The sequence below is a fragment of the Pristis pectinata genome, chromosome 14 (genome assembly GCF_009764475.1).
Source record: "Pristis pectinata isolate sPriPec2 chromosome 14, sPriPec2.1.pri, whole genome shotgun sequence".
Classification (NCBI taxonomy): Eukaryota; Metazoa; Chordata; class Chondrichthyes; order Rhinopristiformes; family Pristidae; genus Pristis; species Pristis pectinata.
In genome coordinates, this window is record NC_067418.1 from 45,183,070 (window position 1) to 46,336,502 (window position 1,153,433).

A 1,153,433-nucleotide genomic window follows, 5' to 3' on the forward strand; every position below is an offset into this window, starting at 1 on the left:
AGCTGAGGTCCCAGGACTGATCCCTGTGGCACACTACTCATTGCATCTTGACGGCAGGCATGGTGGTGTAGCGGTTAGCGTAACGCTTTACAGTACCAGTGTCCTGAGTTCAAATCCGGCCGCTGTCTGTAAGGAGTTTGTATGTTCTCCCCGTGTCTGCATGGGTTTCCTCCGGGTGATCCCGTTCCTCCCGCAATCCAAAGACGTACAGATTAGGAAGTTGTGGGCATGCTATGTTGACGCTGGAAGCATGGAGACACTTGCGGGCTGCCCCCAGAACACTATGCAAAAAGATGTATTTCACTGTGTGTTTCGATGTACATCTTATCTTACAATCAGAGAAAGACCCTTCTCTCTGCTTCTTATTAGCCAATTAGTCCTCAGTTCATGTCAGTGTGTTACTTCCTTTACCATGTGCTTTTATTTTCCAATATAAATTTCTGGAAATTTAAGTGAAATATATCCAGTGGTTCCCCTTTATCCACAGTGCATATTAATTCATCAAAGAACTCTAATAAATTGGTCAAACATGATTTCCCTTTCACAAAATCATGATGACTGATTACCTTGAAATTCTGTCTTTAATAATAGTGTCTAACGCATCCTCATTGATGGTAAGATAATTGGCATGTAGTTTTCCGCTTTCTCTCTCCTTCCCTTTTTAAATAAAGGAGTTATATTTGCTGATTCCTAATCTAACGGAACTTCTCTTGAAACTAGGGAAGTTTGGGAAATTAAAACCAATGTATCAACTATCTCATTTCTTTCAAGACTCTAGGATGGAGTTCACCAGGTCCCAGAGACTTGTTCGCCCACAGTTTCAACAATTTGTTTAATTTCACTTCCCTGGTGACTTCCCCAGAGTTCCTCCATCCCTTCCAATCCCTGATTTACAGCTGTTTTTTGGATGTTAAAAGCATCTTCTGTATGAAGATGAATGCTAATGCTGTTTAATTCATTAAATATTATTAATTTCTCATACTCACTTTCCATAGGACAAAACACTCACTTTGTTAACTGTTTTTAAAATATCAATGGAAACTCTGTTTTAACATTTCTGGCTAGTTTTATCTTGTACTCTGAATATTGTGAACGGCGAAGAGGATAGCAACAGACAATGGATTAGAGGATAGACTACAAAATGATTTTATGGAAATGACATTTAGTACAAAGGAGAGTGACATGTTACTTTTTAGTAGGAAGGGGGTGGCTAAGTAAGTTAGACGATGCAGTGTACAGAGGCGTAAAAAAATCAAAGGACTTGGGGCGCATGTTGACAAACTTTAAAGATGGCATGTCAAGTTGTGAAGGCTGACAAAAATTCATATTGAATCCTTAGCTTTATTAATAGGAGAAAAAGTCTTAAAGCAAGGACACTGCATTAAACCTTTATGAGACATTGATAGAGGCTTCATTTGGAGTATTGTGTTCAGTTCTATGCAATACACTTCATGCAGGATGTCAAGGTCTTAGGGAGGGTGGAGACTAGAATGGTACCAGAGACGAGGCATTCCAGTTACATAGCGAGATGAGTGAAGTAGGTGCTGTTTCTTTGAGTAGAAAAGGTTAATAGGAGGTTTGATTGTTTTCAAAATAATTTTCCAAAGAAGGACAAATTATTTCCAGGAACTGAGAGACCGATAATCAGAGGAAACAGATTTAGGAGCTTGGCAAAACGCTGGGGATGACAAGGGGAAGCATTTTATTGCACCACGTGTTGTTGCGAGCTTTAGTCAACTGTCTGAAAGGGTGATAAAAGCAGATTTTATAGTGAGGTTCAAAACAGCTAGATAGATACTTGAGCAAAAAATAAATTATGGAACCCAAGAGAACGAACAGTGAAATAGAGCTAATTGAATATCTTTATCAAAGAGCTGGCAGAAGCACATTAGACCAGATTACACTTTGTTACCTTTTGGGTGTTATGTCAAAATACTGATTAAAAGGTTCCTTCAGTATCCTCTTGAACATCCTGTGAAACCATAAAGTTACAGTTATTGCTTTATTAACGTGGAACTTTGGTATAATTCTAAAGCTTTTTTTATATATAACGAGTAGATACGCCAGGGTTTTGGAGACAGTAAATCATTAAATTACACTACTGCAAAAGGCACTGGTATGATATGCACATAGAGAAAGGATTTGCAAGAGATCACTGCAGAGGTTCTTTTTGACTTCCAGGAAAGTTAATCAATTGATACAGCCCTGGAAATTCTCTAACTTCAGATGGAGATTGACAGAAGCCTGGACTTAACAGTGTAAATGGTTACTTTTAGTTCTCAGTGCTGTTTCTCCAGGATATTCTGCTGTGACTTCAGCAAGAGATTGGGAAATGCCATGCAAAATTTCAGATGGAGTACTCTTAACTGTTGCACATAATCAAAGACCCCACCCATCCCTCTGATCAGGCAGAAGATACAAAAGCCTGAAAGCACATCCTACCAGGTTCAAGGACAGTTTCTATCCCACTGTTATAGGACTATTAAATGGTCGCCTAGTACAATAAGGTAGATTATTGACCTCACAATCTATCTCATCATGGCCTTGCACATTATTGTCTGCCTGCACTGCACTTTCTCTGTAACTAACACTTTATTCTGTATTTTGTTATTGTTTTCCCTTGTACTACCTCAGTGCACTATTGCAATGAAATGATCTGTATGAATGGCAGGCAAAAGAAAGGTTTTCACTGTACCTCAGTATATGTGACAATAATAAACCAATTTACCAATTTAAATTTATGTATTAACTAAATACAATTATGCATTATCTTTACTATTATTTGTCTTTAGTGTAAACTTAATTAGGAAAAGTGAAAACCTAAGAAATATCTTCCATCCTTGCTCCCATGCCTCATTTATTTGCTCCAGTATCCAGTGTTACCTGAAGGTTCTGCCTTATTCGGAAGCTCTTTCTAAATTTGAGAAATCATTACTGTTTGTCTGAGTACAGCTATAAATAAAAATGAATTGCATCTGGTGTAGGTACTTATCATCACAAAATGCAAACTCACACAGTTCTTCTTGCCCAAGGCCACCTCCTCAGATGGTTTGTTACAAGTCATTTTGTTCCGTGGCGCACTTGGCATCACTATACATGAGGCTTCAGTTAGTGTAAGGCTGTCTAGCTTTCAGTTCCCATTCCAGCAAACCTTCCCAATTTCAAACGACTTAAGAAAAGGGAGATGACTTTACTGAATTTGTGTATTTAATGCTTAGTGGAGGAAATAACAATGAAATGTGCCTTCCCTTCCAAAAGGAAGTGTGTTGGACACCATATTTGTAAAGGGCTTGTTGCAACTAACAACAACTGACAAGTAGTCATGATGTCTGCTGGCATATGAGACTGATTTCACACTTCAGCTCCAGTCTATGCACTTCTGTCCTTCTCACGCTGCTAGTGAAGAGCCTTGCATACCAGTCCCGTCCCTCAGCCCAACAATAGAGTCATAGGGTACTACAGTGCAGAAGCAGGCCCTTCGGCACTGACCTGATCTTCTGCCCAGTCCCATCTACATGCACCCAAACCATATCCCTCCAAGCCCCTCTCATCCATGTATCTATCCAAACCTCTCTTAAATGTTACAATTGAACCCACATCTACCACTTCTGCTGGCAGTTCATTCCAAACTTGCACCACCCTCTTAGTGAAGAAGTTCCCCCTCAGATTCCCTTTACATATTTCACCTTTCATCCTAAACTTATGTCCTCTAATTCTAGTCTCACCCAACCTGAGGGGAAAAAGCCTGTAGGCATTCACCCAATCTATAGCCCTCATAATTTTGTATGCCTCTGTAAGATCTCCCCTCATTCTCCTGTGCTCCAGGGAATAAAGTCCTAACCTATTCAACCTTTCCCTATAGCTCAGGTCCTCAAGTTCTGACAACATCCTTGTAAATTTTCTCTGCATTCTTTCAAGCTTATTGTTATCTTTTCTGTAGGTAGGCGATCAGAACTGCATACAATATGCCAAATTCAGCCTCACCAACATCTTGTACAACTTCAACATAACATCCCAACTCCTGTACTCAATGCCCTGATTTATGAAGGCCAATGTGCCAACAGATCTCTTTATGACCCTATCAACCTGTGACGCCACTTTTGAGGAACTATGGATCTGTATTCCCAGGCCCCTTTGTTCTACCGCACACCTCAGAGCCCTACCATTCATTGTATAAGTCTTACCCTGGTTTGTCCTCCCAAAGTGCAACACCTCACACTTGTCTGCATTAAATTCCATCTGCCATTTTTCAGCTCATTTTCCCAGCTGGTCAAGATCACGCTGCAAGCTTTGATAGCTTTCCTCACTGTCCACTATGCCCCCAATTTTGGTGTCATCCGCAAATCTGCTGATCCAGTTTACCACATTATCAACTAAATCATTAATATAGATGAGAAACAAACGGACCTTGCACCAATCCCTGCGGAACACCGCTAGTCACAAGCCTCCAGTCAGAGAGACAACCATCTAACTACCACTCTCTGCCTTCTCCCACTAAGCCACTGTTGAATCCAATTGGCTACCTCATCCTGAATGCCAAGCGACTTAACCTTCTGAACCAGCCTCCCATATGGGAATTTGTCAAAGGCCTTGCTAAAGTCCATGTAGACAACGTCCACCACCTTTCCCTCATCAACTTTCTTGGTAACTGCCTTGAAGAACTCTATAAGATTGTTTAGACATGACCTGCCATGCACAAAGCCATGTTGTCTATCCCTAATCAGGCTGTATCAATCCAAATACTTATATCCTGTCCCTTAGAATACCTTCCAATAATTTACCCACGACTGACGTCAGGCTCACCTGCCTATAATTTCCTGGCTTATTCTTAGAGCCTTTCTTGAACAACGGAACAACATTAGCTATCCTCCAGTTCTCCGGCACCTCACCCGTGGCTAAGGACATATTAAATATCTCTGCCAGGGCCCCTGAAAATTCAGTACCATCTTCCCACAAGGTCCAAGGGGACACCTTGTCTGGCCGTGGGGATTTATCCACCTTCATTCGCCTCAAGAAAGCCAGCACCTCCTCTTCTGTAATCCAGATACGGTCCATCACCTCACTACTCTACAGATGCAAAAAATTCATTTAAGATCTCCACCATCTCTTTTGGCTCCATGCATAGATGACCATGCTGATCTTCAAGAGGACCAATTTTATCCTTTGCTACCCTTTTGCTCTCAATCTAACAATAGAAACCCTTGGGATTCTCTTTCACCTTGTCTGCCAGAGCAACCTCACGTCCTCTTTTTGCCCTCCTGATTTCTCTCTAGTGTTCTCTTGCATTTCTTATACTCCTCAAACACCTCATTTGATCCCAACTGCCTGTACCTGATATGCACCACCTTCTTTTTCTTTACTAGGGCCTCAATATCCCTGGATGACCAAGGTTCCCTAAACCTGTTAGCCTTGCCTTTTATTCCAACAGGAACATACAGATTCTGTGCTCTCAGTATTTCACTTTTGAAAGCCTCACACTTACCAAGCATCTCTTTGCCGGAAAACAGTCTATCCCAATCCACGTCTGCTAGATCCCTCAATCCAAGGACCAATCCTATCCTTCTCCATAATTGCCTTGAAACTAATGAAATTATGATCACGAGATCTAAAGTATGCCCCTGCACACACCTCTGCACCTGCCCCATCTTGTTCCCTAACAGGAGATCCAGTAATCCGCTCTCCCTAGTTGGGACCTCTACGTATTGATTGAGGAAACTTTCCTGAACACATTTGACAAACTCTATCCCATCCAATCCCTTTACAATATGGGAATCCCAGTCAATATGTGGAAAGTTAAATGTGGAAATGTTGGAATATGTGGAATATGTGGAAAGTAAAAATCACCTACTATCACAGCCTTATTTTTCTTGCAACTGTCTGCTATCTCTCTACAGATTTGTTCCTCTAAATCCCACTGACTATTGGGTCTATATTATAGTCCCATTAACGTGGTCATCCCTTTCTTATTCCTCAGTTCCACCCATATTGCCCCAGTAGACGAGCCCTCCAGTATATCCTCTCTGACCACTGCTGTGACACTTTCCCTGATGAGTAAATCCCCCCCTCCCCCTTTAATACCTCCCTCTGTATCATGTCTGAAACATCGGAACCCCAGAACATTGAGCTGCCAGTCCTGCCCCTCCTGCAATACAAGGGTGTTACTATTATTCTACACATTTTTGTATCTTTCATTTTTGTTGAAACTTTGGCTATCATGGGGGAGTGATCTGGTTGGTGTTTTTTTTATGGTGAAAAAGGCTTGTACACTCTCTTGGAAGTGGATTGACTAGAAGGACTCCTTCAAGTCCTTATGCTTGGTCAGGAGATTGCCAGAGCCATGAAGGGCAGGAGAAGCTGACAGCAAGTAGAAACATTTCTTTATTGCTGTCTGGCGAAATGATACATGAGCTATCCAGCGTATGCATGTCCATACCCACAGTGCCAGTATCTGAGTCGGAGGCTTCTACTGTGAAATAGAGTGACAATATCCTCTAAATCTTCACCCTCGTTTCAGCTCTTCCTCCACTGCCTTGGTAGGTTGTGGTTCTTGAGTATCTGTAATGTGAAAAGGGACGGGGCTTGGGCTGTGCTGAGGAAAGTGGAGGAAGTGGAAGGTGCACTTTTAGACCATTGTCTCTTTGTACATTAGAATTACACATGGGATGAGGGGAACCAGGATGAGAGATGAAAGATTAGGTGAACAAGTATCCTCATCATCACTTGCTTTTGCCTGCCAGTAGCCGCACACTCAGAAGCGGCCAGCATTGTCTCCTTCATAAGGATTAGTATACGCCAGTGTGTCTTTTCCCCTCATATTAATTCTCATGGCCCCTGTTATGTGCCACCTTGTTCTGCACAAAAGATGGAAGCAAGTCACGGCATATTGTGCAATGGGTTTTAGTGGCAGGGTTGAATACCCAACTATGTATAATGCTGTGAGATATAGGTCAGAGCCTTGTAAGCTGTTAAGTATATGAAGATGAGGTAAAACATAAGATTGCTAAGTATGAGTCCTGATAGATTTCTCATTGGATGTAGAGAGAGGCTATTCAGCCCATCGAGTTAATGCCCACTCTTAGCACAATTCCATCAATCTGATTCCGCTACTTATTTTCCCTGTAACCTATTCTTTCTCACATGCCCATCAACTCCCCCATGAGTCTCCTGCCACCCACTTACACCATGTATAACTTACAGTGGCCCTTTAACCTACCAAACAGGGATGTGAGAGGAAACTGGCGCACCCAGGGGAAACCTACATGGTCACAGGAAGAACATGCAAACTCCACACAGTTTGGAAGTTCAGAATCGAACTCAGATTGCACCACCTTCTGCATCACTGTGCTGCCCAGTTAGAGGTTGGTAGCTTGGCACTGGGGAATAGAGAATCAAGCAGTCGACAGGCATCAAGCACCCAGGTTTTCAATTTATTCACATCCCACATTAAAATACTAGGTTTTATGACAGAATGTCAAGGCTAAGATGCTTTTCCTCATGCTGAGTTTCATTGGATCAGCTGGTTTAATTTTTTTTGTGGGTCACTGGTTATGAGTTATTTTGGCTTATTTTATTTGGAGGTTACTTACTTAGGCTTCTTTATAATAGCTAACTTCAACACACAGTAAAGGTTAAAGGGGTGGGGCTGAAGAACAATGTTCCTCCAATCAATCAACTGCTTGGCTTTCAGTTGGACGTTCTGTACCACAAATGGGCAGAGCTTTTCGTGTGTTGACAGGAAAGTGCTGGTTGTGGCCCATGGTGGTGCCCTGAGACCACTTTGAGGGTGAGCCTTTTGTTTTGTGCTTATTTTGAAGTCAGTGCCATTTTTTGTTTTATAAGATCTTTTACTGTAACAGTGTAGGAGATAAAGACCATGATCAGAGTGGGAGAAAGTATTAAAGGGATGGACTGGATCATCAGGGTCACATTTGGGAGTGCTGATGTTGTGCGAGGTGGTCACCCACCATGGGAACATTTGCTCTCATTGCACTCTGTCCCAGAACTAGGAAATTGTTCCTCTTATCCTTACTTTGCACCCCACTATTCTCCACAGTCAATGGTCACCCTTTGCCTTTCCTGAAAACTCAAGCTACCACCAAACATATCCTCCCCTCTCCTCCTCCCAAAGGGACCATTCTCTGGTTCATTCCTGCATCATCCTGGCAACTCATATTGCAACCACAGGATATGTAACAACTACCCCTTTACCTCAAACCATCCCCCATCCTAGGCCCCAAATACACTGCCTTGGTGCTGGTATTCTCAGTTCACAGCCTGGACCCCTCTCTACACTGAGTTACTGTCACATGTCTCTTTAATTCTTTGTTCCTCTCCTACCAGCCACTCTGTCCTCAGCCTTTTCCATTGTTCCAATGAAGCTCAGCCCCTCAGCCTGGAAATTCTATTGTACAGCATAATGTTTATAGAACATAGAACATTACAGCACAGTACAGGCCCTTCGGCCCACAATGTTGCGCCGACATTTTATCTTGCTCTAATATCTATCTAACCCTTCCCTCCCACATAGCCCTCCATTTCTCTATCATTCACGTGGCTATCTAAGAGTCTCTTAAATGTCTCTAATATATCTGCCCCCACAACCTCTGCCAGTAGTGCATTCCACACACCCACCACTCTCTGTGTAAAAAACTTACCTCTGACATCCTCCTTATATCTTCCTCCAATCACCTTAAAATTATGCCTCCTCGTGTTAGCCATTTTCACCCTGGGAAAAAGTCTCTGACTGTCCACTCGATCTATGCCTCTTAACATCTTGTGCACCTCTATCAAGTCACCTCTCATCCTCCTTCTCTCCAAAGAATAAAGCCCCAGCTCACTCAACCTATCCTCATAAGACATACTCTCCAATCCAGGCAGCATCCTGGTAAATCTCCTCTGCACCCTCTCTAAAGCTTCCACATCCTTCCTGTAATGAATCGACCAGAACTGAACACAATACTCCAAGTGTGGTCTAACCAGAGGTTTATAGAGATGCAACATCACCTCGTGGCTCTTGAACTCAGTACCCTGACTAATGAAGGCCAACACACCATACGCCTTCTTAACAACCTTATCAACTTGCGCAATGTGCAATAAATGTGATCAAGTAGGGAAGAAGGAGAGGATATTGCTTTTGGGTCCTCTGTGTGCCTGGAGTGTTGTCCCCACACCATTCAACATGTGTACACCACTACTGCAAAAATATTTTGTGCTCCTGAGCAGTGCACTACCCTCACATAGAAGCAGATCTTCGCAACATATGTGAATCATGATTCAGCCAACCCTCAAGACAATGGAGTTCAGCATTCGGATCCAACTACTCGAAGGTCCGTTACCTGATACTCAATCGCACCCAGAGCTTCCCCCACCTTTCATTCCACTGCTGGTCTTTGTTGAGCTGCCTACCACTTGACACAGATCCGATAATGCTTGGTCCCACCTGAGCCACCGCTTGTTGCAGCCCCCGCCCCAGTGATGCATCAAATCAACCCTCAAGGCTGACACCCAGCCACTCCCACTGAAACACTGACTCACCCTCCCACCCAAGGCCAGTCTTCATTGCAGCCCCACACACCCAGTCCACTGACCGACAACCTGTGGTCTAACACCAACCTGAATTCCTCTGCCACCTAGTGGAGGAAAATCCTTTCAGTGCAATCAGTGTGCAAGGCCTATTCTAAAGCACAAAATGCCCTGAGCTTTGAGCAGGGACTCTGTACAAAATCATGCCCCTACCCGTCACCAGCTTTATCTGCCTTTCCCGATGTGAAGCAAATGTCTAAAATCTTCATCTTTTGACTAGACACAATGCAGCATTCCAGACTCAGCACTTGTGTTCAACAATTAGAGACAAATATTCTGTATTTTTTAAATTTGCATTTCTTCTAGATCCATCTTTTGGTTCTTTACTATCCCTTTACCCATCCACCTTTTGTCTTGTACTTTCTTCCCTATTGTCAATTGATACCATCCAGCAATTTTCTGCCTTCTACTCTTAAAACTTTGTTTCTCTCTCCACACCCGCCGCCTGCTCTGCTGAATATTTCCAACATTTTCCGCTTTTATTTCTTAACTCTTGCATCCCAATCCTTTTGTAGGAAAGTAACATATCATTTGGTTTCCCATCTGTTTGCGTGGTTATGGCAGTAGCACAGTGCTTACACTGTAGGATTAGTAATCCAGAGATTTGCACTAACAATCCCACACCCTGCTTGCAGCCAATCGTGAGCCCCTCCTGGAGTTCTAGCTTCCAATTCCTCACTTTCCAAATGAAACTCTGACTGGCCCTCACACCCAAGGCCTAAACTGCATCCTCATCCCCCAGTCCACTGACTCATGACCTTTGATCTGACACATACCCAGCACTACTTAGTAGAGTAAATGGAAATGGAGTGGTGTGGCACAATAATTCTACGAGATCACAATTATTTGGTTGCCCAGACACAAAGGCCTATTCAGCATTACCTTTGCACTCACTGATCTACATCAACTCCTGATCCAGCAACTCCTCAAATTTAAAATACTCACCCTTGGTTTTATGACCTTCCATAGCTCTCTTCTCTCCTCCAGCTCTACAAGCTGTTTTCCTGCATTTCTGACCCTCCAGATTCCCCTCACCTTTCCATTGACACTGCTTCTTCATCTGCCAGGACTCGCACTGGAATAGCTTCTCTCAATCTTTCTGCCTCCCAACTGCTTTCCTCCTTTAAAACCTATTTATTTGGCTTTAAAACAGAAAGTGATGGAAACATCCAGCAGTTCAGGCAGCATCTACAGAAAGTAAACTAATTTATGTTTCAGGTCCTGGACCCTCTGCCCCAATACCGATGAAAGGTCTTGGAGACCTGAAGCTTTTACTATTTCTCTCTCCACAGATGCTGCCTGACCTAATGAGTGTTTCCAGCATTTTATGTTTTTACTTCAGATTTTCAGCACCTGCAGTTTTTTGATTTTCTATTTACTTAGCCGACTGGCTGAATATCTCTTTAGGGAGCTTTGTCTCCTATTTTAGTTGAAAATGCTCCTGTGACATGCCCTGGGACGTTTTACTGAGTGAAATGCACCAATAAATCCAATGTGTTGCTGAGACTTTTGTCATGGGCACAAATCATAGATGGAGTTATTTGGTTTGATTCTCTTTTACTATTAGATTTTTCTTTCTCTTTTACTATTAGATTTTTCCGAGTTTGGATTTTTTTTTTGTAAATCTGGAGTAGAAAGTTGTGTTCCTGCATCTGTTATGTTTGAATCAAATCATGCCATCCTACTTACCCAGAATTTCTCGCTGTTGCTATCATTGTAGAATTTCAGCCATCGAGTTGCAGGTGCTTCACTGTGAGACTATAAAAGTTAAACAGTGCAACACTGAAGTGCAAAACCAGAAAATGAAAGCCAGAACACGTTAGACGCAACAGCTTCATGTGCACATGCACGCACACACATCCAAGTACATGTGCACAAAAAGGTACATGCACGCGTGCGCACACACACACACACACACACACACACAAATACACATGCACACCAGACACACACACACAGACACAGACACAGACACAGACACACACACACACACACACACACACATGGACTTACTATGGGGCTGTTTGCAATGAGTCTAAGCAAATGTTTTTATGTAGCGTAAGCATTGCTATACTATGTAACATACAGCATGATACAGTGACTTAGCAGTGTTTAGTTGTTAATGCATTGATATTCTGGAAAGTTTGCCTAATGTTTTGGGGATCAAGTATCCTGATTCATTCTCCAGATAAATCTCCGGGTCCTGACGGGATTTTCCCCAGGCTGCTTCGAGAGGCGAGGGAGGAGATTGTTGAACCGCTGGTAAGGATCTTTGAGTCCTCATTGTCCACGGGGATGGTACCGGAGGATTGGAGGGTGGCGAATGTTGTCCCCTTGTTCAAAAAAGGTAGTAGAGATAGTCCAGGGAATTACAGACCGGTGAGTCTCATGTCTGTGGTGGGTAAGCTGTTAGAAAGGATTCTAAGGGATAGGATCTATGAACACCTAGAGAATCATGGACTGATTAGGGACAGCCAGCAAGGCTTTGTGAAGGGAAGGTCTTGCCTCACAAGCCTGATAGAGTTCTTTGAGGAGGTGACGAGGAAGATTGATGAGGGTAGTGCGGTGGATGTGGTCTATATGGATTTTAGTAAGGTGTTTGATAAGGTTCCTCATGGTAGGCTTCTTCAGAAGGTCAGAGGCCAAGGGATCCAGGGAAGCTTGGCTGTGTGGATTAGGAATTGGCTTGCCTGTAGAAAGCAGAGGGTTGTGGTGGAGGGAGTGCCCTTGGATTGGAGGGCAGTGACTAGTGGTGTCCCTCTACTTTTTGTGATATTTATAGATGACTTAGATGAGGGTGTAGAAGGCTGGGTTAGTAAGTTTGCGGATGACACTAAGATCGGCGGTGTTGTGGATAGTGTGGAGGGCTGTCGGAGCTTACAGAGGGATATTGATAGGATGCAGAGCTGGGCTGACAAGTGGCAGATGGAGTTCAATCTGGAGAAGTGTGAGGTGGTACACTTTGGAAGGACAAACTCCAGGGCAGAGTACAGGGTAAATGGCAAGGTACTTGGCAGTGTAGAGGAGCAGAGGGATCTGGGGGTTCATATCCACAGTTCACTGAAAGTTGCCTCACAGGTGGATAGAGCAGTTAAGAAGGCCTATGGGATGTTAGCTTTCATAAGTCGTGGGATTGAGTTTAAGAGCCACGAAGTGATGATGCAGCTTTACAAAACTCTAGTTAGACCACACTTAGAGTACTGTGTTCAATTCTGGTCGCCGCATTATAGGAAGGATGTGGAGGCGTTGGAAAGGGTGCAGAGGAGATTTACCAGGATGCTGCCTGGATTAGAGCGTATGGAACATGAGGAGAGGCTTAAGGTGCTAGGGCTTTATTCACTGGAAAGGAGGAGGATGAGAGGAGACATGATAGAGGTATATAAAATATTGAGAGGAATAGATAGAGTAGACAGTCAGCGCCTCCTTCCCAGGGCACCAATGCTCAAGACAAGAGGGCATGGCTTTAAGGTTACGGGTGGGAGGTTCAGGGGAGATGTCAGGGGGAGGTTTTTCACCCAGAGAGTGGTTGGTGCATGGAATGCACTGCCTGGGGTGGTGGTGGAGGCAGATACATTGGACAGGTTCAAGAGTTTGTTGGATAGGCATATGGAGGAATGTGAGATAGAGGGATATGCGGGAGGAAAGGGTTAGATAGTGTGAGGTTGGTTTGATGGACGGCAGAACATGGTGGGCCGAAGGGCCTGTATTGTGCCGTATTGTTCTATGGTTCTTATTCCATTTTTTTAAGACATTCCCATTCAATTTCAGTGACATTTTGCCTTTGATGTCATAATGCTTAGAATACATAAGATGACAGTGGGGGTACCAAGGAGGCTTATTTTCAATGCAGAAAGCCCTGAGATGTGGCAGTACTTGGAAGAGTAGAATTCAGCAACATTGGATGTAATAGGTTCAGGAGAATCAAAGGTGGGTATGCCTGGGGTTCGCAGTGCTACTATGGAGCAGCTTAGAAGGAAACTGGATCAGAGCAAGGATTTGTCCCACCACTATGCTCTGGAGTTCAACAGTTCAGCAGCAGAAGTCTTAAGGTTTGCAGGATTTTGGTTGGGAATAAAGTTTAAGAGCATCAGAGGGAGGTTCTGAGGTTCAGTAACGTAGGACAGTGCTGCAGTTGTAGAGTTGTACAGAAATGGGCCTTTCAGCCCACCACATCTATGCTGACCTTTTTGCCCATCTACACTGATCCCATTTGCCTGGAATAGGTCCGTATTCTTTCATGTCTTGCCTATTTAAGTACCCGTCTAAATGCCTCTCAAGTGGAGTAATTGTATCTGATTCCATCACCTCCTCTGGCAGCTGTTCCAGATGTCAATGTCTCTGTGTAAAAGATTTACCCCTCAAGATCCCCTTTAAAACTCCTTTCTCTCACCTTAAACCCATACCCCTTTGTTTTGATACCCCTATCTACACCTCTCATTACTTTATATACTTCTGTCAGGTCACCCCTCTGCCCCTTCGCTCCAGGGAAAACAAGCCCGGCCTATCCAGTCTCTCCCCATAAGGAAAGTCCTCCAATCCAGTCAACATCCTGGTGAATCCAGTCTGCACTCTCTTAAATTTTTCCAAATACAATATGGGGGTGGGGTGGGGTGGGGGAACGTTTGCCCACTCTGAGAACAAGTAGGTCTCTAGGGAGTGACTGGAAACCCAGCAGAGGCTTGGAGGCTGTGTGTGAGCACATGGGCATGCTGTCCAACTGCAATCCATTTCCCAGCACCACTGTTCTACCTCTTTTCCTGCCCTGCTGAATTACAGCCTGGCTATGTAACCTTCAGTACTTCTGGCATCTCCTGCACTTTTGCTGCTCACTAATTGTACGTACCACCAAAAGTCAGTGCAACCACTGTGAGTAGAATTAGCAAAGTGCATTCACCTGAATGGTGAGATCCTTTCCACCCTTAAGGGTTTTCAATTCCTTTACAGGAATGTTATAAAGAAATCCATTGACAAGCTTGTGAGTTAAACTGCAACTGTGGATTATCTTGACGTAAGAATCAAGAATACCTTCTGCAACAAAATTTTTCATTAATAATTGTATTTTTTTATCATTTACCTCCTCTGGGAGAAACATTTGCACCATCAGCATTATCTGCATACTGACAGTTCCATTTAGCTCTGGTTTCTGAAGCCACAGTCAGTACCTATAGAAACTGAGTGAAAGTAACCTGGAGCCTGCTAGCTACATCTTTATTCAATGCTCTTGCTGCTTGGGAATAATTGTCTAAATTAAGTTATCCATTGAATAAGAAGCAGCCATTGGAAATGACTATAATTTCAATAAGACTGGAGGCAGCGCGCTGTTAGTAGGGTTACAGTTAAATACACTGGGTTGCAGTGAGAGCTGCTGTTTTGCAGGTTGGGGTCATGCAGCTCTTTGTTCCAATTACATGATTTTGGCCTCAGAATCCAATCACCATGACGACAGCTGCTCTCCTGCATATAAGCTCTGACCTATGCCAAACAGGTGGTGCCAAAGCCGTACGGGTCTTCTGGAAGTGAGTGAGGACTGGACCTGACAGAGCCCAACGTAAGGGCATGTCTGTGAGGGTGGTAGTGTGGAACATAGTCCCAATCTTTTAGTTGTCTCCACACAGTGAGGGAGGAGCCACGTCACACAATCAAACAACACCATCCAACAACAGCAAACTAAATTTAACACTGACAAGTGTAGCAGTTAGTGTAACGCTATTATAGCGCCAACGACCCGGGTTCAATTTCTCTGTTGTCTGTAAGGAGTTTGTTCATTCTCCCTGCGTCTGCGTGGGTTTCCTCCAGGTGCTCCGGTTTCCTCCCACATTCCAAAGACGTACAGGTTAGGAGCTGTGGGCATGCTATGTTGGTGCCAGAAAAGTGGCAACACTTGCAGGTTGCCCCCAGCACATTCTCAGTAATGCAATAAGACGCATTTCACTGTGTGTTTCAATGTACATGTGATTAATAAATAAATATCTTATTAGGGAATATTAAAGCAAGTGAGCAAAACTCTGTTCAAGTTTTGAAAATACATTAAATGAGAAGGAGAGGTGGAAGACTTGGGTTAGCAATTAAAACTGGGGATGTGTACAGGTAGCCAAGATGGTGGTAGGGATGGAAGACATTACAGAGAGAAAAGGTGAAGCCATGGAGAGACTAGAAAACAAAAGAGTTTTAAGGTTGAGCCATTGGTCAACCAAGATACAAATCAGGCCAATGAGCAGCAACCTGTGTGAGCAAGGAAGTGGTTTGAATTAGAAGATGGGAAGCAGACAATGTGAAGTTCACTTAAAGTCGAAAATGGGAACTCAGCCTAGGATGTGCTGAGAAAGACCAGAGGTAACAAAGGGATGGTTGAGAATTTCATCAGAAGGTGAGCTGGTGCAGTGGTCTTGTTGGCAATGTTGCAGAGATGGAAACAGGCAGTTTACATGGTGGCATGAAAATGTGTTTGGAAACTCATCTCAGCGGCAAGTACAATTGGTACGATTTTGGACAATTGCTGGGCAGATAGATAGAGTTAGTGGCCAGGAAAGCTAGGGGCAATTTTGTTCAATGGAATGATGGCAAAGCTAACACATACTGTCCATCACTGAACGTGCAGGTGACTCATCTGGTTGCGATGAAAGCACTCACTAGTGCCAGGAAAGGCAGGAGAAGGGGTGTTGGTTCCAGAATTTTTAGCCAGCAATAGTACAGCTATCAGTGATATACTTCCATGTCAGAGGGGCATGTTACTTGGAGGAGAACTTGCAGGCAGTAGTGTTCCCATGTACCTTCTGCCTTTGTTTATCTAGGTAGGAGTGTTTACAGATTTGGGAATTATTATCTAATTGGAATTGCTTTATTACTGACACATGTACCAAGATACAGCGAAAAACTTGTCTTGCATACCGTTCATACAGACCAATTCGTTACACAGTGTATCAAGGTAGTACAAGGTAAAACAATATAGAATGCAGAGTAAAGTGTAACAGCTACAGAGAAAGTGCAGTGCAGGTAGACAATAAGGTGCAAGATCATAACGAGGTAGATTGTGAGGTCAAGAGTACCTCTTATCATACTAGGAAAAGCTTTGGCAAGTTACTATAATTTTGCTTGTGGATGGTGCACACGATAACTATGGTGCATTAGAGCTGAATGGATAAAGTGCCAATCAAATGAGCGGCTTTGTCCTGAAGATGTTGAATTTACATTTGGAGCAGTACTTATTCAGGCAGATGAAGCATATGCTATGATATTTCCAGGATATAACATTTAAACAATGGAAAGGTGTTGGGGCTTCAGGAGGTGATTCACTCACTGCAGAATGCCCAGATTCTGAGCTGCTTTCTAATCTGGTTAAGGTTCTGGTCAACAGAAATCTCAAGATATTGATTGTGGCCACCTTTCGATGGTAATGCATACCATGGATAGGTGATTAGAATTAACTGTTGAAGGTAGTCATTACATGGTGCTTGTGTGTGTCAAATTTACATGTCACATCAGCCCAAGCCTGAATATCCTTCATGCAAACAGGCACAAACTACTACATTTTCTGCAAATTAAACTAAGAATTTTATAATTATCAGTAGAATATTCACACTTCTGATCTTATAGTACAGACTGTCTCTCTCCCTACCTCCTTCAACCTCAACTTTATTCGCATTTTCCACTTACATTGATCTCTAATAGCAAAGATTGCATGAGTGCAGACTGCTGCCTATCAGGCTGTGGTCAAGAGTAACTTGGAGATCTCTGTGTTTAACTGAGAACATGAGGTTCCAAAAGTTATTGATAAATTTATCTTGTAATAATGCTCCTTCAGGCAGCCTCACCATTACTGGCACAGCAGAATCTGGACCAGAGAGTTTTATCTGGAGCCTTAAAGGCCGCTTTTGTGGCATTTTTGATGGGCATTAATTAGGATGCTGCGGAAGTAGAATTAAGCTCTGTAATAATTCATAGGTGCAAAGTAGGAAACTATTATTATTTTCTTTTGTATCAAAATAGAAAATTAGACAAACTATGAAAATATGTTGAATTTCAAATAAATCATTGTTTATTTGCTGTTCATTAGATTAAGTTGGCCATTTAAGCCTTAAATGAGGTCTAGCATGGTGTTATTCTGCTTTTTAAGATAAGGAAGATCCTGCAGATATATGCATGAACCCAAGAAGCTTCTGTAATCTAAAGGAGTGATTTCTACTTGTCGTTCTGGACAAACCATCAAACGTAACCTATATATCAGGACAAGTACTAACATTTACTGTGAAGAAGGAAGTGTGGGCTCCCCTACAAGACTAATCAAAACCCAGCAGCCAAAAATATCCATGGTAATATAAGACTTAAAGTCATACATGTACTGTGAAGTAATTAATTAATACTTTCTTTCATACAGATTTCTGCAGCTCTGCAGACAATTTTAATATAAATAGTGCAGAAGCACTTTAAGCATTTTGGAAGACTTAGAAGTGGAGAGAGTGTGGATTGTCCTCTCGGTGAGTCTTGACACCATGAATTGATTGGTTTTTACACTGACTGCTCCAGTCTGCTGAACACTGACCAATTTGTCCAGATTGGAGCGGGGGGGGAGGGGGGAATTCATTACTCATTTAGATTAACCCCCAACAATACCACTACCCACCTTCCCAGCTAGGCAAATCTGGTGCTGCTGAGGAGGGCCACTCGTTGAATCAGATGAAGACTGAGCAACAATTTTACAGATGGTGAAAGCCTCCTAAAGACTTACAGTGATTTCTGAAGAGAAGGTTGTGAACAGTTCCACTGTTGGATAACACTGGACTCAGCAGGCCCATTCCCACATTCAAGAGCTCTCATGATTTCTTTCCCACACTACTGCAGCAGGTTCCATCATTCTCTTGTGATTTTGTCTGGAATTGCTGATAAAGGGACATCAAGATATCACCCATTTTCTCAAACAATAACTTCTTCCCCTGCTGCCATTTTTAAGTGGCAGGCAGGGAATAGAAAGCCAAAATCTGCTGACAGGTCTCCATTTCTCCCAATATGCTGCAGTTCTATCAACTTAATCAGCATTAACAGAATAAAACCAAGCCCTAGATGCTACAATTAAACACCCTTGTGTGCCTCTCAGCTAAATTCTTGATCCAAGATCAAAAATAGGTTTGTAATAGATTTTATGTGAAATGTAATTGGAAGGACCTTTCAGTTTAGATTTTCAGCCAAGGAAGCACTTTTAAAATGTTATAAAGCAGGCACAGTAACCATGACAGCCACATGATTGGTGGGAGAAATCACCTGGTTCACTGATGTTTCTGAGGGAAGGAAGCCTTTCATCCAGACTCAGTCGGGGCTATTTGTGACTCCCCTTACACCGTAAATGGATGGCTAATAATACGTTATAAAGTGGCCTCAGAAGCTACTTAATTCTGAAAGGATTGCTGTAAATTACCCACCATCTTCTTGGGGTAACTATGGACTAAAATGCAGCCTTGCCATTTCCATCCTGAAAACATTTGCTGAAGAAGTGCTGAAATTTATCTGAGTTTCATACAATTTAGCAATCTTAATACAAAGTAGTTGTACTCTGAATGATCACACAATTTTATATTTGTGGTAAAAAAATAAATTCATTTTCTGATGTGCTGACAGACTTCTGTAGGGGAAAAATCAATAGATTCTTGCTTTTCTATTGCAGCTAAATAGGGAGAAGCTTGCAAACACAGGTACTGGCACAGAGGTTGTCTCTGTGAAGTAAAAATTAAGTATTATTTGAATGTGAAGATTTGCCACAGAACCGTGGAAGTTTACAACGGGAAAGAGGCCATTTGGCCCATAGCATCTGCGCCATCTCCTTGTTAAGCTAATTCTTACCTTATAACTCTGCTTCCTACCCATTAAAAATGTATTTATTTATTATTTTATTATGCACATAATGCACTGTTGTCTTTGCCTCATCCACACTGTGGGAAAGCGCTCATTGCTTTCCGTTATTTGAGCATAGGAAATAATTCTATCCCTAAAGCTTTACTGGGCCTGTAATTAAGCAGTCATCCTGTGGCGAATTGACCAGCCCAAGCTGTCATTCACTCCTGCGAAGTCAGGTATGTACCTACGTTAAAGGCAATCTCCCCATGTTGGGTTCCCATCTCCTTTAAGTCACATTGAATTAGGCTTTGCAGGTGGCGTGTAATGTTGCCATCTTCCAGAGTGGCCTGCAGACAGTGGCCTATAGAACATCCAGGGGAAGCAGGGTATAGGTGCGTATTGCAGTTATTGGATCCCATCGCATTTTTCCAGAGTCCATGGATAGTGTGTCAGACTCATGGGGGACCCAGAACAAAATTAAACGTATGTACAACTTGCATAAAGTCTGCAAACTGAATTATATTTGATTTTCCATTGAAATTAGAACAAGTGGTGCTGTGCAACCCAATTTCGATGCATTAATCTCTTGGTGGCAACTAAGCAGCTACTCTGCAACTAAAGGAAATAGTTCCAAGTAAGATCTTGAAGATCTCCACAGGGGGTGATAGAATTGACATTTTTTTCAAAACTAAGGGGGAAAAATCTCATATTATAAGCTTTTTTAGATAAATGCTGTTTGAACAGAAGAGTCATTTATACATGGTACTGCATTTATATTGCAATTAATACCAGTAGCATAAGTTTAAGTTGGGCCATCATCATATCACAGCTATCATAGACTATATTATGAAAGGCTGTAAAAAATTGGATAATGCAGCTATTTATGGAGGAGGAATCCAACAAAGTGAATGCCACACACTGAAGAAAAGCTATACTGGGCTCTGTTAACTTTCTAGCCTTCTGCAAGGAACAATGTGTTCAGACTTTTAAATTAACTAGAGTAATTACATAGTCTTGGAGAGAGCCTTACTGACTCCAGTGTCTCTGCTTGTGTCTGCTAAAATCACTGTGATCATCATTTATTTTTGACTAGGTCTTTTCAAAATCTAGGCGATTAACGTGGTATTGGTAAAGACACCATGTCTACCTGCGCTCGACAAGTGACTGATGCAGTGTTCCAGATTGATGGCAGGCTCATCCATTTATGCAGAAAACTACAACAGAAGACTGAACAGCAGAAACAAACCATGTCACTCCTGCCTTCCCTGGATGGACACTCACGTGGTGGAAGTCTCGTAGAGAAACAGTCAACAGCAGTAAACAAAATAGGACATATTAGCTGATTTAGTCTCCATTTCCCTGGTGTGCAGATCCTCTGAAACTAATCCATTTGATGACAACCTAATATCTGGATCAGCTTGTGGCTCTTTCCTTATTGGTCAATGCAATGTGTTTTGCTTTCATGAGATAATGAAGTTCTGGGCAGATTTTGATTAACATTGGTGAACCACTGGAATTTTCTAGCCCAGAAGGTTGTGGAGGCTAGATCATTGAGGGTATTTAAAGAGGAAGTCAATACTTTTATGAAAGTTCATGGAATTGAGGGCGATGAAGACTTGGTATAGAAGAGGAGATGAGACCAGGGGCAGATCAGCCATGATCATATTGAATGGCGGGGCAGTCTTGAGTGGCCGGTGGCCAATTCCTGTTCCTATTTTCTTATGTTCTTGTTATGTTTTTCTGTTTGAAGCTATGAACCATCCACTAACCAGCAGAGGTGCAGCTAGCACACTGTCAATGCAATATATTGGGGCAGATCTTCCACTGTCTCTGAGATCAACAGGTCCTTCCCCTTGGGCTCCACTGATTCTTCCAGGATGGTCCAGCCACAGAATGATCCTGAGGGGCCGGCTCCCAGCTCATTGCTGTGGCCTGGCAGAGCACAGTGCTGCTTTCTCGGCTTAGGCGGCTGGTTACTCTCCCAGAATGCTTTTGACAGTCAGTTACCTCAAGTCTCATCAGCCTTTAAAGCTCCCATCCCACTGAAATGTAATGTTGTGAACAACTTTGGTGACACAGGACTTTTGAACAATCAACGATATATTGAGAATGTTCAGTGTTCCAGTCAATGAATTGTGACTAAATATTGTAATCCAGAAATCTGACATGATCTCTGCGGGTGCTTACTAACTCATTATGGCACTGAAAGCAGCCATTCCACCCATCAAGTCTATGCCATCTCCCAGCAGAGCAATCCCATCAGTCCCATTTTTTCCCAGTAACCCTGCAACTTATACTCATTCACCTGCCCATCACCTCCCCTTTGTTTTTTTTTAACCACTTACTTACACTAAAGGATAATTTCATGGCCAATTAACCTAGCAGCACTTCTTTGGGATATGGGAGGAAACCGGAGCATCCCAGTGGAATCCCACAAAGTTACAGGGAGAACATGCAAATTCTGCACGGACAGCACTCAAGGTCAGGATCAAACCCTGGTCACTGGAGCTGTCAGGGAGCAGAACTAACTGCTGTGCCGCTTCACTGCAATGTAGAGAGTGTGTTACACTTGGACGACATAATAACTGAGTTCCAAGGTGCTAAATGATGGTGGACATACCCAAATCTTCGGAAATAATATTACAAATTGAGAAGCCATTTAAGACAAGATTTACAAGATCATGACCCTTGAACCTTGAAAGTCAAAAAAGTTATGCCAAATGTTTATTAATCGCTGGTTAGACCTCAATTATGGCCAATTGCAGGAATCATGGTTTGGCATGACTGCAATGTCCACACCCCCACAACAACGTTGGAGGTTGTTGTGGGGGTGTGGAGGAGGGGGGCAGGGTTGATTTTGAGTATAACTATACAAAGTATGAGGGATTTCAATTACACAGAGTAACTAGGTTGTATTTCTTGGAGCAGAGAAGGCCAAGAGATAACTTAATGAAGGTGTTCAAAATCATGAAGGATTTTGATAGAATAAATAAAGATAAACTGTTCCAATTGACAGAAAAGTCAAATAACTAGAGAATATAGATCCAAGATAATTGACTGAAGAGACATGATGAGTTGAGGAGAATGATTTTTATATAGCAGGTTGCTGTGAACTGGAATGCATCGCCTGAAAAGGTGATGGAAGCAGATTCAGTGATAATGTTGGAAAGAAAAGTGAATAAATCTTTGTTGGAAAATTTACAGGGCAGTGGGGAAAGAACAGGGAATGGGACTAATGGGGTAGGATGTGGGCATGTGGTCTGAGTGGCCCTCTTGTTCTGTATCCTATGATTTTAGGATTCTTGTCATTATTTGCTGGGATATTTTACATTGATTGACTATTTTCAGTGTTATGCGCTTGGCTTGAGACCCAGAAGCTTGCCAGTTCTGTCCAAGCCTTAGACAGCAGTATTCTGCAGCAACGTAATTAAATGTCTCCGACCCACTGAAAGACATCAGTCTGAGCTCTGCAAAATTTTTAGCTTTTAAGGAAAATCTGATAGTTTAGGTTTTAGAGCATGCCTTGTCTTCAGAAGGTTACAGACACAGGGCAGCTTACAAAAACAGCCTTTTAGGATTCCTATGAATGCTGGAGAAAGACTCTTTCTTTCCAGCTTGCCTCTTCTTTCACCCAGTAGCACTAAGGTGGTTGTTAGGGACAGTGCATTTTCATCCCCTGCAATAATTCTTCATTTGTGTGCTAAGACAATGAACTCAACTGTGCCCTAGACTGATAAAGACTAATTTATGACACCATAAAATAGAGAAGGATTGGAGATTACTTGGTTATAGTAATGCAATACCAAATGATGAACTTGGTTACAAGTAAATCAACATAATACAGGGGTGAGTCATTTCTTTCAGGTTGAGAGATAGGAAAAGTATACACATGCACATTACACCAGCAGTCACTCACGGCACACACCAGCTGCCTGGACTGAGATCAACTGATTCAATACAGAGTAAAAAGTAAATGTGGGGCCATCAGATCCACTAACACATCAGGCAGTATCTTTGTCCACTGAACCATGAGAGATGCTGGAAACCTGCTGTGATGTTGCCACATCCATAAGTTATTGAGTCAGAATTCTTGTCACACTTTTCCTATCTGTCAACCTGACAGACATCACTTTCTCTGAGCTGAGTTACCAGTAACTAAGTTCACCATATAGTGTTATATTACCCTAACTAAGTAATCTTCAATTCTTCTCTAATTATTTTTTGGGGGCCGTAAATTAGCCTTTCACTTTTCCTTAGCTCTGCTGGCCTCCTCACATTATGCCAGCTTGCTGAGTGAATAGATAATAAATGAAAATCAAACAAAAAACTGTAGAGGCTAGAAATCTGAATTAAAAACAGAAAATGCTAGAAACACTCAGCAGGCCAAGCAGCATCTGTAGAAAGAGAGACAGAGTTAGTGTTTCCGGTCTGGGACTCTTCATCAGAACTCGGAAAGAAAGAAAGGAAGTTAGCTTCAGGTAGCAGAGAAGGTGGAAGAGGGGGATGGGTGGAACAAAGAGCATTTCCCCCGATCACCTAATGTGGCTGTTTAAGGGGCTGTTAAAATCAGGTTAACCTTCATTGTCTGTGTTATGTGTTGCTAATGATAAGGCTAAGGGACATGGCCAGCAGGCCAGACCATATAGGAAAGACAAAAACTGAGCCAAGATGATAGACAGAAATAGCAAATTCTGAGACAAACAGAAAAAATGAGCAAGTTATCTAAAGTTAAAGAATTCAATATTGAGTTCCTGCAGGCTGCAACATGCCCAGGTCAAAGACTGGAAAACTGGTCCAAGATACCCATGAGCATTATTGCCAACTGCGAGTTTATGTTTGGTTGCAATGCAAACTCATTCTCATCTTTTCTATTTTCCGTCACAGGATGATCTGAAATGCAACCATCAATTCCTGCCAAAATGGCACAAGCTGGGATTAGAAATGTAACTGCTAGCGTGACCATGTTTTCACAATGATGTACCATTTAAGGTTGCTGCACATTACAGCATCAAATAGAATAGACACTATTTTTTGTCTATCCCAATGTATTTTCTTACTCTTTTTCCCTTAGTAAAATAAAATTAATGTTATGATATTTATGTTCCTTACTGTGGTGAATGGAAAGAAATTAAGGCCCCTGGTTACATCTGTAGCTGGAATGAGTCAATATGTATTATCTTTAAATGAACGCTCTACATTAGATGCTCCCATTTTGGAGGAAGAAATAAAGGAAGTAATATTTTCAATGAATTCGGGTAAAGCACCCGGCCCTGACGGATATACAGCTGAATTTTTAAAATCTTTTTCTGATATTCTCGTTCCCTAGTTAGCCAAAATTTTTAAAGATGCCCTATCAGTGGGTAAACTACCACAATCTTTCTATGAAGCAACTATTTCTTTAATTCTTAAAAAGGATAAAGATCCCACTGATTGCGCATCTTATAGACCTATTTCTTTATTAAATGTAGATTCCAAAATATTTTCCAAAATATTGGCCTTTAGATTGGAAAAGATTCTTCCACAAATTATCTCTGAAGACCAGACAGAATTTATTCAGAATCGTTATCTACATTTTAATAATAGGAGATTAATGAATATTATATATACCCCTTCATCCCAAATTCCAGAATGTGTTGTTTCACTAGATGCTGAAAAGGCGTTTGACAGAGTTGAATGGGAATATCTATTCAGTACACTTCAAAAATTTAATTTTAGCCCTAAATTTATATCTGCGATTAAAATGATTTATTATGCGCCTATGGCTTCAATACTTACTAATAATCAAAGATCTCCTTTGTTTAGGCTTTTTCGAAGTACTGGACAAGGCTGCCCATTAAGCCCTTTATTATTTGATATTGCTTTAGAACCCTTGGCTATTGCACTTCGGGATTCTTCAAATATATGTGGCATTACTCGTGGACAGAAGATTCATAAGATATCTCTTTACGCAGATGACCTGTTACTTTATATTTCTAATCTGGAGGAATCTATCCCCGCAGTACTATCACTATTAGATCAGTTTAGTGTTTTTTCTGGCTATAGATTAAATCTTAATAAGAGTGAACTTTTTCCATTAAATATGCAAACCCCAATTTATAGCCAATTACCTTTTAGATTGGTAACTGACTATTTTATGTATTTAGGTGTTAAAATTACCAAGAGACATAAGGACTTATTTAAAGCTAATCTACTACCTTTAATTGACCATGTTAAACAATTATTTACTAAATAGTCCCCACTGTCTTTATCATTGGTAGGCTGAATTAATGCGGTTAAGATGAATATTTTACTAAAATTTTTATATTTATTTCAAGCAATTCCAACTTTTGTTCCGAAATCTTTTTTTGACACTATTAATTCTAAAATTCTTTCATATATTTGGCAGAATAAAAACCCAAGGTTAAGTAAGAAATATTTACAAAAACTAAAAAAGGATGGTGGTATGGCCTTGCCTAACTTTAGATTATATTATTGGGCAATCAATATTAGATATTTAATTTTTTGGATACAAGATTCAGATGTAATTCAACACCCCAAATGGGTACACCTTGAGTCCCAATCAGTACTTGAATTTTCATTAGTTTGTATTTTAGGAGCTCCACTCCCTTTTGCACCTACCAGATTAAGTAAACATATAATTAACCCAATTGTTAAACATACAATACGAATATGGTTTCAATTTCGTAAATTTTTTGGATTGAATAAATTTAATCTATCAAGTCCCATTCAATCTAATTTTTTCTTTCATCCATCCAGAGTTGACTCAGCTTTTTCCATATGGAAAAGGAAGGGAATAGTATGTTTTCGTGATTTATTCGTTGATAACTGTTTTTCATCCTTTGAACAATTGTCTAACAAATACAATTTGCCTAGGTCACACTTTTTTCGATATTTGCAGATTAGAAATTTTTTAAAAGCTACTATACCCTCTTTTCCGACACCTTACAAAACTGAAATTACGGAAAAAATTTTCGGTTTTAATTCTTGTCAGAAGGGCTTGATAGCAATAATCTATGATCTAATTATGAAAATTCGTCCAGAACCACTGGACAAAATTAAGAACAAATCGGAAAGCGAACTCCAGATATCTACACCTACAGAGATTTGGAAGAAAATTCTTCATTCAGTTAATACATCTTCAATGTGTGCCAGACATTCTTTGATACAGTTTAAGGTAGTTCACAGGACCCATATGTCAAAAGATAAGCTGGCTCGTTTTTATCAACATATAAATCCTATATGTGACAGATGTTAATCGAATGTGGTTTCTTTGACACATATGTTTTGGTCCTGTCCTCTTTTGGAAAAATATTGGAAAGATATTTTTAACATTATTTCAAATGTATTGAAGATTGATTTACAACCTCATCTTATCACTGCAATTTTTGGATTACCAAGGATAGATTCTGGCCATTTATCTGCCTCCGCTAACTGTATGATTGCCTTTGTTACATTAATGGCCAAATGATCCATTTTGCTTAAATGGAAGGATCCAATACCCCCTACTACTTTTCAATGGTTCTCTCAAACTATATCATGTTTAAACTTGGAAAAAATGGAAGCCTTGGCACTCCCCAGTGAATGCAGTGAGACAGAACTTGACACCATTGCTGTTCAAATTGAGTGACAGAGTGGTATTTCAGTTCAAATTGCACATCTTAATTGTGAGAGGTTGATGACTGCTACTGTCCACCACGAGATCCATCAGTGACAAGTGCAGTGCTGAAAATTGAGTAATATTATCTCCTTCTGCAATATATCACTGTACATTGGTTAGAATAATACACATTGGACATATTTCAAGGAAGGAAGGCCTCAATACTTAGACTCTACTGAGAATCTGGCCAACTTTGCTCTTTCATTTTATCAGCTTCCCTAGCCTCTGTGGTCAGTAACATACTGCAGCCTGAGTGGCAAATGAAACACCACGAATGATATTTTATAGGTTAATGTACAGGTGGAACTATGCCACATTTTGTACCACCTAAATATTGCTCCATACCTATCAAATCTATGAAAAATAAATAAGTAAGCTGGCTTGTCTTGATAAAATATGGGATAAAAACACTCAAGTGAAAGGATCTGAGCCTGGAAAATCCAAATGTAAAATCATTTTGAGTGTAGCTAAGAAACTACAAGGGGAAAAAAAGACTGATAAGTGTAGGTCATGGGATTCCTAACTGTAATTTTATAAATTGGTTAGGAATCCAAGGCTAATACAATAATCATCAGGGACAAATCTTAGTATGGACTGGGCAAGCCAAATTTGCAGTAATATTGCAGAAGACGGATTCATGCAACACACTGGGGCGGTAGAGTAGCCCAACTCATAGAACTGCTGCCTCACAGCTCCAGCAGCCCAGGTTCAATCCCGACCTCTGCTGCTGTTTGTATGGAGTTTGCACATTCTCTCTGTGACTGCATGGGTTTCCTCTGTTCTGGTTTCCTCCCACATCCCGAAAATATGCTGGTTGGTAAATTAGTTAGCTGCTGTAAATTGTCCTTGTGTGTAGGTGAGTGGTAGAATCTGGGGGGAGTTGAGGGGAATGTGGGGAGAATAAAATGGGTTTGGATGGGTTAGTGTGAAAATGAGGGTTTGATGGTTGACACGAACTCAGTGGGCTGAATGGCCTGTTTCTGTGCTGTATTTATCCATGACTCTAACAAAGGTAGCTTTTTAGATCACTTTGTCAATCTGGTACTTATACTTAGTATTGGATAATGATACAAGGTTAATTAAAAACCATGTTATTAAGGGACCTTTGGAGAAGAGTAATAATAACATGATGCGATTTTCATATTGAGTTTCATAGTGATTTAATTAAGTCTGAATCTAATGCCTTAAACTTAAACAAAGAAAATTATATATGTACAAAGAGCAAGTTAGCTCTGATTGATTCGGAAGTTAAATTTAAAGAAACAATGGCAGACGCACACTGGCCAACATTTAGATAAACAGATCATAATTTGCAATGAATATGCATTCTGTTGAGTAAAAACTCCACAGAGAAAGTGTTTCATCCATGGCTGACAAGAGAATTAAAAGCTCTTAAACTATGGGAATAGTGCTAGAATATTACCAAAAAGAGTATGAAACCTGCAGATTGGGAGGATTTTAGAATTCAGCAGAATTTGAAGGGTAGAAAATAGGAGAGTAAATCAACAAGACAAATAAACTTTATATATATACAGGTTAGTAAAATAGGGGACTCCCTCAAAGGCAGAAATTGGAGAAATTAAAATTAAGAATAAGAAAATGGCAGAGACGTGTTATGGACTCAGTGAAAGTCCCTTTAAGATAGAGAGTGTGTGTGTATGTGTGTGTGGGGCGTGCTTACGTCAATAGAAGATAAAGGACGTAATGACGTGGTTGAAGAAGCAGAAGAAGAAGAGGAAAGAGAGAGAGAGAGAGAGAAGGGAGAGAGACACCAGCCTGCTAGTTTTCTCTATCGATGGATGAGAAACAATAACTGTGTCTGCCACTGAAATCCATGTATGGAAGTTGGAAGTAATCCGGTGGAGTTCACTTTGTTGCTGACCTGTAGAAGGAAACAGGTATTTGTGTGTGGACGACCACGATTCGGATGCTTTTCGGGGTGAGGAAGTCACTACCGAGTAAACACTGGAGTGTCGTTTGGGTTCCATCGTGGAACATTTGGATTTCGTATTTACTCTCTCTATGTTTCTCTACGTCTACGTCTTATCTTCTGACAACGGTGCTTATGTTTCACCTTATGGCTTGTGGAACTGAACTTTAAGAACCATTCCGGAACTTGGAGTTTGGGACTTTGTCACACACACACGAAGAGTTTAGTTTTGGGGTTAACGTTCAAGGTTTAACATTTTTGAATTCTAACATACTAACATTTTTACTTTTATTTTACGTATTATCATAAGTAGTGATTAATAAAATAGTTTTTAACACTGAATCATGCTCAGTGTGTTTCTTTTGTTGCTGGTTCGTGACAAAATTGGGGGCTTGTCCGGGATCCAATCCAAAGATTAACGAGTGTCGTCTGGGATCGTTCCCCAGATTGACGAGATTTGTTCGGGATTCAATCCAAAGATTTTTGAGGGAGGTCTGGTAAATTCTTTTTAATTGGCTTGTGTGTGTGGAAACCAGCAGCAATGGATATTAAGGCATTTTTGGAGTCACCAACCCAGAAGGGATTGGAGGTGGCGAAAAAGGCTGATCTGATAAAGATTGCTACAAGGTTAAACCTTACAGAAGTAAAGCAGTCTATGAGAAAGGCAGATATTCAGAGACTGATAGCTGGCCATTATGTGGAAAAGAAGGTGTTTGAGAAGGAAGTGTTAAAACAGTTTCCTGGCAGTGAAATAGCAATTTCTGAGGCACAGGTGCAGCTGGCAAAGATAGAGGCTGAACGAGAGCAAACCCAGTTAAAGATAGAGGCCGAACAAAAGAAATTAGAGGCTGAACGAGAGCAAAAGAAATTAGAAGCTGAACGAGAGCAAAGGAGATTAGAGGCTGAACGAGAACAGACCCAGTTAAAGATAGAGGCCGAACAAAAGAAATTAGAGGCCGAACAAAAGAAATTAGAGGCTGAACGAGAGATAACTCAGATGAAGATAGAGGCTGAGCTAGCAATGAAGCAGATGGAATTGAAGAGGATGGAGCTGGATACTGAGGAGAAGGAGAAACAGAGGCAGCATGATTTACAAATGAAGCGAAAGAGTTTGGAATCTGATTCTGATGATGGTTTTTCAGCCAGCAGGGAGGTTCGATTAGTCCCTCCTTTTGAGGAAGATCAGGTTGATCAGTATTTCCAACATTTTGAAAAGGTTGCTGTGAGTTCAAACTGGCCAAAGAAAGGATGGGCTCTTATGGTACAGAGTGTGATTAAAGGTAAAGCTCAAAAAGCTTATTCTGCTTTGTCTGTTGAGGATGCAGCTGATTATACCAAGGTAAAACAAGCTAAATTGAAGGCCTATGAATTGGTACCTGAAGCTTATAGACAAAAATTTAGAGACTGGAGGAAATCTGCAGATCAGACTTATATGGAATTTGCCAATGGAAAGAGAATATGTTTTGAACGATGGTACATGGCTAAAAATGTAGATGGGGATTTTGATAAATTGAAAGAATTGATATTAGTGGAAGACTTTAAAAGATGTGTTCCAGCTGAATTAACAACATATTTAAATGAAAAAGGAGTGGAAACTTTACAAGAAACTGCTAGGTTGGCAGATGATTATGCTTTAACCCATAAATCCAAATGGAGACAACCTAAAACCTTTCAAAAGAGTTACAAGGACAATCCAGGTAAACCGGAGATTAAATTGGGAGGTAATCAAAAAGGGAAGGATGAAAAGAAGCCAGTGCTGGAGAAACCTGTTGAGCGTACTTGTTATTACTGTAGGAAACCTGGCCATGTGATATCTAATTATGCCCTTTTGAAGAAAAAGAAGGAAGCTGTGCCCAATGCTTGCTTTCAGGCAATTAAAAATCAAAAAGGTTTAGGAGATGCTGTTAAAGATCAGTCCTTGCAAGAGGTAAAAGCGGAAAAGTTGGAGGAGGTGAGAAAAGAATTCCGTTCTTATGTATCAGAGGGTTTTGTTTCACTGAATGATGGGTCACCCCAGGTGCCAGTGAAAATTCTTAGAGATACTGGGGCTTGTCAATCTCTCTTGCTGGACAGTGTTTTAAATTTTGGTGAAGAAAGTGACACTGGTGAGGTAAATCTAGTGCGAGGCGTTACAGATGACACCATATCTGTCCCTTTACACAGGGTGATTTTAAAGTCAAAGTTCGTAGAAGGACCAGTCGAGATAGGGATAAGACCTAGGTTGCCAGTGGAAGGAGTTTCTTTGTTATTGGGAAATGACCTTGCAGATGGAGAAATTGTTCCTGTGGTACGGTTAACAACCAAACCAAGGATTGATGAGTCTGAGAATGATCCAGATGTTTACCCATCATGTGCGGTGACTCGGGCTAGTGCTAAAGAATTAGCCAAGACAGACAGTCCGGTGCAGTCTGATGTGGTTCCTTGTGACAGTCCTAATCAGGAAGAAAATTATGATGCCTTATCTGAGACTTTTCTGTCTTCACTGGAGGATCAACATCCTTATAGTGAGCCTGAATTTAAAGATTTGTCTTTGTCGAGGAAGGATTTTATGGTGGAACAGACAAAGGATCCTGAGTTGACAGAATTGAAAGAAAAAGCACCTTCATGTGAGGAGATTGAAAAAGTGCCAATTGGATATTATGTCAAAAATGGAGTGTTAATGAGGAAATGGAGATCTCCCCATGTCCAAAAATTTAAAACTCAGTTGGAGAGAGTCTGCCAGCTAGCGAGAGAGAATTTGAAAACCAGCCAGATAAGAATGAAGACATATTTTGATAGACATGCTCGGCCTAGGACATTTGCAGTGGGGCAAAAGGTGTTGGTATTTTTCCCTAGCCAAAATAATCCCTTGCAATCTCGTTTTTCTGGACCCTATGTTATTGAATCTCGAGTGACTGATTTAACATATATAATCAAAACACCAGATAGACGCAAGAAAACACAACTCTGTCATGTAAACATGCTAAAGCCTTATTATGAGAGGGATTCAGTTGTGGCCTTGGTGGGTGATGTAAAGGTTGTTTCTAGAATAGCTGATGTTGATGTCGAGGAAGGCCAATTTAGACCAAATATTGTTCCATCAAAACTAAAAAACCAAAATATCATGGAGAACCTTGAAACGAAGTTGGACCATTTACAAGTTTCACAAAAACAACAGATGAGAGAATTAATTTTAAAATTTAAAAATCTGTTCCCAGATGTTCCAAACAGAACATCGATAATTACCCATGATGTTGATGTTGGGGATGCAAAACCAATCAAACAACACCCATATCGAATGAATGTGGAAAAAAGTAAACTTGTTGATCAGGAAATAAAATACATGTTGGAAAATGATATTATTAGACATTCTACTTCAAATTGGAGTTTGCCCTGTGTTATTGTACCTAAACCTGATGGAACTGTTAGATTTTGCACAGATTACAGGAAAGTGAATGCTGTAACGAAGTCAGATGCTTACCCTATTCCTAGGGTGGATGATTGCATAGATAGAGTGGGAAAGGCAAAATTTCTTACAAAGATTGACCTATTAAAAGGGTACTGGTGTGTTCCATTAACAGATAGAGGAAGGGAGATTTCAGCCTTTGTAACCCCTTCTGGATTGTATGAATACAATGTTTTACCATTTGGAATGAAAAATGTTCCGGCAACATTTCAAAGAATGATTAATTCAGTGATTCATGGGTTAAAACATACAGATGCCTACATTGACGACTTAGTGACTGGGAATGATACTTGGGAAGATCACATCTCTGCATTAGAAAGGTTGTTTGAAAGACTTTCCAAGGCCAACCTTACAGTTAACTTAGCTAAAAGTGAATTTGGGCATGCCACTGTGACGTATCTTGGTTATGTTGTAGGTCAAGGCAAGCAAGCTCCTGTTCAGGCAAAAGTTCAAGCAATATCTGCGTTCCCTATTCCCACAGGTACGAGGACTGTTAGAAGATTTTTGGGAATGGTTGGATATTATCGAAAATTTTGTAAAAATTTTGCTGATATTGCTCTTCCCCTAACTAATCTTCTGAAGAAGGGAGTAAAGTTTGTTTGGACAGATTCTTGTCAAGAAGCATTTGAGAAGCTGAAAGCCATTTTATGCTACCATCCTGTGCTCAAAACACCTGACTTTGAAAAGCCATTTTCATTAGCAGTAGATGCCAGTGATGAAGCTGCAGGAGCTGTGTTATTGCAGAAGGGTGACCTTGATGATATTGACCATCCTGTAGCTTACTTTTCAAAGAAATTTAATGAGCATCAAAAGAATTATTCCACCATAGAGAAAGAATTACTGTTGCTTGTTTTAGCCTTGCAACATTTCAGTGTATATGTTTGCACCGCTCAGAAACCATTGACTGTATATACAGATCATAACCCATTGGTGTTTCTGAGCCGAGTCAAAAACAAGAACAGAAGGCTGTTAAACTGGAGTTTAATTTTGCAAGTTTGATCTCATGATAACTCACATTAAAGGCAAAGATAATGTGATTGCTGATTGTCTTTCCCGATGTTAAATGGGAAACATGTATCTGTACTAATCTGATAGTCTGTAGTTGTGTAGCATGATAATTATTAACATTACTAACTGTATGCGCGGTTAAATTTTTCTTGGGAAAAATTTTTTTTTAGGTGGGAGGTGTTACAGACTCAGTGAAAGTCCCTTTAAGATAGAGAGTGTGTGTGTATGTGTGTGTGGGGCGTGCTTACGTCAATAGAAGATAAAGGACATAATGACGTGGTTGAAGAAGCAGAAGAAGAAGAGGAAAGAGAGAGAGAGAGAGAGAAGGGAGAGAGACACCAGCCTGCTAGTTTTCTCTATCGATGGATGAGAAACAATAACTGTGTCTGCCACTGAAATCCATGTATGGAAGTTGGAAGTAATCCGGTGGAGTTCACTTTGTTGCTGACCTGTAGAAGGAAACAGGTATTTGTGTGTGGACGACCACGATTCGGATGCTTTTCGGGGTGAGGAAGTCACTACCGAGTAAACACTGGAGTGTTGTTTGGGTTCCATCGTGGAACATTTGGATTTCGTATTTACTCTCTCTGTTTTTCTACATCTACGTCTTATCTTCTGACAACAGTGGTTGTTGACGAAGCCCTTGCTCATGTTTCACCTTATGGCTTGCGGAACTGAACTTTAAGAACCATTCCGGAACTTGGAGTTTGGGACTTTGTCACACACACACACGAAGAGTTTAGTTTTTGGGTTAACGTTCAAGGTTTAACATTTTTGAATTCTAACATACTAACATTTTTACTTTTATTTTACGTATTATCATAAGTAGTGATTAATAAAATAGTTTTTAACACTGAATCATGCTCAGTGTGTTTCTTTTGTTGCTGGTTCGTGACACATGAACCAAATATTTTATATCTTTCCTTATGCTAGATCATGAAAAATACTGTGCAAGTAGTAGGATACCAAAGATCTAGTGAGATGAGGAACTTAAGTAAGAAATAATACTAGAGAAAATAATGGGACTAAAAGCTGATGTCAAGTGTACGATGGTCTACAAGTGAGGGTTTCAAAAGAGGAGGCACAGAAGTAGTGGATGATTTCGTTTTGATGTCCATGAAAGACAACAATAATAATATTGTCATTTGAGAAAGGTGGGAAAGAGAAAACATGGATTTAATCTGATGTCTGTAGCCTAAGAAACACTAGAAATTGGTGACGTGGTGACTAAGAAAAAAATGAAAAAGGATTTGAGTTTATATTGTGCCTTTCCTGGCTCAGGACTTTCCAATACATTACATGTTGAGGTTTAATCATGGCTGTAATATAGAAAATATGCATCTGGTTTGTGCATAGCAAGCTAACATAAATCACAAAGTGAATTTGCTGAGATAATATGTTCTAATGAGTTGATCAAAGGGGTTGAGATATTTTAGGTCTTTTACCAAGGAAGGAATATTCTTGCCTTAGAGAGAACTCAACTACAGTTCACTGGTTAGATCCCTGCAATCGGGAGATGGTCCCGTAAGGGGAGATTAAGTAAACTCGGCTGATATTCCATGGCATTTAGGTGATCTCGTTGATGTATATAAAACACTTCAAAAGCTTGACAAGCTATGTAAAACTCCGATTATCCAATATCCAATTGTTCAGAAATCCTGATGGTTTGGCATCAGGCTCTCCAGGTGCTGTTTTCTGCACTCCCTTTAAACTCATTAGCTTCACCGGAAAATTTATTACATCACTATACAACATCTTAAGAAAAGTGAACGAAAAGTGTTAGAGTAACATTCGTTATTCCAAAGAACCTGCTGGCATCACCAAAGTCCCAAGAGTTTTACTGTAGATGTGGGAAGATGTTTAAGATTAAGAAAAAATTATTTTTGGGTACTATTGGGAATTGTGGGATATGGGAATAACTATGCCAAGGCATAGCTGAGGTAAACTTACCTGGGGTATCATGGCTAGAAACTTCCTCCTATCATAGAAGCCACATCTGGGTGAGAAACAAAAGGAAATCAAGAGCCCAAGGGGTTTGGGGAGGGGGATATGTAAAATTCTCATTAGAGTGAAAGCCCATTCAGGCGGCCACATTAGCTAATCTCACATTGACTTGACAGTGGTGATGGGAAGACAAAATTCCAGCTGTTCATTCTTGCTTAATCTACTGGGGAAGTATACTTTGTCAGGTCTCCGAATACATGAAAAACAACAAAAGTTGAAAAGTGATGAAAAACAAATTAAAAGTATTGTTAATGTTATTTTGTTTCACTTCTGAGCACCACCCAGCCATACTGCAACTGGCTTATGGAATTTTACCTTATGAGGAACAGCTAGGTCTCTGTTAAATGCTTCAATCATACGAGAAAAGGGATGGTGTTAGGAATTGTGGAATCTTCATCCTACATGAGACAATTGATATTACAACGTGGCACTACCAATGATCCCCTATCCCTTTTTCGCTAGTTTTCTCCCTTTATTCCTCCTCTTCCCCTCACTTGCATGATTTTTGTTGGGACACAGTTTCACTTTCCTTCCAATAACCTTGCCCAGCAGCCAGTCTTCACTGTTGGGCCCTTTGTCTATGGGATTATATGGCTGCTGACTTGCGTCTTTTCTTCATAAGGTTACAGCCGTGCACTCTATAATGCAAGAAGGTAGAAACATTTGGAGTGGGACAAACCCACTAACTTGCTCTGCTCTTCAATTAGATCATTAGGGCTAGGCAGCAATACCTCCGGCACAATTATTCTCAACACTGGTGCCCCACAAGGCTGTGTCTTCAGCCCTCTACTCTGCTCCCTATACACTCATGACTGTGTGGCCAGATTCTGCTCTAACTCCATCTACAAGTTTGCAGATGATACCACCGTTGTAGGCCGTATCTCAAACAGCAATGAGTAGTAGTACAGGAAGGAGATAGAGAGCTTAGTGGAATGGTGTCATGACAACAACCTTGCCCTCAATGTCAACAAAAGAGCTGGTCATTGACTTTAGGAAAGGGGGCGGTGTACATGCACCTGTCTACATCAATGGTGCTGAGGTCGAGAGGGCTGAGAGCTTCAAGTTCCGGGGAGTGAGCATCACCAACAGCCTGTCCTGGTCAAATCACGTAGAAGCCACGGCCTAAGAAAGCTCACCAGTGCCTCTACTTTCTCAGGAGGCTAAAGAAATTTGGTTTGTCCCCTTTGACTCTCACCAACTTTTACAGATGCACAATAGAAAGCATTCTATCTGGATGTATCACAGCTTGGTACAGCAACTGCTCTGCCCAGGACCACAAGAAACTGCAGAGAGTTGTGGACACAGCCCAGAGCATTACAGACACCAGCCTCTCCTCCTTGGACTCTGTCTTTACCTCTCGCTGTCTTGGTGAAGCAGCCAGCATAATCAAAGGCCCCACCCATTTGGGACATTCTCTCTTCTCTACTCTTCCATCGGGTAGCAGATACAGGAGCCTGAAGGCACATACCACCAGACTTAAAGACAGCTTCTACCTCACTGTGATAAGACTATTGAACAATTCCCCTATTCAATGAGATGGACTATGACCTCATGATTTACCTTGTTGTGACCTCGCACCTTATTGCACTGCACTTCCTCTGTAGCTGTAACACTTTACTCTGTACTGTTATTGTTTTTACCTGTACTACATCAATGCACTCTGTACTAACTCAATGTAACTGCGCTGTGTAATGAATTGACCTGTACGATCGGTTTGTAAGACAGGCTTTTCACTGTACCTCGGTACAAGTGACAATAATAAACCAATACCAATATCAATTGTCACTGCCACACTTCATCCTATTTACAACTTTTGCTCCCATATCATTAATAAAAAATTATCTCCTCAAGTATCGAAAACACTAATTGATCCAACATCCGTAATCAATAAGTGGAGAGATTTTACATATCTACTATCTGCTGTCTGAAAAAGTGTTTCCTGATTTCACTCCTGAACAACTAGCTCCAATTTTAAGATTACATATCTTCATTTTGAATCCTCACCAGTGGAAGTAATTTCCCTGTTCTAACCTATTAAGTTCTTATAAACATACAGAGCATCTCAAATTTGATTAACTTTTCAACCTCCTATAGTCATGGAATACATCAGTTTTATGCAGATCTCTCATAACTTAACCAATTAAATTTTGGTAATTCTATGTTTTAACTCTTTCAAGGCTATAAAGTTCCAGGCACAGACCCATATACTCTAGAGTGGATGGGATCCTACTTAGCTGCTATACAACGGAAGCATAACTTTCACCCATTGCAGTCCAGATCCCATGAGATACACGTTAACTTTCCAATTCACATCTTTAATTGTTGTTTGTTACTGGTCCACTGACTTTTAATAACATGTGCTGGGACATCCAATTCTTTTTGCTCCACTGTCAAGTTTTGTAGCGTTTAGATGTCCCTTTGGCTTGAAGTGGATTACGTCAAGTTTGCTGCATTGGTCTTCTTGTCTTGAACAGATTCCTTTATAACTTTCTGCTCCTAACTGCAATAGCTACCTAAATACTTTAAAAGAGAATATTATCTACAAACTTCAATGTGTACTTGGGAATAGAAAATTCAATTAGAGTAAAACTCTGAAAATCTGGCATGCTTGCAACCTTGGTGGTGCCAGACTGGCAGATTTCTCTGGACTATTAGAATTATTGCTATAATACCCCAACACACCTTGAATTCACCTTTTTTAGTTTCATATTCACCTATATTGGTTTCTTCTTAGCCAAAGGATGTTGAGCACAGTTGAAAAGCCCTCAACTCATTTTAAGCTGAAAGCAGAAACTGATTCTGGGATTTACCAGGTTGGCATCTGAGAGTAAACTACCCTTCTATGCTCACTACAGCAAACTCACATGTATATTTTTTATAAGAAAAGGTTAACTATTTCACTGCACTGCGTATAGAGGAAATATTTATCATTTAAAAAGTTCAGTTTACTAATAAGTAATTAATTTGCACCCTGAAAAACTTGAGAGAACTTACTGACCACATTAAAAAAAATACTCACTTCTAAATTTCAAGCAAGTCATATATCTGTGATGTGTCTGGGTAATGTCAAAGAAGCCTTACATGGGATATATGGCAGAGAAACAGGCCATTTGTTCCAACCAGCCCATGCCAGTATTCATGCTCCACTCAAACTTCCTTTTGTTTTTCATCTAAATCTATCACTATAGCCCTCTGTCCCCTTCTCTGTCATATATCCAGCACCACCTTAAGTGCTTTTATACTATTCATTTTAACCACTCCCTGAGGCAGCAAGGGCCACACTCTCATCAATATTTACATTAAGAGTTTTCTTCTGAATTTTCTGTTGGATGCCTTGGCGAATGTCTTATATTGATGACCTCCAGTGGTTCTCTTCTCCACAAGTGGAAACATTTTCTTTGCAAAACCTTCCATACCTTTAAAGACCAATGATAGGCCATGCCTTGCTCTGCTTTCCTCAGGAGTAAAGATCTGAGATCCTTATGTTCCTCTACCCTGTGTAGACTTGCAACCTTTACGCAAATAAATGACCTCCCTCACCTTCCTTCCAGATTGTGCTACTTCTTTATTTATCTGTTTTGTATTTGCTTATTCTGCCAATTTCTTAATGTGCTCTGTGATTTATTGCAGTCTACCTTGGTATTCTATACTTAGGAATGACACATGGTTCAGGTTTTGTTGACAGCGGTGAAAGGATAGTGTTTGCCATTAACTTAAAAAAAACCCTGCTACAAAGATTTGGAGGGTTAGGGTTAGCCAATCAGATTGAAGAATTTTCACTGACGGCAAATAGGAAATATAAAGCAGGAAGTAATTCATGTTTTAATGATAGTATAGGAAGTGAAAAAAAAGACAAGGGATTAAGGGTGAAACTGAAACATAAAAAAATACATTATTTTCAAGATAGGGCAACTAGTGAACATCATTCTCAGGCGATGAGAGTCTACAGTTGTAAAATTTGCTTTTCATTTTTAGAGAGGTTATTCAGCAGTAATTCTGATTTACTATGCAGAGAACAACTCAGTTACCACTGACCAGCAAGGCATAATATCTTCATTGGTTTGTATATAACAAGTACGGATGTAAGAAGTTGAAGTTCCTGTCAGAACACTGAGTCTTATGCTGATTGCATCTATGAAAACTCCTACAGCACGAAGCATTTCATCCAGGCATGGACACCAGATGTGGCTTTCTGTTTTATACAGTAATGACACTTAGTGCGGATAGTTTTGCATCATTACCAGCATAAAATTCTGGGCCATTATATTAAAAAAAATCATTGATTCCTAGTCTTTGACATTAATAATTTAATTTGCTTTGTTGAATTCTAACTGAGACAGTGTTCATTTTATTTGGATGACATGCTGCCAACTACAAAGAATACATAACTTCTGTCATGCAAGGTAAAATGACAGCTCATCCATTGTGTAGCTCGGATTATAGCAAACATCAAGTAATTGATGATAACCCCAATACAATTACCTGACCTAGGGTTTATCGTCAGTTTAGTCACTGTGGCTCTACCTAATGTCGAGGGAAGGAAAGAGAAAAATAAGGGGAAGTACATACTGTACACAATACTTCTGCATTTTGTGCAGATGAAAACCACATTTTAATCAATAGAACCATATGCCTTTTGAAAAGTAAACCTATATTCTTCAACAGATTAATCCTCACTGGGCCTCTGACTGTACTGGAAAAGATCCAAATAGGTTCACAGTGCACAATCAAATCCATACATTTATCTCTTTACTTGATAAACGTTATTTAAACTTTACAGATGTCATTGTAAATATGTATACAGAATACTTGACAGGTGTCTTTTCTGGAGGATGTGAGAATATAGGATTTTCAGGTTACTTTGAAGCCCCATATATTGCAAGAGTTAAGTGGCCCTTGAGTTAATGTTCTCTGGAGCTACTGTGAATCTGCTGCTAAAGCTGCAAGTGTATTGTTAGGAGAGGGAAAGAACAGAATTAGAGAACTTACATTCTGTGTCAGTGGAAATACACAAATATGTGCACACCTTTAAAATGTAACATTGTTATTTCCCAGTACAAAAAGCTTTGTTCGATTGCAGTTTAATATTAATTTTGCTGGTATTATTAGTACTGTCTACTTCTCATCTGTTACAATCTGAGAAAGTCTGCATTTTACTTAGAGTTTACACCGTTATAGTCTTAAAGGCCTTGGCTATGTCTTCAGTGCAAACAGGAAAAGCACATGCAAAGCTCAACCAAGAAAAAAGAGATTAATAAACTAGAAACAAGCAAAGCCCATAGAAACTGACAAACTCAAGAGGAAGTAAAAAATAAGAATACTATCAGGGCATAACTGGTAAAATAATTCACATTTATACTCTGTAAACTACTGCTTAAATTCTGTAAAGTATGAATGTATTGATTTTTGCAAGCATTTGAATAAAATTATAATCATGGCCAATGTGAGTTTAATGACTAACAAATGAACAAATTGTACAAATGAACTACAGGATTTATATACACAATGCTGGTTATAATTCTCAAATCCACTTTAGTAGGTTATTGGTTCTCATCAATTTTCCAGATGATTCATAAAGGTGGGACAAGGAAACATCACTTTTCTCAATGTTAGAATGGGTTCCCACTCATCCTGCCGCTCATTGCTTTCCGTAGAGAAGAACTGTGTTATTAATATGAGACCTATGAATGCACTGTGATTTTGGAAAGTGTTTAGATCATTGATTCAGGAACAAGTGTGGTCTCAAAGATCAAAGGATCCAGTTGAATCTGTAGGCACAAAAATCTCTCGATGTAGGACTGTGACTTCCATGCATGTAACAGCCGAGAATGCTAGAATTCACTCAGACACAGATTCGGGGTGGCACAGTGGCGCAGCTAGTAGCGCTTCTGCCTCACAGCCCCAGTGACCTGCATTCAATCCTGACCTCCAGTGCTGTTGGTGTGGAATTTGCATGTTCTCCCTGTGACCGTGTGAGTTTCCTCTGAGTGCTCCTTTTCCCTCCCACATCTCAAAGATGTGCGGGCTGGTAGGCTAGTTCGTCACTGTAAAATGCCCCTAGTGTGTGGGTGAATGATAGAATGTGGGGGCAGTGATGGGAATGTGAAGAGAATAAAATGGGATTAGTGTAAATGGGTGCTTGCTGGTTGGCATGAACTTGGTGGGCTGCAGGGTTCATTTCTGTGCTGTATCTCCCTGTGAGTTGACTTGAGTCAAATTGGAACTCCCAAAACTTTGATCCAGAGGTAAGGACAGAATCATGTGACCACAGAGGCACAAGTGACTGTTGTTCATGCACCAGCAGCCATCCCCATGTAAATGTTCTTTCAGAGTGTACTTACTTCAGAAGAAAGGATACATAGCAGTGTAAAATGAAACACAAGGAGAATGATTCTGAATGAAACAACAGTACTGAGAGATTGAATTTTTTCCACACAAAGTCACATAGAGGGAATGTGCACGATATTATAACCGCTGCAGATGATACAGAATATATCTTTATATAACATGTATGCTACAAGCACAAGCAGCGTGAGACAACAGGACTTTCAGTTTACAGTTCTGATTGATGGAAAGTCAACAGAGATGTGGATTAACACAGTTGCAGACTCTTCCATTATGGAGAAGGTCAAGCAGTTCAGTTATTTACCCCTCTTAAAGAGCAAGGCCAGAATTAAGACTTAGTTCTGAGGTAATGCATGGAATGCCATGAAGGCAAGTGCCTTGAGTTACCCATAGTTGTAGAGGATAATAGGTAAAGATTGGATAACAAGATTACAATTGATGGTGCAGAAGGGTGTACTGCTCAAACAAATACACTATCCAGTTTATCGCTTGAATTGGCTGATTTTGGGGGTGCAACTTGTAGGAAAAGATTTCCTGGGAGAAGCAATTGATATTGCTTAAGCAGGAACTAGTACTAAAGCAGATCAATGGACACAGTATGAGAGGATGAACTAGCATGAATGGGTATCCAAATAAAGCTTTTACAACCATTTCTATAATTGCAGGTTTGAATTATCAACCAATCAAATACATTTAAAATGGAAACATTGTGATCATTCTCAGTTTTCTTAGGATTTTAGATGAGCTTTATACCAAACTTACTGAAATTTTCAATATGAAGGCCATTGCCAAAGAGTTAGAAGAAGCTGTTTTCAAGTGTACAGTTTGCCAGCAATGCAGAGGGATACCACCATTATAACTATGGCAATGGCTGACTCAACCTTTCCTAAGAGTCCATGTTGACTTTTGTCAAAAGGGATGCGATGATGTAATTGTGCCAATTGATGTGCACTCAGAATGGAGAGAAGTCAAACATGTAGGTACTTGTACAACTATGGAATGCAGCATTGATGAGCTGAGATGAGGAAGTCATCTGATATATGGGCTTGAATCATCCATCGATTCCTCTGTATCATCCAGCTTCCAATGGGACAGCAAAAAGATTGGGACACGTGTTAAAAAAGACCTTGAAGAAACAAATGCTTCAAGGTAATTGTAGTTAAGTGATAAACCATGGTTTGACTAACCTCATTTAAATACCATACAATGCCACGCGGTGTTATTTATTTAACTCTGGCAGTCAATGCATCACTGTCTCCCCACTCAATTGAATTGACTTTGGCAAAGCCTAACTTAGAGGAGAGAGCCGTGAAGCAGCAATTGAAGCAGAAGGCAATGTCTTGAGATAAAGAGAAGCAATTTTGACTAAGTGAGGGAATCATCAGGCTGGTGAACAAGTTCAAGACTTTAAGTCCTCAGCAAATAGAACAAGACTGCAGCCTGAGAATGTACTTAGTTCCTATTAGAAATCATGCCAGAAATGTTCATATAGATCATGGGGAGAGTGCAGAGGCGATTGCCTGGGATAGAATGTTTCAGTTAGGAGAAATCAGATCGGTAGGGTTTGTTTTCTTGAATGGAGGAGGCTGAGGGGTGACCTGATGAGATGTATAGATAGGGTGGACAGTTAGAAATGTTTTTCTCCCAGTATCTAAAACTAGAGGGCACAGGTTTAGGGTGAGGGGCAAGAGGTTGAGAAGGAACCTGAGGAAGTTTTTTTTTCGCCCAGAAAGTTGTTGGAATCTGGAATGCACTGCCTGAGGGGTTGGTGAAGGCAGGTTAAGAAGTATGTAAATAAACACTTAATTCACCAAGGCATTGAAGGCTATGGACCAAGTGCTGGTAAATGAGAATGGTAGAGTTGGTACTTGATGGTCAGCATGGACATGGTGGGATGAAGGACTTGTTTCTGTGCTGTCTGACTCCATGATTCCATCATACAATCACAGCAAGAGACATAGCTGCAGATATTGCATAGATGCTGCAACTATTCTTGATGTCAATACAGAGTCCACTCCTGTTCAAGTGTCAAAGAATGTCAAAGAGACAAGTCAAAAAGTCACAAGTTCCTCAGTTTCAGGAATGGGTGCAATGTCAGAGACATACACACATTTGAGAGGTTCAAACCAACTAAGATAGTCAACAGACAGAATCTCTCTTTCTCAAAGGGAGAAAGCAGTTTTGCACATAGTTACATAAGCAGGTCATGTGGTCAAAGGACATCATATGTACGTACATATACGTAAGCACCATGGTAGGGAGTGCCTTGCTGTTACAGTTAGAATAAACAAGTTTCAGAACAAGGAGCAGAATTAGTGAATGGTTAACACCATGCCTTTGTTAGAGAAAAGACATAAACTCTTACCTTGGAATTATTTCCAAATAGCAATATTGGTTGTAAGGATGACAGATGAGATAATAATATGCTCAATCAAAAGGACAGTTTTCACATGAAACATGATACCAAAGGATGGAATGGGAAGTTAGCGGTAATAAATAGAGTCAAATCTTACAAAGGCGTTGGTTTGCCTGGTGTTCTTTGAGTCTAGGATCTAATCAGACTTTTTTGTTTTAAGTATTGATTTAAGAAGATAAGAACAAAGAAATAGAAGCATGTGAAAGCTATTTGGTGCTTCATATCTGCTCTGCCATTCAATAAAGTCATTGCTAATCTTTTACCTCTGTGCTATTTTCCTGCACTAGCCCCCATCCCTTGACTTCCTTAAAATCTAAAAATCTATTGATCTCTGTTTTGATTGTACTCAGTGGCTGAACCTCCACAGCCCTTTTGGGTAGAGAATTCCAAAGACTCAATACTCCAGACTCTTCTTACTTCAGTTCTGAATGGATAACTCCTTATTTTCACACAATGACTCTTGATTCTAACCACCCAACCAGGGAAAAATCAATTCTGCACCTACCCTGTCAAACCCTATTTGCTTCAATCACTACTCATTTTATAAACTCTACTGAGTACAGGTCCAGTCTGCTTAATCTCTCTTCATCCAACAAACCCTCATCCCAGCAAATAACCAGGAACTCACCCCATTCCTCTTTGACTTCTAATAGGCACTAGGATGTTCATTTCATGCCCCTTATGAGCAAAACTGCAAATGTCTCTTTCTCCCTCACTAGTCTTTCCACTTGGCATGAGATTTTTTACTTCTAACTCATTCTGCTCCATGCTCAGTCAGTAGATCAAGATCTCAATTCTAGTACATAGCTTTTACTCTATTGGGCAGCAGTGATCTCTGCCATCTGATCTGCTTCTGGGACCTGGAATACCTACAGCAGGCATCTCAAAGTACTAGACAGATACCAAGAAAGCTGTTGCTGCAAAATCCTCCAAATTCATTGGCGATATGATACGATAGGGTCTTTTAAGAGACTTTTGGATAGGTACATGGAGCTGAGAAAAATAAAGGGCTACGGGTAAGCTTAGTGATTTCTAAGGTAGAGACATGTTCAGCACAGCTTTGTGGGCCAAAGGGCCTGAATTGTGCTGTAGGTTTTCTATGTTTCTATGTAGGATCAGTAAACTAACATCAGTGTCTTCTTGCAGGCCAACATCCCCAGTGGGCTTATTATCCTCAGTCAGTTTCAATGGTCAGACCATGTTGTTTGCATGCCTGACATCAGACTCTTGAAATGAATGCTATATTCTGAACTTTGCCATTGTTCTTCTGCTCTCCGTGGTATAAAGGACTTCCATCCCCTACAAGGATCTGGAAGTCATACTCTGAAAAGAAGGGAGCATTCTCCCCTCACTTTCCCAATAAGCCCTGCCTCTCCGTCTACCATTCCAATCCAATCAAAACCCGTACACAACATCCAGCAGTTCTCAGTCCTCATAGAAATTGAGCCTGTTGTGATTTAGTGCAGCAAAGTGCCTGCAGTTGCACCAGATGCATTGTGACCAGGGCGATATTGTTTATGCAGTCCACCTAGCCAGCAAAATCATGCCTGCCATCTTACAGTGGGATTGTGATCTGAAACCACCAGCACGAATCAGTGTATTGTGGAGGGTCGTGGCTGTCATGTGACAGCACTGCCCATTACCTGGTCGAAAGACACACCACTGCCAATCAAGGTTTGGCTCCACCCCACCCATCAGTGCACATCTGACCATTGGTCCCTTTAAGACACTTGGCCTTGGGCCATTGGCCTTTGTGATCGATTAGTCCTTGCTGGCACCAGGCCATTGACCTTTTTAAATTACCTGGGCTGGACCCCCCAGCCCTCCAGCACTATAAAGAGTGCCACATGTGCTTGGCTCTCTCTTTTGCCTGCCCTGACGGATCACCCTGCTTCATCCCAGGCTGAGGAACCGTGGAACGGCGCTGGAGAAATTGTTGGTAAGGTGTGCACTGTTAATAGGGTTGGGAGTATTTTATTTAGTATCCCTGGTAGCATAGAGCTGTGCCTGCACTGAGTCAAGGGGTGGCAGGTATCATATTGTTTTTCCTTGATTGTTTGTACCCAGTTTGTCGTGTGTGTGTGTGTATTTTACCCCCGTTGCGATTTTCCTACGCTCGCTATCAACTGTGCGTGTGTGTGTGTATGTTATTCCCGTTACCTTTTCCCCACATTCGTTTTTTGTAAATAAATCATTTATCTCTAAGACTGTGTTCAGAGTCCTCGCCTTCTGAGGCCCTCGGTGAATATAAACCATGCAGCAGTGGACTGGCACTGCACTTTGGCAGTGAAAGCAAATGGTTGTCAAATGGCCTTTAATACAAAATTACAGTGAATAATCAATATTGGGTCCGGCAATCCAGGTTATAAACAAAACACTTAATTTCACTCAAAGGGAAACTATGGAAAAATGCTACTTCTTTATTAGTCTGTGTTGAGGATACATCATACATTAAGAATTTTAAGCAGACATTTGTCAAGAAGTACAACTGCATAATACTATTATATTTGTATTGTTTTGTAACTTGATTCTTTCTGGAATGAAGTACAATAATGGCCATTTCTAGGTTGTGTCACATCACTCCTGAAATTGAACGAAGTCACTTCCAGGCATTGGACACCTTTGTTCCCTGATATCAGAGGTACACAGACTGACATTATTCCCCATATAGTACTTCTTTTGGAGTACTGCAGGGGCACCACATTGTCAGGGGACACCCATTATGGGGCATTCCCAGGACTTCCTGACTTCCCAGCACAACTATGGATTGGGACTCCTGCTGGTCAGAAAATTACTTACCTTCATCCTTTGCCATCCCTACACTACATTGATTCTCCCGTCACCTCTATACTCACCCTAATCTCCTGTCCATCCCCTGGGCCCCTTCCCCAAACCTGCAATCCCCCCCAGTATGCTGCTGGTCCCAATCCTTCCCTCCTAAAGTGATGTTTGACCACGATCTCATTCTCCTGTTCAATGTGCTACAGGTATCCAATCTCCCTCTTGTGTGTTTCCCTCCCAGATATTATTCACCTTTGTTGTGTTCTTGTCTCATTCCATTTCCCACTCCAATGTGCTGCCCTTCCAAATCCCACCCTTTCCCCCCATTTCAATGTGCTGCTGGTACTCCTCAACATCTCCATCATGCACTGTCAGTCCTGTTCTCAATCTTCCTTTGATAGGCTGCCAATTCTTAGTGACCCACCGCCCCAACTGCCTCCCTCCCCAATCAATGTCCTGCGAGACCTGATTTGCATCAGCAATGCCATCACCACATTCACAATCCCCAACCATCACGAAGTACTAGTCTCCAAATTCTAATACAAGGTCATTTGGATCAAAATGTTAACTCTGCTTCTCAGTCCAAGAATGCTGCTGGATCTGCTGAGAATTCTCAACATTTTTTGTTTTATACCATATGTGCCACTGTTTGATAAAATTAACAATTCATAATTATAGATGATTTGCCATTAATTGTTGCTGCAGGAGAGATTTGCAAATTTTTATCACTCGTGTATAAAGATATTTCTTAGCTTTATCCATGAAAGGTCCAGCAAAGTTTAGACAATGCCCCCTGTTCTTGAATACTTAACATGGGAAAATAGTTTGCCTTTATGCACTTTATCCATTTTGTGAAAACCTTGATCAAACTGCACTGTACCTTCTAAACTCCAGGAAAGCCGATCCCAGTTTCTGTAATCTTGGGTGATAATTTAATCCTTTAATTATGGTATCATTGTGTTCCTACCAAAGCCAACACACCTTCCCTAAAGTACTATGTCCAGAATTGCTCACAGTCATCCAGCTGCGGTTAGATCACTGCTGCACTAATCTGGTTTTATGCTATTTAGAAATTACTTTGCTCTATCCTTCTTGGGTCTAAAATGGATGACCTCCCATTTGCCTAAATTGAAATCCATTTGCCACAGTTTTGCCTATTTACTCAATCAGTTAATATCCCTTTGTTTAATGGTGACTGCCCATAAGTTAAAACCTCTGGTTCTAAACACAACTGTTACCCATTAGACTTACAGATAATGAAAGGATAAGAGGAATGAGCATATGAATCTCAGCTGAAGTCATATTGCTGATAATGGAAGAGATACTGGTAACAGCATCAGTCATCTATATTTAAAATGAAAAATTAACATTAATAATTAAAAACAGTGTGAGATAATAACATATTTATGCCATATTATTGCATATCATTTAATTTCTTTGATGTATTAGTCATTTTATAATAAAACAAAATATCTTCAATCTTTTTCTATTTCTTATCTATGCCACTCATTCATTTGTATTTATATTAACCCTGGCTACTGTGATTTGCACTGTAACATACATACAAATACCATATTCTACATTTCACCCAGAACTTGTGTTCTCCCGCATTGAACTGGACCACCCCACTCATAATCAAAGTGGACGATAGAACAAATAAACCAATATACTAACATTCCAGGACAGATCCACAGAAAACAATGGAGATGAAATTGAGAACAATGGAGATGAAACAATTAAATAAAATTGTCAGGAGTGGTTTGGTAGTAATAATTACAATATTAGCATTGGATACAAAGCATGGAACATGGTTTAGAATAAACTAAGGTAAAAATCGGGTGTAATTTGTAGCCTATGTAAAGTTTGAGAAGGATAAACATCACATATAATATCACCTCCCTAATTTATATGCTAACTTGTTAAATTTATCATATTTCTCCAATTCTTCATTTCCCGCTTCAGATGTAGTTTTTTTTTCATTTCAGTGTAAAATAAATGCAAAGCTGCTTCATAAAGTAGTTAATGGGCATGGGGCCAGGATGTAGAACCATGCTATGGGCACTCCAGCCTGATCCAAGCCGGATGTGCTCATCTCGCCATGGGGTGGAGAGGGAATATCTGTGCAGTTATACCCAATGTCTCTTAAACATGCAGTATATCTGCAGCAGTGCCGACAGGCCGTTTCACCAGTCTCAGGATGCACTATATGTGACACAGGAAGAACTTGGGGTATAAGTGATACATACACATAAAGAGAGAGAGAGCCAAAAGTAGATTGCCTGCACAATGGAGCAACTGCCTTCTATTTGGAAGCACCACAGATAATCTGGAAAGCCGATTTAAAATATAGAGAAAATTAAGATTCCATTGTCTGTATATAGATTGTGGGTTGCAAGTTCATCCCGAATCAAGTTGCGAGCAGTTTACTGTGAAGGGCAGCACAACTTAATTTGATTAAAGGTTGCTGAGGCGATCCTAATATGGTTAACAATAACACTCTATCAGCATACTGTGCAACATAACCAATTCATTCTCATGGACAGGGAAACAGTGAGCTGGTGAGTGTAGCAGTGAAAAACTTGGATTAAATTCTCCAGTCTGGTGTTTGGTAAGCACTGGTTAAACTGTCATGGCACAGAGATAAAACATAAAAGGTTAGCAATTAAAGGAAATGTTAAAAAAAGATATTTAGGCCTTGAGATTACAAACTGGATACTAAAGGTTGAACACTTGGCATGGTTCTCTGTTACTCCCTCCACTATTTTGCTGGAGCTGACTCATATATTTGAACGTACTTAATGCCTTAGTTACAATAGCAGGGAGTGGAATTTTAGACAAAGGATTTAATACACTCCGTATTTAACTGCATATATCAAAGGCTTTATTAGTCATAATTTTGGTGTGGGAATCAATTTCTCTCACCCTAGCCCACTTGCTGTGAGAAAGCAGTCTTCTCTCTGGCCTGCCACAGCCTTTTAACTGCATCCCCTAAAGACAATGTGGGCACTATTTTCCCCAACTGCTTTAGGTTTGGGGAAATAAAGGACTGCAGATGCTGAAATCCAGATGAAAAACCAAGATGCTGGAGGAACTCAGCAGGCCAGGCAGCATCCGTGGAGAAAAGCAGACAGTCAATGTTTTGAGTCTGGACCCTTCTTCAGGACTGAAGATCGGAAAAGGGAAAGTCCAATATATAGGAGGAAAATAGAGCAGTGATAGGTGGACAAAAGTGGGGAAGCAGAGTGGGCACAAGGTAGTGATAGGTAGATGCAGGTAAGAGATAGTGATAGGCAGATGCTGGGGAGGAAGGGAGAGCAGATCCACCAGGGGATGGGTCAAAGGTATGGAGACAGGTACCCCATGAGGGGAGGGAGGGGGAGAGATAGGCTAGGAAAGGGAAGAAAAGAGGCATGGGGAGGGGGTTCCTTTCCTTTCAGGTGAGAGAGATTTACCTGTCCTTCCAAGTGAGACAGAGATTTACCTGCACCTCACTTAATATCATTAACTACCACCTCCATCCAGGGACCCAAACAGTCCTTTCAGGTGAGGCAGAGATTTACCTGCACTTCCCCCCCTCCTCACCATGCCTCTTTTTACTTCCCTTTCCTAGCCCATCTCTCCCCCCCCCCCTCCTCGCATGGCGTTCCTGCCTCCATACCTTTGACCCATCCCCTGGTGGATCTGATCTCCCCTCCTCCCCCGTACCTGCCTATCACTATCTCTTACCTGCATCTACCTATCACCAACTTGTGCTCACCCCACCTCCCCTCTTTTGTCCACCTATCACTGGTCTATTTTCCCCCCTATATATTGGACTTTCCCTTTTCCTATCTTCAGTCCTGAAGAAGGGTCCTGACCCCAAATATTGACAGTCTGCTTTTCTCCACGGATGCTGCCTGGCCTGCTGAGTTCCTCCAGCATCTTGTTGCTTTTTCATCTTTGCTTTAGGTTTGGTAACATGAGGTATTAAACTGAAATGCCTGCTTAGACTGGAGCCCACTCATTGAAGAAAGCTAATGCTAGAAGCAGCCATCTATAGAATCATTATTTACTGATTACCACTTACATTTTAATCATTAAGGAAACCACATAAGATAAGATATCTTTATTAGTCACATGTACATCGAAACACACAGTGAAATGCATCTTTTGCATAGAGTGTTCTGGGGGGCAGCCTGCAAATGTCGCCACACTTCTGGCGCCAACATAGCACGCCCACAACTTCCTAACCTGTATGTCTTTGGAATGTGGGAGGAAACCGGAGCACCCGGGGGAAACCCACACAGACGCGGGGAGAATGTACAAACTCCTTACAGACAGCAGCTGGAATTGAACCCGGGTTGGCATTTTGGCGGCAAGTGTCTGAAATGGATCCTCTGGTAATAACAGTGATGGGGCTATTATAGCTGCTGCCTCACAGCTCCAGCAACCTCCAATTCAATCCTGACCTCCAATGCTGTCTGTGTGGAGTTTTCATTTACTCCCTGTGACCGCGTGGGTTTCCTGTGGGTGCTCCGGTTTCCTCCCATATCCCAAGGACGTTTGGGTTGGTAGGTTAACTGGCATCTATAAATTGCCCCTAGTATGTAGGTGAGTGATGGATTTGTGGGGATGGGGGGGGAGGGGGGGGTTTGATGGGAATGTGGGAAACAAAATAGGATGTGTCTAGGTAATAGTTTGAATGGGACTTGATTGGCCAAAGGGCCTGTCTCCTCTTTTTGACTATTTCAATTGCAAATAAATGTTGTTGCTGAGGATTTCATATGCTGACTAAAGGACTTATTACCTTTTATTGCTCACGCTGCTGCTTTGGGAGACTTTATCAAAACCTCAGCAACACTATCAATTTTTCTTCTCAGAATTCTTCTTACGACTTCACCAAAAAAAAGGTGAGTGCTACTCTCTTTACTTAAGTGGCTACCATATAGAGAAAGTCCTTGGTCATGGGAATCTTGAGGGAGGAATGAGCAGAGGATTTGAGACCAGCCAAATATACACCAGCTCTGTCTCAGGGGCCAAATGAGGTATACTTGCCTCCCTATGGGTGTGTGGGCATCCATTCTCCATTGGACATCCAATTCCAGGTCCAAAACTCCATGCAGATTCTTAGTAGGTCCTCAAGCTGTCCTGAAATATAATGCTGTACATATCCCACATTTTCAGTGGAAGTACATGTGTATGGTCCTCACATACACAGCTGCACAAAATAGCATGTTATCAGCACTTGAGTGCTTAACTTGCTGGTGCCTCTGATTTAGCATTGCCAGGCAAACTCAGACTGTGATATTCAACAAACATAGGCAAAATTGTATGCCACAAACACATGTTCAAATGGGCTAATCTCAACAGTACAATACCTATTTTAGTAGCAAATGTGTTTGTCATCAGAGCAAGTATGATGGAGACAGAGAAACTGGAAGTACGGAATGGTCTGCTTTGTCAGGAGTTTGACGAGATTTGGTATGTCACCACAGACTCTTGAAAGTTTCTATAGATGTATGGTGGAGAGCATTCTGACTGGTTGCATCACAACCTGGGTATGGAGGCTCCAATGCACAGGATCGCAAGAGGCTGCTGAGGGTTGTCGACTCAGCCAGCTCCATCACGGGCGCAACCCACCCCACCATTGAGGACATCTTCAAGAGGCAGTGCCTCAAGAAGGTAGCATCCATTACTAAAGACCCTCACCATCCAGGACATGCCCTCTTCTTGTTACTACTGTCGGGGAGAAGGTATAGGAGCCTGAAGACCCACACTCAATGATTTAGGAACAGCTTCTTCCCCTCCGCCATCAGGTTTCTGAATGGTCCAAGAACCTATGAACACTACCTCATTATTCCTTTCTTTTTGCACTATTTGTTTATTTTGTAATTTATAGTAATTGTTGTCTTTGCATTGTATTGCTGCTGCATAACAACAAATTTAACGTCATAAAACTAGGTGATAATAAACCTGATTCTGAGTTCCTGCAGAAAGTAGAGTGGAAGTTCGTCATAGAGCAGATATAGCTGAGACCCATTTCAGTGCCTGTTTTCACTCTTCCAGCAAAATACCCCATGCCTTTAACTGATGTAAGGCTCCACAAGCACTTGCAGCCTTACAGTACCTCCACAGTTGGCCATTTATCATGTGTGAATCCACATTGCCAATAAGTTAGTCCTATGAAGGATGTTCTAGTCAACTCTAGTGGACTGTCCAAGAGATACCTCTTGAGTGAAGAAGGAAAGACTTTCATTTATATGGCACCTATATAACTGTCTGACCATTAGAGTTATTTATTAATAGGAAGGAAGTATGTTCCCTCAACATCCAGTTGCTAGTGGATGATCAGTAAACCTTTCAAATGGTCAGTTGGTAGTTTGTTTTATTCTTAGCCAGTTATATTTCTCGGATTTTGGAGGGCACACTGCTGCAAGGGATGGTTTTTGGGGAGGAAAATTCATTTTTTGGTTCAATCAGATTTGGGCCAATCTCACTCACCAGCAAGTAATGGAAGGTGTTGTCGACAGTGCCATTAAGCAGCATTTACTCAGCTATAATATGTTCACTGATGTCCATATTGGTTTTCACCAGGACCACTATACTCTCGGCCTCATCACAGTCTCGGTCCAAACTTGGAGCTGAATTCAGAGGTGAGGTACGATTGACTCCCCCTGACATCATGGCAGCATTTCACTGAGTGTGGCATCAAGAGCCTTGGTAAAACTCTATTCAATGTGAATCAAAGGGAAAACATTCCTGTGGCTGGAGTCATGCCTTGTACAATTCAAATTAACTGTGGTTGTTGCAGGTCTATCCTCTCAGCCCTAGGGCATCACTGCAGCAGTTCATCGGGACTCTCCTTGATCCAATCATCTTCAGCTGCTCCATCATCAATGACCTACCTTCCATCATCAGACCAGAAGTGAGACTGCTTGTTGATGATTGTGTAATTTTCAATTCCATTTGCAACTTTTCAGCAAATGAAACAATCCATGCCATGTGCAACAAGATATAGATAACTTTCAAGTTGTGGTTGATAAGTGACAAGTAACAGTTGTGCCACAAATGTGGCAGACAATTGTTATCTCCAATAATAAAGAGTCTAACCACTTACCCCTGACATTGAATGGCATTAATATTACTGAGTTCCCCACCTTCAACATCCTGTTATCATTACTAACCAGAAACCCAAATGGACTAGCTACATATAACCTGTGGCTACAAGAGCAGGTCAGAGGTTGGGTATCTTACAGTAGGTGACTCACTTCCTGACGCACCACATTCTTTCCATGATGTACACGGCACAAGTAAGTTGTAGGATGGAATACTCTCCACTTCCCTGTCAAGTTTCCTAAATGCACCAAGAGCTTGATACCAAGGGAAGGGAGATTGCTCAATTACCTTTTACTAAGTCTGTTGATAGAATTGTCACAATCAGTGGCAGAAATAACAGAGAACATTTTGTCACATGAAGTATTGGCTATATCTGGATATGTGTTAGTTGTGGCTCAGTTTGTTTCAACCATGGGTCAGTGGGTAGCAGTCAATATTCTGAGTCAGATGTTCATAGATTCAACTCCCACTCCAGAGACTTGAGTACAACAATTTAGCCTGACCCTATCATGCAGTGTTAAGGGAGTGCAACTTAGTGAGAGATACCTTCTTTCTGGTCAGACTCTAACCCAATACCTTGTTTGCTCTCTCAAGTGGATGTTCTGAAGAAGAGTTGGAAGAACTATCCCCGGTGCCCTGACTGAGATTTATCCTACGTTTAACTTTATCAAAACAAATTATCCAGTTGTTGAAGCCTTAGTATTTGTCATACTGCATTCACCCACCACATCCGTGCTGACCAATGGGCATCCATCCACATTAATCCCATCTTCCAGCGCTTGGTCCGTAGCCTTCTAGGCCTTGTGATTCAAGTGCTTGTCTAGACACTTTTTAAATAATGTCAGCAACTATGCTTCCACCACTCTCTCAGGCAGTGTATTCGATACCCTCTAAATCTCTTACCCCTTACCCTAAATCTACATCGTTTAGTTTTATCTACCTTTGATGTTGGGAAACATCAGGAAACAACAGGAGTGAGGTGGCTAGGGAAGGAGTGAGGAGGGCACTAGTGATAGGGGACTCTATAGTTAGGTGGGCAGACAAGCGATTCTGTGGACGCAGGAAAGAAACTCGGAAGGTAGTTTGCCTCCCAGGTGCCAGGCTCTGGGATGTTTCGGATCGCGTCCAAGATATCCTGAAGGGGCAGGGAGAACAGCCAGAGGTCGTGGTACATATTGATACCAACGACATAGGTAGGGAAAGGAATGAGATCCTGAAAAGAGACTATACAGAATTAGGAAGGAAGTTGAGAAGCAGGACCTCAAAGGTAGTAATTTCTGGATTACTGCCTGTGCTAAGCGACAGTGGGTATAGGAACAGAATGAGGAGGAGGTTAAATGTGTGGTTGAGGGATTAGAGTAAGCAGCAGGGATTCAGTTTTCTGGATCATTGGGGCCTCTTTTGGGGTAGGTATGACCTGTTCAAAGAGGACGGGTTGCACTTGAATCCCAGGGGGACCAACATACTGGCAGGGAGGTTTGCTAAGGCTACTGGGGAGAGTTTAAACTAGAATTGTAGGGGGGTGGAATCCGTACTGGAGAGACTGGGGAAGAGGTGTTTGGCTCTCAAATAGAGGAGGCTAGGAGTAAGTACCATAGGCAGGTGATAGAGAAGGGACGTGTTCAGACAGGCTTGAGATGTGTCTATTTTAACGCAAGGAGTGTTGTGAACAATGCGGATGAGCTTAGAGCTTGGATCAATACTTGGAGCTATGATGTGGTGGCCATTACGGAGACTTGGATGGCTCCAGGGCTGGAATGGTTGATTCAAGTGCCGGGTTTTAGATGTTTCAGGAAGGACAGGGAGGGAGGCAAGAGAGGTGGGGAAGTGGCACTGTTGATCAGAGATAGTGTCACGGCTGCGGAAAAGGTGGATGTTGTGGATGGATTGTCTACGGAGTCTCTGTGGGTGGACGTTAGGAACAGGAAGGGGTCGATAACTGTGCTGGGTGTTTTTTATAGGCCGCCCAATAGTGACAGGGTTATTGAGGAGCAGATAGGGAAGCAGATCCTAGAAAGGTGTGAGAATAACAGAGTTGTTGTGATGGGGGATTTTAATTTCCCAAACATTGATTGGCATCTCCAGACAGTGAGGGGTTTAGATGGGGTGGAGTTTGTTAGGTGTGTTCAGGAAGGGTTCTTGACACAGTATGTAGATAGGCCTCCAAGAGGAGAGGCTGTGCTTGATTTGATATTGGGAAATGAACCTGGTCAGGTGTCAGATCTCTCAGTGGCTGAACACTTCGGTGATAGTGATCATAATTCTATCTCCTCTACGTTAGCACTGGAGAGGGATAGGAACAGACAGGCTAGAAAGGTGTTTACTTGGAGTAAAGGGAATTATGAGGCTCTCAAGGAGGAAATTGGAAGATTAAATTGGGAACAGATGTTCTCTGGGAAAAGTACAGAAGATATGTGGCAAATATTCTGGGGGTATTTGTGTGGAGCTCTGCATAGACATGTTCCGATGAGATGGGGAGTCATGATAGGATACAGGAACCGTGGTGTACGAAGGCTATAATAAATCTAGTCAAAAGGAAAAGAAAAGCATACCAAAGGTACAGAGAGCTAGGTAATGTTAGAGATCTGGACAAGTACAAGGCTAAAAGGAAGGAACTTAAGAAAGAGATTAGGAGAACCAGAAGGGGTCATGAGAAGGCCTTGGCGGGCAGGATTAAGGAAAACCCCAAGGCGTTCTACAAGTACGTGTAGAGTAAGAGGATGAGATGCGAAAGGATAGGGCCTATCAAGTGCAGCAGTGGGAAAGTGTGTATGGATCTGGAAGAAATAGCAGAGGTACTTAATGAATACTTTACGTCGGTATTCACCACGGAAAAAGATCTGGGGGATTGTAGTGGGTACTTGCAGCGGCCTGAAAAGCTTGAGCATATAGATATTAGAAAAGAGGTGGTGCTGAAACTTTTGGAAAACATCAGGTTAGATACGTCACCGGGACTGGATGAGATGTACCCAAGTTTGCTGTGGGAGGCGAGGGAGGAGATTGCTGAGCCTCTGGCGATGATCTTTGCGTCGTCGATGGAGACTGGAGAGGTTCCGGAAGATTGGAGGGTTGCAGATGTTGTTCCCTTATTCAAGAAGGGGAGTAGGGATAGCCCAGGGAATTATAGACCGGTGAGTCTTACCTCAGTGGTTGGTAAGCTGATGGAGAAGATCCTGAGAGGCAGGATTTATGAACATTTGGAGAGGTATAATATGATTAGGAATAGTCAGCATGGCTTAGTCAAGGACAAGTCCTGTCTTACGAGGCTGATTGAATTTTTTGAGGACGTGACTAAGCACATCGATGAAGGGAGAGCAGTAGATGTAGTGTATATGGATTTCAGCAAGGCGTTTGATAAGGTACCCCATGCGAGGCTTATGGAGAAAGTGAGGAGACATGGGATCCAAGGGGACATTGCGATGTGGATCCAGAACTGGCTGGCCCACAGAAGGCAAAGAGTGGTTGTTGAAGGGTCTTATTCTGAGTGGAGGTCGGTGACCAGTGGTGTACCTCAGGGATCTGTACTGGGACCCTTACCCTTTGTGATTTTTATAAACGACCTGGATGAGGAAGTGGAGGGGTGGGTTAGTAAGTTTGCAGATGACACGAAGGTTGGGGGTGTTGTGGATAGTTTGGAGGTCTGTCACAGAGGGACATAGATAGGATGCAGAGTTGGGCTGAGAAGTGGCAGATGCAATTCAACCCAGATAATTGTGAAGTGGTTCATTTTGGTAGGTCAAATATGTTGGTGGAATATAGTCTTAATGGTAGGGCTCTTGGCAGTGTGGAGGATCAGAGGGATCTTGGCATATGGTGTATTGTCCTTCATCAATCGGGGAATTGAATTTAGGAGCCATGAGGTATTGTTGCAGCTATATAGGTCCCTGGTCAGACCCCACTTGGAGTATTGTGCTCAGTTCTGGTCGCCTCACTACAGGAAAGATGTGGAAGCCATAGAGAGGGTGCAGAGGAGATTTACAAGGATGCTGCCTGGAATGCGGAGCATGCCTTATGAAAGCAGGTTAAGGGAACTTGGCCTTTTCTCCTTGGAGAGACGGAGGATGAGGGGGGACCTGATAGAGGTATATAAGATGATGAGACGTATCGATAGGGTAGATAGTCAGAGGCTTTTCCCCAGGGCTGAATTGGTGGCCACAAGAGGACATAAGTTTAAGGTGCTGGGGAGTAGATATAGAGGAGATGTAAGGGGTAAGTTTTTTACTCAGAGAGTGGTGAGTGTGTGGAATGGCCTGCCGGAAACGGTGGTGGGGGCGGATATGATAGGGTCTTTCAAGAGACTGTTAGATAGGTACATGGAGCTGAGAAAAATAGAGGGCTATGGGTAAGCCTAGTAATTTCTAGGGTAGGGACATGTTCGGCACAGCTTTGTGGGCCGAAGGGCCTGAATTGTGCTGTAGTTTTTCTATGTTTCTATGGTTTCTATGAAATGTTTCCTACAGTTTTACCCTATCTACTTCCCTTATAATTTTATATACCTCAATCATGTCCTCCATTAACCTTCTCTGCTCCAGGGAAAACAGACCTTACATCTTCAGGTTCTCCTCGTATCTGAAATGCTCCAGCCCAGGCAACATCCTGGTGAATCCCCTCTGCACCCTCTCCAGCACTATCACATTCTTCCTACAGTGTCATGACTAGAACTGCAGGCACCACTCCAGCTGAGGTCTAACCAATGTTATACAAAAGTGGAGCGTAACTTCCCTGCTTTTGTATTCAATGCCAATTGTGAGAGTTTGTTGTATGTGAACTAGTGGTTTTATTTTCTGCATTACATTAGTGACAACACTTCAAAAGTAGTTTGTTAAAGGGCTGGATTGTACACACACCTGGCCAACTGCCAGCTATCTCCTCTTCACTGCCTAACTTATCTTTGACTGCCACATTTGCATGTTGAAATGCCAGGCGCAAACCGGAGTTTGGATGCCAATGCATCTCACCACCATTGCATTGCTGGACTTGCCACTGAGGCCAGCAGTGGAGCACGACTATGCTGTGCTGAGGAGATGGATGCGCTTCACACATGACTCCTCAGCTCTACACCGGTCACGTCTGTGATTCTATTCATTTGACCTGGAGTAAAAAGATCAGTGTAGGTAAGTGATTTATTTATTTTTCTTTACCTTAACTTTTTAATTATTGCCATGTTTTAAGCAGTTTTTAAGTAAATTTTAATTAATTCTTAATAAATCATATTGGTATTTGAACTATATTTAAATGTGTCATTATCAGAAACATTTCAAAGCCATCTTTGTCAGCAGTGAACTCTTAATAGCCATTAAGGCACTTTAAAGGCGTAACCTCAAGATCTGCCACCTGAGACCAAGTTATTGCTGATGGAACAATTCTCAGGGTCAGCTTGACTGACCCTCCATACCTAGTTAAGGTTAATGCAGTTAGTGAGTTCAGCATTGGGCCGACCCGGCCCAATAGTAACAAGTTTTAGGATATCCTAAAGGGGATGTGAAAGGCTCGATAACAGTGAAAATATTCACTCTTTTGAGATTTAATTATGTGTCTGTCTTCTGTACACTTATCGTTTATTTCAATGGGAACACCAGCTCCTCCTTGGCACTCTGTCTGATAACCTTCCTCAGCACTGAAAACACAGAAGGATTTTAGAAGTTTGTCTTCCTTGGGCCATGACCACTGTTTCTGGCTCACAATTGGATATGTTTTCTTGTACCCAGCCAGTGGATACGTTGGTGATCTTCCTCATTCTCATTATGAAGATAGCCACAAGAGAGAAGGAAAACATGTTGTTTGTTATTGGCAGGTCTCTGATTCAGTTGTAAAGTTACTGGACTTCCTGCTGGAACTTGGAAAATTGCTGTTTGATTTTCTCTCTGAGGGGTCTGAGGGGTTGTTTTCAAATTTCCTCCAGGAGTTTCAGGGGTTGCACTTTTATTTCCCCTCTGGAGATCAGGAATTGTGCTTGGATCTTCTCTCAAGATATGGGGATTTCTTCCCAAATTTCCGCTCAGGAATTGGGTAGATGCACTTGGATTTCTTCCTGGGGACTGGGTGCATTTCCCAAGAAGTCTGGGACCTACACTCTGATTTCCTCTTGGGATTTGTATGAATGTGCTCTTGGATTTCCCTTAGGGGTTCGACTGGGACTGGGATTCATTTCACGTTTAGGAGGGGCACAGTCTGCACCTTTCACAACCTTATCTATCCTTAAAGGCTTCACAGCCTGTAGAGTAATTTAATAGTGCAGTCTCTGTTGTAATGTGAAGATCAACAGCAGCTGAATTACACACAGCAAGGCTCCACAAACAGCAGTGAGATAAATGACCAGACAGGAAGAAATCTTAGTATTACAGTATGATACAGCTCTGAAGAAAACCATTTGTCTCATCATATCTGTGCCAACTAAGCCAGTCTACATTCACTGAAGCCCTCCCCCAGTTAAATATTTACACATATCTCAGGAATATCTCCTCCTGTTTTCCTGTACACTGTCACCATGCTTCAGGTGCTTAACCCACTGCTCTACTCTATCTACACTCATGACTATGTGGCTAGGCACAGCTCAAACGGTATCTATAAATTCTCCGATGACACCACTGTTGTTGGTAGAATCTCAGATGGCGACGAGGAGGCGTACAGGACTGAGATAAATCAGCTGGTTGAGTGGTGTCGCAACAACAACCTCGCACTCAACGTCAGCAAGACCAAGGAGTTGATTGTGGACTTCAGGAAGGGGAGGTTGGGAGAACATATACCAGTCTTCCTTGAGGGGTGGAAAGGCTGAGCAGCTTCAAGTTCCTGGATGTCAACATCTCAGAGGATCTATATTGAGCCAATACATTGATGCAATTACAAAGAAGGTACATCAGTGCCTCTACTTCATTAGGAGTTTGAGGAGATTTGGTATGTCACCAAAGACTTTTGCAAATTTCTACAGATGTACAGTGGAGAGCATTCTGACTGGTTGCATCACCGCCTGCTATAGAGGCTCCAATGCGCAGGATCAAAAGAGGCTGCAGAGGCTTGTAGACTCAACCAGCTCCATCACGAGCACAACCCTCCCCGCCATTGAGGACATCTTCAAGAGGCAGTGCCTCAAAAAGGCGGTATCCATCATTAAGGACCCTCACCATTCGGGACATGCCCTCTTCATGGTACTACCACTGGGGAGGAGGCACAGGAGCCTGAAGACCCACACGCAGTGTTTCAGGAACAGTCCTTCCCTTCTGTCATCAGATATCTGAACGGTCCATGAACCCATGACCACTACCTCGTTATTCCTCTTTTGCACTATTTATAAATTTTTGTAATTTATAGTGATTTTTATGTCTTGCACTGTACTGCTGCCACAAAACAACAAATTTCACGATGTATGTCAGTGATAATAAACCTGATTCTGATTCATTCCAGTCTATATTGAAATAATTGGAAGTTTCCCATTATCATTATTCAAATGCTTTTGCATTTTATTTCTTTCCAACTGAATGATGGCCAATTATATACACCCAAAAGCAAATTGCATAAAAGTGTTCTTTAATTAAGTGGATTGTGTCTTTTACCCTTTAACCATATTTCCTTGCCCAGTGCAATAATGTGTTCTTTGAGCTGCACTGCCACCAGGTCCTTCTCTCCCCCTTCAGAGAACCAGAATTTTGTCATTTTCTGGCTAACGGACAAATATTGCCTGGGATTCAGGAGGCAACACACCTATCCTCTCTCAAAGAGTCTGAGAGAGCAGCTGGGAGCTCAGTTTGACCGTCTTATCTGAAAAAAAAGGCACTTCTGTGTTTTTAAGTCTCTGGAGTTGGGCTTGAACCCACAATCTCCTGGCTCAGAGCATTATCACTGAGCCAAAGCTGACAGCTAAGTAGCAAAGGGGGAGGGGACAAGGAAGAGGGGGTTAATTCAGCCTGTAGTTATTACCCCAGTGGCAATTCTCTGCTGTTCTGAGATAAAAGGTTGCATTGTTGAATTGTTAACATCCTTCATCTCATATCAGCATAGGTAATGACTAATTGTCCTTAACTGGTTAACTGTAAAGAATTCTGAAGCTGACAGTCAGGCTAAGACTGCCAGTGAGTGGATTGCTGCTCATCTATTTAAAGTGTCAGTGAGTGCTGAGCAGCACTTCATTCAGTGCTGGATTTGTCATTCCTTTTATTAGAATAGCATAGCTGTGCATTAGGAAGGGAAGACTGAGCATTTGTTTCATGTGCCATTGGGTGCTGCTCTGCAATGCTGTATATAATGACGAATCATTACTTTCTGATATATTGACGTTAGCTATAGTGATCATTTTGGCTACTTACATAATCAATCACAATAAATGGAATCCCTTGTATATACAATAAATAACACAGCCATTTTATAAAGCAATTATGATGAGAGGTCATTGACCTGAAATGTTAATTCCTTCTCCTTCCTCAGATGCAGCCTCTGTTTGTTTATTATATATTCATACTACCATCTCGTTTCAAACCTAAAATCCATGTATCTTTTATTTTTCAAACAAGTGTTACATAAGCATTAAAGCCATGAATTTAAAATGAAGCTGTTAGCTGAACTCTCAAAGAATCCTTACATCTTTTTATTGTGGATGTGAGACAATTAAACCAATACTTTCCAGATATAGTAGTTAATGTTCAAGATTTGGTGATGAGGCTGGTAGAATGAATTTAACCATGTCAATTTTTGGAGCTTATTGAAATTATATAATCTTTTGGCTAATTTGAAATCAAGACAAAAGATGCCCTAATTTTTGGAGGCAATGGTAATGGTGCTATGCCAATGTGTCCATTTAGTCATTAAAATAACTATAGACAACAAATGTGCTGTCAATGCAAAGCACCTGGAACCTGCATGTTCGAACAGCCACGTAAAGGTACTGCTAGGATGTAACACATATTTTTCATTGTCTTTATTTTAACACGTCCTTGCGTCATCTACATGGCAAATAAAATTCTCCATAGAACTGCAGAAATTTCCAACACCAAAGCAGGCCATTCAGCCCATCATATCATTTTTTTATTCATCGGCAGGAATGGACATTGCTAGGAATGCTGGGAATTATTATAATTGCATTTGGAATATTGTATTCAGTTTTGGTCAACCTTCTATAGGAAAGATGCCATTAAGCTGGAAAGAATGAAGAGGAGATTTAAGAGGATGTTGCCGGGACTTGAGTTTTGGAGAGAGGTTGAGCAGGTTGTGACTTTTTTCATTGGAGCGTAGGAGAATAAAGAGTGATTTTATAGAGGAGTATAAAATCATGAAGGCCACAGACAGGGTCAATGTGCACAGTCTTTTTCCCAGGGCTGGGGAATCACAAACTAGAGGGCATGGGTATAAGGTGAAAGGGGAAAGATTTAATAGGAACCTGAGTGGCAACTTTTTCACCCAGAAGGTAGTCATTATATGAAATGAGCTACCAGAGGAAGTGGTTAAGGCAAATACATTTACAACATTTAAAAGACTTTTGGAAAGATTTAGAGGGATATGGGCCAAATGCAGGCAAATGGGACTATCTTCAATGGGAATCTTGGTTGGCATAGACCAGTTGGACCAAGGGGCCCATTGCCATGCTCCATGACTCTATTAACCATCCCTAAAATTGCTCTTGAACTGGGGAGGCAGTTAAGATTCAACCATTTGTGGGTCTGGAGTGACATATAGGCTAGACCCAATAAGGGTGGAAGATTTCCTTCACTGAAGGAAGTTAGAGAACCAGATGGCTTTTATGACAGTCTGATAGTTTCATGGTTACCATGATTGAGGTGGGATATTGCAGTGAGAACATTGAGAAAAGGGATGGATTGATGACAAAGCATTGCTTGACACTAATCTCTACTGGAATTGGGTCTGTGATAGACCCACTGGTGAGAAACACATCTTGCACATCATTGTGGAGCAAAGGGAGGATCCCTCTATCCTTGTTATCCAATATATTGATTTTAAAATTCATTCTTGTTTTCAAACGCCTGCATAGTCCAGCCCTTCAGTACCTTTCTGATCTTCTCCCACCCTCTGAGTTGTCTCAGCTCTTCTCACCCTGGAACCTTGTGCATCTCTGAACATGATCTCACTGCCATTACTCGGCATACCATCAGCTACAAAGGCATGAAAGTATACAGCTCCAACCCTGAACCTCTCTTTCTTCCTCAAAACCTACCTGTTTGACCAAGCTTTGGCTCCACTGCTTTAGTATCCCATTATATGGCCCAGTGACAATTTTCTTTGACAATATTCCTGTGAAGCACCTTGGAATGTTTTTGCTATGTTAAAGGTGTTCCATAAGGTTTTTTTTCCCCGATTATGTTTACCATTTCTGCTACCTTTTTTATATAACCCTATTTTGACCTTTGAAACTTAATTACCTTTCCTATCCTTACATTAAACTGCAGCAAGCTTTGGTCACTATAGCCAGACAGCCTCTGTCTCTTAGATCAGTTACTCTGCCCATTTTGTTTCATGGGACTAAATCAAGCATCCTTTCCAGTTGATATTGGGATAGTTGTCATTGAGTCATAGAGCAAATGGGTGTCATGAAGAACAGCAACAGGCCCTTCGGCGCACCATGTCTGTGTTAAGTATCAGATACTATACATATTAAACCAATTTTCCAGCATTCTATGCCGTGGCATTTAATGTGCTATCTAAACAGTTCTTAAATTTTGTATGAGTACTTGCTTCCACCACCCCCTCAGCCACTGAGTTCCAGGTTTCAATCACTCTCGGTGAAATTCTTCAGATCCTTTCTAAACCTCTTACGCCTGACCCTAAACCTATGCCATCTGGATTTAGATGCCTCTTTCAAGGGAAATAATTTCTCATGATTAACCGTAACTATGCCTCTTATAATTGTGCATACCTCAATCAGTCACCCCTCAGCCTTCTCCACTCCAAAGGAAACAAATCCAGCTGATACAGCTTGCCCTCAAGGTTGAAACACTCCATCCCAAGCAACAACCTGGTGAATCTCCTCTGCACTTTCTTGGATGTAATCACGTCCTTCCTATAATGTGGCAACCAGAAATGCACAGAGTATTCCGATTGTGGCCTAAGTGGTACTTATTATAGTTGTACCATAATCTCCTTGCTGTTATATTCTGTGTCCCAGCTAATGAAGGCAAGTATCGCAATGCCTTTTTAACCACTTTATCTGACTGTGTTGCCGCCTACAAAAGTCCTATGATGTGTTCACCCAGGTCTCTCTAATCCTAGGGTCCTACCATTCATTGTGTGTATCCTGGCCTCATTAGTACTCCCAAAATGTAACCATATTTTTCAGGATTAAATTCACCTGTTATTTCTCTACCTATTTTACCAACTTATCAAGAGGTAGTGCTCACTGCATTCTGAAACTTTCTTTTCACTTTGACCATATTTATTACTTTTATTCCTACTTTGCGTTAATTAAAATCACAAATTATTACTGTTTTTTTTTCTTAGATATTGCCTGCAGATTCCCCACCCGAACACTACTGAATGAGGCAGTGGTTGATATGGTTGCCTGGTGACTCAAAATAGAATTGGCCTTAATCCATTGTTCTGGCACTTATTTCCCCACAGTAATAAAAAATGTAAATAAAAGAGAAACTTAAGCTCCACATGGTTCAATGGTTGCAAAAAATCATGCATGATGTTGCAAAATACCTAAGAATGAATTCAAGTAATATTTGTAGATACTTCTGCATATTTTCTGAAAAGCCTTCACAGCTACATTCACAGCTGTTCCCATGGCAACATTAATTGATCATTTCAAGGTCATCTAGATTTATTTAGAAGCAAACATATGCTTACTTTCCTACAGAAGGAGATAGCAAAATAAAACATAAAAAGGAGTCAGAGACAAGCAGGGAAAACAGCAAGAATATAAGTGTGAAAGCCACGTGGACAGAAAGAAATAGGGAGATGAGAAGAGTTTCGCCCAAACAAAAAACAGAGGAAGGGAATCAGAAAGAATTAGGAAGTAGCCGAACAGAGAGGCACAAGGGGTGAATTTCTATGCCTGTCAGCCCCATTCCTGCTTTTCAAGATGTTGAAAAGCAGGAATGGGCCTCACGTGCATAGAAATTCAGTCACAGAGCTCTCTTTTCAGTTTAATTTGTCTAGAAACTGACTTTATTCAGAATCAATTATGATTTCCGGGTTGAATGTCACAGCGCTGGAAATTTGATTGGGTACTCTGCAGGACATTCATCGTTGCACTTCTGATGCAATTTCCCTATCAGTTATGTTTCAAATGACATCATTCCCTATGTAATGCCATATTTTATACTGATCCTCCCTGGGTCTCCATAGCTTCGGGCTATGGATGTTTGGGTGGCAGGCGCATGACCAAAATGATGGTTGGTGTGCTGGGTACAACACCATAGGATGCCTAGTAGCACCTCTCCAAGTAGTTACTCTTGAATCCTCTCACCAATTGAAAATCCAAACTACAAAACTCTATACCTCATTTGTATGTCTTTCCAATCTTTGTTCAATTTCTGGTGGGCTTCACAATGAACTGTGGGAGAGGGGAAGATGAGTGCCTGAATGGAAATTTTATAAAGAGAAGAGGAAGAGAGGCAACGTGAACAGTGCAGGAAGGGAAAAAATTGGCAGCAAGAAGTCAATGGATGAAGAAAGAGGAATGGCAAAATTGGTTTGGATAAGTGTACATTTTGTCAGCCTTGACACATGATAACATCAGAGAAAGGAATTAAATCCATCTCTCCAACTAATCACCAGGTGAAGGAGGGAGGAAGAATTATGCGTGTGTTGTCAAAAGAATAAAAGAAAAATGTATTGAACAAAACAGAGAACAAGGACCCTTAATGGTTCCTGCAATATTCCCTGCCATGTCAATTCGTGACAATAATGCTTCATTAAAATATCCCACCTGATTGGGAACACATTGTTTAAAAAGCTCTTTAGATAAATCCTACTCTCTAATGCTAATTTCTTGCAATTATAACAAAACATATTCAGTGATGTGCTTCTGCTGAACAAGCTGAAGTACAACTAGAAATTGAATGAATTAAGAACAGATTTCATTTTGACTCTCCCAAACTTTTATCAACCCCACCTCACAAAATAATCAATAATTTTCCACACTCTGGCATTTGAAAGTTGAGTATTTTCTCTTTTGGATCCCTTCTGCCTTCCACGCATGCGTACACCACTTTCCCATGGAGAGTTAAGGTAGTGCCTCCTCCCTCCTTAATGCTGAAGGCATTCCACAACCAGCAGTGAGGAGCTGTGATTTTCACTATCCTTGTCAAAAACGGACAGCTCGTCGGACCAGCACTACTCTTGTCTATAATTATGGAGCAGCACTGGCAGATAGGCATTCTCCTGTTCAGGGAGCGGGGAGACTTTATAAGAGCACAACAATAATAATTGCACCACGCATCATCCTTGATGATTTCAGTCTTTGCCAAACTACCACTCATGTATGATCGACGTCTCTACAGGTTGCCTGGGTAACCGTAACTGCCGAGCACGCTCATCAAACGGCCAAGTACTGTGAGAATTATGGTCCAAGCTGCTTCTGTATAAATTATCAGCTGGATCACTTAACAAGAATTCAGACAGGAAATAAAAAGGATTAGAGCTGTTTTTGAAGTTATAGGACCAAAGAAAGCTGTTAGTTTGTCGGAAATGACTCGAAAATTTTTCATTGCCATCTATCTGTGGTCCATATATGTGGGGGTTGGTTGTGGTTAGGGGAAGAGGGAATTCTGTGGAAAGTTATCTTCAAAATGCACCAGATATTCACTGTCCTGTATTTTCCACTCAGGTTCACAGGACACTTGTGTAGAATTTTACACTGGAGCCTCATTAAGAGTTTGAATGAGCTGAAAATTAGGCTGGTGTCTCCCTTCCTGATTTTGCAATTGCAAAAGTGAAATAATGCCATGCATTAGGGTTATGGTTAGAGTTACTGGAGGGCAATATAAAATTAGTTCACTTCCAATCCATTGCCTGGCCTTTTCGACTGCAGGTTTTAAGCATGCAAATGGCTTATGAGCAATGGGAACAATTACTGTTTTGTCTTAAAAATCAAAAAATTGCATATCTGAAAACCAGCTTTTCTAGCTTGTATCAGATGCGTTGTCATCCACCTGTAACATTAACTCAACGTTTCTCTCTCCACAGATGCTGTCTGACTTGTTGAGTATTTCTAACATCTTTTATTTCAGATTACCAGCAACTACTATGTTCTGTATCTCAGTTCCAGCAATATTTGTTTTTTTCTCTCTTGCCTCTATTGTCAATCATCTGCTTTAATTTACACCTCTCTCAGACAGTCATTTGCAATTAACAAGCCAACAGCACCCCTTCTCAGGTGGTAACAGCACCATTTTAATCATGGTCTCTCTTAGTCTCCACCCTGTCTTTGTCATTCCCTTTGTTCTCCCCACCTCCTCTGCCACTTAAAACACACTCGCTTTCTAACCTTTCTGAATTCTGACGATAGGTCAGCAATCTAAAATGTTTCCTCCATGGATACTGCCTAACTTTCTGCATATTTCCAGAATTTTCTTTGTTTATTCATTATTTTTAACTTTGCTTTCTTGCATTTGGTTTTATTCATTACATCTTTCTTTACTTTTGCATTCCTTAATGATTTAGTCGAATTTCATGATAATTTTGGACAGACCTCACTGTTAGAATGGTCACCTTCTTGGGAATTCATTTTACTCTCAGAGAGTCAATAGACAAGAAGAGTTCCACAAGCTGATATTGAATAATAAAGCTCAGAAAGAGGCCATTCAGCCTATTTTGTTTGTATTCAGCCTATTGGTTCTCTGCAAGAGCTGTCCATTTAGTCCCACTATCCTTCACTTTCCCTGCTGCCTGGAAGGTTCTCATCCAATTTTCTCTTGAAAGATTATTCTTGAGTCTGCTTCTTCCACCCTTTCAGCTACTACAAGGCAAATCATAACAAAATGATATAACAATTTATCCTCAAGCTTCCTTCCTGACCCTTTTCCCAATTATTCTAAATCTGCTTCACTTACTGACTCATTAAAACTCCTCATAATTAGAATCACTTCTGTTAAATGTATGTGCTCCAAAAAGTCCAATCCCAATTTCTCCTGTCTCTCCAGATGCTTAAAGCACACATTTCTAGTTCATCCTAGTATGTTCAGTCTGCAATCTCTCCGAGTCATTCTTCCTATAGTACACCCAATATTCTAGCTAATTAGTGAGGTCCACCAGGATTTCTTGCTGGACCCACTTGTTGAGAAGAAAGGTGGTGTGGAGACAATGTTTGAGTTACTTGGGCATGTGCAAAGTTATTTGGTTTTGTCACTCATTTGATAGCAAAGGCCATCCATGATTTGTAGTGTCTCCTGGAGCGTGGCCTCCAACCTTCATTCACAACAGGACCAACCCTGTCATCAGTGGTGAGATTCATATCTGCCTTAAACTATGTCATTAGCTCATTCCAAGTTCCTGTGTGCGCAGTATTTCATTAGTGAAGTGTTCGTATGAATTCTTTATGATAAATCTGTGGTATTTACGTGTATTTTGGAATGGAGACCTTTCGATTAATATGTCGTTATATGTAACCACTAGCAACTCATCATGGAGAGCATGCAAAATGATAGTGGCATGTTGCATGCTGCATAGCGATGTTTTCAAAAGCAAAATCACCATGAATAAGATGGGCGAATGATGATAATGACCCTGAGGCTGAAGAACTGCCAACTCTAATACAGCTGTATTAAGGACAGCAAAACCAACAACATCTGGTAGACCGATTCTCAATATGCCCAGATGATATACAGAATTAACTGTAGATTGTTGCATTCTCCTGTATGTCAGCTTCACAGTCTTTTTCTGCCTTTATCCACAGCCTTGAACTGAAGCTATGCAACAATGGCACAGGAATGATTGCTATTTATGTAAGAAATTCCACACTCCAACATTTTGATGGACGAGTACATTTTAAAAGGGTTAATGCCACCACTAAATAAAGGAGTATGAAATTTTACATGAACACATTAAACATTTGTATGCTGCTACACTACACCACAATTACAAAGCCTTTTCCACTAAAGGCCGTGTCCTGAAAAACAAATATGTGGCAGCATTTTTTTTTGTTTTACTGACAACAGGAGGAAGTTCAGATATTTTTAATATATTATATCCAAAGGCCACTTAGTGCCACCAGGGTAGAGAAGGTGATCATACTTAAGCTTCAGGAATGTTAACTTTTAAAACCAAGGTTGCAGGAAAGAAGGCAGCAGTGGGAAGAATAAGCCTTTGGAAAGCAAAGAATTGCAGCTGTACTGTTTTGAGGCCATGATAAAGAATGAACCTTTATTGGAAAGTATCCACCATATCTTAGCTTCAGTACAATGCAAATGTAGGGAGAAGGAACAGTTCTTGGAAAAGTAACCTCAAAGCTTAAAAGTAATAGAGTCAGATCTGCTGTTAATGTCCCCAACTTCATGGGAGCTACATAGGAAAGGAGTCACTTAGCTCCTCAAGCCTACTTTGCCATTCAATATCACAGCTGATTTATGACCAAAATCCATATACCAATTCCCCGAATATCTTTGGTTTACAAAGATCTATTAAAAATAGCCATTAACCCAAGTACCAAAGCCACTTGTGCAAACGTTTTGCAAATTCCTCCCTCCTTGTTTTCTAACTTCAGTACCGATACGGTTGGCTCTAATTTTTAAACGATAAACACAATATGAATGCAGATGAATCCAGCCATCAAGTCTGTTAGCAGAGAATGTAAGCCAGAGTATGTTGTCCTCATTTACCCCTTCTGATTTATCCTACAATAGTGGAAGCAGGGGTTTGAAAAGTTGCAAGCTCATTGGCATTTTCCATCCAATGCATCTTTTCTCACATGGTAACAAGTCAGCCACCCTCCTGCTCAAACAGACCTGTAGCTCAGTGTGGAGAATGTGAGAAATTGCATGTTGTTGCCTTTGTGGGACAAACATGCTATTGAAAAGAACCTGATAAGGCATCATGACATCTTGATTCCATAACATTGACATATGTACCACACTTTATAACAAGTAACATCATGAATTAATCAGGGACAACCAGCACTGTAAGCTACAGAGATGTTTGGCTAGAAATGTGTTTGTACAATGTCAAAAGAAGTGTTGCATAATTGAAAAGGACATTCATATGAAGCTACAGGCAACCCCTGTGTTACAGCCAATCAGGTAACGGAAAGTCGCCCTTACAGAATTCACGGATCACTCCCCAAAAATTTGAGATTTAGAATAAAATTTGTTCTCGTGTAATTTGTGTGAGAAAAAAGTACATATATCAACACAATATTCATTCTCTTTCAACTGGTGTTCCTTCACACTTGTGCAGATGACGCAGCTTCGCTTAAGGGAAAATTGCGACACGTCCCGTTTTCTAGGAAGGTGCATGTTTCTGGGTGTCTTAACAGTGGTTGCTAACACGATGCTCATTTATAGGTGTGATTTTTATGTCGGCTATTGTTGCTTTTCAAGTTTCAAACTCACCCAATGACATCAACAAGGGGAAAACAATGCCACCAAGGAGAATTTCAATAATGTTGGTCTGAGAAACGGCACTCATAGGAGAACTGGCTTTCACTAACATTGAAAGCTCAGAAAGAAGGGCCAGTCACACTCAGCCTGTGTTCATCGCCAGACGGCAGCACAGCACTCTGCAGGCTGACAGCTCACTGTAGATCCAGTCTTCCTTGCATCTTGAACCACGCTGCAGCAAACTGAACTGACTCACACTGGGGATTTATCTTGCCCTATCACTCCTCTTCATGGATGACATGGGCTGCAGGAGATGTCCCTGGGCATCACAGCGATTACATCATGGGAGGAATACAAGGCACATCACTGAGGACCATATCCACTCATAAGTTACAGGCACCCAGGCTCTTATCTAGACTTATAAAGTCATTGTCATAGAGCTTCTCTGCAGGTAAACAGGCCCTTCGGCCCACTGAGTCTATGCTGACCATCAAACCTACACTAATCTCATTTTTATTCTCCCCACATTACCATCAACTCCAACCCCCACCCCAGATTCTACCACTCACCTACATACTAGGGGCAATTTACTGTGGCCAATCAAATGACCAACCTGTGTGTCTTTGGGATGTGGGAGGAAACTAGAGCACCAGGAGAATGCACAAACTCCACACAGACTACACCGAGGTCAGGATTGTGGAGTTTGTGGAGTTGTTAGACAGCAACTCTACCAGCTGTGCCACTGTGCCTCAGAGGAGCAATGTCCACAAAGGCTATGCTTTCAAAATGTCATCATTACTGAGGTGTGTGACCCCAACTACAGCTACGCACATGTGCCTGGCTTGCTGTCACAGTCAAAGTCAAGGTCACCCTCACTCTCAACTTCCTACTATCTGGGTCATTCCAGGCTGCAGCCACTGATGTATGCCCCACTCTTTACTACAGAAGAGCAGTCTACTGTTCATAGAACGTAAATAGAACATAGAACAGTACAGCACAGGAACAGGCCCTTCGGCCCATGATGTTGTGCCAAATTAATTAAGTTAGTAATTAAATGCCTAACTAAACTAATCCCTTCTCCCTACACAATATCTATATGCTTTCATTCTCTGCATACTCATGTGCCTATCTAAGAAACTCTTAAACACCTCTATTGTATTTGCCTCCACTACCACCCTTGACAGTGCATTCTAGGCACCCACCACTCCCTGTGTAAAAAACTTGCCCTGCACATCTCCTTTGAACTTACCCCCCTCACCTTAATGCATGGCTTCTAATATTGGATACCTTGACCCTGGGAAAAAGCTGTCTACTCCATCTATATCTCTCATGATCTTATAAACTTCTACCCCTCAGCCTCTGCCTCTCCAGAAAAAAACAACCCAAGTCTGTCCAACCTCTCCTTATAGCACATACCCTCTAATCCAGGCAGCATCCTCTTCTGCACCCTCTCCAAAGCCTCCATATCCTTCCTATAATGGGGTGACCAGAATTGAATGCAATACTCCAGAGACGGCCTAACTGGAGTTTTATAAAGCTGCAACATAACTTCTCGACTCTTGAACTCAATGCCTCGACTAATAAAGGCAAGCATGCCATATGCCTTCTTTACCGCCCTATCAACCCGTGCAGCCACTTTCAGGGAGCTATGGACTTGGACCACAAGATCACTTAATACATCAACACTGTTAAGGGTCTTGCCATTAACAGTGTACTGTCCCTTTACATTTGATCTCCCAAAGTGCAACACCTCACATTTGGCCAGATTAAACATCATCTGCCCATATCTGCAACTGATCTATATCCCGCTACATCCTTTGGCAATCTTCTACACTATCCACAACACCACCAATCTTTGTATCATCTGCAAACTTACCAACATACCCATCTACATTTTCATCCAGGTCATTTATATATATCACAAACGGCAGAAATTCCAGTACGGATCGCTGTGGAACACCACTAAATTGTATTTATAAGTTGGTTTATTATTGTCACATGTACAGAGGTACAGTAAAAAACTTTGTTTCGCATGCCATCCATACAGATCATTTCATCACATAAGTACATTGATGTAGTACAGAGGAAAACAATAACAGAAAGCAGAATAAAGTATTACAGTTACAGAAAAAGTACAATGCAGGCAGACAGTAAGTCATTCTAAGCCATGATGCATCGATAAAAATTAATGAGGGTCAAAGGGGACATGCCAAATTTCTTCAGTCTCCTGAGGAAGTAGAGGTGCTGGTGAGCTTTCTTGGCCATGGCATCTACGTGGTTGGACCAGGACAGACTATTGGCAATGTTCACTCTGAGGAACTTGAAGCCTGAACCCTCTCAACCTTACTCTCGACCTCCAGCCTGAATAAGTCCCATCGACCACTACCCTCTGTCTTCTGTGGGCAAGCCAGTTCTGAATCCAAACTCCAAGTCGCTGTGGATCCCATGCATCTTAATCTTCTGGATGAGCCTCCCATGAGGGAGCTTGTCAGTTGCCTCACTAAAATCCATGTAGACAACATCCACAGCTCTGCCTTCATCAATCACCTTCATCACCTCCTCAAAAAACTCAATGAAGTTAGTAAGACATGACTTGCCCTACACAAAGCCATGCTGCCTGTCCCTAATTATGCCACGGTTTTCCAAATGCTCATAAATCCTATCCCAAAGAATTCTCTCCTTTAGCTTCCCTACAACTGATGTGAGACTCACCGGTCTACAGTTTCCAGGATTCTCCCTATTTCCCTTCTTGAATAATGGAACAACATTAGCTACTCACCAATCCTCCGGGACCTCGCCTGTGGCTAGAGAGGACACAAAAATCTTGGTCAAGGCCCCAGCAATCTCATCTCTTGTCTCTCTCAATAACCTGGGGAATATCCCATCAGGCCCTGGGGACTTAAAGAACCCTTGGTTCTTTAAGAGACCCAACACTACCTCCTTCTTTATCTCAAAATACCCTAGGTTATTACCACGCTCCACACTAACCTAACTGTCCTCCACGTCCTTCTCCTTGGCAAATACTGATGTAAAGTACACATTTAGGACCTCGCTCACATCCTCCACCTCCAAGCACATGTTCCCTCCTTCATCCTTCAGTGGTCCTACCCTCTCTGGTTATCCTCTTGCTCTTGATGTATATATAGAATACCTTAGGATTCTCTTTAATCCTAGTTGCCAAAGAGTTTTCATGACCCCTCTTGGCTCTCCTAATTCCCTTCTTTATAATCCTCAAGGGCTCCGTTTGATTTTAGCTTCCTAAACCTTACATACACTTCCTTTTCCTTCTTGACTAAATTCACCACCTCTCTCGACATCCAAGGTTCGTCCTTGCCGTCCTTGTCCTTCCTTCTTCCTGGAATATACCTGTCCTGTACTCTGTGCAGCTGGTCTTTAAACACCCTCCACATGTCAGATGTGGACACCCAAAAACAGCTGTTCCAACTCTCTTTAGTTCCTGCCTAATACTTGTGCAATTTGCCCTGCTCCAATTTAATACTCTCCCGCAAGGTCAATACTTCTCCTTATCTGTAGCTATCTTAGAACTCAAGGAGTTGTGGTCACTGTTCCTTAACTGTTCCTTCAAAGTCCAGTGAGCAGGCAGGCTGGGCATAGAGAATTGTGGCAGGTGCAGGCTTCCCTAAAGTGCAAGCACTCATGTGACCATTAGAGCTCCCAATCATAATTCACAAGTATTCATTAACAGGAAGGAAGTTCCCTCAACATCCAGTTGGTGGTAGATCATCAATGGACCTTTTTAATAGTAGCTTGCTTTATTCTTAATCAGTCACAGCTGCCTCCCATCTTTCAGAGACAATACGGCCCCAAGTATGGGTTTCAGGGAGCAAAATCCATCCTTCAGAGCAATCAGTCTTAATTTTCAGCAAAGTGATGGAATCGGGCATCGACAGTGTTATTGAGCAGCACTTACTCATCAGTAACTTACTCACTGTTCCCTTACTTGGGCTTCACCAGGACCACACCATTTCAGACCACATCATAGCCTTGGTCCAAATATGAACCAAAGAGCTGGATTCCAGAGATGAGGTGAGAGTGATAGCCCATGACACCAAGGCAGTATTTGACCAAGGGTGACATCAAGATAAAACTGAAGTCATTTGGCATCAAGGAGAAACATTCCAGCAGCTATTCAGAACTTCCATTCAGAACTTATCAGACAATATTCAGGCATGGCTAACAAGTGGCAAGGAATATTCATCCCTCAAATCTGCTGGGTAATGACCATCTCCAAGGAGATTCTAACCACCTATCCTTGACATTCAGTGGCATTACCATCCCTGTCCTCTACACCACCACTATCTTGGAGGTCACCATACTCACATCCAGATACTCAGCTGGATCAACCACATAAATACTCTGGCTACAAAAGCAGGTCAGATGCTGGGTACCCTGTGCTGAGTCACTCACCTCCTGACATTCCAAGACTCTCCACCATTCACAAGTCAGGAGTGTGATGGAATGCTCTCCTCTTGCCTGGATGAGCACAGCTCTGATAACTCTCAAGTTCGACACCATCCAGGACAAAGCAGCCGACTACCCTAAGCATTCTTTTCCACTACCAATGGCACAGGGTGGCTGCAGTGTGCACCATCGACGAAATGCACTTCTGTTACTTGCTCAGGATACTCCTTCAGCATTTCCCAAACCCATCACCTCCAACACGAAGAAGGACAAGGGCAGCAGATGCATAGGAATGCTACCACTTGCACGTTCCAGTTCAAGCATCACATCATCCTGATTTGGAAATATATACCTGTTCCACCATTGTTGCTGAGTCTAATCCTGGAACTCTCTCCCTAACAGCACTGTGGGAGAACCTTTACCAATAGGACTGCAGTGGTCAAGAACCTGGTTCATCCCCCACCTTTCCAAGGGCAATTAGGGATGTGTTGTAAAAGCTGGCCTTGCCAGTGCTATCAGATCCCATGAATAAGGAAAGGACTGTCTCCTGCTCAAGTGGCTGGACTGCTTGTTACACTCAGTGCTCCGAATTCTTCTGTGAAGTGATGCTACAATTACTGTCACTCAGCTATGATGGAGACCATTGCCTGATGAGAAGGTGCAAAGAAGGCAGGGCAGAAATCAAGATACCAGGATGAATGGAAACAAGAGGATGACTGGGGAGAACTGGAGAAGATGAAGGAGGTCAAAGCAAGGACTGTTTATACAACAATCACACTCAATCCAGACCCACTTCATCAGAAACTGCATTCAAGGCTTCTCTGAAGGAAACACCTTTCTGGATGTGATGTGATGTAGCCTTTTGATCCTGAAAAATCCTCATAAACCCTATAACAGTCACCATCCTTCCTGTACTCTCATGCTCAAATTGCTCAAACACATGGAGGATCACTAAGCCACTGCTGTATCTTACAGGTAGTCTTAATTTAGTCTGATACAATCAAATACTGTCACCTTACACTGCAACCATAACGATAAATGATTTCCAAAAAGTTACTTAACTTAAATTGGATGCAGACTTTTTCTCCCATAAACAAGTGAGTGAAGCTGTTAACCAGTTCTCAGTCTCAGCCAGACTTAGCAACAAATGCTTTCTCAAACTGAAGAATTAATTAAGGAAGTAGATGGAAGGGTGACTGTCAGGGGAGGGAAAAGGAAAAAGAAAACGAACAGGCAGATAGAGCAGAGGACCCCGGAGGCTGTTCCCCTCAGTAACAGGTTTTCCGCTTTGGAGACCGTTGAGGGAGATGACCTGCCGGAGCCAGCAGCAGTAGCCAGGTCTGTGGCACTGGGACCAGTCCTGCTGCTCAGAAGGGAAGGGAGGAGAAGAGGAAGGCGGTAGTGATAGGGGACTCAATAGTCAGGGAAACAGATAGGAGGTTCTGTGGCAGTGAGGATGAATCCCAGATGGTTTGTTGCCTCCCAGGTGCCAGGGTCCGGGATGTCACTGATCAGGTCCACAGGATTCTAGAGCGGGAGGGAGAACAGCCAGAAGTTGTGGTTCATGTTGGTACCAACGATATAGGTGGGAAGAGGGATGAGGTCCTGAAAAGTGAGTTTAGCGAGCTAGGCAGAAGGCTGAAGGACAGGACCTCGAGGGTAGCGATCTCGGGATTGCTGCCAGTGCCACGCGATAGTGAAGGTAGGAATAGGAGGAGATGGCAGATAAATGCATGGCTGAGAAGTTGGTGCAGGAGGGAGGGTTTTAGATTTTTGGATCATTGGGATCTCTTCTGGGGAAGGTGGAACCTGTACAGAGAGGACAGGTTACACCTGAACTTGAGGGGGGCCAATATCCTTGCGGCCCGGTTTGCTAGGGTGGTTCAGGAGGGTTTAAACTAGATTGCAAGGGGGAAGGGAACCGGAGGAGTAGGTCAGAGGAAGAAGATGATGGGGAAAAGTCAGATCTGACTGGTAGAGAGGCTTTGAGGAAGGAGAAGCAGAGTACAGCCTACAAAAGTAGTAAGGTGGATGGGCTAAAGTGCACTTACTTGAATGTGAGAAGCATCAGGAATAAGGGAGATGAACTGAGAGCTTGGATAAGTACATGGGACTACGATATTGTGGCTATTACAGAGACATGGCTGACATCGGGGCAGGAATGGATACTGAATATTCCTGGTTTTCAGTATTTTAAAAGGGATAGGGAGGGGTGGGGAAGAGGAGGAGGGGTGGCGATACTGGTCAGGGACACAGTTACAGCTGCAGAAAGGGTAAATAATGTAGAAGGATCCTCTCTAGAGTCAATATGGATGGAAGTTAGGAATAAGAAAGGGGCAGTTACCCTCCTGGGAGTATTCTATTGGCCCCCCGGTAGCAGTAGGGATACTGAGGAGCAGATTGGGAGGCAGTTTTTGGAGAGATGCAAAAATAACAGGGTTATTATAATGGGAGACTTCAACTATCCAAATATTGATTGGCACCTACTTAGTGCCAAAGGTTTAGACGGGGCGCAGTTTGTTAAGTGTGTCCAGGATGGATTCCTGATGCAGTATGTTGACAGTCTGACTGGAGGGAATGCCATATTAGAGCTAGTTTTAGGTAATGAACCGCGTCAGGTGACAGATCTATCGGTGGGTGAGCATTTGAGGGACAGTGACCATTGCTCCATAACCTTTAGAATTGTCATGGACAGGGATAGGAGCAAAGAGGACAGGAAGATATTTAATTGGGGAAAGGTGAATTATGAGGCTATAAGGCGAGAACTTGGGAGTGTAAATTGGGATGACATTTTTGAAGGGAAATGTACTATGGAGATGTGATCAATGTTCAGGGATCTTATGCAGGATGTTAGGGATAAATTTGTCCCGGTAAGGCAGAGAAGGAATGGTAGGGTGAAGGAACCGTAGGTGACGAGAGAGGCGGAACAACTAGTTAGGAAGAAGAGGGCAGCATACATAAGGCGTAAGCAGCAAGGATCGGACAGGGCTCGTGAGGAACATAGAGTAGCAAGGAACGAACTTAAGAAAGGGCCGAGGAGAGTGAGAAGGGGACATGAAAAGGCGTTGGCGAGTAGGGTTAAGGAGAATCCCAAGGCTATTTTCTTGTACGTAAAGAGCAGAAAGATGGCCAGAGTGAAGGTAGGACCAATTAAAGACAAAGGTAGGAAGGTGTGCCTGGAAGCTGTGGAAGTGGGTGAGGTTCTCAATGAATACTTCTCTTCAGTATTCACCAAGGAGAGGGGTCTTGATGACGCTGAGGACAGTGTTGGTAAGGGTAATGTTCTAGAGTATGTAGATATCAAGAGAGAGGATGTGTTGGAGTTGTTAGAAAATATTAGGACAGATAAGTCCCCGGGGCCTGACGGAATATTCCCCAGGTTGCTTTGTGAGGTGAGGGAGGAGATTGCTGAACTGTTGGTTAGGATCTTTGAGTCCTTGTTGTCAACGGGGATGGTACCGGAGGATTGGAGGGTGGCGAATGTTGTCCCCTTATTCAAAAAAGGTAGTAGGGATAGGACAGGGAATTACAGACCAGTGAGCCTTATATCTGTGGTGGGTAAGCTGCTGGAAAGGATTCTGAGAGATAGGATCTATAAGCATTTGGAGAAACATGGACTGATCAGGGACAACCAGCATGGCTTTGTGAAGGGAAGATTTTGCCTCATAAGCCTGATAGGGTTCTTTGAGGAGGTGACCAGGAAGATTGATGAGGGTAGTGCAGTGGATGTGGTCTACATGGATTTTAGTAAGGCGTTTGATAAGGTTCTGCATGGTAGGCTTCTTCAGAAGGTCAGAGGCCAAGGGATCCGGGGAGGCTTGGCCGTGTGGATTCAAAATTGGCTTGCCTGTAGAAAGCAGAGGGTTGTGGTGGAGGGAGTGCATTCGGATTGGAGGGCTGTGACTAGTGGTGTCCCACAGGGATCGGTTCTGGGACCTCTACTTTTTGTGATATTTATTAACGACTTAGATGAGGGGGTGGAAGGCTGGGTTAGCAAGTTTGCAGATGACACAAAGATCGGTGGTGTTGTGGATAGTGTGGAGGGCTGTAGAAGCTTGCAGAGGGATATTGACAGGATGCAGAGCTGGGCTGGCAAGTGGCAGATGGAGTTCAATCCAGAGAAGTGTGAGGTAGTACACTTTGGAAGGACAAACTCCAAGGCGGAGTACAAGGTAAATGGCAGGATTCTGGGCAGTGTAGAGGAGCAGGGGGATCTGGGGGTTCATATCCACAGATCACTGAAAGTTGCCTCGCAGGTGGATAGGGTAGTTAAGAAAGCTTATGGGATGTTAGCTTTCATAAGCCGGGGGATCGAGTTTAAGAGCCGCGAAGTGATGATGCAGCTTTACAAAACTCTGGTTAGGCCACACTTAGAGTACTGTGTCCAGTTCTGGTCGCCTCATTATAAGAAGGATGTTGAGGCGTTGGAAAGAGTGCAGAGGAGATTTACCAGGATGCTGCCTGGATTAGAGAGTATGGATTATGAGGAGAGACTAAAGGAGCTAGGGCTGTTCTCGTTGGAGAGAAGGAGGATGAGGGGAGACATGATAGAGGTATACAAGATATTGAGAGGAATAGATAGAGTGGACAGCCAGTGCCTCTTTCCCAGGGCGCCAATGCTGAAAACAAGAGGACATGGCTTTAAGGTATTGGGTGGGAAGTTCAAGGGTGATGTCAGAGGGAGGTTTTTCACCCAGAGAGTGGTTGGTGCATGGAATGCGCTGCCTGGGGTGGTGGTGGAGGTGGATACATTGGACAAGTTCAACAGATTGTTAGGTATGCATATGGAGGAATTTAAGTTAGAGGGATATGTGGGAGGAAGGGGTTAGATAGTCTTAGGTGTGGTTTGAAGGGCGGCACAACATGGTGGGCCGAAGGGCCTGTATTGTGCCGTATTGTTCTATGGTTCTATGGTAAATAAATCTGTTTGTAATCATGGTCCGGCCTAGCAAAATTATAGATGTTATTCCTGTTGTACACATGGCCTTCACTCTTGAAGCCTAACATTTTCTATATCTTGAATTAATCTCTTCAGGGGTTAAATACCTTCATCACAAGCAGCTCTTCCCTTAAAGATGTTCATCAAATGACCCACTTAACAACACTTGCAGTCAAGCACACAGATGGATATTTAGGACCAGAACAATACACAGAATAAGGGCCACTTAATGAGGTTGGAGGGCACTTAATAATTTCCTCTTCATTCAATGGAATACATAGTCAGCAGCTGCTCATGGTCATCATTTCACTTGATCAAGAAGTAGTCAGTGGCCTTATGGTTCATTCAAAATTACAACCAAATCTCTAATACTGCAGCCCATCAATTACAGACCTAACCATAGTTTGATAGGCACTGTCCTCCCACAAAGACTATGTGGAAGAAACTTGATACTGCAGCTGCAACAAAATGTTTCCAACAGATAGATCTAATGCTATCCTTCAGTGATTCCTTAGACAATGATTACTTTTCAATGACAGCAGTTCTCAAACAGAAAGCCTTGGAAGGATGGCATGACTTTCCAATGTTTGGCATCTGTTAGTGTAAAGTAATCATTAATTTGAAATCAACCTCACAATTCCAAATGCATCTCAACTGGTTCTGCCTTGCACTCATCGTGGCCTCACTCTGCACTACTGTATGGTTTCTGAGGAACCCTGCCCTTGTAGCAATTTGCTATGGTCGGCCTTTGAAGAACTTCCATGAGTCCACTATTACTGCTAATGTTAGAGCATCAGGCTGTGATCTTACAAAATGCTGCTGGCAGCATTGATTGCTCTCCAGTGCCTGACTCCATGAAGTGACCTGTATATCACCATGTGTTCCCATGTCCTGGCACCATAGATTTGACTAAGGTCACTTTTCACTCCTTTGAATAATCCTGTAAAACTTATCACAGGAATAAACTAGAATCAGAGAACAAGGAGAGACTGGATAGGCTGGATTTGTTTATCTTGGAGCAGAGGAAGCTGAGGGGTGACATGATAGAGGTGCACAAAATTATGAGAATAATAATGCAGATAGTAAAAAATCTTTCCCCATGGCAGAGGCATCAAAGACCTGAGGGCATAGATTTAAGGTGATGAGTAAGAGGTTTGAGGGAATCTGGAACACTTTGCCCAAGAAAATGGTGGAGGCAGGTACTCTCACAACATTTAAGAAGCATCTAGACAAGCACATGAATTGCCAAGACATAGAAGGCTATGGACCAAATGCTGGTAAATGGGATTAGTATAAATGGGGACTTAATGGTCAGCATGGACATGGTGGGCTGAAGGGCCTGTTTGTGTACTGTATAACTCTAATGGGACTATACAGCGCATGACAAAAGGGTGAAAGTTGCATTAATTTACAGGGGTCTCATTTTGTGCTTGAAAGCAACAGTTGCATGAGCAGCCTGATGCGGTTCCCTGAGTTTCCTTGGCAAAATAAGGGTAAGGAACTGGGAGCTGAAAAGCAGGGGTGGAATCTGCTGTTGTAAAGTGACTTCACTCAGCACGGGCTGCACAAATGGATCAGCAGCAACTTTAATGGAACAATTGTTTACAAAGCAAACTTAGAACCAAAGAACCAAAATGCACTTATCGCTGGTGCCTCTTGATTCTATGCTTTTGCATGTTGACTTGGACACTCATGACAACGCCACAGCGCTTCCCCTGTGGTTGCTGGATGTCTGGCTCTCTTCTTGGCTCTGAGGTGCAGCTTTTCTCTCAGGTTTCCTCTCAGGGCCATACATCAAGAACGCAACCTCCCAACCAGTGTGTCTGCAGACAGGGGAAGCAAGCTTAGCTAGACTGGCCAGGACAGCACCTGAAGAAGCTCAAGCACAGGATAAATGCTAATATCCTATTAGTTTCAGTTCCTGCACTGCTGACTGGATTTTCACGCTGGTGGGCAGGCCACAGTGAGTGGGTCAAATGCTGCCCATACTACACGACTGTAACAGAATCTTCTGAACACTACCAAGGCCAGCAAGTTGACCTTGTCTGTTCCTCAGTAGCAGCACCCATGTTCTGCAGAGTAACAAGCTACTGTCCCTGGGAATCAGTGGGCTGGTGGTTCAGGCTTTGGCAGAACTCTGGGACTGTGCCTTATTCAAGAACAGAAACCATCTCCCTCAACTGCTGTGTTTCCCCAGCATGGCTGCTGCCTGGCACAGAAGTGTGATTCATTTTCAAGGAGGGAGTGAGATTCTTCTGGTTCCACACCAGTTGCTGGGAGAACTTGGATATGGATTCCTCTATACTCCTACTGGTTCATGGATCCAGTCTGACAAGCCACACATACTCCATGCATTTTCGAATAACTACACAAGAATTTTCTCCCAAATGCATCCAAGGGCTTATCCAATCACTCCAAGTCTGGATTTGCCCCCAGTGGAGCTGAGACAGTATTTCCCCTTTCCCTTTTGCCTGACCATAGCCCCATAGGGGCATGTGTGCCACCTTGTAAAGCACTCCCCTCCAACTGAATCTCTCCCCTCACGATGCCAGTATCTGAGCTGGTACATTGCAGGGACAGATGCACTAAGGCAATGGGATGCTCTTCAACTACTGCATTCAGGGTCTCCATCTCTTCCTACTGTTGATATGACTCTGGGGCAGCAGGCTGCAGATGAGGGATGCGTTTGCTGCCTCTGAGGGAGACTGAAATAAGTAAGTCTCATCCCACCTGTGTTAAATCCCAATGCTGACTGGGCCTGCAGTGTGATAGCCTGCAGCGTACTGCACCATACCTTTCAGAAAATGTTGACTTCTGGATATGTTTAAATCTCTTTATTTACATAAGAATATACGAAATAGGAGTAGGAGTAGGCCATCTGGCCTGTTGAGCCTGCTCCGTCAATCAATAAGGTCATAGCTGATGTGGCCATGGACTCAGCTCCACCTACCTACCTTTTCTCCATAACCCTTAGTTCCCCTATGCAAAAATCTATCTAACTGTGTCTTAAATATATTTAACGAGGTAGCCTCTACAGCTTCCCTGGGCAGAGAGCTCCACAGATTCACTACTCTCTGGGAAAAGCAGTTTCTCCTCATCTCTGTTCTAAATCTATTGCCCTGAATCTTGAGGCTATGTCCTGAGTTCTAGAATCACCTACCAGTGGAAACAACCTTCCTGCCTCTATCTTATTTATCCCTTTCATAATTTTATGTTTCTATAAGATCCCCTTTCATTCTTCTGAATTCCAGTGAGTATAGTCCTAGGCAACTCAATCTCTCCTCACAGGCTAACCCTCTCTCATCTCCGGAATCAACCTGAAGAACCTCTTCTGCACCGCCTCCAAAGCCAGTATATCTTTTCTCAAGTAAGGAGACCAGAACTACACATAGTACTCCAGGTGCGGCCTCATCAGTACACTGTACAGTTGCAGCATAACCTGCCCGCTCTTAAGTTCAATCCCTCTAGCAATGAAGGCCAACATTCCATTTGCCTTCTTGATAACCTGTTGTACCTGCAAACCAACCTTTTGTGATTCATGCACAAGCACTCCCAAGTCCCTCTGCACAACAGCATGCTGTAATCTTTCACTATTTAAATAATAATCTGATCTTCTATTTTTCCTTCCAAATTGGATGACCTCGCATTTACCCACATTGTACTCCATCTGCCAGGCCATGCCCACTCACTTAACCTACCTATCTCTGCAGATTCTCCGCATCCTCTGCACAACTTGCATTTCCACTCAACTTAATGTCATCAGCAAACTCAGATACGCCACACTCGGTCCCCTCTTCCGATCGTTAATGTATATCGTGAACAGTTGCAGGCTCAGCACCGACCACTGCGACACCCCACTCACCACTGATTGCCAACCAGAGAAGCACCCATTCATCCCAACTCTCTGCCTTCTATTGGTTAACCAATCCTCTATCCATGCTAATACATTACCCCCAACTCCATGCATCCTTATCTTATGGATGTCTTTTATTTGGCACCTTATCAAACATTTTCTGGAAATCTAAGTGTACAACATCCACCTGTTCCCCTCTATCCACTGTGCTTGTTATATCCTCAAAGAACTCCAGTAAGTTTGTCAAACAGGACATGCCCTTCCGGAATCCATGGTGTTTGCCTGATGGAACCATTTCTGTCCAGATGTCTCACTATTTTTCCCTCAATGATAGCTTCAAGCATTTTCCCAACTACAAACCCTGAGTTTAAAGAGCTGCTGCCTCACAGCACCACAGAGCTAGGTTCAGTCCTGATCCTGGGTGTGGAGTTTGCAATTTCTCCCTGTAACCGTGTGGGTTTTCACCCAGTGCTCCAGTTTCCTCCCACCTTCCAAAGAGGTTGGGAGGTTATCTGGCCACTGTAAATTGCCCCTAGTATGCATGTGAGCAGTAGAATCCGGGAGGGAATTGATGAGAAGGTGGGGAAATAATACATGCGATCAACGTCAGATTAGTGTAAATGGGTGCTTGATTGTTGGCATGGACTCGGTGGACTAAAAGGCCTTTTACTGTGTTGTATAACTCTATGACTCTAACTGTGTCAGACAGAGGAGCTCATACTGAAGTTAGTAATCCAGGAGTGGCTGATAGGACTGGGTGTGCTTTCAAGAAGAAACAGTTGTCATTGCAGGCTAAGATATCTATGACCATCCAAGATTATGGGTATGCGCTCAGATTCTATTGACATCTCCCTTGCTGCTGCAGTCAGAGTTGTCAGAATGTAGAAGCCTGTGTCTTGCAAGAGCATGTCACTGATTCTTTACAATATTTATATGGGGATGAACCTGGATGCTTGCACAGTGGCAGTGTCTGAATTAAACATGTTTATGCTGTATATAGCAATATGCACTGAAGTAAACCCCAGGAGTACAGCACTGCCCCTTGATATGATGCACTGGATTGTGTATGCTTAAACTGTTGATTCTGTTGGGGTGACTACTTGTCCAAATGCACTTCAATAATGTGTGTGCTACAGGCCATTGTTTGCACCTAGCTCATGTAGCGATTGTTCAGCTGATGTCTGAAAGCTGTGTTAATTAGGATTGGTTGGAAATGAGTCCTCCTGGTTAATGATGTGGTCCGTGCAGATTGTGCTATGAGCCTGATGAGTGACGTTATGCTAAAGTGCCATGAATGTATATACAAAGCTCCACTTTCCCTGATGTCTGGGGCTCACTGACCCTCACACCAATCAGGCCCAGCACCCTACTCTAAAGGAGTCAGCCTGTTGCGTCAAGGTGACCAGCCTGGAGCACCATTCACTTATTGCAGGTGATCTTCACCCACTGTAGATAACAACTGTGAGAAGGTGAGTGAGTTGGCATAACATTGTGCCATTGTCATGGAATGAGTGCAGGAGTGTGGATAGAGCGGCATAATGGAGCGAGGGACAAAATGTCCTGCTGCGACAGTGTGAGAGTGATTGAGTTCATACAGCGTTCAAGTCACTTTCAATGTATGTGCTTGAGACAGAGAGGGTGCAGGGAGCAGGTGGAGAGTGAGGTAATTTAGGAAAAGAAAGAGATTGTAGAATCTTTATTTCTGAAGGTTGTCCCTTGCCACTGTGAGAATCTCCTCACCACCCAAACTTCACAACTCTGCTCCGTGGACTCCAGCTCCAGCCTCTGCAGTCCCAGCCCTGTCCAGCGTAACCAACAAGAACCCTCCCCAGTTCTCCATGCCTTGCAGCAGCAGACTTGCTACCCTCTGCTGCATATCCTGTGACTGAATGCAGGCTGCCCACAGAACACTCTACGCAAAAGATGCATTTCACTGTGTGTTTCGATGTACGTGCAACTAATAAAGATATCTTATCTTATCTTATGTGTGGCTTGTGGCCCAGCACAGCCACCTCTATTAGTGTACATGAGTGTGTGGGAGAGGAATATGAAGAGAGAGGGAGAGTGGTAGAGGGACAGGCATAAATAGAGGAGAGTTGGAGAAAGCAGAGCAGCAGACAAAGAGGATGAGAGAGGCACAGACAGAGCAGCAACGGCTTGTAGAGGGAGTGGCAGAAGCAGTCTGTGTATATGTGTAACATAATGAATATTTTTCAGGGTAAGATGCTAGTAAAATGTGAATGGAGGTGAAACCAAAAGCTGAAGACATAATGAAGAGGTCTTACGTCAAAAAGAGTCACCTTGACTACTCTGGCATGCTCAATATTTTTTTTTCACATTGGTCAGTGGGGAATATTGCTTCTAAAAGCAATCCTGAGGGTGTCACCTGCAGGGAGTCTTGGAGGGTTTGCAAGGCCCCCTTGCATGTAATATTTCCTTCCTGCAAGCTTGACTGCTCTCAAGGTTGACTGCTCTCTCAAGGTCCGTATGGGAGTACACTCCCTCCCTCAGGATTCACTAGTGCAGCCATGTTGGAGCACTCTCCTGTAGCTAGAAGAGTGCTGTTGGTGTTGGTGCATATGCCTTTAATGAGGTCTCAGCTATACGGCTAAATATTGGTAGTTGTGCAAAATTCAACTGAAGCTTTTGAGTGATACCCATTGTGTCTGAAACAGTGTGCACTGCACCAAAACAGTGCCGTTTGTTAAAACAGATCTGTGGAAGCTTTACAGAGCTTTACAAAGCAGCCCTAGAACATGCAACAACACTTTAAAGCCAAAACTGCTGCATATATTTTTCTAGTGCTTGTCAAATTTAATATAGATTTTGAAGAGGTGATTGACCAGATAAACATAGAGAATGCAGAAGGTTCGATGTTTTGGATTTTCAGAAAGGATCCTCTCAAGAGACTTGTCAGAAATGTTCAGGTGCAGTCATTTCTTTTTCAGATGTTTGTACATTAGACTTGTGCATCACATGATAATCATAGAAAGATGCTTCATTCAGTAACAGGGTCTGCATTACACTCATGGATGGTGTCACTACACAATCAATACTTGCAGTTAAAAAAAAATCCTGAAATATTTTGAATAAAAGATGATGGTTACCTTAAGCATGAACATTGTTACTCCCCTGGATGAGTAGAAGATAGGGGATGCACAGATGGTAAATATATAATTCACGTTATCTTTTTCCTATATTCCTTCTAATTTACCTGTTCATTCACAGAATGTGGATGTTGCTGGGAAGACCATCATGTATTATCCGTCCTTAATTGCCTGAAGAGACAGTTAAGGATCAAGCATGTTGGTGGATCTAGAACTACACACAAGCCAGGCCAGGTAAGGATGACAGACTTCTTTTCCTGATGGGTTTTTACAACCAACCAGTAGTTTCATATTACCATTATTGACACTATTTTTCAATTCCAGATTTCTTTAATCCTTCAGCTGCCATGGTGGGATTTGAGCTCATGTCTCCAGGTCAATGCGCCAGACCTCTGGATACCAGTCCAGTAACTTAATTATCTGCTGCTACTACCCTCATCTAAGCCTTTTGTCTCTCTCTGGACTTGCCTGATTCAATTCTGTCCCAGGAGTTTCCCATTCTCCGTGGGCTTCAGGTTATCCAGAATGTATTGTCTGCATGTGTCTTCTGCCCCGTTCCACCAAACTTTCACCTCTGTCCTTGTCGTATATTGACTTTGACCCTCCTATCCTCTCCATCCATGGTATACCTCTTCTGCTGCCAGAAGTATTCACTCAACAGCCATTTTTTTCTACTTGAGATATTCTTCTATCTTAACGAACCTTGCTATTGCTGTTGTTGCCACACCTTTCCCATCCCATCCCGTTACTCAGACCTGGTGTGGTGAAGTACTGTATGCATGTATAGAGCTCTAATGACAAGCATTGTCCTGAATTGTGTTGATAAGGTAAATTATGACCACATCATTATGAAAACCAATACACAACATTCCCCATGTTTAAATACATAATACTTATTTTCTTGCTGGTAATTGCAGCACAACAGTTAGTACTGCTGGTACTCTGCTCCAAGTGACCCAGATTTGATTGTGACCTTGGGTGCTGCATCTATGGAGTTTACATGTTCTTCCTGTGACCACATGTGTTTCCAGTGGGTTCTTTACTCCCACATCCCAAAGACATGCTGGTAGGTTAATTGGCCACCGTGTATTCCCCCTAATATATGTAGGTGCCGGGGAATTAGTGAGAATTGACAGGCATGTGTGAGAGAATAGGCTACAGGGAAATAACTGGGGGAAGAAGATTGATTCTCTGAGATGTGCCATAGACTCAAAGGGCCAGATTGAAATATGAGAAGGGTATATGATGTCACCTGAGATCTAGGTGAGGAGTTATGTTTTCAAGTAGATGTCATGTGTAATCTTGACAGCTTTCGAAACATCACAGACTAACGCTTAATAAACATGGGAGATAAAATGGGTCACGTAGTGCCAGATTTCTCAGAACTTTAGGAGACGAATTGTCCCAATTTTGATCAAAAATTAAGTGTTTGCTTTTGCACTAATACATTACTTGGCAGATTGGACAGCACAATAGGATGTAGATTGGATGCTAGCTGGGTATCAGTTGGGCCTACAAACCAGGCGTTGGCTCTGCAGCTGATGTAACATGCTAAGCACAAACAAAAAGCCCGGGGTTTAGCAATTTTTGGGTGCTTGGAATAAAAGGAGGAAATACAATTGAAAACTGGGGGCAATACCAAATCAGCAAAAGGCTGCATGCGAGCATCTTCTTGCATTGTGTAATAGTGCACAGAATAGCTTCGATTGGGGGACTGACGAAATATTTATCGAGATGAAGCTAATCAGAGCTCTGAGAATATGACTGTCACTGGACCGTGTCTGGTAGCTCACTGGGAGTAAAGTCTCATGTTATCAATTATCGTCGTGCTACACGGAGAACTAAAGAGCTGAAGGTGTATTTTCTTATTCCTGCAGTGCATTGTGGCCTACTGATTAAGGCTGAAACTATTTGGAACACATTTTCTGCAGATAGCATGCAGGTTAAGAAGGGGCCTGTCTAGTCGGGCTTTTATTTCAGATACCACGCTTATTTCATTTCTTTGGGGACCCAGGCTGCTTCCCTGGGCCAGATCTTAGTCATGGGGTCCCATATTTCAGTACAACTCCAATAATCTGGCATCCGCTTGTTCAGAAATCCTGTTAGGGAGGCACTTGGTGGTTTCTATTTCCCCTATTTCATTTAAACTCACCAGGTTCTGTTTCCCCCTAAACTCACCAGGTTCTGTTTCCTCTCTCCACATAAACTCACCAGGTTCTGTTTCCCCCTAAACTCACCAGGTTCTGTTTCCTCTCTCCACATAAACTCACCGGGTTCTGTTTCCCCCTAAACTCACCGGGTTCTGTTTCCCCTCTCCCCCTAAACTCACTGGGTTCTATTTCCCCCTCTCCCCCTGAACTCACCGGGTTCTGTTTCCCCCTAAACTCACTGGGTTCTGCTTCCCCTTTCCCTTTAAACTCACCGGGTTCTGTTTCCCCCTAAACTCACTGGGTTCTGCTTCCCCTTTCCCTTTAAACTCACCGGGTTCTGTTTCCCCCTCTCCACATAAACTCACCGGGTTCTGTTTCCCCTCTCCCACTAAACTCACTGGGTTCTGTTTCCCCTCTCTCCCTAAACTCACCGGGTTCTGTTTCCCTCTAAACTCACCGGGTTCTGTTTCCCTCTAAACTCACTGGGTTCTGTTTCCCCTCTCCCCCTAAACTCACCGGGTTCTGTTTCCCTCTAAACTCACCGGGTTCTGTTTCCCCCTAAGCTCACCAGGTTCTGTTTCCCTCTAAACTCACGGAGTTCTGTTTCCCTCTAAACTCACCGGGTTCTGTTTCCCCCTCTCTCTCTAAACTCACCGGGTTCTGTTTCCCCCTCTCCCTTTAAATTGACTAGGCTCTGTTTTTGACACTCCCTTTAAACCCAGTCGGTTCTGTTTCCTGTGCTCGCTTTAAGACATGTGTTTCTGTTTCCCATTTTTCCTCTAAACTGAGGGTTTCACTTAAAAATTTATTATAATACTGTGTAACATATAAAACAAAGTGAAATTCAAGTGTGTTGGTGTGCTAATAGGTGTAACATCTAACAGTCTGGCAAATCTGCTCGTCACACAAGAAAACAGGAGCAGGACCACTCGGCCCTTCAAGTCCGCCTACCATTCAATATGATCATGGCTGATATATGTTGGCCTCAACTTCTCTTCTGTGACTGTTCCCCATAATTGTCAATTCCATGTCAAATGCTTTTTGGAAATCTAAACACACTGCAGGTGACTCCTGCATCACAATTCAGGTAATGGAAATTCGCCCTTAAGGGATTCACAAATCACTCCCAAAACATCTGAGATACGGAATAAAAACTTGCTCTCACAAAATTTATGAGAAAAGAAGGAAATAAATAAACATAAAAGATTTTTTCAACTAGCAATTCATGTGGCTTCATGTTGCAGAAAATTGTGATGTGGACGGTTCTCTAGAAATGCAACCTCATAAGATCTTATCTTATCCCGGTAATGTGAGGGTTGCCTGTACCTCTACAGATCCTCCTCTATCAACTCTTCCTGTCACATCCTCAAAGAATTCAAGCAAATTATGAGACATGATTTATCTTTCATTTAACCATGTTGATGACGTTTGATTATGCAGCGCAACTCCCGCATTACGAGGGGTGGCAGTCCTAAAAATGTGCGTATTGTAATTTTCCGTAATGTGAACCCTTGACAAAAATTGACAAAATTTGTTGTTTCTTTCGCATTTTGTGTTTTTTTTCCACACATTAAATTCTGTAAGATCAAATTTTTATTCTGTATCTCAAGTTTTTTTGGTCGTGATTTGTGAATTCCATAAGGATGAATTTCCGTTACCTGAACTGCTGTAACTCAGAGTACACGGTATTCGGCTTTCCAAGATAATGAATTATTTGCTCTTTGGTTAATGACTCTTGCATCTTGCCAACATTAGATGTTAAACTAACTGGCCTATAGTTCCCCACCTTCTGTCTTCCTCCTTTTGGAACAAAGGAGTCACACTGGCTGTTCTCCAACCTTCGGGCACCCTCCTTTAACTTAGCAAGTTTCGAAAAAATTCAGCCAATTGGTGTCCACTATCTCGGCAGCAACGTCCTTTAAACCTTTGGGTGCAGGCCACTGGTCCTGGCAAGTTATCCGCCTTTAGCCCCATTAGTTTCTCTAATACTTTATTCCTTGTGATTAGTCCAGCACCACCTAAGCCCAGAGTTTTAATGAACATTTTCTGGAAAAGACCTGACTCAGCATCCCATAGGGTCACCAATGAAGAGAATGGAATAGGAACACACAGGACCTGGGCAGGCCTTTCCTTGTTTTCCCCTAACTTCACCCCAACACTATCCCACCATTCTGCCAACTTGCACAGGGAAATGATGTTCTCTGCCTCTCAGAATGAACATTGAAAACTCTTGCAAACTACAGCCTCTGACTTTCTGCTGACCTGCCATCAGAATTAGGACAGAGCAGCCAGGGCACTTGGAACCAAATCATATTGGACCATTTCTCCGTTGACAGTCTATTTAATATTATTGTTACTAGTTATGGCTGTCTAGTTGATTACTTGGAGAGGTGATGAGGGCAAGAACCAACCTATCACTGTCCATTCAGCAATAGTACATTGCTTATTGGATAAAAGCAGAGGAACTAAGCCAGGCTAAAATTTGCAGTTCATGGATTACAGATATCATAAAATCAAGGGGTTCAGATGGGTTTATACACAGAAAACAGACACTGAGTTTAATCGAGAATATAACTGGAGACTTCAGGTACAGAAGAAATGATGGATTGAGGAATTTAAGGGTTCATAAACTGAGAGAATAAAGATCATTCTATTTATTACTCTCTCTGAGCCTCAAATGTTACTTCAGCTGTGAAGACAATGTTTATTATTTGAATAACACATATTGTAAAGTTCAGTTTGGGTTTTTTTTAGCCAACAACAGCTGTTATGGTTGCTATTGGCAACCAGTGCTCTCTATTTTCATGTGATTAGCCACACACTGAAGGATTTACAGTTGCAATCCAAGAACCTTTTTCCTGGAGTGAATGTTAACAGTTGATTACTAGGAAATACAGTCTACATGTGATGTTACTATTTAATTTCTTATGCCATTGTTCATAGACAAGCATTTAATGAATGTGGAGGCTAAACTGGGTCACACAGCACCAGTTATCTCTGAGTTTTAGCTGCCAATTATACCAATTTCAATCAAGAATTAAGAGTGTGTTTTTATCACTATCTTGCCACTTTTTGACAGATTGAGCAGCATGATAGGGTGTGGACTGGATGTTGGTTAGGTTTAGGTCAGGCTGACAAACCAGCCATGGCAATGGTAGCTGACACAATATTCTAAATGCACATATGAAGCTTGGGGTTTAGCAGCAGGTATGTCCCACACCTGGGCTAATTAAAGGAATGATTTTGTTTGGCAGCAGTTGGAAGAAAAGTTGGTTGGAGATAGGTGGTTTATCTTGATATGTATGAAGTTAAGGACATCTTCAACAAGTATTATGACTGAGGTAAGAGTACCCTGTTTTTATCTTTACTTCTGACTGTAATTCTTATTAACTCACAAATTCAGCCTGATGGTTGAATTATTGGCTTCCTCGTGGAGTTAACCCACTACAATGGTACTTGCCGTTGGTTTCCCAACCAAGTATTGACCAGAACCGAGTTTGCTCAACTGCATAGTGACAGGCAACATGATGAGAATGCAGATGCCCACAGTGTTCAGTCTTCAGCCATATTATGTGACACTGATGGTGGTGCCATTGAGAATAGAGCAGGTACACGCTCCATGGAGTCATTGCCCCCTTTGGGTGATGCCCTAGCAATACTTCTATCATTAGAGGACAGACTACCAACCTGTTGATGCATGCTCAAAGCCAATGCCAAAAGCCATGGTGTCACCTAACTATGCTTGCATGGCCAAAGTCAGTTTCTCCTGCACCATGCTGATGTCGGGTGTCTTCTGCTCAGGCTCCAATGGCAGCTGAGACATTGGTTGTCAGATGTTGACGGATGGGAGTGCAAGTGTTGAAATGGTGCTCTTTCATATTGGGATGGTTGCCAAACTCTGTCCAAAACTCTGTGTAAGATAGAGCTGGATTCCCCAACACTGCTTTATGTTACATGAAGGGTTTCTGGCAGGTCTGCCAATGCCCCATTATCTTGTCTATGGCCATCAGTTTTGCCTGGCAGAAGTCCTCAGCTGAGCCTTTTACAGCAGAACTCAACTATGCCCTGACCCTTTATGTAGTAGGTACTTTGGCTATCCTTTGTCTTAGACTGGCTGCAGTCCACACACCTGATGCCTCACCATCTCTGAACTGTCCTCCACTCACCATCACTAAGTTGGTGGCTGTGACCTATTGATTAACTAACGAGCTGCCTTCTTCCACCCTTGTTACCTTGCTGGTCGGCCTATTTTGCTTGGCTAGATGACTTAGGGGAGATTAGACAAGAACTTCCAACCTTTTCCATGATCTCAGCATTGCTCGTGGCCATAACTTCTGCAACAACAACTGGAGGTGGATAACTGACCTTGACCACACGTATGAACTTATCATCTCTGAGGATCTTATGATATTGTTATACAGATCAGGGGAGTCCTTCAGAGTATTCTGGCAAATATTCATCCTCAATCAACTTCAGAGAGTCATTAAGACATACAGTATGGAAAAAGACCCTTCGGCTCACCAAGTCTATGCACTTACATTAATCCTACTTAATCTCTTTCTTTAATTCTCTCCAAATTCTCATCTGTTCCCCCCAGATTTTACTCCTCCCCTTCACACTAGGAGCAATTTACAGTAGCCAATTAACCTACCAACCCTCATGGTTTGGAACGTGGGAGGAGACCAGAGCACCCAGAGGAAAGCCATGTGGTCACAGGGAGTTTGTGCAACCTCCACATAGACAGCACCCAAGGGTCAGGATTGAACCCAGGATAACTGGCACTGTGAGGTAACAGCTCTATTAGCTGTGCCACTGTGTTGCCCTGTGCTAAATGATGGAACTTTATCAAAAACCTGATTGTTAAACAACTGGGTTCACGGTGTGCAGCGTCACACTTGCTACTTCCTGCTCCTAACAGCACAAATAGAGACAAATGGGATGATCTGATAGCCATTATGGAGACATGGTTGCAAGTGGATCAAATCTGGGAACTTAATATCTGGGGATATTTGACTTTTAGGTGACAGACAGGAGGATGAGGTGGTAAGGGAGCACTGTTAATAAGAGGTGAAATTAGTACAGTTGTGAGATGATTTGGGCTCAGAAGATGTTTGAGTCCATTTGGGTGGTGGTAAAATGCAGCAAGGGATACAAGACACCGGTAGGAGTAGTGTGTAGACCCCAATAGTAGACACAATAGGAAAGAGTATAAATTAGTACATAATGGTAGAGGGCGAGGGATGTAAAAAGAGCAGTGCAATCGTTATGGGAAACTCTAATCTTCATGAAGATTGAGTTAATCACATTGGAAAGGGTAACTACAAGAAGTAATTCACAGAGTGCATTCGGGATCATTTCCTGGAGCCAATCAGAGAACAGACTATGTTGTATTGGTTATGGGTAATGAGGCAGGTTAAATAAATGATCTCAGAGTAAAAGATGGCCTGGGAAGTGGTGATCGTAGCATAACAGAATTTTGTATTCAGTTTGAAAGGGAATAACTAGGGTCAGAAACAACGTACGTTCAACTTAAATAAAAGTAATTGCATTGGATTAAGGGTAGAGTTGGCTAAATTAGATTGTAAGGATGGTATACAAGCAGAGGCAGACATTTAAGGAGGTAATTCATGACATGCAGCCGATAGGTCCCAGTAAGGAGGAAGGATTGTAAAGGAGGGATGAACTAACCATGGCCTACCAAGGAACTTAAGGAGGGTATCAAATTAAAGGATAATGGCAAAAGTTAGCTGTAGACCCGAGGACTGGGATAAATCCAGAATCCAGCAGAGGACAACAACTATAATAGAGAGGGAATTAACTATGAGGGCAAACCAGCGAGGAATATAATAACAGACAATAAGAGCTTCTTTAATTTCATGAAGAAAGAGAGTGGTCTAGATGTACACTACACAACCACCACCCCGCTACCCTCCCCCACCCCGCAACTCCCCAGAGAATGAGGCTGAAGAAATAGTTCAGAGGAACAATGAAACGGCAGAGGAATCAAATAGATATTTTCCGTCAGTAAAAGATTCTATGAACAACTCATTAGTTCTGAATAATGCTGGGGAAGAACTAAGTACCATCGCCAACACCTGCATGCAGCAAACTAATGGGGGGGGGGCGGGGCTACAAGCTGATAAGTCCCCTGGACCAGATGGCTTGCATCACAGGATCCTAAAAGATATGGCTACTATGACAGTGGGTGAGTTAGTTATAACCTCCCAAAATCTTCAGATTCTGGAGAAACGCCAGAGGATCGGAAATCTGCCAGTATAGCACCCCATTCAAAAGCAGACAGATGGAAATGAACACAGTAGTGGCATTTATGAGGCATTTAGGCAGAACATGAACATGCAGGAAACGGAGGGATATGGATCATGTGCAAGCAGATAGGTTTAGTTTAATTTGGTATCATGGTCGGCACAGACAATTGTGAGCCGAAGGGCTTGTTCCTTTGCTGTACTGTTCTATGTTCTATGCAAGGCTAACCCGAGGAAGACTTCCTTCCCTCAGAGTGTTGTGAGTCTTTGTAACTCTTTGCCACTGAGAGCTGTGGGGGCAGAATCTTCAGGTATGTTTTAGACTGAGAGAGATAGATAGAGGAGTTGAAAGGCCTGCTCCTGTGCCTACTTCTTTTGTTCTTAAGGACTGACTCCCCACACCCCATCCCTGGCGTGATTCCTCCTCCTGAAACCAATCCCAATTCTTTCCCTGACTGATAACCACATTCCAGCCCAATTCTTGCCCTGATTAGCCCAGATCAAATCCCTTTCTACTGCTTCAGATCCCTGTCCACCCCCTTTCTCTGCCTATCACCCAAGAGTCCACAATGATTTCCTACACAATAGCAGGACAGGTTTTCATGTAGCTTTAAGCTACGAGGCCTATTCCATTGGACAAAATGCTTTGGGACTTGTGCAAAATTGGATATTGATACTGGAGTCCTCACACAAAATGGGCATGAGGACACTGTCAGTACCTCCTTCATGAGACTGTTTGGACCGTACAATTTCTGGACTATCATCTGTGAATTTTCATATTGCTATTTATGGGAGCTTCCTCTGCACAAATTTGCCACTGTGACTAAATTTCAAAATGTCCTTTATTGGCTGTAAAGCAATATGGAATGCCCTGGGGTTATAGTGATGCTATGCAAGTACAAGCCTTTCTTTTTTATAAACTGCTGATGATTGAAAGCTGGAAGTTGGCTGAACCAGAGGAAGATGAGCAATGGAGCTGATTGAATTGCTGTTTCTCCGAGGTCTAAACACTTTGAATAGCATGCACTTCATCTCTGTTTTATGGACATGTGCATAATAGGGTTGAGTCTCTGCCACTCTGGCAAAGAGAGGCCTACAGATCTTGTCAGATTTAGTGTGTTCATTGAATTCAAATACTTTGAAAACACTTCTTGCATTTGTCCCACGTAGCAGCGAGCACTATGGCAACAGATGGGTGAAAATGAGAAGGACAAGGGCTCTTAAAGGGCTGCTACACTTTCTGGCTTTTTTTGAAGCCTGATTGTTCTGACACCCTCATTGAAGTAAAGTACTTGCAGCAAGTAGAAGAAATGCCTCTTTCGTTAAATGTGCCGCTGGGAAAAGTACACTGGAGGAACACAGCCATTTCTGAGCTGATGAAAATAATCCCAGCAGTACAGGCTGCAGTCAGCTGTGCAGCTTCTTTATGCATATGAGGCCTATGCTACTGCACACAATGCTCTGACAGAAATGCAAGATAGGGCTGAGGGTGCCAATCAGTGTCTCTTCAGTTAGACTTTTTGGGCATAGTATAATTTCTTGGCCATTATCTGAGCAATATAGCATTGCTCTTTATGGAAGCTCGCTCTGCACAAATTAGCTGCCACATTTGCTACATTGTCAGAGTGACTGAACTTCAAAGAATCTTTCATTGGCTCTAAAAGACTTTGGGAAGTCCTAGGATTAGTGCTGTATAAATACTTTCTTTCTTTTACACTGTTGTGATGTGTTAACTGGAATTTGAAAGCTGGAGGCTCTCTAAACTTAGAGAAAGATGAGCAATGGAATCTCCCCTACCTTGGGTCAGAGATGCACAAGGGAAGATGTCCCATTGGGCAGTGTCAAGATAAGGCTGACTGAAATGTGACTCATGAAAGGAAGGAAATGCTTGTGTTGTGCTTGGAAAGCACTGTCCCATTTATTGCATGCAACCTCTCTCCACCTGCCCCACTTCACCATTCACTGCCCCTCATAACAACCTGATGTTTTTTTTGAGGAAATCGAGGAGAGCCAGACTGTCTCAGAACATTCTGGTGAACTTCTACCGGTGTGCGGTGGAAAGCATCCTGACATACAGCATTACTGCTTGGTATGCCAGCTGCACTAGGAAGGAACAGAAGGCTCTGCAGAGGGTCATCAAGATGGCCCAAAACATCATTGGGACTCAGTTACCAGCGATGGAGGACATCTATCAGGCTCGATGTCGGAGCAGGGCTTTAAACATCATTCGAGAACCAGCTCACCCTGCTCACTACCTTTTTAAACTACTCCCCTCTGGTAAGCGATACAGGACAATACATGCACACAGTACAAGACTGAAACACAGCTTTCTTCCCAAAGCTATTAAATTGTTGAACATGGACTGACACCTCCTATACGTACATACATACACATATTATGTCTTTCCCCCCTTTACTGGCTGGACTCATCATGGTGTTATTTAATGTATTGATAGTGATATGCTGCTGATTATCATTATTATTATTATTATCATGGTTCATTTGCACACTGCCTTTTTTTATACTTTATATTTGTGTAAGTATGTTTGTTTTATTTTATAGTTATAATTGCTCTTATTAATTTACTGTTTTGGTTTTTATTAGGCAAGGGAGTGCCATCGTAATCTCGTCGTGTTGTTGTTGCAACAGTACAATGACAAATAAAGAATTCCTGAATCTTGAATTCTGTCGTAGACAATGGCCCCAAATTCTGAAACTGTACGCATTCTGTGAACCCAACATACTGGCTAGAATGACCACTGGGGATTCCTTGTATCATATCTTAATACAGAAAGGGTTTGTTTTTCCCCTTCAAAAGGCTTCCCAGAAACAGGCAATGCGTTCTTGCCCGACAGGCAGAACAGCCAACCACTGCTGCCTGACCCATCATGAGGAGATGACCCTTTAAAGGTGTTTGGGAAGGGCTGTACAGAGGAAGCATAGGAGCGGTTGGTGGCCTTCAGGCTGCTTTGCTTTTACCTACATCGTCCAATACCAGTAGTCCAATGCTGCTTACGTGGATGGAATGGAAGCACTCCCTATTCTTACATAGGTTGTACACTACACGGTTCATGGGGGCCCTATGTCTTCCTGGATGCCCATCTCTAGACCTGAAGGGTTGTTTATGTTAAACCAAGTGTAAGATCTGCAGCTGGGGGCAGCAGCTCGACAGCTGTGTAAGAATGGAGACATGAGAAAATGGTAGGAATTTTTGTGTAAAATAGTATTTCAGAAACAGCAACAAGAAACCGTCTTTCCCAAAAGTGCAAATGCCAGCAAAGAATCATTTGTCAAGTACCATTCTGTGTTGTGTTTCTTCAGCTAGCCATAGAGGTGGGCAGAGGAGGAACACATAAATAAAAATCGAAGCAACTGCAGATGCTGCAAGTCTGAAACAAAAACAGGAAATGCTGGAAACACTCAGCAGGTCAGGCAACATCTCTGGAGAGAGGAACAGAGTTAACGTTTCAAAGAAATGCTAATAAAGGGTATTCAACCTGAAACATTAACTCTGTTTCTTTTTCCACAAATGCTGTCTGACCTGCTGAGTGTTTCCAGCATTTTCTATTTTTATTTAACATTACAGGCTGTCCCCCCCGGATAATGAATGGGTTCCGGTTTTACAGGTGTCCATTAGTTGATTTATTCATAATTGGGAAAATACAAAAAAATCACTCGATGTGACTCGATGTGGTAACCACACCTCCACAGTGTTGTAATGAATGACATCAAAAACACATAAGACTGATAAGAAAGAACAATTACTAAAAAGTGGAAAGAGAAACTAGTTCTGCCATTCATAGGAACGAATGTATGTACGTACATCGGACTTTTGAACTTAATAATATTATGGCAACTCAATCGTATGAAGGAGGTGTCCATAAGTTAGGTGATCATAACCCAGGAACACCCTTTGGAAACTAACCATGTGGTCCACTTCTCTGGGGTTGAGTTATGCTGTTTCTGGGGATGGTGTGAAAAATTACTGAATGATAAATTGCATTAGCCAACAGGATTGGTACAACAAATTGTTATTTGTGGGTAACTGGGCTGACATCACAAGATGAGGTCATCAAGACAAATAGATCATTGGGTGGAGAAAATGCACTGCTGCATGTGGGGGGTAATGAAAGTGGATTCAACTCTGCATCTCAAGGACAGAGCTCTTTTCGTTCATTATAAATCAGGCAGTGGTCAAATTGTTTTCTCTTCAGGATGCAGCAGGGAGACCCAAAGGGGGAAACAATACCTGGATGGAGGTGTTGAATATATCCCAGTTTGTAATGCAGCAGAATGCGTGAACATTTACTGGTCAGTCACATACTTGAAAGATGAAGGTTAGACCATTGTATCAAGATATGACTTCCGTAAAGCTATCAGGGATGCCAAGGGACAATACCAGTCCAAAACTGAGTCCCAGGCCAGCCACCAGTGCTATAGCGGGCTACAAAATGAAGTCGGGCAGCATCGCCATCAACAGTGCATCCCTTCCTTCATTCTATGCACATTTTGAACAGAAGGGGAATGGAATGCCACCACCTGCCCCAATAGCCTTTAATGCACCTGAACCCAGTCACCGTTGCAGGCGTTGGATCAGTCTTCCGAAGAGTGAACCCGCAGAAAGCATCTGGCCCGGATCGAGTACCCATCCGTGTCCTTAGATCAGCTGGCAGGGGTACTTGCAGACATTTTGAACCTCTCCCTACTTCAATCTGAGAATCCCGCCTGCTTTAAGGAGACCACTATCATGCCGATACCAAAGAAAAAAAAGCAATGTGCCATAATGACTACTGCCTAGTGGGGCTCTGACATCCACCATCATGAAGTGCTTCGAGAGGCTGGGCATGGCACACATCAACTCCAGCCTCCCAGACAACCTCGACCCACTGCAATTCACCGACTGCCAAAACAGGTCCATGGCGGATGCCATCTCCCTTGCCGTACTCTCATCTCTGGAGCTTCTGGACTATAAAGACACCTATGTTAGACTATTGTTTAATGCCTACAGCTCCGCATTCAATACTATAATTCCAAGCAAACTCATCTCCAAACTCCGAGACCTGGGACTCAACATCTCCTTTTGCAACTGGATCCTTGACCTCCTGGCCAGTAGACTGCAATCAATGACAGGCAGCAAAACCACCGCCACGATTATCCTCAATACTGGTGACCCACAAAGCTGCATGCTCAGCCCTCTACTCTACTCCCTATACACTTGTGACTGCATGGCCAGATTCTGCTCTAACTCCATCTACAAGTTTGCAGATGACACCACCATAGTGCGCCAATTCTCAAATAACGATGAGTCGGAGTACTGGAAGGAGATAGAGAGCTTAGTGACATGGTGTCATGAACATAACCTTTACCTCAATGTCAACAAAACAAAAGAGCAGGTCATTGACTTCAGGAAGGGGGGATGGTGCACACACTCCTGTTTACATCAATGGAGCTGAGGTCGAGAGGGGTGAGAGCTTCAAGTTCCTGGGAGTGAACATCAATAACAGCCTATCCTGGTCCAACCATGTAGATGCCATGGCCAAGAAAGCTCACCAGTGCCTGTATTTACTCAGGAGGCTAAAGAAATTTGGCATGTCCCCTTTGACCCTGAGCAATTTTTATTGATGCACCATAGAAAGCATTCTGTCTGAATGCATTATAGCCTGGTACGGCAACTGCTCTGCCTGAGACAGCAAGAAACTGCAGAGAGTTGTGGACACAGCTCAGCACATCATGGAAACCAGCCTCACCTCCATGGACTCTGTCTACACTTCTCGTTGCCTCGGTAAAGCAGCCAACGTAATCAAAGATCCCACCCCCCACCCCAGACATTCTCTCTTCTCTCCCCTCCCATTGGGCAGAAAGTACAAAAACCTGAAAGCACAGCCCACCAGGCTCAAGGACCGCTTCTATTCCAGTGTTATAAGACTATTGAACAGTCCCCTAGTATGATAAGATGGACTACTTTGGACCTCACAATCAACCTCGTCATGGCCTTGCACTTTACCGTCTGCCTGCACTGCACTTTCTTTGTAACTATAACACTATATTCTGCATTCTGTTATTGTTTTCCCTTGTACTACCTTGACATACTGATGTGATGAAATGATCTGCATGCAAAACAAAGCTTTTCACTACACCTTGGTACATGTGACAATAATAAACCAATTTACCAATTATTGGATTGGCCTTTCCTGTGCTCTGCTTTTCTGCTATTTTTACAAGGATGTAGATCCTGAGATTGCACAGGCCACTATCCTGGAAGCTAGTCCAGACTCGTATCCCCCCTCTTCCCCCCCACCCAGCACTGACCCTGCCATGGGGTGCAGTGGAGAAAGAAATGACCAATGTTCAAGGGCTGCTGAATGGCTGTGACATAAGGATGTGCCTTAGGCACCTGCCTATACCGAATGGCTATAAGCTATGGTGCACATTTTCCAATCTGAGGAAGTTGTCCAAGGGCCACACATGTAAATCAATAAAACATGTACTTCCAGATATGTTGGGGACACAGATTCCAATTTCATCCTGGACACCTACCTGTCCACGAGCAACCTGTTCTTCAGGAGGTTGGTTCACCACTTCTCATTGGCCAATGGTCCAAACATGCTTAGCCCTCTTCAGCTTGAGGATATGGGGATTCTCCATTAACTTGCTCTAATTTTAGAATATATGAGGGCATTGATTAGCACGTGGGATTATGTTGTTGTTGGTTATCACAGTGATATGGTTGAAAGAAGGGCAGAACTCACAGCTCAACATTTGAGGGAACATAACATTCAGATGTGATGGTGGAAGGGGGCATGTTAAAAAGGGAGTGGTACTGTAATATTAATTAAGGAATCCATAATGAGACCATATAGGTGGAGCTTAGAAACAAAAGGGGGCAATCACTTTGCTGGTGTAATACTAAAGGCCTCCTAACAATCACAAGTTACAGGAGCAGATATTTAGGCAAATTGTAGACGGGTGTCAGAATAATAGAGATTTAGTTGCAATGGATTACAACATTAATTGGGATCACCTCCGTGTGAAAGGCTCAGCAGTGATGGAATGTTTAAAGTGCATCCAGAACAACCCCTAGTCTGTAGGTGAGTGGTAGAATCTAAAGGGAGTTGATGAGGAGAGAATGACAAGTGGGATTCTTGTAGGATTAGTGTAAATGGGTACTTGATGGTTGGCATGGAGTTGTAGTCACAGAGTCAGTAGTTACAGAGTTAGTGGGCTGAGGGGCTTGTTTCTATACTGTATGACTCTATCAATGTTAGCAATCCATTCTGTAGCTTAAGTTGAGGCAGTGCGGAGACTGTGATGCCACATGAAATGGATCTCTCAGAAAAGGAAGCAATGGTTGGACCTGGGTACTCAAAGTCACAATTTGGGCTTTCTATCTTATTCTACTTGTGGAGAAGGTGACCACACAGTCCTTAGCTTGTCCTAAACCTTTAGAGGGTTGTCCAGGGTTTCTCTGGAAGGTTAAAGGGTAGGTGGGAATGCAGAATTGAGATTACAGTCAGATCAGCAATTATCTTATTAAAGGATGGCGCAAGTTCAAGGAGATGAGTAGCCTACTCCTGCTGTGCTCATGTTCATATAGATTGTCTGTTCATATGTACACATGCTCTACAGCCTTGATGCTTCTTTCACAGATTTACCTACTTGTGGAGAAGGTGACGACACAGTCCTTAGCTTGTCCTAAACCTTTGGAGGGTTGTCCAGGGTTTCTCTGGAAGGTTAAAGGGTAGGTGGGAATGCAGAATTGAGGTTCCTCTCAATTGGATGCTTCCTCTCCCATATTATTTTAAAGCCCAATCCATCACTCTACTTATTCAGTGTTTCTGGATACCATTCTCACCCCTGAATAAATCAGCCCGTCCCAATCTCCATCTTCCCAATCTTGGTGCTAGAACCCATTGATTAAAACCACTGCTTCCTGTACAGATCACACCAACTGGATCCTCTCCCTTCTCCAACCATAAGGAGACTTCCTAAATGTTGGCACTAGCCTGGCAATACAGTGGGAGCTGCAGAGAACGGCACCTATCCTCCCATCACCATTACACTCCTGTTTGTTCACCTACTTGCGTGGTCTCCCTTACAACATCATCACGATCCATTTGCCCATCTCCCTGCCTTCTTGTTCTCATGCACAAATATCTCATACCTGTAAGAAGAGTAGCAAAGGCTGTTCTCCTCCGCTCCGTCTGTCATGCCCTTACCTATCCCATGAGTTTTTGCACTATTCAATTAACTCCATCCACCTCGTAACTCCCAGTACATTTGCCATACAAAAACTTGTTCACAGTTTGCATTAATTTAGGAATATATCACAAGGCAATTCAAAGGCGTGTCATCAAACCAAGTTTAATATCAAACCATGTGATAATTGAAATCACCAAATGGCCAAAGCCTTTGAAGGAGAAGAGAAAATGTTTAAGAAGGAAGGACAGATCTTCAGGCCATAACAGTTGAAGACACACAAGAACACAAGAGCATAAGAACATACAAGCAGGAGTAGCCACCTGGCCTCTGCAGCCTGCCCTGCCATTCAATATGATCATGGCTGATCTGCCCAGGCCTCAACTCCTCTTCTGTGCCAGTTTCCTGTGGATCTCAATTCCCTGATCTTTCAAGAATGTATCTACTTCCTCTTCAAATACCTCCAGTTATCCAGCCTCCAAAACCATCTGGGGCAGAGAATTCTAGAGATTCACCATCCTCTGCGAGAAGTTCTTCTGCACAGACCAGAGGCAAAGTGATTAAAATCAGGACATCAGAAAGGTCAGAAATAAAGGAAGGCCAGAAGAGGTTACAGGTAAACTGGAGGGCAGAGACCTGGAAGAATTTGCAAACAGGGGTGAAAATATTAAAATAAAGTAAATAAGATAAATTCATTCAGCTGGCAATCAATGTGAGCCTGTCGGTATGGGGTAATGATTGATTGGATCTCAGTATGAGTGAGGATGGAGGGAGCAGAGTTTGTGCCAAGTTTCAAATGACCAACATCTATTTGAGGCACCGAATTCCAAATTTCAAAATTTCAAAGTTGAGGCTTCCACTCCATTTCCACAGCAGCAAAGCTCAGAGAGCCACTATCTCACAAGTGCCTGCATCCAGGTTCAATCCTAAATGCTACATAAATTTCTGTGTTCTCCCTGTGACCACATTGGTTTCCTCTGGGTGCTCTAGTTTGCTCCCACAACCCAAAGACATGCAAGTCAGTAGGTTAATTTGCCGCAGTAAATCGCTCCTAGTATGTAGGTGAGTGGTAGAATCTGGGGGGAGTTGATAGGAATGTGGGGAGAATAAAATGGGATTAGTGTAGATGACCAGTGCAGACTTGGGGGGCTGAAGGGCCTGTTTCCATGCTGTATCTCTCCATGACTCCACTTCTGCTGAATTGCTTAACAGCCCTGTAAAACGAGCCTTTCTCAATTTGCAACATTTACTCCTACTTTATCTTTGTCCTTCTTCACAACTATCTTAAATCTAACTGAATTATGATCACTACCACAAGTGCACGCTCCTTCTGATATTGCTTGCTCCTGCCTGGTCTCATTCCCTGAAACTGGATCCAGAATTGCCCCCTCCCCCCTCATTATTCCCCCCCCCCCCCCACCCCAACTATTGACGATATTGTTTTCAGGAATTCTGGGCCCGCTACACATTGTACTCTAATTGTCTCCCAGTTATTATTAGGGTAATTGAAATCCTCCATAACATATTGCTCTGGTGTTTTTGAACTTGTCAGAAATTTGCTTGCTGTTTGGAGATCTACAGTGGATTCCCAACAATATAAATGTCCCTTTTGTTTTTTTCTTTATTTCAACTCATAAAGTCTTACTTGATGATCCTTTTAACATATCATCTTTCTCGCGACCACAATCATTTCTTTAACCAATATTGTCTTTTTATTCCCCTCTCCGTCTGCAAACCTTCTAACCGGCAAAGTTAAATGTTTGTTCCTATTGCTGTTTCAGTAATAGCTAAAATATTATACATCTGTATATTTAACTGTGCCTTCAGATCATCCACCTAGTTATAGGGTACTCCTTGCATTCAGTTATTAAGAACAGCCAGCTTCATTTTTTGTCTGTTTTCCAACCTTTGTTTGAAACTTCAAACATCTCATGCTGGCCAGATCAGAGAATTGCAGGTTTGGACGCCACACAGTGGTTGGATTGGATAATTGTACCTCACAAGCTGCAAGTCGCAGATGTGCTCAAAGCTCCTTGAAGAAATGCAACATCCCCACTGACCCCTGAGAATCTCTGCCCTGTGACTGCTCAAAGTGGAGAAGGAGCATTTGAAATGGTACAGGGAGCTCTCAGAAGCCTTGTGTAAATGACAGAAGGAGTAGACCACCTCACAAGCTACTAACTTACCTGTTCTGCCAAGCACTTCCTGCCCCAGCTGTGAAAGAGTCTGCAGTTCCCACATTGGTATCATCAGTCACCTCAGAACTCTCAAAAGAGGAGTAGAAGCAAGTCATCTTCAATCCAGAGGGACTGCCTGAGAAGAAGAAGAAAACAAAAACTGTGAAAGCTGGAAAACTGTAATAAACCAAACGAAGTTTCCTTCCTGAGATTCATAACTAGAATTGCCTTACCAGAGAGTTAAAGTGGGGGAAACCAAAAAAAAGATTCGAAGGTACCAACATTCTGACGCCACCATGACCCCAATAATAACGTTAATTCTTCATTCTTTTCCAGCTCTGACCTTGGACTTCTAAACTTCCAGTGGTACAAGGACGCACCACTAAATCACCACCACAGTCTTTCAGAATCAACATTAAGTTCAACAGTTTCAGAAAATTAGACTATTTCCACATTCTTTAGATTCTGATGCTTCTTGTTCCTTTACCATCATTTTTGACTTTGCACAATCATCCTTGTAACAGCTTCTGCCTTGCACACCCTCAGACATAATCTGTTTGCTCTTTTACTCCCACCATGACACCCTCCAATCTCTATCTAAGTTTTGAAGCTTACTACAATCATCAGTTTTGCTTTTCTGATGAAATATTATTGATCTGAACAATTCAATCTTTCTCTCTCCACAGGTGCTTGCTCATCTGCTGGGTACTTGCTGCATTCTTTAACTCTGCACACAATGACTGTGCTGGGTGACTGCAGCGCCGTACACCGGTCAGCACGGGGAACTGCAGCACCACACACTGACCAGGCTGGGTAACTGCAGCACTGCTCCCTGGCCAGGCTCTAACTGCAATGCCATACACTGGCCAGGCTGGGTAAGTTTGGTGCCGTACACTCGCCAGGACAGCTAATTGCAACCCCACATCTCCACACACTGGCAGTGCTGCACAATGGCCAGGCAGGATAACTGTAACTGAATGGCAGAGAAGGCTCAAAGAACTGAATGGCCTATTTCTTATTTTGTTAACATAGCTTCACTCACTCTAAATATATCTAAATGCAGTTCAGATTCCATATATATCTGATTCTTAGAGTTTCCATTTATAATCACTTACTTATTACGACATGAAAAGAGGCCATTCAGCCCATGAAGTCTATGCCAGCTCCCAATGGAACAGTGCCATTTTCCCTGCAACTTATTCTCCCTCATATACCCATCAGCCCCACTTCGATTCTTTTGCACTTACCTACATTGAGGGGCAATTTACAGTTGCCTATTAGCATACCAACTCATCTTTGGGATGTGGGAGGAAACCAGAGCGACTGACAAAAACCTACGTGGTCACCAGCAGGAGATATAAACTCCACACAACAGCACCCAAGATCAGATCTGAATGGAAAGCAATGAGGCAGCAGACACCTCAGTACCCAAAGAGGTACTTTTTCATGTTTAGGGCTGAGTGCATAATTAGTTCAATATATAGTGTCAGCAACATTGAACCAGTATTTACACAAAATTCATTTTGTCAGCTGAGTTCCCCATTCACCACCAGTCTCAACCTTTCTTTCCCTTTGTCACTAACTATCACAGCATCCATTTTGCCACCATGGAGGAAGAGGTGCATGTTTATATCATCTGAAAAGATTGTGAAATGTAGAGCAAAAGGGAGCAAATGAGGAGGAGTATTGCGTAGAAGGACACTGTCATCTGTGGTGGCTTCTGCCCATCACAGCCTCAGTAATGGACAAGTCAACAATAGCAAGTGCAGTTGGGGCATATAGACATGCCTTTCCCTCCTGGAATAGCTCCGTCTAATTATGCACCACCTTGCCCTGCAAGGCAGAGGAAAGCGAGAGAGTAAATGTTGTCTGATCTCTTTGGGGAGTGTGACTATTGTGGCTGAATAGCTGCCAGTGTTTCCAAGATATCCACTGTTTGCAGCAGCATCAAGTGTGTAAGAATGCAGTGGAGTATAAGAATGTTGCCTTGTGCCCTAGTTGGCAGGTGAGTGATCTAAGTGCAGCGAATTGAGCTGTTGGTGCAGTTGCTGGGATATTGCATTTGAAAGCGTATCTTGGGTCTGGATACACAAGTGAGGTCAATGAACTTCTTGTGGCGTTAGATCCAGGCTCCTCAGAGCCTGAATCCTAGCACTGATCTCTGGGATTATAGAACAAAGAACAGTGCAGCACAGGAACAGGCCCTTCGGCCCACAATGGGATTATCTGCCCTTTGCATCTGGAGGTCCTTCCTCCTTACTTCCCATCTCCCCTACCAAGGCTTCTGGTGCAATGTCCATAACCTATGAAGCTGTCTTTTTCCCATGTTTCCAGGTGAGATTCATTTGTAGGACAATGGCTGAGCGAAATAGGTCCAAGCTCTGACTGGGCTTCTCAAATTTTTAAATGTCTTAATTAAGCTTCTCCTCAGTCTCCTTTGCTCTGAAGAAAATAGCTTCAGCCCAGAGTGTTGCTCCTCAGAACTAAAATACTCGACCCCTGGTGGGATCCTTGTAATTCTTCTCTGTACATCACATTCTCCTTATATTGTGGCCTACATGAATTTCAGCAACCCCTCTGACAAAATCCTACTCGGCAATTTGATCAAGGGAAGTTGGACTAAAGTTCAGCTGAATGGCAGTGCTCCAGCTTGGCCTAACTGATGTTTTATACAGTACTAGTGTGATCTCACTGCCCTGGCATTTTACACCGTGGCTCATAAAGAGGGGGATCCTGAATGCCTCCTTAACCACATTATTTTCCTATCCCCCTACCTTCAGGGATTTGTGGTCCTGTGATCTGAACTTGCTCTATTCCTCTGAACATCTTTGTATTATTTAACATGTATCTCTTGCCTTGTTTGGCCTCCCTCAATGTTATCATCTCATACTTCCCTGGATTGAATTCCTTTCGCCACTCTTGTGCCCAGTTAACCAGTCCATTGATAATTTTCTATAGGCTAGAACTTCCTTCCTCACTATTAACACACTGCCAACATTGGTATCATCATAGAGTCAGAAAGTCACAGAACATGAAAACAGGCCCTTCGGCCCACAGAGTCCATACTGACCATCAAGCACCCATTTACACTTGTACCGTTTTATTCCCCCAACATTCCCATCAACTGCCTCGAGATTTTACCATTCACCTAGAGGCAATTTACAACAGCCAATTAACCTATAAGCACATCTTTGGGATGTGGGAGTAAAATGGGAGCACCCGAGGGAAACCCACGCAGTCATGAGGAGAATGTGTAAATTCCACACAGACAACACTTGAGATGAGATCAAATTCTGGTAGCTGGAGCTGTAAGGTAAACTTCTTAATTGTGATTCCAATATTTGTCCAAATTATTTACATACCATGAAATGCAAAGGGCAGAGTACTGAGCCCTGTGGAGCCCTATCGCACATTGCCCTCCAGTACCAAAATTCCCATCAGTTGTTACCATTTTCTTTCCACCTTTGAACTGATTTTTAATCCCTTAGATCCTGTGGCTGGATCCTGGGTTTGCAATTTCTTGGTCACAGCCACGTGGGACTTTGTCAAGGACTCACCAAATCCGTGCAGGCTAATGTCAAAAAATTCACCTTCATTGACATTCCTTGTTACCTCCCGAAAAATTCAATAAAATTCATCAGCCACAATCTGCCCTAATCAAGTTCATGTTGGCTGTCCTTGACTAACCCACAGCTCTTTAAACATTAATTTATACTGTTTCTCAGAATGTTTTTCAACAGTTGGCACATTAATGTCAGACTGAATGGCCTGCACTTAATTAAATCTACCCCTTATTTTCTTCACAATTAATTACTGGAGAAAACTGTGAACTCCAGACATCTATACCTATAGAGACTTGGAAGAAAATTCTTCATTTAGTTAATACATCTTCAATGTGTGCCAGACACTCGTTGATACAGTTTAAGGTAGTCCACAGGACCCATATGTCCAAAGATAAGTTAGCTCGTTTTTATAACCATATAAATCCTATATGTGATAGATGTAAATCAAAAGTGGCTTCTTTGACACATACGTTTTGGTCTTGTCCTCTTCTGGAAAAATATTAGAAAGACATTTTTAACATTATTTCAAACGTATTGAAGATTAATTTACAACCTCACCCTATCACTGCAATTTTTGGATTACCAAGGATAGAGTCTGGCCATATATCTGCTTCCGCTAACCGTATGATTGCTTTTGTTACATTAATGGCCAAACGATCCATTTTGCTTAAGTGGAAGGATCTAATACCCCCTACTACTTTTCAATGGTTTTCTCAAACTATATCATGTTTAAACTTGGAAAAAATTAAGAGTGGTACTGTTGATCCTTCGCTTAAATTTGAGGAGATTTGGAGTCCATTTATTCAATATTTTCACATGGTGTAGATCCCCTTTCAATAACTTTCCAACTTGGAGGAACGGAGTTGATGACATAATATTGCTCTGTTTCTACTGAGAAATTTTAGCCCAGTTTTTTTTTCTTTTTTTTGTTGTTTGTTTTTTTTTTAATTTTCTTTTTGTTTAGTTTATATTGTTTACAATTTTTCTTATTGGTCTGGGTTTTCTTTAATTTATATAATAAATCTTTTTCTTTCCTTTCTTTTATATTATATTCATTTACTAAGAGATCATTGGATCTACAGATTTTTTTTATATTTTATTGTTCTTTATGATTATCTATGCTATGATTGTTATCCTGATCTCTTTGTATTACATGTATAAATATTGATGCTATATATCAATCTGTATTAATTTGAAAACTAATAAAAAAGATTGAAAAAGAAAGGAATTATTGGAGAAAACTGGAAAGTTATGGTCAGAGCCTCTGCTCATACGGTCATAAAGCACAGAAATAGGCCCTTCAGCCCACCAACTCTGTGGCAAGCATCAAGCATCCATTTACACTAATCCCATTTTATTCTCCACACAGTTCCTGACTTCCGGTGCCTCCTTCTATGAACACTATTCAAGCTCACGTCCATTTTTAAAAATTTATTGCTCAGTCTCATTTACACACCTCTCATTCTCAATCCCTCAATTTATTTATCTTCTCACCATATCCCTCAAGGTTTCACTAGCTTTTGCCTTTATCCCTCCTATTCCCTAATTTTCTCATCAAATCCCTGTTCTAATTACATACCTTCTCACTAGATCCCTTGACCTATTTGCTCACTTTCTCTTCATGTGCCTCAAATCCAGAAGGTCTTTTCCCCAAGAACCTCAAATTCACCTCACTTTTTCTCATTACCTCTCAATTATATTTACAAATCCTCTCACCATTTCCTTCACTGATCACATTCTCAACATATGCCTCAATCGCACATCTTTTTAGCATATTCCTCAATTTTCCTAAATTCTGTTCACCCACCTTCTCTCCATTTCCATCAACCTCGCATTCAGCTTTTCACCATGCTACTTCATCCAATATAACTAACTTCTCACCATGCCTCTTGCAGTGGCAACTCAACCCATTCATGTGTGGCAACTCAGCCAATAAAAGAAAGCCAACAAAAAAAATAAAGTGGATTGGCCATTTTGGAGTGCCCATTGTGAGAGCGGGCCAGTGTAGGAGTGGGAATCTGAGGCTTTAGCTCAAGACGCTTCGGCGAAGAGATGCAGGTGAGTAGCCGGTAAGAACAGGTAAGGTTTTATAGTAGTTAAATAAAAACACACAAAATTACAACGTATTAAATAAAGTAGGGATGCAGGATCAGGTGATGTGTTGTAGCTGCATGATGTGGGAGCTGGTGGACCCCATTGTGGTTTCTGGTGACCACATCTGCAGCAAGTGTTGGTTGGTCAAGGAACTCAGGCTCAAAGTTGATGACCTGGAATCAGAGCTTCAAACACTGTGACACATCAGGGAGGGGGAAGAGTTACCTGGACACTCTTTCAGGAGGCAGTCACACCCAATAGATTAACTACTTCAAATTCGGTCTGTGGTCAGGGACAAGACAGTGTGACTGCAAGTGACGCAGGTAGGGGGATCCAAGAGGTAGTGCTGGAGAAGCATCAGCCCTTGAGCTTGTCCAACAGGTCTGAGATTCTTGATCATTGTGTGGATGAGAGGGGGGGGTCTGTAGGAAGGATAAGTAATTGAACTGTGGCACCGTGGTTCAGGGAGACATTCAAGAGGGGGGAAAGGAGAAATGTAGTTGTAATTGGGTATAGTATAGTCAGGGGAATAGACACAATTTTCTGTCACAAGGATCGAGAGTCCCATAGGCTGTGTTGCCTGCCTGGAGCCCGGGTTCGGGGCATCTTTTCTGACCTGCAAAGGAATTTGGAATAGGAAGGGAAAGATCCAGTTGTCGTGGATATTTTGAGTACCAATGATGTAGGTAGAACAAGGAAAGAGGTTCTGCTGAGGGAATTTGAGCAGCTAGGGACTAAATTAAAAAGCAGAACCAAAAAGGTAATAATCTCTGGATTGCTACCTGATCCATGTGCAAATTGGCACAGGGTCAATAAGATCAGAGAGTTAAATGCGTGGCTCAAAGATTGGTGTGGGAGAAGTGGGTTTGAATTCATGGGACATTGGCATCAGTTTTGGGGAAGGAGTGAGCTGTTCCGATGGGACGTGCTCCATCTGAACCATGCTGGGACCAGGGTCCTGACGAATCACAAAACTAGGGCTGGGGATAGAGTTTTAAACTAAATAGTAAGGGGTGGGTTCAACAGATTGGAAAAGTATGGATAAAGTAAAAGGGAAGAAGAGTACAGGAGAGGTTACTGAAGTCTTCAGAATAAAGAATAAGACAGAAAGTTTAGAAAGGGATAAGAATTTAACTTCAGGCAATATGGAGACAAATTTAAGAAGAAGGGTGGTGAATACAGGACTGAAGGTGTTATATTTGAATGCATGCAGCATATAAAATAAGGTAGATCAGCTCATAGCGCAGTTAGAAATTGGCAGATATGGCGATGTGGGCATCACAGAGTCGTGGCTGAAAGAAGATCACAGCTGGGACCTAAACATTGAAGGATACACATCTTATCGAAAAGACAGGTAGGCGGGCAGAGGGGGTGGGGTGGCTGTTGGTAAGAAATGAAATCAAGTCCTTAGCAAGAAGCGACTTAGGATTAGAAGATGTAGAATCCTTGTGGGTAGAGTTAAGAAACTGCAAGGGTAAAAAGACCCTGATGGGAATTATATACAGGCTTCCGAATGGTAGCCAGGATGTGGGGTACAAATTGCAATAGGACATAGAAAAGGCATGTCAGAAGGGCAATGTTATGGTGGTCATGGGAGATTACAATATGCAGGTAGATTGGGAAAATCAGGTTGGCACTGGATCCCAAGAAAAGGAATTTGTAGAATGCCTACAAGATGGCTTTTTAGAGCAGCTTGTGGTCGAGCACACTAGTAAAGGAACCCTTAGGAGGCACTAATCATAATATGATAGAATTCACCCTGCAGTTTGAGAGGGAGAAGCTAAAGTTGGATGTATCGGTATTACAGTTGAGTAAAAGTAACTACAGAGGCATGAGAGAGGAGCTGGCCAAAGTTGATTGGAAGGGGTCCCTGGCAGGGATGATGGTAGGGCAGCAATGGCAGGAGTTTCTGGGAGTAATTCGGAAGATGCAGGATCATTTCATCCCAAAGAAGAAGAAGCATTCTAAAGGGATGATGAGGCAACTGTGGCTGTCAAGGGAAGTCAAAGACAGCATAAAAGCAAAAGAGAGGGCATACAATATTGCAAAAATGAGTGGGAATCTTGAGGATTGGGAAGCTTTTAAAAACCAACAGAAAGCAACTAAAAAAGCAATAAGGGGAGAAAAAATGAAATGTAAGCTGGCCAGTAATATAAAAGAGGATAGCAAAAGTTTTTTCAGATATGTAAAGAGTAAAAGAGAGGCAAGGGTGGACATTGAACTGCTGGAAAATGACGCTGGAGAGGTAGTAATGGGGAACAAAGGAATGGCAGATGAACCGATTAAGTATTTTGTGTCAGTCTTCACTGGTGGAAGACACCAGCAACGTGCCAGAAATTCGAGAGTCGGGGGCAAAAGTGAGCGTAGTTGCTACTACTAAAGAGAAGGTGCTCGGGAAGCTGAAAGGTCCAAAGCTGGATAAGTCACCCGGACCAGATGGACTACACCCCAGGATTCTGAAAGAGGTAGCTGAAGAGATTGTGGAGGCATTAGTGGTAATCTCTCAAGAATCATTAGAGTCAGGAATGGTTCCAGAGGACAGGAAAATCGCAAATGTCACTCCACTCTTTAAGAAGGGAGGAAGGCAAAAGACAGGAAGTTATTGGCCAGTTAGCCTGACTTCAGTGATTGGGAAGATGTTAGAGTCCCTTATTAAGAATGAGATTTCAGGGTATTTGAAGCACATGATAATATCAGCCAAAGTCAGCATGTTTTCCTTAAGGGGAGATCTTGCCTGAAAAATCTGTTGGAATTCTTTGAGGAAGGGGTAGACAAAGGAGAGTCAGTGGATGTCGTTTACTTGGATTTTCAGAAGGCCTTAGACAAGGTGCCGCACATGAGGCTGCTAAACCAGATAGGAGCCTATGGTATTACAGGAAAGGTACTAGCGTGGATAGAAAATCGGCTGACTGGCAGAAGGCAAAGAGCGGAAATAAAGGGGGCCTTTTCTGGTTGGCTGCCGGTGACTGGTGGTGTTTGCAAGGGTCAGTGTTGAGTTCACTACTTTTCATGTTATATGTTGATAATCTGGATGATGGAATTGATGGCTTTGTGGCCAAGTTTGTGGATGATACAAAGGTAGGTGGAGGGGCAGGTGGTGTTGAGGAAGCAGAGAGTCTGCAGAAGGACCTGGATGGGTTGGGAGAATGGGTAAAGAAGTGGCAGATGGAAAACAGTGAAGGGAGGTGTATGGTCAAGCACTTTGGTAGAAGGAATAAAGGCGTAGACTATTTTCTAAACAAGGAGAGAATTCAGAAATCGGAGGTGCAAAAGGACTTGGGAGTCCTAGTGCAGGATCCCCTAAAGGTTAACTTGCAGGTTGAGTCGGTAGTAAGGAAGGCAAATGCAATTTTAGCATTCATTTTGAGAGGACGAGAATATAATAGCAAGGATGTAATGTTGAGGTTTTATGAGGTGTTGGTCAGATCACAATTGGAGTATTATGAGCAGTTTTGGGCCCCATATCTAAGAAAGGATGTGCTGGCTTTGGAGAAGGTCCAGAGGAGGCTTACGAGAATGATCCCAGCTATGAAAGGGTTAAGGTATGAGGCGCATTTGATGACTCTGGGCCTCTACTCGCTGGAGTTTAGAAGGGTGAGGGGGGATCTCATTGAAACCTACTGAATATTGAAAGGCCTGGACAGAGTGGACATGGGGAGGACGTTTCCAGTAGTGGGAAAGTCTAGGACCAGAGGGCACAGCCTCAGAATAGAAGGATGCCTTTTGGACCAGAGATGAGGAGAAATTTCTTTAGCCAGAGGGTGGTGAATCTGTAGAATTCACTGCCACAGATGGCTGTGGAGGCCAAGTCATTGGGTCAACTTAGAGGTTGGTAGGTTCTTGATTGGTAAGGGTGTCAAAGATTACGGGGAGAAGGCAGGAGAATGGGGTTGAGAGGGAAAAATAAATTAGCCATGATTGAATGGTGGAGCAGACTCAATGGGCTGAATGGCCTAATTCTGCTCCTATGTCTTATGGTCTCATGGTCTTGATCATATTTATCGACCATAACCATCTTTACTATAGGTAAAGTGCCATTTATTCATCTTCTCAACCTAATTCTCACCTCCTCATGGTATCCCTGAATTCTGTTTACCCACCTTCTCTCCACAACCACCTTTTCACCACGTCCTTCAATTCCAGATCTAAATTCTCACCTTATCCTTCAATTTCATTGTTCCGCTTGGCTGCCATATAATCAATCCCACATCCACTTTTTCACCATTCCCCAAACACCTTCATCCCAGATCTCTCAGTCCTCGATCTCTAAAACTTTCATATCTATTCATCATATTCCTTAATCCCCACAACAACCTCTTGCTTAATGTCAGAAATGCTAAAGAGCTGATTGTTAACTTCAGGAAGGGGAAGGTGGGCGAACATGTGTCAGTCTACACTGGGGAATTGGTAGTGGAGAGAATCAGCAACTTTAAATTCCAGGGCATTAACATTTTGGATGACCTGTCCTGGGCCTAGAATATAGATGCAATCATAAGGGAAGCACGCCAGTGTCTTTACTTTCTTAGAAGGTTAAGGAGAGTCGGCTTGTCACTGAACAAACTTCTACAGACGTACTACTGAAAGTATCCTGACTGGTTACATCATGTTGTGGTATGGTAATTTGACTGTGCTGGAACATAAGAAGTTGCAGAGAGTAGTAAACTCTGCCCAATACATAATGAAAACATTCTGTAATATCGACAGAAGGCGCTGCCTCAAGGTGGCAACATCCATCATCAAAGATCCCCACCATCTGGGCTGTGCCATCTTCTCACGGCTACCGTCAGGCAGGAAGTACAGAAGCCTGAAGTCCCACACCACCAGATTCAAGAATAGCTACTTCCCTTCAACCATTCGGTTCTTGAACCAACCGACAAAACCCTAATCACTACAGTTTAGCAACACTATGACCACTTTGTATTTTTTGTTCTAATTGTCTTTTGTTGTAATAATTGTGTATAATTTATGTTTTTCTTGTGAATGCTGCTTATATGATGCTATGTGCCTATGATGCTGCTTCAAGTAAGTTTTTCATTGCACCTGTGCATACATGTACTTGTGCATGTGACAATAAACTCTGACTTTGAGATCTTCTCCATCCTTCAATCCTATTTGCTTTCCTTTACAGCATATTACACCATATTAATAGGCATAGAATATAAGGGAAGTTATGTTGCAACTTAACAAAACATTGGTTAGACCACACTTGTAATATTGTGTGCAGTTCTGATTGCTACAATATTGGAAGATGTAATTTTACTGGAGAGGCTGCAGAGAAGATTTGCCAGGTGTTGCCTAGATTGGATAACTTTAGTTATGGGGGAGAGATTAGATAGGCTGGGATTGTTTTCCCTGGAGTGAAGGAGGCTGAGGAATGATCTGATTGAAGTATGTAAGATTATGAGAGACATATATTGGGTAGATAGTCAAAAGCTTTCTCCCATGATAGGGATAGGTTTAAGGAGAGAGTTTTAAAGGGGATTTGAGGGGGAAGATTTTTTACACACAGGGTGGTAAATATAAGGAATTCACTGCCAGAGGAGATGTGGAATCAGATACAATTACGTAAGAACATAAGAAATAGGAGCAGAAGTAGGCTATCTGGCCCATCGAGCCTGCTGCGTCATTGAATGAGATCATGGCTGATCTGGCTGTGGATTCAGATCCACCTACCTACCTTTTCCCCATAACCCTTAATTCCCCTACTGTGCAAAAATCCATCTAACTGTGTCTTAAATATACTTAATGAGGTAGCCTCTACTGCTTCCCTAGGCAGAGAATTCCACAGATTCACTACTCTCTGGGAAAAGCAGTTTCTCCTCATCTCTGTCCTAAATCTATTCCGCTAAATCTTGAGGCTATGTCCCCTAGTTCTAGTCTCACCTACTAGTGGAAACAACCTTCCTGCCTCTATCTTATTTATTCCTTTCATAATTTTATTTTTTTCCATAAGATCCCCTCTTATTCTTCTGAATTCCAGTAAGTATAGTCCTAGGCGACTCAATCTCTCCTCATAGGCTAACCCCTTCATCTCCAGAATCAACCTGGCGAACCTCCTCTACACCGCCTCCAAAGCCAGTATATCTTTCCTCAAGTAAGGAGACCAGAACTGCACGCAGTACTCCAGGTGCGGCCTCGCCAGTACCCTGTACAGTTGCAGCATAACCTCCTTGCTCTTAAGTTCAATGTTTAAGACTACATCTAGTCTATGTTTAGAAAATGTTTAACATTACTATGTTTAAGAGGCATTTAGACAAATACTTAAATAAGCGAGGCATAGAAGGATTCGGAAGAAGGATCCTAACATGGGCAAATGGGATTAGTGCAGATGATCAAAAAGGTCAGTACGGGTGTGGTGGGCTAAAGGGCCTGCTTCTCTGCTATACAACTCTATTACTATGACTCTGTGATATTCCTCAACCCTACATCCACCTTTTCACCAGATTCCTCAATTTTCCTTGTCCACTTTCTTACCATATCTTTCAATCCCACTTACAACAGTCCAAATACAGATAAGAATTTCCAAAGTTGATTTGTTCTGGAAAAAATCAGAAGATAAAAATTAAAATTGAGGGTATTTGGTTAACAGCCAGTTCAGCTACTCTATGGAATTTAATGTCTTCCCTGCAGATACAGCACAGCTCAAGTTGTTACGGGAGAACAGGAGAACTGCAGGTTTTATTTGAGAAGGGATCATTATTATAAAACTGCAGCCCACTTACAACATTCAAAGGGAGAGTATCAACAACCTTGGGGCTACTACTGCATGAAAATCAGTCTGGAAAGGGGTTAGACATTTTATTCACGTCAAATAGTCAAGCTACCCTTGAAGCACAGGCAACCACTGCATGCACATAAAAAGGAAAGGACATATTTTTATGTTGGACTTTTCATTCTTTGGGCAACCCAATACATTTTTCAGCCAATGAAATGTTTTTGAAGCAGAGATATTTGTTGTAATGTGGCAAACCAATGGTATATTAATTTCTTGGTAAGTAGGCAAGGCCAGCATTTATTTCACATTCCTAACTGCCCCTGATAACATGATGGGGTGCCACCTTCCTAAATTATTGCAATCTGCTATATAACAATGGAAACTACAGGAGAGTTGTGATTGCTGTGAATCAAATGACATATCAATGTATTATTCATACCCTCGGCAGGATACAACTTAGTACCAAATGTTACATTGTACCTCACCCTATGCTGAAAACATACTGGAGTAAATTTCTTTAAAAATTTTCCCATTACAAATTTGGCATCCAATTCCAAGCCATGTGCCCTAGCTTTGAAAGTGTGAAAAGGAAACTTCAGTAAAATTTTATGTCATTTGGAACCTCGTTTCAATATGGTAGATGGTAATTGGTTTTATTTTTCCACTTAAAGTTAATAGACGTCAGTATTTGGTCAAGTCCATCTCCTGTTTCCCATGGGATGACAGAAAGGTTACACTCCACCCACATTAATCCTCCTTAAAGGTACCATTTGTTGTTTGTTTCTTAACTTCCAAGAAACTATGATGTTACTATGTATAAATAAAAAGTTCACATTGAAATAGCTAAATAATAAGTAAAAAATAATCTCTCTCCTCTCAGCTTTACTTTATCAACAGTTTCATTCTCACCACTTCTGTAAAGATATGATGCTATGCAGCTGCATCCTGCCCATGAAAACATTGCTCTATCTGTTGGCAGCCTATGTTCCCACAACTCACTGTTTTAAATGTATCAAACTTAGCTTTCCCAACAGCCTTTGACTTTAGCATGCTATTTAGTACTTACAATATTTCACATGCTTACAATTCCTGGCTTGTGGGAGAGCAATCCACACTGGCATTTCACATTTCATTTTATCCAACTCATTATTTGCAGCTTTGTCTGTTTGCCAGTTCTAACTGATTCGACGATTAAACGTATTACTATTGTCAATATTGTGTTATTTATGATATACTGTAAATGTACATTTAATATTGCATTTGTGATAATTGGGAAATTATCAGGGTTCATGTATGTGAGATGCTATTTAGTCCTATGTTCCACCAATGATTACCTACCTCCACTCATCAATATCTTTCTTCAGCCTTGATGTTAAGAATTGTATGCTGATTGTGTGGGGATTATCAATGTGACCTATGTTGTCACCTTGTTATGTGGTGCTAGCAGGACTGGAGATGATGTAGATCCCACTAACTTGGTGGGCTAGTATTTGAATGGACTATGGTTCAGTTAAGGGATCCATGTTCTGAGTTTAATCCACAAGACGGTACATTCTGTCACATCACGGGAACAAATGTCAAGGGGTGTGGTTCTTGTGCTCTCAGCTAGGTCCTGGGCTACCCAGGTATAGTTATTGCTACTAGTTATTATTATGTCCTTTAATTATTCATAAATTTTCTATTCCGACAATGGGGATCCCATGTATTGTAATTGGAAAATATTGCAGTGAGGATCAGTTCTACATTACCAAACAGTTGTGGGCAAAATAATTACAACAGTTCTCCTTTTGAACTTGGGGACAACTTTGCCCAGTTCTATTGTTCTGCGTTCCTCCAGATAAAAGCAGAGTGATTGATTCTCTCTCTCCATTGTTACAAGATCAATTTTTCTTTGGCTAAGTGTTCGAGCCTTAATAATGTAATAATTCTCTCTCTCTCTCTCTCTCTCAAGCTACATTAACCACTTCAGATTTTTGTCAAGTAACTGTGCATGTCTGAGACCCATTCTTATTGCAAACTCACTATGCATTTCAGCACTCTTGTTACCTGACTCATAAGCAAGCTTATTTGCACACTGACAGCTGTATTGCCGTATGCTACCATTCCAAAATCATTACCCAAATCTCAGTAGTCAAGTTGCAGAACTAGGAGGCTGAGCTCCAAGCCATCATTGATACTTTCCCTGAAACATTCGAGAGGATGGGCCTAACACTCAAGATTTGCAAGGCAAAGGTCCTCTGCCAGCATGCTGCTGCCTTCTAACAATAAGTTCACAGTGAGATCCTGGAAAAGGTGGATCACTTTCCATAGTTGGGGAACCACCTTTCAATGAAGAAAGTCTTTGAAGATATAATTCACCATTGTCTTCATTGCAACAGCAAAGTCTTCAGTCAATTGAGAAAAAGGGTACTTGAAGATCAACAACCTTTCAAAACTCATGATCAAGTTTGCAGTGTTCCCTGCTTTAGAGGCCTTGACTACCTATAGCAGGTACCTCAAGGTACTGGAAAAATACCACCAACAATGTCTCTGCAAAATCCTCCGAATTCGCTGGAAGGACAAGTAAACCAATGTCAGTATCCTCTCCCAGGCCAACAATCCCAGTACTAAAGCCCTACTTAGACTCAGTCAGGTTACATTGAGCAGGCATATCTTTCACATGCCACATTTATTCTGAGCTTTGTCATGGGAAGATATTACCAGTTAGACAAAGGAAAAGATTCAAGGATATGCTCAAGGCTTCCTTGAAGAAATGCAATATCCCCATCGACTCCTGGGAATCTCTGACTCATGACCATTCAAATTGGCACCTGGGGTAGTATTGAGAACCTTGAGTCCACCCACTGTGCTCTGTGTAAGTGGCAGAAGGAATAGACCACCTCACAAACAACATTCCATCCATGTCCCGTCACATGCCTCACGTGTGGAGGAGTCTGTGGTTGCCTCACCGGCCTCATCGGCCACCTCTGAACCCATAAAACCGAAGTGGAAGCATGTTAATCTCAATCCAAAGGGACTTTCGAAGAAATAGAAGAAGAGGAAGAGGAAGAGGAAGAGGAAGAAGGAGAAGACTCATGTCATCCAATATGAGGCATTTTTGGCCTTCAGGTGCTCTTTTCAAAAAAATTGTGAGAATTTGGAGAACTTTGCTTGTCTCTCCATTTTCCAATGTCTTGTTGTGACCAGAGTATCAAAGTACAGTTTCTTTAAAATGTTTACCAGCAAGGATACAAACAGTTCCAAGAAGATGGTAGGGATTATCTATAACTGAATTTTGCCCTGGTAACTTAAATCGATTCAAAAGTAATATTAGTCAGGTTCCTAGTTTTTGAGTAAGGATTAATGAATTATTGCCTACACCATTACTGCAGCCACATTTATTATTTATGGTCCCACAGTCCAAATGTCCTCAGCTCAGCACATCCAAACCTCCGGCTCATTCCTGACTTCCATGATCTGGTCCATCATTTTATCAGGAGTTATTACAGTCTAATGCACTATTTCCACAACATGTGTAAAATGTTGATCGGATGTTCTTATCTGGTTCAAGTCATTAACACAGTTTGATTATTTTGGAAGACCTTTTATCCTGTCATTTTGCACCTTTGTCCATTCTTAGGCTCCTCTTGTTCTTTAAGTGGAATAGGACCAGTGAAGGAATGGACGCATTTCACATACATCATTCATCCTGTAGAGTAAAAGTTAATAATTTAGATCCCTGAAGTGAAAAGGAGTGCAGATTTCCATCAGGTGTAGGGAACAACATTATACACAATGTTTCTCATTAGCAATGACAATATATGATCATGAATCTTGAACTGAAGGTTAATTATTACTATAAAATGACAACACCTTGAGCTAAATAATCCAAGGTATTTACTGTTGATATAATTGCACAACGTCAATTGGTATTGTGTTGTCAATGCATTGTCTCCCATGGCATATCTGTTGAATGCTCTTGCTCAAGAAACCATTGCAAACAAGCTTTCAGGTTACAATGGAATATCCTGTATGAATATTAATCTAATTAGTGTCTACTACTTAGAATATTACATGTTACTGAGCAATATTTTACCAGTATTTCCCTTAAGGTATTCCTTAAAAAACAATCCTTTTGCTACATATCTGTTAGCATTATAATTGTACGTAATACTCTAAATGTGGGCTGGTAAATTTTTGAACAAGTAACTATTATTTATTCAATCTCATACAATGTGCCCCATTTACAAATCTCAGAACAATGTTGGCCTTTATAAGGTGTTAGCCAACAGTACTTTCAGGTTTTATAGATCTGAACTCCCTTTTCTCTGTTTATGCACACTCTCCAGAGTGAGGTTTCCTATTTATTATATATCCCTACTCCTGGCTTCCCTTCCAGGCTGCTTTAACTATCATTTCTTCACATTAAGTTATATTTACATATGGAGGTTTAAGATAAAGCAGTTGGAATTTAACTCAGACAAGTGCAAAGAGATGCATTTTGGGAAGTTAAACCAGGGCAGGACATACAGAGTGAATGGCAAAGTCCTGAGGAGTGTTGTAGAACAGGGAGACCAAGGGGTACCAGTACATAGTCCCCTGAAAGTGGTGACACAGGTAGACAGGGTGCTGAAGAAGGCGTATGGCACGCTTGCCTTCATGGATTGGGGCACAGAATGCAGGAGTTACAGCTGTACCAGATGTTGGTGAGACCACACCTGGAATATTGTGTGCAGTTCCAGTCACCAGACTATAAGAAGGATGTGATTAAGCTGGAGAGAGTGCAGAAAAGATTCGCAAGGATGTTATTGCGACTGGAGGACTTGAGTTATAAGGTAAGACTGGATAGGCTAGGACTGTTTTCCCTGGAGCAAAGGAGGCTGAAGGGTGACCTTATAGAGGTTTATAAAAGGCACAGAAAGATGGATGGTCACAGTCTTTTTTCCAGGGTGGGCGAGTCTAAAACTAGAGGGCATAGGTTTAAGGTGAGAGGGGAAAGATTTAAAGGGGACCTGAATCACAAGTTTTTCACACAGAGGGTGGTAGGTATGAGGAACGAGTTGCCAGATGAAGTCATAGAATTATACAGCATGGAAACAGGCCCTCCAGCCTAACATGTCCAGCTGATCAAGATGTCTATCCAAGCAGGTCCCATATGCCTGCATTTGGCCCATATCCCTCTAAGCCTTTTCTATCCATGTACCTATCCAAATGTCTTTAAAGCATTGCAATTGCACCTGCCTCTGCAGCTTCCTCTGACGACTTGGTGGAGGAAAAGTCATAGATGTGGGTAAAATTATAATGTGTAAAAGACACTTAGATATATACATGGATAGGAAAGGCTTAGAGGTGTATGGGCCAACATAAGCAAATGGGACCAGCTCAGGGAAGCACATTGGTCAGCATGGACCAGGTGGGTTGAAGAGCCTGTTTCCATGCTATCTAACTCTATAACTCTGTCTGAATGACTATTTTGCATAGAATATATGAATATTAGAATTAGGAGGAGTCAGTCGAATGGCCCTTTGAGCTTGCCCCACCATTCATCAAGATCATGGCTGTTCTTCTGCCTGCGTCCTATTTTCCTGCACTATCACCACATCCCTTAACCCTTCTAATGTACAGAAATCTATTAAAGCTGTTTTGAACTCCAGCGGCGAGAGAGCGGAGAGTGCCGGAAATTAACGAGGAGTGAGTTTTTCTCCCCTTCCAGTGTTTGGGATAGCGGCGAGTGACTGCACAGGCGCGGGACGTCACTCGGAAGTGCGCGGCGATTTAAAAGTCGGAGGTTTACCTTCAGCTTTCTTTCCAGTGGCGAGAGTGCCGGAAATTAACAAGGAGTGAGTTTTTTTTCCTTTCCAGCGTTTGGGATAGCGGCGAGTGACTGCGCAGGCGCGTGACGTCACTCGGAAGCGCGCGGGCGACTTAAAAAGAAGACTGCCATATCCAGCAGGCAGCGTCGGAGCGGGAAGCTGAGTGAGAGGGAGCAGAGTGGTTTGGGCTTTGGCTCAAGGGGCTTCAGTGAGACCGGGTAAGAGGCGAGATTTATAGAGAGGGGGTAAGTTATTAGTTTATTTGTTGATCTCAGTGGTACTTAGCAGTATGCATCTGGGGTTGGTCTTATGTTTGGAGTGTCAGATGTGGGGACCCTGGGAGACTACCAGACTCCCCGATAACTACATCTGCACAAAGTGCACCGAGATGCGGCTCCTCAAGGAACGGATTGAGAGTCTGGAGCAGCAGCTCGATAACCTTCGGCTGATTAGGGAGAGTGAGCAGGAAATAGACAGGAGTTATAAAGAGTTTGTAGACAGTACCTCTGTGGCAGTCCCCCTCGAAAATTGGTATCTCATTTTAGATTTCGTTGGAGAGGATGACCTGACAGAGGAAGACCACGGCAACTGGGACCTCGGCACCGTGCCTGGTACTGTGGTCCAGCGGGGAAAGAGAAATGCAGTGGTTATTGGGGATTCTATAGTAAGGGGTACAGATAGCAGATTCTGCGAAACCGACAATGAATCTCAGATGGTGTGTTGCCTCCCTGGTGCCAGGGTACAGGATGTCATGGACCGGGTCCAGAATATTCTGAGGGGAGAGGGTGAGCAGTCAGAAGTCTTGGTACATGTAGGTACCAATGACATAGGTAGAAAAAGAGAAGAGGTCCTGAAGGAGGAATACAAGGAGTTAGGGATAAAGTTGAGAAGTAGGACCTCAAGGGTGGTAATTTCAGGATTACTACCTGTGCCATGTGCCAATGGTAGAAAGAATAGAAAGCTCTGGCAGATGAATGCGTGGCTGAGTGACTTGGTGCAGGGGGCAGGGCTTCAGATTTTTGGATAATTGGGACCTTTTTTGGGGGAGGCATGACCTATTCGCTAAAGATGGGTTGCACCTAAACTCCAAAGGGTCCAATATCCTGGCGGGAATGTTTAATTTAGCTGTTGGGGAGGGTTTAAACTAACCTGGCAGGGGGATGGAAACCAGGATGTTAGGATACAAGATGCTAGGGTAAGGGAGGAAGTTTATAGAAACAAGTCCAAGACAGTGTGCAGTGAGGATGGCAAGAAGGACAGGCAGGTGAGAAGTCAGGATAATCTGCTGAGCAACAGAAGTACAACAAAATCAATAGCAGATACTGGACTAAATGTACTATATTTAAATGCACGTAACATTAGGAATAAAGTAGATGACCTAGTGGCACAACTACAGGTTAATAAATACGACAATGTGGCAATCACCAAGTCATGGCTTTATGACGGATGTGATTGGGAACTGAATGTCCAGGGGTACACAGTGTATAGGAAGGATAGGCGGGTAGGCAGAGGGGGAGGTGTGGCCATGATGGTTAGTAATGATATAAAATCAATAGAAAGGAAGGACATTGGGTCAGAAGAGGTGGAATCCTTATAGGTGGAGCTCAGAAATAGCAAGGGTAAAAGGACAATAGTAACAGTTATAATATAGGCCCCTTAATAGCAGTCAGGAAGTGGACAATAAGTTGCAATTTGAAATAGAAAAAGCGTGCCAGAGTGACAATGTGAAGATAATTATGGGGGATTTTAACATGAAGGTGGACTGGGAAATCCAGCAAGGCAGTAGATCTCAGGAGAGAGAGTTTGTGGAATGTCTACGGGATGGTTTTTTGGAGCAACTTGTTGATGAGCCCACCAGGGGATCGGCTGTTCTGGATTGGGTACTGTATAATGAACCGGAGGTGATTAGGGAACTAAAGGTAAAGGAACCACTGGGAACTAGTGATCACAATATGATTGAGTTCAGTTTCAAGTTTGAGAAGGAGAAGCTGATAACTGGTGTATCGATATTTCAGTGGAACAAAGGAAGTTACAATGGTATGAGAGAGGAGTTGGCCCAAATTGATTGGAAGAGTAAGCTAGCTGGAGGGACGGCAGAGGAGAAATGGAAGGAATTTCTACAAGAAATAAGGAAAATACAGAATTGATATATTCCAAGAAAAAAGGTTTTGAATGGAAAAAATGCACAAATGTGGATAATGAGAGAGGTGAAGGCTAAAATAAAAGCAAAAGGGTGTACAAGAAAGCAAAAATTAGTGGGAAAACAGAAGACTGGGAAACTTTTAAAAACCTGCAGAAAGAAATTAAGAAGGTTGTTAGGAAAGAAAAGATGAATTATGAAAGGAAGTTGGCGGATAACATTCGAAAGGATACTAAGAGTTTTTTTAAATATATAAGGAGTAAAAGACAGACACGGGTTGACATAGGACCAATTGATAACGGTGCAGGAGATATTATAATGGACGATAAAGAGATGGCAGAGGAACTGAATGAGTATCCTGCATTGGTCTTCACTGTGGAGGACATCAGCAATGTGCCGGTTAGTCAGGAGTCTCACGAAATGGAACTGAGTTCAGTTAAGATTACTAGAGAGAAGGTGTCAGGAAAACTAAATGGGCTAAAGACTGATAAGTCTCCTGGACCGGATGAGGTGCATCCCCAGGTTCTGAAGGAGGTGGCTTTAAAGATAGCAGAGGCATTGGTGATAATTTTCCGGGAATCGATAGACTCCAGCATGGTTCCGGAGGACTGGAGGGTCGCAAATGTAGTTCCGCTGTAAAAGAAAGGAGGGAGGAAGCATAAAGGAGATTACAGACCTATTAGTCTGACATCAGTGGTGGAAAAGTTATTGGAATCTATCCTCAAGGATGGGGTTATGGAATACCTAGAGGTGCAAGGCAAGATAGGTCCTAGCCAACATGGTTTTGTGAAGGGAAAATCCTGCCTGACCAACCTATTGGAGTTTTTTGAAGAAATCACAGGTAGGGTGGATAAGGGAGAGGTGGTAGATGTTGTGTATTTAGACTTTCAAAAGGCCTTCGACAAGGTGCCTCATAAGAGACTGATTAATAAGATCAGAGGTCATGGAATTACAGGTAGGATAACAGAATGGGTGGAGCATTGGCTGGTTGGCAGGAAGCAAAGGGTGGAAATAAAAGGGTCTTGTTCTGGTTGGCTACCGGTTACTAGTAGTGTTCTGCAGGGGTTGGTGTTGGGGCCACTTCTTTTTACCTTGTACATTAACAATTTGGATGATGGAGTAAATGGTTTTGTGGCTAAGTTTGCGGATGACACCAAGATAGGTGGAGGAGTAGGGAGTATTGAAGAGACAGGAAGTTTGCAGTGAGATCTAGATAGTTTAGGAGAATGGGCAAGGAAATGGCAGATGAAATTCAATGTTGAGAAATGTTCAGTTGTACACTTTGGAAACAGAAATAAACGGGCAGATTATTATCTAGAAGGAGAGAAAATTCAAAGTACAGAAGTACAAAGGGACTCGGGGGTAGTCGTGCAGATACCTTAAAGGTTAACCACCAGGTCGGATCAGTGGTAAAGAAAGCGAATGCTATGTTGGCATTCATTTCGAGAGGTATAGTGTATAAAAGTAAGGAAGTGTTGATGAGGCTCTACGGGGCACTAGTGAGGCCTCATTTGGAATACTGTGCGCAGTTTTGGGCCCCATATCTTAGGAAAGATGTGCTGATGTTGGAGAGGGTTCAGAGGAGATTTACGAGGATGATTCCCGGAATGAAAGGGCTTACGTATGATGAGCGTTTGTTGGCTCTTGGACTGTACTCACTGGAGTACAGAAGAATGAGAGGGGACCTCATAGAGACATTTAAAATGTTGAAAGGACTGGACAGAGTAGATGTGGTCAAGCTGTTTCCCTTGGTGGGTGAGTCCAGGACCAGAAGACACAATTAGAGGGTACAGGTTTAAAACAGAGATGAGGAAAAATTTCTTTTGCCAGAGGGTGGTGAATTTGTGGAATTCCTTGCCACGTACAGCAGTGGAGGCCAGATCATTGGAGGCGTTTAAGGAAGAGATAGATGGATATCTAAATAGTCGGGGTATCAAGGGATATGGGGATAAGGCTGGAAATTGGGGTTAGTTTTTTTTTGCCCCCACCCCGCCAATTTCTCATTTCTTTTTCTTTTTTCCTTTTCTTTGGAGCAGACTCGATGGGCCGAATGGCCTACTTCTGCTCCCTTGTCTCGTGATCTTGTCTTGTGAATGAACTCAATGACTGAGCCTCCACAGCCCTCCTGGGTAGAAAATTCCAAAGATTCATCATTCTGTGCATGAAGAAATGTCTCCTCATCTCAGTCCAAAATGATCTTTCCCCTTTTCTGAGACCAAGACCCCTGGTTCTAGACTCCTCAGCCAGGGGAAACAGGCTCCCTGCATCCGGCCTACAAGCATAGCTGACTCTATCTCCAGTCATATGGCAAACCTGCCATCCCTAGAATCAGTCCAGTGACCAGCTGATGCACTCTCCAGGTGCAGTCTCATCAAGGTCCTATAATAACTTGCAGGAAGATATTTTATCTCCCATATAAAGTCTAAGTTAAAGTCAAAGTTGAGTTTATTGTCAAATGCACAAGTATATGCCTGCACAGGTGCAATGAAAAACTTACTTGCAGCAGCATCACAGGCTTATAGCGTCATATAAGCAAGATTCACAAAAACATAAATTAAACATAAACTATACACAACTTTAACAAGTAAGAACACAATTAGAACAAAAAAAAAGTCCATTTTAGTTCAAAGTGATCAAAGTGGTCATAGTGTTGCTCAACTGTAGTGGTTCAGGTTGTGCCGGTTGGTTCAAGAACCAAATGGCTAAAGGGAAGTAGCTGTTCTTGAACCTGGTGGTGTGGGACTTCAGGCTTCTGTACCTCCTGCCCGATGGTAGCTGTGAGAAGATGGTGAGGCCCGGTTGGTGCGGACCTTTGATGATGGATGTTGCCTTCTTGAGGCAGCGCGTCCTGTCGATATTACTGATGGTGGGGAGGGGCATGCCCGTGATGTATTGGGCCGAGTCCACTACTCTCTGCAGCTTCTTACGTCCCTGTGTATTCGAATTGTGTACCAGACCATGATGCAACCGGTCAGGATATACTCAAATCCTCTTGTAATAAGAGGACAAAATGGGATGATATATGCCAACCATCAATGGTGTATATGGTGTGAAGTTGGATGTGGAATTAAGGGACATAGAGAGAAATTGGGTGAGTAGGATTGAGGAATATGACGAGAAAGCTGGTGAAAGGGACTGGGTGATTTGGTGAAAAGGTAATGTGGGATTTATGGATATGGTGGTAAGAAGGTAATTGGGAATGAGGGATATGGATAAGTCAAAAATTATTATAAATCCACTAGTTTGATCTTTAAAAAATATTCCAAAAATGTTTTAAAAATGGACAAGCAAGTTGTTCAAAATACTGAAGAACATGTTAGGACACTTTAAAACAAATAAGAGCATATAATTGAGATTGATTAATTCATATATTGTGAACTGCCTTGTGGCATTAGCGTCAGGGAATAGTCACAAATTTGCACTGGGCTCCATGGGTGTGCAACATCAGGGCATTGCCCAGGAATCACCAACAACGTGACCGGCAAGATCAGGAGTGCAAGGTACAATCCCGTGCATTTAAATGTAGAAGGGTGACAAATTGGAAGGCTTGCTGGGCATTTCAGATAATAATTGATAGTCAACCACATGGTGATGTGTAAGGAGCCACATAAGGCCAGACCATGTCAGAGTGACAGATTTATTTTTTCCTAGAAGCACTTTAGTAAACCACTGGAATAAAGTGGTCAGCAAAATTTCTGGGATATTAATCTAACTTCACTACAATCATTTGTATTCTGTACTTATTTACAGTTATTTCGATTGTTATAATCTGTGACTGTTAGTCATTTACTTCCTCAAATCTTCAATCTATTTTCACACAGATAAAAAATATTTAGTACAGTAAAAAGCCATTCACTTCAATCAGTCTATGCTAATGTTTATGCTCACTTGAGCCTTCTCCTGTATGTTATCTAACAAGCAGCATTATTCTTTACCAGAAATGTGTTAATCTAATTTACCCCTAAATGCATTAATACTATTCACTTTAACAACTTCCTGTGGGAATAAGTCTAACGTTCTCATAACTCTCCGAATAAAAAGCTTTCTCCTGAATTCTGTCTGATTCCTTGGTGACTAACTTATTATGATAGCCTTGAGTTTCGTTCCTCATCACAAATGGAAATGCTTTTCTGTCTCAATGCAATTAAAATCACTTATTATTTTGAAAACTTCTAATACACTGTCCCTCAGCATTTTTCTGTCAATTATTTCCTACTAATAAGTGACCTCCACGCATTTATTACCAAAATGTAATGTGTTACACTTATCTGCATTGAAAATAATTTACTAATTATATGCTCATTTTGCAATTTTAATGATGCTTTCTTGTAATTTGTACTCCTTGTCAGAAATGACTATTCCTAACCTCAGCAACCACCAACCCACCACCCCTATTTTGGGTGATGTGCAAATTTAGAAATTGCATTTTTTATTCTAATTCCTTTTAGAAGCTCTACTCCCACCCTAACTATTTTAATTTTGTGTCTGTAGAATATTCTATTTCGCTTCACGATCATTGATAATTTCTAGTTTTTCTTCACTTTTCTTCATTGAAACTGGGAATGACGGTGGTTGTATTATTTCCAATTTTATCTTTTTGATGATACATCTGCTTGAATTGTCTCCCTGATAAATACCTAAGTATTTATTTGATCCTTCTAACATTTTCCTATTGTTTCCTATAACTTCATTTGAGCACCTTTTAGAGATTCTATTTCTATTCTATAATATTCTATTTCATTTCACAATTATTCATAATTCCTAGGTTTTTTTGACCTTCTGTTATTGAAGTCTCTCCTAATATCATTGTACTTTCCCTTGCAAGATTTTTATTCATAAGATAATATTATCTACCTTCATCCAGTTTATTACTTGTGAAAATGAAAACTCTTCTAATGGAGAGCTTTGCTAACTATATTCTCAGGTACCCTATGTTCAAAATCAGAATTTAATTAGATTGACAGCCTTTAAACAGCTTACCTGCATCCTTTGTAATTTCAACATGTTGGCAGCTCCTGTAGTTCTGTATGTTAGCTGTTTACTTGCATTTCAATTCAGAAGTGTGACAGTGAACACATGATTTGCATCTTTATGTTTGAGGCTAGGTTTTAGCATCAGAAATTGGAGGGAGGGAGTGCTAGTGTTTGTCGGCTTCATTGAGGCCAATGGTGTGTTAGTGGGTAGGAGAGAAGTCTGTGCTGATTGTGGCATGGGCTGTGCTTGGGAATGGGAGGGGAGTGGACTGACTGGAGCCTGTGCAGTGGTTGAGTGTAGGGGGAGCATGGACTGATAAGGCCTGAAGTGCAGTCAGGAGGACTGGGGGGGGGGGAAGAGTCTGAACCAAGAGTCTACCCCTCACTGACCATATCAGGTCAGTGAGGGGTAGGGCTACATAGCCTGGGGCCTAGAGTTGGACTGGGGAGGAAGGAAATTGGAAAGATCAGTGTCTGGAATTGAGGCTGAGACTGAGGCTGCGGCAGGGTGGGATGGGGTTGGTTGAGGGTGGGTAGAATTGGGATTGAGCTGAGGATCAGATTCAAGGATGGGGGTGGAAGAAGTGAAGGTTAGGATTGGAAGAGATGTGTGTGCAAAAATCAGGGTCATATTAAGAGGAGCTGAGGAATTGAGTGGGGGAAGGATCAGGGTTGAGGATCAATACGGGTTCCTGAGGAATCAATGAACAAGTCTGGGGGCTGTGATCAGGGAAGTGCCTGAGTTTGGGTAAGTGGTGAGTGGATGGAGATCAAGGCCTCCATCAGGCATCCTCGGACAAATCGGAAAAATTGGAGAGGCCTCAGAAGGGTTGGGAGTCTGGAGAACCATATGGACATGTTGGAAGTGTTCAGGCAGGTTGGAGCGTTGTGAGGCCAAGAAGATCAAAGAATTAGGATGTTGATGACGTTGGGAATATTGGACGGCTGGTAGAGGTTGGGCCCTGGTAAGTGGGGGCGTGGAGAGGGGCTGAGGGGGGGCAGAGCATTCAGACACATCAGGGGAGACATATGGTGGGTGGCGGGGTGGGAAGTCAGTGCAGTGCTTGGGAGGGGGGATTAGCGCTGAAGAATAAAAGATATCTTACAGGGGCTTGATCCAGCCCCTCCATGGACTCTGTCTTGGTAAAGCAGCTAACATTATCAAAGACCCCACCCACCCTGGACATTCTCTCTTCTCCCCCCTCCCATTGGGCAGAAGACACAAAACCTTGAAAACATGTACCACTAGCCTTAAGGACAGTTTCTATCCCATTGTTATAAGACTATTGAATGGTCTCCTAGTACGATAAGGTGGACTCTTGACCTGACAATCTACCTCGTATGCCCTTGCACATTATTGTCTGCCTGCACTGCACATCCTCTAACTGTAACACCTTATTCTGCATTCTGTATTGTTTTCCCTTGTACAACCTCAATGCACCGTTGTAATGAAATGATCGGTTTGGATGGCAGGCAAAAACAAAGTTTTTCACTGTACCTCGGTACATGCTAAAGTAATAATCCAATTTACCAATTTACTGTATTGTGAAAATCCAAGTTCCCATGCAATGTCCCAAATGGAGCATTGCACCGTGAATGGCATCATTACATAGAAATCGTGTCTGACACTGAAGGGTGAAACACATCAGCAAATGTCTGGTTGAAATTCTAGAGTGACACAAAATGACCTGAACATGGTGATTATCAATTTTCACCCCAGAAAATAAATTGATTTTCAATTGCACAATGCTATAAAAAAAGTGTTATGTGATTGAATTTCTTGGCAAAAATACTTAATATGCTGCCATTTCATCTGGAGAATATGAAATAAAATGACAGAAAGAAATACTGGTTTGAGGGATATAAAAGAAACATAAAGACAGTAAAATATTTAAATTGAGCAACAAACAATCTGTTGGAGGAGGTCAGTGAGTCGAGTAGCATCTGTGAGGAGCAAGGAATTGTCAAAGTTTTAGGCTGAAACCTTGCATCAGACCCGCTGGGTTCCTCCAACAGATTGTTTGTTGCTCCAGATTCCAGCATCTGCAGTCTCTTGTGTCTCCAAAATACTTAAATTATTTGATTTATTTAAATCTCCAATGATAATTAAAACCTAAGGGAATGAGATTCCATTGTTCTCAATTTTCAATCTCAGTGATTTCCTTTGTCTGTAATTAAGGCGTTCATTCTGTTGAAAGTACAGTTTTGTACATATGTATTAAGTTAGACAACAGCTTCTCACTATTCCATGTCTCTCAGCAAAAAAATACCATTTATTACGCAGCTTTTGAAAGACTAGAGGATCTTGGACACAATCACATTTTTTTTCTGGGGTGGAGCCATTCATCTTAGAAACTGACCTCCAATTGGCTGAAAACTGATTGCAAAAGTACTTATGAATCTATTCTGCTACAAACATTGATTCTTGACCTGAAGGCCAGAAGGACAAATCCTGGTTAATCATGAGGCATTTTGCCAGATGACACTGGACAAGCAAATACCTTATGAAGTATGCATCAGCAAAGGTTAGTGAGAGAGAGAATAAAAAGGAAAAAGGGTGAATTAAATAAAAAATAGAAGCAGAAGTAGACCATCTGGTCTCTCATGTCTGCTCCACCATTCAATAAGATCATGACTGATCTTTTATCTCAAAACTGCTTTCCTGCACGAACACTATTAACCTTAATTTCCTTAACACTGAAAAGTCTATCAATCTCTATCTTGAACATACTCAGCAAATAAACCTGCACAGTAATCTTCGGTAGAGAATTCCAAAGATTCACAGTTGTCTGGCCGAAGAAGTTTCTTCTCATCTCAGTCCTGAATAGTCGACCCCCAATTTTGAGACTGTGACCCTGAATCCCTGGTTCTAGACACCCAAGACAGGTACATAAAATTCCAGTTGATGTCTCACCAGGACCCTGTATAATTGTAATCAGACACTTTACACTTGTAATCAAATTCTCTTGCAACACCCTTGGCTTTCCTATTGATTGCTATACCTGCATGATTACTTTCAGTGATTTGTGTACTTGGATACCCGGGTCCCTCAGAAAATCAATACTTTTCAATCTCTCACCAATTAAAAAACACTCTGCTTCTCTTCCACCAACAAAGGTGACCTTATTTTTCCATATTATATTCCATCTGCTGTGCCCTTGCCCATTCACCGGGCCCTTGAAGTTTCTCCAAATCCATGCCACTACATTACTCCAATCCATGTCAAAAAAGTGTTTTTTTTAATAACCTCTTGCATAGCACCTTGTAGAGAGGCCTATTGAAAGTCCAAATACACCACATTGACTGGTTCCCCCTTATCTATACTGTTGTTACAACTTCAAGAAAGTCTAATATGTCAAACATGATTTTCCTTTCATGAACCTGTCGAATCCTGTTACAATTTTATGAGAGCCCTATTTTTGTTTCCTTAATATAGTGAAACTTTCATAATCTGACACACTCATAACTTTGTGGTGCTGGACTAGTCGATTTTCTCGACTACTGGATGTTGTTTCACATTAGTATCCTGCAATGTTATGCAGTGTTATAATACATTTCCCAGTGAACCAGGTAAGTTTAAAAGGAGTATGGGAAGTGGAACCTAGATCAATTTAAGGAAAGTGGGGGAATTGAGGCCCTATCAGGCGGAAGGGAGTGCAGGAACTGGAGCTTGGTTTGTGGAAGAAGGCATACCAATATCTCTACATTCTTAGAAGTTTAAGGAGATTGGGTATCTCATCGAACACTCTGACAGGCTTCCACAGATGTGCAGTGGAAAGCATCCTGACCGGCTGTGTCACAGCCTGGTATGGAAACTCCAATGCACAAGAATGCAAGAGGCTACAGAGAGAGGTAGACTTACCCAGTTCCATCATGGGTACAGCTCTCCCACCATCGAGGGCATATACAAGAGGCGAGGCCTCAGGAAGGCAGCATCCATCATCAGGAACCCCTACCAACCGGGCCATGTCCTCTTCTCGATGCTGCCATCAGGCAGGAGTTACAGGAACCTGAAGACCCACACCTCAAAGTTCAACAACAGCCTCTTCCCCACTGACATCACGTTCTTGAACGGACCTGGGAAATCTGAACACTACCTCGGACTATATATTTTTTCTCTCTCTCAGTCTTGTATTGGTGTCATTATGTTTATTTTGCACACATGTAAGTTATGTATTATTTATGTTAATTTAAGTTTTTGTTAACTTATGTTTGTCCTTGTCTTTTAATGTACTGTGCTGCTGCAGCAAAAATTTTCATGGTGTTTATTTACCCTGTATGCCTATGACAACAATAAACTTGAAGTTGAACTTGATCTTGGAAAGGGAGCGTGGGGACCAGGCTCCATTGTATTAGAGGGAATGTGGGAACAGGGACCCAAGTGAAAGGAAAGGGAGTGTGGAAACTGGAATGCCAGTGAGTGAAAGGGGACATTGGAAATGGGACCTTGGTGAGTTGGATGGTAGCACAGGAACTGGGGTCCCAGTGAGACGGAAGGGAGCATGGCAAACATTACCTGGTGAGCTAGATACCAAACCATCGTGATTTCCAAATGGTTGGATAGCAGATTATTGGAGTTTTAGTGTAATAGATTCTAGAATTTTGCCACCACTGATGTTAGACTAACTGCCTAGTTGCTACATTTTCTCTCTTCCTCCTTTCTTAAATAGTGTCAAATTCGGTGCAGGGAGAGTGACAGAAAGAATGACTGGACATAAAGAGAGAAAAGAAAAAAAACAAACTGAATGCACAGCTTAAGATTTTTAAATTCAGAAAATCTCTCAGAACACAGTTCTACCTACAGTTGAAGATTTTGGCAGAATTGTAATACAGTAGGACAACAGCCCCAACTATCAGAGGTAGGTTTAATTTCTTCTATGCACAAGGTGAACCAGATTCCCTCTGTACATTAACATTTTGTATTCTCTCACCATTTAACAGTACTCTGCACTTCTATTCTTCTTACTAAAGGGAGAGGTCAATCAGGAATGGAAATCTGGCTGTAAACATCTAAAGCACAGAGAACTGGGAACACTCAGCAGGTCAGGCAGCATTTGTGAAGCGAGAAACTTAGTTAACATTTCAGGTTGATATCTTTTCATCAGAACTTTCTCTCCCTTCAGATGCTGCCCTCTCTTCTGAACGTTTCCAGCATTTTCTATTTTAGTTTCAGATTTCTAACATGTGTAGCAATTATATTGTAATTATATTAAAGCATGTTTTACTAAATGTTCAAATTCATTTCAAACAGTATTAGCTTAAAACTACAGGGAAAAAAACAGCAATTTTTAGCTGCAATCCAATTAAAACAAAATGTTTAGAGATGCTGAATGTATAATTCTTCAAGACTGTGTCTTATCTTTAATAAACAAACTACAAGCAACCCCCATGTCACAGCCATTTGGGTAATGGAAATTCACCCTTACAGAATTCACAAATCACTACCCAGAAATTTGAGATATGGAAATAAAATTTGCTCTCAAGGAATTTATGTGGGATAAAAATATAAACAAACAGAAAATTTATTCTTCTATCCAGTCGTGTTTCTTGACATATTCTCAGATGACACAGCTTTGCATTACAGAAAATTACAATATGGACCACTTTCTAGGAATATAACACCCCCCAGCACCACCCCCTAATGCATGGGTTGCCTGTATTTGTTCTTTGCATAGTTGAGCATTGCTTCTATCGATATATTTACATTAAAATTTAATTAAAACCTTCTAATTCTGGATTAATAAACCTAAGCAATTAATAACTACAATCACACTTCAAAGCAACTTAGAAACATTGAGCCATATCACTCATAAGTTTGTGAAATCATGAGCTGACAGAACACTTAACTGATCTTAAATCAGCTCAAAACCAAAAACAACATTCAATCATTTCAAAAATAATAAATGTGTATCCATAAATGAAAATTAAAAAAAATTAAACCACCATACGCTTATAAAACAGATGGTAATACATCAATGATTTGGAATGAGGTGATGGAGTGTTTACAATGCTAGGTGGCAGTATAAGTTGTGATGGTGCAGAGAGGCTCCAAAGAGGTAGTTAAGCTATGTGAATGAGTGAGTTCATGGCACATACAATTACATATAAATATTAATGCCTTTATGAATACAATGTGACACCATCCCTTTTGATAATAAAAATAGAAAAAATAGTGGAAGATTGAAAGGCATTGGTATTCAGAGGGAGCTGGGTTTCCTAGCACACAAATCACAGTAATTTAGTAAGTAGGTACAGCAAGCAGTTAGGAAGGCAAATGATACATTGGCCTTTATTGCAGAAGGACTTGAGCACAAGAGTAAAGACATCTTACTGCAATTACAGAGGGCGCTGGTGAGACTATATCTGAAATTGTATATACAGGTCTGATATCCATGCTTAAGGCAGTATATATTTGCAATAGATGCAGCACTGTGAAATTTCACCAGAATGATTCCTGGAATGGGGAGATGGGGGATTGTATTAAAGGAAGAAATTAAGCCCAGATGTTTCAGTCCCAGCAGCCTGAGCAACAGAGGGGAGGAGCCAGCAGCATTTTAAAAGTTGTTTCTCAGGTATAAAAGGGAAGCAGGCTCTAGTAGAGTGGCCATTTTTGGGAGGGGCTGTGTTTGAGTTGTAAGGGTTTTTGGCTGAGTAGCAGAAACAGGTAGGTGTAGGAAGGGTTTTCCTTGGAATTACTCTCCCTATTAAAGTAGCTGGGATGGCAGTTTGGGCAGTGGCGTGCTCTTCCTGCAGGATATGGGCGATCAGGTAGACTGCCTGTGACCCTGATGACTTCAGCTGTAGGAAGTGTGCCCAGCTGCAGCTCCTGGCTTATCACATTAAGGAAGTGGAGTTGGATGTACTTAGGATTGTCTGAGAGCATCATAGAGAAGATTTTTAGTGAGGTGGTCACACCTAATGTGCAGATAGTTAGATGACCACTAGGAAAGACAGTGAGTAGGCAGGCAGTGCAAAATTCCCCTGTTGCCATTCCTCTCAGCAACAAGTATATCCTTTAGTTACTGGTGGTGGGGGGAAATGACCTATCAGGGCACAGTAGTAGCAGCCAGATCAGTGGCTGGCCCTGAACTTTGGCAGGGAAAGGTAAAGTCAGACAGAGCAATAGTGATAGGAAACTTAATAGTTAGGGGGAACAGACAGGAGATTCTGCAGCTACAAAAGAGATGCCAGGATGGTGTGTTGCCTCCTGGGTGCCAGGGTTGAGGATATCTTGGAGTGGCTGCAGAATATTCTTAAGTGGGAGGGTGAGCAGCCAGAGTGATGTAAAGTACTCATTTTGGACCTTGCTTGCATTCTGTCTCCAAGCACATGTTCCCTCCCTTATCCTTGATGTACTCTCTCCCTAGTTATCCTCTTGCTGCATATATAGAATGCCTTGGGATTCTCTTTAATCCTACCTGCTAAGGACTTTTCATGGCCCCTTCTGGCTCTCCTAATTCCTTGAGTTCTTTTCTAGCTTATTTATACTCAAGGGTTCTGTTTGATTTGAGCTTCCTAGACCTTGCATGCAGACACATCCTTTGTCTTCCCTTATTCTTGCCTCCTTCCCCCATCCTGATGAAGGGTCTCAGCCTTAAATGTTGACTGTTTACTTCCCTCCATGGATGCTGCCTGACCTGCTGAGTTCCTCCAGCACTTTTTTGTGCATTGCTAAACCTTGCACGTGCTTCCTATTTCTTGACTAAATTCACCCCCTCTCTTGACATCCAAGGTTCCCTTGCATTACCGTCCTTGTCCTTACTGGAACATACAGAACTGCCAGTCCTGTACTCTGTGCCGTTGGTCTTTAAACACCTTCCACATGTCAGATATGGACTTGCCCAAAAACAGCTGTTCCCAATTAACTCTCCCTAGTTCCTGCCTAATACTCTTGCAATTGCCCTGCTCCAATTTAATACTCTCCCACAAGGTCCATACTTATCCTTGTCTATGAGCTATCTTAAAACTTAAGGAGTTGTGGTCACTGTTTGCTAAATGTTTTACCACTGAAAGGTCTGTCACCTGGCCAAGATCTTTTCCCAACACCAGGTCCAGTATGGCCCCTCCTCTCATTGGATTATCTACATACTGATTTAAGAAACTCTCCTGGATGCACCTAACAAATTCTGCCCTGTCTAAACTTCTCACTAAGGATGTCCCAGTCTATATTGGGGTAGTTCAAGTCACCCACAACAACTGCCCTGTTGTTTTACACCTTTCCCTAACCTGCCTGCATACCTGTTTGTCATTGTCCCAATGGCTATTGGGGGGGTCTGTAGTATAATCCCATCAGAGTGATTGCATCTTCCTTATTTTTGAATTCTACCCATGTAGACTCAGTGGATGAGCCCTCCTTTACGTCCCCTCTGAGTACAGCTGTGGTATTGTCCCTGATTTAATAATGCAACTTCCTCCCTCTTTATCTTTTCTAAAACATTAACACCCTGGAACATTAAGCATCAAGTCCTGTGCCTCTCTCAACCAAGTCTCTGTAATACCCACAACATCATATTTTCATGTACTGATCCATGCTCTGAGTTCATCACCCTTACCCTTAATACCCCTAGCATTAAAGTAAATGCACTTCAACCTGTCTGTCCCATTAAGTCTATAACCTTGCTCCTGCCCGTTCCTCCTAATGGACGCTGGTCATGACACTGCCCTTCCTTTCATTCCCTCCATTTTCTATCTGGTGCTGTGGTTCCCATCCACCTGCCAAACTAGTTTAGGATATCGGTTCCCCTTCAGTTAAGGTGCAACCTGTCCCTCTTGTACAGGTCGTCCCTCCTCAGAAGAGCTTCCAATGATCCAAGAACCTGAAATCCTGACCCCTCTGCACCATTTCCTCAGCCATACATTCATCTGTTCTATCTTTCTACTCCTGCCCTGACTAACATGTGGCACTGGAAGTTATCCAGAAATTACTACCTTTGAGGTCCTGCTTTTCAGCCTCTTTCCTAAATCTCTGTACTCTCTGACATCTACCTACGTAATTGGTGCCAATGTGCACCATGACTTCTGGCTGTTCAATGAGTTTACCTTTCATAGACTGCCAAGTGTCAAGCCACGTGAGTCCATCACATCCAGTTCCTTGTGCTCTGACATTGTTCAGCAATCTCCTGTGTAGAACATTATTGAAAGCCCCATGAAAATCAAAATACTTCTCATTTATTTGAGTTGATGGATCCTCAAAGAAATTAAATGATTTTCTTTTCATAAATCAACACCAGGTTTACACACACATTCAACAGAATTAGAGGTGATCTCATTGATATACAAAATCTTTGTGGTTTGAAAGCTACATAGAAAGATAAAGTAGAAGTCACTCTTTTCTGGTAACCATGTATCTTTATTCCCTTAATATCCACAATTATGCTGTCTTTTTACAAGTGGCAGGTAGTGAGTAGCTGACTACTGCAGGGATAAGTGCTTGGGCTTCAGCTATTCACAATATCCATCAATGATTTGGAATGAGGGGTGCAAAATCTCTAAGTTTGCACATGACACAGCTTGGCATGCTTGTTGAAGAAGGGGGTGTGAGATGATGGAGTGTGAAGAGGATGCAAGGAGGCTCCAAGAGGATTTAGATGAATTGGTTGAGTAGATAAATGCAGGGCTGATGCAATTTAATGTGGATAACTGGGAGATGCTAAAAATGGAAAGACAGTTTATTACCTGAATAGTGATAGACTGGGAAAAGGTATGCTGCTGGAAGCAAATGTTCAGATGCAGCAAGCAGTCAGGAAGGCGTATACTATGTTGGCCTTCATTGCAGGAGGATTGGAGTACAGGAGCAAGGATGCCTTGCTGCAGCTCTACAGGGCCTTGGACCCCATTTGGAGTTTTGTGTGGAAGTTTGGCCTCCTTTTGTGGGAGGATGTCACCAAAGACTCTTGCAAATTTCTACAGATGTACAGTGGAGAGCATTCTGACTGGTTGCATCGCCGCCTGGTATGAAGGCTCTAATGTGCAGGATCGAAAGAGGCTGTAGAAGGTTGTAGACTCAGCCAGCTCCATCATGGGCACAACCCTCCCTGCCATCTAGGACATCTTCAAGAGGTGGTGCTTCAAGAAGGTGGTATCCATCATTAAGGACCCTCACCACCTGGGATATGCCCTCTTCACATTACTACCATCGGGAGGAGTTATAGAAGCCTGAAGACTGACACTCAATGTTTCAGGAACAGCTGCTTCCCCTCGGCCATCAGATTTCTGAATGGTCCATAAACACTAGCTCATTATTCCTCTCTTGCACTATTTATTTATTTTTGTAACTTGTAGTAATTTTTGTCTGTCTTGCACTGTACTGCTGCCACAAAACCACAAATTTCACGACATGTCAGTGCTAATAAACCTGATTGGTATTGGTTTATTATTGTCACTCGTACTGAGATACAGTGAAAAACTTGTCTTGCATACGGTTCGTACAGATCAATTCATTACACAGTTCTGATTCTTTCCATGGAGGGTTTGCAATGAAGGTTTACTAGATTGATTCCTGACTTGAGGGGACTGATGTATCAGGAGAGATTGGGTCGGATAGGCTTGTGTTCACTGTCATATGGAAGATTGAGAGTGTCTCTCTCAGCAACTTATAAAATCCTTACAAGACTAAGCTGGACAGGCTAGATACAGGGAAGATGTTCCAGATGACTGGAAAGCCCAGAATCGGGGATGTCATTTGGGTCTGAAGTTTCTTCAATCAAAGGATGGTGCATTCTCTCCCACATAATGTAGAGGAGACCAAGTCATTAAATATCCTCAAGTAGGAGGGAGATGTATTTCATTAATGTCAAAGGGATCAAGGATTTAGAGAGAAGGCAGGACTGGAATTTTGAAGTGGAATAAAAATAGAAAATGCTGAAAATATTCAGCCGGTCAGGCTGCATCAGTGGGAAGAGAAACAGAGTTAACTTTTCAGATAGGTCAGAACTTTCTTCGACCTGTAAGATCAACACTTTCTCTCTCTGCAGATGCTGCCCCTGACCTGAGTGTTTCCAGCATTTTCTATTTTAGATTTCCAGCACCTGCAGGTTTTTGATTTATCACTTACGTATTAAAGTGGATGTGGAGCCGGGATGGCGTTGAACGGCGGAGCTGCTCCCGTTTTCTGATTCTATCGGCCCGAAGTTCTGAGGCACTTCGATTCAGGGCGACAGCCTGAAAAACCTTCTTCAGCCTTGGCGTCCAGCCCCGGGGAGGAAGCGGTTCCAACCGCCAGGGGCGGGGACTAGTTTGAGTGACGCTGATGTTGTCCAATAGGACACGCAGAAGGTAGGCGGGGGGGCGCATGCGATATATATATAGGGGGCAAAGTGGGCGCCGCGGGGGTGACGGTTGACGGGGTGGCGGGCGAGGATGGAGGGTTCTCGGGATGAAGCGAGCGAACAGCTGCGCAACTGGCAGAACTCGAGGGCTGATGTGGTGAGTGCGGCCGTAGCTTTCGACTTAGCCGGCGGGTAACTTTTCTTTTCAGCGGTTGCGAGGGGACCGGCGGAGGCCTGGGGAGGAGAGGGACCGCCTAATTCCTGCGATTGGAATCGCTTTGACCTCTCGGACATTTACCTTGACGTGAAGATCTTTGTTGGGGACGGAGATCGTGTTTCTCCACCACAACAGAGACGGTGTATATTCGGGGAACGGAGTTCAAGGCATTTAATTTCCCGAGAACCCGTGGAGGACGTGAGATATGGATGCCTCTTCGAGGCATCAACAAAACGGTAGTTAATGTTCTACCTCAATGTTAGTGTCCCGTCCTGTCCTCATAGCCCTTGATTCTTTAATCTCCAAGAACCGACTATTCGATCAACTTGACTTATCGACAGCCCTTTGGGAGAGAATTCCAAAAATTCACTAAGACATTCTGCCTCTCTGGTCTTAAATGGTAAATCTCTTTCTTTGAGATTGTGACCCTATGGTTTAGTCTGAGGAAACATCCTCCCTGCACCTATCGTGTTGAGCCCTCTAATTACTTTGCATATTTCTGTGCAGTCACCTCTTGTTCTAAATAACAGCCCTTGGTATACTCAATTTCTCTTTATTTGACAGAACTGGTCTGGTGAACCTTTGCTGCACCTCCTCCTTGAGCAAATCTATCCTTCCTTAGTAAAAAGTTGTACAGGTATACATCATAAGTAGAAAGGGGAAATTCGGCCCTTCAAGCCTGCTCTGCCATTCAATAAGATCATGGCTGACCTGGCATTCTTGGTCTATTTTCTTGCCCTTTCCCTATAACTCTTGATGGCCTTGCTGATTGGAGATTTATCTCTGGCTTGTACGTGCGGGAACTATAGCTCTCTTGTGGTAAAGTATCTCAAAGACATTTGATCCCGAGAGAAGAGATTCTTCCTGGTCTCAGTCTTAAATAGGTGCCCCTTCATTCTAAGACCATGTTCCATGTGTGGTCTTACTAAATCTTTTTATAATTGCAATACATTGAGAAACACTGCGTTTAGCTACTCCCATCACTCCTGGAATGGTTGGGATTATGTCATTTGAAAGCACTCAAACTTTCAAACAAAAAACACAATTTTATTAAATTGGAATCTTAAAATACTAGGAATGAATAAATTCAATTAAGTTTAAAATCTTACATTTGTTTGCAGCTGTTTTTACCAATTGAAGTGAATGGGTCTGCTGCAAGTGTTGGTTTCAGCAGCAAGGATTTGCAACCCAAGTGTTGGTAACATCTATAGAATACTGATGGCATAGGATAGTTTTCCAGGAATAGGTGATTAGCTGAGCAGAAGTTAAGGACCTACTTCTGCTTGGGAGTCTTGAATTTCTGTCCAGTTATATACAGAAGGTAAAAGTTAGTGGTTTGCAAAACAATTTGATCTCAGAAATTTGGATTGGCCCTCTGTTTTCTCATCTTCTAATTATTTATTAGCAAGATCTAGTATTATTGGTCTGTGAATGACTTGTTATTTAACTGTAGGCTTTGAAAGAGAAATTTTACTGCCACAAATCAGAAATTAATGGACAGGTAATTACTTCATATGACAGACTCCCAGAGTCTTAGTCATGATTAAACTTTTTTAAAAAATGAGCTATATCTTTGATCATACAAGGTTGCCTTGCTAGTCATTTGGAGGCAAATAAAAGGTCTCTAAGTGGAGGACTTGCAGTGAGTAGTAAATGAATGTGTTAAGGTGCACTTCTATATTGAAGGTTTTAAAGAAACTCTTGAGTTTGCATTTCAAGGAGAAAGGTAAAACTGGTCACTAATGCTCAGAATTGTTCATTTGCCTGTTTGGAGTTCCTTCAATTTGTGCTGTATAGTTGGAGCTGGAAACCGATGTTTGTTCTCCTTGGAGTCATAGAGACAGCAACGAAACAGGCCCTTCAACCCAGAGTCTGTACCGATCATCAAGCACCTATTTACACTAATCCTACATTAACCCCATTTATTCTCTGCACATTCCCATCAACTCCCTCGTGTATGTTGTTGAGATAATTGTGTAGTGATGCAAGTGATTGTCCAGAGTGAGATATGGAGGTGTTTGAAACATCTGGTGATCAAATTACTGGCCAGAAATAATGCCAATACATCTTTTTTGATGGGAGTTAAGAAATTTAAACAATCCCTGAATTATCTCTCATTGTTTAGACCATTTACTTGTCATTTTGATACTTAAAACAGGATTTTGTTTTAGCTAGTAAATGGTTTTTTTAAAAGCTGGTGCACAGAAGAGCATAAATATTGGTCTTGGCTCAGCAGATGATAGTGATCAAGATTTGAATGTTGAATTTCTTCCAACATGTTGACAAAGTCCAAATTGAAAGGGCATGAGCGAAAGCAGTTAGATATGCAAAGTACAGGATAATCCTAAGCATCAATGTTAACACTTTCAAGTATACTTTTAAGTACCACCTTCGGAAAGGTTGAAGTTGACCAAGGAAGTATGGTTTTCTTTTAGAGAAATTTGCTAAATCTGTTGTATTTTAAATATTGTGGGACCCTAATTTATAAAAGGGAAGTGAGTTGCAAGAGCAGAAAAGGCAATGCTCATGTACATTACAACCTTTTGACCTTCATACTTGAATTAAATTGCTGTGACGCATCAAGACTAATGTGGGTGTTGGGAGTTAATGTGCAGAAAATGTCTCAATTTTTGAGATTGGAGAGATTAGAAAGAATAAGTATGAAGCTCAGATTTTGTTTTTACAAAGAAGACATTGCTTTGAATTAATATATTGTGAATGAACTTTTTTGCCTTTGTACAGACCTCCTGACTTGCCTTTCCAGTGTTTTCTGTAATTGACAAGTTGGAGCCAGCCTTGGGCAGTAAGCTAAGAAGGAGTTAAGGTCATTGTAGAGAGGGTAACTGTGTCATCTTTTAGTAGAGTACATTTTGGGTCAGATTTAATGTATGGAAGAAAGGGAGTTCATTTATTTGAAACTGATACTTTCCTTTCAGATGTTGCCAAATGGTGTTGATTATAAATGAAGAAAAAAAGGAATAAAGCCCTGAAATACTGGTTACCATAGAAATGTAGGTGGAAAAACATTGATGGAAATGCATGTCTTCTTTGTGAACACAGAACAAGGTAGTAGGTGTGGCCCACAGAGACTGGGTGTCTGAGGAAGGTGCAATGGTTGCCTGGTGAAAGCAGTGGGAAATTGAGGGCGGTTTAGGAAGGAGAATGAATTACAATTGGGTGCTGTTTGATGAGGAAAAATAGGATTTCAGGAGCCCTAATGTCCTTGAACTTGGAGGAGGGTCGCTGCACTTGATATAAAAAGAATAGGAAAGGTGAAACTTGAATAGTACAAATGCAGTCTAATAATTTTTTTAAAACCATGTTTACTTTTAGTGGCTGCATGTTCAAAGCACTTGTTTTGGACCATCTGAGAACTTGAAATTAGAAAAGTGGGGTGGCATGAGCCATATTGAGAGAGCTTTCAGTCTACATGTGGCTGAAATAAGATGTCAAATGCTCAAGTATTGACTGCAGGAGGAGATGATTGTATGAGCATATGCTTTTTTTTCTCTGTACCTTTGGTCATTTAATTTATGGCACACAATGTTTCTTTAAGATTTGTGATGTTCATTCTTCTAGCCTGTAGATACTTTGACCACTGGAGCAGGCCATCCTGTTGGAGACAAGTTAAATGTCCTTACAGCAGGACCGAGAGGGCCACTACTTATACAGGATACAGTGTATATTGATGAAATAGCACACTTTGATCGGGAAAGGATCCCTGAGCGTGTTGTACATGCAAAGGGAGCAGGTGAGTTTGTACTTTTTCTACCTGAAAAATGGGCATTAGTAACTTGGTGAATGTTATTCCCAGCCACAATTGATCCCAATCTTCTGTAGAGCAGCCTCAAAATATGCAAAAGGTATTTGGGAATTGATACTTAGTTGTATAAATTCCTGTTGTGATTAGCGAAAAACAAGCCTGTTTTTCAAAAAAAAATAAAATCATTCTGTTATTCCCTAAGAAACATGCACTGTGTTGGTTGGGAGTTTGTGTGATCATGATTAATGGATTTGAATTCTCAATTTGCTTGCTTCTAAGCCTCATTTATTCTTTTGGCAAGTTTCTAACTGAAAAGGTGTTTCCTATGAAAGTAAATTATTTCCAATCTTGTCCTTTCTGAACAGGATGAAGAACAGAAAAATGTGCAGCATATTATCTGATCATATCTCTCCTTGGTGATATCATTGAACCATTGACTCAGAATTTAGCTTTTTGTAACTAAAACAAAGATTGGTGCACAAAACACTATTCTGCAAGAGCTCATAAATCCTCTAGATCATATCCATCCACCCTGCACACTTGCCTTCATATCTTGTTTGTCTGTTCCACCTGGGGTTACTCGAGTCAGTGTTTACTGTGACACTACCTTAAAATGGTAGATGCAGAATCATAATATGTTGGTTTCAAAAAGCCATTCTTTTCCCTACTTGTTCTCTTTCTGCCCCATTATATTGAGAAAAGTAGCTGATGATAGGGGCCAGCTACATGTATGAGAGTTGGATAATTATCACTGAATTTATGGACATCAGCCACCATGCCATGAGTTCTTCAAGTCAGTCAGAATTGCACTTGAGCAGAATAAATGGTAGTAACTAGGCATCAAAAGTATCAGAGGCTGCTGAGTAATTGTCCCCAGTGAGGAAAAATCAACTGGTTTCACCTACTGCATATATTGGGAGAAGTTAACTGGATCATCTCCCAAGATGCCTTGCAGCACCACAATATAATCCAGAATTTAATGACCCCCAAATGGCTTTATCACCTTTTTTTAATTAGGGAAGTTTAGTTTTTCCTTTAAGCACAATCCTTTAAATCCCAAAATATTGGGAATAGACCACCAGAAAAGTTGGACTGGAGATGCATTGAAGATTTGAGCTTTCTGAAGATGATATTTCAAAGTAAAACTGCAAACTAGTGGTGCATGGTATGTCTTTTTGTGTACTTGGTAATGTAGCTGGCCTGATTTCACTTGGGTCGAACTATTACTCAATTAACTTTCCCAATTGGATACAGGTGGATGTCCAATTCAAAATAAATGGGCACAAAGTAATTGGGTGTGGTAGTTTTACTGGCTTTGAGTTCCAAACCCTCCTTGGCAACTTGTGAAATTAAAAAGAATAAATTAACCATGAGGAGGCATTAGCAGTGGAACAGCAAATATTGCTTAACTATGCAGATCATTGCAAAAATCCATTTGTTGCGTTTGAAGGGGGCAAGTTCTCTTACTGTAAACAATTCAGTTGATATCAGAAGATATTATCTTTACCATCACCTCATTGTGATTGGGGATGAGAGGTATATATGACCTTGTCTAAGCTGCCAGTATCCTGGGGTGGATGGTGATCTAAGAGTAGAATCAAAGGGAATAATGGATCCAGTCTACAATATCTAGTTTCCGTTCTTTTAATGTTGTCCAATTTTGAGATATTAAATTCTAAGCAAAACATCACCCTATGGTGATACTTTAATGTATACATGCAAAAGAAGGGAAAATTGCTTTTGTATAGAACATCCTGATGTCTAGTCTGTTATGATGCTGATCCATTCATCTACCCAAGTGAAATGACCATTCATACTTGCTAGGAGGTGTGTTGTTCACTCAGGCAGTTTTAAGATTAGTAAGCTATCCATTACTCATTTTTATCAATGTACTAGACCATGAAACTGAATACTTATCATCACTGGTGTTTGGTTCAGAAGGCAAGTCTACAGCTAGCTCTTGTGTAATTACTTGATCCCTCTTGATACAGGACATCAGTCAAGGTTGGATCCCATCAGAGAGAGAGTCTGAATCTCAGTTGTTTATGATGGAAAAACTTAGTATTTGGCATTATTACATCATAAAATATACCTTCTGGATCTGTCTATATGTGGAGCTTAATGCAAAACAATAGCCTACTCTTTTTGTAGCCTAATCAAGCAGAATTACAGAACTGGCAAGCACCTAAGGTATTTAGAAAGTAGTCTTGCTGTGAAAAATCCAATGATTTATTACAAAAAGTATGTGAATTGTTGATGGGAGTTAAACCATAATTACTACCTGGCAAACCCCTAGCAGCACAAGGGTGGGGATCAGAATTCACTTAAACATTTTGAAATATTCTATAATATTTCATTTTCTAGCTTGCTCATTTGTAAGTTCCAGTGGAGTCAGTGCTGACTGTTTCACCTTGCACAGATCCTGTCTGACTTGTGTTTCCAGCATTTTGTTTCTTGCTCATGAGTGGAACCAGTCTTTCTCCACATACCTGCAGCAATGTCTGCTCCTTTAAGAACTTGAAGCTCTTCTCTGCTGTTCCCACTTACCATATCTTTGCTGTTGATTTCCCTCCCCCTCCACTTTCATGGAGCTATTTAGATTCATCCCTTCAATCAGCGTAGAGGTATTCACACAAAACACCATGAATTCCAATAATTGTCAAATAAAATTTGTTCAAAAAAGCATGTTAGTTTATTATTTCATTTAAATTTGAATGTCACTCAACTTGAGTAGATCTAATGAAGAGCAAGTTGACTTGAATGTGAGGTTACTGTATCTTAAGGGGCAAATTTTAAAATAAACCCAAACCGGGAGATTATTGGATTTTAAAAATATTTTAATTTCTGCCAGGTGCCTTTGGCTATTTTGAGGTGACCCACGACATCACAAGATACTGCAAGGCCAAAGTATTTCAGCATATAGGAAAAAGAACATCTGTATCTGTCCGCTTTTCAACTGTAGGTAAGGGCTCATCTTTAGTTCATGTGATTTTTGCACCCCCACATGCAAACCCTGATATGGTGTTTTGTTTGTCTGGGTTTGCTTATTGTCGTGGGTGTGTGTCCATGTTTGTATGTGACCTTGGCCTCCATTTCTCTTTGACTGTCTTGCCATTAGACCAAGACCTTGCTCTATCAAATTTGTGTAGCAGCTGTTGTGCAACGGCAACCCCATGTCAAAAGGATTTGCACACAGGTATCTTGTGTTCCTCAATGGGAATGGAAGTTGTCCTCCCCCCTAAGGGGCATCCTGGGGATGGAGCAGGAAGAATCTTTAGCTCAAGTAGTTGCTATAGAATTTTCACAAGTTTTGTTAGTGTATTTGAAAGACTCCATCCTCTTCTAGGCTTGGTTTAATTTTACTCTAATAATGGAATGGAAGTGTTCTCCCAAAATTGGAACAATTCTGCAAGAAATTGGGCAGTGAGCGTAATTAGGTATCTGGAATCAAAACACTAAAATGGTGCTTTGGGACCACCTGTTGGGTAAACTTATGGGAAATTTCAAGCCTTTTGCTCAAATTCGAGGCCTGTTGCTGAGATGTAAATGAAACAACACTTCTGTATTAATTTGAAAACTAATAAAAAGATTGAAAAAGAAAGAAAGAAACAACACTTCTACATCAGTTAGGTGTTCTAAGTTGCTGGCTGTAAAAAGTGGAAGTTTTGTTTACCAGTACTGATGCTGTTTGCTTGTACTTGATTTGGCCAAAGTGAGGGTTCCATATTGGATTCATTGAAGATAGTCACCCATTTGTTGTATGAATGATTTTTGTTTGTGTTATTAAGTGCTGAGGTGCTCATGACGTATACTAGATTTCCTTGAAGCATGTTTTCAGTTAGATTTTATTTTGATTTGTCCATCATTACTATAAGAAAAGTTTGCTTGGTAATTACTCTGTCCTTCTCAACATAAAACTTCCTGGAAAACTTGCACAGAAAATATTGTATCTTCTGCATGGTGATATTGGTCTATTGGTTATTTTATCTTTAGAAGGCTGTGACTCTTAACTTAAAAGTTGGATGACTGTCTTCTTTTAATGTGAAGCAAAAGCAGGTGGACGTGCTCTTTGAACTTTGAAATGCAAGGTATTGAATGAATTTCCTAAACTACCACATATCCCCACTCCTTTAACATCTACTGGCTTTTAATCACATCTTCAAATTTCTTTCCCTTTTTAATTGAGTGTCAATTTTCTTTGACTAAATTAGTTTTCTTTTAAAAGCTGGTTTTGAAATAAAGGTTAATAAAATGTGTTATTACTGCTTTAGTTAACTTGAGGTTGAGTTTGAATTCTGCCATTTCAGTTTGAGAATGTCTTTGGTTTGAAAAATAAAACTTGGAAACTAAAAGCAGAGATGAATAAATATTGAAGCTAGTGGGTTCACATAAATACACAAACCAGTTTGCCAATTTAAAGACAAAATAATTCAAACAATTTGAAATGCAGAAATACTAGAAGTACTGCGCAAGTTGGGTAGTATCTTTTGGAGATTTAAAAAAAATGTTTCAGGTTGATGATTTCTGCATGGTTGTGCCTGATCAGTTGAGTATTTCCTACAATTTCAGTTTTCATTCTGACTTGCTAATGTTGCTTAATGTAGGAAACAAGCTGCCTATGCCCAAACTGGCCTGAATATGTCTTCAGTCCCAGAACAATGTGGTGGACTTCTACCTGCATTCTGAAGTGGACAAGCAAACCAATGAGTTTAAGAAATCTGATGCAAAGAATTGCTCCAATCACTTGAGTAACTTGAGGGTTTGGTAGTAATGCTCGTGTACCAAAGATGACCTGTTTTCCAGTATGTACCACAGTTCAATGTATAGCATCTGCCTTTTTGAGTGTCGATACAAGCATCAACAGTTGATACTTTGATTTTGCATAAGTGTGCTGAGGTGCAAATTTTACAGATGCAGCAGAGAATTTTGAATAAACTTAAATGCCAAATAACTATCTCTCTTGAAGGAATGTCCAGGAGTAAAACCCTGTAGATCATAAATATTTATTCAATGTTTATAGAATATTGGTGTGGTTTTCTTTAATTTTGTGTTTTTAATTGAGGGTGTGCAACATAATGCTGTAATATTTTGTTAAGTGGCTTGCTGTGCAACAGAAGGGGTTTAGATAATTATCAGGTCTTGTATCTCTCATTGGGCAAAAACATGCATTGGGAGACGAACTGCAAAGTAACTTTTTTAACTGCAAATCCTTTAAATTTTTTTCTCTATTGGCAGAATCAACTGAGCCCTTGTCTTCTAGAAAAGTTTTAAGCATTTGGGTATATAGCATCAGTATAAGGGTACACCAGTATTGCTTGCAGCTGTGATTCTTTTTTCCCCCCTCACCCAGTTGTTTCTTTGCCAGCTGGGCTAAATTAATCCTAGGCAATCGACAAGCAGTAATCAGATCCCACAATGTTTCATTAATTCTAAACTGTGCTGCTGGTTTCAGAATGTTATTGGCAGAGGCCTTAATTGGGTGTCCATTGTATTGAACTAATCATCTGCAGGAAGTAGAGATTGTTATCTTCTACTTGTATGTGTACAGCACAAAAAACCATGAATGATCATTGACCTGAAAAATTAACTTTCTCTCTCCATAGATGCAGCCTGACCTGAGTATTTTCAGCACTTTGTTTTTATTTCATATGTTCAGCATCTGCATTTTGTTTTTGCTTTTCTACTTCTGTTTACCATATAAGGTTGGCACATTTTGGACCACAGTGATTTTCCTACCCCATTCTGTTTATCTAGTGTAACCTTCAACATGTCACTGCAGCATTCTTTTTCACTGAATGAACTGATTGGATTCCAGGGGGTGAATCTGGTTCTGCAGACACTGTTCGTGACCCTCGAGGATTTGCTTGCAAGTTTTACACCGAAGAAGGAATTTGGGATCTGACTGGTAACAACACACCCATATTCTTCATCCGGGACCCTTTCTTGGTTAGTAACAGCTGCTGATTAAAAAGTTTAAAAATGAAGATTAGTGACAGTTTGAAAAATAAGCTCTCTACACATGTAGAGAGAGGGAGTAGGTGGGCTAAATGGAGCAAGCATCAATCATGAGACATTTGTGAGGCTCCCAGTGGATTGGGGGAATTGTGTTCCTCCAGGTCCCACAAATATTTTGTATAGAAAAGCAGGGTGTCTCAATCATTAACTAAGGGTTCCTCGCAAGATTGTGAAGCTTAATGTTCTTAACTTTGCAAATTTTTTCAAAATGTAATATGTAACCCTATTCATTTATGCTACATGGTTATGTATGCTTGTCACCTATCGTTTACAAGCAGTGCTGCTAGAGAATGTGCTGTAAGTTTACCTAGATAACCTTTTTATCCATACTTCATCTTTTTGAAAACTGACGTACAGGGTACCATACAAATTCTACATCAGATGTGTACAGCTAAAAGGTGTTCTGATCACAAATCACTTGACTCTTTATCCTAAAGTTTTGGTATTAGCTCTGCTGTATTTCCACAGAAACTGCAGAAAGTTAATGACAATATATGGTGGTGTGGAGACCTGAACATTTGAGGCACTCTGGCAAATTAGTTCAAATTCAACTTGTTATGGAGCTCTCAAATATTGACTGCATCTCTAGAATTTGGGGTGACAGATCTTATTTTAAACATTACAAAATACTATACCATCCATGGAGGCATTTGGTCTTGTTGCCAAACAAAAACCACTTGGGTTAATACTTGGATTTTAGAAACATTAGTTATGTGGAGGTGGGGGGGGGCATGGAGGGGGTGGGGTGGAGCTGAGAATAGAGATAAGCCTTTAAATTATTTTGAGAATTGGCTAACGAATTTGGCTTGGCATATTTCACAAGTATGGACATTGAAACCTGTAATGGGATGTTACAAAAATGAGTGGTAGAATCCTGTATAAATATGTTTTATTATAATGGTCTGTATTTCCATCTTCCTTGTCAGTTTCCATCATTCATTCATACCCAGAAGAGGAACCCCCAGACTTTCCTCAAGGATGCAGATATGGTCTGGGACTTTTTCTCACTTCGCCCAGAGTCCCTTCATCAGGTGAGTAAAAAGCTTCTGTCGTTGGATCTGAAGTGTATATCTTGTGAGTTGGCTGAGACATGGTAATGTCTTAATTGCCAGTTAGACTTGGGATGAGAACTTGTACTGAGATGACTGCTTTTTTTGTCAAAAACAATAGATTCCCAGAGGCTGGATTTGCATGAAGGGTTGAACATTTTATGGAAGAATGCATTGAGACAATAGAGAGTAGACTTTAAATATATTTTTCTCTTTTAATTATTTTAATAGCCTATTATTTACAAATTGCCCTTTTTAGACTACACTCCAAGGGGGACCTGCTGCTAATTCCTGTTGGTATTGCACTGGCCATTAAGTGATGCATAAATGTCCTTTTTCAGTTTTTTGAAAAAGTGAATTCCATCTGTTTGTAAATGTTTTGAACGTGAAATGGGAAGCTTAAAAGGAACAAAATGTTCTGGAGAAATGGGAATGATGTGGGAGACTCCATGTTACAAAGGATCCTTAAGTACTAAAGGGATTGGAGGACTGTATATAAAAAAAAGACTTTGGAACACTTTGAGGATCTGTAAAGCTGTAAAAATGATTAGTGTTCCATTATATAAAGCTGGGGCAGGAATGAATTAAAATCTAAGAATCTTGGCAAGGGGCAAAGAACCAAAAACTTATTTTGAAGGAGCTGGATTTGCATTAAAGTTTGAACACTTTATAGAGAAATGCCAAGGTTGATTCTTTATTCTAACCCAGGTTGCAGTTTGCGTTAACATCTTTCCGTTGAAAATGGAGCTTAATCCTAATACTTGGTTATCAAGTAGTGGTTGTCTTGCATCAAATCTTGCTTGATGATCTACTTCAATGTTGTCAAGCCTGTAATCAGTCTGATTTTTGATTGTATTTGTAATAGGGCAGGCACGGTAGTGTAGCGGTTAGTATAACGCTATTATAGCGCCAGTGACCTGGGTTCAATTCCGGCCACTGTCTGTAAGGAGTTGGTACGTTCTCCCCGTGTGTGCATGGGTTTCCTCCCACATTCCAAAGACGTATGGGTTAGGAAGTTGTGGGCGTGCTTTGTTGGCACCGGAAGCGTGGAGATACTTGCGGGCTGCCCCCAAAACATTACGCAAAAGATGCATTTCACTGTGTGTTTCAATGTACATGTGACTAATAAAGATATTTTATGTTTAATTTTAAATATTTCCTATATGATTTGGGTCCTTGGACAATGTTCCCACTGTGCACTTTACAGAATTATTTGGGAAAATCAACATGCTCTTGAACTGCTTGCACAATATACTGTGGCATGCACTGTATACTATTTTTTTTAGATGCAGAACTTCTTTATCCTAGGTCAGTATCCTGTATAGTGACCGTGGAATTCCTGATGGCCATCGTCATATGAATGGATATGGGTCACACACTTTTAAGCTGGTCAATGACAAGCAAGAGGCTGTATACTGCAAGTTCCATTTAAAGGTATAGTGAAGTTTGTTGACTTGTAATGGTAATTTTAGGTGAAGAGCTAAGGCCCAACAGGTGATTTCTTATTTCAGAAGTAATCAAATTTAAATCTTCAAGTATAACATTTGCAAACTAGAGTAAGGTTTTGAGTTAAATTTCCATGACTGTAGAATGCATGCCATGGGGCTGTACCACTAACATTCACATCCAACTCCCCAGAACAGAACAGTTACAATACAGTAAGTTAGGATTTGGAGAAGTATTTTAAAAAAAAAACATGGTCCCTATTTTGATGACAATTATGTACCTGCCACTACTGCATCGCAAAACTATATGGAGATTTTATGCATGGTAGTTTAACATTGCAAACCCTGGAGCTGCTGATGGTGATTTGGTGGTCCTTCACCATGACTTGACTAATTTCAGAATTGCTCTCCCTTTTTAAAATTTCAGGCCAAGTAACTGCCTTCATAAGACTGCATACTTGCACCTTTGTAACATCACCTGACTCTGCCCCTGTCTCGACTTGTCTTCTGCTGAATCCCCTGCTTTTGTTACACATTTGACTGTTCCAATGTACTTGTGACCTGTGTACTGAATGTACCTTTGAGAACCCCTAACACTCTGCCTTCATCATGGTGTGCAATAAGCCCAGTGCCTGCTAATCTATGCTAGCTCTGGGTTAAGGAACACTATTTTTAAAAAATAAATAAATTCTTGTTTTCAAACCAGCACATTATTTCACCCTTTCTCTAAATTTTCTGCATCCCCCATTACTCTGTGATATCTGACCTTTAATTTTGGCTACGTAATTATCCTTGAATTTAATAGATCTACCATTGGCAACTGTGCTGTCTGTCAAGTCTATATTCTCTGGAAATCCATCAGTTGGAAATCGAGAACCAGCAGAAATCTGAGTTCTTGAGGATAACATTGTGTTGCATGCTTGGACAAATCAATAAATTCCACACTTCATACCACTTCCACCTTGTATGTTTAATTGCATATGCAGTTGAAGATCAAGAGTAGAATAATGCTGACACTCAGTATTCTCAATGCTGGTCTGAAATAGGTGTTTGATTAGTTTGTGAGAAACTTTTGATAAAGTCTGATGAACAATGACACCGGGTGTCTAACTTGGCACATGTGCTGAACAGTTCTTTCTTTATTGCAAAAATAAACTTTATTCATAACAATGTATACAACAGAAACATTCTTAGTGTTATTTGGTCAATACATTCAGTGGTATTAACACAGTTTCATTGCCAGTCAGTGGCTCCCTGGGGTGATGCCCTTTTTTTTTGAGGGGCTTCTCCATTGAACTTGGCCTCTCAATGTCCAGTAGCAGAAGGACCCTAGACTGTGAACCATTCTCCACAGAGCCTTTGCATTGGCTGCGCTGAGCTTCGTTGCATCCTTCAAGTACTCTGTAGCCCAGAATGTGCTAGGTGGCAGCATTCCCTTATGGACATCTCACTGTGCTGGAAGGCCAGTGAGTTTCTGGCAGACCAGAGGGTCTTTCACTGAGTTGATGATCTTCCAGCAGCACTTGATGTTTGTGTCCCTGAGAACATCCAGTAGATCAGAGTCCTTTGTTACACAACTGCTTCAGATGAACCGTGACAAGGACAGTTGCATCCTTCCGTCTGCAAAGAGGTGGGTGACTGTCTCATCCCAATGCAGTCGTCCCGAGGGCAGTGTGCATTGGGAGTGATATTTCAACTGTACAGGATGGATTTGACTAGGAGCATCCCTCTTACCACCAGCCAAGCGAGGTCTTGATGCTTGTTGGTAGTTTCTGGCAATGAGGCATTCTATCAGATGAGTTGGACTGTCTGTTCAGGAAATGACCCCACAGAATCCAAGTCATTGTCCTGCAATATCTGAGGGATGTTCCATGCCAGCCACTGCCTAATGGACTTGTTGTCAAGGGTGTTTGCCTGGAAGAATTTTGCCATGGACAGGTAGCATCCAGCTGACTGACGTGCATGGCAACAGAGCCAAACCCATCCTTCACAACACCAGGGAAATGTAGAACCTTGGCAGATAACAACAATTTGACGGCCATGTACTTTGGTTCTATGCACAGCCTGATGCAGTTGCACAAAGGTGGTCATTTGGGATGAGGGCAATGTTGGGTCCACTTTTACCCCCATTGTCTAGTGACTTGTGCATTGTAGCCTGTCACACTTGTTCCATCTTGGATCCCCATATAAACCAGAAGACGGCTAGGGTGATCCCCAAGTTGGGGGACTGACCACACCTGTGCCAAGTACAGCAGCCGTGAGAGCACGTCATGACCAAGTTCTTCCCAGTTATTCTGAAGAATTGCCACTTCTATAGTTCCAATTTTTGTTTGACCTTTTCCTACCTGCTCCAGCGAACTCTTGCCTTCCCTTTTAACAGCTGCATTTTTCAGGACTCATTGAAGGTTCCAACATGATCAGAGATGTGCTTTCCAGCCAACTGCTCTAACAGATCAGTGCAGCAAAGATTGGGCACAAGAGGCATGAATGACTTGAGGAGATGAGTTAGCAGTGGGTCCCTGAGCTCTGTGGAGGATGTGGCATTCTAGGACAGGACATTTATCATTTGCATCCAGCAAATCAGAAGTTTGGCTTGTGGCTATGCTATAGTGCTGAGTTCCTGAATAGTTACTGGTAGGTGTGAATGTGCCAGCACAACTTTGGAGAACTGTCACATGGTGTCTCCTTTAGACAATAACAGCTGCAGCTCCTAAATGGGAATGTGAAAGCAGTGCAAAACACACTTACATTGGTTTCTGTTTTGGGGCAGGCAATTATAGTTGCGAGGCAAGAATTGGATTTGAGGTTCCAAAACCTACTGCAAATAACATGCAGTTGTTTTGAATTATTTCATTTTGTTTTTCCACAGACAAACCAAGGCATCAAAAATCTTTCTGTTGATGCAGCTAAATGTTTGGCTTCTGAAGATCCTGACTATTCTATTCGAGACCTCTACAATGCCATAGCTTCTGGAAATTACCCATCCTGGAATCTGTATATCCAAGTCATGAGCTTTCAAGAAGCAAGAGTGCATCGATGGAATCCCTTTGACGTGACTAAGGTCGGCCCTGGATTTTGTATATTATAAGCAGCATGTTTTCTTTTTAAAGAAAGCCTTCTGCACTATATGTGTGGACCATTGGGTTGAGGAGCACTTCAGAATCAGATTTATTATCACTGTCTTATGATGTGAAATTTGTTGTTTTGTGGCAGCAGTACAGTGCAGAGACAAAGTTACTATAAATTACAAAATAGTGCAAGAAAAAGAATAATAATGTAGTGATTATGGGTTTGTGGACTGTTCCGAAATCTGACACTGTAAATTCCCCAGTCTCGGTACTGTGGATTCAGCTGCAGGGCAGCATTGAGTAACCTTGACTACTGCAATTATAAATTTGTCTTCAACTTTGAAGTCAAGGGCCTGTGTGTGCATGGATGAGAGGGGTTGGTGAACTGTTCAGTGATTAATGGCAATTCATTGTTAGGTACTCGTATGAAGTGGACTTTCATAAAGCCAGGTTTTAAGTAATTTGTGATTTAGCAATTTCTTCCCAGTTCAAAGCTTCAAAATGGATCATAGCTCCTTGGCTAAGCATGGGGAGAGGTTGGATTTGTGGCTACTAATGTTAACATATGATTGCATTCTGCAGAATGTGACTGACCTGAACAGTCTAGTAAACTTAAAAACTGTTCCTAATATAGTTCCTTCTTCTTGAAGGAAGAAACTGGAACTTTGTGCTCGAAAGGTCTGGCAGATGTTTGTCAAGGTTAGAGCTTGATGCTTTCACTTCAGTCACATAAGAACCTGATGGAAGGTTTGGAAGAGGGGGTGATGGGCCAGTGGTCTTCTACACTGAAATTACTGTTTTCTTTCTAATTAAAAGTAACTCCCGGTTTGTTCCAGGTTTGGCCTCATAAGGAGTTTCCATTGATCCCTGTGGGGCAGCTTGTCCTCAGCAAGAACCCTGTCAACTATTTTGCAGATGTGGAACAAATAGCCTTTGATCCCAGTAACATGCCCCCAGGCATTGAACCTAGTCCTGACAAGATGCTTCAGGTATGCTGGAAAAATATGGGCTTAAAAAAAAACTCCGTGAAACTTTATTTGCCCTCCACCTCTCCTGGCATAGAGGAAATGTGTTCCTGCAAATGTGACTATGAAGTCTAAGTGCTAATGGGGAAATGTCCTGAATTGAAAAAGGCTGATTTGTATTCAAATAATTCATAAAAAGAACCTTATGAACCAGTGAATTTAAATAATTTAAAGTACTATTTATTGAATCAGAATTTTGCATCCACTTGTGGAATGGGAGTGGGGCTTTTATCTTCCCTGATGTTGATTGGGGAAGCTGTATCAGAAAGAGAGAACTTTCTTTTCCTGTGAATGAAACTGGCATTTACCTGCTGTGCACAGCCTTCTCAAACACCATTCTGAGCTAAAGTTTCAATCTTGTTGTATGATTGTTCTTTAGGTTTCTGTTTTTTAAACTATTTTCACAATTTGAATGGGTTGGTAACTGGAATGAAACCTAATTTTGAGACTTATCCACAATTCTCTTTGGGAACAGCAATGAATAATGAAGCAGTGTTCTGATAAATGCTAGATATTTGGATGTGTCCTAATTCCTTTTCTGCTTCTACTTAGTTATTTCTATACTATTCTTTCTGACCAGAAGATTCTAATACTGGGCCATAGCTATGGTCATCTTACAGCCACTCAATTTTAGCATTGCTGTTGCAGCCCATCCACAAGGCATCTGGAAATGGTTCAGAATAAACTTAATAAGTTTAACATGTTTAATCAAAAATGTTTTTAGATATTCAGTGACTACCATCTTCCATCCCTGCCCCCTTCTGGAGCCAGATGTGAATGCTGAGTCTAGAAACAAAAGCCTGGAACATTGTCACCATGCTTTGTAGCTAGCTCGTGTTTCTCCACTCGCTGGCTAACAATCAGTGTTGCCGACACTTGTAATTTTAACTTTTAACAATGCATTGTATTTTTCAGATATGTGAATTGAATTTTTCCTTATGTTTTATCAACAAACAACAAATCACTTATGTTGGGTGGTGTCTGTGGTGTTAAGAATTCCTGGCTGATTGTCTTTCGTCAGAAGAAAGTCAGAGATATTGAGTTAAAGAATAGTCAGAATGCAGGAAAAGGAGGGGGGGAAATAAAGATCTGTGGGATGGAAGGCAGGATTAAATGGCAAATGGGATAGGTGTAACATGCAGTGACTTGTAATGGCAATGAAGGATTTGTATCTGAAATTATAAGACTGAGGCTGTTGTCAGATCAGATGTGATTGGCTCTAAGAAACTGGGCAAATAGTCCTTAAATTTAAAAGTGATCTTGCCTGCTACAGTCCCAGTTGGGGTTAAAATAAGCTAAATATACTGGAAGCAAAGTGGAAGCTTGAGCTGTGACTTCTATTTTCAGTGAAGTAGTTCCTATACAGTTATTACTTCAAGCCTACCTTGTATGTCATCAGTATGAGTTCAAGACAGCCAGCCATTACTTGTCACTTTTTTCTCCATGGATGGAAAATCCTGAATCACATTGTCAGAGGGGAATTTGGAATCCAAAAGGGTACAAGTAATTTGTAGTTGTATTTGTATCCTTTGCATTATCTCAACTGTACAATTTGTTGGGAGGAGAGGGCTTTGGGGGTGGTGGGGGGGTATAAAATAGGAAGGAATTGATGCTTGCTGTTATCCTATGTTTATAGTTGTGGTACCACCTTTCAAGCTGATACAACTGTCAATATGGATGACTTTTTTTTATTACTACGGATAGTCATGCTGAGATGGCTTGACAAAAATGTTCAAAATGCTCTCCTTCCAGGGAATTTCCCCCTTTTAAACTGTATTTTAGAGCTTTTGAATTCATTGATTCAATGATGGTCTGAATAGATGCGCAGCAACTTTCTGTAACCTTTTAATCTTGTTTAGGGCCGCTTGTTTTCTTACCCTGATACTCATAGGCACCGCCTGGGTGCTAACTATCTTCAGCTGCCTGTGAACTGCCCATTTAAGTGCCGTGTGACTAACTATCAGAGGGATGGACCAATGTGCTCCACTGATAACCAGGGTAAGCACTTGAATTGTCCTCTTGTCGGACCAATTTTCATACTACTTTATTTGTGAATTATCCTATAGGGTGACAACACTAATTGTAAAGCATGCCCTTAAGCAGCTACTATATTGTAGAATTTAATATTTGTATCATAAATAGCACCAGTAGAATTGAGGCACATTCCCATCAAGGAGATAAAACTTCCTAAGTTTTTCCGGTTTTGATCTCTAATTGGCAATCCTGGTTGCTGGCTGTGTTCTCATAATACTGAATACTGTTGCATAAATTGGTATTGAAATGTTGATTGTAGTGGTACTCAAAGAACATGAGAGCAAGATTCCTTCATATCTGTAGTCCAGGTCATCTTCCTTACTTGAAGAGATTATGGTAGAGATATCTAATGATTTAAAAAAAACACAAATTAACTGAAAAACAGATTGTTTCGAAGTTGTAGAAACTGGGCTCCAGGAACAGTGGTTGTGCAGCAGATCAGTTGTGGAATGAGTAATCCAGAGACCTGGACTCAACCCAGACACCAGAGTTCAAATTCCATTGGGGGTAGCTGTGGAATACAATTTGGTTTAAATCTGGAATTGAGGGGAAAAAACTCCATAATAATTACCACAAAACTACTAGATTATTGTTTTTTAAAAAAAAACACTTTCAGGAATGTCCATCATGGGAGGCAGGTGGTCTGGTCTGCAGCCAGACTCTGCCATATGTGGTTGACACTCAGTTAACATTAATGCCTACCCTAACTGTCCATGAACTAAACAAGCCACACCCTGGTCCCAAAAAAATGGATATTTGCGAAAGTCATAAAATAGAAAAATACGGTATCAGAAGATAATTGCAATGGATATCAGTAGTGAAATCCTGTTTAACTGCATGTTTGCAATGTTCAAGTACAAGTTTACAGATAATTATCACGTTAATTAATTTCCTTGAAGTTTGTGTTGCGTAGTGGGGGGGGGGGGGAAGGTGAAGAGGTATAACCTTCAGTATTTAAACAGTATTCTTGCAAACACAATTTAGCTGTCCCATATCTCTATCTGGGTAGAGTACAAAGGACAAAATGTAATTACTTGGATAGAACAATGTTGTAATGAGCATGGTATAAACATCACATGACTTGCAGAACAAGATCCATTTTCAGGACAGTCCTGTGATTTCAATCATACAATGCAAGTTTTCTGCAGCTTCTTTTCAATCCCAACCTGTTACCCAATCCCAAACCTCAAAGTGAGCTGATGTCTACTGTCTGACAGTCTTTTGCTTTTTGAATTTCTAGAAGTGTGTAAATTTGGATAGTGAATTGCTTTATAACAATGTGGAGTAACAAAGCTGACCCTGATACTTTACTATAAATGGCCATGTTTGCAATTTCCAGCAGAAATCATTGAATAGTGATTCTTCCTGTTTTCTTACTTGCACCTTCTCAGCCTGGAACACGGGAATTTTGGCTCTCCCACCATTGCTGTTTGAGCTAGGGCTAGTCTTTCTCCTCTTCAAACAGTGACTGGATTGAGATTGGCACCTTCTGTTGCAGAGTGGCTGTGGTGACAAACTCCAGTGAGCAGATATCTGAGAATCTCATCTGCTTGGTTTATAAGCCATGTATTGAAATGCTTGTCCTTTCTAAAAGTAAATTAGAATGATATAAAAATCGTATTTTTTTTTTGCAGGTGGAGCCCCAAATTATTATCCAAATAGTTTTAGTGCTCCTGAAGTCCAGCCTCGGGCCATTGAGCACTCCCTGGCTACAACAGGTGATGTTGCTCGGTACAACAGCTCGGATGATGATAACTTTTCCCAGGTGACTACAATAGAACTTGGACTCTTGTGGTCATTTGCTTCTCTTGCTTAACTCTTCACAGTATAAATGTTCCTCTTGCACCAAACTGGCACTATACATTGTGTTGATCTTACTCTGAAACACTTTGTTCCTGGTCACGGACTGTACACACGTTTGTGAGATGAAACATTTTTGTAAATGTAAATATGCCAAGCGACTACCTCCCAAGATTGAGGTGGAGGAGAGTACAGTTATCTCTTGACTTAAGAAGTCTTGTTGTATTTGGCACAAGTGTAATGTCTGGTATATTGCAGCTGGCAGCTAGCCTTGAAGGGAAAGAGCAGTTTGTGCTAAAACAGTTATGTGCACCCAACTGTAACCTGAATCATGGGGCATGCCCAATGTATACTGGCAAATTTACAAATGGACTCCACTAAATTATTGTACAAGCTGGCTGTAGACTTTGTTAGGTACAAGGAGCCCAGTACTTTGGCATATTACTTGTTAATCCTTTGGGGATTTAAATCTAACAGATTAACGGGATAAATGCTCAGTAATTTGGTGCCTATAATAATTCATCAATATTTTTCACCCAGCAACTTTTGTCTAGTAAAGATCCCTTTATTTGAATATTTATAACCATTGACTCCTTTTGTAAGCATTTCTGATGATGCATTGCTGTATAGACTTACTTTTTCTGTGACTTTTTTTTTATAAATTAAGACTCCTTGTTGGGATCATGTGCAGCTTTACTATGCACATGCAAGTCCTTGAGGCTGCTGAACTGGCCAGGTATTCCATTTATCATGTAGACAATGACAAAGTCGAGTGTGTAATCTTAACTGTTCCATGATGCTCAGTAGCCTAACTGATCACTTTGCATACTATTCTGGGTAAGGAGGGTTATAAATTGATGGCTGACAAGATTGCTCTAGATGATGGTACCTAAATTCATTGCTAATTAAGTGTCGAGTTTCCTTTGCACTTTGAACCCAGGACCAGGCGTGAGTCCATTGATGATCAAGCTTTAAATTCAGCTCAGTTTGAAATGCTTAGTGACAAACTATATATTCAAGAAACTTCGGTACCTTGTGCTGATACTTGTCTCTTCCAATTAAACCATGACACTTCTACAGAACTGGAATTGATGATTTAGTTTGTTTTTAAGCACTTTTTTGACTTTACGTTTTTCTTTCTGGATTAGGTCACTACGTTTTATGTGAATGTACTAAATGCAGATGAGCGCCGGAGACTCTGTGAGAACATTGCAAGGCATCTCAAGGATGCTCAGGTTTTCATTCAGAAGAGAATGGTGAGTTGAACACTGGGCAAGATGTTTTCTCATACTTTTCTCAGCTTGTCAATTATCAGAAGAAATTCTTACTCTAAATTAGTAACTAAATTAGGTGAAAAATCTTGAGGTTTTTCCAAGAGTGTCAATCTTAAATTCTAAGTTTAAATCCAAAATCTGTTCTCGATTTCTTTTCTGGCCTCTTTTGGGGATTTTTTTTTTACTCTAATTTCTCTGTAGACTCCATCAGGAAAAAGGAGTTAGACTGATCTAGTGCATTGATAATAGGGTACCAGCCACACTAAGAAAAATAGACATTGAGGCAAAGTGCTGGTACTAACGCTGTTCTGTCACCATAGAAAGAAAAGAACATCATGCTGCAGCTAACACCATGTAATACCACCACCATTGGGAGAAAACATGTGGAACAAAGTAATGATGTACTGTACTTGAAATGAGCTGGTGTTAATAGGGCAGAACACTACCATTATCAGAAGTGGACATGGAACCAATAATCTTATGCCAATTTATATTCCTAATCTTTAGTGACAGGGCCATTCTTGATAATCTTTGTGAAACTTGTTCTTTTTAAATAACTATTGTAATAGTTAAATTAAGAGTCCTTAAACCCGATTTCTACCTTTTTGAAGAGACTGAGTAGCAATATTTTTAAAATAAAAACAAAGTATCTGCAGTCTCGTGTCCAGCTGGGAAAAACTCAGCAGGTCAGGCAGCATCTGTGGAAAGAAACTTGAGTTTCAAGTTACAGGCCCTCTAGACAATTTTAAAGTTATTTTTTAAATTAGTATTTGTTTGAATGTTGAATGGAATGTGAACATTAAAATAATTGCTAGAACTTGGCACTTTAATTTCACAGATGGCTTTAGAAGAATTTCCACCACCTTTTTTCTCCCTCAGCATCCTTCATGGTCTTTAAGTTGGTTGGTAAAGCTGAGAAATTCCACCTGACAGGCTTTCAGCATTACAGTTCACAGATGTTACTTCTGGACCAATCTCCAGAACTGACGATGATCTATTGTATGGAAATCTGTCACTGATGATCAGGTTGTCAGATTTCCAATGAGATGGTATATAGTCTGACCTCTGAATGAGGTCTTTAGTATGAACAGCTTTGAAGAGAAATTCAGGGTGATGTGAGGAGGGCCACTTTTCATGGAATGCTAATGTTGCAGTATTTCTGATTGTAGACATTATCTTTGTAGGTGGATCTGTTAACCAGAGTGCATGCTGACTATGGTGCACAAGTCTCTTCATTGTTGGAGAAGTACAATAGTTCCTGTCCTCAGAAGGTACTTAATGTATTCTAATCTTTTCATTCTCCTTGATGTTAACTGTACATGTCTGTCTTGCAACTCATTCATGTGATCTCCTAATTTGATCATTATCACAAGATTGGAGTTTGTTTCCTGGGGAAAAGTAAGGACTTATCATTGAATGCTGCTGAAGTGGAATTGATCCTATTTTTCAGTATCCTGTTAATACTGTTTTGGTTGTGATTATGGATGACTCCACCTTTTCCCCAGCAATTTCTTCCATTTATGTTTGGACTTGGCAGGGCTTGGTCTTGCTGGGGTACAGTCGTACACAGCGGCCAATTTAAGTTTCATTTGAAATGTAGGCAGCATTATCGATATGGTAATTGAGTTAAGACTTCGCCCAAAGCGTGCCAAGTAGATGTGAGCAAGAAAATGAGACATTTCCCATGATAAGTTAACCTTGCCAAGAGCTGTTTTAAACAAAAGGTGGGGTGATTTATTAAGTAACTTGGAACAGGACCCAGTCTACCCAAATGGTGGGATGAGGTGACATTTCCCTAAGCTTGGTTCTTGGGGGAATTGGATATCTTGGGAGAAATGGAGCTGGCAGAAATTGTAAACATATGATGGGGATAAGACTGGAAGGTATAATGAGAGTGAGTGTTTTAAATTGATTGCATTGGGTAATGATTCATTGTAGTTCAGCACGATTGTGGGTGGTGATTTATAGTGATAATGTACAGCTGGTCTTGGCTGTCAAACTTTTCAATTTAAGGGAGGTATTTCATGAGATCAGTCATGGTAAAATCTGGAGATGGTTAATGCAAATGGTTCAATGATTAATATGGCCAGTATGGCAGATTGAATTGTGTTCTTTGCGGTAAAGAATCTAGGATCTGAAATTGACCTTGGTGAAACAAGATTCCACAAATTTGAGTGCCTTGCCTTCTGAAAACATCTAGTTTGGCTGTGATGTACCTTCTATCTCTAACAGTGCAGCAATGAAATTCCTTGATCCAGACTGAGTGGCATTTGTCTTAATTTACACTGTCCTGTGTTAGCAAAACATGTTGAGTACAGTGAGTATCACTTGATACAATTTTTCTAAGCCATTCCAAAACTGCATGTAAAGTCACCTGGGGGTGAAGGGTTGCAATTCTGATAGAATCATTCGTGTCACCTGTCCTGATGATGCAGAGGCCATTTCTTCCTCTCTACCCATCTCTTGACTATTGGGTTCTCTGGAATAAGTACCGCCTTTGACAGTAAACATCAATCTAAAACCCATTAAGTCATGTTTCCAAGTTGTAGAATTTTTTTCCCCCATTTCTTTCCAGAAAAGGAATAAGTGATTGCAGGATAATGAAAGTTATGGTGAGGTGTTTATTGATCACAATGGCTTCAGTCTTCCCAGCATTGATCAATAAATTGACATATCTAGCACAATTTTGGACAACACAAACAGTAAAATTATTCAGATATTTTGGAAATTTGTTTTCAAGCTTGACAGGTGTTGTAATGTAAAAATATTAAGTGCAAGGAAGAGTAGCATTGTGACAAAGTTACTGAGCTAGCCAGAATCCTGGACTGATCTAGATGGAAGATTTAAATCTGGCCATAATGGCGGGTGCATTTAAATGTGATTATTTAGACAGATTTTGGGATTTTTAAAAGCTGGTATCATTAATTCCTAGATTTTTCATAAAACTGTCATTGTCAGGCAAACAGATCTATTGCCCTTAGACAGTCTGGCCACTGACTCCAGACTCGGCGATGTAGTTAACTCTCAACTCTGAAATGTCCTCAGAAGCCACTCAATTAGCATTAATTATCTGCTTTACCAGTGGTGCCCATGTCCTAGGAAGGAAGAAACTGAAATTTGTACCCTTAACCTATTCTAGGTGCTGCAATTCTGGTACCTGAAATATTGACAATTCATACTCAAAACATGATGTACAAAATGACTGTCATTTTCTTGAAATTGTCTAAATGAGTAAAATCTTCCAACCAATTTATATGTATTTAAAAATGGGCCCTAATATTGGATATATTCTTTTACAGCCGGTGATCAAAACCTACACTCGTTATTCTCCTGATCGCACCATTGCTTCTGAGAAGTCTAACCTGTGATAAGTTGAAAAAGTGCAATGTCACTTTCTGCATTCTCAGTATGTTTATACTGTGATTATACTGATTAACTCTCAATTTCAAATCTCATTATAATTTTTTAAAACAAATATGCAAGAAAAATCAGTCTGGCTGCTTGCATTTGTAACCAATCCTATTAAGTTTCCCCTCCTTTACTGCTTTCTAATTTTCCCTATGTGCATTTAATTAAATATTTCTTGATTTGGGCTATGGTGATGGTTTGAAATTTCATAACAAGCAGCCATTATTGAGCTGGCTCTTCTATAGTTCAGCTAAAAGCATGCAGTAATTATCGAAGATTATTCTCCTTGCCCTAATATTAGCACTTATACTTTGTACATGGTTAAGGTTTCTGCTAAATATAACTTCAATGCATTAGTTTCTGTGCCTTTGTTCTTGCAATGCCATACTGCAAGTAATTATGCTGCACAAATGCAGCACTTTGATTCATTGGACTAAGCTGATTTTAACAATCTAGAAGGTGGGATACTGGATAAAGGAAGTTCAAATTAAGTGCTTAATAATCAAACTTGCAAATATTATCATAAATACTTCAAGCTGACTCTCAGCTGTTGAGAGTTGTTATCAAGTCTCAAGTAAATGATTTCCTGCTGTTGGTGCTGTGTACAACACCCATTCATTTTACTCTAGTTTTTGATGTAATGTCAGCTTAACATTGGCTTTAATTTTCCTTTGGTTCTTCACGATTCTCATCTGATATTTCAATTTCATCCTTTGTGTTAAGTGTTCCAGACAAAATTGAATTGGATTCCTTTTGACTTGCTCATGTTTAATTTCTAATTAAATTGATTTAATGCTGAATTTGTGTTTTCTTTGTGGCATTCTGCCCTTGTTCTCACATGCAATGTAAGATATTCTGCCATTTTAATTAGTTTTGACTAGTGCTGATTAAGTGTTCTACTCTTGTAATGCCATGACTGATAGCAGTCACTATATCTCCCATGTGTAATGTTAAAGCTCTTCAATTAATTTTTATAGCCGAAACACCTTTTTTATTTTTTAAAAAGGTGAAGTGAAAGAAGTAATCAGTTAGGAAAGCATTGTTAACAGCAACATCTACAATTGGTGCAACACCTTTCATGAACTTGGGACAATCCAAAGCAAGTCTCTTCAATGAAAACTTTAAATGTAGTTTTAGTGCTTCAGATTCCATATAAAGTAATGAATACATGGCTAGATTATCTTGTTTTACTGATGTTGGTTGAGAGAAATATTGGTCTGGACACTAGCAATACTCCCTTGCTCTTCAAAATAGTATTAGGGTAACTTTTTAATATGCCAGAGAAGGTAGAGATTTTGGAAAGTTAATGATTGCAGATTTCTTCATGCAATGAACTTCATGCATCCTTTGAATCCCACAGAAGTACTTCAACAGCTGATTAAACCTCACTATGTCAAAGCATTCAGAAACTTGCATTTTAAACTTAAATTTAATATTTTTCAAAAAAATTATAATTTTCCTCCCTCCCTTGCAGCTATTTTCCTTTCTATTGAAATGAGTGGATTCACTGAATGTATAACCAGCACCTGAAGTGCTGATTTGAAGCAGGCACAATAACATTTAAAAGCCATTTAGATAAGTGCATGGATAGGAGAGGTTCAGAGGGCTATGGAGCTCTCTTGCTGGGCATGGTCAGCATGGATGAGTTGGGCCAAAGGGCCTGTTTCCATACTGCATGGCTCTAAAACATGTCAAATGGAAAATCCAGTGTGCTATACTTCAAGTTTGTATTGAGCTTCATTTTAATGCTGTAGGAAGGCACAGACTTGCATAGTGCATTTTATAATCCTAGGATGTCAAAATGTGCAAATGACCAGAGGTGCTTTTGAAATGTGGTTTTTCTTGTAAGTAGAGCTTAATTGTGTACAGCAAGCTTCCATAAACAGCAAAATGCTAACACTCCAACTTAGTGATAGATTTCAGCAATGGTGATTGAAAGATATTGAACAGGTCACCTTGTTCCTCTTCAGAAGAATAACATGGGGATCTTTTATGCTCACCTGAGAAAGTGTGCATAGCTTTTATTTGCTGGAGAGAAGCTGATCTACAAGAATTTAATAGGCTTGATGTGGCCCACAAATCCTGCCCTCTCCTCCCTGGTACTGTTCCTGTATTTGGTGTTTATGCTGTCATAAACTCTCAAATTGTCTGATATTCTCCCTTTTCTCAATAGATCTCATTTGGCTCATGAAGTCTATGCAGGTTCTCAGTCCATTCCACTGTAACCTTTTTTCTCGCCCCCTTGTTGCCCACCCAGAAGTGCTACTCTAAATTGCCACACCTTTTGTGGAAGGAAACTGGAGCACAGAAAAACAGTCACAGAACATGCAAACTCCACACAGCAGCCAGGATCAAACCCAGGTCCCTGGAGCTGTGCAGTAGCAATACTACCTGCTGTGCTGCATATGTTTTTTAAAAAAAAAAGACAGCAAAAGATAGCTTTAAATGAGTACCATGGAATTCAAAGGTAAAATAGAAATTCTCATTTAGTTGCATTTGCCTTTACCTCATTTAACTGTCAAACCTGAGTGGCTGAGAAATATGTGGCCCCTTGCCATTGGTGTTTCTGCTGTGTTGGAGACTAGCTGTCCTACAAAAGGTTTTTCTATGGAACTGTCAAGCAGGGGTAAGTACTATTTGACCCAGTGTGTCTGCTGAAAGATGGGACCAGTGACCACACCACTTAGTACTATCTTGAAGTGTCTAGATTTTGATGCTAGAGTCTTTGGCAATTGAGTTCAAAGGAAAAATTACTTAAAGGAATGAACAGAGTCAGGGAAAGTTGTTCAATGCAAGAACCTGTTTAGTCAGTGGAAGAGGCAGGGTGCCCTGGTGGAGAATGGAGGTGAAGTGGGACTGGATATCCATAGTAAAGTTCCAATAGTTAGGATCAGGGAGCAGTCAGTTTAAAAAGATAGGTGTTGGAAGAGTCAGATGCAGGGGAGTAGAAACTGGAGCAAAAGGGAAAAGAGTTGGAAATAGGAAGAAAACAAGTCTGGGGAAAGAACAGCCTGAAAAAGGACTACTGTGGTAGACAATGTTTTTCCTGGGAATGAGGCAGACAAGTATGTTTAAGGACTGTGGGGTTGGAGAGGGAAGGTCATCCAGAAAAGAGCAAATTTGTCAATTGGTGTTTTTGGAATTCTCCACTAAATTGCTTCAGTTCTATGGATGCTCACATGTTGAGTACATTTATTGCTGAGACCATTGGATTTTTGGGGATAGGGTGGACAAGTAAACAATATAGGAGAGCCATGTTCTTGTTTCCTGAGGAAAATGCTGAACACTGAACTACTTACTGCTACAAAACAGTAATTTTTTTTGGAAACATTGCTTGCATTGCAATTCTGAAGTTGCAGAGAGCCACGTCTAAAGTTTAAAGAAATTTGTGGCTATTCCCAGTAACTAGATTTGCATTATTCTGCTTGGCAAATACAATGTTCGTGTGACAAATGAGAGTGAATTTGAGACGTGTACAGGAGCTTCACTTTTTTTGTGCCTATCTCTTATGACCCAGCATATCTGTACTGAAAGAGAATCTCATTGAATAAGTGAATCATTGAGTAAAAGAAGAGGTGGAAAATGACATTACAAACAAGGAGAAAAAAAACATCCCATCTTAATTCTCATTTATTTCATACACATCAAAAACTAAAGTTTGGCAATGGCTGATTCATTCAAATTTGTTCCTAATTTTCTCAGAAAATGACCATAACCTCTTTGGAGTAGAATATTACAACCTTTAATTGGAACTGAAGTTCTTCATAGCCTTCATCAACCACTTCCTTAACTTGAATACGTGAGTGTAAAATCCATATTTTCCATCTCTGTCGCATCCTTCTCCCCAAGAAACTATTCCAATCAGGTACCACCGATTATCTGTGGGATTCTGAGAGAGTCAAAAAGAATTATCTTTAATAGAAATCAGAGGTAGGAACTACTCTTGCATATAAGTTAGATACCTAACAAGATCCTTAATTCTGGCTCTGATTTATCTGGTGCTTTTCATGACCTTGATAGCTGGAAGAACTTTACAGCCTTTGAAACACTTTTTGGGTGTAGTCACTGTTACGATATAGAGAAAACAGTAATTGGTGGTGTGGTGGATGGGTAAGAGGGGAAAGATTGATAGAGGACCTGAGGGGCAACTTTTTCCACACAGGGTAGTGGATGTATGGAAGGAGCTGTCAGAGGAAGTGATAGAGGAGGGTACAATTGAGTTGGTGTGTTAATTAGCCCTGATGGGAATACCACACAAAAAAACAATGCTAAAGGAACTCTGCAAGTCAGACAGCATCTATGGAGTGAAATAAACAGTCAACATTTGAAGGGTCTCAACCTGAAACATTGACTGTTTATTTCTCTCATCCATAGATGCTGCCTGACCTGAGTTCCTCTAGTTCTTTTTGAGTGTGTTGCTCCAGATTTCAGCATCTGCAAAATCTTGTGTCTCCGTGTTGATGGGAATGTGGCGGTAATAAAATGGGATTAAGGCAGAATTAATGCAAACTGATGCTTGATGGTCAGCACAGATTCAGTGGGCTGAAGGGCCTGTGCTGTGTGACTCTATGAACCTAAGCTAATACTTGTGTTCTAGCACAGAAGGTTTGTCTGTGAGATCAGCCAAAGGGGTCAAGGTCCCTTAGTAATGGCCAAGTTAATGGACTGCTATCTACAACCGCACTGTTTATTTTGGGTATCACTCTCATTGCAGCTGGTTGTATTGGAATGAAGCACGGAGGGAGAGCATGTCCTCGGTCCACTTCCTTTTGCTGCCCCAGGATGATGTAGGGAGTCTTCACGTTCTATGTCTGACTTCACCTTTTTTCCTTGCCTCCACTGTTTTATCATTCTCTAAGGTTGATGTTATCCTTCCACCATCATCTTTACTCCCTTGGGTTTACATTGCACTTTGCTTTCACTCTTTGGGGTTGATTGTACCCTCTTGGTTCACAATCAAGGGCTGGTGTTACTGTTTTCACTCTAGGGTTGATGTTGCCCTTCCCTTCACTCTGCAAGTGTTAGTTTACCCTTTTCTCTTCGCTCTCTATAATTGATGTAGGTGTTCCTTTACTTTGGGGTTGAAGTTGCCTTACACATGGTGATCAATAATAGGATAATAGCTTATTAACATGGAAAGAGTAAGAGCAGCATATTGCTTATGGAAATTCCATCCTTCTTGTTGTAGGTTGCACTATTACTTGATACCCCAAACCATGCTCCTTTCAGGAAACCAGTGGGATAGGTGAACCTACTCCTTGCCTCTACCCATGCTGTTTTGAAACCGATCACCTGATCTGCTCAGTGACCTGCAAATATTTTTACCATTAAAAACAAGAGTAATGGTTCTTACCTCGAATTGCAGTTGAAAACTTAATGCATTCAATCTGCTAAATAGTATGCACTACAAACATTTACTGTCGATGATCTAACTTCAAAGGTGTAAGAAACCCATTTGTAACAGGTGTGGGAGATGCTGCACTGCTGTTTTAAACAGGGTGAGGTGGGACTGAAAAGAAGTGGTGAGTGAAAGATGTAGGATGGGCCATGGGGACAGAATGGAGCAGTCAGTGATGAAAAGGAAAATGTAATGAAGGGAAAGAGTAAAAATCAAACCTGAGAGCAAAGGGGAATGTCAATCCCAGGTGGGAAAAAACATGAATATCAAATCTGGAGAATGAAGGGAAAAGGGTAAAATAAACACCAAGTGAGGGAAGGGGCAATGTCTACCCAAGGGTGTCATGATAAAGAGTAATGCTAACTTTAAGGTAATATCAACTCAGAGTGAAGGGAAAGTATATCATCAACCCAGGGGAATGAGGAAAAGGATAACATACATGCTGGCACTTGAAAGGTAGAAGTAATGTTAAATGTCAAGTGAAGGGAAAGGGGTAATATTAACACTAGAGAGTGAAGGCAGAGGAGTAATATCAACTCCAGACTGAAGTGAAATGGAAATAGCAACCATATTTCAGATACTTTCTCACCAGGGTGCTATCTAATTGCTGTAAAATGTCTTCACTCTTGTACTCAAATTCTCTTAAAATTCATCATATCATTTATCTTCTAAACTGCTTGGTGTACATTGAGGTTAACATTCAGTGATACTTGGTATTGGTTTATTATTGTCACTTGTACTGAGGTACAGTGAAACAAGGACATTCAGGTCCCTCTGAACACCAACACCTTTTAATCTCCTACTTTTAAAAACAAACCTTTCCACTGCTTCTATTCAACTGAACGACCTCAACATTTCCACTGCTGTTTCTTTGCCCATTCACTTAACCTTAGCACTTTTCTCACCTCCCACATTGGCAAGGATGTTCAACTAAAAGGCACAAAACAAAAGGAAAATGGTGGAATATTATTCTGAGTGATTACATAGATTGGCGGAGTGAGAGGCAGATGAAGAGATTACAGATGGATGTAAAAAGGCAAGACATCGCACAGTTCCTTCACCTTTCTTCAGTAAGCTGCAATACTTCCAATAGTTTTTTATAAAACACAAGAATTATAAAAAAAATGTAAAACAGTAACCTTCATCACAAAAGGACCACCACTGTCACCTTCACAGGCATCTCCATGCTCCTTGTCTTCTGGACTGAAGCCTACAGAGAGCAAGAAATCCGTTATTTTATATTAAAAAAGACAAATGTAGTGATTGAAGAGCTGTGCTTTCACATGAAACACCTGATATATAGTATCCTGTCCATCATGTCATCTACCACAGTTCTGGGTTCCTGGCTCCCTCATGTTCACTGTGCCCATCTCAACCATTGTGTGTATCACATCCATTTCTGAACTTTTATTAATAAAAGGAAACATTGATTCCAGCCTGTCCTACTGCCTCCAGGAAAAAAAACTCTTAATTGTTGTCGTTGCTCTCCCTTCTTTCCTTCTGACACCCAGTTTCTTTGCTTCCTTTCTGTCTACCATTGTTAAACCTCCTTTCTTCATTATCACAATTCAATTTTCTTCACCCTCCTTTGCTCCCCATTAATTTTCTTTCTTGAATCCTTCACTCTGCATCTTCACTCCACCCATCATCATCCTCCTCTTGTCACTCCACTGTCATGTAATTCCTTCTTCCATCTTCACTATCATTTGAATCCCATCTTCATTCTTGATCAGAATCACTCTCCATCTTTACTCCTCCTTGTCACTCCTCTTCACTACCCCCATTTTCCATGTTTCCTCTGGGAATGTATTTACAAGTAATAATTCCTAATGTAGGAATGAGTACATTTTTAGAACTACCTCAATGATCACCTGCTTTTAAGCAGAAGAGTGATGATGGGAATGAATTATACTTGTGTTCAGGTTTTTTTGTTTTGTGTTGGAAAAACGAGCAGTATCTGTGGGAGGAAAGGAATTATCGACATTTCAGGTCAAAATCCTGCATTCGGACTGAGTGGAGAGGCAAGTTGGCCAGTATAAAGAGAAGGGGGCGTGGTGAGACAGGAGTACGAGGTGATTGGTGGACTGAGGAGGGGTGTGAGATGTCAGGCAGGTGGAGTTGGGAGACAGTGACCGATGGAAGATAGATGGAGGCAGACAGAGAGAGAGAAATTGAGAGGCAGATAGAGCAAGGTGGGAAGAGGGGAGTGCAAACATTAGAAACAGCTGCTGGAGGGAGATGAGCAGGAATGCAAAGGGCTACCAGTGCTGGACTCGGATAAGTGAAGGAGGTGAGAAATGGGAACCACGGGGTGGGGAGGGGGAAGGTGAATGTAAATGTGGCCTTAGTTGCAATAGCCACATCTAAAGAACAATTGCAACAAATTCCCTCTGCTCTGTAGGGAATTCATTCTTTTAAAGTAGTCCTTGTTAGGAAGCTCAAGCACTCCCATCAAAGCTGACATTTGAAGTGGATTCAGATAAGTTGTTTTGGTTAAGTTCAGATTTACTGCATTGGAATCAGTCATACTGTGTGGGGTAAGATTGCATATGGACTGCATATAGGTAAGCTAGGGGGACTGTATGCACCCGTGGTGGAAAATGAGAATATACACAGGTAAACAGCAGGTTAATAATCCTTTTTTTGAAAAAGATCAAAATTCCAGACTCATTTCTCACTTGAATTTAAATTTCTGAGAGCTAATGGTGGAATTTCTGTCTCTGGATCACTGGCCCAGAACTCTGGTTAACCTACTGGACAAGTAACCACCACACTACCATATCTCCTGTACTGGCAATCTCAGCAAGTCACTCATGCTTCACATTTAACAAGAAAAGGTAAGGATGATAACTAAGCTGTACATCTAGGTCCTGGTGACATTCCTTCAGACATGGTGAAGTTGGGTTGAAGAGGTTTTCTGCAGGCACAAGCTGATTAGATCCTGTGGTGAACCTCCTGATTGATAATTGCTATTTGGGAAAGGTGGATACCAAGTTAACTCTCTGGGGTTTGCCTATCAATGAGGAACATTGGAAGATCCTTTGCAGGGCCTGGAGTAGTTTGCTAAAACACTTGTCTTCATGATATGTGGCAATTCCAGGGTTCATTAAGCTCAATTAAGAGATCTAGTATAGACTGTGGTTAAGGATCCAACTGACGACCTATGGTGGTTGGGGATTGCCATGGCGTTGAGGGACAAATGGTTAGGTCCCATGGAATCCAGGGAGAGCTAGTTAGGTGGATTCAAAATTGTCCACTGTTCAGGCAAGTTTAGGGAAGCTTGGCTGATTACAAATATTGAGGATCTGGTCAAGAAAAAGGAAGCTTACACTGGGTTTAGAAGGTCAGGACACTTAAATCCCTTTAACTATAAAAAAGATTAAGAATACTCTTAAGAGGGAAATCAGGAGGGCAAAGAGAGAGTATGAGATGGATCTGGAAGTAGGGTTAAGGAAAATCCAAAGAGGTTCTATAGATATATTAAGAGTAAAAGGGTGGCCAGGGAGAGAGTAGGTCCCATTGGAGATCAGCAGGGCCGCCTTTTCTCGAGCCGCAGGAGATGGGTGGGATTTTTAACAAATATTTCTCCTTGGTGTTTACCGAGGAGAAAATCATGGTTACTCAAAAGATAAGGGAAACAAGTGATGTTTTGGAGGACATTCGTATTATCAGGTAGGAGGTATTTGCAGCCGTACAGTGCATTAAGGTGGATAAATCCCCAGGGCCTGACCGAGTGCATCCTTAGACTTTGTGGGAGGCTAGAGAAGAAATTGTGGAAACCCTTGTGAAGATTCAGTATTAGCCGCTGGTGAAGTTCCCACAGACTGGAAGGTGGCTAATGTTGTTCTGTTGTTTAAGAAGGTTAGCAAGGACAAGCCACTGAACTACAGGCCACTCAGCCTGACATCAGTAGTGGGGAAGTTACTGGAGGGAATTCTGAGGGTCAGGATCTAGCAGAATTTGGATAGACAGAGTCTGATTGGGAGGAGTCAGCATAGCTTTGAGCGTGGGAAGTCGTGCTTGGTGAATTTTTATTTGATTGATGAGTTTTTCTTTTGAAGAGTTAACCAAAAAGGTAGATGAGGGTAGGGCAGTGAATGTTGTCTATTTGGACTTTAGCAAGGCCTTCAACAAGGTCCCACGTGGTAGGCTGGTCTGGAAGGTTAGGTCCCATGGAATCCAGGGAAAGCTAGTTTGGTGGATTCAAAATTGGCTCAGAGGTAGGAAGTAGAGGGTGGCGGTTGAATGTTGTTTCTCAGAATGGAGGCAGGTGACTAGTGGTGTGCCGCAGAGGTCGGTGTTGGGACTCTGGTTATTCGTTATTTATATAAATGATTTGGATGCGAATGCACAAGGCTTCATCAGTAAGTTTGCAGATGACATGAAATTAGGAGGTGCTGTTGACAGTGAAGAAGGTTATCGTAGGTTACAGGGGATCTTGATCAGTTAGAGAAGTGGGCTGAGGAGTGGCAAATGGATTTCAACACAGATAAGTGTGAGGTGATGCATTTTGGAAGGTCAAACCAGCACAGGAATTATACTGTGAATGGTAGAGCACTAGGGAGTGTAATGGAACAGAGGGACCTAGGAGTACAAGTGCATAGTTCATTGAGAGCGGCATCACAGGTGGACAGGGTGGTGAAAAAGATGTTTAACATGCTGGCCTTCATCAGTCAGGGCATTGAGTATAGCAGTTGGGACATGATGTTGCATTTATACAAGTGGTTGGTGAGGTCACACTTGGAGTAACTGTGTACAGTTTTGGTCACCCTGTCATTGGAAAGATGTGGTTAAACTGGAACGAGTGCAGAAAAGATTTGAAGATGTTGCCAGGACTGGAGGGCCTGAGTTCTAGGGAAAGGTTGGCTAGGCTAGGTCTTTATTCCTTGGAAATTAGGAGAATGAGGGGTGATCTTGTAGAAATGTTTAAAATTACGAGAGACATAGATAAGGTGGACGGTAACAGTCGTTTCCCCAGGGTAAGGGAGTCCAAAACAAGGGGGCATAGATTTAGGGTGAGAGGGGAAAGACTTAAAAGGGGCCTGAGGGGCAACTTTTTCCACACAGAGTGGTGAGTACATGGAACGAGCTGCCAGAGGAAGTGGTTCAGGCAGGTACAATAGTATCATTCAAGAAGCACTTGGATAGTCACATGTAGGGGTGGGGCTTGGAGGGATATGGGTCGAATGCAGGAAGTTGGGACTAGCTGGGTGGACAACATGGTCGGCATGGACTCGTTGGGCTGAAAGGCCTGTGTCCGGGCTGTATTGCTCTATGACTGTAGATGAATGATAGAATCTGGAGGGCAGGGGAGAATAAAATGGAATTAATGTAGGATAAGTGTAAATGAATGCTTGGTAGTTGGATGTGATGGCTGAAGAGTCTGCATGCTGTATGACTCTATAACTCACCTGCACAGAACATGTTATTCGTCACTTTAATGTTGGTGGATGTCCTACATATACGCTGCTCAACGATGGGGAGCTGGATCTGCTGTAGCACCTGAGGTTTCAGAGAAGGAATATTCACAAAGGATTCTGCCAGATTTCCCCAACCTGTGACCCGACCCTTGTGCTGATTTTGTAGCAACCTGGAAACAAAAGAAGAAAAAATTGAGTACTCCTCTTCTACTGGGAAATAAGCTGAGATCCAAGATATTTTCACAGCCTTGACCATCTTCCCACTTGCTTTGCTTTCTCTTTGAGATGCAGTACTTGCAGCCTAAGCTGACAATCTGATCTATTCCCATCACAAACATTAATTTTCAGTTTGCTCCCGTCTCAGTTACACCTGACCAATGGAGCTGGCACCTTATGGGAATTTCTGGAATATCCAGGAATTAAAAATTAATCTCCAATGTAAGCTTGAGGAACAGCACTTCATCTTTCAGCCCTCAGAATTCAACAATTTCAGATAACCAGCTTTTCCTGTTTGTGTCTGAACTAGCCAATTCAGCTGGTTATGCAGAATTAACTTAGCTCTTCTCTTTCTGCAATATGCTTCTTGAACTGTTAATTATTTCTAGCATTCTCTTTTATTTAAGATTCCAAGCAACTGCTCTGCATCTCACTGTTACAGCCTGTGTTTGTTCGTTCTCGCTCTCTCGCTCTCGCTCTCTCGCTCTCGCTCTCCTGCCCTCATTCATCATCTATTTGCACTGCTCCAGACAAGTTAGCTAAGGCTGATTAAACATTCAAATCACTCTGTCAGATGACACCCAAGCAATTACAAAACCTGGACCATTTTTATCTCCACCCATCATAGACATTGCCTTTATTCTCTCAAGCCCTCAGCCACTTTGCAAATTCAAACATGCTTCTGTGCTCAACAGCCATCTCATATAAACATAGCTGCTTCATTATGGCATAATGCAATAAAGAAAAGGGATAAAACATTTCCTTCAAGTACTAGATGCCAGTCTGCTTGCCAATGAGGATGCAACTTTCATCCTGAACTCCAGTCTCATCAATAAGCTATGCATGAATAAAAATAAACATAAGACTAATTATGTGGGATTAATCCAAATCTTTTGGATTTCTGGAAACTATACGAACTACTACAACATCCAGTTCTCAATGTTAAGATTTTTGATTGCACTAATAATTGGTCCGTAACCATAAAAAACATCGAGCTACAATGGGCAGCAGTTCAGAAACCATACATGGTCAAACATGGTAACAAATTTAGGCTGTTTAATCCTGTGTTTATGGTCTGCAGTGAGCTCCCATTCAATCATCTCACTCATTTTGACAAGGAACTGTGCAACCTTCCCATCATCACCAGAATCTTTGGAAACATGTCCTGGCATTTTATGCCTCTCACTTTGAAGCTGTATTGAGCCACTGAAAAGTTTTTTTAACAAAATCTGCGCATGCATATAAAGAGGTAATTAAATCAATTAACACTGAATACCAACCTTGCAGTGACTTCTCTTGTTGGTAGACAGATGGGTGATATATAATCACTGAAAGAAATAGGTTTCACCATATGCAACAATGCGATGTCACGGTTAAGGTTCGTTTGCCAATCGTAATAGGGATGAACAATAATTTTGTCAAGCTTAACGATTTTCTCTCTCTTAACCTCGTACCTGAAGGATGAAGGAATCGGCAATGGTAAACATTAATGACAGAGTGAAAGAAAAAGTAAAAAAAGAGAAAACTAACATGACATGAGAGAGGCGATATGCAAAAAAAACAAAATTAAATAATCAGCAGTGTTATAAAAAAATGGTAGCCCTTTGACACTGACAAACATGGTTCACACAGTTTTGGCATTTTATAACCCATTGCACAGACAGGGAAGCTTAACGTGCTGATATTTGTCTGATTAACCCATTTGAACTCACCCCCCCATCAAATATTCCTTTTGTTCTAACCATTCTTCCCCACTTTCTCTCCTCCTGAAAACTAACCTGTTTTTCTATCTTTTCCAGTTCTGACGAAGGGTCCTAGATTTCAACATTAACTGTTTCTCCCTCCACAGATGCTGCCTGACCTGCTGTGTGTTTCCAGCGTTTTCTGTTTTTATTTCAGAATCAGAATTATTATCACTGACATATGATGTGAAGTTTGTTGTTTTGCAGCAGCAGTAGTGTAAAGACATACCATTACTATAAATTGCAAAATTAAATAGTGCAAAAAAAGGAATAATGAGGTAGTATTCATGGACCATTCAGAAATCTGATGGCAGAGGCGATGAAACTGTTTCTAAATCATTGAGTGTGGGCCTTCAGGCTCCTGTACCTCATTCGCAATGGTAGTAATGAGAAGAGGACATGACCCGGATGGTGAGGATCCTTTGTGATGGATGCCGCCTTCTTGTAGAACCACCTCTTGACTATGTCCTCGATGATGGGGAGGGCTTGCTGAGTCTACAACCCTCTACAACCTTTTGCGATCCTCTGCATTGGAGCCTCCATACCAGGTGGTGATGCAACCAGGCAGAATGCTCTCCACTGGACATCTATAGAAATTTGTAAGTCTTTGGTGACATAGCAAAACTCCTAACGAAGTAGAGCCACTGGCGTGCCTTCTTCGTGACTGCATCAACGTGTTGGGCCCGAGACGTTGACGCCCAGGAACTTGAACTGCTCACCCTTTCCACTGCTGACCCCTCAAGGAGGGCTGGTGTGTGTTCTCCAGACATCCCCTTTCTGAAGTTCACAATCAGTTCCTTGGTCGTGCTGACATTAAGTGCGAGGTGGTTGTTGTTGTTGTTGCGACACCACTCAACCAGCTGATCTACCTCACTCCTGTACCCCTCCTCATCCCCATCTGAGATTCCAGCAGTATTTTTTAAATATTCTTTCTTGGTTCACTTTTCCACTCATTACCATTCTTTAACCTGTGCCTCTAGTTTCTAACTGTAAACTAATGTGGTTAAGGTGAAGTGTGAGATATATCACTACTGATAATATGTTGTTGGCCAAGCGCTAGGTTAGGAAGCTTTGGGTGAAATTTATTATAAGATAAATAGATTGTTGAAGGACTAATGGAGCTGTAGAAGGGTAACCTGCAAAGGGTTGGTAGTTGGGTTTAGTTTGACCAGTTGAAATATTAAAAACATGTTACACACAAGGCTGCTAAACAAGAGCCTGCGGTGTTAGAGGCAAGACTGACTGCCAGAAGTCAGAGAATGGGGATGAAGGGGTCCCTTTCAAGATGGCTGCCAGTGACTAGTGGAGTTCTGCAGGGGTCAGTGTTGGGGCCGCGACTTTTCCCTTTATACATTAACGATCTGGATGAAGGAACTGATGGTATCGTGGCCAAGTATGCAGACAATACCAAGATGGGTGGAGGGACAGGTAGTGTTGCGGAGGCAGGGAGTCTGCAGAAGGACTTGGGCAGGTTGGGAGAGTGGGCTGTTATGGACTCAGTGAAAGTCCCTTTAAGATAGAGAGTGTGTGTGTATGTGTGTGTGGGGCGTGCTTACGTCAATAGAAGATAAAGGACGTAATGACGTTGTTGAAGAAGTCAGAAGAAGAAGAAGGAGAGAGAAAGAGAAGGGAGAGAGACACCAGCCTGCTTGTTTTCTCTATCGATGGATGAGAAACAATAACTGTGTTTGCCACTGAAATCCATGTATGGAAGTTGGAAGTAATCCGGTGGAGTTCACTTTGTTGCTGACCTGTAGAAGGAAACAGGTATTTGTGTGTGGACGACCACGGTTCGGATGCTTTTCGGGGTGAGGAAGTCACTACCGAGTAAACACTGAAGTGTCGTTTGGGTTCCATCGTGGAACATTTGGATTTCGTATGTACTCTCTCTATGTTTTTCTACATCTACATCTTATCTTCAGAAAACGGTGGTTGTTGAAGAAGCCCTTGCTCATGTTTCACCTTATGGCTTGCGGAACTGAACTTTAAGAACCATTCAGGAACTGGGAGTTTTGGACTTTGTCACACACACACACGAAGAGTTTAGTTTTGGGGTTAACGTTCGAGGTTTAACATTTTTGAATTCTAACATACTAACATTTTTACTTTTATTTTACGTATTATCATAAGTAGTGATTAATAAAATAGTTTTTAACACTGAATCATGCTCAGTGTGTTTCTTTTGTTGCTGGTTTGTGACAGGGCAAAGAAGTGGCAGATGGAATACAGTGTAGGGAAGTGTGGGATTATGCACTTTGGTAGGAAGAATAAAAGTGTAGACTATTTTCTAAGTGGGAAGAGAATTTAGAAATCGGAGGTGCAAAGGGACTTGAGAGTCCTAGTTCAGGATTCCATAAAGGTTAACTTGCAGATTGAGTCAGTAGTAAATAAGACAAATGCAATGTTAGCATTCATTTCGAGAGGACTAGAACATAAAAGCAAGGATAAAGAAACGACTGCAGATGCTTGAATCTAGATGAAAAATACTGTGATGCTGGAGGAATTCAGCAGGGCAGGCAGCATCTGTGGAGCTAAGCAGGCAGTCAACATTTCAGGTCAGGACCCTTCTTCAGGACTGATGCTGCCTGGCCTGCTGAGTTCCTTCAGCATCATCGTGTTTTTCATAAAAGCTAGGATGTACTGCTGAGGCTTTATAAGCATTGGTCAGACCGTATTTGGAACATCGTGAGCAATTTTGGGCCCTGAATCTAAGAAAGGATGTGCTGGCCCTGGAAAGGGTTCGGAGGAGATTCATAAGGCTGATCCCAGGAACTAAAGGCTTAATATATGAGGAACGTTTGATGTCTCTAAGCCTGTACTTGATGGAGTTCAAAAGGATGAGGGGGGAATCTCATTGAATCCTACAGAATACTGAAAGGCCTGGATAGATTGGACGTAGAGGGGATGTTTCCAGTAGTGGGAGAGTCTAGGATCCGAGGGCACAGCTTCAGAGTAAAGCCCCTTTAAAAGTAAGATGAGGAATTTCTTCAGCCAGAGGGTGTGGAATTGGTTGCCACAGAGGGATGTGGAGGCCAAGTCGTTGGGTGTATTTAAGACAGAGATTGATAGGTTCTTGATTGGTAAGGTGGTTAAGGGTTACAGGGAGAAGGCAGGAGAATGGGGTTGAATAAAGAAATCAGCCATGACTGAATTACAGAGCAGACTTGATGGGCCAAATAGCCTAATTCTGCTCCTATATCTTATTGCCTATGGTCGTATATCCTATCTCCTGAGAGGCTGATAATGGATACCTGTTGTAGATTGCTAATCGCTGAGAAGGTAGCACATTGTGAGCAAGTCCTTGCAGGAGGGACTATAACTATAGCTATAGCTACTTTAATAATCAACTAATAATTAACTCTCATGGTCAACCACACTGTGTACATGTTGTAATGGGATTTATCTGCAGCCTGTAATTGGTTTAGTAACTTGTGTGTTTCTTGATCTGGGATAATGCTATAAAAGGAATATGAAGTGGGAAATGAGTGCTTATTATAGTTTATGGATGTGTCTATACACATTAAATTCTGATGAATAAATAATCTATACCTGAACAGAACCTGCTAACAGTCTGATTATTTTAACATACAAAATCAAGAACTTCACTCAGTACTGTGACAATAAATTCAGAGTGATGTAAAGGTCTCAATTGTGTGGTTCTTTATGGTCTGTATCTTAATTGTGCAACTGTGGCTGTAAAACAGACCACAGGCAAGGCTGGCCGCTTTAGGTGCCTTTGCTGGGGGTTGGCATCATGAACATGTTCATGAGGGGCCTAATGCTCAACAAAGGGCCCTTCCTTGAAATTGGGCCATTGTGGGTGCTATGATGTTACCCAGATCAATGTCTGGCTAAACCAGTAGTCAATGAGAATGCTGAACTGGTGGGAAGCAAGGAGTGGAAGTGGTCTTTTTGGCTTCACAGCTGTTCTGGAACCAGCCCTGCTCAGTCCTTTCCCATGTGCATCTCCCCTACTGATTGACTCCCCCTTTGTAATTCCCAGCTGTCCCCTTCCCCAACTATCACCATCAGCAGTAAACCCCTACCTCCACTCCAATCATCTCAGGATATTTCAGCGATCCATTTTACCCGACAATCCGTTCAGATTAAGGAGAAAGAAAGATTTGTCTTTACGTTGTAACCGTCATAACTTCAGGACATCCCAAAACATTTTGTAGCCAATAAAAGTAATCAGTCAGTAGGGAACTACAGTTAAACTCCGATAATGGGACTTTGGTGTGTTAGATTAGCAGATTTTCCCAACTATTGGACCAACTAATAATAAAACACACTTTTATTTTGCTTTGTTTATATGTCACACAGAAGCATAATACATTTTCCAGTGAACCCAGTGAGCTTAAGGGAAATGGGAAATGTCGAAGCACTCCAGACCCTGGCTCCTGCTGTAAACCAGCCCACAGTCCAGACCCCAGCTCTTATTCCAGAGGCCAGAATATCAGGATTTCTGAACAATGGGAGGCCAGATTATCAGAGCTTTACTGTAATCTGCAATCTAATTTTTTACACAGATTTTATAAACAGCAAGGTGATATTGGACAAATTATCTATGTTTGCACTGTTGGCTGGGGCATTAGTATGAACCAGGACGACAAGAAGAACTGATTTTTTTGCCATGGAACACTGTTAATGCACATGATAAAGGTGAGTTTGAACTCTGTTGTTTTGGAACTTACTGAGCTCGAATGTGCTTTCCAAGACGGACAACAATGTCTGAGGCTGAGAAGTTCTTGTTCCACGGTGGATAGAGGATACAGTGAGCTGCAGTAATAACCCACTGGTCACTCAATAAGCTTCCGCCACAGAGCAGCTGCTGGGGATCTTTTTGGAACAACATCACTTGCCTATGAAAGAAGATATTTAAAAAATTGGGCTGAAATAGATTATCACCTCAAATTGACTGGGAGCAAATTCTTTAACTTAGTCCGGAAATGCAGCGGAAAATGGTTTGGTCTTAAAATTTGGATCAAAATAGGTTCAATTATTCACTGAGCCTTAGTTGTTAACTCAGATCTCAGGAGTAATGGGAAGAGTTAGGAAGAACTTGTATTTACATGGTATTTAATTATATTTATCATATTCTCAGGTTGTCCACAAGGGGCTTGACCGGTGGTGGACAGCCAAGCAGCCAGCTCCTCGGTTTGACTCCTGTGTGTGTAATCAGTTACCTGATTAATGCATCTCCTCAGCATCTTGATGCAATGAGGAGAAATATCAGTCGTTCTCACTTCTGATTGTGACCTGGAGTTTCCCAGCTGGAGGGAGAGAGTAGATATGACAACGTGAGGAATGGACAGGGCTAGGCTTCCCTGTCAGCACTCATTCCCTGGGATTACAGGTGCAGAATGGCCTCAGGAATATTTAGAAAGGCCACTGACCCTTGCCAAGCAATACTCCAGGATAATCAAGGCAGTCGGGAATTAAAAACCATTCAGCTGGTGGTCTTAACAAGTCCTGTCTTTTCACTCAGCAGGGAACCAGTTGTGAAGTAATAGAACCATAGAATAATGTAGTATGGAAACAGGCCCTTCGGCCCACTGGGTCCATGCTGACCATCAAGCACCCATGTACATGAATCCTATTTTATTTACCTGACATTCTCAACAACTCCACCCGAATTCTCCCACTCACCTGCACACTAGGGTCAAGTTACAGTGTCCAATTAACCCACCAACCCATACATTTTTTGGGGTGGGGGTGGAGCTGGACCAGAGGAAACCCCCGCAGTCACAGGGAAAACGTGCAAACTCCACACAGACAGTACCCAAGTTCTGTATGCCTTTGTTAACCTTTTCTATCCCTCCCCCCCCCCATTGTTACCAAGACTCGTTACTCTCCCCCTACCTGTTTCCATCTGTCCATCATCTCTCCCTTACCTGGTTCCACCTTTCACCTACTAGCTTCTGTTTCTACACTGCCCCTTCCCTGTTCAATCTGCCTAATCTTCCTCCCCTCCCTTACCTGTTCCCATCTATCAGTTTCTTGTCTCACTCCTCTCCCCTAACCCTCCCTATCTGGCTTCATCTGCCCTTCATTCCACCCCACCCCCAACCCATCAGCCCTGTCTCACCCCTCCCTCTCACTTCTACACATTGGCTATCTTCACTCTACACTCCCAGTCCTGACGCAGGCTCTTGACTTGAAATGTCGACCATCCCTCTGCCTCCATAGAGGTCGTTTGACCTACTGAGTGCTTTCAGCAGTTGCAGTCTCTTGTGTCTCCACAGTACTGATTAGGCTGCTCTCGATCTGACTTGCCTAATGTGGGAAACCACACTCTTTTGGTACCAATTCATGTTCTAATGTTGATCAGGAGAAGCAAACATGACAAAAATCTACCAACACTCATCATCTGAACATAAATGAATAGTAGTTTTAGTTGCAGAACTGAATTGCAGGGCAGTTAATGCAGTCCAGCATATGACAGGAAGAGTGGTTTGTCAGTGCTCATTCCATATTCTTTCCACATTTCTTATGACGTCGGAGGCCATTTGACCCATTGAGTCTATGCCAGCTCACTGAGAAATCCCATTCTCCACTAATTTTCCCGTAACCTATTCTCCCCACATTCCCATCAACTGTACCACCCACCTGCAATGGGGGCAACTTACAGTAGGCCAATTGACCTACCAACCAAACATGGGAGGAAACCAGAAGACCTGGGCAAAACCTACCCAGTCACAGGAAGAACATGCAAACTCCACATGGCACTGAAGGCTAGGATGGAATTCGGGTCACTGAATATGTGAGGCAGTGGCTCTCTCAGCTGCACCACCATGCCACTTCTGCAGACTTCACCTCCGACAAGGAAGTGTATAATTGGCCACTTGTAAATGGTGCCATTAATGAAAGGCTTCACTTACCATGGGGAACTTCCCATTTCAGCTTCTTGTCCATGCACAATCCGACTTTTGATGGATTCCAGCAATGCCCTCTCCTCTTTATCTTGTTTGTTTATAAGCTCAAACAATCGTCTCAGTCCACATTCTGTAGACAATGAAAATGCTTGAGTTCATCTGCATTTACAAGGCCAAAACGTAACTAGCTCGTATACCAAATGTCATGGCAGCTTCTGCCAGAACAATGCGAAGTTCTCGGAGGAACTCAGCAGGTCAGGCAGCATCTGTGGAAGCAAAGTAAAAGTCAACATCTCTCCTGAAGCAGGGTCTCAACCTGAAATGTCGACTATCCCTTTTGCCTCCACAGATGCTGCCTGACCCGCTGAGTTCCTCCAGCAGTTTGGTTTTTTGCTCCAGATCCCTGTATCTGCAGTCTCTTGTGTCCGAATGCTAAGTTCTTCCTTGCCATTTTCTCGACAAGATCTGTGACTCTCTTTGGGCTGCCTTGGTCAGAATGAGGAGCGGCGATCCCGATGTGGAGAAGAAGGGCAGGGAGTGGGAGTTAACACACTGGTCCAAGAACAGATTTAGTTAGTGGAAGCTTAGGTAGATTGAGTGGCAGGTGGGAGCTAACTCACTGGTCTAAGAGTAGATTAAAGAGAGAGTTAACTCACTAGTCAAGGTAGATTAAGCAGCGAGTAGTTTAAGCACATTTTAAGGGTAGATTTAGCAAAGGGTGTGCCACTAGTCTAAGAGTAGATTAAATACAGAGCAGAGAGATAACCCACCAGTTTTAGGATGGTTTAAACTGAGGGAGAAGTTAATCCATCAGTATAAGAATAGATTCACCAGAGGGTGGGAGTTAACCCATTAGGCTGAAGTTAGAATAAGGAGAGCGAGAGAGGGAATTAATTCACCAGTCTAAAGGCAGGTTAACAGAGGGAGGATGGTAACTGATCAGTCTAAGGGTAGATTTTGCAGAGGGTGGGATATAATCCACTAGTCTAAGGGTAAATGAAATAGAGAGTTGGGAAGTTAACCCACGATCCTCTAGATCAAGTAGAGAGTGAGAGAGGTCACCAGTCTTAGAGTAGACTGTCAAGGGTGGGAATGAACCCACCAGACTAAGAACAGGTAATTAAGAAGATAGGCACTGATTCATCAATCTGAGGATAGATTAAACTGAGGGTGAAAGTTAACTCAACAATTTAAGAGCAGATTTAGCAAGAAATGGGAGATAACCCATTTGTTTAAACATAAATTGAGAGTGGGCTTTAACCCATTAGTCAAAGGGTAGTTTAAGAATTTGGAAGTTAACCCTCAAGCAGAAGGGCAGATTAAGTAAAGTCAAAAAGTTAACTCACCAGTTGATTATTTAGAGGATGGAAGTTGACACACCAACATAAGCGTAGATTAGCTAGTGGGTCAGTGTTAAACCTCCAGTCCAAGGGGAGATTAAGCAGTAGAGTTGGATCTAAATCATTCATCCAAGTGTAGATAAAGTTTAGAGTGGGAGTCAGCCTGCCAGTCTAGGGGTAAACTAAGCAGTATCACCAATGGATTAATCTAGTCTAAAGGTAGATTAAGTATCGAGTTGGATTTAATTCACCTACCTAAAGACAGATTAAGCAGAGAATGGAGTTAACCTAGAAGTATAAAGGAGAATAAAGGAGGCCAAGAGTAAATTAAGATGGGAGTTGGAATTAACCCGTTGGTCTGTGTAGATAAGCAAGAAATGGGCGTTAACCCAGCCATGTATAGATAGATTAACCCAGTAGTCAACAAGTAGATAAATGTCAAGAGTTGGGGTTTATTCAGCTGCCTCAAGGAGCATTGAGCAAAGGATAGTGTTAACCTAGTTGTATACAGGGTGGGAACTAACCCAGTAGAATAAGGGTATATTAGGTGGAGAGTGGGTACTAATTCACTAGACAAAGGCGAGATTAAATAGCTGACTGAATGCAGTGCACGTTCTAACTTCCAAAACAGTCTGTAACAATGATGATCATGACCCGTAGGTGAGTTGCCAGAGACCTTATAAATATGGTGGCCTTTCCAGTTTGCTACCTATTACACATCTATATTTCTTATACGTCTACACTTCTACACTCTGTCTACACTTCCCGCTGCCTCAGGAAAGCAGCTAAAATAATCAAGAACCCCTCCCACCCAGAACTCTCTTTTTACCCCCACCCATTGGGTAGAAGATACAAAAACTTAAGAACATGAACGACCAGGCTCAAGGGCAGCTTCTATCCCACTGTTATACGACTCTTGAATGGACCTCTTATATGATAATGATGAACTCTTGATCTCTCAATGTGCCTCATGACCAATTTGTCTACCTACACTGCACTTTCTCTATAACTGTAATACTATAATCTGCATTCTGTTTTTTTCTCCTTTTGTAGTACCTCGATGTACTTACGTATGGAATGATTCGTCTGGATGGCACGCAAACAAAAGCTTTTAACTGTATCTCAGTACATGTGACAATAATAAACTGATCACCCTTTCTAGAATATGTCCTGAACATCAGGCTCCCTATGCTGCAGCAGTCTCAGAGAAGCTAATGGTGATTCCAATGCTTTTAAAACAATTCTGCCAGCACTCAGTCAACCTCAGAAAGCCTGGGAAAGATTGACTGGAACAATTATATAGATTCTAGTCAAAACTAAGTTCATTTTTCATTTAAGCAACAGTAATAAAAACTGATCTGAACTTACCACTCTCTCCTTTACCAAAATAACTTGGATTGAATGAGGTCACATACTCAGTCGTACTTGTTCGACCAGCAAATGTACCCTGGGATTCTATTTCCTCCAATGTTGGAGGTTCAAATGGATCATAGAGATCATCTACGGACAGAAAGAAACATCAATAAGCACATACTACCTTTCTGAAGTCTAGAAAGGAGTGCACCTTGTAGTATAATTCTAGCCAAGAGGTTTGTGATGGTGTGGCCAAGGGGAAGACCTGAGAGCTAGCAAAGGGAATTAGGCCAAATGTTGTGGATGCCTGAGAAAAGGCAGTTGGGAGAGGGCTGTGAATATTTGGAATTCTTCACAGCTGGACAATAAAAACAAAAACTGAATGGCAAGTATTTTAGTTGGGAAAGAGGGGAGTAAGAAACCACAGATTATTCTGATCATAAGGAAGAAGTTATTGACATGTGCAACCAGCTCAGGAGTTGTGAAGGAGTTAAAAAGGGCTCCCAATAATAAATGCACTTCTCCTCCTTTCAGCTTTACAGACAGACTATTTGCTCTTGAGATATTATTGCTCATCCTACCATAAGGTATAGCAGCAGACATAGAGCTTGCAGGAGCCTGCTCCATTACTTGTAGATCTGTTGGTACAGGATAAGCTATCTGATTGGCAATATAACGACTGAACATTTGGGAGAGAAAATTCCAAACAATTCTTTGTTATCCCCTCCACGAGGATCAGGTAGGAAGATGTTCTTGGGATGGACAATCAGCTGTTAGAATCAACAACAGAGAAGGCTCAAAAAGATGATTTTAGTAGTCAGGCTATTTTCAACTTCCTTGTGACTGGTTCTGAGCTGAAACATTAAGTTGTTTATTCAGTGCCCACACTCATTGACCTGTTGTGTGTTTCCAACATTTTCCTTTGAATATGCTTTAGTTTTATCAGAACTTGTCATCAATAAACCCTTGACTTCCATTTGTCTATCTTATAAACATTCTGTGGCATTAATTGCAAGTTCTTACAGAGAGCGTGCAGATCAGATCAGAACATGGGAAAACAGAAGCAGGAGTAGGCCATTCGGCCCCTCAAGCCTGTCCCTCTGTTCAATGTAATTATGGCTGATCTACCCCAGACCTCATCTCCTGTTCTGTGCCAGTTCCCCCATAACCCTCAATTCCGTGATCTTTCAAAATGTATCAACTTTCTCTTTAATTGCGCTCAATGATCTGGTCTCCACCACCCTCTGGGTCAGTGAATTCCAGAGATTCACCCTCACCTGCAAGAAGATTTCAAAGAATTCTTGATCATTTGATGATTGATTCCCAACAACCCCGTTACGGTTAAATCAATCATCTCTAAAGGCGGCTAATGAAATTGCTCTCCTTTTCTCCAACCATTCCCATGATCTCAAAAGCATGGTGTAGTGCTTCCCGTGACATTACACAATCTTTAACTCGTCACTGATAATCATCAACTCATCAATGTGGCTCCCTGTGCCTCTACAACTGGTATGCATTATTACACAAAACAGACAGGGCATTTGTGGTCAATGCTAGCTCCCCGAACAGAATTGCCTGCCAACTTACCACAGTAGTTGAGTTTACAGTATTCGGTTTCTTTCGATGGGTCAGTGGTATAACACCATACGCCTTCTTCATCCTCATCTGGATTCCTGCAGTAGTTCTTTTCCAAGTCTGCTGTGGGTAAGTTCTGTTTGGTATAATTGTGCTTGTGAGGATATTGTGAGCTCCAAGCCTGGCAAAGATTTCCACTTAGAGTTACATTCAATGTTCCTCTGTAGTCTCTTCCTTGATTTGGAACACAATCAGCAGTTGGCTTTTGTCCTGGTGGCTGAGGTGGCAATGGTTCCAATGTTTCACCTAAAGTTAGAAAAAAAGATTTTGTAAGATCCAACTGAATCTTCCTAGCCTTGAGATGGACAGCACAGTGATGCATTAGTAAAGCTGCTGCCTCACAGCTCCAGCAAATCGGGTTCAATCCTGACCTCTGGTGCTGTCAGTGCGGAGTTTGCACGTTCCCTTTGTGGCCACGTAGGTTCCTTCCAAGTGCTCTGGCTTCCTCCCACATCCCAAGGATGTGCTGATTGGGAGGTTAATTGCCCAGTGTAAATTGCCCTCAGTGTGTAGTTAAGTGGTAAAATGGGGTGGGGGTGGGGTGCTGGGGTTGGTTTATGAGAATATTGGGAGAATAAAATGGGTTCGGATAGGGTTAGTGTAAAAATGGGTGCTCGATGGTTGGCTTGGACTTGGTGGGTGGAAGGGCCCGTTTCCAGACTCTATCTCTCTATGACTGTGTGGGAAATGGAAAGTCATTGTAAACTAACTCTACTGTGATATCATGTACAATTGTCCACACTAAGGGTTTGATTTGTCCAACTGGCCAGTGCCTGAAAATCTTCAGTTGGTTGAATCAATCTTAAAAGGTGGCCAGTGAACAAGGAGCTTGGTAAGAAGTAACAAAGGCAACCCAGGCAACTTCACTGCCTGCCCTCTCACACGCAGTATAAAGGTACCTAGTGGGGATTCAATGCAGAAAAAAATGCTCATTCCGTTCTCTTAAATCACAGCTTTACAGCATTATTTATTGAGGAGTTATGGAGACTGAGACGGTCCCAGGTCTGTCCCATCTCAGTCACAACAGCAAAAGGCAGGACTCAGCATCTCTGGGATAAATGTCAGAGCGGCGGGGAACAAGTTATCCAGGATGCCTACACCTAATTATCCCCCAGCAGCCACTGTCAAACCAGTTGTGTCTGAATGTTTGGGTGCGGACAGAATTGAGCCTGACTGGGACCCAATTCCACCATCACAATACCACACAATCCAACAGTTTTATGTCTCAATGTGCTGAACTCAGACAAGGAATAGAATGACTGCTTGTGATGGAGTGACTCATGTCTTCCATCAGTATAGAATGGGTAAGGGGAAGAAGGCAGACCGATTATCCAAATTAACTAAAATAAGCATGTTAATTGAAGAAGTATTACAGCAACCAGCAGAAGCGTCAATGGTCACATGCTCATATGTAAGGTAATATTTGTTGTGTAAGTCCATCCTAGACAGTAATTTCTACTAATCCCTCTAGTAATGTTCCTGCCCTCCTAAAAGACTGAAACATTCCTAACCAGAGTCAAAAACAGCATTGTTTATGACTACAATTGCTGTGTTGTAACTCTCCTCTGCTTCACAATTTCACAATTCTATGTTAGGATGTCGCTGTTATAAAATGTTAAAATATACACATTGACCACAAAAATGCATATCTTAAAAACTGTTATATATCTGGGATAAGATGAAAGGAAACAAGATAAAAAATGAAACACACCACAGCGAGGAATGTAACACGCTTCTATTTTAACTTTTGGGTCTTTGGTGTAGCACCATGGTCCTCTTTGGCTGTCATCTGGATTCCGGCAGTAGTTATTAACAAGGTCAGATTCATTGTACTTCACTGGATTATATCTGAATGTACAGACAAAAGTGATTGATTAGTAGGGAGAAAAAAAACAAGTCATTGGATGCTTGAAATCTAGTCATAATTCCTGATCGAGTGGCTTATCCAGGACCATGCCACCTGCATGCATTTACTTACTACCACTCCCATCCTGTCCAATACATCCTTCTTGAATAGTGCAAGCTCTTGTAGGTGGCTCTTGGCCTCACTGGAGGGTAATGAAGCTCTAAGAACATGATTGCATTGTAGGTCACCTCACTCGCTCACCTTGTTTGACAACTTCCGACAGTAATTTATATAAATTCTTTTTAAATGTACTTTTATTAACTTTCAGGGCTTCTTTCCCTTGTCCAACTTCTCCATTTAAACAGCTCAGTCATGCCCAATATCCTGGGAATCCAAAGCTCTCTCTTGTGCACCATTTGTTCTAGCCATAATGGCCGATCTTTTCTGTACAGTCAGTCCAGTGTGTCGCACTGAGTAACCTCGGGACTACTATCCTCAAAAACTTTCCATCTCATAAAATTCCTACATAAGTAAACCCTTTCCATTGTCATTACCTCCCATACCAACAAGTCAACTGACTAGTTCTCCTCCCAACATGGAGGCTTTACATCCTCTCATGATATCTCTTAACTTGACACCTTGGGCAGGAACACCACTTGGGATGCCCTGTTCATTTACAAAGCAGTTGCATATTTCTTACAGATAATGTTAGTTTTCATAGACAGTTGAGCTTTCTTCCAGAGGATAACTCTTTGTTCCACAGGGTCGTGGTCATGATTTTTTTTTCCAGTCTTTCTCTTAATCCTCCTCATTGTAGCAGCCAAGATTTCACATCTCTCATCCTGAAACTGGGCCCATGAATCAGAGACATGGCTGGGACAATATAGTTGATGTCATTCAGTTTGGTGACATGTTCCATCTCCCAAGAGGTCTCCAGAAAGACTACATGATAGACAGCCAGCCTGGGACTCAACTGTCATGAAACAAATTCTTTTCAAACCAAATCCATAGCCAACCACCTCTAGTGGTATGGAGCCTTGATAGCACCAAGAGAAAACAGTATGCTAGAGATACATGCCCGACCACCCAGGTGGGAAATGAGGATTAGAAGAGAAAGGCAAAATGGAAAGGAATTTGGGAATCGGGTAAAGAAACCAGAGAGAATGGATCTCACAGCGACTCAAGTTCAACCTTGACCTCAAGTGTCATTTGTACGGAGCATGCATTTTATCCCTATGACCACGTGATATCTCCTGGATGTTCTCGTTTCCTCCCACATCCCAAAGATGTGATGGTTGGTAGGTTAATTGGCTCCTGTACATTAAACCCTAGCATAGGGTTTAATTGGGAATTTGTAAATGGGAAAAGAATCAAAGAGGAGTTGATGGGGATGTGAGATGCAGATGTACAGAGATAGAAAGAGACGGGTAAGGGGACCGTTGGGATTGCTCTGCTGGGATCAGGTGTGGGCTGAATGGCCTCCTTCTGTGGAGCCTGTTGATTAATAATAAATGAAAGGTTGCACTCTGAATTGACATTCATGCTTCTTGAGTTAATTCAACTCAACTTCGATGTTTTGCAAGTTGACATGAATTAGCTCAAGAAAGACGAATGTCAATTCAGAGGTTTAGGATTGGAGGTTTCCGGTGCTAGTCTAGCAGCATCCTGCATATGTAGCACACTTAATGTGGTTGATAAAAACTTCAAGGCTCCATATGGAATAAAAATCAAACTAAAAAAAAAGCCAAAAATGTGGATATTCATACAGGTTAGTGAAAGCTTAGTTACGGAAGAACATCTTAGGGATTATAGAAGGTGAAAGAGCAGAGAGACAGAAAGGTTTAAAGAAGGAATTCCAGGGTTTAAGTCTGAGTGGCTGCTGGGTGGTTCACAGATGTTCTATGGTGGTTGTAAATTAATCTGAGATTCCGTTTTCCAATAAAACTATGTTTTTGAGGAATGCTTTTACTGACAGTATAGATAGCAAAATGGGTAATAATAACTAGAATCTGTTAAGAAGGGAGAGTACATAACAAATCTGAGAGTATAGTTCAAATTAGAGTAAGCATAAATGGTTAAAAGCCAAAAATGAAAACTCTTTTATCTGAATAATCACAGCATTCATAACTAGAAAGATGAATTAAAGGCACAAATGGAAATAAATTGATATGATCTATTAGCTATTAGAGTCATGGTTGCAAATTGACAAATATTAGGAATTAAATATCCCACTTTTAGGAGAGATACCAGAATGTTAAAGCAGGATAGCTCTGGTGTTAAAGAATGGAGTAAAGGAAGTCGAGAGAAAGGATCTAAACTCAGAAAATCAACTACAATCAGTTTGGGTGGAGCAAGGAAACAGTTAGGGACAGGAAATGTTGGTGGGAGTTGTAGGCTCCAAAGAGTAGCGGTAAAGCAGGGAAAGGTATAAATTAAGAAATTAGAGGTGCTTGTAATATGGGTAGTACAATAATCAAGGTGCACTTCAATCTACTTAAAGAATAAGCAAAATAAATTAACAGCAATAGTGGGGATGATAAATTCATGGTGGAAAAGAGATATTTTCTAGATCAGTATGTTGAGAAGCAGTAGGAAACAGACTATTTTAGAACCAGTATTGCATAATGAGGAAGAATTAATTGATGATCTTTAGAGCAAAAAACTAAAGATGCCAGAAATCTGAAATGAAAACGGAAAATAGCAGAAGCACTCAGAAGGTGAGAAAGTTCCAGTCCAGAAAGGATCCTAAAAGGATTGTGGTCAACCGTTAAGATTTTTTTATGACACTCTGCCATTTATATCAACTACTTATACCTGTGGTAAAAAGGGGATTAACACACTTAAGCTGCCATGTGGAAACAAAGCATGCGAAAACTTTCAATTATTTGGCAACCAATGGAAGCTGTCTCAGTCACTCACTCTGGTTTGTGTGGAAAGTTTCTTGACCAGCTCTGACACTGCCTCCCAGATATAGTTATTGAAACATTGCCCTTATAATTGGAGCCGATTTCTTTATAGCAGTTTCCTGAAAAAGAAACAAATAAATTCAATTATATTGCATTTTGTTTCTTTTTAAACAGAGCCAATTTGGATACACAGCTGTTGTCCTGGGGACTTCAGAAGATCCAAGAGTCCAGCTTGGATGATCAGGGAGATTAGTGCATGAACCAGGGACTGTGCCTGATTGTACCATCTGTGGGCTTCTCAAAAATATGTCAGTGAATTATTTTCAGAATTCACTTGCACCCCACTTCACTTTCATCTGTGGCCACTGTGTGAGTTTGTTGCTCCATAAAACCACTGGGATATCAACTATGTTTTTTTGGGATGAATTCGTGCTGATCCCTCTCCAGTCCTTCCACTCAGTTACAGAAGCAAAAAACATTTCTATTAATAAATGGATTCCCAGAATTCACCTTAATAAAATATAGTAATAATTGATTGATGCTTCCAGTACTGCTTGAAATGATAAGCAACTAATAAATTACTAAAAATAGCAGATCAGACAGGAAGAAAAGGTCCATCGAAGATGTTGGAGATGAACAACTTACTGGAAAGCCTTTATGTCTCCTGGATTCTGTACTTGTTTAAAAGTTGTTCATCTCCAGTATCCTTCAATTCAAAGGTCATCACTTGAAACATTACCTCTGCTTCCCTCCCAACGGATGCTGCTTAATATTTTCTGCTTCTATTTACAGATTTTCACTACTTGTTTTGTATTTTGATTAAGTCCAAAGAAGATGGAGTACACATGCCTCAGAATTGTTGCACAGAGAATTATAGCAACAGGAGAATTACAATTATTTTCTGATTATTGAATTTTCCATCATGATTTGAATAGCCCAAGCCCTGTGTTAAACAAGTAAATGAGCAGGGGGCGGGGTTAAATACTCACCAGCCAAGCACTCTGTCAGGTATTCTGGAAGGGAACTGTCTGTTTTATCTCCAACACAAACTGAAAACAAAGTGTACAATAAAATTACAATGGAATTATGTGGTATAAAGCCATAAATATCAGAATGAGAATACTGGAAATGGGGTAATGTGACTCAGTCCATTTGGACAAATAATCCACAGAAGATAACTTAAATGCACTGTGGCTGGTTGAGAATTTTAATTTAGTTTTCAAAATCTGGTAACAGGAGAAAAAAATCATTAAACTGTTGGATTAACATTAAAACCAACTGGTTCAATCATCTACATTAGCGAAGGAAACCTGATGTCTGCCTCATGCTGTACACTGACATAATTTAATTTTTCCATATCAATGGATGCATTTGAGAGTAATTAATAAAGTTAATGATCCCTGTTCAAAGACTTCCCAAAGCCAAACTGCTGGATCTACGTATTTTCAAACATAGCAATCCAGAGGGTAGGGTGGTGCCTATTATCAGCCAACTGATCAATGGGGCAGGGAGGGAGAGGCCAATCTGTGATGCAAGGTAAGAGAATCATGCACAGTATGAAAGGGACAGAAAGAAGTTTCTTACCACTATATCTTTCCCAAAAGTCTGCCTGAGGAAGAGGAGAAGAAAATTGTTAGAACACTGCTTGCTGTGAAAGAGAATAGCATTAGGTATTTCTAAAAAAAATCTTTCTGAACTAACTTTTCTTTTCCTTAAGGTCCCCATTCCTTGACTGGAGGGAAGGACACCTGTTCTTCCCAACTTGGCTCTAACTATCGCAAATGTTCATGCATGAACCCACACCTTCCTGCTAATGGTACTCAATGTTTCCAGTGTCCATGCATTGTGTGACAGCAAATAAAATACTCCTTTGCTATTCAGTATGTCAAAGTAGTGAACGATAACCAAAGCTGTCAAGGCACTGTTCCACCATGACTCAGGATAAAATGAGAAAGCTTCACATCTAATGATCCCTTGCATGGTGAGCTCCTGACCTTGGCTCTAGTGCCCATAGAGCAGGCATATGGCTTTTTCAGTAGGGAGTCACTCTGAGCCTTACCTCCACCTTGACAGCCTTGCCAGTGCCCAGGGAGCTGTCAGCTCTTTCAATTTAAATTTGGAAAAGCAAAGGAAATCTAAAACAAACAAATGAAGAGGGGCCAAACTGAGTAGCCCTGATCAACAGGTACAAATATTGGATAATTGCTTCTAGATGCAGGCAACACACTGACTGCATGCAGAAATTCTAATTGACATGATTGTTCTGTGCAGTCACTACTGACTGAAGTGCAGCCTAGATTCACTAGAATGATTCCTGGAATGAGGGGTTTGTTTTATGAAGAGAGCTTGTGCAAGGCTGGCCTTTAACAATGAAGTTTAGAAGAATGAGAGATGATCTCAATGGACGTACAAGATTGTGAGATGAACCAAGAGGGTATATACCAATAGGCTGGTTAAGGGAAGAGCTTAGAACCAGGCAGCACTGCCTCAGGATAACGGGTCAGACTTTAAGGGTATGATAGCGTCACAGTTAAATCACTGGAGCAGTCATCCACAATCTGGACTAACAATCTCAATACCGAGGTTCAAATCCCACCATGGCAGCTCAGGATAAGATGAGAATAAAATGAAAAAATGAAGTAAAATAGCCATTAGTAATGATGGCCACAAAACTAAAAAATCATGTTTCATTAATGCTCTTCAAATGAAGAAATCTGATGTCCTTACCTGACCTGCCCTGTGACCTGAGACTTTCTGGTCATTAAATGCTCCCTGAATTGGCCAAGCAAGACATTGCCATGTTGGTGTACAGGGTAAGAGTAAAATTCGACAGACCACGCTACATTCTCTCAAACATCTGGGAACGGGTACTTACCAGCAATGTGTCAAACTCCTCCATCACAATCCCTGGGAATGACCTGATGCACTGGCAGAGGGATGAGAGAGAGCAGGGAGTGTGTAGCCCTGTAAGTTCTCAATATTAAGTATCATTGTATCAGGTTCCTGATCACAACCTATCGTCCTCAGATCAGTACTCCTCCATGTTGAAGAAGCACTGAAAGTAGCAAGGACACAGGTTGTACTCTGTGTGGGGACTTCAATGTCCATCACCAAAAATGGCCTGATAGCATCATTGCTGATTGAATCCTGAAGGACGTGGCTGGGTCTGTGTTAGGTCATGAGTGAACCAAGAAGAGGAATAAAACTACTTGACCCTGTCTTCACCAAATGTATATCATTAGCAGAGATGACCACTATACAGTCTTTATGGAATTGGTATTGGTTTATTATTGTCACTTGTACCGAGGTACAGTGAAGACCTTGTCTTACAAACCGATCGTACAGGTCAATTCATTACACAGTGCAGTTACATTGAGTTAGTACAGAGTGCATTGATGTAGTACAGGTAAAAACAATAACAGTACAGAGTAAAGTGTCACAGTTACAGAGAAAGTGCATTGCAATAAGGTGCAAGGTCACAACAACTTTTACCGATGCACCACAGAGAGCATCCTATCTGGATGTATCACAGCTTGGTACGGAAACTGCTCTGCCCAGGAGCGCAAGAAACTGCAGAGAGTTGTGGACACAGCCCAGCGAATCACGGACACCAGCCTCCCCTCCTTGGACTCTGTCTTTACCTCTTGTTGTCTTGGTGAAGCAGCTAGCATAATCAAAGACCCCACCCACCCGGGACATTCTCTCTTCTCTCCTCTACCATCGGGTAGAAGATACAGGAGCCTAAGGGCATGTACCACCAGACTTAAGGACAGCTTAAGAATGTTCTGTCTTCATACCTGAGGACAGCCTCCATTGTGTTGTGTGACGCTACAAATACCTCAATGGGATGGACTCAGAACTGACCTGACAGTCAAAATTGGGCATCCAACCAGATTGCTGTGACTGCAATCACATAAAGGCCAGCTTTGACATGGGAAGCAGGTTTTCTTCCCTGAAGGACATTTGTGAACCAGATGAATTTTTACAACAATCCAGTAGTTTTCTGATTACCGTTAATGGCTTTTATTATTTTTGATGTAAAGATTCATTGAGTTGCTTGAATGTAAATTCTCCAGGTGCCACGGTGGGATTTGAACTACCTTTTCCTAGATCAATGTCCCAGAATTCTGTCTGCCATGCCCATGAGATGAAGAGAAATTTATTTAGGTAGAGTATTGTAAATCTTTTTGAATTCTCTGCCGCAGAAAACATAATCAAGGCCAAAATCAATAGGTTTTTGAACATGAAGGGAATTTGAGATTTTGGGAATTGGGCAGGAAAGTGAATGAAGCAATGGATCAGCTATGCTCTTACTGAATGGTTGAGGGCCAATATGACCTACTGCTTCTATTTCTTAAATTATTAATTATTTGTTCATTAGCTTATCATCTCAGAATGGGGCCAATATTGTGAGTGGCAGGCATTAATTAAGACTGGCCTATACTGGTTAAAACCAGCCAACACCTCAAATGGGGAAATGCATTGTAGCTCCAGCAAGTGGGGGTACACTTCTGGAGCCGAGTCTGACTTGGGAGGCATTCGGGAATAGCACAACAAGGGAGGCTGAGGGCTCCAACATGTTCTGATGCAGCACTGCAGGTCCTCATGAAGGAGCTGCAAAATAAGAGAGTTATTTTTATCTCGTAGGGTGCAGATACCATTCAGAAGTGTACTCAAAAGACAGTGGGAGAGGTTGGCTGTGGAGATCACAACCAGCAGTCAAGCCCACAGGACCTGGACACATTGACAAAACAAATTCAGTAACTTGACCTTTCAAACTCTATATTCTAATCCTAACCCTAACCCTCATCCTCACCCTAACCGATCCCAGCTTCCCAAGCCAGCAATCCCCTCCCAAATTACCAAGCATGACTGTTCCTTCAACAACATCTCTTTAAACAAACTGATATTTAATCTTAATTCTCTTGTGTAACGCCAAACTGGGTGCATAAAGGCAAGTGGAACTGGATTGAAGAAATGAGGTTGTATGCCAGGTCAATCAGTTAGCAGTGAGACTAATAATCTCAGGTGATGAGAGAATAAACACAGGAGAGGCAGCTGCCCTGCTACCCGCGACCTGATACGCTAACCCAACTGCACCAGTTGCCTCAGGCTATTTCTGATACACTACACTGCTATTCACCTCCCACAATCTCCATCAAAAACACGACCTGTACCTTCTATTGCGTTTACATGGCATCGCATCTTATCTCATCGCTAACGCACACGTTAATGGGCCACAACGTCATTCAAAAGCACGTGCAGTACCCGCAAACAGTTGATCTTCCAGTTGGTTGAGTGATGCCGCAATAACAAGCTCGTACTCAATGTCAGCAAGACCAAGGAACTGATTATGGACTTTAGGAAGGGAAAGTCGGGAGAACACAAACCAGTCCTCACTAAGGGGTCAGCGGTGGAAAGGGTGAGCAGCTTCAAGGTCCTGGGCATCAACATCTCAGAGGATCTATCCTGGGCCCAACACATTGATGCAATCACCAAGAAGGCATGCCAGTGGCTTTACTTCGTTAGAAGAGTTTCTGCACATCACAAGACTTACAAATTTCTATAGATGTGCGGTGGAGAGCATTCTGACTGACTGCATCACAGCCTGGTATGGAGGCTCCAATGCACAGGATCGCAAGAGGCTGCAGAGGGTTGTAGACTCAGCCAGCTCCATCACGGGTGCAACCCTCCCCACCATCGAGGACATCTTCAAGAGGCAATGCCTCAATAAGATGATATCCATCGATAAGGACCCTCACCAATCGGGATATGTCCTCTTCTCATTGCAACCCTCAGGGAGGAGGTACAGGAGCCTGAAGACCCACACTCAATGACTCGGGAACAGCTTCTTCCCCTCCGCCATCAGATTTCTGAACGTTCCATGAACCTATGAACACTACATTGTTATTCTTTTCTTTTTGCACTATTTATTTATTTTTGTAATTTATAACAATTTTATGTCTTTGCACTTTACTGCTGCCATAAAACAACAAATGTCATATCATCTGAGCCAGTGATAATAAATCTGATTCTGATCTTCCCTCTTGCAGGCTAAGATGACACAGAATTACAGGCGGCAGTAGTTAAACATAGGAGAATAAGCATGACTGCATGATGCCCAAACAGATGGGAATGCACCATAATTGGAGCAGCCTTTACTTCATCTAGAACACAAGAAAACAGGAACAGGAGTAGGCCACCAGGCCCCTAAAGCATACCCCACAATTCAAAATTATCATGGTTGATCAATGCTGGCCTCAACTCCTCTTCTGTGCCAGTTTCTTATAACCCCCAATTCCTCAATCTTTCAAATATTTATTTATCTCCCCCTTAAAAATATCTACCGCCCTCAGGGGCAGAAAGTTCCAGAGATTCAGTTCTTTCTACTCACCTCAGTTATAATAAATGACTGGCCCCTTGCAGTTATGGCCCCTTGCCTGTGACTAGTGAAAACATCTCAATATCAACCCTGTCAAACTGCCTAGGATCTCATATGCTTGAATAAGGTCCTCATTCTTCTAAGCTCCAAGGAATACGGACCCAAATTTACCAGCCTCTCTTAATCCGACAACACTCTCATCCCAGAAATTAGCCTGGTGAATCTCCTTTGGACTGCTCCCAATGCTGCCATATATTTGTTTACATAAAGGGGGCCAAAACAGTACACAGTATTCCTCCCAGGCGTGGCCTCAACAACCTCCTGTACAACCGTAACTAAACCTCCCTATTCTCAAACTCCGATTCCTTTGCAATAAAGACCAAAGAGCATCTGCCTTCTTAACTGCTTATTGGATATGCCTGCCAATGTTCAGTGATTCATGCACTAGAACACCTAATTCTCTCTGAACTTCTGTGATGGAGCCAAGGCGTAGATAATAACTGTATCCTCATATCCAACCCTCATTGTCTAATTCCACTTCCCCCATACTACAATCTCTTTGGATTTACAAGATACAATTATGTATCTTTTACCTCTCCCCCCTCCCAGCCCAACAGCCTTAACCTTTCAGAAAGTCAAGAACTGCAGCCTGGTCTGAAGTTGACAGAAGAGCTGGAAGATGTTGAAGACGAAGATGCAAATCACTTGACTTAACGCTCGCAGCCATCAGCTGCAACTGTGTCATTTGTTGTTCTAATTGTGTTCTTTCTTGTATAATTTTGTATAATTTTTATGTTTTTTCTTGTGAATGTTGTGTCTCTAGTGCAATGTGCCTGCTGCAAATTTTTCATTGCACCTTGAGCATACATGTGCTTGTGCATATGATAATAAACTTGACTTTGACTTTGATTCATGCTGCTGATGGTCTGTTAACAGAGGATGATAAGTGAAGCAGTGAGTTTCGGATGGGCAGCACTGACAGCAAATCAGCTTTGCTCACCGATGTCACAAACTGACCACGTTGTGTACTTCATTGGGGCAGGGAGTATTAGTCTTGTGTGCATTATAGCCCTCACCAATACAGCCATAGGTGTGACGTGCCACAAATGTGTGCATTGGCTCTGATTTAATGCACATACTAATGCCCAAATAACAGACTGAAATCTGTGGCAAATAATATGTTCCCATGTCTGTCATGTGAATAGGCCTCTCCAATGTATGTTTTGTTGGTTCCTCTTGATCTAGTGTTGATAAATTGACATAATTTGACTCTATGGGTGATGGGTATTCTTGTTCTTTTTTTTTAAATTTTACTTGCAGCGTGGTAACAGGCCCTTCCGGCCCAACGAATCCGCGCCGCCCATTTTAAACCCTCAAATTAACCTACCCGTACGTCTTTAGAATGTGGGAGGAAACCGGAGCACCCGGAGGAAACCCCTGCAGACACGGGAGAACGCACAAACTCCTTACAGACAGCGACAGGAATTGAACCCCGATCACTGGCGCTGTAATAGCGTTACGCTAACCGCTACCTCACAAAACTGAACTTTTACCTGTGAGAGTTGGAAAGATTTCATCTGTAGGTTCTTCAAAGCCAAGATGTCCTCACCATCCTCTACACTTCCAGCAGCAGTTACTAAATAATAATCAGATAGAGAGAAAGACTGATTCTTTCTCCTCTCCTTAACCCTCAAGACAGAAGACAAAGGCAGAGCACTGCCATCTCTCCAGAAGCCTCCTCTGAGGAACTACTCATAGCTAAACCTGCTAAGACATCAGATAGCCCTGAGTCATCTGATAGTTGATATTTAATTTTTTTCCTTTTTCCATTAATGTTGTTTCACCAGGTCACCAGCCATCATTCTATGACTAAGTAGACAACTTGCCCAGAAGTTAAGTTTCATATTACTGTTTGGCCTCAACAAGGAATGAGGTGGAATGACAGCCATTTCCAATTGGCTTTGTGTCACTTCGTAAAGGGAGCAAGGCACTTCCTGGCATGTGCAACAATTTCCAAGACAGACGCGCAACAAATGACAACAGCCCCTCCTTCTGCAGCAGGGTGGAGGAAATTCAATCAAAGTGTCCCAGGTATAACCACTGTTGGGTATTCCTGGAAAATGAGTCTTCACAGCATGTTACCAAACTTGGACCCTGCCAAGTTAGTCCCATACTTATCTTTTATCCTCTGGGCACTGTACCAGAGTATCAACCTTCCACCTACTGATCACCTGCCAACCCTGTTGGCCCAGGGCACTAAGCCCTGAATCCCTAGGCTCCTGAGCCCCAAATGATTACAAATCCCTCCACTCTCTGATCTCTCCCATCTCCCACCATTCCTCCCATTGGCTTGGGTCTCAGCCCTTTGATCCTCCTCTTAATCTTGCTTTGGGAATGCCACATAAAAGATACTCCACCAGAAGACAGTTCGCAGTATTGAGCATTGGCTAACAGATAGAAAACAGAGTACGGATAAATGGGTCATTTTCAGGTTAAAAGCTGTAACTGGTAGAATCATTCCTTAAGGTATTTTCTTTTAATGACTTAGCCATTTATACTAGTGACAGCAAATTGGAGTTTAATTGTTGTCTGCTGTGATACAAAGATAGGTGGGAAAATAAATTATAGGGAGGACACAGAAAGAATGCAGAGACAGGCAGGTTAAGTGACTGGGCCAAAAGAGGCAAGTGAGTGCATAAAGGGAAATGTGATCAGCACTGAGGCTTCAGATATTTACCATTTATATTAAAGGTTTACATGAGGTGGGCAAAGGATTAAAAATCGCTGCTGACGCAAAGATGAGCAGGAAAATAAATTGTGAGGACATAAAGAGAATATACAGGGAGAGCAATATCAGTTCAAGAAACAATCACAGCTATGAGAAGGGTTGTTATGTTAAAAACCATCAGTTGAGGTCATATGGATTGAACAGAAGAACTGAAAAGGGGGCAACTGCACGACCTGTGTGTATTGCAAGCCTCCCAACAGCCCAAGGAAAATTGAAGAGCAAATTGAAGGCAGCACAGTAGAGCTGCCGCCTCACAATTCCACTGAGCTGAATTCGATCTTGATCTCTGTAGCTGTCTGTTGGGTGGGTTTCCTCCAAGTGCTCTGGTTTCTTTCCACATCCTAAAGACGTGTAGGTTGGGTAGATTAGGGGCAATTTACAATTGCCAATTAATGTGCAGATGAGGGGTACAATCTTGGGGGGTTTGGTGGGAGGAAAGTTTATGGGAATGTGGAGAGAATAAAATGGGGTTAATGTAAATAGATGCTTGATGGTCGGTGCAGACTCAGTATGCTGAAGGGCTTGTTTTCAGGCTGTGTGACTCGATGACACAAACCTGCATCCAAATTTCTGTTCAAAAACAAGGGTGGTGATAGTGGGGGATTTCAATTAGTCTAATATTAACTGAGATGCAGACTGTGTAAAATATATACAAGGCATGAACTTCCTAAACTAGCCAAGAATATACTTTTAGCTACTCGGTAGCAAGAGGGTGGGGTGCAGGTGGGAGTTGCAATTCTGGATTCAGTTTTAAGGAATGTGGCTAAGCAGGTGAAGGAGTAAAAGAGGGAGAATATATTTATGGTAGTAATTCAATTAGATTCAGCATTTTTAGAGAAGGCAAAGATAAAATGGAAGTACTAAATTTGGGTAGTGCCAATTTTACTGGGCTGAGAAGTGATTTTGCAAAGCTGGACTGGAAATGCTGCTTGATCATAAGTCAGTCTCGGAACAATTAGAGGTACTCTAGGGGAAGCTTCAAGATGTTCCTACAAAGAGAAAAGGCAGGGCTAGAGCCACCAGATGTCAAGGTCCACAGATAGTGGACTAAAACAAAAATAGGAAGTTGATGTTAGATCTGAAGAACTTAATACAGCAGAAAGCTGAGATGGATATAGAAGGTGTAAGGAAGTAATTAAACGGGAAATTAGAAAAGCAAAGAGAGGGACTGAAAAAAAAAGCTGGCAGGTAACATCGAGAAAATTCAAAGATGTTTACGATTACATAAATTGCAGAAGCATTACCAAAGAAAGAGTAGCGCCTATTAGGGACCAAAAGATAACTTATGTGTGGAGGTGGAAGATAGGGGTAGAACCCTCAATGAATCTTCCCAGTTGTCTTTCCAAAAGGTGGGGAAGATACTGATGTAGTTACAGAAGAAATATGAAATTGGATGGGATGAACATAGAAAAAGAAGAAATTTTAAGGGATTAGCATCTCTCAGGGTGGATAAATCACTAGGCCCAGATGAAATATATCTCAGGCTGTTAAAAGAAGCAAGAGAGTAAACTGCAGAGGCACTACCCATCATTTTTCAGTCCTCTCTGACTCACAGAGCAGTGCTGACGGACTGGAGAACTGCCAATATTGTACTATTGTTTAAAAAGGAAGGTGGGGATGAACTAATTCATTACAAGCCAGTTTAGTTTCAGTGGTGGGCAGTTTTTTGGAATCAATTCTGAGTGATAGTATAAACCTTCAGTCAGAAAGAGACATTAAACAAAGAAAGTCAGCATGGATTTTTAAAGGGAAGATTAAATTGACTGAATTTTTCAAGGAGGTAAAAAGGTCAATGAGAGCAATATGTTTGATGAAAAGGTCCCAGATGGCAAGTGGGTCAAAATTATAGACACATGGGATCGATCCAATATTGGCAAATTCCATGCAAAATTGGCTCAGTGATGGGAAGCAGTGGGCAATGAATGATGGGTGCTTTTGTGATGAGTGGTTTTGGGATATTTAGGGCTTCACAAAAGTCAGTATTTGACCCTTTTTTTGCAATATATATTCATGTTTTAGATTGTGTGACACGATAAAGAAGTTGAAAGAGCAAGGAGGTTATTCTAGCAGTGTATGCAACATTAGTTAGAGCACGGCTTGAGTGTTGCCTACAATTCTAGTCAGCACATTACTTGTAAGATGTGATGGCACAGGACAGATGCAGAGGAAATTTACAGGAATGTTGTCAGGATTGGATAATTTAAGCCATGAGAGAAGACTGGATAGTCTGGGATATTTTCTTTGGAACAGAGTAGGTTGAGAGAAGTTTTAATTGAGGTGGATAAAACTGTTAGGGTGCAGAGAAGGGAAGGACCTATTTCCCCTAGCCAAGTGGTCAAACATCTGGTAGCCTAGATTTAGAGTAACTGTTAGAAGGCTTACAGGATTTTTATTTCACCCAGAGGATGGTGGGAATCTGGAATTCACTGTCTGAAAGGGTGAGAGAGGCAGAAACCCATGTCATACTTAAACGAGAGTTGTACTTGAAGAGCCATGACTTGCAGAGCTACGGATCCAGTGCTGGAAGGTGGATTAAGCTGGGTGGCTCATGGACCAGCCTCAGGTCCTGCTCGATGCACCTTACCCAAATCTCTTATCAATCAGGACATATCCCTGAAATTCATACACTTCAATGCAACCTTACAAACATCACACTTTTGCGATCCTCACCTCCATATCGTAGAGCTCACAGTCAATGTTAGATTTTCAATCATAACAGCTGGATCATTCATGCATACTGCACAATACTCACTCTCTCTTGCAGGTCAAGGGTGGTGCACAATCACCACAGCAGCTGGTAATTGGCATGTCTACATCACCTGATGCACTTGAAGGCGATGGTGCCATAACTGAAGCAGCCATGCCCAATGGTGGTGCTTTTCAAATGATGGTATACAACACTCTCCTTCTTGCATCCTTTTTCCCCTTCTTCTGATTTGCACATTGCAGGTGGTGTTCGTGTGCATCTCTTGACTGCCCCGTTCCCTGTCCCTCACCACAATCCTACCCTTGTGTCTTTATCCTTTCCAAGAGCCAAGAACTGCAACCTGAGAATTGCACTAGAGGCAGCCCAGAAAAGATTCACTAGGCTAATTCCTGGAATGAAAGGGTTATTCGACCAGTACTGGCTGAAGAAGTTAGACTTACATTCTTTGGAGTTTATAAGAATGAGGGGTGATCTAATTGAAACATACAAGACACTTGGGGACATGGCAGGGTAGACGTTGAGATGTTTCCACAAGTTGGAGAATCTTGATCAAGGGGACATAATTACAAGATATAGGGCTGGTTATTTGAAACTGAAGTCCATAGTAACTTCTGCTCGCAGATGGTGGTGAATCTTTGGAATTCTCGACCCTGGAGGGTTGTGGAGGCTAGATCACTGGAGATATTTAAAGAGGAGGTAGATAAATGTTTGAAAAATCCAGTTGAGGGCAATGGAGAACTGGCACAGAAGAGGAAATGAGACCTGGGCAGAGCAGACATGATTATATCAAATGGTGGGGCCGAGTGGTCTACTTCTTCCCGATTTTCTTATGTTCTTAACCAGGACAAGCAATGATGCAAGAGCCATAAAATAGTGAAGACAAAGATACGCCATAACTCAATTCAACACTCAGTCAGGGATATAATGGACAGCCTAATTTAAAAAGTTATCTTAAAGACCAGACCTGCTTATGATAAGTCATCGGGCACATGCCCTGCAGGCATGGCAGGTGAGAGATTAATGCAGATTCCTGTTCACCAGTTGGTAAGCTCAGATATTTCTGCTGCTGATGTTCACTGTGTATGCTGGCTGTGTTTTCTTTCTATGATCTTATCTCTTGATAAATTCAGTTTATAGTGTTTAAACTGGATAGCAGAGTCTTGAACTGGTTCTGGTGAAGGATAATCTATTTTACTTCCAATGCATCCTCTCATAATCAATACTTTCCTGTTTCACCTGTATCTATACCAGGTAAGGCATCAATTCACCCAAAATCTGGAAAGCTATGAAAGATGATGTTGCATGGAACACTTTAAATAAATACCTTGACGAGGTGTAAATTGAACCAATTCACATCTATTATTATGAAAGCAAATACAGACAGAGCTGGTAAGTTTCTTGATCTCCCAATTCTGCAGTAGCTCCCATCCACACATTCACAAGAGATGCTATGAATGCTTATTAACATTCTGTCTTCAGAATTTTAAGCTAACAGCTTTAGTCAGTTAGTACTTGCTCGTCTCCCAGCTTCAAGAATCATCAGTAACATGATTTAATATTTAACTAATACTGGCATTTAAAACCCATCCAAAAATGATATTGTTGGTGTCTTCACAATACACTTAAAAATACATTCTGAGTAAGAGTAATTTCTGGTTTTGATGCTTACTGTTTGTTGATCATCCTCAAACACTTCACGAGCCTCCTCATAGTCACAATATTCTGAAATACATTCTCTCTCCAAATTTCCTGCCCTTGTCTCTTCAAAGAAACTGTTGGCTCGCCGAGCTCTTTTCAACATGGAGAATGCATCCTGTGCCTCAAGAAACACTGGAGAGGGGAAGATTGATAATACACAAGGAGACAAGTGAATAATGTGTGGAACACAATCGGTAACAGGCAGCAATATACTCACTTGTGGCCCAAACATACCTCAGAATCAGTTCCCATTGTCCACACCATCGAGCTCACCAAGGACTGGAAAACTGGGTGTGTGATCTCCCTGCACTTCTCAACTCACATGGTTTTCCAGTGAATGGGGCCCAAAGTACTTAGGTCGATGTAGTAAGAGACTTATTTAAGGATAATATTGGATTTACCTACTTCCCCTTAATATTTCCTACATTGCAACATTGATTGTACAGGAGTGAGATAGAATCGGCTGGTTGAGTGGTGTTGCAACAACAACCTCGCACTCAACGTCAGCAAGACCAAGGAATTGATTGTGGACTTGAGGAAGGGGAAGTTGGGAGAACACACACCGGTCTTCATTGAGGGGTCAGCGGTGGAAAGGGTGAGCAGTTCAAGTTCCTGGGTGTCAACATCTCCGAGGATCTATCTTGGGCCCAACACATTGTTGCAATCACAAAGAAGGCACGCCAGCGGCTCTACTTCATTAGGAGCTTGAGGAGAGTTGGTATGTCACCAAAAACTCTTGCAAGTTTCTACAGATGTATAGTGGAAAGCATTCTGACTGGTTGCATCACCACCTGGTATGGAGACTCCAATGCATAGGAGCAAAAGAGGCTGCACAGGCTTGTCAGCCAGCTCCATCATGGATACAACCCTCCCCGCCATCGAGGACATCTTCAAGAGGCGGTGCCTCAAGAAGGTGGCATCCATCATTAAGGACGCTCACCACCTGGGACATGCCCTTTTCATCTTACTACCATTAGGGAGGAGGTACAGGAGCCTGAAGATCCACACTCAACGTTTCAGGAACAGGTTCTTTCCCTCCACCATCAGATTTCTGAACAGTCCATGAACCCATGAACACTACCTCGTTTTTCCTCTATTGCACTATTTGTTTTTGTAACTTATAGTAATGTTTATGTCTTTACGTCTTGCACTGTACTGCTGCCACAAAACAACAAATTTCATGACGTATGTCAGTGATAATAAACCTGATTCTGATTGTACTTAAGTATTTTGTTGGCTCAAAAGTTCTTCGGGATTTCATGAGGTTGTGGCATGCCATATCAAAACAAAACCATTCTTTATTTCCTTCCTTAAAAGGAACACTTGGTCAGTTGATATGAAGGACTAAACCATGTTTGGAAATAAATATTGCAACTGTGTTCAAGGCCAAGGTTGCAGTGACCACAGCTACATTCAGCGAGGTGATCAGCCAAAATACCATTCCACTCATTTGTTCTTCCAATATCCATATAACATTTGGATTATCAATGGTTGTGTTTTAAATTAACAATATGTTTAAAATTGTTCTTCAATGATCCTATCTCACTATATCTGCTGTTTTGTATTCTGAATGTCAAACAACTAAACTTTAACTTTTGATGTAGAAGCCAAAATATTTATTTAAAAATGGCTATTGTAGGGGGAATTTGTGTGCTTAACCTACACCCTGAATCTGGCTTTCACATGGAGCCCAGTCGCCTCTTAATTACAGCTCAGATCAGGACATCTTGTACAGGGTATCTTGTACAGTAATGGTGAGTTTCTCGAACAAGTCTGTTTATTTAGGCCTGTTACAGTGTACACTGGGGAGCACTTCCAATGACAGCTCAAAGATACTCCACTGATCCAAAAGACTTCCCGCAACTTTTAGTATTCGCTTTACAATAGTTGCGTGCAGATTTCACAATTTCATCAATAACCCACTTCCCTTTGTAGTATTTGATCTTCGTTTTATCTCTGCAAGGGTTGTCTCTAACTGTCTGACAAATGGGACTCACTTCCTTTGCCAGACGGCAGTATCCCCCATTCGCCCTGCAATTAGGTCCTCTGGTTTATGGTCTTGTCCTTCTGTCATGACTCAGCTTATCTCACAATCAGTTGTCCTGCACTTAAACTGTATTCTAATCTAAATTTGTTTATCTCTGCTCCAGCCAGCTATGTCCTGTAATCTAAATACTTTCCTGCTCTTAGTAGTGGCCTGTTTCTTCTAAGTGACCTTTAAGCCATCTCCACTATTAGCCTATTTTCTCATCATCCCTTTCTAATTTATATGACACTTAAGATGACCATATTACAAACTTTCCCAATTTTCTTATAATTCCTAAGATTCCTTCTTCAGCTATCAATAAATTCTCTAGTTTAATAACATTGGGTACAATCGAAAGCACACAACCATTTGAGGGCTGCATGGAGAATAACTTGCATTCTGGCACTTAAAAGTCAATGCCTAGTGTTACCAGGGCAGAAGCAGCACAGTTTACATTTCTCTGCTCCAATAATGGTTCATGGAAAAATATCTTTAAGTGTGAATATTACATTTTACACAGTAGGCTTAACAGAAAACCTCCCAACTGGAATTCTTCAGAAGAGGTTTACCAGAATGCTGCCTGGATTAGAGGGCAATGTAACTGCACTGTGTAATGAATTGACCTGTACGATCGGTTTGTAAGACAAGTTTTTCACTGTACCTTGGTACAAGTTACAATAATAAACCAATACCTATGTGCTATAAGGAGAGGTTGGACAAACCTGGGTTGTTTTCTCTAGAGTGGCAGAGGCTGAGGGGAGACCTGATAGAAGTTTATAAAATTATGAGGGGCATAAATATAGTAGACAGCCAGTATCTTTTTCCCAGGGTCGAAATGTCTAAGACTAGAGGGCATGCATTTAAGGTGAGAGGGGTAAGATCAAAGGAGATGCACAGGGCAAGTGTTCTATTTTTCTTTTTTTTAACAGAGTGGTGGGTGCCTGGAATTGGAATTGGTTTATTATTGTCACATGTACCAAGGTACAGTGAAAAATTTGTCTTGCATGCCGTCCCTATAGATCATTTCATCACATCAGTGCATTGAGGTGGTACAAGGGAAAAACAATAACAGAATGCGGAATAAAGCATTACAGTAACAGAGAAAATGCAGTGCAGGCAGACAATAAGGTGCAAGGCCATAACGAGGTAGATTGTGAGGTCAAGAGTCCACCTTATCATACCGGGGACCATTCAGTAGTCTTATAACAGCGGGATAGAAGCTGTCCTTGAGCCTGGTGGTACGTGCTTTCAGGCTTTTGTACCTTCGGCCCGATGAGAGGGGGGAGAAGATAGAACGTCCGGGATGGGTGGGGAATTTGATTATGTTGGCTGCTTTACTGAGGCAGTGAGAAGTGTAGACAGAGTCCAGGGGAGGCTGGTTTCTGTGATATGAGGAGCTGTGTCCACAACTCTCTGCAGTCTCGGACAGAACAGTTGCCATACCAAGCCGTGATACATCCAGATAGGATGCTTTCTATGGTGTATCTATAAAAACTGGTGAGGGTCAAAGGCGACATGCCAAATTTCTTCAGCCTCCTGAGGAAGAAGAGATGCTGGTGCGCTATAGGATCGTCGACTTCACAAGCTCTGGCATCGTATCAATCCTTCTGCTTCACCCATTTTAACCACACAGTAGAGTTGATCACCAGTTCCACCAGATCCAAATTCTGACACATTAGTAATTCAGCAGGCGTCACAAAGGGATCTGGATGTAAAACCATTTGGGTACTACTTGTTGTAAATGAAGAGTCCAAAGTAGACATTTAACTCTGTCAAGTTGGTTGGATTAGGTCCATCCAATACTGCTGGGATTTTGCCCTCAACTGAGTGGAGTCCTTCAGCAGCAATCTCATAGTTAAGGTAGAATACTTCTAAGACAGCAGAGACAGACTGTCTTTTTTCCAGCTATATCCTGTTTCTCAGAATCATCAAAGCAAACCTTCTAGATCCACCTTGCATTCTTGCTCTATTTTTCCAGTCGCCAAGATGTTAACTTGCAACACCTGGGAGACCTTGGCTCAAATTATCCGTTGTTTTCTGGAATATCTCCAAACCTGATGCTATCCCAAATGAATGCCTATGTATTGAAAAAGTCCAATGTGAGGATTGAACATTTCATTAAACCTTTGTCCACTTAATCTGCTGGTAAACATGTAAAATATCATGGGTTGTGAAGATTTGACTTCCACCTCTCTGAGCCAATGACTCGTTAATCAGAGCGAGAAGATATCTGTCTTTGTTGATTGTTAACTAATTACCTCCATAGCTCCTAATGGTGTTATCTGTCTTCGTAACAAGAATAAGAGGCATTTAGACAAACACCTGAACAAACATGTAACAGAAAGGTATGGACAATGTGCAAGCAGATGGGATTATTTTAAAATGGCATCGTGGTTGGCGCAGACATGGTGGCCTGAAGGGCCTGTTCCTGTGCTGTACTGTTCTATGTTCTGTAACAACTGGAAGAGCAGAATCAGAAAACTCAACCAATTCCTGCTTCCTGTTGTCTATTCAGCTTTTCTCCAATATTTTTCTTCACATTGTGAGGTAAAAGTTATGTGTTGAAGAATCAAGGCATGACATCTTCCTTCAGATTCATCTTGGCTTCCATAGTTAGAATTCTTTCACATTCATCATGAAACTCCTCCTGGAACTTGTCAACTACAGCTGATACATGAGGTTCTTCAATGAACCATCAGAAGAAAGAACCTTGCTTCACTCCCACTGTTTCTCACAATCACCTGGATTCTTTCCCAGGTGTAAGTACGAAGGATGATGACCGACTCCTTGAGGTTCATAGCACCATCTGACTAAAATTGCTTAAATTCCTTCCTGTTTACACATCAACAATAATACAACAATGGTGTCAATTTTCACTGACATTCTCTTTCCTTCCAACATACAGAAAGATTCACTACACTTTTAACATGAATAATCCAAACAATCCACCAAGGTCGGTCACGACCTTGTTCACTGAGTTCATACTAAAGTTACCTTTTATCTTTCTTAGACTTCACAGTGCTTAATTACTTCAATTTTTCCAGGGGGTTTGCTTTGCTTTCACATAAACAATTGAGAGATGTCCTTTGACACTTCAATCATGGCAAGCAGCCTCTTTGTGCCTGCACTCATTAGCCCAACTGTGCATGCTTTCAGATAGGCTTCTTTTTCCAGAAGATTCATTAAAGATAAGAACTTGAAAACACACTGGGTCTTCACTGGGTGATGTAGCAAATCCTCTGCTTTCTCCATTGCCTGCTTGAAATGCAATTTCTTCACACCAAGCAGCCTCTTTTGAGCACAAAATTTCTTGGATTCCACAATAAAATGGCAGCACACTGGCACATCTGGTAGAGCTGCTTCCTCATAGATCCAGCAACCCTGGTTCAATCCAGACCTCTGGTGCTGTCCGGGTGGACTTTGTATGTTCTCCTTGTGACTCTGGAGATTTTCTCCGGGTGCTCCCATATGCAAAAGATTTATAAGTTGGTAAGTGAATTCGCCATTGTAAATTGCTCGAAGTGTATAGGTAGTAATAGGAATCTGAGGGTAGTTGAGGTGAATAAAAAAGGGATTGATATAACTGGATGCTTAATGATTGGTGTGGACTCAGTGGGCTGATGGCCTGTTTCTGTACTGCATGACACCATGTCTCTATCTCCTCCAAATCTGTACTACAGTCAGTGTTCAACAATGCAACTCAAATCTGCAACAAAGTCAGCAACATTTTCATTAGATCTGTTAAACTTGAACAATGAGACTCAGGGCGGGCACTCATGCTGTTCAAACACTTTAGCCAACTCTACAAATGCCTTGTCTCCTGAAACATAAACAGAAAATGCTAGGAATATTCAGCCAGTCAGCCAGCATTCGTGGAGAGAGAAAGAGCACTAATATTTCAGGTTGATAATCTTTCACCTCATTCTAGCAGGAGCTAGCAAAATTTTCACCATCTTGTACACCTTTGCAAAATGGACTCTTTCTGTTCTGGAATGTCATTTGCAATGACAAAGTGTTCTATCCTTTCTACATATCTAGCCTATAACTCAATCACACTATTAAAGATAGTTAAAATTAAAATTTTGGCCAACATATCTTATACTGTAAAAGTCACTGATGCCTACTTTGGGTGTTGGGTTCTGTTTGGGGCTGAAATCTTTACTTGTACACTGCGACACTTCACCCCAGGCCCACCTTTATTGGCAACTGAGACAAGATCACAAACCAGATCCCTCCACCCCTACTAAAATCTCACGAAAGGCAAAGTAAGCAAACCAAAACATCCTGCTCAGTTACTGGTTATCTTAACAGCACGATTCATTTGATCCAAGCACACAAAGAAACAATACAAAGTCTTGGTTTGTAGTGAGATGGAACATGTGCAAACTGTGAGTAGCCATCTGTTTTATTCTGAAACTACTCAGCAGTTTAAGGCATCATTTTTGCAGGAAAATCAAGTTAATGTTTTGGGTCAATGAAAAATGTTAGCACTGAAACATTACTTCTCTCTCCACAGATACCATCTGACCTGCTGATTGTTTTCAGAACTTTGTGTTTGTTTCAGGTTTCCAACATCTGCAGTATTTTATTTTTGGACTTTTAAAATTATAATTATTGGGAAGCCCACTTTTTAAAATTATAATTATTGGGAAGCCCCTGCATGCAATTGGAGGTTTGTGGTTGGGAAACTGAATCTGGAATTGTCTGCTACAAAAGGAAGTGGATGCTTGGGAAATAAAGGGACAAGGGACAGGAAGATTCCATTTAGCCAAGGTGTAATCTTCCATTGACAATGAGATTATGGCTGATCTGTGACCCAACTTCACCTACCCAATTTTTTCCAGTTTCTCTTTGCTTATCAAAGAGCATGGTAAATTGTTCCCTGATTTAAAAGTAGTAATTGACCTATCAGCAAGAGAGTTCTGAACATCCTGCATGCATCTGTTGGCAAGAGGTCCAACTTCTAACATCTTCCACATGTTCTGACTTCACTCCTGAAAAGCCCAATTGGATTATGCCTTAGATTCCATTATCAATGGAAATAGCTCTCCTTTTACCCCATCAGCTCCCCTTAATATTTTGCATTCAAATCATCTTCTTAAATTCCTGGGAATAAAATCCTAATTTCCCTGATCACTCCTCATAATTTAACCCTGGGTGATCCAGACATCATCCTGGTACTCCATCCAAGGCCAGTAAGGTACAGAGTTCACAATTGCTCCCAATACACCAGGGTGTGGTCTAGCTGGGCTCTGTATTGCTGTGGAAAAGCTTCATACTATACATTCCAATCCTTTAGTTATATAGGCCAGCATTCAATTAGCTATTTTGATTATTTTCTGAACCTGCCCACATTATTTTAATGTATGTTTGGACTTGTAAGTCTCTTTCGATTGCCACTGCAGCTGGTTTTCACGCTTTAGGAAGAATTATATTCTATTTTTGATGTAAAATGTGATTAACATTAGCCTATGTCAAAATCTGTTTGCAACTATTTAGTCCATTTGTTCAATCAATTAATATCTTGTTGTAATTTAATGCTATCATCAGAAGTGGAAATAAGAAGGGGATATCGCCTTGTTGGGATTATGCTGTAGGCCCCTTAACAGTCAACAGGAATTAGAGGAACAAATATACAGGGAGATTGCAGAAAGTTGAAAGAATAATAGGCTTGTCATATTAGGGGATTTTAAGCTTTGTGCATGGGAGATCATGCTTCACAAATTTGATTGCGCTTTTTAGAGAAGTAACCAAGAAGGTAAATGAGGGCAGGGAAGTAGATGTAGACTAAATGGACTTCAGAAAGGCCTTTGACAAGGTTCCGCATGGTAGGCTGCTACGGAAAGTTAGACTGCATGGGATCCAGTGAGAGCTAGATAATTGGATACGCAATTAGCTTAATGGTAGGAAGCAGAGGGTGATGGTGGAAGGTTGTTTCTTGGACTGGAGGCCCGTGACTAGTGGCATGTTTCAGGTGTCGATGCTAGGTCCATTACTATTTGTCATCTATATCAACGATTTGGATGAGAATGTACAAGGCAAGGTTAATAAGTTTGCAGATGACATTAAAATAGGTGGAATAGTGGACAGTGAAGATGGTTGTCAGGAAATATAGAGGAATCTTGATCAGCTGGGTAAGTGGGCCAAGGAATGACAAATGAAGTTTAATTAAGATAAATGCAAGGTTTTGCGTTTTGGGAAGTTTCACAGTGAACGGTAGAGCCCTGGGGAGTGTTGTAGAACAGTGAGACCTAGGTGTACATGGTTCCCTGAAAGTGGCGTCACATGTGGACAGGGTAGTGCAGAAGGCTTTTGCCACTCTGGCCTTCATCAGTCAGGGCACTGAGTATAGAAATCATGATGTTATGTTACAGTTGTCCAAAGCAATGGTGAGGCTACATTTGGAATATTGTGTTCAGTTTTGGTCACCCTGCTATAGGAAAGCTGCCATTAAGCTGGAAAGAGTGCCAAGGATTTTGCCAAGACTCAAGGGACTGAGTTATGGAGAGAGGCTGAGCAGGCTAGGACTTTAATTCATTGGAGTGCAGGAGAATGAGGGGTGATCTTGTGGAAGTGTATGAAATCATGAGGGACATAGGGTGATGCACACAGTGGCTTTCTCAGGTTTGGGGAAATCAAGAACTGGAGGGCATAAGGTGAGATTTAATAGGAACCAGAAAAGCAACTTTTTCTCCCAGAGGGTGGTCTATATCTGGAATGAGCTGCCAGAGGAAGTGGTTGAGGCAGGTACATTAACAACATTTAAAAGGCACTTGGACAGGCACATAAGTAGGAAAGGTTCAGAGGGACAAAGGGCCTGTTTCCGTACTGCATGACTCTATCTACATTGCTGCCCGTCCTGGTATTATCTGCAATCTTAGACACATAGCTTTCCATCCCATCATCTATAAATTGAATAATTCAAAATGACAGCTTTTTGATGGGTAGTGATAATAATAAATGTGAAGTTGGGGTTGGGAAACGTAGGACGTATGGATAAATAGAATGTGAGATGCAGACTTGAGAGGCTGAATACCCTACTTTTGCTCCTGGATTCCTTTTGTGGCCAATTTGCCCATGAACTCCTATCATTACATTTCATGAACGAAGGAAGCTGAAGGCAATGTAGCTGGGGGCAAACTAGCACCCATGGAGCAGTATGCCTGCTTTCGAGAGACCACAGCAATACAGCAGAGAAACAGGCCCTTCGGCCCACAAGAGTCCACACTGACCATCAACCACCCATTTACATTAATCCCAAATGAATCTCATTTTTTCTCCTCATGTGTACAAAATATTAAGAGGAATAGATAGAGTAGACAGCCAGCACCTCTTTCCCAGGGCACCAATGCTCAATACAAGAGGGCATGGCTTTAAAGTAATGGGTGGGAAGTTCAAGGGAGATATCAGAGGGAGGTTTTTTTACCCAGAGAGTGGTTGGGGTGTGGAATATGCTGCTTGGGGTGGTGGTGGAGGCAGGTACATTGGTCAAATTCAAGAGATTACTAGATAGGCATATGGAGGAATTTAAAATAGAGGGATATGTGGGAGGAAGGGGGTAGATAGTCTAAGGCGAGGTTTAAGGTCGGCACAACATTGTGGGCCAAAGGGCCTGTATTGTGCTGTACTGTTCTATGGTTCTATGATTCTATTCCCATCAACTCTCCCCAGATTCTACTACTCACCTACACACTAGGGGCAACTTACAGTGGTCAACTAACCTACCAACCCACATCTTTAGGATGTGGGAGGAAACTGGAGCACCCAGAAAACCCATGCAGTCACAGGGAGAACATGCAACATCCACACAGACAACTCCAAAGGTCAGGACTGAACCCAGGTCACTGGAACTGTGCTCTACTAGAGAACTGTGCAGCTCTACTAGATGCCCACCCTAGCAGAGAGAAATGGAAACAGTATAAATTTTAATTTCAACCATCAACAGTTCTAACCTGGACAAATGAAGTGTCAAAGTCAAGTGCTTATGAAAGTCAACAACAACTTTCCCTCAATAAAATGGATGTACAGAAACAAAATTAAATGGATCTGGACCTTTCAAGTAAACAGGAAGGAAACATCAGGAGTCAGGAGAAATAAATGAAATTGTTTGAGAGTTAGTGCTGGTTTTCCATTCTGCCCAGTCCTCCTCTGATGTACTCAGAGGAACAGTCCCTTGAGCCTATTCCACTATTCAAGCAAATTGCAACTGATTTGCACCTCAGCTCTGTTAACCAATCCATAATCCCTTGATATCCTTATTTGACGAATGTCTGTTGATCTCAGGATTGAACATGTCAGTTGTCTCTGTCTCCTCTGTTTTATGGAGGGATACTGGGCAAAATTGCTTGATTTCTTTCCTAAAAGGTCACATGTAATCCCCTTGTTCTGGAATCCCTATCCTTCTCTCTCCATTCTATCAGAATCCTTAACCATTGTGCTGAACTTAATTAAATCACTACTCAACCTTCCAATCAGTGGAATACAATCAAGGTCATCCAATATTTCTGCATTATTTAACTCTTTAAGCCCTGATATTTTTTGGTAAAGTTGCACTGTGCTCTTCCAATCTCAACATTTCCTTTCTGATGTGCAATGCATGGAACTGAATGCAGTGCTTCTGGTGGGATTCCACTAAAACTCTTGTCCAATTGAAGCACAGCTTTCTCCCCTTATTATTCCATATTTCCTTTGGATTTCCAGCTCTTTCTTCCCTTCCCTCTCTTATCGTAACTCTAGTGAAATTAACCTTTGCATTTGGACCCTGACTGCCTGAGTCACTGACTGGAGTCCCATTTAACATCTCTTATAACTGCAAACTTGTATGAATGAACATCATTATACATACCATTCTCAGACCGGCAAAACTGGACAACTGCAAGGATTAAAATCTGCAAAACCAGAGAATCTCTGATTAGCCGCATTGTTATCAACTGCTGGTGGAAGACTGAAGCTAACAGAGAGGGTGCAAAAATATCCTGGTTAATAATACACCGGATTAGCAGAGGGCAGCTTGCAAAACAGAAGGGTCACATTGCATAAGCAAAGAAGCTACTCTTTTTTTCTGAACTCAAGTCCTGGCACCAGAATGTTCTGTTTGGCATTTAGCAAATGAGGAGGGGGAAGAAAGATTTGAATTTGTTTGGCCAACCCAGGGGTGCAGCTCATACAGCCGCTGCCTCGCGGTGCCAGAGAACCGGGTTCAGTCCTGACCTTGGGTGCTGTCTGCATGGAGTTTGCACATTCCCCCTGCGACTGCGTGCGTTTCATCCAGGTGCTCTGGTTTTCTCCCACATCCCAAAGCCCTGCGGGTTGGTATGTTAATTGGCCGCTGTAAATTGCCCCTAGTGTGTAGGCAAGGGTGAGAATCTCGGTGGGGGGGGGGGGGGGGGGTGAGGGGGGAATTGATGAGAATGTGGGGAGAATAAAAAATTGCATTAATATAGGACTAGTGTAAACAGGTGGATGATGGTTGGTGCAGACCCAATGGGCCAAGAAGCAGGTTCCTGTGGTGCATCTCTCAGTGACTCTAGTGACTTCAGATCATAAACAATACACTAAAGGAGCACTTGGAATACTTCCAAAATGTAGTCAGTGCTTTAATGTGGCACAAATGGCAGATAACTTATGCACAAGGTTCCACAAATAGCAGTGAGTTAATAACAATATGATCTATTTTATTGAAGTCCATTGAGAGATAAATTTTAGCAAACCTGCCAGGGAGAATTGTCTTCCTCATTTTTGAAAGAGACTACCGAATCTTTTATTTTCACCTGAAAGAGCAGAGGGGACATTACTGTCTCCTCCAAAAAGCAGCAGCTCATACAACACGGGACCCACTAGATGTGAATGCTACCAACTAAGGCACAAAGGACTCCAGGAGATTGTGATGCAAATCAAATGGGGGGAAAAAAATCAGTGTGTATCACTGTTAACACAAGAGAGACTGCAGATACTAGAAATCTGGAGCAACACACAACTTGCTGGAGGAACACAGTGGGTCAGGCAGCATCTATGGAGAGAAAAGTCCTGAGGAAGGGTCTCGGCCTGAAACGTCAGCAGTCCATTTCCCTCCAGAGACGGTGTCTGACCCATTGAGTTCCTCCAGCTTTTTGTGTGTGTCACTGTTAACAACTGTCTGTGGGAGTATGAACTCCAAGGAGAGAAGAGATTGAACTAAGTCCTAACCAAACACAATACCTGCACGTAATGGCAGTACTGACCACACAACTGTTTACAGTACAGTACTTCTTTGATACTGGTTCCTATCATCAACCTGCAATTATTAACACATAGAAATAAACATATTGAGGGAGAGATCTATTTTACATTTTGATGTGCCCCAGCACTTTTTGATCTACTGTAACAAAATAAGACCAGACATAGGAGCAGAATTAGGCCATTCGGCCCATCGAGTCTTCTCCGCCATTCAATCATGGCTGATTTATTTTTCCTTCTCAACTCCATTCTCCTGCCTTCTCCCCGTAATCTTTGATGCCCTTACAAATCAAGAACCTATCCGCTTTAAATACACCCAATGACTTAGCCTCCACAGCCTTCTGTGGCAATAAGTTCCACAGATTCACCACTCTCTGTCCTTTTATTCTGAGGCTGTACCTTCTGGTCCTGGCCTCTTCCACTACTGGAAACATCCTCTCCACATCCACTCTATCCAGGCCTTTCAATATTTGGTAGGTTTCAATGAGATCCCACGACCCCCCCCCCCCCCCCCCCAAATCCTAAACTCCAGTGAGTACAGGCCCAGAGCCATCAAACGATCTTCATACATGAACTCTTTCATTTCTGGAATCATTCTTGTAAACCTCCTCTGGACCCTCTCCAATGCCAGCCCCTTAGATATGGGGCCCAAAACTGCTCACAATACTCCAAATGTGGTCTGACCAACATCTTATAAAGCATCAGCATTACATCTTTGCTTTTATATTCTAGTCCTCTCAAAATGAATGCTAACATTGCACTTGCCTTCCTTATTACCGACTCAACCTACAAGTTAACCTTCAGGGGATCCTGCACACGGACTCCCAAGTCCCTTTGCACCTCCGATTTCTGAATTCTCTCCCAGTTTAGAAAATAGTCTACGCCTTTATTCCTTCTACCAAAGTGCATGACCATACACTTCGCTATGCGGTATTCCATCTGCCACTTCTTTGCCCATTCTCCCAACCTGTCCAAGTCCTTCTGCAGACTCCCTGCTTCCTCAACACCACCTGCCCCTCCATCTATCTTTGTATCATCTGCAAACTTGGCCACACAGCCATCAATTCCGTCATCAGAGTCATTAACATATAATATGAAAAATAGCGGACCCAACACTGACCCCTGCAGAACACCACCAGTCACCAGCAGCCAATCAGAAAAGGCCCCCTTTATTCCCACTCTTTGCCCTCTGCCAGTCAGCCGATCTTCTATCCATGCTAGTACCGTTCTTGTAATACCATGGGCTCTTATCTTGTTTAGCAGCCTCAGGTCTGAAAATCCAAGTAAACCACATCCACTGACTGTCCTTTGTCGATCCTGCCTGTTACTTCCTCAAAGAATTCCAAAAGATTTGTCAGGCAAGATCTCCCCTTAAGGAAACTATGCAGACATTGGCCTATTTTATCATGTGCTTCCAAGTACCCTGAAACCTCATCCTTAATAAGGGGCTCTAAAATCTTACCAACCACTGAAGTCTGGCTAACCGGCCTATAATCTCCTGTCCTTTGCCTCCCTCCCTTCTTAAAGAGTGGAGTGACATTTGCAATTTTCCAGTGCTCCAGAACCATTCCTGACTCTAGTGATTCTTGAAAGATCACTACTAATGCCTCCACAATCTCTTCAGCTACCTCTTTCAGAACCCTGGGATGTAGTCCATCCAGTCCAGGTGACTTATCCGCCTTCAGACCTTCAGCTTCCCGAGCATTTTCTCCTTAGTAATAGTAACTACACTCTCTTCTGCCCCGACTCTCTCGAATTTCTGGCATGCTGCTGGTATCTTCCACAGTGAAGAATGATGCAAAATTCAGTTCATTCGCCATTTCTTTGTTCCCCAAAATCTTTCAATTGCCCTTTGTCAACTTCTATCCTAATAATGCACTTGGCCATATTGCACTTCTTTCAGTCCTGGTCAGTCCAAGTATAAAGAGAGTCAAGCTCTTTGCAAAAGCTGCCTCACCTGATTCCATAATGGCTGTCTTCCTTCTGCTGTAACATAATGTCAAGGCAGTAGGAAACATTCAGAGAGGAGATGGTGAAGATTCAGACTAAATTCCCGATTAAAGGGGCAACTCCCAAAATTAGATTCCTTCCCCCCCTCCCCCGCCCCCACCCCACCATATAAGTCAAGGAATAAACAGTTTTGACAAATACCAAGAGCTCAACACTGCAAAAAGTCTAGAGGAACATAAAAGATTCATAGTTGAAATTAAGAAGGAAATTAGAAAGGAAAAGAGTGTGTATGAAAAAAATTATTGGTAAGTAAAATCCCTGTTAGATTAGCGTCACAATCACCCTGGAGTTCTTCATAATTTAGCTGTGTCTCAATTTGGTGCAGCCTCACCTTGTGGGTTCAAGTCCCACTCCATTTATAAACAAGTGAATAGAAACGTGATAACAAAGAAAGAAAATAGATCCTATTAGAGACTAAAATGGTTGCAGAGGACATGTGTAGTTTTAAGTAGATATCTGCATCTGCATTTACAAAAGATGAGCAGGACATAGACATTAAGAAGGTAGTATGCGAATTACTAGAAATGATATACACAGAGGAAGGGGATGTATTAAGGCATCTAGCATAGTTAAAAATGGATGCATTGCCAGGTCAGGATAAAATGTATCCCAGGTTCTTACAAAAAAGGGATCAAATAGTGAAAGATCTGTTATTTTCCTATCCCCCTTACCTACTAACATGGTGTTGGCAGTCTAGAAGGTGACAAAAATATGGACTAATTGCTTAAGGAAAGGATATAAACAAAGTAGTATCAGACCAATACTTTTAGTGGGCAAATTATTGGAAAAAAAATTGAAAGGACACCATAAATCAACATTTAGAGAGGTACAGGTAAATCAAGCAATTTGCATGGATTTAAGGGAGGGATATGTCTAAATATCTGAACTGAATTTTTTAGGGTAGTAACAAGAAAAGTCAATGAGGCTCATGCATCTGTTCTGCTCCCTATGGATTTTAGCATGGCACTTGGGGGAGGGGCATATTGGTCACCTTGGTTGAGGGTACATATCGGTTAGCACGACGCTATTACAGCGCCAGCAATCGGGGTTCGATTCCCGTCACTGTCTGTAAGGAGTTTGTACATTCTCCCGTGTCTGCGTGGGTTTCCTCCGGGTGCTCCGGTTTCCTCCCACATTCTAAAGGCGTACGGGTAGGTTAATATGGGTTTAAAACAAAGGGTGCGGCAGACTCGTTGGGCCGGAAGAGCCTGTTACCACGCTGTAAATGAAATTTTTTTTAAAAATTTAAAAATATTCAGCACTGGGGAGGCCTCCAATGCTCTTCCTTGACAATAACCCTATTACCTTTTACATCCATCTGAAGATAGAGGGGTCATAATTCAAATCCCAAGTTCAACACTCTCCCAGTACTGCAGTACCATTGTATCCAAATCTGTATTTATACATTGGCCAACATTGCTGCCTACGGAGCAGTACACATTAACTGTAATGATGGTTCATGTTTTAAGACTACTTCATTGGCCATAACGGGCTTTGTGATATCCTGAAACGGTTGAAATAATAACCTGTCAAAATGCAAATTCTTTCTTTCCCTGTCACAGAACTTCACTTTGTGCTGTTTAAATATTTGTACCAGGAACAAACAGTGAATGACACACTGAACAGTGGTGCAATGGAAAAGAGCATCATTGACACAGCAGTTCAAGGCACGAAGGGGTCATTCAGCTTTAGGCCTGCCCTGGGCTTGAGCATCATGGAGATTAATAACAATGTCACCTAAAGAAAGTAATGTATTCATAGTTCAGGGACTGCTTATGTCACAAGGTAGCATGTGTGTTCAAACTCACTTGTTAATTGATTCACACATCAATGTCACAGACTTTTTTTTTAAAAAAAGGAAAATGTTTGGCATGCCAATTTAACTTTGGTCCCAATACACAATAATTTAAAAAATATCATGGCCCCCCATGAGTGACATCATTGCGACAAGAATGTTGTAAGATTCTTTACATCCTCAAGCAAAAACAAATGAAAACAGTGGTCCCCTAAGCCTATTGCTGTTAGATCCCATTGACACAATTGAATCTCTGCAGACATATTCTTGATGCCCATCCATTACAGTGGATTGAAACCTCCAAGGTCAGGAACTGCATGGGAATATCATCACCAAAACAAATACAGTCACACACTATCCTGACTGGAAGATACATTGCTGTCTCTTACTGCCTACTAAGCAGAAGAATCTTCATCACATAGACCACTTACAGTTCAAGAGGGCATCAGATCACTACCTGTTCCAGGGGAATAAAAGATTGACAATAACTACTGTATTGCCAGTAGCATCCACATCTCCAGAATGAATTTTATAAAGATAAACACACCAGCTGTGGTCAAAGAAATTACACCATTTTCCCAGGGACCTCTCTAATCTCTTGCAGTAACAGATCATAAGGAAAAAAAATCTATTCTCAAGATGTCAAAGAGAAATGAAGAAACATAAGCAAATTTAAAATCAGCAAGGTGGCATGAAGAGACAGGGTTTTGAGAGAAATAAGTAAAAATAGGTCATGTTAAGGAAGGGATTAAGATTATGGGGAGAGACTATCAAAAGATAAAGTATTCTGCAAATCAGTGAAAACATCATTGTTAAATGTGAGGTGGGACCTTTAACAGGAGATTATGGTTCAGAGGAGGTTGTGAATACTTATTTGGTACTATGGAAGACAAGAATATTGTGCAGAAGGTAAACCCTGACCTGGTTGAGAGCTTGTAATAAAAGGTGACTTGGTAGATTAGATTCAAAATTGGCTTGGCCACCGAGAGTAGTGGTGGAGGGGTGTTATTCTGACTGGAGGTATGTGACCAGTGGTGTTCCACAGGGATCAGTGCTGGGACCTCTTGTTGTTTGTGATATATATGAGTGACTCGGACGAAAATGTAGATGGACTGATTAGTAAGTTTGTGAATGACACAAAAAAGTTGTGAATAGTGAAGAAGATTGTCAAACAATACAACAATACATCAGTTGCAGATATGGGTGGAGAAATGGCAGATGGTGTTTAATCCAGGCAAGTGTGAGGTTTTGCACTTTGGGAGGTCAAATGTAAGAGGAAAATGGCAAGAACTTTAGGAGCACTGATATACAGAGGGATCTTGGGTCCAAGTCCACAGCTCCCTGAAAGTAGCCATGTAGATAGATAGGGTGGTAAAGAAGGCATATGGCATACTTGCCGTCATCGTTCAGGACACTGAGTATATGAGTCAGGAAGTCACATTGTACAAAACTTTGGTTAGGTTGCATTAGGAGTCCTGCGTGCAGTTCTGGTCACCCTATTACAGGAAGGATGTGGAGGCTTTGGAGAGGGTGCAGTAGAGTTTACCAGGGTGCTGTCTGGATTAGAGAATATTAGCTATCAGGAGAAGCTGGACAAACTTGGATTGTTTTCTCTGGAGCACTGGAGGCTGAGGGGAGACCTGATAGAGATCTATAAAATTCTGAGAGGTATACATAGGGTAGATAATTGGAGTCTTTTTCCCAGGGTAGAAATGTCAAATACCAGAGGACATAGCTTTAAGGTAAGGTGGGGAGGGGGAGGAGTTTTAAAGAGATGTACAGGGTAAGTTTTGTTTTTACACAGAGAGTGGCAGGTGCCTGGAACACACTGCCAGGGGTAGTGGTGGAAGCAGACAAAATAGTAGCATTTAAGAGGCATTTAGACAGGCACATGAACATGCAGGGGGTGGAAGGATATGGATCACGTACAGGCAGAGAGGTTTAGTTTAATCGGCCATCGTGGTTGGCACAGACATCATGGGCCAGAGGTTCTGTCCCTGTGCTGTTCTACGTTGTTGGTGGTTAGTTAACCTAAAAGAGGACTAGAGGAATACAGTGAAGGACTTAGGAAAATGGAAACAGCATTAGTGAAGGACCTACGAATTATATTTCCATGTTCTTCTGAGAATGGTTGTGTGATAGAGAATGGCAATGGAATAATCTATTTTCAAAAAGGGAGTCAGAGGCTCAGTTCTTTGGCCTGTTAGTTCAATGGCTATGGGTGGGAATTATGTAGAATCTTTAATTAAAGACGACATTAATCCCTAAAACAAAGAGCAAATAACCAGAGGTGGCCAGCATATTATTCAGAAAGAGAGATCAAAAGGATTATTAAGAGTTCTTTGAGGAGGTGACAGACACGTGGATAGGAAAATGCAGCAAATGTGGTAAATATGTACCTTCTAAATCTTTGGAAAGGTGCTACAGGGGAAACAATGCAAAGAGATTAGGGACTGTGGAGCTGTGGCAACATGAAATTGGATTAAAAACTGATTAAAATTCTCAGATTAAGGGGCAGTGATGTCTCATGGAGTTCAAAGAATTTTACTGTTCATTTTGTACAATAATAATTTGGATATGGAGCTAGAGGAAGTAATGTCCAAATTTACAGATGATACAAAATCTGGAGACATAGCAAAATAATCCTGGGGATTAAGTAGATTGAATTAACAGTTTAAACATGAAGAGAAATGGGAATAGAGAGGTTCAATCTAGGTAGCATAGATGGAAGCATTAAATTACAAAGGGACATTAATGGCAGCAGCAAGTGGTTAAGAACTGCGGCAAATAGATTTTAACAGAAGCAGATGTGAGGATATCTGTTTTGGATCTAAAAAGGATAGAATGCATTCTAAATGGTGAAATGACAGAAGTAGTGGAGCTCTAAAGAGACTGGGATCCATGTTAATGGATAATTAAACCATCGTGGACAATCAGAAAGCCCTTTATATGTGAGGGTTGGAGTACAAAAGGATAGAAGTTATGCTGCAACTGTACAAAGGCCTGGTTAGGCCACCCCTGGACAAGTGTATGGAAGCAGGGAATCTAATTCCAGGCAGTGCTGCATTATACAAGCAGTGGCCTGCAAGTCAAATTGGCAGCACTCAGGCCAGATGGACGTGGAAAATTAATGCATTCAGACAAGGCTTGACCTTGTTAGTCATGATAAACATTGGTGATTAATTTTAGCTGCATCAGTGTCATTTTATTAACTTTCCTTACATTTCTGAAGCTTAAATTTGTCAAGAAAAACAATAATTGTTTCCATTTAGACTGGAATAGAGAACCCAGCTGAAACTGCTCCATCCAAAGGGTGGTGAGTAGTGGAACTTGCTCCCACAGGGTTTGTTTGAATTGAATAGTATTGATGCATTTAAGATGAGGCTGGATTTGCATACTAGAGGGAAGAGAATTGAGGGCTATAGATGAGTAAAGCTAGAGTGGAGCATAAATGCTGGTAAGTACTGGTTGGGCCAAATGGCCAGTTTCTGTGGAATACATTCTATGCAATCTGTTTACTTTTAAAGGACGTTATTCAGGCGGTTGCAAAACAAAGTTTACTTTTCAGTTGAGCCACATTAAAGAACAAAATGAAGTAAACAAACAGGTTGAGTCAGCAATCCGATGAGAGAGAAATCAACAACAGGTGATCAAATATTAACATACCACAAGAGTAGCATACCAAAACGCAGGATTAAGTATTACATGTATTATGGTGAGGGAGTAGGGAGCAGGCAAAATGAAACACGGCGTAGCACTTCCTGGAAACGAGACCCACATTGCACCATCTCCAGAGATGAGAACAGAGAATAGTCACAGTGAGACCCACATTGCACCTTCTCCAGAGATGATCAGAGAATAGACACAGTGAGACCCACATTGCACCTTCTCCAGAGATGGGAACAGAGGATAGACACAGCTTTTGTTTTGCATGCCATCCAGACAGATCATGCCATACATAATTTCATCGAGGTGGTTGAAAGAAAACACAATGCAGAATATAGTGTTACGGTTACAGAGAAAATGCAGTGCAGGTAAACAAATAAAGTGCAAGGCCAAGACAAAGTAGATTGGGAGATCAAGAGTTCATCTTTAGGCATATGAGAGGTCCATTCAAGAGTCTGATAACAGTGGGATAGATGCAGTCCTTGAGTCTGGTGGTTCATGCTCTCAGGCTTTTGTATCTTCTGCCCAATGAAAGAATGACCAGGGTGGGAGGAGTCCTTGATTATGTTAGCTACTTTCCCAAGCCAGTGGGAAGTGTAGACAGAGTCAATGGAGGGGAGGTTGGTGTGTGCGATAGACTGGGCTGTGTTCACAATTCTCTGCAATTTCTTGTGGTTCTGGGCAGAGCAGTTGCTATACCAAGCTGTGATGCATCTGGATAGGATGTTTTCTATGGTGCATCTGTAAAAACTGGTGAGGGTCATCAAGGACACGTAACAGAGTGAAGCAGGATATTTCTTTGTTTTCATGTACAGAGGGATCTAGGCTTTCTTTCAGAAAATACAAAATATTTCCATGCAGTGGGAATTAGTTTACAAGAAACAGCAGCAGATATAATCTCTATAGCCATTCAGTAAGATGATGGCTGATGTGATCTTGCCCCTAGTTCCACTTCCCTACCTGTTCCTCATTACCCTCCAGTCTCCTAAAGTTCTAAAATCTGTCCATCTCATTCTTGAATACATTTAATGACTTCACTTCCACAGCTCTTGGGGTTAGAGAATTCCAAAGGTTCACAACCATTTGAGAAAGAAATTATTCTTCATCTCTGTCTTAAATGGGTGATCCTTTATCCACAAGAGGAAACATCCTCATAGCATCAATCCAGTCAACACCCCGCAGAACCTTAAATGAAAACAGAAGGTGTTGGAAGCACAATACTCCAGGAGTGATGTCACCAATGCTCTGCATAGTTACAGCCAAACTTCCTTACTTTATACTTCATCCTTTGCAATAAAGGCCAACATTCCATTTGCTTTGCTATTGACTTGCTATAACTGCATGCTAACTTTGTATTTCACATACAAGGACACCCAGACCCCTCCATACAGCAGCATTATACTTTGCTTTACTATTCTTTCGGACACATTTACCCACATTATAATCTGCCAAATCTCTATCCACTCACTTAACCTACATACATCTCTTTGCAGACTCACTGTGTCCACCTCACAATCTGTTTCCTCACCTACTCTGCATCATCAGCAAATTTAGCTACTGTACACTCTGTCCCTTCATCTGTCATGAATGGACAGTTGAGGCCCCAGCACTGATCTCTGTGACACCCACGTTGGAGTTTGCTGACCTAAAAATAGTTCACGTTTTTCAAGCTGTCTTCTGTTGGCCAATCCTTTATCCGTGCTAATATATTACTCCCAATGCCACGAGTTCTTATATTGAGGGGTAACCTTATGCAGCAACATTACTGACTTCCCTTCATCTATCATATTCTATCCTCAAAGAACTTTAATAAATTTGTTAAACACAATTTCCCTTTCATAAAACCACTATGACTCTACTTGATTCCATTATGATTTTATCAAAATCTGCTCCTGCTTTCCTAATTACGGATTTTGGCATTTTCCCAATGACATACTAGCTGGTTTATGGCTTACAGCTCCCTCCTTTCTTGTTTCATTTCTGGATTTCCAATCTGATGGAAACTTTCCAGAACCGCAGGAACTTGACCAATTCATGTGTTATCTCCACAGTTACTTCTTTTAAGGCTCTAGGATGAAGGCCATCAGCCTCAGAAGACTTGGCAGCCTTGAGTCCTATTAGTTTATCTGGTGACTTTTCTCTACTGATAGTGATAAGGTTTATTCCTTCCTTTTGCCCTCTTGATTTTCTACTGTTATTGGGATGTATTTAGTGTCTTACACCATAAATATATAGACTAAAAGCATACTTTCAAAGTCCGTGATTTCCTTAATTCCATTCTTCAATTCCCCATCCTCCAACAGGCAACATTCGCCCTACCTACTCGCTTGCTTTTTTTAAAAAATATTTGTAGGAGCTCTCACTTTGTTTCTATATTTCTTGATAGCTTGCTCTCAAAAATTATTTCCCTTTTTTAAGTCATCTTTTCCTGATTTCTAAAGTTTTCCCAGTCTACTGGCCTATTACTAATCTTTGAAACATTATATACCTTTTGTTTCAATTCGATGCCATCACTAACTTTGATTAGCATGGATGCATCATCATTTGAGTAGTCTTCATTTCTCAATGGGATATATTTTTGTGGAGAATTATTAAGAATCCCCTTAAATATCTGTCACTGTTTATCCTTTCCTTTTAATATATTTTCCAGGTGACTTTAGTCAACTTTGTTTTCATACCTTTGTAATTTCCCTTATTTAAGTTTAAGACACTTGTTTCAGACCCAAGTTTCTCACTCTCAAATGAATATGATATTCTCCTTCAGAGATTCCCTGCTGTGAAATTATTAATTTATCCAATCTCATTACACATGACTGGAACTAAAATGGTCTGTTCCCTAATTGCTTCCACACATATTCTTTTAAGGAACTGTCCTGGATACACCCTATGAACTCTGTCTTCAAGGCTACGTTTGCCAGTTTGCTTTGTTCAACCAATGTGAAGATTAAAGTTGCCCAGAAACGATGCAGTACCTTCCTTAAAAGCTCCTGATTATTCCTTGACGTATACTCTGATCCACAGTGTAACCCACTGTTAGGGAGTCAACAGACTAGTAATACCATTGACTTTTTTCACTTATTAATTTCTTATCATTAGTCAAACTGATTCTACATCTTGATCTTCTGAGCGAAGATTGTAAAATTTTGTAAGGTAGACCTTGGACACTGGTGAGGTTCTGATAAGTTCTTCTTTTTGTGATAACTACAGAATACAAAACTTTGAACAAGGGTGCTATTCCAACTTTAGCAGCAAGGAATCCTCACTGCTCATGGTATTTACATCTAGTACATAGCATATGATGATGTCACTACTCCTCCAACTACATGACTTACTTACATGACTAAATGCAAAGAAACCACACTGGTTTTTCTCTGTGAAGAAATGCTGAGTGTACTCTTTTCACAGTTATACAGAGTCATTACAGATTCAGTCTGTTGATTGCCTTTCTTAGTCCTCCTTAACTGTGTACTTTTTTCTTACACTGTACACCTTCCTGGAAATGAAGAAATTGCAATCTCTTGACTTGGCTCATCTCTGTTGTCTGACTCTTGAACAGTAGTTTACTCCCTGTCAACGTCAGGAATAGACTGATCATCATATTTTACTTCAATGTGTGCAGGCATGTCTCTTACTGCGATCAAATGATCTATGTGGTCACCTCTGACAAGACTGCTCTGACTGACCAGGAGCCATTTCAGACTGAAGATTTGGACTGGGGACCCATTGTTGAGTCCTGTATTTGCTCATTGGTCTGATTTTCCCTGCAAGAGCAGATCATTGCAAAGTCTTCTTCAAGCAGACTTCCCTATTCTCTGTGCAACTATCGTAAGTAGGAATGGCCTGTCAGTGCATCGCATATTCTCCCTTTCTGGCCAATGATCCTCCTTTCCATCAATGGCCCCTAACCATTGTATTGCTGGCGACAACTGGGGGTCACGATATTCTGTTTCAGTGAACTTAATCCGGGTCACTGTGATAAAAAAGTTAACTATTTTTTTAATCACCTCACCTGAGCAAATAAATGTGAAAAAATGCAAATATAAGCTGAATTATTGCTGACAGAAAGGGGGAGTCTACTTTAAGTCAGCAATGGGTCCTCAGTCCTGATGCAGGGTTTCGACCCAAAATGTCGACAATTCCTTTCCTCTCACAGATGCTGCTGGACCCGCTGAGTTCTTCCAACAGATTTTTTGTAGGTCCTCAGTCCACATCTTCAGTCTGCAAAGGTACTTAGTCTAGATGGGAAATCTTGTCAGAGGTAGCCATGTGGATCATTTGATCACAGTAAGAGACACACCTACAGACATTGATCATTACATATTACTTCAAGCTATTCCTGATGTTGATACAGAGTTAACTACTATTCAAGAGTCATACAACAGAAATGAGTGAAGTCAAGCTATCACAAGACTGTTGTATTTCTGGTGTTCTCTGGAAAGATTATGTGTCCCAAGGCTCCAACAGATAATCTTCATCAACCAAGAGGTGTCCTGACTACTGTTAGCTGAATTCTATGGTGATATTAGAACATATTGACTTCAAAGCCTGACATGTCTGGAGTAATAACTGAAATATTAATTAGCTTTCCAAATCATATGTACAGAAAGCCTAAAGAAATAATAAATTAATTGCTGTTGAGGAATGTTTCATAAACACATTTTCAGAGCCTTACTCATTAAGCTGCAAATTTCTCTTTATCTCTATTAGGCTTCCTGGAGCATCGTACATTGGTCATCTTTGAGGGATGTGAGGCGAGAGCCAGAAATCAAACTTGTTTTATCTTGGAACAAACTTTTATCGTTGATAAAAGGGCTTTGCTTCAAAGTTTCATGTTTCAAAGTTTCCTCTGACTTTTAGTATTTGAGTATTATATACAAGAAATATTTGTGTAAGGAATGACAGTCATGATATCAGCTGCAGATAATGAATGTATAACTTTAGCAAGAGTAATAAATATATGCAGAGAAATTGATGAATATGAAAAATTGAAAAAATCTATTCATTCAATAACGTAGTTGACATTTAGCATTGCTGGGATAAGGGGAATATGCAGAAAATACTAGTCAGGGGATATTTATCCTCTTATTACAAGAATGACTACAAAAATACTCCATTGGCTGTAAAGTTCTGTAGAATGTCCTGAGGCTGCGAATGGTGCTATATTAATGCACATTGTTTCTTTCTAATGTGTAATAAGGGGTTGTGGAAACAGATCAAGATATCATAGGCCGAGGACAAAGAATTGATGTATCGATTGAAAGAGTGTGATAGTGAGCAATTGCTATTTCTTTCCAATTTGATTTCTGTCTTACATTCCAGTGACCACAAAACTGAAACGTGAAACGCCATAAAATAGAAGACTGAAGATTATATTTTTAAAAATTACCAAAAATATCTCCATACTTGAAAGTTTGGAGTGAAGCATCCATTAGTAGAAGAGGAATCCAACAGTAAGTGCATCAAATTTAAATTTAAAGCCATGATTAAATCGCAATTTATCTGTAACGAATATGACATTACATTGATATTCATATATGAAGTATTCCACATAAAACCTACTTTTTCTTTCTGCAGACACGCACCTTCAACAGACCTAACAAAGTCCAAGGACTCAATGCGCATACTCCAGAAACCGCAATGCTCTCTGGGATCTGTAGTTCCTTTCTCCCCCCGACCCACGCCATATGAAGGCGGAGTCACGCAAGAGCGGACTACAATCTGCAGACGCCCCCGCATGGGGGGCGGCTGCTCCAGTGTAAGGCCTGCGGAGTGGAATTGGTTGCTGGGGAGGCTTTACTGTATAATCTAATGTTATGGGCAATCAGTTCCAGGCAAGATGCTTCTTTGGCAGGCATTACTGAAATAGTACATGCATAAGAAATAATTCCCCCCCTCCCTCCATTTAAAGTCTGTGCAAGTGGACATCTTTCTGCAGGGTGGGAAGGACAAGTGACTGGATGGAGCTGTCTGTCTGTGGCACCTCTTTAATGTAATCTAGTCTCTCACAGAATCACACAGTTAAACAGCACGGAACAGGCCATTCAGCCCAACTCGTCCTTTCTCACTTTGTGATTCACAACTTGTGTCAATTGATCATTGATTTACTATTTATTCCTAGCTTGATTTCTGCCTGCAGTGTTGTCTTTTGAGCATTTTGCTTTGCTATTCAGGTTTTGATCTGATGTGTCAATTGAGTGACAGGTTTTAGGTTTTAGGTTTTAATGTGGAGGTGAGGGACCCAAGGACTGATATGCAGAGCGCCAAAGCTGAAACAACAGCTAGGAAAGACGAGGCAAATTATGCGACCGAGATTAACGAGCACTAGATGTGGATTTTTACAAAATTTACAGGGAAAAGGAGAGACAAAGAAATAATAGCCACAGAAATACAGAAAATAGGAGCAGGGGTAGGCCATTTGGCCCTTCGAACCAGCCCTGCCATTTAATATGATCATCATTCTCCTGCTCTCTCCCCTTATTGCTTGTTGCCTTATATGTCCAGAAATCCATCAGTCTACTTTTTCAGTATATTCAGTGACTTGGCTTCCACTGCCTTCAGTGGTAGAGAATTCCACGGATTCATCACCCTCTGAGAGAATTTTCTCCCGACCTCACTCCTAAATGTTGGACCCTATATCCTGAAATTGTGACCCTTTGTTCTAGATCTCCCAAGCCAGGGAGACATAATCCACAAATCCATTCTGTCTGGCCCAGACAGAATTTTGTTCATTTCAATGAGCTCTCCTCTCATTCTTCAGAATTCCAGTTGACCCGATCTCTCCTTGTACTGCAGTCCTGCTGTTCTAGGAATCAGTCTGGTGAATCTTTGCTGCACTCCCTCTATCGTAAGTACATCTCTTCTTAGGTAAGGAGACCAACATTACACACAATACTCCAAGTGTGATTTCACCAATGTTCTGTATAATTGTAACAAGGCATACTTACTTTTGTACTCAAAAGCTCTTGAAATGGCTAATATACCTTTTGAAGTGGCTGCTACCGCAATGCGAAAGTAAGACACTAGTCGATGAGTTGCAGAACAAAAACTGATTTATTTTCCCGCCTTGCGTGGGCCTTTGATGAGGAACGGTTCCCGCCCACCGAAAACGGAAATGACGTATGCGCTACGTCATCAAACTTTTCCCACGCACGGGTTCTCCCCGTCGCTCAGGGAAGACGAAGGCCCAGCGCTATCTTGAGGCCGCTCCGACGACGCGCAACCCGACCGCCGAGCCGGTTCACTTGCTCGGACGGTGAGTTGCTACACTTTTGCCTTTTTAACTGCTTACTACACTGGCATGTTTGCTCTCAGTGACTGTGCACAAGGAGACTAGCATCACTTTGCCATCAGCATTTCCCAAACCATCATCATTTAAATAACACTCTGCCATTTGATTTTTCATAATGGTGAATAAATTTACAATTATCTATATTATGTAATGCATCTGCCACTCGCTCAAATTGTCTAAATCACTTTGATGCCTTTTTGCGTTCTCTCAACTCACAATCCCATCCAGTTTAAGGTCTTAGCAAAACGTAGAAATATTAGATTCAATTCCCTCATCCAAATCATTGATGTAGATTGAGAATAGCTGAAATCCAAGTACTGATCCCTGTAGTATCCCACTGGTCACCATCTGCTTTCCTGAGGAAGTCCTTTTTATTTCTGTTCTTAGTTTCCTATCTGTCAACCAGAATATTACCTTCAAATCCAACATGCTTAATTTTGTACACTAACCTCTTATACAGGACTTTATTAAAAACCTTCTGAAAATTTAAATACGCTGCATTTACTCATTCTCCCTTACCTAACCTACCAGTTACATCCTTGAGAAACTCCAATAGGCTTGTTGAACATGGTTTCCCTCTTATAAATCCAGGTTGACTTTGTCTAATTCCATTGATGTTTTCTAATCATCTTACTATCACATCCTTTACAATAGATTGCAGCATTTTTCCTACTACCGATGTTAGGCTAATGGTCTGTAGGTCCCTGTTTACGCCCTCCTTTTTAAAAAATGTCACATTTACCATACTTCAATCTGCAGGAACTGTTCTATAACCTGTAGGGTTTAGGAAGATGACAACCAATGAACCCCTATTTCCACAGCTACTTCTTTAAGTACTCTTCTGAGATGCAGATTATCAGGCCCTGGGAATTTATCAGCTTTTGGTGAAATTAATTTCTCCAGCTTTTTCTTTTTTTTGGCACATTTATATGCCTACTCTTTGGACTATCCCTGTGTCACCAATGGTTGGGTTGCTTTTCCTCTTGCGTTTTTGCTCAAGAAAGGAATGCAGTGCCTGCATTCATTCCTTAAATGTGACCCATTGCCTATCCACTGTCATACCTTTTAATGATACTCCGCATTCCATTATAGCCAAATCACTCCTTACATCTTAATAGTTTCATTTGTTTAAATTTAGGCTTTTGAAAAGCTTTACCTTCCATCTTAAAGAAGAATTCTATCATGTTATGGTCATCCTTCCCTAAAGGACCCTAAACAACAAGATAGCCCCTTCTCATTGTATAATACCCCATTTAGGATACCCTGTCCCCTAATTGGCTATGTGATGTGCTGGTCTAACAAACGAGCTCATACACATTCCAGGAAGTCCTCCTCCACAGTATTATTTGTTTTGACCAGTCTTTGTGTAGATTAAAGTCACCCATTATTACTGTTGTAATTCTGTTATCTCCATCTTTAATTTCCTGCTTAATGCTGTCCTGATGCCACTACTGTCCACCAATACTTTCTGCCCCTTGCTGCTTCTTAGCTCCACCCAGACTGATTCTACATCTTAATTTTCTGGGCCAATGCCCTTTCTTATTATTGCTCTGTTTCTTTCCTTCACCAACAGCCTCCTTTTCCTTTTTTTTTGCCTGTTTTTCTGAAATATCAAGTATCCTTGGATATTCAGCTTCCAGTCTTGGCCATCCTGCAGACATTTCTCTGGAAGGCAACTATTATATCAATTAACATAAATTTGTGCAGTTAATTTGTCAACCTTATTAAGAATGACTTGCATGTTCAGACACAGCACTTTTACGTTTGTCTTTTTAACATCTTAATTTGTTTGTACAATATGTTCCACAGTTTTTGGTTAGACTGGGAGATGGTCTGTTCAGACAGCAGGAGTACAAGTAAGAGAAAAGGCATATAGGGCAACCTGCTCGTACTTAAAATCTGGGGGAGCATTGGCCAAAATTACATTGGTGCACGTAACAGTTCTTTACTTATGCAGTACACTACAACAATAGTGCATGTTCACAAAGTGCATGGGTTACAATGTAGTACTGTATATCACTTGCACTTCTGTATTTATCTGCACTGCTGGGGGTTTCAGATTCTTAATTATTCCTTTAAGTCAGCCTTTGTCCACTTCAGGCTGAAAGGTCCTGCAACTTATCCAGATATTTAAACAAATTAATAGTGTTCTCCGGCAACGATCGGGGAAGGGGTTCCTCAAATTTAGAACCCTCCTCAGGTTAGATTGTTTTATTGATCTTATCATATGATCTTGTGAGCTTTCTTGACTTGGGAAGATGCTGGAATAACATGAGTCTAGATTGTAACTTGCTCTTTACATTAATTTATGAAAGAGGGAAAGAGTAAATTAGTAGTAGCAGTCACATACATCAAGTTTGTAATTGCTATTGTTTTCAATTTGGGGGAAAAAATAGTAGCACAAAAGTGTATGTAAGAAAGGTAACTCACAATATTTCTGGAAAGAAAGAGACTTGGATTTACATAGCACATTTCATATTCCTTTCAAGACATTTCAAACAACAAAGTATCTTCAAAGACCAGTCATTGTTGCTTTATAGAAAATATGGCAGCCAATTTGCACATAACAAGATCTCTCAAGCAGCAATGTAACAATGACAAAATAATCTATAGTGATGTTAATTAAGGGGATAAATATTAACCAAGGTTCTGGGAATAAGTACTTGGTTTCCCTTTGAAATATTGCCATGAGACACCTGAGAGGATAGATGGAATCTCTGTCAGAAGTCTTCAGACACGTTCTTTAATTTGACTCAGTCAAACTGTGAGGTATCTTCCAGAAACTGATGGGAACCTGGCAATGGTCATTTTGTTTTGATGTGTTGTGGCTGCCTGTTGAATGCATATTTCAACAAATACTCCGAGTTTGTATTTGAAATAAATAATGTCTCTTCCCTCAGTGTGAAGCAATATTTCATTGATTGAGTGGTCAACCTATGGCCCAAGTTCCATTGGAAAACTGCTGGAAACGAGATGCAAGAGTATTGGATGAATTACCAGCTAAATTATTTCTGTAAGTATTGGTTGGGGGAGGAATGTTGGGCATGGCATCAGAACCCTGAACCTTTCATCTAGAAATGAGTTCATGAAAGAAGGTGGCCAGGTTTCACTTTTGTGTCCATCCTCTTACTGTCCAAGCATGGTGTAACATTTTATGGTGGAAACTAGATTGGATCTAACTCAGATGTAAATTATTAGTTTATCTAAATCTTTTTATTTCTTGCGGATTCTCTTATTCCAGAAGGAAGAGGTCACATCATGTAATGAATGTAGGAGTGAATTATAGAATCTCAAACCCAGAGCAGGTAAAGTTGTGTATGTATTGACAGTGATTCCTCTTGCAGGGCCTTCTGTGCAGAGAACTTAAAATTTTGGACCTGGTTTTACTCGCCATTGCTATTTTTGAAGATCAATGATCCTGGATCAAACCTTTGGGTTTATGGTGGGATTCATTCTCTGCATTAGAAGTTGTAGGGTTCAAATTCTGGTCCAGACTGAAGGTTATTTAAGTCCTTAAAACTCTCCTGCTGTGTAGGAGTAACCAAACTGTTAGCTGGTAGAAAAATGGGTGATGGAAGACCAATCACACAAGTTCTTCCACTACTTCACACGATTCTCTAGAGGAGGAAATTCAATGATACAAAATCAAAGCCACCAATTATCCATAATGAACATGGTGATACTTCCTCTAAAGACCAAAAGCTGTTATTAGCCCACAAGTTCTGCTGACTTTACCCTGATATCTCTGCAGGCCCCAGTCCTGGGACACGAGTAACCTTACCTGACTGAGTTACAATGAAAACCTCAAAAGCCATTACATTATATAATGTGTGACTTTAAAAAAACATACATTTTTAAAATTCTATTTTATTTTTTTACTAGCATTCCCAGGAGCACTGGTTTACAGTAAAACCCAGAGTACCACAAACTAAAAGGGAAACTGCTGAAGATAAATAGTAAAGGGAATCATTCTTGAGAATCCTTAAGTTCATAGCATTTTTGTGAACCAGCAAAGCTCTGTCACCTCACTGTTTGTTACCTAATATGGAAATTCTAGGCATTATCTCTGCTTCATTGCTGGGAGGCACACTATAGTTACCTCAGCAACCTGGAATGGATAGAGAGGCGGGTCAGTTTAGCCAGGGTTTCCATGCTTAACTTTTATCTGGTGATCCTTTTTGGAAATTTCACATGTTTAAGTTATGTAAATATAGGACAAATTTCCATGATTTTTTTAAAATACTTACACATCTTACATGATACAGAAGGTAGAATGGTTGCTGGTGCCCCAGCTGGTTGGCAGAGTGAATGACTGAGATGATCTGTGGTTCAGAGACTTTGTCCATGGAACTGTGTCCTAGTGTGAGTCAATATACTTTCATTTTTGCCGAAATTGAAATAATGAAAACAACTGCATTTATGATCATGCTCTGTCAGAAAGCTGTTTCTGAAAAATGTATTTGGCAGAGTGGTGATTTGCTTTGTGAGTTCTTATCACCTTAGTTTGTGAGGACTGCCAGTATTACTCTATGGATGTACCCTATAGATGGACCCCATATTTACCAAAGATAGTCCTGTGGCATGTGGGACATCCCACCAAGCCGTATACTCATTCTCATACAGGCTAGTTGGGACTCTTCTGAGGATCCAGAGCAAGGACTAGGAGTTTGATGCACTATGAAGATAATTCCTAAAGGAGCTATCTTTGTTCCTTTGGGAGGAGATGTTTTTGATAGTGATAATAAAGGATCTGATCTGCATTCTTGAACAGTAACTAAAGCTTTAATAGCTTAGTGATTTCAAGGGGGGATCATCCTTATTGAGGCTGACTAGTGAATTGTATCCACAGCTGGAAACCTGGCTTCTAGTCCCATTCGCCAACATAACTTTAGACTGATAAAACACCATTTCACTTCCTAGTGGAATTTCAAGTCAAAGATTGGATTATCTGGAAAAGTCTTTGAGGAATGTTTCATCCTTGTGTAACCTCGCAGGTCAATGAAGGAGTAAAATCAGAATTCTCTGAAACAACACATAAAATGTTGGAAAAACTCAGCAGGTCAGGCTGAGTCCTGATGAAGGGTCACAGACCCGAAATATTGACTGTTTCTCTTTCCTCAGATGCTGCCTGACCTACTGAGTTTTTCCAGCATTTTCTGTTTTTGGTTCAGATTTCCAGCATCTGCAGGTTTTTTTTGTTGGTAGATAAGGGAGGAAAGAAAGCAAATTGCAAATAATGACGTACAACATACAAATAAATTTCCCTTTTTATTTTCTTGTATGCGGTTTAAAATTATATATTTTTAACCAGATACATTCCTACTTATCCCATTGTCCCTGATCCATTCACTTCATTGCCAAGAATTGTACATGTGCCACATTGGGCTTTTGTTAAAGCCATTCTCCAGGAGGAACATAAGTGTCCCAGACACTAGTCGCTACAGTTTTCACTGGAATCTTTTATATTATCCAGAGCAGTACACATGTGATATATAACTGCATGTAGGGGGAGTGCTAGGTCCTACTCTGTTCCTTATCTTCATGCTGAAAGCATTGATTGGGCCAGACAAGTTGGCATCAGTCGTGATGACTTAAGCCCATTCCACAATGTATTGCTCATGATATATTGCAATATGAACTGATATTAGGATTATGCTGCCTTCTCTGTTTGTATTTAAAACAACAGAATGCTTCCACCTTGGTTTAATGGCAATTCTCCTACTTCTCATTCAGAAGTCTGTGGACTTCTGCAGGTCCTGCTGCCTCCCTTGGAAAATTGTAAAATATCTCATGACACTTGAATAAGAGTGTGAGCATTTTTCTTGGTCCCCTGGGCAGTATTTAGTTCTCAACCAACATCACTGAAACAGACTTTCTGGTTGGAATCTTATTGCCTGCTGTGTTTTCTATGTTATACCAGTGACTATATTTGCACGTTATACCCAAATCCCTCAGCACAGCGCCATTTCTGAAGTCTCTGTTCATTTAAACAGTATTCTAATTTTCTGTTCTTCCTACCAAAATGGATAACTTGCTTCCCCCACATTATACTCCATCTACCATTTTTCTACCCAGCCACTTACAATTTATATATTTGAGTTCTCCTCAACTAGCCTTCCAATCTAACATTGTTTGTCAGCAGGTTTCCTTCCCCTATGCCACTAATATCAAGTGTAAATAGTTGAAGCCCTGGTGATAATCCCAGTAGCATCCATTTAGTTACAGCTTGACCTGTTTATTCACAAACTCTGTTTGCTTATCCAAGTACCCAAGTCCAGGTTGTTAATATGGAAATGAACAACTTAATGCCAACTCCTGGGGAAAAAAACATGATGTATGTCCTTCCAGTCTAGAAAGCAACCATTCATCATTACACTCTTTCTGCTTCTTAAGCAAGTTTATTCCTATGTCATTGTCTCTTTAATCCTTTAGACTTAGATTTTGATAACGTCAATTACATACTGCTTTGTCAAATCCCTTTAGAAAGTCCATTTGCAATTGCGCTAACTAAATAGTTAGATGAAGTTATTTCGTCAAAGAATTCCATTGTTAGTGAAATGTGGTTTGGTTTTTTAAAGAAAAACCCTTCCTAACTTTATTAGTCCTTCCTTTTCCAAGTGCAGTTCAATTTTGTGCAAAATTGAGTTACTCCATTATCAATTTTCCTTTCTTTGAGCAAGATCTCTAATATTTCCATTATGACCTACTGCATGTGATGACTTGTGACTGCAGCTCATGTTACCTATCTTCCTAAATGCATTAACAGTTTATGGGCTGGATATGTGTTCACATAATTCCAAAAAAATATGGTGCAGTGTAGGTAAGAATCAGGGTAACCCACAGTAAAACCAATTTTGCACACATTTCTGTGTGCCTTGGTGGTCTTTAGGAAATCAAATTCCTTGTTTTACAGCAGTATTTTCTCCCTAGAAAACGTTTTCCAGTGCAAACCCCCCACGAGTATTGTCAACAGTACTGCAACATACAAGATTCATCGGCAGTATAAATCTCAACCTCTCTGATCTTATGTTCTATTTACACACAGAACCATCAGGCTTTACTGACTAATAAGCTGCTGAAATGAGTCTGTCCTCTCAGTTGAATGTAAAAGATTCCAGTGCACTGTCGGGAGAGGAGCAGAAGAGTTCCTCCAGCTGTTTGGCCAGGAGGAACTCCCACAATGAGGTGTAGGGATTTCAAGGATTGAGACCCAGCAACAATAAAGGAATGGTGATATATTTTTGAATCACATTTCATCCCTGACCTGGAAGGGAGAATGCAGATGATAGTGTTTTTGTGCGCCTGCTGCTGATCTTCAGTGGTAGAGATAATGCAATGCATTTTGAAGATGGCACATTTTGTATTTTATAGATGGCACACACTCCAGCTACTGTGTTATGGTGGTGGAGGTATTGACCATTGAGGCTGTTGGATAGGGTGACAATCAAATGGGATGGCAGGAGACAATGTAGTTGCCACAGGATACCCAGCCTTTGACCTGCTCTTGGAGCCTCTGGTATTGGTATTGGTATTGGTTTATTATTGTCACTTGTACCGAGGTACAGTGAAAAACTTGTCTTACAAACCGATCTTACAGGTCAATTCATTACACAGTGCAGTTACATCAAGTTAATACAGAGTGCATTGATGTAGTACAGGTAAAAAAAAATAACAGTACAAAGTGTCACAGCTACAGAGAAAGTGCAGTGCAATAAGGTGAAAGGTCACAAGGCAGATCATGAGGTCATAGTGCATCTCATTGTATAAGGGAACTGTTTAATAGTCTTATCACTGTGGGGTAGAAGCTGTCCTTAAGTCTGGTGGTACGTGCCCTCAGGCTCCTGTATCTTCTACCCGATGGAAGAGGAGAGAAGAGAGAATGTCCCGGGTGGGTGGGGTCTTTGATTATGCTGGCTGCTACACCAAGACAACGAGAGGTAAAGACAGAGTCCAAGGAGGGGAGACTGATGTCCGTAATGCGCTGGGCTGTGTCCACAACTCTCTGCGGCTTCTTGCGGTCTTGGGCAGAGCAGTTGCCATACCAAGCCTTGATACATCCTGATAGGATGCTTTCTATGGTGCATCGGTAAAAGTTGGTGAGAGTCAAAGGGGACAAACAAAATTCCTTTAGCCTCCTGAGGAAGTAGAGGCGCTGGTGAGCTTTCTTGGCCATGGCATCCACGTGGTTTGTCCAGGACAACTTGTTGGTGATGTTCACTCCCAGGAACTTGAAGCTCTCAACCCTCTCAACCTCAGCACCATTGAAGTAGACAGGTGCATGTACATCGCCCCCTTTCCTGAAGTCAATGACTAGCTCTTTAGTTTTGTTGACATTGAGGAAAAGGTTGTTGTCATGACACCATTCCACTAAGCTCTCTATCTCCTTCCTGTACTCCGACTCATCGCTGTTTGAGATACGGCCTACAATGGTGGTATCATCTGCAAACTTGTAGATGGAGTTAGAGCAGAATCTGGCCACACAGTCATGAGTGTATAGGGATTAGAGTAGAGGGCTGAGGACGCAGCCTTGAGGTGCACCAGTGTTGAGAATAATCATGCCGGAGGAATTGCTGCTTATCCTCACTGATTGCGGTCTGTTTGTTAGAAAGTCAAGGATCCAGTTACAGAGGGAGATGTTGAGTCCCAGGTCTCGGAGTTTGGTGACAAGCTTGCTTGGTATTATTGTATTGAAGGCAGAGCTGTAGTCAATAAACAATAGTCTAACATAAGTGTCTTTACTGTCCTGATGCTCCAGAGATGAGTGAGGGGCCAGGGAGATGGCATCCACTGTAGACCTGTTTCGGCAATAGGCAAATTGCAATGGGTCCAGGTTGTCTGGTAGGCTGGAGTTGATGCGTGCCATGACCAACCTCTCAAAGCACTTCATGATGGTGGATGTCAGAGCCACTGGTTGGTAGTCATTGAGGCATGTTACCTTGCTTTTCTTTGGTACCGGGATGATAGCAGTCTTCTTAAAACAGAAGGGAACCTGACATTGAAGCAGGGAGAGGTTGAATATGTCCGCAAATACTTCTGCCAGCTGATCAGCACAAGATCTGAGCATGCGGCCCGGGACACCATCTGGGCCAGGTGCTTTCCTCGTGTTCATTCTTCGGAAGACTGATCTTACTTCCTCCACTGTGATCACAGGTTCAGCTGCATTGGTGACTGTCAGAGTGGATGGTGACAAACCACTTTCTTTTTGTTCAAAATGTGCATAGAATGCGTTAAGTTCATCAGGAAGGCATGTGCTGTTGTTAGCTATGCAGCCTGACTTCGTCTTGTAGCCTGTCATAGCATGTAAGCCCTGCCATAACAGGCGGCTGGTCAGGGACTCTATTTTGAGTTGGTATTGCCTCTTGGCATCCCTGTAGTTATGTAGTTCTCTGTAGTTATGTGGCTAGTCCAGTTGAGTTTCTGGTCAATGTTGACCCTCAAGTTGTTGATGGTGGGGAATTTGTCATTGAATGTGACGGGCAGGTGGTCAGACTCACTTGGTAGGGATGGTCATTCCCTAGCACACTTGTGAGAGCGTAACTTGTCATTTATCATTCATGCCTGAATGCTTTCTAGATCTTGCTGCATGCAGACATGTACCGATTCATTATCTGAATACATGTGAACAGTATTGAACACTTGAGTAACCATCTTCTAATCTTATGATAGAAGGAATATGGAAGGATGAATTCGTAAGATGTTGGGCGTACGACATTGTCCTAAGGACATTGTCCTGTGGCAATGTCTTGGGCTGTTGCTTCCAAGGAACATGAAAATGGTTGAGGAAGCTTTTTCCCCTTGGTGCCTATCGTCTTCAGCTTTACTAGGGCACCTTGATGCCACATTTGGTTAAATGCTGCCCCGTTGCCCCATCATTCTCCTCTTGCCTCTAGAATTGAGTTCTTTGGTCCATGTTTGGACCACAGTTGTGATGAGGTCATGAACCTAGTGGGCATGGCAAAACCTAAACTGGGCAGCGATGACCAGATTATTTGTAAAAAGGTTGACAACACTATTGATGATTTCTTTGATCATTTTGCTAAGTAGGCTAGGTGGTAATTAGTTGTATTGGATTTGACCTACTTTTTGTGAACAGTCATAACTGATTGATTTCTAAGTGGATTGCCAGTATTGCAACTGTACCAGAACAGCTTGGCTGGAGGCACAGCAACTTCTGGAGTGCAAGCCTACAATGTTACAGCCAGGATCTTGCATGGTCCCTTTGTCTTTGCCGTATGCAGTGCTCTCAGCATGTGGAGTGAAGTGAATTGCCTGATGACAGATTTCTTTGCTGTTGGAGATCTTGGAAGCAAGCCAAGGCAGATCATCCACTCAGCACTTCTGACTGAGTGTGGTTGCAAAGGTGGGGCTTTTCTTGGAGAAAGCACCTCATGTTAACTCTTTAATTACCCACTGCCATTCATGACTGAAGAGCTTGATTTGTTGGTTGTGAGATCACCTAGCTCTGACGACTGCATGCTGATATAGCACACACGTAGTCCTGTGTTGCAGCTTCACCAGGTTGGTAACATTTCTTTTTAGGAATTCCTCGTAGTGCCTCTGGAATGCAACCCCCCCCCCCCCCCCCCCCGCAATCCTCATTGAACCAAAGTTGATTCCCTTCTGGGATTGTAATGGTAGAGTAAGGGATGCGCAGGGCCATCAGGTGACAGACTATGGTTGTGCATATTTCTGATGATGATGATGGTCTACACTTCCATGCATATGGAAGAACTTACTTATTTTAAGTTGTTTGAATAGTAAATGTCAAATGGAATTTGGTAACAATACAATTTTTAAGCTTATCCAAGAATAGTGTTACCACGTTGTTCTTGTTGGAGGCTTTGGAGTATGTGACCTTCCTTCTCAGTCACAGTTAGTATGCAGTGTCAGAGAAAATGAAGGGGGTTTATATCTTTGTGGAGTTTTTACTTCCAAGTGGCAGCTTACATGATAAATTTGTATAAACAATGTTCATTTATCCATATTGCAGACTGCCTGATATACCACAGAATATGAGGCTTCTGTTCCCAGCCTGGTATGCTGCTAATACCTCTCTGACCAGGATAATGTTGAAGGCTGTCTACTTACAGACAATTAAACAGACTGGCTCTATATTTATTTTTAAGGCAGCAGCTCCACTGAAATTAGGGTTCCAGCACTTGTCAGTTTTCAAATGAATGTGTGGCCTCATATTCAATGGTATATCAAGCAGTCTGTAATTTGGATCAATGTTTAAGAGCACTGATATATCAGTGACTACAACATGTATTTAATATTAATGTTGTTGTTGCAACACTGACCTGATAATGTGCTGTTACTAATTCTGACCTGAACAGGACTATGTTTAAATGAAATAAAAACATGCTGGTAAAACTTAGCAGGGATCTTTGACCAAAAATGTTCATTGCTTCTCTTCCACAGATACTACCAGCATGTGCATTTTTTAAAATTTTTATGTTTAAATGAATGCAAGTTTTAAAGCCAAGCAACTCAGTGGCAGGCAATACAGCTGACCCAGTATGTAGGTAGGGATACAGAAAGCAGAGATTTGTGTCAAAAATTATGCACAGTTGAATTCCAACAAGGCTTAGCAGATTATCAGAGTAAATTGTAATTGTCTGGTTGAAAGAGCAATTCCCCTTGTTTGTAAGCACAGAATTGCTGTTGAGTTTGGGATTTATTCAGGACATGATGTAATATTTCTTACAAGCGGTTGGCAACTTTGCCCAGTTTTAATATGTTTGGTATTGTCATCTAATAAATTTATGTTATGGTTATCTGTTTACAGAACCAGTACACACCAGTTTTATCTTTTGTCAATGATAAATGATTCAGTTGACTAATATTACAAGAAGTTCAATTTATATAGTGCCTTTCAGTGTAGAAAATCATCACAATGATTCATAAAGTGCATGGCAGAAAAAAAAATTACTTTGCTTTCAATAACATAATCAGTCAACCACTTTTAAGACAGAAGTTAAGTGTTTAGCATAAGGGTCTACAATTGGTCATTTCTGTTGGTCAATTGTGCAAGTAATCGGGCAGAAAATGGGGAAGCTTGGAAAGATTAAACGGCAGTTTTATAAGAGGGAACGTGTGTTGTTTAGGGCAAGTGGGTGAAGTTAAAGACAACTCTAGACTGTGAATCTTCTGTCAACAGAGCATTGTGTAATTCTCACATTCTTAAATAAGTGCATCAGTTCTAACTGGGAGCACGAATAAATTGAATGTAAAATGTCGACATGTTCAAATAGTTTCCATTGCATAACCACTGAGCTTACATACACTGTTGTACCATGAAATTGTGATTTGCTTTCAGGATACAAGCTCTGAGCAGAAATAATTGGATGTATCTTGTAAATTTCTATTTCATTTTTTAAATGGATTAAGTGCATGCATATGCTGATAATGTCTGTCATTTTCCTTGTTTCTGGTTGGTGCTACTGTCACCCTTAAACATTAAATACTTAAGAAATGTATGGAACAATAGAAATGTTTTTCTGTAGGATTTGAAAAAAATAAAAATTATAATGTAAATCTTGTGTTTGATATCTGTTCATTTTGATGTTATGGCATTGGAAAATGTATCAAATCACTATAGTAATAATAAGCATAGATTATTAATTTTGCTGGAGGTGGTGTAGTTTATGATGCTGGCTTAACTAAGAATCAGACCAAAAGTTATGGAAGCTATATCATGCGGTATTAGTTGTGTCTGACCACTGCAGCATCATTATAGCCAAATGTGAAAAATATTTCTTCAAATTTGTGGAACTATTTACAAGATGATCTTTTCCCTGTACCTATTCCTTAATGGACATCGCTGGCAAGGCTGTGGTAACCTGCATGCTGAATTAACCAGCCTCTTATGAAACAATGCAGTAATGAAAGAAGTCCAGAGCCCGTTTCACTGGATTGTTGAGTAAAGCTGTTTATACCATTTCTCCAGGATCTCTGCCAATTTTTCTCTTAAATTACGATTGGTTGAACTCTTGCAAAATTCAAGGTCCACGTACTCTGCACAGGATCTGGTGTGGCATCCTTTTCTCTTTTGCCAACTTTTCCATCTGCAGGACTTGAAATATTTTTAGATTTTGTCTCCAGACCAGGAATTCCAAATCTTACTGAACGTACATCCTAACTCGCTCCCACCCTGTCCCAGCTGAATGTGGGGGACCTCTTTAAGTTAATTCTGATCTTAGGCCACAGTCTCTCTTAATACCTTACCGTCAGGGTTACCGGGTCTTGCAAGCAACATAAATGGCACCACTGTTCAAAGCCAGTGGCTTATCCTCTCAATGACTCCCAGGCACGACTGTGAGTTGCGTTCAGCGTAGACCTGGTATGTACCAGAAGCTCCACTCTTTTATGATTCAAATGTCTGATTGGACAGTATAGTGGCTGGTTGGAACAGCATCATCCTACAGCCCACCCTATAACTAATATAACAATGTCAAACAAGTCAAAAAAGACTGCAATTCAAATTTGGTGACTTTTAATAAAATACTTAAAACAGATTTTTTATGTATAACTGGATGACGTTATTGTTTCCCATGCACTAATTTATCAACAGGTCTGGTAACTGATCATCTCTACTTGGCATATTTCCTCCACAGACATCTTAGACTTCATGACTGGGATAACTCTTGCCACAATCAGTGCATATATTTGGATATGAGATAATATTCCTGCGCTAAGACCATTGGGGCTGAAATATGGCTTTGAGCTGCTGCTATATACCTCTCACTATATAGTTAATAGAAGGGAAATCAGGCAGCCTTTATAATATCAGCACTGCTATTGCCCATTTTACCCCTGTAGATCTCTCATAGAATGGGAATTTAAGGTACAAGAGGATATTTAGCTCATTATGTCCAGATCAAGCAATTAAAATGGCTATTCAGACTACTTCCTGCATCCCTGTTGAATTTGTGGACTCGTAGGTTACATCACCAAGTGGTCAGTAATGCATTCACCACCACTGTTTCTTTAAGTGGAAAACCTTTTCCCTCTAATTCTTCTTTTAAGTTACTTTTCATGACTACAAATGACATATTTGATAAAGGAAATGAGTCCTTTATACTCAATACATTTTCTTAACTGCATTGACCAGACCTGCAATTTATTGAGATGTATCACTTTTCTTCCTCTAACTGTTCAGTGCCTTATTATTTATTGTGTGTTCTATTGCCTTGTTTTCCTGTCCATTATCTTGGACATATGTGGATTGAATTCCATGCGCTACTTTTACAAATATGTCATTAGTATCTTCCTGAAGTAATTTTTCTCAATTAATCAGATTGTCAACTTGGATATCATCTGCAAACTTAAATCATGAGCCTTACATTTATGTTCATTGATATATACTACTGAAACAACCCTGAGCCACATACAACCCCACTGCATATGATTCCCAATCACTTAAAAATTGTGTTGACAATTCCCCTTTGCTTTCCACCATTGAGTTAATTTTGGATCCAATTTGAAGTAGGTATCTTCCCAATTGCTCAAGTGGTTTCATTACACATTCTACAAATTGAGGCATTTTCATGCAAATCTCATACAAATCCATTGTTTCAAAGCACAATCGCTTCAACATAATCCCAAAATCCTAACTGTGAAAGCAATTTAAAATGTGATGACAGATCCATTGATACAAATCCAGGAGAATGAGGAGGATGCAGAGAGGCTTTGGCGGATGCAGACAAATCAAGTGGATGGGCCAGGGCACAGGTGAAGACACGTAATGTGAAAAATTTAGATAATGCAGAAATGTGGAGTGTCTTTTAACTGATAATAGCTTGAAAAGTGTTGGTTTTCAGAGGGGCCAGGCGTCCTTGTATGAGAACCACTCAAAATAACATTCAGGTACAGTGCACATTTAGGAAGGCAAACAACATTGGTCATTACTGCAAGAGGTTTTACTCCAATTATATCGGGCTATGTTGAGATTGCATATGGAAGATTGTGTACAGGTCTGGTCTCCCTGGCTAGGAAAGGATACACATGCATTAGAGGAAGTACAACAGAGGTCTAATAGTTTGATTCCTGGGATGCTAGTTTTGTCTTCTGAGGGGAGATTAAGCAGAATAGGCCTGTACTCTATTAAATTTAGAAAAATGAAGGGAAAATTGAAACACATCAAATTCTTATAGAACTTAGTGAAATTTCCCTGGCTGGGGTATCTTTAAATAGGGATTATGAGTATGGGGTTGGCCATTCAGAATACACAAGAGATAGCTTTGCCTGGAGGGAAGTGAATCTTTGGAATTCTGTACTTGAGAGGGCTGTGGAGCCTCAGTCACTGGGACTATTGAAGACTGAGTTCAACACCTTTTTAGTAAGAAGGGAAACCATGGATATAGGGTTAGTGCAGGAAACTGGTACTGGGGTAAAAGATCAGCCATGATCTTAATTGAATGGAAGAGCAGGCACAAGGGGCTCAACTGCCTACTCCAGCTTCTATCATGTGCAATAAGAGTGCACGTTTCTTATTACATGCACTTCCTACACTCTTATTGCACGTAAACCCTTTTGGTTCATTTGAAGACCATTAAACACACTGGCCATGTGTTGATTTTTAAGTTGGCAGTTCGGCTGAAATCCAGATTCTGGCACTTAGCAGTTTTGAAACTAATGCAAATTCTACTCATTTAAAGTCACTGTATTCTAATGGGTAGACTGTGCACTTAACATAATGCTGTTGAAGTAAGTGGGTACTTTTACCAACTCTGGCCTGAACAGCACTGTGTTTAAATAGTGGGCTTGAAAGGATTTAAAACAAAAAAAACTAAATAAGACAAGCTGGCAAATGTACTAAGTAATGCAACTGATCCAATGTGCAAGTGAAGGCTATAGAAAAGGAAGGATTATAACAGTAATTTCACACAATATTTAATTCCAACAAAGTCTAGTTGTTTACAAAGCGGAGTTGTAATTGTTCCAAAAAAAATCCCCTCCTATGTAAGCACAGATTTGCTATTGTATTTGGGATTTGTTTTGGGAGATGGTGCATCAGCTTTTACAAGCAGTAGCTGACTATAATTCAGTTCTGATGTAAGTTCTGCCTCCACAACCTGTTTGGGTAATGAGTTTCAGGCCCTTGCTGCTCTACATTAATTCTATTTCTTAATTATCTTCCATGCATTCCTAATACTTTCTGAAAAAACATCCAATCATGCCATTCAGAGTTTGGATCTTCTAGGCTGACCACCTGGTCCCACATGGCGTAACATTAATGGATGACTTAAACTGTTGGGTGCCTATACTTTAGGGCTTTTTGTGAGCTCAGTTAGACAATTACATGGCAGACAACAGGATCATACCTGTAAGACATTTATCTGTAAAATGGAACCATTCTGTTGCAGAAAATTAACTGTGTGAAAAGTCCTACTTGAGTTATTGAGTGAGTGGAAGGGCAGCTATCATTGATCTCAAAGAATGTATTGTGTTGTCCAAACAAAGTAGCCTGTTGAGAGTGGAACACAAGGAAACAGGAGCAGGACTAGGTCACTCGGTCCCTCAAGCTTGCCCCACTGTCCAATATAATCACAGCTTATCTGCCCCAAACTTAAACTCCTGTGCTAGTTTCACATAGTCCTTAATTCCTCGATCTTCTAAAAATATTTACGTCCAGTGATTTAGCTTCTGCAATCCTCCAGGGTACAGAAATCCAAAGATTTGCTACCATTTGCAAGAAGAAATTCTAATGCACCTCAGTTTTAAATGAGCAGCCCCTTATCTTGTAAGACTCTCCCACTAGTGGAAACATCTTTGACATCTATCCTGCCATGCTTCCTTTGGATCTTGTATTTCTGATCGCATCACCCCTCTTTTCTTTTGAACCCCCAAGAAGACATAGCCAACCTTTTCATCTGTTCATGATAGGACAACCCTCTCATCCCAGAAAATAGCTGAATGAATTTCTTCTGGACTGCCTCCAATCTGAGTATATCCTCTCTTAAATAAGGGAACAAAACTGCACACACTACTCTAGATGCAGCCTAACCAACATCCTGTACAATTCTAACAAAAATTACCTATATTTAAACTCCAGCCCCCTAGCAATAAAAGCCAATGTGCCATTTGCCTTAATTACTTGCACCCACATGCTAACCTTTTGTGTTTTGTGCACAAAAACACTTACATCCCTGTGTTCTTTTGCAGTCTCTCTCCACTTAGATACTAGTTTGCCACTTGATTTCTCCTATCAAAGTACCTGACCTCACACGTCCTTGCATTTAATTCAATGTGCCAAGTTTTTGCCCACCCATTATTCCCTCATTACACATGATCAAGTTTAAAACAGCCTGTCTCTGGAAAGGATCTGTGACATATTGCTCTAAGAAACTATCCCCGATCCACTCCACTCCACTCTTGCCAGTTTGATTCGTCCAATCAATATGCCGATTACAAACACTCACATTTGCAGCTCCCTTCTTAGATGTCTCTGATACGTTCCCATTTTTGCTTTATCATATCTGCCACACAATCTTGCTTATATTTTCTGACCCTTCCCATCACACTTTGATTTTCATTCACTTTTTCATTATCCTGTGCTGCTGCTCTCTCATTTTCTTGATTTATTCTCCACCCCACCCCCCACCAAGCCTTGCCTTGAACTCCAATTATGTAATTTGCCAGAACACTGGTGCATGGTTCAAATGGAGTCTGTCCCATTGGAGCAGGACCCTCCCCCCACCCTAGTACAGGTGCCAGTGTCACATGAATTGGAACCCATTTCTCCCACACCAACCTTTCAGCCATGTGCTTTCTCCAATCCTAATTACCCTCTGCTAATTGGGATGTGACTCACAAACATTATCACCTTATCGTTCTGCTTTCCAGTCCCCCCCCCCCTCCACCCCACGCTCAATATCCTCAGCAAAACCTCCTACCTCATCCTACCTATGTTGTTCATGCCTATGTAGACCACAGCAACTTAATCTGCCCACTCCAAGTTCTTTTCCAGTCCAGAAGAGATGTCCTTATGCCTGGCACCAGGCAGGCAACACAGCCTTCAGGACTCTCTGTCTTTGCAGCAAAGGACAGTGTCTTTTCCCCTAAATATGCTCTCCCTTATAATCATTATATTTCTCATTTCTTCCCTCACCTAAATGGCTCCTTGTGCCACAGTTTGCACATCATCCCTATAATCTCCACCCTAATCCAAACAATGAGCAAGCTCTTTCCTCCAGAAAAGGGTGAGGGCTGAGGTTCCTCTAGAACCATCCTCTGGATCCCTCAACCTACTTCTTTTGCAGTGACATCCTCCTGTACCTGCCCAAGGTAATTAGTCTAAAGAGTGCAACTGCTACCGCAATCACAGTATCTCGATAAAGGAGGACAGTATCTAAAGCTTGGACTCCAGCTCATCAACTCTGAGTTGACTTCCTCGAGCAGCCAACACTTGCTGTAGATATGGTCTCCGCGAATCACAATGGGGTCCACTAGTTCCCATATGTTGCAGTTACAACATATCGCTTGCCCAGCCGTCTCTGTTTTATTTCATTAAGTAGATAGGATTTCATTATTTTAAAGGTGCACTCCTCTGCTAAACTAGCTATGGAGGCAGACAATGTGGATAACAAGGGATTGGTAGAGAGTAAATAAATGATTTACCTCAGTGTTTGGAGAGTGGTGACTAAAGGGGGCGGTGTACAGACACCTGTCTACATCAATGGTGCTGAGGTCGAGAGGGTTGACAGCTTCAAGTTCCTGGGAGTGAACATCACCAACAACCTGTTCTGGACAAACCACGTGGATGCCATGGCCAAGAAATTTGGTTTGTCCCCTTTGACACTCACCAACTTTTACTGATGCACCATAGAAAGCATCCTATCACGGCTTGGTACGGCAACTGCTCTGCCCAAGATCGCAAGAAGCTGCAGAGAGTTGTGGACACAGCCCAGCGCATTACAGACACCAGTCTCCCCTCCTTGGACTCCATCTTTACCTCTCAATGTCTTGGTGAAGCAGCCAGCATAATCAAAGACCCCACCCACCCGGGACATTCTCTCTTCTCTCCTCTTCCATCAGGGAGAAGATACAGGACCCTGAAGGCACGTACCACCAGACTTAAGGACAGCTTCTACCCCACAGTGATAAGACTATTGAACAGTTCCCTTATACGATGAGATGGACTCTGACCTCACGATCTACCTTGTTGTCACCTTGCACCTTATTGCACTGCACTTTCTCTGTAGCTGTGACACTTTACTCTGTACTGTTATTGTTTTTTTTAACCTGTACTACATCAATGCACTCTGTACTAACTTGATGTAACTGCACTGTGTAATGAATTGACCTGTAAGATCGGCTTGTAAGACAAGTTTTTCACTGTACTTCGGTGATAGTAATATACCAATACTCGAGATTATGGAACACCCAGCAGCTAATAAAACTTAGTGAAATGTATTTTCCACATGTAATGATGCTTAGGGTTGGCAAGCTAGGAAAGAAATAGCGGAGGAGCTTACAGCAACTTTCCAAAATAAAACTGTTCCAGAAAACTGGAGATTGATACGATTCTCTCTCCTCCAATAGACTTAATAAGCATTTGGGGAAATGGGAATTAACCAGTGTCGGTTTCAACATGCAGATAATGTTTGATGACATGAGTGAGATTTACAAAAGTGGCAGATGTCCTTAAGGTTGAAAGAACAACATTAAAAAAAAACATTCTTTTGCTTTGTTCTTTGAAGGACAATACAAAAGCAAAGAGATAATGTTCAACACTCAGCCTCAGAGTTAGTAATTTTATGAATAATTCCACATGGTCTTATAGAAGGAATACAAAAGCAAAACGTAGATTCACTTGAATATGGGAGGAGTGAAGTGGGGGTGGGAGTGGTTGAGAATGAAGGGAAAAGGTAACAATCAGCCTCCTTGGGCAGGCCATGTCGATCGCATGCCTGATTCCCTAAACACGTTGAGCTTCATCATGGAAACAGATTACCGGGGTGACAGAGGAAAAAATTCAAAGATGTTCTCAAAGCCTCTTTGAACAAATGCAACATCCCCGCTGATTCCTGGGAATCTCTGGTCCACTCAAAGAAAAGGAGCATTTGAAATGGTATTGAGAACTGAATCCATGCAGCAGAAGTACACAGAGACCTTGCATAAGTGGCAGGAGTGTTTCACCTTGTACATTAATCACACACACATCCTGTCACTCACTGTCTGCCCCATTCTGTGGAAGAGCATGTGGTTCCCACATTAGCCTCATCAGCCACCTCAGAATCCATAAACCAGAACGAAGAATAGGGTAAATAATGAATACTTCATTCCCTTGGCAGTGACTAAATAATAGTCAGGGGGAGAAACAGCACAGAAACAGGCCCTTCAGCCCAACCAGTCCGTACTGTCAACCAACCATTTACGCTAATCCTACATTAATCCCATTTTTTATTCTCATGAACACACCAAAGATTGTACCACTCAGCAACATGCTAGAGGCAATTTACATTGGCCAATTAACATACCTACCCACACATCTGTGGGATATGGGAGGAAAAAGGAGCACCCAGGGGAAACCCCACATGGTCCCAGGGAGAACATGCAAACTCCATGCCCGGATTGAACCTGGGTCTCTGGTGCTGTGAGGCAGCAGCTCTACTCGCTGCACCACTGTGCAGAATTAAAAAGGTTGGCAAAAAAAAATCTTTACACAAATGAGCTGAAGATTTTTCCACCACAAGAAGAGGGAAATGCAGACAAGCAAGAGAAATTAAAGTAGGTAGGTTAACTGAAGGACACATTGATAGATATTTCATGACCGAACCATTTGTTTGTAGTAGCAAACAGTCACTGGGTACCGTGTTTGCTCATCTGATGTCAGAAAATTCCAAAGTGAACCATCATTTAAGCTGAAATCTTTCAGTGACTCAAACTACGAAGAGAAACACTGATTTTTCCATGAGTGTCATTCAGAATTCAATAATAATAATTTGCCAAAATATTCCAATATCTCACCAATTGTTAAAAACTCTCTTGTATTCTTGTAAAACAGGGTATCCCATTTCAAAAGTTGATATGAATAATGCAAGTTAACGTATCGGTCATCTTGTCTTCTTCTCGATTAGAAGTCCCAGGAGATATGTCAACGAGTCTCCTGCATTTGTCAATTGCACTTACCGAGAAGAATGAGAGGATGTGGCCAAAGGTTAGGCACTGTGCAGTTGTAAGCTGCTTTATGAAATAAAACCTGTGTCGATGCAGTAAAGCAAGCAAACATTAGTGTAACAAACTGATGCATTGCTAAATAATGAAAAGCTCAGAATGTGATTCCAAGCCAGTTTTAAAGATAATCCTCAGGATGTGGGCATTGATGGAGGGCTGCCAAGTACTTTCCATTCTTAGTTGCCCTGAAGTGGTGTTCAGCAGTTTTCTTGAGCTGCTGGATGTTGTCTTGCACAACTGAATTGCACATTCAGCCACTTCAGATGGTGCATGCACATCAACCAAATGGATACAAGCCAGGAGTCACATATAGGCCAGGCATTTGTGAACCAGATAGATTTTTATAACAATTCAATTGATTTGTGATCATTTTTATTGATAGCAGTTTTTTTTTATTTCCAGAAGGTTTGAAATGAATTCAAATTCTTAACCTGACACTTGAATCCATGTTCTTTATGCTACTAGTCAAGGCCTCTGGATTACCATCCCAGTGTCTGGAACTCATTAGCGTTAATCTACAGTCAGTGTTCAAATCCTGACATGGGTTTTGAAGTTATTTCAACTGCTCCTTTAAACAAATTTGTGTTATAGGGTTTTTAAGGATTGCATTAAATCAGTTTTTGACCCTGTGAGCAGAATGCCTTCCTTGCAATTGATTACCACTGATTTTTTTTCACATCCAAGGAATAATAAATTTGATGTATCTTGACGTTTTGACTGATACTCTAAATGTCATAACCAGGAAAAACTAGTTTTGTGCATATTGCAACATTAACAAAAATGACCAGAGGCTAGTGGTTCAGCAGCCTTTTTCCTTTTCGCTGTAAAACGAATTAGTTTTGTATTGAAAGCACTGGAGTTAGTTTGACAGCCATTGCAGACAATATTTCCAAGCGATGTTCTCAAACATGCTCATTATCAAGTACAGCCTTAATTCTGGCACAGGATTATAAATAAACCCACTATAAAAAACCTATAATGATTTACATAATTACACTTGCAAAGAAATGTGTGCAATTGAGTGCAAGGACACTGCTTCCAAAGTCTGTACAATCAATGGCAGTCAAATCAGTCGTACTGCAGAAAGACTTGTTACTGTCACGCAAGATCTAAAATGTAACTGCTTCAGGTTCCCAAACACACTAAACACTTTTAATACAAAGTTGAACACACTAATAAAGACATTGTTATTGGAGCTCAACTTCCAGTTGATATCTCTACTATCTCAGCTACAGCATTAAATCCAATGTCCTCCTCAATAACAACAGCATTGTTGGCCAATTTCTCCTGCTCTACATCAGCACAATTTCGGGAAGTAACTTCATTAGTGTAATCCTCTGTGTCTGGAATAATTATTTCTATGATATCTTCATTCCCGCGTCGTTGACTTCCTGCTAAAGCCTGAGTGATTACATCTTGCGAATTGTCTTTGACCACTCCTCCTGACTCCACAGTTACACTGCGCTCCACCTGCTGGAATGTAATGCTCTGTTCACTTGCACTCTGGCTTTCAGTACCTACTGTCACATTCTCCTCATGCTCCCCGCTTGGGATTTCTACCATTTCAATGGTGTGCACATAAAGATTTAAAACAACACTTTCATTTCGGAGGGAATTGTTGCTCTCTTGACCAGCAGTCTTTAAACCCACTTTCCTAACTCGTTTCGGTGCTACTGCAAGAGGTTTGCTTTCAGAGCTTTCTTTCTCCAAGGAGGCAATGGCTTCTGCGACCTCCCCTAAACTTCGTGCTTCGCTTTTCTTGTGGGACATCCTGTGTCTCTTTAGGCTCTGGGTCATGGTGTACCCCTTGCCACAGATATCACACTTAAATGGCTTTTCAGTCAAGTGGATCCTCTGGTGCCTCCGGAGCTTGGTTGCAAGGGTATAGGCCTTTCCACACTGATCGCATTTAAAAGGTCGCTCACCCGTATGCAGGCGCTCATGAGCTCTGAAGGTATGTGGGTCCCTCAATGTTTTCCCACATATTGTACAAAGGTAGACCTGCCCTGTGTGTGAAATGCGGTGCCTGCGCAGTTCAGGCAACTGGGAGAAGAACTCACCACAGTCCTCACATTTGTATGGTTTCTCCCCAGTGTGGATTCGCTGATGCCCCCGGAGGTTGCCAATCTGCCTGAAGGCTTTGCCACAGTACGTGCAAGTGAACGGCTTTTCGCCCGTGTGCAACCTCATGTGGTTCTTCAGTGAGCCGGGATTGGCCAGCTCTTTGTCACACACACTGCAGCGGCAGGCCCGTGGGTTGCCAAGGTTCATTGCCTTGAGGCGATGGAGCTTCTTGTGAATCCGGAGAGACGGTGGCCTGGCAAATGCCTTTCCACACTCATTGCATACAAATGGACGTTCACCTGAATGAACCCGCTCGTGCTCTCGAAGATCTCGTTTCAATGCATAGGCCTTGTCGCACTGCTGACACTTGAACGGACGCTCCCCTCTGTGTAGCATCTGATGGGCTATGGAAAATATAAGGTTAGGAGACTGTTTAAACCAACAACCAGTCTGCAAGCTATGGATGGTGAATCTCTTAACTGAGAAGAGCAAACTGTTCCCTATCCTCAATTTCCTACAAATTACTTGCTGCAATCCTGTGGGACAATGTCGTACCACTGCATGTGGTAAAGTCAGATTCCTGCATAGTTGCCTACAGTTTAATGAGATCTGTCCATGCTTTCTCTGTTTGTGTCATAACTGGCCAGTTCTGCTGTAGGTCATCCATCTGTAATGTTGACTCAGGTTTTTCTCTTTCCTCAAGCATGGCCTGATCTGCTTGGCATTTCCCAAGGTCTGCATCTCACATCTTTTACATGTTCCTTTGTGTTCTCCCTCTCTCTAGTTTTCCTCGTTAACCCATCAACCAGCTAACTTCATCAATGACCTATCACCATGACAACTCTGGTCACACCCTATCAGAGAGATTCCCATTGTCCTAACCACCATTTCTGCAACTTCAAACCTTTGGTTTTCTCTCTTTCCAAATTCTAAAAAATGATCTTTAACCTGAAATGTTAACTCTGTTTCTCCTCTCACAGATGGTGCTTGATTGGTCTCCTGAGTGCTTTCAGCCTCTTATTTACTCAATGGAAACTTTTCCCTTTAAAAGGCAGAAGAGGAGAAATAATTCGATGATTAGTGGGCCAGGGTGACTCTAAAATTGGCTCCCTGGGGATAGAAGTGATGAACTCCATCAATAACAGATGCAATAATCTCACAACTCAACAAGGCACTGATAAAAGGTTAAACATAATGGGAATTAGATTTCTATTCACACGGCTCCCTCATTAGCGACACCAAAAGGGGTGGTTGATTCTAGCAGAACACACAATGAGGCTCCATCCGCATCTGCACATCTGAAAGCTTGGCACTGCCAACCAGTGCCCATGTTACCTGGGATCTCTCAATAGGACAAGTGTTTTCACTTTATATCAAGCAAACAGAAAGACCTACATGTGTAGATACCAGAGACGTTTTTGAACTCTAACATGGTGATATTTCTGCAGTATCAGGCATATTGTGGATTAAAACAAGATTAGTAACTCGCTGATTTCTATGAGACAAAGCCTGAGGATGGCTGCTATACTCAAACTTCAATGGACAACCAGGACATTAAATTTAAGGGAACTAACAGTCATGGGCAAAACGCACACATCATCACTGTACTTGATGTTGATGCATTGTCCAGATCTTCACATAATATCACCCGATTATACCTTTGATATTTTTCAAAATCCATACAATCACCAGAAGTTAAAACAATAGAAATCAGAGATGCAGGCTTGCCAAGAAAAGTAGCCAGTGGCTGGGGATGGACCTCCCAAAATAAGAAAGTTTGCAAGGACTAGCCTCAGCTACAGAAGTATGTGGAAAGCTGTGCCAATCTAACGAAGGGAGAACAAATATGAATACAAATAGGGAAAGTTGATCATTCATCACAACAATGAACGAATCACTTAGGCTACTTAGTTTAAAAATGAGTTTCAAATCTCCATGTGAGGGGGTAAAAATAAAAATCATTGATATTTTGAACTCTTTTTAAAGTTTGAATTATGGCCAATGTAGAGAGAGCGCGAGAGAGAGAAAGCGAGCGAGCGCGAGAGAGCATATTTGGGTAAGATGTTCCTCTTTGTTCAAGCCGGGAGAGTAGAGAATAGTTTACAGTCATCTTTCCCACAAACAAAATGCCTTGATTCCAAGTTGAAAGGAACACATTGTGAAGTTCGCTTTGACAATTTGATTTTACACTCAGACTTCCTTGTGGTACCCAAGTTCTGATAACAGGCTCACACTAAATAATGAAATGAGAATGTCAAGGTTATTTTGCTTCTAGCTTCTTCCAATATCATGAATTTTCAGGGAAGTTTAAAGCACTATTCAATTCAAGATTTTGTTATAACTACAAAGACTAGGGCTTTGACAGATAGCACCATTCAGATTATCTTAATAACACAGGGTACTGTTAAATGGTTTTGATTACAAGTAAAATATATAATTTTCTTCCTTCAAACTGCCATTGAGAGACTGAGATTGCATGCATTATAAAAAGACATACAACATGATGACTATCTTATAATTTAGGATACAATTTGCTATGAAATTATCATCAACCAAAAGACTTTCCTTAGACGTCACTGGAATGGTATAATAGAGCTTATAATGAGATAAGATGTGTGTAGATACTTTCATCTTGGGATTAATTTATTAAAATTGACAGCTAGAAAAGGTGTTCAACAGTTAGCTCTTTCTCAAGAGTAGCACTCTCGCCTGAGATACGAGGTTGTGGCTCCAAGGCTTATTACACAGACTTCTAAATAAAATCTAGGCTGACACTTCAGAGGTGTACTGTGGCAAATCTGCAATTAGAAGTGCACTCTTTCAGATAGGATGTTAAAGCGAAGCACTCTCTTCCCCATCAGGTTGATGTGAAAGATCTCAAGGCAATACTTGAAGAGGATTGAAAGAATTCTCCTCAGTGATCAGTTCAACATTCATTCCACCACCTACATCATTTAAGATACATCATCTACATATCAACTCATTGCTTGCTTTGGGACCTTGCTGAATGCAAATGGGCTGCTGCCATTCCTTCTCACAGTACTAACTACACTTCCAAAGTTGTGAACGGCTGCAGGTGGCCCCGAGGTTGTGAAAGGGGATATATAAATGCAGTGCTGTATCTGCTGATCCTCCATTAGATACCTTCACAAGCAAACCACATCCAGATTTAAAGTGCCAATGAATGAAGACGCTTGGTCCTCTTCCAACAAATCCATCAGGCTGGTAATGAAACATCAGTTACTTGGAGAGGTCTACAAGCCATTCTACCAGATGGCACAGGAAGCAATGTCAAGGGGGGCAGGGGAGCATTTTACAATTGGTTTAAGTCGGGAGAATGACCTCTTTTACAGAAATTTGGAAGTGTTCTCTTACCTTTCCTCCCTAAAATACACTGGTTTAGTGTAAATAATGAGAAAAAACCAAACACATAATATATGAACACATTCACCGAATTTCAACTCACTACTAACGAGAAAATGGCTAAGACAGTAAAGCATAATTTTTTCCATTTACCTTTAAAACTCTCCTCAGAGCTGTAGCGCTTCCCGCACTCATTGCACATGTATGGTTTGTACCCCGTGTGAGTGAACCGATGCTTCTTCAGGTGGCATAACTGGATGAAACCTTTCCCACAGTCGTCACACCGGTACCTCCTCTCACTGGGGTCAATCTGGGAACTGTCACGTCGACAAAACTTCTTACTTCCCTCCAATTTGCTTTTAGCCGTGGAATTTTCCTTTGCTCGAACATGATCTCCATTTTCCACTGGAGGTTTTTGCCCCTCCCCCTTCATGTGACACATGGGCAAATCTCCACCCGATTTGGCTTCCCCACAATCCTCAGCTGGCTTGGTCTCTGTGTTTTGCTCACAGCACACCTCTATGCCCTCATTATTCCTTTTCTGATTGTACCTCAACTTTTTTTTCCTCCTCATGTTCTTTTTCTGTACGTCCTCTTGTGTTGCCTGCACTTTTGGCATGTTTGAACAGAGTCCAGTGTGTATCATTCGAGCTCTTCCAGCTGCAGAACTTCCAAGGGTCTTGCTGCATATTGATGATCGCAAAGTCCTCTCACCGAGTCCAAACTGATTATTTTTCTTCAACCTTTTAACCTCAATGTCACTAGCATCTTGTGCCTGTTTGTAAATCCCAGATTCATTCTGCTTCTCAGTGTCATCCTGTTTAGAGGAAATAACTGCTTGCTCAGTGCTTTTGGCCCTGCTTAACTTTGATCTGCATTTCAAAGCAAGCCGGTTCACTTTCTTCTCTGACAGTTTGTTCTGAATTTCACGTTTGATTTGAAGCCGCTGCGACCTTTTAACAGGCTGATCGATTTTCACCATGTTCTTACATTCTGGCTCCTTTTCTTCTACAGTTAGCTTGGTGCACAGTTGCATAGATTGAGATACCTCAGCTGACTCTTCAGCAGCATCTCCCGGTATTCTGTCCTCAGGCTCTTTATCCAATACATCTGTTAACAAGAGATCAGAGCTTTTTGTATTAAAAACTTCATTAACTCTGTGCAATTATAGTGTTCACATAGATAATTTAAAGTTACACAGTACCAAACCCTCCATACAGCAACTTTATTGGACTGAGATTATGTTCCAAGGTTAAAAGAGAATTGGAGAAATGTACCTTGGAGGAATGTACCTTAGAGGGATATACCTTAGAGTATTGATGCACAATCTGCAAGTTACAAAAAATAATGACACACGTTGGCTGCTTAGTTTTTAACAACCACATTGTGTTAATCTGTTTTCCTCAGGGAATGTGGTGGGTGGCACAGTGGCCCAGGTAATGGAGCTGCTGCCTCAGAGCTCAAGCTAGCATCGTTCAACCCTGACCTCCAGTGCTGTCTGTGTGGAATTTGCACATTTTTTTTTGTGACTGCTTGGGTTTCCCCTGGGTTCTCCAGTTTCCTCCCAGTAGATTAAATGGCCACTGTAAATTTCCCCTTGTGTGTAGGTGAGTGGTAAAAATCGGAGGGAAACTGATGGGAATGGGGAGAATAAAATGGGTTAGGATAGGATTAATGTAAATAGGTTCTTGATGGTTAGTGTGCACTTGGTGGGCTGAAAGACCTGTTTCCGTGCTCTCTCTGATTAAAAAAAGGAACCATCCATCAATCACAGGTCACCCGTGATTGTTTGAAATTTAGGCCAAGAGTATCAATACCAATAACCATGAGAATTACGGGATCATCGTAAAAACCTACATGGCTCACTGATGTCCCTCAGGGAACGGAATTGTTTCTCATATCCAATCTGGCCTGTATGTGACTCCAAATCCACCAATGTGATTGACTCTTAACTGCATCCTCAGTTCTGGAGCATTTAGGGATGCACCTTAAATGCTGGCAGTGCCAGTGATGTCACATCATGCAAACAGATAAATAAAACAAAAATGCATGCTATCTACATGAGGATATGGAAGATTGTAAGAGCATGTATACCTGTGCAAACATTGACAGTTTCATTGTCCTGTGTGTTACTTAGCTCCAGTGCTGTTTGAAGCTGCTTCTCCTCAGGCCATAATAGAAGCTCTTGGCCCAATTCAATAGTTTTACAAACCCGATAGTAGATCTTCCCATAAAACTGGAAAATGACTGCATTGCTCTCTTCTTTTGTTCTTGCTTTGTTTGCATATCTGTAAAAAAACAGCTCAGTTTTATTATCCATCTGTAACTGCGGCTGGGCCCTTGCAACCATCATTTGCAACAACTTTCTACTTTGCCAATTCTAAGCTTGTTTTATTTAACTACATCGATATTATATTGACTTAAAATGCCCAGGTTCCCCTCATCCTTCTCCATGCACATCTCCATCACAGTGTTACTAGAGTAGACATTGAGGCATCTTCTGAGTTTTGTGATATTGGGGAACAGTTGTGAGGTTTGAGGGGAATAAAAGGGGAATGTTATGCCAAAATATCATAAACAAAATACATTTTTCCCATAACTGTAATGTGCATCCGTGCGTGATTCACTGAACGGACAACTGCAATTTGTTGCAGTTTATGATTCTACCTGAACCAATTAGATTATAGAGTATGATGATTTCCCAGTATCCTCCAAAACAACAGATTCATTTTGATATTATCTTGGGATGACTCATGACTAATCTCATTTGAGATTGGTGTAGGATGAAATATTTACATATTTACATTTTTTTTGAGAAATTAAATCAGCACAAAATTCTGCACGTAAACATTCAGCTGGCAACAGCAAAGATGTAGTGAAGCTGGTTGGTTAAAAGACTGATCTTCAGAGAAAAATTACCCATTTACAGGTAATCTTCTGTGGTAATAATAAGCACAGATGCAGCAGGAATGAATAAAAGCCAATTTGATCATTTCAGCTGTTCCTCCATTTTCATGATCTCAATTCCACAGATCTTTACTAAAATGGAGAATACTTGCACTCATGTACGAATCAACCCTTTCTAAAGTGTTGTGTGCAGGGTGGTGAAACCACCTCAAGATAATGAGGAAACAAGTAGTCTTCGGTCACTGGAGCTGAATGCATAACAGAGAATTAAATACCGGTGGTCATTAGCTTCACACATTTAATACTACTGACGTTAATAGAACCAAGCGAACAAGTGGACAGCATGCACAATTGGCAGCCGATAAGCTTGCACGCAGCTAGCCCTACAAAATGAAGATGAACTTCAAATGCATTGTTACTTCCAGGCTTGATGATGTTGTGCCACAGAATCAATTTGTTTCTATGTAGCAAAAGGGAGCTAAATTATGAATGGAAAAGAACTGAATAGACCCAATATTCAGCTCAATTGAGTCCCTGGTACCAACAATTCTTGATATTATTTAATAAAGCCTTTAAGTCTATGCAGTAACTAGTGACTGATTTAATCATAGCGCCGCTATCTTTTGGGATTAATAGATTTATTGAGCTGCAGCCAGTCACTCCTGACTGTCATGATTATGACAGGAGTTATGTGTGAGCATGCTTTTAAAGCAACATTGGAGTACACTCATATATAAAGTTCAACTTGAGAGTATCCTAACACTCAAGACCATTATGATATTAATTCTTTTCAGAAGTTCAGGTCATGATTCACTGTGCTAGTCTAAGTTAAGGTGCCAGGATACAGTCTTTATTGGAAAAATCATGTATTAACTCTTATTGGAACATTACAGCATCTCTGTATTCCAACCCTCCCGAAACCAAAGGAAGTTGTGGGAGAACAGATAGTTCAGTGAGATCAACTTAGGATTTAGAATAAATCAAAGTGTAAAAAACTCATTCTCTGGAAACCTTTGTTGATTGTTAACTATGTGTACATTAAAAAGGACATTACCTCATCCAGTTTGAGAGCGACTGGTTGACCTGAGCTTCTCCTGCTTTTTCATCACCGTCTCCAAGCTGTATTAACAAAGGTAATGACAATCGGTCACAATGGATAGAATAAGGATGGAAAAGCAACCAAATTCGTAGGGCTAGATTGTGCTGGCACAGGTCCACTGCCAGCAATCACCACCCACAGTCAACCCACACTCAAATTTGCCTGGTCTCGAGGCAGGGCTCACCTTTCTGGCCCAAGGCTTTCTGGATTTCAGCAGCATGAGGCGAGCACATGGCAGGTTTTCCAATGGTGCACTGAAGCCCTGCCCCCAAAATATTCCTGAAGGCTTTGACAAAGCTGGCTGCCAAAGCTGTGAGGACTTTTAAGTGTCTGCATGACATCAGGGTGTTTTAAAGTTATAAATGAAGTAAATAATTAAAAATTAGAATGACTACAGGAATTATTACAAGCATTAAATAAAACCGATAAATTTCCAAAACAAATTTACCCTATTTTTGACTCCTTCCCTGCAGCTCTGTAATCCCAACAGAAATCATGGGATCGCAGATCCAGCATACAGTCCAACATTTCAATAGACCCGATATCCAATTCCCAGTTGAATGCCGGAAATACTCAGCCAGACACAGATACACCAACTCACTGCATTGTACTACATGCACTTCACATCAGTGAAAATATATACCAGTCAGAAATGTAAGTGACTGTGCTATAAAGAAAATGACTCTTCACCACCACCCCCCCCTTTGCATCTCAACCCCCAATGCTTGCTATAAATTAGCTTTTTAGTAACTAAACCTGTTTGTAATCCAAGCATCAACAGAACATTTCTGTATCAATTAAGGCAATAGACCCTGATTTTAGTTGTTTGCATGGTATTATGGGGCTACCTCTATATGTAGAGTAATATTTGAACTGCAATGGATCTATAGGTTCTTGACCTGACATGCTAATGGTTTCTCTCTCCACATACGCTGACTGACCTGCTGAACAGCTCCAACAATTTTGTTTGTTATTTCCCATTTCTGAGTGGCAAGGTTGTTGGATGGTGTTATAACACCATCCTATTACGTTGTTTTATTTCTCTCCACAACTTAAAACATAATTTTGTTTGTCTCAACGATTTTTCTTCTACTTGCCAGTCAGGTTTAGGCTGAACCAAGTTCAATCATGCCTCGAGTCTTTTACGCATTAGTAACTCAGTAAGAGCATATCCTGTTGTGGAATGTGAAATTGTTCTTGCAGTTCAATATTTCATTGTTAAACCTGATACTAATCAAGATGCATTGAAGAAACTATTTTTACTTGCAATCTTACAGTGAAGTACGTACATGTTTAATACTATTCATTACAAAATGAACAAAACTGGGAGTCAATATCTGAGATTAGCTCTTCTGGTAATGGATCTCAATTCTTGAATAGCAAATTCTGATGTTGTACAGGATCCAATGTGTTATATCTTAATCTATTTGACTATCTAACAGTGAAGTGTCAACCATTCTATCTGCCAAGGGAGTTCACTTCAGCTATCCTGATGGCAGTCTACATCCCACCATAGACGGACATGAAGCCTGCACTCAGTGGTCAACAACCTGGAGACAGGATACCCCGAGGCCCTCTTCATCATCACAGGGGACTCCAATCAGGCCAATCTCAAGAGTATGTTACCAAAATACTATCAGCACATCTCCTGCTTCACCAGGGGCGCCAACACCCTTGACCACTGCTATACAACCAAAGATGCCTTCCAAGCCACTCCTCGTCCTCACTTTGGGAAATCAGACCACCAGGCTGTGCTCCTTCTCCCTGCATACAAACAGAAACTGAAGCGGGAGGATCCAGTACAGAGAGTCGTGCAGTGCTGGTCTGAGGAAGCAGATGAGCTCCTGCGTGACTGCTTTGAGACAGTGGACTGGTCCATGTTCAAAGACTCAGCTGCCAGCCTTGATGAGTATGCCACCACCATCACAGACTTTATCAGCAAGTGTGTGGAAGACTGCATACCAAAGAAGACAATATGGGTTTTCCCAAATAGGAAACCACGGATGAACCAGGAGATCCACTCCCTACTGAAGGAGAGGACTGCTGCACACAAATCTGGTGATCCTGATCTGTACAAGAAATCGAGGTGTGACCTTCAGGGATGCCAAGAGGCAATACCGACTCAAAATAGAGTCCCTGACCAGCCATCAGTTATGGCAGGGCTTACATGCCATAACAGGCTACAAGGCGAAGTCAGGCTGCATAGTTAACAACAGCGCATCCCTTCCTGATGAACTTAACGCATTCTATGCGCGTTTTGAACAGAAGGGAAGTGGATTGTCACCATCCACCCTGACAGCCTCCAATGCAGCTGAACCTGTGATCACAGTGGAGGACGCAAGATCAGTCTTCCGGAGAGTGAACACGAGGAAAGCACTTGGCCCAGATGGTGTCCCTGGCCGTATGCTCAGATCTTGTGCTGATCAGCTGGCAGAAGTATTTGCGGACATATTCAACCTCTCCCTGCTTCAATCTCAGATTCCCACCTGTTTTAAGAAGACCACTATCATCCCGGTACCGAAGAAAAGCAAGGTAACATGCCTCAATGACTACCAACCAGTGGCTCTGATATCCGCCATCATGAAGTGCTTTGAGAGGTTGGTCATGGCACGCATCAACTCCAGCCTACCAGACAACCTGGACCCACTGCAATTTGCCTATCGCCAAAGCAGGTCTGCAGCAGATGCCATCTCCCTGGCCCTACACTCAGCTCTGGAGCATCTGGACAGTAAAGACACCTACGTTAGACTATTGTTTATTGACTACAGCTCTGCCTTCAATACAATAATCCCAAGCAAGCTTGTCACCAACTCCAAGACCTAGGACTCAACACCTCCCTCTGTAACTGGATCCTTGACTTTCTAACAAACAGACTGCAATCAGTGAGGATAGGCAGCAATACCTCCGGCACAATTACTCTCAACACTGGTGCCCCACAAGTCTGCTTCCTCAGCCCTCTACTCTACTCCCTATACACTCATGATTGTGTGGCCAGATTCTGCTCTAACTCCATCTATAAGTTTGCAGATGATACCACCGTTGTAGGCCGTATCTCAAACAGCAATGAGTCAGAGTACAGGAAGGAGACAGAGAGCTTAGTGGAATGGTGTCATGACAACAACCTTTCCCTCAATGTCAGCAAAAGAGCTGGTTATTGACTTCAGGAAAGGGGGCGGTGTACATGCATCTGTCTACATCAATGGTGCTGAGGTCGAGAGGGCTGAGAGCTTCAAGTTCCTGGGAGTGAACATCACCGACAGCCTGTCCTGGTCAAATCACATAGATGCCATGGCCAAGAAAGCTCACCAGCGCCTCTACTTCCTCAGGAGGCTAAAGATATTTTGTTTGTCCCCTTTGACTCTCACCAATTTTTATCGATGCACCATAGAAAGCATCCTATCAGGATGTATCATAGCTTGGTACACAACTGTTCCACCCAGGACCACAAGAAACTGCAGAGAGTTGTGGACACAGCCCAGCACATCACAGACACCAGCCTCCCCTCCTTGGACTCTGTCTTTACCTCTCGTTGTCTTGGTGAAGCAGCCAGCATAATCAAAGACCCCACCCAACCGGGACATTCTCTCTTCTCTCCTCTTCCATCGGGCAGAAGATACAGGAGCCTGAGGACACGTACCACCAGACTTAAGGACAGCTTCTACCCCATTGTGATAAGACTATTGAACAGTCCCCTTATACAATGAGATGGGCTCTGACCTCACGATCTACCTTGTTGTGACCTTGCACCTTATTGCACTGTACTTTCTCTGTAGCTGTGACACTTTGTACTGTACTGTTATTGTTTTTACCTGTACTACATCAATGGACTCTGTACTATCTCAATGTAACTGCACTGTGTAATGAATTGACCTGTACGATTGGTATGCAAGACAAGTTTTTCCACTGTACCTCGGTACAAGTGACAATAATAAACCAATACCAATATCTATGAGTACTAAGTTTTTTCACTGGCTTCACACTGCAATTTTGGCAGTTGGAAGACTTGTCTAGTAACTGTTCAAAATCAATTTAAATTGATGTCAATGAACAAAACTTCTGGCTATAGTCATTATGTTCACAATCTCAGAATTTTCATTGTGAAATTCTTCTAAAAATCAGTCTTCTTTGCTTATTGGGTATGACAGCCGGGAGTTCCCATTCAATGCAAGTTTGATCTGTTGACAACTCATCTTGCTTATAGAATCGTATTCTCATCTGTACATTGGTCTAATGCAGTCCATCTTTTTAAAATTTTCCTGTAAGCATGTATCTTTTCAATTATTTCCACTATTCCAACTGGAAAAACACCATTTACTATATTCAATGTGAAAATCATGTTTTTACGCCTTATAACTGAATCTTCATCTAGTAACCTTGAGAATGCATCTTCAATTCCATTTTGTTTCAAACTTTTACATGTGATGGTTTAAATCATACTGCAAAAAGAAAATGGTATTGGTAATTGATTTACTATTGTCACATGTACCGAGATAGTGAAAATTTTTTGTGTGCCATCCAGACAGATCATTCCATACACAAGTACATTAAGGTAGTAAAAAGGAAAACAGATTTCAGGATAAAGTATTACAGTTACAGAGAAAGTTCAGTGCAGGTGAACAAATAAAGTGCAGGGGCCACGATGAGTTAGATTGGGAGATCAAGAGTTAATCTTTTAGCAAATGAGAGGTCCGTTCAAGAGTCTGATAACAGCAGAATTGAAGCTGTCCTTGAGTCTGGTGGAACATGCTCTCAAGCTTTTGTATCTTCTGCTCAACAAGAGAAGAGGAATGAATGTGGTGGGAGGGGTCCTTGATTATGTTGGCTGCTTTCCTGAGGCAGAGGGAAGTATAGAAAGAGTCCATGGAGGGGAAGCAGCTTTGAGTAATGGACTGGGCTACGTTCACAACTCTCTGCAATTTCTTGCAGTCTTGGGCAGAGCAGTTGCCATACCAAGCTGTGATATGTCTGTCTAGGATGCTATCTATGGTACCATTTGGTCAATTCTTTTGCATCCTTGATGGAACCATTATCGGTATTTCCAACTTGGGACCAAGAACTGCCAACAAAATCTTGTGGGCTGTGGCTGAAGTAAAAGCTCTTCTCCAAACACAATTCCTGCAGTCTCTTCCTAACTCTGAGCATTGCTTCTCTCACTCCTCATAAACATACATAATGCCAACACAATTATTTTCTTTGACCATTACGTGACAGATTACAGCTCGTACTCCACATGCACAGTTTGAAGGATCAAATGCAAACTTCAATGTTCTAAGTCATAATGAATAAACAAAGGCTTATTTCCCAGGCTCTTCTTATGCAAGTCATACGCTCTTTGCTATTCTTTGCCCATTTCCATTTTTCATCGTTCTTCAGTAACTGAATTGTATCAGTAATGTTGTAAGACATTACCACCTTTTCTATGGTGCAATTGGGAAGGGAATGAAACCTGAAAACATTGCAGCACTTGGTGCAATCCATTTGCAATGACTTTTAGACCAAGATAAACTACTATTTTATGTACAAATGCATATTGCTTCTTGTGAGCTTCGTACATAAAGGCCTTAAGTCTTCTAATATTCAAAGATCATTTTGATTGCATAGACAATGATCTATACCTTGCAATATCTTGTCCATTGTATTATTAAAGACCTTGCAGCTTGAGGATTTTATACCATGAGGTAGCCTTGTGTAGGGATTAAACCCTACAAATAATTCTGACTCTCTTCATCCACTTAAGTGAGCAACACTTAATGTGAAAAACGTGGCTCTTGCTAACTCTGTATACAGGTCCCGTGAGGTAGGAACTGGGTATTGCTCACTGTCAGTGGTTTGGTTTTCCATTGTTCTTGCTCACTTCAATAATGTTTTTGGTTTCTTCCTGTTGATATTTGCCCTCTCTGAAGAAATTCATATATTGAAGTTGCTTGGCTTTAGACTTGCTTGCTAAGGATAGCTGACTTTTTCTCTGAGAGTTAAAACACCTTGCCAGTTTAGTTGATGTATATATGGTGGATGATTCCCATTCCATCTATAATAGAAGTTTGTTCCAGTCTCATCCATATACTTGGCTTCTCCCTTGGAACTCCAGCTTCCTCTAGTTCCCCATGACTGTAAACTGCTGTTACCTTCGTTACTTACATCAGACAGAAGTTTTTAGTCTTCTTCAGTGCTTACTCCATATTTGGACAAGCTAGAATGTCAAAGTTGCATTGCTGAAACAGTTCTTTCAACAACAAGATGTACTCACTGACAGTCTCACCTGACTACTGATCCCTAGTTCCAAATATATAGACGTCCACATATTTGTGATGGTTTAGTATTAAAGTGATCCAGTAGTTTTTGAACTGCATTGCTAACAAGAATATCTTTTGGTTTCTGTGGTGTTAAATAATTTTAAAATGTACCATACATTTCAGAAACCATTTCGGGGATATGTGTAGGGCATTGAAAGTAGGGCAGGTTGAGAAAGTGGTTAATAAGGAATATGTAATTCTGGGCTTTATTAATAGAATGTAAAAGCAGGAATATCCTGCTGACCCTTTATAAAACACAGGTTGGGCCACAGGTGGAGTATTGTGTTCAATTCTGGTCGCTCATTATAGAAAGAATGTCGGAGGCACTGGAGAGGGTCCAGAGATGATTTACAAGAATGGTTCTGGGATGGAAGGCTACAGTTACATGGATAGAATGAAAAGTCTGGGACTGATTTCTTTGGAGAAGGGAAGGCCCAGGGGAGATTTGAAAGAAGTACAAGAGGTCTGGACATAGCAAGTAGTGGGAAGTTACTCCCCTTAACAGTTCTAAGATAAAGGAGAAGAGAATTAAGACGGATGTTAAGAAAAACTTTTATCATGTGGTGTATGGTTGGAACCTGGAATACACTGCCTGAAGATATAGTGGAGGCAGGTTCCATTGTGACACTCAAAAGCGAATTAGATAAATATATGGCAAAGAAAAATTTGTAAGGCTATGAAGAAAGGGTGTGGAACTAGTGTGTTATACTCTGGTAGACATGGGTCAAATGGCCACCTTCTTCTCTGTAACCATTCTATGATTAAATTAGCAAAATAGCTTTATGTTCCCATACAGCCTTATTTTTGTGCAGTTAAATTCTCATCATATTCAAGAATTTCTATTGCATCATTTGGTCTGAAAAAATTTCCAAGCATTCTCACATGAACTGAAAGGCTCATGATCATAAATTCCAAGGCTTCAAATCTTCCTCTGATGCTACTCCCACTAAAACTGACAACATCACACCAGAACACAAAAAGTTTCCCAGTTTAGTGTCCATTTAGCCTCCAACTCATTAACTCCAATTACTTTTCTAGAATGACTCATTAGCTGCTGAAGCTAGTTTTCTTATCCCGGTGCATTTACACCCGAAGCCTCTCTGATGGCCACACTGTGTTTGCCTGGCTCTTCACCACGGATGTTGTGCTAGTCCAAAGTACTCACCCAGGAATTTCTCAGGCTGCACTGCCCTCCCCTTGTCATGCAAAGTTTGGCTGGCACTCACTCAGGTTCAGCTGTCACTATGCTCACCAAGACCACCTGTGCCTCAAACTGTCCTTGATATCACCAATACTGTCAGCTCACTTGATTGACACGGTCCATCTCTTTTTGTTTCATGAGGTCCATTCTCAACTCATTGCCAATTAGTTAAGTAGGCACACTAGCTCCAATTGAACGTAGTAGAGGTAACATTGCAAATTATGGAGAACTACTAGAATACATGCATCTTGTTTATCAGCTTCCTAATTGCACTAAACGTGGGCATATGTCAGACATAAAGGCCATACATTTACATACACACGTTAAAGGTGCCATGAGAATATCAAACATGGGTCTGAAGGAACAGAACTACTTTTTCCAAATTTGGATCAGCTGTTTATAAAATGTACAAAACATTGAGATTTAATGCAATTTAAAGATATGGTGAGCTCACTTATCAGATTACTTAATTACCAATATATATGGATGATTTTTTACCACCTATTTTCCACAAATACCTTGCAGACTATAGACATTAAACATCTTCCATTATAAGAAAATTTACCTTCTTTGAAATGAAAGATGCTCTTCCAACCATATCGTCACATTCCAGTTTTCCTTCTAGAGGTCCGAAGAATATTCCTCTGGGAAGTGCCTTAGAAACACACCAGATGCCCAGCTGGTTTTCCTGAGTCTGGGAAGGTCCTGCTGCCAGACCAGCAGGGAGTGTGTAGAAGGCCCGACATGGTAATCCAAGCTCCACTGGAGTATCTTTTATAAAAGGTGGTAGACCATGCACTGGACAGCTCTCCTCAAAGAACTCTTGACAGTCCTCACAGACTGCAGGAAATAAAAGATGAAATGAGAGAATTTGCATTAGGCTTACAATAAAAAAAAACATACTAGTGCATAACGCTCTCGCATTATTCCATCCAGGCAATATAAAATTAAATATAGCTGGATCTTAAGGGGATCTGCACAATTATTTTCAACACCCCTAGTAAGAACAGTATTGTGAAGCAGTATTGGGTGCTTAAACTAATCCACCTACTCTTTCACTTGTACTGTAACTGTTTTACTTTTTTTTGGTGTTTTCATGTTGGTTACATTTTTTCCCCATTTCTATCAGCTCCTAAGCAACTCACATTGACACTGACACAAGTTTGTTTGCTCCACATAGAGTTTATTCAGAGACAGCTTAAAAATGAAGTAAGCTATCTCAACAACATATATTTTAAAGCACCTTTAAAAGTAATAAAACAAAGCTCTTTGCAAGAGTGTTAAGGAATAGACTTGTGCATTTTGTATCCCCTTTTCTACTGTGTAATGAAGAAATGGTTTTGAGATGATCTCTGCCACATTTAAATTGTAAAGGATAAAGGATAAAAATTTCACTCCTTTGTCTATTGCTACAATCTTGATGTGCAGCACTGATGCAATTCTGCTTAGTAAATAAGGAACTTGCATTGTGTGGCATCTTTCAATACCTCATTTTACAGTCAATAAAGTACTTTTAAATTGTCATCACTATTAAACTTAAGACTTCAATTATTTGGTTTCTATTTTTGGTTCAGTTTAGGGGAGGTTTTCAACTATTATCATTGTTTGGCAAGATCAGTATCTTCAGTTATTAAAATATTTTTAAGCAAATGTATTAACTTCTGATTTCCATACTAAACTCTAATGACAATAATAGTACCCGTACATTCAAAGTTGCCCATTGCATCCGTGCTTTCACTATGCTGGGTTTCTTCCAACCCGGGTGACCCCATTGATGTATTTTGTTACCTACCCATAAATAAATGTGATTGCACAGTACCTACAGGTTAAAAGCTGAATCCTTACAGCAACATGCATGGCTGACATTATATTCCAAATCCTAGTTTTATCTGTGTTAAAAAAAAACTACATTTTTTATGTAGGTCTTCAGGGACGTCTTATTGTTTATTATCAGTTAAAACCTAAAATTTGGTGCAGGAAATGCAACAGCCATTTTGTACTCACCAAGGTTTCTTGTACAGAAATGTAAGTATAACCTGATAACTCATTCAGGCAATTTTGGTTAAAAGATAAACATCGGACAGGACATAGAGTTGGAATGCCCTGATCACCTTAAAAAGACTGATCTATTACAAACCAGAGAGGCATAAAAGGGTCTCAGCTTAACGAATTGTCTGAAAGACACTACCTCTAACAGTGCAACATTCTCTGAGTAATGTACTAAAGGGCCAGCCTATATGACACACTTAAATGTCTGACATGGGGCTTGAACTTACAGTCTTTCAACTCAGGTGCTTGCAGTATCTCACATTTATCATTTTAGGACTTCTGGATCTGCAGCTTCAATTCCCTCCTAGCACAAGTATAAGCTTGACATGGTGAGGTGCAGCCCCAGTTCATAGCACCCAAATGAAAAACAAACAGGAATTCAAAGTTTAAATTAAAATAATTATGATGTCTAAAGGATTTCCACGCATCAGATATTCCGCACTGTAAATTTTGATCTGGTTGAAGATTGCAAAACAAAAACTACAATTTACAATAAGCGATGACTTGATAGGAGAGCTCACTGCATGATTTGGCACACATCATGAAGATTTGAGCTCAGTCCTTTGGCTGGTATAAGAAAGACAGTTTACAGGAAGTGTGACACTGAGGGGCTGCATGGCCCCAGATTTCAGGTTGGGAAATATAGGCTGGATTCTTGGTGAGGTCATGCATGTGACATGTCTTGTTGCTCATCTCATCACCAATTTTTTTTTAAACTTCTTAAGTGCTAGTTCCATTTACACCATTAACATGGGAGACTGCATGTCAGCAGCCAGTCTGGTTGACAAGATGTTTGACAGGATAGCTTCAAGGCCTATCTAATTCTCCTTTCCCAGTTTATATCCACATAAATCTTTTTCATCAGCAGTTGCTAAATAGTCAGGAAAGGAAAGTCCATCTTACTGTTTTCTCCAAACTAGTCAAACTGAGTGAGCTAATTTCAGCAGAGGCAACGGCTGCATTATTTCCAAATATTATCTCTGCTGAAGTCAACTCACTCAGTAAAATCTGGGCATTAGTGCTCATTTACTAAGTCATGAGATAAAAAATGAAATATACAGTACATCCAAGAGTTTACTTACATAGCTGCTGTTTGTTGTCTGGTGGAATAAAGCCCTCCTTGGTTGGCCCTAACCTCTCACTTTCTTCATTTACTTGTGGCATTTTTTGGAAGCACACCTGCAGAAAAAAATGGTTTGTTAATTACAACAAGCAAAAGAAACAAGTTCATGTTCTACCCTTCTCTTCTTCCCTAATAAATCCTGATCAAATTCTATTGCCAGCCCTAATCTGCATTGGAAACCATGTGAAAAAAATGATATAATTTGTACTCTGACTGGTTCAATCACACTACAAGGGCTAAATATGGATACATATGGAGGATGATCTTAGATTCCAGCTAAGATATTTCATTATCCACATCATATGTGACTGCCTCTCACATATCAAAGATTACTGAATACTCACATCAAGGAAACAAATTACATATTGGGGCTACCCATAAATGCTGGTTACTAAAATAGTTAGTAAAAGTGGGCAGCTCTCCATTCATTTTCTTTAAAAGGTTCTGACATACTTAGTTTTAACAGTGCTGTCACTTGGATTTCATGATGTTTTAATATTTCCAAGGTGAATGTCTGCATACACTGCGGTCCTGGTGGAAGAAAACACGACTATGTGTTCACAAAAAAAAAGACAAGTTGGTTTCTGCAGGGAACAGAGGGTCTGAGTCTCCAGCCTTTTGGAGGAAAAGATGTGACCACCGAGTATGCAGAACATGTTTGTAAGAGACAGCGGGAACGTTAAGAATAGCAACAGAAAGAGACACAGAAGTTAATGCAGTGGCGGGGGGGGGGGGGGGGTGGGGGGGGGGGGAAGGAAGAGAGGGGGGGGGAGGAGAGAGGGGGTGGGAGGAAGAGAGGGGGTGGGAGGAAGAGAGGGGGGGAGGAAGAGAGGGGGGGGAGGAGAGAGGGGGGGGAGGAAGAGAGGGGGGGGAGGAAGAGAGGGGGGGAGGAAGAGAGGGGGGGAGGAAGAGAGGGGGGGAGGAAGAGAGGGGGGGAGGAGAAGAGGGGGGGGGAGGAAGAGGGGGGGGAGGAAGAGGGGGGGAGGAAGAGGGGGGGGGAGGAAGAGAGGGGGGGGGAGGAAGAGAGGGGGGAGGAGGAAGAGAGGGGGGAGGAGGAAGAGAAGGGGAGGAGGAAGAGAGGGGGGAGGAGGAAGAGAGGGGGGGAGGAAGAGAGGGGGGGAGGAAGAGAGGGGGGGAGGAAGAGAGGGGGGGAGGAAGAGAGGGGGGGAGGAAGAGAGGGGGGGAGGAGGAGGGGGGAGGGGGGAGGAGGGGGGAGGGGGGAGGAGGGGGGGAGGGGGGAGGAGGGGGGGAGGGGGGAGGAGGGGGGAGGGGGGAGGAGGGGGGGGAGGGGGGAGGAGGGGGGGGAGGGGGGAGGAGGGGGGAGGAGGGGGGGGAGGAGGGGGGGAGGGGGAGGGGAGGGAGGGGGGAGGAGGGGGAGGGAGGAGGGGGGGAGGAGGGGGAGGGGGAGGAGGGGGAGGAGGGGGAGGGGGGGGGGAGGAGGGGGAGGGGGGAGGGGGGGAGGGGGGGAGGGGGGCGAGGGGGGGAGGGGGGGGAGGGGGGGGAGGGGGGGGGAGGGGGGGGGGGGGGGGGGAGGGGGGGGAGGGGGGGGGAGGGGGGAGGAGGGGGGGGGAGGGGGGCGGAGGGGGGGGGAGGGGGGAGGGGGGATGAAGAAGAGAGGGGGGAGGAAGAAGAGAGGGGATGGAACCCACCAGGGAGGGAAGCAGACACTTACACAGAGGAGATAAGATGGACTCTTGACCTCACAATCTACCTCGTTGTGACCTTGCACCTTATCTACCTACACCTTCCGTGTAACTATAACGCTTTATTGTTATTATCTCAATGCACTGTTGTAATGAATTGACCTGTATGGACGGTATACAAGGCAAGTCTTTCCCTATACCTGCCGATAATAAACCAAATTTACCAGTTTTAACTTTAAGGTGGGCAACGCTTGAGGGAAGTCCCCCACTCTAACAATATTGTGGACCCTCCGACCAGGCGCCCATCAGCCGGTTGTTGGGACCGACGAGGGCGCCGCCGTGTGAACCGCACCGCTGTCGGCAGTCCAGGGCCTGCGGGACGGCTGCTGCTGCTGCTCCTCCGCCGTCTCAAGCCGCGCCCGGGTCCCCGCGCCCCTCGGCTGCTCCCCTCTCCCGTGTACCGAGCGATCCTGTCACAGCGGGTCGGAGCCCATCTCCGGGCTGCGAGCGCTAACAGCACTACCCGAGCCGTCGGCGGACTCCATTCCAGGGCGGACTGGAAACCGAGCGCTCTCTACTCCCCCCGCAACAACACCGGCTCCAACAAACGTTCCTGCTTCTCCAGCCTCCCCCACCCAGAACGGACTGCATTGGGGATTGTCGAGGAAAAGTTATTTATCATCTGCAGCGCAGCATCGGGTGCGAGTGGAAAATCGAGGCTGATGACATTTGTGTACATTTTAAACCAACATAGATCACTATCCATCCATAATGAGGGGGCTTACCACAGATATACAAACTTAAAAACTAGAGTAATCATAATTCAATATTTACCATACTTATGGGATCATGAAATTGTCACATTACAGAATTCAGCCTACTATGTCGCTGTCAGCTCCTTGTAGAGCAACCGCATCAGTCCTATTGTCTCACTCTTCTCCTGTATTGTTTTCCCTCAAATTCCTATCCAATTCTCATAGTCAAAGAGTCATACAGCACAGAAACAGGACTTTCAGCCCAACACCTTCATACCAATCATCAGTTGCCCATCTCTATTAATCCCATTTACCAGCACTTGGTCTGTAGCTTCTGTACCATGGTGATTCAAGTGCCAGTCCAAGTACATTTTAAATGCTGCAAGAGTACCAGTCTTTACCACGCTCGCAGATTGCACCCACCCCTGGATGATAAAATTCTTCCACAGATCTCCTTTAAACCTCTCCTGCCTTATCCTAAACCCACATCCTCTAGTTTTGACACCTACCTTGATAACCCTGATTGATTCTGTTTCCACAATTCCAACAGGCAGTGTGTTCCAGATCATAATTACTTCCTGCATCAAAAAAGATTTTCCTCACCTACTGTCCCCTGTAATTTTTTACCAAAGGTGTCATCTGAGCCTTGAATCATCCACTGATATGGTCAAATTCCTGCATCTAAACCAATTATCATCTTGTACAAATCGCTTCTCAATCTCTTTTGGAGAATAACTCCAGCACCTCCAGTCTTAATTTTGCTGAAACGTCTCATTCATGGAACTACTCTAAACAAGTTATTGCAACCTGTCTAGGACTTTTACTTTGCCTATTCATTCATGGGATATGGCCATCAATGGCAGTGTTAGCATTTATTATCCAGTCTGATCCCAAATTGATGAGGCAGTTAAGAGTCAACCACACAGGTGGGTCTGGGGTCACATGCTAACCAGCCTGAGTAAGACTGGCAAATTTCCTTCTCTTAAGAACATCAACAAATCAACCATTTTTAAAATAAAAATCTAGTACTTTCCAACTGCCATGATGGTAATCAAATTCATGTCTCTGGATTGATGCTCCAGAAATCAGGCTGTTCATCCAGTTACTTAACAAGTTTCCCTGCCTTTGCATGCTTTTTAAAATTTTCTTCCAGTAAATGTCTATTTAGTTTTAATTTGAAAATCTCCTGTGACAAAACTATCCATTTGGAGTAAATGCTTGGAACTAAACACAGATTGAGTTAGGTTTCAATTCTGATGAAAGGTTATTGACATGAAATTTTCACCCTGTTTCACAAGACGATAGGAGCAGGAGTAGGTCACCTGGCTCCTCAAACCTGCCCACGATTCAATATGATCATGAATGATCTGCCCCAGACCTCATCTCCTCTTCTGTGCCAGTTACACATAGCCCTCCTTTTCCAGATCTTTCAAAAATTTATCTACCTCCTCTTTAAATACCTCCATTGATCTAGCCACCACAATCCTTCAGGGTAGAGAATTCCAGAAATTCAACACCTTTTGCAAGATGAAATTCAGACACACCTAAATTTTAAACTATTGCTCCTTTATTTTGTAATTGTTTCTCATATGTTTTTCTAAAATGTTCTTTTCCTTTACATTTAAGACCTTGAGTCTGTTGTTTTATATACAAGGACTGTGTTTTAACAAGTTAATGATGACATAGGAACAGGCAGAAAATGCTAAACTGACATGAAGTAAGTGCTGAACTTGCCAAATATACAGGTGTAAATAGTGCCCCCTGTGAATAGAAAGCTTTTATAGCTTACAATAAGTTATGTATGTAAACTTGTTGAAATAAATAGCACAAACATTTCTGTTTAGTCGGATTTTTAATGTCTGTATAATATGGTATTTTCTCAATGAAGAATCCTTCGACGGATATCGTTCTGGGAATAATTTTCCCACTTCCCCTTTCCCTACCCCCTCACCCATCCCATCCCCAGTCCACAGCTCTCCCCCCTCCCCAGATTCTGTTACTCCTTTGTCCATAACAACCATGTTGATTTCACTAATAGCAAACTGCGTGACACATTATCCAGTACATATTTTGCAACATCAGCTTTTATTCTGCACAGTTTTCAACTTCTCTCTTAATTTTGTTGTGCTCAATAAATACTTTGGCCAAGAAATTTAAAGGTATAATACCATTTCTTGGCTGTACAAATCTTTATGTGTGCAATTTTAGTTTTGAATCATAAGTGCAATGCACTAGTACACCTGGTTCCGTTCAATAAACTAAATGACGTGGTTCCCCACGTGCTGAGTACATCTGGTGGAAATGTGCAAACTGCAAAGAAGTGGTGTCAATCTTAGTGCAATGTGGTTTTGACACCTGGCCTGGCAGACTGGACCGTGTTAGCACCCAACAAACAGTGTGAAATTGGCATAAAAAAATAGATCTAAGCAGCAGGAAGATCATCCCCACCTGTGCTTTTTAAACGCAACCCTTAAATACTTGCTGACATTCATTGTGGCAAAGAAAATTTAAGACTGCAGTTAGAATTAAGGAAGTGACTTCTGCTGAAGGCTAGAAGGAGGGTAGCGTTCTCCTACGTGAAATAAGAGAGCTTTACTGAAGGTCTTGTTGAACCTTAAAGAAAGACAGGAGGTGGAAGAGAGATTCAAAGGAAAATCACTCAAAGGAGTAACCAAGGAAGTATAACCAACGAAATATAAGGAGCAATTACATAAATTTGGAATAAAAATTGCTTGTATCTGTAATGACAATCATAAAACTGCTGAATTGTTGTAATAAAAACTACAGATGCTGGAAGTCTGTGCTGGCTTTCAAATACATTGCCATTCCTTCATCCTCACTGGGTCTTAAACCAGAACTACTCGACATTACCACGGGAGTGCCTTTACCAGAAGGACTGCAGTCGTTCAAAAAAGTGGCTCACCACCCTCTTCTCAATGGCAGTTAGAGATAGGCAATAAGTAGAGTGGCATAGATTGGGCAGACAGTGAGAAACTTTACCCTATAACAGAAACATATGAAACCAGAGGGTATAAGGTATGGAGTAAGAAAGTTAAAGGGGAATGGAGAATTTTTCTTTTACCCAGAAATGGTTTGCAATCTGAAATGCATTGCCTGAGAGGGTGGTGGAGACCATTACTCTCACAGCATTTAAGACATAACTGGACAAGCACTTGAATTGCCATGGCATAGAATGAATGGGATTGGTGTAGATGGGTACTTGATGGTTGGCATGGACAAAGTGGGCTGAAGGACCTGTTTCTGTCCTGTGTTACCCTCCGACTCTAAATGCCAGCCGCATCCCAAAAAATAAATGAACTCTATTATTGAGAATGAGAAGGGGATACGATCACTTCAAGATCACCTGCAAGGTGACCTCCATGCCACACACTGTTCTGACGCGGAAATATATATTCCCAATCTCACGTAGTCATTTGGTAGCACTTCTACAGCTTCACACCATATTGAACTGAAGGAATTTCACCATCTAAAATGAAGCAGGTCAAGATGGCAACTTCTCATCTCCATCAATGGAATGATCATGAATGCTGATCTGTCAGTGATGCCACTGTCACAGTGATAAGTAGTGATTAATTGGCTTCCACTTCCAGAATGGGCTTCAGGCTTAAGATATAGCGGTTAGCGTAACGCTTTACAGTGCCAGCGACCTGGGTTCAATTTCCGCCGCTGTCTGTAAGGAGTTTGTACGTTCTCCCCGTGTGTCTGCGTGGGTTTCCTCCGGGTGCTCCAGTTTCCTCCCACATTCCAAAGACATACGGGTTAGGAAGTTGTGGGCATGCTATGTTGGTGCCGGAAGCGTGGTGACACTTGCAGGCTGCCCCCCAGAACACTCTACACAAAAAGGTGCATTTCACTGTGTGTTTCGATGTACACATGACTAATAAAAAAATCTTAATCTTAATCTTAACAAACCTTTGTGTATAATAGGAGCAAGACTCCCTCATGCTCCTAAACTTCTCAAGCAGACTTTCGGCCATGCCTGACAATGTTACAAGCACATGAATGTGCATGTCCTCCAGCCTTTGTCTATAGGCTGCCCCATTGTATTCCTTATCTGATTGTTCCAAAGAACTTGTATGCAGTCTTCAGGGAGCTGACATATGAATCATCCTTTACTTCTGATCTGGCTGCAGGCCACTTTGACCTGATGCCTCACCATGAGCAGGTCCAACATCCAAATTACCTTCTGCCTACTGTGGTTTGCCAGCATCAGTTATCATAAGCCTTCCTTTTAATAACCTAAACCTCCCACTGCAGCCCAATTCTTTGGTGTGCTAACCTTCACACCAGAACCAATCACACTAATACCTTAACCGTATCTTCATAGCCCGTTCCTTTAGTACCCCTACCTCATGCCGACTCTCAGGTGTGGTAACCTGTGAAATACAAAGTCAAAGAAAATCCAGAGATGTATAGTAAATCCAGAGTAAGTATAGTAAAACACTGATAATCCAACAGATTTTCTGGACTATTGGAGGTTATTTCTAACAATACCCAACACACTTTTAATACACCTTTTTTTAGATGTTCGACAGTATTATTTTAAATTTACCAGTGAACCCAGTAAGTTTAAAGGAAGCATGGGATCTGGGGCATTGGTGAGTTAAAAGGAAGCAAGCTTAAAGTGAATGTGGCAACCTGGAGAGTTTCAAGGGAACTGGGGCCCTGGTGAGTTTCAAAGGAGTGCAAGAAACATTAATTGGTGAGCCAGATACTGAATAGCCGGATAGCTGGTTATTGGTGTTTTACTGTATGTAACGAACAAGAGGATAACATATGAAAGAGTAGAACCTATTAGGGACCAAAAAAGTGTAGAGTGTGTGGGTGAGGTTTATAATGAATATTTTGCAATTGTCTTCACAAAAGAGAAGAATGATGGTAATGTAAAGGTGAATGAGTGTGAAATATTGGATGCAGAAACATAGCAAAGTGTTAAGGGGTTTATCCTCTTTAAAAGTGAATAGGTCATCAAGTCTGAATAAAATATATCCGAGGCTATCAGAAGATATGAGGGAGGAAAGTGTGGAGGCTCTGACTACAATCCTCTCTAGTACCGGTGGTGCCAGGGTATCAGAGGACTGCCAATGTTGCACCATTGTTTATAAAGGGAAGGAAGGCATAAACCAAGTAATTGCAAGCCAGTCAGTTTATTCTAAGGAACAATATTAAAATTCATTTAGAAAGGCACAGTTTAATCGGGAACAGTCAGCATGGATTTGTTAAGGATTGTATATGACTAATTTGATTGATTGAATTCTTTAAGGAGGCAACAAGGAGGGTTGATGAGGTCAGTGCATTACCATATTTCCTTACAACATAGAAGGAGGCCATTTCGGCCCATCAAGTTTATGCCAGCTCGGAGTAATCCCATACTGCAATAATTTTCCTCTGTAATCTATCCTCCCCACATTCTCACTAACATCAATAGGAAGGACATGAGTGTACTGGAGAGGGTGCATCAAAGGTTCACCAGCATGTTGCCTGGGATAGAACGAGGAGAGACTGGATAAGCTGGGTTTGCTTACCTTGGAGCAGAGGAGGCTGAGGGAGGACGCAATTATGAGAGGCATAGACAGGGTAGATAATAAGAAACTTGTCCCCGTGGCAGAGGTGTCCAACACCAGAGGGCATAGGTTTACAGTAAGGAGTAAGGTTTAGAGAGGATTTGAGGAAGAATTTTTTCACCCAGAGGGTGATTTCGATCTGGAATGCACTGCTTGAGAAGGTGGTGGGGACAGGTACTCTCAAATTTAAGAAGCATCCAGACAAGCACTTGAATTGCAAAGGCACAGAAGGCTAAGGACCAACTGCTGATAAATGGGAATAGTAGAGATAGGACTTGGTGGTCAGCATGGACATGGTGGGCAGAAGTGCCTGTTTCTGTGCTTTATGAGTCTATGACTGAACTCCTTCCAGATTATAACACTCGCCTACACACCAAGAACAACTTAGTGGCCAATTAACCTACCAATCTGAATGTCTTTGAGATGTGGGAGGAAACCGCAGCATCTAGGAGAAACCCCCATGGGGTTACAGGGAGAGCATTCCCCCCAGGAGCACAGGAAGTCAGAATTGAAGCTGGGTCAGCAGCTCTATGAGTCGCATCAATGTGCCACCCAACTTTTGATGTATTCTATTGGATTTTAACAAGGCTTTTGACGAGATCCTAATGGTCAATGCGATCTCAGGGAGAGTGCAAATTAGATCCAAAATTGGCCCAGTGGCAGGAAGCAAAGGTTAATGGTTGACGAGTGCTTTTGTAACTCAAAGGCTGTTACTGGTGGAGTTCCATGCAGATCAATATTTGGTCCATGCTTTTAGTAATATATGTAAATTATTTTGATGTAAATGTACAAAAACAGGCCATGAGGAGACATGTCAGTGAGGAGACAGCTGTGCTGCTGGCATTTCTCTTTCATGAGTGAGTGAAAAGTCTAAGTGAGTGTCTTATAACATATCTGTACGATGTGTAGATTATAGAGGTGACAACGTGCATGCTCTGAGGTGTGTGTGTGTGTGTGTGTGTGTGTGTGTGTGTGTGTGTGTGTGTGTGTGTGTGTGTGTGTGTGTGTGTGTGTGTGAGCCTGTTGTAGAGCACATGAATGCAAACCAAGAGCAGTGACTAACAGAGAATGTTGTTAGATGAGTGACGGAATGTGTTGCATGTGACCATGTGTGATTGCAGTGGTACAGGATCCTGGGAAACATCGATCACTTTCCATGTCTCTGGAGCTACTTCTTTGCGGATGCAGAGATGCTGAAACTCAGCAGCTCCTGCAGTGCATCTGCACGGCCCTCAGTTCACTGAGGAAAAGTGTTTGAAGGCCAAGACCTCAAACTCAGCACCAAACTCTTGGTTCAGAGATCAACAGCAGGCACCACAAAGCACTGGAGCAGTACCACTAATGCTTACACCACAAAATCCTCCAAGTCCATTGGCAGGAGAGACAAATCAATATTAGTTTCCTCTCCCAGATCCATTCCTGGCATCAAGGCTTTGATCCTCAAATCTGCTCTGATGGGTGGTTCAACATCATCTGCACCTCTAACACCGGAATCCAGCTCTCTTCTCCAAATTCTGTCGCGGCAAGAAATTTCCAGGAGAAAGCACTTCAAGGATGTTCTCAAAGACTCCTTGAAAAACATAACACCTCCTTGTGGATATTCCGGACTTGCCACCACTTTAAAGTGGAGAAGGAGCGTCTGGGAAGGCATTAAACACCACAAATTTCAATGCTGGGGGCACCTGGAAACCAAACATGAACACTAGAAGGCGTGCGTAACATCCCAAACAACGCACCCACCAGCTCCACCTGTGGTAGAGTCTGCAGATCCCACATGTGCCTCATCAGTTGTCTCAGAACCAACAAAACTGGGGTGGAAGCAAGTCATCCTTAACTTCAAGGACCACCAATGAAGAAAGTATTGCAATAATAAGGTTTACACAAAAATTTCAAACACCGTGCTGAGTAGTGTGGGTTTCTCAGGCATTAATATTCCAGTGCACATTTTTCAGGCCCACTGAATTTTTAGGTCACAGACTTTAATATCTCTATTTGCTACAATAAAAAATTTGGTAATCTCAATGTTAGTTTTAATTACTAACAAAGATAATTTGGAATGAAGAAATAAAATATATGTAATTAAAGCACGTGACCTTTGAAGAAGTATGAACCTACATAATTCATAGAAGCATAGAAATGTACAGCACAGAAACAGGCCCTCTTGGCCCATCTCATTTATTCTGACCAGGATGCCTTACTGTGCTAATCCCATTTGCCTGCATTGGGCCTGAACCCCTCCATGCCTTTCCTCTCTGAGTACCTGTCCAGATGATTTTTAAACATTGCAAAAAGTATCTGCCTCCACCTCTGGCAGATTGTTTAATATTCGTCACCCTCTGTGTGAAAACCATACCCCTCAGATCTCCTTTAAATTTCTCCCCCCTCATCTTAAATCTATGCCCACTAGTTCTAGACCCCATTGCCCTAGGAAAAAGATTTTTAGACCTCTATAAGGTCACCCCTCAGTCTCCTATGCTCCAAGGAAAAAAGTCCTAGCCTGTACATTCTAGTGAGACTAAACCCAGACTATTTAAATCTCTCCTTATAATCACTGAATGGCAAGAGAAGATCAACCAGTCAGTGCTGACTAGAACAAAAACAAATGCAGGAATAACAGCTGCAGAAACAAGTGAGCTGTGTGAATCTCATAACCCTCAAAGTTCCACTTGAAATTTCTGTGTGCAGTATATGGTCAGGGCTGAATGGGTTATAGCATGTAGGAAGCTCAAGGATGAATTCATTTGGCAGATATTATCCATTTGAGTTAGCTGCTGAAATTGGGTCATATTTTTTTCTTTGGGAACAGTGAGGTATCACAGGGACCAGGTTTACACAGTACTTTATTGACAGTAACTGTGCTATTTAAATAGAAACTCAGCCACTTTTCTCTCAGTTCAGCATTGTACTGCAATGAACTTTGGAGACTGCCTGTGGACATAGAAGGTATTATAGGGAGGCACAATCTTTCCTCCAGCTCTCCAAGGAGCAATATACCTGAAAGTGAAGGTTTCCTAAAGTAGTGGCAACAAAGATCTGAGGTCTCTGAGGATGTTTATTCTTAGCAATCTGGCACATACTATCGGACAGAGAGGCAGACTCTTGGGAGATAGGGACTATCCCTTCCTCTTTATAGCTCATGATTCTTGACCAAGTTCCAGTTACTGTAGCTGAATACTGGTATAATGATATCCACACCAGGCTCCTCAAAGTGAGATTCCATTGTCGCCATCATTCCTGGACCACTGTGTAGTATTCCCAAAGAGAGAAGGGCGTTTTGTCGTCAGGAAGGTCTGTCCATGCCCGAACTCCTCCAGCAGGAGAACATGAAGGAGGATCGGGAGCAGAAGTGGTAGATGAGGAATATATGGCAATGAAAGGCTCTGGTAGAAGGACAAGATTCCACTCCAGTGGCCTTGCATTCATTAGATAGTAATGGGGGCAATGATAGGTCTTCTTACCAACCACCTGTTTTAATTTTTAGTTGCCATGGCACCATATCAAGAGTGCATTGTGTCACTCAGACTAAACATTTTGTCAAAAGACCTCAGCCCAGGTTGTTTTTCCAAGCCACAACCAATCTCCACAGCAGAAGGTGTGCACAGCTAACCATCATAACCACATGTGATCTCGTGAAAGGCTAATCATTCCTCAGATGACTACCAAATAATGAAGTTGTTTGGCTTTGGGACACATGCAAATGTATTGTACAAAGTACCATGGCAGGAGCAAACATCCCAAGAGAAATGAAGGCTTTCCTATCTTGGAAAGGATTTGCCACGTTAAGCAGCCAAACACCCCAATAGGTCTGAGTTAATGAAAATCTAATGACTATAGTCTACCAGCAGCTTCTGGCCGAAGGATACCATTGATGGATTATTGAAACCTGACCAGGATTGTTGGATGTCAGGATGATTATTAAAGCTGAAACATCTGTCATCTACACATCTGGCTCTGTCAGTGCAGATAGTGGAAGGAAGACTATCAGTGATGCCTTCAACTCAATCCAGACACGCTCAGCAGCTGCCTTGGCGTACTACCTACCACTTGGTAGTGGTTTGGTAACAAGGCCTAAAGAGTCCTTTTTGGAATGAATAGCAGAGTTTGAGAGCACATGGCAGTCTCGGCTTCTGAATAATCTTAGGGATAGTTGAGTGGTCTTAACCATCATCCCCTCACCTGTGCAGAGAACTGAACTCATGGATGCTGCAAACCAAGGGTTTCCTCGGGGATCTGTTTAGTATCTTTTCACAGTGAGGACATGTATGTTGACAGTACAAAAGGTGGTAACAGTCAAGAAGCCTACACGTTCTATGGAAACATAATACCTCCCATTTGTGGTAAACATGAGTGTGATTTCACAGTGCTTACCGAAATGAACCCCTGGTTGTGTGAAAGAGAGGCATTCATAATGAGCGCAACAACCTCAACTCCCCATCCACCTTTGCAAGTGGCAGGGTCTGAGTTAATTGATTTGGCAAAATTAACTGCTATAGCCGTCTTTGGGTCAACATCAGCAAAAATAAGATTGGGTAAAACAAAGGCAGTAGGGCTAGGCAATATCTCCGTTGCAGGGCTTAAGACATACTCTAGAGCAAGCCACATCTTTAGCCAGGATGTTTTAGTACTGCTCTGTCTTTTTCTCCCATTCCTATATCAGTAATTGGAACATTCATCTTAGAGTCTACACATTAATCATTTACTTTAATCAGTGAAAGGATACATTTCCAAACTATTCTATTGTAACCACAAATACCAGTGATGCTAAGAATTCATTGCAACCCAAGAAAAGCATATGTCCCTCTGGGCTTAATGATGGTATTTTCATTTATTGAAGACTGAAATGATGAATACAGAGCAGTGTGTTACCTGTAGTGCACTGCTGACAAACGATTGCCTAAAGCAAGCCAAGTTATGTAGGCTTTTGGAGACAAAGCACCCTGAATATAAAGACTAGTCTCTTGACTATTTTTAATGAAAGAAGCAAAAATTTGGACATGTCGCAAAAATGACTTCAGTGTATGGATGCTGTCCAGGAGCAATGCACTGTCTGCCTCTTATCTCACTGCACAGGACACTCAAAGTGTAAAAATACTCACTTTCTGACAGGAGAGATAATTTTACTTTCTCCTGCTGACATGTGCACTGAATCATTAGAAAATTCAGCAACAAAGAAAATTAAACATAATTACTCTCTGCTGATACAATATGATGAAGCAAGTGTAATATCTCAGAAGACATCAAAATGCAAAAATCCGATCATCTTTCAGTAGAAGACAATTGCTTCACGTTTAGATGAATCTACAAATGTAATAAACTGCACTGTCTCCTGGTTTTCAAGAACAGTACTTTAGTCTGGATTTTCCAAATTCTACTATTCCTGATGACATATTTGTGGCATTGGGTAACTATAGGGTCATTGGGATTGAACTGGTCTTAGTGTGTTGCTGGAATGACTGATGGAGCTGTGTCAATGATGAAGAACTATTCGCTTCAATGAAGAGGAGGCCTCATTTTGAACACCAAATGCTGTACACTGGGTCCCTGGATGATAGGAGGGAAAGAGGTGAAAGGACAGGTGTTGCATCTCCTGTGGTTGTATGGGAAGGTGCCATGGATGGGGAATGGTAGGTGGCGTGGGAAGAGTGGATCAAGAAGTTGCAAAAGGAATGATCCCTTTGAAATACTGAAAGGGGACGGGAGGGAAATTTGTGTCTGGTGGTGGAACCTTGTTGGAGCTGTCCAGATTGAGACAGGGTGAGGGCAGAGGTGCAGGAAATAGGGAAATGTGGTCACGAGCTCTGTGTACTATGGCAGCGGGCAATCCACAGTTCAGGAGGAAAGAAGACGTTTCGGAAGCGTCCGTGCGAAATGTCTCATCATCGGAGTAAATGCGATGGAGACAGAGGAACGAGGAGAATGGAATGGAGTCCTAACAGGAGGCAGGGTAAAAAGGAAGTATGGTCAAGAATCAAAGATGACCAATCATTTGATTGTAGTTTTCAATGTGTTACTCATGGATCTTCAGGCATCTGCACAAGCTGCCCATGGGAATAAAGTTCCACACCGGTTTGAAGATTCGTGAATCAAGATAAATGTCAGGGCATCAAACTGAAACTGTTCCAAACTGATTTACTCAGTGTCAAGGCATTTCATTGCCTTCTACAGATATACAACTGAACCAAAAATTGGTGGCCCTGATGCAACTATTGTTTGAACAATAAAAATAGATGTTGTCATACAGGGAAGCAAGGAGGACGATATCTGGGAGCTGGGTGTGTTCTGCTTATCCTTGTTGCTTCAGGCTATTGTTTTTTTTAACGATAGCTGTACAGCTAGTTGAGAAAATAAACTTACAGGCACAGTTTCAAATTCTGAAATTTCAGAGTTCATGGAACGTTGCAGCACAGTATGCTGGCCCACGACGTTCAGAGAGGGGTTTGGTGCAATGGCATATAATGAGACACACAGAGGATGCTCCACTGCCCCCGTGGTCTAAGCTGTGCATTTATCAGCTCAGTTAACACTGGTAGGAAACACAGTGTTTAGAAGTCAATGAAATGCTGTGTCCTTCCCATTGCATCATATTTCCTACTGTAATAATGTTATAAGAGGACTTATGTTCGTTCATCGTGCTCAGCTATCTTCATTTTTCTCCTCCTGACTCCAACCACTGGCTATTGCGCTTGAACTTGAGAGTGGGAATAAAGTTTATATAAAGCAAAGAATGGGCTGAGAAGACGTAATGGATTTAATTTTACTTCACTGTGCTTACTCTGCAGCTACAACATTATATTCTGCATTCTACTTTTCTTTTTACTACCTTGATGTACTTATGTATGGAATGATCTGACTGGATGGCATGTAAACGAAAGCTTTACACTGTATCTCAGTACATGTGACTATAATAAACCAATACCAATAGAATAATTGGTAATAGGGCATCAAGGGTGGAGGAAAGAGTGAAGACTGACATTGAATAACATTTTTTATTTTGATTCTATACACTTTTTTTTAAAGAATGCTCAGGATCTTCAAATAGATCCTTGTCACACATAACATCCTTGGTGATTCATTATGAAAGTGTTTATTGTGAACAAGGCTTATAGAAATTAGATGTATCCTACAAAGCACCAGATGCCAACTTTACCTTCCTGCCCTATTGTCCCACTTCCTATTTCAAGACAAGATTGGCTATCTTATTTCTCAATGTGGCAATAAAAGGAAGTCAAAAGGCACGACTCATATATCCTGCAATCCACATCCTGCATATCAGCAGAAAGTAAACAGTGCAGTCAGCTAAAATATACCCCGTCAGATGAAATCCTAAAGCATCCTGGCAATGAGTAACTTTAACCAATTCATTATTTCTAACTGCAGTGCAAATCTGCAAGCCATACAAAAAGTTAGAAGTCTGTAATTATGCAAGATTAAACTGACTACTTTCCCTACATATTTGAGGATGCACGGCGGGGGTATTTTGCTGTGTCTAGTAGGATGGGAAGTGCAAGGGGCAGCAAGTGGGAACTTGTGACATGAGGGGCAAAGCCTATTGTGATCCTCAGAAGCACAAGGGGAAATGAGAATGTGTTCATGATATAATTTCGAGGCACAGAGAGTGGGAGACCATGAACCGTGGAGTGTAGGAGGCCAGAGAGGGAGAGGATGGGAATCTGTGATAATAGCCACCCAAGAATAGGAGACTGTCAGCAGACGGAGTGCCCTTGACAAGTAACTGGCATTTTATAGTACTATCTATGAAATGCCAGTTACTTGTCAAGGCTACTCCAACTGTACCTCCCAAATATACAACCTCTATCACCAAGGACAAGGGCAACAGTTGTAAACACTGCCATCTCCAGTGTCCGCTCCATGATCCATACATTGCTGTTCCTTCAACATCATTGGGTCTAAATCCTTGAACTCCCTCCCTGAGAGTATTGTGGGAGTCTTTCACCAGGACTGCAGTAGTTCAAGAAAGTGGCTCACCAATACCTTCTAAGGAGCAAGTAGGGATGGGTAATAAACGTTGAGCTTGCAATTGATACTCAGATCCCAAAAGATGAATACAGATAAACTTGGATGGCAAAGGAAGCAGCATGGGAGACGTTTACAACACATGGAACAGAGAGTGGGAAACCATTAGAAAGGAGAGTGAGTAGGAGACCTTTGGAATAGCAGTACAAAGAGTGGGAGGCTATAGGAACTTAAGAAGTAGAGCTTGGGGAGATCGTTGGAGCATGAAGGGCAGACTGGGAGGCCATTTGAGTGCAGATGTTAGCAGTGACGGGTGCAGGGGTTTGTGACCATTGGGATGCAGGGGACGAGGAGTGGAGCAAAGAATAAGAGATTGTTGAAATACAAGTGCGTTCTCTAAGAACAGCGAGCAGGAGACCATTCGAGTGTTAAGTTCAAAGTGTGCAAGACTATTGGAGCAGAAGGAATAGCAGAGACCATTAGAGGTGGGAAGGACAGAGTGTGGGTGACTATTTATTATTGGATTTAATCTCCAAGTACCATTTTGTGCTGCTTTTGTTATAAAGTAGCTTTATTACAACTTAAATTAAAATGTTGTACAGGAGGCACACCAGCAATGCCTCCAGTTGTAAAGCAACTGACAGAGTGTGGGAGAGGATTACAGTACGAGGAATAGATTGTGTGACCGTTAAAAGACGAAGGACAGATGGTGAGAGACAGAACCTAAGGGAGAGGGCATGGGGACTTTTACAATGTGAGGGACACAGAGTGGGAGACTTTTAGAACTCAAAGGACAGAGTGTAGGATAGCATTGGAGAATTAAGAATATAATGGGAAACCATTAAAAGCATGTAGAGGAAAGGGTGTGGGAGACAGCTGGAGCTTTGACAGAGTGAGAGGCCACCTGACTGTAATAGGCAAAGAGTGGGATGGACATGGAAGGAAACATGAGAAACAAGGCGTGGGAGAGGAACGAATGCAAGGAGCAAAGTAGGGGAGCTGATTAGAATGTGAGAGGAGGCAAGAGTTACGATGCGAGGAATCCTCCTTACTTGAGGAAGGAGGTTCACCAGGTTGATTCTGGAGATGAGGGGGTTAGCCTACGAGGAGAGATTGAGTCACCTGGTATTATACTCGCTGGAATTCAGAAGAATGAGGGGGGATCTTATAGAAACATATAAAATTATTAAAGGGATAGATTAGAGGCAGGAAGGTTGTTTCCACTGGTAGGTGAGACTAGACTCGGGGACATAGCCTCAAGATTCAAGGGAATAGATTTAGGATAGAGGACAAACTGCTTTTCCCGGAGAATAGTGAATCTGTGGAATTCTCTGCCCAGGGAAGCAGTAGATGCTACCTCATTAAATATATTTAAGACACAGATAGATTTTTGCATCGTAGGGGAATTATGGGGAAAAGGCAGGTAGGTGGACCTGAGTCCATGGCCAGATCAACCATGATCTTAATAAATGGCGGAGCAGGCTCAACGGGCCAGATGGCTTTCTCCTGCTCCTATTTCTTATGTTCTGATGGGCGTTGGAGTCCATTTGAAGGCAATGAACGGGACGTGGGAGATGAAACGTAAACTACAGAGGATGGCAGGGAGTTAGAGCTCGAGGGAAAGGGTATGGAAAACCCATTGAAAGATATTGGGAAACGGTTTTAATGTGAGGGGCAGAGGGCGGGAATGTGTTGGGACCCGAGGAGTCGTGAGCGTGAGACCGTTAGAAGACGGGCGACGGGAGACCGTTGGATCGGGGGGGGGGGGCGGTGGTGGAGTGGGGAGTGGAGCCGGGAGACCGTTGGAATGGGGGGGGTGGGGGGGGGGGAGAGACCCTTGGAACGGGGGAAGCCGGGAGAACCGGGAGACCGTTGGAACGGGGGGGGGGGGGGCGGGAGAGCCGGGAGACCCTTGAAACAGGGGGAACAGGAGACCGTTGGAACGGGGGGGGGGGGGGGGGAGACCGTTGGATCGCGGGGAGCCGGGAGACCGTTGGAGCGCGGGGAGCCTGTTGGAACGCGGGGAGCCGGGAGACCGTTGGAGCGCGGGGAGCCCGTTGGAGCGCGGGGAGCCGGGAGACCGTTGGATCGCGGGGAGCCGGGAGACCGTTGGAGCGCGGGGAGCCCGTTGGATCGCGGGGAGCCGGGAGACCGTTGGAGCGCGGGGAGCCCGTTGGATCGCGGCGGGGGGGGGGGGGGCGGGGAAGCAGCCGAGCACGGGCGAACGTTAAGCTGCGCCCAGCGGGCGAGGTACAGGGTGCGGGCGGCCGCGGGAAACGCTCAGTCCGTGACCGTTGGAGCAGGAGAGGAAGGGGGAGCGAAAGCCCGACCGCTGGCACCCACGGCAGTCACAGCCAGTGCAAACGGCTTTTAAACCAGCCACGCCGAAACCCTTTCAGAAGTTGCTGGAAAGCCGCTTCTGCTGTCTACCAAATCTGCACCTGTTCTGCCCGTCCTGACTATTCCGGGTCATTTGCAAAGGCACGCTAACAAAAACAAAATAAAATTCCTTCGAACTTTTCTTTATATATGAAAACTACATACAATTTAACAATTATTTGCAATTTTAAATAACTTGCAAAACAAACTAACTCGCTGTAATTTACTTCATCGGGATCACTCGGCGTACTTTCTTGCCGCAGGTAGCCCTTTGTGTCTGACAGCAGCGCGCCGCCAAACTTTAGTGTGGATGTGGTGCCGATCAGAGGTTGTCTGGGGGTCTCGGCTCCTTTCTTCCGCTTCAACTTTTACATGTCATTTCCTGCAACATGGTGGTCAAGGCGAAGAGACGAGCGAGCCTCCCAAAAATATACATCCCCAACACCAGCAAACAACTTCTCCCTCGCCTCTGACGGGTGAAAGCGGCGGCTGGAGTCAAAAGGGGGGAGCGACCTGGAGCCGACTGAAGCACCCAGCACCGGCGGCTTGGTTTGATGCGAGGAGCGGGGGGGGAAAAAGAAGTGCAGCGGATTCCAGTCCCGTCCACCAACGTTTTATTTTTTTATTACTATTTCCAGAGGTAAGAGAGCTCCGCTGGCTGAGGTGGCGAACAACAGCGACATTAAACGGGCTCGGCGGGGGAACAGAGCGCCTGCGATTTAATGGGACCGCTTCGTAGGACGGAGCTGGCGGGAGTATTAAAATACTGCCATCTGTGTTGTTTTATTTTGTGTGCGGGGCGGTGGGGGGGGGGGGGTGTTGAAGTTCTGGTTGACGATTTGAGATTTTATTTTTTTTGTTGTTGTGGTTTCCTGGGAGAACCTGCTTTAATCAGCGGCCGTGGATCGCTGCCCACTTTGCGGATGGGGTGGTTGTGGAGGAGGGGTGGGGGGGGGGGGAAAGAGGGAGGTTAGGGGGCCAGGTAGACCCGTGGTCAACCTAACTTGGAAGCGGGGAGAAGACGCCGGTGCGCTGTGATTGCCAGTCGCGCCGGCCAATCGCGATGGGGATGGGATAGGGGGCGGGTTGGGGGGGGGCGGTTGGTGGAGAGGCGCTCGGCGTGCCGGAATGCTGACGTCATCGGAGCATGGCAGGGGAGGCGGGGCCTGGGTCCCATCAGGTTTGGTGGCGGAGACGGTTCCAATGACATCATCAGTGTGGATTTCATGCAGCTTTTGGAAATTCCGGGTTTGCAGAGTTTGCAGATTTTCGGTCACAGTTTTATGCCTTTAAGATGTTTTGGGCGATTGCGGAGGCTGACATTCACAAATCGCTATTAATAGAATTTGAGTCGCGTCGATAACATTTCGTGAACGCCGAGGCTTGGTGACCTCTGTGCGTTGACTGCAGAAAGAAAGAGCTGCATTTGTGTAGTTAATTCAAGTCAGTTTCACGATGTGCAAAAAGGTTTTACAGCCGAAGTGTAATTTTGAAGTGTAATTAGTCGCTGTTAGAAAATAGAAACGGGACAACCAATTTCCGCACTCCAAGCTCCCATAAACAGCCTTGATAATAACCAGATGATTGTTTTTCACACATCACTGAAGCAAGGGTTGGCCAGGACATGGAGGATACTTGTTCATCTTCAAGTTTTCTTCTGTAGTATGAGTATAAGCAAGATGGGGTGAAATCTAGCTTCTCCGCATCAAAAACAACATATCATGTCATTGTAGAATAAAAATAATCTGAGTTCTTTCCTCAAACCATTTAGTCCAAAAAGAATTGGAAAGTCATCCACCAGATATGTTAACTCGCACTTTCTCACCACTGGTGCACCTGACCTACTGAGTATTTCCAACATTTTCTGTTTTTATTTCGAAAAGGAAAGTGTGTCTGGAACAAGTGTAAATGGGAAGAACACCATGATAATTTGAAAGTGTTGAACTCTGTTGTTTGGAAAGCTGTAAAAGAAGTGATGTTTTTGGAGCTTATGTTGTACTTCATTGGAATAGTGTAGGAGACCAAGGAAAGGGGAACTTTGGAATGGGACAGAGAATTAAATCGATGTTTGAAATGTAGATTGGGATCACATTTGTGGAACAAATAGATTTGTCTGCAACGCAGTCACTCAACTTGTGTTTGGTTTTCTCAGGGTGGAGGAAATTGCATTGAGCTGTGAGTACAATTACAGGATACTAAATTGAAAGAAGTATAAATAGATCTCTGTTTTACCTGGAAAGATCATTTGGAGCCCCAGTTAGTGGACAGAGAGAAGATAACATGGCACTAGCTATATCTCCTCCACTTGCATGAGAAGTTTTCAATTGGAAATGAAGAGGGTTTTGGTGATTGAGCATTGAACAAGGGTGTTGCAGAGGGTACTGCCACTTCAGAATGCTGAAAGGGGAGAGCAAGATGTATTTTGTGGTGACAACAAGTTAGTGGTGCTGGAAATAGCAGGATAATCCATTGAAGGTGGAGCCTGGCAGAAGGACAAGAGAACCCTGTTGTGATTCTTGGGAGGAAAGGGAAGAGGTGAGAGTGCGGGAAATGAACACATTCAAGGGCCTTGCCTGCTATGACGGAAGGGATTCTCTGTTGAGGTTATAGATGATGGAATCTTAAGAACAAATATGACAGAGATGGAAAAACTGAAGTATGGAGTACATTACTTATGGAAAGCAATGTGAGAGACTATGTAGTTGAGGTTACAGTAGATATGAAGAATCTGAGGTTACAGTAGATATCAGTTGCTAGACTGTTCTCAGAACAAAGCAGCCTGCTTAATTACCACCCCATTCACCAATTTAAGCATCAACTCCCTCCATCACTGGCAGTATTGCACAATAGTTGTTTGCATAAGCTGCTTTGGCAATGCCCAAACCTGCAACCTCGATCATCAACTAGGACAAGGGCTGTGGTTTGTTGGAATAGAACCTTGAAGGTCACATTAACTTCTTAATTGTTGTTGGTCTAAATCCTGGAACTCCTAATACAATGCTGGGGTTACTTTCACCAGGAGAACAATAGTAGTTCAAGAGAGTGGCTCACCATGATCTTCTCACAAGGAATTAAGGAATGGATTAAATGTTGGTCTTACCAGTAATGTCCACATCCAGTAAATGAATTTAAAAAAGAAAAGAAAGGAAAATTAAGAGAGATCATATGAAGATGGGGGAAGAGTAGAAACTGGTTACAAAACTAAACGAATTATTTTAGTTCGAGGAAGAGCAAGTAGTGGCACATATATGGTCATCAATGTACCACACCACAGTAGATTTAATAAAATGTTTGGTTTGGACCTCAGATAACAGCATGGTGCAGTCTGAGAGGAAGCTAGACTGGAGTGAGAGACTGGAGTAGAAAAACTGAGGTGGTTTGTATCATAGCACCAGTTTACAATGAAAAGATCTGGAGCTGGATTAGGTGTGTGGATGATGAATTCTGACAATGAGAGGAAAAGTGCACCATGTTGAGCTTGAAATCCATTGAAGTTAAATGCAAGGAGATGAATCTATGTACTGATCGACTGTTAGAGAGGGGGCATCCTGAATAAATTGCAGCAGTGAGATTGAATGGTAAATTGGGGGTCAGAGGAAAGTGAGAGAGAAGGACCCAGTGACGGTTACTACACCTGGGTTGTTGATACTTGCAATCTTTGACACCTGAACGGATGACATTTTTGTTAAAGTGATGGGAAGGCATTAGTTACTTATATTATGTGGAAAATTTTCTAAAAGTCAGTAGGCATATATACTAATTTCCAGGCTGTTTGAGAGGGAGAGGCTGACAGCTTAAACTACAGATGCATTTTAAATAAAAAATGCCATTACATCATGGTGGTGGAATACCTTACTTCAGTAACTATTTTTTCCAGTAATACACACCCATGTTGCACTGCAGTTGGTAGCTCCAATCCAGGCATGTTTTTGGTTTAGTTCGGTTTGTGGGTCTGCTGCAGAAGAAGTTGAGCCTGGGATTGGGTGGGCAGATAGCAAGCTCAGAAGTAGCAGAGAGGGAGGTTGGAGTCCTGGGAATTGGAGCAGGGCAGATGATTCATCCCATTGCAATAGAGGCCTTACATCCTGGAAACTGCAATATTGCAACTTAGGCAAAGCTTTAAGTATAAATTGAAAACCCAAAAGATATCATAACTAATACAAATTAAAATTATAATGTAAATATAACTTCAATTTTGCAGGATCCTTTAAAGGTGAGATGTGGGAACCGGAATAGGCCATTTAGCTTTTTCAACTTGTTGTGCCATTTAATCAGATAATAGCTAATCTGTAACTGAACTGGGTTAGCTCAATATTACAGATTTCCATCTTCAACTCTCTATAACTTTGAACTTATCCTAATCTCTCATAGCTTTATCCTAATTACTGTAGTACCAAGTTCCAGACATACATTACCAATTTGTTCAGTGAACTTTAATGTCTTTGAGTTGAGTAATACCTTAATATCTTTCTATGCCTTTGAATCTAGAACTCTGAGATCTTTGTGTGTTTCCAATTCTGGTTTCTTGCACATCTCTAGTTTTAATTGCTACATCAGAGGCTTAGGGAGGGAATTCTGAGGCTGTGGGTTACAAGCCTCAGAATTCCCTCCTTAAACCTCTTGGCCTCTCTTATGCTTCCTTTTTAAACCAATTTTTGACCACTTGCAGTAATCTTGACTCGAACACATTTGGAGGCCTGTGTACAATACTAGTTGTAGGTTTATAAAAAGTCAACGGGGCACTGGACCGAATAAAAGCTTGATTTAAGAAGGTGCTAATAAAATTGATACGATGAACTAGGCAAGGTGTCTGTAGTCTTAAACCACCCCTCAGTTTTCTCTTTTTAAAAGAAATGCTTCAGGATTATGAAAGATTTTAATTTCCTAGAGAGCAAGTTAGAGGTCATCAATATAAAGTAGTTGCCAAAAAACAAATAAAGAGTCCAATAAAACTTGACAAAGGCGATGTTGAGAATGAAAAACACAATACCAGGGGGAGTTTTGAACAGAATAGATGCATTGGGATAAACATACTGGGGAGATGTGTATAAAGGGTTGTACTTATAGAGTTAGAAGAGGAAGATGTATCCATAACAAAGCTAATGTAGTGCATGAGGTTTTTGCTACCTGTCATCATGCTATAGGGCTTAATTCCTGGAAGCGCATTGCACTTCAGTAGAATATTGATATTTAATCTACAGTGTTAAATTTTTCGGGGAACTTGCTTCAAAAGAAAAAGGGAAATTTTTATACTTCAAGAAATCTGTTCACATAGCAAATATACAGAGAGTCTAAAACAAAAGTCTGAAAATATATGCAAAAACAATGTACCAGCATTGCAAACTAGTGATGTGCTTCTTTTGAAGAACTTTGTAAGTGCTACAATATGTGCCAAATTAACTGATTAAATACAGGATCACACATGATATCTCTACCTATCGTCTACCCAAAAATATTCCAATGTTTTGAAGGAACCTCTGTTTTGGCATTTTTTTTCTTTTTAATCTTGGACTGTCCCATGGGGTCAATGATGGCTTGCTTCTACAGAGTAGAAGATGCTTATGCATGAAATCTTTTAAGGTGGGATTGCTATTGCAAACCAGCTATTGCATGGTTTTGTTAGGGGATCAGGAGAAATGGAAATCTAGGGACCCACGTTTATCTAACGTGTGTATTCACTCATAGATGCTCACCCATATTCTGCCCATAAGCGGGTCCACTGTATCCTTACAAACACAGATGGAAGCAAAAGCACGTGTTCTTGCCCGTACTGTCTCCTGCAGCCCCTTCCTTTTGTCATCCTCTTCTTACACCATCCCTCTCTCAACGCTTTCCTCCATATGAGCCCCTCTGCCCATATAAACTCTCTTCTCAAGCTTCCTCCATCAGACCCTACTCCTCTTTAACTCCCACAGTCTAAGACCCCCACTGACCTACTCCCTGCCTCAGACCTCCTCCCCTTCTCTCAGATCCTCTATCCCTAATTCCTCCCTTATATCCTTACCCCTTCACTTCCTCAGACTTCCAGCCCCCTTTGCCTTTAGTCCTGTTCCTCATTTGCCCTCCTCCCCTAACCCACTTCAATTGCCCATCCTCCTTACCCTTCCCCTTACTTACCCCTTCCTCAGATTTCACTCCCCTTACCACATTGACCCTACTTGACTCTCTCAAATCCCTTTTTAATCTCCCCCTTTGCCTGTCCCTTCAACCCCTTCTTCAAACCCATTTATTCCCTCTCCCTCAAACCTCCCCTCATCCATGCATCCCAAAACCCTGCTACCCTCATTCAAGCATACTCCCACTCAGTCTGCCTCTGTCAGGCTACCCTCCCTCCTATATAACATGCTCTCCTTTAACTCAGCCCTTGTCCTTCCTTTCTTTACCCTTTCTGCCTCCAGCACTGCTGCTTCCTTCACCCTTTTCCTTCCCCTGAACCCTTCTCTCAGACCCTGCTCCTCTTAATTCCACATCATTCCTCTACCTTATCTCCTCCATCCCTCAGACACTCCTCTCCCTCACATCCCTTACCACCTCCCTCCCTCCCCATTACACCTCTGCCCTTCACACATTACCCCTTGCCATTAACTCACCCTTAACTGCCCTTTACCTTAACCTATTGATTGCTTAGACATTCCCCTTATTCCCCAATGGCCCCTTCCTCCTGCTTATCCTTTCCCTCCTCAGTTCATTCTTTCCATTAATCCCCTCCCTCCCTTAGATCCACCTCCCTTATCTTCCACTCTTGGACTACCCTCACTTTTATACTTTCCTCCCTTCCCTTTCTCCCTATCTATAGATGGGTAAGGAGGTGTTGCATCTCTTGAAGAACATTAAAAACCGTAAGGTATAGGAGTAGAATTAAGCCATTCAGCCCATTGAGTCTGCTTCTCCATTCAATCATAGCTGATTTTTTTCAACCCCATTGTCCTGCCTTCTCCCTGTAACCCTTAATTCGCTTACCAATAAAGAACCCATTAACCTCTGCCTTAAATATACCCCAATGACTTGCCTCCATAGCCCTCTGTGGCAATGAATTCCACAGATTCACCACCCTCTGGCTGACGAAATTCCTCCTCATCTGAGTTTTAAAGGGACATTCCTTTATTTTGAGGTTGTACCCTCGGATACTAGAGTCTCCTACTAATGGAAACATCCTCTCCACATCCAATCTATCCAAGCCTCCAAGCCTTTCAGTATCTGGTAGGTTTCAATGAGATTCCCTGCTCCCCCCCCCCCCCCCCCCCCCCCCCCCCCCCCCCCCCCACCAAATCCTTCCAAACCCCATTGAGTACAGGCCCAGAGACATCAAACACTCCTTATATGTTAAGCCTTTCATTCCTGGGATCATGTTTGTGAACCTCCCCTGATCCTCTCCAGGGCCAGCATATCCTTCCTTGGATATCGGGCACAAAATTGCTTACAATATTCCAAATGTGATCTGACCAATGCCTTATAAAGCCTCAGCAGTATATCCTTGCTTTTGTATTCTAGTCTTCTTGAATGCTAACATTGCATTTGTCTTCTTTACTACTGACTCAACCCGCAAGTTAATCTTGAACTGGGGCTCCTCCCAAAGTGCGTAGCCCCACACTTCCCTAAGCTGTATTCCATCTGCCACTTCTTTGCCCACTCTTTCAGCCTGTGCAAGTCCTTCTGCAGACTCCCTGCCTCTATGACACTACCTGTTCCTCCACCTATCTTGGCATTGTCTGCAAACTTGGCCACAATGCCATCAGTTCCTTCATCTAGATCATTAATGTATAAAGTGAAAAGTTGTAGTCCCAACACTGACCCTGCGGAACTCCACTGGTCACTAAAAACCATCCTGAGAAAGACCCCTTCATGCCCATTCTCTGAGTTCTGCCAGTCAGCCAATCTTCCATTCATGCTAGTACCTTGCAGATCCACATATCCACAAAGTGGATAAATCTCCAGAGCCTGATGGGATCTATCCCAGGATACTGAAGGAGGCAAGGCAGAAGATTGCTGAGGCCTTAACTGAGATCTTTGTATTCCCTTTAACCATAGGTGAGGTCTCAGAGGACAGGAGAATAGCCAGTGTTGTTACTTTGTTTAAGAAGGGCAATCAGGATAATTCAGGAAATTAGAGGCCAATGAACCTTACATAAGTGGTAGGGAAATTATTGGGGAAGATTCTTAGGGGCAGGATTTACTCACATTTGGAAAAGCATGGACTTATTAGGGATATTGGTATTGGTTTATTATTGTCACTTGTACCGAGGTACAGTGAAAAGCTTGTCTTACAAACCGATCATACAGGTCAATTCATTACACAGTGCAGTTACATTGAGTCAGTACAGAGTGTATTGATGTAGTACAGGTAAAAACAATAACAGTACAGAGTAAAGTGTCACAGCTACAGAGAAAGTACAGTGCAATAAGGTGCGAGGTCACAACAAGGTAGATCGTGAGGTCATAGTCCATCTCATTGTATAAGAAAACTGTTCAATAGTCTTATCACAGTGGGGTAGAAGCTGTCCTTAAGTCTGGTGGTACGTGCCTTCAAGCTCCTGTATTTTCTACCCGATGGAAGAGAAGAGAAGAGAGAATGACCTGGGTGGGTGGGGTCTTTGATTATGTTGGCTGCTTCACCAAGACAGAGTCCAAGGAGGGGAGACTGGTGTCCGTAATGCACTGGGCTGTGTCCACAACTCTCTGCAGTGTCTTGCAGTCCTGGGCAGAGCAGTTGCCGTACCAAGCCGTGATACATCCAGATAGGATGCTTTCTATGGTGCATCTGTAAAAGTTGTGAGAGTCAAAAGGGACGAACCAAATTTCTTTAGCCTCCTGAGGAAGTAGAGGCGCTGGTGAGCTTTCTTGGCCATGGTTTCTATGCGATTTGACCAGGACAGGCTGTTAGTGATGTTCACTCCCAGGAACTTGAAGCTCTCAACCCTAATTGAAGAGATATTCAGCTCCTTATGGTGGAGCTCATCTCTCTCAAACTTGATAGAGATTTTGAGGAGGTGTTGAAGATGATTGATGAAGGTAGAGCAGTAGATGTTGTCTACATGGACTTTAGTAAAACATTTGACAAGGTCCCTCATGGTAGGCTAATTCAGAAGATTAAGTCACATGGAATCCACCATGACTTGGTTGGTTAGATTCAAAATTGGCTTGGTCACAGAACATAGTGGTGAAGGGTGCTATTCTGACTGGAGATTGATGACCAGTGGTATTCCGCAAGGATCAGTGCTGGGACCTGTTATTTAAATGGTTTGGACAAAAATGTAGGTGGTCTGATTAGTAAGTTTGCAGATGACACAAAAATTGGTCAAATTGTGGATAATGAGGAAGGGTGTCAAAGGATACAGTGGAATATAGATCAGTTGGAAATTTGGGTAGAAAAATAGCAGATGGAGTTTAATCCAGATAAGTGTGAGGTGGTGCATTTTGGGAGGTCAAATGCAACAGAAAGTATACTGTAAATGGCAAGACCCTTAGGAGCATTAATAAACAGAGGGATCTTGGGATGCAAGTCCATAGCTCCCCAAAAGTGGCAACATAAGTGGATAGGATAGTAAAGAAGGTAAACAGCATGCTTGCCTTCATCGGTCAGGACGTTGAGTGTAAAAGCTGAGAAGTCATGTTGCAGATGTATAAAACTTTGGTTAAGCTACACTTGGAGATTGTGCAGTTTTGGTCGACATCACAGGAAGAAAGTAGAGGCTTTGGAGAGGGCACAGAAGTTTACTAGAATGTTGCCTGGATTGGAGAATATTAGCTATAAGGAGACGTTGGACAAGCTTGGATTGCAGTCACTGAATTGAAGAGGCTGAGGGGTGACCTGATAGAAGTATATAGCATTATGAGAGATGTAGATAGGGTAGATGGTCAGAGTCTTTTTCCCAGGATGGAAATGTCAAATGCGAGAGGGCATAGCTTTAAGTTGAGAGGGGGAAAGTTTAAAGGAGGTTTAATGTGCAACTTTTTGTTTTACAGAAAGAGTGGTAGGTGCCTAGAATGTGCTGCCAGGGAGGTGGAGGAAGCAGATATGACAGCAACGTTTAAGAAGTAGGCAGATGGGATTAGATTAGATTTCCATCATGGTCAGACATTGTAGACCGAAAGGCCTGTCCTGTGCTGTACTGTTTCTGTGTTTCAATGTTTCTCCCTTATACTGCCCCCCCTTACCTTTCCACAAAACCTACCCTTTTATCCCACTCACTCTTAAGGCAGCCCTCTTCCTTAACTCCTCAGGCACTTGATAACAGCTCTCTGTCCTCCAAGACCTCCCCCACACCCATAGTACTACCTTCCATACATCCCTCCGTCCTCACTGCCTCAGACTGTTCACCCCTTTGTCTTCTCTCCCTTAGATTGTCCTGGGCCTTATCTCTTCCATTGCTCTAACATGTTCCTTGCATCCTCCCCTTCTTCAGATTCTTCCTCCCACTTTAGACTCCTCACCGTTACCTCACTTTCATTTCCCTCACACTTATTACTTTCGTCCATCAGTCACTCCTCCTGAATCCGCAACTCACTGTTTCATCAAACTACTTGTAATGGAAGTTGAGCTCCATTATAGATCCCTGAAAAGCACTTTTTACATCTTGCTAATCAGAAATATGTTTCTGTTTTCCCCACTCACTTTATCTCGTCTCAAGGCACAGGGTTATCTCCAAGTCAAGCCCACTGAAGTACTTTTGAAGTGTAGTCCATGTTGTTATGCAGGAAGTATGGCAGTGAATGAGTACCCAAGATCTCGCTTGGCTGATCTGCATAGCCACAGTCTCAATCCCAATGCATGCTGACCACGAGGTAGCTACAGTGCACATGAGATCATTATCCACCTCTTAGTGGACTGTGGTATTTGCCAAGAAGGTCCGGAAAGGGATGCTATGGTCTTTATTGATCATCATCCTACTATGGTCTTTATTGATCATCATCCTGAGCAGTGTGTAACACAGGACTTTTGTGCTCTGCAGGCTGTTCCCAAGGACTCATAGTGAGATGAACACCGACGTACTTTGCTACGCCTGATATTTCTTTGTTTTCCAGTGCAAGGAACTGTCCTTATAAATGATGCAGATTGCCACACTCCAAGGTGCAGGATTGTGTGAATAAAGTATAATTTTGGGGGGGAAATGTATGCTCAAGAGCTTATAAGGAGCAGTTTAATAATCTGTTTTTGTAATGTTGCTTGAATAGTAAATACTGTACAGGACACCAACCCTGTCTTTGCAGATCATTCAGTTTAGCTCTTGTGTGAAGTCAATTGTCTGGAAATTGGTGGTGTGGCACTGCCTGTTAGAGCATCATGCATATGGCAATTAATGTTTCCCATAATGGAACTTGATTATATTGTTTATTGGATCAAATCACACCATTCTGTAACTTTGTCTGGGAACTTCCTGTTGTGAGTTATGTTTGTGCTACTGAGAGAATGAATGTCAATCCCAGTACAAAGCTTGTTTAGAGAAATTACGCAACAGTGATTTGGAGTATGTCTGTCATTGGACATATGTAAAGTGAACAAGTTTTCACAGTTGGTTTGCTCTGCCACTGCATGGTCTAAAGGTTGTCTCCCTGAGCAGGTGGTACTGGGAACCTGACTCAGGTAGGGTCAATTACTTAATAGTTCTTCTTGGGATGCACATCTCTGCCCTTCCTGTGATAATCTCATTTCCCTACCCCACCTCCCATTCCCTCAAGCTCAGGACTACCCCTACCCACTGGTCACCTGATAACTCCCTTCATCAGGCACTGATCACCACCATGAGATGTCTACCCACTGACACTCCCACTCCGGCCGCCTGAGACTAATACTGCACATAGCGCTCCAGATTAGGTCTCGTACTTTGCATTACTGAAGCATCACCTCCCTTACCAATAAGCAATAAGGGTTCTGTTAGATTTTTTTGCTTTACCTGCATTGTAGCCTGTTGTGTATCATGCTCTAGGACCTGAGAGTCCTCTGATCTGAGAGCTCTGTGATCTCTTGCCATTTAGATAAAATACTTTGTCTTTAAAAGGTGTCCTGCCAAAAGGGGCAATTTCACATTTTCCCGTATTCTATTTGCCATTCAAGTAACCTACCTGTAGCCTCTTATTATGTCCTATTTGTCATTCCTTTCCTATCTATATTTCTATCAATGTGTCATCAACAAATTTAGCAACAGTTCCTTTGGTGCCGCCTTCCAGGTCATTTGGTATAAATTGTGAAAAGTCGAGGCCCCAACTCTGATCCTGCAGCGCAGCATTCGTTATATCTTCCTAGCCATTTTTCACCTGCTCTCTGATTCCTGTTAGCTATCCAAAATTCTGTCCACACCATATGTTATGTCCTATACCATGAACATTTTATTTTCCCTAGTAACCTTTCCTCATAGCAAGATTCAGTACAAAAATGGGCCCGTTGGCACACTGAGTCAGTGCCAAATTTCACTAATTTTCACTAATCCTACATCAATCGCATTTTTTATCCTCCCCATATTTCACCAGCTATCCCCAGGTTCAACCACTCATTTATACACTAGGGGTAATTTACTGTGACCAACCAACCAACCCATAATATGAGATTAAACTGGAGCACCTGGAGGAAACCCATATGGTTGCATGGAGAATGTGCAGGCTCCACGTAGACAGCACCTGAAGATTGAACCCAGGTCTCTGATGCTGCAAGACAGCACCTCTACTAGCTGTGCCAGCTTGATGCAGCACCTCATCAAATGCCTTCTGGTAATCTAAGTACAGCACACTTATAGTTCCATTTACCTACAGCATGTGTTACTTCTTCAAAGAACTCCAATAAATTGGTCAAACATGATTTCACTTTTACGAAACCATGTTGACTGCCTGGTTACCATGAATTCTTCTAAGTATCCTGCTACAATGTGTTTAATAGTAGCTCAAGCATTTTCCCTATGAGAGATGTTAATCTAACCGACCTGGAATTTCCTGCTTTCTGTGTCCTTCCTTACTGAACAAAGGAGTTACATTTGTTATTTTCCAATCTAGTGAAACTTTCCTGGAATCAAGGAAATTAAAACCAATGTATCAGCCATCTCACTAGCCACTTTTTTTAAGAGCCTAGGATGAAGTCCATCAGGATTCAAAGACTTGTTAGACCACAGCTCCAACAATTTGATTAATGCTATATCCCCGTGGGATTGTACGAGATAAAAGGGAGTAAACTGAGAGCGTATTAATTTTCTGTTCCTCTCTCCCTGCCAGTTCTTGATGTAGAGTTATTTCTGGAATGTTATTTGCATCCCCTAACAGTTAAGACTGATATAAAATGTCTGTTTAATTCATCTGTCATTTCCTTGTTTTCCAGCATTGATTCTCTCAACTCACTTTATATAGGACTCACTCTGTTAACTCGTTTTTGTAAATATCTATGGAAACTCTTACTATCTGCTCTTATATTTCTGGCTAGCTTTATCTTGTATTCTAATCTTCCCTTCCTTATCGATCTTTTACACATACTTTTCTGTTTTTTTTTATTCTGTCCAGTCTTCTGACCCGCCACTCATCTTTGCCGAATTATATGCTATTTCTTGTAAGTTTGATACTATCTTTCACTTTTCTATCTAACCACAGATGGTAGATCTTCCTTTTGGTTTTGACAACCCCATGGTGTCTCAATATAGAATCACACAGGCTGAAGACTGCCTATCGCTTGTTTGTGTATAGTAGCCCAGAATTTGTAGTCAGCAGTGAGCAAATGATACCAGACATTTATTATGCATTTTCGCACTGACTTTCTATGGGTATTTGCTTTGGAATGTAAATGTAATAAGAAAGCCACTTCTGCACAATGGCTTCTATTTGGGATCTGCACGAACAGGGCAATCAACTATAGATCGCCTTCACCAGTCAGATTATTTGGACAGGCAAAATGTGCATGAGTAATATTTAGTTCAATACCTAGTCAGGTACAGAATGTGAAATGAGAGACAAATAGTTAGGGTTGAGAGAGAGAGAGAGAGAGGAAATAAAGTTTTTAAAAAAGACAATAATTTAATACAATTAAATCAAATGAAATAACACTGCATTTGTTAAAATTATTTTTCTGTATCATTGGTTATTTGGCAGTTATTAAGGCTTACCATACCATTTTTAATATTAACACTGGAATAGACAGACCCTGTTTCTTGTGCAGGTATCTGTCAGGACAATAGTGCAGCATCATGTCCTTCAATGTCTTTTATAGCTGTATCATTTAGCCATATAATGAAGCTCCTAAAAATGCAGAACAACCCAAACACTTAATTCCTGATTTCCACATTTAACTATGTGTATGTGATGGCCAGAATTTAGTCTTTAGTAATGATGAATGGTGAGCTCCACCATTTTTTTTGTAGTACAAAGACCGAACTATTATGTGACACACTCTGGGAGTTGATAAGAGTAATGGAGATGACAGATTTGTAAGCATAAAGTTTTTTTGTTTAAAGACAATAAATTTATCTTTTATTAATAATTCAACACATTCCTGAAAGTCACTTTACTTTTTTTGCCAGGAATGGGGAATTTTTAATATATGATTTGTACTTGCGTTACTATATTTCAGTACTGTTTTTCTCTAGCCGTTAATTTTTTTTCTTACTTCATTACCAAACCTTCTGCACCTTTCTGTTTGCTAAATCTCGGCCTCTGGGTTTGTATTAGATCGGAGCCAGTAAGCAGATACTTGATTGGATGCTTTGAATTACTTGTATCTGTTCTGAAAACATGGTGGGAGCTGTCGAATGCCCTTTCACGATTCCTAGCATAATAACCCCTGTTTCATAAGTGCAGACATTCAAAATGTGATTCTTAAGACAAACTAAGCCTTATTTCACTTTGCTTTGTAGATAAAATGAATGAAAACTGGTCTTCAAAGCAAATCAAAGACCAATTAGACCAGGGACAAATAGCTGTGAAGGTGAAGATCGAGAAAGTGTTGCCTGAAGAGGAAGCAAAGTATGGGCAGTGGTAAGCAACAAAATAAAGATCCAATATGAATCAGGCGCTCTTTCCAGTTTTAGCAAAGTTATGTGCAAAGCAACAAACAAATTTATCCAGAAGTTTTAAACCAAAGTTCATTAGTGTGTACGAATTATTACAGTTTGCAGGAGTTTGATGATGGATTGGACCAAGTTGAATAGTATTATAGCTACTCAACACACATGTTTTGAAGCACAAAAAAATTAAATAGTCCTTTTCACCTCAATTTTTTTTTCTTGCAAGAATTGCTTTTCTTGTACTGTTTTATTGCACTTTTAGGAATTAATTTTAGTGAATTTTTAGTGCTTTCAAGATGAATTGTGATATAATGCCAAACTACAGATAAGGTAGCTGCTGAATTGTATGTTCATGAATTGTCAAAGCTCCTAATCAATACTAGGCATTTACTTTCTTGTGAGCAAGCTCTGAATAAGGACATTTTTCTCAAAGGAAGCACAAAAATATTGAAGGTAGGTGTGGTTTGATAACAATACCCACCAGCCTATTGTGGATAGATTGAGAAAGGAGCAAATCAGTCTTGATAAGGCTGGAGGACACACAATCATCAAGCAGAGGATTAATAATCATATCTAGCTGTTGAGCTTCTGGAGGCCTTGATGTGAAGTCATATAGTAAGGCAACAATTTCAAACTTTGGTATTGGTTTATTATTGTCACTTGTATCAAGGTACAGTGAAAAGCTTGTCTTACAAACTGATCGTACAGGTCAATTCATTACACAGTGCAGTTACATTGAGTTAGTACAGAGTGCATTAATGTAGTACAGGTAAAAACAATAACAGTACAAAGTGTCACAGCTACAGAGGAAGTGCAGTGCAATAAGGTGCAAGGTCACAATAAGGTAGATCGTGAGGTCATAGTCTATCTCATTGTATAAGGGAACTGTTCAATTGTCTTATCACAGTGGGATAGAAGCTGTCCTTAAGTCTGGTGGTACGTGCCTTCAAGCTCCTGTATCTTCTACCCGATGGAAGAGGATTGTAACTGCAATACGTAACAGAAGTGTAATTCCAAGAAAAATAAAAGAAAGTTAGTAAGTTAAAATAGACATATCCATTTATAGATATGGTTGAAGGAGGAAGTATTAGTAGTTATCTAAGGAGTAGAGATAAATATGACTTTACAACTCAGAACTGGCAAGAAATTGGGCTTTAATGTGGTTCTAAATAACCCAGCAAATTTCTGGACAAGATATTTTACAATTTAACACTGCAGAGATCATTTACCGCACATATGTATTTTTGTCATATGGTGTAATCACAATTAATGCAATACTTTGTGCTGAGACTAAGATCCAGTTTTTATGACTGGAGATGGTGACCCCCCCCCCAGTTCAAGTTGCATATACATATGATTTAATAGAGTTAAACAGGTATGTTTTGGAGACGTGAGGGAGTGCTGTGTGCACAGGAGGAGAAAAAAGTATGCATGACGGTGCCAGGGTGGCTATTAATAATATGAAAATATTGAGATTGGTATCTTGACAAGAATATTTATCAAGGAATTGATACAAATCTTTCATTCCTCACATTAACTCCTCAGTGTTCCTGGCCTGAGAAAACAATACCTATGTTTAGCTTGCCCGACTGTCAAAAAGTTTGGATTAATTTAACACTTGAATTGCCAATATGCCCCTAAAATGCAGATAGCTAATGAATAAGTTTACTTCCTTGCCAATCAAAAATAAAAGAACTCAGATATGACATTTATGAACACTTATCATTTCATAATCTCAATATAATTAGATACATTTAAACAAGCAGTTAGTTTCCAAAGTATGTAGTAGAGGTTAACTGTCAAAATAAATAATAAAGTTTAGAAATATAATTCTGTTATATAACAGTTATTGCAAAATCAACTTGTGGCTGATTATTAATTCACAGTAAAAATCAGACTGTTGAAACTCTGCTTTGTGGTCCAAGATAGAAAATTTACTGTATTTGATTGAATTTTGTGTTTGCAATAATTACGTGGTGTACAGTGATAGAGCTACGGTACGAGAGGCACCCTATTTTAGTATGTTACATAACACCATATTAACAGTGTGCCTTATGTTCTTTCACAGAAAGACATTATTATGAAAAAGGCTGTACATTCAGACATCACTTTCATGGGAAAAAGTCAGGCTCTCACAGGCAGAAGTGTCACACTTCATACCAATAACATATGCAGGAAATACGTGTCCAGTTATTTATCTTAGAATTATAATGCATTTGAGGAATGATTTCTGGGTGAAGCACAGCAAATGTGAGTAAGGGATATAAATTAATGATCTAAGCAAGAAAGCCAGCCTGGCATTAGGGAGGCTTAAAAACCAGGAATGTATGCACCAGGATGCACTGTTTATCCAGTGGTTTTCCAGGATGGAATAGTTGTTTGATTGATAATGATCATTTGGCATTGATAATGCCAAATGATCATTTGGCAACTGCTTTCCTTGCACACAATTAAAGACTTATACTGGTTTTCTTGAGTTATTATAATGTATGGATCCAGTCTTATAGTTCATTTAGGTTTAAATGTTTATTTGCTTCTAAAAAGTTGGCATATGTATCCATTTCTGGTTGTGAACCTCTGGCCTTGTACTAGAAGCAGAATCAACATTAATTGAAATTTAAAGGCTTCTGCTTATGTGACCATATTGATAGCTATATATTTTTATGGGTTTTAGAAAAGCTCAGGAAAAGTTGTGAATCCTGGCATAACGTGCTTTACAACGGAGAAAGGGCGGCCTGGAGAAAGAAGCACTAGCATAAATAAAATGAAAGAAAACCCAATTGTGAAAGTGCAACAGAATCAGAAAGTTGCAGTGCAGCATATCTTGGTCTGTGGCTTCACATTGAAGGTGTTGCTGTATTGCGTGGGTGGGAGGATATTTTCCCTGTTGTGCTCTCCAATACTGCCTTGGAGGACAATGCTGCACCTTTCTTGACAGCAGATGATGACCAGCTCAATATACTGCCTGTAGAATTTGAGGGCACGTGCAGGAGAGGATAACATACTATCAGGAATCTAGAAATTTAAGATCATCCTACACTACTGTCTATCAATAGATGAGTGAAAAGTGAATGACTCAAAGCTATTGCCTGCCAACTGGCTCCATATGTACTGTTTGCCCATGCCAGATGATCGTCTGACTTTAACAACTCTCTCAGTGCATCAATACTCAGGTAGGGCATCCAAAAACAGCAGCGACAAATTGGTTATATAAGTTATATTTAATATGCAAAAACATTCCAAAATCACTTATAATAGAGTAATAAAGAAGCAGAATTCTGAGGCAGTTCAAAAGGGATTAATGAAGGTGTGGGAGAAGGCATTTTTGAAGGAGAAAGAGGTAGGGGCACCTTTGAAGATAGGGGAAAGCTTTGGTGACAGGATAATGTACCATCATTGGTGGAACAAAAGAGAGTAATTTCAGGAGTTCTGCACACCAACTGAATGTAACTGCATGTGAAGTTATGCGTCCAACTCTTAAAAGGGAGATGCTTATTGCTTATGGTTCATTGATGAACCTTACAACGTGGCTTGGTGAGTAATCAAACCTACAATGGTTAGCCAAAAATGGGAGTGGCATCCTGATTCTAAGACATTACCCTCAAGATATTGGTGGAAGAGGTGATGATCAGGAGAAAAGTTGTGCATATTTGGAGGCCTCCAGGTCTAGGATGAAGCATTAACAAGTGGATATTGTCAAGAAGGTGCCAGGAACATTATTCCAGTATTGAAAGATGTTTAAAGGCCTTACACATGTAGTTAAGGTCATCAAATATGTATACGAGTTCCTCTACCAACACTTGGAACTATACTCAAAAATATTGCCCATGTACCACCTCTCCAGCACTTACCTGACAATAATTGATCAACACTCCTACTCCTGTTCAATTCTCCTACTCATGCAAATCTAACAGCTATTACTTATTCAGTCAAAGCAGCACATTGCAGAGTAGTTTCAAGGTTTCACTAATGTACTTCTTTGCAGATGAAGCTGGAAAGCAGACTATAGTAGCAGATGGCATGGGTCCTACAAACTTTGTCATATAGAGGAGAGGGTGCTGACAGCCATTGGATCAACTGCCATATAACAGTAGCTTGTGGTTCAGTGGTTCACAGAAGGTGATTTTGTAAAAAGGTAGAGAGTAACAAAATTATGTGTGGGGTTCCATAAAAACAATGACAAGATAAATTGTAATGGAGAATATCGTTTCCAATTCAGTATCCACTATAAATGTAGTAGAAAAAAATAAGGGAATAGAAACAGCATGGGAATAAGTGGGTCAACTTTAGTTTGGCAGACTATTGCTGGTGTGGTTACTGACACCTTAGCTGTTCACAGTTCATACCATTGAATTAAATGAAAAGCCTAAGCATAATGTATCTAAAGTTTATTCATAATATGAAACTGAGTGGAAAAATAAGCTGCGAGAAACTTGACTATTCATCAAGATCATGGCTGATCCTTTACCTCAGTGCCATTTTCGTGTATTATCCCCAAATCCCTTCATTCCATTAATATCCAGAAATGCATTCTCTGTCTTAAGCCTTTTATACTGTTCCAACAAAGCACAACGTAAGCTAGAAGGATAGCTTTACATTTTCCGACTTGACACACTATAGCCCTTGGGACTTAACATTAAATTCAATAATTTCAGATAACCAACCTTTCTTATTTTTGTCAGAACTGGCTGGTTCTGATGAAAAATCATCAACCAAAATCTTTAACTTTATTTTTCTCTCTCCACAAATGTTGCCTGACCTGTTGTGTACTTCCAGCATTCTATTTTTATTCCAGACTTTGATTCTGCAACATCTGCAATGTTTTGATTCTGCCATGTTTTGTATGTCACGGTTGAAGTATTTTCCTTGTTTTTGGTCCTTCTCCTTCTCTGCTTTCATTCATCTTTTATTTATATCTTTTGAAGATAGGTCATTGTGAATTAACAATCCTTAACCACCTCTCTCAGCCTACATCAGTATCACTTGTATCATTCAGTCTTTTGATTTACAATCTTTATCATGGACACTCCTGGTCTTCTCTCTCCTCCTGCTCTGCAACTGGAGATGTATTTGATTTCAAACTTATTTTTGTTTTGATGAAAAGTCATTGACATGCAATAGTAAATTTCTCTTAGGACATCTTGCCTGACCTTAGTGTTTCCAGCATTTTCTGCTTTTATTAAGAATATGTTAATTTTGTTTCAAGCTTCACTCCAGTCCAGCCGAGGAAATTGGTTGAACGCTGTGATGACCATTCCTTGAGTCATTAGATGTAATAAATGTGAACAGTGATTTCATGATCATGTAAAGATTCTGTTACACATTTTCATGCCTATAACATTGAAATGGATAATAATGAATTTTGTAGTATACAGTTTGTCCTTTTATTTGGCAAAACTTCCTGTAAATACATATACAAGACAGAGAGAATGCTTGTTTTTAACGTCCAGACAATTTTCTCCCTTCCAAAGTAATTTTTTTTGCCTTTGCTGCAAGAACTATACGTGGTCAAAATGGCCCTTTCAGTAATGAAGGTGCAGCAAAAAAGAACAATGCCTTGAAATGGATGGCCACAGAGGCACAAGCTACTCCCAGCATGTGCAAGTGCAAACATGAAGGTGGAAAAATAGTCAGGCGGAAGAAATATTCAGGCAACTGCAAAAGTGGAACGACTTTTCCGCACCTAATGCCACAGTTGAATCACACTTTACTTGCCAACCCTGGTCAAAATTAGGCTTTGAATGAGAATGTCAATGAGCCATGCTAAGTGCATGTTGAAATCCAGTAACCAGCTGAAGGTTTCTGGGTGGAATGAAACTGAATACATTATTTAATCATGATGTTGTTAGGGCAAATAAATTAAGCACTTCCTGAGCTCAAATTTCTTGAGACAATAATTTGTGAATAGTGCTGGACTGTATTTCTTTTTGAATTCTCATATTGAAAATTTTTTTCTGTGTAAATGTGCACATGTGGGTGTGATTGTCTTGCATTATAGTATTATATATAGCATTAGGTGGTGGTATTAGTGCATGTGCATTAACTTTTATAAAATGTTTTCATATGCTTATAAAAATAAACAACCATTCTTGCTGCAATTGGATCCAGACTTAAATATAAAACTCTTTTACATTAATATTCTTAGAAATAGTGTACCTTAATATACCTTTAAGGTTCTTTAGCAGTTTTAGTTGCTGCCATGCTAAGAATTGTTTACCTGGAGTGCAGAAGAGAGCTGATGATTTATTCCTATTGTCTGTAACTGGTAGTTGAAGTTTATATTGGTTAACATGAAATGATTAATAGGCTGCTACCCATCTCCCTCTGCACCGTTAACGTATGGTCATGTTCAGTATCCCAAACAATATTCAGCTGAGATAATGCAGATTGTCATTTATTCAGAAATCAAAATCTGCAGTGTGCAATCCAGGAGAAAACTACATGAGCAATTTTTAAAAAGTCTTCCAGTAGTTTCAGTTATTAAATTTAAACAGTTGGCATTGTAGTAGGATGGAAGGTGTGTGTTGGTCCTTTGAGTTGGATAATCAGTGGCAGATCATGATGAAACCTCCAGGAATGCATTCAAACAGAGCTAGAAGTCATAGGATTTTGCAACAGATGGCTGCTGTTCTAAGTCTTTGTAAGTTTTTACATCAGCTAAAATCTTAGTCTTCAAAAAACAAAAACGTTACTGTTACTATTTTGGTTTAAATTTTAGTAATGTTGAACAGGATGTGAATTTCATTTATTAAATCTTAGCTTTCCATGTCCTCCTATAGCATTGCATCAGAATATACCCAGGCATATCCTGCAGACATGGAACTGGAACTGGGGAAGGTAAAAGGTGAAGAAGTGATGATGAATGAATCCCCTGAGCAATATGACTACTGGTGTAAGTTTTGTTTTAGAATTAAATTCAGTCGTTTAATTGTATCAACTGATTTAATCAAAAGTAGAAAAACTATATTTAAGACCTCCTCCACAAATTGGGTTTGAGGTCCTCAACTACATTTTCACTTTAAATTAAGGGTAATCTTTGTTACAAGGTGATTTGTGAGTGATGAAGCTTGCATGGCGAACTTCATTGGATTAATATGTGAAGATTAGAAATAGGGAACCTTTTGGCGCAAGGGATAGAAAAGATAAATTGATTACAATGTTTAATGTAACCTATTGTTTTCAATTAATTATATTTTCCTCCTTCTGTAAATGTACATCTAACTGTAGACTCTTATTGTTTGTATCCTAGTTTGTGAGACCTGCCAAGAATACTTCATGGATGAATGTGCTCTTCATGGATATCCAGTGTTTGTAGCTGATACACCTATACCTGTAGGTACACCAGACAGGGCAGCTCTTACGGTTCCTGCTGGAGTAGCAGTTGTGAAGGAGCCTGGAGGGGAGATTGACGTTCGTTGTTTAGATTCCATCATTTCAAGAGGAAGGATATTTGGACCATATGAAGGAGAAGTGTGTCAAACTGATAAATCCTCAGGGTTTTTCTCATGGCTGGTATGTACCCTTAATGTTATAATGGGGCACTACACCAAAAGGTGGGGGAGTGGGAAAAGAAGTGGAAGGAGATATTGCCAGTTGAACATTACTGTTCGAATACAATAATAACTTTATAGGTACTTCTTAAGCAATGTATCTTTGATACTTTTTATGAGGTAAAGTATCTAATGTGAGTTCTTGCTTAATAGGTGTGTAATTTGGGAATTGGGCACTGTGGTTAGAACATTTCTGAATTTGGCACCCCTGAACATCTTTCTGATATGTATTTCCATTGACTGAGAGCCCTCATTAAGGATTTTGCAAAATTAATTCTTATGAGTAATGGACTGCTCTTCTGTGGAAAAGATGCTACAATAGTTCCAGCCCAAGATACCAATCCTGACGTATCATCTAATGAGAGGAACTCAATAAATACAACTTAATTGAAATATATTTTGGGGTCAAAGTTGGGAGAGTTAGATATGAAAAATTTCATTGAATTAGGAGGATATCATTTTGCACTTGGAGGTGGCAAGGGTGAAAAATTAGGCAAGGGAAGGATTTGATGAGGAATTTGAGTGTAAGTACGGGAAGAACTTGGGTAAATTGGTATGATGAATAGGAGGGATATGGTCCTGATAAGGAAAAGAACAATTGTCAAGTGAAAGATATTCCCATCATCATAAGGAAATGACAAGAAATCCAGGGCGAAAGTCCAGCTTGCTGAGAGTAATGTGGATCCTCAAAACATGTTATGGAGTACTGGTGTTCCTCAATTTACAAACGTGATACATTCCCATAGAATGTGTTGTTAAGCGAGGAATTGTAAATCAAAGATTTGTTTCCCATTAGTTTCAATATTAAAATTCTGGTTATGTTCCAAAGGTTAATCATCTTAGTCAAAAAATCCTAAATACTTATGGAGCTTGTGATTTTGATTACAACAGCACAAGTATCTGAAATAATTATTAATAAAGTGATATTTTATTAAATCTTAGATTAAGATGATAATAAAGCAACCTAATGTACTTGCTTAGAGTACTCACCAAGTGAAAAATACAAAATCCTGAGGGATTTGGAGAGCATGACCCCATCTTCTTGTCGGAGAATCTAAAACAAGCAGTCACTGTTTCAAAATAAGGGCTTGCCCATTTAAGACATGAAGTGAACATGTTTCTGTTAGAGGGCTGTGAGCCTTTGGAGCTCTCTTTCTCAAAGGCAGGTAGAAGCAAAATCTGACTATTTTTTAAGGCAGAGCTTGATAAGCAAAACAGTTAAATGTTGCCTGGGATATACATGAATGGAGAGTTGAGGTTACATTCAGAGCAGCCATGATCTTATTGAACTGTAGGGCATACTTGAGGGGCTGAGTAGTCTAATTTGTATCTTCTTATCTTCACATGAAAGTGGTGGTGGTGGCTTTCCTGGTGAAGATGGGGAGATGAGAGGCAGAATTGTCACAGTAGTTTGGATCGTGGTGGCCCTGGTGAATCTGAGCTTGATGGAGCTTGTGATATAGATGATAAAATATCTTCGTGTGACAGTTCCTTTGTGGCTGATGAACAAGGCTTAAAGAAGCTGTTGATGAACAGCTTTTATTTTATATTGAAGAAGAGCAGGGTGAGCTGCCTCAATGACTATCCTGCAGTAGCACTCACATCTACTGTGGTGAAGCATTTTGAGAGGGTGGTCATGGCTAGAATTAATTGCTGCCTGAGCAAGGACCTGGACCCATTGCAATTTGCCTACCTCCACAGTAGGTCTACAGAGGATGCAATCTCACTGGGTCTCCACTCGGCTCTGGAGCACCTAGACAACAGCAAAACATACACTGGCATGCAAAAGTTTGGGCATCCCTGGTCAAAATTTCTATTACCGTGAATAGCTAAGCGAGTAAAAGATGACCTGATTTTCAAAAGGCATAAAGTTAAAGATGACACATTTCTTTAATATTTTAAGCAAGATTACTTTTTTATTTCCATCTTTTACAGTTTCAAAATAACAAAAAAGGAAAAGGGCCCGAAGCAAAAGTTTGGGCACCCTCCATGGTCAATACTTAGTAACACCCCCTTTGGCAAGTATCACAGCTTGTAAACGCTTTCTGTAGCCAGCTAAGAGTCTTTCAGTTCTTGTTTGGGGGATTTTCGCCCATTCTTCCTTGCAAAAGGCTTCTAGTTCTGTGAAATCCTTGGGCCGTCTTGCATGCACTGCTCTTTTGAGGTCTATCCACAGATTTCCAATGATTTTTAGGTTGGGGGACTATGAGGGCCATGGCAAAATCTTCAGCTTGTGCCTCTTGAGGTAGTCCATTGTGGATTTTGAGGTGTGTTTAGAATAGTTATCCTGTTGTAGAAGCCATCCTCTTTTCATCTTCAGCTTTTTTACGGATGGTGTGATGTTTGCTTCCAGAATTTGCTGGTATTTAATTGAATTCATTGTTCCCTCTTACCAGCGAAATGTTCCCCGTGCCACTGGCTGCAACACAAGCCCAAAGCATGATTGATCCACCCCCGTGCTTAACAGTTGGAGAGGTGATTTTTTCATGAAATTCTGCACCCTTTTTTCTCCAAATTTTCCTGCATCATCACCACAAAATTCAGCATCAGAAGTTTGCAAAGGAACATCTAAACAAGCCTGATACATTTTGGAAACAAGTCCTGTGGGCTGATGAAGTTATAATAGAACTTTTTGGCCTCAGTGAGCAAAGATATGTTTGGAGAAAAAAGGACCCCTGAGCCCCTGTCAGTGCGTGACAGTGCACACAGTGCAGTCAGTACGGATCGGTAATAACATCCCCTCCTTGCTGACAATCAACACAGGCACACCTCAAGGATGCATGCTTAGCCCACTGCTCTACTCTCTCTACACTCATGACTGTGGCTAGGCACAGCTCAAACGCCATCTATAAATTTGCTGATGACCCCACTTTTGTAGGCAGGATCTCGGATGGTGATGAGGAGGCATACAGGGATGAGATAGAGCGGCTAGTTGAGTGGTGTCACAACAACTTTGCTCTCAAAGTCAGCAACACCACGGAATTGATTGTGGACTTCAGGAAGGGGGTCTGGAGAACACACACCAGTCTTCATTGAGGGGTCAGTGGTGGAAAGGGTGAGCAGCTTCAAATTCTTGGGCGTCAACATCTCTGAGGATCTATCTTGGGCCCAACACATAGATGCAATCACGAAGCAGGTGCGCCAAAACTACTTCATGAGGAGTTTGAGGAGATTTGGTATGTCACCAAGGACCCTTGCAAATTTCTACAGCTGTATGGTGAAGAGCACTCTGACTGGTTGCATCACCGCCTAGCATGGCTGCTCCAATGCGCAGGATCAAAAGAGGCTGCACAGGGTTGTAGACCCAGCCAACTCCATCACAGGCACAACCCTCTCCACTATCGAAGACATCTTCAAGGGGCAGTGCCTCAAGAAGGCGGCACCTATCATTAAGGGCCCTCAGCATCTGTAACATGCCCTCTTCGCATTACTACCATCGTGGAGGAGGTACAGGAGCCTGAAGGCCCACACCCAACGTTCCTTCCCCTCTGCCATCAGAATTCTGAACAGTCCATGAACCCATGAAAACTACCTCGTTATTCCTCTTTTGCACTATTTATTTATTTTTGTAACTTATAGTAATTTTTATATCAGAAATCTGATGGCGGAGGGGAAGGAGCTGTTCCTGAAATGATGGGTGTGGGTCTTCAGGCTCCTGTACCTCCTCCCTGATGGTTGTAACTTGAAGAGGGCATGTCCTGGGTGGTGAGGGTTCTTAAGATGGACGTTGCCTTCTTGAGGCACTGTCGCTTGAAGATGTCCTCGATGGTGGGGAGGGTTGTGCCCGTGATGGAGCCAGCTGAGTCTACAATCCTCTGCAGCCTCTTTCGATCCTGCGCATTGGAGCCTCCATACCAGACTGTGATGCAACCAGTCAGAATACTCTCCACTGGACAGCTATAGAAATTTGCAAGGGTCTTTGGTGAAGTACCAAGTCTCCTCAAACTCCTAATGAAGTAGAGCCGCTGGCGTGCTTTGTGACTTCATCAATGTGCTGAGCCCAAGTTAGATCCTCTGAGATGTTGATGCCCAGGGGGAGCTTGAAGCTGCTCACCCTTTCCACTGCTGACCCCTCAATGAAGACTGGTGTGTGTTCTTCCAACTTCCCCTTCCTGAAGTCCACAATCAATGTCAGTGATAATAAACCTGATTCTGATTCTTTGCTCATGCAGCCACATCAAGTGCTAGGCTGGGAATATGGGAACTGGGAATACTTGAAAATGGTTATCTCATTCTAGATGTAGCAGAATTCCCCTGAAAGCCTTTTCTGTAGTGAGCTGTTTTGGTGGTGGTGCTATATTGGTAGTTTCATCTTCCTCTTGTGACCTCAGTTGCACAAGTTCCGACAGATCCTTGTTTGTAAACTCTTTGCTATGAGATTCCAGCAACACTTCCATGTCATCCTCTCCTACTTCATTAAATCCAATCTTGTTTACCAACATGACATTGACTTCTTGGAGATTTTTCAAGTCTGTAAACCTCCAGGCTTGTGTACATACTCTGGTCATAAGTACAACATTCATTGTTGCATAGATTACGTCATCCCAAGAGGCACTGATATAGTCTGTGGATATCCTGATATTGTACCTCTTCCATATTCCTGAATGATGAGTGTGTCATTGCTGCTCAGCTCTGAAATGACATGCCACATTATGTGCTACAGAGAGCAAGCCTTGAATGTAGTAATGTCACACCCCTGTCCTTGGTTGTAACAATAAAGTGGTGTGAGGATGGGGGGGCGCACAGAAGTGCTACTTGGATGTTGTTAGCCATGTCATCAATGTTAACTGGATGTCCAGGGGCATTGTTGCTAATGATCAAGGCTCTGTTGTCCATGTTATTCCTTGCACATTGTTGTTCGGTATGTGGAGAGAGAAATTATGTGACATTACCTAGGAAGAGCAGCACTGTCATCCAGGCTTTTTTGTTAGATGGCATACTGATGGAATATGGTTTTTGAATATAGTATCCCTATAAGCAAAGAGTGGTATGTTAGGGGGCAGAGAGAGAGAGATGTATTCTGACAACCATTAATAATGCCTGTATGATAATAAGCAGCAGCCTTCAATGTATTTCTGTTGAACATTACCATTGTAATTTCATTTACTACAACTTAGCCAATAATTTTGACACAGTTGCACTTGTAAATTCCACTGTAGCAATAATATTAGTAAATGAAATTACACTGGTAATGCAGAACAGAAATACTGTACATCAGAGGCCAGTGCCTTATTATTAATGGCTCTGAGGCTTCATCCTTCTCGTTTTGTCCCAGGTGCTCTCCAATCATTAGTGAAAATGGACTTGTAAGTAGAGGACATGTAGTCTCTAAAGAGTCAATAGCATTATCGCGACAAAAAAAAATTATAAATCAGGGAATGGAGTCCTGTGCAGGGATGTCATCAAAAATGGCATGCCTTGAGTGAAATCAGAAAAAAAACTGCACTTATGACAGTCCGATAATATGACAATCAGGGAAGTCATGTGTAAAGAAGATAGTTGACTTTGGTTTTAAGGAAATGAAAGTTGTGTTCTTGAAAAGGAGTGCCTTGTTATTACTTATGTGGACTTCCAGAAGGCATTCAGTATAGTTTCACCTGGAGGATTGTTAACAAAAAGGATAGTGTGAGGAATTGGAGGCAAAAAATTGACTAGGAAAAGTAGATGTCATTAGTATGTTACTCCCGTTTGTTGGATGTGACATGATGTTCTCTGAGATGCAGCCTCCAATCTTAACTATAGTTATAAATTCCCTGAATTTGGGAATACAGAGCTTTATATCTATGATTGCTCATGGAACCAAGATGGATAACAGAGTAAATAGACTAAATAGAAAAAGAATCAAAGTAGCATTATCAGATTAAGTGACTGAGGAAACAAAAATAATTTACTGTGAAATATAGGGTGCATGAAATCTAATCCACAAAAGTGTGAGCTAATGCATTTGGGGAGGAGCAACAAGACAAGGGAATGAAATATAAATGGGAGGAGATTGAGGGTTGTGGAAGAACAAAGTAAACTTTGGGTTCTTAAAGGTAGCAGAAGAGGTCAGTAAGTAATTATGGCATGGAGTGTTCAACGACAACAATCTTTCCCTCAATGTCAACAAAACAAAAGAGCTAGTCATTGACCTGTCAGTGTACATGCACCTGTCTGCATCAACGGTGCTGGGGTCGAGAGGGTTGAGAGCTTCAGGTTCCTAGGAGTGAACATCACCAATAGCCTGTCCTGGTCCAATCACGTAGATGCCACAGCCAAGAAAGCTCACCAGCGCCTCTACTTCCTCAGGAGGCTAAAGAAATTTGGCACGTCCCCTTTGACAGTCACCAACTTTTATCGATGCACCGTAGAAAGCATCCTATCTGGATGCATCACAGCTTGGTATGGCAACAGCTCTGCCCAGGACCGCAAGAAACTGCAGAGTTGTGGACACAGCCCAGCGCATCACGGAAACCAGCCTCCCCTCCACGGACTCTGCCTTTACCTCTCGCTGCCTTGGTGAAGCAGCCAGCATAATCAAGGACCCCACCCACTTGGGTCATTCTCTCTTCTCTCCTCTCCCATCAGGCAGAAGATACAGGTGCCTGAGGGCACATACCACCAGGCTCAAGGACAGCTTCTATCCCACTGTGATAAGACTATTGAACAATTCCCTTACAAGATGAGATGGACTCTTGACCTCACAATCTACCTTGTTGTGACCTTGCACCTTATTATCTACCTGCACTGCACTTCCTCTGTAGCTGTGACACTTTACTCTGTACTGTTATTGTTTTTACCTGTACTACCTCAATGCACTCTGTACTAACTCAATGTAACTGCACTGTGTAATGAATTGACCTGTACGATCAATATGCAAGACAAGTTTTTCACTGTACCATGGTACAAGTGACAATAATATACCAATACCAACTAGATAGAGCACAGTTTGAATACTTTATACAGCTCTGGTCAACTTATTACAGGAAAGATATATTTTCATTGTAGAGGGTGCAGAGGAGATTAATGAGGATGTTGCCATGTTGGAACATCTAAAGTTTGATGGGCTGGGGTTGTTTCCTTTGGAACAGGGAGACTGAAGAGGGAAAATTTAGGTATATAAAGTTATGTGGGGACTAAATAGGACTAAGTACTTTTTTTCTTAGCGGAGGGATTAAAAATCAAGAGGCATAGATTTAAAGTGATTGGCAAAATGATTAGAGAGGAGATGAGGATATGGGTCTGGAATTTGCTACCTGAAAGGGTGATAGAGGCAGACATCATTATCACATTTTAAAAAGTTGTTGGATGTTTTCTTGAAGAGTTGTGACCTGCAGGGCTATGGAAAGCAGAACTAATTTAGGCAGCTCTTTTTCGACTAGCTTGGAAACATCAGGCTAATGGCCTTTTTCTGTATTGTGGATTTTCTGATTCATTGAAGTCTAATTTTTTTCAAGGTCAAGCTATATTAATCTATTTTGTTATTTCAGGTACTTGGCAAGAATAACGCATATAAGTCCATTGATGGCACAGATGAGACCAAAGCCAATTGGATGAGGTGAGTCAGGGGCTCTGGTCAAAACTGCTGCGGTTGGCTTGAGTTTAGCTTGAGTGTAAAGGGAAGGGAACAGAATATTTCAACCTGAAATCTAGAAGTGCAAGCAAGAGTATCTTTTCTAGATCTTGCAAGGAAGATGTTCTGATTGTCACTGTTTATGAAACAGGATTGAAGAATGTAAGAAAGTTTATGTCCTTCTAAAAAGATAAAACTTCTTTCATATTTTTAAAATAGATCCAGTCTTTCCTTGGTATTATTACTTTTATAAACTTAGTTTTATCATACAAGCTTAGACAGTTCCATGGATGTAGCTAATATTGCTACTTGAGTTCTTGCCCAATAAGTATGTTTTTCAGTGAAGTAAACTTGCTCAGTTTGAATTAGCCAAACCTTATTGCCAAGGAACTCAGATTTACAAATGCCTGGAATTGGGATTGAAATTCTATATTTATGTTCAGGAATCCAAAATTCAAACATTGTATTTCTTGATGGAAACATTTTCTTAGCATTGGTCATACATATTTCTTGTAGGTATGTAGTAATATCAAGAGAAGAGAATGAACAGAACCTCATGGCGTTCCAGCACAAGGAGAAAATTTACTTCCGTGTGTGTAGGGACATTCGCCCTGGAGAGAGGTTCAGAGTCTGGTATAGTGAAGAATATATGAAACGTCTCCATGCAACTACACAAGACACTGTAGACAGAAGCCTCCCAGACGGTAAGTGGTTTATGTAGTGAATATGTACTGAGTCAGTTGGAATCATTAATACTCAATATTTTGATGGATTAACACTGTTACAAGATAATTACTCATTTAAAGTTAATAATTTTTGATTTTACAAAATGAGGATTATAGGAATTGTACTTCAAAATTTGTTTAAAAGTGCTTTTGTTACGTACCTTTATTTTCTCACTGAAAATAGCACAATTCAGATCCATTGTTCTCACACTGTAGTAAAAACTCAGTGTAATCTAACATCAGTGCCAGGTTGTGTGGATATTTAGAGTGAAATGTCTTATGCAATTATATTGTATGAACAAAAGTATAAGCCTTAAATGGATGAGACTGAAATTCATTCTTAATGCAATAAAAGTGACGATATTTTCCAGAGTCCCCTGGAAACCACATGATAACGCATTAAGTGTAGTTCTGAACTCAGTCCAACATGAGATACTTGCAAGTTTATCTTGTGAATATAGAATGGTACACAAAAGCTTTGTGATTTGGCATACTCGAGTAACTGGCATTTCAGAAATTTCTGATACACTTCACCATCTCCAGTAACTGTGTGTCATATCATTATAGACTAGCATATGACGGTTTTATATGATGGTGCAGTTTCAGATGATGCTGGTAGGTTCTCATTGTCACACTACTAGTACTCCTTAGTTTTCCATGCTATCTGTAGTGCTCATAGTGATGCAGACAGCAGTCCTTCTTGTTTGTGTCCTCCATTTCCATTGTGTTTTACGGAATTTCTTGATTACACTCTGTTTATCAAGAAATATCAACACAATCACCTATTATGGCATTGCATAAACCGTCTTCAAGTAAAGGTGTGAAACGTAAGAGGGTGGTGTTGACACTAAATGAGAAGATTGACATCTGCAAGGGACTTGAGAAGGGTGAAAAACAGAACATTTTGATGAAGGAATACAATGTAGGCTCATCCACCATCTATGATATTAAATCACAGAAAAATAAGTTATTTCAATTTTATGCAAGCTCAGAGACGAGTAAATCTGTAGACAAGCGGTGTACTTTGCACAAACCTAAACTAGATCAGCTTGACAGTGTTTATACAAATGCTTTGCACTCAAACATTCTGAAGGTGCCCCAATCTCTGGGCCAATGCTTATTGAAAAGGCTAAAGATTTTTATAGGCAAATGGGCCTAACCGAACCATGTGCCTTTTCTGATGGCTGGCTTTCCTGCATCAAATTTCGATATGATATAAGATGACTGGATGCGTTGGGTAAGCAGAAATCAGTGAATCATGTAGCAGCAGATGAATATTGCAATTCCTTCAATAAATTAGTGATGGAACTTGATTTGTCTCCAGAACAAATATACATTGCGGATGAAATGGGCCTATTCTGGCAAAGTTTGCCACCTTCTATTCTTGCTGGTGTTGATGAAATGAATGTTGAGTTTAAGCAAAACAAAGATCGAGTTAGTATTCTAATGTGTTCCAATGCTGCAGGAAGTCGCAGAGTGAAACTTTTAGTGATTGGTAAACATAAACGCCCTCAAGTATTCAAAGGTTTGAAGCATTTGCAAGTGGAATATGGAGCTCAAAGCAGTGCATGGGTGGACAAAGAAATTTTTCACAATTGGTTCAATCACATATTTGCGTCTGCCGTTAAAGAACATTTTCAAAAAATTGGAAGACCGGAAAATAGCAAGTGTATTCTCTTACTGGGAAAATTTTGTATACATTTTCACCCATCAGAATTAGGTTCTGAGGATATATTTACCATCTTCTTGCTTCCCAACATAACAACTTTGATACAACCTATGGATCAAGGTATCATTAAGAACATGAATTGTTTTTACAGGAAAAATTTCCTCAGAAAGCAGATAAATCATGATGGTACTAAAGATTTCCAGTCAGTTTTAAAAATGCAATTTATAATGTTGCTTGTGCATGGAATTCAGTTAGAAGTGAGACTTTAAGAAGGTTCTGGAGAAAATTGTGGCTTACTATGATGTTTGCTGAAGAGTCTTCTGATAAAGGATTGGATGCCGACAATGTTTGACATCGAAAATCAATGAAAGGAGAAATTGTCACCATGTTTAAGAATGTTCCCTTTACAAACCCAGTGAGACATCTAAGTGATAAAGATATAGAACATTGGGTTAAAATTGGTAAAATAAAGTTGTTACTTCACATGTTTTAAGTGATGCAGAAATTATAGAAAGTGTAATAAACTCCAAGGAGCTGAAAGAAAGTGACAAAAACTCTGAAGCTTGTCATGAAGGGGATAAAATAAGTTGGGCTAGTGCTGCTTCAGCATTCGATACAACTCTCCACTTTGCAGAAAGGCAGCCTTGTTATTCAACACAGGAAGTTATGCAGCTGCACACTTTGCACTCTACTTTTATCCAAAAAAGGCAAGAGTCAATTATGCAGGCTGATGTCCATGATTCATTCATGAGGGCTTCTAGGGCGTGCTGTAGGTCTCATGATGATGACCCCAAGGAAGTACAGCAAGTCCTCAAGGAAGTGCAACAGGATCCCAAGTAAGTGCAACAAAACATGAAGGAAGTACAAGCTACATTTCCATCAACTGCGTTGTAAATTGGCAATGGTTAATTTTAATTTAAAATGTAGGTTTAAGCTTTGTATATGTGAAATAAATGTAATGCTTTTACTGTAGTCTTCAATAATTTAGTGTCTAGTACTTTTTCTTTGTGTATGAATACTCAAGATTTCACCCCTTTCCTTCAAGAAAACAGCAGCACACTTATTTGGTGAGTACCCATATGCTCTACCGTTCTTGTAAAACAAATTGATTATTTAATAATATATTTAATAGACATTTTGATTAACCAGCATCTATCAAGTTTAACCTGTTAGCAGAACTTTTACTGTATATCAATATGCTAGAGGATTGTCCCTGAAAGTAGATTTTCTATTGATCATTGCTTATGAAAATAAAGTTACTTTTCTATCAGAGACATGGCAACTAAATACATTGTTTATTTTGAGGACAGTGGATTATAGGTACTCCCAATATTTTGATTTGTTTTTCTGAAAGCATTACAGTGGTAACTGTGCAAATTGGCATGATAATCCTTTCTTATTGTCGGTTAAAAGATGAAAGGCAGATGCCTGTTCTTTAAATGATTTCTGCTGTAACTGATGGCTGAGAATTTCACAGTTTAACTCAGTTGTAGAGAGGTGTTACATTGACTGCTACTCATGTAAATTAGTGCAGTAAATAAAATGAAGCTTGACTTATTGGAAACTGATGAATGAAGTGAAGCATACAGCTTGAGTCCAACCGTTTGACTATTATGTACCACTCAGTAGCGGTGTATCAACAAGTTCTATCATGCATCTTGTATTATACTACATAGTAACTCAATTTTATGAATTATTCCTTTTGGAACTACCAGGCATTTTAAAGGGTTTATTTGGTATAGCAGAAGGCTGCTCAGTGGTATTTGGCAACCAAATTACATTCAGTATAGAAATGTGGCAATTGAACGCTAGAGTGGAAAATTATGAAAAACATCATTTTAATTTTATTATTGTGAATGTATGTGATATTGGAGAAAATACTAAAAAGAAAAAAAAATACTAAGTATTTTGCTAATCTGTGGAACATTTGGTGTGAGGAAGGTGATTTAAAAAGTTGTTGTCCATTGCACTACATGTAACAAAACTACAGTTTTGAGAAGATGCACTGAAATGAAAGAGTAATATCCTAATCCATGGGTACAAAAATAGAAATAATGTAGTTATTTTGTTTGGAATATGACGTGTCAATTTCAAGAAACATTTTAAGCGCAACTTATTGTAAGATTTATGCTGTCATTATTGTTTTGTGTGAGAATAAACTAATAAATAAACTTCCATTATTAATTCCACAAAAACTGGCACCTAATCTCTGAAAAAATAAATATTTCAAAATGTCTTTATTACAAATTACTCCAGTCACTGATGAAACTATTGTAATTATTAACATTACATATTAGTGGATTTTAATTGTGTAATGGAATAGGAAAATACAAAAATTATTTTTCAATCTATCTTCATATCAGTCGGGTCAGGAAAAAGTATTCATCAATTACAAAGAAACCCCCTTCAGTGCCATATGAACAATATTCTGCACCTTAAATTGAATCACAGAAGCAACTTTTACAATGTCAATGTAATATTTCCAAACTGGTGGAAATGGTCTTCCTGGATGAGAATGATATTGTGTACAATTCCACATGGTTTTTTTGTTGGACCTGTGGCCAATTAAAACTGAAAGGGTCAGATTCAGTTGCCCTACAAGAGAGAGTGAGGGTCTTGACGTGCGATTAACTCCACCTATTGATTACAATACGGACAGCGTGCCACCTTTGTGCTACCTAACAATTTAGCAAGTAGAAGCACGAGAAGGCCTGCTCTGCTATTCAGTAAGATTAAGAGTGATCTTTTATCTTAGCACCACTTTTCTGTATTACCATATCCTTTGAATCTTTTGATACCGAAAGATACCGAAAAATACCGAAAGACTATGTCTTGTATGTAACTGAGCCATCACATCACCTTTTGGGTAGAAGAGAATTCCAAATAATTACTATGCTGTGCATGAAGAAATTTCTTCTCATCTCAGTCATAAACTACTTTGAAACTGTGATCCCTGGTTCCCCAACATAGAGAATCTTTTTTGTATCCATTCTTTCAAATTCCATCAGATGATTTGTGGGGAATCATCTTTTTTGTATCCATGCTTTCAAGTCCCATAAGAGTTCTGTTTTAATGAGATCACCTCTTGTATTTCCAAACTTTAGAGAGTGCAGGCCCAATTTTCCCAAATCTTTCTTCGTAGGACTAGTCTCCACCCCCAAATAAATCTGGTGACCTTTGTTGCATTCCCTCTTTTGCAAGTATATCTTTCCTGAATCTGCACACAATATTTAAGGTGCAATATCTCCAGGACTATATATAATTTCAGTACGATGCATTTTACTTTTGTAGTCAAATCTTCTCACAATAAAGGCCAGCATACCATTTGCCTTTCAAATTACTTGCTGTAGCTGCATATTAACATGTAGTGATTTGTGCACAAGCACAGCCAGGCCCTCTGAACATGAACATGTTTCAGTCTGTCACAATTTTAAAATAAATGCTCCCTGCTAGTAACAACTTCCCAATCCAAAAATGGCCTGTTTATTTATAGTCTCTGTTTTCTCTCCATCAACCAATCCAGTACACTCCAGTATATTACCCCCAATCCCATGTGCTCTAATTTTGTTTAATAATCTATGTGTGGCGCTTTATCAAAGGCCTTATGAATATGCACCATCACAGATTTCCTCTTGCAACAAGCAAACTGTAGGAACTCAGCAGGTTAGGCAGCATCTGTGGAGGCAAAAGGATAGCTGATGTTTCAGGTTGATACCCTGCTTCAGGACCAGGATGTCTTGATCTGAAACTTGGACTATCCCTTTGCCTCCACAGAAGCTGCCTGTCCAGCTGAGTTCCTCCAGCAGTTTGTTTTTGCTCCGGGTTACAGCATCTGCATATCTATTCTGCTCATTACAATCTCATAAAACTGAACGGTCAAATATGATTTTCCTTTCAAAAATCCATGTCAATTCTACAAATACCTATTATGATTTTCTAATTGCCCTGTTTGTACTTCCTTAATGGGTCCTTGCATTTCCCTGACTACTGCTGTCAGGCTAAATGGTCGTATATAGTTCTCCACAGTAATTTCTGCTAATCTTTTCCTTTTTCATCTTTCTTTAAAGCCTTTATAGTCTCTATTTCTGTTACTGACTAGATCACTCTCATATTTTACTTTCTCTTTCCTTATTAATTTCTTGGACCTCCTTTGCTGAATTCTGAAATTTTTACGGTCTTCAGACTTGCACTGCTCTTTTTGGCGATATTTAAGGTATTTTCCTTTGACCTAACACTATTTATAACTTCTCTTGTTGGCCACAGTTGGATCACTTTTCCTGTTGCATTTTCTGTGCCTTTAAGGGAAATATGTGACTTGTAGGCTATGTATTATCTCTTTAAATGTTAGCGATTGCTTGTCTCTTGTCATATCTTTTAATGCGGTCTACCTGACACCTCATACTTTTTATGTTTGTTTTTTTTTGTAGATTTGAGACATTGGTTTCAGATTGAAATAAACCATTTCCATCCTCAGCATAACGTTTTATCATTCTATTATTACTATTCTTTTTTTAACGTGCTTAACAATAAGTTTATTAGTTAACTCTTTCTCAGTAAATATACAAGGTCTCCCTAACTGGTTCCTCAAAACAGTGATCTAGGAAACCACCTTGAATGCCCTTGCTCATTTCAATTATTTCAGCGTCCGGTTATTGATAACTGTACTGCTGATTAGGATACACTGCTTAAAGTTTGCTCATCTTGAAAGAGGGATGCATTGTCACAGTCATTCCAGCTAAATGAATCCTACCTGGGAAACATTAATGAATGATACTACATGGGACTGGTTTAACAGGAGCCTGAGCTAACAATCCAAGACACAGATTCCAATCACACCACAGTAGCTGGTGAATTTAAATTCAGTTAATTAAATAATCTGGAATTTAAAGCAAAGCAACTAGTCTCGGTAATTGTGAACATGAAAGTGATTGGATTGCTGTGAAAAACAAAACATCTGGTTCATTGATGTTTTTCAGAGCAGGAAATCTGCTGCCCGTACCTGTTCCAGCCTAACTGTGCATATAAACCCACACCAGTTCATTCTTAGTTGACCTCTGAAATGGTCTAGGAAGCTAGTCTGTTGAACCTTAACCAGCATTAACTTCAGCCTTGTATTCAGACATGGCAAAGCCGCTATAAGGCTAGGTGAACTTGTATGAACATCTTGTGGTCTGGGGCCTGAATTAGGAGAGCTACTCTGGAGACATCAGACTCACAAAATAATACCACATGACACCCTTCTGTCACAGTCCTTGGGAATGTCCTGGCCCAATGACAGGAGACTCACCAGAGTGGTGGCACAGTGGTATACAGGCAGTCCTCAATTTTGACTCCAGGTACCATGAATTCTCATGGCATTGGGGTAAACTTGGGCAAGGGAAGGTCTTCCTGATTACCACATTGTTCTCCCTCAGCCAGTAAATCAGCATTTCTCCTTTTTGAGCATTAGTTGGAAGCAAGGGTGTATAATATACTCTGGGTGGGGGATTTCAGTACCCCCTCACCAAGAGTTGTTCAGTAACACCATCACTAAATGAGTCCTGTGGCAGATAGTGAGCAAACCATTGTAAAGGGTAAACCTACTGGACCTTAACTTGGAAGTCTACCCATTTCTGATTTATCTGCCCATGATAGCATGAGTCCCCGCCACACAATCATTGTGGAGGCAAAGTTCCATCTTCACATTGAGGACACCTTTCAGCTATGGTTTGCACAAGCATTGTGCAAAATGGAATACACTCGGACCAGATTGGCAGCTCAAAGCTGCAGCAAAGTTATATAAAACCACAATCTGCAACCTCATGGGTTTGATGATCCCGTATCAAACCAGAGGACTAACTCCGGTTCAATGAAACATACAGAAGGCCATGCCAGAAGCACACCTAGAAATGAAGTGCCTTGGGAAGCAGCAAATGGTGACACTGCGTCTACTGAACAGCAAACATAACATGCAACAGACAGAGCTAAGCAACCCCACAATAAATTGATCAAATGAAAATTCTGCAGTCCTGCCAGACCTACTTGGAGAAAAAAGACGCAAGAACAAACCCAGCCCCAACAATTCAGAAGCTCAGCACATGGGTACCAAAGGAAAGACTGACACAGTTTTCAGCCATTAGTGCTGAGTGGATGATCCATCTAGGCTTTCATTTGTGGTTCTCATTATCATAGAACCCCATCTTTATCAAATTCGATTCCTTTCCCATCATATAAAGAAACAGCTGAGAGATCTAGTTAAAGCAAAGGCTGTGGTAGTGATGATTTGTGCTCCGGAAATGGCCATCCCCCGCACTAAGTTGTTCAATACATTTACAACATTGGCATCATTGTCGGAAATTGGCCAGTTATGTCCTGTTACAAAAAGCAGTACAAATCTAACCGAAGTGACTAGTACCTGATCAGTCTTCTCTCAGTTGCTAGCAAAATGAAAGAAGATGCTGTGAACGTGGTGCTGTTGAGCAGTGCTTGCATACTAATTACCTTTTCATTGATGCTTAATTTGAGTTTTGCCAAAACCACTGGCTCTAATCTTGGTGAAGCATGATAAGATGAGAATGTTTACAAGGCAGCATTTGACAAGATGCAGTATCAAGGAACCCTGGTGAAACTGAAGTTGATTAGTAGCAAGGAGAAAATGCTCCACTGGCTGGAGTCTTAATTCTCACAAAGGGAAATGTTTATGATTGTTGAGAATTAATCATCCCAACACCAGGGCATCACTAGGAATTCATCAAGGCAATGTTCTTGGTCTAAGCGGCTTCGTTGGTTTATCTTTGCCCTTCCTTCCATCATAATTCAGGAGCGGAAGATGTTTTCAGATAATTGCTCATTGTTCACTTCCACTTGCAATTCCTCAGAAAATGAAACAGTCCAGCCTGCACACAGCAAGATTAAGGCAAACTTCAGGAATGAACACAAGTCATAGTAATACTTGTGCAGCCACCCATTTTTGACATTCATTTGTACAACCATCACTGGATACTGTACTGTCAACATCCTGGGATCATCGCTGGGGGAAAAAGTCTTAACTAGACCAGCCGCATATAAGCAGTGGTTACAGGAGAGGGTCAAAGGCTGGGTATCTGGCGACAAGTGATTCACCCCAACAGCTTAAAACTTTATTGCTGTCTACGAGCACATTTGATGGAATGCTCTTCAGTTGCCTAGATAATTGTAGCTCCAACAACACCCAAGAAACTTGACAACATGCAGAACAAAGCAGTTCCCCTGACTGGCAGTGCACCCAACACCATAAACATTCACTTTCTCCACCACTGGTACACTATGGCTGCAGCATGTATCTCTAATGAAATAGTCTGCAGTTACTTGCCTAGGTTATTCTGATAATATCTCCCGTACCCATGACCTTGACCACCAAGAAGAGCAAAAGGTAAATCCATCATTTGCAAGTCACACACTGATGTCATTTGAAAATACCATGCCTTCCTTTTTCCTTCCTGGTAATAGCCCTGAATTTCCCTGCCCATCAAAACTGTGGGCTTACCTTGACCAGAATAATTACAGCCAAGATGGTGGTTCAACACCACCTTCTCAAGGGCAATACATACTCGCCTTTGTAGTAATGTCCACATTCTGTAAATGAAAGAAAAATAAACGAGATCAATCGAATGCTGCACTGGAGGGGCTATTGGAGGTGGTTCAAAGTAGGAGTGATGTCCTATATCTACAAGGGACCAGGAAAATTCCTCCAGATATACTGAGGTAGCCATAACTGAATATCAGACCCAAACCACGCCGAAAATGTAGTGATAGAGAATTTCTAAAGTCAGAAGCATGGACCAAGGACAAGGAGCAAAGATAACATGTACCAGTTTGCCAAGAGAGTGAGGTCATATAGAGTCTGCTGCAGAAGACATTGGGTCAGACGATAAAAGAAGATGGATGGGTCTCTAATGAAATGCATGGTGCATTGGGAACATACTGAAAGCCTGTATTCAGACTTAAAAAGCATAAGGAATCTGGCACCAGCTTGGCATGTGCTTTGTAGAGAGAATTGGTCAACTGCATTCACACTTCTGTGGACTTGAGTATGATGCGGCATTTGTTGACTAATATCACAGATTCCATTGCAAAATCAGCAGCAGTCTAGGTTCTGCAGTAGAGTAGCAGTGACTCCTGCTGTCTTCAGTCAGGAAACAGAATTTGTTCTCAAAGCCTGGCTACTCAACCTATGTCCTTACTGTTAATTTTTACAAGCCAGCCCCTTATGCTGAAAGCCTGCAGTCTGCGACCAGAGTAGATTAGCGCAGAGTAGCTCAGAGTAGAGATTGTAATCAAAGGATATTTGCACTAAATGTCAGCAGCCTTCTATAGCCATGCTGAAGCCACAGGGGTACCAGGTGAAGATAGACAAAAAACTGACTAATGCAATGCATAAGCATACTTAGTTGACTTTTGTATGGAATGTAAGAACATGAGAACATATGAGAAGGAGTAGGTCAAACATTCATTGAAAAATTGAATCATAGCTGATTGATCTTTGTCAATATTATTCTTCCTAATACCCATAATCCTTGATTCCCTTGCAATGGAAGAATGTACCTCAGCTTGAATATATTTAATGATTCGACTCTCTGAGGATAGAGAATTCCTAATATTCACAAACTTCTGAAAAGAAGTTGTGCTTCATCTTGGCCTTAAATGGCGAGCACCTTAACTTGCCCTCTAGTTTTAGATTCCCCACCCAGGAGAAAGGACCTAACAGTTTTGATCCTGTCAAGCCCCTTCAAAATCTTGCATGTTTTAGTAAGTTCCTGTAAGAATTTTCTGTGTTTCAGAGGGATCACCTTTCATTCTTCTAAGCTCTGAGCAGAATGAGCTTACTTCCTCCAATCTTTCCTCATAGGAATTTCCTAAGGATCAATGTAGTGAACATTGTTGCACTGCTTCTATATCTAGTATATCTTTTGATAATTAAGGAGGCCAAAACTTCTTCAGTAGTCCAGGTGTAGCCTTACCAAATCTCAAGTTATATCAGGACTTACCTTTTTACTCCATCCCATTGCAATAATGGTCAGCATTCCATTTACCTTCTTAATTACCTGGATGCTCGTTCTCTTTGTTTCTTGCAGATATATTTTTGTGATCATTTTTATTTTTGCATAGTGGCCTTGATGTGATGTTTAGTAACAAAGAAAAGATATATGTGAGACTATTGGTGAATGGGGAATTGGGTTGAAATTACAGTTGTTACGTACCAGCAACAATAGATAGACGCTTACTCGCTCCCACTCGTAGCAGTCAGATAAAGCCACGCACACTACCGCACTACCATCCAGGTGCCTTAAAGGGACACTCACCAAAGAGCAACCTGGCTCGTAACACATTTATCGCTTCTGGATGAGTTTTTCAACTTGTCCAGCTTGCCTCTTCATTTTGAAGTATTCCTGCTTCTCCTTGTGACTGTGCTGTACTGGTCTATGTTCTATGAACAAATTTCAGTGAGGACAGAACAGGTACACCAACGTGCAAATTTCTCACTCACTGTTCCTTACTGAGATTCAAGTAAGAGAATTGCTTCCAGAATATCTTGGGAAGAACCTTCTGAGAACCCTTCTCCTCATCTTTCTTTTAACCATCCACACTTATATTGCAGAGGAAGTTCCACTGCAGTGAGTTGTGGAGAAATTTTGAAATCAGAAAATAGTCCTTCAGTATCTGCCGCACAATTCCATGTAGGTTTTACCACTCGAATGCACCTAATACTTGCAATATTTTCAGCAGCTGCCAGGGGAAACCAACCAGCCACTAAGTAAAAGCGGTAGGTTATTTTCTTTAAACAGCATTGGTTGTGAAAGGCAGGTTCAAACCAGTTCAACTATGCAAGGTTAGGAGGGGCCTTGTCCTGGGGATCTCTGAGCTGCTCTGCAAAGTTCCATCTGAAATTTATTGTACTGGCTCAGACCCCTTCACCAACATGTGCCTATCATGATTAATCCTTCAAATGTGTGTGCAGTTGCCATTTTAGAGGTCAATAGGCAATGTGATTAAGTTTGCGGATTGTGGATCAGTAAGCATGAAGTCAAATTCTACCAAAGCAGGTGGAGAATTTAAATTCAAGTAATCAAACAAGTCTGGATTTAAAATGCTAACATTGTAAACAAGAAACCACAGGATTTTTGTTAGAATCTTTCGGGTTCACTGCTGTCCTTCAGGGAATGAAATCTACCATCCTCACATGGTTTGGCTGCCCTCTGAAATGGCCTACCAAACCACCAAAGGTTCAAAGGAATTTAGGGATGGTCAATAAAGGATAGCGTGGTCAGCAACAGATATCCTGTGAATATATAAAAGAAACTTGACACTTAAAAAACAGGTGGTAGCAATTCCATTTTCTCACTGTGTATTTCCATTGCCTGCATGCTTATCACAGCAATTTCTCAGCACATCTGCATTATCGGCAGCCATTAAATAGGGCTCCTGGCTCACTTATTGAAGCACAGATTTTGTATAGTGAACAAGAAAAAGTGTTTGAAAATTCGTGTCTCAAATTTTTCAGAAGTGAAATACATCTTCGGGTGACATTGCTAAATGCAGAATATAGAACTGAATACTTCCAGTTCCAGTGAGATCAGTGGGAAAGACCTTACGAAGCAGAGTATAATCTGCAGCCAGGTTTACTGCTATCTACACTTGCTGCTTATTGGTGCCTTTGTGTAATAAGTGGGCCAATGAATTGTCTGAACATTAAGTAAATCATCTAAATTTACCAGTCTAGTCTATGGATTGTAAAGGTGTGACTTGGTTTGATAATTTAGTATTTTTTTCCAATAATTGGATTGAGAATATTAGGAAACACTTGCACTTAGCCCAACTCTGTATAATTGACGCTACAGCGATGTTGCTGTTGAGTATATCAACTGTTTCAAACTTATACAAATATTGGTGCATTATAGCAAGAGAAACACAGCCCATCTCATTAATCATTGATGTACCAAGATAAAATAGTATTGCTTGTTATGCAAACTGCATATATACTATGGGAGAACTGCAGAATATGATGCTAGAGTAAACTGTGAAAAGGAAACTGTATATGATCTTGGTTTTCAATGCAATTGCTGATCCTGTTGAAACTGATAGCCATAAAAGCACTAACCAGGAAATAATACACATGATGTGCAATCAGCAATGCTGTAAGAGTGTGACTAGTATTAGGTTTAATTATTTAAACAGAAGCAACAGGCTACCACAAAACTATTATCCTCAAAATGGCACTGAAAGAATGAGAAGCCAAACTTCAGTATCAGGGTTGGTTGTTGGCAACGGTTAAAAGGCAATTTAGATTTGAAAATGACAAGGCTTACTTTCTTTGGTGAGTTTAGTTTATGTATCATGCAAATACACCAACTCAATGCTATTCAGTGGATATCAGCTGTGAGGTGGATAACAAGATGCCTTTTTCAGTGAATTTGTGTATGTGTGTATATTTTCTAGTGCTTATGTATAGTATTTTAATTTTGAAAGCTGAAAGTGTTTAATAATGTAGGAAGGTCAGCATTTTGAAATCTGTAAATGAAATCAAGTATCATAAAGATGGATTCAGCCTTTGAATAGTTATCTCAAATTTTTACATTTAACGATGTACCTAATTGAATATTGATCATATCTTGCACGTATATATTTAGGGTCATGTTCATTTGTAATACATAGTTACTTTGATTGTATGTGTAACAGATTGTAAAATAAATGAAAAGATACTGAACATCAAGAATATATTTGATACATTGTAACACTGTTATGTTTTTTACTACTTGAGTTATAGATTGAATGAAATTCTGTTTGGATATTAAATTGGATTCTTCGTAGCTGCACCTTTTGTAAAGTAATCAGTAGTAGGTTTTTTATGGTGATGAAAATAATTATGAATCCATTATATATTTAGTAATAAAGGGTTTGTGAATGTTTCTTTTTACAATCCTAACATTTATTCACAGACACCTGTGGTTGCAATAAATGTCCACTTTTTATTGAAGGCATTATATTATTCGGCACAAGTTAGTAATCCATGCTTCCATGTTTCATGGAAACTTTCCATGCTTGCCTTTGCATGTCTTCAAAATGTTTCACTTGTTTCAGTTTTGTGTTATAAATGTAATAGTTTGTAGTTTATCACATGTATTCTCAATTTTATTTTTTAAATTATGCAATTGTATATGCATAAGGAATGAGTATTTTTAAACTATTATTTATGACTGTTTCACTGTCAAAATTTAGGCACTCTGGTAAACTCAGTGATAGCAGTTACAGAAATTTAAAAACTGTTATGAAATATCCACAAGAAAGCTCCAGAGACTTAAATAAAAATGATTTAGCAAAATTGTAATGTTTGGGAGTACGTTCAGGATTTTGAAATACTATGGAATTTGGTGACATTGTAAACTCATGAAGTTTTGCTGAACCAAAAGTGAGTTGCGTATTTTTTACTATGCAGACTGCAGTGAAATATTGCACTAATATTGCTGTTCAGACCACATACTGAAATCACATAATTTGATTATAGTAGTCCACACTGCTATTTATTGTGATACCCTTTGCCAGCGGCATAAAACGTTCTAAAAATGTAACAAAATTGGCCTTGAATTCTAACTTGCTTGAGGCAGATATACATGTCAATACACAACATTCATCTGACAAACTCAGGTAACATTAATAAGAAGTTTGAGCTTTATTGTTATGGCTTATAAAATCACTCAGTGTTCTCACTGAGTACTTGTACCCTGGCTAATTTGTTAAGTATATCAGTTATTATGTATTATGTTAACAAACTTCACATTATTATTGGTATAATTAATTGAACCACTTTGTAAATCTTAAACAGCTGTATATATCGAACACCCACTGGGAGATCTGTGGAGTATTAAGTTTGATCTGATGCGAGAAAAACCTTGATAACTTGCTCATGTATGAGCAAGTTTCCTTTTGTGAAGTGACTTCATTATTTCGCATTGATTTGTTTAGAATACTTCGAAATGGAACAACAATGGAGTAAATGATCTATATTTTTTTGTTTTCTTTCTCCTGAAAATAAACATGAAATTACTAATTACTCCTTTAGTTGGCAGAACTGTTCAACCTCCCTAGAATGGAGGAAATTTCTTTTCTTCTTATTGTTTAGTGAAGCAAAAGGGAATGTAACCACACCTCCTAATATGATCTCTTCAGTACCACATACAAATACAGTATTTTTCCTCTTCGCCTTCAGAAGACAAGGATAAGCATGATTCCAGTTGTATATCAAGAGACTGGTATATTTTAAGGGGATTTTGAAATGTACAAACTACAGATTTTAATGTGGATAACTCAGTTTTGTCTTGATCATTATAACATGTAAAAATAATAAAAGGAATGGAAACAGAAACTGCTGGAAATACTCAGCAGGTCTGGTAACATCTATGGAGGTAGAAACAGAGTTAAGGTTTTAGGTCAACGATCTTTCATCAGAACCACATCTTTCTTGAGCTGCTGTGCATGATGACTTAGGGTCGTTGCGTGCTTGAACTTTCCTGGCTCAGATGCGGCGGGCTGACCCTGCTGAAGTTCACCCTCAAGTCAGGTGGTGAGGTTGAGACAATGACTAGGTCTTGTAAGTATAGTCTAGAGCTCCCGCCTTCAGAATTCCCCAGAGTGAAACTTTGCCAGCTATGAAAGATGGATTTCAGAGGCATATAACAACCATTAAAATTGAAATAAATATTTTAAAACAGTAAAATTATTTTAAAGCACTTTAAAAGTAAGAAGTGCCAGCTAAAAGTAAAAAGTGCCAGCTTAAAGTAAAGCCAAATATTAACTTCTCTTCTCATTGAAAACATTGGGTTCTCAGATCTCAGAAGGTCAATGCCAAGGATCCCAAGACTAGGTTTTTCCATTGTACCCCATATGGAATCCATTAGCAAAACATAATGACAGATGCAGCACCATCTGGCATTCAGTACATCCCAGACCATGCACATGCATGAATTCTGGGATTTAATTCCATTTGAATGGATGTACTCTCTTTAGACCACTTTCCATACCCAGTAAGGTTTGGCCCATCATGTGTGTTGATTCCTTGTTAGCGGCATAACACTTCCTAAACATTTCCACTCTGAAGTGACTGGCTGTGATCTTAGGAAGTAGCCGCTGTATTTCCGGATTCAATCCTGCTATATCCTTCTCCAGAGAACAGTAGAAGCATGGTCCTTGACCTTTAGTGCTCTCTACTCAATTACCTTGAACAAAATATTTCAGATATAGAAGTCAGGGAAGTGGATATAATAAGTAGAAGCAGAACTTGCATTACAGATCTAAACACCTCTAAAATTTGCTAATAACTTTTCAAAAGGAGATATGAGAAATAGTCAATGCTAATCCATTTTGCTTAAGAGATTCCATCCAAATTCCTAGCCATTATTTCTTTGGTGCCTCCAAATTTTCCACTGTTGACCAAGAAAAAATATTTTGGAATGCTAGGATTAGCTCTTTGCAATTTGAACTTGTCTCTATGTTTAAAAAAGTACTTTATTACACTCAATTAGATAAATTTTCAAAATATTATAATTGTAACCACTCTTGTATATTTTGTAACCCCATGTTTGAAGAAAATTAGATTTCTATCTTGGTAGAATATTAGCGCTAGTCACAGGGGCTCAAGAATGATGTCACCTATTCATCCCCACTGCAAGTCCTGACTGGTTGTAAATTCTGTCCTACTAGAATACTTTCATGTGTCTTGGGGCAACAGTTCCTCCTTTAACAAGATCTCATAGCTCTTATCTGTTAGGTGATTTGCACTTCCTGCTATACAATTATACAGATGTACTCCTTGACATAACAAATTTGATAATGTGTCTTTTGAATATTTCCTTCAATATCCATATTTGATCTTTCGAAGAGTTCACAGTATTTCCATAAGAAGGTGCAAGAACAAATCAATAAAATTTTAAATTCTGAATATGTGATATGATCAGGCTCAGTTGCTGCAATTAATGCACCTTGTTCTTCTGTAATAATACAAAATTTTGAGTTTACTACATTTATCACTTTATGAGTTTTCTCGATATTCTTGGACTAACTTCTAACCTCAGCCTGTAGGTATATATCTGCCCCTTCAGCTTTTTGTTTAGAAACCAGTGGCTGTTTTTGTCCTTGTCCACATTCAAAACCAGAAGGGAGGATCAATGTAAGATGATATCTAGGATGTACCTAGTATCAGCAATTCCCTAATACAATTGGTGTGAGATATCAATCAACTACCAAGATGGAATCAAAATATTGCTTATTGTTTTTGATCTTTGCTAAAGCAACTTAATGAACAATTTCACTGCAACTTAAGCAACTGTCTTCTTTATAAGAGATAAAAATCTATGCGGAGAGATTGGAGAGCAAAGCAACATGTTGTACACTATGTGCTCCAATTTCTAGCAAAAATAAGTGTTATTGAAAATTGAGGACCTTGGCTTGCATTGTGAAGTTCATAACTTGTTCTGGGTCTTGTGCATATGTTATGCCAAAATATGAAGGAGCCTGGGCCTGCACATTAGTATTCTATAACTTTCAGTCATCCATCACCTGTGATGCCTGTTTCTATGCACCTGACCTTCCTGAGCATGTTCCAGACCAACATGTGGAGACCAACTTGAGGAGGTCTCAGTAGCCAACTTTCATTTTGACTTTCCCTGCCAACCCTCACCGAACTGCACCTCCCAACCTTCTGATCACACTCCCCACCTGACTATCACTCCCTGCCTCTCACCCACATCTCACTGACTTCCACTGACTTCTAACCACAAACCATACCCCTGACTCAACTAATCCATGCCACCCCTGACACCCCAACCCACTACCAACCTTGCTCCCTGGTGGACCATGCATAGGAAAGGCTTATGCTTATGCTCTCACTGAGTACTGCACGGTAACACCTTGATGCATCTTTACTGGTGCTGATCAAATTCTAGGCCTTACAATCCAATTGTAGTTCTTTACCAAATTCTTTGTTGGAATATTGATTGAAATACTCCAGCCAGTTTAAGAGCAAAACTGTTAATTTTCAGATATTAAATCAAGGCCTTGCTGCTGTTCCTCAATCAATATCAATTTTAAAGAAAAATGATTACCTTCTTACTGTTTGTGGGACCTCTTTGCACAAATTGTCTGATGTGTCCTATATTACTACACTTCAAAAGTACTTTATTGACAGTAAACTGTTTTAGGATGACTTAAGCTTGTGAAAGATGCAATATAAGTGGAAATCTGTCTTTATTGTTACTAACTGTATTTACTCCTATTCAGTTAAATCTCTAAATATTTTAATGTAAATAGTAAATTAAACCTAATTCAGAGGATACATTCCAATCTTGTGTACTTACAATTTCAATAGCTAATATTGAATATCTTACAATTTATCCCATTTAATGCCATAAGCTGAAAAAAACAGTAATTTAAGGTCAGTAACACATACCAATGAGACTAGCGATATTAGAATGATTTAATGGTAAAATGAAAGAAAGAAATTTTTAATTTGGCAGGCAAATTGATTAATAATGTATTACAATATTGTAAGGTTTTAAAGGTTATATTTTGCAGATTGTATGTCTAGAATGCAGACATGGCTATTTGAATTCATTCAGAAGCAAGAGTATCTTTTGGTAGTATTTTTCAATGTGTATCTATTTTATAACCTGCTAAAATTCATTTTAACAATTAGGCACATGGCTAGAACAGGTAGAGAGGAAGGAAACTACTAGCCATTCTAATGAAAGCATTACAGGATGCATACACATGATCCTCTTTTAAGCAAAAGTGAAAGCATCGGTATTTAATTCTTTCAATCCCACTTCATTCTTTGAATGCAACAATACTATAAAGTATGCTAATTTTTTTCCATGTCAACAGTAAATGAAAATTTTTTGAAATGTCACCACACTGGGCAATGTTTTGGGACCATGCTTTTCTTGCCCAAGTCTGTAATCTGTTAGGATTTGAACAGGGCAATCAATACAAAGCAATAAATCTTTTAGGATTCTGTACCATAAACAAAAAACTACAATTTAACATGGTGATCGCAGGAGACGTTTAGCATAAGTCTGGAATATAGAAGAAAATGTTTATTTTTTGAAAAATGAATCAGTTTGTAGTTTGCATTAAAATTTAAAGCATACCTGTGTGGCACTTGGCAAACAAATTATTTTTTGCATTTCTAGGCTCATAAAACCTTCATGAGGGGAAATGTGTTTCTAGATTTTAATAGTAATACATATTTAAGCTTTTTAACATATATTTTACATAATTTTATGTGGTAATTGGAATTCTTGGCTGAATGATAAGGACAGGTGGTTTGAATAGCGCTTATAATAGCCCAACATATAACTACTAAAATTAATTCCTCCAGTATATATTGTAGAAATGTTATATCTACCTACAAAAATATATTGCAATTTGCAAATCATTCTATCTGGTTGATTATATAGATTGTAACTGTTACTCATAATCAAGGTCTTGTTGATATAGGTGTGTTTTTGCAATAAAATGTAGAAGAATCTTTGCTCTTACAGTTAAAGATCCTACTAGCAAAATCACATATTTCAATGTCAGTCACTCCTACAATTTTGCTACCATTAATCAAACAGAAATAAACGTTCTACTTTCTTTAAGATAATATTTTTGCCCAAAAATCCAGAAAAATTCTTTTCTGCATTAAACTGGACTTAATCATACAAGATATAAATGTATTTATGTGACTGATGATATTTATTAATTCCAAGTACCTCGAGCCTGCCTGTTTATTGGTAAACAGTTCTCACTGATATCCTTCAGACTGAGATATGAACAACTAGAAATGTGATTTATGAAAACATTACAAGCTAATTCCATATTGCGTTATTTTAGTTCATTGTAAGCTATATGCTCTAGCTCATCATTCCAATACTCCTTTTTCTTGGTGACATTATATAAACAATACTGTGAACATGAACATTTCTTCAGATAAGTCATTGCTGTGAGCTCAAAAAAAATGACATTCAAACCCTGTATTTTGGCAGTAATTTACATCATGTACCATTTCAGCGGAAGCAAAGTGCAAGAAGGCTAGCCTAGGAAGACATTCCACTGAAAAATCCACTGGAAATCCAGGGACCTCCCGAAAGCCAGGGCTTCTAAATAAGGATGATTTTGAAAGACTTGAAATTACCAATCCTAACAAGGGTGGAAAACGTGGCAACAAAGATGGAGACTGCAGCCCAAGCCCTAAAAAAAAGAAGCTGGAACAATTCTTCAAAAGCAGCCATGACTTGCCCGTTGAAACTCCAAGAGAAAAGCTTGGTTGTCCAGTTTCTGGTCGGGGTCCATATGAGCATGTATGTTCTATGAAGCAAGCTAGCAATCTTCATATAACTACCTCATCTCCTGTACCTCAAAGGTCTCAGTTCGTAGGCCGCAGTGGACAGGAACATGAAATCAATAAATTGAATACAGCACAAACAAAATATTCATCACCAATGGACAATCGAATTCCTGCTCGACAAAGGCTCAGGCATCAAGAGGGAGACACATTCAACAGGCCAGGAACTTCCTCACAACAAAGTACTCTATCTCAATCAAGCACCAGAGGTGAGATAGACTTCAGGTCCCAACAAAAAGTTAATGAAAAGCATTTAAGTTCTGGTTTTCTCCAAACAATGGACTCTGGGTTCCTTCAAAATACTGAAGAAAACAGCAGCGCTTTGCCACCAGAAAATTCAGGTGGACGGCATGGGGCTGTGGCTGAGGAAGATCTTCCAAAAAGCCAGCCCACATCGTACTGTCCAAATTGTGTAATACTACAAGAGAAAATTCGACAGCTCCAGGATGAACTAGATCGATTGAAGTCTAACTTGCCAGGTAAGTCTACACATATGATGTGCCCTAGCAAATTAGTGGTTCATATGCTTGTTTTTGCACTTTATTGATGGGTTTTAAAGCTGTGGCTGGCAGTTTAACCAACCTATCCACTGTGGTTTTCATATTGTTTGTGAGGTGATATAGCTCACCCATAGGAAAATTATGCTGCTTTTTGTGGACAATGCTGGCCTGCTGATTGATCCAAGGAATAGCATTAGTGTTGCATTGCCATGGTTCTTATAAAGTGGGAGGTGACCTGTTTAGATGTGTTGAATGTGGAAGAGTTGGAATGGGAGAGAAGAAGAGGACAGTGGGGAATTTAATCTAAATTAGAAAGAGACAGTATCCTGTTTGTTGGCCTGCATAGGCTGTATTTTAAATCAATGCTTCCTTCACAGATTATCTTAAGAATAAAGATTTGATTTCAGGTTTGTGAATGGAGGCTGACAATTTACAGGCCAGGTTAAACATGCATATAAATTTTCTTTAAGCAGAACAAAGCCTTTTTGAATACCATTGCATATGTAGTTGTAATACTCAGTGGAAAGTAAAGAATACTTCAAATACCATGTAACTTTGTCATGTGTATGTATTGGTTACAGTTATATTCATTGCACTTAAATTCAATAATTTAGTAGAAACTAAGGATTTGTGCCAGTTCTTCAATGAGTCCAGATCCTTCCTGCTGCTTTGGAGCAACATTACTTCTACATTTTTGTAATGAATACATCTTACTTCTGTAATTTTTAGTTGTCTGAGGGAATAATTGAGGAAAATAATCACAGTTAATGTGAGTTGCAAAGCTAAGAGTCAGTGAGGGAAGCAATAATATCCTCACAAAGGGGTGACAGGAAAATGAGAGAAGTAGGATTGGAGATTTTTGGAAGACATGTACCGTGATCACTGTCAAAACTGCTAATAGATTTCCTTTTCCCAACCAGGTTAGTCAAATCCTTAATCAGCTTACCTTAATGTAACTTACAATGAAGGCTGCTGAACATGGGGAATGTAACAGAATTTCAACTGATTTTGAGGGTTGGAGGCAAACCTTCAGTTCCTTTTATTCTTTTTGTATTACTCCTTAGGACCCTTCACAGAGTTAGAGTTACTTTTAGGTGTAGTCAATAAACAGTCCGATCTCTTAACTCTAACCTAGACAATCACTTTCCTACTTCCAATTCTAGCAGATCGAAAAGATCAGAAATGCAGGTGTACCTACATGGCTAATTTCTCTGGGAGGATGCTAACCATTTTGAATGTATAAACAAAAAAACAGTTAAGCATGCCAATCATCAGTCCTAAAACTTACAAAATGATAAATTTACAATATTCATTTTTCAGATTTCAAAATCCTCAGTCCTCTCGTACATTTCTAATGCACACAGATGCAAATTAAGTTTTGTTTATTACATCTTTTGTTTTAGATAATAGGGTGTTACTTTCATTTGATGTCTAAAGAACAATTGTAGCTAGTTTCAGCCAACTATGAAGGAATGTGTTTTGGGTTTATTCACAGTAGTTCTCAATTGAAATTGCTTTTGTAGTCAATGAGGAACTTAAATTCATATTTAACCAAATTATTCAAATCAAGAATTACTAATGTGCATAAGTGTGATAGAAGGTGACAAACAAAACCTAGCTGTGTTACATGAACATAAACAAAATATAGTGTGGTGATTCAGAAGAATAGATTGTATCTGATGGCCATGGATTATGGTAGGTGTGATAGTCACTGCCAAGTATTTTGATTCAAATGTGTTATATACATAATGTTTGTATAGTGTTTTCAATGGAAAAAAAAGTATTTTGATACTTTTTTATTTGTTTTTTCATCACAGAACTGATGAACTTTATGTGGCAGAACGTTTTGTGTTCATATTTTAGGGAGCTCTATAGCAATTTTTTTGAAGACTGTTTTAAAACTACTTTTTCAGTTTTGTTTTTTAATGACATCATTTGACAGCAAATCACTTTTTTAAGATTGAAATCATTAAATTGTAAAAATGAAATTTTGTTTATGACTGGATAATTTGTTTATAAAATTACTTAAATAAACATATTTAGAACTGTGGCATACAGTTCCAGGGTGTAAGGTGCTTTTTTGTCAGCAGATGGAGCTGTGGCATTTAGTGAATATTTTGGGTCAACAGTTTATTTGGGGTGATGACTGATGGCTCTCGCTTAACCTACAGAAGATGAAATTTTATTATCTGTCCAGTAATCTGAGATATTAGCAACAGACTTCACTTAAGTTTACAGATGTGACCCAACCACTTATAAAATCCAGTTTTAAAAGACTGTATGCTTTCATGACTGAGTAAAATCTATTACTGTTCCACTCCGTGTTCATGAATCACCAACCAAGAGAGCAAAGAAGGTGGTATATTCTGAAGCTCATACCTTGTGTGATGAGGTATTAAGAAGTACATTTGTGTCCCCTTCAGACAATTAGGCTTTTCTCTGTAAGGATACATAGTTAAAGATTTTTTTTCCTGACAATGGTAATTATTTAATCTGCTACCTTATGTAAGTTTGAACTTGTGGGGAGATGCCATATTTAAACAATTTTTTTTCCTGCAAACTGTCTAAACTTAATTTTCCCTGATAAGTTCATCCTGTTTTAGTGTACAAAATCATTTTATATTCCACTGAGTTTCATACTTGGTAAGACCACAATAAGAATACAGTGTACAAGTTTGGTTTTCATAAAATAGGAAAGATGTAGAAGTTTTTCTCACAAAGAGGTAGAGAGCTTACCTAATGGAAATGTTTGAAATCATGGAAGATTTTGACAGAATAAGGGAAACACTTTCTTTGTGAGGTACAGCAATATTGAAGGCCATCATTATAAAACAAGAAATCAAATAGGAAATTCAGAAGAAAATTCTTTATCTAGAGAGTGGTGAGAGTTTGGATGCATGTAAGAAAAGAATGTAGAACATGATATTCTTAATGAAAAGCTAAATAAACACATGAAGCAAAAAGGGAATGGTTGAATGTGCTGATAGAATTAAATAAGGAAGGGCAGGAGGAAGCAAGTAAAGCATAAGTACTGACATGGACTAATTGGATCAAATTGTCCATTTCTGTTCTGTGTAATTTTAAGTTGTTTAGTATGTGTAATGCCATCAATTAGATTCAATTACATAACACTTATAGTTTAAGGAAATTGAGAACGGTCTATATCTGGGTACCCAACCAGTTCTGGATTATTCAGTGTTGCTTTGAAAATTTGACCTGGCACTATCATAAGTCACCCTTGCAACTCCAACATGAAATCTGTGCCAGGGTTGCACAGGATGATTTAATTTTCCATGCAAGTGGGCACATGGGAAATATGGCATTACCAGCACAGCATTGGCTAGTATCCCTCTAGGTGAGTGAAATACTCACCTAACTTCTTGCCCCATTTCTCTCCCAATGTAGTCTATCCTAATATTCCCTGATCTGCATATCCCCTCACCGTCTTCCCTCCCCTTCCCTCTTACACCAGTGCCAGTAAAATTTCACCACATTCCCATTCTCCAACATTTTTCTTTTGGAGAAGTTCCAGTACTTCCTTCAAACTCCACCCAGGGGTTCCAGGCCTAAATGTCTTACCTGAACAATATGGACTGTTCTTTTTTTTTGAACTAAAAGATGAACTAGTGGCTCACATTTACCAGTTAGATCACTTATTGATTTTAATTGTACAGTTTTATTCACCTATTTTTAAAAAATACAGAATAATGAGTCATGAAATTATTATAGCACAAAAAGCAAATCACTGAACTGCAGTGTTCATTTACACCTTGTATCAGTCTTGATTGTGATATTGAAGTACGGAGCACAATGATGAATTGTAAATGTTTGTCATTTCTAATTTACTAAGAAATATCTTGTTAAACATATTGCACGTGGTAGTGGCAGGAAAGTTGGGGCCTGTCACCTTTCTTGGTTGGACTAGGTGAGGGAGGAAGTTATGGAAGTTGCCTGGCAAGGTTTAGGTTAGTTACAAAGTGTATGTGATGATGGAATATACTCTCATGATAGCATCACTTACGCCTTAGTGATTTTTTTCAGATTGCCATATAATTCAATATGTGTATGCAAAACATAAAGAGTATGGCATGCATGGCAACTTTATAAACTGTATAAATAACACATTAAATTTACTTTTTTTTTGCTAAATTAGCAAGCTGACATATCACCCCGGAAGGTGATCTATATTTGGAGGATCCCTGATATGTTGTGTGCATCACATGGATGACATCACTTTTATATAGTTTTTGAGGTGTATTAAATCTTCATTCCATCTCTTGAATCTCCACTGTACCGTATCTTTGTTTCTTCTGGAACTCTAAACTTATCAACAAGAAAAAAATAGTAATAAAGCTGTGAAGTGCTATGATTATGAGCTGACAACCTATTAATCTACTTGTTTAAATCTATTGCTTTGTCTACTATCATATGCTAGGTTATTGTTGTAAAATACCCAACAAAACAATTCTTTTTTCCCGTTATCAAAAAATGTGCAGGCTCATTAGTGTATGCATTTCTGACACGTTTTTATTGCAACAGAGTATTTTAGAAATCAACCAGGATGTCTAAAGTAAATGTGAAGAACATTTTCTTTTTAATCCAGCCTTAGATATATGAATATATGACTTTCTAGAGCAACACATGTGACCAGCAACAATTTTTGTGACTCCTTAAGTTAAATGAGTAAAATGGCATGCTGTAAGGAAATAAGATCTTGGTGCTCTCATTTCTTCATGCTGTTTTATGATGAAACTAATGAAGATTTCTTTGATTCCTCTCCTAATTATGACTAACTATTAAGCCTTTTGGTAAGTGAGCAATACTTTTTTTCTTGTTTCTGTGGTTGCTAAATCAGTAAAGAATTTATGTGAGCGATATTGGCACACTTCTGAAGAGGTTATTTGGGCTCTGATGTTGGTGAACCAGAAGGCAAACGATTGCTGATAATCTGGCATATTCGAGGAGCCTTTTCTGTATCTTTTGAAATTACTAATGCATTTTCGCAATGCTACTGCTGAATTTTGATCACATCAAAAAAAGAAAATAATAATCTCCAAGTGCTGTTATACACCAGAGGAACAGAGACTCTGATAACTGCAGTTCAATATCTGAGATCCTATCGAAAAGATGACATGGCAATAACAACAGATAAAGGTAAGAAGTTTATATTTTTGTTTAATTTGCTTAGTTAAGTATTGTCTTAATTTTGGGAAGAAAAGACGCTGTAAACAATCACACAATTCCAATTGGCATTTTATCTGTAGAAACCGTAATTCTGTTACATAGAGAATACTGAGGGAGACTGATAATACATGTAACTTATATCTGTGGGACAGACTTCAAAACTCCAAAATAAAACTCCTCCTGATCTGTGGAGGCTGTATGTCATGGATGGGATAGTAGTCCACACCATGTAGTTCCTGATTGTCTACTCACATAAAAATCATGTTGGTGATTTTTGCATATGGTGGATGTAACTGCAAATTCTACATGTCTTTTTAAGTTACTTTCTCTGTAGTGAAATGAGTCTTTCATGATTGTAAATTGAAACAACATTCACTTAAGAACATTGAATTCTATGGGTCTGGAAAACACAATTGGAATCTATCTGGCTGAAACCAGGTTTTTTTTTTAAGAAAAATATTACTTTATTCATTTCCTGTAACCCTTGCCAGTTTTCTTGCCTTGAAACTGTGCAGTTCTTTTCAATTTACCAGCACTACCTGTTTTCATTGTCAGCAACAATTTGTTCTACATGTTCATCACTCTCTGTGAAGTAATAAAATCTGAACTATCCATTCACTTCTGTGCTTGAATTTTAATCCCTAGTTAGTTTGTGATCGTGTTAAATAACAAAGGAGAGTTTATTTTGTCTATATAAGAACATAGGAAAACAAATAGAAGCAGGAGTAGGCTATACGCCCCTTCATGTCTGCTCCACCATTCAGTAAGATCAGTGCTGATCCTTTACTTCAGCATCATTGACCAGCACTAACCCCGTAGCCCTTGATTCCCTAAATATCCAAAAATCTATCAATCTTGTCTTAAAACCTCCTTAGACTTACTGGGTGGAGAATTCCAAAGATTTGTCACTGTGGTTAAAGAATTTTCTTGTCACTTCAGTCCAGAATGGCCTGTTCCTAATTTTAAGACTGTGACCCCTAGTTCTTGACACCCCGACTGGCAAAACATTATCTCTGCTTCTATTATGTCAAACTCTGTAAGAACTCTGTATACTTTGAAGAGATGAGCTCTTCTAAACTCAAAAGAATAGATGCAGTCTGTTTTATCTCTACTTGTGGGACCAGTCCATCCACTCCAGGAATCAATCGGTGAACCTTCACTGCACTCCCTCCATTGCAAGTATATCCTTCCTTATACAGGGAGACCATTGTTCACAATATTCTAGGTGCCATCTCATTGGAGACTTAAATAATTGCAGGAAAATGCCTTCACCCTGTCTTTTTTCAACAGTTAAAATATTATTTGCCTTTTTAACTACTTGCTGTGCTTGCATGTTGACTTTCTCAATGATTTGTGTAAAAGGACTCTGAATATTTAAACTCACCAATATCCCTGCGACCCATGGCATTTTCCTGAGTGTCCCTTACAGATCTGGTATTTGGTTTCTAAATAGCTGCTTATTTACTCTCTCCAAACCTAGAATGTTAAGAATTGGACTATGGGCTGGTGAGCTCCATGCAAGCTCACAATTATCCTCTTCATAAGTTCTTCTTTAAATAAAATTTAACTATTCATTCAAACAAAATCAGCTGGCTGTTTCTCACTTGTAGGGCACCACAGAACATTGAACTCCCAGAGTATCATAGGCTTAATACTTTTGTTAGGAACTGGATTTATACCTGCAATTTCTCTAGCCCAATGAGCTTAAAATCAAAATTGTTCCTTTGAGGGAAACACGCAGACTGAGGAACAACCATCACCATCTCAAAGAGGGAAGACTAAAGTCCATGCTCAGAAACTACATAAAAGATATTTCTGAATCACTGTACCAATTTTCTTTCTGGTGCACTTCACTGGATTATCAAACATTTTTTTCACTTTGCATTTTGTGACAGTACTAAGTAGTCTTTAGCCAAGGAGAAAACAAATCAGTAGCAGGACTCCTGAAAGGAGTTGAACTACTCATGTAAATAAATACAGATTTGTTATTGGATGCATCTTTAAGTCCTCCGTGCACTGGACAGTTTATGATCGCATATCCTGTATGCTTGTGATGAAACTGAGATGTTATCATGTCCAGAATTATAAGCAAAATAAATTAACTTTATAGCCAGTATAGGTTACTGCATTGTACATTTGTTTCTCTGTTGTGAATTACTGATTTCAACCATGTGGTGAGGCTAATTGCAACAATGATTCTCTCAGCATTGCCATTACATGCCTCTATTCACCTTGCACAGAAAAAGTTCTGAGCAAGATTAGATCTGCTTTAATTTTAGAAAAGTCCAGAGCTCCAAAAGATATGGTTTAATATGCTATATCTATAATTAAAATTCTTCTTAATAATGAAATTTGAGAGCTCTTATAAGGGTTGGACTTTTCTACTGGATTTTTACTTTACTTGCATTTTGGTTAGATTTGATTAATTGCACAAAAATGTGTAATACTACGACATCCTAAAATATTTTTTGAATCACTGTGAAGAAATGTGTATTTTATCAAAATATCATTAATTTCCCCCTTATCCTTGATCCTGCAAAGTTCTACTTCTTTTCAGATGCGGCTTCCAGAAGAACTTAAGACTTTACATAACAGACAATTATCCTGCTGCACAAAGTAGTCTTGTGTGCTCAGTGTGATGGTATATCTTAATTTCCTATTAAGAAGTGATGGGAGCCAGTCAAATAATAGGTGGCATAGTGAATGTAATCCAGAATATTTCTGTATTCACCCACCTTAGCTTTCTGATCAATCAGAACTTTAGCAGCTAGTGTACTCTTGCAGTGATCCAGACAGCTATTGCTACCATTGTTTTATTTGGTTTAATATTCACTCCCCTCTAACAAGTTGAGAACTTGAAAAATATAAAAGTAATTCCATTAGATGAATCCTTCTGTATTGCTTTTTTCTGATTCTTTGATGTGTCGATTACATTTTTGGATTTTGTTATGAAGTAAACTATCTTCACCTGTAATAATAACACTCATTTTGTATTTAAAGGGAAACTTTGTCCTTCACAGCCAATATGGGAATAAAATAAAACATCTCCTAGTGCGTTAATTACAAATTCTTCACAGCTAATATCTTGCTCCATAACTGAAAAAGTTGATGTATGAACAGTAGCAGCAAATTATTGAATTAGGTTATGTAGGATTTGCTTTCTTTCAAAAAGAAAAATGCTTCACAGCATTCTTTTCCCATCCAAATCACAAGAACAACAAACTGTCATATTCATTTGATTACCCTGTGAATGTTTTTTTATTTCACAGGCTCATTTTTATTTTTTTTAAGTAGAACTACTAACTAGAGTTTTAATATTAATTTACAGTAGGTAAGCTACGTTATTTTAATATTATTTGAGACTTCCCTGTTACCATTTAAAATTATAAATATGCTTTATTGCAAGGTTTCCAATCCTCAAATCATTAAAAAAAATTATTCATTTAAATTAGAATAAAAATGGAAAATTCTGGAAATTTACAGCAGGACAGGCAGCATCTGTGATTCAGCATGTTTCAAGGTAATCGACTTGATATATTAACTCAGTTTCTCTCTCCACAGATGCTGCCTGACCTGTTGTGTATTTCAAGCATTTTTTGTTTTTATTTCAGGTATCTGCATTTTTGTCGTTTGAGTAAGTGATTATAAGATTGAAATAAGTTAGACTGTTTAACTTCTGTGCAATCTAAGTGTTGTGCTTAGTTATAGGAAATGGCAGATTTGATGTGCAAATGCAGTTTCTTCATTTGGTAGTTAGTCAAGCAACTTTTCTTCCTTTTGTGTGTCATAAAACAGTAACAGCAATGGCAGCTCTGCATAATATTTTAGTTTTGAAATGGTCTTCAATATTCATGATCCAAAGACCTGCTAAGTTTACAATTTAAAATAGTATGCATTTTCTTATGTTCCATTACTTAATAATAACATCATGCCTTGTCAGGAATATTTGAAATGCATTGCAAGTCAAAGAAATGTACAATGTATCTGAAGTACAAATGGCTCAATGACCCTGAAATGATCAAAAACAGCAATCCACCTAAAAGGCACATTCGACTTTCCAGCTTAATATGTAGACTCTCAGGCATTTCAAGTACACATGCAAGTATTTTTGAAATGTGTTGAGAGTTTGTTTCTCTACATTCCTTTCAGGTAGTAAGTTTCAGACACACCATTGGAGTGAAAATATTTTTCCTTGACTCCTCTGTAATCCTTTTATCAATTACTTTACACTTATGCCAATAAAAACAAAGAGGCGGTGCAAATACACAGAACATCAGGCATAATCATTGGAGAGAAAGAGAGTTAATATTTCAGGACAGCTTTAATCATCTCTGAAAACAGATTTTGAGTTGCAGAGAAATGGGGGAGGACAGAACAAAGAAAGGTCTCAGACTGAGTGGATTGACAGAAAGAGTGTTAGTGCTAGATAACAAAGTACTAAGGAAATGAAAGAGCAGAATGATGATCTGAAATTACAAAAGGAATTTCAATTGAATGCCATAAATCTGAAAAGAAAATGCAGCAATAACACATCTCCAAAATTGTCAGCTCAGTGTTGAGTTTAGACATCTCTTGCACGACTGGACAAAAGGTAAGTTACTCTTTGTGAACTTAGATTGAATTATATTGGAACAATTCAGGAGATTCAATAAAGACAGAGAAATCAGAATGAGGCGAAGCAGTGAAGTAGGTGGCGACAAGAAGCTCGGAGTCGTGCTTGCACACTAATTGGAGGTGTTCTGCAAAGTGGCCACTCAGCCTGCATTTGGCCTCCTCAGTATAGAAGCACATGCTAGTATAACTCCAAATAAACTAGTGCTGTGCACTTGAAAAATTCACATAACAGAGTAGAGCAATGTTGCCCCAATTTTCTATGTATCCTCACCCTCATGGAGAAATTTGACTCCTGGCTTTTTGGTAGGATTTTCTTTTGCTCTAGAACCCTTTTCTCAAGCATAAAGTACCCCCAAATCATAATGACAGCAGTAAAAAATTCAACATTCATCTACCCAATGAGATTTACAACTTCAGTAGTTTGAAAAGTAACTTTATTTACTCTGAACAACTCTGAGTAAATTTCCTCTGAAACTGCCATGTAAAGGTCAGCATTCAAACTACACTCTTTGTTCTCACTGAGATTTGTGGTCTCAATTAAACTATGAAGACTTCATTTGCTTTTCCTTCAGCCCACAGGAGCAGACAGGCCAGGCAACTGCACTCACCTACACCACAGGCATCCAAAGGTTACAAGCATCCATGGACTGCAGTTGTGCGCTTCCTGGCTACCATCTGCCAGTAGCATCAAACTGCAGCTCTGGATGATGTATGTTGTGCTCTTGGATAAAGAACATGGCTACTTTTCTTCATCAGCCTGCTCAAGTCTCTCCAGGTTCCTGGGAACACCCTCACATTATGCCTTCCACCACTACCCATACCCTCCCCCCTTCCTTCCTTCAATTCTTCACGACATCCATCCATTCATAACCAAGAATGTTTTCATCAATTTTCAGAATCTGTGCATCTCTGACAAGGCCAGCATTTATTGCCCATTGCTAATTGCTCTTGAAAAGGTGGTGGAGATCTGCCTTCTTGAACCACTGCAGTCAATCTGCTGAAGGTGCTTCCACAGTGCTGATGGACAGGGAGTTCCAGGATTTAGACCACAGTAGTTGTAACAGTGTTGCATGTATTCTGTCCCTTTAAGAGTCAGCTGCAGAGATCACACGTGTGAGGCCAAATGCTGGCAGTTCCAAAAACGTCTGATAGATCAAAAGAGAAAGCCGCTGTCAGTTTCAGCATGGTATTACAAAGAGGAACCAAACATTGCTGTTCTGTGAATTTTAGAATTAAAGATATGAATCTTTGTGCAACTTTCACAAATAGCATTATAGTGACCCATTTAAAAAAAATTAAAAGAATTTCTGGCAGCATGTCCAGAGCAGCAAATATAGTACACTAACTTGAAAGAAGTGCAGGTAAATCACTGCTTCACGGGGAAAGAGTGCTCGGGGCTCTGAGTGGGAAGGAGACAAGAAGACTCCAACTAGTGGTGGTGGAGATTGAGGAGAATGATCCTCTGGATGTGAAGGCTAGTAATGAGGATATATACGTTCTATTCTGGTCCTGGGAGTGGGAGAAGAGGTGGGAACAGAAAATAGAGCAATCATAACGAAAGGACTGTCAACAGTGGTGGTTTCCTCTCAAGGACCAAAGCAAACTGTACTCCAAAATGTCATGGCCTTGATATATTTGTTAAGAAATGGGTTTGTACTTGCAGTTTCCCTGCTTGATGAGTTCATGATAAAAGTTGTCCCTTTGGGGAACACACAGTAGAGAGTAAGCACCTCAGTCTCTGAGGTTAAGCTAAAATACCATGCTCTGAGTTTCCTAGAAACTTAGTAACTTCATAGCTACTACTGATACTAACTGTTTGATTCTAGATTATTTAATTTACTGAAATTGAATTCCCCAGTTCTTGTGGTGAGACTTGAATTTGTGTCTCTAGGGCATTTATCCAAGCCTCTGGTTTACAGCTCCATTAATTTAAATGCTGTGGTCAATGCTCTTTCACATCCATAGGTTCCTAGAATTGGGAATTTCACTTTTGTTTTGTGGAACGTTCTTGTTCTGAACCTTCATTATCTCCTCCACTGGCAATAATGCCAACTATTTATTAATTTGTTAATTTACAGAAAAAAAATCAAATTCCAGCTTGATTATTTAAATATTCACACCCTGATTCATGATCATTGCAAATTTTTATGGATGGACAAATCATTGTGGTTCCAAGTCCCTGAAGATTCTATCACCCAGCACCTTGCGATGTAGGGTTAGAAAACTGCAAGACAGCTTTTATATCTAATCCAAATAAGGTCCAGAAAAATTATAGGCTAATATTTCCAAAAGTGTGCAGGATGATGTTCTGATTTTGTGCTGTAAAGAAAACCTTGTTTTTCTTTGCTGCATTTGGTTCTCTTGTCTTTTCTATCATTTATGGTAGTTTCACGCCAACATGAAGTTCATACTTAGCACTCAATAATTCTTCTCTGGTTTGTTTAAGCAAGTTCTTGTATGGTTTACTGTTGCTTCTTTTTTTTTTGTCATTATTGTGATCTTCATTTTCATTCTTAGTCTCTTCCAGTCCTTAAGTCAACTTAGATTGTTCACATCATAATTGATTACATTCCAATAGTTTCTGATTTTAAAAAATGTTACCATGGCACTTGATTCAAAAGACTCAAGCAAGACATTAGCAAAGTATTTCACTGCCACTCAATCAAGAAGACTGCCAAGAAACTCTTGACCATTAAATTAGAAAGAAACCCTTGAAATATCTTAGTAAATGGAAGGTCAAAGGCTAGGTCATTTGCAGCTTGGAATTTATTTAAATATCTTTGAGATTTTACAGAGGTGCTTTCAGAAGTTGTTTGTAAATGAGATTGGCAGATGTAGGCAGATGGAGAAAGTTTTTTCTGCGATACTGATGAATTCAGATCAGTTGAGAAAACGTTGCAGGTATAATTGTGCCTTCACTGAAGGGATAATAACTATTTATGCTAAAGAAAACAATCTTTGAAATATCAGTAACCAGATATAATGTTTAGAAGTAGGAACAAATTGGGTAGAGTTCATAATAGAGTGAAATTAATCACAGTCTGGAAGAAATTGATTTGATAGGTCAAATTGTCTTATACCACAACCTATCATGTTCTTCACAGTAGTGCAGACTTATAGGGGATGAATTTTCTTGAAATTTCTCTCTCCCCAGTAGTAAACTGGGCAGATGTTTCCACATGTAAATGAGGTTTCCACTTAACTGTTGGAGTGACAGATTAAGAAATACTCTGACATTCTTCGTATTTTATTCTTAAAGTTCACTGTTAGTGAAATAATTTGATGTTGGTAGCTTGAAGATAAGGGTATTTTCTGCTGTGCATTCATTAACCAGTCATTATGTATATCCCTGTTGAACTTCAGTAAATCATTACAAAAGTAAGGACTATTTTAAAAGGAAAAATTGAGGTGATGTGGGTTGACATAGAAACATTTAATGAAACCCCTCCATGATAAAAGAAGGCAGATTCTCTTTCAATATTTGTGAATACCATAGCAATTAGTTCAGGGAACCTAATTAGAACATTAGCAAGCAGTAAGAAAAAGCCCCTTTCAGTTGTTACTTTTATTGCCTTAAACGAGAAGATTCTCTGGTATGGAGCATGTGGATGGGCAGTGGGCGAAATGAGGATGAAAGGAGGACAGGTAAATTCTTACAGATAGCCATGTCTTTGCTTTAAAATTGTTATAAAACTTTCCTATTCTGTTTTATGATGTGCTGTTCCTCAATTACATCAGAATTATAATTGAAACAAAATTAGTGTGGGTGACTATTGGTTGACAAGGACGCTTGCTTGAAATAGGCTCCCTAAATGTGAAAATGGAGAACCTCTAAAACTCAGACAGAAACACTCAGAACTTTGACATACGTATTGCACTGAGTTGCACTAAGTTAATGAAGAACACACAAAATAGTCCAGTATATTCGCAGCATATTTGTGGAACTTGTGAGTTCCATAAAAAAACTGCAATATATAAGCCCTAGATTGATTTTTGTCCCCAACTTCTCCCCTTCATCTCCCAGTGCACCATACCCTAGCATTAGACACATCCTGCAGACTAATTCATTGAGGGTTCAGATTATCACACATGACACCCCTAGCAGTTATTCTGCCAAGCTTTGGGTGCATGTCACGAAAGTGAGAAGGTGCTTTTATTATGGTGGTTTTGCAATTATGAACATATTTTCTCCAATTCTTATAACTAATGAAATAAGGATCTTGAACATACTTCAAACATTGTATGTAGACAAATAATGTAGCTCTTCCACATTGGTATATCATTTAAAGTCCAGCTGCCATTGACTCAGGGATACCTACATTTTCTGAAAGGAGGGCATTCTGATTCAAATGTTTGAACATTGCAGAATTAATAAACTTATTCTTTTTTAATTTGATCTGAGTAGTGGCAGGCTTAAGTAATGTAATACTTTCAGGTATTGAGGGAATTTGATTACATTTTGCAAAGGTAACAGTTTGAATAGATTGCAATTCTCCAGGAAATGAATATGATTCTTTGGTTGTGAGAAAGCCCTACCAGATGTTATGCAGGATTTCTCTTTATTAGCTTCTGATTCTGTGTATATCCGGGCATCGTGGGGTTTGATTGAATGTTTTACCTTTACAGTAGAATGAAGATTACAGGAATAATATTATTTAGAGATTATAGGGATTATAGAGAGACGTGAATGATTTTATTTTTATTAAACCTCTAAAATAAAATCAGTTTATCATGATACATTCAGTAACTTTAAGACTTTAACCAGCAATAAAGTTAAGTTTAATGTTTTTTTTGTGCTGACTTTTTTTTGCCACAGTTTTTACCACCTCTTTTAACCACCATGTGCTATTTCTTGCTGGAGCCTGAATGGTATCTGGTTTAAGAATATGTAAATAATACTCAGGTTTTGAGAATGAGATACTTGATTTTATAATTAGTTAATTAGTTTTTGTTAATTTGGATGGTCATGATAGATAATACATACACAAGGCCACTTTTTGCATTTTATTCCCTGTTAAGGTGTTGATCTTTTTAGATAGATGATTATTTAGATGATGATTAGTATTTTTTTATTTGGAAATTGAAAAAGCCAGATAGAAGTACTTAGTACTGTCAGTAGATTCAAAGTAGAAACATAATATTAGACTGGGCTACTCCAATATGATTAGAAAGAATTGTGCACAAGAAAGATGACCTTGAAACGAACATTGAATAAAGATGTATTGCCAAATGTTGTTTTGGGAAGGGTAGATTATGTACTTGCTCCCTTACAAAAAAATAATAATTTTACATCTTCTTTCTTTTCAAAAAAAATGTTTTTCTTCTCAAATACAGCCTATGTGTTCCAACAAAAGATACTGTCTTCCCTGTGCAATTGACTAAGAAATACTCTTTGTAATAAATAATAAGTAATCTTTACAAAAGTTAGCAGTGTAATTTTAAGATCTTGTTTCTCATAGATTGACAGCAATTTTTAAACAAGTATTTATTAAGTTTGATGCAGTTAACCTATGTTTTATTTTTTAAGTTCCTTCTATGGCTACATTTGCCTTTCTGGAAAATCTTGTCCAGTACTACAGATTCCATCTCTTGCAATCAGAAGCTGAAGAAAGAAGCACCTTGATACCTGTGCGACCTGACCAACAACAGCAACCTATGAAGGATAATGTTCAACACAATTACCCTCAACATCCACCAACGCTGCTACACCTTCCACAACAGTATGAAAGTCAACATCCAGAAGAACAAATGGCAGTGATTGAGCAGGGTCCAGAACCTAAACTGACGCAACAAAAGTCTTCAGAGCAAGAACTTAAGGTTGAGCAATGTGATGAAATTCTTGAACAACAATATTATCCAGAGCGATCAAAACACCATTACCAGCAGAAAAACCTCAAAGAACAACTCAGTGAGGTGCCACAAAATAACAGCCAATGCCAACAGCATTTAATGGTGGAGCACCATCCACTAGATGCAAATCAGTCGTCACATCTCCAGCAACAGTCACCACAACCGTTATCACATCTCCAGCAAAAGTCTCCACATCAATTGCCACATCTGCAGCAACAGTCACCACAGCAGTTATCACATCTCCAGCAAAAGTCTCCACATCAATTGCCACATCTCCAGCAACAGTCGCCACAGCAGTTATCACATCTCCAGCAACAGTCGCCACAACAATTGCCACATCTCCAGCAACAGACGTCACAACAGTTGCCACATCTCCAGCAACAATCACCTCACCAATTATCACAGACGCCGCAGTCATCCCCACATCCACTGCCACAATCCCAGCAGCAACAACCTGACCAGAAGACATTTTTATGGCAGCAAGAAAATCTACAGCCATTGCCACCACCACCAACGTCACGACCACAGCATCAGCCTCCACATTATCAATGCCCTTCACTGCAGGAACCTCCACATCTCCAACATAGGTTGCAGCCTTCAACTTTCAAAGATATTTGTCGTAATCTGAAAGCCGTAGCTGCTCGTAAACGTATGCGGCAGAATCAGCCATCGGTAAGAACTATCACTTGATACAAAGATTCTTTATGTCGATTGGCTAGTTTTATTCGAATGAAGATGAATCAAATGAAAAGTGCTGTTTACCAACTTGAAATTGTTATATGTATAATTACTATGAATGAGAATCCAAATGATAAAATTGTTTTCTCAGAAAAGATATGAGGCTGTGACAATTAATTATCATCTGTGCATGCATGCATATGAATAAGTGAAAGATGTTGAGACCACCTGACCAACTTTGGTTATGTGAAGAGGTGTCAGAAGCTATAATTGCTCTCCTTAGAACAGAGAAGGGTAAGGGGATATTTAATGGTGTTGAAAGTTGAGGTGCTTTCAGAGCACAGTTGAAAAAAACTGTTTCTATAAATAGTCGGGATGGTAACTAGAGGGTATAAATTTAATGTGATTGGCAAATGGACCTCTGCAAGTGTAGGGCGGTGAGGGGGGGTAGGGATGGTGAGGAGAAATATTTTGCTCTGTAAGTTATAAAGATTGTGAATTCTTTGCAAGAGAATGGCAGATCTAGATTCAATCGTAACTTTCAAAATGGAATTGCTTATATATTTGTGAAAGAAATTTTCATGTTTATGGGAAAGGGCTGGTATCTTCACGATATGGATGCTTTCTGTGCTTTTTGATTCTATGATTTAAATACAATAGATCGAACAGATCTGGGACTTAAACAGTGTCAGGAAAGTATTCTAAAAGCTATCACTATGAAATGTCAAGCCATATTAAATTCAAATTAATGTTGCATTAACTGCAAAAGAAATAAATTCTACAAAAGGCTTAACATGCATTTTAATATCAACCTGGTCTTGAACACCCATTACTGCTCAATGATTGTGCCAATAATATTGAAGCAAGGCACATTGGCCAAAAAATATCAGGTTTGGGACTTCAATGGCTAATCTGGGATACTGGATGTGCTGCTTAAATTACCACGTGGACTGCCATGGTTCCATGAAAGTGATTCAGCTACACTATACCAAGGACAGTTAAGGAAAATAATGGCCCATGCTTCTAAAGAATAGAAAAAATAAGCCACAAACTCTCTAATAGAGAATGGGTATACCCTGTACAGCCGCCACTAGAGGGCATTCAATGATTTTGTTGGACTTGTATTGCCTACAGTTGAAGCCAATTGGTGGGAGCAGAGTAAGGTCCTGTTAATTGAAGAAACTTGTAATAACTTACTCTCTAAGGCCATATGTTAATAATGCTCTTTTAAGTAAGATATCAAGGAAGAGATGGGTGCATCAGTGTTTATGGAACCATATTTTTTGTATGATACACTTTTCAGGAGGTGTGGCTGAAAGAAGAAAATGGGGAATTGACTAGAAACTTGTGCACAGCAGATCACAAAGGATTAGATTTAAATAGTGATCAAAATAATTATTAGGGAATACAGATGGAAGTAAAAGTAATCAAGGCTTTTAATTGTTTGTTTTTAACCTCCCTGAAACAGTTTTCTTTGGCATGTTGATGTTTAAGAACTATCTGGTCTTGAATTTAACTCTTTGAGGGCTGCAATAATATTTTAACATTTTAGAAAATGAGGAAAAGGCACACGACTGAAAGATTAGAGAGGAGAATACCAGGTATACAAAATGTGGAAAGAAGAATAGCTTTGAATAAAGAGCAATTTAGAAATCATAAGGATCAGACATGGGGCAATACAAAGACTGAAGCCAGAGAGAGTTCAGGAAAGGAAGTTCTAAAGGAAATTCATAATTTAAACAGTGCAGCTAAGTAAAATAAGCCCATTACTTCAAAGAAAACCAAAAAAGTTAACATAAGGGGCATAATAGATCTTAGTAAGTAGTTAATGCAAAACAGATATCTAGAGGAACATGTTTGCTCAAATCATAAATGCTTGTAATTGTCTGAGAAGATAGGATGTCTAAAAAATGTTCAAATTAATACAGTAGTGGAATTGAGTTTTGTTTTGTTCCATTAACACAAAATTCTAGCAACTGATTTGTTCTTCAAAGGAATGAATATTGATTGACCAATTGGCCATATTTCATCTCTGACCTTTTTGGGGATTGTTTCTTAATCATGAGTTCAAATTTCTGACTTTTCATTTTTAACTTCATTTCCTCCTTCACTCTTTTTAACAGCTGCACTGCCATCAGTCCATGTCATTATCAATAAAACAAAGCTTTCAGAACAGGGAGCAAGAGATTTAAAATTTTAGATTTCGAGATTTAAAATCTGGGAGGAGTTGATGACAATGTGGGAACATATAAATGGAATTAATATAGCATTGGTGTAAATGGGTGGTTGATGGTGGGTGCAGACTTTGTTGGGTTGTATCTCTATATGACTCTATGACAAAAGTCATTGCCAATGGAGGTATCAAGTCATCCCTTGATGGAGATTTTAATTATTCCCTTTAATCACTGCATGTTATTGGTAATAAATACAAGCAATGATTGCTTCTGGCTGGGTCTGTTGCTTTACATTTGACACTTTGGGTATTGTTAGTTACCTATACCAATCTTGACCTAATGGTTTGCTAATCTCACATGAAAACAGATCCAAAGTGTGGGCAAAGAGAAAACAGCTAATGAGGTAATCATCGTTCATCTGAGGTGATTCTGCAGGTGGGAGAAGTGCTGGCCACATTTAATAGGGCACAGAAGTGGAATTAAATCGAGGTGTACAGTGGGAAAACATCCAGAAATTCTGGGTCTGTCCCAATCCGCCCATGGTCATTCTGGTATGAGTGTGCATTCAGGTTGTGATGCATCAGATTAAGGTAATTAGTTTTTGAGGAAACACTGAAAGCCAGCACACAAGTGTAGCAGATAATAGGGAAGGCTAATGGCTAATGTTAGCCCTTATTTCAAGGGAGTTGGAGTATAAAGATAGAGAAGTCTTACAGCAACTGTCAAAGGCGCTAGTAAGACCACATCTAGAATACTCTGAACAATTTTTGTCCCTGTATTTAAAGAAAGATCTTATTTCATTGGAGGTGGTGTAGAGAAGATTCACTGGAATGATCCCGAGTGTAAAGGGGTTGTCCTAAAAGGAAAGGTTAAGTGCTTGGGACTTTACTCATTGGAATTGAGAAGTATGAGAGGTGATCTTATTGAAACATCGTAGGGGGCTAGATGGGATAAAAGTTGAGAGGATGTTTCTCTCTAGAGTGCTGTGAGTCTTTGGAACAGAGAGTTGTGGGGCAAAGTCCTTTTGTATACTTAAGGCTGAGGTATATTTCTAATCAGTAAAGTAATCAAAGGTTATAGGTAAAAGGCAAGAAAGTGGACTTGAGAATTCTTTTGAATGGCAGAGCAGACATGAGAGGCTGAATGGCCACTCCTGTTCCTACTTCTTAGTCCCTTGTGGTCTTAAAGGTTTCAATATACATTTTAATAAAGTGCTTCCTTATGTCATGGTTTTGGATCTACTGGAGGCATTACCATGTCCCTCAAGACAGTGTGCATTTTTATTTCAGGGTCACAGAAGCTATAATGTCTCTGGCAGAATGTAGTAGACTGTTTTTGTAAGTCCCTCCGACAGTGGCAGTAGTGAGGAGGGAGCAATAGACTCCAGAATGGAATCGGAAATCCAACACTGGGGATTTATTCTCCAAATTGTAGCTGCAGGGTACACCAACAGAGGTTGAGTGAAGAGAATGGGGATCGACATTGGGAAAACCTGTTCAAACTATCTATATATTTACTATAATAGAGAAGAAACAGGGGTTCCAAAATTAGGTAAATGTTGGTCTCACTCATTATGCAGGTAGCTTATAATACAAGTATTTAAGTTCTCCCCTGACATCCTCATTATATTGAGATTTGATTTTTAGTCATACCTCTTCATGCTCTGAGACATTCACTGATTGTTGTCCTAGGTACTGTAAATTGCAGTTTTGTATCTGACTTCAGACTACTTCAGTCTAAACCAGGTTCAGTCCAAGCTGATGTCTCATGCCTTTCATCAGTCCAGGTATGCCAACTCAGGTTGGCTTTGCCTGGATTACTGATAGTGGGCAGTCATTCACAGCGCAAGAGTCAGGCAATTCCATTTGGTGTTAAACTTTATAGAGAACTCAGGGTTGCAGTGGCGATACTTTCTGGATTGATGGGAAGTAACTGCCAGCGGGCCATCGGAAAATATGCCCCTTTATGTTAGCACAGCAAAAATTTGTGCCATTGGCTCACTTGTCTCATACTCCAACATGCACACTAATTTAGTTTGCATGTTCTTAGAAATAATTTGCTTGAAATTTGTTAAGACACAGCCTGGTTGGACTTCTGTAATTAAGTGCATGTTTTTGTTTTTAAATACTATGTTCTATAATGTTTCTTGTTGTTTGTATTAAAAGGAAGGTGTACAGCCTGGCTCTGGGATTTCGGTCAGCTGCCTTAATTTAAATTTCATAAGTCCTGCTGAGAGGAGTGACCCAAGCAAACTTACAAGAGCTCTGCTGGAATACTTTTACACTGAACAACATCTGGCTTCACATTGTGCTCGAGGCAAAGGCAAAAACAGTGGGTTCAACATGTCCAGACCAGCTCTTGATCCAGATGTTGTGGATGCAATCAAAGGTACGCAACACCTCATTTATTTAAAATTTCAATCATGGTCATTTGTATATTGAAGCCACAAGGATTACTGAAGTAGCTAAGGGACAGTTTCAGTTTATTTAGTTGGTTACTTGCCTACTTGATCTGTAGGTACTTCAAACTAATGTTTGGTCCCAAAAATAGAAAAGATAAAATTCATTTGCTGGGCTTTGCCTATCCACTTAAAATAGAATTAAAAATGTTAAAATGGAATAAGATTGAGAATACATCTTCAAAAAAAATAGCCTATGCACTTACTATCATTTTCATAACAGCAGGTAGGATGACAGTTCATTTGGGAACGATTTATATTTAAGAATTGAACTCAGGAAACCTGATGCTGAATTAGAGACAGGCCGAAGTGCTTTTTAGAACTGGAATCCTTAATTTGGCCCCTCTTTGGCCTCTCTCCTGCCACAATTCTTCAACCAAGCTTTTTCACAGTCACCTTTCACTGTTGGACTCTCTTGCCTTTCTCCACCAAACCTTGAACCTGAGCCTGACTTTGCCTTTCTGATTGATAGAGTTTGACTCCACCCATCAAGCTGTGATCTCTCCAAGTTGCTGCCTGTGGCCTCCTGTAGCTAGCTTTAAGGCAGGTAATGGCAAATAATGGCATAAGAAAATTATGAAATTCCATAAAATTTTAGAGCAGGACTTCTGTGTCCCTGGGATTTCCACTTCCTTACCTGCCTCAAGAATTGTATTCCACTACTCCCTCCCTGCTTTAAATAATGCCATAGTGTGGATAACCATAAATATAACATTACAAAGTCACAGGAAGTGTAAAATTGTATTTACCCACAGGAAGAGTGAAAAAAGTACCAATGCAAGTGAACTGAGTGGTATTTCAGTATTCTCATAAACTCGTGATCGATTTTAATTTAGTGGAAGGATTTGGATTGTAGGAGTCTGTGACTTAGAACTAACCAATAGAGAGCTACTTAATTGAAGCAGATGATTTTAGAACATAACAAGTAAAAGCAGAAGAGGGCCATGTGTCCTCTCAAGACTTTGCTGTTCAATGTCAGTTCCATATTCCCTTCTGATTTCCTTGAATCACTTAGTGACCAAAAAGATATTGATCCTATCACAAATATATAACTATGTATTCACAGACCTGTGATGTGGAGAATTTTAATGATTTACGAGCCGCTGAGAAATTTCTCCATGTCTCAGTGCTTTATCCTGAGACACCTAAACTCTCCAGGTTGAGGAAGCAGTCTTTCAGCGTCTATCATGTGAATCCCGTCAGCATCTTGTAGGTTTGAATGAGGTCACCTTTCATTCACAGTTCACGATTATAAACTCCAGGGAATAAAGGCCTAAACTGCTTAGTCTCTCCTCATAGAACAACCTGCTCATCGTAGGAATACGATAAATGTACAGTGAAAAGCAAGTATATATTTTCCGGTACAGAGACACAAACTACACATGGTACTCCATGAGCGGTCTCATCAAAACCCTGCACAATTGTAATTACCCTGGGTTGCACAACCTCATAAGGCCTCCAATTTTTTTTCTTATTTACAGCAATATATTCAAATTATTTTAAGAACTTTTGTAGAAAGTTCACAATAGGGAGGTCACATAGAAGCACAAGGATAGGAGTGCATGGAAATGACATTGCCTTAACCTTGCAGGCTACATAATAATATTGGTAAATGGAAAGAAATGACAGACTGGTGAATAATAGCTTGTTCTTCCTTAATTGAACTTGATCAACACTGTTAACGTGTAATAAAGAAAATTTATTCTGAATTTGGCCTTGCTGTCCTCTGAGCAAGGAATGCTTAATAGTTACACTTTTCTTTGAAATAGATATCTTCCCATTCTGAGCATAAAATTCTTTCACCTTGAAACAAAGAAAAAACTGTTAATGTTGGAAATGTGAAATAAAATCAAAAAATAATGCAAGTACGCAGAAGTTTAGAATCTAAGGAGCTAATGCTTTTGCGCATAGATCATTAGAAAATGAAATGTGCAGCAGCTATTTTTCAGTGCTATGGGATCCAAAATCAACTTTACCTTACTCTTGTTAACATTTCCAGATGACAGTTGTCCCTCTAACCTATTTTGGTCATCCCTTGCTATACCACTCTCTGATGTAGTGCTGTGGGATGTCAAACACAATGACGTACAGTGGTCATCATTACCTTCCTTCTCTAATTCCTCCATTGTTCCCTTGAATTCCTCCATTTGCTGCATCTTCTCCTGCTCTCTGTTCTGCTGTTGGGGTGAGGGAAAAACAGAAGGTGGGGGAAGGAGGCGGTTCTTCTCATACACTGCAAAGACAAAACAGAAGAAAGTGTATATGTAAGCTGTGCCCAAAACAATTTTCTGGTTATCCAGCATTCTAATGATGATGTATACTATTGATCAATACAAAGGGAATACAGTAATCACAATCAAATATTGTTAGTGATTTGTGCTGAATTTCATAAAGCCCCCATTCAAGAGGTGGTTTGCAGCCTGGTGAGGCACTGCACTTGAGGACACCTCTCCCTTCCTTCCTGTTCATCACTGCTTTAGCCCAAATGCAGATGAGGGACCTTTAATTGCTTAAACCCTGTGTGTATGTGGGGTGGGGGGTGGTGGGGAACGGAGAGGAGGGCAGTGGGGGAAGATGGAGAGAAAAGATTGCCATTGGTGCTGTGAGAATAGAAGATGGTGTAGGAGAAGGTGGATATGTGGATTCAGTGAGAGTTTTTATGTTTGTGTGTCTGTGTGTGCATTTCTCTTAATGGTGTTGTGCTCACCTTGACGTATCTTGTAAAGTCATGAAATTTCTTCCCACACTGCTCCTTTGAGCAAGAATTGTCACTCCTGGAGGTGACAATGCAGACCACCTCCTGCAAGACTCTGATGGTGGTCGTGGGGGCAGGTCTCCTGGCCTCCTAAATGCATAGGACATGTATTTCAGTTATGAATACTGCCTCTCCCCTACTTCCTCTCTCTTCTCTGGCAGCTGTGTAGCCTATGTTATTGCTTACCTGCTGCCATGGAGATTGTGCCCTTCTTCATTTGCTGTACAGCAGTGTCAGGAGCTCTGCTGAACTTAGCCTTGTCTCTGTCAGGAACCGTGCAAGCCCTATCCTTGTGTGTATAGTGTAATCACACACGTTTATAATTAATTTCAAGTTTTTTTGAGACGGACCCAATTTGGCACCAGTATTCAATGCAATGATGTTTAATATGGCAAATATAGGTGCAAACCAATTTCTGAGCAATTTCTAGGTATGAAATTTCAGAATTTTTGGTTTGTCTTACTGAAATTTTCTTTTTTAGCTTCAGTAAACAATAAGTTACTGGGAGGTTACCGTTGCAAGATACAGTGGAAACTTTGATTATATTTTAACCCCATTTAATTCTATAAGGTGCCTCCATACACTGAATGTGGAGTTATTCAATAAATGTTTTCGTTCATACTTAGTGCAGTTCTTGGGATATCTGGACTCAAGATACAATATTAAGACTGAAGTATCATGATCAAGTAATCCTATTGAAAATTATCCATCAAATTTATATTTCTTCATTTTGTATTTTACAGCATATGTGCAGCTGAAGTTTGCATACGTGATGGACAAGGCATTTTATGCCATGGTAAACAGCAAGTGCAGTGACAGCAGAAAAAAGATTCGTTACATTTTGGGAGTCCGGGACAAACCTGAAGATGCTCCTAAGTAGCAGGAGTTTTGTGTGGGTTTCACAGTGGAAATCGTGGGGCTAACATTGAAGAAGGAGAGAAGATGGGAGTTGGGGTTAATGGGTGTGGGCATTTACCAATGAAGGAGGAAATTTTTGTTTTGTCTACATCAATAATGTCAAACAACCCCTAAATCAATTGATTCTACCAAGAAAGGACAACCTGAAGATTTGATCCATTTCAGTTCTTTTCCATCGTAATAGAATTGGCTTTAAATTAATCTGCTAATCCCTTTGTCCTGATACCCACCACCATTGCAAAACAGTGTATATTTATTTAATTTATTCATTCAGTACACGTACTACAAAAACAGCTGACAACATTGCTACTACAAAATAAAGTGTACAGAAATTCGTTCTTTATTTGTGCAATTTGACTCATATTGGGTGATAAAATTACTTCTGAGGAAGAAAGCCTCGTTCAAAGAGATGTTACACAAATGGCTAGTAACTAGAAATGACAATGATGTTACTGGCAGCAAGTTTGTGATTCCAACCAGAATTATTCTTTCCCATTTCAGTTGTAGTTGTTCTGGCCAAATACTGACTTAGTAACTGATTACTTGAGAGTTAGGTATGTAGTAAATTAGAAGCTTATTTTATCCTTCAGAACATTCAGATTGTCTCGGCCTTTGCATCCATCCCCAGCAATTGTTAGGTATGGCATATTAGCAGTAAATGAAAAGCACAATAGGGACACATTTGATTTTTATAGTTTGCTGCTGGATATACTTATTGATTGCACTTAAGCAAAAGCTGAGAAACGTTGTCACTGAAGTGAGCAGGATTTGTTCATTGTGCATCATTAATGCATTTAAATTTGCTGGCTCCTGGCAGAGCATTTGTTTTCTGCTGGCAGAAAGTGTTGCTGCTGCAAACCAAGTGGTAATTCAACACATTAACCTCCTAAATATTGAATGTATCTTAAGATAAAATGGAAATTTTACTGATGACACTAATTTTTTGTAGTGTGTTTAAACATTTGTTCATTTTGTAGCCTCTTAGTTTGCATTTCTAAGTCTCCATTTGTTGGAATGGACATGTGAATTTGAACAACTCCACAGACCTGGTTGTGGATGGTTAAAATTGTAGAATCCAACTTTCCATTGTGAGTGACCATTCTTCCTATAGTTAGTCACCTATAATAAAGTAGAAACTCACTAATGTAAGGAAGGTCAAAAAGTTCATTAGAAACATGAAGAACTGATACGTAACAAAAATAAAGTTGGTTTCTTTCTGTACTTGAGGATGGCAACCCGTTTTTATTTGTTGTGGTAATTAGATTAAAGGTTGATGTACAGAGGATAAATTTTTATTTGTATTTGCACAAATAGGTGCATCAAAATATACGAGGTGTACAGTTCTAGAGGTACATTCTATTGAGGTAAAATAACAACTTTTAGTTAAAGAAGTAATCTAATTTCAACTACATATATAACCATGGTTAAAGTAGAAATAAAGATCTTTAAATACACATCAGGGCACTCTGCTTTGAAGAGAAAATAAAAAAAGTTAATATTTGTGAGAGGAAACTTATTATTCTGAGTGGGAAGTTCTCCATGAAATCATACTTGTCCTGCAGAGTATGGAATTATGTTATTTTATACATGTTCAAAATATTATAAATAATTACAAAAGTGGTCATTATCTATGACTTGATTCATTTTCATGCACACTACTAGGTAACTGTGATTTATTCTGAACTTGTTTCCATAGGAACAGAAGAAAAGCTATTTAGGCCTTCAAAGCTGTTGAACCATTCAAGTGGTAATGGGTGATCTAACTCCTCATACTTTCTATGGATTTATATCCTAGAATATGTTTAAATAGCAAAATTCTGTCACTCTTATATTTCAAGTTAGCACATGACTAGGCATCAACTATAATTTTGGGAAGCAAGTTCCAAATTTCTGGTGTGTTTAGGATGTGTTTTTTTGAACTTCACTCAGAACCATCTGGTTTTATATATTTTACACCATAATTCATAGTACTAGATAGCTTAACTCCCAGAAACCGTTTCTCTCAATGTTCCGTATTGGTTCCCCTTAAAGTCGATTAGAGGGGAAATCAGATCCCTCTTGAAATCTAAATTCCAAGATTTTCAACTATGTCTATGCCTTCAAATTTTAAGCATTAGAATCCAGCCATCTTTTTGGGAAGTCTGCATTGTACTCCGCCAAGCCAGTGTGTCTTTGTAATGTCCAGATTTGGAATACAGTACTCTAACCAGGGCTTGTATAGGTATAACGTGGTTTCTACTCTGTTGCATTTTGATTCTCAGTCAGTTCTACAAAATTTAGTCAGCTTTTCCAGTTATTTTCTGAACGTGTTCATGATATTTTAGTGATTTCAGTATAAAGATCCCCAACTCTCTTTGGACAACCACTGTCTTGATTTTGTCACTATTTAGTAAGTATACTGGTTATCCTATGTAGGATCTAATTGTGTGGCCTCTTGAAATACATTTACCATAATTTGTCCTGTTCACACCTTAATAATATCTCTTTATAATGCTGCCTGGTTTTGTTCATTAGCAAGGTTGGATGTGTGGTTTCCTATGCCTTCATCTAGGCCCTTAATGAATATGGCAAATAGTTGAGGCCCCAATATGAATCCCTGTGGACATAATCATATATCCTGCCAACTTAAGCATTTGTCCACTATCCGTCCACTCTGTCTCATGCTGCTTGGCCAATTACCAAACCAGATCAATAATCTGCCTTCAGTTCCATGGGCTTATCAAAGAAAATAAAATCAGGTTCATGATAATTTCTGTTTGATCCTTAATTAGAATAATTGAATGTGAAATACAACAATCCATAATGTTCAGCAGGTATAACCAGTAACCTAACTCCATGTTTAGTCCCCTACTTCTATTGATTTAAGTAATCCGAATCAGCAGTGTTATGCAGTGAATTCAATTGGTTTAATCTCTCTAGGTTACAGAGGGAAAAATTGTCTAGGGATTCTTCACTTTATTGTCATCCTGTAGCTCATCCTAGAAGAATATATATAGAAAATGCCTCAAATTTGAATAATGGCCTCTGATAAAATATGAGCACGAATGATGGAATATCCCTTGCAAGTTATTGGTGTCTACAGGTAAGTAGAGGAGAAAATGGTGACGAAAGATCAGCACAACAAAAATCATAGCTGTAAAAGAGATGTCTTTCACTGTGACACCGGAAAGATAGAGCAGATTGAGAAAAATGATAAAAGAGATTAAAATATTGCTGTTACTCAGAACTAGAATCAAAACTAGAATGTATTTCCTTTCTGTTATCCAATGGCGTGTTGCAAATAATATATTTTTAAAGCCAGGTATGGCTTAAGAATGTCAAAAATACTGTGCTTTGAATGTTACATTTTAATTTTTGAGAAAATATAGATGATACATTCTGTTTTAATGCTTGAAATTGTTGTGAATTCATTTACTTTTGTTAAATATATATATACTGAAATAGTAAGGGTCTAGATTTAGCTTAATTTAATCAGACATCTCAAATGAGCTTGTGTTCCAGTTCCATTTAATGGGACAGGACTGCAGGAATAATAATTGCATCAAGATTAATTTTCTGGACAAAAGTTTGTAAACGATAGGGATTCTCTTTTACATTTTTCCCACTCTGTACAATGGGAGTTTGCCTGGAATACCTCCACCCTTGGTTTCCAAGTCCTCCTAAAGACTGGGTCAAGTTTCAGTAAAGCTCCAGTTAAAATTTCTACCTAATAACCCTCCAGATCTGAACAAATTTTATTTCTGGTTCTTGGAATTACTTTTCATTGTCTCAAGAGTGACAGTTATGGCTCCAGGTTCCGAACAAGTGTTAAAAGCATTTGCTAGATGTTTCTATGAAGTGGAATTTAGTTTAATTGCAGGACTGAAAAAAAGTGGAATATTTTTCAGCATAGTCAGGAAGAAATTAGCTTTTGTTGTGTACCTTTATGATTGTTTGTATGTCTTTCACTTATTAACATACTGACAGACAAACCATCTATATGTGACAACTCTGATATTATTAACTGTCAAAGGCTTTTTGATTTTTCAGTAGATATTATGTTACGCTCATATTTTAGAGAAAGTCAAAAATTGTTTATCTATCATTGCTCATGGAGGGGAGCAATGTCCATGTTAGGAAGAAAGAACTCATTTGCATGCAGTGTCACCAGAGGTCATGCAAGAAAAGAATAGAACAAACCAGATAGAGGGTAGAGCACACTATATTAGACCAGAGATTTGTCCTATAAACAGTACTACATGTTTTGAAACTCAAATCAATAAATTCTGCTATAGGAATATGACATCACAATTTCCTGAACTACAAGTTTACTTCATGGCTCAAAGTAACTTTGTATGCAAAAAATAATTGGATTTTCCAGGTAATCTGAATTAAACTACCATAAAAATGTTTCATTGAGATTGTTGGCTGATGGCAAATTATGGGCTACATACTCTTAGTCATTAGATTCTGATTGACGTTGGCTTTACTAGTTTTATCTAGGGCACTTCTGCCCAACACAGATTTTTATCTCATTGGCCTGGACCAGATTCAGTCCTGTGTATGATGTGAAATATTAGTACTGTAACCAACTGCAATAGAAAGTGCTACATTTGAATTAAATTGCATTTATTGCTCTATATTCAAATGCCATTACCTGTTGAATATCTGTGACTATAGAATACATTTTTATGTTGATATATTGCAATATGGGAGGACTGCTTCTATATGAATTACAGTCTACATTGAGGAAAATTTATAACAGTTAAAAGGCCTATGCAAGCTGAAGTTCTGAAATAAGAACAGAAAGTGCTGGAGATTATAGTAGCTCAATCAGCATCTGAGAAGAGAAAAACATATCTTCCGAGGAATATGTTAGAACCCTTCTGAAGAAGTTCTCCATCTGAAACATTAATTGATATTTCTCTTATGTATTGATTGATTTGTATTTTTTAAAATCTTCAGTTTTTACGATAAATCTAAAGTACTTTTCCTGGTTTCCTGCAAAGTGATTCGCAGTCACGAGTGTAGAGTTTAATCCGCCTTATTCTTAGACATTGTCATTTGTCAATACGAGAATTAACAAGGACAATAACTTACTCTCACTCTATAGAATTTCTGGTAGTGAGATATTCAAGCCACTGTAACTTAAGAAAAGTTTCTGAAGAAATCATTAGTAAGTGGTTTATGTGTTGCAACTGATAATGATTTCAGCCACAGTAACACCGAACTCGTAACAAATTCAGTAAACAATATCAAATTGTTGGTACATTAGTTCAGTATAAGAATTTAAGTTTTTATTTTACAATCTGTCATTTACTTTTAGATTTGTACAAAATGGAGAACATTGTGGCATTTTGATATGATCTGCAGTGTTTTATATGTAAAATTATTGTGATAAACCCATTAAAAGGAAATATTTATATTATGACATCAAGCACCCTGATACACCCCATAATCTCTCCATTGCATCATCCGTTTTTCTCTTAAATGATAGTCAATGAGTTTTCAGCATTTTGTCTGGCAGTACATTCTTGATGTCCCCCCTGTAAACTTTATTCCCCAGCCACTAATTCCATAGTCTCTCCCTGACCAAGACTGAATCAGACTATTCTCTTGTTGCCTCTGGACACACCTAATTCAAACCAGTCTTGGCTGGCATCTCACCTAGTCCTTTATCTTTTGTAAGTGAACTCATTCAAGCCAAGTTAGGGAGAGGCCTGCTCCCATTTCTGCATCAATAATACTCTTTGGCAGGAGATAATGGAGAACAGTTGTTTGGGTTATCCTTCCTGCAAATTTCCTCCCCCACCTGACATCTGGATTCCATTTGAAAGTCAAGAATAAAATTTGAGTCACATAGAGAATCAAATAAGTATCCTGCACTGCATTATTTTAACCCCATAGCATTATTATAAATTTGGAATACTTCCTTAAGAGTTCCCTGCTGAAATGTGTTGCTGCTACTTTGAAAATCTTGTAAATTATTTGTTAAAGTTGCTGGAGAATTGAGCTTTTTAGTTTACATTTTGGGGAAAACACTGAAGCAATAATGAAGCTAGAGTACAAATGTACTGGAAATGGCTTATTTTGAATTCTGAAGGAATGGTATCATTAAGCCATATCCCAGTTTACAAAGCTAAATCCAGTGCCATTATCCTACAATCTGAACAGGATAAAAGCAGCTTCAGATTATGGTGACTGCATACCTCCTATTTAAAGCAGAAGTCAGGGAAGAATTGTTAGAAACAGAACTAGTCTGACTTCATTATTTGTCTTCCTAAAAATCTTTGTGTATCTAACCGAAATGTCCCTTTTGTAGCGTACTGTAAACTTTTAACTTTCACTATTCCATTGAAGGACATCAACCTGAAATGATAATTCTGCTTCCCCCTCCAATGCACTTTGACCTGCTGAGTACTTACAGCATTTTACTTTTTACTCCTTGATCTTATGATTGTTCTGCCCTCACCTCTTTGTTTGGGTCAGTCCAATAAAAAGTCCATTTTTTGCCTTACCTTACCAGTCCTAATAAACTATTTTTTTTTGTTTTTTAGCAATGATTGATTTGTGTATTTTGGTGTGTTTGTTTTTTTTATTGATTTCATTTATAGGTTCATTGAAATATATTGGTGTACCTCTGAATTAGTATTTAATGAATCAACTTATGTGTGTAGCAGTTGTTTACAGCATCTCAAAGGACTTTACAAAAATAGAGATGGAGTGCAAGCTAATGAAATTTTGGAAGGTGGAGAGAGAAAGACCAATAGTATTATAAAAGAGATAGATTTTGGACATTTTTTGAGAAGTTGAGTGGTATTATTCAGAGATTGTACTGTGTCTAAGGGAGTACTCTACTATGAAGTCCATTAATAGTTAAGGGAACTTTATCACCAGAAAAGATGCTACCACATTCTCTATATCAGTAAAGTATATATGAGACCCGTGACTCTTGTTAAATATGAAAATCATTCAGTTTTGTAAATCAGTAATCTATTGGGAAGCAGACATCACTGAGATGAAACGATGAAGATTGACGCTTTTGAAAACTGGACAACCTCTGGAATTTGTACATTGTTAACTACAAGAAATTATTTTTTCTGAAATTACAGTTACAGTCAAATTCCTGTAAAAGATTAGATTAAGTCTTTGAGAGAGTTTTCTAAATTAATGTTCTTGAACTATTCTACAAAATATTACTGTTATTACTGTATCTTTGCTTAACTGTTATGACTTCACTCTACTAAGGCTGTCCTAACTACCTTCCTTATCCTTTCTAAAATCGGTGACAATTTGCTTCCGTTTCTTTTACCAGACTCTATTGTGTTTTCATTAAAGTGTTAAGATGGGGATTGGAAATGTTAGGTGAGTACAGGAAAAGTGAAATACAAATTGAATGAATAATATTTATAAAATTTTCTTCAGCTTATTGAGAACTCTCAATGTATGGTCTAGAATATGGCTTAACCAATAGCTTAAGGCTCACTGCATTGTTTTACATATGTGAAAGAAAGGTGACTTGAAAGTGAAAATTCCCATACCTCAACAATTCATTTCTCCTTGTCTCCACTCCTCCTCCCATCCACAGGTTGACAGGTGCTTTTGTGATCAACGATTTCCAGAGCAAAACCAATTCTCTAGATTATATCCTTGACATGTCACTTAGAAAAGACAAATCAAACATTCAAGATCATTATCACTTCCATGGAGATAAATAAACTTATCTCCATTTGTTTTCATTGCTGTTTACTGTGCTTTGTACATATGTTGTAGGTTTATGATTTTATCTTTGCTCAGCATATTTGCGTTTTATTGTCACACTGGTGATAAATTAAAATGAGTATTTAAAGATGAAGATGTACTTGTTTTTAATTCTTTCACTACTTACTTTAAAATTTTTTCCCCACAGTGTATCCTCTCGTTACTCATACATGAGTCTTGGAATTGTGATCCAGTTGTGGGGTAGGGGGGAATGTAATGGAAGTTCTGAATATTTTTGCTTTATCGTATGTTTTTTGAAGAATAGAAAACTGTGAAGATTACGATTGATAATAAGAAAATGAAGAATTAAAGGAAAAGGTAAGGAAATTTTAAAATTCGCTGCAATGAGTGAATAGTTGTGAATGTGTAAAGGAAATACTGTTGACTCTGCTTCAGATTCTGTCATATACCCTGAGAGCAACACCTAAGTAGTTTATAAATATCATTTGAATCAAGTAAATTATTGGTGAACTTTGAGTGTCATTTGTGAAGATTGTGCGTTCAATTTCCATTCCATTGATTTGAGCACAAAAATGTATGACAATTCAATGCAGTGTTATGGAAGTACTGTACTACACTGGTACTCTTGGACAAGATGCTGAATTGGGGCCCTATCTGCACTCTCATTTGCATGTAAATGATCCCAGGTGTTACTTGATCAATATTTATCCCTCAATCAACATCACTACAGAAAACCAGAATAATTTGTCATCATAAAATTTCTGTTGATCAAAGCATGCTGTGTGCAATTTGACTTCCTTTTTTACATTACAGAAGTGGCTTTGCTTTAAAAAGCGTATCATTGGCCATAAAGTGCTTTGGAAGTTCTGGTGTTAATCAAGTCTTTCTTTAATCTTTAGCCCAGTTCCCCGATATTTGAAGATTTCATCAAAAAAAGGGCATTAAATGTTCCATTGTTTGGAAGGCTGAGAAATTGACCATAATATCACACATTTCGCTAGGGTTGGCAATATAGGTTTTTTTTTGTAGTTGCAACATTAAACTTGTTACAAATCAAAATTTGTGTTCTAAATAATTGCTTAGTGTGTACATAATTTTACATATCATTTTGGCAATAACACTGAAAAACAAAATCTAAATGTTGGGTGACTGAAATTCTCAATTCATGGTGATGCAAATTGCAGTTCTTTGTTCTTTAAAGGACATTTGATTGCGTGTAACTAATTTCATGCAGCACTTCAATTTCCCTATTCTGGTTTTATTTCCTGGTGATTATGTAATGGAGGATGAAAGTGCTTCCCTCTAATATGAACTGCTGTAGTTTTTCATAACACATGATGTGGAAGTGATTGGAATGCTGATGTTTATGCCCAAATTTGAGGTATGATATATTAAAATTGGATCTGAAAGCTAAAGTTAACTTTCTGGATGTCCTTTTATTGCACAAATAGTGACAAGACCTACGACACGACCCTATTGTAGTTGTGGTATTTTAATGCCACTGAATGTTTGAATTAGAGACTGTAAGTTGATGATGTGGTGGTACTTGGCTTACTTGGTTTAACTTGTAATACCAACTGTACCGTTGCAACATTGTTAATAAGCAGTATAGGATCATGAGATAACATATTATGCAAATCTGGCTGTCACTTTGTTGCCTGTTTTAAAATCTGTTTTGTCTTTACCGCTAAAATATTAATGACTATCTCATTTCAGATAAGCTTCTTAATCACACCAGAAGTCGAATGAAAATCTGTAGCTACAAAATGAGAGGAAACCCAGAATTGGGACAGCAATCAAACTAGCTCCACATCTTATTAATTAAAAAAAAAGCTATTAGTTTATACATGTACTATCTTTGTGCTAAATCTTCTTTGCTGTGTATCCACAATGATCCTGTGTGCATAACAAAAGTTTGCATTTATAAAGAGCTTTTAACATAGTAAAACACCTTAAGGCACTTTACAGGAATGTAAGTTAGTCAAGAATTGACACAGAGTCAGTCCTGTTCACAGATATGCATTGAAATTTAAAATTGCTGGCTTTTGGAGGACTACATGTGCACATGTTAAATGTTATGATACAAATGTGTGCACCCATGCAAAATTAAACTTTTTTTAAGATGACTGTTGGGGCAGACTGTACTCCTACTTGCTCTGCCTTGTGCACATCCCTGTTCCAGTCAGTAGAAGCTGGATTTCCTGAAGGAATCATTGATGATTTGTAGCTTCATTTAGAGTCATATTCCCCTCAAAGAGCTTACACTGAGAAAGTAATCCAGAACTTTCAAGTTTACTAATGTTTTGTGCCAATAGTTACTCAGCTCATCTACTCTGTGCAGTAGGAACACATGGCATTCAATTTCTTTACTCTTTTCAGCAATCCTGATACATCCAAATTATTTGTACATATCTTACCTAAATTTAAAAGATTGTGTTTTGCTGTTATATTCTTGTATTACTGATACATGAAAGAATTATCTACATTTATAAAGCAAAATTAATAAAGTGTTAGAACTGGTACCTTTCAAAGCTTTCAGAAATATATTGGGATGCAATTTTCATTTAAAAAATAGGGAAATTAACAGCTATCTTAATCTCATTGCCAGTTATATGAAATTCGACAGCCACATTTGGCAATCACACATGTTTGGTTATCTATAAAAATCTTATGTGTTGTCTGAGATGCATTGCACTTCCAAAATGCCATACTGCCTTTAGACTTATCACTTAACTATATTTAATGGAATAAAGTTACTGTGTTTTACTCATGGGTATAGATTAGAGTCACCATAAAATTGTTATGGCTTGTGTTTTCCAGCTTAAAATAATGCTGTAAATTTTAATTACTGCCAAGCAATCTCTAATTTTAACATTAAGATTGACGTTCACAAGTGGGAACAAATGCTGGAAATGTTCAATGGGTAATGCAACATTTGTGAAGAGAAACATTTAATAACTCATCAGGACTATGAAGTAATATTCCTTCAATGTATAATTATTGTAGTTTTAGTTCTTAAAAAAAGTAATTTTACTTTCTCAGTCTTTTGTTTTTCCCTCTGAATCAGATTTTTTTTTCACTTTCTGTACCTGATATTTGAATTCAGTGGCTGAATCATGTTCACCTGTGGCTGGCAATTCCATAGGGTCTTCCTTGTTCTGATTTCTATGTCTATGCATTGAAATGCAGAACTCCCAGATGAACTGAAGATTAGATGTGCATTTGATCTGCTTTTCCTTTCAGTCCAGTGGTAAAGCACTTTGAATCAGGCCTATCAGCTGTGGTCCAGCTATGGTTTATGTAGATAGTGTGAATGGGGTCACCAACCATGTGTAAAAAGTGCCAGCAAGTGGTTTGTTTGTTATTGTTTATGTTTTTTTTTAATTAATGAGACTTTTAAGTGCTTTTTAATTTTATTTTTATTTTATTATTTTATTATAATTTGTATTTTAATTAGTGAAGCCTATATAATCTGTTCAAATATCTCTCTAATTATCAAGTGGTATTTTGAAAAATAGTTCAGGGGCCTTTGACAGCCATAAGCTGGATTTTCCAGAGTTGGCGCCTCAGAATGAGTTGCTTGAAGCTGGGTTGCTGCACAGTCACCCTATCTTGATCAGGTTAATGCAGCAGGTAGATGGCACTGACATCAACATTACGGAATGACCTAGATGCAGTACGATTTGGCCTATTATTTCATTTCACTCTTCCTGATTCAAATTCTGCATTGTTCATTAATCATTCTTCAATTTTTTAAATGTTAAAGCACCCCTGTCTGTAGTTCTGGGTTAGAGGTTTGTGGATTCAGGTCTCTCTTCAAATACTAAAAGCACTAAAATCAAGCCTGATGCCACACTGGACATAATCAATCCCCATACTTTGATAATGAGCTGAGGAATTATCTCTGGTGTCATGGCTAATATTTATCCCTCAATCAACTTTAGTAGGACAGATTATTATATTGCTATTTGTGGGAGCTTATGATTTTCAAAATTGGGTAAAAAAAGTACTTGGGATAGCCTGAGATTGTTTACAACTTTTTTTCAGTCTGATCGGTTAAGGTTATTTGTCTGTTCACACAAGTCTTGTCCGTTCAGGGCGCTATTTTTTTTTGGATTGTTGGCTGCTGGGCACTTACTGCGCAAAATGAAAGGCCATGGGCAAATAGAAATCTAATGGCTTATGCTGTTCATTTCCCACTTAACAAAATCTAACCCATTACCTTGCATAGTTTGGTTTGTTTTGCATCAGAATTAGAGTTCAGTGTTCTTTTGCATATGTTTTTAATTCTCATCTATAAAATAAAAGACTTGTACAATGACTTGTGATAGTTTTTCTATCTGAAGAAAATTGTAATCTTTACTTGTTTCATTGCTTGATGTTATTTTTCTTATGCTACTGACAATGAAACTGTTGCAGTCATTCACATAAATAAAATTTTAAAACTGTCTAGATTTGCAATTATGCTTTGTTTCCTTAGTTGGCTCCCTGACAACAGCTGTCTCTAGGTTCCCTTAATATTTTTTATCCAGTTTCGTTGCTGGTGTTTTTTTTGAATTGGTATGTTCCTCCCTACAGATCATTACATGGAGGTTGCTTGACTTCCACTTACTGTTTCCATTCACACTCATGACGAGAAAATAATCTTTGCATACAAATGAATCAAGATCATAATCAATACTTTTGCTAAATTATTAGATGAAGTGTATCCTGGTGTAATACCAGTCATTCAATGGGGATATTAGAGGATTTTTCAATATCACTCGTAGAGTTGATATGTATATGGTAAAGCAGAAGATGTAATGAGTTGTTCACTGATTAAGAAATATTTGTAACACTTTAGCAGGTCAACAAATGGTATCTCTCTCTCATAAGATTCTCGTGTATGTATGTTTTCCCTTGTATGTGTGAATAATATGTTAGTGTTACCTATTACACTGTTCATTTTGTTTGTATGTTTGTGCCTTAAACACTGAGAGAGGTTTTAAGGTATACAGCATAATATTGAATGTACTATGACACAAAATAAAAGGATTTTGTAATAGAAGGGTTTTAATAGATGGATGTGATTTATTTTCTCTGCATGTACTTTTTGTATTTTATCTGGCTGTGTAGTGTTTATGTTACACAAATGATGTACAAAAGAGAAAAGTGACAAATCATATTCTAGGATTTGTATGTTCAGTTGCAATAAAACAAAATGCAGTATATTTTCTATTTGTTATAGATGATGGTAATCTAATATCTTAATTTTAGGTTTTTAAATCTCAGAGCATTAGTTGAATCTCTTTGTGTTGGTATAAATTGTTAATGTACATGTGTATTAAGGATTTATAATAAGCATATCTTTTGGAGACCTGCAGCGAAAGGCATCATATATACAGTTGCATTGAGATGTGTTTTCTGTAGATTACATTTGTATAAAGTTGTTTTACTTCGGTGAAGTAGTTTTAAAATAGATTTAGTCTCATAGCATATGTCACTGTAGCAAAAGGAATGGTTGTCTTCCTTGAAGGATTGCTTTGAAGGAATAATGATCTTCATAGAATTAATGAGGTTGTAGTTTCATCATCTGAAAAGTTTTAACACTTTCCACACTATTTCATAATGTTAAACTTATTTTCAATTGGTTAGATAATTTAACTTCTTTAAACCTTCTCTAAACTGTAAAGTTGTGCAATGTCAAACTCTGGCTTTCAGAATGGTTAAGAACTTCAAAATATTTCTCTGGGTTGGAATGGTTTCAGAGTTGCAATGGTAAATACATTATTATCGAAAAAAAGAAAATAACTATTTGTTCTGCCAATACGGGCTTGTTTTCCTGTCAGAAATGCAGTAATCAATGGCACCCAGTGATATTTATGCAAAATGTCAGGGTAACTTCAGGTGTTTTGGAAGATATGTAGTTAAACTCAAATATCCAAAAGTTGCCCGAGTTGCTTCGTGGAAATGGCATCTTGCTTTCTGACTTATCATTGGCATGCATCGAATGGCATGAAGTTGATGTAATTTCCTAGTAGGTATTCACTAAACTCATGCAGCAAGTTAATTATGGTCCTTTCTAGTCTAAGTACTCTTTTAGTGACATAATTAATGTTAATTACTGCTAATTAATTCACTGGCACTAAATGTTAATGATTCCCAGTTCAGAGTCTAATTTTGTAGATTTAAAAAATATGATTTTAATGTTTTATAAATCCTTTCTATTTCTCACTCTTAATCCATTCTCTCTCTCTCTTTCTTTATTTCTTTCAAATCCAATTTGAAATTGAATTCATTCACTATGTTATAATTTCTTCTTAGTCCTTACACAGTTCTTTGCATAATCTTTCAGCTTGATTGATCCCAAATGCCCTGTTTCCCTTGCTGCAACATTGTCAGCTTATGTTTTTAGTGACCTGCCGCGTAAGAGAAATTTACAACCAATTCAGCAAGACTTAGTCTAATTAATAGTAGACTGGATTGATTCCCTCCTACAGCAAAATATGATCCAGTATGATTGTGATTAGATTTAAGAAAAAAGAAGTTAAACTTTTAGGTTCTGAACATTTTTTTTCTTTTTCCTTATCCTAGCTCAAGAAGGACAGACTCCTGTCCCAGTTGTCATGGATGACACAAGTGAGCAGGAGATGGATTCAGCTGATGAGTCGATGTCCAATGAGATGCTGGCTACAACAGATGAAATATCGAAAATATCGACTGGTACAGGCCGGAGGATCAGACGCTTCAAGCATGAGTGGCTGAAAAAGTTCTGGTTCCTGCGCTATTCACCCACCCTAAATGAAATGTGGTGCCATGTTTGTAGGCAGTACACCGTTCAGTCCTCCAGGACATCAGCCTTCATCTTAGGTTCTAAGCAGTTCAAAATCCACACTATCAAGCTTCATGCCCAGAGTAATCTTCATAAGAAGTGTTTGCAGCTTTATAAGCTGAGGATGCATCCAGAAAAAACAGAAGAGATGTGCCGGAACATGACGCTGTTGTTTAATGTAGCTTATCACATAGCCTTTGAAGGAAGGCATTTTTCAGATTTCAGACCATTGGCTGAACTGCTGAAAAAATGTGACTTAAAGATTGTTGACCAATACTTGAACGAGGGAGACTGTCAGACATTAATTCATCACATTGCAATGTCTCTTCGTGAGGACCTCTTTGAGAGGCTCAGGGTGTCCCCATTTATGAGTGTGATTTTGGATGGGCAAACGGATGACTTGGTTGCTGATAATGTTGCTATCTACATTCAGTACATAACTAATGAAGGGCCAGCTGCTACAGAGTTATTGTGCCTACAGGAATTGAGCTCTGCAACAGTGGATGGTTATACTCAGGCACTGGACAGAGCCCTTGGGGGCATAGGGATCAAATGGAAAGAGGAAAAGTTAATTGTAGGACTGGGGGTAGATGGAGCCAATATGACAACAGGACTAAGGGCAGGTTTAGCCATGAAGATCAAAAAAGCTTTGCCTTGGCTACTCTCTGTCCCATGCGTGATACATAGGCCTCACCTGGAAGTATTGGATGCTATAAGTAATAAGGAACTAACCTGTTTGGAAGAACTAGAGAATAACTTAAAACAATTGCTGAGTTTTTATCGTTATTCCCCCAAACTTATGTGTGAACTAAGAGCTACTGCAGCAACACTCTGTGAGGAGACAGAATTCCTTGGTGACATTCGAGCTGTCAGGTGGATCATTGGAGAACAGAATGTCTTGAATGCATTGATCAAGGATTATTTGGAAGTGATAGCTCATCTTAAAGATGTTAGTGGTCAGGCCCATAAAGCAGATGCTGCTGCCATTGCTTTGGCTCTGCTGCAATTCCTGATGGACTATCAGTCAGTTAAACTTATCTATTTTTTGTTAGATGTCATTGCTGTACTCACACGGCTGGCATTCATTTTCCAGGGTGATCACCTTCTGATTACCCATGCGGATGACAAGATTGAAGAAGCCATTGAAGAAATAAGTAGATTGGTGGAATCGCCAGGAGAGTATTTACAAGAGTTTGAGGAGACGTTTCATGAAAACTTTCATGGTGTTCCTCTGAAAAACTTAAGAGTAGCAGAAGCCAAGTTTAATTCAATAAGAGAGAAGATTTGCCAAAAAACTCAACTCATTCTAGCTCAAAGGCTGGATTGCAATAGCCGCACAATTATTAGAGCATGTCAAGTGTTTGATGTTGCTACATGGCCCCAAAATGAGGAAAACCTGATGAGTCATGGGGAAGAAGAAATTATGCACATATATAAGCACTTTGAAATAATTCCATCTTTTACCAAGGAAATTGGACTGGATGGCAGAGACATTCGGGGTAGTTTATTGCAGGAATGGAGAGAGCTCAAGTCTGAGTGTTACAACAAGAATGGTTTCAAGGAGTTGAGCCGTCACATTTTTAAGTATAAACAAAGATTCCCAATACTAAATAGGATCATTCAGTTATTGCTTGTTCTGCCAACTTCAACAGCAGCTTGTGAGAAGAGTCGTGGTGCCTTTTACCGGATTCGTAACAATAACAGGTCTCGACTTAGCCTTGACCAACTCAATGACCTTCTGACTATTGCTGTTAATGGACCACCCATTGCAAATTTTGAGGCAAAGAGGGCACTGGACTGTTGGTTTGAGGAGAAGTCAGGAAACAGATATTCTTTGTCGCCAGAGATGTTAAGCAGAGTTACTTCACTGGATCAGAAACCAACATTACATGGCCTAGACGTGGGAACTGATTGTCTAACGGATATTCATGAAACCATAATGTAACTGATTGGTGCTTTTAAATAGCTTATATATTACATTCTCAATTTAATGGGAATAACCCAAAATACATTGGTACTTTATGAAAATGGCAATTTGTGACATGCAGGTACAGATACCAGACCAGCAAAGTCAATGGAATTTTGGTAATATTTCACCAGTAAGCCATTGCTGCACCAACCTATAGAATCCAATTCCTAGATTTATTGTCGCCTTTGGAAAATCAAATATTGAAAGTTCAAATAATCTGAGTGAAATGGTCTGCTAAAATTTTGGTACTGTTTTGTCACCAAAAATATTGACTGCAGTTTGCTTTTAGTAATGCAAACATTAGATAATAAGCAAAGTCATTCTAATTTTTCTTTGAAAACTGTGGTTATTTATGCTGCCTAAGATTGATACAGGGGTCACCTTGTTCAGTCTTTAACTAACCTCTTATTTACATAAACAATAAATAAGCATTAACAATTAGTGACTCATGGGACAGGGGAGAGGAAGGTAAGGAAACTAGTTATTTGTGGGGTTATAAGAGATATAAAATGCATAGCCGAAGGGATTCAAAAATATATGTAATTACATTATTTTTTTAGATGATGATTATTGATAATAGATGGTCACGCTTTTTGTCAAGTGAGCATGTCTTAAAAAAAACACCAGGAAATGAACAAATATATCAAGGGGATATATCTTCCTGTCTCATTTCTTTATTATTGTAGGAGGAAGCACACATTATCAGGCACTGTATTAGCTGACCATGCTCAACTCTGTTCAGTAAACTAAGCTAGACTATAAAACTATTGACAGGTGTGCTTATATAGGACTGGTGATAGAAATTATTTTCATGTCTGAGATAACTGACAGACTCAACCCAGTTGTAACTGGATGAAAGTCTGTGCTTGAAACTGTCCTGAAATTAGATGAAAGTGAGATTATTTTGATAATTTCAATTGGAAAGTCATTTTAAGAATGGTAAAGTCATATAGCAATATGATGTATTGCGAGATTAGTATTTAAACATTATCTTTCATAGCATTTGTTGAAAGGCATAACTTACTTATAATGCCAGATGCTGTCACTGGCTGTAAAGCACTTTTATTACATACTTTGACATGTATAAATGCCACAAAAATCACACTGCATTTTGTTTGACAGTTCTTAGTCATGCTTTATGCCTGTGGTTTTTACTCAGAATACAGTTCTGCACAAAACTTTATTATTGTTGTTAAATCAACAAATTCACATGTTTAAGCTAATTTTTCTTCAGAAATCTCCAACTGTGAGAATGAAACTTTAGTTGTACAGCAGGTATGAATTTTGACAGTTCGAAATAGAAATCTTAGAAGAACAAGAAAAGAGATACTTTATTAATGTAATAATTCTGCATTAAATTAACTTTACCAGTAGAAGTACGATTCCTGTCTCCAGGTGCCATTGGCAATGGCCAGTACCCTTTACCAATTAAATATGAAAGGCTGCTATTTCCAGGTGCCCTCAATGTAATATTTACCAAATGAAATGAGGCTCATGTTTTTGCATGACCACAACAAGCCTTTGCCAATTTAAATGCTGAACAGGCATTGCTGGTACCTTTAACTTATATCCACCAACTAAGGTAGGATGTCCAATACTTTTTTGGAATGTCGTGTGAATCTTGATATTACGGTGAGTACTGTTATTGTACAACCATAGATTCAAAGTATCATGTCTTATTTTAAGAAGGCAACTTAATTCTCTCAGTCTTTGCAACTCAAGTGACAAAGATGTATGAAAAACATGCAGTTGACTGTTCTGTCTACTCACTTTACTGAGTAATTTGCTGAATACATATGAATTTAATCCTTTATATATCAATTGCATGGTGCAAATTTTAGAATGCAGGAAAACTTTCCCTGAGAATGGATACAAAATGATAGCGCCTTTAATATATTAGAATGCGACAGGCAGTTTGAATATGGCTTAAACATCAAAGTGTGGATGAGTGATTAAATTTGTATTGTATAGCCTTGCTAAGTACTAATTTTTGGCAGTCTATAGTGCAGATATCCTAGATAAGAATTAAGAAAGTGCATTTTTTAAAACTGATTACATTATAGTGAATTCATAACTCTGACTATATACATAAAGTTTATTGTGAAAATGTTAGTACATTCTTATAGAGTTGAGCATGTTAATATTGGTTCTAAATATTAAGATTGAAGCTGATTTTGCTAGCAGATCCATTTCTGTAATATACCCCACTCATAAACTATATTTTCAAAATGACTTGTTTAGTTACTTATATTAGGTAATATGCTTACTTATGAGCTAAGCTGCTGATTGTCTTAAATGTAATAAGTTACAAGGGATAGAAATTTACAAAAGCCAGGAATCCTCCAGCAATTAAAATGTTTTTGGTTTCTAAACAAAATATTTGTGCAGTTTGTGGTTTAATCAGAATCAGAGTTATTAGTGGACATATTTCTAATATCTGCAAATGTGGAACAAAGAAGATGTGTTTAGTCAGCATAATTAATCCCCAGTTTTAATATGGTTTGTATATTTTTAAATGCATATATATTTTTGTAACTAAGTGTAAAATTGTTATATTTTAAGTTACTAAATATACTTGTTCAAAATTGCTTGCTGCAGTCTAACAAGTAATTGATAGGTTAACAAATGCTATGAACTAACTGATTAATAAATTAGTTAAGTAATTTTTATGCAGAACTGATGAACTGAGAGTATATATTACAGTTTAAAAGCATCAAAATGGTCACCATGGCCATGTTAGGATTTAAGTGATACTCTAGGGGCCAGAGATTGATTAATTGGAGAGGAGAACAATGATGTAGATGCATAGATACAGCTAAATTAAGGCTACCATGAATGCAATAATCTGATCAGACACAATTATATGGGTGCCTGGAGTTAGCTATCTTTCCAGATTTGCCTTTTTATTGTTCATATGATATGTGTGAATCATTTTGCATACAAAAATTGAACTATGTGGAGATAGTAGAAAAAATATCAAGTACTGAAGGGTCTCTTGGCAAGTTCAAATCACATTTCAGTTACCGTTCATATAGTTTGTATCATTGACCTCTGTTGTCCAAAGCAACATAAGGAGAGAATGGCCTTACCAAACAGGACTCTGTATTAAAATTTCATTTGGATGTTGCCATTCACCTGGAGACAAAAGCCACATGAATGACGTACATTGTATTATGCAATATGATTGGTGATGGTGTCACTCAAGGTGCTGAAGACAAATTACTGTATATTTACTACTGGGCTACATATATGATTTCTTTTTATTGTTTGGTTAATACTGTAGATTTTTTAAGCACGATGTAGCATATATTCATATTGTGTTTCCTTCAACAGAACCCATTTCATTGTATTTGCAGGTGAATTTTTAATCACAAATTATGCACCTTTTTTGCAAACTTATTTCTTTCTATTTCTTTGTTGATTGATTTTAATTTTACATTTCTTCCCCAATACCATTAACTTTCTTGTTAACAACCAAACCTCTAGGATCACTATCAGCAAGTTGTCAAGGACAACTGCTGACTTTCTTTAAAGATATCGTCCATTTGATGAAGCTCTTTTTGCTTCATCCTGATCTCCTCCTTGATAAGAATATGTAGAGAAGAATTGTGGATTCAAATCCTTCCTCTCAGTTGATATTTGGTTTGGTAGACAGGTGCATTGCAAGTCTGTGTCCTATGGATTTATTTTTGCCAATACATCATAACAGTCAAAAGAAGAAAGTAATCATGCGACATAAAGTAAATCTGAGTCATTGTTTGAAGGTTCCTTAGTAACAGTCAAATTCAGATTTTCTGTTAAAGCACCTACCAATTAGCCCCTATATTTTAATATGATTTGAAGTAAGTTGTTTGAAAAACAAGAAACTTATGAATAGTTCATGCACCATTTGGCTTCATTTGAGAGGTAAATATGTTTAGTTTGATTTTTAAAATGATAGAGTAAAAAGGATTCTGTTTGTATTTTTGTTTCCAACTGGTCCTTGTTTACCTTTGTCATCTATTTCTGAGTAATCCATTTGTCATTTACCTTTGTCATCTATTTCCTACAGAGTGTTAGAGGGTTTCCATATAAAGGAAGTGCAGCTGGGGCTTCAGCATTGTGGGTCCTTCAGGTCCAAAAGATTTTTTTTCTTAAGGTTGTGTCAATAATCACGTATAATGTTCATAAAAAGCAATTTCCATTTCATACAGAAATGAAATTCAGTATTGATCTGGAATCGATATTCAACCAGATGCCAGAGCAAGAAAGAGAAAGGAGTTTTACACTGTTTGCATATGACTGTAAGTTCAGTGAATTGTATGCAAATGTTGGACTTATTGCCCAGCCGTAGGTTTCAAACCCAGCTAGCCTTAAGATAAATGTTTAATGAGCAGGGATTCTCCATTCTGAACATATGCATTTTTAACATAGAAATTAATGTCCATTCATTAATCCAGGCAGAGCCCTTTGCTGGTAGGAGAATTCTAGGCTTACATATTGCTACTTAATGGCAGCTGCTGGTTTCAGACTGGTAAATTCACTGTAAGACGCAGCTTGCTCCTTGGTTTTTGTAAACACACTTTTCCTACTGGTTGCAAGCTCAGTTGGTGATTGTCCCAGACAGTTTCATTTTACTTGGCTTCGCCTTGAATTGTTATCTGTTCAGTTTGGCTCACTTTAAGATGCCATTCATTGACATCACCACGTTATGACTTCAGTGTAGATGCTGGATCTGTTTATCTAAAAGCTGTGCTTATCCAAAGTAGGTTGTGAATTACCTTTGAAGTACTCTAGTTCTGAAGTAGCAGTTTTTGCTGTGAATTACGTTTAAGGTATTCTTGATTATATTTACCAGAGGTCTTGTGACTACTCACAACGAATTCAGCAAATTTACTTTGATGGTGATGCTGTGTGCAGAATAATTGAATTGTACAGGAGAGAAGATGGTCATTTGATTCAAGATGGCTCTGCCAGCTTCTTGAAAAAAAATTATCAAACTAGTCCCAAACTAGTCTGCTCCCAAAACTTGGCAAATATTTCCATTTCAAATATGCAATCAATCTGTTTTGAAAATTACTGTTGCTTCCTTTATTCTTTCAGAACTTGTGTGTAAACAAATATGTACACAGTTTCTTTATGCCATTGTCCCTTCATCTCTCCCAGTGATCCTTTTACCAGTTATCTTAAATTTGTGGTCATTGACCAACTTGCCATCACTCTATAAGAATTCTTGATAATTATGAACACCTTTATTACATTTTCCCTTAACTGTCTGCATGAAGGAAAACATATAACTGGTCTCTTATCTCTGGTACCATTCCTGTAAATCTCCACTGCATTCTTACCAAGGACTTGACATATTTTCTCATATTTGCTGCTTGGAATTAGACACTTTATCACCCACCAAAGCGCAATATATAATTTATAATGGCTTAAGATACCTTTCTTTGTTTTTCTATCCTGTAGAGTATAGGGCAGTGGCATTAATATGCTATTTAGCCCATTATCAAAGTAACAAGAGTGGGTCAGAAGGCATTGATTGTGCAGCAAAATTAAAGTAGCCTGAGTCTAGTTTCATGAAGGTGCCTAATTACAAAAAAAGTACTGATGAATCATTTTCAAAATTTACAAGCTGGTTTTATAATGTTCAAAAGTAGATTAGCTACTCAAGAGCAGTTCCTCCTAGGCATCAAGAACTTGCATTTCTTGGTGAAATCCTTGGAAGATCTCAAGTTCAATTTGCACTCTTCTGTCTTACCTGATCTCTGAGAGCACGGCAGCAAAGATCTCACAGTTCCATTAGTCTGAAGAATCTAGAGGGAGGAAACAGCCAAGGTTAATTTCTAATGATGATTTACAAGCCATGAGTGAGGGAAGAAGGAAAAAAGTAAGAGTACATCATCAAAAATTAGACAGAAAAATTCTCACCGTTGATAAATTTAGAATATAAAGATTATAATCAAATGTAGATCAAATTGTCATTGATGCCATCATGTAATATATTAAGATTTTAAAATCATTTATAGTAAAAATAAGCAGTGCTAATGATCTGCAGAAAAAAAAGAGGAAATGCTTAAAAATTCAATGAGTTGTTTTTCTCAGTTTGCAATTTATTGAACTTGTTGTACTCTTCTCCAGAGGTTGCAGACTGATTATATGTAATAGGCCCGTTTCCTAAGTATGCTCTTCCTCCTCCCTCCACTGCACTAAGCCATAATACTTCTAGAGGTTAATTTTACTTTTCATGTTATTATAGGTTCTGTTCAAGGAAGTACAGTGTGTAGTTTTTTTCTGAATATTCAGACTATATTTCCTGTTTAATTAAAATTGCCTGTGTAATCTATATGTTTAATAAAAACAATAACATGTTTAATGCTGATGATTTCAAATAAGTTGAAATGACTTTCCTCTAACATAAAGTAAAAACAGAAAAAGTTGGAAATACTCAGTGCCTATGGAGAGAGAAATAGAGTCAATGTTTCAGTTTGATGATCTTTCATCAGAACTAGGTAAAATTAGAAATCAAACATGCTATGAGCTATAGAGAAGAAGGAAGGGTGGAAGGAACAAAGGTGATCTTATTGATAAGAGTGGAGACCAAGAAGGACTGAATGACAAAGTGGCAATGCTGCTGGCTGAGAAAGGATAATGAAGACTTGTTAACTGCAGCTGATCAGCTTGGAAGATATGCAGAGACGATGAATGGAAAAATGTGGAGTGAAAAAAAATGAACGGTATGATACAAAACACTGCAATTGTTGGAAATCTGAAATAAAAGGGAATACTGGAAATTCTCAGCAGGCAAGACAGCATCTGTGGAGAGAGAAAAGTAGTTAACATTACACATTTATCACTTTTCATAACTAGCCAGCTCTAAAACAAACTGGAAAGACTGTTATCTGAAATTCTTGAATTCAATGTTGAGGCTTTAACATGCATATTCTGAAGATGAAATGTAATTTCTCAAGCTTGCACTGGGTTTGATTAGAACAGTGTAAGAGGCCAAAAACAGAGAGCTCAAAGTGAGAGTAGGTCAGAGAAATAAAGTGACAGGCAACTGGAAGCTCAGCTCATGCATATTGATTGAATGGAGGTGTTCCACAAATTGGGGGTGATGTGTATGATGGTGGAATTTGAAGGTGGTGGAAATTACAGAGAGTAATCCAATGAACATGGTGGCTGGTGGGGATAACTATCCTTCCTCTGGGTAAACAGATGGCCAGAAAATGGGACAAGTGCAATTGAGAGCCTAATCAAATATGGTAAAGAGCATGTCATGTTTAAGGATAAAGGAATACATTTCAGAGGAACTGGTGTGGAAGAAGTCGTCAGAAGAGATATGACAGAACTGGTGAAATCGGGAAATTGAAATGGAGTCTTTGTAGAAAGCAGGGTGAGTGTCTGTTGGCTTGTAATGGATCTTGGACACTGGCCTATCCCCTGTAAAACTGAGAAAGGGAAGGGAAGAGTCAGATGAAAGTGAGAGCCAGGTGGAAACTGGAAGTAACGGCAACAGAACTTTCTTTCCTCTAATGGTTATAATTCTAGTTTCCTGGGTAGGAAGCAGACTGGATCCAGAACTGGCAATTCTGAGAATTGAGCTATCCCATTTAGGAAACAGAAGTTTCCAAGAAATAGAAACAGGAATGGGTTACTTAGCCCATTAGATCTGCCCTGGAAGGAACTGGATGATCCAAAGTGCAACTATGGCCATGAAACATATTGTCTATTAGGAATAATTGCAAGAGGCATCTCATTTCTCTACTTAGCATTAAGAACTTTTCTACTCAGCATACTTAGGAAATGATTGACTAGATTGATAGAATGAACATCTGCATGTGAGGTTTTTTATGTCATGTGAAAGGTCTTTCCTGCCATTTTATTACCTATTAGTTTTTTTAAAAAATACATAATTCCTTAATGTTCATCAATATTTTTTTATTTTTGAAGTAAGCATTCATTGTTCTTCTAAAGTACCTTTTTTTCTTCTTCAAGAGACAATTGGACAAATGCATTACCCATTTTTACAACCCTTTGTGTGATGTATATTCTACTCTTTTAAACTTACCCTAAATTTGGATTGTTTTCTCTTAATTGTGGATTCCAAGTGAGGTCTGTCCAGTGCTTCGTACAACAGCGTAAAATGTCCTTAATTACTCTCCCCATCATGATGAGCTCTAACACCCTTTAAGATACTTTATGCCCTTGTGGCTATCTTTTGACAAGTTACTTGTATACATCACTAAGTTCCTTTGTTATTTTCTACCAAGTTAATTCAGCTCAAGTGAACTGGTTTATCACACATGCAGTTAATGATTGGTTAACATGGAAAATACACCTTCTGCTTCTCCATCCCTGTTTATTAGGCAAAATTCACAGTTGGTTTACAAGCTGTGAAAATATCTGCCATTAACTCTTTCAAAGAACCCAAGTTCACATCTCATCCAGAAGACTGTCCACCTTCCTCTGGCTGATTTGAAACCAAGACTTCTGGCTTATGTTACAGAATGATAAAGCATTCATTGTGCTACTGCCAGCTGTTTGAAAGTGCTCTCCATTATTTCTATCCTTTCTAAATATAAATGAAATTTTCTTTTGAAAGTTACGCTTAAATTTAGTTCCACCACTCCAGACAGTGAATTCCAGATTAAAGGTGTTATTTTTTTCAGTGGTATTGCTAGTATGTATAATTTATCTATTTAACTTGGTACCTGCACAAAAATGCAAATTTTAGCTTCGTTTCAACATGTTAAAATCACATATTGGCAAAACTCCTTTGGTTAGAGATGCCCTTGTAAACCTGACCAGTGGTTTGCTTATGAGACTATATACCTTAAATTGTCGAGTGTCACTCATTCCAGGCCCTGGTATGCTACAACTGCATAAAAGTATGAAGGAAAAGGCATCACTGCAATGCGTTAATCCATGTATTATGGGATAGGGTCTGCCAATGCCAGCTAGCTTGTGTCAAATTGCCTGTTCAGCCCTTTATTGAAGCAGGAGTGCACCATTTAACGCTATCCTAAAATTATAACTGTGCTTGTGGGGTTTACCATAGTGGTTCTCCCATCACTTTTGCCCAGTGGGTAGTGGATCACAGCTTCCTTGAGGATCAGACATAAACTACCTCCAGTGTGTAACTGTTTGCAGGTGGAAGTGGTCTCCTTGGATAAAATAAACCTTTCAGTTCTATCATTGAAGTGTGATACTGTTCCCCAAATTTTAGGAATAGATGTTTAAATGCCTCTATGCATTAATATCTGGTCAGAGTCAATTGACAAGAACTAAATTGCCAGCATCACACCATTGGCTCAGTTCAGGTAAGAGGACTGGATCTTCTGCCAACCTTGATTGCAACATATGCAACTAAAATCACAAGTTCAAAAGCCTGCTCTTCAAATCCTCTTGAAAGATTAAATCCTAAAATTCCAAGGTGGGAAAATTCACCACCATTAGCATTTTGCAGAACAGCCATTGCTGGCCTGATGAATTTTCTGGTGTTGGTTGAAATTTTGTGATTTGAATGCCAATGATAGATAGTGACATCACTGGGAAACATTTAGAATGGTACCAGATTGGAACATGTTCTGAATGTGGTAAACCAGGAGTTGTGGAGGAAAAAGTAATTTAGGTTTCCACTACACAAATTCCACATTATCTGCATCACGGCAGGTATCCAGGCCTAAAAGGCTGATTGCTGTCTAATCCATCAATTTAGCCTCTAAGCATCCATGTCAACTGAAGCATTGCCGTAAGAACAGCAATGCCAAAGCTCTCAAGGACACCCACCAATATAGCTGTTCTCAGCAACTTGTAGATAACCTGTCAACTCCAAGCTGGAGCCACAAAGCATCCACAGTTTTTGGACTGTCCTGATTGGCATCTGTGAAAGTACATTTAGCTTCTCTGTCAAGAAGAAACAGGACTGGTTTGATGAGAATGACCAGGATATTAAGGAGCTAATTAATCACTCATTAAGGTGTTCTGGATTGGAAGCTCCACCATTCCTCAAGGGTATAGAAACAGTTCTGAAGACAGAGGTCCAGCTGAAAACCTGTGACCTATAGAACTAATGGTGAATAGAAAGAACAAGGATGAACATATCAAGGACAGAGGCAGTCAGTGCCCACTGGAAGGCACACTTTGAATATGCGTCCTTGGCACAACTCTGGCAAGCCTTACTGCCACTCCTGACCAACAAGAAGTCAAAAAGGCACTAAAAAATAACAAGGCCTTGGGAAAAGACAGTATGCCTACCAAAATCTTAAACCTCAGCAGTGTAGAGCTTCAGTTACAAATCCACAATCTGTGATGAGGAGGATATATCAGGTGACTTCACAGATGCCGGAATCATGACCACCTTCAAGGAAGAAGTCAAGTCTGATTGTGGTAGGTACAGGTGAGTCTACTTGCTGTCTACAATAGGCAAAGTCTTTGCTATTAGCTGAAGAGCTGCTCCCAAATAGCAGTGTAAATTCCATCCATCTAGAGGCACAGCGGACACGATCTTCACCGCACGGCAAGTGTAAGAAAAATTCAGGGAGCAGCAATAGCCACTATACATGGCCTTTTCTGACTTCACTAAAGCCTTTGACTCCACCAGTTGGGAGGGATAATGAAACACCCTCCTCAAATTCAGCTGCCCACAGAAATTCAGCTCCATTTTACATTTGCTCCACGTGAAATGCAAGCCATGATACTGACCAACGGCTCTGTAACAGCCAGTCTCAATGAAGAGTAGTGGCAAATATGACTATGCTATTGAGCCAACATTTTTCTTAATTTTTTTTTACCACAATGTTACACCTCACCTCCAACAAACTTTCTGCAGCACCATTGTTGGTTTTGATCAAGAATCTTTAACCTTAACTCTGTTTCTTTTTGCACAGATGCTGCTTGACCTGCTGAGTGCCTTCAGCATTTCTGTTTTAGTTTCAGATTTCAAATATCTTCAGTTTTTTTTGGCTTTCAAACTTTACACAGAAGTAGATTTCATCTTTAGGGCTCATGGGAAACTGCTTAACCTATGGTGATTACATTTTAGAACCAAGGTCACCTGAACCTCATTGGTTGAGCTACTGTGTTTGGCTGACACTTGTGTTTGTGCATGCTTGGAGGCTGAGCTCCAGCCATAATGAACTTGTTCACTCTACCATACTAGAGGATGGGCCTAATAATCAACATCCACAAGGCAAAGATCCTTGCCAATCTGCCCACGTTGCACCATGCTGCTTTCAGACAATAGAAGTTCCTGGTGAGACCTGCATATCTCAAGAATCACTTCTTAGCAAAGGCTGACATCCATAATGAAATTAACTACTGCTTTCAATGTGCCAGCATAGCCTTTGGATAATTGAAGAAAAGGATGTTGGAAGATCAAGACCTAACCTGCTACAAAACTCATGGTCTACTGAGCAGCAGTGATCCCTGCCCTATATTCTGAGAAGTGGACTACCTACGACAGGCACCTCAAGACACTGACTCCGCAAGATCCTCAATTCACTGGAAGGATAAATGAGCCAATGTCAGGGACTCCTCTCAGGTCAATATGCTGAACATTGAGGTCCCATTTACAATTTCTGTTTTGTTGGGCAGCCTTGTCATTCAGATGCACAACAGCAGACTCCTGAAACAAACACCATTCTGAGCTCTGTCATGGAAAGAGATTATCACGCAGCTAGACGAAAAGACTCAAGGATGTGCAGAAAGCCTTCATCTGGCTTCTGACTGCTCAACGTGGAGAAGGTACATTTGGGATGATATTGAAAAGTTTGAAGATGTACATTGGGAGTACACAGAAAGCCTGCATATGTGGGTGAAGGAGCCCATCACCTCACAAAGTACTCGCCTGTCTGCCGTTTTGGACACCTCCTGCCCCATTTGTGGAAGAGTCTGCAGTTCCCACATTGGTTTCATCAGCAACCTCAGAACCCACAAAACTGGAGTAAAAGCATCGATCACCCTCAAACTTGAGGGACTGTCTAAGAAGAAGAAGAAGCAAAAGAAGTTATTCAGAGGAGTTCAAAAATGGGGAGATTATGCTTTAAATATTGGTGAAGTTCCAATGGCAGACTGATCAATAAAGTAGAAGTCCATGAAATCCTAGGCAAAGCACAAAGTTGGATCCAAAGTTGGTTCAGTCTCTGTAAGTGAGGAAAATGTATGATGGGAGTTTTATTAACTTGAAGGCTGCATGCAGTAGAATTGTTTGAGTTACATTGCAAGGTTCCCTTTTTTGCAGTTTTATATAAATGCATAATCTGGCAAAGAGGTTTACAGTGAGGAAGAGGATGCTAGGCTGCAGAATTTAATGCACTTCAGCTGGAAAGAAAAGGGGCAAGTATTATTTAATGTGGTGAAGTGTGAAGTAATATATTTAAGGACGACAGACAATTTAAGAGAATACACAGTAAATTGTTGAATATGGAGAAGCATAAAAGCAGAGAAAGATCTTGGAGTACGTGTCACAGATCCCTGAGGCTAGTACATCTGGTAGATAAGGAATGTTAAAGCTGGCCTCTTACATGTAGATTCATAGAATATAAGAGCAGGTGGGTCTGGAGCAATAGTCAAACTATAACCTGTGTGGTGCTAGGGTTAATGACCTCTCTTCTGGACTGGAATATTTGGAGTGGGAGGGAGAGGATCCAGTTGTCATGGTCCATGTAGGCATTAATGACATAAGGGAGGACTAGGAGGAAGGTTCTGCAAAGGGATTATGAGGAGCTTGCAGCAAACTTGAAAAGCAGAACCACGAGGGTGATAAACTCCAAATTACAACCTGAGGCAAGTTCAAATCGATGAAGGGTAAATAGGATTACATGTGTGGCTCAAAGGGCAGTGTGGTAGAAATGGGTTCCAATTCATGGGACAATGGCACCAGTACGAGGGAAAGAGAGAGCTGTCCTGTTGGGATGTGCTCCACCTGAATCATGCTGAGACCAGTGTCCGGGCAGATCGCATAAATAGGGTTGTAAGTAATAGAAGAGAGCTCTAAGAGCAGATGTTTAATAAATCAAGAGGAAATGAGAGACACCAGTGGCACAAGATAGTTAAGGAGGAAATTAACAAGTAAATTGTGACACATTGAGGCAGAAAATGTAAACAATAGTGTACAGCACGGAGCAAATCCAGAGCTAGTAAAAATTGTAGAGCAACAAATCTTTATGGTCTTTATTTGAATTCATGTAGTATTTGCAATAAGGTGAGTTGACAACACAGATAGCAATATATGAGTATGATCTAATAACTTACAGAGACGTGATTGCAGGCTGATTAGGACTCAATAATGCAGGTTATAGATTGTTCCAAAAGAACAGGCCAAAAGTTAAAGGAGGCAGGTTAGCATTGTTAGTCAAGGAGGGTGTCATAGTGGTGCTGGGTTGTGATATAGAGTCAGTAGATAGTAATGTAGAATCAGTTTGGGTTGAAATCATAAGTAGCAGGGGAAAGAAGATGTGGGTGGTAGTCTGTATGTCCCCAAAACATGACCACTCAATAGGGCGGAGCATCAATGGGGAAATATCCAGGGCATGTTTGAAGGGAACTGCAATTATCATGGGAGACTTTAATCTACATATTGATCAGACAAACCAAACTGGCAGGTGTATCATATAAGAAGAATTTGTGGAGTGCTTCAGGGATTGCTTCTTGGAACATTATATTAGAGAACATACTCAGGAGCAGGCTGTTTCAGGTGTGGTCATGAGTGATGAGGAAGGATTGATAAGAGATCTTGTGCTTAAAGATCTTCCAGGAGGTAGTGACTACAATATTATGGAACTCCAGATGCAGTTTGAGGGTGAACACCACAGGACCAAAACCACTGTCTTTGATTTAAATAAGAATGATTAAAATGATATGAAGGTTGAGGTGTTGAAGGTGGACTGGGAAAATAAGCTAAGAGGCAAGTCAGTAGATGAACAGTGGCAGAGATTCAAACAGCTGGTCCCTAATGCTCAGCAGGAATTTATCCCAATTAGAAAAAGGGATTCCATGATAAGAGGCATAGATCGAGTGGACAGTCAGAGACCATTTCCTAGGGCGACAATAGCTAACACAAGGGGGCATCATTCTAAGGTGATTGGAGGAAGATGTAAGGGGTATGTCGGGGTAAGTTTTTTTTACACAGAGAGTGGTGGGTGCATGGAACGCACTGCCGACAGAGGTTGTGGGGGCCAGATACATTAAGGACATCTAAGGGACCCTTAGATAGCCACATGAATGATAGAGAAATGGAGGGCTATGTGGGAGGGAAGGGTTAGATAGATCTTAGAGCAGGATAAAATGTCGGCACAACATTGTGGGCCGAAGGGCCTGCACTGTGCTGTAGTGTGCTATGTTCTATGAGAAAGAGGCATGATCTGTGGTTAACACAAGAAGTCAAAGACTGTGTTAAATGGAAAAGTAGGGCATACAAAATGCCACAGGCTGGTGGTAGGACGGAAGACTGGGAAATTTTAGGGATCCAGCAGCAAAGGACTGAAAAGTTCAGAAGAAAGAAAACTGAATTTGAGAGAAAACTTGTGTGTCATATCAAAACAAACAGTAAGTGTTTCTATAGATATATAAATAGGAAGAATGTGGCTTAAGGTAGTTGTGAGACCTCTAGAGAACAAGGTAGGTGAATTAATAACAGGAAACAAAGAAATGGCAGATATGCCAATAATCATTCTTTTGCATCAGCCTTCACCATGGAAGATATTGCAAATCTCCCTAATATAACAAATGGGCTCATTTCAGATAACATGGAGGAACTTATAAAAATCCCAGTCACAAGGGATAAAGTATTAGGGAAACTGACAGGACTAAAAGAGAACAAATTGCTGGGACGTGATGGCTTGTACCCAACAGTTTTAAAGGAAGTGGGTACAGAATTATTGGACCCATTGGTTGAAACGTTTCAAAGCTCACCAAGTTCTGGGAAGGTACCAGAAAATTGGAGAACAACCAATGTGGCTCCTTTGTTCAAAAAGAGAGGAAGTCAGAGCAGGGGAACTATAGGCTAGTTAGTCTAACATCTATTGTTGGCAAGATGCTGGAGTCAATAGTCAATGATGAAATAACTATTCATTTAGGAAAGGTGAATATAATCAAACCCAGTAAACATGGTTTTATTATGGGTAAATCATATTTGACAAATTTTCTTGAATTGTTTGAGGATGTGACAGGGAGAGTTGATAGAGGGGAATCTGTAGATGTAGTGTATTTAGATTTCCAAAGGGAATTTGACAAGGTGACACATAAGAAATTGGTGAATAAATTAAGAGCCCAAAGTATTGGAGGAAGCATGTAAGCCTGGCTTAAAAACTGTCACGTAGGAAACAGAGAATTGGTATAAATGGGTCCTTTTCAGGCTGGAAGGATGTAGCTAGTGGAATACTATTTATATTAATGACCTGGACAAGGGAACAAAATGTAAGGTTTCCAAGTTTGCCAATGATATGAAAATAGATGGAAGAGGATGTTGTAATAGGGATATTGTGACTCTGCAATGGGATGTAGATAGATTGAGTGATTGGGTGAAAACCTGGCAAATGGAGTTTAATGTGGGAAGTGTGAGGTCATGCACGTCAGTAAGAGGAATCAAAAAGTGAATTATTATCTAAATGGAGAGCGACTGCAAGTGAGTGAAGTTTAGAGGATCTAGGTGTTCTAGTACATGGATCACAAAAAGTTAGCAGGCAGGCCCAACAAGTAGTCAAACAAATGGCATTTTGGCATTTATTGTGAAGGGGTTGGAGTTTAAAAATAGGGAGGTTTTGTTACAATTGTACAAGGTTTTGGTGAGGCCACACCTGGAATACTGCACAGTTTTGGTCCCCTTACCTAAAATAGGATATAGTAGCATTGGAGACAGTCCAAAGGAGATTTACCTTATTCAAACATCTAAGGTCCAAAGGGATCCTGATACCTTAGATGTTGAGATGTTTTCACTTGTGGGAGAGTCACAATCAAGGGGTCATAGCTACAAAATAATGGGCCAATCATTCAAAACTGATATGTGTAAAAATTTCTTCTCTCAGAGGGTAGTGAGTCTGTGGAATTCTCTGTCCTGAGGGTGCTGGAGTCCAGATCATTAGATATATTTAAGGTGGAAATAGATAAATATTTGAAAGATCAAGGAATTGATGATTATGGGGAATTGACACAGAAGAGGAGTTGAGGCCAGCATAGATCAGCCTCCCGCTCCTATTTTTCTGTGTATATAAAGCATGTTAGACTATAGCAAGAGGACTGTGCACAGTTCTGTCACTGGAAGAATGGGATAGCACTGGGTGGTGGGCTTTCAAGGAAATTGCCAGGCTGGAGATTGTTAGTTATAAAGAGAGAATGATTTGGCTGAGGTTAGACCACTTTAGGGAAGATATATTGGGTTGTAGGAAGTACAGTTTAGATAAGCTCTTCCCTTGCAGATACCATGTTGAGCTCAAATATTTTGAATACAATTAGATAAATGTTTCTGTGCCATTAGACTGTTGATTAAATCTGGCTGATAACACAATACTAAATCCAAAATAAGTCGTTTCCTTGTGTTTCTAGTTTCTATGTCATAAAAACTGCAGCGAAATCTAGCGATAAAGGTAACGTGAGCAGCAACAAAGAGGAAATAGTTGCACATTAGTACTTCTCTTGAGGACTTGAATGAGGTCTAGGATAGAGGAACATGCAGATGCATATCAAAATGCTTGGTGCATTATCCAGCCTGCCTGACAGAATGCAACTCGCATCGAGGAGCATGGAAGAGTCTGTGGTGGAAACAGTGAGCAGCTTCAAGTTCCTGGGTGTCAACATCTTAGAGGATCTATCCTGGGCGCAGCACATAGATGCAACCACAAAGAAGGTGCGCCAGCATCTCTACTTTCTTGGAAGTTTAAGGTGATTCGGTATGTCATCGAAGACTCTTACAAACATCAGATGTACAGTGGAAAGCATTCTGACTGGTTGCATCGCGGCCTGGTATGGAAGGTCCAATGCACTGGAATGCAAGAAGCTACAGAGGGTGGTGACGTCAACCAGTTCCATCATGAGTACAGCTCTCCCCACCATCGAGAGGCGATGTCTCAGGAAGGTGACATCCATCATCAGAGATCCACTATTTGGGCCATGCCCACTTCTGTATGCTGCCATCAGCAGGAGGTACAGGAGCCTGAAGACCCACACCTCCAGGTTCAACAACAGCTTCTTCCGCACTGCCATTGGGTGAATCGGTCCATCACTGAACTGACCCGATAAGCCTTAACACTACCTCAGACTATATATTTTTCTCTCTCTCAATCTTGCGCTAGTGTTATTATGTTTATTTTGTTGTTTATTTTACATATATAAGTTGTGTATAATTTATGTTACTTTAAGTTTAAATTTAAATTTAACTAACCAAACCAACCAATGATAACTTATGTTTGTCCTCGTAATATACTGTGCTGCTGCTGCTGCAAAAAGCTAACTTTCATGGCATTTATACTCTGTGTATGTATGCCTATGACAACAATAAACTTGAACTTGAGTCTACTTCCAGTCCAGAAGTAGGATGCACCTTCATGTCAGCCAGCATGGAGACTCTCTTAAGGCGATGGCTATTGGAGCAGGTTTCTTTTTCCATTGAGGCAATGTTGGAATCCATCCAAAGTCTTAGCACCTTAGTGGAGTCTCAGACCAGTCTAAGCTCTGAATGATATAGCCCAGCAGCAGATTGCTATTCTTGGAAAGCTTAGAACCAGAAGTATATTGTTGCCATCAGGGAGCAAACTGTTATCATTGTAGGATTTGATTGCCCGTGTTGGTTTGTATTTGAAAGCTTTAACAACAGCTGTACAATCTGCTTTTACTCTAGCTTTGATCTGAATTAAAATCTTTGATTAAATTAGTTCTAAAATCAACACTTCAATAAAAGTGTAGCTGGAGTAACGTTCCTAGAAGATGGAGGACCGTGTTCTTGAATAATCTTAGTTTATAGAACTACTAATATTAATCATGAATGTGTTTGGAAGCAGATACGTTATACAGTGTGTGCAAATGTCTGAGATACTCTGGTATTGTCCTTCAATGAGGAGATGGAGTTTCCACAGTCATAAAGTGAACAATCAGACACATATATACAAAGTTATCAGTGCCAAGGAGATAGACAATAGGTAGTTACTCAAGTTGTGTAGTTTTCTGATCCATTGTATATAAAGTTACAGGGGCACAGATCGGTTAGATAGTAAGAAACTTTTTCCCATCTGGGAGATGTATAAAACCAAGGGGTGTAGGCTTAATGTAAGGGTTCGGAGATTTAGAATGAATCTGAGGAAAAAATTTTTTCACCCAGAGGGCGGTTGGAATCCGGAACGCTCTGCCTGAGGGGCTGGTGGAGGCAGAGACTTACATTTAAGAAGTATCTGGACTAGCACTTGTATTGCCAAGGCATAGCCAAGTGCTAGAAAATGGGATTGATATAGAAAGGTGCTTAATGGTTAGCATGGACTTGGTGGACTGAAGGGTCTGTTACTGTGCTGTATGACTTTATGACATTGTAATTTTTATATGTTCTTTACTGTATCATTGGCAGATTCCCACATACAACTTGGAGAAAATACATGCTGTGTGGCCTTCCCTTAAAGAAGCTTTTCTGGAGAATCACATGCAGACAATTACTTCATGGAAATCCAGGGATAAAGGTAATGTGAGCATACAAGCAATTGGAAGGATAGGTTAGGTATTTGGTTGACTATATACAAATCTATAGTCTTTCTTCACAGTGAACTTCAACTCTTTGTCATCTGCATATATGTAAACACATTTCTCAATAGGGTTGTAAGATATTTCAATCGAATGAGCAACCTTTATTGTTTCAGAGTTTTACCATATAATAATATGGAGACATCAATTTGTGATCAGTGTCCTGCATTTGGAAATTTGCTTGGGATGATGTTTAGCAGTTAGCTGTCTTCAATTGCTCCATTACTCACACAACTGAACATCAAGGTTTTGGCCATCAGCTCTGTTTAGCATTTAATATTTTGCTCTAATGCTGAATGAAGTGGCAAGGTCATTGATAAGCACATAAGAAATGTGTCTCGTATCTCACTCATGCTTCAGATAAATTTCCTCTGAACTCAGTGCCGCGCTTTGATAATTGGTCAAATAGCATTACAATCCTGAAGAAGGGTCCTGACCCAAAACATCGACACCTGCTTTTCTCCACGGATGCTGCCTGGCCTGCTGAGTTCCTCCAGCATCGTCGTGTTTTTCACCTAGATTCCAGCATCTGCAGTCCTTTATTTCTCTAGCATTACAATACCCTTGATGACTCTGTTGTGATTTAGGTGAGAATCACAGCTTAACACCTTCCAGTCCTGACCAGTACCAAGAAGGGCAATTTATGTGGAGACTTCAGTCATAGCACTTAGTGTATGAGTCCTTAATGAATCCACTTGATTTGTCTGAATGATTCCTCTGGCTATGCTGATGAGGATTCTATCTCAATGCTGAACTATCAGGACTGACTGGCTGCTTGAGGCAGTGCCTCTTTTTGAAGGTAAGAAAGTTATCATTAATTCTGTATAGCATTGTTTACATTGTATAGTATAAAGGAATGTCCCATCTTTCAGTAGACACCTGACATCTATCATTGGCAACTTTGTAAGTTTGTTGCAGTTTTCTTTGTAAACAAGTGTTAAGATCTTCAGAAGCAACTGAAGGTAAGGTCTACTGCAGTTGACATTTAGAATGGGTTTCAGTTCTGAAAATAGTAAAGGAAAGGAGAAACCTGGTATATATACAACAGGGGAGGTTGAGAAGGCAATTTTAAAGCTCATGGAGTCTGGGCTTTATAAATTGAGACATGGATTACAAAAGCAAAGAGGTTATGTTGAACCTCTACAAAACACTGGTCAGGCCACAAGGAGAGCACTGGATCCAAATTTGTTCACTACACCTTGGGAAAGGTGTGAAGGCCTAGAGGTTGCAGCAAAGATTTACGAGAATGATTCCAGAGATGAGATTACAGTTATTAGAGAATCTCAGGCTGTTCTCCTTGGAGTAGAGAAGATCGAGACGAGATTTGATTGAAAATCCTGATGGTGTTAGACTGTGTAAATACTGTCAAATGAAACTGTTCTCATTACTGGAAGTGTGAGGGACCAGAGAATCTAAATTTAAAATGTTTTAGAATAGATCCATGGATAAGGTGATGAAAGATTAAAGCACTGCATCTATCAGATAATGTGGAAAATTGCCCAGGTATGACCTGTTCACAAAAAGCAGGACAAGTCTTACGTGGCTAATTACTGCCCACTCAATCTACTCTCAATCAGCAGCAAAGTGATGGAAACCGTCATCAACAGTGGTTGATGGATATTCACCAATACCCAGTTTGAGTTTCACCAGGGCTGTGGCTCCAAACCTCATTACAGTCTTGATGCAAACATGGACTAAAGAGATGAAATCTAGAAGTAAGATGAGAATGACAGTACTTGACGTTAAGGCAGCATTTGACCAAGTGTGGCATCAATCCATACTAGTTAAACCTAAGTCAACAGACGTAAACTCCAATGGCATTCATACCTCATACAAAGTTTCACCAAGTAGGAGCCGGGACTAGGAGTGAGAGGCGGGAATTTTCAAAGGAGGTGAGTCTCAGCACCTTCTGTTCAGTTTCACCTAGCAGGAACCTAAAAGAGGCACATTTGCAAATTGTTAGTTGGAAATTGATTGGCTAATTGGCAGCAGCCAATAAAAAGAAGTTAGGCTCAAGTGGAGCGGCCATTGTGGGAGCAGGCCAGTGTTAAGAGTGGTGAGCTGAGGCTTTGGCTCGAGAGCCTTTAGTATGAAGAGGCGGAGGCTAAGGTGAGGTTCTGGTAAGTTCCCTTTCTTATTGCATTTAGAGCATTGGGAATGACAGTCAGGGCAGTGATGTGCTCCTCATGCAGGATGGGGGAAGTCAGGGAGAACTCCAGTGTCTCTGATGACTACACCTGCGAGAAGTGTATCCAACTGCAGCTCCTTACAGACTGCACTAGGGAACTGGAGCTGGAGCTGGATGAACTCCGGATCATTTGGGAAGCTGAGGGGTATATAGACAGGAGTTACAGGGAGGCAGTCATACCTAGGTTGCAGGATGCAGGTAGCTGGGTAACCATCAAGAGAAGGAAAGGTGAAAGGCAGTCACCCCTGTGGCTGTTCCCCTCAAAAACAAATATATTGTTTTGGATATTGTTGGGGGGTGGGGGGTGGCGACGACCTACTTGGGGAAAGCCACAGCGACCAGGTCTCTGGCACTGAGTCTGTGGCTCAGTAGGGAAGAGGGGAAAAGAGGAGTGCAGTAGTGATAGGGGATTCATTGGTTAGGGGAACAGACAGGAGATTCTGTGGACAAGAACGAAACTCCCAGATGTTTCTCCCTGAGGGTCAGAGACGTCTCGGACCGAGTCCACAGCATTCTAAAGGGGAAGGGGGAGCAGCCAGAAGTCATGGTCCACATAGGCAGGAAGGGTGATGAGATCCTGCAAAGTGAGTTCAGAGAGTTAGGTGATGTTAAAAGACGGGATCTTCAGGGTGGTGATCTCAGGATTGCTACCCATCCCAAGTGCTAGTGAGGCAAGAAATAGGAAGGTAGTGCAGTTTAACACATGGCTAAGGAGATGGTGCAGGAGGGAGGATTTCAGATTTTTGGATCATTGGGCTCTCTTCCAGGGCAGGTGAAACCTGTACAAATGGGACGGTTTGCTCCTGAACTGGAGGGGTACCAAATTCCTTGCCAGAAGGCTTGCTAGTGCTGCTCGGTGGAGTGGGTTTAAACTGGAGTTGCAGGGGGGTGGGAACCAGGGGGGCAGGGCAGTAAGTGGAGGGGCTGTGGGGAAAGTAGATGTTAAGCCTACAAACAAAAACAGAAATCGACAGGTTGATGAGCATGGTGGGACTAATGTTCTGAGATGCATCTATTTCAATGCAAGGAGTATTGTAGGTAAGGCAGATGAACTTAGAGCATGGATCAGCACATGGAATTAAGATGTTGTAGCCATTAGTGAGACTTGGTTGCAGGAGGGGCAGGACTGGCAGCTCAATGTTCCAGAGTTCCACTGTTTCGGACACGATAGAGAGGGAAGTATTAAAGGGGGAGGGGTGGCATCTCTCATCAGGGAAAATGTCATGGCAGTGCTCAGAGAGGACATAATGGAGGGCTCATCTACTGAGGCAATATGGGTGGAACTGAGGAATAAAAAAGGATAATCACGTTAATGGGACTATATTATAGACCTCCCAATAGTCAGCAGGATTTAAAGGAACAAATCTGTAGAGAGATAGCAGACAGTTGCAAGAAATATAAGGCTGTGATAGTAGATGATTTTAAGTTTCTACATACTGACTGGGACTCCCAGGGATTGAATGGGATAGAGTTTGTCAAATATGTTCAGGAAAGTTTCCTTAATCAATATTTAGAGGTCCCAACTAGAAAGAGTGCAATACTGGATCTCCTCTTAGGGAACGATACAAGGCAGGTGACAGAAGTGTGTGTAGGGGAACACTTTGGATCCAGTGATCATAATTCCATTAGTTTCAAGATAATTATGGAGAAGGGTAGGACAGGTTCTCAGGTTGAGGTTCTAAATTGGAGTAAGGACAATTTTGATGTCATCAAAAGGGATCTGGCAGGTGTGGATTTGGATAGGCTATTTTCCGGCAAAGAGATGCTTGGTAAGTGGGGGGCTTTCAAAAGAGAAATATTGAGAGTACAGAATCTGTATGTTCCTGTTAGAATAAAAATCAAGGCTAACAGGTTTAGGAAACCTTGGTTATTGAAGGATATTGAGGCCCTGGTAAAAAAAAAGACGATGGTGCATATCAGGTATAGGCAGTTAGGATCAAATGAAGTGTTTGAGGAGTATAAGAAATGCAAGAGAACACTTAAGAGAGCAATCAGGAGGGAAAAAAAGAGGACATGAAGTTGCTCTGGCAGACAAGGTGAATGAGAATCCCAAGGGTTTCTATAGCTATATTAAGAGCAAAAGGGTAGCAAGGGATAAAGTTGGCCCTCCTAAAGATCAGCATGGTCATCGATGTGTGGAGCTGAAAGAGATGGGAGAGATCTTAAATGAATTTTTTGCATCCGTATTTACTCTGGAGAAAGACACAGAGACTATAGAACTGAGGCAAAAGAGTAATGAGGTCATGGACTGTATTCGGATTACAGAAGAGGAGGTGCTGACTGTCTTGAGGTGAATTAAAGTGGATAACTCCCCAGGGCCTGCTAGTGCAGAAATTGCTGGGGCCCTGGCAGAGCTACTTAAAATGTCCTTAGGCACGAGTGAGGCGCCGGAGGACTGGAGGATAGCTAATGTTGTTCCATTGTTCAAGAAAGACTCTCGGAATAAGTCGGGGAATTTCTGGCCAGTGAGTCTGACGTCAGTCGTGGGTAAATTATTGGAAGGCATTCTAAGGGACAGGATATATAAGTGTTTGGATAGACAGGGTCTGATTAGAGATAGTCAATGTGGCTTTGTGCATGGTAAGTCATGTCTAACCAATCTTATGGAGTTTTTCGAGGAAGTTACCAAGAAGGTTGATGAGGGGAAGGCGGTGGACATGGTCTACATGGACCTTAGCAAGGTCTTTGACAAGGTCCCGCATGGGAGGCTGGTCCAGAAGGTTAAGTCGCTTGGCATTCAGGATGAAGTAACCAATTGGGTTCAACAGTGGCTTAGCGGGAGAAGCCAGAGAGTAGTAGTAGATGGTTGTCTCTCTGATTGGAGGCCTGTGACTAGTGGTGTGCCGCAGGGATCGGTGCTGGGTCCGTTGTTGTTTATCATCTATATTAATGATTTAGTTGATAACGTGGTAAATTGGATCAGCAAATTTGAGGATGACACCAAGACTGGGGGCGTAGTGGACAGCGAGGAAGGCTATCAAAGCTTGCAGCATGATCTTGACCAGCTATAGAAATTGGATGAAAAATTGCTGATGGAATTTAATGCAGACAAGTGTGAGGTGTTGCACTTTGGGAGGACAAACCCCGATAGGACTTACACAGTGAACGGTTGGGCTCTGAGGTGTGCGGTACAACAGAGGGACCTGGGAATACAGATCCATAGTTCCTTGAAAGTGGCATCACAGGTAGATAGGGTCATAAAGAGAGCTTTTGGCACTTTGGCCTTCATAAATCAGGGCATTGAATACAGGAATTGGGATGTTATGTTGAAGTTGTACAAGGTGTTGGTGAGGCTGAATTTAGAGTATTGTGTGTAAGTCTGGTCACCTACCTACAGGAAAGATATCAATGAGCTTGAAAGAGTGCAGAGAAAATGTACAAGGATGTTGCTGGGACTTGAGGACCTGAGTTATAGGGAAAGGTTGAATAGGTTAGGACTTTATTCCCTGGAGTGCAGGAGAATGAGGGGAGATCCTATAAGAGGTATACAAAATTATGAGGAGTATAGATAGGGTGAATGAATGCAGGCTTTTTCCCCTAAGATTGGATGAGACTAGAACTAGAGGACATAGGTTTAGGCTGAAAGGTGAAATATATAAGGGGAATCTGAGGGGAACTTCTTCACTCAGAGGGTGGTGCGAGTGTGAAACGAACTGCCAGTGGAAGTGGTAAATGCGGGTTCTATTGTAACATTTCTTTCTTTTTCAATCTTTTTATTAATTTTCAAATTAGTACAAAATAATATATCTAACATTAGTAATTATACATATGGTGCAAAGAGATCAGGATAGCAGTCATAACACTTAATATATATATTCACAAGGAGTAAAAAAAAGTAATCTTGACCTCCCATTCTCTTATTAAGTGAACAAATACAAAAGGAAAGATTGAAAAGAAATGAAATTTAATTACATGAAAGAATAATCCCCAAATCAAAAAAATATTAATAATAAACCAAAAAAAACCCAAAAACTTAAAAAAAAAATTGGACTGATATTTCTTCAATTAAAAAGAAAAAAAAATTATATCGTCAACTCCGCTCCTCTATATTCAAGGGTTATTGAGAGGGATCTGGAAAAGGTCAGCTTATATCATATGGAAATATTGAATAAATGGACTCCAAACTTGCTCAAATTTAAGCGAAGGATCAACAGTACCACTCCTAATTTTTTCCAAGTTTAAACATGCTATAGTTTGAGAAAACCACTGAAAAGTGGTGGGAGGTATTGGATCCTTCCATTTGAACAAAATAGATCACTTGGCCATTAAGGTGACAAAGACGATCATAGGGCAAGCAGAAGCAGATAAATGGCGAGATTCCATCACTGGTAACCCAAAAATTGCAGTAATAGGATGAGGTTGTAAATCAATGTTCAATACAGATGAAATAATGTTAAAAATGTCTTTCCAATATTTTTCCAAAAGGGGACAGGACCAAAACATGCGTGTCAGGGAAGCCACCTTCGAATTACATCTGTCACATATAGGATTTATATGATGATAGAAACGGGCTAACTTGTCCTTGAACATATGGGTCCTGTGAACCACCTTAAACTGTATTAAAGAGTGTCTAGCACACATAGAAGACAATTATAACATTTAAGGAAAGCTTGGATAGGTACATGGATGGGAGGGCTTTGGAGGGATATAGTCTGGGTGCAGGTAGATGGGACCAGGCAGAAGATCAGGTCGGCATGACTAGATGGGCTGAAGGACCTGTTTCTGTGCTGTAGTGCTCTATGACTCTGACTATGACTGATGATTGCACAATGGCCAATTCCAGTTGTAAGTCCTCAACAAATAAATCAACTTACATCTGCATGCAGCAAGACCAAGACAACATTTAGGCATTCATGCCATAAAAGTGTCAGAAAAGGTAATTTACAACATAGGGAGTCTAACCACCTACCCCTGACATTAATCGCATTACCATCACTGAGTCCTGCACCATCAATATCAATGGGATCACCACTGACCAGAAACTCAACGGGACCAACAGGACACATAAATATCATGGCTACAAGAGCAGGTCAGAGGCTGTCAGCATGAGTGACTCATCTCCTGACATGACGAGGTGTTTCTACCAATCATAAGTCACAAGTGAGGAGTGTGATAGAATAATCTCCACTTGCCTTGTTGAATGCAGTGCTGACATCTTTCAAGAAAATTAAATCCATCCGGAACAAGATAGCCTGCTTGTATGCCACTGTATCAACCACCCTAAATGTTTATTCCCTCCACCACAATAGCTGCAGTGTCTACTGTCTACAAAATGCACTGCGGTTATTTGTCCAAGCTGCTCCAATAGCACATCCCAAACCCATACCTGTTATTGCAAGTAGGCAAGTGGGAACACCACCGTATGCAGGTTCCCCTTCAAGTTGCATCCTATTCTGGCTTGGAAATATATCACCAGTGCTTCATCATCCCTGGGTCTAGATCCTGGTTCCCTGCAGCACTGTGGACAGTACCTTCACTAACTGGACAGCAGCAGATCAAATAGGTGGCTCACCACTACCTTATTCAAGGGCAATTAGGGATGGGTAATAAACATTGGTCTATGTTCCAAAAATGTATACTTAAAAAATAGAAATTTCCAATCTAAAGGAATCTTCCCTGAATCTATGTTGGAAAACTAAAACAATGCATCATCTATCTCACTAGCCATCTCCTTTCCGGCCCCGGAATAAAGTCCAGCAGGACCCAGAGGCTTTTAACCACATTCCAACAATTTGCTCCATGCTGTTTCCCTGATGATTATAATTTTCCTAAGGTTCCCACTTCACTTCCAATTGCCAATTTACAGCTATTTCTGGAATGTTACTTGTACCCTTCACAGTGAAGACAGATGCAAAATACCTGTTTTTAATTTATCTGCCTTGTTTTCCATTATTAGTTCCCAGACTCACTTTCTACTGGACCAATGTTCATGCTGTTATTTTAAAAGAATAGATCTATAGAAACTCTTACTATCTTGTTTTTAGTTCTGGCTTTATCTTGTGCTCCAGTTTTTCCTTCCTTATTTATCTTTTGGTCATTCTTCACTGTTTTTATGTTCTGCCCAATCTTCTGACCTGTCTCCTATCTTTGCATAATTATATGTTTATGGTTAAGCCTCATACCACTTTTATCACAAAATGGTTACGGCACAAAATCAGGCCATTGATCATTGTTACCATACCAGCTATCTACTGGAACAATTCGCTGGTTCAACTTCCTGGCCATTTCTCCTATGTTTGCACATTTTTCTACACTATATTTTTATCTAATTCCCTCTTGATGAGCCACAATGGAACTTGCTTGCACCAAACCTGCAGGCAATGCATTTCCGATTCCAACCACACACTACATAAAAATGTTTTACTCATGTTAATATGAATTCTCTTATTTTATGCCTGTAGACTTACCTTTTCAACAGTGGGAACAGCCTCCCATTATCCACACTTTTCAGACCGTTCATAATTTTATAGACTTCTATCAAACGTCCTCTCAGCATCCTCTGAGGAAAACAGTCCCAACCTCTCCATTCTGTCCTAGTAACTGTAATCTCTCCTCATAGGAACCATTCTAGTAAATCACCTCTGGACTTTCTCTAACACCCTTACATCTTTGCTATAGTGTAGTGACCAGAATTAAACACAATATTCCATTTGAGGCTAGACCAGTGTTTTATAAAGGTTCAGCATGCCCTCCCTGCTTTTATACTCTGTGCCTCTTTAGATTAAGCCTAAACTTTTCTTTAAACCGTGGAGGGCGGGTCCTCCCTTGAAATTTTTCTTTCTCAGTAAATTCTATATGATCTATGAATTCAGAAAGACCACCTTTAAATGTCTGTCACTGCATCTTATTTACCCAATCCCTCAACCTAATTTGCCAGATCACTTTAGTTAGCTCTGTTTTCGTGCCTTTTTAATTTTTACTACCGCCACCCAAACATGGAGAAACCAGAGACTGAAAAAGAGAGGCATATGGGATCCTCTTTACTCTTCAGATTTCAGTTACCTTCTTGTTCTTTCCACTTATCTAACTCCCTTTTATAAAGAAAAATCAAAAAACTGCATATACTGAAAGTAATTTGCTTGTTGCAAGTGATTCACTTGCACTTCTTCCAATCTAGTGTACTGCATTTCGTGTTCACAATGTGGTGTCCTCAGGACTGGCAAAACCAAACACAGATCAGATGACCATTTTGTGGAACACCTGCATTCAGTAAGCAGGGTGACCCTGAGCTTACAGTTCTTTTCACTTTAATTCTCCCTCCTACTGCCACTCTGATTTATCTGTGACCTGTTGTTCTAACATAAGATTTCTTTATTAGTCAAAACACACAGTGAAATGCATCTTTTGGCGTAGAGTGTTCTGTGGGCAGCCCGCAAGTGTCGCCATGCTTCCGGCGCCATCATAGCACGCCCACAACTTCCTAACCCGTACGTCTTTGGAATGTGGGAGGAAACCCACGCAGACACGGGGAGAACGTACAAACTCCTTACAGACAGCGGCTGGAATTGAACCCGGGTCGCTGGCGCTGTAATAGCGTTACACTAACCAAGGAACTTGAGGAATAGCACTCCTCCTGTCCAGCATGTTGTACCCTTCTGGATTCATTATCAATTTCAGCAATTTCAGATAATTTGCATTCCCTGTCTGCAACATAACTGGATAATTCCATCTGTAATATTTATCCAGCTATTCTTTCTCCATGAAAACAGCCTGATTTGCTGGGCCTCGGCCTTGACATCTGTCTCTCGACTTTTTCCTGGAGAATTTCCTTGGTCTTCTGTGGGTACACCATCTCTATCCTCCTTCCCACTGTGTGTATGAAGGCTCCATTGCTGCTTCTGAAGATCTGGGTACCAGCTCCCAAATGTGTTCTAACGATCTCCAAAGGCCGGTGCAGTGACACCCAGCACTGATTCCAACCACAAAACAATTCCTCTTTAAGCAGATTGACTTTACTTAACGCTAGTTGGCAAACTGGGCCCAGGCAGTCATGAAGTTTTGAGCTGTGGTGATGCAGTTAGTTCACACTGGTTAGCTACTAAAGTCAAGAAAGCAGGCAGACAGCATCAATTCTGTTAGTGGCCTGCAATGGGTAAATGGGTGTGGAGTAATTGTGTATCACAATCCAACTCCTTGTTTTCCATTGCAATCCAATTTATTTCCCAGTGCATTTTGTGACTGAAATAGCAATTCTGAGGGCACATTGTTCAATAAGTGAAACTCAGTCCCTGAAAACCCTGTCGAGTGCTGCAGTAGATGCTCATATGGAAGGTCAGCTTGCTGCTATGCAAGCTCAGACATTTGCCAACATTTCCGTGGTGACCAGTGTCCAAAGGGCATTGGAGGTGTCATGGCATTCCAGCAATTTGATCTCCAAAACATTACAGATATTGCCTGGGAAAGGAGATATTGCCATGCAAGTAGATAGGGTGGTAAAGAAGGTGTATGGCACGTTTGCTTCATTGGTTGGGGCATTGAATATAAGAGTAAGGAAGTCATGTGGCAGCTATATAAAACTTTGGTTAGGCTGCACTTGGAGTATTGTGTTCAATTCTGGTCCCCCCCTTTACAGGAAGGATGTGGGGGCTTTGGAAAGGGTACCAGTATGCAGGCTGGGTTAGAGGGTATGAGCTATAAGGAGAGATTGGACAAACTTGGGTTGTTTTCTCTGGAGTGTTGGAGGCTGAGGGGAGACCTGATGGAAGTTTTATAAAATTATGAGAGGCATTGATCGGGTAGACAGTCAGAATCTTTTTCCCAGGGTAGAAATGTCAAATACGAGAGGACATGCATTTGAGAGGAGAGGGGTAAACTTTAATGGAGATGTGCGGGGCAAGTTTCTTTACACAGAGTGGTGGGTGCCTGGAACAGTCTGCCAGGGATAGTGATGGAAGTAGATATGATATTGGCACTTAAGAGACCTTTAGATAGACACATGAATATGCAGGGAGTGGAGGGATGTGGATCATGTGCAGGCAGAAGAGATTTAGTTTAATTTGCCATCGTGTTCAGCACAGACATTGTGGGCTAAAGGGCCTGTTCCTGTGCTGTACTGTTCTATGTTCTAAATGACAGAAGCTAGAGAGCACAAATTTTCATGATATTTGATACCTGACCACTCTCCTTCAATTCCTTGCCTGTCAGACCAAAAAACTGCTCATCATAAAAATGTAGTCAAAAGCTGGGTCTTTCAGGCTAGGAACTGCATTAGGACAATCTCTGGGGCAATCAGTAGATTGCTCACAGTAAGTCAGCAGCATTCCCTCTACCATGATGGAACTACTACAACCATGAAACGCAAGAACAGGCAAAGGCAAGTGGGAAAACATCCACCAAGGGAAAGTAAATGAGATCTCTCCGTGGCTTTTGTTGTGGTTGAATGTCAGGCTCTTGTTTGGAATTACAATTAGGTGAGGGAAGCAATGCTGAGTGCTGAAAGGTTGAGATACGAGGCTAGAATGGTCGATGATCCGAAACTGCTGATCTGAAATTCATTATTGAGTACAGATGGCTGTAATGTTCCTACTTGTTCCTATTTAATATAATGTTCCTATTTGTGAGATGCAATGCTTTCCTCATGATAATGATGAGCTTAAGTCAGCCTCAGGATTGAAGATGACTTGCTTCCACTCTGGTTCTGCAGGTGCTCAGGTGATTAATAAAACCATTGTGGGAGCCGCAGATTCTTCCAGGGTTGGGGCAGGAGGTGTCTGTTGGGGTGGGTAGGTAGTGTGCTCTGAAATCTGCCTGAATTCCTTGGGGTCAGTGGGGATGAACAAATTTTTGGGTCACCAAACACAATGTTATCCAGAGAACAGTTGGTGTGCCTCCTACACTGATGACAGTCCTCTGCCTTTGGCTTCCTTCTATATGCAATACCCCAAGAGAACCCTTCATTTATTTGCTTTTACCATATTTTAGCTAACACTACCACCATCGTTTCATTCAATTCCCTCCTAGCCTTCAGCCATAAGATTCCATATCTTTTGCTCTTTCTCTTGGCCTCTTCCCCTTTCTCTGCAACTTCAAACTTTTATTTCTAATTTTTCCGAGACTGATTAAAAGGTCATTAAATTGTCTCTGTTAGTGTTTTCTACTAATGTTAGAGTGTGTAGCTCAAATTTTGGACAACACTGTGTTTGCCGTACTGGAAATTTGCTTATAAATAAATTATGCCATTTTAATGTACAGGAAGTTTATGCACTTTGCATTACTTTCCAGAAGGATTGATTACTCGATGTAAAGCAGTGCTTAATATTTCATGGCTACAAATGGACATAGAAAATGAACAATCTCTAATAATAAAGTGGCAGTTGCAAGAGCATTATCCCTTTTGGAGCTGTTCTACAGATGCCGTGGATAAATAATTCCACTGTCAAGTGAATATATTGCTGTGAATGGCACATTCTACATGGAAAATCAAAGTCTTCTTTTGATTGTAATGTAAGTTATCCAGTTCATTGATTGATTCACTGAAACATTAATGTGTTTCTAAATGTACCTTAAATCAGCCTTTAGTCAGTGGTGTGTCATTAGTTAATGCCCAACCAGGGGGATACAACCTGATGTAATTTTGCTAGGTCAGATTAATTAATGTACTGTGGCTCTGATGTTGGAAACCTCTCAGAAGTATGGGAAATAATGGTCAAGCAGCACTGAAAGCCTGTTTGAAAATGATGATGGGTAAATTTAAAAGCTATATGGAGCTTAAAATAAGCGGCCGTATCTGAGGATAAAAATGTTGGAAGCCTTTACCAAGGCTATTAGTATCTTTAATGTTGTTTTAACCCTTTACTAAAGTTGTTCGGTAGTCAAGTGATGGACTGGTGCAATATTTTAACCCTCTGATAGCTAAGCAGAGTTGAGATGCCGCAAGATGTCAGGGACAATGGTCCAACTATCAACTCTGTGGTGCATCATAGCAAATATGGAAGGAGGCAGAGAAAGTGCCCAGCCTTCGGAGAACATTATGTGCAGTAGAGGCTCTTCAAGCCAGAACAAAAATAGCCAAGGATGACTAAAACGGTAAGGACAAATGTGAAAGCAAAGGAAAAAGCACTGAAAAAGGTAATAACTAATGAAAGCCCTGGTAAATGGGGGAGACGCAAAGAACAACAAAAGCTGACAACAAATAGCTACAGAAAGGGTATATGAGAGGAAACCTGCAGTGGACATCAGAATCAAAACAATTTTTTACAATTATTTTAGAAGAACGAGGATAGTCAAGGAGAATGTGCTTCCCTTGAAAATGAACAGCAGTAATATCTACAGTGAAATATCTACAGGGACTTTGCATTATAATTAATGTAATTTATCGGAGTTTTACATTGGAAGAATGGTGCTGGTACGAATAAAGATCCTGCCAAAAAGTCAGGGGTTGAATTTGTCTACAGGCACTGAGATGTCCTGAAATAGACACAATATTGCTCTGCCCCAGTTTAAGCCAATTTTGAACTGCACGGCACCTTGTCTTTGGAATTTGTAAGTTTCGGTGTCTAAGTTGGGAGAGCTAACCCACAGACACCACACTGGCCAATGTCCCAGCAACATCCACCAAAATGGTACAAACACCCTGTCCCATCAGGGGTATGGTCCGAAAGGAGTAGGCCCTGGGAGTCCTCAACATTGACTCCAGACCTTGAAGTCTCATCACATCAGGTTAAGCATTGCTAATTGCAGATTACCAGTCCCTCAGATGATCAACTTGAAAGAAGCAATGCCACAGAACACACTGTGCCAGTGTAGAGGATAGGGGATTTCACTGTGGCTGGACAGCACCACCATTGATCAAGCCGGTTGAGTTTAAGAGTACAGGATGATCAGACTGGGTCCATGGCAGGTAGGTAGTGGAAACCAAAATGAGAGACAAACCTAGTTGACCTAATTTTCACCAATCCATTTGTCTTGGATTCATTGGTAGATAACTACAGTCCTTGGTTTCATACCTTCCGTCCTTTACTCAGGGTGTGAGGTGACTGGATTAGCAGTCTGAACACTCTCCAAACAACTTAGAGGATGTCATTTGACTGCATGGCACCAAGGAGCTTGGGTTAAGTTATAATCATTGGGAATCAAGGGAAAGTCTTCCCACTCATGGGAATCATACCTATGCTTGTGGTTATTAGAGGCCAGTCGTCTCATCGCAAGATATTGCTGAAAGAGTTCCTCAATCATTTTCAGCTGTTTCATTCTATAAGTCAGCGTAAGAACTGCATTGGAAGCTAAGAGGCATTCCTAGATTTTACAGTTAGCTAAAAAATATCCAACATTCTGCAGCAGTTCCCATGTTTAAAATTGCATTTGGACAAATGTTCCTGTAAAATACAGAGTAATACTAAGGTTTTATTGGAATACAGATTGCAATTTATGCTGCCTTGAATATATTAATCCATGTTAATACCTGCCATTACTAACACAGACAAGAATTTTCTATGCTTAATGTTCCGATTAACAGTGCTACAGAAGTACCAGAGAGAGAAGTGTTTGAGCCGCAACTATTAACGATCTATATTGATGGTCTGGCTGAGGGGACTAAATGCAACATTTCTAAGTTTGCTGATGATACCAATTGAAACTAAGTGGGAACATGAGTAAGGACGAGGATGAAAAGAGGTTTCAAGGGGCTATAGACAAGCTGGTGAGGGGCAGAATGGGGAAGATATGAGGTGATTCACTTCAGCAGAAAAAAAAACAAATGCTGTTTTAAAGTGGTGAGAGATTGGGAAATGCTGCTGTTCAGAGAAACCTATGTGCCCTTGTATAAGTCACTGAAAACTAACATGCAGGTGCAGTGGGCAACTAGAAAGTCAAATGATATGTTGGCCTTCATTGTATGAGAATTTGATTACAAAAACAAGGATGTCTGTTGAGATTATATAGACCTGAATGAGATCACACTGAAATATTGTGTGCAATTTTGGTCTCCTTAGGTAAGGAAAGATGTACTTGATAGAGAGAAGGTTTAGCAAAGATTCACCAGACTGGTTCCTGGGATGTTGGGTTTGTCGGCTGAGGAGAGATTGAGTAGGTTTGGCCTCCATTCTCTAGCGCTTAGAAGTATGAGAAGTGACCTCATTGAGACAAGCAAAATACTTAGAGGGCTTGACAGAGTAGATGCAGTGAAGATGTTTCCCCTGGCCAAAGAGTCTAGAACTGGAGGTCATAGTCTCAAAATAAAGGGTAGGCAATTTAGGATTGAAATAAGGAGAAATTTGTTCACTCAAAGGGAGGTGAATCTTTGGAATTCTCCACCCCAGAGGCCAGTGGAGACTCAGTCATCAATTGCTTTTAAAACAGAGATCAATAGATTTCTGGATATCAGAGGAATCAAGGGATAAGGGCAGGAAAAAGTTGAAATACGTCATCAGCCATGATGTTGTTGAATGGCAGCACAGACTTCAGGGGCCCAATGGGCTAGACCTTCTTTTATTACTTACGGTCTTGCAACGAGGATTGAAGTCACTAACTGCTGATTCTGCATTCTTTTGAAGCCAGTGAACAGAATGCTCAAGGAACTGTGCAATTTAGTGAGTGTGGCATGCTGCAGTGTAGTAATTATGGATTGCAATTCTTATTCTGACTAAATCAGTGCCCATTGAATCAAAGGAACCAATGTAATGCGGTCTACTTTCTCGGCTGCTTCTAGGTAGGTCTAATTTCAGCAATCGCCTTGGTTTTTACAGCCCTGTTATGGGGAACACATGAATCACAGTTTATTCCAACTAAGATTGTTCGGAGTCCTTGATAATGAGTTTGCCCCCACTGAGACAAGCAAAATCCTCAGCGGGATTGTCAGAGTAGATACAGTGAAGAAGAACGGCATGCCCAGACTAGGGCGGCTGTATTTTTTCAGTGGAATCTTGGAAAACACAGGATAAGAATGCCACAATATAACTAGGTGGAAATGTGGGCAGCTCATAATAGAGAGAACATTTCTCTTGGTAACCTAAATTTTAACAGTTCCAGGTGTGCACTACAAAATCACTCCCAATGTATACATAATCACCACAGATGTGATGGACATTAATGAAACTCATTCAGACGTCATATATAAATAGTACAATAAAACCTCTCAGACTTGGTAGCCCCTGTGTGTGTGATGCAGAGTGCAGCACGGTCTGGGTGGAAGGGGATAGGTCTGTGGCCAGACAATCTTTGGTTGTGCAAACTTCTGCCACTCTGATCTCCTGCCCCACCGGTCCCGTCACCCCTGTCTGATTTCATCTCCAGCCTCCAGTGCTCTATCCTCCTCGCTTTCCCGACTGTGACATCCTGTCCTCTGAGCTCAAATTTTCTCCCACCCGTTTGCTCCCCTCTTCCTCCCAGCTCTGACTTCCTGTCCTCTTTCTGCTATAAAAAGCAGTTGGCAACAGGGAGGAAATATGTTTCAGACCAAGGGCTCTAGTTGGGTGCATGTGCAGTGACAACATCTGGGTGGCTGGCTGTGGGCAAGCCTTTATACCTGCAAGTCCCTGGATTTGCCCTTTGCCTGGATTTGCCCTTTCCCTAACCGTTTTTCTACTGAAACTCTGATCCATCAATTTTTTGTGAAATCTTTCATAGCTGGCCTTCATTTATACACACTCGGTGAAACTGTCCTAAATGTAACTGCCCACATTCTGTCTTGAGCTAAATGCTTCTCATCTCTCACTTGTCCTCACAGAACGCACAATAGTTTCGTTCCATTGACCTGTTACTCTTAAACTCTACACTTATGACCTAGTTACAAGAACACAAGAAATTGGGAGCAGGAGTAGGGTTACCCTCAAGCTTGCCCTGGTATTCAATATGATCCACCCCAGGCCTCCTCCACTGTCCCAGACCCCCATAGCCCTCAATCCCTGATCATTCAAAAATTTAGCACCAACATCCTGTACAATTGTTACAAAACGTCCCTATTTCTAAACACCAACCCTTCCGACCTGTGCAAAGTGAATCAGGTTTGCAACCCCCTTGCATCTTTTGGTCTTGTGACCCCATAATCCTCGCGGCAACCTAACTCCCAACCCCCGAACTCCATTCACCCAACGATAGTGCAAGCCTTGTCTACTGCCTTTCCCCAAGTGTTTCCCACCTGAAACATTAACTGTTTCTCTCTCCACAATTGCTACTTGACCTGCTGAGTGTTTCTGGCATTTTCTATTTTTATTTCAGATTTCCAGCAACTGCAGGTTTTTGTTTTGAGTTTCATGCTTCTCAAATACCCTCCCTAAAATATTTGAAAATATTCTCAACTTTATCTTTCTGTCCAATTCTCCAAGTATCCTTTACTCTGTACCCATAGCTCCACCTGCATTCTGCCTCTTTCCATTCTGCCTTGTCATGTTTTGCATATAACTATCACCAGGTAAGGCCACAGGTTCTGTTACACACATGTAAGGTAAGATAAGATTTCTTTATTAGTCACATGTACATCGAAGCACAGTGAAATACATCTTTTGCGTAGAGTGTTCTGGGGGCAGCCCGCAAGTGTCGCCACGCTTCTGGCGCCAACATAGCACGCCCACAACTTCCTAACCCTTATGTCTTTGTAATGTGGGAGGAAACCGGAGCACCCGGAGGAAATCCACGCAGACACGGGGAGAACGTACAAACTCCTCACAGACAGCGGCCGGAATTGAACCCGGGTCGCTGGCGCTGTAATAGCGTAATGCTAACCGCTACATTACCGTGACCTGCCCCATGTGGCAGTTGTTGTGCCAAATTCACACTAACATTAGAGACACACTACTGATATCTGGTGAAGGGTAGACTTAGCATTATTCAAACTCTTAATTGCAAAGGTGAAGTACAAGCACTCACAGCTTGAACTGTATATTTCCCTTCAGGATACTAGGCAATCAGTCTCAGACAGGCTTTGTGGCTTCCCTTTGTTCTGTGAATCTCAAACCCAGGGTTCCTCCTTTCTGAGCATTGGTGCCCGGTTCTCACTGTGATCCCTGCTTCTAGTATTGTTCCAGGGATTGGTATGGAGTTAAACCCTATTTCCAAGACCCATCTATCTCCTATGCCTGTGTTCTCCTCTAATGAGACAGTGACACCAATATTCCAGTCCAGGTCTGACTGATCTTTGCCCCGTTGCAGCTGGATCATTGGTTATTAGGTTACCATGTTCATTTTCCATTTCACCAATTGTATAACATCTAGTTACTGGTACTGAGCCAATCAGGTGCAGAGCAGCATGGAATTGATTGCCCCTGACAGTTTCCCATGTGGGTCTCACAACCAAGCCACCTAGTTATTTCACTGTTTTAATCCAAACCTCTAGTTATTTCTTATAACAACTAGCTCTTCTGCACATTGTCAAGGCCTTCGATGCCATGGCAGCTGCCTCAAAGTGGACCCATTGTTTCTTATCTCACTACAACCAGGTGGCCACAGTCATCTGGGTTTCCATTTATTAGGCCTCTGTGACCTTGAGTCCCACCAAAACCAGACAATTCCGTAACGAGAGAATGTGAATTTGCAACATTTTCCCTTTTATCGGGTTCAGCTTCAATCTACAGTTATGCTTGTTTCGTGGGTTTAATTGCTATTGATGGCTTCTCAGAACAGTTCCTGATTCATAATTCTGTACTCAGTGAACCAGAGATTTATTCTTTCAACTAAGTTGTTATCAATGTCCTTAAATTTTCTTCGCACTCTCAAAGAACTTCATAGACCATTAGCCATCCTTGCTTGTGGTAACCTCCAGATGCTTTTTTCAAACCAAAAATGTTTTCTGATCTTCTGCTCTGGGATGGTTGTTTTTAACTCAACTATCGCAATGCTCAACTTGCACATGTTCATTCCGGTAGGAGGAAAGAGCACGTGAGCTTTCTGCCTGCAATGATCAGAGTTTACTCCAAATTTCACTGGGCTCTGTTAATTTTCATAAATTAATAGAGACTCTGGGTCAAATCCAGAGAACTCCCAACAATGGTGAGGGGAAACATGTGCCCTTACCCTGGGGTGAGGTCATATGCTTGATAGGAACTCGAGCATGGGGAAAAAAGGAAAGTACTGGGAAGATTATATCGGGATGGACTCTTTCAAACCACTAGGGGGATGCCTTTGCTGTGAATTCATATGATCATTTTAGCAACTGTAATATCCATATCTTCTTTTAGATTATTATTTGGTAAGATAAGTAACAAGGTTGGGACTTTTAACCACACTTCCTTAATTGAAGATGACTGATATATCAATGTATCAAAAATTAAACTACATGGTACACATTGTTCTTCCTTGAATATGCATATTCAATATATTATCACATTGGTTTCCCCTAAAAGTAAAAAGCATTCACATATTGCATCATACCCTCAATTGGCTATGTGACTATACATCAGTTAGATATTTACTAAGTCAACAGGAATAAATTTTATCACTTTACAGATTCCCTTAACTCCAAAGTAAGGGTGTTTCAGTTACTCCAGAAGGATTCCATCTCAGACTCTTTTGGTGATCACCTGACACAATATTATGGATGAAGAAAGAGATGCTGCCATTACCTCTCTCTCTCTCTTGCATGGCTGACACTTATGATCCAGGATTATACCCTACATGAAACTGCCTCACATTTTCAAACTTCAGTTCCATACCAATGTCCACCCTAGGTGTCCTCCAACATTCATCCCTCTGTGTTAAACAGCTCCATCTGAATCCTCTCATCAATCAGTCCACGCATCAACTGATCTTGCAGCATCTGATTGAAAAAGATCTTGAAGTTGCACTTGTTTGCTGGTATCTTTGACCTGACCATGTGATCACTAACTTTTCTTCAAGTAAAAAGGCTACTTGCATGTCAAACAACAATAAAAGCACGTAAAAGACAGAGCTAAGCAACCTCACAACCAACTGAAGCTCTACAGTCCTGCCGCCTCTAGGCATGAATAATAGTGGGCAATTAAACAGCTAACAGGAGAGGAGGCTCCAAGAACATTCCTGTCCTCATGGATGGTACAGCCCAATGTATGAGTGCTAAAGAAAATGCTGAAGCATCGCAATCATTTTAAGCCACAAGTGCCAAGTGGTCGATCCATCTTTGTTTCCTCCTCAGATCCCCACTGTCACAGAACCCAGTCTCCAGTCAATTCAAGTCAATTCATGTGATGTCAAGAAACAGCTGAGAGCACTGGATACAGTGGAACCAGACAGCCTCCCCGCTGTAGTACTGAAGACCAGAACTAGCTGTGCCTCTAGTTGAGCGGTTCCAGTATAGTTACAACACTGGCATTTGTCCAACGGCATGGAAAAGTGCCCAGGATTATCCTGTCGATACTTTTCAGGTCCAGTCCCACTAATCACTGCCTAATCAGTCTTTGCTCAATCATGAGCAAAGGGACGGAAGCTGCACCGAGAGTGGCATCAAGCAGGACTTACTCTCCAATAACCCGATGGCCTGTATGGGTTTCACTCAGCTCCAGGTCTCATCACACCCCTGCTGCAAATGTGGACCAGAAAGCTGAACTCCAGAGGGGAGAATGATTGCCACTAAAATCAAGGCAGCATTCAACCAAGTGTAGCATCAGGAGGCCCTGGTAAATCTGAACTCAATGGGCACCAAAGGGAAAGCACTCCAGTGGCTGGGGTCATACCTTGCACAAAGGCTACTGATTGTGGTTAGCGTGAGTCAATCATCCCATCCCCAGGACATCACCATAGGAGTTCTCATAGCAGTGACATGTGCCCAGCCATCTTCACCTGCTTCATCAATGACCTTCCTTCCATCATTGGGTGAGAAGTAGGGATGTTCACTGATGATTGCACAATGTTGAATTCTACTTGCAACCTCTCAGCAAATGAAGCGACCTTTGCCCGCATGAAGCAAGACCTAGATAACATTCAGGCATGGCTAATAAGTGGCAAGTAATGTTTGTGTGCAAAAGTGTCAAAGCCGATGACCACCTCCAACAAGGGAAAGCCAAACTGCCACCCTCAACATTCAATGCTATTACCAGATCTGGGGCCCCCACTATCAATATGCAGGGATCGTCATTGACCAGAAACTCAACTGGACCAGTTGCACAAATACTGTGACTTTAAGAGCAGGTTTGAGGCTGAATCTCTTGAAGCAGTATCATAGCTCTAGTGACCTGGGTTTGATCCTGACCTCTGGTGCCGTCTGCAGAGAAGTTACACATTCTCACATGGTGTATTCTACACATATGAAAATAACGATGTGCATTGAAGTGGCACCTTCAAATTCTTTTAAATATTTCCAAGAGCAGTCTACAGCCAATGAAGTGTAGTCACTATTGTGAATGTCGGAAATGCATTAGCCAATTTACACTAGCAAGCTCCCAGTAATAATGACCAGGTAATTTGTTTTAGTAATGTTTGATTGAGGGATAAATATAGACAAGGCTATAGGTGATAACTTCGCTGTTCTTTTGCAAAATAGTGCAATGCGATCTTTTACAACCACTTATGAGAGCATAAGGGAAAATATATTGATGTCGGTGGGTGTGCAGGTTGGAATTACTAGGATGATACTTGGATTACAGAGGTCTGGTTGCATGCATTGTTATCAGCTGAGCCCATGTGAGAGCATGCACTGAAAAAATAGACCTTCAAAAAATACGATCCTCTTGATGCTTCTCCACATATCTGAGTCAGGATCCTGGCTAAAGCAATGGACTCAACAAACAATGCACATTCTCAAACAGTATTTGTGTGTGTGTGGGTGTGTGTGTGTGGGGGGGGGGGGGTGCAGTGCAGTACTTTTGGCATCCAACAGCAATTACGTGCTTTTGGTGGGACCCGTCAACAAATATTTACTGATTTAGCAGTTGGAAGGTGCTTTGTGGGATAGGTACTTGAAAGAAACAGACAACAGTAAGAGTAGCATTAAATATCTGGCACACACTATCATTGCTCAACTGCAATGACACTGAAGTATCCCCAATAATTTTTTATTCTTACAAATCCATACAAAGAATGATTTTCTCAGGAGGTCACAAACCCAAATCCTATTTCAACAGGAAGAAAGGAACCAAGGCTCTGACTATGTGCAGATATCATCAAATTCTTTACACTTGCACATTCAAACATGATCTCCACAGCTGATGTTGTTGTTCTTGGTGCAACTATGGTGCAGAAGATGTGGCCGGTGGCATGGGTTTGTTCAGCGACACTCACTGTCCTCACATCCCATCTAGCCACCCACCACGCCTCCAGAGTTGACCTGGGGATCCATAGACAGACACAATTCCTTAGAAGGAACAGCCTGTGAATTACTGGGGAAGCACCTGGAGACCAGAAGAAGCACTGTGGAGGCTGCACCTGAAGACTCAAGGTAAGACTCTAGCCTCCCTCTTTGTCTCGTCCCTGTGGTCCAACCAGTGCCAGGCCTGGGTTTCCAGAGCCCACCCAGTGCTACACCTGTCAGTGTCAGACCAGGTAGCCAGGGATGAGATATGAAATACTCTGGGACCATGTGAGACCACATCTGAGCTTCTGGGCCCAAGACGAGCTCCATATCCAGCTCCAGACCCATGTTTAGTGGACTGTTGGGTATGGGTCTCTCATTCTAAAACAAGTACCATTCTGCATGGTAACAAATTTGTCACTGTGTAAAACTGGAGTGTGGTACTGTTGGACACAGGTCTGGCAAGGTGAAAGGAGCACTGGAGAGTAGAAGCAGACCAGCACGTGGACAGAGTGAAGTGTCATTAAGGGGCAACAGAGTGGCAGTGAGAACTATGGCATTTGTGACTTTAAACATGACTAAAAATATTAACACCTGGTTATGGGCAGTCAAAATGATATGTTTATCAGAGTGGCCTTTGAAGTGGTTTGGAATGTAAATCTGGTCCTCCCCTGTAAGAATGTTGTGCAGCATTGCTGTAACATATGTTGACATTATATATACACACCTAAGAATTACATGTACCATGCGTTATGACGTTTGATACATTGTTGTATCAACCACGGCAGGTATAAAAACAAGTAAATATTTTAGTGGCTCAACTCTCACTTAGGGAAGGAATTTCAGGTTCATTGATCACTCCTTAAATAAAGAGGTCATAATGTTTGACCAATGCTTGCAATTCAGTTATGTTGCAATGTTTTACTCTCACACTCACGCTGACAGGTTCTGCTTTATTCTCTGTGAATCAAATATAATCTTATGTGCAGCATAAATTGCCATTAGCACTTCATGGGTGAACAAAGAATCATTTTATTGTCAGCACAAACAAGTATCAACATCTCGTATAATATTTCAAAAGACAAATTATATCAATACTGCCAAACATCGTCACCAAAAACCAAAACACCAAGGAAAACTTACAGTAGCAAGCTACAGAAACTGTTCATGAAGGGTGTAGAAGATGAGCAAGCCAAATAATATTCTTTGTGACTTTCCTGGCAGACTCAAGGTAAATACTTTATAGATTGAAATTGCTTATTTATTTTGAAGCAAACACGGCCTATACAGGAATCATCTAACCATGTATTTCCACTGGCTAATCTAGATGTACACTGTCACCAGTGTTCCTAACTTATGAACATAAAAACATGAAAATACTAACCAGTGGCGAATAAGGCATTTTGAAGTGATTTAGACCCATTTTGTTTACAGTGCTGACACCCAGTTCTTAGCACCTTAAATTTGGTTGACTTCTTAATGGAACTCGAAAATCTTCCTTAGTTAAATTACCATGTTTGTTTCTGGTAAAAAAAAAGCGTTCACTCTTGAGCAGTATTGCAATCAAAATGTTTGCATGTGGCTTCCCTGGATAGCCACACAAAATCCGTGTTGGTTCACTATTGTTTTGCGGTTTGTGTCGCTGCCAAACAACAATTTCACACCCTGATTTGTGTACTATGGCTTATAGTAGCTCTTTCAAATACGTCATTGATTTTCTTGTTTAAATTAATAAAATTTTTAAAGAACTATTTAGTGTAGGCAATGCATTAAAATAAAGGAAAAATATTTTTAAATAATTTTAGTCATGGGAAATATTATTGGTCGACGCTTAATTCCAAGATGGAAGGGGATGCCAATGATCAGCAATAGTTAGCTAATTTCCCTGTTGAAGAAAAGTAATAGTAATCAGTTGCAATTTTACTTTTCTGTCTCTGAACTGCTTTCCTTTCTGGCAAGGGAAAATCTAATTTAGGTCATAAAGAACATGGGCTAACATCTTTTTTGTTTTCTTCAATAAATGTCAGCTTTGTTAGTGGTCACTTGACTTCTGAAAAGTACTTGAAACCAACTGGCAAACATTATCTTAGGTGCAGCCTTACAAACAAGTATTACATGACTAAGAAGCAATTACATGATAAATCTGAACAAAGAAATCTGTGCTTCATGCTGTAGTTCATTGAAACTTGGTGGATGTTTCAAGTGATTGGGCAGAGATCTTTTATTAACTCCGAATGAAGTTATTGCCTTTGTTAAAAGTAATACAATCATAGAATTTAAAAAGAAGCCAATGGACTGTTCGGATGTCTATGGTTTGAAGGGAGCACAGTCAGCAAAGAACTGAGGGAAATAAAATCTGGCTACATCGGACACAGTAATCCCTGGGCAAGAAAAAAAACACCCGCAGAACTTCCCCACCAAATTTTCCTTTTTGACCCGCACTAATGTACCCTGATAGCAGTATGAGAGAGGTGATTGAGGGAGCTTCACGCCTATGTAGCAGTATTCAAATTCTCAGTGAAATTGAATTTCAAAGAGACTTGGGTATTGCTGAGTGGTAAAGAATAATTTGGCATGAAAAACGAGCAATATCCCTGGATGCAGCTTCAGCAATGGGATAAATACACAGGTTCAACTTGAGGTCAAGAATGGCATCAAAGGGCAATGGTCTTTATTTCAACCAAAAAGACAGCAGAAATAAAAAAATCAGTCTGGCTTTGAAATTACATGAAGATTTACCTTCAAATATTCTGAGTTACCAGCCATGACTAATTTCACTGCCCATCTGTTTAAAATGTTGAACTAAAGAAGGGCATAGAATGAGCAGCATAGAGGCCCAGCCGGTTGGGATCCAGGTTCAGTACTTTCTTTGGGTGCTGTCTATGTGGAGCTTGCACATTCTCGCTGCGACTGTGTGGGTTTCTTCCAGGTGGTAGAAACTGGAGGGAGTTGAAGAGAAGGTGGGTAGAACAAATTGGGATGATTGTGGAATTAGTGTGCGTGTAAAAAAAAAGTTGGTTGATAGTCAGTGAGACTCGATGGGCTGAAGGGCCCATTTCTATACTGTATCTCTCTATGACATCGAGGGAGTAATTCAGTCAATGCATTGTGAGAGTTGAGTATTAAGAGATATTGAAAATATAGAATCTTCAATTGCTTCAATAAAAAAAGGTCAGATAATGAATGGAAGATGGTATCAAGAAAGAACAGAGTGTGAAGGAAAACAGTGTCCTGAGAAACCTGGACATTAACTAAAAATGATCAAAATCTGAGCCACCAATTGCACCACAGTGCCTGTATAGGAAGCCAGGAATTATCAATATATCTTTAATGGAAGCTTAAACAAATGGAACTTTTTAGAATCTCCACCTCAACTGCAGCTATCTGCTTTTATACCCTTACTTAACAAAAATGGAAAATTTCATTTGACAGAGCATCCATAGCCTTTGGGGGAGCAATTTTTAAGACCTCCACTAACCTTTGTGTGGAAATCAAAATGCTGCTTGCATTTATTTCCAAATACCCCAGCTCTAATTTCAGGTTAAGCAACCTTGTCATAGTTCTCACAGAGAAAAGCAAGGTTTCTCGGTATCAACCCTACCAAATCCCTTAATCATTTTGATAACTCACTTACATAAGTTTTCAAATTTCTAAATGCACAAGAAAGTAAGCCTTGTTTATGTAAATTTATAATCTAACATTTTAAACCATAGTATCATTCTTTAAAGACTACAATATCTGCAATATTCCAGATAGATTGGGGTCGATATAGTATATATATTTTTAAATTCCAGCTGACATTCCAGTGTCTTTATTTAAATACTTTTGTATCTATGTATTGGTATTTAATGATAAATGTATCGGGACAAATAAATGCCTTTGGTCTTCCGCGTCTTCAAGTAGAACTCTTGGCTGGTCATTGGAATCCAAATAGTTAAAGATCCAAAAGACCTGCCATGAATGTTGATTAAAATAGTCAAAATACAGGGAAATCTTTTGTCACTGCAACATATAGGATCCATTGTGTAACACACTGGTCCCCCTGTATAATGCACCATTCAATCAGGAAATATCCCCCTTATAGAGAATACTATCTGGAAAACTCAATGGCAGATATCCAATGCATTTGTTAAACCAAGGAACATGGTGAGCAATTGGATATAATTTCAGGGTAAGCGGACACGGCCCTTTGTCCAAATGAGATGAAGCATGAAAGGTTAAGGCGCTCTTGAGTTCAATTATTTGGAAGAGTTGAAATTTAACATAACATCCAATTTTGAGGCTGTAACAAAAACATTGAGGGATTATTTTCCATTTAGAATTGCCTGCTTCTTCTCACAAGGAACTAGTTAGAGCATGAATATGGAACAATGACGATTGAGGATGTTTGATGTCAGGAGCACATCGTGGCTTCTCACTTCAAGTGATTGAACCTAATTAAAATCCGTTAGGTGATGATAATGAGGTACCTTAAATAATGGATTAATAAAGTCATCTTCGTCACTTTAAGGTTCCATTTCTACAATTAGAAATTGGTTTATATAATTGAGACATGGCAGAGGGACTGAGTGCTGCACCACAGCATGCAGGTGAAACTCCAGCTTCATTTCCACATGACTGGTAATTTGCACTCAGCTACTAGGCATCTACAAGCAGCTCAGTGGTGGAGAAATTCACTGTTGGCCCACTTCACTGGTGGTGATGGTCTCCTGCCGTATCCTGGGTGAGACTGGGGCGTGACTGAAAGGGACGGTGAGGTAAGGAGTTTGTACGTTCTCCCCGTGTGTCTGCGTGCATTTCCTCCGGGCGCTCCGGTTTCCTCCCACATTCCAAAGACGTGCGGGTTAGGATGTTGCGGGCGTGATATGTTGGCGCCGGAAGCCTGGTGACACTTGAGGGCTGCCCCCAGAACACTCTACGCAAAAGGTGCACTTCACTGTGTGTTTCGATGTACATGTGACTAATAAAGAGATCTTATCTTAATTGGGAGGGAAGTAGGAGGCAGTGACTGGGAGAAGAAGAGTAAAAAAAGATCCAGGTAGTGATCGGGAGACGGGGGGGGTCAATTAGAAGGGGGGAAAGAAGGAAATTGGGAGGATGTGATTATTGAATCATTAAACATATTCAAAATTGAGCTAGAATTTTGGTCTAGAGGAGAGTCAAGGGTTACAGGCATCAACAAGAAAATGAGGCCAATGATCAAATGAAACATGAACTTATTGAATGACAGCAGGTTCGAGGGGACAATAAGCTGACTTCTGCTTCTTCTGTTCTTTTAATTAGGTGGGTGGGTGATGGGGAGAGGAGCTGATGAGACAGAGAGAAGATGTTGGGCTGCAGGAGTAGTGACCAGTGAACTGAAGGGAGGAGATGCTCATGGGGAGGCATTAGTCTTTGGCACTGAAGTGGGTATGGGGTAGACACTTTATGATGTCCTGTCACCACATGCAGGTATGTATATTTAAACAAACTTAATTTTTGATTGGCAGCCTCTTGAGGTCCCTTGTAGGATGGTTAATTGGGCTACAAACAGACCCATTTTGTTTTGCCGTGTTCAGGGCAACCACTTTACCAAAGAAGCCACCACAAGAAGTATGTCCCAAACTGCAGGGGCCCAATGCCCCTTCCAGCTGCGGTCACTGAACAGCTTTTTTGATTAAACCTAGATCACTGTGCAAGGACTGGGATTATATAGCGTTTGGAGCACTGAACAGTGGCCATGGCACCATTGAATTTTGGGGGTAGGAGGCCAGGAAAAGGAATCTACTGAAGCTTGGAGTTTGCCAGTGAATGTGATAGAGAGAGAAGGTGATTATTCGTGCAGTTTATGCCACATTGCGATCTGTTTCCTAGGCTTGGTCAGCATTTCCTGCCAGTGATTTAACTCCGAGTCACTGTAATTCATACCCAGGCTACATTTACCCAGTAGGTGGTTTTGCCCGGTACAGTCCTGATTCAACAACTCCAGTTCAAGACTGGATTTACATAGCATTTCATAAGGACACTCAAACATTATCATTTCATTCCAGACTGGGTTAATCTTGTGCTTAACATGTCTTGTATGCTTTCTCTTCAGCTTCAAGGACTGGTGCATGAGAGTGAGTTTGATTGACACATCTACAAGAATCAAATCACAAATGATTAGAGCATAGGTAAGGTAACAATTAGTACCTTAAACTGGCGCTCAAAATGATACCCCTCAAAATACTCACAACAATACTTGTAATAAACCACCTTTTCCTCTGCCAGCTTATTTTCTGAAAATTTATGTTTAAGAAGAAAATGCCAATAATATAGTCTTAATAAATTCATGTGATCATGGCCAATATTTATCCCCTGACCAACATCACTGGGTCACAATGTACAAGGCATGGTTAGTAAGTTTGCGAATTATACTAAACTGGGTGGTATCGTAGACTGTGAAGAAGTTTATCAAAAATTACAGGAGGATCTTGATCAGCTGGGTAAGTGGGCCAAGAGATGGCAAATGCCATTCAACCCAGTGTGAGGTGTTGCACTTTGGAAAGTCATACCAGGGTAGGAATTGTACAGTGAATGGTAGGGTCCTGGGGAGTGTTGTAGAGCAGAGGGACCTAGGAGAACAAGTACTTAGTTTGCTGAAAGTGGCGTCACAGGTAGACAGGGTGAAGAGGTGTTTGGCACGCTGGCCTTCATCAGTCAGGGCACTGCGTATAAGAGCTGGGACATTATGTTGCAGCTTTACAAGACATTGGTGAGACTGCACTTGGAGTACTGTGTACAGATTTGATCCCCCTATTTTCGGAAAGACACCATTAAGCTAGAAAGAGCACAAAGGAGATTTACGAGAATGTTGCCAGAACTTGAGGGCCTGAGTTATAGCGAGAGGTTGGGCAGACTTGGATTTTATTCCTTGAAATATTGGAGACCGAGGGGTGACCTGACAGAAGTGTATAAAATCATGACAGGAGGGTGAATGCACTTCATCTTTTTATCAGGGAATAGCAACCAAAAACTAGAGGCACAGGTTTAAGGTGAGAGGGGAAAGATTTAAAAGGGACCTGAGGGGCAACTTCTTCACGCAGAGGGTGGTGCGTGTATGGAACGAGCTGCCAGAGGGAGTGGTAGAGGCAGGTACAATAACAACATTTAGGAGACATTTGGGTGGATAGGAAAGGTTTAGAGGGATACTGGCCAAATGGGACTAGCTTAGCTGGGCACCTTGGTCAGCATAAACCAGTTGGGCCCAAAGGGCCTGTTTCCACACTGTATTACTCTATGACTAAAACATTATCTGTGGTTACTAAATTGCTATTTGTACTACCTGGTTGTGTGCAAGTTGACTAATGTTTGTCTTATATTAGCAGCGTTAGTTCAAAGCAGTACAAAGCCAATCCTGAGTGTGCTACCAAACCATTATCTAAAACTAGCTGAAGATTGTACTCAAGAGAAATCACAGCGACTAAAATGTCACAGAAGCAAACTTCTAAATTGGCCAAGATCCATCAACGTTGTAGAGCTGATGGAACCTTAATCTGGATGTACCAAATCTGACAGTGAACCTGACACCATGGGCAGGAAATGGAACAATGTTCTCAGAACCAAGGCTGAGCACACACAACATTCACAAAATATATTTTGATGCAGAAGACACCTTGGTCTATTTAGCCTCATCCTTCCAAAAAGCTATCCTTTTACTATTAACATCCATCTTGAATAAGCCGAAATGGTTTCATACAAAGGGCATTGCACATGATGCCCATGGCTTCTGACAATGGAGAGATGCCTCAATACTGCAATGCGGATTGGCCTGGATTATGTTCTCAAGTATCGGGTGCAGCTAAATCCTACAGCTATGCCCAAGGGTGCTCCTGATCAAGCCCAGCTTCATTTTAATTTTCCAAAACTACTGGACTTTAATTGCTATGCAGACTGCCCTGAATATGTAGTGCTCCTGGGTGGAAATATTTGAGCTCTCCCGTGCCAATTTATCTAATTTGTTTGGAGAAGATAGGGCTTATTTTTAAACAGGGCCCTGTTGGTTAGTTGGAAAAACATTACTCACAAATGAGAGATGATTAAATCACAGAGGTTTAATAAAGCAGCCACAGCACTCAGCCATTACTTTCTGCAAAAGCTTTCGAAGTAGGATGGCTCCCTAGCTCAGCAACATTAAAACTTATAGCTGCTGCTTGCAGTACTGATCCCCAGGGGCTGCTCACTGCTCTGATCTGCCAGAAGCTGGCAGAGTACCTTCTGCCAGTTCTTAGATGTGGTGATAAGAGGCTGCAGCTTCGGGAGGTAGACTATGAGGCACCTGAAAACTTTACTGGAAATTTATCCACAAGTTGCTGGGAGTTGTTGATTGGGAATGGAATATTTGGCATATTACCAATCAGTAGAAGCTTGAAGGGCAAGGTGTTACTTTATATCTAAGTAGGAAACACCTGAAGAGGCAGCAAGCAGAGGTTAAATCTGATGGGCGGCACAGTGGGGCATTAGCAGAGCTGCTGCCTCACAGCTCCAGTGACCTAGGTTCAATCCTGACCTCCGGTGCTGTCTGTGTGGAGTTTGCAAGTTCTCCCTTAGACCTGTTCCAGTATCTTCCCATATCTCGGAAATGTGCGGGTTGATGGGTTAATTGGCCACTGTAAATTGCCCCTGTTTAGGTGAATGATAGAATAAGAGGGGAATTGATGGCAATCAGGGAGAATTGGGATTAGTGTAGGATTAGTGTAAGTGGAGGCTTGATGGTGGGGGTGGATTTGGTAGGTTGCAGGGCCTGCTTCCATGCTGTATGATTCCATGATGCTGTGAACACTTGTGAGGTCATGGTTAGAGAAAATCCCAAGGCACTTGGACACACACTGCCCTTTACCTCAATCAGAGGACATCATGTCACACAGGAACACAAGAGCAAAAGGGGCAAATACTCAACTTCAGAAATAATTGGTTTAAAATAAAAATATGAATATGCACGTCCACACGGAGACGGTTCCTTTACCTAATGGATCTTTCAGCTTGTCTGTATTTAAGTGCTGTGCCTTCATCACGACAACAATCAGGCGGTTAGCAGCAGGAAGGTAGCTGATGGAAAGCAAGATCTCACCATGCGATGAATCCTGGAAGACAAGTCAATATTCACAACAAAAAAAATCCTCCTTCACCAGAACCACCTGCCTCCTGAAGCAAATTCCCTGCCTGTAAAAATAATTTGCTTGGGAACATAAAGACGAAAATCACATTATAATTCCTAACTGACTAGATTGAGCAGCTCAAGAGCACTATGTTCATTCAATTCTGTAATGAATTTCCTGGCAATGGCTGCCATTAATTCAAAAGTGGAACAGATGTGTGTTCATAGTTCCTGGCTCTACCTCTGGGAGTTATAAATACTTCAGAAGCGAATGAAAGTGAACAAAGCTAACTGGATTCTCTTCAGTCCTAGTTAGAGATAGAGAGAAAAACATGCTTTATTATTTTTATGAAGAATTAAAAGGATAAGTTAAAGATCTAAACAAGTGTCGTGACAGTAAATTTATTGCCTCCAGATGAACAACTAAAATCCACACGATTCCTGTACTCACATTGCCCAGTTGCTGAGACGGTGAGCCCCTAATCCAAGGAAATGCTGTGCCTAGGACAGTGACAGGCTTTCCAATAGTTTGTACAGACCCAGAGGGGTGTAGGGGCAAGGGGTGGGGCTGCGGTGTCTGGTGAGATAGGAGTTGATTAGTCAATGCATGGGGTCAGACTCACTTCCTGCCTTCTGGAAAGTGGGGAGGGCAGGAATAATGGGCTCACCAGTCGCACTGGGTGGGTTTCAGCAGGCTGCAGGCATTTGAGAGGGTTGTAGCCGGTCTTCCAGCCTGGGATTGGATTTACACTAATTTATGTGTAGATGACATAAATTAGTGAAAGACATGCTGTTGGCTTGTGTGGTAGGTGCCAATTTGATGAAATCCTTTAGAGACAAAGCTATTTGGTACGGGAGAAGGCATCGTTCCTACAAACTGCGGGTACATCTTACAAAGTAGAAGCAGGGTAGTCCATTCGGCCCCTTGTGCCTGCTGTGCCATTCAGTGAAGTCGTGGCCAATCTCTAACCTCAGCATCATTTGCCTGCACTAACCCCATATCCCTTTATTCCCTTAACTTTCATGAGGCCAAAATAATTTAGTGACATATTTTTGCCTACATGGACCTTGAGACATTTTGTCAGACATTTTGTATAAAGGATGTCACAAGGAGACATAAAGATACGAGTAAGTGCAGAAGCTCATCTTTGGTTGCTAGTGTTAAGAGAGCGTACTCCTGTCCTGACAGTGCAGATGCAATCACCAGCAAAGTTAAACTTACTTACCGATAACCTGTTCACAAACTTGGGACCTGCCCAGAACACTTGGCTCATAAGATCCTTGGTCCAAACATGGAGAAAAGAGCCGAATTCTAGAGGCAGGGTGAAAGTGGCTCTCTTTGATATCAAGTCAGCACTTGACTGAGCATGGTGTCAAGAAGCCCCAGTAAGACTGAATCAAGGGGTAAAACCTCCACTGTTTAGGATCATGCCTTGCACAAAGGAAGATGGCAGTGATTGTTGGACGTCAGTCACATCAGCCTGGAGACACAAGTGCAGGAGGGCAGTGCACTGTAATGGTGCCACAAAGCAACAAATTTCAAGACATATAAGCCAATGAACCTGATTCTGATTCTGGGCCCAACAATCTTCAGCTGCCTTATCAATGGTCTCCAGGCTCAGAAGTGGGGGTGTTCACTAATGACTGCACATTGCTCAGTTCTGTTCAGAACTCTTTCAGAAAATGAAGCAGCCCAAGCTTGCATGCAGCAAGACCTAGACAATATTGAGTAGTATGCACAAGTGCCAGGCAATGACCACCTCCAATAAGAGAGAATCTGACCACCTACTTATGACCTAGGGTGAGGGGATGCACTGGTGATAAATGGAGTGAATGTTAATTGTGCTGGATGGGGTGCTAATCAAGCTGCCTGCTTTGTCCTGGATGGTGTCAAGCTTCCCGAGTGCTACGGAAGCTGCAATCACCTAAGCAAGGCAAGTGCCCTGCAGATGATGGAAAGGCTCTGGGGTGTCAGAGATGAGTTACTCACTGTAGGGTACCCAGCCCCTGACCTATCTTGTTGTCACAGCATTTATGCAGCTGGCCCAATTAAATGTCTGCTCAATGGCGACTCCGGGACATTGATGTGGGGGACTTGGCGATGGTAAGGCCTCTGAATCATGAGTAAGGACAAGAATAGCAGATTCAAGATACCCACCACCTGCAGGTTCCCCTCCAATGGCACAACATCCTGCCTGAGAAATGTGTCACTGTTAGTGTCACTGGTCCTAAACACTGGAACTCTCTACGCAAAGCATCCATTTTGTAAATTAATTTTTTTTGTAAGTACAGTTGACATACTTTTTAGCACTACGACCAGCAACACATTTCTACCCTCTCATTTTGTAACACTGGTCAATTCCACAGCATGTACTTCCCTTTAAAATAAGTTCTCATCTTCAACCCGAGATATTTCCACATCCTGAAAGCACTTGCTCCATTAATGATTCAGAGGTTGAGCTGCTCTGCAGCATCTGCTTACGTAGCTGTTTATAATCCCAGAGGCCGCACAGTGGTTCACTTTGCAACATCAGTGAGCAGGTTGAACTGGGGAGGAGGAAGAAAGTTACCTTTACAGGGGCCGTCAGACTGATCCAGGAATCTGTTCTTTCTCCTACTGCCAGACTGGACAGCTTGAGCTGAGCTTCCCCCACACAGTCCTGCCTGGAATACTTATCACAGCTGTAGACGGCCAGGGTTAAAGTTCCCTCCTGCACGTGTTCCTCAAGGACGGGGAACGTCAGAGTATCCTGCCAAATTGGGTGCAGGGTCTTTGTTTGGATGGAGGTCTCGGCCTTGGCCTTCCCAAGTTTCGTGATCAAGGCAGCTACCACGTAGCTGTCAGGGTGGTTCATGTTTTCCACCATGTTTATGTTCTGGGCTGGAGGACAATAAGAAAAAGATTAGGACAAGGCTGAACATTGGCCCATGGCAGTATTGTTCAGTATCTAACAATTGAGGATTTAATAAATGAGGACCCAGAGGGATATATAGTGGAGGGTTTTCAACCCTGAAAATAACTTTGTAGGATGCCAACTAACGCAGTGACCACCACAGTCGACCTCTCATCTTCTTTAAAGATTTCAATTTCAGAAATTAAAAAAAATACCAAGTAAAGAAATCAGATTTAAAATTAAAAATTATAGTTGGCAGCTGAAGCAAATCTTAGTGAGTAGGACCAAAATTCAAAAGTTTTTCTCCAATGACAGAAGATATTGGAATACCAGTGTTCTTGTTGAGATGCTGGACATGCATCTCATCTGTTTTGGACCCTGTGCCAAGAGCAACTCAAATGTAATCACTGCACAGTGGTAGAGTATTAAATAGGAGACTTGGAACTTTAGGATGAAGATTTCTAATGTCCTTATAGAGGCCTTCCAGATTATGAAGGATTAAGGAACTAAATAGTGATAGATGTTCCTACTGGTGTGTGGCACAGTTATTGAAAGGCTCAAAGTTAAAAATAATTAAAAAGTAAGTTTAACAGGAAGGTTAGAACAACTTTCCTGACACACAATATGGTTAGGAAGAATGATTCTCTGCTACATAAATGCTTTTAAAAGGGATTGCAAGTGGGGAATAGGATCAAGATCATGTGGCTTGGGTTAAAAAACAGCACAGACTCGGACCAAATGCCTTCTTGTCCGATGCTGTTCATGGTAAATTGCCAATTGTGTTTGCCGTCAAACTAGTGGTTTAATTTCAAGAGTAAATTGTTGGCTGAATAGCTCTTTGGAAATTCCAAGGATGATAAAGGCAGAGTTGTGAGATGAAAGCCCACCTGTCCTAATTTTCTGATGAAAAACACTATGATGCTGGAGGAACTCAGCAGGCCCGAGGAAGGTCTCATGGCTGTGGAACCGAGTCTGAGTGAGCACGTGGTTGATGAGCTGGAGAGCAGAGGAGACTACAGAGGGAGTCTCCAGCTCTCCAGAACGCTATGGGAAATCAAACGGAAAAGGCATCTCTGGGCTACCCCTAAACCACATCTTTTGCTGGATTCAGAGTATTGTTGGTGGAGGTGTTTGCTTAGCTAACCGTGTCACAAATGGCTCTTCGCCGCACAGGGGACATCAGATTTTGGAAGGTGATGAAAGCAAAATCTGGGTGAGATTGGGGAGTGAGGGTGGGGGAACAGTGGAGGACTGTGATTGGTGCCAGTGGCTGAATTTGAGGCGGAATAGCAAACTATGCCTAAGTAATCATAATATTTCCATTCCCAAATGACAAATCACGAACACCAAGTTCATTGTGTTTGGAGGCCTCATCACATCTGCTCTGAAACATTAGCCTAAAAATGTTCTTCACAGGAAATTATCTTGGAGAAGACCTTCACTGTTAAACACTGTGTGCAAGCAATGACTGAAATTTAACACGTGCTAACTCAATGTCATTCCCTTTGAATGGTAAGGACCTTTGCTCAGCCACAGTGGAAGGAAGAAGGCCAGACAACACCATGTTGTGATATTGGCAGAGCAGAATCTAAAGAAGGGGCAAGAATATATTTTGAAAAATATCTTCTATTTTATAATTTTCATACGTTTGTGGGTGTATGGGACTAATTAGATTTCATTGTATGACCATGCTTTGTCTAAGAGGTGTTGCAAGTTTTCTTACAGGCAGTGCGATGATATTTTCCCACGTTTAAGGTTCAAGTTCAATAATACTGGTCACACTACTGCATGTTATTGTGTCATTGTAAGGAATCTTACAGTGAGCAACAGCAAAACATCACATCTCCGACAAATAAAAAGGCTAATTTTCCTGGTATTTATACCTTGGGTATGTATGCCAATGACAATAAACAAACTGAAAATCAGATCGTTATTACTTTTTTCTTTAATGCCAACCTCCTCCTTTGTACTGAATTCTCAATGACACTGACCAACCTCCTTTGCACTGTGTTCTCAATGATACTGAACCAACTCTACCTTCAATAATAGTCAGATAGAGTTCTGACTTGTAGCGGTTGTAATGAATTCCATAATGCAGCTTCACATCTTCCTTCCAATCCTCAGATATCTCACTCTCCGCATCGTCTGACAGAGACACAGCATCAGTGGGAGCTGACATTAAACAGAAAAAGAATAGTAATTAGCTCTGATTTGGCAAACCATGAGCTGAAGGTTCTAATGCAACTTTATCACAGAGTTCCCACCACCAGCAGCCTTTCCAGATGCAGTTATCTCCAAACATTTCTTTATCTTGTGAGTTCCTACAAATGGAATTGTGATATCTTAAGGGCTGGCCAATTTTCTCTCAGGTGTTACAACAGGCCCAATATCACATGAAGGTCTTTATGATGCCAGATCTGCTGAGGGTTTCCAATATTTTCTGTTTTCATTTCGGATTTCCAAAACCTGCAGTATTTTTTTATGTAAAAGGATATTATTCTGTCCTTCTGATTTGACACCCAATTAACCTAAAGATTCACAGTTAAGCCTGAAGAAATGTAAAGCATCAGATGATTTCATCTGAGCTGTACAACACAATCACTGTTGTTAAAAATTTGCCCCAAGTATCAGGAGATTCAAGATTCACAAAGGTAGAAAAATACCCCTTAAGAGCCTATCCAAACTGATGGCTTTAATTGGAAGATTCTGAGGTTACAGTAAACTTGCACTGAAGCTGAAAGTATACTGGTTAACATGTTAACCTCATACCCTGAACGCCAAAGGCTCCACTCACTAATATGTTAACTTAAACTTCTTTTCCCTACACGGTCTCTTCTTTCTCCACATCCATCATTGTTTTGACTGATGGACTGTAAAGGTTTATCAGCCCTCTCCTGCTCTTCTGCCCATACTCATAACCCTCCCTCCCAGAAACCTGACAGAGCCTCGTCTGCCCGAACTTTCCACCGATTAGTTTCACACATTCAATTGCCCATCCTCTGCAAATCCCACAACTCCACCACAATGCCACCCTCCCTTTATCCATCAACAGTCCAAAGGGACAATTCCCTCGGCAACATCCTGTCAATCTTGCAATCTCTCCCAAACACACTGCCCTTACTATGATACCTTCCTGTGCAAGTGATGAGAACCTGCCTTTTTACCTCATCCTTATTAATATACAATCTTGTAAATACTCTTTCCAGGTGAAACAACAATTTACTTGTACATATTTGAACTTAGCAAACTATTTGCAGCTCATGATTTGGTCTCCTCTAGATTAAGGAGGCCATATGTGGATGGGGGGTCTGCTTTATGGAACATCTCTATAGAGTTTACAAACAGTACCCTGACCTTCCAGTTGCTTCTCACATTAATTCTCCATCCTGTGATCTCTCTGACCTTCAGTTGCAAAGAAGCTCAATGTAGGTTGGAGGAACAACACTTCATCCCTTGACCAACCACATTACAACCTTGTATATTCCACGCAGTTCAGCAATTTCAGATAGTGATTCAGTCGTTCCCAATCCTCAATCCTGCCTTTCTCCTGTTAACCTCCCCTTTTCCTTGCATTGTCATCCCTCTCTCCTGCAATCCATCTTATCATAGGTCTCCTTTTGTAAATCCTCCTTGCTTTACCCATTTTCCTAATTCTGCATGAGAAAACCTTCTCCATCTCCAACTTCTCTCAGTGCTGATGAGAGGTCCTTGACCTGAAACACCAACTCTGTTTCTGCCTCTGTGAACCCCTGGCTGCCCTGCAGAGTAACCCCAGCACTTCCTCTACTCACCGTCAGTCAGCTGTTTGCCTGGATCGTGAAGTCCTGGAGTCACAGGGTTGTGTAGCACAACAGGCCCTTCAGCTCACTGAGCTCGCATCAACCATCAAGCGCCCATTTACACAAATTGCATTTTTTTTAAATAATTCTCCCTCCACTCCTATCAGTTTCCCCCATATTCTAACACTTACCTAAACACGAGGGGCAATTTTTACAGCAGTCAATTAACCTACCAATCAAAGGAAACCAGAGTACTTGGAGGAAAGCCATGTGGTCACAGGGAGAACGCTCCAAAAACAGGGTCCAGAAATACTTATCTTTGAGCACACTTCTGGTTATTTCAAACAAGGATCCTAATCCGAAGCTTCCCTCTGATCGGGATTTAGTCCCGTTTGTTTGTTTGCTTGGAAATGGGCAAAATGCTAAATTAGTAATATTTTACTTTGTACGTATTTTCCTTTCATCTGCTTGTAGCTCTTTTGAGCTTCTTCCCCTCATGGCCTGGTTTTTGCTAACTGATGTGGCAGGCAGTTCCCATGACTGCCGGACTATATGAAGACATATGAGAAGCCTTATGTGTTTAAGTCAGGGGCTTATTGCTGCTGCCTGTGAAAGTCTAACAGGTGCTGACAGCTTGCCAATATTAGTAAGGCTTGTGGCTCAAGTTCAGTCTAAAGACAGGCCTGAAGCATTTTCTTTGGTCACTCATGGGCTGTGTCACTGACAAGGTCAGCATAAGTTGCCCAGCCTGTGTTGCCCTTGTGAAGATGGTTGCTTTCTTGAACAGCTGCAGACCTTCCAGTGAAGGTGTCCCCTGGTACTCTTACGTAAGAAGTTCAAGGACCTTGACCCAACAATGAGGATGGAACTATATTTATATCAAGATCTGGATGACGCATGGCATGAAAGGAAACTCAGTCTATTGCTTTCTCATGCACCTGTCATCTTTATCTAGGTCTGGGTTTGGGACTTGCTGTTGGTGTAAGCTTTGGCTAGTAACTGCAATGCATTTGCGTTTGGTATACACTGCAGCTGAAGTATACCATTGGTGTAGGGAGTGAATGTTTAGGGTGTTGGATGGGATGCTAATCAAAAGGTTTACTTTGTCTTGGGTGGTGTCAAGGTCCTTGAGTGTTGTTGGAACTTCACTCATCCAGGCAAGTGTTGAGGATTTGTATCCAATATACAGTATCCAACATCATATTTGCTTCTGTAGCCACAATGTGAATAAGTTATGTTAAGTTTCTAGTTAATGGTGAATGCCATGAAGTTGATTCTGAGGGACTTGGGAATGGTAGTGCAGTTGAATGCCAAGGGGAAATGGTTCGACTCTTTAATTTTAATTCATACAGTATTTCATTTCCTGGAAAACCTGGCACTTTATCTCTGCTTAGCGCCTCCTCCCTTGACACTCTACAGATTAAGAAAGTAGCTTCTCACGACTTACACCAATCAAACCAGCAGACAGGTACAATGCCGCACTGAACAATTTAAGTTTGAAAAGGGGAGTTGATGGATTAACGATGCACATAATGTACACTTTTTAAATGCCAAGCATGTCACTGTTTGATATTATAGTTTCTGTTTCAGTTACTAAAAAACACTTACGTCATACCCCAGAACTTATTGGAACTTTGCCACAGCTTTATACACCTTTTACCATGGATAGGGTGGCTCTATGTTTGCTGACAGGGCAGCAAACGGGTTTTTTTTGGTAGTCCTGACGATAAGCATAATTGGCCATATTGTTCCTACTGTTGCAACATGTTAAGATATGGAGGAGACCAGGTGCTCCATGCACCCTTTCACCTGCTACCTTACCGCTCTTGGAAATTACAAACAGATCTTCAGATGAATCCACCATTAAGCTGGAGATGTTGGCCTCCTCTCCTCTAGCTGATAGACGTTCATCCATCCTTTCTAAAGTGTAGTCAGTGCAATTGATGAATTCCAGTAAGGTTATCACTGGTTTGGGGCCATAGATTTTGGGTGATGTTAACCAGTTCCTTGGCTGGACCGGCTCCATTGTCTTCTTCACTCTAAACTGTGACAGCAATTAAACAACATGAGCTTCATTTGGGTCACTTTAGAAGACACTGAATTCGTAACCCTCTGATGCCTTTTGTGTTCAGGTGATGTTTGGACATTATGTCATATATTCATGTTTTTCACCGACCTCCTTTCTCTACTCTGCTCATAATTCCACTGTATACGGGATACAGGGTGTAATACGATGGGAAGCAGAATGGAGAACCATCGAATACAGAGTGATGCATAGGATGAGAACCATAAGCAGCTGGATGGAGCAGCAGCTGGGACGGCCAAAGAGTTGCGGCTGAGAACGACGGGGTAAAGCAGCGGGGCGAGCATTCACAGCGGGTTAGGATGAATAGAACAAGGATCCACACAGAGGAAGGAGGGCAGAAGAGATCAGAGGAACTGCTCACTGTCAGTAAAAATGCCTGGGAGGGCACATCCACAGGGGTAATGAGAGGGAAGGGAAATATAAATCACAGGCAGTAAAGATGGAGCAATGAGAGCACACTGTTGGCGAGGACTGGAGGGTGGCAGGAGGTAGGAGGAACCTACATGGGGTGAAGATTGAGGGGAGTTAGGTGGGAGGAACCTACTGTGGGAAAAATAGGGTGGGGGAACGAAAACTCACAGATGGTATGGAAGGGCGAAAAGAATAGGTAAGGACAGGAAGTTGAGCCATACTGGCCAAGGATAGGTGGAGGAAGGCCACTTGGCGTGTACAGGGGGTGTTGGGGCAGCCAACACCCATAACTGGTGCTCTTCCCCACCCACATTTGAGTGGGGAGAGCACCCACAGTGGTAGGATCAGGAGAAGAGTGTATCCACATTGGGTAAGGAAGGGGGTGGGGTGGGGGGTGCTGTGAAGTACCTAAAATGGGAGGAGAGTGGGAGGCAAGTGCCCACAAGTGAGCGGGTTTGGGTGGAAGTAGGTAGGCAGATGTCGAGAAATTAGACTTCACAATTTTTGCTTCCTTAAATCACTGTTGCAGTTATCTGCAGTGGCCAAAGGTCTCCCACAAAATAGAATGTAACTGGTGAGATGATGTTTGAAACAGTGTTTGGGGAGTTAGCATTCAGAACGAAGTGGCAAAACAGGACCTTGTATGGTCCGTAAACACATAAGTAGTAGGAGCAGGAGTAGCTCGTTCAGCCCTTCAAGTGTATTCTGGCATTCAGTACGATCATGGCTGACCTTTTACCTCAACATGTGGTCTCACCAGAGCCCTGCATATTTGCAATAAGTCAACTTTACTCTTGTCCTCAAATCCTCTTACAATAAAGCCCAACATACCATTCGCCCTCCTAACTGCCAGCTTTACCTGCATATTAGCTTTTAGTACAAGAACACCCTGGATCCTTTGAACACCACCATCTTACAATCTCTTACCACTTAAAAAATACCTTTCTCTTCAATGGATGACCTGATATTTTCCATAGTATATTCTATCTGCCACATCATCACCCTTTTCACTTAGCCTGTCCATATCCTCTGCAACATCAGACCAACAACAACATCTCCATTGCTGCCAATGGTACTACAATGGAGACACTCGTTGCCTAAGTATTACAGCAGCTAAACACTAAAGAAAATACTCCGTTAGCTGTGGGAGGTGCACGAGCAGCCTGCAGCCGATTCTTAAGCTAGTCATGCTTCCTGTCCATTTAAGTAGAAAGAAAAGCAACCATCAATACAATGTGCACATAATTGTATTGCAACCGTTCATCAATGCTTGTACCTTTGAGCTCCAGTTTACATCAGGAAGGCCAGAAATGTGCGTGGTGAGAATTGTGACAACATTATGTGCCCATCTATTGCGGGGAAAATGTCAGACATGCTAACATGAATGGTACATAGACATGTCCAGTCCAAATTCACAAATGGCACGATTTCACTTGGTAATGATCTACACCAGGAAAAACCAATTCTGATGAATTTTGTGCCAAAAAGCCAGCCACCAGCCACCAGCCAATCCAATTTCTAGGCCATGGACAAAGGGACTGAGAACCAAGTGTGGATGTAAACACAGGTGGTGGAGTGTCAGGGGGTGAGAAGGGGCAGTGGCACATGGCCCATAGTGGGGGCAGGCAGGGGGGGGGGGGTTGTGCTGAGAACCCACAGTAGGCAAGGAATGTGCCACTTGAAGTGAGTGTGTATCGTGGGGTGAGCACTCACAATGTGAATGATCAGAAGACATGAGGCAGGGAGGACAGAGTGCCACAAGTGAGAAAGGCAGGTGAGTGATAGGGGTCTTTACAGCATCCACAGTGGGCAGGGGATGTGTGTTGTGGGGTAAGAGTGGTGGGCTTTGCACAAGGACTTGTGCAGTTGAAAACCTATTGACGTTCTTGCTGCCAGACCAGTGAGAGCGTAGTGGCACTTGACTTCTATAATCACACTGACCCCACACACTCAACTCCTCAGGCAAAGCTCCCCCTCAGACATTTGCCTACTTTCCTGCACTATTCCTTGATTCCCTTAATATCTGAAAACTTATCAACCTCTGCCTTGAATGCGCTCAGTGACTGAGCTTGCACGACCCTCTTGTGCAGAGAATTCCAAAGACACACTATCATCTGGATGAAGAAATTTCTCCTCATCAACATCCTGAATGGCCTACCCCTCATTGTCAGACTGTGACGTCCTGAACCAGGAGAAACATGAACGTTGCATCTTCCCTATCAAGCCCTGTAAGAATTTTGTAGTATGTCTCAATGAGATTACCTCTGATTCTCCTAAACTCTAGAGAGTACAGCCCAGTCTGCTTAATTGCTCCTCATACAACATAGCCAGCATCCCAAGGTGTGGAACAGCACAGCGAGGAAAGCCAGTGAGAGGGAAGGAGATGACAGGGAGGAACAAAAGACACAAGAGGAGGGGTGAAATATTGACAGAGAGAAAAGCAAAACTGTAAAATAGTGAGGGTAATTTTGTCTTATGATGTTTGGGGAATGTGGATGAGAATTGATTAGCTGCCCATTGTGCGTCACTCCGAATTACTTTGCTATTCATGTCAAAATATTTGAATGATATCAGTGGCAGGACATTTAGGTTGTGGGAGTTGTTTGCCCTGGAGTTGCATGTGTTCATTAACGACTGCCACTGACGTTGACATTGGGCACAGAGTAGACATCAAACTTCGACATAATAAAAACATGAAGAGTAACACCAAGTCTTTGGTCCAGCAAATTTGATGCATCCAGCTTTGTTCAAAGCAATTTGTGTTTTGAGGTGAGTTAAACCATTATGCACTAAGTTGAGGCAATCAAAAGTTGCACAAATATTGTTTCTTCCTTATATCTACAACGGGCATGGAATTTGCAGTAAGGACCACATTTACTCAATTAAGTTGCTTCATAATACTAAATGTTGGAGAGATAATTGCTTACAGTCTCGTTTCTGACAGTCAACTCGTTTTCACCTGCTTAGAAAGGACAACACCTGGTTAGAGGGAGCCAGAGAAAAGAGCTTTGCATGGATAACCTCATTAGTCATACAAGTATATTTGCATCCAGTGACAGTGAACAAGAAAGAGGCCAAGGGGCATAGCCTGGAGCTTGAAGGTAATAGGCTGTGGATATTAGCTAATAATGGATATGGAGACAGTACAAGTTTGCATGGATTTGTGTAGCCTGGAGTTTGCACTGGTCTATGTGGTCTTGGTGTGACTGTATCAGACTGTGGCGTCTTGGTGTGCAGTTTATGAATCTTGTGAATGAAGCTTGGTGCAGATAATGCAAAGGCCCTGTAGGGAAGGACCACAGTCTAGTGTCCTTCCACTACTAGACTTGGAGGGGCTGAGTCTGATGGGGGAGCCCCTCAAACAACGAAGGGGTGTATTACCCCAGGGGGCCACATGTGTGGCAATGGTGCTATGTTTTTTTTGACACTATTTTGTTAACACTACTGCAACAATGCACAAAGAAGTGCTGGAGAAACTCAGCAGGTTAGGCAGCATCCATGGAGGGAAATAAACAGTCGACGTTTTGGGCTGAGACCCTTCATCAGGACTGGAAAGGAAGAGGGCAGAAGCCGGAATAAGAAGGTGGGTCGAGGGGGGAGGAGCACACGCAGGCAGGGGATACGTGGATTCAGGTGATAGGTGAGTCCAGGTGAGGGGGGAAGGTAGTGGGAGGGGGGAGAAGATGTAATAAGCTGAGAGGTGATGGGTAGAAGAGGCAAAGGGCTGAAGAAGGAATCCGGTAGGAGAGGACAATGGACCGTGGAATACAGGATGGGGGAGGAGAGGAGAGGAGATGGGCGGGTCATCAAGGCGGGAGAAGGGAGCCACAGGAATAAGGGAAGACAAAGGTGGTGGGGGGGGTGAGAGACAAAGGTGGGGGGGGGAAGAAAAAGAAGGGGTGGGGTTGGAGGAACAACACCTCACATTCCACCTTGGGAGTCTCCAATCTGATGGCTTCAACATTGCTTTCTCTAACTTCCAGTAACCCCATCCCTTTTTGAATTTGCTAACATCAATTTTACACCTGGCAGACAAAGTTAAAATTGTCCCAAAGTCATCCAAACCACTGGCATTCGGGATACATGGTGGGGAGAGAAGGAGAATATTTGTCCTGGTTACGTATATTTGCATCTTTTAAAACCACATAATGACATTAAATATCACACAGACTCACATCAACTTGTTTAATTAAAAAAAAGGATCGGTTCATACATAGTGAACTACTTGTCAAATATGTATAACTATTTCAGTGTAAAATATGAGGAGTGGGAATTTACTTTTCGACAGTGCTGTCTGCAAAAGTGTGGCACTGGATGGATGAACAGAGGGTCCCTTCCTGTCTTTACTTGTTTGTACATTTGCAATGTGCTTTTCCTTGTGGATTGTTTTGACTCTTTGCTTTGCCAGTTGACGATCTCATATGTAGATATCAGCAACTTGCACTTACATTATAGATGCTGGATCAGGTCCGTTACCAACCCTCCTTCAGTTCCAATTGGCAAGGCTGCAGTTGGCATAGAAATGGAACGTTGTCCATTTCTGCCCACCAATTCCAGCAAGGTTGGTGCAGTCGACAAGTATCAAGGTCTTGGGCTCTTTGTTAGTTTCTAGCTGATACTAGTGTTGGAAGGTTTTAAATAGAGTGCAATTGTGATGTTAGGACATGACTATGTACAGTCATAGTGTGTGACTCTGACTTATCATACTGTTATGGGCACGGTCCTGAATTTAATATGGCTTTCAGTACAGGGACCAACCTAACCATAAAGCTCAATGCAAGAAAAGAGTGATTTGAAATAATAGATTTTATGCCGGCAACCTCAAGTCCACTTATTCTTGTACCTACTTAAGGTGTGAAACAGTGGAAATGACAGAATCTGCTATACCTGTCCTCACTGCAATAGGCCCGATAATCCAACCCACTCCCAGTTTCAGAGTCTCTTGGGTGCTCCAGGAGCTCTTGACCTCTCATCTGGCCACTTCAATGATCTCTGGCCTCCGTCTCGGCCATTCCCTGGAGTCTGAGCTCCCTGTCACCACCTGCCTTCACACACCCAATCCCAGACCCCAGAGTCACCCGCTTCTGCACCTAAGCAATCATGCTCCTCGTTTGGAGTGATGAGCTGCAATCCACCCAATAACCACTCAGATAAAATATTCCCTAGACCTGATTTAATGGCATAATTTAAATGTTTTAATATTGTGCAGAAAATATAATTTAAAATGCTCTGCCCCCCACAATGAACATGCTTTTTGACATTTACAAATTACTACAATTAGTAAATATTACTTTTCTGCAACTTTGCCTGTCTTGTCTACAACACGGCTGCAATTTTTTTGAAGATGAAGGCCTTATCCATTACCATATTATCATTGTTATTCCCTTCCCTTACCTTCCCTACCTCCCTAATATTTAATGTTCTATCCCTTCTCTTTAGAAGTTCTCACACAATGTATGGCAATCTTGCCCCAGAGATTCCCAGAATGGAACCATCTACTTGGTCACTGTACTTGTATGACTGGACAAATACTTAATAACGGTTGCTGGGAGTGACATCATTGTTGAATGACGAATTCATTGAAGGTTATGGGAAGGTTCAGGGTCTTGGCAGTGTTAAGGGTCGAGGCATGATTGAGGACACTGGCAGGGTTGGGAGTCATGGCAAGATAGGAGTTGCACACCGATTATCACCAGCACATTCTGCAACTCCTCTTTAGTTCTTTGACTTTAATGTTGCTTGTGACACTTTAACAAAGAAACAATATGTCTTTAACTTCTTGAGCTGACACACTTCTGTATTTGATAGGGCTTTATCAGCAATCCAGCTACCACATTAAACCTTTCCACACCTTTCCAAGCATCCTGTCTATAAAACACCCCTGACTAATGTATTGGTATTGGTTTATTATTATCATCACTTGTACTGAGGTACAGTGAGAAACTTGTCTTGCATACTGATCGTACAGGTCAATTCATTACACAGTGCAGTTACATTGTGTTAGTACAGAGTGCATTGATGTAGTACAGGTAATTTGTTTATTGCACAGATAGCCTTAGAGAGCAACAAAGATATTTTCAATAATTACTAGATTCTCTGGGTGAACCTTTTAATCCTCCAGTTTATACCTTCTTCAGGTTCTCTGCAAACTGCTGAATGCACCACAAAAAGCCCCAGGCAATAAACTCCTTTGCTTACCTGCTGTGCCGTGTGCAGGATATTTCTCTCCTTTGCTGTACTTTCCAGACACTTGTTCTCTGGGATTTTGAAGAGCCTTCTCAGCTTCTTTAAACGGCGGCACAGGAAGGCCAATGCACAGGTAGCAGCCACACCAAAAGCTACCCCGAGAGTGGCCCCGAGAACTGTCAGTAGAAGCATTATCACCAATGTGGGCCTGGGATTGCGCTGCTGAACATTCACCTTTCAAGGGAAAACGTGCAACATCCTCTGGCTCCTGCAAACCGTTCGAAGGCAGAACTTATCCTGGAAGTTTCATCCCCAAACAGATAGTCGATGTGTTGTGGAAGAGATCCAGGGGACAGCCATCCTGGAGTTGTTATAAGCTGTAGAATGGAGACTGAGGCAGCAGCCTTGGTGTAGATCCAAGGCTGATTTCAGTCGGAACAGAAACAGCTCTGATGTCAGTGGGAGGGGTGGAGCCTATGATGTAATATTAAAAAGGTAACTGGAGTGACCAGTTAGACAGAGAACGATGAAGTTATTGACTAAAAAAAGCACAACAAAATAGCGATTAATTTTCACATTTAATGTTTGGAATACACTGATAAGCTATAAAAAATATGTTTGTTGATCTATTAATTTGACAGGGAAGAGAAAACGAGCAGGTGACTTGTTTATTAACTCCTTCCTGGGCAGCTCAATGTACTTTTTATTCCATGCTGAATAATTTGGTGAACTCTTATGCCTCAGTGGTGGAAATGACGGAATATTTGAAAGGTAGCAAAGTTATTTCCTAACTTTTCCAGCATGTTGTATGGGAATAGGAAGGAAAATGACAAATACGCAACAGATCTGGTTCAGTCCCAGCAACCTAACCAGCAGAGTAAGCAGACCCTGACCTAGAAATTCTCGCTGGATTTTATCAAAAGACTAATTACTAAATACAACCAGGTTCTTAATGCATCAGGAGCACACTTCTGAATTTTTGTGTGGATCCTCCATGCAAGTGATGTTTAAACACCAGCGGTTTCTGAGCAGAGACACCAAACAGAATGTTCATTCACTCATTTTGACCGCAGTTATGCAAAATGGTTTTGTGCACACAAGTCCCATGGTGCAAACATATTCCCCAACCCGAACTAGACCTCTCCCCTGACAATCCACTTTCAGACCACACCATCAGCTCCCCAATCTCCCTCATCCAATCCATCGCCACCGATCCTGTTCCTCACTCCTGACCATTTTTTACAACCACTCCTTCCTACGATCTTCTTCCCCATTGATCATCTTCCTGGCCAATCTCTTCCCAAATGATTCTCTCACCCTCCTGACTCCTAAATCCTACTCCTCCTGGACCATAAATTCCTCTGCAATCTCCCTCAATCCTCTCTCTCCCCATCAGTACAATCCCCTCTCTTTCCTTTATCAGAAACCCCTCCTTCCTCACCCCCTAGCTCCCCCCCCACCAACCCTGATCTTCTCACCCTGCCAATCTGGTGCTCCACTCTCCTCATTGGTGAGCTCATGGATGGGAGGTCTTTGAATGTTTTTAAGTGGGCAAGGCCTGTTCCACCACACATTGCTCTCTGATTTTGGTTTTGGACTCTACACTCTGTAAATTAAGATAAGACATTTATTTATTAGTCACATGTACATCGAAACACAGTTAAAAGCATCTTTTTGCGTAGAGTGTTCTGGGGGCAGCCCGCAAGTGTCACTATGTTTCCGGCGCCAACATAGCATGCCCACAACTTCCTAACCCGTACGTCTTTGGAATGTGGGAGGAAACCGGAGCACCCGGAGGAAACCCACGCAGACACGGGGAGAACGTACAAACTCCTGACGGAGAGCGGCCAGAATTGAACCTGGGTCTCTGGTGCTGTAATAGCGTTATGCTAACCGCTACGCTACCGTGCCTGCCTCGGTACTTTGTTCGGCCTCTATGCACACAAGGGCACAAGAGAATAGGAGCAGGAGTAGGCCACCTGACTCCCCAGCCTGGCCCTTTCAATATGAACAGGATTGATCTGCCCCAGGCCTTAACTCCTCTGTGCCAGTTTGACATAGCCCTCAATTCCCTGATCTTTCAAATATTTCTTTACTTCTTCACTAAAAAGCTCCAATGATGTAGTTTCCACAAACCTCTGGGTACAGGATAGCAGAGATTCACTACCCTCTGTGAGAAGAAATCCCTACACACCTCTGTTCTAAATGACCTCACCATTGAGGTCTATGCCCCCTCATTTGAGACTCTCCCACTAGTGGTAACATATTCTGTATATTTCAATAAGATCATCCCTCACTAAACAGCTGGTCATTGACTACAGGAAGGGAGGCAGTCCACACGCTCCTGTTTACATCAATGGTGCTGAGGTCAAGAGGGTTGAGAGCTTCAAGTTCCTAGGAGTGAACATCACCAATAGTCTGTCCTGGTCCAGCCACGTAGACGTCACGACCAAGAAAGCTCACCGGCACCTCTACTTCCTTCCTCTGGAGGCTAAAGAAATTTGGCATGTCCTCTTTGACCCTCACCAATTTCCATCGATGCACCACAGGAAGTATCCTATCTGGACGCATCACTGCTGGGTATGGCAACTGCTCTGCCCAGGACCACAAGAAACTGCAGAGAGTTGTGGACACAGCTCAGCACATCATGGAAACCAGCCTCCCCTCCATGAACTCTGTCTACACTTCTCGCTGCCTCGGTAAAGCAGCCAGCATAATCAAAGACCCCACCCACCCTGGACATTCTCTCTTCTCCCTCCTCCCATCGTGAAGAAGATACAAAAGCCTGAAAGCACATACCACCAGGCTCAAGGACAACTTCTATTCCACTGTTATAAGACTATTGAATGGTCCCCTATTACGATAAGATGGACTCTTGACCTCACAATCTACCTCGTCGTGGCCTTGCACCTTATTGTCTGCCTGCACTGAACTTTCTCTGTATCTGTAACACTATATTCTGATTATTGTTTCCCTTGCACTATTGTAATGAAATGATCTGTATGGATGGCATGCAAAATAAAGTTTTTACTGTACCTCGGTATATGTGATAATAATGAACCAATTTACCAACTTACCAAAATTTACCCTCATTCTCCTACCTCTAAAGATCCAACGTTTTTTAGCTGCTCATGGTAGGACAAACCTCTCACCCCAGGAATTAGCCCAGTGAATTTCTTTTCAACTGCCTCTGATGCCAGTAATAAGGGGATCGAAACTGTACATGGTATTCCAGGTGTGGCTTTACCAACACCCTGTTTTTAAACTCCAACTCCCTTGCAATGAAGGCCAATGCGCTGTTTGCCTTCCATATGCCATTTGATTACTTGCTGCACTTGCCTGCTAACTTTCTGTAATTCATGCACAATAACACCGAGGTCACTCATTTGCATTCTCACTCCATTTACATAAATAGTCCACCCTTTTTGTTCCTTTTAGCGAAGTGTGTGATGTTACACTTCCCCACATTAAACATATTTGTCAAGTTTTCACCCACTCACTCAACCCCTCTACATTCAGTTGCAGGGTCCAAATAAGCTCATCATAACATGCCTATATCCAGCCTTCTTTGATGTCATTGGTAAACTTGGATACCTTAAACTTTGGCTCCTCCTCCAAGTCATTAATATAGATAGTAAACAGGCGAGGTCCAAGATCTAACCCTTGGGGAACTTCACTAGTTATATCCTTCCAACCTGAAAAAGACCCGTCTATACCAACTGTCTTATATGTGGTAATTTGACTTCAATTTAGAGGGATATAGGTCAAACACAGGTAAATGGGACTAGCTCAGATGGGCAATTTGGTCAGCATGGACGAGTTGGGCTGAAGGGCCTGTTTCCGTCCTGTATTACTCTATGACTCTAATCCATGTTAATACACTTCCCCAGTACCATAGGCTCTTACCGTGTGTACCAGTCTTTAATGTGGTGCCTCATCAAATGCTTTCTGAAAATCCAAACACTGTATGCCTTGTCCCATCTACAGGTTCCCCTCTAGTGACTCTGCTTGTTACGTCTTTCAAGAACTCCGGGAAATTTGATCTCCCGTTCATAAAACCAAGTTGACTTGGTTTGACTACATTAATCTTCTCCAAATGACTATTTCTTCCTTAATTGTAGATTCCAGCATCTTGCCAACGACAGACATTAAGCTAGCCTATAATTTCCTGCTGTCTGTCTCTCTCCCTTCTTGAATAATGTTTACGGTCTTCCAATTTGTTAGTATCCTCATGGAACTTGGTGAGTCTTGAAAAGCGACAACCAATGGTCCCACTATCTGTAACTGTTTCCCTCAAAACCCTTGGGCTCAGGCCATCGAGTCCTGGAGACTTAGCTGCCTTTGGTCCTATTATATTTTCCAATGCCTTGTCCCATGTGTTAGGAGTTGTTATAAGATAACAATTCCTATCACATGTTATTTAAAACTAGCTCATCTGTTATCTTTACGATATTTTCAGTGTCTCCCACTGTGAACACTTGGCTTATCTGCCATCTCCATTTTTCCTGTTATTAATTTGCCAGCCTCACCCTCCAAGGATCACTTACCCTCACTGCCCTCTTCCCATAGGAGCTCTTGCTGTTTGTCTTGATATTGCTCACCTGTTTTCTCTCATAATCAATTTTCTTCCTCTTCATTTGCTTTTTAATTCTAAAACATTCCCAGTCCTCTGGCCTACCACTAGCCCTTGCCACTTTGTGAGCTCCAGTTTTTGATATAATTTTGTCCTTGACCTTGTCTGTTAACGATGTATAGTCCACATTTCTCATGGAATCCCTCGTTCGCATTGAGATAAACTTCTGCTGAGCGTTGTGAATTAACTGTTCAAATATCTGTCACTGCTCATCCACTGATCCATCCCTCAGCCTACTTACCCACTCCAGACAACTCTACCTTAACACTGGTTTGGATCGGGCTGTTTGCTTCAAACTGCATCTGGAATTCTACCATTTTGTGGTCACTACTTCCTAAACTACAAGATCTCTCATTAATCCTATCTTATTTTGCACGACAAAATCTAAGATGGCCTGTTCCTGAGTAGATTCTGTAACATACTGCTCTAAGAAACAATCTCTGACGTATTCCACAAATTCCTCTTCCTGGTACCCTTACCAGTTTGATTAGTCCAATCGATATGCAGATTAAAATCACCCATGATAATTGCAGTTTCCTTCTTATGCACCTTTGATATTCCCCCAATTATACCATGTCCTATCGAGAGGTATCATCTCTCTCACCTAAAAATCACTCCTACCCTTGTCTACTTTCCCTTTATTCCTATTATTTCTAACCAAACCCATGCCACATCACTATCCTCTGTGCCTCTGTAATAACTACTTGGCACTGTGCTGATAATCTTCCTCAATTAACAAAACAACCTCATCTCCTTTCCCTTTTTGCATATTCTTCTGGAATTTTGAATAACCTAGAATATTGAGTTTGCAGTCCTGGTCACCCTGCCTCCAACTACGTCTCGCTTATACTCATTTATTTCCATTTGTGCTATCAACTCATCTTATCTTGTTATGAATCCTACGTGAATTCAGAAAAAGAGCCTTAAGCTTTGTTTTTTTATATAATTTTTACCTAGGCTGGATTCGCTTTCTGCCACATCATTTATATTTTCTGTTCCTCCCTGTCACACTTTGATTTTCAATCTCCCCTTCTCAATCCTCTGCCACTGCTCTCATTTTATAATTAATTAAACTTCCCATCACTAAACACTCACCCAACACCCACCCCCCCACCCGTCCCTCTATCAATTTTGAAGCCCTTTCCATAACCCTATTTATGTGATTTGCCAGGACACTGATTCAGATGCAGTCCATTCCAATGGAGCAGCTCCCTCCTCCCCCAATACTGGTGCCAGTGCCCCACGGACTGAAACCTGTTTTTCCTCACACCAACCTTTGAGCCACCATTTACTGCTCTAATCTTGTTTAGCCTCTGCTAATTTACTTGTGGCTCAGGGAGATTATCACCTTTGTGGTTCTGCTTTTCAGATTTGCCCTGCAGCTCACAATCCCTCAGCCAAACCTCCTTCCCTACTCCTACCTATGCCGTTAGTGTTTACCAGACCATGGCAACTAGATCCTCCCCCTCCCACTCCAAGTCCTTCTCCAGCCTGGAAGAAATGTCCTTAACCCTAGTACTGGGCAGGCAATACATCCTTCAGGACTCTCTGTCTTTGCTGCAGAGCGCAGTGTCTGTTCCCCTAAATACACTATCCGCTATGATCATTACATTTCTCTTTTCTCCCCCCATTTGAATAGCTGTTTAGGACCTGTTTGCCCATCTTTCCTGTAGTCCTCACCCTCATCCAAACAGTGAGAAAGAACCTTGTACCTATTAGACAAGGGTGAGGGCTGAGGTTCCTCCAGAACTACCCTCTGAATCCCTCTACCTGCCTCCTTTGCAGTCACACCATCCTGTTCCTGACCATTGATCAAATCTGAAGAAATTAAGGTGTGTAACTGCCTCCTGGTAACTTTCCCTCTCCCTGCTGTGTGGCAGTGTCCGAAGGTCAGACTCTGCCTTATCACCTCTGGGCTGATGTTCTTTGAGCAGCTAATACTTGCTGCAGATGTGATCACTGTAAACCACAAATGGGGTCTATCAGTCCCCAAGTGCTGCAACTACAACACATTGCCAGACTAGCCATCTCTGTTCTATTTAATTAGTTAGAATGAATTAAATTAGTTAGTTTGGATTGGATTTAATTGTTTTCAACATGTACTCTATAGCTATACTAATGTCCCCTGATTTAAAAGCTTTTGGCCAATCTGAATAGAGCGGGAAAGAATACCCATCAACTACCTCCCTGCTGTTCTGTGATGTCACACTCTGGTACTGACAACCAGGAACAAACCGTGACCAGGTCTGTTAGACTTTGTTCTCTCCCTACTCCCAGTTAACAGATCGGTTTAAAAATGACGACAAAAACACTGCTGTAATTTTGAATATTGAAAATTGGCTTGTCCTGGAGTAGTGTAACATTGTGCCTATTCCTAAGAGGTCCCGGCACCTATTGGGAACTTGACCTATTTAGAATTTGTGTCTTCTCTGCAGAATTTTCATTTGTGCTAGCACTATTTTCCTGACATAAAGTTTCCCTAAATTATGCTAACAATAGTGAGACATCCAAATTCAATTTCCAGCATGGTTTTTAACCTCGCTGGTCTGAAAAAAAGTGACTGTTCCTATTTACACACAGAACAACCAGTTCTTTTGATCCCTGTTTCTCCTTTTGCACGTGTGTGTGGTCTGCACTGCAGATCAAAGTCCTGGCTACTCTCAGCTTCCCAGCCCCAGGACCATATCAGGCTGCTGTGGATCTTTGCCACATCTCATGGTTTGCTGCTCACCACTACATTAGGGACATGGCCCAAACACCGTCCGCAAGGAGAGGAGACTTCATCTACTTTTCCTGTGGCCCACAAGAGCAGGCAGAGGCCATTAAATGTGGCCAGGTGCTGGTAAATGGGATCAGTGTGGATGGTTGTGGGGGCAGATACATTAGGGACTCTTAGGTAGACACATGAATGATAGAGAAATGGAGGGCTATGTGAGAGGGAAGTGTGAGATAGATCTCTTAGAGCAGGATAAAATGTTGGCACAACCTTGTGGGCCGAAGGTCCTGTACGAAGGATGTGGAAGCCATAGAAAGGGTGCAGAGGAGATTTACAAGGATGTTGCCTGGAATGCGGAGCATGCCTTATGAAAACAGGTTGAGGGAACTCGGACTTTTCTCCTTGGAGTGACGGAGGATGAGGGGGGACCTGATAGAGGTATATAAGATGATGAGAGGTACTGATTGGGTAGATAGTCAGAGGCTTCTCCTCAGGGCTGAAATGGTGGCCACAAAAGGACATAGGTTTAAGGTGCTGGGAAGTAGATATAGAGGAGATGTCAGGGGTAAGTTTTTTACTCAGAGAGTGGTGAGTGCGTGGAATGGGCTGCCGGCAACGGTGGTGGAGGCGGATACGATAGGGTCATTTAAGAGACTGTTGGATAGGTACATGGAGCTGAGAAAAATAGAGGGCTATGGGTAAGCCTAGTAATTCCTGGGGTAGGGACATGTTCGGCACAGCTTTGTGGGCCGAAGGGCCTGAATTCTGCTGTGGTTTTTCTATGTTTCTACTGTGCTGTAGTGTTCTATGTTGTTATGGACAGGTTGGGCCGATGGGCCTGTTTCTATGCTGGATGACCTTATGACACTTAGGCCCCTGCAGGCACTGTCCAGGTCCCTCTGACCCTCTGGGAATACACTCAACATACCCCACACATGCCACCCCTCATCTATTATTGCAGCATACATTCATGAAGTTGCAGCGTTCCCCACTATCTGCTTGTAAATATAAAATATAAACTCACACACATGCCTAGACTGCTCTCACAATCAAAGTGAAGGTCACAATCACTCTCAGTTTCCATTGATCTGTACCACATGTCACATTCTGGTGTTCACTGGTGCATTAGGGAATCCACCCAAGCTCAATTCAGGGAATATTCAGAGAATATATTCATATTGACCAGGGAGAGAGAAAATATTCAGGGAAACAAAACTTTATCTACTTTTCCAGCTCCCCACAAGAGAAGCTATGACTAGCACGAGTTTTTTTTGCTAACAGGGTACCTGAAGTGCAAGCATTTAGAAAATGCACCCAGGTAGGTATTACTCCTTATAGAGACTTCTCTGGCAACCTGCCATGAGCACTTGGCTGTAGCGAGGAGGATCCCCAGGGCACATTCTCAAAGAGAGCAGTTCTCCTACGTGTAAGGTTCTCCACCAGTCTCTTCAAGTCCCTCCTGACCACTTCCCTTGCCTTTGCCATTATTGCAGTGGTGATTCTGACAAAGCAACACCATCCAGGGGCTGGAAGAGTGCTGCTTATATTGTGCGTGTTGTCTTAAAGGGCTGGCTCCTGAGGTCACAGCTGGAGGCTAAGTGTTGGCAGTTTTGATCTTCAACAGATCAATGCAATTGTGCACAGTGAAACTGACACAGCCTGTAATTAAACAAGGAAACACTGCAACAGTTTGCAATACTGCATTACAAGACTGCAATCTTTCTGGCACTGATTAAAACAGTGTTAGCAGAAGTAAAAAGTCGGAAAGGGATTTTTAGGCTGTTCCTTTGCTGCATGCAGTTAACAAATCCTGCTCTGTTTCAAGACAGTAAACAGATCCTGACTTATTTTTATGCATTAAACACATCCTGTTCTATTTCCTTGCAGTAAACAGATCCTGTTTTCTCTGCCTGCACAATCTAAAGGAATTCTCTCTCCATTCTCTGTAAACAGATCCTGTTCTTCATCTGCACTCTGTGAACAGAAAGGCAGCACAGTGGTGCAGAAGGAGAAGGAAAAATCTGAATTTTTGAAACTATGTTGATTCTGGAAGGCTGCATTGTGACCATGGGAAGATGAGGTGCTGTTCCTCAAGTTAACATAGAGCTTTACTAGAAAATTATAGGTTGCTGAAGATAGAGGAAGTGGACAATTAAAGTCACTGGCAATTGGAAGCTCGAGGCCACAATTGTGGAGTGAACAGAGAGGTTCTACAAAGCAGTAGCCCTATCTACGTTTAATTCCTCCATTGTAGAGACCACCACATCACGAGCACGGAATTCAGTACACGACCTTGGAAGAACTCCAAGTGAATCACTGCTTCAACTGGGAAAAAAAACATTTTGAGTCCAGGAAGGGAAGAGTTAAAATGCCAGATGTGATTTCTATGGGAAGGTACCATGGGTAGGGTGTTGGGTATTGGTGGAGATGGAAGGGAATGGTCACTTTGGATTAAAATTGTGTCTAATTTAGCCTCGCATTCCTCCCATGTGCCTTATCCTGCCCATGTCTGCTCTGAATAGTGGACTGACTCGGTTTTCCTTCAATGTTTGCCTGCACCTCCCCGACAAATCTCCATTCACTCTGAGATCCATTTCCCTGCCAAAGTAGTTTAAACCCTTCCTACATCACTAGCAAACCTCCCTGTAATGATGTTGGACCCACTTCAATTTAGGTGCAACCCATCCAGTCGGTACATGCCCTACCTTCCCCAGGAATGGTTCCAGTGCTCCAGAAACTGAAAGCCCTCCCCCCACACCATCTGACCTCTCTGTCTTTTCCTATACACACTAACGTGTAGCATCGGAAGTAATCCAGAGATTACAGCCTTAAAGGTCCTGCTCTTTTATCTGTATGTAGCTCCCGTTGCAGGACATCATCCCTCTTTTACCTATGTCATTAGTAGCAATGTGAACCATGACCTTTGGTTATTTATCTTTCCCGTTTAGCATACCCAACAACCGTTCTGTGATATCCTTGACCCTAGTACCAGGGAGGCAATACACCATCCCGGATTCACGAATGCCTGTCTATTCCACTCCTTATTGACTCTCTTACCACTACCGCCCTTGGGCTCTTGCTCCTGCCCCTCACTGTCCACAGCGGTGTGACCTTTGTTCTAGCTAGATTTCAAAGAGATACATTCATCCCCACCATTTTCCAACACGGAGAAATGGTTTTGGAGTGAGACGCTCTCCAAGGTTTCCCCGGCCACTTGACTTCCTTTATTCTCCTTCCCGATGGTCACCCATTCCCTTTCCCAGCTCCTTTCCTTAAGCTGCGGGGTGACAATCTTTAAAAATGGGCTATCATCCTAACTCTTGGCATTGCAGGTGCCGCCAGCCAGTAGTCAAGCTCCAAAATGCACACTAGCCAGACCAGAAGCACCTCTCACAGATGCGGTTACTCAGACCGCAAGGAGCATCTCAGAATTCCCACATCCGCAAGCCCTACGATGCGTGGGTTTGAGCTCTCCTGCCAGACTTTTATTTATGAACGGTCGCTTAAGTATAATCCCATCTCAGTTCCTACCTTGTATTAGAGCTGTTAAAGTGAAAATGATCACCAACCACCTACCTCACAGGCATCGATGTAACATTGTCCAGCCAAAGGCCAGTGTTGAGAAGTTACCGCAGACCCTCCTCACTGAAGCCTCCCACTCAACAAAGCCTCACTCTGAGACTGTTGCACTCTGAGCACTGCAGTGAAAAAATCCTGGAATAAACACATCATGTTAGTGCCCATGCCCATTGTAATACTCAAGGTGGTTTACAGTTGCTCTTTGAGAAAATTTGACATTTTCCCGTCTAACTCTTAGTTACCTGCCCAGTTCAGACAATTAAGATGCAGAATGTATACTGACTTTGCCAGCAACAACTGCTCTTGTACTTATAAATGTTTTTAAAAAATAATGAATTAAATTCCCCAGATGCCATGGAGGGATACAAATTTGGATTATAAGGATTACTGAAATGCAGTCATTATGCACATTCCCCTTGTGTCTGATCCCTATTAGTATCAAACTGATAATTGTCAGTTGTCTATCTGCTTGAGTGTCTAATTGATCCCTGTCAGGGTATCTATCTGATGTTCGTCAGTCTACCTGATCCTTGTCAGTGTCCCTTTGATCTAACGTTAGTGTTTATCTGATCCCTATCCCGAGATACTAACTGCAAGCGACGTCCATGTGATCCACACCACAGTGTCCATCTGATCTGCACCTCACAGTCTATCTGATCCATATCATTATGACCATGTGATCCCTATGGGAGTACCTATCAAATCTGTTTCCTATCATTGTGTTTGTCTATATTACTATCAAATCATGTTTATCTAACCTTTGACCTGATTCCTATCACACTTTCTATCTTATCCTTATCCTGGTGTCTCTGATAGAAATCTGATAGGAGCCTGAAGACCCACACTCAACGTTTCACGAAGAGCTTCTTCCCCTCCACCATCAGATTTCTGAACGGTCCATGATTCCATGAACACTGCCTCATTATTCCTCTTTTGCACTATTTATTCAGTTTTGTAACTTACCGTAACTTGTACATCTTGCACTGTACTGCTGCCGCAAAACAACAAATTTCACGACATATGTCAATGATAATAAACCTGATTCTGGATCTGTACAGAGACAGGGTCTGTACAGAGACATGATGATATATATCCCAGTGTCTTTCTGTTGCCTGTCACTGCGTCTAACCAGTTCTGATGTGTGCCTATTTGCTTCCTGTTCCCATGTCAACCCAATCCCTGTCACAGGATTTTTAACGTCTCTGATACCTATAATAGTGTCCATCTGAACCCTCGGTCAATGTACATCTGCACTTTGTCACTGTGTCTATCTGATCCCTCTCAGAGCCTATCTGTTCCTTACTACAGTGCTTGAGTGACCTCCATCAGTCTAACTGATGACTATCACAAGTTCCATTACATCACTAACATTATTACAACCTATGCAATCCTTGTCACAATATCTACTTGATCCTGATCACTGTCTCTACCTGATTCCTATGTCTGTGCAAAACTTACCACAGTGTCTTCCTGATCCTTATCTCTATATTTGCACGATCCCTATCACAGAGTCTATCCAATCCCTATCATGCACTCTGATTCTTATCACTGTGGTTATCTGATCTCTATCAGATTGTCCGTCAGATCCCTATGTGAGTGTCTCTGATGCAAATCTCAGTGTTCATCTGTTCCTTGTTATCTGGTCTTCATCACAATGCCTATCTAATCCCTATGACAATGTCCAATGGTCCCTTTTTCAGTGCCCATCTGATCCTTGTTCCTGAGTCCACCTGGTTCCTGTGTCACCGTCAGATTCCTATTTCAGTATCCAGCTTACTCCTATGTTGATTACTAATATTGATCTAATCTGTAACCTTCTTGATCTGATACCAGTTAATTGCTATCTCATCCCTCTCACAATGCCTGTCAGTTTCCTTATAACCTTATATCTAATCTATCACAGTATCTATCTGATCCCTGTCATAGTGTCTATCTGATTCTTGTCCCAGTATCTATGTGATCCTTGGTAGTTTGCCTTTCAAATGCCATCACAGTACCTATTGATCCTTGTTCCTTTATCTCATCTTTTTCCTGCATCTGATCCTTCTTCCTATGACTATCAGATCCCCTTGACAGTGTCTATCTGACCTCTGTTCAAACGTCTTTATGATCCCATCAAAATGTCCATCTTATCCCAATTACTTTGTCCATCTGACCTCTGTTACTGTGCCTATTTGATCCCTGTCATATTTTTTAAGACTGATTCTTTTTGGTGTCTACCTAATTGCCATCACAACGAGTGCTAGATGCCTATTACAATATGTACATGATTCCAATCTCAGTCTCTTGGTGTTCTTTACCACAGACTCTGTCTGATCCCACAAGATCCGAATCGCAGTGTCTGCCTGATCGCTCTCATGGTGCATTGTTGAAGTGCAATGTTTTGGAATGCAAAGGCTTCCTCTGTGGTGACAAAGCAGGCATATTATCTGTTGTTTGGCCCAATTATGGGCATTATGTAGCTCATATGACAGCACTGATAATAATAACCTTGCTATTTCTGAAGGTTTCCTCTTGGTCTCTGGCAGTGTTGAAAGTAAACTTCTGTGTAGAAATCATTCCAGCAGATTAGCTTATTTAAAAGTAACTGGTAAATGTGTTCTCTTGACAGTGATTCTGAGAAAACCAGCATCAACAAGTGAGTTTAAAAATTCCTTGGTTCACCTGATCCTGACACCTATGTGAAGTTATGCCCACACCATTTCATCTTGATTCCTTTTTTCTACGTGTAGTTTTTGTTGCTGAATATATTCGGTGACTCTGGGCATGTCGGGAGAATAAAACAGGGTTAGTGTAGGATTAGTGTAAGTGGCGCTTGATGTTTGGCATAGACTTCTTTGGTGCTGCGTCCTCTGTTGTGGCTTCTTCTGTGTGAATGGTGTTGAGTAGAACAAATGTGTGACTTGGTTCCTGATCCACTCCTATACAGGCATCAAAGGGAATGGCAGTGGGGTGAATCGGTGAACAGGCAGGAAGTTACAATTATCATTGTACAAGTACAATGTAAAGCTTGCTTGCAGCAGCATCACTGGCAAGAAGAACATAAATTATACATAAGCTATACAATACAGTAAAGAAAAAAGACTGTGCAAAACAAGACATCAGTATAAAGAAAACACAAGTCCACGGTAGTGCAAGACGTGGTCTGTAGTGTTCCATTGCTGAGGTAGGGTTAGGGTTGTGCAGGTCGGTTCAAGAATTGATGGTTGCTTTTCCTGAACCTGGTGGTGTGGGACTTCAGGCTTCTCTGTACCTCCTGCCTGACGGTAGCAGACAGTAGTCATTCAACTCTCGGTTGGGAGTGGCTACCAGGTTGGATGAAAAAAGGCTGCCGTGGGATGCAGTCAAGGGCAGTCACACCAAGGCCAACACCTTTAGCACCGAGACTCCGGTTACATTCAGTTGGCTTCGCTGGGCAGGCCACATGGTTCACGTGCCTGACATCTGAAACAGATTCTGTTTACTGAGCTCCACCACGGAAAGGAGTTACCAGGTGGCCACAGGATAAGGCAATAAAGCCGCAAAACCTCCCTGTGAAACTGCTTTGTCCTCAGAGGATCCCGAGAACCTCTGGCCCATTACCGCTCAAAATGAAGGAGGAGCATCAGGATGACATTCGAGCTAGTGCACAGGGAGCACACAGAGGTCCTGAATAAACGGCAGAAGGTGTGCACCTTCTTTCGCACTACCCACATGCCCTCCCTGTCAGATACCTCCTGCCCCCTGTGTGGATGCGTCTGTGGTTCCCACATCGGCCTCTGTAGTCACCACAGAACTGGAGGGGAGGCAAGTCATCCTGAATCTCAACAGACTACCCAAGAAGGCGGAATCCAAGCACTAAGTGGGGGCGGGTTTGTGACTGGTGGTGGAGGAAGGAGCAGAACCCCAGCAGCTGAGGCAGAGCTTTCAGGCATTCCGTCTCGTGTCAGTTAATGCAGAACTTCCTCCATACAACCTGTTACCCTAAGATGGAACTCCCTCTCTCTCTCTCTCTGGATCATAATGCCAAAGGGTGGTTAAATAAACAAAAACTCTGGTGAAAAGTTTGTAGCTATTTAATCAGGAGCACTGGAGAATGGAATTTGCATAAGTGCAGTTAAAAAAACAAACAGAACTTTCAGATTATTTGCATCCATAACACAGTCTGTCTTGTACAGTGTGCTAATAGTTCATGCCAGACATACATCACTTTAAAATGCCTTGTACTCTATTTCCAATACTCAACTCCATTGGAGTCACTGGAACCAAATTTCAGAAGTGGAGTACTGCCATTATCATTCACATTTAGTGCTATCCATACAAGGATGCACTATGTCCCTTTATCTCTATTGCTATGTTTTTATCTCAATGTGAAAAGTGAACACAGTGCATCACACTTATAAAGAAAGCTAGCAAATAAGTGTGAAAGTGGTACAAGATGTAACACCAGAAGGAAATGAGAGCTTTGCACTTAATGTTTAACACATTATAGAAAATCAGGATCGGTGTTTGGGTGGAGCTGCTGTTTGATGTGTCTAGCTCAACTTATCTGTAAAACCTGTGTTCAGTCTTCTGCAGAACACATTTTACTGGGGTTAATTCTTCCCCAGAGACTGAGAAGACCTGCTAGGTGTGTGAAACTCAAAAAAAACCCTGCAGATGTTGGAAATCTAAAATGACAACAGAAAACACTGGAAATACTTAGCAGTTTGGGACTGGGAAGGAGACAAAAGAAGCTTGTTAACCTGCAGGAAGTGTGGGGAAGGGGTGATGTCTCTGCTCCCATTCAGTCATGGACCAGTTAAACTTGTTTACAATTTATCCTGATGGTCATCCCAATCAGAGACATCCTCCCCTCCCCCGCTCCCTGAAACTTAACAAGTTTCTGAAGCATTAACTCTGTTCCTCTTCTCACAGATGTGGCCTGACCTGCTGAGTATTTCCAACACTTTCTGTTTTTACAATGGAGTCTATGGTCTGAAGAAGGTTTGAACCTTTGCAAACAGAACTTGTGCTGTAAAACCATCACGGGTGGGGCCAGCAATAAGGTCCCCTCCTGTAACATTTTCTGGTCTTCACTTCCCACCTCACTCCTCCATTTTTGTTAGTCGCCACTTTGTCACTTTGAGTCTCTCTTGGTGAGCAGAGTCCTGGTACAGGTCCTGGGCCAAGCAGGACAGAGGGAGCTAAGGAGATAACCTCAGAGAGAGAAGCACAGGCACCGTTCCCTCGATACCAGAGATAAAGACCACAACATCTCATCTTTCCCCTATGTTGTCTTCCCATCCATAATTCACAGATACCTACCATTTGCCCCTCGATTTTATCCCAACCGTTCTCTTAAGTAAAATTTTGCAGAAGGAAGTTTATGTTTGGAAAAGAGTTTATGGATGTTCTTACCCTCCAGAGTGACCTTGAAAGGTTTGCACACAGAAGGAGGGTGCAGGAAAATAGTGTGTGCGGGTTACTGCACTGCTGCCACAAAACAACAAATTTCAGGACATGTATCAGTGATAATAAACCCGAGTCTGACCTGCTTGCACCTACTGCCCCACCTGGTGGTCGCCCATTGCTTTTCTGCCCATGCAGACAATATTTGTGGGGTGACCTGAACAACCTATGCCTTCCACCACCCCTTTCCCTCGCCCTGCTGAAATTGTTGTTACACTGAACAACTCGATCTACCCTGTTGTGACCTCGCATCTTATTGCACTGCACTTTCTCTGTAGCTCTGACACTTTACTCTGTACTGTTATTGTTTTTACCTGTACTACATCAATGCACTCTGTACTAACTCAATGTAACTGCACTGTGTAATGAATTGACCTGTACGATTGATTTGTAAGACAAGTTTTTCACTGTACCTCGGTACAAGTGACAATAATAAACCAATACCTTCACTCACTTCTCCGCCAAGGATGTAGCTATGGGACCTCTCGTGGGCCTGTCCCTTTGTCCTTCCTGCAGTCCTTTGGAGGCCCCCATTTCCCTCATTTTATTGTTTCCAATTTATCCTGTATCGTTTTGTTCCAAACTGCTGGGTTTTTACAGTAATTTGTTACCTCCACAACCTCGATCCGCACATCACCGGCATTCCCTCTGATCTCTTCACTTTCCCCTCTCTGCAACTTTAAGACACGCTCCTCTCCTCTCCTTCTTCCAGACGTCCACTCTGGTTCTCTCCCCACAGACGCTGCCCGACCAGCTGAGCATTTCCAACAGGATTTCGTAGGGGTTTTCTTTTTTGCCTCTCGGGCTAACACGCTCTGGTGGAGGGCACTGCCGTGCGGTGAGACGCCCAGGGCGAAAATGCAAGTGACGCAGAACTGAAGGGTCCATCGGTCCGGGGCGGTAAAACAACATTCAGAGCCCTTCCTCAGTGATTGACAGCAGCCCCGGAGACTACAAGTCCCAGCCTGCCTTTGGCGAGGCTGCGGCACGGCGCCTGCGCACGGGCGGCGGTCACGTGGGGCGGAGGAAGATGGCGGTGGTCGGGTCTGAAGCCCTGCAGCTGCTGTTGAAGGTAATGGACGGGGGGACGGTTTGTGCGCCTGTGTCCGCGCAGGGACGGGAGGAGGGAGAGCCCGGCCGTGTCTGCTCCGCTCTGAGGGGCACCAGCGAGTACGTGTTTGCTCTGGCTTACGCCAGCACGGTGGAAGTGCTGGGCTGGTCGGGCAGCGTCGGTGGGGAGGGGACCAGAGTGGATGTTTCGGGTGGAGGAGCCTGCGGCAGAACCGGGGTCAGACTCGGGTTTATTATCACTGACATACGTCGTGCAATTTGCTGTTTTGCGGCGACAGTGCAGCGCAAGACATAAAAACCACTGTAAGTTACCAGTAAATAAATTATTGCAAAAGAGGAATAACCAGGTAGGGTTCGCAGACTTCAGAAACCTGATGGTGGAGGGGGAAGAAGCTTCCTGAAGTGTTGAGTGTGGGTCTTCAGGCTCCTGTACCTCCTCCTTGATGGTAGTAATGAGAAGGGGGCATGTCCTGGATGGTGAGGGTCCTTAGTGATGGACGCTGTCCTGAGAAAACAAATGTGGTTTCAGCTGAAGATAAGATTTCTTTATTAGTCACATGTACATCGAAACACACAGTGAAATACATCTTTTGCGTAGAGTGTTCTGGGGGGCAGCCTGCAAGTGTCGCCACGCTTCCACCGCCAACGTAGCATGCACCCGTACGCCTTTGGAATGTGGGAGGAAACCCACGCAGACATGGAGAACGTACAAACTCCTTACAGACAGCGGCCGGAATTGAACCCGGGTCGCTGGCGCTGTAAATTGTTACGCTTACCGCTACACTACCATGCGGGTGGACTGAAGAGGGAATACCTGTGTGAGGGTCCAGACCAAAGTTGTCAGGGTTATAACTGCTTTGTAAACTGGCAGTTAGAAGCATGAGAGGGGAAGAGGGACAATCAGGGAAGTGCAGCCCATGTCTGTGGAGAGATGGGGGTGGGGGAAGAGGCTAAGAGGAACTGTTAAATTCAGTGTTAATTACTGAAGGATGTGATGTGCCTGGAAGGAAGATGAGGTGCTGTTCTTTGAGCTTAGATTGAGCATTATTGGGGAAATGTAGGAGGTGGAAGATCAGAGTGAAAGTAGGACAGAGAATTACAATGATGGGTGACTTGAAGGTCAGGGCTGCCTGAAAGGATTGAGTGTAGGCGTCCTGGAATTCTGATCTGCACCCTTCTGTAGAATTCCTCTATTCTCTCCATCCTGCCCTCATTCTGCAATTTTAAACATATTTGTTTTCTCACTTTTTGAATTCTGGTAGAATGTCGTTAAGTTGAAGTGTTGACTCTGATTTACTCAGCACTGATTTGCCGTATCTGCAGTTTTCTACTCATTTATTTGCAATGTTGAGGTAGATCTGCTATCCTTGGACACTCCTCCTTCTGTTCCCTCTTCCCTCCCCATTTCCCACAACGTGCCTGGCTACCCTGCCAACTCTCTCCCCCTGCCTCTCCCTTGCCCTCACTGTCCTGCCCCCAGCCATCCCTCCTCCACCTGTTTCCTTCCTTTTTGCCAATTCCCCTCTCTTCCCCCTCCCCCGCTTCCCTTGCCTGTCATCTGTCAGTAAGATTGTGACTGATTTGATCTTTGTCCCCAGCTCCAACCTCCTCCCCTGATTTCTTTGTTTTCCAAAAGTTTTAATCTAAATTAGCCTTGAATATTAAAGGTTCAGCATCCACGGCCTTTGGGGGTATGAAGATTCATAACTTTAAGGATATTTCTCCTCATCTCGCCCTTAAGAACTTGCAATTCTTCTGTGTGAAGCCAGACTATTAAATTTCAGTGATTCAAATTAAAGGATTTACAGAAACACTATAACCCTTTCATTGGCAAGGTCCCCAACCATCTTTGGTAGCCCTGAATGCAATGGTTCCTAGTGAAAATAAAGGAAAGACACTGTCTCCCAAGTTACATTTTTTGCTTGAGAGACCTCTGGTTTTGTGCACCATGTTGTTGGTACACGGGACAATCACATTTAAGTCACATGCATTTCAGTACTAGGGAACCTCTTCTGTTATTACATGTTCTTTAACTTGAAATCAAGTAATTTGATCTTGTGTTTCTTAGCAAACATCCAGGAGCCTTGTTTGCTTGGTAAAAGGGAAAGTAAGCTTTCACTTCAGGTGGAGTTTATTCTAGATTACATTCCAAATGTAAACGATTCAAATGGAGGCCCCAGATCCTGAAGGTGCATTGAGAAATTGTGGGCGGCATATGGTGGATCCACTTATGCTCTCATTTGTATGATTGCTCCCCTTGATTGATCTGTCCTCTCTCGTCACAAACTTGCATTTAACCCACTTTTTCTCTTGTCAGATCATTTTTTTGCATAATTGCAACTCTCGCTTTCACCTCTCCAACTCCTCTTTTGAAGTCCACTTTTTGCCCTGCTAAAGGGACCATTCCTTTAACTTAGGTCTGCTTGCTCAGATGTAAACTCAAAGTTGAAACCTGTTTCACCTGGAGTTTTGTTTTGAACTGGAGGGCATACGTGTCATTAAAACAAGTTACCTTTTCAATTGGAGCATTTCTTCAGCTTTCCATTTCTACTGTTGCTGAACCAAGTGTATTGCTACTTTACCTAGACTGGGGTCTCTAGTGCTTTCTGATCACAACTTGCCTATTAGTTTACCATATTTCTCTTGCCCTTCAACTGCAGCCTTGTAGATGTACATTGGTGCCCTACCCATTGAGAATCAAGTTTAAAATCCTTGTGCCTAACCGTGTAACCTAGTCCAATATTACATCTGAACTCTGTGTTACTGGCATTTGGTATAAATGTAGATTCTTGGTGATTTGAGTCGCTGTCTTTCAGGCTCCCTCAAAGGATGTGGTGAGGCAATTATGTCAGGAATGTTTTTCATCTGCGGCCACTAATTCACCTAGGTTGGTTGATAACGCTGTCAACAGTTTATCAGTGACTGCTGAGGAGGCACAACAGGTAAGAGAAAACCTGGGTTAGCAAAATGTGTTTTACTTGTATATTAAATATACTGTGGCGACCCACCTTCGACGCAAGCGAACCGGCTCCGAAGTCGGCGCGCGCGTCGGCAGACAGGCCAGCCACAAAATGGCACTGGGCCTTCTTCAACAGCGAGGGGAGAAAGCCCGCGCGTGGGAAGAGGTTCGGTTGGCGCACCTGTAACGTCATCGCCGCACGTCGAGCGCGGGAACTTAACTGCTAAAGAGCCAGCGTGGCAAGATTCGAATAAACCAGTCTCGAGGTCGACCCACCGACTACGTGTCGTTATTCCTAGCTCAGTGCGCAGCCCATCACTACATTGGTGACCCCGACGGTCCAAACGGGATTTGGACCGAAGATGATCGACTCTTCATCCATTCACGCAGTTTCGCTGAAACTGCCACCCTTCTGGATGCTGTGACCATGCCTGTGGTTTGACCAAGCAGAGGCCCAGTTCCAGATTCGGCAGATTTCTTCTGATTCCACGCGTTACTGTTATGTGGTGAGCTCCCTTGACCAGGAGACAGCCGCCCAGGTTGAGGATTTCATACAGTCGCTCCCGGAGGAAGGCAAGTATGCAGCATTCAAAGTGCTGCTCATACAGACCTTCAGCCTCTCACGACGGGAGTGCGGTGCCCACTTGCTGCACCTGGACAGTTTGGGGGGCCAGCTGCCGTCAGCATTAATGAATGAGATGCTGGCCCTGGCTGACAGACACAAGCCCTGCCTCATGTTCAAGCAGGCGTTCCTAGAGCAACTGCCCGACGACGTACATCTGCTACTGGCCGACGCAGATTTCAGTGACCCCCGGAAGGTAGTGGCCCGGGCAGATGTACTGTGGAAGGCCAAGAAGGAAAACGGGGCGTCCGTCGGCCAGATTACCAAGCCACGTGCCCAACGCCAGGACAGACCAGGCCCGGCAACGGAGTGCACACAACCCAGAGGCAGGAGTGGGGAGGCCACTGTACAGTGGTGTTTCTACCATCAGCGGTGGGGCACAGAAGCCCACGGGTGTCGCCCGCCCTGCAAGTTCTTGGGAAATGCCAAGGCCAGCCGCTGCTAATGGCTACAGTGGCTGGCCACCAGGACAGCCTCTTGTATGTCTGGGACAAACAGTCGGGACGCCACTTTTTGGTTGACACCGGAGCGGAAATCAGTGTCTTACCCCTAACGAGGTACGACACCCACAACAGGGAGCCGGGACCCACCCTGAGGGCCGCAAACGGCAGCATGATACGCACCTATGGCACCCGCACAGTGCAGCTGCAGGTCGGCGCCAGTCGGTTCACGTGGGACTTCACACTGGCCGCCGTGGCCAACCACTCCTGGGGGCGGACTTCATACGAACTCACAGCCTACTGGTCGACTTGCACGGGAGAAGGCTGGTCTATGCCAGGACTTTCCAGACGTTCTCTTTGGGCGAAGCCAAGTTGCCGGCCCCACACCTGGATTCTGTCACGCTGTCGGACAACGAATTCACCAGAATCTTGGAGGACTTCCCACCGGTTCTGGCACCGCAGTTCACGGCAGCCATACCCAGACGCCATGTTCTGACCAAGGGACCACCCCTCCACGCCTGCGCATGACGGCTTCCCCCAGACAAGCTCTGCCTGGCGATGGAGGAATTGGGGATCGTACGGAGGTCAGACAGCCCATGGGCTTGCCCCCCTGCACATGGTGCCCAAAGCAGCCGGGGGCTGGAGACCATGTGGTGACTACCGTTGACTGAACGAGGCTACAACCCCAGACCGCTACCCCGTGCCGCACATACATGACTTTGCAGCAAACCTGCACGGGACAAGCATCTTTTCCAAGGTGGACCTCGTCCGGGGATACCATCAAATCCCGGTACACCCTGAAGACATCCCTAAGACAGCACTCGTTACCCCATTCGGCCTGTTCGAGTTCCTCCGAATGCCCTTCGGCCTGAAGAATGCCACACAGATGTTCCAGCCACTAATGGATGTGGTGGGACACGACCTGGACTTCGCGTTCGTCAATTTGGGCGACATCCTCATAGCCAGCAGAAGTCGTCAGGAGCATCTTTCTCACCTCCGCCAGCTCTACTCCTGCCTGGGTGATTTTGGCCTCACGATCAACCCGGCCAAATGCCAGTTCGGACTCAACACCATCAACTTCCTGGGCCACAGGATTACCAAAGACGGGGCAACGCCCCTGCCCACTAAGGTAGACGCGATCCGCCACTTCACCCGGCCCAACACAGTCAAAGGCTTGCAGGAGTTCGTGGGTATGGTCAACTTCTACCGCCGTTTCCTCCCCTCAGCAGCCCGTGTCATGCGCCCTTTGTTCACCCTGATGTCGGATAAAGGCAAGGACGTTACTTGGGATGAAGAGGCTGTGGCCGCTTTCGTCAAAGCCAAGGAAGCCTTGGCAGACACCGCGATGCTGGTGCACCCCAGAACGGACGTTCCAACCGCCCTCACAGTGGACGCATCCAACCTGGCAGTTGGTGGAGTGCTGGAGCAACTCATCAAGGGGCGCTGGCAACCCCTGGCATTCTTCAGCAGGCACCTGCGGCAACCCGAACTCAAGTACAGTGTTTTCAACCGGGAGCTGTTAGCACTATATCTGGCCATCTGACATTTCAGGTATTTCTTAGAGGGCAGGCCATTCACCGCGTTCACGGATCACAAACCATTGACCTTCGCATTCACGAAGGTGTCGGATCCCTGGTCGGCCCGCCAGCAGCGACATCTGTCCTACGTCTCTGAGTACACGACGGACATCCAGCATGTCTTGGGAAAGGACAACGTCGTGGCGGACACACTCTCCAGACCAGCTATCCAGGCCCTGTCCCGGGGGTGGACTGTGCAGCACTAGCGGAGGCGCAGCAGGCAGATAACGAGTTGCCCAGCTACAGGACCGCAGTCTCGGGTTTGCAGCTGCAGGACTTCCTAGCAGGCCCAGGTGGGAGGACCCTCCTGTGTGATGTGGCTGCTGGCCAACCTCCCCCCATCATCCCGGCAGCCTGGCGGCGGTGAGTTTTCAACTCTGTACACAGTTTGGCACGCCCATCCATCAGGACAATCATCCGGATGGTCTCCAGCAGGTTCGTGTGGCACGGCCTTCGCAGACAGGTCAGTGAATGGGCCAAAACGTGCGTGCAGTGTCAAGCAGCCAAGGTGCAGCAGCACACCAAAGCCCCACTGCAGCAGTTCGAACCCACCCACCGGAGGTTCGACCACATTCATGTAGATATCGTGGGGCCCCTGCCAGTGTCGAGAGGAGCATGGTACCTCCTAACTATGGTAGACCAGTTCAGGAGATGGCCAGAGGCAGCCCCGCTCACTGACACCTCTGCCAATTCCTGTGCCTAAGCTCTGATCGCAACCTGGGTAGCACGCTTCGGGGCACCGGCCCACATTACCTCCGACAGAGGCGCCCAGTTCACCTCCAGCCTGTGGTCGGCCACGGCCAGCCTCTTGGGAGCACGGCTACACCACACTACTGCCTACCACCCACAGTCGAACGGACTAGTGGAACGTTTCCACCGTCACTTAAAATCGGCTCTCGTGGCCTGCCTGAAAGGGCCTAACTGGGTGGACGAGCTCCCCTGGGTCCTGCTTGGAATCTGCACAGCACCCAAAGAGGACCTGCACACCTCGTCGGCTGAGCTGGTGTACGGCGCACCCCTGGTCGTCCCAGGAGAGTTCCTACCAGCCCCAAGGGGGCAAGAGGAAGAACCTGCGGCAGCCCTGGACAGACTACGCGAGAGGCTCGGCAACCTGGCCCCCGTACCGACTTCACGGCACGGACAGATCACCACCTGCATACCCAAAGACCTGCAGAACTGTAAGTTTGTATTTGTAAGGAGGGGCACACACCGGACACCGCTACAGCGGCCGCTCAAGGTGCTCAGGAACAACGGGTCCACGTACATTCTGGACATTGGGGGGAAAGAGGAGGTTCTCACAGTGGATCGGCTCAAACCAGCCCATGTGGACTTGGCGCAGCCGGTCAAGGTTCAGGCTCCGCGGCGCAGAGGCAGACCGCCCAAACAGTGACTGATCCAGGCTGTGGACTTCGGGGGTTTATCGCCGGTTCTGGGGGGGTGGTTATGTGGCGACCCACCTTCGACGCAAGCGAACCGGCTCCGAAGTCGGCGCACGGGTCGGCAGACAGGCCAGCCGCAAAATGGCGCAGGGCCTTCTTCAACAGCGAGGGGAGAAAGCCCGCGCGCGGGAAGAGGTTCGGTTGGCGCACCTCCGACATCATTGCCGCGCGTCGAGCGCAGGAACTTAACTGCTTAAAAGCCAGCACGGCAAGATTCGAATAAATCAGTCTCGAGTTCAACCCACTGACTACATGTGGTTATTCCTAGCTCAGTGCGCAGCCCATTGCTACAATACAATTAAATATATACCTATAGCCTCATCTGTGTCTATAAAGTAATTGCTTTTGTAAGTCTTTGGTGTAAATTGAGGATGTAATCATAATGTTGTGAGTCAGAGTGTTTGGACTCTGAGGGGGTTATAAATCAAGGATGAGCTTTTCAAGAGATGGGGTTCTGTGATAATTTTGAAAGGAAGTCTATGAATTGAGGGAATGATGGACAATTCCAACCAGTGTTGGAGCCAGGAGGAGGACTTGAATTGTCAGGAGGTTAATGGAAATGGAGGAAAGGGAAGAGAAAGTGGTTCTTGAGGATGTTTCTGAGGACAAATGATTAGTGTAGGTGGGCTAAAAGGTTGGCATGGATGTGGTGAGCTGAAGGGCCTGTTTCTCTGTTGTACAATTCTGTGACGTGATGGAGGCTGGAGAGAAAAATATTTGGGTTAAGCATGCAGGCAGTGGAGGTTGTTGGAGATTATAATTCGGTTGAAAGTGAGGGTAAGCAAATGGAAAGGTGGTCTCTGTGGGGAAAAATCTGAGCTCCCCTCATTGGTAGCTTCTGAAGGTGACATTGGTGTAGAAGAATTGTGTTGAAGGGAATATTTGATCATAGAAGAAAGCAGCTTTGCACTCTAGAGTAATCCTGAGGTTGGCAGTTTTGGCAGAGGCAAATTAATATACCTGAATATATATACTATAATCAATTAGGAAAGCAAATGGTGCATGGACTTGTAAAAGGATTTGAGTGCATGGGTAGAGACATCTTGCTTCATCATATGTGGCCTTGGTGAGACTGTAACTTTTAATAATACGTACTAATCTGGTTTCTCAACCTAAGGAAGGAGATACTTGCACAACTAAGGTTTAACTGGATTTATTCCAGGTTGACTATGCCCATTCCCATTGGTATCCTACTATCAGTAACTACTTAATGGTTTCCTCCTACTGATGACGTATTTCGTAATGACGTAGGAAGCCATCCAAGCCTACACCAGGTCCCGGAGCAATTCCACGTACAAGTACGCGGTTCTGCTCAGTGCCAATGTGTTCAATCTCTAACCTTTTTTGTTTAAGAAAATTGATAATTTTCAACCAATATGAATCATCTCACATTTTATTGCGTATATTTCATCCGTTGTCTCTTTGCACATTCATCTGCCCTTTGTGTTCCTTTGAAGCTTTTCTACATTCTTCCCACAGTCCACATTGGCATCCGACTTTGCGTCCTCAGCAAAGCTGCATCGAATATCCTATAGTATTTTTACAGTGAATAGCTTGGACTCCAGTACCAATCCTTGCAGCACTCCACTAGTTCCAGCCATCCATCCTAAAATTTACCCATTTATTCCTACCCTGTCCATTAACCAATCCTTAGTCATTGCCAGTATATTAGCCTTCCAAAATCCCATAGAAATATTTCCACTTAAATGGAAGATGACAACCAATGCATCTATTATCTCCAAAACCATCCCTTTTAAAACCTTGATGTAGGTAATCTGGTCTTGGAGATTGAGTCAACTTTCAGTAGCATTTGATTTTATTAAACTTTTTTTAAACTAATGCTAACCTCTTCAACGCCACATGCACTCTAGGTATGTAGTGCTCCACTATTTCCAGGAATTTGAGTGTCTTCTATGGAAACAGAGATTAAATACTTGTTTAATTTTGCTTCCATTTCCTCATTCCCCAATATAACTTTTCCTGCCTCAGTCTGTAAAGAACCCACATTAACTTTACATAATCTTTTCCTTTTTGAATATCTACAGATGCTTTGACAGACCATTTTTATATTTCTTACTAGATTAATCTCATATTCTACTCTACCTCTTCAATTTCTTAGTTCTCCTTTGAATTCTAAAATTTTCCCGATCCTCAGGCTTGCTACACTTTTTGGCAATATTATAAGCCTTTTCATCTGGTGTTACTCCCCTTGTTAGCCATGACTAGATCATAGTTCCTGTCTTTTGCCTGACGGTAATACATATTTGTTGTAAACTATATGTTAATTGTTTAAATATTAGCTATTACTCATTTACTCTCATACTTCTTAATGTAGTTTCCCAATCTTCTGTAGCAAATTCATGACTCAAATCTTTGCTGTTTGCTTTATATAGATTTAAGTTCCTAGTTCCAGATTGAACTAAATCACTTTTCAATTTGTATATTAAATTCTGTTATGATCTCTGTTCTCCAAATGCAACTTAACTCCCAGATTGTTAATTAATCCTTTCTCATTGCATAATAATCTAAAATAGCTTGTCACCAGATTGACTGCTCTACATTCTGATCTTGAAACCATCTCTGATACACTTGTGAATTTGCTCTCCACACTATTACTGCTAATTTGATTTGCCTAATCTATATGTAGTTTAAAACTTTTTTATGATTATTGTATTACCCTGGCTACATGCTCCTCTAATTTATTGACTTATACTTTGCTCTACATTGCCGCTATTGTTTGTGATCTGCAGATAACTCCTGTTTCTTAGTTGCACCCAAATTTTATTCTATTCTACTGCTTGATTTTCTGAATTTTCTCTCTGCACTGCCTTTTTCTCACCTTTTATTATCAGGGCTACCCTTTTTTTCCGTTTTGCCTGTCTCTTCTAAGGTTAACTAACCTGGGATATTTAATTCCCAGCCTTGCTCACTTTGCAGCCATGTCTCAGTGACGCCCACTTATTTCCATTTGTGTAATTAATTTATCTAGCAAAAGCAGATGTTGTCCACGTTGATTTTTCAGAAGGCAGTTAATAAAGACTCGTGCAGAAGGCTGGTCAGCTAAATTGATGCCATGGAATTAAAGGGCCAGTAGCAGCATGGAGAGGAAAGTACCTTAAAGGCCGAAAGCTGAGAGTAATGGTAAATAGATGTTTTTCAGACTGGGAGATGGTAGGTAATGGTGCTCCCCATGGATAGGTGCTGGGGTCACTGCTTGCTTTGGGCATTAATAGCTTAGACATTTTGCATGCATGGTAAAGTTTTGAAATTCGTGGATGATGCAGAACTTGGAAGTGTGGCAGATTGAAAGGAGGATAATATACTGCAAAATAACACAGCTGAATGGGCAGACGTGGCATTTGAAAGTTAATATTGTTTGAATTGATGCACTTTGGTAGAAAGAATGAGACACAAATATAGGCTAAATGGCATGGTTCACAAAGGTGTGCAAGCTCAGATGGGCCTGGATGTGTATGTGCGCAAATCATTGAAACTGATGGGTCATGTTGAAAGAATAGTTAGTAGACCACATGGGATCTTGGGATTCATAAATGGAGGAATAGAGTACAAAGTGGAGAGTTTTGCTGAACCTTTTATAAAATGCAACATCTGGGATATTGTGCCCTATCCTACTCACTCAATGTTAAGAAGTGTGTGATGGTCCTCGAGAAGATGCAGAAAAGATTTAGTTGAATGGTCCTGGGGTAAGCTGTAGTGTTAGATTGAAGAAGCTGGGGTTGTTCCCCATGAGCAAATTGAGAGGAGATCTGATGGTGTTGTGCGGGCTCGTTTGTTGGTTCAGATAGATGGAAGCTGTTCCCATTTGCAGATGGCTCACTGACCAAGGGACACAGATTTCAAATTTGGAGTAAAAGATACAAGGAAGATCTGAGGATGAACCTATATGCAGTATGTAGTTATGATCTAAAATTATACTACCTGCCAAAGTGGTGGAAGTTTTCTGAAAGGAATTTGATAAGCACTTAGCGGGGAACGAATTGCAGGGCTATAGGGCAGTATTGGGGAAATGGGATGGATGAGATTGGGACAAATGACTTTCTTGACATACCTGTACCAGGAGTCCAATCACAGTAGCAAATACTGTTGAGATCTGTGCCCATTTAAGGTTTACTCGGGTGGCAGCGTATCAGCCAGCCCAGTTTACCCAGTTATAAGGGTAATTGAATTGGAAAGAAAGGAAAACAATTTTTTTTAAATGTGGAAGTATTTGTCTGTCCTTTTATGACCTCAAAATTAATTATAGGCATTAAAGTGGACACCTCCCATTCTGAGTCATTAGGAAAGCAAGTGGTTATGTTGACCTTAATTGTGGAGGCATTAGAGTGTAAGAGTTCAAGGAATTTTATGCACTTAGAGGGCCTTTGTGAGACCACACCAAGAGTACTATGTCCAGTTATTGTCTTCACTGGATTGACTTCTGGCATGAAAGGATTTTCCTATGAGAGATTGGGTGTATTTATCCTGGAGTACAGATAATGGAAAGGTGATCACATAGAAATTTCAAAAGGGGGGGGGGAGCTTAGAGGATAGATGATGAGAGGGTGTTTTCCTTGACTGAAATGTCTAGAAGTGTGCACCACACTCAATGGGTGGGCTACTTAGGACCAAGATTAAAACTTTATTCACACAAAAAGGTTGTGCATCTTTGAAGTTCACTGCCCCCCTGAGAGGTGTGAATGTTCAATCATTGAATATATTCAACACAGTGATAAGCTTGTGATTACTCAAGGGAATCAAGGGATGTGGCGATAGTGTGGGAAGGCAAAGTTGGGATAGATTAGTTGTCATCTTGCTGAAAGAAGGAGCATGCTTCTATCCGTTGTTCTTGCAATGCATTCTCGGTCATGGAGATCCACAGCCTAGAAGATCCCTTTCATTTATCAATCTTATTCTGATAGGGTGATCTATGGAACAGAAAAACCTGGTATGTAAGAATGGTAGTTGGTATTATTGTTCAAGTGAAGTAAAGGAAACTGTTCATAACTGATGTGAAGAATACCTGGTTTGTACTTTATGTAGAATGAAGAAGAAGCATAAAGCAGAGAACCATTACTGCTATTACATATCCTTTCTCTCCACAGTTGATCTCTTCCCTCCACTATTTCACACGGCAAGTTGTGTTCCAAGGACTGACTTCAGCTGAAGAGGTTTTCCTACTCTTTCCCGATAACTTCCATCAAAACCTAAAAAATCTGTTAACTAAAATAATTCTTGAAAATGTGTAAGTCCTTTATTCTCTTCATTCAGTGTAAGGTGTTGATGTCGATTTTGCTGCAATTGGAATCAAAGTAATTTCACTTGGTTTCAATTTAAAATGTACATTTATTGAAACTGATAATCAATTCAAATTCTCCAATAGTTTAATTTGCTTGAGTTGTGTGTTTTTCTTCAGATCAATATGTTTATTATGTAGCAGGGACTTGGAAGAAGTTATGAGGGCAATGTGATTTTTAAGAGGTTAAAAGCATTTAAAAAAACTTAATAGACAGGTCAGCTTCTGCAGTTGAAACAAACTGAAAATAATGCCTTGAGTAAACTCAAATTCTTCCTTGTATTGTCTGTGAACAGAATGTCAGATCCCTTGTGAAAGCTTTTGAAATTTGCGATTCAGTTTGAATAATGAGCTGTTAAATTAACGTGATTGGTTAGCAAATGGAGACTGAAGAAGTCATTAATCTATTTAAGTAAGCATTGTTAAGGGATGTTGAGACTTCAAACTGGCAAGAGAGTCCCTACTTAATAATCCAGTCCAGGTAAATGCAGTTTTCACTTAATGTAACTTGTCTTACAATTAGCTCTATTTGTTGCTTCTAGGTTTGACTTTTCCAGCAATCCTGTGACTTTTCCCATTCTACCTACTGAAAACTTGAGCTTGTATCCCAACTGGCACCGCCCCAGTTACCCAACACTGATCTACATCAAGTGCTTTTTAGATTTTAAAATTCTTATCCTTGGTTCAGCTGGACCTTGCTGTACTCTTTCCCTGTGACCGCCAACCCTCTGCAGTGGAGATTTATGCATTTCTCTGTCATCTTGCACATCTCTTATTTAATTACTCCATGGGTGACTCCTTTGCTGTCAACTATCATGGTTTTACAGTCATAAAGCTGTACAGTACAGAAAAGAGCCCTTCGAGCCCAACATGTCCATGCTAACCTTGTCCATTTATGCTAATCCTTTTTGTCCATTTACCTGCTTTAAACTGTAGAACTCCCCCTCTGAACTTTGCTGTCTCCCTCTAAGACACTCCTTGAAACATTCGTCATTTGGTGTTTAAGAGACTTTTAGATGGACCCATGGATATGCAGGGAATGGAGGAATATGAATCATGCAAGCTGAGGAGATTTGGTTTAATTTAGCATTGTGTTTGGTACAGGCATCGTGGGCCGAAGGGCCTGTTCCTGTGCTGTACTGTTCTATGGTCACCTAATATTCCTTTTTGTGGTTTGGTCTCAAATTTTGTTTGATAACGTGACTGCAAATGCTTTGGGATGTCTTGCTAGGTTAAATTGTTTATTGGGCATTAAAGTGGACACTTCCCATTGTGAGAATTGAGGCAGAGTATTGATGTACCCATGCAGGATCCCCAGGCTTAGTGTCCCTGTGAGACTGCCCAGCTGAAAGAAAATGAGCCATAAAAGATGATGCACTGCTGTGACTGTGTTTTTTCGTGTGCTAAAATGGTCTGAAATGCAGCTCACAGATAATGGGGATTTATTCTCTGAAAATTAATTTTTGATATCTATTTCAGAGCCAGCTGGAGGAATGAGGCACTTGCAAATCAAAGTAAGGGAGACTGTGTTTTGCTTTAATCCATATGTCAGTGTATAATGTAAAAGGTGCATCCACTGCATGCAATGAGATTCTTAAGACATTAATTTCTTCCCCATAGTTACCAATACATTCATAATGCTGGTTCGTTACTCTGTGGTACTACACTTTTCTTTGTTCTTTCTCTCCCCTAGTTTCCTTGCCCCGGCTCATCGACATGGATTGGAGAGTGGATATCAAAACCTCCTCCGATAACATCAACAGAATGGCGGTGCCTACGTGTTTACTCCAAATGAAGGTATCACTGATTCACGATCTTAACATTTTGCAAGTGCAAAGATATTTCCACCTTTTTGTTGAACAATTTTGAAATGCAGCTTCCAAGTCACAGTTGGGCCAACTGCCCAACAAATTTCCTCTAAGAAATGGTTTAAATTATTTTTTCTGTTTAGGACTAGCATCACCATTGACTTTAACCTGAAATCTTTTTTGTGTTCTAAACTGTATTTCATACCAGTTTTGCTCACCTCCATACCAAACTGTTTGGGACACTAGTTGTACAAGAATAAATTTGGTTGATATTTTCAGGACAGGAAATTGCCAACTTTCTCCCTTGAGTATCACTTGAGATAAGCATCATACATGGGTGTGGCAGAAGCGCAACCAGCAGAGCTGCTGCCTCATTGACCCAGTGATCCCGGTCAATCCTGACTGTATGTTCTCCTTGTGAGTACATGGGTGTCCTCCCGCCTCCCAAAGATGTGCGGGTAGATTAATTGACCGCTCTAAGTTGTCCCTGGCCTGTAGGGAAGTGGTAGGGGTTGAAGTTGATAGAAACGTGGGCGGAGAGCTGGCAAAGACTAAATGGGCCAAATGGCAGCTTCCTATGTTGGAGAAAGATGTGGAACAATTTATGCAAGTGAATTCCAATGAAAGGGAATTAGTAATAAACAATGTAAGATTAAGAAAAAAACAGCCACTTAGTATTTTAAGATGCTGAGAGCAATGGATAATTTGAATGCAGGCATATTATTTAGAATGAGTGCACAATTAAGAAGCTCTTTGTTAGGGCTTTGTTAAGAATTTTCACATCATGGGGTAGCAGATTTGGGTAGCATTTACTCGTTTTATGGAAAGGGCAGAATGGAGGTCTAATTGAGGTAGTGATAAATGCGGAGATGAGGAATTACTGACTTGCCTAATATTCCAGTTTGCAATTCTTTCCCTAGGGACTGCACCTAGATGTTGCGGACAGACTTGCGTTCTTCTTTGAGACTAAGAGCTAATTAAATGTGGGTTTCACTTCTGGTAGCGCTGTTCAAGGAAGATAGAAGTCAGATTGAAGGCCATTGCACTGAACTTGATTGGAGCAAGACTGAATAATGCTCCCAATGTGTCAGCCCTACAACCTTCTAAGATATCTGCATTCTGGCATTTTTGGCCTCTTGCTCATTCACAGCTTTAATAATTCTACTCTTAGTGGCTCTACTTTTAGCTGCTAAGACCCTGAATCTTTTAAGTCCCTACCTAAACCTCTTCACCTCTTCCTCTTTTAACCAGCTGTTTAAAAGTCTCTTTCACTGAGATTTTGGTCATCTGCCTAATCCTATATAGCTCAAGAATCAAACTTTTGATAACACTTCTGTTTGGTAATGTTAAATAGGCTACAAAAATACAAGTATTTTGAATCAGAATAAAGAACTGCCTGTGTAAAAATGGCAGTTGACTGATCTGCTTGAGATCAGATGATATGTTGATCAGAATCTGTTTTCCTGAAGTGGGGACAAAAATTGTCTCGTGCATTTTATCAGGCAATTAAAAGCTTTTTAATTGTGCAATCAGTCTTTAAATAGTATGCCTGATCCAAGTTACCCATTGCTCTCAGGCACTGGGCATTATCAATTAATAACACCTGATCTGAACAGAGGGTTTCTAGAAATTTGTTTGCCCTATTCTGAGTCAGGGAAAGGACAAATTAGCCGTAAATTCTCTCCTTGATATCCCGAGGAGCTCAGGAGTTTGAGCACGATGCTGCATAAGACATTTTCCACAGCCCAATATCCCTATTACTTTCGGCCTGGGCTCATGCACAAATTTATTTGTGTCTGCTAAAGAGCCCAATACCTACAGAATTGTACCTCTACAATGGATTAAGCACCTGCTAAAGAACAGGGAGAGAAACACAATTTATAAGGAGTGCAGAGCAAGGTGGTGTTAAACTGTTAGTGACATCAAAATTCTTAGCAAATGACAGAAGCAGAAGTAAAATGGAAGATTCTTTGGTTTGTTTTTTCCATTCAGTGTTTCCTTGCAGGAAATGTTGACATGTGTAAGTGGTTTATGAAAATATTCCTGAGTTTGACCTGTTTGATGTGAATAACAGAGATTCCCTGGAGAAAGTAGAACTTGTAATTAAATGATTTATAATGTGTGGGTTCAGTGAACATTAAGGTAGAATTGAGTAGGCAACTCAATTGTTAGTGTGGGGACTTTTTATTTTGGCTGGGTTAGAAAGGGCTCTTTATCCTTGTATTCATTCAGAATAAAGTGCTTTGAGCCAACTGCTGTCAATCTATTGAGCAATTGTTGTTTATTGGGAAATCTTATACCTAGCAAGTTTTTCTGTTCTACATGAGGCACACATAGAATGTTTCTATAGATGTAGTGAAATTCAATACTTGTACTAGACAGCTGCAACTGCCAGTTAATGTTGCCTCAGGATTAAATTTATAACAGTTATCAAATGAGATTGTCTATGCTATATGGTCTTTTTCTAGGATGCATTATATGGTAGGAATATCTGCCTGTCACTGAGTCAGTTGTAGTCAGCACTAAATAGCCATAGCTGAATCCCAATGGAAGAAATTGCTTCCTATATCTTTTCACTGAACTGAATTCGACTACAGCATGTGATTTCTACAGGTTTAAATTCCAATTTAAACATTATTCATTTCCTCCATGTCCTTATTTTGTTACAATCTAGTCAATGTAACTGATGTTGGTTGTAAATTAAATCACAGTGGCTACAAATTGATCTGTTAATCTCCCTGTATAAGAAACTGCAGTCTCTTAAAACTCAAGTTACAACCTTGTAAGGATTCAGCTGAACTGTAGAAAGGTCGCTTAATTTTAATTAATCTGTACTCGCATTGCACTATGTGTGGATAAAATAGAGCTGAAAATAACATTTTAATTGTGTATGATTTTGCAGCATCTGTATTAGCATAAGACCTGTGTATGCATATTTCTAATGGTGTTTGCCTTCCCTCTCAGATTCAGGATGATGCCACAGTTTGCCGAGATAAGCCCACAATTTCCACCGTTTCTCTTGAACTAAGTAAAGAAAAACTGGACACGATGTTGGACGGACTTGGTCGGATCCGGGATCAGCTTTCAGCTGTGGCAAATAAATAGTGTTTACCAGCTGTCTCAGTGCACAAGTATCGGACACTTCTAAGAAATCATATTTGGATCAGAAGGATTGTTCATTGCCCTGTTTTGTTATGTAAGGCTTTGAGTTGTTAACCTTTCATTTTGCGCTATCCGATTTCAATCATCAAAGATGTGATTCCTGTAAATTTCCCCCAAACTTTCTTTCCCTTGTATTAAATGTCTTTTTTTTGTATCGTAATACTTGTTTCTTTTGTGTAAAGTGAGCCTTGCGTTAATATTGCAATTAAAAGCAATACCAAAATGTTTTTTAATCAGTCTTTGCCAGGATGTGGCTGTTATGAACACGTTGGGAACTGAATGCTTGCTGGACATCAGTGAAGAGTAAACCAGATTGGTGGATCAGGAGTCACAGTTGGGGTGGACTACCTCCATCCTTGCTACAATCTTCTTGTGATTTTCTTTTCTACAGTAATTTCCTTCTCTGAAAAATGCTAATGGCCAGTCTCATTAGTTTCACAATTAAAATTACTGATGAAAGTTATTAAACATTTTTAATTACTTGAATCTGTAATTCTCAGCTACATAAATGGAATTCAGATTTCTCTCTCCAAACCCGTAGTCCAGCATCTGAATATTATGTAGGGTACCTTATATCAGTAGCCCCTGAACAAACAAGAAAATACAAGATGAATAAACATTGTGCTAATGAAAGGTCTTTGATATGAAATGTTAACTCTGTTTCTCTTTCCACAATGGCAAGGGATTACCAGATAGACAAAGGAAAAGGTTCAAGGACATTCTCAAAGCCTCCTGTGTTGGGTAGCACAGTGGCGCAGCTAATAAAGGTGTTGGACGTGGGTTCAATCCTGACCTCGGGTGCTATCTTTGTGGAGTTTACATGTTCTTCCTGTGATCGTATTGGTTTCCTCCAGGTGCTCTAGTTTCCTGCCACATCTCAAAAACATGTAAGTTAGTAGGTCAATCAGCCACTGTAAATTGTCCCTAGTGTGTAGATGAGTGAGAGAATCTGGGGGTGGAACTGATGAGAATGTGAGGAGAATATATATGTAGATATATAAAAATAAAAAAAATGGGATTAATATAGGATTGGTATGAAAATGGGTGGTTGATGTTTGGTGCAGACTTGAAGATCCTATTTCTTTGCAGTTATCTATGACTTTATAACTGCTGCTCAACCTGCTGAGAACCTCCCAGCGTTTTCTGTTCTTGTCTCAGATTTCCACATCTACAACTTTTTGATTTTTCAAACATTTGTACATTATTGGTGATAATTTCAACCACAACAGAGAGAGTGATACAGACATCTTCCTTCCTTCACATGCTCCTATTATATATGTATATTTTAACTTCATAAATTGCTTATTTGAGATTCAATTGCTGTACCAGTGATTCCACAGACTTGAAGGAGTTATTCCTTCCATCAAATCCAGCTTGTGACTCTTTTTTCATCATTTGTTCATTAAATCTCATTTTGTGTGAAATACCTGGTTGCCTACATCTCTCTTAAAATTGATTTATTTTCTGTGGCCTGTATATAAATTAGTAGAATCTTAATGATTCTGCCAGTTATACACCATGGAGCATTGTCACCTGCCTGATTCTCTTGTCCCCAAGCTTTTTGTCCACTTTTTCTATTTCTCTGACAAACATGATTTATGCAGGGTCACAGTCTGATTCTATTTATGAATAAGGTGAGATAACGTTGACAAGTTTTTAAACCTCATTTCAGACCTTGCAGCAGTGGACTTTGGGTAGTTATCAGGATTGTGAAATCTAACCAATAAATAAAAGACCTCTAGGAATAGAGGGAAGATCTTGGTCAAGATGAAGTTTGGTTGTATGTTGTTAGCTAAAAGAAAGTTCTAGATGATAGTCGTGTGCTGAGAAAAATAACTAAAGACCACTAGTGATCAGTTTTTTTAATATCTGAATTGAAGTGTATGAGAAACTGAGTCATACAGCAAGGAAACAAGCCCTTCGAACTAATGAGTCTGCATTGATCATCAAGCACCCATTTACACCAGCCCCATTTTATTCCTTTATTTTTATTCTTTCCACATCTGCCCTCTTCTTCCCTGCCCCAGAATCTACCACTCACTTACACCATAGAGGCCATTTATAATGGCCAATTAACCTGCATGTCTTTTGTCTCTCTTTGTGGCTGATATAAAAGTTTGCTCGGGTGCAATGATTGCTGGTGAGTCTAGGTGGGTTAGTATTGAGAAGTGTAGTACCATATAATAGGATTTGCACCAAGCATGTGTCCACAATGTGGGAACGTTCGCTCCACACTGTAGGATTTCACTGTTCACTTGCTGCAAAGACTCAAAGGGACAGGCTCCTGGGCTTGTTCAATATGTTATTGCAGAAGGTAGCTGGATACTGAAGAAGTACATTGCTCTTTACAGTGGTATCCTCTCACTCGAAGTTGGTCTAAGGGATTGGGTTGCTTTTTAGGAGTTTGTGAGATGAATGTATACTGAAATTGAACCATCAGTAGACCATCTGTTAACAGGATATTCTCTGCTGGTACCTTTAGCTGTGCCGATGCTGAAACCTAAATGTAGATGCCCATTGCTGACTAAAGGTGACATTAGTTAACTCAGTACATTGCGGCTGGCAATGAATTGTGCATTTATACACCCAGAGATCCCAAGTTTCCTGCTTTGTGACGACAGACTATGATACTGCCTCTCTTATCATTTCAGCTTTGTTTAAAATGACTGCCGTGATGGATATGTGGAGTCTCTGCTGAGTAGCCTATTCTGTGGGAATAAAAGTACACTGAGACACCGAGCCCAGGACTGAACACAGTTGGCTATTTATCTTAATTCCTTGTAACTCTGACATTAGAATTTTTGTACCATGCAGGGCAATTTTTGCAAAATGCCAGAAGCTGTTAAGTTGTCAAAGTTACTAATGGTTTATATTTATCTTTTGTGTATTTCTCACTGAATGTTAACATTTTTGAGATCTAACCAACTACCACTAGAGGGCGGATGTACACTTTGGAAAGGTTCACATTTCAGTGCACCTCAGCGTTTTCACCTGCAGCAGTAAAACTTCAGGATTTAACAGATGTTTTGTTTCCTCAATCAGTTTAGCAGTAATATCAAGGATGGTATTGTGCATTGTACCTCAATATCTTCCTTTATGCACAAGCTCAAATGGTGTTTGTAGGCAGGCCACTAAGCTGCAGAATTATGATTGAACCTCACTGGAGTCACAGAGCAATACAGCACGGATACAGGCCCTTCAGCCCAACCAGTCCATGCTGACCACAGCGCCCAGCCATCTAGTCCCAATTTCCTGTGTTCGACCCATATCCCTCTAAGCCCCGCCCCTACATGTACCTATCCAAGTGCTTCTTAAATGATACAGCCTCAACCTCTTCCTCTGGCAGCTTGTCCCATATACTGACCACCCTATGCTTGGAAGAAAATTTGCCCCTCAAGCCCCTTTTAAATCTTTCCTCCTCTCACCCTAAATCTATGCCCCCTAGTTTTGGGCTCCCCTACCCTGGGGAAAAGACTGTCCACTTCATCTGTGCCCCTCATTTTTATAAACCTCCATAAGGTCACCCCTCATTCTCCTGCGCTCCGAGGAATGAAGACCCCAGACAGCCAGTGGGCAAGTTCGTGCCGTAACTAGGAAGGGAAAGCCTTGCAGATCTTCATCTCCCTAATTTAAGAAAAGCTTGGTTAGTTGTGTAACCCCTACCCTGTCCGAGAGTTAGCTCTACAAAGATCTGGGATCCAACCTGTATGATGCAGTTACTCCCCGTGTAAAAGGACTTAAGTAACTCTGCTTTTAATATGTTCTAGCAAATTTGGTGGTGCATCAAGCCACAGCATTATTCAGTCGTAGCTGGCAAGCGTAACTTTTATTGCGCATTTTATGTTTGCAATGTGATAGTGGTGATGAAGATTGTGATAACTAGCTGGCATGCTGAGTCGGTGATTAAGAGTTACCCATACTGATGTGGAATTGGCGATGTATTCAGTGTACGCTGGTTAAGGACACTATCATTAAATAGCGATTCATGAAAGGTTTCCTGATCAGGTTTTTACAATAATCATTTGGCCGTTTTGTCAAAGGACAGAATTGAAATTCTCAAACTGTGTTGGGGAGATGTAAACTGTTCTCACGATTACCAGACCAGATGACAGCACAAGTAGCTTAATCAGCTCTTGGACTGTACTTTGCCTCTTTCCTCAGCCAAGTTCCTGACCCTAACTGCATCATTGTTGTAAGGGATGCAGGATCACAGTGAGGTTTGTGCCTGTTCCTATCTATTCCCACTCCCATACCCAGTCTCTCCTTAAAGCTAAATTCACAGCAGCTTTGCTGAGGTCTAGGAATAAATTGTCTGCTTTGTGTTTGGCCTTAGAAGCAGAGTTCTTTCATACCTTATTAAAATTATAAACATTTATAAAGTAAAGCCAACTTGTGTTATACAACACTTCTCACATTGTGTTTCAAAATGTCACGATTTTTTCAACTAATTACTTTTGTAGGAAGTACAGCAGTATGGTTACACACACCAAGCCCCACAAACAGGAATGTGATAATAACCAGATTGAATGAGGAGTAATTAATGTCTCTGGGGTGGGAATCCTTCAAAATAGGGCCATGGGTTCTTTTATGGCCACCCTAAAGAGCATAGAACATAGACTATAGAACATTACAGCACAGTACAGGCCCTTCAGCCCACAACGTTGTGCCGACATTTTATCCTGCTCTAAGATCTATCTAACCCTTCCCTCCCACATAGCCCTCCATTTCTCTATCATTCATGTGGCTATCTAAGAGTCTCTTAAATGTCCCTAACGTATCTGCTCCCCACAACCTCTGCCAGCAGCGCATTCCACCCACCCACCACTCTCTGTGTAAAACAAAAACTTAGCCCTGACATCCCCCTTAAACCTTCCTTCGATCACCTTAATATGATGCCCCCTTGTGTTACCCACTTTCGCCCTGGGAAAAAGTCTCTGGTGCTGTGGTGTTGTTTTTATCATCTAATCCAAAAAATGGCACCTCTGACAGTGGCAGCCTGGATCTTTGTGCTGAAGGCTCTGGAGTGGGATGTGGACGAGAAACTACTGGCCAGAAGATAGTTACCACATATTCATGTAGGCACCAAGGCAGTGCATTAACTGGAACTAACTAGGAGGCTCTTCTGATGATAATCCTGCACCTAGAATGGAGAGTTTAGAGTTGAGCAGTGATGTCTCTGGTTTTTGATGCATTAGAAGTAATGTTCCAGGGAGGATCTTTGCATTAGTTATTGCAGTGTTGAGGTCTCTGTTGAACAGATGTACACTGAAGTACTTTGAAGTAAGAATGCTGTTTTGCAGATTGGTAGAATGATAATTATGCAACTGGTCTGGTCCAGTCAGTCAGCAGCATAAACCTGATCTTGACCGTATTGTCTGAGAGTTCAATTAAGGTCCTTTGTCGAAAGGAGAACAGAGAGCTCTGGGGTGAGGTTAAAGGATGTTTATCCCTGCATTTACTGTTGACTGGCCTGGGATGAGATGCTCCTTTAGCCAAATGAAGCAGTACCTTTCATGGGGATGGGGGCAAACAAGGAATCAGCAAGCATATTAATGACGAGTGTGTATGTGCATAACGTGTGTTTGTTTTTTGTGCCATCCAAGAGTCCTCATACTTAAACTGTTGCACATTCACCTGATTGGAGGACAGCACACTACATGAAGAGGCAATAAATTTTGGCCTTGACGTTGATGCACATATGAATAAATCAGGACCTTGGGCTAGTGAATAGGGAAAAAATATTTTCTGAATTACAAAGTAGCATGTCTTTTGTACTCTATATGGGATGAAGATGTGAATATGTGTTGTTTGTTATTTTCTAAAGAATGGCTAGTTATTGAAGTAGAAACTCTTTGGACTTTTGAAATAGTCGGGATACTTGGCATGTGTGTGTCCCTAACCATTGTCAACTTTTTAAACTCTCTGGGCAAATATTACTCTATTTCCATCATTTTTTTATGACTTGGAATGTCCGTCACTTCATCGCTGTTGCCTGTTTCTCTGACCATCTCTGTGATGCAGAGGAAACATCATAAAAGCCTTCTGCCATGCCAGATGTTTAGGGAATAAAATTATGATGTTCAGGTTAAGTAACAAACTGCATTCCAATCAAAGGCAGTCAGTGGCTTCATTGAGAATGACTGGCTTGGGGGCTGCACGGCAACATTCCTAATAGGTCATGAGAGTTCTGATGTTGCACTGTGCCTTACTTTTCAGCAGCTGATGAGGTATCAACGTTACTACTCAGGAAAGCCTCACTGTGTGCGAGGTTAACTCTGAAGTGCATTTGGCACTAGCTCTGTGGTGCAGTCATTCTAGGGCACTGGTGTACTATGCTGCTATGTCGTCAGTCAGCAGTAACACCCTGGGCTGAGATAGTTGGCTCAGTTAAAGTGCTGCCTTTTTGCCTTTTACATCTAGTCTTGAATCCATCCACACACAGGCTTCATGTGTTCCTCCATTCTGCTTGCCCCTAGGGTATATTTTGCGTGTGAGCTGAATTTAGTGGACAATAACACCGAGGTATCAATTTGAAAAGGGAGTTGGATGTCTGATATTTTGTTCGTTGATGTTTTTCTCATTAAACGCCATATGTGAAGAAAGCAAACTACAGTGATTGGCAGGTGTCAGATACAGCACTCAACTACTTTGCTCTGAAGTGCCCAGCATTTGCTATGCATGTGCCATATCTAGTGGAAGGGGCCTTGTTGTCACCATCTGCAGTGAATGAGTTAAGCTACCAGCTTGTTTACACGAGAACAGCCACTGAGTTCCAGAAGTAATTCATTGTGTGAAGTGCTTTGAGACGTTCATAATATAATATGATAAGATATGATGCAAAAGTTCAAGATCGCTAATTGATCGAGCTACTTGCCAGCCAATGCTATCTGAATAGAAAGTTACAGGCATGCAGACTTGAGACCAGCAACCTGGTCCATATTCCTGTGTTTTTTTTCTCCTAATTAAAACATGGCCCAAGGCAGCTCAGTGGTAAATTTGCATGAAATTGCAATAATAAAAATAAAATAAATTATTCAGAGGTTTCTATTATTTGACAACGCCGAACTTTGCCTATCTTCAAGGGAAATGGTTCCTGATTTTGAGCAGAATTGCATTTAAATGCATCTCACGTTGTAAAACATTTGCACAGTTGTGGACTGCTCACTCAGACTGATGTGAGTCTCTGTTGCATCAGGAGATCATCTGGTTTATTTTTTTATAGAGTATTCTTGCAACTATACATCAGCTTAGTTAAGAGTGGTGCTTTGTGCTGGAGGAGACTAAACTGCCCTATTGGGTTAATTTAATCTGTCCATGGGTTTCTTATAGTGTGCTTCATCTTCCTGTTTTAACACTGTGGGAAAACGTCATGCATTGGCACGTTTACAGGAGAGGCAAAACTGTTCACAGGATCTCTGCCATTGCATTACTCGAGAGATGGTTTTTGCTGCAAGAGTAAGCTTGGGGAACATGCACATGAGCACACTTTTGTTGCTTGAGAAACAGCAAAAAACTTGGAGGGTTCATTTTAAGGTCTTAAGATTTGATGTCAAGAGTGATGAATTCAGGCCCAACGTCAGACATATTGGACATATTCAGACACATTGGTGGGTGAGTCAAGGACTAGAGGGCAGAGTCTTAGAATTAGAGGGTACCCGTTTAAAACAGAAATGAGGAGATATTTCTTTAGCCAGAGGGTAGTGAATTTATGGAATACAGCTGTGGAGGCCCGATCATTGGGAGTGTTTAAGGAAAAGATTGATAGGTATCTAATTAGTCAAGGTATCAAGGGATATGCGGAAAAGACCGGAAATTGGGGCTAGATAGGAGCAGAGTCGATGGGCCGAATGGTTTACTGCTGCTACTTTGTCTTGTGATCTTGTGACAGCTTGCGACTTACTTTACAGCCAAAAAAAAATCTCATCTGTGATTTGGAATGTGCCGTTGGAAACCAATTTCAATTGTAGATTTCAAAAAGGAATAAATTGGATATATGAAAAGGATAAAATTGCAGAACTGTGGGGAAGAGTAGGGAGCTTGGCTAATTGAATAGCTCTGCTGGAGAGGTAGTTTTATTATGCTGAGCTGAATGACCATTTTTTTTCTACTGGTTCATTATATGTGGAATTGTTTTTAATGTCTTTATTTCCTTTTTACTCCCTCTGTATCGTAAACTATTCTGACTTGGAGGGATATCACCATTGTCTTGAATTTCCTTGTATAACAACATTGTGGGAATAATTTTGCCACACCAACATCAGCGGATCAAGGCCTTTCATCACCTCCTGAAGGGCAATTCGGCATGGATGGTAAATGTCATCCTTGCCACTGTTGTCCTTGTATGAACTTTAAAAAGTCTACCAGTAAATAACAGTAACTGAACATTGTTTTTACTATGACATATTAGCTGTTTTGTTTTCCAATCAAACGACCATTTTAATATGCTTGAGAGATATATAGAGTTAGCTTCTCAGAAACTGTCTACTTTTCTTAAAAGAAAGTTCTTAATTTGTGACTCTGTCGCAATATCGGAGAAAAGGGAACATGGATGTACTGTGCGATTTCTGTGAGAGACGGGCATTCTGGAACCCTTTAACACTCCAGGGACCCTTTTTATACAAGGATGTCATTTGTATTAAAGATGGTGGGGGTGAAACCAGCTCATTGTGCAACCTGAAATCCACAGTCTGCTCAAGCATCTACAATATTATACTGCAGTGTTGTTTGTGGTCTTCATAATAGGTTAGACCCTTTGTTATTACTCTGGTGCCACTAGTAATGCATGCAAGATTATATTGATTTTTAGCCATTCTGTTCAGTTCCTCCAGAGCAATTTCTATATTGCATGTTATGTTAGAGGTTACTTGTGCAACCAGTTTTCCAACTGAATAGCATCCTATTAACAATCCTTCTCTTTTAGTGAAAATCCTTTTACTGGTTTACACTATATCCAAAAGTATTCAGCAGGTTTTCAAAATATAGAGCTGTGTGAATTGGACAGATTAGCAATGTAGTAACAGGAGCCATTATAGTTTTAAAGTTGCAACATGAACAGTGACTAGTAATGTTTAGCATTTAATGAGAACAAAATCAGTTCATGCTTATACGTAATGCTAAAGGCAATTAGGCATAGAGCATCACTTTTACATCACCCTCTTTAATTTAGGATCTTGAATTTAAAGCACTATGGTTTCAGCTATTTCTGCTATGCAGCTTTTTTATGATTAATTGTTTGTGTCTTGCAATACCAAACTGCTGTTTTATTCTAGATTTTTTAAATCTGCGGACAGAAAATACGTCGACAATCTTTGTTTTGAAAAATTGATTTGTTGAAACTGTGCACATCCATTCTCTCCACTACTTTCCTTCATCGCACACTTCAAAATACCTTAGTGGCTTTGAACATGCTAAGCTTGTGAATGGTGCTATATAAATGTAAGTCTGCCCAGGTTACTCTGCAACTGAAACTGAAAGTGACAATCATATCCCTCAGCTTCCCCTAATTCCCATAGGAAGGTCTACATTATGTCTGCGTTACCTGGTCCAAATATGCTTCTTAACCCTTCACGTGATAATTACAACTAGTCACGATCCTTGGTGTGCAATATCTCGGGAAAATGATGAGTGCATACATTGGGCATTTACGCACCGAAGGCAATGGGCTGCAGTGTTGGACAGGGAGAATCAAGCTTCTGTATAGTGTTAAGAGTTTTATCTTGATTATCTTCAGATTTTGAGTCTATGTACCCTAAAACAGACAACACAGAGGTATGTAAGAAGTGAGCTTTCATTACTTCGTGCCTCCTGCTTCCATCAGTAGTCAGTTTATTGGAGTACGTATCTCATTAATAGTGTAATATATTAATGTGTAGGCATGGCACGGTAGCATAGTGGTTAGCATAATGCTTTACAGTGCCAGCGACCCGGGTTCAAATTCGGCCACTTTCTGTAAGGAGTTTGTATGTCCTTCCCGTGTCTGCGTGGGTTTCCCCCGGGTGCTCCAGTTTCCTCCCACATTCCAAAGACGTACAGGTTAGGAAGTTATGGGCATGCTATGTTGGCGCCAGAAGCGTGGCGACACTCGCGGGCTGCCCCCCAAATATCACTACGCAAAAGATGTATTTCACTGTGTGTTTTGATGTACATGTGACTAATAAAGATCTTATCTTATCTTAGTGCTTCGTTAATCTATTGGTTAGTTGTTGCACCCATTGTGCTGTGAATGTATTAGTTGATGGGTGCCTATTGCTCCCTCCACTTGCAGAGACTCCTATTCTTGATTTGCTTGTATTATCTCACTTAGCTTCCTCTCCTATTAATTCATTGATTTGATGGTGTGTTTACTGTGATAGTCTCTTCTCTATTTGACTTTGGTTGCTAGCTGCTGTATTAGTTTGAGCTAACTTGGGCCCAGGGCTCCGACTCACTCTGGCTCAATGATGTTTGCTGCTCTGTTCAATAACTTGTTCATGAGATTGCTGTCTAATCAGCTGTGTAACATTGGTCTTTTTGTTTTTTAACTGGTCATTGAGTTGGTTGCTTTTAAGGTTGTATGATGGAACTTAGAACAGCACAGCACAGGAACAGGCCCTTCGGCCCACGATGTTGTGCCGAACTAATTAAGCTAGCAGTTAAATGCCTAACTAAACTAATCCTTTCTCAAATGTCCACATCCCTCCATTCTCTGCACATTCATGTGCCTATATAAGAGCCCCTTAGATGCCTCCATCGTATCTGCCTCCACCACCACCCCTGGCAGCACATTCCAGGTACCCACCGCTCTCTGTGTTCAACAAAAAACTTGCCCCACACACCTCCTTTGTACTTGACCCCTCTCACCTTAAACGCATGTCCTCTGGTATTAGACACTTCAACCCTGGGAAAAATATACTGGCTGTCTACTTGGAAAAATACAGTTTCACATTTGGTACAGTTCAATCATTGATTTTTCATCCTTGTATCTAAGCAGTTTTTAGTGTCTCTGCATTAGCATACATTGTTTTCGTACATTAGAATATCATAATAAAACTCTTCAACATTGCACAGAACCTTGACTCCCCTAATTCAACTCTATTGCCCTATGAGCATTGTAAATGCACCCAGTATATGCATGTTAATCACCAGGAGTCATAACTATATGTGACCCTGATGAAGAGTTAAAATTCAGACTGATAATTAGACCAGGTTATGGGACATAATACAGTCCTCCTATGGGAGTTAGGAGAAGCTGAGGAGTGTGATTGGTTAGAGCATTGGGGTTTCTCTGTATTACAGGCTGAGAGATGGGAGCCACAGGAACCTTGTATATCAGGTTGACACTGACAGCTTCCATCAAAAATGTGGGTGTTAGTACTTATACAGGAAGTATAAATATACATAAGAACAGGAGGAAGGCGCTAATGGTAACATAAGTGATAGGCTACAGTCTAAATTTATAATGTCTGCGGGAATTTTAATTTCATTACAGCCAAAAGTCAAAGCTACAGGATCTTTAGAAGTTCAACCTTGCAATTCCTTTGCTGGCATTGTTGCAGGAAGCAAAACTGCCAAACACTCCTAAATCTTCCCAATTTTTAAATGTGAACAAGATTTGGATATGTTGTGCCTTGGGAGGTTGTGCAGTATGCCGGCTGTGTGCGCCTGAATACTTGAGGCTCGAATCTGTTAGCCGGCATTTGACCTCCAGCCCCTTTTCGAAAGGCAGATTCACTTTCCCAGATTGATTAAATCCAGCACATTTCTCTTCAAAGCCTCTGACAGCTGGTTCATCTTGAGAGGAAAAGCCTGTTACAATCTGTGCAGGATATAACATTGCTTTCAGTCAACTTTCCACATTGTCCGAATCATTCATTTAACTCAAACCCACATATCTAAGTGTACTGATGCCCCATTTGTGGTTCTTCCAGCAACGAACAGATAGAAAGTCTACCCTTGTGTGCCCTTCTAGTCTTGTGTAAGTTCATTGAAGATCAAAGTACTCATTGATCCTTAATGAATGGCCATGCTGTTATTCTGAATAAATTTATGAATGCTGCTGTCGAGCTTGTCTCATCTTATGATCCTAATTATGCTTGAGGGTCGTGCGCTTGGCTACAACTTCAGTTGGACAGGTCCACCAGCAATGGATTTCTGTGCTACCAATACCGTATTCTCCTCTGTGCTCCTTTTAACATTCTTAAGTGTTCATTATGCCTACATGATAAATATTGGAAGAGTCACTTTGCATTCTGTTTGTAGGGCAACAACTTTGTGCGGCAGTCTACAGACAGTAAGATTTTGCCTGCACTGATGCTTTCAAAGGTATTATTCATTTAAAAAGACTCTGCCTTAAAGCAAGCCTTACATCAAATAATAGATGTCACTGCCCCATTTTTCACACTGTTATCATATAATCCCAGATAAGTGAATTAATGAGAAGGAAAGAAATATTTTTAATGGAGGCTGCCTCATTCTATGAGTGGAAATTATTCTGTTCCCATCTGCTGTGCTTACACCCTCCATCTTTGCTGGGTTCAATTCTGATTTTTAATGTTCATATCTCATTTAATTTTTGTTAAGATCTTTGTATATGCTTGAATCCCCAGTGGTGTTATCTGTAGCTTGTTCTGAAGGGTGTCTCTTGAGGGGGAAAGATAAAAATTGTTCTGCAGAAGGTTTAAATGTATTTTGGAAGGGGGAGAAATCTCAAGGAAGGAATTGGGCTTAGTAATATTTTCCCTTGATGGAAAGGAGCTTGTGCTAAACAACGTAGAAAGTAAACTGGATACTTGAATGCTGCCTGATTGACTTTAAAAGGATGTGATTGCCTGGATATGAAAATTAAAGCCAAAGTAAATGCAGAGATAATTAACCACATATGAGGCAGAAGCTTCGGTTTACTGAAACTGGAAATGGCATCTGTGGAATGCAAGTGATCAGACTTGAATAAAGTGGATGACTGAATGTTTGATTGTTACCCTGGAGTTTCACACTGTTATGTGTGTGTGTGTGTGGGGGGGGGGGGGGGCGGTGAGAGGGGGGAGGTATTAGCCAGTGGTCACAAATTCACTATTTTATTTGAATCCCTATTGCCACTCAGAAGCAGCATTTCTCTTTTGGAGACGTCTACATTGGTTTAGAACACAGAACATAGAATAGAGAACGGTACAGCACAGGAACAGACCATTCAGCCCATCAGGTCTGTGCTGACCATGATGCCAATCTAACTAATCCCAGATGCCTGCACGTGGTCCGTATCCCTCCATTCCCTACCTGTTCATGTACCTGTCTAAATGCCTCTTAAACATTGCTGATGTATCTGCTTCTACCACTTCCTCTGGCAGCATGTTCCAGACACCTACGCTCTCTGTGTAAAAAAAAACTTGCCTCGCAAATCCCCTTTAAACTTTCCCACTCTCACCTTAAACCTATGCCCTCTAGTAATGATTGTGCAAAATTTTCAGTTCCTTGTCTATACACAGGTCAAATTCTGTTTAACCTTTCGATGTCTGCTCAGAGACTATTGTCAATGCTCAGTTTTTCTGGGTCTTGTCAGCAATTTTGTGATGGTCCCAGTACCAAATGTGTATGCCAAAGAATTGTGTCCCAGCACAACAGTGTGTGTAAAAAGATTAAATGTCCTAGTACTGACTCTGTGTGTGTGTGTGTGTGTGTGTGTGTGTGTGTGTGTGTGTGTGTGTGTGTGTGTGTGTGTGTGTGTGTGTGTAAAACCAGCTGACTGATATCCCAGTTCTAATTCTGTGAGTGGGTTTGGTCCAGTAATGAGCCATGGTACAATGGCCCCATTGACTAATTGATATGGCATCAATTCTGCACAGGTATGACCTCAAGACAAACAACAGGTAATATAAACATGGAAAATGGACCACATTCTTCAAGGTCATGCCACGGGCCTTTAATGTCGAGAAGTGGGATTGTACATCAGGGGCAGACTGGTAGTGGACCTCCGTTTTGCAGATGCTTAGTGCAAGGACCATTCTCCTGTATACTTCAGAGAATGAACTGATGATAACTTGGGACTTAAAATGAGCCAAGGTCCAAGAGTCTTCTGCTTACTCCTGCTCAATGACTGAGGTTGAAGTGACTTTGGTTCTGTAGTGGAGGCAACATGTGTTAAACAGTTTTGTGCTCATCCTGTACATTATCCCCACTCCATTGGGAAGCTAGCTGGGCATGAGGTGCAGCGTTATGGGGAGAAGATTAAAGTAAGGGCTGGGGTAATGACACAGCATCACTTGTCTCCAATCAGCATTGAGACTGGGTCTGTGATGGGCCCTCCATAAGAATGTCAGAATGATGGACAGGAGCTGGCCTCGATCCTTCTCCGCCATTCATTATGGCTGACCTACTTCAAGCCTTGAGCCTTGAGTGTGTGTCTTCGAGCTTTTGTGTCTTCTATCAGATGGAAGCAGGGAGAAGAGAGAATGTCTGGGGTGGGTGGGGGTCTTTGATTATGTTGGCTGTCTTCCCGAGGCAGCGAGAAGTGTAGACAGAGTCATAGAATCATAGAAAGTACAGCACAATACAGGCCCTTCAGCCCATTATGTTGTGCCGATCTTTAAACCTCGCCTAAAAACTATCTAACCCCTTCCTCCATGATATTCCTCTCTTTTAAATTCCTCCATATGCTTATCTAGCAATCTCTTGAATTTGACCAACGTACCTGCCTCCACCACCGTCCCAAGCAGCACATGCCCAACCACTCTCTGGATAAAAAACCTCCCTCTGATAGCTCCCTTGAACTTTCCACTCATTACTTTAAAGCCATGCCCTCTTGTATTGAGCACTGGTGCCCTGGGAAAGAGGCGCTGGCTGTCCACTCTTATTTATTCCTCTTAACATTTTGTGGAGGGGAGGCTGGTTTTCATGATGGACTTGAGCTGGGCTCACAACTCTCTGCAGTTTCTCGTGGTCTCGGGCAGAGCAGTTGCCATACCAACTCCTGATGCATCCGGATAGGACGCTTTCAATGATGCATCTATAAAAATTAGTGAGGGTCAAAGGGGAGATAGTGTCACAAACCAGCAACAAAAGAAACACACTGAGCATGATTCAGTGTTAAAAACTATTTTATTAATCACTACTTATGATAATACGTAAAATAAAAGTTAAAAAAAAATGTTAGTATGTTAGAATTCAAGAATGTTAAACCTCGAACGGTAACCCCAAAACTAAACTCGTCGTGTGTGTGTGTGACAAAGTCCAAAACTCCCAGTTCCTGAATGGTTCTTAAAGTTCAGTTCCGCAAGCCATAAGGTGAAACATGAGCAAGGGCTTCTTCAACAACCACCGTTGTCTGAAGATAAGATGTAGATGTAGAAAAACATAGAGAGAGTACATACGAAATCCAAATGTTCCACGATGGAACCCAAACGACACTTCAGTGTTTACTCGGTAGTGACTTCCTCACCCCGAAAAGCATCCGAACCGTGGTCGTCCACACACAAATACCTGTTTCCTTCTACAGGTCAGCAACAAAGTGAACTCCACCGGATTACTTCCAACTTCCATACATGGATTTCAGTGGCAAACACAGTTATTGTTTCTCATCCATCGATAGAGAAAACAAGCAGGCTGGTGTCTCTCTCCCTTCTCTCTCTCTCTTTCTTCTTCTAACTTCTTCAACAACGCCATTACGTCCTTTTTCTTCTATTGACGTAAGCACGCCCCACACACACATAATCTTAAAGGGACTTTCACCGAGTCCGTAACAATAGGTAGTATAAAGAGGTGAAGGGAAGAGCTGGCAAGTGATAGGTGATTCCAGGTGGGGAGGGTGATAGGCAGATAAATGAGGGAATAGTGGAAGTAGCGACAGAGGCTGGGAGGTGACAGGTGGGGGCAAAGGGCTACGGATGATGGAATCTGACAGGACAGGAAGGTGGAGCGTGGGATCGAGTGAGGGAGTTGGGGAGAGCAGATGGGAACAGCGGGGTGAAGGGACCCAGTGCAAGGACTGGGCAGTTGGTACAGAGTGTTTCAAGAGCCTGGTGTCAGCCATTGGAACAATATGGCCTGCCCAATGGAACCAACTGAGTGTAATTAAAGGCCTCAGAGGTGGCGATGTTGGCTTGGGAGAGGACAAATTTTGGTTCACCTCACCTTCCAGTAGATTTGGAGGATTTTGCGGAGATGGCAGTGGTGACATCTCTCCAGTGCTTTGAAGTGCCTGTTGTAGGTAGTCCATGCCTGAGAAGTATATAGGAGGGCAGGGATCAATACTGCCTGCCAGGTCATGAGGTTTACGTCAGGTTTGAGGTCTTGATTACAGTCATCTTGTCTCAACTTTAAAAGTTCCTGGTCTACTGATCAGTTTGCTGTCAATTTAGGATGGCACAATAGTGCAGCAATTAGTGCAGCTGCCTCACAGCGCCAGGGGCCCAGGTTCGATCCTGACCTCCGGTGCTGTCTGTGTGGAGTTTGCACGTCCTCCCTGTAGCCGTGTGGGATCCCCCCCCCCCCCCGAATTCTCCAGTTTCCTCCCACGTCCCAAAAACGTGCGGGTTGGTAGACTAATTGGCTGCTGTGAGTCATCCCTAGTGTGCAGGTGAGTGGTAAAACATGGAACAGAGGTTTGCGGGAATGTGAGGAGAGTAAAATGGGATCAGTGTAGGATTGGTGTAGATAGGTGGCTGATGTTCGGAGTGGATTTGGAGCCTGTTCCTACACTGTATGACTCTATGAGTAACAAAATTCAGAAAAATTTTCATACTTAATATGGTAGGTATTGAATTGATTCACAGCTCAGATATTTTAATGCTGCCAGTGGCATCCTCTCAAGTACGCGCATAAGAACATGTGTGCAGAGGTGGGATGAAAAACTTACTTTCAGCAGCATCACAGGCACATAGCATTAGAGACAGAACATTCACAAGAAAAACATAAATTCAACGTATTATGCACAATTTTTACAAGAAAGATCCACACAATAAAAAAACCAAAGTCCATTGGAGTGCAAAGTGGTCGTAGCTGTTGCTATACTGAGGTAGTGATTAGGGTTGTGCAGGTTGGTTCAAGAACTGAATGGTTGAAGGGAAGTAGCTGTTCCTGAACCTGTGTACCTCCTGCCCGATGGGAGCTACAAGAAGGTGGCATGGCTGGGATGGTCATAGAGTCACAGAGCAATACAGCATGGATAGAGGACCTTCATCCCAACCAGTCCATACCGACCACGGTGCCCACCCAACTAGTTCCAATTTCCTGCGTTCGGCCCATATCCCTTTAAGCCCCGCCCCTACATGTACCTATCCAAGTGCTTCTTAAATGATACTATTGTACCTGCCTCAACCACTTCCTCTGGCAGCTCGTTCCATATACTCACCACCCTTTGCATGAAAAAATTGCCCCTCAAATCCCTTTTAAATCTTTCCCCTCTCACCCTAAGTCTATGCTCCCTAGTTTTGGACTCCCCTACCCTGGGGAAAAGACTCCTACTGTCCACCTGATCTGTGCCTCTCATGATTTTATAAACCTCTATAAGGTCATCCCTCATTCTCCTACGTTCCAAGGAATAAAGACATAGCCTGGCCAACCTCTCCCTAGAACTCAGGCCGTCCAGTCCTGGCAACGTTCTCGTAAATCTTTTCCGCACTCCTTCCAGTTTAACCACGTCTTTCCTACAACAGGGTGACCAAAACTGTACACAGTTACTCCAAGTGCGGCCTCACCAATGACTTATACAACTGCAACATAAACATGGCGGGGATCTTTGATGATGGACGTTGCCTTCTTGAGGCAGCACCTCCTGTAGATACTATCGATGGTGGGGAAGGATGTGCCCGTGATGTATTGGGCTGAGTCCACTACTCTCTGCAGCTTCTTACATTCCTGCGCATTCGAATACCAGACCATGATGCAACCAGTCAGTAAGGACTGGTAAACATGTGAAACTTACCGTGTCCAACGGCTTACCCTAGGGAACAGAAAAACTAGTGTATGCAGGCTACAGAGGCACCCACTCCCCACCAGCTAGTTCTGGAGAACATGGCTCTGTATTACCAGCCTTAATGTTATCTCTATATTCTGCCTTCACACAAAGACTGCTCAGAAACTACCACCAACATTAGCTGAGATGCCCACAGAGAGCAGTTTATGACAACATTTGCCTTCTCTTACTCATGGGATGCAGGTATTGCTGCAAGCTTGCATTTAAACTGTACTTTTCTTGTGAAGGGACAGACATTAGGGCCTTGATCATTTAAAATGTTCCCTGAAACTTTACATTTATTACAGATGTTTAATTCATCACAGGAAGTTGGATTGAATGCATTGGAATGTCACTACAATTCTGCACATTAAACTGAGCTTAACACTTTGCTGGGCTGCTGTATTGCAACTAATGGTAACTGTGCAGCCCTTTTTGAATTGTGCCTGGCATTCACAGAATAAAATTTGATTCTATCTGTTGGAACAAGAATGTGCTTTGATGCCTGATGTTCGGTAGCAGTGGGTCTACCTTGGAACGATTAGTTATCCTGCTGTTTTATTTCCATGAGATAATGTAGTGTCCCAAACTGAACCAGATGTCTCCCCAGGCTCCAGCATTCCCGATAATCTTCCCAGGCCTTTGATATCCATATCCCCAGCTCCAGTACCCTCCATCTACAAGAACTGTAAGGAGTGATTAATGGGGTTCATTTTCCTCTGGGCATGGGCGAGGAGATAGGGGGAAGGGAATCCTGTTCAACAAGCCACTCTTAACAGCGTGAGTTCATTCTCTTTTTTTCCCCAAAGCCCGGAATGTTGATCTCAGATTAACTTCTCCCTTTGATGATGGGACTTTCATCTATGAATCGATTAGCTACTCCGTGTCTGCTGGGTCCTAAAGCTCCTCCAGTGCTCCAACTGCATTTATATTGTGCTTCCAATGTAGCCCAAAAGATACCCCCAGGCTTTTCATGGGAATGGTAACAAATAAAACACTGTCACTCATTGCGTAAAGGAAATATTAATGTAGATAAACAAATGCATGTTGGCCGAGGTAGATCTTAGTTTGCGTCTTAAAGAAGAAAAGAGAGGAAGAGGTTGAGAGATTGCTTTCAGTCTTTCGGTCAACTGGAGAAAATAAAACACATTGGCTGCCAGCCGCATGGATATAGTCATCGTCTCTCGAAATGTTCGGGGGGGATCTCAGGAGATCAGAGCTGCTCAAAAGATTGGGCTTTGAGAGCCATTTTACGTTGGTCCAAAAAGGTTGCCAGCACTTACGCGCCCATGACATATCTACTCATGGAGGCCTTTGGGCACTTGCTTAAAATTCCCCTGAGCAGATGAGGGACTGTGAGCTCTGGAGCGTTGATGCCTGTTGGGGCACTTTCACCTGTGAATCGATTAGCTACTCTGTGTCTGCTGGGTCCTAAAACTCCTCCTGTGCTCTAGCCACAACTTACTTCCAATCTAGCACAAAAAATGTCCCCAGGCTTTTCAAGGGAATGGTAGCAAATAAAACACCGCAAATCAAGCAGCCTGCGCTGCTGCCTTCATGTCTTCCTCGAGCGAATGGTGGCCTTTAACTTTTCAATATGATCAGTGGGCCCACCCGCCACCCTCCTCAGTTCCTATGTCCTCAGCACCTTACAATCGTCTACCCGATTCAGCCACCCTTCCCCCTCCCATTGCCTTCCTGCCCTTGCCCCGCCTCCAAATTACCTCCCGGACCTGATTCCCCTGTAAAATCTGCCCATGGAGACCCTCCAACCACCTACCAGGACCACCATCTGCTGAACCCACTCTCCCGGCCTCTTCCGAACCCTTCCCGCTCTTGCCCTCTGTGGTTTCCAGGACACCTTGGCCCTTGTGTGCAATAGTGTATTGGAAACTTGCCTTCAGTGACCTGAGGCTCTGGGCAAAATTGACCTGCAGGTGCTAATTTAGGCATCACTTTGGGGCAGACCAGTGTCTTGTCAGCTGAAGACATGATCACCAGTGCTGGAGTAAGTTGATCCAGTCATAGTGAGATACAGCCAGGAAGCAGGCCCTTTGGCCCGTCAAGTCCGCACCGCCCTTCGTGTACCCATTTTATACTAATCCCATTTTTTTATTCTCTCTACATTCTCATCAACTCCTGCCAGATTCTTCCATGCAATTTACAGCGGCCAATGAACCCACTAAACCGGGTGACTTTGGGACGTGGGGATGAAAATGGAGCACCCAGGGGAAACCCACGCAGTCACAGGGAGAGCACGCAAACTCCACACAGACAGTGCCCGAGGTCGGGATCGAACCCAGGTTGCTGGAGCTGTGAGGCAGCGGCTCTATAGGCTGCACCACTGTGCCTCCCAACATGAGTGATTAAAACTGGGAGGGCGGGGCGGGGGGATGCACAAGAGGTCGGAGTTGGAACAGCAGAAAAATCTCAGAGGGTAATTGGGGAGAAGGAGATTACAAAGATAGGAAGGGATATTTATTTACTTGCTTGTTACAACACAGAAAGAGACCATTCAGCCCATCAGATCCATGCCAGCAGATCCATCCCATAAATGTCATTTCTCCTCTCCATATTTCCCCCCACAACTCATTCCCTCCCTCACATCCCCATCAACTCCCCCGGGTTCTTTTGCCACTTACCTACACTAGGGGCAATTTACAGTGGCCAATTAACCTACCGACCCGCACGTCTTTGGGATGCAGGAGGAAACCAGAGCACCCAGGGGGAAGCCCATGTGGTCATAGGGAGAACGTGCAAACTCCACACAGATCCACACCATGGACCCAAACTTTGGAGTAATATGATAGGGATTTGATACCAAGGCATTGCTTAACTGGTGTCCAGTACAGAGGGATGGCCTTCTTTTCAGAAGGCCTTTGATGAGGTGCCGCACGTGAGGCTGCTAAACAAGATAGGAGCCCGTGGTATTACAGGAACGGTACAAGCATGGATAGAAGATTGGCTGACTGGCAGAGGGCAAAGAGTGGGAATAAAGGGGGCCTTTTCTGGCTAAATTAGTGGTGTTCCGCAGGGGTCGGTTTTGATTCCGTTACTTTTCACGTTATAAGTTAATGATTTGGATGACGGAATTGGTAGCTTTGTGGCCAAGTTTGCGGATGATACAAAGATCGGTGGAGGGGCAGGTAGTGTTGAGGGAGCAGGGACTCTGCAGGAGGGCTTGGACAGCTTGGGATAATGGGCAAAGAAGTGGCAGATGGAATACAGTGAAGGGAAGTGTACGGTCATGCACTTTGGTAGAAGGAATAAAGGCGTAGACTATTTTTTAAACAGAGAATTCAGAAATTGGAGGAGCAAAGGAACTTGTGAGTCCTAGTGCAGGATTCCATAAAGGTTAACTTGCAGGTTGAGTCGATAGTAAGGAAGGCAAATGCAGTGTTAGCGTTCATTTCAAGAGAACTAGAATATAAAAACAAGGATGTAATATTGAGGCTTTATAAGGCGTTGGTCAGACTACATTTGGAGTATTGAGCGCAGTTTTGGGCCCCATATCTAAGGAAGGATGTGCTGGCATTGGAGAGAGTCCAGAGGAGGTTTACAAGAATGATTCTGGGGATGAAAGGGTTAATGTGTGAGGTGCATTTGATGGCTCTGGGCCTGTACTCACTGGAGTTTAGAAGGATGGAGGGGGGGGGGGGGGGCGCGGATGACATTGAAACCTACTGAATATTGAAAGGCCTGGACAGAGTGGACGTGGAGACGATGTTTCCAGTAGTGGGAGAGACTAGGACCAGAGGGCACAGCCTCAGAATAGAAGGACGACCCTTTAGAACAGAAATGAGGAGGAATTTCTTTAGCCAGAGGGTGGTGAATCTGTGGAACTCATTGCCACATACGGCTGTGGAGGCCAAGTCATTGGGTGTATTTAAAGTGGAGGGTGATGGATTCTTCATCAGTAAGGGCATCAAAGGTTACGGGCCGAAGGCAGGAGAATGGTGTCAAGAGGGAAAAATAAATCAGCCATGATCGAATGGCGGAGCGGACTGGAAGGGCCGAATGGCCTAATTCTGCTCCTACGTCTTATGGCCTTATGAGGGTCAAGGAGATTTGGCACAAACCCAGGACATACTCAGTAGACTTTAGGGTGACCTCATGTTAATGGAGAGCGGCAGAAGGAAGGGTGCCAGAAGAGCATTGGCCGGCTCAAGTCCGGGTCCCGTAGCAAGTCAGCTGAATTGTGGTTGGAGGCTGTCACAGAAGAAAATGGGCTTCAGGTGCACGGGGACACCACCGACTGCAGCTTCTCTCCAGGACACACGCCACCTTGACTTCTTCATCTTCATCAACACTGGGCCTTAGTCCAGGAACTCCCTGACGTAGTGGTTAGCGTAACGCTTTTACAGCGCCAGCGACCCGGGTTCAATTCTGGCCGCTGTCTGTAAGGAGTTTGTACGTTCTCCCCGTGTCTGCATGGGTTTCCTCCGGGTGCTCCGGTTTCCTCCCACATTCCAAAGACATACGGGTTAGGAAGTTGTGGGCGTGCTATGTTGGCGCCGGAAGTGCGGCGACACTTGCGGGCTGCCCCCAGAACACTCTAGGTAAAAAGATGCATTTCACGGTGTGTTTCGATGTACGTGTGACTAATAAAGATATCTTATCTTAACAGCACTGTGGGAGCACCTTCAGCAGGAAGACCGCGGCGGTACACCAAGGCAGCACACCCAACAATACAGGAGGATGGTAGACCAGCGTTTCAAGACTCTTGCTCCTCATGGTCCATCGAGGCATCTTCCTCAAGCTGTCCTCACCTTCCTTCAGCTGCCAGTTTTCCCGAGGCTTCAGGATTCCCAGCTTTCTGTGTTAAGACCTACAAAACAGCGTTACTTCCACCGTCCATCAATGTTATAGGGACTCCCATGGTAAGGGCACATAACGTGACAACCTACTGTTGGGTGGGATACCCACTCCAACCCAGCTTAGTAAACCAGAGCCCCCTGTTTGTTGCTGGTTTTACAATTCTTCCTCACTAATCTCTCCACTCATACCTAATCCCATGTATGCTTAGATGCTAAATTACTCTACCTGAGATTTCAGGATCACGTCATCACAAATTACTACTAAAAAAAAATCCGGCTTTCGAGATTTGAAGGTTAGGCGGTGAGTCTTGCAGAGTTAACCTTTACATAAGATGCCCTCGTACTGTTCTTTCCCTGCTCAACGGAAAGAGGTTGTTTCCCTTATCCTGAAGCTTTGATATTTTGAACGTTGATGAGAATCATTGTTTCCCCTCTCGTTCTGAAACGCACTGGTTCATGCTGTGCCTGAGCCTGGACCCTGTGCAGCCAGTGGTTGGCTGCTTTTATTGGGTGATTCAGTGCCAAACCCAGTGCCTCCCTCCCCTGGCGATCGCCTCCAAGGGAGGTGCAGATAACGATCGGGTGCTGGAGTCCGCTCTCATCTTGCTGTTGCTCACAGCAAGGTGCAGCACGAAGCCTTCTGGTTATTTCTCACAGTAGGAAGTACTCTCTCATTTTTTTCAAGGAAAAAAAAGTTATTTATCATATTTTTTGGCATTTGGGGAATTAAAACAGCTTCAGGGCTGAAGTTCCAAAGAAGACAGCATGTTGGGGATATGAAAAGATTCCAGCTGCTTGACATATTTCATCTCACATCATGCTTCTTTTGTGCTGTGGAGTGTGGGGACATTTAATTCAGGGACAGACTGTGGCTGGTCTGGCTTCTTGGGGAGGGAGATCTGAACGGGGGCCATCTGGTCTAACCCCACACTCCCCCTGTCCACTAAATAACGAGCGGTCAATGAATGGACATCCAATCTCTCCATGAGGGTACAATTTGACCTTCCCTCTTTCCCTCAGGATCAGGACTGCTGCCAAAAGATTCACTTAGGACGGGTGCAAGGTCCCATGGCTGCACAGTGGCAGAACCGCTGCCTGGCAGCGCCAGTGACTCGGGTCCGATCCTGACCTCGGGTGCTGTCTGCGTGGAGTTAGCACATACGCGCTCTCCCTGTGACTGTGCGGGGTTCCTCTGAGCGCTCCACTTTCCTCCCACAACCAAAGGGTGTGCAGGTTGGTAGGTTAATTAGTCACTGCAAGTTGCGCCCAGTGTATTGGTATTGGAATTGGTTTATTATTGTCACTTGTATTGAGTACAGTGAAAGACTTGTCTTGCATACCGTCCATACAGATCAATTCATTACACAGTGTGTAGGTGAGTGGTAAAATCTGGGGGGAGTTGATGGGAATGTGGGGAGAATAAAATCAGTATTGGTGTAGTGTAATCAGGAGCTTGGCGGTCAGCACAGATATGGTGGCTTCTTGCTGGAAGACCCTATGCCTCTATACTTGTTGCCACATCAGCACTTGGTGAGCATGGAGCCTCCTGAGATGAATTCACTGAATTATTTTTACTGATAGTGTTTCCCTTTACCCTGCAGTAACGTCTACCCGAGTTTCAGAACGATATATCCCGACCTGTATTTAGTTGCCTCATTCTTTCTCAACCAAGAACGATAAAACAGAATAAACAGTTATGTGCTAAATCGGCTTGCATAAGAACAGAGCTGGTGCCTGGCAAGTTGAATTGCTTGCTGCAGAGTGCTTTGAGGATATGAAGAACACCATTTATGTGCTGGTTCATTTATTCTTATAAAAGGTTAAAGACACTTTCAAGGGCATAGCACACCTCGCAGGCCTGTAGGTAATTCACTCAAGCAATTGAGTAACAATTGGGTTAGAGACGCAGACACTGTTGATTCCCCTCACCCATCTTTAGGCACTTGTTAATTTGATGAAGTGAGAGGGGGCGTTGTGTATCTAAAGGGACGTATGCTGTATCCAGCAGCTGAAACCTGAATTGAGCTGGATTTGCCCTCCCTCTCATGGTCCCTGTTTATGTGCCTGGACGCAGAGAGTCCAAAGGAGTTGAGGTTCAGACCTGGGGAGGCACCTGGTGGCCGAGGCCTCGGTGGTCAGTAGGCCTCAGAAGGAAGTGCCATCCTGGAACACCCTGGTGCCCCTTGGCAAGAGGCGAGGCTCTGGAGGAAGCCGTCTGCTCGTTCTCAATACCATTTTTCCATTCATCTCCTCACAAAAAAATTTCTCCTCATAGAACATAGAACATTACAGCACAGTAAAGGCCCTTTGGCCCACAATGTTGTGCCGGCATTTTATCCTGCCCTAAGATCTATCTAACCCTTCCCTCCCACATAGCCCTCCAGTTCTCTATCATTCATGTGGCTATCTAAGAGGCTCTTAAATGTTCTTAATGTATCTGCCCCCCACAACCTCTGCCGGCAGTGCGTTCCACACACCCACCACTCTCTGTGTAAAAAAAACTTACCCCTGACATCCCCCTTATTTCTTCCTCCAATCACCTTAAAATTATGTCCCCTCGTGTTAGCCATTGTCGTCCTGGGAAAAAGTCTCCGACTGTCCACTCGATCTATGCCTCTTATCATCTTGTACACCTCTGTCAAGTCACCTCTCATCTTCCTTGTCTCCAAAGAGAAAAGCCCTAGCTCACTCAACCTATCCTCATAAGACATGCTCTCCAATCCAGGCAACATCCTGGTAAATCTCCTCTGCACCCTTTCTAAAGCTTCCACATCCTTCCTATAATGAGGCAACCAGAACGGAACACAATACTCCAAGTGTGGTCTAACCAGAGTTCTATAGAGCTACAACGTTACCTCACAGCTCTTGAACTCAATCCCCCGACTAATGAAGGCCAACACTCCATACACCTTCTCAACAACCCTATCGACCTGCTCGGCAACCTTGAGGGATCTATGGACATGGACCCCAAGATCCCTCTGTTCCTTCACACTGTTAAGAGTCCTGCCATTAACCTTGTATTCTGCCTTCCAAACCAGCTCCTGCAGGGTATCACTTCACACTTATCCGGGTTGAACTTCATCTGCCACTTCTCAGCCCAGCTCTGCATTCTATCAATATCCTGTTGTGATCTACAGCAACCTTCTACACTGTCCACAACACCACCAACCTTTGTAACATCAGCAAACTTACTAACCCATCTCAAGCCTAAAGGTTTACCCTGTATCTGCGACTGCAACTCCTGATTCTAGACTCCTTATTCAGGGGAAACATCTAGCCCGCCTCCAGTCTGTTGAGGTCCTGGAAGAATCTTGTAAGTCTTAATTAGATCGCCTCTCATTCATCTAAACTCTATTGAATGTAAGCCTCGTTGACCAATCTCTCCTGTTGTGATGACCCTGACCTCCCAAGAATCAGGTAAACCTTCATTAAAGTCCTCCATTTTCAATTATTTCCTTTGTTAGGTAGGGAAGCCAAAGGTGTACATATCATACTCCAGCTGTGATCTCACCAAGGCTCTGTGTAAATGTAGCAAGAGAGCCTGAGGCCAACATATCGTTTGCCTTTTTAACTAGGTGCTGCATCTGCGTGTTTGCTTTCAGTGACTGGTGTGCAAGGAAACCTAGATCCCTTTAATGTCAACACTTCCTTTTGGAAGGGTATATAACAAGGATTAAGTTTTAAATTTCAGAATATATTTCATTTTTTTTAATGAATGAAGTATGTTATACAAAGGGAGCATTGAATACAAGAGCAGGGAGGTTATGCTCCAACTTAGACCATAAAACATAGGAGCAGAATTAGGCCATTCAGCCCATCGAGTCTGCTCCACCATTCGATCATGGATGATTTATTTTCCCCCCTCAACCCCATTCTCCTGCTTTCTCCCTGTAACCTTTGACGCCCTTACTAATCAAGAACCTATCAACATCCGCTTTAAATACGCCCAGTGACTTGGCCTCCACAGCCGTCTGTGGCAATGAATTCCACAGATTCACCACCCTCCGGCTAAAGAAATTCCTCCTTATTTCTTTTCTTTATAAAGCATAGTTCAGCCCTCGTGCTTTGGTCACTGTCCTGTAGGAAGGAGGTGATTGCACTGGAGTGGGTACAAAGAAGATTCACCAGGATGTTGCCTGGGATGGAGCATTCCTGTTATGAGGAGACACTGGAGAGGCTGGGTCTGTTTTCCCTGGAATGGAGGAGGTTAAGAGGGGACATGATTGAAGTACATAAAAACTATAAGGGGTATAGATAGGACAGACTGCAGGAAGCTTTCCCCCTTATCAGAGGTGAATAAAACTGGAAGGCACAGGTTTAGGGAAGAGATTCAGAGGGGATTTGAGGGGAACCTTTTTCACCCGGAGAAAGAGTGGTGGATGCAGAGTCGCTGACAGCATTTAAGAGGTGTCCAGACAAGAATCATTTGGGCATAGAAGGTGAGAGGCTAAGTGCTGGAAGGTGGGACTGATTATGGATGGGTGCCCACTGGTCAGTACGGACAAGGTGGGCCGAAGGGCCTGTTTCCCTGCTGTATGACCCGATGACCTACCTTTTTTTGCCATTTAGGTCTATTGCTTGCTTTCCTGCCAAAATGGATGATTTACTCGCTTGCTCAACTTACCTAAATCATGTCGAAGCTCCTTTGCTTCCTCATCATTACTCACAATCACACCCAGTTTTGTGTTGCCAGCAGACTTAGAGATATTGCATTTGATTTCCTGATCCAAACATTGTGAATAGCTGGGGCCCAAGCACTGATCCCTGAGGTACCCCAATACTCACCTCTGCCATCCTGAATGAGTCCCATTTATTCCCACTCTCAGTTTCCTGTCCGTCAACCAATCTTCAATCCATGCCAGTATATAAGATAAGATATTTATTTATTAGTCATGTGCACATCGAAACACACAGTGAAATACATCTTTTTGCGTTACTGAGAATGTTCTGGGGGGCAGCCCGCAAGTGTTGCCACGCTTCTGGCACCAACATAGCACGCCCACAACTCCTAACCCGTACTCTTTGGAATGTGGGAGGAAACCGGAGCATCCGGAGGAAACCCATGCAGACACACGGGGAGAACGTACAAGCTCCTTACAGACAGCAGCAGGAATTGAACCCCGGTCGTTGGCGCTGTAATAGCGTTACGCTAACCGCTACACTACCGTGCCGCTTGATCTTGCAATACCATGTGCTTTAATTTTGCACACTCACCTCTTATGTGGGACTTTATTGAAAGCTTCCTGGAAATCCAAATACACCACGTCCAATGGTTGTCCCTTCTCTATTCTATCATGGTCAAAAAACTCCAATAGGTTTGACAGGCTTAATTCCCCTTTCATAAATACAGGTTGCATTTGCCTAATTCCATTGATATTTTCCAGTTGTCCTGTAATCACATCCTTTACAATAGACTCCAGCAATTTTCCTACTGCTGATGTTAGGCTAATGGTCTGTAGATCCATTTTCTCAATCCTTCATTAAAAATTGCGGTCACATTTGCCACCCTCCAATCTGTAGGAACTGTTCCATAATCTATAGAGTATGGAAGATGACAATCAATGCACCACTATTTCCCTGACTACCTCTTTTAGTACTCTGAGATGCAAGTTATCAGGCCCTGGGGACTTACTGGCTTTTAGTCCCACTAATTTCTCCAGCACTTTTTTTTAACTAATACTAATTAACTTTAATCCCTCTTTTTCATTAGACGTTGATTCCCTGACATTTCTTGGAAGTTATTTGTGTTCCCTTCCATGAAGCCAGAACTAAAGCATTTGTTTAGTTGCTCTGCCATTTCTTTGTCCGCATTACAAACCTCCCCCTTTCTGACTATAAGGATCATTTGTCTTCACTAATCTTTTTCTTTTTACGTATTTGTAGAAGCTTTTACAATCCACTTTTATGTTCCGTGCAAGTTTATTTTTTCATCTGTAGTCAAACTCTTGGTCCTCTGTTACTGAATTCCACGCTGCTTCTAATCCTCGGGCCTGCTACTTTTTCTGGTGCCTTTAAACACTTACTCCTCGGATCTTTTACTGTCCCTGTGCTACCAGTTGTTGGATTGCTTTTCCTCTTGTGCTTTTGCTCCAGAAACAAATGTATCAGTCCCTGCATTCTGTCCTTAAATGTGACCCATTGTCTATCCACTGTCACGCCTTTTAGTGAAGCTGCCCGTTCCGGTATAGCCAAATCACTTCCCACCTCTTAATAGTTCCATTTGTTTTAATTAAAGACTCGAACTGAAGAATTCTACCATATGTAGGTCAGCCCTCCCTAAAGGACCCCACACAAGATTGTTAACTAGCCCATCCTCATTGCACAATACCCAACATAGGAAAGCCTGGTGCCCTAGTTGGTTCTTCAGTGATCCCATATGCACTCCCAGAATTCCTCCTACATTATTGCTAACGTAGTTTGACCAATCTGCTTGTAGATTAAAGTCACCCATGACTACTGTAGTATCCATGGTGCATGTATCTCTAATTCCCTGTTTGTTGCCATACCATTACTGCTTAGAGGCCTATATCAGCTCCCATTTCACAGATGCATCTCACTGTGTGTTTCGATGTACATGCGACTAATAATTATGTCTTATCTTGTCTTCTCTTATCTTATCCATATCTACTGCTTCATTGCTGCTTCTTAGCTCCACCAGATGCCAGATCATGATTCTCTGAGCCACAATCCTTTCTCAGTATTTCCATCCTTGGCTAACACCATTACCCTACCTTCTTTTCCTTTTTGCCTGCCCGTCCTAAATATCAAAAATCTTTGGATGTTCAGCTCCCATCCTTGGTCACCCTGCAGGCACGTCTCCTACAGTGCATTCATTTACATCTATTTGTGCTGTTAATTAATTTACCTTATTGCAAAAGTTTCACACACTTAGACACAGATCACAAGGAAGGCAAGCCAGCAGCTTTACTTTCTTAGAAAGTTAAGGAGGTTCGGCTTGTTCTACAGCTGTACTGTTGAAAGTATCCTGACTGGTTGCATCACGGTCTGGTACGGCAACTTGATTGTGCAGGGAAGTAGAAGCTGCAGAGAGTAGTGGACTCAGCCCAGTACATCTCTGGCACATCCCTCCCCACCACGGGAAATATCGACATGAGGTGCTGCCTCAAGAAGGCAACATCTAGAATCAAAGATCCCCACCCATCTTCTCACAGCTACCAGTGGGCAGGAGATACAGAAGCCTGAAGTCCCACAGCACCAGGTTCAAGAACAGCTACTTCCCTTCAGCCATTCAGTTCTTGAACCAACCTGCACAACCCCAATCACTATGTCAGTATAGTGTTACGGACTCAATGAATGTCCCTTTAAGATAGAGTGGGTGTGTGTGTGTGTGTGTGTGTGTGTGTGTGTGTGTGTGTGTGTGTGTGTGTGTGTGTGGGGGTTACGTCAACAGAAGATAAAGGACGTAATGATGTTCTTGAAGAAGTCAGTCGAAGAGAGAGAAAGAGAGAGAGACACCAGCCTGCTAGTTTTCTCTGTCGATGGATGAGAAACAATAACTGTGTCTGCCACTGAAATCCATGTATGGAAATTGGAAGTAATCTGGTGGAGTTCACTTTGTTGCTGACCTGTAGAAGGAAACAGGTATTTGTGTGTGGACGACCACGATTCGGATGCTTTTCGGGGTGAGGAAGTCACTAGCGAGTCAACACTGAGGCGTTGTTTGGGTTCCATCATGGAACATTTGGATTTCGTAATTACTCTCTCTATGTTTCTCTACATCTACATCTTATCTTCAGACAACGGTGGTTGTTGAAGAAGCCTTTGCTCATGTTTCACCTTACAGCTTGCAGAACTGAACTTTAAGAACCATTCCTGGACTTGGAGTTTGGGACTTTACCACACACACACGAAGAGTTTAAGTTTTGGGGTTAATGTTCAAGGTTTAACATTTTTGAATTCTAACATACTAACATTTTCACTTTTATTTTTCGTATTATCATAAGTAGTGATTAATAAAATAGTTTTTAACACTGAATCATGACTCAGTGTGTTTCTTTTGTTGCTGGTTCATAACAATAGCAACACTATGGTCACATTTTGTTCTAATTTTGTTCTTTCTTGCTGCAATTATGTATAATTTATGTTTAATTTATGTTTTTCTTGTGAATGCTGCTTATCTGATGCTACGTGCCTGTGGTGCTGCTGCAAGTAAGATCTTCATTGCACCTGCGCACTCACCTTGTTCTTGTGCATGTGGTAATAAACTCGACTTTGACTTTTGCTTTGGCACAGCATCCTTAAACAGAAAAACAAACTGCTGGAGGAACTCGGCAAGTCAAACAGCATCTGTGGAGGCACAACAAATTCTGCAGATGCTGGAATCTGGAGCAACACACACAAAATGCTGGAGGAACTCAGCAGGTCAGGCAGCATCTATGGGGGGTGGGGGAATAAGCAGTCGATGTACAGATGCTATTCGACCCATTGAGTTCCTCCAGCAGTTTACTTATTGCTCCAGATTCCAGCATCTGCAGTCTCTTGTGACAGCATTTCTAAATATGCCTTTTTCACATTTTTAAACATCTTAGAATCTTTTTGAGCAATGGCATTACTATTTTTTCTTACCTGGACCCCATTTGTCGGTGCACATTAATTGGTATCATCTCTTCCTTCCTGACACACTTTGGTTATCCTCACCCCATCCTTCCTGTTTCCTTGCTTTTTTCTTCTCTTGAGCATTCGAGGTTAGGGCAACCACTAACCACCATCCTCCTCCCTTTATCAGAATCAGATTCAGATGCAGAATCAGATTCAGAATCAGAATCAGGAATCAGAATCAGATTTATTATCAAACTGACATCTGACGTAAAATTGGTGGCTTTGTGGCAGCGGTACGGTGCGAAGACATACAAATCTATAAACTACAAAGATAAATAAACATTGCAAAAAGGGAATAACGAGGTAGTGTCCGTGGGTTCATGGACCGTTCAGAAAGGTGATGGCGGAGGGGAAGAAGCTGTTCGTGAATCGTTGAGTTTGGGTCTTCAGGCTCCTGTATCTCTTCCCTGATGACTATTAAGATTTTTCTTTTAAATACATAAAAAACACTAAAATGCTCAGAAATTAAGAATATTACAATAAATAAGTAAAAATGAATCACTCTATTTACCACAGTTACATCGCAGCCTGGCGTGGAAACTCCAATGCACAGGAATGCAAGAGGCTACAGAGAGTGGTGGACTCAGCCAGTTCCACCATGGGTACCCAGCTCTCCCCACCATCGAGGACATCTACAAGGGGCGATGTCTCAGGAAGGTGACACCCCATCATCGGGGACCCCCACCATCCGGGCTGTGCCCTCTTCTCGATGGAGGCAGGAGGAGGTACAGGAGGCAGGAGGTACACGAGCCTGAAGACCCACACCTCAAGGTTCAACAACAGCTTCTTCCCCACTGCCATCAGGTTCTTGAACCAACCCTAACACAACCTTGGACTATATTTCTTTTTTTCTCTCTCTCAGTTTGCACGGATATCGTTATGTTTATTTTGTTTCTTTTGGGGTGTAAGTTATGTGTAATTTACGTTAATTTAAGTTTATGTTAACTTATGTTTGTCATGTGTGTATTGAACTGTGCTGCTGCTGCAAAAAGCTAATTTCCATGGCATTTATACCCTGGGTATGTTTACCTATGACAACAAACTGAACCTGAACTTGATACCTTCTGTATCTTTTCCCATCTATTCTCCAGAACAGGGAACACCCCTGTTCAAATCAATGGGGTTGCTGCTCGTACACCAGGTCTGGCTGGTGTCGGACCAGAGAGCTGGATTCCTCAGTGTTGGAGAACGCCGGCACAGCTGGGCTCCATTGGTGGACTCCACGTGGGGTTTTGTGATGGAGCAGAGTGATCGATGGCAAAGGCGGCTGTCACTTAGCATGTCCCCTGTGGTACTACCAGTCATGACCACTTAATTTCTCCCACTATATGACATAGAACTGGCAACTTACACATAACAATATACACAGGCACCTCTGTGAATTAGATTGGTTGGATTTGAGGTTCTGATCTGTCCAATGCTAATCCTTCTGGGATGTCCCATACCTAGCAATATGCCATTCCCCGATCTCTAAAATCCTTTGGACAACGATGACAAGGTTACTCCGCATGAATAAAATATATTTCCAGTCACATTAGAAAATATCATGACAAGTGGGCTTCAAGGAGCATCTTAATGGGAGCTTCAGGGTGAGACTCCTCAAGTCGGACGCCCGGCAGGCACAGGGATCAGTGATGGAGTAAAGGAAATCAGGGCTTGTGCAGGGAAACAGCATCAGAGGGAGGATAAAGATAAGATTTCTTTATTAGTCACATGTACACAAAACACACAGTGAAATGCATGTTTTGCGTAGGGTGTTCTGGGGGGCAGCCTGCAAGTGTCGCCACGCTTCTGGCACCAACATAACATGCCCACAGCTTCCTAACCCGTACGTCTTTGGAATGTGGGAGGAAACCGGAGCACCAGCGTTATACTAACCGGTACACTACTGTGCAATCGTAGTGTTGAAGCATGAGTAGGTGGTGGGTAAATACTACCTGGTGCTGGTTAGCGGAGCAGAGCGTTGGATCACTGAAGGTGAGATACTGGATGGGAGAGCCCTGAAATAATTGAGTCTTCTGTTAACAAGGGAGTGTTTTAGTGACTGAGGTACTGAGGTTAGTTTGGATTCAGACAGAGGTGATATTAGTCATCCTTACTGACAGCTGGTTCATTGTAATGAGAATTCACCATTATATGAATTTCTGTATTCCCTTATGACATAGAAATAGTCAATTCACTCATTCTAGTTGCCAGCTATCAGAGCAATCCGATCAGTCTCTTGTCAGTATACTCTCATGAATTTTGCTTCCTGTGATGGTCTTGGCTTGTGGATGATGAGGGGTTGCACCTGCCTTTGGGTGAAGGTTGATGCCAAGCCAGGTTCCAAGGGTTAACTGCTGGACCTGATGATGCAGCCTTTTGTACTCCAGGAGCAGCCGATGTGAAGCTCTGTGTGATTCACTGACAAGAGTGCTCTGGCATTTCTGCTCCCTTTGACAGGATGTTTGGTATTGTGAGCTATTCTTGTTGAGTGGAACTGAGCAATGAATCATGCAATTTAGATGCAGCATCCAACTCAAAGCAGAATGAGATCCATCTGAGTAACAGGAGCCAGATGAAGCTCAGAAGAGGATATTTGCGGTAGTATATTCCCCCCGTTTCTGCGTGGGTTTCCTCCGGGTGCTCCGGTTTCCTCCCACATTCCAAAGATGTAGGGGTTAGGGAGTTGTGGGCGTGCTATGTTGGCGCCGGAAGTGTGGCGACACTTGCGGGCTGCCCCCCAGAACACTCTACACAAAAGATGCACTTCATTGTGTGTTTCGATGTACATGTGACTAATAAAGCGATCTTATCTTATCTATTTATTCTACAAGTCAAAGAATCTGCTTTATTTGGTCTCTTAGCTGCCGAAGCTTCTCCTTAGTCTTCTGCCTTCTGCTCCCTGGTGCCTGAATGGTTGCTTCTCACATAAGTTTCCTGGTCCAAGTAATAATCGCCATTGGTGATTATTAGCTCTTTATAACCTTCAATCCCATATTAAACCTGCTCCTTTAGAAACAGCCATTTGGGTTTATTCCACACCTTTTTTAATGCCGTGTATGTCCCAAGGAGCTTCACAGGAACACAGGCCAGATGAGGTGTCGGGAAATAAAAACAGAAGGCGCTGGAAACAGTGGGAGAGAGAAACAGAGATAACGTTTCAGGTTGAACTGGGAAAGTGAGAAAACAAGTTAGTTTTAAGTTGCAGAGAGGGTGGGGGAAGGAGTGATAGGACAAAGGGAATTTCTCCGAGGCACTCGGAAATTCTTGAGGGGGGTGTTGGTTTTAAGCGGCATTAAGACAGAGAAGTTGGGTGTTCAATGACGTGTTCAGTTGAGGGTGAATGGAGAAAGGGCAGATTTGGAGGAATGCAGAGGGTTGTAGGGTCAGCGGAGGTTCCAGAGGCATTGAGAGCGAGAGTGTATGGAGGGACGAAGGAGGATGAAGATTTCTTAACGGGGAGCTGTTTGTTAAAATATTTGTGTCAGAACCAAGAGTGCAAATGATGCTTTAGTTTTTGTGAATGAGTTGGGGGATGAAGTGTTGTGGGGAGTATCAGGGAAGGTGGCAGTAAGGGTGTCAGATCAACAACCTCGCCCTTAACATCAGCAAGATGAAAGAGCTGGTTGTTGACCGAAGGAAGTTGGGGGGTGGGGATGAACGCTACCCTGTCCTCATCAACTGAGCCGCTGTAGAGATGGTCGACAGCTTCAACTCCCTTTGCATCTATATCACTTGCAACCTCACCTGATCCCTTCACACTGCTGAGGTGATCAAGGAAGTGCATTAGCATATTTACTTTCTTAGGCATCTGAGAAGATTCTGCAAGTCATAGAACATAGAACATAGAAGAGTATGGCACAGAACAGACCCTTCGGCCCACAATGTTGTGCTGACATAGCTAATCCCTCCTGCCTACAGAATGCCCACCTCCCTCCATTTTCCTCTCATTCATGTGCCCATCCAAACTGCTTTTAAAAGCCCCCCAATGAATCTGCCTCCACCACCCTATCAGGCAATGCATTCCAGGCATCCGCCACTCTCTGAGTGAAAAACGTACCCCTCACGTCTGTTTTGAACCTATCCCCCTCACCTTAAATGCATGCCCTCTGATATTGGATTGCTCAATAATGGGAAAAAGATATTGCTTGTCCACTCTATCTATGCCCTTCATAATATTATACACTTCCAACAGATCACCCCTCAGCCTTCGCCGCTCCAGAGAAAAGAGCCCAAGTTTGTCCAACCTCTCCTGATAGCGTGTGTATGTGTGTGTGTGTGTTTATATGTGTGTGTGTGTGTGTGTGTGTGTGTGTGTGTGTGTGTGTGTGTGGGAGGGGGAGGTGCAGGGGATACAGTCAGAGGGAACAGGACAATGAGAGGAAAACATATCCTGGCACAGCCTTTATCCGGTTCTGCTCCTAAACAGTGGGCTCCGAGCTCACACTGCTCCGTGGGATTCTTTCCACTTTTAGTTTCACGTGCAGTGATAATTCGGTACCTTATGGGAACTCTGTGCTTCAGGAAGCTACTCAGCTGCAGTTTCCTGGCTGTAATTACTGACTTAGCAGGTCAGAAATTGACAGCCAGGTCTCCTTAGGGCTGCAGGCTGTTGATTGCATGGACTGGTGCTGAGAAGTGTTGGGGAGACATAGGTGTGGTGTGATTGACTTTCTGTCCCAGACAGCATCAAAGGTTCATCATGGTTCTTACAACTGAAAATAAACCTTGCATTGGAAGGGAAATGGAGGATTGATCATGGGCTGAGAGGGCTCAGAGGAGTCAAATCAATATAGAAAAGAAACACAGATCAACAGGGATTGGTGAAACTTGCAGTCAAAATAAATCCTAAAGCTAAGAGCAAGAAATAAAACAGACTGATAGCTTCTCCTCCCGAGACTCCAGTCAGGTTAGAAGTGGAATCCCGTCATTCTTCAGCATTATCTCACAACGTACAGGACTGTTAACTTTTACACTTATTAAACATTAATTTGCCACTTTGGGGGAGAGGATTCCACCCCTTTGGTTCTGAAATAAAACCAGAAGGTGCTGGAAACACCCAGCAGGTCAGGCAGCATCTGAGAAGTCAAAGTTTCGGGTCGATAACCCTACATTTTTCGAAGTTGTTAAAAAGGGGTCAGTTCAGTTAAACTTCATTCATTGGATTTGAAGCGCCCTTTGCAATGGGAAACATTGAAAGGTCATTCAGGCCAGGGAGTGAGCCAGGCTGCAGTGTGACAGGATGCCTACAACGTGTGTTCTGTGTCCGAGGGCAGGCACGGTAGTGCAGCAGTTAGTGTAACGCTATTACAGCGCCAGTGACCTGGGTTCAATTCCCGCCGCTGTCTGTAAGGAGTTTATACGTTCTCCCCGTGTCTGCGTGGGTTTCCTCCGGGTGCTTCAGTTTCCTCCCACATTCCAAAGACGGATGGGTTAGGAAGTTGTGGGCATGCTACGTTGGCACCGGAAGCATGGTGACTGCCCTCTCCTACTGGATTCCTTCTTCTTCAGCCCTTTGCCACTTCTACCTATAACCTCTCAGCATATTACATCTCCCCCCACTCCCCCACCCACCTACCTTCCCTCTCTCACCTGGACTCACCTGTCCCCTGCCTGCGTGTGCTCCTCCCCCTCCCTCCACCTTCTTATTCTGGCTTCTGCCCTCTTCCTTTGCAGTCCTGATGAAGGGTCTCGGCCCGAAACGTCGACTGTTTATTTCCCTCCATGGACGCTGCCCGACCTGCTGAGTTCCTCCAGCACTTTTTGTGTGTTGCTGCAGAGTCCAGCATCTGCAGAATTTCTTGCATCTAGGAAGTCTATTTATTCTTTGAAGGCCTTAGCCCTCTCTCCCCTTTTCAATGATGTGTAGCACAGTGAACCCATTACCCAAAGCTGTGGGTTTACTGGAGTGGCTTCCTGGTCTACAGATTGTCCTCGAGGCCCTGCGGGAAGAGGAGACGGTGGATCCTGTCAGATGGTTTCCCTGAGCTGAGAGCCAGGGTCATTTGGTCGTTTGGCAGAATCCCTCATCGTCAGAGCTTTCAGATAAGATCCAAGGCTTGTCCCAGAAACAGACAAGGCTGGAAAGGATGAGGAGGTCAGGCAGCACCTGTGGAAAGACAAACAGTTTTCTTTTTACACAGAGAACGGTGGGTGCCTGGAACGGGCTGCCAGGGGTGGTGGAAGCAGGTACGATAGTGGTGTTCAAGAGGCCTTTAGATAGACACATGAATATGCAGGGAGTGGTAGGATACGGATCACGTGCAGGCAGAAGAGGTTTAGTTTAATTTGGCATCGTGTTCGGCACAGACATCGTGGGCCGAAGGGCCTGTTCTTGTGCTGTACAGTTGTATGTTCTATGTTTCAGGTCTGAGACTCCCCATCAGAAGACTTTGCATGGCTGGTGGTGAGAAGGGGCAGCTCATCAGGTCCTCTGTGCACAGTTGGAGTCCACACACTGCCCTCAAGGAGGTTGCAATGGTGAAGAGACCCTCATCCGCCTCCTTCAGCATTTTCCGACGGCTGGAAGGCGATACAGCGTTCTTTGTTGAGGTGCATCCCCAACAGGACTCTTGTGCTCCGTGGACTGTCTGCAGGGGCCCCACACTGAGGCGAACATGGCCAGTTGCTGGAGGTAATCGACTTAGTGAAAGGCACCTTGGTCCGTCCCAAACTTGTGGGTCTTCCAGTGCAGGGGGCTGTCTGCAACTGAGAGCTGCTAGCTGGCATAGTTCAGTCGCCAGAAAGGAGGGCAGACTCTCCTGCCGTTGAATAGTGCTGGAACTAGTGTAAAGGCTGCTGCAACTTATTAACCATGGAAAGAATGTGAAACAGAAATGATTTCACTCTGGTGCAATATAAATACTGTTATTGGTGACATAGGAATGCACTGCATTATAAATTTGCAAATATTCCCAATAAGGTACATTGTTGGTGAAATAAAAATTGGTCAGCACATCTGCATGGAACTGGAGGGAGCCAGCTGCAGTTACCGATTGTGCCAGGGAGCCAGATGTTAGCATAGGCATCCCTGTACCAGCCAGGGCTATCTTCATTAACAACTCTGAGGCCCTAGAGGCTTTGGGATGGGTTCAGAAGGGGTTTACTAGGATGCTGCCTAGATTAGAGTGTATTAGCTACAAGGAGAGGTTGGACACACTTGGGTTGTTTTCCCTGGAGCATCGGAGGCCGAAGGGAGACTTGAAAGAAGTTTATAAAATTACGAGAGGCATAGATAGGGTGGGCAGCCAGAATCTTTTCCCCAGGGTAGAAATGTCAAATACTAGAGGACACAGTTTTAAGGTGAGAGGGGGAACGTTTAAGGGCAATGTATGGGGTTAGTTTTTTTTGACACAGTGGTGGGTGCCCGAATGTGCTGCCAGGGGTGGTGATGGAAGCAAATAGGTGTTCAAGAGGCTCTTAGATAGGGGCATGAATATGCAGGGAATGGAGGGATATAGATTGTGTGCAGGCAGAAGGGATTAGTTTAATTTGGCATCGTGGCCAGCACGGACATCGTGGGCTGAAGGGCCTGTTCCTGTTATTCTAACTGGTGATTCACAGAGTTGTAGACACTGCTCTCCATGGCCACAGAGAGGTAGACTGCACAGTGTGTACAGATATGCTTCCAATTGCAGTCATTTTATTGGATACTTTAAAACCACTTTGTGCTTAACAACCATGGATATAGGCCCAGGGAACACACAACGTCAAGAAGTAAGCAAAATGTCATTTTTCTCTCAGTCTAAACAGGATGGATCTCCCAAGCCTTAGTCTCTTTCAGTGTCAAGCAGAAAGGCATTGTGATCTGAAGAAATGAATTTCTAGCAGAGTTCCTGTGTCTTTCTGCCCTCCAGATTGGCACATTGGATAGGATCCTGGTGATTGCTGAATATACAGGCAGCCAACTTCTATTGCACTGGGCAAATCAGTGGTTTCTTTTCGGTTAGTCTATGTGCTGGGGGAAAAATATAGATCGGCAAATGATGCTTTACTCAATTTGAACAGAATGCAAAAGGAAACTGAACCGGCTCCTGGCCCCACACCTTGGCTGGGTCGTCTAATGATGGCAGCAGCCTCCTGGATTGAGAGCCTGGGTGTGATAGCCTTCACTGTCTTTTTATTGTTTAAGACTATTAATGAGACTGTTATTCTCCTGGACTTTTCCTGCTTGCTCAAAGACACTTTGCCTCTCTGTTCTGCTTCTCCCCCACCAACGAGCATTGTGATCCATTCAGGGATCATTGCATTTTAACTGTTTTCAAGGACTTTAGACTATGTAACATTTAACCTACTCCCTCTGACAATTTTCAGCCCTGCTGAGTTCCAAGATGAGTCACTACGTTTGGTACACAGCAACTTTTCCGTTCTGCATGTCAACCTACGCAGCAGACCCTGGCTTTTCATTCAGGTCTGCTAGTCAAGAAATTGTGTGTAGGAGTCTTTAATTGACTTGCTGTACTTTGCAGGTGGAAAAGAGAAAGCTTCCCAATCAAACCTGGGGTGAGGCAGGGCTGCCCATTCTCCTCTGGTTTGTTTGTGCTATGGTGAATTCATCAGGAAGGACAGGGGGCATGAGGGGCGCAGGTGCCAGGGAGTGGCAGGGGGAAGCTCAGATCAAAGTCTTCGTACACATGGGCAACATCACCGTCTTCCACTTGGACCCATGGTCAGTCTGCATATTGATCAGCATCCCCCCGGGTGCTCCGGTTTCCTCCCACATTCCAAAGACGTACGGGTTAGGAAGTTGTGGGCGTGCCGTGTTGGTGCCAGAAGCGTGGCGACTCTTGCGGGCTGCCCCCAGAACACCCTATGCAAAAGATGCATTTCACTGTGTGTTTCGATGTACGTGTGACTACTAAAGATAGCTCATCTTATATGTCATCTGTTTGAACTGGGCCAGGGGGCCAGAGTCAACCTCAGGAAGAGTGAGGGCCGTGTTCTTTGTCGCTGGCTCAACCGATACTCTGTTCCCCCTTACCGTCAGCCTCGACTACCCGTAGGTGCTGGGGATCTGGCCCGTGTGGCAAGAAATGGCTGGAGTGGATGGTCGAGGTGAGACGAAAATTGGGACCGTGGGAGCGGCGCTCCTTCTCGATGGTGGCGAGAAACCTGGCCAGCAGGTGCGAGTGATCATGGTGTTGCTGTACGGGGCACAGGTGTGGCCCCTACCCTGGTCCTGCGCTGCAACAGTCACCTGAGCCATCTTGTGTTTCACCTGGGACATGCCCTTTTCATGTTACCACCATCGGGGAAGAGATTCAGGATCCTGAAGACCCACACTCAACGTTTCAGGAACAGCTTACAGGGCAGGTACATTAGGGACATATAAGAGATTCTTAGATAGACACATGAATGACAGAAAAATAGGGGGCTATGTGGGAGGGAAGGGGTAGATAGATCTCAGAGCAGGATAAAATGTTGGCACAACATTGTGGGCTGAAGGGCCTGTACTGTGCTGTAGTGTTCTATGTTCTATGTTCTTTTTCCCCTACGCCATCAGATTTCTGAACGATCCATGAACCCATGAACACCACCTCATTATCCCTTTCTTGCACTATTTATTTATTTTTGTAACTTATAGTAATTTTTATGTCTTTATGCCTTTGCACTGTACTGCTGCCGCAAAACAACAAATTTCTTGACATACGTCAGTGATAATAAACCTGATCCTGATGAGAAACAAAGGACTGTGGATGCTGGAATCTAGATGAAAAACACGATGACATTGGAGGAACTCAGCAGGCCGGGCAGCATCCGTGGAGAAAAGCAGGCGGTCAACGTTTCGGGTCAGGACCCTCCTTCAGGACTGAAGATAGGAAAAGGGGGAAGCCCGATATATAGGAGGGAAAAGCAGAGCAGTGATAGGCGGACAGAAGAGGGGAGGCGGGGAGGGCACAGGGTGTTTATAAGTAGATGCAGGTAAGAGGTAGTGATGGGCAGGTGAGGGGCAGGAGGGGAGAGCAGATCCACTGGGGGTGGGTTAAAGGTATGGAGGATAAAAGGGGGGTAGAAAACAGAGAGAGGCTGGGAAAGGGAAGAAGAGGCATGGTTGGTGGGGGGTGGTGGTGAATAACGGTCCCGGGCACATCTAATTCTGATGATCCAGGGAATGGATCGTGTCCATCGGGATGTGACGTACAGGCCTCCAGAGAAAGGGGGGAGAAATGTACCCGATATAACCAACGTCCTGATGGACACCTTTGTGTGTGGCTGTGTCAAGATGTGCGTAGAGCTGGAGGACACAAGCACCAAGTGTCACTGCGTGCTGAGGTTCTACCTGGTGCTGCAGTAGATGGGTCTGGCCTAGTGGCTGCACAATGTCCCATTCAGATCTTGTTGCACTACTTTTGAGGAAAAGCTTCTGTGGACCTTTGACCATGTTTATCAGGCAGCGGTCGGCGCAGGAGAACACGGTGGATCCTGCAGAATGGTTCCCTGAGCAGACCGTCAAGGACATTTGGCAGAATGCCTCATCGCCAGAGCTCACAGACAAGCACCAAATCCTCGCTCGGCAGGCAGTGAGAGGGGCCTTCCTGATCAGATCACCCCATGCAGCTGGAGTCTCACTTCCGCTGCCCGCTGGCCTCAAGATGGCTGCAGCGTCGACTGGGGACACAGCCCAGCGCGTTACGGAAACCAGCCTCCCCTCCTTGGACTCTGTCTTTACCTCTTGCTGCTTTGGTGAAGCAGCTAGCATAATCAAAGACCCCACCCACCCGGGTCATTCTCTCTTCTCTCTTCTACCATCAGGCAGAAGATACAGGAGCCTGAGGGCACATACCACCAGGCTCAAGGACAGCTTCTATCCCATGGTGATAAGACTATTGAACGGTTCCCTTATACGATGAGATGGACTCTGACCTCATGATCTACCTTGTTGTTACCTTGCACCTTATTGCACTGCGCTTTCTCTGTAGCTGTGACACTTTTGAATGATAGAGAAATGGAGGGCTATGTGGGAGGGCAGGGACAGATAGATCTTAGAGCAGGATAAAATGTTGGCACAACATTGTGGGCCGAAGGGCCTGTACTGTGCTGTAATGTTCTATGTTCTATTTACTCTGTACTGTTATTGTTTTTACCTGTACTGCCTCAATGGACTCTGTACTAACTCAATGTAACTGCACTGTGTAATGAATTGATCTGTACGATCGGTTTGCAAGACAAGTTTTTCACTGTACCTTAGTACAAGTGACAATAATAAACCAATACCAATACGCCTCCTCGTGGACTGTGCTTTAGTCAAGACTGTCTGGAAAAGGATGCAATGGTCCTTGTTGAGATTCGTCCTCAGCAGCTGCTCAACAGAGGACTCTGTGATCTACCGGCTGTTCCCAGGGACACACACTGAGACAGACATCAACTGCTGTTGGAAGATCATCAACGTGGTCTTCCCGAAACTTGCTAGTCTTCCGGGGTAGGGAGAGGTCCCCAAGTGAATACTGCTGACAGGCACATTCCAAGGTGCGGGAGTAGGTGCTGAGGGACGCACTGAAGCTCAGTGCAGCCACCGCAAAGGCTTTGATGGGAAGGACCACAGTGTATGGCCCTGTTGCCACTGAGGGGCAGGGCCCTGTGTATCAGCCTCTTAACCACTTCATGGATGTAGTGTTTCATGAAGGAAACACAAGTGGCATTGACACATTATAAGGGGATGTATTAAAGGTACATTGAATGCAGAGAAAGGTGTTTACTGACTGTACTTGTTTTGTATTATTGAATAAAGTATACTTTTGAAGTAAAGAAAGTGGACCTGCTCCATGAGATGTTGCCATTTCCATTGTCTGATCTGAGGTTCAATGCTGATACACATAGAAACAACTGTCCATGGTGAAGGCTGACGGTACTGTCCCACAACAAGCTTGGAGAGTGATCCCACCTGCACAGCAGTTTTTAATTTCTAATTGATCATTCGACATCACAAAATGCTGGAAATCTGAAATGAAAACAGGAAATACTGGAAATATTCAGCTAGTCAGCCAGTGTCTGTGGAGAGACAACCTGCAATGATTTGAGATAATCTGTTTCTCTCCTCACAGATGCTGCCCGACCTGCTTAGCATTTGTACACTTCCTCTTTCTCTTTGCTGCTGTTGTTTTCTCATCAAAAAGACTTATTGCAAATACAGTTCTGGAAAATAAAATGGAGCGCATTTGTCCTATTCATGATTATTGCTTTAACCATCCTGAGGCGTATAGAGTCATAGATGATTGAATATAATTACTAATTTAGTCCCATTATGTGCATGCCCCTGAGGAAATAAACGTTAACAGGATGAGAGAACAAGCTGCAAAAATTTGGCTTGTATTCCTTTAAAGATTGAAATGATCACAGGAATTAAAAAGGATTTGCAAGGGTAGTTACAATGCAACTATTATCTCTGGTGGAGAAATCAAGGATGTGATCTTAAACTAGACCATTCAGGGATGGAATGTAGAACCAAGGACCGAGAGAGAAAGAGAATTTCCCAAATGCCTGTAAATTCCATCCAAAGGGTGTCTTTCTTGAGATCGGGGTAAGGACTTTTCATGCTCTGAACGTTAAACAGTCTTCCATCTCTCACTTTCTTTTTCAAATATTTAATTTTGCAAAAAAAAGTAAAATTGTACATAACCCTGAATATCATACATGGAATAAATCTCTCATTAAATAGTCATGTCAAAGCAATTACAGTGAACAACTTTATAGATAAACTCTATGAGCACACAGCTTCTAAGAAAAGGGCTCTTAATCTTTAAATACACACGCAGTAGACACCACCTCTGAAGTGAGAACTCCATCCTGCTGCATGTTATCAAACTCCAGTTAAAACATTAAAAGACACAATTCTTTCTGATCTTTGACAAGCTTATCCTTTCTCAGACGATGTCGAAGAGGAGGCTCGGTGCGATTTAGGACAGAAGCTGATTTGGATTCAGGTTCTTAGTTGCTGAATATATGACTTGCTATTTTCGTAATTCAATTATCCAAGCAAGTACATCCAACACAGTGTTGCAAGTCACAATGCACATGGAATTGGAACACAAAGAGTAAGGAATAATTCAGTAGTGTTGTGGCAGCTTAGATTGTTAGCAGCCTGAATAATTGGAGCCAGGAGCAGCTGACGTTTATAAGAGACTCTTGTTCCCAAACATAAATTGTTACTGGCATGTCGAGGCAAGACTATTCATGCAATGACTTGGGAGCTCAATTTTTTTCCTGATTTATGTTACCTTTTTGAATAACTGTCCCTAAATAATTGCATAAAATGCAACAGCAGCAAACAACTTTAAAGGCTGCCAGCAAAACCAATGTACTTGAATGAAAATTTATTATGCAGAGAGAGAAAATGAACACTGTTGGGTAATATTCCTCAAGACTAAGCAGGAAGAAAAATATGATGAAGGATTTTTTATAATGGAAGAGAATAAAAGTGAGAGTAGTGTTGGTACAGAGAGACTGTACCAATTGAAGGGGATTTGGTATAGAGGGAGATAAATTGTAAATAATGGGAAGGTGTTTAGCACAGTGAGGGAGTATACAATGATACTGGGTTTAGCCAGAGAAATTCTATAGATTGTAAGGGGCTTGGTAAAGAGTTCTACGCATTAGGTGGACTTATTGCAGTGGAATTCAGAACATTGGAGCTTCTCATTGTAAAGGAATACCCCGTACTACAGCTGGCTCCCAAAGCTCAGAGAGGGATTGTTATTGTGTGATGGGACTTGGTATTGTGCAATATTACTTAATGAGGAGGAAAGTGGTATGATGGCATACATTCAACGGGGAGGGGATTTGTTTTGTAGGTTGAAGTGCAGATCCTTGCAATGTTACCAGTTTGTTGTAATAGCTTTCCATATTTGGGAGGGATTTAGTAGAGCTTGGTTTTACATAGTGTGCTGTTAAGGGACTATTATCTGTAGGTTGGTATTATAGAACTTTAAACAACTGGAGTGAGTTTGGTACAATAGGTTTTTAAAAAATGCATTGAATTGTTGCTACCTCTCTTAAGTTGCGTGTGTCCCTCTGTTGTATGGGTTTGATTGGGCAGAGATCCGCCGATGTTGGAAATAGACCCTCACTAGACGGGCTTATGGTTTTGTTGGACTTGTGACAGAACAACCAGCCCCAAGTATTGTTAAAAGTTTTAAATACAATGATCAAGCACAGCACCAAATCCAGCACATTGAACTGCAAGGTAGTTTGGGCGGTCGGTTCCTCTGGAAAGGGCAGCGTTTTGGAAAGAGGAAGTAAATCTCAGAACATAACTGAAAAGTGCCTGAAACACATGGCAAGTTGGACAGAGGAAAGACGGTCTTGAGTGCAACCCTTTGTCGGATATGCATCCCTTGGCTGTGCAAGTGCTGGATGTATTTTACAGTCGCCAGCCCCTCTCGTGTCCCAGTGTTTGACACTCAGAATCCACTGAAATCTTGCAGGGGGTATCATCGGCCTGTTCTCGTCAGGGACGGAGCTCCAAACCTCGACATCCCAAGGGACTTCAATGCCCGGAGGCTTGTGCTCTTGGAACGTCGCTGTTGGGTTGGGGTCCTGCTGCAAGGACAACTGAGTTACACCACCATTCTTGCCACATCAAGACAGGCAGCGGGCAACGAGTAACAGGGCAGCCCCTGCACACATCAACTCAGTATCCTGCTGAGGAGAGAACCCCCCACCCCCGGGTATGGTTAGCCACAGTTCGAGGTTAGAGAGGGGGAAGGCACTCACAGTTCAGAGAAACAGTGGACTCTATTGGCATGCAGTAAGTTGAATCCCGAGAGCAGATTTATCAGAAAGTACCGACATTTGTTTTTAGATTTTGAAATGCAAAGGGACGAGCACCCACAGATGTGACAACAGCACAACTCTCCCCATTTCTTTCCTGCCCTTGAAGCTCTCCAGTGACTCAGACATCTGTTGGTGTCTTGCGCTTGGTTGCTGCAGGCATGTATCTGCAGCAGAGACCCGTTGGCGAACATGCATCTCAAAACTTCATATTCTTGCGTTCATTGATCAGGTTTCCAATCCAGGCTTTGGGTTACTTCACAGTGAATTTGGCCCCAGGTCCCAAAAGGCTGCCTGTGTTCAAGGTCATTTTCTTGGCCACCCCCTGATAAATAGGTCTCCAGGGCCAAACATGTGGAGGCAGCTGGACTTTGCTGCTCATCGGGAAGCCACAGTCGTTACTTCACGGTAAAGGGATGAAACAGGTCAACACAATTAAAGTCTGTGTTTCTTTTTTTTTTGCTGCTCAAGTTAAATCCTTCAACAAATGTGCCTTTAAGTGTCACCTAGTGCAAGAACACAACTGCTGCGCCACAACATGGCTTTTGCTCACGGCTCTTCCCCTGATCTGCTGCTGAGCAGGCAGTCTCTGGTTTCAGCGCTCTCCTGTAGGCTGCTGGGATGCCCCGAACTCAAGGTGCTCCCTGCCCTGGAACGGTAAGGGGGCAGCTCAGGATGGCTGGGGATCTCGGTGTCCGAGCGGTATGGAGGCGGTGGGAGGTCGAACCATGGCGGTCTGCTGGTAATAAGGAGAAGAAACATGAGTGCAGACAAATACCGAGCATTAAGAAAGAAATCTGACACTGATTGAGGCTCAGGAGGGTTTCTTAATGGCCAATTAATGACTGTCTGGCCAACCCAGTTTGAAATCGTGTCCACCAGTCAGATACACTTGAGCACATGAATTGCATTCAGCACGGGTAACGCGATACTCCAGGAGACTCATGTGGGGAAAAATAAGAAATTCTGGGGGAAAACAGTGACTTTGTTTCTCCTGTTGTAACCTCTACATGATCCAATAATGTCTCCTTAAGATACAACAGGGCAGGATAATATCTGAAGAGATTTACAATATTCCATAACACAAACCGAGAGAGGTACAGGGATGTTAATAGTATATTGCAGGCCCTTCCCGGCTTACAAACGTTCGACTTGCGGACACCCTGTATATTAAAAGGAGACCTTGATCATCTAGGTAAGTGGGCCGAGACCTTGCAAATGGCTTTCAATTTGGATAAGTGTGCAGTGCTGTATTTTGGGAAGTTAAACCAGGGTAGGCCTTATGCAGTGAATGGTTGGGTCCTGGGAGTGTTGTGGAACAGAGGGACCTTGGAGTGCAAGTGCATAGTTTGCTGAAAGTGGCGTCACAGGTAGACAGGGTGGTGAAGAAGGCGTTTGGCATGCTGGCCTTTATCAGTCAGGGCTTTGAGTATAGGAGTTGGGATGTTACATTACGTTGGTGAGGCCGCACTTGGAGTATTGTGTACGGTTTGTCTGCCCTGTTATAGGAAAGACGTCATTAAGCTGAAAGGAGTGCAGAGAAGGGTTATGAGGATGCTGCCAAGACTCGAGAAACTTGAGTTGAGGTTGGGCAGGCTAGGAACGTAGGAGACTGAGAGATGACCTTATAGAGGTGTATGAAATCATGAGTTGTATAGGTAGGGTGAGCGCACACAGTCCTTTTTCCTGGGAAGGGAAAATAAAAACAGGAGGGTATAAGTTTAAGGTGAGAGGGGAAAGATTTAAAAGGGACCTGAGGGGGCAACTTCTTCACGCAGAGGGTGGTGGGTGTGTGGAACGAGCTGCCAGAGAAGGTGGTTGAGGCAAGTACAATAACAACATTTAAAAGACATTTGGATAAGTACGTAGATAGGAGGGGTTTAGAGGGACACGGGCCAAAAGTGGACAAGTGGGACTAGCACCATTGTCGGCACGGACGAGTTGGGCTGGAGGGCTTGTTTCCTTGCTATGACTCCATGCACATGAACGAGTGTTTGGGAGACTGGTGGGATGGATGGGGATGGATTTGCTGGATGCTGCTGGACTGAAGGCATCTTCTGCCGGTGGGAACGGGTCACTTCCGGTGCTTTCTCTCACCCTGAGCATCGACAACGGGGGTCTGGGTCGAGCTGAGCAGAGCTGGGAGCGCTGAGCGGATTCATGTGCTCACTCACTGAGTCAGTGAGGCCGGCTGGCGGCCATTCTCCCTTTGCCTGCTCACTCTCCCGTCACAGACTTTTCTGTGATCCTCTCCAACACGCTGTTGTCGTTCACTCCCGACTTAACGAGCAGTCCGGGATACGCACAGATCCCAGGAGCGGAACCCCGTCGTAACCTGGCGACTACCTGCATCTTTAGACCATGAACAAAAATAGAAAGTGCTGAAAAATACTCAGCAGGTCGGGCTGCCTCTGTGGGACGAGAAACAGAGTTAACGTTTCAGGTCTGAGGGGTTCTGACGAAGAGTCTTCGACATGAAACGTCAACACCGTCTCTCTTCCCACAGATGTAGCCTGACCTGCTATTTCCAGCATTTTCCGTTTTTGTTTTAGGTTTCCAGCATCTGCAGTTTTAAAAAAATTTTTTTTTCCACCTTCATAATGTGGTTTGAATCAGAGAAAGGAGCCGTGTCATTCTGTCATCGCGATAAATGTACCTTCGATGCGAAAAATATTGACAGCTTTTCAGTGGAATGGAAAACTGGATCTAGCAGAAACGGACCATAAATTTATCGTTGTTCTTTTTTTGCTATTGCCTGATCTCCCAGTAACACTGGGGTGCACTAATAACAGCCGCACAGAACATTTAATCGTGCTAGTGCACTCGTTTTCTCAGCCTCGTTGAAAGAGTCTCGCTACAGGACCCCATTAAATGGAAAATACCCCTCCCCGAAGAGTATCGCAGCAGTGAGCTAACCGTCATTTTATGGAGACACAAGAGAGACTGCAGTCAATGGAATCTGGAGCAACACACCAGACACTGGAGGAACTCGGGGGGGGGGGGGGGGGGGGGGGGGGGGGGGGGGGGGGGGGGGGGGGGGGGGGGGGGGGTCAGGCAGCTTCTGTGGAGGGAAGTGGACAGTCGACGTTTCGGGTCGATACGCTTTGCCGGGCACCTGCACTCAGTCCGGTGCGCCAGGTCGCCGGCCATTTTAGTTCCCCTCCCCGTTCCCACATGACACGTCTGTCCTCGACCCCCTCCACTGCCAGGGTGGGGCTACACCCAAACTGGAGGAACAGCACCTCACGTTCCTCCTGGGTAGTCGACGACCCGACGGTGTGCACGTTGAATTCTCCAACTTCCGGAGAAGTGCTCCCCCTCTGTCCCTTTTCTCTCTCCCCAGTTCCTCCTACACCCACCCCTGCCCCCCCATCTCCCTGTTCCTTTCCCTTCCTCTACCCACTCCATCTGCCCGTCACCCAAACACTGGGTCCCCCCCCGCCCCCCCCCCCCCCACTGTTCCCATCTGTCCTCCCCACCTCCCTCACTCGATCCCACGCTCCGCCTTCCTCTCCTGTCAGACTCCACCGTCCGCCGCACTGTCACCTCCACCTGTCACCTCCCGGCCTCTGTCGCCACTCCCACCCTCCCCTCCTCCACCTCCCCATCACCCCCTCCTCACCCGGATCCACCTATCGCCTGCCAGCTCTTGCTCCACCCCCTTCCCCCCCACCTCTTTATACTACCTCCCCTCTATTTTCCAGTCCAGATGAAGGGTCTCGACCTGAAACGTCGACCGTCCACTTCCCTCCACAGATGTTGCCTGACCCACTGAGTTGCTCCAGCATCCCGTGTATACCCATCGTTTCAGTTGTGGGCCCACCACAGGACATCTCAGTAATGCTTGAGGTAGCTTTGGATTGGCAGAGTGGTGGAGAAGGGTTAAGGTGTACAGTGATGTGGACAACAGCAAGAACGTGGTAATCAATTTCGAATAGTGACATTAGATATTCTGCTTAGTGCATCAACACTTTGTGATATGTGCAACTCACACTGATAAAAACCACTGGTGTGGTAATGGTTAATGTGTTAAGCAGCTTAATTAAAGCATATTTGCTATAGTGATGTCATGCGACAGGAAGGACGTCTCATAATCTCATAAAGGAATAAGTTTTTGCCGCAAACTATAGTCTTGGCCAAGTGGTGTGAAAGACTATTGAAGGCTCATACACTGTGACCGGGTACTGTGTTTACTTGAATAGTTTGAACTATTCTTGTTACTAATTGTATGTAATAAAACAATTTCCTTGAACATGTTCATTGGTTCAGAAGCATATTGTAATAAACCAGTGTTCTGTAACAAGAAGGGGCCAGGATTCTGAGCCCAGGATCAGGGGCCTTGAACATTGAGGGTCATACAGCATAGAAATAGGCCCTTCGGCCCAACTAGTCCATGCTGACCAAGATTCCTATTTAAGCTAGTTCCAATTGGCCATTTGGCCCTTATCCCTCTAAATCTTTCCTATCCATGTACCTGTCCAAGTACCTTTTAAATGTTAATGTACCTGCCTCAACCACTTTCTCTGGCAGCTCATTCCATATACTGACCACCCTCTGGGTGAAAAAGTTGCCCCGCAGGTTCCTATTAAATCACTCTCCTCTCACCCTAAACCTGTGCCCTCTAGTTCTTGATTCTCTAACCTTGGGAAAAAGACTGGGCACATTCACCCTACCTATACCCCTCATAATTTTATACACCTCTATAAGATAAACCCTCAATCTCCTGCATTCCGATGGAAAAAGCCCCAACCTGCTCAACCAGTCCCCTGAGTCCCAGAAATATCCTCATAAATCTCCTCTGCACTCTTTCCTATAGCAGGGCGACCAAAACTGAATACAATATTCCAAATGTGGCCTCACCAACGCCATGTACAGCTGCAACATAATATCCCAACTTTTATAGTCAATGCACTGACTGATGAAGGGCAGCGTGCCAAAAGCCTTCTTCACCACCCTGTCTACCTGTGTTACCACTTTCAGGGAACCATGTACTTGTACTCCTAGGTCCCTCTGTTCTTCAACACTCCCCAGGGCCCTGCTGTTCACTGTGCAAGTCCTACCCTCATCTGTCTTCCCAAAATGCAACACCTCGCACTCATCTGAATTAGACTCCATTTACCCACTTGGCCCACTTACCCAGCTGATCAAGATCCTTCTGTAAATCCCGACAACTATCTTCACTGTCAATGACACCACCTGTTTTAGTGTTATCTGCAATGGTCAGGGGTTTGGAACATCAGAGGGCGGCAATAAAAATGGGAGGGTGGGAGGGATTGGTGGGTTGAGTGGTGTGCCTGAAGGTGTAGGAGACATAACTTACAGGGGTCCCACCCTACTGAGTAAAACATAGCTGTGTTGGGAGTGCCTTGTGACAGCTCAGTGGGAACGTCCTGTTAGCGACTGACGTAGAAACTGCATTTGTATCTGGAACTGCCTGGTCGAACTTCTGGAGTGAAGCAAAGTAATCTAGAAACGGTTATTACCACGGTTCGCTCTGGGTGAATGTTCAATCCTGTTAGACTGAAAAGAAGCCTGAATTACACAACTGAACCTTTGAGGCCACTTATTTAACGGGTCTTCATTTTCAGGCCCCCATTAAAAAGACGCTCACTTTGACAACCCTGTGAACTGAGTTTCACCAACGGGGACCCATTAAAGAGAATTTCAAATCATAGTCTCATTAAGGAACCAGTATTGCTCGAAGGTCATTAAAGAGACAGTATCAGTAGATCAACAACACTCAGATCCATTAGTCTGGGACTTCATCCATCCCCTTCAAATATTCAGTCCGTATACAGCCAGCTGCTTTTCCAGTTCACAGAAAACAATGAGGCATCTCTACCACAACAGCGTCTTCCGAGTTCACACCCCCTCCCTGTCTGGAAGGGAACAGACGGCAGCTGGAATGGGAACATCACATCTCTAAGTCACGCACAACCTGGACTTGAAAACTTACTGCCATTCCCACAACAGCACCGCAGGAGAGTCTTTGGTAAACTGCAGTCTCTCGAGGAGGCAGCTCGCCACCACTTCTCAAGCTCAATTGTGTTTGGTGACAAAATAGTCTGCTTGGCCGTCACCCTGTCCGCCACCTTAGATGTCCTTTCTCGTATCGCTGGCACACTATGGTGATGTGCTGCAACAGCTGGCTAAGACTACCTCAGCATCCTTTGGCGCGGGGGGCCGGCAGGAGCACTGGAATACCAATCCCTCCAACTTCCCCTCCGAGTCACACACCTTCTTCACGGAGGGGGTCGCTCACTGTTCTCTCCGTGCCCATTGGGTCAAATACCTGCAACTTCAGCAGTTCAAGGCACTGGCTGACTACAATCTTCCCCAAGGACAATTACGAATGGGCGATAAACGCCGGCCTCGGCCAGTGACATCCACATCCCAGGAAGTATGGGGACAGTGTGGAATCTCTTTGTTGAATCCTTTCTGCCACGGAACAGGAGCCTTTGTTTCCGTAATTTATGGCCAAATAGAGGACCCTGGTCAGACCCCACTTGGAGTACTGTGCTCAGTTCTGGTTGCCTCACTACAGGAAGGATGTGGAAGCCATAGAAAGGGTGCAGAAGAGATTTACAAGGATGTTGCCTGGATTGGGGAGCATGCCTTATGAAAACAGGTTGAGTGAACTCGGACTTTTCTCCTTGGAGTGACGGAGGATGAGGGGTGACCTGATAGAGGTGTATAAGGGGATGAGAGGCATTGATCGTGTGGATAGTCAGAGGCTTTTTCCCAGGGCTGAAATGGTGGCCACAAGAGGACACAGGTTTAAGGTGCTGGGGAGTAGACATAGAGGAGATGTCAGGGGTAAGTTTTTTACTCAGAGAGTGGTGAGTGTGTGGAATGGGCTGCCGGCAACGGTGGTGGAGGTGGATACGATAGGGTCCTTTAAGAGACTTTTGGATAGGCCTAGTAACTTCTAAAGTAGGGACATGTTCGGCGCAGCTTTGTGGGTTGAAGGGCCTGAAACGTGCTGTAGGTTTTCTATGTTCTATGTTCTAAATCCAGAAGGCTTCCAGTGTGTTAGAACCGCCCGCAGCCATCAGACGAAACAAGAGCTTATTGGTAAACTGTCCGATCCTGAAATAGTGACATGGATTTCTGCTTGTGAGGGATGCCATCTCACCCTGACTTCACACACTCAGTAATGAGGAAACTGTAATGTCGAGGCATTGGGACAGGAGAGATCTGCAGTCCCTGTTCCATCCACAGCGGACCTCTCGCTTAAAAGGTGCATGCCACCTTACAAGGGTGAAGACTAGCTTGAACTGGAGTTACCCACTCATGATGTGGCCACTGAGCAGTGAGATTAGTCCAGGCTGGTTACAGCCATACCCTGCTGGAACCGTGAGCTTCACGTGCTGCCTGTGTTCTGCTCACCAGGCCCAGGCTAATCTCATATTGTCATCCCTGTGCCTGTCAAACTTGGCTCTCTGTCTGTTTGATGGGGCCACCTTGGTCACACTCTCTCTCTTAAAATGGCTCTGTCAGTGAGATTGCCTACTTAATGGGACTCTTGATCGGGAGCCATTCTCTTGCGTGGGACCTGGATACTGAAATTGTCCTGATAAGCGAGAATCCATTCTTTTCGTCGCCTGGGCCAATATTTAATGCTCCTTTATTTTATCGTGTTTGAGAAGTGGCGGCGAGCTGCCTCCTCGAGAGACTGCAGTTTACCAAAGACTCTCCTGCAGTGCTGTTGTGGGAATGGCAGGAAGTTTTCAGGTCCAGGTTGTGCGTGACTTAGAGATGTGATGTTCCCATTCCGGCTGCCGTCTGTTCCCTTCCAGACAGGGAGGGGGTGTGGACTTGGGAGACGCTGTTGTGGTAGAGATGCCTCATTGTTTTCTGTGAACTGGAAAAGCAGCTGGCTGTATACGGACTGAATATTTGAAGGTGATGGATGAAGTCCCAAACTAACAGCCCTGAGTGCTGTTGATCTACTGATACCGTTCCTTTAGTGACTTCCTTTTAATCAAAGTGATTCCTTAAGGAGGCCATGTTGTGAAACTCTCTTCAATGGGTCCCTGTCAGTGAGACTCACTTAGGGTAGCACGGTGGCGCAGCCGGTACAGCCGCTGCCTCACAGCTCCAGCGACCCGGGTTCAATGCTGACCTCGGGCGCTGTCTGTGTGGAGTTTGCACGTTCTCTCCCTGTGACCGGGTGGGTTTCCCCCGGGTCGTCTGGATTCCTCCCACATCCCAAAGACGTGCGGGTCGGTGGGTTAATTGGCCGCTGTAAATTGCTCCCTAGTGTGTGGGCGACTGGTAGAATCTGGGGTGGGGGAGTTGACGAGAATGTGGAGAGGATAAAATGGAACGAACGTAAAATGGGTGCCTGATGGTCAGAGTGGATTGGGTAGATGGAAGGTCCCGTTTCTGCGTTGTATGACTCTGTTGGTATTGGTTTATAAGTGTCACATGGGCCATGATACAGCGGAAAGCTTTAGTCTTGCATGCCATCCGGTCAGATCGTGTTATTCATAATTACAACGTGGTTGTAGAAAGAAAACAGAATGCAGAACGTAGTGTTACAGTTGCAGTGCAAGTAGGCAAATAAAGTGGAAGGGCCACGGCGAGGCAGATTGAGAGATCGAGAGTTCGACAGTTCACTTGAGAGTTCACGTCTTTCATAAAAGACATTTGGACAGACACTTGGATAGGAAAGGTTGAGAGGGAAGTGGGCCAAAGACGGAAAAATGGGACTAATTTAGATGGTCGGCATGGACAAGTTGGGCCGATGGGCCTGTTTCTGTGCTGTATGACTCTATGTTCATCCTGTAGTGTACGAGAGGTCTGTTCAAGAGTCTGATAACAGCGGGATAGAAGCTGTCCTTGAGTCTGGTGGTTCATGCTCTCTCGTTTTTGTATCTTCTGCCCGATGGGAGGGGGGGAGGAGAGAGAATGACCGGGGTGGAGAGAGAATGACCGGGGTGGGAGGGGGTCCTCGATTACGTTGGCTGCTTCCCTGAGGCAGCGGGAAGTGTAGGCGGAGTCAACGGAGGGGAGGCCGGTTTGCGTGAGGGACTGGACCGCGTCCACAACTCCCTGCAGTTCTTCGAACGCGGGACTTGGCCGCGACGTACCCTGTCGTCACTAACCAGTGAGAGCTAACGGGACGAGTTATTAATGGTAAACGCCGGAGCAGACGGTTTCCTTACCTCTGTTCCAGCACAGCCTCGGAGTAGGAGGGCGGCACCTCTTCCGCGGGCAGGGGCTGGTGGTACATGGAGCTGGCGGTGACCTGGATGCCGTTGTTGGTGTTGTAGGTGACGCTGCAGTGGTGGGTGCGGTCCAAGATCACCAGCCGGGACAGAAGCAGCGGGTGCTGCAGGCGGTGCAGGGGCGGCGTGACGTGGCCAATCAGGTTGTTGCGTTTGCGGTGGTGATGCAGCACCATGGCCAGCAGAGCCATCAGCAGGACGAAGACCACTGAGCTGCCGATGATGGCGAAGATGACACTGGGGTAGTACGGGAAGATCCGGATGTCGGACGTCACATAGTCGTGACCCCCGCCCAGGCTGTCATCTGGAGAAAGGAGGAAGCTGGGCGTTAGTCAGGACAAGGGGTACTCCGGGAGCAGGCTGGGAGATTCCGGGCGGGCAAGGAGCCTGTGGGAAACTGGCCTTTACAAAGTGCATCGTGTCCACTGCAATCCCGCTCCAAAGCAACATGGTGTGATGTCACTTTACAGAGGGTGAGGTCTGGTTGTTAGAACACAAATTAATTCATGCCGTGATGCTGCTCACATCACACAGAGGACACGCTCTCTTTCATTTATGAGGACTGGACCACATAATACCTGCCCAGTTGATCCCACTGCCTACGAACCACTCATCCCCAATTGCTCCAGACTGATCTAATCCGCATCACACGCTGGCCAAGATCCTGGGGGAAAATCCTGGTGGAATGTGTGTTTTGAATGATGTAACTGGTGTGTGTGTCTCCATGTGTATGTGTGTGTGTTTGTCAGTGTCTGTATGTCTTTGTCAGTGTCTGTGTGTGTGTATGCATGTATGTTTGTGTGTGTGTATGTATGTATGTATGTGTGCTTATCAAAGTCTGTGCGTTTGTCAGTGTCTGTGTTTGTGAATGTATGTGTGTGTTTGTCAGTGTCTGTTTATCTGTGGGTGTACGTGTGTGTGTTTGTCAGTGCCTGTGTGTGTACATGTGTGTGTGTGTCTGTGTAAGTGTGTCTGTATGTACATGTCAAGTTATGTGACTGTGTGTGTTTGTGTGTGTATGTCTATGTCTGACTGTGCGCATATCTGTGTGTATATTTGTCAGTGTATGTGACTGTGTGTGTGTGGGGTGTATGTGTGGGGGTGTGTATGTGTGTGTGTGTGAATGGTATGTGTGTCCGTGTGTATAGTTTAATGTGTGTGTATGTGGGGTGTGTGTGTGTGGTATGTGTGTGTATGTGGTGTGTGTGTGTGTCTGTGTGTGTGTTTGGGTGTGTGTGTGTGTGGGGTGTGTGTGTGGGGGGTGTGTGTGGGGTGTGTGTGTGTGGGTGTGTGTGTGTGTGTGGGGGTGGGGTGTGTGTGTATGTGGGGTGTGTATGTGTGTGGGGTGTGTGTGTGTGTGTGTGTGTGTGTGTGTGTGTGTGTGTGTGTGGGGTGTGTGTGGGGTGTGTGTGTGTGTGTGTGTGGGGTGTGTGTGTGTGTGCGGGGTGTGTGCACGCGCAAGCCAGAACCAGCTCAGTCTGTGAAACTCCTCTGTAAGTCAGGCAGTACAGCCCCCACCTCCACCTTTGTTCACTGTCAGACGTTTCTCAGTGTTTCAGGATGCCCCAGCATATTCACATGATTGTCACGCCGTGAAAGGAGGCCATTCCACCCATCAAGTCTGTACATGTTCTACGTAAAAGCAATCAAGCCAGCCCCACTCCTTCAGCCCTGTACTCTTTGTTTGCAACAGCCCATTCAGTATCCTTTCCCGCACCACCTCTGATACCACCCCCAGCAGTGCAGCCCAGGCACTGACTACTCACAAGGGAAAGTTTTCTTCAAAGCACCTTTGGCTCTTTGGTCAACATCCTCGTTCCGTGTCGCCTGGTTTTTACCCCTCTGTCAATACAAACAGTTTCTCTCTACTTTGTCCTTACCCTAAAGATCATCAGTAATCCCATCAGAACCCCTTCTGACCTTCCCTATTGTGTTTGTTTTAGATATAAAACCACCCAAGTGCTTACAAACTGCTATCAGAGACCTTCTCCCAGGGTGACAATGGCTAACACGAAGGGACATAATTTTAAGGTGATTGGAGGAAGATATAAGGGGGATGTTAGGGGGTTAAGTTCTTTACACAGAGAGTGGTGGGTGCGTGGAACGCACTGCCGACAGAGGTTGTGGGGGCAGATACATTAGGGACATTTAAGAGACTCTTAGATAGACACATGAATGATAGAGAAATGGAGGGCTCTGTGGGAGGGAAGAGTTAGATAGATATTAGAGCAGGATAAAATGTCGGCACAACATTATGGGCTGAAGGGCCTGTACTGTGCTGTAGTGTTCTATTTTCTTAAATATTTTAAACCATTATAATAAAAGATAATCATTAACTTTTCTTTCTAACAGCTGCACGGTCACTATTCGAAGGGGGTTCACAGATCCCGTGTGGATGCCGGGGGGAGTTCCAACTCCCCTGGACTCCACACTGAGTGCAGCTGCAGAAACACTGGCTGTGCTGGGTAACCCAGTGGCGCAGCCGGCAGGATCGCTGCCTCACGGTGCCAGAGTGCCCCAGTTCGATCCCGACCTCCGGCACTGTCTGTCCGGCACTTTCTCCCTATGACTGCATGGGATTCCCCCCCCCGGGTGGTCCCAAAGACGTGCAGGTTGGTAGGTTCATTGGCCCCAAGTGTGTGGGTGAGCGGTGGAATCTGGAGGGAGTTGGGAACGTGGGGAGAACAGGTTGTGGGGGAAATTAGTGGGGGATAGGATTGCTCTGTGAGCTGGCAAATATTCGATGGACCAAAATGGCTTCCTTCTATGTCTTAAGGAAACACAGAACACCAGTGAGGCTTCTCAGCAAGATTGGGACTTCAGCACACATGGAGCGCCAAATCTTTCAGACGCTGGGAGGCTGTTGGCAGTTCTGGGCAAAACATTTCAAGAATAGTGAATGGTTGCCACTAGCAAACGGTCTGATACCCTCACTGTGCAGAGGTGCCATTCGAGAGGATGTCACCCTCCTCACTGAGGTGCCACTCGAGAGGACATCGCCCTCCTCAATGAGCAGAGAGGTGACACTCGAGAGGATATCGCCCTCCTCACTGAGGTGCCACTGAAGAGGATAGCACCCTCCTCACTGAGCAGAGAGGTGCCACTCAAGAGGACATCACCCTCCTCACTCAGGTGCCACTCGAGAGGGCATCGCCCTCCTCACTGAGCAGAGAGATCCCATTCAAAAGCACTTGGAGTGAAGAAATTTCTTCTCATCTCCGATCTTGTGCCCAATCCCTGCTCTTGAGACTGTGATCTCTTGCAGCCAAAGGAAACATCATCTCTGCATCTACTCTTGTCATGACCCATAACAATTTTGTCTGTTTCAATGAGATCACCTCTCATTCTTCTAAACTTTCTCGTGTATTGGCCTAGACTGCTTAATCTCTTCTCCAGGGACAATTCCTCCCATCCCAGAAATCAATCTACTTGCAAAACTGTCTGCAAGAATATTCTCAGAGAAAACTATATTGTAGCCTCAGGTACGGAAATGATCTCTGAGTGGCCTTGCCTTGCCTCAGCTCTTGTCATTTATTCTAAGCAATTAAATGATGTCTCTTCACGGTTCATCAAGAAAATGAAGTCGGAAACAGAGCCCTGCTCTGAGGTTTTTCCAAACAAAGGCAGTTCCTGCTGAACAAAGGCCCTACTGTATGGGGACATGGACATTCACATCACAGGACCCAAGACCGTCACAGTTCACAGAGCCGAAAGGAAGTGTCCCGCGCCAACCGGACCTCTGCTTTGGACCCGGGAATTCTCGTGTGTGATGCTCAAACATCCACTGAATTTTCATTAGACTAATTGTAGTCCAGCAACCAGTTAGTCAGGGAGGTTTGCCAAAAGATTCTTTATATTTCAAACATATCGTGGTGTAGACATGTGAGGTCATTGTCTCTTAGTCTCATTCAGGGTTGTAACAGCACCCTCATTTTTTGGGAGTTTGCTTCTAGAGATACATTATGTTATCCACAGAGCTTTTTAAGAACAGTTCTGCACTTGTCAACTTTGAACTACTTGCTTATTATGTGTTGTATTTCAATCACTGAATTGCGATGAGAGGAAGCCTGTTGTTAAACCTTTTGACAGGCTCGTAAAATCATTCACTGGGAATTTAATCCAAACAAGGTTAGGAAGTGCCTAGGTAATAGATGCATGAAAATAATGAGATATGAGATGTTCTGTCTCTGGGTCAGAATCAGCTCATTTACACTGTATGACCAAGAAGGGGGCAATAGATGTATGTAGCAGGGGTGCTAAACAGCTTGAACAGGAAGGGGTTACTGTATATAAGCACCAATAGAATGAATGGATTATCAATGATTATGTATGAGGAGCCATATTGATTGAGATGACTCAATACACCACACAGATGCTGTATGAACTGTAAGTAGATGCATGTAATACCTAGAGGTAGCAACAAGTACGAAACAAACTACTGGTGCAAAGAAAATGAAATAAAATCAGAAAATGCTCTGCAGGTCAGAAAAAAGAACTGAAGCTTCAGATCAATAACCTTCTGTGAGAAATCAGAGTTCGGATCACTGTCATTAACACAAAATGGAGTGTCTTCCATCTCACTCATATTCCCAATGTTCTACTCTAGCTACTTAGACAATTTTCTTTCGTTCATTAGATACAACCTGTCCTTCAAAAATCCATTTCATTCCAATCAGTTTGAATTTCTAAAAATGCTCAGGTCAGTTTTTCTGTAATGATATATTCCAATTATATACTCCATAACTGATATAAAACCAACAGGCAATTTCCTAGCATCTCTCCCTCACTTTCTCAAATACTGGAGTTAAATTTGCAATTTTGCTGCCTGAAGGAATGCTTCCTGAACCAAGAGGACTTTGCAAACTTACATTCAACTGCAATTGCCAGTGGTAACTTCTTTTAAAACCCAGGGGTGGGAAGATTTGTTGGTCTTGAGTACCATTATATTTTCTAATATTGTTTGGTCACGTTATCCTTCGTGAGTTCCAGTCATATATTCATTATCAATTTCCCTAGAGCTCTGATACATTACCCTCTTGTGACAACTGACACAAAATAGCTGTTCAACAAGTTTGCCACTTCCCTCTTCTCACTTGCAACATTACCTGCAAGCTATTTTTATCACGAAATATTTATTCATGTCATTTATGTTTCCAATTGACTACTCTAGTTACTGCCTCTACCTTTCAATGTAAATGCAGAAAGGCCGTGTTATGCTTCGCAGCCTCCAAGATTTTTGCACCTCTTACTAGCTTTTTACTCTTCTTTGTGGTCCCTTATATCTCCCCTTGTCCCCACACTGTACTATTTATACTTTTGTGTGGATTTTCCTTCAATTTTCTTTTATCTTGCAGTACTTTTGTTAGCCCAAGGCTGTTTGTTTCAGGACATTCACTGGTCTGGCATCATTAAATTCTTCTCTATACACCTCCTGTTGCTTCATCTAAGTTGACATTGTCTTCTTCTGATTTAGGCCGTCCTTGGGGTTGAGGATGATTTGCTCCCATACCAGCTGAGAGGAATGGAAGATGCCTGTGTGTGAATTATCTTAGCGTGGGGTGGCTGCTGCGGACCAGCCACCACAGGATAGGCACAGACTGAGGTCTTGGTCCAACAGCCAGGAGCTCCAAGGCACTTGGAGAGCAGACTCTGTGGCACAGGAACAGGGTACACAAGTAGGTGGGTGAGCACACTGGAGGTGCAGGGTACACGAGTAGGTGGGTGAACACACTGAAGGTGCAGGGTACACGAGTAGGTGGGTGAGCACACTGAAGGTGCAAGGTACACGAGTAGGTGGGTGAGCACACAGAGGGTGCAGGGTACATGAGTAGGCGGGTGAGCACACAGACAAGGACATCTCTACACAATCTAGATACACACAGGCATACCCTGACCCCACACACATACCCTGACGCCTACTCATGCATACAAGCATATCCTGAGCATACACACACATACTCAGGGATATACCCTGACCCCACACACAAGCGTGCGCACACACACACTCACACACGTGTACCGTGACCCCACACATATATCCAGGCATATCCTGATCATAAACACACATACTAACAGACATACCCTGACCCCACACACGTCTGCACACACACTCACACACGTACCGTGACCCCGCACATGCACACAGGCATATCCTGAGCATGAATACACATACTAACAGAAATACCCGGACCCCAGACAAACAAGCAACACACACACAAACTCAAAGTACTCTGCCCTCCCCCCCCCCGCACACACACACACACACACACACACACGCACGCGCGCGCACACACACACACACACACACACACAGACTCACATACTTATGCCCACACAAACACTCACACACACACTCACACAACCCTACCCATGCTCTGTTGCTCTCTCTCCCTTCCCGACACTAATCCTCCACTAACTCCTTCCCCCAGTCCCCCTCCTACCGTAACTGGTTATTGAGAATGACGTTCAAATCTTCCCAGTTCTTTTTCTCCTCTGTTCCCTACAATTTCATCAGGAAGCCAAAAAAACTGGTTTGCTGGGGAAGTGAATACATTCCCTGTCATTCAAATCCTCCTTGAGACTGGTAACCCGATCCCTGACCTCCTCCTCATTCAGATATTTCTTGTGTTCATTTCAAAATTAAAATGCCTTCATCAGATGGAGACGTCAGACTAAATTCTCTGCACTTTTGATTAGGCAGAGCTATTTCTTTCCCAAATTAAGTTGGCAATTTTTCAATCCGTGCCTCCACAGACCTCCTGAATCTATTTTATCTGCATGAGATATTAAAATAATTTACTGGGTTCAAATAGGATACTTGGCTCAGAGAAAGGTTTATTTCATAATCAAAAAACTGCATCAATTCAACCTATAATATTGGAGATGAGGAACAGATGACATTTGAAGGGTTGCTTTAGTTTTTCTTGCATTTGTGGTATCATAGATGACAATTTTTGCTTAAAATATTTTTGTGGTAACTATTAAAAAATACAAAACGAGTAGAAGGAAATAGAGGTATACAAAATATTAAGAGGAATAGATAGAGTTGACAGTCAGCACCTCTTTCCCAGAGCACCAATGCTTAATACAAGAGGGCATGGCTTTAAGGTAATGGGTGGGAAGTTCAAGGGAGATATCAGAGGGAGGTTTTTCACCCAGAAAGTGGTTGGTGCATGGAATGCGCTGCCTGGGGTGGTGGTGGAGGCTGATACGTTGGACAAGTTCAAGAGATTGTTAGATAAGCATATGGAGGAATTTAAAATAGAGGGATATGTGGGATATATAACACCTCCCTCTGTAACTGGATCCTTAACTTTCTAACAAACAAACCGCAATCAGTGAGGATAGGCAGCAATTCCTCCGGCACGATTATTCTCAATGCTGGTGCCTCACAAGGCTGCGTCCTCAGCCCTCTACTCTAATCCCTATACACTCACGACTGTATGGCTAGACTCTGTTCTAACTCCATCTACAAGTTTGCAGATGACACCACCGTTGTAGGCCATATCTCAAACAGTGATGAATCGGAGTACAAGAAGGAGATAGAGAGCTTAGTGGAATGGTGTCATGACAACAACCTTTCCACCAATGTCAACAAAACTAAAGAGCTGGTCATTGACTTCAGGAAAGGGGGTGGTGTGCATACGCCTGTCTACATCAATGGTGCTGAGGTCGAGAGGGTTGACGGCTTCAAGTTCCTGGGAGTGAACATCACCAACAACCTGTCCTGGACAAACCACGTGGATGCCATGGCCAAGAAAGCTCACCAGTGCCTCTACTTCCTCAGGAGGCTAACGAAATTTGGTTTGTCCCCTTTGACTCTCACCAACTTTTCCCGATGCACCATAGAAAGCATCCTATCAGGATGTATCACGGCTTGGTACGGCAACTGCTCTGCCCAAGACCACAAGAAGCTGCAGAGAGTTGTGGACACAGCCCAGCGCATTACGGACACCAGTCTCCCCTCCTTGGACTCTGTCTTTACCTCTCACTGCCTTGGTGAAGCAGCCAGCATAATCAAAGACCCCACCCACCCGGGACATTCTCTCTTCTCTCCTCTTCCATCGGGTAGAAGATACAGGAGCCTGAGGGCACGTACCACCAGGCTTAAGGACAGCTTCTACCCCACTGTGATAAGACTATTGAACAGTTACCTTAAACAATGAGATGGACTCTGACCTCACGATCTACCTTGTTGTGACCTTGCACCTTATTGCGCTGCACTTTCTCTGTAGCTGTGACACTTTACTCTGTACTGTTATTGTTTCTTTTTACCTGTACTACATCAATGCACTCTGTACTATCTTGTATTAACTGCACTGTGTAATGAATTGACCTGTAAGATCGGTTTGTAAGACAAGTTTTTCACTGTACCTCGGTACAAGTGACAATAATAAACCAATGCCAATACCAAGGAAGGGGTTAGTTAGGCTTAGGCGTGGTTGAAGGACGGCACAACATGGTGGGCTGAAGGGCCTGTATTGTGCTGTATTGTTCTAAATACAACACACCAGCTAAACAGGGGGAACAATCTACCCCCTTAGTGACACTGTTCCAGTCATTCAATCAGGCTGCAGGAAACCTCTGTGGAAGGTGATCAGGCCAAATGCAATATTTATCCAGTACTACATCTGCCACTGGTTGTCCTCACCACTCCCCACCACTATGTTTAGCAACACAGCAACATTCAGCCAAGGTATCACCTGTGCCTACACCCATGGCTATAACTTACAGACAGGTTTTCAGATAAGTGGATATTCAACTCAAACTCGTATTCACTTTATACCTAACCACATGGTGTTTGTCCAAACTGCAGCTCGCTTGTCCAGCAGAATTAGACTGGGTAGAAAACAAATTCAATAGTTCATGTCTATTTGTCCCTCTGTCCCAGGTCCTGGAACAGTCACTTTGTATTCAATCTGCTCCCGTGCATTATGAGACCCAAAACTACAAACAATACTCTAAATTTACAGGTGGTTATTGTCGTAGAAATAAAATGTGCATTGATTCTCCAATTACTGCCTTAACGGTGACTTATACAAGTTTGGAATGATTGATTTCAATTAACTGTCAAATGTACCCAACTGGTCCCAATATTTGATCATCCTCACGTTGGCGTTTATTTTACACTTTAGACTCATTGGCCATATACTGAAGAAATACCCCAACAATAACAGTTCATGGTGATACCAAGCAAAAATTTCCCTTTCCTTGGAACCACCTCTCAGTGAAGCCAGACATCAATGGTAAAATAGTGGCAAGGTAGTGTAGCGGTTAGTGTAACGCTATTACAGCGCCAGCAACCCGGGTTCAATTCCTGCTGCTGTCTGTGAGGAGTTTGTACGTTCTCCCCGTGGAAGAGTGGGTTTCCTCCAGATGCTCCGGTTTCCTCCCACATTCCAAAAGGTGTACGGGTTAGGAGCTGTGGGCATGTTATGTTGGCGCCGGAAGTGTGGCGACACTTGAGGGTTGCCCCCAGTGCATTCTCAGTAACGCAAAAAGATGCATTTCACTCTGCATTTCGATGTACATGTGCCTAATAAATAAATATCTAAAAAACAAACCTCACCTGCAGTAAAACCTGTTAAAAGAATATCATTAATAGCCCGAGATAGGTTTGGGCTAAATTTGTTAATATCAGCTTTATTATCAAGAGTGGCAAAACGAGATTTAAAATGCTTCTCCAGATTACCTATTCGAATGGGACAACCCACCCCACAGGCATCTGCTGCCGTGTGGGAACTCGGTTCATGGCTGCATTTACGAACTGTTCGGGTTACAAATGGTTCTCAGGAACGAAACCCTGCTGTAACCTAGGAAGGACCTGTATGCAGGAGCTTGCTTTTTCAACCGTTTGCCTGTAAAACGTGGTGAACTACAACATTTTTCTCTCCCCTTCACTCACACCCCTCCCTAAGCAGCGAACACAACACAAGGTAACTTTGCTCACTTGGGTCAGCAGTCAACGTCGTAATCTCAACTGACATCTCCATCAGAGCGTGAAACGCTCCACAATATGTAGCACTGTTAACATCTAGCTTCTTCCTCCTTTGGCAGTCCCTCGGGATGGAGGATGACTTGCCCTCAGTCTGTTTCTGAGGAGTGGAGGATGCACGTGTGTGAATTCTTTCCCTGTGAGGGGTTGTTGGGCAGCAGCTGCACACCATTCTGACACAGTGCGACCCAAGCACTGGAGATGAGGCCTGGGGACACGTGAACCGTGGACACACTCACACACACACCTTCAGCCTACTTTCCTGAGCCCCACTCCTCCGTCCCTCTACCCCAACTCCCTCTATCCTTCAGGCACCCTTCCTTCCCTCCCTGTCACCCTCCCTTTTTTTTTACCCCCCTCAGCTTTCTCCCCTTTACTCACCCCCCTCAAAATCCTACCACTCTATCTTCCCTCAGCTCTCTCCCCCATTTTTCCCTCCCTCATCCCCCTCCCCTTCACCCCTCCCTCATCTCCCTCCAAATCCCCCCTCACCTCCATTTCCCTCCCCTTCACCCCTCCCTCATCTCTCCCCATCTCCCTACCCCTCATCATCCTCCCCTTCACCCTCTCCTCCCTCATCTCCCTCCCCTCCATCTCCCTCCCCTTCATCATCTCCCTCCCTTTCACCCTCCCCTCCCTCGTCTCCCTCCCTCCCCTCACCTCCCCCTCCGCTCCCTCCCCTCCCTCCCTTTCACCGTCCCCTCCCCCACCTCCATTTCCCTCCCCTCCCTCATCTCTCTCCCCATCTTCCTACCCCTCATCTCCCCTTCACCCCTCCCTCCTCCCTCACTCATCTCCCTTCCCTGCTTCATCTTCCTCCCCTTCACCCTCTCCTCCCTCATCTCCCTCCCCTCCATCTCGCTCCTCTTCATCATCTCCCTCCCTTCCACCCTCCCTTCCCTCCCCTCCCTGCTGCTCTCTCAGCCTCGGCCTTCCTCTCACTCATCAGCTGCAGCACTGGGTGACTGCAATCTGCTGACGCTGGGTAGTGTCAGGGGTGTTTAAAGATTCTCCTGAGGTCTTCTGTATGCTGGGGGTTCTGGGCAAGGCCCAAAGCTCAGGTGGGGTGGTGTGGCTGCTGGGATTGGCAGCTGGCTTTGAGCCAGATAGGGGAGAGTAGAATAGGGCTTCCTTTTCAGCCTGGAGGCATATAACCAGTGGGGTATCCCAAGGATTAGTTTTCGGCCCTCAATTGTTCACTATTTACATTGATGAGCCGGAGGACAGAACAAAATGTGAGGTTTCCAAGGTTGCTGATGATACAAAAATAGGCGGAAGGGCATGTTGTGGTGGGGACATTGTGATTCTGCAATGGGACAGAGATTGAGCAACTGGGCAAAAACCTGGCAATTGGAGTTTAGTGAGTGAAAGTGTGAGGTCATGCATTTCGGTACGAGGCAGATATTATCTAAATGCAGCAAGATTGCGAATGAGCTCAGAGGATCTAGGTTTTCTTGTGCGTGAATCACAAAATGTTAGCAGGCAGGTCCAACAAGTGGTTAAGAAGGCAAACAGCATTACAAAGGGGTTGGAGTTTAAATACAGGGAGGTTTTGCTGCCATTGTACAGGGTGTTGGGTGAGGTCACAGCTGGAGTACTGCGCACAGTTTTGGTCACATTACCAAAACAAAAGGACACAGTAGCATTGGGGGCAGTACGAAGGAGATTCACCAGGCTAATTTCTGGGATGAGAGGGTTGTCCTTTCAAGGAAGGTTAGACAGTTTGGGTCTGTATTCCATGGAATTTAGAAGAACAAGGGGTGAACCTTATTCAAACATACAAGACCTTTGACAGGATAGATATTTATATGTTTTCACAAGTGGGAGAGTCACAAACAGAGGGACATTGCTGTAAAATAAGAAGCCAATCATTTAAAATTGAGGTGCATCAAACTTTATTCTCTTCCTCAGAGGGAGGTGCAGGCCAGATCATTTGGTATATCTAAGGCAGAGATAAAAGAAGACCAATATTGCCCCATCCCAGTGGCAGAGAAAAATAAGGTAATGTGCCTTAATGACTATTGCCTTGTGGCTCTGACATTCACCATCATGAAGTTCTTTGAGAAGCTGGTCATGGCACACATCAACTCCAGCCCCACAGACAACCTTGGCACACGGCAAATCGCCTACCGCCAAAACAGGTCCATCTCACTGGCTGTACACTCATCTTTGGAGCATCTGGATTACAAAGATACCTACATCAGATTCCTGTTTACTAACCACCTTCAATACCATAATTCCAAGCAATCTTGTCTCCAAACTCCTGGACCTAAGACTCAGCACCTATCTCTGCAACTGGATCCTTGACTTTCTGACCAACAGACCGCAATCAGTAAGGATAGGCAGCAACACCTCTGCCACAATTATCCACAACACTGGTGCCCCACAAGGCTGCGTCTTCAGCCCTCTACTCTACTCCCCTATACACTCACGACTGTGTGGCCAGATTCTGCTCTAACTCCCCATCTACAAGTTCACAGACAACACCATCATAGTGAGCTGGATCTCAAATAATGACGAGATGGAGTACGGTAAAGAGATAGGGAGCCTAGTGACATGGTGTCATGACAACAACCTTTCCCTCAATGTCAGCAAAACAAAGGAGCTGGTCTTTGGCTTCAGGAAACAGGGCAAAGCACACGCCCCTGTCTGAATCAATGGTGCTGAGGTGGAGATGGTTGAGAGCTTCAAGTTCCTAGACGCAAATGCCACCAATAGATTGTCCTGGTCCAACCACATAGATGGTATGGCCAAGAAAGCTCACCAGTGCCTCTACTTTTTCAGAAGGCTAAGAAAATTCGGCATGTCCTGTTGACCTTCACCAGCTTTTATAGATGCACCATTGAAAGCATCCTATCCAGTTGCATCAGATAACATTTATTAGTCACACGTACATCAAAACACACAGTGAAATGCATCTTTGCGTAGAGTGTTCTGGGGGCAGCCCGCAAGTGTCGCCACGCTTCCGGCGCCAACATAGCATGCCCACAACTTCCTAACCCGTATGTCTTTGGAACCGGAGCACCTGGAGGAAACCCATGCAGACACGGGGAGAATGTACAAACTCCTTACAGACAGTGGCTGGAATTGAACCTGGGTCACTGGCGCTGTAATTAGCGTTATGCTAACCGCTATGCTACCACTGCTCTGCCCAAGACCACAAGAAATTGCAGAGTTGTGGACACAGCTCAGCACATCATGAAGACCAGCCTCCCCTCCATGGATTCTGTCTACTCTTCTCTCTTCCTCAGAAAAGCAGCCAGCATAATCAAAGACCCCTCCCACCACAGACATTCTCTCGTTGCCCTGCCTTCCATCGGGCAGAAGGTACAAAAGCTTGAAAACACGCACCACCTGGCTCAAGGACAGCTTCTATCCCACTGTTATAAGACTCTTGAACAGAACTCTTGACCTCACAATCTACCTCATCATGGCCCTTGCAGTTTATTGTCTGCCTGCACTGCACTCTCTCTATAACTATAACCTATATTCAGCATTGTGTTATTGCTTTTCCCTTGTACTACCTCAATGTACTTAAATTTTGAAATGATCTGTATGGATGGCATGCAAAGCTAAGTTTTTCACTGTATCTCGGTACATGTGAGAATAATAAACAAACACCAATAAATATTTGAAAGACTGAGGAATTGAGGACAATGGGAACTGGTGCAAACGAGCTGAGGCCAGAATAAATCAGCTATGATCATATTGAATGGTGGGGCAGCCTCGAGAGACCTACTCCTATTCTTATGTTCTTGTGAGTGAGGGCAGGCTCACATTTCCAACATCACTATAGTGACCACCCCTCCTGAGCCGTTTCCTGTGTACACTGTTTATATCTCTATGCTTCTGCTCTATGCTGAAATCTCCATTCTGTGCTGAGACTGCTAGGGCAAACTGGAAGATTCCTTCTGGGGAGAACGCATCCTTTACATATCGGGAAAGCAAAATATTTTACACTCCAAAGTTTGGTCGATGGGATTCCCGTGCATTTGACCCTCAAAGCTAAACGCACAGATTTCTGGGTAGATGAGGGTGAGATATTTCTTTCCTTGGTCGGAGGATTTCTCTTCTCTCTGAGCTCATACCCAGTTGTGTGTGAAGCTGTGAACTCCTTCGGTAGAAGGCAATTAGCGGGCATTGCACAAGTTTCTCACCCTTTACTTAAAGCATTGGGAAGCAGGACGGGAAACAGTTCTTAAAGACTGCTAATTCTCAGTTATTTCTGTCCAATTGCATTCTCAATTACAACAGGGGTCACCAGTCAATCAGGCAGCAGTCTGCACAGGATGTCCTGGAGGCCCTGTGGCAGAAGGGGACAGTGGATTCTGTCGGGTGGTTCTCTGGGCAGACTGTCAAAGTCTTTTAGCAGAATGTCTCGTCAACAGAGCTCTGAAGCAAGCACCAAGACCTTGCTTGGCTGATCCTTCATGTACAGTTAGAGACTCCAACCCACTGCAAGGCATTTTCGAGGTGGTTGTGGTGTGGATGGTATTGGCATTGGTTTATTATTGTCACATGTACCGAGGTACAGTGAAAAACTTGTCTTGCATACCAATCGTACAGGTCAATTCATTACACAGTGCATTGAGGTAGTACAGGGTAAAAACAATAACAGAATACAGAGTAAAGTGTCACAGCTACAGAGGAAGTGCATTGCAGGTAGACAATAAGGTGCAAGGTCAAACAAGGCAGATCGTGAGGTCATAGTCCATCTCATTGTAAAAGGGAACTGTTCAATAGTCTTATCACAGTGGGATAGAGGCTGTCCTTGAGGCTGGTGGTATGTGCCCTCAGGCTCCTGTATCTTCTGCCTGATGGGAGAGGGGAGAAGAGAGAATGACCTGGGTGGGTGGGGTCTTTGATTATGCTGGCTACTTCACCAAGGCAGTGAGAGGTATTGAGAGAGTCCATGGAGGGGAGGCTGGTTTCTGTGATGCGCTGGGCTGTGTCCACAATTCTCTGCAGTTTCTTGCAGTCCCAGGCAGAGTAGCTGCCATACCAAGCCATGAAGCATCCGGATTGGATGCTTTCTATGGTGCATCAATAAAAGTTGGTGAGTGTCAAAGGGGACGTGCCAAATTTCTTTAGCCTCCTGAGGAAGTAGGGGCACTGGTGAGCTTTCTTGGCCGTGGCATCTATGTGGTTGGACCAGGACAGGCTATTGGTGATGTTCACTCCTAGGAACTTGAAGCTCTCAACCCTCTTGACCTCAGCACCACTGATGTAGACAGGTGCATGTACACCACTCCCTTTCCTGAAGTCAATGACCAGCTCTTTTGTTTTGCTGACATTGAGGGAAAGGTTGTTGTCATGACACCTTGTCACTAAGCTCTCTATCTCCTTCCTGTACTCCCACTCATCGTTATTTGAGATACGTGATCCACTTCCTTGTGAACGGTGTTTGCCAAGAATGTCGGGAAAGGTATGCAGTGGTCGTTGTTGAGGTTCATCCTGAGCAGCTGTATTACACAGGGCTCTGTGGTCTACAGGCTGTTCCCAGGGACACTCGCTGAGACAAACATTGACTACCACTGGAAGATCATCAACTCTGTGAAAGATGCTCTTTGGTCTGCCTGAAACCTGTTAGTCTTCCAGTGCAAGCAGATGTCCACAACTGAATGCTGTACTTCGGCACATTCCAAGGGCTTTGCCAAAGTTTCTCACCTTCTAGGACATAGATTTAAGGTGAGAGGGGAAAGATTTACAAAGGGACCCAAGGGGCAACATTTTCCGCCCAGAGGGTGGTGGGTATATGGAACGAGCTGCCAGAGGTGGGTACAATTACAAATGTTTAAAAGACATTTAGACAGGTACACAGAGAGAAAAGGTTCAGAGGGATATGGGCCAAACACTGGCAAATGGGACTAGCTCGGATGGACATCTTGGTCGGCGTGGATGGGTTAGGCCAAAGGGCCTGTTTCTGTGCTGTATGAAACTCTATGACTCGATGTCTATGACTCTAAGGTGCAGGAGTAGGTGCTGAGGGATGAAGTGTAGTTCAGCACTGTGAAAGCCCTGAGGGGGAAGGATCAGGGTCTCAGGTTATCTTGCTGCTGGACAATGAGGCACTGAGTGCTCCAATATCCTCCAAACATATCGCTGGTGGGACATCTGGGGATGAACCATGCTGACATGTTGTCAACGAATGTGAAGGTACGGTTGGAACAGTGAATAAAAATAATGTCATGTCTTTGTATACTTTGTGAATAAAGTATACTGTTTGGAAAAAAGAGTGGAGGTCTCAACGTGTAACCAAGTGGTCTTTCGTCAACCCGTGCATGCATTTGATGTCAATGATTAGAGACACACAGAGACCTCATCCAGCACTGCAGAACCATGGCAACTGAATCATTGTAATCCGACTCATGCAGAACTTCTCCGAGCAGTCAATAAACGATTGTCTCAGTGCTGCAGCCAGCCGGAGTATCTTCGAAGAGAGACAAACTGCCGGGCCTCCCAGCTTCTAGCTACACATCTGCAATTCAGTCAAGGACAAAGTTGGACCTGATTTAAGGCAACGCAGTGGGTGGTACTGCTGCCTCACAGCTCCAGCTGCCCGGATTCAATCCCGATCTCCGGTGCCGTCGGATCTGCACGTCCTCCTTGTGACCGTGTGTATTTCTCCTAGTTTCCTCCCACATCCCAGAGGTGCTGGTTGGCAGGTTAATTGGCTGCTGTGAATTGCCCCTAGTGTGTAGGTCAGCAGTGGAATCTGGGGGGGGGGGGGGAGGTAATTGTTGGGAATGTGGGGGAAATAGATTACAGTGAAAAATCAGTGGGGGGATGGGATTGTTCTGAGAGTCAGGATAGATTCAGTGGGCTGAATAGCCTCCTTTTGCGTCAAAAGGGAATATGGAAGCTCCAGTGCTGTTTGTAATCCAACAGTTCACCAAGATTGGGCAACTCAGCCAAAGCCACAGTACTGTGTTCAGAAGGGGCACATGGGTAAAAGATTAACCAGATTCAGCTGCCGTGGGACATGTCTGTGGCAACTTCAGGGGTAAAGGGTCAGTAATATTTTTTCATGAGTGACTACTTGTGCGTTTCCCGTGGCAAGTGAACATTCTCAGAGCCTCTCTTGTGCAGGGCTTGTACCTCTCCGCACAAGACCGCCGTCTGAGTGCATCCCTTTGCGCTGTGCTGTACGACGCACAAAGCAGATGGAAGGAAACGCCAGACCAAGCTTGGGGACAAGTTCCCCCAACCCATCCCACCCCACCCCGGGCAGAGTGAGCGCAGTCACCTACGCAATGGACAGGTGGAGTGTGTCTGCCACTGCTCATCAGTGCTCTAACGAACGTCAGCTCTCCTTAATGTTAACCCAACGCCACACTGGTTTCCTGGAAGGCCCTTCCGCTGATTTCAACAGGGTGCAAATCCAGCATTTGCACCCACCCTTGTTCATTTCTCAAAGGGCAAGAGGGGTTAATCCCACCTCACCACCACCACCCCACCTTAACCCCACAGCCTCTTTCAGCTAATGCCTCGCTGGAGTAGCCACTTGGGAGAGAGTAGCCACACCCATCACTGTTAAAGAGACACTTTTTGTTGGCTACACAGGTTGATAGGATCGTAAAGGCAGCGTATGGCAGGTTTGCCCTTACTAGTCGAGGAATTGAGCGCAAGAGTCGTTATGTTGCAGTTTTATAAAACTCTGGTTAGGCTGCATCTGGACTATTGCATTCAGTTCTGGTCACCCCGTTATAGGAAGGATGTGGAGGCTTTGGAGATGGTGCAGAAGAGGTTTACCGGGTTGCTGCCTGGATTAGAGGGCATGTGCTATGAGGAGAAGCTGGACAAACATGGCTTGTTTTCTCTAGAGCAGCGGAGGCTGAGGGGAGACCTGATAGAAGGTTTATAAGATTATGAGAGGCATAGGTTGAGTAGACACCCAGTATCTTTTTCCCAGGGTTTAAGTGTCTAATACCAGAGGGCATGCATTTAAAGAGATAGGGGGTAAGTTCAAAAGGAAATGAGTTGGGCAAGTTTTGTTTTATTACACAGAGCGGTGGATGCTGGAATGCACTGCCAGGGTGGTAGTAGAGGCAAATATGATAGAGGCGTTCAAGGGGCTCTTAGATCGGCACATGAATGTGCAGGAAATGGAGGGATATGGACATTGTGTGGGCAGAAGGGATTAGTTTAGTTGGGCATTTGATTACTAATTTAGATAGTCCGGCACAACATGGTGGGCCGAAGGGCCTGTTCCTGTGCTGTACTGTTCTATGTTTTATGTACCACCGCCCCACCTTAACCCTGCAGCCTCTTTCAGCTAATGCCCTGCCAGAGCAACCACTTGGGAGAGAGTGCCCACACCTGTCACCGTTAAAGAGACACTGCACCCACTGCAGATCTCACCACTGTTGGGAACTATACAAGTCTATGCCAGCTCTCAGAGTAATCCCCTCAATCCCACTGTCCTGCTTATTTCCCAGTAACAATTGTGTCACATACTTTAAAAAAAGAGTGCTATTTTGACTGCGGAATGGCATGCTGATCATTTGCTGATATCTCTGATTTGGGGCTATTTATATGAAGCCAGTGCATACACCAGATGGATTTCTCTCATCGTTCTACCGCAGGGTCCAAGATGAGATTGTACCCACCGCCTCCCCCTCTACTCCAGCACAATTCCTGGCTGGGTGGGGGAGTCATTGTCTATGCAAGGTGATCTTCTGTTGTAACCTCTGCCATATCAGTCCTTGGGGCTGATAACTTAGGTTTATAATAGTGGATAAGGCTTAAAGTTAGGGCAGCAGATTGCAGGTAGCAGGGCAGTTGCCTCTTTTGTATTAGTTCCTCTCATCACCTGAGATTATTGAGTCTCACTGCTAACTGCCGCTTGGATCTGGCATACAATATCATTTCCTTAGTCCAATTCTACTTTGCCAGTTTCTTCTCCATGGACTCTTGTCTACGTTTCCTGCTGGCTCGGGAAAGCAGCCAACATAATCAAGGACCCCTCCCACCCCGGTCACACACTCTTCTCCCACCTCCCATCAGGCAGAAGATACTAAAGCTTGAGAACACGTAACACCAGGCTCAAGGACAGCTTCAATCCCGCTGTTATAAGACTCTTCAACATACCTCTTGTACAAAAAGATGAACTCTTGACCTCACAGTCTACCTCATCATGGTCTTTACACTTCACCTACCTGCATTGCACTCTCTCTTTAACCATATTCTGCATTCTGTGTTTTTTTTTATACTACCTGGATGTACTTACGTATGGAATGATTTGTCCGAATTTCATGCAAACAAAAGCTTTTCACTGCATCTCAGTACATGTGACAATAATAAACCAATTATGCGCCCAGACTGAGAGCTTGCTTAAAAGAGGTTGTCGAAGGAGTAGTCATACTTAGTAATTCAGGGGGTTGGCTTGGGAGGCTGGGATCAGTTATACTCAGATTGATGACCTTAATTTATTTAGGGTTAGGGTTGGCTTGAATTATAAGCATTGAATTTGCTGTGGTGGGATCAAAGAGAGTAAGTATTTGCGTGAGAGATGATGTTATTTCTGAACAAACTGCCACCAATTATAGATTCATTAGAGACAGTGTATTACTACAGACGCACAGATAAATGGCCAGATAATAAAATGCATGCATCTACAGGCAAATAGTTAACAGCTTTCAATATTTTAACATTCTGAACCAATCTTGATCATACATAGACCATCAAAGACCTCTTTGAAATAGTCTGATATGATGCAATATCCCTGTACCCTGAGGTGCTTCTGTCGATGAAGAGTCTGTTCTCAATAGGCAGCATGCCTTTCTCCTTTATTTTTGTCTTAAAGAACAATGCTACCTTTTCAGTACATCTTGTGAAGTGGGCCCCACAGATGACAAAACAGCCACTAGCTCAGAATAATGATGAGGCTGGAGAGTAACACAGCCACTAACTAGATTTAATTCACTCAGACTGGGAGCTGGACAAAACTATGAAAAGTCACCACACTGGCTGTTGATAATAAAGGTGCAAGAACATCACCACAGGAGGTTTTGAACATAGGGAAGAACTTTGCTGGCTCACGGCATCAAAGGGTGCAGGAGTACATGCTGAGGGATGCACTGGAGCTTGGTGTAGCCCTCACAGACACTCTGTCAGGAAGGCCTACTGTCTTGCCACACTGGATCCTGAAGGGTTGGGTCCTATATAACAGCCTCAAACATTGCATCAGTGAAGTTTTTAAGGATGAAACATTAGAGTTTAAGGATGAAACATCAAGTTCCTTGGTGTAAACATCACCAATAGCTTGTCCAGATCTAACTGCGTGGACACTATGGCCAAGAAAGCAAACCAGCACCTCTGCTTCCTCAGAAGGCTAAACAAATTCACCATGTCCCTGATGATCCTCACCAATTTTTACAGATGAACCATGGAAAGTATCCTACCCAGATGCATCACGGCCTGCTATGGCAACTGCTCTGCTCAAGACCACAAGAAACTGCAGAGAGTTGTGGACACAGCTCAGTCCATCATCAAAACCAGCCTCCCCTCCATGGACTCTGTCTACACTTCTCGCTGCCTCTGTAAAGCAGCCAACATAGTCAAAGACCCCCCCCACCCCAGACATTCTCTTGTGTGCCATCGGGCAGAAGATACAAAAGCCTGAAAACACGCACCACCAGGCTCGAGGACAGCTTCTATCCCGCTGTTAAAAGACTCTTGAATGGAGCTGTTGTACGATAAAAATAAACTCTTGGCCTCACAATCTACCTTGTCATGCCCCTTGCACCTTATTGTCCACCTGCACTGCACTTTCTCTGTAACTGTAGCACTATATTCTGAATTCTGTTTTTCCTTAGTACTATCTCGATGTACTAATGTTTTGAAATGATCCGCATGGATGGCTTGCAAAAGTTTTTTACTGTATCTCAGTACATGTGACAATAGTAAACCAATTCCAATTAGTGGCCCTAACAGTTTATAAGAAAAGATGTGAATTGCTTGGTACAATGAATGTAGATAACGAGATGTCTCAATTGTACTTACTATATATATTATGAATAAAGTATAATTTTGGGAAAAATATCTGCGGTGCCTTAGTTAAGTTCTGACCTGGTCAATTCTCCCCTTTCAAAGATTAGACAGATTCTTCAATTGGCAGATTATTCACTCCAGGTAATGACACAATTACTGAAAGTAAAAATTATACTGCTCTATTACAGAGTCCATCACTCTGAGTTCTTAGACATGCTTTGTACAATATGTCAACAATGGAATTAAAAACTGGGAGAGGCACAAAATGGAGCTGTCAAGCCCTGATCAATTATTTTAATTAGAGTCAAAATTACCCCAATGTGTGAATAGATTTACCAGACTATTTTGCTGTGTGTCCTTCATAAAGTACATTGTCACCAATTCCTAAATTATCCCCAATGTGAAATGAGCATTACAGCACGAGCTGTTAAAAAAACTGTGTAACAGCAAGCTGATTTATTATCACTCATTTTACATCACTGCCCAGTCAAACATACTCCTGCTTTATGATAGCAAATTTAACACTAACCCACTATGTATTTATAATCCTGGTATGATAATTCTCAGAGGTTTTAATCTTACTACATTCATTAGTGTTGTATCCATGGTGCCGGCTAAGACCTCAATATGATTTGGAAAAAGGCACAAACCTTGGCAAGATTAACCCCTGATCAGTAGCATTGAGATTGTGTTAGAGTTTGTATAGAAAGGGCTGGGCTGTTCTGCAGCCCATTGTTAGGCTGCAGCCTGAATGGGGAACAAATGGATCAGCATGCTGTTTCTTGCATGCCCTGCTACACCAAGGTTCATTCTTGCTTTCCAGAGAAAGTGCTGGGAAAATAAAAACTTAAAAACGCCATAATAAATCTGCAAACAGATTAACCTTGTGGCCAGGAGATACTTGCACAGAGATCAGTGGGCTTCCAGAAATCTTGTGGAGCTCGGTCTCCAAGGAGATGGGTGCCCCATTGCTGAGAGAAAAGGGCACTTAAGTATAAACCGATTAAGCATAGACTTTGGTCTTTACTGCCCGGCTATTCAGCTTCATTTGGGCCAGGTGCATGAACAGTGAAAAGGAGCACTGAGTAATACAGCATGCATGCACAATCTTCCCTCCACTCCAACTGATAAAGAAATATTAGAGAGACAAGGCAGATAACATCAGACTAGAGTTTCCATTCTACACATCAGCTTAGGTTATCCATTCAGGCAAATGCTGCTAAAAGTCCAAGCAAAACTTACCACGTTAACACCAGGGCCAATAGCCCCTGGTCCATCTGTGCTAGAATAAGTAGTTTGTTCTTTAGATCAGTGGGACTGTTCTCACCTAGAGCCACTCATGCTTATTTGATGGCAGCACAAGCAACTCAACCAATGGCTGTTCTTCCTTCTTCCACGAGCCCACCCACAAAGATCTGGTGTGGGGCCAAGCTCCACATCTCTGTGGATTGACAACCCACCATCGTACTTGGGAGGAAGAGAAGTTACTGGTGGTGGTCCTCCACTCTCTGGCTCTAAGTCCCCTCTACTGTCTCAGACATCTTTCAATCTTGGCTTCCTAGTCAACCCTCAAAGGCCTCATATCTACACACACACACACACACACATACACACACCAATTCCAAAACTTCCTGCACCCCCTGTTAGCAATAGGCCAACCAATAGTCACTATCATGTCTCAAAAACACCTGATTATTTTTTATGTTGCCAATAGCCCCACTTCCACTGCACCAATTTAATGCACCCTTTGTTCCTGAATAATTTCTCACTGTTGATACAATTTGATCAAATCTTCACTGTGTCCTTCCCTTGAGTTCAATATGTTACGTTGGACAGAAAGTTCCGAGCTTCTCTGCTGGTACACTTGTCCAGGACATCAATGGAAGGAACTCTTGAGTAAACAGCGGTTTAATCCAGCGCTGAGGATTGTTGGTTCAAGGCCTGCTTTAGGGAACATAGCACACCAACTGGACTGACACACCCAGAGCCCTACTGAAGAGACATAGTGATATTTGTACTGCTGCCATCCTGGCGAGTTTTTAAAAAGTGAAAACCCATCCAGTGCTTGCAAAAGATCCCACAGTACTATTTAAAGAAAATCATAGGAAGTCTCTTGACGTCCCAGGCTAATTTTTAAACTCTTAAACCAACATCTGAAGCAGATATTTATTCTCTACAATACAGGTGTTTGTGGAATCTTGCTGTGCCCTCTATATTACAACAGCGACACCTTTAGAACACTTCAAGGGGTGCGAAGCTCTTCTGGACCCAGTTTGTGAAATGCATAAACGCCATGCAGATCCTGTCTCTGATGCGACAGAAAGAAGAGCAGGTCTGCACTGGATATCTATTGCAAGCGGAAACAAGGATGGATGGGTAAGGCACACTTGCGAGAGCTCTCCTAAATATGACACAGAATCCCACTCTACCTCCGTCGCTGTCTTCCATAACCCATCACCAATAAGAGAGAGATGGTGGAGTTCAAATGTCAAGCACCCCACCATCGGCAGCCTTTTGGTCACCACTGATCAGAAACTAAACTGAGTGGCCACCTACATACTGTGGTTACAAGAACAGGCATCCTGCAGTGACGACTCACCTCCTGACAACACAAAGCTTTTCCACTATCTACAAGGCACAAGTCAGAACCACTGTGGAATACTCTCCACTTGCCTGAATGTGTAGTTCCAACACAACCCAGCCTACCTGACTGTTACCTATATACAAACTGCACTGTGAATTGCTCATCTAAGCTCCTGCCTCAGCACCTTCCAAACTCACAACCTTGACCACCAAGAGGAACCAGGGCAGCAGGCTCTTAGGAACACTGCCACCTTCAGCTTCTCTCCAAGTCACACACCAGCCTGCCTTGGAAGCAGTTTTGTGGTCCATCATCATCCCGGAGTCTAAATCCTCAAACTCCTTGCCCAACTGCACTTTGGGAGCACCTTCACCAGGAGGGATAGGGGCCTAATGCAAGCAAATGGGGTTAGTGTAGATAGGGCGCCAGGGTCAGGATGGATGAGATGGGCCGAAAGGGCCCGCTTCTGTGCTGCACGATTCTAAGCACCACAGTGGTTAAGGGAGGTAGCTCACTCTCACCTTTTCCAAGGTGAGTCAGGGATGGGCAATAACCGCTGGCCTTGCCAGCAATGCCATGTCCTGAAATATGAATCAACAAGCATCTGTTTCTTTTCATTAACGAAGATTTGAAGAACTTGGGGAAAGGTAAGGGCACCTCCTCAAGTTGTAGGTGCACAAACAATGCAGCAAATCTGATGTCTGCACCGGGCTATTTATAGACCTCAACTGGTGAGGGACGCTGATCATAATTATCTGCGAGTTTAATCTCATCATATCACCCTTGTGCTTTCTGCCTTCCTTTGTGAGGCAGCTAACCTCAGGCTGAAGTCTATTACCATCAGTCGGACAGTCTTCCGAAGTGCAATTTTTGTTGGGAGTTAGACTGGGGGCGGGTGGGGGCTCACCACCTCAGGTGGTCTTCCACAGAGAACGACTCGGACTGATGGTCGTCGGCAGCGCGGTGGCAGCTATGGGTGGAGCTGGTCCCACCGAATGCCACAGACGACCTTATCACTCATTAGCCAGCACTCCCTCGCTTTGCCTGGGGTCTGCACTGACCCAATCTGGCAGCTTTACTGAAGCAGAGCAGAGGAAATCACGGGGGTCCTCGGGGCTGACGGCTCGGGCTGGGAAAACGCGCAGGGGCTCGGGATAGCTAAACAGCGGTTGCCATGGCAACCGCCTGATTAAACTGATTCTCTACTCTGAAGCGTAACTCGATGCCAGAAAGGATTTCTGTTCTCTTGGCAGATTATCTGACACTGTAACTTGGCACCAAAAAGGGAATCATTGTGTGGACAACTAACACAGCCGGGCTGCTGGAAGTCTTGCCTGTGTAACAATTAAAGCAAAGATCCTTGAAGAAGCAGGCAGCCAAAACTGGGCCCAAACCAAACTACCCCTCTCACTACACTACAAAGCCAATTAAAAAGTACACTGATACGATGGCACAGGAATAATTTTACTTATTTATTCACCATAACAAAGAAAGAAGCCATTCAGCCCATCTGGTCCATTCTGGGTCCCACAAGTTCCATTCCCCTTACTTCCCTGTAGGTCTGCAACCCATCTTCGTTCACAAGCCCGTCAAAATCCCCATGATTCTTTTTGCTATTACCTACATTAAGGAGCAATTTTTTTTAAACAGTAGCCAATCAACATACAAGTACATCTTTGGGATAGTGGGAGGAAATTGGAGCACCCAGAGAAACTCCCGTGGCCACAGGGAGAACGCGCAAACACTGCACTGACAGCAGGCGAGGTCATGATTGAACCCGAGTCCCTCAGCGCCATTTACATCCACCACCCCAACATCTCTTAGTATTTAGGAATATATTGGCCTGTGTCTTGAATTAATTTAATGACCGGGCCTCCACAGCTCTCTGCAGTAGGGAGTACCAAAGATTCATCACTCTCTGAGTTTCTCCTCATCTTAGATCTAATTGCCCGATCCCTTACTTCGAGACCGAGACCCCTGGTTCTAGAAGCCTCCCTGCATCGACCCTGTTGAGCTCTGTAAGAACTTTACAAGAGTTAATAAGATCATCTCCCATTTTTCTAAACTTTACAGGCTTAGTTGACCCAACCTCTCCTCATACAACAAGCTCACCATCCCAAGGACTAGTCTGGTGTATCTTTGTTGCACGCCCTCTGTCACAAGCATATCCCTTGAAGATAAGAAGACCAAAACTACACGGCACTCCAGATATCCTCTCACTTAGGTCCTACATAATTGCAGTAAGACATCTTTTATCGCGTACTCAGATCTTCTTGGAATAAAGGCCAACATACTATTTGCCTTCCCAATTGCTTGCTGCACTTGTACATTAGCTTTCACTAACAGCAGGTTCGGAAAGGAGTCGGTTTACAGTGAACTGCCAATGCCAGTTTATGCTAAGCCGGACATTGGCCTGTCTGGCTTTCAGTCATGTGACATTAAGCGCACAAGGTCACATGATACCTGCCCAAATTTTGCCAATGCTATTGCATTAACCTTGGTTTCATGTCTGCAAGGTCTAAATAAAATAATGGCACACAGATTGGGTGCGCGGAACACACTGCTGCAGAGGTTGTGGGGGCAGATATATTAGGGACATTTAAGAGACTCTTAGACACATGAATGATAGAAAAATAGGGGGCTATGTGAGAAGGAAGGGTTAGATAGATCTTAGAGCAGGATAAAATGTCGGCACAACACTGTGGGCCAAAGTGCCTGTACTATGCTATAGTGTTCTATATTCTATGTAGTATTTAAATCAGATGAATTAAAGCAAGTTGTGATCTGTTACTGTAGTCAAAGGATTCATCAAGTTCATTGGGGCTCACCACACAGTTAAAAATACCCAGCCACCGAAACACTTAATCTATGAGGTGGTACATAGGGATGATGTGGTGCAAGGGTCCTGTACACTAATCTGCTGTGCCCACTCTGTTACTTTTCACTCACGGTAGTCGACTGGATTGAAGTTGAAACTCTCATCCTTTTGTTAAATCTCTCCAAGGTCTCATCCCTCTTTATTTCTGTAATCTCCTCCAGCCTTGCAAGTCTCCGAGGTCTCTGCACTCCAAACTCCCGCCTCCTGCGCATCCTCATTTTCCTTATTCCGTCACTGGCCCCGACGCCCTCCAACCCTCGGCACAAACACTCCCAAGGCTCCTCCTTCAAGGCACTCTGAAACCACCCATCTCTCAGCGAGCTTTCTGTCACCTTTCCTTACCCCACTTTATGTGGCTGGTGTCAAATTTTGTTTGATAACCTTGTGAAACACCTTGAGATTTTTTTTTACTCAAAATGCAAATAGTTGGTGCTTAATTTAAAGGGACAGTACATCAAAATAAATATTCATCAGAAATCGGGGGAGAGGGAAGAACTGTGTAATTAAAATGACAGCACAAATAAGTAAAGCAGAAATGGTCTTGGGCATGAATATTATCACACTATACATTTGCCAAGGTGGTAATGACATACAGACTGTGGAATCAAGCTCAATAGCTGGAATGCAGAAGTGATGAGATTTTTTTCTTTGAACTGGCCATGTGCAGAACAAGACTGGCTAAAGGTAACCCAGCACAAGATGAGAAAGAGTGGATTTACCAGGACACTCGCACGTCTGCTTGTGTCAGCACTGAAAATATGTGCCGTGACTGCTGAGACCGATCAAGAATGCTGTAAAACATCGGCAAAGCAGTGTAGGCAGTTCATTTCTGGTAGCTTTCAAGTTTGTTCCTGTTGATTATCTAACGGGCAAGAGCCTAACGCAAGGGAACACAAAGCAGAAAGAGGACTGACTGGCAAGTCACAGCAGGCTGCACTAATCAAATCAGAGACACATTCTCGCTCAGCAGGCGGCCACAGACCCAGAAATCACCCTAATGACAAACCCTTACACCGCAAGACCGATTGAATACCACGCACCAATTTTGTACTCAGACTGTATGGCCTTTGTACACATAGACTGAGAGCACTTTATACGCAGACCACGTGGCCTCTGTACATGTAAATAGTAAGGGCTTCACATACACACACCTCACAAGGTCTGCATGCAGACTCTATTCAGTCTGCAGAAGGTTTTATACTTAATACTGTATGGACTATGCAGGTTGTACATGTTCCAGACTCTAGATGGAGTTAACATACTGAAGGATCAGAAAGAGGGATAAATAATTGAGTTACTGGGCAGAAGGTAACAAGAGTTTCAACATTAGCAAGACCAGAAATTAAACTTGTGCCTTGCTGCACTTCAGCTCGGTTTACTGCCACGGAATATTTTGTGATCCTGAATATCGTGGCCTGATCTCGGGGTGAACTGCGTTACCTGCTGAGATCTCACAGACATCTTCGTCACTGTTGTCCTGGCAGTTATTCACTCCATCGCACACGAAGCTCTTGTCAATGCATCTCCCATTCTTACAGTGGAAACGGGCTGTCGAGCATAACAGGGGGTTTGCTGCTATGAAACAGAGAGAGCCCATTAGAGACGTACAGAAATGACTGCCTGACGGTGACTGAAGCCAAAACTATTTGTTACGTGCAGACTAATGCAGTACTAACTGTTGCCTGAAATTAAGCTCAAAAAATAAGCCAAATTCAAAGACAAAATCGCTAATGACTAAGCTATAGTTGACACAAACTATTCTGTAATATGCTGGGGTTTCCTAGTATATGGACACTTCTAGATAGAGTTCCACTGTACCATCATCTGCACTGAAATAACATCATACGATCCAAGCGCCCATTTCTTGTGCTGTACAATTCTATGACTCCATGTGCAATTACTGGAAAGTTGCACTTAAACACTTCAAGTGGCCTGCAGTGGAAATCTCACATTCCCCCAGGGCCAGAACCAGCGATTTGTAGTGAGGAACTGACAGGGTCACGGCATGTCACACGAGCCTGTCATGGCCAACGTGTGTTATGCAATGACGGGTGATGATGCTGTGATAAGAGGACGTGGTCATTATATTGTAGATGGATGGATGCACACACAATGTTACACAGAGACTGACGGGGTCACCGTGTGTTACACAGGGACTGACAGGGTCACCGTGTGTTACACAGGGACTGACAGGGTCACCGTGTGTTACACAGGGACTGACAGGGCAACCGTGTGTTACACAGAGACTGACAGGGGCATTGTTTGTCATACAGAGATGGACATCACGCTGTATATTAAATATTAACCAAGGCTTTGGCAAAGTTGTTTAAAATATGTCATTTAACACACAAGTTTAAGCTCAGTCCTGGGAGAATATTTTATTAACAGAACGTTCTTCTGTTGTTAATATCATGAAGAGATTTTAAATGCTGTAAGTAATCATTTCCCCTCCTGCTTCTGTTAGCCATCAGCGATGTTTGCAAAGGACCTCACTCAGACCCACGCGTGGATTAGCCGATAAAGATCAAAAAGACGTTTGTCCCCGCACTGCGATTGGCAGTGATATTGTTGTTCAGAGTAGTGGTGGCTGGATACCCTGGCCTACCACGTCCTCCCCGTGCTAAGACATGGATCAGGAGCTGGTCACCAATAGGAACCTGCAACCACATGGAGAGTCCATGCAGCGACTGCCATCCAGCAGTCCAGGCCAAATTTATCTGTAGGTTTTTTTTTTAAGTACCACTGGAAGTGAATGAGTGTTGGAACACTCTACTGCATTGACAACTCAGGGGTGGGATAGATGTTGGGATGCCGGGGAATCCTGTCGGACAATGGAGGCAGGGTCAGGTAAATGCGAGTGCATAATAATGGGGGCATGGGGAAGCAGGGGTGATCCCAAGGGTTGGACATGTGATCCCAGTGAGTTCGAGGGAATGGTAAATCAATCCCAAAAGGGCTGACGGTGGGGGAAAAGTATCCCAGGGATTGGTGGGTGGGAGAAGAGGGAACTAAATCCCAAGAGCTGGGGAGTGTTGGTGAGACTACACTTGGAATATTGCATGCATTTCTTGTCTCCCAGCTATAGGAAGGATACCATTAAGCTGGTAAGAGTGCAGAAAAGATTCAGGAGGAAGTTACTGGAACTGTAGGGTTTGCGTTACAAGGAGAGGCTTTTATCCCCCTGGAGCGAAGGAGGTCAAGGGGTGACATCATGGAGGTATGTAAAATCATGAGAAGGCGAAGACAAGGTGGATGGTCACAGTCTCTTCCCCAGGGTAGGGGAGTCTAAAACTAGAGGACAGAGGTTTAAGGTGAGAGGGGAAATATTTAAAAGGAGACCTAAGGGGCAAATATTTCACTCAGAGGGTGGTGGGTGTATGGAATGAGTTGCCAGAGCGCAAGTGGTAGAGGTGGATATACAATTACAACGTTTAAAAGACAGTTGGACAGGTACATGGATAGAAAAGGTTTGGAGGGATGTGCGCCAGTTGCAAGCAAACGGGACTAGCGCAGATAGACATCCTGGTCAGCATGGAGAGTTGGACTAAAGGACCCGTTTCCGTGCTGTAAAACTCTATGACTCTACGAAAGGAACCCATGTAGATGGTATCTGGGGACGGGTGGAATGAAGTTGATTGACGAGTGGAGAAGAGGGGAGGTGATCCCAGGGTTCCAGGGGTCTGGGATGGGCAAAGCCAGTCATGAGTTTGGGGAAGGGGCCACAAACTCAGGTTTGGGAGGGGTGGGTGGGGGGGGGGGCAGGGAGGGAAGGGGAAGAGCATCACATATTTCTGCAGAGTTTAGGAGCAAAAAGCAGCAGATGCTGGAAATCGGAAATAAAAACACAGCATCCCTGGAAACACTCAGCAGGTCAGGCAGCATCTGTGGAGAGAGAGAAACGTTTGTGTCAATTGATGCTGAAGGACCACTGACTTGAGAGGTTAACCCTGTTCGTCTCTCCACAGGAGCTGCTTGAAGCTGCTGAGCATCTCCAGTGGTTTCTCCTTCTGTGCCAGCAAGGTGTTGCGGTGTTACTGAAAGAAATGACTTCATTTCATAGTCAGGTCACTGCAGCTTCTAGTTCTTAAATAAGGCGGCAGGTCACTGTTGACTGGGCAAGTTCATCACGGTGGTTAGGGCTGCCCTGTTTGATGGGGTGGGCTTCCCCAGGGGTTAGATCAAGGCTGCTAAGTAATGATTTGAGAGCTGTCGGGGAACAATCTGACCCCCATCCTCACTCTCCTCCACCAGGAAACGGGTTGAATGTGTGGGAGGATCCGAATCATCAACCACAGCACATTGAATGTTTTCCTGATGAATTTTCACTGTAAAAGTTACTCCTCCACAAAAAAACTGCAGACCCTGTGAATCTGAAATAAAAACGGAGAATGCCGGAAATACTCAGTAGGCCAGGCAGCGTCCGTGGAGAGGGAAACAGAGTAAACGTTTCAGGTCAGTCACTGGGGCTCGGTGTGTTTCCCCACCACCCACCCTCACCCTCCCGGCTCGCGTGGATAACAACCTCAGTGCAAAGGGAAGCACACTACAATGATGCACACCTCTACAAGACACTAGGAGGACTACTAGACCCTCCAACGCTTGCTTCTGTTGGCGGGACAGCTCTGGAGGACTCTGCGGGGTGCTGAAGGATACAGGTCTGCTGCACCCTTCAATGACTTGGTCTTTAAAACAGGGCTGGCCCCAGCAGAGACATCCACGAATCTCGACTGTGTGGAGGCAACTACCACATCAACCTGCACACAGAGGATCCTCCGGTACTGTTGCTAAGGTCTTACTGCATCACTTAGTTGACAACTGGCATCTTGCTCAACCTCCTTTGCCTGTAGATAAAACTTCCTCAGTTAGCCAGCCATCCAACAACAACACACACAAAGCTGCTTTCCTCGACATGAGTGTCCCAGTACCTACCAGCTATGTGAATACATTGGCGGTAAGTGACTGGCTCCTTCACTGTACAATACAAATATACATTAACAACAAATATTGTTTCAGCACTGAGCCTGGGTTCTTGAGTGATGCTCTGCAAAAGCCTAATGCAACTGTAGACTGCATTGGCCCAGGACAGACCATGCGACTGTAGACTGCGCTGGCCTGGGACAGACAGTGACTCCAGAGATACGACTAAACACCATCACTACACCAAGAGCTACGCCAACTGGTCGACCTTACGATTACCTCGCTGGTGCCGATGGCCCCGATTTTTCAACAACTTGACAGTGGTCCGATCATGGCGCAGAAATTCACAGCTCATCGTTCAAGCAAGAGGCTGAGTGAACTCTCCCCTTTCTCCAATGGTACTCAAGATTTGGAGTTGATATCACCCAGATCTTCGTCCTGACTCTGTGCAACTGTGAGTGCTACCGGGTGATAGTCGTTGAGGCAGCTCACCCTGCTCTTCTTGGGCACCAGTATGATTCATGGTAGCGTAGTGGTTAGCATAACGCTATTACAGTGCCAGTGACCTGGGTTCAATTCTGGCCGCTGTCTGTAAGGAGTTTGAACGTTCTTCCCAGTGTCTGCGTGGGTTTCCTCCGGGTGCTCCGGTTTCCTCCCACATTCCAAAGACATACGGGTTAGGAAGTTGTGGGCATACTATGTTGTCACCGGAAGCGTGGCGACACTTGCGGGCTGCCCCCAGAACACTCTAAACAAAAGATGCATTTCATTGTGTTTCGATGTACATGTGACTAATCTCCTTGTCTTCTTTTGAAGCAGGTGGGAACTTCCGACTGCAGCAGTGAGAGGTTGAAGATGTCCTTGAACACTCCAGCCAGTTGGTTGGCACTGATTTTCAGTACGCAGCTAGGTACACCGTTGAGGCCTGATGCCTTGCGAGGGCTCACCCTCTTGAAGGATGTTCTGACGTCAGCCTCCGAGACAGAGATCACAGGGTCGCCAGATGCTATGGGGATTTGTGCAGATGTAGTGTTATTCTCCCCGTCAAAGCGTGCATAAAAGATATTGAGCTCATCCCGGACTGTCAGATTTTGCCTTATAGGAAGTAATGGCATGCAAACCCTGCCACAGCTGCCGTGCATCCGATTGTGTCTCTAATTTCACAAGGAATTGCTCTCATAATGGCCTTCCGTAGGTCATACCTGGACTTCTTGCAGGGTTCTGGATCATTGGTCTTGAATGCCACAGATCTAGCCCTCAGCAGACTGTGAATCTCCTGGTTCATCCAGAGCCCCTGGTTTGGGAAAGACTCTATGTTCTCGCAGGTCTTGAAAGACAGGAGTGAGATAGATCGGCTGGTTGAGTGGTGTTGCAATAACAACCTCGCACTCAACGTCAGCAAGATCAAGGAATTGATTGTGGACTTCAGGAAGGGAAGTCCGGAGAACACACACCAGTCCTCATTGAGGGGTCAGCAGTGGACAGGGTGAGCAGTTCAAGTTCCTGGGCGTCAACATCTCAGAGGATGTATCTTGGGCCCAACACATTGATGCAATCACAAAGAAGGTGTGACAGTGGCTCTACTTCATAAGGAGTTTGAGGAGATTTGGTACGTCACTAAATACTCTTGCAAATCTCTACAGATGTACGGTGGAGAGCATTCTGACTAGTTGAATCATAGCCTAGAACAAAGGCTCCAATGTGCAGGATCGAAAGAGGCTGCAGAGAGTTGTAGACACAGCCAGCTCCATCACAGGCACAACCCTCTCTGGGATTGAGGACATCTTCAAGAGGCAGTGCATCATTAAGGACCCTTACCACCTGGGACATGTCCCCTTCTCGTTATTACCATTGGGGAGGAGGTACAGGAGCCTGAAGACCCACACTCAATGTTTCAGGAACAGCTTCTTCCCCTCCACCATCAGATTTCTGAACAGACCACGAGCCCATGAATACGATCTCGTTATTCCTCTTTTGTACTATTTATTTATATTTGTAACTTAGTGATTTTTGTGTCTTGTGCTGCACTGCTGACGCAAAACAACAAACTTCATGACATATGTCAGTGATAATAAGTCTGATTCTGAACTGCGTCCTGCCCGTATCTCAACAACTGTTGGTTAACTCTAAAAGTTTAATGCTCCTCTTAGTGACCTCCCGAGGAGGCAGTGTCTAGTGTAGGAATGTCTGTAACCAAATGCAGGAAAGAGTCGGAGGTGAGGAGTGATTTTATTTTACAAAACTTATTGCTATGGTTTGGATCAGACCGCCTGAAGCAGATTCAGTAACAAATTTCTGGTGAAATTGAATTAATTTTTGTAGGGGACGTAGTTGCCTTGAGAGGGGGCAGGGAAGAGAAACTAATTGTATAACTCCACGGAAGAACCTTCACAGGCTCAATTCTGTGCTGTATCTTTCCATTGTTTGATGTGACACCATGCGTCGTGCCTTGCCTTGTGACCTCTCGATTCTCTTCCCTTCTACCGGGAATCATTGTGTCTCAGATTGTCCGGCTTGACCTTACTTCACTGACCAGAGCAAGGATTTCACCCCGTGGTGGGGTTGTCAACAGATGGCACCTAGAGGTCATGCCCTCCAGGGATCAGGAGGGTCAAAGGCACTTGGATGACTTCACCGTGGTGAAAGCACAACAGTGAAGTCCTGAAGCTGTTTTTTTCATAAAAGAACAAGAGAGTTGAATTAACACGCCATCGCTGGAGTACTCCATCAAATGGGGTCACAGGCAGATGATTGCTGACTATCAAATACGATTAGATACAGTGATTTTATAGCTTTAACCTTTAGCTGGATGAGCAAACAACAATGCCCTGTGGTTAGTACGGAAGGTTTAGGGTGAAGATAACCATTGAAGCTACTTTGACTGAATGCCACCGAAAGAAGCCTTTTGAGGAATTCCTATTAACTCTTTGTCTCAGGGTTTTGATCCAGTGACCCCTGTCCATAAGGATTCTTCTATACTCTTCAGAAGTGCTGTCAGGGTGAGGTGATCAAGTGAGTGTGAAATACTTCTACAAGGAGGAAAATGAGCGTGTTAAATGATAATACAAATCCCCATTGCAAGGTCGTTATGGTGGTTGTGACCAGAACAGTGATACGTAACAACATACCAGTCAGTATGAAGTGTTCTGACAAGAGAAACTCAAAAGCGAGCTGTTTCACCTCTCCTGTTCTGCGGGTTACTGCAGCACTTGTGGCAATATCACCATTGCTGAAAGTAGGCTGTTCCTTGCACTGGCAATCACTCTTGGATTACAAAATGACATTCAACAAGATAGGTGAACCTTTCTAAAGAATCCGAAGTGGCAGGGGAGAGAAACACACACACACACACACACACACACACACACACACACACACACACAGTCAATCAGTGTCTGCAAAGACATGCAGATCAAAAGAGTGAGCACACTCTGCCAGTGAGTGCTCTGTGACTACATGAAGGGTTAAGACTACAACAGGTTATAAATAACTAAGGGAATGGGAAGGCACAGAGCAGGTTCAGGAATGTCTGAACTGAGACAGGGTTTAGAATTCCCAAATGTCAACATTCATCTTCAAATCTCCAGGAACTATGGATTAAATCTCCAGTAAAATCAAGTATTGCAATTTTCTTATTCCCGCTGTTATAAGACTCTTTGAACAGACCTCTTATATGATAAAGATGAACTCTTGATTCTCAATCTACCTTGCACTTCGTCTCCCCACACTCCACTTTCTCTGTAACACTATATCCTGCATTGTCTTTTTTCTCCTTTTGTACTATCTCGATGTACTTATGTATGGAATGATCTGTCTGCAAACAAAAGCTTTTCACTGTATCTCAGTACAAGTGACAATTATAAACCAATTACCAATTTCTTTTAACTATAATTTCGGCTCATTTTTATTTACTACAAAGTCACAATGCACGGGGAAAGAAAACCTCACTGAGTCAGACTGCTGCAGGTGGAAAATTATGTGATGAATCCTCCAGGAATAAATCCAAACCAAGATGACTGCTCGCTAACTGTTATGGTTTGGAATTATAATCCCACAAGAACCAGGCCTAATTGAGGGCGACCTCTTCCCTTCAAAAGTTATTGACTAATCTGGCAATGGCAACAAAAACACTTACTGCAGTTCTCCTCATCACTGCCGTCCGGACAATCCTCGAATCCATTACACCGGAAGCGCCCGATGATACAATGCACACCGCTGGCGCAGGGGAAAAAGGTTGGAGCACATTTGGATTTGACTCTTGCTGTGGAACAATGAGACAAGAGAATGAGGGAGAAAACCAAAGCAAAAGTTAAAGAAGAAACACAATGCATCTAAACATGGGAAACGAATAATCTGTGGGTCTGGAAACCTTAAGCTGTGAACTTCTGTGAAACCCAGGTCTGTCCTGCCCACTGACCCACAGTGAGGAAAATCACAATCAGTTTTAAATCAACAGCTGCCATCATATTAGAAATGGTGCCCGAGCAAGTCAGCCGATAAATCTGTCCGTCCCTTTGCCTGCACTGCCTTTCCCATCAGCTGACCCCTGGGGAAGGGGAGGGATGTGTCAGCATTTAACCCTTTACCTGCCAACTGCCCTCTCTTTGTCGACCTCACCTCTGCAAAATTATTGCAGAAGTCTGGCCAAAATGCAACTTAGCATAAACAACAGAACGGCAGGTAATTCCAGGTTGGATTTAACTCAAGCCCCAGGCAGCAATGAGTACAGGTTGCACAGCTGGAAATATTGGCTTTTGAATGAGGCATTGGGTGCTTCCTGCCATCGGTTAGATGCATCAAATCTCAGGGTGTTGATATAAAGGTCAGTGGGGTTCTCCCTGGCGTGCTGGTCTTTACCTAACCACAAACAACAACCAAAGGAGATTATTGATGTTACATTGCCATTAGTGGGATCTTGCTGTGTATCAATCAGCAGCTGTACTTACTACTTAATTAGGGATGGAAGAATAAATACTGACATTGCCAGCAAGGTCTATACCCTGTGAACAAAAAAAAATTGGCAATTGAAGACTTCGGGATTTCTTGCAGTCTTCAAATGCATTCCGCACGTGTCGATCTAATGGATAACATCCCAAGGCCCCAGTGACCCGGGTTCAACCCTGACATCTGGTGCTGTCCGTGTGGAGTCTGCAGGTTCTCCCTGTGACTGTGCAGGTTTTCCCCCTGGGTGCTCCGGTCTCGTCCCACGAAAAATGGGATTAGCATACCATTAGTGTAAATGGGTTGGCGAGGACTTGGTGGGCTGAAGGTCCTGTTTGTGTTGTACGACTCCATGGCTCTATTTTACTAACAATTTGGAGGCCAGACTATGCCAGCATCCACTGCCACTGGTCGGCACAAAGCCTGTGCTACCAGGCACGGTCGTGCAGCAGTTAGCATGACGCTGTTACAGTACCAGCGACCTGGGTTCAACTCCGGCCGCTGTCTGTAAGGAGTTTGCACTTTCTCCCCGTGTCTGTGTGGGTTTCCTCCGGGTGCTCCGGTTTCCTCCCACATTCCAAAGACGTATGGGTTAGGAGGTTGTGGGCGTGCTATGTTGATGCCGGAAGCGTGGCGACACTTGCGGGCTGCCCCTAGAAGACTCTACGCAAAAGATGCATTTCACTGTGTGTTTTGATGTACATGTGACTAATAAAGATAACTTATCTTATCTTACATGACATGGTGTACTCAGGAACTCTAGGACTTCATTCCTCTGCCAAGGTACAGAGGCTGAGAGCAATTGGGGGGGGGGGGGGGGGGGGGGGTGGGGGTGGTGGTGGTGGGTGGTGGTAAGGATGAACTGAAAGCCATCTTCTCCTGGTTCTCAGGTCACTCTTCTCCACCTCCTTGTTCTTTAAAAAAAATCATAGAATTGTTTTAATATAAGAGGACATTTGGCCCATCAACTCCAATATGGCACTGTGTAACCCTCCAAGTTCCATGGCCCTGCCTGCAAATTATTCTCACTTGAGTGCCTACCCACTTCCCTTTTGAAGTCACTGACTGATTCTACGTTCAACACCCCATCACATAGCGAGTTCATTAACAACTACCCAAGCGAAAAGGGATTTCCAACACTTTGCTCCTTCTACCTCGTGCCCCAAGTCCTATGTCCCTGATGCTGAAGGCATCTCCTAATGGGCTTAGCTTCCTTCTACATGCACCTATCTACACCAGGCAGGGTTCTGTACACCTCCAGCGATCTCCTCTCCAGAAAAAAAAAGTCAGTCAGGGTCATTAAACACGACTTGCCTTTAATAAATCTGGGCTGGCTCTTCTTTATTAGTTCAATCTCCACAAACTGCTTATCAACGTTTTCCCTGTTTATTATTTTTAAAAAAGCTCCCTCACGAGGTGAAGCAGGAGCAACGATCTAATTGGGGGAACGCAGCGGGTCAAGCAGCTTTCGATGCTGCTCGACCTGCTGGGGGAACCCAGCAAGTTGCTGTTGCTCCAGATTCCAGCATCTGCAGTCCCTCAGTGTCTCCACCGAGGTTAAACCGACAGGCCTGCTGGAATGCCCTTGCACCCTTTTGTAAACAAGAGTGTTACGATGGGCTCCCGTGTCCTGTGGAGGAGACAGAGGGCTGCCATGGGATAATTCATAAGGAAGTGTGGCTGGAATGTGCGTGGCATTTTCATATACTTGAGAAACACGGAGGAGGAGGGCGAGGGGTTGGATTTGTTTTATATTCATAAATATCCTATATATTATTAATGCTTAAACCAAAAATTTCACAGCTATTTCCAGCTTTATGTCAATCCACCGCAGTTAACACCACATCAGGTGGTTTCTGTATTGCTGCAAACTGTTGCTTAACTGGCTGGTCAACTCTGATTCACAAATGCCGACCTGCCCACCTGCCACTGCTTGACCCCGGCCCTGCTTGTTGGGAGACTGCCAACTCCACCACCGTTGGCAGCTGAGAGGGGAGGGGCAGGGCAAGAGGGCCAATGTGAGAAAAGCCAGTTCTTCACGGCAGTAAACTAAACATTTGATTTCTTACTATGACACAGAAGGAGGCCATTTGGCCCAATTGGTCCATGCTAGCTTCCAACAGAGCAATTCTATGGGTCCTGTTCTTCCAGAGCCCTGTGACTTGTTCTTTCTCAGGAGCCCATCAAACTCCCCTTCAGTGTTTCTGTCACTAACCCCAATTTATAATAGCCAATTAACCCACCAACATGTCTTTGGAAACTAAGAGCACCCCAGGGGAAAAAAAAACACATGGTGACAGGAAGAACGTGCAAACTCCACACAGGCAGTAGAAGAGGGTCACAATCAAACCCATGTCACTGGAGCCATAAGGCAGCAGCACTAACTCTGCACCACCATGCCAAGGCACCCAGCTTATAAGTAAAATCAGAAGGGCTTTTCTGGATCATTGTACTGACAGTATACTGAACACTATGTTGTTGGTAGCTGGTACCAAACAAGAAAGGGAAAAAAAATAAAGACTTGAATTTATATACCTTGTATAACAAGAGCACAAGTAGACAGGGTGGTACAACAGGCATATGGCAGGCTTGCCTTCATCGGTTGGGGCACTGAGTCAGGAAGTCATGTTGCAGCTGTATAAAGTTTTGGTAGATCCCACCCAACCGGGACATTCTCTCTTCTCTCCTCTCCCATCAGGCAGAAGATACAGGAGCCTGAGGGCACGTACCACCAGTACTAAGGACAGCTTCTACCCCACTGTGACAAGACCTTATACAATGAAATGGACTCTTGACCTCACAATCTACCTTGTTGTGACCTTGCACCTTACTGTCCACCTGCACTGCACTTTCCTGTAGCTGTGACACTTTACTCTGTACTGTTATTGTTTTTACCTGTACTACCTCAATGGACTCTGTATTAACTCAATCTAACTGCACTGTGTAATGAATTGACCTGCACGATCGGTATGCAAGACAAGTTTTTCACTGTACCTTGGTACAAGTGACAATAATAAACCAGTACCAATTTGGAGTATTGTGTGCAGTTCTGGTAGCCCCATTACAGAAGGACATGAGGGCTTTGGAGAGGCAGAAGAGGTCCACTGGGATGCTGCCTGGATTAGCGAGTATTAACAATGAGGAGAGGTTGGACAAACTTGGATTGTTTCCTCTGGAGCATCGGAGGCTGAGGGGAAACCTGATGGAGGTTTATAAAATTATGAGAGGCATAGATAGGGTAGATTAGTCAGAGTTTTTCTCCCCAGGGTAAGAGTGTCAAATACCAGAGGGCATGGCTTTAAGATGAGAGGAAGAAAGTTTAAAAGGAGATATGTAGGGTAAGTTTTTTTTTATTTACACACAGAGAGCGGTGGGTGCCTGGAACGTGCTGCCAGGGGTGGTGGTGGAAGCAGACACGATAGTGGCATTTCAGAGGCAATTAGACAGGCGCATGAACATACAGGGAATGGAGGGATATGGATCGTATGCAGGCAGAAGGGTTTAGTTTAATTTGACATCATGGTCGGCATAAACATTGTGGGCCAAAGGGCCTGTTCCTGTGCTGTACTGTTCAATGTTCTATCATCTTTCATGCCCTTGGGATGTCACAAAACCATCTTACTGCCTGTTTTTTCACTTTTGATTTTACTGCCGTAATGCAGGACCATAAAAGCAGATGAAAGGTTAACTCTGTCACACATGGATATTTAAAGTCAGCGAAGGTTGGTAAACACTAGTGCACCTAGTCTTTTCATGCAATTCATCACATTTTTCCTGACAGTAAAATATTTGGATGTTCTGTAATTTATTGCCAATCTACTTCCAGCTTTCAGTTGATGTGTGACTGATTATCAGGTCCAACACAGATGACTACGAGCCTGAGAGAGAGCGTGGACATTAAATCACCCTCAGAAAGCTTTGGAACAGGAGCCATCTACGATAAACACAAAAGCCATCACTCACGGCACTCCTTTTCATCGCTCTTGTCAAAGCAGTCTGGCTGGCCGTCACATTGCCAGGCCCCGGGTATACACCTGCCATCGCTGCACATGAAGTTCCCAGGAATGTTGCACTCGTTGGTGAAGTTGTTCCCAGGCAATAGCTGGCTTTCTGTTGAAGAGACAAATCACAAGAGAAACTTAATCAACAATATAGCTCATTCAGTAACATTATTATGGAAGAAATGCATTTGTACACACATGAATGGACAACCCTTTGTACGTGTTTACAGGCATATGTATGACTGCATGCCGAGTGTGGCATATCTGTTTATATTTGCACGTGAACTACATCTGCCAACGTTAGCTTGAACTGACCACATTCCTGTTTGAAAAACACAATGACGCCAGAGGAACTCAGCAGGCCAGCCAGCATCCGTGGAGAAAAGCAGGCGGTCAACATTTCGGGTCAGGACCCTTCTTCAGGGCTGAAGATAGGAAAAGGGGAAGCCCAATACATAGGAGGGAAAAGCAGGGCAGTGATAGGTGGACAGGAGAGGGGAGGCGGGGTGGGCACAAGGTGGTGATAGGTAGATGCAGGTAAGAGATGGTGATGGGCAGGTGCGGGGAGGAGGGGAGAGCAGATCCACCGGGGGATGGGTCAAAGGTAAGGAGAGAGAGGGGAAAAAGGGGTAAAAAAAAAAGAGGCTAGGAATGGGAAGAAGAGAAGAAGCATGGTGGTGGGGGCAGGGTTGTGTTGTAGGGGGAATGGGGATTACCTAAAGTGGGAGAATTCAATGCTCATGCCGTCAGGCTGCAAGGTTCCAAGACTGAAAACGAGGTGCTGTTCCTCCAGTTTACGCTTGGATTCAATGTTCATGCCGTCAGGCTGCAAGGTTCCAATGTGGAACATAGTCCTGGTTTCCTACCCATGTGCAGATCTGTAGATAGTAAAAAAACTTTGCCACTGTAGAGGTGTCTAAAGCTAGAGGGCATAGGTTTAGAGTAAGAGGTAAGAGTTTAGTGGAGAACTGAGGAAGGACCTTTTTTTTAAAAAGCAGAGGGTGGTTGGAATCTAGAACACATTACCTGAGGAGGTGGTGGACGAGTTGGGTATGCTCACAACATTTAAGTATCTAAATAAGCACATGAATCACCCAGGTCTAGAAGGCTATGGACCAAGTGCTGGTAAATGGGATTAGTATAGGTGGTTGGCATGGACATAGTGGGAAGGGTTGGTTTGGTATGACTCTAATGATTCTATTTCTATGCCTTTTCTATGTATGAATCGGCATGTATATTACCATGCATGTGTGGTTGTGTGTGCCTGAGTACATGTAGTAAAACTATGTGTGTGTCTGTGTATTTCTGCATGTGCATTACCACTGCATGTGAACCTGGGTGCATGTTGATATTACGAATGGTCTTTAATCAAGGCCAATACCCATAACACTAAAATAGTGCTACAGGTGCAATCCAGTATATTTTTAGGTCTTTACATCAGCAAAATCATCAAATAAAACTTGCAGACATAGTGTGTGTCAGGCAAGGATTACAGCAGGGCTACAGGCTCTGTCACAGAATGTGGCAAGGCTTCAGGCTCGGTATCAGATACAAACCATCTTTCTTGGCCCCAGGTCATGAGAAAATTTCAAGTGACACACTGAATCTTACACACTGAAAGAGTGCCTACTGACAGTTAGAAAAATTGCTTCAAACATAATTCACTGCAACAATACAGGTATTACAAAGGTTTAAAACCAAGCAGTCATTTTACTGAGACAGAACTTCAGGTAACCAAGGAGTCCTGTAAGCTGATTGAACTGTTGAAATGTTATTCCCTAATAGTTAGATCTTTAGTCTGTGGTTGCTGAAGCTCACACTTGTTCTGGTTATAGAACTCTTGTGTTGAGGAAGATACTCGGAGATGAGCTAGCAACACTGATTGGGTAAACTGCAGCACGTGCGGTCTCAGGATGTCAGCGGTAGTAAACGTGCCTCCTGCCAGAAGATAGATGGAAGAAGTTATGGTGGATTTGTTACTAAGTCCCTTTCACTGAAACTTTACTGCCTGTCCTGTTACCCATCATCCTTATGCTCACTGACCTACATTAACTCCCTATCTGGCAAAGCCTCCAGATTAAAATTATAACCCTTGATTTTGTACACTTAGTCTCACTACTGCCTTATTGCTCTAATTGTCACCAGCCACACAAATCTTTGGAGGGAACACAATTCTCTGGTTACTTCCATCCACAATGCCAATTTTCTGAGCTCCCCTGACAATTACCTTCTGCTGCTTAGCACATGAGCTCGCAACTTCTCTCTCTGCACCCTTCTAATTCTCTCTGCCTTTGTGACATCCCTTATAATCCATTTCGTTCACCAACCAAGCTTCTGTCCCCCTGAGCTAACATCTCCTTAGGTATCTCTGTGTCAGATTGTGTTTGGTAATGCCCCTGTGGAAAGCCTTGTAATGTTCCACTAAGTTTAAGGCACAACAGGGCCACAACAAACCATTTCTTTTGTCATTTACATGGATGCTGACTCAACCGGTGTATAGTTCCAGAATTTTTATATTTAGCTTCACATTTCAAACGTTCGCAGCATTTCATAAAATACATCCAAAGTCCTTGGATTCATTGCAAATACATTGAATTTGCAACAGTGCGACATGAGGTTTATTCATGAAGTTGGGTAGATTCCATTCTCCATGTCCCTCACATTGGGAATGCAGAAAGTACTATAATGGTTTGATTATAGGGCCAGCATACTTTTGGTGATGGAATATCAAGGAGATGCCTTAAACAATTGAATGTGTTGACCACATGGCCAAGATGCGAGAGCACGGTTTGCAAGATCCCCTGATGTGGCAAATAATCACAAAGAATTTGTGTGCTAACAATATTTATGTCTGTCTGTCACCTATGTTGGGTTGACAATTAGCAGCCACTCAGCAGTTGAATGAGTCACAGCAATTAAGGTGTGCAACTGATGGGGAGTCTGCTTCCATACAGCACAGAAATAGGCCCTTCTGCCCATCAAGTCTGCACTTTCCCATTCACACTAACCCCATTTTATTCTCCCCACATTCCCATCGGCTCCCCCAGATTCTACCACTCACCTCCACCCCAGGGAGGATCTTCAGTGGCCAATTAATCTACCAAGACACACATCTCTGGGATATGGGAGGAAGCTAAAACTCCCCCAAGGAAACCCACGCGGTCACAGGGAGAATGTGGGCAGGCACGGTAGTGTAGCAGTTAGCGCAACGCTATTACAGCGCCAGCGACCCGGGTTCAGTTCCAGCCGCTGTCTGTAAGGAGTTTGTCCATCCTCCCCGTGTGTCTGCGTGGGTTTCCTCCGGGTGCTCCGGTTTCCTCCCACATTCCAAAGACGTACGGGTTAGGAAGTTGTGGGCATGCTATGTTGGCTCCAGAAGCGTGGCGACACTTGCTGGCTGCCCCCAGAACACTCTACGCAAAAGATGTATTTCACTGTGTGTTTCGATGTACAAGTGACTAATAAAGATATCTTAAAAACTCCACACAGATAGCACCAGAGGTCAGGACTGAACCTCAAGGTCAAAGTTGAGTTTGTTGTCATATGCACAAGTACGTGTATGCACAGGTGCAATGAGAAACCTATTTGGAGCAGTACCGCAGGCGTGTAGCACAAGATAAGCCGCATTCACAAGAAAAACCTCGATAAACATAAATTAAGGACAATGGAGCTGTGAGGCAGCAGCTCTGCTGGCTGTGCCACAGTCAGCATGAAACAAACCAGCCACTACTAGAGTTCTATATAAAAATAGGAAGTCTTTAGGATTCCTGGTACACAACTCAAATGTCAATCAAGTAAAAATAACTTGGGTATATTTAGCAGTTTTCACCAACTTCAACAGCTTACTAGCATTGTCGAGATCAAATATCAGTTTTAGAAAGAATTTGTTTTGCCTGGAGTCATGGAACAGACTCCAAGCTAAACCTCTCCTGGGTTTTAAAGATATGTACATCTAATACTGGTGCCTTCACTTTGCTTTATCCAGACTGAAGCAACATGATCAATCCAATAGCAGGATTTTCAATGTGTTTTTCTGAGATTCAGCACGAAAAAGAATTACAGCAACACAGATCAGGGAAACCATCAAAGCAACGTTAACTGGCTTTATAATGGGAATGAATAGCAAATTGACGTACTCAAATGATAACAGGGTTTAACACTTCAAACAGTGTTTGAACATTCCACCTTGAGTTCTACATCCCTCCAAACCTTCCACTCAGCTTGAGATCAGCAATTCATCTCACGGACACAACAGCAGCTTCAACCCTTGAGGTTTCCATCATCTGGTGCCCCCACACATATCAGTACAGGGGACTTTGAGAACAACTTTCCCCTCTAAAACCAGGTGCACTAAGGCAGAGAGAGAGAGCTACAAACTTCCAAGCCTCTGTGCAAAACATACATAGTAAAATATACAGAGAAAGACATAGGGTGTACAAGGATTCCAGCTCTGTTGATGGAAATACAGCCATAAGCCACCTACGTCTTGGCTGACATTACATTCCAGGATCAGATGTCTGTACATCAAATGTAACAGAAGCATATCGCAGGCTGCCAGCATGCGTTCCTGTGAACATGTCAACACTAACAGCCTGCCTGCCAATTACCAGTTTTACCCTATCAGACACCCCCTTCCCCCACTGCACATGCTTCTTTTATCTCCTTTTCGGATCCGACAAAGGGTCTCAGACCTGAAACGTCAACTCTGTTTCCCTTCCCCCAGATGCAGCCTGGCCTGCTGAGTATTTCCAGCATTTTTTTGCCTGCCGATTATTCTGGATAACTGGGAATCTGTCAATTAGGAGGAGGATGAATTGATAATTCAGCTTCTCTGCAAAGAGCTATCCTTCATGCATTTAGGGTGAGAGGGGGTAGGTTCAGAGGAGACATGAGGGGTAAGTTTTTTACTCAGAGAGTGGTGTATGCCTGGAATGCGTTGCCTGATAGGGTGGTGGAGGCAAATTCATTGGGGGCTTTAAAGAGGGGCTTGGATGGGCATATGAATGAGAGGAAACTGGAGGGAGGTGGGCATTCTGTTGGTAGGAGGGATTAGCTGTGTCAGCACAACATTGTGGGCCGAAGGGCCTGTTCTGTGCTCTACTGTTCTATGTTCTATGTTCTTCTTCAAATGATATAAATTATTGAGTAACTCCTCATTCAATTGTCACAGGACGGATGGTCTGGTTTAGAGGAGCTACCGGCTGTCCCACCACGTTACAAACCTCAGCCACAATCAAATTACCGATCACAGTCCTACCGTTTTTAATGAGAGCAGCCTACAATTACCGAGGACAATCTGCGTTAACTCTCATTATGGATTACAACCTTCAATAATCACCATTTACAAGCCATTGAATCTCAACTCCTCCATTTACTCTAATTACAGACTCCAACTCCTCCATTGATACGAATTACAGACCCCCCCACTCCTCCAGTCATTCAAATTACAGGTCCCAGCTCCTTCATTTGCTTTAATTACAGTTCCTCCATCAATACTAATTGCAGACCTCAGCTCCTCCATCGATACTAATTACAGACCCCAGCACCTCTATGTATTCCAATTACAGACCCCAGCTCCTCCACACTTATTCCAATTACAGACCCCAGCTCCTCCATTGATACTAATTACAGACCCCAGCTCCATCAATACTAATTACAGACCCAATCCCTTCTATCAAAACTAATTACAAACTCCAGTTCTTATTGCAGACCCCAGCTCCTCCATCGATACTAATTACAAACCCCTCCATCAATAGTAATTGCACACCTCAACTCTTCCATCAATTCCAATCACAGACCCCAGACCCACATCAATACTCATTACTGATCCCAGCTCTTCCATTGATACTAATTTCACACCCCAACTCCTCCATCAATTCTCAGTGCAGACCCCAGCTCCTCCACAGAACTATGGGAGGGTGAAGGTAGCAAATGGGGGGGAGAGCTCAGGGAAAGAGTTCACAGAAATGGGGCTCAGACACTTCATGACAAATGTAAAATGGTGAGCGGGGTGGGGCTGTTTGCAATGGTCATGGTCCACAGAGCCATCTTGTCAACCCTCCCATTTTCTGAGTAATTATACCTAAAAGTCATTTCCCCTTCCAAACTCCTTCCCCACCTTAGTTCTGATTGGGTGTGCGCAGCCACAGATCCAACCAACCTCACCGTCAGCATCAGGGAGCAGTTTGGAAATCAATTGTCGACCCCTAACATCCTCAAAGGACCAGAAGAATTACTCTGGACTTTCAGAAGAGCACAAAGGGGATTTGTCCTGGTGAGCTGCTGTAGTGACAAAATAAAAGGCCAGAGAAATATACTAATTTGTAACATTTTGCATGGATTGTGTGCGGTTCCGGTCGCCCTCTTACAGGAAGGATGCGGAGATTTTGGAAAGGCTGCAGAAGAGGTCCACCAAGATGATGCCTGAAGGGTATGATCTACAAGGAGAGGTTAGATCAACTTGGGTTGTATTCTCTGGAGCATCAGAGGCTGAGGGGAGACCTAACAGAAGTTTATAAAATTATGAGAGGCGTAAATAGGGTAAACAGTCAGAATTCCACCCCCCACAAGATAGAAATGTCAAATACTAGAGGACATGCTTTTAAAGTGAGAGGGGGAAAAGTTTAAAGGAGATGTGCGGGGCAAGGTGTTTTTACACAGAGAGTCGTGGGTGCCTAGAATGGGCTGCCAGCGGTGGTGGTGGAAGCAGATACGACAGTCGTGTTTAAGAGGCTGTTAGATAGACACATGAATATGGAGGGAATGAGGGATATGGATTACGTACGAGCAGAAGAGATTTATTTTCATTTGGTATTGTGTTTGGAGCAGTCATCGTGGGCCGAAGGGCCTGCACTGTACTGTTCTATGTAGGAAGCTTGAGTTGTGTTCAGAAAAATTAAATGGGCGAGTAGAAAGTTGAAGGGATCTCCTTAAAGCTTTTGATAAAATGATCATAATGGGTACTGGCATGCTGAAGTGGATTGGATAAACGATGAGCAGGAGGAAACTGAGGCTCTATGTGCATGCTGTGAATAGAAGGCTGTGCTGACTGGGGTCTTTGATGTTTGGCTTTACCAACATTTTCAGCTGAGTTCAGAAGTTTCACTTCAAAGTACACAAAGACGATGAGTATGCTTCAACAACATCTCTCAACCCTGTCAATGCTGTCACAGAAAAGGACGCGAGCCACGAACACAGGAGAACGCTGCCCCAAAATCCCTGTGAAAACAAACCATCCTGAGGCAGCAAAGGAGCAGAGTATCATGGCCAATGTCAGCAGCTAAAAGGCTAAGCATGAGAAAACAGGACTGCAGATGCTGGAATCCAGATGAAAAACACTATGATGCTGGAGGAACTCAGCAAGCCAGGCAGGCAACATCCGCAGAGAAAAGCAGGCGGTCAACGTTCGGGTCAGGACCCTTCTTCAGTTCTTTTCTCCATGGATGCTGCCTGGCCTGCTGAGTTCCTCCAGTATCATAGTGTTTTTCAAAAGACTAAGCAAGTCCATGATCATTACACCTTCTGAACAGTGGCTTCACTATGGTGTCTGAGCTACCAACATGTGAACATATGAATTAGGAGCAGGAGTTAAGCCTCCTGAGTAGGTTCTGCCATTCAATAAGATCATGGCTGATCTAACTGTATCCTCAGCTCCACATTCCCACCTACCCCTGGCAACCTTTCATCTCCCAAGTATTTCTCTACCTCTGCCTTAAATATATCGAAAGACTTTGTTTCTACTGCCCATGGAGGAAGGACGTAACAAAGGCTCATGACCCATTAGAGAAAAAGTTTCATCTCGTCTATCTTAAATGGCCAACCTTTTATTATTAAACAAATCCCTCAGGATTTTATGTTTTAATCAAATCCTCTCTCATTCTTCTAAACTCAATGCAAGACTACTGTGTCCAACATTTCCTCATGAGATAACCCTCCAATTCCAGGATTAGTCGAGTAAACCTTCTCTGAACTGCTTCCAATGCAGTCAAATCTTTCCTTACGCAGGGAGACCAATACTGTACACTACATTCCAAATGTGGTCTCGCCAATCCTCTATATAACTGAAACATAACCTCCCTACTTTGTATTCAATACCCCTCATAATAAATGATAAAATTCTGTTAGCTTTCCCAATTGCTTAATGTACCAGCATACTTGCCTTTTGCAGATCATACCCCAGGACATCCCATTTCCATTGCATCATGCAACTCTGCCATCTCTTGCCACAGTGGTACTATTCCTCTAGTTTGCATTGGGCCTCACACTGGAGAAGGCAGAGGACGGACAGGTCGGTGTGGGAATGGTAAAGGGAGATGAAATGATGTGTAACCAAGAGCTCGGGATGGCCATTGCGGACAGACCGCAAGTGAGCTGCAAATCGGTGGCCTGGTCTCGTCAATCTAGAGGAGGCCATATCGGGAGCACAGAGTGCAGTGGACGAGGTCTACAGGTTTCTTTGCCTCACCTGGAAGAACTGTTCGGCTCCCTGGATGGTGGTGAGGGAGGAAGTGCAGGAACAAGTTGTTGCACCTCCTGCTGTTGCAGGGGGAAAGTGGCAGGGGTCGGGGAGGGGTGGGTGGGGAGGGATGAGCAGACCAGGGAGTCAGAGGGCGTGGTCCCTGTGGAAGGCAGAAAGGAGGCAAGGAGGGGAAGATGTGGCTACTGTTGAGATCCCGTTGCAGCTAGGGGAAATGATAATGTACCTTCTTATTTTCCTTGCCAAAAGGAACAATTTCGTGTTAACCGACATTATACTCGATTTGTTACATCTCTCAGATCCTTGGCCAATGCTGCAGAAAAACTCATGAACCAAGACTAATCCTACTTCTCTGTTTCTTCAAACAGGACCTTGAAATGTGGTTGAAATGCAAACAAGCTCGCTAAATCTTTATAAACCACTGGTTAGATCTTCGCTGGAGGAATGTGTCCACTTCTGAGAACCACGCTTGCTAAGGTTGTAATAACAATTTAATATAGTACCAGCCACTGGGAGTTTCAGTAATGCACATTACAGAATCAGTAAATATTCTGTTCTGGGCAGTGAGATTTAATAGAACAGGGAGGCTGGACAATGCTGCTTTTCAGGGACAGTTGTGTGCTTTGCAAACAATGCTATCGGTATGTGATCACACTCAAGCTGTGGTGCTCCACCTTTATACCTTGCAGGATTACCCTACGTAGAATATCCTTTCAGCTGTGGCATGTTGGCAACATTTTTTTTTAAATGCACTGGTGGTTTAGCTGTTATGACGTTCCTGGCGGCCACACTGCTAGGTAGGGGCTCCTTGATTGGAAGGTCGGGAAGAGAGCAGGAAAGCAGAAAAGATGAAAATGGGAGGAGGTTAGGGAAAAAGGAGAGAGGGGAGAAGGAATTGGAAGTCATGGGGAGAACCGATTGAAAGTGGCGAGCTGGGAGGACGTAGACTGAAGGGTGATGGGAGGTGGGACTGGGGGAGGGAATAGGAATTCAGAGCAAGGTCAAGGGATCACAGGGCAAAGCGGCCCTCTTGATTGGCATTCTGCCCACTATTTTAAACACTCATCGCCTACATTGCTAGTGCAAAGTGGTTCCAATGTGTTACAATCTTCAAAGTCCACTGCAGCTACTCATCAAAGCTACTCGGGCAGGACCTCTGAAACCCCGACCTTTACCACCAACGAGGACAAAGGCAGCAGGCACAGGGGAAATACCAGCACCTGTAGTGTCCACTCCAACTTACATTCTCAAGTCAGCAAGGTGTGCATCTCTGCTCCTTCATTGTCACTAAGCCCAAATTCTGAAACTCCCTACACACCACCAGGACGGCACGGTAGCATAGCGGTTAGCACAATGCTTCACAGCGCCAGCAACCTGGGTTCAAATCTGGCCACTGTCTGTAAGGAGTTTGTACGTTCTCCCCGTGTCTGTGTGGGTTTCCTCCGGGTGCTCCGGTTTCCTCCCACATTCCAAAGACGTACAGGTTAGGAAGTTATGGGCGTGCTATGTTGGCGCCAGAAGCATGGCGACACTTGCGGGCTGCCCCCCCAAAATCACTAAGCAAAAGATGTATTTCACTGTGTGTTTCGATGTACATGTGACTAATAAAGATCTTATCTTATCAGAAGGCTCTCCGCCCATCCTCTCTGGGAACAGTCATGGACAGGCACTAAAAGCCAGCCTTGCCTGTGACAGCCACACCTTGAAAAATGAACAAGAAGAGGGCATCTGCTAAAGTTATTGCATTATTATTCTGCGCAATGTATATTTTGCACCCTGCTTATTTTGCCGAACTCTCACACTGAAATATCCAGGGATTCAGTACAGAAAATACGAGCCTGCTACAATAATAGGCATTTGAAAGTCACAAAGGGTCAGGATAGTTCAATTAGGAGAAAGCACTTCTACAAGCAGGAGTGCTGATAGTCAACGGACATCAAGTAATTGGCAAAAATACCAGAGGAAGGATGAAAGTGTTACTTTAATGCAGCAAATAACCATGACCTGGAAGGTAAAGGATGGTGGATGCATTTTCACTATTAATTTTCAAAAGGTAGCTGGATCTCTACTTGAAGAGGAAATATTCATAGGGCTTTGGGAGGTTGAGTTTCAAAGGTCTGGCACACGCACCGAGCTGAATAGCCTCCTTCTGTAAAGTATGATTCTGTGACAGCAGAGTGTATAATTTGAGCAAGCCTTAGGCTTTGTGGTAAATTGCCTACCTCTGCGTTCGAAGGTGCAGGGTTCAAACGCTGTTCCAAGTAGGGGGATTTATGTTAACAAATCCCACCCAGGTTAGTTCTGGGAACACATTTAAAACAGTAAAGACCGCTACCTCTTTTCATACAACGCTTGGGGTCTCCCCACCAGCTCATCTCCCTTACTCTTCTCCCGAACAAGGCTGCCGACATTTAAAACCGTCACCCATCTTTGTTAATACCTGCGATGGAATCTGGAGTTGCATGCTCCCATTTTTAATTCTCTTCCGTCCACACTGTGTAAGCCTGCACAAGTGCTTTGAGAAGTCATGAACAGAGTTTGCCTCCACTCCACTTTTAGTGAGATCACTGTTCAGAGAGTGAAAAAATAACTGATTCACCAAAGAGCTCAGTGGATTATCTGAAGCAGAGAAAGAAAACACTTAAAAATCTTGGGATTAATGACCTTCAGCTTTAAGAATCTGCATCTGGAGTACTTTATAGAGTTACTGAGTCAGAGGGGCTCACGGCATAGGATCAGGCCCTTCGGCCCATTGAGTCCCCACTGACTCCCCACTGACTATCAAGCACCCATCGATACTAACCCTATTTATTACTCTCCCCACATTCTCTCACAAGGTGTGCACCAGCACCTCTACTTTCTCAGGAGGCTAAAAAAATTTGGCATATCCACGTTGACCCTCACCAATCTTTATAGATGCACCATTGAAAGCATCCTATCCTGATGCATCACAGCTTGGTATGGCAATTGCTCTGCCCGGGACCGCAAAAAACTGCAGAGTTGTGCATACAGCTCAGTACGTCACGGAAACCAGCCTCCCCTCCATGGACTCTGTCTAAACTTCTCGCTGCCTCAGTAAAGCAGCCAACATAATCAAAGACCCCGCCCACCCCGGACATTCTCTCTTCTCTCCTCTCCCATCAGTCAGAAGATACAAAAGCCCAAAAGCACGTACCACCAGGCTCAAGGACAGCTTCTATCCCACTGTTATAAGACTATTGAACTACCTCTTGTACAATAAGGTGGACTCTTGACCTTACAATCTACCTTGTCATGGCCTTGCACCTTATTGTCTGCTGGTACTGCACTTTTTCCTGCAATTGTAACACTTATATTCTGCATTCTGTTATTGCTTTTCCCTTGTACTACCTAGATATACTGATGTGATGAAGTGGTCTGTATGTATGGCATGCAAAACAAAGTTTTTCACTGTACGTCGGTACATGTGACAATAATAAACCAATTTATTACTCAACTCCGATTCAGCCTCAGCAGATGTCTACCACACCGCACTCCCCCACCACACCAATCTTTCCACATTCACTCCAAGGAGTGGACCTTCTCATGATCAGGTTTCTCAAAGGGGAGGGGAAGGCCTGTTCAAAACACTTGTTCCAATCTTTAAAGGAACTAGTTAGCTCTGGAATTGCCTGCACGTGATCCACCTGCTTCTTACCAAGCAAGGGAGATTAAAAAGTACTCAGTAGAAGATTTGTCTGCTGAAATGGTTGCATCAGCTGATGCTCTCTTGAGTGGAAATGTATTGGGCTGTTTCTGGTACACTTTGAGCCATCTATCATTTCAACAGATTTTTTTGATTTTAGGGGAATTGAGGGAAGGAGGCGCTGAGATAAAAGATCAGCCATGATGATTCTGAATGGTGGAGCAGGAATGAGCAGCCAGATGGTTTTCTCCTTTCTTATATGCTTTACAAGTGCAGTTAGTAAAGCTGCCACCTCACAGCTCCAGTGACCAGGATTCAATCCTGACCTCCGGTGCTGTGTGTGTGGAGTTTGCAGGCTCTCCTTGTGACTGCATGGGTTTCCTTCGGGTGCTCTAGTTTCCTCCCCACATCCTGAAGATGTGTGGGTTGGTAGGTAAATGGCTGCTGTAAATTGCTCCTTGTGTGTAGGTGAGTGGGATTAATGTAGGTAGAATTAGTGTCAATGCGTGGTTGACGTTTGGCATGGACTGGGGGGGGGGGGGAGTGGGGGGCTGAAGGGCCCCCTTCTATGTTCCAGGACTATGACCTCATCCAAAACTCTGCTGCCTGTGTCCTAGCACACGTCACGTTCCGTTCACCCATCACCCCTGTACATGTGGATCTACGTTGGCAACAATGCCTCAATTTTAAAGTTTCATCCTTGGGTTCAAATCCAATCACAAGCTCTCTCCTTCAAACCTCTGCTGGGGGTGGGGGGTGGTGGGTTGGGGGGTGCAGGGGGTTGGAGTTTAAAAACAGGGAGATATTGTTACAAACATGCAGGGTGCTGGTGAGGTAACACCTAGTGCACTGTGTAGAGCTTTAGTCCTCTTCTATCCTTATTTAAGAAAGGATATACTAGCACTGGAGGCAGTCCAGAAGAGATTCACTGGCTAATTTCTGGGATGAGAGGGTTGCCCGATCACAAATGGCTGAAACATTTAGATCTGTGTTCTTCAGAGTCTCGAAGAATGAGGTGTGATCTTACTGAAGTGTGCAAGGCCCTACCAGCACGTGGCAAGGTAGACGTTGAGATGATTCTATCTGTGATAAAGTTTTGAAAGAGGGGAGTGTCGAACAACCTGCTGGTCAAGGGGGAAGAAGAACAAGTCGACGTTTCAGGTCGCGACCCTGCAGTGGGACTGAGAGTGGATGGCCTGCACAAAGAGCAGAGGAAAGGCCCCAGCGGGTGATAGGGGAGGGAGAAAGGTGGAGAAGAGGTTGAAGGTTGGCGAACAGGGACACAGAGGCTACAAGTGCTGGAATCTGATAAGTAAGGAAGGTGATGGTGGGAACCATCAGGGGAGAGGCGTACGGCAGATGGAGCCACATGGGGGAAGAGGATCTGATGGCTGAGCTGTATGGGTAGTAGGTGGATGGAGCCAGGACAGGGAGGGGGATGGAAATGGGAGATGGGATGGCTGGAGGGGAGGTATGGAAAAAAGGGAACCAAAATGGGAGGAGCGGAGATGGTATTGGTATTGGTTTATTATTGTCACTTGTACTGAGGTACAGTGAAAAGCTTGTCTTATATACCGATCGTACAGGTCAATTCATTACACAGTGCAGGTACATTGGGTTAGTACCTGTACTACCTCAATGCACTCTGTAAAAACAATAACAGTACAGAGTAAGGTGTCACAGCTACAGAGAAAGTGCAGTGCAATAAGGTGCAAGGTCACAACAAGGTAAATCGTGAGGTCAGAGTCCATCTACATCATCTATGACATAGTGGATCAGAAGGACAGAGAGTAGGGAACACAGGTTACCTGAAGTTGAAAAATTCAGCATTCATATCGTTGGGTTGTAGACTACCCAGGCAGAATACAAGGTATTCTCTAGTTTGCATCGGGCCTCACACTGGAGGAGAAGGCAGAGGACGGACCAGTCGGTGTGGGAACGGTAAAGGGAGACGAAATGATGCGTCAGGAGCTCGGGATGGCCATTGCGGACAGAGCGCAAGTGATCTGTAAATCAGTCGTTTGCGGAAGAAGATATCTTTATTTGTTACATGTACGTCAAAACACACAGTGAAATGCAGCTTTGGCGCAGAGTGTTCTGGGGGCAGCCCGCTAGTGTTGCCACACTTCTGGTGCCCACAACTTCCTAACCCGTACGTCTTTGGAATGTGGGAGGAAACCGAAGCACCAGGAGGAAACCCACGCAGACAAGGGGAGAACGTACAAACTCCTTATAGGCAGCAGCCGGAATGGAACCCCGGTCGCTGGTGCTGTAATAGCGTTCTTTGCCTCACCTGGAAGAACTGTTCAGCTCGGTGGATGGTGGTGAAGAAAGAAGTGCAGGAACAAGTTGTGGCACCTCCTGCAGTTGCAGGGGAAAGCGGCAGGGGTTGGGGAGGGGCGGGATGTGCAGACCATGGAGTCAAGGCGTAGTCCCTGTGGAAGGCAGAAAGGAGGCGAGGAGGGGAAGATGTGGCTACTGTTGAGATCCCATTGCAGCTGGGGGAAATGGTGAAGGATGTGCTGGATGCGGAGGCTGAAGGACGAGGACCACAGGAACTCCTGTTCTGTTTGCAGGGAGGCGGGATTACAGCAGAAGCCCATGAAACAAAGGAATTGTGAGAGACGGCTCCATCAATCACAGTAAAGGGGAAGCCACGTTTCCTGAAAAAGGAGAACATTACAGATGTCCTGGAACAGAAAGCCTCATTTTCAGAGCAGATGTGGTGGATATGGAAAAATTGGGAGAAAGGGATGGCATCCTTACAAGAGATCTGGTGGGAGGTGGTGTACCTAGGTAGCTGTGGGAGTCAGTGGGTTTTTAGTAAATGTCGGATTGTCTCCTGAGGTGGAGACAGAGAATAGCAGAGCACAGTAGTGTAGCGGTTAGCGTAACGCTCTTACAGCGCCAGCGACTCGGGTTCAATTCCGGCCACCGTCCGTATGGAGTTTGGACGTTCTTCCTGTGTCTGCGTGGGTTTCCTCCGGGTGCTCCGGTTTCCTCCCACGTTCCAAAGACGTACGGGTTAGCAAGTTGTGGGCGTGCTACGTTGGCACCAGAAGCGTGGCGACACTTGGGGGCTGCCCCTAGAACACTCTACGCGAAAGATGCATTTCACTGTGTGTTTCAATGTACATGCGACTAATAAAGAAATCTTATCTTAAAGCTCAAAGAGCCAAATGGCCTCCCCCGGCTCCCATTTTCTATGTTTGACTGGCTCAGGTAACCTGGGTTAACATATTTGCAGTATAGCTGCCGTCTCTTACTTTGGTGCTCCTTCCCTCAGCTCCTCCAGGACCACACAGAGTAAACCATCAGGGAAATAACCAGTTTAGTTCCAAGGGGTGTTGAGGAGCAGCAGCCTTGCTGAGCATTGCACTTTATCCATCTGCCACATCCTTTATACATGGTTCAAACGTCCCAAGAGCCATGTCCCACTCTGTGATTGGCCAATTATAAAAATACTGCATTAGGTACACTGTGCCTGTGTGTGTGTCATTGATAGACAAGGCCAGACCTACTCCACTCATTACCGGCTATAGTCACCAGTCTCTGGATCGGTAATGAGCAGATCATGTCTGCATCAAATGCGGTTGTCTCAATTATTGGGCATCTAGGTTACTGCTCAGCCATCTATCACACATTAATCACCAACTATTAAAGCAGCAGATTGCAGAACATAGAGTCAAGATACCGGTGTGCAAACTGCCTTCCTCTACAGGGGTGCTGCCACCTGTTCACACTTAATCGATGAGAGTGATGGTTAAAGCCTAATTAATGATTCTAAAGGCCTGCGCGCTAATAAAATACACCATTCACCTCATTTGTCAGCAGCTCTTGCTCCTGTTCACTCAGTTGATGATGCCCGCCTCCCCTCCCAATACAGCACCTTCTACCGAAATGAGTTCATGCTACCTCTTAATTTCCTACATCCCAGGTGTCCTTATGTGGAGAACTCGTAGTCTCTTTTTCAGCTTTTCTACTAAAAGGTAATTGGCTAATACAGGAAATATGGATAGGATGAAAGACAGCTCAATGGATGGTTAGCCTAAGAAATCAAACCCTTAAGTCCTGTTAAAGTATCTTAGAGTTATGTAGTGCTGAAACAGGCCCTTCAGCCCACTGAGTCTGTTCCTACCATCAACCACCCATTTACTCTAATCCCATTTTATTTTCTGCCCCCATTTCCAATCGTCCCTCCCAGGTTCTACCACTCACCTGCACTAAGGGGCAATTTACACTGGCTAGTTAAGCAAGCAACCCTTTGGAAGGTGAAAGGAAACTCGAGGAAAACTGTGTGGTCACGGCGTGATTGAGCAAACGCCACATGGCATCAGAAGTCAGGATTTAACCCGGGTTGCTGCAGCTGAGGGAGCAGCTCTTAGTAAACCATTCAGGAAGGAGAAGTCTAACATTTTATATGGGCTATTTTACCAGAAGGACAAGAAGGTATTTGAACAGATATTTCTGAACTAGTCGATGCCTATGACGATGATGGTTTTAGACAATGGAATGATATCTGATAATGCTTACTCAGTTTATGTTCAGTGACCCAAGCACCAAAGTTAAACTTAATAATCCGTGGGTAACAAGCTAAAACACGTTCTTGTAATCCTTATATTTCTCACCTATATACTGGCTCCTCAACAATATCATCCAAAAACACAGCAAGGGTTTACACATCTTTAGTGATACCTTCACTTGCTCAAGACTTATTCTCCAATCACTACTGGATTGATAGAAATTTCCTTCGGAAAGACCAAGGTCATTGCCTCAGGGCCTCATCATGAATTCCAAATCCTCGCCAATGCTCCCTACTTTCCCTGGCACCTGTCTGAGAACAGGGCAAGCATCTGAACTTAACTGAGCACCCTAAATATGAATACCTGGGCAAACGATTGTACTGGAAAAGATCTGTTGGGTTCTTAGTAACTAACTTTTATATATGGGGTATTGAGTTCAAGAGCTGCCAGGTAATGTTGCAGCTCTATATAAAACTCAGGTTAGACCACATGTGGAGTATTGTGTTCATTTCTGTCCAACTCATTATAAGAAGGATGTGGAAGCTTTAGAGAGGGTGCAGAGGGGATTTACCAGGATGCTGCCTGGATTGGAGAGCATGTCTTATGAGGATACATTGAGTGAGCTAGGGCTTTTCTCTGTGGAGCGAAGAAGGATGAGAGGTGACTTGATAGAGGTGTACTAGATGATAAGAGGCATAGATCGAGTGGAGAGTCAGAGACTTTATCCCAGGGTGAGAGTCAGAGGGGGCATAATTTTAAGGTGATTGTAGAAAGGTATCGGGGGGGGGCATCACAGGCAAGTTTTGTTTTACACAACGAGTGGTGGGTGTGTGGAATGCACTGCTGGCAGAGGTGGTGGAGGCAGATACATTAGGGATGTTTAAGAGACTCTTAGATAGGCACATGAATGATAGAGAAATGGGAGGGCTGTGTGGGAGGGAAGGGTTAGATAGATCTCAGAGCAGGATAAAATGTCGCCACGACATCGTGGGCCAAAGGGCCTGTACTGTGCTGTAACGTTCTAAAACTGTGCATAAATATAGTATCTATTTAAGTCTGCATGAACTTTTTGATTAATAAAATTAAATGCCTAACCAATGTTTTATGAGTCAATTAGAATCAGAAATTAACAGTTACCTACTGTGGAATTACTCTTTAGTCAGCGTGACAATTTTTACTCACTGTGCTGAGCTTCTGTTTGTTCAGGTAACATCACTTAGTCTTTTGCTCCGATTCATTCAGCTGAGTTTTTTTTGAAAAATACAGTGTAAAGCCCCCATTCACTTATAAAGGTAAGGGTTACTCCACATGTAGGATTTCATTAGAATTGAAGTTTCTTTCATCATTTATTTGATTTTTCTTCTTTTTAATCCTCAGCTGCTTTGGGATTTGGCAGCTGTGTTGATGTAAATTAGTATCATCTCAAAAGATCAGGCATTTTGCATGCAATGAATGCATTAACAACCCACACACTGACTCTCATCGTTCAGCAGTGTCTTGATTAGTAGGATCAGTTCCTTTCCTCACCAGCCTTCAATTCTTCCCCCCTCCCCCTCCAAGATTGGGGAATGTGCCTGTTTAAGTTAGTAGTGCCTTTTTAAATGTTTGTAGCCTCTTCGGTTCTTCCCTTTCATTCACCCCAGTCCATGCCTTCCCAAGTAAACCGCAATTTATGTTTGGCTCAAAATATCAGTGACAGACAACACCCATACTTCTGCCAATGTTCTGTTAACTCAACATCCTTTGATTTTACCCCCTCTGTGGAGGGAATAGTTCAATTCCCTCAGCTTCTGCTTAAAGTAATATCTTACTAATGGGTTTCAGGAGAATGAAGACCAAATAAATAAAACCTGATCCATGGCTTCCACTCAACTCCGTTTTATTAACGGACTGAGATCAAAAAATACATCATGCATCCATCATGCCTCAAACCTGTGTGTTCTGAAACAGAGCAAGCATTTACACGTCTTGCGATAAGCTCACAGGGACCATCAAAATACCGTTATTATTTCACTAGAAACTGCAAATATGGGGAGTGAACCACCCACCCCAAAAGACCAAAACAGGCACCGAGTTCTCACCAGGACGAAAGTTTGAAGTGGAATACTCCTAAGCACCACACGGACCAGGCAAAGTGGGACAGACCCATCACAGTTCCTGTGTGAGGCTAATGTTAATAACTGTGGTGCACTCCCTGCAGTAATAATGCTTCTGGTAGGGAGCTAACCTTTTGGGGATGCATATGATGCTTCAGGATTTAAAAATCTACAACAGGTTAAGGGAGAGAGCAAACAAGAGATTCTACAGGAAGCAGTTTAGACTGTCAGATCCGCAGGGAAACCATAGATGTTCTGATGAAATCTAACAAGTGGCTCAATCGGATTCTGGATAGATGCCCTGTTTGCTTCTAAGTAGCACAGGTTGCAGAGGATGACAGCGATGCACGAAGATGGGTGTGGGAGGTCGAGTTATTTCACCCACATTAGCTCACTCAAGAAACAGAACAATGGAAGAACTCTTCCATTGGAAGAACACTGAGTTCTTCCAACGCTGTGTATTTTGTTCTAGATTTCAGCATCTGCAGTTTCTTTTGTCTTCACATTAAGCTCTGTGTCAGGAGAAAGCATTATTGACCATGCCAACCCAGACAAGGTAAAAGTAGCCAGCAGCAGCAATCCAAGAGTACAGTACCTCCCCTCACTTGTCATCACGGACAGGAGGATGCGGGAAGGTAGTGAGATGTTCCTTCATCTAGTCTTGGGTGCATGTATCTGCATTAAAAGCCTATCATGATAAGTAATTGTGCATTGTCCTTTTCCTACCCACGTTATACACTGTCGCCTGACTCCTGAACTTTATTGCATCACGTAGCAACTTGTTCAAGGAAGAAGATGTCTTTATTAGTCGCAGGTACACCAAAACACACAGTGAAATGCAGCTTTTGCGTAGAGTGTTCTGGGGGCAGCCCGCAAGTGTTGCCACACTTCCGGCGCCCGCAACTTCCTAACCCGTATGTCTTTGGAATGTGGGAGGAAACCGAAGCACCTGGAGGAAACCCACGCGGACACAGGGGGAGAACGTACAAACTCCTTACAGACAGCGGCTGGACTTGAACCCGGGTCGCTGGCACTGTAATAGTGTTACACTAACTGCCACACTACCGTGCCTGCCTCTCAGTCAGTAGAGTGAATGTAGAGGGGTGGTGGTCTGCCCTGGGAGTTAGCTTCAGGTTCACTCTGCCCTTCTACATCCCACATCGCCGGTCTGCAAGCTTGAAACATCGCCACAGTTCCTTCCACCAGAAGTGCAGTCTGGCACCTAACCTTGCGTCTGATGGTGGTGCTCGACATGAGAGTATAGGGTGAGTAAAAAGAAAAGAATCAGGTTTGATCAAATCCTGAACTGTAACAGAACTCCTCTTTTCCTTCCTGGGATATCAGGGTATCCTTCTCAGGTGGAGTTAAAGGTCAGGCACTGATTGGGAGAGGTTCTTCTCCTGTGTTGCCTGTGGCCTACTTCTCATGAGGAAGCAGTGAAGATGTCAATCCATACAAAGTATAATAACTTGTTCATCTACATAACAGGCTGAGGTTGCTTAGGCAGCAAAATGCATAGAATCGTGCAAGATTATGTTAACAGGGAAGGCTGATGATACAATTATACTCTGTACATTAACGAACAGTTAAATCTGAGTGGCATTAATCCTAGAGGTGATGGATTTTTCTACATGGAACAGGACCATCATTAAATAACTTCCTCATTTGCTTCCAAGTGTAGAACAACGTGCTCGTGCTTTGCACAGGCTTGGCCCTCCCCTTGAGCAGCTCATTAATGCGTCCTGGTGTGCTTCCTTCCAAACCAGGCCTTCCTGCCATCCCCTCCTCATTTCCCGAGGAAAGAATTTCAAATAGCCCATCTTAGTGACGATCCATCTCGCAAGACTGCAAACCTTGTGAGGCAGTAAAGAGTCGTGTACATTCAAGATGGGAACATTGCAACGACTTGCCCCTTAAACAGTTGCAGGCAGGTGCTGAGACCAGCATTAGATCTCTTCTCCAACAGCAGGTGAGCTCCCAGTCACAGAGCAGCAGGCACACCCAATGTGTTTAGATTGACTCTGGAGTACCTGTAGTATCATTCCCACTCCCTGCACTCCAGTCCTGCAATGCAACCAACTCAAAAATTAATACACTTCAAATCCACAGGGATGATGCCAGTGTTTGCACACTGGACTCTACTCACGTTTTAAACCTGATTGTGAAGCAGGCAGTGCATGTATAAAATCCGTTAACACTCAAACAGTTGTAGAGTAATACAGCACAGAAACAGGCCCTTCGGCCCACTGAGTCTTTGCCGAACATCAACTACCCATTTACACTAATCCCATTTTATTCTCCCCGCATTCCCATCAACTTCCCTCCCCCCACCCCCCAGATTCTAACACTCCCTTACTCGCTGGGAGCGAATTACAGTGGCCAATTAACCTACCAACCCACACACCTCTGGAATCCTCCAGAGCACCCGGGGGAAACCCATGCAGTTGCAGGTAGAACGGGCAGTGCACGTGGTCAGGATTGAACCCAGGCGCCTGGCGCTGTGAGGCAGAAGTCCTACTAGCTGCGACTCTGTGTCGTCCAAATTGTCTGGGGCAATGCTGACCAAACAAAACCCATTTATCCGATTCTCTCAGGCTTTATTAAGTCCCAAGGACTGTGACGTCCACAGAAAAGCACATCACTTCAAATGGTACTGGACACTCTCCTCTGCAGGTTCCTAAATATTTCCCCAAAGCCTTCATCCTCAGAGGCAGTACAGTGGATTTCCTCTGGTGTACTCTGGTTTCCTTCCACATCCCAAAGACGTATAGGTTAATTGGCGTGTTGCCTCTGGTGTATAGGTGAATGGTGAGGACGAGAAGGTTACTAGGAAAATTGGTGGGATAGGATGAGGTTACTCTGGGAACCAGCAGTCCGAATGGCTTCCTTCTATGCTGTAAGGAAATATGACAGTCTACTGCTGCCCTGTCAGATATGGCTACTGGGGCAACAACAATCAAGACTGGTATTTATTTACCCCCCCCCCCCCCTTAATGTAGCCAAGACATCCCGGGCCACATCACAAATTTTTAAAGGGGACCAATTCTGAGGAAGACTCTCCCTCCCTCGATCCGTTACTGTCAAGGCTGCACACAGAGAGAATTACAGTACAAGCCACTATTGGCTAGATAATATATTTGAGCGAAGGCCAACGTCATCGGGGATCGCAGACTTCTCTGCTCCCGGCAACATGTATTAACTTAAACAACATGCGAGATATTTTCTTCCAACCACGTTTTGGGCATCAGTGCTAAGTAATCATTCCAAAAATCACACTTTAATGTGGCTCAGAGGAAGAGTGGGGTATTGCAGGACACCACCAACTCCTGAGCATTGCACTTCTAAGTAACTCGAGTAATCCGGGCAGACCATCCACACCCCGTACCCTAATGCATCAGAGCACAGGCTCCTCCAATTTCACATTACCAGAGAATGACTCATTTCTTTAATTATAGCCCTGAACATGCAAAGCCACATCAGACCAGCATCCAAAACCCTTCACCACAGCACTGCAACATCACATGTCATTTGGTTTTTAACTCTCACGACATTCAGGCAGAAAATGGAATGGAGGATTTGTTCCTGCTACCACTCCTCCGGGAACCTCCAGCAGGAGCAGAGATTTCAACTGCTACACAAAGACTCTTGAACGGACCTCTTGTATGATGAAGAACTCCTGATCTCTCAATCTACCTCGTCATGGCCCTTGCACCTTATTTGACTCCCTGCACTACACTTTCTCTGTAACACCTTATTCTGCACTCTGTTATTGTACTTTTGTTTTTCCTTTCGTTCTACCTTAATGTAGAGAATGAAGTGATCTGTCTGGATGGTATTGGTTTATTATTGTCATGTACCGAGGTACAGCGAAAAACTTGTCTTGAATACAGTTCGTACAGATCAATTCATTACATAGTGCATTGAGATAGTACAGGGTAAAAACAATAACAGAATACAGAGTAAAGTGTCACAGCTACAGGGAAGTGCATTGCAGGTAAACAATGAGGTGCAAGGTCAAACAAGTCCATCTCATTATACAAGGGAATCGTTCAATAGTCTTATATTCATGAAATACAATCTGTCCTTCAGCCTGGTGGTATTTGCCTTCAGGCTCCTGTATCTTCTGCCTGATGGGAGAGGACAAAAGAGAGAATGACCCGGGTGGGTGGGGTCTTTGATTATGCTGGCTGCTTCACCAAGGCAGCGAGAGGTATAGACAAGAGTCCATGGAGGTGAGGCTAGTTTTCGTGATGCACTGGTCTGTGTCCACAACTCTCTGCAGTTTCTTACTGTCCTGGGCAGAGCAGTTGCCATACCAAGCCGTGATGCATCCAGATAGGATGCTTTCTATGGTGCATCGATAAAAGTTGGTCAGTATGAAAGGGGACATGCCAAATTTCTTTTGGCTCCTGAGGAAGTAGAGGTGCCGGTGAGCTTTCTTGGCCGTGGCGTCTACGTAGTCGGACCAGGACAGGTTATTGGTGATGTTTGCTCCCAGGAACTTGAAGCTCTCAACCCTCTCGACCTCAGCACCATTGATGTAGACAGGTGCATGTGCACTGCCCCTCTTCCTGAAGTCAATGACCTGCTCTTTTGTTTTGCTGACATTGAAGGAAAGGTTGTTTTCATGATGCCATGTCACTAACCTCCCTATCTCCTTCCTGTACTCCGAGTCATCATTATTTGAGATACGGCCTACTACGGTGGTATCATCGGTGGTATACAAACACAAGGCTTTTCACTGTATGTCAGTACGTGTGATAATAATAAACCAATTACATTCTGACCATAGGATCTGAATGCAGTTGGAATCAAAGTGGAGATTCATATTATCTGAAATCATAAAGTCTTGACTGTGGAAAACTTGCTAAGCCATTGACGAGGGAATCTCAACACAACCACCGAAGTGAGGTCTAGACATTCAGTGGACAATGTGCCTCACCAGCCTGTCACATTGTAAAATTCCCTTTGTGTCCATACTTGAAACAGCCACCATCCACATTTCATGTGAAAGTGAAGGAGCAAATGGCTGTTGGAAACCCCACTTGCCAACGCATTCACAGCTACACTGCTCGCTGGCAGCAGTTTTAGTGCTTGGCTGCCAAATGGACAGACATTGTCCTGCAGGAAATTTTTTCCCCATATCAGAAGTAGGTAAAACAAGAGGACACAGATTTAGGGTCAAGGGGTATAGATTTAGAGGGAATCTGAGGGGGAGCTACAGAGAAGTGTTTCTCTGTAGCTGTGACACTTTACTCTGTACTGTTATTGTTTTTACCTGTACTACTTCAATGCACTCTGTACTAACTCAATGTAACTGCACTGTGTAATGAATTGACCTGTACGATCACAAGCCTTTCACTGTACCTTGGTACAAGTGACAATAATAAACCAATACTGATCCTCTTCATCCAGACAGTGGAAAGTACCTGCCACAGAGAGTGGTTGTTGCTGGGTCGCTGACAGCATTTAAGAGCGTCTAGATGAACACTTGAATCACCTAGGCAACGAAGGCTACGGACCAAGTGTTGGGAAATGGGATTAATACAGAAGTGTGCCCACTGGTCAGCATGGATGAGTTGGGCCGAATGACCTGTTTCCATGATGTATGATTCAATGCCCATGACTATGACCCCATGTTGTGCTGGTCCTCTTCAGTCACCATTACCCAATGTGCCAAACAACCCGCCCACCCCTGTTTTCTTACCAATTTTGGGATGGATTCAGCCCATTTTATGCAAGAACACCCGACTCTCTTTTGCCATTGTAAAAATATTGTTTTAATCTTACAGAACCCTTCCCCTCAAGTCTTGCTTAACTTACTGTGCTTCAATTCCGAAAGTTTTAGCAAACATCTGGAAGTAGCACAGACTAGTTCCGATTTTGCAAGACTCCCAGATGTGCGAGTTTTAGAAACAGTTGTGTGACTTGAATGCTTAAGTGTGCCGCATTTTGTGATGCACAGTCTGGGGAGCAAAAGGGAAGCAGTGCACATTGGCTTGTGGAAGTCATTTTAACATTGAAGCTCTATTGAAGTGAGATCTCACGCACAACCTCAGATGATATATCACCCACCTGTCTTGCATCACAGCTAGACTTTGCTCAGCTAAACTCAAACAGATTTGATCTGATCTTGTACCGACACTGATGATGTTTAGTAGGTGTGATATTCAATCCTGAGGGTTTCATGGCATCTGCATGAAAGTTTGATCTTTTTGCCACATTTTACCTTTTTTTGTAGTAAAGGCCATCATTTTACAAAACATTTAAACATTTGACATACTTTTATTTGCAAAGGCTATCATTTTATAAAATATTGGTTAGAATGCACTTAGAGCAATGTGTATAGTTCTGGTCACCACACTATTGGAAGGATGCGGTTGCCATAGAGATTTCAGAAGAGATTCACCAGGATCTTGCCTGGAATGGAGGGCTATAGTTATGAGGAGAGTTTGGAAGGGCTGGTTTTTTTCTCACTGAAACTTTGGAGTCTTAAGGATGTTTATAAAATTATCAAGGTCATAGACAAGATAGATATTCAGGGTCTTTTTTTCCCCCCAGGGCAGAGGAGTCCAGAACAAGAGGGTATAGGTTTACGTTGAGAGGGGAGAAGCTTAAAGGATAGCTGAAGGGTTAGTTTTTCCCACACAGAGGGCAGTGGTTATCCAGAACATGCTGCCATGGGAGCTCGTGGAGGCAGATACAATTACAATGTTTCAAAGGCATTTGGACAAGTATTTGGGTAGGAAAGGCGTAGAGGGAAACAGGCCTAATGCAGGCAAATGGGATTAGTGTAGATAGTACCATCGCTGGCATGGACAAGGTGAGCCGAAAGGGCTCAGTTCTATACTGTACGATTCTACGCCCCACGATACACATTCTGGCCAATTCTTGCAAAATCAAGATCCACAAAGCAAGAGGCAAATGATTCTCTCGTGAGATGTAGTTTTGGTGCTTCTTTCTTGCCAATGTTAAGTGTTATTTACTAAGAGGATCCACTCACATTTCATCTTTGTCCAGCACCCAGGGTAGTCCCTCTGAATACCACACCTCCCATCTCCCAGTGGCAAAGCACATCCCTTACTCCCTCACTGGAATCATTCAGCTCAGGAAGAAGACTGCTGCTCCATTTGACCCTTTGAAGAAGTCCCTCTGCTCCTTAACCACAGCCCTGTAGATTTTTTGTTTGCAAGTACTTAACCATAGAACATAGAAAAGTACAACACAGAAACAGGCTCTTCAGCCCACAATGTCAGTGCCGACCACGATGCCAGATTAAACCAGGCCCTCTGCCTGCATATGATCCATATCCCTCCATTCTCTGCATGTTCATATGTCTGTCTACAGGCCTCTTAAATGCCAGCCCGATAGGCTTGTTCCCTGTGCTGTTTCTCTCCATGACTCTATGCCGTATAATCTTTCATTTGGCCCAATATCTCAATGTTGGTCCTTTGTGGGAACAGAGTGTAAGTGATGGTCATCATTAGATGCAGTGGCTATTGGCCATTTGTCCCTCCACTGTCTGGCCTGCTTGTGGTCCAATCCCATTTCATATGGTTGACTCCTGTTCCTTCTGTGAGAAACCTATCAAACCTCTGAGCTCAACAAAGTGGTTACTCAAGAAGAACGGCCTCCACCCTATGGGGGGGGGGGGGGGGGGGGGGAATAAAAGCATCTTGCCAGCTTTGTCTAACATCGGAGAGTTCCTTGGAAAAAACGACTGGCTGCTCCAGTCTGTGTAACCAATTCCCTTTGAATCTTCTTCCACCATTTTTATAAGATTTCTTTATTTGTCACATGTACATGAAATGCATCTTTTTGTGTAGAGTGTTCTGGGGGGCAGCCCGCAAGTGTCGCCACGCTTCCGGCGCCAACATAGCACGCCCACAGCTTCCTAACCCGTACGCCTTTGGAATGTGGGAGGAAACCTGAGCACCCGGAGGAAACCCACGCAGACACAGGGAGAACGTACAAACTCCTTACAGACAGCGGTGGGAATTGAATCCGGGTTGCTGGCGCTGTAATAGCGTTACACTAACCACTACACTACCGTGCCTGCAGCGTATTCCAGATTAAATCAACTCTCTGGTCATTTCTTTCACTTATACACACTGCTGGATGAACACACTCTCACTCAGTTGCACTCAAATTTAGGTCACATCCTTTGCTTAATAAAATGTTTGTCAGACCTTTGGTGGCATTACAATTTGCAGAAACGTCACTGGTAATCACCACACTATTTCGGGAATATCTCCTTCATTTAACCTCTTTGTTTGTGCCAGCTAGACAGATCCATAAAATTACAGCTAATAGTATATTAATAAACAAGAAAGATGCAACAAATTCTTGTCTCCCTCCTTCATCGATTTAAACTAGTTTGACAGCACATAGTTAATGCAGTCCCATATCTTGGAAAACACCATTACAGTGCAGCCTTACCATTACTTCTAAATTCAGACCACAATTTTGCACTGTTGTCCATGGCCTGGTTCTTCAGATGTTAATAAGTACCTATTTGAAGAAGTTCATGTGAGTTATTAGTTCTTCTCATCATATTTGTCAGGTGGTTCCCTGAGGGTAAACAGATTGGTGGACTTTGCCTCAGTTATAGTTCAACCACTCCACCAAGAAGTAATGAATTCTTTGTTTGTGATTTTATTACCAAAGTCTGACAAATACTTAATCAATTACACCCAAGAGACTAATTCCTGAATGGATTTTATGCTCATTCTGATCCATTTTTTTGAAATATAGTTTAGTCTACCTACTGCTTTTTGCTGCCTCGAGGAAAATGTTCAGTCTCTCTTATTTTGTTGTAGTATGTGGATTACCTGAATTGCTAATTCACTAAATCACTAAAGAATTTACTTCCTCAACATAACCTTTTACAACCTACTCCACACTAGTCTGTTGTATTTGTGGAATGCTTTCAGCCCTTCCTCTACCCTTTTCATCTGTTGTCTAAATGAGGTCTTTCTCACCATGAAAACCTTATAACAATTATTATGCAGAGTTGCCTTAGGTAAAGACTGTTTAACTAAATCCTTCCCCTCTTTTTCCTTTCGATGCATTCAGTCTAACGGACTACCCATCCCTTGAGTCTTGATGCAATATTTCTTCTCCAGCCAATACACGTGCCCCTCTGTCCTTATATTTTTGCATTTGGTGGGGATCAGTGGGCTATGAGTTTGTTCTTGGAATATGGACACCACTGGTAATGAGAGCATTTATTGGCAATCACAAATTGTCCTTGAATGGAGGAGGCAGTTAAGAGCCAACTCATTTGATGGATCTGGAGACACGGGAGACTGCAGGCGCTGGAACCTGGAGCGACAAACAAGATTCTGGAGGAACTCAGTAGGTCAGGCAGCATCCATGGGTTGGGGGGGGGGGGGGGGTGTGCAGGGGGAATGGACAGTTGACGTTTCGGGTCAAGATCCTTCATCGGCTCTGAAGGATAGAGGGGAGATGGCCAGTACAGAGAGGTGGAGGGAAGGGGTGGAGCAAGAGCTGACAAATGGTAGGTGGTTCCAGTTGAGGAGGGGGCGATAGGCAGATGGAGGAGGGGGGAGGGTGGAGGGTGGGAGTAGCGACAGAGGCTGGGAGGTGATGTGGAGGTGACAAAGGGCTGCGGATGGAATCTGATAGGAGAGGAAGGTGGAATCAAATAAGGGAGGTGGGGAGGGCAGATGGGAACAGTGGGGGGGGGGAAGAGACAGGGTGAGGGGCAGGAAGAACTGGGTAGATCAAGAGGTGAGAGAAAAGGAACAGGGGGGAGCAGTTACCGGAAATTGGAGAGTTCATATGTTCATGCCGTTGGGTGTAGACTACCCAGGAGAAATGGGAGGTGTGGTTCCTCACCCTGGCAGTGGAAAAAGCAGAGGACAGACATGCCGGTGTGGGAATGAGGAGGAGAATTAAAATGGCTGGCAACTGGGAGCCATTTTAATTCTCCTCCCCATTCTACAATGGACGGAGTGCAGGTGTTTGGCAAAGCAGTCGCCTGGTCTCACCTGACAGACGTGCAGTCACACAAGGTGTGTTTGGGCAAGGACGGCAAATCCCCTTCTTTCCTGAGGAACATGAATGAACCAGGTAAGTTGTTATAACAGTCTGGTAGTGTAATGTTCACTTCTTGAGACTCTTTTGTTTAAATTCCAGAGTACCAAGGTAGGATTTAGACTCAAGTCCCTGGCTCCGTGGTCCAGAACTCTGACTCCCAGTCCCATAACCTAACCACTATGAGAGTATTTTCGACGGGTAAACCTCTGAAGACAATAATGCTGTTTTTTTCCCCCGATAAATAATCCACACGCCCAATTATTGCCACAACGTCTCTTGGGGTAAAAAAGCCGGCAGGGACAAAGAGAAGAACGTGCAACTGAATGAGGTACAAAAGACTCCGAAAGAGTCCACCGAGTCATTTGTCAGAAAGAAATGAATAAATCTCGAACAACCCTACTTACCTTTCCAAGCAGCAATCAAACCAATCTCACTGTAGGTTTTGTGGATAAACAACTCTTATGTTTGAACCCCTGAGAGAGCATTAAATAAAGTAGCTACTCAGTCACCATTCACTGTAATAATCTATTATATAAAGGAACAAAGCCACTAAACAATGTATAAAATAACCCTTACTATACAGTACAAGCACATGAAATAAACCAGTCACTTTACTGTGTAAAGTAATTCAATTACTATACACAAAGTAAAATAGCGACTATAAAATGGAAAATGTAATGGTCCCACTATAGAGTATAAAATAACCAAATCATTACCAATGCATATAGCAGTCATTATGCAATACATGAAATAATCAAGTCACAGTGGTGTGTAAAATATCCTAGTAACAGTGTAGCGGAAAATAACCCAACCACTACACAGTATGTATAATTATCCAGTACAGCAAAACTCCGATAACCCAGCACGCTCAAGACGTTGGTGGTGCGAGACCGGTAGATTTTCTGGACTGTTGGATGTTACTTCTACTTATACCACAACACACTTTTATTGCACTTTTTCTTAAATAACATGTTACCCAGCAGTATCATAGATTTTCCAGTGAACCTGGTGAGTTTAAAGGGAGCGGGGAATACACAAGCTCTCCGGATCCGGCTGCGACCCCACCCACGTTCCAGATCCCTGGTGTTCTGGGCCCTGATTCCGGCTCCGGCCCCACGGCCCTAGCCGCAGCCCAGACTCCCGGCCCCGGACCCCACACCTTGCCTGCACTCTGCACTCCTGGTGGATGTTTCTGGGCTGATGAATGAGCCAGATGCCGAACCATCAGGATTTCCGAAAAATCAAATGCCAGATTATCAGAGTTTTACCGTAGTCCACATTTTAAAATAACTTGCACTGTACACCACAAAAATTCATTTAGTCAGTAGAATGTACAGAGAACAACCCAGTCACTCTCACATGTGGAACAGAATCACAGTGTTTGCACCAGCTTGTTTCGAGAGCAATCCCATCTGTGAACTGCCTCACTTTCCCTCCTCGTATCCCTACAATATTTTTCTCCCCCTGATAGTTATCCCATTCTATTTTGAAAGCACTGGCTCACTTTACATCCACTACAGTCCATTCTGTCTTCTACTGTTTGAGATCGGTTTGGCAGCGGCTCCTTGGCACTTGGACTCCATATCTCAATTTACAAAACCTCAGATCCCAACCGTTCCACTGGTAAGCCCGCCTACTTCCTTCAAAGATCTGTGGACAAGCAATGCCCCCCCAAGTTCCTGAGAAAGAAGTCTCTGCAGTCCTTGCAGATTCAAAGTATTCAGCCTAGCTGCAGCCAGCCCGGTCTTCTCCAGCAAACCTGCAAGTAATTAAGGATGTCTGTAAACAGCACCGGTGCACAGCTCTTGCTGTTCAAACTTCATTTCCTGGGCACACTTCACACTGTGTGTGTTAGGTACATTTATGCAGACCAATGTGGCAGGGAAGGCACACTGTTTAATTTAAACATGCCCACCATATTACAAGATGTGCCAAAGTGTTCTGAGTGACACAGGGCATTCCATATGTAATAACTCATCACCACCTCATCCTACTGCGTACAGGATGGAGGACAATTTGTTAATCGTGCAACCATGACTTGCTTACACAGGAGGATCCTGATGCCACTGAGTTAAGGGCCAAAGTCAACACTTAGTTGTAATATTTCGTCAGTGGTGTGCCACGAGGAGGAGTAAGCCATAATGGTACAGCACATAAAATAATCACTATAGCAACAGACAATCTTGATGGAGGAACTCAGTGGGTCGAGCAGCATCTGTGGGGACAAAGGAATTGTTGACGCTTCGTCCCGAAACATTGACAATCCCTTTCCTCTGCCCCCAACAGATGTTGCTCGATCTGCTGAGTTCCTCTAGCAGGTTGTCTGTTGCTCCAGATTCCAGCATCTGCAGTGTCTGGTTCTCCAATTGGTTTAGTTTTTGTATTTCTTATGTTTCCTTATGATAAAAGAGGCCATTCACCCATCTGGTCTATGCCAGCTCTCAAAGCAATCCCACCAATCCCGTTCACCCAATTATTTCCCCAAAACCTATTCTCTCTCACTTGCCTATGAGCACCCCTCAGAATCTACCACTCACCTGCACACTAGGGGTAATTTACAGGGGCCAACTAACCTGCCAATTAGCATGCCTTCGGAATGTGGGAAGAAACCAGTGCATTCAGGGAAAAGACACTTGAAACTCCACACAGACAGCACAGGAGGTCAGGATCGAACCTGGGTCATTGGGGCAGCCAGATCCACAGCACCACTGTGCCAACCCATGGTACATCAAACAACGCAAGGACATAAGAGTCCAACATTTAAATGAATTACCTCTGTGTAAGATAAACCAACTGCTATCTAGCGTAAAACATAACTCACTGTCTACACAGTGTTAATTAATCCAGCCACTTATTGGGATTAAGATGACACAGTAACTGGAGGGTATATGAAATAATGCAGCCTCCATAAAGTGTGGTAATTAACTTAGCCACAACACAATGCCTAATAAAGCCCAGCCACAAACAGCAGTTGAAGCTGTTAGTGTAACACTATTACAGCGCCAGCGACCCGGGTTCAATTCCAGCCGCTGTCTGTAAGGAGTTTGTACGTTCTCCTCTTGTCTATGTCGGTTTCCTCCGGGTGCTCTGGTTTCCTCCCACATTCCAAAGACGTACGGGCCAGGAAGTTGTGGGCATGTTATGTTGGCGCCAGAAGTGTGGCAACACTTGCGGGCTGCCCCCAGAACACTCTACGCAAAAAGGTGCATTTCACTGTGTGTTTCGATGTACATGTGACTAACAAAGATACCTTATCTTAACTAAATCAGCATCTAAATGGCGTGAATTAACCAAATTTCTGTACTCAACATAACTCAGTCGCCATCCAATTTATTAATTAAGTCAGCTTCTGTAAAGTTATATAATTCTGCCACTACTAAATAACCTAGCCACAATACTGTGTTTAAAATGACACAGTCCTACAGTCTATTTAATATTGCCCAGTACAACATACAAAATAATCCAGTTACCGTATAAACTGGTCATCATACAGTGTGGAAAGTAATCAAGTCACTCTATACTTTAAAATAATCCAGTCATTATGAAGAGTATAAGGAACCAGGCACAAGAGTATATTAAAAATGTAGTACGATTAACAACACTTCAATTAAACACCTTCTCAAGAACCCAATCACTACACAGTAAAGAAACAGACCTGTCTCAGTATAGTATGTTAAAAAGACAAGCAACCAAAAGGACTTAAGATAACCCAGCAATTACACAATGAAGTAACTAACACACAGTTTTAGTATCTAAATGATTACCAGTAAAGATAGTACATATATTCTAGTCACTATAAGGAACGTATAGAACATAGAACACTACAGCACCATACAGACCCTTCTGCCCACAATGTTGTGCCGACATTTTATCCTGCTCCAAGATCTATCTAACCCTTCCCTCCCACATAGCTCCCCATTTCTCTATCATTCATGTGTCTATCCAAGAGTCTCTTAAATGTCCCTTAAATAGTTCAGCCCTAGTGTGTAAAACATCCCAGCCATTATACTCTATATAAAATCATTCAGCCTCTGCGCAGTATATAAGTAACAGTCACTATACAGTATATGAAATAAGCCAGCCACTATGCAACAGATGAACCATTCACAATGTAGTGTACACTCAGTCATCACACAGCACCTAGAATACCACAGTCATTATATGGTGAGTGGAACAACCTAGTCCCTAGGGCGAGGTAGATGGGAGCAGCAATGAGACACCAACACCGGTTTGGGTCACTGGCTACCCCGATACAAAACCTCAGCTGCACAGCTGATTCCACACTGCATGTGCTGATATGCCATCTGAACACCATGTCCACATTATCCTCTGACTTAGTCTCGGCCAATCCCAGTACTTACAAGGGTGGCTGTGTATTACTGGGAACATTGATAAGCATCGCATGTTCCTCTCCTGTGGTGTCTAAGGAATTCTGTTTGTCATGAGATGGACTGCATTTCATGGTCTTTACTGGCAAGTAGTGAAATAGTAAAAGTCAGTGTGCAGGTTGGGGTGGGGGATTAAAGTGGAACAAGGGGTTTGGAGAGGTGAAGGAGGGGGTGGGGGGGTGGGCAGGGTGTTTAGTGCAGCGAAGGGAGGTGGCCAAAGGGATGTAAAGAAAGTGCCTGACTCACCTGACAGGTGTCCCTGTCCATCACTGCACAGTGCTCAACAACGACTCCTCCCAGAACACCACAGTCCAGATTCCTCCCTAATATTCTGAAAGGAGCACTGCCATCTTCTGCACCCCTGCTGTGGAAATTACATCTGGGCACAAGGAAAGCTCACACTTACATTATCCAATCTTATTTCTAAGAGTGACATGAAATGACTCAGGGGTGCTGAGTTAGGCAATCTGTTCTATGGTATTGCCAAGCATATATACTGTATAAAGTAAACCGTAATATGGTATGTATCATCAGTCTTTAGATGATTTATAAATTAATCCTATGACTTCAGGATACACACTATACTGTATTTAAAATGACCTAGTCTTCACGTATCATGTTACTTAACCCAGCTATTCTATTTTGTACAAAACAACCAAATCACTGTACGTTGGATAAATTAATCCAGCTACTATGTTAGCACAGCCACCTACTCGATAGTTTAAAATAATGAAGTATTTACATTATGTTAATTAAGCATGAGCTTGTGCAGTGTATAAAGCAGCCAAGCCAAACTGTAATACATAAAACAACACAGCCTTCTTTCTGCAGATTAATCAGCCCAGCCACTACATATTACCAAGAGTATCAGTCATTATTTGCGTTGAATAACATCGGCCCTATGGACTAAGCATCAGAGATGCAAGTAGGAGGTACTGGACCAGGGGAGAATGGATGGAGTCAAGGTAGGAAGAAATAAGTTCAGCAGGGCAAGAGCTGACACTGTGGGTCCACCTGGACAATCCCATTTGTGGATGTTGGGCAGGAGGTAAGAAGGATGTGCAGGGCTGGGGGAACCATAAGGTCGGAAGTTGTGAAGGGAAGATCTCCCAAAGAAATAAGACTGTCCGGGAGACAACGGCCTAATGTTTGGTAAGGGGTTCACGGCCCAGAGGGAGGCACGTCAACTAGGGTAGAGCAGAAGCCATGGGTCAGAACGGAGGAAGACATCTCAGAGGCACCTATGTGGAAAGTCTCGTCATCACAGTGATTACAATGGAAAAGGAGGCACTGCAAGAAATGGAAAGGAGGCAAGATGGGAGGAAGTATAGTTGAGATTGTTGTGGGAGCCTGTCGAGTTGGAATAGATGTTTGTCATTAGCCTATCTCCTGAGATGGAGACACAGAGATCCAGAAAGGGACTGAGTAGTCAGAGGAGGATTATGTGAAGGGTCTACAAAGGGTCTTCAACTTGTAACATTAACTCGGTTTCTCTTTTTACAGATGTAGCCTGACCTGTTGAGTGTTCCCAGCATTTTCTGCTTTGTCAAAAATAAACTGTCAATGTGATTAATGTTGAGGTGCCCCAACAAGTCACTCTGGGCAATAAGGGATGGGCTTTAAAGATTGGCCTTGCCAATGATCTCAGGTTATGAAAAATTAATGACAGGAAACTGTAAAATATATCAGATAACCCAACCAGTATACAGTACAAAATAAACCAGCCAGTGTACTGTACAATAACGCAGTCAGTACACAGTGGAAAGTAACCAGCCATCACATAGTGGAAAGTAACCCAGCCACTGTACAAAGTAACCTGGCCAATATACAAAGTAATCCAGCAAGTACACGGTGCAAAGTAATCCAGTATACAGTATCCAATGTCCAGATGAAAATTTAATTTGCAGATTATTCAGTAGCTAGGTTCACCAACAGACTATAGTACTCGTGTTAAACTTAAGCAAACAATGACTGACTTTTGGACTGTGCCATTATATAACATATGAAATAAACCAGACACTAAACAGTGGACAAAATAAAGCAAACACCATATTGTATATAGAATGAACTTTTCAATAAATAGTATGTAGAATAACCTAGCCAGTATGTAGTAAACCAGCCACTTTCCAGTGTGTGAAATAACAGCCTCTAGTGTATAGTAACCCACGGTATATAGAATGTAGTGTACAATTTGTTAATTAACCCACCCATTAATATTTGTAATGATTCACTCTCAAAAAAGTCTGTTAAATAAAGTCAGTCATTGCCTGCTTAAAGTACACTGTATTAAAAAACATAGCCACAAAATACTCTGCAAATTAAACCATCCAGCACATTAATTAATCTAGCCCCTATGTAGTGTACAAAATGACCAAATAAATACAGTATCTAAAATAAACTGGATATTTTACAGAGCGCAAAGTAAACCAGTCATATACAGGAGTATCAATTAATCCAGTCATGTAAATATGACAAATCCAGTTCTATAAATTATTCTAAGTAGCTGAACTAAAATAAAATAAAATTTTGCTGAAGTAAAATAACCTAGCTTTTATACTGTGTACAAAATAACCCAGCCATGATACAAGATATGAAATGTCAGCTATTATGTAGAGTTAATAAACCCAGCCACTATACAAAATACGAAATAATCCAGCCTCCATAAAGTATGCTGAGTAATCCAGCTATATTATGTTTTGTAACCTGTCTCCTCTGGTGTACAAAATAAACCAGCCAGATACTACTTAAACCAACCATGATAAAGATAAAAGTGTTTCATGTAACTCAGCTCCTTTACACTGTCTTTTTTAATCCAGCTCTATGCTGTGCGTAATAGACCAGCTACAGTACATTATATAACACTGTACAGTGTCAATTAACCTAGTCACCATCCGCAAAATAATATAATCCAGTCATTATACAATGATTAGAATGACCTGATTACAATACTGTACATAAAATAAAACTTGTCAGTACACCATTTATAATTCAACCACAATACATTGGATTAAATAATTGACCAATTCTTGTGTGTAAAAAAGACAGCACCTATAAAATGTGTTTATTAACACAGCTACCGCAGTGTACAAAAAGGCCAGCTTCAAAGCTGTGTTAATTAACTTAGCCACCATATACCATTCTATCATCCAGTACCATGCATGAGTAGCGCAAGCTCCATATACTGTCAACTGGTCCAGTCACTGTGCATGTAAACAACCCAATAACATTACAGTGTATAATATAACCCTTGTGATATACATGAAATAGAATATTTACCATATTAAAACTCTACTCCTATAAAGTATTAAAAATAACTAAGTCATGGTAGAATATATAACCCAATCAGGAAAGAATAAATAATTTTAACTAATTATATGGTGTACAAATAACCTAGTATCTGTGTAATATATGGATCATAAAACTACCGGATCGGATTCTGTGATATCCTTCAGAGAAGAGAATCTACCATCCTTACCCAGTCTGGTCTATATGTGACTCCAGATCCACCAAATATTATTGACTCTTAACTTCCCTCTGAGATGGGTCAGCAAACCAGTCAGCCGTAACATAACTGCTGCATTACAACAGAAAAAGAATAAAACCAGACAGAACACCTGGCAACAACATAGGTGCCCAATTCGCACAGAGCAAAGTTACTCTCAGCTTCACCAGTAATGCAAAGTCCTCCTCAACAGATATTTGGGGACTGGTGACTAAAATGGGAGAATGTCCCACAGACTGATCGAGCAACAGCCAGGCAGAATCATCCTCAGAGATTCATGCCATCCAGACAATGTGCCAGAGGAGGCATCACAGTGGTGCACAGGTAGAAGGGAACAGCCCTGGGAGTCCTCAACATTGACTCTAGACCTCGTGCAATCTCATAGCATCAGGCCAAACATGGCCGAGGAAACCGCCTCCTGATCACCGTCTGCTCTTCTCCCTCAGTCGATGAATCAGTGCTCCTCCACATAGAGGGACACTTGGAAGAAGCGCTGAGAGTAGCAAAGGGGCAGAATGTACTCTGGGTGGGGACCAATCAGTGAAAAGTGGTCTGACCAAGCCGGCCGACTTCTGCAGGACACAGCTGCCAGACTGGGTCAGCAGCAGGTAGTGAGAGAACCGCCATGGGAGACAAGTCCACTTACCCTCCTCTTCACCGATCTACCAGAGGTGGATTCATTTGTCCGTGATAGCGCTGGTAGGAGTGACCAGCGGGAAGAGAAAAGAGCCATTTTGACAACCCAATTGTGAGGAAAGGCATCATAATTGTGCTAAGTGAGACAGGATCCAAACAGGTGCAATCTCATGGCCAGAGAAATCCCTCACTTTACCGTCAAGCTAGAGAATCAAACCCGATTCCACGAGGATACCAGCAACAGCACCAGGGATCGGTAAAAATGAGGAGACCAACCTACTAAAGCTGCAAGACTGGACTGGAGTCATAGAGTCAATGAGAACAGGCCCTTCAGCCCACTGAGTTCCTACTGACCATCAAGCACCTATATACATTGAGCCTACCCTAACCCCATTTTATTTTCCCTGCATTGCCATCAACTCTCCCCAGATTCCACACTTACCTGCCACAGTGATAAGACTATCGAATGATTTCCTTATACGATGAGATGGACTCTTGACTCCATAATCTGCCTTGTTATGACCTTGCACCTTATTGTCTCACTTCCCTGTATTCTGTTATTGTTTTTACCGTGTACTACCTCAATGCACTGTGTAATGAATTGACCTGTACGATCGGTTTGCAAGACAAGTTTTTCACTGCACCTCAGTACAAGTGACAATATTAAACCAATACCAATACCATTAAGGTCAATTTATAGCAGCCAATTAACCTATCACCCTACAAGTCTTTGGGATGTGGGAGAAAACAGGAGCATCCGGAGAAGACCCACACAGTCACATGGAGATTGTGTAAACTCCACACAGACAGCACCGGAGGTCAGGATCGAACCAGGGTTGCTGGAGCTGTGAGGCAGTAGCTCGACTAGCTGCACCACTGTGCCACCCCCATGCATGCACTAATACATGCATGCTCAACAGCAAAAGCAGCATGCAAAGGATGGAGCTCAGTGACTCCATAACAAATGGATCAGATCAAAGTTTGACAGTCATGCCAGATCTAATTGTGAATTATGGTGGGCAATTAAACAACTAAACAGAAAAAGAGCCTACAAGGACATCGCCTTCCTTGACACTGGCAGGACTCATACGTGAGTAAAAAGCTAAAGCATTTGCAATCATTTTCATCCAAAGGTCCCAAGTGAATGATCCCTCTCAGCTTCTTCCTGAGAACCCCAACATCACAAAAGCCAGGCTTCAACCAATTTTTGATTTACTCCATGTGATATCAAGAAACGGCTCAGAAGCACTGGATACAATGGGACCCGATCTCATTCTGACTTTCATACTGAAGGCTTATGTTCTAGCACCAGCTATGTTCTAGCCAAGCTGCTCCAGCATAGGTACAACAACTGCATCTACCCAATAATTCAGAAAATGTTCACAAAAACAGGACAAATCCAATCCAGCTCATTTCTGCCCAATGTGCAGTCATCAGCAAAACCATGGAAGGTGTTATCCACAGTGCATTTAGTTGGCAATTATTCAGCAATAACTCTGCTGACCGATGCCCAGTTTGGGTTTTGCCGGGACCACTTGCCTGCAGATTTCATTTTAACCTTGGTCCAAGAGTTGAATTGAGAGTGACTGCCTTTGACATCAAGGTAATCTGGTAAAACTGAAAACATTGGCCCTCAAGGAGAAAACAGTCCAATGTTTGGAGCCACGTGTCGCACAAAGGAAAATGGTTCAGGTTGTTGAAGCCAACACCTTAGTCCTAAGATTTCACTCCCAGGGTTCCCTAGGGCATTATCTTATGCCCAAAACTCTTCAGCTGCTTCATCGACGTCCTTCCAGTTCTATCATAAAGCCTGAAGTGGGGATGATGACTGATTACTACACTACGTTTAGTTTGATTCCCTGTCCCTTCTAAATGAAGCAGCAACCCTAGAAAACATGTAGGTATGGTCAGATATGTGACATTTGTGCCAGGCCACCGTTGTCTTCAACTTCCCCTTGACACCACTGCATTACCATTGCCATGCCCCCATCAATGAATCAACTGGACCAGCCTCAGGAACAGTGGCTCCCAGAGCAGATCAGTGGCTACATACCCTCTGGTAAGTGACTTACCTCCCGACAGTCTAAAGTCTGTCCAACACCTAAAGGGGACAACTCAGGATTGTGATGGAATACTCACCATTTGCCTGGAAGAGTGCAGCAGCATGGTCACTCAACAAGTCTGACACCATCCAGTACAAAGCAGCTAGCTCGATCAATGTCCTACCCACCACCATGTTCATTCATTCCCTCCACCACTAGTGCAGCATGGCTGAGTGTGTACCATCTATAAAATGCACTGGCAGTGACTCACCTAGACTATTCCAACAGCACCTCCCAGACCCGTGCATGTCCTCTACCACTAAGATGGACAAGAGCAGTAGGCGTGGTGATAACGTCACCACCTACAGATTTTCACCGCATCCCAAGTTGAAAATATATTGCAGATCACTTCTTCATCACTGGCTCTAAATCCTGGAACTCCCTGTCCAACAGCACTGTGAGAATGCCTTCACCAGAGCTATAGTTCATCAAAGGGTGGACAGTAAATGCTGGTCTTGCTTTGCCAACAATGCACCAATCCTAATAAATAAATAAATGAATAGCTTTTTGTTGGACCTCAGCCTCAGGGTGTCTTTTCTCTTTCCCCTCAAGGTATGGCAATAGTTTCAAAATCCAAGAATGCCTTGCACGTACGATGAATTGGCTCCTGGCTGTTCTGACGAAAGCAGTCCTGGTGTGATCCAGCAGAAAAGCAACGAGTGTCCTCGCTTATCATAGTGGGCGAGGGTAGACCAGGTAACGTGGACACACCTTGGCTCCTGTTGTCCCTGAGACAATTACTAAGAATCTAACGGAGTCCTTGGTTCCTTTAGCTGATTTCTTCAGGCAACATGCGTGTAGATTTTTCTTTGAGGCTAAGCTGCAGGAAGTTAAAGAGTGGATGAGGTAGTAGTCAGTGCAGCACCTGTCATGGCATTGTTGATGCAGATGTCCTTGTAACTTCTCGTTCAGAAAATGACACAAGGGTGACAATTGAGGGTACTGCCCTGAGGTAATTTATTTGTCACCCCGCCAAAACAGGATGTTGATCATAACATTTTAGTTATCCAATTTTACTTGATGATGCTAAGTTAGATCACATATTAAATGGAGTAGACTGAATTACGTCACTATAAAGGGACATTGATAGATTTTGTAAGTGGGCAAAACTATAGCGGATAAAAGGAGAGTATGAAATCTCCAACTTTCAACTAAAGAAAGTCAAAACTAATTTGCAAAATAGGAATTGAGGACAAGCTAATTGCTTTGCATTATTCCCAAAGGCATATTTAACCTGTTTAATCTTCAAACCTCTCTAACCTGTCCACTGCCTCTGTTTCTAAATTTCAAAATCCTCTCAGATATCTGGTGCACTTCAAAATTTCATGGAGAGGCTGAACTCTCTACATGTAATTTTTCATTATTAAGTTATTCTTACTTTCATTGCGAGCTAAAAAATGTATTCTGTTACAATTGATTGTCATGTATCCACAATTCTTCATGTAATCTCTTAGTATGTACATGGTATTCTCTCTGTATCTATTAACACCCATTTAACTAATCTCTACATGTCTGTTAGCCATCTGTGCAATGGTTGTGACTTCATGAACAGTGAAGTACAGTGATCATGAGGTACGTCTTGTGATGTGCTATCAGTCAAATTTTAGACATAATATTTCAGAAAGAAATAATCTGACTGTTGAGCTTTTCAAAAACACTCAAGTGTAAAATATCATCCTGTAAGTAACTGATGTAAATATTTCATTTCACAAAACATATTCAAATCCAGTCCTTATAAACCTCAACATTGCAGATTGCCAGAGCTGTACAAGAGCTGTTAGTCTCCCGACCACATGGTAAACTTTCCACTTCTTGATATCTGCTTCAAAACAGTTCAGTGAGTCAACAGCAAAACAAAACAGCTCAAAGTGATGCATCTGACCATATTATCACACCGTTCACTTTCTTTAACCAGCCTCCCCTCCATGGACTCTGTCCACACTTCTCGCTACCTCAGTAAAGCAGCCACCATAATCAAAGACCCCACCCACCCCGGACATTCTCTCTTCTCCCCTCTCCCATCGGGCAGAAGATACAAAAGCCTGAAAGCACATACCACCAGGCTCAAGGACAGCTTCTATCCCACTGTTATAAGACTATCAAACTGTTCCCTAGTACAATAAGATGGACTCTTGACCTCACAACCTACCTCGTTATGACCTTGCATCTTATTGTCTACCTGCACTGCACTTTCTTTATAGCTGTTACACTTTATTCTGCATTCTGTTGTTGTTTTACCTTGTACTATCTCAACGCATGGTGTTCACAGAGATCAATTCATTACAGTATGCAAGACAAGTTTTTCACTGTACCTCAGTACATGTGACAATAATAAACCAATTCTAATTGTGTGCATCCCTTTGTCGTGAGATCTTGCTCAGACCTATGTATTATTTTCCATGAATTTGTTTATGATTAAGAGTTATATGGCACCTTTATTTGTAGAACATGCCCAGACTAAATTTAACAAAGATATTAAGATACACTGACCAAAAAGATGTTAAGCAAATAGATCTTAAGTAGCAACTTAACTGCTATACTGTGTAACTTATTACTGTCTACTGTTATAGATCTGATTCTTCCTTACATATCTATCTTAACCCATACAATGCTTTTGTTCACAAGATCACAAGACAAGGGAGCAAAAGTAGGCCATTCAGCCCATCAAGTCTGCTCCAAGGAAAAAGGAAAAAAGAAAAATGAGAAATGGGGGGGGGGCAGGTGAAAAAAAACTATTCTAACCCCAATTTCTGGCCTTATCCCCATATCCCTTGACACCCCGACTATTTAGATATCTATCTATCTCTTCCTTAAACACCTCCAATGATCTGGCCTCCACTGCTGTACCTGACAAGGAATTCCATTGTTGCCATTGACGTCTCAACACTACTGTCTCCTGTTCTCCCCATAGCTCACCATTGTGGGGGTTATTACTGCCTGTGCAACTCACTCCAGAGTTGGAGCCACTGTATCCCACCTAACCCTTGCATTGCCAACACTCCTGTACTGTTTGTACTGAAGTATACAGCCCCAGAGGGCTCCAAGATGATGGTTCACCCCTCCTGTAGCACGCCAACATGTGGCTAACCCTGCAGGTGAGAGAACTTGTAGCTCAGTGACAGGGGGGAGGGGGAAAGAGGAATGTTTGTACGTACACACACTTTTACACACCCACTCACACTCGTCACGACCACTTGTGCTCACTCAGGAGGCGAGGAGCTGCTGTCAGATGTGACACCGACCCTCCTGTGGGACACACAGTCACCCTGGGGCCCAGCCTTGCCCTGCATCAGCTCGCTGTCCCGTCCCGGGAGGTTCCCAGGCCGTCGCGGCCCGGAGTCTCCGCAAACTTTCCTGCGGCCGGTGCCAGTGAAGGGGGAAGAGGCCGGAGAGGGTGCTGTGAGTGCATTCACCCCGCCGTGCCGTCCCGTCCCGTCCCCGGGCTCCGAGCACTCACCCACGGAGGCCACCAGCAGGTAGAGCGGCCACATGGTCCGGCGGCGGCGGCAGCACTGCGATCCTCGGCTGCCGGCTCAGCAACCCGGCCGGTCCCGGTCCCGCAGTCGGATCCCGATCCAGTCCCTGGTCCCGATCCAGCTGCCAGAAACCATCAGGCAGCGCGGCCGAGGTGGTGGGAGGGAGGGAGGGAGGGAGGGAGAGCGCTCCCGGAGCGGGGCAGTGTCGGCTGTGGGACGAGGGCGAGGAGTCAAGACGCTCGGCAACCAGGGAGAAAGCAGAGGGAGAGGCACCAACAACAACCACCTGCATTTATATAGTCCCCTTCCAACGCTGCATCATAGGTCAGGTTCAACCAGAACCAAATCTGTCTGCAGCACCTCGGGGCATTTTCTACAGATAAAGGTGCCCATGTAACTCTTGCTCTTAAAACAAATTCATAGAAAATAGTACATAGAGTCATAGAATAATACAGCGTGGCCCTTCAGCCCAACTATGGTGCTATCCCGCGTTTGACCCATATCCCTCTAACCCCTTCCTATTCATGTTCCTATTCAAGTGTCTTGTAAATTTTATTATTGTACCTGCCTCAACCACTTCCTCTGGCAGTTCGTTCCATGTACGCACCACCCTCTGGGTGAAGTTGGCCCTCAGGTCCCTTTTAAATCTTTCACCTCTCACCTTCTAAACCTGTGCCCTCTAGTTTTTAGTTCCCCTTCCCTAGGAAAAAGACTGTGTGCGTTCACTCTGTCTATACAACTCATGATTTTATACACTTTTGTCACCCCTCAATCTCCTACGTTCCAAGGAATAAAGTCCGAGCCTGCCCAAATTCTCCCTATAACTCAGATCTACCAAGATCCCATGGCCAAGGGATGCACACACACGACCATATAACCAATAAGAAAGTATATGATGGGAATAATTTGGTCAGCTGTGTCAATTAGAGTCATACCGCATGGAACCAGGCCCTGTGGCCCAACTCGTCCAAGATAACCATCTAAGCTAGTCCCATTTGCTCGCATTTTATTAATATCCCTCTAAACCTTTTCTACCCATGTACCTGTCTAGGTGTCTTTTAAATGGTGTTACTGTTCCTGCCTCAACCACATCAATGTGTGCTATTTTATTTTACTGTTGACTCACTATACTGATTGGGATTTAGATTTGCAAAGAGTTGTTTTGATGCAGACACTTTGCCATGTAACCAATAAGAAAGCAAATGACATGAATAATTTGATCAGCTGCGTCGACTGAATCAGTGCTTGCTGTTCTGTTTTACTGTTGACGCATTATACTGGTTGGGATTTAGACTCGCAAAGGGTTGTTTTGAAGCAAATATCAAGAAGTGGAAAGTTTATCACATGGTCAGGAGAAAGACGGCTCTTGTATCGGTGCTGGCAGTGGAGTGATTTAAGCAGGAGGTGGTCGAGGGATGGCAGATTTGGGTGAGTGCAGAGAGTGTTGGAGGTGGTGAAAGAGATGGGAGGTGCATTGCCGGGCAGCAATTTGAAGACAAGCGGGAGAATTTTAAAATCAGGACACTGTTTAACAATGAACCAATAGAAAGAGGTCATTGGTGGGATGAAGAACTGGCTCATGTCACGGTTGGGCCTTGTGTGCTCTTTCCACCCACCATCTCTTCTTTACGCCACTGGTTTTCTGCTCGACCCCAGCCTTCAGGTGCCCTGTAGAATTGTTCCTTTTCCCCTTGAGGCTTGGTGGAGTTTCCAATCCAGGAACACCTTGTGTTTCTGGTTAATAAGCTCCTCGATCTCCTGGTCAAACCAGTCCTCGGTTCTTCTCGGTGGAGAACCCATGAGTATCTTCACGGTTGCCAATTCTGATGGACATTAGGGCTGCCCATACATTGTGGACACCCTGCAGCTGAATGGGAGGAGGTCTTCTGTGAGATTGTGTCTAAGGAGAGGTACCTGTGCCGGATCCTTGAAAGCTTCGATACTGATTTTCTCATGGCAATGACTCTGTTGATGTTGGTGTTTTGGGACAAGGTCAGTGGAAGTAACAGAACAGGTTCAGCAATTATCATCAGACCGGCAGTCACTGTACCTACCTTGGAATGGTTCATGTCGACATCGTTACAGTCTGTCCCTCGGATGATGATATAATCAAACAGGTGTCAGTGCCTAAGTCAGAGGTGATGCCATGACCTCTTGTGCTTGTCCCTCAGATGTTGGTTGTAACAACATCTTGCTCCAAGTCTTTGTAAGGAAACTGACCTTGTTCGAGTTTGCCTTCCTTACTCCCTCCTTGCCAATCACATCTTCCCAGAGAACTGTTTTTATTTGACTCACAAGAACACAAGAAAATAGGAGCAGGAGTGGGCCACTCGGCCCCTCAAGCCTGGCCCGCCATTCATTCTGATCGTGGCTGATATATGTCGGCCTCAACTCCTCTCCTGTACCAGTTCCCCATAACCCTTAATCCCCCAATCTCTCAAAAGATTATATACCTTCACTCTGAATACTTCTAATGATCCGGCCTCCACAACTCTCTGAGGCAGAGAATTCCTGAGATTCACCACCCATTGCGAGAAGACGTCTCTAGATACCTTGGTGACTGCCACCTTATCTTGAAACTATGTCCCCTCACTTGGGATTCTCTCACTATTGAAAACATCTCGATATTTACGCCGTCATGCTCCTTAGGATCTTATATGTTCCAATAATTACATCCTTGTTCTTCTAATCTCCAGTGATTACAAACCCAATCTGTTTAGCCTCTCTTGATAGGACAACCCTCCTATCCCAGGACTCTGGACTTAAAGTCAGTTTGTCTCTCTCTGGGATGTGGACCAGGGTTTTCTCAAGGTCAGTATGGAAGTCTCCTTTGCTTCATCCACAGCTTCCAGGGTTAGGGCTTATGCTCTGATGGCAGTATTGTGTTGGTTTTGTGTTAGAGTGAGTTCCAGGGTCATGATTCACTAATTCTGTGGTGGGTGTTGCTGAGACACCAGACACGTCCGTGATGGTGAAGTCTGTGAAGGTGGCATTCCTCTTCTAGTTCGCCCTCCAGAAGAAGGTGTACTCTGCCCCTGGTACTTTGAGCTGGTACAGAGGTCACAAGTTTGGGAGGTGCTGTCGGAGTAGCCTGGGCGAGTGTCTGCGGTGTAGTTTGTATCCCAACCATTGTGTCTCACTTGGCAGTGACGTCAATGTCAAAGTGTCTGAGTTTCAGAGCTGAGTCTGTCACTACTGGGACTGTCCACAAGGTCCTGGCATTCCGGATAGTGTAGAGTTTAGAACATAGAAGAGGAACAGGCCCTTCAGCCCACAATGTCAGTACCGACCACGATGCCAAATTAAACCAAACCCTTCTGCCTGCACATGATCCATATCCCTCCATTCTCTGTATGTTCATGTGCCTGTCTACAGGCCTCTTAAATGCCAGCCCGAAAGGCCCAATATCTCAATGTTGGTCCTTTGTGGGAACAGAATGCAAGTGATGGTCACCATTAGATGCAGTGGCCATTGGCCAGTTGTCCCTCCACGGTCTGGCCTGCTTATGGTTGACTCCTGTTCCTTCTGTAAGAGGCCTATCAAACCTCTGAGCTCAACAAAGTGGTTACTCAAGAACAATGGACTCCACCCTATGGGGCGGGGGAATAAAAGCATCTTGCCAGCTTCGTCTAACATCGGAGAGTTCCTTAAAAAAAACGACTGGCTGTTCCAGTCTGTGTAACCAATTCCCTTTGAATCTTCTTCCAACCTTCTTCAGTTTAAGTCAACTGCCCATGGTGTCTTAACAAAGGCAAGCCGTTGCCCACCAACAACCACGTAGATTAACACCTCAAGGCACTGGAGAGGCACCACCAATGCTGTCTTCACAAAATAGTCCAAATCCACTGGAAGGATAAGCCGACCAGCATCAGCAACTGGCCCAGACCAACGTGCCCAGCACTGCAGCCTTAAGTGCAGTTGGCTACACGGGGCAGGATGTATTGTTTGTGTGCCCAACGCACACTCTATTCTGAGCTCTGTCACGGGAGGAGATTACCAGGCAGACAGAGGGAAAAAAAAATTCAAGGATATGCTTGGAGCCTCCTTGAAAATGCGCAACATTCCCAATGACTCCTGGGAATCCCTGGCCTATGACTGTTCAAAATGGAGAAGGAGCATTTGGGATGTCACTGAACACCTCAAATCCATATATCCGGAGCACAGAGCAAATAGTGAAAGGACAAACTTCCCACCTGCCCACCCATACTACAGGCATATGCCGTGCCTATGGGAGAGTCTGTGGTTCTGACAAAAGGTCTTGAACATGAAACATTTCTCTTCCCACAGATGCTGCCTGATCCTGGAGTCACATGGGCACAGAAGCAGCCCCAAGGCCCCACTGTAGGAGTTCCTTGGGGCAGTGTCCTTGGCCCCAACCACGACCTCCTTTCATCATAAGGTCAGAAATGGGGACGTGATCTGACGGTTGCACAATGTCCAATTCTGTTTGCAACTCCTCAGCAAACGAAGCAGCCCGCAGCTGCAGGTAGCAAGGCCTAGACAACACTCAGGCTTGGGCCGATAATTGGCACATAATATTTAGACCACAAAGGTGGCAGGCAGTGACCATCTCTGACAAGATCCAGTCGAACTACCGACCTTTCACATTCAATTACCATCACCGAGACCTCCCCCCCACCCCCTTCCCTAACCATCAATATGCTGGGGGGTCACCACTGACCATAGACTATCTGGACTACAAGAGCGGGTCTGAGGCTGGGTATCTATGGCAAGTGGCTTCTTTTCTGACACCTCAAGGGCTTTGCACAATCTACAAGACATAAATAATGTTGGAATGGTCTCGACTAGCCTGGATGTGTGCAGCTGCAACAACCCTTAAGCTCGGTGCCACCTGGGACAAAGCAGCCTGCTTGATTGGCGCCCATCCACCAATCTTAATGTGCAAACCCTCCACCGCTGGCACACAGTGGCTGCAGTGTGTCCCACCTACAGAATGCACTGCAGTTACTCACCCAGGCGACTCCCAACAGCACCATCCAAACCCGCAACCTCCACTGTAGAGTGGGACGAGGGCAGCAGGTCCATGGGAGCGCCACCACCTGCAGGTTCCCCTCCAAGCCACACAACATTGTGACTTGGAAATATATCGCCAGTCCTTCATTATCACTGTGGGAGCACCTTCACCCAGAAGTACAGCAGAGATTCAAGAAGGCAGTTCACCACCACCTTCTCAAGGGCAATTAAGAATAGGCAATAAACGTTGGCCTGGCCAACAATGACCAAATCCTGAAGATGAATTAATTAAAAATGCAACCGAGGCTGTTTGAGAAGTAAGAATGGAAATTATGAGATATGTTGGTATACAGAGGCACTTGATGTTACAGACGTTGGTGAGGCCGCACCTGGAGTATTGTGTAGACTTTAGGTTACCCTGTTAGAGGAAAGACATCACTAAACTGGAAAGAGTGCAAAGAAGATTTACGAGGATGCTGCCAGGACTTGAGGGCCTGAGATAAAGGGAGGTGTTGGGGAGGCTGGGACTTTATTCCTTGGAGGGTAGGAGACTGAGGGGTAACCTTATAGAGGTGTATAAAATCATGAGGGGCATAGATAGGGTGAATGCGCATAGTTTTTTTCCCAGTGAGAGAAAACCAAAAACTAGAGGGCCCAGGTTTAAGGTGAGAGGGGAAAGATTAAAAAGGAACATAAGGAGCAACTTCTTCACGCAGAGGGTGGTGCATATATGGAACGAGCTGCCAGAAGAAGTGGTTGAGGCAGGTACAAGAACAACATTTAAAAGACAGTTTGGACAGGTACATGGATAGCAAAGCTTTAGAGGGCTATGGGCCAAACGCAGGCAAATGGGACTAGCTTGGGTGGGCATTGTGGTTGGCATGAACCAGTTGGGCCGAAGGGCCTGTTTCTAATACAGCACAGAAGTAATACTCTATGACTCCATGTGTGTGGTGCCCAAGGATAGGGAACTGCAATCGTCACACCCTCAGTCAAGAAAAGGATGCAAAGGCAAACACAGTCACTGTAGGCTGGTCAATTGAACCTCATTGTGTGGGCAAAGGTAGAACAATCATTGGGAGTATTAACACTCGTCACTTGGAAAAGCAAGGATTGAATGGGGAAGCCAGCGCAAGTTCTTAAAGCAAATCACATTTAACCAACTCAATAGGAATGTATTTTAAATTTTTTAAAAATTTTATTTACAGCGTGGTAACAGGCCCTTCCGGCCCAACGAGTCCGCACCGCCCATTTTAAACCCCAAATTAACCTACCCGTATGTCTTTGGAATGTGGGAGGAAACCAGGGCACCCAGCGGGAACCCACGCAGACACGGGAGAACGTACAAACTCCTTACAGACAGCGACGGGAATCGAACCCCGATCGCTGGCGCTGTAATAGCGTCGCGCTGACAGCTACGCTACCGTGCCGCCCAAAAGAAAGCTGCGCCCAATGCCCAAAGGGTTGATGATGGAAATGCAGTTGATTTGGTGCATTTGGAATTTAAAACAATCATTTGATAAGGTGCCATGTGGTGGGATTGCCATCAAGATCAGAATTTCAAAGCACAGAGCTGATGGTCCACTGGGCAGCAGTTATTCCTTGTCCTCCGCGATGCTTGTGGACAGCCTACAGCATCCACCTCAAAGCACCGGAGAGATTCCACCAATGCTGTCTCCACAAAATCCTCCAAATCTATTGGTAGGATAAATGAACCAGTGTCAGTGTCCCGATGATCACACCCTCATGGTTGTAGTTTTGTTTTTGCTCCTCTTCTCAGCGCCATTTCCAAGGCTTCTTTGTTCTCTCTAGTGTAAAGACCAGCACTGTACGGAGCCCTTCAAGTGTAGTCTAAGTCAAGATTCTGTAATCGAATAAATAGATTCCGTCACGTGGTTTTTTTCCAGTGGAACTGAATCCAGAATGGATTGGTAGGTGTCAAAATGGCAGCTGTGGCACAGCATCGGAAATTTGACCGGGCATTTCCAATTGTGTTTCTCATTTGACAGCTTACTTCAACGGTGCCGTCTCATTTACAAAGTTCTCTCTGGAACTTTGAATGGTAAGTTGAATCACAATGCTCTGGGAGCGATTTAATTGACTGATGGTCTCTTCCAGAAAACAAAATTGCATTTAATCAGTGCTGTGCTGGGACAAGTGCCTTGGTACAGTAAAACTCTGATAATCTGCTATCTGACTATTCAAAAATCCTGATGCTTCATCATGCAGCTCAACACATGATAATTGCTGCACTGCCCACTCACTGGGGCCCTGGATCCCAAGCCCCTTGCCCACACTGGGGCCCCGGTTCCCCTGCCCCTAATCCACTCACCGGGGCACTGGCTCCCATGCCCCAACCCACTCACTGAGGCCCCGGTTCCCATGCCCCTAGCCCACTCACTGGGGACCTGGATCCCATGCCCCCTCCCCACTCACTGGGGCCCTGGATCCCATGCCCCCTCCCCACTCACTGGGGCCCCAGTCCCTGCACTCTATTGGCTGCACTCATATAAAACTTACCTGGTTCTGTCTCCCATGCTCCCTTTAATTTACCAGCTTCACTGGAAAATTTATTATTCTGCAGTGTAACATTCAAAGAAAAAGTGAATTAAATGTGTATTGGAGCATTAATAGTCCAGAAAACCTGCAAAGTCCTGAGTGTGCTGGATTATCAGAGTTTTACATATTCAGTGCTATATTCAGGCCCATGGAATTCTCCCTCTTCCCACCACAACACCCCCCCCCCCCACCCTTTTGCTCCAAGCTCTGGGTCCCCTACTACACGATCTACAGTTTTTCTTTCGATTTTCATCACTTATCCCATCTATCTTTGACAATGAAAATGTGCAACACCTTTGGAGTTACCTCAAATCCCGAGTCCTTCCATGCTACCCAATCTTCCAAAGGCAGATCCGTGACCTAAAGGGTCATAGCCCAATCACTATCCTCCAATATCCATAGGCAGACCTCAAATGTTGAGAAGAGTCAGCAGGTCAGGCAATGTCTGCAGAAAGAGAAACAGTCATTGTTTCAGGTTGAAAACCCTTCGCCAGAACTTGGAAAGAGAGGAAACGAGTTTTCAGTCGTAGAGAAGGTGGGCGGGGGTGGTGAGTGGAGGGTCACCACCGGAACACAAGAAAACAGGAGCAGGCCTCTCAAGCCTGCCCCTCCATTCAGTATGACCATGGCTGATCTATGCTGGCCTCAACTCCTCTTCTGTGCCAGCTCGCAATAGCCCTCAATTCTTCGATCTTTCAAATATTTACCTACCTCCACCTTAAAGATACAGTATCTAATGATCTGGTCTCCACCACCCCTGGGGCCAGAGATTCACCAGCCTCTGAGAGAAAAAATCCTGACACAACTCAGTTTTAAATAACCAGCCCCTTATTTTGTAGTTATGACCCCTCATTCATGACTCTACAGCTAGTGAAAACATCTCAACATCTACCCTGTCAAGCCCCCTTACGGTCTTAAACGTTTGAATAAGGTCACCCCTCATTCTTCTAAACCCCATGGAATACAGACCCAAACTATCCAGCTCCTCTTGACAGGACAACCCTCTCATTCCAGGAATTAGCCTGGTGAATGTCCTCTGGACTGCTTCCAATGCTACTGTATCCTTGTTTAGGTGAGGAGACTAAAACTAGGGGCAGTATTCTGGGTGTGGCTCACCAGTGCCCAGTACAACATTAACAATACCCAACCTATTTTTAAACTCCAAAGCCTTCCAAAGGCAGGCACGGTAGCATAGTGGTTAGCATAATGCTTTACAGCGCCAGCGACCCGGGTTCAAATCCGGCCACTGTCTGTAAGGAGTTTGTACGTTCTCCCCGTGTCTGTGTGGGTTTCCTCCGGGTGCTCCGGTTTCCTCCCACATTCCAAAGATGTACGGGTTAGGAAGTTATGGGCGTGCTATGTTGGCGCCGGAAGCGTGGTGACACTTGCGGGCTGCCCCCCCAAAAAATCACTACGCAAAAGATGTATTTCACTGTGTGTTTCGATGTACATGTGACTAATAAAGATCTTATCTTAAAGGACAACATGCTGTTTGCCTTCTTAACTACTTGTTGGACCTGCCTGCTAATGTTTTGTGATTCATGCACCTAGAACATCTAGATCCTCTGAGCATTCATTCACTCTTACTGGAGTGCGTGACCTCACACTCCCTCACATTACACTCCGTTCTCCAGGTTTTCAATCTATCCATATCCCGTTGCAGAATCATGAAGTTCTCATCACAACATTCCCTTCTGCCTATTTTTGTATCAGAGGCAAATTTGGAAACCTTACATTTCATTCCCACTTCCAGGTCATTAAAGTAAATTGAGGGCCAAGAACTGATCCTTGGGGTACTCCACTAGTTACATCCCTCCAGCTCAAAAAGGATCCATTTATTCCAGTTCCCTGTTTTCTAGCCAGTTTTCAATACATGCCAGCACACCTGGGGTTCTTAATTTACGCGCCAGCCTCACCTTGTCAAATCTAGATACTCTACATCTACAGATTTCCCTCTATCAACTCTGCCTGTCGTATCCTCAGGACAGCACCAGGTTTCCTGTGCCTCAAAAGTCTTGCCTCAGTTTTGGCAGTGAGTGCAAGAAGGTGGTCGGAGCAACCTCTCCCCTCTCTGAAGCCCACCAGCTCATTTGGGAGAGCAGACTCTAAAGCCATTTTTATCCAGTTAAGGATGAATCCCTCAGTTCCTTTCATCTGGATGCTAGGTTTGTGCCTCCAGCGCAGATGTTAGTTGCTTCTTCCCAGAAAGGCCGGCATGATTTTAATTATTTTTTTAAGGTTGGTGTGGCTGCTCAGATACTTCGCAGGTCTTGGACCAAAGACCTTTAGGATCTCTCTGCTTTTAGGATGCTAATAACTCTTAAGAGGCACCATTCTAATTCTAATGAGATTCTGATGAGGATAATCACATTTTAATGAGCTGACCTGCTTCAATAAATCTATTATTAATAATATCAATCAATTACTAGGTGCAGATCACCAGTGTGGTTACAGGAGGCATGTTGTGTGGTGCAGGCATACCCTAGCCCTGGTGAGGTCAGTTGACCCTGACACAGCCACTGATATTTTTCCTGGAGCCTTCAGCTGTGCCATCCAGGCACTTACCTTCCCCAAGTGCGGCTGTCATGTATCCATACAAACCGTGGTCTTATTATATACTATAGAACCAAAGTATTAATCAAATGGCATGGGTGGAGCAAATATTCCCCTCAGTAAAACGTAACCATGAAGAGGAAGGGCTTGTGAATAAGTGCACAAAATATACTTTTGTGGGACAGGAAGTTCTCACAGAGTCACACAGCACGGCAACAGACCCTTCGGCCCAACTCATCCATGCCGACCAAGGTGTCCACCTAAGCTAGTCCCATTTGCCCACATTTGGCCCATATCCCTCTCAACCTTTCCTTTCTATATACTTATCCAAATGTCTTTTAAATGTCGTTATTGTACCTGCCTCGACTACTTTCTCCGGCATCACATTCCATATACGTATCACCACCTGTATGAAAAAGTTGCCCCTCAGGTCCTTTTTAAATCTTCCCCTCTCACCTTAAACCTATGCACTCCAGTTTTTGATTCCCTTTCCCTGGAAAGAAGACTGAGTGCGTTCACCCTATCTATACCTCTCATGATGTTATACACCTCTATAAGTCACCCCTAAGTCTCCTATGTTCCAAGGAATAAAGTCCCAGCCTGCTCGATCTCTCCCTATAACTCAGGCCCTCGAGTCCTGGCAACATTCTCGTAAACCTTCTTTGTCCTCTTTCCAGCTTAATGACGTCTCCTCTAAGCTCTTCAGTAGCTTCCAACACACAAGATAGTCTTCCTGCCTCCTTCCTTGGCTAGTTAGGATGACACAGCAGTACATCTGGTGGAGCTGCTGCCTCATCCCTCTAGTCTGATCCTGACCTCCGGTGCTGTCCGTGTGGAGTTTGCACATTCTCCCTGTGACCATTATGGGTTTCCTCCCACATCCCAATGACGCACAGGTTGGTAGGTTAATTGGCCACTGTAAATTGCCCCTGGTGTGTAGGTGATTGGCAGAATCCAGAGGGAGTTGAAGGAAATTTGGGGAGAATTAAATGGGACTAAGTGTAGGTGGGTGTTTGATGGTCAGCCTGGATCTGGTGGATGACTCTGCTGCATGACTCTGTGAGTAAGTTTACTTTATACTCTGTTGTCTGGGCACAGGGTTAAACAAAAGCACGGGAGCCTCCGCTGTCTGACTAGCAAGTGGCTTATAGTACGTTCACATTTACTTTCGAAGGGACTTAAGTGGAGAATTCAATTGCCGCACTTGCACAACAGGAGATTTTTGTCCAGGACAAGACTAATGTTTAATAGTGGGCAAGGCTGTAGTGCCTGAATGGTCAGAGGTCCCTTTTATTAGTTAAACTCACATTTCTGCTGAGTGCTGTGTAATAGAAAGGAATAAGATCGGTTCCTCTTCCCGTCATCAATGTTTTATGAAGCCTTTAGTTGAGAACACTACGCATCCTATTAATAATTTCTTGCCTTGAATAGCTTTGAGACAAGGACAAACCATAACCTTCGCGAATGAGTGAATTGATATCCTTTTGTTCCTGGGCACACATTATTGAATCCAAGGGATTAACCTCTCTATGGAAGTGCTGTATCCACGTCTGGTGAAATAGAACATTTTAATAGCTTTTACCCCAACTACATGCAACACATCTTTTCTCTTTACAGATGTCACTTTGCCTGCTGGGTGTTTTCATGATTTAGATCATTTAAAAGTAAGTTTTCATTTTCTTTGATTTATTGAATTAATTTCAGCTTGTTCTCTTTCTTTTTATCAATTTTGTTTTGCGAGGTCAGGTTTTGGAGACTGGGAGGGCCGTCTCACTAGCAACCACTAATCTGGGATTAAACTCTATCCTTTTGTCTGAAAAACACACTCAAAACCGAGATTCAGGAGAGATTGGTGAAGATTTTGATTTTGGACTATCATGTAAAAAGGGTGATAATCTGCCGGCAAACCATTTTACATCCCTCTGATTGAAGTCAATGGAAATAAAAATCAGTGGCATGTAAAACAGCCTGCTAATCACTGTTACAGATATTGCACTGAAGTCAAGGCTGGCTGTGATATTTCAATCCAGCCACATCACCTGGCTCAGTCTATCTTGGTGAGTTTCCTAATTTAGGGACACATGCTACACTTGGTGCAAAGTGTAACTGAAGCCGAGACGTCAATCAGTTGGTGCACAAGGCCGGAAGTGCTTCGGGTCTGGAACTCACTGCCTGAAAGGGTGGTCAAGACAAAAAAAACCCTCATTAAACAGGACTTGTATGTTACTTGTAGACCATGGCCTGCAGGGCTACTGACAAAGTGGGATTGGGTTGGGAGACTGTTTTGACTGGCGCAGACTTGAATGGCCAAATGGCCTCATGGGTCGTAAATTTCTAACATTTAGAACAGACAGCAATTGGGGAAAGACCAAAAAAAGGTATTTTTATATAGTATTCAACATAGAACAGCACAGGAATAGGCCCTTCAGCCCACGATGTTGTGCCAAAATGATTAGGCTAATGACACCAAATCCCTTCTTCCCGCACATGGTCCATAGCCCTCCGTTCTCTGCACATTCATGTGCCTATCTAAGAGCCTCTTAAACACCTCTATCGTAACTGCCTCCACCACCACCCCTGGCAGCGCATTCCAGGCACCTACCACTCTCTGCATAAAAAAAACCTGCCCTGCACATGTCCTTTGAAGTTTCCCCCTCTCACCTTAAATGCATGCCCTCTAGTATTAGATATTTCGACACGGGGAAAAAGAGACCGGCTGTTTGCTCTCTATCTGCCTCTCATAATCTTATGAACTTCCATCAGGTCTCCACTCAGCCTCCACTGCTCCAGGGAAAACAGCCCTAGTTTGTCCAGCCTTTCCTTATAGCAGATCGCTCTAATCCAGGCAGCATCCTGGTAAACCTCTTCTGCACCCTGTGGAAACTGGAATCTGTCAATGGGCCAAAGCAGTTTCTTCTAATCCTGTACAGGTGTACATCTCCAGTAAAGAAGTTTCAGAATGAGGTGGAGAAGAGAGGGAATAGAGGTCTGGTAATTTTTTATAGAAGGGCTAAGATTTCATTGTGGAAAATTTGGACCTAAGGTGTAAAGTAGTCATGGTAAATTTTCTCAAAATTATCCAAAAGTGAATAAAGTCACAGGCTGTGGTATGTGTACACACAGGAGGAAATGTATGTACTGAACTGAATTTAATATTTATGAAATAAGCTTTGTGTAGGGACAGATAAAAGAACATTTTGCCATCTCTCCCTCTCCTTACAAATAAAAATGTCTGTGGTCACCTATTTTTTCCATTGCAGAATAGTAAGTTCATTTCTTCCCTTCGCCATTAATCCTGATGAGCTAAAAAACATGTTTTTCTCAAAAGTCACGGAAATCATGGGCTGTAGCAAATATGCCTTAGATCAGAGACCTCCATGTCTGAATCATAGGCCAGCAATTCAATGAGAGGACTTTGACGGAGCACATCCTTTTCAGATCACAGGAGGGTGTTCTGGCCATGATGGAATTTCGTCCAAATTGGGGAAGTTATTGTGGGAATGAGAAGTAAATTATTATGGACATGGAAAGCTACAAGAAACGAGACACTGGACATGGGCAACAACTGCATTATGGTGGTAAAGAGACAGTTGGACTCCAGATTTTTAACCTTAGAACAATGATGGAGAGTCTAAAAATTAAAGAGCGTAAAGTCCAGCAAAATGTTATAGGAAAGAAACAATGGAATGAGGTGCATCAGGAAGGGGAACAGACTGTCTCAGGGAGTGGGAGCAAGGGATTGGAGTGAAATATATGTGGTGGCTTTATAAAAAAGGGGTAATGGGTAGAACAGGTCACAGTAGATGGAACATTATTGGGAAAATACTGAAGGAGGAAATATGAAGAGAAATATGGCTTGATAGAAGGCAGTCGACATGGCTATAAGGAAGACATGGGCTCACAATTCTACTGGGATTTGATGGGGAACTGAGTATATCAGGTGCACTTGGAATGAAGCAAAGCATTTAGATATTGTGCTTCAGAGAGGGTTACATTACAAAACACACAAGATGTGGTGTGGAGAAGATGTGGAGGGGGGATGGGGTTTGTGTGACGATAACTGGTCAGGTTAGAGCTTTCCGAAGAAGCAATCTTTCTTGTAAAGAGATGACAAGTAATCAAAAGCCATTGTTTTTGATTCAGATTAATTAGCGACTGAAGGGATGGTGAAAATAATTTCAGGATTTGCTGATGATAGCCGATTGGATGGGGTCGTAAATAGGAGCAAACAAGGCGATCAGTTACGGAGAGATTTATGAAGGTTCAGCAATTAGGGAGTTATTTAATGCAGAGAAAAGGCAGACATCTGGACAAGTGAGAGCATAAAACAAAAGGGAGATGGCAGCAAGGAGGAGGGAGGAAGGTGAATAGAGAATGTTTTTCTGTGACAAGTACCTTAAATCATAAGAACAAAGTATAGCAGTGGTGGAGAAGGGAAATGGGACTTGGGAGTTGGATTTTTACTCGCTTTGCTTGAGAGTGGATGGACCTTTAACATACAGCAGTGCCAAGAGCTTCTCGTGACTGGGTACTAGCCACAGCTCAGTGCAGTGTGACAGTAAGGATACATTGTCAGGGGTGCTGCTCTTCAAATGAGACGTGGACCGTTCTTCTGTTAATTCTGTTGGCTATTTCCCTTGTTGGCATCAACCATTCTCCATCAGTGCATTCTTAGGACAGGCACGGTAGTGTAACGGTTAGCATAAAGCTATTACAGCGCCAGTGACCCGGGTTCAAATCCGGCCACTGTCTGTAAGGAGTTTGTAGGTTCTCCCTGTGTCTGCGTGGGTTTCCTCCGGGTGCTCCAGTTTCCTCCCACATTCCAAAGACGTACGGGTTAGGAAGTTGTGGGCATGCTATGTTGGCGCCAGAAGCGTGGCGACACTTTTGGGCTGCCTCCAGAACACTCTACGGAAAAAATGCATTTCACTATGTGTTTCGATGTACATGTGACTAATAAAGATAACTTATTAATTGTTTCTGTTCACTCAGCAGGATGACGTTTACTCTCTGTGTTACTGTTTGAAGCCCTCATTATTCTCCAGGGTGAGGGTTATTAGTAACAGTGTAGAGCTCCAGTCCACCAACAAGGTAAAAAGGTTTAATGAACCCAACTCCCGCTTGTGCAGGAGATTGCATGTCTGCAAAGGCAGAGTTGGTGAAGCTCAAGAAAGATCATAACTAGAAATTGGGTGGCATACCAGTGCATCCAGTAGAGCCTCTGCTTCACGGTTCCAGAGATCTGGGTTCAATCCTGACTGCTGGCGCTACCTGTCTGGAGTTTGCATGTTCTCCCTATGTCCCCATGGGTTTCCTGATTCCTCCCACATCCCAAAGACTTGCGAGTTGCTAGGTTGATTGGCCTCTGTAAATTGCCCGTAGCGTGTAGGTGGGTGGTTGAACTTGGGGGGGGGGGATGTTAATGGATATATGGGGAAAGTAAAATGGGATTAATGTAGGATCAGTATAAATGGGTGGTTGATGGTCAGTATGGACTCTGTGGGCCGAAGGGCCTGTTTCTGTGCTCTGTGACTTGATGACCCTAAATTCCTGCTTGCTCGACAACACAAACACAAATGCCTCTGCACAGGGCATCCCCAGCAGGAACATCGGCAATGGACTCTTACACAGAAGTCATGCGCTACATCATGGGCATTAACCTCAGAGAGACCAGGAGCTACTCGCAGAGTTACTCCCGAAGCGTGAACCTTACAGCATGATCGTCGAATTCGCCACTTCAAGTAGTGGGGCTGAATGGGGGCAACCTTGCCTTTGGATGGTGGGTGGGAGTTAGGAGAGGGCGCTGCACAGTCTGCTGAAAGTCCCGCTGGGGATGACCTGTGAGTCATATAGACATACAGTACAGAAACAGGCCCTTCGGCCCACTGAGTCCATACTGACCATCAAGCACCTATTTATACTAATCCTGCATTAATTCCATTTTATTTCCCCCATATATCCATTAACCGGGACAAGGAATAGTATGGTCACTGCTGCCCTTCCTAAGATACGATCTCTTTATTAGTCACATGTACATCGAAACACACAGTGAAATGCATCTTTTTGCGTAGAGTGTTCTGGGGGGCAGCCCGCAAGTGTCGCCACACTTCTGGCGCCAACATAGCACGCCCACAACTTCCTAACCCGTAAGTCTTTTTTGGAATGTGGGAGGAAACCGGAGCACCCGGAGGAAACCCACACAGACACGGGGAGAACGTACAAACTCCTTACAGACAGCAGCCGGTTTTGAACCCGGGTCGCTGGCGCTGTAAAACGTTATGCTAACCGCTACGCTACCGTGCCTGCCAATAAAATGGAGGCGTGGCCTCAAAGGCAGGCATGAGGATTTCATGGCTGGGTTCATGGGTGGAGATCCTGACAGCACCTCAGGTAAGGATGGGTCTCTTAGCAAGCGACAGAGCAGGATTACCCTGCTCTTAAGCAATTTGAGGCAAATAGTGTGTTGAGTCTTTATAGCAAAACGATTTGTGTACAAGCGTAAAGGTGTCTTGTTTCAATTACATTTCTTCTTCTTCTCCTCTCAGTGAATTTGCATCGGTGGTCTTCTCCCCAGAACCTTGGGGCGTCCGTTGTAGTTAGTCCGGGGCTCAAAGTCAGGCTGAGTTTATTGTCACAAGCACTAGTACATGTACACACAGGTGCAATGAAAAACTAACTTGCAGCAGCATCACAGGCACAGAGCATTAGAACATAGAACATAGAACATATAGAACATAGAACACTACAGCACTGTACAGGCCCTTCGGCCCACAATGCTGTGCTGACATTTTATCCTGCTCTTAACCCTTCCCTCCCATAAAGCCCCTTAATTTTCTATCATTCATGTGTCTAAGAGTCTCTTAAATGTCCCTAATGTACCTGCCCCCACAACCTGTGCCAGCAGTGCGTTTCACACACCCACCACTCTCTGTGTAAAAAACTTACCCCTGACATCCCCCTTATGCCTTCCTCCAATCACAATGTTCGCAAGAAAAACGTAAATTAAACATAAATTATACAAAATTATACAAGAAAGAACATAATTAGAACAAAGAAAACAAAGTAGTGCAAAGTGGTCATAGTGTTGCTTTACTGAGGTAGAGATTAGGGTTGTTCCGGTTGGTTCAAGATCTGAATGGCTGAAGGGAAGTAGCTGTTCTTGAACCTGGTGGTGTGGGACTTCAGGCTTCTGCACCTCTTTCTGTACCTCAGAAGCATTCAGGAGAGCGGGGATCACTGCTGCCCAGTTGACCATGAGTTATGTGCCAGGTTTGAGGTCCTGATCTTCAAACACCCTTTTACTCAGTTAGCCAAAGGCTGTGCGCTGATAGTGATGGTGAACCTCATCACCGATGTCTGCTTTCGTTGAGAGGTGATTCGTGTTGGCACACAAGCCATGACCCTAACCAACAGAGCTGGTTATGTAGTGTCAAGCAAGGCTCCAGCATTTCCTTGAAACTTTTTCGGAAGTCTTCTTGCTGCGATGCTTCATCGCCCCATCCTGTTGGAATGGAGCGACTGTACAAGATTAAAGGAAATGCAGAGACACAAGAGAATGCAGATGCTGGAATCCGCAGCAACAAAACTCAGTGGGTCGAGCAGCATCTGTGGGGAGGGAGGAATTGAAATTGGTTTATTATTGTCACATGTATTGAGGTACAGTGAAAAACTTGTCTTGCATACCATTCATACAGATCAATTCATTACACAGTGCATTGAGGTAGTATAGGGTAAAACAATACAGAATGCAGAGTAAAGTGTCACAGCTGCAGAGAAAGTGCAGTGCAGGTGGACAATAAGGTGCAAGGTCATAACGAGGTAGATTGTGAGGTCAAGAGTCCATCTCATCGTACTAGGGAACCATTCGATAGTCTTATGACAGCAGAATAGAAGCCGTTCTTGAGCCTGGTGGTACATGCTTTCAGGCTTTTGTATCTTCTGCCCAATGGGAAGGGGGAGAAGAGACAATGTCCGGGTGAGTGGGGTCTTTGATTATGCTGGCTGCTTTACCGAGGCAGCGGGAAGTATAGACAGAGTCCATGGAGGGGAGGCTGGTTTCCGTGATGCGCTGGGCTGAGTCCACAACTCTCTGCAGTTTCTTGCAGTCACGGGCAGAGCAGTTGCCGTACCAAGCCGTGATGCACCCAGATAGGATGCTTTCTATGGTGCATCGATAAAAATTGGTAAGTGTCGATGTTTCAGGTCAAAACCCTGCATCAGGGAAGGTAGCCAGTATAAAGAGGAGAGGGTGTGGGGTCAGATGGTGGCCAGGAGGTGATAGGTGGACTGAGGAGGGGCGAAGGATGGTGGGCAGAAGCAGCCGGGTAGGGGAGGCGGAAGGGCGGGAGACAGAGGCTGGTGGGTGATAGGTGGAAGCAGAGAAGGAGAGAGAAGGGGCCAGGGAGGGGGAGGGGAGGGTGATGGTAGAGGGTGATAAGTGGGAACACAAAGGCTACAAGTGCTGGAATGTGATAAGTAAGGTGATAATGGGAACCATTGGGGGAGAGGGGAAGGGCAGATGAGGGAGGCGATACAGTTGGTGAAGTGCATGGGTAGTAGGGAGATGGATCGATCCTGGAGGGGGAGGGGTCGAAAATGGGTGATGGGGGCTGGAGGGGAGGCGGCATGGGAAAGGGAACAAACATGGGTGTATTAGAAGGAGAGAGAGAGAAGGGGGACGGGGATACAGGAGATAGAGGTTACCTGAAGTTCGAAAAGTAAAGACTAAAGGAGAAGTGTTCAACGCCAGAACCAAGGCCACCCCAACCTCCGTAGGCCGGGTGCACTGCGCAGGTGACACTTGTGCTTGCACATGATCAGCAGCTGAGCTCCAAGCCGTCATCTACTCGTTGACTGAAACCTGTGAGAGGATGGGTCTTACACCCAACATCTACAGGACAAAGGTGCTCCCCCAACCTGCCCCCACTGTACAACACCGCCCACTGACACTAAAGGTTCACAGCGAGATGCTGGAAAATGCAGAGTACTTTCCAGATGGGGGAGGCGATACAGTGGGTGAAGCGTGTGGGTAGAGTAGGTGGGTGGATCCAGGAGGGGGAGGGGTCGAAAATAGGTGATGGGGGCTCAGAAGCCAATTATACAGAGAGTGCTGGTGAGATCACACCTGGAATATTGTGTGCAGGTCTGGTCTCCTTGCCTAAGGAAAGATATCAAGGGGTTGTGGTAAAGGTTGATTCCTTAGATGGCAGGCTGGTTGTATGAGGAGGCCCAAATATTCTCTTGAGTTCAGAAGGAGAGTGCACAAAATTCTTACAGCAGTTGACAGGGTAGATGCAGAGCTGATGTTTCGCCTGGCTGAGGTGTCCAGAACCGGGGGCAACATTCTCAGGAGAAGGTGTTGGCCACTCGGGTCAGAGATGAGAGGAAATTTCTTCACCCGAAGGGTAATAATCGCTCCTGTGTAATGAATTGACCTGTACGATCGGTATGCAAGACAAGTTTTTCACTGTACCTCGGTACAAGTGACCATAATAAACCAATACCAATAAATCTTTGGAACTGTCTACCCAAGAGGGCTGTGGAAGCTCAGTCACTGAGTGTACTCAATGCAGAGATCGATGCATAGTTCCCTGAAAGTAGCAACACAGGTAGACAGCGTGGTGAAGAAGGCGTTTGGCATGCTCGCCTTGATCAGTCAGGATAGTGAGTACAAGAATCGGGACGTTATGTTACAAATGTACAAGACGTTGGTGAGACCACACTTGGTGGCAGAGCACTGGGGAAGGATGTGATTAAGCTGGAGAGAGTGCAGAAAAGGTTCACAAGGATGTTACCAGGTCTGGAGGGCTTGTGTTACAAGGAGAGGCTGGATGGGCTGGGACTTCTTTCCCTGGAGTGCAGGAGGCTGAGGGGTGACCTTATAGAGGTATATAAAATCGTGAGAGGTATAGATAAGGTGAAGGGTCACAGCCTTTCTTGCAGGGTAAGGGGAGTCTAAAACTAGAGGGCATAACTTTAAGGTGAGAGGGTAAAAATTTAAAGAGGACCTGAGGGGCAAGTTTTTCACACAGAGAGTGGTGGATGTACGGAACGAGCTGTCAGAGGAAGCTGTAGAGGCAGGTACAATTACAACGTTCAAACGATATTTGGACGTGTACATGGATAGAAAAGGGGGAGAGGGATACAGGCCAAACACAGGCAAATAGGATGAGCTCAGGTAGGCAACTTGGATGAGTTGGGCTGAAGGGCCTGTTTCCATGCTGTATAGCTCCATGACCAACTTGGGATATTAAACAAATCCTGGGATATGGAGTTGGTGCAGGAAAATTGCACAGAGCTAAAATATCAGCCGTGATCTTACTAAACGATGGAGCAGACACGAGGGGCCGAATGGCCTGCTCTACTTCCTATGTTAAGTACTGGTTCCTTCAGCCCTTACGTACAATAGAAATGTTGCAGCAGGGTCAACAATAGTTCATTGCACGCTGACTGATTCACTGGATCGCATTGAGTGCGTTACGTGGACAGAAGGCCGTAATCGAATCTGACATGAGCCACGAATGCATACAGCAGGTTATCCGGTTCAGTTTCAAAACTCATTCTCGGGGTTTGGTGACTGACAGAAAGGCCGTACTTGGTGCTCTCGCTTGCCTTCTGGCTGTGGCGCTGAACCTGTGCCAGGAACCGTGACTCTTGCTTTGAATCTGTCGGAGCTCACTGATGATGCTCTACCTCCAGCTCTTTCAGGGCTCCAGTACCTTCTGAATCCTGTACCACGTAACAGGACGAGCTGCTTCTGAAGCTAACTGCCTGTGGCTGTTTGTTGGAAATAGTCAATAACACAGATAGGCAGTAGGAACAATGCTCAAATTACAGCTTAATGTTGTTCAGCCCAACTGCAAGGATAAAATTACTTGGAAATGTATTTTTTATTATTATGATCACTGAAAGAGCAGTGGATCCAAGTGAATGGGTGGTAAAAATGTAAAATGTTCCAGGGGAGTTTAACCAGTCATTCTTCCTTGTATTTTCTTATTCCTTTGCAACATAGAGGGATGTCACAGCCCATTGATTCTTTACCAGCTCCATCAATCCCATTCCCCCAGTTGTTTCCTTGCAACCTATTCTCTCTCACATACCCATCAACTCCCCCCTGAGTCTCCTGCCACACTAGGGGCAATGCACAACGGGCAGTTACCCTACTAACCTGCTCATCTCTGCGATGCGGGAGCTAACTGGAGCACCTGGGGGAAACCCATGCAGTCGCAGTGAGAATGGAGCTGTGAGCCTGTAGCACTACCTGTTGTGTCACTGTGCCGCCCTTTGCATTTTATGGTTTATAAGATTTCTTTATTAGTCACATGTACATTGAAACACACAGTGAAATGCATCTTTTGTGTAGAGTGTTCTGGGGGCAGCCCGCAAGTGTCGCCACGCTTCCAGTGCCGACATAGCACGCCCACAACTTCCTAACCCATACATCTTTGGAATGTGGGAGGAAACCGGAGCACCCGGAGGAAACCCACGCAGACACGGGGAGAACGTACAAACTTCTTACAGACAGCGGCCGGAATTGAACCCGGGTCGCTGGCGCTGTAATAGCGTTACGCTAACCGCTACGCTACATTGCCTGCCCATAGAAGCTGAATGTATGGTGTCTGCAGGTTCATCTACATTACTTTTCAGTAAGGCGGTTAACAATGTTCTAAGCAAAAAATCCTTTACCAAAGGGGAAAAATACCCAGCTAACAGCGACATACCAGACGCCATACCACCTGGTAAACATTGTCCTTAAAGGTATATACTGAACTATTTTCTCCTTGATAAATGTCTTCTCCTTCTTGGGCGTTCTCTCAGAGTCAAACATGACTCCTGATACATGGGTTCTCAGGTGGGTGATGGGGCCAGTGTGGGACCCGCAGCCTCTGAAATTGGTGGGCTGGAGGTGCTTGATGGGACAGGTGGAAGGGTAGTCTGGGAGGCGTGGGAACCTCCATCGTCTTTGCCGGGTTTCCAGCTTCCATGTGCCCCTCATGAAAGAACTCAAGGTTCTCAATGACAAGCTGGAGGCTCCTTCTCCATTCTGAGTGGTCATGGGTCAGTGTGGACATTACACTTTTTCAAGGAGGCTTTGAGAACAGCCATGAATCATTTCCTCTGTCCACCTGCAAGCTCAGGCCATGATGGAGTTCAGCATAGAGGGCATGTTTGTTATTGGTATTGGTTTATTATTGTCACTTGTACCGAGGTACAGTGAAAACATTGTCTTGCATACCATTCGTACAGGTCAATTCATTACACAGTGCAGTTACATTGGGTTAGTACAGAGTGCATTGATGTAGTACAGGTAAAAACAATAACAGTACAGAGTAAAGTGTCACAGCTACAGAGGAAGTGCATTGCAATAAGGTGCAAGGTCACAACAAGGTAGATTGTGAGGTCAGAGTCTATCTCATCGTATAAGGGAACTGTTCAATAGTCTTATCACAGTGGGATAGAAGCTGTCCTTGAGCCTGGTGGTACGTGCCCTCAGGCTCCTGTATCTTCTGCCTGATAGGAGAGGAGAGAAGAGAGAATGACCTGGGTGGGTGGGGTTGTTGATTATGCTGGCTGCTTCACCAAGGCAGTGAGAGGTATAGAAAGAGTCCATGGAGGGGAGGCTGGTTTCCGTGATGCGCTGGGCTGTGTCCACAACTCTCTGCAGTTTCTTGTGGTCCTGGGCAGAGCAGTTGCCGTACCAAGCCGTGATGCATCCAGATAGGATGCTTTCTATGGCGTATCGATAAAAGCTGATGAGTGTCAATGTCGCAGAAGCCTGTACTGTCGGACATGCAAGTGATGTGGCCTGCCAAGTGGTGTGGACTGAGTCTGATGAGAGTCTCAAAGCTGGAGATTTTGGCTAGGGAGAGGATGCTCATCTTGGTTCTTTTATCCTGCCAATGGATTTGGAGGATTTTGCAAAAACATTGTTGGTGGTGTCTTTCCAGTGCTCTGAGGTGCCTGCAGTGGGGGCAGGTTGGTAGAGGGCCTTTATTTTGTGGATATTTAGTGTAAGGCCCATCCTCTCATACAATTCAGTGAACAAGTTGATGCTGATTTGGAGCTCGGTGTCTAGATCAGTGCATGGGCAAATATCATCTGCATACTGAAGTTTGGAGTGGCCTTGGAGTGGTTCAAGAGTGGAGGCAGTGTAGGCTGAACAGTTGCCGTTCGTCCCGTCGATCACCTTCACCCCAGTGGGGGACTGCAAGGATGTCTGCACCACTCGCACCGTGCTTTGTACCGGTGACTGATTGCCGCTTAATTCGTTCTGTTACCTCCATCGGTCTGGCCCTAAAACAATGGCAGCAACAGAAACACTGCCACAGGAAAATCAACCAAGGTCTCAAGGAGACCGGTCGTGCTAAATTGTATTAAGTCAGAACAAACCTGGCAGCTCAAACCTCAACATCCATGAGGCACCGTGGACCACTGGCAGCACCAGTAATGTACACCATTACAGTGATAAGATTTCTTTATTAGTCACATGTACATCGAAACACAGTGAAGTGCATCTTTTGCGTAGAGTGTTCTGGAGGCAGCCTGCAAGTGTCGCCACGCTTCCGGCACCAACATAGCACGCCCACAACTTCCTAACCCGTACATCTTTGGAATGTGGGAGGAAACCAGAGCACCCGGAGGAAACCCACGCAGACTCGGGGAGAACGTACAAACTCCTTACAGACAGCAGCTGGAATTGAACCCGGGTCGCTGGCGCTGTAATAGCATTGTGCTAACCGCTACACTACCGTGCCTGTATATCCGTACACTACCGTATATCCGTTGCTCTATCATTACTACCAAGCCAGGGGATCAATACTGGTTCTGTAAGGAGTGTAACGGGATATGATGGGAGCAGCAATAGGTGTATCTCAGAACAACAACGCAGGACAACATGTGGGCTAAACAGCAAAGAAAGCATGCAATGGATAGAGCTAAGGGACCGCAGAACCTTTTGTGCTGCCTCATCTAAAATGTTCAAATTTGAGTTTATTGTCATAGGCACATGTATGCACAGGTGGGATGAAAAACTTACTTGCAGCAGCATCACAGGTATTAGAGTCACAACATTCACAAGAGAAACATAAATTATGCAAAATTATACAAGAAGGAACACAATTAGCACAAATAAAACCAAGTCTATTTTAGTGCAAAGTGGTCATAGCGTTGCTATACTGAGGTAATGATTAGAGTTGTGTAGGTTGGTTCGAGAACTGAATGGATGAAGGGAAGTAGCTGTTCTTGAACCTGGTGGTGTGGGGCTTCAGGCTTCTGTACCTCCTGCCCGATGGTAGCTGTGAGAAGATGGCATGGTGGGGATCTTTGATGATGGATGTTGCCTTCTTGAGGCAGCACCTCCTGTAGATACCACCGATGGTGGGGAGGGACGTGCCCGTGATGTATTGGGCCGAGTCCTCTACTCTTTGCAGCTTCTTATGCCTCTGTGCATTTGAACTGCCGTACCAGACCATGACGCAACCAGCCAGGATACTTTCAACAGCACATCTGCAGCACCTGGTTACGAATGCTGGTGGACAAATAAAGCTGACAGGAGGAGGAGGCTTGCAGAACATCCTCACCTTCCTCCTCGTGAGCGTTGAAGCACTTGCCACCACGTTTCGCCGGCTGTGCTGAGTGGATGATCTATCTCAGCTTCCTCCCGAGATTCCCACCATCACTGAACCCAGTCTCTTGCCAATCTGACAATAAACTTGACTTTGAACCTTTTTAGAATGAGGCAGCACAAAAGGTTCTGCGATCCCTTAGCTCTATCCATTGCATGCTATCTTTGCTGTTTAGCCCACATGTTGTCCTGCATTGTTGTCTGAGATACACCTATTGCTGCTCCCATCATACCCCGTTACATTGCTTACAGAACCAGTATTGAACACGAAGCAGCTGAGAGCACCGGATACTGCAAAGGCTGAAGCGAACATTCCTGATGGGTTCCAGAATAAGCTGTGTCTCTATCCAGCACCATTACAGCACTGATATCTACCCAACAATGAGGAATATTTCCCCAACTGTATCTCCTTCACAAAATCAAGACAAGTCCAAGCTGGCTAATTGCTGCCTAATTCATCTAAATCATCAGTAAAGTGATGAAAGGTGTCATCATCCACAGTGCTATCAAGCACCACTTACTCTGCATAACCTTCTCAGCGTCGGGCAGCTTGGGTTACACCATGATCATTCATCTCCGGACCGCATCACAGCTGAGCTCTGCAGGGAGATAAGAAAATAAGAATAAATTGGTAATTGGTTTATAGTTGTCACATGTACTGAGATACGTAATGCTTTACAGTGCCAGCGACCCGGGTTCAATTCTGGCCACTGTCTGTAAGGAGTTTGTACGTTCTCCCCGTGACTGCGTGGGTTTCCTCCGGGTGCTCCGGTTTCATCCCACATTCCAAAGATGTACAGGTTAGGAAGTTATGGGCATGCTACGTTGGCGCCGGAAGCAGGGCGGAACTTGCGGGCTGCCCCCAGAACACTCTACGCAAAAGATGCATTTCACTGTGTTTCGATGTACACGTGACTAATAAAGAAATCTTATCTTACAGTGAAAACTGTTTTGCATGCCATCTATACAGATCATTTCACAACATAAGTACCTCAAGATAATACAAGGGAAAAGCAATAACAAATGCAGAATATAGTGCTACAGTCACAGAGAAAGTGCAGTGCAGGTAGGCAATAAGGTGCAAGGGCCACAATGAGGTAGATTGTGAGGTCAAGAGTTCAACTTTATCGTACAAGAGGTCCGTTCAAGAGTCTTACAACAGCGGGATAGAAGCTGTCCTTGAACCTGGTGGCGCACGTTTTCAAGCTTTTGTATCTTCTGCCCAGTGGAAAGGGGGAGGACAGAGAATGTCTGGGGTGGGGGGGGTCTTTGATTATGTTGGCTGCTTTTCTGAGGCAGCGAGAAGTGTAGACGGAGTCCATGGAGGGGAGGCTGGTTTTCGTGATAAGATGCAGATTGGCCAAGATCTAACTGAATGGTGAAAGAGCCTCAAAGGATTCAAAGGCCTGTTGCTCACCATGTTCTTCCAACCAGGAATTCCTGTGATTTGTGATTCATTAGCCCTCAAAGCTGATCACATGATCTGGAGGAAGGCCATTGATCTGTTTTTCTCTGCTGAACGTTTCCAGCACTTTCTGGTTTGCATCAGCAGCAGACTTGTGCCTGTAAGCCATGGAGCAAATTACCATCGGGGTCTCAGGGGACCCTACCTTCAACTCAGCGGATTGAGCCAACGTAGAGCGCACACTGTTTGAAGGGAGGTCACGAGCACAAGTTTTAGCATTGACGGGAGCTGTAACACAGGAGGTTAAATCCTAATGCAACCTGGTCTTTGGGATTCTGACAGAGTGAGTACCTGGCAGCTAAGGATTTATGTGATGGAATGCATGGAATTAATTACACATCAGAATTCCATCTGCGTGGATCTGACTGATAGATAGCCTAGCTGCGCTAACCTGAAGCCTCATCTCCATCATGATCAACTGTCTGATGTTGGAACACAGGAAGCCTTTGCTTTTGGAACCATCACTCACTCAGAATCCCCAGAATTAGTTTCTGTTCACGTTTGTTTCCACCAGCTATCGTCCGTGTGCTTTGGGAGAATTCATCAAGTGATATCGAACTCCCAAGCCACCCCACCCATCCCCTCCCACCACTCTGCCACTTCAGTGGAAGAGTCCTGCCTGCCGGTAACTAAGGGGATGTTGATTGCCCAACAGCATCCTATTTTCATGTCCGCTCAGTTGAATTTGCGACTTTGCCGTTTTGTCTGCGACTTGCTGCATTAGTCGCAGTGGGCGAGGTCAGCGCCAGCGTGTAGAACATCTTTCAACCGCTTGCATTGGCTGACAGCGCCCAGCAGGGACTGGTGGAGAGTGACACCATCCAGTGTCTGTAGGGCTCTCGACAAAGTGTGGCAAAATAAGTCACTCCCCTGCTCCCTCCCCACCACCGCCTCACAATATTACTTCAGATCTCCCCAGGATAGAAATGTGAACACATTTATTCCATGTTTCCAAAGTCCATTCAGCCCATCAAGTCAAACTCGCTCACAGACCATGTCCATTCCCCCACCAGTTTTCCCAGGAACCTATTGTCCCCACTTTCCCATCAACATCCCCCCACATTCTACCTCTCACCTACACACCAGGGACGATTTACCACGGCTAGTTAACCTACCAACCCGCATGTCTTTGGGATGTGGGAGGAAACCGGAGCACCTGGGGGGCGGGATTCCACGGGCTCACCGGGAGAATGTGTAAACTCCGCACAGACAGCACGGGAGGTCAGGATTGAACCCGGGGCTGTGGAGCTGTGAGGCATCGGTTCTATTGTGCCGTCTGAGTGAACTGCTAGTGCCCATGTCAGGGACGTCCAGCTATTTTACTTATTGGGATATCCTGGGATTGGTTTGGACTGTGCCATTATGAATTAGTTCCTGATTCAGGGTCTCAACCCAAAATATCAACCTCTCTTCTAGCTCCACAGATGCTGCCTGACCCGATGACTTCCTCCAGTAGTTTGTTTTTTGATACAGATCGGCAGCCTGTTTTACAAGACCTATTAACCCATCAGATGGCGGATGGATTATCTGAGGAGACAGCACACCAGGACTGATTCTTGGGAAAAGATATCTACTTAGAAAGTAGATTATCTCTCAGTAGATGTCATAATCCTCAAGAGGAGAACTAACCCATAACTATTCATGCTGGCGGTGTAGGGTCATGAGATTTGATCACAATCCAATGCAAGCATGCTTTCACCAACTGAGTGTCAACTGCAGCTCAAAAGGACATCTGCACAGATATCAACAATTAATTGTGCAAATTAATGTACCGGTCACCACATTCCTGTGTTATCTGTCATCTCTTGAAGAGTACTCTCCATTCAGCTACTTCTGGAAGATTAGGTCAACGGCCATCTTTCAGAGCAATGCTCATGTGATCTGTTTTGAGGATCAAAGTCCCAGGAATTCCCTGTTGGAAGATTTTGGGAACAGGAGTAGGTTAACTAAGCTGCAGTGGCTGATGGAGAGACACCGTGGAGAGAGTATGCCCTCCAACCAGTTTCTCTGACACAGACCTCATCATCCCGAGCTACAGTGATGGAGGAAGGTCCTCAGCCAGGAGGTCACCCAGAGCAGACAGAAAGACCAGGGGTCAGGAAGTGGAAGCAGAGTTATCCTCCAGGAGTGAACCCAGAGCTGTCCTCTTGGAGTGAACCCAGAGCTGTCCTCCAGGAGTGAACCCAGAGCTGTACTTCAGGAGTGAATACAAATCGATGCCTCATGGGAGAATCCAGTGCTATCCTCCAGGTTGAATCCAGATCTATCCTCTAGGAGTGAATCACCCATATGGCACAACACTCTAAGAAATTCCACGACCTGGTCAGATACATCGAGGTCAGCGCTCTAAGACTGAAGTGTATGCTTCCTTCAAGCACAATCGGCTATAACATTCACACCCCTCTGACACCACCTCACACACAAGACTCCACTCCCATTAAAGTGTCACCCATTGAAACAAACTGGAGGAGGTCCTTCTCTTGACAGGCGTTGACGGAACTGAGGCCAGATCCCCATGATGGCTGAGGATCTGATGGATAACCAGGAATACCAGTATCACCTCTACATTGCAAAGACCCCACCCACCCAGGTCATTCTCTCTTCTCTCCTCTCCCATCAGGCAGAAGATACAGGAGCCTGAGGGCACGTACCACCAGGCTCAAGGACAGCGTCTATTCCACTATGATAAGACTATTGGACTGTTCCCTTATACGATGTGATGGACTCTGACCTCACGATCTACCTTGTGACCTTGCACCTTATTGTCTACCTGCACTGCACTTTCTCTGTAGTTGTGACACTTTAATCTGTAGTTTTATTGTTTTTACCTGTACTACATCAGTGTGTGTGCGTGTGTGTGTGTGTGTGCGTGCGTGCGTGCGTGTGTGTGTGTGCACACGCGTGCGCTGGCCTCTTTAACTAACTGTGCCACGACAGTCTCAGGAGAGCCCAGCTGCACCCTGCACCCCCTTCACTCCCACCACCCTGCTGACCAGCAGCACTCCACAGAGCAAGCCTCTGCAACCTCACACCTGACCCCATAAGGCAGCCACCCGTGAGGGTTGGACAGGCTGCAATAAACGCGTGCATTTCTTGTGATGAGGCTGTGGTTAGGACAAAGGAAGGGGGATAGTGCACCAGAGGATGCTGGTCAGGACTTTGAGATATAGAAAGCCAATATAAGTGGATTGTGAGAAACTTGCCACATGAGTGTGTGTGACAGAGCCCAGGAGGTGGAAGGAACACTAGGGAGCCCACTTTAACCTCTGTCAGGACCTTGCAGGGCCAGGAATGTGTCACTTCCAGTGCAAATGGCAGGCACTTCCGGCACTAATGAAGAGATTGTGGACCTTCCCACTTCCAACACAGTGCAACAGCCTTTCCCTGGCACCGGGTGAGGCGACAGTCACACACAGCGCGGAGACTGATGATCCAGCTCTCAACATCTGTGAAAGTGGAAGTAGAGCCGTGGGTAAGGTTAAGCTGTTACTAACATCTTGAACCCTCGAAGACCATCCCTCCTCCACAATCTTCCCCCTCTCTCTTCCTTCTAGCCACACATCTCCACACTGTGCCCTCTCAGTGCCAGCCCCAGGCAAGTTTGTCCTCAGCCTGCTCTTCATTATATATCCTAAGTTATAAATAACGACAACTTGTATTTATATAACATGGAGCAAAGCATCTCAGTGCAATTCAGTGCAAACAAGAATTGATACAAGGACTCATAAGCTGATACCTGGACAGATGACAAAAGTATGCATGGTGAGGTAGGTTTTATTGGTATTGGTTTATTATTGTCACTTGTACTGAGGTACAGTGAAAAACTTGTCTTGCATACCGTTTGTACAGATCAATTCATTACACAGTGCATTGAGGTACTACAGGTAAAAACAACAGCAGAATACAGAGTAAAGTGTCACAGCTACAGAGGAAGTGCAGTGCAGGTAGATAATAAGGTGCAAGGTCATAACAAGGTAGATTGTGAGGTCAAGAGTCCATGTCATCATATAAGGGAACCGTTCAATAGACTTATCACAGTGGGATAGAAGCTGTCCTTGAGCCTAGTGGTCTGTGCCCTCAGGCTCCTGATGGGAGAAGGGAGAAGAGAGAATGACCCAGGTGGGTGGGGTCTTTGACTATGCCGGCTGCTTCACCAAGGCAGCGAGAGGTATAGACTGAGTCCATGGAGGGGAGGCTGGTTTCCGTGATGTGCTGGGCTGTGCCCACAACTCTCTGCGGTTTCTTGCAGTCCCGGGCAGAGCAGTTGCCATACCGAGCCGTGCTGCATCCAGATAGGATGCTTTCTATTGTGTGTCTTAAGAGAACATCAACATTTGCAGTAGCAGGGCACTAAAAGAGTACTGAGTCTTAAGTGGGGGACATAGAGTGACTCTAAATGTAACCATCTATCAGATGACCTGTGGAAATACTGCAGACACTATATTATGAGGCAGTTCCTGCTGTCTTCTTGAAGTAAGAATCCTGAAATGTTGGCCAGAAAGTGCAAGGAACAATTGCTGGGATCAAATTGTGTGTGTGTGTGTGTGTGTGTGTGTGTGTGCGTGCGTGCGTGCGTGCGTGCGTGCGCGTGCACGAGCATGCAGGGAAGGGTGACCTGGGTGCTAGGTAACCAAGGTATTGTTTCTGCAGCGACATGAGCCTGCAGTGCCTGAGGCAATGGTCATGTGATGGGTCGATCTGGACAAAGGATCGATCCAGGTATGGGGCGGTGAGGAGTTACCAGGGTATAAAAGAGTGAGCAAACTGGTGGTGAGGTCTCTTGGATTTGGGCTCACCACAGGTTAGGTCGCGACTGATGCTGTGGACCAATTGGAACAGGGTGCTGCAGTTAAACGGGCTCAGGCATGCTTCCGGGATAAGTAACTTAGCAATAAAGTGTGTTGTGTGCAGCATTGCGTGTGCAAGGCTTATTTCTATCGGATCTGCTAACAATCCTGCTTAACTCTGGCACAACACTTCTTGAACTGGAGATGGAAGGGAAAAGGATTATTGTAAATAGCCGGTGTAATTTCCAAACCCAATCTCTGACATTTATCTGTAGTAAACTTAATCTGCCATTATTCACCTCACTCGCAAACATTTTCAAGCAAAAACCAAACTGCTGGAGGAATTCAGGAGCCAGGCAGCATCTGCAGAGGCAAAGGGATGGCCGATGATTCTGGTCGAGACCTTGCTTCAGGACTCAGTCGCTTGTGTCTCTCTTTCATCAGACTCTGCCATCTTTTCTGCCCAGACAGAGCCTCTGTGAATTTGGCCAATTAGTCCTGAGATTCTGAACTTGGCCTTTGTTTCTAAATTTGACATAGAGGGATATCCCACCAGCCCACTTGCTGAATCTGAATTCCCTTGAGCAATACATCCTGATCCTTCCTACAGACTGTGTCTGGGCATGTGGAGCACTTCACCATGTCGAACTTACTTAGGCCGTCCTAGACCTGGAGGTGATCTGCTTCATGGGCCTTTCACCCATTCACTTTGAATGTTACTCCTTCAAAGAAAGCATTAAGGTGATCAGCCGGTGTGGATCAACCCTTTCTGAATTTGTGTTGGCTGCCATTTAGAAAGCTCTGTGCTGTAAGATATTGCTCAATCTCGTTGCTCACGACTGGTTCATTACAGAAAATACTGGATACATTCAACATGTCAGGCAGCAGAAAAGGACAATGTCTTAATGTTTCAGAGTTAATGAAGACTCTTTGTCATTGCCCTTATGTAGCTTAGTGCACATTAGGTAATTGGTATTGGTTTATTATTGTCACATGTACTGAGACACAGTGAAAAGCTTTTGTTTACAGACAGATCATGCCATGCAGAAGCACACCAAGGTAGTAAAAAGAAAAACAGAATGCAGACTATAGTGTTACAGTTACAGAGAAAGTGCAGTGCGGGTTGACAAATAAAGTGCAAGGGCCACGACGAGGTAGATTGGGAGATCGAGACTTCACCTTTTAGTGTATGAGAGGTCCGTTCAAGAATCTGATAAGAAGGGTAGAAGTTGTCCTTGAGCCTGGTGGTTTGTGCTCTCAAGCTTTTGTATCTTCTGCCCGACAGGAGAGGGGAGAAGAGAGAATGATCAGGTTGGGAGGCAATCTCAAGACATAGGGTCTTCAAGTTGAAACATTAACTCTCCTTCTCTCTCCGTAGATGCTGTCTGACCTACTGAGTGTTTCCAGCATTTTATTTCAGATTTCCAGCATCTGCAGCTCCCTGATTGCTTTATTATTGCACCAGTTTCTGATAGAAAATAGAGGGGGTTATAGTGTACATTCTGGACTGCAGCACCGCAACGTAGTCACTGGACTGCTGCCTCACAACTCCAGCAACCTGGGTTCAATCCTGACCTCCGATGCTGCCTGTGTGGAGTTTGCATGTTCCCCCTGAGACTGTGTGGGTTTTCTCTGGGTGTTCTGGTTTCCTCCCACATCCCAAAGACATTTGGGTTGGCAGGCTACTTGGCCACTATAAATTGCCCAAGTCTGTAGATAAGTAGTAGAATCGGGGACGGGGTTTAGTTGATGAGAATGTGGGGACAATAAAATATGGGATTAGTATAAATGGATGCTCATTGGTTGCTGTGGGACAAGTAGGCTGAAGGGCCGATTTCAATGCTGTATGACTTTAAGACTTTTTTCCTCTGGAGCATCTTCAAAACTTTTCAAGGATAAAAATTCTATGTAAGTACATGTGGCAATGTAAGTGTGTGTGCAAGAGAGAGAAGGAGAACTGGATTAGACCAAGCAGGATGTCTCCTGGTCTGCAGAGTACCAGGTGTCAGATCCGGTTATTTTTGAATCAGCAGGTTCTTTAAGGAGTCTAGGAATGAGTTGAAAACAACTTGGTGCTTCGCAAAGTTTTATTGGAAAAGTTTAAAACAAAGAAACAGTCACAGAGCACATGGCACTAGCCTTACTACTGAGAGATGAGGAACTAAAGGTGAGCTAGGGCCGGCTGGGGGGTGGGGGGGGGGAGCAGGAGAGGGCGGAGAAAGCAACAGGGTGATGGAGGAAGACAGAGAGATAAGCAAGAGCGATTAACAAAAAACGACACCTTTTATACCTGAGATAAGAGGTACTCCTTAGCTAACAATAGTCCAGTCAGGAAACCTATTAGATACCTGTGGCAAAACCAACCAATGAGAAAACACATATTCACCTGATGGACGAACCAATAAGCTAGGAAGCAGCCACTCCTTGTCCAGCCACTTGAGGTGTATCAAACACTATACATGTTAAAAAACTACTTAAGACAGTCGAATCCAAAACAGGGTACAAGGTAAAGTATTAGCGATTGGCAACCCATTGACTTGACACAAAAGGCAGATCTTACTCAATATTAGTTTGTGACTGGCTGCTAATATATTGCGACCATACCTCATAGACCCGCTTCGACTGTGCATTTCCCTCCAATAGATGCCGCCTGACCTGCTGAGTTCCTCCACCTCCTTTGTCTGTTGCTCCAGATTTCCAGCATCTGCAGTCTCCTGTGTCTCATAGACTGATCTCTGCTTCAGGGTGTGAAGAAGCAGAGACGCAACACACAGGCCCCTCACAGCCATCAGAGGGTGAAGCCTTTCACCTCATGGGCCCAGGATCCAGCGTTAAAATGCCCAAAATGCTAAGCATCTAATTAATGAAAGTTCCTTTTCAAAAATGACAAACCAATAAAAACAGACAATGCTGGAAACACTCAGCAGATCAGGCTGCATCTGCGGAAGGAGAAATAGGGTTAATGTCTCAGGTCCAAGACCCTTTCTCACTGAAGGCCTGCCTCTAGACGTTTGGTCTGCATTCTCCACGAGGCTGTGAAACATTTGTACATTTGATGTACGACACTGGCCACTTGAAAGTTCAGAACATGCAGAAAGAACACTCCAGATTTTACCACTTGCATGTAAGTCCATAATTGTCTCGATTTATGGGGTCTGTGGTCAGTCCTGTTAATGGGGGGTTGTCTGTGGTCAGTCCTCTTAATGCGAGTGTGTGGCCAGTCTCCTTGTTAACAGATGTCTGTGGCCTGTGCCTGTTACTGCATGGTGGACAGGCTCTCTGTTAATTGGTGTCTGTGGTTAAACTCAGTTGTAAGAACAGAAAATACTGGAGGCACTCTACGATCTGGGAGCATCCATGTGGAAAGGAACAGAATTAAACTTCCAGGCCTGTGAGTCATCAGAGCTGTCTCTCTGTTAATGTGTGGCCCTAGTCACTCCCTCTGTTAATTAATTTTGTCGAATGTAAAGTCTCTTGCTTGCAATTGTCTCCACTTTAAGATGGGGGTTATTTTGGAGACGAGTGCCCTGTGATGTAGATCTGTTCGCTTTTATAGCCTGAGACTAAAAAGCAAACGGAAAGTCTTACTTCCTGTTGTAATCAGCTGTCAAAGGGCTGAGAATTCCAGAGACAAACCCTTCTGTTCTTTGTCTCTTGATGCCTTTGATAGATCTCAACTAGGTCACCACAAGTGGTTTGGAAAGGGAATGGTTTATTTATTTATTGGGCACAGCTGAGTCATATGTGCGCAGTGGTCTGGGTTGTGTCCAGATTTATTCCCCATGGTAGAGTCATCTCATCCCATTCGATCCGCATTAGATCGTACTCCACACTGTTGCTATGAAGCGCCTTTCCTCAGTTTTCCCGGTGGTGATGCCTCCTTGTGGAGTCCCCTGAAGTTTTGTTGGCCTATGTCAATAGTCGGGCAATGGGTCTGGAAATGAGTATGTTCGTGTGTTAAATTGGTAAATTGGTTTATTATTGTCACATGTACCGAGGTACAGTGAAAAACTTTGTTTTGCATGCCATCCATACAGATCATTTCATCACATCAGTACATCGAGATAGTACAAGGGAAAAGCAATAACAGAATGCAGAATAGAGTGTTACAGTTACAGAGAAGTACAGTTCAGGCAGATAATAAGTTACAAGGGTCATAATGAGGTAGATTGTGAGGTCAAGAGTCCATCTTATCATATTAGGGGACCTTTCAGTAGTCTCATAACAGCGGGATAGAAGCTGTCCATGAGCCTGGTGGTACGTGCTTTCAGGCTTTTGTATCTTCTGCCCGATGGGAGGAGGAGAAGAGGGAATGTCTGGGGTAGGAGGGGTCCTTGATTATGTTGGCTGCTTTTCGAGGCAGTGAGACGTGTGGACAGAGTCCATGGAGGGGAGGCTGTGAAAATGAGAGTCATTGGACTTTCTGGCCAAGGGTTCGCTCGTTAGCAATCAGAGCAGGAGTCCTTGGCTGAAGAACAATTACACCAGTGGGTGAACCGAACACAGATCATGGATCATGGAAAGACAGGAACAAACAGGGATGGGACTAAATTGTCCCATTAAGCCCACTGAGTTTGTGTCATCGTTCAATTAGATTGTGGTTGGTCTATGTCTTAACTCCATCTGCGGACTGTTCCATAACCTTTAAAAATCCATGCTTACAAAAATCAATTAGCCTGAGTTTTGAACTTTTTAAAACTCTTACCTTATATTCATAATCGAACAGAAGGAGGCCATTCAACCTAGTGAGGTCTATGCCATTTACCCTAATGCAATCCAGTGAGTACCATTCCTTTTTCCCTGTAGCCCTGCGACTTATTCTCTCCTACACATGCCCGTCAATTCCCCTTTGATTCTTTTTTGCCATTAACCTATGCTGAGGGGTAATTTCCAGTGGTCGGTTAGCGTATCGGTGGGACTGAGGAGGAAATCAAAACCCCTGACAGAAACCCACAGGGAGAATGTGCAAACTCCACACAGGCAGCAGCTGGGAGGTTGGGATTCATCTTGTCCTGCAGCTGTGGGACAGCCACACTAACTGTTGTGCTGTGCTGCCACTTGGAATTGATCCCAAAATTTGACAACTTCTACTGGCAATGAGTTCCCAATTTCCACTTACACTTGTAAGCAAAAGTCCTTTGCCCATGTAACACTCAGCTCTAATTTTAAATTTCCATCCCTTCATTCTGGACTCAAGCATAGAACGTAGAACACTACAGTGCAGTACAGGCCCTTCAGCCCACAACATTTTATCCTGCTCTACGTTCTATCTAACCCTTCCCTTCCACATAGCCCCCTATTTTTCTATCATTCATGTGCCTACCTAAGAGTCACTTGAATGTCCCTAATGTATCTGCCCCCACAACCTCTGCTGGAAGTGCGTTCCACGCACCCACTACTCTCTGTGTAAAAAATTTACCCCTGACATCCCCCTTATACCTTCCTCCAATCACCTTAAAATTATGACCCCTCGTGTTAGCCATGGTCGCCCTGCGAAAAAGTCTCTGACTGTCCACTCGATCTATGCCTCTTATCATCTTGTGCACCTCTATCAAGTCTCCTCTCACCCTCCTTCTCTCAACCTATCCTTGAGGGAATAGATTTTTCTCCCAGCTGTCTATCAATTCCATCGAACATGTATTATTCCCCCCATCAAACTTCTGCACTCAGTAGAAAGGAAGGATTGATATTGGCTCTGGTGCTCACTGAATAAACACAGAGCCATCAGAGATTGGAAGCACTGTTCTCTAACTCAGCAGGTGATTGAAATAACACAACATTTGGTGTGTGGTGACAGTGAAAGGTTCAGAGCCATTGTCTGTTAAAGCACTGTTGCAGAGGACTTGCTGGGGAACAAGGGTGGCCGAATTCAGAAATAGATCTTTATTCGGCATTTATCACAGGCTATTAAACTCAAGCTAAAACCGCTCTTGCAAAGAGTTAATTGATTCACAGCAACTGTTTTTCTCAGCACAGGTCTTTATGGGTGAAACAGTGGTGCAGATGAAAGAGCCACTGCTAGAAGAGCAGGTTCGATCCTGACTTCCGCCAATGTCTGGTGGAGTTTGCATGCTCTCCCCATGGGCACATGGGTTTCCTCCGGGTGCTTCTGTTTCCTCCCGTATTTCAAAGACATCCTGGTTGGAAGGTTCATTGGCTGCTGTAGACTGACCTTAGTGAGTAGGTTATAGAACATAGAACATTACAGCACAGTACCGGCCCTTCGGCCCACAATGTTGTGCCGACAGTTTATCCTGCTCTAAGATCTATCTAACCCTCCCTCCCACATAGCCCCCTATTTTTCTATCATTTATGTGTCTATCTTAGAGTCTCTTAAATGTCCCTAACGTATCTGCCCCCACAACCTCTGCAGGAAGTCACCATCTCTGCTTGATTCATGTCTCTTCTCATTGGCCCAGCAAGCATCTCTCCCTGCTCCATGTCTCCTCTGATTGGCCCAGCAAGCATCTCTCCCTGCTTCATGCCTCATCTCACTGGTCCAGCAAGCATCTCTCCCTGCTCCATGTCTCCTCTGATTGGCCCAGCAAGCATCTCTCCCTGCTTCATGCCTCATCTCACTGGTCCAGCAAGCATCTCTCCCTGCTCCATGTCTCCTCTGATTGGCCCAGCAAGCATCTCTCCCTGCTTCATGCCTCATCTCACTGGTCCAGCAAGCATCTCTCCCTGCTCCATGTCTCCTCTGATTGGCCCAGCAAGCATCTCTCCCTGCTTCATGCCTCATCTCACTGGTCCAGCAAGCATCTCTCCCTGCTCCATGTCTCCTCTGATTGGCCCAGCAAGCATCTCTCCCTGCTTCATGCCTCATCTCACTGGTCCAGCAAGCATCTCTCCCTGCTCCATGTCTCCTGTGATTGGCCCAGCAAGCATCTCTCCCTGCTTCATGCCTCATCTCACTGGTCCAGCAAGCATCTCTCCCTGCTCCATGTCTCCTCTGATTGGCCCAGCAAGCATCACTTGCTGTTTGAGCCTTTTCATCTAAAGCTACCTGTTTCTTGACTCCTGGTAGGCGCAGAAAATTCAAAGGAGAAATCAGAGCCAGAGAAAAAAAATATTCTGTAAAATCCCTCACAGTCCCTGCACAGGTGATCAAAACAGGTCCGCGAAATAATGTGGCCAATGTGATATCCACTTTAATCTGCATACTGGTCAATTCTCTCATGCAGAGAGTTATTCCACCAGTCAGGATCAGATGCTCACTAGTCTATGGAGCTGCCTGACATCCACTCCATTACAACTTTTCTGTAGGTGATGCATGTTCAAGCTCAAGTTTATTGTTGTTGTAATCATATGTACACAGGGTTCAAACGCCATGAACATTAGCTTTTTGCAGCAGCAGTACAGTACGTTTCAAACATAAGTTAACATAAACTTAAGTTAACATAAATTATACATGCCTTCTGGTCCTTCCCAAGTGTCACCTAACCGGACACCTCCGAGGTCCAGCTTCATTAGAAATGTAAGGTGGCACAGTGGTGCAGTGGTTAGTGCAGCTGCCTCACAGCTCCAGAGACCCAGGTTCAATCCTGACCTCCGGTGTTGTCTGTGTGGAGTTTGCATGTTCTCCCTGTGACTGTGTGGGTTTCCTCCAGGTGTTCCCATTTCCTCCCATGTCCCAAAGACGTGCGGGTTGGTAGTGTAGTTGGCCACTGTAAGTTGCCCCTAGTGTAAATGAGTGGTAGAATCTGGGGGGGGGGGGTTGGGGAGAGTTGATGGGCATGTGAGAGAAAAGAGCTCACTGGGAGGATGAGACTGGTGGGTTTGATGTGAATGCTTGCACAGACTCAATGGGCTGAATGGCCTCCTTCTTGATCTTTTGAAAATACGTTTCCAATGCATAATGTGACAGTAATGTCATGCATTGGCAGCAGCAGATAGAAGGGGAAATCAAGCTATCTGCACGCATTTTAAAATTAAATGCTCTTAGTACCTCCTAAAGACGCTTCAAAACTAGCAAAAGTAAGAATAGTTATTTGATTTTAAAGGTAACCAAGGTGATGGTTCCTTATGAGAGTTCCATTCAACTGTGGCTAAAAAAAAAGTTTAGAAAGGGATAAGAATTTAACTTCAGGCAACATGGAGACAAATTTGAGAAGAAGGGTGGTGAATACAGGACTGAAGAAGTTATATTCGAATGGACGCAGTGCACAAAACAAGGTAGATGAGCTTATCGCACAGTTAGAAATTGGCAGGTATGACATTGTGGGCATCACAGAGTCGTGGCTGAAAGAAGCTCACAGCTGGGAGCTAAACATCGAAGGATACAGATCTTATCGAAAAGACAGGCAGGTGGGCGGAGGGGGTGGGGTGGCTCTGTTGGTAAAAAATGAAATCAAATCCTTAGCAAGAAGTGATATAGGATCAGAAGATGTCGAATACTTGTGGGTGGCGTTAAGAAGCTGCAAGGGTAAAAAGACCCTGATGGGAGTGATATGCAGGCCTCTGAATAGCAGCCAGGATGTGGGGTACAAATTACAACAGGAGATAGAAAAGGCATGTAAAAGGGGCAATGTTACGGTGGTCATGGGGGACTTCAATATGCAGGTAGATTGGGAAAATCAGGTTGGTACTGGACCTCAAGAGAAGGAATTTGTAGAATGCCTATGAGATGGCTTTTTAGAACCACTTGTGGTCGAGCCCACTAGGGAAAAGGCAATTCTGGATTTGGTGTTGTGCAATCAACCAGATTTGATAAGGGAGCTTAAAGTAAAGGAACCCTTAGGAGACAGTGATCATAATATGATAGAATTCACCCTGCAGTTTGAGAGGGAGAAGCTAAAATCGGATGTATCGGTATTACAGTTGAGTAAAAGTAACTACAGAGACATGAGAGAGGAGCTGGCCAAAGTTGATTGGAAGGGGTCCCTGGCGGGGATGATGGTAGAGCAGCAATGGCAGGCGTTTCTGGGAGTAATTCGGAAGACGCGGGATCAGTTCATCCCAAAGAAGAAGAAGCGTTCTAAAGGGAGGATGAGGCAACTGTGGCTGACTAGGGAAGTCAAAGACAGCACAAAAGCAAAAGAGAGGGCATACAATATTGCAAAAATGAGTGGGAAGCTAGAGTATTGGGAAGTTTTTAAAAACCAAGAGAAGGCAACTAAAAAGCAATAAGGGGAGAAAAGATGAAATATGAAGATAAGCTAGCCAATAATATAAAAGAAGACACCAAAAGTTTTTTCAGATATATAAAAAGAGAGTCAAGACATCGGACCACTGGAAAATGACGCTGGAGAGGTAGTAATGGGGAAAAAAGAAATGGTGGACAAACTAAATAAATATTTCATGTCAGTCTTCACTGTGGAAGACACCAGCAACATGGCAGAAATTCGAGAGAGTCAGGGGGCAGAAGTGAGTGTAGTCGCTATTACTAAGGAGAAGGTGCTTGGGAAGCTGAAAAGTCTGAAGGTGGATAAGTCACTTGGACCAGATGGAGTACACCCCAGGGTTCTGAAGGAGGTAGCTGAAGAAATTGTGGAGGCATTAGTAGTGATCTTTCAAGAATCACTAGATTCAGGAATGGTTCCCGAGGATTAGAATATTGCAAATGGGAGGGAGGCAAAAGACAGGAGATTATAGGCCTGTTAGCCTGACTTCAGTGGTTGGTAAGATGTTAGAGTCCATTATTATGAATGATAAAATAGGCTGAAGTCAGCATGGTTTCCTAAAGGGGAGATCTTGCCTGACAAATCTGCTGGAATTCTTTGAGGAAGTAGCAGGCAGGAGAGACAAAGGAGAGTCAGTGGATGTTGTTTACTTGGATTTTCAGAAGACCTTTGACAAGGTGCCGTACATGAGGCTGCTAAACAAAATAGGAGCCTGTGGTATTACAGGAACGGTACTAGCATGGATAGATCGGCTGACTGGCAGAGGGCAAAGAGTGGGAATAAAGGGGGCCTTTTCTGATTGGCTGCCGGTGACTAGTGGTGTTCTGCAGGGGTCAGTGTTGGGTCCGCTACTGTTCACATTATATGTTAATGACTTGGATGACAGAATTGATGGCTTTGTGGCCAAGTTTGCAGATGATACAAAGATAGGTGGAGGGGCAGGTGGTGTTGAGGAAGCAGGGAGTCTGCAGGAGGGCTTGGACAGGTTGGGAGAATGGGTAAAGAAGTGGCAGATGGAATACAGCGTAGGGAAGTGTACGGTCATGCACTTTGGTAGAAGGAATAAAGGCGTAGACTACTTTCTAAACAGGGAGAGAATTCAGGAATTGGAGGTGCAAAGGGACTTGGGAGTCCGTGTGCAGGATCCCCTAAAGATTAACTTGCAGGTTGAGTCGGTAGTAAGAAAGGCAAATGCAATGTTAGCATTCATTTTGAGAGGACTAGAATATAAAAGCAAGGATGTAACACTGAGGCTTTATAAGGCATGTTTCAGACCACATTTGGAGTATTGTGAGCAGTTTTGGGCCCCATATCTAAGGAAGGATGTGCTGGCATTGGAGAGGGTCCAGAGGAGGTTTACGAGAATGATTCCAGGAATAAAAGGTTTAACGTGAGGAGCGTTTGATGGCTCTGGGCCTGTACTCACTGGAGTTTAGAAGGATGAGAGGGAACCTCATTGAAATCTACCAAATATTGAAAGGCCTGGATAGACTGGACGTGGAGAGGATGTTTCCAGTAGTGGGAGAGTCTGGGATCAGTGGGCACAGCCTCAAAGTAGAAGGATGTCGCTTTAGAACTGAGATGAGGAGGAGTTTCTTTAGCCAGAGGGTGGTGAATCTGTAGAATTCATTGCCACAGACGGCTGTGGAAGCCAAGTCACCGGGTACATTTAAAGTGGAGGTTTATAGATTCTTGATCAGTAAGGGTGTCAAAGATTATGGGGAGAAGGCAGGGGAATGGGTTTGAGAGGGAAAAATAAATCAGCCATGATCAAATGGCAGAGCAGACGCGATGGGCCGAATGGCCTAATTCTGCTCCTCTGGCTTATGGTGCAGTGAGCTGTAAGGGCTGTAGAGGGAGTTCTTGTGTAAAATTGCATACAAAGGGAAATATTGACTAATAGCCTAATAGAACAGCATGGATTTTAGCCCTTTGTCCATTTGACTGTCCAGTGGACTGGTCACTGATCAAAGCATCTGAGGAGTGACTCATAGAGGAGAGGGTCTGGGTGCACTTTGAATGCAGCTGACAGCTGTCATGGATATTTATCAGTGTGTTCCCATCCTGGTGAGAAATCAGAAGCACTAGTAAATGTTTAACTTTATTTTTAATGTTTTTAATTAGTGTTTCAAAATGTTTTAACTTACATTCATTTACTTCTTATTTTTAAATTCTTTCACTAATTCTGAAATTACATCAAACGATCTGAAGAGTTTTTACAAGTTTCTAGCTATCAGAAAAATTTTGAAACGTCTTTAGCAGCTATGAGCTGTTGAAGGTGTTCTAGGGCAAGGCCTCAGGATCTGTCTCCTGAGGCCTGGTTATCTCTTCAAGCCCATTGCGCCTCATGGGATGCCTGTTGTGTACGGGGCTCAACTTGTCCAGCTGCCTGCATCAGGAGAAAGTTATGTCAAGTGGATGGACGATTTGGTCCTTTGAATTTACTGCATAGAAGCAGGCCACTCAGTCTATGTCTCTGTTTATGCTCCGCCCAATTCTCTTCCACCTTCTACTGCAAGCCCTAAAAGCATAACCTTCTATTCCTTTCTCATGTAATTTAAAGACCATATGTGGCTTTTCCAAAGTCTGCTTTCCAAACAGAAATGCCCAAACTGTTCAATTTTTCCCAGTAGCTGTAAACTCCTGCTTCTGACACCATCCTCGTGAGTTTTTTACCCTTCTGTCAGTGCTTTTTAAAAGTAAGGGGCTCAGAACAAGTCTGGCCTAACCAAGAGTATGCTGTACACTTAAGATCATTTGACTGCTTATGAATTCTATACTCCTCCAAATAAATCAACGCACTTTGCTAGCATTGTGTTTGCTCAGCTGACCTGCATTGTTACTTGTAATGAATTGTTCCCCTCTGTACCAATCTCCACTCACTCGTCCACTTCAGCTGGACACTTGCTTCCTCAGGACTATGTGATCTTTCTTCTTCGTATTGACATTTACCACTTCACCTTAACTATATTGAAATTCATTTGCCAAATTCTGAAACCATTTTGTACTTTGCTCTGTGAGCCGGCATAGACCTGATGGGCCAAACGGTCTCCTATGTTGCAATGAACTGTGGAAATATGGACTTACTTTACAGTAACAATATCCTGAGTATGGTGACATCTGCAACTTAGGATGTTGTAGCTCTGACTTCCAAACTCAAACCGTTGTTGGTGTGTGCTGATGACCGGTTGTCATCTGAACTCGTGTGGATTATCATTCCCCACCTCTTGCTAGTCCAAGTGACTACTTTTATACTTTGCTCTTTAAGATTCAAGCTCAGCAGGATCTTAAAACTGGTGTAAGGTTATCATCGTGCCCGATTTTCAATGGCACAGACAATTGGGTGGGGTTTAGCCCTCCAGCAATGAAATTCACCCCAGAGTGCATTGACTAAAGTGTAGTCCTTAGGTCAGGCAGAGATTAGCAGGTGAGGGAGAAAATAGCCCACACCTGTAACGCTGTCCACAGCAAAAATTAAAGGATTGGAAGCAAAGTGAAAGAAGAGATCTGCAGGTTCAGAGAGCGGAGGAAACAAGAGAAAGTAGGTAGCAGTAGAAAATTGATGGGGCAAGATAGACAGTGGGGGAGATAAGGCAGAGCATAACAAATACAGGGATACAAGAAAATGAATGGCTACTCAATGGTCCCATTCAACCTCTACTATGCAATTAAACCATGCCTATTCTTAGTGGTATCAGATGGGCAATGTAGTCAGTTGTAATTGCTATAGGAACGTCCCCCCCCCCCACACACACACACACACACACACACACACACACCCCTTCTCTCTCTATCACACACACACTCACACACCGTCTTTCTCCTTCACATACAGACACCACACACACTTACACAGACACATCACCCACACACACCACAAGCAACCGCACCCCACACACACACACACTTCTCTCTCTGTCACACACACTCACACACCATCTCCCTCACATAGATACAGACACCACACACACAGACACATCACACACACAAACACCACACACACAAGCGACTCCACCCCACACACACACACACACACACACACACGGACACCACACACAGAAGCAACTCCCCCCGACACACACACACACACGGACACCACACACACAAGCAACTCCCCCCCCCCCACACACACACACACACAGAGCCAGTTCTGTATTTGACATCTTGCTCTCCTTTAGTTCCTGAATTATCTGAACGGTAATGGATTGGGAAAGGGAGAGCTGCAAGTGGCCTTGGGTGTCCTTGTCTGCCAGTCGTTGAAAGCAAGTGTTCTGATGCAGCAAGCAGCCAGGAAGGCGAATGGTATGTTGGTCTTTATTGTAGAAGGGTTGGCATACAGGAGCAAGAATGTCTTGTTGCAGCTGTACAGGGCCTTGGTGAGACCCTATCTGGAGTTTAGTATCAGTTTTGGTCTTTTTATCAAAGGGAAGATGTTCTTGCCAGGGAGGGAATGCAGGGAAGATCTATTAGGCTGATTCCTGTGACGTATGAGGAGACATTAGGTTGGTTAGGCTTAGAAGAATGAGTGGGGATCTCATGAAAACCAATAAAATGCTAACAGGACTAAGCAGATTAGATAATGGGGAAGAGGTTCCTGATGCGTGGAGAGTCAACAGCCTCAGGGTACAGGGGATGTCATTTAGAACCCAGATCGGGAGAAATTTCTTCACTCACGGTGGGGGTGGGGGGGGGGGGTGAACCTGTGGATTCTCCAGCACGAAAGGAGTGGAAACCACGTCACTGAGCATGCCCAAGGAGGTAGATAGACTCCTTAATACCAAAGGATCAAGATATGGAATGAAGGTGGGTACAGGTACTGGAGTGGATGATCAGCTATGACAGAGCAGGCAGGAAGGGCCAAATGGCCTCCTCCTGCTCTTGTTTTCAAAGTTTCATATGTTTTATTGTCTCTTCCCGCCTGAACAGCTCATGTAGCACAAAGCATACGACCAAGCCCTCACCAGGTGCCTGTCCCAGTAAACTGGAGGGGACCCTTCCTGTCCCAAGCCTGAGCAGACTCGAGGAGAGGATTGTCCTGTATGCAGACATTGGGGTGGACACAGGTCCCCATCTCTGCTGGAGCTGAAGTTGCCATGGCAATGCAACCGCTTACAGCCATGTAACGCTGGTAATAATTAGTGATGAGGCACAGTGGTGTAGCGGTTAGTGTAACGCTTTACAGCACCAGAGACCCGGGTTCAATTCCGGCCACTGTCCGTAAGGAGTTTGTACATTCTCCCCGTGTCTGCGTGGGTTTCCTCCGGGTGCTCTGGTTTCCTCTCACATTCCAAAGACGTACGGGTTAGGAAGTTGTGGACGTGCTATGTTGGCGCCGGAAGCGTGGCAACACTTGCGGGCTGCCCCCAGAACACTCTACGCAAAAGATGCATTTCACTGTGTGTTTCGATGTACATGTGACTAATAAAGACATCTTATATCTGTGTGTGTCTAGGCATTCCCCCTACTAGCATCACACACTCACCAGCACCACACTTTTTAATCCACTACGGGATCTCTTGGGGCTGCCACCCATATAGCCCTTTGCTCCAAGAAGGAGTAAAGCTAGACAGAGGAGGAGGAGGAAGACATGGTGTTGTTGCACCAGGTGGCACTGAGCTCCAGGAGAATGCCGGTCACACACAATGTACAATCGGGATGTGGGAGCCCTTGTGAGTGGTGCAATGCTCCAGCTTTTGATGAGGAGGCTGAAGGTGCTGCCAGCGCAGCACATTGCTCCCAGGGCAGTACAGTGGCTTAGTAGAGCCACTGCCTCACAGCGCCAGAGACCCGGGTTCGATCCTGACCTCAGGTGCTGTCTGTGTGGAGTTTGCACGTGTGGGTTTCCTCCCACATTGCAAAGATGTGTGGATTGATAGGTTAATTGGCCACTGTAAATGACCAATTATGTGCAGGTGAGGGGTGGAATCGGGGGGGGGGGGGCGAGTTGATTGGAACATAAGGAGAATAAAACAGGATTAGTGTAAATGGGATAAAATAAGATAAGATTTCTTTATTAGTCACATGTACATCGAAACACACAGTGAAATACATCTTTTGTGTAGAGTGTTCTGGGGGCAGCCCGCAAGTGTCGCCATGCTTCCGGCGCCAACATAGCACGCCCACAACTTCCTAACCCGTACGTCTTTGGAATGTGGGAGGAAACCCACGCAGACACAGGGAGAATGTACAAACTCCTCACAGACAGCGGCCGGAATTGAACCCGGGTCACTGGCGCTGTAATAGCGTTATGCTAACCACTACACTACCGTGCCTGATAATCCAGGGATCTGAGTTCAAATCCCACCAAGGCAATTGTGGAATTTATATTCAGTTAGTAACCTGGAATTTGGAGAAACAGCATCGACTAGTCTTAATAACTGTCTTGTTACTAAGACGAAAGCTATTGGATTGTTGTAAAGAAACATCTGGTTCACTAGTGACCTTTGGGGGGGTGGGGGGGGGTGAATATTATCACTCCTAACTGGTCTATATGTGGCTCCAGACCAACCCATGTGATTGTCTCTGAAATGCCCTCTGAAGTGGCCTATTGAGGACATCACCACCTTCTAGATGGGCAATAAATGTTGGCCTTGCTAGATGCTCAGCATTGCTCCACAAAACAGAATAAAAATAGTCAAGAATCTCTGTTACTACTCTAAAGAAAACCTGAGCCTCCAAACCATTGTTGCTTGGGTAGCTGGGAACAGAGGCATCTTATCACCATACGAACTTCCAACCTTCATTTGTGAAATAGAGGAGCATAAATATTTAATGTTAATGTCTGAAAATAAATAACTTGTACTACAATTCTGGAGGACAATTCTAAGCTGTGACTGTTGACCACAAACTGAGATTGATCCTTGGAGCAGCAGCACTTATAATACGTTTGACTGAATTAATCTCCTGACAGAAAATGCACACTAGGATCCTGGAGTAAGTCCTGCTGAAAAAAATGCATGCAAGATAATGAGGATTTATTTTGTATTTATTCATCCAAGGGATGTGGCTATCTTTGGTAAGGGCAGCATTTCTTGCATGCATCTAACTGTCTTTGAGAAGCTGGTGGTGAGCCACTTTCTTGAACAACAATCAAGACGCTGGAGGTACTCAACGGGTCAGGCAGCATCTGTGGACGGAGAGAGGCAGTCACCCTTTCAGGTCGAGACCCTTCACTTGATGCTATTTCCCCCCAGCATCTATCACCTCCCAGCCTCTGTCGCTATTCCCACTCTCCCCTCCTCCATCTGCCTAGCACCCTCCCCACCTGGAGCCACCTATCGCTTGCCAGCTCTTGCTCCACCCCTTCCATTCACTTCTTTATACTAGCTATCTCCCTTCTAACTTTCAAAGCAGATGAAGGGTACCTTTACCCTAAACCTATGACCTCTAGGTTTAGATACTGTGGGGAAAAGTTTCCAACTCTCTATACTTTCTATGCCCCTTATAATTTTGCACGCCTCTGCCAGGACCTCCTCTGCTCCAAGGGAAACAAACCGAGCCTCTCCAACCTCTCCTCGTTACAGGCAACATGCTGGTGAACCTCCTCTGCACCCTCCCCAGTGCAGTCACATTCTTCCTCTAGTGTGGTAAACAGAACATTACTTGGTATTCCAGCTGTGGCCTAACCCATACTTTAAAACCATTGCAAAGACGGGGTGGTGGTCACAGAGAAGGCACTGGTCAAACTCCTCCCAGGAGTTCAGGTGCCCAATGGAGTGCTTTTCGAACAGCTGCAGCAGGAGGGAAGCTGAAAAAATCTTTCTTGGCAAAAAAAAACTCCTCTGAAACCGCTGTCATCAATCATTACAGTTTCTGCCAATTACGGATCCAGCATACATTTGGTTTAATGAATACACGCGCTGAAGATGGACATTTGCTCTGATCCTCTTGAGTGCTTGCGTGTTCTGACACTGTGATTGGCAGCAGAGACTGTGGGCGCCAGAGAAATAAATAACACCTTTAAATTCAATTCGACTCAGTTTTCATTTTAATCTCTTGCAAACTAAATGGATTTAAATCCAGCCATTCTTTCCCCGTAGGAGCTGCTTATCTTAGCGAGTGCTGCTGATAATGGCAAAAAAAAACTCATAGGAGGAATAGCACGACAGAACCTTAACAATTCTATGTATTTAATAGATTAATGAGAAACCAGAAATTCTAGCAGGGAGAGGAAATGCATTTTAAATTTTAAGGAAAATGGAAGATATGAGCCATCTCCTGGCTGTGGGAGAACATCCACTCATTACTCACAAGCTCTCTCCTTAGAAGAGTTCCACACGGATGGTGCCAGAGGTCAGGATTGAACCTGGGTCCCTGGACCTGTGAGGCAGTGGTCCTACTGGCTGCGCCACTGCGCTGCTCTGTGCCAGTCGGGTTAAGACCAAAGTAAAGGTTATTTCCAATATCTCCTTCCTTTGGCTCGGCATCCACTTGGTCTTTTGAGTGCAGTGACTTGGGGTTTACTCCGTGTTAAAGGTACCACTCGAGTGCAAGTCATGGCTGCATTGTCATCCAGCTCTCATTAATCAAAGGATATGGGGTCAGTGCAGGAAAGTGGAGCTGAGGTAGAAGTCCAGCCAGCTCATTGAATGGTAGAGCAGGCACAAGGGGCCAAATGGCCTACCCTGCTTCTACTTCTTATGAATCACATAGGAAGCACTGTGCAAGACTTCTGCATAATGTGTTTTTCTCTGAAATATTCTGATCCCTTTTCCTCCCCTGGGTTGTTTAACTGTTCATGTGGGGATCACCAGGACATGATAACGAGCACCCACGAGTGCCAGAAGGTTGTCCCTCGGGGCATCACAGCTATACTGCTTGCACATTACTACAGCCAAGAGTAGGAAGCTTGGCTGATTTAGACCATAAGACATAGGAGCAGAATTAGGCCATTCAGCCCTTTGAGCCTGCTCTGCCATTCCATCACGGCTGACTTATTTTTCCCCTCTCAACCCCATTCTCCTGCCTTCTCCCCGTAACCTTTGACGCCCTCACTGATCAAGAACCTAACAACCTCCGCTTTAAGTACACCCAATGACTTGGCCTCCACAGGCGTCTGTGGCAATGGATTCCACAGATTCACCACCCTCTGGCTGAAGAAATTCCTCCTCACCTCTGTTCTAAAGGGACGTCCTTCTATTCTGAGGCTGTGCCCTCTGGTCCTAGACTCTCCCACTACTGGAAACATCCTCTCCACGTCCACTCTATCCAGGCCTTTCAATATTCGAATTATCCATATCCTGCTCTAATCTTCTCAAGCAGTCCCTTGGGATCGAGGATGACTTGGTTCCATTTTGGTTTTGTGGGTCCCAGGTGGTTGACAAGCTCAATATGGGACCCACAGACCCTTCCAGGGATGGGGCAGGAAGTGCGCGATATGGTAGGTGGGCAGGTAGTTTGTGAGCAACAAGCACAAAACGCTGGAGGAACTCAGCAGGTCAGGCAGCACCTATGGAGGGAAATAAACAGTCGACATTTCGGGTCGAGACCCTTCATCTGGACTGGAAAGGAAGAGGGCAGAAGCCAGAATGAGAAGGTTGTGGGGGTGGGTGGGAGCTAGCTTGTGAGATGGTGCACTCCTTCCACTGCTTACATGGAGTCACTGTGTGCTGCCGATGCAAGAACTCGAGGTTGTCAATACCATCCCAAATGCAGGCACAGTACAGTAAGGGGCAGGCACAGTAGTGTAGCGGTTAGCATAACGCTTTACAGCACCAGCAATCCGGGTTCAATTCCGGCCACTGTCTGTTTGTACGTTCTCCCCGCGTCTGCGTGGGTTTCCTCCGGGTGCTCCGATTTCCTCCTACATTCCAAAGACGCACAGGTTAGGAAGTTGTGGGCGTGCTATGTTGGCGACACTTGCGGGCTGCCCCCAGAACACTCTCCACAAAAAATGCATTTCACTGTGTGTTTCGATGTACATGTGACTAATAAAGAGATCTTATCTTACTTGGGGAAGTCACGGCTCAGAGATTCCCAGGAGCCAGTGGGGATGGTGCTTCAAGAAGACTTTGAGCCCATCCTTGTATCTTTTCCTCTGTCAACCTAATAATGAATGCAGCTAAGGAGCTGACATCTCCAGTTACACGCAGTACGTTGTGTGTTAGTTATGGATTATCTCACCATGATGGAGCTTTATGGTATGGTTTATGGAAGATTACCAGAGTTTTCATAAATTGGTCTCGGGTCTTATTTCCGAATTTCTTTCTGCCTTTCTCAGTAGGTTGCTGCGATGTGGGCAGGAGATTCAAAGTGCACGTGACTGCAGACTGTGAAGGAGCAGAGCACCTTCCTCCCTCCATGGCTTGGTGTCCTGTGAGGAGGTGGGGGCTTGGGGAGGGGGGGGGGCTACTGGTGAAGGGGTGACTTTTGCTTCAATTAAAATGCAGTTATGAATCAAATATAATATTTTGATTTCACTTTCAGCATCACCAAACCCTGAGAAGCCTGTGACTGATTTGTGAAGAAACTCTTTACTCAGGTCAGAAATTATACGAACTGCAGAGAACAATTATTTGTCTTCTTTTTTCTTGCCAATGGGCCATTAATCATTTCATGTGTAATTCAAGAAAAAAACAGCAGGAAGCGCCCAGCGTGAGAATGAGTAATCATTTCTGAAATGGGCTTGTAGTGTTGTCTCATAACAATGAGCTGTGTACTGATGTACACTATTCCCTTGCCCTTGGCTGATACCTATTCCTAAAATCACCTGCCACTCCCAGTTATACTGAGTAAGCTGCACATTAGTTCTGGAGGCCCTCTGTCCCATGAAGCTTTCTTGATTGTCTTAGTGCTTTCTTAAACTAGTGTGAGAATAGAAATGGAACCATGAAATGCCCTGTTCAAATCTCTATCTCAGGCACAGTAGTGCAGCGGTTAGCGTGACGCTATTACAGCACCAGTGACCCAGGTTCAATTCCGGCCACTCTCTGTAAGGAGTTTGTATGTTCTCCTCGTGTCTGCATGGGTTTCCTCCGGGTGCTCCGGTTTTCTCCCACATTCCAAAGATGTACGGTTAGGAAGTTGTGGGTGTGCTATGTCGGCGCCAGAAGAATGGCGACACTTGCGGGCTGCCCCCCAGAACACTCTACGCAAAGATACATTTCACTGTGTGTTTCGATGTACATGTGACTAATAAAGATATCTTATATCTTATAACTGGAAACAAAAATGAGTCTCAATACTTTGCTTTGAAAAATGTTCTGCACAAACCTTGCAGCTGGTAACTTCCATGCCAGGAAAGGACCATCTCAGCAAGATAATACACCCTCCTCCCCTTGATGTTCAACAGTTTTACCATCATAAAATTCTTCACTATCAACAGCTCGGTGCCTCCATTGACAATAGACAATAGGAGCAGAAGTAGACCATTCGGCCCTTCGAGTCTGCACTGCCATTTTGAGATCATGGCTGATCCTCAACAATGATGCGGAAGGGAGTGCTGGTAGGGGTAATGTTCTCGAGGTTGTTGATATCAAGAGAGAGGATGTGTTGAAGTTGTTAAATAATATTAAGACAGATAAATCTCCGGGGCCTGACAGGATTTTCCCCAGGCTGCTTCGAGAGGCTAGGGAGGAGATTGCTGAACCGCTGGTAAGGATCTTTGAGTCCTCGTTGTCTACGGGGGTGGTGCCGGAGGATTGGAGGATTGTGAATGTGGTCCCCTTGTTCAAAAAAGGTAATAGGGATAGGCCAGGGAATTATAGACTGGTGAGTCTCACGTCTGTGGTGGGTAAGCTGTTAGGAAGGATTCTAAGGGATAGGATTTATGAACACCTAGAGAATCATGGACTGATTAGGGACAGCCAGCATGGCTTTGTGAAGGGAAGATCTTGCCTCACAATCCTGATAGAGTTCTTTGAGGAGGTGACGAGGAAGATTGATGAGGGAAGTGTGGTGGATGTGGTTTACATGGATTTTAGTAAGGCATTTGATAAGGTTCCTCATGGTAGGCTTCTTCAGAAGGTCAGAGGCCAAGGGATCCAAGGAAGCTTGGCTGTGTGGATTAGGAATTGGCTTGCATGTAGAAAGCAGAGGGTTGTGGTGGAAGGAGTGCCCTCGGATTGGAAGGCAGTGACTAGTGGTGTCCTGCAGGGATCGGTTCTGGGACCTCTACTTTTTGTGATATTTACAGATGACTTAGATGAGGGGGTGGAGGGCTGGGTTAGTAAGTTCGCAGACGACACTAAGATAGGCGGTGTTGTGGATAGTGTGGAGGGCTGTCGGAGCTTACAGAGGGATATTGATAGGATGCAGAGCTGGGCTGACAAGTGGCAGATGGAGTTCAATCCGGAGAAGTGTGAGGTGGTACACTTTGGAAGGACAAACTCCAGGGCAGAGTACAGGGTAAACGGCAAGGTACTTGGCAGTGTGGAGGAGCAGAGGGATCTGGGGGTTCATATTCACAGTTCGTTGAAAGTTGCCTCACAGGTGGAAAGAGCAGTTAAGAAGGCCAATGGGATGTTGGCTTTCATAAGTCGCGGGATTGAGTTTAAGAGCCACGAGGTTATGATGCAGCTTTACAAAACTCTCGTTAGGCCACATTTAGAGTACTGTGTTCAGTTCTGGCCGCCTCATTATAGGAAGGATGTGGAGGCATTGGAGAGGGTGCAGAGGAGATTTACCAGGATGCCGCCTGGATTGGAGGGTATTGAATATGAGGAGAGGCTTAAGGTGCTAGGGCTTTATTCACTGGAAGGGAGGAGGATGAGAGGAGACATGATAGAGGTATATAAAATATTGAGAGGAATAGATAGAGTAGACAGTCAGCGCCTCCTTCCCAGGGCACCAATGCTCAAGACGAGAGGTCATGGCTTTAAGGTTATGGGTGGGAGGTTCAGGGGAGATGTCAGAGGGAGGTTTTTCACCCAGAGAGTGGTTGGTGCATGGAATGCACTGCCTGGGGTGGTGGTGGAGGCAGATACATTGAACAGGTTCAAGAGCTTGTTGGATAGGCATATGGAGGAACGTGAGATAGAGGGATATGCGGGAGGAAGGGGTTAGGTAGTGTGAGGGTGGTCTGATGGACAGCACGACACGGTGGGCCGAAGGGCCTGCTTTGTGCTGTATGGTTCTATGGTTCTAATATCCTGTTCCTGCCTTGTCCCCATATCCCTTGATTCCCTTATCTATAAGAAACCTATCTAGCTCCTTCTTGAAAGTGCCCAGAAAATTGGCCTCCACTGCCCTCTGAGGCACTGCATTCCACAAATTCACAACCCTCTGGGAGAAGATGTTTTTCCTCACCTCTGTCTTAAATGGCCTAGCCCTTATTCTTAAATCATGTCCCCTGGTCCTGGACTTACCCAACATCTGGAACATATTTCCTGTCTCTATCTTGTCCAATCCCTTAATAATCCTGTATGTTTCAATCAGATCCCCTCTCAATCTTCTCAATTCCAGCGTGTACAATCCCAGTCTCTCCAACCTCTCAGCATAAGACAGTCCCGACATCCCCGGAATTAACCTCGTAAATCTACGCTGCACGCCCTCTATAGCCAGGATATCCTTCCTTAAGTAGAAATTTTTCTTAACCAGCTACATAAATACTTTGACTGCAAGAGCACCTCAACGGCTACAATGGGCTTTGATTTTTTTCTTCTAATTGTGTTCTTACTTGTAAAAAAAATTATGTTTATGATTTTCTTGTGAATGTTGTGTAATGATGTTATGTGCCTGTGATGCTGATGGGAAGTAAATTTTTCATTGCACCTGCGCATACATGCATTTGACAATAAATTTGAATTTGACTCTTGACTTTGGGCTTTCTGCAATGACTGACCTAACCTTTGGCGTTCCAGAGCCGTTTCACTGAGCACAAGGCACAGGGCAGGAGTTTGGCGGAATCCTCCCCATTTGATCAGATGAGTGCAGCTCCAGCAAGACTCAAGAGGCTTGGCACCACTCACAGACCAAAGCCCACTTGATGAGCATCCCCACCACGTCAGAGGGCAGGCACGGTAGTGTAGCGGTTACCGTAACGCTTTACAGAGCCAGCAACCCAGGTTCAATTCCGGCCACTGTCTGTAAGGGGTTTGAACGTTCTCCCCGTGTCTGCGTGGGTTTCCTCCGGGTGCTCTGGTTTCCTCCCACATTCCAAAAGACGTACAGGTTAGGAGGTTGTGGGCGTGCTACATTGGCGCCGGAAATGTGGCAACACTTGTGGGCTTCCCCCAGAGCACTCTATGCAAAAGATGCATTTCACTGTGTGTTTCGATGTATATGTGACTAATAGAGATATCTTATCTACTCCTTCCAACACCAGCACATTGTGGCTGCCACATACAATGTCTCCAACATGCATTGCAATAGCTCACCAAGGTCTCTTCAGAAGCACCTCCTAAATCTGCAGCCTCTACCACTTACAAGGGCAAGGAGAGCAGGTGTGCCTGAACCCTCTTATCTTTGAGTTCCTTCCCGCACGCAGCCTGCTTGCTGTCTTGGAATCATGTTGTTATTTATTCGTGACCACTGGGTCTAAATCTTGGAACTCCCTAACAGTACTAGGAGAGGACCTTCAGCAGGAGGATAGCAGTGTTTCAAAATGGCGGCCCACCACCACCTTCTCAAGGGCATTTGGGGATGGGCAATAAATGCTGGCCTTCTGGTGATGCTCTCAGCCCATTAACATTCATTAACATAAAATTAACATTCATTAACATAAAATTAACATTCATTAACATAAAAAATCACCACACGCATTGACTTAAATAATGCTATCTTAACAAAAAAACTGTTTCACAGGAGATGACGAATTGGAATTTCTTGGAGCAGAGTGTCCTGCAATGTAAACACTTTTCCTGCATCTGCACTCAAAGAAAAAATAGCCCGCCAAGCCGCTGGTCTTGGTAACTGGAAAGCAAGTGGGGTAACCAACAGGACGAGGGGTAACAGAGGGACCCGGTGAACTGGGGAGGCTCTGAGAATATTAAAAGAAATTATCACACAACCATCCATTGGCATTCCAGATCCCAGTAACAACAAAACAGAAACGTAAATCATCTTTATTACAGGTATGAACAAGAAAAATGCAAATTCTGGATATGAATCTTACACAGACAACTGGTCTAAGAATGGTTACTTATATCTGCGACCCTTTTCCAGTCATACAGGTTCCATGAAGCCAATGATGCACGGTCCTTCCAGCAGTTTTATGCTCTGTGTCAGGAGCAGTAATTAAGACTTTCGAACCAACCATGTTACACAGAGTTCCTTTTGAAGGGAAGGTTGCATTATACACAGCTGCTTCCAGTTCTACTGTTGTGCTGGAGGGGATGCGACCAGATTGATGTGTTCGTCTCATAAACTGACGAAAGGGGTTGTGATCAGTGACGATGCTCCGACACCAGGTCTGGGTGTTCGCTGGGGCAGGCTACACACACGTGGTGGTATTGAGAAACCCAGAGGTCTTGAGGCTTCCCACATGCTGTGGAGCTTTAACACCAGAGTCTGTGACCTCTTTGGGCCCCCTGCTTTGAAGTCAGCTTGGCCGACAAGGCCCGCCCTCAGGTTGTGCAGTGTGTTGTCCACAGGGCTGCCGCAGAACAAGCGGGCGTGAGGCCAAGGGAAGGGGTGTTTGATGCTCAACCCCAGAGGGTCCAGTCCCCAAGTGAGGGATGTTCAGATCCAATCTCTGTCAGGTGTCCCATCCCCATTCCCAGGGAAAAAGGGGTACAGTGAGGCTGCAAAGCAAATGAAACTGGTGAAGTAGAGGGCTTTTAGTGGACAGGGGTCTGATTATGCAAGGGATGGAGCCTGGGGAGAATATCCCTGCTCTCCGTGACCCACAAGCAAAGTGGTAGGGTTTCTACCTTTATCCTGAGATTGGCTTTGCCACCCTTCAGCTGCCCAGCTTTTATCCACTGTGATCGCCTACACCAAAGGCCTTCATGTGTCCCGCTGCGCTCTGCTAGAGGGTTGGAACTGTCTTTCTGTGTTGCTTAAATGGAAGGAAGTTACTCCGCCTACTCATGCTCAATAGTTACGGGATGTTATGTCATACTTAAGTTTACAGCAGGTCCGTTGTTCAATTTCTGAATCTAACTTCGACCTTCAAACACTGTGGGGACCTTTCTTGAACTATTTTCAAAATCTTTGATCTGATGGTTAAAGTACAGATATTGGCTGATATCATTATGTGTTAAGGGTTTTTCCTCGTCCTTTTTTTTCACTAAACAGCTTCAGTCTTGGTAGCGGGTTTAGATTTTTTTTAATAATGAAATTATTCCAATTTATTCGTTATTAATTCATTATTATTTTTGATTACTAATATAGAGGATTGTGATTTCAAGTATGATTTAACACAATGTATTTACTAGTATTTTATCTTCCTTTTGATTCATGTACTCTGTATTTTCCTTGTGGAATTAATAAAAATATTGTAAAGAGAAATATTGTAAAGAGAGAGAGGGAACTGTCTTTCCAATTTTTCCCCCTCAGTCCCTACTTCTCCACTAACCTGCGTCCTGAAGACAATGCTGGTGATTGTTACATTTGGAGAAGATTATAACTACAATAAAGTGTGTTGGAATCAACGTCTAAGCAGTGTGAACTTCATGCATGCAGCTGGCAGCTGCTTGAATGTGTCTTGGAAGTGCTGCTGTGTTACATGTTGTTCCGTTTAACAAGAGGTGGCCCATCTGTACTGGCGGACTGGTGCCATCCCTCAGTGAGAAAGCAGGCAGTTAAACCACAGCCTCCACCCCACCCACTTCCCACTCTGATCTCAACTGGCCCAGATCAGCAGACCTTCTTTGAAGGAAGCCAGGAAGTTAGTGACCCTAACCCTGACCCTTCCCGGCTTCCACAACCCTCTGTGGTCTCCCAGCCATGCAGTAAATGTGAACATTTTCAGTTCTTTTCCCCATTTCTTACAGATCTGCAAAGCCCACCTGTCAGATTGAAGCAACTCTCAGAAACATCTTAGGCATTTTGCACGCACCTGGGCAATTCTGATTTTGGCTGAAATTGATTCAACTGCTCGTTAGATGACTCTCCTGGCTTTCATTCATTTTCGTCGGCATGAAAGGAAATGAAGCCCCCTTTTTCACGTTAGCCAGAGCCACACTTATTTCCGGACTGGGTTGCTTTACTTGGCAAATGAGGTGCCCATCGAGATCCAGAAGGGCAGTAAAGTTGAGTGTAGGTGTGTGTGTGGGTTGTAGAACGAGAACAGTCCTACATTAGACCTGTTGAGATTTATGAGGGTGCAGTCCCTGCAGGAGTCTTCTGAACTGTGCAACCTCTTGTTTGTCTTCCTGGTGAGGCTGAGATTTCCATTTAAGGTGGAAGATTGGAAGATATTCCCGGAGCTTTCACATCATGAGCACCACTGCTTAATGATTCTCTAATATGACCAATCCCAGACTGTTAAAACAAATCAAGTGACTGCCAGTCTTTCCTTGCTAGTCACCTACATTTTCCATAGCTGAGGAACAAAGGTGTTGAGACCAGGGTTGTGTGCAGGGAGGGACCAGCAGGGCATAGTCTCTCAACCCCTCAAAAAAAATCATTAGGTGTATAAGCATAATACGTATCTATTCAAATTGTTGTTGTAAATGCCTTAGAATTTAAATTTCTGTGCATTCTCCTAGTTAAAAGAAAACAATTCGTTTCATTCCTGCCCCTTTGACAGTTTTCTTGAGTTATTCCGGAGATCAATCCAATTCCAGGAGAGTCCAGGACAATCCTGGAGGGCGTATGATCCTCAATTAAGGTACATGGATAGGACATACAGTTCTTCGTCATATGTTGATCAACTAATCCAGTCCAAACACACAAAGGTAGGAAAGTGGCCACGTTCTACATTATCAGAACATGACTATTAAAATAAGGAATTTTAAAAATAAATTCACGACCTCTTTATAAATTGAATATTCCATGACATTCCAAGGTACAATGATCTGTTTCAGCCAGCTTGCAATAGTCTGTGTTGCACCTTGTGCCTGGTTCTCCATTTAGGTTTCCCTTCTGCTAACAATTGCCAACTCTGTCTGCTGACGTTCATGTTGGCTTCTATTTCCAGCCGCACTCAGAAATTAAAAACGCTCCTCGTTGATTCACAGGTTTCAAATTTCAATATTCATTGCAAATTTAAAAATACATTGATTAAATCCAGAACTCTTCAGTACAATAGCAGCAAAAGGCAGTTGGAATGTCTGGAAGACAAAGAAAATGAACACCAGTATTACCATGGAATCATCCTGATCCTGCTGTATCTGACCTACAGCAAACTGACAGCATCTATGACTTGTGAGCTCCTGAAAGCTAGATCCTCGATGGATCCCACTATGAGTAAAATTCCTAGGCCTTAGCTTTGTTTGCTGTTCTTCCTCACACTTTGTGATTCCAATCTGGATTCTTTAATCAATTGCGATTGAACAAATATATAAAAAATTAATGATAGGAGTCACAGTCTCCTATCATTATTTATTTTACCTCTCGCTGCCTTGGTGAAGCAGCCGGCATAATCAAAGACCCCACCCACCCGGGTCATGCTCTCTTCTCCCCTCTCCCATCAGGTAGAAGATACAGGAGTCTGAGGCCACGTACCACCAGGCTCAAGGACAGCTTCTATCCCACTGTGATAAGACTATTGAGTGGTTCCCTTATACAATGAGATGGACTCTGACCTCACGATCTACTTATTGTGACCTTGCACCTTATTGCACTGCACTTTCTCCGTAGCTGTGACAGTTTACTCTGTACTGTTATTGTTTTTACCTGTACTACATCAATGCACTCTGTACTAACTCAGTGTAACTGCACTGTGTAATGAATTGATCTGTACGATCGGTATGCAAGACAAGTTTTTCACTGTACCTCGGTACAAGTGACAACAATAAACCAATACCAATACCAAGTTTCTTTACACAGCCTGCTACTTTTCCTTGCTTTTGCCTACGATACACTTTGTCAACAACTTCCTTTCTGGCCCCTGAATGTAGACTTTTGTCCCGCCCTGAATCAATGGCATTGCTTCTAGTATCGCTTCAATTTCTGGAGGTCAAGTGGCTTTTAAAACCGTCTCCTCCGCCACTCGTAGTTTTCATCAGGTTCTCTGCTCCTTTCATCAGGTTCTCTGCTCCTTTCATCACCCAGTACCATTCACGTTCTCAGCCAGGCCTTCTTTTGGCTTCGGCAAAGTCTGTCATATCTTCATCCACATTTCCACATTGGGAAGCACTGGCACTCCTGATTAGTCACGTGTCCTTGCTTGAGGCTTCAGCTGTACTGATCAAATTTCCATTTGGCTGTTCCCATATTTCCGATCTTGGTTCAGCTGTGCCGATGGCTTAATCCATGACACTCCACCGTAACCATTTCAAGGGTTGTATCTGTGTCCGAACTTGCCGTCTCTTCTCCAGTAATTGTCTTCACCTCTTGCTGTGAACTTACCAATGCTGTGTAAAAGTGCGCAACATGGACCAACTCCCAATTTCCGTACCTTGTGTCTGTTCCTATGCTGGTCCTGTTGCCACTTTATCCTTGAATCCACCTAATGCCACAGCCCAGATCCTCTGCCGACTTGAGGTAGGAACTCTAACGTCCATCAAAGATTTTCTTTGGATCAGTCAGCGTAGAAGTTTGACAAACAGCATCATACAGCCTCTTGCAGGGTCATCTTCCTTGGTCTGTGTTTCTGCCAGCCTCCTTCTCGTTAGACATGCCACCTTAAATCTTCTTCGTGAGCAGGTCTATCACTGCCATCGCTACTTCATAAGAAATAGGAGCAGGAGTTGGCCATCTGGCCCGTCGAGCCTGCTCCACCATTCAATAAGATCATGGCTGATCTGGCCGTGGACTCAGGTCCACCTACCTGCCTTTTCCCCATAACCCTTAATTCCCCTACGATGCAAAAATCTATCTGTGTCTTAAATATACTTAATGAGGTAGCCCCTACTGTTTCCCTGGGCAGAGAATTCCACAGATTCACTACGCTCTGGGAAAGGCAGTTTCTCGACACCTGGACTTCATTCCAGCTCCTCGCTCCAATGCACTGACCTTGTTCTGCACCAGACTGTGAGGATGGAAACTCTCATCTAAAGCATTTTGTCCTTCTGCTGGTGATGACTCTCGTGCTTCCTGAAGCTCAGCTTCCTGCCTCATGATGCCGATGACAACTTTCATTATCCAGTTAACGACTTAATTTAGGTTGCTCAAGCTCAGAACAGTGTGATGGCTTTCCTTCCTCTATGTACATTATTTTGTCGTCCATGCTTTCTGTAATTCCTGAAAACAAGTCTTTCACTTGCAGGTGTGCTACTCTACAAATCTCAATTGCTTTTCTTTCTCACCTGGAGCCTGCTTTAATTCAGTATGACTGCTTCACTGTTTAGAACCAAGACTGGCAACGTATCCAGTCTGTCTCTCAACAATTTGCTGGTTGAAGTTTGCCACCTTTAACTCTTGTTGTTCTGACCACACATATTACTTTGTAATTGATATGGCACCTCATTGAGTGCCCTTTCAGTGGCATCTATTCGAACATCTCTCAGCCTTATTTGATTCTCCTGAGTGTTTGACTTCCCCGCCTGAAGGCTATTTTGTCCAGTTTCCTTCCCTGAATCCACCAGCCACCTGCTTTCTGATTCCACCAAGAATATCAAGGATATAACATAAGAAAGAGCAGGAATAGGCCATTCATTCCCTTGCGCCTATCCAATATTCAATCGTCTACCTCAGTCCCACTTTCCTGCACTAACCCCATATCTCTTGATTCCCTTAATGTCCAAAGATCTACCATTGTTTTGGAGCAGTGGATTGATTTCACTATTTCTCTGGCTTTGAACAGGGCGTTTCTGCAGGAATGCATTATCAACCTTCAGACGCTGGTGCACAACTTTTCAGGGAGAGCCAGAATGACAACCCCAATGATTTCTGAAGCACAGTCGGGGAAACATATTTATTTTAAACATACCTAACCAGGTATCTTTAGTCAGGTATTCAAAGACAAGGGCCAGCATTTGTGAAGAGAGTTACTGTTCAGCTTTTCTGAATCAAATGAGGACACTTGGCAAAGTTGCAGTCAGTCTTGGAGGGTTTTTGAATGCCCTTTTAGAAGTGATGGAGGCTTAGTGACTGAGATTGTCGATTGTTGAGATGGTGACTGAGATATTGGCTGAGACAGGGCACACAGGGTGAGGTTATCGGAGGTTGCAGGCAGAATTGGGATGTTGCACCTGGCACAAGCTTGGCAGGTTTGCCGCAAACTCTACTCGCCTCTGACCACCAACTCAAGCTGAACCAGATAGTACACAACCTTGGCGTTTTAGCCAACTTAGAATTGAGCTTCAGACACATCAGAACAAAGTTTGCCTGTTTCCTCTTCTGCAATGTAGGAGCTGGAGAAATTCATCCTTTAGTCCCTTGGACCTGTTCCCTCTTCAGTGATTCTACAGTACATCTATATCCCAACTCCATCTACCAGCTTTGTTTGACATCAGTCTGCACTGTAGGTCTATATTGTGATGGGCTGTGTGGTAGACCCATTGGTCGGGATCATGGCATGCATGCTGTCATGGAGCAAGCGTAAAATGGAGATGAATTTCTGTGGGCAGCTGAATTTGAGGAGAGTGTTCTGCAGTCTGTACTTATTGATGGAGTCAAAGGCTTTAGTGATGTCGCCAAAGGTCATGTACAGTGGCTGATGCTGATCCCTGCATTTCTCTTGGAGCTATTGTGTGGTGAAGATCATGACCATTGTGCCTCTACATGGACAAGGTCCACACCACAGGGAGAGACGGACCGTCACACCTCTAAATCAATGGGGAATTCAAATTTTAACATTGGCTTTTGAAGTAATTAAATTGTTCTCATTCAGGCTCAGGGCTTGAGAAAGGTTTCTCAATAAATTAAAAATAGGTGGTTCCTTTGATAATAATAAAACTACAAGGGGATTACAGCCATTCCTTGAATAACAAAAGGTATGTTTCCAGCCAGATGGAACAGATAATCTGGCCACAAGTGTGTTCACTGCCTCTCCAGAAGATAACTCTTGCCTCCCGGGGAATGAAGTGGATTGACCCAACTGCAAAGGTCATGGCGATGTGACTGTGTGGGCTCTGAATTTTGTTAACCACTCTTGTGAAGGTGAGTTACTTTATAGACTGACAATTGAAAGCTACTATTTTGACAGCCCTTTAGGAACTACTTTTAAGCAATCTCATCAGTCTGTTAGATTCTGCTATTCTAATTATATATAATTATACTATAAGAGTCAACATCCATTGGAACTGATTCAAAGCGACATAATGCATTGCTTTGGAACTTCTGCTGTCTGCCTTATTAGCTAACCCTTCCCATTAACGATCTACTAATCAACTGCCTAAGAAGGCGGATGAGTTAATTCTCAATCAATCTATTGACATTAAATTGTGTTTTTAACCAATAATGTGCTATAGAGTCTTAGAGTACAGGGTCCTTGAAACAGCCCACTGAGTCTGTGCTGACAACCAACCACCCATTTTCACTAATGCTACATTAATTCCATTTCTACTTCCCCCTCTGATTCCCCACAACTCCTCTCCATATTCTACGCTCAACTATACAAGAGGCAATTTATAGTGTTGAATTAGCCTACCAACCTGCACGTCTTTGGGATGTGGGGGGGAAACCAGAGCACCCGGGGCAAACCCATGCAGTCTCAGGGAGAACGTGCAAACACCACACAGACAGCACTGCGGTCAGGACCGGACCCAGGTCGCCGGAGCTGTGAAGCAGCGGTGGTTCTGTTAGCTGCGCCACTGATTGGTGCATGGCCAGTTTGTTTCTTAGTGATTTGACATGTTAATTCAACAGCTTAATGATGGCCTAATTAATGGTTAGTAAAATGCATTCATTTTGATTCAAACTGTAAGGAAGTTTTATGTTCCTTTATTGTGGATCGCTCAACCACATCTCACCTTTGCCCCATTCCTTCTTGAACAGGTTGACTTAGGTTGAAAACTTGTCAAATTTACTAATTTAAGGTCACTGAATTGCAACAAAACTTACAGATCCCCACCAGGCCTCTATCCATGACTCCCCTTCCCTCATCACCTTACCCAGGCCAGTAAAACTTCACTAATCCCCTATCCGATTGTTCGGCACGGCATGGTAGTGTAGCAGTTAGCGTAATGTTACTACAGCGCCAGCGATCCGGTTTCAATTCTGGCCGCTGTCCGTAAAGAGTTTTTACGTTCTCCCTGGGTTTCCTCTGGGTGCTCCGGTTTCCTTCTACATTCCAAAGACGTACGGGTTAGGAAGCTGTGGGCATGCTGTGTTGGCGCTGGAAGCGTGGCAACACTTGCGGGCTGTCCCCAGAACACCCTACGCAAAAGATGCATTTCACTGTGTGTTTCGATGTACATGTGACTAACAAAGAAATCTTATCTTATGTTATCGGAAATCCCGATGGTTTGGCATCTGGTTCACCAGCTGTTAATTCCTGAGCTCTCGTCAACATACAAGGGATCTAATTCCTTACATGGATCTTCCCCAGGGCCCAAACAATAACATTTCCATTATCAAATGAATTCTGGTGCAGATTTACCTACCTCTTGCTAACTTCACCAAGGTCCATTTGCACTTGAAGTCTCTCCAAAACCTCCACCCTTGCCTGGAGGAGGCGAGTCATCTCTGTGGGATTTTTCCCTTTGGGAAAAAAATTACAGGACAATCATTTTGAGCAAGTACACAAGACCTGAGAACTTATCCAGAGTATCTTCCACTCTGCACTGGTGGTACGGGCGAGGGAGCTCCAGCTACACTGGGGAATTTCAGAAAGAGAGGACTTAATTCTTCAGAAATCCCAGGCTAATATGTTGCATAGCGACTAAATGTTTTCATGAAACATCCAACACAAATATATTAATCACTGCATGCATGTGGTGTTGGATACACATAACATGTATACTGCATGTAAGCAAGAGTTATATCGCAGAATCATACAGCACAGAGACGGGTCCTTTCGACCCATCTCATCCATGCTGACCGTGTTGCCTGGTATGCTAATCCCATTTTCCCATACTAGGCCCGAACCCCTCCAAGCCTTTCCTCTCCAACTCCCTTTAAATGTTGTAATATACAGTTTCTAACAACAATAATACCGGTAGAATCCAAAACAATACTGTCCAAGTTTTCTATTACTTGGAACTTTCCTTGCAATATTTAGCGCAGTCCTGTTGAAGCCGAAATAATTCACATAATAATATACATTTAATATATACAGAACCAAGCCATCATTTGACTGACACAAGGTGAAAATATGACAAATTATTGATATGAAATCTGGAATACTCTAGTTACGCACCAACCTGTAATGCTCATGATAAAAACAGCCTCTTATTCTGAGGTATTTATATAACAGTTTTGTTCTACCACTCACTGTGAATTTACAATATTCAATTACTATGCAAATGCAAAGTATTCATGCGACTGCTTCATTTCATAAGAAATTCTATATTACTGAAATCTTATTTGCTTGAAATTTAATCTTTCCCAGTACTGCAACAGGTTTGAAAGTGTTTTTAGTGACTGCAGTAAAACTCTGTTAACCTGGCATGTTTGGGACTGCAGTGGAGCTGGACAGGGAGATTTTCTGGACTATCGTATGTTATTCCAATTAATATTCCAACACACTTTTAGTTAGCTTCTAGTAGAATAAATTATACTAATAGCAGAATAAATTTTGGTATAATTTCAGTACTTAGATGTTAGCATAATAAATTTTCCAGCAAACCCAGTAAGTTTAAAGGCAATTCAGGAAATAGAACCCAGTGAGTTTCCAGTGCAGGAAACCTTGGCTCCAATGAGTTTCAAGGGAATGGGGCCCTGGTGAGTTTAAGGAAGCATAGGAACAGAGCCTGTGCAGTTTAAAGTGAATGCGGGAATTGGGGTCTCTTGTGTGTTATTGGGAGTGTGGGAACCAGGGTCCTGGTGTGTAAATGGGAGTACAGGAATTCTATCCCTAGTATGTTAATGAGAGCTCTGGAATTAACAGCTGCAGAGCCAGATGCCAAACCATCAGGATTTCTGAACAATCGGACAGCGGATTATTGGAGGTTTACTTTTTGGGAGGTGTAATACAGAAGTATTGGTATTGGTATTGGTTTATTATTGTCATTTGTACCGAGGTACAGTGAAAAACTTGTCTTACAAACCAATCTTACAGGTCAATTCATTACACAGTGCAGTTACATTAAGTTAGTACAGAGTGCATTGATGAAGTACAGGTAAAAACAATAACAGTACAGAGTAGTGTTACAGCTACAGAGAAAGTGCAGTGTAATAAAGTGCAAGGTCACAACAGGGTAGACAGTGAGGTCATAGTCCATCTCATTGTATAAGGGAACTGTTCAATAGTCTTATCGCAGTGGGGTAGAAGCTGTCCTTAAGCCTGGTGGTACGTGCCCTCAGGCTCCTGTATCTTCTACCTGATGGAAGAGTAGAGAAGAGAGAATGTCCCGGGTGGGTGGGGTCTTTGATTATGCTGGCTGCTTCACCAAGACAACGAGAGGTAAAGACAGAGTCTAAGGAGGGGAGACTGGTGTCCGTGATGTGCTGGGCTGTGTCCACAACTCTCTGCAGCTTCTTGTGGTCTTGGGCAGAGCAGTTGCCATACGTTATGGGAACATCAGCACCTTCACATCCTCTCCTCAACTATACATCATTATGACTCAGGGAGACTCACTGGCCCTGTACAAATAGTTAAAAATGTGCAAATACATTGGTGTACCTAAAAGTCCACCTGTGTAAAATCCTCCAAGTTCACAACAAGGATAATGTCAGAATCATGATCAGAATCAGATTTATTTTCGCTGACTTAGATGAAGTGAAATTTGTTGTTTTGCAGCAGCAGTACAGTGCATAGGCATACAATTACTATACATTACAAAGCTAAATAAATAGTGCAACAAAAAAGGAATAACCAGGTAGTGTTCATGGACCTTTCAGAAATCTGAAGGCACCTCCCTGGCCAATAACCCCAGAGCTGAGGCCCCAGTCACACTTAGTCAGTTAGGTTGGGCAGGCCATGTCATTCACATGCCTGACACCAGACTCCTGAGACAGACACTCTATTCCAGCCTCTGTCTGGGGAAGACATTACTGGTCAGACAGAAGACAGAGGATTCAAGGTTGTGCCCAAACCTTCCGTGAAGATATGCAACGTCCCCACTGATTCCTGGGAATCTCTGGCCAGTGAGCAAGCAAAGTGGTGAAGGAGCATTTGACATGGTATCGAGCACCAATTTCGTGCACTGGGAGAACACACAAAGGCCCTGCGTAAGCAGAAGGAGTGGACCACCTCATAAAATACTCAGCAGCCTGCCCTGTCAGTCACCATCTATGGAAGAGTCTGCACTTGTCACATTGACCTCACTGGCTACCTCAGAGCCCACTAAACCAGACTGGAAGAAGATGACAACGTGATGGAAGACGTCATCAATGATGTGGTCAAGTGGCATTTTCTGTACAATAAGCTGCTCGGTTCCATCTCTACCGATATCACTTGGCTCCTGACCTTTAGGTTTTGGTCCAAATATGGATAAAAGAGCAAAATTCCAGAGGTGAGGTGAGAGTGGATGCCGTGTCCGAATGTGCCACCAAGGAAACCTAGTAAAAGTGAAGTTGAGATGAGAAGTCTCCATTGGCCAGAGTCTAGGTGAGCACTGGAGGATGACGGATGCTATCATCTCAACCGAAGGACATTGCCTCAGGACAGTGAGCCTGCCCCAACCATTTTAATTTCTTGCTCAGCTGTTTCATCGATAACCTTCACTTATCATTAGCTCAGAAGTGGGGATGTTCACTTGTGGAGCTAATGCTGAAACAGCATTACGACAGTGACTACAACTGACACAGAGGCCAGCATAAACAGTGGAAGGAATGCATCCCCCCACCCCTCTCCCCCCAACTACCCAGCCCACCAACCACCCCTGCCCCACCCATGGCAGAGTCTGCAGGTCCTTCCTGGTCTCATCAATCATGGCAGAGCCCAAAAAACTGGAGTGGGAGCAAGTCATCCTCGGTCCTAGGACTGGCTAAGTGAACGTGCTGCATTGGCTGAATGTTAACACTCATGAAAGGCACTACATAAATGCAAATATTTCTTTCTTGGTGACTAACTGCTATCGATCCCTACATTCCTACCTCGCCCTGGAGGAACATGATTACCTTTCATGCAGTCTGCAACAGAGAACAACTTTACTTGAACAAAGACTTGACTAGTTACCTCCTTTGCCATCAACTCCATGCAACAAGGATCAATCGATTTCAGTCTTATAAAGCCCATTTTCCTCAGATTCCACTGCATGAAGACGGTTGCCTGACCTTATTCCTGAGGGCCCAGCTCAAAACTCCTCACCAGTGGAAACTGTTTCTCCACATCTATCCATTCAAATCTTCTTCTCATTTTAAACATTTGCATGGTTCAAATTTATGCATTCAAGAAAATACCACCTCACGTCTAAACCCTTTCGGCTTGTATTATCTTCACAGTATCTAAGTTTAGAGTGAGAGGGCAATCATTTGAAACACAAGATCCTGAGGGTTTTGACAGGATGGATGTGCAAATGATAGTTCCTCTTCTGGGAGGACTTAGAACTAAGTGTCACAGTTTAAATATAAGGGATCACCTTTTATGACAGGGGTGAGAAGAATTTTGTTTTCCAGGAGGGCCTTGAGTCTTTGAAGCTCTTCTTCAAAGGGTAGCGGAAACAGTCTGAATATGTTTGAAGCAAAAGGAGACAGATTCTTGGTAAGTATGGGGATGGAAGTTTGTCGAGGATGGGCAGGAATGCAGAACTAAGACAAGCTCCTTATCAGCCACGACTTTACAAAGTGGCAGAGCAAGCTTGAGGGGCAGAGTGCCCTACTCCTGCTATATCTGTGTGCCCTCCATCATTCATGTGGATTGGTGCTCAGAGCTGATTGCAGTGTGTTATCAGGGAGCGCACCAAAGTTGTGTCCATTTGAAGCACCGCTGCTTTACATCAGCACCAAGCCCCACACCCAGGAACGTTCTGACAGTAGGCGAAGGCAGGCTTCACACCCCGAGGCTCACCGGCAGCTAAAACTCTCCAAAGACTTTGAATCTCCGCGAATGTCTCCGACATTAAAAAAATTTGAAAGATATTCAAAAACTATTAAAAATTAATTGTGCTATTAAAGATAAATTATTTATCATTTTTGTTTTAAAAAATAAAACAAAAACAGCAGTAAACACTTAAAAACAATTAAATACATTTGCGAAGAATTAAATACATCCAAATTAAAAAATTGATAAAATCCCTCACAGAAGGCTGGTCAGCCAAAATGACATCCATGGAATTAAAGAGCTAGTAGCAGTATGGATAGGAAATTGACTTAGAAGCAGAAAGCAGACACTAATGGTAAACACTTGTTTTACAGACTGGAAGATGGTAGATGGTGGTGTTTTCCAAGATCAGTGCTGGGGCCTCTGCTTTCTTTGATATTTTGAACAGAGGTGTGTGTGTGTGTGTGTGTGTGTGTGTGTGTGTGTGTGTGTGTGTGTGTGTGTGTGTGTGTGTGTGTGTGTGTGTGTGTGTGTGTGTGTGTGTGTGTGTGTGTGTGTGTGTGTGTGTGTGTGTGTGTGTGTGTGTACACTTGTGTGTGTTGGGGGACAGGGCCATGCAGAGTAATATCTCCAAATTTGCAGGTGATACAAATCTTGGAATTGTGGCAGAAAATCCGAGCCCAGTTGGGATGACGGCATCGAGGACCTCATGGGAGGCTTGATACTTCTGCATTCTTGTGACTGGCCCTCAGAGGTGCTTCACATTGCCAACCTGGCCCTCCCCTCGACCACGTAGCATGCCCCACTCTCAGCATTGCCCCATCACTCCATCTCTATTGACAATGAGGGGGCGGTGGAGACTCTCAGTACATTTAAGAAGTAACTGGACAAGGACTTGAATCGCCAAGGCATAGAATACCACGGACCAAGCGCTGGAAAATGGGATTAGTGTAGATGAGTACATGATGGTCAGCATGGACATGATGGGCTGAAGGGCCTGTTTCTATGCTGTGTGAATCTGTACTTTCCAACAAGCAGATACTAAATTGAAGAGTCTGTGGTTATTTGCTTTCTCGCTCCCACCCTTCATAAATAATGGATTGTTATTTGAAATTTTCTTATCCAAAGGCACTTTCTTGAGTTCAGAGTGTTTTGGTTAATATGATTATGATTAATGCATCTGAAATTTCCTCACTTTTTAATACACTGGGGTGGAAACAATCAGTTCTCAGAGACTGATGTAACTAGTGGTACTATTTTCTCCAACAGAATTGCTTAATTACATTAAACCTACTAAGATTATCCCTTGACAATTTCAGATTGCCTTGTGCAGCCCAGCACTTAATCCAGCTCTTCCGCTGATACAAAACACTCATTAAACAAGCGTGAAATTTTCTTACCATCCATAACAATTCAAACTGCATCTATGCATAATTCCCCTTTTAGCATTTGTTATTCTTCTTGACATGGTTATAAAAAATTGTATTGTTCTTTACAGCTCTTATAACTTTCTTTGTATCCTTTTGTTATTTTTCAATAGCTCTCCTGGACTTTTATTTCAATATTTATTCCTTCCTTATTTGCTGACACTGGTTGCTTAGCTATACCAGTGGAGACTTGGGCTTAGAAGCCTGTGCGCTGTTTCATCTGGTTTCAAGAAAAAAAATCAATCTTTACAGAAAGGCGGTACTTATTGCAAGTTCCCCAAAGTTTGATATTTTTCTCTGGGTCCTGTCTTAATGGATGGAGAAGCCCCAGAGTGTGCACTGATATCCACAGGCGAGCCATATTTGCTTGGATGTCACATCCATTATAAGGCACGGTAGCGCAGCGGTTAGCGTTACGCTATTACAGCGCCAGCGACCCGGGTTCGATTCCCGCCGCTGTCTGTGAGGAGTTTGTACGTTCTCCTTGTGTGTCTGTGTGGGTTTCCTCCGGGTGCTCCGGTTTCCTCCCACATTCCGAAGACGTACGGGTTAGGCAGTTGTGGGCGTGCTATGACACTTGAGGGCTGCCCCCAGAACACACTACGCAAAAGGTGCATTTCACTGTGCGTTTCGATGTACATATGGCTAATAAAGACATCTTATCTTACCTTAACAGAAAATGCTGTAAAATTCTCAGCAGGTCAGGCAGCATCTGAGGGAAGAGAAACAGAGTTAGTGTTTCAGGTTGAAGACCCTAAGTCAGAATCGACTTGTCTTTGGGCCTTCAACCTGAAACATTAACCTTGTTTGTCTTCCCACAGGTGCAGCCTGACCAGCTGAATATTTCCAGCATTTTTTGTTTTTATTTCAGATTTCCAGTATCTGCGGTTATTTTTCTGATTGCCACGTCCGTTATCTTGGCAAGCACAGATGGCTTATGCACAAACTGCAGCTCGCAATCCCATTGGGTGGTGTAGTAGTGCAGTAGGTAGTGCTGCTGCCTCAGGGCTTCAGGGGCCAAAATTCAACCCTGACCCTCAGATGCCATCTTGTATGGAGTTTACTTCCCCCACCCCCTTCGCAACTGCCTCCGTTTTCGCCCGGAGATGTGCTGGGAAGTTAATTGGCCACTTAGTGTAGGTAAGTGGCAACAGAATCAAAGGGGAGTTGATGAGTATGTGAGATGAAGGGGTAGAGGGCATTAAAGAAGGAGAATGGGATTGATGGGATTGCTCCCTGGGAGCTGACATGGACCTAACAGGCCAAATGGCCGCCTTCTGTTTCGTAATAGGTAAGTGAGGCTACTTCATTGTTGTTGAAAGGTATTTTCCTGAACAACGCCCAGACAGGGCAGTTGGGTGTCTCTCTTCCTACAAGACCTAAATCCCAGTCCTGTGCTCTGGAAGGTGACTTACCTGTAATTATGCTATTTCCCATAGAGATTGATTCTTTTATGGAAAGTGTATTACACGGTAGTGTAGCGGTTAGCATAACGCTTTACAGCGCCAGCGACCTGGGTTCAAATCTGGCCACTGTCTGTAAGGACCTTGTACGTTCTCCCCGTGTCTGCGTGGGTTTCCTCCGGGTGCTCCAGTTTCCTCCCACATTCCAAAGATGTGCGGGTTAGGAAATTGTGGGCGTGCTATGTTGGCGCTGGAAGTGTGGCAACACCTGCGGGCTGCCCCCAGAACACTACGCAAAAAGTTGTAATTCACTGTGTGTTTCGATGTACAGGTATCTTATCTTATTTTACATAGTGCAGATTAATGTTGGCCGGTGTGATGGAGGCTTCTCTGGTATAGTGAAGCGACTAGCATGAGCAAATGAGGAAAGGATCAATGTAGAAATAAAAGAAGTCCTGGAGAGCTATAAAAACAACAGGAGGATGCAAAGAAAGTTATAAGAGTTGTAAAGAAGAATGAAGAACACTACAGTATATGGCAAGAAAGTAAATAGTATGAAGGGGATTAAACAAAGGTGCAGATAAGATTGCGGTGGACAATAAGAAGATTACACACCGGTTTACTGACGCAATGCATGCAAGGCCTATTGTGTGATCCACAATAGCATGGGCCTCATGTGCCAGTGCAGACCCTCAAACAGAACTTTAGTTGGCCTTCAGTAACTACATCACTGAATGAATGCACCTTTCAGGTGCTGTACAATTTCTAGGCTTTAGGTCTTTAGAGGTTTAGTATCAAATTGCTTTTCTTTTGAATACTCTATTGTTCGACTATACGTTTACCCAATAATCTCATCTATGATTACTCTTCACAATTACTTCAGAATCTATTAAGCACTTTGGCAAAAGACATGAAAGGAATTATATTAATGTAGGTCTTTATATGAACTCTTCAGCCAGGTCACTGTAGTAAATCCAGTGTTTACCCTTTCAATCTATCTCCATTTCAATTTAAAATTCTTGTTGGAGCCTCTTCCTTCTCCATCTCACACCTAATATCAGATTTAATTATATTCTGGGCTCCATTTTCAGGATGCACACTTACTCCTGGATCGTTCACCGAACCTGGTTCATTACTGCTGTGTAATTTCTGGTTCACTTGTTGGCAACTAGGGGAGCTCTTCATTTCTGGTTGAACCACCCAGAGTACATTTGTGCCCAGCTGCCCCTCTCAAAGCTGCTATTCCATGATCACAGATATTTCCTGGTCTTTGTACTCAACAAGAAAAGTTGTGAGCAGCTCGTGGATTATTTTGTTCTCTGTTTGGTGACGTTCATTCGGCCGTCTCTGCCATTTTTCTCCCTGCCAGCAGGCCAAACTTCCTTTAAGGTTCCTCCCCCGCCCCCCCCACCATCCCTTGCACTCTCTTCTCACGTCCTTCCTGACGTCCCTCATGCTCGCTCCAAGCTCATCTTGTCCGCAAGACCCGCCTCCTCCTCCTCAATCCAATTCTCAGTAAGCTGCTGACACTAAGCTCCCTGTGCTGGCTGTCAGGACAGGTAACACCACTAATGGTTGCTTCTCCTCGGGTAACAACCACTTCCTCAATACTGGCACTGCCAGTCCTTCTGCAAAAAAAAAATTCCCTGGTTCCCTCTGTGCTTGCAAACTAAATACTCACCTCCAACGCTCATTTCCTTTCTGAAGTCCTTCAACAAGAACAGGCACATCTCTTCCTGGAATTACATGTTTGAATCTCAGCAATTAGTTTTATATTTAATTTTATTATTACTCCCAATTTCCCCGTTCCTCCTGGATCCTACAACTTGGAATATTTATGCCAAACTTCTGCACAGCATTCAGTGATGGTTACTACATCGTGTCATTTAAACTGAATTTGTGTTTCAACACATGTACATTAATACACACCAGTGGTGTCCTGCGAAGTCTGACAAGTATTGCTGATGTCAGCACCGTCCCTGATCAGACGATGACAAATGAATAACCTGGTGATGCATTTAATTGTTTCTGGCATTTGTGCGTGTTTGGTGGTTGTTTTCCCAGACACGTACATTTATTAGCAGTCAACAGTGCCGGTGAGGAACATGGCCCAAGATGATGAGGATGCGAAGACGGCAGCAGCTTTGGCTCCAGATGTGCCATTTATTTTCCAAGTACAGACAGGCTAGCGTCAGACAGAGTCCACCAAGCCAATTCATCTTCATTTACCAATACGTTGTCCGATTTTCCCTTACAGCACTGTCACCTTCATGGACTGGAGGAATAGCCATGGTACAGCTAAAATGAAGATCCTCTTGATTTGTAACCTGCCATAGATGTATGTGAGATATACTTAGTCCAGACTCCCTTTTAGTGACAATAACGACGTTGCCCAAAGGGCCTCATCAATAACTTATGAGCAATGTGTTATACATCTTGTGATCTCTCACCTTCGTTTCAAGTCTGCCAGGCAAATGGCTCAAGATGGAAAAACTCATCCTTTGGAATATCTTTATCATCTTTTCCCCCACATATATATGACCACAAAGTGCACCTAGGTGAGGCAGAATGTTGTTGAGATCTGATTATAGCTCTCCCATGGCTGAACCTTATCTAACCTGCTGTACCCAGAACAATATTTCTCATCCTTGCTGTACCTCTTGTCAGTTGATGGGCTCTCAGCCGGCCCTGATTGCTGATTACATTGAAGAGCCTGGGCTTGGACTCTTCCAGAACTTCAAGCTGGTCACTGGTGGTGGGAGGGAGAGGATACTCCCCTCTCTGAAGGTGAATGCACACTCAGCACCGTGACTACGTGGGCTAGATCCATACAGGATGAATGGCCACGGGATTAGACTGGCATCTAAGATCGTCTGGGGGTCTCAAGACTGCAGATGACGGAATCTGGAACAAGAAGCAACCTGCTGGAGAAAGCTCGGCCTGCTGAGTTCCTCCAGCACCCTGTTTGTTGCTCTGAGATCATCCCTCTTGCCCGGAACTTTCCTCTGTCAAAGAGAGGACCCATTCCACCAACTGAAATGTCAGGAAGCAAGGGAAACTTAAATGCCATGGCACAGCAGGGGAATATCTTGCCATCTGGAGTGAAGCAATAACACCACGACGGTACAGGCCAAGGAGTATGGCATAGGACCTTCAATTATTCAGGGGAATACGGTGTTTTATCATTCTTTCAGAGGTGCCACATACGAAAAAATAAAACATGACAGACCATGAATCTTTCCCAATTTCAGCAGCAAAGCATTTCACGCTCTGGTGCACTCTACACTATCACCAAGGCAACAGGCATATTTTATACTAAGCAATTACCTTCTGAGTCTCCAGTGTGGTTGCTGCAAATCAGCAGAAGGTATTAATCCCTGCCAGCTTTCTGAGAGTGGGTTAAAGGCTCCAAAATGGCATTGTAATGATATTTATATTTGCAGTAATTAAAAAAAATAAAGAAATTGGCATTATTTTCCCTTTGCCTGCTTGTCAGGGCTCTGATTCTCATTGTAATGAAAGAGCTGGCTGCTCTCAACACCTTCAGTGCTATCGTCAGTTCTGTAACTGCTCATGGACAGTTAAGGTCTACTTGAGGCTCTCCTTGTTGCTGATTGAGTTCCCGATGCTGGGTCTAACCCAACGGCAGTGTGGCAGTGCCTCTCTATGTGGTACAAGGAGACTGTCTTTTCAACGGCAGCTAATGTTGGCAACTCCCAACCATATCCCAAAAACTGTTGGGGCTAGAAGTAGGAACCCAATGTGATCTTCCGCCAATACTAACCCAGGGCACAGCTATTCCCAAATCCAACTCCACTCCATCTGAGACATGTGATAGCTTGAGGAGTTACCTGGCCCGTGTGATGTGGAGAACTCTTGTCTCAGTCTGCTGGGACCTCGGTCATACAGCTGGCAGCACCACCCCAATGTGTGGGAACACCCAGGCTTCGTCAACTGGCCTGGGCCTGGAAGGTAAAGTTGCCTGAGTCGCACTTGCTCCAACCATTTACTGCTGAACTGGCTTAACTGTTTCGGAAGTAGATCCGGAACCCCGGATGTTCTGGGATGTCCCAGAGGGGCGGCGCAGGCGAGAATAAAAAATGGTATTAGTGTAGATGGGTGGTTGATGGACTTGGTGGGCTGAAGAGCCTGTTTTCATGCTGTATCTCTCTATGAGGAGCCCACTGTACTTGTGGCACCTCAGACAAAACTCCTGCTTAACCCAATCGAATCCACTGCGTGTGATCTGTCTTTGAAATAGTTCTCAACTTAAAGTCCGTCAGCCTATTTCCACACATTCCACATCCTTCCAAATACTTCTTTCTCGGCATTTCCCTTTCAAAAGTGACTCAACTCTAATCCATCTGTCAATGATGCAGCTGTCCACAGCAACCACAGGAGGAGCAGCTCTGGCCCCTATATAAGCCAATCAACTCTAATCTAGGAGCAAGGCAAGTGCCTGCTCTTGTCGTCAAGGCAACAGGTAAAGGGTGTCGTCAAGGAGCGTTAACAAAACTTAAGTCAAGAGAATCGGAGGGGGAGTCCTCCAGAGGCTGGAGTCATACCCTACACAAGAGAAGATGGTTGTGGTTTTGGAGATCAGGTCATCACAGAGTTTCTCAGGACAGTATTCTTGGCGCAAGCATCTTGAGCTGCTTCATCAATGACCTTCCCTCCGTAAGGTCAGAAGTAGGGACATCCACTGATGACTGCACCATGCTTGATTGCATTCGCAACTCCTCAGAAAATGAAGCAGCCCAGGCGGAAAGTAACATTTATCCAACAGAGGTGCCAGGCCACCAAACAACTTCAACAACAGAGTCGAACCATCTCAACATTCAAAACCGCTGTTGGATCTCCTACCAACAACATCCTGGGGAAGACCATCTCAATTGGACTGGCCATATCAGTGAAGCAACAAAAGCAGGTCAGTGGTTAGTATTCCTGTGGCAAGTGGCCACAGGAGCCTTTGGACTTCCAAAGCCGTTGCAGCTAAATAGGACCCTGGTCAGACCCCACTTGGAGTACTGGGCTCAGTTCTGGTCACCTCACTACAGGAAGGATGTGGAAGCCATGGAAGGGGTTCAGAGGAGATTTACAGGGATGCTGCCTGGAATGTGGAGCATGCCTTATGAAAGCAGGTTGAGGGAACTTGGCCTATTCTCCTTGGAGCGATGGGGGATGAGGGGGGACCTGGTGGAGGTATGTGGGATGATGAGAGGTGTTGATCGGGTGGATGGTCAGAGGCTTTTCCCCAGGGCTGAAATGAGGGCCATAAGAGGACATAGGTTTAGGGTGCTGGGAAGTAGGTATAGAGGAAATGTCGGGGGTAGGTTTTCTATGTTTCTAAAGCCCTCATACAAGCCACAATATGCAAGTCAGGAGTGTGATACTTTCTGGTATCCTGGATGAGTGTAGCTCTAACAATGTTCAAGATGCTCGACAAAATTAAAACATGACCATCCTTGTCCAAGGTGCAATCTAGCCCCTGTGGAGCCCACTGGTCCCGAAAGGCCTCCGGAGAGCCACTGGACACCATGTGCTCTCTGGGGACACCCAGGCACCGTTGTATGCTTGGAAGAGGGGCAGGCTGTCAGCTCACTCAGAAACCTCGATGGCTCGCTGCCTGGATCTGTGAATGGACACCTCGGCCAGGCTCAGGAGCAGACTGATGAGGAGGTCACCCAACTGACTTGTGCCCCCCACACCCTCCCCTCCTCCCTGCACCGGGAGAGTGGGCTGAAGCACAACCAGAGCCTAGGGAGCAGCCACTTCCAACACTCAAACAGGGGCTGCAACCTTTTACCTGCGGTGCATACGCGGAACATGGACTCCTTCAGGCCACAGAAATGGCAGACCTGGCAGTTCGTGAACCAGCGTAAAAACCCACGGCGCGGCAGCGCTCTGTGCAACACTCTCCACCCCAGGTCTCCGATGTCACAATCACAAGGTCACTAGACAAAGGAGCAGAAGTAGGCCATTCGGCCCACTGAGTCTGCTCCATGAGCTACACTAAAACTATTCCCATCTAGCCCCAATTTCCAGCCTTGTCCCCATATCCCTTGATACCTTGACTAATTAGATACCTATCTATCTCCTCCTTAAACGTCCCCAGTGACTGGGCCTCCACAGATGTGAAGGGGGAGGGACTCCCGCATAGAGAGACCTCCACAGGGAACCCGTCCACCACCGCCCCCCCCTCACTGCTGGATGACATCCCTGTCACTCTCTGTGGGGGGGGGGGGGGAACGTTCCTTGTCACTGGTTTTTTCCTCCGTTTTCCAAAGGAGGTTTATTCAGTGATTACAGCATCACCTCAATACAAAACTACGGTATTCCATGATTCACACTATTTACAGTCAACAGTTTCAAATTACAACACAGTCAGTCTCTATCCAGAACACACTCCAGCCCCTGTGGGGTGCCCACCGATCCCGGAAGGTCCCCAGTGTACCCGTGGACACTGTGCGCTCCTTCTCCAGGGACACACGGGGCATGGACGTAGCCCCGGGAGAGGGGCAGGCGATTGGCTGGGGCAGAACCCTTGGCTGCCACCCACCTCCCCCCCCCCCACCCCCGGACCCGTGAATGGCCGCCTTGGCCAGGCCCAGGAGCAAACCGACCAGGAGGTCCCCCGACCGGCCCACACCTCCCCCCTCCGCACCGGGTGACCGGAGATCAGGAGCGCGGGGCTGAAGTACAGCCAGAACTTGAGGAGTGGCCCCTTCAGATACACAAATAGAGGCTGCAACCTCTCTCATTCCATATGCACATGACAAGCAAGCGGTACCGGAGCATCCGGGCCAGAACTACTAGACTGTACAACAGTTTTCTCCCCCAGGCTGTCAGGCTCCTGAATACCCTGGAGGCAGTTTCAGACAAATGCCACATCAAAAGCCCTGGTTTGCACAACGGCATATAAGAACTTTGGCTGCTGCTAAACATGTTTATACACTTAGTGCAACACAGAGTTCTGGATTTTCTTCGTCCAACTCGGTTTTGCACTAACTCTGCACTAATTTTGTATTCTGTATATACCGTTTTATGCACTATTTGTACTTGCACAATTTTTTGTCTGCGTTTATTGTATGTCCTCTGTTCTATGTGTGTCCTCTGTTGTGTGAGTCTGGGGGAGATGACATTTTGTTCCTCCATGTGTTTTTATAGCATATGGGTGAATGACAATAAAGTATAACTTGAACTTGATTCACTGACTCCTCCTGGCTACAGAAATGACAGGCGGCTGGGGAGTCCGTAAACCAATATGGTACTGCTCCGTGCAACACTCTCCACCCCAGATCCCTGATTTAAAGAGGGAGGACTCCCACATAGAGAGAGACCTCCACTGGATCCTCCCTCCTGCCCTCCAACCCCCTCCCCTTGCTGCTGAAAGACATCCCTGTCACTGCCTGTGGATGGGAACTGTTCCCTGTCACTGAATTTGGATAATGTAAGCAAGGGTGGAAATTGAATAAAGACTCAACAGTAATCCTTCAGTTGCTGAGAAGCTAAACAAGCATTTTGCCACAGTAATGATCTTCCTGTGGCATTTATTACAATGAAGTCGCTCGCAACCTTTTCAGTGGCTGAATATAAACGTGAAGTTTATACTGTCAAACCTTTTATCACCTCCATTTGTTTCACTTCCCTGCTCTTGAAATTTCAGTTCTTCACATAACACAGCCGTGACCCTGGCTGCTAAGTCTGCTGCTGCATTCAAAGTTCCTCATGCAAGCGGCTCCCTGTTCTGGGCTGAAGGTACAACGTCTCACCGGGACAAAGTCGGTAATGTCAAGGGAGCAGCTGGCACTGGCTCCAGAATGAGATTGGAAAACACCTCAGAGTTGGTGCCTACCAAGTACTCAGATGCACAATATGGTACCTGCTTTTATTTGCAAACTCTGGGATATAAGGTATAAAATCTGTCGATGGGATGGGGATCTTGGAGCCTGCACATTTGTGACTTGGGTTCAAGCTCCTGGTGGCTGCTGAGGGAGAGCAGTACCACCATGTACGGTACACGGGATGGGGAGGGTTCTGCTGCAGCCCCCCCCCCCCCCCCCCACCCTTTCAGGTCTCCCATGCACACTTCTTCAAGGCACATCTTGGGAACTAAAACCTGGAGAATGGCCATTCATCCCAACCAGACCATGTCAGTAATCCCTCTCTCCATGAGCAGGAAGTACTATTTACATTTCCCACATCTCTTCCATTCCTTTTCCTTTGTCCAATACGATGGGAGTTACATAGACTCACAGCTCTCTGAAGAGCTTCGCCTGTAAACTTCTTGCGGTCTTACAACTATGGCCCGCCATTCATAACTACAGTACTGGAAGGAAGCTGCTTCTGCCTGTCATAGAGAGATACAGCAGGGAAACAGGCCCTTTGGCCCACCAAGTCTGTGGCGACCATCAAGCACCCATTTTCACACTAATCCTACCCTACCCTGTCCTTTCACAACCTTAAGCTCTTCTGTTTATTCTCCCTGTAATGTGTAAGGAAGCCCCAATTTCTCAAGACATTTGTACTCACGCTAAGCAACAACCGTGTGTCACACCCGACCCAGCTTTTGGGTATACCTGGAGCAGGTCTGTCATCAGTTTTTTATGTTAAATAAGACATCTTTATTAGTCACATGTACATCGAAACACACAGTGAAATGCATCTTTTGCGTAGAGCGTTCTGGGGGACAGTCCGCAAGTGTCGCCACGCTTCTGGCGCTGACATAGCACGCCCACAACTTCCTAACCCGCACGTCTTTGGAATGTGGGAGGAAACCGGAGCACCCGGAACAAACCCACATAGACACACGGGGAGAATGTACAAACTCCTTACAGACAGCAGACGGAATTGAACCTGGGTCGCTGGCACTGTAATAGCGTTACACTAACCGCTACACTACCGTGCCTGCCCTTAATGGGAGCCAGTGAGAGGTCCACATGGTCAGCAGTGAACAAGGCCACTCTCAAAGTGGGACATTGTTCCTTCCCAACCCCTCGCACTACGTTGACGTCCGTTTCCTATGCCAGTGCCCCGTGGCCAGCAGGCCATGTGCTTCCAACCAAGCCTGTGACTCATGGTTCTGCTCAGGCTCTTCAAGGCAGCCAATATCTCAGGCCAGATGGGGAATAGCATCTACTTTCAGAACCCCACCCAGGGTAGTACCAATGCCACCGGACTAAAGCAGCCTTCCTCCCTGCCACACAGAATAAATGCTCCATTCTAGCTGAGAGAGACCGCATTCACAAAGCAGCAACTTTAAGTAGAGTCACCTTAACATAATAAAACATCCCTTGGTGCTGCTTAAATGGAAGTCCTACAAATGGTGGCACCTGGAGTTGATACCAGGCCAAGGGAGGAGATCTTATGAGAGGTGAGTTAGGATTTCAGGAGATGGTGGTGAAGACGCAGAACAGTTTACTCTATTACATTAACTATATTAAGTGTGCTTTAATACTGCATTCAGATCAAGAACAAAAGACACACCGGCTGAATTCAGAGTGGATGTAAATCACTTACAAGGACACACACTAAAGGTTGCATTTCATAATGGCACTAACGACAGGATATCTGGGGTCAGGCCACTATTAGAGCTGTTCATTAAAAATTCACAAGCACATCACATAATGCTTGTAACTGTGTCTGGGGAAAGGAAAGTGTCCTTGTAATGGCTCCTGCAGGAAACACGGACTCTTCTGCTGTTAATTTTACGTTAGCACATCCATTCCCTTCACTACACAGCAGTCCTGGTCCATGTAGTCTTGAGCTCTGCCTCAGTGATGGCTGCTCCACTCAGCCCTATGCTCACCCAACCATAATCACTCTGCAGAGAGTGAGCAGTTGTTACCCAGTTACAAATAACCAGTTAACATTACAGATAACCAGAAAGACGGAAGGTTTGCATCTGCAGGGCACCTTTCAAAACTCAGAAAGCCACAAACAGCTTTGCAGTCAATGAAGTACCTTTGAAGTGTGGTCACTGTTGTAATATGGGAACACACAGCAGCCATAGTGTGCACATAAGGTCACACAAACCATAGAACACTACAGCACAGAAAACAGGCCATTCGGCCCTTCTAGTCTGTGCCGAAACTTTATCCTGCTAGTCCCATTGACCTGCACCCGGTCCATAACCCTCCAGACCTCTCCCATCCATGTATCTATCCAATTTATTCAATTACAACAATATGAAAATACCCAGATGATTTGTTTTCAGGTGTGGCTGAGGGTTAATGCAAGGCATCCATCCTGACTTGGAAATAAGTCCTGGAACTTTCTCTCCAATAAGGCAGCACAGTGGCGTAGCTGGTAAAGCCACTGCCTCACAGCACCAGAGACCCGGGTTCAATCCTGACTTCGGGTGCTGTCAGTGTGGCATTTCCCTGTGACGGTGTGGGTTTCCCCTGGGTGCTCCTGTTTCCTCCCACATCCCAAAGACGTGTGGGCTGGTTGGTTAATTGGCCACTATAAATTACCTCTGCGTGTAGGTGAGTAGTAGAATTTGGGGGGAGTTGATAGGAGAATTTTAAAAAACTGTATTAATGTGGGATTAGTGTAGATGGGTGGTTAATGATCAGCATGGACTTGATGGGCCGAAGGGCCTGTTTCTGTACTGTACTTCTCCGTCACTCAATGACGAACAGCACTGTGGGAATTCCTTCACTAGAAAGACTGCAGCAGTTCAGGGACACCGCTCACCACTACCTCCTCAAGGGCAGTGAGGGATGGACAATAAATACCGACTGTGCCATCGATGCTCAGATCCCAAAAGTGAGTAAATAAAACAGAGATAAGTACCCTGCTCTTCCTTAAGATGAAGCCACTGCATCTTTTATGTCCCACTGAGCAGAGAGGTGACACCTTGGTTTAATATCTCTCTGAAAAACGGTACCTCTGGCAGTGTCGGACTCCCTCAGAGCCTGGAGGGGTATAAAGCAGATGGCGTTGGGTTAATAGGTTGGGAAAGGAATTTTGCTTCCATCTGCTAAACTCTCATAAATATTTTCATGAACAGATTTCACGCTGCTCCGAAGAAACGACGCAGCAATTTGCAAGTGTTCCCCGTCTGGTATGCCAGTAATTCTGGAAGCCAAGTGAAAACTGTGATTCCCTATTTGCTATTGTTCGTTTTTGCAGGTTTGAATCGCAGCTGGAATGTGTTATGCAAGGGTCACTGTGCACCAAATAATGTGGATGTTAAACAGCATGTTACCAATGATTAGATAACTTCAAAAGGAAGTCATTGTTTTAATAAGCTGGTATCCATCTCCAAATAGGCTTCTTGGTCAGTGCGACTGTAAACATCCTGCTAATTTAGTGTGCCAATTAGATTATTGACTCCTTTTTATAGAATTAGGTTTTCTGCCTGATGCCTTTGACTGGGTAGAATCCAGCCTTATATTTGCACAGAATGGACAAAGAGCAAAATAAAATGATAGAAATTTGAGACAAAAAAAAGCGTATTTAAAGTCTCAGAAGGTCAGGAAACGTGTGAGGGGGAAGTCAAACTCACTGAGACTCCCCTGTAACACTCTACCTGGTGCGTTTCCAGCAAGAGTTTTTTTCCTGTCTGTGGAAACTATCCAACTCACCAAGATGGCTTCTGGTCCAGGGGCTGTTATTTGCTCCTCTGACATGACTGACTTGAACAGAGAATTGTACCATCCTCCGAGGTACAACCTGCCCACTCAACCGGACTCCAAAGGGACCTGATTACATGCATCAGGTTGGGTTGGGTCAAGTCAGGTCAGATGAATATCCTAATAAAACACTCAGGGCTGGGTTGGGTTGGGCCAGCCCAACTGATCCAGGTTAGGATGATTTGCTTAGTATTATTTCATGCAGTAATGTACATACAACAAAGTAAAGCTAAGTTTTTTTTTCCAGATTTTTTGGAAGTGACTCTGGGCTGGGTATGGAAATAGTTACAAGCCCTCAGGCTTGGGTTGGATTTGGATTGGCTGTGGTAGGGTCGGGTTATAATTGTATACCTAATTGGCTCACTAGTTATAGTGGGGTGTGGGAAAGATTGGAGTTCTGCTTTACTGCATAATCTGCATTTCCGGTCTAGGAAGGATGTTGAGACTGTGGAAAGGGTGCAGAAGAGGTTCACCAGGATTAGAAGGTATGAGCTATAGAGAAAGTTGGACAAACTTGAGTTGTTCTCCCTAGAGCGGCAGAGGCTGAGGAGAGGCACAGAAAGGGTAGACAGTTAGAATCTCTTCCCCAGGATAGAAATGTCAAACACCAGAGGACATGTTTTTAACGTTAGAGAGGGAAAGTTTAAAGGTGACGTGAGGGGCAAGTTTTTTTTTACACAGAGTGGTTGTTGCCTGGAATGGGTTACTGGGGTAGTAGTGGAAGCAGGCGGTTTGGTGGAATTTAAGAGGCTTTTAGATTGTGAAGGGAATGGAGGGACATGGATGATACACAGGAGGAGGACATTTAGTATAAGATCGACACAACATCGTGGGCTAAATGGCCTGTCCAATGCTGTCCTGTCCTATGTTCTATATAATCCAGGTCCATGAAATGAAAGTCTACCAGAGCCTGTTACTCCTCACAGATGTGTCACCTTCTTCACCTAACTGAGCATGACCATGGTCCCGGACATTATCTCAGTTATGATCAGGTAATCCTGACTTAACCACTCAGCTCCCTATCGGGTTTGATGATCTCCCTGACAGAGCCATTGAAGATGAAACAACTCTGATCCAATACTCCTTTAAGATCTGGCCTGACTTCCCAGACAGCTGAAGTTGGTGATAGGTGATTACAGGTGACTACAAGGGAGTGGTTTGGTTGGTGGAGATGTATGTTAACATTTAATACAGCCCACAACCTCCATACGGAAGTTAATTTTAGCTTTTATTCACAGCCAGTGTCTGCTTACAATGAGATAAGATACCTTTATTAGTCTCATGTATATCAAAACACACAGTCAAATGCACCTTTTGCATAGAGTGTTCTGGGGGGCAGCCCTTAGATGTCGCTACGCTTCCGGCACCAACATAGCATGCCCACAACTTCCTAACCCATACGTCTTTGGAATGTGGGAGGAAATCAGAGCACCCGGAGGAAACCCACGCAGACACGGGAAGAATGTACAAACTCCTTACAGATAGCAGCTGGAATTGAACCCGGGTCGCTGGCACTGTAATAACATCACGCTAACCACTACACTACTGTGCCTGCTCCAGTAAGTGTTTCAATGGCTGATATGGAAACTTGGGAACTACCTATGACAAAAGCAATCAGCTTGATACGCCCACTTGTGGCATCACTAAACAATACCCAATCTAATCTTATTGCTTCAATGGCTGGACCATGGATATCAGTGGACAATCTCACAATGGAAAAATGCAGACAAAGGGGCTCTGGTCCCTATAAATGTTTTGCTCTATTTCTGCTGGTTCCTGACACATCTTTCAGCCCACTGTGGCATGGCTTCTTTATTCTCAATCTTCTCAAAGGCTCTTCTTACGGATAGGCATGCCACACACTGAGATGGAGTTATTTCACAGCAGCCTGTGGCTTCAGTCCAATGTCATTTTCAAAAATACATAAAACTGAAACCAAATTTTACGTTGACCCAAGTGCATAAATCTACTTGTACGTGTTACCTTGTTCTCCATTCCAGCTATCAATTAATTGATCCGTTAATCTATTCCCAACCATGAATATGATCTTAATTTCTCTACTCCAACATTAGACAAAAAGGGCCGGAGAAGATCTTTAGAGTTCTCAGCCCTGATCCCACTGGTGGAATTATAGAGTCATGTCACAGGGAAAACAGCCCCTCGGCCCACCAAGTCCATGCTGACCATCAAGCACCCTACACTAATACCACATTAATCCAGTTTTATTCTTCCCACATTCCCATCAATCTCCCCCATTTTCTACCACTCACCCACACACTAAGGGCAATTTACAGTAACCTAGCAACCTGCACCTCTTTGGGACGTGGGAGGAAACTGGACCACCCGGAGAAAACCCATGCACAGGGAGAACTCCACACAGACAACACCGGAGGTCAGGATTGAAGCAGGGTCACTGAAGCTGTGAGGCAGCAACTCCACTGTGCTGCCCATAACGTCCAAACTAACTTAATAATATGGCAACATATACATTCAAGTAAATTGGCAGCTTTGACAGGCACTTCCCTCAGCATGGAGAGGATTAATTACATTGAGACAACTGACCCTTAGTACCATGGTACCTCATTCCAAAACACTTTATAAAACAGAAGGAAGATACATCAAGGCAGGAAAGGAGGGACCAGTGAGGGTGACAGAAAGCTTCATTGTATGGATGGCTTTTACACATAGCGAGACGGAGAGCTACAAAAGGAGGAAGCTTCAGAGAATAGAACTGGGGTCGACAGAGGCACTGCCAGGACTGTTAGAGGGGAAGTAGCTGAGCTATTTAGGAAGGGGAGGGTGGGGGGTGGGGGCGTGGAAGCCCGGAATCAGAAAGGCAGGTCAAAGCGACGAAGGGATTCGATGATGAGGACGAAAATGTTAAATGTTCACACTGGTTGATCGCAAGTGAGGAAGGTGTGATGATGGTCAAATGGGACATAGGATCAAGGTACATAATGTAGAAATGGGTGTCATCTGCACACATGAGGATCATGTTATCTCCTGTCTTAATCACCTGAAAACTCCCTCCTACATTCTGTTAGGTCGGCAAGAACTTGGTACAAGCGACAATAATAAACCAATACCAATACCATTGTCTGTGAAGTGGTTTGGTACATCCCGAGGTCAACCTCAGCGTTACATGCAGGCAGGAAAGGGGATGCATCTCACCTCACAAAGGGGTACATGGTGGAGTAGCTGATGAAGAATGACTGCTTTGGAGACATGAGGGACTGTAGACGCTGGAATTCTTGAGCAAAAAAAAAGCAAGCTGCTGGAGGCAAAGGGATAATCGACAGTTTGGGTCGAGACCCTGCATCGGGACTGAGAGTGTAGAAGGAACTACACTCTGACTGAGAGTAGAAGGAACAGACTCTGGTGAGCCATGGCGTCAACGTGGTTGGACCAGGACAGGCTATTGGTGATGTTCACTCTTAGGAACTTGAAACCCTCAACCCTCTTGACCCCAGCACTGTTGATGTAGACAGGACCATGTGCATTGCACCCCTTCCTGAAGTCAATGACTAGATCTTTTGTTTTGCTGACATTGAGGGAAAGGTCGTTGCCATGACCCCCATGCCACTAGATTCTCTATCTCCTTCCAGTACTCCGACTCATTATTTGAGATACGGCCCGCTACGGTGGTGTCATCTGCAAACTTGTAGATGGAGTTAGAGCAGAATCTGGCCATGCAGTCGTGAGTGTATGGACTGACCTCCAGGACAGGGGAAGGCAGAGACTTCCTTCTCTTCTCGTCCGCCGATTATTAGCTCTCTGTCCCACTGCTGAGCACTTTTCTTAACGCTCTCCGCCATTTCTCTTGCTCTCTTTGCAAGTTTCATATTGGATCTCCCTCCCCCAACCCCACTCCACAAAAAATGCCTCAAGAATGACTAAAGGCAGGTCAGTCTTTCCTAATGGGAGGCTGGTACTTCTTCCCCTCCTTCCAACCCAGAGAAAATACACAGTGGCAGAAGGCCTGAAGGCAGTGTGGGAAAGACTGTGGGGGTTGGTAACTATGGATTTACACAAGGGTCAGTCAGATGGGGAAGGCTGGCTTTTCGCGGGGCTACAGAAACAGAAATGGGCTGCTTCGCCTCCCCCATCTGCCTCCAAACTGCAATTAAAATTATTGGGTGATGTGCGATGCACGAGACGAATAAAACAATGCACTACATTGTTGAGGCAAATACACAGGGAGCAAACATTGCTGTCGAAAACACTTGGTTCTTTGCCAGGTTAGGGCACAGTCCTGGGGCAAAGCCAGATGACCTCATCTGGTAGCTGGGCTGGAAGTGACCAGCATGGTCAGTTAAAGGGGCCATTCCAAATGAGCAGAGGCATTTAATGATGAACTGCAAGGCGGGGGGGGGGGGGGGGGTTAATCCACTCTCCTCATTGGTTGAGGAGGGTTGGAGGGGCACCCTTTGTCTGGGAAAAGCACGTTTCTCTCAGTGTTAAGTCTTCATCTAGCTGCACTGCCCCTTGGATATGCAGGTCTACATCTTGTTGGCTCTTAAAATCCATCTGATTTATCAGTGTTGGTGAGGTGAAGAAACGATTGCTTTTAACACTGCAATTTACTCCGGCCCTTAGCAGCACAATTAGAGAGGGATTAATAACACCACAACCAGGCCGTTGCACAGGCAGTAAAAATGAGCTCTCTGTAATGCATTTACAAGTGTAGTACAAAGACTCGAAAGTGAGAAAGTGATGTGCTATTGTAACCAAGGTACCTGGGCTGAGCAGAATACTAATCAACGTGAAGGGAGCAGCCTCTCTCTGTCCAATTCTTCCCACTATTATCACCCTGTCCTGCTCACTGCTACATTTTTCTCTCAGCCACTTGCTGCTGTTTCCGAGATAGACCCCGCCCCCACCCCACCCCCACCCCACCCCACCCCACCAACCTCTTTGCAAGTTCTCTGCTTATTTGTGGACACAGCCCAGCGCATCACAGAAACCAGCCTCCCCTCCTTGGATTCTGTCTTTACCTCTCGCTGTCTTGGTGAAGCAGCCAGCATAATCAAAGACCCCACCCACCCGGGACATTCTCTCTTCTCTCCTCTTCCACCAGGTAGAAGATACAGGAGCCTGAGGGCACGTACCACCAGACTTAAGGGCAGCTTCTACCCCACTGATAAGACTATTGAACGGTTTCCTTATACAATGAGATGGACTCCGACCTCACGATCTACCTTGTTGTGACCTTGCACCTTATTGCACTGCATTTCCTCTGTAGCTGTGACACTTTACTCTGTACTGTTATTGTTTTTACCTGTACTACATCAATGCACTCTGTGCTAACCCAGTGTAACTACACTGTGTAATGAATTGACCTGTACGATCGGTATGCAAGACAAGTTTTTCACTGTATCTCGGTACAAGTGACAATAATAAACCAATACCAATACATTAAAGTCAGAATCAGTCATGTAAAACCAACTACCACCTCTTCTCATTCTGCCAATGGCTTTAGACGTGATTAGAATCACATTTACGCTCAAAGAGAATCACAGCCGGTGGAGCCGCTGCCTCACAGCATCAGGGACCTGGGTTCAATCCTGACTGGCACCGTCTGTGTGGAGTTTGAATGTTCTTCCTGTGACTGTGTGGGTTTGCCCTGGGTGCTCCGGTTTCCCCCCACATCCTAATGATGCACAGGTTGGTTGGTTAGTTTTTATAATCCCCATTTTCATCTCATGCTCTGCTGGGAGTTGTACGCTTGGAGAGCGGTGGCCCTTATGGTTCCACAGGAGCTGTGGGCTTCGAAGTGGAGCCCCACTTGACCGTCGACTATCATCCTCTGAAGCTTCCTCGCAAATTCACCTGACCTGATTGTCTCTGCGGACGTGTAAAGGTTTTCCCTTGAGTGGAGAGTGTCAGTGACCTCTCTAGTGCTGCAGTGTGTAGCAAACTGTGGAAGGTGACACGGGTCACCTGCTGCCACCTGCAATCATCTGGAGGCTAGCAAGTTCAGGATGGTGGTGCCCGTGTCCTCTGTGTCCAGGTACTGAAACTCTGGCTGGACACGGTCCCAGATTTCTTTTACCATTAGTCTCTGATACATCACTCTAGGGAAGAACTGAGTTCGGACATGTTTAGAAAGGCTACAGCACAGAAGGAGGCCAATCAACCCCTCAATTCTGTACTGATTCTACGTATGACCAATCCAGCCAGTCCTACTCCCCCACCTTCTGCTCATTCTTCCTTTTCAGATACTTATTCAGTACCTTTTGAACACTACCATTAAATCTGCCTCCACTAAAGTGCAGTCCTGTGCCCACTCGTCTCCATCTTTCATACACACAGCCTTTGGACCTCCCCTCACTGTCCCCTTTCCCATTATCAATCTTCCTTCTCTCTTTCACCTACTCCCTTCCTCTCTGTTCCCGCTCCCATCACACTCCCCATTCTCACTTTGCTTTCTTGCTGCTCCTCCTGGTCTTCCCCATGACTTCTCTCACGTTCCCATCCCTCCTTCCACGATCTCATCATCTTTCCCAGAAACTCAGTTACTGTTCTCCCTGCCTCCCTAAACCTGTTCTAGTTTGTCCTTTCTCCTTAACCTGTGTTCACTCCTTCGCTCTTCATCCAGCTCCCTTTCTTCAGCTCTAATGTTCACACTCTCTCTGTTTCCATTCTTCACCTTCCTTTTTGTTCTATCCTTTTATGTCCTTCTCCTTGTCACTGTTCCTCCTCTCCCTCAGCTAAGCTTTGTATCTAAGATTATCTTTGACTTCATCTCCTTCCTTTCCAATTATATTCTCCCTCGCTGTTCCCTTTCTCTGCCTCGCTGTGTTCCCTCTCTCCCTCGCTGTGTTCCCTTTCTCTCCTTTGCTGTTCCCTTTCTCTCCCTCGCTCTGTTCCCTCTCTCCCTCGCTCTGTTCCCTTTCTCTCCCTCGCTCTGTTCTCTATCTCCTTCTCTCTCTCCGTTAGCGTGTTCCTGTTGTTTTAACTTTGTTCTGACTTTGCCCTGTATCTTCTTCCATTCTGTTCTCTCTCCCTCTGGTTGTTTCCCCTCTTTCTCTCTCTGTATATTTTCTTTCTTCTCTTCAGCTATGTTCTCCAACTCCTCCCTCTCTCCCTCCATCTCTCCCCATGACCTTTCTCCTCCATCTGCATTCTAAGCGACTACCACAACCTTTGTCTCTGTCTGCCTGTTCCCTCCTCTCCCAATATGTTCTTTCACTCTTTAGTGACCTACCTCCCTCTCTCCAGGACTCTGCCTTCTCTCTCCGATTATTTTCTCCCACTTCCTCCCTTCACGTATGTTCTCTTTATTCTGAGTACATTTTACTCCTGCTGCTTCAGTTCTCCATCTCTTCCCTCTCCACACGTTCTGTGTCCTTTGCTCGATGTCCTTCCATTTCTAGCTTCTTTCTTCTTCTACTTCTCTGTCTGACTGTTCTCCGTCTTCACTCCTTACCCCCGATTCTGAGCGCCTCCATCCTCTCCTCCCTCTGTTTCATCTGTCTGTGCTTTTGATTGTTTTCTGCTCCATTTTCCTCTCTCAACAACGTTCTCCATCTTTTCTCTGTTTGGTTGGCTATGTTCTACTTCCTCTCTACCCCCACCATGTGACTAAGCCCTCTATCTCCTCTCTGGCTCTGCAGCCTCTCTTATTTCTTTGATTATCTTCTCTGTCTGCTTCTGCTCTGTCTGACCCCTTCATTTCCTTTGCTGATCCTATTATCCAGCAGGATGTGTGAGGTAGGCAAACCTTCCCACTAATAATCCCCTCAAAGCAAAATCTGCTGGACAAGGGACGGCAGCATTCACATTTTCTCCATGGCATCAAGGACACACGCGTGCACTCCTCTTGTTATCTACCTCCCCCTCGATTTATTCTCTACCTTCTTTTTCTCTTCTCCTCAACAAACCCACCTTCTCCACTCCTAGTCAGCCTCATCAGACGCTGTGCTTTCCTGTCAGATTCTCCCACCTTGGTCTCAAACTCATTCCCAGTGATTCTTTAGGATCTCTCTCTCTCCCCCGCTTGTGATCAATCACCATTGTGACCTGTCTGCATGACCGTGCACACCTCCTGTCCCATAAAGGGTTCCTACCCTCCAACGTGGACTTCACATTAAAGCACAGGGCACGAAAGATGCTCCAGAAGTCTCTCTCGCTGTATCTCAATATTTGCGATAAGCTGTGGTTACGAAGAAAAGTGTGATTGTGTGCTCCCCCAATTAACCTAATATGCATGGGAACATTAGGATTAATTAGCAGAGTTCATTAATATGCTATTCCAACATGGCACCAATGTTATTTTTCAAGATCCAATCAGCTAGGACATATTTTTAGTCCAGTTCATAATTAAAGCATTGGAAATGATGATCAATTTGCATATTTAATGGTAATGTTGTTGCTAACAGTATTACGGGATAATAATGACACCCGCTGCAATTAAGAAAGATTAGACATTTTGGGTTTAATTATTCATGAAATGGCAACCGCTTCAGCTCCACTCAACTGCCTGGCCGACATATTTTTTGACAGAGAGAGAACGACAAAATTACAAATAAAACAAATTGCAACCTTATCATTGGTTACACAAGATCTCTGAACACACACACACACACACACACCCCAGAGTCTTGAGCACTCTTTACACAACTGCACCCGAGCTCTGAACATATCTTGCACAGAACCCTGAACACTTTCCACACCCGACTAGAATCCTCAACACACTTTACACAATTCAAAATGGACCCTGAACACCAAAGAACATGAGAAATAGGACCAGCAGTAGCCACTCGGCCCCTCAAACCTGCTCCGCCATTCAATAGGATCTAGCCTGATCGAATGTTGGCCTTCATCTGCACTTTTCTGCACATTTCCAATAACCCTTGGCTCTCCAATTGACAAAATATCTGCCGGCTTCATACTTAAAATTTATTCAAGAATGCCAACTGCAGAGTTCTCTGGGGCATGGAATTTAAAGATTCACAGCCCTCTGAGGGAAGGCATTCCTCTTCAATCTATCTTAAAGGGAGGATGTCCCACCTGGCTGGGAGTGTTTTTAACTAGGGGGTCACAATCTGGGGTAAGACATTTAGGACTGAGGTGGGGAGAAATGTATTCCCTCAGTGGGGTGGTGGCGATCCTGTGGAATTCTCTTTCACAGAAGGCTGTAGAGGCAAAGTTGCTGAATATTTTTAAGAAGGAGATGTCTGGACTCAAAACACATCAAGGGGTATGGGGAGAGAGCAGGAATATGATATTGAGACAGAGGATCAGCCATGATCATGTTGAATGGTGGAGTAGAGTCAAAAGGGGCCAAACGTCTTCCTCCTGCTCCTATTTTTCTACGCTCCTATGTTATCGACTGCTTTCCGGAAATCCAAATACACTACATCTGCTGGTTCCCCTTTATCCACTTGGCTTGTTGCATCCTTTATACAATTCGTCCAGAACCTCGAACACCCTCTATACATTCAACCAGAACCCAAGAAACATGTTACACCCTGGACCAGAACCACAGAAAAGTTTCTCACATGCGACTTGGATCCTGAACACACTTGATCAGAATCCTGAAGCACCCAACACTCTTGAACAGAACTCTTAGACATACTTCATACACTTGACTAAGACCCAAATGGACTTTGCACAACTTCATCAAAGCCCCAAACACATTTACACTATTTACACACTCAATCAGAATTCTGCACACACTCAGTCAGAATTCTGAACAGGATTTACCTACCCAACAGAACATTTTATTCCACACTCAACCAGGACCCTGAACTCTCTTTACAGAACTCCAACTTGAGGGAAAAGAGGCCAAAATATTAGAGAGAGATTTAAAAGCAGTAAAAGCCCACTAAATATGAAGAAAATTTTGCAGGAGCGGCACAGTGGCAAAGCAAGTACAGCCACTGCCTCAGAACACCAGGTTCAATCCTGACCTCAGGTGCTGTCCATGTGGAATTTGCACATCCTTCCTGTGACCCACGTGGGCTTCCTCCAAGTGTTCCGCTTCCCTCCCAAATCCTAAGATGAGCAGGTGGCTAGGTTAATTGGCTGCTGTAAATTGTCCCTAGTGTGTACATGAGCGGTAGAATCTGTGGGGATAGTTGGTGAGTATGTGGGCTGAGTAGATTACAGGGAAAATTGGGACAGTGGTATTGCTCTGGGAGCTGGCATAGACTTGATGGCCAAATGGTGTCCTTCGATGTTGTAAGGAAATATGGAGCCTTCATTCTGAACTGTTGCAGATGTTCTCTTCAATTACAGTTTGGCACATGTGGGAGATTGCTGTGTGCAAACTGGTTGCCACAACTTGTACTTCATTGGCTTTATAATGCCGAGATTGCAAAAGGTGTTGTTTAAGCCCAGGTCTCGAGTTAATGTTGCAGCTCTGGGCTCAACAGTACTGGTTATCAGGTGACTGGCGACACAAGAGGCTGGCGAAGCAAAATCATTTGAGAACACAACCTTTCTCCTGGTGGGGAGGAGGGGTCGCTGGTGTTCTCTGTAGGTGCAGGGGGGAGGAGTGGAAGGAGACAGAGGATGAGAAGGCTGGGGCTAGCCTGAGATGTCCCGAATGTGCCCCATTTGCTGCCATGTTGAATCAAGTGGGGGAGCAGCCTCTGACGATTCATCAGCCTGCTGACATAGAAATGTTGTTGTTCCTCACTCATTCCCAAGCAAGACCATGACACTGTCGGATCCGGTTATTTTCCAATCCGCAGGTCCTTTCAGGAGTCCAAGAATGAGTTGAAAACAACTTGGTGCTTCCCAAAGTTTTACTGGAAAAGTTTAAAACAAAGGAATAGTCACAGAGCACATGGCACCAGCTTTACTACTGGGAGATGAGCTGAGACAAAAGGAACTAAAAATGAGCTACGGCCAGGAGGTGAAGAGAGCAAGAGAGAGATTAACAAAAAACTACACCTTTTATACCTGAGGTAAGAGGTACTCCTTAGCTAACAATAGGCCAATCAGAAAACCTATTAAATACCTGTGGCAAAACCAACCAATGAGAAAACACATATTCACCTGATGGACGAACAAATAAGCTGGGAAGTGGTCATTCCTTGCGCAGCCACTTGAGGTGTGTTAAACACCATACATGTTAAAAAACTGCTTAAAAGAGTCAAATCCAACAGCACATTGATTATAGCGTTGCGATATGTACAGACGTGGCTGATAAGAACAACCTGGGCTCGAACTTGCCTTTCACACAGGCAACAGAGGTGTGGGGATGCTGCAGCATCAGTGACGCTCGATTTTCTAGATAGTCACCGCCGGCCGCTCCTCGGGAGGAAGCAGCTCGCTGTTTTCCTGTGGAACACACTCCCATGCTCCCATGTCTTCACCTCGCAACACAGGTGGAGGATTCCTTTCTTCCGAGAGTTGCCGACAGCTGAAGCTCGATTTGTCGGCATCTGCTGTGAATTCTCGGGACGGCAACAGAAATCCACCATGGGTCTGTGGTCTTATCAGTCACTACATACCGAGTTGGCTCCCGGCAGGCTTTCTCCGGAATACTGCTGGCTTATCAGTGCTGGTGTAGCTGGGCTTCCCAGCTCAGGGAAGCAAACACCTGTTGTGGTGAGGGAGCCTTGTGAGCCAGAGAGGGATTCAGCTCCGCCTTCTGTGGTCTCCTCACTCCGAATATCACAAGCTTGTCCTTCCTCAAGACCTGTGGAGCTTGAGGCAGGACAGTGTCACAGAAGAAAACCCGTTGACACAAACATGCGAGGACGTGTACGAGTGAGTTATTTCTCCACAGCGACTTGTTCAGAAGGGGCATCTCACCATTCCCAAACTCTTACACTAAATGGTTACAGTAAAACTCTGACAATCTGCTATCCGGCCATTCAGAAATCCCAGTGGATCTACCGGGTGCTGATTCCCATGATCCCTTCCACACACCAGGGGTCCCAGTTCCCGTGCGCTCTCTGAAGTTACCCGGTTCACCGGAAAATCTAAGCTGTGTAACATCTTAAAAATAAAGTGTGTTGGAGTTTTAATGGGAATAATATCCAACAGCCTGGAAAATTTGCCAGTCCAGCACCACCAGAATTCCAAGCGTGGCAGATTAATGGAGCTTTACTGTTCCAGTTAACAGAATTAAGTTGTTAATGGTTCTTCCTTTAAATTAATGTTAATCCAAATCTTTCACGTGATGAGTAGCACCTTGCCTTACCGCTCCCTCGATCGTCACTTTCCCCAGGTCCCTCTCATCTCCTTTCTCAGGTATCAGCACTTGATGTCTCTCCTCCTCTCAACTCCCTCGTATCCACTCAGGACCCTTGCATCCACTCGGGACCCTTGCATCCACTCGGGACCCTTGCCTCTCCTCTTCCCTCAGTGACAGCTGGGAGACTGCTGAGTGAGACGGTTTGAGGTTTCCTCTCCGGGGGACCCGGACGTACCATCACTGTTCCTTGACTGAGCCGGAGCCTAAATCCTGGAACTCCTTCCCTACTGTGGGGTATTTTCACCAGAAGGACAGGAGCAGCTCAGGAAGGTGGCTCAGCAACACCTTATCGAGGGCAATTAGGGATGGGGGAATCAACGCTGGCTTTGCCAGTGACACCCACGTCCCTGACTGAGAATAAATAAAAAAAGTAACCTTGCCTGCTCTCTCCAGTTCTAACCTGATGGCATGAACATTGAATTCTTCAGTTTCAAGTAACCTGCTCCCACCCATGTCTCTTTCTCTTTCCTTCTGATCCAACCCAGGTCCTCTCGCACACCCCCTTCTTTCCAAAATCCAGCCCCAGCCCCCTATCACCCAGTTTCTTTCCCCTCCCCCACCTACTCTATCTGCCCATCACCCACAAACTCCTCCCACTGGGTCCCCTACCCCCACTGTTCTAAAGTCCTCAAAGAAAACAACAATCTGCCGGAGAAACTCAGTGGGTCAAGCAGCATCTATGGGGAGGGAAAGGAACTGTCGACACTTCAGGACTGATGCACAGTTTCGACCCAAAACATCGACAATTCCTTTCCCCTCACAGACGCTGCTCGTCACACTGAGTTCCTCCTGTGGCTCCAGATTTTGTGTGGTCTTGTGTGTCTCCTCAAAGGAAAACCTTGCAACCTATTGGCTATAAGGGACAAGAAGCCCTGTAGAAAAGCCCTTGTTCCACCTGTTAGTGAAGATGCACAACATCAATCTAAACATTTTCAGGTGACCTGTCTTTCACTACAACAGATTGTCAGGTAAATCTCATGTTACTGTGTGAGATGCTGGCTGAGAACTGGCTGCTATTTTCTAGGTTACAACACTTCAAATGCAGTTCATTGGCAACAAGTGCTTCGGAAAACACAGAGGCTGTGATAGGCACTAAATAAATGCAAGCCTATATTTCTCTAGGCTCTCTTTTTAATGTAGAAAGGCAACAGAGAATTTCTAGCAGGTTTTGATGCAAGACTTCCTCTACACTGCCTCACCAAACCCTTGACAACATAGTTCCAAGGGACTGCTTGGTTGTTTTTCAGGTTTTCTGCATCTTGCTCCATTCACATTAATAAGGGGATTCTGCTGATCGATCGGCAAGGCCAGCACACTGGGGAAAATGCGCAGAGGAAAAGAATTACTTCATCCTCCACAGTACAAGTGGAAAGAAAAATCACAAAGCTACGTTTCAATCTGGATAATACATTATCTATATTGTTATTGTGTTAACAGCCCTTGGTCACGCCACTAATTAAAATAATTAATTATAATTCCGCTAGTTAAGGCAATCTGGTGTGTCGCCATGACAACTGTGGTCTACACTGCACCTGCTGCACAAGCTAAAAGGCACAAGTAAATCGGCTGAACCAGGCAACTAATCCATCTCACCATTGAAATGGAAATGGAGGAAAGCTAAATAGGCTTCAGTGGAGCCGCTCAGTCTCTGGTGGGATGTAGAAGGTCAGATTTACCTTCTCAATTCTCAGGCACTGCCATTAACTTACTGCTGGCATCCAAAAAAGCCACAGGCTGCCCTCCCGAGTAAAATGTGCCCAGGGAATACATTTTAAATGGGTGTGTGTGTGTCTGTGTAAATGTGCGTCCATTTGTGCCTATGCATGTGTATGTCTCTACATGCAAAGTTACATGTGCATATGTCGATATGTGTGTGCATGTCTGTGCATGTGCTGTTGTGCACGTGTGTATGTGTGCATATGTATGTGTATATCTATGTATGCACGTGTGTGTATGTGTGCACGCATACATGCACAGAATAGAAGCAAGGCTCTCAAATGGGGGTGCAGTTTACCCCAGCATTACAAGGAGCGACATATGAAAACAGAAGCCCAGTGCAAACTGCAAAATAAATCTAACCTTGAGAGCTCACCTGAATTAATGAGTGGGCAAGCTTTACTCTCAGAGGGGGCAAGGACGCTCCTGAAAGTGGAACAAAATATTTGATTTTTGCTTTTCTCTGGATGGGGCGAGGAGCTGATCGGCCGAGGTGAGAAAGGACACAAAGGAGCAGCAGGAAAGCACAGAAAGGAACGACAGAAGGAATTGGAAGGCGAACCAGTAAACAACTGGCTCTGGGTTTTAGTCTCAGCCCCACACTTGCAATTGTACAGAATGTTCTCACTCTACCTCATCACTTTACGCTTGACTTGTGCTGACTGCTGAGTGTTAGCTGTGCAGAGAACTAATTGGAACCCCTGAGGTCCTTAATGTAAGGTGGAAATGAGCAATATTCATACAGGCTTTGCCTGTTCATGAAGAGAATCCGTGCACTGATTTCTTTTTATTTTCTTCTATCATTTCTTTGAAGCTCAGTTTTCCACCTGCAGGAATGTCTTTTATCCTTCAGGGAAAAGTTATTTCGTACAACATTGCTGCCAAGTTTACCCTGTTGAATCCATTCCCATGGAATTCAAATACAGAGCAACATCTAAGCATGCATACAAGTCCCTCAATTTCATTACCCAACCTCACATTCAACATCCAATCTCAATTTGCTTTTATTTTGTGAAGTCTCAAGCATAATTCTATGTTCTTAGGATTGAAAACATCTCATTGTATCTGTCGCATTCTTTACATTTATTTAACCAGAGAGACTGAGAGAAGGCACAGACAGCAACTCAGTAAAGGGAGGGGGGGGGGGAAAATGGAGTAAGAGTAAGAAATTAATGCTGCAGGTAGAATGAATGAAGCAATACGAGAAAGAAATAACAAAGCCTTAAAAAAAAAAGACAGGGCAGAAAGAACGAATGAAGCAGAGAGGATGCAGGAGGGCAAGATTCTTAAAACAGAGGTAAGGAAACAGGAATGAAGCAGTCAGAATGAAGAAGCAAATGAACAGTGTGAGTGGATCAGAGACAAAAAACACGCTGGCCATGAACTGAATTTCCTCCACCTAACAGTTTTCGGGGATTTACTGGCAATTTTGCAAGGATTTAGCCCAGAGTATCAGCATTCCTCTGCATTACTTTCCCATTCTGCTTGTTTCAGGAAACACCAGGTACAAACCATAGTGTCAACCAGTAAATAAACAGGCTCTTCGACCCACCAAGTCTGCACCCATTTACACCACTCGTTTGCAACAATCCTACACTAATCCCATTTTATTCTCCCCACATTCCCATCAGTTCCCCCCAGATTCTCCCATTCACCCACACATCAGGGGCAGTTTACAGCGGCCAATTAACCTACCCACCCGCACGTCTTTGGGACGTGGGAGGAAACCGGGGCACCTGGAGGGAACTCACTCAGTCACACGGAGAACGTGCAAACTCGCCGCAGACAGCAACAGAGGTCAGGATTGAACACGGGTCTCTGGACCACCACGGTCCTGTTCAAGTCCACATCTTGTTCAGGTTTCACCTGCGTTACTGGAAGCAGGTTTAGGGGAGACAGTGAAGGGAGCACACTGTTCTTGAGATTTCACTCAGAGGGAGCTGATGGTGCTGTGGCCCTGGGCAATCGCCAAACTCTCTCCGTGGTACTGATTTGCAGGTACGTCGCAGGTAAGATGCCCTGGTGTTTTCCCCACTGTCAGAGCAGAAATACTACAAGAACCAGCAAGGTTTCAACAGAAAACTCTTGGCCACCTCCTTAGGGAACTGGCATCAAACAAAAACCCTTAGCAGGGTTGTCCGTATTCTGAGAATAAATACATGTCAGTTGTGGGTCACTGTAGTGATAACAGTTGCAAAGCTTCCTGTTGTGCGTTGAGTAGGAGCTTTCATGGAGAGTTGGGATATTCTTTGATCTTAGCAGTTTAGCAAAAGGGTTCAAAGGAAGCAGGCGTTTGGGTGACAGAATGGAAGGGTGGCCGCCCACAGCTAACCCGTCACTGAAGTCTCGCAGAGCCCAGCCTGCCATCTGGGCTTCACGGTGGTGACAACGTCCTTCCAGGCTGAAGTTCAGCAGCGACGTAATGCCTGAACGCTGCCAAGTGGTGAAGCTCACGGCCGGCTAAGCACAGCACCACCAGCTGCAGTCGAAGCGATTACCACCTTGCACCTTTCGCAAGCTGGCAGTGATACAAACCAATCTGCAGTGTGTTGCTGCGTTAAACATAATAAACTGACTGCGTTCAACATCATGCTCTCTGTGGATATCAGGGGAGCAACAGGCTCAGCCTAAAGGCGCTTGCAAATGGCAGAATTCCCCCTCCCCCACAAAGACCTTAGTGCCCTGTGAACGGGAATGTCTCTGACATAAACCCACAAGGGCTCCTATTCTGTACATGCTCGGTTTTGCATGCATCTCTCCACGGACGCTGCTGCTCAGTGTTGGGTTTCTGCGCTGCTGCTCTCACCTTTATGCTCTCCCAACATAATCGCTGAGTTGACAATTATCCTGTTGTCTTAGCACCCAATCTCTATGTTTTATTGCATTAGCACTCCAGCTGAGCAGAGACATAATGTGGTGCATGCCTCTATTACACCCGCCATAAAGCAAGACAGTGGCATCCCTGACATTGCACTTTGGAGTTGATAAGGTATCATACATACAAATTAGGAACCTTAGCCCACCTGGTCCATCAAGCCTGCTCCACCGTTTAATAAGATTGTGGCGGTCCTGACTGTGACCTCCCGTCTATCTGCGGTAACCTTTTACCTCCTTGTTTATCAAGTATCTACCTGCCTCTGCCTTAAGAATATTCAGAGATTCAGCTTCCACCACTCTTTGAGCAAGAGCGCTCCAAAGGATCGTGACCCTCTGTCAGAAAAATAATTCACCTCATCGCTGCCTTAAAAGGGCAACCCCTTATTTTCATCAGTGACTCCTTATTCTAAATTCCACTAGGTGGAATCCTCCCCACACCCATCTTAGCAAGGCCCTTAGGATGTTATCTGCTTCACTCAAGTCCCCTCTGGGTTTACATTAGTATCAAAATGTTTGCCAGCTGACATGTTTGGAATTTTACAACAGTTGTGTGTGATGTGGATGGATGGTCTGTTTATGGGTAGGTCAGAGACCCTGGCTCTGTTTTCATCAGTGTGTTTTATGTCCTTAAGGTTGGAGATTCCATTGTTAGCAGGCACCCTCCTCATTAAAATTAGGATCAGTAGGTCATCCAGCCTCCTGTGCCTGCTTTGTCAGTTTGTCAGATCACGGTCAATCTCCATCCCAGTTCCTTTCAACCTGCCTTTGCGCCTCTCTCTGGATACCCTTAACAATCCATCATCTCAAGTCTTGAAATTGTATTCCCCCGGCAGCAACACACTTCTGGAGCAGTTTAATGAGAACACGTCTCCTGATTTCACTCCCAAACAGCCGAACTCTGGTAACTAGATAACCCCTTCTTGTTCCAGGTTCCCCAACCAGTTGAAATATTTTTGCTATGTTGACAAAATTGAATCCCTTTATCACTTAAATTCAGTCAATCCTCAAACACCTGAATTTGAAGGAATTCAAGCCAATTCAATTAAGCTCTTTTAATATAACCCTTTAAACCTCAGTATTACTCTGTTCAATGCGCATTGTAATCTATGCAAGGCGTTTGTCGTGACGCAGTGCCCAGAGCTGAGTAGAATACCGACAGTGAGGCTTAATGTAAAACTGGAGAATAACATTTGCCTCATTGTATGCCAACCCCTTTCCGCCCCATTAGCCATTTAAATTATTATATGCCAGCTGACCGACTTTTAGTAATTTCTCCACATGAACTCCCAAGCCCCTCTGCTCCTCCAGAGTTTTCAGCTTGGTAAAAAAATATCTGATTTCTCTCTCTCTCTCAGGTTTGAAGTGGATGACCTGACACTTCCCAACATGATTTGACATGATTTTCGCAACCCATCGCAACCCATCAATATCCCTTTGCAACTTCCCACTCAACGATGAGCTGAAGGCAGACGTGTGAATCAGGAGTAGATCCAAGTCCTACATCTACATCACTGATAACTACGGTAAAAGCCGAGGTCCCCGGGAATGTACAATTGGTCACTTCCTGCCAACTGGAGCACTTTCCAATCCGCTGCTCCCACTACCTTCTTGCTAATTATACACCAGTATAAAACATTTCTATTTCTATGCGCTTTCATCTTTGCCATCATTTGTCTGGAGTCTTAGCAAATGCCCTTTGGCTATAACATCCTTGGATATCCCCTAACTTCCATATTTGTCACTTTCCCCCCCAAAAGCCACTGCATTCATTAGATCTAGTTCACTCATTGCAAATCCATACTCCCTCTCTGTAACAACAACAGGCTCAGCCACTCTTTGCTTAATAATGGATTTGAGTAATGCCCCCACTGATAATTAGAATACAGAGACAATTATTTCCTGATTTCTCCTTAAGTAATCAAACAACATTCAAAAATTTTCAATAAAGAGAATAATTACCGAATTTTCGGACTACCTTGACACAATCCACTACTACTTTTAATATTCTGGGGTGGAAACCAAACACCAGGTCTTGGAGATCTGATTGTCTTTAAGTCATTAATTTCCTTATTATCGACTATTTCACATATCAAGTCTTGTAAGCTCCTGCCCTTATAATTAACTTTAGTTTTCCTTCCTCTTCTGGCACCTTATCCTTAATTATGTGATCATTTGGCATGCGAGTCAGTTTTTAATTTGCAACATTAATTTATATTTATGCAATGCTTTAAATACAATAAAACAGAGCCAGTGGGACTTTAGATGAGGGTCAATGAACAAAATTTGACACAAAGTCACATCAGGGATATGAGAATGGATGAACAAAAGGTAGGACAAAGTGGAGAGTTCTGAAGAGAATCTTATAGAAGACAAGGCGGCAATATGCATCATGGAGGGAATTACAGAGCTAAGGCTTTGGCATTTGAATACATGGATGCCAATTAGTTGATGATTAAAAAATTGAGAATGCCCAGGGCTTCCTGGGCATTCTCAACTGAAAATAAGCATGAAAACTTGAAAAACAAAACATTTGCTTAACTATTTCAAGTATCCGAGGTGTCCTACTGTTAACATTAACCTAAATCTCAGTTATCCTTTACATCCCATGCAAATTTTTTCCTCATATTCTCTTTTTGTCTCTTTGTACCTCTTGGCTTTTTAACAAAAAATTCCCACCAGCCCACTGGATCTTTCTCACTCATTACATTCATATGAGTCCCATCTTTTCATTTTATACTGATTATTGCTTTTGTTGGTCAAGATTCTTTAACATAAATGGAGCTCTTGTCCTTTTAGGCTGCGTAAATATTCATCATTCTGCCAAATACATCTTTGAGTACCCCCACTCTTAGATGGTAGGTTTAGTCAAAAACAGTGTTACCCAGTTCCTGTCTCATTTGCCTCAGCTTCACCTAAATTTCGGTTTTAAATTGACCTTCTCCCTCTCAAACCTAATAACTAATTCAATCACTTTATGATCACTGTTCATTGGGCATTCCCTTGGAGTTAGACTATTGTTTCCCACTATAACCAGAATTAGTCATTCACTTTCATTATTCAACAGTTCCTATTGTTTTGGTAGTTCAACAATATGCTGGTGCAGAAGACACAGTCGCAAGTACTCAAAAAGTTTACTGCCTTCAAAGTTGTTCTGCTACGCTGCTCTCCAACAATATATACATTCATGATGAGACCCTGGAAAACGTGGACCCCTTGGAATTGGTTTATTATTATCACATATACTGAGGTACAATGAAAAAAAACCTGTCTTGCATACCATTCATACAGATTAATTCATTACACAATGCATTCAGGTAGTACAATGTAAAACAACAGAATGCAGAATAAAGTGTCACAGCTACAGAGAAAGTGCAGTGCAGGTAGACAAATAAGGTGCAAGGTCATAACGAGGTAGATTGTGACACTTCCCACATCAGGGACCACCACTCAGTGAAGGCAGACATTGATGATGAAATTTGCCATCACCTTCAATGCACCAGCAAAGTCTTTGGTCAATTGAGGAAGTGTACTGAAGACCTCAGACCTGGCACAAAATTCATGGTCTATTGGGCAATAGAGATTCCTGCCCTCATAAGTGCTTCTGAGATTTGGACTACCTATTACAAGCATCTCAAGGCACTGAAAAGATATCATCAATGCCATCTGCAAAATCCTCCAAACTGACTGGAAGGAAAAATGAAGCAATGTCAATGTCATTTCCCTGGCCAACATCCCCAGGCCAGTTCCAGCAACCACATGTTTGCTGCACGCATTAATTAAAAAATGTGAGGAGTGTTGTTAATACAAAGAAAGAACAAAATGGATGGTAAATCTCAGACTATAGACATTTGGTCGAGCCATACAAAGAACCTAAAATTCAGACTTTTCTTGCAAGCAATCTTCTCTCTATGGCTACAGTATGAAAGAGCTTTCAACTTCCACCACAAACAAAACAATTGCTCATTGACAGAGTGGTTGAAATGAGCTAGGACAGAACTACTTTGGCCAATGAAAGCACTGAGTCTGAATGCATACTCCAGCTGTTCCACTGTCCATTTTATTGAATACATTACCTCCTCCATTGCACAGAGCACAGACTATGCCCTATCAACGTGTCAAGTGACTGCCCACTATTATTGGCACCAGTAATCACGAGTCTAAAAATATTGTAATTGCAAAGTTGGATCAACTGAGGGAGGAAAAGACAAGCCAACACCCAGGTCTGACTTTTACAGGCCTCCACACTCCACACAGCAACTTGCATTTACAAAATGTCTTTAGAGTATTAGACAATGCTGAGAGCATCAAAGGAATGGAAATCAGATGTTTGATGACACCCAATCCATTTCCCTTCTTGGAGCCACCTGGAGATATAAAGGAGATGACCTTTTTCATCTCTCCTCTCACTTTGCCACTGTAATGTCAGCAGACAGCAGGATGGCCACCCCTCTAGGTGTATGGAATACAGTGGCAGAGAGACCTTATCTTCAGTGCCCTGACATTTAGCCAGGCCTTGCTTAAGACCTACCAATAAAAAGGGTCACCTCCAAGCATACTGACATGGGGGTAGAGCTGGCATTAATTTTGTGGAGCCCTGTGAAATATAGCATATTCTTAGGACCAATCACAATAATTCCCACAATTAGTTTTTCCCAAGTCTCTTGGGCTCCACCACTCGTGGGACACTTTGGGACATGACAAATCACTTGCTATGTATGGGGTTTCTGGGACCCCAATTTCTGTGGCACGAGAGAGAACTTGGACTGCCAGAGGTAGGTTCCTTCGAAAATAACATCAGCCACTTCACTGTGGCTCATTGCAATCACACCCAAAAAAAACCCCTCACCACCCAACCCTCTCTATTGGAACCAGAGGACAACCATGGTCACCCTTTGTTCAAGTTGCCTGCATACTGGATGTCCAAGGATCCCAGCTAAGATTCCAAAACCCAATTGGGCATGGAAGGGTTTTGGAAGGAAGTGTGTAGCCCAGGGAGTGAGGGAATACAAACATTGAAACCTTCCCCATTTGCACATGAATTTAATACAATGCAAATACCGTCACTAGAAGCAGTACTTCGCCCTGTGCTGCCACAGGGAATAACTGTATGAAGATACCATAATGAGCACAATGCTTTCATTTTCCAAACAGGCTGGCAAGATTCCTCCACTGAGCACACTGTGTGGGTATGGCAGATATGTCTTTCACAACCTCAGGATGTCTTGATGCACTTTACAAACAATCCACACACAGCAAACTCCCACAAACAGCTTCGAGGTAAACACCAGCTATGCTATTTAAATGATGTGTTTCATGGCTAAATTTTGGCTGGGACACCACGAAGAACTCCCATGCTGTTCTTTGAAGTTGTGCTGCAGTTTCTCCAACATCCATCTGAGAGGCCAGAAGGGACCTTGTCTCAATGAGTAACCCAACAGTGCAGCACTACCTCAGTAGCACACTGAGATAGCAGTCTGGATTTAGTGCTCAGAGCACCGGAGTAGGATTTGAACCCACAAGCTGCTGAGTTAGAACCACAGCTGATACAGTAAGGTGAAAAAAAATCAATCTAGCCTTCCTTGACTTCTGATCTCAGTTCACTCTATTCTGACTGAAGAAGGGCCAACGGTGGCACGAGAGGGTGGGAGTGATGCCTCCAAAGCTTTCAATGCAACCACTTCTGGCTCTGCCAATATTGGAGTGATGGAGTTGGAATGAGACTTTAGGAGAAGCACAGCTGGGCATAGACTGTAACTGTGAATCCATGTTTTCCCATCTACCACTGACCCTCTTGTAATGGACCTCATTGGTCCTGGCATTTTTCAGATACCAAGGATCGACTGATGATGCGTTCATTTAAGCTAATGATCCTCGCAGAAGGCGTCAGCAAATCATGAGCACTGTGTACAGTACATCTGACAGAGGGGCAAGGTCACATACACAAAATGTTCACAAATACTGTACACTAAACTACAAACAAGTTATCACAGTATATCTATTGAAAGCGTACACATAAGTAGGATTGCAGTATATGTCCATTACAGGTTCATCTTTGCTCTTAAACTGACCAGGTGTGAGGTGTTATCATAGAGTCACAGAGCATGGAAACAGGCCCTTCGGCCCAACTCGTCAATGCCAACCAAGTTGCCTTCCTGAGGTAAATCCATTTGCCCGCATTTGGCCCATATCCCTCTAAACTTTTCCTATCCATGTACCTGTCCAAGTGTCTTTTAAATGTTGTTATTGTACCTGCCTCAACCGCTTCCTCTGGCAGCTCGTTCCATATACTGACCACCCTCCGGGTGAAAAAGTTGCTCCTCAGGTCCCCTTTAAATCTCTCCCCTCTCACCTTAAACCTGTGCATTCTAGCTTTAGACTCCCCTACCCTGGGGAAAAGATCATGATCATCCACCTTATCTACGGCCCTCATGAACTTATATAGCTCTATCAGGTCCCTTTACTCCAGGGAAAAAAAAAGTCCCAGCCCATCCAGCCTCTCCTTGTAACTCAAGCCTTCCAGTCCGGTAACATCCTTGCGGATCTTTTCTGCACCATGTCCAGCTTAATGACTTCTTTCCTTCACAGCTGACATACATTTCCCACAGCAGCAACTTGTGTTCAAAACTCTCCCAAGGTGCTGGAGAGGCATAATTAAAAACAAGTGGATGTAGGAGCAAGTTACCAGTGGGTATTGATGCATTACAACTGGAGATATGGAGCAGGGTGCACTAACATAATCCTCAATCAGTGCTCAGTGATAAGGACCATAACTTGCTAAACATAAAATGAATGTTCACCAGGTGTACTTAGTGTTAAAGATTTAAGTGTTAAAGACAGAAGTTGCCCCACCCTCCGTGCTTAAATTTGCAATCTGAAAATGATTCAGAAGGTATTCTTCTGAAGGAAGACTACAAGTAAATGTCACCTTGAGCTCCCAGTTTCTCAAATGCTCCAATATCATTCTGTGGACATCTCGGAAATCTGGGGCAATTCTTTAAGGAAGATGAAAGCACAGGTAGAAGTAACTGCACACTTTCACGTGCCAGTAGCATGTGAACATAGAACACTACAGCACAGTACAGGCCCTTCGGCCCACAATGTTGTGCTGACATTTTATCCTGCTCTGAGATCTGTCTAACCCTCCCCTCTCACATAGCCCCTCATTTCTCTATCATTCGTTTGTCTATCTAAGAGTCTCTTAAATGTCCCTAATGTATCTGCCCCCACAACCTCTGCAGGCAGTATACTCCATGCACCCACCACTCTCTGTGTAAAAAAAACTTACCCCGATATCCCCCTTATTCCTTCCTCCAATCACCTTAAAATTATGTCCCCTCGTGAAGCAGGCTTCCCTGGAATATCCTGCAGTACACAGATACTCTGATATTCACAAGGGAACAGACAGGTACGTTGCCTGCCACAGGCCTGAAAATCAAGTACTTTTAGACCACAATGCACCCAGATTCCTTTTGAGAAATGACCAAAAATCAATTGGAGATAAACACGTCTTGACCCTTTTGAACATACCAGTAAATAGGAGGGATCACTTGAATTATTTAACCTTGTAAAACATACTACCACCCGGAGTCCATTTGAGGGGATCGGATAGCTTATGGGAGGCACCTGTGGCATAGTGGGTAACGCTGCTGGTCTCACAGCTTCAGCGACCTCGGTTCAATCCCGACCTCGAGCTATCTGTGTGGAACTTGCACATTTTCCCCCACCACCACGTGGGTTCCCCCAGCTGCTCTGGTTTCCTCCCACATTCCAACGAAGAGCCGACTCCAAATCACCTCCAATGTAAGTGGACAAGTAGAAGATAGAACAGTACAGCACAATACAGGCCCTTCGGCCCACAATGTTGTGCCGACCTTTAAACCTCGCCTAAGACTGTCTAACTCCTTCCTCCCACGTATCCCTCTATTTTAAATTCCTCCATATGCTTACCTAATAATCTCTTGAATTTGACCAATGTACCTGCCTCCACCACCACCCCAGGCAGCGCATTCCATGCCCCAACCACTCTCTGGGTAAAAAACCTCCCTCTGATATCTCCCTTGAACTTCCCACCCATTACTTTAAAGCCATGCCCTCTTGTATTGAGCATTGGTGCCCTGGGAAAGAGACGCTGGCTGTCCACTCTATCATGTCTCCTCTCATCCTCCTTCTCTCCAAAGAGTAAAGCCCTAGATCCCTTAGTCTCTCCTCATAATGCATACTCTCTAAAGCAGGCAGCATCCTGGTAAATCTCCTCTGTACCCTATCCAATGCTTCCACATCCTTCCTATAATGAGGTGACCAGAACCGGACACAGTACGCCAAGTGTGGTCTAATCAGAGTAGGAGACTCAGTGGGGAGTTAATGGACATGCGAAATAGTGTAGGGAATTAAGTGAGGGAGTGGGAGCCATATGGTTGCTCTGAGAGCTGGCACGGACTCAAGGGGCTGAATAGCCTCATTCTACGTGATAATGAAACATGAATCAATACTTGAGAAAAATCAGTCGGCTGGAATCTAACTGAGGGGTTCCAGAGGTGGGTGGAAAGGGTAGGTTCACAGTAGCCGGAGAAAGTAGTTGTGAGGCTCCGGGCAAGGCCCTAAAGGATCCTGCCTGCCCCTTTGCCACCCTTCACCGGCCAGGTTTCCTGACGCTTGTGAAACCTGGCAACATGGGACAGGAATTGAAACCTTTGTGTAATACGGCACGCAGACCACTTCATAGATGTAACTCATCTCTTGGTCAGGGATCAGTCCCTCATCCCGAAACAGCATCCATCAAAACTAGAAGGGAGTTGGACTCAAGTCTGCCCCTGCACTTGAAAGCCCACCTATTTTTTGGTATTTAAATTTACCCCCACACTCTCCGTATAAAACTCTGACCCTGAAACTCTGAGTTTACTCAGTGACCACATCAGTCTCTGTGAAATGCAGTGTTCATGTCAATTCCTGCATAATACATAGTGACTACATTAATCCCAATAGAACAAGCAGTGGACTTGTAAATCTCGACATAACAGAGAATGTCCATGTCAGTCTTTGTATTGTTCAAATGTCAATTCCATGTCAGTCAGTGTTCCTACTGTATAACACGCCAGTCTCTGAATTTCACACAGTCACCCTGACAATGTCTGTCTAGCACACACCTATTGTATCACTTTCTACCTGACATACGGCCTTCTGTGTGACTTACTACAGCCACGTCCTGAAATCGAATTTCCAGGTGGCTGTTGCATACAATAAAATGTCATTGCTTTAAAAAATTGATAATCAGCTGCATCACCATACCTGAGTTTATCTTCAATATCCTGCAAAGAAACAATGCAAAAGGTTAGCTGAGGCATCCGACTAATATTACACATCTGGTGTCACAGATTCATACGGCACAGAAACAACCTGTCAGCCCAACGAGTCTGTGCTGAACAACAAGCATCCAGTTATACTAGTCCTACATTAACCCCATTTTATTCTCCCCACATCCCCATCAACTCCCCCGACTCTACCACTCACCCACACACTAGGGGCAATATAAAGCATTCAATTAACCGACAGATCTGCACACTTTTGTTATGTGGAAGGAAACGGAGCACCCGGAGGAAACTCACACGGTTACAGAGAGAACATGCAAACCCCACACAGGAGGTCTGGAATTACCTCGGGTCCCTAGAGCTGTGAGGAAGCAGCTCTATTGGCTGTGTAACTGCGATGCCACAAATTAGGGGTTTCCTAATGACTTGCATTGATGCTGCATTAAGACTTGGGGTAAAACGATCTGTTAACATGATAAGCGTATTTCAAGCCAATACCACAATTCAATTCATTCTCTGCAAACTACACCCAATGTTCACCACCACTGTTTGAAGCAGAATTCCAGAAATGTCACGTTCAAGGCCAATAGAAGCTCTTCAGTCATCCAGGCACAAGGGGACTGGCCTATCAAAATCTCTGTGAGGCAGAGCACCCACTCCCGAACCCTGCTGAGATCAAGGACACCAAATGCTGACAGCAGCTGTGACACGTGACATCCCAGCTGGATGAGGAGGTAAGAAAAATGAAATCAGAAGATGGGATTTGACAAACAATAGACAATGGGATGGTGCGCTGGAGGAGGAACTGTCAATAGATGCAGAGCTGTGTCAATAAACGTGGAGGTAAGTCTACAGGCATGGTGTTATGTCAATAGATGTGCAGCTAAATCAATATACAAGGAGGCATATCAATAGATACAGAGGTAAATAATTGACAGAGATAAATCAATATTTGCTGATATGTTCATAGACAGGAAGATTAAGTCAATGGAAATTGAGATTAAATCAAGAGATGTGGATGGTTATAAGTCAATACAAAGATAAATCAAAGGATATCAGAAAGAGATATACATATATAAAAAAAGCAGCAAGAATTCTCACAATGAAGGAGATTTACTTGAATAACTCTAATCTTATGATAATAATTAGATTCTTTCTTGTGTTCACTCAGTTCTGTAGAGTGACGATCCAAGCTTTGTACCTGGTTCCACTTTCCCAACACCAGAACTGGAATGAAATAATTGGGAACTTCTGATTTCACCAACGTAGGCCAGTACTGCCCTGATGGGTTTGCCTGTTTTGCTCAGTTAATCCTAACACACATACCCACAATGAGTGAGCATCCCTCACCTTTGGTTTCAACAGTGCCAGCTGGTTGAAAGTGTCCAACTGCCTTGTGATCTCCTGCATCTCCTCTGTAAGCTTCTCCATGGTGACGTTAATCTCGGCGATGACCTCGGCTACGTGTGCCGTAGCCACTGCCTCCTGTAGGTCCACCAGGTGCAGGGCCTTGCGCTCTTCCTCGGTCAACAGCTTCCTCATCTTGGCAAACTCTTGCTTGATACAGTCTATCATTTGCCCCTGCGTCACCTGAGGGAGGGGGTTAGAAACCACAAGGGTTATATGATATAACCATGAGTACGGACATAACTTAGTGAGGGATGTATCAGAGAACGTGCAGGAACTGTAGATGTGGTACAGTAGGAAATATTGGATTGATTGGAAGATGTGGAATACTGGGCAATGGTGCTATTAATGAGGGGTGTGGAATCTCAGGACACTAGTGCTACGAATGAGGGGAGTAATACATGTGGCAAAGCAGCTGAATTTGTGGGTGTGGGCATATCAGGGCAATATTGTTGTGAATAGGAGATATGGTGTATCAGACGATACTGCTGTGAATGAGAGGTGGGTGCCTCAGTCAAAATTGTTGTGAAAGAGGGATGTGGTACAACAGTGAATGATGTAGTGTATCATTGAGTATTTGAATTAACAAGGAGTGTGGTGCATCAGGCAATGTTGCTGTCAATATGGGGTGTGGTATATCAGTGATAATGCCGTGAAAGAAGAGTGTGTTATATCAGGCAACATCGCAATGGATTAAGGATGTGGTTTCTCCATTATACTTGCATGGTATGAGGGCTGTGGTCCGCCAGATTATATTATAACAAATCAGGGCATTTATATTAGTCAATGTTACAGTGAAGGAGGGTATAGTCTATCAGGGAATGTTGCCAAGAATGAGAGACCTGGGCTGTCAGGCAATGGTACAGTGAATGATTATGAAATATTCCAAAACATTAATAAAGACTAAGAAGAAGCATAACATTCAATATCATCCATAAAATCAACTCTAGAGCCCAGGCAGACACTTATGTAAGCTACAAGTACTGCAGCCTTAGCTCCTGGCCAATAATCCCAGTAGTAAAATATTTGTTCACAATATACCATTTATAGTGGCAATGCCAATTGTGAAAGACCCACCTGGACAACTGAGGATGTGTTTCGCAGGATGCAGACAGCAACTTTAAATAATTATGCAAAGACGGTTTTACTTGCTCTTTATAAATAGTCTTTTTAAATATATTTTTTTCTGCTTCCTATGTGCCCAAGAGGCAGCTTAGCAGATTCTGGTGACACAGGGAGATTGTCCATGAGATGGATGCATAAAATGGATGACCTGGGGTAAATGCCTCCAACATATTCACCTTCATTCTTTCAGTGAAGCACGCGCCCCTCTGCCAAACACCTCAGTGGAGCACGACTTATACCAGGGATTTGGAATTTCACTGTGATTTCTCTCTAAAAGTAATTACAGAAATTTAGAATGTACTCAGGAATTCACCTGATCAACATATGTGAAAGCTTATTGTGCTTGGGCTTGAACTTTGATTGTTAAGGAGTTGCTTATTAATTATTTGTTATGTCTATTCTAGTCCCATGCTGGTTTGGGCCCTTCCACAGAGTACTGGAAGTTGACGATGTGCCAGTACAGGGCAGCACGAGGTAGGGTAGGTAGCTGAAGATTCGACCAAGGTTTTCTGGGAGAGGTTGAGTGGGGTCTGGGCTAAGTCAGTCGGAGGGTGGGAATGGAGGGAGGTTGAACATTGAGAGGCTTGAAGCTGATCGGAAATTGGGGGTGGGGGGCTTTGAAGAAGGTGAGCAGCGGTAGTCAGGGGTACTCAGTTAGGGAGAGAGTGAGGGACCAGGGGTTGGATAATGGGATGTGGTTGAGGAGGGGAGGGTGGGATAATCGAGAGAACCAAACAACATAAGAAACAGAAGTAGAAGTAGGCCACTTGGTCCCTCACGTATATCTCACTATTCCACAAGATCTTGACTGATCATTTATCTCAGCAATGCATTCCTGCACCAATCCAATATCCCTTTATTCTCTTACTATCCAATAATCTATTAATCCCTGTCTGGAATATATTCAGTACTTAGCTTCCATTGCCTTCTTGGATAAAGAATTCCAAAGGTTCACCAGAAAAGGATGGGGACTGGGGCTAAGAGGGCAAAGGTGGACAAAGGTTAGGAAGCTGACAGGAAATGGAACCAAGGGAGGAGGGAGATTATCTTGTTAGGGAAGGGGGTCATAGCAATGGAGACTGAAATGAGGGGTCAGGTTTTGTGTGTGTGCACGCACATGCATGCTAGCTCTGTGCAGCAGAGTCTAGTCTCCAATAGTTCCCCCACCACCGGACCAAGCCTCATTCTGTCAAGGCTTTATAGTAACTGGTGTGCATTGGCCACCTGCATTAATAGAAGTTTCATACATGGATCATTCCTGAGAAACGTAGAAGAAAGTCATCATCGACCCTGAGGAACTGCCAAGGTAGAAAACTGTAGTGAATGAGGGATGTGGTGAGTCAGTTATAAATAAATGGAATGAGGGGTACGGAATACCATCATGAATGAGAGAGCCAATGTTGCAATGTGTGAGGGTTGTAGTTTATCAGATATAATTACATGGAAGAAGGGTTGTGGTATATCAACTAATATCACATTGGACTATATTGCACTGATGATGTGTAAAAATTAGATGATATTAGGCTGAATGAAGACAGTGCTCCCTGACAATGTTACACTGAAGGAAGGGTGTGTAATCAGGCCACTTTCCACTAAATAAAGCTTGTTGACATCACACTACATTGCAGTGAACGAGGAACCAATAACATTGCACCGAGTATATTATACAATGCTACTCTGTGTGGGATATAGTATGTAAAATTATATTCCACTTAGCAAGGGGTGCGTAATGCCAGACATCATCACATGAAGGACTTAGCACTGAAAAATGATGCACCAGAAACAGTTCTAAGAATTAAACAGAGAGGACCTGTGGCACATTAACAGGAGCAGTGGGGACAACAGACAGCATTGCAACAACACCAAGGCAAAATCAATCATAGGGGAGTGAGAGAACGCAAGAGAGGATAAGTTGCAGGGTACAAACAAACAAGGAGAAAGAGATTAGGAATGATGGGAGCTGGTGTGGACCCAATGGGCCAAATGGCATCCCTCCATGTTGTTACAACTTAAAGTACATGTTGAGTGGGATGTATCAGGCAGCATTACTTCTGGAGCCTGGAAGATGATCAATATGAAGCTCCATTTGTGGGATCGTTGTGGTCCGTGGGCACATACTCCAAACAGGGATGCAGAACTGTGGAGATTCTACATCAGAACACACTGAGCCACTCAGTCTATCTCTGACCTCATTCTCCACAGAGAGCTGACTGACTACAGGGACACTGCTGCAGCCCGTACAATAAATATTCTGACATCATCTGACATAGCCTGCTCATTATCCTCAGAGATTTGGTTATGCCTCCCAAGGGTTTCACCATTTTCTGAATTTTGGCAAGTGTGGCCTGGATATCATCCAATGACTTTTTAAAAAAACAAGCACAAAAAGGCTTCAATCAAAAATGTTGCAAATATTATATAGTCTTGGACAATGGATTTTGTGAGTGCAAAGAATGAGTAAGAGCAGAAGAGCTAGAAAGCAGTGAGCTGTGAAAGGCTGTCAGAGCTGACAGCTTGTGCAACGAAAAGGCTTAATTGAAAGCCATGTAGCGTGTTCTGTTAATCAGAACAGTAGCCTGTGGATGACCCAATCATACAAAGGGCTCGCTCAAACTCCAATTCCTTACTGCTGTCCACACGACTGTGTCAGGGCAAGAGGTGCCCCAGTGAAGCCCGACGGGAGGATTTGAATGAAATAAGTTGATACAAGTGCAGTGAGGCACGCAAGAGCCTGCTGGTGTGAATAAATGAATGAAGATGGGTTGAAATTCCCAGTGCCCTCTGCCAGTGTGAGGAAAACCCCTGTCAGCATTGTCAGGACAGCAACAGGGGCCCATAAGAGATTACTGGCATTGGTATTGGTTTATTATTGTCACTTGTACTGAGGTACAGTGAAAACCTTGTCTTGCATACCGATCGTACAGATCAATTCATTGCACGGTGCATTGAGGAAGTACAGGGTACAGGTACTGTACCTTATATTGCCAAATAGCACAAGGATAACACTCTCTCTACCCTGATTACACGCAATAATTGATTTTTCAAGAGTGGAAGGGGCTGTTGTGAGAATATAGGGCTTTCAATAATGGCTTGAGCAGTAGAGTGATGGTCAGGGTATGAAAGGTCTGAATCCCTTCCTCAACATCTGTGTCGAAAACTACAGCTCCAGCGTTACCTCGCCACACTAACCACACGGGCAACTGAGCTGCTCGGGGTGCTTTGCCCTTCACACAACGTGCACTTTACCTAATGTGGGAGGTTTGCCAGGACAGCACCACGGGGAGGTTTGCCCTTTATACCACCTGTGCAATGACTAACCCAGGACAGTGCCAAAGCAGGCTTTAACCCGCATCTAATCTGTGCCACATCCGACGTGTTACCTGCCATCCCCTCCTCTCGGGCATTCACCTTGGGACCGAGGACGACTTGCTTCCACCCCTGCATTGTGGCTTCAGAAGTGACCGAGGAGGCCATGTGGGAGCCACAGACACCACCACGGATGGGGCAGGTGGAGCCTGGCAGGGGATGTTGCCCCTCCTTCCATTGTCTTCACTTGCCCGCCTTCTCACCACTGCACTGGGAGCGTCGGCCCTAGATCACGTGTGCAATTCGGCAGAGAGGGACAGGAACTCCCAACCTCAGCAAGGCTAACACCCTCCCAGGATCCCAGGGAAAGTACACAAACTTATCTTCTAGATGGGAAAGTTAAGAATTGAAAAACCTCATCCATAAAACAAAAAAATCTCACAGCACTTCAACGTACAATTAAATGCTTTGAGATGCTTTGCATTCTGCTCTGTGAGCAAGAGCACCATGCAATCAAGGGTGAAGGAACGATCAGCTTATTGCTGGTGATGTTGAAGTGACATGGCCCAAGATATCAGGGAGAGCCGATTAGAAGTTGAATGCCCATCTGAACTCCCGCCGTGGTTTCCAAACCACTGCGGCTCCTGTTGTCTCAATCGTGGAAAGTATCTGTGAAGGGAGGATGGATGGCCAATTGAGAAGGTGGCAGGCACTTACATTTGGGTCAGCACACTTTGTCTTCAAACCGCTCCCACCATCATCATTCATGGCACCCTTCAGGTCAGCAGGAGGTCGGCTCTAAGCAAGAGAAAAGAGAAAGGGTTACGATGACCAGTACTGGCATCTCAGCTACTTTTGTTATGCTGCAGATACCAGACCCCAAGGATTTCTTAATGCCATAATGTTCCTAGGTACACAAAACCTTTTTTGTTCCGTGAGCATTTAGTGATGGATTTGAACACAGAACACTACAGCACAGTACAGGCCCTTCGGCCCACAATATTGTGCTGACGTTTTATCCTGCTGTAAGATCTATCTAACCCTTCCCTCCCAAATAGCCGGCTATTTTTCTACCATTCTATCAGTGAGTTTCACGTCACCATGATGAAATGATACGCAAGTCGTACTTCTTTGACTAAAGCAGAATGAGGTCAAGTAGGCAAGGAAACCGGGAAAGGTTGAGCGTAACTACGGCTTCATGGATTCACGTTGAGCAGTGGATGTTCATGAAGATCCGGGAAAGGATGACTTGATTGAAACTCACTTGCATAAATTATAGTGACAACTTCGATCCTCAGACTATTCTGTTCCAGGATTAAGGAAACAATAGAATAACAAGTGCCATTATTGTGGGACTTTATGGAACAACCACACATCATCTGGCTGGTGCAAGAGAATTACAAACCTGTCTATCATAAACGGAGACCATTTTGTGATTTAAAAGAAATCACTTTTTATGTCGACTGTCACAGCGATTAAAGGCTCTCTGATTGCAGTCACAATGACCAGGAAAGTCAGTCTTGCTGGCACAAGTAGTCACTTCTCGCTCCTTGTGATTCATGTACATTAAGCGCAAAATTGATAAGTGATTAACAAAATAGTGTTGGCAGCCCTGTAAAATAATTCAAAATTGCTCCCATTGATTAGTGATCTTTCACACAGCCCCAGTAAAACCATCATTTTCAACATATCATGGGCTTAAAATAGATCCAATCGCAGGGTTAGAACATTGGTAGGAAAGCAACAGCTCAGATAAAGGCATCTACTGCATCCTCAAGTGGGTGTCAAGGATTTTGTGATGTGATAGCCCTGGACAATAAACATCCCTCAACCCATGTCATACTCATTACCACAATGATGTCTCTGGGTACACACTGTGAAGGGGAGGCTTACATTTATGTTACACATTTCCCAATCTCAGGTGTTTTTCAGCCAATGAAATGCTATTAAACCACAGTCACGGTGCACAAATTGGTTGCAACATTTCCCATATTACAAGAAGTGATTACAGTTCAAACATACTTCAGTGCTTTGGGATGACTTGAGACTTGGAACAGCTTTATACAAAGGAAAGTCCTTTTTTGCTTTGATTAGTGCCACGGTATTCTTCAGACCATTTCAAGTAAACGCACTGGCGGCAGGTTTTATAACATCCAAAAACAAAGCAGCGTCCCCTTGACCCTGCAGTAATGTGCTCGTGCAGATTATGCTCATTTTGTGAGGGAGGCTTGTATCCACAATGATCTGACTCAGAGATGAGAGTGCTGGCAAATCAGGCCAAACTAACACTTCTGCAAAGGTGAAAGAACCGATAGCTGGTGTAACTTACATATTATCCCAATTCTATTCCCCATGCTATTCTACTCTTCTACCTCTTACACTGCTCCTTCAGCCTTGGTTTTTCACAAGCTGTCCATACCCTTCCACTGGTTCTTTCACTCACTCTGAGTTCAAAATGGAGCTATTTCTCAAAAATATTATTTGTCTCAAAAATACTATTTGATGTTCCAAACGTGCTTCCTGTTTATTCAAGGATGAGTGGCTAAAGGATCCATCTTTTCACAAAAAATCAAAACCCTGAAGATACTGAAAATCTGAAATACAAACAGAAAACACTAGAGATACTCAGCAGATCAGGCAGCATCTGTGGAGAAAGAGAGTTAACATTTCTCTATCCACGTGGGCTGTCTGACCTGCCGAGTATTTCCAGCATTTTGTGTTTTCTCCCCCCCCCACGACGAAAAGTCTTAGATAAGATTTTTCAAATGTTCTGTGATGTAATAAATCTTACAATAATGCCTTATCAATTCCTCCCTCGTGGCATTATATGTAACAATAAAAACATTGCTCCAGTTTTTACCCATACAGAAAGACTTGCCGTGAACATCTTCATTGAACCAGTGCTCTTTTTGGAGATCAGATGTGCAGTTATATCCAATGCTTCAGAATCTTACAGCACCTCAGGTTAACACTAAACCCACTACACCTCAGCGGACTCTGAACGAGCCATCCATTCAGACCCATTGCTCTGCTCCTTCCCCAAAAGCCTGCAATTTTTGTCTTCTTTTTTTTGTGTGTCTATCCCATTCCTTCTGAAAGTCACTACTCCATCTACAGCCCCCACCCTTTTAGGCCAATTACATCGTGATCAGACATCACTGCTCCAGAAAAGGTGGCAGATGGACAATCAGTGACAGCTTTCGAATGGAATAAATATTTGTGAGGAGAAACGTTGTGGGACTATGGGATACATATTGCAGAATGGAATTGACTGCATTACTTCCTGCAGAGAACCACCATTGGTTTAAAGGGCTGAATGGCCTCTGCACTACCAATGATTTGATTGCCCTCAGTTTCTTTGTCCAATCGTGGTTAGGGACCCTCTCCAGCCAATGGAAGCAGCCCCTCATTTTTTTTTTAAAATCCTCAATTTTGGACACTTCCATTCTGTCACTCACACGACCTTTCACAGATGCTGACTGACCTATGATGTACTCCTTCTTTATATTGGTAGCAGAATAATATAGACTGTGAGGTGGCACAGGCAACTGAAGCCAAGGTCAAAGGTCACATCGAAAGGTTGGACCAGAGGAGTGCGCTGTTGTGAATCTTGGAAACTGCCTCACGCTGTTGCTCCTCTCAGGTGTGCGAGACCCGAGCACCGGCTTCCAGACCTCACCGGTGTCGTTTCTCACTCCCACCCTCCTCAGTCACTTTTTGGCAGTGGAGTACGGCCACAGATGTTGGTCCAGGGTACCTCCCACGGATACTGGGCTCGAGCCCAAGAAAAGCAGACTTAACGTGCAAGACTCTACATGCCTTCAATAAAAAGAATGATTATGTGGCTTTTAATACTGTGCATTAATTAACAAGCACTCACTGAGAGGTGCATTGTTACACTGTGCGTGGAGACTGAGATCAGCATTAGACATTTCTCCCCTCTCTCACACCAGTGGGAGATAAAAAATAAATTGATTCATTATGTCTTAAAGGGCAATATGCTAAGTCTAAAAAATGATTTGATGAAAGACTTCAAGATATTAAGAGGAATAAACAGAGTCAATGGAGAGAAATTATCTTTACTGTTGGAAAGTCTAGGACGAGTCCTTGTTTCAGCCCCACTTGGGCCCCCTCTGTCAACTCTTCTTGCATTATGTCAATGACCATTGGCTGCTTCCTGCACTCATACAGAACTCAAGTAGTCCATTACCTCGGTTGCCAATTTCCCTCTTGATCTCACTTTTGTATGCTCCATTCTGACTCTTCCCTTCCTTGACATCTACATCTCATGGGATAGATAGGTTAGCGACGAATATCCATTATTAGCCCACGGACTCCCAAGGCGTAATCAGCTTCACATTGTCTAAGGACATCATTCCATTCTCTCAGATTCTCCATCTTCATTGTATCTGCTCTGCATTCCAGACCAGTGACTTCCAGACATCTTCCTTCTTCCTTAACTGTGATCTCTACTCTACAAGCCCAAACACATCTCCGCTACTTCCAGTGCTTCTGCTCTCAACCCCCTCCCTCCCAACCAGGAACAAGGATAGGATCGCCCCGTCCTCACCTTCCATAGCACGCAGCCTCCACACTCAAAGACAACAAACTCAACAGCTTCTGCCACTGCCTGTGGGATTCTGTCATACTTTCCTCCAAACGGGACTGTTCTTCCACAACCCTGGTCCATGCTTCTATCTTCACCAACCGCTCCCCTTTGTATGGCACTTTCTAAATGCAACCACTGTGGGGGGGGGGGGGGGGGGGGGGGGGGGGGGGGGGGGGGGGGGGGGGGGGGGGGGGAAGGGGAAATACCTTGCCTCTTACCTCTTCACCTCAGACCCAAACACTCCTTCTAGGTGAAGCAGCAATTCACTCACAATTCTTCCAAGTTACTGTGTTGCATTCTGTGCTCACAAATGTGGTCTCCTCTACAATGGAGAAACCAAGGACAGTTTGGGTGACTGCTTTGCAGAACACTTGTACTCAGACTGCAGGAGTGTCCCCGAGTACCCAGTTGCCTCTCACTCTAATTCCCCACCCCACTCTGATCTCTCTCTCTCTCTCTTTTGCTTTCTACTTTGTTCCAGTAATGCTCGAGAAACAACACACCTCATCTGGGCACACTGGAGTCTTCAGAACTTAATATAGAATTCGACAGTTTTGGATAACCACTCCTTCCTTCCTTCCCTACAGATGTGGCTGTACATTTCTGCTTTGATTTTATAATTTTTCTCTCGTCTTTAACTGCTGATCCTTACAGTAGTTGTTACATAGTTAACTTTGGGCTGCACCCTATCACAGACAATCCCTCATCAATAGCCTGTCTTGGTCAAATCACATAGATGCCACAGCCAAGAGCGCTCACCAGTGCCTCTACTTCCTCAGGAGGCTAAAGAAATTCAGCATGTCCCCTTTGACGCTCACCAAATTTTATTGATGCACCACAGAAAGCGTCCTATCTGGATGCATCACGGCTTGGTACGGCAACTGCTCTGCCCGGGAACACAAGAAACTGCAGAGAGTTGTGGACACAGCCCAGCGCGTCACAGAAACCAGGCTCCCCTCCTTGGACTCTGTCTTTACCTCTCGCTGCCTCGGTGAAGCAGCCGGCATAATCAAAGACCCCATCCACCTGGGTCATTCTCTCTTCTCTCCTCTTCCATCAGGTAGAAGATACAGGAGCCTGAGGGCACATACCACCAGACTTAAGGACAGCTTCTATCCCATGGTGATAAGACTATTGAACAGTTCCCTTGTACAACCTCATGATCTATCTTGTTGTGACCTTGCACCTTATTGCACTGCACTTCCCTGTAGCTGTGACACTTTACTCTGTACTGTTATTGTGTTTACCTGTACTACCTCAATGTAACTGCACTGTGTAATGAATCGACCTGTACGAACGGTATGGAAGACAAGTTTTTCACTGTACCTCGGTACAAGTGACAATAATAAACCAATACCCTCTGTCTTCTCAAACCAAAACGTCTCCCCCCTCAGATGCTGCTGAGTGCTTCCAGCAATCTCGGTTTTTGTCTCAGATTTCCAGCGTCTGTAGTTTTCTGTTCCTAGGATTGGGATCTTGGTCTAGAAGCTAGAGCAAGGCCTTGTAAGGGTGAAATTAGGAAACAATTCTACATAAAAAGGGTGGTGGAAATTTGGAACTCTATTCCACAAATGACAATTGATGCTGGGTGACTTATTAATTTTAAATCTGGCATTTGGACAGGTACATGGATAGGAAAGGTTTAGAGGGATATGGGTCAAACACAGGCAAATGGGACCAGCTTAGATGGGCATCTTTGTCAGCATGGAAGAGTTGGGCTGAAGGGCCTGTTTCCATGATCTATGACTCTAAGACTGATGGATTTTATTAGCCAAGAGGAGCAAGGCAAAAAAGTGTCTGGAGTTCATCCACAGATCAGTTATAAACTTACTGAATGATACTATACACTTGAGTGAGTAACTGGCCCACCCCTGTTCTGCATTCCTGTGTGTAGTAGTATTGACTGCTGTACTGTCGCTGTGGTTACTTGTCTCACCAAAAGCCACTGCTGTATATTCAGTTCCCAGGATTGACAGAAACAAAGAAAGCATGAACATTTTACATCGGTGATTTTTCAGCGGAACCCAAAATTGGCCTTCAGCTTGACAGGTTGACTCCAACCTCCTCTGTCCATGGATGCTACCTGACCTGCCATGTTTGGTTTTCCAGCATTTTCTAAATTTTGCGCTGTTCCTCCCATAACCCACCCCCCCCCCCCACACTCCCTCTCCCTGAAATCTGCAGTCCTCGCTACTAACAGTCAATAAAAGCAACTGAAGATCATTTACCTTGGCTTCCTGTCACTGAGCCGATTTTGAACCCAATTTGCCACTTTCACTTTGCACCTATGGGATTTGATTGACCCATCTGCCACGTCAAATGCCTTACTAAAACCAACATCAAACATACCGCCCTCTTCGACACTCCTTGTTACTTTTTTACTGTACTTTTCAAAAGAAGTTGCTGGATATTATTAGATTTGCGATTGTATACTCTGATTATGGAGATCACCGCCGGTATCCGATTCTGTTGATCCAACTGAAGGCACCAAACAGTGAGGAGGAGGAGGATTCCTGGACATTTCCTCTCCTGGTTGAGAAGTGCATGGGCAAAACTCTAGTGACCCTGCCACAACCCCAGTGACGCCCAGCACAGGCCTGGAATCAGATATGAATGGTCCAATATTTGAAGCTAAGCACTCGCCTGGACAAGTCTGAAGGAGTGTACACCTGGATACACAGACACGTGCAGGAATATCTTAGGTTGACCACTTTGGCATATTGTACATAGACAGGCATATTTTTCCCATACTCCCACACATACGTGTCCTTACTATGCTTGAAGGTTATTGAAGGGGCCCTTGGCCCTGCTGAGCAATGACACAGCCCCTCCCCTCCTCCACCCCACCCAGCCCTTCCCTTCCTCTGCTCCCCACCCAGCCCCTCCCTTCCTCTGCTCCCCACCCAGCCCCTCCTCCTTTGACAGCCCCCCTCCAAAGACTGTACCTCCACCCCCACCACTTCCAATAGAGAACAGCTATCAGAGGGAAGGGTGGAATTCTCCAGCAGAGACACGAGTTTGAATCCCATTATGGGAGAATTTAAGTTAGAATAGTTAAACAAATCTGGCATTTATTTTCAGCACGGTGGCAAAGCTGGTAGAGCTGCTGCCTCACAGCTCCAGTGACCCGGCTTCAATCCCGGCCTCTGGTGCTGTCTGTGTGGAGTTTTCACCTCCTCCCTGTGACCATCCGAGTTCCCTCCCGGTGCTCCAGTTACCTCCCGCATCACAAAGGCAGGGTGACTGTCCACTGTAAAGTGGCCGGGTGAGTGGCAGAATCAGTGGGGTGGGGTGGGGAATGGGAGTTGATGAGAATATGGGAGAGAATACAATGGGATTATTGTAAATAGGCGGTTTGATGGTCAATTCAGTCTCTGTGGGCTGAAGGGCCTCTGCTGTATGACTCTGTAACTCTGAACAACCACCTGGTGCTGAAGGTGGTTCAGCACATCTCAAAGCTCTAAAACAAATTTTATTTTGACTCTTATTCTATGATTTTACAGCAGCTTCTCTTAGGCAGTACTCTGCTCCTGTCAGTCACCTCTTCAAGCAAACTTAATGCAACTTTACCACAAGGTCAGCTGTTCATTTCACCTTAATTAATGCAAGGCCATGGTGGCTAGTACTTTGTGAGTCTGATATGGACTTGACTGCTTGACAGTCAGGATGAATGCAGTGTATATGGTGATGAGCTACAGGCTTCTAAATTCACTCTAAAAGTTATAATCCTTTGCTTGTAAACAACATCAATATAAAAGCACAGCGCATTAGCACGTCAGTGTCTCCTCGTTTAAATTGGCGGCCACATTTTCTACATCACAGTACAGTACTCCAGTTTTCCCGTGTTTCTCCTCAGTGCAGGCAACACACTAGCTCACGTCACGGGCTACCTGAAGCCGGACATGGGTCAGATAGAGGCTTGAGTGCCCTGTCATTGGTTGAGACATTTTGTTAAAATGCTCTGTTAAATTACCCGCCTCTGCCCGTGGGCAGTTGCCAAAATTTTCAACCAAGCCACTGTCGTTTCTGGTCTGGGTGATTTCAATTGCTCTCCTGGCTGCCTCCTGCAATCTAATGGTACTTCATGGCTGGGATCTCCACGGATCAGGATAGGTGCCATGTAAATGGAAACCTCTCTTCTAGTGATGAACATGGGATGGCAATGCGCTTTTGATTTCAAACAGGCTCAAGACATTTCATTGCAAAATTGCAAATGATCTGTGTTCTTTTGACAAACATACTGGTGTTTTTTTTAAAAAAAGGTAAGACTGGCCGAGTAGATAAGAGGGAAGAGTGGACATGAATTTTAACAGGTCTTCAATAAAGTCCCACACAAGAAGTTAGTGTGCAAGATTAAAGAACAAGGGATTAAGGGCAATATACTGGCATGGACTGCAAATCGGTTGACAGGAAACAGAGGGCCAGTCTTTTTCCAGAGCGGCAGGCAGCAACTGGTGGGGACTACAGGAACCAGTGTGGAAAAAGATAGATGTCCAGATACAAAAGGAATCAGAGGATATGGGGAGAGAGTGGGAATACGGTACTGTCGGATCCGGTTATTTTCGAATCCTCAGGTTCTTTCAGGAGTCCAGGAATGAGTCGAAAACAACTTGGTGCTTTGCAAAGTTTTACTGCAAAAGTTTAAAACAAAGAAACAGTCACAGAGCACATGGCACTAGCTTTACTACTGGGAGATGAGCCGAGACAAAAAGAACTAAAGATGAGCTAGGGCCAGGGGGTGAAGAGAGCGAGAGAGAGATTAACAAAAAACGACACCTTTTCTACCTGAGATAAGAGGTACTCCTTAGCTAACGATAGTCCAATCAAGAAACCTATCTGTGGCCAAACCAACCAATGAGAAAACACAGATTCACCTGACAGACAAACCAATAAGCTAGGAAGCAGCCATTCCTTGTGCAGCCTCTTGAGGTGTGTTAAACACTATACATGTTAAAAAACTACTTAAAACAGTCGAATCCAACAGCACCGAGACAGAGAACCAGCCATGATCACATTGAATGGCGAAGTTGACCTGAAGGGCCTACTTCTGCTCCAGCTTTTCCCCACGTTTCTCCTCAGTGCAGGCAACACACTGGCTCACGTGGCGGGCCACCTGATGCCAGACATGGGTCAGATAGAGGCTCATATATTGGCTTGAGTGCCCTGTCATTTGTCGAGACATTTTGTTAAAATGTTCTGCACCTGGCCAGCTGCTGAAACTTTCATCCAAGCCACTGTTGCTTCTGGTCTGGGTGATTTCCAATTGCTTTCCTGGCTGCCTCCTGTCTTGTACCACCTTGAGGCACCTATCACTCTGCTGTGGATACCTTAACACGCACACTCCGAATCACTGCCCTGCACCGATCCTGTTCCAGTAACCTGTCAATTATAGTTGCCTCTTCCCTTGCTCCAACCCTATCCTTCAAGGTCCTGCACTGGCCCAATCCTGGACTCTTACCACATTCTGAATGTTCACAATGCCAGCACTGGGGGCCATGCTACTGAAGTCCAACCCACTTCAGCTCCTCAGGATACTCCCTAACATGCCCTGTTTAGAGCCAGGCCTTTGCCTGCCTGTATCTCCCAATATCTCCGAATGTGGATTTTGTAACACTCCCATTGGACATCTTAGAGGGTTTTATATGGTGCTATATAAATACAATTTGTTATATTTCACCATCCCATTTAACACCCATCCAGTTCCACTCAACACTACTTGATCTCCAATGACATTTTGGTGTCAGTCTCGGAAAATTCTGATTCTTCGTGGCCAGTGATGATATTCACTTCTTGGTTAGCACTTTCCTGGCAGCCCTGGTGGCTTCTGCAACAAGTTCTTTCTCAGCAAGGGCAGGAGTGGGCCATTCGGCCCCTTGAGTCTGGTTCCTCCCATTCAACAGATCACAGCTGATCTCCCCCCTCAACACCGATCTCCTGGACCATCTTCATATAAGACCATAAGACATAGGAGCAGAATTAGGCCATTCAACCCATTGAGTCTGCTCCACCATTCAATCATGGCTGATTTATTTTTCCCTCTCAACCCCATTCTCCCGTCTTCTCCCCGTAACCTTTGATACCCTTACTAATCAAGAACCTATCAACCTCTGCTTTAAAGACACCCAATGACTTGGCTTCCACAGCTGTCTGTGGCAATGAGTTCCACAGATTCACCACCCTCTGGCTAAAGAAATTCCTCCTCATCTCTGTTCTAAAGGAATGTCCTTCTAATCTGAGGCTGTACCCTCTGGTCCTAGACTCTCCCAGTACTGGAAACATCCTCTCCACGTCCACTCTATCCAGGCCTTTCAATATTCGGTAGATTTCAATGCGATCCCCCCTCATCCTTCTAAACTCCAGTGAGTACAGGTCTAGAGCCATCAAACACTCCTCATACGTTAACCCTTTCATTCCCAGGATAATTCTTGCAAACCTCCTCTGGACCCTCTCCAATGCTAGCACATCCTTCCTTAGATATGGGGCCCAAAACTGCTCACAATACTCCAAATGTAGTTTGATCAATGATTTATAAAGCCTCAGCATTACATCCTTGTTTTTATATTCTAGTCCTCTCAAAATGAATGCTAACATTGCATTTGCCTTTCTTACCACCGACTCAACCTGCAAGTTAACCTTTATGGAATCCTGCACACGGACTCCCAAGTCCCTTTGCACCTCCGATTCCTGAATTCTCTCCCCGTTAAGAAAATAGTCTACGCCTTTATTCCTTCTACCAAAGTGCATGACCATACACCTCCCTTCACTGTATTCCATCTGCCACTTCTTTGCCCATTATCCCAACCTGTCCAAGTCCTTCTGCAGACTCCCTGCTTCGTCAACACCACCTGCCCCTCCACCTATCTTTGTATCATCTGCAAACTTGGCCACAAAGCCATCAATTCCGTCATCCAGATCATTAACATAAAACATGAAAAGTAGTGGACCTAAAACCGACCCTGAAGAACACCACTAGTCACCAGCAGCCAACCAGATAAAGCCCCTTTATTCCCACTCTTTGCCTTCTGCCAGTCAGCCAATCTTCTATCCATGCTAGTACCGTTCCTGTAATACCATGGGCTCCTATCTTGTTTAGCAGCCTCATGTATGGCACCTTGTCAAAGGTCTTCTGAAAGTTCAAGTAAACAACATCCTTTGTCTATCCTGCCTGTTACTTCCTCAAAGAATTCCAACAGATTTGTCAGGCAAGATTTCCCCTGAAGGAAACCATGCTAACTTCAGCCTATTTGATCATGTGCTTCCAAGTGCCCCAAAACCTCATCCTTAATAATGGACTCTAACATCTTACCAACCACTAAAGTCAGGCTAACTGGCCTATAATTTCCTGTCTTTTGCTTCTTTCCCTTCTCAAAGAGTGGAGTGACATTTGCAATTTTCCAGTCCTCCAGAACCATCCCTGACTCTAGAAACTTTTGAAAGATCACGACTAATGCCTCCATAATCTCTGCAGCTACCTCTTTCAGAACCCTGGGGTGTAGTCCATCCAGTCCAGGTGACTTATCCACCTTCAGACCTTTCAGCTTCCCAAGCACCTTCTCCTTAGTAATAGTGACTACAATCACTTTTGCCCCCTGACTCTCTCGAACTTCTGGCACATTGCTGGTGTCTTCCACAGTGAAGACTGACGTGAAATATTTATTTAGTTTGTCCGCCATTTCTTTGTTCCCCACTACTACCTCTCCAGCATCATTTTCCAGCAGTCCGATGTCCACTCTTGCCTCTTTTACTCTTTACATATCTGAAAAAACTTTTGGTGTCCTCTTTTATATTATTGGCTAGCTTACCTCATATTTCATCTTTTCTCCCCTTATTGCTTCCTTAGTTGTCTTCTGTTAGTTTTTTTAAAAGCTTCCCACTCATTTTTGCAATATTGTATGCCCTCTCTTTTGCTTTTACATTGTCTTTGACTTCCCTTGTCAGCCACAGTTGCCTCATCCTCCCTTTAGAACGCTTCTTCTTCTTTGGGATAAACTGATCCTGCATCTTCCGAATTACTCCCAGAAACTCCTGCCATTGCTGCTCTACCATCATCCCCGCCAGGGATCCCTTCCAATCAACTTTGGCCAGCTCCTCTCTCATTCCTTTGTAGTTACCTTTACTCAACTGTAATACAGATACATCCAACTTTAGCTTCTCCCTCTCAAACTGCAGGGTGAATTCTATCATATTATGATCACTGCCTCTTGAAGGTTCCTTTACCTTAAACTCCCTTATCAAATCTGGTTCATTGCACAACACCAAATCCAGAACTGCTTTTTCCCCTAGTGGGCTCAACCACAAGCTGCTCGAAACAGCCATCTGGTAGACATTCTACAAATTCCTTCTCTTGAGGTCCAGTACCAACCTGATTTTTCCAACCTACCTGCATATTGAAATCCCCCATGACCACCCTAACATTGCCCTTCTGACATGCCTTTTCTATCTCCTGTTGTAATTTGTACCCCACATCCTGGCTATTATTCAGAGGCCTGCATATCACTCCCATCAGGGTCTTTCTACCCTTGCAGCTTCTTAATGCCACCCACAAGTATTCGACATCTTCTGATCCTATATCACTTCTTGCTAAGGATTTGATTTTTTTTAAACCAACAGAGACACCCCAGCCCCTCCGCCCACCTGCCTGTCTTTTCGATAGGATGTGGATCCTTCGATGTTTAGATCCCAGCTGTGATCTTTTTTCAACCACGATTCTGTGATGTTCACAACATTATACCCGCTTAATCCATTGATTCCTCTAATATTCAGTAATCTATCAGTCTCTGTCCTGTGTTCAGTCAATGGGGAGGGGTGTGTGTGTGTGTGTGTATGTGTGTGTGTGTATGGTAGGCATTTTACCAAGTGGGGAAGGTACATGATGCTGTGAATGATTTGATGGGTCAGGTTATAGAAGTGTGCGAGGAGGTTGTAAGACTCAAGGCTCAGGTGATGGTTCGAGGGGTTGACAGCGTGATGTTAACTGGACATGTATCCGAGTCCATCGTGCAGAGGGTGCAGTACGTGTCTGGATATTAGAGGAATCAAGGGATATAGGGATGGTACAGGAGATTGGTGCTGAGGTGGGAGATCAGCAGTGATCTTATTGAACGGGAGGGCCCAGACTCAGGGGGCTGAATGGCCTACTGCTGCCCTTACTGGGAAAGAACTTGCTGCAATATTGAAACCTCCTACCTTCGTCCACTTCTGGAAACTGATAGCGGGCAAAATCGTCCCTCCTTTTCCCCCCTTGGTCACACCCCACCCCACCCTCTCCTCCCTACCCCATCCCCTCCTCACCCCACCCTAACCCCTCCGCCTCCTCCCTACCCTTCCCCCTCCCTACCCCATCCCCTTCTCATCCCACCCTAACCCCTCCCCACTCCACCCCCTCCTCCCTACCTTCCCTCTCCCTACCCATCCTAAACCCTCCGCCTCCTCCCTACCCTTCCCCCTCCCCACCTCACCCCCTCCTCACCCCACCCCCTGCTCACCCCACCCCAACCCCTCCCCACCCCAACCCCTCCGCCTCCTCCCTACCTTCCCCCTCCCTACCCATCCTAACCCCTCCGCCTCCTCCCTACCCTTCCCCCACCCCACCCCCTCCTCACCCTAACCCCTCCCCACCCCCGCTCACCCCACCCTAACCCCTCCCCACTACACCCCCTCCGCCTCCTCCCTACCTTCCCTCTCCCTACCCATCCTAACCCCTCCGCCTCCTCCCTACCCTTCCCTCTCCCCACCCCACCCCCTCCTCACCCCACCCTAACCCCTCCCCACCCCCTGCTCACCCCACCCCAACCCCTCCCCACCCTAACCCCTCCCCACTACACCCCCTCCGCCTCCTCCCTACCTTCCCTCTCCCTACCCATCCTAACCCCTCCGCCTCCTCCCTACCCTTCCCCCTCCCCACCCCCTCCTCACCCCACCCTAACCCCTCCCCACCCCCTCCTCACCCCACCCCAACCCCTCCCCACTCCACCCCCTCCGCCTCCTCCCTACCTTCCCCCTCCCTACCCATCCTAACCCCTCCGCCTCCTCCCTACCCTTCCCTCTCCCCACCCCACCCCCTCCTCACCCCACCCTAACCCCTCCCCACCCCCTGCTCACCCCACCCCAACCCCTCCCCACCCTAACCCCTCCCCACTACACCCCCTCCGCCTCCTCCCTACCTTCCCTCTCCCTACCCATCCTAACCCCTCCGCCTCCCTACCCTTCCCCCTCCCCACCCCACCCCCTCCTCACCCCACCCTAACCCCTCCCCACCCCCTGCTCACCCCACCCCAACCCCTCCCCACCCTAACCCCTCCCCACTCCACCCCCTCCGCCTCCTCCCTACCTTCCCCCTCCCTACCCATCCTAACCCCTCCGCCTCCTCCCTACCCTTCCCCCTCCTCACCCCACTCTAACCCCTCCCCACCCCCTGCTCACCCCACCCCAACCCCTCCCCAACCCCTCCCCACTCCACCCCCTCCGCCTCCTCCCTACCTTCCCCCTCCCTACCCATCCTAACCCCCTCCGCCTCCTCCCTACCTTCCCCCTCCCTACCCTTCCCCCTCCTCACCCCACCCTAACCCCTCCCCACCCCACCCCCTGCTCACCCCACCCCAACCCCTCCCCACCCTAACCCCTCCCCACCCCACCCCCTGCTCACCCCACCCCAACCCCTCCCCACCCCAACCCCTCCCTCACTTACAGGAAACTTACTCTCACGGCCAAGTAGGCTTCGTCCAGTGTAATGAGCTGGTGCTGACTGTGGGGGCCCACGGCACACAGCACGCAGATGATCTTCTCATCGTCCTTGCAGTAGAGCGTGATCTCCTGGTCGTGATCCACGCACTTCCTCCTCTCCCCCCGGGCCGCATCGTCGTCGGCGGCCGGCGGCTGCGGCGGGGCCGCCTGGTAGTCCCGGAGCTGGTGCTGCCACCCCCGGCCCGGCTTCTCGTCGTGCTGCCGGGCGTGGGTCTGGCAGAAGGACAGGTTGCAGGCGTCGCACACCTTGAGGGCGGGCTGCGCCTCGTCCGGCTCACACACATCGCACGACCCGTCGGGGGCCGGCTCGTCCGCGCACTTCAGGCCGCTGCTGCTCGCCATCGGTATCGGGCCTCGGGTATCGGATCGGGCCCACCGTCGCAGCAGCAGCAACAACAACGTATCGGATCGATACCGAAGAGGAGGCCGCCACGTATCGGATCGATACCGAAGAGGAGGCAGTAATGTATCGGATCGATACCGAAGAGGAGGCCGCCACGTATCGGATCGATACCGAAGAGGAGGCAGCGAAGTATCGGATCGATACCGAAGAAGAGGCAGCGAAGTATCGGATCGATACCGAAGAAGAGGCAGCGAAGTATCGGATCGATACCGAAGAAGAGGCAGCGAAGTATCGGATCGATTCTACAGCCGCAACAATGTCTCGGGTCGGCTCCGGAGCTGCAACTTTGTGTCAGATTCCGATTATAAACAAACGTGTATCGAATCGACACCAGAAACAACGTATCGAGGCGGAAGGACTTGGCAGGCGCAAAAAAAACTGGAAGCCTCCCCCTCCGCTCCTCGGCCTCCGGTTAAAGCCTTTCTTCGGTCCCGGCAGAAGGTTTGTTGTGAATAATTTTGACTTTTATCCCGGTGCAGCCGCCACAGGAAGCGGAAAGGTTGAACGTCGCGCACCCCGCTTCCAAATATATCTTCGCACAACTTCCTGGTTTTGGCAGCAGGCTCCGCTGGTTCCTCAATTTCAAAGCGCAAATTACCCTGCTTGAAGGAATAAAATACCTAGTTCTCAAATTATGTATTATATGCACACAATGCAACAAAATGCAATCTATTCTGGGTCGGTGGCATTCAGAGTTAACGCCACACCCCAAGTATTTATTGACCAAACATTTTAAGATCAAATATCTCTGTTTTACTTGAATCTCTTTGGTTTATTATTGTCACATGTACCGAAATGCAGTGAACAGTTTTTTTCGTTGCGTGCTATCCATTCAGATCCTGCCATATTTAAGTACATTGAGGTAGTGGAAACGAAACCAGAATGCAGAATATAGTGTTACAGTTACAGAGAAAGTGCAGTGCAGGTTGACAGATAAAGTGAAAGGGCCACGACGAGGTCGATTGGGAGATCAAGAGTTCATCTTTTAGCACGTGAGAGGTCCATTCAAGATTCTGATAACGGTGGGATAGAAACAGTCCTTGAGTCTGGTGGTACATGCTCTCAAGCTTTTGTATCTTCTGCCCAATGGGGGGGGGAGAGATGGGATGGGAGTGGTTCTTGATTATGTTGACTGTTATCCAGAAAGAGCAGAGTCAATGGAGGGGAGGGTGGTGTGTGGATGGACACGCCTCTGTCCACAACTCTCTCAAACTTCTTGCGGTCCTGGGCAGAGGAGTTGCCATACCAAGCAGTGATGCATCCGGATAGGATGCTTTCTATGGTGCATCTGTAATGAGTTATCGGGGGCACATCTTCTCTTTCACACCCCCTTCCCGGTGCTTCCACATTCTCGAACTCTTAATTCTACTTCTTTCAGTTGTTCCATTATCTTCACTTCAGCATTTCTTTTTGCACTACTTCAGACTGCACTACAGTCTTTGCACCATTCTGCTGTTTTGCACTCGATGCTGTATTTATTGTTATCATGTATACTGTTTACTCTGTGATCTTCAAGGAATTTACTTGCACCCTGGAGTGTATATGACAATAAACTAATCTGAATCTGCATCCACTGCTGCTCCTAAGTTCTAACGCCTTCACCCTCCGTGTTTATCCCTAATTAACCAGTTCCTGGGTCAATAACTTCCGGCGGGGGGTGTGTGGGAGTTTCTCTTATCTTTGCATCAGTGGTTGTTCTTCAAGTTGAACACTTGACGCTGTTATTTCGGAATCACTTGAGGGAAAGACCTCATCAGAAACAGCCACAGAAAAGCATTAATTGGCCGGAGTCAGCAGAGTGATAGCTGGGAGGGGTGCAGAGTGAGAAGGAGGGAAACTTTAAAACAAAAACTGCAGATGCTGGAAATCTGACACAAAACCAGGAAATGCCAGCGACACTCAGCGGGTCAGGTAGCATTGTAATTGGTTTATTATTGTCACATGTACCAAGATACAGTGACACAAAAAATTCTGCAGATGCTGCAATCTGGAGCAATAGGCAAAAAGTGCTGGAGGAGCTCAGCAGGTCAGGCAGCATCCGTGGAGGGAAATAAACAGTCGATGTTTCGGGCTGAGAAAGGAAGAGAGCAGAAGCCAGAATAGGAAGGTGGGAGGAGGGGGAGGAGCACATGCAGGCAGGGGATAGGTGAGTCCGGGTGAAAGATGCAGTGAAAAGCTTTGTTCGCATGCCATCCAGACAGATCATGCCATACATGTACATCGAGGTAGTAAAAATGAAAGCAAGACAGAATGCAGAATATAGTGTTAGAGTTACAGAGAAAGCCCAATGCAGGTGTACAAATGAGGTGTAAGGGCCACGATAAGGTAGATTGAGAGATCAAGAGTTCATCTTTATCGTACCAAAGGTCCATTCAAGAGTTTTATAACAGTGGGGTAGAAGCTGTCCTTGGGTCCGGTGGCATGTATTCTCAAGCTTTTAAATCTTCTGCCTGTTGGAGAAGAGAGGATGACTGGGGTGAGAGGGGTTCTATGTCGGCTGCTTTCCCGAGGCAGAGGGAAGTGTAGGCAGAGTCAATGGAAGGGAGTTTGGTTTTCATGACGGACTGGGCTGTGTTCATGATTCTCTGCGATTTCTCGGAGTCCTGGGCAGAGCAGTTGCGATACCAAGCTGTGACGTATCCGATAGGATGCCTTCTGTGGTGCATCTGTAGAAATTGGTGAGGGTCATCGGGAACATACCAAATTTCTTTAGCCTTCTGAGGAAGTAGAGGTGCTGATGAGCTTTCTTGGCCTTAGCAACTACGTGGCTAGACCAGGACAAATTGTTGGTGATATTTACACTGAGGAACCTGAAGCTCTCAACCATCTCCACCTCAGCACCATTGATACAGACAGGGGTGTGAACTCCTCCGTGTTTCCTAAAGTCAATGACCAGCTCTTTGGTTTTACTGAAATTGAGGTTGTTGCCTTTGACACCACATCACTAGGCTCTCTGTCTCCTTTCTGCAATCTGCCTTGCCTTCGTGTGAGATCCGGCCCTCTACGGTTGTGGAAAGAGAACCTGAGTTAGCGTTTCAGGTCAGAGACCCTCCCTCAGAACTGGGAAAGAGAGAAAGCAAGTTAGTATGAAGTTGCAGAGAAGGTAGGGGAAGGATGGAAAGGACAAAAGAAATATCGGGGATAGAGTGAGGCGCGGGTTGCTGTGGAAGTGAGCTGTTATTGGGGCAGGTACGGTAGCGTAGCAGTTAGCTTTACAGCGCCAGTGACCTGGGTTCAATTCCGGCTGCTGTCTGTAAGGAGTTTGTAGGTTCTCCCCATGTGACTGTGTGGGTTTCCTCCGGGTGCTCCGGTTTCCTCCCACATTCCAAAGATGTACGGGTTAGGAAGTTGTGGGCGTGCTATGTTGACACCGGAAGCGTGGCGACACGTGCGGGCTGCCCCAGAACGCTCTACGCAAAAGATGTATTTCACTGTGTGTTTCGATGTACGTGTGACTAATAAAGATAGCTTATCTTATTTCTTATACAGACCAAGAAGGTGAGTTACAAGTAGTTCTGCTATAATACAATAGTTATGTTCCCAAGAAACCTCGTGATATAAGAGTCATGTTATAACAGAACAGGTTGTAGTTGCCTTCAAAGCACAGATTTAAACAGGTTTTCCTGTTTGTGATCACGCTGTAGCCAATGCCACCAGCGTGATGTTCCCTAATCCATCCGCCGTGTTGTAACCTATTTGCGTTATAGAAACATGTTACAGCAGAATAACCTGTATAAGGAATTGGAGAACTCGATATTGAGTCCAGAAGGCTGCAAAGGAAGGAAGGTGTCTGTGGATAATATCTCCATGAATTTCCAAATGGCATTTGTTAAGTTTCTGCGCAATACTGAGCGCACAGAGTACTGCAGGCCGGTTTTGTGGGATGATGAGGCAGGGTGTATGCTTTGTGATTGGCAAGGTGAGCTGTTTTATTCTGAATGGGACAAGGAGGTAGATAACCTGTGGGTTGCCAGCCAGGGCAAGTGAGACCAAACGTCCAGAAAAAGAAGTTTAAATTTTTTTTAATGACAAGAGTCAAGAACAAAGATGTCCATCGGCACAACCCACTAAAAGCCAGTCCAGTAATATCGACATTCAACCATACCTGATGGAACGTTGGCCTTCTCCTCAATAGGAATGGATACAAAAGGGATGAAGTTATGCTAGAGTACAATGTTTTGGTGTATTGTCCAGAAAAATCTATTGACTCTGGAAGGGAGATGTTTTAGGCTTAGCAGAATGATGAGGATTATGCTAAGAGAGGGAGATAACCAAAGCTTGGCTTCTATTCCCTGGTATTTAGCAAGTTGTGTGGAGATCTGACTGGGATAGACAGAATGATTGGGTTCAGTGGAGAAACTATTCCATTTGTTTTCAGAGCTGGGATGGGAGGGTGGAGGGGAAATGCCAAAACAATAGCGTAACGATAAATTGAAGCCAGTCCACGCAGAAATGATGTCAGGAAGTCTAGTTTTACACAGATTCCCACTGTGAGAAGGACCACAGTGGGTCCAGATCATGGCTGAGCAACCCCTTGTCAAGGGCATGTATAGGGGTATGCAATAAACACCAGCTTTGACAGCAGTGACTGTATCTTGTAAATGTTTTTAAAAAAAGACAATGAATATCTGGAAAGTTCCCAGAAAACTATTGAATGTGTTAATTAGAAATGTCAAGGCTGGGATTGATGTGTCTATGAGAATTACAGGATCATAGAAAATGTATGACTGCCAGAAGGAGGCCATTCAGTGCCTCATATCTGCCAGTTGAAACAGAACGACCCAATGTCATCCCTGGTCAGTAGCAGTGCAGTCTTTGAATGGGAAGAATATCAAGAGGTATGGATCCAAGGCAGGTAAGTGGAGGTGTGATACTGATGAGCAGTAATCTCGTTGGAGTTTCAGAGCAGGTTTGATGTGCTGAATGGGCAATGTACAAGAGCAGTAGGTGTCCAGTTGGCAGCCACAAGAGGGTGGTAACATAACGGTTAAGTTACCGTCCTAGAACCTAGATCATTAATTCAATGACATGAATTCCCATTCCCATAGTTCAAGTTGTTAAATAAAATCCGAAATTATAGGGGGATGAAAAGGTGGTCTCGTTACAGTGGCCATTACATTCTGGGTTGTTGCAGAACTCCAGTAGTCTGCTGCCTTTACCCATTCTGGCCTACGTGTGTGCCGACCCAACAATGTTGTTGACTGCTTCCTAAATTTTGGAGAAGTTATGGGTAGACAATAAGTACTTCCATTGCCAGCGATGTCTACATACCATGAATGAATAAAGAGGAGTAGCAGAAACACTGAAACCCCCATAGCAGATTCTATAGCACTGCATCTGTGCTGGTTCCTGCACTCATGCAGAACTCATAAATCCATCACCATTTCTGCTAATTTCTACCCAGGTTTCACCTTCACGCAGTCCATCTCTGACTCTTCCCCTCCCTTTCAGAATCCCTCGGTCTGTATCTCAGGGAATAACCAAGCAACAAACATCTAGTACAAGCCTACCGACTCCCGTAACTACCTTGAACTATACTTTCTCCCGCCTAGTCTCCATTCTCCCAGTTCCTCCATCTCTGTCGTATTCGCTCTGCTGATGAGACTTTCCCTGCAAGTGTGTATATGGAATGAGCTTAGAGGGAAGGTGGTTGAGGCAGGTACAGCAACAACATCCAAAAGACATTTGGATAAGTACATGGATAGGAGGGGTTTAGAGAGACAGGGGCCAAACGCAGGCAAATGGAACTAGCTTGGTGGGCACCATAACATGGACAAGTTGGGCCGAAGGGCCTGTTTCCATGCTGTATTACTCTATGACTCTAAGTGCCTCTGAGATGCTGCCCTTCCTGAACTGTGGCTTTCCCCCCCACCAGAGTTAACAGAGACTTTGATCACATCTTCTCTACTCCCTGCACCTCTGCTCTTACTCCATCTCTTCCCGGACAGAGCAAGGATAGAGTTTCCCTTGTTGTCACCTTCCAACCCACCGGCCTCCACATTCAGAGGGTCGTCCTTCACAGCTTCCGAGATTCCACACCAGGCACACCTTCCCCTTCCTTCCTCTACCTTTCAGCATTTTGAAGGGACCATTCCTTTTGTGATCCCTGGGTCTGCTCTTCCATCCCCACCTCTTCCATCTGGTTATACTTTTCCTGTCCTTCTATTTCTTCTCATCCCACCACCCAGAGGCCCAAACAATCCTCTCAGATGAAGCACCAATTCACTTGCACTTCTCCCAATCTCATCCATTTTGTATTCGCAACGTGGTTGCTCATCTCGGCTGGGTGACCGCTTTGTGGAGCACCTGTGTTCAGTCTTACAGGGCTGACTCGAGAGGTCCCTGTTGCCTCCTACATTAATTCAACATCCCACTCCCACTTCTGACTGATCTGTCTGTGCCCTCCTGCACTGTCATAACGATGCCCAATATAAGCTTAGGAACTGTATCTCATCTTCTGTCTGGACATGTTGTAGCCTTCCAGACTTAACATTGAGTTACTTCACCACCGTCTGTATCAGAATTGGTCACTTCTGCTGTAAGTTCTCGCTCTCTCTCTCGCTCTCTCTCTCACTCTCTCTCTCGCTCTCTCAAGCCTGACCTGCTTGGCATGGTCTGCAGCTTGCCATTTTGCAACTTTTGCCTTCCTTTGTGTTCTAACTCTCCAACTCCCCTCAATTTTTATAAGATAAGATTTCTTTATTAGTCACGTGTACATCGAAACACACAGTGAAATGCATCTTTTGCGTAGAGTGTTCTGGGAGCAGCCGGCAAGTGTCGCCACGCTTCCGGCGCCAACATAGCACGCCCACAACTTCCTAACCTGTACGCCTTTGGAATGTGGGAGGAAACCAGAGCACCCGGAGGAAACCCACGCAGACATGGGGAGGACGTACAAGCTCCTTACAGACAGCGGCCAGAATTGAACCTGGGTCACTGGCGCTGTAATAGCTCTATGCTAACCGCAACACTACCGTGCCTGCCCCTATTTCATAGCTTTTGTTTATCTTCTCTCTGCCTAACTCCCTCCATTAATTCATCGACTGGATGACCACTACAACTTATCCGTTGGCTTCAACTTATCAGAGGTATTTCCTTTGTCCTATCCATCCCTCACCCACCCTTTCTGCAAGTTAAAATATACTTGTTTTCTCTCTTCCCCAGTTCTGACGAATGGTCTTTGTTCTGAAACCATTAACTCTGTTCCTCTTTCCACAAATGCTTACCTGACCTATTGAGTTTTTCCAGCATTTTCTGTTTTTATTTCAAAACCCAAGATAGGCTCAAAAATGCACCAAAATACAGAGAAGTAGGAGCAGGAATAGGCCACCAGGCCTCTCTCAAGCCTGCCCTGCCATTCAATATGATCACGGCTGATCCATGCCGGCCTCAACTCCTCTTCTGTGCCAGTTCCCCACAACCCTGAGTTTCCTGATCTTTCAAATATTTATCCATCTCCACCTTAAATGTGTCTAGTGATCTGCCATTCACCACCTGCTGGGACAGAGAATTCCAGAGAAGGAATTCCTACGCACCTCAGTTTTTTATGACATGCCCCTTATCGTGTTAATATGTCCCTTTGTTTGACACTCCCCCACCAGTGAAAACATCCCAACATATACCCTGTCAAGCCCCCTTAGGATCTTATGTGTTTGAATTAGGTCACCCCTTCATTCTTCTAAATTCCATGGAATACAGACCCAAACTGTCCAGCCTCTCCTGACAGGACAACTCTCATCCCAGGAATTATTGGTTTATTAGGCTGGTCAATCTCCTTTGGACTGCCTCCAGTGCTACCATATCCTTTATTAGGTAAGGGGACCAAAACTGTGCAGTATTCCAGGTGTAGCCTCACCAAAACCCTATACAACTGTAACAATATCTCCCTATTCTTAAACTGCAACTCCTTAGCAATAAAGGCCAACATGCCATTTGCCTTCTTAACTTCTTGTTGGACCTGCCTGCTAATTTTTTAGATTCATATTCTCGAACACCTGGTTCTATCTGAACCTCACTCATTTGCAGCCTCTCTCCAATTAGATAATATCTGCCTTTTGATTCCACATCGAAGTGCATGACCTCACACTTCCCCACATTAAACTCCATTTGCCGGGTTTTTGCCCAATCGCTCAATCTATCCATATCCCACTGCAGAGCCACAATGTCCCCATCACAACATGCCCCACCACGTATTTTTGTATCATTAGCAAACTTAGGAACCTTATATTTTGTTCCCTCCTCTAGGTCATTAACCTAAGTCGTAAACAATTGAGGGCCAAGAACTGACCCCTGCTGTACTACACTGGATACATCCTTACAGCATGAAAAGGGCCCATTTATTCCATCTCTCTGTTTTCTGTTTGGCAGCCAATTTTCAATCCATGCTAACATACTTCCTTCAATATCTTTTGCTCTTAGTTTATGAATGTGGTTCTCAAGGAAGAACATTTCATCTTCTAGCCACTATGCAGGCCTCTGGATTCAACATTGAATTCACCAGTTTCAGATAACCAGCCTTTCCTGTTTGTTGACTCCTTCTGATGAAAGGTGATCCACCTGCAACATAACTCAGTTTTTCTCTCTCCTTGATCTGACAGGTGTTTCCAGCATTCCCTTTTGCTTCAGAGTTCCAGCAGCTCTATATTTTGCGACTCACAATTCCAGTATTTTCTTTTTGTTCATTTGTTTTTCCCTCCATCTGCCCTTCCTCATGTCTCTCTAATTAAACTCCTCCTGGAAGATCAACTATGATTAACTGAAAGCATTGCGTCACCTCCTCAACCTTGGTTCACCTCGTCATCTCTCTTCTCACAACCCCAGCATCTCTGCAACTTAAGATATGCTTGTTTTTTCAGCTTTCCAGTTCTAAGGAAGTCATTGAGCTGAAATGTTAACTTTGTTACTCTCTCTGCAGATGCTGCCTGATCCATGAGACATAGGAGCAGAATTAGACCATTCAGCCCATTGAGTCTGCTCCGCCATTCGATCATGGCTGATTTACTTTTCCCTCTCAACCCCATTCTCCTGCCTTCTTCCCATAACCTTTGACACCCTCACTGATCAAGAACCTATCAACCTCCACTTTAAATATACCCAATGACTTGGCCTCCACAGCCGTCTGTGGCAATGAATTCCACAAATTCACCACCCTCTGGCTAAAGAAATTCCTCCTCATCTCTGTCCTAAAGGGACGTCCCTTTATTCTGAGGCTGTGCCCTCTGGTCCTAGACTCTCCCACTACTGGGAACATCCTCTCCACGTCCACTCTATCCAGGCCTTTCAATATTCAGTAGGTTTCAATGAGATCCCCCCCTCATCCTTCTAAACTCCAGAGAGTACAGGCCCAGAGACATCAAACGCTCCTCATACGTTAATCCTTTCAGTTCCGGGATCCACTGAGGGTTTCCAACACACACGGGCTCCTCGGATTACGAATGCCCTGACTCAGGGAAATCCATCTCTGTGCAAATTCTCCCATTCATTTTTAAAACATTTTTAAAGGTACCAATAATAATAATAAAATATTCCTGTTATTCATTAATGACTGGATATAGTTTATTACGTTAGTTTAATTATAAGTAATGTTAGGATGATTTTTCAATGAAAGAATTATAACAAGTATATGTAGAACAACATTATTTGGTTTACTAGAAAACTAGAAAATTATATATGTATTTAAAATGACTTATGGAGAAATTGGTTTACAGACAGTTCGGAGGAATGGAACCCTTCTGTAATCCGGGGAACAGCCTTTATTCTGTTTTTATTTCACATTTCTAGTATCTGCATTTTTTTTGCTTGTACGTTATGGATCAGCTGGGCCAGTGTCTGTTAACAGGAAATTACTAGACTCTATATTGAAATGTAGAGTGACTGAATTTCTTGAGAATTTTCAGTTGTTCAGAGGGAGCGATCCAGGAATTGTAAAAGGTTGGTCATGCCTCATGAATTCAATTGATTCTTTGAAGGGTTTATTAAAGTCATAGACAATGGAATGTCTATGTATGTTATTAATATGAAATTCCAGAAGGCACTTGGTAAGGTCTGGCATTAAGAGACAGTCAGCTAAAGTTGCATAGAACTGAATGCAAGTGGTTGACCTGTTTAGGAAACTGTCTGTGTGGCAGGAGACAGAGTGGAATGGTTTGTGACCTGTGGTGTCTTTGCTGGTCTATAACCAGCTTTGTTGATAGGATAGAAAATCATGTATCCTAGTGTGCTGAGAATAAAGAAAGGAAATATTGTAAAGCAATGCAGATGTATGTTTTATATCCAAAAGAGATATGAATAGATTAACTAAAGGTGCAAGACTGTGGCAAATAGATTTCAATGCAGACAGGTGTCAGGTCACCCACTTTAGAATAGTTTCTAAATGTTGAAAAACTAGAAGCAGTCAAGATCCAAACAGACCCAGGGGTGTTCAAGCTCATTGATCATTAAAATAGCAGGGGTAGATACAGGGATCTGATAGCATAATGGTTAAATTACTGAGCCACCATCAGGTGCCTGGAACATTGATACAGAGGCATGAGTTCAAATCCCGCTGTGGTAACTAGAGAGTTTAAATTCAAGTAATTAAGTAAATGTGGGATTATAAAGGCTAGTAATGGTGATTGTGATGTTGCCGGATTGTTGTAAAGACTCTTCTGGTTCACCAATGTCCTACAAGGAAGGAAATCTCGCCTGGATTACATGACTCCACACCCACCAATGAAATGGAGCGTTAACTGACGTCTTGTTCAAGAACAAATAATCAATAAATCAATAAATGTTGACATTGCTAGTCATATCCTGTCAATAAATACTTTAAAAAAATACCAAAGAACAGTGGAATGCTGACCTAGAGGAGGCTGGATTACAAGTGGTAGAAGTTCTGCTACTGCCTTCCAAAGCCTTAGATCACCCCTGGGTACATTGTGAGCATTTCTTGGGACAATACATGGGAGGCACATTTTTTCTTTGGAGGCAGTGCAGTGTATCAGAATGACACCTGGACTCCAAGGGGTAAATTTAAAGGAGAGAATGACACTTGAATTTGTTCCCTAGAATTTAGAAAAGTAGATGTGATTTGATTTAAGAAAGTAGTTGATAAGATGGGGAGAAACTACCTTGGCTGGTTGGGAGCTGGGGATTGGAGAATAGTATGGAGTTCAGGCAAGGTCTCTCGGGATGCTTAGGAAACACTCCCACATCCTAAGGCTAGCAGTAATTTACTCCTCATTTAAAGAAACTAGGTCAGTTTTAAATCAGAGAGAGTTTTAAATCTCAAGGCTTCTCCGTGACCTAATTCAATATTCCCACCTATTGCGAACCACAGATAAGCCACAGTTTTATTGGTTGGGTGAAATAGGCACAATTGTCTGACTCTTCTTCCTTCGTTCTCTGGTTGGCAAGGAATTGGGGCAAAGCAAGGCAATTGCGTTTCACTGGCTGCTATACACTGAGGATTTGGGAGGCCCATCAGTAGTTCCACTGGATGAATGGAGCTGGAGATCTGAGCTTCTCTATACCTGCACCAGGTGACTGGCATGCACCATCTGGAACTCTACCCCATCATGCCCAAAAAGAAAGAAGCTCCAAAAATCCTAGGGAAGTGTAAAAGTGTGGCCGATCTGGCCAAACAGGATGCTGGCCCTTTCTTCTGACTTCTCCGGCATCTCCCAGCAGAAAAGTTGAGGAGAATTGACTTCAGGATGCTTAGAGATCCATTTGGTTCCTTTTTAGTTACGTTTGTGAACCAGTGCAAATGGGGAGGAACTGCGAGCATAGGTGTGAACACCAAGGAGGTCAATCAGGGGGACAAAATGGAGAAGGATGGTTAGAGGACAAGAGATGTTCACAAGCTGGGACATGGCATGGAACAGTGAGTGCCAGAGGGAAGCAGCAGACTTGAAACTGAACAGATCGTACAAGGTGCTTGGAAAAGAAACATTACCTAGACAGATATAGATTCAACCATTCTGTAACACCAGATTTTAAGGGTGCTGATATTTAATTATATTCTAATTGTTGGGAACCCATAATAGATGAAGTACAGAACTAAGCTCACATAGGACTTGAAAGTTATGACATACGTTGAGCTGGTTCAGCCCATTTAAATGTAAAGTGAGCACTTGCCACTGTTTTTGACCTCATGTCGGGAGTGTATGGACATGCATATAAAGTTCCACTGAAAACTAATTACAGTCATTACCAGGAACTGCTGACACACTAAATGAATGATGGATGGGAATTGTGATTCGAGGGACAGAGTGAGTGACAGTGGAATGTCTGAATTGATATTAGGTCAGGGGCTGACTCATTATTGTGTCTCAGGTGGATTGAGGCAAAGGCGGTTATCTTTCACCCTTTGCCGTCTTGTTTCCCACCAACAATAATATCTTAGAACCATAGAACCACAGAACAATACAGCACAATACAGGCTCTTCGGCCCACCATGTTGTGCCGCCCTTTAAACCACGCCTAAGACTATCTAACCCCTTCCTCCCACATATCCCTCTAACTTAAATTCCTCCATATGCTTATCTAACAATCTCTTGAACTTGTCCAACGTATCAGCCTCCACCACCACCCCAGGCAGCACATTCCATGCACCAACCACTCTCTGGGTGAAAAACCTCCCTCTGACATCTGCCTTGAACTTCCCACCCAATACCTTATAGCCATGTCTTCCTGTTTTGAGCAATGGCACCCTGGGAAAGAGGCGCTGGCTGTCCACTCTATTTATTCCTCTCAATATCTTGTATACCTCTATCATGTCTCCCTTCATCCTCTTTCTCTCCAACGAGAACAGCCCTAGCTCCTTTAGTCTCTCCTCATAATTCATACTCTCTAATCCAGGCAACATCCTGGTAAATCTCCTCTGCACCCTCTCCAACTCCTCCACATCCTTCCTATAATGAGGCAACCAGAACTGGACACAGTACTCTTAAGTGTGGCCTAACCAGAGTTTTGTAAAGCTGCATCATCACTTCACGGCTCTTAAACTCGATCCCCCGACGTACGAAAGCTAACATCCCATAAGCTTTCTTAACTACCCTATCCACCTGCAAGGCAACTTTCAGTGATCTGTGGATATGAACCCCCAGATCCCTCTGCTCCTCTACACTGCCCAGAATCCTGCCATTTACCTTGTACTCTGCCTTGGAGTTTGTCCTTCCAAAGTGTACTACCTCACACTTCTCTGGATTGAACTCCATCTACCACTTGTCAGCCCAGCTCTGCATCCTATCAATATCCCTCTGCAAGCTTCGACAGCCCTCCACACTATCCACTACACCACTGATCTTTGTGTCATCTGCAAACTTGCTAACCCAGCTTTCCACCCCCTCATCTAAGTCGTTAATAAATATCACAAAAAGTAGAGGTCCCAGAACCGATCTCTGCGGGACACCACTAGTCACAGCCCTCCAATCCGAATGCACTCCCTCCACCACAACCCTCTGCTTTCTACAGGCAAACCAATTTTGAATCCACACGGCCAAGCTTCCGCGGATCCCTTGGCCTCTGACCTTCTGAAGAAGCCTACCATGTGGAACCTTGTCAAACACGTTACTAAAATCCATGTAGACCACATTCACTGCACTACCCTCATCAATCTGCCTGGTCACCTCCTCAAAGAACCCTATCAGGCTTGTGAGGCAAGATCTTTCCTTCACAAAGCCATGCTGGCTGTCCCTAATCAGTCCATGTTTCTCCAAATGCTCATATATCCTATCTCTTAGAATCCTTTCCAACAGCTTACCCACCACAGACGTAAGGCTCACCGGTCTGTAATTCCCTGGACTATCCCTACTACCTTTTTTTGAATAAGGGGACAACATTCACCACCCTCCAATCCTCCGGTACCATCCCCGTTGACAACGAGGACTCAAAGATCCTAACCAACGGTTCAGCAATCTCCTCCCTCGCCTCACGAAGTGACCTGGGGAATATTCCGTCAGGCCCCTGGGACTTCTCTGTCCTAATATTTTCTAACAACTCCAACACATCCTCTTTCTTAATATCTACATACTCTAGAACATTACCCTCACCTACACTGTTCTCAGCATCATCAAGACCCCTCTCCTTGGTGAATACTGAAGAGAAGTATTCATTGAGAACATCACCCACTTCCACAGCTTCCAGGCACATCCTCCCACCTTTGTCTTTAATCGGACCTACCTTTACCCTAGCCATCCTTCTGCTCTTTACGTACGAGAAGAAAGCCTTGGGATTCTCCTTAACCCTACTCGCCAAAGCCTTTTCATGTCCCCTTCTCGCTCTCCTCAGCCCTTTCTTAAGTTCCTTCCTTGCTACTATATATCCCTCACGAGCCCTGTCCGATCCTTACTGCTTACACCTTATGTATGCTGCCTTCTTCTTCCTAACTAGTTGTTCCACCTCTCTCGTCACCCACGGTTCCTTCACCCTGCCATTCCCTCTCTGCCTCACCGGGACATATTTATCCCTAACATCCTGCAAAAGCTCCCTGAACATTGACCACATCTCCATAGTACATTTCCCTTCAAAAATATCGTCCCAATTTACACTCCCAAGTTCTCGCCTTATAGCCTCATAATTCGCCTTTCCCCAATTAAATATCTTCCCATCCTCTTTGCTCCTATCCCTGTCCATGACAATTCTGAAGGTTATGAAGCAATGGTCACTGTCTCCCAAATGCTCACCCACTGATAGATCTGTCACCTGACCCGGTTCATTACCTAAAACTAGATCTTCTATGGCATTCCCTCTAGTTGGCCTGTCAACATACTGTGTCAGGAACCCATCCTGGACACACTTAACAAACTGCGCCCCATCTAAACCTTTGGCACTAAGCAGGTGCCAATCAATATTTGGATAGTTGAAGTCTCCCATTATAATAACCCTGTTATTTTCGCATCTCTCCAAAAACTGCCTCCCAATCTGCTCCTCAGTATCCCTACTGCTACCGGGGGGCCTATAGAATACTCCCAGGAGGGTGACTGCTCCTTTCTTGTTCCTAACTTCCACCCATATTGACTCTAGAGAGGACCCTTCTACATTATCTACCCTTTCTGCAGCTGGCACTTATATTTCCCTTTAAACATTTAACAGGAGCGTTATCAAGCAAAATTTCACATTGAGTTGCAGTAGAGATACGAGGAGAATTAACTGGAAGATTGGGCAAAGAGCCAGGTTTTAAATGCAATCTTAGAGTGGGAGAGGGAGGGCAAAGCAGGGAATTCCAGAGACCACGGTCTTGGCTGCTGAAGGCACAACTGAAATGCCAAAACAGGGTTCAATGTGGGAAGTGTGAGGTCGTGCACTTCGGTAAGAGGAATCTAGAGGCAGGTTATTATCGAAATGGAGGAAAGTTGCAGATGAGTGAGGTGCAGAGGGGTCCAGCTGTTTTTGTGCTTGAGTCGTGAAACGTCTGCAGGCAGGTGCAGCAAGTGGTTAGGAAATCAAGTGGAACCTTGGCCTTTGTAGCAAGAGGGCTGGAGTTTAGAAACAGGGAAGTATTGATAAAGTTATACAGCTGAGGCCACATCTGGAGTACAGTGCACACTTATGGTCTTATTTAAGAAAGCATGTACTGGCATTGGAGGCTAATAAAAAGAGATTCATTCGGCTAATTCCTGGGATGTGACGGTTCCACCGTCAGAAACAGCTGAAGTAATCAGATCTGTATTCTTTGGGGTTTAGAAGAATGAGGAGCCATCTTACTGAAAGATGCAAGATCACAAGAGGGCAGGATCGGGAGATGACGAGATATTTCCACGTGTGAACTGTCTCTAATGAGGGGATATACAGTAGTTACAAGATTGGGGGCCAGCCATTTAAAACAGATGTGTAGGAACAACTTCTCGCAGCGGGTGATGAACCTCTGGAATTCTCCACCACAGAGGGTTGTGGAGGATGCTTCAATGGGTAGGGGAATGTGGGATTTAAAAAGGAAGTAGATAAGTTTTTGTAAGATCGGGGGATTGAGGGCACAGAAGAGGAGACGAGACTCACGCAGAGCAGCCGTGATCATATTGAATGGCGGGGCAGGCTTGAGGGGCCGAATGGTCTACTCGTGCTCCTATTAACGAATGACAGAGTAAAGAAGATTGGGGCTTGGCAAGAGGCCAAAACTAGAGGGTGCAGAGTATCAGAAGGTTGTAGAGCTGGAGGAGATTGGAGACGGAGAGAATAGAGGAAGATAAAATTTAAATTTTTCTTTCTTTTACTGTATTATGTTCAATACATAAAATGTAGTTACCAGCTCTTCTTCTACCAGTGCCTTGTACAATGCACTGGGCCTCCAATGAATAGGCATTGATAAAGCATTCTTTTGAATGGAAAACACTGATTCTTGTAGTGAAGGAATGCTTTGGACCTTAGAGTTGTTATCTAGCAGGTGAACCTAATTATCTTTTCCCTCATAGAAATATTAGACAACTTATAAAACATATATATAAAAAAAACTGCTGGGAATACTTAGCAGGTCAGGCACTGTCTACGGAGAGAGAAGCAGAGTTATTGTTTCAGGTCAATGCCCCTTTATCAGACAGAAAAACCTTAGAAATCAAACATGTTTTAAGTTTCAGGGAAGAGGGGAGCGGTTCTGTGATAGGGTGGAGAGCGAGGGAACTGTGAGGTAAGAGATAGTGGTGCTGGCTGAGAGGGAGATGACTGAAAGCAGAAGAGGAAAGAGAGGCAAAAAGGCAAGGCTAAATAAAAACATGCTGGAAATGCGAGTAAAAACACTGCAGATGCTGGAAATGTTCAACAGGGCAACGTTAATATTAAGAGGAATAGATAGAGTGGACAGCCAGTGCCTCTTTCCCAGGGCACCAATGCTCAATACAAGAGGGCATGGCTTTAGAGTAATGGGTGGGAAGTTCAAGGGAGATATCAGAGGAAGGTTTTTCACCTAGAGAGTGGTTGGTGCATGGAATGCGCTGCCTGGGGTGGTGGTGGAGGCTGATACGTTGGTCAAGTTCAAGACATTGTTAGATAAGCATATGGAGGAATTTAAAATAGGGGGATATGTGGGAGGAAAGGGTTAGATAGTCTTAGGTGAGGTTTAAAGGTCGGCACAACATTGTGGGCTGAAGGGCCTGTATTGTGCTGTACTGTTCTATGTTAATTATACAAATCAATGGCCTTAATTCAGAATGGCCAGGCTGAAGTGGGGAAGCAGGTTATCTGAAATTGTTGAATTCAAAGTTGGCTCCTGTGGGCTGTAATGTACCAGGGCAGAAGATGAGGTGCTGTTCCTGTAGCTGATACTGAGCACGGTTGGAACAATGTTGGAGACCAAAGGCAGAGAGGTCAGAGCGGGAGTGGGACAGAATTTAAAGTGAGGGGTGATTGGAAGCTCAGGGTCACCCTTGTGGACTGAGTTGCTCTGTAAAATGGGTCACCCAATCTGCATTTGGTTTCTCCAATGTGTAGGAGGCCACAATGTGAGCACCAAATGCAATGCCACAGTAAATTGGAAGACGTTTAGCTGAATTGCTGCTTTACTGGAAGGAATATTTGGGTCTGGAGATGATGGGAAGGGAGAAGGTGGAAGGGCAGGCGCTGCACCCCTTGCAATTGCATGAGAAGGCGCAAGGGGAATGGATGTGAGGAGGCGATGGATGAGCGAACCAGACCATCACAGGGGGAATGGCACAGGCCGCCCCCAGGTTACGACAGGGTCCTGTTCCTGAGAACCGTTCATAACCTGACCCGTTGGTTAAGTCGGAAATGAACGACGGCAACCATGTGGGGGAGGATCATAGTAACAGCCATGACGGGAGAGCGAGCAGGCGCGGGGGGGTGGGGGAGGGCGAGCAGGCACGGGGAGAGCCAGCAGGCGGGGGGGAGAGCGGCTGCCAGCCGGCCTCACTGGCCCAGTGAGTGAGTGAGTCTGCTCAGCGCTCCCCAGCTCAATTCAGCTCCCGATTGTTGGGGGCTCAGGGGTGGGGTGTTGCGAGGGGTGGGGTAGGGAAGGCACCCGGTGCCACCTGGCAGAAGATGCCTGCAGCCCCACAGCAGCCAGTAAATCCATCCCCGTCCATCCCGCCAGTCTCCCAAACATTCTCGATCGTATACACGGGGTGTCAATGAGTCAGGTGTATGTAACCCAGGGGGGACCTGTACTGTTAAACTGCTGCAAGGGAGGGGGAGTGTCTGATACTGGCATCAGATGGTGGAACTTATGGAGAACCACTTTGATATTCCCTCATGGATCAGTCTCTCCTTGTCTCTAATTCCCTCCTGCTCTACAACCTGACAACTCTGGACACCTCCGGTTTAGGACTTCAGCAAAGCTACAATTTTCATTACTCCATTACTTTGCCATCCCTTCAGGTCCACTTCCATGTTGACCTCTCTATATTTTCCCTCTTACACTATTCCAACAAAGCCCAGCATAACAGCATCTCATCTTCTGACTGAGCGCATTGTGGATTTGAGGACCTATCGCTGAACTAAACAATTTCTGATAACAAACTTATCCCAACTGGCCAGATGGAAGGTTACCAACCTGAAACAGGAGGTACAGAAGCCTGAGGTCCCACACCACCAGGTTCAGGAACAGCTACTTCCCTTCAGCCATTCGGTTCTTGCACCAACCTGCACAACCCTAATCACTAGAGTTTGCAACACTGTGACCATGTTGATCATTTTGCACTAAAATGAACTTTGTTTTCTTTTTGTTCTAATTGTGTTCTTTCTTGTAAAAATTGAGGTCAATTTATGTTTAACATCTTTTTCTTGTGAATTTGCTTATCTGATGCTATGTGCCTGTGATGCTGCTGCAAGTAAGTTTTTCATTGCACCTGTGCACACAAGGACTTGTGCATATGATAATAAGCTCAACTTTGACCTTGAACTCTCTCTACAGTGGCCATTTACAGTGTTCTCTGCTTTTATTTCAGGTTTCCAGCATTTGCAGCATTTTATTTCTTCCTCACGTCCAACCTACATTTCCACAGATGTTTTACTTTGTCCTTTTTTTCCTCTCTTCCCCCGTTTTTTCATGTACCTCCTTCTATTTACACCTCCCTCAGACAGATCAGCTGCAATTAATAAGCCTTCATTACCTTCTCTCAGCCAGAACATATCAGCCAATAAATAATCAGGGTTTTGTTATTGGTGATTCCCCTCTTCCCTTCATAATTCAAATAGAAGGACATTTATTGCATCCAATTAGTTTCCCTTGGAATCTCAGTTATGATCCAAAGATGAAATATTCTGTGAGTTGTCCAGATCTTCTGCAAAATTGGATACAAATCGATCCTTTGAATGTTGTTTTTAATAAACATTTTAATTAAATGACTTCCTTTGTTTTTCAGTTGACCATCAGGTATGTGATCCAGTATGAAAGAGTGAGTTGCATTTGCTGGTCTCTAGTTAATAACTGTACGGTTGCCATGGTGCTTACAACGACACGTGCTGCAAAGCTGGTGAATGTGGATTTGTATATCAATTATTACTAGACTGAAGTCTATCTCTTTTCCTCCCTCGTTCCTTCAGTTTTCCCGCACCGTGTGCCAGCCGTGTTTCAAAGACAGCCAAGCGGACTGTTCCTAGCCGTCAAGTACCTCAGCTAACAGAAGCACTGACACATTTGTCAAACAGGCATGAGGTCAAGGATTGCTCCAGAGGACATATTCTAGGCTGCTGTGTCAGTGTACTACCGAGAGGAGCCTGAGCTGTTGGATGAGAGGTCTTCCCATTTTGGATGTAACAGGTCCCACCGTACTTTGGGCTGGATGCTGCTTCCCTCCAGTCAACAGATGCGTAGGGAACCACCAGCCACCTCCTGCTTGCCGTCCCACCAGCCGAGGCATTGAAATGCATAAATCAATGGGGAAGGCATCCTGCTGTGTCCGACTGCCCACAGGACTCACCACTGAGTTCGGGAATGGAGCACCGATGTGCAGAGATGAGCGAACTGCATGCACTTTGCAAATGGGCCCCTCTCAACATGTGTAGTGACCTCATTCACTTAAATGGGATGGCCAACCCAAAGGTGAGCAGGTGAGGGATAAGCTTATTTACTGTATACTACCTTATCTTAATGTTTCTAATTAATTGGTATTGGTTTATTATTGTCACTTGTACCGAGGTACAGTGAAAAACTTGTCTTGCATACCGATCGTACAGGTCAATTCATTACACAGTGCAGTGACATTGAGTTAGTACAGAGTGCATTGAGGTAGTACAGGTAAAAACAATAACAGTACAGAGTAAAATGTCACAGCTACAGAGAAAGTGCAGTGCAATAAGGTGCAAGGTCACAAGGTAGATTGTGAGGTCAGAGTCCATCTCATTGTAGAAGGGAACCGTTCAATAGTCTTATCACAGTGGGATAGAAGCTGTCCTAAGCCTGGTGGTACGTGCCCTCAGGCTCCTGTATCTTCTACCTGATGGAAGAGTAGAGAAGAGAGAATGACCTGGGTGGGTGGGGTCTTTGATTATGTTGGCTGCTTCGCCAAGGCAGCGAGAGGTAAAGACTCTAAGGAAGGGCGGCTGGTTTCTGTGACACGCTGCGATGTGTCCACAACTCTCTGCAGTTTCTTGCGGTCCTGGGCAGAGCAGTTGCCATACCAAGCCGTGATGCATCCAGATAGGATGCTTTCAATGGTGCATCGATAAAAGTTGGTGAGTGTCAAAGGGGATATACCAAATTTCTTTTGCCTCCTGAGGAAGGAGAGGCGCTGGTGAGCTTTCTTGGTGTGGCATCTATGTGATTTGACCAGGACAGGCTGTTGGTGATGTTCACTCCCAGGAACTTGAAGCTCTCAACCCTCTCGACCTCTGCACCATTGATGTAGACAGGTGCATATTCACCGTCTGTTTTTAATACATTTTACTCCTTTTCTTATTTCTGATTTAAAATCATTTAATCCAATTTAAGCACACTTAACATGCCTCTGATTATTAAAACAGTGCAAAGTTCTCCCAGCAGTGACAGCAATGAGGTGTCAAAAGGTCATCAGTGTGGTCTGGAGGTAGGATCCACCTGAGGCCTCCTCTGTTTGATGGGATGACTCTCAGGCATGGAGCTTTAGCTCAGCTGGCCCCTGCGGATCCTGATCGTTGGGGGGTGGTGGTGATTTTAGGAAGGGGGTCTGATTCAGGATAATTTGGACTATTTTAATAAAGAGTGGGAAAATTCTCCCATTCCAACTTGGCCAACTTCTGACAGAGCTTCATTGGTCCTCAAAAATATGAGGAGGGGGATCCAATAGCCAGCCAACACTAGAGCACCTAATTAGGGATTGTCTACAGATTCTCTGCCCCTTAATATTGTGGGTGCAGATCTCAGCACCATAGCCCAGCCAGACTCCACACCCCAATCTGTCATCTATCATCTCAGGTGCTGATTAACCTGCATTTAGTTTTACTGTCATCTTTCCTGCTTGCTCTGCTTGTGGTCAGCTTTGTCACTCTGCTCCCATTTCTGGCTCTGCGTCAGCTCCCAGCAACACTACATTCAGATTCTGGGGGCTGGAACCTGCTGGCAATGAATCAAGCCCAATCCGCAGGGAGACCTCGCAGGAATGGGTGGCTTTAAAAGGGGAAACAGCTTGATGCCAGGCGCAGTCCCAGACTTAATAAAAACTGGAGCAAAGAACGAGCTGCTGGAGGAACTCAGCAGGTCAGATGGCATCTGTGGAGGGAAATGGAAAGTGGACGTTTTAGGTCGAGACCCAGTCCAGAGGAAATGTCGCCTGTCCATTTCCCTCCACAGATGCTGCCTGACCCACTGAGTTGTTCCAGCAGCTTGTTTTTTTTGCTCCAGATTCCAGCATCTGCAGTCTCTAGTGTCTCCTCTTAATAGAGCCTAGACAAGCCAATGATTTTAGGGGAAGAAGGAGTTGATTTGTCTGGTAGGTGACAGCTCTGATTTATGGAAGCCTCTCTGTCTTTTCTCCCATGTGTCACCTCCTCTGCTGATTTATAATGTTTGCATAGAGTTGTCGTGCTGGCAGATATTTGTTTGTCCTGAAGTCCTTTTATATGGGAACTATGACACAAAATGCTTCATTTTACTGCCATCAATTCTAACTTATCGTTCTAAGTTTCCCCAATCTGGATTGATCTGAAAATCAGACATCACTGTGCTTGGTTTTAGCGAATCAACATAAGTGCATTTGCAAACCAGGCAATATTCTGAGAAGCGTTGATGCACTTAAACTCTGGACTGCATTTGAAAAGTTTGGGGCAGGCCCTGGTGGTAAAATTCTTGTGTCCAAGTTGGGGAAAGCACTACAAGGAGCTTGTACATCGGGTGAGAAAGCATGGCTTAGACAAATACCAACCTATCCTATTCTACATCATTCGTGCGGTACTCTGAGTGGGGCAGTTGTGGGCTCAAGCTATTCTCTACGACTTGGTCATGCAATCAAGGCTAACTATCCAGGGTCGATGAAGTGCTGTAGTGTAAGAAGTCCAATCCTTTGTGAGAAGTAAAACTGATGAAAAGGGTATTTACTTTAGATGGAGGTAAAATATCCTCACCATAGGAGCCTTTGCTCCCTCATCAAAAGGGCAACAAACTACTTATTTACTCTTTTGTTATTTGCACAACTTTCTTGTGTGCATTAATTGAAAATCAAAAAAAAATACACTGCAAAAACTGGGAATCTGATATCTGTTGAAGGGTCTTAAAGCTGAAAGGTTAACTCTGTTTCTCTCTCCACAGATGCTGCCTGAGCTGATGGGAGTTTCCAGGACTTGTCTTTTTTTTGTTTTTTGTGTGCAGATTGATTATCTTATTTGCCTAGATAGCACTCATAAATAATTTATGAGTCAAATCAATTGGAGCATTCTGAGGATGAGAACAAGACCATGAATTGCAAATTTTCTTTTAATAATCTTTTTTGTTCTTTCACAATAAACAACTCTGAAGTATTAACTCATTTTGTGTGATCTTGCTGAATATAAATAGGCAGTAATTTTTATCGTTGTACCATAGAAAGCATCCTATCTGGATGCATCTTGGCTTGGTATGGCAACTGCTCTGCCTGGAATCGCGAGAAACTGCAGAGAGCTGTGGATACAGCCTAGCACATCACAGAAACCAGCCTCCCCTCCATGAACTCTGTCTATATTTCTCGCTGCCTCAGTAAAGCAGCCAGCATGATCAAAAACCCCACCTGCCTGGGACATTCTCTCTTCTCCCATCTCCCATCAAGCAGAAGATATAAAAGCCTGAAAGCATGTACCACCAGGTTCAATGACAGCTTCTATCCCGCTGTTACAAGACTATTGAACAGTTCCCTAGTCCAATAAAATGGACTCTTGGCCTCACAATCTACCTTGTTATGATCTTGCACCTTATTATCTACCTGCATTGCACTTTCTCTGTAGCTGTGACACTTTACTCTGCATGCTGTATTGTTTTGCCTTGTATTACCTCAACATACGGTGTACTATCTTAGTACAAGTGACAATAATATTCCAATTCCAGTAGAGTTTATCCAGTGAGGAAACAGTGGGGAATGATTACTTAGATCAGAAGTGCTTCAGGACATTTTAGATCAATTGATTAAATTTTAAATTTTTAAATTTTATTTACAGCATTGTAACAGGCCCTTCCGGCCCAACGAGTCCGCACCGCCCATTTTAAACCCCAAATTAACCTACCTGTACGTCTTTAGAATGTGGGAGGAAACCAGAGCACCCGGCGGAAACCCACGCAGACACAGGAAAACGTACAAACTCCTTACAGACAGCAACGGGAATCAAACCCCGATCGCTAGCGTTGTAATAGTGTTGCGCAAAATGCTATGCTACCGTGCTGCCCCAATGTTGTCTCTGGCATCAGGAATCTGATGTCAAACCCAGCAAGATACGATGAAAATCTTCTCTCTGTGCCTGTTCTAAAGAAATGAGCTGGGGAAACTCAACCCCATTCCCAGTGCAATTCAGTCAGAGAACAAAACAGACATCCTTACTGAAAAGGACAGCTGGTTTGTGAAGAGAAAAGTGCACATAAATCCGATAAGGCATGTGATTTTGAGGCTGCGATTAAGATATATTGTTATGCAGAGTAGAAGGAGCTTTGTATTTTATGCATGATTCTTGAACTAAGAATGATGACATGAGTTAAATGATCCAGTGCCACATAACCAAAAGCTCTGTCAGGATTACACAATACGCAACACACCAATACACCAGGCAGTTAACTTATGCCCTCTTTCACCAAACAGCTTACACCTGGAGTTCATTAACAGAACCATTGAGCATTGGTGTGTGGGCATCTCAAGGCACAGGAAAGACACTACCAATACCACCTCTGCAAAATCCTCCAAGTTCACTGTAAGGACAAGGGAACCAATGCCATTGTCCAGGCCAACATCCCTGGCACCGAGGTCCCTACGTACACACAGTCAGTTATGTTAGGCAGGGCATGTTGTTCACATACCCAACATCAGATTGTCTCGTCATAACCCTGTCACAGGAAGAGATTACCAGGCAAACAGAAGAGAAGATGCAAGTTTGTGCTCAAAGCCTCCATGAAGAAGTGCAACATGCCCATGGGTTCTGAAGCACACAGTAGTTTGTACGTGAACTACCAGTCCTTTCAGCATCCACCTTCCTCATCTGTGGATCAGCTTGCAATTCCCACATTGCTCTCCTCAGCCACCTTGGAACCACAAGACCAGAGCGCAAGCACGTTATCCTCGGTCCTGAGGGATTACCCAGCAAGGAGGGATGCTGTAAAATGGGCCAAACTACCTTCGGGATAAAGAACAGCAAGAATATCTCTTTGAGGGAACTACATCGTGTTTTGGTCTGGTGGGTCCAGACTCAGGACACTGGATGTGGCTACATTGTGGGGGGAGTTTTCTGAGTCGAAGGGAGATGACTATATGTAGGAAGAGTACAAAGTTCTGGCACGCGATGGTGACCGGCGCACACTTAGAAAAGTTGGACTGAAGTAGGAGGCGTAAATAGGGTAGACGGTCAGAGTATTTCTTCCCGGGTGGAAATGTCAAATACTAGCGGGCGTACCTTTAAAGTGGGAGAGGGAAATGTTCAAAGGAGATTTACGAGGCCAGTTCTTTTTTACACACACAGTCGTAGTTGCCAGGAATGTGCTGCCAGGAGAGGTGTAGAAGCAGATACAATAACAATGTTTAAGAGGTTTTTGGACAGGCACACAAACAGGCAGGCAGTTAGGATTGGTTAGATAGGCACTGCGGTCAGCACAGACATGGTGGGCTGAAGGGCCTGTCCCCGTGCTGTACTTATGATGTTCCAAGGGCTGAAGGGCCCACTTCCATGCTGTACAACCCTTTGGCTCTGATCCCGTGTGAGAGAGTGAGCTGTGCTGTGCTGGTCTCTAGTTAAAACTGTGAAAGTGTAAAGGAGATTTATGAGGCAAGTTTTTCACTCAGAGAGTGGTAGTTGCCTGGAACATGCCGTCAGGGTAAGTGGAGGAAGCAGGTACGACAGCAACATTTAAGAGACGTTTAAACAACCGCATAAACAGGAGGGAAATAGACCATGTATAGGCAGATGGGATTAGTTTGGATTGGCCTCATGGTCAGCATAGATTTGGTGGGCTGAAGGGCCTGTCACTGTACTGTACTGTTCTATGTTATAATAATAAATTGATTTACTGTTGGCAGCAACATACCTCAGGGTCCATTACAGGGACCTGGCCCCGCAATCCAGAATGCCACGGAGCATTATCGAGGGAGTTTCCCAGGTGACATGTTTCACCAAGTTCTTATCCGCCCTTTTGTGTGGACCAAAAATATCCCATGGCACTACACAAAGGAAGGGAGGGGAATCCTGCCCAATCTCCCAGCCAACACTACTACAGCGCTTTGCTGTTTGTGGGAATTTACTGCAGAAAACTTTGGCAGTCAGAACACTTTGAAGGTACTTCGGTGGCTATAATCCCTTTGGAACATGCTTCGGCTGTGAAAGGTGTGATTTATTGTTTTTCTTTGGAGTGTTGTTGCAAAGTAAAGCCATCCCACACTGATACTACTGGGACAACAATAAAGATTTCCTGTCTAAAACTTAGCTTATTTTACTTTGATACAGCATTAAAGCAATTAAAAATGTTTATTTATAGGTATTGTGACTCAACTTAATTATTGCAACCAATTATCAGCTTCATCATTAAGCAGTTTTAAATTTTTAAAAAATCTTTAAAAAATGTTATTTACAGAGTGGTAACAGGCCCTTCTGGCCCAACGAGTCCGCGCCACCCATTTTTTAAACTCAAATTAACCTACCCGTACGTCTTTGGAATGTGGGAGGAAACTGGACCTCCCGGAGGAAACCACATTTGTAGAGACAGAGGTGAGTAAACTGGTCTCAATATTTTGGGGTTTGCAGCATGCCTTAATACCATACTGGAAGGGCATATTGCACACTGCCTGACCACTCTCTTCAACCCTCCTACACATACATTCACACACTTCAGTAGCCAGTAGGCTTACAACAATGTGATTTCACTGGCAGCCACAAGAGATTCTTGCAGATGATGGGATCTGGAGCAACATGCACACAAAATGTTGGTCAGGCAGCATCTATGGAGGGAAATAAACAGTCGATGTTTCAGGTCGAGACCCTTCATCAAGATTTCACTGGCAGATAGGGTTTGTGTTACAGCGTGACGCTATTACAGCGCCAGTGACCCAGGTTCAATTCCATCCGCTGTCTGTAAGGAGTTTGCACGTTCTCCCCGTGTGTCTGCACAGGTTTCCTCCGGATGCTCCAGTTTCCTCCCACATTCCAAAGACGTACGGGTTAGGAAGTTGTGGGCACGCTATGTTGGCGCTGGAAGCGTGGCGACCCTTGCGGGCTGCCCCCCAGAACATTCAATGCAAAAGATGCATTTCAGTGTGTGTTTCAATGTACATGTGACTAATAAAGATATCTACACATGTACAGTGTGTGATCACATAACTTGAGTATGCCAACACTATTTGTAGAGGGATGCAATCACAGCATTGACACCTGGCAGATTCCACATAGTAATTTGTATGGCAGATGGTCGCATGGTGGTGTGCAGTCTGCTGAAGCAGTACTTCCTGCCTCTTGTGGCAGGATACGGAATGGTTTGGCAGAATGCAGTCCAATGTGAGAGGTTGCATATGCTCGACAAGGTGCGACTGCAAGAAAAACACATGCCCAGCTGAGAAGGAAGGGGGCAATGAAGAACCACAGCAACACCCAAGACAGGTGGCATGAGTTCAGAGAGCACTCGTTGGAGAGTTGTTCTCCGGGGCTTGCCCTCAGCATCTCCTCCACTTGCATTAATTTCAACGTGTGCACTTTGGCAGTTTCCCCAAAGCCTTTCCTTCCATTCTTGCATAGACCCAAATACTTTTCTTCACCCCGAATATAAAATAAAACAACTTTTTGTTTAGTGAGCTGCATTTAATTGGATAAATATAGAGTTCCTTTCAGAGCACTAAATAAAACAATCTGAATCTGTTATAGTCAGAGTGAGGTTTGGGGATGTGAGCCCCACTGCTGAGACATCAGCACGTACTCCAGGCTAACACCCCAGTGCAGTAGATGAATGTGGCATTGCTGGAGCTGTGTTTCAAGACTCACATTAAAACTAGGCCTTACCTGGTTTACCAGGAAGAAAAAACTCATGCTGCTGTTCAAAGAACAACATAGGAGTTCTCCCTGATGTGTTCACCAACATTGATCATTTTATCAAAACCAACAATAGAAAGATTATTCAGTCAATTATCTCTTTGCCATCATGGGACATTCCTGTCCCATGTCAAAACATGAAAACAGCACCTATATATTGCATTAGCTCTGACACCTTACTGCTGAGTGCATTGTATTTCCAGTTGTCTCTGTTGCCAGTTGTAGAAGTCTATATGTTTAGCATTGTCCCCACCACTCTCCGTGGGAGCCTTTACATCCAGTTTGTGTCTGCTTCCTGTCTGTCTATACATTCACTATTGTGTCAGCCACCTGAAATAGAAGTTCATTGCTGGTTCTGTTCACTACTGCGAGAGTTTTTATATTCATTTCTGTTAACAATCCCTTATACAGAATCTTTTCAAATACCTTCTGCGTGTTTAAATAAATATCATCCATTATCTACCATGTTAATTACCTCCTTAAAGAATTCAGCTTTGTTACATCTTACCCATGAAATTCAAGCATTCAGTTCTCTCTAATGACAGACTGTAGTAACTTTCTCACAACAGATGTCGAATTAGTAGGTCTATAATTTCTAGTTCCTCTCTCCTACTGTTCTTAAATAATAGTGATATTGGCGGTTTTCCAATCCAAAGGGGAAAAAAATCCCTGAATTGAGACCACTTTGATTATGATGAAGAATCTGCAATTTCCTCATCTGCTTTCAATATCCTGTGTACCATTGACTGCTGGATATTTGTTTTTCTTTGTATCCATTTTTTGGCATTATTTTATCTATAGTTATTCCCTTGATTTATTTTGAATTTTACTTCTTTTATATCTTGCCTCGGGGACTCGTTTTGCTTTATTCGTCCCAGCGTATGAAAAAATTAAACTCTTCCATTACAACAGCAAGCTCCTCCAAACTGCTTATGCAACCTTATCACTGCCCGCTGGAGGGTTGTAGACAACTCCGGCAAAGGCCCACGATTCCCTTCCTTCCTCCTCAGTTCTACTCAAGAGTTTCTACCACCAGCCACACCTCCTCAGTGGTATTCCCTCTTTCTAATGCCATTATAGTTATAGAGTCATACAGCACAGGAACAGGCTCTTCAGCCCATGTCTGCACTGCCCAACAAGCACCCATTTTTACATTAATACCCTGCTGACCTATTATTCTCCCCGCATTCCCATCACCTCGCCCTCTCCCACTTGGGACAACTTACAGCAGCCAATTACATTTTTTGGGGATATGGGAGGAAACTGGAGCACCCGGAGAAACCCCTCGTGGTCACAAAAAGAATGCGCAAACTCCACAAGGGCAGCACCCGAGGTCAGGATTGAACCAGGATCACTGGAGCTGTGAGGCAGCAGTTCTACTAGTTGTGCCACTGTGCTGCCCAACTTCCAGACTTGCCCAGGTCTCATTGATCTTTTCTTTACTATGCTGTTTTAAGGAGGATCTTCATCATTAATTCCTTCAGCTGCACACACCATTGAATACCAGCATGAAATACCTTGGCCAGCAACCATATACTGCCATTTTTGCCTGTTTATTACATTTCCTCATTCAACTACACCAAGAGTAACGTTATTTTTGCTTTGCCTTCCCATTGTTACATTACTTTTGACACTATTTATAATTTGGATTCTGGCTTCTGCCCTTTTTCTTTCCAGTCTTGAGAAAGGGCCTCAGCCCAAAATGTCAACTGTTCATTTCCCTCCATCGATGCTGCCTGACACACCGAGTTCCTCCAGCATTTTTGTGTTGCTTTGGATTTGTTCTCCTTTCTTTAATCCTTCTTTTAAATTTCTGCCTGACTGCCCCAAGCCAACTATTAAAAGAACGTTTAACCAAGTCTTTTCTCATGTCTGTTTTTACCTTGGTCCTAGCCTGACTGAGGTGCAGTAAATCCCAATCCTTGCCTCTAAGAAAATTTACATATTAGCAGGGCAGTAATCACCCCCAGGACTCTTACCTTTTAATCTACGCAAATTTCTTGCTCCCCAACGAGACCTTTTTATCTTCAATGGGCATTTGTTCCAACATGGATCACAATTTCCTGTCTTTTTTTTGTGGGGGAGGGGGGAGGAGGGAGAGAAAAAGAGTATTTTCCAGTGAGTTTGCCCAAGAACCTAGTTGGCAACACATGCTTTGTGGCACATGTTGGCAATTGTGTTAATTGTGTTGGATGCCATATTCCATAACATTGAATTCCCCATCACACTTCCACTCCCAAGTCAAGACACACAAGAGAAAGGGATCCCTAATTTTATTTTCATACATGACATTTTAGTCTGATAAAAACTTCTTGATACATTAATTCAGATTGCCTTTAAAATATTAACAAAGAGTAAGGTGCGTGAGAGGAAGCTGGACAATCGTAAAGAATGCAAGAAATGTCATTCTTGGGACAGATATCAAATCTGTTGTTACCTAAAAAGTTACATGCCAGTACAACTGTTTAAAACTCTCCATTGAAACAAAAGACTCTTGTGCAGTAGTATCCCAGCTTCAGGTACAGGAGAATGCAGCAACAGACCCCCATCAAAAAAACCTGGAGACCACAAAATGAAAGTGGCTAATCTTCCAACCAGAGGAGAACTTTCAATAGTTGTTATACAATAGCAACATCTGACCACTGTTTCCAGTAAAAGTATAAGCGTGCAACTTTGGCAACCTTACCGGAACACAGCAATCACATGAAAATTCCCCACAATGATACTGCTTAAAAAGACTACACATCATCCTCTTGGGCAAGGGGGAGAATTCCAGTTGCAGTCTGGGTATTTGGGAGGCAGGGATGGAGTCAGGTCAGTTTATCCCAGGTCTCCCAATATTACAGGCCCTCAGGAAAACACAAGGATTCTTCATTCCAGATACATGGATTCTAAACGACTGGAGACATTTGCATTCTCTGACATTGGAGGCCAGTTACAGAGGCTTGTATGACAGGATGGGAAACAGAGAATTACTTTTGTTTCTAACTAACCCATGTCAGTAAGGCTAGGGGGGCAAAGATCTAAACTGGTGACGTCAGCAAGCTCTTCTTCATCAGAAGCACGAAGACAACATGGAATTGATTTGCAAGCACATCCATGGGGAAGAAAGCTTGGAATAATTCCAGTGTGAGTGGATGCTGGGATGAGCGGGATCCTTTGTGCTTGATGTCCATCAGGGAAGGAAATCTGCTCTCCTTGTTTTGACACAAGTTCCCAAACTCACAGGAATATATCCGACTGTTAACTGCCCTCTGGACTGAAGGAGCATCCCACTCAAGAGGAAATTTAGTGACTAACAATGGATTCTGGCATTGACTGCAACACCCATTCTGTGAATGAGTGAACAAAAACTGTGCAGTTACCAAAGCTCAGTGAATTAACCCAGGATTGTAGAGGTGGTGAAATGCCATAGAGGACAGCACCAAAACAAAATTCATAAAAATATTAGATATTTTGTCAAGTGTAGCCAATAAATGATGGGTCTCTAATCTTACCAGGGATGACCATCCTGGGCAAACTCAGAGGCCATTGGCTCACTCTTTGCCCCAACAGTTTCAGATCAGTGGGACGAAACCCAGCTTTGAAAAAGGCCTCATCACAAGATATTTAAGCTGGGATTCCAAAGGGTTCACGCCTACAGTCCTTCCTACTCACTGGCTCCTTCCGCATGCGGATGAAAGATTCCATTATTTTAAAAAATCATCCCACTTTAAGACAACCAGAAATATCTCCACAAGCAACAAATAAATTTTCAATGAGGAAGTTTAACATTGTCAAACACAAGTCATAACAATTACACCAAAACATACATACAAAATTAATCACATTCTTAAATATACACGTATTGCAAATAAACAATAGCTGTGCTTCTGTAAACCAAAAGGAGACATGTTATATATTACATTTATATACAATAAAATTGAGAAGCATAACCATTAGGTGGAGTCAAGTTGGGCCAAATGCACTGCAAAATCTATGGAATATGGAAAATCCATCTGGGCTCTGTCTTATAATTAGTCCAATAACCACTGCTTTCAGGTGTGCGAGCACAAGCAGAAAGCATGGTTAAAGTCCAACTACACGATGGGTTTAGACCAAATCGTTCGTGCTCCAAATCAGGGAGGCAGCAGTTAGCTTACACATGAAACCCTGGGCCACATCTACATCCTCACAGAGGTAATCAATCCTGCAGTCTGTCTGTCATCCTCCATTCCCAGAGGCCTTACCCTTTTGAAGAGAGCAAATGCAAATATTTTTGCTCTTCCCTCATCAATGGCATCGATTTCTTTTAAATAAGAAGTGCAGTCACATGATAATGTTGTTACATGGACTGCCTGATTTGTGGGGTTCAGGTTAACGAGCAAGAAAAGGTACCCACAGGGTGCTTTTAAATGCAGGAAGCCATGGAAAGGTGGGGCTGCAACGTAAAACAATTGCTGTTTAACAAGCAACAGCTATCACACAATACGGACATTCATTATGCACGAGCCTAGGCAACTGCAGACAATTCTGCCAAAGAACTTACTGCCATGCTCCTTCCTTCTCTCCTGCCCCTCCAACAAAGGGTCATAACCCCATGTGTTCTCAGCAGGAACAATCGGGACTGGGATTCCAGACTGATATTTCTGCTTCCGATTATAGTATTCCTACTTTGGAGGTAAGAAAGTATAAACCCAGGGGTTTACATTATGATCAGGACCACACATTAAGAACTTCATGTTGGACATCTCAAGCTAGTTAAAGGTATAAAAACAAACCTTGTTCTTCACCAACTCTCTATACGGAATCCTGCTCCATATGTTATTACCGCACTACAAAACTCCATTGTGATATCTGCAAAGCTTCAATTTTATTCAAAATTAACAAATTGCTGTTAATGTGAATGGAAATGGTTACTCCACTCCTGCAAGTTAGCAGCCTAATTGTCCATGAGATTGCACAGTCTCCTTCATTTTCCCCCAATGTTTATGTGCTACAAGAATCAAAATAATCCCCATGCCTCTATTCTCTCTCTGAACATGTAAATGTTAATGTCGATTTATTGTGTGCATAAAGTTGTATGGTAGACTCTGCTCCTTTCAATTCTCCCATCATCCACACAAACATTGTTGCCTCTTTCTTTACAGCGATGTTACTGTACTTAAAGTTTGAGTGGAATTAATTATTGCCTCTCAAGTGGAGGCCTGTGTTAGATAAGGCGTCGCTTCTTGAGTAGTTCCCAACAGCCACAAGTTTTGGCTGAAAGATATTGGTAAAATATAAAAAATATCAAACTCTATTTAATATTTTGGATTGAATGGCACATGGAAAGGCGAAGGGAATGGGCTTTTTAAGGTTGGTAATCAATAAAATGTAAATTTATATTCTAGTAAATAGCAGATTAATGATCCCCTACACTCCTCAAAAACTCATTTTTCATTTCGATGTGTCACTTTACTTGCCTCATTATTCCTCAACTGCTAGCGTCAGGCCAGTAAAAATAGCTGTAGAGTTATTTTAAATACAGGAACCATCTTATTAAAATGCTATTTTGCCTCTGGACTATATTCATTATAGTCGGCTTAAAGGAGTGTTATTACCAGACACAAGAAGCTGTGTTAGAGAGTCTCAGGTGATGAAACAAAGAAAAACCTTCCCCTTGGAGACCCCTCTGGTCACATCATCACATCATGGGTGTAAAACTGAACCTTGCAACCTGAAAGCGGTATACCAGTATGCCACAGACCCATCTAACAGTGCGATGCTGTTACCAAGTACGGCTTTCTGGGTCACCACAGATCACCCTTCCCCCGTACAAGCACAAGGTACTGGGCCAAACAACCACCAAGACTCACGTGGTCTTTAGTGTACTCAGAACACCATCTAAACTTTGACAACTCCATCTTTAGACAGGCCGTCAGGAAGTCAACATCTGTCTGCCCAGCAGATGATTGGCTAAATCATCTTTAACTTTGATATCAAAACCTATCAACTTCAAAACCTTTCAAAGCTGTTGCAAGTATAAACCACTTCAGTCGGGAGTTTTACCGCCATCTGGTATGATTCAAGAGACTTCATTCTGACCTTCATGGATTACCCTAAAAATTTATAATCTCCCCCTTCCAGGAAAGAATGCAATTGTTTCTAACAGTCAAATAAACTCCACATGTGTGGTATTGGGTGTGTGGTATACTTCAGTCACCAGATCATCTCTCAGATCTTATCAAAGACTAGTATTTAATCAACACAAAAATCTACGAGTTCAGGGCTCCAGGATGTAATGATTAATGTCTAGACTGAAATTATCAGATAGTAAAATGGAAATTAAACAAAAAACTGCAGATGTTGAAAACAGAAAATGCTGGGAACACTCAGTCGACCAGGCAGCATCTATTGAAAGAGAAACAAAATTAAGATTTCAGGTCCAAGAACCATTACCGATGAAGGGTCTTGGACCCGAAACATTACCTCCGAGTCTCTCTCCACAGATGTTGCCTGACCTGTTGAGTGTTTGCAGCATTTTATTTTTATTTCAGTATTGGACAGACTCCAATCACATTTACATCTAATACAAAGGCTCAGTCATGGAATCATACAGCTAAGGAGTCACCACAACCTCTTTGAAAGAGCTGTCCCGTTTAGCCCTGCAACCCAGCCTTTCCCTCATAACCAGACTTATCCTCGGGGTACGTACAATGCTTCCACTGCTTCTTCAGGCAGTGCTGTCCAACTATTGGCAACCCTGTGTTAATTATTTTTACACCTATGGCTAACACATTCACATGAAGTACTGGAGAGAAAAAAAATCAGGCATATTCACCAAATGACAGATGCTGGTATCAAGGGTAATTTGAAGTTTGCTTACATTGGTCACATTTTTAAATAAAACCTCATCAGCCACAAACAGCCCCTGGTTAAGATTTGGAATAGGAGGGTGTTATTCCTAACCTTAAGCTCCCTAAATCTAGGAAGTGCCTGCTTTGATCAGGTTATAGTTAACCAACAGTGAGCAAAGATGGCTAAAGATGAGGCTCATGCAAAATAGCACGGGGATGGTATTGGTTAGGAAGGTAGGGACAAGAGTGCACTTTGAGTTCGGCCGACCGTATCGAGCGAAGCACCACAAGAATCAACACTTGGGCCTCAGCTAAGAGATCAGGGGTGAGGAAGGTGGGCAACCAGACTCATCACTTTCCCCTTTGAGGTGCAGCAACAAAGAATGGGGCAAACTTCCCTTGCTGAGGTGAAGAGGAAGTTTCCTCTTAGGTGACACTTCAGTATGTCGTGGCTAGGAGCAGCTTTCTTTTTGTGATGCAGTTCATCTGATCAGCATTCACAGAGTCATACAGCACAAAAACAGGCCACTTGGCCCATCAAATCCATGCCTACTTCAACCACCCATTTACACCTAACCCTACATGAATCCCCCTTTTTTTGTTTAAATTCTCCCCACATTCTCAACTCTCTTCAGATTCTACCACTCACCTGCACATCAAGAGCGATTTACAGTGGCCAGTTAGCCTACCAATCTGCACACCCTTGGGATGTGGAGGGAAACCAGAGCACTCGGAGGTAACCCACGTGGTCACAGGGAGAACAACGTACAAAGTTCGCACAGACAGGACCGGGGGGTCGGGATTGAACCCAGGTCACTGGCATTGAGAGGCAGTGGCTCTACCAGCTACGCCACCTCCTCACCATTCCCTCCAACAGAACCAGGCCAAGAATCTCTTCAAGGGAGGAGCTTTCACACTGTTAGAACCCCTCTTTCCGTCAGTGACCATGTACCTCAGCTAAAAAGCTCAAGGTACTCCAATGAGCAAGGTACAAAGTTTTGTGGGATCAAGAAAACAATCTACCCCGACCTTAAACTCACTCACGGATGGATGCTTCACCCTTAATCAACTTGGTGTGTGACGATTGAGTAAGAATTAATAGTGAGCAGCAGCGGAGGGGGAGGGGGAAGAGAGAGAAAGTGGGTGTAAATAATCAACAGCAAAAAGAAAATAATATTAACATTTGGGCAATTTAGGAGGGAAATCAGGAATAAAACTTCTGAACTTTTCCTCAAAGGCAATGGCTGCTGGATCATTGAAGCTGGGATTGAATTCACAGCGTACTTTTTGTTTGTTGGGGGTTTCAAAGACTGCAGAGGCTGAAGCTGGTAAATGGAATTAAGTCACGTTTCAGCTCCAGTTCGGTGAATGTGGGAACAGGCTCGAGGTGCTAAAAGGCCTGACCCAGTCTGTCAGAGAGCCAAAGAGCTGTCCGGCACAGAAGTGAGCCCTTAGAACGGAACAGCATAGGGACAGGCCCTTCAGCCCACCATGTCCGCACTGACCATGATGTGACCTTGCACCTTATTGCACTGCACTTTCTCTGTAGCTGTGACACTTTACTCTGTACTGTTATTGTTTTTACCTGTACTACCTCAATGTAACTGCACTGTGTAATGAATTGACCTGTACGATCGGTATGCAAGACAAGTTTTTCACTGTACCTCGGTACAAGTGACAATAATAAACCAATACCAGTCTAATTAATCCTATCTGCCTGCACATAGCTCATATCGCTCCATTCCTGTTTAAGTTTCTGAGTTCCTTTTAAATATTATTATCACATAAACTTCTACCACCTCTCCAGATAGCAGTGTGGGCATCTACCACACCCTTCAAAACAAACTTGCCTTGAAAATCTTTAAGCTGCCCCCCCACCCCTCACCTTAAACCTCTTCTCTAGTATTTGACACTTGCACCCTGTGAAAAAGGCTGTCTACCCTATCCATACCTCTCAATTTTATTAACCTGTCAGGTCACCCCTTGTTGTGGTAAATTATGAACTCGTGTTGAAATTTGAAATATCCAATTTCTCACATCTGCCGAGGCTATTTTTTTCCCACCAGGCTGGGGCTAGGATGAAGGAACTTGCAGGATTGACTCGACGTTTGCCCAGGTATGAGGAAGAAGTTACAAGACAGTACAACCCAGGAGCAATAAAATTGTGGATGACAAAAAAAGAAGTTTGTCTTGGATGAAAATATAACACAGGAAACAATGAACTGGCAAATGTCACTAGGGTATGGGTGACAGTATTACTCCTGGTTTGCTATTGCCAGTTACGTGCTATTGCCCAGTACCAATTTCAATCCCAAAATATTACAACGTCATAGAAACTTGAAGAGTTATGATACAAGCATGGTATTCTTAGACCCTGTTTGAGTGGGAATCGCCTTACTCTTAATCGTTCCAGCCCATTAGATGTAGCTCAATCCAGCACTCCAAAGCAGCCTCAGCTCGATGTTCAGCTGTCTTCCAACCATTTGCAAACGGAGCAGCCCCACCCCTCACCTACCCCAAGAGCAGGCTGATCCTCAATGGCAGGGGGAAGCCCCTTCCCACCTTGGAGACACAAGAGGGGGAAAGATGCTGGACTCCGGAGCAAAAAACAATCTTCTGGAGGAACTCAGCAGGTCAGGCAATATCTGGGGGAGGAATAGTCGCCGTTTCAACCTGAAGCTTGGACAATTCCTTTCCCCATCCACCCACCCCACACACAGACGCTGCTTGACCCGCTGAGTTCCTCCAGCAGATTGTTTGTTGCTCCCTCGCCACCTCGCACAAGAACACCACATAACAGTCAGTCAACAAACCTCCCAGAGGGAGGGGTGGAACACTTAACCCATAGGAGTCAAGGGGTTAAACAGAAGGAAGGGGTCACCAACAAAACCGGGCAACCCCCTGTCCGAACCTACTGACCATACTTGGCCTTACACTGCATGATATGTTGGTACAATCGGTCAGTCCTGCTCTGCAACAGCTGGGCGTGCTCCTCGGACAGGAAGCCCAGCTGCGGGGCCAGGGGCTCGCTGGCGAGGTACAGGGCCAGCAGCTGGCCGGCAGCGTCCCGGGACCGGTGCAGTTCGGCCACCCTCCTGGCCGTCTCCTTGCGGAAGATGCAGAGAGTCTTCAGCAGCGACTCGTGGTAGTGCTCCCACATGGGCAGCACCCGGTAGCCGTGCACCAGCCCCGCCTCGTTGTCGATGAAGACCAGGGCGCCCTTGGGCGTGCGGTGGAGGTTATTGGTCGACCGCTCCATCACCCGGGAGTCCCACTGCAAGCTCAGCAGGTTGCTGGCCAGCCGGTCGAAGTTGGCCGTCAGGTAGTCGAAGACGATGAGGTCGGACCACTGGGCCAGTTCCCGCGCCTGGCGCTCCGTCACGTTGGCCAGACCGTCGGCCGAGGGGTGCAGCCCCCTGGCCCCCGCCCGCAGCGGCAACGGGCTCACCACGTCGCTCAGGTTACCGATCCACTCGGACAGACTGACCACCGGCCTGTCCGCCCACTGCGCCGCCTGCACTTCGCGCCGCACCCTCGCCCACTGGTCGGCGTTGGTGTTGACCCGGGACAGCGCCAGGGCGGGCGCGTTGCGGACGCCCAGCAGGCGGGAGAGGTAGAAGGAGAGGGTCTCGCCCAGCACCTGGTCCGGGTTGATGCCGTACCTCACGCAGGCTCGGCTGCCGTCCGAGAAGGTGGCCAGGCGGTTGGACAGCCTCCCGCAGCCCTTCTCCAGGCTCACCAGGCGGGAGGAGCGGGCTCGGTGCTGCCAGCGCTGGACGTGCCTCTCCGAGAAGCCGGCTGGCGGCGAGCGGTCGGCCCTCTCGCTCCAGAACACACCCTGCTCCACCAGCTCGACCCCGGCCCGTCCAGGCGGGGAGCGGCTCCTCCTCGTCGCCCCTGTCGTCTCCTCCTCCTCCTCCCGCTCCCGCTCCCGCAACGAGACGGCGAGAAGAGTTCGGAAAGTTTTCGCCCCGGCCGGCGGCGAGGGATGCCCGGGCTCCGAGGTAAGACTCAGCCAGCCCAGCAAGCAGAGCAGAGCCAAGCCGGGCAGCAGCTCCCTCATCCCGCCTCCCGAGGAGGGTGAGAGGTATCCGCGCCGTCTCTCCGTCCCGCACACCGGGCTGGGCTCAGGGTTCCCGCATCCTGCCGCGGCTCAGCGCCCGCTGCCCCGCAGCCGCCCGGCGGGCACCGCTGCTCGCCATTCCTCAGCCCGCTCCAGAGAGCCGAGCCGAGCCGAGCCGAGCCGAACCGAACCGAGCCGCCCTCTCGGCGTCCGATCCCACCTCCCCCTTTCTGCTCTCTCCCGCTCCTCCACGCCGGGTTCTCGCCGCTTTAAGCAGCCAGCATGTGATCGGGGAGGGTGGGACTTTCCCCTCCGCGCCCCCCGTTACAAGAGCGCAGGCTGCCGGCGGAAGGGAAGCCGGCTTCCTGGCCAGCCGAGAGCTCGACTGGTAACGACGGGCTCCCTTCACCCGTCTGCCTCCCCCCTTCAATCTTACAAGTGATTTGACTCCCTCGGCACACGGCGCTGCTCGCTCCCCTCCTCCTTCTGCAGTTTAACCATTCCCTTCCCTCCCTTGCCACTTTGAAACCCCGCTTTCACTCCGCTTGACTTCATGGAGAGATACAGCACGGAATCCGGCCGTTCAGCCCATCAAGTCCGGGTTGATCATTAAGCGCCCACTATTCCCATCCTAATGCATTTTATTCCCCCCCTCCTCCCAACACACACTTCTATCAACTCCCGTCAGCTTCTACCGCTCACCTACACACAAGGGGCAGTTTACACCGACCATTTAACCTACCAACCCCTAACGTCTTTGGGATGTGGGATGAAACGGGAGCAGCCGGAGGGAACCCGCACAGTCTCAGGGAGAACGTGCGAACTCCACACGGACGGCACCCGCGGTCTGGCGCTGCGAGAGCTGCTTCTGCAGATAAATGCAGCGTTGATCGTCGCCTGCAAACTCCACAAATGCCCTCCACCACCAGCAACAGTACACAAAGACCAAGGATTTGTAGCCCGACCCGAAGTGTCGGCTCCGTGGACGCTGCCCAACAACCTGCTGAGCTCCTCCAGCCTTTTATGTGTTGCTGAGGATTTGTATCAGTTGTTCAGAGAGACCAAAGCGACTTTTGTTGTACAGAAACCAAACATACGTACTCAGAGGATGGGAAGAGCTCAGACAAAAGTATCAGTCAGCTCCAACTTCATTGCAGGGATTTGGGAAATCAATCTGCCATCAAGGGTTGAGAGAGTCGTACGTCATCGAAACAGGCCATTCGGCCCATCATTTCCACGCCAGCCAGTGGGCATCCACCTGTAATCAATCCCATCTGCCATCACGTGGTCCATAGCCTAAGTAATTCAAGCGCTTGTCCAGACACTTCTTAACTGCTGTTGGGGACTCTGCTTCCACCACTCTCTCAGGCAGTGTATTCCAGGTACTCACCACTCTCCGGGTGAAAAAGGTCCCCCTCAGATCCCCTGTAAATCTCTCCCACCTTCTCCCGAATCTATGTCCTCTAGTTTTATCTACATCTGATGTGAGGAATAGTTTCCTGTAGTCTACCCTGTCTATACCCCCTCATCATTGTATGTACCTCAGTCATGTCCCCTCTCAACCTCCTCTGCTCCAGCAACAGAGTAAAGTCCTTCCCTGCAGTTGTTCAAAGGAAGTGATGAGATTCCAGGCTAAGGTACAAAAGCACAACGTCTTCATGAGGAGAGTTCAGTACAAGTAAGTTCAGGAACAGCCACCATGTAGTATCTATTCAAAATATACCAGAACAAAGTGACACGTTTTATAATTTTTTGAAAGTATAAGTGAACTGCAAAAAAAAAACACAGCTCTACTGGTTGTGTCACTGTGCTGTCTTTACCCTGTCCTGTCTTGGGGAGGAGTGTTGTTTTGGACAGTGTATTGGATATTGTCTGCATGGATTTTAGCAAGGTGCTTGACACTGCCCTACATGGCAGGTTGGATAACAACCTAAAATCTGAGGGTAGAGGCCAATTGGATCCAAAGCCGGTTCAGTGGCAGAGGGCCATTGATGGGAGTTGATGGGGTGTCCCTTGCATCTTGTAGTATGGAATAATGATTAGGAACCAAGTGTAGAGGAGATGATGAGGAAGTCTGTGCATGGTAACAAAAATTGGCCATGCAAAGGAGGAAAGCTTTGTACCTGCCGAGTGTTTCCAGCTTTCTCTGAAGGTTGGAGATGCAGATGAAAAATAGCAATAAAAGAACATCATCCAAAGAAGTGTGAGGGAATAAGTTCAGGTGGGTTCAACAGGCCAAGGAGATGCATAATAAATAGGAGCACGCTGACAATTAGGGTAGAACCAAGGGAGACACAAGAGACTGTAGATGCTGGAATCTGGAGCAACAAACAGTCTTCTGGAGGAACTCAGCAGGTCGAGCAGCATCTGTGGAGGGAAAGGAATTGTCGACGATTCGGGTCGAAACCCTGCATTGGAACAGAGGAATGTACATCCACAGATCCTCAAAGGTAGCAGGACAGGTAGTAAGATGCTTAGAACAGCAGATGGGTGCCACCCAGTATCAGCTGGAACATTGACTATAGTAGGAAGGGTTTGCTCGAACTGCATACAACACTAGTAAGGTACTGTGTACAACATGAGTACTGTGTACAGTCTTGGTAACCACCTTACGGGGGTTACAACCACCTTACAATCACACCTTACTGTGATCGTACTGGAGAGAGAACAGAAAGACTTGGTGAAGCAGCCAGCATAATCAAAGACCCCACCCACCCGGGACGTTCTCTCTTCTCTCCTCTCCCATCAGGTAGAAGATACAGGAGCCTGAGGGCACATACTAACAGGCTCAAGGACAGCTTCTATCCCACAGTGATAAGACTATTGAACGGTTCCCTTATACGATGAGAAGGACTCCTGACCTCACAATCTACCTTGTTTGACCTTGCACCTTATTGTCTACCTGCAATGCACTTCCCTGTAGCTGTGACACTTTACTCTGTATTCTGTTATTGTTTTTACCCTGTACTACCTCATTGCACTGTGTCATGAATTGATCTGTACCAACGGTATGCAAGACAAGTTTTTCACTGTACCTCGGTACAAGTGACAATAATAAACCAATACCAATGACTGTAGGTCTGAGGAATAGATCGGATAAGCTGAGCTGTTTTCTTTGGAACAGAAGAGGCTGACAGGAGATGAAATAGAGGGGTAGAGATGAAATGGAAAGGGCTGGTTTCCTTCAGCATTGGGTCAAAACCACGGGGCACAGATCTGAAGTAAGTGGATTAGAGGGGAGATGAGGAAATGTTCCTTTGCCCAAGGGGTGAGGGGTGGGGGTCTGGGAGACTGTAAGAGCCAGGAACTCTCTTCACGTTTAAACACAGTGTTCGAGGATCCGTGACCGGCAGGGCTACGATAGGAAGGTGGGATTAGACGCAGGGGCTCTTTTTCCACTGGTGGAGATGATGGTTTGAAGAGCTCGTTGGTTCTCTGAATCCGCTCCCCCCACCACCTCCCCAAACTTCACAGAGTTGGTTAAGAGTTAAACTCCCCTTCCCCCCCTCTCCAAGCTGCTTAACCCCGTCGTTCCCCCCTCTGAGCGGTTTAACCCCCTGCCCCGTCCTGTAACTTCACCCCTCCCTCTCTCTCTGGTTTAATTCCTCCTCTTTCCCCCTCCTCAATGACCCGGTTTCTGCCTCCCGTGCCCCGTACTAAACAGGCTGAAAGCGGGAGCGCGAAGAGACAGGAATTCAGCTCAGAATCCGGACAGGGCTGGGACCGGGCGCGTTCTCATCTTTGTTTCAATCTCAGATGTCATCTCCGACTTCTTTATTTTGAAATCGAGCTCTCCGGCACATTCCACAGAGTAGCCGACCCGAGACCACACGCACCCAACCACGGCTACACACACACACACACACACACACACACACACACACACACACACACACACAGTCAGACATACACAGACAGACACACACAAGCATACATACACAGGCAGACAGACAGACAGACAAACACACACACACACACAGAGTCAGACATACACAGACACATACACACACACACACAGTCAAACATACATACACAGGCAGACAGACAGACACACACACACAGAGTCAGACATACACAGACACAGAGTCAGACACACACACACACACACACACACACACACACACACACACACACACACACAGGGTTCAGGCGCGGCTGCCCAACCCCAGAGAGTGCCACAGGTTTTTACGGATTATTATTTTTTATGTGGATTACTCTCTGAGTTGTAAACTCGCGTCTAGAAACAGGGACCATCACAATCGAGCTAAAATAAGGTCGATTCCAGCAGTACATTGTTCTTAGGTACGTCCTGCCTCCCCCACGCAAGAAGAGTTGGGGCTTGTCCTTCTGATGAATGATAAATCCGAGCTCCGGAGTACAGTTTGACCTGCGGGGTAGTGGGAGGTTCCTATGGAGAGCAGATGTCCCGCAAGCCCTCCGTTAACCCATTCAGTACCGACTTTCACCGACCCGCCAGCGATCTTTAATTGCTTTGGTTCTGGGAGTGGGGGCAGCGGGGTGGCGGCGGGGGGGGGGGGGGGGTGGGCTTTGTCAGGGTCCGACTTTTCAGCTCCAATTGCCGCTTTAACCCAAATAAATGGTGCTTATGTCGGCGACGTCCACAAGTCTCGGAAGGTCTTATTTTACAGAATAGTGCCATCTGCTGTAGCAGTTCGATATTGTCATTTCCATGGACAGTACGCGACCGACCAGCCCGCATGCCTTTGGGACGCGGGAGGAAACCCGGAGAAAACCCACGCAGTCACAGATAGTACCCGAGGTCAGGATTGAACCTGGGTCGCTGGAGCTGTGAGGCAGTGGCTCTACTAGCCGTGTCACTGTGCTTCTCAGTCTTCTATGGGCATGTGAATAGTGAGCAGGTAGCGAGGGTAGTGTGATCAGAGGGTTAACATATGAGGAACGTTTGACGGCTCTTGGGCTGTACTCCTTGGAGTTCAGAAGAATGAGGGGGGGGGGGGACCTCATAGAAACATTTCGAATGCTAAAAGGCCTGGACAGAGTAGATGTGGCAAAGTTGTTTCCCATGGCAGGGGAGTCTAGTACAAGAGGGCATGACTTCAGGATTGAAGGGCGCCCATTCAGAACAGAGATGCGGAGAAATTTCTTCAGCCAGAGGGTGGTGAATCTGTGGAATTTGTTGCCACGGGCGGCCATGGAGGCAAAGTCATTGGGTGTATTTAAGGCAGAGGTTGATAGGTATCTGAGTAGCCAGGGCATCAAAGGTTATGGCGAGAAGGCGGGGGAGTGGGGCTAAGTGGGAGAATGAATCAGCTCATGATAGAATGGCGGAGCAGACTCGATGGGCCGAATGGCCGACTTCTGCTCCTTTGTCTTATGGTCTAATCTGTCCAATGGTGGGCACAACTGGAAGATGTAAGGAATATTTTGCATCAGTCTTTACCATGCTGCCATTTCTCAATAAGCGTTAAAGGTGAAAAATGAGGTATGAGCTGGCAATGCTTAAGAGTAAATAAATCCAGGTGGAATAAATCCCAAATTGCTGTGGGAAGTTGGGGATGGAAGTTGCAGAGGGCCTGCTGTATCTTCCAGTCCTCTTCGGGTACTGGGGAGGTGCCAGGGGACTAGAATGTTTCAACTGTTTCATCCTTGTTTAAAAAAAGGGATGAAAGTTACTGCCAGGTCCTGTGAGCAACGGAGGATGAGAGGTGACCTGATAGAGGTGTATAAGATAATGAGAGGCATTGATCGTGTGGATAGTCAGAGGCTTTTTCCCAGGGCTGAAATGGTTGCCACAAGAGGGCACAGGTTTAAGATGCTGGGGAGTAGATATAGAGGAGATGTCAGGGGTAAGTTTTTTACTCAGAGAGTGGTGAGTGCGTGGAATGGGCTGCTGGCAACGGTGGTGGAGGAGAATACGATAGGGCCTTTTAAGAGACTTTTGGATGGGTACATGGAGCTTAGAAAAATAGAGGGCTATGGGTAAGCCGAGTAATTCCCAAGGTAGGGACATGCTCAGCACAACTTTGTGGGCCGAAGGGCTTGTATTGTGCTGTAGGTCTTCTATGTTTCTATGTCTATGTTTCTAAGTCATTTTTAACATAGGCAGCAGGAAAGCTTTTTGAAACAATAATCAGGGGACCAAGAAAATAACAGGCACTTGGAGAAGTTTGAGATAATAAAGGATATCCAACACAAATTTGTTAAAGACATGTCATGTTTTGGTGAGGGAACAGAGAAGGGAATATCATCCACATGGATTTTTAGAAGGTCTTTAATGAAATCCCACATAAACGTTTGTGAACCGTGGAACTAAAGGACCAGTGGAAGCATCGATAAAAAGAAGTTGCCTCAAGGACGGAGAAAGGTAATAGACCGCAAGAGAACATAGGTTGGCTGAATGGATAGAGAAGTGGCAGGTGAAATCTAATACAGCCAAGTGTGAAGTGATACATTTTGGCAGAATGAACGATGAGAGATAATCTGGGTTTAATCAGTTCAAAAGAACGTGCAGGAACAGAGGGCTCCAGGTGTACATGTGCATAAATTCTTGAAGGAGGCTGGGCATGTTGAGAGTGTGGTTGTAAAAGCACAAGGCGTCCTTGACTTACAAAAGCAGGAGGGTTGTGGTGAATCTTTATAAAGCACTGATTACTGGTGTTTAATTCTGACCATCACACTTGAGGATGCAATAAGGATTTGCTGGAATCATTTCCAAGGGTAAGAGATTTCAGCTACAAGGCTGGATTGGAAAAGCTGGAGTTATTTCTGTGAAGCCAAGGAGTGGGGTAGGTGAGGGGTTTGAGAGGAGATTCATGATTAGGACAGTATGATGGCACATCAGTTAGTCCTGCTGTCTCACAGCTCCACTCACCCATGTTTGATCCTGACCTCTGGTGCTGTCTGCGTGGAGTTCGCACGCTCTCACTGTGACCGGTGAGTTTCCCCTGGTTGCTTCAGAGGAGATTTCAGGCTGAAGCCAAGGCACTGAAGACATGGCACAGCACAAGCTCTCCCAGAACAAGAAATCCTCTATACTCTCCAATCAGCCTCTCTCAGAGCTGGGAGAGCGTTAAATGTGGACTAAAGCTCCTTCCACACTGTCCCCACAAGGTGTCAGTTTCTAAAGCTGCTTGTCGGTGTATAAATTTTCCATTTCTCACACCAAGTCCCAGTGCAGCCTCTCTGAGCAATTAAAGGGTGATAACTGGACTCATGCTATTAGAAGCTGGGTTCAGATAAGTTATTTCATGGTATGTTTATGAACAAGTACAGAAAGATTTTCATTCCTTGGACAAAGAATAGAAATCATGCAATGTTAATCAGGGCAATGTGATCTCCTGAATTAGTTAGAATCTCTTAAATTGGTCAGAGAGGAAATTTTTCAGGTTTTGCATCCTCTAATTGATTTAGGCTTTTTCTACCTCTTCCAGACATTTACACAGCCCCGTGACAGTTGAAAATATATATATTAGGATGCCCAAGACATTCACAACTGCGGGGAAATGGATGGAAGGACAGAAGATTTCTAGTGTGAATAAAGGGGGGCAGGATAAAGAAAGGGGAACCAGTGGATGTGGTATATTTAAACTTTGAACAGCCAATTATGTAGAATGCATTAAAGAGTGTATGCAAGATAAAGGATCATGGGGCTGGTGGCAGATGGAGTATATTGTGGGTAAACAGGAGGTTATTTACTTGATATAAAGTACGGAAAAGAAGAGAAATAAAAACAGCAAATGCTGGAAACACTCAGCAGGTCAGGCAGCATCTGTGGAAAGAGAAACAGGGTTGATATTTCGGATCGAAGATCCTTTATCAGAACTCTTAAAGAGAGAAAACAAGTTAGTTTTAAGTTGCAGGGAGGGTGGGGGAAATACAGAATTTTTTTTTGAAACTGACTGAAAGTATTAACTGTGTTGAAGGTATTCAGGGAGGACTGGGTATCACTGTACGTGAAATACAGATGGTTTGTATACAGGTACAAGAAACAATAAGAAGGTACATATTGATTTGGAAGACTTGTTTTATTAGATTGATTCCCCTAGGATGAGATGAGGGTTCTATGAAGAAATACTGAGTGGAATGAGCCCGTTTTCTCTGAAGCTGAAACTAAAACAATCTGATTGAAAGTGATGGGAAGATAAAGGGGTTTGACAATGTGGATTCTGAGAGGTTGTTTTCTTTGGCCAGAGATTCTGGAACTAGATGGCATAATCTCAGTATATGGGGTTGGATGTTGGGACTGAGGAAGAGATGTTATCTTTTTCTCAGAGAGTTGAGGATCTTTGGAATTCCCTGTCGTAGAAGTCTGTGGATGCTCAGTGGTTGAGTGCCTTTGAGGATGAGATTGATAGACAAGAATCCAAAGCACATTGAAGATGCTGGAAATCTGAAATGAAAACAGAAAATGCTGGAAACACTCAGCATGTCAGGCAGCATCTGTGGAGGGAGAAACAGAGTTAATGTTTCAGGTTGAAGGCTTTTCTGAGACTGTTAGACGTTTTGAAGCCAGGAAAGCAAGAGATGTGGAGATCAAGTATCCCCACCATCTGGGTTATGGCATCTTCTTGCTGCTACCATTGGGCGGGAGGTACAGAAGCTGAAGTCCCACATCACCAGGTTCAGGAACAGCTACTTTCTCACAACCATCATGTTCTTGAACTGACCTGCACAACCCTAAACCCTACCTCAGTCATGGAACACTGTGGACCACCTCTTGCACTGCCATGGACTTGTCTCCAATTGTGTGTTTTTTTGCACTACTCTCTTGTTTCTCACAGTCTTTTTTTTACTGTCTTGTATAATTTATGTATAGTTTATATTCTGTGAGTTGCCTGAATCTACGTGCCTGTGATGCTGCTGCAAGTAAGTTTTTCATTGTACCTGTGCCTCTCTGTACTTGTGTACATGACAATAAACTCGACTTGACTTGACTAGTAAGAATAGAGGTAGGTCAGCCCTGATCCTGTTGAATGGGTGAAGAAACTTGAGAGGCCAAATCGCCCCCTTCCACCCCTATAAAATCAGAAAGTGCTGAAAATACTCTGCAGGTCAGTCCACATCTGTGAAGGGAGAAACAGTTTGCATTTCAGGTCTGTGACTTCATCAGAATGAGGAGAGAGAAAACAGGTTAGTTTAGGTATCGGGGAAGGTGGGGAATGGGTCGTGGTAGAACAAAGGTAATATCTCAGATAGGGTGCGACTGCAGTTACCTTGATGATACTTCCTCCTATCCTGCCTGTTGTAAGGACTCCCAGTTCCTCATCACTTTTGCTCTGATAATGAGACATTCCACACAGGTGCCTCAGATATGTCTCCTTCTTCCTGAACCGTGTCTTCCCCTCTACCATAATCGATAGAGCCCGTGACTACGTTTCATCTATTTACCACACCTCTGTTCTTAACCCTTAACAAAGCAAGAACGGTGTTATATGGCCCTTACTTTCCACCCTAACAACCTCCTCATTCAATGGATCATCCTTCACAATTTCTGCCAGCCCAAACGAGATTCCACCACCAGGCACATATTATCTTCCCATACTCTTTCAGCATTCTGAAAGGATCACTCCTTTCATGACCCCTTTCTTACGGCACTCTCCCATGCCACTACGGAAGGTGCAACACCAGTCCCTTCACCTCTTCCCTTCCTACCATCCAGGGACCCAAACGGTCCTTTCAGGTGAAGCAGTGATTCATTTGGACTTCTTCCAATCTCATCTATTGCAATTCGGTATCACAACGTGGCCTTCTCTACATTGGAGAAACCAAACGCAGATTGGGTGATCACTTTGTGGAGCACGTGTGCTCTGTCCGTGGGAGTGACCCTGAGCTTCCTGATGCCTACCATTTTAATTCACCATCCCACTCCCAGACTGCTCTGTCTGTAACCCCCAACAAGACCCATTGCAAACTTGAGAAACAACACCTCATCTTCTGTCCGGGCACGTTGCAGCCTGCAGAATTCAATACTGAATTCTCAAACTTTAGATAACTTAACCTTTCTCTCTTGTCTTCGAACTGGACATTTTTACCTGTCATCATTTTGGGTCACTTTTCTCTTTTTTTTGTATAGTCTGGCCTGCTGGCCTTACCATTGGCAACACATCACACAGGCAAATAAGCTTAATCTGATCTCAACTGTCCCTTAACAGACATATTCAGTCATCTGGTCTCACCCTATCTGAGAAATTTTCCTTTTATCGATTCACCACAGAAAGCATCTGAACTGGATGCATCACAGCTTGGTACGGCAACTGCTCTGCCCAGGACCTCAAGAAACTGCAGAGAGTTGTGGACACAGCCCAGTGTGTCATGGAAACCAGCCTCCCCTCCATGGACTCTGTCTTTACCTCTCACTGCCTTGGTGAAGCAGCCAACATAATCAAAAACCCCACCCACCCGGGTCATTCTCTGTTCTCTCCTCTCCCATCAGGCAGAAGATACAGGAGCCTGAGGGCACGTACCACCAGGCTCAAGGACAGCTTCTATCCCACTGTGATAAGACTATTGAACGGTTCCCTTATATGATGAGATGAACTCTTGACCTCACAATTTACCTTGTTGTAACCTTGCACCTTATTGCCTACCTGCACTGCACTTCCTCTGTAGCTGTGACACTTTACTCTGTATTGTTATTGTTTTTACCTGTACTACCTCAATGCACTTTGTACTAACCCAATGTAACTGCACTGTGTAAGGAATTGACCTGTATGATCAGTATGCAGGACAAGTTTTTCACTGTACCTTGGTACAAGTGACAATAATAAACCAATACCAATACCAAATTCCCTTTGTTCTACTCGTTGCCCTCCTGCTACCTGAACTAGGTGATTTTCTCAATTTTCCAGTTCTGGTGAAGGGTCCTGGATATGAAACATTAACTATTTCTCTCTCCACAGATGCTGCCTGACCTGCTGATTTTTTTTCCAGCATTTTCTAGTTTTCTTTCAGATTTCCAGCATCAGTCAGCTCTTTTTTCGATTTTCCTTCTGCTCCCACCTCTTAGGCTCCCTGTTCGTCTTCTAATCTTTGCATTTGTTCACTTGGTATTCACACCCTGGTGCCTGAGGTGAAAGGGCAACACCTGGCCCATTGCATTCTGCAGTCCCTTCCCACCGATGACCTTTGCTCACTTTATCCACTACTTTATGGTGCCCATTTACTGATTTATCAGGGATTTAAAAGGATACACACCTTTTCAATGTCTCTGGAGCCATCTGCAGCAAAATAGATAGTTGTGTCACCTTGTGAGCCTTTTATTTACTCTATTGGTACCACTTCCGTAAAGTACCTCAAAACTCTTTTTATTACTGTGTAAATCATGGAACTGTTTTCTATTTACACTTGCATTCCACTATTTATTGCTGTAGGTTGCATAGTAATCATTGCTGTGTATGTTGCTAAGCAGCCATGCTGTCAATGTGTTAAGGCGAGCTGGCCTTAGTCTGGATCTCACCCAATGTCAGCTATCCTATATCTGATTCAAGAGTTTCCCAGAGTAAGAGAACTAGCTACATGCACAGGGAGCTAACACGCACAGATATTATCACAGAATTTTTAGCAGCCTTAATGACTTGGTTGAATACTTCCAGTCAGTAACTCTTTGTTACTCTACATGGCTGATCTTGTTGTGCTTTATGAGGCAGAGACCGTTCCAGCTGTCAGATGTTTGTCCAAACTTGCAGTAAAAATAATAACAGCAAAGAGCCTGTTATGTGGAATCTCATGTAGAGCAAGACATTGTATGAAGTAACCACACTTGGAAGGAGTACACCGACGTGCTGCACTACATCAGTTCCCTCAGGGTGGTATGTTTCAGACAATGACTTTGGAGATGCAGAGTTGCATTAGTTAATCAATCCTCCTAACTCTTGCAATTCATTCATACTGGTGTCATTTATCTCAATGATGAGTGTTCCAGGAGGGCAGTAGAACATCAGACAGAGAGGATTTTCAAAATGCTTCCCACCACCACAAATTATTGTGTAAACAGTAGCTTAAACTATGTGGTAAAATGTTTTGGATGTATTAGCCAAGTTTTCTTGACATATTGTAATGTGTTAATGTTGTTGCTGTAATACAAGATTGTTGTAAAGATTGTTAACATTAAGATAAGGGTTATTAAAGCAAATGCAACATTGTCTGTCCTTCAGACAAATGACTTGGATGAGAATGTACAAGGCATGGTTAGTAAGTTTGCAGATGACTCTAAAGTAGGTGGTATAGACAATGAAGAAGATTATAAAAGATTAAAAAGGTATCTTGGTCAGCTAGGTAAATGGGCTGAGGAAGTCAAACCAGTGTCTGACTTTCACAGTGAACGGTAGGGCCCTGGAGAGTGTTTTAGAACAGAGCGACCTGGGAGTGCAAGTATTTAGTTCCCTGAAAGTGGCATCACAGGTGGACACGATGGTGAAATCGCCGACTGGTACGCTGGCCTTCATCAGTCGGGGCACTGAGTACAAAAGTTGGGATGTTATGTTGCAGTTGTACAAGTTGTGAGGCCGCACCTGGAGAACTGTGTTCAGTTCTGGTCACCACAGATCTGATTAAGCTAGAGAGGGTGCAGAAAAGATTTACAAGGATGTTGCCTGGACTGGAAGACCTGAGTTATGAGGAGAGACTGGATAGGCTGGCTCTGTTTTCCCTGGAGAAAAGGAACCAAGAACTAGAGGGCTCAGGTTTAAGGTGAGAACGGGAAGATTTAAAAGGGACCTGAGGGGCAACTACTTCATGCAGAGGATGCTGTGTCTATGGAATGAGCTGCCAGACAAAGTGGTTGAGGCAGGTACAATAACAACATTAAAAAGACATTTGGACAGGTTCATGGATGGGAACGGCTTAGAGGGATTGAGGCCAATCGTGGGCATATGGGACTAGTTTAGACGGGTGTCTTGGTCAGCATGGATGAGTTGGGCTGAAGGGCCTCTTTCCATGCTGCATTACTCTATTACTCTACGACAACATGTATTAACTCTGTATTCTTGGAGTCATAGAATCATACTGCATGGAAACAGGCCCTTTGGCCCAACAAGTCCATGTCGACCGACAACCACCATTTTTACATTAATTCTACCCTAACCAGTATTATTCTCCAAATATTCCCATCAACTAATCCCTAGATTCTACCCCTCACTTATACACTGGGGGCAATTTACAGTGGTCAATTAACCTACTAACCTGCATGTCGTTGGGATGTGGGAGGAAACTGGAGCACCTGGGGGAAACCCACACAGTCACAGGGAAAACGTGCAAACTCCACACAGACAGCACCGGAGGCCAGGATCGAACCCGGGTCTCTGGCACTGGGAGGCAGTGTGGACCTTGTGCAAAGTGTGGACCTTGTGCAACTCAAAGGAAGTTCCCAATTTTCTGTGATGTTCTACTCCTCCAAGTCGAATCATGCAAAAATGAGTGTGCCTCTCACACTCCGTGAGGCAGTCTCTTGGGGATGGTGGATGACTTGCTTGCATTCCAATTCTGTGGGTTCTGAAGTGATTGATGAAGCCAATGTGGGGACTCTATCCCACATGGGACATGGGGTGCCTGGCATAGTTTGTGAGATGATGCCCTCCTTCCATTGCTTACCCTGGGCTTCTGTGTCCTCCCGATGGATGTACTCAAGGTTCTCAGTGCCATCTCAAGTGCTACCTCCCCTGTATGACTGGTCAAAGCCCAGAGAGTTCCAGGAGTCAGTGGGGATGTTGCACTTCTTCAAGGACACTTTGATCACATCCTTAAATCTTTCCCTCTGTATGCCCAGTAATTTCTTCCCATGACAGAGCTGGAAATAGAGTGTCCATTTGGGGAGTCTGGTATTGGGCACGTGAATGACGTGGCCTGTCCAACCGAGATAATTAAGTGTCATTAGGACTTCAGTACTGGAGGTGTTGGCCTGGAAGAGAACACTGACGTTGCTTCGTTTATCCTTCCAGTAGATTTGGAGGATATTGCGAAGGTAGCATTGTCATCCTTGCTGTACCTTGAGGTTACTGCTTTAAGTGGTCCAGGACTCAAAGAAGCACACAGGAAGGCAGGGATCACTGCTGCCCAGTAGACCATGAATTTTGAGTTGAGTGTGAGGTCCTAATCTCTGAATACTCTTTTCTTTGGGTTAAAGGTTAAATACTGTGCCAGGGGATGGTAAGTTTCATTATGCTTGTTTTCCTTGAGAGACCCCCACAGAAATGTGTCGCTATACTGTGGCTGTACAATATAGAGCCCGGGGCCAAACCTATCTGGCTGGGTGCTTTGCTTTGTCAGAGCCTCTGACATATCCATGACCCCGGCTGAGAAATCCATCCATTAATGGGTCTGGAGTGAAATTACATCAGCCACAAAACACACCCAGTAACCTCCCAGCCCTAGTTACAACTTGCAACGATACAATGGGAGGAGGGTGGAATACAGTGACAGTGATGTTACATATTTAAATAACCAGAATTTTAGACGGCAAAATATTAGTCTTTCTTGGGATCCAGTCTTTGGTTTCATTTCCCACTTCAATGCTAATTGTTTAAGTGGCCCTCGGCTTAGCAAGGGTAATACAAAGAAGTAGGGGATTTGCATGATAATTGGGAACAGCAATTTGTAAGTGGACACCCTGTTTTTAACTCACGCTCTCATCTCTCTGTGCATTTGGTTAGTTGAGGCACTTTTCAGAATCAGAATCAGATTTATTATCACTGACTTATGTGACCTGAAATTTGTTGTCTTGCAACAGCAGCACAGTGCAAAGACATAAAATTACTATAAGTTACAAAAATAAATAATGCAAAAAAAAAGGAACAACGAGATAGTGTTCATGGGTTCATGGATCATTCAGAAATCTGATAGGGGAGGGGAAGAAGCTGTTTCTGAATCGTTGAGTGTGGGTCTTCAGGCTCCTGTACCTCCTCCCCGATGGTAGTAACGAGAAGCAGGCATGTTCCAGATGGTGAGGGTCCTCAGTGATGGAGTAGGGTTCCTATATAAATCTCCTGACTGCCCCTGATTTTTTTTGAGGAAACAGCATTTGACATAGGTCTAGAGGGATAAAAGTTATTTAGAGATTAACTCCTAATGTAAACGACAATTCAAGCCAATGCTTTTATCAAACCAGTCGGGAGGGTGGTGATTCCAAGGCAGTGAATGATGTGCATCCTCTTGTCGCCACGTAAGAAAAATATTTAAGGTCCAAACTTCAAATCATAACTTTGGATTGTTGTCCAGGTTTTGCTTTTCATCTCCAGAGCTGGTTTTATTGAGGGACCGAATAAACTCAGGCCACCATTGCTTTCTGCAGGTTTATTACTGAAAGCCACCCCCTCTGCCGTGAATTTCCTCCCCAGGCATCATAGGCTGATTGTCTGATACCCTCGGGCTGGCACTTACAGCCACTGAGGTTGGGGGCAACGTCCAAACCGTCAACTGACAGCTGCCCGGTCACCGGGTGAGACAGGACCCTTCCCTCACTGCGCCGCTTGGAGTCGGAACTTCCCACCCTCGCAATGTTGGGCAGCCAGCCCTGTTCTGGAAGGGTGTCCCGGGACAGCTGGATCACCTGGGGTTTCAGACTGAGTAAGACCCTGGGCAGGAACCTGGGGTCAGTCTGTTGAGCTGGAGACACAGAGAGATGGCAGACGTGGGAATCTGGAGCAACACACAGAGCGCTGGAGGGACTCGGCAGGTCAGGCAGCACCTGTGGAGGGAAATGGGCAGGCGAAGGGTCTCAACCTGAAATGCTGACCGTCCATTTCCCTCCATAGATGCTGCCTGACCCGCTGAGTTCCTCCAGCGCCTCTGTGTGTCCATCTGGGGCTCGTCAGGAGAGGAATGAGGGGGGAAGGGGCTGTTGATGTGGGGGCGAGTGATGTACACTGGGGTGGGGTGGGGGGGTGTGTTCACCATAAGATGACACAGATGCCACATTTTATTCTTTTTGCCCAATGTTGACACAGAGAATTGGGCAAATGAGTTCATTTTAGTGATTTCTTCTTTTAAAAAAAATGGGTAGTCAAATCGCAGCAGCTTAAAATAAATGGCCCTGGTGACTGGTGTTGATGCTGTATCGCTGAACATTGTGAAACGAGAGCATTGACCCTGTCCAGCACTGGAGTCCCTCCCCTCACCACTCCCTGTGGGGAGGTCCTTGTCCACAGCGGGGAGGTTCAATCCTCACCAGCAGACAGGGATGGGGAGGGGGTGAATCTATACCCACAAGCGGGGCAGGTTCTAGAACCACCAGGGCAGTTATAAATGTCACGTCTTTAACATTTAAGTTTCTAGTTGTGGTGTGTTAACACAAATCAGCCCACTCACTGTTTGTCAACCTATGCAAAACTCTTATTAAAATTTGCATAAAGTAGGTTTATTGTAGATAAATGCCTTCATGAATAAATCCTACTTAATGTTGCAGTGCTTCTGTTTGTCTCGATAACATAAAGCACCAAGGTGCAGAGGTGTTTAATTCTGAACTGCATTATTTGGCCGTTATAATCAATAAAGATATGGAACGTTTCAGCTATGAGTAAGGACTGGATAGGCTGGGTTTGTTTCCCTGGAGTGGAGGAGGCTGAGGGGGGACCTGACTGAGGTAAACAAAATTATGGATGTGAGCAGAGATGGAGGTATCAGAGGTATCTATAACTAGAGGGATACATTTAAGGGGTTGGGTAGGAGGGTTAACATAGAACATAGAACAGGAACAGGCCCTTCGGCCCACGATGTTGTGCCGAAACAATTAAACTAGTAATTAAAAGCCTACTAAGCTAGTCTCTTCTGCCTACACAATTCCATATCCTTCCATTCTCTACATATTCATGTGTTTATCTAAGATCTTCTTAAATGTCTCTATCATATTTGCAACTACCACCACCCCTGGCAGTGCATTCCAGGCACCCACCACTCTCTATGGTTTTTAAAAAAAACTTGCCCCACACATCTCCTTTGAACTTACCCCTCTTCCTTTAAATGCATTCTCTCTAGTATTAGACATTTCAACCCTGGGAGAAAGATACCGGCTGTCTACTCTATCTAAGCCCTTCATGATCTTATAAACTTATATCAGGTCTCCCCTCCCCCTCCGCCGCTCCAGAGAAAACAACCCAAGTTTGTTCCGCCTGTCCTTATAGAACATGCCCTCTAATCCAGGCAGCATCCTAGTAAACCTCTTCTGCACCCTCTCCAAAGCCTCCGCATACTTCCTGTAATGCGGCGACCAGAATTGAATACCTCACCAGAGTTTTATAAAGCTGCAACATAACTTCCTGACTCTTAAACTCAGTGACTCAACTAATAAAGTCAAGCTTGCCATATGCCTTCTTTACCACCCTATCAACTTGTGCAGCCACTTTCGAGGAGCTTTGGACTGGGACCCCAAGATCCTTCTGTACATCAACACTGTTAAGGGACCTAGCATTAACTGTGTACTTTCCCTTTAAATTTGTTCTTCCAAAGTGCAACACCTCACACTTGGCCGGATTAAACTCTATCTGCCATTTCTTTGCCCATATCTGCAACTGATCAATGTCCCGCTGTATCCTTTGGCAATCTTCTACACTATTCACAATACCACCAATCTTTGTATCGTCTGCAAATTTACTAACATACCCATCCACATTTTCACCCAAGTCATTTATATAAATCACAAACAGCAGAAATCCCAGTACGGATCCCTGTGGAACACCACTGGTCACAGACCTCTGGCCAGAATAAGTCCCATCGACCACTACCCTCTGTCTTCTACAGGCAAGTCAATTCTGAATCCAACTGGCCAAGTCACCGTGGATCCCATGCATCTCAATCTTTTGGATGAACCTACTATGTGGGACCTTGTCAAACACCTCACTAAAATCCATGGAGACAACATCCACAGCTCTACCCTCATCAATCACCTTCGTCACCTCCTCAAAAAAACTCAATCGTTAGTAAGACATCACTTGCCCCGATTTAAGGAAGATTTTTTTTCCACCTAGAGGGTGGTTGGAATCTGGAACGCACTGCCTGAGTGGGTGGTGGAGGCAGAGAGTCTCACCACATTTAAGAAGAGTTTAGCCGAGCACTCGAATCACCGAGGCATAGAAGTATGTGGGCTGAGTGCTGGAAAATGGGATTAGTATAGATGACGGGCACAGGCATAATTTACATCCTGTGCGTCTATGACTCCATGACAGGAAGCTGCATTGGAGGACTTCAGTTATGGGGAGAGATTGGATCGGCCAGGATTGTTTTCCCCAGAGTGAGGGAAGCTGAGGAGTGGGCTGATAGAAGTATATAGGATTATGAGAGACATCTTTGTCTAAATCTTTTGCCTTAAACCTTAAGCAAACCAAAACAAGAGGGCATAGTTTTAAGGTCTCCTCTACTGCCAAGTTGAGGCCAGATTAGAGGAACAACGCCTCACATTCCATTTTGATAGTCTCCAACCTGATTTCTCTAACTTCCTGTAGACACTCCCTTTGTTCCCCCCCCCCCCCCTTCAGTCTTTCTTATCCCTCTGGCCCCTTTACCCCTTCTTTTTCCCCTCCCCTGCCCTCATGACCTGCCCCTCACCCACTGGTTCCCCACCTCCTTCCCTTTATTCCATGGTCTACTGTCCTCTCCTATCAGATTCCATCTTGATCAACCCTTTACCTCTTCCACCGATCACCTCCCAACTTCTCACATCATTCCCACTACCCCCCCCCCCCACCGTCCCCCACCCATCTACCTTCTCCCCCTCATCTGGATTCACCTATCACCAGCCAACTCGTGCTCCTCTTCACCCCCCCCCACCAACTATCTAGTCCTGATGAAGAGTCTCGCCCTGAAACATCGACTGTTTATTTCCCTCCATAGATGCTGCCTGACCTGCTGAGTTCCTCCAGCATTTTGTGTGTGTTGCTATAGGTTAAAGGTGAGAGGAAGGAGTTTTAAGAGGGATCTGAGGCATAAATGTTTTTAGAGACTGGCTTATATCTGAAACATGCTCCCAGAGGAGGTTGTGAAATCAGATACAATTACTGTGTTTGAGAGGCATTTAGATGACTCTTACATAGGCAAGCCGTAGATGGATACGGATCTAATGCCGGCAAGTGGGATTAGTGTAGATGTGCAAAAGTGTCAGTATGGATGTGATGGGCTGAAGGGCCCACTTCTCTGCTGTATGACTCTGTGACTACTATGACTCTCAAAGTAAAGCAAAATGAAATTCCACTTAATGCAGTGATAGAACCATAGAACCATACAGCACAGAAAACAGGCTATTCGGCCCTTCTAGTCTGTGCTGAAACTTTATTCTGCTAGACCCCTTGACCTGCACCCAGTCCATAACCCTCCAGACCTCTCCCATCCATGTATCTATCCAATATATTCTTAAAACTTAAGATTGAGCCCACATTTATCACGTCAGATGGCAGCTCATTCCACACTCCCACCACTCTCTGAGTGAAGAAGTTCCCCTTAATGTTCCCCCAAACCTTTCCCCTTTCACCCTAAAGCCATGTCCTCTCATACTTATCTCTCCTAATCTAGGCGGAAAGAGCCTACTCGCATTTATTCTGTCGATACCCCTCATAATTTTGTAAGCCTCTATCAAATCTCCCCTCATTCTTCTACGCTCGAAGGAATAAAGTCCTAACCTGTTCAATCTTTCCCTGTAACTCAGCTCCTGAAGACCTGGCAAAATTCTAGTAAATCTCTGCACTCTTCAATCTTACTGATATCCTTCCTATATTTAGGTGACCAGAACTGCACACAATAGTCTAAATTTGGCCTCACCAATGACTTATACAACCTCACCATTAACATCCCAACTCCTATACTCAATACTTTGATTTATGAATGCCAGGATGTCAAAAGCCTTCTTTACAACCCTGCCTACCTGTGACGCCACTTTCAGGGAATTATGTATCTGAACTCCCAGATCCCTTTGCTCCTCCGCACTCCTCAGTGCTCTACCATTTACTGTGTATGTCCTACCTTGATTTGTCCTTCCAAAATGCAACACCTCACACTCGTCTGCATTAAATTCCATCTGCCATTTTCTGGCCCATTTTTCCAGTTGGTCCAGATCCCTCTGCAAGCTTTGAAATCCTTCCTCGCTGTCCACTACGTCTCTAATCTTACTGCCATCAGCAAACTTGCTGATCCAATTTACCACATTATCATCTAGATCATTGATATGGACAACAAACAACAATGGTCCCAGCACAGATCCCTGAGGTACACCACTAGTCACGGGCGTCCAGTCTGAGAAACAATCATCCACTACCACTCTGTCTTCTCCCACACAGCCAATTACGAATCCAATTACGATTGTCTTCTCTTTCTCTTTACAATCCTTCAATAAGGCAGCTTGCAGCACTGTCCTCCCTTGACCTTTACCTTATTTACCTCTGCAGAATTGTCACGGGGTGGGCTGAAATATTAGATGATGAGCATATCTTGATCACTGGGATACCATATCTTGAGCATCATCAACTTTTACATTCAACACCAGAGAATGGTGCAGATAATATTTTACACAATATAACCCTCTGTAATCTACCCATTATATCTTGGCAGGGACTTGTGTGTTCATGCTGTTTACAGAGTATTTCAACACAGTTACACTTTTTGTTGCTTGTCTTAAGTGGTAAATTATTTACAAAGTATATTCAGTACTATACAGTATTTTCTTCCAAGTGGATGAAACGCTCCGTATCTTTACTGATTGTAATGGTCAATTGATGCAGCTCAACCAACTTTGTGAAATGATGCCAAATCAGAAATGGCCTCTAAAAATCGTTCCATTGTATTCTTTTCCTCTCTGCCCACAGGGATGTGCCCATCTCTCCTTGATGCCTCCACACTGTCCAGTACCTCAGTCCATCAGCCTTAATCTTGCCATGTGGCCATTTTGCATCGTGGCTGCTTCAAACCGAGATCCATCGCATTGAACGATGTCTCATCCTCCCCTCCAGGCCCTTTGCAACCTTCTGAAATGAACATGGAATTTTCCAACTTCAGGTAAACTGCTGTCTCATCGTTTCCCACCATGCTTCTGTACCTCCCTCACCCTGTTTCTATAAAATGCCTCGCGAACTGTCAGTATTCCATGCTTCATATTACCCAATTTATCTTATCCTATCTCCACATAGTCTTTTGTCTTACACCTTGATCTTCCCCACCGGCTCTGCTTTGAAAACTGACGCCCTTCCCCTCTTTCCCCAGTTCTGAGGTAGGGTCCCCGGCCTGAAATGTCAGCTGGTTTCTCTTCCCGTGGATTCCACTTGACTGGCTGAGTTCGTCCAGCATTGTTGCAATAAAGGGTGTCTTCTGGTTATAACACCCGAGACCTTCAGGGCTGGTGACCCCCCACTTCAAATCTGCCAGTTCTTGAAATTCTCCCCACCCTGCTTCTTTCTGCATGAAACCACTGGAGAAAGTCTGACCTGTTGAGCACGTCCAAACAGTTGCCTGATCCCTTCTACCTCAGTCAGCGTTGCTATCCGCAGTTTGAAAAAGGGACCACAAAGCATTGTTGCCTACTTCAGGGCTGGGGGTCTATGTTTCCTTTAACAGGGAGAACGCTGCGGGATAACCACTTGGTGAACTCTATGCCACTTGCCAATCACCAGCACCCCGTGGTGAGGTCACATATTCGCTCCTCGTGCATGCCGGCGATGTCGGGGGCAGCCCTGCCTGCTGACCAAAGGCCTGTTTTGCAACTTCGCAGGTAAGGTCTGACAGCTGACTTCCCCTTCAGAGTGGGATGTACAAATAAACACTTCCCAGAATTACTCAATGCAGGGGTTTATTTTAATAGCTTCCTTTCCTGGAATCTGAAGACTAAAAAAACATGAAATAAGGACTAAAAAAACATGAAATAAGGCAAAACAGCTGGCAAATAAAAACATACATTCTCACAGCCAGTGGCACAAAGGAAGTGAATGCAATTTGTGCTTTAAGCTAGATCAAGGCTTTCAGTCCCATATTATCCATCCTTTAGTTTATATTTTTAAAACGTATCTAGTTATTATGCAATATTCAGATACATTCCAGTGGATTACTGGGGATTATTAGAGAATTAAATGAAAATGCAATGTTAGCACAGTGCACAGGATGATCTGCTGGCATTACCACTTTAAAACTAGCCAAGCGATGCACTAAACATCAAATCCTATTTACGTTTTTGCAGGAATGAGATAAAACCAGCCGCACTAAATTAACTGCTCTGCCGCTTTTCGATCCAATAGTAGAGAGATTTTGCCCACGTTCATGCCTGCGATTCCCAAATGCCATCATGATATCATTTGTCCTTTATTTATTTCTTCACGTTTCAAGTTTATTGTCGTGGACTAACATACTCAGGGTATAAACGCCATGAAAATTAGCTTTTTGCAGCAGCAGCACAGTACGATTACATTCATGACAAACATAAATTACATAAACTTAAATTAACATAAATTATATATCTTCAGGACACGTGTTGTGTTGGCAAGGCCAGCATTTTCTCCCCATCCCTAATTGCCTCGGTTTGAGTGGCTTCCCAGGCCATCAGAGGGTATTTAATAGTCAGCCACAGCGGCGGGCCTGGAGTTGCATGTAAGCTAGACTGGATAAGGACGGCAGACTTCCGGCCTGAAGGACATTGACCTGCTGTGCAAGGATAGTGTTGTACATGCTGCCAAGGCCATTAAACTACTCCTCACTAGGCGCAGGAGAGCAGTCGGTCAGACTACCTTGCTCTGATAGGCTGAGTCAGAGGTCCACACAGAGTCTCGTGGGTCCAAGGTGTAAGACATCTCCCCCAATGGTGAAGTACACTCCGACGACCTCAGTAGTTGACGGAGGAGGATGGGTGAGCGCTTGAGAGCCTGAAGCACAGCAACAATGACAGGAATGCCGCAGTGCAGATGGATCTCACTGGGAGAGGGCCTGGAGTGTTGGAACTTGCAAGTCAAAACACGCATCATACTGCAGTCGATTTTTTCCCGACATACTGCCTAGACCAGTACACCTGTATGCAAATATGTAATGCAGCTTAGAAACCAAATCCGACGTGTGATGTAGGCCCGGGTTTTGGTTAGTCTTCAGTAAAGAGAAAGAGCATATCCTAAAGGTTTGTTGACTCCTCCAGTTAAGACAAGATTTCTTTCAGTCACATGTACATCGAAACACACAGTAAAATGCATCTTTTGCGTCGAGTGTTCTGGGGGGCAGTCCGCAAGTGTCGCCGCCTCTCCGGCGCCAACGTAGCTTCCTAACCCGTACGTCTTTGGAATGTGGGAGGAAGCCGGAGCACCCGGAGGAAACCCACGCGGACACGGGGAGAACGTACAAACTCCTTACAGACAGTGGCCGGAATTGAACCCGGGTCGCTGGCACTGTAAAGCGTCACGCTAACTGCTACACTACCCATCCAGTGTATCAGTCACCAGCTCTACGACAGTGGGACACGCACCACCGGCCAGTACGGAGACACGAGAGGCTGTGGATGCTGGAATCTGGAGCAGCACGCCGCTGACCCGTCGAACCGTCAACTGTCCTGACCTGAAACGTTGACCGTCCACCTCCCTCCACAGATGCTGCCTGACCTGCTGAGTTCCTCCAGCATTTTGTTTGTCACTGGCCAATACGCTGCACTGAGATTGAAGACTGCTGAACTTTGATCTGTTCAATGGAGTTCATTGGAGTTCAATCCAGAGAAGTGTGAGGTGGTACACTTTGGAAGGACAAACTCCAGGGCAGAGTACAGGGTAAACGGCAAGGTACTTGGCAGTATGGAGGAGCAGAGGGATCTGGGGGTTCATATTCACAGTTCATTGAAAGTTGCCTCACAGGTGGAAAGAGCAGTTAAGAAGGCCAATGGGATGTTGGCTTTCATAAGTCGCGGGATTGAGTTTAAGAGCCGCGAGGTTATGATGCAGCTTTGCAAAACTCTAGTTAGGCCACACTTAGAGTACTGTGTTCAGCTCTGGTCGCCTCATTATAGGAAGGATGTGGAGGCATTGGAGAGGGTGCAGAGGAGATTTACCAGGATGCCGCCTGGATTGGAGGGTATTGAATATGAGGAGAGGCTTAAGGTGCTAGGGCTTTATTCACTGGAAAGGAGGAGGATGAGAGGAGACATGATAGAGGTATATAAAATATTGAGAGGAATAGATAAGAGTAGACAGTCAGCGCCTCCTTCCCAGGGCACCAATGCTCAAGACGAGAGGTTATGGCTTTAAGGTTATGGGTGGGAGGTTCAGGGGAGATGTCAGAGGGAGGTTTTTCACCCAAAGAGTGGTTGGTGCATGGAATGCACTGCCTGGGGTGGTGGTGGAGGCAGATACATTGAACAGGTTCAAGAGCTTGTTGGATAGGCATATGGAGGAACGTGAGATGGAGGGATATGCGGGAGGAAGGGGTTAGGTAGTGTGAGGGTGGTCTGATGGACGGCACGACACGGTGGGCCGAAGGGCCTGTTTTGTGCTGTATGGTTCTATGGTTCTATGGTCTGCAAAGTGCTATCAATGCCTACATTATTCCAGTATTCCAACAACAGCCACGGACCAGAGATCCCAGAGATAGTGTCAGTTTCTGTTTGAGAAACGGACTACTTGTTTTTACAGGGCCTGCAATGATGGCACGTTTGCCCGAGATAGACACTCTATTCTGATACATCAACGACTGCAGCTGTTGGAATCCGGACCAAAAAACAAACTGCTGGAGGAACTCAGTGGGTCGGGCAGCATCCTGTGGAGGGAATCTCCTCTGTTGCTATTTGCACCCTTCCATCTGCCTATCACGCGCCCCCCCCCCCCCCACCAACCTGGATCCACCTATCGCTTCCCAGCTCTTGCTCCGCCCCTTCCCCTCATCTCTTTATAATGGTGATCTCCCCTCTACTCTTTCAGTCCAAATGAAGGGTAATTAGTAATTGGTTTAATATTGTCACGTATACCGACCCCTCTACTCTTCAGTCCAAATGAAGGGTAATTAGTAATTGGTTTAATATTGTCACGTATACCGAGATACAGTGGAATCTTTGTTTTGCATGCCATCCAGACAGATCATTTTAAATTATAAGTATATCAAGGGAAAAAGCAATAACAGAATGCAGAATATAGTTGTAACGGTTACAGAGAAAGTGCAGTGCAGGCCAGACAATATACAGTAAATGGCAGGGACCTCAGGCATGTTGATGTACAGAGGGACCTTGGCATACAAGTCCACATCTCATGAAAATGTCAACACCGATTGCTAGGGTAGTGAAGAAGGCATTCGGCATGCTTGCCTTCATAGGCCGAGTCATTGAATATAAGAGTTGGGATACACGTTACAGCTGTACAAAACATTGGTCAGGCTGCACTTGAAGAATTGGTTGCCACAGGAAGGACGTGGTCGCAACAGAGAGAGTGCCGAAGAGATTCGTCAGGATGTTGCCTGAAAACGAGGGCTTTACTTACAAGGAGAGATTGGTTAGTGATGCAGTGAAAGGAACCCAATTTATGAAGGAGAAGATGCACTCAAAACATTCTCGCAGTATGAACTCCATCCAGCCAGCTGCCCATCATTAGCAGCTGTGCTGTGAGATGACACCTTTTGTAAGCTTCCCCCCAATGGATGTTCTTGCAGGTAGAACACAAACCCAAATGACCTCTGCCTTGCCAAAGGGACCTCCTTCTGTTTTGAGTGTTGCGGAGTGATTGGTATTCCTGCTTTCAGGAACTCTTCCTCTGCATTGCAGTTTGGAGGTGTGCTTCTCCTGGGATTTTGAGAGCTGGAATGGCCTTCTTGAGCTGGACAGGCTGAAAGAAGGTAGAAGGTGGTTCTGTTAGGACTTAAGACTGAAGTCTATGTTGGCCTTGTTGAGTTTGACAGGCTAAAAGAGGGTTGAAGGTGGTTCTGAAGATAGTCTGCTGGTCTACTTGGCAGGAAGGTGTCAACTAGACTAATGACATGCCAATGCAAAAGTGCCCTTTCTTACAAGAAAACAAAAGTTGTAAAACTAGTCCAAGTACAGAGTCTGATCAGAGATAATATTTCAATCTGTGGAGACAATAGCAGAAGAAGTCCCTTGGATCAGGTACCTCTAATTACTGTACTGGCTTTCAAGGATTGTTAACTTGAAAAGAGGAGATATGTCCTCACAATGGTTGCCCTGATTGGCAGGGGTCTCAAGGGAGCTGACAGATCAATGCAAACATGCTGGTAAAGTGAGATCTGTTGCCCTCTGCTGATGAAACTTAAATATTTCAAATTATATAATTTAAATAGGAGTAATACCTAAAGCTTTAATAGAACATAGAACAGTACAGCACAGAACAGGCCCTTCAGCCCACAATGTTGTGCCGACATAGCTATTCCCTCCCACCTACAGAATGCCCATGTCCCTCTATTTTCCTCTCATTCATGTGCCCATCCGAGCCCCTCTTAAAAGCCCCCAATGAATCTGCCTCCACTACCCTATCAGGCAACGCATTCCATGCATCCACCATTCTCTGAGTAAAAAAAGTACCCCTCACGTCTCTTCTGAATCTACCCCCTCTCACCTTAAATGCATGCCCTCTGGTATTGGATCGCTCAATAATGGGAAAAAGATATTGCTTGTCCACCCTATCTACAGTGGCATGCAAAAGTTTGGGCACCCCCCTCCTGGTCAAAATTTCTGTTGCTGTGAATAGCTAAGTGAGTAAAAGATGACCTGATTTCCAAAAGGCATAAAGTTAAAGATGACACATTTCTTTAATATTTTAAGCAAGATTACTTTTTTATTTCCATCTTTTACAGTTTCAAAATAACAAAAAAGGAAAAGGGCCCAAAGCAAAAGTTTGGGCACCCTGCATGGTCAGTACTTAGTAACTCCCCCTTTGGCAAGTATGACAGCTTGTAAATGCTTTCTGTAGCCAGCTGAGAGTCTTTCAATTCTTGTTTGGGGGATTTTCACCCATTTTTCCTTGCAAAAGGCTTCTAGTTCTGTGAGATTCTTGGGCCGTCTTGCATGCACTGCTCTTTTGAGGTCTATCCACAGATTTTCGATGATGTTTAGGTCAGGGGACTGTGAGGGCCATGGCAAAACCTTCAGCTTGTGCCTCTTGAGGTAGTCCATTGTGGATTTTATGGTGTGTTTAGGATCGTTATCCTGTTGTAGAAGCCATCCTCTTTTCATCTTCAGCTTTTTTACAGACGGTGTGATGTTTGCTTCCAGAATTTGGTGGTATTTAATTGAATTCATTCTTCCCTCTACCAGTAAAATGTTCCCCGTGCCACTGGCTGCAACACAAGCCCACAACATGATCGATCCACCCCCGTGCTTAACAGTTGGAGAGGTGTTCTTTTCATGAAATTCTGCACCCTTTTTTCTTCAAACTTTCCTGCATCCTCACCACAAAATTCAGCATCAGAAGTTTGCAAAGGAACATCTAAACAAGCCTGATGCATTTTGGAAACAAGTCCTGTGGACTGACGAAGTTAAAATAGAACCTTTTGGCCACAATGAGCAAAGGTATGAGCAAACATCACACCGTTGAGGCCATCAGGTTGGAGACTCCCAAGGCGGAATATGAGGTGTTATTCTTCCAACCTGCATCTGGCCTCAACGTGGCAGTAGAGGAGGCCGTAGATAGACATGTCAGTATGGGAGTGGGATGTGGAATTGAAGTGGGCGGCCACCGGGAGGTCTTGGCTGTTACAGCGGACGGAGCGAAGATGCTCAGCGAAGTGGTCACCCAATCTGTGTCGGGTCTCATCAATGTACAGGAGGCTGCACCGGGAGCACCGGATGCAATAAATGACACCCTTGGACTCACGGGTGAAGCACTGCCTCACCTGGAAGGATTGTCTGGGACCCTGAATGGTGGTGAGGGAGGAGGTGTAGGGACAGGTGTAGCACGTGGTGCGGTTGCAGTCATGTGCCGGGGGGTTAACAGTGGGGAGGGACGAATGGATTTTGAGGCCATTGTCAAAGTTCACTGAAGTGTGCAAGAGGATGAGCCTTACACTCCACATCTGCAAGACCAAGATCCTCTATTAACTCACCCTCGCTGTACAACAATGCCCTCCAGCAATAAAGATTCAGGACGAGACCCTGGAAAAAGTGCACCACTTCCCAAACCTCTCACACCAGTGCCTTTCGTGCATCAGCACAGCCTTTGGCCATCTGAGGAAATGAGTGTTTGAAGATGAAGACATCAAACTTGACACATAGCTTATAGTCTACCAGGCAGCAGTGATCCCTGCCCTGTACACTTTCGAGATCTGCATCTCCGAGCACTGGGAGAGATATCACCATATGTACAGAATCCTCCAAATCCACAGGAAGGATAAGTGAACCAACATCAGGATCTTCTCCCCAGTGTTGAGGCACAAGAGACTGTAGATGCTGGAATTCCCAGTACTGAGGCCCTAATTACAAATCCATTGGGCAGGCACGGTAGTGTAGCGGTTAGTGTAATGCTATTACAGCGCCAGCGATCCGGGTTCAATTCCGGCCATTGACTGTAAGGAGTTTGTATGTTCTCCCTATGATTGCATGGGTTTCCTCCAGGTGCTCCGGTTTCCTCCCACATCCCAAAGACGTACAGGTTAGGAAGTTGTGGGCATGCTATGTTGGCGCCGGAAGCGTGGTGACACTTGCGGGCTGCCCCCAGAACACTCTATGCAAAAGAAGCATTTCACTGTGTGTTTCGATGTACATGTGACTAATAAAGAAATCTTATCTTATCTTAGATCACATTGTTTACATGCCTGACACCAGGCTCCCGTATCAAGCTCTCTTTAATGAGTTCCATCTTGGGGAATGATTACCAGGTGGACAGAGGAAATGCTTCAAGGATATTCTCAAAACCTCCTTGGAAAATGTGTGGCATCCCAACTGGCTCACGGGAGTCCGTGGTTCATGACCTCTTGTAGTGGAGAACGAGCATTCCGAATGGTGTTGTGACACTTGAGTCGATGCCTCAGGAGCACCCAGAAGCTCTGGAATAAGTGATGAAAGGAGCTGGCCATCTCATAAAACAATCTGCCATGTCAGCCGCTTCCTGTCCCCGTGGAAAAAGTCTGCAGCTCCTACATTGACCTCACCAGCTACCTCAGAATCCACAGACCTGGAGTACAGGTAAACCACTCTCAATCGTTAGAGATGTTTTACATTGTTCAACCAGATTATCACAGACTGGTTACCCAGTGACTCCAGGTTCAACCTCTTTGTCTGAATGAAGAATGAGAGGAGCTTTGATAGAGGTTTACAAAATTATGAGGGGTATCAACAGAGTAGATGCAAGTAGGCTCTTTCCACCTAGATTAGGAGAGATAAGTACGAGAGGACATGCTTTAGGGTGAAAGGGGAAAGGTTTAGGGGGAACATTAGGGGGAACTTCTTCACTCAGAGAGTGGTGGGAGTGTGGAATGAGCTGCCATCTGACGTAGTAAATGCAGGTTCACTCTTAAGTTTTAAGAATAAATTGGATAGATACATGGACGGGAGAGGTCTGGAGGGTTATGGACTGGGTGCAGGTCAATGGGACTAGCAAAATAAAGTTTCCGCACAGACTAGAAGGGCCAAATGGCCTGTTTTCTATGCTGTAGTGTTCTATGGTTCTATGGTCTGTTTATTCACAGAATGTGGGGATTGTCAGCAGGAGCAGTATTTATGCTTATCCATAACTGTCCTTGTGAAGTTCATCTTCATGAACCACTGCAGGTGATAGGTAGGGTATTCCAGGATTTTATCCCAGGTATGATGAAGGAATGGTGGCACATTTCCGGATGATCTGTGACCAACAGGCTAACTTGGAGCTCATTGTGTTGCCCTGTCCTTGCACACTGTGTCATCTGGGAGAGCAGTGAACTGGGAGGTGCTGTTGAGGAGACCTTGACCTCCAACATTTTGTAGACACCATCAGTGAGTTGGTAATGGCAGCAGTGAATGTTTAAGGTGGTGTATGGGGTGTTGGTCAGGTGGGCTCTATAGACGAGAGGATAATGATAACAGTTTTTATTGTGGTCCTTGTCTGGTCCTGTGCAGTGACCATTGACTGGAGGATACAGTATCCCCATTGTGGGTAGTGAGAGAATGGAGAGCCTTGTGTATTAGGGAATGAGCAAACAAGGTTAGTAGTGATATAAAATCAATAGAAAGGAAGGACATTGGGTCAGAAGAGGTAGAATCCTTATGGGTGGAGCTCAGAAATAGCAAGGGTAAAAGGACAATAGCAGTTATGTATAGGCCCCCAAATAGCAGTCAGGAAGTGGACGATAAGTTGCAGTTTGAGATAGAAAAAGCATGCCAGAGTGACAATGTGAAGATAATTATGGGGGATTTTAACATGAAGGTGGACTGGGAAATCCAGCAAGGCAGTAGAACTCAGGAGACTGAGTTTGTGGAATGTCTATGGGACGGTTTTTTTGGAGCAACTTGTTGATGAGCCCACCAGGGGATTGGCTGTTTTGGATTGGGTGCTGTGTAATGAACCAGGGGTGATTAGGGAACTAAAGGTAAAGGAACCACTGGGAACTAGTGATCACAATATGATTGAGTTCAGTTTCGAGTTTGAGAAGGAGAAGCTGATAACTGGTGTATCGATATTTCAGTGGAACAAAGGAAATTACAATGGGATGAGAGAAGAGTTGGCCCAAATTGATTGGAAGAGTAAGCTAGCTGGAGGGATGGCAGAGGAGAAATGGAAGGAATTTCTACAGGAAATAAGGAAAATGCAGGACAGATATATTCCAAGAAAAAAGGTTTTGAATGGAAAAAAGGCACAAATGTGGATAACGAGAGAGGTGAAAGCTAAAATAAAAGCAAAAGGGACGACGTACAAAGAAGCAAAAATTAGAGGGAAAACAGAAGACTGGGAAACTTTTAAAAACCTGCAGAGAGAAACTAAGAAGGTCATTAGGAAAGAAAAGATGAATTATGAAAGGAAGTTGGCGGATATCATTCGAAAGGATACTAAGAGTTTTTTAAAATATATAAGGAGTAAAAGACAGACATGGGTTGATATAGGACCAATTGATAACGGTGCAGGAGATATTATAATGGACGATAAAGAGATGGCAGAGGAACTGAATGAGTATTTTGCATCGGTCTTCACCGTGGAGGACATCAGCAATGTGCCGGTTAGTCAGGAGTCTCACGAAATGGAACTGAGTTCAGTTAAGATTACTAGAGAGGAGGTGCTAGGAAAACTAAATGGGCTAAAGACTGATAAGTCTCCTGGACCGGATGAGGTGCATCCCCGGGTTCTGAAGGAGGTGGCTTTAAAGATAGCAGAGGCATTGGTGATAATTTTCCAGGAATCGATAGATTCTGGCATGTTTCCAGAGGACTGGAGGGTCGCAAATGTAGTTCCGCTGTATAAGAAAGGTGGGAGGCAGCATAAAGGAAATTACAGACCTATTAGTCTGACGTCAGTGGTGGGAAAGTTATTGGAATCTATCCTCAAGGATGGGGTTACGGAATACCTAGAGGTGCAAGGCAAGATAGGTCCTAGCCAACGTGGTTTTGTGAAGGGAAGATCCTGCCTGACCAACCTATTGGAGTTTTTTGAAGAAATCACAGGTAGGGTGGATAAGAGAGAGGCGGTAGATGTTGTGTATTTAGACTTTCAAAAGGCCTTCGACAAGGTGCCTCATGAGAGACTGATTAATAAGATGAGAGGTCATGGAATTACAGGTAGGATAACAGAATGGGTGGAGCATTGGCTGGTTGGCAGGAAGCAAAGGGTGGAAATAAAAAGATCTTGTTCTGGTTGGCTACCGGTTACTAGTGGTGTTCTGCAGGGGTCGGTGTTGGGGCCGCTCCTTTTTACGATTTGGATGATGGAGTACATGGTTTTGTGGCTAAGTTTGCGGATGACACCAAGATAGGTGGAGGAGTAGGGAGTATTGAAGAGATAGGAAGGTTGCAGAGGGACCTAGACAGTTTAGGAGAATGGGCAAGGAAATGGCAGATGAGATTCAATGTTGAGGAATGTGCAGTTGTACACTTTGGAAACAGAAATAAACGGGCAGATTATTATCTAGAAGGAGAGAAAATTCAAAGTACAGAAGTACAAAGGGACTCGGGGGTACTCGTGCAGGATACCTTAAAGGTTAACCACCAGGTCGGATCGGTGGTAAAGAAAGCGAATGCTATGTTGGCATTCATTTCGAGAGGTATAGTGTATAAAAGTAAGGAAGTGTTGATGAGGCTCTACGGGGCACTAGTGAGGCCTCATTTGGAATACTGTGCGCAGTTTTGGGCCCCATATCTTAGGAAGGATGTGCTGATGTTGGAGGGGGTTCAGAGGAGATTTACGAGGATGATTCCTGGAATGAAAGGGCTTACGTATGATGAGCGTTTGTCGGCTCTTGGACTGTACTCACTGGAGTACAGAAGAATGAGAGGGGACCTCATAGCGACATTTAAAATGTTGAAAGGACTGGACAGAGTAGATGTGGCTAGGCTGTTTCCCTTGGTGGGTGAGTCCAGGACCAGAGGGCACAATCTTAGAATTAGAGGGTACAGTTTCAAAACAGAGATGAGGAGAAATTTCTTTAGCCAGAGGGTGGTTAAATTGTGGAATTCCTTGCCACGTACAGCAGTGGAGGCCAGATCAGTGGGGGTGTTCAAGGAAGAGATAGATAGATATCTAAGTAGTTGGGGTATCAAGGGATATGGGGATAAGGCTGGAAATTGGGATTAGAATTGTTTTTTTTCCTTCTTCTTCCTCCCCCCCTATTTCTCATTTCTCATTTTTTCCCTTTTCCTTGGAGCAGACTCGATGGGCTGAATGGCCTGCTTCTGCTCCCTTGTCTTGTGATCTTGTGAACTCAGTGAGCAGTTGAGCAGGTACAGTATGTATTGGGTGGAGATTTCAATTCAGATCCAGATTATAAACCAAGGGTCGAACTCAGTTTCCTGAGCCGTCATTCTGTGCTGTGCCTTACAACACAGACAAGCAACCCCAAACAAATGAATGTCTTAGAGTCATAAGAGATACAGCACGGAAACAGGACCTTTGGCCCACCAAGTCGGTGCTGACCATCCTTTATACTAATCCTACACTAACCCCTTTTTGTTCTCCCCACGTTCTCATGAATGCCCCCCAGATTCTACCACTCACCTATACACTAGGAACAAGTAACAAGGGCTAATTAACCTCCCAATCTTCATGTCCTTGGGATGTGGGAAGGAAGCAGGATTACCCTGAAGTCGCAGGGAGAACATACGTGCAAACTCCACACAGACAGCACCCGTGATCAGGATTGAACCCAGGTCTCCGGCGCTGTGGGACAGTGGCTCTACTCGCTGCGCCACTGTGCTGCTGCCCGTATGTCCTGTCATAATTCAGCTGCACTGTCTCTCAGGAGGTGATTCTGGTTAAGTTATATCATCTGAGGACATTTATCATTGAAAATAATACAAAAGGCGTGAAAGCAGAGATTCTTGAAGGTGGTAGTATAAGTTGACAATGCACAAAATCCTTTCGTTTACTAACTCAGGCATGAAACGTGAATACAAGGAAGTCATATTAAGACTTAGTAAAACATTGATTAGGCCTCAGCTAGTACTACAATTCTACGGTTCAGTGAATGGGCAGTCTTATTGCTGACAGGTAGACTTCAGTCCCAGCAGAGTCTCTTACTGTTGCTTAGTCAATACTGCTGCAGACTGCACCAATTACAGATCAGGTCTTTTCATTGAGTGGTACTCAAACTGCGCTGTTACAACTGAACCAATAAAGCTAAAGTTCTTGGGAGAGGGTGGGGGGGGGGGGGGGTTGTCACACTACCCAGCATGGGCTCAGTCCATTGATGTTTTTGCTTCCACCCCACTCCAAGGGAACGGGTGATAAAATTAATGGAACAAAGTCTATTGGGAGAGAAGGATAGATAGGATCAAGGGCTGAGGTGGGAGTGACAAATTCCTCAGTGGGGGTGGACTGTACACTGTACCTCATGTACAGTTCACTGTGCCTCGGTACAGGTGACAATAATAAACCAATACCAATACCAATGTGCGTGATTGTGGTGCAGCAGATAAATTGCTGGGCCTGTAACCCACAGGTCTGGAACTAAGTATCCAGAGAGCTGAGTTCAAATCCCACCACAGCGGTGATGGAATTTAAATTCAGTTGATAATCTGAAATCTTTTAAAAAAATAGTTATCAATAATAATCACAAAGATACTGGACTATTCTAAAAACTCGTCTGGTTCACTAACGTCTGCCGAGAGAGGGAATCAACTGTCCTTACCCACTGCGGCCTAAATGTGTCTCCAAACCCACCAGTGTGATTGACACTTAAATGTCCTCTGAAATGGTCTAGCAAGCCTCTTGGTTCAAGGACCTATAGGGTTCAAAAGCCAATAGGGATGGGTAATAAATGCTGTCCTTGCCAGTGAACTACAGATCCCGAGAAATGAATAAATCCAAAGTCCTGAAGTGGTGCTAGGGCTGGTTAGTCCAAGGAAGATTAAAGCTCCATTAACCCAGCTTCGATCCTGACCTCCGGCACTGTCTGTGTGGAGTTTGCACGGCCTCCCTGAGACTGTGTGGGTTTCCCCCGGGTGCTCTGGTTTCCTCCCATGTCCCAAAGACGTGCGGGGCAGTAGGTTAACTGACCACTGTAACTTACCCCCTAGTGTGTAGATGAGGCGTAGAATTTGGGGGGGGGGGCGGCAGCTTGGAATGTGGGGAGAATAAAATGGGTTAGAGTAGGATTGGTGTGAAAATGGGGGAGGGTGTGTGGCTAACTTGATTGGTTGAAGGGCTTGTTCCCAGCGGGATTGTTTCTGACTTCGCGACTTTGTGCCTAACTAATGACGTGAGCCCTGGTGCTCATGAAAGATGACAAAGCCATGTCGTTGACTGACAATGGCCGGGCAAATAGGAACAACAGGAGTGAGGCGGAGCCATGCGAAAATCAAAAACAAAACTGCAGATGCTGGAAACCCAAAACAAAATCAGAAAATGCTGGAAATACTCAGCAGGTCGGGCAGTGCCTACAGGAAGAGAAACAGAGTTAGTGTTTAAGATTGGAGACCTTCTGTCAGAATCTTGTATGCTTGGTTTTCACCATTCACTGCTGCTGGAGATTGACGACATTATGTCTAACGATGACGTTCCATATTGGGTTGTTTAATTTTCTGGGATCATCTTCTCATGTCTATAATTCCCAGAGGACATCACCTATAGAGGTGTGCCGGCTCTGTTCCTTACCGGACAGAGCTTGACAATGGGCATCTTTCTCAGTATTCCCCTTGGTCTGAAGGAGGAGATGAGGGATGGCCAAGCAGCCCAGCTGATGGAGGGGAGATGGAGAGAAGGAGCAGGAAGGTGAGGAGGGCTAATGACTCGTGCCGACTTGCTGCTCGCTCCGCAGTCCGGCCACTTCACCAGGAAGCTGTCGGCAGCGTCGGCCATGCTGCTGTTGAGGACGGGAAGAGGAGGAAGCAGGAGAAGGGTGGAGGAAGAGGGAGATGTAGGGGTCTAGAGGGAGCACTGGTGGTTTCCAGGAAGTGTGATGGACCCTCATTGCCATCTAGTTGTTGGCTGCTTTGGAGAGATGGACGCTGCCATTGGACGTCTGTCTACTGATATTTTCCCCTCCCGTGCTGAGGATCCGTCACAAAGTCCCTCAAACAAAGTTGTACAAGACTTTGGTGAGGCTGCACCTGGAGCATTGTGCACAGTTTTGGTCGCCCACACTCACCAACTTTTATCAATGCACTATAGAAAGCAACTTATCTGGATGCATCACGGCTTGGTACGGCAACTGCTCTGCCCAGGACCGCAAGAAACTGCAGAGAGTTGTGGACACAGCCCAGTGCGTTACAGAAACCAGCCTCCCCTCCTTGGTGCAGCAGCCAGCGTAATCAAAGACCCCACCCACCTGGGTCATTCTCTCTTCTCTCCTCTTCCATTGGGTAGAAGATACAGGAGCTTGAGGGCACGTACCACCAGACTTAAGGACAGCTTCTACCCCACTGTGATAAGACTATTGAACGGTTCCCTTATATGATGAGATGAACTATGACCTCACGATCTACCTTATTGTGACCTTGCACCTTATTGCACTGCACTTTCTTTGTAGCTGTGACACTTTACTCCGTAGTGTTATTGTTTTTACCTGTCCTACCTCAATGCACTCTGTACTAACTCAATGTAACTGCACTGTGTTATGACTTGACCTGTACGATCAGTATGCAAGACAAGTTTTTCACTGTACCTCGGTACAAGTGACAATCCTAAACCAATACCAATACCAAGACCAATACCTGTTACAGGAAGGACATCATTAAGCTGGAAAGAGTGCAAAGAACATTTATGTGAAATTTGTCAGGACACGAGGAACTGAGTTGAGGGAGAGGTTGGACAGATTAGGACTTTAGTCCTTGGAGCATAGGAGACTGAGGGGTGACCTTATAGAGATGTATAAAATCATGAGGGGCATAGATAGGGTGAATGCACTCAGTCCTTTTTCCCAGGGTAAGGGAATCAAAAAATAGAGGGCGCAGGTTTAAGGTGAGAGGGGAAATATTTAAAGGGGACCTGAGGGGCAACGTGGTGCGTATGTGGAACGAGCTGCCAGAGAAAGTAGTTGAGGCAGGAACAATAACAACATTTAAAAGACATTTGGGTAAGTACGTGGATAGGAAAGGTTTCGAGGGTTATGGACCAAATAGGACAAATGGGACTAGCTTAGGTTGGCACCTATGGTCGGGATGGATGAGTTGGGCCAAATCACCTTGTTTCCATGATGAAAGACACGATGATGCTGGAGGGACTCAGTGGGTCAGGCAGCATCCGTGGAGGCAATGGAATAGTCGATGTTTTGCGTCGAGACCCTGCATCAGGACTGAGAGCGTAAAGGGGAGACAGCCGGTATAAAGGGGTGAGAGGGAGGGGTGAGGGAGGGGATGGTAGGCGATAGGTGGATCCGCGTGAGGAGTTGTTGATGGGCAGATGGGGCCAGGTGGGGGAGGGAAGGGTGGAGGTAGCGAGGGGAAGAGGCTGGGAGGTGACAGGTGGAGGCAACAAAGGGCTGCAGATGATGGGAATCTGATAGGAGAGGGAAGGTGAAGAGGCACCAAATGAGGGAAGTGGGGAGGGCAGATGGGAACAGTGGGGGGGGGGGGGGGGGTTTTGGTGTTGTGAGTGAGGAAACAGATTTGGGGTCTCAAAAGCAAGGACTCTGAACAGAGTCTGGTGGGAAATGATTTATTTACAAAAGACGAGCGTGGGAAAATGGTAACGGGAATAACACACACGCACACACACGCACGCACACACGCGCACACGCACACGTGCGCGCACACACGCGCGCGCACACACGCACACACACACGCACACACACGCGCACGCACACACGCACGCATGCACACGTGCATGCACGCGTGCACACACGCGCGCACACACGCACACACGCGCGCACACATGCACACACACACGCACGCGTACACGCACGCGCGCACACACACACACACACGCACACGCGCACACACACACGCACACGCGCACACACACACGCACACAAACACAGTTTATAGGGAGTGTGGGAAAATCGCACCAGGGATAAAACACACACACACACACACACACACACACACACACACACCACACACACACACACAACGAAACTAGGCACCACACAATCAAGGAAAAACAATACGATAACCCGACACCCCTTGACTCAGTACAGGTACCGGCTCTATGCTACTAGGGACACTAACTAAAATGCTCCCAGCCCTTAAACAGTGCACGCCTCACCAATGATTTCTCCGGCGTCGTTTCCCACGGCAATCGGCCTGGAGTGAAGCAAGATGGCCAAGAGAAAGAAACCGAGCACATGTGGCGCCACTTTATAGTGCTGGAGGGCTGGGGGGGGGTCCAGCCCAGGTAATTTACAAAGGCCAATGGTCAGGTGTGTGCTGAGGGGTGGGGTGGGGTGGGGTGGGGTGGGGCCAAACCTTGATTTGCAGTGGTGTGTCTTCTGAACACTTCGGGGCGTTGCTGTCACGTGACAGCCACGACCCTCCACAATACGGTGGGGGGGGGGGCTGCGGGGGGGAACAAGACCCTGTGGGAGGAGTGTGTGGGTGGTGGGCAAATGGAGTGGGTGGGGGAGAGGAAGGGAACTGATAGGGGGCTTGGGGCAGGGTGTGGGTGGAAAGAAGGGTGTGTGAGGACTTGGGTAGACCAGAAGGAGAGGGAAAGTGACGGGGGGGGGGGGGTGCAGGTTACCTGAAATGGAGCATTCAATGTTCATTAGCCGTTGCGTGTAGACAACTCCAGGCAGAATGTGAGGTGCAGTTTTCTCTCCTAAATATCTGTGGGTTCTGGATATTGCAAGGCTGGAGTCTTGTGGAGTTTTTGTTGGGTAAAGATATCATAAGCAGACAAAAATGTGCAGATCAACTGTAGTATAGGACTGGCCATAATGTGGTTCAAGAACAGAGCAGGCTGAAGGGGAAACTTGCCTCAATGTGTTCTGGGTTGGCAAACAAATTTCTGGACGGGCAAACAAATTATTATTGTCCATTGACTCCAAAATTGAGTAAAGTGCCAAGGACGTCAAATTGGATGTGGTGTGTAACCGGTTTTGCACCTGTTCCTACAGTGTTCTGATGGTAGTGTTAGGTTAAAGTTTCCTGTGTCTCTCCATCAGGAGCTGCAGTTCCCACCCACACCTTAGGGCGGCAGTGTTGTGAAGGTATAGACTTGGCTTATTAGCTACAGATGGGTTGGCTCAACTGGGTGACGTTTCCAGTGGTGAGTACAGTACTTTCCACTGAAATTTCAGCCGCAAGGACTGAGCAGTTTCCTGTCACACTCAGTTATCCAGAGATTGCTGTTCTTTTCAATTATCCAACATTTTTTTCGTCATTTCAATCACTGGATTTAGTGAAGCATTATCCAGTAATTACCATTTCGTGCAGGGATCCAGTCACTCATTAGTTAAGTAATTGCCTGTTCTGATTTACTCAGTTAACCACTGAGTGCCATTATAACAGGTTGTGTGCAGTTATCCAGCGTTTGCTGGTTGGATGCTGTCTCTCAGATGCATTTGCATGGATATTTGATCACAGTGTTTTCTTACAGTTATCCAGTAATTATCTCTGGTATGTAGCGGGACACCAGTTGTCCTTTGGTTGCAGTTATCAGAAGCTGTTGAAGGGAATAGCAATTTCTTCTTGATAGAATCATCCAAGAAATATCTGTTGTGTATTAGATTCATCAGGATGTTGCCTGGATTGGAGACCTGAATTATGGGGAGAGCTTGGACAGGCTGGGCTTGTTTTGAGAGGCATTGTATTCATTTACCTGCCTGCTCTGCCTACTGGATTCACTATTTCTCCCCAAGGTGACGGTACACCCCCATCTGAACACCTACTCTGAGCCCCATTCCTCTGCCAGCTCAGTTTAAACCTTCCCCAACAGCATGAGCAAACCTCCCCACTCGGATGTTGGTCCCATTCTGGTTTAGGTGCACCTGTCCCCCTTGTACAGATCCCATCTTCTTCAGAAATGGTCACAATGATCCAGGAACCTAAAGCCCATCCTCCTGCACCATCCCTTCAGCCATGCATTCATCTGATCTATCTTTCTGTTCCTGTACCCACAAGCTCATGGCACCCACCCAACCCAGACATTCTCTCCTTTCCCCTCTCCCGTTGGGCAGAAGATACAAAAGCCTGAAAGCACATACCACCAGGCTCAAGGACAGCTGTTATAAGACTATTGAACAGTTCCCTAGTACGATAAGATGGACTCTTGACTTCACAATCTACCTTGTTATGACCTTGCACCGTATTGTCTGCTTGCACTGCACTTCCTCTGTAACTGTAACACTTTACTCTGCGTTCTGTATCGTTTTCCCTTGTACTACCTCAATGCACTGTGTAATGAATCGATCTGTATGAACAGTACGCAAGACAAGCTTTTCACTGTACCTTGGTACATGTGACAATAATAAACCAATACCAATTCCACCGGAAGCAATCCAGAGATTATAACCTTTGAGGCTGTACTCTTTAAATGGCTACCCATCTCCCTAAACTCATGTTATCATGGATTTGTTAAGGTAGTGTCTTGCCTAAAGAACAAATGAATTTTTTGAGGAGGCAACAAGGAGGATTGATGAGGGCAGTGCATTTGATGCCGTCTACATGGATTTTAACAAGACTTCTGGCGGGATCCCACACGCCAGCCTGCTCAGAAGGCAAAATCCCTTGGGAGCCAAGAGAGTGCGGGAAATTAGATCCAAAACCGGCTCAGTGACTGGAAGCAACAGCTAGTAATGGTTGATGGGTGTTTTTGTGACTGGTGGGCTTTAGTAGTGTGGTTGTACATGGCTAAATGCTCAGTGCTTTGCTTTTTGTAATATTATTAATGATTTACACTGAAATATAATGGGCATGATAAAGGGGTTTGAAGATGATATAAAAATTGGCTGTGTAGTTGACAGTGAAGAGGAAAGTTTTACACTGCAAGAAGACACTGATAGACTGCCAGTTGGGCAGGGAAGTGGCAAATGCAATTTAATCCAGAGAAGTGTGAAGGTGAGGATGTGCAAGAGGGCAAGACAAGGCAAGGGAATAACTGGGAGGATACTGGGAGGAATAAAGGGTCTTTGAAGATATGCCTAGAGACCCTTAAAAATAGCAGGATGGGTCAATAAAGTAGTTAAAAAACTTTTATTAGCCAATGCATCGGATATAAGACCAGTGAGACTATGCAAGAATTGCATGCAATAATAGTTTGGCCACAGCCTGAGGACTGGGTACACCTCTGGTCACCACATTACCGGAAAGGTGTGATGATTTGGGAGAGGGTACCATGGATATTACCGGGACTGGAGCCTTGGAGCTACGTGGGAAGGTTGTGGAAGGTGGCTGGTTTCTCAGCAACAGGGAAGACAGAAGGGAGAATTAGTTGAAGTGGATGGAATTATGCGGGGTCCTCAGGGCGTAAATAGGAAGGACCTTTTCCCCACTGAAGAGGGGTCAAAATCCAGTGGTGTGGAGCAATAGGGTGTTGGGGTAATTGATAGAAGGATGAAATGGGAAATGAGGACAAAGGTCGTCACCCCAGAGGGTGCTGGGGGGTCAGGAACTCACTGCCGGTGGGGGGGGGGGGGTGGGGGCGGTGTGCCAAGGGCAGAATCACTCATCACATTGAAACAGTGTGTGGATGTGACCTAAGGGCTATGGACCGGTGGATGGAAGGTGGGAGGATGGTGAGGTCTATGCTTCTACTGGATGGGCAAAATGGGCTATAAGGTCTCACTCAGTGTCATACGTAGCTCATGATTCCAGGATTCCTGAGGGAAATGATCACCTCTCCTTGGACTCTCTGTCCCCTGGACACTCAGTCCCCACCCTCCCCCTCCGCCCCCGGACCTCCGACACTCAATTCCTCCCCTTTTTTGTGTTTTTTAAAAATATTCTTTAACTTTTTTTGTGTTACGCTTCAATATTAATATTTCCTGTGAGTTCCCACAGAAGAATATTTAACCTTCGTGAAGACAACTCTATTAAGTTTCCTTTTCTGCCCTTCTCCTCCTGCGCTCTCTCCCTTCTCTCCCTGTGCTCTCTCCCTTCTTTCCATGCGCTCTCTCTCCCTGCATGCTCTCCCTTCTCCCCTGCACTTTCTAATCTCCCTCTATGCTCTCTCCCTTCTCTCCCTGAGCTCTCTATGTGCTCTCTCTCCCTGCATGCTCTCCCTTCTCTCCCTGCATTGTCCCCATTCTCTCCAAATGCTCTCTCCCTTCTCCCCCACGTGCTCTCCCCCTGTGCTCTCTCTCCTTGCATGCTCTCCCTTTTCCCCCTGCACTCTCTAAGCTCCCTCTATGCTCTCTCCCTGCACTCTCCCCCTGCACACTCTCCCTTCTCCCCCGCAGTCCCAACATCCTCTACGCTCTCTCCCCTCCCCTGCACTTCCTTCCTTCTCTCCCTATGCTCTCTCCCTTCTCCCCCATGCACTCTCTCACTGTGCTCTCTCCCTTCTCTCTCTGTACTCTGCCCCATCTCCCTCAATGCTCTCCATTCTCTCCCGTGCTCTCTTCCTTCCTCCCCGCGCACTCTCTTCCTGTGCTCTCTCTCTTCTCTCCCTGCACTCTCCCCCTTCTCCCCCTGCACTCTCTCCCTTCTCTCCTGTGCGCTCTGCCTTCTCCCCCTGCGGTCGGAAGAGCAGGATACATCTCTCATTCTTTGATCCTGCGATGGAGATCCTCATGGTGGGTTTAGTTGCCGGTTCTTCCCCCTGACGAAGGGTTGCAGATCCAAATCTCACCTCCCCCACCAATAGAGTCAGACACACAGCACAGCAACAGGCCCTTCGACCCACCGAGTCGGTGTTGACCATCAAGCACCCATCCAATTGATCCTTGTCTTTTTTCCAAAGCTAGTGCAAGCTTAACAACCATGATCACTGTTTCCTAAATGTTCCTCCACTGACACTGGCTCCATCTAAACTATCTCATCCTCTAGAGCAAACTATCTCATCCTCTAGAGGCAGCGGCTCTGCCAGCTGCGCCACTGTGCCTCTGTGTTTCAGAGCACTTTGCTGCAGTTCTGAAGGAAATGAGACATTAAATGGAGATGCATCTTCAGCTGAACCTGTGATGGAATCCAGATAAGTGCTGGGGAGTTGTCCCTTTGACTAATAGTCATCAATCAGCTGACTAAAGCGGGTTATCTCATTGCCGTTTCTATTGGTGGAATCTTGCTGTGTATAAATCAGCTGCTACAGTTCCAACATTGTACCAAGGACTGTAGTTCAAAGTAGTTCAATATCCACTGAATGGTTTGGGATGCCTTGTGATTGCAAAAGATTGATTTTTGATCTCCTTGTGATGGGGGAAATCTAGGGGTGACTATTCCCCATTGCTGCCCTGCCCTCGGTTCCCAACATTCTCCAGAGGAGGAGCAAGTTTGAAGGAGCCATTTGAGGAATGATGCAGTGAGAACTACGAAATAATCTGGAAGCTAGGGGTTAAACCCACAGGAGGATCACATCTCCTTCCAGTCACACAAAGGCATTTTCGTCCCAGCTCCACTTGGACAGAGGTTACTCCCAGACACAAATTATTTACTTGGAGAGAGCCACATCTCCTCTTGGCTGTGTCTCAGCACTGTCCTGTTTTATCAATGGAATGTGTAGTTTCCATGTCTGGAAAAGTGTGTGTAACATAGAAACAATGAGGTAAAATAGCAACCAAAATCCTGGCTTCCTGACAGATTGAGCCACAGCCACTGAGCAACAGTTGGCTGCAGTTGCTGGGTCTGCACTAAATCTGAACCTAGTCATCGACACTTCAGCCTTTGGTTTAATAGAATGCGCTGAAGAATTATTATTTTCCAACTCAGTTAAATGTCCCCTGGGTCTTCAGTTCGATTCCGGCCAGGGCCAGTGGAATAGGAGGCAATACCAACCCTCACTTTGCGCATACCGAACCGTTTCAGCTTGGCCTCAAACCGGCCACTTGCTGACAGAGCAAAATCACTTGTAAATTTGGTAATGGAGCAGGGGAGCGAATGTGGAAACAGGACACGTCACACACCATTAAAATGTATTGTTGGGTTAACTGCAAGGCCACGGGACACGGTTGGGGGGTGGGGGGTGAGGAGCACTGATCCGCACCTGATTGACGTTGGCACAGAGCCAAAGTGTCCGGTTTCCTAATCCTGTGGTCCTTCTTGCCAGGAAATGAAGCCTCTCCCATTCCAAAGAGCCAGAGGGAGGAATTAGATAGTACGAGGCTGTAATAGGTGACTAGCCTTCACCCACAGGATGAACTTCCCATCGCTGAGCGTCCGGTCAGTGGTATCCGTGCTGCTTATTCCCAATGTGGTATTTTACAGACAACCAAGAGTCTGCGTGGGTTTCCTCCGGGTGCTCCGGTTTCCTCCCACATTCCAAAGACGCACGGGTTAGGAAGTTGTGGGCGTGCTATGTTGGCGGTGGAAGCGTGGCGACACTTGCGGGCTGCCCCCAGAACACTCTACGCAAAAGATGCGTTTCGCTGCGTGTTTCGATGTACGTGACTAATAAAGATATCGTATCGTATCGTACCTGATGGAAACCATGTCTGTAGCTCTGAGAGGGAAAGGGTGCTCATTGCTTGCAAGGGGGTAATGGAAGTCATTCCACACACATTGGGCTCAGATGAAGGAGGTCAGGAGTGAACCTGTGTCTCTTGTGCTGCGAGGTAGCAACCCAACACGGTCTGTGGGTTCATTGGCCCGAGAGTAGATAGGTGGAATAACAAACGGGCACAGGGTGCTAGTGGGATGAGAGAATGGGTTACAGGGAAATAAATGAGGGAATGGGATTACTCGGACACTCTCTCTTCCTCCCCCCTCCCATCGAGCAGAAAACACAAAAGCCTGAAAGCACGTACCACCAGGCTCGAGGACAGCTTCTATCCTGCTGTTATAAGACTGTTGAACGGTCCCCTTGTTCGATAAGATGGACTCCTGACCTCACAATCTACCTCGTCACGACCTTGCACGTTACTGTCTGCCTGCACTCTCATCTGTCCTCCACATGTTAGAGGCTTATCAATGTTCCTCAATTGTCTTGGTGGGTCCGGAAATTAAAGATTGTTTGGGACCCTTATTGTTTTCCCTTGTACTACCTCAATGCACTGATGTAATGAAATGATCTGTATGTATGGCATGCAGAACAAAGTTTTTCACTGTACTTTGGCACATGTGACAATAATAAACCAATTTACTCTCAGAGCCGGCATAGACTCGATGGGCCGAATGATCTCCTTCTCTGCTGTAAAGCAGTATGAGAATGCTAAATCATGTGCTGGTGATTTGCACACGTAATTGGAAGCAGACTGATAACTGTAATGCTGAAAGAAGCCAAGATCAAAGTGCCTAATTTTAAGGCTCTCTTGTGGAAGCAATACTGATTGTTGTCCGGGCTTTATCAGGGAGGATATTTGGTAAAGTAATAATGTCCACAATGGAAATGGTTAGGAAAAGGTCACATACAGTGGGGTCGCAGACAATCAGGGCAGGAGATGCCACAGTGGAGGATTGTTTGATACGATGGGGCTGCCTACAGAACATAGAACAGTACAGCACAGAACAGGCCCTTCGGCCCCCAATGTTGTGCCGTCATAGCTTATCCCTCCTTCCTACAGAATGCCCATGTCCCTCCATTTTCCTCTCATTCACGTGCCCATCCAAGCCCCTCTTAAAAGCCCCCAATGAGTTTGCCTCCACTACCCTATCAGGCAACACATTCCAGGCATCCACCACTCTCTGAGTAAAAAAACTTACTTCCTCATGTATCTTCTGAAACAACCCCCTGACCTATAATGGGAAGGTTTACAGTGGGTGGGAATTGATAAAGTGGATTTGTATGCACAAGAAGGGGTTGTGAGTAACACAAAAGTTGTATGCAATGGGACAGTACAGTGGAACTGTACAGAACAGGAAGGAGTTTGATACAATGCAATGGTTTTAGTACAGAGAATGTATACTAAAGAGGATGTTTTGTACAGTGGGAGTGTATACAGTGGGGAGCTGGGTGATACTGTGAGATCATATACAATGTGAATTAACAAACAATTTGCTGGAAGAACTCAACGGGTCAAGCAGCATATGTGGGAGGAAAGGAGCTGTCGACATTTCAGGTCGAAACCCTGCATCAGGACCTGGTGCTGCTCAACCCACTGAGTTCTTCCAGCAGATTGTTTGTTGCTCCAGATTTCAGAGTCTGCAGTCCCCAGTGTCTACATCGTGAGTTAGTTTGGAACAGTGAGACTGCGTACAATGGAAGGGGTTTGGAGCAGTTGGAGTGTACAAAATGTTTGGTACGTTGAGAGTTTACACAATGAAAGAAGCTTGTTACATTGGGAGCGTATACAATGTAAGGGGTTTGTTACAGTGGGAGTGTATAAAGGAGGATGTGTTGTTACAGTGGGAGTGTGTACAATTGCAGCAAGCCTGGTACAGTGAGTTTGTGGAACTGGAACTGCGATAAAACACTATTTGATTGTTCAGTAATCTAGATAGGTCAACATCCGGTTCAGAGGGTGCTGATTCCCATGCTCCCTGTAACAGACTGAGGCCCCGATTCCTGTGCTCCCTTCTAACGGACTGGGCCCCTGGTTCCCACACTGCCTACTGACTCACTGGGGCCCCAGCTCCTGAGCTCCCTTGAAGCTTACAGGGTCCACTGGAAAACTTACTGTACCATATAACATCTAAATTAGAAGTACGCCGGAGTATTAATTGGAATAGCAACCAATAGTCCGGAAAACCTGTCACCTCAGCACCAACAAAGTCCTGAGTGCGCCGGATTAACAGAGTTTTAGTGTAGTGGGATGTAAAATAAATGTAAGGTTTAAAATTGTATAACACTTTTCATGGCAGTTGTGTTCCTAAGCACACTACAGTCAATTAGAGTTTAGTTTCTGTTTTAAATATTTTTAGTATTTGCTGTGTGACAAAATCTGACAGGAATTACTTAACTTCTGCATGTTATCCATATCACCTCTCATCGGCATAACTTTTAAAGTTAGAAACGCTGCCATTGATTTGCCGGTAGTAGTTTGATGATATCTGATGTCGTTCCCACAGTCTACCCCTTACTCAGGGCAGAAAGAAGAACAGTTCTCAGGCAGGGGTGTAAAGGCACTTTTGAGCTGATGAGTTGGGGGTCAGAGACGCTGCAGTATCAGTGCCTTGAACAAACAAGCTCCACACCAATTAAAACCAATTTCAATCCCAGCGATTGAAGCTGCTTGTGTGACATCAACATCTTCATTTGTCATTGTTCATTCATTCATTGGAATTGGTTTATTATTGTCACTTGTGTACAGTGAAAAACTTGTCTTGCGTACTGTTCATACAGATCAATTCATTAAGATTAAGATCAGATTTCTTTATTAGTCACATGTACATCGAAACACACAGTGAAATGCATCTTTTTTGCGTGGAATATTCTGGGGGCAGCCCGCGAGTGTCACCATGCTTCTGGCGCCAACATAGCATGTCGCTGGTGCTGTAAAGTGTTACGCTAACTGCTACACTACTGTGCCTGCCCTGTGCGTTGAGGTAGTACAAGAGAAAACGATACAGAATGCAGAATGAAGTGTTATATTTACAGAGAAAATGTAGTGCAGATAGACAATAGGGTGCAAGGTCATAACGAGGTAGATTGTGAGGTCAAGAGTCCATTTTACTGTACTAAGGAACCATTCAATAGTCTAATAACAGTGAGATAGAAGCTGTCCTTGAACCTTCAGGCTTTTGTATCTTCTGCCCAGTGGGAGAGGGAAGAAGAGAGAATGTCTGGGGTGGGTGGGGCCTTTGATTATATTGGCCACTTTATTGAGGTAGCAAGAAGTATAGACAGAGTCCATGGAGGGGAGGCTGGTTTCCGTGATGTGCTGAGCTGTGTCCACAACTCCCTGCAGTTTCTTGCTGTCCTGGGCAGAGCAGTTGCCAAACCAAGCCTTGATGCATCCAGATAGGATGCTTTCTATGGTGCATTGATAAAAGTTGGTGAGCTTCAAAGGGAACATGCCAAATTTCTTTAGCCTCCTGAGAAAGTAGAGGTGCTGGTGCGCTTTCTCAGCCATGGCATCTATGTGGTTGGACCAGGACAAGCTATTGGTGATGCTCTGTCAATTGTTGCCATCAATGCCACAGTGGTAAGGTTAGTTAAAGAAAATGAAAAACATAAATTTAGAAACAAAGATCTATTAAGTCAGGCCAGAGACCCAGGTTCGATCCAGACCTCTGGTGACGTCTGTGTGGAGTTTGCACGTTCACCCTGTGACTGTGTGGGTTTCCTCCGAGTGCTCCAGTTTCCCCCCACGTCCCAAAGATGTGCAGGGGGTCAGTTAATCGGCCGCTGTAAATTGCCCCTTGTGTCTAGGTGGGCATTAGTAGAATCAGAGAGGAGTTAATGGGCATGTGCGAGAAAATAGGTTACAGGGAAATAAGTGGGGGGTGCAATTGATGGGATTGCTCTGGGAAATGACTTGATTATGGCCTCCTTTAATATCATATGAAAATATGAAATTAATATAACAATATAAGATATTTTCAGCCAACGATGCACAGTTGCAGCAGTAGCTGGGTTCTGAACAGCAGGATGCCAAAACAAAAGACTGCTAATGACCAAATTAATAGTGTTGGTAGAGGAAACAGAGAGAGATACCGCATGGAAGCAGGCCCTTCAGCCCACCGAGTCCATGCTGACCATCGACCACCCATTTACACTAATCCTACATTCATCCCATTTTGTTTTCTCCCCACATTCCCATCAACTTCCCCAGATCCTGCCACTGACCTATACACCGGGAGCAATTTATGCTGACCAATTAACCCACCGACCTGCATGTCTTTGGGATGTGGGGAGGAAGCCGGAGCATGCGGAGGGAGAAAGTGCAAACTCCACACAGACAGCGCCAGAGGTCGGGATTGAACCCGGGTCTCTGGCACCGTGAGGCACCGGCTGTACCGGCTGCGCCACTTGGAGTATCAGCCGGCACACCTTTTCCTGCCTTGAGCATTGCTGTGCGATCTTACCTGGGCCCCTGAGTGGGTAGACGGGGCCTCGGTTTAATGTGACAGGGTCTTCCTGGAATGATTTGCCTTCTGCACACACTCCCCCACCACTGCACTGGGATGCACTGTGGGTCCACAGTTTTGTGACTCACAGGCTAGAGTGCTTGCAGCTGAGCCAACACTGACAGCATCAATAATAAATTTACTGTGTGTGGCTGTCTGTGCAGATAGAGGCCTAGCTCTCAACAGAAGGAAATCATTTGTAAATATCATTCTTCCAGCCTTCGTCATTGAGGGTCCACCCAAACCTCTCAGTTAATTAGTTGGTAGCTTCACTGCAATGCAACCTCTGCTCCTGGAGAGTTTCTTCGGAGCGCGGAGTGAAGAGTTCAGGGAAATGTTTGGAATTTAAAGCTGTAACGCATCTGTTCCCAGTTGAGTTGATTTAAGGGTGGCACAGTTGGACCTTTGATGAATACGATGTAGACATGCCCCAGGGCTGTCCCACTCCCCCTCTCCTGGGGAGTCATTGGGAGGTCAGTTTAGTGAATGCGTCAGCAGATGAAGTGGAGGTCGTGCGGCTGTTGGGAGGAGCTGAAAGACAATCTGGCAACAATTACGTTGTACCAACAGCCGCCTGCCCTCTGTATTGGCCTCCTCTGTCTCCATGGCAATAACAACATTCCGTTTAACTTGTTGGTGGGCTGGAAACTTCTTGGGGCTGTGTTTGCTTGAACTCGAGGTTGAAGAGGATTGGCTGGGTGCCCCTGGCTCCAAGCTGATTGGGCTGGTCTCTTATCCACAGTGCCCCCTTTCCCGAAAGCGGCACAGTCAAAAAAAGTGACGGGAGGGCTCGGAAGTGCCATGGGTGGAGCTGGCAAGGAAAATTAGTCAACCTGGAATAAGGGGTTTGCGGGGGGAAGAAGTACAGGCTGAAGTGATGAGTCTCCCAGAGACGTCCTGCTCGTGGATCTCGGGGAGGAGGTCGAAGCAGCTGGTGAGAGGGAAGCTCTTGTGGAGGGGCGATCTTCCTTCCCACCAGCTTCCAGCTTTTCCGTACACCCAACACTTATCCCCTCCCCTTTCACCGTTCAGAAGACACTGTTCCCTCTGTGGCTCATCTCCCAATTGTCACCTGTAATTCCTCCCCTGACTAGATCAACTCCCCATGCAACCACCTGCCCATCGCCCCATTGCACTGTCCCGGGACGCCAACACTCTTCCCAGTTGAAACATCTCGGTCTGCTTTACTCAACGCTCGAGTTATGTCTCCTCTTCACTGGAGAGAGACCAAACACATTAGATGATCACTTTGTAGATTGTTGTTTAAAAAAAAATCATCTGGTTCACCAATATCCTTCAGGGAAGGAAATCTTACAGAATCTTTCCTACCTGTGACTCCAGGATGATTAATGCGGTTGGCTCTTAACCATCTCTTCAGTTCAGCGGCAATCATGGATGGACAATAAAATGCCGTCATCAGCAGTGGCTGCCACGTCCCGTGAATGAATAGATCAAAAGGAGAGGGTAACGAGAAAAGAACCGGAGAATGAAGGAAGCAAAATCTTTCTCTGAAATAGATGAGCGGTGGGATTCAAATTTATGTCCCTTTATTCATGGTGGTGTAGAGGGCAGGCACGGTAGTGTGGCAGTTAGCGTAACGCTATTACAGTGCCAGTGGCCCTGAGTTCTCTTGAATGGACCTCTTATACACGAAAAGATGAACTCTTGATCTCTCAGTCTACCTCGTCATGGCCCTTGCACCTTATTTGTCCCCACATTCCCATCAACCCCCCCACCCCCTGCAGATTCTGCCACTCACTTATACACTGGGGGCAATTTACCCTGACCAATTAATCCACCAACCTGCACGTCCTTGGGATATGGGAGGAAACGGGAGCAGCCTCTGCACTGCACTTTCTCTGTAACTGTAACACTATATTCTGCATTCTGTTTATTCTTCCTTTTGTACTACCTTGATGTACTTACGTATGGAATGATCTGTCTGGATGGCGCGCAAACAAAAGCTTTTCACTGTATCTCGGTACATGTGACAATAGTAAACCAATTATCACTATGTTAAGACTCAGTCCCGTTCCCACTCTGAGCTTCCTGACGTCATTTGTAAGATCAGGAACAGCACGTTACCCACTGACTGGTCACATCCAGCCGTCCAGACTGAATAACAAGCTCATCTATTTCAGAGAAAGATTTTGCTGCCCTCCTTTTCCGGTTCTTTTCTCGTTAACCTCTCCTTTTGATCTATTCATTCACAGGACGTGGAAGCCACTGCTGATGACGGCATTTTATTGTCCATCCCTGATTGCCCCTGAACTGAAGAGATGGTTAAGAGCCAACTGCATTAATCATCCTGGAGTCACATGTAGGACAGATTCTGTAAGATTTACTTCCATGAAGGATATTGGTGAACCAGATGGTTTTTTTTTAACAACAATCCAGTTAATTCCAAGCTTACTTTTTTTAAATTTAAGATTTATTTAATTACAGGAACTGAAATTCTGCAGTGACCATGGTGGGATTCAAATTTATGTCTCTTTGGTCACGGTAGTGTAGAGGGCAGGCACGGTAGTGTAGCGGTTAGCGTAACGCTATTACAGCGCCGGTGACCCGGGTTCACTTCCAGCCACTGTCTGTAAGGAGTTTGTACGTTCTCCCCGTGACTGCGTGGGTTTCCTCCGGGTGCTCCGGTTTCCTCCCACATTCCAAAGACGTACGGGTTAGGAAGTTGTGGGCGTGCTATGTTGGCGCCGGAAGCGTGGCGACACTTGCGGGCTGCCCCCAGAACACTCGACGCAAAAGATGTATTTCACTGTGTGTTTCGATGTACATGTGACTAATAAAGAAATCTTAACTTGTCTTATTATCCTTCTATCAGCACTGTCCCTGTTGTCATTTCATCTCTCCTGCCTCTCACCCCATTGCAGACCCTCCCTTTCCGTGCTCTCCTCACTGCTCTCTGCGTCTCTCGAAACTTGTTTTATCGCACAAATTTCATGGTTCAGGTCAAAGGTTATGGCCCAGAATGTTAACCCTGGCTTTCCTCTCCCAGATGCTGTCTTACCTGATAAATGTTTCTGAGTTTTATCCAAGTTTCACAATAAGTGTGTGAATGGTTGTGCCAGGGCAGAAAATGGAAGAGGAATATAGTCTTAAGTGAGGTCTGGGGTCAGTGTAGATGAACAGTGGGAGTTTAAGGGTGTAGGCACTGATCACTAAACACTAGCCTGTGGGTCCATAAACTTAATTTATAAGGGAGTCCGATGGGCTTCATCACAAGAAGTATAGGCTATAATACCAAGGAAGCTATTAAACAGAGTGTCTGCTACTTTCTAATAATGCCGCAGAGGTGATCCATTTCTCTGCCATGTGTTTGGGTGATCTGTCTGTTTTCCTGCTCTCTCCCAGCCCAGTTTCCCCCAGGAGTAACGCCACTACTGCAGTTAAACCCTGCACTCATTCATCACATCGTGGCCTCCAGAAATCCCAGCGCATGACAAGCATCCAGTGGTGGCTGCAAGTAATTTATTGTTCCTCCTTGGGATGTTGGAATGACCGCCAAGGCCAGCGGTTATTGCCTCTCTGTAGTTGGCCTGAGAAGTTGCCTTTCTGCTTGGCTTTTGCTTGCCTGCTTTGGAAGGGGGGTGTTTTGTTGTGGTATGAGAGACTTATACAGGGTCACCCCAGGTAAGTGGGTATCCTTCCCTGTGAATGAATCAGACAGGTTTTAACTCTAAATGGGTAGCTTCGTGATAATTTAAGTTTCCTTTAAAATTCTACTCAAATTATTACCTAGCCATGGGGAGATGTGCATTTACGTTCACTGGGTTACTGGTCAGCAGTATAACCAGACTAATGTCCATAGAACCATAGAAAACTACAGCACAGAAAACAGGCCATTCGGCCCTTCTAATCTGTGCCGAAACTTTATTCCACTAGTCCTATTGACCTGCACCCAGTCCATAACCCTCCAGACCTCTCCCGTCCATGTATCTATCCAATATATTCTTAAAACTTAAGAGTGAGCCCGCATTTACCACATCAGATGGCAGCTCATTCCACACTCCCACCACTCTCTGAGTGAAGAAGTTCCCCCTAATGTTTCCCCTAAACCTTGTCCCTTCCACCCTAAAGCCATGTCCTCTAGTACTTATCTCTCCTAATCTAGGTGGAAAGAGCCTACTTGCATTTACTCTGTCTATACCCCTCATAATTTTGTAAACCTCTATCAAATCTCCCCTCAATCTTCTACGCTCCAAGGAATAAAGCCCAACCTGTTCAATCTTTCTCTGTAACTCAACTCCTGAAGACCCGGCAACATTCTAGTAAATCTTCTCTGCACTCTTTCAATCTTACTGGCATCCTTCCTGTAGTGTCAGAGAGGAACAGGGCATTGTTTACTCTGTGACTGCTTCACTTGCTCGATGATCTTGACTGCTTGGATAGGAGTGTGAACTCGACACAAGGTGGACATTCTTGACTCCCACGAACCATCACAAACCTTGGTAATGTAAAGAAGCAGCAGCAATCCAGCTTGATCCTGCCTGTTATGCATAGCAGTACTCTCTTAACTCTCAGCAGGAACAAGATGATAAGAGGCATAGATCAAGTAGACAGTCAGAGACCTTTTCTCCAGGGCGAAAATGGGTTACATGTGGGGGCATAATTTTAAGGTGATTGGAGGAAGATACAAGGGGGACATCAGAGGTAAGTTTTTTACAAAGAGAGTGGTGGGTGCGTGGAACGCACTGCCGGCAGAGGTTGTGGGGGCAGACACATTAGGGACATTTAAGAGACTCTTAGACGCATGAATGATAGAGAAATGGAGGGCTATGTGGGAAGGAAGGGTTAGATAGATCTTAGAGCAGGATAAAATGTCGACACAACATTGTGGGCCTGTACTGTGCTGTAGTGTTCTATGTTCTATGAGCCTTTGGTGGCCTTTGTGTTCCTGATGATCACCCTCCAGCCAGCTGTCTCCACCTTCACCCTCCCCTACCCCCACCTCGCTACATCTGTGGATTGTCCATGGACTCTGTCCACACTTCTCACTGCCTCGGTAAAGCAGCCAGCATAATCAAAGACCCCACTCACCCTGAATGTTCTCTCTTCTCCCCCCTCCCATCGGACAGAAGATACAAAAGCCTGAAAGCACGTACCACCAGGCTCAAGGACAGCTTCTATCCCACTGTTATAAGACTATTGAACGGTTCCCTAGTACAATAAGATGGACTCTTGACCTCACAATCTACCTCAATATGGCCTTGCACCTTTCTGTCCACCTGCACTGCACTTTCTCTTTAGCTGTTACACTTTATTCTACATTCTGTTATTGTTTTTACCTTGTACTACCTCAATGCACTGTGTCATGAGTTGATCTGTATGATCAATATGCAAGACAAGTTTTTTACTGTACCTCAGTATAAGCAACAATAATAAACCAATACCAATCTATCACCCACCTGCCTCTGTTTCCCAACTCCACCCCAGCCCCCTTCCCCACCTGGCTCGATCTCCCATCACCTTTCACCCCTCCTCAGTCCACCAATCACCTCTGGCCCCGGTCTCACCCCTCTCTCTCCTTACACTGGCCATCTTCCCCTCTCCACTCCCAGTCCTGATGCAGAGTTTCGACCTGAAACGTCGACAATTCCTTCTAACCCCCCCACCACCCCTGACAGATGCTGCTTGACCCGCCGAGTTCCTCCAGCAGATTGTTCATTGCTCTCAGCGGGAACTCTGGCAACAGAGCAAAAAAAACCCCGAAAGGACAACAGCGCAGGGAGGCGCTGAGGACAATTTTTGAACTTGGTGAGAGAGAAGGACATGCGCAAGACCAACCCCAACCCCTGTGAGCAGCTGACACCACTGACCAGTAGGTCTAGTCTGCACTGCAGCCAGTCTGGACAATCCGCGGACAGGGGACAGTGGGTCTGGCCTGGAATGGGGCAACCTGGCCAGCCGTTCGTTCTGTATGAGCAACATTCCTGTGAGTCACTGGGGGAGCAGCGAGCGCATGTCAAATCAAATGGCAGCAAACCTTCGAGCAGTGAGAAAGCCGGCAATATAGAAGTAAACAAATCCTTGTGCTCCTGCTTCAGGCTTTGGACAGATTATTACAACAACACATGGGGTGCAGGGCTAAATCAGGTTAGCCCTGGGAGACCAGTGAATTCCAGTTGCCTGACCATAATATCCAAGGGTGTTTGTGTGTGGGGGGGGGTGTGTGGGGGAGCAGCGTTCAGGCAGTGAGTGTGAGGGGTAGGATACAGCAGGGGGTCTGTGTGCCTGCTTTAAAGGCACACAAACACTGAACAGCACGCCGCCTGCTTTCTGTGTGCTTGCCAGAGACAAGGCAGCTTTAATGGAAAGACTGGAGCCCTTACAGAGGGTGATGTCATACATTTCTCATACGAGAGCTGACTTTTTTTTGGATGGGGACTTTTTCTGTAAGTGCAGTGCTTGGAGAGTATCTGAGGTTCTGCAACATGAAAGTAGCAGGTCCAGGGGAACCAGGCAGAGGGGAAACACCAGGTCTGACGCAGAAGCGAGGCATGAGGACGGGGCTGCGTGGTGGCACGATGGTGGCGTGGACAGCGCTGAGCCTGATTCTCCTCCAGATACCAGGGGGATTCATGCTGCCCAAAGGTAAGGCACTAACCATTGAATGTCTAATCCTATCCCGACCTCAGCAGGAGGCGCACAGGGAACTGGGCATCAAGCAGCGCTCTGCCAGTGCATCATAGCGGGCACTGGGTGGCATTGAGTCGGAGCACAGGGCTGTGAGTGTCAGTGTTCCTGGGGACCGGGAGTGAGTGTCAGTGTTACTGGGGACCGGGAGTGAGTGCCAGTGTTCCTGGGGATGCGTGTGAGTGTCAGTGTTCCTGGGGACAGGATGTGTCAGTGTTCCTGGGGATGGGGAGTTACCATTAGCATTGAGGTCACTGAAGCTTCTACCCTATTCATCACATCATTCCCTGTGTCCCGTCACATCCAGTCCCTTTATCTGGTAAAGCTGATTCCTTGCACCCAGTCACTTGCAGTCCCAAACAACCACTCCCTGTCCCGTGGTTCAATTACCTGCAGTTCCATAATACTTTCAGTTCAAGGTACAATCACTTCTTCTGACAATGTTCAGTTATTCTGTCACCCCCGGACCCAGGCTCAGCCTTTACCTTCCCCAGGTCGATACTCTGCCTTACCTTTGTCCAGTAACTACTTCCCCATGTCCAGTTGCCCTACTGTCCCCTGCTCGGCCACAGTCAGTTTCATTTCCCATCACTCCCTGTCCCTGGTCCATTGGCTCCTGCTGTTTTGTGACCTGATTGCCAGTTTTGTGTCCTTCTGACTGTCTCCGATCACTGCCTCTCTGCATGCTGCTTTTTCCCCTGGGATCTCCGGTGATGTTAATCCATCAACCAACCTTTGATCATTGCAACATGTGAGACTGTGCTGCGTATCGATGGCCCGTTCAGCTTCCCCATGTTGTATATCATCTCTGGCTGTCAAAATGGTGTCATCGGCAGCGAAGGACTTTGGAATATTCTGCGGTACTAAAATATACAATACAATTCTTGACCTTTTTTTTCATTGCCTTTCTTCAAACGTGGTGTGTTATTTCTGTTTAGTAAATTCTACAGGTTGTTGATATAATTTATAGTTGAGTCAAATCAAGTCGGGTTTATGGGCATGTGCACAAGTGCGGTGAGGTGCAGGTACAACGAAAAACTTGCTTGCTGCGACATCACAGGCACGTAGGCACAGACAACACGCAGAATATAAATTATACAGAAATTATACATAAATTATACAAGAGAGTGAAGAGAGAGAGAGAAAAAGACTGTGTAAAAACAAGAACTTAGTGCAAAAAAAAGACGCAGTCAGAGACAAGTCCGTGGTGGTGCGAGAGGTGGTCTGTAGTGTTCCTGTTGCTGAGGTAGGGTGAGGGTTGTGCAGGTCGGTTCAAGAACCCAATGATTGTAGGAAATTAGCTGTTCTTGAACCTGGTGGTGTGGGACTTCAGGCTCCTGTAACTCCCACCCAATGGTAGCAGCGAGAAGAGGGCACGGCCCGGATGGTGGGGATCCTTGATGATAGATGATGATATTATTCTCTGTAAAATATATATCATATTATTCACTACACCATACACTGTGATATTCTCCATATACACTACATTATTACCTACTATCTTTACCCTGTATACCATTCAGTATAATCTATCCCAAGTGGTATTCTGTATACAATACACAATATAAATGGAGCACTGTGTACAGTATTGGTTTCCTTATGTAAAGAAGGATGTAAATTCTTTGGAAATAGCTTGGAGGAGGTTTACTAGACTGATGTCTGGTACGGGTGGGTTGTCTTATAAGATCTGAGGAGGGGTTATTGACCTGAAATGTGAACTGGTTTCTCTTTCCAGAGAAGCCCCTTGACTGGTTGAGATTTTTTGGCATTTCTGCTGTAAGATAAGATAAGATTTCTTTATTAGTCACATGTACATCGAAACACACAGTGAAATGCATCTTCACGTAGTGTGATCTGGGGGCAGCCCGCAAGTGTCACCACGCTTCTGGCGCCAACATAGCATACCCACAACTTCCTAACCCATATGTCTCTGGAATGTGGGAGGAAACCGGAGCACCCGGAGGAAACCCATGCAGTCACGGGGAGAACGTACAAACTCCTTACAGACAGCGGCGGGAATTGAACCCGGGTCGCTGGTGCTGTAATAGCATTACACTAACTGCTACGCTAAGGACAGTTTGGATAAGCTAGGCTTTTATCCATTGGAGTTTCGAGGAGTTGGGGGGGGCACGAATGAAACAGAACAGAACCTGAGGTGTCTTGACCAGGGACGATGTGGAGAGGATATTTCCTCTTATGGGAGAATCTGGAAATTCGGGGCACTGTTTAAAAATAAAGGGGCGCCCATTTGAGGCAACCTTTTCTCTCTCAGAGAGTTGTGGTTCTTTGAAATTCATTTGCTCAAAGACAAGTGCAGCAGAGACTTTGAGTGGTTAGGGAGACACATGACAAGCAAGGGGACGTAGAGTCACCGCGGGTAGATGGGAAAGTGGAGGAGGTCACAGTCAGATGAGGCATGATCTTGATGAATGGTGAAACAGGACCAAGAAGCCAAGTGCCTGGCTCCTGTTGGTATTGGTATTGGTATTGGTTTATTATTGTCACTTGTACTGAGGTACAGTGAAAAGCTTGTCTTACATACCGACCGTACAGGTCAATTCATTACACAGTGCAGTTACATTGAGTTACCTACAGAATGCATTGAGGTAGTACAGGGTAAAAACAATAACAGTACAGAGTAAATTGTCACAGCTACGGAGAAAGTGCAGTGCAATAAAGTGCAAGGTCACAACAAAGTAGATCGTGAGGTCAGAGCCCATCTCATCGTATAAGGGAACCGTTCAATAGTCTTATCACAGTGGGATAGAAGCTGTCCTTGAGCCTGGTGGTACATGCCCTCAGGCTCCTGTATCTTCTGCCTGATGGGAGAGGAGAGAAAAGAGAATGACCCGGGTGGGTGGGGTCTTTGATTATGCTGGCTGCTACACCAAGGCAGCGAGAGGTATAGATAGAGTCCATGGAGGGAAGGCTGGTTTCCGTGACACGCTGAGCTGTGTCTACAACTCTCTGCAGTTTCTTCCTAATTCCTATGTTCACCTTTGTACACCCCACAATGTTGTTTCCCAGCGTAGAATTATAATTCTTCACATCAATGCTACTGCCTTGTCAAACCCTGACCCATTGATCATCTCAACCCCATTACCAGTTACTCTACCAGGGAATTTATTACAAATAGCTCCTTTAATTAACAGTGAACTACATGCTAAAGGTTTCTCCAGAAATGCTAGCTGCTGTCATCAAGTCCCTTGTGTGAGATTGAAACTGATACACTATGTAATTAGTGGCTGTGTGGAGTTGTCGGCCCAGTGACCAGCTGGAACACAGGGCAGCGCAACAGTGCAAAACCCAAATTCCATGGATGCTGGACATCTGGAAGATATATAGGGAAAATTGGAAAACACTGCAGGTGTGGAAACACATGTGGCTAGTGAAGCAGAGTTTGGAACATCCAGCAGTCAACATTTATTTCAGCTACGACCCTATATTCTGCTCTGAGTGAACCTAATGTTAAGGCAATGAAGATTAAACACTGATTAAGTCATTCCCCTCAGCACCTGTATGTTTGAAGAACAGTCAATTCTCCTACTCCAAACAAACATGTGTTCATTAACAGTGAGCCTGCCGTGAATATAAACAGATTTATCAGTGTCCACTACAAAGATAGTCCTATTTCAAGACCATTGAGAAAGCTCACATTATCTACAATAATGTGCTTATGTAAAGTGATAGAATCAAACATGTCAGTGATTGGTAGCCAAGAGGACATGCCCCTCCCCTTCTGCATCATTTGAGACTCTCCGCTGTACCACTGGCAACCACACTTTCTGCTCAAAGCTTCCCACTAAATCGCTGACCATGCACTTTCCTTAATGCCTCTTATGTTAGCTAATGCAGTTAACCCTCTGGTTCTGTTGCCTTCTTAAAAAAAAACAACCCTTCACCCCCTCACCCACTCCACTGTGGCCTACATTACCAGGTTTAGAACTGAACCTGGCCTTGCTACTGTGGAATCTACCTTTGTAATTTCTTGCACAGCTACACCCTGCTGTCCCTCTTATTCAAGTCTCTCGATCACCTTGACATCTTATCTCTCTCTCTCTCTCCCGTGTGTCTTTGTCTTCAGCTGCTGGAGCTCTGAACTTCTCTTCCTGAACGCTTCCTCCTTTAAAAACTCCCTCTTTGATTGAAAATCCAAGCTAAAATCTCCCTACATATCATGGTGGCAAATCTTGCTTGATAATGTCCCCATGAAATAGCTTGAGAGGATTTGCTCCATTAAAAGTGTCATGTAACTAAGTTGCTGTTGGAATACCGTCCCACAACTCTTTGGCTCTCCATCTCTCTCTGCTTTTAAAGGCTCCTGTCATAACCCAGGCTATGTTGACTAAGTTTTATTGGCCACCAGTCCCAGAGTACAATATTTTGACCAGTATTGCTCCTCGGGACACTCTCCTAAGCTTTATAATAACAAGTCATGGCAAATTCCTATCCACGGCTAAAGAATCTTCAATTCTCCTTACAGAGCCATGTAACAGTATTTAAAAAGAGAACAATCATTTGAAATGTTAGAAGCTTTCCAACTTTGAGGAACCCAAGCCTAAGAGAAATGTGAATGGGGTTTTACTTGACAAGAGATTGGTTAAAAAAAATAGAAGTTGTCAACCGGTTTATTAATATCAAAGAGTAAAAGTTTTTGGTAATTCGCTTCCTTTTGTCATTGATCTGGGTAAGCTGGGTTGGTGTTCCAGTGCACACTTCAATGCACTGACAGGGGATAAACTCAGAATGAGCACTCATCCTTCTGTAGACAAGAAGTTTCTTCTCCCTGTTGAACGGTGCATTCGTGAATTGTGTCCCTGACTCGATATACGCACAGATGTTTTCCAGCTGTACCATTTTCACTCTGCTTGTCTGGACCCACACTCCAGACACACGGTGCTCAGAATCTGACAGCACCCAAGAACGGGCAGGTGTTGTGGCTCCAGATGACTTACTCACCTGGTCCCAGGCGATACCTTGCATTCATGCCGAACTTCATCGAAATGACTCAGGCGTCCAATGGCTGAATGTTAGGATGGGAGCAGAGGTACGGAACCAGAGCCGCTAGCAACCCTTGAAGGGATGTTGCGATCAGTCACGGATAGTGGGGAACTTTCCATTTGGAAAAATGGCTGGGAGAAATCCCGATAAGGATCTTGGGCTTTCTGATGCAACGTTCAAAGGGGAGGGGAGGGAGATGTTATTTCTCCCGGTAAGAATGAGGATCATAGATCATCTCTCCAACCAACAATATGGAGGGTCTCAACACCTGGAGCAATGCCGTTCTCTTCCCTTTGGTTGTGTGACCATGCCTGCAGTGCACTGGCCCCCATGGACAACCCTACCCCGAGCACATCACCAGGCTGAGCACTGTCTACCACCCTGATGTGCATCCACATCAAATGTGCTCTGTGCCCAGGGTGACTCCAGCCCTGCGGTTGGCCATCGGTGATGGTGTGGGCAACTGAGTCACCCTTGCCTCTTTTTAGCATAGCGGTTAGCGTAATGCTATTGCAGTGCCAGCGACCTGGGTTCAATTCCCACCGCTGCCTGTAAGGAGTTTGTATGTTCTCCCCGTGACTGCGTGGGTTTCCTCCGGGTGCTCCGGTTTCCTCTCAGATTCCGAAGCCGTACAGATTTAGGAGCTGTGGGCATGCTATGATGGCACTGGAAGAGTGGCAATACTTACGGGCTACCCCCAGCACATTCTTAGTAACACAAAAGGACGCATTTCACTGTGTGTTTCGATGTACATGTGACTAATAAATAAATATCTTAATATCCTTCGGGCAACATGTCCAAAGAGATGGCCTTTCCAGTTTTGAACCATTTCCTTCACTTCCAAACTTGTCATTCACTACGGTAGCACTGTGGTAAAGAGTTCAGTGAACTCACAGGAGCTGAGATGCTAAGATTGCCGCATCTGAAAATATTTATACAATCATACATACACATCATGGAAACCAGCCTCCCTTCCAGGGACTCTGTTTACACTTCCCACTGCCTTAGTAAAGCAGCCAACATAATCAAAGACCCCACCCACCCTGGATATTCTCTCTTTTCCCCCCTCCCGTCAGGCAGAAGAGACAAAAGCCTGAAAGCACGTACCACCAGGCTCAAGGACAGCTTCTATCCTGCTGTCTAAGACTATTGAATGGTCCCCTTGTATGATAAGATGGGCTCTCAACCTCATAAGCTACCTCGTTATGATCTTGCACCATATTGTCTGCCTGCACAGCACTTTCTCTATAACTGTAGCACTTTAATCTGCATTCTGTTATTACTTTTCCATTGTACTACCCCAATGTAGTGATGTGATGAAATGATCTGTATGGATGGCATGCAAAACAAAGCTTTTCACTGTATCTTGGTACACGTGACAATAATAAACTAATTTACCAATTTTATTCTGATTCATGGCAGAACGTGGTAACAGTGACCACTCAACAGGGATGAATGTCCCCAGCAGATGCATGGATGTAGCTGTAGGCTTGGACTTCAAAAGCCGTCACCGTGTTGACAACCAGTGTGGCAGCCAATACGTTTTTACTTCCTTGTGTTCCTCGGCCTAATTGGCCAGTGGTTGCCTCAAGCACAGATACTGCCCTGTTTCTGTCCAATCGACAACATGTGTGCAAGTGTCAGATGGAAACTCTGTCCAGTCTCTGCTACAGCACAATGACACTGCACTGCAAACATTGCCCTTGTGAAGTTTCCTCCACTTATAGCCTACACTTTCATCTGGAGGTTAGGGTTTGCATTGGAAATTTTACCTGGGTCTTTGGTGATGAGGGGGGTGTTGGCAAATTCTGTGCGAGCAAACGTATCCGAAACTCTGTTAGCTGTATCCAAACTCACACCGAGTTGGGTGGGATATGACACTGGGCAGCAGATGCACTGTGGAACCTGGTTAAGCTGTGCAAAGGAATGGGGCCACTACCACTCTAAGGTTTGGGGTCAACAGAAACTTTTCCACAGGGTTGAACCTGATCGCTGGTGCTGTGAGGTAGCAGCTGTACCAGCTGTGCCGCTGTGCTGCCAGGTTTTGCTGGCATGGATTTCACACTGCACAGTTGTTTGCATAATTATAATGGTTAATTTTTAAAACAGATTTATACTGGTTTGAAATCGGGTGAGGTATAGTGACTATTGGACCAATGAGAATTGGGTAAGGGGACAGTGAGTAGAATGGGTACTAGGTGAGGGTTAAGTATGGACTTTCCCAGCTTATTAAAGGAGGTGGCAGCATTTGCTCCCTTGTTTTTGTTGTGTTTTAGACATGTTTTTGCCTGCACATATTAAGAAGAAAATGCCAGTCCAGATGAAGGGCCTCGATCTGAAGTGTCGACTGTCCATCTCCCCCTACAGATGCTACCTGACCCGCTGAGTTCCTCCAGCGCTTTTGGTGTTTCCCCAGATTCCAGCGTCTGCAGTCTCTTGTGTCTCCTATTCAAAAGGAATTTTTTTGTTTGATTCATACACAAGAAAAAGTGTGCGAACTGCCCGTCCCTAATTGTCTTTGAGATAGAGGTGATGGACAGCCACCTTGGATTGCAAACACTAGCAGATACTGGCAGGCATGGTAGTGTAGCTGTTAGCGTAATGCTATTACAGCACCAGTGACCCGGGTTCAATTCCAGCCGCTGTCTGTAAGGAGTTTGTACGTTCTCCCCGTGTGTCTGTGTGGGTTTCCTCTGGGTACTCCGGTTTCCTCCCACATTCCAAAGACGTACGGGTTAGGAAGTTGTGGGTGTGATATGTTGGCGCCGGAAGTGTGGCGACACTTGCGGGCTGCCCCCGGAACACTGTCTGCAAAAGATGCATTTCACTGTGTGTTTCGATGTACATATGACTAATAAAGAGATCTTATCTTTTATCATGGCTGGGCCCGTCACCTTTGTGAGTGGTCTGCCAGGTTACTTTTACACCGGAAAAGACGTATTAGTCAGATTGCTTCAGATCTGAGTCATGTACAGGCTTTTAAGTAAACCAGATGATTTTTTTTTACAGACTGGTGGTTTCATGATCACTATTACAAATACAGCTAATTTTTTTATTCCAGAATTTATTTGTTTTTTCTGAGATTAAATTTCCCAGTTATTGCTGTGGGATTTAACTGTTGCCCAAGTAAAATTAGCTTGAGTACTTCAATAAATCTATTTCCAATTAAAGTGGATGAAGCATAAAAGGTAATTGCATCTTAATGAAGTGCAAACTACTCATGGAACATATCAGTTACAGGCGATGCTGAGAACTGCGCACTCCAATCAGAATGGACCATCCAATAATTGGTGGGTGTACAGCCACTAGTCAGATACTCAGTTTACTGCCAGTGTCCCAGTTCCTGACTTCACAAAGCGTCCCCACCACTGACAAAAGAGTGTGATAGAACCATTTTCTTGTTCAGTTCATTCTTGGACAAAGCAATCTTTTGATCAAGACCCAAGTTAAAACATCCACACTGCACCATGAGTGTACCAAGGTTGCAGTGTGCACTATCTTACTATCTACAGGACTGGTAATAGGTAATTAGTCTATGATTGTCACATGTACCGAGGGATGCTCTCTGTCACCCCCTCCCCCCCCACTTCCCCACTTGTGGGAATATGCCCATTCTGTGATCCAGCCACCTCTTCATTGGTTGGTTAGTTACTGCTTTGACTCACAAATTTAGATTCTGATCTACCCTGGCCAGATCCCTCTCCAACTCACTTAACGTCAGCCAGTTGAATAAAATTACATTCAAGATTGGGTAACATGCAGACAAAGATGGGTCAATATAGAGCCTGGATTGTTAGAGTATAGTGATTATTGGCTGATGTAGTGAGTATTGGTCTACGTTGTGTTGAGCATTGCTCTATTGTGCATTGAATATTGGTCTATGGTGCTTTGGTTATTGGTGTGTGGTGTGTTGGTTATTGGTGTGTGGTGTGTTGGTTATTGGTATGTGGTGTGTTGGTTATTGGTGTGTGGTATGTTGGTTATTGGTCTATGGTACGTTGTTTATTGGTCTATGGTGTGTTGAGTCATGGGCTATGGTGCATTGGTTATTGGTCTATGATGCATTGAGTAATGGTTTATGGTAGCACTAGTTTTTGGTTTTAGCATTATACATGTGAAGTTCATCTCTTTCTTGGGTAACATAAAGTTATGATGGTTTCAGGACTGAACTACCCATCTCTGGAAATGTGAAGATTCTTCCCGTCACCTTTAACTTAATCACTTACCTGCTGTACTTTGGATTTCACATCCCAAGGTACTGACCCACACTTCGCCCTCCAAGTTCAAGGCCTTCACCCAACGTCCCTCCCCAGACCCAACTCCCAGTCCTTCAGCTCTGATCTACTGACCTCTCATCCAGCTCAGAATCCCGTGCATCCTCGCACTGAGGTCCCACAAACTCCATCTCACTGACCTCTCCTGATAGCAGGTCTATGAGTCAGTGACCCACCCTCCTGGACTGCTGGTCACAGGCCCAAAACCCACCCTGCGCCTCCTGTGTGGCTGCTTTTGGTGCAAGCTCCAATCCATGATGAGCTGCTACCGATCTCAGGCCTCTCCCCCACTTAATCTCCTATCTAGGACCTTCCTGACTTCCTGTGCTGCAGTCTGAATGGGAGCATTGAAGGAAGGAAAGCCCTTCGCCTTGTGTAAGGGTGATTCAGTCCCACCTGACACCCAGAACTCAGATGCCACCTCATGTGCCTGGCTTAGGAGCAAAATGCCCATTGGTGCACTGAGCCGTGACTCATTAACCCTTCTCCAAGGGCACCGATAAATTTCTACGCCTTATTGAATGTTGGGTGAGACAGTCAGTACTAGTTGAGTGGGCATTGATCACTGGAGGGAACTGAAAGTGTATACAGTCTGTGAGGGTACAGTGAATAATTCATAAGGTTACAGTCAGTTTATTATGAGCTTACCCTGACTTGTCTGCAGGTGTCTGGTGCCAAATGCTTGCTGCTTCCTTAAACCATCCTCCTGGTAAACTCATTTGATATTTTTGGTCTGTGTGAGAAACATCTCCTGGAATATTCTCAAAGCAGAATCCAGAGGGATAAGCAAGAAATAGCCCAAAGCGATGAGCAAAGAGGCCAGAGTTTTGGATACTGTAGTCCTTGCGCTCATAACTCAGCAGACTGGCTTTTATTGGGATCTGCTCCATTCGTGTTTCCAGCAAGTATCGCGCCTGTATATCAGCTATTTTGCTGCTCCTTGGGTGGGCTGTGGTTTGGGAGGCAGGTGCAGTGACTGGCTTGTTCCCAGGGGCCTGCAGTGGGTGTTGCCTCCAGTTTTGCAATGACTTCTCAGCTTTGGAGAGACATGTTAGAATATAGAACAGTGCAGCACAGGGACAGGCCCTTCTGCCCACCATGTCTGCACGACCTTGATACCACTCCAAACTAATCCCATCTGCCTATGCACGGTCTATATCCCTCCATTCCCTGCCTGTTCACATGCCTGTCTAAATGCCTAAGTTGACTATCGTCTTCTCAATCCTGCAAGAGATGGACTGTAAGAGTTGACCTCACCAATAGAATTCATGTGCCAAAAAAAAAAGAAAGGCTTGCATTTATGTAGCGCCTTACATATTGCTTTCAGAAACCCCCAAAGCACTTCCCAGTCAATGAAGTCCCTTTGATGTACATTTGCTGAGGTAAAGCTGATCAATGTAACAGGGATGCCAATAGTTCTGGAAAGCAGCTCGTGACCAGATTCTCTCAGGAACGGGTAAATAGATGCCGGCCTTGCCAATGACGCCCACATCCGGAAAATGAATAGAAGGTGAGAGGTCCAGCTGTTGTCCTTTAACAACAAAGGCTGGCAAGAGTGATGCAGCAGTTAGTGCTGCTGCCTCACAGCTCCAGGGACCCAGGTTCGATCCTGACCTCAGATGCTGTTTGCCTGGGGTTTGCATGTTCTCCCTGAGGCTGTGTGGGTGCTCCAATTTCTTCCTTTTCCCAAAGATGTGATTGTAGGTTGGTTGGTCACGGTAAATTACCCCTCAGTGTAGTGGGGTGGCTAAAGAATCACAGTGGTGTTGATGGACATGTGAGAGGGAGTACATTGCAGGGCTACAGGGAACTAAGGAGGGGGTATGGGACTGATGGGATTGATCCTTTGGGAGCCGACATGGACCCAGTGGGTCGAATAGCCTCCTTCAGTGTTGTATTAAGAAAGAAACAAGGATGAAAGGTGACAGCACAATAAGACAGGTGGACAGGTACATGGATTGGAAAAGTTTAGAAGATTATAGGTCAAATGCTGGCAACTGGGACTAGAGTGGATAGGGCATCTTGGTCAGCATGGACCATTTGGGCCAAAGGGCCTGTTTCTATGCTGTATCACTCAACCAGCACTTTCCTGCAAGGTGCAGGCAGGAAAGGGACCCTGACCCAATGTTTGCTCTCTCTAGGGCAATGAGGACGATTGGTTCACCCTAAATTTCATAAAGAAAAGTTTATTTTAATGAATATGTCCAAATTAGTGAAGGGAGGAGGGTTCAGTACTCTGGTCCGGTGGGATATATTCCTGCTTTTCCTCCTTTGGCAATCTCTGTATTTCAAACATCCTGCAAAGGGGAAGAAGCAAGCAAAGTCTGGCCTCCGCACAGCATAATAATAATAAGACACCATAATAAGACATGGTGGGAAAGTTCTATCTTCAGAAGTTTGCTTGTTACGACTATTATGAGGGGAGCTGCTGACAGTGGCAGTTCTGATGTTGGAAGCAGGCAGCATAATCACGTCAGTGTCATTTCTCTGCAGTGGACTGCTCATGTTCCTAACGTATAGAGTCCACTCCTTACGACATGGTTAAACTGATATATTTGCCCTGTCATGCATGGTGAAGCTGGTTGTGAAGCACCTTGGGAGGGGCTACTATCATGCTTTACGAAGGCAGTTCTTTCTGAATGGCTATCAGATGTTAGGGCATGTCATCAGGTATTGTGTGCAAGGAGCCTCACTGTCCTCTGAAACGTTCATAGATTTTCCCCTTACAGGATTAGCCTACCTAATTTAAGATTGAGTTAACAGATAGTGTGTTACCCCCATCTCTCATTACATGGATTGGCATTAAAACTGACGGTTGGTGAATGATATCCATCTGTTTCATCTGGGATAATAGTCCAGGACAGGCAAAACTGGTTTAATCCCTTGACTCTGCTCTGCCAATCTCAGAGATTACAGTTAATCTGCACTTCAGCTTCACGTACACACCTTTACTACTCTCCCAAACAAAAACCCAATCCTAGCATTGAGGCTTTAACTGGCCCAGCAAATCCATTTTATGTCTTTCTGTCAGTTCTGGTATGGAAAAAGTATTTCCAAATTAAATGCCTGCCTCTAGTTTTCAGACTGTATCCACTGGGTCTGAACGTCACACTAGAATCTCTCCTCACACACCCCTTCATATCCAGAAGGTACCAATCTATAACAAACTGTCTTTCACACCTCTTTTGGTTCTATATAAATGGCCACTTAACTTGACAGAAGTATTAACAGTCACTGCCCTTTTGCTTTCACTTCCAGGATATACTCTCATCAACGAGGATTGCCCGGGGGCGGAGTGGAATATCATGTGTCGGGAATGCTGTGAGACAGATCAGATTGAGTGCACCTGTCCTGGAAAACAGGAGATCGTGGGCTATTCCGTCCCATGTTGCCGTAATGAGGAAAATGAATGTGACTCTTGTCTGATTCACCCAGGTAAGGCTGAGCTTCCCAGTGCATTGAGGATGATTGTCTAGCCATTAGACCTTTTGTAACCACTGAAGTTTCGGTGGGAATGTGAGTTGTATTGCCAGCAGACATCTGAGGCTTGGGTACACAGGCAAGCTGAGAGCGTTCTACGGGAAGAGAGCCCTGCCTATTACCTTGGCTGTGTGGAGGCCAGACTTTGCTTGCTTCTTCCCCTTTGCAGGACGTTTGAAATACAGAGATTGCCAAAGGAGGGAAAGCAGGAATATATCCCACCGGACCAGCGTATTGAACCCTCCTCCCTTCACCAATTTGGACGTATTCATTAAAATAAACTTTTCTTTATGAAATTTAGGGTGATCCAATCGGCCTCATTGCCCTAGAGAGAGCAAACATTGGGTCAGGGTCCCTTTCCTGCCTGCACCTTGCAGGAAAGTGCTGGTTGAGTGATACAGCATAGAAACAGGCCCTTTGGCCCAACTGATCCATGCCGACCAAGATGCCCTATCCACTCTAGTCCCATTTGCCAGCATTTGACCTATAATCTTCTAAACCTTTCCAATCCATGTACCTGTCCACCTGTCTTTTAAATGTTGTAATTGTACCTGCCTCAACCTCTTCCTCAGGCAGCTGATTCCACATAAATACCACCCTCTGTGGAAAAAGGTTGCCCCATGTTCCTATTCAATCTCTCCCCTCTCACCTTAAACCTGTGCCCTCTAGTTCTTGATTCCCCAACCCTGGGGAAAAAGACCAAGTGCATTCACCCTGTCTATGCCCCTCGTATGAGACAGGATTGTGCTTCATGATGATGCTTTGCCTGGTCATGTAGCCTCTGACACTTGGTGTTAGGCATGCACCTGTTGAGTGGCCAGTGGTAGCAAGTTGTGGAAAGAGGTAGCACCAGGAATGGTCAACATAACGACAGGCCATTTAGCCCAAGTGACCCTGCCGCTCCTTATCCATCACATGCTCTACAAACAGGCACGGTAGTGTAGTGGTTAGTGTGACGCTATTACAGCGCCAGCGACCCAGGTTCAACTCCCACCGCTGTCTGTAAGAAGTTTGTACGTTCTCCCCGTGACTGCGTGGGTTTCCTCCGGGTGCTCCGGTTTCCTCCCACGTTCCAAAGACGTACGGGTTAGGAAGTTGTGGGCGTGCTACGTTGGCGCCGGAAGCGTAGCGACAATTGAGGGCTGCCCCCAGAACACTCTACGCAAAAGATGCATTTCACTGTGTGATGTACATGTGACTAATAAAGATATCTTGTCTTGTCTTGTCTTTTCTTGTGTTGTCTTGCCTTATTAAACTCTCACCCCCGGTACCGTCTTACATGTTCTCTGTTGGACAATAGTCCTCTCTGTAAAAATAAATTCCCTTCTTCACCCTCCTAAAACTCTGGTAATCGGTTCATTTTTGTCACATGTACCAAGATACGGTGATAAGCTTTTGTTTGCATGCCATCCTTCCTTTAATCTTATATCTGTGTGCTTTTTCTCCCCAAGATCTACCGTCATGCTAAGTCCCAGCCCTCCATAAGTGCCTCCATCAAATTATCAGGTGATCTATGTTCTAATAACCACTGCCCTCTTTTTCAGGTCTTTGTGTTCATATTTCTCTGCTTCAGGAGGCATCTGCACCATGATCTCTTGATTGGTGTAATCCTCCCCTCCTTTCATCTGGAGGCCAAAGTCCAGACTTTAGATCCGGCATTCGACCTTCAGGTGAGGGGATGTCCCTGAGCAAACTTTGAACGTTGCTTGTTTTTGTTGCAGGGTGCGTCATCTTTGACAACTGCAAGGGATGTAACAACGGCTCGTGGGGAACATTGGATGATTTCTACATCAAAGGGTTTTACTGCTCCGAGTGCCACACTGGCTGGTCAGGTGGAGACTGTCTGAGTAAGTGATGCTGAGGATGTCTTCTATTCTGTCAGCACTTCTGAGGGAAAAGGGCTGTGTCCATAACGAATTGAAAGGGTGCTCTGTGAACACAAAAGGCTGATGAGATGTTGTTTCTGGAACCTCCACAAGGCCTATGCAATTCTGTCACTGATAGAGACGCAAATGTTGCTGGCAATTGCACAAAGCGAAAGCAAGTATAGATGAGATAAGACATCTTTATTAGTCACACGTACATCGAAACACAGCGAAATGCATCTTTTGCATTAAGTGTTCTGGGGGTAGCCCGTAGGTGTCGTCACGCTTCCGGCGCCAACATAGCACGCCCACAGCTTCTTAACCCATACGTCTTTGGAATGTGGGAGGAAACCAGAGCACCCGGAGGAAACCCACGCAGACACGGGGAAACGTACAAACTCTTTACAGACAGAGGCAGGAATTGAACCTGGGTTGCTGGCACTGTAATAGTGTTATGCTAAGCGCTGCACTACTGTGCCTGCCAAAATTCCCTGTCACCAGCGTGGAAGATGCTGGGGATTGAACCCGGGACCTCATACATGCAAAGCATGCATTCTGCCACTGATCTACATCCTCACTGCTATAGAGAGGGTGAAATAAAGAACGTGGAATGCTGGGGATATACAGCAGGTCAGGCAGCACCTGTGGAGGGAGAAACAGAGTTTCAGCTCGCTGACTTTCTGTTAGAACTGGAAAAGGTCAGAGATGTAAAGGGCTTTAAAAAGTTCAGAGGTCAGGGAAAGGGGAAGAAGGAATAACAGGGAAGATCAGTGATAGGGTGGAGGGAGAAAGGATTAAATAATGAAAAGGATGATGGTGCGAGACAAAAGTGTTGGTAATGTATGGGAGTGTGAAGTTACTTAGAATTCCAAGTGACTGGCCCCTCTATCCCAGTATCTCAAAGGACCTGGTGTACATTCCTAGTTATCCATTCCTCTGGGCTATATATAGAATCCCATGCAACCTCTATAAAGGTCTGAGCTCCCAACACTAACTTTCAATGGGCTTGCAGCTTCCGGATATCTCACTGTCCATTTCTGGGATGGAGTATCTGCATAAATTCCTATGGTTCTGTGCTTGGCTTTTGGGATTTCAGCACCCAGTCCCTGTTGATGCTGGGGTTTGTTTGTCCACATCTCTGACTCCGCAATGTCTCTGAATTTTGTGATCTCTCCACTCCTGACGCCCTCTCCCCAAGTTTAAAATGCCGAGTGTGTCATTCCTGCAGTCTGGCAGGAGAGGAAACTCTTTTCACCACAGAATATATTGTTTTCTAAGTGTGGATCACATCTCTGGTATCTCATATCCAGCAAGCTCTAAATCAGACACTTAGGGACTAAAGTGGCCAGTCGTTACGTACTTCACAGGACTGCTGCTTAAACTACTGATCTCAGGAGTGCTCCTCACTCATATCACTGATATTGTTTCAATGTCACTTACAGACACCCCATCTTAGCCTTGCATCTTCTCTTAAACCCCACCCTGCTCCTCCTTTCTGCCTGATTAGTTCATTTACATAAAAATGCAAACAGATGCATGCCAAACTACACAATAACTCTTCTCCCCTTCTATTTAAAGTGTTTGTTAATTTGCTACTCCACTGCAACTCCCATTGGTTAAACTGGTATGCAACTTGCAGTTCCCTTAGTTAAGGCATAACGAGGCTTCTGCTCACTCTTGTTAACGTGTGACTGAACTTCTATTCCCCCACAACTAACCTGTTTCTCCCCTCCCTCTACCAAAGTGCAGGAACAGCACCTCATTTTCCATCTTGGAACCTTGCAGCCTAACGGCATGAACATTGAATTCTCCCACTTTAAGTTCTGCCCACAACCCCCCCACCACCACACCCCACCCCCAACCACGCCTCTTCTTTTCTTTCCTTTCCTAGCCTATCTCTCTTTTTTCTACCTCCCTTTTTTTCTCCTTACCTTTGACCCGTCCCCCAGTCGACCTGCTCTCCCCTCCTCCCCCGCACCTGCCCATCACTATCTCTTACTTGCATCTACCTATCACCACCTGTGCCCACCCCGCCTCCCCTCTTTTGTCCACCTATCACTGCTCTGCTTCCTCCCCCCCCCCCCACCCCATATACTGGGCTTCCCCTTTTCCTATCTTCAGTCCCGAAGGAGGGTCCTGACCCGAAACGTTGACCGCCTGCTTTTCTCCACGGATGCTGCCCGGCCTGCTGAGTTCCTCCAGCATCTTGTTGTTTTTCATTTTACGTTACATCCTTTTCCATTAAAGAATCAGAAATAGAAACAGGAGTAAATTGTACAGTTAATGCTCACATCCAATAAAGTCAGCTCACCCACTTCCCTACCTGGTCCCCAACTTCCCTTGAATTCCTTAGTATCAAAAACCTATCAAACCCCAAACCCAGATTGAAAATACTCAGTGACTGAGCATCCGTAGCCGTCTGGGTTACAGTGTTCCAAAGATTTACAACCCTCTGAGTGAAGAAGTTTTCCCTCATCTCCAAAATGTTCCTCGCTCTAACCAGACTTGAGCTTATTTGTCCCTGGTAACCACAGTGTTGTTTATTTGGTCTGCCTTAGATTTGGCAAATGATTTTGTTATTCCGGTGATCAATCACTTGTCTCTGTTCAGTTGAGTTCTCCAGGATAAATACTGATGAAAAATAATTGCACGCAGCAGTGAGCTAATTCTTGACATGATTTTTTTAAAAGTGGAAACAGCTGGCAAAGTACTCAAAAAACCAAGAAATTTTGAAACAAGAAAACGGGATTTGGGGAACTAAGACATAGGTGGTGGGGAACAGGGAGATGGGTGTGAAGGACAGGGTGAATGTAAGAGGGGGAGGGTGTAATAGTGAGAAGGATGGGGTAAAATAGTGAAAAGGGAAGGTCAGAAGTAAGAGGAGCACGACAGAAGAGTGAGATAGCTGGCTTAATATGTGCATTTGATCTACCATCTCCCACAACTGCAAAGGGTGGCAGTAAACTACAGTACACTGCTCCCTCGTGACAGCTGGGGAGAATTGCTCTCTCCAGAGCCCTATGAATTAGTTAGTCACATTAAAGATAATATTGAGCACCAGGATTACCAAGATGAGAAAGATACATCACAGTGACCCACAGCAAGGGATGATTGAGGAGGGATCCGGGAGTTTAAAGATCAGATCATGGCATTGGTGGCAGGGCAGAGTGATGGTGTTGCTGGCTGCTCGGGGAGAGTCATAGAAGCCAGAGTCATACAGCACAGAAACAGGCCCTTCGGCCCACCACATCCGCGCTGCCCTTTTTGCCCCTCTGCGGGTCAGGGCAGAAAGACTCACAGTGAGAGATAGACCATTTAACTGTAGATGGATCCAGGAGGTGGAGTCCGTGGCTTTGGACCTCGGATTCACACTAAATCATACCAAAGCAGGCCTCTCATTGGCTGAATGGGCCATGGACACACGTCCAATGAGTTTAGTAGTAATACTACCACTACAGACTTGGTGCCTCTGCATTTGCAATGTACACAGAAGACCCAGAAACAATCTTCTGTTATTCATCTAAGGCGCAATAATTAGTGGACTGCTCTCAGGAAATCACATTCTGATTAAAATCTACCATGCAGCACTCATAAGTGTAGGACTATGCAATAGAATTTCTGGGCTGCTACATAAATGCAAATTGAGATCGTTGGTTAAGTGTTGCTCAGTGTACAGGAGGGAAAAGTAGGGATCAAACGGTAGGTTATGCAGAACCTCTCAAGAGTCTTGATGTGCTTTTTCTGTTTCCAGAATGTGGGGCTGTAATAAATGCTTCAAGAGGACATATTATACTGGAAGGATATCCCAGCAACTCTCACTGTGAATGGACTGTGTCAGTGAATCCCGATCTTGCGATTGAATTAAGGTAGGATGGGTTTGTTGTATGTAGCTTTGGACTTCTCTTTTGTACACTAAACTTTGGTGAGAAGGTTGGCCTTAACCAAGCCAGACTCTGTCATTCACTTCAGGATGAGACTTCTGATGTCAAGGCCAGTAATTATCTCGGGAGCAAAACTCCCCCCTCCACCCGACACGGTGGTGGAGAGCCATCTTCTCGAGCTGCTGCAGTTCTACTGAGGAAAGTGCTCTCACAATGCAATTAGGGAGGAAGTTCCAGGGATATGGACCCTGTGAGGTGAAGGACCAGTGATATCTTTCCAATCCAGGTTGGTGTGTGACTCGGAGGGGAACCTGCAGGTGGGGTTCCCAAGCGCCTGCTCTCCTTGCCGTTCTTGGAGGTGGAGGCTGTGGGCTTGGGAGGCATCACAGGAGTAGTAACTGCGGTGCATTTTGTAGGTGGAGGGATTGAATGTTCTGGATGATAGAAAAGGTACCAGTCAAGCAGACTGCTTTGTTGTGCTTCCTGTGTGTTATTGGAACTGCACTCCCACTCGTGGCTTGTGGCTTGTAAATAGTAGAAAGGCTCAGGGGTGTCAGGAAGTGAGTCACTCACCACTGGGTACCCAGCCTCTGACCTGCTCTCGTAGCCACAGCGTTTATGTGGCCAGTTCACTTTAGTTTTTGATCGTGATTACCCCAGGACATTGAGGGTGGGGGACTTCATGGTGGCAATGCCTCTGAAAGTGAAGGATACGTAGTCAGGCTCTCTCTTGTTGGAGACATTTTCTGCTTCCCTTATTTTACCACTTATTAGCTGTTGCTGAATATTGTCCCGGTCTTGGTGCATGCAGGCATGGGCAGCTTCTCTTGTGGAGGAGTTGTGAACGGAATTGAGCATTGTGCAATCATCAGCGAACATCCCCACATAATGGAAGTTGGCTGGGCCTCGGGATGCTGCTCAGACACTGCCTTGACACCAAGGATCATCACCCTCCCCTATCCTCCGGAGTGCAGCTCTTTGGTCCATGATTGGACCAGGCCTGTGATGAGGTCTGAAGCCCAGTGGTCGTGACAAAACCCAAACGGTGATATCAGGGAGCATGTTATTGGAGAGTATGGGCTGCTTGATAGCACTGTTGAAGACTCTTTCCTTTACTTTGCTGATGGAACATAGAACAATAAATTGATGGAACTTGATGTACTTATGTTGGGAAATGATCCGTATGGATGGTATGCACGGTACATGTGACAATAATAAACCAATTACCGATTACCTCATTATTAGGAGCTGTCCCCGACTGCACTCCTCATTGAACCAGGGTTGTTTCCCTGATCTGACATAGAGTAATAGATTCATATGGTGCAGAAACAGGCCTTTCGGCCTACCATGTCCATGCTAACCATCTGGTACCTAACTGTGCTATTCCCATTTACCAGCACTTGGTCCGTAGCCTTCTATGCCTTGGTGACCCAAGTGCTCGCCTCGATACTTCTTAAATATTCTGGGAGTCTCTGTCTCCACAACTCCCTCAGGCAATACGCTCTAGATTCCAACCATCCGCTGGGTGAAAGAAGTCTTTCTTTATATCCCCATAAACCTATACCTTCTGGTTTTAAGCACTTGGTATTGGTTTATTAATGTCACTTGTACGGAGGTACAGTGAAAAACTTGTCTTGCATACTGATTGTACAGGTCAATTCATTACACAGTGCAGTTACATTGAGTTAGTACAGAGTGCATTGATGTAGTACAGGTAAAAACAATAACAGTACAGAGTAAAGTGTCACAGCTACAGAGAAAGTGCAGTGCAATAAGGTGCAAGGTCACAACAAGGTAGATCGTGAGATCAGAGTCCATTTCATCATATAAACGAACCCGTTCAATAGTCTTATCACCATGGGATAGAAGCTGTCCTTAAGCCTGGTGGTACGTGCCCTCAGACTCCTGTATCTTTTACCTGATGGAAGAGGAGAGAACAGAGAATGACCCGGGTGGGTGGGGTCTTTGATTATGCTGGCTGCTTGGCCAAGGCAGTGAGAGGTAAAGACAGAGTCCATGGAGAGGAGGCTGGTTTCCATGACGCGCTGGGCTGTGTACACAACTCTCTGCAGTTTCTTGCGGTCCTCAACAAAGCTGTTGCTGTACCAAGCTGTGATGCATCCAGATAGATCTACTTTTATGAGGAAAAGTTTCCTACCATCTACCCTGCCTGTGTCCCTCATAATTTTGTACACCTCTATCTGATTTCCCCCCTCAGACACATCTGCTCGCTCCAAGGAAAACAATCCCAGTCTATCCAGTCTCTCTTCACAAGGGAAGCGCTCCATCCCAGGCAACATCCTAGTGAAATGCACAAAACGCTGGAGGAACTCAGCATGTCAGGCAGCATCTATGGAGGCGTTCCTCTAGCATTTTGTGTGTCGCTCCAGATTCCAGCGTATGCAGCCTCTTGCGTCAACCTCCCAGTGAATCTCCTCTGCACCCTCTTCAGCGCAACCACATCCTTAACGTAACGATAAAGCGAGGAATATGGTGGGCATCGAGGTTATGTTTTGTGGTGGTTCTGGCGGTCCACGGTGCCTCATGGATGCCCAGTTTTGAGCTGCCAAGTCTGTCCTGTATCTAATCTATCGCAATCCTGGTGCCACACCCCACAGTGGAGGGTGTCCTTAGTGCACTGTTGACGTTTGCCCCAGTACATTTTGGAGCAACAGACAAGTTATGATTCAGGTATTGATGGCTTTTTATGTGTGTGTCTAATGAGTAGAAAATATTCTGAATCCACCGGGCAATGTAGTATTGATAAAGGACATCATGAGGTAGTGGTTGGTGCTCTGGTGCCATCTCCTGTCTGAAATGAATGTTGCCTGTTTTGTTAGAAATAAGGGAGTAGTTTCAGAGGGTTTTAATATCTGTGTACTTAAGATTTCTTTATTAGTCACATGTACATCGAAACACACAGTGAAATACATCTTTTTGCATAGTGTTCTGGGGGCAGCCCGCAAGTGCCGCCACGCTTCCGGCACCAACATAGCATGCCCACAACTTCCTAACCTGTACGTCTTTGGAATGTGGGATGAGACTGGAGCACCCAGAAGAAATCCAGTCAGACACGGGGAGAACGTACAAACTCCTTACAGACAGTGGCTGGATTTGAACCCGGGTCTCTGGCGCTGTAAAGTGTTACGTTAACCGCTAACTTAACTGCTTGAGTTTAATATTCTCACACCAGTTCTCAATCCCTCCAAGCCCTGCTCGCCTTGTAACCTCCTCGAGCCCCAATACTGGCCTTTTGCCCATTCGAGGCAGCTAATTGCTTCAGCCGCCTGGGTATGCGTTCTGGAGTTATGCTAAAACTCTGATAATCCGGCAACCAATTGTTCAGAAGTCCTGATGGTCTGGCATCGGGCTCACGCGTTGGTCTGGAGTGCGAGCTGGGGGTCTGGAGTGAGGCCAGGGGCTTGTTCTGCTCTGTGGGCCGGGGAGCTGGGGTTGGGATTCTCAACACCAGGGGTCGGGAACGTGGGTGGGGTTGCAGCCGGACCCAGGCTCCGGAGCATTCATATATTTCCCGCTCCCTTTAAACTCAGTGGGTTCAGCAGAAAATTTATTATAGGATATAAGATTTCTTTATTAGTCACATGTACATCGAAACACACAGTGAAAGGCAACTTTTGCGTGGAGTGTTCTGAGGGCAGCCCGCAAGTGTCGCCACGCTTCCGGTGCCAACATAGCACGCCCACAACTTCCTAACCCCAACGTCTTTGGAATGTGGGAGGAAACCGGAGCATCCGGAGGAAACCCACGCAGACACATGGAGAATGTACAAACTCCTTACAGACAGCGGCTGGAACTGAACCCGGGTCGCTGGCGCTGTAATAACGTTACGCTAACTGCTACACTACCGTGCCTGCCTAACACGTAAATAAAGTGAAGTGAAAGTGTGTTGGGAATTAATAGGAGTAATATCCAATAATCCGGACAACCGGCTTGTCTGGTACCACTAAAGTGCCGAGGGTGCCGGACTATCGGAGTTTTACTGTAGTTCTTTGAACATATTTTCCTCTTGCCCTTCCCTTCCTTTGTCACTCCCTGAACCTGTCCCAACGATGAAGCTGTTGTTTGTCACCCCTCATGCCAACTTTCAAAGTCAAAGTCAAAGTCAAGTTTATTGTCGTACGCACAAGTACGTGTGTGCACAGGTGCAATGAAAAACATACTTGCAGCAGCATCACAGGCACACAGCATCAGATACACAACATTCACAAGAAAAACATAAGCTAATAACATAAATTATACAAAATTATGCAAGAAAGAACACCATTAGAACAAAGAAACCCAAAGTCCATTGTAGTGCAAAGTGGTCATAGTGTTGCTATACTGAGGTAGTGATTAGGGTAAGAGTCATACAGCACAGAACAGAGCCTTCGGCCCATCTAATCCATGCCAACCTGATCTTGCTCCTTGTCCCATCTACCCGCACTGACCATGTCCCTCCAAACTCCTCCCATCCATGTACCTATCCAAACTTCTCTTAAATGTTACAATTGAACCCACATCCACCACTTCCGCTGGCAGCTCGTTCCACACTTGCACCACCCTCTGAGTGAAGTAGTTCCCCCTCAGATTCCCCTCAAGTATTTCACCCTAAACCTATGACCTCTAGTTCTAGTCTCACCCAACCTGAGGGAAAAAGGCCTGCATGCATTCACCCTCATAATTTTGTATACCTCCATAAGATCTCCCCTCATTCTCCTGTGCTCCAGGGAATAAAGTCCTAACCCATTCAACCTTTCCCTATAAATCAGGTCCTCAAGTCCTGGCAACATCCTTGTAAATTTTCTCTGTGCTCTTTCAAGCTCATTGATATCGTTCTTATAGGTAGGTGACCAGAACTGCACACAATACTCCAAATTGTTCAGGTTGTGTAAGTTGGTTCAAGAACCGAATGGTTGAAGGGAAGTGGCTGTTCTTGAACCTGGTGGTGTAGGACTTCAGGCTTCTGTACTTCCTGCCTGATGGTAGCTGTGAGAAGATGGCACGGCCCGGATGGTGGGGATCTTTGATGATGGATGTTGCCTTCTTGAGGCAGTGCCTCATGCAGGTACAACCGATCGTGGGGAGGGATGTGCCTGTGGTGTATTGGGCTGAGTCCACTATTCTCTGCAGCTTCTTATGTTCCTGCGCATTTGAGTTGCCTTGGAGCTCAATATCTATCGATGTTGTTGTTTGTTACTGCCAAACAGCTTGGGAGATCTTACTCTATCCACGGTGCACTGCAGATGTGAGGTGTTGTTGTTGTATGAGTGAACTTGCTGAAGGAACAAGTAGCACAGGCAGCATGGTGATCTGTCCATCAGAATTACCTCCTCCTGTCCACATGTGGTGATGTACCCATTGGAATCGTGTAGTGGAGGGAATGTCACTGAGGGATCTCCTGCAGTGGAGGGAGTGTCACTGAGGGATCTCCTGCAGTGGAGGGAGTGTCACTGAGGGATCTCCTGCAGTGGAGGGAGTGTCACTGAGGGATCTCCTGCAGTGGAGGGAGTGTCACTGAGGGATCTCCTGCAGTGGAGGGAGTGTCACTGAGGGATCTCCTGCAGTGGAAGGAGTGACACTGAGGGATCTCCTGCAGTGGAGGGAGTGTCACTGAGGGATCTCCTGCAGTGGAGGGAGTGTCACTGAGGGATCTCCTGCAGTGGAGGGAGTGACGTTGAGGGATCTCCTGCAGTGGAAGGAGTGACGCTGAAGGATCTCCTGCAGTGGAGGGAGTGTCACTGAGGGATCTCCTGCAGTGGAAGGAGTGACACTGAGGGATCTCCTGCAGTGGAGGGAGTGTCACTGAGGGATCTCCTGCAGTGGAGGGAGTGTCACTGAGGGATCTCCTGCAGTGGAGGGAGTGTCACTGAGGGATCTCCTGCAGTGGAAGGAGTGACACTGAGGGATCTCCTGCAGTGGAGGGAGTGTCACTGAGGGATCTCCTGCAGTGGAGGGAGTGTCACTGAGGGATCTCCTGCAGTGGAGGAGTTGTCACTGAGGGATCTCCTGCAGTGGGGGGTGCAGGTATCACTGAGGGATCTCTTGTAGTGGAGGGCGGGTGTCACTGAGGGACCTCCTAGCTGGGATGCCCCTGTGGGTGGTTTGTAAGGGTGTGGTGTGCCTCCCACTGCTGCTCAGGGTGTGATCTCCTGTGTCCCAGGTTCTCCATGTTGAGCCTGGAGTTTGACTACATGTGTCAGTACGACTACGTAGAGGTCCGTGACGGCGACAACATCGATTCCAGGGTCATCGGCCGGTTCTGCGGGAACGAGAGGCCTCCCCCCATCCGGACCACCAGCAACCTGTTACACATCCTGTTTGTATCCGACGGCTATAAAAGCTTTGATGGATTTTATGCCACGTTCGAGGAGGTTGACGGTACGTAGCCTGCTTCTGAGCCGTTTTCCACCGCTCCTCCACTCGTGGTTCCTGCCTCATTCGCCAACCTCAGATCTGGACCTTCTGCCTCATTCCTCAGCAGCTTCCCTTCACTTGCCTCTCCTTTCAATGCCTCCTACCTGAGCGACATCCTTCTCTTGTCTCTGCGCCACCCGCCCTGCCCCTCTCAATTTCCCTGGCCCTTCCCCCTCACCCTTCTTCTCTCAGTTGCCTGCATCTCCCTCCTGCACCCTACCCTGCTATGAAAGCTGACCCACACTGTAACACATCAGACAACAGCAGAACCAAGGAGCGGACAAAAATGTTCTTCATTGTTTAACGCTGACGGGAGTGGGGGTACATGGAGGAGAAAACAGTCAGTGCTGCTCTTCCCTGCATATGGCCCGACTCAAAGAATACAGGGTGCTAACAAACTTAAATACATTGTTCTCCGGCGGGTGTCCACCTGCTGCACAGGCATACCCATATGTGGGTATGCTTGACCATCTCACGCTGCCATTGGTCAAGTCAAGGCTGCTGTGTGCAGCCAGACAGGTTAACACATCTTTCACAGTTAGTTATTTCCTTGTGGCCTTAAGACCCCACAGCTCAGCAACTCCTTATCCTACTGAGCAGGTGGCTCAAGCTGTTTACAGTGGCAAAATAACCAGTAGAGAGAGAGTAACCCTTTGTTCACCAGAGCTCCCTTCCCATTATCTTCTACACTACTGAAGCCAGGATGGTGGACCACTGTGGTGAAGTCTGCTTCTGCACCATCTGACTACCCACCCCCCACTGTCCCCTGTTGCTTCCAGAGGTGGTGGGATGATGGGTGGGCTTCCTCGGGCTCACTGTAGGACCCATGAGCATTGCTTGGAGGCAGAGCCTTACGTCTGGTCCTTGGCACCTTCCCATTGGCACCGGGCAGAGATACTGGTATCGCAGCTGTACAAAACATGGGTTAGACTGCACTTGGAGCACTGTGTACAGTTCTGGCCGCCAAACTACAGGAAGGACGTGGTCGTAATAGAGAGAGAGCGCAGAAGAGATTCACCAGGAACGGAGGGCTCTAGTTATAAAGAGAGTTTGGATAGGTTGTGTTTATTCTCATTGGAACGTATGAGGCTGAGGGGTGAGAATAGAGGTTTACAAAGGACATGGTGTGAAAGTCGACCCGTGCTGTAATAAAGCAGACGACAGCAGAACCAAGGAGTGTATAATTAATGCTTTATTATTTTAACGCTAGCGGGAGTGAAGGATACAGAGAAAATGTAAACAGTGTAACCCAAGCTCTGTACTGATCCCCACTCAGAGATTTACAGGTTACTGTCCCACCTCTAATACTTAATCTGTGGGAAGCCTCTGTGTGAAGTTGCATATACTAGGGCAGTTGCTTACAGCAAGCTTTTAGCAAAACAAGGTATGTCTTAAGAACTTCTTTGTTTCTCATCAGCACCTGTACATCTTACAGTCATAACTATAGTCACCCCATGGCTGAGGCAATACCACGCCATGGTGGGACTATAGTCACACCGTTAACCCTTACATTTCCAGCCATTAACCCTTACATTTCCAGTTACCTTATACAATGGATAGAGGAGATAGAGTCATTTTCCCATGACGGGGGAGTCTAGAATGAGAGGACACAAGTTTAAGGTGAGAGGGAAGTCTGAGGCATCAGTTAAGGTGAGAGGGAAGTCTGAGGCACCAGGCACCTGTCCAAGTTAGGCATTAAACCTCTGGTGTTTATTTTCCACGCCTGTTATCGGCCTGACAGTCAATCTTAAAATTATTGAGAGGGAGCCAGCAAAAAAAATTATTCAGATAAGGCCATCTCCTGCTGATGGTCTCTCATGCATCATTTTCTCCTGCCATCAATGTCGGATCGATTGAGCCAAGTGGCCACGGGCCAGAGCTTTGTGCTGGGGGAGCTGGCAAACCCCAAGGCTATCAGCTATGTTATGGCGTCCATGTACTGACAAACCTGCAAGCCCCCATACCCCCAGGAGTGGACAGCCCGCCCGAGACTCGGGAGGTCTATGTGAGGGCCGTTTGCCCGAACTGATGAAGTTTCCAATGAAGCTGTCTTCTTCTGACAAAGACAGAGCAACTGCAATTGAAGGAGAACTAGTCTCAGTGACCGTGAAACTATCAGATTCTCATCTGGTTCACTGAAGCCTTTCAGGTGAGGAAATTTGTGATCCTTATCCTTATCACACATTCGACACCAGCAATACGGGTGGCTCTTAAGTGTCCTCTGAAATTCCCAGCAACCCAATCCATTGTAAGTCAACACTACATTAAATCAGTAATAGAGTAAAACTAGATGGACCGCCTTACATTCAGCTGGGCACCAAATTTGGACATGACAAAGTCCTGCTGGCCTTGTGAAGTCTCCTGAAAACATCAAGGACCGGTGGTTGAATGAGGGAGCTGTCCCATAGCTTATTCAGTCAACAGCCTGTCATAGTCATGCTCACAATACGCAACCTTTCAGACAACTCCCCCATCTCTGGATACATCCTGTATCAGTGGCAGGACAGACCCGCCAGAGGAGGCGGCACAGAGGTATACAGGTGGGAGGGAGTAGCCTTTGGGAGTCCTCAACATTGACTCCAGCCCATGAAGTCTCATGGCTTCAGGTGAAACGTGGGCAGGAAATCCTCTTCCTTGTCCTAATGTTCTCCCTCAGCTGATAAATCAGTGCTCCTCCTCGTTGCCCAAGATGCAGAAGAAACAGAGAGCAGCAAGGGGACAGTTGTACTCTGGGTGGAGACTTCAATGTCCATCACCGACAATGGCTTGGTAGCACCATTACTGACTGATCTGGCCAAGTTCTGAAGGACACTGCTGTCATATTGCAGGTAGTGAGTGAATTGATATAAGGGATAAGCCATCTCGACCTCGTCTTCACCAATCTACCCGACCATTGATATCACTGGTAGAAGTGATCACCACAGAAAACTCTCTGTCATGTTACATGCTACTGCAATCATGATAAATGGAATGGAGTCAGAACAAATCTGGTTGCTCGAAACCGGGATCCACAAGGTGCTGTCAGTCATCAGTACATCTGTCACTTCATGGCCATACATACCCCCTGCTCTACCATTATAATCAGCCCAGGCGATCATCCTTGGCTGTATGAGGAATGCAAACAGGCATACTTAGATCAACGCCAGCTCTAAATGAGATGCCAGCCTTGTGAAGCTACAACACGGGACTGTGTGTGTGTGCTAAAACAGCAGAAATGGCAGCTAGCAGCCTGTTCTAAGTGATCCTATAAGCAATGGATCAAAGCTCTGCAGTCCTATTGTATCTGATCATGAATGGTGGTGGACAATTAAATAGCTAACGGAAGAGGAGGATCCAAGGATATTCCCATCCTCAGCGATAGTGAGACCCAGCATTTGAGTACTGGCAAACAGGCTGAAACATTTGCAACCAAGTTCAGCCAGAAATTCTGCAGACTTACACTCCAGGACGAGCTGCACCGCCAGTGCACTTATGACACTGGCATCCGTTCGGCGATGTGGAAAATTGCCCCTGGCATGTCCCATTCAGAAAAAGCAGGACAAATCAAACCTGCCTAATTACCACCCAATCAGTCAACTCCTAATCATCAGCGAGATGATGGATGATGCTACGAGTGGCACTTGCTCAGTAATAACTTGCTCACTGTTGCCTAGCTTGGATGTTGCCAGGACAACTCTTCACAGCCTGAGTCCAAGCAGGAATCACGGTGTTGAGCTCCAGAGGTGAGGTGAGAGTGACTGCCTTGACATTAACACGTTCTATGTTCTAACTCCTCAGCAAATGAAGCAGCCTGTGCCTGCATGAAGCAACACTGAAACAGCTGGGCTGGGTTGGACTGATAGCTGACAAGTAACATTTGCACCACAAAAGTGTCAGCTAATGACTATCTCCAAGAAGAGAGAGTCTAACATCTGCATTCAATGACATTACCATTGCCAGGTCCCCACCATCAACATCCTGGGATCACTAATGACCAGAAGCTCAACTGGACCAGGCGTATAAATACTGTGGCCAGAAGGGAGATCAGTGGCTTGATGTTCTGCTGTGAATGACTCTCCTCTTTACACCCCAAAGCCTTCCCCACTATCTGCAAAGCACAAGTGAGGATTGTGATGGAATACTCTCCACTTGCCCGGATGAGTTCAGCTTCAACAACGCTCAAGAGCTCAACACCATCCAGGACAAGCAGTCCGCTTCGTTGGTACCCCATCCACCTCCCTAGACGTCCATTCCCTCCTCCACTGGGTGCCCAACAACTGCAGTGTGTAGCCTCTACAAAACACACTGCAGTTATTTGTCCAGGCCACCCAAACAACACCTCCCAAACCCATGACTTCTACCAATGAAAGAACAAGGGCAGTAAGTGCATGGAAAATCCAGCAGCTGCAGGTTCCCCTCCAAGTCGTGAAACGTCCCGCCTTGGAAAGATGCTGTTGTTCCTTCATTGTCACTGGGTCTAACATCCTTACCAACAGCACCGACGTTCAAGTCAGAGGGTCGCCACCACCTTCTCAAGGGCAGGTAGGGATGGACAATGAACGCTGATCTTTGCCAGCAATGCCCAGATGCTGAAAAGTGAATGAAAGTAATCTTTGCTCTGCAACACTACCCACAGGTGGTGAAAGAGTGGGTCACCTTAGGGATCAAAGGGGTAATCTATGTGTGGGACCAGGGGATGTGGGCAAGGTCCAGAATGAATACTCCTTATCCGTATTCACCAAGGATGTGGAAGGTAATGAGTTCTGGAAGGGGTACGCTGATAGTCTGGAGTATGTGAGTATGAAGAAGGTGGAGGTGTTAGATGTCATGGAATATATAAGGATCGATAAATCCCCAGGGCCGGATGAGATCTATCCCAGGATACTATGGGAAGCAAGGGAGGGATTAGCTGGGGTCCTGATGGAGATTTTTGCATACTTTTTTGTGACCTTACGATTCTTGCCAAAATATATCACCACATGTGTATTCTGAAATTCATTTGCAAATTATACACCAATTAATGTTGTAATTTGTAATGTGGGGCAGTTGTTTAGGGTATTGACAGATTTGTACATCAGTACTCCTTGTTTCCACCGCAAGAGGGCTTATTTCACTGGGTGACTGACAGATACAGAGGGTGTGGTGGGGTATTCAAGGCCACGAGGAAAGTCATGTTGTTTATCCATCCAGAGAGACAATTAGCGGCCCCAATTAAGTGCTTCTCATAAATCCATAGCTTTACCTGACAATACAATCTAAGCACATTGTGCAAAACCCTGCCAAGCACCGATCTCAGACCTACCCTTTACTTGACACGGTGGCTCCTTGGCACCACTTAAAGTGCACCAATCTTCCTGATTTACTTCTTCCATCCCCTTCACTATTTTGGATATCTCAAGGTGACGAGGAGGTGAGGCCCAAAGCTTCTTTGCTCTTTCATTGTGATTTAAGACGGTGGTGTCATGGAGTACATGTTGTGTGGGGCTCGTCCATACCAGGCGGTGATGCAACCAGTTAGAGTGGTCTCCACCTTACACCTGTAGAAATTTGCAAGAGTCCTTGGTGACATACCAAATCTCGTCAAACTCCTAATGAAGTAGAGCCATTGGTGTGCTTTCTTTGTGATTGCATCAATGTGTTGGGCCCAGGATAGATCCTCCAAGATGTTGATGCCCAGGAACTTGAAGCTGCTCACCCTTTCCACTGCTGACCCCTCAGTGAGGACTGGTGTGTGTTCTCCCAACTTCCAGTCATTTTGAAAAGCAACAAGAAAAACTGCTGATGCTGGTTTATCTGAAAATAAAGCAGAAAATACTGAAAACATTCAACAGATCAGGCAGCATTTGTGGAGAGAGAAATGATGTTAACTCAGGTTCAAAATCAAACACGTTTTGTTGCAGAAAAGGGATGTGTGTGTCTGTGTTTGTATCTATGTGTGTCTTTATAGGTATCTGTATGTGGTTGCGTGTATGTATGTGTGTCTGTGTATGTTTCTGTGTGTGTTTGTGCTTGAGCAAGTTCATGCATGTGTGGATGTCTGTGTGTGTGACTATGTGTATGTGTGACTGTGTGTGTGTGTATGTGGGTGTGTGTGTCTGTGTAGTGTGTGTCTGTTGTGTGGTGTGTGTGTGTGTCTGTGTGGTGTGTGTGGTGTGTGTGTGTCTGTGGTGTGTGTGTGTGGTGTATGTGTGACTGTGTGTGTGTATGTGGGTGTGTGTGTCTGTGTAGTGTGTGTCTGATGTGTGGTGTGTGTGTGTGTGTGGTGTGTGTGTGTGTGTGGTGTGTGTGTGTCTGTGTGGTGTGTGTGTGTGTGGTGTGTGTGTGTCTGATGTGTGGTGTGTGTGTGTGGTGTGTGTGTGTCTGTGGTGTGTGTGTGTGGTGTATGTGTGACTGTGTGTGTGTATGTGGGTGTGTGTGTCTGTGTAGTGTGTATCTGATGTGTGGTGTGTGTGTGTGTGTGTGTGGTGTGTGTGTGTGTGGTGTGTGTGTGTCTGTGGTGTGTGTGTGTGTGTGGTGTATGTGTGACTGTGTGTGTGTATGTGGGTGTGTGTGTCTGTGTGGTGTGTGTGTGTATGTGTGGTGTGTGTGTGTGTGTGTATGTGTGTGGTGTATGTGTGTGGTGTGTGTGTCTCTGTGCCTCTGTGCCTGTCTGTGTCTGTATGTATGTGTGTTTGTGCGCGCACATATGTGGTGAGAGGAAGATGGAGAGGAGTTCCAACATTCTATTGTTTCAGATTTCCAGCATCAATGGTGTTTGTATCTCACAGTTCCAGCATTGCTTTTCATTATCTCTCTCCTTCATTCTCATTCATTCCTTATTTATATCTTCCCCGGGCAGACCTGCTGTGAATTATAAGCCTTCCTCACCCTCTCTCAGCCAGCACTACTCACTCCTGTGTCATTCAGTCTCTGTTGGATTCACCCTATCACCAACACTTCCCGCGTTCCCAACTCACCCCTCCCCCTTCTCTCCAACTCAAAACATATTTGCTTTCTGACTTTTCCTAATTCTTCATACTGTAATACAGCACAGAATCAGGCCCTTCGGCCCAACTGGTCCGTGCCGACCACAGCATCCTCCCTGCTAGTCCCAGTTGCCCCTGTTCAGCCCATAACCCTCCAAGCCCCTCCCCTCCATGTACCTATCCAAATGCCTCTTAAAATGCTGCAATTGTACACGCCTCGACCATTTCCTCCGGCAGCTCATTCCAGGTACTCACTACCCTCTGCGTAGAGAAGTTACCTCTCAGGTCTCTTTTAAATCTCGCCCCTCTTATCTTGTATCTGTGCCGTCCATCTGTTCCCATTTTGATGAAAGATCATCGACCTGAAGTGCTAACTCTTCCACAGATGCGGCCTGACCTGTAATGTGGCTCCACTATCGTCTGTTTTTCTATTCCATACTTTATTTCAATAATGTAATTCAACACCATTGGTCATGTTGGTCCCTGATCTGCCTTGATTGGATCATCCATGGATACAGTGGATAATTTGTGGAGTCTGTGCATTGAACATCTTTCCTTCTTGTTCTGCCATACCGCATACTTGCCTGCGTTAAATCCCATCTGATTTTGTTTCATCAATTTATGCCTATTATCCATTTTGTAACTCCTGAGGTTTCTCTTCAGAATCAACCATCTGCTAATGGGGAAAAGTCCAAATACTCAGCTAATTTTCTATCAGTCTTTGAGTTCAAATCACTGATGGAATTTGGAACACTAATGATCCCCCGGTGGGTGACGGAGAAGCTGCTCACTATTGATATGTATCTCCTTGACAGAGCATGTTATTCAATGACCAGAGAGGGAAGATAGGACAATAGAAATAAAGCAAACTCTTCAGTTTGATTCTGTGTTTAAACAAAAAACATGCTGTCTTCACAAGGCACCTTCCAAGTTTTTGGAACAGATACTGCCCATACTGTCTGCACACACACCCCATCCCAATCCTGCCTTGCCCCACCTCTACCCCTTCCCCCTGCTCCCACCTGCCACACATCTACACAACATTGGCTCCGAACATTGCGACATTGAATCTGAGCCGGCAGGTTTGGAGCTGATCACTGCCGCACTTGTAGCTCTGGGAGGGGGGAAGCTAATCTTGCCAGCATGCAACAGGTCATGCCTGCTTACAGTCTAGCCCTGCCCAGCAGTGTATTTTTGCCCTACCTTGCACTGAGGTTGTTGGATTTACTTTAATCAAATCAGAACACAGAAAGGGTACAGAAGTCCAGGTCTGATCCCTAAAACAGGCTTATTTTGCAGGGTTAATTTAACCTTTCTTATTTCCACCCAACTGCCACCACAACACCTAAAATAGAAATTGGGGGTCAAACATTAGCACCACTTACAATTAGCCTGTGATGCTCAGAGCTGGCCTGCAATGCTTAAAGCTAGATTGTAATGATTAAAGCTAACCTGTAATGCTTAAAACTAGACCGTGATGCTTGCAGCTAGCCTGTAATGCTTAAAGCTAGGCTGCAATATTTAAAGCTGGACTACAATGCCTAAAGCTGGACCACAATGCTTAAAGATAGGCTGTAATGCTTAAAGATAGCCTGCAATATTTAGAGACACAAGAAATTCTGCAGATGCTGGAATCTGGAGCAATGCACAAAAAGTGCTGGGGGAACTCAGCAGGTCGGGCAACATCCGTGGAGGGAAATAAACAGTCAACGTTTCGGACTGGAAAGGAAGAGGGCAGAAGCCAGAATAATAAGGTAGGGGGAGGGGGAGGAGCATACGCAGGCAGGGGATAGGTGACTTCGGGTGATAGGCGAGTCCAGGGGAAGGTAGGTGGGTGGGGGAGGGGGAGAAGATGTAATAAGCTGAGAGGTGATGGGTAGAAGAGGCAAAGGGCTGAAGAAGAAGGAATCCGGTTGGAGAGGGCAATATTTAGAGCAAGCCTGCAATATTTAAAGCTAGACTGTGATGCTTAATGCCAGCCTTAATGTTTAAAGCTGGCCTGTAATGCATAAAGGGAGACTGTGATGCTAGCCTGTAATACTTAAAGCAAGCCTGCAAAACTTAAAGCTAGCCTATAATGGTTAAAGCTAACCTATGATGCTTAAAGCTTGGCCTGATCCCCCGAACCTGTCACCGTGAGAACATAGAACATAGAACAGTACAGAACAGGCCCTTCGGCCCACAATGTTGTGCTGACATAGATAATCCCTCCTACCTACAGAATGCCCACCTCCCTCCATTTTCCTCTCATTGATGTTGCCCATCCAAGCCCCTATTAAAAGCCTTCAATGAATTTGCCTCCACCACCCTATCAGGCAACGCTCTCTGAGTAAAAAATATACCCCTCACGTCTCTTCTGAACCCACCCCCTCTCACCTTCAATGCATGCCCTCTGGTATTGGATCGCTCAATAATGGGAAAAAGATATTGCTTGTCCACCCTATCTATGCCCTTCATAATATTATACATTTCCAACAGATCACCCCTCAGCCTCCACCGCTCCAGAGAAAAGAGCCCAAGTGTGTCCAGCCTCTCCTGATAGCACATGCCCTCTAATCCAGGCAGCATCCTAGTAAACCTCCCCTGCACCCTCTCTAAAGCCTCAACAGACGGGGTACAGATAAAGATGTACGGGATAGGAAGCTGTGGGCCAGAAGCGTGGCGACACTTGCAGACTGCCCCCAGAATACTCGACGCAAAAGATGGTTTTCACTGTGTGTTTCGATGCACATGTGACTAGTAAAGATATCTTAACTGTCTTCACCTCCGATCATGGTTGAGAAGAACACCCGGGGTCAGGAATTCCGACCATGAATCCCGTCTGCGGAATATCACGGCCCCTAATTTAAATTGAGGAGCCTCGGCAGGGAGCTCGTTGGGAACTGAAACCTGTGCTTGTCTCTTGTTTTCTTTCAGCATGTTCCTCCTCTCCCTGCTTACACGATGGGATGTGCCTCCAGCTTGGACCAGTCAGCTATGAATGTGCCTGTCTCGCTGGGTATACTGGCAAACGGTGTGAAAACAGTGAGTATTAAAGTTTTTGCCAATTTTAGCATGTAGGTACAACACGTTTGGAGTATTCATGTATTCTTGCTGCCGGAATGTGTGGAAATATTTGGAGAAAGTGGGACATACTCCTTAATTTGAGTTGATAGTAGAATTCTCTTCATGCTGACCTGAAGTTGTTCTGTGACACACTGGAATTTGAATGATGTTAAGGCTGTATACTCTCAGCAGGTCAAGCAACAACCACGAGAAGAGAAAGTTAAATTTTCCAGGTCGATGACCTCTGAGTTTCTCTCTCCACATATGCTGCCTGCCCTGCTGAATATTTACAGTATTCTCCGTTTTATTTTGGATTTCCAGCATCTGCGGCAGTTTATTTTTTACCTGCTCCATTTTGTTCTGATCCTGATGAAGTCCTAAGGGCTGCCTGGTAGTCAGTCCTTACTCCTGCCACAGGGACCAGGATAATCTGCTCAGCTAAACTGGGTGGTTTGGGCAGGGAGGGGTGAGGTGGTAAAGGAAAGGCAAGCCTCTAGGAGGGTGATAAATGTTAAGCTAACAGCTGAGGATATGAAACGACATGTCATACACAACGTTATTAATCTAAAATGGAAAATACCTGGTGATTTCCCTAGTCCCAATGACAATGATAGAGTCATTGAGTCAGGCAGCATAGACCAGGCCCTTCAGCCCACAGAGTCTATGCCAACCATCCAGACCCATTCACATTAATCCTACGCTGATCTAATCTTATTCTTCTATATTCACATTCATTCCTCCCAAATTCTACCCCTCACCTACACACAAGGTGAGGAGTAGAATCTGTGGGGAATTAATGTGAATATGACAACTTACAGTGGCCAATTAACCTAACAGCCACAGTCTTTGGGATATGAGGAAACTGGAGCACCTGGTCACCTGCTCCCATGTGGTCACAGGGAGAACACACCAGCTCTACAGAGGCAGGACCTGAGGTCAGGATTGAACCCAGTAACTGGAGCTGTCCCACGAGTGGAAAAATTTGGGGCATGAATTGAGTTTATTTTTATGCTGAAGAAAGAACAGGGAATCTTCGTGTTTACGAGATTGTACTTTTATATGTTTTTATAGAATTCATGATCCCTTTTCTTTAACATTCTTTTGCCCAAGGTTACAATGTAATTCTAAGCATTATCCAGCAGCTATATTTTAGCAACTTTCTAACTCTGAATAAACAGCAGCTAACTACGGACCATTCCTGGGCAATGAATGGGTTCTGTTTTTACAGATGTCAATCAGTCAATTTTGTCTGTAACACAAAGATCACTTGAATACGGTGTTGTAATGAATGGCATCGAAGCACATAAGACTGATAAGAAAGTACAGTTACTAAAAGTGGAGAGAGAAAGGAAACTAGTTCTGCCGTTTGTAGGAATAAGCGTATATTGGACTTTTGAATTTAATAGTATTATGGGAGCTCGTTTGTATGTAGGGGTGTACATATGTTGGGGGACATCCTGTATTTGGAGAATTCATTGGGAAGAGGTTCTATTGGTAAGAATGGAGAGATGTCAATAAATTAATTCTCCTGGGCAGGGTAAAAGGGGTATGGAAGTTACCAATTGATTTATTTATTGTGACATAGAAGAAGGCCATTCAGCCTATCAGATCCATGCCAGCTCCCAACAAAGCAGTCCCATTCCCCCCACCCCTCTGTTGTGAGAAAGGTTCTTTTGGTATCTTAAAGATAAAGGTCTGGACACACAGTCTTTGTCATTTAAAAATGGTTTATTAACAAAGACAAACGCGGGACAGAATGAATGGGAACAGATGCACACTCGCACACTCTCAAGCAGGAGATCATGAATGTGGAGGGAAATCGCGACAGAGGGTGAGGTTCACACACACACACACACACACACACACACACACACACACACACACACACACACACACACACACACACACACACACACACACACACACACACACACACACACACACACACAATAACTGGGTACAAATGATCAAGGAATAAACTATACAATGTTTGGACACCCTGATTCTGCACAAACATTGGCTCCTTGGTCTCGGGAGTCCTTAACTAACTGCCCTGGAGTAGTGCACAGCTCACCTCAACATCCTCGGACACAGAAAAAGAGAGAGAAAAACCAAACATGCAGCACTTTTATGCTGCTGGGGGGCTGGGTAGCCCAGCAAGGACAAAGGTGTTTTAAACCGGCCAATAGTAGATGTGGCCGGGAACAAAGGTGCTCGCACAGACCAGTTGGAGTGGTGCAGCAAGACAAAGGTGTTTACCTAATGGGGTGGAGCCGGACCCCTGATTGACAGTGGTGTAGCTTCCGACCTGATAGGCAATGCTATCATCCGACCATGGGGGTCAGTAGTGTTGTCACTGTCATCTGACCCCTGGCCTTTCATACTACACCCTCCTTTTCCTCTCCAGTGGTCCTGCAATGTATTCCCACTCACATAGCCATCAACTCCTCTTTAATATTTTTGCCACTTACCTATGGTAAGGGGTAATTTACAGTAATTGACTTGATAGGGGTGTACAAGATGATAAGAGGCATAGATTGAGTAGACAGTCAGAGACTTTTTCCCAGGGCGACAGTGGCTAACACGAGGAGGCATAATTTTAAGGTGATTGGAGGAAGATATAAGGGGGATGTCAGGGGTAAGTTTTTTTTAACACAGAGAGTGGTGGGTGCGTGGAACGCACTGCCGGCAGAGGTTGTGGGGGCAGATACATTGGGGACATTTAAGAGACTCTTAGATAGACACATGAATGATAGAGAAATGGAGGGCAATGTGGGAGGGAAGGGTTAGATAGATCTTAGAGCAGGATAAAATGTCGGCACAACATTGTGGGCCGAAGGGCCTGTACTGTGCTGTAGTGTTCTCTGTTCTATGTAATAGACTTAACAGTACATCTTTGCAATGTGGGAAGAATAAACACAGTCACAGGAAGAAAGTGCAAACACCACACACAACGGCACCTGGGGTCAGGATTGAACCCGGGTCACTGGAGCTGTGAGGCAGCAGCACTAACTGCTGCAACACAGTGCTGCCCCTGTCATGTTGATTGGTACTGAAGAAGTGTTTCTACTGTAACCTGAGAGAAAATACTGATGTTGTGTCCTTGCTTTGATTTTCTGACTGTCTTTCTTTATTAGAAGGTTTAATAATCAGAGAAAGTCAGAATCCTGATGCAGTGCTGTGCCTTGTTTTCATTGTCTCTCAGATGACAGGTTTGAGAGGTGGTTTAAAATGCCGTCAAATTTATCTGGATTTTGTCTGAATTTGATGGGCAGTTCCTTTTTGTTTTGTTGTTGAAATCTAGTAAAACCTGACAACTCCTTAATGGAATATGGAAAGAACCTCTTCCAGTCTTAAAGATTGATTGATAATTAGAAATCTCATGAGTAGGAGCAACTTAAGTGCCTCAGAGAAAGGACAACAGTTTTAAGTTAATATTGGGTTTGAATTCCTGAAAGACTGAAATACTGTGAAGAATTAAAACTTAGCTACAAAGGTTAAGTTTATTTATAAGAACACTAACATTTTATTATTTTATCCATTCAAATTAGTTTAATATTTTATCCCATCACTGCTGTGATTATTCTAAGATTTAACCCAAGATTTATTTATTTATTAGTCACATGTACATTGAAACACACAGTGAAATGCATCTTTTGCGTAGAGTGTTCTGGGGGCAGCCCGCAATTGTCGCCACACTTCTGGCATCAACATAGCATGCCCACAACTTCCTAACCCATACGTCTTTGGAATGTGGGAGGAAACTGGAGAACCTGGAGGAATTCTCTGTTGCTATCATAAATCCTTTTCATATTATAACCATTAAATCTATTTGGTCAGTACTTTCAAGACTTTGCTGCTTATTGACCAAGATCTTAAGAAGGTGTAGGGCACACTTAGAGGTTTAGAGAACTGGGATTCACATGTGAAGATGAACTGAAAAATAACTCTGGGCCAAGAATATTAGAATAGATTCTGTTTATAAAGAGCAGGCTTGCAGAGCCTCTCCATGATGTGCCAATTCCTTCCTTCTGGAGAATGATTGCTTTTAAATATCATGTCACTGCATTAATTGCTTAGTGCTTTGGAGTCACTGATTTGAGTCATGGAGAGAGACAGCACAGAAAAAGGCCACGTGACCATCAAGCACCCACTGATCCTTCCTCACACATTTTATACTCCCCACGTTCCCACCAACTCCCCCCAGATTCTACCACTCACCGACACACCAGGGACAATTTACGGTGGCCAGTTAACCTATCAGCCTCTGCATCTTTGGAATGTGGAAGGAAACCCACGCAGTCACGGGGAGAACGTGCAAACTCCACACAGACAGTCAGGCTGTCAGCTAGTGGCAATTGACACCTTTCCCGTGGCTGCCATTCATACGATCTCCCACCGTCTACACTGCAGTTTTGGTACATTTCAGTGGCGTGTTGGGGAAATCCAGGGGAAGTTTATTCACCCTGTAAAACTGATTTCTATTTTACCACCACTATGCTGGTCACCTTTGAACAGCATAGAATATTTGAACTGTGATCATTAAATACTAGACAGTAAGAGCTTGGTTTTCAATAGTTTAATATTTTTGAAAAAACAATGCATTAATGGATGAAAACCTGTAATGTAAAACACTCATATTCTTGCTTTTCAGATACAAATTTTGAGTTTAGCAGAGAGTGCTGAGCTAATCAGTCAGCCCCTGTTTCTCGGGTATTTGTGAATGTCTAAGAGGCATCCTGAGTCCTCCTGCAGCCTCTCGGTGCTTTAAGCATCACAGTCTAGCTTTAAATATTGCAGCCTAGCTTTAAGTATTTCAGGCTAGCTTTAAGCATTTTAGTGTAGCGTTAAGTATTGCAGGCTTGCTTTAAGCATTACAGGCTTGCAGGGGACCTGTAAGTCACTGCAAATCGAGGAGAGTTTGCATCCTGCTGACCCATCTAACTGCAGGCTGTGCGCACCTTGCAGGAGGAGATTCACCAGGATGTTGCCTGGATTGGAGACTTAAATTATGGGGAGAGATTGGATAATCTAGGCTTGTTTTCCCTGGAGCAAAGGAAGCTGAGGGGTGACCTGATAGAAGTGTATAAGATTATGAGAGGCATAGATAAGGTAGAGAGTCAGAATCTTTTAATTTTAAATTGAGAGGTAGGAGTTTTAGAAGGGATCTGAGGGATAGCTTTTTACACAGAGAGTGGTTGATATTTGGAACGTACTGGTGAAATCAGATACAATTACGATGTTTAAGAGGTGTTTAGACAGGCACTTGAATAGGCAAGGCATAGAAGGATACAGTCCTAATGTGGGCAAATGGGATTAGTGTAGATGGGTAAGTAGGTTGGCATGGATGTGATGGGCTGAAGGGCCTGTTTCTGTGATGTTTGACTCTAGAACTCTTTGTTGGGGGCCAGAAAAGGAAGAAAAATTCAGTTCTGATGTAATGTGGATCAAATGGCGCTGTGCACTAGGTGTGAAGTAATGTTTAGCTCGTACTTTATCAAAATGTTTCTAATTTTATTATTAAAGCAAAATGCAGCGGTTGCTGGAAATCTGAAATGAAAACAGAAAATGCTGCAATTCTCAGCAGGTCAGACAGCATCCATGGAGAGAGATTCCTGTTGCCTCAGGTTCTATGTTCTACCTAATCCCCACTGGATTTATGACCATTGTGTATATATGGCTCCCACAAGTCAAAACATTCTTTCCCACCTCGTCATAGTCTTAAAAACGATCAGATGTCCCCTACTTCTAAGCAAAAAAGTTCTGACCTGTTCAATCTTCCCTAACAGATGTAATGTCTCAGTTTTGGCACAATCCTTGTAGCTTTTATGAATCTTCTCCAATACTTCTGTACCCTTGTTTCCGGAGTGGCAGCAGACCTGAGCACTGTAAGGAGAGCTTGAGCTGGACCCTGTAGATGTTTAGCACAACTTCCCATTGAATTCAGTTTAACCAGAAATGAACTGAAGAAGCTGGTTAAAAGTTTAATTACCTTACTAATCTGTGATGCTGCTCCTAATAATAAATTCATCATTTTTCTAGATCCCTTTCCTCTTCTGCACCTCTTCCCGCTGCCTTGGGAAAGCAGCTAACGTTATCAAGGAAACTTCCCACCCCGGTCATGCTCTCTTCTCCCCTCTCCTGTCAGGCAGAAGGTACAAAGGTTTGAGAACGCGTATCACCAGGCTCAAGGACAGCTTCTACCCTGCTGTTATCAGACTCTTGAACAGACCTCTCATACGCTAAAAGATGAATCATTGATCTCCCAATCTATCTCTTTGTGGCCCTTGCACTTAGAACATAGAACATTACAGCGCAGTACAGGCCCTTTGGCCCACAATGTTGTGCCGACATTTTATCCAGCTCTGAGATCTATCTAACCCTACCCTCCCACATAGCCTTCCATTTCTCTATCATTCATGTGCCTATCTAAGAGTCTCTTAAATGTCCCTAATGTATCTGCCCCCACAACCTCTGTCGGCAGTGCGTTCCATGCACCCACCATTCTCTGTGTAAAAAAAACTTACCCCTGACATCCCCCTGACATCTTCCTCCAATCACCTTGAAATTATGCCCCCTCGTGTTAGCCATTGTCACCCTGGGAAAAAGTCTCTGACTGTCCACTCGATCTATGACTCTTATCATCTTGTACACCTCTATCAAGTCACCTCTCATCCTTCTTCTCTCCAAAGAGAAAAGCCCTAGCTCACTCAACCTATCCTCATAAGACATGCTCTCCAATCCAGGCAGCACCCTGGTAAATCTTCTCTGCACCCTCTTTAAAGCTTCCACATCCTTCCTATAATGAGGCGACCAGAACTGAACACAATACTCCCAAGTGTGGTCTAACCAGAGTTCCATAGAGCTGCCTGCATTTGTCTACCTGCACTACATTTTTCTCTGTAATTGCAACACTTTTTTCTGCATTCTGTTTTCTTTTTACTACCTCAAAGTAATTACGTATGGCATGATCTGTCTGTATGGCACACAAAACAAAAGCCTTTCACTGTATCTCAGTACACGTGACAATAATAAACGTTATCTTCTAAGGTTTTGATTTCCTACCAAACCTCACCACCTGACATTTATTATGAGACTTCATTTGCCTTATTGAATCAGTCTGCATGTGTCCTGATGTCATCTGTAAGCTAGAGGCCCCCTTTTAGAACATAGAACATAGAACACTACAGCACAGTATAGGCCCTTCGGCCCGCAATGTTCTGCCGACATTTTATCCTGCTCTGAGATCTATCTAACCCTCCCTCCCACATAGCCCCCTATTTTTCTATCATTCATGTGGCTATCTAAGAGTCTCTTAAATGTCCCTAATGTATCTACCCCCACAACCTCTGCAGGCAGTGCGTTCCACGCACACACCACAGTCTGTGTAAAAAAAGCTTACCCCTGACATCCCCCTTATATCTTCCTCCAATCACCTAAAATTATGCCCCCTTGTGTTAGCCATTGTCGGACTGGGAAAAAGTCTCTGACTGTCCACTCGATCTATGCCTCTTATCATCTTGTACACCTTTAACACAGAGTTCCTTGTTTATATCTGAATAACCGTGGTCCTAGCACTGAACTTTGGGGAATGCTTCTGCCTAGCAACCTTCAATCTGAATGACCCCCCCCCCCCCCGCCCCTTTTACCTCAACTCCCCTTTTATTTGGCTGATTTACTCTCCAGACAGGTACTTGCCTTGTTTTCACATGGGCTAATTTCTGGTTCTACAACGGGGAGCCTTTTCAAAACCGAATGGAGCGTTCTTACCACAAATTTTCTCTCACCACCCCCAGAAATTTAATGCAAACTCCATTTGTAATTTTAAAAGAACTGACCTCCGTGTGTGCCCAAGTAGTTCACACAGCCAGTGAACCTCAACAGCTGATCTGGTAGATTTTATTCGCTAGGATTGTTTCTCAGCCCTTTTCTGGAAAGGTTCACTGAGTGCCAATTGGGGACGGTTTTGGTTCTCCCAGGGAAGACTCCGGAGGTCCAGACCCTGGGATTTTCCCAGTATGGGCTCCAGGACAAGGACTTGTGGGGACAAGGATTTTCTTTCCGTTAAGTATACAGTAAACTGTTAAATGTTCTTGAATTTGCATGATTGCAGGATTTGTTTAATGTCTGTAGTAAAGTGAGTTTATCAACTATGTGACCTGTCAGTGGTGATATGTAGGAATCCGGTGGCCCCGTTCAATGGGACAGTGAAAGGGAACGACTTCCGATTTGGCTCCCAGGTCTACTTTGGCTGCGATGCAGATTTCCACTTGGTTGGAAGTAACGTTGTCACTTGTCAGCTGGATGGGAACTGGAGCGCCAGTGCGCCACGCTGTGGTAAGGCTCTTCAACGCGCCGTGTGTTTGGGAGGTGGGCTCCACACTTCCATGTGAAGTTGGGGTTGGCGGGCGGGTGGGGAATACACGTATGATTTCACCTCCACCAGGTCAAATGACACCTCACAGAGATGAGTGTTGCTCTATAGTTATACCCTGTTAGGACAGCTCACAGAATGTTATAACTAATTGGGAGGGGAATTGAATACAAACATGGGGAGGTTATGGTTTTGTTATATAGGATGTTGGTCAGACCACATCTGGAGCACTGTGGACGGTCCTGATCTCCTTATTTAATGAAGGATGTTAATACATCAGAAGCAGTTCAGAGAAGGTGTACTAGACTAATACTTGGAATGGGCGGGTAGTCTGATGAGGAAAGGTTGGACAGGCTAAGCAAGGGAGTTCAGAAGAACGGGGACTTGACTGAAATATATATGACCCTAAAAGGTCTCGACAGGGTGGATGTGTAAAGGGTTTTCCTCTTGTGGGGGAATCCAGAACTGGGGGGCGGGTCACAGTTTAAAAATAAAACAGAGATAAGATGGAAATTTACCTCCTGATCATTCCTCAGTCTTTGGAAATATCTTCCCCAAAGGGTGGTGGGATCCATGTCTTTGAATATTCTTGACAAACGAAGAGGTAGAAGGTCACCACGGACAGGTGGAAATACAGAGTTGAGGTTACAATCAGCTCCAGCTCATAAAATCATGGAGTAGGCTTGATGGGCCGAGTGGTCCACTGCTGTTCCTAATTGGGATGCTCACACGTGTGGATTTTCCCCAGTCTGCAGGTGCTACCCAGAGCCGCTGCCTTTCCTGCCCCCGGCATCACAACACGTGTAGGGATCAAATGAGACAAAGATTTGTGTGCCCCGGGGTTGAAAGCTGATTCAGCTCAGCCTGACAGGCTGGCGGGATTAGTGTTCATCACCTCCCACCGCTACACCAAAGCCAGTGTCGACCTTGGTCCATGTGGTTAGGAACTCCACAGACCCACATGCACATCCTGGAGTAACTCTATATTCAGTAATCTTAGATAAGGTATCTTTGTTAGTCACGTGTACATCAAAACACACAGTGAAATACATCTTTTGCGTAGAGTGTTCTGGGGGCAGCCCGCAAGTGTCGCCACGCTTCTGGCACCAACATGGCGTGCCCACAACTTCCTGACCCGCACGTCTTTAGAATGTAGGAGGAAATCGGAGCATCCAGAGGAAATCCACGCAGACACGGGGAGAACGTAGGGGCATTGCAGAAACGAAGAGTTTCCCATTCTAGGTCTTCATGGGGACAACGTCCTCATATCAGAAAGTATCAGATTCCTTAATGATCAAAGCAGATCACAAGATCTGTCCATAGTTCACCGACGTGCACAAGAGGGAGAGGATTTGAAATGCTGTGTAATACAGGATCATCATTACTTCCTTCTGTGGCATTGGGATTGGCATTAGTTGCTCCCCTAGCTCCATTATCAGCATCACCCACTGCAGGGTGGGCTACTGACCCAAGGGTCCCCCTGATGACGTGACTCTTAAGTGAAAACACACTCACCTGGCCGGCATGCACACTATGAATGCGATGGAGCTGAAACAGTGTTTCTGCTGGACTGCTGTAGAGGAGCCTGCTGGTTATTGGTAGCGTGGGTATGAAGAAATTATTGGTGTTCGACTGTGTGCTGCACAACGAACCTGTGCCACCAGCTGAGCACCTGAGGAGCGAGAGCAGGAGGAGGGCAAAAAAAAAGAGGGAGCAAGCAACCAGATGGTCTGTGAACTGTTCATACAACTGTCATTCCAGTAACCACGAGCCGCCCCTCTCACCAACAGTGTCACACACTACCCTCTCCCTTCCCTCACTGGCCATCTGCCTGCCAGCAATGCAAAATAAAAGCCGACAGCAAGCAAAACAAAAACAGCTTTGTAACATCAATTAATCGCCCTCGTGCTTTCCAATTGTGACTGCTTTCCACTGAAGTTCGACCACAGAGTTGTGGCATGGCTAATCATTTAAATCTTCTCGTTAAATTAGCAATGGGAAGTGTCGTGGAGATGGAGATTAGTGGCGGGATGGCGGAGTGGGGAGGGGGGGGTTGCCCACGGTTTGGGGTGAGGGGCACTTGTGGTGGAAGTTAAGGGCTGCAGGCTGACACTATCTGGGGCTCGTCAGTTGGAAGGAGTTGGGGGGATAAGGGGGAGAATTGGACTTGTGGACACCATCATATTCTATCACTGACCCCCACAGCACCGGGCACAGCGTTACCACCAGGGCACTGGTGGGCACCAACTCCTCCATTCACTTGAGTCCATGTAGACGAGAGAGCCCCCCATGGTGAGCTGCAGCCACTTGCCATTCTGTGCAAGTTCTCCCGCGAAAGACCATAAAATATAGGAGCAGAATTAGACCATTCGGCCCATCTGCTCCGCCATTCAGTCATGGCTGATCTTTTTTTTCTCAACCCCATTCTCCTGCCTTCTGCCTGTAACCCTTAACCCCCTTACCAATCAAGAACCTATCAATCTCTGCCTTAAATACACCCAATGACTTGGCCTCTGTGGCAACAAGTTCCACAGATTCACCACCCTCTGGCTGCAGAAATTCCTCCTCGTCTCAGTTTTAAAGTGATGTCCCTCTATTCTGAGGCTGTGCCCTCGGATCCTCGACTCTCCCACTAATGGAAGCACCCTCTCCACGTCCACTCTGTCCAGGCCTTTCAGTATCCAGAAGGTTTCAATGAGATCCCTCCTCATCCTTGTGTCATTGAGGGTTGTGTGATATGCTGGGCCGTGTGCTGACATGCTTGAATCACGTTTGTTGGAAGGTGAGGCATGTTTGTGAGCTGCACTGAGCACTTCATAAACCAGCGGTGCCATTGATGGTGTACTTTATTGGTATTGGTATTGGATTATTATTGTCACTTGTACTGAGGTACAGTGAAAAACTTGTCTTGCATACCAATCGTACAGGTCAATCCATTACACAGTGCAGTTACATTGAGTTAGTGCAGAGTGCATTGAGGTAGTACAGGTAAAAGCGTCACAGCTACAGAGAAAGTGCAGTGCAATAAGGTGCAAGGTCACAACGAGGGCGTCAGATGGATTGGTAGATGGATACAGGCAGACTGGTGGTGCAGCGGTTAGTGCTGCTGCCTCACAGCTCTGGAGATTGGGTTTGATCCTGACCTTGGGTCCTGTCTGTGTGGAGTTTTCATGTCCTCCCTGTGACCACATGGGTTTCCTCCCAAATCCCAAAGACGTGCTAGTAGGTTAAATGGCCGCTGTGAATGACCCCTCAGTGTCGGTAAGTACCAAAAAGAAATCAGGAGTTTTGTGAGACCCTGCCTCACTGATCCCCCTCTGTGGTTTCTACTGCCCACCTGCTCTTCAACCACGTTCCTACCAAGTTTGTTGCTTGCAACCAGGATTGCCCGTTTGAATTTTCAGAGTGGCATAATTCAGTCTGACAGTGCAGTTTTCACATGCCTACCACTAATATCATGCGGATGAGTTTCCACACACTTATGTCTCAAACACACTGTGCTCTGCTGGTGGCAGATCTATGTTCTTTTGGTCAGGCATTCTAGATTTGGTAGCGGCTCCTGATTGGGCGCTGAGGACGATCCAAAGTGACATCCGCGATGATCGGGGCGAGATGACAGGCAGGTTGTGCAAGGGAGGGGAGGGGAGAAAGGGAGGAGTTGGGAGACAGTGACAGGTGGATGGTAGATGGAGGCAGACAGAGAGAGGGGAAGAAATAAGAGGTAGCTGGAGCGAGGTTGGGGGAGGAGGAAGGTGGGAGACAGCCGCTGGAGGGAGATAAGCAGGAACACAGTGCTGGGCTTGGATAAATAAAGGAGGTGAGTGGCGGTGGGAACCAGAAACAGACAGGGAAGCTGTTGCAATATTGTTGGTGAGTAGTACCACTCAAAAGCAAATTTCCAGATGTCTGGGTCCTACTGACAATAAGAATATAAGAGATAGGAACAGGAGAAGGCCATTTGGCCCCTCATGCCCTTTCTGCTATCTAACATTTCATGGCTGATCTTTTACCTCAGCGCCACTTTCCTGCACTAATCCCATATCGCGTGATTCCCTTATTATACGGTTGCACACGATATTCCCAGCAGTCAGACAGAGTCAACCCTGAACAAATGCATCATATGTTTTACTGTTCATATCTTTCTTCCCAATACAAGTGTCTGTTGTCAAAGGGGTCCACTGTTAAGAGGATGAAACCTAGACCCACCTCTCCCGCAGCCTGGATTGAGTCCTCTGTACAATCCGGCCATCATTTTCACTGTATTGCTTCGATCTGTAGTTCCAGAGGGCAGGCGCTGTGCTGACCCTGGTGCACCAAAGAACGGGCATCGACAAATCCTCCCGGGAAGTGGGCACCTACGCCAGGGCTACGCCACCTTGGGCACCATCGTGCAGTTCACCTGCAACTCTTTCTTTGTTCTGAGCGGCAGTCCACAGGCAAGGTGTCAACAGGACGGGACGTGGTCAGAGAAACAGCCGGCCTGTACGAAAGGTAATGCCACAAATCCCTTCCTTCGGCAAAAATATCTGAAACACGTAGAATCCCCTCCCATTTTCAGTGTGGATACCTTGGAGTCCATGATCTAAGATACCAGAGCAACTACAGCGCCAGCGATCGGGGTTCGATTCCCGTCGCTGTCTGTAAGGAGTTTGTACGTTCTCCCGTGTCTGCGTGGGTTCCCTCCGGGTGCTCCGGTTTCCTCCCACATTGCAATGATGTATGGGTAGGTTAATTTGGGTTTAAAATGGGTGGCGCAGACTCGTTGGGCCGGAAGGGCCTGTTACCACACTGTAAAGAAAATTTTTTAAAAAATTTAATCTATTCATGGGGGATAACCATGAACTCAAGTCTGCCCTGCTTTGGTTCGTTGAATGCTTTGGTGGACATTTAGCACTCAGTCTGGGTGACCTCAAGGATGCTGGATGTTGTGTAAAGACCAATGCTCACTGCTGTGCAGCACCTGGGCACATGTTGGATATTCCGCTCCCGTCGGTCCACAGATTAGCCTGGGATACTCATGCTAACAACCAGAGGTACTCGGGTGTGTTCAGTCCAGGTCATGGATCTACTGACTGAGGTCACTTGTAGCACATCTGGAAACACACCCCTGTTTCCAGTTGTTTGCCCTTTGCCACAGCCGGACTGAATGGCAAGGAGTCCATTCATTCCTCTGGGCCATTCTGATCCAGGCTTTCCTAGGTCTAGTTCAGCCTGTTTTGGGCTCTGAACAATGGAGCAATTGCTGTACCAGACCATGATGCAACCAGTCAGGATACTTCCAACAACACAACTAATCCTTGGAGTAACGCTTGGGGTAATCTGTGACCTCTTTTAAAATTTAGCCCTCACAGTGCAGGACCTTTCTGACTAGAAGTGGTTATCCCCACCTCCCTCATCTGCTGATGTCCTGCCCCAGGCAATATGATTGTCACTAAGATATTGGAACAACTGCTAACATTGTTCCAAATGCCACAAATCCCTTCCATAGGCAACAATGTTAAATAACTTTATCTTACTGCAGGATCTTCTGCATTGAATTTTAGTGAGTCCCAGGGAACAGAATGAGTTGTTCTGTCTGTCTGACTTTGAGACGGATAGGGCAAGACATCCATTTAGAAATATTTGTTAAACTACCAATTTATTGCATCAGAATCCAGGTATACCAAAAATATCTTAGTGACAACCATTGAGCCTGGAGCAGGATGTCAGCGGATGAGGGTGGTGGGGATAACCACTTATAGTCAGAAAGGTCCTGCATTGTGAGGGTTAAATTTTAAAAGAGGTCACAGATTACCCCAAGGGTTACTCCAAGGCTTAGCTGTATTGTTGGGAGTATCCTGACTGGTTGTATCATGGTCTGGTACAGCAATTCAAGTGCGCAGGAATGTAAGATGTTGCCTTACCATCCCCACCATCGGCGGTATCTACAGGAGGCGCTGCCTCAAGAAGGCAACATCCATCATCAAAGATCCCCACCATATGGGCCGTGCCATCTTCTCACAGCTACCATCGGGCAGGAGGTACAGAAGCCTGAAGTCCCACACCACCAGGTTCAAGAACAGCTACTTCCCTTCAACCATTTGGTTCTTGAACCAACCGGCACAACCCTAATCACTACCTCAATATAGCAACACTACGACCACTTTGCACTACAATGGACTTTGTTATTTTTGCTGTTCTAATTGTGTTCTTTCTTGAATTAATTTGTATAATTTATGTTTTTTCTTTTGAATGTTGTGTCTCTAATTTTATGTGCCTGTGATACTGCTGCAAGTAAGTTTTTCATTGCACCTGTGCCTGTACGTACTTGTAAATATGACAGTAAAATCGACTTTGACTTTGGGTTAAGAAGTAATAACTAGTTTATTGAAGCTAGGTTATGTTGGACCCGGCATGTATTCACTGCTCCCTTCACAATCCCCATGGTCACATTAGCCTTCAGGCGGCCTCATAGAGCAAATTTGGTTCCATGCCTGACTACACGGCCATCCCATGAGGCCGAGGCGTCCTCGAATGGGAGCCAGACCTCAGACAGCAGATCCTGAGGCCCTGCTCCAGCACAGCTCACTCTGTCAACGGCCTTCTCGATTGCTTCTCAGTGTTTTAGATACTTTCAAAAACTGTTGAAGTAAATAATTTAAAAAATAAAATGTTAATAAAAAAATAAAGTAATTAAAACAATATTTATTTATAGACACATACAAGTGATAAGATATTTATAAAATATTTATTTATTAGTCACATGTGATATTGCTTGATTAAATCATTAATATTAATTAATATAAGTAAAAAAAACATTTATTTTTCCTTGCTTTTTCCATCAAGTTCAGTGTGGTTCTGGGTTCAATCCCCATCTCCAGTGCTGTCTGTGTGGAGTTTGCATTTATTCTTTGTTGCAACATGCTTTCCGCCCACATCCCAAAGATGTGTGTGTTTAGTAGGTTAATTGGCCTTTGTAAATTGCCCCAAGTGTGTAGGTGAGTGGTAGAATCTGGGGGGAGCTGGTCTGAATGTGCGGAGGACAAAATGGGATTAGTGTAGGATTGATATAAATGGGTGCTTGATAGTCAGCATGGACTCGATGGGCTGAAGGGCCCATTTCTGTTCCATTTGATTCCGACTCCAAAAGGTGAAGATTTGCCAACTCTCGTTGCTTTAATAAGTTTCGTCCTTTAGTTCCAGAGAAGAAGCGTTGTGCCATTCCTGGTGCACCACTGAATGGGCATCGAAGAATTCTCCCAGGAAGCGGGCACCTACACCTGGGCTATGCCACCTTGGGCACCATCGTGCAGTTCACCTGCAATCATTCGTTTGTTCTGAGCGGCAGCCCGCAGGCAAGGTGTCAACAGGATGGGACGTGGTCAGAGAAACAGCCCACCTGCAGGAAAGGTAATGCAGCAAGTCCTGCTGTAGCCAGACTCTTTAACGTGCTTTAACGTGAGTGCAATGACTTTATATCTGCTTAATAGCAAGGATGTAGAAGCTTTAAAGAGGGTGCAGAGGAGATTTACCAGGATGCTGCCTGGATTGGAGAGCATGTCTTATGAGGATAGGTCGAGTGAGCTAGGGCTTTTCTCTTTGGAGAGAAGGAGGATGAGAGGTGACTTGATAGAGGTGTACAGGATGATAAGAGACATAGATCGAGTGGACAGTCAGAGACTTTTTCCCAGGGCGACAATGGCTAACATGAGGGGACATAATTTTAAGGTGATTGGAGGAAGATATAAGGGGGATGTCAGAGGTAAGTTTTTTTTTACACAGAGTGGTGGGTGCGTGGAACGCACTGCCGGCAGAGGTTGTGGGGGCAGATACATTAGGGACATTTAAGAGACTCTTAGATAGACGCATGAATGATAGAGAAATGGAGGGCTATGTGGGATGGAAGGGTTAGATAGAGCAGGATAAAATGCTGGCACAACATTGTGGGCTGAAGGGCCTGTACTGTGCTGTAGTGTTCTATGTTGTATGTTCTGTTAGAAACCCCTCAGTATTTCCACTGGTGGCCCAACAGAGAAAGATATTAGCGTTGGAGGCAGTCCAAAAGAGATTCACCAGGCTAATTCTTGGGTTGTCATATCATGAGCAGCTAAAGAAATTAGATCTGTATTCTTTGGAGTTTAGAAGAATAAGAAGTGATCTTATCAAAACATATAAGATGCTGAAGGGACGTGCCAAGGTAGATGTCAAGATGTTTCCATAAGTAGTAAGTCTCGGACAAGGGGACATAGTTACAAGATAAAAGGAGCAGTTATTTCAAGCCAAGGTGTGTAGAAACTTTTTCCTTGTGGAGGGTGGTGAATCTCTGGGATTCTCCACTCCAGAGGTTTGTGGAGGCTGGACCATTGGGGTTATTTGAAGGGGCTGCAGAGTGGCGAAGCTCCAAGGGCTGCTACCTCACACCTCAGGGAATCGGGTTTGATCCCGACCTCCATTGCTCTCGATGTGGAGTTTGCACTTTCTTCCTGAGATCTGCATAACTTTCTTCCGGGTGCTTCAGTAACCTCCCACGTCCCAAAGATGTGCGGGTCTGTAGGTTGGTCGGCCTCTGCAAGTTGCCCCTAGGTGTGTAGGTGAGCAGGAGAATCTAAGGTGTGGGGAATCAAAGGGAAAGTGGGAAAACAAAATGGGTTGGATTAAGGTTAATGTAAAAATGGGTGGTTGATGGTCTGTATGGACTCAAGTGGGCTGAAGGACCTCTCTATGACTCGAGGAAGTAGATACAGTTTTGAAGGGTCAGGGAATTGAGGGTTATGGGGAACTGGCACAGAAGGGGAGATGAGGCCTGGGGCAGATGAGATTGAATCATTGCTGCTCTGCCCCAGGCTTGAGGGGCTGAGTGGCCCATTCCTGCTCCTATTTTCTTATGTTTGCTTACAGAGGGGAGGCTGTTCCCACTTAGTGGAGGGTTGGTAGAGCACGGGGCACAGATTTAACATTTTGCAGAAGATACAAGGAGGATGTGAAGAAGTTTCTCTGACATTTGGTGTTTGATGACCTTGATGGGCAGAAGCTCCTGTTTCTGTGCTGTATTGCTCTTTGTCTTTATGACTATACTGTCAATTTTCATTGAGACTGTCTACCCTTGGTGTATCTCCAGCAGAGGTAAAGATGCTCTTATCGTGTCTTTCTGAGACGCATGTTGTCCTGCATCCCAATACCAACACTATTTCTGTATAGACAGTATGTAGATGGCATGATTTTACAGTTCCCTTTGATATTTATAACACTGTGTTAATACACCAATTGCTCAGTTGAGTTGGAAGAGACTTCAGTACGGTTACAGTTGAGATTTGACAGGAGGAAAAGGTTAGTGTTTAGCTATTTAAAAAAAGAACTGCTTATGACCAGTGGACCCACCTGATTAGTGTGACAGGTGTTAATCACTGCTGTGGTTGCTTCCACATTTAGTTCCAGAGAGGAAGCACTGCAGCGACCCTGGTGCACCAATGCATGGGCATCGAAGAATTCGCCCAGGAAGTGGGCAAATACACCAGGGCTATGCCACCTTGGGCACCATTATGCAGTTTACCTGCAATTACTCATTCGTCTTGAGTGGCAGCGCACAGATAACGTGCCAAGAAGACGGGACGTGGACAGAGACACGGCCAACATGCATTAGAGGTAACACAAGTCCTGTTTTGTGTGTGGGGCTGGTGTAATGTGTCATAGGCTGCAAAGTCGCCGTTGTGTGAAATGCTTAAATGTTGGGGATTAAATGCAAGATTCAGCAGTTTGGTGAAGGAGTTTTTAATATTGGGCGTCTGAGTTGTGGAGCAAGTTGCTGGGACAACCTCTGGAGCCAACTTTACACATTGGTCCGAAAGGTCACTGATGGGATACCGGGCGCTGAGGTAGGTTTTGGAGGAAATTAATCAGATCCCGGGGAAAATAGACCACTTATTCCACTTCTTTCAATGTTGCCATGACGACAACCCCATTCTTAACCCCAAAGATTTTGGAAAGGAGAAAAGGTTTAGAAGGAAAGAGGTAAGAACAGAAGTCTGAGACCAGCTATGCCAACAATGAACAAGCCCTGGTGAAGTTGTGGATTACGTTATCAAGTCCTTTTGCCGGGGGCCTGTGACTAATTCAGCTCTGAAAACCAAGGAGACATGCAGGTGCTGGAAATCTGAAATAAAAGTCAGAAATGCTTCCTGTTTTTATTACGTCTACTTCGGTGATTCATACTTGTGCTGAGTAATTTTATATTCAAAAGCAAGGAAAATTATAACTCTATGACTCTGTAATGCAGAGGGTGGTGGGTAAATGGGGGAGCTGCCAGAGAAAGTGGTAGAGGCAGGTACAATTACAAGGCTTAGAAGACAGTTGGACAGGGTCATGGATAAGATCAGATATCTTTTAGTCACCTGTACATCGAAACACACAGAGAAATGCATCTTTTGCTTAGGGTGTTCTACGGGGCAGCCCGCTAGTGTCGCCACACTTCCAGCACCAACATAGCATGCCCACAACTTCCTAACCCGTACGTCTTTGGAATGTGGGAGGAAACCCACGCAGACACGGGCAGAACGTACAAACTCCTTACAGCCAGTGGCGGGAATTGAACCCGGGTCACTGGCACTGTAATAGCGTTATGCTAACCACTACACTACCGTGATAGGAAAGGTTTGGAGGGATATGGGCCAAATGCAGGCAAATGGGACTGGCTCAATTTGACTGGACAATTTGCGCCAAAGGGCCTGTTTCTGTGCTGTATAACTCTATGACTCTTTGACTCTATAATGGTACAGTCTAAAACAATTAATGTAACTTCTTAAAATTGCAAAAATTGACAATGAACACTCCCTCAGTCAATTATTGCCTGTCTTGAACTCCATCTACATTGCCGAGTTAGGCAAAAAATGGATTAGATACAAGAGGAAATTCCTTTCTGCATTGTCCTCTCAAGGATCTCTGCATAGTTCACAGTGTGGTTGGAATCGGAGTTTTCTTGTAGTGTGCAATTCGAGATATAACAATTTGGACAAACACACAACTCTCATATTATGCAGCAGAGTTATCATTTCCTTAAATACCAGACTCTGCAAAAACGAGCAGTCAGAAATTATTTTAGAAACTGGGCCTCATTTCACTGGGTGCACGCTGCAGGCAAGTTTTCAAGGAGGAAGCACAAACTAATTTAATCAGGGATTCATCAGTTTAATTCATATGACCTTTTGACAGACTCAGAACAAATGAATCCAGAATGGAGAGTGGGGCTGGTGTCACGAATCCCAATGTACTTCTTCACCTATATCTACCCGACAAACATCAGATCTGATTTAATGTGGGAAAGGACTATTAGACCAAAAACCCTATCTGCTGTCATTGCTCACAACCTCACCACATATTCCACACTGCATTCTCCATTCCCACTCTCTCCATAATTATCATCCTGAACCCCAGAGAAAACTTTACCATTGAGGCGGTTTTTAATGCCGGAATTTACAATGAGGTTGAAACACTGGTTAGAGCCACACTTGGAGTGTTGAGTGCAGTTCTGGTCCCCACACTGTGGGAAGGATGTGATTGTGCTGGAGAGAGTGCAGAGGAGATTCATCAAGGTGGTGCCTGGACTGGAGGGCTTTAGTTATGGGGAGAGATTGGATAGGCTGGGCTTGTTCTCCCTGGAATGAAGGAGGCTGAGGGGCGAGATGATATAGGTATGTAACGTTACAAGAGGCATAGGTAGGGTCGATGGTCAGAATCTTTTTCCCAATGGTTTCAAAATGGACATGGGTTTAAGATGAGAGGGAGGAGCTTTAAAAGAGATTTGACAGGAAAAGTTTTAGCACAGAGGGAGGTTGATATCTGGAACTCGCTGCCAGAGGTGGTGGTGTAATCAGATACAATCACTAATGTTTAAGGAGACCTTCAGACAGGCACTTCAACAGGCAAGGCCCAATAGGATCTAGAGTGGGAAAATGGATTAGTGTAGATAGGCAAAATGGTCAGCATGGACATGATGGGCTGAAGGCCCTGTTTCTGCATTGTACAGCTCTGTGACTCTGTGAGGGGGAAATTTTCCTCAGAGGGTCAACCTTTCATAGAGTCATACAGCACAGAAACAGGCCCTTTGGCCCACTGAGTCCGCACTAACCATCAACCACCCATTTACCCTAATCCTACATTATTCCCATTTTCTTATTCTTCGCACGTTCCCATCAACTGTCCCTTGATTCTACCAATCAACTACACACAAGGGCCAACTCACAGTGGCCAATTAACCTACCAATCCATACGTCTTTTGGATGTGGGAGGAAACCGGAGCACCCAGAGGAAAACCAGGCAGTCACAGGGAGAAGGTACAAACTTTATGGGGACATCGACTAAGGTCACGATTGAACCCAGTTCCCTGGTGCTGTGAGGCAGCAGCCCTACAGCCTACGCCACCCACTGTTCCTTCTGCTGTTTGGGCTGACGTGTATTTCTTTCTGTTTCAGCTTGCAAGAAACCCAAGCTCCCCAACTTGGTGAGACAGAAAGTTTTGTCAACACAGCCTCAGACCAGGTGAGATGTCCGATGCCTGCCATCAGATTGCAATGTAATGTGCTGAGGCCCTGGCTTGCAGTGCTCCCTTTTCACAGATACAGCCCCATCCAGATCACTGCTGGACTTCTACTCCATCACACGTTTGGCCGACCTCAGACATTCTGCCCCCCCCCCCCCCCCGCCATCAAAACTTAAAGTCCATCCAAAACCTTACAGCCCATGTCCCTGTCACCCCTGTGCTCCATGATCAACACAGGCTGCAAAAACACCCAAGGTCTCAAGTCAAATCTTCAAGTTAAATCTTTGCTTCCATCTCACACAAGTAACAGTGAATATTTCCTTTAACCTGGGTTGCAACCCATTTACAATAACACATATCAAGACGGGTGTCGCCGCCTCCGGTGTTATTCCGGAATGCTTTTGAAATTATGGGATGTACAGTATGTGTTGTACCTATTCATTAACATCCTCATCTGCCTTTTGCACCAAGTCTTTTGGATCTCTGCCAATCTACAGTGCGAGGGGAAACATTCCCTCAAAGCATTTGTTAGGTTATATTGGGCACCTCCGACTGCAGTGGGGCAGTGGGTGGCACCAGTGCTGCCGAGTACTCGGGAGGTGATACTCGGAGTGAGCCTTGAGGGAGGTGAGGGTTTATAGTCATCTATTTCATCCTCTGATTCCAGTCCCGGTTGCTTCTCTTTTCTCTGTCCTTTCTGTCTTTCCCCTTTCTCCAGCATCTTTTCCACACTTTCCTTGCTCTTCCCATGAGATTCGTCGAACCGCTTCTGCATCTCACTTTTCCAGTGAATGAATGCAGACCAACCCATATCACTCTTGCATTTCTCTCTCTCTCTCTCTGCGAACGCCTTCTGTGACACTCCAGACAGTCTGCATTAAAAGCACTGTCAGCGGGGAAACTCTTATCTGTTCCCTTGGTCCACTTCACCCACATACTTAACACTTTCTGGTCCATGGTGCAAAAACATGAACGCCACTGGTGTCCCCTTAGGGTCCGGGGCAGTCTGTTGACAGGGCTCCTCCCATTTTTGCTTTAAAGTTTCACTCACACATTCATTCACACTCACACACATGCAAAAGAAAAAAAATTACCCTTACCCACTGGGTTTCTTCTCCCTATTCCCCCCTCTCTCTCTTCGTGGTCCGCAGCCCACAGGTGCTCACTCGCGGGACCGGGGTCGGGGACGGGAATCTCCGCCCGCTGTGGCGCAGAGCAGGGGACTCAAACCCTCCGGTCGCAATTGCTATCCCTTTTGGCGACGATCCGATGGCGGACATCAACTGCCCCACACGGGAAGAAATTAGCAACCCAGGAACAGTCCAAGTCCCACTTGCTCAAATATGAGCTGCGGAGGACTCAGGGCTGATCAGTCACCGGGGCTCAAAAGAACAGTCCGGTCCGATCCGGCCTGGTCATCTTTATCTTGTTGACCTCTGATCCTTATTATGCCTGGTGACCTCGGCTGCCAGGCTGTACAAAGGGAAGCTCTGCTCGCAAGCACCTTGCTCAGCACGGGTGACTGCGGACTGTCCGCAAACCATCTCTGCCTACACACTATCTTAACCCTTGCCTTGCTGCAGCGTCCACACTTGGGTCCAAATGGGACAATTCCCCCCTTTAACCTCCTGTCTGCCCAAACCACAATCCATATGCTACAATTTTAAGAACGCAAGAACAAGGCAGCACAGTGATGCAGTGAAGCAGAGCTGCTTCCTCACAGCTCCAGAGACCTGTGTTCGATCCTGACCTTGGGTTGCCGCCTGTGTGGAGTTTTCACTCACTCCCTGTGACCTTGTGGGGTTCCCCCTCCTGAGTGCTCCGGGTTTCTCCCACGTTCCAAAGACATGCGGGTTGGTAGATTAATTGGCTGCCGTATATTGCCCCGAGTGCAAAGGTGGGTGATAGAATCTGGGGGGATTTGCAGGGAAAGTGGGGAAAGTAAAATGGGAACAGTGCAGGCAGGGGCTTGATTGTCGTCACTGAGTTGATGGGCCGATTGCTATGTTTCATGCTGTATGGCTGTATCTCTAAGAGACAGGAGCAGGAGCAGGCCATCCATACCTTTGAACCTGCTTGGCCTTTCATCACGGCAATACCGCCATATCCCTTGATGCCCTCACACACCAGCTACCTTGCATGAACACAGTATCCCAGCCTCCAAGAGCATCCGGGGCAGGGAATTCCAAAGGTCCCTCACCCTCTGAGTGAAGACATTTCTCCTCAAGTCAGAGCTCAAAGGCCCACCCTTGACTTTGAAACTGTGCCTTCTGGTTCTCAACACCTCAGTCAGGGAACTACCCTCCTTGCATCCAGCTTGTTAAGTCCTTTAAGAATCTTGGAAGATTTTGCTCATTGGCTCAAACTGTGAATGCCTCAGTATGATTCTGTACTCTCACTTACACTGTCTCCAACTTTTGTGTCTTTGGAAGAAGCTGGATATGAGGCATTTCATCACATCAGTTAAGTTAGGACATAGTTGAGTCCTCCAGAGAGACCCTTGAAGGGCATTCTGATTGCACCTTATCAGTTTGGTACCAACTGGATATTCTTCTTGTCTCGTGACCTCAGTCAGTTTCATTAATAATTCAGTAATATGCCTTCAATTCCATGTGCTTCAACTTCAAATGTTCTCAGATACCTTCTGGAAGTCCATTTAAATAACATCTGTATTCTTCAATCTAATGCATAGCTGCCTCTTCAAAGCATTTTTATTTGTTCATCAGGCATGACCTTTACTAATGATCTATTGGTGCATACTGGATACCTCACACCATCTGGAAGTGTTCAAATGTTCAGTCACTCTTTCCTTAATTATAGACTCTCGCAATTTGTTGAAAACAGATGTTAAGCCACAGTGTACTAGGTCACTGGATTTTCCCCTCCTACTTTTCTTAAATAACAGAGTGACATGCACAAATCTTCAACTTAAAGGAATAGTCCCAGATTTGAAAGAACTTTGGATGTTTATAGTTAGGAGATCACCCGACTATTACCTCTCACACCTGTGATGGAAATCATCCAGTTCTGCAGTGACATTAACTGCTTTGCTTGTGTTAACTTTGGGATGTTTCCATTGCTGATTCTATATTAATTTTCTATCCATTTTCTCCATTGTTAAAACTAAGGCAAAGTAGTTGACCAATATGACCCCAATTTCCTTATTGCCATTTCCAATCTTACCCTTATCTGATTTTGAAGGTCCCCTTTTATGCCTGGTAATTCGTTTGAAAAATTTAGTACAGCTGTGATTACATTGATATCACACAATTACTTTTAGGTTCTTTCTCTGTAGAACCTACAGTACCTTTTGCATTTTGTGTATAACTCCCATCATCAGAACAAGTAGTAGTTTTCGAATTTCTTTGTATGCTTTCTCTTTTAGTTCCATAATGTTCACCTTTTTCGTCATCCACAGTTGGTTTATTTAGCCTTCAGGAGTAAAGGCTAGCTCTGAATCAGATTTTTAAAAAAATATCCTACAGCGATTGGACTTGTATCGTTTTGCCCGCCAACTGATTTGGCGATTAAGCGGAACAGGCGGTGTACTTACATGTAGCCACTTTGAAAGAAAGGAGAGTGGACACGGGGAATCCTTCATACCAACCCCGTTCTGATCTTCCCCATCCGCAGGAGGAACAACCAAGGTTTGGACCAAGCTGTCCAGATACTCCTTGTCCTCCCCTGTTTGTCAGAGTGCCCGCAGCTCTCACTCCAGCTCATTAACTCTGAGCTAGAGGTTCAAGTGAAAGGGAACACCTGCATCTGTATATGTGCAGGGAGGTCTTGCTGGCTACAAACTCTCACATACTGCTGTCTAGACACAAAAGCTGGTCTTAATCCAGTCTGTTATATATTACATTTAGTACTTAGTCTGTTGAAATTTTGCTTTACAAGTTAACTTGCACCAAACACTAACATTTAGAACATAATTTTAAGTACTTTGTCAAGCTTTTGCAACCTCTCTCACCAAAATTTCAGCCTTACAACGTGCAAGTTCCATTCTGCTTGTGACAACACTGTGTGAGGTGATTCCATGCAAACGTGCAAAGGCAATCCCTTTGACACACCTTTAGACTAACTCACGATCCCATGATCGAATCTTTGAGTATTGCTATTTGTCAGGACGTTACGTTATAGGATCGTTGACCTTCGTTTGTTTGCATCAACAGGAGGACACCGCTGCACAGGCTATTGGCCACTATTCTAGACAAGGAGCAGTCTCAAATCTCACCCACTAAAGCCCCAATACGGCGTGTTGGGAATCTACCAGCAGGATTCTATCATCCTCACACACAGCTGGAGTATGAGTGCATCTCCCCCTTCTACAGACGCCTTGGGAGCAGGAAAAGAACATGTCTCAAAACCGGCAAATGGAGTGGTCGATCACCATTGTGTATTCCCAGTACGTATTGCTCCAGATAAAAGACATTTGATTTAAGTTCCCACCTTTGTGGTCGTACAATAGGAGAAGGGTGTTTTAAAACCAATTTTTAAAAAAATTTAATTTAAGATCCTGATGGGACTGGACAGATAGGTGCAGGAAGGATGTTCCTGATGGAGGGAAGTACAAAACTAGGGGTCACAGCCGAAGAATATAGGTTAGGCCATTTAGGACTGAGCTGAGGAGGAATTTCTTCACTTAGAGGGTGGTGGACCTGTGGCATTCTCTACCACAGAAGGCAGGAGAGGCCACATCATTAAATCTGTTCAAGGAAGAGATAGATATGTTTCAAAAGGACAAAGATATCAAGTTTTATGGGGAGCAAAGCCGGGTGATCAGCCATGATTGTACAGAATGACGGAGCAAGCTTGCAGGGCTTAATGATCTCCTCTTGTTCCTATTTCCTTTGTTTCTATGTTTGGAGGCTGTCCCTTTAAAAGAGGTCACGGTCATAAGCAAGTAAATTAAACTGCAATGTCGATTCCTGCAATAGGCTTATCTGATGCAATGTAATTGGTAATTGGTTTATTATTGTCACATTTACCGAGATACAGTGAAAGACCTTTGTTTGAAAGCCATCCAGATGGATCATTCCATACTTAAGTACATTGAGGTACTACAAATGGAAAAACATTAACAGAATGCAGAATATAACGTTATAGTTACAGAGAACATGCAGTGCAGGTAGACAAATGAGGTGCAAGGGCCATGACAAGGTAGACTGAGAGATCAGGAGTTCTTTATTGTACAAGAGGCCTTTTCAAGGATCTTATAACAGCAGGATAGAAACTGTTCTTGAGCCTGGTGGTATGTGTTTTCAAGCTTTTGTATCTTCTGCCTGTTGGAGAAGAGGGAATGTCCGGGGTGGGAAGGGTCGTTGATTATGTTGGCTGTTTTCCCCAGGCAGTGGGAAGTGCAGACAGAGTCAATGGAGGGGAGACTGTTTTTTTGTGACGGACTGAGCTGTGTCCACAACTCCCTGAAACTTCTTGCAGTCTTGCGCAGAGCAGTTGCCCTACCAAGCTGTGAGCATCCGGAGAGGATATTGGCAGTTTCACTAGCTTGAAGCATGGAGGAGGGATTTAAACAGTGCTATGTGAATGGTAGGCTTTGCAACCGACTGAGGGGTTCTTTTCATAGTTTGGTGTTTTGCTTTTCAAATATAGTTGAGGTTACAGTAACTGCTTTCTGGATCATATTAGAAAAAAAAGGAGAGCTATTCTGTTAAAACCTGAGAGTTAATCTGAAACTTTTGATGAAGAAGGCACGGTATATGGTTTCCAAAAGGTAGGTCAGAAGAGGTTTCAACTGGGCAAAGAACATAAGGACAGAAACATTGAAGTAGAAGTTGTAATGTGCCTGAAATCAGATGGGTAGCGGGTTGGGAGAGGATGGAAGCGGGAGGGATGCTGGCTGGCGGACAGATGATTGCAGTGGGAGTGGGGAGGGGGACATGAGAGGGATGATTGAAGGACAACAGAGATAGTCAGTGGGGATGGTTGGGGAGTGGGTAGGGGTGCTGTGGAGGAAGGGGGGACAGGAAGAGGATGAGTAGAGCGTGGTGAGGGGTGGGATCTGAGAAAAGGAGAGGAGGACCGAAAAGTGTGACACACAAAGGAATGCTCTGGGAATAATATTCCGGAAATTCATGGACCGGAACCTCCCTGCACAACAAATCTCCCCAGTTTGATGATTTTGATCTGTGCACCGAAGGGAGGTTAACACCTGACCTATAGAGAGACTCTTCTAGGTAAATAATGGAAGAACTTTTTGTATCTCTTGCACCTCTAATCCAAACCCGACAGGTTAATAACAATGGGACTGAGTGATTCGGCCCCTTAAGCCTGACTACTGTGGCAGAATTGCAACTCGATCCACCTGTGCTGTCGGGTGGCCCAGAGGTGCTGTCTGTAGAGACACTGCCTCACGGCACCAGAGACCCGGGTTTAAACCCGACCTCCCGAGCTCTCTGTGTGGAGTTGGAACGTTTGCCCTGTGACGGCGTGTGTTTCCTCTGGGTGCTCCGGTTTCCTCCCACATCCCAAAAACGTGTGGGTTACAGGGCTAATTGGCCCCTGTAAATTGCCCCTCGTGAGTTGAGGAGTAGTAGAATATGGGGGCAGTTGATGGGGGATAAATGGGATTTATGTAAAATTAGTGTCAAAGGGTTGTTGATGGTTGAGTTGTACAGAGGGTTGAAGGGTCTGTTTCTGTGCTGTATCTCTCTATGAATCTATTACTCTACAACACTAATTCCATTTCCTTTAGTATTCTTGCCCAACAATGTTAGTTAGTACTGAAGTTTTCAATTGAGCCCCTGTCTTGCCAGCTTTGGCGAGGGGGTGGAGGGGGGTTGGGGGGGTGGGTGGGGGCAAGAGTTCTAGAGCTACCAATAACCTTCATGTAAAGGACTGCTTGCTGATGTCAGCCCAGAGTGTTATATCTCTGATTCCCCACCAGAGTCATAGAGTCCTACAGCACGGAAACAGGCCCTTTGGCCCAACTCATCCATTCCGACCGCATTGTCCAGTGAACTAGTCCCATCTGTCTATGTTTGCCCCATAGCCCTCTAAACCTCTCCTATCCATGTGCTTGTCTAGATGGCTTTTAAATGCTGCTAATGTGCCAGCCTCAACCACTATTTCTGGCAGCTCATTCCAAATATGCACCACCCTTTGCATGAAGAAGCTGCTCCTGATGTCCCTTTGAAATCTCTCGCCTCTGATCTTAAACCTATGCCCTCTTGTTTTTAGCACCCCTTCCCTGGGAAAAAGACAATGTGGTTTCACCCTGTCTATGCCCCTCATGATCTTGTATACCTCTATCAGGTCACCAATTAGTCTCCTACATTCCAGCGAATAAAGTCCTTGTCTGCGCAACCTCTCCTTGTAACTCAGGCCTCCAAGTGCAGGCAACATCCTGGTAAATCTTTTCTTCACTCTTTCTAGTTTAATAACATCTTACCTGTAACAGGGTGACCAAAAAGGTACACAATACCCCTAGTGTGGCCTCACCAATGTGAGCAACAGAACTTCCTATACTCAGTGTCCTGACTGATGAGGCCAGTGTGCCAAACACCTTCTTCACCACCCTGTCTACTTGTGACGCCGCTTTCCGTGAACAATGCACTTGCACTCCTCGGTTCCTCTGTTCCATAACACTCCCCAGAGCCCTACCATTCACTGTATATGTCCTACCCTAGTTTGATCTCCCAAAATGCAACACCTCACGTTTATCTGGATTGAAGGCCATTTGCAAATCCTCAGCCCACATACCCAGCTGATCAAGATCCCCCTGTAATTTTTCATAATCTTCTACGCTATCTACAACACCACCTATTTTAGTAGCATTTGCAAACTTACTTACCATGCCTTGTACATTCACATCTAAAACGTTTATATAAATTACAAACAACAAAGGTCCCAGCACCAACCCCTGTGGCACATCACTAGACACAGGCCTCCAGTCTGAGAAACAACCCTCGACCATCACCCTCTGCTTCCTACAACCAATTATGAATCCAATCCACTATCCTGCCCTGGATCCCATGCCATCTAAACTTCCAGACTAGCCTGATGTGAGGGACCTTCTCAAAGGCCTTTCTAAAATCCATATAGACAACATTTACTGCCTTTCGCTCATCTACCCTCTCGGTTACCTCCTCGAAGAATCCCAAGAGATTTGTCAGACATGCACAAAGCCGTGCTGACTGTCCCAAATATCTCCAAATGTTGGTAGATCCTGTCCCTCAGAATCCCCTCCAGCAATTTACCCACCACTGATGTCAGACTTACCAGCCTGTAGTTTCCTGGCTTGTTTTTGCTGCCCTTTCTAAACAATAGTACCACATTAGCCACTCTCCAGTCCTCCGGAACCTCACCTGCGGCCAGAGATGAAACAAAAATCTCCGCAAGGGCCTCCGCAATCTCATCCTTAGCTTCCCACAAGGTCCGAGAATGCACCAGGTCAGGCCCTGGGGATGTATCCGCCTTAATGCACTTTAAAGCCTCCAATACCTCCTCCCTGCTCGTTGGTACGTGGTCCCAAGACATCAACACTCATTTCCCCCTTTTCCTTAACTTTCATCATTTTCTCCACAGTAAAAACTGAATATTAATTAAAAATCTCACCCATTTCCTTTGCTTCCACGCACAGACGGCCAGCCTGATCTTTAAGGTGACCTATTCTCTCCCCAGCCAGCCTTTTACTCTTAATATACGCATGGAATCTCTTGGGATTTTGCTTCACCTTGTCTGCCAGATCCTTCTCATATTTTTCTTTTGCCCTCCTAACTTCTCTCTCAAGTGCACTCCTACACTTCTTGTAACCACCAGGAGATTCACTAGTTCCCAAATGCTTATGCATAGTATATGCCTCCCTCCTTTTCTTAACCAGAACCTCAATATCTCTCGACAGAGGGGAAATAGTTTCCCTCTGTTTACCCAATCTAATCCGTTAACTGCGTTAAACACATATTCTATCACCTTCTCCTTTTCAGGCAGGATCAAGGATGACTTGCTTCCACTCTCATTTATGGAGACCCCTTAGATTCTTCCACAGATGGGGCAAGAGGTGGGTAGTTGTGGGGTGGTGGGCTCCTTCTGCCACTAATGCAGGGCTTCTGAGTACTCCTGGTACATGTCCTCGATGTTCTTAATAAAAGGCTTAACGTATGAGAGTCCTTTGATGTCGCTAGGTCTGTACTCACTGTTCAGAAGGATGAGGGGGGATCTTATTGATACTGAAAGGCCTGGATAGAGTGGACGTGGAGAGGATGTTTCCATTGGTAAGAGAGTCCAGGATCCGAGGGCACAACCTCAGAACAGAAGGACGTCCCTTTAAAACTGAGATGAGGAGGAATTTCTTCAGCCAGAAGGCTGGTGAATCTGTGGAACTCGTTGCCACAGAGGCCAAGTCATTGGGTGTACGTAAGGCAGAGATTGATGGGTTCTTGATTGGTTCGGGGGTTAAGGTTTACGGGGAGAAGGTGAGAGAATGGGGTTGAGAAAAGGGAATAACAATCAGCCATGATTGAATGGTGGAGTGGAGTCGATGGGCCAAATGGTCTAATTCTGCTCCTATATCTTATGGTCTTTTAACCTTGGGTGCATTGTATTATGTTTGGACTGCTCTAACTTCAAGGGCAGTATCATCCTCCTGTGGTGCGGTGCCCAGAACTGGTTGCAGCTGGACGGGAACCATTTCCTCTGGCCTGGTGTCTCCTCACCTGACACTTTAATAAAGAGTAACCCTCGCCTTGCTCATCTCTTTCTCTCCTGCCCTGCAGTTTGCGGAAAGCTGGGCAACTTCAGCCGGCAGAACCTGCCCTCAATGACTTGGCCCTGGCAGGCCGCGCTCTACCAGAAGGTGTCGCGGACCAACAACGAGATTGTCGGCGGGCACGCCTGGTTCCTGGCCTGCAGCGGGGCAGTTCTGAACGAGCGCAGCGTGGTGGTGGCTGCCCACTGCGTGACGGAGTTGGGCAAGGCGGCGCTGATCAATACAGCAGATCTGATGGTGGTTCTGGGGAAGTATTTCTACGATGAGTCGAGAAAGGAAGAGAGCCGGCAGTACCTGCAGGTGAGTGGCCTTCATCCTGAAGGGGAAGGAAACTCCCTCACTGACCAAACCTCGAGTGTTTACTGACATATGAAGGGCAATGTTCATTGCTCCCACTTATAAAATAGAACCATAGAACACTACAGCACAGAAAACAGTCTGTGCCGAAACTTTATTCTGCTAGTCCCATTGACCTGCGCCCAGTCCATAACCCTCCAGACCTCTCCTGTCCATGTATGTATCTAATTTGTTCTTAAAACTTGAGAGCGAGCCCGCAGTTACGACATAACTGGACCCTTTTCCCCGCTGTTGCATGAACTTGGTTCTCTGGATATCCACTGTTGGAGTGAGGCTACATTTCAAAGTGTCACGGAGTAATACATCATGGAGCCAGGCCCTTCGGCCCACCAAGTCTGTGCTGACCATCAGGCATCCATTTATACTGCTCCTACACTGATCCCATTTTATTCCCACGTTTCCATCAACTCCCCCCTCAGATTCCAGCACTCACCCACACACTAGGGTCAATTGACCGACCAGCCCGCATGCCTTGGGGACGTGGGAGGAAACCCAGGTCACCCAGGAAGGAAACTCCACACAGGTAGCACCCGGAGTCGGGATCGAACCCGGGTCACCGGAGCTGTGAGGCAGCAGCTCCACCAGCCATCCTCAAGATTCAGTCTAATTAGTGCTGAAGTGTTTCCCCCAAGAATGAACTAAACTAATGGCCGATGTGTGGGTGTGTCCCATCTGAAGAAATATATATTGAGAAGACAGGGGTGGGTAGAAGGAGACAACCTTAAGAAGGAGAGAGAAGAAAACCTGGGTCCCTGGAGCTGAGAGACAACTGCACTACCTGCAGCAACATTTTGTCGCCCAGAGCCTCTTACCAGTTCCGCTCTTCCTTATGTTAGCGCGAACTTTCCTTGGGAGTAAGTATTGGGGTTGGGAGGAGCAGGACCGGCCATCAGCGTCACCAGTAGGGAAATGCAGAGGGAGCTGTACAAGAGACACAAGAAATTCTGCTGATGCTGGAATCTGGAGCAACACACAAAAAGTGCTGGAGGAACTCAGCAGGTCGGGCAGCGTCCATGGAGGGAGATAAACAGTCGACGTTTCGGGTCAAGGCCCTTCATCAGGACTGGAAAGGAAGAGGGCAGAACCCAGAATAAGAAGGTGGGGGGAGGGGGAGGTGCGCACGCAGGCAGGAAATAGGTGAGTTCAGGTGATAGGTGAGCCCAGGTGAGAGGGGGAAGGTAGGTGGGTGGGGGGGGGGGGAAGAAGACGCAATAAACTGAGAGGTGATGGGTAGAAGAGGCAAAGGGCTGAAGAAGGAGGAATCTGGTAGGAGAGGGCAGTGGACCCTGGAATTAAGGATGGGGGAGGGGAGGAGAGGAGATGAGCAGGTCATCAATGCGGGAGAAGGGAGCCACAGGAATAAGGGAAGACAAAGGAGTTGGGGGGGGGGGGGGGAGAGAGAAAAAACAGAGGTTACCGGAATTGCATAGTGTCTGTATAGGAGTAGTGCTAAGGGTTCTGCACACCAGCTCCAGAACCACAAGCTCATCAGCGACAGCCCTATCCCGAAAGACAGTCGGTGACCAAGAAAGCAAGCAATATTTTGACCTGCCTTTCCAAGATTGCAAGTCCTTGCACCTTATTGTCTACCTGCACTGCACTTCCCTGTAGCTGTGACACTTTACTCTGTATTCTGTTATTGTTTTTAACCTGTAGTACCTCAAAGCTCTCTGTACTACCTCAATGCATTCTGTACTACCTCAATGCACTCTGTACTACATCAATGCTCTCTGTACTAAATCAGTGCTCTCTGTACTACCTCAATGTATTCTGTACTACCTCAATGCATTCTGTACTACCTCAATTCACTCTGTACTACATCAGTGCACTCTGTACTACCTCAATGCATTCTGTACTACCTCAATGCACTCTGTACTACATCAATGCTGTCTGTACTACATCAATGCTCTCTGTACTACCTCAATACATTCTGTACTACCTCAATGCACTCTGAACTGACTCAATGCTCTCTGTACTACCAATGATCTCTGTCCTACCTCAATGCACTGTGTACTACCTCAATACACTCTGCACTACCTCAATGCACTCTGTACTACCTCAATGTACTCCCTCAATGCACTTTGTACTGACTCTATGCACTCTGTACGACCTCAGTGCTCTCTACTACCTCAATGCACTGTGTACTATCTCAATGCACTCTGTACTACCTTAATGCTCTCTGTACTACCTCAATGTACTCTGTACTACCTCAGTGCTCTCTGTACTACCTCAGTGCTCTCTGTACTATCTCAATGAACTGTGTACTCCCTCAATGCACTCTGTACTACCTCAATGCACTCTACTACCTCAATGCTCTCTGTACTACCAATGATCTCTGTCCTACCACAGTGCTCTCTGTACTACCTCAATGCACTCTAGTACATCAATGCTCTCTGTACTACCTCAATGCACTCTACTACCTCAATGCATTCTGTACTACCTCAATGCTCTCTGTACTACCTCAATGCACTCTGTACTACCTCAGTGCTCTCTGTACTACCTCAATGAACTGTGTACTACCTCAATGCAGTCTGTACTACCTCAATGCACTCTACTACATCAATGCTCTCTGTACTACCTCAATGCACTCTGTACTACCTGAATGCTCTCTGTACTACATCAATGCTCTCTGTACTACCTCAGTGCACTCTGTACTACCTCAATGCACTCTATACTACCACAGTGCTCTCTGTACTACCTGAATGCACTGTGTACTACCTCAATGCTCTCTGTACAACTTCAATGCACTGTGTAATGAATTGACCTGTACAATCGGTTTGCAAGACAAGTTTTTCACTGTACCTCGGTACAAGTGACAATAATAAACCAATACCAATACCAATCCTGCTTTACTTTCCCTCAGATCTCCGGAGTCATCGTGCATCCTTCCTATGACCCAATCCTGCTGGATTCCGACATCGCTATCATCAAACTGATGGACAAGGCGAAAATCACCAACCAGGTACAGCCGGTGTGCCTTCCTGACGTGAAGGATCTATCGGCCGTCGGCACCCAGGGCTACGTCACTGGCTGGAGGATGCAGAGTGAGCCCAGGGAGTCCGCCCGTGGCAACGACACCCTGCGTGTGGGCACCATTGAGATTGGCGACGCCGTCCAATGCGAGCAGCAGTACGAGGAGCACGGGATCTCCGTCAGCATCACCGAGAACATGTTCTGCGCCCACCAGGATCCTCGGGGTTTCTCAAACATCTGCCCCCTGGAGACGGGGGGCGTGGCCACCTTCCCAGCGGCGGACAAGGTTGGCAAAACGTACACCTGGTACCTGGTGGGCTTGGTCAGCTGGGGCTACGAGAGAGGATGCAGCCAAGAACTTTTCACCGTCTACACCAATGTAGCCCCGTTCAAAGACTGGATCGAGAAGCACCTGAAGTAAGAATCCCTCACCCAGGCTTCACAGGGTGATGCTGAGCAGAAGGCAGGCAGCTGGTAACAGGCCTGGCTTCACAATTGCATCCTTTGAACTGACAGCGTTGTTGACACAAGGCAACCCATTAAAGCACACAGCAGCTGCAGCAGTCAGCACGCGCCACCCGTCAAACGCAGCGACTAACTTGGTGATTTTGGTGATTTTTTTATCAGCGATGCCTCAACTAAATTTATTCACAGAGCAACCATTCCACTCCTGCCCCTCAGGGATCTCATTCCCTCTCCCCAGGGATCACATTCCTTCCCCTGCACCAGGGATCACTTTGTCATATTGCATCTTCTCATTGCTCCCAAGTCCATCGCCGTAAACCCCCTCCCACCCCTACCCATTCCACTGCCATCTCCTCCTCTGAAGATTCTCATTGTTGAATGTATTGCAATGTTTATATCCTCTGCAAACTTCAAAAGTTCTAGTCAGTAAAATGAAAATAATATGTAGTTCTTTGTCAGTCCCCTGAAATATCTTGAGGTGGGTCACAAAAAGTGTTAATTCAGTGTTTTCCCATCACACCGTCCCCCACCCCAGCTTGACAATGCAATGTTAGTCTGAGCTGTATCCTCTGGCACTGGTACCAAGCGTTGAGTCTGCATAATTCTACGTTAAAGGTGAAAATTGAATAGATAACCTTAACTCCTTGGAATCTACCAATGGGCTTAATGTATGAAGAGCATTTGATGTCTCCGGGCCTATACTCGATGGAGTTCAGATGGATGAAGGGGGGAAATCTCATTGAAACCTACCGAATACTGAAAGGCCTGGACGTGGAGAGGATGTTTCCATTATCAGAATCAGAATCAGCTTTATTATCATTGACTTACAGGTCGTGAAATTTGTTGTTTTGCGGCAGCAGTACAGTGCAAAGATGTAAAATTACTATAAATCACGAAATAAATAGTGCGAAAAAAAGGAATAACGAGGTACTGTTCAGAGGGCACGTGCTGGATGGTGAGGGTCCTCAGTGATGGATGCCGCCTTCTTGAGGCACCTCCTCTTGAAGGTGTCCTCAGTGGTGGGGAGGGCTCAGCCTGTGGTGGAGCTGGCTGAGTCTACAACTGTCTACAGCCTCTTGCGATACTGTGCATTGAGCCTCCATACCAGGCAGCGATGCAACCTGTCAGAATGCTCTCCACCTATAGAAATTTGCAAGAGTCTGGTGACATACCAAATCTCCTCCTAACCAAGTAGAGCTGCTAGCGTGCCTTCTTAGTAGGAGAATCTTGGATCCGAGGGCACAGCCTCAGGATAAAGGGACATCCCTTCAGAACTGAGATGAGGAGGAATTTTTACAGCCAGAAGATGGTGAATCTATGGAATTCATTGCCACAGAGGGCTGTGGAGACCGAGTGATTGTGTGTATTTAAGGCAGAGATTGATGGGTTCTTGATTGGTAAAGGGGTTAAAGGTTACGGGGAGGAGGTGGGAGAATGGGGTGAGAAAGAAAGTCAGCCATGTTTGAATGGCGAAGCAGACTCAATGGGCCAAATGGCCTCATTCTGCTCCTATATCTTATCATCTAATGGAATTGAGACTGTAAACTCAATATAGAGAATTCAGAAATATCCGTCCTGTAGGATATTTAAAATTTAGATTTAAATTTTATTTACAGCGTGGTAACAGGCCCTTCCGGCCCAGCGAGTCCGCGCCGCCCATTTTTTTTAAACCCAATTAACCTACCCGTACGTCTTTGGAATGTGGGAAGAAACCGGAGCATCCGGAGGAAACCCACGCAGACACGGGGAGAACGTGCAAACTCCTTACAGACAGCGGCGGAAATTGAACCCAGGTCGCTGGCACTGTAACAGCGTTGTGCTAACCGCTACGCTACCGTGCCGCCGTATGGAGCGCAGGAACACAGGACAAGTTAATGACTGTTTCCAAGAGTTACTTCTTTACACAAACACACTTCAAACAGCTCAGCAGGAATAGTAGATGCTAGCAGGTCTCTGATTTCAATGAAAAAACATAGTGCAACGTTAAACCTGCTCCTGAAAATCTGAAATGGATAAAAGATCCTGGAAACACACAGTCAGGTTTAACATGGGATTCACAGCCAAAACATTAATCCCTCCATTCTCTCTGAGTCCGAAATGTGGAGAGTTTCCACTGTTGTTTGTTACATTTTTGTTCGAGGATTGATTAGTAGCCATGCTGTGCTAACACTTCTGGACACACTTTTAATGAAATTGCCTGTAGGCTTGCATAAGTAAAGAAACAGAGTTGAGCTATCCACAGAACACCCTCTATTGTAGGCAGTGACTATCAGCTAATCGGCAGTGTTTGTGACTGCAACGTTTCAAAGTCATGCCACCTGATGCACCAAGTTCTTAAAGGTACATTTTATATTGATGTACTGTTCACAGCACCTTCTTAAAGAAAAGGAATGAACCCATACAAGCCTTCAACTATTTACACCCATGAAATCATGTACTATTTATATTACTATACAGTTGTAAGTTCAATCATTGATAAATTTAATCAATCTCTTGGTCTCTTTATTGACTGAAGTTTTCACTGCACTTGACATCTCTGAGTATCCATTCCTGGATCTGGAAACTAGTGGATCGATTATCCCAGTTAACAGTTTTGTCTCACATCCTGTGTTGCATTTGTTGCCTCAGCATAGCTGTACTCATACATTGTATTACACCCTCTGATTCACCATGTTCTTGCTATCACCTTATGCACAAAACTGTCCATGAAATAACTTATTATTAATTACAGTAGTATATGCCGCATTTTGATACATTACTGGATGCAAGGAGCTCGGTTGCATCTATATCTACTCTGGGTTGCTTCTTACCTGCCTCTCTCTCTCACTCTCTCCCTCGCTCTCCCTCTCCCCATCTTGTATTCTGACTCCAACTCTGACACCGTAGATGTCAGACCATTCCTCATTCCTGCTGTCACTTTTGAAGTCACAAAGTCATCTCTTCTGACTTTTATGTACTGGATTGTGTCCAAGGCTACTAGTTTTGGCCTTGGCTGACAATAAGTCCATGCTGTCATGACATCCTTCAAAGGATCTTTGGAGCTTTGGAACTGTCTCCACATTGCAATAAGACCTCTCTCACATAATCACAAAATCACAATCACGCCATGGAAGGATGGTTCATTGAGTATGTACTTGCTCTATGTAGGAGCAATCTGACTCGTCCCATTGCTCTGCAAATTCTTTCCTTTTAGATCTGGCTCCCTTTGAATGCCACCATTGAATCTGCCTCCATCACTAACCCTGTCAGTGCCTTCCAGACCCTAACCATTTGTAGTGTAAAAATACTTTCCCTCATGTTAGCTTTGGTTCTTTTGCCGGTCACCATCATGGTCTATCCCTTGAATCAGAATCAGAATTATTGCCACTGACATATGACGTGAAATTTGTTGTTTTGCGGCAGCAGTACAGTGCAACGACATAAAATCTATAAATTTCACAAATAAATAAAGTTCAAAAAAAGAAATAACGAGGTGGTGTTCATGGGTTCATGGATCATTGAGAAATATGATGGCTGAGGGGAAGAAGCTGTTCCTGAATTGTTGAATGTGGGTCTTCAGCCTCCTGGACCTCCTCCCCGATGGTAGTATTGGTATTGATATTGGTTTATTATTGTCACTTGTACCAAGGTACAGTGAAAAACTTGTCTTGCATACTGTTCATGCAGATCAATTCATTACATAGTGCATTGAGGTAGTGCGGGGTAAAAACAATAACAGAATGCAGAGTAAAGTGTCACAGCTTCAGGGAAGTGCATTGCAGGGAGACAATAAGATGTAAGGTCAAACAAGGTAGATCGTGAGGTCAAGAGTCTGTCTCATCGTATAAGGGAACTGTACAATGGTCCTATCACAGTGGGATAGAAGTTGTCCTTGAGCCTGGTGGTATGTGCCCTCAGGATCCTGAATCTTCTGCCTGATGGGAGAGGGGGAGAAGAGAGAATGACCCAGGTGGGTAGGGTCTTTGATTATGCTGGCTGCTTCAGCAAGGCAGCGAGAGGTATAGACAGAGTCCATGGGGGGGAGGCTGGTTTCCATGACGTGCTGGGCTGTGTCCACAACTCTCTGCAGTTTCTTGCGGTCCTGGGCAGAGCAGTTGCCGTACCAAGGCATGATGCATCCAAAGCAACCAAGGGATGCTTTCTATGGTGCATTGATAAAAGTTGGTGAGTGTCAAAGGGGACATGCCAATTTCTTTAGCCTCCTGAGGAAGTAGAGGCACTGGTGAGCTTTCTTGGCTGTGGCGTCTATGTGGTTGGACCAGGACAGACTATTGGTGATGTTCACTCCTAGGAACTTGTAGCTCTCAACCCGCTCAACCTTAGCACCGTTGATGTAGACAAATGCATGCCCATCAACTCTCCTTTGGTTCTTTTGCCACTTAGCTACACTAAGGGGTAATTTACAGAGGCCCAATTCAGTCAGAACTTATCCTACATCACAGCGAGAAAGTGCAAGCTCCACTCGGGCAGCACCCGAGGTCAGGATCGAACCCGGGTCCCTGGAGCCGTAAGGCAGCTGTACTACCCGCTGCACCGCTATGCAGTTAACATCATCTCGTTGCAAGTTCGGTCCCAGAGACCTCACATCCTCAATCACTGCTGCCGGCGTTTCATCCCTGCTCTGTGTTGCGTGGCTTTCCTTCATGCAGCACCTCCATGCTTTGGCCAGGCTTGTCTCATCCGCCGTAAAATTGAAGTCAATGGGGATCAGGAGAAAACACCTCAGGGGTTGGGGTTGTGCCTCACGTGGAGGACAATAGCTGCGCGAGGTCAAGCATCCCAGCTACAGGAAGGTCCTGCACTTAAGGTAAGATAAGATCTCTTTATTAGTCACATGTACATCGTAACACACAGTGAAATGCATCTTCTGTGTAGAGTGTTCTGGGGGCAGCCCGCAAATTTCGCCATGTTTCTGGTGCCAACATAACACACCCACAACTTCCTATCCTGTACGTCTTTGGAATGTGGGAGGAAACCGGATCACCCGGAGGAAGCCCACGCAGACACAGGGAGAACGTACAAACTCCTGACAGAATTGAACCCGGGTCGCTAGCGCTGTAAAGCGTTACGCTAACTGCTACACTACCGTGCCTGCCCTTTAACTGCTTCCACTCCCTTTTCAGCCCAAGCATCACATGCCTCATCAGATCGACCGTTATTAAATTCCATTGTGTGCTGGTGCTTCGTTACCTGGACTTTCATCACCATACCTCACCTCAGGGGAATAGTACAATACGTGGCTGAAGTATTTGCAAATATGTTCAGGCAGAAGTGTCGAGTTGGTGAGTCCAGCTGGACTCTGACAATTTGCATTCATTTCCCAATCAAACTTCATTTACTTGTGCACAGTACCACTCACCAAACTGCTCCAAACCCTCTGCTCAAAATTGTCAATTTTATGCAGACATTGACTAAGTGAAATCTGGCACACTTTCTAATCCCTTATTTGCATCCACAGAACAAAATTCACCAATTACAATACACTCTTACAGGCGTCAATAACCAATAAAAACTACATGCTATTCAATCCTTTATTTGCATTTAATCTGATCAAAAGCAGCCAATTAGTGTGGCGATTAGTGTGACGCTATTACAGCGCCGGCGACCCAGGTTCAATTCCCGCCGCTGTCTGTAAGGAGTTTGTATGTTCTCCCCGTGTGTCTGCGTGGGTTTCCTCCGGGTGCTCCGGTTTCCTCCCACATTCCAAAGATGTACGGGTTAGGAAGTTGTGGACGTGCTATGTTGGCGCCGGAAGCGTGGCGACACTTGCGGGCTGCCCCCCAGCTCATTCTCAGTAACGCAAAAAGACGCATTTCACTGTGTGTTTTGATGTACATGTGACTAATAAATAAATATCTTATATCTTATATCAATTGTACCTAAGCAAAGAGTAATTGTCCAATAGTCTCTATATGCTTTCCAATCCTCCAGTTGCATCTTTATCTTGTCTGGTCCTGCTGAGTCTGCTCATGTCCTTGGTATTTCATGGTGTTCAAAGGGGAGTTTATCCTTTCAAGGACATCGTCCTGTTCGGCTCCACACTAGCTACACGCTACCTTAACCCCTGCCATGCCACAGCTTCCACACTCCCCCCCCCCCCCCCCCTTACGTCTTGAAATGGACAACATGAACCTTGGCTAAGGTACAGCAACACCGCGTCTATGGAACTCCATGGTAACCCCGTCAGGGGTGGTTGGTTGTCGAATCTTGATGGAAGCAGCCTGATCTCAAGCAAGAGATTAAAATGAGCACAACAACCAGTAGAAATAAGGCCCCCAGTGTCCACTGTCCGATGGAGCTGCCCCAACCTCCCCCAGCAGAGACAGAGCCCAACTAAAGGGCCCCTAAGGTGAAGGAGGGCTTCTATGTAATTTTTGCTAAAAGTTTAGCACCAGTTGCATCATCATTTCTGCGAGCTGGATGGTCTTCCACCAGTTGAGAAGCACAATAACAAATACATGGTGGTAACCCATACATTTAGGTGTCTGCATGGAGTCCATTTGGAGGTGCACAAAGGGATCCCAGGGTGATGCCCAGCGGCGGCAGACAACGGAGGTGCCTTTCCCGTATCTTGGCAGATCGTGCAACTCGCCGCCGCTTTTCCCGCTCCGGTCGGGGATCCGGGCGGATACCACCCGTCGCTGATTATACCCGCAGGCATCAAATCGCGTACCGTGCGGGCAAGCCAGGGAAGGAGAGTGGAGGGAACAATGGGTCGACCGTCGGGGTGACACCAATGGTCCTGAGAGTCTCGCAGGCTGTGTCTTTTAGTTCAGAAAGTCTTTTCAGCTTCTGATGCCTCACACACTATAATTGCACAAGTTCATCCACAGAGTGTGGGAAAGGGTTGGCAGCCTGAACACACTGGGGTACCACATGCCCATAAGAGACACTGCTGCTGCCTTGGCAGCAGATTCAGCCCATTTGTTAACTTTAGACACTTCATCCTTTCCGTTTCGCAGAACGCCTGCATTCTGTCCGTAACCATGACCTGCATCTCCCCGTTACCAGTCACTTCGACTCCCCCTCCATCACTGCTATGCCAGTCCTCAGCCTCCTCCACTGCCGGGAGAAGTCCAAGCGCAAACTGGAGGAACAGCGCCTCATTTTCCGTCTTATAGCCTAACGGCACGAACATTGAATTCTCCCACTTTAAGTAATCCCTTTTTGCTCTCTTTTCCTTCTTTTTGTTTTCATGCCTCTTCTTTTCTTCCCTTTCCTAGCCCACCCCTCCCTCTCCTCTCCCCCCATGGGGCTCCTGCCTCCATACCATTGACCCGTCCCCCGGTGGATCTGCTCTCCCCTCCTCCCCTGCACCTGCCTACCACTGTCTCTTACCTGCATCTACCTATCACCACCTTGTGCCCACCCCGCCTCCCCTCTCCTGTCCACCTATCACTGCTCTGCTTTTCCCTCCTATGTATCGGGCTTCCCCCTTTTCCTACCTTCAGTCCTGAAGAAGGTTCCTGACCCGAAACGTTGACCGGCAGCTTTTCTCCGCGGATGCTGCCCGGCCTGCTGAGTCCCTCCAGCATCGCAGTGTTCTTTTCATCATCATTTCCGTTAGTACGAGCCATGCATTTCATAACAGCAATCGCAGGAGGCAATTGAATAGCAGAGAGGAGAGACTGGCAATTAATTCACCGTGCCGTACCGGGGTTCCCAAAGAGGTGAGGAGCCCGCGTAGTTTCCACAACCTGTTCGAAACCGTGCATCACTCCGAAGGCGCGACGGGAGTCCGTGTGAATGTTTACAGTAGCGCCAGCGGCGAGGACGCAGGCCCTCGACAAGGCGACGAGCTCGGCGGCCCGTTCAGAACAGGCGGACGGGAGACAGCTGCCTCGAAAGTTGAATAGGGTGAACATGCGGCGTGTCCACTAAGAATGAACATACATAGAACATGGAACATTACAGCACAGTACAGGCCCTTCGGCCCACAATGTTGTGCTGGCATTTTATCCTGCTCTAAGATCTATCTAACCCTTCCCTCCCACATAGCCCCCTATTTTTCTATCATTCATGTGGCTATCTAAGAGACTCTTAAATGTCCCTAATGTATCTGCCCCCACAACCTCTGCCGGCAGTGCGTTCCACGCACCCACCACTCTCTGTGTTAAAAAAACTTACCTCTGACATTCCCCTTATACCTTCCTCCAACCACCTTAAAATTACGTCCCCTCGTGTTAGCCATTGTCACCCTGGGAAAAAGTCTCTGACTGTCCACTCGATCTATGCCCCTTATCATCTTGTACACCTCTATCAAGTCACCTCTCATTGTCCTCCTCTCCAAAGAGAAAAGCCCTAGCTCACTCAACCTATCCTCATAAGACATGCTCTCCAATCCAGACAACATCCTGGTAAATCTCCTCTGCACCCTCTCTAAAACTTCCACATCCTTCCTATAATGAGGCAACCAGAACTGAACACGATACTCCAAGTGTGGTCTAACCAGAGTTCCATGGAACTGCAACATCACCTCGCTGTTCTTGAACTCAGTACCCCAACTAATGAGGGCCAACGCTCCATACGCCTTCTCCTGGGATTGGATTGGGAAGAGGAGCCCTCGGCGGAGAAGGCCAAATCCGGGTTTTGCAATGGAGTATCTCGGAGGTCAGGTGGCGGCCTGGATTACCGCCTGCCAGTGCTGGGGTTAGAACACAGAACATAGAACACGGTTCTCCATCATCCTTGGTCGGCAGGAGAGAGCTCAGTGTTTTACAGCAGATGTTAGTGATTAAGCTGTTGAATGTTGAGTGGCTGAACAATTAACACAACCGGGTAGCCTGGAGTTAGGTTCTGAGATGAGTTTACTGCATGCTATGCAGTGGCCACAGACTTCAGGTAGCTGGGATAGCCTTGGGCTACAAGATCCAGTCGTGCGCTGTACTAGGCCACCGGACAGTAGCTGTCGCCATGTCGACGTGTGAGTACTGCTTGGGGAAAGACGTCTTGTTTCATGAGCAAACAGGTGGAAGGGCTTACTATGGTAATCTCCAGTGCAATATATACATAAAAATACACAACAGATATTTCTTGGATGATTCTATCAAGAAGTGATTGCTATTCCCTTCAACAGTTTCTGATAACTGCAACCAAAGGACAACTGGTGTCCAGCTGCAGTCTTATACTTTTATAACAATGGGATAGAAGCTGTCCTTGAGCCTGGTGGTACGTGCTTTCAGGCTTTTGTATCTTCTGCCCGATGGGAGGGGGAAGAAGAGAGAATGTCCGGGATGGGAGGGGTCTTTTATTATGTTGGCTGCTTTACCGAGGCAGCAAGAAGTGTAGACAGAGTCCACAGAGGGGAGGCTGGTTTCCATGATGTGCTGAGCTGTGTCCACAGCTCTCTGCAGTTTCTTGTGGTCCTGGGCAGGGAAGTTGCTATACCAAGCTGTGATGCATCCAGATAGGATGCTTTCTATGGTGCTTCGATAAGGGTCAAAGGGGTCTTTCCAAATTTCTTTAGCCTCCTGAGGAAGTAGAGGTGCTGGTGAGCTTTCTTGGCCATGGTGTCTGCATGGTTGGACCAGGACAGGCTATTGGTGTTCACTCCTAGGAACCTGAAGCTCTCAACCCTCTCGACCTCAGCACCGTTGATGTAAACAGAAGCATGTGCACCACCCCCCTCTTCCTGAAGTCAATGACCAGCTCTTTTGTTTGCTGACATTGAGGGAAAGGTTGTTGTCATGATACATTGTCACTAAGCTCCCTATCTCCTTCCTGTACTCCGACTCATCGTTCTTTGAGATTCAACCCACTGCGGCGGTATCATCTGCAACTTGTAGATGCAGTTAGAGCAGAATCTGGCCACGCAGTTGTGAGCGTAGAGGGAGGAGAGTAGGGGGCTGAGGATGCAGCTTTGTGGGGCACCAGTGTTTGAAGATAATCCTGGCAGAGGTGTTGCTGCCTATCCTTACTGATTGTGGTCTGTTGGTCAGGAAGTCAAGGATCCAGTTGTGAAGGGAGGTGTTGAGTCCCAGGTCTTGGAGTTTGGTGATGAGTTTGCTTGGAATTATAGTATTGAAGGTGGAGCTGTAGTCAATGAACAATAGTCTAACGCAGATGCCCCAGAGATGAGTGTAGGGCCACAGAGATGGCATCTGCCGTGGACCTGTTTCAGTGAATTGCAGTGGGTCGAGGTTGTCTGGGAGGCTGGAGTTGATGTGTGCCATGACCAGCCTCTTGAAGCACTTCATGATGGGGGATGTCAGAGCCGCTGGGCGGTAGTCATTAAGGCACGTTACCTTATTTTTCTTAGGTACTGGGATGATAGTGGTCTTAAAGCTTATTATTGTTCTGACACCTTTGTACTGATATTGTTTAGATTTTTTTGTTCATACAAGCACACAAATGGGAGCAGAAGTAGGGAACTCGGCCCTCAAGCTTGCTCCACCACGGCTCATCTGACTCTAATCTCAGCTCTATAGTCCTGCCTACTCCTCGTAACCTTTGACCCTCTTGATTAACGACCTCTGCCATAAAACTACTCACAGTCTCTGCTTCCACTGACTTTAAGGAAAAGAATTCCAAAGTCTCACAACCGTCAGAGGGAAAAAAAAATCTCAGTCTCTGTCTTAAATAGGTAACCCTTATTTCTGAACTGGTTCTAGATTCTCCCACAAGAGGAAACATCCTCTCACATACTCGCATGATACTCTGTCAATACTCTTCAGGATCTTGTACACTTCAATCAATTTCGCTCTTAGTTTCTAAACTCCAGAAGGTACAAGCCTACTGTCCAAGTACTAGTCATACAACAACCCACCCATTCCAGCTCATTACGTCTTCTCTGAACTGCTTCCAATGCATCTATATCTCTTCTTAAACAAGATGGACACTGTACACAGAAGTCCAGATGTGGTCTCACCAATGTCCTGATACCTTCTAATTCACATCATTAACCTGCTCTTTTGTTCCCTCTGTGGCGACTCACCGTTTAGTTGGGCAAACTGGCTCGGCAGTCGGGTCGCGCCGCGTCGGAGCGACGAGGCCCAAGATGGCGGCGGGCCTCGTCTTTCCCGAGCAACGGGGAGAACCCGCGCGCGGGAAAGTCTTGATGACGTAGTACTTACGTCATTGCCGGTTGCTTTGGGCAGGAACAGTCTCCCTTAAAGGGCCCACGCAAGGCGGGAAAATAAACCACTTCTTGTTCGACAATCCTCCGACTAGCGTCTTGTTTTATTTCGCGGTAGCAACCGCTACATTGGTGACCCCGACGGTCCAAACGGATTTTGGACCCGCGCAATGGCCGACAGCACAGCAGCCAACGCAGTGGCCCTCAAGCTGCCCACCTTTTGGACACTTCGGCCCAGCGTCTGGTTTGACCAGGCCAAAGCGCAATTCCACCTTCGGCAGATCACCTCCGACTCCACGAATTACTACCATGTGGTTAGCTCTCTGGACCAAGAGACAGCTGCCCAGGTTGGGGACTTCATCCAGTCGCCTCTGGAGGAAGATAAGTACCCGGCTTTCAAAGACCTTTTGATTCGGACCTTCGGCCTCTCCCGTCGTGAGCGCGCTGCCCGCCTGCTTCATCTGGACGGCCTGGGGGACAGATCCCCATCCGCCCTAATGAATGAGATGCTGGCATTGGCCGAGGGACACAGGCCTTCCTCGAACAGCTCCCCGATGACATCCACCTGTTGTTAGCTGACGCCGACTTCAGCAACCCCCGTGTGGTGGCTGCCCGGGTAGATGTCCTGTGGAGGGCCAAGCGCGAGAGCGGCTCGTCCGTCAGTCAAATCACCAGGCCGCAAGCCCAACGCCCGCCTCGCCCGGCCCCAGCAACCGAGCAACCACACCCCAGGAATGCAGACGATGACACGGGTGACCAGCTGTGCTTCTACCATCAGAGGTGGGGTGCGGAGGCCCGTCGATGCCGCCCACCCTGCAAGTTTCAGGGAAACACCAGGGCCAGCCGCCGCTGATGGCTACGGCGGCTGGCCACCGACAGAGCCTCCTATTCGTTCAGGACAAGAAATCTGGACGGCGTTTCCTCGTTGATACTGGAGCAGAGGTCAGTATTTTGCCCCTGACCGGCCGCGACACTCGTAACAGGCCACCTGGTCCTCTACTCAATGCCGCCAACGGTACAACGATACGGTCTTTCGGCACCCGTACACTTCAATTACAATTCGGTGGCAACCGTTTTACCTGGACCTTCACCCTTGCCACGGTCGCCCGACCACTCCTAGGAGCCGATTTCCTTCGGGCCCACAACCTGTTAGTCGACCTGCGAAGGAAGCGGTTAGTCCACTCTAGCACTCTCCAGACCTATCCCCTGGGAGAAATCAGCCCACCAGCCCCGCGCCTGGACTCCATTTCCCTTTCTGGCTACGATTTCGCCAAACTCCTAGCTGAATTCCCATCAATTTTGGCACCTTTGTTTACGAATTCTAGGCCCAAACACAGGGTACGACACCACATCATTACTACAGGGCCACCCCTTCATGCCCGAGCACGGCGATTACCTCCACACAAGCTCCGCCTGGCAAAGGAAGAGTTCCGTCACATGGAGGAGCTGGGGATTGTTCGCAGGTCAGACAGCCCCTGGGCCTCCCCCCTGCACATGGTCCCCAAAGCCACCGGAGGGTGGAGGCCCTGCGGCGACTATCGCAGGCTGAATGACGCCACCACCCTGGACCGCTATCCCATCCCTCACATCCAGGACTTTGCAGCGAACTTACACGGGGCCCGCATCTTTTCCAAAGTGGACCTCGTTCGGGGATACCACCAAATCCTGGTCCATCCGGATGACGTCCCCAAGATTGCGATTATCACCCCATTCGGCCTGTTCGAATTCCTTCGGATGCCGTTCGGCCTTAAGAACGCCGCGCAGACCTTCCAGCGGCTGATGGACGCGGTAGGCCGAGACCTGGACTTGGTGTTCATTTACTTAGACGACATACTGATCGCCAGCCATAACCGCCAGGAACACCTTTCCCACCTCCGCCAGCTGTATTCCCGCCTCCGCGATTTCGGCCTCACGATCAACCCGTCCAAGTGCCAATTCGGACTTGACTCTATCGATTTCCTCGGCCACAAAATCACCAGCGACGGGGCAACACCCCTACCCGCCAAGGTGGACGCTATCCGCCATTTTGCCCGCCCCGACACAGTCAAAGGCCTACAGGAATTCCTTGGGATGGTCAACTTTTACCATCGTTTCATCCCTGCAGCAGCCCGTATCATGCGCCCTCTGTTCTCGCTGCTGGCTGGTAAGGGCAAGGACATCACCTGGACTGACGAGGCTGCGGCTGCTTTCGTTAAGGCAAAAGACGCCCTGGCAGACGCCACGATGCTTGTACACCCTAGGACTGACGTCCCGACTGCCCTCACGGTAGATGCGTCCAACACCGCGGTGGGTGGGGTACTGGAACAGCTACTCGAAGGCCGCTGGCAACCCTTGGCATTTTTCAGCAAGCACCTTAGACCGCCCGAACTGAAGTACAGCGCTTTTGATCGGGAACTTCTAGCACTGTATCTGGCAGTCCGGCATTTCCGATACTTTCTAGAAGGCAGGGCTTGCACCGCTTTCACCGATCATAAGCCTCTGTCCTTTGCCTTCTCCAAAGTCTCCGATCCCTGGTCAGCTCGTCAGCAGAGACATTTATCCTACATTTTCGAATTCACAACTGACATCCAACATGTCTCCGGAAAGGATAATGTCGTTGCTGATGCACTTTCCAGACCAACCATCCACAACCTATCCTTGGGTGTCGACTACACGGCCCTAGCTGACGCACAGCAAGCCGACGACGAACTGCCCAGCTACAGAACCGCAGTCTCGGGTCTGCAGCTCCGGGATTTCTTGGTTGGTCCAGGTCAGCGGACCCTACTTTGCGACGTTGCGACTGGTCAGCCCCGCCTTATAGTCCCTGCAGCCTGGCGGAGACGCGTTTTTGACTCGGTACATGGGTTGGCGCACCCATCCATCAGATCTACCGTCCGACTGGTCGCCAGCAAGTTTGTCTGGCATGACCTGCGCAAACAGGTCAGTGAGTGGGCCAGGACTTGTCTGCACTGCCAGACGTCAAAAATCCAGCGACACACCAAGGTCCCACCACAGCAGTTCGAGCCTACCCGTAGGAGGTTCGACCACATACATGTCGACCTCGTTGGCCCTCTGCCGGTTTCAAGAGGAGCCCGGTACCTCCTTACCATCGTGGACCGGTTCACGAGGTGGCCTGAGGCAACCCCCCTGACTGACATCACAACTGATTCCTGCGCCTGGGCGCTGCTCACAACTTGGGTCTCACGTTTTGGTGTTCCAGCCCACATCACTTCAGACAGAGGCACCCAATTCACTTCCAGTCTCTGGGCTGCATTAGTGAACCTGCTAGGGACGCAGCTGCACACCACCACGGCCTACCATCCTCAATCAAACGGGTTGGTGGAACGTTTTCACCGCCATCTGAAATCAGCCTTGATGGCCCGCCTGAAGGGTCCTAACTGGGTTGACGAGCTGCCTTGGGTCCTGCTCAGCATACGCACTGCCCCCAAAGTAGACCTCCGCACTTCGTCAGCTGAGCTTGTGTACGGGGCGCCCCTAGTTGTCCCCGGGGATTTCATACCTGCCCTTCGGGACCAAGGGAAGCAACCCTCAGCAGTCCTACAAAGACTGCACGAGAAGCTTGGCAAATTGGCCCTGATTCCCACCTCACGGCACGGTCAAGCCCCATCCTGCCAGCCCAAGGAACTACGGGACTGTAAGTTTGTTTTCGTTCGCAGGGGCACACCTCGGGCGCCATTGCAACGACCATATGAGGGACCGTTCCGAGTCATACGGAATAACGGATCCACCTTTATTTTGGACATTGGAGGTAGGGAACAGGTTTTCACGGCGGACCGCCTCAAACCAGCCCATTTGGATCTGCAACAACCTGTCGAGGTTGCAACGCCGCGACGCAGAGGCCGGCCCCCTAAGCGGCAGCTGGCACAGCCCACGGACCTTGGGGACTATATCGCCGGTTCTGGGGGGGGTTGTGTGGCGACTCACCGTTTAGTCGGGCGAACCGGCTCGGCAGTCGGGTCACGCGGCGTCAGAGCGACAAGGCCCAAGATGGCGGCGGGCCTCGTCTTTCCGAGCGACGGGGAGAACCCGCGCGCGGGAAAGTCTTGATGACGTAGTACTTACGTCATTGCCGGTTGCTTTGGGCGGGAACAGTCTCCCTTAAAGGGCCCACGCAAGGCGGGAAAATAAACCAGTTCTTGTTCGACAATCCTCCGACTAGCGTCTTGTTTTATTTCGCGGTAGCAACCGCTACACCTCCAACTTTCCCCCTTCCTGAATCTTAAAAGCTGTTTTATTTCTATTTTTTTCTATTCTCATCAATGATGATCAACCCAAAGTTTTAATTTTGTTTCTCGCTCCCTAGATGCTGCCTGAACTGCTGAGTACTTCCAGCAATTGCTGTTTTTAATTTATATTTCTGACATTCTCACCATTTTGTTTTTGAACATGATTATCCTTGTGTTCACATTTGATGAAAAGATCTTTGTTCATTTGTAAATAATTTTGTAAATCTTTAAATGGCTTTTATCATTGTCCCAATAACTTTCTCAGGGAATTATTTAAAGGGGTCCTGCTCAAAGTTCTGACTTCGCAATAGAAAAGATAAGATCTCTTTATTAGTCACGTGTACATTGAAACACACAGTGAAAGGCATCTTTTGCTAGTGTATTCTGAGGCAGCCCACAAGTGTCACCATGTTTCCGGCGCCAACATAGCGCGCCCACAACTTCCTAACCCGTACATCTTTGGAATGTGGGAGGAAACCGGAGCACCCAGAGGAAACCAACGCAGACACACGGGGAGAACGTACAGACTCCTTATAGACAGCGGCCGGAATTGAACCCGGTTCGCTGGCGCCTTAATAGTGTTACGTCATACAGTTGTACAGTGCAGAAATGGGCTCTTTGGCGCAAGTCACCCACGCCGACCATGATGCCTATGTCCATACTCCCATTTGCCCGCATTATGGCCTTACTCCCTCTACACCTTTCCAATCCAAGTACCTGTCCAAATGCCTCTTAAGCTCTCTAATTGTGTCTGCCTCCACCACTTCCTCTGGCTTCTTGTTCCATACAACCTGCAACCTCGTTGTGAAAAACCTGCCCCTTAGACTTCCTTTAAATCTCTGCTCTCTAGTTTTAGACTCCCCCACCCTCAGAACAAGGCCCTATCTATGCCCAACATAATTTTATAAATCTCCGTGAGGTCATGTCTCAGTCTCCAACATTCCATCGTGAATAAGCTCAGCCTCTCCAACCTCTCCTCATGAGTAAAGCCCAGCATTTCAGGCAACATCCTGTTGAACCTCTTCTGCACTCTTTCTACCTCTACCACACCCTTCCTGTAGTATAGCGAGAACTGTACACATACTCTAAGTTCAGCCTGACCAATGTCTTGCACAGCTGCACCCCATAGCACCCTAACTCTTATACGCAATGCCTCGGCCTATGAAGGCAAGCATGCCGAATGCCTTCTTCACTACCCTATCCACCTATGGCACCGTTTTCAGGGAGCTGTGGATTTGCATCCCAAGGTCCCTCTCTACATAACAATCCTGGGGTCCCTGCCATTTACTGTATCCGTCCTGTTAGTACTTGTCGTCCCAAAATGAATCACCTCACACTTGTCTGGATTAAATTCTATCTCCACTGCCCCACTCAGCTCTCTGACTGATGAATTCTTTGACAACCTTCTTTGCTATCTACCACTCCACCAATTTTTGAGTCGTCGGCAAACTTACTAATCAGTCCATCTACACTCTCATCCAAGTTATTTATATATATGTTAAACAACAGTGATCCCAGCACCGATCCCTGTGGTACATCACTGGTTACGTTCAAAGAAACACCATTCGATCACTACCCTCTGCCTTCCATGACCAAGCCAATTTTGGATCTAAGTTTGCCAACGCACCTTGGATCGCATGTACCCTAACCTTCTGGACCAGCCTAAGGTGCAGGATTTTGATAACGTCCTGCATGGTATTGAAATGATTAAATGATACCTTAGTTTTGACCTTTGTATAAATGACTTCTGATGATAGTTCTGACACTTAATTATTGCTATTGTATAATGAACTTAGGATCGTTGTCTTGATGCCTTTGCTTTGGAATTGATTTAATGTCATCTGATCGTGGTACTTTATTTTTTTGTTGAAATTTATTTTATTATTGAAATAAAATTAGATCATGATACTTTTGTATTAGTTTCTGATTATTGTCCTGATAACTTTGCATTAGTATTATTTAAATGACTGCTGCTTATTGTCCTGACGACTTTTGCCACAGAATTTCGATTATTGCCCTGATACTTTTGATTATTCCCCTTGTACCGGCATTGTCCAAGTGTCATTTAGTCGTTGTCCTGACACTCCTGCAGTGACATTGTTGAAATTGTTCTGATATCTTTGTATAAAGCTTGTTCAAAGCTTGTTTTGATCCCTGACCTGGCACTTCTGTATTGGCATCACTTAGTTGATATTTAATAACGATACCATTATACTTACATTGTTTAGCTCATATCAATAGTGATGCCTTTATTATATAAATGACTTTTGATCATTATCATATACTCTTGCATTGGTGTGTTTTTTAAGTGTCGGATCGTATACATTTGTACTGTTTCAGTGGCTGTTGAACATGCTACCTGTGTATTGGTATTGTTTAAGTGGCTTTTCATCATTGCCCTGATACCTTAATGTTGACATTCTTTGGATGATGTTTGATCATTCTCCTGGCACCTTTACATCCACATCACAGACCTCTCTGTTCCTTCAATCCCTCCCCCTTTTGCTACATCTTAAGATAGGTTTTATGTTCTGATGAAAGCACGTCAGACTGAAAAGTTAACCTTGACTCCCCCTCCACAATATTCTTGGCTTCCTCTATTTATTTCAGTTTTCAAACATTTGTAATGTTTCACTTTTGATTATATCCTTTTACTGCATTATTTAAAATGCATTTGATCATTGTCAAATGTTCAAGGTGATATTGTTCAAATGGGGTTCAGTCATGGCCCTGATACCTCTGTACGATATTATTTGAATGGCTTTCGATCATTTATTCTGATAAACTTGTATTGCTATTGCTTAAGTGCCCTCTGATCATGACACCTTTGTATTGTTGAAATTGAATTCAATCATGGTACCTTTATACTGGCGTTGTTTAAATGGTGTATGATAAATTAACTTTAACATTATTTACATGGCTCATTCTGTTCACATACCTTATTATTGCAATGATATCGCTGCATTGGTGATGTTTAAATGACAATTTTGCAAGGCAATGTTTAAGTGTCTTTTGATGATTGTTCAGAGAGCTTTGTACTGAAATGTTTAACTGGCTTTTGATTTTTGTATTGACAACTTTGTGTTAGTATTGTTTAAAATATTTTTATAATTGTTCTGTACCTTTAAATAATATTACAGGAAGTCCCCAGATTACGAACGAGTTCCGTTTTTGAGTCTGTTTGTAAATTGAATTTGTATGTGACTCGGAACGGTTACGTACAGTTCACATCTAGCGTCAATTAGTCAAATGTTTGTCTTAGTCTCTGGTATATACTTCACCTAAAACATCATAAATATAACAATGCAGTAATAATAATAATGATAAATGTAATTACAGTTTTCCTTTCCTGCCATGCATCGCCATCACTCACACACTTTGAAGCTATGATTACGAGGGCTGACGAACCGCTTAAAACGTGCAGTGTTTTGAGCGTCGCGCCAAGCAGTCCGCCTGTTTGTTAGTACGAACCATTGTGCGTACCTCGATTTTTTTAAATAGTAGGCTTTACGGAGGTCGGTTCGTAAGTACGGGCGTTCGTAAGTCGGGCGTTCGTAACCCGGGGACTTCCTGTATTATAGTAGGCTTTGATCAACGTATTGATACCTATCTTTTGGCATTGTTTCAATGGTTTTTATCATTGCCCTGACAGGTTTGTTCTTATTTATGTGGGTCTCACTCAGTGCCCTAATAAATTCTATTGACTTTGTGTGAAATGAATCTATCATTGCCCATTGTATTGGCATTGTTTAAGTGTTTCTACATAATTCTCCTAGTTGTTTATACTGACCTTGTTCAAATGCGTTTTGATCATTGGTCTGATACTTTTGTATTGCATTGATCAGATCACTTTTTATAATTGACTTGATAGTTAGGTGCAATGCCATTATTTATGTAAGCTTTTAATGATAATGCCGATGACTGTAGGTAGAAGGGATTAGCTATGTCGGCACAACATTGTGGGCCGAAGGGCCTGTTCTGTGCTGTACTGTTCTATGTTCTATGTAAACCTTTGTGCTGATGTTGTCAACAGGGCATTTGATAATGATACATTGGATTTGTCATCACTGAAGTATATTTCCATCATGATACCAATGTATTATGTTGATTAAATTGTCCTTGATCACGGCACCTTTGTAAGTAGCTTTTGATACTATCTAAATTTTTGTATTTGCATTATTCAAACATCATTTGACCACTGATACCTTTCTATTCAGAATCTACACCTTCCCTTTCCTCTCTCTCCCCATCTTTCTCCGCATTTTAAAACTTGTTTTACTTTTAGTTTTCCCAGTCCAATGAAAGGTTGTAAATCTGAAACATTAGCTCTGTTTCTCTCTCCAGTGCTGCCTGACCTGTTGAGAATTCCCTCAATTTTCGGTGTTTTTTTTTTAAATTTCAGATTCCCAGCATCAGTGATACTTTGATCACAGTGGCCTTTTAGTTGCATGAATTAAATGGAATTTGATCATTGTCCTCAAATATGTACACTAACCTTGTTCACAGAGTCATAGAGTTGTACAGAATTCCGGCCTAATTCATCCATCATCTGACATCTCTATATTCAAATTTTGTAGGTGACTTTTTCATTGTCCTAATACCTTTCTAATGGCAATGTTTAACTATGTTTTAATCACTGCACCAATGTCTCTGTATCGCCATTGTGTTCTGATCATTGTCCATGCTTCAGATTCGAATATCATTCGCCACAGCCAACCACGTGTTCCAAGCTCCTCGGGAATCTGCTGTGAGATTGCTTGTGATGGGCACGGAAAGGAACTGGCGCCCTTCACCATCCCCCAAATGATGCTAAAAAGTAGTCTGGGGTCTTAACATTTCATCTGATGCAGCAAATCATAATCCATTAGTTACTTGCCCTTCCATGAACAGCTTTGCTTACACTGCTTCGGATCTACTATAATCCATGACTTGAAATAGAGTCTAAAAAGCACGGAGACTGGCCCTTCAGCCCAACTTGTCCATGCCAACCTAGGTCCCCACCTCAGCCAGTCCCATTTGCCTGAGTTTGGCCCATATCCCTCTAAACCTTTCCTATCCATGTCCAAATGTCTTTTAAATGTTGTAATTGTACCCGCCTCTACCACTTCCTCTGGCAGCTCATTACACCATCCTCTGTGTGAAAAACTTGCCCCGCGGGAACCCTTTAAATCTTTCCCCTCTCAACTTAAACCTCCGTCCCCTAGTTTTAGACTCCCCTATCCTGGGAAAGAGACTGTGATCATCTATGTCCCTAATGATTTTGTAAACCTCTATCAGCTCACCCCTCAGCCTCCTACGCTCCAGAGAAAATTGTTCCAATCGGTGACTCCTTTAAACTCAAGTCCTCGGATCCCGGTAACATCCTTGTGAATATTTTCTGCACCCTTTCTCGCTTAAATGGTAGTATTCTCCAAGCAAGACTTTTGTTAAGGGACTTCAGACTGATGCACAGGTTTCATCACATCCTTTCATTGACTCCGTCATTGAAAAGGTCCTGTCAGTCAGTGCAAAACATTTCTGTCAACACGCTTATTGCTGCTCATGACATTTTACACGCATGCTGATTTCTCACCCGAAGCTGTGCATGTGGGGCTGTGAGTGCAACATTTCTTGCCTGATACTCACATGTGAGGCAACCTGCGAACACTTAAACTTTGCCTGACCTTTTCAATTGACGTTGAAGTATTATACATACATAGATTCATAAACGGTATGGATCAGGCCCTTCAGTCCAACTGGTCCATGCCGACCAAGATGCCCATCTAAGCTAGTCCCATTTGCCCGCATTTGGCCCATATCCCTCCAAAACTTTCCTATCCAAGTACCTGTCCAAATGTTTTCAAATGTTGTAATTGTACCCACCACTCTAGAACCTCCTTTGGCATCTCGCTGCATAAACCCACCATCATCTGTGTGAAAGCCCTGCTCCTTGGATCCCCTTTAAATCTTTCCCCTCTCACCTTCAAGCGATGCCCTCTAACTTTAGATTCCCCTGCAGTGACTATCTACCCTATCTATGGACCTCTTAATTTTATAAACTTCTATAAGGTCACCCCTTGTGGTAAGATGAAATAGGATCAGTGTTGCAATAGCTGTATAATGGCCGAATATGTCAACAAGATGGCCGACTTAAGTTTCATTTTAGGCTCTGGTTGCACAGGTAGGCCTGTCTGAGAGATTCATTGGAAATCATGTGGTGGTTTCCAGTAAATTGCGTATTGTGGCCTCGCTTATAGGGAGTTGTCATTCACTGGTATGGGAGATAAGGGAGACCCAGAACAGTATAATAATAAGTCTTTTCAAGGGATGTTTCAGAGCTACTCCATGGGCTGGATCCCGTCCAGTGCCTGGCGACCTTGATACCCCTTCATGTCTCGTCGAAGTGTCGGAGCCCCCTGGCAGCCAAAGACAGAGTGGTTAAGAATACACAAGCAGCACTGTTAATTGTTAATTGCTGAGAAGTATTACTATGACTTGCATGCAACCTTGATCTTGATTTATTAGTGGAGAATCAAATAAAGAGGTCTGATTTTTTTTTGTTCTTTTAGACTAGGTTTGTAGCTGTAGTTACAAAACCTAGATCTGCAGTTGAGAGTTAACCAAAATTACTTGAGTTACTAATTTCTTTGTTCTTTTAGTTAATAGCTGAATAAAGTTTCTTAATCAAACTATTTGTGTGGTTGAGTCTTTCATGGCCGATTCGGTCGCTCGAGGGGAATCGGAAGAAACCTGAGCTCTACAATTGGCGAGGTTGGCAGGATTCCACTTTGAGCGATGGTTTGCGGAAAGGAAGACGAGAATAGACCGGAGGAGTTTTATACTCCTGAGTGGGCAGATAACTCTGAAGGTCTCGGTACTCTGGCCAATTCAGTAGCAACGAAACATGAGCCAAAGACCCGTGGACCTCGGTTGTTGCGAGGGCCAGAGAAAACAGCTCATCGGGTGGCACAGATGTTACGGGAAGCAGGCTTTACGTTTCAGAAGGGGACCACCGGAGCTGCATTCTGGATATTTACGGATGTTCTTAAGGATAGAGAGCAACAAATAAATGCCTCAGAAAAGGAAGTTACCAGATTGAAAGGTGAATTAGAGGAGAAGGGGAGGCAATTGAACTTAGCACACGAAACTGCACACACGGCCCAAGAACGGGCTGAGAAAGCTGAACAGTCAGGGGCTGCACTGGCCTGCTGACAAGCAGTGGCTAGACAAAAAATAATCAAACTATCTGTGTAGTTGAGTCTTTCATTGGCAATTCAGTCGCTCAAGAAGAATCAAAAGAAACCCGAGCTCTGTTTTGAGACACCTTTCAGCTTCCTTCATTCCAGCGAAAAACAGTCCCAACCTATCCAGTCTCTCCTTCTAACTCAAGCCATTCATTGGGCACATGTCCATCCACATTGAATGAGCATCAGTTATCAACAGGACTGTCTTGCCTAAGGAGGTAAAAGCAACGTAGAATCTACTCCACAGCTGCTTGAGGCACCTCCATGGGCACAGAGAAGTGGAGGCAGATGTATTTCTGTTTACTGGATGATTAGTGCATTTCTAAATCATTGTCAGGGTCCATTTATATCAACTGGCTAAGCCCTTCATCCACGTAATTCCTGGGGGCGCAAGATGAAGTTCTTTCAAGAGTAATGCCCAGCCTTGTAGGAGAATGACCACTCGAACTGCCCACGCCATGCATCCATCCTGTACAGCTCTAAGAGTCAGGGGTGGTTGTCCACTAACTGTGGTTCTTTCTCTGTAGGCTATGTTTTCATGACATTCTCCTGAACTGGAGACGGTACAGGGGCTTTCTCTGTTCACTGCCTGCTTCACGCAGCATCCAGATGATCCATAAGTAGCATTTAGTCCTGTATTTCTTCCTCAGTAGTCGCCCCTGGTACCGGTAGATGACTGGAAGAATTTGCGCTTCCTTGGTATTACCCAGCTTTGAAAGCAACAATGCTCTCACAAATAGGTCAAAGGCACTTGGACGGGTACATGGGTAGGAAAGGTTTGGAAGGATATGGGCCAAACGTGGGAAAATGAGATTGACTTAGATGGGCATCTTGGTCGGCATGGATGAGTTGGGCCGAAGGGCCTGTTTCCATGCTGTGTGACTCTGTTGTTACACACTGATTCCACTGCATGGCCAAACTCCAATGCATTCTTAAAGTAAGATTCACCTCTTATACCAAACGCCTCTGCATCTAGTCGTCACTGATCCCACACTTGTGCTTTAGCATCTATGAGAGGGTCTTGCCATAATTACAGCCCTCTCTTCGGCTGCATACTCCGACAACATTCTGTCAGGTTTTCTTAATCACAAATCAAACTGAAGCCTTTACATGAACTTACTTGACTTGAGGTTAAAGTGATTCTTTAATAAATCTGCCCTCCTTGAATATTTTATTACTAGCTTTCTCCAGGCTCTGCAGATTTATCATTAAATTACATGCAGGAGCTCCCACTGCAATCATTAGAACAGACATCTGCTTATCTTCATTGTCAATGGCATTTTAAGCAAATTCCTCAAAATATTCCTCCCACGTCTGTGTTTGAGAGTGAAATGTCGCAATTGAGCCTAATCTTCTGGCCATTTTCCTTATTTTTTTAAAAGTGGGCGGATATTAGATTTCCTTTCCCTGGAATTTTGTTTTGAAAAAGTGTTCCACTTTGGTTCCACCAACCTTAGGAAACAGTCTTGCTCGTCATGTTAACACTGAAAAAAGAGGTGAAGACTGAGTTTTGTCCTTTAGAAAGTTTACTTACTTTCTTTTCAAACCTACTAAGTGTGTATATCTGTAAACACAGCCCCTGCAGACATCAATCAAAATGGTCGGCCAAATAATGACTTAAGATAAACCCCTAAAAGCACTTTGACCTCTGCTGGTTTGGAGGAGGATAACTAGCAACACTACCTGTATTACTGCATAAAGTCTGTACACTCCTGCAGATTAAAATGGCACTTGATGCTCGCAGAATAGTTAGACATTTGTAAAGGCTACCGGCAGTGGTGTGCCAGATGCTTCAAGAAATTTGTGTGGGCTTTAAAAGCTTTTTGCAATACCAAGTGGTTCTCGGATGTGGGAGTCTTAGGAAGCCTTGTTCAGACTGTAGTATATCTGGGGTAGTGCACAGAAACCAGTTTAAACTGAGAGGAGGAGAAAGGGGCTGTTCTCACAGCAGGAGACCATATCCTTCAATGTTCATCCCAGGGTAGCTCTGGATCCATTTTACTGAGGAACAGGAGGAGCTTGCATTACAGTAGGGATCTCCCCACTGCTCCAAGGACAGATGCACATTGCCAGTGGCTGTAAAGGAGATGGTTGCCTCAACTCCTCAAAGTCAAGTTTATTGTCAGATGCACAGGTACATCTAAGATCACCTAAGTAGTCCTGAAAACATGTGCAATGAAAACAGCATCACAGGCACATCACATCGGATACACAACATTCACAAAAAAAGCATAAATTATGTACAATTTTTACAAGAAAGAACACAATTAGAAAAAAAAAGTCCATTGTAGTGCAAAGTGGTCATAGTGTTGCTATACTGAGGGGGTGATTAGGGTTGTGCAGGTTGGTTCAAGAACCAAATGGTTGAAAGGAAGTAGCTGTTCCTGAACCTAGTGGTGTGGGACTTCAGGCTTCTGCACCTCCTGCCCGATGGTAGCTGCGAGAAGATGGCATGGACAGTCTGGAGCCAGAGACGTGTGAAACATAGTCCCATTTTGCCATGAGAAAAGGTTGCAGGTTCCCAGAGGGCTGAATATAACTCTCCCTTGCAAGAGGGAATGAGGGAAATGGCCTTCCTGTGATTGTGAGGTTCCCAATGGTACACTGATGGTGTCACACACCATTTCAAAGCTCCCTATGTTATACCAAGCGTCGTGCTGATTGTTGGCTGGTATCCACTGCGTAACATCCGCCTGTTTATTTTACATTCATAATCCAGTATAAGTTAAATCACGACGGAGTAAATCTCTGACAATCCGGCATCCGAATGTTCATAATTCCCAATGGTCCGGCATTGGGTTCACTCATTAGTCCGGAATGTGAGCCAGGGGAACCAGAGTGCAAGGGGGACAGGTTTGTGGTCCAGAACACAGGGGTCAGGAACAGGGCTGGGTTTGGAGCTGGAGCCAGGGTCCAGAGTGCTTGTATATTCTCTCTTCTCCCCCCACCCCACCCCTTCCATTGGGCAGAAGATACAAAAACTTGAAAACACGTACCACCAGGCTCAAGAACAGCTTCTATGCGGCTGTTATAAGTCTCTTGAATGGACCTCTTGTACAATAAAGGTGAACTATTGACCTCACAATCTACCTCATTGTGACCCTCGCACCTTATTGTCTGCCTGCACTGCACCCATTGCCTTTAAATTTATCAGGTTCACTGGAAAAGTTATTCTACTACTGTGTGACATGTAGACAAAGTGAAATAAAAGTGTTTTGGGTATCAATCGGAGTAACATCCAGAAAATCTGCTGATCCAGCACCACCAATATCCTGAGGGTGCTGGATTATTGGGGGTTTTACTGTACTTGTGACTACATCAGACCACTGGGGGTGCAGGTATGTGGTTATAAGCATATAATTGCTTCTGGTACAAAAATGTAATACTTAGCAAAGGCAATAGTTTCAGATTATTTCTTGAAAACTTGGAGACTGAGTTATTCCTAGAATAGTTCCCTTATACTATTTGACTAGAACTTTGCAATAAATCTCACTTGCTTCAGCAACATGGCCCTCTGGATATTTCAACCCCTCCTTTGCCCTCTCTATCCCTATATCAGCGATGGTTTCAAGTACCATTATTCTTTAGCATACTCTTGGTAGATTTAATGTTGCTGTTCTTCCCTAAACTAATTGTCTTCTTCAGACACAATCTCCCAACTCGCCAGTGCCTGGACTCCCACGTACTGCAAGTTTTAACATGATCCCATTCCGGCACATGCTTCAAACTGGTGTTATTTTCGATTTAACTAACCCCCATAATCTATCTGTGACTCAGTCATATACCATTTTAATGAAGTTAGTATATGATATGTTTACTTTATGATCTTTATCTTAATGTTAACAATCTTTGCAACAGCATTCCATCATAGCAAAACTATCAATTTAATAAGACATATAAGAACAATTTAATATAAGCATATACGTTTAAAATGTCTTACTTTTTATTCCAGCTATTTCCTACAAATCCCTAGCTTGAGGGTGATGCACTTTTATGCTTCAGGATATATTCCCATAAACTTCAATTCCCATATTTATTCTACTCCCAGGAATTTTGTGTTATAATCATACTCTTTATGAACTTAATTGATGCATCAGGTCAATCAACATATCCAATAAGTCAGAAACTATTCTAATCCAGGGAGAAAGTTACACATTTGTCCCTATATCCCATATCTGGATTAGGAATTTGTATCATTATTCCCTACATCTTCTGGCTTCCTACCTTGTGGTATCTGTCCTGGATAAACAGGCTCAAACATGTTCCTAATTTGTTAGAAGCTCTGCATTCCACATAATCATTCATTTGAGGTCTTCTCAGTCTGGCATGGATGCACAAACTTAGACAATAGACAATAGACAATGGGAGCAGAAGTAGACCATTCGGCCCTTCGAGTTTGCACCGCCATTTTGAGATCATGGCTGATCCTCAACAATCAATATCCTGTTCCTGCCTTGTCCCCATATCCCTTGATTCCCCTATCTATAAGAAACCTATCTAGCTCCTTCTTGAAAGTACCCAGAGAATTGGCCTCCACTGCCCTCTGAGGAGTGGAAGCTGTTGGGAGTAATTAGGTAAAACAGGTTTATTGGGTGTCCAATGGGTGTGTAGCATTTTCTGGGTCATATGCTCATTTCCTTAACCTTTCAAGTAAATGTTACAAATAATTTGCAAAAGATCACAAAGCTTCTTTGCAGAAATGGACATAAAAAGTTTTAATGCTCTTTTCCAAACACTTCCAACCCATAGATGATCATTGCAAAGGATTACTTCTCTTTTGCCATCAATTGCTCATCCATCACCCCGATCCCCTTTACATTCCAAACCTTGATTTGCTTTAAAAATATTTATGTTCTGAAAACTTGATTGTCTCAAAATTAGTTTCCTTATGAGCTTTGTATGAATGTATTGATTGTTTAAACAGTTGTATCTCTTTCCTGATTTACATTAACAATTTCAGCAAATATTGTTGGCAAGTAATTGTGTACATAGTCTACTCCCACATTATGGCAGATTTGGGTAATGGAAAGTCATCCTTACGGAATTCAGAAAACATCACCAAAAGTATGAGATACGGAATTAAAATTTGCTCCTTCAGAATTTATGTGAAAAAATTAAATCAATAACCACAAAATGTATACAGAGAACTGAATTAGTTTACCAAGGAGAAGGATTGCAGGTTGCCAGTTCACAATGGGAGGCCACTTAAGGGATTTGCTTTGGAAACAGACAAGGCAATCTCTTCTATTAACATGCAAATGAGTCAAATTCATTCTTAAAAGATTGCTGCATTAATGGTACAGCATCTTTCATTTCCCCCAGATAAAATAGCATTTAAGTCTATTTACTTCATGCTCGTTATAGTGTCAGCATTAATTAAAATAAATGCTGTATTTTGAGCATGTTAATAAAAGGAATGACTAAAGGTTTTTGTTGGTTTTATGCAGAATGGGAATGGAAGTTACTGTCTCTTAATCTTCCTCTCCGTGAACAAACACAAATCATTATGTAAATTTCATTTATACACTGCTTTAAAAAATACAACTATTATTTGATCTGTTTTCCACATAACTTCCATAGCACTGATCGCCTATCGGTAGAATGATCAACTTTTAATAAAGTTGTGTGAACCAAAAAAAAACACAGTTGCAGGCTATTGGTTCACAGTGGGAGGACACTTAAGAGATTTTCTTTGGAAGCTGATAATTCAATCTCTTCTATTGATACTCGTGCAACAATTGTAGGCTGCCGGTTCACAGCAGGAGGTCATTTACAGGATTTGCTTTAGAAACTGTCAAGGCAATTGCTCCTATTTGATACTTCTGCCTACAACACAATTAGAATTCCCTTGGTGATAGACCACGGACCCAAGGGAACATTATTGTTGAGAGGAAATCTTCCCGTTGGGATGTGTCTCCACTTATAATGTGGGATTCAATGGGAAAAAAAGGATTCACATTATGGAAGGTTGCAGTATGGATGGTTTTCTAGGAATGCAACCCTTCCGTTATGCAGGTGGACACTGTACCTGGGACTCAATCTTCAGTGCAAAGCCACAGTGCAGTTCCTCTCACAACCAATCACAGTCACTTGTTTTTGTACCACATGCACCATCCAAAGTCAGCCAATCATAGGTGATCTTCAAAAGAACACGTGGTGTTCAAAAATTTAACCATGTCTCTCCATGTCTCATGCAGTGATCAGCCATCAAATGGAATATACACCGAGCACCTCACAAACGTCTTTGAGAGAGCATGATTAATGATTCTTAACTATACATTCTCCAACTTCAAAATCAAACTAATATCTGTTTGTGAATGACACCCAGGCATTCATAGAACATAGAACAGTACAGCACAAGAACAGGCCCTTTGGCCCACCATGTCTCGGCCAACCATGATGCCAATTTAAACTACACATCTGTTTGCACATGGTCTACGTCCTGCCTTTTCATGTGCCTGTCTAAATCCCTCTTAAACGTTGCTGTTGTGTCTGTTTCCACCCCCACCTCTGGCAGTGCGTTCCAGGAACCTGCCACTCACTGTGTGAAAGACTTGCTTCATAAATCTCCTTTAAACTTTCCCTCTCTCACCTCAAAGCTAGCCCTCCAGGGTTTTACATTCCCACCTTCATCTTCCCGACTTTCCATTCAGTTAATTTAATCCTTTTCGAGACACTTTTGAAAAAGTCCCAGTAGGTGGAGTAACTTCCTGGTTAATTTTTAAAATATACAATTGAAATGACGGTTTTGTCTTATTCAGACACTCTTGCAATCCTTTACGACATTAAGTTACTGACACAGTGATTATTTAAATCCCAGAAATCTCCCAATATATCCTTCGGTCTTTGTTCATGAATGGGAAACATTCTCTCAGCCCCCACCTTGTCACAAGATCACAAGATCACAAGACGAGGGAGCAGAAGCAGGCCATTCGGCCCATCGAGTCTGCTCCAAGGAAAGGGAAATAGAAATGAGAAATGGGGAATGGGGGAAGAGAAAAAAAAACCTATTCTAATACCAATTTCCGGCCTTATCCCCATATCCCTTGATATCCTGACTATTTAGATATCTATCTATCTCCTCCTTGAACGCCCCCACTGATCTGGCCTCCACTGCTGTACGTGGCAAGGAGTTCCACAAATTCTCCACCCTCTGGCTAAAGAAATTTTTCCTCATCTCTATTTTGAAACTGTACCCTCTAATTCTAAGATTGTGCCCTCTGGTCCTGGACTCACCCACCAAGGAAAACAGCTTAGCCACATTTACTCTGTCCTTTCCTGTCAATATTTTAAATGTCGCTATGAGGTCCCCTCTCATTCTTCTGTACTCCAGTGAGTACAGTCCAAGACCCAACAAACGCTCCTCATACGTAAGCCCTTTCAGTCCTGGAATCATCCTCGTAAATCTCCTCTGAACCCTCTCTAACATCAGCACATCCTTCCTAAGATGTGGGGCCCAAAACTGCGCACAATATTCCAAATGAGGCCTCACTAGTGCCCCGTAGAGCCTCATCAACACTTCCTTACTTTTATACACTATACCTCTCGAAATGAATGCCAACATAGCATTCACTTTCTTTACCACCGATCTGACCTGGTGGTTAACCTTTAAGGTATCCTGCACGAGTACCCCCAAGTCCCTTTGTACTTCTGTGCTTTGGATTTTCTCTCCTCCTAGATAATAATCTGCCCGCTTATTTCTGCTTCCAAAGTGTACAACTGCACATTTCTCTACATTGAATCTCATCTGCCATTTCCTTGCCCATTCTCCTAAACTGTCTAGGTCCCTCTGCAACCTTCCTATCTCTTCAATACTCCCTACTCCTCCACCTATCTTGGTGTCAGCCACGAAACCATTTATTCCATCATCCAAATCGTTAATGTACAAGGTAAAAAGGAGCGGCCCCAACACCGACCCCTGCGGCACACCACTAGTAACCGGTAACCAACTAGAACGAGATCCTTTTATTTCCGCTCTTTGCTTCCTGCCAACCAGCCAATGCTTCACCTATTCTGTTATCCTACCCATAATTCCATGACCTCTCATCTTATTAATCAGTCTCTTGTGAGGCACCTTATCAAAGGCCTTTTGAAAGTCTAAATACACAACATCTACCGCCTCTCCCTTATCCACCCTACCTGTGATTTCTTCAAAAAACTCCAATAGGTTGGTCAGGCAGGATCTTCCCTTCACAAAACCATGTTGGCTAGGACCTATCTTGCCTTGCACCTCTAGGTATTCCGTAACCCCATCCTTGAGGATAGATTCCAATAACTTTCCCACCACTGACGTCAGACTAATAGGTCTGTAATTTCCTTTATGCTGCCTCCCACCTTTCTTATACAGCGGAACTACATTTGCGACCCTCCAGTCCTCTGGAACCACGCCGGAATCTATCGATTTCTGGAAAATTATCGCCAATGCCTCCGCTATCTCTAAAGCCACCTCCTTCAGAACCCGGGGATGTACCTCATCTGGTCCGGGAGACTTATCAGTCTTTAGCCCATTTAGTTTTCCTAGCACCTTCTCCCTAGTAATCTTAACTGAACTCAGTTCCATTTCGTGAGACTCCTGACTAACCGGCACATTGCTGATGTCCTCCATGGTGAAGACCGATGCAAAATATTCATTCAATTCCTCTGCCATCTCTCTATCGTCCATTATAATAGCTCCTGCACCGTTATCAATTGGTCCTATATCAACCCGTGTCTCTCTTTTACACCTTATCTATTTAAAAAAACTCTTAGTATCCTTTCGAATGTTATCCGCCAACTTCCTTTCATAATTCATCTTTTCTTTCCTAATGACCTTCTTAGTTTCTCTCTGCAGGTTTTTAAAAGCTTCCCAGTCTTCTGTTTTCCCTCTAATTTTTGCTTCTTTGTATGCCGCCGCTTTGGCTTTTATTTTAGCCTTCACCTCTCTCGTTATCCACATTTGTGCCTTTTTTCCATTCAAAACCTTTTTTCTTGGAATATATCTATCCTGCAATTTCCTTATTTCCTGTAGAAATTCCTTCCATTTCTCCTCTGCCGTCCCTCCAGCTAGCTTACTCTTCCAATCAATTTGGGCCAACTCTTCTCTCATACCATTGTAATTTCCTTTGTTCCACTGAAATATCGATACACCAGTTATCAGCTTCTCCTTCTCAAACTTGAAACTGAACTCAATCATATTGTGATCACTGGTTCCCAGTGGTTCCTTTACCTTTAGTTCCCTAATCACCTCCGGTTCATTACACAGCACCCAATCCAGAACAGCCGATCCCCTGGTGGGCTCTTGGACAGGTTGCTCCAGAAAAATGTCCCTTAGACATTCCACAAACTCCCTCTCCTGAGTACTACCGCCTTGCTGGATTTCCCAGTCCACCTTCATGTTAAAATCCCCCATAATTATCTTCACATTGTCACTCTGGCACGCTTTTTCTATCTCAAACTGCAACTTATCGACCACTTGGTGACTGCTATTAGGGGGCCTATATATGACTGCTACTATTGTCCTTTTACCCTTGCTATTTCTTAGCTCCACCCATAAGGATTCCACCTCTTCTGACCCAATGTCCTTCCTTTCTATTGATTATATATCACTACTAACCATCATGGCCACACCTCCCCCTCTGCCTACCCGCCTATCCTTCCTATACACTGTGCACCCCTGGACATTCAGTTCCCAATCACATCCGTCATAAAGCCATGACTCGGTGATTGCCACAATGTCGTATTTATTAACCTGTAGTTGTGCCACTAGGTCATCTACTTTATTCCTAATGCTACGTGCATTTAAATATAGTACGTTTAGTCCAGTATCTGCTATTAATTTTGTTGTACTTCTATTGTTCAGCAGATTATCCTGACTTCTCACCTGTCTATCCTTCTTACCATCTTCACTACATACTACCTTAGACATGTTCCTATATACCTCATCCCCTATCCTAACATTCTGTATCCTAACATCCTGACTTGTTGGACTTCTATTATTCAGCAAATTATCCTGACTTCTCACCTGCCTGTCCTTCTTGCCATGGTCATTGGACTTGTTTCTATAAACTTCCTCCTTTACCTTAGCATCTTGTAACTTAACATCCTGGTTTCCATCCCCCTGCCAGATCAGTTTAAACCCTCCCCTACAACTAAATTAAACATTCCCGCCAGGATATTGGAACCTTTGGAGTTTAGGTGCAACCCATCCTTAGCGAATAGGTCATGCCTCCCCCAAAAAAGGTCCCAATTATCCAAAAATCTGAAGCCCTGCCCCCTGCACCAAGTCACTCAGCCACGCATTCATCTGCCAGAGCTTTCTATTCTTCCTATCATTGGCACGTGGCACAGGTAGTAATCCTGAGATTACTACCCTTGAGGTCCTACTTCTCAACCTTCTCCCTAATGCCTTGTATTCCTCCTTCAGGACCTCTTCTCTTTTTCTACCTATGTCATTGGTACCTACATGTACCAACACTTCTGGCTGCTCACCCTCTCCCCTCAAAATATTCTGGACCCAGTCCGTGATATCCCGTACCCTGGCACCAGGGAGGCAACACACCATCCGAGACTCATTGTTGCTATCGCAGAATCTGCTATCCGTACCCCTTACTATAGAATCCCCAATAACCACTGCATTTCGCTTCCTCCGCTGGACCGCAGTACCAGGCACGGTGCCAAGGTCCCGGTTTCTGAGATCTTCCTCTATCAAGTCATCTTCTCCAACCGAATCTAAAATGAGATATCGGTTTTTGAGGGGGACTGCCACAGAGGTACTGTCTACAAACTCTTTATAACTCCTGTCTATTTCCTGCTCACTCTCCCTAATCAGCCGAAGGTTATCGAGCTGCTGCTCCAGACTCTCAATCCGTTCCTTGAGGAGCCGCATCTCGGTGCACTTTGTGCAGATGTAGTTATCGGGGAGTCTGGTAGTCTCCCAGGGTCCCCACAGCTGACACTCCAAACATAAGACCAACCCCAGATGCATACTGCTAAATACCACTGAGATCAACAAATAAACTAATAACTTACCCCCTCAGAATCTCACGTGTTTCAATAAGATCATCTCTCATTCTTCTCAACTCCACTGAGTAAAGGTCTGACTATTGATACTTTCTTCATACGTTTACCCATTCATCCCAGCAATTGACCTCCCTGCACAGCCTCCAATGCAAGTATATGCTTTCCTAAGCAGGGAGGCCATAACTTTATGCAGTACTAAAGATGTGGTCTCACCAGCAAGTTTATCAAACATGATTTCCCTTTCATAATGCTCCATGTTAACTCTGCTTGACTGACGTCATTTTCTAAATATCTTATTATTATCTCCTTAATGACAGATTCCAGCATTTTCCCAATGACAGATATTAGACTAACTGGTCTAAAGTTTCCTGCTTCTTGTCTCCCTCCTTTCTTCAATAGTTGGATTGCATTCACATATTTCCAATCCTCCGGAGAATCTGGAAAATGTTTGTGGATTACAACCAACATATCCACTATTTCTGTAGCAGCTTCTGCAGAACTCTGGGATACTATCAGGTCCAGGGGATGAGTCAGCCTTTCTTTACTGTTGTATTTTTTTCTAATGACAGAGCTTGTTTTTTTTAGAATTATACAGCATGGAAACAGGCCCTTCAGCCCAACTCATCCATGCCAACCAAGCTGCCTACTAAACCTAGTCCCATTTGCCTGTGCTTGGCCCACATCCCTCTAAACCTTTCCTGTCCATGTACCTGTCCAAATGTCTTATAAATATTGTAATTGTACCCTTCTCCACCGCTTCCTCTGGCAGCTGGTTCCATGTACCCACCACCCTCTGTGTGGAAAACTTACCCCTCAGGTCTCCTTTACATTTTCCCCTTTTCACCTTAAACTTCTAGTTTTAGAATTCCTTACCCTGGGAAAATTACTGTGACCATGTATCTTACCTATACCTCTCATGATTTTATAAACCTCTATAAGGAAACCCCTCAGCCTCCTTCGCTCCAGGGAAAAAAGCCCCAGCATATCCAGCCTCTCCTTATAACTCAAGCTCTCCAGTCCTGGTAAGTCCCTCTCTCTCCATGGCCCTCTGATTATCTGTTATTATTTTCTATTGTGAAGACCAATGCGAAATAATTACTTAGAATTTTTGTGTTTTTCTCTGTTTCCCATTATTAATTCCCCATTCATATCTTACTTTATCTTACCAATGCTTACTTTAGCTACTTCCTTTTTATATATCAATAAAAATTCACCAATAGCCTGTCCTGGTCCAACCACGTAGACGCCATGGCCAAGAAAGCTCACCAGCACCTCGACTTCCTCGGGAGGCTAAAGAAATTTGGCATGTCTCCACTAAAACTCACCAACTTTTATCAATGCACCATAGATGGCGTTCTATCTGGATGCATCATGGCTTGGTACGGCAACTGCTCTGACCGTGACCGCAAGAAACTGCAGGGAGTTGTGGACACAGCCCAGCGCATCACGGAAACCAGCCTCCCCTCCATGGACTTTGTCTACACTTCTCGCTGCCTCGGTAAAGCAGCCAACATAATCAAAGACCCCACCCACCCCGGACATTCTCTCTTCTCTCCCGTCAGGTAGAAGATACAGGAGCCTGAGGGCACGTACCACCAGGCTCAAGGACAGCTTCTATTCTACTGTGATAAGACTATTGAACAGTTCCCTTATACTATGAGATGGACTCTGACCTCACAATCTACCTTGTTGTGACCTTGCACCTTATTGTCTACCTGCACTGCACTTTCTCTGTAGCTGTGACACTTTACTCTGTACTGTTACTGTTTTTACCTGGACTACCTCAATGCGCTCTGTACTAACTCGATGTATGTGCACTGTGTAATGAATTGACCTGTACGATCTGTATGCAAGACAAGTTTCTCACTGTACCTTGGTACAAGTGACAGTAATAAACCAATACCAATACCAATATATACAGTGTCAGAAGTAGCCTCATTCCTCACTTGTCTTCGTGCCTCTTGGCAATAACCATGGCAGAAACCATATTAGTCTGTGGCAAGATGAAACCTTCCCAAGTTCCAACAGTTTTTCTCCGGACAACAGTTTGTTATATCCACTGACGTACCTTTGAAGTATTATCAGTGTTTGGACAGAAGCAATGTGGCACCCAATTTGTCCACCCCAAGGTCCTGCAAATAATTGGCTAATCACAAGATAATCTGTTTACATGTTTGTGTCGGAGATAAATATTGACCAAGGGGCTTTGCTTTAACCAGCACTAATCTGATTTATTACGTCACATTCTCAGCTTGAAGACCGAGTGTAAATCCTGTGCAGAGTCCAGGAGGCAGGTTGCTTTCAATCAGAAAGAATAATTGATTTTGTTGACCAGACTTTACCTTCAGCAAGTCTGGTCAACAAAATTGACTTGCTGTGGGATGGAATCTTCCACATAGAAATCCTGGTCAGATCCTTCAGAAAGGGAAAAAAAGACCCATGCGTGGATACTGGGAAAATATGTTGTTGACAAATAAAATGATTGCAGCGGACGTTAACCTGACTGGCGTGTGCTGTGTCTATTGACTTTGCTGACCTGGTAGATCTCTCCAGATAATTGAAGTTTACTAACAGGACAAAGACCAGCAGTCAGGAGCTGAGTTACAGGGACAACACTGGACTCCAGCTTCCCTCCAGCAATCCCCGGGAGCCCCTGGTCTTATATTAAGAGTGCAAGGTCTACTCTGGCATTTTCATTTAGGCTGAGAGACTGAGCCTCTAAGTGGGTAAATATTCCTGTGTTACCTTCTGGCACCAGGAGAGGGCAACACCCTGCCGCATTATCCTGCCTCCCTCCCTGAAAACCAATCTCTGTACATGACGCAGGCTTGGTTCAAATTTTCATTTACGTAACAAGTTCAATAGGATTTTGTTATCATTTGTTTATTTCAATCGCTGTGCAGTGATTTTGATTGATCCTTAACTACCGGAGGCAACATCTCTATACTTCGAGATCTCCAACACTTAAACATACGTTTAACTCTGATTGAAACTCTATCCTTTCCCAGGTGTCCACAGATCCAAAGATTCTGTTTGCTGATTCTTTATTTTTGTCAATATCCACTCAAATGTAGGTATGGCCGTAGTTTGTTAAGAAGAGATCCAGGGCATTAAGTATTGATTTGCAGGAGTTATAGGGTCTCCATGAGCCTGCAGCCCTGTGTAAACACACACACACACACACACACACACACATACACACACACACACACACACACATAGAGGAACAAACACAGAAAAACACACATAGAAAGACACATAGACACACACGCAAACACACATATACATAGGAATAAACAGAGAAAGACACATAGAAACACACACACACACACACACACACACACACACACACACACACAGGAATAAACACAGAGAAGCACACATAGAGAGACACATAGAAACATACCCACAAACACAAAACGTGCACACAAAGAACCAAGCACACACATATTCACAGAAAAGCACATGTAGAAACATACACCGAAAGACACACATGCATACACAGACATACACAGTAAAACACACACACACACATACACACACACGCATGAGCCCACAGAAATACAGAAACAAACACATTCACCACATGCATACACACACACCACATGCACACACACACCACATGCATACACACACACCACATGCACACATTTACACTGATTCTTTTTAGGCAGGATTTAGGGATCGAGGATGACTTACTTCCACTCAGTTTGGTGGGTTCTGAGGTTAACAAGCCCATTGTGGGAACTTCAGACTCTTCCACAGATGGGGCAAGAGGTCCCTGATGGGGCAGGTGGGTATGTTGTGAGGCGGTTCAACTCTCCTGCTGCTTACAGTTTCTGATTGCTCCTGATGTTCGGAGTCAAGGTTCTCAATCCCATCCCGAATACCCCTTCTCCACTTTGAGGGCTCACGAGCCAGGGATTCCCAGGAGTCAGTGGGGAGGTTACATCTTTCAAGGATGCTTGTGGCACATTTGCTCTGCACAGACACACACACACACACACACACACACACACACACACACACACACACACACACACACACACAGAATCAGGTTTATTATCACTGACATATAACGTGAAATTTGTTGTTTTGCGGCAGCAGTACAGTGCAAAGACATTAAGATCTATAAGTTACAAAAATAAATAAATAGTGCAAATAGAAAGAAAAAATGAGGCAGTGTTCATGGGTTCATGGACAGTTCAGAAATCTGTCAGTGGAGGGGAAGAAGCTGTTTTTGAATCATTGCGTTTGGGTCTCCCTGATGGCAGTAGCGAGAAGAGGACGTGTCCCGGATGATGAGGGTCCTCAGTGATGGATGCTGCCTTCTTGAGGCACCGCCTCTTGAAGATGTCCTCGATGGCGGGGAGGGTTGTGCCCGTGATGAAGCTGGCTGAGTCTACTACCCTCTGCAGCCTCTTGCGATCCTGCACATTGGAGCCTCCATACCAGGCGGCGATGCAACCAGTCAGAATGCCCTCCACTACACATGTATAAAAATTTGCAAGGGTCTTTGGTGACATACCAAATCTCCTTAAACAGAGCTGCTGGCGTGCCTTCTTTGTGATTGCATCAATGTGTTGGGCCCAGGATAAATCCTCCGAGATGTTGACGCCCAGGAACTTGAAGCTGCTCACCCTTTCCACTGCAGACCCCTCAATGAGGACTGGTGTGTGTTCTCCCGTCTTCCCCATGGACACACACAATCACACACACCGAAGCAGGGTGTATGCGGCATAAATGATGCCCCAAGTTCATGGGCAAGATGCGTGGCCTCACATGTGTGGTCAAGTACCACATAATCCCACTGACCAAACTGCTCCACCCCTCTCCCAACGGTCACCCCACCCATCCACCAGTCATCTCCCGCACTTAAAAGTTTCCCCCGACCACCGCACTCGCACCTCACACCTACTCAGCCGTGGCAGGTGCAGCTGCTAGCTGAGACCACCAGCACCGACACACTCATCCCACTGTAGGACAGGCAGATGGACGAGGGCAGCTTCCGACTGGCTTCTCGTCAATTCGGCCGGGGTACCCTGCTGTGGTGTCGAGCTCTCCACTGGGCTTCCTCTCGGATCTCCTGGCTCGTAAGACACGGGTTGGCGCCCCTTGGACTGCTGAGTGGCGGGAAGGACGTTGTCCACCAAGCCTGGGTTACCCCAGGCTCAGTCCCAAGAGTCCCTGCCATTCAGTGACAAGACCGGCATATCCCTAGAGCAGGCAGTAGACGGTGGGATGGGACTGTCTCGGATCAGGCAGGTGTCCCCGGTCATATGAGGACACCCTGGTGTATTCCGAACAGCTTCCATTCCCCAACACATCGGTTCCTCTGTTGATGCAAATCGGTTTTCATTTCAACCTCACGGCTCCAGTGACCCAGGTTCGATCCTACACAAACCCCTCTTCCCACCCACGGGGCTCTCTGTGTAGGGTTTGCACCTTCTCCCTGTGACCCCCTCAGGTGGCCCTGGACCCTTCCCACTCCCTCAAGTGGGTGGTTGATGATAGGCACAGACTCGGTGGGCTGAAGGGCCTGTCCTGTGCCGGATGACATGCTGGTAAGTTCGTCAGCCACTGTTGCTCATCTCCAGCGCTGGTTAATGACAAGGAGAATCAGACTGGGTGTTGCAGATCCATAAGGAGAAGGGGGATCTGCCCAGAGAGGGCTGCTCCCCCCGTATACAATGGGCTGAATGGTCTCCTGTTTGGCTATAAGAAGAAAACAGGACAGCAACAGAGAGCAAATGGTTGTAGTGGTCAGCATAACGCTATTACAGTGCCAGCGACCCGAGTTCAATTCCGGCCGCTGTCTGTAAGGAGTTTGTACGTTCTCCCCGTGTGTCTGCGTGGGTTTCCTCCGGGTGCTCTGGTTTCCTCCCACATTCCAAAGACATACGGGTTAGGAAGTTGTGGGCGTGCTATGTTGGTGCCAGAAGCGTGGAGACACTTGCGGGCTGCCCCCAGAACACTCTACGCAAAAGATGCATTTCACTGTGTGTTTCGATGTACATGTGACTAATAAAGGTATTTTATCTTGATATGAGCATGGGTGAGCTGGGCAGTTGCAAAGAGACATGGCTTGGAGCAACTTTCTTTACCAGCAGTTGGTGAACTGGGTCAAGGCCCTCACTGCTGATCAGGGCCACCCTGGGCGGGAGCCGGAGACTGTGGCTGGAAGGGACTGTATGTTCCCGATGGCCCATGGCTGGAGAACTTGAGTGGCTCAATACACTAGTCGACACTCCTCCCCACCTCTCCCTTGCAATGGAACACGATCACCGGCCCCAGCACTAGACTGGCTCCAGACCGTGCCATCTGCCTAGGTCGAGCCAAGTGGGGGGGAGGATGCTGGCCAGGAGGCCGGCTGGGGTCAGCTGACACACAAGACCTTGGCAAGCTTGTACCTGCTTGTTCCTTCTTGCCAGCCCCTGCTTCCCCCTCCTTCCACTCTCCCTTCACACAAACCGTGTTCTCACCCTCCTCACCGTGACTCCCAGGAACACCCTGCTACCCGGGGCCCAGGCAGGCTTGAGCTGGAGAAGGTACCACCAGCCATCAGCTCAGGGTGGGCATTGAGGGCAGAGGAGGGTGCTTAAGGGATAGGACCTGCATGCAGCCAGGTCAGGGAGGAGGGGCAGCTCACCTTGCTGGACCAGGCCGCCCTGCTTCAGATGAGGACGCCGTGGGGCATCCTTCGTCTGCCTGAGCCGTCAGTGGGGCAACACCTGCCCTGCGTAACATCTCAAGGAGCTTGAAGGAGTTCGTTTCCTTAATTTTGTAGAGGGCAGCCCAGTGGCGCAGCCAGCAGAGCCGCTGCCTCACAGCTTCAGAGACTCAGGTTTGATACCGACTTCGGCCGCTGCCTGTGTGGAGTTTGCACGCTCTCCCTGTGACCGCGTGGGATCCACCCCCCCCCCCCCCCAAGGTTCTCCGGTTTTCCCCTCACATCCCAAAGATGAGCAGTTGAGTAGCTCATAAATTGTCTCGAGCATGTGGTTGACTGGTGAAATCTGGAGGGGGCGGAGTTGATGGGAACGTGGGGAGAATTTTAAAAAATGGGATTAATATTGGATTAGAGTAAAATGGGTGGTTGTGGCCTCGATGGGCTGAAGGGCCTGTTTCCATGCTGTACCTCTCTATGACTCCATGAGGTAGCTCCACTTGGCTTGGTGCGCAGTCGTTTCAGCACAGGAAATGGTGGCGGGCTCCATGTCAGCACTGGCGTCTCCGGTAACAGCGTCTGACTGCTGAGGATCCGGCTGCTGATCCAGCTCCCCCGAACTACTGAAGGCTTTAGCCTGGCCAGCCAGGGGTCGGGATCCAACATGGGAACACAACGATAAATCAACTTATAAGATAAGATACCTTTCTTGGTCACATGTACATCGAAACACGCAGTGAAATACATCTTTTGCATAGAGTGTTCTGCGGGCATTTTGTGGCATGCGGTTTGTTCGCCCTGCTAGAGTAAAGACATCACTAATCTGGAAAGGGTGCAGAGAAGATTTACAAGGATGTTGCCAGGACTCGAGGGCCTGAGTTACAGGGAAAGGTTGGCCGGTCTGGGACTTTATTCCTTGGAACATAGGAGACTTGAGGGGTGACCTTATAGAGGTGTATGAAATCAGGAGGGGCATAGATAGAGTGAATGCACTCAGTCTTTTTCTCAGGGAAAGAGAATCAAAAGCTATCGGGCATGGGTTTAGGGTGAGAGGGGAAAGATTTAAAAAGGACCTGAGGGGCAACTTCTTCACACTGAGGGTGGTGGTTATATGGAATGAGGTGCTAGAGGAACTACTAGAGGCAGGTACAACAGCAACATTTAAAAGACACTTGGTACATAGATAAGAAATATTTAGAGGGATATAGGCCGGACAAGGACAATAGGACTAGCTTAGATGGGCCTCTTTGTCGGCATGGACGAGTTGGGCCAAAGGGCCTGTGTTACTGTGACTCTATAACTATGGCATGTTAACTGCATCATGTTTGGAGGCCATAAAGACCTCCCAGTGTTTACTTTATGTGGTAGTGGAAAGATTTGAAATCGATGGAGAGTGTCACCGAGGGCTACAGCACAGAGACAGGCCCTTCGGCCCATTGAGTCCCTGCCGACCGTCAACCACCCACTTACACTGATGCCACATCAATCTCATTATTTTATTTGCTGCATATTCTTATCCCTGAATTTTACTGCTCACCACACACGAGGGGTGTCAATTAATCTTCCAACCTGCACGCCTTTGAGATGTGCGAGGAAACCAGAGCACCCGGTAGGTGCAGTCACAGGTTGAGAGAACGTGCAAACTCCGCACGGACAGCGCCCAAGTTCAGGGTTGAACCTGGGTCTCTGGTGCTCCACTGGCTGTGCCACCTGTGCTGCCCCAGTGGATGGTCTATTGGCTCAGTGACCTGCCGTTGCTTAGGCTACAGACTCCAAGCGACCTGCCCGGTACTGGACATGTCAAGGCCCCGCGCTGATGGAGTGGCTGCAGCTCAGTGGAGGGCTCACCGGCTCTGTCCTTCTGCGTGCCAACCCTCGTGACCAGCCCAGGGGCACTCCGGCAGCGCCCGCCGGCGTTGCCCACCAGCTCGAGCTTGCTGCCGCTCTTTGCCACTCCAAAGCCGGGCGGAGGAGTCCCAGAACTCTGGTTAGGCCGCATCTGGAGTATTGCATTCAGTTCTGGTCGCCCCATTACAGGAAGGATGTGGGAGGCTTTGGAGAGGGTGCAGAAGAGGTTGGCCGAGATGCTGCCTGGATTAGAGGGCATGTGCTATGGGGTGAGGTCGGTCAAACTTGGGTTGTTTTCTCTGGAGTGGCTGAGACTGAGGGGAGACCTGATAGGAGTTTATAAGATTACGAGAGGCATAGATAGAGTAGGCAGCCGGTATCTTTTTCCCCAGAGTTGAAATGTCTAATACCAGAGGGCGTGCATTTAAGGTGAGAAGGGGTAAGTTCAATGGAGATGTGCAGGGCAAATTTTTTACACAGGGAGTGGTGGGTGCCTGGAATGCACTGTCTGGGCAGTGGTGGAGGCAGATACGATAGAGGCACTTAAGAGGCTCTTAGCTAGGCATATGGATATGCAGAAAATGGAGGGAAGTGGACATTCATACAGTTAGGGGAGCAGCGCTGTGTTGAAGTGGTACATGGAAGGTGGATGCACATGGAAGGCAGCACTGAGTTTTGTACAAGGACGGCAGGCCAACAGTTTCAGTATTCAGTGCCTGTGTGAACACGTTTGACATACTTATTTGGATTTGATCTGTGATAATCAGTCGCAGTATGAAGGCAGGTGGGAACTGTGCTTCTCCGGGGTTTTTTTTGCTATTTTCTGTTTGCTCATAGGGCATGGGCTTTGCAGACAAACCATCTCTTAATCCCATTGAGAGGGCAGGGTGGAACTGTCTGCTTGATGCACACCAGGTTAGGATGTCTGCTATGTAAGTGTAACTCAGTGTAGCTCAGAGATAACCTAAGGCAGGGTGGTGTGTGATATGGAGCATGCAGACAGGACCCTGGGAGTTTATATCCCAGTTACAGAATTCACGCCTTCTTCTGTTGCTGGCAGTGGCTGCCAAGCCCTTTGTAGGTGGTGCACACTGCAGCCACAATTTGCCAGTGCTGGACAGGTGTGGATGGTGAGAGGGAACTCAATGGAGCAGCTCGTAGATCTGCTGCCCTGCGGCTCCGGTCACCCAGGTTCAATCCTGATCTTCGGTGTCATCTGTGTGGAGTTTGCACGCTTGTCCTGTGACTGGCTGGGTTTCCCACATGTGCTCTGATTTCCTCCCACACCCCAAACAGGCCGGTGGGCTAATTGACTGCTGTGGATTGTGCAGGTGGAGTGGTCGAATCTGGTGGGAATGTAGTCAGGAACGCAGGAGAATGGGATGCAGGGAATATTTGTGGAGGAACGGGAGAGCTCTGTAAGCCTTATTGCTCCATTACAAATTCTTAGTGCCACCCTCCTGCCTTTTCCTGTTTTACTGCTTCTGTACAGTGCTGACCCAGTGGTTGCAACCAAGGCAATGGGTGGAAGGTCTTTAGCAACACTGCTTGCAATCAGGTCGGATGCTTCATCATTGAGTCATAGAGTTATACAGCATGGAAGCAGGCCCAAATGTCCCATGCCGACCAAGATGTCTATCTAAGCTCATCTCATTTGCCTGCATTTAGCACATATCCCTCTAAACCTTTTTCTATCCATGAACCTGTCCAAGTGTCTTTTAAATGTAACTGTACCCTCCTCTGCAGCTTCCTCTGACAGCTCGTTCCATGAACCCTGCACCTTAGTTGTCTACCTGCACTGCATGTTCTCTGGAACTGGAACACTATATTCTGCATTCTGTTATTGCTTTTCCCTGCCTTGGTGTACTTACAGGACGTATGGAATGATCTGGATGGCACGCAAACAAAGCTTTTCACTGTATCTCAGTACACGTGACAATAATAAACCAATTACCGTTAAAAATTTCCCCTCGGATCCCTCTTAAATCTTTTCCCTCTCATCTTAGGTTTATTTACTCTAGTTTCCGACTCCCCTACCTTGAGGAAAGGACTGTGACCATCACCTTATCTATGCCCTTCATGATTTTACACACCCCTATAGGGTCACCCCTCAGCCTCTTACACTCCAGGGACACAGTCCCAGCCTATCCAGCTTCTCCTTATAACACAAGCCCTCCGTTCCTGGTAACATTCTCGTGAACCTTTTCTGCACCTTTTATCCATCTTAATGACATCCTTCCTATAGTTAGGCAACCAGAACTGCACACAATTCTGTGTTCTCACCTACAACCTGTACAGTTGCAATATGATGTCCCAGCTCCTGTATTCAGTGCCCTGAGCGATGAAGGCGAGTACCACCCTGTCTACTTGTGTCACCACTCTCGGGGAACTATGTACCTGTACCCCTAGGTGCCTCTGTTGTACAACACTCTCCAGGGCCCTGCCATTTACTGTGCAACTCCTGCCCTGGTTTAACTTCCCAAAAATGCAACAGCTCACACTTGTCCCAGTTAAAATCTGTCTGCCATCCCCTTGCTTATTTCCCCAGTTGATCTAGATCTTGTTGTAGGATTAGATAAACCACTATCACTACACCACCAGTTTCACTAACTGCATTAACAACATTGTCATCCAAGTTGTTAATATAGATGACAAAAACCAGTGGACCCAGCACTGATCCCTGCAGCACATCACTGGTCACAGACCTCCAGTTTAAATAACAACCCTCTAGTACCACCCTCTGCCTCCTTCCACCAAGCCAATTTTGTATCCAATTGGCTAGCTCACCCTGGATCCCATGTGATCTAACCTTCCAGACCAGCCTACCATGTGGGGCCTTGTCAAAGGTCTTGCTAAAGTCCATGTAGATAACATCTACCGCCCTGCCCTCATCAGTCCTCTTGGTCACCTCTTCAAAAAACTCAATCAAATGTGTGAGGCAGAATTTCCTTTGCATAAAGCCATGCTGACTATTCCAAATCAGTCCTTGCCTTTCTCAATGCTGGTAGATCCTGTCCTTCAGAATCGCCTCCAGTAATTTTCCCACCACTGATGTTAAACTCACAGGCCTGTAGTTCCCTGGCTTGTCCTTGCAACCCTTCTTAAATAACGGCACAACATTAGCCACCTTCCAGTCTTCTGGTACCTCACCCATGGCTAAAGATGATACAAGTATGTCTGCCAGGACCCCAGTGATTTCTTGCCTAGCTTCCCATAAAGCTGATAAAGTTCTTCAGTTCCAAGTAAGGCTCTGTGACGTGACCTCTGTCCAGAGAAGGCAATTGATCTCAGTGACCACTTCTTCGGAACATCTGAGCTTCTAGATACATTCATGCTGTGTTGAATGGAATCAAGAGCTTTGCTCCCAGAAGACCCATAAGAAGCAGGGAGTCCACAGAAGGACTTGGACATATTGGGAGAATGGGCAAAGAAGTGGCTGATGGAATACAGTGTGGGGAGGTGTATGGTCATGCACTTTGGTAGAAGGAATAAAGGTGTAGACTATTTTTTAAATGGGGAGTGAATTCAGAAGTGGTCGACTTCTAGGTCATTAGCATTTGAGTTCAACTACGAAAACAAACAGATTGGACCTTTGACATTCAGCCCAAACAAACACAGAGGTAGGACCGTGCTCATGAAGAGCAAATAGAACTTCCACTGCAGCGAAGGCTGTTGGCCTTTTGTTGCTTGGTGACTGGTGGCTGACACCCAAGGAATTCAGGAGAGGCAGTTCTGTGGAATATAGAATAAACATCTGTTGATGGAACAACTTGCTCAAAGGAGGATGACATCTCCAAATCACTGCAGGGTTGCTGTGAACATGAGATAATGTTCCAGTTTTATTCTTCAATCATGAAGGAAATTGGCTGCTGTAAATTGGTGGGTGGTAGGAGAATCGGTGGGGGGGGGGGGGAAGTTAATGGATACGTGAGAGAGAATGGGTCATAGTGTGAATGTGACACAATGGGCCAAATGTCTCATATTAGAAGGAAATATGAGGAAATATGAATTATGAGGAAGGTTGATAATGAGATATGCATGTAATTATGTCTGTAATTACTTATTTAATGAATGACTTAATTGATAGCTTTGTGGCCAAGCTTGCGGATGATACAAAGATAGGTGGAGGGGCAGGTAGTGTTGAGGGAGCAGGGAGTCTACAGAAGGACTTGGATGGGTTGGGAGAATGGGCAAAGAAGTGTATGGTCATGCACTTTGGTAGAAGGAATAAAGGCGTAGACTATTTTCTAAACGGCGAGTGAATTCAGAAATCGGAGGTGCAAAGGAACTTGGGAGTCCTAGTGCAGGATTCCATAAAGGTTAACTTGCAGGTTGAGTCGGTAGTAAAGAAGGCAAATGCAATGTTAGCATTCATTTCAAGGGGACTAAAGTATAAAAGCAAGGATGTAATGCTGAGGCTTTATAAGGCGTTGGTCAGACCGCATTTGGAATATTGTGAGCAGTTTTGTGCCCCATATCTAAGGAAGGATGTGCTGGCAATTGGAGAGGGTCCAGAGGAGGTTTACAAGAATGATCCCGGGAATGAAAGGGTTAACATATATGATGGCTCCGGGCTCTGATGGCTCAGAGCCATTTGATGGCTCTGGGCCTGTACTCATTGGAGTATAGAAGGATGAGGGGGGATCTCATAAACCTACCGAATATTGAAAGGCCTGGGTAGAGTGGATATGGAGAGGATGTTACCAGTAGTGGGAGAGTCTAGGACCAGAGGGCACAGTCTCAGAATAGAAGGACGACCCTTTAGAACAGAGAAGAGGAGGAATTTCTTCAGCCAGAGGGTGGTGAATCTGTGGAACTCATTGCCACAGATGGCTGTGGAGGCCAAGTCATTGGGTGTATTTAAAGCAGAGGTTGATAGGTTCTTGATCAGTTGAGGGCATCAAAGGTTACGGGGAGAAGGCAGGAGAATGGGGTTGAGAGGGAAAAATAAATCAGTCATGAACCAGAATGGCGGAACAGACTGGATAGGCCGAATGGCCTAATTCTGCTCCTATGTCTTATGGTCTTAATTATTATGTAATTATCTAAACATGCAGGTGTGTACTACTTATATGTATATAATGCATGTAATATCTCCTGATGTGCCCCAGCATCTTCTTTTACATGATAGCAGTCTCGTGAAGCACTTTGAGGTGTTTTGATGCGATAACAGTCCTGTATAAATGAAAACTGTTGTTGTAAGCAGGCATACAAATATTTGTGTATAAAATTATACACGTCTAGAATAACACACACGTTAGCTACGTTTGCAAGTTCGAAAGTAGGTGTGCAACATACATGTATACATATTTTCTATGTGATAATTATGGTACATCTGTCACATGGAAAATAAAGGCATTTGTGCATGTATGTGCAAGTATGTATGAATGTAAGACATATATGTACACATATCTGCAAGGATGTCACAGAGTAGTTATTTGTCTCATAAATCTTTATCCATCCAGTCCCTCAATCTATTATTCAATTAGTCATCCATTAGATCTATCCATCTATCAAGTCAAATCGTCGAGTTTATTGTCATGTGCGCAAGTACAGTGAGGTAGAGGTACAGTGAAAAACTTGCTTGCAGCAGCATCACAGGCACGCAGGTACGGACAACACTCAGAACATAAATTATACGTGTCTATCTGTCTATTAGTTGGGCTAGAAGTTGACAGGGGGATAATATGAAGTATTATAGTATGTAAATAGCGGACAAGTTGTGGCGAGGAAGAGGGTCACGGTGAGTTGCAAATCTCCACCAACTGATGGACGGTACCTTAAACAGTGTAACGTGAATGGGATTTGCCACCAAACTGCATTTACATCGTTAAAAGGAATTAAACACACCGCAGAAAGCTGGAGCTGGAAATTAATGGCGTGCGGACCCTTTCAATGAAGCGGTCCTTTCAATGACTCTCGACCTCTTTGCCCAGATGGGGAACAATTGAAACTCTGGACACCCACTCTGCAGATGGTAAATTATTGCCAAGGGTTGACAAATAATGCCACTGAATTGATTTTCTTTCCTTTTCTCCTCCGCAGCCATTCTTTGCTCTTCTCCCTACTGAGCACGATTTGCCAGGAATCCGGGGCTGATCATTGACCTGAAACTTACCTCGTTTCTCTCTTAACCGACGTTCTCCCTTTTGTCTCAGACTTCCAGCTCCCGAATACAGCGCGGTCTCTTCTCCGTTCGCCCTACTTTCCCAGTTCCCAGATCCCAGATCCCAAGGTCCCCGGCGTCAGTTCACAGTCCGCAGATAGAGACTGAAATGGTCCGTTTGTTGAGGTGGGGGTGGGGGAGGGGGGGTGGTGGTTGGGGGAGGTGAAATCTAACCAACAAGGACCCAAATGCCGCCCCCCTCCTTCTGCACACTCTGGGCAAAATGAGTTAATTTTATTCCAAAACTGAAACAAAGATTTTGTTTTAAATTCACCAGCTATTTAAACAGTAGCTTACACCACAGGATGGTCGCTGCTTGTTGTTGTGGTGTGTGCAGTGTCTGTGGTGTGTGTGCCGTGTGTGTCTGTGTGGTGCCCCTGTCTGGTGTGTGTGGTGTGCGTCTGTGTTTGTGTGTATCTGTGTGGTGTGTGTCTGTGGTGTGTGTGTCTGTGTGATGTGTGTGTCTGTGTGGTGTGTGTCTGTGTGTTTGTGTGTGTGTATCTGTGTGGTGTGTGTATCTGTGTGGTATGTGTGTCTGTGTGATGTGTGTGTATCTGTGTGGTGTGTATACTTGTGCGTGCCTGCGAGGTGTGTGTATGTGCTGTTCGTGCGTGGCGTGTGTCTGTGGTGTGTTGTGTGTGTGTCTGTGGTGTGTGGTGTGTGTGTCTGTGGTGTGTGCTGTGTGCTGTGTGTGTGTCTGTGGTGTGTGGGTATCTGTTGTGTGTGGTGTGTGTGTGTCTGTATCTGTTGTGTGTGGTGTGTGTGTGTCTGGTGTGTGGTGTGTGTGTGTCTGTGGTGTGTGGGTATCTGTTGTGTGTGGTGTGTGTGTCTGTGGTGTGGTGTGTGTGTGTGTCTGTGGTGTGTGTGTGTCTGTCTGTGGTGTGGTGTGTCTGTGGTGTGGTGTGTGTGTGTCTGTCTGTGGTGTGTGTGTGTGTGTCTGTCTGTGGTGTGTGTGTGTGTGTGTGTGTGTCTGTCTGTGGTGTGGTGTGTGTGTGTGTGTGTCTGTCTGTGGTGTGTGTGTGTGTGTGTGTGTGTGTCTGTCTGTCTGTCTGTGGTGTGGTGTGTGTGTGTGTCTGTGCGCGCGGATTAAGAGAGGGTTGGAGCCCAGTTATCTTTGCAGCACTGATAAAAGGAGAACGTTATTAGTCAAAGGTGTAGATTATGTCCAGAGATAATCAGGGAAACAAAAGAAAAAGGTATGAAATAAAACGTGAGCAGAATCAAACATCTGGCGGGTGAATTACTGAAGACAGCGAGGAGGGGCGGGTAACCGTGAACGGCGGGAGGCTCCCGCGGCTTTGAGGGAGCTCGGGGGCTGGCGATACATACAACAGTGTGTAGAGCCGAGGGATTCACAGGGGAATCAGGAAACGCGAGTGATGTCAGCACGGGAGAGAGGGGTTGGTTGGTGTAAATCCCACACAGCGCGCACTCTGCCTTAATGGTGTCATCTGTGCGTTCAGCAGGCGGGGGCTGATACCTAACCAGGAGGCAGGAGCCCAGCCCGTCTGCCCCGTTGCCGGAATCGGAGAATTCCACGGCACACCGACTGGGAGGAGGTCCCGGAGGCATCGCTGGCTGTAGGATTATACCGCACTCTTATCCCGACCACACACACACACACACACACACACACACACACGCACAAAGGTAACCCAGTCACAAGGAGCAGGTTCTGGGGATTTGAACCCTGTTTGAAGTGGAAGAGGCCGAGGCAAAGGTGAGTTTTATTTTATACAAGTATGTTGATGACCGGCGTGTTGATTCCGCGGGGTTATTCCAGACGTTTGTCCAGTTAGACCCAGCGATCGGTCGAGGGAAGGGAGATCCCGCAGGTTGACTGGTACAAGAGGCGGGGAGAGGGGTTTCGCTGGGAGGTTTCTAACGGTGGGAGCTGGGGCCACAGTGACGGGGACTCCTGACGGGCAGGTCTGGGGGATTTCCCCGCTTCTGGTTCGTCCCTGCACCGGGGGTCAGCCGGCAGCTCCCGGGGAACAGGCAGCATGTGCGGCGGCAGAGGCAGGGATGCTCAGTCCCGTCCGCTCGGCTGAATGGAGGGTGTGCGGTCGCTTTTACTGGCTTGTTATCACCCGGGGAAAGAGCACTCGTCGCTGTAAATGGGTGGGAGAGGATTGTGTTCCGCGGCGTGTGTTAATGGTGGGGGAGCGACCGAATCCTTGCACTGCCTGATTCCGAACCTCTCTCTCTCTCTCTCTCTCTCTCTCTCTCTCTCTCTCACACACACACACACACACACACACACACACACACACACACACACACACACACACACACACACACACGCACCCGCCACAGTGTGATGAATCGACTAGATTTATTCGGCTTGGCTTCTGACCCTCTGCCCGCTCCCCAGTTAGACACAGCAACCAGAGCGGGAGGGAAAGGAATCCTGTTTTTATGAGCGGCAAGTCATTCTGTGGAGCCCAGAATGGAAAGTATCAGCTGGGACAGGGAGGGGGGTGCGGATTCCACCAGAAACGGGACATGGGGTGTAAGGGGGGCAATAAACAGTCCGCTGGAGGAACTCAGCAGGGCGAGGGGATATAACGGGGGCTGGGAGATGGAGTAAGAAATCACACAAGGGAGGGAGACGGAAGCGGACACGAGTTAGCCTGTCAGTGGAGAGAGAGGGGGGGGGATGGCAATTGCACATGGACTCTTGTCTGATCAAAGGCTGCAACCTCGGCTGGACTGAACGCCAGTGTACGGCAGATTGGTGCTGTAAACTGAGCCACCCCCGATTCTCAGGCGGAACCCCACTGCCCCTAACTCCGCCAATGTCGCCGACACGGCGCGGGCAATGAAGGGGGTGAGGAGGCTAAGAGCCGCGGATCGTCCCAACTCCCCGGCGCACCAGCCTCTGAGAGAAGTCTCCCTGCTGGGGTTGGACACAGTGCCTGCCCAGGGGTCAGGTGTGGGTCGGCTCTCACCCTGGTGCACAACAACTTCTGCTGAAAAGGCGGGGACTGACATTCCTCAACACCAGAGGGTTCCTCGCTTTATCTGAACCGACAGAACCAGATGTTGATATTTACAGTGACATGCTATTCACAGATGTTGAATATGTCCCGACCGGCTCCCAAACAGCTCGGCAACAACAGATTTATGTTTCAAAATGCAATAAGTTACGGTGGCGTTTGACAGCAGAATTAGCTGGAAATGGAGACTTCAGTGGTGGTGCGGCTGTCAACTCTGGAGCAACAATCTGCTGCAAGAACTCGGCGGGTCGAGCAGCATCTGTGGTAAGGAAGGACTTGTCGACTTTTCCTTCCCTCCCACAGGTGCTGCCTGACCCGCCGAGTTCTTGCAGCAGATTGTTTGTTGCTCCAGATTCCAGAGTCTGCCGTCTCTTGTGTTGCTCTGGCTGTTAACTCTACCGGGACGCCGTCCACTGCACCATAAATTGAACGCTCCTCTGCGGACTATAATGACGAAGTAAACACAGTTGTCTTTCTCTGTTCTCGTCCTCTCCAAATTGTATTCACCCATTTGTGTCTATATTTTGTATCAAATAATTTTTTTTTGGATTAGCTTCCTCACTTGGAAGCCCAACCTTTATATAATTTGTAAATTAGAGGGGGAAATTCTAATATCTCCAGTTTCTGTAGAAATATGAGTCCTGCAATGAAAAATGAACTTTTAGTCCTGATGTAACTTGTATATAATTTGCTCTTGGTAGGAAGTGTTTACAGTATCTTAAGTTTTCATGAAGCAGCGAAATATTTGTTATTAATGTGAATTATTGGTATTGGTTTATTATTGTCAAATGAAGAGATGTTAATGTGTGTGTGTGTGTGTGTGTGGGGGGGTCCCTTTAATGTCAATTAGTTTAAGGTCACGTTCCATCACTGATCTCTAATGTGCAACATTTAAGATTAAGCTATCTTTATTGGTCACATGTACACCGAAACACACAGTGAAATGCATCTTTTGCGTAGAGTGTTCTGGGGGGCAGCCCGCAAGTGTCGCCACGCTTCTGGCGCCAACATAGCATGCCCACAACTTCCTAACCCGTACGTCTTTGGAATGTGGGAGGAAACCGGAGCACCCGGAGGAAACCCACGCAGACACACGGGGAGAACGTACAAACTCCTTATAGAAAGCGGCCGGAATTGAACCCGGGTCGCTGGCGCTGTAATAGTGTTACGCTGCACATAAAGGAACAATAGGGCAGGAAAGGTTTCGAGAGATATGGGCTAAACACAGGTAAGTGGGACTAGCTCGGTGGGCACCATGGTCAGCATGGAGGAGCTGGGCTGAAGGGCCTGTTTCCGTGCTGTATTACTCTATGAGGATGACTCACTATGACTATGTACCTCGAGACAGTGAACAGCTGGGCAGCATTGTTATTGAAGATGAAGAAGCATTAAGATTCTGAGCGAAATTGTGACCACCTCCAACCCCTGGTACTCAAAGTTAATTTGTTCGGGGCTTTTTATTTTTGGCTGTCAGTGTTTGACCACCAAGATACTGCAATCATTTTCAGAGTTTCCAAATCAGGCAGCAGAGCAGTGTGAAGCAGAAGAATTTCTGTCAAAATGATACTCTGCACAGAACCCCTCTACAAATCTTGGTCCTATCAACTTGTGGGCAAGTTATGCAAAGACATAACGTTATAGATGCTGGACATCTGCAATAAAGCGATAAGCTCTGGAAATTGAGAAGAAGAACTGGGAAGTTCTTTTGCTGTTATATAACACATTGGTGAGGCCGCACTAGGGGTATTGTGTACCGTTTTGGTCACCCTGTTATAGGAAAGATGTTATTAAACTAGAAAGAGCGCAGAAAAGATTTACCAGGATGTTGCCTGCACTTGGAGGCCTGAGCTACAAGGAGAGGTTGCGCAGACGAGGACTTTATTCCCCGGTATGTACGAGATTGAGGGGTGACCTGACAGAGGTATACAAGATCATGAGGGGCATAGACAGGGTGAAAGCACATCGTCTTTATCCCAGGGAAGGGGTGCTAAAACAAGAGGGCGTAGGTCTAAGATCAGAGGCAAGAAATTTAAAAGGGACATCAGGGGCAGCTTCTTCATGCAAAGGGTGGTGCGTAGTTGGAATGAGCTGCCAGAAACAGTGGTTGAGGCTGGCACATTAGCAGCATATAACAGCCATCTGGACAAGCACATAGATAGGAGAGGTTTGGAGGGCTATGGGCCAAACGCAGGCAGATGGGACTAGCTCACTGGACAACGCAGTTGGCATGGACGAGTTGGGCCGAAGGGCCTGTTTCCATGCTGTAGGACTCTATGACATTAAATACTCTCCAGTACAGCAGAATGGTAAGGAGGTCATTGTTTTCATTGCTTGGTTTATATTTCCACAGGAACCAGAGGGGGAAACATAGTTAACATGTCACCTCTGACCTGCTTCCAGCATTTTCTGAGCATAGACAGGCTAGTTTATGGACATGGGGACAGAGGAGATGGAGACCAACAAAGAGGTACTGGAGTCGAACTAACTAAAATAAGACAGTGTACCGCAGTAGACTAGGAGTAAACCACCTGCTGGTAGGCTGGCAAGTTCACCTGTCACCCTGCCCCTGCCAGCTGGTCAGAGGCTCCAGGCCAGAACACGGACAAGCATCCAGGAGGCTGGCTGCACTGATTGTAACCGTGGTATACATCCTGGTCAGTGACAGCTTTCCCTGGAATAGAAACCTAGAAATATAAAAACCCAAATTAGTATAAACGATTACCATAGATCAATACGGTAGCTCTAACTGAATGCATGTGTGCAAGTGTGTATGTGAGAGTGCATGAACATGCAAAAGTGTGTATTTGTATGTATGTCATTGTGTGCATATTTGCATGCATGAGTGTTCATGCATATCTGTATCTGTGTGTATATGTGTTCGTAAAATCGTGTGTATGCACATATCATCTGTGTGTGAGTGTGTGTGCGTATCTGTGAGTGGTATCTGTGAGCATGTGTGAGTGTACTGTATATGCGTGAATGTATATGTTGGTATTGGTTTATTCACGTACCAAGGTACAGTGAAAAACTTGTCTTGCATACCATTTGTACAGATCAATTTGTACTTATCAATTCATACGTGTGTGTGTGTGTGTGTGTGTGTGTGTATGTGTGTGTGTATGTGTTTGTATGTGTGCATGTATATCTGTGAGAACATGTGTGTAATTGCATGTATCCATGAGTGTGTTTATATATGCAAGTGTGTTTAGGTGTGTATGCGTGTGTTGGCGCACATATCTGTGAGTGAGTCTGTATGTGCATGAGAGAGAGTGAGATGGAGGCATTTGCCAATGGAATTCTAATGCAGAAGTTCTGTAATCGATCTCTCTGAAGCTCGGAGGTCACACATACAACATGGGACAGGATTGACCAGGGCACTGTCAATGCTAATCCTCACACGGATAAACCTGAGATGACTCATGTCTGGGAAAAGCTACTTGGCATTTGAAAATGTGTGGATGAATAAATAAAAGTCACAGATATGTTATGGGCGAATTTTACTGGAATTGATTGCGTTCTTTAAGTAATTTGTGTTGATGAAGGTGATATAGGTGGCTGTCGGTTTGGAGGTTAAAAGGACTTTACAAAATATCACCTTAGTAGTTTGTTAAGAAAATAGGGGTGATGTCATTAAAGCAGCAGTTACGGTGTGGAGATAAAATAGCCGAATGTGCAGGGAGTTGTGGAGCACATTGTTAATCAGACTGGGAGGATTTAGACAACAGTGCTCCCCAGGGCTCATCATTAACACTACTGCTGTTTTGATATATAGTAATGACCTAGGCCAGGGCAAACAGTGGATCATTTCAGATGACATAAATCTTAAAATAATTCAGCAAACTGTGCGAATGGTAGCAACAAATCACAAGAGCTTGTGGATTGATGAAACTGGCAGACATAAGGCAGAAGAAATTTAGCAGGAAGAGTGTGAAGGATATAATATTGACTTAGCTTTAAGGAAAGTGCCAGGAGGGTGTATTCACGTCTTTGGAGGAAAATTGAGAATGGAGACAGTGCAGAGGAGATTTACTGGTGTTGGAGACTTCAGCTGTTTGGAGAATTCTGGAGTTGTTCTTAGAGCAAAGAATAGGCACAAATTTGATAGGGGTGCAAAAAGCCCTGAGCAGTTCAAATGGAAGAAGTGCTTATAGCGGTAGCAGGGTCAGTGGTACTGGTTTATTATTGTCACTTGTACCGAGGTCCAGTGAAAAACTTGTCTTGCAAACCGATCATACAGGTCAATTCATTACACAGTGCAGTTACACTGAGTTGGTACAGAGTACATTGATGTAGTACAGGGTAAAAACAGTAACAGTACAGAGTAAAGTGTCACAGCTACAGAGAAAGTGCAGTGCAATAAGGTGCAAGGTCACAACAAGGTAGATCGTGAGGTCAGAGTCCATCTCATTGTATAAGGGAACCGTTCAATAGTCTTATCACAGTGGGAATACTGTGGGAGTCAGTGACCCACGGACTCAAATTTAAGACAATAAGAGAACCACAAAGAGGAATTCTTCCATGCAGTTCATTATTGTGGTTTGGAATGTGCCTGCTGCATGAAAGCAGAAGCCAGTTAATGCTAACTTTCAAGATAAAAACTTGGAAGGAAGGGAAGGATGGATGGCGATAAGCCTCTGGTAGTTAGTAAACAAAGCAGAGCAAAGGCACAGAAACTTGAGGCAGTGAGGAGATTTTCCTGCTGAAGTAGCAGGATTCACAGGGATGTTAATATTCCTCAATGTCATTAAAAGGCTTCAGTTCCAAAACCTCAGGTACATTGTAAGGCAATTGACAAAGGTCCCACTCATGATGCTGGGTGGGGATCATCCTTGGCTCTGTCACTTAAGAGTATCTGGGTCATCCACTCAATAAAAAAAAGAGCTTGTATTGTTCTGAACTTATTGCAAACCTCAGCCAGTCCCAAGATATTTTCTGGCTAATAAACTACCTCTAGTTTTGGTAATGTGAGAAATGAGGCAATGCACAGGAAAATCCCACTCATAGCAATGTGACAATGAGGTAATGACCTAGTCCAATGATGTGCTTGAGGGATGGATCAGAACCAGACTCAGGTTTATTATCACTGACTTATAGGTTGTGAAATTTGTTGTTTTGCTGCAGCAGTACAGTGCAAAGGCGTAAAGTTACTTTAAATGACAAAATAGATAAATAGTGCAAAAAAAAATGATGAGGTAGTGTTCATGGGTTCACAGACTGTTCAGAGATCTGATGGCAGAGGGGAAGAAGCTGTTCCTGAATCGTTGCATGGGGGTCTTCAGGCTCCTGTACCTCCTCCCCGACGGATATTGTGCAGCATAGATTAAGATTTCTTTATTAGTCAAATGTACGTCGAAACACACAGTGAAATGCACCTTTCGCGTAGTGTTCTGGGGGCAGCCCGCAAGCATCGCCACGCTTCCGGTGCCAGCATAGCATGCCCACAACTTCCTAACCCGTACGTCTTTGGAATGTGGGAGGAAACTGGAGCACCCGGAGGAAACCCACGCAGACACACGGTGAGAACGTACAAACTCCTTACAGACAGCAGCCGGAATTGAAGCCGGGTCTCTCCCGCGCTTCCTTGAGCAGTGCCTAAGGATCCTCTACATCCAGCTGATAGGACAACATGGTCTTTGGCTTAGCCCTTCACCTGAAGGACTGTACTAGGATCCTTCATTCTGCATTGCTGTGTCCACCCACATCCCCTACCCACGCTTGAGAGTTTGGAGTGAGGCATAATCTGGCCACAGCTGAGTCAAACCTGACACCATAGATTCACCCCCTGTAAAAGTATAATCTCCCGAACAACTACCTCGTAACCACTTTGTGACTGGCCAAGTGTTGTGTGGCACAGTGGCACAGCTGGCAGAACTATTGCCTCACTCCAGCACCCAGATTCAACCCTGGCCTCTGGCGATGTCTGTGAGGAGTTTGCACATACTCCCTGTGAATATGTTACAGGAAGTACGTGCAAACCCACACGTCCCAGGGACGTGCAAGTTGGTGGGTTAATTGACCATTGCAAATTGCCCCTAGTGTGCAGGTGAGCAGTAGAATCTCGGGAGTTGATGGGAATATCAGGAGAATAAAATTGGTATTGGTTTATTATTGTTACATGTACTGAGATAAAGTGAAAAGTTTTTTTGCTTTGCATGATGTCTAGACAGATCATGCCACATATAATTACATGGAGGTAGTACAGAGAAAACAGAATGCAGAATATAGTGTTGCAGTTACAGAGAAAGTGCAGTGCAGGCAGACAAATAAAGTGCAAGGGCCACAACGAGGTAGACTAGGAGATCAAGAGTTCAAGAGATCATCTTTAATTATATGAGAGATCCATTCAAGAGTCTGATAACAGCGGGTTAGATGCCGTCCTCGAGTCTGGTGGTTCATGCTCTCAGGCTTTTGCATCTTCTGCCCAATGGGGCGGGGGGAGGGGAGAAGATAGAATAACCGGGATGGAAGGGGGTCCTCCATTACGTTGGCTGCTTTCCCGAGGCAGCGGGAAGTGTAGACGGAGTCACTGGAGGGGAGGCTGGTTTGTGTGATGGACTGGGCTGCATTCACGATTCTCTACAATTTCTTGCAGTCATGGGCAGAGCAGTTGCCATACCAAGCCGTGATGCATTTGGATAGGATGCTTTCTGTGGTACATCTGTAAAAAGTGATCAGTGGGTGCTTGATTGCTGATTCAGTGGACCGAAGGGCCTGTTTCTGTGCTGTGTGACTCTGATGAAGATCTATAGGCACCCAACATCCTTCTGCCCTGTGGCAATTAGCAAAAGGTAGCCCAGGAGGTTTGAACGGCTCCTCTCAGCCCAGGGAACTAGGGTATCACTCCCTTCTCCAGTACACTCTTAAAGCTTCTGCTTGGGAAACAAGTGGAAGGAGATCATAGAGTCATACAATGCAGAAACAGGCCCTTCAGCCCATCATGTCCATGCCGACCTTTTTGCCCATCTGCACCAATCCCATTTGCCCGATTTAGGATCGTATCCTTCAATGCCTTACCTGTCTAAATACCTCTTAAATGTAATTATTAAACATATTAATATAAGATATTATATAATAACTACAAATGAATCTGATTCCACCAGTGAGTTCCAGACATCAACCACTTTCTGCCTAAAAAACTTACCCCTCATATCTCCTTTAAAACTCCTTCTCACCTTAACACAGCACTTGCTTCAGTGGTGACTGAATTTCTTCACCGACCAGATCACACACAGAAATCCCTTGTGCAAGGTACGACAGCTTTTTGTCTCGGCCCGAACTGTCGACTATCCCTTTGCCTCCACACGTGCTGCTCGGCCTGTTGAGTTCCACCGGCAGTTTGTTATTTGCTCCGGGTTGCAGAGGTTTCTTGTATCTTCATCATTTTTTCCACCTTCTTTACCTCCACTCAGGGGAAAGGTGACTTGATTGTGTAAAGATTGTGTAAAGGTATTGTGCAGAAACTGAAAGATCACATTAAACCAAAGCTGTTTGAAATAGCCAAAGGCTATATTACTGGGGACAAGGAACCAGAAGCAGAGTGAGGCAATTTGCAAGATATTTCATCTTGTATTGGAAATTTGGCTCATTCTTGTATCACATCTTCCACGGCAGCTTTGTGTATGGACCAGCAGGTGAAAAAATGCAGCCAACTCCACTAAGCTTGCGAAACCCAACATTCAAACTCGCATGTCAAATACTGGAGAATTTCTTTTGAAATAAATGACAGGTATCCCACAGGCAAAATAGGGTGGCAATGTTCAAGCTTCTAGAATAGAACCTGAAGCACACCAGTGAGACCATTTCAGCCAATTAGAAAGGCTTTTTCACCATCGGCTTAGAACAGAAATTGCCAAGAGAATGATCGTATTTCAGCAGCCTGGCTAAGGCAATGCAGTGGAAAAAAAAATCAATGGAAATTTGAAACAATGGAGAGGAAGATATCGCTGTTCAGAGGCTCGTTCAGATAACGAGGGACTGGATTTGGACAATATCTAATGCACACTTCTGTGTAAAAGTGCATATTAACCACCGATGCACTGACAAATGAATTGATACTGCTGCTTTATGTGAATGAATCAAACTCACAGGGATGTTCATTGATGAAGACAGTGCAATGCCACACTGGGGAATCCACTCTGGAGAGATTTTACAGACATGAGGGCAAAGTGAATACACAAAGTACATCTGACCATCACTATGGCAACCTGAAAACAGACCAATCTTAATGGGGCAGCACTACCTACGCTGGGCAAATGTTGTCAGCAAAGATGCTTCAAAATCATGAGGCATTTTTGGGAAATAGGGGCAAGATCTTACCTGGGTATCTCAGTGGAGGTCTTGATTCCCAGGGCTAGTGGCAGTCTAAATCTGTCGGTGTTGCTGGCTGTCTCTGCATTGGATCCTCAGGGAGAGCACAGCGGCAGCAACCTCTTCCACAGCTCTCCCGCCAGGAAACCGTCCCTGGGCCTGTATCCCAGTTAATCCCACGGGAAGCAGGGTACTCCCCATTCAACTGAAATCAGCACCAGCAAGGGAGGGGGAAACAGCTGAGTTTTTGTCATTTATTTCAGTGAGCTTGAATGATTTCAATTAATCTTTAGTGCGGGGGTCCACTTTTTAGCATTTTAAATGGAAAACAATAGTTCTTTTCAACTTCTCAATATTATTGTGCATCCCACATGTCCCTGAATGTTTGTGAATGCCGTCAATGTTCACAAACCTACCTGAACCCAGAACACTGACAATTTTAGCAACAGTTCTAAAGGGAGGGGGTTGGAGAGGGTTCAGAGAAGATTTACGAGGATGATTCCCAGAATGAAAGGGCTGACATATGATGAGAGATCATCAGCTCTTGGATTGTACTCACTGGAGTACAGAAGAATGAGAGGGGACCTCATAGAAACATTTCGAATGTTGAAAGGACTGGACAGAGTAGATGTGGCGAAGTTGCTTCCCATGGTGGGTGAGTCCAGGACTAGAGGGCACAGTCTTAGAATTAGCAGGTAAGCATTTAGAAAAGAAATGAGGAGAAATTTCTTTAGCCAGAGGGTAGTGAATTTATGGAATTCGTTGCCACATACAGCTGTGGAGGCCTGATCATTGGGGGTGTTTGAGGAAAAGATTTATAGGTATCTAATTAGTCAAGTTATCAAGGGATCTGGGGAAAAGGCTGGGAATTGGGGCTAGATGGTAATAGTTTAGCTCATGGTGAGGTAGCGGAGCAGACTCGATGGGCCGAATGGCCTACTTCTGCTCCTTTGTCTTGAGAGAGGTGGGGGAGTTTGTGGGCTGGCGCCTCACCTTCCAGCACCTGAGGTCCAGCTGCTGCTTTCAGACCACTCCACTCCACTCTGGGGGCCGGCTCCAGCACCGAGGCTCCACGTTCACTTGGGCCCCCGCGGCTATAATAATTAGTGCAGGCGTGAAGCCAAACAGGTTGGGGGAGCGGACTGGTGCGGGGGAAACGCAAACTCAAGTCTCGGGCTAAGTGGAGCATAATCTGGTGCATTTGGAGCCCAAATCAGGGATACCTGGAACGGTAGTTCCCAGGATGCAGAGTTCAGCGGTCCTTCCACTGCAATACGACTTCATTATTGAGTATGGAAGATCCAAGCAGAGCATCACTGTGACTGCTCTGTTGCTGTGGGAACTTGGATGTTGGAAGTGAAGCGCGTTAAATACGGTCATGGTAGATTTCCCAGTAACCGCGTCTGGTCTCAGATCGCAGGTCCAGTGTTAAAAGCGGCCTCTGTACACATGCTGGAAGGTGTGGGCAGAATTTGACTTAGTGTGAAGATGAGGGATTGAAACTTTCCACAGTGATGGCGATACATTGCTTGACGAGCACACCTTCTGCTCGAAACCGATGGCCCTACAGGTTCCCCCCCCCTCCTTCGCATCGTCCGGCTTCAGATGGAGTGGCCAAGAAGTCAGTCGGAATCACCAGGGAAGCTCTGTACAAGCAGGTGTCGCAGGGACCGTTGGACCTTCAGCGTGAAGCCATATGTCGGTCACGCACAGGACAGCTCCGCACACCGCCACGGAGCCCTTGATGAGACGACCGAGGTTACACTTGAGCCTCGTTCAACCGGATTTGCTTTCTATAATTGAACATAAGCTGTGGGTCAAAAAAAAAATTGTCACTGACTCTAATCGCGGCCACAAGCTGAGGTCACACAAGTTGGAAGCAGGAACCGCAGAAGAGGTTTGCAGAACATGGAGACGCGTGGTTGGAACTGGAGATGAAATCAGGTGGTCCTGTACATAGTGCATGGCTTCTCACCACCCATCTCCTCCTCAAGCGACTACACTCCCTTCACTGAATCAGCTGTTTCCTGCCTTTTTTTAATGACTCCCTCCTTATACATTCCCCAATGACAATAATAAACCAATTGCCAACTAGTATCAGTCTGGAGTCACATGGCCAGAGCGTGTGAGCATGTTTCCTTTCCTTAAAGGCACTGGTCAACCAGCTGGGACTTTAAAACAATCTGGTTATTTCCGTCGTCACCATAATCGATGCAACCTTTCTCCTCCAGATTTATTCAATGTCCTTTCTGATTCACTGGATGTTTGGCACTGGCACTGCCAGTACTTATCACCCATGCCTAGTTTCCCCGGAATGGCGAACCTCTCGATGGTAAAGCTGGGCTCGGTGCAAACTTCAGGAACTAGCAAGTCCGACAGAGAGAAAGAATTTCGTCACAATTCAACTCCAGAACCAAACAGTCCAAAAATTAACACAACTCTTTAAGCTGTACAGAGATCAGGAAGACAGAAGACTATCACTAGACTAGATTTATAGTTGGACCCAACATCAGTTACAATGACATGAAATGTATAAGGTGATGTTACTTGTATCTCACTGTTGAATGTGAAAAGGTACATAGTCAAAATTAGCTTTCATTCTTTAAGAGGGTGGAGAACAGTATTGTGCAGCCCTCTATGCAGGATCTCGACCTGAAATATTGACTATCCTTTTGCCTCCACAGATGCTGCTCGACCTGCTGAATTCCTCCGTCAGTTTGTTTTTTTAGTGCATCTTGCAAGTACGGACCTGCCGTCCTCTGTGTACCGAGAGCAGGTTCTTTCCAATGATTGGACAGGGGAGTCATATGGTGTATCAGCGCAAAATAGCAAGAGCTTGAAGTCTGAGGATAAATGTAATTTGAGTAGTCAGCTTAAATAAATAAGCCACTACCTCTTTGGATACACACATTGTGAAGCTATTACAGGTATGTGATTGGGCCAGTAATCCTGAAGCCCGGACAAATAACATGTGTTTGAGTTCAAATCCCACCTTGCTGGCTGTGGGGTTTAAATTTAGTTAATGTAGCTTCGGTGTGGCCTCGATGTGACTTCAGGCCCCTCAATGTGGTGACTCCGAACTGTCTCCTCAATTCCGGGGAAACTAGGCATGGGCGATAAGTACTGGCAGTGCCAGTGCCAAACTCATCCAGTGAATCATAAAGGGCATTGAATAAATCTGAAGGAGAAAGGTTGCATCGATTATGGTGACGACGGACTAACCAGATTGTTTTAAAGTCCCAGCTGGTTGACCAGTGCCTTTAAGGAAAGGAACCATGCTCACACACTCTGGCCATGTGACTCCAGACCGATGCTAATTGGCAATTGGTTTATTATTGTCATTGGGGAATGTATAAGGAGGGAGTCATTAAAGAAGGCAGGAAACAGCTGATTCAGTGGAGGGAGTGTGGTCGCTTGAGGAGGAGATGGGTGATGAGAGGCCACGCACTATGGAGGTAGGGGAAGGTAGGTAGTGAAGATTTGTTCATAAGAATCCTTGCCCTGAGAATTGGCGCAGGACTGAAGAATATGGGGGGGGGGGGAGAAGAACACGGAGTGGATGTTGACACGAGATGGCAGACGCTGGAATCTGGAGCAACAAACGATCTGCTGGAGCAACTCATCGGGTCGAGCAGTATCAATGTAACTGCACTATAATGAATTGACCTGTACGATCAGTATGCAAGACACGTTTTTCACTGTACCTCGGTACAAGTGGCAATAATAAATCAATACCAGTCCGTGGGGGAAAGCAATTGTGGATATTTCAGGTTGAAACCCTGCATCAGGACAAGGATGGAGAGGATGTTTGCTCTTGAGGGAGAATCTGGAAATAAAAGTTACTGTTTAACAATAATTTAAGGTAGAGATGAGTTAAAAAATTCTCTGAGCTTTGTGGGTCTTTGGAACTCTCTTCCTCAAAGATTTTAGAAGCAGAATCCCTGGATATTTTTAAGGCAGAGGTAGACAGAGTTTTAACAAGCAAGGGGGTGAAAGGTTACCACTGATGGGACTGTGGAGTTGAGGTTGTGAATGGCAGAACAGGCTCAAGGGGCCGAGTGGCCTACTCCTGCCCCCTTAGTTTGCACGAGGGGGTTGGAATTGGACGCCGTACTTGGCGGAACCGGGGAGTGTGGGGTAGACAGGAGGTGATTTGGCGGTGAGAGTGGCCAGTGCTGGAAGGCCAGGTGGGAAGTCTCCACTGAGGAGGAGACGTTGCTTCCCTCTGGCAGCTCCCCATCACAGCCATCATGTTGATGCAGCCTCCGTGGGGGTTCCTGGCTGTCCTTCCGGAGAAGGGTGCCAAAGCAATGGAAAGGGTCATTGGAGAGGTCACCCTCCGCACCCCCCTCACTGCCCCTGCCATTAAGTTTGCTGATCAGAAGGAGGCAGTGATGAGATCCTCAACGGGGGACCTTGGAGGATGGCAGGAGAGAGACTGGGATAAACCAGGCCTTTCTAGTCCAGTGGTGGATCAACAGTTTTCTGGGGATGGCAGTGAACCCCAAGATATCCAACCAAGTGATGGATTAGCCTTCTACCCTACCTCCTGACAGATCCCCAGGCTGTTCTGCCTAGCAACAGACCCCATGTGACCCAGCCTCGCAGCTGGCTGGTGACTGAGCCACAGACCAGCCTGGTGGCACATTCCCAATCTGACTTGCCCAAGCAGCACACCAGTGACCTGTGCTGCTCTGCCACACACCCTGAGGCTATCCTCCTCTATGAGGGGCCCCAGGGTTAGCAAACTCAGATCAGCTGCTTACAGCTGGCTGACCTGCAACCCGCAGCCAATCCAAGCAGTCCGACGGCAGACTGAAGGAAACGCAGATTGAGGCAAATAGCCAATGGAACGGTGTGCAGTTACTCTGGGTCCTACTTTGATAAGAGACCTGGGCTGAGAAGTGGCAGATGGAGTTCAACCCAGATAAGTGTGAAGTGATACACTTTGGGGGATCGAATTTGAAGGCAGAATACAAAGTTAATGGCAGGACTCTTAACAGTGTGGAGGAACAGAGGGATATTGGGGTCCATGTCCATAGATCCCTCAAGGTTGCCATGCAGGTTGATGGGGTTGTTAAGGCGTATGGAGTGTTGGCGTTCGTTAGTTAGGGTATTAAGTTCAAGAGCCACGAGGTAATGTTGCAGCTCTATGGAACTCTGGTTAGACCACACTTGGAGTATTGTGTTCAGTTCTGGTCACCTCATTATAGGAAGGATGTGGAAGCTTTAGAGAGGGTGCAGAGGAGATTTACCAGGATGCTGCCAGGATTGGCGAGAATGTTTTATGAGGATAGGTTGAGTGAGCTAGGGCTTTTCTCTTTGGAGAGGAGGAGGATGAGAGGTGACTTGATAGAGGTGTACAAGATGATAAGAGGCATAGATGGAGTGGACAGTCAGACTTTTTCCCAAGGTGAAAATGGCTAACACAAGGGGCATAATTTTAAGATTATTGGAGGAAGGTATAAGGGGGATGTGAGTGGTGAGTTTTTTTTTAGTGGTGGGTGCATGGAACGCACTGCCGGTGGAGTTTGTGGGGGCCAGGTACATGAGCGACATAGAGACTCTTGGATAGCCACATGAATGATAGAGAAATGGGAGGGAAGGGTTAGCTAGATTTTAGAGCAGGATAAAATGTCGGCACAACATTGTGGGCCGAAGAGCCTGTATTGTGCTGTAGTGTTCTATGTCTAAAACTAAAACTATAAAACCAAAACCCCGGCTTGAAGCTGATGCCTGCATTGATCATGCACTGATCGCCAGATGGTGAAGGAAGAAATCTGGAGCCCACTGACAAATGGGAGGGATTTGACAGGAGCAAGGGTTGAGTGATGAGGTGAAGGGTCAAAGTAAGTGATGCAAAGTTACACCAGCTGCAGGTTGTAAACCGGAAGAGAGTGTGGGGTGCGGAGAGAGTGGAGTACAAACAGGACAGCTCAGTATGTGGTGTTGTCAAACTCATTACTTGCAGCCACCGCTCTCCATTGCCTCTCCAACAGTTGCGCTGGCAATGGTTCGCACCATCTCCCCTCTGTGGGTTAAGACTGCAGGCTGGCCTCTCTACAGGTTCTGGTTGTAGACTCTCTTCTGCAAGAGAGAGACAAGTGTGGGAGTGCACGTCATGATTTGTGTTTGGGTGACGTGGTGCTCACGGTTCAACAGCTCCCACTGTCTATAAACCTAGACCTGCACCTAATCCAGTGCCAGGAGAACAGTCTTCAACCAGTAAAGAGGTTATTATACATCTGAATTTGAGATTAATCTCCATCCTGCATAGATCTGTCCCAACCTGATATCAAGATGTTAGTCTCAGCTAACGTAGATCTCTCCCTAATCTGAAGTTGTGGTTTTCATCCAGCATAGCCCTGTCCCTAATCTGATGTTGGGCTCAGTACTGCATCCATACAATATAGACCTTCCTTTGAATATAGAACATCGAACAATGCGGCACAGGAGCAGGCCCTTTGGCTCACACTGTCTGTGCCGACCATGATGTCTGTTTAAACTGGACCTGCCTGCACATGGTCTATCTGCCTTTTCATGTGCCTATCTGAATGCCTCTGAAATGTTGCTATCATATCTGCTTCCTCTGGCAGCCTGTTCCAGCCACCTACCACCCTTGGTGTAAAAAAAACACTTGCCTTGTAAATCTCCTTTAAACTTTCCACATCCCAATCTGATGTCAAAAACTTATTCTTCATCCAATCTAATGTCCAGCCAGCATTAACCTGCCCCTGATCTGATGTTGAGGTTATTCTATATCCAGCAGAAGCCTGTTCCTTTTTTCTGATGTATCTTTATTAGTCGCAGGTACATTGAAACACACAGTGAAATGCATCTTATGTAGAATGTTCTGGGGGCAGCCCGCAAGTGTTGCCACGCTTCCAGTGCCAACATAGCACGCCCACGACTTCCTAACCCGTGCGTCTTTGGAATGTGGGTGGAAACTGGAGCACCCAGAGGAAACCCATGCAGACTCACGGGGAGAACATTACAGACAGTGGCGGGAATTGAACCCAGGTCACTGGTGCTGTAATAGCATTACGCTAACTGCTGCACTACCGTGCCTGTCCTAGTCCCCATCCAGCATGGTTAATCTGATTTAAACAGTTTTGTCTCCAGGCAGTATAGATATACAACTAGCCTGATGTGAAGAGGTTATTCTACATCCAGCATGGTCCTTCCATAACCCGAAGTCAAGATGATCGTCGCCAGCCAGCGTAGACCTGGCCCTAGTATGATGTCAAGAATCTAGTTTCCAGCCAGCATAGATCAGTCATTAATCTGATGTCAAACGGTTATTCTAGAGCTGTCTCTAATCTGAAGTCAAAAGTTTAAGCTTCGTCGAGTGCCGACTGTTCCTTAATCTGGTTAAGTGATTTGCCTCCAGACAGCACATGGCTGACCCTAACCTGAAGATAAGGGCTTACTCTCCATCCAGGGAAGTTCTGTCCCTCGTCTGATTTTATGAAGTTCATCTCCACCAGCACTGAAATTTCACTAATCTTAATTCAGGAGGTTGTACCTGGAGATTTTGGCTCACTAAAGTCAAATTCATTGTCATGTGCACGTACACGTATGCACAGGTGCAATGTAAATCTTACTTGCAACAGTATCACAGGCACACAGCATCAGATGCACTTCATTCATGAAAAACATAAATTAAACCTAAATTATGCTCATTTTTTTTACAAGAGAGTTCACAACTAGAACAATAAAAAGTTCATTGTAGTGCAAAGTGGTCATGCTGTTGCTCTACAGAAGTAGTGTTCAGGGTTGTGCCGGTTGGTTCAAGAACTGAACAGTTGAAGGGAAGTAGCTGTTCCTGAACCTGGTAGTGTGGGACTTCAGGTTGAAGTCCTACCAATGGTAGCTGTGAGAAGATGGCATGACCTGGATGGTGGGAATCTTTAATAATTGATGTTGCTTTTCTGAGGTAGAATCTCCCATGGATATCACTGATGGTGGGGAGGGATGTGCCCGTGATGTATTGGGCTGAGCCCACTACTCCCTGCAGCTTCTTGCATTCCTGTGCAATCGACTTGCTGCTCCGAAAGGGTACCTGTAGATTATCTGGAGGGCCAGCAGAGACCTGACCCTAACCTGATGTCAACAAGTTGGTCTCCAACATTCTCCTTTGACATTTCCCTGATCTGAAGTTGAGGTTGTTCTCCAAGGATGACGAGCTCCTCTTTTTTTTTCCTTTGGGACTGGTGTTTGGTTCTTATATTGTCTTCCTAAATACCTTCCAAATTGACACAATGATCGAATAATAAATTAAGAACATTTAATTCCCCTCAGAGCCATCTGAATAATTCCAACATTGTGACAATAAAATCGCTTCCTTAGCCATGGGTTTCCATGGAGTTGGTATTTTCCCACTTTGTGCCCTCTCTAGATGTACTTCAAACTGCCATTCCATTCGCCGCCTTCCCTCATTGTTCTGTTCAGCACTTTACCTTACACATATTCTTAAACTTCCAGCAATCTCACTTGGTATTGGTTTATCTGAAAATACAGTGTCAGTTTTCATACGTGAGCTTGTGAAATAGTGTTATCTCGTCATCCCCTCTCGGATTTGTGCTCAAATCCTCCAGAACCCTGTCTGTTTTAGTCTCTGTAACTTCCTCCAATCCTGTAACCTGTCCTCCCAAGCATCCCTGCTTTCGTTCCTCTGCTTTGGAGATCACCATTTCCGCTGTTCAGGCTTCATGCCCTGGAATTGCCTTTGTTAACTTTTACGTATCTAACTCTCCTTGTTTAAGATGCTTCTTAACACCTTCCACTTTGACGAGGCTTTGGTTGCTTTGTCTTATGACCTCCTTATTTGTCTTACTGTTAAAATTTTATTTAATGATGTTTCTGCAAAATACCTTCTACTTTTCTGAGTCAGAATGTGAGGCAGCTGTTAACACTGCTTACAGAACTAAGGACCCAGATTCGATCCTGGCTCCCAGTTCTGTCTGTGTGGAGTTTGCATGTTCTCCCTGTGACAGCGTGGGTGCTCTGGTTTCCCAAAGGTGTTTGGGTAGATTAATGGGCTGTGTAAAATGACACCTTTAGTGTGGATAAGCAGCAAAAGAATTGTAACGGAGTGGATTGGTGTGTGAGAGAGAAGACATTTGAAGCTATTGTCGAATAAGGAAAAGGAATGGGGTTGATGCTAGCATAGGCTTGATAGGCCAAAAAGCCTCCTGTGTTGTAAATTAATGTGTTATATAACAGTTGTTAATAATTTGGAGTGTATGTGTACAAGGGATAGATTATATGGTCGGTCTGAGTACTTGGATTACTTGGAGAGTTTTCTGCCGTAATAGAAATTTCATATCTCTGGAGTAAGATGAATTCTAGGATGGTATTGGTATTGGTTTATTACTGTCACTTGTACCGAGGTACAGTGAAAAACTTGTCTTGCATACCGATCGTACAGGTCAATTCATTACACAGTGCATTGAGGTAGAACAAGGTAAAAAAAAAATACAGAACGCAGAGTAAAGTGCCACAGCTGCAGAGAAAGTGCAGTGCAGGTAGACAATAAGGTGCAAGGTCACAACAAGGTAGATTGTCAGGTCAAGGGTCCTTCTTATAGTACAAGGAACAGTTCGATAGTCTTGTAACAGTGGGATAGAAGCTGTCCTTGAGCCTGGTGGTATGTGCTTTCAGGCTTTTGTATCTTCTGCCTGATGGGAGGGAGGAGAAGGGAGAATGTCTTGGGTGAGAGCGGTCTTTGATTATGCTGGCTGCTTCACCGAGGCAGTGAGAAGTAAAGACAGAGTCCACGGAGGGGAGGCTGGTTTCCATGATGTGCTGAGCTGTGTCCCCTGCAGTTTCTCAAGCAGAGCAGTGGGACAGATTATTTGAAAAATATTGACACTGCGATGGATTATTTGTAGAGTCCCTGTACACTAATTAATTGGTGGGTCTCTGCACTGGAACGTAGGCTGGATTTTGTGGAGAATGTCAGTGATGCAGTGGGCTACTTGAAACATTTCTATACTGGGATGATTTATTTGCAGATTCTCCAGTGGGATTGAGCAGTTGGAGGGTACGTGCATTGGAGTACTCAGCAACTTTACAATCTTTGCAAGAGCTGGATGGTTTTATGTGCCTTGGGAACTGCTACAATGGGCGGTGCCCATTCATGGAGTGTCTCTTTCACCAGACCTCCTGCTGCTCAAGCTTACTTAGTTCTTCAGTGCCAATGCAAAGGGCATGCAATAGATCCATCTGACATCCTGTTTATTACACGGGTCTTATCAATCCTTCACCACATCAATCCATTGCTTAGACCCTGTTCAGCTCTGACTGTTATGCATTTACTAATCCCAGCTGAATTCGTCCAAACCAATCCCATCCTGGTAGGGTTAACATAATCAGCTCGCTTCTACCCTTAGAAAGGACCATGCGTTGCATTTGCCCTAGCTTTTTTCGAGCCTTGCCAGAACGAGCCCTTCGAGTTCTCACCAGTGACATCTAACTAAACACCTGATGATGTGTCCCACCCATTGACAGAACGGTAGGATGCTGTGTTAGTGTTCATTTCAACGTTTCAATTATATTTTTTATATATATAATGACGTAGTTATATATTTGTACACAGGCACTGAGGGGTAAAAGGCTCATTTTCCATATGCATAAACCTTATTTGAATCCCATATTTTAACCACTGCAAGTGGTGTATCTGGTATTCAATCTGTTCCCCACATTGCACATCATCTCACTGTTGTGCAAACCTGTGGTTTTGTACAGCAATTGTTTCCTTTCAGTTGGGACTCTGCTCAACTGCCACTATTTTGTTTCGTTGTGTTCCGTCTAACCTCACATACTTCCTGCCCTTGCCTTCACTAATTAAAGCATGCTTCAGTTCTAAACTTGAGCTGAATGGTTCCCATGGCAATGGGGGGGGGGGGGGGAGAGTTTCTTGTTATTGCTGCTCTTCACACCAAGTACCCTCACGTGACCTGAACTGTTATCCTTCCTGCCAATAGTCCATATATTGCGTTTACACCGATGTGCTGTCGTGGCCAGATCTGCTTGGCGTTTTCAGCAGACACACCCATAGATATGGCCATCATCCATGAAAATATTAGACTTAGTAACTTAGACTTTATTAAATCCATCCATAATTTCTCTCTCAAACCCATCTCTCGGCATGCAGTCCAGAACTGCAAAACGATCTGGACTGCATGCTGAGAGATGGCGCAACAGGACTTTCAAAAACAATTATGACCATGAGTCACCTCCTGATCTCTGATTGCAAGGCCCAAGCCTATTGGGACATAGATTGTCTATTGGGGAAAAATATTTTGAGCAACCTTCTAGGAAGCCTGCCTTCCTCAATCACTCAGTCTCATTTCAAGAATTTTTGCCCTTGCACTCCACTGCACTAATGCAGTTTACCTGGTAAACATCTCCATTCTTTCAATGTGTGAATTATAGGGCCCCTGTGGGTTTTGCACTGGGGTAGAGTATTTGGAAAGTTTCAGAAAGTTTTAAAAAAAAAACTTGGAAACCTGAAATAAAAAACAAAGTCCTGCGGATAATAACTCATTTTCTCTCTTTCCCATTTCTGATAAAGGATCTCAGACCTGAAATATTAATTGTATCTCTCTCCACAGATGCTGCCTGACCTGCTGAGTGTTTCCAGCATTTTCTGATTATGTTTCAGATTTCCAGCATCTTCAATTTTGATTTTCTGCTGGGGTTACTCTGTAGGCCAGATAATATCTGTAGTGAGCGACACAGTTAGTGTTTCAGATTGACGCCCTTTCATCAATTGGTTTATCATTGTCACATGTATCGAGATGCAGTGAAAAGCTTTGTTTTGCATGCCATCCATACAGATCATTTCGTCACATCAGTGCATCAAGGCAGTACAAGGGAAAAGCAAAAATAGAATGCAGAATAGTGTTATGTTGCAGTTACAGAGAAAGTACAATGCAGGTAGACAAAAGGTGCAAGGACCATGATGAGGTAGATTGTGAGGTCAGGAGTTCATCTTTGTCATACTAGAGGTCCATTTGAGAGTCTTATAACAGTGGGGTAGAAGCTGTCCTTGAGCCTGGTGGTACGTGCTTTCAAGCTTTTGTTTCTGCCTGCTGGAAGAGGGGAGAAGAGAGACTGTCCCAGGTGGGTGAGGTCTCTGATTATGCTGGCTGCTTTACCGAGGCAGTGAGGAGAGGCTGGTTTTTGTGATATGCTGAGCTGTGTCCACAACTCTCTGTAGTGTCTTACAGTCTTGGGCAGAGCAGTTGTCGTACCAATCCATGATGCATCCGGAGAGGATGTTTTCTAAGGTGCAACTAAAAAAAATCTGAGTGTCAATGGGGACATGCCAATTTTCCTTAGCCTTCTGAGGAAGTACGGGTGCTGGTGAGCTTTCTTGGCCATGGCATCGATGTGGTTGGACCAGGACAAGCTTGGTGATATTTACACCTCGGAACTTGAAGCTTTCAACCATCCATACCTCAGCACCGCATGATATCGAGGATCTAACAGCACCAGAGATGGACTACAGCAGATCAGGAGGTAGCCTCCTCCCAATCCTCGAGACGGAGCAGACACTGCCTCACATTGATGCTCACATCTCAAGGGTGATTAACAGTAAAGGACTGTTGCTGATCATCCCAATGTCTGCTTGAACACAAATCCCAACCATAGCTGGCTGGCTGAGTGGCCAGAACAAGGACACTAGTAGAGCAGCAGTGGGAAGTTTCAACAGTGACCAATTTGTACCCAGCACAGCCCCTGCCTCTCTCCTGGTTACGGTGCCTCAACAACACATGTAATCTGAGGACAGATTGCAGTAACACATCACGACCTTCTGCTCTGAGCTTGTCTGACAGAGATCTAAGCTTTTGCTGCTACGACATTTGTTGGTGAAGTCTGTCAGTGCTGCAGAGCAGTTAACTCTATGCTTTGTAAAGGTCCCGACCCACTTCCCTGCTGGGAATGTCAGGGTCCAGGCACTACTCAAAGCCCTACGCAAGACTGGGGCTGAGGTTCCCATGCCCCTTTGTGTGATGCAGCCTTTCAGACAGGCAATTGTGTCCCTGTGTACAGTCCAGCCCATCAACATCCTCACTTCAGTCAATACTAAAGGCCGAAAATGCTGGAAACTCTCGGCAGGTCAGGTGGTATCTGTGGGGAGAGAGAAACAGAACCAACGTTTCAGGGTGAATATCTGGGAAAGAGGGAAAAGAAGTTAGTACCAAGCTGCAAGGAGGGTGGGGGAGAGATAGGTAGGACAGAGAGAATGCCTTTGATAGGGTGAGGTCAGGATTGTCCTAGGGATAGGTTGTATATAATCAATGGGTTAATGGGGCAGTTAGGGAGGGAGGAGAGTACTGAAACATTAGTCTACAGCCTGTACTATAGTTTTGTTGCTTTCAAATGTGATCTATCGATTTGCTCACTGACCGTGAACACACATTTCTTCCAGTATCACATTCACTTCCTGGTTGACTCACTCCCCTCCACCAATGGCACATCAGCATGGATCAGAATATTTTGCGTGGGCTTGTGTAGAAATATTTACAGAAACAATTCTTTAGTTATGGTGAAATGACAAGTTAAGTTTGTTGCTATATGCACAAGTACACGTATACGAAAGTATAATGAAAAACTTGCAGCATCATCACAGGCACAGTGTTGTATTGGCAGCATTCACAAGGAAAACATAAATTAAACATAAATTAGACACAATTTTTACAACATAAATAGAACATTTTAAAAAAAAAAGTCAATTTCAGTGCAAACTGGCCAAAGTGGTCACAGTTTTGCTATACTGTAGTGATTAGGGTTGTGCCGGTTGGTTCAAGAACCGAATGGTTGAAGGGAAGTAGCTGTTCCTGAACCTGGTGTTGTGGGACTTCAGGTTGAAGTCCTACTGATGGTAGCTGCGAGAAGATGGCATGGCCCAGATGGTGGCGATCTTTGCATATTGCCTTTTTGAGACAGCGCCTCATGTAGATACCACTGATGGTGGGGAGGGATGTGCTCGTGATGTATTGGGCTGAGTCCACTACTCTCTGCAGCTTCTTGCGTTCCTGCACATTGCTGTACCAGACCATGATGCAACCAGTCAGGACACTTTCAACAGTACATCTGTAGAAGTTTGTTAGTGTTCAGTGACAAGCCGAACCTCCTTAACCTCAAAGTAAAGATGCTGGTGTGCCTTCCCTGTGATTTCATCTATGTGCTGGGCCCAGGACAGATCATCCCATGTGTCAATGCCCAGGAATTTAAAGCTGCTGACCCTCTCCACTGCCGATCCTCCAGTGTTGACTGGCGCATGTTTGCCCTCCCTCCCCTTCCTGAAGTCAACAATCGATCTGTTTCAGCCTTGTCAGGGGTCACCTCAGCAAGAGGTGTCCCAGTAATGTTGAGCACGTGGTAACAGGGCACTTTGAAAATGAAGACAGGATTGGGGAGAGCTGACATGGAATTATGAAAGGGAAATCATGTTGAACAAATCTTTTTTTTTGAGTTTGTAACTAGAATAGATAAGGGGAAACCAGTGGATATGCAAGTTAGATATTGAGAAGCCCTTCAAAAAGGTGCCACAGGAGAAATTATTGAATGAAACGAGGCCCCATGGATTGGAGTAATACATTGGTGTAGATTGAGTATCAACAAAAACAAAACCGACTAGAAAGGAAAGAGTCGTTTTCCAGTTGGGATTCTTTAATTAGTGAGGCTCCACACGGGTCAGTACTGGGACCCCAACAGTTCATATCTCTGTCAATGATTTGGATGAAGATACCAAGTGTGAGATCTCCGGGTGTGTTGCTGATGCAGAGTTGGGTGGCTGTCAGTTGTGAGGCTGGTGCAGAGAGGAGATGTAGTGAATGGGCAGTAAGATGGCAGATGGAGTATGATGTGGAAACATGTAAATTCATCCACTTTGGTGTTTTTTAAAAAAAAGTATGATTTAAATGGTGAGGGACAGAAAAGGATTGGTGTTCAAGGGGTCATGGGTGTCTGTGGCCACTAATCACTGAAAGTTAATGAACTAGAAAGGCAAATGGTATGTTTGGTCATTATTGCAAGAGGATTTGAAGATGAGGCTAAAGACATCTCCTTGCAATTCTGTAGGGTCCTGATAATATTGCGGCTGGAATATTATGTGCAGGTCTGGTTTTCCCCTGTGTATATTTGCAGGGATATTTGTGATGGAGGGAGTTCCACAAAGACTCAGGATTGATTCCTGGGAAAGGAGAACAGAGAGATTAAGTCATTTGGACCTATTCTCTTCAGAGGAATAAAGGGAGATCTCATCAAAACTTACAAAGGCTTGACAGAGTAGATGCAAGGATGATGTTTCCTTTGCTGTGGTGTCTGGAGTCAAGAGTCCACAGTCCCAAAGTAAAGGGATGACCAGTCAGGACTGAGATGAATAGAAAGTTCTTCACACACACGACGTAGAACATTACAGCACAGTACAGGCCCTTTGGCCCACGATGTTGTGCCGACATTTTATCCTGTTCTAAGATCTATCTAAACAGTTTCTACCACATAGCCCTCCATTTTTCTATCATTCATGTGCCTATCTAAGAGTATCCTAAATGTCCCTAATGTATCTGCCTCCACTACCTCTGCCAGCAGTGTGTTCCATGCACCCACCACTCTCTGTGTAAAAACAAAAAAAAATCTTGCCTCTGACATCCCCCCCCACCCCAAAACCTTCCTCCAGGTCACCTTAAAATTATGCTCCCTCGTGTTAGCCATTTTTGCCCTGAGAAATTCTCTGACTGTCCACTCCATCTATGCCTCTTGTCATCTTGTACACCTCTATCAAGTCACCACTCATCCTCCTCCTCTCCAAAGGGAAAAGCCCTAGCTTGCTTAACCTATCCTCAAGACAAAGACGGAGTAGTGAATCTTGAACTTCTCTACTCAAGGTGGCTGTGGAAGTTCAGTTGCTATATTCAAGTCAGAACACCAGATTTATGGATATTAAGGGAGTCAAGAAAGTGGCTCTAAGGTAGAAGATCAGCAATGATCCTTATTAAATAGCACAGCAGACACAAGAGGCTGAATGGTCCACTCCTCCTATTTATGTTGTGTGTCCTACATTGAGATTAGAACAAGCAATGAGCATGTCTACTTCTGTTAACCTCTGCACCCAGTCTTGTCCAGCAAGCCAGATGGAGGTGTATCAGTGAATGTGATCGTCTCGGTTTGGACCATATGGGTAACTGGCCGAACGCTACAAACAATCTGCTGGAGGAACTCAGCTGATCGAGAAGCATCTGCAGGGTGGGGGGGGGGGGGGGGGAAGGAATTGTCAATGTTTCGGGTCCTGATGCGGGGTTTCAACCTGAAATGTCGACAATTCCTTTCCTCTCACTGATGCTGCTCGACCCACTAAGTTCCTCCAGCAGGTTGCTTGTTGCTCCAGCATCTGCGGGGTCTCGTATCTCCTGGGTAACCGGTCGAGTGCGGAAGCTGTGAGTTGTGAAATATTGTGAAATTTGCAATAGTGCTAACTAAAAAAGCATGGTGGGGCATCAGATTATTGGGTGTATGTCTTGGTTGACATATTGTTGGTAGGCTGTCTTCTGTATATTGTATTGAGTAATGCCTGAGGGAAGTAAGACCACTTGTGTGAAGTTACTTGACTCCGTGCATTTCCCTGCAGGGCTATTTACCCCGACTGTTCTTGCAAGCTGGTGTGGACGGCTAGGTAAATTGGTTTATTATTGTCACGTGTACTGAGGTATGGTGAAAAAAGTTGTTTTGCATGCCGTCCATACAGATCACTTCTTCACATCAGTGCATTGAGGTAATGCAAGGGAAAGCAATAGCAGAATGCAGAAGGTTGTAGATGGATTGCTGTGTGCACTCAGAGGGCCTCTTGCCGGAAGTAACATCTCACCTCCTCTCCTGCAGGCCATCAGTGCAACACCTGAAACCGCACAGACCACTGTTTCTCTCATGCTGTCCTCCAACAGCCCAGCGTTAGTGCTAGAACTAAACACCTCCTCCTGCCATAACACTCCTCCCCATTTTGATGTGTAGGAGTGGATTCTGCACATTATTGGCTGCTTGGTGTCACACTCAGCCAATGAACAGTGGGGGGGGGGGGGGGGGGGGGGGGTGGAGAAAAAAGTGCAGGCTGGATCACATATGTCCGTCTAAGATTGCAGCTGGAATATTGTGCACAGGTCTGGTTTTCCCCTGTATATATTTGCAGGGATATACATGATAGAGGGAGTTCCACAAACATTCACAGGATTGATTCCTGGGAAAGGAGAATTTGTTGCATGCAGAGAGATTAAGTAATTTGGACCTATCCTCTTCAGAGGAATGATGGGAGATCTCATCGAAACATACCAAGGCTTGACAGAGTAGATGCAGGGATGATATTTCCTTTTGCTGTGGTGTCTGGAGTCAAGAGTCACAGTCCTTGGGTGAGGGATGATCCCAAAATCAGATTCCTTCAACTGCTTTCAGATTCTCCTGTTTACTGAGACCTTCCTTGTATTTCTGGAGTAATGAGGGAGACACAAGCTGGACCTCGAGGACAACTGTCGCAGCCATCTGCCCATGGCCGCAAGAAGCTTGTCCTTGGTCCAGGTTTCATTAGGCCATGCTCCTTGAGGCAAAGGACTGAGCGAACAAGTGTGTTAGCTTAAGTGTGTTAGCCTCACACTCCAGCCAAGTGTGAGGTGTTGCACGTTGGGACATCAAATGTAAAGGGACAGTACTCTGTTAATGGCAGGACCCTTAACAGCATTGATGTGTAGAGGGATCATGGGGTCCAAGTCCATGACTCCCTGAAAGTGGCTGCACCAAGTTAATAGGGTGGTAAAGAAGGCGTGTGGCATGCTTGACTTTATTAGTCAAGACACTGAATTCAAGAGTCAGGAAGTTATTTTGCAGTATTAGGCCGCATCTGGAGTATTGCTTTCAATTCTGGTCACCCCATTAGAGGAAGGATGTGGAGGCTTTGGAGAGGGTGCAGAAGAGGTTTATGCTGCCTGGATTAGAGGACATGTGCTGTAAGGACAGGTTGGACAAACTTGGGTTGTTTTCTCTGGAGTGGCAGAGGCTGAGGGGAGACCTGATAGAAGGTTTATAAGATTGAGAGGCATAGAGTAGACAGCCGGTATCTTTCTCCCAGGGTCGAAATGTCTAATACTAGAGGGCATGCATTTAAAGTGAGAGGGGGTAAGTTCAAAGGAGATGTATGGGACACGTTTTTTTTTACACAGAGTGGTGGGTGCCTGGAATGCGCTGCCAGGGGCAGTGGTGGAGGCAGATACAATAGCAGCATTTAAGAGGCTTTTGGATAGGCACACGAATATGTAGAGAATGGAAGGATATGGACTTGTGTAGGCAGAAGGGACTAGTTTTAGTTAGGCTTTTTAATTACTAGTTTAATTAGGTAAGCACAACTTTGTGGGCCTATTCCTGTGCTGTACTGTTCTATATTCTAACACCTTGCCTTTCAACCATGGAAAGCCAATGGGATTCTCCCTGTGAATTGATTACTACTTGTTATCCAGCGGTCCATTGAATTCTTACCGCAGTGATGGATGACATACCTCCAAGGTGTTTGTGGAGTTGATCTTCTATTGGTCATTGTATTGTGAAGTGAAAACCAGTTATCTTCCTTCGTATGTCTTCAGTATTAAATGAGTGTGTACCCACACCTTCACTCCACCTTAGTCCCACCCTTGTGCCCTGGAATTTCCATAGAATACAATCCCTTCAAACTCACACAACATCTTGACTTGGAAATTTACTTCTACTACTCCATCACCACGTCAAGATAGTGGAAATCCCAACTCAACAGCACTGTGGGAGCACCTTGACCACACACACTGGAGAAGACCACCTGCCACCATCTCAGTGACAAGGAGATATTGCCAATGAAAGCAGGTCTTGCCAACTATACCCACTTCCCAAAAATGGTGTTTTATAGATGCCACTTCATCAATGCCTCTTTACAAAAGCCTCCTTGAAATCGTTCCCTTTGACCAAAGAAAGGAAGATTTGCATTTCTATTGAGCTCTTTATGATATTCCAGACCAGCCATTACTCAGGAGGTGCATTCACTGTTGCAATGCAGGCAATTTGCACCCAGCAAACTCCCCCAGAGGCAAATGGCTAACGACCAGATAATCAAATGGATGTTGATCAAAGCATGAATACTAGCTGGGTCACCAGAGAGACCGCTCCCGCTCATGTTTGGAATGCCATTCATAAGGCCTTTTACATCTTGCAGCAGCCAGTGTGATGTCTGATCCAGATAACATTACCTCTGATGGTACATTATCTCCCTAACCCCCTTTCTGCTCCTTGTTCACTGGGCCTTAGGATGGTTTTTACCCAATTTTTTTTTTCCCCAGACGTGCATATTATTTTTATCTTGTTGATAAAGAGCTTGGCAGTCCTGAACTCAAACCCAAATCCCTGTAAATATCAGACAAGCTCTGTCTGCAGTCCAACTGTGATTATCCTCATCTTAACATTAATGGCTTTACTATATATAAATGGCACATCCTTAATCTGTGGTGCCCATGAGGTCAGCTGTATGTCAAGAGTAATGAGTGAGTTTAATTCATTCCTGGATGATCAGTTCTATATTTTGATATGTGGAAGGTTTTTTTTGCTGTCTTTTCCTGATGTTATATTGGTTGTGTGTAAACCATCATAGCTTTGGGGGCAAAAGACTATCTCGAATGTAATATCACTGAGCTCCTTAAAGGCACAACTGGTAGAGCTGCTGCCTCACAGCTCCAGAGACCTGGGTTCAGTCCTGACCTTGGGTGCTGTCTGTGTGAAGTTTGCACACTCTCCCCGTGACCACGTGGGTTTTGTCCGGATGCTCTGGTTCCCTCCCACATCCCTGAAACTTTCCAGTTTGTTGGATTAATTGGTCAATTCCAGCACCACCACCACCACCACCACCCCCCCCCCCCCCCCCCCCGTATGTAGGTGAGTGGTAGAATCTGGGGGGAGTTTTCGGGAACGTGGGGAGAATACAATGGGATTTGTGTAGGGTTAGTGTAAATGGGTAGTCGATGGTCAGTGCGGACTCGGTGGGCTGAGGGGTCTGTTTCATGCTGTATCTCTTATAAGTCAAATTGAGTTTATTGGCACGTGCACAAGTACGGGGAGGTACAGGTACAATGGAAAAACTTGGGGCAACATCACAGGCACATAGACAAACAACACACAGAATATAAATCATACATGAATTATACATAAATTATGCAAGACAGTGAAGAGGGAGGGGGAAAAAGTGTGCAAAAACAAGATCTGAGTACCAAAAAAAGACAGTCAAAGACAAGCCTGTGGCAGTGCAAGAGGTGGTCCACAGGTGTCCCGTTGCTGAGGTAGGGTTAGGGTTGTGCAGGTCGGTTCAAGAACCTGATGGTTGTAGGAAAGTAGCTGTTCCTGAACTTGATGGAAAACACTCTGATGCTGGAGGAACTCAGCAGGCCAGGCAGCATCTGTGGAGAAAAGCAGGTGGTCAACGTTTCAGGTCAGGACCCTTCTTCAGGACAGTGAAGAAAGAGAAAAAGGGTCCTGAACTCAACCATGCCTCTTCTTCCCATTCCCAGCCTATCTTTTTTCCCTACCCCCCTTTTCTTCCTCCTTACCTTTGACCCATCCCCTGGTGGGTCTGCCCTCCCCTCCTCCCCCGCACCTGCCTATCGCTATCTCTTACCTGCATCTACCCATCACCACCTTGTGCCCACCCTGCCTCCCCTCTTCTGTCCACCTATCACTGCTCTGCTTTTCCCTCCTATGTATCGGGCTTCCCCCTTTTCCTATCTTCAGTCCTGAAGAAGGGTCCTGACCCGAAACGTTGACCGCCGGCTTTTCTCCACGGATGCTGCCTGGCCTGCTGAGTTCCTCCAGCATCGTCGTGTTTTTCGTCACAATTCCAACATCCACAGTCCTTTGTTTCTCTGTTCTTGAACCTGTTGGTGTGGGACTTCAGGCTTCTGTACCTCCTGCCTGATGAAGACAGTGAGAAGATGGCATGGCCCGGATGGTGGAGATCCTCAATGATAGATGCCTTATTTCAGACCATAGTTCGGTGCAGAGACAGTGATGCAGGGGATGACCGTGAGCTTCCTCCACACACCCTCTCAGAAAGAAGGCAGGCAAGTGAGTGAGACTAAACGGTTAGATGTCTGCTCAGAGATCAGTGGAACGCTGCTGCCTGTGATACCAGTCTGAGAGTGGGCAGATGAAGCCCGCCAACGCCCCAAGCCTCGGATTGAAGCCAACAGAAGTGATTAACACTCAACCTGTGTCTGGCCCACACCAAACCATCTGACAGTTAAGCTGGAGCTCACTGTTGTGTCAGTAATCTTGTCACATTCCAAGTCTGCGTTGGGTGGTGTGTTATGCCCTGCTCAGCGAAACCTCAGTGGAGAAATCTTCCAATGCCATGAGGATTAGTGCAGGAAACAAGCACTTAAATTTATATCTTGATCTTCAGACTACAGACAGAAGATAATGAGCTGCTGTCTTGAGCTGCGTTTGAAGAATTCAAATGCTTTACCACTTGCATTCTATGTGTGAGACATGGAGCAGGGTGAACGAGACCGAGACGAGCAGTGGGGGTACTTGCAGGTGAAGGTGATGGGTGTGAAGTGCGGTGTATTATTTCACAGTTGCTCACGAGGAGAAAGTCCTGCACCTCAACACAATGAGGGGACAGAATTGCAAATGGACTCTGTGCAGAGCTCAATCCCTGAGTGCCTGCTGCCGGTCAGGAGACCAGGCACATAACTGCACGCATCGAGGAGCAGTGAGTGAGAAGTGAGGTGTAACCTTCCATTGTGCACTCGCTAACAGAAGGGAGGCTGAGTATCTGGTACACTGCTGCTTGAATTGTGCTGTCAGCTCTACATACCTTGCCTGACCTAGTAAGGTCATTAAACTGTGCTGTTCATATAGTGTGGTTTCCCAAAAATGGACCAGATTGTGCTTGACTCTTCTCATGCCTTGCTACCAACCCCACAGCCCCACTAACCTTTTGCAGCCATGCAGGACCTATTGACCTGGCTGCCATGGCTGACCCCCAAAGCCGAGCAGGCCCTGAGAGACATCTAGGCCTCAGGTGGTGCATCCTGAGGCTCTGCCCCTGGATTCCCGTGATGGTTATTCGACAGCTCATTGGCCTTTCCTACTGTCACTCATTATCAGTGATATTTAACAACACTTGAAGCAGACTTTCAGAATTAAACCATTTAAAAATACTAAAAAATAAATGTACAGGGTCTCCTGGGTTACGGATGACCTGACTTATGGAAATCTGTCAAATTCTCCCATATATTTTTAAACTATAATAATACAATGTTTTGTGGTATTCCTTAATTCCAGGACACAGTAAATATTCCATTAGTTTAGTTATGGGTATTGTTGGGGTAAAAATTTGATGAAATGACAGAATTTTGGCAAGCATATGCAGAGCAATACGATAATGAGTAGCTGTGGAAACAAAATGTTTCTGACTTCAGAAATCGACTTATGGATAGTTCTCGGGAACGGAGCCCTTGTGTAACCTGGGGACTACCTGTATTTAAAAAGCACATTTAATTGATATAAACTAATTCACAAATATTAAAATAATGAAACCAAGTACTTGCCTTCACTTAAGCACTCCATCAAATTGTTGACAATGTTTGAATGAGGGTGGTATCCCAGAAGCATCAGCTATGACTGCATGGGATTGACGGGCCATAACTGAGGTGTACCAAGCCCTCAGCTTAGCTCGTATATACATTTTGCTTTTAATGATAAGGTGGCTCGGCCCTATGAGTCTATGCCAGTTCTCAGAGCAATCCCATTGCCTGACTTATTTCCCCATAACATCTTCATTGTCACCTGCCATCGACTCCATCCTGATTCTCCCGCCTCCCCGCCTATACTGGAGGCAAAGCTCATTGCTCAGTTAAACGACCCGCACGTCTCTGGGATGCGGGAGGAAACCGGAGCAAACCCACGCAGTGAGAAGGAGAACGTGCAAACTCCATGCAGGCAGCACCCGAGGTCAGGGTTGAACCCATGTCGCTGGAGCGGTGAGACAGCAGTACTACCTGCTGTGCTGTTGATCTCCAGATCGTAGCTGACTTCAACACTGTAATACGTAGGTGGGGAAATCCTCAGCAAGCTGACCCTCACTGGCCACGGTCTTACCAATGGCCAGTTCCTGTTGGGCTCTAACTACTGAATTGCTTTTGTAGTCTTATGTTTATGGAGCCAATGATCCCACATCTTTTTTTTCCTTTTAACAGCACTGCTAATTTTTTTAGGTAACAGTTTGCATCTCTTCACCTATTTTAAATCCTGTTCAACTTCTTTTTCACCTCCTGTGTTACTGTACCAATATTAATACACATACACTGTGGTAAAATTTGGAATGAGCTTCCCTGGACCAAATCTCTGGATCATTCATGGCCCTAACATTTGTCTGAAAGTGGAAGAATCCCTTTTGGGTTGACACGTTGAAACGAGACTCACTGCTTTCTCAAGTGAAAAGAGTGAAAGGACAGGAAGAGGTTTCATCATGTCCTGCCTAATATTGACCCCTCGGGACATTGCGAAAGTAGATTGTCTGATCGTTTATTTCTTAGTTGTGTGTGTGAGGGTTCGCTGGCTATACGGTGACTACATTTCAAAGGCAATTGGCTGTAAAGTGCTCTGCAAGGATTTGAGTTTGAGCGCAGTGCTATATAAATGCAAGCCCTTTTCTTAACTTCACAAGGAATGAGACGGGCAGCTCCAGCAGTCTTGGGAGCTGTTTGGGTGCATCACCTCTAATGCTTGAAGGCACAGATCCCTCACACCAACCGCCTTCCTTCTCCTCCAAGCCCCTCTAAAGCAATGAAACTCATCCCGCAACCACATCTCGTAACCAAAGCTCGGAATTATCATAAATCAATCTTTTCCAGGAAATCACGGAAGGATCAGTGCTCGCTGCATTAAGAGTAAGGAAGTCTCACGCCCCCAGTAGCCCCAAAACAAACCTGAGTCCAGTTAAAGAGAGGCTTGATGCCATGGCAACGAATCCAAGGAGCTCGTCATTGGGGTAACCAGGGTTCCTTCACCACAGTTTATAAGATTTTCTCTGAACTCTATGTGCTGTCACGTGCAAAGCCTGTTACATGAGGTTGGTAGCTCAGTCAGAGCATGGTTACATTCAGCTCCTGGGAAAGCTGGGGCTCCCACTTCCCCACCAGATCTGCTGTTACCATAATTCATTCAGCAGAGCGAGTCCATTAATTGCCAGCCTCTGTGCCCATCCAAGCCAGTGCCAAGAGAGAGTGACAATACCCTGCTTTGAGTCTCATTCAAGCGCCAGAACAAAGAGAGGATGAGGCAATGTTTCCATACCGCCTGGCTTAGCTCCATCTGCCGTTTAGTTCCTGCTGGGGAGTGAACAATAAAAGCTGTGTTTTCTGCTCTCCTTATGTTTGCTGTTTGCGGCTGCAATTTATTTAAGAAAAGCGGCTCTCTTGCTTTTCTTCAGGATCCCCGAGAAATTTCTATTTTTCCTTTCATTCTGGTTTTTTTTTCCCTGTACCCTCTCACGCAGCCGTTAACTCCCTGATGGGCAGTGCTCTCCTCGGCGTAAGATTGTCTCCCCTCTCCCTCTGCCCCGTGAGTAGTCCTAAGGTACTGGGAGAAGAATAGTGATCATTTCCACTGCTCAGCAGGTGGACAGAACCGATTGAGGAGATGCTGTGCCTTCCTTCCCCCTCGTATCGAAGTTTCCGTTAACACCAAGCAGCAGAGCTTCTGACTGCGTCCCACCAAACTCAAGAACTTCCCATTGAACCCATCGCCCAGAACAATTGTCAATTGAAGAGGATCGGTTGTGCTTTTTCCTCCATGATTTTCAGGATCTGAGTGTCGCCGGCATTTCTTGGGAACGATGTGATGAGATCACGCCGGCGGGGTGCGCAGTGGTATCCAGGATGCGGAGCCTCACAAGGTGCCTTTTGTCTGGTGTTAAGGTTTGGAGCATCAGATGTTGTGCAGCCTGTAGTATGAAGGAGGCCTTCTACAGAGAAATAAGATGCATGTTTCCATAGCAATCGTGTCATCAAGGATAAGATAAGATATCTTTATTAGTCACATGTATATTGAAACACAGTGAAATGCTTTTTTTTTGTGTAGTGTTCTGGGGGCAGCCCGCAAGTGTCGCCACGCTTCCGGCCCCAACATAGCACGCCCACAACTTCCTAACCCTTACATCTTTGGAATGTGGGAGGAAACCGGGGTACCCGGAGGAAATCCACGCAGACACACAGGGAGAACGGACATGTACTAGTTTGAGAAGGAGTCTTCCTGATTTTATCTGTGGTTCAGTGGTAGTCAAGTTGAGTTTATTGCCATGTGCACAAGTACGGTGAGATACAGGTCCAATGGAAAACCTGCTTGCAGTGACATCACAGGCATGCTCAGGACATAAATTATACAGGACAGGGAAGAGAAAAAAAAGTGTGCAAAAACACGACATTGGTGCAAAAAAAAAAGTCAGACAAGTCGATGATAGTGCAAGAGGTGGTCTGTATTGTTCCATTGCTGAGGTAGGGTTAGGGTTGTGCAGGTCGGTTCAAGAACCTGATGGTTGGACCTCTCTCTCCTATCTCAGTCAGAATCCAGTGGCTCTACCCTACTCCAGAGAGCATAGCAGATGGTGAACACTGCAGTATGTTGCTGAGAGAGAAGTAAACTATTGGAAGTGTTGAGGTGTTAAGCCATAGGTGTTAAAATCTGTGGGGCCTCATTGCTGGGAATGCTGGTCCGGGAGAGGACACTCGATGTTGGCCCACTTATCCTTCCAGAAGAATTGGTGTGCTAAATGAGGTGTTTGGCCTCTCGGGTGAATGTAAAAGACCCCATGTTACTACCTCAAAGACTTATCCTTGGTATCCTTCCAATTATTCTCCCTCAGCCAACTTCACTATTAGTTACTCACAGGTTGCTGTTGGTGGGACATGACTGTGAAAATACTGATCTTGCTCATATTACAGCCATTCCCAGGCTCCAGTCATACTTCAGTGTCTGAAATGGGCTTTAGGATATCTTGAGCTCTTAAAGATGCTGCACAGAAAGACACCCATCCTCTCAGAAATGTATCTACGTTTCTGAGAGTGATGATGGTGATTAGTAGAAACAGTTGGACAGTGGAAACTTTTATCAGAAGGAACACTTGCGCCTGAGAACAACAAGTAACAAATAACTGGGAGAGGAATTTGCAGGGATTCAGGCAAAATAGGCCAACACAATTAGTTCTGAGTTGTGGTAGGTCAGACACAAGGGCAAGAAAGTTGTCTTCTGTAACTTCAATTTCCATGAGTTATACTTAGTCCAGATGGGCTGTGTTTAAATAAAGATGATAGAAAGATGTATTCCCTGCAAGAGCAACCCTTTCTTTGTATTTGTAGAACATTAGATGCATGCTTGTCATCTGAGATCTACAAGCCATGGCCTCAAGACCTTAAAGCAGACGAAGATTAATTAGGTAAAACGTCATATATGAATAACACACCTAAAAGCAAAAGGTCTACAGTGGTATTTGGCTTCTGTGTTCCTCTGAGATATTCCTCCTGCTCTTTTCTCTACTTGTTGGCTCACTAACAGTGTCCAAACTCTTCTCCGTTTTATTTCTAAATCCCCAGTTCCTTGGTGTCCGTTTCTGTCCCTTCCTTCTATGTCATGGGTTTTCATTTGAAATTCCTTCCTTCAGAGGTGGTGAAAATGAGGAATCCTCTACCACAGCAGGTCCTGGAGGCCAACTCACTGAATGTATGCGAGAAGGAGATGGATGGATTTCTGGACACAAGAGGCATCAAGGGGTATGAGGAGAGAACAGGGATTTGGTATCGAAATAGTGGGTGGTATTGAATGGTGAAGCTGGCTCGAAGGGCCAAATGGCCTGCTCCCGCTTCTATCTTCCATGTTTCCTGTATTCTATTTCAATGGTATCTTATTTAGGTCTTGATCTTTTCACTGGGCTTTTCCCTAAAAGTCCGCTCATGCTGTCCATCAATGAAAATGGACGAGCTCAGTGCAATTGGTTGTGCTCGACCAACTAGCTCAGTGCACAGTTGCTCCCTGCTCTTCGTTAGCTGTCCATCCTCCACCAACTGGATGCCACCAATGCTATCTCTGCCAATTTTTCTGGAAAAATAAGTGGGACAATGCCAGTGTCCTCTCCCAGACCAGCATTCCCAGCGAGGAGGCCCCAGTTGCCCTCCCGAGTATCACGAGCTGATGAGCCATCAATACAATTCGTAGCGCTGTCAAAATCTTCCACAGATCATCCGATCCTTTAGAGTGGAGCTTCTGGAAAAGATAGGTCCTGTTCTTGGCGGACATCGGCATCCTTGGGAAATCTTCCACATTGCTTTGTGGGAAACCAACTCCATCTCATCCTTACCAAACTGAAGGTGCATTGGTCCATGTCAGTATTGGCAGGAGAGATCCCCAGCCCAGAACTAGGGAGGTCACCGACCTACCCGCAGCACTCCTTTGTGTTGCGTGGTTCGACCATTGGGTTTCATTCGGAACAGATTTGGCAGCTGAAAAACCGGGCACCCGTCGGCAGGGATTGACCATCGGCAGCAATGCACACCAACGCAATCTGCTGTAACTGTGCCGGGAAGCTCGGTCACTGAAAATGCTGGGGAAACTCATCTCAGCAGCCAGGCAGCACCTGAGGAAAGAAAAAAGTTAACGCTTTAGATCAGAACTGGGAAAGCTTGGGCCAACTTCTCCCGCTCACTTCCTAAGGAAATGTTCCCTCCACAGCTCCCAACCTTCCTATGCCTCAGTCCCACATAGCCCGCTTCTACCTCCCGCCCCAGATCTACAACCGAGATCATTAGGGTATTGTCAGACTGCTCTTGCCCCGCCAAACTTATATCTTCCCTCTTTCCCAGTTCCGATGAAGGGTCCTGCATCTCTCTCCACAGATGCTGCCTGACCTGCTGAGTGTTTCCAGCACCGTCTGATTTTATTTCAGATCTCCAGCGTCTGTGGGTTCGTTGATTTTCATTGGCTACAAGCACAGCCGGGGTCAGGACTGGCACCACAGTCTTACCCATATCGTGTTCCCGGCTGTTCCTGGGCATCCAGTGGAGCGAACGGATTTGACTGCAGATATCATCCCTGCAACGACGGGATCTCAGGAAGAAGCCAAGATGGGTCCTCCACTTGGCACAGGGCGAACAAGCTTCCACCTCACCCAGCCGTGGACAGTGGTGGGGAGATGCGAACCGGCAGTTCAGTTGCTCACACTGTGCGTGACAGGAGATGGGAGGACTGCAGAGGTTTGATCTGACTCGTTAGTAGTGTGATTGCTTAACTCTATGGATTACACAATGCCCCATTATTTAGTGTATGGCTGTGTATCCTTGGATTATGATGAAGAAGTTTGAGATGTTGGCCGAAGTCCATGATTACATGTGCACGACGATTTTGACGCTCGCCCTGTGACCGCTTGCCTGCACCTTTACGGACTTACTCAGCTTCATCAATTTGTGTAAATTGTGAACAAAAGTGGTCTCACCACTTGAGTATCAGCTGCCACCTTGAAAAGCAAAAAAAAAAACTGCAGATGCTGGAAACCTGAGATAAAATCGGGTAAATACTGTATATACTCAGCAGATCAGGCAGCATCTGTGGAGAAAGAGAGTTAACATTTCAAGTCAATGACCTTTCATCAGACCGAGCAGTTGAAAACACACACACAATGCTGGAGCAACTCAGCAGGTCAGGCAACATCTATGGAGAGAAATAAACAGTCGACGTTTCGGGTTGAGACCCTTCATCAGGGCTGTTCGTCGGATGCTGCCTGACCTGCAGCGTTCCCCTTGCATCTTGTGAGAGTTGCTCCAGATTCCAGCATCTGCAGAACCTCTTGCCTCAGTTAACAAAACAACAGTCATGTTTTAAATCCCGGGGAAGGTGGAAGGGATGAGTGAAAGCAGAGGAAATGTCTGTGATAGGGAGACTGAATGATACAGATGGTGGTGCTGGCCGGGAGAGGGAGGTGAAGTGAAGCCTCGTTACACCTGTCTGAAGGAGATGCAAGTAGCAGATGATGAACAGAGACAAACGGGAAAAGTGAGCTGGAACTGTGAAAGACAGAACACATTGTAGATGTCTACACTGCAAGGCAACACTGATAATGTTCAACAGGTAAAGTCACACCTGTGGGTAGAGAATAACCAGAGTTAATGTTACAGGTTGATGACTTTACATAAAAACTGGCAAGTCCTGATAAACTAGTTATCTCAATGTTAACACGATGATAGATTGATTTATTATTGTAGAAAAACAAAGGACTGCAGATGCTGGAATCTAGATGAATTGGTTTATTATTGTACAGTGAAAAACTTGGCATGCCATCCATACAGATCATGTTCATCACATCAGTACATGGAGGTAGTACAGGGGAATACAATAACAGAATGCAGAATAAAGTGTTACAGAGAAAGTGCAGTGCAGGCAGACAATAAGGTGCAAGGCCACGACGAGGTAGATTGTGAGGTCAAGAGTCCATCTTATCATACAAGAAGTCCATTCAGTAGTGTTCTAACAGCAGGATAGAAGCTGTCCTTGAGCCTGGTGGTACATGTATTCAAGCTTTTGTTTCTTCTGCCCAATGGGAGGAGGGAGGAGAGAGAATGTCCGGGGCGCGCGGGGTCTTTGATTATGTTGGCTGCTTTACCGAGGCAGCGAGAAGTATAGACAGAGTTCATGGAGGGGAGGCTGGTTTCCATGATGTGCTGAGCTGTGCCCATAACTCTCTGCAGTTTCTTGCGGTCCTGGGCAGAGCAGTTGCTGTACCAAACTGTGATGCATCCAGATAGGATACTTTTTATGGTGCATCGATAAAAGTTGGTGAGGGTCAATGGGAACATGCTGAATTTCTTTAGCCTCCTGAGGAAGTAGAGGCACTGGTGAGCTTTCTTGGCTGTGGTATCTACATGGTTGGACCAGGACAAGCTACTGGTGATGTTCAATCCTAGGAACTTGAAGCTCTCAACCTCAGCACCGTTGATGTAAACAGGAGCGTGTGCACTGCCTGCTTCCTGGCATCAATGACCAGCTCTTTTGTTTTGCTGACTTATTGGAAGATGAGAGGCTTTGAGCTTACCGTGAAATTGCGTTGGAGGAGATATTGAGCTGTAAATCCTCAGTTCTCTGACCTCCTTTCCACACTTCATCTCACCAGTTCTCGTGGAGTGGTTAAAAGTACGAATGACTTCTTGTTTGAATTTCATAGACTGATTTACATCTTCCTTCCTTCACTACCTTTCCAGTAATAGGTGGGTATTGAAAAATACCTCAACACAATCAACCTTCTCTTCATTTATCTCAAGTAACATGGGTGCTGTTTCTAGCACTGTTGGTTATATCCTAATTTTACCTTGCTATTATGTTGCTTCTAATTAGTACTGTTATCCACCCACTCCTTCTCTGCCCCCTCTCTGTTTAACTTTATAAATACTTTGCATCTGTGATATGTAATTGCCATTCTGTTCACAATGTAGGCATGCTTCAGTTAATCTTGCAAAGCCCGGCTCACCACAAATATTTTTGCCTTGTTGCCTTCATTTCATCCCATTATGGTGTGTATTTTCCTACAAAAGCAAATTCAACTATATTTTCATTAATTGTTCACTTAACATCCAGCAGATATGAATGTTCCATAACTATACCTGCTTCCTGATCTTTATTCCTTACCATGTCTGGTATTCACTCTCCCTCCTATCTTTTTACATCCAGATCTATTATTTTTACCAGATCACTGCCCACTGTTCCACTTCAATCTTGTTTAAAGTTCTAACTACAAAACTATTTATCCTGTTAACTAAATGGAGTCAAATTCAGGTGGAGCCTGTCCCTGTATTGATGCAGTGTTTGATATCCCTGTACCAGTGGACTTCCCCATGTCCCTGTACCCGTGGAGTGTCCAAGACCTAAAGCTCATCTTCCCACACCAGACTTCTATCCTCTGCCTATCCCTTCACCAAGTGGTACATGGCTCAGGTTGTAATCTGTTTACCGCTCATTAGTCCTCCTTTGTAAATTAGTCCCCAGATTTCCTAATGGGGACCTCCTGACTATTCCTGGGATGAGAAGCTTGTCCTATCATTAATGGGAACAAAAAAAAAAGCTAGATCTGTATACTTTTGGGAGTTTAAAAAAAATGAGGGGTGATCAAGATATTGAGGGCTCATGCCAGGGTAGATCTTGAGACCTTTCTACCTGTGGGAGAGTCTCAAACAAAGGGACATAGCTGCAAGATAAGGGTGTGGTCATTCAAAACTGCGGAACTTCTCCTCGCAGAGGTGGTGAACCACTGGAGTTCTCTACTCCAGCAGGCTGTGGAGGTTGGATCATTTGGGGTACTTAAAGAGGAGGTAGATAAAATTCTGAAAGATTGAGGAACTGAGGGCTATGGGGAACCGGCACAGAAGAGGAGATGAGGCCATGATCATGTTGATTGGCAGGGCAGGCTAGAGGGGCCGAGTGGTCTCCTATTTTCTTGTGTTCTTGTCGTCTTTCCTCTCAGTGCCATTGGTTCTGAGCTGCAGTGTGTCAGCTGGATCACCCCTGTCCAACAAAACATTCTGGGCTCTCAGCCAAGGCTGTAGAAGCTGCTACTTATCATTATAAATATTGGATCCAAATTAACATCAACCTTCCCACTGAATTCTGCTGATGGACAGTTACAGCTTCTTCTTCCTGCACCTATGGTTTGACGATACTTGAACATCTAGAAATGCCTCCTCTACCTTATGTCTGGCAATGTAACTTGTATCGCAGCTTGAAGAAGCAGAAGTTAGTAGCAGTTCAATTCTGCAACCAAAATAACCCGTACAAAATGCAGTTACTCACTAAGGCTTCTCCCACTGCACCTTCCAAACCCGTTACCTCCACCACCAAGACGGACAAGGGAACACCACCACCCGCAGGTTTCCCTCCTAGTGGCGCGCCATCCTGACTTGAAGCTACGTTGCTGGTCTTTCATTATCGCTGGATCTATATTTGTAAACTCTCTCCCCAACAGCACTGTGGGAGCACCAGGAGGACTGCTGTTCAGGAAGACGGCTCACTCTCGCCTTCTCAAGGGAGCCTTGTGGTGGGAAATAAATGCTGACCGTGCCATTTGATGCTCGGCAGATGTTTTCATGATTTTATCAGTTAGAGTCATGGAGTTGTACAGCACAGAAATAGGCCTTTCAGCCCATGGAGTCCGGCCTGATCCATCAACGCAGTTGCACCAATCCTACACTAATCCCAGTTTATTCTCCCCACATTCCCATCAACTCTGCCCCCCCCTCCCCAGCTTTTACCACTCACGTTCCCATCAATTTCCCACATTCCCATCAACTCTCCCCCCCCAGCTTTTACCACTACGAGCAATTTACTGTGGTCAACTGAGCTGCTTGGGATGTGGGAGGAAGTTGGAGCATCCAGGGGAGACCCCACGCAGTCACAGGGAGAATGTGCAATCTCCACACAGACAGCGCCCAAGGTCGGGATTGAACCTGGGTCTCAGGTGCCGTGGGACTGCGGTTATCCCAGCTGTGCTACTGTAAATAAACATTTAACTAAATAATTATTCAGATTAATAAACATGTATTTAAATATTTCCTTAATTTGATTACAATTCACTGCTTCTCCCTCTGAAAGTAACTCAAAAAGTAACCTATTTGAGTCACTTGGTAACTTTTAGTTCTAGGTTTGTTTAAACTGGTTCGGTTTACATTCCTTGCAAGTGCTACAACATGTTGTTTCACCGCTGCCAGCAAAAGAGGGAGCCGGAGTTCATTGCTGTTAAACAGGAGTTGCAGAGGGATCTGTATCCCATGCCGTTATATGAGAAAGTGATGCAGTAGGGGTTACTATATCCGAAGGCTGCAATCCCCACTGTCAAATCAGGGAGTGTTACTGAAGGAATGTTAACCAATAACTTATTCTTCAAGCATGCTTCAGAAGAGCTGTATGTCAAACTATTATGTTGATGAATTTTACAAATGAGCTTCAATTCATGCTGTTGTAAAACAGGTTATTACAGAGGGAGCTTTAATGCAAGCCAGTATATCGGGAAGTGTTACAGGGAGCAGTAACATATTGAGAGTGTGTCAGAGGAAGTTGTAATCCATGGTATTGTATCAGAGCGTGTTATAAGGTATCTTTATTAGTCACATGTACATCGAAACACACAGTGAAATGCATTTTTTGTGTGGCGTTTTCTGGGGGCAGCCTGCAAGTGTGGCCAAGCATATATGATGCCCACAATTTCCTAACCCTTATGTCTTTGGAATGTGGGAGGAAACCGGAGCACCCGGAGGAAACCCACGCAGACACACGGGGAGAACGTACAAACTCCTTACAGACAGCGGCCGGAATTGAACCCGGGTCGCAGGCGCTGTAATAACGTTGTGCTAACCGCTACGCTACTGAGAACTCTAATCAATAATTTATGACTGAAAGTTTCACAGAGTGAATAACGTTCCTTGGTGTTATATCAGAGGGTGCTACGACGGGAACTGAAATCCCCACTGTAATGTCTGAGGGTATTTCAGCCGTGCTGAGAAAGGTACGGAGATGCTGTATCATTGTGTCAGCGCTGGAGTATTGCATGACATCTGTATCATTGTGCTGCAGTATCAGGGAGTATCACAGTGGACACTGACATTATCAATATTTACAATAGGAGTTGTGATCCGTGCTGTTTCTATTATTTTATTATTTACAATGGCACAAACGGAAGCCATTCAGCCCATTCATTCCGTGCTGGCTCTCAGTAGAGCAATCCCATCACTCCCATCCCTCTCCCTCCCTTTCCCATCAACTTATTCTCTCTCACACATGCCCATCGACTCCCCTTTGATTCTTTTTGACATTAACTTACGGCAGCCCGTGAACCTACCAACCCGCGCAATTAACCTGCACGTCTTTGGGATGTGGGAGGAGAAACGGAGCACCCGGGGAAACCCACGCTGTCACGGGGAGGGCGTGCAACCTCCACACAGACAGAAGCACAGGATTGAACCCCGTCACTGGATCTATGATGCAGCGGCACTACCTGCTGCATTGACGTGTATTTATGAGAGAGCGTTACAGTGGGAATTGTAATCCATGCTGCTCTGTCAGTGAGTGTCACAGTGGGAGCTGTATTAGAAAGTACTTCAGTGGAGCCAAAATCTTCCTGCTAAATCAGACAGGGTTGCAATCCACTGTTAGAATAGCGGGGATGGTAGTTGTGCTGTAACTCAGACTGTCCTATAGATTGTTAGATAAGATTTCTTTATTAGTCACATGTACATCGAAACACACAGTGAAATGCATCTTTTGTGTGGAATATTCTGAGGGCAGCCCACATGCTGCTTCCGGCGCCAACATGGCACGCCCACAGCTTCCTAACCTGTACATCTTTGGAATGTGGGAAGAAACCAGAGCACCAGGAGGAAACCCACGCAGACACGGGGAGAACGTACAAACTCCTTACGGACAGCGGCCGGACTTGAACCCAAGTCACTGGCGCTGTGAAGTGTTACGCTAACTGCTACACTACCGTGCCTGCCCGAAGAGGGTTTCTGTAATCTTTGCTGTTATATTACTGAGTTTTGCAGAGGGATCTATGATTGATGCTATGTCAGACTATGTTACAAAGGGAGCAGTAATCTGTTCTTGCATCAAAGCATGTTACAATGGGAATATTATTCCTGCTGTTACAGCTGAGTTGGTTACAGTGGGTGGTATAATACATCCTATTAAATCAGCCTGTGTTACAGATGATACTATAATCAATATGTTATGTTAGAGTATATTACCAGGGAGCAGTGATCCATAATGTTACAGGAAAGACATTTACAGAGAAGCCAATAATCCATGCCATTACATCACACAATGTTAAATTGAGAGCTCTGTTCCAAGCTGCCCTAATTAACAGCATTACAAGAGAACCATAGTCAGAAGCTGTAAGAGTGTGTGCTGTGATCCATGCTGTACTATCAGGGATTATTACATGTGGTGCTAAAATCTGCGCTGAACCATGTGGTATTATAGTGGAGGCTGTAACCAGGTTGCCATTGCAGAGATCCATGCTATAATACCAAAAATTGTCATAGAGGGAGCTATCAACGGACTACAAAATTGCTACAGTGGAAACTTGATCAGTGCTTTACAACCGATATATCAACCTGTATCAAAGAGAGTAACGTTGTGAACTACCGTCCATGACGTTATATCAGAGTGTATTACAAGGGCTGTGATAATATATATTATCACAGCCCTTGTAATATAGAACAGAACAGGGGGTTTTACAATGGGAGCTGTGATCCATGAGAAAGTGTTATATGTAGGCTGTCTGGAGCATGGATGCAAGGAAGCTGGATTCATGCTTTTTTATCAGACGGTCTTACGATAGGACCAGTAAACCATATTTTTTATTAGGAAGGATTTCAACCATGTATTGTCACTGTGGGAGCTGCAATCCACACTGACATAGCAGAGAGTGTTACACGTGAGCTGTAATCCAAGCTCTTTTTACAGTGATGTATTATTACAGGGACGTATGCCATTCATGCTGTTACAGTAGAGAGGTCTGCAGATGGGGAAGTAATTATCCCATTCTGTCAGAGTGTATTACAGCACTCCGTAATATTACAGAAGAAAAAGAGCTGCATCAGATCATGGAGAAATGAAACTGTAGTCCACACTCTTACATCAACGGGTGTTGCAATGAGAACTGTAACCAGTGCTGTTGTGGTGACCTCTTGAAGGCCATTAGGTGCGCAAAGAGGTAGTCTTGGACTAAACTGGAATCACAGATGGATGCTCAACGGCTGTGGCAGGGCTTGCACAGTATAAGGCGAGATTGGTGAGCTTAAGTGGCAATGACCCATCACTCCCGGATGAGTTCAATGCCTTTTATGCACGCTTTGATAGGGAGAACTAGGACACACCCACATGAGCCCCCACATCTCTGGGTGACCCTGTAATCTCTGTCTCTGAGGCTGATGTCCGGGGGATTCCTTCAAGAGGGTGAGTCCACGAAAGGCATCTGGTCCAGACGGTGTACCTGACCGAGTACAAACTATCTGTGTGGACCAGCTGGCCGGAGTATTTACGGACATATTCAACCTCTCACTTCTGCAGCCTGAGGTTCCCACCAGCTTCAAAAAGGCATACCAGTGCCCAGGAAAGGTGTGTTGACCTGCCTCAAATGATTACCGTCTGGTAGCACTTACATCAACTGTAATGAAGTGCTTTGAGAAGTTGGTTATGGCGCGAATCAACTCCAGCCTCACAGATGACCCGGATCAGCTTCAATTTGCCTCCTGCCACAACAGGTCAACAACAGATGCAATTTCTCTGGCTCTTCACTCTGCTCTGGACCATCTGGACAACAGGAACATTCGTCAGGCTGCTGTTCATCGACTACAGTTCGGCGTTCAACACAATCGTCCCATCTAAGCTAATCAGCAAGCTTCTAGGCCTGGGCCTCTGCACCTCCCTCTACAACTGGATCCTCGACTTCTCCATCGGCAGACCTCAATCAATGAGGATTGGTAACAACCTCTTGTCCGTGCTGACCATCAAATCAGGTGCACCTCAAGGCTGTGTGCATGGCCCCCCTGCTCTAATCTCTGTACACGCTGAACTGTGCGGCTAAGTACTGCTCCAATGCCGTGTACAAATTCACCGATGGCACCATTGTTGTTGGACGAATCACAGGTGGTGATTAGTCAGTGTACTGGAGCGAGGTAGGACACCTGGGTGAGTAGTGCCACAACAACAACCTCTCACTCAACGTCAGTAAAACTAAAGAGCTGATTGTTGACTTCAGGAAGGGGAAGGAGGGCGAACATGCACCAGTCTACACTGGGGGATCAGCGGTGGAGAGGGTCAGCAGCTTTAAATTCCTGGCCATTAACATATTGGACAACCTGTCCTGGACCCAGCACATAGATGCAATCACAAGGAAGGCGCGCCGGCATCTTTACTTTCTTATGCGGTTAAGGAGGTTCAGCTTGTCATTGAACAATCTAACAAACTTCTACATATGTATCATTGAAAGTGTCCTGTCTGGTTGCATCATGGTCTGGGACGGCAATTCAAATGCACAGGAACGTAAGAAGCTGCAGGGAGTAGTGGACTCAGCCCAATACATAATGGGCATGTTCCTTCCCACCATCGGGAGTATCTACATGAGGCGCTGCCTCAAGAAGGCAACATCTGTCATCAAAGATCCCCACCATCCGGGCCGTGCCATCTTCTCACAGCTACCATCGGGCAGGAGGTACAGAAGCCTGAAGTCTCACACCACCAGGTTCAAGAACAGCTACTTCCTTTCAACCGTATGGTTCTTGAACCAACCGGCACAACCCTAATCACTAGTTTACCAACACTGTGACCACTTTGATCATTTTGCACTAAAATGGACTTTGCTTTTTTTGTTCTATTTCTTGTAAAAGTTGTGTTTGATTTATGGTTAATTTATGTTTTTCTTGTGAATGCTGCTTATCTGATGCTATGTGCCTGTGATGCTGCTGCAAGTAAGTTTTTCATTGCACCTGTGCACACATGGACTTGTGCATATGACAATAAACTCAACTTTGAGACTTTAAGACATCAGAGAATGTAACAGTGGAGCTATAAGACCACTTGGAGGTTAAATTAAAGAGTGTCAGAGTAGAAAATATAATCGATGCAACATTACAGGGTATTGTAATGAGCAGTAATATGCAGTTTTTTTAAGATTACTTCACAGTCTGCCAGAACACATGCTGTTATGTCAGAGACTTGTGTTAAAATGGGATCATAAATCCATAATATAATATCAGAAAGCTTTACAGAAGGAGCTGCAATTCAAGTTGTTTTATCGGAGAGTGATACGAGTTAAAATCCCTGCTTGACATCAAAGTTTGTTTTTGTGTGTCTTATCCATCTTGTACTGTAAGAGACTGTAACAGGTTAATGAAATCTATGGTGTTCTATCTGAGAATAATGCAGGAGGAGCTGCAAGAGAGCTTTGTTATGGAAACTGAACTCCATGCTGTTATGTCGACAAGAGTTACAGTGGAAGCTATAATCCATGGTGTCATAACAGGATGTCTTATATGTTATTTTCTCAGTGATCCTTACTGTTAAATGAGATGGTTATGCTGTAAGGTAACCTGTAATGTGTTACAAAGGGAGCTGGTGTACATGCTACTATGAAAGGGAGTCCTAAAATGAGAGCTGAGATTCATGCTGTTCGACGAGGGATTGTTACAGTGGTATTTATAATACACACTGCACTATCGGTGATTTGGACAGTATTGGCATGTGAGCTGTAACACGGGCTGTGACACCAGAGAGTGTGATAGTGGAAGCTGTGACCCTCAATCATCAGGTCAGAGGGTGTTACAGAGATATGATGCATGCAGTTACTTCACAGGGAGCTGAAATCCGGGCAGCTTTGCAAAAGAATGTTGCAGTGGGAGCCGTAATCCATGCTGAGTGTCAGATGGGGACCTGTGTACCAGGCTGTCATGTCAGAACGTGCTTCAGGGTGAGATGTCCACGTTGTTCTGCCAGAGACTGTTAGCCTCAGAGCTGCAAAGGAAGAGCATCATGCAATGGGGGCCGTGGTTAATGCGATATCAGAACTCATTGCAGCGCTAAGTATAATGCTCCATGTCACGTTCCAGGGTGTCGGAACGGGACCTTAAGGGCAGCACGGAAGCACAGCTCCGAGGGCCTGCGTTTGATCATGACCTTGGGCGCTGTCCGTGTGGAGTTTGCGATTTCTGCCCGCGGGCTTCCACCGGCCGCTCCATTTTCCTTCCCAGGTCCCAAAGACGTGCAGGGTCTTGACCCGAAATGCCGACCGTCCCTCTGCCTCCGTGGGCTCTGCCTGACCCGCTGAGTTCCTCCAGCAGCTTGCTTATTGCTCCGGGTACGGCCTCTTGTGTCTCCTGGTCGCTTGCTTGTCCAAGGTATGTCAACCCCTGAAGGTGAGTGGCAGGAACAGAATCAAAGTGGAATTGGTGGATGTGTGAGAGAGGATAAGTTGCATGTCCACAGGGAGATAAGAGGAGGCAGGATAGAAGTGATGGGATCCCTCCCTTGGGACCAGGCATGGTCCTAGTGGGCTGAATGGCCTCTTTCTGAGTCATAATAAGAATGTGATGCTATTATATCAGGGAGTGTTATTGTGTGCCTATTGTAGGTATTCCACATCTCTGGAGCACTGATAGGCCTTGAACTCTGCACCGGATCTGAGGCCTTGATCTTCAAACAGTCAACTGCTGCTCCGGTGCAGTGAAGATAATGGCTATTTTCATCACTGACGGCTGCCTTCATTAAGAGGTGGTTCCCAAGTTGTGGAAAACGGTCCATGACTTGCGGGGTCTTCAGCGACACGCAAAAAGTGCAGGAGGAGCCTCAGCGGCTCAGGCAGCATCTATGGAGGGAAATAAACAGCCGACGTTTCAGTTCGAGACCCTTCGTTGGGACTTTCTCTAGGACCTTTAATGCAGGTGGCAGTGTTGCTGGAGGACCTTTGGTTTCTACATCATTCGATCATAGAATCATACGTCAAGAGTAAGAGTAAGCCCACTTGTCTCAAATGCTTCACTGAACAAGTTGATGATGACTTGAAACTTGGCCTTTGAATGTGTTCAGATGCAAGTGTCTTCTGTCCCCTGCTGTTTGACAGTGAGGGAAAATATTGGTATTGGTTTATTATTGTCACTTGTACTGAGGTACAGTGAAAAACTTGTCTCGCATACTGATTGTACAGATCAATTCATTACACAGTGCAGTTACACTGAGTTAGTACAGAGTGCATTGATGTAGTACAGGTAAAAACAATAACAGTACAGAGTTCAGCTCATCTTGGTCTTTATTATTTTGCATAATTAAGACTCCTAATCTCCTCTGCTCTAAAGAAAACAACCTTTGCTTATCCAACCATTCCTCATAAATATAATTTTCAGTCCTGACAGCATCCTCGGAAATTGCTGCACCCTCTCCAGTGTAGTCACATCGGTTCCATAATGCGGTGACCATTGTTATGCACAGTACTCATGCTGTGCTCCAATTAGGATTGTAAAACATTGTGGAACAAAGGAGAGTGTCCCAGGTGCCTTTGTAACCACATTTCTTCTGCTGCTGCCTTTAAGAACCTGTGCATATAAACCCCAAGGTCACTTTGCTCCAACCTACCAGCACATCACGGAAACCAGCCTCCCCTCCATGGACTCTGTCTACACTTCCCGCTGCCTCGGTAAAGCAAACAACATAATCAAAGACCCCACCCGCCCCAGACATTCTCTCTTCTCCCCCCTCCCATCACGCAGAAGATACAAAAGCCCGAAAGCATGTACCACCAGGCTCAAGAACAGCTTCTATCCCACTGTTATAAGACTATTGAATGGACCTCTTGTATGATAAGATGGACTTTTGACCTCACAATCTACCAAGTCATGGCCTCGCACCTTATTGCCTGCCTGCACTGCACTTTCTCTGTAACTGTAACACCATATTCCGCAGTCTGTTATTGCTTTTCCCTTGGGTGAACTGATGCGATGAAAAGATCTGTATGGACGGCATGCGAAACAAAGTTATTCACTGTACCTCGGTACATGTGACAATAACAAACCAATTTACCAATTTAACATGCATTGTGTTTTCTCTTGCCTTGTTGAAGCTCACGCCTCTCTGAATGAAACTCTACTTCCCGTTTCTCTGCCCAACTCACCTGACTCTTTCTATCTTCTCAGCCATAATTACTTGGCTTCCTCCTCACTGTCGGCTATGCGGCCAATTTTTTCCATCACAGGCAAACTTCTTTGTCATGCCCCTGACACTCTGGTCTAAGTCATCCATATATATTGCAACAATCAAGGGATGGAGTACCGAGCACTGTGGGGCCTCATTGTTAACAGCCTTCCACTCACTAAAACATTTGTCAACCATTATCCTTTGCTTCCTGCCACTCAGCCCAACTTAGGTCCCATGGGCTGTCACATTCCACATGGGACCTTGTCAAAAGTGTTGCTAAAACCTGTAGAACCATAGAACAATACAGTACAATACAGGCCTTTCGGCCCACAATGTTGTGCCGACCTTCAAACCACACCTAAGACTATCCACATACCACTCTATTTTAAATTCCTCCGTATGCTTATCTAACAGTGTCTTGAATTTGACCAATGTATCAGCGTCCACCACCACCCCAGGCAGCGCATTCCATGCATTAACCACTCTCTGGGTGAAAATCCTCCCTCTGACATCTCCCTTGAACTTCCCCCCCCCATTACCTTAAAGCCATGCCCTCTTGTATTGAGCATTGGTGCCCTGGGAAAGAGGCGCTGGCTGTCCACTCTGTCTATTCCTCTCAATATCTTGTATACCTCTATCATGTCTCCCCTCATCCTCCTTCTCTCCAACGAGAACAGCCCTAGCTCCTTTAGTCTCTCCTCATAATCCATACTCTCTAATCCAGGCAGCATCCTGGTAAATCTCCTCTGCACTCTTTCCAATGCCTCAACATCCTTCCTATAATGAGGCGACCAGAACTGGACACAGTACTCCAAGTGTGGCCTAACCAGAGTTTTGTAAAGCTGCATCATTACTTCGCGGCTCTTAAACTCGATCCCACAACTTATGAAAGCTAACATCCCATAAGCTTTCTTAACTACCCTATCCACCTGTGAGGCAACTTTCAGTGATCTGTGGATATGAACCCCCAGATCCCTCTGCTCCTCTACACTGCCCAGAATCCTGCCATTTACCTTGTACTCCACCTTGGAGTTTGTCCTTCCAAAGTGTACTACCTCACACTTCTCCGGATCGAATACAGTTCTGCCACTTGTCAGCCCAGCTCTGCATCATGTGCACTTCCTACGTTGACCGTCACCTTAGTCAGACACCACCTACCTTTAACAAATCCATGTTGAAGCAACACACAAAGCACTGGGGGAACTCAGCAGGTCGGGCAGCATCTGTGGAGGGAAATGGACAGCTGACGTTTCGGGTCGAGACCCTTCATCTGGACCGGAAAGGAAGAGGGGAGATGGTTAACATAGAGAGGTGGAGCGGAAGGTTGGAGCAAAAGCTGGCAGGTGATAGGTGGATCCAGGTGAGGGGAATCTCCATCTCCATCTCCCCATCACCCACACACTCCCCCCACTGGTTCCCCTCCCCATGTCCCTCCATTTATTCCATGCGCCACCGTCACCTTCAGCCCTTCCACCTGTCACCTCCCAGCTTCCGACATCATTCCCGCCCTCATCTGCCCATCACCCCTCCTCACCTGGATCCACCTATCACCCGCCAGCTCTTGCTCCACCATTTCTCCTCACCTCTCTATACTGGCCATCTCCTGTCTTTCTTTCCAGTCCGGACGAAGGGTCTCGACCTGAAACGTTGACCATCCACTTCCCTCCCTAGATGCTGCCTGACCCGCTGAGTTCCTTCAGCGCTTGTGTGTTGCTCCAGGTTCCAACATCTGCTATCTCCTGTGTCTATAAATCCGTGCCGATTGTTGTTGGGGTGCTTTACTGAATGGATGTGTAGCCTATCTTTCAGAACTGATTCCAGTAATTTTCCCACTGGTGAATTTAAACTAAAAAGCCCGTAATGGCCGCTTTTGTCCCTTATTCATTTCATAAACAATGATACACAATGATGTTCACAGGATTCCAACCCTCTGGTATCACTCCCTCAGCAGCAAGGACAGTAAAACTGTAGTCAGTGCCTCAGCAGTTTCCTCCCTTGATTCTGTTAATAGCCTGGGACGTATTTCATCTGGCCCCAGTGATTTATCTGCTGTCAAAGGTGTTAATCCCTTAATATTTCCTCCTTTACTATGCTCATCCTATTTAATATTTCATACTTTCCCTCAAATCTAATTCGACGTCCTCCCTAATAAGTTATAACGGAGTGTGTTTCTCAGGGAACTGTAACCCGTGCATCTATATTAGAATATGTTACACAGGTCTGTACCATTTTGATAGAAAGTTTGCCGTTGGTGATGTGATCCAAGTTAATATGTTACAATGGGAGCTCCAATCGATTCTGTTAAATCATCAAATGTTACAAAGGGATCCATAATCTATACTGTATTAGTGTGTCACTAAGAAATTGTAATCCATGCAGTTTTTTTCAGACTGTGTTAAACTGAGAGCTGGAATATCAGGGAGTATTACAATGGAAGCTATAATTTCATTCTGCTCTACCAGAGAAAGTTGCAGAAGGAGCTGTTATCCACACTAGTGCATCGGGAAGTGTTATAGACGGAGCTATAGTTCGTGCTGTCAAATCAGAGGGTGTTAAAATAAGAGCTGTAACCATAATGTCAGACAGTGTGTTACATTGGGAGCACAAATCCATGCTGTTATGTCATCCTTGTTTTTACATAAGGGGATGTTACAGATGGAGCTGTAATCCATGCTGTGGTATTAGTGTGTGTTATAGTGGGTGCTATCAATTAGTGCTGCAGTCAGTCTGTGTTGTCATATCAGAATGGGGATTGTAATCCATATTGTAATATAACAGAGCATTATTATGAGTTACCATTCATGCTATTATATCAGTATACCACTTATGATATGAGAGATTAATAAAGTGATCACATTGGTATACGAGGGAGTGTTAAAAATGAAGCCAAAAACTGGTGTCATATCAGAGTATTACAGTGTGAGATGTAACTAACACTGCTGCATCAGATAGTGTAACAGAGTGAGTTGCAATTACATCAGTGATCGAAACCATGGGAGCTGTAGTCTGCTTTTATATCGGAGTGTTACTTTAGGAATCAGCAACCTCGGCTTCTGTATGAGACACTGTTAAAGTGAGAGTTATGGTTCATGTCGTTCATCTAAGAGTATATCAAATATAGCCGTAATCATATCAGGGTTACAATGGGAGCTGTAATCCATCTATTAAACAGAAGAGTATAACAATGAGATTTGTTATCACTACTCTTGTATCAGAGAGTGTTGTAATCATAACCAATGCTGTTATATCAGGGTGCAAGCGGTAATCCATGCTTCAATATGAGGGAGTATTAAGCTGAGAATTATAATAGACCGATTCATCAGACAACTGTAGAGTGAGCTGTGGGCCATGTTGGTATATCAGAAAGTTTTAGTGGGAAAGACTGCGACAAAGAGAGCTGTAATCCACACTGTCATATCTGTGAATGTGCCAGAAACTGTTGTAATTGGTGATGTTCTTTCAGAGATTGCAACAGAGGCATGTTTAATCCATGATGCATGATGTTATATCACAGAGTGCAATAAAGAAAGCTGTAATTATGCTGTCATATCAGAAAATGTTAGAGCTGGCACTGTAATGTACACTGTCATGTCAGAAATAATTACTTTGGAATATAGTTCCTTCTAAGTCAGAATGATACATTGACAGCTATGTCCATGCTTCAATATCAGGGAGTATTACACTGGATGTATTGGTATTGGTTTATTATTGTCACTTGTGCAAAGGTGTACAGTGAAAACCTTGGCTTGCGTACCGATCGTACAGGTCAATTCATTACACAGTGCAGTTACATTGAGTTAGTACAGAGTGCATTGAGGTAGTACAGGGTAAAAACAATAACGGTACAGAGTAAAGTGTCACGGCTACAGAGAAAGTGCAGTGCAATAAGGTACAAGGTCACAACAAGGTAGATCGTGAGGTGAGAGTCCATCTCATTGTATAAGGGAACTGTTCAATAGTCTTATCACAGTGGGGTAGAAGCTGTCCTTAAGTCTGGTGGTACGTGCCCTCAGGCTCCTGTATCTTCTAGCCGATGGAATAGGAGAGAAGAGAGAACGACCCGGGTGGGTGGGGTCTTTGATTATGTTACACATAATCACACGTTACAAATAAATGATGTTATATTACACATGGTTATATTACAGAGTGTTACAGAGGGATCTAAAATCCCTGCTGTTGTATCAAATATTACATTGGGAGCTGTCATTTTATGTTAACTCTGGGAGCGTTGTAACAAGAGCTGTAATTCATTCTGTCGCGTCAGAGAGGGTTACTATAGGAAACGTAATCTGTGCAGTTATTGCAGAGAGTTGAACAGAGGGAGCTATAAACAGGATGTTTAATAAAGTGCTCTAATGGGAACTGTAACAAATGCTGTAATATCTGAGAATGTGACAGTGTGTAGTACAATCTGCACTCTCATATCATTTTATGGGAACTCTAATCCACACAGAACATAGAACATAGAACAATTACAGCACAATTCAGGCCCTTCGGCCCACAAAGCTGTGCCGAACATGTCCCTACTCTAGAAATTACTAGGCTTACCCATAGCCCTCTATTTCACTCAGCTCCATATACCAATCTAACAGTCTCTTGAAAGACCCTATCATATCAGCCTCCACCACCGTTGCCGGCAGCCCATTCCACACACACACCACTCTCTGAGTAAAAAACTTACCCCTGACGTCTCCTCTATATCTACTCCCCAGCACCTTAAACCTATGTCCTCTTGTGGCCACCAATTCCGCCCTGGGGAAAAGCCTCTGACTATCTACCCTATCAATGCCTCTCATCATCTTATACACCTCTATCAGGTCCCCCCTCATCCTCCGTCTCTCCAAGGAGAAAAGGCCGAGTTCCCTCATCCTGCTTTCATAAGGCATGCTCTGCATTCCAGGCAGCATCCTTGTAAATTTCCTCTGCACCCTCTCTATGGCTTCCACATCTTTCCTGTAGTGAGGCGACCAGAACTGAGCACAATACTCCAAGTGGGGTCTGACCAGGTTACAGGCTTCATTGTATAACAATGATTTTGTGTCAAATAGTGATACAGAGGGAGCTGTAATCCCTGCTATTATATGGGAGAGTGTAACCACGGGAACAATTAAACATTTTGCTTTATCAGCAGGGCTTGCAGCGGGAGTTGTAATCCATGCTGTTATATCAGCGAGTGTAACAGTGCAGCTGTAATGTGGGATATTACCTCAGCAAGAGGAAGGGAACTACAATCCATGATGTAATATCAGAGGGTGTTACAGTGGGAGGTTAGATTCTTGCTGTCATATCACAGATGCTTGTAGAGGGAGCTATAACCTCTTACAACAGAATGCGTTACAGAGGGAATGATAATCTATTCCGTGATACCACAGAGCATTGCAGAGGAGGTTGCAACCTTTCCAAAATCAACTACGGCAGATGTTGGATATGCAGAACTTGCTTGAAGTGCTACCCAGGTCGCACGCGATCTGTGTGGACAGAAATGCTGCAAAAATCTCAGGTCAATATTTTTTTTCTAGAACGGGGAAGCATTGGGATGAATTTGTATTTTAAGATGCAGATGGAGGGTGAAAGGTCAGAGAGGGGGGTATCCATTTCACAAGTGCCTTGACTTCACTTCTCCCACCCTGCTTCCTTAAGGACTCCATTCCATTCTTCCCGTTCAATGCTCTGGAAAGAACAACTCCAGGCTCTCTGGATAGCTTCAATCACTTCCAGTCAATCTCTTCTCTTTTTTTATTCATTCAAGGGACGTGGGCTTTGCAGGCTGAGCCAGCATTTAATTGCCCATCCCTAGTTGCCCTTGCGGAGGTGGTGCTGAGCTGCCTCCTTGAACCGCTGCGGTCCTTGAGGTGTGGGCGTACCCACAATGGTGTTAGGGAGGAAGTTCCAGGGTTTTGACCCAGCGACGGTGAAGGAACGACGATGTATTTCGAAGTCCAGATGGTGTGTGGTCTCTGTATCCTCACTAAGGCCTTGACGTTTCTGCTAAAGTGTGACATGCGGAATAAATAGAAACATCTACTGCTGCCTCACTCGTGTTCTTTGTAAAGGTCTCACGGAAGGAACATCAGCAAAGTGTCTGAGACACAAGAAAAGCGTCAAAAACAGAATGGGAGGAGACTCCACATTCTCAGGAGGCCTGCTCCACTGTTCAATAAGACTGTGCCTGAACTTGTACTTTGCCATCCCAGTAAACCTCGATCGCTTTACTGCTCCAAAGTCTATCAATCCCAGTTTTCAATAAACTTAACGACTATGCATCCACTTGGGCAGACAATTCCAACCTTCCAACAAAGATTTTTTTCCCCCTTCAGTTCCTCATGGTTGACCCCTTATCCCCTGATTCTACAGCCAAGGGAAACAGCCTTTCAGCATGTACTCAGTCAATAACTCTGAGACTCTTATCAGTATCAATTATATCCTCTATCTTTCTCCTTACCGCCAGAGAATATGAGCTGATTTTACTCAATTTCTCATCATAATGGACCTCTCTCAACCCAGGAATCAGTCTGGTAAATCACCATGGTGCTCCCTCTGTGTATAAACTTCCTCAGGTAATAAGATAAAAAGTGGACAAAGTAATCAGATGTGTTGACAGTATGGCCCTATGTAATTGCAGTAAGAATTCTTCACTCGTACATCAACCCCCTTTGCAAGGAAGGGAGCCATGTCATTTATCTTCCAAATTGCTTTCCGTATCATTTGATAAGTGTATTGTGTTTCAAGTATGACAACACCAATTGCTCTGACTGCCAACATTCCCTGGTTTCTCACTTTAAAAAAAAACCTGCTTCACTCCAAACTGGATAAGTTCACATTTATCCATTTTGTACTCTACTTGTCACCATTTTGCCCAGTGCCTTAACAATCCAAACCCCTTTTCACCCTCCTTACAGTTCACTGCTCCATCCAGCCTCGTATCACCAGCAGACCTGGATATACTGCACGCTCACTGAAATCAGTGAGAGAGATTGTAAATATCTGGGGTCAGGCAGTGGTCTTTACAGCACCTCATTAGCATCTGCCTGCAATCCTGAAACTGACCTAAAGTGTTCATTATTCATTAAATTTCCATCTTTGCTTAAAAAAACACCTCCATTCATTTTCTCATCTCAGTTAACAACTTATTGTATGGCTAACACGAGGGGGCATAATTTTAAGGTGATTGGAGGAAGGTACAAGGGGGATGTCAGAGGTATGTTTTTTACACAGAGAGTAGTGGGTGTGTGGAACACACTGCCGGCAGAGGTTGTGGGGGCAGATACATTAGGGACATTTAAGAGACTCTTAGATAGACACATGAATGATAGAGAAATAGGGGGCTGTGGGAGGGAAGGGTTAGATAGATCTTAGAGCAGGATAAAATGTTGGCACAACATTGTGGGCCGAAGGGCCTGTACTGTGCTGTAGTGTTCTATGTTCTGCCCTTTCAAGTCAAATTTTTGGTTCATTTCAGTAGTGTATTTTAAGTGATATCTTTGGCGAAATTAAATACTTTTAGTTATTAAGAAAACATCCAGTAAATGTATCAACTTTCTAAAATAGACTGGACATTTTAAAAATTATTTTGGGAATTGGGTGTCACCAGCAAGGACAGCATTTATTGTCTATGTCTAATTACCCTTGAGAAGGTGGTGATGAGCTGCACTCTTGAACCGTGGCAGTCCTTCTGGTGAAGGTGCTCCCACAGTGGTGTTGGGGAAGGAACTTCAGTTGAGGGAGGTGAGAGGGTCAGTGGGGAACGACATGAGGGTATGATGATAACTAACGTGGCAGACATCCTAACCTGACATTCAGTAGTAGATCCCAATGACAGGGGCACCTCAGGCAATCTTCCTTCTGTAAAATACACATGGTATTCATAAAAATTTCCAAGGTATATCCCAATACCAATTTTCATTGTGTCATTGTTAGGGGTGGCATTTTAGCACAATAGTTAGCACTGCTGCCTCAGCCCCAGAGACCCGTGTTCAATCCTGACCTCAGGCAATGTTTGTGTAGTTTGTAAGCACGAGTTTCCTCCAAGTTCTCTAGTTTCATCCTCGTTCCCAAAGACGTGCTGGCTGCTGTAAATTATCCCTCGGTCTGGGTAATTAGAAAATCAGATCAAAGGGGAGTTGATGGGAATGTGTGAGGGAGGATTAGTTGCAGGGCTACAGGGAGATGAGAGGGGTAATAGAATCATAGAGGAATACAGCAGGGTAAAAGGCCCTTCAGCCCATCTTGTCCATGGTGACCAAGATGCCCATCTAAGCTAGTTTGGCCGTGTTTGGCCCCTATGCTTCTAAACCTTTCCTATCCATAATGGGACTGACAGAGGTGTTCTGCTGGGAGTCAGAATGGGCCTGGAGACCCTAATGGCCTCCCTTTGTGCCATAATAAGTAAGTGAGTATTCCAAATACTTAACATGAGCACGACGTCAGATATAGATGACTCTTGGGCAAATAGTCCATGGGGTTTTGACTCAGGTTCCAGCCACTTAAACTGTGGCCATTAGATGGCGCCTTTGCTGTGGCAGCACGCAGCTTTAACACATCCCTGAACACATAGTCCCGGATCCCAGATTGTGCCAATTTGCATCACTCCATCATGGACAACACCTCACACTGGAAGAACATTGAGTTTCATGCGGACAAAGGTGTCTTTCACTAATCTGAGCGCTTTGCAGCAACGGTTGATACTTGTCCCAATGTGCGTCCCTGGGAAGAGCCCTTACAGGACAGAGTCCTGGTCCAAGATCTCCTTGAAACATCCTAAAAGGAGCAATGTGCAGGGAACATCATCCTGCCCCGTGCCCCCAAACCTAAACCACATCAGGGGCACAATGATGACTGAGAGCTGGAAGTTCCTGGTTGAGTTGGCAGAGTGAGGTGAATTGACCCAGTAGCACTCATTATTAAGTTCCATTGCAGGTAAAAGTGGATTTGAATTGCATTTGGCTGACATTGCTTTAACAGATCCAGAGTGATGTTTATTTATGACATTGTTGGTATAATTTGATGTGGAATAAGGAAAGAGTACATCTTAAAAGTTGTGGAAAAAGTTAACGAGGGCAAATTGGATGTATATCTCCACTAAAGCAGCTGTCAATGGAAATCAGGCTGATGGGGAGTGATGCTTTGAGTGGAAAACACTAAGCTGTTTGGACTACAGGTCTGATACTATGCAGAGTGCACTCTGCTCCCATCCCCAGCTTTCCAAAATTGCGTGACACTTTCACAGGAGTGTAGACTTCCTGGACTCACCAGCGCCCTCAGGAGGCTAAAGTAATTTGACACCAATTTTTATCGATGCACCATAGAAAGCATCCTATCTGAATGCATCACGGCTTGGTACTGCAACTGCTCTGCCCAGGACCGCAAGAAATTGCAGAGAGTTGTGGACACAGCTCAGCGTGTCACGGACACCAGCCTTCCCTCCACGGACTCTTGTCTATATCTCTCGCTGCCTTGGTGAAGCAGCCAACATAATCAAATACCCCACCCACCCGGGTCATTCTCTCTTCTCTCCTCTCCCGTCAGGCAGAAGATACAGGAGCCTGAGGGGACGTACCACCAGGCTCAAGGACAGCTTCCATCCCACAGTGACAAGACTATTGAACGGTTCCCTTATACGATGAGATGGACTCTTGACCTCACAATCTACCTTGTTTGACCTTGCACCTTATTGTCTGCCTGCACTGCACTTCCCTATAGCTGTGACATTTTACTCTGAATTCTGTTATTGTTTTTACCCTGTACTACCTCAATGCACTGTGTAATGAATTGATCTGTACGAACAGTATGCAAGACAAGTTTTTCACTGTATCTTGGTACATGTGACAATAATAAACCAATTCCAATACCAACTTTGCCAAATGGCACAAACCTCCCTCACTCTTGGGGATCCAGCTAACTCAAGGGAATTCCACCAAAATTACGGGCAGAATGCAAATTGAAGACAAATTACAATAAATAGACTGTATATTCTGGTAGATGGACACAGAAGAACCAAAGTATAGGACAATGAAAAGAAATGCTGCAGACACCAAAAATCTGAAATAAAAGCAGGTCGAACAGCACCTGTAGAAAGAGAAGCAGAGTTAATGTCTCAGATCAGAAAGCCTTCGTCAGAGCCGGGAAAGAGAGAAAACAAGTTGCAGAGAAGGTGAGAGAAGGGATGGACAGGACGAAGGAAATATCTGTGATAGGAAGAGACCAGGTCAGATGGGTAAATGGAGCAGATAGGGGGAGATTATGTTTCATTATCTGTGTTATGTGCTGCTAATAGCAGGGCTATGGGACATGCTCAGCAGATGAGGCTGTACCAAAGGAATGAGTAAAACTGAGCTAATATTAGCGATGGATGTCTGGCAGAAATGGCCAGTTCTGACGTAGACACAGAAAGCAAGTTACCTTGCTTATACTGTAGGTGTATTCCTGATTGGTATTGGTTTATTATTGTCACTTGTACTGAGGTACAGTGAAAAAATTGTCTTGCATACTGATCATACAGGTCAATTCATTACACAGTGCAGTTACATTGAGTTAATACAGAGTGCACTGAGGTAATACAGGGTAAAAACAATAACAGTACAGAGTAAAGTGTCACAGCTACAGAGGAAGTGAAGTGCAATAAGGTGCAAGGTCACAACAAGGTAGATCGTGAGGTCAGAGTCCATCTCATCGATAAAGCTCTAAGTTAAATCACAGCTTTACTCCTGGTATTAATCTGTGCAAATCCGGATTACAGCTTCAATCTAAATTGCTGAATGAGGAAAATAAATAACTGTAATATGTTTAATTTGCAAACGTTTGCTATTGAGGTGAGAGGACACACTGAGTTAATGGGAAGAGGCAATCGGGTTGGTGAGATTGTTTGCAGGGAATGCCATTGCAAGTAAGTGATTGCATGACTGAACTAAAGCCTTCTAATCAAGGAATGCCCCCAAGCTTCCCTCTGTAATTCATCTGGCTGCATTAACGTTCCCTTATTAGCTTATGTTTGGTGCCTCACCTTCCTCAGGAGCAGCAGATGGTACCAGTACCACGTTGCTGCCAGAAGAGAAGCCTGCAACCCCCCCCCCCCCCCCCCGATAGCATGGAGAGCGGATAGAGACTAATAACAAGATGCCCAGGAGACTGCCCCTTGGCTTCAGTCTCCTAGCACAGCACAGCCACCCCGACATGTCTCCCATTATAGACTGGTCTCCCAGTTCAACCAGTCTCCCTGATCTCAGCTTGCTATTATAAATAAATGCAGGCCGTCCCTGGGTGGTGAACAGGTTCCGTTTTTACAGACGTAAGTCAATTTTGTCCTTGTCGGAAAATACACAAAAATCACTCGATGTGGTGACCACACCTCTGTGGTACTGCCATGAATGGCCTCAAAAACACACGTGACTGATAAGAAAGGACAATTGGACACCCTGCTATAGGAAAGATGCCATTAAGCTGGAAAGAGTGCAAAGGAGATTTATGAGGGTGTTGCCGGGACTCGAGAGACCGAGTTATGGAGAGAGGTTGAGCAGGTTGGGACTTTTTTTCACTGGAGCGCAAGAAAATGAGGGGTGATCTTATAGAGGTGTATAAAATCATGAGGGGCGAAGGCAGGGTGATTGCGCACTGTCTTTTTTCCCCAGGGTCGGGGAATCGAGAACAAGAGGGCGTAGGTTTAAGGTGAGAAGGGAGAGATTTAAGAGGAAACTGAGGGGCAACTTTTTCACCCAGAGGGTGGTCAGTATATGGAATAAGCTGCCAGAGGCAGGTACATTAACAACATTTAAAAGACATTTGGACAGGTACATGGATAGGAATGGTTTAGAGGGATATGGGCCAAATGCGGGCAAATGGGACTAGCTTAGGTGGTCGGCATGGACCGGTTGGGCTGAAGGGCCTGTTTCTGTGCTGTGTGACTTCATGACTCTATGATTCTAATTACTCAAAGTGGAGGGAGGTAGGAAACTCGTTCCGCCATCCGTAGGAACGATTGTGTGCACGTATGTTGGACTTTTGAATTTAATAATATTCCGGGAGCTCGTTCATATGTAGTGTGTGTCCGTAAGTCAGGTGTTGGTGATCTGGGAGCAGCCTGTAACATCGCAGAATCAGGAGTAGGCCATTCTGCCCTCATGCCTGCTCTCCCATTGAATAAGATCATGGCTGATCTTTTACTGTAGCACCTCTTTCCTGCACTAACCCCATATTCTCGTTCTCCTTAATATTCAAAAATCTATCAGTCACTATTGTGAATATTCTCTGTGATTGAGCCTCAGCAGCCTACTTGGGCTGAGAATGTCTCTCCTCATACCCAAATCCTCTCGGAATGAAGGCTAGCCTACCTTTTGCCTTCCTACTTGCTTGCTATACATGGATGTTAGCTCTCATTGATGTGTGCACACTCAAGTCCCTCTGGACATCAGCACCATTCAGTCTCTCACCATTTGAGAAAAGACTCTGCTTTTCTATATTTTCTAACAGAAACAATTACCACACATTTTTCCCATTATATTTCATCTATGATTGTCCTTATTCTTTCACTTAGCCTATCCAGATTCCCATGAAGTCCCTGCATCCCCATCACAACCCACCGTATGATTAGTGCTTCTCCCACAGCTACTCAGAATACAATAACCTGGGATTGAACTAACACCAGTTCTGCAAAGGTATGGCCCAGAGAATTTATTCATGGCAACAGCATAGAATTCCTTATTTTGTGGTGACCTAGCTTTACCTGAGACGAGAGATTACAAAAACATAAATTATTGACTGATGCTATGATAAACTTGTTCACTCTAAGTTGAAAACTTAATACCATGTACTTGTAGTTGTCCTGATGGTGATCTGATGATGCATGACTTCTGGTGACTGACCACTTTATCCTGCAACTCCCAAATGCAGTTCTTTTAAGGCCAAATTCTGCTAGCTGTTGTCAACTGACTCCCCATCTTTCCTCTTGTATCTCTGAGAAAGGTTCACACTAGCTCTGCCTTGAGTATTGCAGGAATTTGGCCCGAATTTTTTCTTGTAACAGCCTTTCATTTGCCTTGATACAATTTCAGTAGACCACAACTGAGTTACATTTCAGGAGGGAAAATACATTGAGTGATTCTGCATGTCTTCCTGTATATAACCAATCTTGATCTCCCTTCCCTTTGATTGCACCATCTCCAATCTGCTTATTCGTTGTAATTCCCTGAGTCTATTATCACCGAGGAAACGTCGTAGATTGCTGTCACTCAAAGGTATTCTCATGGGAATAATTTTGGATTGTCCACAGTTTCGATGAAGTAATTAATGGGTTCCATACCAATGATAAGCTGAGCATTGACATTTCTGAAGGTCTTGAGGATGAATCCAGACTTGTTGGGACCAGTGATTTTCAGTCTCGTGAAAGCCAAGCCCACAGCGAGATTCAGAGATGAAAGGAGAGGGTCAAGCTCCATTAAATGCACATTAGCCCCTCTCATATCTCCTTACTTCTCAGCTTGTTCATTAGAGGTTTATTATTGAACCCGTCGACACCTCAAGATATGCTGGGATATCAGTTTTGATAAATTTCCGTGTGGGATCCACAAAACTGCCTTTGTTGTACTGGCATCTGTCCCCATTGATATTAGTTGCAGCTGCACCACATTGTCACCCTATCATCAGCAAACTTGGATATATTACATTTGATCACCTCATCCAAATCATTGATATAGGTTGTGACGAAGTGTATCCCCAGCCGTCATCCCTGCAGCACCCCCTCGTCATAGCCTCCCAAACTGAAAGTGACCTATTTATTCGAGTGTTGGAGTCACACGGCACAGAAACAGACCCCTTTGGCTCACCAAGTTCATGCCAACCATCAACCACCCATTCACACTAACTCTACAGGTCTTTTTTATTCTCTTCACTTTCTCGTCAACTGCTCCCAAGATTCTACCACTCACCTACGAACTAGGGGCAATTTACAGCGACCAATTGGTCTACTAACCTCTAACCTGCACGTCTTTGGGATGTGGGAGGAAACTGGAGCACGGGGGTGGGGGGGGGGGCGGGGATGGGGGTGGGGGTGGTGGGGGGGAGCGGAAACCCATGCAGTCACAGGGAGAACGTGCAAACTCCGCACAGACGGCACCAGAGGTCAGGATCGAACCCGGGTCTCTGGAGCTGTGAATGGGGCTGCCCATTCACTGAACCTGTTGCCTGTTGTCTGTGATTCAATCCATGGGAGTGTATTAGCCCCAATAGCAATTTTGTTTAGTATTCTGCTTGGCATCTTATTGAAGTCCTTTTGAAAGTCCAAGTACACCAATTCAGCTGGTTGCCTTGTGTATTCTGCTGGTTACAGCTCAAAAAGCGATTTGTCAAAAATGATTACCCTTAAATCCATGCTGACTCTGCCCAGTCCTATTATTATCTTCTAAGTCCCCTGTTACCACTTCCTCAGGCAAGAGTTTCAGGCACTTGCCCTGCAACTGACGTCAGGCTACCTGGTTCTGTGGTTATTTGTTTTCCCCCTCCGTCCTTTCTTAATTAGTGGGGTTACATTTGCTACCTGCTAATCAATGGGAACGGTTTTAAAATCTACGGAATTCCAGAAGATGCCCACTAATGCATCCACTGTCTCCATCATCAACTCTTTCAAAATCCAAGTGTGCAGGTCATATCCTGGGGATCTATTGGTCTTCAGTCCCGTTATTTCCTCCAACGTATTTTTTTTTCACTAATGCTGATCTCCTTCACCCCGGGCCTGTTGTTCACAAGTTCTAGGAGAGTTTCTATGTCTCCTTCCCTGAAGAGAGACAAATTATTTGTTTGATGCCCGTGCTACTTGCCTTATAATTTCTCTTGGTCTATAAGGGACCCACACTAATATTTTTTATTCATTCAAGGGACGTTGGCTTCGCAGGCTGAGCCAGCACTTAATTGCCTGTCCTTAGTTGCCCTTGAGAAGGTGGCGATGAGCCACCTTCTTGAACTGCTGCCGTCCTTCAGGTATGGGCGGGCACGGTAGTGTAGCAGTTAGCGTAGCGCTATTACAGCGCCAGCGACGCAGGTTCAATTCTGTGAGGAGTTTGTACGTTCTCCCCGTGACTGCGTGGGTTTCCTCCGGGTGCTCCGGTTTCCTCCCACGTTCAGACGTATGGGTTAGGAAGTTGTGGGCGTGCTATGTTGGCGCCGGAAGCGTGGCGACACTTGCGGGCTGCCCCCAGAACACTCTATGCAAAAAGATGCATTTCACCGTGTGTTTTGATGTACATGTGACGAATAAAGATATCTTATCTCTTGTGGGTATATCCGTGATACCGTTAGAGAGGGAGTTCTAGCGTTTTGACCCAGCGGCGGTGAAGGAACGGCGACATATTTCCAAGTCAGGATGGTGTGCGGCTTGGAGGGCAACTTCCAAGTGGTGGGGTCCCCGTGCTTTTGCTGTCCTTGTCCTGCTTCTTGTGGACAGGACATACCCGGGCAATTTTCCACATTGTTGGGTAGATGCCAATGTCTTAGCTGTACTGGAACAGCTTGGCCGAAGGTGCGGCAAGATCTGGAGCACAAGTCTTCAGTACCGTGGCTGGAACGTTGTCAGGGCCTATCACCTTTGTTGTATCCAATGCCTTCAGCTGTCTCCTGATATCATGTGGAGTGAATCGAATTGGCTGAAGACTGGTACCTATCATACTAGAGAAGGCCAAGGTGCTTGCAAATGCTTCAACTTTCCCTTTTGCACTGAAGTGTGTACTCCCCCCTCACTGAGAATAAGGATATTTGTGGAGCTGCATCCTGCAGTGAGCTGTTTAATTTTTGCTGATCTTTCCCTTTTCAAATATCTGCAGATGTTTTTACAGCCTGGTTTTATTTTCCTGATGGATTGCCCTCATATCCTACTTTCTCTTTTCTTGGACCACTTTTGCTGTGTTCTGACATTATTATCTTCACACCACGCAATAAATGGCTGTCAATCATACGGAAGCAATTAAGTTTCCACTGCTGTCAGTTCACTGCCTCTGCTCTGTGCAGTTATCGAGATAACCAAGAGTGACTGGAGAATCCAATGTAAGCACATATTAATCACTGGGGAGGGGGAGTGAGCCTCTTTTGTATAGGTCTAGTCTTACTGTGCACACCCAGCATAAGCCAAGTGAACTGTAGCGGCGTTTAAAAGCTGTAGAATTCTAATAAGCTGACATTCAGACTTGGGATCTGGGCCTGTGTGTCAAAGGGGTGCCCACTGGGTATTGAGGAGCTTCTTGGAAATCTGGGTAAGATCAGTTGGTTGTGACTGCACCGATTCTGGAACTCACTCCCTGAGAGGATGGTAGACAGGGGGAAGCTCTTGCCACAGTTATAAAGAAATCGGATGAACCTGAGTAGCTCTTTCTCAACTGGCTCAGGCACGATGGGCCAAACCGTCGTTAGTCTTCTCATGGTTCTGGGATAACACTGACATCTGACCTAGGATTGGGAGTCAGCCCCTTGAGCCTATTCCACCATCCCATTGGATCGTGGCCTTTGTGACCGAGTTCCTGTTTTGTTTCCCAGCCAAGCACTGCCAGGATGTCCAAGCTAGTGGAAGTGCGGATGGAGGAGTGCAATCTGACGACCGAGAAGCCTCCCTTCAAGCTGCCGCTATGGAAACGGCTGGGCAAGAACTTGATGAAGAACCTGCTGCTGTCTCTCACGGTGTTCGGTGAGTCACCACCTGACAAGGAGTGGGCATAGCTCAAATAAGTGCTGGAAGTCATAAGGTGTAACCTGAGGAGCATTTCCAAACTTTTCCTATCATTAGATTTCCGTGATCTGCAGTTTCTTTGGAGTGGGGGGCTGTGGAGAATGGGGAGGAGCGGGTGTGTCCTATGGCACTATATCCTATATTTAAGGAGACAATTGATTCGATAATTAAGGCGACAGATATCATCCTAACAAGGCACCTCCGAGGGCACAGCCTCAGAATAAAGGGGACGTCCCTTTAGAACTGAGATGAGGAGGAATTTCTTCAGCCAGAGGGTGGTGAACCTGTGGAATTCATTGCCACAGAGGGATGAGGAGGCAAGTCATTGGCTGTATTTAAGGCAGAGATTGATGGGTTCTTGATTGGTAATGGGGTTAAGGGTTACGGGGAGAAGCCGGGAGAATGGGGTTGAAAAATAAAATCAGTCACGATCGAATGGCGGAGCAGACTCGAAGGGCCGAATGGCCTAATTCTGCTCCCATAAATTATGGTCTTATGGTCTAAGGATGAGTCCCATGTAGGGGTGTGTGTGCCAGGGTTGGGGGAGACCTTGGGTCACTAATTCCATCTGACAACTGGGAGTCCTATAGTACAATCCCATCAAAGTGATCACCTTCTTTCTAAGTTCTACCTGGATGTTCCCCAGGAGTATTCTCTCTAAGTACCGCTGTGATGTTCTCCCTAACCAAAAACACAACTCCCCCTCCTCCCTTACCTCCATCTCCAACATGCCTATTGCATCTATACCCCGGAACATCGAGCTGTTTGTCCTGCCCATCCCTCAACTATGTCTCTGTAATAGCTATAATATCACAATCCCATGAGCCTATCCATGCCCTGAGCTGATCACACCCCACACGTCAGGCTTCTTGCATTAAAATAAGTGCAGTTTAGCCTATCAGACCTTCCTTGCTCCCTGTCCTGCCCCTGCCTATCTTGCCTACTTATTTGCTTTAATTTCTATATTTGTCTCAACTTTATCATCAGCCACCCTACTACTTTGGGTCCCACCCCCACCCCACTCCTCCCCCCCCAGCCACATTAGTTTAAACCCTCTGAGTAGCTCAAGCAAATCTCCCCACCCAGATATTGGTCCCCTTCCGGTTCAGTTGCAACCCATCCCTCTTGAAAATGTAACCTTCGTCCCAGAAGAGATCCCAAAGGGTCAAGGACTAAAATCCTGCCCTCCAGCTCCTCAGCCACGCATTCATCTGCCCTATCCTCCTATTCCTATCCTCATTAGTGCTTGGCACAGGGAGTAACCCAGAGATTACAACCCTGAGGTCCTGCTTTTCAAACCTCTGCCTGACCCCCTATATTCACACCGCAGGCGCTCATCCCTTTTTCCACCTATGTCGTTGGTACCAATGTGTACAACAACCTCTGGCTTTATGATAGTAAAATGAGCACAGATGTGTGGAAATTTTACTCCTGTAAGAACAGTATGGATGGGAAGAATTTGGATGAAGAGCAAGGTCAGGAGGGAGCTGCAATTTGTGTTTCTAATACATCAAGAAAAATGAATCATGGGGTTTAATTGAAGAGTTACTTATGGATCAATGTAAGTCTATATTTTTCAAAAATTATTTGAACTGGTCTGGCAAAACCACCATTTGAATCCTGAAGCCAGGATTCAGAATTGGCTTGCCCACAGAAGACAGAGGGTGGTGGTAGATGGAGCATATCCAGCCTGGAGGTCGGTGACCAGTGGTGTTCCGCAGGGATCTGTTCTGGGACCCCTGCTCTTTGTGATTTTTATAAATGACTTGGATGAGGATGCGGAAGGGTGGGTTAGTAAGTCTGCAGATGACATGAAGGTTGGTGGTGTTGTGGATAGTGTAGAAGGTTGCTGTAGATTACAACAGGATATTGATAGGATGCAGAGCTGGGCTGAGAAGTGGCAGATGGTGCTCAACCCAGAAAAGTGTGAAGTGATACACATTGGAAGATCGAATTTGAAGGCAGAATACGAGGTTAATGGCAGGACCCTTAGCAGTGTGGAGGAACAGAGGGATCTTGGGGTCCACGTCCATAGATCTCTCAGAGTTTCTGTGCAGGTTGATAGGGTTGCTAAGAAGGCGTATGGTGTGTTGGCCTTCATTAGTCGGGGTATTGAGTTGCCACGAGATAATGTTGCAGCTCTATTAGAACTCTGGTTAGACCACACTTGGAGTATTGTGTTCAGTTCTGGTCGCCTCATTATAGGAAGGATGTGGAAGCTTTAGAGAGGGTGCAGAGGAGATTTACCAGGATGTTGCCTGGATTCAAGAGCATATCTTATGAGGATAGGCTGAGTGAGCTAGGGCTTTTCCCTTTGGAGAGAAGGAGGGTGAGAGGTGACTTGATAGAGGTGTACAAGATGATAAGAGGCATAGATCGAGTGGACAGTCAGAGACTTTTTCCCAGGGTGAAAATGGCTAACACGAGGGGGCATAATTTTAAGGTGATTGGAGGAAGGTATAAGGGGGATGTCAGGGGTAAGTTTTTTACACAGAGAGTGTTGGGTGTGTGGAATGCACTGCCTGCAGAGGTTGTGGGGGCAGATACATTAGGGACATTTAAGAGACTCTTAGACACATGAATGATAGAAAAATGGAGGCTATGTGGCAGGGAAGGGTTAGATAGATCTTAGAGCAGGATAAGGTGTCAGCACAACATCATGGGCCGAAGGGACTGTACTGTGCTGTAATGTTCTATGTTCTATGTATCTTGTCTCTAACTCTGCTTGAGAAGGGGATGGTGAGCTGTTGAACCGCTGCAGCCCTTCTGGTGAAGGTGCTGTTGGGAAGAGAGTTCTGGGATGTAGACGCAGTGATGATAAAGGAGCAGCGATACATTTCCAAGCCAGCTGGTGGACGATTTGCAGGGGGAAACTGCAGGTGGTGGTGTTTCCATACCCCTGGGTGGTAGAGGTCAGGGGTTTGGTGGGAGGTGGAGGGGGAAGGGTGTTGTCAAAGCCTCACTGAGTTGCTGCAGTGAAATTGGAATTGGTTTATTTTTGTAACTTGTACTGAGGTACAGTGAAAAACCTGTCTTGCATACCGATCATACAGGTCATTGAGGTAGTACAAGGTAAAACAATGCAGAATGCAGTGTAAAGTGTCACAGCTTAAGTCCATCTTATCATACAAAAGATTCGTTCAATAGTCTTATAATAGCGAGATAGAAGCTGTCCTTGAGCCTGGTGGTACGTGCTTTCAGGCTTTCGTAACTTCTGCCTGATGGGAGGGGGGAGAAGAGAGAATGTCCGGGGTGGGTGGGGTCTCTGATTATGCTGGCTGCTTTACTGAGGCGGTGAGAAGTGTAGACAGAGTCCAGAGGAGGCTGGTTTCCGTGATGCGCTGAGCTGCGTCCACAACTCTCAGCAGTTTCTTGCGGTCCCGGGCAGAGCAGTTGGCATACCAAGCCATGATGCATAAGGATAGGATGCATTCTATGGCTTCAGTGCATCTTGTAGATGGTACACACTGCCACCATAATCTACTGGTGGTGGAGGGAATGAACAGGAGATGGAAGAAACCTTCTATATTCTGGTTGGTGAAAAGCTCCTCAAGTGTTGCTGGAGCTGCAATCATCCCAGGCAGGTGCAGGGAAGTCTCTCACTTGTCCTGGCTGTGCCTTGTTGATGGTGGAACATCTCTGGGGATGTCAGGAGGTGAGTCACTCAATGCAGTTTACCCAGCCTCTGACCTGCTCTTGTAGCCACAATACTGGGGCTGCTTAAGCTGCCAGCTGGCTCAGTTAATTAGCAGAAGCAGCAACTATAACGGTGATTTAAGCCACAATGGGTCAACATGTGGGATAATGGCTATTTATTCGGGTGAAGAGCTTCATTCCGCATTGTAAGTCCTTGGATAAAGTGCATTTCTGTGACAATGTTAAACCAGATTTGAATCCCTCTATTACCCATTGCCAGCTCCCTCTCTCCATTCTCTTCCTACAGCTTTGGGGGTGGGGGGATGTGGGGATAGTACACAGCCTGCCCCAGGTCCCCTTGGTCATGGAGCCTTCTGCAGCTCAGCCCTCCCCTCCGGAACTCCTCACTACAACCTGAAGCCCAGCGCTTTGCCCGTCCTTCCGGACCTCACCCTCCACAGCACTTCTGCGAACTTTTCCTTCATCGGTGGGTTGCCTCGCGAAGTTCTCACTTGACGTGACTGTGGGCTAACCTCTCCTCCCTGCAGGTGTGATATTCGGAGCGTTCGCCGGATGTTTGCTGCGATACGCAGCCCCCATACATCCCGACATCGTCATGATCATTGCCTTCCCGGGAGACATTCTCATGCGCATGCTGAAGATGCTCATCCTTCCTTTGATTATCTCCAGTTTAATTACAGGTGAGAAGCATTGGCCATAACCCTGGAGAATGCGCGCCGCCTTAAGGCCACTGGGAGCACACACAGGAGAAGCCCGGCAAGAGTTGCTTTCACAAGCGCGAGCCTCCAAAGGTGGCCGGGCAAGTGAGAATGCCTGTTAAGACAAATCCTTGGGCACAGAGGACCAGAGGAAGGAAGTTTTGCTGAAGCTTGCAGATCACATGGTTAGATTTCAGCATTTGGGCCCCACACTCCAGTGGGGAAGAGGATGCAGTTGCTTCGGTTAAGGGGAGATTCAATAGAGTTGGCTAATGTTCTGAGGGATTTTGATAGGCTGGATGTTTCCATTGGCATTACATTGGTAACCAGAGGCTGCAGGTTAAAACCAGAGGCACAAGAAATTCTGCAGATGCTGGATATATCTGGAGCAACACACACAAAAAGTGCTGGAGGAACTCAGCAGGTCAGGCAGCATCCACGGAGGGAAATAAACAGTCAACGTTTCGGGCCGAGACCCTTCATCAGGACTGGAAAGGAAGAGGGCAGAAGCCAGAAGCCAGGGCAAAACCAACTGGCATGGCCCCAGAAGGCTTGAGAGGCCTTCTGTTGTGATATAATAAGCCCTTTGGCCCAACAGGTCAATGCCGAACATTGAGTACCCATTGACATTAATCTCATTTACCACCACTCGGTCTGTAGCCTTCTATACCTTGGTGATTGAGGTGTTCATTTAGATAAATGTTGCAGGATTTTCTGCCTCCGCCATCACGTTTTACGATTGTAAGTAAAACATTCTGGTGGAGAGAAAAGTAAGATGAGCCATTGTAAACTGAACTTTATAGATGTGGGGATAGAAATGGTTAAGAATGACAGGATGAATGGGAAAAGCATTTGGGCTCTTTTACTTATAAAAACAGGAGAACGGAGTATTACAGCATAGAAGGCCCACTGAACCTTTCGAAGTGACCGGTTAGACCCCAGTTAGAATGGGCATAACACTTGGGTCAAGGCCACGCATGGGATCCAGAAGGGCTGGACTCGAATGGTGGCAGGACAGAATGCCAGCAGGAGCGAAGGCTTTCCCCCCCCCCCCCCCCCCGGTATGGCAAATGTTATGTGGAGGTTTAATAGAGCTGCTGGGTGCGATGAAGAGTTTTTTAAAAAAAAACTGCAGCGGCAGAAGAATCGATAAACGTATTTGGTAATTGAGAAATGAAGCAAAGGTGGGGGAGAACATCTTGGGCTCAGCAAGTTTTCACAGTCTGGAATGCACTGCCTCTGAACACAGACTCCCATAACTTTTAAAAGATATCCGAAAGGAGAAAACTGATGGGGCTATGATGAAAAGCAGGAAGTGGGACAAATTACAAAGAGCTAGCACAAACTTGATTGGCCAAATGGCCTCATCGGGCTTCAGTTCATGATTATACAAAGATCCTTAATTTGTCCCTAACCCACGCAGTGTGGTCACCTCGCCTTAGATCCATCGAGTCACTAAGCGTGGAAGCAACCATCAAAGTCAGCGCTGATCGTCAAGCACCCGTTTCCACTGATCCTAGACTATTCCCACATTATCCTCCTCACATTCTGATTAACTCCCCCCAGATTCTACCCCTCACCTACACACTAGGGGCAATTTACAGCAGCCAATTAACCTCCCAGCCTGCACACCTTTGGGATGTGGGGGGCGGGAAACCGGAGCACCCAGAGGAAACCCATGCGGTCACGGGGGAGAACGTGCAAACTCCACGCAGACAGCACCCGAGGTCGGGATCGAACCCGGGTGGCTGGAGCTGTGAGGCAGTGGCTCTACCAGCTGCACCAACCTGCACTTGAGTTCTCTGGAGTCACATTCACCCTTGCAAATAAGGTGTGGCGGACAACTGCAACTTGTTGCCTCGGGGTTGTGCACAATATCCACGGATCACTGAAAGTTGCCTCACAGGTAGATAGGGCAGTTAAAAAAGCTTATTGGATGTTAGCTTTCATAAGTCGTGGGGTCGAGTTTAAGAGCAGCGAGGTAATGATGCAGCTTTACAAAACTCTGGTTAGACCACACTTGGAGTACTGTGTCCAATTCTGGTCACCTCATTATAGGAAGGATGTGGAAGCATTGGAAAGGGTGCAGAGGAGATTTACCAGGATGCTGCCTGGTTTGGAGAGTATGGATTATGAGGAGAGACTAAGGGAGCTAAGGCTTTACTCTTTGGAGAGGAGGAGGATGAGGGGAGACATGATAGAGGTATACAAAATATTAAGAGGAATAGACAGAGTGGACAGCCAGTGCCTCTTTCCCAGGGCACCAATGCTCAATACAAGAGGGCATGGCTTTAAAGTAATGGGTGGGAAGTTCAAGGGAGATATCAGAGGGTGGTTTTTTTACCCAGAGAGTGGTTGGTGCATGGAATGCGCTGCCTGGGGTGGTGGCGGAGGCAGGTACGTTGGTCAAGTTCAAGAGATTGTTAGATAAGCATACAGAGGAATTTAAAATAGGGGGATATGTGGGAGGAAGGGGTTAGATAGTCTTAGGGTGGTTTAAAGGTCGGCACAACATTGTGGGCCGAAGGGCCTGTATTGTGCTGTACTGTTCTATGGTTCTATGGTTCTAATATGTGTCGGTGGACATCGAGTATCAATGCGCAATTTTAATGATGTTCTTTTCACCGTTCACGAGGTCTGTCTGGTCTCGATGCCAAGGCCAGTGGGCGCTTAGGGACCAGAGCCATGGTGTACTACATGTCCACCACCATCATTGCGGCTGTGCTCGGCGTGATCCTCGTGTTGGCCATTCACCCTGGAAATCCTGCACTGAAGATACAGCTGGGAGAAGGGAAGAAGAACGACGAGGTGTCCAGCCTGGATGCATTCCTGGATCTCATCCGAAACCTCTTTCCCGAAAACCTGGTGCAAGCCTGCTTCCAGCAGGTAAGAAACTGGCAATTTGTTCTCAAAAAGCAAACAAAAACTACAGGGAACTATGGAAATACTCAGCAAGGCAGGCAGCATCCGTGGAGAGAGAGAAAAACAAGAGTTAATGTTTCAGTTTGGTGACTTCATGTCAGAGCTGGGGAAAATGGGAGGAATGGAGAGGGCAACAGAGTGTCCGTGATAGGATAAACACTCAGAGAAACTGAATGACAGAAGAGATGGTGGTGCTGGCTGGGAGAGAGTAGCGAAGGCTTGTTCATCACACTTGCTCTGCTTGGAGGAGTCGTAAATGATTTGAAGGTAATTTGTTTTGACTGGTTAAGGTTTAAGACTGCCTGTGTTGATACAAGTTCTTGTCACGGGAGAGGGTGCTGTCTGGAAGACGAATGCAGAGAGTTGAAAGGTCAAGCCAGGAGACATCTGGTGAGGCAAGAGGAGTTAGGTAACGTCATGGTATCTGCGGGGAAAGGTAGGGACGATTAGGTTTTTCTTCATGTCTGATGTGCTGCAATGGTGTAGATGGCAAGAATGCCCCAGCCCCTTCTCCAAACTTGAGAAATGAGAAATTTGGAGTAAGGTTTGAAAAGATTGACAGTCAAAAATATCCCAGAAGGAAATAAGCTGAGCGAATGGAAAAGACTCTCTAAAGTATGAATGAATTAAAGCCAGTAAATATGGATTCCTGGAATCATACACATGAAGTGACCTCATTAGGGCTGACAATATGGTACAGGTAGTAGAACCGCTGTCTCACAATCCAGTGACCCAGGGTCAATCCTGACCTCTGGCCCTGTCTGCATCGAGTTTGCATGTTGCCCCTGTGACCAGATGGGTTTCCTCAAGGTGCTCCGGTTCCCTCCCAGATCCCAGTGGTATTGGTATTGGTTTATTATTGTCATTTGTACTGAGGTACAGTGAAAAACTTGTCTTGCATACCGATCGTACAGGTCAATTCATTACACAGTGCAGATACATTAGTACAGAGTGCATTGATGTAGTACATGTAAAAACAATAACAGTACAGAGTAACGTGTCACAGCTACAGGGAAGAGCATTGCAGGTAGACAATAAGGTGCAAGGTCACAACAAGGTAGATTGTGAGGTCAAGAGTCCATCTCATCGTATAAGGGAACCATTCAATATTCTTATCACAGTGGGATAGAAGCTGTCCTTGAGCCTGGTGGTATGGGCCCTCAGCCTCCTGTATATTCTGCCTGATGGGAGAGGAGAGAAGAGAGAATCTTTGATTATGCTGGCTGCTTCACCAAGGCAGCGAGAGGTAAAGACAGAGTCCATGGAGGGGAGGCTGGTTTCTGTTATGTGCTGGGCTGTGTCCACAACTCTCTGCAGTTTCTTGCGGTCCCGGGCAGAGCAGTTGCCGCACCAAGCCATGATACATCCAGATAGGATGCTTTCTGTGGTGCATCGATAAAAGTTGGTGAATGTCAAAGGGGACATACCGAATTTCTTTAGCCTCCCGAGGGCACTGGTGAGCTTTCTTGGCTGTGGCATCTACGTGGTTGGACCCAGGTTAGTTGGTTAATTGGCCACTGTAGATTGCCCCTAGTGTGTAGGTGAGTGGTGGAGTCTAGGGGGGAATTGATGTCAATGTAGGGAGAATAAAATGGGATTCGTGTAGGATCAGTGTAGGTAGGTGTTTGATGGTCATGGACTCAGTGGGTCAAAGGGCATGTTTCCATGCCGTATGAATCTGTGACTCTAATGAAAACTTTCTGTATAGGGTGTAAGCAGACCGTGCTGGTTCTGAAATAGACATCAGACTTCCATGGTGACATGGCCCGGAATTTCCACTGAAGCACCTGAATCGGGGAGAGCAGAGGTGTACAGAGAAGCCCTTTGAAATGAGTCACCTGGAGTTCCTCTCTCAGAGTAAGGAGCTGCCCCCTGCACTCACCCTGCTGGCTGACTACCTCCCTGTAATCTAAAGCAGCACTCTGCACTCTGCATTCTGCTTAGCATTGGTTCACACTGCTTTGGAAATAAATTAATTCATGCAAACTCCACTGGCAGATTGGAATCAGGGCAAAAGGGGTGGGGGTGGGGGGGGAGGTAAATTATGAGTCCAGGTCGCAATTGAAGATACAAGGATTATATGGTCTCCATGTTTGAAGCGATAAAGAAATTTCATAGAATCATAGAATCATAGAACAGTACAGCGCAATACAGGCCCTTCGGCCTACAATGTTGTACTGACCTTTAAACCTCGCCTAAGACTATCTAACCCCTTCCTCCCACATATCCCTCTATTTTAAATTCCTCCATTTGCTTATCTAGCAATCTTTTGAATTTGACCAATGTACCTGCCTCCACCACCACCCCAGGCAGTGAATTCCATGCATCAACCACTTTCTGGGTAAAAAAAACCTCCCTCTGATATCTCCCTTGAACTTCCCACCCATTACTTTAAAGCCATGTATTAAGCATTCGTGCCCTGGGAAAGAGCAGGCAGATAACCTATTCTCTCTGGTGGAGAAAGACCAGAGAAAAGGGCTCATCCCAAACATTCGTGGATGGGTCAATAAATCTTCTGTTGAAGTTGGGCATTAAAAGACGCAGAACAAAGAATGCTAACTGTTAAGTGCAGTCAGATACCTCATAATGTGTCTGAGCGTCACACCGTAATCAAGGACTGAATGTCGTTCCACTTCTCTGTGGGAAGATGAAGGGTGCATTGGAATGATGTCTCGATGTTGATAAAATGACACAGCAATGATCCTGTCTCCAAGTAAATCCAGGATGGAGTCATTTCTTTGGGAATCAGGAAAAGTCAACATAGTTTTGTAAAAGGAAATCATGTTTGACCAATTTATTGGAGGTCTTCAAAGATGTAACAGTTGTTGTGAACAAAGGGAACCATGGGTGTAGTACATGTAGATTACCAAGAAGCATTTGATGAGGTGTTGCATCAAAGGTTATTGTGAAAATAAAGGTTTGTGGTGTAGGAGGTACTGTATTGATGTGGATAGAAGATTGGTTGGCTAACAGGCAATATCGTGGAGGTATAAATGGATCTTCTTCTGCTTAGCAAGTGGTGTGCCATAGTGATTGGTACTGGGGGCTCAGCCTTTTACAACTTATATAAATGATGTGGATGAAGGCATTGTCGTATCCAGTTATTTTCGAATCCGCAGATTCTTTCAGGAGTCCAAGAATGAGTTGAAAACAACTTGATGCTTCGTAAAGTTTTATTGGAGAAGTTTAAAACAAAGAAATGGTCACAGAGCACATGGCACTAGCCTTACTACTGGGGGATGAGCCAAGACAAAGGAACTAAAATGAGTTAGGGCCAGGGGTGGAGGAGAGCAAGAGTGCAAGATAAGCAAGGGAGAGATAGAGGCAAGAGAGAGAGATAGAGGCAAGAGAGAGGGATAAGCAAGAGAGCGATTAACAAAAAATGACACCTTTTATACCTGAGATAAGAAGTACTCCTTAGATAACAATAGTCCAATCAGAAAACCTATTAGATACCTGTGGCAAAACCAACCGATGAGAAAACACGTATTCACCTGATGGACAAACCAATAAGCTAGGAAGCAGCCACTCCTTGTGCAGCCACTTGAGTACACATGTTAAAAAACTACTTAAAACAGTCGAATCCAACAGCACCAAAGATATGATTACTAAATTTGCTGATGACACAAAGGTCGGCAGGAAGGTAAGTTGTGAAGAGGGCATAAGGGGCCTGCAAAGGGATATAGATAGGCTGACTGAGTGGGTGACAATCTGCCAAAGGGACCAGAATGTGGGAAAATGTGAAATTGTCCATTCTGGGAGAAATTAAAAAAAAGAACGTGCTGTATTGCTCTATGACTCCATATCCAAACGGTGAGAGATGCAGAGCTCTGAGGTGGAGTGCAGTCTGGGGGTGCAGAAGACAAGTCGCCAGGAAAGCTAAGAGAATGTCATCGTTCATAGCAAGGGAAATTAAAGAAAATAGTAGTGAGGTTCTGTAGGGCAACAGTGAGACCACATCTGGAGTGCTGTGCACAGTAATGGTCTCCTTGTTTAAGGAAGGATGTTACTGTACTGGAAACAGGTCCAGACTAATACCTGGAATGAGGAGGTTGATTTATGAGGGAATAAACGAGCTGCTGGGGGAACTGAGCAGGTCAAGCAGCATCTCTGGGGGGAGGGGGGGAAGGAATTATCGATGTTTTAGATGGAGACCCTGCATTGAGACTGAGAGTGGAGAGGAAAGATAGCCGGTATAAAAAGGGGGAGGGGGGGCGGTGAGACTGGAGTCAGTAGGTGACAGGTGGGCTGAGGAGGGTGAAGGATGATGGGCAGATGAAGGTTGTAAGTCATTGGAATGTTAGATGTTTATTTATTAGTCACGCGTACATCGAAACACACGGTAAAATGCATCTTTTTGCATTACTGAGAATGTTCTGGGGGCAACCCGCAAGTGTCACCACTCTTCCGGTGCCAACGTAGCACGCCCACAACTTCCTAACCCGTACAACTTTGGAATGTGGGAGGAAACCGGAGCACCTGGAGGAAACCCACACAGACACGGGGAGAACGTACAAACTCCTTACAAACAGCGGCCGGAATTGAACCCGGGTTGCTGGCACTGTTAATAATGTCACGCTAACCGCTACACTACCGTGCCTGCCCTCAAAGGGCAATGGAGGCAGAATCTTTGAACATTTTCAAGGCAGAAGTAGGTAGATTCTTAGTCAACAAGGGGGTAGAGGGTTACAGAGGGTAGGTAGGAATGTAGAGTTGAGATTGCAGTCATATCTTACTGAATGGTGGAATGAGCTTGAGGGACTCGGTTAGAATCCATCAGGACCAGAATGTTTACAATCTGGGATACGGTTAATTAGTTGTCCCTCCCAACAGATACAAACAGTCATCAAGAAAGTGGAGAAGCCCCCTGAGGATCAGAGTGTTGCCAACATCTCGGCGATCATGCTGGAAGTGGTGAATGAAACCCTGGGGGAATCGCAAGGACCCAGCTACACCATCACCAAGAGCTTGCAGTTCAAGGATGGGATGAACGTGTTGGGTGAGGTCATGCTTCCATTCGTGGTTCCGTATCTAATGGTGGGCCAGAAATTTCAGGTGGGAGGATATTCATCTTATTGTGAAGATCGACCCATGCTGTAGTAACTCAGACAACAGCAGAACCAAAGAACGTACGATTAATGTTTTATTACTTTGACGCTAGCGGGAATGAGGGATACAGAGAGAGAGTAAACAGTGTAACCCCAGCTCTGTACTGATCCCCACTCAGAAATTTACCAGTTAGTGTCCCTACTTTTATACTTAATCCGTGGGAAGCCTCCGTGGGAAGTTGCACATAGTAAGGCAGTTGCTCACAGCAAACTTTTAGCAAAACAAGGTATGTCTTAAGGACCTTGGGATTTTTGGATCCATGGGAAGAATAGTTGCACACCGTTAATCCTTACATTTCCCATCATTAACCCTTACATTTCCCGTCATTAACCCTTACATTTCCAGTTACCTTTTACATTATTCCGCAGCTGCCTGCGCAGGCTAGCTGTCCCGCTCCTGTCCACAGGTCCCTCGCAGTATTGACCGGTCTCTGTTGCGTACCACGTACAGAGCAACTTTTTCTTTTAAGTACCTTTATTACAAAATACAATCTACAATACTGCAAAACTACAACAAACACAGAGACAATATCAGTGACTAACACAGTCAATAACACAAACTAAACTAAATTAAATTAAAATATCCCCATCTCTACCAAGGATGGCACTTATCTACTGCGGTGCCCAACAGTCCCGGAACGCCTCCATGGTACCCGTGGACACTGTGTATTCCCTCTCCCCAGTTACCCGGGCACGGACATAACCCCGGAACATCTCTAGGCAGTCCACCCGGGCAGCACCTTCCGCTACCCGCTTCCAGGACCCATGGATAGCTACCTTAGCTAGCCCCAGGAGCGCACAGAACAACTGGGAGTCAACAGCGCTGTGCCGTCGCTGCCCACACGAGCATGCGTGGATAAGGGGGATGTTTGCTTTCTTCCTGAGGTAGCAATGGAAAGAGACGGACAGTCGTAAACACACCTCTTTGAGTGTGAAGGGAGATATGAGGGACCTCAATACCTTTGTGTGGGTGAAGGCCAGTGACGAATTCACAAGTAGTTATACACAGGCGCGATCCTTTGATTCTGTTTCCATGTTGTGTTGACTGTTCTGTTGCCCACCCTCTGACTGTTCCTCTGTAAGCATTAGAGTATTTTTTCCCATTGAGACCAGCCTTCAGTGTTCTGCAGGGAGAACAGTGCAAGCAGGAATTTTCTTCCACCTGTAAGCAAGGGAGTACTGCCTGTATAGAAAACTCCCTTCATTGAAGATTCCTTTTATTGAAAGTACCCTCAAGGAACATCCTGAAAACAATTAATTAAACAAACTGTCCATTTAAAACAAACCTCGTGTGATAGGAATAGCCCATTACAGAAGCTATCTGTTAAAGGAACTTCCCGTTAAAAATAACTCCAGCTGCCCGTTGGAGAAAGCTCCCCTGATCATTTCTATTGGTTACAATGGGACAGGTTGGATGTAAGGGATCGTGTCAATGAGGTGTGGCCAAACTGCAAAGTTGGTTAAGTGCTGGTGCAGCAGTTTGAAGATTGGACTCAACCACTCCAGTGTTGGCCCTGAATATCATGGATCTTAATTCTTCAGCAAGGACTGTCTCACCTTCAGGTGCCATGGCTAAAATCTCTGGAATTCCCTTCCTAAACCTCTTTGTTTCTGTCCTTGCTGTCGTCACTGGTGACACTCTGTGAAACCTTGCCTTTGACCCAGTTTTTGTTCATGTTCCCCTGTCTCTCCTGTGTGAGCCACGTTTGTGTTTGGTCCGGCTCCTGAGAACCATCTCGGCATGTTTCCCTGTGTGTGAATGGCGTTATTGAGATTGCCTCTGTATGCGGAGAGCGAGATTGGAATTCTAAGTTGGCGGCTACTGATGACTTGCTCATGCAGTCTCACAATATTACAGGTGTGATTGGGTTCTTCATTGCTTTTGGTATCGCCATGGGGAAAATGGGGGAGAGGGCACAGCTGATGGTGGAGTTCTTCAACATCCTCAACGAGATCGTCATGAAGCTGGTGATAATGATCATGTGGTAAGAGCTGCGAGATCACTTGCTGTCTAAACAGTGATCGCTGAGACTCCTGTCCCTCGCAGACCTGCCCTGCCCGTCCTGAAATCAAACTACGTTACTGGCTGCATGCGCTTAAAGAGATATTTGCTTTCGTTTTCTCATTGACAACCAAGGTCTCACAATGAGTTAAGTGATTTCTCGCATTCACTATTCACCAAGGAGAGAGTCTATAGCCTAAATCCACAGCATCCAGTTAGTGTAACACTTGACCTTTCACCGATTAATCCGATAAGGAGATTGGGAGGATCTCCTCTGATCGGAGGATCGTGAGAACTTGGAGCAGATGAGGTGAGCTACACAGGTACATCTAAGGTCAAAGTCGAGTTTATTGCCATATGCGCAAGATGCACGGGTGCAATGAAAAACTAACTTGCAGCAGCATCACAGGCACATAGCATCGTACAAGCAGCATTCACAAGAAAAACATAAATTAAGCATAAATTATACATAATTTTTACAAGAAAGAAGACAATTTGAACAAAAAAGAAGGCAAAGCCCATTTTAGTGCAAAGTGATCAAAGTAGTCAATAGTGTTGCTAAACTGTAGTGATTAGGGTTTTACTTAAGGGAGGATAAATGAGTACATGGGGGAGAATTGATAGGGTTTGAGGGCGGGAAGTGTCATGAGGCATATAACCCAGCACAGAGCAGTGGGGTGGATTTCATCTATTTCCTTATGATGTAGCAGGAGGCTGCTCGGCCCATCCATTCACAGAGCAACTCCATTCCCCCTCTTTATGCCGGCCATCTCCCCTCTCCACTCTCAGTCCTGATGCAGGGTCTCAACCCAAAACATCGACAATTTCTTTCCTTCCACAGATGCTGCTCGACCCGCTGAGTTCCCCCAGGAGATTGTTTTGTTGATCCATTCCCCCACTAATTTCCTTTGTAATCTAATCTCCCCATACTCTGGTCCTGTTTGTGGAAATTGTTTCCATTCCCCCACTAATTTCCTTTGTAATCTAATCTCCCCATACTCTGGTCCTGTTTGTGGAAATTGTTTGCCATTTTACCAAAATTAAAGCCCAGAAGTGAGCAGCATTTATTCACACAAAGCATTGTAGATATCTGGAGTTCTTTGCCTCCACAATACCGTGGAGCCTTATCATCCAACTGCACTTTTCAAGACAGAAGTTGAGAGATGCTTATCGTGAGAGTACATTAACCTTAATCTAATTGAATGGCAAAGTGGTCTCTATGACCCTCCTCCCACTACCGTGCTTCTAACCATTCTGGGTCCTGTCCCTCCCTCCCTCTCTGTCTCTGTCTCTCTCTCTTTCTCCTCCTTCTGCCCTCTCTCCGTATCTTCCCTCTTTCTCTCCCTCTCTCTTTCAGTTTTTTCCCTTTATATTTCTCTCTCTTACCCTCTCTCTCTCTCTCACACACTCTCTGTCTCACAAACACTCTCTTTCTCTCTCTTACCTTCTCTCTCTCTCTCACACACACACACACACACAAACACACACTCTTTCTCTCTCTCAATCTCACACTCTGACCCAGCTCACAGCCTGCACTATCCACAGAGACTTAATCCCCTCAGGGTCCACTGGAATACAACAGTTCCGGTCAACTTTGGAGTTTATGGACCACAAGCTGTCTCCTCTACGGCTGCCCGGCCATTTTAATGGAGATAAAGTTAGCCCCTCTTCTTGCAGGTATCATTACACCTCCCACCATAACGTGACAAGGAGGTGAGGACCCAAGCAATGATGCCAGCTGGAAGGTTGAGGATACTGGGTAAACTCCGCACACACGCAGCGCCCGAGGTCAGGGTTGAACCTGGACCCTGGAGCTGTGAGGCAGCAGCTCTGCTTGCTGTGCCACTGTGCTGCCCTCAAAGCTCTTGTCTCCCTCTGTCAACATAATATCTGGCCTCAAGATAGGTTCAGGACTAAAAAATCCACTCACCCCTGTTTTCCGATGAGTGGCCACCAGAAAAATTGTGTCCCCATTGAGGTGTCAGAAACAATATCCACACACACTGACTAGCTGACCTGCTTTAAATTAAAGGCCAAGGAGTAGGAACCAAACCACCGGGAAGAGCACCGAGTCTTCCTTCCCAAGGTACTCACAAGACCATTCCCCAACCCAAGTTAAAACAGATGCGTCTCATGGTCCCTCACTTACGGAGGTTCTGGCCAACTCCTCTCTTTCTATCCCACCACCACCTCCACAGAGAACCACGGGTGATAAATACTGATCAGCAGCAAGTGAGCAGTTGACCACTATTCCCCTGTGTCCTCATGTACGCACCTTCAAAAGCAGATGGTTTAGCAGCTGCTGCAGACAATCTGATTTCCGACAGTGCAGGTTTCATGTAACAGCCCCCTGCCATGGACCTTGACTCCACAGCTGTCCCAGATGTGTCGATGCTGGCTAGCCCACGGCTCACACCCAGCGTGGTCCCTGATGAAGTTTCTCCCTGACCCTTGGTATCTCCTTTGTGTTATGAAGGTACTCCCCCCTGGGTATTGCCTGTCTGATTTGTGGGAAGATTGTAGCCATAGAAGACTTGGAGGTGGTTGCCAAGCAACTGGGCATGTACATGGTGACGGTAATCGTTGGGCTTATCATCCACGGAGGCATCATCTTGCCGCTGATGTACTTCGCGATAACCAGGAAGAATCCTTTCTCCTTCCTAGCGGGAATCTTCCAGGCCTGGATCACTGCTCTGGGGACAGCATCCAGGTACAATCCTATCTGTGGGCTGCCCTTATAGAGGTTTACGAGGGTCACAGTCTCTTTCCCAGCAGGGTAGGGGAGTCTAAAACTAGAGGACGTAGGTTTAAGGTGAGGGGAAAATTTTTCAGAGTGTGGTGGGTATGTGGAACGAGCTGCCAGAGGAAGCGGTAGAGGCGGATACAATTACAATACTTAAAAGACATTTGGACAGGTACAGGGATAGGAAAGGTTTAGAGGGATAGGGATCAAATGCAGGCAAATGGGACTACTTTAGATAGGAACCCTCGTCAGCATGGACGAGTTGGGCTGAAGGGTCTTCTTCCATGCTGTATAACTCTATGCTGCTTGTTTTTTTTGTTTGAGGGAGAGGGGAAAAGCATCACTCCAAGTGTAAACTCCCTTGTCGAGAGATTTGGTGTCCTGAGGAAGGAAGGGTCCTCAGGAGGACATTGAAGCAGGGGTCCAACGCTCCCAGGATCAGCAGGAATTGATGAGTAATCTCCTGGACACGGCATAAAATCGGAGAGAAATGCCACAGGGGTTTATCAGTAAAATATACACGCTCCGAATATCATCCAATTGCCAAAAAAATTAACTGCAAAATTCCTTATCAGGGTTTTGAATTTGAAAATCAATCTCTCCCAGAGTCAAAAGTGAGAGTGACCACTTCCACATCCTTTCCTTTCCCCGAAGTCTCCTGGAGATTCCTGGGGCATCAGTCCCTCTTACACCCTGGATTTCCTGTCTGAGGTGTCGGGGTTAATGGCCTGCAGTGTTCTGTCAGGCCTCGGCGCGGCAAGGGAGGAGAGGTTGGAGTAACTCTGGGGTCCTGGAGCTGGGGTAGGGGGCAGGGAAGTGGGAGCAGGGGGCTGGAAGCAGAAGGAGGCGGTGGGGAACAAGAGGTGGGGAGCAGGGAGGGGAAGCAGGGGGAAGGGGGCAGGGGACCAGGGGAGGGAGAGAGGAGCAGGGTGGGGGTGGGGAACAAGGGGAGGGCAGGACGAGAGGGGAGCATGCGATGGGAGTGGGGGCAGGGGAGGGGAGAAGGGGCAGGGGACCAAGAGGGGGAGAGAGGAGCGGGGTGGGGGGGGGTAGAAATAGAGTGGGGAATAAGGGGAGGGCAGGATGAGAAGGGGGCAGGCGATGGGAGCAGGGGGAGCGGGGGGCAGGGGAGGGAAGAAGAGGGAGGGGAGGCGAGTAGAGGTGGGGGAGATAAGGGGTTGTCCGCAAGGGTGAGTGCAGGGTTTGTGAAGTGGGAAGGAGGGAGCAGGTAGGGTGGGTGCACAGTGGTCGGAGTTGGGAACAGTACATCGAGGGCAGGAACACTGAAGCAGAGAAAAGAGAGGCCGTAACCCTCGAGCTGTGCCCTGGAGTTGTCATGAAAGGTGTGGTCGACAGAGGTGGGGAGCTGGTCAGCGTTAACCAGAGGGGAAGGCAGCGGCTGCAAGGGTGCAGGGGGGAGGCAGCTGATGGCCTGCGTTGTGTTTCTCAGTGCTGGGACCCTGCCCGTCACTTTCCGCTGCCTGGAGGAGAACCTGGGGATCGACAAGCGAGTGACCCGATTCGTTCTTCCGGTCGGTGCTACCATCAACATGGATGGGACTGCCCTCTACGAGGCTGTGGCTGCCATATTCATCGCCCAGATGAACAACATCCAGTTGGATGCAGGCCAGATAGTGACTGTGAGGTAGGTTCAAAGTCAGTGCCGTCTTGTACCTTCCCTCAAAGAGTCGAGGTTAAGGGGGTTAACCCCTGTCAGTCATACCCTGCCTTCACAATGAGGTGGTGCACAAGCAGTCAGTGTGCCCCTGTGGAAAGAGAATTCAAACCAATTTTCACAGTCCAACTCAATGCTTGTTCTATCTCCACTGTGAGGACAGCAGCACGACTATATTTGCACCATTCCATTTTACTTTGAACCATTCTGTTGTTTTGTGCTTGTCACTGTATGTATTGCTGTAATATTATTACCATGTATGGTGTTTACTCCGTGAGCTTCACAGAAGCAAGGAATTTCATTGCACCCTGTTGTATATGCCAATAAACTGATCTATGTTGCAGTTGTACAAGGACATTGGTGAGGCTGCTTTTGGAATATTGTGTTCCGCTGTGGTCGCCCTGCTATTGGAAAGATGCCATTAAGCTGGAAAGAGTGCCGGAAAGATTTATGAGGATGTTGCCAGGACTCAAGGAACTGAGTTATAGAGAGAGGTTGAGCAGGCTTGGACTTTATTCATTGGAGCGTAGGCAAATGAGGGGTGATCTTATCGAGGTGTATAAAATCATGAGGGGCATAGATAGGGTGAATGCACGCAGTTTTTTTCCCAGGGTTGGGGAATCAAGAACTAGGGGGGCACAGATTTAGGGTGAGAGGGGAGAGATTTAATAGGAACCTGAAGGGCAACTTTTTCACCCAGAGAGTGGTCAGTATATTGGAATGAGCTGCCAGAGGAAGTGGTTGAGGCAGGTACATTAACAACATTCAAAAGGCACTTGGACAGGTACATGAATATAAAAGATTTAGAGGGATATGGGCCAAATGTGGGCAAATGGGACTAGCTTAGATGGACATCTTGGTTGGCATAGACTAGTTGGCCCAAAAGGCCTATGACTCTATGATTCTATGATCTAATCACTCTTATGTACAACTCCTTCAGTGTCGTGAATCATCTCACAGTTCATTCAGAGAACTGACATTGAATATAAGTTAGCAGAGGGCTCGAAGGAAGAAATTTTCACATATCTATAGCATGTTTCTTGCTAGTTTTCATTATTTGACAGAACAGTTACTATCTCCAACTAATAGCTATGCTGCTAGAAATTTTTGTTCCTTTACCAATGACCTCAATTGGCAAATCACTGCTAAGAAAGTTTTTGGACGGTGCAGAGAGATGCCTCATCATAGGAACACTAGAAGCAGGAGCAAACTGTTCCGACCTCGAGCCTGATCCTCAGCAGGGTAACAGGTGATCTTTAACCTCTAGAACTTTCTCCTGTTCTATCCCCATATCCCTGGATTCCATTAATATCCTGAAAACTCAGTTTGGAATGAACTCAATGACTGGGCCACCGTAGCGCACTGGATTAGGGAATTGTACGTGCTTGGATAGGGAAGGTTTAAGTTCAGGTTTATTGCCATGGGCATACATACCCAGAGTATAAATGCCATGAATATTAGCCTTTGCAGCAGCAGCACAGTACATGACAAACGTACATTGCATAAACATAAATTAACATAACTTACACGGCAAAATAAACATGACGACATTAGTGCAAGTTGAGGGAGATGTAGTCTGAGGAAGAATTAGGGTTTTTCAAGAACCTGACGGCAGTGGGAAAGAATCTGTCATTGGACCTTGTTGAGTGGGATATGGGCCAACCGCAGGCCAATGGGAATTGCTTAGGCAGGCAACTTGGTCGGCGTGGACGAACTGAGCCAAAGAGCCTGGTTCCATGCTACGACTCCAAAGATTCAACTTCTGTTGAGTGAAAACATTTCTCCTCATCCCAGTCCTAAATGGCAGTGTTTGAGGAAGAGTGTCCAACAGTGGAGAGCGGTACTATTTGGGTGCTTGCACTGATGCTGGGATGTGGGGAGGTAAAGACATACAGAGAAGATCAAATGCAAAAGAACAGTGGTTTGAAGCCACAGTAGAGAATAGTGTGAGGTTACTGAACTGGACTAAGGCCATGGAAATATTTATCTGAGGACGAACCATTCAGTATAGAGCCATCAATCAGAATGCAGGCTGCGGAGAGGTCAACGGATAGAATAAGAGTGAAGCAACTTTGACAAGAGTGAAGTAGCTTTGTAACTGGAGGAGGATTGTCAGCAAACAGAGGAGCAGGATCAGGCCACGAGGGGGACAGGAGAACACTTCAACACAATGCAAACTGGTAAAATGGGCAGATACATGACAGGTGCAATTTAACACAGGTGAAGTAATTCATATTGACAAGAAGAACGAAGAGAGGCAATATGAACTTAATGGTACAGTTATAAAGGGAGATGGTGCTATGTAGCATGTTTCTCTCTGGCCTGCCACAATGAATGAAGAGGGACCTATGCCCATCTTTACCTGACTGGTACCACTCTGCCGTGGCAACACCAGTGAGCCTGGCAGTAACGAGCAAGCATTGCTCCTGAGATGCTTAACATCCCGTTGAGTCACAGATCTGCACAACAGGTCTACAGGAGACGCAATCACACTGGCTCTCCACTCGGCTCTGGAGCACCTAGACAACAGCAAAACATACGTCAGGCAGCTGTTTATCGATTACAGCTCCACGTTCAACACCATCATTCCTCAGGACAAATTACTAAGCTTCAAAACCTGGGCCTCTGTACCTCCCTCTTCAACTGGATCCTCGACTTCCTTATTGGGAGACCACAGTCAGTGCGGATCGGTAATGACATCTCCTCCTCGCTGACAATCAACACAGGCGCACCTCAAGGATGTGTGCTTAGCCCACTGCTCTACTCTCTCTACACCCATGACTGTGTGGCTAAGCACAGTGCAAACACCATCTTTAAATTTGCCGATGACACCACTGTTGTTGGCAGAACCTCAGATGGCGACAAGGAGGCGTACAGGAGTGAGATAGATCTGCAGGTTGAGTGGTGTCGCAACAACAACCTCACACCCAACATCAGCAAAACCAAGGAATTGATTGTGAACTTCAAGAAGGGGAAGTCTGGGAGAACACACACCAGTCATTCAGGGGTCAGCGGTGGAAAGGGTGAGCAGCTTCAAGTTCCTGGGTGTCAACATCTCGGAGGATCTCTCTTGGGCCCAGCTCATTGATGCAATCATGAAGAAAGCACACCAGATGCTCTGCTTTGTTAGGAATTTGAGGAGATTCGATATGTCACCAAACACTTAAAAAAAATCCTAATGATGTACGGTGGAGAGCATTCTGACTGGTTGCATCACAGCCTGTTATGGAGGCTCCAATGCATAGGATCGCAAGAGGCCGCAGGGGATTGTAGACTCAGCCAGCTCCATCAAGGGCACAACCCTCCCCACCATCGAGAACATCTTCAAGAAGGCAATATCTCAAGAAGTGACATCCATCCAGGACACGCCCTCTTCTTGTTACTACCATCAGGGAGGAGGTATAGGAGCCTGAAGACCCACACTCAATGATTCAGGAACAGCTTCTTCCCCTCCACCATCAGATTTCTGAACAGTCCATGAACCCATGAACACTACCTTGGTATTTTTTTTGCACTATTCATTTTCTTTGCAATTCATAGTAACTTTATGCCTTTGCACTGTACTGCTGCCTCCAAATGACACATCTCATGATAATAAATCTGATTCTGATTCTAAGTTTACTGGCTGTCAGAAGTGTCTAAAAAAATTCAATTTTTCTCACATTCGCAAGCTATTTTTTTCTAAATTGATTACAAAATGTAACAGCTAAACCGCTTTAAAAAGTTAAACTTTAAAAATTATTAATAATTTAAAACATGTAAAAACATTAAAGGTAAATGTAAATGAAAATGCATTTTAGTCATCAATTATGTCTGTTTTAAAGTAACAAAATTAATCCTGAAAATACTTAAAACCAATCTCTCTCTCTCTCTCTCTCTCTCTCTAGCACTCTCTCTCTAGCTCTCTCTCCTCCCTCTCTCTCTAAGCTAATTCAGCTTGTGTCAAGTTCAGTCTGAGGATATTGTCACAAATTTATGGTACTGTTTGGAGCTTATTCTGCAGTGTAGGGTGATCCTATAGGACTGAACTGGTTTGGCTGCTAAGGAGTGATTACCATATTGGAAGTGGTCAACATTAATTGGGCTGTGGACAATGCCTTTTATAAGATAAGATATCTTTATTAGTCACATGCACATTGAAACACACAGTGAAATACATCTTTTTGCTTAGTGTTCTGGGGGCAGCCCACAAGTATCACCACGCTTCCAGCGCCAACATAGCATGCCCACAACTTACTAACCCGTACGCCTTTGGAACATGGGAGGAAACCGGAGCACCTGGAGGAAACCCACGCAGACATGGGGAGAACGTACAAGCTCCTTACAGACAGTGGCCGGATTTGAACCCGGGTCGCTGGCGCTGTAAAGCATTACACTAACCGCTACACTACCATGCCTGCCTTTTAGTTCCTGATCTCCAGTTTTCAGGGTGCGGAGAATGGGTTATTTCTTGGAGTGAATCCTGCAGGATCACCCTGTTAAGGTCAAACCAAAAAATAGTTAAGGCCGAAACTGATCAAATGGCCAACAAATGAATGGAAGGTGCTTTCTTTATTCATTCAAGGGACGTGGGCTTCGCCGTCTGAGGTGGTAGTTAATGCTTTAAGGGACAGACTTCCCGGATCTTGATCCAGTGACGGTGAAGGAACAGGGATATATTTTCAAGGGCATGACGGTGTGTGGCTTGGAGGTCAGCTTCCAGGGGGGTGGTGCTCTCCAGGCTTCTGCTACCCTTGTCCTTCTAGCTGGTAGAGGTGGTGGGTTAGGAAGGTGCTGTCTGAGGAGTCTCGGTGTGTTGCTGAAGTGCGTCCTGTAGATGGTCCAAACTGCTGCTACTGTGCTGAAACTGGGGAGAAGATGAGGGCAGCACTAAAACACCACTGAACCAGGTTAGTGGCTGCCTCCAATAAAGAGACTCTTGTTGATGTTTGTTTTGCAGTTTGACAGCGACCTTGGCCAGCATTGGAGCTGCCAGTATTCCCAGTGCAGGACTAGTCACCATGCTCCTGATTCTCACTGCTGTTGGACTCCCCACTCAAGACATCAGCCTCCTCATTGCTGTGGACTGGCTGCTGTAAGTAACACTATCCCTGTTGAAAACCCTTTGGGCAAGTTTCTTCAGTCCTGACTTTAGTCCCAAAGCTTGGGCTACTTCACATTTAACAAATAACAAGTCCCTGCAGATGTCAGAAATGTGAAATAAAAACAGGAAATGCTGGAAAATCTCAGCAGGTCAGGCAGCATCTGTGGAAAGAATCAATATTTTGGGTCTGCAACCCTTCATCAGAACTGGGAAAGAGAGAAGTACAAATTAGTTTTTAGGAGATTAGAAGATAGGGGAGGGATTGTAGAACAAAGGGCGTGTCTGTGATAGGATGAATCAAAATGGCTTAATGAGGGCAGTTACCAGCACATTAAACTTCTTGGTCTGTGCAAAGTACTCTCAATGGTAAAGTGGTGGGACCTGCCTGACAGGCTAGACTATAGTAGAATAAGAAAACTGAGCTGACACGAGTCAGTGGATTGGAGGGCTTTAGTTATACGAAAGATTGAAAGACCTCACTTGAAGATTTCTTCGATGGTGGGGAGGGTTGTGCCCGTGATGAAACTGGCTGAGTCTACTATTGGAGGGCTTGTTTTCCCTGGAGTGAAGGAGGCTGAGGGGTGACCTGATAGAGGTACATAAGATTATGAGAGGTATAGATAGGGTAGAAAGTCAAAATCTTGTTCCCATTGGATGGGTATCGAAAACAAGAGGGTGTAGGGTGTGAGTGAGAGGAAGGAGTTTTAAAAGGGACCTGAGAGGTAAGTTTTTTCACAGAGAGGGGTTGATATCTGGACCTTGCTACCAGAGGAGGTGATGGAATCAGATACAGTCACTTTGTTTAAGAGGCGTTTAGACAGGCACTTCAATAGGCAAAGCATAGAAGGATACGGTCCTAATGCGGGAAGATGGGATTAACAGGCTCAGAAATGGGATGTGAAAGCTTTAGAGAGGGTGCAGAGGAGATTTACCAGGGTGCTGCCTGGATTGGAGAGCATGTCTTATGAGGATAGGTTGAGTGAGCTAGGGCTTTTCTCTTTGGAGAGGAGGAGGATGAGAGGTGACTTGATAGAGGTGTACAAGATGATAAGAGGCATAGATCGAGAGGACGGTCAGAGAATTTTTCCCAGGGCAACAATGGCTAACACGAGGGGACATAATTCTAAGGTGATTGGAGGAAGGTATAAGGGGGATGTCAGGGGTATGTTTTTTTTTACACAGAGAGTGGTGGGTGCATGGAGTGCACTGCCTGCAGAGGTCGTGGGGGCAGATACGTTAGGGACATTTAAGAGACTCTTCGATAGACTCATGAGTGATAGAAAAATAGGGGGCTATGTGGGAGGGAAGGGTTAGATAGATCTTAGAGCAGGATAAAATGTCGACACAACATTGTGGGCTGAAGGGCCTGTGCTGTGCTGTAGTGTTCTATGTTCTATGATGTGGATGGGCAAAGTAGTTGACATGGACATGGTGGGGTGAAGGGGCTGTTTCTGTGTTGTACAGCTCTGTGACTATGAATCTATGATGTGAAAACAGAAAATAGTAAATACGTTAGTTGAATGTGTGCAGAAATGTCTCATGGAGGGTGAGAGGATTCGGAAAGACACATTCTGTCACTTGAGGACTGGATGAAGCTTCTGTGGATTTGGGGTCTTGCAGGCTTACCTAGTGGAGGATACTGGCCTGGTGCTCCACTGGAATAGCCTGGGGCTTCTCTGGAGACAGTGGCCCCCTCACAGTATTGCTACGGTAGATACTCAGGCTGCTACTGCAACCTCACAGGAATGTACTGATCCCACCCCATAACCCTATTTTAACAGCATGGCCAATGCACGATGAGCTGTGTGCGGCCAAACCACAGAGGCTCCACCGATTAGAGTTGGTTGTCCTTACAGAACTACAATAGGAGTAGGAGTCAGTGATCAAATAGCCCAGAGTATGAAGGCCTTTATCAGGCGTTACAACGTGCAAGAGCCAATTGTGAATTGCAGTGGGGAAGGGAGTATCAGGAAGCCTCACTTAGGAACACTTCCAAGCCTGCATCCATTTCAACCACTGGAAATCTCCTCCTTTTGCTCATCGCCCTAGCTTAAGTCTTACTCTAACCCTTAACGTAATCCTAATCCTCTTCCTGTACAACTACACCCACAACCTTCACCCTAAAGCTGCAATACACCTCAACCTGCTTCGTCCCTCCCACCCAAAACAATGAATCCCCGAACACCCAGATACAATTCAGACAAATAGGGACGGACATTAAAATAAGTTAGAATCATCAATCCAAGCATAACTGAGCCCAGCCCTCCATATCACTGAGTATTAGTAAGTAATTAATTACCCCTGGTCCCATTCATTACTGAGACTAGTAATAGCAAATTTACCAGACTGGGACTATCAATGTTTTCATCTGTTTAAACATTGCATGTCAGTGTTCCCCTTGGCTCCCAGTTTGATATTCTATCTCAATGCTTTGGGATTCCTCTAGGTCCTAGATCACCAGGATCAATAGCATTCCCTGGGCTCATAACTTGTATCATTAACATTGCTGCAGTTCCCAGATCAACGCTGAGATTTGGTCCATCAGTATTCCCAGTTCCCAATTATGCATTCCCATTAGATTCATCAAATAACCCTGGCAGAAGGCTAGCGTACTGGTGTAAGTCAAATTTTGTCAATGTTCAGACATCACTTTTATAATTTGTCTTCACATCTGGCATTTGTAAGTATTTATTCAGTTTTCAGGATCTAGACATTGCAGGCAAGGCCAGCATATTTACTGTCCATCCCCAGCTGCCTGTGAACCCGGTGGGACATTTGAGGGTTTACCACGTTCGTGGGTCTGGAGGTACACAACAGACCAGACCACGTCAGGACAGCAGCTGTCCTCTCCCAAAGAGCAGGAGTGAACCAGATGAATCTTTACAAAAGCCTGGTGCTTTTGTAGTCATCATAATTAACAACTAGCTTTGAAAAAATACCCCCAGATTACAAACAGAATTTACCTCTCAGCTACTCCAACAAACTGTGCAGAAAATATATACGTATATATTGGTTTGATCTTCAAAAGGTAATTTCAAAGATAATAGGGCTGAGTTTTCTTAAAGGGGATAGGGAGAATTCCTTCCCTTCGTAATGTCGCTGGAAGGTCTTTTGAAGGTTCTTTGACTTCTGAGGAGTATCTACACCAGGTCTGTTAATCAATGTACTAAGAGAGTTGTCCTATTATGTGCAAACTAGTTGCTGCATTTCTTACATTACCACAGTGCCTACACTTCAACAATACATTTACTGTAGATGTTCTGAAGTCCTGAAAACAAGGGAAGTCATGGAAACAAGTCTGTCTTTTTGAATGTCATTTGCCTCTCAGGATCACCCTAAACATTTTGATGCCCATTCATTTAATCACAAGGAGCATCAGAGCCTAGGAAGTAGAAGCAGCAGTCTATTCAACCTCTCTTACATGCTCCCCTATCCCCTATAAAGATCATATAACTGATCTTTTACCTCACCTCTACTTTCTTGCAGCAACCTCTTATCCCTTGATTCCTTTGACATCCAAACATCTATCGATTTCTGTCGGTGCTCGAAACACTTCAGCTCAAGAGGTTCTAACTGAGATGCCATTGGCCCTGACCGTCCTCCGGCCCGGTTGCCACAGTAACTGGAGAGGGGCTGACCTTGTCTATTGCCTGTCACATTGCAGGGACAGGATGAGGACCTCGGTGAACGTTGTCGGCGACTCATTCGGGGCTGGCATCGTCTTCCACCTGTCGAAGGAGGAGCTGGCGAACATCGATGCCCAGCATGCCTTGCTCGAGGATGGGAGACTGGGCAAGGCATCCTTCATACACGATGGCATGAAGGCCCACCATGAGAACAACTCAAACCGGGCCAACTACTCAGACAACTCTGTCCAGGCGGAAGAGGCCAAGGTATATTTCACATATACAGATATCGAGACCTGCATTTAACAATGCTTGTTTGTTTCCAGCTGTCTCCATTTCCTGCTGTTTGTTGAAGTGGTCACTGTATACCCCAACAGCCACTGTGGCTAGAACATTGGCGGAAGTGGCAAAAGGGGGTGGACACAACGCTATCTCCCATCGAACTATCCCAGAGCCTGGATGCCTGGTTTAAGGCCACATCACTGAAAGCCTTTTTAAAAAGGCCTGTGAAAATTTATAGGTGAAATATATTTAGATTAAAGTATTTTTGTACTTACTAATGTAAATTATGCCACTTAAGTTATTGAGAAGTTTGATATTTTTAATGCTGGGGTCTTTCCCATAGCTAGGAAGGGAAAGGTAAAGTTGCATAAGGGGAACTTGTATCTAAGGGGGCTTTCGGCCAACTCAACACTTCCTGCCTCTCGCCTCTGCTCCACAAGGTGTCAGTGGAAGGAGGTGGCCACTTTGCAGCTGGGGTTGAGCGCATTAGCGATGAGGAGAGCGATGGGTGGCAGCCATGGTCCTCAAACATCGAAGGAGCAGAGAAGCAAATGTGTGAGGTCGTGGACCCTGGTCTCACTGTAGGAAGTGGAGGCTTTGATTGTGAATGGTGGTGGAGGTTAGTGGTTGTGGGTGGCAGGGGCAGAGTTGGAGGGTGGTAAAGTGGGGGGGAGGTGGTCGAATTGATCAGTGGGTTGGTGGGGGTGATCACTGGGGTTAGAGGTGATGGGGTGTGGGCTAGTCGGGGGGTGGGACAGTCAGAGATGGGGGTGGGTGAAGATGAAGTTGGGTGATCGTTGTGGGGTAATCGAGGGTGTTAGGTGATGGGGTTGTCAGGTGACGGAGGGTCAAGGTGATAGGGATGTTGGGTGATCGGGGTGTTGGGTCATGGGGTGCTGGGTGATAGTGGTGTTGGGTCATGGGGTATTGGGTGGTGGGGTGTTGGGTGATGGAGGTGTTGGGTGGTGGGGTGTTGGGTGATCGAGGTGTTGGGTGGTGGGGTGTTGGGTGATGGGGTGTTGGGTGGTAGGGGTGTTGGGTGGTGGGGTGTTGGGTGGTGGGTGATGGGGTATTGGGTGATGGAGGTGTTGGGTGATGGAGGTGTTGAGTGATGGAGGTGTTGGGTGGTAGGGGTTTTGAGTGATGGGGTGTTGGGTGATGGGGTGTTGGGTGATCAAGGTGTTGGGTGATGGGGGTATTTGATGATGGTTGGGGGGTTGAACAGGGGTTGGGGTTGATTTGGGAGATGTGTTGACCAGAATGCCAGCTGATAGGGGTTATTGGGTGATGGGGGATTGATGTGTTGGGTGATTTGATGGTAGTTTGATTGGGGACTGAGGGCGTGATCAGGAAGTTTGTTGATTTGGGGGAGTTTGGTGATGGGGGGAGGGCATTGGGTGATGAAGGCTGTTGGTGATGAGGCAGCAAGGAATAAGTAACTGAGGTGAGGGCTGTACTGGTTGGCCAGGGCTGTGTGACGTGAGATGGGAGGTTTGCCGGTTGGGTCCCAGGACTGGCCGACGGTCAGGAAGGGTGGGGCGGAGTTTGTAGATCTGTATAAGGGGGCACTGGCTTGATGAATGGGGCTGTGATGGAGGCTGGAGGAATTGGTGACTGGGGAAGGAGTCCCACCGTACCTGGTGAAGTCAGACCGATCCCAGGATTTGGGTCTGGAGGACGAAGCCTTGGTGACTGGGCTGAGAGAGGGACTATCTGTGTTCAATCGCCCTGCAGATAACTGAATATGGAGGCTCCCATATCCTACAGGAAGAATCCTCTGAATCTACATGAGACAAGTGTAGGCAACAGTGAGGGGTCAGTGATTGTGTGTCCTGTCCATATGAAGCCCTGTTTGCCTGCCTGGTCTTTTGGGGTATAAGGACTCTCTGTATAAATCATGCACATCGCATTTGTTCTGTTATTATACCTGTCATGTAAACGATTGCATCACTACCATCTTTTTCTGTCCATTCATTTCATCCACTGCATGTCTGTGATGCGCTGATGCATGCAACTCTCCTCTAACATCTCTTGCCTTTCTGTCTCCTGGGGTCCTGGGACTGGGTGTGGATTCTGATGCGGGAGGGCTATGTTGGCACTGTTCACACTGCAGTTGGAGCAGGCTGCTATATGTAGCCAAGAGAAATTCGAAGCATTTTATTTTTTTACGTAATTAAGCTCAAATCCACTTCAGCTCAATTCACCCTTGCAGGCAGTTAACTCTGAGGTGACCGAGGGAGTTTATAATAACAGCCCACACCCTTCCCAACCCATCCTCAGAAGATAAGACTGATTTCAAAATGTAGAACGCAATCCAATGAACTAATTTCAGTGTTAAATTCCACAGCAAGGTTTGGGTCACTGTGCTGTAGCATGTCACTGAGATCTTTCTTCACTTCACCCTGTGAAATGTGGCTTGAGGCTGGCTTACAACTTTAAGCTGTCTAGTCCCCTAACAAAATTGACACATGCCTGAAGAAATTGATCTCTTTCTGTATCTCAGGTGAGCAACTCATAACACAATGGAAGGTGGGTCAGAGCTAACATATTGTCAACAGCGGTAGAGGTACAAACTTTCCGACCCCCCCCCCCCCTGTTAATGATGGTATGAGTCACCACCCAGTCACTACCAAGGTACGAAGGGTGTTTCATCAAACAAGGTCACCTAGGTTTCAGCAAGCATAAACACAACAAGGCAACAACTTGGATTGGACTAACCCTGGTCTTTTTGACCTCGGTAACGTGTACAGTTGCTTACCCAAGCTAGTGCCCTGCTCTGTACCCTACACAGAAACAAGTTCACTACATAACCTTAGATATGTATAGATCGAGAGCAGGATCTTTGTAGTATTGTGACCTTGTTGGGCAAAATAAAGATTCTTCAGGGATCTCTAGACCTCCACATCAAGATTTCTTCACTCCCTACCATTCATAACGTATTCACCTCATCTAACTTTTAGCCTGCCCTTGTAGGTTCCAACAGATCAGGTCCATATCCAGTGTTGGTTTCTGGTTCTGCCTCTCTCACAAGCAGCCACCCTTCCACGCTCTGGGGGGACAATATTTTTCCTCATCTCCCCTCTCATCCTCCTACCAATTATTTTAAATCTACGTCCCTTAGCTTCTTACCTTACTGAGAAGGCAAATAGGTCCTCATTGGTCATTGTGTGCTTAAGATCCTCAGAAATGTGCACACCTCGATTAACTCTTCCCTCAAGCTCCTGTGCTGCAGCTGTACTAACCTTTCCTCCCAGCTAAAATCCCCCCAGATGTGGCACCATCCTTATAACCCTCCCACCTCCTTCCGACACTGTTGTGACTGGAAGTACTATCGCTGTGGTGTCCCTGCTTTTCGATTTTAAGCTTTGCCTAATAATTAAAAAAATCTCACATTACTTCTTTTCCATCTGATCTACCTGTCCTACTACCTTCAGGGATCTGCAGATATATGTGTCAGGAACACTTCATTCCCTCTCAGGATCCTACCGTTAACAACCTATTACCTTATGTCACAAACCAGCAACAAAAGAAACACACTGAGCATGATTCAGTGTTAAAAACTATTTTATTAATCACTACTTATGATAATACGTAAAATAAAAGTAAAAAAAAAATGTTAGTATGTTAGAATTCAAGAATGTTAAACCTCGAACGTTAACCCCAAAACTAAACTCTTCGTGTGTGTGTGTGTGACAAAGTCCAAAACTCCCAGTTCCGGAATGGTTCTTAAAGTTCAGTTCCGCAAGCCATAAGGTGAAACATGAACAAGGGCTTCTTCAACAACCACCGTTGTCTGAAGATAAGATGTAGATGTAGAAAAACATAGAGAGAGTACATACGAAATCCAAATGTTCCACGATGGAACCCAAACGACACTTCAGTGTTTACTCGGTAGTGACTTCCTCACCCCGAAAAGCATCCGAACCGTGGTCGTCCACACACAAATACCTGTTTCCTTCTACAGGTCAGCAACAAAGTGAACTCCACCGGATTACTTCCAACTTCCATACATGGATTTCAGTGGCAAACACAGTTATTGTTTCTCATCCATCAATAGAGAAAACAAGCAGGCTGGTGTCTCTCTCCCTTCTCTCTCTCTCTTCTTCTTCTTCTTCTTACTTCTTCAACAACGTCATTACGTCCTTTATCTTCTATTGACGTAAGCACGCCCCACACACACATACACACACACTCTCTATCTTAAAGGGACTTTCACTGAGTCCATAACACTTAACTTGGTGGGAATAGAGCCCATGGGTCCTTGATAGGCAGAACCTCGTGGGTAAAAAGACATGAAGGTAAATCTACGTCCCGCAACTTTTTCCCTTACTGAGAAGGCAAATAGGTCCTCATGACCCTTGAGGTGGATTTGAGTTTCTACGAAGAGCTGCTCCAAAGGGTAATGAAAGGGGAGAAGACTCTGAAACTTGAGCAGAATTAGGCTTTGGGTGACGATGACTCATACATCTCTCCATTGCTAACCACCAGAGATGGGAATGATGTATGATGTTTGGCTGATCCATGTTACACTATTTCCCCAAATCACATTTACTCCTGTAGTTTTGACGTCAAAACTGCTGGTGTAACGGACGGAACAAATTGGGACAGAAGGCAATCTGACCCTCAAGCCTGCTTCTCTGTCATCTGCCCAGTTTACCACAACGCACCGATGGTGGTTGAGCAGAGAGGGGGTTTCAACGAACGTGTTGAGTTTGTCCTCAGTCTCTTGGCTGCCGTGTTTCTCGCTGTTTCCTGTGCCTTGCTCCCTTGAGTTAGACTTCCCTCGTAATTCCCTCCCCAGGTGACCATGGCCAAGAATGGCACAGCTGCCGACCACACAGTTGTTGAGGAGGAACCTTGGAGCCGGGGGAGCTGAGGAGAGTGGGGCAACCCGATACCATCACCCACGAGCCCCGCACCTCCCCTCTCCCCCTCCCCCACCCCCGCCCCCGCACCCCCGCACCCCACCGAAGCTCGCTTCTGCTGAAACCGTTCGTCCGACGGGAAACAAGCAAATAATAGCAAGATGAAATTCTTTCGTACTTTTATGTAAGTGTGGTTAGTGCAAGGTCCAAGTAGAGAGCTGGTGAAGGGGACACCTGGGGTTTTACCAGTTGCTGCATAGTCCTTTACAGGTCTCCACACGGTCACTCGGGAAAGAGGAAGGAGAGGGAAAGGAGCCCATTTGGAAGAAGCAAGTTTGCAAAGCTAAGCGCAAGACTGCAAGGTGTATGTCCCGCACCCACTACCCTTTTGCCCTGCCTGAGAGTATTGTGAGTTGCCTGTGTTGTTGGGAAAGATATTTATATTGTTGCACATCCAGGATTTAACCCTCTTCTATTTGCTCTGTTGGGTCTTGCCAACCTGTATTGCAATGAAGCACATAAATTTTGACCTAACTGGTCGGCACAGGCCATTCTCAGGGAAGTGACCTGGTTTAATGCGTGACACTGCTATTGGCGAGCTCCACAAGTGCACCAGTCCAGCGACGTCGCCTCCAGCTCCGCTCCCTCTTGAAGGAAGGGCAGATCCCTCGCACTCTGCTCTGGGAAATGTGCCTCGGCGCTGTGGGATCAGCCAGCAAGGCAGAGCTTGGGGCAGGAGGGTGCAGGAGGGAGCCTGCACGCTGGCCTGCTTCCTGTCAGTCTCAGAACGACGCAGGTCCCCTTCCCGTCCCCAAATCCCGCCTCTGGCCACGGGGGAAGTACCTGAAAAAGTTGTACCAGCTTCCTTCCTTTCGGGTTCCGTGTAGGGATCCAAGAGGGATAACATTCCAGCACCGCTCAAGGCCGGGGTGGGGGTTGGTGTCCGCGGGTCTGAGAGAGGCGCTCACTACTCCAGCTTCTCCTTTGCCTCTAGTGGTCCAATTATCCTGCCCGCACTCTGTCACCCATTGGGAGATCCTGGACCACAGGATTAAGAGTTGGGCCCCATCACATGAAGAATGGCTGAAGCTCATTCGCCATTCCTGCAAGGGATGTTGCCACAGCGGGGCATGTCTTTAATGACCCCTGAGTAACCTTTCAATGGCGTGACCCAAATTTAAGTCCCCAGCAGGATAAAGTTGTCAGCTGACCCCGTTAGTGAGTTGTTCAAACAGTAAACCACCCCCCCACTGGGGATCAAAGAGGTGTTGGTGGCAGGTCCACACTGACCCAATATTTTGCATGTATCTAATCCAAACAGGTGCCTAATTCAAAGTCAAAGTCAAAGTCAAGTTTATTGTCATACGCACAAGTACCCGTAAGCAAGGTGCAATGAGAAACTTGCTTGCAGTGCTTTTCATCACTGACTTGAAGCAGCTTAGGTGTCTGCTGTGGGAAGACTGATACACAAGTGGTGATCCAGTTCAGCTAAGGCTTGAGTTACCTTGCTAGGTTGGGGAGGGGAAGTGAATCCTTTGTTACCCATGAACCCATACCACTTGACTCCTCATCCCTTGTAACGACAGCAGCCAATGTGTCAAAATCTGGCTCTTGACCCAGAGAAGGGTAAAGGTGCCACTCTCAACTGTGAATGTTTTTTGTTTGATGGAGTCTGTTGGCAGGTTCATCCACTGCTGGGTAGAATGGTGTTGAGCAAATATTCTCGATCCACAACCCCCAGACACTGCCTTTGACTTCAGCACCACGGACAAGCACAAGTCTTCTGTCAAACTTTTCTCTCTGCCAATTCACTTGTCTCGAAGTTCACAAGAGTGCCAAATGATGCCCAATGTCCTTGGGGCCCGGTTGGAACACAAGGGAGGGTATCTGGCTCAGGAATCTCTTCTGCTGACATCCTTGGCAAATGCAGACACAAGGATCCCAGAAGTAGACACTCCCTGAGCAGGTTAACCCTCATGTGCAGGGGGTGGATTGTGAATTTTTATGTAAAAGATCATTTGCCTCATGCAACAGGCAAGACTATATTACAATCTGTGCAATTAGGTTTTAAAGCCCTCTGCTGAGAGATTTCACAGATGGAAGAATCTCCCGGATTGTAATCTTTGAAGCAAATTAGAAATTGCTTTAAGGATGCAGTTGGTTCATGCTGTTCAGTGTTAACTGGTTTTCTACTTTCTCAGAGTGTCTCCTTGAGCTGTTGTATTACTGTGGACTATTATTAAATTTTGTACTTGTGTCTAACGTAAACCTTGCATGATATTTAGTGCACATACTACTTTGAAGCAATCGGGCGACATTGGGTGTTAATTGTTCTTAGTTTTTATGCCATAATTTTTATACATTCTTGTAACTTCTTAACTTCAGCTTTCCAAATCCCTAAAAGAACCTGGTATGCCTTTTCATAGTTAAAGTTTTGCAGGTGTAGGAATTTGTGTGTGTGTGTGTGTGTGTGTGTGTGTGTGTGTATGTGTGTGTGTGTGTGTGTGTGTGTGTGTGTGAAATTAAAAAAGAACAGCTAATGGATTGAAAAATGTAGTGCATTGGGAAGATAAGGGAAGAGGAGATACTGTGATATCTGAAGTACACAGCCAGGAGAGATTGGAAGGTGAGGAGATTTTCCAATCACATCATGAATTATTCCCGCTCCCACTCACAATGCAACAGATACAAAGTTCTGTCTCTGTGGCTGGTTTGGTGGAAACCCACCCCACAGCTGGATAGGCAGGAACCTCATGTCAGCTGAGCTCGACCAGTGAAGGTGTTGGTTGCTTGGGTGATTTGCCCAGTACGCATTGGGCGCAACCCATCCAAGAATAAAGTGGAATGCTAATACTTTTGGAGCAGGAAGGAGAACACTGTGACGTCAATAGCAAATTGGCAGAGGGGCTGAAAGCATCCAGTGAAGAAGAAGTGTGTAGCGGTCAGGTATACCTTCCAATCTGATCCACAGATCTGACAGAAGCTGACACTCCCTCCCACGTCACGCAACCTCCTGACTTCCTCCTGTCCCACCAGCCCCTGTACCCTGCCCCATCACCTCCACCCCTTCTCTGATATCCAGCGGACCTTTAGGGAAGTAATTTTAAAAAAAAACCCAGATGCTGGAAATCTGAAACGAAATCCGGAGATGCTGGAAACACTCAACAAGTCAGTCAGCATCCACGGAGGGAGAAACCAGTCAAAGGTCATTGACCTGAAGCGTTAACTCAGCTCCTCTCTCTGCAGATGCTGCCTGACCCGCTGAGTATCTCCAGGCACATTCTGTGACAATTTAGGGAAGAAAAACAAATTTGCAAAAGATCTCTGCAAGTGAGTTAGATGGCACTCTGGTGTTTGTCAACCCAGGGCCCCAGACCACTGCTGGAGAAGCTTCAGAATTTAACCTGTGGGCTCAGCTTTTCCCTCATTAATGTGCGAGGAACAGGAGATACAAGAGCTTCCACTCATGGTGCCGGATGTGCCGCAGAACACCTACCGGTGCAGTTCCCGTAGCAACCTTCAGGTGCTGATGCACCATGCTGATGTGAAGAAGCACCACGCTGGGCCGATTCGCAGATCTGCTTGCTTCAAAACAAATGATGTGATGCTCCTGGCCTTTGATCCAATCTGTTGGCATGGAGCATCCTCACAATTCTGAGTGTGCTCTTCAGAAGCTGGAGGTTAAGCTTTTATTCTGGATGTCTGTGCCCTCTGCTTGGGCTGTGGCCTCACGTTGGGATGGTCCCAGGGTCGTAGTAGAGCAGTGCGATGCAGAGTCCAAGAAGGAACTTGCTCCAATGCACCTTGCTGCAATCCCTCTCTTACTTTATGTGACCCACCCATCTACTCAACAGCCAGTTGTTCTGTTCCGATTAGAGTTCTCTTACGTGGCAGCTATGAGTGATGGCGGTGGAGTGGCCTGGGCCACGCCTTTCTTGGAATGTGACAGGTTTAGACTTGCTGGAAGTGAGAACTCTCATCCTGGACCTGCTTACCACTTCATGGTTTACACGACCAGTGTGGTATCTGGGCTGGAATTCCTTCAGAGGGCTTTGTCCCGGATTCCCAAGGCAACGTTTAAGAAATAAAAGGCCATTCGACCCTTTATGCCTACCTCCCAGTTCCATAAGCCTTCAGCCCCACTCTCCTGCACCAACCCCACATCCAAATGTCTCTCAATCTCTGTCTTGAATATAACTCAGTGAGCGAGCCTCCACAGCCCTCTTGGGTAGAGAATTCCAAAGATCCACTGCCCTCTGGGTGAAGAAAGATCTTCTCACTGTCCTGAATGGCCATCCCCTAATTTTGAAACTGTGACCGTTGGTCCTGGACACCTTAGCCTTGGGGACATATTTCCTCCTCCACTCTGCCAAGCCACATAAGAATATGTATGTTTCAATGAAATCTCCTCTCGTTTCGCTAAACTCTGTGGCACAGGCCCAGTATGTATAATCTCTTCTCATGGGACTAACCCGCCCCCTCCCCACTGCTCACTCACTGACCCAGAAGTCAATCTGGTGAACCTTTGCTGCATTGCCTTTATTGCAAGCATATCCTTCCTTGGTTAGGAAGACCAGACCTGTCCACAATACTTAATATTAAGCACAGTTGTGGTCCATTTACATGTTCCACAGTACTAAAGCTGAGCACATTCCTGGAGCTTTTGAGGCAGCACCTCCCACCTTCCTAACACATCCATCTTGAGAGCGCTCTACCTAATTTCTGGAAATTCAGCAGACTGGATAAATTTCGCCACTTAGTCTAACTTCCTTCTCTCATATCCTACTGCCTCTTCATAATGAATCCATTAAAGCTTCCAACGGAAAAAGAATCCAATCTGCACCAATTGCACTGTGATTTGACTCCAGGATTGCTTCCTGGATCTTCAGTTGCTGAAGATTCCATGAAAGTCCCAGAGATCTTGGCAATCCTAGATAACCTGTGCCTGGGAAAGATTTATACTGGGCCAGGGAGGACACAGTGGCGGAGCTACTGGCTCACAGCCCCAGTGACCCGGGTTCAATCCTGACCTCGGATGCCTGTCTGTGTGGAGTTTGCACGTTCTCCCTGTGACCACATGGGTTTTTTTCTCCCGTTTCCCAAAGGTGTGCGAGTCGGTAGGTTAATTGGCCGCTGTAAGTTGCCCCTAGTGTGTGGGTGAGGGGTAGAATCTGGGATGGACGGGGGATAGAATAAAATGGGATTAGTGTAAATGGGTGCTTGATGGTCCACACAGACCCGATGGACAGAAGGGCCTGTTTCTGTGCTGTATGACTCTATGACCGAGGATCACCACCCAACAATTAAAACAGGGCCCTACCTCGCCCGATGCTGGCTCCCACCAACGTTGAACTGATAGAATGAAGGGTGGAGGAGTCAAACAGTGGACAGAGGCAGCTGCCCAAGTGAATTTTTGTTTTGTCTTCTCTTGACTGAAGCACTTATTTCAGGGAAAGTTAGAGAGGGCCGGTTTCCTCATGAGTGTCTCTCGTACTGAACACCTGATGCACCGAAGGTAGTTTCTGTCCGTCAAACCAGAATTGGGGCTTGCATATCTGAGCAGCCAGTGACACTGGGGGTGGACGGGCCCAGCAACTCATCAACTATGAGGCTGTACTTGAGTGAGATTGGTGTGTGTGTGAGTGACGTGGTATAACCTTCAACAATGGGTGTGGTGCTGACAGAGGAAGTCAGCCAGGTACACCGTTGGTCTTAAGAACAGGCGGAATTCCTCCTCGGCACTTATGTGTGACTTACCAGGTTAAAGCAACAGGCGGCTCCTTCAGTGACTGGAGTCAGACACTGGCTGAAATACACCAGTGTACATGCAGTGCTGGGCATAGGGACAACTGTTGGTTCGTACCCAAGGGAGACGAGCCCCCCCCCCCCCACAAAATGTCTTCCCTACTTGTATTGGATTGCAATGATGTTGGACAAATCCAGGACCAGTTATTACTCAGACCGCCCATTGCAGTCCATCAAAGCCCCTCAAGTTCACTCAGAAACTGTCAATGGATCTAAAAGTACACAGAGCACAACACCCAGGTGTGGTGCGGGTGTGACTTTGCACAGGCCGTATATCAAAGTACGCATAGGCAGAGAAGTTAACATTTCACTGACTAAACCCGCACTGGATGCAGCATTCGAGTCAGCGATCTGCCCTCTAAGGGTTAAACCGTGTAACAATCTGTAGGAGGTGTCTACCCCCCTCCCAAGGAGTAAGCAGCGTAACAATCAGTGGGAGTGATCTGCCTCCTCAGGGGTAATTCCTCTAATAGTGGTTGTAATGCAGCCTTTGGTGTGGATGAATACGGTTGTTGGGTTTCTATTACAAACACCACAGTCACAATATCTCCGCCTGCTCGGCTGTGATAAAAGCCAGGAGCTCCCTCTGCAGCGTAGACACAGTGTATAGACTAGTGGCAGGTTGCCCCTCTCTCTGAAAGGCGAGTCCCCGCGGCCCCCGTCCATAACACAGAGGTACAGCAGTATTCCATGCAACACAGGGGCTAGCCACTCCCCGCACATCTCCAGGTGCCCTGCCCTCCCCTCTTCACCCCCTTCCCCCACCCTCCCCTTGTCCCCTCCTTCTCTCCCCTCCACCCTCAGCCACTCCCTCCCCCTCTCCCCTTTTATCCTCATTCTGTTCCTCCACCCCCTCTCACCTCGAGCAGTGTCCTCCCCTCCCACTCCAGGTCTTCACCTCTCCTCCCCTCCCTCCGCCATCGTCCCATCCCTTCTCTTCTCCCCTTCCACCTTTACCTGGTTCTCCTCCTCTCACCCTTTCCACCACCTTTCCATCCCCTCACCCTCACCTCTCCACTTCCTATCCCCCTCGACCCATTTCCCCCATCCTTGCACCCCCGTCCCTATCCCAATCTATTTTTCCCCTCTCTCTCCCTCCGGATATGCCCCCTATAGTTCCTCACTCCCCGTTAGTGGTCTCCCCTTTGCTGTCAGTGCTGTGTCTCAGCGTTGGCTGACCAATGGGTTCGACCTCTCCCTATGTTGGCAAGGTTTTGGGTTGAAGCGAGTGCGATCTGTAGCAAGCACGGATGGAACTGACTTCCTCTGTCAAGTCCCCCATGTGTTTAAACATCATTTTCATTGATTTATATGGAAGGTTTTCTGATCTCTTGTTCATCCTTTGTGGAAACGCTGTTGACATCCTCATGTATAAACCTGCATTCTTTATATATCGAAGGGCAGAGACACAACTGGATTATTTCTCTCTGTGCTGTATTTTTGGTGTTATTATAAGTTTACAGAAAAGTCTAATAAATGTTTATTGGTACCTCGGTTTCAAGCGTGTGATTTGGTATTTTTGCCCCTTAGTCCTGTTCTTGCAACACATTAATGGGATGCATTCAGTCCATCTCTGGAGCGGTGGAAGCAAAATCAAAATAAGCTGCGGATGCTGGAAACCTGAAATTAAAAACAGAGAACAGAGAAACACTCAGCAGGCCAGGCAGTGTCTGTGGAGAGAGCAAAGACAGTGTTAATGTTTCAGACTGGAGACCCTTCAAGGGATGGGGAAAGGTTTAGGGAGGGGCATATTTTGTCATTTTTGACAGCGCCAGCTCACTTCTCGAAAGGAATTAATTCTTCCTGTAGCTTCTTGTAATCTTTTAACTTGGGGTCTTATTCTACTTGATCACACCTCTCCCACATTCCCTTTACCAGGACAGCAGTTTCTCAATTTATGGAAAGGAAGCGCTCCTGGGAAAAAATACGTTAAGAAAAATTTCATAAATCAAAAATACATTGCGGGCATTTTGGTACAGTGTGGAGAGTGGTGTGCTATTTGTAAATGAAAGACATGTGCCTCACGGAGCCAATGGCATTATAGCAAAAATTCCTAAACTGAACTTTGTAAATTCGGGAATTTCTGTATTTGATCTTTTGCCTGGAGTCTAACAGAGCAACAATATGAAGCAACACACAATCTGCTGGAGGAACTCGGTGGGTCAGGCAGCATCTGTGGAGGGAAATGGATGGTCGACATTTCAGGTCGACTGAAAGATAAGAGGGGAGATAGTATAAAGAGGTGGGGGGAAGGGGGGTGGAGTTTGGGTGTAGCCCCACCCTGGCAGTGGAGGGGGCCGAGGACAGACGTGTCATGTGGGAACGGCGAGGGGAACTAAAATGGCCGGCGACCGGGAGCTCCGGACGGCCACGGCGGATCGAGCGCAGGTGCCCGGCAAAGTAACAACACGGGTTGAAATGAGATGAGCTGAAGCTTCTGATCCCAGCGCTCCCTGACGTTGTTCCTGTCCTTCTTGGCAGCTGAGGGCTGAGCCAGTGCCTTGGTAACCTTGGTGATGTGTATCTTTAAGGAGAGAACCGGCAGGGCGAATCAGTAAAGTGCCACGTTACAGGAGCTGAAGGCTTTCCAATCACAGCTGATGTGTCTGGAGCAGATGCAGAGAGAGGGAGGTGAAAGGGGACAAAGGAAGGAGAGAGGGAAAAGAAATCAATGTTGGGACCATGGGCAGGCACGGTAGTGTAGCGGTTAGCGTAACGCTTTACAGCGCCAGAGACCCGGGTTCGATTCCGGCCACTGTCTGTAAGGAGTTTGTCCGTTCTCCCCGTGTCCACGTGGGTTTCCTCCCACATTCCAAAGACGTACGGGTTAGGAAGTTGTGGGTGTGCTACGTTGGCGCCGGAAGCGTGGCGACACTTGCGGGCTGCCCCCCAGAACGCTCTACGCAAAAGGTGCATTTCACTGTGTGTTTCAATGTACGTGTGACTGATAAAGAGATCTTATCTTGTCATGGGATATAAAACACCGCAGCCGCAGAAAACCTGAAATAAACGAGAATGGTGGAAACACTCAGCAAGTGCAGAGAGTGGTATTAGTGTTGCAGGTTGGTGCCCTTTCATCAAGATCTGGCCAGGGTGTTTGCAATCTGAGAGCAAGGTCAGGGGCAGGTTACATAGAACAGTGTAGAGGTGGAGGAGAGAGGCCTTGGGGTAGGTATTGGGGACTGTGATCATCTCAGGGTACTGTGTTTAGTTATATTGACACTGAATATGCTCGTGCATTTGGAACAGTGTGGAAGGCCCAATAAAATAGTTATTATAAAAAAAATCCAAAAGCAAAGGACTAAGGACTACAGATGCTGGGAATCTGAAATAAAAAGAGAAAATGCAAAAACACTCAGCGGATCGGGCAGCATCTGTGAAGAGGAACACAAATGACGTCCCTTTCCTTTGTCCCGATGCCTTGCAGTTGCTGATTCACTGAATAAAAGATACACGAGTCTCCCATATGAGATCCAATCGGATCCTCTCGCCTGAGGAGCTCCTTGTCAGATCTGAGCTAATCCCTCCTCTCCTTTAGTCAACTTTGATCCAGTTTGCTCCAGTGCAACATTCCCATTGCGGACAGTCGATTGATAGCTTCCGACTATCTTCACCTTTAGAATTCTTGGCTATTCAACCTGCTTTCACATTGTTCATTTGGACTGGCCATCCACATCCCTTATCCATACGTGAATTACATGGAGCCTGCTCTTCCTTCTTAGTACAGAGGATGACTTGCTTCCGCATGGGTTCTGAGGTGACTGATGATGCCATGGAATCTTCTACAGATGGGGCAGGAGGCGCCTGATATGGTGGGTGGGGAGGGGGGTGGTAGGGAGGGATTAGTTTGTGAGGTGGTGAACTTCTGCTTCTGTTTATCCTGGGGTTCTCAATGCATTGACTCAAAGTTCTCAAAGCCAATGCCGAATGCTCCTTCTCCACGGAGAGAGAGAGAGAGAGAGAGAGAGAGAGAGAGAGAGAGAGAGAGAGAGAGAGAGAGAGAGAGAGAGAGAGAGAGAGAGAGAGAGAGAGAGAGAGAGAGAGAGAGAGAGAGAGAGAGAGAGAGAGAGAGAGAGAGAGAGATCTCTTTATTAGTCACATGTACATCGAAACACACAGTAAAATACATCCTTTTGCGTAGAGTGTTCTGGTGGGCAGCCCGCAAGCGTCACTACGCTTCTGGCGCCAACATAGCATGCCCACAACTTCCTAACCCGTACGTCTTTGGAATGTGGGAGGAAACCGGAGCATCCAGAGGCAACCCACACAGACACAGGGAGCAGTCAGGGGCCAGAGATTCCCAGGAGTCAGCGGGGATGACGCACTTGTTCGAGGAGATTTTGAGCACGTCCTTGACCCTCTTCCTCTGTGCACCTGGCAATCTCTTCCTGTGACAGAACTTGGACCAAAGTATCTACTTTGAAAGTCTGGTGTCGGACATCCAAGCAACGCGGTCTGTCCAATGAAGCCAACTGCGTGTAACTAGAGCCTCAATATTGGGGATGTTGGGCTGGCAGAGGACACTGATATTGGTTGTGTATCTTTCCAGTGAATTTGCAGAACTCTATGTAGGTAGAGTTGGTGATATTTTCCCTGCGCCTTAAGAAGCCTGCTGTAGGTAGTTCGTCGCAGGGCAGGGCTCACTGCTCAGTGATAAACATTGAGTTTTATGCCAAGCCTTAAGCCCTTCATCTTTTCCTCAATCGACAAAAGGCTGTGTTGGTGCATTGAACAAACCGATCGAAGCCAGAATTCATCCTCCCGTTGCTGTCCAACAAGCTCTAATCTAATATTCCCTCTTGTTACTCAGATCAATCACACACAGTCAGAAGCAGACGGGGCCAAACACACAGACAGACAGAAACAGGCCAAAAGAAGGAGATGCACAAAACTGCAGCAGCGGCTTTGACAGGTCTCATCAAAAACAAATGAAACCAGCAGCTTTTACAATGAGTGATTTTAATATAAATACAAAACCCTATCTGCTCCACTGGAGTTGTGAAATACAGGTTAATAGCCACACAGTACAGAGGTGTATAAGCTCCTTCAAGGAATCCAATATCTCATCACGTCACACTTCACATTATTTCTTGGCTTTTCCAATGAAGCGGTGAAAGCAGTAGTAACTGTTGCCAGGGAATAGCAGTTGCTAATAATCAACACACTTGCACCAGGCTCTGCTTTCCAATACTTTAACCGTGGACCAGTTTCGTTTCACTGCCTTTCTGCCTTTGTTAAATTCACAAGCTCTTTAAGGGATTGTCAAATAACACCGACAGATCCTTTTCCAATTTGTTTCATTTCAAGTGAGTTGTAATTTTCAAAGCTGGCATGGGACCTGGCAAGCTAGTTGCACTAGTCCAGCACTCTGGTCTCTCCCCTTTCACCCCACTGCACTGGGCGAACTGTTACTACACCGCTGTGTGATCACATCCCAGGGGTATCAGGAATTCTGGGCAACAACCCTTCAGACCCGAGTCCTCAGGAACATTGAAGACCTTGCTGCACACCGTCCATTAAAAATGTGGTAAAATCCAGGTGGGTATAGGTCCAGTGGTGCAGCTGATCGAGCTGCTGCCTCACAGCTCCAGAGAAACCCGGTTTGATCCTAACCTCTGGTGTTGTCTTTGTGGAGTCTGCGCGTTCTACCTGTGACAGTGTGGGTTTCCTCTGGATTCACCGGTTTCCTCCTACATCCCAAAGACCGGCAGATTGGTAGATTACTGAGTCACTGTAAATTGTCACTGAGTAGAATCTGAGGGGGGCTGATGGGAATGTGGGAAGAATAGGTTACCAGGAAAATTAGTGGGGATTGGAATTGCCCTGTGAGCCGGCATTAACTCGATGGGCCGAAATGGCCTTGTATATTGTGAGGAAATATGGAAACGCCTATACATGTTTATTCATTGTACTTCAATTCAGTTGGAGCAAACAGACACTTCGAACACAAGCCTGGCTGTCAGCAAGTGTTTAATATTCCCGTTTTCATTTTCATACTAAAACAAATATCCCAGGAAAATTTTGGGGAGAATTCGTTCTTGATGGTTCAATGACTGTGTTGCATGCCAACAGCAGGCAGCCAGAGGTTTTCCTTTAATCCAGCACTGAGCTACCCTTTCACTGGGTGCCTAGTGATTACCTGCATCAGGGTATCCAAGCCAATCCTCTCCCATTTGCCTGTGCCTTTGGACCATGCCTCCAAATCCAGGGAAATATAAAGGAAGGTAATAAAGAGGTCTGGTTTTATATCTTCCTCCATGGTTACTTTTGTCACCTTGAAGGAGATTAGCTGAAACACTTGTTCTGTTCTGTCTATCCCTCTCGCTGCCTTGGCGAAGCAGCCGGCATAATCAAAGACCCCACCCACCCGAGTCATTCTCTCTTCTCTCCTCTTCCATCGGGTAGAAGATACAGGAGCCTGAGGGCACGTACCACCAGGCTTAAGGACAGCTTCTATCCCACGGTGATAAGACTATTGAACAGTTCCCTTATATGATGATGGACTCTTGACCTCACAATCTATTGGTATGACCTTGCACCTTATTGTCTACCTGCACTGCACTTCGCTGTAGCTGTGACACTTTACTCTGCATTCTGTTATTGTTTTTACCTCAATGCACTGTGTAATGAACTGATCTGTACGATCGATATGCAAGACAAGCTTTTCACTGTACCTCAGGACAAGTGACAATAATAAACCAATACCAATGCCAATACTTGCTTCCTTCAGGATGCTGATTGGGCAACAAACAATCTACTGGAGGGTCAAGCAGATTGTTCCTCCAGCATCTTGTGTGTTGCTCCAGATTCCAGCATCTGTGGTCTCCAGTATCTCTGTTTTGTGATCGGGCAGCCGCTCACCCGCTGCAGAATGTCTCATCCCCGGTTCACCCTGGGTCAGCTCTGGTTGGCCTTAGTCTGGAAAGCTTCACCATTTGACCACCTGACCTCTGTCTGTCCCACCCCTGTGGCCTTGCCATTGAACATGGAACACGTCCATCCTCTTGACTCTCCACAGCCCAGGTCAGTTGGAGCAAACAGATACTTTGAACACAACCCTGGCTTTAAGCAGGTAGTTAATATTCAAAACACTGGTGGAATTATGGAGGGCTATGTGGGAGGGAAGGGTTAAATAGATCTCAGAGCAGGATAAAATGTCGGCACAACATCGTGGGCCGAAGGGCCTGTACTGTGCTGTAAGGCTCTATGTTCTATGTTCTAACTTAGCATGTCAGGCAGCATCTATGGAGGGAGATGGACAGTAGATGTTTCGGGTTGAGACCCTTCATCTGGACTGATCTGGAGATGGGTAAGTCCAGGTGAAGGGTCTCGACCTGAAACATCGACTGTCCATCTCCCTCCAGAGATGCTGCCTGACCCGCTGAGTTCCCCCAGCATTTTGTGTGTGTTGCTCCAGTTTCCAGGATCTGCAGTCTCTTCTGTCTCCAAGTAGTTAATATCCCTGTTTTCACTTTGTGGCTAAGTATCCCAGGGAAATTTGGGGAGAATTCGTTCTTGATGCTCCGATAACATTTCTCCCGTGTTGCCAACAGGTTTCTCTTTAATACCTGGAGATTGCAAGATATCCCCAGGGAGTTCAGTTTTTGCGCTGGTCCAATGTGCATAGAGTACTTGAATAGATTGGGAAGGCACCAATCTGTAGCATACAAGCAGTCATCTCTCTCTCTCTCTCTCTCTCTCTCTGTCGTTCTCTCTCTCTCTCTCTCTCTCGCTCTCTTTCACTCTCTCTCATGCACACCTACACAAAAACACAAACGCATATGTGTGTGAATTGTTTTCATTTTATCCAACTGGTTCCATGAATCAAATACTGTACAGGTTATGAATTGTCCTGAATAAATATGCCATTGAAACAATGATAGCCTGTGACTAGGATGAGTATAGTAATATATACAGTGCTGTGCATGGGTGGCCATCTACCTGTGAACAGTCACTCTCCTTCTAGTCACTCATTGTTAAACACGTACGCTTTTTCGTTACTGGGGCAGTTGTAATTCACCATCGAGTTCAAGCACGAAGTGACGACCACCAGTGAGCAATGAAAGAGAGATGGACTATGGACAATGAGTGTTGAGGGAGTAGGGGGGGTGGTGTCCATGTAGGATGACTTGGAGTGCGATTGGGGACCAGGGAGTGTAAAGGGTGAGGGTGATGCTCCCAGTAAGTGGGGTAGGAAGTGGGGTGGGATGGCTTGAGAGAGGGTTTGTGTGCCGGGGGGTGGGGGACGTGGGATGGAGGTGAGGGTAGGGGAGTGCAGGGGAGTGGATGAGATGCTGGCAGAGTGTGTAGGGGGTGGGGAATGTGGGGGTGGCTCGGATGGCTGGCAGTGCAGTGGGGGTAGGGGAAAGTGGCTGGAGGACTGGGAGTGGAGGGGAGAGCAGTTAAGGCCCACACGGGGGGGGGGGGGGGAAGGGGGGGGAAGTAGGTCAGAGCGAAGATGGGAGGAGGGAAAGGAAGTGTGAGGTTGGGTATGGATGGGAAGGACATGAGGTGACCAGGAGTTGGGGAGAGAGATGGATAAGCTCCCAGTGGGGGAAGGGGAAGAATGAGACAGGGAGGGCGTTCATATTACCTGCCTGATGCATCTCCTTTCTGGAAGGGCTAATGATGGCTAAAGCCTTCTTGTGTAGCTAGAGACAACATGGGGTGCAGCCTCCTGCACCTTGCAGTACATTGCAATCGGATGAAGTGGTCCCTTGATGGTCCAATAGTGCCAGTCGTATAGGACACGGCATTCAGACACACTGTGGTCTAGGCTGGCAGAGTGCAGGACTGAATATCAATGAAAAATTCCTTTACATATGTGCATCTTCATTACTTTCTGGAACTTGGGGCAGATTTTGTATTCTTCAGGAAACTTCACTGATCAGCTGAGGGAACTGGGTACTTCAACTACTTGAAGGAACAAATGATGGGTTAGGAGAATGGGAATGAATTGGCTGTGGGAATGGTTTATCCTGTGAATCAGACACAGAATGGGACAGCTTATTGAACAATTCAAGGAATGGAACTCCTTTTATCCTCAATGCTTTTATGGGAATGAGATGCATTGTTGATGAGATCGGGGAATAAATTCTTTACTATCCAATGGTTGGATGGACAGTGAAAATGGGACCTCTTAACAATCAGCTGTGGGAATAGGAGGCTTTACTGTTTGAGAATGTGGCTCCCTGCTGGCCAGGTACCTGACAGGTGTGAGACTGGGACACCTTTAAGGCGGACTGTGGTCAAAGATCACCTGCACATCAGTGTGAGAATGGGATACTGTCACTGCTAAACGCATGACCACCTTCACTGTGGGAACTTGCTGAGCATAAAATTGGCATCGTGCATTCCTACATCACAATAGCCTTTAAAGCAATGAGACATCATTATCTATAAAGCGATTTGGGATGTTCTACAAAGAACGTGCTGTTTAAATGCAAGCCACTCTTTCCACACTATCAATTGGTTGTGTGACTTGGAACCTCCCTAAATCCAATTTGGGAATGGAATACATTTCTGCTTGGTACGGGAGTGGAACACTTGACTGACAGGATTTGGGACAGGGACATTTTAACAATCAGTTACGGGATTTAGACACTTTATCAACTGGCAGTAAGAAATGGGTGGTTCATTCACCGATAACGGAATGTGACTTTCCTTCACAGAGAAATTTTACTGATAGGTGTGGAACAGAACAATTTCTGATTGATTACAGAAATGGAAAACATTCCTGAGGCTGTCAGAATGGGAGAATGGACTTTAGGGAATAGAACACTTTATCAGCTAGCTGTCATCATCTATATCTTAGATAAGGTCTATATGGCCCAGCAAATACCCCCAGTTTTGGTGTAGCATGAACCATCGTCTATCCTAAACTTCCTCTATATCATCTCAGCAATATCCTGTAAGGCTTTCTTCAGACTAACACTCCATGCTCTATTTAGTTCTTGCCACTTTCACAGAGTTACTGAGCAGATCGCCAATTTGTTCCCATTAGGTTGCCGTGAACTAACAGCTGAAATTGGATGCAGAGTTGCCGGATTTATCTCACTGTATCCTTGCAGAGAAAATAGGTTTAACCCCAGAGGCAGATGATTAGCATTGCATCTTTACAGAACCACCCCTATTGAAGTTATCTGCTCTACCCTTCTGGTAACAGACTCACTGCAATGCTTGTGGACGTGATGTCAAATTTCAGTTCAGGAATGGAAAAGTACCCCACACACAAGGAACAGAGTATGGTGTTGATAACCAGTTCTGAATCCAATAGCATTTGTGTTGAGTCCCTAGCAGAGCTACATTTTAATCCTTGATTCTGTTCCCCCCAACTGGGAAAGATAGCTGCCTTGACTGTATCCTAACCTGCACGGCCTCACCCCTACACTGGGGCCCGAGTTTCTCCCAGAGCACAGCATTCTCAACCTGCCGTCCAAAGGAAGGGGGGAAGAGTTGATGGTAGAGCCAGCCTTCTGTTCCTCCTGCATCCTTCTCACTGAATAATTAATGGACCATCATAGCAAGGCTGCATTCACCTTCTTGTCCCCTGGAGAGCGATGACTATTGTTTTGTGGGAACCCAGAGGGAAGAAGATAACTGGTGGAGAAGGCCCACACTAAAACACTGCATGTACACAACAGCAACAGGCTCTGCACCAGAGTGAAACAGCCCTTCACGAGCAATGCAACCAGACGGAAGGGCGTCGCAGTCCAACGCAAGAATGGCATAGTCCGACACGACAGGGGCTCGACCTGACGGGAGAGCAGCATCGTCTGACACTGGAGTGAAACGGTCCTAAGCAAGAGCGGCATGGTTTGAACAAAGGCCAAATGGTTCAACACAAGGGTGGGAGGCAGTAAAGTTCAATGCAACAGTGCAACGTTTTTGACAGGAGAACGGAAGGGCCTCTCCTGATGACGGTGCGATGGTGCTTCAAGCAGACATCGTGAATATTGGCACTAGATGGCATTGCACAGGGCTTATCAAAAGGCTGAAAGACAGATTTAGTAGGTTTGCACCAAGTCAGTGACACATAAAGAGTGTGGGATGTGAGGAATGGTTTCCAGTACCATCTCCTTTTCTGCCTAACTCCTGTTCTCTTGCTCCTGTGTGGTTGCCGTCACCTCTATGTCAGACAGTTCTCCAGATTCCTCCCTTCTCATTAACTTCGTGGCCTCTGCAGATTCAGGAGTGACCTCCACGTTCTCTTTATCGATCAGCTGGATCCATTCATCTGATCCCTTCGCATCAGCTTTTGGTTCACCATGTTTGGACTCATCTCCCCCTCTCCCATTGGCAGCTCCCTTCTCCATGGAAGCGACACCGTCCTCTCCTTGCCTGGTTATCATCAAGCTTTTCTTCCTTCCACACAACCTGACAATAAGAACACAAGGTGACCAATGCGTTATTTCAAATATATCATTCGAGTAACGGGAATGATCTTCAGTGTAGATCAGAATTGGAATAGCAGACAAAATAACAGTAAGGATGAATTAGCTTTTCAGACAGGCAGGTGTGAGTAATGATCAGCAAAAGACACTGAAACATGGAAATACATGGGAGAAGGCAAGGAGAACCCAGACAATATAGAGAGGCCAGACAAGGAAACCAGGGACCAGAGAATTTAGGGGACACAGGAAGACTAGGGAATGCAAAGGGAGCAGGGAATGCAAAGAGTTCAGGAAAGAGAGAGAGACCTCAGACAATAAAGACAGCCCAGAACATACCGAGAGCCCAGACAGTACAGAGAACTCGGACGAATCAGAGAGCGCAGACAATACAGAGAGCCCAGATAATACAGAGAGCCCGGACGATACAGAGAGCCTGGACAATACAGAGAGCCCAGTACATACAGGGAGCCCGCACAATACAGAGAGCACGGATGATACAAAGAGCATGAACAATATAGAAAGCACAAACAATACAGAGAGCACGGACGATACAGAGAGCATGGACAATACAGAGAGCACGGACGATACAGAGAGCATGGACAATATGGAGAACCCAGAAATTACAAAGCACATAGAGGATACAGACTAATCCAGGGAAAATAGAAAGCCCTGGTAAAGAGCCAAGCTCATGCCTACAGAGACCAGGCAGCATAGAGAGTCTCTCCACACAAAGAGCCTGGAAACACCAGGAACCCCCACAGAAGAAAAATTGTGGGAGTCACAGGGAATGTAGCTAATACAGAGCTCAGGGAACAACACAGAGGGAGGCCATTCAGCCCATTGTATCCATCCAGCTCCCAGCAGACTAATCCCATCTGTGCCATTCCCCCTCCCCTTACTTTCTTGCAACTTAATTCTCTCACATGCCCATCAACTGCCCTTTGATTTATTTGCAACTTACTTCCAACAAGGGATAATTTACAGTGGACTATTAACACATCTTTGGGACGTGGGAGGAACCTGGAGGAAATCCAGGCGGTCACAGGGAGAACGTGCAAACTCCATACAGACAGTAGCCGAGGTCAGGGTTGAACTGGGAGCGCTCCTCGGGCAGTGGTGCTAACTGGTGCAGCACTGTGCTACACAGAGAACTCAAGAAACGCAGAGCGAACTGATGCCATTGAGTAGCCAAATGATCAGAGTGTGGCCGGGTATCACACAACATCCAGCCAACAATTTTTTCCTTTTCCAAAGGCGGTTTATTCAGTGATTACAGAATCACAATATCACAGTACTTTGTGATACACACTGTTTACAGTTTCAAATTACAACACAGTCATCTCTATCCAGAACGCACTCGAGCCCCTGAGATGCCCACCGGTCCTAGAAATCCCCCCATTGTACCCGTGGACGCCGCGCGCTCCTTCTCCAGGGACCCACAGGCACAGACGTAGCCCCGGGAGAGGGGCAGGCGATTGGCTCAGGCAGAACCCTCGGCTGCCCATCGCCTAAACCGCCTGGAACTGACCAGGAGACCCCCGACCAACCCACCCACCTCCCCCTGCCACTGGGTGACCGAAGATCAGCAGCGTGGGGCTGAAGTGCAGCCAGAACTTGAGGAGCAGCCCCTTCAGATACTGAAATAGAGCCAGCATACTTGCTCAGTCAACATACAGTAATACTGCCAAGTCATTAGTGCCCAAGTAACTCATACAAGTCCAAGCTCCCAATAGACCTAAGGCCAGGCATTGCTGAGATCTCAGGTAACAATGAATGTTTAGTCAGGGCAGGAAGGTATTGGAAGTTACATTTCGGACAGTGTGAAGTAGGATAGAGAGAAAATAAGTGTGCACGTTATGGAAGAATGCATCAGAAAATTAACAAAGCTAGCCTCCTGGAGTGATAATCTGGCAAACTCTGTATCAAAGCCAGTGTACAAGAGGGGAAGGGAAGTGAACAAAGTAAATGCACACCACTGCTCAAATACACAGGGTATGACGCACACCTGAGTCAGGTTATGCAGGATATGACACACTACTCAAAATACACAGGATATGACACACACCTGAATCAGGTTATGCAGGATATGACACACACTGTACTCAAAATACACAGGACACAGGGTAGGAAGGCACAATGACATGAACACAGCCAAACATAAAATGTGGCTGGAGGGTGGAAACTGTACAGTCATGTACCACAATCAAAACACCTTCCTGGCCACCTTGAAACGCAAAAATGAAAATTAAAATTTCTGACCCACGTTTGGGCTCCAATCCGCCTTCACTGGGACTGCTTAGGTGAGGTGCAGATCACAAAGGCATCTTCAGCAATTGAAGTTCCCCGGGAGGGGCACTGAAGGTCGTTAGAAACAAACTCTCATCACCAAGCTCCGCGTGTAAAAATCCATTCTCGGTATCTGTCACCCCGAAGCACCTCTCTCCGCTCACATCTGGCGGGACATCTTCACTTGTCTTCACTGGGCGATGCTTCCTCTCCGGGACCTCGTTCAGAGGCTGTGCATCCAGACAGATTGTCCGGCTTATCCACACACACTGGGGTTGATACCCAATGGGTGGGAGTGCCCACTGGCACCATGGTCTCCGCCTCCACCGAGATCTGCTTTCAGTTTCCCTTGGCATGTGACCTGAGCATGCTTTAGAAGTTATACAACTGGCTGCTCACTCCTGTCAAACTCCAGGTGGGATTTTTTTCCTCCAGTTTTCCAGTTCCTTCAAAGACATCTGCAAATCCCATCCACCTGCTACTCGCTGCTGAGTGTGGAATTCACACCTGCCGTTGCCCACACTTTCAGTAGATTGCCTGTCCGCACTGTCATCGACCAGGCTGCCAGGATTGCCACACAGTTCTCTTCCAGTCCAACAAATTCTACTTTGCATTTCTTCCCATCCTTCGGCGGTTTCGTTTCCAGCTTGCATTTGGCCAGTGGTTATAGACCCATAGAGTTGTGCAGCACTGAAACGGGCCCTTCAGCCCACCATGTCAATGCTGGCCTCTTTGCCCATCTATCCTATTTCCATTTGGCTGCATTGGGGCCATACCCTTCTGTGCCTTGCCTAAGTGCCTATCTAAATGTCTCTTAAACATCGTGATTGTATCTGATTCCACCTCCTCCTCTGGCTGTGAGTTCCAGGTATCAACCACTCTGTGTGGAAAAAACTTACCCCTCAGATCCCCTCTAAAACTCCTCCTTCTCACCTTAAACCCATGCCCTCTTGTTTCTGATCCCCCTACCGTGGGAAAAAGATCTGGACGATCGACCCTACGTGTCAACATCCCCTCCACCGCCAATCGTCAAATACACTTCTATCAGGTCACCCCTCAGCCTCCTTCGCTCCGGGGAAAACAAGCCCAGATTATCCAATCTATTCCCATAACAAGTCTCCAATCCAGGCAACATCCTGGTGAATCTCCTCTGCACTGTCTCCTGCACTATCACATCCTTCCTGTAGTGCAGTGACCAGAACTGCACGCAGTACTCCACGTGTGGGCTAACCAATGCACTGTAAAGTTGGCACATTTCTTATGTTCTGTGCACCAACCTATGAAGGCAAGAATGCCATATGCCTTCTTCACCACCGTATTGACCTGTGGTGCTGCTTTCAGAGGAACTACGGATTTGCACCCCTAGGTCTCGCTGTTCATCAATCTTCTTTAGTACCCTACCATTTACTATGCCCTACTCGTACTTGCCTTCTCAAAATGCATCACCTTGCTCTTGCTGGGATTAATAATTCCATCTGCCAATGATCCATCCAACTTTCCATCTGATCGATACCCTCCTGTAGCCTTGTTATCCCCAGCACCGCCAGCATTTGTGTCATTTGCAAACTCACTAATAAACTCCTCCCACATTCACATCCAATCATTCAGACGGCTGTACGTTGCTTGCCGTTATTTTGGCCTTTCCGAGCTTCCTTGCAGATTTCTAGGGAATAAAATTACATGCTGCACCATCATTGCACTGTGGGAAAGATCTGTCCATTGTAAGTAAAGATCTTTGTGGCAAGACGACTTGAATGCAAGAGTGAAGACAATTATATTGGGCCATGGGGAGACTGGACGTGGACCGTTGTGTACAGGTCTGGTCTCCCTATGTTAGGAAGGATTTACTTGTGATTGAGGGAGTGCAATGCAGGTTCTCCCGATTAATTCCTCCAGTGGGGCGGGTGGGATGGATGGATGTTGTCAGAAGAGGTGAGATTAAGTGGACTAGACCTACGCTCTCTGGTATTTAGCAGAATGCAACGTCATGAGTTGCAGAGTCAAAATCAATGTCGAGTTTATTGTCATATGCACAAGTACATGCATGCACAGGTGCAATGAAAAAATTACTTGCAGCAGCATCACAGGCACATAGCATCGTATAAGTAGCATTCACAGGAAAAACATAAACTAAACATAAATTATACACAATTTTTACAAGAAAGAACACAATTAGAACAAAAAAAAGTCCATTGTAGTGCAAGGTGATTACAGTGGTCATAGTGTTGCTAAACTGCTATTGGTATTTGTATTGGTATTGGTTTATCATTGTCACTTGTACGGAGGTACAGTGAAAGACTTGTCTTGCATACCGACCGTACAGGTCAATTCATTACACAGTGCATTGAGGTAATACAGGGTTAAACAATAGCAGAATACAGAGTAAAGTGTCACAGCTACAGAGGAAGTGCAGTGCAGGTAGACAATAAGGTGCAAGGTCATAACGAGGTAGATTGTGAGGTAAAGAGTCCACCTCATCGTATAAGGGAACCGTTCAATAGTCTTGTTCTATTGAACGGTTCCCTTATGTGTCCTTGAGTCTGGTGGTACGTGCCCTCAGGCTCCTGTATCTTCTGCCTGACGGACGAGGAGAGAAGAGAGAATGACCCGGGTGGGTGGGGTCTTTGATTATGCCGGCTGCTTCACCAAGGCAGCGAGAGGGATAGACAAGAGTCCATGGAGGGGAGACTGGTTTCCGTGATGTCCACAACTCTCTGCAGTCTCCTGCGATCCCAAGCAGAGCAGTTGCCGTACCAAGCCGTGATGATTAGGAATGTGGCGGTTTGTTCAAGAACCGAATGGTTGAAGGGAAGTGTGGCAATAAGGATGCAGGGATGATGTCTGGGGTCTCTAGAACCAAGGCATCACAGTTCAAAATAAGGAACTGGCCATATAGGACTGAGGTGAGAAGAAATTTCTCCACCCAGGTAGTCTGTGGAGGCTCAGATGCTCAATATATTCAGGACAGAGACTGAATGTTTAGATATTATGGGTTAGGGGGTAAGAACAGGAAAGTGAGGCTGAAATGAAAGTCAGCCCTGAGATTGAATGGTGAAGGAGAACCGAGGGGCCGAATGGCCTACTCCTACTTCTACTCCTCACGTTCTTATCAATTCCGTTTCCCCTGAAGGTCCAAAACTCCAACTGCGTTCCTTGTCCTGGCTGGGACCAGTGATCTACTGCAGCTTGGGAAACCACCTTGCATGTTCCCGGGACTTCGTTGTCCGCAGGGATCTGGCCCACGCACAGACTCCCAGTTTCCCTGGCTCGGGATCATTCCAGCTGCTGATCCCTGCATTACCTCCAAGCTTGCAGCCCGGGGCTGCACTGGGGAGGTCGCCCTGACTCCGTGCTCCAGGAGAGACTTCGTCCACCTTTCCCGCCCCGGCCCGCAGGAACGGCAAGACCTCCGCAAGTGGGGACGAGGTACCCAAGAGGGGGCTGGCATCCGCCCAACTCTCCCCCCCCCCCCCCGACTTTCGCCCGATTTTTCCCAGCTCACCTTTTGCTGTAGATAATCATCACTCCTCCCAGCAGGATGATCAGCAGGGACACGATTATTGCCGCCACGATCAGCCAGTCTGGAAAAGACAGGAGAAGGTCACCAGCTGTAGCCCAGGACACTGCCATCACCAGCACCCCACACTCTTTAACCACCAATGCAGTCAAACTCCCACAATCCAGCAACCCTCAGGACTTTGGTGCTGCTGGATTAGCATCCGGATTATTGGATGCTTTTCCCACACTTTTATTTCACTTTGTTTACTTGTTAATTGGAATTGGTTAATTATTGCCACTAGTACTGAGGTACAGTGAAAAACTTTGTTTTGCATGCCATCCGTACAGATCATTTCATCACATCAGTGCATTGAGGAAGTACAGGGGAAAACAATAGCAGAATGCCAGATAAAGTGTTGTAGTTACAGAGAAAGTGCAGTGCAGGCAGACAATAAGGTGCAGGGGCCATGACAAGGTAGATTGTGAGGTCAAGAGTCCACCTTATCGTACAAGAGGTCTGTTCAATAGTCTTATAAGAGCGGGATAGAAGCTGTCCTTGAGCCTGGTGGTACGTGCCCTCAGGCTCCTGTATCTTCTGCCTGAATCATAGAATCATAGAAAGTACAGCACAATACAGGCCCTTTGGCCCACAATGTTGTGCCGACCTTTAAACCTCACCTATAAACTATCTAAACCCTTCCCCCCACATATCCCTCCATTTTAACTTTCTCATATGCTTATCTAACAATCTCTTGAATTTGACCAATGTACCTGCCTCCACCACCACCCCAGGCAGCGCATTCCATGCCCCAACCACTCTCTGGGTAAAAAACCTCCCTCTGATATCTCCCTTGAACTTCCCACCCATTACTTTAAATCCATGCCTTCTTGTATTGAGCATTGGTGCCCTGGGAACGAGGCACTGGCTGTCCACTCTATCTATTCCTCTTAATATTTTGTACACCTCTATCATGTCTCCTCTCATCCTCCTTCTCTCCAAAGAGTAAAACCCCAGCTCCCTTAGTCTCTTCTCATAATCCATACTCTCTAAACCAGGCAACATCCTGGTAAATCTCCTCTGCACCATTTCCAACGCTTCCACATCCTTCCTATAATGAGACGATCAGAACTGGACACAGTACTCTAAGTGTGGTCTAACCAGAGTTTTGTAGAGCTGCATCATTACCTCGCGGCTCTTAAACTCGATCCCATGACTTATGAATGTTAACATCCCATAAACTTTCTTAACTACCCTATCCACCTGTGAGGCAACTTTCAGGGATCTGCGGATATGAACCCCCAGATCCTTCTGCTCCTCTACACTGCCCAGAATCCTGCCATTAACTTTGTACTCTGCCTTGGAGTTTGTCCTTCCAAAGTGTACCACCTCACACTTCTCCAGATTGAACTCCATCTGCCACCTCTCAGCCCAGCTCTGCATCCTATCAATATCCCTCTGCAATCTTCGACAGCCCTCCACACTATCCACAACACCACCAACCTTTGTGTCATCTGCAAACTTGCCAACCCACCCTTCTACCCCCTCATCCAAGTCATTAATAAATATCACGAAAAGCAGAGGTCCCAGAACTGATCCTTGTGGAACACCACTAGTCACATGGAGGGATGTGACTAGTGGTGTCCCACAAGGATCAATCTGAATGCACTCCCTCCACCATAACCCTCTGCTTTCTACAGGCAAGCCAATTCTGAATCCACATGGCCAAGTCTCCCTGGATCCCATACCCTCTGACCTTCTGAAGAAGCCCACCATGTGGAACCTTGTCAAATGCCTTACTAAAATCCATGTAGACCACATCTACTGCACTACCCTCATAAATCTTCTTGGTCAGCTCCTCAAAGAACCCTATCAGGCTTGTGAGACATGATCCGCCCTTCACAAAGCCATGCTGGCTGTCCCTGATCAGACCATGATTCTCTAAATGCCCATAGATCCTATCGCTAAGAATCTTTTCCGACAGCTTGCCCACCACAGACGTAAGGCTCACTGGTCTATAATTCCTTGGAATATCCCTACTTCCTTTTTTGAATATGGGGACAACATTTGCCACCCTCCAATCCTCCGGTACCATTCCCGTGGACAACGAGGACTCAAAAATCCTAGCCAACAGCTCAGCAATCTCTTCCCTGATGGGACAGGAGAGACCCGGGCGGGTGGGGTCTTTGATTACGCTGGCTGCTTCACCAAGGCAAAGAGAGGTAAAGACAGAGTCCATGGAGGGCAGGTTGGTTTCTGTGATGTGCTGGGCTGTGTCCACAACGCTCTGAAGTTTCTTACGGTCCCAGGCAGAGCAGTTGCCATACCAAGCTGTGATGCATCCGGATTACACAACAGTACGATAAATTTCCCAGTGAAACCCGTGAGTTTAAAGAGAGCGGGAAATACACAAGCTCTCCGGATCCTGGATATGGCTGCAACCCCATCCACGCTCCTGACCCCTGGTGTTCCAGATGCTGACACCAGCTCCGGCCCCACTCCGGCCCATACTCCAGATCCAAGCCCTGGCTGTATTCAGGACTCTCGGATCTGGCTGTACATCCCGCTTGCGCTGTGGACACTCTGCTCACACTCCGGACTAATGAGTGAGCCTGATATCGGATTGTCGGGATTTCCGAATGCCGGATTATCAGATTTCTACTCCGATCAAGGGAGATTCCGGAGTGGATTTGAACTCCCAAGGGGCCTGCCAGAGCTCAGGAGAAGCAAGGTAACTCTGAGTTAGAACGAGAAGGGAAGTCCCCGTCTCTGCTGGGATTCCCATCATCCACTGACCAGCCCTGCTGGGATGGTCTCTGCTACATTCCCATCACCAGCAGCAGCTCCTGCTGGGATCCTCCTCATGTTGGTTGGTACTGGTGGAGGAGACCAAAACTCAGTGACTCCCCTGCTGGGGATCCTCAGTACCCAGTGACTACTTCCTGCTGGGATCCCACTATCCAGGGCTGACCCCTGCAGGGATCTCCATCAGTCATCACCAGTTGGGATACCATTCACTCAGTGACGGCTTTCTGTTGGGATCCTGATCCCCTAGCGATGGTTCCTATTGGGATCCCACTGGGATTCCTAACATTCCCTGACTGATTGCTGCTGGGATCTAAGAGGGCATGCATTTAAGGTGAGAGGGGGCAGGTTCAGAAGAGACATGAGGGGTATGTTTTTTACTCAGAGAGTGTTGGATGCCGGGAATGTGTTGCCTAATGGGGTAGTGGAGGCAAATTCATTGGGGGCTTTTAAGAGGGGCTTGGATGGGCACATGAATAAGAGGAAAATGGACATCTGGGCATTCTGTAGGTAGGAGGGATTAGCTACGTCAGCACAACATTGTGGGCCGAAGGGCCTGTTCTGTGCTGCACTGTTCTATGTTCTAATGCTCCCTGATGGGATTGTTAGCAGCCAGTGGCTGCTCCAAAGGGATCCTCATCGTTCGGTTATTTCCCCCCTGCTGGGGTTACTATTCCCCAGAGAGGTGTGCCTTCTATGATCCTCATTGCCCAATTGTAGCATCCCGCTGGGTGCTGGGATCTTCTTGGCCAAGGGTAGGGTCTCCATCACCTGGTGACGGGCCTCTGCTGGTAACCACCACCCATTGCTGACGAAGCACACCCACCCCCGAGCACCGGGAGTGAGGGAAGAACATAGATAATTGGTGATAGGTTTCTCAGCAGGAACTGGTCAGTGAGTGACGGGGTTTCCCAGCAGAAACCGGTCAGTGGATTTCCCAGCAGGAATTGGTTAGTGGGTGACAGGGTTTCCCAGCTGGAAGCAGTTGGTGGGTTTCCGGCAGGAATTGGTCAGTGGCTGATGGAGTTTCCAGCAGGAATCAGTCAGTGGGTGATGGGGTTTTCCAACAGGAATTGGTCAGTGGGTGACAGGGTTTCCAGTGGGAACCTGTCAGTGGGTGGTGGGGTTTCTTAACAGGAGTGATACAGACCTCATATAAGGGAAGGAGGGGGGGAGAAGGGGGGTGGTTTGCACAGCAGAGTGACGATCCCAGCAAAGCAAAGTTACACAGAGGTCATTGGCCAGAAACATTGGCTCTGTTTCTCAGACGTCACCGGTCTGTCTGAGTACTTCCAGAACTTTCTGCTTCTGTTGCAGTTAACCAAGATGATCCTGAGCGTAAATGTGTTGCTGAGGCCCAACTCTGGAGGAGCTCCGGAGCGACCCACAATGACACAACGTGGCAGCTGGTGCTTTCAGCTCAGGGTCCGAGCTGTCTCCTGGCTGCAGAGTTACATATCCCCTCAATCCAGTGGAGAAATCCCTGGGCTTGGCCTGGCTGTTTGGAAAGGCTTGAGCAGTAGGACTGGGGAACTGTGGAGAGGGTTTAAGGCAGACGGGTCTTACCCAGGGGGGCTTCGGGAGGCTTCTCTCCCACAGCTGTTCCTTCTGGCTGTGTGTCTAGCCTCTCATTCCGGATAATGCGATCCGATGCTTTGGTGATGTTCGGCTGAGCTTGAGACAACAGGGAACAGAAAACAATAAAAGGGGGTGAGATTTGGGGAAAAATACTCATTCAACAGAAAAATACCCGGACTTAATGAAACTGATGAAGTTGTACCTACAGGGACCCCAGGATGTGGGCTTGTGAGACTTGAGGCTGAAACCTTCCCTCAGAGTTTCAGCGATTTGAAAATTTTAACGCATAACATTTCATCAGCACTTGTTTCCTCAGATATTGTAATGTTTTATTTCAAAATCCACTTCCCTCACTCCTCTCTCTCTGTCTTTGTACCTCTCTGTCTGTATGTCTGACCGTTTCTCTCTCTCTGTCTCTCTGATTCTCTGTCTCTGTATGTCTGTGTCTTACTCTATCTCTCTCTCTCCTCTCTCTCTGACTCTCTCTCTGTCTCTCTCTCTCCTCTCTCTCTGACTCTCTCTCTGTCTCTCTGTCTCTCTGATTCTCTCTTTCTGTCTCTCTCTCTCTGTCTCTCTCCCCCTCTCTCCATCTCTCTCCCTCTCTCTCTCTTTGTTTCAGTACTCCTCATGAAAGATCAAATACATCCTATTGTTTAATCCCAGATGGGGGTTTGGGTTCAACCCCAGGCGGCACAGTGGCACAGCTGGTAAAGCCACCGGCAGCTCCAGTGACCCAGGTTCAATGCTGACCTCTGGTACTGTCTGTGTGGATTTTGTGCGCTCTCCCTGTGACCGTGTGGGTTTACCATGGGCGCTCCTGCTTCTTCCTTCATCCCGAAGACGCGTGGGTTAGGAGGTTAACTGGCTGCTATAAGTTGCCTCTGGTGTGTGTAGGTGAATGGTAGAATCTGAGAGCTGATGGGAATGTGGGGAGAATAAAGTGGGATTGATCAGCGGTCAGTATGGACTCAGTGGGCCGAAGGGTCTGTTCCCCTGTGTTGCATGTCTTTATGAAGTGAGTGGGTCAGTGTGAGTCTCATACTGACCACTCACTTCATAGAGACATACAGCACGGCAAGTCCAACCCCTCCACGGGAATCGCATGGACTTACACCCTCTCATTGTGTGTCCTGCTGCTGTGAAGTGGTCCTTTGGATGCTCAGAGGATTATAAAGGGTTGGGTTTACTTAATGGAGAGGGGAAGCCACATGAAACTCTGTGGGGTGGAGAGACAGATTCATAGCCTGCTACAACCAGCCATGAGTGAGAAGCTTAGCCATTCACCACAGAGCGACAGACTGCGAAACCGCTAGTTAGTTTATCTCCACCAGCTAGCCCACCCCACCAGTTAACCCCTCGACTTGTGCACTAAAAGTAAAAATAAGCTGCAGATGCTGGAAACTTGACCTCAAAAACACAGAATGCTGGAAACACTCAGCAGGTCAGGCAGCATCTGTGGAGAGAGAAACAGAGGAAGTGTTTCAGGTCCCAGAATCCTTGTCAGAAGTGATAGTATTTATCCAGTTCTAACAAAGGATCTTCAACCCAAAACATTAAATCCATTTCTCTTGCCCCAGATGCTGCCTGACCTGCTGAGTGTGTTTTAGAGAGTTCGGAAGTCATTGATATACAGCACAGAAACAGGACCTTCAGCCCACAATCATCCCCACATTGACACTAATCCCACACTGGTCACATGTTTTATTCTTGCCACTTTCTCATCAACTCCCTCTGCTACCGACACACGAGGGGCAATTTACAGCGGCCAATTAAACCTTCCAGCCCGCCGGGGGAAAGGTGTAAACTCCACACAGACAAGACCCAAGGTCGGGATCGAACCCGGGTCTCTGGCGCCGTGAGCTTTGCCACTGCGTCACCTGTTTTTACTCCAGCATTTGCACACCCCTGGGCAATTTTATCGGCGCCCTGAACGTTTGAGATTCCAAACCAGGCTGATACTTTCTCTAACAGGGGATGTTCCTCAGCTCCGATCAAGGTTGATGCTGGAATAATACAGGAAGAGGATGGGAAGAGAGAGGCAATATTAACCAGAAGTGTAAGGGGGAATGAGCCAGTCTTAACCAAGAGTGAAGGGAAGGGAGGGCTGATATTCACCAGAAGTGAAAAGAGGAGTGTGCCTGATCGAATGTGAAAGTAAGGAAGAGGTACCCATTAGTGGAGCTAGGAGAGAATGAAGGTTAACCAGGAGTGAAGGGAGGGGGGGAGATAGGTAGAGTTAACCAGGAGTGAAGGGCGGTGGGAAGAGAGGCAGGGTTAACCAGGAGTGAAGGGGGGGAGGAGAGAATGAGAAGATGAACCAGGAGTGAAGGGAGGGGGAGGTGCAATACATTATTCCAAAAGAACAGGCCAAAAGTTAAAGGAGGCAGGTTAGCATTGTTAATCAAGGAGGGTGTCAGAGTGGTGCTGGGTTGTGCTATAGAGTCAGTAAATAGTAATGTAGAATCCGTTTGGGTTGAAATCATAAATAGCAGGGGAAAGAAGACGTGGGTGGTAGTCTGTATGTCCCCAAAACATGACCACTCAATAGGGCGCAGCATCAATGGGGAAATATCCAGGGCATGTTTGAAGGGAACTGCAATTATCATGGGAGACTTTAATCTACATATTGATCAGACAAACCAAACTGGTACAGGTATCACAGAAGAAGAATACCGTGGAGTGCATCAGAAATTGCTTCTTAGAACACACTCGGGTGCAGACTATTTTTCAGGTTTGGTCATGAGTGATGAGGAAGGATTGATAAGAGATCTTGTGCTTAAGATATTCCAGGAGGTAGTGACTACAACATTATGAAACTCCAGATGCAGTTTGAGGGTGAACACCACAGGACCAAAACCACTGTCTTCAGTTTAAATAAGGGCGATTATAATGGTATGAAGGTTGAGGTGTCGAAGGTGGACTGGGAAAATAAGCTAAGAGACGGGTCAGTAGATGAACAGTGGCAGAGATTCAAAAAGTTGCTCAGCAGGGATTTATCCTGATGAGAAAGAGGGATTCTCCGAGAAAGAGGCGCGATCCGTGGTTAACAAAGGAGGTCAATGATGATGTTAATTGGAAAAGCAGGGCATACAAAGTGCCACAGGCTGGTGGTAGGACAGAGGGCTGGGAAGCTTTGGGATCCAGCAGTAAAGGACTAAAAAGCTCAGAAGGGAGAAAATTGATTCTGAGAGAAAACTTGTATGTCATATCAAAACAGAGTTTCTATGATATACAAATAAGAAGAAGGCAATTAAACTCAATGTGGAGAATCAGTCTGGTGAATTAATAACAGGAATCAAAGAAATGCCACAGAGGGTTGTCCCGGCAAGAGTCTGGCTCCATACTCCTTGGAGATTAGAAGAATGAGGGGTGACCTTACTCAAACGTGTAAGATCCTAAGGGGGCTCGACAGGGTAGATGTTGGGATGTTTTCACTCACGGGATAGTCACAAACAAGGGGAGAAGATAAAGGGGCCCATCATCTAAAACTGAGGTGCGTAGAAATTTGGTGGCGAATCTCTGGAACTCTCTGCCCCCTCGAGGGTGGCGGAGACAGGATGGTTAGATATATTTGAGGTGGAAATAGATAAATATTTAAAAGATCGAAGATTTGAGGGTGATGGGGAACTGGTACGGAAGAGGCCGGCATGGATCAGCCACGATCATACTGAATGGTGGGGCAGGCTCGAGGGGCAGAGTGGCCATCTCCTGCTCTGATACAGGAGAACCAAAGGACAGCAGATGCCAGAATCCAGATGAAAAACACAATGATGCTGGAGGAACTCAGCAGGCCGGGCGGCATCCGTGGAGAAAAGCAGTGGAGTGTGGCCTCCTCTACATCGGCGAGACCAAACGCAGACTAGGTGACCGTTTCGCAGAACACCCGTGCTCCGTCCGTAACCACGATCTGCATCTCCCTGTTGCCGGTCACTTCAACTCCCCCTCCCGCTCCATCACTGATATTACAGTCCTCGGCCTCCTCCACTGCCGGGAGAAGTCCAAGCACAAACTGGAGGAACAGCACCTCATTATCCGTCTTGGGATCTTACGGCCTAATGGCATGAACGTCGAATTCTCCCACTTTAAGTAAATCACCCCGCCCTCCCCTCCAATCACCGTGCTTCTTCTTTTCTTCCCTTTCCTCGCCTATCTCTCTATTTTCTCCTCACCAATTTTTTTCTCCCTCTCCTTTTCGCCTCTTCCCCTCCCCCCATGGAGCTCCTGATTCCTCACCTTTGACCCATCCCCCGGTGGGTCTGCTCTCCCCTCCTCCCCGCACCTGCCCATCACCATCTCTTACCTGCATCTACCTATCACCACCCTGTGCCCACCCTGCCTCCCCTCTTCTGTCCACCTATCACTGCCCTGCTTTTCCCTCCTATATATCGGGCGTCCCCCTTTTCCTATCTTCAGTCCTGAAGAAGGGTCCTGAGCCGAAACGTTGACCGCCTGCTTTTCTCCGCAGATGCTGCCTGGCCTGCTGAGTTCCTCCAGCATCGTCGTGCTTTTCGTCGTGCTCTGCTGTTCTTTCCTTGTTGTTAACCAGGTAATCTAATCATAGTGAAGGGAGGGCTGAGGTAGCCAATATTAACCAAGGGTGAAGGGATGGGAAAGGCAGTATTAACCAGAGTTGGGGGGGGGGGGGGGTTAAAAGCAGAGAGCCTGTGTTAACCAGGAGCGGAGGGGAACCAACTGAGAGTGGAGGGAGGGAGGGAGGGAGAGGGGAGCCAGCATTAATCAGCAGTGAAGTGAGAGCATGGAGAGAGCCAGTGTTAAGTGGGAGGGAAGGGAGGGAGGGGAACATCAGTGTGAACCAGGTTTGAAGGGAGGCAGGGAGGAGAAAGAGAGAGAGCAGGGTGAACCTAAAGAGAAGAGGCGAGCAGGACACTATTGAGAGAGAGTGCAGTCAGGGAGAGTGAAGTGGCAGGGGTGAGACCCAGTGTTAACCAGGAGAGGAGGGAGCAAGGGGGAAGGTGGTGTGCTCTGGGGGGAAGGGGTGCAAAAGAGAGTCAGCGATAACTGGGGGGGGGGGTGAGAAAGAGCAGAGAGCCAGTGTTAACAGGTAGTGAAGGGAGGGGAGCTGAGATTAACCGCAGGAGATAAGGGAAGGAGAGAGGCATTGGTAACCAGGGGTGAAGAGAGGGAGCAGAGAGCCAGGGCAGGAATGAGAAGGTCAATGCTCTGCAAGAGTTAATGAAGTCAAATGCAGATCCTCTGGGAAGATGCATTGGCTTAGAACAGAATACAGTAATGTTAAATTTTCACAGCAACGTAATTGGAGGTTTAATTCCAGATCATTGTGAATTGAAAGTTACAACCGTCAGGGCTGTGACATGGTCGGTGATGCACACAGGTAGTTCTGCTATAACACGTGTTTCCAGAACGTGGATTGGTTATAATGTGATTGATAGATTAGGGAACATTATTTGCCCTATAAGGGGTGCATTGGTTATAACGAGCCAGCATTCAGAAAAGTCTGTGTTTTGAAGACAACTACAGCCCGTTCTGTTATAAAGTGACTTCCTATAATGTGAGGCTTCTTAGGAAAATAACAATCCCATTATTAGCAGAACTACCTGTACTTAAGAAACACAGCTCTACAAGGGAAAACAAGCCGTGGCATGGAAGTGCCAAGGTACCAACTTGATCACCAACAGGAATCAAAAGACACGGTAGCGCAGCGGTCAGCGTGACGCTATTACAGCGCCAGCGACCCGGGTTCAATTCTGGCCGCTGTCTGTAAGGAGTTCTTACGTTCTCCCCAGGTCTCCACCGGGTGCTCCAGTTTCCTCCCACATTCCAAAGACGTACGGGTTAGGAAGCTGTGGGCGTGCTACGTTGGCGCCGGAAGCGTGGCGACACTTGCGGGCTGCCCCCCAGAACACTCTGCGCAAAAGATGCATTTCGCTGTGTGTTTCTATGTACATGTGACTAATAAAGAAATCTTATCTTAACACACAAGCCAAACTATAAGGCAAACTCACCGTTCTGCTGTTGGCCTACTGTGAAGAGTGACACTTGGTGGACCCGACTGGTTGTTGTAAGAGGGGAAGTGGTTGGTCCAAAGGCAGGAGTGGTGTAGGCTCTTGGGGTGTCCGTCAGCCCAGGGTTGTAGTGCTTTGGTTGAACCTCGGTGCGTGGAGGGGGTTCAGTCGGGTGTGCCTCCTCGCCCCTCTCCTCGGTAGTGTCTGCGAGGCCAACAGAGGGCATTTCTGGCGAAGGGAGCAGAGCAGAGGTCACCAGCTCCTGGGTGGTGACAGAGGGCAGGGGCACAGCCCACGGGTGGTCAGGAGGGTTATCAGACCAAGTCAGGTCAAGTTCGCCAGCCTGCGGGGTGGATCTAACTGGAGGAGCAAACGTCCTCTTTGACGTGCTGACCTCAGGAGGTCGGCTGGTGGGCCCTGTCGCCAATTCGGTACTTATTATGAACTCGGAGGAAGATGTCGTCGCGGTCTCCTGTGTCTCTGAGCTCAATGCGTCAGGTATACTCCCACTTTCTCCAAAGAAGAAAGCCGGCTCCGGAGAGACTGAGATAGCTGGTCCTATTTCATGACCTAAATCCGTGCTGTAATCCAAGAAGACCTCGGTAGGGAACAAATCCAAGATTTCAGGGGTGATCCCACTGCCCACGTGTCTGGGCTCAGGGGAGGGTGAGTCCGAAGGTCTCCACATCGTGCCTGAGACAGTGACAGTGGCAAGGTCCAAGGGATGGTCAACGGGCCCTGAACCTTCAGGAGTGCTCCCACTCTCCACGCTGAGGTCGGTCGGAGAGGGTGAACTGGAAAGGACTCCCGTCCCACCCGGTATTCCGACTGCCTGGTGATTCAAGAGGATTTCCGTGCCAAGTATCCCGGTGCTGCTGACAACTTCCTCAGCCAGTTCAGGTGGATTTGGAGTCATTGGGGTTTGGGGCATCCCATCATGAAGCATTCCAACTGTTGTTAGCGCTCCTGTGCTTTCGGGGACCTGTGATGTGGTAACACCAGAAACACTCTCAGGGTCACCCGGGGCTGAATGGGAATGCAAACTGTTTGATTCATCCCTGGCCTTGGGAGCTTTTGTGTTGTATCTGAGGCTGTTGTCCAGCAGCATACTGGGAAGGGAAGGGAGAGAGGTGCCGTCGGTGGTCGTTGAGGCTGTATCTGAGATAAGTTCTGGGTTGGTGAACTCCAGTGACCATGGCACTTCTCCAACCGGTTCAGTGTACACTCTCCTTCCCTCTGCTTCATTGAGCGTTGGGCTGCTGACTGAGGTTGGAGGGGCAGGGGGAGCAGTGCTCCCGACCGTCGTGAGATCTACATCTGGTTCGGAATTTGTACCTTGCACCCCCGTAGTTAACGGGATCTCTGTAACGGGGTTGGCCTGCAGCTCTGCTCCCGTTGCAGCAACTTGGAGGCCGTTGTCCGGAAGTAGAGATGTAGGAAAAGGCAAAACGGTGCTCCTGATGGCGGGGAAGTCCATTCCTGACTGATGCCCTGTCCTGTGGTCTTCCAAAGTCAATGGATTCTGCCCTGCTGACTTGGTGAAGGGCTCTCTTCCACCAGGAGATCCCGAGCTGTCCGCCACCTCTGTGGTATCCTTTCCCAGACCCGGCGATACAGGGTGGCTGGTTAACAGGGGCTCTGCCCTGGCGGGTAATGTGCTCGACTTCCTGGTGAACCCTGCAGCCTTGGTGGATGTCGGTCTGGCTGGCTGTTCAACAGTGGGAGCTGATTCTGTGAGTGCCTCCAGAGACCAGACGTTCGGGGTCAACCAGGGACCCGTGGGCTCGGGCTCCACAAGTCCTGGCGCAGAGGGCGACGGAAGTCTCTCTGCTCCCACCGCAGTGCCAGGAAAAGTTCCTCGGCCCTCTGCCGATGTAACCCCTGGGTCCTCCTCTAAAGGTACTTAAAAGGAAAGAAAAGCAACATTTAGCTTCCGTTTCTCAGCCTTGCTCCTCACAAGAAACGGGGGCAGACCAGTCAGTTCCTTGAGCCCAGAGGGAACCTTGTCCTTCATCCCCTTTGTGTTTCAGACCTCCAACCCATTCCCCATTCTCTCTTACCCAATCTAATCAAAGACAACCCCACCCCCCCGGTCATTCTCTCTTCTCCCCTCTCCCATCAGGAGGCTGAGGGCACATGCCACCAGGCTCAAGGACAGCTTCTATCCCACGGTGATAAGACTACTGAACGGTTCCCTTATACGATGAGATGGACTCTGACCTCACGATCTACCTTGTTTGACCTTGCACCTTATTGTCTACCTGCACTGCACTTCCCTGTAGCTGTGACACTTTACTCTGTATTCTGTTATTGTTTTTACCCTGTATAACCTCAATGCACTCTGTACTACCTCAATGCACTCTGTACTACCTCAATGCACTCTGTACTACCTCAATGTAGCTGTGTGGTGAATCGACCTGTACCAATGGTATGCAAGACAAGTTTTTCACTGTACCTCGGTACAAGTGACAATAATAAACCAATACCAATACCCAGTATACTGGTGGCAGTCAATTGATCTGCAGCTGACTGGGTGTGCTGGGTACTATGTACAGTCCCACTCCATCACAATTACGTACAGACGTGAGACTGTAATGCCAATTATGCACAAACACAATCACATTGCCCCAAACAAAAATCACAGCCAAATTTAAGTCCCCAGTGCCTGTTACACAAAGACACAATCACTGTGACTGCATAATGCCCATGACTTATAAATACAACCACTTATAGTACACAAGCTACAATCATTGTGAAACTGTCTGGGCCATTACACACCGTTACGGCATCGTTTGTTCCCATTACATACAAACCACATTCATTGTAAGTCTGTGGTGGCTATTCCACACAAAACACAATCATTTAAAATCTGTAGGTCCCGTTGAACACAAACACCGTGTTCTTAATGTGCATTTTACACAACGCACAACTACTTAGAGTCCGTCGTGTAAATTACAGGAAAAAAACCACAATCACCGTGAGTCGATGATGTTCACCATTCACAACCCACCACTGTACACGCAAAGCATCATTGAGTCTGCTGTGGGCACAACACACTAACTACAACCATTGTGTAGCTGTACTGTCCATAACACTCAAGCCACGATCATTGAGGATCTGCATCTCCTTGAATTCAACACTGCGTCCTTTACAAACCACCCACAATCACTTTGAGTGTGTAGTGTCCTTCAACACACAGACAACAATCACCGTCAGTCCATACTTCCCATTGCAATCAAACCAAAATCACTGTGGGTCTATAGTAACCTGTAAACACAGAACAACAATTGTGTGTCTGCAGTACCCCTCAAACAAACACAGTTACAGTGAGTCTGTAGTGTTCAAGGCACAAAACCACAGTTACTCTGTGCCTATAGTGTTCAATACACACAAACCCCAAAGCCTCAAGGGCCCATTATGCATTAAACACAATCACCATGAGCCTGTAGTCTCTTTTCACAAAAAACACATTCATTGTAAGTCTGCAGTGCCTCAATCTGGACCTCCCGCTCTCTTGCTAAGTGAGTGTGATACAAAAAAGAAATTGAAAAGAAATTTAATTATCTGAAAAGAAAACCCCCAGATCAAAAACAGTACAATAATAAACGAAAGCAAACCAAAAACTTCAAAAAATACTGGACTGATATTTCTTCGTACACTTCTCCGGATTGAACTTCATCTGCCACTTCTCAGCCCAGCTCTGCATCCTATCAATATCCCTCTGTAAGCTTTGACAGCCCTCCACACTATCCACTACACCACTGACCTTTGTGTCATCTGCAAACTTGCTAACCCAGCCTTCCACCCCCTCATCCAAGTCATTAATAAATATCACGAAAAATAGAGGTCCCAGAACCGATCCCTGTGGGACACCACTAGTCACAGCCCTCCAATCTGAATGCACTCCCTCCACCACAACACTCTGCTTTCTACAGGCAAGCCAATTCTGAATCCACATGGCCAAGCCTCCCTGGATCCCTTGCCCTCTGACCTTCTGAAGAAACCTACCATGTGGAACCTTGCCAAACGCCTTACTAAAATCCATGTAGACCACATCCACTGCACTACCCTCATCAATCTTCCTGGTCACCTCATCAAAGAACCCTATCAGGCTTGTGAGGCAAGATCTTCCCTTCACAAAGCCATGCTGGCTGTCCCTAATCAGTCCATGATTCTCTAAATGCTCACAGATCTTATCTCTTAGAATCCTTTCCAACAGTTTGCCCACCACAAACGTAAGGGTCACTGGTCTGTAATTCCCTGGACTATCCCTACTAGACAACATTTGCCACCCTCCAATCCTCCGGTACCATTCCCATGGACAACGAGGACTCAAAGGTCCTAGCCAACGGTTCAGCAATCTCCTCCCTCACCTCACGAAGCAGCCTGGGGAATATTCCGTCAGCAATGGATGTTTGTCTGTGGTCACCTTTGCATCAATCTGTTGTGCCCATTACACACAGTGCCCATCCCACATGAAGAGCCACCATTGTGTCTCTGTAGCACCCATTACACATCAACAACACTTACTGTGAGTCCGATTATATACAGAACACAATCGCTGTGAGCCTGTAGTACCCACGACCTGTAAACCACAATCATTGTGAATCTGCACTACACACAACTGACAGCCTGTTGCAGAAAAAAACAGCCACTGGGAGTCCATTTTACCATCCCTCATGAACAGAGTCACTGTCAACCTGTAGTGTCCATTACACACTAACCACAATTGCTATGGGCTTATTTACACACTGCCATTGTGCGCCTGTAATGCTCGTCACACACAAGCACAATAACTAAGTCTGGAGACCCCACTATACCAAAACCACAATCACTGTATGTCCGTAGTGCCCACTGTGCCTGTGTGGTTTGTCCTGATCCCATCCTGATGCAGGGTTTTGTCCCGAAACATCAACAATTCCTTTCCCCCCAACAGGTGCTGCTCAACCCACTGAATCCCTCCAGCAGATTGTTTGTTGCTCCATATTCCAGCATCTACAGTCCCTCCTGTCTCTACTGTCACTGTGTGTCTGTAATTCCCATTACACACACACTACATTTGCTGCAGGTCAACGTGTTTCTATATTCTACCGTTATATACATTATAGATGAATGTGATCTGCTACATGGTCAATGGATATTATTGATCAATATAGATACACGTTGAAATGTTTTATCCATGACGGATCGTTGAAAGGAGATACTCCATGCTCACACGCACACACGCACACACACACACACCCACCCACCCACAGGGTCTATAATATACATGGCAGATTGTTCTGCATCTACAAACGCCAACAATATCTGTTGTATACATAGCAGATGAATCTGACTCTACAAAGACAAAACAACATCAATTAACCACAGCAGATCAATCTGAGACGACTTTGTTGGCGGGGAGGGAGATGCAGTGACTGAAACTTTAGACGTGCCACATAGCCGTGGAAGGAGTGACAAACACCAGCAATCTATGATGTTCTGCAAAAATAGTTACAGTCACTGGTGCTGGAAATCAGGAGCAGCTGAAAGAGAAGCAGCAGGCTCCAGAGGTACCTGTGATGATCGGTAAACCCATGGCCATCCTCATCCCCAAGGCTGTTAGGTTGTTGTTTCCGGTTACCCCTGGGTGGGTGGGAGCTGTGGACACGGTTGATGGTGAATTCTCCGAGGCACAGCTTTTGTCATCTGAATGATAGAAAAATCACTGTTCAGTGTTGCGGTGATTCCCACCCCACACACACCCCTTAAACCCCACACACACCCCCATCCCACACACACCCCATAAACCCCACATCTGACAAATACCCCACACCCCACACACACCCCTTAAACCCCACACACACCCCCATCCCACACACACCCCATAAACCCCACACCCCACAAATACCCCACACCCCACACACACCCCTTAAACCCCACACACACCCCCATCCCACACACACCCCATAAACCCCACATCTGACAAATACCCCACACCCCACACACGCCCCTTAAACCCCACACACACACCCATCCCACACACACCCCACAAATACCCCACACCCCACACACACCCTACAGCCCACACACACCCCATAAACCCCACACCCCTCAAATACCCCACATGCCCCATAAACCCCACACCCCTCAAATACCCCACACCCCACACACACCCCACAGCCCACACACACCCCATAAACCCCACACACACCCCTTAAACCCCACACCCCTCAAATACCCCACACCCCACACACACCCCATAAACCCCACACCCCACAAATACCCCACACCCCACACACACACCATAAACCTCACACACACCCCACACCCCACACACACCCCACACCCCACACACACCCCACACCCCACACACAGCCCACACACCCCAATCCCACACACCACACACCCCACATCCAACATACTACTCACACCCGCACACACCACACACCCCACATCCCACACAACACTCACACCCCACACACCTCACTCACCCCACATCCCACACAGCCCACACTCCACTTCCTTACACATAGTCCTCTCCCTCCTTCACACACCACACCCCAAAACAACCCCCTACACCCCCCACACACCACACACCACATACACACACATACACACAAACACATACACAGGCACTTATGGACCCATACATACACTCACCACACCACATACACATGCATAAAAACAACATACACACCCCCAACACACATGCATACACACCCACAAACACACAGACCAGGGACACACCACACATAAACACACCACATGCACACATGGAGCCACACACACACACAAACACACGCACACACACACACTGACAAACATACACACATAAATACACACACACACACACGCACACACACACACACACACACACACACACACACACACACACACACACACACACACACACACACAGAGTTGCAACTCCCCCACTACACACATGATGGGCTGTTTAAATTTCAAGTGAACAGACTTGTTATCCGTCTGAGAACAGATCGGCAATATCTCCCTTTTACACTGAGAATGTTCCCCTGTCATGTCCCTCATAACCAGTCTCCCCATCACACCCCATTATAATGTGTCTCTTCATCAACTCTTCATCCTGAGACAGTCGCCTCATTGCACCCTTTCATTGTGAGGGAGTCTCTGCATCAGATCCCTTCAAAATCACCCCATCAGACCCCTATACATCAAGACCGTCTGCAATGAATTGCTTCTTAACAAAGGACTTTCCTCAGTGAGGGATTGTCCCCAGGCAAAACCCTGTATAACCAGCGAGCCTGTTGACTGGATTGCTTTAAAGTGATTCTCCCCATTCAATCCCTTCACAATGAGGATGTCCCCCCATCAAATCCCTTTGTAAATAGAGCCCCCTCGCTCAATCTCTTTATAATTAGTGAGTCCCTCCACCAGATCACTCCATTATGGAGTCTCTCCATCCGAACCGTTCATCATAAGGACCAGCCCATCAGATCCCTTTATAATGAAGGCCCCTTTCAACTGTCATTGCAGAAGAGTTGCCACCCACCTGTCCCTTTGAAGCAGAAGACATCATACTTCATGTGCTGTGGCCTTGAAACAGTGTAGATCCCCGTGATTCTTTTCCCACAAGAGGGGTGAGGTTGCACTCGAGGGAGAGCAATCAGCCTGCCCTGGATCCACCCATACCTGTGGAACAAAACAAAGCAATGTTGAGGGCAACGTCAACGTGGGCAGCTCACCTGTCCTTAATCTCAGATCAGTCCAGGTGGTCCGACTGAGGCCTGAGGCACCAGGGAATGTGGGGGCTGTGCCAGAGATAGGGTCTCCTGTCTGCTGATTGTAAGTGAACATAGTTAAGGCAGCGTTGTTCAGGCAACCGTCTGAAGTTTCTCTCTCGCCTTCTCCCCTCCCTCCCCTGTCTCTCCTCCTCCTCTCCCTCTCCTCCCCTCTCCTTCTCCCCCTCTCCTCCCCCCTCTCTATTTCTCCCTCCCCCTCCCTCCCTCCCTCACTCTCTCTCTCTCTCTCTCTCTCTCTCTCTCTCTCTCTCTCTCTCTCTCTCTCTCACTGGCAAGGGGTTTGACTTGTTTAGGACTCTATTCAGCTGCAGAAACTCCACCTTCACTCTAGCCTGGATCACACACAGCTCTGGGAACCAGAAGGGCATCAGCGAAATAGTTGCTCCTCCAAAGCTAAGGGAGGTGGCCTGAGGTGCATTTCAAATAGAAGAGACTGTAGTGCTGGTGAGATGCACCAAGGCCTCTCAGAAGCAGGGGAACTGGGAGCAAGGGTGTTCCATAGATGGGCTGACCTTGGGAGGTACTCTGCATTTTGCGTCAGTTTATGGACATTTCCTCACTCGCCCACCAATGAGCTGTGGCAGGATAAAAGCCCATTGCAATGTTCAGGAGCTGTTTCCTTTCACCTGGTGTGAACATTTAATGGCAGGGTAAAAAAGGCAAGCAAACTGAGATTAACTGAATTAAATGAATCTGTTTACCAGGCTGGGACCAGTGAAGGAGTCTATCCTTAACCTTAATCCCATGGTAGGGATGTCTAAAACTAGAAGGCCCAGGTTTGTGAGAGGGAGGAGGTTTACAGGGGATCTGAGGGGTAAATTTTTCACACAAAGTGTAGTTGGTGTCTGGAATGAGTTGCCAGAGGGATGGGAGCAGGGCAGGAACAGTAACGGCATTTAAGAGGCATTTTGGCAAGTACTTGAATGAGCAGAGCATAAAGGGATATGGAATTAGTGCAGGTAAGTGGGATTAGTAGTGGGGTCATGAAACTTGCATGATATTAGGGTTGGTGACCTTCTCTTCTAAGTCCTTGGCTCAAACTAATAACCCTGCTGCTCTGTAATAACCAGTCATTGACAGTTCCTTTGTCCACCAGCAGGGGTCAGAGTGACTATGCCATCCAACTGCAAGGACGGTCTCTCTTCCACCCTGAGGTCTGCTTACCTACAGGTTTCATAGCCGTCTGCGTGGGCCCTCTTCAGTTGTTCCAGTGTGGCTAAGGTGGCCCCGAGGGACTGGCAGAGGTCTGCCGCGGCCTTAAAGTCCAGTTGATAGCGACCACCAGACTCCTTCTGAAAGATTCCGTGGTGCCTGCAATCTGCCTTCACACCTGGAAACACAGAATGAGGCCATCTCAGGCTGACTGCTTCTGATCATGCCCACCACACATCTGTATCATCTCTAAGCACAGACACCTGAGCTATCTGGGGCCCTGGAGCTGGTATCAAGGCCCCACATTGACTCAGGTACCCGTGTCTGCGTGTGTTTCCTCCGAGTGCTCTGGTTTCCTCCCACATTCCAAAGACGTACAGGTCAGGGAGTTGTGGGCATGCTATGTTGGCGCCGGAAGCGTGGTGACACTTGCAGGCTGCCCAAAGAACATTCTACGCAAAAGATGCATTTCACTGTGTGTTTCGATGTACATGTGACTAATAAAGAAATCTTATTTATGGACAGTATTGATGCTTCCCAGTAATAATGGATGACTAAAAGTGAATAATCTCTCCTCTCTTCTAACCATATTAACCTAATGACCAGCACTTTTGGGATGTGGGAGGAAACCAGGACATCCAGAGGAAACCCACATGGTCAAAAAATAAAATCTGTTGGTTTATAGTAAAAACCCAGCTCATTCACTGATGTTTTTCAGTGAAGGGTACCTGCCACCACCTTGATTTGCTTATCAAGATGTTAATGGTGAGGTTGTTTAAGTCATTGGTGAGGCCAAATTTGGAGTATTGTGTGCAGTTCTGGTCATCTAACTATAGGAAAGATATCAGTAAGATTGAAAGAGTGCAGAGGAGATTTACTAGAATGTTGCTGGGTCTTCAGGAGCTGAGTTACAGGGAAAGATTGAACAGGTTAGGACTTTATTCCTTGGAACGTAGAAGAATGAGAGGAGATTTGATAGAGGTTTACAAAATTATGAGGGGTATAGACAGAGTAATTGCGAGTAGGCTCTTTCTACCTAGATTAGGAGAGATAAGTACGAGAGGACATGGCCTTAGGGTGAAAAGGGAAAGGTTTAGGGGGAACTTCTTCACTCACAGAGTGGTGGGAGTGTGGAAGGAGCTGCCATCTGACATGGTAAATGCGGGCTCACTCTTAAGTTTTAAGAATAAGTTGGATAGATACATGGACGGGAGAGGTCTGGAGGATTATGGACTGGGTGCAGGTCAATGGGACTAGCAGAATAAGGTTTTGGCACAGACTAGAAGGGCCAAATGGCCTGTTTTCTGTGCTGTCGTGTTCTATGGTTCTATGGTATCGTGTTTCTGCCCTGCCTTTAACCCTATTTTTTTTTACTTATTTCGACTTCTTCCCATTTCTCAGGTGGTTTCTGAGCACTTGCTCTGTCACTGTTCCTTATTCCCATGTGTTTGACTCTATCTTTTATCTCTCCCATTCTGTATAATTCTAAATTTCAGCAGCTCTTATGTTGTCACACTGTCCAGGAGACATTTCTTTGAGACCTCCGTACATTGGTTGATGGCAGTCACTGTAGAAAGCAACTACATCAAGTACAGGGACTGGAATGGGACATTATCAGTGATTATTGATGACCTCCTGGTACAGGAATTGCAATGCCATAATGTGAGCAATCATACTGGCTCGTATAGTACTGGGGCAGTGTGAGCAATTATACCGGCTCCTGTAGTACTGGGGCAGTAATGGGGAAGTGTGAAGAATTATCCCACTCTTTTAGTACTGGAACTGTAATGGCTGGTATGAGCAACCCCTTAGATGTCAATAATGCACAGTATAAGAACATTATTACATAAGAAATATAAGCAGGAGAAGGCCATTCAGCTTCTGACCCCTGCCCAGCCATTCAACAGGACCATGACTATAACTTTACTCGGCCTCACTCTCCCTCAATATGTAAAAAATCTGTTGATCCCTGTTTAGAATATACTCAATGACTTAGCCTCCCCACTCTTGGGTAAAAAATTCTAAAGATTCACAACCATTTTAAGTGAAGAAATTCCTCTGTCCTGAATGGCTGACCCCTTAATTTGGGATTGTGACCCCTCGTTCAAGACATGCCAGCTAAGTGAAACATCAGCCCAATGTCTACACTGTCAAGACCCATAAAAAAATGATTTCAACAGTCAAGAGTACAGGATTAATATCTCCACATACATCAAACCAACACTCCCAGGAATCAATCCGGTGCACCTTCATTGAATGCCCTCTGCTGCAAGTATATTCTTCCTTAGGAAGGGATGTCAGGCCAAGGTACATTATTCCAGATTCAACCTCACCATTTGGAGCCAGACACCTCTATTCTTGCACCCCAATGATTTCACAATAAAGGCCGATATACTACGTGTCTTCCTCATTTTCTGCTGCAGCTGTACATTAACTTTCAATGGTTCATGTACAAGGATGTGAAGCTCCCTCTGACCACTGACAGTAGTCAATTTTTCACCGCACATGTCGAAGTATTGCACATGAACTCAGACGTGAGGCCCCGTGTGTTTAAAAACTTTGACTAAGTTCACTCACTGATTAAACAACGTGAGCTAGTCACTCAATGGACAGCCCGGAAGGACGCCAGAGACAGGTTCTTCAATGTCAAGATGCGCTCACTGATCGTCTCTCCTGACTAAAGGCCCCTAGTTCCACCTATGTAGCTCTCCACAATTTCTGATGGTCTGAGAGTGAAATGGTTGTGTGGATTTTGTACTGTACCATCTTTTGTTTTCTGTTGTGGTGAAGGAATTGCTGACGTGATGTACATTTCTGAGCCTGTTTCAGTTAGAAGAATGACTTCCTTGCACACTTGAACGGTATTGTTTGGCTCAGACACATTCTCACCATCTCCATCAATTTCTATCAGGCTAACTGCCCTAAAACCATTTGTCTGCGCTCTACTTTTGAACTGAAAGAGTCACACACCCAGTCATATGCATCGAAGCTTGAGTGTGTTCAGCCATTTTATCTTCTCCCCGCCCTCACCCTCGGCAGATTCTGCTTGAGGACTATTTCCCACTGTGTCACTATTTCTCCACAACATTAACTCAGTTTTACTCTCTCCACTGACACTGACTGACCTGCTAAGCAGTTATACAGCTCTGACCTACATTTCACAGCTTTCACGTGTCCCTTTAGTTTTTCTCTCTTGGTAATTTCCCTCATTAATCTTTCAGGCAGATGGCCTCAGCAACAACTTATCCCCATGGCAACCTTGACCTCACCATATCACAGATAATCTCGTTTGTTCTATCCAGCTCTTCCCAACCTTCTCTGCAGCTTAAAACAAGCTTGTTTTCTCTCTTTCCCAGTTCTGATTAAGGTACTTCAAACTGAAACATTAGATTAGATATTAGGTATTTCTTTATTAGTCACATGTACATCGAAACACACAGTGAAATGCATCTTATTGCGTAGAGTGTTCTGGGGGCAGCCCGCAAGTGTCGCCGCGCTTCCGGCGCCAACATAGCATGCCCACAACTTCCTAACCCGTACGTCTTTGGAATGTGGGAGGAAACCGGAGCACCTGGAGGAAACCCACGCAGACACACGGGGAGAACATACAAACTCCTTACAGACAGCGGCAGGGATTGAACCTGGGTCACTGGCGCTGTAATAGCATTACACTAACTGCTACACTACAGTAGATGAGATAAGATATCTTTACCAGTTGCATGTACATCGAAACACACAGCAAAATACACCTTTGTGTAGAATACTCTGTGGGTAGCCCACAAGTGTCGCCACGCTTCCGGTGCCAACATAGAATGCCCACAACTTCCTAACCTGTACGTCTTTGGGACATGGGAGGAAACCAGAGCACCCGGAGGAAACCCACGCAGACACAGGGAGAACATACAAACTCCTTACAGACAGCGGCAGGGATTGAACCCGGGTCACTTGTGCTGTAATAGCATCACGCTAACCGCTAACATTGACTCTGTTTCTCTCTCCACAGATGCTGCCTGACCTGCCGAATGTTTCCAGCATTTGACGTTTGCTTCAGGTATCCAGCAACTGCAATTTTTTTAAATTTTCATTCACAAAGATATGAGGCACGAGTTTGCTGTGATAGACTGAAAAAGAACATTAAAAGGTATGACAATAAACTGGCAAGGCTAATTCTTTAAAGAATTAAATATTGTTCGCATGTTTAAAAAAAACGTGGTATTCCAGCTGTGGCTAACAAGAGAAGTTAAGGATTGCATTAGATTAAAGGCGAAGATTTATTACATTGCCAAAAGAAAGCAGTGTTCCTGAGAATTGGAAAAATTTCGGAATCCCACAAAAGAGGACCGAGGTATTGGTGGGGCAAAGCTAAGTCAAACACAAGAGTAATCTAGTGAGAAGCGCAGAACACTAGGTTATAAAAGCTGCTATAGATATGTAAAAAGGAAAAGATTGGCAAAAATAAGCATTTAAAGATTGAGGAATACCAGAAGATTTTGTCCAGAGTCACAGAGGATCAGAAACGGGCCCTTTGGCCCAATTCGTTCATGCTAGCCAAGGTGCCTACCTGAGCTAGTTGCATTTGCCTGCATTTGGCCCGTATCCCTCTAAACCTTTCCTACACATGTACCTCTCTGAACGTCATTTAAACATTGTAATTCTACCCCTTTTACCACTCCCTCTGGCAGCTTGTTCCATATACCCACCAACCTCTGTGTGAAAAACATGCCCCTCAGGTCCCCTTTAAATCTTTCCCCTCTCACCTTAAACCTGTGCCTTCTAGTGTACAAGATGATAAGAGGCATAGCTCGAGTGGACAGTCAGAGACTTTTTCCCAGGACGACGATGGCTAACACGAGGGGACATAATTTTAAGGTGATTGGAGGAAGTCACAAGGGGTAAGTTTTTTACACAGAGAGTGGTGGGTGCGTGGAACGCACTGCCGGCAGAGGTTGTGGGGGCAGATACATTAGGGACATTTAAGAGACTCTTAGATAGACACATGAATGATAGAGAAATAGAGAGCTATGTGGGAGGGAAGGGTTACATAGATATTAGAGCAGGATAAAATGTCAGCACGACATTGTGGGCCGAAGGGCCTGTACTGTGCTGTACTGTTCTATATTCTATGTTTTAGACTGCCCTATCCTGGGAAAAAGGTTGTGCCCATCCTTCTTATCCATCCCCCTCATGATTTTATAAACCTCTATAAGGTCACCTCTCAGCCTCCTTCACTCCAGCCTCTGTCCACTCTCTCCTTATAACTCAAGGCCCACCCCCAGTCTTGGTAGCATCCTTGTGAATCCTTTCTGCAGCTTCTCCAGCTTAATGACATCCTTCGTATGGCTGGGTGAGCAGATAATGCGAGGTACAGATAGGTGCCCAGTGGAGCAGGAGGGGAGGCTGGGGTTCCAAAGCAAGGGCCAAGGTGTGTGGGTCAGGCTGGAATGGATTGTTTTTACAGATGGAATGGAAGCCATCCTCCCCATGAGGAACCAGTTACAATGGCAAGATGTTCCAGCGAGCAGATCTGAAGTCAAGGTCGTTCAACCAAAGCAAGAGAGGCGTGTTGCTTCTTCACTTCCTGCCCCACCAATGCGATTGGCCTCATCAGCCATCTCAGGCACGGTGGTGTAGCGGTTAGCGTAATGCTTTACGGTGCCAGTGACCCGGGTTCAATTCCGGCCGTTGTATGTAAGGGGTTTGTATGTTCTCCCCCTGTGTCTGTGTGGGTTTCCTCTGGGTGCTCCGGTTTCCTCCCACATTCCAAAGACGTACAGGTTAGGAAGCTGTGGGCGTGCTATGTTGTCGCCGGAAGCGCGGCGACACTTGTGGGCTGCCCCCCAGTACACTACGCAAAAGATGCACTTCACTGTGTGTTTCAATATACATGTGACTAATAAAGAAATCTTATTATCTTATCTCTTACAAGCCACAGATCCCGAGAGAGGCAGGAAGGCGGTGCTCTGACACATCCTTGCCAGAGCCTGCAGCCGTGCTGATATCACCTCCTCAGCTGTCAAAGCAAGACAAGAAATGGAACTGAGGCAAAGAACGACACATGGCATACGTCTTGTGTGAGAGTCGACGATGTGAGTCTTTGTTAGTTTGCTCTGTTAAAACACATACATTGAAACTTGCCTGTGATGCTTCCAGACCTAATGGATGATGGTCAAAAAACCAATCATCCAGGTTGTTGAGGAGTTGGATAAACCTTGCTCACATTGAGAAAGAGGCATTAAGAGTTATCTTTGGAATGAAAATGATTCACCAGTTCCTATTGGGCAGATGGTTACCTTGGTCACAGACCACGTGCCTTCGATGGTAATTCTTGATCCTACAATCGTAATGCAAACAATGGCTACACCATAACAAACATACAACTAGAAGGGCCATTCAACCGTTTACTCCTGCTCTGCCATCCAATAAGATCCCAACCCCAAAAACGATCCATTTTTTCCTATTCCCTTTTGCCTTAGCTTCCAGGGGTCAGGGCGTCATACACTAATGGCCTGAGCATGGTGGTTCCGTGTTCGTGGGAGACAAGAGGGCCTTGTGATGCCAGGTGCCTTCTGCTCTACCAGGGGCATTGTTTAGGACATCCCACGTAGGCTCAGAACCCACAGATCGGCAGCGGAAGCAAGTCGTCGCCAACCCGAGGGACTGCCTCAGAAGAAGAGAAGAATATTTGGCTCCAGCATTTTCCCTACTGCTGTCACTCAGGCTAACTGCTCTGTGAATCCCTGTTCTCTCTCTCCCTCTTTTCTTACATAGTGGGGTTGCATTTGCTACTTTCCGATGTCTGTTTTGGAATCTCTGGCAATTTAGAAGATGACAACCACTATCTCCATAGCCAAAACCTTGGTCACCAGGTTCTGGGCAATTTACTGGCCTTCAGTCCTATTAATTTCTCCAATATCTCTTACTGATGTTAATTCCTTCCAGCTCGTCATTCACTCTAGACCTGCTGTTCCCCACTATTTCCAATAGGGTTTCTACGTTTTTTTTTCCATGAAGGTGGACACAGAATACATGTTTAATTTTTCTGCCAATTCATCAATTTCTCCTGGCTCAGTCTATAGGAGGCCCACATTAGAATTCTCTCATCTTTTGCTTTTTGCATATCAATAGAGGTTTTTTACAGAATGGTTCTATATTTCTTGCTCATTTATTCTACTTTCCTTTATTGACCCACCTTTGCGTCAAAACCGGTGCATTCTCTTATCTCAATCTAATTATATAATAAATTAAAAAAAGGTTGAAACAAAATAAGCTATCTTTATTAGTCACATGTACATCAAAACACACAGGGAAATGCATCTTTTGCATTGAGTGTTCTGGGGGCAGCCCACAAGTGTCGCCACGCTTCCGGCATCAACACAGCATGCCCACAGCTTCCTAACCCATACGTCTTTGGAATGTGGGAGGAAACCGGAGCACCCGGAGGAAACCCACGCAGATACGGGGAGAACGTACGAACTCCTTACAGACAGCGGCCGGAATTGAACCCGGGTCGCTGGTGATGTAATAGCGTTACGCTAACCGCTACAAAGCACATGTGTGGAAAAGCTACAATATGAGTATTCGGACGCATGGAGTGCGGGAGTGATCTTCCAACTAAAAATATCGGAAGAGGATCTTCTGTTCTAGGCAGTTACAGTAGCCAAGAAGACACAAAAAGACACTGATCTAAAACAAGTTTATGAGAAACCTCTTCAAGAGGACAGACTGAATCAGACAAATGGGAGGCAGGGTCACTAGATTTCACCAATGAGTTGTTGATCTAAAAAGTTGTCATGGAGGGATACAACAAGAGAACAGGCCCTTCTGCCCTCCGAGTCTGTGCTGACCATCGACCACCCACTTATGCCAATCTGACATTAATTCCACTTTTTATTCTTCCTGCATACTCTTCAAATCCCCCCCCCCCCCCCCCCGGTTCTGCCACCCACCTAGGGGCAACTGTCAGGGACCAACCATTTTTGGGGATCTGGAAGAAAACTGAGGCACCCAAGCAGTCACAGGGAGAACGTGCAAACTCCACACAGACAGGTCCGGATTGAAGCCAGGTCTCTGGCGCTACAAGGCAGTGGCTCTACTAGATGAACCACTGTACTGACTCTGAGGAGGGAAGAATAATAGGCTCCAGTATTTTCCCTGCCACTGATGTCGGGGTAACTGGTCTGTAGATCCCTGCTGTGTCAAATGGGGACACAGAGCTGTCACCTCAACTGTGCTGAGAGGGCAGATTTTGGAAGAGCTTCACTCTGAACATTCTGCGACGGTGAGCAGGATGGCAATGGCAGATGTTCTGTTTATTGGTCAGCAATAGATAAAGGTGGTGAACGGTTAGCAGGTGAGAGCGCTGTTGGTCCAAGCTTGCATCGAAGAAAGCTTTAGTACTGGAAATGAACGGCAAGATCCTTCCAAAGAATGTGCATTAATGACTGTGAGATGGGAGATGGCTACTTATTACTCTCAGATTAGGTCAAGGCGAAACATGTTCAGTGCTGTACTACAACAGAGCCTGCCATTGAAGAATTCAGATTCATTTTCTCATGTCATGGCTTACTAGAGCGGCTAGTCACAGGTCATGGCCCCCAATTTTATTTAAAAATAAAACAAAAGTTCCAATTTTATTTATTCCAGTTTTGTTTCTTTCTATCTGAGCTCTTCATGAAACAAAGCGGTGTTTTGAAGAAGTAGCTCAGGTTTCTGTCACAGGGTCAGCTGGTGCTGTGGAGAGTGGTGAGGATTGTGGAAGAGTTGATGAAACTAGTGTTACATAGGTGCCAAGTTCAACATCAATCAGCAGGCGTTTGGCTGTGCTACCCACATTTCAAAATTAGACAGCAGGGTGGTAGAGGTGTTGCTTGACGGGGCCAGAGAACCTGGTTCGATCCTGACCTCAGGAACTGTCTGTATGGAGCTTGCGCATTCACCCTGTGACCAGCTTCCCCCGGGTGCTCTGGTTTCCTCACACACCCCAAAGATGTACAGGACAGTAGGTTAATTGGTCACTGTAAATTGCCCCTAGTGTGTGTGTGTCTGTGTCTGTCTGCATGAGTGTTTGTGTGTCTATAGTGTGTGTGTGCGTGTGTGTGTGTGTGCATGTGTGAGTGTGTGTGCGTGTATGTGTGTGTATGTGTGTGTGTGTGTGAGAGAGTGTGTGTGAACATGTGTCTCTGTCAGTGTGTGAGTGTGTGTGTATATCTGTGTGTGGTGTGTGTGTGTGTCGATGTGTGGTGTGTGTGCATGGTGTGTGTGCGTGCATGTGTGACTCTGTGTGCGTGTGTGTGTGTGCGCACATGTGTGACTCTGTGTGTGTGTGGGTGTGCGTGTGTGTGTGTACGCGCATGTGTGACTGTGTGTGTGTGTGGGTGTGCGTGTGTGTGTGGGTGTGCGTGTGTGTGTGGGTGTGCATGTGTGTGTGTGCGCGCATGTGTGACTCTGTGTGTGGGTGTGGGTGTGTGTGTGTGTGGGTGTGCGTGTGCGTATATGTGTGTGTGTGTGTGTGCGTGTGTGTGTGTGGTGTGTGTGTGTGTGCGCCTGTCTGGTGTGTGTGTGTCTGTGTGGTGTGTGTGTGTGTGTGTGTGTGTGTGTGTGTGTGTGTGTGGGTATGCGTGTGTGTGCGTGTGTGTCTGTGTGTGTGTGCATGTGCGTGTGTGTGTGGGTGTGCGTGTGTGTGCGTGTGTGTCTGTGTGGGTGGGTGTGCGTGTGTGTGTGTGTGTGTGTGTGTGTGTGTGTGTGTGTGTGTGTGTGTGTGTGTGGTAGAATCCAGGACAAGGTGATAGAATGTAGAGAGAATTGGATTCACGTCGGATTGCTGTAAATGGCTGGTTGATGGGTAGGGTGGAGTCAGTGGGCCAAAGGGTCTGTTTCCGTGCTGTATCTCTCCAGGATTCTATGGAAACCAGTTACACCCTGCTGAGTTACCAATCGGTCAGATACTCTGACCAAAGTTGAGCTCATGACTTAAACCGTGGAGAGAAATAATTCAAAGAACATGGTGGAGTTTGTGTGTTAACAACACCTGGCAAATCCAGTGTTTGACAATGAGCTGTTGGAGTGATGGGTGAAGAACACATTACCAAAACAAAAAGTCTGGTGAAAATAGAAGATAAAGTCAGAAGTATGCATGTCAATCACATAACTCCAGGGAGAGACATGCACCAGAATGTCGAAGAGTTCTGTGATTACCAGGGCAAACCAGAAATTGATCCAATGGAGACTTTGGAAGTAATGACACAAGATTCTACTGAATTGAGTCAATCAGTAACACCTGCCCTGTCAACAAGTGGGTACAATGCCAACAACACAAGTTCCATTGAGAAGACAGAAGTGACTCAGAACATTTTTGAATAGGCAAAATCCATAAATAATATGTTTGTCTAAGTCACTCTTTCATGTGAAAAAGCAGAGTGCTGTATTACAAAGGTGGGACATACAGGTGCAGATACAGGGTAGTTGGAGAGTTAAATAAACTAGTTAATCGCGTTCAACCAGCTCTCGGTCTCTTCATGCTTCCCTGTATGCTCTACATTACCTGGGTTCAAAATACAGCAGAGGTGCACACTCAAAAAGAGAAAATGACTCTTAAAAACCTTGAGAACATCTGCCTCTGCTGAAAGCTCTGGATATCAAGTTTCTGCGTCTGGGAAACTTGTTTTGAAATGAAATATTAAACGCATTGAGAATGTGTTTGAAAAATCATATGGAAACAAGAACATCTCCCTATAATGTGGCAATCTTTTGCCCTTCTTGAACTTTTCAGATGGTGTTAAGTAATTTTCTTGACAAGAAAATGAACTGAAGAACACTGTGCCAAGTTCTTTGGGAAATTTGGGTGATTTGAAGTGATAATGTGGGATGCGGTTCTGCTTTCACTTTCACAATTGCCCCAGGCATTGTGAAAGGCATGAGGGACAATCTAGCTTGAGGTATCAAAGTGTCACAGAGGCACTTTCAGAACATTCCTTCGACCGACAATCTTTCCTCTTCCCTCTCAGTCCTGACGCAGGGTCTTGGCCCAAAGCGTCGACTGACATATTTTACCTGTGCAGATGCTGCTTGACCCGCTGAGTTCTTCCAGCGTTCTATTGCTTGCCCCGGGACGTGGTTCCCTCTCCCCACATTGTAGGAGCACCAGTGAACTAAACGATTGAAATCTGCACCAATCTTCCTGAGTGGTTGGAGAACAACAAATATAATAACCACACATTTACGCCCTTAGCTGGATGGTTTCTTCAGGAAGAGCGTAGTGTGTGCCTTCATACTTCCTTCATGGCTGTGGGGTCTGTTCTGGGTGGCTGCACTGACTTACGGGAGAATTTCAAACGTTCCATGGTCTGCACAGATTCGGTGTGAGCTCGGTAGTGAATGTCCCTGAAAATCAAAGCTGGATTCCGCCTGCACTGTGTGTCTGTCATGGAACCCTTTCTGAACTCCAGTCAGTCTTCCAAGCTCCGTTGGAGCTGTTAGCTTAAAAGGCAGGGCTCCAGAGGGCCTGGGGGCTGCTTTAAGGGAAAAAATGAGGCTCACTGTGGAAGCCCTGATGGACATTTGTGTCCTTTAGTTCACTGGACTCCGCGGAAGGGAGAGTGGAGGAGCAGCATGTGATGGCAGTGGGAACCTTTGCAGGGTTCAGTTGGCGGTCAACCAGTCCAGAGCACAGTCCCAGCGCAGTGCACACAGGGGCCACCGTTGATGTCTGGGGAACACACAGCAGTTCTCACCAATTTCTTGGCCAGGTTGACCCTTGGTCTTAGTAGTGTAGGGCTTATGGATTCTTCTTTATTACTTCTCAGTAAAACAAAGAAATAGAACTTCTAGCCAAACGTTATTTTTTATGACTAACAACAACCAACAAGCAGCAGTGGGTCATACAGCAATGCAGGGAAGGTGATATCACTTGGCAAGCATGGTTCTTAAAGGGACACATGGTTCTTATAGGTACACACACCCATTGTTACACCTTTTAACAGACTTTAACAACAATAACTGTCTACCCATATCCAATGATTAACTAGTCGACTATTTCTGTTCCTGAGTATCACAAACACAATAATAACAATTTCTAACAAAGCTTTCTTCCTGGAGCAACACACAAAACGCTGGAGGAACTCAGGGGGTCGGGCAGCATCCGTGAAGGGAAATGGGTTGTCGATGTTTTGGGTCGGGACCCTTCGTCCGGAATTCATGAAGACTCTTCACAAGGGGCCTCGGCTCGAAAGGCCGACTGCCCAGCTCCCTCCACGGATGCTGCCTGGCCCGCTGAGCTCCCCCAGTGTGTTGCTCCGGGGTTCCAGCGTCTGCTGTCCCCTTGCGTCTCCAAGGCTTGCTTCCTGCCCGTTTCCCTGCCTTCACGCACGCTCCACTGCACATCACAACTCCAGCCTCCCCTTCTTCCCTTACTTGAGCTATGTCGAGCCACGGCCAAGAGAGCTCACCAGCGCCTCTTCTTCCTCGGGAGGCTAAAGAAATTTGGCATGTCCCCTTTGACCCTCACCTATTTTTATCGATGCACTGTAGAAACCATCCTATTCAGATGCAGCACGGCTTGGTACGGCAACTGCTCTGCCCAGGACCACAAGAAACTGCAGAGAGTTGTGGACACAACCCAGCGTGTCATGGAAACCAGCCTCCCCTCCACAGACTCTGTCTATACCTCTCGCTGCCTCAGTGAAGCAACCAGCATAATCAAAGACCCCACCCACCCTGGATGTTCTCTCTTCTCCCCCCTCCCATCGGGCAGTAGATACAAAAGCCTGAAAGCACGTACCACCAGGCTCAAGGACAGCTTCTATCCCACTGTTGTAAGACTATCAAACGGTCCCCTTCTACGATAAAATGAGCTCTTGACCTCACAATCTACCTCATCATGACCTTGCACCTTATTGTCTGCCTGCACTGTACTTTCTCTGTAACTGTAACACCTTATTCTGCATTCTGTTATTGCTTTTCCCCTGTACTACCTCGATGCACTGATGTGATGAAATGATCTGTATGGACAGCATGCAGAACAAAGTTTTTCACTGTACCTCAGTACATGTGACAATAATAAAGCAATTTACTCTACTGACTCTTTTGAACCTCTGATCCTCCCTCTCTGGGGGTTTTCCAGCATTCATCGGGGCTCTCCCAACCTCTCGTGCCGCTCGTTGGTTCCAGCGCACTGAACCAGAAGCGATGCCGCCTGAGGTAACACCATGCGTGGGACCTCCAGACTCCATAGGTCACCCACACAGCACAACCCAATCCGCCTTCAAGGTACCCAGCCTGGTTCTGGCCAATGAAGAGACCTGTGTACGGCAGGTCTTGTGGACACCACACCCCATTCTGAGAGCTGTGCAGCCACTGGCTGGACTGAGGGGGTTTCACTACAACCCCCATGCCTGGCTTATCTCCTTCAACTCCCCCCCATGGATTCCGACAATGCCGCAGCTGTTACCTGAGCGTTCCGGTAAATTGGCCGGCACGTTGACCACTAGTCATTACTGGAGAGATGGATATTTCCATCACTCAGGAGGATCTGTTCAATCCTGAGCTCGGGAGCTCTCTGGGTGGAGTCTGCACGCTCTCCCTGTGACTGTGTGGGTTACCCCCCCACCCCCAGGGTGCTCCTGGTTTCCTCCCCACGTCCCAAAGACGTGCGGGTCGCTGGGTTAATTGGCCGCTGTGAATTGCCCCCTAGTGTGTGAGTTGGGGGAGAATCTGGCGGGAGTCGGTGGAGATGTAGTGGGGGATATAACAGGTTAGGGTAGGATCAATGTAAGAATGAGTGCTTCATGGTTGGCGTGGACTTGATGGGGCAAAGGGCCTGTTTTCACGCTGTGGAACTCTATGACTCGATGGCACTTCCTCCACCGTGCCCGCAACGCAGCTTTGATGGAAAGTTTGTCGGTCCAAGACATTTCACCTTGACCTGGACTCGAGGCTCAGTTAATACTTTGCTCCGTAATCTCCCTTCTTCACCTTGCAGTGGTGGTCCCAGCGTGGACACGCCCTGTCCCAGTGCCATTACAGGTCGCTCCGGGCACCAACACCACCAGTACCGCACTTCCACAATTCAACAGCTCACCGCACATCCTCGCCTCTGGAAGTTACAACTTTCCGTGCGCTGTTGTCCGATTCCCTCCTGGCCCCTGTCCCTCACTGCAGTTAACCCCACCATAGCTCTTGGCTCCTCACTGTTGGAGTCTCTCGCGCATATGGCCATTGCCCACGATGTTCCGGCTCCCGGCTTTCCTCCCATTGGGAAAACCTTGCATTTGCTTGTCCCCTCACCTTGTGGCCCCAAGCTACACACACCTCTCGAGGCGGTAGCCCTCTGATACCACTTGTGGCGGTGCCTGGTCTCCTGCACAGCAATCATCAGGCTCCTGTCCAGGGTGTGAGACCCCCCCCACCGACCCTTCTCCTCCCCACCTTCTCAGACAGTGGAAGGTGGGTCCTAATTTTTCATTCTCCATGATCACCTCTCACACCCGTGGGATCTGGGCTGGATACACCCGTGGGATCTGGGCTGCCTCTCAAAGTCAGTGGTCTCCTTTGATAAGGCCAGTGTACCTCACTGGCCCTGGGATCTCGTCACCACCGCCCCTCCCAGCCTCCCATCCCTCCCACCAACGTAGCCCCTCAAATTTAGGGGACTCAGTCCTGTTGAATGCCACCGCCATGGGTAAGTAATTGGACCCATCTGTCTCCATTGGCAACGTGACAGTCCCTCTCCCCCAGAACTTGAAGACTCCTGTACTGGTGTCATACAACATATCTACTTTCCCTTAATGAATAATATCCAAGATATTTTCAACGCACATCTTGCCCTTTAACTTATCTTGCCCTTTGCTCTATCTTGCTTAACTTATGAGGAGCATTTGATGGCTCTGGGCTCTGGATGAGGGGGGGAGCTCATTGAAACTACTAAATATTGAAAGGCCTGGATATAGTGGACGTGGAGAGGACGTTTCCAGTAGTGGGAGAGTCTCGGATCCGAGGGCACAGCCTCAGAATAAAGGGACGTCCCTTTAAAACTGAGATGAGGAGGAATTTCTTCAGCCAGAGGGTGGTGAATGTGTGGAATTTGTTGCCACGGAGGGTGTGAAGGCCAAGTCATTGTGTGTATTTAAGGCAGAGATTGATAGATTCTTGCTTAGTAAGGGGGTTAAGGGTTATGGGGAGAAGGCAAGAGAATGGGGTTGAGAAATAAAAAAAGTAATCAGCCATGATTGAATGGTGGAGCAGATTCGATGGGCTGAATGGCCTGATTCTGCACCTATATCCTGCGGTCTTAACTGACCAGCAGTTTCAGTAAGCATGCTGACCCAACTCCCTCTGCAAAACAGTACGTTCCGTTTAACAGGCCCAACTCCTCTTTCCCCTCCCATTCCACCGAGTGTACGGTACCCCAAAGAGACTAACGCAGACCCTTACCCGCTTGCGTTCAGAACAGATGGGAACTATCACCATTATCAGCAACGTCCTTCTCGAGGGACCCACACAGCCAGAATATTTGCCCCTCTTGGTGGCAATTAACATATGGAGCCATCTTGGAGGGCATCCTGAGGTCAGGCAAGATGGCCGAACCCTCAAACTTTTGCCTCTCACATGAGCCACCGCCTCCTGCCAAGAGTACCTGTGGTGTCAACATGCTTCAGCTCCACAGAAGAAAACCAATTTGCTCCCTAAGTTACGTCCTGAGCAAAGCTGCTTCCCTTCTTTGATAGCCTTTCCCTGCTCGCAGTTTTCCTCATGTCCCCTCGACCGTCCGGTATCAGACGCCTTCCTCTGGATTCTTTGGTTTGCCATTCCTGTAGCTACAGTGTAATGAGTCTGAAAGGCACACCCTGTACCTGGTGTCTGTAACCTGACAACATCTGGCCAACTATCTCTCCTGGTGCCCGGTTGCACACATTAAGTGCACGGCTCTCAGAAAGCTCAGATGGTGCAGGATTACAACGCCCCTTCAAAATAGTTATAACATCCTCGTAAGAAACCTGTCCCATGGTCTGTGCTATTAGTTCTTATAGCGACACAGAAGGAGGTCCCCCTGCAGTGCGATCCCCTCAGTCCCACCCCCCCTTCTTATTTTCCTATATCGCTGCAACTTATTCTCCCTCAAACACTCCCATCAACTCCCCTTTGACTCTGACCAATCCACACTAAGGGGTTGCTTACGGTGGCCGATTAACCTCGCCACACATCTTTGGGATGTGAGAGGAAACCGGAGGACCTGGGGGAAGCTTACGTGGTCGCGGGAAGAACATGCAAACTCCACACAGACAGCACCGGAGTTTGGGGGTTCGGACCCGGGTTTTAGAAGCTCTAACTGCTGATCCGCTGTGCAGTAATTGTACAGGTTACACCTTCCCTTACTCAGGTATGCAGCGTTGCTCTGTTCTGTATCCTCCCCCCTGGAGATTCATTCTCAGGATCGACTCCACTTACGTACAGAGCCAACAGGGTCACCACTCAGCTCATCGACATCCTCTATGTCCATAACCTGTTGGCATTGCTGCTGTGTCTGGGAAGGCTCCAATTTTCCTTCTCGTCCTCTTGATTACCCCCTTCCAACCTCCGCAGAAGCAACGTTTGATCCTCGTCACCAGTGTGGCATCCTCCGTCTTAGTCAGTCGAGGAACAGTTTGGAGCTTCTAACAAATCATCCCTCATTGAGGGTGAACAACAACCAGCTCACAGTGGTGGCTGGTGCAACAATGTATTCGATGTTCTTTGTTTTGTTCCTATGTCCCTATGACAATGTTCCTACACATTGTCCTTAAAGGTATGTAAACACGCAATCCACTCGGGCAGGCACGGTAGTGCAGCGGTTAGCGCAACACTGTTACAGCGCCAGCGACCCAGGTTCAATTCCAGCCGCTGTCTGTAAGGAGTTTGTATGTTCTCCACGTGCGTCTGCGTGGGTTTCCTCCGGGTGCTCTGGTTTCCTCCCACATTCCAAAGACGTACGGGTTAAGAAGTTGTGGGCGTGCTATGTTGGCACCCGAAGTGTGGCAAGACTTGTGGGCTGCCCCCCCCCCCACAGAACACTCTACGCAAAAGATGCATTTCACTGTGTCTTTTGGTGTACATGTGACTAATAAAGAAATCTTATCTTATATAGCCCAGCACCACTCTGAGATGAGCGTAGTGGGATCACTTCGCACAGTGTTCTCACACAGAGCCATCCTGGAAAGCTCTGATGAGTTTATTCAGGGAAGGGGAGGGGGTCTCAGTGTGTCACGAGCCACTGAATTGTACTGGGCTGTTGACGCAAAGCTGGCAGGCATCCGATTCGACATTTACAGTGACAAGTGAGCGCCAACAGCCGGCCGAGCCGATCCCAACTGCCCCGTGCCCGCCGTCCATCCAGCGGATTGTCAGCGACTCCCAACGGGCCACACCCTCCCTCCCACCAGGACCCCCCTCCAAAGCTGGAGTCGTCACCCAGTGGGGGGGGGGGGGGGATGATCTAATTCTCAGAGACATGTCTTCCACAACAGCTGCGGGAAGGTCGCTGATCCTTCCCCCTTACCCCACCCCACCCCCACCCTAAGAGTGACTCACAGCCTTCCCTCCCCTGACACGCGTATGACCTGAAGAGGAGAAGGGCAGGAAAAAATGAGGGTCCACCGGCAGAGTAATGGCCTCACAGGGTTAAACAAATTTACTTCACAGCAGCAGTCAACAGGTTAGCAACTCCACCAGTAAACTAGGGGGCAGTAATCCCTTGCTCGTGGCCAGGAGCTCAGTCATGGGTTTAACTCTTTGTAGGGACTTACTGAATATACTGCTGGCGAACCCTCCCCAGTAACCAGCTCCTTGCCTTTGCTGAAGGGGCAGACACAAGACTCTCTCCAGCATCGTAGGTTGCTCAGTTCATCTCTGTCTACCCCTGCTCATGCCACGAGCTTCTCCTTGTGGGTTGGCAGGGCAAGCCTCGTCCTCCCCCTTACCACGTGGGTGGGGGGGGGGTGAAGGGGCAATCCCTCACTCCCTGGCACAGTGGCAGGGTAAGGGTGTTCGGCTTTGGGGCAAGATGGAAGTGGGTATGTCCAGAGACACCATTCCGCGGTTCATTGGGTGGAGGTTGGAGGGGGTACAAAAGCAAATGCGCCTCTTTTTTTTGGAACAAGGTGGCGAGGGGCGGGGTGGTGGTGGATTTGGTTCACACCCAGTGTGGAAGGTGGTGAGGTTTCGAATCCCCAGTGATCAGGGGGTGAGAAAGTGGGGGGACTGTCTGTCACTTTGCTTTCCAATCTACCCGGGATTGTTTCCTGGACTTTAATCGAGAATTTGCCAAATTTTCTGGAGGTTCTTTGGTAACATTTCTCTCAAACTTTAATCATACCACAGTTACAGAGCTTCTTGTGTGGAGAATATCCTTTAATTCACCACAGTTTCCTTTCATACATCTTCCCATCTTTACATAAGAGCACTGATCAAATATTCAGCTGAATTGGTCCTGCCAGCACTGTCAGATCAATCACCTGCTGTGCTCTGAGCTCTTCGTTGTCCTAAGGAGCTTGCAAATAGATCCATTGAAATCAACTTTCAAAATGTGCAAAACATTTGCGAAATAAGCAAAGGAATGGTGGTGCCAAGCAATAAAAGTTTACTAACAACAGAGGCAATTAAAAGTAAACTACTGTTGCCACTTCATCAGCCTCCCCCAACTCTACAGCTTTACCCCTTTTTCCAGTCAAAAGAGAGGTAAGGACTTTTTCTCTGGTAAGTCAACAGCCAGGAGTCACCTACCTTGAACACAGGAGGAATTTGCCGCTAGTAATGAACCCAGAGCTCCCATAAACAGCCAGTGCAACATGCTTGAAGCTGTCAGCAGCTTCCCCTCTCTCCAGGCTGAGGAACTGAAGTGTGAATGATTTCTCAGTCCCCAGCTCCTCTACACTGTCCTCTAGTGAGTTGAGTTTGTTTTAAACTTGGTTTTATTCTGATTGAAGGGAGCAGGGAGGGGTGGGAGGGAGGGAGTGACGTAAGGTTTACAGTCACCAAAATAAGAACTCTCTCTTTCTCTCTCTCTCTCTTTTTCTCTCTCCCTCTGTCTCCCTCTTTCTCTCTCTGTCTCTCTCCCCTTCCCCTTTCCCCCTCTCTCTCTTGTACACGCACGCACACTTCTCCTTACACACAGCAGCCAAAACAAGTTCTGCCCATTTAACAAGCGCAGTGTCAGGGAACTTGGACATCCAGAAGAGATATATCAGCCAGTACACCAGCAGTTATACACCTCCCCGTCCACTGATGCTGAACAAACACATAGCAATACTTCAAAGAGCAGGCATCTCTGAATATCTACTTTAGAACATAGAAGATAGAACAGTATAGCACAATACAGGCCCTTCAGCCCACAATGTTCTGCCGACCTTTAAACCTCGCCTAAGACTATCTGACCCCTTCCTCCCACATATCCCTCTATTTTAAATTGCTCCATATGCCTATCTAGTAATCACTAGAATTTGACCAACGTACCTGCCTCCACCACCGCCCCAGGCAGCGCATTCCATGCCCCAACCACTCTCTGGGTAAAAAAACCTCCCTCTGATATCTCCCTTGAACTTCCCACCCATTACTTTAAAGCCATGTCCTCTTGTATTGAGCATTGGTGCCCTGGGAAAGAGGTGCTGGCTGTCCACTCTATCTATTCCTCTTAATATTTTGTACACCTCTATTATGTCTCCTCTCATCCTCCTTCTCTCCAAAGAGTAAAGTCCTAGCTCCCTTAGTCTCTCCTCATAATGCATACCCTCTAAACCAGGCAGCATCCTGGTAAATCTCCTCTGCACCCTTTCCAATGCTTCCACATCCTTCCTATAACGAGGCGACCAGAACTGGACAGAGTACTCCAAGTGTGGTCTAACCAGAGTTTTGTAGAGCTTTACAAGTTCATTATTAGTTTTATTGCCATGGATTCCAAGATCTTATCAGTACTTTAGGGTCATGGACTTCCCTTCCTTTCCTGATACAGGAACAGCCTTGCGGCATTTTACAAACAACTCTGATAGGGAGAGGTTGAGCGGGCTGGGACTTTATTCATTGGAGTGTAGACGAACGAGTGCTGACCTTACAGAGGTGTATAAAAATCATGAGGGGCATAGATAGGGTGAATGCGCACAGTCTTTTCCCCAGGGTTGGGGAATCAAGAACAAGAGGGCATAGGTTTAAGGTGAAAAGGGAGAGATTTAATAGGAACCTGAGGGGCAACCTTTTCACCCAGATGGTGGTCAGTATATGGAACGAGCTGCCAGAGGAAGTGGTTGAGGCAGGTACATTAACAACATTTAAAAGACACTTGGACAGGTACATGGATGGGAAAGGTTTAGAGGGATACGGGCCAAACACGGGCAAATGGGACTCAATAAATGGGCACCTTGGTTGGTATGGATGAGTTGGGCTGAAGGGCCTGTGTCCATGCTGTATGTCTCTATGATTCTATGACTCTATAACTCTGTGGTTGCACTGAGCACCACCAGCCACTGTATTAAAAACAGAAGCCTATTAGCCCCCTCTTTAATGACAGCTCAGTGGCGCAGCTGGTAGAGCCACTGCCTCACTGCTCCAGTGACCCGGGTTCGATCCTGACCTCGGGCGCTGTCTGCGTGGAGTTTGCACGTGCTCCCTGTGCCCATGAGGGTTTCCCCCGGGTGCCCCGATTCCCTCCCTCATCCCAGAGAAGTGCGGGTTGCAAAGTTAATTGGCTGCTCTAGTTTGCCCCTGGGGCGTGGATGAGTGGTCAAATCTGGGGGGAAGTTGATGGGAGCGCAGGGAGAATACATTCTGTCTTTACCTCTCGCTGCCTTGGTGAAGCAGCCAGCATAATCAAAGACCCCACCCACCCGGGTCATTCTATCTTCTCTCCTCTCCCATCAGGCAGAAGATACAGGAGCCTGAGGGCACGTACCACCAGGCTCAAGGACAGCTTCTATCCCACTGTGATAAGACTATTGAACGGTTCCCTTATACAATGAGATAGACTCTTGACCTCACAATCTACCTTGTTATGACCTTGTACCTTATTGTCTACCTGCACTGCACTTCTCTGTACCTGTGACACTTTATTCTGTGCTGTTATTGTTTTTACCTGTACTACCTCAATGCACTCTGTATTAACTCAATGTATCTGCACTGTGTAATGAATTGACCCTGAGAGATGGAAAAAAGGGGCTAGAAAAGGAAAAAAGAGGAGAAGTGTGGTGGGGGGGGGAGGGGGTGTGGGGAAGGGGTGTGGGGATTACCTAAAGTGGGAGAATTCAATATTCATGCCATTAGGCTGCAGAGTTCCAAGATGGAAAATGAGGTGCTGTTCCTCCAGTTTGTGCCTGGAATTCTCCCGGCAGTGGAGGAGGCCGAGGACGGACATATCAGTGACAGTATGGGAGGGGAGTTGAAGTGACCAGTAACGGGGAGATGCAGATCACGGTTATGGACAGAGCGCAGGTGTTCTGCGAAATGGTCACCTAGTCTGCGTTTGGTCTCACGAATGTAGAGGAGGCAACACTTGGAGCACCGAATGCAGTCGATGATATTAAGTGAGGTGCAGGTCAATCTCTGTCTCACCTGAAAGGACTGTTTGGGTCCCTGGATGGAGGTGATGGAGGTGGTGTAGGGGCAGGTGTTGCACCTGTGGCGGGGGCAGTGGAAATTTCCCGGGGTGGGAGCGGGATGGGTGGATGGGTGGGTGAGGGGGCAGAGGCGTGAACGAGGGAGTTGTGGAGAGACCGGTCCCTGCAAAAGGCGCAAAGGGGTGGGGAGGGGAAGATGTGCTTGGTTGTGGGGTCCCGTTGGAGATGGTGGAAGTGGTGGAGAATGACGTGTTGGATACGTAGGCTGGTGGGGTGAAATGTGAGGACAAGGGGGACCCTGTCCCTGTTGGGTCTGGGAGGGGTGGGGGTGAGAGCGGAGGTGTGAGGAATGGCAGTGATACGGGTGCCAGCTCTCTCGGCACAGAGAGATATGTGCCAAATGCAGGCAAATGGGACTAGCTTAGTTGAGAATCTTGGTCGGCATGGACCAGTTGGGCCGAAGGGCCTGTTTCTGTGCTGTATGACTCTATAATCTAAAATACTGCTGATGCTGAAGATCTGAAACAAGAACAGGAAATGCTGGAAACACTCAGCAAGTCAGGCAGCATCTGTGGTGAGAGAAACAGAGTTAACCACTCAGGTCAATGGCCCTTCCAGCCTTCGACCTGAAACTCTGTCTTACTTTCTACAGATGCTTCCTTTATGTTGGGGAGTTCGTGGGGCAGTAGCTAATTTGAGGGTGTGGGAGCGGTAAGATTAAAAATAGGAGATAAAAAGTCATCAACCCAAAACATTCACCCTGTTTTTCTCTCCACAGGTGCTGCCCAACCTGCTGAGTGTTTCTTGTGGTTTCTGTTTTTATCTCGGATTTCCAGCATCTGCAGTTTTATTTGCTTTTGATAAGATAGGATTTCTTTATCAGTCACGTGTACATCAAAACACACAGTGAAATGCATCTTTTGCGTAGAGTGATCTGGGGGCAGCCCGCAAGTGTCGCCACGCTTCCGGTGCCAACATGGCATGCCCACAACTTCCTAACCTGCACGTCTTTGGAATGTGGGAGGAACCCGGAGCACCCGAAGAAAACCCACGCAGACGCACGGGGAGAACGTATAAACTCCTTACAGACAGCGGCCGGAATTGAACCTGGGTCGCTGGCGCTGTAATAGCGTCACGCCAACTGCAACACTACCGTGCCTGCCCCTTGGGAGGTTGTAACCAGGCGGTGGCCAGGGTCGGAGGTGAGAGTGAGTTTGTGAGGGGGTCACAGGCTGTGCCTGCACTTTTCCCAATGCTTATGGATTCTTATTCCGGACCGATTATCCACCTGGCTGTCAAAGGGTGCAGAGGCAATGAAGGAGCTGAAGTATCAGTGGGGGAGTGAGTGCAGAGTACCTGGGAGAAGGTGGCCCTGTATTGCAGAGAATGTCACAGAAGGGGAACGTGGTGATGAGGGGTACGATGGGGTCTGGCAGTGTCGGCCATGCAGCTCTCCGTCTCCGAAAAGCAAACAGGCTGGATCCAGAGTGAGGGTCCCACAACACACCCCCGGCCAGGCACTCCCACACCAGCTGCAACCTGGCTGATCCAAGTGAAAGCTTCCTCACAACTGAAGGACACCTCTCAGAACCACTGACAATTGTCACGCAGCTGAATCATTCAAGCCTAACTTGGCTCGCTCGGGAGACTGAATGCTTTGAACTGGCAGGGTCCTTATGACCAGATGGGCAACCTTGTGGAGCCATTGAGTCACCTGACCTTCAGACCACAGAGGAGGTTCAAATCTGACAGTGAACCCAACAGGAGGGGCCACGGAATGAACTGGCAAGGCCAGCCCCCATAAAATAGCCAAAACCTGGAGCGTGGCTCAGACCAAAAGGGACATCGCTTCAGGACTGAGATTTTTTTTTATTCAAAATAAAATTTATTCATAATAAAAGACAAACTATATACAATAATAAAACAGTGCAAGCCTTTACATTCGTGTACAGGTCAATTATTAGTGTTACTTTTTGTACAAACCACAGCACCGATGCCACTCGTGTGGCTCCCTGGGGTGATACCCCAATCCCATATTTACAATCTTTAAGATGCTTCCTCGCCTGACCCTGCCCCTGCCCCTCCCTCTCCAGTGGCAGAAGAACCCTAAACTGTCGTCCTTCCCCACCGAGCCCCTGCGTTGGTTGCACCCAGCTTCAGTGCGTCCCTCAGTACGTACTCCTGCAGCCTGGAATGTGCAAGTCGGCAGCATTCCCCTCTGGTCATCTCGCAGTGCTGGGAGACTTAACAGGTTTCGGGCAGCCCAAAGGGCATCTTTCACCGAGTTGATGACCTTCCAGCAGCAGTTGACGTCCGTCTCTGTGTGTGTCCCCGGGAACAGCCCGTAGATCAGAGAATCCTCTGTTACGCAGCTGCTGGGGATCAGGACTGAGGTGAGGAGGAATTTCTTCAGCCAGGGAGAGGTGAATCTGTGGAATCCGTTGCCACGGAGGGCTGTGGAGGCCAAGTCATTGGGTGGACTTAAGGCAGAGGTTGATGGGTTCTTGATTGGTTAAGAGTGACGGGGAAAAGGCGGGAGAACGGGATTGAGAAAAGGAAAAGAAAATCAGCCACGACTGAATGGTGGAACAGACTCGATGGGCCAATTCTGCTCCTAATGGTCTTGTATGCAGATCAGGGGAGCGGTGGTTGGACACTGTGCCAACCACTCTCTCCGTGCCATTAACCAGTTGGTGCACCACCGGCAGAGGATGAGTTGTGTGAGTCAGGCTCGTTCCTTTGTTGGGTTATCTGTGAACAGTTACTTTCTCACACCGAGGGTTATAGTCTCACCTGAAAAATACCTCCAAACATCTCCTACCTTTCAATCGGTGAGGCCATTCCACTGAAAGGTGTGGCATGCGGCACTGCTCCCACTGTTTCTAAGATAACGGTGAAGGCAGTGCATTTTTTGAGGTATAGTGTAAGGGTGCTTAGGTGTGGGAGTCCATCAATGATTAATCCCAAGGCTATGTTTGCTCCGTGGTATTGTGGTAATAGCTTGCTCCAGTATGTTGCTCAGTCAGGTGTTACAAATACATCCCGGGGACTCACTTCTTACATGTGGATCTGCCCACCTTTAACTCTCTGGCTATGTCTCAGCGAAGACTGTCTGTGTAATAGGGTCATAGAATCGCAGAATTGTACAGCACAGAAACGGGTCCTATCAGCCCATCTCGTCCATGCCGAGTGTGATGTCTATGTACGCTAATCCCAGACAAGAAAAACTCCTGATCTCCCAATCAACCTCGTCACAGCCCTTCAGAATCAGAATCAGGTTTATTGTCATTGACAGACATCGTGAACTTTGTTGCTTTGCGGCAGCAGTACGGCGCAAGACATAAAGGTTACTATAAGTTACAAAAATAAATAACTAGTGCAAAAGAGGAATAACAAGGTGGTGTTCATGGGTTCTTGGACCGTTCAGAAATCTGATGGCGGAGGGGAAGAAGCTGTTCCTGAAACGTTCTTTCACCTTATTTGTCTACCTGCACTGCACTTTCTCTGTAACTGTAACACAAAATTCTGCATTGTTTTTCCTTTTATGCTTATGTATGAAATGATGTGCCTGGATGGCATGCAGATAAAGCTATTCACTGTATCTCAGGATACATGACAATAATAAACTAATTACCAATTTGCCTGCATTAGGCCTCTGTGCCTTTTCTATCCAAGTCCCTGTAGAAATGCCTCTTAAACATTGTAATTGTATCTGCCTCCACCATAATGTTCATTATTCAGCCAGAAACGTAACTAGAGCAGTCAAACCTCATAGCAGTGTGAAGGGAATGCTCTACAGACCTACATGGCAAAGGGAAGAAGAGGAAATGTCCATACCTTAAAGCATTCTCCCTCTTTGACCCATGGAGTCTGGGACAGGGGAGGCCAGTCGATTGACCTTGCAGAGGAATTACAGATTACTGCCCATAGTGGGCAGCACGATGGTGCAGCCAGTAGGGCCCCTGTCTCATAGCTTCAGTGACTCAGGTTCAATCCTGACCTCCGGCGCTGTGTGTGTGGAGTCTGCACGTTCTCCCTGTGACCGCGTGGGTTTCCTCCCACACCCCAAAGACGTGAGGATTGATCATTTAATCGGCCACTAGGAATTGCCCCTGGTGTGTCAGTGAGTGGTCGAACCTGGGGGGAGATGTTGAGAATGCGGGAAGGATAAAATGGGTTAGAGTAAGATTAGTTAACTGGGCGCTCAATGGTCAGCTGCAACTTGGGCCAAAGGGTCTTCTCCTGTGCAAAATAGTCAGTTATCATCTCTGCCATTATCTTATGTTTATTCACAATATCGCCATTATCTAAGGGGGCCACTTTCTCTTAACTACTTGCTTACTCTAATTGCAATATATCTATGTTTGTTCTGTCTCCATTACAATTTATTTTCATACTTTTTTGTAGTTCCTTGTGTCTCTGATCAGCATCGTGTGAAGGGATAAAGAAACCAGGATGCAGATCATGGGTGAGTTCACTGGACAACTTATAGAGTCATGGGGAGACTTCAGGAAAGGGGGCAGTGCACATACTCCTGTTTACATCAACGGTGCTGAGGTCGAGAGGGTCGAGAGCTTCAAGTTCCTAGGAGTCAACATCACCAATAGCCTGTCTTGGTCCAACCACGTTGACCCCACGGCCAAGAAAGTTCACCAGCACCTCTACTTCCTCAGGAGACTAAAGGAATTTGGCACGTCCCCTTCGACACTCACCAATTTTTATCGATGCACCATAGAAAGCATCCTATCTGGGTGCATCACGGCTTGGTATGGCAACTGCTCTGCCCAGGACCACAAGAAACTGCAGAGAGTTGTGGACACAGCTCAGCACATCACGGAAACCAGCCTCCCCTCTGTGGACTCTGTCTGCACTTCTCGCTGCCTTGGTGAAGCAGCCAACATAATCAAAGACCCCACCAACCCCAGACATTCTCTCTTCTCCACTGCCCCCCCCCCATCGGGCAGAAGATACAAAAGCCTAAAAGCACGTACCACCAGGCTCAAGGACAGCTTCAATCCCACTGTTATGACTATTGAATGGTTCCCTTATACGATAAGATGGACTCTTGACCTCACAATCTACCTCGTTGTGACCTTGCACCTTACTGTCTACCTGCACTTTCTCTGTAACTGTAACACTTTATTCTAATGAATTGATCTGTATGGACGGTATCCAAGACAAGTTTTTCACTGTACCTCGGTACAAGTGACAATCATAAACCAATTTACCAATTTACCATTGTTGAAGAGCAAACAAGCATGCTATCTCAATGCTGATCAGAGACACAAGGAACTACAAAAAAGTACAAAAATAAATTGTAACGGAGATAGAATAAACATATTACAATTAGAGTAAGCAGGTAGTTAAGAGCAAGTGGCGCCCTTAGACAACAGCGATATTGAAAATAAACATGCCAGGGACGAGAATTGGTTATTTTGCATCAGTGGAGAGGATCACATCCTGAGAAACTATTATTTAACCAGGGATGGAGACAATAAAATTTGTCTAAATGCAGAAAATAGCGAGAGAAATAATGGCACGAAAAATTGGAAACGCTCAGGATCAGACACTTTCCATGTCAGGGAAGTGGATGAGAACATCACAGGTGCACTAATTATACACTGACCCATTTCTCCTTTGGGAGCGAATCTTTTGGACTGGAAAATTGTGCATTTCTCCCCGCTGGTTAAGAAAGTGGGGAGGAGGAAACCTGGGGTTAGAGGAATGTGATCCCAGCATCTTTTGTAAGAAAACTCCTGAAGACTATAGGGATACCATGAAAGCTTTCAGCTGATCAGAGAGACCTGGTGTAGATTCATAAAGGAGAGGTTGTGCTTGACAAACCAGAAGTATTTGAAGAGGTGGAGCATTATTTTTATCTTTTTTATATTTACTTTTATCCTTCCAGCTCTCTATCCCACTCTCCTGCTACTCCCTCTTCATTTTCATTTCATTCTCTTGGCTCTCATTCATTTTATCCCTGCGTCTATCCGTCCCATTTCCTCATTGTTGCTCTGCTTTGCTCTTATCACTCGTTGTGTTCTCATTCTTTTCTCTTTCCCTCTCTCTCTCTGAATCTCTGTCTCTCCCACAGATACACACTCTCTCTCTCTCACACTTGCTCTCCCTCTCTCTCCTTCTCTCTCAATCCTCACCCCCCTCTCTCTCTTCCTGCCTCCTGCTCAATTTCTCTCTCTCCCCCTCTGTCTCACACACACTCTCCCCCTCTCTCTCACACACACTCCCCCCCTCTCTCTCTCACACACAGACTCTCCCCTCTCTCTCTCTCACACACACAGACTCCCCTCTCTCTCTCTCACACACACAGACTCCCCTCTCTCTCTCACACACACACAGACTCTCTCCCATCTCTCTCTCTCTCACACACACACACAGAATCTCTCCCCTCTCTCTCACACACACAGACTCTCCCCCCGACTCTCTCTCTCACACACACACACTCTCCCCGCCTCCCTCTCTCACACACACAGACTCTCCCCCCTCTCTCTCACACACACACAGACTCTCCCCGCCTCCCTCTCTCACACACACACAGACTCCCCCCCCCACACACACACAGATTCTCTCCCCCTCTCTCTCACACACAGACTCTCCCCCCTCTCTCTCTCACACACACACACAGACTCTCCCCCTCTCTCTCTCACACACAAAGACTCTCCCCCTCTCTCTCACACACACACAGACTCTCCCCCTCTCTCTCTCACACACACAGACTCTCCCCCCTCTCTCTCACACACACACAAACACACACACACACACACACACACACTCCCTTTCTCTCACTCTCTTTCTCTCACTCTGACAATTTGAGATTATAAAGTTATTTTTAGTCACAGTAAAGTATTTTTGTACACCTCCCTCAAATGCACAATTTTTGAAGAGATGAAGACATTATTTCTCCTCCTCTGAGCTTGGTGGCTTTACCCATTAGTAAGATTCCCCAGATAACAATGAACAAAAATACGGGTGAAGGATAGATTAAATGCTCTTAACAGTAGCAAGATAGTCATACAGAGTGTTAAGTATTAAAACAAGTCACTTGTAGGAAAGGTACTGCAATCATTGTGCCAGAATCTGATCTCCACACAGACTGGTAAAAGTGGTTTTCAGGACAAGTTCATAGAATCCATTCAAGATCACCTCTGGGCAAATATATTGTGAAAACATTAAAGGAAGAGGTTAATGTGGATCTTCCCTTGGACAATGCAACAAACTAACAATCATATGGGAAGCACTCTCCAAGGAAGAAAGATCATTGCGTGTGTGTAAGAAACCAAATTCTTAAATGATTAAATAGATAGGTAAGTAAAGGCAGATGTTTAAAGAGATATTTCATGACTTTCAATGAATATACTTACTTGCGAAATAAGTACTCAGAAAGGCATTCATCTATGGCTAACTAAAGAGGACAAGATGGCATTAGATTAAAGAGAGAGGCTTTTTTATAGTGTTGCCAAGATGAGTTATAAGCAGAAAGACTGGAGGTTTTACAAACCAACAATGGAAGACCAAAAAACAGAAAAGGGTCTGAAGGTAGAATATGAGAAGAAACTACAATTAGAAATTAAGATAGATTGTATGTGTGCATGTGTGTGTGCATGCATGTGTACATATGTACATGAGTACGTGCTTTTGTGTCTGTATGCTGTGTGTGCATGTGCGTGTGTGTGTGTCTAGTGTGTGTGTATGTGTGTATGTGTGCTTGTGCGGTGTGTGTCTGTGGTGTGTGTGTCTGTGATGTATCTGTGTGTCCGTACTGCTATTACAGCGCCAGCGACCTGGGTTCAATTCCCGCCGCTGTCTGTAAGGACTTTGTACGTTCTCCCCGTGTGTCTGCGTGGGTTTCCTCCGGTTTCCGGGTGCTCCGGTTTCCTCCCACATTTCAAAGGTGTACGGGTTAGGAAGTTGTGGGCGTGCTATGTTGGTGCTAGAAGCGTGGCGACACTTGCGGGCTGCCCCCACGACACTCTATGCAAAGATGTATTTCACTGTGTGTTTCGATATACATGTGACTAATAAAGATATCTTATCTTATCTACGGTAGTGTAGCGGTTAGCGTAACACTATTACAGTGTCAGTGACTTGGGTTTAATTCCAGCCACTGTCTGTAAGGAGTTTGTACGGTCTCCCCATGTCTGCGTGGGTTTCTACACAAAGATCTATTTCACTGTGTGTTTTGATGTACATGTGACTAATAAAGATATCTTACCTTATCTCTGTACCTCCTCCCTGATGGTAGTAATGAGAAGAGGGCATGTCTTATGAGGATAGGTTGAGTGAGCTAGGGCTTTCCTCTTTGGAGAGAAGGAGGGTGAGAGGTGACTTGATAGAGGTGTACAAGATGTTAAGAGGCATAGATCGAGTGGACAATCAGAGATTTTTTCCCAGGGCAACAATGGCTAACACGAGGGGAAATAATTTTATATAAAGCTATAAGGGGGATGTCAGGGGTAGGTCTTTTTACACAGAGAGTGCACTGCCGGCAGAGGTTGTGGGGGCAGATACATTAGGGACATTTAAGAGACTCTTAGATAGGCACATGAATGATAGAGAAATGGAGGGCTATGTGGGACGGAAGGGTTAGATAGATCTTAGAGCAGGATAAAATGTCGGCAAACATTGTGGGCCGAAGGGCCTGCACTGTGCTGTAATGTTCTATGTTCTATGTCCCGGGTGGTGAGTGTCCTCAGTGACGGATGCCACCTTCTTGAGGTGCTGCCTCTTGAAGACGTCTTCAATGGTGGGGAGGGTTGTGCCCGTGATGGAGCTGGCTGAGTCTACAACCCTCTGCAGTCACAGTTGGAGATAAAATAAGTGGGAAAGAAGGACCTAATAGTAGCGAGGAACCCAAAGTACCTACCATTATAAAGATAGAGTACTGGAGGAATTATTGCATTAAAATTTGAGGAAATCCTACATCTCATGGACCACAGCCCAGGGTTTAGATGAGCACATTCCAAAATTCCCCAAGTACTGCTGAGTGGAAGGCAGCAAGTGTAACACCGTTGTCCACAGAGAAGAAAAGGGAAATTAAGGGAAGGGCAGCCAGTTGGCTTGACATTAGTGATCCAGTTAGTACTGGAATCCATTGCTTGAGCAGTGGTAAAGGAGGGCTTGGAAAGGAATAACATGACGAGGTGGGGGCAATAAGGTTTTGGAGACAGAGATCATGTTTGAATGACTTAACAGTTTTTGAGGTTATAAAAGCTGAATAAATAAAGGAGAACTAGTGGACAGTCAGACAATCTTTCTAATGAGGTAGTTCAAGTTCAAGTTCAAGATTATTGTCATGGGCATACATACCCAGGGTATAAATGCCACGAAAATGAGCTTTTTGCTGCAACAGAACAGTACGTTACAAACATGGCAAGCAGAAATTACATAAATTAACATAAATTATACATAAATTTCTCAACAAAATAAGAAAAAAACCCCACAATGACCTTAGTGCCAGTTGAGGGAAATATAGTTTGAGGCCGAATTAGGGTCTTTCAGGTCAGTTCAAGAACCCGACGGCAGTGGGGAAGAAGCTGTTGTTGAACCTTGAGGTGTGGGTCTTCAGGCTCCTGTACCTCCTGCTTGATGGCAGCATCGAGGAGAGGGCACGGCCCGGGTGGTGGGGGTCCCTGATGACAGCACCTGTTGCAGATGTCCTCGGTGGTGGGGAGAGCTATAGCTGGGATGGGACTGGCTGATTCCACAGCTTTCTGTAGCCTCTCGCGTTCCTGTGCATTGGAGTTTCCATGATGCACCTCAGCCGGATAGTCCCTGTATTTATTTACTGTCAGACAGTTCCTGTAATAATTTGCTGTGATACAGACAGTCCCTCTAATAGTTAGTATTTTAACAGTTGGACTGTCCCTCTAATGAGTTGGTGTGTTAGTCACACAATTTCTGTGATGAGTTGGTGTGTTTGTCAGGTTGTCCCCCTAATGAGTTAGGTGTTACAGTCAGAGGGTTCCCGTAATGTGTTGTTGTGTTCGTCAGACTGTCCCTCCAATGAGTTGGTATGTTACAGTCAAATAGCTCTTGTGAAGAGTTGGTGTGTTACTGTCCTACAGTTCGTCTAATGAGCTGGTATGTTATAGTCAGGTAATTTAATGAGCTGTCTTACTAGTTGGACTGTTCCTCTAATGTGTTGGTGCTTATTAGTCAGGTATTTCCTTTAATAAGTTGGTGTGCTGCAGTCGGGCTGTCTCTCTAATGAAGTGATGTATACAGTCTGAACTAACCCTGTGAAGAGTTGGTGTGTTACAGTTAAAAAGTTTGTGTAACAATGTGGAAATTAACCCTTCACTGGGCAATCTTCCTCTCCACAACAGAAATATTTGACATGTTTTATCCAGGGTCCATTACTTTGACAGCAAGTCTAAACAAACCTTTAGATGATTGAAATGAATTGATCTTGATTAACTTCACATTCATGTCTCAATGAGTAACAACAGAGTAAATATCTTCCCCAACAACTTTGAGGATCGATGTATAAAGGCTGTCTTCAAAATGTTTCATATTAGCTCTCAGATTTTGAATAAAAGATTTCTAACTGAACTCAAAGTCTTCAGAATGCAGGGCAGAATTTATTACTGTACAGGAAAACATGGCAAATGTAGGAATGTGAAGATTCAATCAATCATCCTGGGACAATTTCTGAGACACCTCCCATGTCAAGTTTGCTTTCACAACACTTAGCCTACTTCAAAAAAGTAATCGATCAATGCAGTGAAATGAGTTAACAAATAAAGCAAATAGATTTGTTCAAAAGTTCCTTATGGAGCAGATGGTGCATCCCAAGGGCATTATGTGCAACTTTGCCCCAAATCACATTGACCTCACATTTGGTTGAACTAAACTTATCATCTTGTCCTGTCCCGATCGACGCCCGATTCCAGGTGCCGAGATACAAGTGAGATGTTAAGCCACTGATGAGAGTGGAGATAGCATGGTGGTGCAGCTGGCAGAGCTGCTGCCTCCCAGCTCCTGAGACCCGGGTTCAATCCTGACCTTGGGTGCTGTCTGTGTGAAGTTTGCACGTTCTCCCCGTGACTACGTGGGTTTCCCCCCGGGCACTGCGGTTTCCTCCCCACAGCTCAAGGGTCGGTAGGTCAAATGGCTGCTGTAAATTGCCCCTGGTGTGTACGTGGGTGGTTGATGGGAATATGGGAGAATAAAATGGGTTAGGGTAGGATTAGCACCCTAGAGTAAATGGGCACTTAATGGGTGCAGACTCAGTGGGCTGTAGGACCTGTTTCCGTGCTGTATGGCTATAACGTGAAGAGCTAAGGCATTCATAGTTAGTGTCTGAATTGTCAGGAAAGACAGGACTCTTGTTTAAAGATATGAAGTGGCTATACTATTATATTCTACGGTAAATATTGCTTTAAATTAGTGTTTGAATAGTCTTCTGCATCTCTAATTATCTCGTAATTTGGTGACTGCATGAAGTACTTTGCAAATATAAAACAAACATATGGAAAAAGGGATAAGTAGAGACCAGCTGGTCCATCAAGAGTGTTCCTAATGTATACTTTAACTGCTGAGTTACAGACAAAAGACGAGAACAAAATTCTTAGGCTGATCTATTGCAGTAAATCCTGAGGAATACCTCACCAACCCATGATAGCAATCAGACCGACCTCCAGCTGATCACAACTGCCAGTAGATAGAGGTTGATTGCCCTGCTTAAATTTTCGTTGTCATGATATTTGAAAGTGGTGAAAGAGGGTGTAAGTTTGAGTGTGCATGTGTGTGCCTTTACATGTGCACATATGTCTATACGCATGTCCCTGTGTGTGTTCTTATACATCCATGTGTGCGTGTGTGTATGTGTGTGTGTGTGCATGTGCATGCATGAGTGTGTGTGTTGTGTGTGTGTGTGTATGTGCATGTGTGAGTGTGTGTGTTGTGTGTGTGGGTGTGTGCGCACATGTATGTGTGAATGTGCATGTGCATGTGAGTGTATGTGTGTGCATGTGTGTGTGTGTGCACACATGTACATGTGTGCCTGTGCATGTGCTTTGCCAGCATGGGGACCTGTGAGAGAGGAGAGACAGACAAGGTAGGGTTCTTAATTGTGCAGACTGTGTGTGATCTGGGCTGTAGATCAGTTCTTTCTTGCAAAGACACGGGATTACTGATTTACAAATAGTTATGGTATTGACAGCCACCTGTCATAGAGTCATAGAGTTGTACAGCACAGAAACAGGCCCTTTGGCCCATCATTTCCATGCTGACGTTTTAGTCCATCAACACTAATCCCACTTGCCTGCATTAGGACTGTATCCTATGCCTTGCAAACATCGACTGTCCATTTCCCTCTACAGATGCTGTCCGACCCACTGAGTGACCCAGCAGCTTGCTTTTTTTTGCCCCTTCTGTGCCTTGCCTGTACGCATGTCCCTGTGTGACATCTGTCTAAATGCAACTTAAACATCATAGCTGTGTCTGATTCCACCTCCTCCTCTGGCAGTGAGTTCCAGATATTAAACACTCCCCGTCTAAAAAAGAATTATCCCTCAGATCCCCTTTAAAACTCGTCCCTCTCAGCTTAAACCCGCGCCCTCTTGTTTTTTGCAACCATTGGGAAAAGATTCTGCCTGTGTCTCTCATAATATCAGGTCTCCCCTCAGCCTCCTTCGCTCCAGGGAAATCAAGCCAGCTTATCCAGTCTCTCCCCGTAACTACGGTCCTCCAATCCAGGCGACATCCGGTGAATCTCCTCTGCACTCTCTCCAGTGCAATCACATCCCTCCTGTGGTGTGGTGACCAGAACTGCACACTGTAGAGCCCCTGTAGAGCACACTGTAGAACTGCACACTGTAGAGAGGCAGGGTCAGCTTTAAGGATCTGTTTGTCTAACCCACAAAGGAGACCCAAAATCCAAACCAAATGTAAGTTTGTCCAGTTTGCTGCTGATATTAAGAGGACCAGTACACAATGTGGATGACCCCAACGCCCTTGACTAGGATGTCATTTCTTTGTAATCCAATATGTTAACACAAGTAAGCCACAAATGAGAGCACTCAGCTGCAGTGAAGGAGTCTCACCACACTTCTCCAAATGGACTGAGGCCAGGGTTAGGTTGAACCTTGTGTAAAGTGTCTGAATCTTCAATTGGTCAAGGCACTTATAATACGGAGTGTGTACCGTCCACATATCAATGTGATGTCCATACAAGTACCACCACTGTGTTACTGCATTGGTCGAGCTGACAGAAGATGTTTCTACTGGGGGTTTCTGCAGCAGCTCCCTGTAACATCAGTAGAGACCACAGATTTGAGCTTCACAATCTCCCACGCATAACCACACATGCTGCAGTACCGTGAGAAAACTGTCAAAATGCACAGGGGGTGGAGTTGATGGCATTTGCTGACAAGTGGACTTTCTCACCGGGTTGCTATGCAGCTGCACTCAAAACGCTGAAGGAACTCAGCAGGTCAGGCAGCATCTATGGAGGGAAATGTCCAGTCAACATTTCAGGTTGAGACCCTTCAACTGGATTGCTATGGATGATATTGGTATATCATCTACTCACCTGCCCCTACACCACCTCCATCCAGGGACCCTAACAGTCCTTTCACATGAGACAGAGATTCACCTGCACCTCCCCTAATATCATCTACTGAATTCAGTGCTCCAAGTGTGGCCTCCTCTACACTGGTGAGACCAAACGCAGACTAGGTGACCATTTCGCAGAACACCTGCGCTCTGTCCGTAACCGCGATCTGCATCTCCCCGTTGCCGGTCACTTCAACTCCCTCTCCCACACTGTCACTGATATGTCAGTCCTCGGCCTCCTCCACTGCCGGGAGAATTCCAAGCGCAAACTGGAGGAACAGCGCCTCATTTTCCATCTTGGAACCTTGCAGCCTGACGGCATGAACACTTTTGGTAATCCCCACACCCCTTCCCCACACCAAGCACCCCCACCCACCCCCCCGCCCCACCATGCTTCTTCTCTTCTTCCCTCTCATAGCCTCTCCCTCTTTTTTCTACCCTTTTTCTTCCTTTATCCCCTTACCTTTGACCCATCCCCCGGTGGGTCTGCTCTCCCCTCCTCCCCCGCACCTGCCCATCACCATCTCTTACCTGCATCTACCTATCACCGCCCCGTGCCCACCCCGCCTCCCCTCTTCTGTTCACCTATCACTGCTCTGCTTTTCCCTCCTATATATCGGGCTTCCCCCTTTTCCTATCTTCAGTCCTGAAGAAGGGTCCTGACCCGAAACGTTGACCGCCTGCTTTTCTCCACGGATGCTGCCCGGCCTGCTGAGTTCCTGCAGCATCGTCGTGGGTTGCTATGGAGCTTATCCACCCTGGCAACAGACAGGTGGATTTTCCTTTCCATTGCCCCTGGGGAGTCCCAATGCGTAAGGATCCTGGTTATGACCAACCACAACCCTTAGGCCAGTCTTCGAGCAATACAGCATGGGAACAGGCCCTTCGGCCCAACTCGTTCATGCCGACCAAGATTCCCATCTAAGCTAGTCCCATGTCCACGTTTGGCCCATATCCCTCAACCTTTCCCATCCATGTACCTGTCCAAATGCCTTTTAAATGTTGTTATTGTACCTGCCTCAAGCAGTTCCGCTGGCAGCTCGTTCCATGTGCCCACCACCCTCTGGGTGAAGAAGTTGCCCCTCAGGTCTCCTTTAAATCTTTTCCGCTCTCACCTTAAACCTGTGCCCTCTAGTATTTGATTCACTTTCCCTGGAGAAAAAGACAGTGTGCATTCACCCTATCTTTGCCCCTCATGACTTTACACATCTCTATAAAGTCACCTCTCAGTCTCCTACTCTCCAAGAAATAAAGTCCCAGCCTGCCCAAAAACTCTCCCTGCAACTCAGGCCCTTGAGTCCTGGCAACATCCTCGTAAATCTTCTCTGCGCTCTTTCCAACTTAGTGACATCCCCCCCGTAACAGGGTGACCAGAGCTGTAGACAATACTCCAGGTGAAGCCTCACCAACTTGGAGAGCTTACCACCAACCGAGACCGAGATCAGGTCAGTACCGACCATGCAATCTGAAGTGCCAGCTTTGTCTCTGTGAAGCTCTTGACCCAGAGAACAATGGTCCCTGATTTTGACCCTGTAAGAATTAAAGGGAAGCCCATTGCTTGGTCCAACCACACAGTTCCTAGGGAGCGCTGCACTGCCAGAAGCATGCATCACACTTGAACAGCAATGTAAAGTCGATCACTAAATGGAATCAGACTTTCCAAGCACTGGGAGACCACGATAGGAGCTTCAATCCCAATTGAGCCCTCTCTGTGCAGAGGAAGCTGGACCAAGAGCATTGATATTAGTTGGCGTAGAATGTCACTCCTGCAGCACTGAGTCACACGTGGCTGGGGAGCTCTCCGAGCCTTGGTCAGGCAAAGCAAGACTTAACCAATCAGAAGAGGTCCTGATTAGACCAATGGCCCTTCCCTGAGCCAATGTGGTGGTTCTGCTACGGGGGGGTGGGTGGGGGGAAGATGTATCCTACCCCCACGTCTCTGTGGATAGGATTGGTGGTCTTCCACCATGTTTTGGGTGCTGTCACACCCCGATCCTTACCTCTCCCCACCCCAGTGTTACTCCCCCATGAGTACGGGGAGGGAATGGGCTGCCCCCTCGGGTTTGCCCCACTTCTCCAAGCATCACGGTCAGCCATCTCAGGGCAACTACATCCCACTGAGCACCCTGTCTCACAGCTGTGGCCTTTTGGAATCCCCTTACCATGACCTCACCTCAATTTTATCTCATCCCAGTTTCCAGTCCAAGAGCTTTTCCATTCACTGTTAAATCAAGGCCGCCTTCTGCTCTCCAGAGTTGTAGAGTCATCCAGTTCAGAAGTCGGCCCTTCCACCCACTGAATCCACACCGACCGTCAACATGTGTAGCGGTTAGCGTAACACTTTACAGCGCCAGTGACCCGGGTTCAATTCCAGCCGCTGTCTGTGTGGAGTTTGTCCGTTCTCCCCGTGTGTCTGCGTGGGTTTCCTCCAGGTGCTCCGGTTTCCTCCCACATTCCAAAGACGTACGGGTTAGGAAGTTGTGGGCGTGCTACGTTGGCGCCGGAAGCGTGGCGACACTTGCGGACTGCCCCGAGAACACTGCACAAAAAGACGTATTTCACTGTGTGTTTCGATGTACATGTGACAAATAAAGAAATCTTATCTTATCTTAATCCCGCACCAAGCTCATTTTATTCCCCCCACATTCCCACCAACTGCCCCCCCCCAAGATTCTACCCCTCACCCACACACAATGGGACAATTCACGGCGGCCAACTAACCTACCGACCCACAAGCCTTTGGGATGCGGGAGGAAACCGGAGCACCCGGGGGGGTGGGGGAGGGGGAGGAGAGGAAGCCCACGCCGTCATAGGGAGTGCGTGCTAACTCCACGCAGGCAGCAACCCCAGGTCAGGATCGAACCGGGGTCGCTGGGGAGGTGAGGCAGCGGTTTTACTGGTTGCGCCACTTGCTGCTGTTCTGGTTGGTGGGAAAGATCCAACGGAAATGTTCAGAGAAGAGTAGGAAAGAGCGCAGCTTCCTGGACAGCACTTATTCCTGGGCGACTAACACAATGGGTCATCCTATTGTTGTCATGGTTCCTTTGAGTGAGCACAGTGTCTAAGTTGTAGCAATACTAAGTATCGGTGAGATGTTCCACAGACTTGCCGTGTAACGAGGTGGCATTGTTACACTCCGTGAATCATGCCTTTCAGCCAGTGCCCACTCCAAGGCTGTTCTGTCCCAAGGTTAGGTGGTGGGACAGTAGGAATCCTCACTACTCACACAAGGTCCCATAAAATCTCACCGCCACGGACCAAATATGAGCAAACACTGCCCTGCCGACTGCCACTCGCGACACTTCCTCAGTACTCCTCCATGATCAGTGCCACTAGCAAGGGTACAGAATGTACTCTGGGTGAGGGACAACAGCCGGCAACAAGTGTAGCTTGTTGGCACCACCACCGGCCGAGTCCTGAACGACATGGTGGCCAGACGAGGTCCAGAGCAACTACCCCATCAGGCCAAAATCTGCTCGACCACATCCTCGCCCACCCTCCTGTGGCAAGATCTACTTGCCCAAGGTAGCATGGCCGGGAGTGTCCGTCAGAGAATCATTGAATTGGGTAGCATGGAAACAGGCTATTCGGCCCAACTCATCCATGCTGACCAGTGGGCACCCTTCTATGTTAATGCCATCACCCAGCACTCGGTCCATAACCTTCTATGTCTATTCAAGTGCTCATCTGGTCACTCCTTAAATGCTCTCAGTGACCCAGCTTCAACCACTGTCTCAGGCAGTGTATTCCAGGTACTCACCACTCCCTGGGTGAAGAGTTTGGGGACAAAGTCTCATCTCCACACTGGGGATTGTGTTGTTGAGCACTACTGCTGTTCTACAAAGGATGGGATCAAATTTACAGGAGCCACAACAGAGGACTGCACACATACCAAAGATAGCATGTTATAACTCCCACAACCACTAGGGTGGATGTGGTGTCTTACGGGGGAAAAGTTGGGCAGGATAGGTTTATACCCACTGGAGTGTGAAGAGTGAGAGGGGGGACTTGATTGAAATATATAAAACCCTGAAGGGTCATGACAAAGGGTCTCCAATCTAACGTGTTAACTCTGATACTCTTCCCACAGATGCTGCTTAACTGGCTGAGTGTTTCCAGCATCTTCTGTTTTGGTTTCAGATTTTGAGCATCTGCAGTTCTGAAACCACGGGATGTTGTTTAAATATTGAGGGGGCACCTACTTAAGACAGAGCAGAGGCATTTTTTTTTGTTTCTCTCTCCAGGGTTGTGAATCTTTGGAACTCTCTTTCTCAAAGTCAAGTCAAATTGAGTTGAGTTTATTGTCACATGCACAAGTACGCGTGTGCACAGGTGCAATGATAAACTTACTTGCAGCAGCATCACAGGCACGTAGCATTAGAGGCACATCATTCAGAAGAAAAACGTAAATTAAACATAAAGTACGCAAGAATTGTACCAGAAAGGAACACAATTAGAACCAAAAAACCCAAAGTCCATTGGAGTGCAAAGTGGTCATTGTGTTGCTGTACTGAGGTAGTGATTAGAGTTGTGCAGGTTGGTTCAGGAACCAAATGGTTGAAGGGAAGTAGCTGTTCTTGAACCTGGTGGTGTGGGACTTCAGGCTTCTGTACCTCCTGCCTGATGGTAGCTGTGAGAAGATGACACGGCCCAGATGGTGGGGATCTTTGATGATGGATGCTGCTTTTCTGA

At 44.2% G+C, this 1,153,433-nt stretch overlaps 13 protein-coding genes and 1 long non-coding RNA gene across 25 annotated transcripts; 6 read left to right on the top strand and 8 right to left on the bottom strand.

The window, feature by feature from the left end:
• Nucleotides 1-104,868: 104,868 nt before the first annotated feature.
• On the bottom strand, nucleotides 104,869-143,147 carry LOC127578002 (uncharacterized). Its single transcript, XR_007957467.1, has 3 exons — nucleotides 143,005-143,147; nucleotides 106,684-106,810; nucleotides 104,869-105,033 (listed from the first exon to the last, which is right to left on the bottom strand). It is a non-coding gene; the product is annotated as an uncharacterized LOC127578002 (long non-coding RNA).
• Nucleotides 143,148-143,212: 65 nt separating this feature from the next.
• On the top strand, nucleotides 143,213-169,116 carry cat (catalase). Its single transcript, XM_052029710.1, has 13 exons — nucleotides 143,213-143,375; nucleotides 147,015-147,186; nucleotides 150,050-150,160; nucleotides 153,014-153,144; nucleotides 154,140-154,244; nucleotides 155,571-155,696; nucleotides 158,577-158,768; nucleotides 159,612-159,764; nucleotides 161,660-161,798; nucleotides 163,469-163,599; nucleotides 164,783-164,890; nucleotides 166,093-166,179; nucleotides 168,208-169,116. The coding sequence occupies exons 1-13, from the start codon at nucleotides 143,310-143,312 to the stop codon at nucleotides 168,274-168,276; spliced, it is 1,590 nt and encodes a 529-aa protein (XP_051885670.1). The 5' UTR covers nucleotides 143,213-143,309; the 3' UTR covers nucleotides 168,277-169,116.
• A 2,814-nt stretch (nucleotides 169,117-171,930) lies between these two features.
• f2 (coagulation factor II (thrombin)) lies at nucleotides 171,931-221,639 on the bottom strand. Its single transcript, XM_052029709.1, has 14 exons — nucleotides 221,494-221,639; nucleotides 210,594-210,754; nucleotides 198,632-198,656; nucleotides 198,037-198,096; nucleotides 197,061-197,166; nucleotides 194,007-194,143; nucleotides 192,248-192,541; nucleotides 190,676-190,807; nucleotides 187,974-188,097; nucleotides 185,787-185,954; nucleotides 180,631-180,804; nucleotides 179,126-179,304; nucleotides 174,854-174,924; nucleotides 171,931-172,205 (listed from the first exon to the last, which is right to left on the bottom strand). Exons 1-14 carry the CDS (start codon nucleotides 221,567-221,569, stop codon nucleotides 172,059-172,061), a joined length of 1,854 nt encoding a protein of 617 aa, XP_051885669.1. The 5' UTR covers nucleotides 221,570-221,639; the 3' UTR covers nucleotides 171,931-172,058.
• Nucleotides 221,640-259,160: 37,521 nt separating this feature from the next.
• znf408 (zinc finger protein 408) lies at nucleotides 259,161-281,129 on the bottom strand. Its single transcript, XM_052029322.1, has 7 exons — nucleotides 280,769-281,129; nucleotides 278,861-278,957; nucleotides 276,295-276,569; nucleotides 268,191-268,255; nucleotides 266,324-266,517; nucleotides 264,383-265,339; nucleotides 259,161-261,270 (listed from the first exon to the last, which is right to left on the bottom strand). Exons 2-7 carry the CDS (start codon nucleotides 278,940-278,942, stop codon nucleotides 260,000-260,002), a joined length of 2,844 nt encoding a protein of 947 aa, XP_051885282.1. The 5' UTR covers nucleotides 278,943-278,957; nucleotides 280,769-281,129; the 3' UTR covers nucleotides 259,161-259,999.
• A 16,497-nt stretch (nucleotides 281,130-297,626) lies between these two features.
• LOC127577722 (uncharacterized) lies at nucleotides 297,627-374,480 on the top strand. Its single transcript, XM_052029217.1, has 10 exons — nucleotides 297,627-297,877; nucleotides 312,060-312,180; nucleotides 318,989-319,101; nucleotides 319,459-319,721; nucleotides 327,229-327,296; nucleotides 327,828-328,015; nucleotides 347,766-348,578; nucleotides 363,925-364,919; nucleotides 369,265-369,487; nucleotides 373,056-374,480. Exons 2-10 carry the CDS (start codon nucleotides 312,065-312,067, stop codon nucleotides 373,190-373,192), a joined length of 2,916 nt encoding a protein of 971 aa, XP_051885177.1. The 5' UTR covers nucleotides 297,627-297,877; nucleotides 312,060-312,064; the 3' UTR covers nucleotides 373,193-374,480.
• On the bottom strand, nucleotides 357,340-797,366 carry fjx1 (four-jointed box kinase 1). 3 transcript variants are annotated; one of them, XM_052029222.1, is made up of 2 exons: nucleotides 792,838-797,366; nucleotides 357,340-357,356 (listed from the first exon to the last, which is right to left on the bottom strand). In XM_052029222.1, exon 1 carries the CDS (start codon nucleotides 797,234-797,236, stop codon nucleotides 796,085-796,087), a length of 1,152 nt encoding a protein of 383 aa, XP_051885182.1. In that variant the 5' UTR covers nucleotides 797,237-797,366; the 3' UTR covers nucleotides 357,340-357,356; nucleotides 792,838-796,084. The 3 variants fall into 3 exon arrangements, with proteins under 3 accessions (XP_051885182.1, XP_051885185.1, XP_051885184.1); XM_052029225.1 differs by lacking the exon at nucleotides 357,340-357,356 and adding an exon at nucleotides 533,310-533,326; XM_052029224.1 differs by lacking the exon at nucleotides 357,340-357,356 and adding an exon at nucleotides 781,420-781,436.
• LOC127577724 (zinc finger protein 862-like) lies at nucleotides 373,063-396,014 on the top strand. The gene is made up of 2 exons (XM_052029220.1): nucleotides 373,063-373,204; nucleotides 387,505-396,014. Exon 2 carries the CDS (start codon nucleotides 387,537-387,539, stop codon nucleotides 389,685-389,687), a length of 2,151 nt encoding a protein of 716 aa, XP_051885180.1. The 5' UTR covers nucleotides 373,063-373,204; nucleotides 387,505-387,536; the 3' UTR covers nucleotides 389,688-396,014.
• Nucleotides 431,760-455,622, bottom strand: syt13 (synaptotagmin XIII). Its single transcript, XM_052029221.1, has 6 exons — nucleotides 455,216-455,622; nucleotides 448,342-448,564; nucleotides 444,779-444,913; nucleotides 442,418-442,728; nucleotides 439,716-439,833; nucleotides 431,760-436,849 (listed from the first exon to the last, which is right to left on the bottom strand). The coding sequence occupies exons 1-6, from the start codon at nucleotides 455,393-455,395 to the stop codon at nucleotides 436,545-436,547; spliced, it is 1,272 nt and encodes a 423-aa protein (XP_051885181.1). The 5' UTR covers nucleotides 455,396-455,622; the 3' UTR covers nucleotides 431,760-436,544.
• On the top strand, nucleotides 472,525-490,159 carry commd9 (COMM domain containing 9). 2 transcript variants are annotated; one of them, XM_052029232.1, is made up of 6 exons: nucleotides 472,542-472,633; nucleotides 475,449-475,574; nucleotides 484,772-484,911; nucleotides 486,442-486,476; nucleotides 486,656-486,759; nucleotides 489,735-490,159. In XM_052029232.1, the coding sequence occupies exons 1-6, from the start codon at nucleotides 472,592-472,594 to the stop codon at nucleotides 489,873-489,875; spliced, it is 588 nt and encodes a 195-aa protein (XP_051885192.1). In that variant the 5' UTR covers nucleotides 472,542-472,591; the 3' UTR covers nucleotides 489,876-490,159. The 2 variants fall into 2 exon arrangements, with proteins under 2 accessions (XP_051885193.1, XP_051885192.1); XM_052029233.1 differs by lacking the exon at nucleotides 475,449-475,574 and having other exon boundaries at nucleotides 472,525-472,633.
• On the bottom strand, nucleotides 536,530-628,623 carry ldlrad3 (low density lipoprotein receptor class A domain containing 3). Of its 5 annotated transcripts, none has more exons than XM_052029230.1 (7): nucleotides 628,483-628,623; nucleotides 614,349-614,408; nucleotides 585,539-585,685; nucleotides 580,770-580,895; nucleotides 573,158-573,289; nucleotides 545,210-545,576; nucleotides 536,530-536,775 (listed from the first exon to the last, which is right to left on the bottom strand). In XM_052029230.1, the coding sequence occupies exons 1-7, from the start codon at nucleotides 628,514-628,516 to the stop codon at nucleotides 536,589-536,591; spliced, it is 1,053 nt and encodes a 350-aa protein (XP_051885190.1). In that variant the 5' UTR covers nucleotides 628,517-628,623; the 3' UTR covers nucleotides 536,530-536,588. The 5 variants fall into 5 exon arrangements, with proteins under 5 accessions (XP_051885190.1, XP_051885189.1, XP_051885187.1 ...); XM_052029229.1 differs by having other exon boundaries at nucleotides 536,530-536,778; XM_052029227.1 differs by having other exon boundaries at nucleotides 573,158-573,292.
• Nucleotides 683,573-758,719, bottom strand: trim44 (tripartite motif containing 44). The gene is made up of 6 exons (XM_052029234.1): nucleotides 758,326-758,719; nucleotides 743,736-743,816; nucleotides 738,531-738,770; nucleotides 737,161-737,180; nucleotides 692,119-692,215; nucleotides 683,573-686,739 (listed from the first exon to the last, which is right to left on the bottom strand). The coding sequence occupies exons 1-5, from the start codon at nucleotides 758,710-758,712 to the stop codon at nucleotides 692,131-692,133; spliced, it is 813 nt and encodes a 270-aa protein (XP_051885194.1). The 5' UTR covers nucleotides 758,713-758,719; the 3' UTR covers nucleotides 683,573-686,739; nucleotides 692,119-692,130.
• Nucleotides 797,367-818,747: 21,381 nt separating the features above from the next.
• Nucleotides 818,748-924,092, top strand: pamr1b (peptidase domain containing associated with muscle regeneration 1b). Of its 2 annotated transcripts, XM_052029218.1 has the most exons (15): nucleotides 818,748-818,894; nucleotides 825,956-826,262; nucleotides 864,914-865,090; nucleotides 866,857-866,982; nucleotides 870,752-870,866; nucleotides 877,042-877,259; nucleotides 887,156-887,263; nucleotides 895,451-895,621; nucleotides 899,937-900,149; nucleotides 902,835-903,047; nucleotides 905,067-905,279; nucleotides 908,102-908,168; nucleotides 912,342-912,574; nucleotides 917,901-918,193; nucleotides 921,114-924,092. In XM_052029218.1, the coding sequence occupies exons 3-15, from the start codon at nucleotides 864,961-864,963 to the stop codon at nucleotides 921,642-921,644; spliced, it is 2,631 nt and encodes an 876-aa protein (XP_051885178.1). In that variant the 5' UTR covers nucleotides 818,748-818,894; nucleotides 825,956-826,262; nucleotides 864,914-864,960; the 3' UTR covers nucleotides 921,645-924,092. The 2 variants fall into 2 exon arrangements, with proteins under 2 accessions (XP_051885178.1, XP_051885179.1); XM_052029219.1 differs by lacking the exon at nucleotides 825,956-826,262.
• Nucleotides 924,093-971,253: 47,161 nt separating this feature from the next.
• Nucleotides 971,254-1,078,636, top strand: LOC127577844 (excitatory amino acid transporter 2-like). Of its 3 annotated transcripts, XM_052029450.1 has the most exons (12): nucleotides 971,254-971,610; nucleotides 983,881-984,123; nucleotides 1,038,485-1,038,632; nucleotides 1,042,859-1,043,011; nucleotides 1,045,665-1,045,915; nucleotides 1,050,785-1,050,950; nucleotides 1,052,918-1,053,044; nucleotides 1,055,538-1,055,771; nucleotides 1,057,255-1,057,449; nucleotides 1,062,419-1,062,553; nucleotides 1,066,227-1,066,455; nucleotides 1,071,272-1,078,636. In XM_052029450.1, exons 3-12 carry the CDS (start codon nucleotides 1,038,500-1,038,502, stop codon nucleotides 1,071,344-1,071,346), a joined length of 1,698 nt encoding a protein of 565 aa, XP_051885410.1. In that variant the 5' UTR covers nucleotides 971,254-971,610; nucleotides 983,881-984,123; nucleotides 1,038,485-1,038,499; the 3' UTR covers nucleotides 1,071,347-1,078,636. The 3 variants fall into 3 exon arrangements, with proteins under 3 accessions (XP_051885410.1, XP_051885409.1, XP_051885411.1); XM_052029449.1 differs by lacking the exon at nucleotides 983,881-984,123; XM_052029451.1 differs by lacking the exons at nucleotides 971,254-971,610; nucleotides 983,881-984,123 and adding an exon at nucleotides 1,005,715-1,006,163.
• A 6,288-nt stretch (nucleotides 1,078,637-1,084,924) lies between these two features.
• Nucleotides 1,084,925-1,132,480, bottom strand: LOC127577926 (proteoglycan 4-like). 2 transcript variants are annotated; one of them, XM_052029614.1, is made up of 8 exons: nucleotides 1,132,348-1,132,480; nucleotides 1,113,610-1,113,775; nucleotides 1,112,196-1,112,335; nucleotides 1,110,239-1,110,370; nucleotides 1,104,683-1,106,584; nucleotides 1,098,687-1,098,794; nucleotides 1,094,322-1,094,400; nucleotides 1,084,925-1,088,516 (listed from the first exon to the last, which is right to left on the bottom strand). In XM_052029614.1, exons 1-8 carry the CDS (start codon nucleotides 1,132,412-1,132,414, stop codon nucleotides 1,088,228-1,088,230), a joined length of 2,883 nt encoding a protein of 960 aa, XP_051885574.1. In that variant the 5' UTR covers nucleotides 1,132,415-1,132,480; the 3' UTR covers nucleotides 1,084,925-1,088,227. The 2 variants fall into 2 exon arrangements, with proteins under 2 accessions (XP_051885574.1, XP_051885575.1); XM_052029615.1 differs by lacking the exon at nucleotides 1,132,348-1,132,480 and adding an exon at nucleotides 1,129,966-1,130,095.
• Nucleotides 1,132,481-1,153,433: the final 20,953 nt, after the last annotated feature.

Coding starts and splice junctions, on each gene's coding strand:
- LOC127577722 (XM_052029217.1), top strand. CDS start 312,065: ATGAATGAAAACTGGTCTTCAAAGCAAATCAAAGACCAATTAGACCAG. Junction 327,297..327,827: donor ACCAAAGCCAATTGGATGAG/GTGAGTCAGGGG, acceptor TATTTCTTGTAG/GTATGTAGTAATATCAAGAG. Junction 364,920..369,264: donor TGCGGCAGAATCAGCCATCG/GTAAGAACTATC, acceptor TTGTATTAAAAG/GAAGGTGTACAGCCTGGCTC.
- LOC127577844 (XM_052029450.1), top strand. CDS start 1,038,500: ATGTCCAAGCTAGTGGAAGTGCGGATGGAGGAGTGCAATCTGACGACC. Junction 1,038,633..1,042,858: donor GCTGTCTCTCACGGTGTTCG/GTGAGTCACCAC, acceptor TCCTCCCTGCAG/GTGTGATATTCGGAGCGTTC. Junction 1,062,554..1,066,226: donor ATTGCTGTGGACTGGCTGCT/GTAAGTAACACT, acceptor GTCACATTGCAG/GGACAGGATGAGGACCTCGG.
- trim44 (XM_052029234.1), bottom strand. CDS start 758,712: ATGGCGAGCAGCAGCGGCCTGAAGTGCGCGGACGAGCCGGCCCCCGAC. Junction 737,181..738,530: donor TGGCACTGTTGAAACCAAAG/GTGAGGGATGCT, acceptor GTTTCTTTGCAG/GATATTGAAGATAAACTCAG. Junction 692,216..737,160: donor GATATTGAAGATAAACTCAG/GTATGGTGATGC, acceptor TTTTTCCCAAAG/GGAAAAATCCCACAGAGATG.
- cat (XM_052029710.1), top strand. CDS start 143,310: ATGGAGGGTTCTCGGGATGAAGCGAGCGAACAGCTGCGCAACTGGCAG. Junction 161,799..163,468: donor GTGCTCCACTGATAACCAGG/GTAAGCACTTGA, acceptor TTTTTTTTGCAG/GTGGAGCCCCAAATTATTAT. Junction 164,891..166,092: donor TTTTCATTCAGAAGAGAATG/GTGAGTTGAACA, acceptor TTATCTTTGTAG/GTGGATCTGTTAACCAGAGT.
- syt13 (XM_052029221.1), bottom strand. CDS start 455,395: ATGCTTCTACTGACAGTTCTCGGGGCCACTCTCGGGGTAGCTTTTGGT. Junction 448,565..455,215: donor TCCTGCACACGGCACAGCAG/GTAAGCAAAGGA, acceptor TTGCTGTCACAG/TTTAGAGTGAAGAAGACAAT. Junction 444,914..448,341: donor GTTTGTAATTTCCAAGAGCG/GTAAGGTAGCAG, acceptor GTTTAATGTCAG/CTCCCACTGATGCTGTGTCT.
- ldlrad3 (XM_052029226.1), bottom strand. CDS start 628,516: ATGTGGCCGCTCTACCTGCTGGTGGCCTCCGTGG. Junction 614,409..628,482: donor CCTGCTGGTGGCCTCCGTGG/GTGAGTGCTCGG, acceptor CATGTTCCTCAG/GAAAGAAGGGGATTTGCCGT. Junction 580,896..585,538: donor GAGCGATGAAAAGGAGTGCC/GTGAGTGATGGC, acceptor ATTGTTCCACAG/CAAGAGTCAAATCCAAATGT.
- fjx1 (XM_052029222.1), bottom strand. CDS start 797,236: ATGAGGGAGCTGCTGCCCGGCTTGGCTCTGCTCTGCTTGCTGGGCTGG.
- pamr1b (XM_052029218.1), top strand. CDS start 864,961: ATGTGTCGGGAATGCTGTGAGACAGATCAGATTGAGTGCACCTGTCCT. Junction 865,091..866,856: donor CTCTTGTCTGATTCACCCAG/GTAAGGCTGAGC, acceptor TTTTTGTTGCAG/GGTGCGTCATCTTTGACAAC. Junction 908,169..912,341: donor TCAACACAGCCTCAGACCAG/GTGAGATGTCCG, acceptor TTGCATCAACAG/GAGGACACCGCTGCACAGGC.
- LOC127577926 (XM_052029614.1), bottom strand. CDS start 1,132,414: ATGTTGCACTGGCTGTTTATGGGAGCTCTGGGTTCATTACTAGCGGCA. Junction 1,113,776..1,132,347: donor AAATTCCTCCTGTGTTCAAG/GTAGGTGACTCC, acceptor CTGTGTTTCCAG/GTGTGAAGGCAGATTGCAGG. Junction 1,110,371..1,112,195: donor CTTCTGCTTCAAAGGGACAG/GTGGGTGGCAAC, acceptor TCTATCATTCAG/ATGACAAAAGCTGTGCCTCG.
- commd9 (XM_052029232.1), top strand. CDS start 472,592: ATGGCGGTGGTCGGGTCTGAAGCCCTGCAGCTGCTGTTGAAG. Junction 472,634..475,448: donor CCCTGCAGCTGCTGTTGAAG/GTAATGGACGGG, acceptor GCTGTCTTTCAG/GCTCCCTCAAAGGATGTGGT. Junction 484,912..486,441: donor AAAATAATTCTTGAAAATGT/GTAAGTCCTTTA, acceptor TATCTATTTCAG/AGCCAGCTGGAGGAATGAGG.
- znf408 (XM_052029322.1), bottom strand. CDS start 278,942: ATGCCACAAGTAAATGAAGAAAGTGAGAGGTTAGGGCCAACCAAGGAG. Junction 265,340..266,323: donor AACTGTCAATGTTTGCACAG/GTATACATGCTC, acceptor TCTTGTTAACAG/ATGTATTGGATAAAGAGCCT. Junction 261,271..264,382: donor CTCTGAGGAGAGTTTTAAAG/GTAAATGGAAAA, acceptor TATTTTCCATAG/CCCATCAGATGCTACACAGA.
- LOC127577724 (XM_052029220.1), top strand. CDS start 387,537: ATGGATGACACAAGTGAGCAGGAGATGGATTCAGCTGATGAGTCGATG.
- f2 (XM_052029709.1), bottom strand. CDS start 221,569: ATGCGGCTAATCAGAGATTCTCTGGTTTTGCAGATTTTAATCCTTGCA. Junction 190,808..192,247: donor CTGTAAACTCAACTACTGTG/GTAAGTTGGCAG, acceptor TTCTGTCCGTAG/ATGATCTCTATGATCCATTT. Junction 188,098..190,675: donor TTTTGGTAAAGGAGAGAGTG/GTAAGTTCAGAT, acceptor CATTGTCTACAG/AATGTGGACTGAGACGATTG.